At 45.9% G+C, this 1,004,105-nt stretch overlaps 2 protein-coding genes across 2 annotated transcripts; both read left to right on the top strand.

Annotated features, from left to right (window-relative positions):
• The first annotated feature begins 57,830 nt into the window (after positions 1-57,830).
• LOC146866855 (prostate stem cell antigen-like) lies at positions 57,831-163,123 on the top strand. The gene is made up of 3 exons (XM_085614588.1): positions 57,831-57,945; positions 85,157-85,273; positions 159,424-163,123. Exons 1-3 carry the CDS (start codon positions 57,894-57,896, stop codon positions 159,621-159,623), a joined length of 369 nt encoding a protein of 122 aa, XP_085470714.1. The 5' UTR covers positions 57,831-57,893; the 3' UTR covers positions 159,624-163,123.
• Positions 163,124-270,159: 107,036 nt separating this feature from the next.
• On the top strand, positions 270,160-924,415 carry BTBD16 (BTB domain containing 16). The gene is made up of 17 exons (XM_085614582.1): positions 270,160-270,278; positions 329,451-329,535; positions 344,801-344,960; positions 348,415-348,553; positions 381,568-381,641; positions 416,153-416,302; positions 536,666-536,794; positions 582,799-582,913; positions 607,691-607,760; positions 655,198-655,328; positions 716,938-717,057; positions 732,537-732,628; positions 747,152-747,234; positions 830,271-830,348; positions 832,278-832,376; positions 864,081-864,269; positions 924,347-924,415. The coding sequence occupies exons 1-17, from the start codon at positions 270,160-270,162 to the stop codon at positions 924,413-924,415; spliced, it is 1,902 nt and encodes a 633-aa protein (XP_085470708.1).
• The last annotated feature ends 79,690 nt before the right edge of the window (positions 924,416-1,004,105 follow it).

Below are 1,004,105 nucleotides of genomic sequence, written 5' to 3'. Positions count from 1 at the left end.
ACTAGATCAATGCGTACACAGGACCTAAAACTCCGCAATACTTTAATCATGTGCAGAGTGTCTCTGTTGCACACTTTTCATATCGTAACTGTGGCAAGCCTAACAAAATATATTTTCAATTTTTTGTATTTATATAAAAAGGACCTTAACCCCAGGCCTAAGAGCTTTACTTTACATGTCGCCACATGCAGGTTATATGAGCTTGCTGGACAATAACGGAAATTACAGCACAGTTACAGCGACACATACCTTTCAAGGGATCTTGTATTACAGCGATTATTTCATTTCTTTATTTTTGAACATTGAAAGTTCCATGAGGGTGAAATTGTGAGACCAGAATAGTCTTGATTTCTTTTCAGGGAATTCGGAGTAATGGTGCTATTCTAGGTGGGAAGGGTGTTCCAGAGGGAGGGAACAAAGTAGGAAAAGGTTTGTTTGCATCTTTTCACCTCTCAGACTTCTAGGATCAGTGGCTGGAGCTGAGGGTGGTATGGTGGGCGGAGCGAGCAAAGGAGAGATTTTCTAGAAGGTATTCAATTTTGGTGTGTCTATAGCCTTGTAGGTTCTGCATGAGGATTCGGATGTAGTCCGTGCTGGTGAAGTTTCTGGGACAGATCTCAGCTCGACCTTGTGATGTCTAGTTCTTTGGATTTGTTGGATCTGTAGTGAAAGATTCTTGAGTTACTTGGGGAGGTGGTGCTGTCCTTGCCTGTATGGATATCTTTGGTGGGAGTTGCTGGTTTGGGATGAGCAAGTAAGGGTCAAAGTGAGATCTCCTATAGAAAGGTCGTAAGAGAAAAATGTCACTTCTAGGATATAGGACTTGGTATAGAGCAGAAAGTTAGGAGTCTTATTTTGTGCTTTGATAGGTGAATCAGGCGCTTGCCCGTGATGTCTGCTGCAAAATGAAGGTGGATAATTTTACTGAGAAGGATGCTGATGCTGGTTTTAAGTGTTTTTGCCTATCCACAGGATAGCATTGGAGACATTTATGTTGATGAGGAGCTGAGTAAGACAGCAGAGGATGTTTTCAGTATCTGAAGTATGAGCACATTTTGCATTCTGGTTTATTCTGGTTATTACTGACCAGAGGATTTGTCTCCTCTTGGCAAGTATTATCACAAGGATTGATAGGAGGTGTACATGGATTATTTTTAAGGATTGGGATTTTGTTGGTGGAGGCGGCCTTGGATGTGTCTGGAGACGATGTAGAGGGACTTTTTGATATGTCCTGCCTTCAAGATCTTAAAGAGTTGAACACTGTTGTGAATATGTACAAGTTTATCTCGAAAGATGCATCATCATTTTGCTGTTTCCATAAAGTGTGATGTGAAGTTCACAAAAATGACTAGCTTGGACCCTTGGAGTTGTTCAAGTATAACTGATTTCTTAGTTGGCCTCTGTTGGGACAGAAAAGTACTCTGCATGGTGAGAGTTGTGTACCCCTGCCCGGAGTGCCTAGTTGTATTGTGGTCTTAATCCCTCATGCTGTTTTTTTGTCATAGGCGAACACGGATAATGCATGTGTGCAATGACATAGACCTGTCTCATGGATTGCGTTCTTGTTGGACCAGGATGGGAGCCCAAAGTGCTACCTTCATAGTGGTGGAAGGTTACCGCCTTCACCAGGAGTTAAACAGCGCAGGTGTGGTGGTTGCAGCATACTGTATAGTGATCACAAGTGAACAGGTTTTTTTTACCCTTTGTCAGTTGAGTGAGGCCTTCAGGCTCCCTCACCTTTTTTAAACATTTTATTTAAAGTACAGCTGCGGGCCTACATCAGGTTGATGTGGAAATGCGAGCAAGATAAAAACGTGCTTAGTGCATGTCTGCTCACAAGGAATACACTACACCTATGGTACAGTGCGCACATGGTAAATGTGTGTGTGCTGGCAGGGTGTGCTTTTAAAATAACAAACGGATGTAGTACAGAGAGACTGCAGTACTGAACAGTGTGCGCGGCTGAGTATGTGTGCTGCATATGGTAATGCTGGTGGTACCATAATACATGAGAACAGCAGTACTAGGCAGTGAGTGTGCTGTGAAGGTACCCCGAGTGCTCAAATCCCTGCGCTAGTACATTACATAGAGGACCTCAGGTTCCAGATTGAGAAGCCTAGGCCTGCCTGGTGAAAACACGAGGAGTAGAGGAATCCCCCCCCACACAGAATTGCGTATTGCTGCATTCCTGTAAGCTGCGTGGGTCAAGCACTGGATGAGGGGAGAGCCAGGGTCCCCCTGTGCATTTCAAAAGGCTCTTTCAGCGAAAGATTACAAGGAAAAGTGTCTGGACAGTCTCAGGAAAAGGTAGACGGGGCTGATAAGAGAAGGCTTACGATTAACCTTTGATGCACATATCACTGTGACTGACATACAGGTGTGAATTCTGGTCACTCCCATGAATCTTGTGGGTTAATCATCCCACTCAGAATTATGGAGCATGCGCTACTCACTCATGAGGGTATCCAAGTTCTAGGTACTTGCTGGGCTGAGTTGGAAAGCCAGGTCTTGAGTCCCTTTCTAAATTCTAGGAGATAGGATGATGTACGGCGGTGAAGGGGGAAGGTCGTTCCAGGACTTGGGAGCTAGGTAGGAGAAGGAGCTCTGGTGGATGCGAGGAGTGTGTGCAAGGGTAAGAGAGGCCGAGCCCGCAGCTGTCTGGAGGGTTGGTGGAAGTTCAGGCAGTGGTTGCTGTATGCTGGTCCTTGGTCGTGGAGGGCCTTCTAGGCATGTACCAGCATCTTGAAATTCCATCTTTTCTGGATTGGGAGCCAGCGGAGGTTCCTGAGGTGGTGGCGATGTGGGTCCATCTGGGGAGGTCGAGGATGAGTCTGGCAGCTGAGTTCTGAATCGTCTGGAGTCTCCTCAGGATATGGGTGGTGATTCCTGCATAGAGGGCATTGCCGTAATCCAGCCAACTGGTGAGCAGGGCTTGAGTGACGGTCTTTCTGGTGCTGACGGGGAGCCATCTGAAGATCATTCAGAACATGCGGAGGGTGTGGAAGCAGGCAGAGGAGACTGGGTTGATCTGACATTTCATGTTAAGTTTGCTGTGCTGTCCAGGTTCATCCCAAGGTTGCAGGCGTGGTCTGTCGGTTTGGGTGAGAGTTTTAGGGTCACCAGGTGTCGTTCCATGGGGAAATGTTGTTCCTAAAATCAGCACATCCATCTTGTCCCTGTCAAGCTTAATGCAGTTGGTCTTCATCCAGATGGTGACACTCGTCAGGCAGTTGTGGAAGTTGGTTCCTGTGGTAGAGGGTTCTTCTGAGAGCGAGAGGATGAGCTGGGTGTCATCTGCGTAGGATATGATATCGAGGCCATGAGTTCTGATGACGTGGGGCAAGAGGCTTCATGTATGTGTTAAAACAGGGTGGAACTGAGGGATTAACCTTGAGGTCTGCCGCAGATGGTGCTCTTGGGTTCCGAGGTAAAGGGTGGTAGTCAAATTCTCTGGGTACGTCCTATGAAGTAGGATGCGATCCTCTCAAGGGCGTCTCCCTGGATCCCGATGTGCTGGAGTCTCTTGATGAGTGTGTGTTGGGATACGATGTTGAACACTGCTGAGTGGTGGAGTAAGTTCAGGGCCACTCTTTCCCCTCAGTCAAGGAGGGTTCTGATGTCAACAGTGGCAGCGATCAGGGTGGTCTCGGTGCTGTGGTTGCAGCAGGATTGGGATGTGTCCAGCAGGTTGTTTCTCTCCAGGTATTCAGTGAGTTGGTGATTGATGGCCTTCTCGAGGACTTTTGGTGGGTAAGGGGAGCAGAGAGATGGGGTGGTAGTTCTTGAGTTTGCTACGATCAGTGGAAGGTTTCATGAGGAGGGGTCTGACCTTGCATGTTTCTATCCATCAGGGGAGGTGGCCGTGGTGATAGATGAATTAAGATTGGACGCGAGTTCGCCACTGATTTCCTTGTTCCTGAGGTTGAATAAGTGATGGGGGCAGGGGTCCATAGGTGCTCCAGAGTGGATGGCAGTCATGGTGGCTGGAGTGCTGTGAGTGGTGAGCTATCTCCCAGGTGGTGAGTGGGTGATTGTGGGTAGCGTCAGTCAGTGCGATAGGGTTGTAAAGGTCGGTGGGTTGGGGTTCCAAGTTACTGTAGATGGTGGATGTCTTGTTGTGGAAGTAGTCTGCCAGGGTGTTGCAGAGTTCCTGGGAAGGGGACATCGTGTTTTCGGTGGCTGATGGGCTTGAGCTCTAGGATGATGCTGAAGAGTGCCTTGCTGCGGCAGGAGCTTGCTACGCAGCAGTCCATGAGGTTGCCTCTTTTTGTTTCTTTTAGGCGTTAGTAGTAATTGTCGAGGGCTGATTGCAAGGTGGCTCAGTCAGTGGGGTCTCTGCTGGTGAGTCATCTTTCTAGCTGTATGCAGTGTTGTTTCATAGTCCTGAGTTCTGGTGTATACCAACTGGCTTGTTTGGTGAATCTGCTCATCTTGGCTGACTTGATGGAGGCGACTCATCAGCGCAGTTGGTGATTCAGGCGGGGAAAATCTGGATGGTCTGTTAAAGGTTGGTTGTGGGGTAGGGCTGTGTGGTGTTGAGGGCGTCTGTCCATTGCATCTCCATCACCTTGTTCCAGCTCCGGTATGAAGATCTGGGGGACCTGGTGGTGGTGCGTGGTGATCATGTGCCGGTGTAGTGGATGACAGCCTGGTCGGTCCAAGCGAATTTGGTGATATGACCGTACTTGACTCGGTCGCTGACCGTGAAGATCGGATCAAAAGTGTGTCCTACACTGTGTGTGGGGTCGGTGACCAGTTGGGTGAGGCCAATGTTGCTTTTGCTTTCCAGGAGGTTGGCGGAGTTTGCATCTTTGGAGTCATTGAGGTGGAAGTTGAAATCACCTAACCTGGAGTGCCAGCGCCTGCCTGCTCGCTAAGACCAGTGTGCCCTTGAGCGAGAGTAGAGCGCTGGAGAGAGCGAGGTCCAGAGGAGAGCCCTGGCAGGAAAACTTTCGGTGTGAGGTGTGATAAATCCAGTCTTGCACCTATCGGGCTGTAGCCCATGTGCCTGACTTCATTGATGACCTCGTATGTCAGGAGTGACTGCCATTCACTGAGTTAGAGGTGCGCAGAGGGGAGAAACCCACTTCGTATACTGATTGGGGCTTTGTCCATGTGCCAAACTAACTGGGAGACCTCGTATGTCAGGATGGGCTGCCACTGATTGCCTATGCATTGTGGTGGGAGAATTCCATCTGCGCACCGATTTGGTCATTGCCATGTGCCGAATTAAGTGGGCGTCCCCGTATGCCAGGAGGGGCTGCCATTGCGTGGATTTAAACCTGTAGTGGGAGGAACCTGTCCTTCACACCGATCGGCCGTTGCCTGTATGCTGAAGTGGGTTGGCGACCCAATGTTCCAGGAGGGGCTGCCGCAACTATCCACATGAGGCTATTGTGACCAAAATGTGAAGACCGGAGTGGCGACCCTGTATGCCTGGAGGCACCGCTGGAGACACTGAAGCCGCAAGGTCCCGGTCGTCACTCAGGAACAGAAAGCTGTTGTGATCAAGGTGGAACTGAACAGAATCTTGTGGATTGCCTCCACCGAACCCTATTGGAACAAGGAGACCAAACCACACCCTCCCCAAGGGAGAAAGGACTTGCAGCTGGAGCCAGAACACCATGCCCATCTGACCATCTAGCACCTGCCAGGTGTTGCCGCATGTGACTGCAGGCAGCCAAAGTCAGCTAATCCAGAATAGGACCACGCTAAACCGCTGCAGGGAACATTGCAGGTGGAGTGAGTAAGCCCCAAATTAGGCCTTTTGGCCCCAGGGGACATACCACCATAGTAGATGCTAAAACTCTAGACTATAAAAACTGAACTTACTTGTAGAGTCTGAGGGTAGAACTCTTGAGCACAGACTATCAGTTTACATTCCCTGAATGCAGCCATCAGTGACTGAGGAATAACAACAAACCCATGACACTGGAAGTGGAAGGGCAGGAAGTGACCTGACAAATACTGGAGCCCTGACCTATGTGTTGTTGCTTTTTGAATGTTGTTTACCTTTGCATGTGTAGAGTTAGAATAAAAATACTTCTTTTTATACAAAAACAAGTATTTGACTGGACATTGATTTATTGCCGTGCCGCTCTCATATTGAGTTAAGAGTCGCGTTCACAGAACGGTATCTGAGCTTCTTTGAGGGAGCCTTGACTGCTTGAGCTATGCTACCCAGCTGAGAGTCGGGTGCAAAAGGGGGCGTTTGACCCACTTGAGCAGAATCCATAGTAGGGTAGGCCCCGAGACATCACGGCTTAAAAGCCTCAACCACCTCAGTTGAGCCCAGTAACTCATATGTGCCCCTTTGGCTCCCGAAACGGGGATCTGACAGCCATGCCTCCACATCATTCATAAAGTACAGGTCAGTTGTTAAGGCTCTAGTTTTTAGATAATGGTATTTGTCCCTGTGATATTTGTGAGCAATAAGTGTTTCAGAGTGTTTGGTTAAGGCATTAAGCTTAAGGAATTTGATGAATATTTGAGAGTCCTACAGGATATATTTATTTTAGAGCAGTTGTTTCTAGAGCCAATAAACTTGATGTTTATAGATCAGACTCTAGGTTTAGAGTCGATGTGGTGGCCAACTTGTCACATTACTGTACATACTGTGACTGCTTTCAAAATGGCCACCGTTTTCAGGTCCTGTAAGACGCGAGCAGCCATGTTTTTCACTGTGATATATATTCGTACTGGTTATACCATGGCATGCTCCGCGCAATAACTATTTTCTCATCCGAAACAAAACCAATTGTCTAAAGGAAAAGCATGTTTTAGTTTCTGACTAAACGGAAGTGCAGATACAAAAGCCTAGTAAGGGCAATTCTGAAAAGTCTGTATTTTGGTGTAGTAGTTGGGATGCAGAGTAAAATCATGCCACGAAGAAGAAGGTGATGGGCAGATGTGCAACGACCATTGGACTAAAAAGGCATGAGCCTCCTATCTGCTGCCTTTGGTGGTGCAATCCTAGGAGTCCGCCTCAAAGTATTCCGCTGGCCTCCAGCGGACATTTACTGCTTAATGAGGCTGTTTGTTTTGTGCCCCTGCTCTCTCTGTCTAATCTTTCCGCTTATAAGGGAATAATAGCAACATGGCATCCTAGACTGTCCAGGGTTAGAGGCAGCAGGCATCAATCAGCTGTCATTACCACATACTGATACACAGCAAGGTGCACGGTGACACGTCAGCAACAGAATGAGAGACAGAGACAATGATAAGACACAAGGATTTGCTTTTCAAGAAAAAAGTATGAAGAGTTTGCATTAGTTTCCAATTGCATTTATATATAGAACAGCAAAACAAAGTCGGTGACACAAAGTTGTATATTAGTCATTGCAAATGGGCTGCTTTTCTAAAACAAACCTTATTTTCTCTAAGTAGTAATGGCAATCTGAGGGTGCTAATCTTCAACTTGCACTGTTTGTACAAATGAGAAAGGACAACTATTGCACTAGAGCGCACAGATTCCATAATATCTTGTCTAATGTGGCCATACCTTAGGAAGTGCCCTTCAGTATCCTGAGGTGTGTACCTATATGCCTTATCATATTGTACAACTTTGCTATGTGACTTTCAGTACACAGAGTATGCTAGTTTGATGATAATGGGCAACATCCACGGTTATATTTCCTCTGTGGTAAGATGGAGCCTAAAAAGTAACCTTTTAGCAGATACTTTACATTATCCCATCTCCCATATTAGCCTTGTCTACAATGGCACATCTTCCTATTGCTGACACTTTGTCATTTTCCCTAGGATCATTATTTGTTAGAGAACGGCGGTGAGGGATAGTAATGCAAGACTCATTAGCCAGGTCACTGGAGGAACCCTTATGTTAGTTCTATTTTTAGGTCTCACTTGTATGAGCGTATGTGCGCTCACTTGGGAGGGATATGGAGCTTGGAGCTGTGGCGGCTGGCAGATTTGAAAAGTGGCAGGCGCGAATTTAAGATCTGATTTGTAGCATGGAGGCTACCATAGCTAAAACTGAAAACAAGAAAAAAGTGTTAAATGTGCAAATAGAAAATGTGAAATCTGAAATAAATGCAGTGGTGGCTGGTGCCATTTGAAAGTGGTAATGTAAATTTTTTGTCGTACTGCACTGTGGCGAGCGAGCGTAGCGAGCACACAAGAACAACCTACAGGGGGTTCAGGGGGGTTCTCCTCCGGAGAAGATTTGGTAAAAAGAGTGAACAAATGGTGCATTTTCAAGCAAATTTGAGGAAGCAGGAAGGTTAATAAAGCAATACGATTGAATTATTTATCATTTAAGACGTAGAAAGAGGTTGAGCTAAAGAGACGGGGGAAGAACCAGAGATATCTTTATCGGTGGGGGGAGGGTGGGGAGTGGGCTCTTAGAAAATGGGAGGCCGGTGCCCAGGCGTAAAAAGCCTGTGTTTACTTCTTCCGTCTAAAGGAAAAGCTGAAAAATAAATGCAAAAGATATAAAAAATGTACAAAGCTGACGCTGAAACAAGGCCCTGTCATAAAAGGGCAATGGAGAGGCCTGCAGAAATCCACTGTGGCGGAAAGGCCGAGCTTGCTGGTTCCAATCCCCAGCACCACATTTCTGTTCTGCTGATGTCTTCGAGCCTTCGAGGTGCCAGCTAAGAGAGCAAGAATTTGTCAACCATTTTCAGGATGGTAAAGGGTCTGTGATGAGTTTGGGTTGGGGGAGACTAGGCCGTCAGTTGTTGTACCCAGGAAGAAATGGCATATGAGTTTGTAAACACCCAAAAACTTACATGTTTTTACATTTATTCACATGAAAATATTCCTGTCAGTCAATACATTTATGTGGATAAAACCAACTTTGGCAGCTCTAAGTAAGGCTATTTGTGATTTTCTGGCTTACAATCTCAAGCAACTCTGTGATTCAGGTCCGTCACTATGTGATACGAGCTTTAACATCAGCAGATAGTCCTGGGAATGGGATGCGAAATATATTTCTACATAAATGTGAAATACGCATCTCTGTAACATTCCTGCAGAACTAATACTGAACTCCATTGACAGGTACAGCTTAAAAGCTAAGCCCTTCATTTTGAGCTGAACTCTATGGGGTGCAATAATTGTCACTCACAATTAAAACTGACACCGAGGTGTTAGGTATTTACCATGAACAATTGTTATTGCCTCCCACAGTTGTTTTTTTAGAACAAACGTGCAGCTTTTAGTGCACTATTTACTGGCCATTTCCCCCTCTAATAAATATAATCAGATCTGAACTACCAGTATTTACTACAAAACTCATAATGACTGGCTTAATATCCCAACTTGAGCACGAAATCCTGAGAAAGGCGGCCATAAGTCACAGGCATGAAACCATCATGTCGCAGACACTACACGCTCAGCTGAGTCAAAGGAGCAATTGGAGGAGGGCAGGAGACAGACACTGCACGCGGAAGCAGGGCAGGAGGCTGCTGGCACGGTTTCTGGAGCAATAATTCTACTCATTTGCGTTTATTTGACCCCTACTAAGCAGTTTCCAAGCACTGTAAAAATTAATGGTATTAATAGAAAACGTACGATAACTCATGCCATCGACCTCAGAAGAATGAAAGGCTGACTGAGCCCACTGCGTTGAACCTGCAGGCGGTATACAGGTCTCGTAGCTGCGTGAACCCACAACGCTCATCGCCATGTCGGCATTGCTGAGGTAGACGCTATCCTGAGGGCTGCTGAGGTGGCTGCCACTGAGCAGGGGCTTTCCCTGGGGTGCGTGCACCCCCTAGGTCCAGCTCGCCGGCTCGCCCTGTTCCAGGCTGTGGTAGAGGACCAAAATAAAGAGCGGTGCAGAGTTCAGCTTTGGCGGCTGCTTTTGCTCGCCCCTGGCCGGGTGCTGCTGCGCAACCTGCTGCCTGGGCCTGTGCGGCAGCCTCAGAACAGACAGGATCTTCCGCAGCATCTCCTGCTTCTCGTGGCACTTCAGGCGCCTGTACACGAAGCCTCCAGCCTGGCCCTCCATGTTACTAGAGCCACTTCTGCTCACAACTGCCCCGAATGCAGCCCGGGCCCGAGAGGACAGCACCAAGGAGCAGGAATACCATACAGCCCCCACCAGCGAAGACCAGTGCTCACCATGCTCCCCAAGGAAATCACCCCATAGCACGGATGGTTAAGTAACACAGCATGGGTGCCTTTGGTGTGGAGTATTGGGGGTGGGGGTCAAAGCATAACGAAGTGCATCATGTATTCTTCACCCTTTCTTAAGTGTGCCGGGAGTACACTTGGTTTAAGCGTGCAGTCAGGTTCGGTCACATTTATTATGGAGAGTCTGGAGACGTTTTTCAAGATCATGTGCTGATTCCAGACTGCCAAATCAGAAGACTGGATGCGACTGGGGGCGGCTGACCCTTGTTTTACTCAGCTGTACCCTGGCATTTGGCAGGGCAATGGGCGACTGTGTCAAAAACACGTCACCGCCTGAGCAGGATGCTATGTTCAGACATGCTGCACTACACTAGGCATGTGCAGCATATCTCATGGTTTGTGAATGTGAGTCGGGAGCTGAAATGAAGAGCGCTGTTCTCTTACATGCTCAGTCCATCTTCTGGACTCCTGCTCTCGCCTGTGCTGTGCGTTGACATGCACACTTTCACCTGTGTGGAGCACAGGCCGGAAATGTAAACAGACGAATTGTGAAAGCTGTCAATTCATCTGCTTACATTCCTTTTTTGTTTTGATGCATAGTGGGAGACCGCTCCGGCGCCCCTATGGACCAGCCGCCACTTAAAAAATGGCAGATAATGGATACAAGCCTTTTTAATATCAAAATGCACATCATACCAGGGGCGGCTCCTCCATGTGGGAGCAGGAGCATAGCCTCACTGCTTTCTCGCATTGCTAGAAGCAGAAACATTAAATGGTATTATGAATACCATTTTATGTTTCTGCCTCTAGCACTGCGAGAAAGCAGAAGTGTTTGGTTGGGGTCGGGCGGGTGGGCGGTTCAGCTGCAGGGCAGGGGAGGAGTGGCTTGCCAACTGTTGTGGGCGCTGACTGTTTGGTCAGCCCCTGGGCTGACCAAACCAGTCATACGCATCTTTGTTTTCTCCATGTAGGCTGCATGCATAGACACCTGTGTTGTTGGTGTCCCAGCCAATCACAACGCTGCATCATACTGTCATTAATGCTACAACTACCGCTATTATGTCCAGGGCCTTGCAGATGTTGCAGTGCTTCATAGATGTTAGAATAATACAGACTACTTGTTAAAAAAAAAATAACTATAGCATTTCCTAAGAAACAGAACGAGTATTAAGTTATTTAAAAAAACTGATGATTTTAATGAAGGAGAACCGCACAGAGAACAGATCGTGGTCATGGCAAAAGACAGACATACATCATGCATACACTCGGTCACACGCATGCACACGTATATACATACAACTACACAAACAATCATGCACACACACAGACACACAGACGATCACAGTCATACTCGCACACAAAAGCTATTAAAATAATTTTACCTTCTGAATCCGAATACAACCTCGCCATGATTTCTTGCGCCAGGATTCTGACTGCCATGAATTGCACACCAGTTTAAAACAGCGGAAGCTGCTATGAATAACAGCTTTTGCTTGTCCTGGCCTGCAACACAAGCTAGCGCCCCATCAGATGCCAGGATAGGGCTGGAGGCAGATCCTTCTCCCCTAGCCTGGCATCTGATAGGGTATAGCGATGAAGAGTGACCAGCCCCAGTGAAGCCTCATCAGCAGACATGCTGCACTGCCCAAGTGCTTCATGTCTGCTATCGACTGTGAATGCGTGAGGCGGGCTGAAGAAGCCAACGCCTGAAATATGCACAGTTTAAAAGGGACTGTGGAGCCCCCTCTGTTGTTGGCATGATGCTGCACCTTAATTTGAAAACAGACACGCGTTGTCCTGTAAAAGTGCAACAGCATAACAGCAGGTAATTGGAGACGAGGCAGGCCTGGGACATTTGTTGGTGGTTCTCCACCCCTGCCCCCCCCCCCAGGCGAACCGGCACTGGCTTAGAGCCCCCCCATTGTTTACATTGGTTTTATTGTCACTCTTCTTTGCTGCCTCCTGGTTGACCAGCACATGCCAGCTTTACTTCCTTTTCCTACATGTGGTGCATGGATCAATGATGGATTTAGCTTGATTTGTGTCCTTTCGCTGTCCAACAACTGCTTGTGCTGTGATGCAGGTACTATTTTCTTTATTTGTTTTACTCCTAGCCCCCAACTCATATCCTTGTTGCTTCTTCCCCTCCCACGCCTGTGCTCCCATTGCACGTAATCAGCTATTGGCGGCCTTGCTCCTTACCCAGCGCAGCCCCCAATACCTTCTGTGCCATTTCCTTCACTTCTGTGGATTCCTACACTATACTGGCTGTGGTCAGCGACTTCTTCTGGTGAGCATTAGCTTCAGCATTGGTGATCCGCTCGTGTGTTGCTATTGCTGAATTGCCCAGAGCCTAACTTGTGCCCCGGACTCACCTCGCCAGCATGAGTCTCATAGTGAGAGCAGGTGGCATAGGTTGAGTCAGTGCACCACGGCTCACTCTATGACTCTCCGACAGGGGCGACTGGTGGAATGTGAAACTGGTGAGGCATATGCAGAAGGAATCAACATATGCGAGCGAGCGCGACGGCAATAAGGGCGGGGGGGTTCTCCCCCAGTGAAGATTTTTTTTTAAAAGTGGCATCTTTTTGGTGCGGTTTTCAGCATTATTTCTGTGATAAATTGGCTAAAAATTCAGTTCTTCTAGGCATTCATAAAAGAAAACTCATACATTATTTCAAAGAATTTCTGGGTTGCCAAGCAAGTCTGACTTCTGAAGAGGGCTAGGGTACTAAGCAGGACTGCTTTGGCTCTACCCTTTCCAAAAGAACACACTAGTTAGTGATGTGAACAAGTTCAATGGACAAACTTGGGGTCTAGGGAGAGTCCCTCTCCTGAGAAAGAAATGTAAAAAAAATTGGCAAACGGTGCATTTTAAAGCAAATGAATGTAGCGATAAAGCAAGGTTTATTAAGCAGTGGGAACATATAGTCTTGAAATATTAAACACATTAAAAACTGCCCCGTATCTTCTTGCATTAATTTGTTCAACAATTACTGTAATATGTAAATTGTTCTGCATGACAACTTTAGCCCTTCAAAATGTATGCTTGCCCAGTGTCTTGCACTACATGCATCATTAACTTTGGAAAACTATGCTCTAACCAGACTTCGGGAAGCACCCACAGATGCTAGCTGTAACCAGTCATATAGAAATATGTGCAGATAGGTCTTTAAGTGAGATTAAAAAAGTGGGTGCTCCCTATAAAGGAACATGCCAAATACATTTCTGTGATTCCCATGGTGTGCCATCAGACCGGTATTTTGGTTTCTCTCTGAGATGTAATTTTATCCAGATAAATGGCACAGCAACTGACATACGCCTTAAGCCTGTCAGTATGATTGGCTTTGTCCCTGGGTGTTAGCTGTTTAAGATAAATGAGTAACAACAATGATTTCTTATAAATAATTTACATTGAAAATGTTTAAATTCTGAAATAGTGAGTCTGTGAATTAAATAGCATTGAGGCCTGTGGAAAGAGTTTTGGCCTTCAATTAAGTGTGCTTTATGTTAGATGTGTATCTTCTTTTTCTCTCCGTATCTTGTCCATCTGCACATCTTCAACCCCCTCTCTTTCCTCTTCAGCATCCTCTTTTCACTCTTCCCCGAATGCCCTTCCTCACAGCTCTGTCACTTCACTGCCCCAACATGCACTGTACTCCCTCCAATTTAAGAACTTTAATTTCTCTTACTTTTGCCTTGCAAATATTTTGATATCCGTGTACCCCCTTCACACACATTTTCACTGCAAATGGAATACACAAATATGGTTCTGTGTGCTCTGCAGAGGCCAACCCACTAACAGGCACTTTGTTTGGCTTCAGCCTTAGCGCCTGAGCGCTCAATCAAAGCCCCTCATAAACACCTGGCACAGCTCAAGCCTCAAAGTATGCACAGAAAAAAATACAGATAAACAACATTATAAAATAGCTAACTCGTGGGGAATGCAAGATGTAATTTAAAAGCCTGCACGCACTTAGGTCACACTTTACCCTCTCTATAATTTCTATTGTCAATCTCTTTTCGGTTGCAAGTTACTTTCCACGCAGCTGTTACCGGAGCCATCATAAACCGCATGAGGGCTCTTTAAACCAGTGGCCTCTTCTCCAACAGTGTCTGCTCTGAATATTGCACACAATTAAGCCCAGCTGCATTACGGTTCAACAACTGTTTGTATTAAAAAATGTGCCATAATGCAATGAAATACAAAAATAAATCTAAACATGGGGAAGTAAACTCCCGCTGTATTATTATTTTCATTGTTGTTACGAAGTAGTGTTCATTAAGTTTTCGGGGCTGTGATGTCTGGAGAGAGGTGACTTGGCGGGTAAAGCGGTACAAAAGGGGGTGGCGATGGACGGAGCATCAGAACCAATCAAACACTCACCCCCAGTCAACAGATCTGGGTTTGATCCATCACCGTTCTTTAGCCCACTCTGCCACCCCAGTTCAGACATGGCCATATGCAAATCAGTCTGACCCTGTGCCTCATGGGAACAGTCCAGCCCGAACTGCCAAGTTTGGTTTTGCTTTGTTCGCCATAAGTTGGCAGGGTATGCTCAGACGTGAGTCCCTTGCTCACTTTGCCACTGGATTCAAGCAAGCCTGGCTGAAGACTGCTGAAATGCTAGAAACCGGTCCTAGGAAGCTTGTTTCCGGTCCAGGGAAGGCATGGCTTGGCAGTTCGGGCTGGACTGTTCCCATGAGGCACAGGGTCAGGCTGATTTGCATATGGCCATGTCTGAACTGGGGTGGCAGAGTGGGCTAAAGAACGGTGGTGGATTAAACCCAGATCAGTTGACTGGGGGTGAGTGCTTGCAATGTTCAACACTCCGTCCATCATTTCCTTTGGTTTTGCTTTGGCGGGTAAAAGCAGGCCTGTGCAGCCCCTGCAGCACTAAAACGCTACTCTCACCTCACAGACTGAAACCAAACATAATTTTCTGTGCTCTTTATGGCAGATTATGTAGTAAACAGAAAAACTCACTCCAGACGAAAGCGTCAGTATCTCCACACGCCCTTGCCCCGGACTTGGAGTTAAAATTGCACCAGGCACAGCAGCTCGTACTCCGTAAGTGCAGAGTGCAAACTAAACCCGTTTAGTATTTGAGAAATCTGTCAAGCACGTCTCTCTCTCCCTCAAACCTGTAGACTATGATAAAAATAGGCTTTTACTCAAGTCACTCGGCATCAGGCAGAGACTCTCCCAGAGTGGGGCATGAGCTGTCTCCTATATAGGGTGCCAGCATGCTATCGCGAGGGGCCAGCTGACACTGCACACTCTTCCATGGGAAGGAGCTGTGCCGTTAGTATGGTGCCAGCTTGCCACCTTGAGAGCCCAGCAGGCATCAGGCAGAGACTCTCCCAAGGTGGGGCATGAGCTGTCTCCTATATAGGGTGCCAGCATGCTATCGCGAGGGGCCAGCTGACACTGCACACTCTTCCATGGGAAGGAGCGGTGCCGTTAGCATGGTGCCAGCTTGCCACCTTGAGAGCCCAGCAGGCATCAGGCAGAGACTCTCCCAGGGTGGGGCATGAGCTGTCTCCTATATAGGGTGCCAGCATGCTATCGCGAGGGGCCAGCTGACACTGCACACTCTTCCATGGGAAGGAGCTGTGCCGTTAGTATGGTGCCAGCTTACCACCTTGAGAGCCCAGCAGGCATCAGGCAGAGTCTCCCAGAGGAAGGAGCTGTACCCTCTGTAGTGTGCAAGCATGCCACATACTTAATCGAAAGGGCATAGCTGGCATCGGACCAAGGGATTTTTAGGGACACAAGCTGTGGCCTCTGTGAGATTCAAGAATGTTTCCTCCAGCTGCCTAAGGGGTTCCGAGCTGACATCAGACGCAGACTCCCATGGGCCAGCTGCCCTGTCTCTGGCATCTTCTGAGTGCATTCAGCTGCCCCATCATAATGGTGGTCTATTAACCTATTGGCGCCTGCTACTGATCCGTGTGCTGACCCTCATGACCCCGGGTGCCTTCATCTGGACCTGCCCTCTGATTTATGATCAGATCACTTGACTGAGTAGAAGGAAGATGGGCGTAGGAGCTGAGATAGGCGGTCTAGTCTCTGCAGTCCAGCCCATTCCTAGCTCCACATGACGCATGCCTGCTTCTGCTCTGCTCCGCTCATCCCTCATGGTGCCAGTGGTGCCCTGTGCTCTGCGGGGTTCAGGGAGGGACACCGCTTATGTGCCCAGCCCTTTCTGAGCTCCTCATTCCCCAGTGCCTGCTTCTGCGCAGTGCACCGTATCCCACATGGTACCAGTATTACCACGTGCTGTGCGGTGCTCAGGGAGTGGCCCCGCCTCTTTGCCCAGCCTGTTCTGAGCTCCTCATGCCCCCATGCCTACCTCTGCTCTGTGCCCTGCATCCCTTGTGATGTCAGTGGTGCTTTGTGCTGTGAGGGGTTCAGGGAGTGACACCGCCTCTGTGCCCGGCCTAGCGCCACATGCCCCATGCCTGCCTCTGCACAGAGTCCCCACATGTCTCGTGGTACCAATGGTACCCTGTTTTGTGAGGGGGTCTGGGAGCTTTCCCGGCCAACCTTTACGTGTGGTGCCAGGGGCTGTGCACCACACTCACAGGGACCCCCCCCCCCCCCCGGAGTGCAAAGATTAAGAAACAAAAAAACAGAACGACCGACCAACGTCCAGCTCAACCAAAACACATGTATCGTTAACAGTCAACAAATTCCATAACCCCAACATTACCGCCCTCATCTGCCTCCCTTATTGCAATGATGTTATCCTCCCTTAATCTAGTTAGGGCTCTTCTCTCTTTGGCGGTAATGTTGTGGCTACCAGGGCGCGAATATTTTTGGGCTGTTTCCATCTTATGAAGATCTTTTGTGACCCTATCATAGAATATATCAATATTCCTGTGGTAGTTAGTATAAATTTAGACTTGGCCACTAGACCACTGTCAACTGTCGGGATTTGGTCGATACTCAATTCATTCAGAAGGGCAGGCATTTCAAGGGTACTATCCTCCTCTATACTTAACAACATTTGCACATTACGAATTTCCCCAATTGTTTGTAATGTGCCACATCCTGTCTTTTGACGCTCACAATCTATGTTCACATGTTGTGAGAAATAATCCCGTAATTTAAGCACTCTTACAAATTTGTACAGATCAATGTGCACATCAGCCAGGGGTATCTGGCTGGTATTCACACTCTTCCCTTGAGGGCAACGCACCTCACACAAACACAAACCAGGGTAAGGTTTACACCTCGAGTTTGTGCAAACATGCTCTACTTTACACACACTATCTATTGTGAAAGAAAAATTATATGGTCGTTAATTTAGGGAAAAAGCTATCTAACTATGCAATTGCATTTAATAGGTACAGAAGCTCGCTTTCCTAAATGTACATGATATGTTTCCTGACCAGCAAGGAGGGAATTGAATAGCACTTAGATGCATGCGTGCTTCATATAGCGCCCCAGCTCCAGTGCTTCATTGGAAAAACAATATGTCGCAGGGCCCTCTGCAGCTTGCACCATTCATGGAACCTGCCAGCGCTGCCAATGTTCAGTACTAACACAACTCATAAAGTCGCATTCCAGTTGCTGGCTCAGCAAAATGTCAAATGTGTGGTTATTTCGACAACTGTGTACTTCTTCATGACACACCATCAAAAGACGGAATTGTATGCAGCTTTGAAAAAATGTATTAACAAGCAGGAAGCATGACTTGGCTGCTTGTAAGTCTGAATTTTCTTGAGCACTTATTGAACAAAAAAGAAGAGAGGCATAAAGAGACTCCAGGGGGCGTGTATGTTTTTGTCTGAAAATATTGGCTTATGCTACGTTGGCAAATTAACGCACACCTCTTAGTGCACTACCATAATTTGGTTCATTAGAAGCCTATAACGTGCAAAGGTAAAAAGATAGGGAGCCAACAGCAAAAAAACGAAAGGAAATTGTGAGATATGATATAGTGATTCAGTACATATTATAATTATGGTCACAAAAACTCCTCCCAGAAAGAAAGAGCAGAGGCCACATCGGGGAAATTTGAAATTGTTTGGCGAATGCATTTCAGCCTAGTCCAGCCTTCATCAGTGCCATGATGTAACAGGAGGCTTTTTCACGCTGTGCATTTAAATGTATCTTGCCGCACTGCGATTGGTGCAAATTCCGCTACTCCCCTCTGATGCTGTGTTCACCTATCACAGTTCCCAAGTTGCTTTAAGGACTGCGGTTCCCAGGGTGCATCTGGCAGCTCCCAGGTAAGTGATGCGTGGAGTTATGCTTAGAATAGTCTAAGTATTTCACGGAAGGCAGGATATTGCTCACAACGATAGAAGTCCCCTGCTAATTAAAAGACAAGTTACCACCTCGGGTCCCCTTTGACCGCTTCAGCCCTCTTGTCCAGATTTCAAGTAGGCGGGGGCAATAATGCCGATGCATTTTGCCCTGACCGAGGTTGATACCCTCGCTGCACCGCTGCGTGTTCATCCGAACTTGAAGGCGTGCCTGGATCCTTCAATTATAATTATGGTATGCATAACCAAAGAGGGAGGCTCCTTTGAGCTGATTGTGTTAGGTGAACAGAACACCTGTCATTTAAGAGGGGAAGAGACGATCCAGTTTATGGTGCATTGTAAATATATGGATCCACATGCCACGTTTCTCTGAATTCCCATGCGGCAGGTAACAACAAACAGTATGGGCTTTGCATGTGACATTACCGCACCAGTGTGGTTCTCTGTGGACATACTTGTCAGATAAACCTGCTGGAATATGGCCCTGGAAATTAGGCAAGAATGTAGGAATAAAATTCTGTGGTAATTTCCCATTACGGGCGACAGTTCATATTACTGCAGAAAGTACTGCCTCACTGCTTTACTAGGAGCTCCTTTAAAACTGAACCCGTAATTCTTTCAAAAGACTATTTTTACGAGTGTTGCTTTAAAATAATTCACAATTGCCGAGAGACTTACGCCGTGCTAGATTTCTCACATTTGTACTAAATGCACACAGTCGTGGTTCGCAGTACTCGTGGGGGGGTCGCGCGGTGCCGAGGGAGAATAAAATGTAGAAAACTTACCTGACCGCCTCTGCTCCGTGTTGGCGCCTCTTCAAACAGGAACAGCAGCACTGGAGTGGCAACCCCTCAGCCAATACTGGCGCTGCTCCAGCAGTGCCAGGATTGGCTTAGCGCACGGTTACTCTTCACCCACCGCCTACCCATTAGGAGACCGAGGGGCTTCTAATGGGCATGCACAAGCCAGTGCAAACACAAGTGCCCATGACTGGGCACGGGAGAAACATTTGCTGTCCTTCCCCATTCATGCGCACTTGTGCTGCTGCCTGTCCCTGGCTGGTCTGACAATGCATGTCAGTCAACATGACGCCGGACCGCTCACCCTACCTTCAGACTCTGACATGATTGTCAGTTCTCCCTCGACGTCTCTGAACTTAAGTAAACTGAGTCAGTTTACTTAAGTTCAGAGATGCCGAGGGAGCTGCGGGCGGGCGGGGGGGGGGGGGGGGCAACGCCCCAATGGACGCACCGCGTCTGCTCTCCGAAGTTACAGGCTGGCAATCGCCGCGGTGCCATGCAGGCAGCTCCACTCAGTGGATCATTCTGACTATCAAGAGACCCAGGTAAGTCAGATATATTAATTTAATAATCTGCTGCTGACATTTAAAATATTTATTACGAGAATGAGGAGGGGGCTCTAGCATGGCATATCGCCATGCAAATGGGTACACTGAAGTTGTCTGTCTGTGCTGTAAATGCAGGGACATCTAAACTAGCAGTTTTGTTGATTTATTAGTGCAAAGGGTTTAATATACTTGCTTAACAGTGACAATACGAAGCATCAGGCTTCATTTTCCCAGCAATGTGAGACTTGTAAAGTCAGGTCAATAATGTTCCCACTGGAGGGGGGTCAGACTTTTGTCTACTGCCAGTTTTCACTCTCACCATTAAGTAGCGCAGAAGGTTAATATGCCTACTGCAAAGAAAGTCTACCAGCATATTACAGAACTGTATTGTATGTGGATAGCTCTGTGGGTTGCTGCTTTTGTCAGAGTTCCCTTTGTTACTTGTGGTTTAGCCACACCTGGAGATGAGGTTGGGGTGGAGGGTGCTCATTATTTAGAAATTAAATAATATCTTTAAGAGCACCTGCTGCAGAGTTCGACTTTCTTGTTGCTGAAATGTGTGATTTCTGATATTTATCTGTTTCCATGGACTTCATTGCATGATTTTGCTTGCAAGAAATTGTCAGTCTAAGTGTCACACATTTAGTTATTGAATGTCTCTCGTAAATCAACGAAATCTATGAAAATGTCACTCATAAGCAATCTGAAACATTAGCAGCTATGCTCAAATGGGTGTAATTTCTGATATTTATATGAGCCCCTCGTCTTCATTGCTTGATTTTGCTTGTGAAAAAGTGTCACTCATAGTCATTGAAATGTCACTCATAATTACACTGAAATTATGAAAATGTCAGACATAGCAATCTGAAACCTTGGGAGCTATGCACATTTATGGTTTACTGTCAGAGTTCTACAAAACGTGACTGTTTCAACTCCATGGAAATAGAACGTGGTTTCTGTCGCTAGCTTTAGACTTCTTCTTGCAGCAACAGCACCACCTACTGTTAGTCTTGCGATTATTATTTGTGGGATCTTTGCTTCCTTCACTTTGGATTGATAGTATGTGTCAACATGAAGAATATTGTGTCATACGTACCTCCACATTGACTCCTATTTACTTCAGTATTATTATTTTATTCCAGTTTTGCTATTTTAATTTTGCCATTTTTGCTCTCCTCTTATTCACAATAGTGGCTGCAATAATGTCAGAAATATCCTCATTTTTTGGTCTCTCCTGCTAACAGCACATGCGCCGTCACTGAAAGGGGTATTGTTTACTATAATGAGCTTGAAACTCACCCATTTCTATTGCTAAATCCCTCCTACCCTCACCACCAGTTGTCTTGTTGCCTCCCCCCCACCATAACAAAACAAGCATTGGCATAGCCAATAGGTCTCGCCTTTGGGACCTTATTACTGTTTAGTTATGCAACAGTTGCATAACTAAATACTTATAAGGTTCCAAAAGCGAGACCTATTGGCTATGCAAAGCGGCCGCACTGCCGCAAAAGTGAAAGTAATCGCGGTAAAGAGCGGCGCGCGCGCCCGCGCACATGCACTGTAGCTCTAGGCTGGCGTGGCAGCACTTTTTGGAGCCCTCTCAATAAGTCTCGATTGGCTATGCAAAGCGGCCGCACTGCCGCAAAAGTGAAAGTAATCGCGGTAAAGAGCGGCGCGCGCGCCCGCGCACATGCACTGTAGCTCTAGGCTGGCGTGGCAGCACTTTTTGGAGCCCTCTCAATAAGTCTCGCCAGACCAGCGCATGCGCTGGGTCAGGCGAGACCTAAAAAAGGACTGTGACGTGGCCAGTGCTGGCCACATCACAGCGATTTATCTCAGGTCTCAGCTCTAGAGACATGTTATATATAGTTTGTGGGCTTCAGCCGACCATAGGCTTCCCATTTACTGTCTCCATCATTGCTCTCCTATCCTTTCGCTTCGTTTGACCACTGCTTGCATGCGTCATACCTCTTCCTGTGTTTAGCCCTCCCCGAAAGCAGGGACCAATTACAACTATCCAGCCACAGCTCCCAGTAAAGTAACTGGTTTTGGAACTTTTTTAATTGATTTTTAGCACTTCACATGAGCACAAGCGCATGTTGCATCCCCTAACCCCCTCCCGCTTGTTCCAACCCGCTCCACAGCCGTAGATGTGTAGTTCTTTATTGACTCTGATAGAACAATTGCCATGTTTACTTGAGCTTTCTTGGATGCGCACCAGTGATTACCATCTTGTTGCTCGCCACCTGGTTTGCTTGCTACGCCACGTGGTCTAAATGGCCCTTGCGCATAATTTATCATGTATGTGGCGGAGGTAGGGATGCTCTAATGGAACGTGATGCATTATGAACCACTGTCATTTTATATTTGCCATTCCTCAATGCCCTCCTACTTCGCTTCTTGACATGCCTCCCCCCTCATCGCTGCTTGCCCTCTCCTTGTTCTTTACATATAAACTCTTTGCCACTCCTCATCAGGTCTGTCCCTCCTATTGTTCTATTGTATTGTCTTTATTGATTTGGCTAAAAACATTCCAGGATCACTTCAGCTGAATAGAAAACGCTGTTTTTTTCATTTCGTAATAACAGGATGGTACTTTGCCCGACACCCATAGAGACGTATAAACATATGTTAATAGAGCAGCATTGCTCACCTGAGATCTTCCAATGCCCGCATGAGCTCAGCCGTCTTCTGGTTTTTCGGCGCAATGGAACATGCTGCATTACGAACCACTGTCCATTTACATTAGGTTAATTTATTTTTCCACTTACCAATCAATTTGAAACGTACTTGTGTGTACCATTAAATATAATTGTCTGAAGTCGAATTTCTCCTCCTTTCTGTGTGTATTTCTGTTTTTAAGCAGACATTAGCGAGTCACTGAAATTTAGCATGTTTGGGTACAACAGACCCAATAAACCATTCTTCACTGCCCTTTTATCAGATGTGCGGGTTGAGCTCCTTGGAGGAAGATTCATGGGAAAATCCAAACTCTTCTTGGTGGGGGAAATACTGTATTTGGAGGTCTCCTGGTAAAGTTTTATGTTATATTGTAATTGCATTTATGTAATAGTAGCTACATTGAACATTTCACAGCAATTTACCCAATATATATTAAGTGAAAACTATAAATGTCAGTGTATGTTCCAGGCTGCAACATAACATGGCTAAAAGACATTGACAAAGCCAATAGGTCTCACATTGCTAAGACCGATTTGCTTTGCCAATGCTATTTTTAACATCCCGTTCATTACTTTGCCCCTTATCTTCCTCTAACCCCTTGTCAGTCATACTGAGCCCTGCCCGCCAGAATAAAGAAAGCACTAGCACGCGGCCAGTGCTGGCCACGTTATATTGCTTTTAATTCAAGCTTTACTTTTAGCCATGCTGCACAGCCACACTGTGGTACAACATGGCCAAAAGCTATTGGCAAGGCCTATAGCTCTCACAAAGGCAAAACCTATTGGCTTTACCGAAGCTTGTTTTCTGTATAGCGTTCCATGCTAATTAAATCCAATCTAGGCACTCTCAATTTTGTTGTCAGCTGTAGAAAGTGGGCCACGGAGGGATGAAATGATTTACACAAAAACAAATATTGTCACGTGGAAGCCGTGATTAGAACCCTACTTATTCCATATCCATTAAGGCAAGCCTCCACCTTATTGTACGATATAGGTGATTGGAGTCCAAAATCCATTACCGGCTGAGGCGGACTTCTCTTCTAACCCTTCTCTAGAAGGATTTAGTTTGCTTGATTTATAGCATCCTTTATTAAATGTGACAGTGGTACAATTTGAACGGATAAAATGCCTTTGTTGCTTGACGTTGTGGTTTAATAGCATGTATTGACATATACAAAAAAAAAACATGCCACAGCGGTACCTATCAGGACATTTCCAGTCCCAGGTGACAAACCACATGGAACCAAATGGAGGAAAAAGTAAAGAAATCAGGAATATACGAACAGAATAAATAAATTGACATATCTCCGGAGGATAGTTTACTGTAGTCTACGGTCATATGAAGGGAAGAATGAAGAGACAACAAGTAATTGAAAACATAACTAAATAAAGAAAGACGCACTCTTTCACCCCTCCGAGAAGCCTCTCCCGAACCTCTGCCAGGACCAAGCACTGCCTCAAACCCAAGGTCTTCTCAACAGATTGAAGCACCCCCAGTGTAGGAAGACCTGCAAAAGCTGAACTTCACTTCAGCTCTAAGAATTCATATACATAAAGTAAATGTAAGCTCTCCAAAAAAAGGTCCTGGCAGAATCAACCTGTGAATTGAAAATCCTCTTTCACTCATGAGCCACCCTCGGGCTAAAGAAAGTCCAGTAAAAGTGTAAACCCTCTTGCGTTCATGTCTTTCTTGACTTCAAGTAGGGACCTCTTCCTTGTCAGTGCAGTGGCATGCAAGTCCTGCAAAAATAGAAAATGCTTGTCCCCCTCCAGCTATTCACTTTCCTTTAGGACTGCCTCACACAAAATCCTATCTCTCCAATACACCACTACTAGCACAGTTCCTCATCTTAATCTCACATGTTCTTGATTTGAACGGAAAGTGGAATACCTTCCTCACCACTTCCCTAATCTCTGTAGATGACCGGTCCGACAAATCCAGATTCACCTCATCCATTTCTCTCAGGGTCTCTGCCACCATTTCAGTCAGGATTCCCGGCACCCTCCTCGCCATTCGGTCGTAGCCTGAGTACCCCTCCATTGTTGGCATTCTGCTGTTCATCTTCTTTAGTTTCTGTTTCAAAGACAGAAGGCTTCCAGCCAGGCCCTTCATTTTCCCCTCAATGCCTCTTGCTAGTACAAGTGTCTTGTACTAGCAAAAGTTTAAACTCTAGGGTCCTGTGTTTGACCCCTTGTTCACAGATACAAATGGTGCTCCGGCGGTGCAGGCTTTCACCCTTCCAAGGTCAGGGAAACTATACAGTCTGGTAACAATTAACATCAATTGACCATTGCATTGAACCATTGAACGTGGTTATGAGAAGTGTGTGTGTGTGTTACGTTTACGTTATCGCAAAAAAAGTCTCAGACGTGATGACCAGCTTTTTCCACGAGCAACTGCTATAAGAGGTTCTATATTGCTCTGCATAGGCTAAGCAAACAAATAAAAAGGCACCACCACAAGAACAGCAATGCTATAGAGGTGTCCAATCCACTGTGGTGAACCACAAATCCAGAACCCCATCAGAGAGCCACGCAACTCTGAACTGACTGCTGGCGGGAGGCACCACTGACCATGAGTACCCAGACCACCTGAGCAGCTGTGGGCTGCCTGCTGGCGGCAGGCATGTGGACCACCAAGCCGACTTTTGTCAGAAAACCACATTTCTTTTCAAAGTTTTGGCATTTTACTGGGACAAAGCCTATCTTTGCTACATTTTGTGCTTTCATCCTCCTTCCAGTTAGTGGTAGAAATAGGTGTGAAAGCAATAATGGATCCCGGAAAGCTATACATTTCTGAAAAGTAGACAAAATTCTGAATTCACCAAGGGGTCATTTGTGTAGATCCTTCAGGGTTTTTTGTATAGAAACTAACAGGTGAAAATGAGTTGAAAAAAACAGTCATTTGTGCCAACGTTTTCACCTGTAACTTCTTCTAAGTATGACAGATGTTTGAAAGCAATATACCGTTACATTCGCTGGGCCATTCTGGTTGTGGGGATATATAGGACTTCTAGGTTCACCAAGAACCCGAGGAACCCAGAGCCAATAACTGAGCAGCGGCTTGCAGTGGTTTTTCATTGTGTACCGGGTATATAGCAATTAATCTGGTAAAATATAAAGAGTGAAAAATAGGTATCAAAGACAACTAAGTATTCCCGAAATGGGAACAAAATATAGAGTTTCGAAACAGGAGCTATTTGTACATCTCTGAAATTGTGGTTACCCATATGTCTCCCGATAAAAATGGTACCTCACTTGTGTGGGTAGGCCTAGTGCCCGCGGCAGGAAACAGACCAAAACGCAATGTGGACACACCACATTTTTACAGTGAAAACTGACCCTTTTTTTGCAAAGTGCCAAGCTGTAGATTTCGAATCCTAGCTCTGCCGGCACCTAGAGAAACCTAGCAAACCTATACATTTTTGAAAACTAGACATCCAGGGGAATCCAGGAGGGGGTGACTTGTGTTGCTCTCACCAGGTTGTGTTACCCAGAATCTCCTGCAAACCTCAAACTTTGTAAAAAAACATATTTTCCTCATGTTTCTGTGATGGAAAGTTCCGGAATCTGCATGGATCCACAAATTCCACCCTCCCATTACCCAAAGTCTTCTAATAAAAATTGTACCTCACTCGCGTGGGTGGGCCAAGTACCCACGACAGGCAAGGGCCAAATACGTATTGAGGAGACATCCAAATTAACTATCACAAAACAACCTGGTTTTGCAAGGGGGGGGTCATCTGGGTTTTTGGCCCGGGCTCGGCGGCCATCTTGGGACACTACCAAACCCACACATTACTGAAAACTAGACACCCTGGGGAGTCCAGCGAGATATGGCTTGCATGGACCCCCCACCAACAATTTCCAACCCAGAATCTGCTGCAAACCTCAAATTTAGCTGAAAAAAATCAATTTTTTTCTCAAATTTCTGTGTGGGAAAGTTGTAGGATCACCGGGTTGACCCAAATTTCTTACCACCCAGGGTTCACCCAGGTCTCCCTAAAAAAATGGTACCTCACTTGTGTGGGTAGCCCAAGTACCCGCGATGGGCAAGGGCCCAAAACGTATTGGGGAGACATCCAAATTACCTATCACAAGATGGCCTGGTTTTGCAAGAGGGGTCACCTGGGTTTTTGGCCCCAGGCTCGGTGGCCTTATAGGAAAATCTACCAAACCTACACATATTTGAAAACTAGACACCTGGGGGATTCTATGGGGGTATGACTTGTGTGGACCCCCCAACGTTTTCCTACCAGAATCCCCTGCAAACCTCAAATTTAGCTGAAAAAATCACTTTTTTCTCCAATTTCTGTGTGGGAAAGATGTGGGATCACCGGGATGGCACAATTTCCTACCACCCAGTGTTCCCCCCAGGTTTCCCAATAAAAACGATACCTCACTCGTGTGTGGTGGCCCAAGTACCTGCAACAGTCAAGGGCCCAAAACGTATTGAGGAGTCATCCAAATTACCTAACACAAAACAACCTGGTTTTGCAAGAAGGGCCACCTGGGTTTTTGGCCCGGGCTCGGTGGCCATCTAGGGAAACCTACCAAACTCACACATTTTTTAAAACTAGACACCTGGGGGAGTCCAGAGGGTCAGGCTTGTGTGGACCCTCCAATGTTTTCGTACCCAGCATCCCCTGCAAACCCCAAATTTAGCTGAAACCCCTAATTCAAATTAGAAAAAAATCCTTGTTATCTAGTGGGCTTTCTGACCCCCGGGGGGGGGCAGATTGGGGGCTACTGCCCCCATCTGACCCCCAGAAAGACTGAATTTACCCAAATTAATATGGGGGGGGGGGCAAAGGCCCTTGCCCAAGCGGCCACTCTTCCCTCCCTGGTGCCTAGTGGGTGGATCCCTGCTTAGGGATCCTCCTCCTGGGGTGGTCCCCAAACAGCGATCCACTAGGGAGGGGTACCATTGGAAAAGGGAGATTCTCCCCTTTCCAACGATACCTCTCCTGACTTTTTACATGCTCAGGGGGCTGAGATAGCCACCTGAGCACGTAGAAAGCAAAACTGAAATTAGCCTCTTGGCTCATTTCAGTTTTGGTTTCACTGAAATGACATCAGCACAATGGACTCTGTTACATTCTGGTAACAGTCTTTTCCGGTTAGGTTGAAGTGTAACTGGCAAGGAGGCACAATAGCCTCATTGTAGCCAAACTATTTTTAAGGTAATTGATTCCTAGATTTGGACATCTGGTTTCTCTGGAGTTAGATCACAGTTTTTATTTCAAGAATTAGTTTATTGTATGTAGCCTTGAAGATTGGCCAGAGATGTCACTGTAGTTATAGACCTGCATCAGGCATTTGGGAGTAGATCAATGCAGCTTTGAAATTCAGGATGATCAAAGCATGCATTTCTACCCATTTAAAATGGCCTGACATTATTCCCCTTATTTTGATGAACCTTCAAAGCACTCCAAATGACAGGACATGACGCAAGAAGTGTTGAGGAGAGCCATGAGAATTTTGTCAGTGGCTGCAGCTGCGCTCGTGAATGGTTGATATAATTATTTACTCCAGCCAAGGATTGGCTGATGTAGTGCATTCAGTTTCTCATCATGTTGACTTGACAACCCCACCTTCAGCTGTCCCATGACCTTAGTCCAGGTGACTGGGTCCCATTGAAGAAACACGTCTTCAAATGTTTTAGCCGTATTGGAATGGGCCTTTCGAGGTCACCCTTGGACCAACATTGCTGTTAAATGTTGCAAGTTACCACATTTGATTAATGCCTCCCATCCCAAGAGAGTGAGATGAGCCGGTGAAGAAGTGGTGACAACAAAACTGATATGCAGAGTCAAACTCAAGTTCAGAACAGACGTTCAGAAGGAGGAGAAGACAGTACACATGAGTTTCAAAATCAAGTTGTGACAAGAGCACAATCTGTGGTGAATGAGCCAACAGTAATCTCAATCAAGCAGCTGAGAATGAGGGTGTGCATTGTGAGTTGGAAGAAAATGCAAGCATCTCTGATGGTAGAATGCAGAGGGAAGAGAAGTGGCCTAAAGTTGGTCAGAGACTAAGAACCTTTGTGTCAGAAAAAAGCATTCCAATAAAATCAGGAGAGAACTAGAGCCAACAGGACAGAGTGCTTGTGACCATGAACAACCAGAAGTCAAAACAACAAAGAGACAAAGAGGGCCAAACCGAAGGTATTCAGCTCCTGAGTGGACCTACTTCTTTAGAAGAGATCCGGATCTGAGGGATTGTGAAAATGAATTTCATCACCGTGTTTTTAAGAAGCCCCATGAGCTTTGTTACAACAGCTGAGAGATTGAACACTATTTTTGAAAATTAAACTCAAGTGACATACGTCCTGACGTTGAAAATTCATGTTTTGCACCGTAGGTATCTACTGATATTAGATGCCCATATTTATCCAATAGAAGAGTAGAATTTCCTTGTGGGCATCCAGTCGAAGAGAGCAAGTTCCTAAGCCTACAGTTACCTTGAACTGATTGATTTACAGTGGAACACACTGATTGTTTTGCTGATTTGCTCAGTAGATTAAATGAGTAGATTTGTTATTCTTCTTTTTAGAAAACCATGTTGTCAATCACATGGAAGGGTTGAGAAATTGTAGTAGTGTTGGCATTAGCCATAGTTGGAGAAATAATCTCCAGTTGAAAATGCTTCAACTTAAACTAGATTTAACCAGACCTATTTAGATGAGCAACGTAGATTGAATATGAAAATATTAGACTATTCTGAGGGGGATTGTACAGACAATGTTAATTTTAAGGTGTTAAATGAGTATTCAAAAGTCATGGGTGCCAGAGACTGTTATATTTGCATGTATCATCCTGTTTCAATAACAGCTAGTGTAACCGATCATCATTTGCTCATACTTACTCTCTTATCCGCAGCATAATCACAAATTTCTTTTATTGTCACAATCAACCTGAGAATAATGTTTCAAATGTTGATATGAATGTATTTGCCTATGTTTAAGACTGTAAATCCAAATGCAGAAGTCTGTAGAGAAAATGTACCATTATATAAGGTCTATATCACAAATTAATTCAACTTATCCCATTAGTTTAAGGCTTCATGTAAACTTAATAGGGATGGGGAAAACGTATAAAGGAACTGAACGCAAGAAGAATAAATACTGAAAAAGTGATAGAGAAAAGTGAAATAATTGTTTGGGAAAAGTACTAGGAAACAGGGAGTTGGGGAATACAGCCAAACGTTAGCCTGGATTTCCAAAAGAAGGGAAACGTATGTGTGGTAAGAGGGAAAGATCAGGTTTAAAGTCCAGAAATGGTGTGTTAGAGTGATTGTGAACAGGAGCTCAGAGCTATGGGCGATCAAATTCTGTCAGGGAAAGAACCTGGTATTAGAGGAATTGTGTGTGTGTGTGAAAAACACTTATTTTCAGCATTCGTAAAGCTGGCTAGATAGTTGTTTTTTAGCTTTAGTGTTTCCTAAAGTGTATCACTAAGATGACACAAATGATAAGTGTTAGAAACTGGGTTACTGGTTGAGGTGGGGTGGGGTGAAACCCTACTCAAGCAGCAGTCACAATCCTAGTCAGGGTGAAGACACAAGCAACTCCAAATTAACCTGTGCTCAGCCCTTTAGTACCTTGGCACAGAGCAGTCAGGCTTAACTTAGACGCAATGATGCAGAATCTCTGGAACCAGGTGGTGGGTGAATTAACACAAGTTGCTTCCTTTTGGGTGGTTGTGACCCCCTCAGTGTTGTTTGTTGGGGAACATCAAAAGGCCCAGAGGGCGTAAGATGGCTTATACATTTTTGCAGTTAAAATTGGTGATTGCCAGGCATAGGGTGGCTATCACTTGGATGGGCTAGCACACCCCGGAGATGGTCAACTGGCATACGGATGTGGAAGACTGGTTGCTAGCTGACGAACACCACATGAGGCTAAGCAGACACAATGACAAGGTGGGAGAGGATCTCCCTGATGGCGTACTTTGTGAGACAAGCTCTTGGATCCTGATAGTGACAGCTCCAATAGCTTTGCAGGCTCTACTCAGTCTGAGATGGTTGGACCGGCCCCATGAGGGAGGTGTGGGTGATACAGTGACAAGCAACTGTCTTGCACTTTTCTTGACCCGGATATTAAGTTTGACGTTGATATTATATATCGCTGCCTGTTCTAATTCAGAGGGCTGTCACATGCTCCACCCACTATGAGAACTGAGAAATAAAGTTATTTTTTTTAAACAATTCAAGGTAATGTGTAAAATATTTATGCCGCACTTCAAACAGTAATGAAGTGAAAACACAAAAAAAAACCCAAACCAATTTAGACAAAAAGAGTATACTGTAATAAATAAATGAAGATCAAAATGACAAAAATCCAATCGGTAGAACCAGAGAAAGGCAGGTTTAAATATTGAAGTTAAAATAGTGGCAAAGTCACAAGTTCAGGCCAACCTCGATGGAGTGCAGATTGGCACCAGGCACCCACTTGGGTCCGCTGAATACAGTACCTTTAAACTGGTAGCTAAGAGATGCGAAGTCCTGCGTTGAGAATGCATCGCGCAGCAGAGGCGATGCAAGGTTTGGATAAAAGATGCATTGCACAGTGGCGGTCTTGGGAGTTGGGCAGCGTGATGTCCTTGCATGGAGATTGCGTCATGGTGGTTCTGATGGGCCGCATTGAGCTGGGCAATGTCCTTGAGTGGAGATGTGTCACAGTGCAGAGGTTTTGATGGGCTGGATGAGCGATACGAAGTTCAAGCACTGTGGAAGTTCATGGAGCGGAGGCGATGCATTAGTTCTGAGGGCGATGCTGGTCCTGCTGAATCCACAGATGGGCTGGCAAAGCACCTTCAGGCCCCCTTCCAAGGGTTCAGGGCTAGGGTGGGACCACTTGGGAAGGCAGGACTCATAGATCGCAGAGTCCAGATGCTGGGTTCAAGGTTGTTGGAAGCCTGTTATATCCCTGAGGCTTCTGATCAGGAGGCCATCTGACTAGCCCTTGGTGTCCCTGTGGAGTCCTGGGTTTAGACATTCAGGTCCAATTCTCACCCAGACAAGAGGGCAGCATTTCAGCACAGCAGTCCTTCAGTATAGCAGTCCATCAGAGTGACAGTCCTTTCAGCATCACACAAGTCCGTCTCCCTGGCAGAGTCCACAGTTCTAGAAGTGTACTGAAGAGTTGGGTCTAAGGGTCCAATGTTTATACCTGGCGCCCCTTTTGAAATGGAGGAAGCTTCTAGAGGCTTCCAGCCTCCTGAGGTATCAGGCATCCCTTTCCTTCATGTCCTGGTCATAGCTTGTCTAGAGTCACAAATGACCCGCATCAAATCGTTTGTGAGTGCTCAGGCAAAGCCTTTGTGATGTGCAAGTGTGGTAGGTGGCAGCTTCTCCCCCTCGTTAACTCAGAGTTGCCAATCCTCCCAACACCTATCTTCTATTTGTCTCACTGTCAGGGAACAATACACAAAGACCACCTACCAGTTACACCTAGTCATGTGACCCAGGAACATGCTGCAGGCACCAAGGCCCATATTTATAAAACTTTATTTTGCATTTCCTAAATAGCAAATCCTAAGAAATCCCTATTTAGGAAATGCAAAATGGAATGTACTAAAATTGCAATTTCCTAACAGCGATTCCTACAGAGTCTCAATCGCTATTAAGAAATCGCTATTTAGGAAATGCTAAACTACTCATTCCGATGTGCCTAAGGCCCAAACGTACGAATGGTTTTGAATTTCCAAATTTGCCTCGCTATTTAGGAAATGCTAATCTTTACTTATTTATAGGCCTTAGGACCCCCCTGTATGTATTTTAAAAGTAAGTGGTGGTAGTATAAAGCGCTACAATGCCTTCAGGGCAATAGCGCTCTCAATATGGCACTGCTAAAACAGCATTTTGGGTGCTATTTATTGAATTTGCACATGGTTCCCATCGGTTTGGATTCGATGGTAATACAATTTCCTAAATGCCCATTTCACATTTAGCAAATGCAATGTTCATGCAATTCATTTGTGATTTCATATTTTGTGAATCACAAATTGCACTTTCTACTGAGTAGAAATTGCAATTTGCGACCGCATATATGCCTTTGTACATTAGGAAAGGCTATTTTGCATTTCCTAATGGCCAGAAATTGTGATTCAGTCCGTTAAGAAATGCAATTACCATTCGAACATATGGGCCCAAATGGCTAGGACAAGAAAATGCCAACTTGTTAAAAGTAGTATGAAAAAAGCAGCTGCGATGCACTCAAAGAATCTAGTTTAAACATGAATATGCAAAACTTTTCATATAAACCAACTTATAATAATGCTGTGTGCACCAGGTTAAGGGGCTCTGCAGGCCTCTGAATACTGAAAGTGAAAATAAATACCCAGATCAATATCTGGGGATGCCCAGTGCACTACGAGAATACACAATCCAGTGTGAATGACAACTTATGTGGATATACAGTTTTACTCCACTTGTAGAGAAAGCAATTAAACAATGGTCAATCCAACAAGAGTTCACTGAATCAAAAAGTCAAAAAGAGAGTCCAATCAATGTTTCTTGATGATCCCAAACGATTTTTCTTTATTACTGAAGAATATCGATGAGAGGAAATCAGCAACATATACAATTAGTAATTCAAACAACCGTCTTGGTTTCGGATTTCCCAATGCATTTCGGGCTGTGTAGAGAAAGCCCTTCGTCAGGGGAATCTGTAGGAAATGAACAATAATAGTCTATGTACACTCGAGATCATAGCATGGACATACTGACTCATAAGAGGACAAGGAAGAACTAGACAGAGTTCTCAATCTAGAGAAAACTAAACAGAGTTCTCAATCTTAATAAACGAGAAAGAAAAAATGAACCCATCCCCAAGTGCGGTGCTAGATAATGAAAGGACACACATAACGAAAGTACAAAACACCAGAGACCATAGTGCCAAAAAATAAGTGAAAAAACCAGTGTGATACCTTAAGCGGTTCAAGTACAAGTATCGAAGAAGCGATAACAATGCACCAACGTCTCACTTGCTCATCCTGCACGCATGCGTGAGCCATCGTCTGTTTCCTCAGCGTCCGTTACACGGGTAAGCGGCCAGCATGTATGCCACACTATTTTTGTAAACTAGACTCTGTTTCCTTGATTCATTGTTCACCCGTGTTATGTTTTCACAGAAGTCCTTTGACATCCTTTCCATTTCGGCTACGATGTCGTTGTGCATATTTTATCGTGGTAAGATTAGTTTCGATTGGTCACTCACTTTTCTCGAGTAATTCACCACCCGTGCGGTTCACCAATGTTATTGTTAATTTCCTCAGGGTACGCATCCCAGGAGACGTTGGTGCATTGTTATCGCTTCTTCGATACTTGTACTTGGACCGCTTAAGGTATCACACTGGTTTTTTCACTTATTTTTTGGCACTATGGTCTCTGGTGTTTTGTACTTTCGTTATGTGTGTCCTTTCATTATCTAGCACCGCACTTGGGGATGGGTTTATTTTTTCTTTCTCGTTTATTAAGATTGAGAACTCTGTTTAGTTTTCTCTAGATTGAGAACTCTGTCTAGTTCTTCCTTGTCCTCTTATGAGTCAGTATGTCCATGCTATGATCTCGAGTGTACATAGACTATTATTGTTCATTTCCTACAGATTCCCCTGACGAAGGGCTTTCTCTACACAGCACGAAATGCATTGGGAAATCCGAAACCAAGACGGTTGTTTGAATTACTAATTGTATATGTTGCTGATTTCCTCTCATCGATAGTCTTCAGTAATAAAGAAGAATCGTTTGGGATCATCAAGAAACATTGATTGGACTCTCTTTTTGACTTTTTGATTCAGTGAACTCATGTTGGATTGACCATTGTTTAATTGCTTTCTCTACAAGTGGAGTAAAACTGTATATCCACATAAGTTGTCATTCACACTGGATTGTGTATTCTCGTAGTGCACTGGCAATCCCCAGATATTGAGCTGGGTATTTATTTTCACTTGTTAAAAGTGGCATTTTTAGAATTGTGACTAAAAATCCAATTTAATACTATTAAAGAGGGCTTGTAATCACAGTTCCATAGACACCAAATTTGACAGGTCTACCTGCTCCCAAGTGGACGTTATCACTTATTAAATGTAACATGGTAATTCCAATGTTATCCTATGGGAGAGGTAGGCCTTGCAGTAGTCTGGGCCTACCCTAGGAGTAACATATATGTATCAAAAAGGAAGGTTGGGCCTGGGAAAAGGTTTCTTTTGCCAGGCTGAAATGGCAGCTTAAAACTGCACATACAGTCTGCAATGGTCGGTCTTAGATATGTTTAAAAGGCTACTTAAGTGGGTAACACAGCCAGGTGATGTAAAGTCCCTCAGGTTCGACTCCATCTTATGTAGGACCCAACTTCATCTTGACTAATAAAGATTGCCATCTTTCCACTCACAAATAATGGAAATCCCAATCTTTCCAGAATCATGCAGAGTCATTGGTCCTGTCTGCTATTAGACGCAGATGTTGCCTGACCTTATCTTTCTAAGAACTGTGAAAGCGTCAAGCAATTTGATTAATGACACAGATAAAAACATCAAAGCGACATTTTTCGGGTCAAATTACTGTTTTCCACCATGTTACGGTTAATTAAGAACACCTACAGATATATAACCAAAATAGTGTAGTCTGAATTGATGTCCTTTTACCTTGTATGTTCTTAAGCAAACATCTAGGATGCATACCTTGATGCACATATTCTATGTCAGACATTCTTAAACTTATGTCAGAAATTCCAATTTCTAATACGATTTAGTATATAAGGACGACCACTTCACCACTTGCCAGGAGAGGTCCTCCGTCTAGTTTATCGCCCGAGATTCTGCCAGAGAGTCTCACAAACCGCGGGCATAATTTGCAAATGCAACATCTCGCCTTAAGCTGATAAAGCTGAGTCCCAAAGAAAGACCGTCTGACTGCTACCGCAGCATGTGTTTGCCCTTTGCAGGAAACACTGTCTTCACGCTCTGCTGATAAAGACAGGCTTTGCTGTCAACAGGGTATGCAGTGTGTCCTTTCTCCCTAAGAAACTCTAGACTGCAACTTCCTCTGCCTTCCATGCTCTAGCACATAGAAGTCGACTTTAGGGTTTTAGGTTCTAGATGACATTTTAAATAACATTTTAACAGCGCTAGACATTTTCAGTTTATTCTCGCTATTCATAACATGGCTTCTTGCTGTTTTTGTAATATTCTGAGTAGTTGTTTTAGATGTACTGAAAACAGATTGTTCCTGTAGTAATACATGTTTTAACTCTAAAGTCTTCATTCTTCTTAGTATAGTGTGTGTGATCGGTGTATAACGAAATAAGGCTTGTTACTGTTTCCACTGTGCCCCTGCTCCTTTTATGGCCATGTTAGTAATCCAGAAGAGTATACAGTGGTAGATCTGCCGGCACATCATAAGGTTTACCAAGATTTGGAAATTCCTTTAACTTACCAAGAACACCAGAATAGGTTTGGTGGTCAGTTGCAACATACGCACAGAAATGTCCATTTGGGGCCTCTGAGTAATAATGGAGCTACATGGCCAGTTTTGGTTGGCTACACTCCCATTCCTTGCCCTGACAACCTAACACAAGCTGAGGTTGCAGGGGGTATTAAACTACATAGTTACCTAATACAGAAGACATGTAAAGTTTGTACAGCATACTCTGAGCTCCAGACCTGCTCTTGCAGCAGGACCTGGTGCTCCCGCACAAATACAAACTATTAGTCCACAGACTAACACTGGCATGGAAAAAGCTCCCGTAAAGAGTGATTGAATGGCTTTCTAGACTGCTCATAAAACCAATTATTTAGAAGCAGTGTATCCACACAGTACCCTCCCAGGATAAACATAGAGACTGTGTCTTCCTCTTGGGAAAGTGCCTTCCGTAGAGGAGTGTAACACCTGGGAAGCATCATTACATGCATTTGCACTAATATACATGGTTCGCCTTCATTGACCGTCCTCCCTGATGTACTCAGACAGATACAAAACAAGCACGGAGCTGCACAAGCTCTGGATTTAAGAATTACGTAAACGGGGAGCTTTTCTACAGTATCTTTTATCATCTTAAGCAATATCAAGGAACAGGCTTCAGTTCTGGCAGTACGTCAGAGACTGGAAGCAGTTCCAGTTCAAGACCTTGAATCGGAACTACCAAAAATAATTGCAGAAGTTTATAACTCTGTAGGTATAGATACCTTGGGTACTCAAGACATTAAGCCCCATTTAAAATCCCAAAATAATACTAAGGTTTCAGTTAAAAAGAAATCTGCAATGGAAGAGAAGGAGAAACAGAAAGATAAAAGACAGACTGGATCCCCAGCTTCTTTTGGTCAATATCAGTATTCTGATAGCCGCCCTTCTCATTCTTTTCAGGACATTGAAGGTAAAATAACAGAAAGGGGGAGTCGATCTGAGTACCAAAGAAAACAGGAGCATAATAGAGAATGTGAAGGAGGATGTAAGAAATAAGGGTAAAACAGGGAAAAAAAGGATTGGACTCTAAAACCCCAATAACAAAAATCAAAGTAGCAAGTCTTATGAGTCCTGCGACACAGGACTTGGGTGAGAGTGCTCCTAGACAGCACCGCAGAAGTCACAATTGTACATCAGACGCTTCAAATGTTTCTGGTTGCGAATCAAACTGATGACTTTAGACAGATTGAGACTCCAGATCAACATTTAAAATTTAAATCCTCCTGATAGGGTTTACAACTTGAACATACAAATTGAAGGGGACATACTATGTGTCAATAAAGCAGTCTTTTGGTCACAATTATCTGAAGACTATGACCTCATTTTAGTGGAAGAAGACTGGCCCCCACCGGGAGGACGTCAGAAGGATAGCCTTCTCTCCTATAGTACTTGAGCATGTCAGGGAAATATATGCCAGTGAATGGCCCGTGAGACAACATCAAGCCTTATATAAAAATCAATCAGGATGGGACAAACACACTAGAGTCCCAGCCACAAGCATAATATCCTTTGAAGCCAGAAGCAAAAAATAGGATTTAATGCAATATTAGGTCAGCTGCAGAATCAAGGCATCATAGCAACTTACCTCTCACCAATCAACATGCCCCTTTTCCTGTCTCCAAACCAGACAGTTCCTACAGAATAGTCTAGGGCTATAGAAATTAGAATTCACAAGTGAAAATATGCAGTACAAAACGTGCATAGCGCAGGTTTCTTTACCAAACAATTGTGAAAAAAATACAAAACGACAATGGATATTTCGCCTAAGAGTGAATATCTAACAGCTTTCAGTTTCGACGGAGTGTAGTTTCCATTCCGACACTTGCCCATATATGAATAGTCTTGGCTTATTTTCCGCAGGAATTATGGAGATCATATAACCCAATCCCGAGATGTCATAAATTTATGATATCTTCCTAACTGATGATGATTTAAATCTACACCGGAGTCGGGTAGACAGAGTAGTTACAAAATTAATTTAATAACAAATCGAGATTGCCTACCTGACGGTGACTTTTCTAGGATAGGAGTTATCCAATGAGGGCAAAGGTTTAGCTCCAGACTTCCTTCAGAAGTTTGGCTCCTTCCAACCTCCCAATACACTGAGAAAGTTGCAATCCCTGTTGGGGTTTCTTAACTTTGGGCGTACCTATTTGTCTCACTACGTGGAGAGAGTGAAGCCTCAGTTATCCCTGATTTCTCCCACGTTTTCAGCCAAATAGTGGTGGAACACGTACACTGATATCTTGCGTGCTCTACAGGCAGACATGCTTGAGAATAATTTTTTACAAACTAGGGACAACAAAACAAACCTAGTTATCCGAGTCATATCCAGGCACTATGATTACACCTATGTGACCTACAGTGAAGGACAGAATGTTCCTATTGCTTACACGTCACACTTGTATTCCCGGGAAGAAGCACGTTTTGCTTCCCTTGAAAAAATCCTGATGGCGATACAAATAGCTTTATTAAAGGAGAGCCCTTTGGCGCAGGGAAACCTATTATTATTTTTACCGTACCAGCTCTAGGGGCACCCACAAAGATAAGCATTCGTAATGTTCGTACCCTATACCCGAGATGGGTACAGTGGGCCTCTTCTTTAAGTGCAGTGGATATAAAGTTTCAGTTTAACCCCTCTCTTTGAGCAAAAGCTTTTCTCCAATATGAACAGATTGTTGTTCTGACTCTGGACACTTTACCCATTGAGCCTTACCAGAACATCTTCAATACAGATGACTCTGCCCAACCTGCGGTAGGAACAAAATATAAATACTCCACAGCCTGCGCAGAGGACAAGGTGTAATGAAAGATGGTGAATTCATACCGCAACACACCCACACTAAAATCTTAGGTGACAGTACTGCACAACATACAGAATTACAAGCCCTGCTACTTGCATTACAAAAGACTGACTCCAGTTCCCACACTTATTGTGTCCGACTCAGCCTTCTGTGTAAAAGGCTACAATGTCGATTTGTAGCATTGGAGAAAAAATTGATTCACAAGGAAGAGCTATAAAGAACAAACAGCTTTGGGGAAAGGTAGCTGTCTTATAAGATCAGCTTCCATTGGTCCATGTGAAGCACACTTTGCATCATCAGTGTAATGGCTTTCATGCTAAAGGGACCTGTGCAGTCAACTTAGTGGTGAAAGCTGAAATCAAGACTGTCCGAGTAGCAGTCCTACCCATATATGAAACAAAGATCGACACAGATATTTTAGCAGCCATAAGTGCAACCATGCAAGTTTGGAAACCTCCAGCATGTTTTCCTCCCAAATACTCCTGCACCCTTATTTCAGATAACATTCCTGTAGATAGAATACCAGGAGTCGAAGACAGAATAATACCTAATAATCTGTCCAGATTAGATTTAATAAAAGAATCCCATGAGGGGTTAGCATCTGCGCATGCAGGAATTAATACAACAGTAGCTATGCTACAGCAAAGCTACCTGTGGCCTAGTTTATATAAACAGACTAGGGACTATGTTAGACAGCGTGACATTTGTCAACAGATTAAACTTCCACTGGAAAAATACCTTTGCCAAATCCCCCCATGATCTCAAACATCCCCTTCCGGGTGATTTATTTGGACCACATTGGTCCCATCTATTCCACTAACCGATATAAATACATAGTGGTGACTACTGATTCAAGTTCTCAATTCGTATGGGTTTGGCCACAGAGATATGCAGGCGCTTCAGCAGTCGTAAGAGATCTGCAGTGTCTAGTGTCAATTATTGTATTCCAGAAAGGAGGGAGAGAGCCTATATCACCCTCTAGATCCTAGGCTACTCAAATGTGAACCAACAACATAAATATGGCTCTAGCTGGATAGATTCAACGAGTGTCTGTGGCGGCAGCTCAATCATTTCATTCAGAAAACGGTCCTGTGTTTGCCTCCAAGGCTTACAGGGATTCAATGTCTACTCTGGGAGTTTGTCTGCAATTCAGCAACCCGTTCAAAGTTGAATCAAACGGCGTTGTATAAAGGGCCAATGGCATGATTAAACAAGCTTGGACTGCTGTGGTGCCAAGTTCAGGTCTTCGTTGGTACCATAATCTGTATGGTGATCAGACAGCTTTAAATAACTTGCCTAGATAAATATTGGGATGATGCACTCCATATGAGGTCCTCTTCAGAGTTCCTATGTATGTGCCTGGCTTAGATAATAATTCTGGGAAGGTGGTGAGTGAATATAAATTTGACTTGTAGAAATGTTTAAATGTTTTACAGAGTATCCAAGAAGTCAAAGACAAGTTGTCTAACACAAACCACTCTGGTTTCGCTACCTGTGAAGAGAAGGTTATCACTGCTGATGAGGGGTGTGCTTCCAAGGTTGGGGACCTAGTTAGGGGGAAAATACACAACAAGCAAGCGTTTGACCCATCCCACAGACCACCAGTCACTGTTCTTTGGGTAAAAGGCACCAAAACGGTATTCTGCCTCCTTTGCCTGGCATAAGAGAAACCGACAGGTGTCTACCAATCACGTCAAAAAGCATTATGTGGTCAGTCCTCTTCAGCCAACCTCCGCAGACACCAAGAAGGATTCAGAGTAGTGTCTCCCAGCATTTCCCTACTCTGAATACCTAAGCCTGGGAACAAAGCACAAGTTCCCGGCTGGGGATAACTGAGCTTAACACTCTCCGCAGAACACTGAATGTAACACAGCAGATGCTGCCAATATGACAGTGGCTACTTTCCAACGCAATTCCTTGGTTTACTATGAAATTACACCTGACGTTATGTCATTGGAACTGGTGCTCTTTTGAGAGCCTCAGGAGACCATGATACTGAAAAGGAATCTGGATATTTCCAGTAGACTTTTCAATCCCTTCTACAGTAATTCACTGCAAGAGACGGATTCATGCTTGTCAGTGGATTTTCATGGACATGGAATACACGTATCCTGCTGAACAATGCTTCAGAGAGACTCTAGCACGCTACTTGGGACATGCTTGGCTATCTTAACTTGACAAGCACTGGATGCTCACAATTTGGAAAATGGATGCTGCACTAGTAAAGTCTGTGTCTGGTGCATGGTGCATAAGCTGTCCAACTGAAATCCTCTTAGATACACATCTGGAGCAGACCCCAATGACTTACCTCGATATTGTAGCAGTTATTAATTCTCTGCATGAGCACCAGAAAAAATGTCGAGGAATGCATCTGTCCATTCTACAGGATGCTACCTATGACAGAGCAATATAACTAGTGAAACATTTCGAAGCAGATCTGGATGAATGGGTTGATTCACTGTATGCCTTTGAGCCACCTGGAGAGTGCCCAAGACAAGCAATCAATTGTTCGTCCATCAAACACACAGAATGAGACTATGGGCATGCTCTGTATAGTTTTTGTAAAGTTCACATGTATGCTGCATATGCACCCGATGATGTCGACATGTCCTCTGATGATGAATGAACCCTACACATGAGTAGACCAACGAAAAACAATATGCATTCGTCATATATACCACAAAAGTCTGTATTTTTTATGACCCAAAGAAAACTTTTCTTTTTAATAAGACTCTTTACTAATTTTTTGTTTTTATTTTATATTGCATATTTTTAATCTGGCCTGCTTCATATCATCCCAGGTATGTTTAGTTGCGGAACATGCATCAAACCCTTTTGATAGATAAAAAAAAAATATAGATATATATATACTTATACTTTTACATATGAGCAATGGACCATGACACTTAGGCACGAAGCCATGATAATATCATTAGCCCCCTTTTATTTACACCTAGATTTATCAGTCCTACCAAAATTAAGTTTTTTGTCGGATTGGCATCCTTTCCTTTTCATTCTTTCTTTTTTTATTTTTACATGCCAACTCTTTGGCATGCACATCTATTTATAGAGCAAAAATCATTTATACTTTTTTTTGGAAGGTACTTCCAACATATTTCGGTAGTTTTTACTTGTTGCATTAGATCGAATTCATCAGAATTATAAACTCTTTTTCTTATACTTTTTATTATTATTGGCACTTTATCTTCAATACGATAGCACCTCGATACCATGTCTGTTATTTAGGCAAAATCAGGCATCTTTTTACATATGTATAATTTGTCATTTATTATGCTTTTTGATTCTGGGATATCTCAGTATTCTACTGGTCATTGGGTCATCTATTTTGGTTTTATCTGATCGATTTTATATCCCACTATCATAGATAGATTTCAATAGCAAAGTGATGAACAATTTATAACAAAAAAACTATGATGAAAAAAACGTGATCAAATGTAATTGTTTTTTTTGGTATTTGACCTGTATTTATTGATGTCTGTTCAAACATGCTCAATAGCTGTTATTATTTTGTCTATATCTATGCGGGGCAGGTCATGTGATGTGCCTACGTATTGCACTAGCACTTTAAAAAATGCACTGGAATTGGGCTCCGACATGTCATGTGAATAAGGCTCTGTGGAGCTGAAACGCGTCATGGCGACTAAAGGAGTGAAGTAAAATCACCTCAGCACTTACATTGATCCGTGTTCATTTGTTCGGTGTGGATTTTTGCCGAGAGTGGAGAAGAAAGTGATATATATATGTATATATATATACAAGCCAGGGATAACAAAGTCCCTATGGTCTGACTCCAGCCAGGTGCCGTCTCTGTGGTAACGGTGACGAAAACATAGTACACCTTATTACCGTCTGTAGAGACCTACTACAAGAACGCCGGACCCTTTTGAGACCGTCTTCTAATAAAAACCGGATAAGGCAAGCAGTGCTGGCATTCTTCTCCGGCGACGACATCCAACTGAGCTGCCAGATGGTAAAATTCCTTAAAGCTGTAGAAGCCCGCCTTAATAAAGTGAAAGAATGTCCAATAAGTCCAAATGGTCTGGCCGCAGAGTGGAATATAGCACCATAATCCTCAGCGAGAAGGCTCCCCCTCGCATAAGCGAAGAATTAGGAGGATAGTTGTGGCATCCACCTTAATCTTTGCACACTAGGAGGCCAAAAAGTAACCTGGCGGCAACAAGTGACTAGCTGGAAATCTGGTCCTCATCGAGTATCATCGTCATAAACTCTCAGTTTGAAGAGTCAATGGTATAGAGCCTAAAAACTAAGCTAGTATGGCTTAGATGTCCTTCTGAAACTCTCGCTCTTTGAGCAACCAACTCTGTGCATTGGTTAAGGGCATTTTTATGAGTCTGGTTGTCTTATTACGGTCTCTTTCTGTAGGGCATGTGTGATAATTTTCTGTTGGCTTGAAACGAAGTAAGCGGTAAAGTATGCGGTGGGTTATTTTTTGCTGCCCCTTTGCACCATGGGTTTTAATAACTAGCCGGATAGAATTGGAATGCAAGCTACCCCAATCTATGCAGGGGGCTAACCCCGCAAGGTTCTCACTGTCAGAAGAGAAATGAGTCAGCTTTTAGGTTGATTTTATGCTTTATTCATGTTTTATTGTTTTTACATTTTCTAACAGTGGTTTTTTTAATGGTCTATCATAATATTAACGCAATTTGTCAGGTTCTTTTTTGAGCACGAAACTGTGTATATTGATGATGGTTTGTAATGGTTTTAATTAACTGCACAATAAAGTGTTACCTTACCTATGGTCTGACTCCATCTTATGTAGGCCCCGAATCCATGTCAGGAGAAGTTCTGTGCCCAGATTATGGCCCGAGATTCAGCCAGAGATTATGTTACCTACTGCCAGCACATTTTGCAGATGCTTCATCTCACCCGAAGGCTGAAGCTGACAAAGCTGAGTCTCAAGGAAAGATTCACTGACTACTACCACAGAGTGTGTCTGCCCTTTGCGGGGAACACTGACTTTGTGCTGTCCTTGATAAAGACAGTCTTCGCAGTCATCAAGGTATGCAGTGTGTTCCTTCTCTGCCTTCAATGCTCTCTCTTTGAGCATAGAAGTAGATGTCAGTGTGTTAAGTTCTAGATGAATTTTTAAAACAATGCAAGAAATGTTAATTTTATTCTCGTTATTTATAATGTACATTCATGCTGTTTTTATAATATTCTGTGTAGCTGTTTTAGATGAACTGACAGATTGTTCATGTAGTAATAAATACTTTTTATCTCAAAAGTGTTCATTCTTCTTAATACAGTGTATGTGATATGGTGAATAACGAAATGAGGTTTGTTACTGTTTCCATGGTGCTCCTGTACCCTTTATAAGATTGTTAGTACCCAAAACTAATGCTTCTATGTCAATTACATATTGAATAGTGTTTTGCAGGGCTACAATAATCTGTCTTTCACATTCATCGCTGGTGCATTGTACCAAATTCACCTGTGTAACCTGTGGGTGGGAAAGCACATCTTGTAGAGTTTCGCCAAAGTCGTAACTAACGCAACACAGTGACGCAGGCCCACTAGTCGAATTCAATTTACATGCCCTGGGCACATGTGGTACCACTTTACTAGGACTTGCAGGTAAATGAAATGTGCTAATTGGGTGTAACCTAATTTTACCATTTTTAAAGGAGACAGCACAAGTACTTTAGAGTTAGTTAGCTGTGGTAACGTGTACCGAGTCCTATAGCCAGCAAAAACGAAATCAGCATAACAGAAGAGTTAAAGGCAAAACGTTAGGGGGGAAACACACCAAGGATGCCAGGTAGCTCCTGGAAAGGCGAAGTGTGGTGTTTCACAAATAGTAGGATATATAATTGGAGCTGTGATACCTTCTGTAGGTGTAGTGTTGAAAGATTTAAAGATCAGAAAGTTGTTTACTTTGGTAGATAGTTTGCCTACTAACACGGTTGGTGCTTCAACTGTAATTAATACAGAGCTAATGGCCATAAGAGCTATGGTATTGCACGATAGACTTGCTCTAGACATCTTATTAGCAAAAGAGGGAAGGTGGAGACTTTGGCATTCTTTGCGTTCAGCAATGTTGCATGTACATGCCTGGTACAAATGGATTAACACGTTCATAAGTAACATGAAAGATATCTCATGTGAGGTGAAGGACTTAAAGGAGACAGGCACCTGGGAAGCAAAAGGAAAAAAGATTTCTAAAGATTGGTCAGTGATATAGTGGGCTTTGCAAAGGACTACTAAAGACTACACTAATCCTATTGATCTTTGTAATATTTTAGGGTAAAAATGATACTGAAAAAGGGTGAGTCAAGCTGCAATGGAGAGAAGCAGTTTACAGCAAGAAAAGGAAAAAAGCGGAAACATGCAGAATATAAAATAGACTGCATTCCAGATAAAGTGTATTGTGAGTTTAAAGGGTTGGAGGAGTCCATACACAAGCTCAAAAACCGAGAACGTCTGGAATGGAAAGCTAAAATGTGTTTTTTAGTGCTCTTCTGAATCATCAGAGGGAGGAATTGGAAAAGTTTTTTTTCATGTATTAAAATGTTTGCATTAATATGACATTGCAGAATAAACTCGCTAATGCTATTTGTAGAAGAGAAAACAGGTTTAATTAACTTTAGATTGACTATAGTTAATTTAGCTCTGACTTTTAAGAAGATTAACGTTGGCTGCCATCTTGGCTTTGTAACATATATTTTATTTCGAGTCCTAATTAACAAACATGATGTTCTGTTTTCCTTCTTTCCCATGTGAAGAATGTTTTATTTTCTGTGTAATAATCATGGAATGTTTTTATGAATAGTGCATTCAAGAGACACCAGCAGGGTAGAGGCTGGCCCCTGTATCTCATCCTGTTACAGACAGTGTAAGTGTAACAAACGCTGAGAAGCCTGTATTGTGAGGGGTCCTAACAAGCTAACCAGCATATAAATATATCATCCATCTTAAAGCTGATTGGATTGTCTTATAAGACCTGCTTGTAGGTGTGCAAAATGTTTTAAGTTAGTGCAGAGCAGATTACAGTTAAAAAGTGACTCTGATGCACCATAGAGCAGAGTAGGAGATTTTAGAGTGCTCTTCCAGAGAGCGATGACTAACTTTCCTCTGTCTTTCACTTTTGAGGTGGTCCCATGTGGATGCGTCCTCTGAATTTAAGATTTCGATTCACTTAGAATTGCATTAATGGAAGCATGCACACTTTGATTAATTGATGCTAACCTTTTTTTGCTTTCTGTGAACCTTTAATATACCTTCATGGCTTGAAACTTCACATTCTCGGTCCTTCTTGTGGAGCCTAATGTGCTTCACATTTAATGAACTTATTTACTGGGTGACTAGGCTCAGTTGTGAAATTCAATCCATCCAATAGCACTTTATGGTCCCAGAATATGCACAAAGAAAAGTCACTAACAATCTCACTTACTTGCCTCGGCCCATGCGGCAGTGCGTGAAGTGGGTATTCTTTTATCCTCAGAGTTGGATTGGGAGGTGGGTAAGGTGATCCAGAATGAGGGAGCCAGGTGGATTTGGATAGAAGTCCTAGTTAATGGGGTAGCCCTAGCCCTCCTTAATTATTATGGACCAATTGGGGATGACTGTGCAACCCTGAAACAGGTGTATGATCTCCTGGCGAATGCACAAGTCTACAATTATGGGAGGAGATTTTAACTTAATACAAGATTTAGCCCTATAGGTTGTTAGGGAAAGTAATAATATCCACATTTGTAAAGCTCGAACAATCACCCGTAAGGGTCTCTAGGCGCTGGGGATCGTCGGGAAGATTAAGCAAGCTATTGCCCAGAGTCACATGGTGCTGGGCTAATCTGCCGCTGGTGCTGGGGATCGAACCGTGATCCCCAGATTCTGGAGTCAGTCGCCCTGGCCGTGACGCCACACCTCTTCCACACATTATGGATACCTCTAACAAGGGAAAAAAGCTATTTAAACCAAAAAGAGATAGACTTTTAAAAATGATAAAAGAGGATTTTGCCTTATTAGACCCATGGAGGGTAGATCATCCAGGTGCTACCGAGTTCACATGCTACTCAGTGAGATTTAAAACAGCATCTCGTTTAGACTTCTTTTTGATAAGTAACTCTTTCGCGACGGGGGAATCTTCGATTTTTTTTCTAATCCATTCTCAGATCACTCTCTAGTCTCCTTGACAATAAACTTGCCCGCTCCCAAGAGAAAAAATAGCAGGTGGCATTTTGATAAAACATTGCTATCGGATAAAAAATGGATCGACGAAACCCGTGATTTTATAATGTGGTTTTTTAAGGAAAATGTGAACATGGCACAAGGTTTTATGGTGTGGGAAGCCTTCAAGGGCCCTTTAGGGGACAGGTGGTGGCATATAGGGCCAATCTTTATAAATTAAGGAAACTTAACATTGCTGGATTCCAGAAGGCCGTGGAGCGGGCTAGGAAAGAACTCCCGGGTAGGCCAACTGAGGATCCGGACGTAGAGGCACTCCAGCAGTAATTATTAAGGGCAAAGGAGGAGCTGAAAAGTTTTTTTATACTCAAGGAAATTGTAGGAAGCAAAGCTTCTCAGCAAAAGGTGTACAAAGAGAGCCAGCACATCGGCAAATTCTTAGCCTGGTCCACAAAAACGCAACAGAGCAAGCAGTATATACCACAAATTAGAGATCCCAGTACTAGGTGCCTTGTGAATGATAAAGACGAAATTGCCAAAATCTTTGTGTCCCATTTTAGTAAGATATATGCGGAAGTCCAGATAGTAAACCCTCGAGCTCTTGCGGAATATTTTATGACACTCCAGTTACCTACGATCTGTGAGGAGGACTATATGCTCCAGAGTGAACCAATCACAATCGCAGAATTAAGGGAAATCATTTTAAAAAATGGCAAATGAAAAGTCAAGTGGCAACGATGGGATTCCTGTTGAAGTGTATAAATTGTTTTTAGACGAACTAGCCCCGTTCTTGTTATTACTATACAATCAAATTATGGCCGGACCGGCAGTCTCAGATAGATTTAAGGAGTCAGTTGTGATCTCAATTTTATAGAAGGATTAAGACCCCAAATACCCAAGTTCTTATCGGCCAATAAGTCTACTAAACGTAGACTACAAGCTCTTTATGAAAATCTGGGAAAATAAAATCACGGGCTGTGCGCAATATCTGGTAAACGCAGATGAAACAGGGTTTCTGCCTGGGAGATCCACGGCTGCAAATACTTTTTATCTGATCCAGGCCATTGACTACTTTTAGGCTAGAAAGGAGGAGGCGGCCATCTTAATGATGGACACGGAAAAGGCATTCGATCCGGTGGATTGGCAGGCCCTTTTTTTCTCTTGGGAGAGTTTGGCTTTCCACATCATCTGATCAAGATGCTAGAGAGAATTTATAGGCGAGCCACCGCAAAAATAAATATATGACTCAATATCTATAGGTTTTAACCTTCTTTCTTTTGTATATTTTGTGTATCACATTTATCATGTACAAATGGATTATGAAACTCGTTTTACTTATTGGCTATTTATAATATGAGATTGGAGAGTTTGCAAATGGGTCTGCTTTATGTAATGTGTTATGTTTTTTACGCTCAAATAAAATAAAATTAAAAAAACAATCTCACTTACTTGCTTTACCTCAGCACCATTCATGTCTATAAAATGTGTACATCCTTCCCTTCCTCTTCAACATTAACCAAAGCCCACAACTGGACCTATCTCAACTGGTAAAATTATGTATATAAAGCCCAAAATCATATTTAGGCTTGAAAACCCATCAGACACTAGCTCATGCTTAATTGGCAATGTCTCCAAGTTGTTCAACAATGAATGATATCATTCATTTCATTTGATAACTTTATTTCGGTCAGAAGACCATAAAAGCGTACAAACATACATCCTCAAATACATATACACAATAAAACAATAAATAACATTTCAAAGTTAAAAATCCTGTTTTTTTTTTTTTAAAAAGAGATTAAACTTAAAGTCATCAATATGAAAATAGTTAGGTTAAGAACGTTAGTCTCCTTCGCCACATGCTGTAGAGATAGCGGGATACAGCGAAAACAATTTTTGGGTCGGTGTCATAAACTAGAATCCTGTAGGCCTGCTTAAAATGTCGAAAACCCAGGTTCCTACAAATGGGGATCAGCCAACTTTTCCTGATTAAGTGATACGCGGGGCAAAATAGCAGAGCGTGTAAAACAGACTCAGATTTATGGTTACAAGCAGGACAGCTTTCCAAGTTTTGTGCCTGCCACTTAGAGGTAAAAGACCTAACCGGTAAGGTACCATACCTTAGCTGGATGTACAATTTGCGTGCAAGTGGGGGTTCTATGTGGTCCATGAATTCCTCGAGTTTGGAGGCTTGTTTAACCAGGAGGAATTCCAAGGTCAGCCTACCCGTAGTTGAAGAACTCTGGTGTGAAGAAGAGTTTTCCAAGGACACCAAAGAAAGAATTTCGTTCTTTGATATCGCAGGCCAACTTTCCTCCGGATTCGCCCACATTTCCAGAAGTCCTAATGAAGTACAAGCTTTATTAATATACAAAAGCCAGGGGATCTTTTTTGGTTTAAGTGCAGGCCAGATCTCAGCAAACTCTAATTTGAATGAGGTCAGTTCGGGCACAGACCAAAGCCTTTTCCAGTAGAGGATAGGTTTTGCACTGATGATCTCCTCTATGGGGACCAACCCAAGATCAAGCCTAAGAGGGATCAACGGTGTGCTGGAAGGAAGCCCCAAGAGAGATCTTAAAAAGGATTGCTCAGCCCTTGAAAGAGACACTGACTGCTTGTGTCCCCAAAGTTCGGCCCCGTATATTGCGGCCACTCTAGCCTGTCTACAATAAATTTCAAGGGCGGGAGAGACTGGCTTAAAACTCGATCTTTTAAAAACTTTATTCAAGCCCCCTGTCAGTTGAGCGAGCTTGAGTGTTGACTTAACAATCTGGGAGTTCCAAGAAAATTTCTCAGTTAAAGTCACACCCAAATATTCGAAGGTTTTAACTCTCTCGAGGGGAATACCAAATAAAACTGGGTTGGGACGCACCCGCACAGGGGGGTTAAAGATCATATATTTGGTTTTTTCCAAATTTATTTCGAGTCCTCTTAATTCACAGAATTTGGCGAAACCATTCAGCGTGTTTTGTATGCCCGTCGACGTTCTAGATAATAACAAAGTATCGTCCGCGAACATCAATGCGGGCACACGTCCTGAAGCTAGTCTGGGAGTGTCAGTATTTTTTTATAGAATTTAAATGGTCTGTGAGGCCATTGATATAAAGGCTGAACAGTGTGGGGGCCAGGACACACCCTTGGCGAACTCCTTTTGAAACAGGAAAGCGATCAGTGAGTTCACCATATTTACCACATCTTACTTGGGCATAATTATTGGCATGAAGCCTAACTAAGACAGCCAATAGGTAAGATGGAAGGCCCAGGTCTGCCAAGACTTGCCATAATTTGACACGAGGGACCAGATCAAAAGCAGCACGCAGGTCCACAAACACCAGGTAGAGGCTGCCACCCTCAACCAAGGCAGTTTTCCAGTACAGGACCTGCAGGCGAAAGATCTGGTCTAAGGTGGAAGTACCAGCCCTGAAGCCTCCCTGAAAGGTGGTCAGGATTTCATTCTCCTCAATCCAGCCAAGGACCCTGTCCAAAAGGACTCTCCCCATTAGTTTTTGTGAGGTGTCTATTAAACTAATAGGCCTATAGTTGGAGGGAGTCAATGGGCAACCCTTTTTAAAAACAGGTACAATTTCTGCCCCAAGCCAAGTATAGGGCACTTCACCCCCCTGTAGAATGCTATTAAATAAGACAACCAGGTAGGGTGCCCAGATCTTTGGTTGGAACTTAAATAGATCTCCGGGCAATTTGTCAAGACCTGGTGCTTTATTTGAGAGCATTTTCCCTATTGCAGATTCCACCTCGGCCAAAGTAAAAAATTCAATAGAGGCAAGATCCACTTGGACAAGAGAGAAATCAAAGGTATCTGCAGAAGTTCTATCAAGGTCATGTGTTCCATACAAGTCACAAAAGTGTTTTTCCCAAATTGAGGCAGCTATATTTGGGGCAGGTGCAGAAGAATACCCATTTACTCCAGTTGCAACAATGGACCAAAATGATTTAGTGTCCTTACAACAGAGCGCATGGCCCAACTGTTCCCACAGTACAACTTCCCCTGCTTTCTTTGCTTCAACAATAGCCTTTTTATATAAAGAACGATTAATTTTAATTGCTTCTCTATCTTTTGTTTTTATTACAAACAGCAGGTCCTTTTTAGCTAGGCAGCACGTTTTATTAAGCCATCTAGCCGTTTCAGTCCTAGGATATATGGCCCTTTTTGCTGGATACAGAATATCCCGTAATGCAATGACCAATTTCCCATGGATGTCGGTAGGGCTGACCAAGGGTCCGACGGCCCCCATCTTTTCAATAAATGGAATTATTATACCATACAGTTCCGCTAACTTACTGCTAGAGATTTGAAATACTGGCCACTTTACTCTTCTTCTACAGTTTCTAATTATTAGTGGTTCGGGTACAGGATTTTCAACCGGGGTCGAGTTTTTAAGCCCGAAGCTTCCTGGTTTAAGTGTCAGGACTAGAGCGTTGTGATCGCTGTCCAACCTCTCCATGACCATAAAATCATAGAGTCTATCCCAATACTTAGCTTCAATAAAGATATAATCAATTATTGAGGTGTAGCTAGCTTTGTTAAAGGTCTTTTTCCCAGGTCTATCTGGCATTACCCTACCATTACATGCTCGCAATGATGCAGCTAAAGAGAAAGACTGCATTTGCAAGACAAGGGGAGTCCATGCTTTTACCGGTGGAGTAAGTGGATCAGGGATATTCCATAATATATCCACATCATCGCGGTCTCCCATACTTGAGTCCAGTAAAGGCTCAAAATGGCAGTTGAAATCCCCGCCCAGAATTATCACAGTAGAGGAGTCAAGCGACTGCAGTAGGTTAGACAATACAGTAATGGCCTCTGATTCAAGGCCCCTCTTAGTCGGTCTTGAATATACATTTATCAGGGCAATATCCAGGCCTTTTTCCACTTCCAGGAGAACAAATTGTACATCCCGTGAGTGGATTGAAATAGCCTTTGCTTTTACACCCAGGTGGGAGCCAACCCATATGGACAACCCTCCCGAGGGCCTTCCCCTGCTACTCTTGCATGCCAAAATATCAAATATTGCAAAGCCCGGAGCCACAATCTTTTTAAGCAACCAGGTCTCTTGGAGCATGCAGATATCAAATGAGGTAATGAATGAGCTCCACTCCGGGTTAGAGGATTTATTTTTAAGGCCGGCCACATTCCATGAGATAATTTTAATACCACTAACATTAAGTGATTGGTTAGGGATTCGGTAGTCTGGTAAGCCAGCACAGCTACTCAGTTCGGGAGGACCAGCTACCACCTCTAGGTTGGGTACACAATTAAGGAGAGTGCATAAAGTAGAGGCGGGGGTAATTAAATCTGGGCTCAAAGTCCCCTTCATTGGACTTGGTCCTTTCATTAAGTTGGATGTATCATTATGAGGTAGCTCAAGAATCGCCGATGGGCCAGGCTGTATTTTGTCAGGGGGCAATAGGGGCTTTTGCCTCATCTGTCAGTCACAGCCATCAAGATTAGAGAGAGCCTGGTATCTATTTGAGACATCCAATGGTGTAAAAGGGACAAAATCTTCCAGCCTCCTACTACAGTTTCCATATTTCTGTGGGAGTACTGTATCCAGCCTTTGGAATTTATCAGCATTCGTTTGTTGAGAGTTAGTTTTGGGCATATTATGCTCATACGTACGGGATGCACGGAAGTTAGTCAAGGACAGGGGAAAAAGGGAAGCCCCAAAATGTCGGTCTCTACTCACGTGGGTTCTAGGGTAGAAAAAGGTTAGTTCCAGGGGAGTAATAGCAGTACCTGGGGTCTCCACAGGATAGTTAAGGATGTACCTTACTGCTATTGGATCCCTGAAGTTAACAACAACTAAGTCCCCATTGATATCCTTCTCTCTGCTACCCAGCCAATCAAGTCGGCGAACATGGAGTATTTCGCCATTGATGTAATGGGGAAGTGGGCGGTTTTGACTCAGCCAGTGAACGATCTTATTTTTAAGCTGAAAAAAACCCTCTCTCTTACCGTCTGGCAATCTAGGTACTCTTGCCAGCACTACCACATAGGGAACTGCTTCCGGAGGTAATTCAACCCGTGGTTCCCTACCGCTAGAACCCCTAGTAGTATTAGGGCTCTTACACTTATTGTTGTCTATGTTTTTTCCATCTTGTTTGTCCCCACTCCTCCGGGTTCCATTTGGAGCCAATCTTACAGGTCTTACAGGTCTAGGGGTTGGTATATCCAGATTTTTAGGGCCAGTGGTCATCTCTGTAATGGCAGCAGTCGTCTTACTCATTATGGCTGAGCCATCCTTGTCAACATAACAAGAAGGTTGTTGTGTTTTAGCAGGAGGACCGTCCATCAACACTTTATCTCTAATTTGGCCAAGTTTATTACTAACATCCAACTCCATATTCTCCAACCTTTCTTCAACCCTTTTTAGCCTCTCAATTATTGGTAGTATGAAAGACCTTATGAGATGTTCAATACTTTCCAGGGGATCAGTTAAATGAACTTTCTTAGGTGGGCTAGGATGGGGAATGCCAGCTTCCGGTGGATTTAATACAATATTAGAAACAGCCTTAGAAATTACCACTGGTGATTTATGTATAGAAGCATTTTGGTTAGTGGTCTTATTACTTTTCCCCGAAGCAGTGTGATTTATCCTAGGTCTGCGTACCTCTCCCCCCTTCTTTCTCCTTTTTTTAGGTGGTGGACCAGGAATCTTATGCAACGATAGGTTTCTAGCCCTTCTTTTGGAGATCTCTTTGTTTATCAATGGAGGAATTGGTATCACTTTTGGGTCAGGCAAGGAATCAAATGAGCTAGAGATTGTGATTGAGTGTATAGAGTCCAGCGAATTGGGTACAAAAGGTTCAGGGGATAGCTCGCGAAGAAGTGCAGGGACACCATCTAGGGAGATCAGTTCGTCACCAGAAGGATTTCCGGCTGGCAGGGTAGCTTGTTGTGACAAATCAATTGGTCGCCTATTTTTTAGGTACTCAATCGACTTGCGGCGCTCAACCCTGCGCTCCGCTAGTAAGTCCTCCCTTTCTCGATCCGTGCTAGACTTACTAAAATAATGGTCCAGAGTGCCCTTAGCCAAACCCCCAGTCTTCCCGGGAAATAAATGTTCTTGGCTCCCAGCCATAGTTTTAATAGTTCAGCGACCAGTCACCGCAGCAAACCCAGCTTCCAAGGGGGTCAGACGGCAAGAGGTCAGAAAATATGTCCTATCAGAATATGCCAAACACACAATCAGTCTAGATACATCTGTTATCTCCAGCAGAGTAAGTGGAACACAGACGGGAGCTGGGACACTTACAGTTCTGTAGCAGATGTCAGAGGGATTGCCCTGCCCGGCCTTGGTCGGTCCTTGACGGGCAAGGACGGGCCCGCCCTTGGCCCGGGCTTCGCCCGGGTGCCGCCCGCGCGCGTCCCGCGCTGCGTTGAGCCTGAGGATCTTTTGAATGTGCTGGGCGCGGGCTGATGTCGTCACAGCCAGGCGCCCAGCAACAAGGCTTCTGGGTATTGTAGTTCTTAGCCGTTTCCCTCACGGCGTTATCTGGGCTGTAACAGAGCTCGATTCTCCCCCACAGTAGCCGTTCCCCTCACGGCGGTAACAAGAGCAGAGTGGCAAGGTATCCGGTAAGGACCTTTTAAATGCGCGTCCCGCGCTGCGTTGAGCCTGAGGATCTTTTGAATGTGCTGGGCGCGGGCTGATGTCGTCACAGCCAGGCGCCCAGCAACAAGGCTTCTGGGTATTGTAGTTCTTAGCCGTTTCCCTCACGGCGTTATCTGGGCTGTAACAGAGCTCGATTCTCCCCCACAGTAGCCGTTCCCCTCACGGCGGTAACAAGAGCAGAGTGGCAAGGTATCCGGTAAGGACCTTTTAAATGCGCATCCCGCGCTGCGTTGAGCCTGAGGATCTTTTGAATGTGCTGGGCGCGGGCTGATGTCGTCACAGCCAGGCGCCCAGCAACAAGGCTTCTGGGTATTGTAGTTCTTAGCCGTTTCCCTCACGGCGTTATCTGGGCTGTAACAGAGCTCGATTCTCCCCCACAGTAGCCGTTCCCCTCACGGCGGTAACAAGAGCAGAGTGGCAAGGTATCCGGTAAGGACCTTTTAAATGCGCGTCCCGCGCTGCGTTGAGCCTGAGGATCTTTTGAAAGTGCTGGGCGCGGGCTGATGTCGTCACAGCCAGGCGCCCAGCAACAAGGCTTCTGGGTATTGTAGTTCTTAGCCGTTTCCCTCACGGCGTTATCTGGGCTGTAACAGAGCTCGATTCTCCCCCACAGTAGCCGTTCCCCTCACGGCGGTAACAAGAGCAGAGTGGCAAGGTATCCGGTAAGGACCTTTTAAACGCGCGTCAAACCACCTCAAAATACACAAATCAGAAACTTAAATATTCACATGCGGCAAATGGATTATGTGGCCTTAGCAACCAGGAAACATTTTATCTTGCTCGTAGGGCACGTTAACCATGTTTCTAAATAAAGCTTCCATATGATAAAATTATTTTTTTATATACACAGGTATCCACCAAAAGTCTACAACTTTTAAGGAAATCTGCACTGATGCTGCAGACTCCTCAGTACCTATTCTGTCTATTAGGGAAAATTGCACTGCTGCTGCCAATACTGTACCTGTTCTGTGTAGTAGGGAAACTTGCACTATTGCTGCCCATATTTTGTGTTTTAGCGACACAAGGAATTATTTTTGTGCTACACTAAAGCCAAAACAATTGGCATTGCCAATACTTGCATTATTCCAAAGGTCCCAGGTGCCTCGAAGCACTTATAAGCCATTCAGTTTGCAGCATAAACTATCCTAAGGAAACTTTGGAGCCCTGAGTGACGGCAAATCTTGCAACCTGTGATTTCGATTTAAATGTATTTTTTAGGTGCCATGGGACACAAAGGTAACAAATACAACTGGTGGTGTCATCTATAATAGGTAACGGTGAGAATGTGTGTATGTACGCATATATTTATATGTATTTACCAGCGGTGACTCCCATGCTATGGCGGAGGAGCGTTGCCCCCCCCACCCCCGCCAGTGGCAGCAGCTGCATAACTTGAAAAATCAAACGATAATAAACCATATTTATTATAGTTTTATTTTTCTCCTACTGTGGAGTCTTGAGGGCGGGGCAGGGGATGACAGGCACTAAGGGGGGAGTGTGGGAACTGTTACCAGTGCGCATGATGGTTTGGGCAGCTCTCTCAGGGCGGCCAAACTGTCATGCGCACTGAAGCTCTCTCCAACCTGAGCTGTATTGCCGGGTTGGAAAGAGCAGGCACGAGCTCCCACTGAGAGTGCAAATCCTTGGGGCTCAGGCCATTCCAGATGATGTTTTCTGCAGCATGAAAGCAGCGTCAGGATTGTCCGCAGTGCACTCTGGGAGACTGTGCATGCAGAAGAGAGGGGCGCAATGCAGGTAAAAGAATGTTGTTTATTTAATTTTTTTTGTTTTCTTTGAAGATATACACATGTAGTTTATAAAATAATGATTCTTTCCCTCTGCCAGTAATAAATGTGCAGCATATTACTTTACTTCTGGTATATATTTTTTAAAGATAACGACAACAAACAATGGTAAAGCCAATAGGTTGCCAAACTTTTGGCTTTGTTAATTAGATTTCTTTTGCCATGATTTTGTAAAACGTTATTGTGGCCGTGCGCTCAACGATGAAAAAATATGTATAAATAATAACTGACTAAATATATATTTTTTGTTGTTGTTAAAAAACATAAATTGCCATGGTAAGCCCCGGCACTTAAGGGAACTTATTTGTGTGGATGTGCTCGTGTGAAAAAACAGAATGCTGCCACTCACAGTGAAGTCAGCCATTGAAGTGAGCCACACACAAACACACATATATAATTTTACTGCACTCTAAAGGTCTTGGCCAACGCCAGACCAAAAAACTGCTTCTCTGCTCCTCCAATCGTGTTAATGCAACAAAGATTTGAATACAGCAGACACACCGATAATGGCCGCACCCCATGTGCTTCTACAAGATAACTTGAAAGCAGCCGACACTGAAGTAAGATGCAAGGATTTTGTGAATGTATTCTGCCCCAGCCCAATTAGCATTTCAGAGGCACTTAAGAGGGACTCTGCCAAATCCCCAACAGACATTCGGAGGTAGGCATTTCTTCAGGTTTGATATATAGGCAAGCGAATCAGCATAAAATTGCATATCCACTTGCACCATCTCTGCAGCTTTTAATATGGAAACGGGCAAACAGATCCTGCTCCAGACCATATCACAGAAAGATGTTTTTCACCAAGACAAAAAACATGAGTAAATGGATTATGAAAGCATGTGTAACATATGGGCAGCTTATAAACTAAAGTGGGTAGCCAATAGATTAAAAATACAGTGAGCATACTCTTTTTTTTATCATAGCAAACATATTTTGCACTATTGTTTTACGATTTATGTAATTCGGTCAAATGTGAAAGATGGAGAAAATGTATTATCTCCACTCTTTTATTTACAGCAACTCTTAGTGGAAGAATATCACGCAGTGGGTGCGAGGGTGAGGTTCACTGATTTCACTTTGGAAACACAGAGGTGAATTCTGTCGGTCAAAGAAATAAGTTGTGCCTCGCCTTGCAGGTGGACTCTCCGTGAGGAAGTAGTGTGCATATATGCCGACGTTTTATACGAGGAAAGTGGGAGATTAAAAAATATATATATATTTCTTTTGCCCATTGACTTCTATTGAAGCAGAGGTATTTTCAGGCGCGATAAAGCCAAAATAAAGCCATTTTTCACTTTACAAACCGGCAGAGTCTCACCTGAATCGGGTCTAATGGCATGTAGATGTCTGCTGGACTCACACATTGTTATTTTGTGCGATAGATATGTGTCGTATTCGCAGAACCCCGGATAATATAGCCAGGGCCATCCTGCCCCCTCCACCTGACCCCCAGGAGCTCACCGCCGTGCTTGGGCTGCAGCTTTTCTTTAAGTCCATAAGTAGCCTTCTGTCAGCCCACCCTCATCCCCTAAGACTAGGAATTAAGATACAGGGTAAGCTTTTGGGATGTAAACGGCGCGGGAAGCCTCAAACCCTGCGCAGAGTTCACCATGATTACAATCGGCTGCCTGCTCCTGTTCTGTGCACTGCTCGGAGGCCCAGGTGAGTCTGCCCTGCGTCGTCATAGGCCTTAGCGAGCCTGCGCTGCTCCCGGAAAGGCCACCTCAAGGCTACTTTTCTGGTCGGTCGGCGCTGCGTCATCGTAGGTGAATCTGTGCTGCTTCCTCGTTGTCTGAGCGTAGGCTGCGCTGCTTCCTCGTTGGCACTGGCGAGTCTCTTATAGTCACAGCTCACTCTGCAAAGTGCCCCGGTAGCTGTAGTTGAGTCTATACTGACGCTGCTACCAGGCAGTCACATGCGGTGCTTGAAGTAGAATCAAAGAGGCGCGCGCCAATACTTTCGGGTCCAGGTCGCGCTATATTAAAAAGAACAAAGCGGTACAAAAGGGGGTGGTGATGGACGGGTATGCTCAGACGTGAGTCCTGTGCTCTCCATGCCACTGGAATCAAGCTATCCTGGCTGAAGAGGGGTGAAACCCCTAAACCGGTCCTAGGATGCTTGGTTCCAGTCCAGGGAGGACCTGGCTTGGCAGTTCAGGCTGGACTGTTCCCTTGAGGCACAGAGTCAAGACTGATTTGCATATGGCTGGGTTCAAACTGGAATGGCATGGTGAGCAAAAAAACGATGGATTTAGGCCCAGATCTCTGTACTGGGGTGAATGTATGACATTGTTCTGCATTCTGTCCATCAATTGTTTTGTTTGCATATTAAAAAGAACAGTAACAGACTACAGGAGGTAGCCCATAAACCCCAAAGAGACCAGGGCAATAATCTGTATCAAACAACAATGTCTCAGGGGTATCGTTTCAGGGGGCAATTATACATATGTGTATTACGACAAACTTACTTAATAATTTAAAAAAAACAACAAATAAAAACTGCAAATGCGGGTATTGACTTGTAGATGTAGCCGAGCCAACAGATTTACAGGGAGAGCCGAGCCAAGGGTCTGGCTCGGATCTTAGAGTCCGTGCATAAGCCGAGCCCTGAAAATGTTGCTACGTAAATCACACAACAAACATCAAGTAAAATATGATACATTTGCTTCCAAATTCAAAAACGTGTATTTGTTCAACGTGTGAGGATTTGACAATATCAGTTACAGCTCTGCAATTAGAAGTACTTATTAGAAATATAGTGTACTAATGGTTTATGTTTAAAAACTAGGGGGTAGATTCACAAACATTTTGCGCTGGGTTAGCATCACAAAAGTGACGCTAACCAGCACAAAATGTATTTTTCCTAACTTACTTTCCAGTGCAAAACTTGTTTTGCGCTGGAAAGAACCCTAAAAGTAACGCAAAGCAACGCAAAGCACTGATTTACGTTACTTAGCTCCAAGGGGGAGTTACATGGGTGGAACATGGGCGTTCCAATGCAATCTTTTGACGCAAAAACCCATCTACAGACAATTGAAGACCAGATTTAGTGCCAAAAGTTAACGCCATTTGAAAGGAAATTTAAATGGAGAAATGTTTTTATTTCTCCTTTCTATTCCGACTTAGCATGCATGCTGCACTGTGCAGAACACAAACAAAGTACAAAAAGTTTTAAAGTGAGTCTATGTATAGTATTTTGCACTGGAAGGGCACCCTTCCTGTACAAAACCTATGGTAGACTCAGGCATGCACCCTAGCAATATGGCGCTAAGGTGTGTGTCTGGCGCAAGGCAGCTAAAATCTGAGCCATCGCTAGGGAGAGGGGAGGAGAGAGCCATATCTCTGTAGATATGACGCCCTCCTGCTCCCTCCCTGTCATGCAACGCAGCTCAGTGCAGCATTTTTGGCTGCTGTGTTCCGTGATTTCTAGAGAATCTGGGCCTAAGAGGCAAGACAATTATCATGTAAATCCTATTCATGGCCCAGATTATTGTAGAACAACATTATAGCCTGTTAAATCACACGCAATAGGTTTTTGTACAACTGGTATTCTGAACTCACATATTTGAAAGTGCATTCAAACGCAATAATGCAGAAAAAAAGTGTTTTGGTGAACTAAAATATTTTCCTAGAATCACACAATTTAAGTGGGAAAGTCTCAATTTATCCAGGTTTTCAAATTTGTACAAATAGATACCAATTTGTCTTTCCTTTTGTCAAGCCTTTATTTTTACCACTCTCTGTGCATTTTTATATAGCGTGAACTCAACACGAAGGCACCGAGGCACTTTTCAGGAGCACCAGTTAAATTACATAAGGTTGCATTCATTGTTATAGCCATGGTGAGATTAAGTGATTTGCCCAGATTCACATGATGTTGAGTTGCCGCAGAGACTCAAACCCAGGGGCATATTTACAAGGCCACTGTGCCACCGGAGCATCACTTTTTGCGACGCTCCGGTGGTGCTGTGTCCTGCTCCATATTTACAAGGCAGCGCTAAGCCCCTTTGTGTCGCTTAACACAGCCTTGTATATATTGTTCCCTTTGATGCCGTTTTCTGCGTTAAAGGGGCGTGCAATGAGTGTTGCTGTGGGCGTTACCAGCAACACTCATAGCTTTTTGACACAGCCCCAAATGTACAAGGGATTGTAAATCTGAGGCAGCACCAAAAACGTATGCCTCCCCAGGGAGGCGTAAAGGTGGCGCAAAGAGGAGAAATACTTTTATTTCTCCTTGTTTGTTGCTCTTTCTATGTGTGCTGCATTCTGCGGCACACAGAGAAGGAGCAAAACGCCATTAATGATTGTTTTTGTGCAGGAAGGAATCCCTTCCTACACAAAAAGAATCACCCCTACAATGTAGGCACCCTTGCACCATGGCGTAAGGGTGTCTGCGTTGGCGCATAGCAGCCCATTGTGCGCTAGCACATGGGAAAAGGGCAGAAATGCGCCATATCTTATAGATACGGTGCATTCCTGAACTTTTCTTTTGACGCAGGGCAGTCCAGAAAGATGACTTGCGGCACTTCCCTGAGCTAAAACCTCATAAATGAGGCTGCTATTGTCATACATGGCACCTATGTCCCTAACGCCACATAGAGGGTACAGGAAAGGAGGCAGGCAGAAGCCACAGGAAAGCTCAGCTCGTTATGGGCTCGAAATTCCAACAGGACATCGAACTGAGCCAAAGCCAGGCATCGGGCGCGAGCTTTCAGTGGCTCACTCACCTCTACTGACTAGAATCCCACCCTTGATAAATTAATAAAATGAATCCTCCTTGGTAGAAAGAACTGCTGAAATCAACGGTCAACAAGAGATTTATTTAACAGTTTTCACACCACCCGTGTATTTGGGTAAAACTAGTATTTTGAACACACATACTGCCTGGTACGTTAAAATATAATTTTAAATTACTGGGCTGACTAAGAATGAATGTATTTCACGGTAGATCGTTGGGTGCATGGGCAGTTAGAAACAGACCCCCATTGAATAATCCGTTATTTGCTTGCACAGTATAAAAAACAAGCATTTGCAATGAAATAGGTCTCGCATTTACGCGAGTTTAAGCTATTGGCATTATAAATGACAATGCCTTTTATTTATGTTTTAAAAACCAAAACATAAATAAAATGCATTGTCATTTACAATGTCAATAGCTCAAACTCGCCAAAATGCAAGACCTATTGCATTGCAAATGCTTATTGTAATTGTGTGAGCATGGTTGTGTAAAGCGGCGACAAGAACTGCATACCTTGATACTGGCTCATAAAGCACTCGTGCCACACAAATGGAATGGTAAGGTGCTGGGCAAATTGAAGTTGTTTTTGCAGTTGCAATGGGCTAAGCATGGTTTATGGGGCCTCATGATGTATTGGAATTATGTTCTAAAGCTTCCCTTACTAACCATGCGAAATACATGCTAAATGTGTGGTAAAGCAATAAAATGTCCAAGGTTGATTTATATTTTAACTACATTTGTCTTTTGTTAGGTTGGCACAGCACCCAGGATAATGTGCTGCATGGCTAAAAACTTATAAGATCCCAAAAGCGAGACCTATTGGCTATGCCAATGCTTGTTTGGGTTCTGTCCTGACACAGTTCTTGGCCTTGAGCCTATCACTGGTCCTTTCTCTGGCCCTGTTATTGGTTCTGTCTGAGATTCTGTCTTTTCTCGTGTCACCGGTGCTATGTTCCAGCCCTTGACAGAATCTAAGATTGCGCCTCGAGCCCTCGGCCAGTCCACGGTTCCCTCAATGGTAAGAGACGAAGGGTATAGAGGTAATGCAGAGACATGGTATGGCTGTGAGAAATTGTGAGGGGAGATACGGGTGAGGGAGGCAGGCATAAGCAGGATAGGGATGGAGGAGAGTAGGAAGGGTGGGTTGGGAGGAGGGATAGAGAGAACAGCACGATATGAACAGAAAAAGATGGAACGGGTAGAAGAGGAAGGAGCAATGGAGGAAAGAGGGAGAGATTGTTGCGCTAATAGAGAGAGTGGTTAGAGGAAGACATGGAAGGCAAGAAAGAGTTGATGGGTGGAAATGAAAAGGGTAATCTGGTGAAGAAATGAGGTAGAGTGTCGGTGTGACAGAGGGATGGAGAAGGGAGGAAGGTAAAGGGAGTGGAGAGAGTGATAGGATGACAGGGGCAGGGATAGGTATGCATGGATAGTGGAGCGGGTGAAGGAACGGGGTGGGGGTTTGCATAATCCATCGAAATAACAGAGATGGTTTAAGATAGGGACAGAGAGTGTAGGCTTCACAGTTCAGCAGATAGTGAAGGATGGGGTACAGGAACTTTCTGAAAGAGGGAGAGGAGAGTGTCAAAGTCGGAGAGGATGTGGTGTCTTGGGGGCGTGGCAGTGTTTGAGGTGCCATCAGTGTGAGGCGCCCTCAGTTGCAGAAGGTGAGGGGCCCCACATGTGTCAAAGGGCTCACCATAACTGTGCATGGGAGACCTTGGTCTGCGCGTGTGCGCTTGAAGAGTCTCCGCTTGCACGCAGCATCAGCCCCTGTGCTAGGACTCCAGATTTAGGCTAGCTCCCACAGAGAGGTGCCTCATATGGAGCCGAAGGGGTCTCAGTCCGCTGATGCTGATCATTGTAAGACTGTCTAAGAATCCGCTAGGTTCACTTAGCGTTATTTTACGGGCACTTTGTGAATGCGTGTGTATGTACGCACGCACAGGAGGCAGTGGCATATAGGGAAGGTTGATGGTTTATAGACCTGGGCACGGCGGATAAGCTGTTGCCCATCACAAGTAAAACAAGCCCAAGAGTGGTGTGTGCGTGCGCGCGCAGTCTGCTCTTTTTGGAAGCACATACTCGTGCTTGTGGCGCGCCCCTGCTCTCTCCCTCAAGGTGGATGCCGCCACAAGCATGAGTGTGTGCTTCCAAAAAGAGCAGAGCGACGGCTAAAGGTCCGCCTACACAGCGCATGCGCACTGCGTAGGCGAGACCTAAACATTCAAAGGTGGCTGCCTGCGGGTGCACTCACACTGGAAGTCACCTTCGACTGCTGTTGGCATATTTATTATTCTTTTCTGCTCCAACATTGTAGATGCATTGCTCTTAAATGCATCCAGCATTTTAGAACACTTAACAGTTATAAACTAGGTAATGGCTATTTAGCCGGCCACCGGGCAAAAAGTGCATTTTCTCTGCCATTTATCCAGCCGCTGGATATATGGAGACTATTTACTATTTGGCCAGCAACCTTGCAGATAACAGAGAAACTTCACTATTTTACCCAGATATTGGCTAAATAATAGGGATTATGTAGGTATTATGCCAGCAAACTGCACTTAGCAAGGAAACTTCATTATTTACCAAGCTGTTTCTAAAATCGCAGAGATTATGCACTTTGTGGGTAGCAACTGTGCAAATAGTAAACAAATGTTACTGTTACCCATCCTGTGGCTAAATAGCAGACCTGTACTGTTTGTCCAGCAGCTGTGAAATTGCTAAGAAACGTCACTATTAAGCTGACCACTGGCAAAAATAGCAGAATTTATGTAGTTTGGCCAGCAGCTGCAGCACTAGCAAAGAAACTTCACTTTCTTTCCAGTAGCAGTCGCTCTTTTCTATTTACATGGTGATTAGGCAAATAGCAGAGAAACTTCACTTTTACCCAGCTCCTGCCTAATTAGCTAACATTACGAATGATTAAGCTCGGGGCAGATTTCAAAAGGTACTTACCACACAGTAAAACTGCAAGGAGTTATCAAAGTTAGCACCCATCTCCTTAGCAAGTCCCATCTCCTTAGAAAGTTAGTGGTACAACTGGGTAAAATGCAATTTCTACCCGAACAGCACTGTTTACAGGTCCCAATAGCCTTTGGAGAGAATGTCTGAATGTTTGAAAGTTAATTTGCCAGGCAGGGTACAGAATGCCATTTAATTGTACAAAGTGCCAAGATACAGGGACTTGAAAGGGCCATTCTGGAGCTGTCACGTACCCCACAAATGCTCTGACTCCTTTAAGGATAGCTGAAGAGGTTGCAAATGATGATGATTATATACTTTGCAAGCCTAGGTCCAACTGTTGACTCTTCTATAGCTATATACTTGCTTTCAGCCGCAAAGTCATGTGAATGCACCAGGAATGTAGGATTACCGGCTCCATGTTATGAACATCTCTTTCTCTGCCCAAAGGTTTAAAGTAACAAACCTGTGCATTACGGAATTTGTAATTCTGGTCTAGTTGAATAAAACAAACTAAACTAAAACATCTGGAAACAATGATTTGTAAAAGCAAAGGCCAAAAACTAGAAACAATTGTATCCCAGTGACATGGTGCCATCTGATAACCCTAGCCATAAAGGAGCAGGGGTTAACCAAGAAACAGTTGCATACGGTCTCTTAAGCAAATTACCAACTCAGTATCATTGAGAGGTTGATTTCTGGCCTCAAGACAGAATGGAAAAAAACTATATATATTAAAATACCCAAAATGTATGTAGCTAGCCAAATGCAAGTCATAATGTTGCCAGATGCCTTTGTAGCAATGTTTAACAAGTAAATATGTTCTAAACTAAATGACTGCGGGTTGGTTATTACATGGTTATTCAAGCCTAATTCGAAAAAATGCCCCCAAGGAAACAAATGGAGCTGGCACTACTGGGTCCCCACCAACACCATGTCAGAAAAAAAGGCTAGGAGAAAGGCAAAAAGTTTAGGGATGACCCTGCAAAAAAGGCCAAGTCCATCACAACCCCCTTCCAGCCAAAACGCAGGGTAGACCAATGACTACCTTGATGGGCTTCCCTGCCTTGGGCGATAGAACACGGACGCTGTCCCGAAACTTGGAGGGACACCCTCCAGTTCTACGCCACTCTGAACCCACGTTGCTCCCTCAGTCAAAGCTGTCAGGACCAACTAGGCTACCCCACTGGTACTCCCTAGCTGTCCACGGCCAGGACCAGGCCCTAGGCCAACCAGAGGTCACTGGTCCTTGCCAATCCATAGAGTGGGGGGCAGTAACCCCTGGCACATAGTAACCATTCTCCACTCTTCCTCTCATTGGTGCAGTTCCAAACTGCCACTGATCCTCCAACCTAGGGTCTGCCCCATCAGGCTGACCAGAAGTCACGGGCGAAGCTCTCCTCCCCTACCTCTTCTTCTGGGGTTCCGCACCCTCCTCCTTGGAGAGGCACCCTCAGAACACAATTCTCCACCAGCTGAAACTTCCGAACAGGAGGCCAGCTCATTCCGGCCCTTGGAGACTCTTGTCTTCAGAAGAAAAAAGCACACAGCACAGTTCCTCTTCAAGCAGGGGACAAAGCACAGGGCACAGTCCTTTAGATCTCTCATCAGTAGAAACAGCAACTGCAGGTCAGCCCCCAGACACACAGCAATGGCAGCACTTTTCCTCAGTCTTCAGCTGTTCTCTTTGGCAGAGATTCCTCTTGATCACAAAGTTTCCAAGTCTCCCAACCTAGGGTCTAAACCCTCAGGTTGCACCAGGGTCAGATGCAAGGGCTCCCTCCCTCTGCACCCCCTTCCAGAGTTCTGCACACTCCCAACTGTAGTGGTACCCCTGGAAGCCAAAACCAGTCAGGACACTGGTTACAGATGTCCTTCCCTCCAGGTCAGGCAGATCCTGAACCTGGCCTCCCAACCTTGGGGCTAAAACCCGCTGCTGAGCAATTGCCTGGCACACCAGGACTTCTAGGGACTCACACAGTATTCCCCCGAGGGTAACACATGATTAATGTGTTGTGTGACAGTCTGCCTGGTGCAGATCGCCCGACCCCTGTCCATCTGACAGTGCGTGATGATCCCCCAGGACAGAAGTGGTGTCGCCATGGTCACTTCTAGGAGACTCAGCCCTTCTGGCTGGTCCCTGACCCACTGGCTCTCTCACTGGGGAACAAATCCCCCTCTCACCCCTCACTCTGGACTTCTGCACCCTCTCAACTGGAGCGGCACCGCCAGACACCAGACACGCTGGAGCTCTGCTTACAGACACTCCACATTCTCCTGACACTAGGAGATCCTCCTCAAATGGCCTACAAGTACAGCCTAGGCCCCCGACCTGGCGCTCCCTTAGGGAACCCTCCGGGCCCTGAGACTGGGTTTTGGGCACCTTGAGACACACAGTCCCACACTCACTCCTTCTCCACTAAGACCGACGTGAGCCCCTACACCCCTCCCACTACACTGGGACGAAGCTGGGCTACACTGAACCTCTTCCACCACACAGGACCGGAAGATACCCGAGCCACTACTTTTGGAATCACTCCCCAATGCCTCTTCAGACCCTCTAGCACACAGCCAGAGGTGTGCCTCCCATGCGAGCTCCCTGGGATCAGAGAACTTACACCCCAACAGGTGTTGGCGTAGCTCCGGAAAACAATTACTGAACACGTGCTCTCCGACAACCAGATTGAACAGCCCTTCAAAATCATTTGCCATGCTACCCATCACCCAACCTTCCAGTGCATCACAACACTCATCCACAAACTCCACTCAAGACTGGTGAGACAGTTTCTTACTGCCCCTGAATCTCAACATGTACCCCTCTAACTGGGAACTAGGTACTATACTCTGGAAACAGGGAATGGGACTTCCTGCACTGGACTCCATATTGCTGCCACCACTGGATCCCACCCTTACTGGTGAATCCAGACAACTAAAACTGCGCTCCGGTAATAACCTACTCTCCGGAGCTAGCTTTTTCACCTCCACACACAGCTGTGCTAACTCCACTTGGAGCCTTCCCAACGCCAGCTGATGCTCCCTTTCTTCCCTCTTATCCACCCTCTCCTTTGGGGACAGGGAAAGGGATGGGGCACTGCTCCCAGCACTGGACCCAGCAAGGGACTCCCTATCTATGGGATCCTCCCCACCTACTGGCTTCCCCGCCCTGTCATTTTCTCTCTTCTGCCACCAAAATAGAAGAGCAGAAAACACCATTTAAAAATGACACTCTTCAGGAGAAAAATAATCAGTAGAAATAATACCCTAACATTTGATTCTCTAAATGCAGAGTTTGTAGTGCAACCAGTTGTCACTGTGGTACTGCGCAAATGCAAGTCCTATCCTCACCGCTGACAACCAATGTTAGAAATGGGATTTCAGGTTGTCTAAGGCTTGCGCCAAAGCTAGGCAGAAACCACCACTCTAGTCAGGGCAAGGGAGTTACACGTTGAAGATAACCCCTGCTCACCCCGTTGGTAGCTTGGCACGAGCAGTCAGGCTTATCTTAGAGGCAATGTGTAAAGCGTTTGCGCAACACACTCACACAGCAGCAACACTACAAAGAAAACTCCACACAAGGTTGTATAAAAAATAGCCTTTACTTTTTTTTATATATATTTTTTATTTTATTGCAAGAAAAAAAAGTTCGCAAACATACACAGCCTTTCGCTTACAACCCAGGGGCCGGCGGCTCAATACAAAGAAATAAGGTACACAGCTTTAAGGCCAACAACCCCAGGGGGGCAGGCAGCGTCTCATATCCATTACTGACCACAAAGCACACCTAAATCCTATCTGTGCTGCACCAAATGCCAATAAAAATAAAAACAACACGTTGAACTGCAATCAGGAGCGATTCAGCGTTTGCTAAAGTTTGACGGGTATGTGAAAAGGATGTGACCCACTAGTATGATGTCCCGTTGTCTATCTATCTCCGGACCCTTCAGGTCTCTTGGCGTAACCAGCAGCATTTTCCACGGGGATAAACGTCACTCTAATCCCGCTGCGGGGAGGGCCCCGCCACCTGCTGACTACTAACTAGGCTCTGGGATGCTGGGGGTATTAAACAAGTTCCTCTGGGTCAGCAGTCGTTTCGTTTTCAGGCTCCGCAGTCTTATTTAGTCTATATGCCACGTATAGCCCCCAGAAGTTTTTGGGTCTGCAAAAAAAAAAAAATAGCCTTTGTATTATCATAAACCCATTAAAAACATAATCACACATTTACACTGTGCCAACTGGCACGGGCAATATTCACAGGGGATTTTATATACAAGACCAGGTCAATCGGGCCACGGTCAGAACCATCAGAACAGGTAAGTAAATATAAACCACAACTAGTAACTACTGGTACAATAATGAGCTAAGCATTGTCATATGGCATAAAATACATTAGGCCCAAACCTCACTAGCATAACACATTATGGCATAGGCCTCCCAAGCATAAATCGTGTTATGCAAGCACCTTAGGTATAAACATAATACGCAATATCACATTTGGTCTAAATCAGCAGTGCACCACAGTACACTACTACCAGGTGCATACATCATCCATCTGTCCCCAGGCCAATCTGGCCTTCCACTGCGTCTCAAATGCCCTTTGTCCAAATAGTCAGGACTGGGCTGCCAATGCAGCAAACTCCAAAGGGCGCAAAGCGCAGGGGGCAGGGCAGGAGTGTAACTCACCCCTCTCTTCTCAAACTAAATGCCCCCAAGGAAACAAATAGGGCTGGCACTACTGGGTCCACTCTGGGACTCTCTACAACAACTGTGCCCCAACGTTGCAGTTGCCCGCTACGGCGGCGCAACTGGAGAGCAAAAACTAAACAACGAGGCAGAGGCTCTTCTGGGCCCTCTGGACCACCACTGGGACCCTAACAACAATGTGCCCCACCTTGCAGCTGCCTGCAACGGTGGCACAGCAGCTGTGAAGCCAATGCTAGGCACCAACAGTGCCTTGGAAGCTCATGGCACTCCAATGCCACCGAAAAACAAACTCAGCCCTCACTCGGCACCCACCATGCCCAGCCACGACAAGGCTCGATTTCCGCCCCACTCACAGGGGCTCCTTTTGTTGTGCTCCGATGAGCATGCAGCTGTCCGCTAGCACGAGGCACCGCTGCGATCAGGCCGTAATATAGAGCACTTCGGCACAGGGACCTCAGCTGAGGTTCCCCAGAGCTTCCTTCTGCCTGCAGGGTAGGGACCGGCTTCTCCCTACGGAGCGAAGTCTCCGTCAGTGTCTCACCTCCCTAGAACCAATCCGGCCACACAAGGGGCTCCCCTCGTCACTATGGCGGCCCGTCCACAGACAGGCTTCCACTGCCTGACTTCAGACTTTACCTCGCCAGATTCCTGAGCTCCGTTCCAGCGGAGGTGGAGACCTCGTCTTTGGGGATTGGTTCAGGGGCTACAGAGTGCCCCTCCCTCACTGGCACTGGCAACGTCGGAGCCCTCTTCCTCGGGCTCGGGAACCATGCGGGGCTCTCTCCAGCCACACGGGAGCTCCGTCTCCAACCAGGCACAAGGATGCCTGACTTCCTGTTTTGGTGCTCCTCTCGGCGACTCGGGCCGCGGCGGTGATTTTCTTGTGGTGCAATGCGGGGTGGGCACCCGCTTTTTAATGAACTTCACAAGTGGGGTGGGCACCAGCTAAGCAGCATAAATGCGGGGTGCGCACCCGCTTGTAAACACAAAATGCTGGGTGGGCACCGGCTGCTCAGGGGAATCCCCACGTCGGGATTCCCTCTATAATCACTGCAGTAGCGGCTGCACGCCGCCAGCTCCTCACTCTCCTCTTGGGCAATTAGAATATAGCGCTCTCGAGGCGCTAAGCCCCTCCAAGTTCCTGGGGTAAGCTGGGCCAGGAATAAAAAGTCCTTGGGGCTGGGGACAGGCAGGCCAGCACGTAGGGACCCCCAAGAAGCTGCAGCTGGGTCCCACAGCGGTTCCTCCTGTTCAGTGTGTCCCCCCCAGCCCAAATAAGCACAAGCACATTTTTCATGGGGTCACAGCCCCTATCTTTATACCACTTTTCCCCTTTGTCTGCAAACACAGAGCTTGGGGAAACCAGTTCTAACTGGTTCTGGAGCACTCTGTTTACCAGGCTCCTCTTCCCTATTGTTAGGTGGGGGCTCGTCATCAGACACACCACAGGGGGGCGGAGCCAGCATTCACTAGGGCAGGCACCATCCTATTCAGGGAGCAGGTACTTCTCCTCCCGCCACTCCAAATGCAGATGTCCCATTCAGCCTAACGCTGACTCACCCCGCCCCTCCTGGAGCCACACACACCTCACCAGCCCCTGTCACTCAAAAGCCAGACATGCAATTCACATCAGGCAGGCAGACACATAGCACACAGAAATGCCAACTTCTAAAAGTGGCATTTCTAAAATAGTTATAATAAATCTGCGCACACCATTGCGTAGCATTTATTATCACTATTCCAAACTCGACCACGCTGCGGCTCTCATATCAGGGATTACCACTGAAACACTTATCAGGGAATCCCCAATGCATTCCTATGGGAGGGCAGCCCCACAGTAGTGAGAAGCCAAAATGGCTGTTTGTCACTACCAGGACATGTCACACACTTAAGGTACATGTCCTAACTTTTACCTACAATGCACCCTGCCCATAGGGCTAGCTAGGGCCTACCTTAGGGGTGACTGATATGCAGTAAAAGTGGGGTCACAGACATGACACACACTTTAGGTGCCACGTCACAGCGGCAGTGACACTGCGCGCACAGGCCCTGCAATGGCAGAAGCCTGAGACAGGTTTGAAAGGCTACTTTGGTAGGTGGTGCAATCAGCGCTGCAAGCCTACCAGTAGCATTTAATTTACCAGCCCTGGGTATATGAGATACCACTTAACAAGGGACTGACAGGTAGATTAAATAGGCCAAACAGGTGTAGACCAATCTTACTATGTTTATCACAGAGAGCACACACACTTTACACTGGACAGCAGTGCTAAAGTGCCCAGAGTCCTAAAACCACGAACATCATTTCAGAAAAAAGTCTAGGTAAAAGGCAAAAAGTTTAAGGCTGACCCTGCAAAAAGGGCCAAGTCCAACAATCAGCATTAGCGCTCCGTATAACTCTATCTTGTGTGGCAGCATACTACCTTTATGTACGGCCTGGTCAGCAGGTTCTCAGCCAACGATGTATATATTCTCTGCAATGCTTTCATTATCTTCAACTGTTTCGCAGCAGCTGGAGCTGCCCTTCGACTCCACATGCATTACACGTTGACAGGCTCATTATCAGCAGGAACAGGCAAATGCTCCCTTGTGTTATGCACATTCACCAGCCCACTCTGCATTTCTTAACAGGCAGCCAATGCAAAGCCTTGTGAGCAGCTATGGTTGAGGAATGCCTAGGTAGGCGGAGGAGTAATCTAGCTGCCACGTTTTGAACCACCTGCAGTCATTTCACCTGGGCTTCGGCTGCTCACAAGAACAGAACATTTACATAGTCGAGATGCCAGGTGATCATGGCATGGATCACTACTCTTTTTGCCTCCAAAGGCAGGAGGGGGAAGACATTTCGTAATGGTATGGAGTAGTGCAAAGCATTGGCCTACTATTGTCGAAATCTAAGCCTTCCTAGAGAGGGTATTGTCTAGTTTTATTCTCAATTTTTTTACCAATAGAGAAGTAGGTGGGGGGCGGGCAATGCAGAGGGCCAAAGATCTTCCCAACAGTTGGACAAATGTGACCCGAAAGAGATAATTTCAGTCTTCTCTGCATTACATTTCAGTTGGCTGCTCTCCATCCAATCAAAGATGGCACGCATGCAGTCCGAGAAAGGGGCTGCGATAGAGGCAGGCATTCTTTCGAAGGCAAAGGTCAGCTGTGTGTCATCGGCGTAAGAAATGATTTTACAGCCAAACGGCTTGACGACAGTGGCCAGGGGGGCCAGAAATCTTTTTTAAAGGGTAGGACTAAGACAAGAGCACTGCAGGACCCCTAGATTAACTGCCTTAACCTCTGAGGAAAAAGGAGCAAGCCAAACAGATTGGCCTGTGTTAGTCTAAACTGACTTGCACCATTCCCAAATAGAACCCTGCACACCCAAGATGGAAAGCCTGCACAGGAGGCTAGAATGTGGGACGGGATCAAAGGCAGAAGACAAGTCAAGAAGAATCAGGGCTGCATTTTTCCCTGAATCGAACGCACAATTTATATAGTCAGAGACTTCCAGCACTGCTGATTCTGTGCTATGATGGGGGCGAAAACCAGATTGGCTAGGGTGTAGCAGGTTCCCATCCTCAAGATATTCAGAAAGCTGGAGGTTGGCAAGCTTTCCAGCATTTTTATCAAGGCCAGCAACAAAGAGATGGACCTATAGTTGGAGAAAATCTAGGGTCAAATGCAGGCTTCTTAAGCAAAGGGACGACTTTGACAATCTTCCAAGCTTCAGGCACAACCCCGGAAGATAGAGAGAAATTGAAAACAGAGTTAATCACGGAGTTGATAATGTCCACAGCTTCTTCAAGCAATGTTGGAGGACACACATCTAAAGGAGACATCGACTTGCATTTTAAAATTACAACCCTACACTGTTCCAAGGATATAGGCCTCAACTGAGAGAACCTGTAATTAAGATGACCATTATGCTCGATAGGTGGGGAAAGAGCACCCACAACAGGCAGTAATTTCAGCATTTCCAGGATTTGTGTTTAAAAAAATGTCACCAGCCCATTGCAGAGTGCTTGAGAGGGCACAGTCGCTTGATGACAAGACTGCAGAGAAGTAAAAGGCTCCACAATCTGGAAAATAGAACGGTAGCCATGCTGAGTAGAGAAGATTTTCTCCGTAAAGAACTGGTACCAAGCCTGTTTAATAGAAACATGATATACTCTAAGTGCTACTTTGTATACAGCCATGCTATCAGAAGAGTAGTTTTCCACCCAAATGCGTTAGAGCTTTTTACAGCCTTCACGTTTCTCAGCCAAGTGTGAGGAAAGCCGTAATGCTGAGGATCTACCCTTGCCCTTCTTCCGCTCCTGTAAAGGGGCTAGCACATCCGCTGCCCCCAGAAACCATTTATTGATGGCCTCAACATTGAGATTAATATAATTGGTAAGATGGGGACATGTATTGGCAAGGAGATCTACCTATTCTAAAGGCCTCACCCTCTTCCATGCCCTACAAGAAGTGGGTTCAATAGCCTTTTCTGCTGTCTGAGGCCACTATAGGTCCACTCGAAAAAAATCAGATGATGATCAGACCACAAGGAGGGTTTTGGAGGACAAATAGATGGCAAGCAATTTGAGAAAAGCAGATCAATAGTATGACCTGCCAAAACGCATAGGTCCCAAAACCAACTGGGGCAAATTCAATGCATGCATACGTTTAGAGAATGAATAAGCTGACTGGGACAGAGGGTCACCAGCATGTAAATTAAAATCCCCTACTACAATAAAACTGGCCCATTTAAGGATTCATGAGCACTGCAGCATAAGTACAGGATTCCGAAAACATTTTCTAAAATCTAGTGCATATTCGTTTGACAGTAATTAGAACACATTAAGACTGTGGGCCTGATTACGATGACGGAAGGCCCGCCACCGACAGCCTGTCGGTGGCGGGCCCTTCGCCATCGAACTGCGTTTTTTCGCCCGCCAGATTACTATGGCAGGCGAAAGTGCGGCGGTCTGAAAGACTGACGGCCACGATTTCGACAGGCGGTCATTTTCCGACCGCCTGTTGGAGCAGCCGCCGCATTACACAGAATGGCGGCGGTGCCTGTCAGGCACTGCCGTCGGGATTATGATATCCCTTTTCCGCAGGTTGTTTCACAGCAGTCAACCTGCCACGAAACGGCAGGCGGAAACGGAATTGGGGGCCTGTAGCGGGCCCCCCTTAATCCATGGGCCTGGGTCTAGAGCACTGGGGGGCACCTATGGTGCTCCACTACATTTCCCTGCACCATGTGACAGGCACCGCATGTGCCTGCCATGTAGTGCAGAGAAATGTCAAAGGTGCATTTTTAGCAAAGCGGCGGGTGATCCAGCTAGCAGCAGCCGTCGTAATGTTAAATATAGCAAGTGTGACCGCCGTGGTGGCGGTCACATCGTAATTGCATATGTGGGACCGATGCCTTATAGGCGGGCGGTCCCCATACCCGGCACCATCGTAATCAGGCCGTATTTGTTTAATGTAATTTCTCTTCATTGTAAGACCAATGCATTCTGGATTTACAGTGAGTTCTAGGATGTTAACAGCTGCCGAAGGCCAAAGGCCATGGAACACACAGACAGAATTTTCTTTATAGACAACAACATTATTGTGTTATGAGAATTTTAGTTCTATTAACTACTACAACAATTTTAGCTTGGCAAATTTGGCTAAAAAGTATGGTCTAAATTGTTGCACTGCCCCTTTGCAGCCACAGGCAGCTCTTTTAGAGTAAATTCGTTTTTGCATTCTGGGTGTCGGCAGTTAAGCTTGGGTGTCTCCCCAGAGCCTTTGGTGTACCCCTGCTCCCTCACCAAGTAGAAGGTGCTTCACCCCATAGTGTCCTAATACGCATTTGTGTGTAATGTGCAGTTTAACATGACAGTGCGTAGGTGCACATCCAGGTGGTCTTAGCTTTGGATACCTTTCTGCGAACAGGGTACCTGCTCCGATCCTTTGCCATCTTGAAGCGGTAGGAAAGGAGGGAAAGCCCTGGTACAGATCCTGTACTTCCTGGTTCAGATCACATATGGCTGTTTCTTTCAATAAAAATAAAATTCTAACATCTGATGGCAGCCTGCCCTTTAAATCACTAGAACCAGGCAAAATACAGAGTAGCCCCTCAAGAACTGACCGTCTACATCTTGTAATGGAACTTCACGAAAGCATGGGATTTTCAAACTTTGTACAGAAATGAACACAGAGTGAGAAATATCAGTTTTTACAAATGGAACTTGAAAAAATAAACATAAACCTTGGTACAGTAGTTGCCACAGATGTTTGATACCGGGCTGGGTGCTGGCCCAGGTTGCAGAGCTGCTCTTGAGTCACTAGAATCATCACGTTTCCGAGGTCATATGGTGCCCTCATGTCTGGGCAGAAAAGAGTTTAATGCCCATGACAACAGCATGCACTTTGCAACCCAATCATAGAATGGAGCAAGAGTACAATTTCCAAATTGTAACAAGCCGCGCCCAGAGGCAGTTTCATGACAGCTAAAAAAAAAAACACCTCTTTTCTGGGCCCGGCTTACAATGCCTGTAACACAGAAAGATCAGTCGGACTAGCGCTGGCAGTGCGAGCAAAGCACCTCGATCAATGCAGAGGAGCTATAAAAATGCATAACAATTTTAGTGTGGCGATGAGGAGAGACACATTAAAATGCGTTAGACTAACCTGCGATGCGTGACACTTGGAAGGGCTGCCATATGCATGTGCCACTCCGTTTGTGGCCCAGATATTACCAGTTTCTCTGCATTCTGTTTGCTGCAGCTTGTCAGCTGCTGTGTTACCATATCTGAAAAACTAAGCAAGCACAATCCCCTTTTAAAAGAAAACCCAACCTAAAGCACAAGGCTTTCCACAGGAAGCCCAAATGAGTCCTGCCCTCAAAAATCATCACTGGATGATCATAAACATCAAACAACAATCCATTCTCAGGTATGAAGAAACACTTATGTAAACACACTATTCTTGCAAATCTAACTTTAAAGAGTCCTACGCAGACAATCCAATACTCCCAGTCTTCAGCACAATATATCAGTGTGCCATAACCTGAAACTCCCAAAGCAGAAGTTTCTACATTTAAGTTATTTTAATTTAATACCACCCTTAGCTTAATTATGCACTTATTCATGTACATACTGTTCTGCATGTCTATATGCACTTACTTTCAAATGCTTCACACACTTTCCTGCACGCCTACAACAAGATGGCCACGATGCTGCCATTGCTTAGAAGTGTCCCTGTTTAGTTCATGTCCGGCTAAATAATCACCTCCTTTACATTATTTACCTGGTCTCAAATCAAAGACACAGGGGCATATTATCAAGCACAGCGTTAACATTATTGCCGCTTTAGCGGCAGAAAACTGCCGCTAAAACGGCGATAATGGGCTTGATAATATGCCGCAGAGAATTCCCATAGAAGCCCATGTTGACACCAGAACATGGGCTTCTATTGGAATTCTCTGCGGCATATTATCAAGCCCATTATCGCCGCTTTAGCGGCAATTTTCTGCCGCTAAACCGGCGATAATTTTAACGCCTTTTCTTGATAGTCTCTTCTATTTAGCCTGCGCCCATATAAACAGTGAAGCTTCAGATTTCAGTTGGATGTCGGCTAAATAGATTTTGTACTATTTAACCTGCCACTGTGTAAATAGCAGAGATTATGTACTATTTAGCCGGCAGGCACATAAATAGCAACTTCCTATAAAATATGACACAGACTTTAACCGATGGCTGCCTGTTCATGGTTTGTGGTATACTTTAGCATTGGTTTACTAACTAATGCAAAAGAAAGCAAGCATTGACAAAAGGCAAGAGCTCGGAGGCTGGATTGTGAAGGTCAGGTTTATTCACGTTGCCAGATCTTGTCAATGTTTTGCTATCACTTTCATGACCTGAGGCGAGCAGTGTGAAATACTGCTTCTTTAAAAAGCGACAAATACTCCATTTCTCAATCCAGCCACCTCTTCCTTGATACAACTGGGGCAGCACACCATGCGTCACCAATCAAGCTACTAGTGTGTACAAGTCACCAACATGTAACATCCAAACTGTACATAAAAGTATTTTTAGATCTAGTTAAGTGGTGTGCATCACAAATTGGGACCCTCGTCAATGCTGTAAACTTAAATTGAGCATCAACTTAATTTATTTATTTATTTCAACACAACCATACAGGTGTGAATCTTAACAATTCACCAGTTGTTGTAAGATATAATTAAAACCCTGCAGGTAATCTATTGAAAGGTTTAGTTGTTCGCTTTAGCAGAGCAATTGTAAAATTCTGGAAAAAAACACAGCAGAATGTGATACGCTAGCTAACCACCCAGGTGACTTAGAACAGCTCGACTGCTACAGGCTAGGCAGGTGTGCACTGATCCCCCCTCAGGGGTGTAAGCGAGTCTAAACTGCTCCCTCTTCAGGTCAGGATGAATCTGCAGTGCCTGCTGCATTTTCTGGTCAGTAAGTTCCCTCCTCATATGTCCAGGTGATTTCTTGATCCTCCATTGTAGAATGAATGGAATCTGTCGGTGCCCTCTTAGACCCCTGTGCACTGCAGTGCTCCCTTCTCCAAGACCAATGTTGGGTGCAGCTGGAGAAGTTTAAAAAAGATGGGGCATAAATAACTGGCCTCTACTCTAGCGAGTAAAGGCGTCGAGCGGTTTATCACTATTTTCCTGGAAATGTGTTTTCAAAGCTGCAGATTTTAAAGGGAGTTTTGAATGGGCTACTCTGTTACCATCTGATGAGGACCAAGCTGATTTGCAAGTGGCTGGTTCTTGACTATAGTAGCACAGTGACAAAAAAATGGTGGGCTGGAATGCGTGTCAGAGAAAATGATCTGTGGCTGAGATAAAGTCAAGCATTCCATCCATCACCTTTATGTTTATGTGATTCCATAAATATTCTAGGCCTACCCTACTCCCACAGAAGGCTGGTGGAATGTTAGTGCCCCAGTAAACCTTTTGACATAAAATGAAGCCAAACGCTACAGGCCTCTGGGCTTCACATGCTATTCAAATAATCTAAGTAAGGAGTAAAGAAGAAAAGGTTGACATGTTACTTTGCAATATTTATCCCAGATAACCAATCAATTGGAGAAGAAATTACAATCAAAACGTGAAATTTTGCACATGCTAGTGAGCAGAGAAGTACAAAAGGCTAAAGCAATTGATCAAATTTACTAAAGGTAAGGCAAGGAATGAAATTTAATAATCACAATAACATTTTCACTAATGATTAGTGCCATTCCTTAAAACAAAAGTTGATTTCCGATCTCAAACTGCCGAAGTTTATTAGCATTTTCAATTGGAAAAAATCTCCCTAAAGATCTTATTTGTTTATCAAAAAGTAATAGAATCTAGATTTAGCATAGGGTTAACTAACACATGCCAATTAATACTAGATTAATAAGAATAGACAACTTAAGTTTAAAGCAAGATCAAGTTACATACCTTCGGTAACGCCTTATCTGGTAGAGACTATCTAGTTACAGATTCCTTACCTTAAAATTATCTCCAGGTGTCACACTGGATCTCTGATTCTTTTGTGAGCAATATACCTGTGCGCTGGTAGGTAGTGATGTTCGTCTCTGTGAGACGGCGGCGGTGTTCACGCCTGAAATGCCATGTGCTTTGCCTATATAGGCACCACCCCAGCACGCCGACATCCGATTCTTTTCTTGACTTTTCACGCCAGAAGTGTGGGGACACCAAGAACACTGACCACTGGTGTGTGAAGCTAGGGCCCTGAAGGAGGGACAACCCTGAATCTAAAAATTAATTTGCAGAGCGGGGAGGATGGCTGGGTTGGTGAGGAACCTGCAGCTAGACAGACTCTCTACCAGATAAGGCGTTACCAAAGGTAAGTAACTTGTTCCTCTGATAGAGACTTCTAGCCACAGATTCCTTACCCTAGAATAAGCAATACCCCCGGAGGTGGGTCTGCGAAACAAATTTTCACTAGGAATCCTGCAGGACCAAACGGCCAAAGTGCCCATCCTTAGGAACCTGATTGTAAAGACAGTTGTGCTTCATAAACATGTGCAGAGACGCTCTTGTTGCTGCCTGGTAGATGTCCTGGTTCGGATCTCTGTGCGCTCACACAGTGGTCGCAGCCTTGACTCTGGTGGAATGAGCTCGCAAGAATTGCTTCTTGGCCATTGTGTAACAGATTTTGATGCATAGCACGATCCATTGTGAGATATCCGTTTCTGCACAGCCTTCACTGTCTGGGCTTCGGCATACCCCATGAAGAGTTGATCGTCTGCCTGGAATTTATTTGTACAGTCAAGGTAGCACAACATGCTCTTTTTGGGTCCAGCCGGTGGAGTCACACTTTTTTAGCGGGATGAGGCAGAACGTCAAAGGTAGGCAGGGTGATAGACTGGCCTACATGGAATGGGGTCACCACCTTTGGTAAGAAGGATGCTCGAGTCCAAAGGACCAGCTTGCCTGGGTACAACGTAACATAAGGAGAGTGCGCCAATAGCACCGGTAACTCACTAACTTTCCTGGTAGATGTTATTGCCTCAAGAAAGGGTGTCTTGATGGTAAGTAGTCTGACTGGACAGTTATGGAATGGCTCGAAGGGAGTGGCCATCGGATAGGTAAGAACCAGGTTAAGGTCCCATTGAGGCATAATGAAGGGGATTGTAGGAAACATATGTTGAAGACCCTTCAGAAACCTATTTACAATAGGGGACAAGAAAAGTGACGGCTGAACTGGCAACCGCAGATATGCTGATATGACAGACAAATAACCCTTCAAAGTGCCCAATGCAAAGCCCTCCTGGGCCAAGACGAGAAGAAACAAGAAAACCTTTAATAGAGGAGCAGATAGGGGGTCAACCTGTTTTTCTGTACACCATGCCCTAAATTTGCCCCAACAGAAGGTGCATACTGTCTTGGTGGATGAACGCGTGGCTGTCAAAATGACATCACAGCCTTGGGCGAGGGTCAAAGGCTGTCAACTGTTGCCACTCAATCTCTATGCATGAAGGTGGAGCATGGACCAGTTCAGGTGTAAGACCCTCCGTTGCTGCTCAGACAGAAGATCCACCAGAAGGTACATCCTAATCGGAGGACCGATGGACATCCTTAACATCTCGGGACACCAAACTCTCTGGGGCAGATTTACAAGCCCCTTGTGCCACTTTTGCATAACTTTCAACATGAGAAAAGTGATGCAAAAGTGGCGCAAGGGGCTTGTAAATCTGCCCCTCGATGCCCAATCAGATGCCACAAGAAAGACTTGAGCCCGGTCATTCCTGATCTTTCTAGAGGCAGGAGTGGTATTGGCGGAAAGGCATATATGATACCTGAGCTCCACTCTAGATGAAAAGCATTTCTGAGAGAGAGAGATGCCTCGGAACCTTCAGCGCGCAAAACTGCTGACATTGTGCGTGCTCCATGGTGGTGAACAGTTCTAACCAAGGCTCTCCCCACTTGGAAGAGACCTTGGCCCACCTCCAGATGGAGACACCACTTGTGATCCGCTAGGCATCGGCGGCAGAGTTTGCCCACCCTGGCATTGAGAAAGCCCGCCATGTGTTGAACTACCAGGGCTATGCCCTGACGTTCCAGTCACGTCCAGAGATGCAGGGCCTCTTGACAGAGGGGCCACGACCCCAAGCCGCCCTTTGGCAGTATGCGTCCTGCAAGTCCAACGCTACCATCCAGCCTCCCGGGCCCAGACAGGACTGAGCAAGCATGAGCATTTTTAATTTCTCTTTCTTCAGGAAGAAATTGAGAGAGCCGAAGTCTAGGATAGGACAAAAGCCTCTGTCCTTTTTGGGCAGCAGAAAGTAGTGGGAAGCACAACCATATACTACCTCTGATGCCGGTACCCTCTCTAATGCTCCCTTCACCAGGAGAGCTGCCACTTCCTGACGAATAAGGATTTGTGAGCCTCTTCCATCCTGTCGCAAGTAGGTGGCATGGTTGAAGGGGAAGTCACAAAGTGAGTGAGTAGCCCATTTGGAAAATCTGTAGAACCCAGCAGTTGGATGTTATTGGCCTCCAGTGGTGCAGATGATAGTGTATCCTGCCTCTTCCCACTGGATTCCCATGATTGTCAGAAGGCAAACTAAAGGGGCTTGTAGGTTGTGGCTTGCGAGGTGGGTGGTCTGGGCAGACCTCTGGCTAACTGGCACACAGGGTCTGTGGGTACTGCATCCTCAGCCATGCAAGGGTTGGGAAGCCTGCTAGCCATGTTGACTGGGCAGGTAGAGATGCGGCTCGAAGCCCCTTCCGTGAAAGGCAGACTGGGGTTGGCGAGGGTCCATGGGTAGGCCCAAGGACCTGGCCGTAGCCCTGCTGTCCTAGCACTCCTGTGCCAAGTCCGCCTTTTGTTCAAAGAGATGGGAGCCAATGAAGAGCATGTCCATGAGCAAGGCCTGGACATCCCCCGAAAAGCCAGTGGTTCTTAACCAGGAGTGGTGCCGAAGTCCCACTGACAATGAAATCGCTCTCTCCAGAGAGTCAATTGTATCCAGCCCACATCGAATAGTGAACGTAGCTGCATCTCTCCTGTCAGCAATTACTTGTGAGAGTATGGCTCAGGCCTCCTCTGACACCATAGGAAGCACCTGCGCAACTGAGTCCCAGAATGTATGGGAGTATTGGCTCAAAAGGCACCCTCTTCCCAAAGGTATCCAGCCTCTTGGATTTCCTATCCTGTGGAGTGCTAGGGATTGTGCCAGGATTTACTCTGGAAGTGGAGGCTTGGATCACCAAGCTATCCGGGGTGGAGTGCTGGGTGAGGAAACTGGGGTTCCCTGTGGTGGTGCGATGATGGTGGGCAATTGTCCTATGCACAGGAGCCCCGGTGCAGGGCTTGGACCAGGCCCAAAGTAGGATATCTGTGAAGGTGTTGTTAAAAGGGAGAAGCAGTTCAGATTAGGTGACTCCCAGTTGAAGCAACTCAGTCAGGATGTTCCTTTTGACAGCCATGGAGGGCAGTTGAAGATCTCAGCTGCCCTCCTCACCACCACTGCAAATAAGACACCCTCCTCCATAGCCATGGTAGGGGGAGAGCCCAGACAGTCACTTGGTGAGATGTCGAGGCTGCTGGCATCTGCAAGATCCTCATACTAGGTGTCCTCAGTGTAATCTAATGGCTGTCATTCATAAGGGTCCAGAGAACTCTTCCATTCATCCCCAATTCTAGAGCCACAGGAGTAAGGCAATGGTTCCGATCTGGGGGATCTGCCCCGGTTGACGTCTGGTGATTCAGCACCGGCTCCATGTCAGTCAGGGAGCCAGGGGCATTGGATCGGGCATCGTGGAAAGTAAAGGTGGTATAACCGACGCCGCTCCAGACCTATCCGCAGATCCAAGGGTCCCAAATGCACCTAAGGGTGAACCCACAGGGGAAAGACCAGTAGGGGCCCCTCCTAATCCGTAGGGGCCCCTCCTAAGCCAGAGGGGCCCCTAGATGATCCAGTTGGGATGGGTCGCCCAAATATAAGGTGCATGTCGTCATAGAATTGACATAGTTGAGTATGGGTCACTCTGGCTCCCGGAAATTCTGAGAGGCGCGGAGATGGCACAGGCCCAGCCTCTACTGCTGAGCAAGGCCTAGAATTCTGATGCTCTCTCTTCTTGTCGGATGACTTCGACAAACGGGGAGAAGTCAAAGACCTCGTCAACTTCTTACTCTTATGGGACTTACCCGATTTCCCCGAAAATTTCGGCTGTGACGACGACCACCTGAAGTGGCTCAGCGACCTATCTTGGGACCTTTCTCTTGACTGAGATTGTTGCAGCGTCGCATGTTAAGCTTGAGGGACTGCTCCTTCAAGGCCTTGGGATGCATGGCGCTGCAACCTGCGCAGGTCGTCATGCCATGATTGCACTCCAGGCACCAGAGACATACCACATGTGGGTCTGTCACAACAATCTGCCAGTGAAAGCTGCCACATGGCTTGAAACTAGCTCTCCTAGTTGACATACCTGGCACACCAGGAGACAAGCTCACACAAATAAAGACTGGAGGTAGCTCTTCTCCGGATCTGCTTTGACTAGCGTGGAAATAAAAGAACTGACGTCAGTCCGATAGGTTGGTGCCTATAAAGGTCCCACACACTTCACTTCCGGCATGGATGACGCTGATGCCCTGTGGAGCAGAACGCCACCTACTGGCGCACAGGGGTACTGCTCACAAACAAATTCTGAATCCAGTCGGATGCCTTGGGATAATTCTAAGGTAAGGAATCTGGACTAGAAGTCTCTATCAGAATGTTTGTGTCACTAGTCTTCCGAAAAGGGGCATATACCTTCACCCCTTGAGAAAGCACTGTGCATGACTTAGCCGAATAGCTAGAGGGCCTGAGTATTATACAGAGTGGGAGGGAAAAAGAAGATTATAATTATTGCTTTGTATGTAACAATCCTATTTTCTAAGGACTTGTTTGACAATCAACGTTTTCAAAGTGATTTTTCCTCCTTATATTGATCAGTGTTTTTTTCTTTCCCTGTCATTTAGTTGTTAAAAAACACATCTTTGGGCATTTGCATTGCCCTGCGATTCGTGTTCGCTAACTCCGATACATAATTTGACTTTTTGATGTGAATTTTAGGAAGAACTTTATGTAAATCATATTGAAATATAAAGAATAACAAGCTGTAACATATCAGACTTTTCTACCCACCATAGCAACAATCCATCTACGTTTATTGGTGACTGATTCTAGAACAATTCTCTAGGGGAGATGCTACAAGTCCTTCTATCATTAATGCCCTGGTACCTGGGTATCCCTGTTGGGATGAAATCGAATGTAAACCTTTCTCCTATGGGCAAAATATTTCCCTTGCTGTAACTGGTGAAGATGGGACCAGAACACTGACAGACAAAGTTGAGTTTAATCCATGTGAGTCTACACTGCTCTCTTGTAGGCACACATGGATCTGTGCTGCTGCTTCGTACGCTCATGCAAGTATGGTTTGCTTCCTATTAAACTCCTGCAACTCGCCACTCCTCCTTCCTCAAGGGCTAGTGCCTACCCTGCTCCCTCATATGCACAAGAACAGCTGCCCTTCTGCCTCATAGACACAGCTGAGTCTGCCCTGCAGCCTTGTGCCCTAGATGGGTCTATATTGTTCCATTGTAGGACGACGTGAGCTTTTACTGCTATTTATGTATCAAAGCCAGTGTGTGATCCTCCTTTCTTTGTAGGCCAAAGGGGCAATGACCTGGGAACAGTCCAGTCTCCATGAATCCCAAGGGGCCTTCTTCTCAGGAAATTAAGGTCATTAGCGTGGCATAACGACTGCACTCCTAAGTATGAGATGTAAGCCTCAAGAACAACAAATATTTGTCTTTCAGAAGGGTGGGGTTTCACTTATTTCTAGAACAGTGTAGGAATACCCGCACCAGTGAAGATTAGTTAGCTTTTGTAAGGTCCTGACGAATTGCCATAGATCCTTAGGGACTGGGAGGGCATGAAACATGTTGACTAACTACTGACTAAAAAAACCATCAAGTGAGAATACGAGGAACATCATCCTCCTATATATTCCCCATTTTGTTTTTTATCTTCAACATAGACCCCGAGAACAAATAAACTCGAGCTAAGGGTTCTATAGTTAATTTTAATCTGCCCAACACCTCACCAATCTTCCTAGACAGACTTCAATGTCCACCACACATTTGAGGCACTTTATTTGCACACCAGCAACACTAAAGTCTACAATAAAATATCCATGGCAAAGAGCTCCCCAGAAGAGCCCGTTGGACGTTGTAGCGCCAGCCCAACGAGGACCACAGTCTGATGATGAAGCATGCCACCTTTCAGTGGGTGAGGACTTGCGCTCCATGTTACCAGTGACCTCCTGGGGTTTACATACCTAATTTAGTATCAAGGACCTTTTTTAGCAGAACGATATACCTTCTTAATATTGATATTACTTGGGAGAGTGTGTACTGGACCGGAATGTCTCTCATTCCTCTTCGTTTAAAAATAGTATTGTCTCCTCCAAGCACAAGCAAGTCTACCTGTTCTCTTGTAATCCATCCCAATGCGAATCTGTACTGCTCTCACAGGCCAGGTATGTCAACGCTGCATAACTCCCTACCATGGGCATAGGTGAGTCTGCGCTGACCCATTATTGGCCAGGTAAATCAAGGTGCGCCTTTGCTGGTCGTGATAGTCTTCTCATCTCTGGAACATAGCAGTGCCTAGTGATCATACCGAATCACTGAAAAGTGTCTGGAATTGTATCCTTTAATCCCCTAATGCATGTAGTGGTCGTGTGACCAGAAAAAAGTGCCAGTGTGTTGTGGTCCTTAACCCTGAAACATTGCTTTGCATGGAGGACCACAGAAATGTGGCTTTGCTTGGTGGTTCCCTCACCTAAGAAATGGGGGTTGTACCTGGTGATCTAGTCACCACTGAAGTGGGGCTGTGGGTGGTGGTTGTACTATGACAATAAGTGTACTTGCCTGTGCCACTTTGAAAATTCGCCTTTGATCCCCAACAGGAGAAGCTCTGCAGTGCTTCACCTGCGCTGGCTCCAATGATGAGGACTGTAACCGCCAGGGACCCCAGCAGTGCCCCAGCTACTCCGATGCCTGCGTCACCCTGCGCGGACAAGCCAGTGAGTACCTGAATGTCTAAACAATGGTTGGGCAACGTGCAATATTTGCGATATGGTAGTATTGTTTCTCTGTCAATGATTGAATAAATAGACATTTATAGTACTTGAGCACCAAGCGATCAGAAAGAATGGGCTTTGAGGGTTTATATCTGATGGCCTCATATCTTGCCTCAGTGTGGTTCCACAGTTAATGCTCTGCTTCCTTTTGGGTGAATTTGGGTTCGGATGCATTTGTGGGTTCGGTCGAGGGTTTGAAGGTGGTAGGGGTGTTGAAGGGAATGCAGTGCAGTAGCTGTTTGAGCCTTGGCCAATGGACCCCAGTGCTTCTATCCTCTTAGTAGCACACCTGCATTGCTCTTGCACATTTGAGGGAGGAGATCTGATTTTTGGACAGACCGCAGTAAATGACGATTGCAGTAGGTCACAGTGGCCTTCTGTAAGTGAAGAAATGTGTTCGGACGATTGGACAGCTGGCAGTGCACTTGTTGCTGAGACACAGTAGTTCATATGTGCTTTATTTGGGTTTTAGGAAGAGTCCGGTTATTAGCGCCTGTTATTGATTTTACTTGTTGATGATGCACCATGGATAGCTGAATGCCAGTAGTGTAGGTGTTTGTAAAGAAATAAGGGAACCTGTAAGTCAGAAGGGATCTAGGGTATGCATAGCATTATAAGGAACAACGGTTCCCTCAGGAAGGGTATATGAACACAATAGGGCACAGATCTACAATGAGCCCTGTGATGGTGCTCTCCAATGGAGATACAGTACATTTATTGAATATAAAACAATTGAAGAACACACACAAACAATTATATACAGAATTATGTGGGTCAAAGGTTGAAAGTAATTAGATTTCCAAACCTCAGGCATTAAAAGTACAAGGTGACTTAGTGAAGGAATACAAATATCAGACCGTCACAATTAAGCAAGCATCTTTTGCTCCATAAGAATTCAAGTAAGGCAGTTTGGAGTAAAGATGCAACTGTCGACGACATTTCAATCCCCACTAGAATGGGGGGATCATCATCAGGACATAAGATATAATGCCTGAGTGATAGCCTATACATAGGATGGGGGAGAAAAAAGAAAGGAGGAAAAGGCGGGAAGAAAGGGAGAAAGAAGCAGTTTATGAGTACTTCACAATGAGTACACATGGACAATAACCAATGTGTAGTGCTTGACTACCTATAATAGGGGTGAAGACACAAGGAGCTAAGTGCCACTACGTCGCGCCGGTTGGAAGACATGGCAGAGTTGGAAATTAAAATTGTAATTATAGTAGTGCCCATATGATGAACAGCGTTGTGACGTTGGCGGCTGAGGTTCGCGACATGCATGTAAGTGAAAGTGAAGCCAGCGGAACAACTGACCTGTGCGAAATTCATGGTCATGTGGGGGAGAGAGGGTTTGAAGTAGCAATTGCTACATTGGGCGGCTGCTGCAAGGTAAAGGACCGGAGAAATGGGGTGATTAATCGTTGCAAGCCAGTCTGGAAGGAAAAGGAAATTAAGTTGAACCCAGTGAGTCATGGGAAGACAATGTGGTGAGTCCGCCAGGTGACCGCAGTGTTCAACTTACTGTAGAGTAGTGATGAGTGGTGAGGATGGGTTCAATTCGCCCTGGTAGGTGTATCCTGAATAGGACCCCCGATCAGGATACAAACATAATGGGTCTATGGAAGAAATTAGGAGTAATCAGACAGGACTGCCGCATGAAGGTGTGGGGGCCGACAGCAAGGTTGAGGAGGTCAGCGAAGGGTCTTACAGTGAAAGCGCAATGGCGTGATGAAAGGACAATGGAGCAGTTAAGAGTTGGCGGTGAGGAAGAGGACAAAGTCCACCTTGGTGGTATTCTCCTGAATCAGAGCCCCGATCAGGGCTGTGAACGAAAAGCCTATAGGAGAGAATAAAATTAATCAAAATCAAGCGGGGGAGACAGGCCGACATTCCAGGTAAAGTGGTTAATGGTGGAGCTTACCATTAATGCGCGATGGCGTGAAGAAAATAGTTCCCGCATCCACCAGAGTCCGGTTAGACGCCAGACAAGGGAAGTCAATGTGTGTGTCACTGTGTTCGGTGTATGGAACAGTGAAGCAAGTTACCACTGCGCATGACCGGGTTGACCCGCGAAACACTGGGATGCATAAGTGGAAATTAATTGAAGAGTAAGGATGGGGGCCATGTTAAGGAGGTATCCGTCAGATTGAGATGGAACTGAAAGCGAACCAGTGTGGGTCGCGCATATGTGTATAAAAGTGAGGGGCTAAAATCATGAATGGCAGTTGCCAAGAGCTGAGAGATCGGGTGGATAGACAAATTGAGAGAATTGTGAGCAAAATGTGATTCACACAGAAGAAGTGACAAAGTACATAAGACAGTTGATGCAGCAATTAAGGTCACATAAGAAGGGCATATAAGTGGTCCCATAAGCAGGGCATATAAGAGGTCCCCATTATAAGTATAATGTTATTGGTAAACATAATAATTCTGGCCACGTAATGTAGGCCTAAGAGCAATGCCTGTTATACAGTGTGAATTAACATTTGTACAATTAAATAACGAGAGCGCGAAGGGAAAATATGAGTGTCAAGCATGTTTGTAAGATAATACATCAATAAGTAGAACAACCACCAAGAATTGCCAAGCTAGCAATGGAAACATCTGATACTAACACAATTGACAAGATACATTAGTAGCAGTAAGAATTTAAGCAAGAGGATATCAAAGGGCGTCATTGAAGCATTGGGATACTTAATGATTTAGATTAGAGTAGTCCAGTCCTCAGTTTTGTTGCGTCCAGTGTGCAAGCTATTGGTGCGTAAAATCCATTTCAGTTACTCCTTGTTTAGGATGGTGCTGAAGCCTGTGTTCCGTGATGGTGGTTTAATCATGCTGATGACTTGCCATTTTAGGTCATCCTCCGTGGGTTCATGGTCTGTGAAGTGGTCTTCTAGAGGAGCGTTTGGTGTTTTTCATCTGAGACGGCTTTGATGCTGGCAGATCCGGATTCTGATCTTTTGAGTTGTCTGGCCTATATAGATCAAGTTACAGGGACAGAGGATCGCTTATACAACATTGGCAGTGTTACAATTTGCAAAGTGGTTCAATGTTACTGCAATATTTCTGTAGGCAAACTCTTTGCTTTCGATGGTTAATTGACAGACACTGCAGCCCCCACATTTAAAATGACCCAGCACCGGCATAAGTCCCCACAAGTCTGTGAGAGTTTGAATCGATTTTTTTGGGGGGAGGGATGCTGTGACCAAATGATCTTTGATATTTTTATTCTTACGGAAGGCGAGCAATGGTTGCTCTAAAGCCAAATCACCTGCATCAAGATCAAAAGAAAGCCAAACAGAAGGAGCATGTCGTGACTCACTGAAGTTGGCTGGAGAATAAGAAGGTGAATCCGAGAGGGCGAAGACCAACATGTCTGCTTTGAAAGAGCAGGAGCTGATGGTTAATAGCTAATGTCATCATGCTGAGGATGTACGCATTACACGCACCTGTGAGCAGCCTCAGAGGTGCTGTCACACACTTTAAGGACTGATGTTTCAGGTGCAGCCCAAGAGCGAGAGACTGGGATGCTGTGGATGTGGCATGTATGATGACATTGTAGAATGAGTTGGGAGTTTGGGAAGATAAGATGTATCATAGGAACGCTTCTTTAACTAGTGTTTACCGGTTTTATATAGAACACAAAATATCCTACAAATGAGAGTAGACAGCGCTGACAACTTATTTATTATGTTTCATCCTACTAACCTTCTGAGCAAAGATCATCCACCAGACTACAAGTTTCAATCTCAAATGCAATATATGGTTCACATGTTACTCAAGTAAGAGAGGTGATGATGAACAACAAGAATCATTGTGCGTATCCTAGGTCAATTTCATCCAACATGGAGTTAGTCATCTCTCTATAGTCAAACAGATCTTCCTGCTAACCTCAGGCATATGAATAAGCCATTGGCAAGGAACAAACTGTTATCCAAATGTTGTCCCAGATGTTCAGATCCACTGTGAAAGCAACATGGCTTCACCTTCACCTTTGCCCTGCCACACCACTCACCGTAATGTCTACTGGGACCGTGAGTACTGTGGATGGTGTTACAAAAGGAAGAAGGTTGCGATTAGAGAAAAAGAGTGTAAGACACATTCTTCAATGGGCAGCGGGCCTGATCAATTAGCTTCAGGGAAAGGAATGCCCCGTTTGTTGCTTCCTCCATTACTGCTATAAGACGAACACATAGGACCTGATCCCTAACAGATATCAGTAAGCACAGAACAATAGCATACATTCACCAAAGTTCATAAAGTACCTTTCCATTTTCTCTGAAGGTCTTCACCTCTGTTGTTGTGGGACTCTCCTGTTTATAAAACAGCTAGTCCTATGGATTCCTGTTGACTGCACAGCAATCCTATAGTGTACGTATACCAAAGATTTCTGCTTGTTATTTGGGGAACCGTCTGAGAATAGGATTGTAGAATAGAATAATCCAAGTCGGATCAACAGCCTTGCACTCAAAAGAATGATCTGCAAACTCATAGTTACCTCCAGTGTGGTTGTACTGGGGAGAAAGAGTTAGAAGCTGTTTCACGTCAAGTGTCTATAGTTTTACGCAAGCGCTGCTGTATCAAAAGTTCTGCCATCATGTGGTGAACTGGAAAGTAAGCAGAAGCGTCCACAGGCTCTAATGGTATTTCTTACACTGACCTGCAGCAAGTAATGATGTAGAAGCTGCACAAATGTGGATTCCAAGCTTCTTGCAGCCTTTTCACAGGTTAGATTCTGGAAACTGGGTAAAGGGGAATGCACTGAGTCCAGTTTATACCGAATTGCACCCAAACATGGCTGCCAAGTCTTACGAGTGCTAGAACTTCCTGAACTATCTCGCAAAAGCTCTGGAAGAATCACAGATGAGAGTAAGAAGCCCAAGGATCTAGAATTGTTCTTGTGTGACATGGAGGGCCACATGCTAAATTCTTTAGGAGACAAGGCAGGCAACAGAATCAGTGTGGAATGATCCTAGGACTCAAACAGGTCAACGGTCTTCAGGGGAATCAAGGGTCAAACACATAATGAGACATCCCAAGCCCAAAGATACCCCCTCAGTGGTTCAGACTACTATAATGGGGGGTGTAAAGTGACTGAGCGAGCATAGATAGGACGACATGAGCCCAGCATATCATGGCAGCCATTCCCTTGCATGTCCTCACCACCATTCAATCAAAGGGCCAGCGATCAGCAGCCAACTGACCATTATACATCTTTTCGCTAAGTTAAATAGGATATTCCCTTTTTTCTGCCTAGTGTTAAAGCCAGTGCATAGCGTCTCAGCGAGAGGGTCACAATACTTCCCACTGCTTTTCTCAGGTCATCTATTATATTCCTTTAACAGTTTATTATAATATAGCTTCTCCAATAGGATATGACCAAGATCGCTCCCCTAAGGTGACATCTCAGCTGAGGTATATATTATTTAATATCAATGGGATAAGTATACCCTATGCGGTGTATTAAATTGTGTAAGACAAATTCTGACATTGCTACTTTATTAAAGACTATTATGTTGTCCTAGTCATCATCTGCTATTTGTGCACCAACATCTCTTTCCCACTTCGCCCAAAACTGCGGTAGAGTCAAAAAACAATAATTTAAGAGTGCTCTGTAGGCCAACACTGTACCCCAAATTAACATTTAGCCTCTCCAAATGTTAAAAACTTTCTTCATTATATAAATCTTCCATCATCCAACATCCACCTGTAGTCTTTCTTCACACTCACCTAACAGCTAATATTGTGAAATGGACAAGACCTCATATTTCAATGTTTGCCACAAATGAGACTTGTTTCACCATGCTCTTCACTAACCAGACCCAAACCAAGGACATCAGAGAGACCAAATGTGGCTCTGATGGGCCAGCCATCTGGGCAACATCCAGCCAACATCCATACTTTACAATCAAGGAGCTCGTGCAGCCACAGAGGCAAATGTTGTGAACTGAACCGCCAGGTAGTAACATCTGAAGCCAGGAAGGGCACGTTTTTCTTTGTCAAGTGGCATTTTAAGAGTGCTCAGCTTAATCCTGAGACTGCAGAGGCCCATAACAAACATGTTAATATATGTTCAAAGTCTTCGAAAATTTCTCCTGGCAGGAGTCACATCACCCTCTGAAAGATATAGTGACAGCTTGGTAGTTTAACCATCTGGTGCCACTCTTCAAATCAGTGACAGTGTGAGCCTCATCGAGAAAAGAGTCTAACATTGCATGCCCTCCGGGATCGACCTAGTGTTGAGAGTCATTTTGCGACAGCAGCAATGGGTGATATGAATTACTTAGTATTTCAGGGTTATAGGTTGCCATACCATTCTTAGTTCTGGCAACGAGTCCAAATTACAATGGACGAGTGCCCCTAAAGGAAACAACCCTTACATAGCCTAATTGTTCCAGACATCTGGTACTTCGACAATCTCACTGAGCAGTGGAACAATATTAGGCCCTGCTCTCTCAGAGTCCTTCAGGTATACAAGAGTGTCATCTGAGTACAATTGCACTGAGTAGGGCTGTGACAATGACCTTTTTTAAGATTACTTCAATTTTGTTAGGTGAGAAATAAATGTTATTTAATAGAACCATATGACGCATTTCGCAACCCATGGTCAAACAACCAGATTATATAAGCAATGTTGAATGGTGTTAGAAATGGGGTTTCCAGTTGGCAGAGGTATGCACCCTGCCCAAGTAGGGGCCCACATTCCAGTCAGAGTAAGAGTAGTACGCACTAACACTTTACCTGTGCTTACCCTCTGGTAGCTGGGCACAGAGCAGCCAGGGTCAACTAAAGACACAAAGTGTAAAGTATTTGTGCACACACACACACACACACACACACACAGTAACACAGTGAAAACACCACAAAAGTACTCCACACTTGTTTAGAAAAATAAGCAAAATGTATCTGAGTAAAACAAGACCACAAAGACATAAATACAAAGTACATAACTCAAGATATGAATTTTTAAATATTAAATCAAAAATGCAGTGCTTAGAAGTCTATAGCTCCCACTGGGGCTATAATGTCATGCTCAGTACCTTGGCGGCATCAAAAACCAAAGACGCAGCATTGGAAACCAAGGACACATCATTGGGACCAAAGACGTGGCGTCGCGCAGTGGAAGTGAAGCGCCGCGGTTGCAGGTGAGAAGTTGGTTCCTTAAGGCGGTGCAGAGTCGTTGAAACTTTGGGCGCTCTGGGACGATGCGTTGCACAAAGGAGGCGATGTGTTGGATGCGGGTGCAAGACCTTGGTTCCAAAAGGTAATGTGGCATCAAGGTGGCATTGATGTTCAGAGGGCGCTGCTGGAATTCCTCGTTGTCAGATTCGAACTGCGGGCCGAAGGTGCTGCGTCATTCAGGAATCACACAGGGGATGCATCGGAGTTGAAAAGTGCCCCACAGACTTTGGTGGCGTGGTGTGAAGATTCACGCTGCAGCAGTTCATCGGAGGTGCTGCGGCAAGGTCAGGGCTGCATTGAAGTCGCGTTGTGGAGTGGCACACCCGGCGAGCAGTGTCCATGGCTTTGGTGCAGGCAGCAGCGATTTCGCAGAAAGGCGCCAGTTCTGACAGACGCTCGGCATTGATCTTCTTAGTTTGCAGCACTAAATTCACCTCCAAGGGCCCAGGACTGGATTTGGTACCACCTGGCAAGTCAGGACTCACAGCAGAGGAGCCCAGGTGCTGGTTCCAAGAGGCAGGTGAAGTCTGTGATGTCCCTGATACTTCAGTAACAGGATGCAAGCTCAGTCAAGCCTTGGAGAACCTTTAAAAAGCAGGATGCAGAGAGTAAAGTCCAGTCCTATCACTCCCAGGCAAGAAGCAGCAGGGCAACACAGCAAAGCAAGCAGCAAAGTGGCAGTCCCTCCAGGCACCACAGCAGATCTTCTTCCTGACAGAATGTCCTCAGTCCAGAAGTGTTCTGAGTATATGTTGTCAGAGGTCAGTACTTTTACCCATTTCAGTCTTTGAAGTAGGAAGACTTCAAAGAAAGGTATTTGTAGTACACAAGACCCTGCCCTTCCTGTCCCTGGCTCCGAACACACTACAGGGTGGTATGCAGCTCTTTGTGTGGGAACAGGCACAGCTCTTTTCAGGTGCAAGTGTCAACTCCTCCCACCACTCTTGCTCAGGACGACCCATCAGCTTGGCGATGGGCAAGCAGGATATGTAGGGCACACCTCCGCTCCCATTGTGTGTGACTGTCTAGAACGAATTAAAAAAGCCCAGCTGTCACCCTGACCCAGACATGTATTCAAGGTACAGGCAGAGGAACAGAATGGTGAAAGTAAGAAAATGACAACTTTCTAAAAGTGGCATTTTCAGACCTGCAATTTAAAAACCAAGGTCCCGAAAAGATGTGTTTTTAAATTGTGAGTCCGGAGACACCAAACTCCAATTTTCTATCTGCTCCCAATTGGAAAATACACTTGTAAAGTGTTAGAAGGCAGCTATGGGAGAGATAGGCCTTGTTGTAGTGAAAATCTAATTTTGCAGTTTCTCACTACCAACACATGTAAAACTCAAGAGTACATGTCCTACCTTTTAAATACACTGCACCCTGACCATGGGGATATATAGGCCTACCTTAGGGATGCCTTATATATACTAAAAGGAAAGGTTGGGACATGGCAAGTAGGTGAACTTGCCAGGTCGACATGGCAGTTTAAAACTGCACACACAGGATCTGCAGTGGCAGGCCTGAGACAGGTTTGAAGGGCCACTAATGTGAGTAGCACAATCAGTGCTGCAGGCTCACTAGTAGCATTTTATTTACAGGCCCTCGGTACATGTAGTGCACTGCACTAAGGACATAGTAGTAAATGAAATAAGCCAATCATGGAGACCACTCAGCAGGCATGGCAAACATACCTGAGTTTCAAAAGGTAATGAAGCGCTACGATTAAGATTTTTAGCTGTATATTTTTGACAAAAACAGATGGTTATTGTGAGACCCATTTGGAAAATGGTTGTAAGCAAGGGGTCTTATGGTGCAAGAAACTGAATAATGACGGAAGTGCAGGTCTCTATGAAAGCAAACAAACCAACTACGGGGCAGGAATAAAACCTAATATTGTGAATACAGTGAAAGGCTCCGGCAGCTATAAGGGACTGGAAAGCTAAGCTCCCTTGCAAAGTAAAAGCAACTTGAGCGCAGGAATATGAAATTAGAAATGCAGGTCAGTTCTTGCACCTAGAAAATGGCTAGTGTAAGGTTAGTATAGTAACCTATCTGGAAAATACAGAAACACAGAATAAGGGACAAAATATTTAACATGTGAATATAAATACCATTCCAAGAGACTGAAGGAGCTGAATCAAGTGTTTTCTGCAATGCCACACTGGAAATCACACCAACTCAAATGCTAGATCCTAGAAAAAAACAGGGAGCACGTTAGACACGAAACAAACATACAAACACAGACGGCAACAGTTAGGAGAGTGGAATAACTACTTAGGGTGGACTAAGTGCTGCAGAAAAGATTTCACAAGAAACAAACATTGGCAAAGCCAATCAGTCTGGATTTTCACATAGCTACAGTACCTCAAGTAATTACTAGATATGCTTTTTGAGTTAAAAGCAACAGCCCAAAGTCTTTAACAAGGTTGCAGCCCTTCAAAACCTAACTCGAAGTCCCTCGAAAGTCAGAAGAAATTGCTTAACAAGTCTGTCACAAAGCTGCAATAGCTCAAGTGTTACTAAATGTCCCTCTCGTGTCAGATGCAACTTCTTCAAATGTCCTTCACAAAGTTGAAGGGGTGTGGCTTCAATATAAAAATGAACATATACAGTTTTGTTACTGTAATAAATTGTGCTTGCTTTCCGTAGCATGAGTATGCCGATGCCAGTATATGCTGATGAAGCAATATTGCAACTTTCAATGAATGTCTAAAACTTGTGAAGACAATCTAGTAAGGGATTAGCAGTTGCTGGTTAAGTCGCGTGCCTTCAAAAGTATTGTTCGGAACTGTTTCTTGGCACTATGTTTGTGTCCCAGTAAAATGCCCACTGCCTTTTTCTATGAGCTGTGGTAGGACACAGCAAAATGCAAACCAACAGATAAAGATATTTGGTGAAAGGGCCTTTTGTTCAGAGGTCCCTCTCAAGTCAGATGCAAAATCACTGAAATTCTTTCATGAACCAGCAGTTCCACAAGTCATTAACAGAGACCCCTCTCGGCTCTGAGGCAAACGCACTGGCATTCCTTCATGAACCTGCAGTTCCACAAGACAAGTCAATACTAGAGTTCCTTCTCAAGTCAGATGCAAATGCTTCAAGTGACCTTTGCCAAGCTGAGAGGTGTGGTTTTAACATATACATTTGCTTACACAATTTTCTTATTTAAATGATTTGTGCTTGTTAAATTAATTTGCCAGATCTAGTTCAGAATAATGAGTCAAAATTACGGATGTTAATAAACTTTTTTTTGTTTTTTTTTAATAGAAGTGTTGACACCCTACTATATGTAGGAACTAGCATTCACTGTTAAATACAAGTGCCTTTAAGTAACTAATTGTGGCTGTTTATGTTTATGGGTGTGTGAAAAAATGTTGTACTCAAGCATTTTAAAGTGAGTGCATTCAATGGTAGAGTGTGGGGAGTCGGCATTATCTGAGCAACAATAGAACAATTTAACAGATACAGATGGTTGACTAAAAGTTCTTATATATTTTTATAATTGTTTTGTAAATATCGGGCTGTTAGCTTGTACTGGAAGTCATTAATAAATGTAAAAACTTCAAACTCATTCTTGAGAAACTGGCTTTCAGGCCAATTCCTTATATTAAAGCATACTGCCTGTGGTGTCAATGTCAGTGGAGCAACACAATCGATAACGATACTTGATGAAAGGTTCTTGCATAATTTGCTCCTGCCTGGATCCTTAACCCGAGGTAGGTGGCGCGTAATATCGGCGGAGCCAACCGACGGGTAATGCCACACAAAGGAAAAAGTTATCCATGCCCTCAGGAGGTGCCAAAGTGGGATTTATTACATAAGGTTACGCGTTTCGCCAGACACAGCAGCATTACTAACTGGAGGTCTCTTTGAGTCAGATGCAAAAGCACTGAAATCCTATCATGACGCTTCAGATTCTCATGTCCCTATTAGAGGTCCCTTTCGAGTCCGATACAAAATCTTCAAAATTGTTTCACAGTCACAATACTCAAAGGGGGATATTCTCAAGAACGTGTGATAACCACTGCAAAATTAGCTTAACACAACTCTGCATATCGCAGTCTATCGTGGGAAAATAACACTGTGTCAACGTGGCATTCTCAAGCCGGCGGCACCATGCGATAGTCCCAAAATAACGCGTCAAATGACCGAGCTAAAATCAACGCGACTCTGCAAAAATGCGAAACACCAACGCGAAAAAAGTTGCAATGCCCCAAATCGCGATACAAAAATCAGCGACAACCAGTGACAGGCCTGCAATTCCCACGTGTCATGCGGGAAAATGCACTATAAAAGCAAAAAAATAAACACACCAAATCAAACTGCGTAGCACCATGGATGCACCCGGACCGAGTGCAGAGGACAACCCCAACCCCACAAGCCCCACGGAGGACCAGCCAGGAACCCCGTGTTCGGGGAATGGCAAGGAGAAGAGGAAGACGGGGTTCAGTCCGCAGGAAGACCGGATCATCATCACGGAGGTGAGAACACTACCAACAACTGTTCGTCCCCTCCACTGCGACATTGGCAACACAAACGGAAAAATGGCAGTCCATCATCACCAACGTGAATGCAGACGGAGTGTCGAGGAGGTTAATGGAGGTGGTCAAGAGGCGCTGACATGAAGTGCACAGCCAAACCAAGGAGAAACTTGCTGCCAACAGGAAGGCAGCAAAGGCGACTGGAGGTGGGAGTCCTGCGCCACAGGAGGAGCTGGATGAAATGGTGGCCACAGTCATCAGTGTGGAGACGGTGCAATGATTTGGGGGTCTGGACACAGCTCAATATGACCTGACCCAACAGCAACAGGGTGAGTAACGACCAGGGACTGGGGGGACGGAGGAAGATGGGCACAATGGCACACATGCACAATCATGTGCAGCACACTGCATACCCACAATGAGTGTGGACATGTCCCTGATACCCTTGGCACACTGCAGCATACATAGAAACACCAAGTAGTCCCCCATGCACAAATGGGCCCCCCTCCATATCACCAATGCCACAACCCACCCGTGCACATGTGCTAAATCCAGAAAAGCAGCAGCTCTGTGAGCCACACTGACAATGCAAGTGACACTGCATGACAGATAGGATGGCTGCAGTGACAATACATGATATGGTGCACGAGACGACATTGAGGTGGCTGAGTGTGGACCACATCCGTTAAGGAGCAGGTCACACTTTGACACATCCACGTGCACCTACAACCCATGATATCACAAACACATCTGCAGACAAACAATGCACAAGAGTACAAAATTTGTCCAAGAGCACAAATTACCCAAGTCGCAAACATCCCAGCACCCGAAAAGCACACAAGTCAAAGGCACACCGACTCAAAGGGATGAGGGGCCACCAAATCAGAGCTGCAGGGGCGACTCGCCAACAATGCAGCACACACACATAGCAATCACAATACATCAACATTGACGACAATGTGGTACAAAGTGCAACCCTTACACCACAGGACAGAGGACACAACTGGTGCCGTCATGCGTAGAAACTGGCAAATCACATCTGGCATTGCACGATACTGTGAGATGATAATGTACGAGTACAACCACACATCTGTTATGTACTCGTAATGTCCACTGTCTCCCATCAAATAGCCAGCTTCACCAAAACAGCCACAATGTACATTGTCATGCAGTCTGAATGTAAACATCTACAATACGTCAACATACATGGAACACACTGTTAACCTGCATCTCCCCGTTACATTGCAGAGGGACAATCAATACCTCCTGCAGAGCAGACCACACATCTCTACAGTGATGATGAAGAGGACACCCTGCACTTTTGCCCAGACACCCTCCAACGGCTCGTGGACAGCCTCTGCACCCCACACCCAGGAGCAGGGCAGCCCAGCTGCATGACGGTGACCCCACACCCTGAACAGACCACACAGCAGGAAGCACACACCACCACGGCTGGCTCACAGGGCCCCCACGACCAACACATGGAATTCCAATGCTGTGTGTTGGGGTGCCAGGAGAAGATGGCTTATCAGCTGCGGGTGGTTTTTGACCTCATGCCAGCCAAACTCGATGCCATACGTGGGTGTCTGAGTCCCATCAGGGACCACTTACAGTCCCTAATGGACATCCACTGTCCGCACCATGCTCAACAACAATCCTTGGCTGACCTCGCTGGGGCCGTTGCTTGGATACAAGAACTGTCTAGTCATACAGGCTCCAGCGATGACAGCACAGAGTTGGAACAGATGCGGAGGACAATGGAGACCATGGAGCCGATGCAGCCTGGAGGTATGGCTGCCAAGGCTGAACACCAGCGAGATGTAGCTGGGATCTTCCATGCCTTGCAGATCCTCATCTTGCCATTGCTGCCACTGAGCCTGTAACAGATGACTGCTGCAGGAACCTCGACACACATATCTCTGCCCCCTGACGTGTCATTGGCACACAGTGATGCAGCCCTATCACCTTCGCACCCTGATGTGTCAGTGGCCCACAGTGATGCAGCCATAACACCACCACACACACTTGACACACCAGACACAGAAGATGTTTCAGAGGAGTAAGATGTGTAGGGTAATGGCTGTGTGAGGAAGGAGGTAGTAGCATCCGTCCCTGTCACATGGACTGTCCCTGCCTGGTTCAGCCCTATGCATCATGCCCTGGAACACCACCTCCCACTGTCCCGCCGAAACACTCTGAGACATTCAACTGGACCCCGACATGGCCTGCCATATCTGCTCTGGTACCAATGACACAGCAATCCAGCTGCGGACTGAACACTTCCTCTTCAGATTAACTTTGCATTGCACCATGGACTCTGGTTGGCCCACCACTGGGCAACCATATAATGTGGGCTTGAACTGGCCATGTACTGCTCCAGCTCCGACACTCCCCAGAATGTGACTAAAACATTCCAAATCATACAGATGTGTCATGTCTATGTTCACTCACGTGAGAAAGTATGGAGGAATGTAGGGACATTGATTGCAAAAAAAAGGTACATATGGTAAATGTCATCAATGTGCACACATGGCCAATTAGATGACTGTGAAGGTGTGAACTAGCTGTGGCCTCATTGCACATGAACAACAATCTCGCAACCCCCCCAATGTAGCCACATGTCCATGTATTAATTAGGTCTGTGTGTGGAAATGTCAAAATCGATAGCACACCTGAAGTAGTGTCCCCCATTGCATGAGGCTACAGAACATCTATTCGCATGACCTACTCACACACATCAGTGTGGACACAGCCTGTTTTGATGGATCACATTGATCCACATGACAAGAAGTTGGACACCATACTCACATTGCTGAAGACACGGAAGAGCACAAGTCTACCAGCAACTATCCCAAACACAATGTCTGGCTCACAGAGGTGGAGCTGCCAATAGGGACTCACCACCAATGTGCATATGGCAGTCTGTCCCTCCCTGTGTACGGACAATGCTCATTGAGGCACACGATTTGTCATACTAATCAACACTCATCACAGTTGTACACTGGTGAAGTTGCGTAGACTTTATTAGCATATGCGTGTCAGTACAGGCAAGGAATGGGCCACAACATGCAGGCAAATGCATGAGACACTTACAGGCAGCATGAGAACGTGTCGAGGTGCAAGAAATGGGAAGTCAAAAATTAACACAAATAATTACGGATGGCAATGGTCTCAGCCCACCTTGCCTTGCTGGACGAGTCATTTGATGTTTGGTGTCTGCTCATTGCCACATGTCAGGGGACACGACTCACAACCCATGGGATCTGCATGGAGCTGTACCACCGGACTGCGCCAACTGTGTGCTCTGCTGACAGTGAGCAGGTGAAAGGGACCAACCAGGTCACATGTCGTGCTACATTGCCGTGTGTAGTCTCCCTCCAGCAGTATGTCAGATTTAGGAATTTGTCCAAACGATGCTGTGCAGCTCCACACATGGGTCTGCATCACCTTGCACAGGTAACATGTATAGGTGCACGCACATGCATTCTGTGTCCGGGCGAAGGCAGACATGTTCACTGTTGTTCTGGGATATGTGACCATTCCTCCACGATGCAACACAGTGTTGGGACCTGTGCTCTGGGTGTCAATCAGTTGTGGCTGCCGGAAGGTAGTTATTTGTCCATGAATGCGAGCGTAGCTTCATAGGCAATCAGTTCCAGTAGTACTTTGTTCTCGAGTTTAAGGAACAAGAGGGAGAGCCAAATCCATTAACTGGTCCGGACAGATGTGCTCCGTCCACGTAGTTTCACCAATCCGCAACACAGCCCAATAGGGGAGCACCTCGATGTGGTCACTTCACACGATGACTTGTGCAATCTCCCATCCACTACTGCCAGCACATACGCCACAGATGAAGGCATCTCATGCACGGGTATCCCGGTTGCACTCCTGTTCGTGGGCCAACAGGGGGCCCACACACAAGTTATAATCCAGTTCAACTACTGTTGTGTTGGATAGGCAGACATCCATGGGCCACTCAAATATGCATGATCGACAGTGGAACCAGAGCTGGATGCATGTGACGTATGCAAGCCGGAAACTCAGACGATAACTAATTCGCAAAACTGCCAATGGCAGAGATCCCAACAGATGCAGCATTCGTGCACGGTACAGTTCCACGTGATAGGGGTTGTGCATGTGCTCGGGATTGTCTGCGATTGTGTTTGTTGGTCTTGTGCCACCGGCACTCCTCACGCCGGCGGCAGTTCTGTGGACGATATGCCACTGCTCGGAGTAATGAGTCGGATGTGTGTTCAACGTTTGGACGTATGGGTTGTTTTTAGGTCTGGCCTACGCAGCTCGCATGTGCTGCATAGGAATAGACCTGTAGCAATCGCTTCTGTTTTTGGCTTGAAAACGTGCACGCGTTGCATTGCCTTCAATGGCAACGCGTGCACGTTTGGCTATTCCCTTGTGGGAGCAAGCTTGAGACCATATGTTTGTAATTAACTTGCAAACACATGGTGCCCATGGCTCTCTCCCGCAAGGGAAACGCTTTGTGTGCTCAAGGGAGGCGCCGGCCCCCTCCTCTCTGCCCTCCCCCTGTTGCCAGCGCGAGGCACGCGCACTCCGCCCCCTTCCTTACGCTGGTGCCTGTGACTATCACACAAGTGAGTGACCCCTTACCTGACCATCTCTGCTACTCGCCACACATCTCTAGTTTATCGGGTGGCCCTTTCTTCGCCTCCAGGTTGCTTCACGTCACACCAGTCCTCCTGTCTCTGCTCTTTGCAACGCTCGGACGTCAGCGCTCCGAGTCTCTTAGACACCGAGCTGCTGGTTTTCATAAACCACTGCCGTGCCGGCACATTATGGTCTGAATGGATACCCCCGCTACAGCCAGATGAAGCCGCCTACGTTTTATTGTAAAGTGCGTGTTTTGTTTGAGCCTGCAGCCGATTTCCTTGCGCAACATAAACTGACACGTCTCAGTTGATCGCAGTATAGTGGCTAAGCATCTGCATATTATCCCTCCATCCGGAATCGAGTATGAGAATTATTTTTGTCACTGCTCTCCTGTAAATGTAAGTTGTATTTTTTCTCACTTCATTTTTTTTTCTTCGTGTTGGACAAAATGTGTCAAAGCTCATAATTTCAATTCACAAAGTCTGAAATGCCGAATCTGCCATACATCATTTTTGGTGCAACCGGTACGAACTTTTGTCATAAGGAGAAACCTCCATTTCCATGTCTGTGGGTCTGTTTTGTTAATATCATTTACACTTACATATTCATTTGCACCGAATACATGGAGCGCGGACAGCCATCTGGACTCGTGAAAAATGAAAATGTGTCTGCCTTTTATAAATACTTTTCATAAACGCAACCATTGGTTTGGTGATAAGCAGCCAGCGCTTCTGGTTTTAGCTCACAGATAATGTGTTTTCTAAGCACATGCATGAAACAGCTGTTCTCATTAAACAGGAAGACAGTTGAGGTAGTCCATGAACTGTATCGGGGCCTTGCCGCACACCCCAAATCCAGCCTCTAAAACGTAGAAGAGGATACACCGATAAGAAATATGTCTATTTACACCCCACTGGCAACTGTGTGAAGGAAACGTGATGTAAGTTCAAATAAGATATTGCTGAAGCATTATCAGATGACCTTCTACTCCTTTATGATTCTAGATGACTCTAAAAGAGGAAGACATCTAGAATGTCATCAAAGATTTGCCAATGCTAAGCTTGGATGAGGTACAACGGAAATAACTTACATGCAGACATCACGAACGAAGGAACGAAGTTGGTGCAACATGATTCGACCTACCAGCAGAGAAATCACTAGGTCCGAATGGATTTCTACCAGAATTACTATTTTATGTGATGAACTCCTCCGATTAAAGTTTACTTAACAGATCATTTCAAACTAATAGGCTCCAATCCAGGCTACCACATATTAAAAAACATGTAGGCGAGTAGTTTGCATTGTTAACATGGACCACAGTAGGGACCCACCCAAAGGAAAGTGTAACAAAACCCAAACTAACCATACCCTAAAAATACTCCCTCCTCATCCCACCGAAAAGAGGTGGAATTTACAGCCTTTCTGAACTTTGCAACTCCTCTTCCCTGTTAGCCCATTACCATCAAGTTCCTATGGGTGATCTGATGTCCTCAGTGCTTGAAGACGATCATGCTTGCAGGTTCAATCAGAAAAGATCTATGGCTCTCCATCTCCAACTCCATCCCCGTTGCAGTGCGAGCAAAGAGTTTGGAAGGCCCTCAGCCATTACTTTGTATACTGGCTTCCATTTGGCCTCAAAATACAAGTGTGTTTGACCTGCCTATCTAAAATCCGTTCCCACACGCTGTTGTGTCTCCACTATTTCTATGTTTCAAGAGTAGCTAATATCTGAAAGATTTGAAATACAGGCTCTGGTGCCTATGCGTTTAGGGAAGGGTGTCTCAAAAGGCATCTTTTCTCTAATAGCTGCCTTCCGGAGGGTGAGTAGTCCAATGTCTGATTTGTGCATATTGTAAGCGCTCTTTTTCGCTGAGATGAAATTCAGCTTTGCATTTCTCAAAAGTAGCGCAGTACATATTAGATATCATTCTGCATTCCCCACTTCTCTAACGCTCAAATGACCGTCCCTCCAGAGAAGGGGTAAATTCCCCACTAATGTGGACGGGGGTATGTGGTGAAGGAAAGCGTTATGAGGCCACCGGTTTCCACAAATCTGTTTCAAATTTGTAAGATGGTATTAACTGGTGCACTTAGATAGGCATTGGGCGGCTTGCATTTCGTTTTGACCCATTTCAAGTCCTACAAGGGCCTGCATACTATTACACGGTATATGTGACCAATTCTTTTCAGGTTCTGCCTTGGACAGCTATTCTCAGTTGGGCTGCGGCATAATAATAGGATTATTAGGCAAATCAAGCCTGCCACTGTCTCTAGCCTGAATGAGAAGCTTCTAGGGGAGTCCTGGGTTTTTACCCCTCCACAAAAACCCAGGAGAGAAGTCCTTGGATACGTTTCAATCAGTTCTATATTCCCACAAACAGATATAAAAGTCTCCGAATGACTTTAATTTGATAGTGCTTGTCCTTCCTATCTAAGAAATCATCATCTTTGCTCAGGCTTCTAGGTCCTGTTTTAAGATCGCTATTAAAGACGGGTAGGTGGTTTCAAAGCTTTTTCAGTGATTGCGTAATTTTGGCCCTTAAGTATTTAATGTATTTCTGGGCCCATCGGAATGGAAGTGATTGTTTAATTGTTCAGCCTCATTTTCTGGAAGGGTTAAATTTAGAGCATCTGTTAATCTAGTAGCCTGGAACTCATTCAAAAGATTTAAGAAGATCAGTCACTGCAAGAAGGGATTAGCATGGGGATCCCAATGTAATAAGTGTGTCATCAGAGTAATTCTGTGTTCTAGAGAACCAAATGTAATGCCTGTTACAAATAAGGGGTCTTTAAAGAGGACAAACAGAAGAGGAGAGAGAAGGCACCCTTGTCTGGTCCTCCCTGCAGTTTGAATACATCAGGTTTGAGGCTGTTAAAGGTAAATCTCACTGTGGGGCTGGAATAGTTGGGAAAAATCACGATCAAGAAATGTGGGCCAAATTCCTTTTGTTTAAGAATTAGACATAGAAAATTCCATTCCACTGGGTCAAATGCGTTCTCCAAGTCAAGAGACACAAGGATCACAGATAAATCCTTAGAAAAAGCCTTTTCTATCAGTTGGATCAATGTCCTAAAATTATCATGTGTCTGTCATCCCTGCACGAAGCCGCTCTGATACGGGTGTATCAGAGGAGGCCAAACCTAAGTAAGGTGGAAAGTCAAGATTTTAGTGTATGAAGAAGTGCTATGGGACAGTAGGAGGCACAAAATCTATCATCGTTACTGAGTTTGGGACTAACCGTAAGAATGGTCTTGCTCACTGTAAGCGTTGTAGTCTCCCCTCTAGCACAATAATTGAAAAGGTCAACCGATTTTTGTGATAATTTTTGTGCAAACATTGTGTAAAACACAGCTGTAATTCCATCTGGGCTTGGAGCCTCATCACCCTTTAGGGGTGTATTAGCAGCTTCAACATTCTCAATCTTTATCGGTTGGTCCAAAATTTCCAGTTGGGCATGGTGGAGTTGTATACTTTTAGGTAGTCTTGCTGTACTGACTGAGAGCAGATTTCCCTACTACACAACTTGGAATAGAATTGCTTGAGTTAGAATTTCTTTTACATATTATTCCTTCTGTTTGCCCCTTAAAACTCTAGACAATTGCATCCCTACCTCATCTCCAGTGACTTATACTTTAAATGAAGCGGGACTAGTTCAGCTTTATTAGTGTAGTGGGTGCACAGCTGACCCGTAGCCACAATAAGTTCTGACTGAGTGAGGCAGGGCAAAGGATCCAGATCACGTACTTCCTCCTCCTGTTTAAGTATCTCTAGGCTGCAAATTCATAAGCGATGAGCCATGATGGCTATATACCTACCACAGACTACTCCTTTCAAAGTGTTCAATTTTCCCCCTATGGTACCTGCCCCACCTTCATTCAAGCAAAAGTAGTCTCATTTATCTGTTGAGTAATTTCCACCAGTGCAAATGAATCTTTCAGCAATGAGGGGTGAATCTGCCACCCCGTTCCCCCGCTCCTTGACATCAGAAGGCCAGTTCCAAAGTGACCACAGGGTGATTCGACACCAATAGGCACAAATGTCTGCAAGTCACACTCCAGCTACAAGGGCATACAAGAACAGTGCTAACCATAATGTTGTCTATGCTGGAGGGTGCGCAGTGAATGAGCGAGCAGTGCATGTATTCGGTTTCCATTTTATGAAGTTCATGCTACACTTCCCTCAGTCTTAGGTTAGAGTGCTTTTTTCAGTTTCTTTGAGAATGCCCCAGTGTGCCAATGCCTCTCTATCCCTTTCCAGGTCACAGACTTCAATAAAGTCTCCTGTAAGGACAAAGCTTTTCCTTGCCACCCCACCAGTACTTCTTAAAATTGTAATAGAAATGTGTACCGGTCTGTGTTCGCTGCGTAGACTGTAGCAAAGGTAATCTGGTGGCCATGCACAGTGCTCATGAAAATTAAGTAGCAACCATCCTTATCCGCTCTGATTTCTGAGACTCTCAGGGGAAACTTCTGTTTAAGAAAGATGGTCACTCTCCATTATTTGGTAGCGGCCATGGAGTGATATGTTCTGTGTCTCATCTGATCTGTCTTCAGTCACCTGCAGACACAGGACATCAAGCTAGCTGCTTTTGAGGCATTTCCATATTGCCCCTCTCTTAATTGGGCTATTTATGCCTTTGACATTCAAAGTAGGGACAGTAATAATTTTTGTGCTGCATGCTTCCTTCAATACTGCTTCTTTCCTCTTGCTTTCTGTGGGTGCGGAAATCTTCTGGGAACTCCTTAGTAACTCCTACCAAACCACATGTCCTGTTGTCATTCTCCTAGCATAGAGAACATATCCACTAAAAAAGCTTCCAAGTGGGAGTACTCAATGTCTTCTGCCAATCCTCGTATTCTCGGGTTTTCTCGGTGGGAATGCTCCTCAAGGACTTCTGTTTTGGTGAGCACATTCTGAAGTTACTGGTTCATGGCACCCCTTCTGAGGGAGTCATTTGCCAGTGTGTTTTCCAACAAGTCTATCTTGGAGTCCGCATCCAGCAGTCTCTGGTTCATCGAGTTAACAGCAGACCTAAGTTCTTGGATTTTGGTGCCAAGATCAGTCATTACTCAGCACGGTTCTTCTCTATGTTCTCCTTCAGTACTTCTCTGAGCACCTCCTTGAAAGTACAGAGTCTCTCCACAAAATCATGTTTTGTCAAAGACATTGCGGAAAATTGCATATCTGGGACCTACGCGACGATCTCATGTCTGACCGTTTCCATCAATTTCAGTTTCAGACAGTATCTGTTTATATCAGAATTATTTGAGAATATGTCCAAGGTGGTAGTTCCTCATATTACTGAGGCACTGAATGCGAGGCTTGAAGGAGGGATAATGTAAGAAGATTATAGAATGTTGTATATAAGTTTAATATACAAAAGAGCTAAACCTAGAAACACATCAGGGTTCTATAGTGAGATATAGTTGCTAAATGTAGAAAACTAAATATCTGTGTAGGTTCAAGCTAACAGTCTGTAAAAGGTGCTAGGAGAGCTCATAGATCCTGATCAACCAGGCTGTATACCAAACAGGGATACAAGAACAAATCTTAGAAGAATACATTCCTATCACTGGGATAGCAAAATGGGAAATGAAACCTATGAACACTGAAATACCGTTTCATTTGATTGAGTAGTCCTTCAAGTTTCCAGTGTTAGAAGAAATGAGAATAGTGTTGAGTTGGAGTGTTGGGTTGGAATACAATACTCTATTATTCACCATGGCCAGAGCTGGGCTAAAATGGGATGCTAAAGCATCTATTCAGTAACTTTTTTGCACTAGTGCGTCAACTGCTAGCGTGCTGGATATAATGTGATGCCTTGAATCAGGGTGAGATGGAGTTCAAACTTGAAAGATAAATCGCACGCCACACTTTTGCAATATATAACACAACCAGAAGACACTATTAGTTGATTACTAGAAGTTTTTGGATTACTTGACAAATTCCCAAATCAACTGGGAGAAATCAATATTATACCTAGCTGGGGAATTGCAACCTGCAGACTCTATGCATCACCTTACAAGTTCGAGACAGATTTTCAATATCTCAATGTAGGAAAGTGGGTTATTATGCAGTGAGGCTGGTTAGGCTTCACTATGTAATAATCTCACAATACCCTAAATATGTCGTTTGGATTCAGACTAACAAGTCTCTAGCTCAGTCCTGGTAGTGTGGCACAGAGCAGTCAGGCTTTACTAGAGGAACACGTGTTAAACATTTCAGAGTACTAACATGGACAATAAATAATTGACACGCCTAGAAAGAAATCTAACATCAATTTATAGAAATAAAGCAGATTTTAATGTAATTTTAGACAACAAAACAAAGGCAATTGTCTGATATGTGCATAACCAGGGTGATGGAAGCAGGGGTCAGATTCCTGTCTTTGTGACAGCAGCTGCAGGCTGTAAACCAGGGCACACAAAAGGCTGTGGCAACCAGGTGGGCAACCTCTAAGGTAGCCAACTGGGTGCATGCCACATCAAATCTAACATGGGAAGCATGTTGGGTTTCATGAGACAAGTTGTTTGATACTAAATGTGAGACTTTTCAGTGGGACCATAATGGTCTGGCACTCGGAATACCCAGGTGCTTGCCCATGTTATCCCATGGCTCCCTGAACACTTATAGTAGGCCTTAATGGAAAGAGGCTAATATGAGACATAAAATATTGCACTTATATGTCCACACTTTTACTATAATGCACCCTGTCTCCTGGACTCAGCAAGCCTATCTTAGGGGTGAATTTCATGTATTAAAATTAGTGCTCTGAACGTTCCACTCATGGTGAGGGCAAAGTCGAGTTTGAGCAGTCTGCACTGCTCCTGCAGTATGCAATGGCAGGCCTGCTGTCATCTCTTTATTTAGGTCACTCAAGGTGGCACAATCAGTGCTGCCGGCCCTGGTGATCCCTTTAACTCCCATGCCATGGGTACCACTCACTAGAGACTTATAAGGGGGTTAAAGTCCTTGCCAATTGTGGTTGCCAATTCACATGCATCATATTTCAAGGCGAGAGCACTGACAGTGCACTTTTAGAGTCAAAATCGTCAGCATTGGAGAGAAAAATGTGTGGGGTGACCACCCAAAAAGGGCACTTTCCTACACTAAGGCTGTTTATAAAGAGAGAGAAAAATATATGTTATCAAAGGAATTTTTAGTAATTGCTAAACTGTTTCAGAGGAAGAGCACTGGCAAACTCTTCCTTTGTCTCAGTTTGGCACTTACTCTTGTAAACAATTGCTGATGATGTGCACTATGTTTCCTGATTATTTCTGGCTTATGAGGAAGGACGGATTTCCTTATTTGGGCAGCCACATTTGCATTGGATTTCTGAACCCTGATAATGAAACCGTTTATGGACATGTACACTAAGGGGTTAATTATCATCTAAGCATAGTCCTGAAGATGGCCTCATTTTTTAAACTGGAGACCAAATTGTCAACGTGTTTTCAATACCTGCCACTTAAAAGTATGGAGTGCTTTCATCTACAGATTCCTTTCTCAGAGGATCAAAGGACTTTGATTGGGCAGGAGGGAAACAGCATACACCAGACTCGTGTTCATAGAACCTTGTCTTTATGAGGGTCATCGGAGTTTTGTGTGCTAGACAACGCAACCCCTTTGTCATCTATTGTTTTGGCATTTTCTTCTGGTCAATGTCATTTGTTGTTTTCTTGTCTTAATAAGTAAACCACTTTACTTTACATATATCCTCTGGATAATTTTTCCCTTAATCAATTGAGTTATTCTGTGATGATAGCAATGCAATGAATGAGTTACGATTGTTTAGATCTGACTTAAAGGATGATTATAGGTTGTTTCAATGAACCCCTTGTTAGCATTTTCTTGTTTCTGTATAATCAAAACCTAGCTCGCAATTGGGTATTGGGATGCCCTTTACTTCTTTTACTGGGGAGAGTGGAAATATTTAAAATAGGTCAATTCCTTTGCTTCTTATATGTGCTGCAAAATGTCCTCTTCTGGGTCCCTCCTATGAGGAATATTGTTGGTTGGGTGAGACCAGGGTTGAGCACTCAAAATATTACAAACGGATCTTCCTGGGGCAGGATGAAATATTGCTGACAATGTGGAGATAAAGTGAGTGTGGAGTGAGAAAATCTTTGCACATTACTTATTCTAGGGTTACTCGAATAGTCCCTTTCCTTCGTCTGAGGCAGTGTTGAAGGCACAGAAAAAAGCAATAAATGAGATTAGTTTGAAATGGATAATAACAAAAGAAAACCCATTATGGGTGGGCGTCAGAACGGTTAAGGTCGCAAGTTATCAAGTTTAGAAAAATGGGATCTTATTGGAATACGGAAGTTGGTTAGTACTTGAAAACCAAGTGCCATATCACCCTTCCCCAAGAAGTGTTAGGAATATGAAATGCCAAAAATGCATTTTTTTAAAACATCTCCAGTTGCATCACCCAGTAAGTAGCTATTTTGGGACCGGTGAGAGTATCTTGTACTATAAGTGATTTGAAAATCATTTCTTATCAAAGAAATTAAGTTAAAGGCAAGTGTATAGAGATATAAGACAGTTAGACCTGTCATCTTTTGGTGTGGTTCCCCTGACTTTTTGCCTTCTGACCTCCTGTTTTTGACTGTGTGCTGAACTTTGTTTGAGCTGGCTTTAGGAGTCTGTGCACTTTTTCACTGTTGACAAGTGTGGAAGTGCATGTGCTCTGTGTCTAAATGTAATGGCATTTCGTTTCTCCATGATTGGCATATTAGATATAGTTATAATCTCTAGTATAGTGCACTACATGTGCCCAGGGCCTGTAAATCAAATGCAACTAGTGGGCCTGCAGCACTGATTGTGCCACCCACATGAGTAGCACTTTAAACATGTATCTGCCACTGCAGAGCCTGGAAGTATAGTTTGAACCTGCCATTTCGACCTGATATGTTAACCTAGTTGTCAGGCCTTTTTATGACAAATAGGTCACCCCTAGAGCTGAGGTGTACCACTCACATTTTGATGGCCCATCACCAGGCTGATGGGTCTTCCTGAGCTAGAGTGAGAGGGAGGAGCTGACAATTGCACCTGAACAGGACTGTGCCTGACCCCACACAAAGGGTGGCATACCACCCTGTAGTGAGTCTTGAGCCAGGGCAGGGTCTTGTGCACTACAAGGACCTTTCTTTGAATACTTGCCTACTTTAAAGGCTAAAATGGATGTACACACTGGACCTCTGACACCATGAACACTTCTGGAACGGAGGACATTCTACCAGGAAAAAGAGCAGTTGTGCTGCCAGGAGGGACTGCCACTTTGCTGTTTGCTTTGCTGTGCTGGCCTTCTTCCTGCTGCTTCTTGGTTGTGAGTGAGAGGACTGGACTTGACTCTCTACCAGTGGCAGCTGGTATTTAACAGCAGTAGGGGGGCAGGTCGTGGGGGAGGGAATAAAAAAAATGAAAAAAGTACCTGTGTGCTGCCACATCTCGGTCCTCTTCTTTGCCCGCTTCCAGGACTCCAGGACAGGATGCAAGAAACACCTGGCTCCCAGGCTCCCCATATCCAATCACAATATTGTAATGCAACATTGTGATTGGTCTGAGTGCTATAGTTCAGCACTCTGCCAGGGTTTGGGAGCATGGCATGTTCTCCACTCAGGCTGCAATGCAGCCTGGGTGGAGAACATGCAAAGTGCGCATGACGGTTTGGCCAGCTCAAACCACTCCTTCCATGCCCTGCTTTGTGAGCAGAGCAGCCTGCCCCTACCCAGCTGGGCAACGACAGAAAAATAAAATGATAATAACAATGAGTTATTATCATTTTAGTTTTTCCTTTTTGATCTCTTCAGAGGGGCGATGCTTCTTCCCCTTAGCGGAGGAGCTGCTCCTGCTCTCTACGTCTTGCGATTCTAAAGTTTCTCGAAGGGCTTCTTCCTTGCCTCCTGTTTTCTGAAGCCTGAGGGATATCAAAGGCTTTACCTGCATCCTGCTACCATCACCTGGGCTCCTTTGCTGTGAGCCTTACTCTACCAAGTGGTGCCAAAACCAGTCCTGGGCCCTTGGAAGTGAGTGTTTGGTGCTGCAACCCAAGAAACCAATGCATCAAGGATCTAGCGCTGATCGGAACTGCGCATATCCCTATGATGGTGACGTATTGGCGCTGCCTGCACCAAAGCTACGGACACTGCGTGACGCGTCATCTATGATCTTCAATGCAGCGCCAACTTTCCCGATGCAGTGCCTCCGCATTGCCCTGTGCCGCATGCATCGCCTGCAGCCAGTAAAGCGACGATGACACCTCAGCCCTATGCGCATCAATTCTTGACATTGCCGCATCCACGACATTACACAGCTTCGGCAATGGCGCATTGCCTTCGACAGCGATGCATACCCTCCTTTGCAAAACGCATCATTTACGATCTTCGAAGCATCCACGACGTTGCACTGAATTTCGAAAACAATGCATCGCCTTCTACAGCAACACATCCCCTCCTTTGTTTCACGCATCGTCTGCCATATTCGACGCATCGAAGATACTGTCAGAGGGTCTACGTGACTCCTGAACCCAGTCCGCCCTCCATTGCGGTCGGACTGAACTTTTGGATTTGTCCTGGTCAAGTGTGACCTGTTGGAGCGAATGATTTCTAAGTATTGCATTTTTGGTTAAATCTTGAAAAATTCATATCTTGACTTGTGTATATTGGAATTTTATTGTTTTGGTCTTCTTTTACTCAGATAATCAGATTTGTGGTGTTTTCACTGAGTTACTGTCTATGTACTACACTTATCCTCACTAGGATTGTGATTCCTGCTAGGACAGGGTGCATACCTCTGCCAACCAGATACCCAATTTCTAACAAAGACCCTTCAAATAATGCCCCGCTTACACTCGAACAATTAAAGCTTAAAAGGTAAAAGAATGTGGGGAGTCTGAATAAAGAGGAATGGCAAAGGCACCATAATATATCCATGGAAGGCTTCGATGAAGTATAATCTTAGGCTTGTACCATTTAAAATTCTACACATTCTACACAGGGTTTATTTTTCTGGAACACAAATGAAATTGCTTGGATGCTCAGATTCAGAAATGTGCGGTGGGATGTGTGGGCAGGAGGGCAATTTCTATCACACCCTTTTTCTTTGCACCCCAGGATACAGGTTTTACTAAGAATAATTATAGGCATTGTACAAAAACAGTGGGTACCCCACAGCATTGATCGACTAAGCTGGCATTGCTTGTTATGTGAAGGGATCTGGATATTGCTAGACATTGCCCAGACATGGAGCAATCTGGCAATACCAAAGAACTATCAATAGTGAAGAAATGTACGTTGGTTTATGGAAACTAAGAAGGTAATATATCTTATATCAGAGCAGGTATGCCCGGATAGATCTGATAATTTATGGATGCGTAGAGACAGCATGCTAGATTATTGTGAATATTGAGATGTTTGGGAGACATCAGCGATGCAATATAAAATGTATGCGATCTTTCTATTTATTACAAACGAAGATATTGTTGTGTATGACTATTACTGTAGAACTATTCGATGACTGCGATAACCCTAGACTGGAAATTTTGTTTATGTATTCCAAAAATGAAAAAAAAGCAAAAAATATATATTTTTTTTTTAATGGGAAACATTACAGTTTTGGTGTTTGTGTAGGACTATAAAGAGTTGAAGTTCCTGAGTTGGGTTACATTTTTACATACACTGGATTCCAGGATTAGCAACTTTCCTTAGTCAGCAAATACTCTAATATGTTACATCTCAAGCACTTTTCCATTATTTTCTTTCATCCTTTGACTGCCTGGTTCCCAGGTCCCCAGTGGTAAGGTTCACATTTTTGGGGATACAGTAGGTCTTCACACCAAACATTTTCCCACATTTAGTGGATGGAAATAGTGAGTTTCTGCTTTCTGCATTACTATGCTTGCAAACTCTAAAACCCATAGCAACACCAACAAGCATTGGCATAGCCAATAGGTCTCGGCTTTGGGACCTTATCAGTGTTTAGCCATGCAACAGTTTATGTTGTTGCACGAAGGATATTGTGCTGCATAACTAAATACTTATAAGGTGAGACCTATTGGCTATGCCAATGCTTGTCGTTTCCCACTTTGACCACTGGGCACAACATACTGGGATCCTTCCTCCAAAAAGATAGCAATTCTCCTCTCTGACAATTGCCAAAAAGCATGAAATGTGTACATGAAAACTTCAAGAACGTGATTTCAAATTATAATTGCTAACTAGCTCGAGGCTTTTCGAATGGCTATGTCCGGCAGGCCCATTTGGCCGGTAGTACACGGAGCACATTAAACACTACAAATACCAGAATGCTTGGGGAAGGAAGACCAGGCCGAATAAAGGACAAGAAGCGATATGTTGGGGAGGGAGCAATCAGATTGTGCAAGACTTTGTAAAATCGCAGTTTGTGCAAAAAGCCTGTCTGAATATAGGGAAGAGGATGTGGTATAACGGCCAAAGCTGCCTACTTTGGAAATTGAGAATGAGGTTCGAGTCTCGGCGCCGGCTCAACATACTTTGATTCCGGGCAAGTCAATTAATCTCCCTGTGCCTACAAAAATGAATAAATGTCATGTGTAATGTAATTGTAGTCCGGTAAAGTGCTCCAAAGTCTTCGGGTTCTAGTAACTTTCAAACCCTAGAATTGCACGAGGCTGTGAGTGACACTAGTGTGTGCAAAGGAGGTCTTACTGTGTAGCGCCTAAACACTAAACAGAGCCGTCTTCTAAGAGCAGTCACAAGCTCCAGACAAATACAACTCTCACAACCCCACCCCCAATGATAATAAGGGGAGAAGAGCGGGTTTGGCCCTCTTAGAACCATCAGCATAAAGCTTTGCAATTGAGTTTTCTGCATTCCCGGTGTGAGCCGTTCTTTTTGCCACATTGTTTTGTTTATTTACTAACTTGCTGGAGAGTTTTGTCTCTTCTCCCGTCGTTGATTCCTGCGTCAAAGGTGGCGTCCAGCCCCCTGCAGCGTCTCTGTAATCGCACAGCCTTCGATTGTATTATCTGTGGTTGTCTGTTGTGAGCTTCGCCGTTAGACCTTTGAAAACAAACCTGCACGTCACACCTTTTAAACGCCCTAGCCTCTTGGTGTTGGGGTGAAATGTGTGCAAACATAGATCCGCCTGCTTTGACGTGGCCGGTCAGAAGCTCTTCCGGAGCTGGTGGAGAGCTCCCGCTTTTTGCAACAAACAGCAGTGAAAGTGTCACAGTACACAACCTGTAATTCTTCTCCAAGTGCATTTGTAATGGGCTAGCAAGGATCCTATTGATTGAAAGTGAAGACGTGCCACGGGATAAACGCAGATATATTTAAAAACAAGCATTGGCCGAGCGGCCGTGAAAGCGAAAGTAATAGCGATCGCGATCAAAGCGAAAGTGATCGCGATCGCTAGGACGGGACGTGCTGTGTGGCAAGAACGCGAGTGGTGCGCGCGCAGCAGTGATTGGCGGCTGCGCGCGTGCACGCTCGCATGCACTCAAGCTTTAGGCTACAGGCAGCACTTTAAAAATCCCAAATACAAAATGTCTCTCCGAGCCAGCGCAAGCGCTGGGGCTCAGCGAGACCTAAAAATTGACAATGTTTGACTTAAACAGTGCTATATTACAAGCTATCTGTTCTTGCAAACCAAACTTTAACATCATGTTACACCTACAACAAGAGGTACTATAATTCTTTTGGACATTTCCACACCTCGATAGTCTGTAGCTATATCTTGTCATAGTTCAGATTCTCCTCTGTCTTCTTACTCCACTTGAATGCTCGTATTATCATGGTCGTTGTTGTGTCTTTTTCTTTAAATACCGTACATCATTTTTCCAACAATTCTGAGCCCGTCAGTCTGTTCACTGTTTGACACAAAAATATTATGTTTCAAACGTCAGCGATACCAGTGCTGGGCTTTTTTTGTTTCTGACTTGTGTCTAATGATTTTTCCTCAAGCACCAAACTCAACTTTCTCTTTTGCTGATTGTTATTTTTTGGGCGGGCCTTAAGTTATGCAGCCTAGCAAAATATGTGTCGATATTTATAAATCAATTGTTACAGTTTTCAGCTATTACATCTTGATGTCCAAACCTGCACTCAAGCACAGTGGCGTTATTTAGTGAGTGACTTACAACTATGCAGTGTCAGCAGGATATCCGCATGCAGTGGGGCCAGTTCAGAAAGCCCTGCTTCCAAATCTAAAACAAAAAAATACTTCAGAATTTCTGAGACTTTTGAGACAACAGCTGTATTGAGGTATGGAATAGAAGCTCCGCACATTTTTTCAATTGGCTCCTGTTACTGTCTTTTCGAAATCGTTGCTTTTTATTCGTGAATAGGCTTAGTAGTCCCTCCTTGGTACCGGCTTCTCTGTATTTGTAACCTCCCATAAGGACTGGACCTTTTACTTGTGTTGTTACACGGTCTGCTTTATGTAGTCGGTGAGCACTATCTTCTTTAAGGATCTTCCCCTATTCCACCCACGATGTTGCAGCATGCCGCCCTCTAATATATTTTTATTTAGTATTGTATTTATTTAATTTGCAGCGCGGTCCGCTTTAAATATGGTGGCTTCGCTTATTTATTTAATTTACGGCACGGTCTGCATTCACTTTAGCGGCCGTGCTTATTTATTTATTTAATTTACAGTGCGGTCCGCTTTCACTTTAGCAGCTGCGCTTATTTATTAATTTAATTTACAGCGCTATCTGCTTTCACTTTAGCGGCCACACTACAGAACATTTCTTTATTTTTTCGTTTTGGGTGAAAGCACCCCAAACCGTGTTTTCACTTTAATGTTCATTAGACGCTGCTCACTGTAACCTACATACGGTGAGCAGTGTCTAAAGAAAGGGGCGTGGGCACCATTAGAGTGGTCTCGCATTTGGGAGAGTTTTAGCTATTGGCATTAGAAATGACAATGCCTTTTATAAGTGTGTTGCTTTTAAAAACACATAAATAAAAGGCATTGCCATTTACAATGCCAATAGCTTAAACGCCCTCAAATGCTAAACCTATTGCATTGAAAATGCTTGTTCTTTTTTTCCTTCCTGTGAAGGAAAAATTCACGTCCTTTAAAATATGCAGGTATAATTTTCACCCAATTTACACATTTCAGGCATTTTTAAGAATAGTTTTAGGTGTGTAACTTGTGTGGTAAATTCCACTGAAGTCTGAGAATACTCACAAAGTTACAACTTAAAGAAATTTGCAACATCTGCAGTATGTCCGATAGCTATACCTCTGCTCCTACCCCGGGAGCATCTTTGTTCTCAGTATAAGCCTAAATTTAAGACAGCATAAAATCCTCCACTGTCCGCAACTGCAAGACCAATGGAGGCTCTTCCCTTTTTTTCAAAAGCAACATGCCAGTGTTGCCTACCTCTGTTGAAGGGTATGGTATCCAAAGTGTGCCATCAAATATGGTGAGGGTAGGCACTGCCTCCTCTTAAAAACTATGAGGGAGATTGTAGGTGGTAGCTGAGGTTTGTAGTTCACAGGTACAGGTATTTTCTGTACTTCTGATTGGGAGTCTGGCCACTGGCTCTCACATGTAAAAGTTCAAGTCATTGCTTTTTCTCATGCATTTAGGAATGCTGCAAGTTTTTCACTCAGGGCCAAATTTACTGCTGGTGGCGCCCAGTACGACAATCATTTTTGCCCCACACCCCTTGACTGCCTTCTCAGATTCTCTCACTAAAACCGGGAAAAAGTGCCCCTCCTCTCTCCAATCAGAAATTATTGCTAAAAACAGTAGCCCACCTCGAGGTCAGCGCCCCCGCCACAGGTCAGCGCCTAGTACGGCTGCACCGGTCGCACTGCCCTAAAGCCAGCCCTGGGATCACTAGTGCGTGTACTTATCCCACACACTGACTTTTCTACAGCTTTTGACAAGGTCGCCACAGTGTGACATTATTTCCCCCGTTATTCCAGAACTCGTAACATTCCACCCAAGGCGCACAACGCCCATTGGGCGGAGAGGGATTTAACAAACCCCCGCCCCCTACATCAGCACACATTTTGCATTTCTCTGACGTCTCCTAAAATCGGGTTGTTATAGCACATCCAGCCTTCGTTGCCTCTCTGTTGCCTCTGCTGCCCCCGATTTTACTGCCTATTCGTGAAATCTGCATTAAAGAAAACACCAAAGCAAGGTGTTAGCTACCCCCATTTAACAGACCACAGACCTCCTAACTTTGAACCCCAATAATACCTAGTCCAGTCTAGCCCTTATGCTCATCTCATTAACCTGCATGATGCACTAAGCATCTACTGACATTCCCTTAAATTTATCACAAACAGAAGAAAATGCATGAAAGTATTTCATTGAAAGCACAGGGTTAAACCTAATAACTAAAAATGTACTACTCTAACCTTGGTTTCCGGTAGTACAGTGCAACTCACCATAAACTGGCACATGCATCAACAATGCCATTTGCGATTCCTTAATAGCGAAAAATAAGGATTCGCTAATAAGGAATAGCAAAAGGCTATGCATGTAGAAATCGCTTACAAAATAGCGATTTCTAAACATTCCTTAATTGCTACTCACAAATTGCGAGTCGCAATTAAGGAATACCTCCCCATTGATTCCTATGGGCCTAGAGGCCCAAAGGAATGAATGGGAGGACTTTCTCAATTTGCTAATCTCAATTAGAGAATCGCAAATTGCTCATGCTATTTCAAGGGTGCCAGGGCGTCAAAAAGACACCCTGTTGCACTCCTGCAATCTGCATATGAATACATCTTGCACACACACATGCCCCAAGGGCATGTGTGTGTGTAAAATGGAACTTTGAAAAATGCACTTTAGTGCATTTTTCAAAGTTTTTGCAAATTACCATGAAGTTAAACTTCATGGTAATTTGCTCCCTCTATTAGCGAAATCGCTAATTTTTAAACCTTTATGCATTGCATTTAAGGAATCTCAATTTGGGATTCCTTAAATGCAATAGCAATTTAAGGAATCGCAATTTAGAGATTCCTTAAATTGCGATTTTTGCATTTGGGATGATGCATCCCAAATGCAAAAATCCCAGTCGCAAAGGGGCAGATTCTGAGAATCTGCCCGTTTGCGACTGGCTTTTGCTTTGATGCATGTGGGCCAAAGTGTCTTAACACCTCGTTAGGGGTAGTAGGCGCATATAAATGCCATTACAACACATTTGTTACATTAAACTAATAAAAACAGTGTTAACGAAAGTTACTGTTGCAATGGCTACAGGGTACAATACGAGAAGAAAAAGTTTTAAAAGCTCTGAAAAACAGCTTAAAGTGTTTTTTTAAAAACATAGCTCTGTACAAATCATAACTTTTCCTAAATAATGCATGAAGTCATGGTTTTTGGTGTGAGTATTCAACTATAATGAGTTCGTTCAAGAGCACCTTAAGTGGTGTACAGCCGCCATATTGCACCACAGGGGAATAGGCATCAAAGTGTCCCATACTGCAAAGCTGCAAATATGGCCCTTTTGAGGAGTCCGCGGCCACCAAAAACGTTTACTTGCGGCACCAATAATCCTTACACCATGCATGTCTCCTAATGGAAACTTTAAATTAATTATAATAATAAGTAAAGTGAAGTAGTGCACAGTACGCAGATGTTCAGTCTCAAAATGAGTCCTTTGGTTAGAATGATTTTTCCTTAGCTTGTCCGATTGTACACTTATTAGGATAAATCTACATCTGTTTTGGCTCAGTTCCTATGTACAAGATAATTAACATGGTGGACCTCTTAACAGTTTATTTATGCAATGCCATATCATGTTTACTGAATAATAACTATACCTACAGAATGTGCTTTGGTAATAGCTTCATGGTGTGCTATGTTGTATTGTAGCATTTGCATACCACCTTACTACCCCTAATGATGCCTCAAAGTGCCTTCAGGGTGGTCGAGTAAGCATCTGCTCTGGTTTTTAGGCCTGGCTGGTAGAGTGTGTGTTTCTTATTGTGGTCTATGTTGGAAGTGTTTGTGGTTATGTGTCGGGTCCAGAGACTTGCTTCAAACGCGTTAGTAAATGTGTGGCTGTGCTTAACCACGGCGTGAAGCAGAGAGTTATGGAAAACAGAGCCACATGTGCTTACACTTACCTATCAAACTTACCATTACTAATTGTTGTTATGCTGACTTACGTGTGGGCTGTCCTTGTTGTGCTTGGTGAATAGGAGTAGGTTTGTAGCCTAGGCTAAGTTGGGGCATAATCCAACAAAAATCAACAGACCTCATTCTTACATTGTGTAGTCAAGAGTAGAGATGCTCTTACACAAGAAAATCAAGCGATCCCATTCATATATGGGCTTAGAGATCATGTGACCCAAGAAAATCAATAGACAATTTTCTTATATGAGCCTCAGTGGGAAACAGTGGAGTGGAGTTGAAGCAACCCTAAGAAGTCAGGTATCCGCTGGGTCCATTCAGGAGCAGAAGATTCTGCGTCTCAGGAAAATCAATAGACACCACTTTTACCTAGGGTATGAGGTCCATATAAAAGTCAAATGTGGAAATTGGTTGTCACCATTCGTACATGGGCCTCTCAGGCCCACTCACGGACAGAAGAGTCTACATCTCAGTCTTTTGGTGAGAACATCTTTGATAAATATACTAGTTTTGTTAAAGTCTCCAAAGACAAAAAATCAATTTTAAGACAAAAAGTCCCCTACATAGCTCTGAAGAGTGTGCTGCCCTGCCCTCGTTCTTTTACTTGTTATAGTCTCTGTGTTTGTTTGTTTTTCCCCCCAGTGACCCCAACAATCCAAGATCATTGATGCACCTCCATGTTGCATTGACCTAAACCCCAGAGTACTGATCTCAAGTCAAGAAAGCACTCTGTCTGGGCTTTGTGGTAGTGACAGTATGATTCCAACTCCCCATATTAAAGATTTAAGACGTTTCCTTTGACCATTTGTGGAAGACTATGTACACCGAATAGGAACTTTGACTCGGGGCTACAGTCTCCCCAATTACTGCCCTTCTGCAACACTGTGGACTGAGTATAGAACAAGAATCATTTTGGAATCCTCTCAAGTAGAAGAAATCTGTCTGTTGCTGAAGGGGGTTGTTGGGCTACATCGTGCATAGAAGAGCCTGCCCGGAGAGAGCTGAACAGCCTCACTGCACATTAGTCTCTGGAAGACGTCGTTGCAAAGTCTGTGCCATTGCAGGACGCAGCATCGCCAAGGTGGTGCACAGGGAAAACACATACATCTGTTTACATTACTCAGGGCCAAGGGGAAGAATTGTCATCAAAATCACTGTTTGATGACCCCCTTTTGTCCTTGAGTCTATTAGCACTACAGGGAAAACAGAGCCTGTCCCGAAGTGTCTTCTCGAGCTTTGATGACACCCTCGGTTCCCATATCCTGATCGTAAAAAATCTGAGTAGTAACTAAATGAGGCCACACTGAGTCCATGCATCTAAATCAGTTGCATGGTTTCAAAGATATATTGATTTCAGCTTCAAGCACTTGTCACCAGCACTTTTTTCACTGAGGACTGTGCACATCGGAGTCCATGCCCCCAGTACTGTTGGCATCCTCCACCGCAGAGATCATCCAGCTGCAAGATTGACTTCAAATACACAGGGCTGCAAATGAAGCACTTCCAGTTTAAAATCCACACTAATTCACTCATATTTTTGATAAGGTGGGGTGCAAAGGAGCCCAATGATTGCCTTCAGTGAAGACTTACTTGAGCATGCTATGCTAGTATGTGGATAGGCCTTGGCAACTTGTCTCCATCCATTTCCAAATCTTCCAGCAAATTAACAACTGCAGAGAATGATCTTTTGTCCAGGATGCCATGCCACGGGGGTGTCATGGTAAGATTTCCAGAACAGTTTTTCAAGTGTTAAGAAATGCACTCTGACCATGCCAAAGTTCAGTTTTCCAAAGTTCATATGTGGATGCAAAGCAATGACAATCATGCTAGAAAAACGAAAGTGAGGATGGTGATGCTCTGGCAGATCATGAGAATGCATTACATTTAAACATCTGAGATGGAAACAATACACCTGCAATATTACTGATTGGTTCTTGAAAAGACAAAGAAGTCAAACGGAATGATATAGGAACTCTTGAAGAATCCCCTTACTAAACCAAGCCAATGTGGAACTGAAACCCAACTGTGCCAGTTCAATACTGGACTGTTCATAGAGGCCCAAATGAGTTATCTTTAAATCAAAAGCACAAGGATGTCTTCTACATGAACCTTTACATATGTGAGGGACCTCCTACTTGAGTCTTCAAACACTGAATCGCCGCCTTCCACACCCCACTTGACATTTTTAAGTAACTTACTCAATACAACTTTGTTTGTTTGACATACACCATGGAGAAGTCCTGAATACTGTTGCATGTTCTGGTATGCCATACTAGTCTCTAGGCTTGTTATTGGTTAAAGTGCATATGCAAGAGCCATGAATTATGAAGAATTTCATTTTACAACATCATTACAGCATGATACGGGTTGAAATCAGTGTATAGGAAATGTTATATAAGCCAAAGGACTAAAAGTGTAGGAGTCACATGTCATCCATTCTGGTAGGCAGTACAGTTTAAGAGTGCTTGGTGTGGAGAAGCACAAACTCAGAGTCGAAAAAGAAACAGCTTAGTTGGGAGTTTTCTTTAATAATAAGAATCGGTTTCTAGCCAAAGTAACCGTTTTTGCAACATTAATCAATGTTCTAATAATGTCTACTTTGCATTGTGTATGCAGTTCTAGGATGAAAGTTAATAGTTCACTATTCTATATTAGGACATTAAGTTATAAATTGCAAGTACCAAAAAAGATGTCTCTTTTGAAAGCAGTAACCTGCTGATCTGTTTATATCATACGCACTCTGTAATCTACTTGGTACACGTTCTTTGCAGCAGGCATATTAACCCTCTTCACTAACTTCACCGAAGTCCAAACCTCAACTATACAAAATGCTCATCTCTCTCCAGGAAGATATTTAATCACACGAGTTATCTTGACATTTATGTGAGGCCTGGAAACGCTGCAGCAGGTGCTTCAAAAGCATAATAAACTTTCAAACACGGCGCCCCCAGGGAGCCAGAACCCGGTGCGGTGGCACCGGTCACACCGCCCTAAAGCAGGCCCTGATTGTTAGCATTCTAATCAAAATCTATTTACACTGACGTTTGCCAGTTATAGTGATCTGTAATACCATAGCTTTATCAAACTCACAGCACAAGCTCTTAAGGCACGATCTGTAGCTGATAGCCATGCCTGTGGTAATTAATGGGCATGGCTTTGTTGAATTCGACAATCCAGGTTTATGCTGTAACCATAAATTACAAGAACAGATGTCCTGGATTTTCAGCTTTCTGTACGTGATGACATTTGGCAATATTCAGTCAGCACTACCTTCTAAATACACCCTATCTGTTGCAGGCATGCCGCATGTCTCAGAGGTCATGCAGATTTTGACAGCGCATGAAAGCCTATGAATAGTCAAAGGAATGGTAGAAATTAACAGATAAGATATGGATAGGAGGAGAAAGGAAAAAGATATGGCATGACCAGATAAGGAGGTGAAAGATAGAAAAATGAGAATAATACAAAGAGAAGAGTTCAACACAGAATAAGTAAGAAAAAGATTTTCAGTACGAGTGGCCGCTACTGTGTATATTATAAGGGAGCCTGGTCTGTCCTTCTGAACTCCTGTATAGAAACCCACCTATGGCTCTCTCACTTTAGTGAGAGACGATTGGGAAGGACTCCCACACATAAAGGAGTGGATTATTTGCTAGGCCTTAGGAGAACAATTGCCAAATGTATACACTGCGCAATGGATCTACCTCAGGTGAGCAAGAATCTCATGATCAAGTGGTTTGACCACAAAGCAACCCTTACTGGCTAGCGGAGTGACCGGAAGACCTTATCCTTAAGCTGATTTGCACTTGCGTCTTGAAAGACAAGTGGTGCCTCCCGTCTTAAAGTTCAGTGATCTAAACTATTTACTTTACACTGGAACCACAATAGAGCCTCCCCGGGTCTACCAGCCATACCCCTGAACAAAGGTAGAAAACAGCTCTTTTGGTACATACAGACTAGAGTGAGGTGCTGCACATCCACTCATGAAGTTCTACAGGAACAGAAACAGATAGGTTACTAAGATGAAGGAATCCTGCCTATGACCTGCCCCCTGAATAAGACGAACTGTGCGGAAGAGTGTTGGCCACTTTGCCTGTGTTCTCTCACTCTTGGGTCGACATCAGGATGTGTACATGATTGATACTCCAGACTGCATTCTTCTAGGGAATAAGACATACATGATGTCCGACAAGGTCCAGGACCATGTACAAAATGACCTAGAAGGTGGACCTAAGCTTCATTAAATGCTTTTGTAGTTCATGTGACAGGCCAGTGGTGGTGTTGCCTATGCAAGGGCCGATGAGCCTGCGAATCTATCAGGGCCTCAAGTTACTTGGTTATCATACTGGAGTTCTTTAGTATTGGTAGCCAAAGGACACCAGTGGTAAATGACAGACCCCTGTTAAGATGTGGCCCACAAACCAGGAAGTGGCAAAGCACCCTACTTAAAAACCTCACAATAACTGTCACAATGGTTCATTGGGTTAATGCAGCTGCTTCATAAACATGTTTGTCATTGGACTGAATGCCAGTGTATCCTTCTGAGGCCAGTGATACAAGTATCACTAAATAAGGTAATAATTACATGGCTGATGATGGATATCATGTCATAAATAACCTATATATACAATTTTCCAGTTTTACACACATGATGAACCTTAGAAACAGTGAGATACAGTGATTCAACCAGAATGACAACTTTGTTCAGGTGGGGCACTCAGTGCTGGAAATTGGGTATATATAGAAGGAGTGTACAATTATCTGAAAACATAATCTTACTAGGGGGCATTGGGACATTTCAGTTACAAATACAAAATCTAGTCAACAAGTCAGGTCCTATACCAGACCCTACAACACAACCAAATAGAAATGAGGCTGAAGTCGGCCTCTTATTTGCCCTTTATCTTATTCACTGGTAGAAGTTAGCATTGTATTCGACCAGCATCTTATTTACGGGTAACCTTCAAATGCCGAGCCTTTAGGCCTAAAGATTCTTGGCTTGAAGACAGGACGATCTCATCTGGAAGCCTCCTTCTCAGCCACAGAGAAAAACACAAAACTGGAACGTGCAGTCTAAGGAAACCGCAGGAGGAACAAAAAAGTAAGTGGCAGAAAACACCTCCAGAAATTTGCCAACAGCAATAGCACAGGAATTTAAGAAGGGGAAACAGCAGGGAAAAATAGAGTCATGAACCAGAACAGAGTCCAGGAGCATTGCAACGCACAGCACTGTGATCACCACAGGCTTAAACAGTGAAATATGACCTGCAAATGAAACCAGGACCAAATGAAGTACTTCCTTCATGTTGATTAGGGAAGGTTTCATTACAGTCAATGGGTAGCAACCATGATAGATTGGGTTGATAACTAGTAAGTCCAGCCTCATCATGGCACCATCATTTTTGATTGCTGAATACTTCCTGGTGCCTAGCACACCATGCAGAGTCCCGAGGCACGCCACCATCCCGGAAGGATGCTGCTGATAGGTTTTCGTGCAAGCATGTCCAGCGGGCGTCCCCACTATTACCACAAGAAGGTAGGCTTCTCGTCAGCAGACGACTCCTATGGGAGAACCCACTAAATTTACAAGGATGAGGCCCACAGGCGCGTCCAACAGTATACACCCCTTCCTGGGGATCCAAAGTTATGAGGATGCAGTAGAAATAATCTTTGTACCAGCCGAGGTGCATGATCATAGGAAACTAATTCCCAAGATTGGTCGCTAATAGGGTATTTTTTCCAACATACCAAAAACTGCAGTTACCCATGACAAATGTGACAATCACAGATTTCAGAAACTCAGGAATCAGGAACCAAAACTGAAGGCGGTGGTGGTTTGAGACAGGAAAAAACAGGAATGCAGGGTTTAACTTAGGAGACATGTAACACAGGATGCACTCGTCAACCAGGAGGAAGCAGAATACGTACAGTAATAGGATTAACTTTTTTAACTATGAAAAAGGGACCCAGAAATGTGGAGCTTATTACAGATGTCTTCCATGAAGTGGTATAAAGCGAGAGGACCGCCAGACTTCATCTTCTACAGATAAATGCTTATCAGCCTGTTCATTCCTCCTCTCTTTGGCCGTTGTCAAATTAGCTTTCACCAGGTCTATTACTGATACCAAATGTTCCAGAAATTCAGAAGCTGTAGGTACCAAGGAATCAGAGGGAACCACCAAAGGGCTCATCCTAGGACTAGAAAAGAAGGTGGGTACCGCAGCAGTGCTGTGTGTGCTACTGTTGCAAAGCAAATTCTGCATCAGGTGACAAAAAGACCCAGTCACTATAGGTGGTATTGCAAAAGAAATGGTAAGTATTGTTCCAAGGTATAGTTGGTACGTTCAATGAGGCCTTTAGTCTGGGGATGGATCCCTGATGACAAAGCTCAGGAGATTCCAAGAGATGATCAAATAGTGTTCCAAAACTTAGAGATAAATTGTGGGCATCTATCGGAAACAATCTCAGATGGAAGACCATGCGGACGTAAGAGGTCTTCAATAAATCAACTACTTGTGCTGTAGGGAGTTCCATAAATGTGGAAAAGTGCACCATTTTAGAAAATGCATCTACTGTCACCATAGTAAATCCTTTTAGAGACAAGTCCACAAAAAAATCTGTTGAGATTGTTTGCCACAGTTCAGGGTCTACAAGTAGAGGATGAAGAAGGCTGTAGGTTTTCAAGTCAGGAGATTTAAATTGGGCACATGTGGTACAAGAAGACACATATTGTTCCACATGCCTCATTGCTGTGGGCCACCATAAGGACTGAAGATTTAAATCTAAAATATGCTACTTACCGCGATGGCCTGCACTCAAAGAACAATGGCAAAAATTCCAAACTGTCATTTGTAACACTGACACAGGAATGAATAAGGCTTTCTTAAAGTGATGTAATTCATTTTGCTTTAGGATTTTAACATTTCTTTGTAATCCTGTCAACACTTCTTGATCCAGAGAATGATAGGTTCATTAAACGTATTTCAAAAAAGAAGGTACCTGAAAATGGGAGGAATCTCTGAGACAGCGCATTTGCAAGGACATTCTAAGACCCAGGAATATGTGTGATCACAAAATCAAAATGAGAGAAAAAATACACTAAACGGGCATGTCGACTGTTCCAACATTGAAACTCTTGCAACACCTGAAGATTACTATGAGCTGTCCAGATCTCAAATGGATGACAAGAACCTTGAAGATGTCTCCCCTCTATACAAAACTCTTTCATTGCCAACAACTCGTCTCAATTACTGAATAACTTTGTTGGGAGGTTGACAAGTTTCCTTAATGATAAAAAAAAGGGATACTCCAATCCATCATCCTCTTGCTGTTGTAGTAGTCTGTCAGAGGCATCTGCGTCCACTATAAATTTCATCAAAGGATCTGGCTATCTAAGTATCTTGGCTGTAGTGAAGGCTTTTTTCAGGGCTTAAAAAGCTGCTTCTGCTTTAGGACCCCCCAAAAAGTCCAACATTTAAGGTTTCCTTCTTCCTTAATAGTTGAAAGATAATGCAGAAATAATCTGAAAAATTATGGATGGACTGCTTAAAAAAATTGGCCAACCCCAGAAAGCTTTAGGTTTATTTGACTGAAGAAGTAGATGGCCAAGCCAAAACAGCTTGCATCTTGCTAGGATCCATTGAGAGTTCTCTGGGAGATATTATAAACCCAAGATACTCTATACTTGTCTGCTCTAACACGCATTCTTCTGCTTTGCATTTCAAGGAATCATTCCTTAATCATTGAAGGACTTTGCCGGCATGTTGGTGATGCTCTTTCAGAGACCTGAAGAAATCAAAATTTCGTTCAGGTAGACTATTGCATTTAGGTTTGGGAGGTCAGAGAAGATATTTTCTACATAAAGCTGTACAATTAAAAAGCTGTAAAATTAAGGGAGCACTATGCAGGCCAAAGAGCATCATGTAATACTTAAAGTGTCCAAACTGAGTTTGGAAGACTGCTTTCCATATGTCTCCTGCTCGTATCCTGAACAAATGGTAGGCTCCCCTAAGACTGAGTTTCGAGTAGACCTGGGATCCATGTATTGACTCCAGGATATCATGAATTAATGGCAAGGTGTAACAGTCCTGTATCGTGATGTCTATAATTAAGACACTGACTCAACTGGCTTGATTTTTGAGGTACAAAGAAAAAGGAAGACTGCATGAAATGTCGATGGAACAATAAAGCAGCTCAAGATTTTTGTCAAGATAATGCTGCAGCACCTTCTTTTCTGAGAGTAAATTCATCCTACCATAAGGAACTTAAGATCCAGCCTCCATATTCATAGCACAGGCAGAACTTCGATGCTGAGGCAGCATCTTATTCTTGGATTTTTCAAACAAGTCACTGAAGTTATGGTATTGTTCAGGAACAAGCGACAGAATAGCTTTTGAAGTTTCTGGCATATCGGTAGTGACCAGCACTTCATGAACATTGGTTTGCTTGAAATGTAGGCAAGTTTGAACACAGAACTCATAGCTAAGGGACAAAACTCTAGTGGACCAATTAAAAAAAGGGTCGTGAATAACTAGCGATGGTACAAAGATCAAAGGGTGATTCAGTGATGAGATTAAATCAATGTCCACATTCTCATAATTAATATATAGTGGCAAAAAGGGGATCAACACACTGAGAAACTGGTTCTGATATTAATGGAGTACTGTCTACTGTCTCTGCGATATACACATGGATCAGAAGATTGTTCTTCAAGGCCCAACTCTTGCCCATAAACATGCCTGTTGCTCCAGAATCCAATGAGGCCAGGATTGATTCAAAGGATGAAGTAGTTCCAATGAAGATGGCAGCAAGAATAGATGGGCATTCAGAGCCTCACTTAAGGGTTCAGAAAACAAAATATGAGGAAGTGCTGCATTACCTAAACCTACTATCTTCTCAAAGAATTGTTTTTTTTTTAGTTTCCAAGGCCTTCGCTAGTCTAATGGGACACTGACAAAGCAAATTAAAATGTTATCTGCCATGTAGGCAGAACCCTTTCAATTTTCACCTTCATCTCTCCTCCACTGGCAAAAGCACTCTGGTAATTCCGATTTGCATAGGTTCTCAGATGAAGAACTAGAAACAGGATTCCCGATCCTACAAGGCACAGACACCTTTTGAGTTAAGATTGAGGGCTGCGACCGAAACCTTCTCCTTTCCTTCTCACTCAATTTTGGTTTGATGTACAAGACAGACTCAATTGCTTCACTTAAGGATGTGGGGCAGGGAACACGGATTAACTCATCCGTAATCTCTTCCTTGGATCCCCTATGGAACACAGTCAATAGGATTCACTCCTCCCTGGTTGTTTCTGCAGCCAAATGCTTAAAGCGTGTTACATAGACCAACACATCTTAGGGACCCTGTTGACTCTCACACAGGGCCTCTTTGCAGAACTCTCCAAATCCGGGAAAGGGCCAACAGAAAGGAACAAAAATCATTTAGACTAGAGTCAGCAGCCGTGAGATACGGTGTAGCCCAAGACAGAGTGGCACTGGATAGGCAACTGATAAGGTATCCTATTTTAATCCCCGTCCTGGGAGAATTGGGAAGGACGGAAAGCAAACTAGATCATTAAAGAGATCAAAAACTTCTAGAGTTGATTGAGGTCCCCATTAAAATGTTGAGCCCCATCAGGAACTGGCGGTATCACAGCGGGCACCCTGGCTGACAAGGCTTGATGCAAGATCACATTTTCATTACAAAGGGAATTCAATTCAGCAAATTGCTGTTGTATAGTATCCTGTATGGCCTGAGTTTAGATCCATTTCAGAAGGTAACATTGGCGTCACAATCTTTGCCAGGAGGAAAAAAAAAACAGTGGCAAAAAGCATCCTCTCCACTAAAACATGGGACCATTTTGCCACCCTCAAAATTCATATTCATCTTAGGAAATAGAGCACGCCTTTACAAAACGCTTAAGTATATAGTTCTAGCCGGTTATAATTTGTCACAACAGGTAGCACCGTATGGGCTGCCCCTCACTTAAATACATTCCTAAATTACGCCCAAATAAGTAGTCAAACTTGTGCTATAAAAAAATCACATTATCTCGCAAGTATTTATACTGCTTTTTAAACACACCACCTCCTTCAACAAGGTCCATGAGGATTTTATTTTTATTTCAGAAATCTTTATTGGAGGTTTTAGAGCAAAACAGGAAGATGGCAAAAGTGCATGGATTAGATATATTACAATCATTGTGGCAGTAAGTAGGTCATATAAAGTCACCCAGTTACAGTGTGAAATTACTGTCGACTGAGCACAAAAGCGTGGTGGGAAGAAAAGAAGAAAGAAAAGAGGTGGATAAGAGTAGGAGAGATAGTCATAGGAGGGGGGGGAAGGAGAGGCTATATACAGAGGAGGATCATGGTCCAGTGGATTGGGAGTGATGGTCTCAACAGGTCAAGAGAGTGTAGGCTGATGCAACAACTTTAGACAATCTATTAAGACAGTGTGTTAGGAACTGGTGGCATAAGGGTTGGAGAGGAGGGTATGTGTTGTAATGTTTTTAGGTTAGTATTTCAAGGAGGGTTGACTAGTTTTAGGTACTGGTCTAAATTATTCCACAAAGCCTTGTGAGCTGAAATCCAAGGGTATTGAGTAGAGAGGATATTATGTGCCCCCCTAATGCATCTCAATCAATCCTACCATGTATTGCTTAAGGCATTTCCCAGAGATTTCCATGAGGACAAAATGGTTTTATGGATTAGGGTGAACATAAGATCAGTTAGTCGAAGGTGGTCACTCTGTAGGCCAGCCATGAATTGGAGGTTAACGATGCCACAGACTGAAAAAGAAAAGTTCCTAGGAAAGTTGGTATGGAAGATATCATCAATGGTGTTGTGGATCTTGGTCCAGAAATTGTGTAGTAGAGGGCAGTCGTACAACGTGTGGCAAACATTTGCATTTTCGGAGTTACTGCTCCAGCAAGTGTCTTTATTAATGAGCCCTAGTAAGGTCAGGCGGTGTGGGGTCCAGAAAGTTCGGTGTAAAATGTGTAGTTTGGTCTGTGCAAGGTCTGGAGTTATCTTCTTCATAAATAGGCAGGTCCACAATTTTGGCAAGTCAATATCTGTCATTTTGGATAAACTACCTTGGGACCAATCATTACACCATCTCTTCTGGGCAGTACTACATAATGAGGTAGACTGCGGTCTTAGTTTGGCATACATCTTGTAGCCATATGTCTGTCTTTTTTTAGTGCTGATAGTATAGATGGTAGTGAGTCTTCTTTAAAAGGGAATGCTTTGTGTTTGGATATGGCTACTTTGAGTATGAGGAAATAGTAGACGTCAGTAGGATCAATATCATATTTATGTATAATATCTGAGAACGATAGAGGTTCTCGTCTTGAGCTGAGATCCCCTACACAAGAAATACCCTTCGATCTCCACAAACTTCCAATGTATATGTTAGTGTCATGTTTGATATTTTTATTAAAACACATAGAAGCTTGTGGAGAAAGTGAGATTCTCATGGTTGAGAGGCGTAGATTTGTATATAATAAGCCATTTCTAGTGTGTTTCAGAATCAAATTGATAAATATGCAATGGTCTTTGGAGATGGTGAGCAGAGAGATTAGGGGTAGATTGTCATTTAGGAGTGGTTCCAGAGAGAGCCAAGGGGGTACAAAATCAGGGTATTTATCTACCTATTTTGCACCTTGGGCTGTAATGAATGCTACTTGGTATTTTCTGAAGTCTGCAAGATTGGCCCTGCCTAGATGCTTGGGCAGACTGAGTTTTTATAAGGATATCCGAGGTTTTTTGGAGTTCCAGATGAATTTGTTAAAGCCGCGCCCCTTTCTTTAGACGCGGATCGCCTAAACAAAGGTACGCGGCTGCCATTAAAGTGAAAGTGTGGTATGGGGCACTTTTACAAGCATTTGCAATGCAAAAGGTCTCGCTTTTGCGAGAGTTTAAGCCATTGGAATTGTAAATGCCAATGCATTTATTCATCTGTTTTAAAAACCCAAACATAAATAAAAGGCATTGTCATTTACAATGTCAATAGCTCAAACTCTTGCAAATGCGAGACCTATTGCATTGCAAATGCTTGTTAGTTTTAGCAACCTGTATTGTATGCCATAAGACCCTGATATTATCGTTGGAGAGCCTGCCTTTAAGGAAGCCAGCTTGGTATGGTCCAATTAGAGCTGGGAGCATTGGCTTGAGACGTTTTGCTAGAATCTTGGCGTAGAGCTTGTAGTCTAGGTTAATGAGTGAAACTGGCCTATAGTTTTACATGTAGGTATGGTCTTTGCCATCCTTGAGTATTAGGGCAATGGTGGCTTCTGCTGTGGTACCTCCGATGTACCCGGTTTCTGCCTAGTGTTCAAAGAGATCTAGCAAGTGTATTTGTAGTTCACTACTGAATAGTTTATAGAATTGGGCTTTAAGGCCGTCTGGACCGGGGGCTTTGCCATCCTTTAGAGATTTGACAGCCGATTGAATTTCTGTTATTGTGATGGTCTGATTAAGCAGGGCTTGATGTTGGGGGTCTAATTTAGGTAACTTGAGTTTGTTGAGGTATGCTAAGCTATTAAAGGGGTTAACATCTGTATTCGCAACATGCAATGTTTTAACTTGGGGCACGCTGTGCCACTCACAAGCCAATGCATACCTACAGCATGTCGAATAAGTAGCCATCTTTTATCCCAAAAAGATGAATTTGGCTCACCAATTTTTATATAGGTCCTAACAAAGGAAGCATCCCTCTACACTACCTATATGTAAATTTTCTGAGAGGAGCAAAATTTGGCACAACAGGTGGCACCAAACCGGTTGGACCCTCAAATCAATATATACCTATGCAATTACATCCAAATAAGCGATTATAGTTCTCTTATAGGAAACTAACATTGGCTCACAAATATTTATGCTGTTTTTCAAACACACCACATCACCCTACAAGGTCCATGAAGATTTAGCCTGAGCCAAGCAACGTTTCAACCAATACATGGGACCACTGAGCCACCCAACAGCCAATGCATTCTTTGTGAGTTATAGATGAATAAGTGATCATCATTTCTCTCATGAAGATCAACTTGGTTCATCAATATTCATATTCTTCCTAATAAATGGAGCATCCCTCTACACAATGGTTATGTAAATTGTGTGAGCCAATCAAAATGTGTCACAATACGTGGCACCAAAAGAGTCGACCCCCCCCCAGCACCACAGTACATTCCTATGCAGTTACGTTAAAATAGGTGATCAAAGTTGTTTTTAACGGACAATCACATTGTCTCACAACCATTTATGTTGATTTTAAAACACAGTACACCCCTCTACAAATTCCATGAGTATTTGTCCTGAACCAAGCAACATTTCCACCAAACCACGAGCCCACTATATCACCCTCAATGCAATGGATTCCTATGGCATAATAGACGATTAATTAATCATAGTTTCTCTCTCTCTCTCGAAAATCAACTTGGCTCACAAATATATATATATATATATATATTACCTACTGGCGGTCGCCAGTAGGTAGTTATAGTTAGGACCCCTTTTCCATAGGAAAACCTCAACATTCTATTTTGAATAACTTTGGCGCCGGTCGATGAATCCTCGCGAATTTCTCAAAATAGGTGGGGCGCTACGCTCCGCTCCTACCCTGAAAGTCTCGGGGGGATCCGTCAAGCGGGGGCTGAGATAAAAGGGGGGTCCCAAAACGCGTTTTCCCCATGCATTTTTCCATAGGACCTTTAGAACGAGCTACAGCCCGAACGGCTGAACAGAATTACTCGAAATTTGGCAGAGAGGTAGTCCCTAGGTCAAGGAAGTGCCTTTTGTAGGTTTGGTGTAAATCTGTTCAGTAGATTCTGAGAAAATAGCCTTTAAATCAATATATATATCTGAGCCCGCTTACGGTACGCTTACCGTACGCTTACCGTAAGCGTACGGTGGCGTGCGCGAGCGCGATTCTGATTGGCTCTTAGATCTTAGTAAACATTCGAATCGGCCGAAACCAGGAAGCGGCGGCCGCCATTTTGTGTATTTCACTCAGAAAAAAAAGAGTGAAAACAAGAAAAGGGGGCAATGAGGAGAGTTACAGACCCCCTTACATTTGTGAGGGGGTCAAAGAAGGACTGTAAAGTACAAAGAAAACATTTATTGATTTTAAAAAAAATCACGGGGTACACGTACGGTAAGCTTACGGTAAGCGTACGGTAGAAAAAAAAAAAAAAAAAAAATGAAAATCAGATTTAAGTGTTTAGATATTAGGGGGCTCTAAAAAGAGCCGTTGTGTTTATGAAATGATTTTTTAGTGGTACCTACAAGTAAGTACCGATGCAGAGTCTAAGGTTCAAGAGGAAGACTCTGTTCCCTTCATCATTGAAGTGCACACCATCTCCTCTATAAATGTCTTGCATGTCATAACGCAAGTTGTTGTGGTAAATGGCACCCATACCATAGTCACGGAGGAAAGCAGAAACAGATTTGTTGACGTGCTTTCTTGCTTTGTCATCGCACCGCGTGCCCACCGTGCGTGCACGGCACTAACTGCGTAAAGTGGGCGCGCGGTGCGCGAAGCGCACCGCGTGCTCACTGTGCGCGCACGGTGCGCGAAGCGCACCGTGCTTGCACGGAACGAACTGCGTTAAGTGGGCGCGCACGCCACGAATGGCGTAAAGTAACTTAGCATTTAAAAAACCGTACAAATTCACTGAAAAAACCATAGGTTTCACACACGTTATAGTTAGGAATTAGCATTTAAAAAACCTTGCAAATTCACTGAAAAAACCATAGGTTTCACACATGTTATAGTTAGCGGAAATTTTACTGATAAAAAACCAATGAAATTCCCCCGTTATAGTTAGTGCAGACAACTATAACTCACGCGACCGCAATCTTCTGCTGATGACATATGTGTCTTTATGAAAAAAAAATATTTGTAATATATGTATAGCTAAAAATGTATGGAAGAAGACATGGGCAAATAAGTGTCTAAATACAGTATTAGCATCAGCAGAGGATTGCGGTCGCGTGAGTTATAGTTGCCTGCACTAACTATAACGGGGGAATTTCATTGGTTTTTTATCAGTAAAATTTCCGCTAACTATAACATGTGTGAAACCTATGGTTTTTTCAGTGAATTTGCAAGGTTTTTTAAATGCTAATTCCTAACTATAACGTGTGTGAAACCTATGGTTTTTTCAGTGAATATATATATATATATATATATATAAAGGGAGCATCCCTCTAGTCTATAAGCATGTAAATCGTGTGAGGGATCAAAATTTGTCACGATGGGTGGCACTAAATGGGTCGCCTTCACCTCAACGCATTCCTATGCAGTTACATCCGAATAAATAATCAATCAAATAGCTCACAAATATGTATGTCGTTTTAAAAACACACCACATCCCTCTACAAGGTACATGAGGACTTAGCCTAAGACAAACAACATTTCAACCAAAACCTGGTCCTCTGTGCCACTGGCTAGCCAATGCATTCGATGGAGTTACAGACAAATAACTAACCATCCTTTTTCTGACGATCAGTTTGGCTCATTAATTCTCATAATGATCCTAATAAAGGGAGCATCCCCCTACCCTATCTGTACGTAAATTGGGTGAGCCAATCAAAATTTGTCACAAGGTGTGGCACCAAATGGGTCGACCCCACACCTCAGTGCATTCTATGCAATTACGTCTGAATAATTAAACAAAGTTGTATTATAGGTAAATCAGATTGACTCACACATACATATGTTGCTTTTCAAACACACCACATCCCTCTGAAAGGTCCATCAGGATTTGGCCTGAGCCAAGCAATGTTTCCATCAAAATAGATGTTAACGGTGTCACCCACCTATCAATACAGAAAATCCCTGATATGTCAGTTCCCCGGAGCTCATGGAGTTTCCAATGGCATGTAACTTTTAGTATTTCTTAAGATGAATATAAATATGAATTTTTGAGAGTGGCAAAGGTGTCTCATGCTTTGGTGGAAAGGTTGCTTGGCTCAGACTAAATCCTAATAGAAGTAATAGTATTTTATATAAAATGTTGCCTAATAAGATGCCAACTTCCGCCTGCGAATAAAATGCTGGCCGAAGTCAATGTTAACTTCTACAGTGAATAAGATGCTGGACGAATAAGAGACTAACCTTAGCCTCATCAAATAGCAAAGTTTTTCGTGTTGCATCAATCATTGGCATTTATAAAGCACGCTACTCACCCGTAAGGGTCTCAAGGCGCTGGGGGGGAGGGGGTTATTGCTCGTACAGCCAGGTCTTGAGCTGCCTTCTGAAGGAGAGGTGGTCCTGTGTTAAGCGGAGATGGCTGGGGAGAGAGTTCCAGGTCTTCACTGCGAGGTGGGAAAAAGATTTGCCTCCAGCGGTGGCTTTGCGGATGGGGGGGACGGCTGCCGGGGCTTGTCCGGTCGATCGCAGGGTGCGGGTGGGTATGTAGAAGGAGACGCGGTGGTTGATGAGTTTGGGTCCTTGGTTGTGAAGGGCTTTGTGTGCGTGGGTGAGGAGTCTGAACGTGATCCTCTTACTGACTGGGAGCCAGTGAAGCTTTTCCAGGTGTCTGGAGATGTGGTGGTGGCTCGGGACGTCCAGGATGAGGCGTGCGGCGGCGTTCTGGATTCGTTGGAGTTTCTTCTGTTGTTTGACCGTGGTGCCGGCGTAGAGGGTGTTGCCGTAGTCCAGGCGGCTGGTGACGAGGGCGTGGGTGACGGTCTTCCTTGTGTCGGTGGGGATCCAGTGGAAGATCTTGCGGAGCATGCGAAGAGTGTTGAAGCATGCCGATGTGACTGCGTTGACTTGTCTGGTGAAGGACAGGGAGGAGTCCAGGATGAAGCCCAGGTTGCGGGCATGGTCGGTGGGTTGGGGAGTGCTGCCTAGGGCGGGGGGCCACCAGGAGTCGTCCCATGCGGTGGGAGTAGGGCCTAGGATGAGGACTTCCGTCTTGTCGGTGTTGAGTTTAAGCCGGCTGTCCGTCATCCAGTCCGCTACTTCCTTCATTCCTTCGTGTAGTCTGGTTCTAGCAGAGGAAGGGTCGTTGGTGAGGGAGAGCATGAGTTGAGTGTCGTCTGCGTAGGAGATGAGGTTGAGTCCGTGTTTGCGTGCGATGTTTGCCAGGGGCGTCATGTAGATGTTGAAGAGGGTAGGGCTGAGGGAGGATCCTTGTGGGACGCCGCAGATGACCTTGGTCGCTGTTGATCTGAAGGTGGGGAGGCGGACTCTCTGAGTTCTTCCGGCGAGGAACGAGATGATCCAGTCCAAGGCCTTGCCTCAGATGCCGGCGTTGTTGAGGCGCTATATCAGGGTGCGGTGGCATACCGTGTCGAAGGCTGCGTAGAGGTCAAGGAGTATGAGGGCCACGGTCTCTCCCTTGTCGGTCAGGTATCTGATGTCGTCCGTGGCTGCGATGAGGGCGGTCTCGGTGCTGTGGTTGGCCCTGAAACCGAACTGCGAGGGGTCGAGTGATTCGTTGGTTTCGAGGAAGGTAGTCAGTTGAGTGTTGACGGTTTTCTCAATGACCTTTGCTGGGAACGGGAGGAGAGAGATGGGTCGGAAGTTCTTGAGGTCTGTGGGGTCTGCTGTCGGCTTCTTGAGGAGGGCGTTGAGTTCGGCGTGTTTCCAGCTCTCGGGGAAGGTGGCGGTGGTGAAGGATGTGTTGATGACGTCTCGGAGATGGGGGGGCGATGATGTTGTCGGCTTTGTTGAAGATGTGGTGGGGGCATGTGTCGGCGGATGATCCTGAGTGGATGGAGTTCATCGTGCGGGTGGTTTCCTCGGTGGTGATCGGGTTCCAGGCGTGGATGGTGGTGCTGTGGGGGGTGGGTTCTGGTGGTGGGTTCGCGTTTGTTGTGGTGAAGCTGTTGTAGATGTCGGTGATTTTGTGGTGGAAGAAGGCTGCGAGGGAGTCGCAGAGGTTTTGTGAGGGGGTGATGGCGTTGTTTTCGGCGTTGGGGTTGGAGAGTTCTCTGACGATGCCGAAAAGTTCTTTGCTGTTGTGGGAGTTGTTGTCAAGTCTGTCTTTGAAGGAAGATTTTCTTGCGGCGCGGAGGAGTTGGTGGTGTTTCAGGGTGGCGTTTTTGAGGGCTGACATGTTCTTGTCGGTCTGGTCGAGGTGCCAGGTTTTCTCGAAGGTGCGGCATTGTTTTTTGGAGTCCTTGAGGGTGGAGTTAAACCAGGAGCTTCTTTTGTGGTTGGCTCCGTTCGCTCGGGTCTTCAGGGGAGCCAGGATGTTAGCGCAGCCGGAGATCCAGCTCGTGAGGTTGTTGGCTGCTTCGTTGGGGTCTGAGGTGCTGGTGGGCGGGTTCTGGGAGAGAGCTGATGTGAGTTGGTCGGCGGTGATTCGGTTCCATTGTCTTCGTATTTAGGATGTATATCGCGTCACTACCGCTGCCTGTGCAGTCCCCGTTTGGTTTGGAGCCTGCTTGCTTAATATGCCTGACTGACCCATAGCATTGGGCACCGTGTGTGAGGGCCAGAGGGGTGATCGGGTCACGTCGCTTCAGACTTGGCCCTGTGGCGCTGCAGATTTAGATTGAGAGAATACTGCTTATTAGTACAAACATTTTCCAGACAGCGTGCATTTGGGTAGTAGCATTTTTATAGGTCTCGCCTGGCGTGGGCTGCACACATGCGCAGTCTCGCTGGCGAGATTTAATGATTTGAGGTATTTTCTGTAAAGGGCATTAAGCCCCGCCCCTCTTTTCCATTGGCCGGCGTCACCGTTTATGCTAAACGGTGGCCAGCCATTGGAAAAGAGCTCCTTGTGATGTTTTTGTTCGGCTTTCTGAGCCGTCCCATTTGGACGGGCTTGTCTACCTGCCTTGCGTCGCAAAAGGTTTCTTATCTTTATGGGGCCAAACACGGCCCCATAAAGTTAAGAAATCTTTTAGCAGGCGAGGCCGTCCAAGTGGGACGGCAGAAAAAGAGAAAAGTATACGTCATGGCGAGCGCTACATTTAAGGAGAGGCGGCTTGTCCCGTTCTTAGCCCGTTAGCCGCATGCTGTTTGCTGCTGAGGAGTCAGGGGAAGGAAGGGTAGTTAAATGTGGAAACCACTGAAACTAAAGGGGTCACCAATAGACCTGTTTACGTTAAGAGAGTCTGCTGCTTCCTTCTTCGGCTTAAGATGCAAGGGGTACCGAAGGGGAAAGCCAGGAGCTGCAAGTCACGGGTAACATTTCGCCCCTGGCTATGGTTAATCGACCCTGTGTTGTGAACGTTCCTTTTAGACTCTCATTCTCGCACTGGGTCTCCGGGAAGCGAGTTATAGGTAGCGACGTGAGTGCCTTTGTGTTTGGGGCACACGTCAGTACCCTACTCTCCCGGGCAATGACTGACTCTCAGCTGCCGTCCTCACAGAGAAACCTCAATCCGAACTCTCCCTCATGCACTCTATTTATGAATTCCAAATATGGCGCTATTTCCGGCTAGTGGCGTCGCAGCGCTGCACAGTCCGAGTGCAACAAGCCACAGAGCCCGGTCTTCGGAAGGCGCGTACTGCGAACAGAACCTACCTCTGTAAAGAGCTGCCACGGTGAACGTCCCGTACCCTAAAGTTATGCTTACAGCTTTACAGACGCTGATAAATACTATAACGTACGCATGGGGTTTCATTCCAAGGAATTCTTAAAATGTAGCGATATGATTATTTATTTTTCATACACAATTTATTTATAAAGTTTGTAGAGAGAGTATCAGAGCACTTTACATCATAGGGTAGGTAGGACACAGTTGTAAGAATAGACACTCTTTCCTTATATAAACAGTGCTACCAACTAAAGATGACAGGGCGCTGCACTGTTCCTTTTTAAGGCGAAGCATTGGACACTTTTGTGTGTACTCTGTGTTGTGCTTAGTACAAAGAATCAATGAGCCAAGCGGGCTGCTGCTAAGTGCGCGGCAGGTTCTTCTCTAGAGCATTCTCTCCTAAACTTTTTTTCTGCTGGAAGACGCGCAGCCGCCACCATTTCCGCTTTATACGCAATCTACATGGAAAAGGGCACGCGCTTGTTACTCGCCGGTTGTATAACGCAGAAGTCCTGAGATTGGCGGAGAAGCGCCTGCGCGTTCAACAGAGCTCAATGAATAGTGCGCGCAGTGCAAACAAACCTTGTGTTTTATACATGGCTCTGGTGGCGCGCTGCGTTACAGCAGATAGCTTCTCCAGTAATGTGCCACATCACAGAGGAGAAGCAGTGCAAGACCATCACAGAGGAGAAGCAATGTAAGACTGAGCTAAAGCTTAGCTGTATTAGGAGTCCGTCATAACATACACTACGCTCTGAACGGAACTCGGCAGCCACACCACAGAACATGCAAGGCTTCTGCCGTATACTTTAAGACACACGTGTCACCAACAACCTGCACAGGTGCACAATACTACACAGAGAATACAGATGCACGTCACTCTAGGATAGTGAACATTTCTCTACAACCAGTGTGAGTGCATAGTGGTGCCAGTACACTATGCAGTCAGTGCAAGTGCTCAATGGTGTACAAGAGTGCAGAGAGTACAGGTGCTCAGCACAATAGGTCACATAGGTATACATACTTTTAAGGTACGTTTTGCTGCAGAGACAGCACAATGAGCTGCCTTAGTAGCCCCAGGACCGCCCCGCCAATCTGTTTTCTTGAAATTCTGAAGCAACATGCTGGATCCTAAACCCTGCATGATCCAGGTTTAAAGGCAAGCCAGGGTAAGGTAGTCAGTACTAAATTACAATTCCTGTCCACGCTGAGGTTGCCACGTACTTTAGCCAAGCCTTAAGCATCCCATTTCCAGGGATTCGTCTAGACGCTCGCGTGTCAGGAGAGAATGCAGAAAGGGTGCGAAGAGGAGTATGATAGTACCTACGACACACTGAAGGTCTCCGACGCTTTCACAGATCTATGGAAAAGGCTTCAATTTGGAAAATATAACATTGTGAATTAAACATTACAGACTAATAATTATTCACAACAAGCTCATTGTTATTCATTTATCTGGTACAGCTAACAAGAACTGACAAAGCAAATAGGTCTGGCTTGTTTTGCATATATGCATTTGTTGTGTGACAGGTCTAGATGCAATAACAGAAAACTCACAGAGGTACCCACCTACTGTTTAGGTGGCAGAATATGTAAAGCAAAGGATTTTAGTTTATTGTATTGCAACATTTGTATAGTTCTTACTTCTCTTATGTGGGCACTGATCGTATGCCTACATGAGCTCCATGCTACCCCACATAGGGTGGGTGGTTGAAAGGGTTCTGTTTGTCTTTTGATCCTGTTTGGGAAGTGTTTCCATATACTATTGGATGACCACAGATTGCATGTTTCAAGCCACTCCCTTAATTGCAGAGGCCAAGCCTCTTGGAAATGATTCATAGTTACTCTTTGGCCACGCCCCTTTCAAAGACCCTCCCACATTTTCCAGAGATCCTCCCACATTTTATATCCCAATTAAAGCATTGCTCAAAGGTGAATTTAGCTATTGGGGAGGGAACACATGCCAAATTGGTCTGTGGATAGTGCAGAGAGGGGAGACAATCTGTTTCCTTTCCAGGAAATCCATCTGGGCTGCTCTTGTATTGCAGAAGCTGCATAACATTCTTTGTAAGTGTGCTTGACCTGGATTCCTCTCATGGTCCCCCCCTCTCCTTTTACCACTTGGTCCCTCCAGCCCTCTGCTGTGCACTCTCCTACTACCTCTCCTGCTTCCTACCTGCTAGCTGGACACCAACAGTCTGCAATCCACAATATAGTACCGCTGTGCTCAGCCAAATACTATGTCATTTTGTTAACAATGACTAACATAGCTACATTTGGTTTGGTGTTTTTTATTGTTGTTTTGTTGGTTTGATTTCTAATACATGCATTTACTATTTTCTATAAATCTTTTTAGAGGGGGAATCATCAAATCCATTAATTATGTTGATATTGGTACTAATATCTGCTGTAAAAACTTGGATCAGTAAGCATAAGGGAAGAAAACGTTACTGTTTTTGATCACTTCCTCCTTTTCCGCGGTTTACAACACTGCTCTGTTTGCTTGTCTGTTTCGCCATTGGCACAGGGTGGACTAGCTGTTTATATAAGTGGTTTTTTCTCCATTCCACCTTAATCACTGAAAACTCAGGATAATTCCATAAACGCTCAGATAGTTTCACAATGGTACACAAAGGGAACTGAAATACATTTTTGGTGAGTTTTCTAAATGTTATTGAACTAATCAATAGGGAGGAGGAAGCAGCAGAGGTTAATTCAGCCTCCAAACAATAGTAGTTATCAATCAATAATTGATCACAATCTGCGGTGTTTGTGAGCACCGCTTAGTGTGGTTTGGTAAATAGCATCATCATTGGATCTGTCACTCCAGTGTCCCATTCTCTATGTGACTGTGTAACCTCCACCAGGAGGGAGACTGTATATCAACAGTGGTAAGTGAGTCAAAATTATCTCCTACCTTGTAGGTAAATCTTTATTTGGGGGGAAAAAAGAAAAGATAGAGATAAGTCAAAAACCAAGGCTGGTGCTGATCCACAACACCTGGTGATCGGGTCAACATGTTTCGACCTAGAACAGCCCTAATGGGTCTGTTGCTTTCGGCGCAGAAACGTTTCTGAACCCACATCGAACAGAACAGAGAAATCTTGACGATTGAACCACTTCACGGAGTTGAGACGAGCTACTAGTGGAGTCTCCTAACAGACCGGCAGTGTCCGGCTGCGCACCGTTATTCATCACTTCTTGAAACGACCGGGCAGTTCACACCGAGTTTGTTTATACAGACTTTTTGCAGGTTGGACCCTGACGAAAGGACTTCCTCTTCCCGAAATGCACCGGGCTCATATGAACAAGTGTTTATTTTGTGTTTATGTACTTAAACATGTACAGTCATTCCATTGAGATTGTAAACGTGTAAATATTCACATATATCTATTATAAAATTTACACAACACATTGTTGAATTATGATGTTTTATCATGAAATAATGATGGACATATAAATAAGAAGCATTGTCAAAATAATGGTTTAATGTGTTAAATGTTTTGAAAGTTTGTCTCTCATGAGACTTGGGTATTTGTACCTAGTGAACAGTGCACGACACTAACAGGTTGATCAACTTGTAACAGTCTTGGCTTACATCCAAGACACGTTTGTTTTGTTCTTTTATTGCATTTTACATTCACATCTACAGCGCTTTCCTGCCACTTGTACGGTCTCTGAGCGCTTTCAAAATCTAGCCGCCCATTTGCTTCAGGGGTACTCTTTGACAATGGTCTGTGGGCATTATATTTGTTGTGTTTCATATTTAAACAAGCATTGGCATAGCCAATAGGTCTCACCTTTGGGACCTTGTAAGTAAAAAACAAAAAACCGAAGTATATGACTTCACGTTTACATTTACTTTGTATTTAGGATGCAGTAAATGTAAACGTGAAGTCTTACACTTCAGTTATTTTTTTTTTTACTTACAAGCAGTGCTTTAAATGGGAAAAAATAAGTGCAGGTACTCATTAAAATGAGCTAGAGGTATAGTGAGGGGGCGGGGCTAGGGGTGGGGCTAAAACCAAGCCATGATGATACTCAACAACTTCTATATTAGTTGCAGCACAAACCAGAACACATGAGAAATGTGATTATATAAACAAAGCAGGTTAACTCATTACACAAAATGAAAGCGAAATGCAATAATATGTTAACATTTCCTTTTTTGCAATAGTTGCACCTTCTTAATGCCATACTGTTAATTGATGTTTGGCTCAATACTATATATTTTTGAGCACACGAGTAGGAAGAAACTGAAAATACCCCCACGTCGCACCAAAGCTCTTATGGCACCAAGCAAATGAAGCAACTCATCACGACCCTCCCCAGAAGATATCTCTTGTCTCTTCCATCGATCTATCCATTCATCCTTTCACCCTACCATTTACCTGCTGATGTCCACCATGTAACCTTTACATTCTATCGTCTATTCAGTCTTTCATCAATCATTCAGTTTTTCACCATTCCGTCTATCCAACGTTCATATCCAAACCTATCAATCCATCCATCCATCTCCAAACCTAACCATTCATCCTTTCGCTCATCCATCTCTTTATCCGCCCTTTCCCTCATCCATCAATTCTTTCGCTCATCCATCCATTAATCTTTTCACTCCTTTATTCCATCCACCCTTTCACTCAATCCCTCCTTTCACTCATCCATCATCCACCCTTTCATCCATCCATCCAATCTTTCACTTATCCACCCACCATCCGCCCTTTATCCAATCATCCACCTTCTTTCACCCGTGCAAGCTTTCAATCATCCATCCATCCATCCATGCTCACTCATCCATCCACTCACTCATCCACTCAACCAACCACCAACCCTCCCTTTTATGTTATTTATGAATCTTTGTCGCAGAGCAGACATGTACAAAGTGCCACACATTTTCTTTAAAATACCTCCTGAGAATGTCTTGATTCTCTCCCTTTCTTTCACTTTTTCGTACAAAAACAGGCACACACAAACTTAGTAGACACACAAAAGACTCAGGTAGATGAAAGCCATCTTTTCTCGTCACCTACCATGGCATTTTTAATTGCCACTAGGACTGGACTCGCCTTAGCCTGGTTGCCACTGCCAGGGGACTGCCACGATTCCTCTGCTTGCACGACCACACATGATAGCGAGAATGTGATTGACAGTACGGGGCCTGAAGGGGGCCTGCTTTGTCAAGCACAGCGCCTTGGCTTCCAGAGACACGTCCCGCTCCTGCTCACCAGCACAGCCAATGAGTCTACTTTTTCATGAGTACCGGTACTCTCCTCTGAAGTAGAGAAGTGCCTGTACTCCGAGGGAAACATCTAAGAAGTGCCGGTACTCAGTACCGGTGAGTACCGGCCCATTTAAAGCACTGCTTACAAGGTCCCAAAGGCGAGACCTATTGGCTATGCCAATGCTTGTTTATATCAGGTTACTAGTTAGCTAGCAGAGAGGTCAGAATCATATGACCGGGGGCCGGTCGGGGGTGAGCAAAGTTTGTGTTACTGTTTGGAATTCCCAGTGATTAAAGAGATTTTCCACTTCACGTTGTGAGTTCCAGGGTTTGTGTTCTGTACTAGAGAAGCGGGGACTAGTCACCATGGGTACCAGTCTGGATCCGGAAACTCTACCGGGTTGGCGTGATGAGGCCCGCGTTTGGCAATACAAAGCCGTGAACGGCTGCATGTGACTGCATGCGCACTGGCACTAGTGAAGGGGCCGCGGCTGGGCACGGGGACTCGTTGCGGTGCTCGGACTCGATTCCAGTGAATCTCGTTCCAGGGTGTGGTAGAAGCCTAAGGCCAGCTGTGGAATCACAGAAATATCAGTAATCATTTTCAACAATTACATTCGGAGTCGGAGGTGTCCAGACTTTTTTCATAGCTATTTTGCTGCTTCTAGAACCATCGGGCCGCCTGTTCCAGAGATTAGATCTATACTGCAGGATTGACAGCCTTTTGCCCTTAAACTCGCTTAAAACACACAACGCAGTTTGTGGTGCAGACAGTTTCCTTCTTTGGCTATCCCTTCATGAAGGCAGACCTCTAGAGGCATTATTCTTCGGGGGTCCTAATACATAACTAACTGGTCGATATAGCGTATTGCGTTGGTGCTAGTTTACAAGCGCCACTATCGCGTTTTCTGAATAAAGCAAAGGAGTTATGTATTTTTGCGTCTTGGCTGCAGAATGGGGTCAAGCCAGATTATAGCTAAAGCCCACCTCTTTGTTGAGTGCGATTAGCTGCCCAGATGAAGCCGCCAGATGGCAGACGGCAACTGAGCCGAGCTTCAAGAGGTGTCAAACCGGACACTGGATTTATGGAAGAAATGCCACCGAGGCACAATGGGGATTGCATCGACTCAAAGGAAAAACTACCAAATTAAAAGCCGGGGACTCTTAAATGCAAAAACAAGTTGGTAGGTGGAATGCTTGACTGAATCTCAGTCCGTGGCAATCGCTCTGCGCCACATCCTAATCCATCATATTCTGCCCACCATGCTCAGTTCAGACCCAGCCATATGCAAATCAGTCTTGACCCTGTTCCTCATGGGAACAGTCCAGCCCGAACTGACAAGCCAGATCCTCCCTGGGCCGGAACAAACGCAAACTAGGAGCAGTTTCGCCCAAGTTAGAGCTCTTCAGCCAGGTATAGCTTAGTTACAGTGGCACTGTGAGCTCGGAAACAGCAACTAGAGGTCTCCAGACCACAAATGCATGGTGGGTGTGCTTTGGGCCTAATGGGTAATGTAGTGATTTATTTAATAAAACATCAGGACTAAGGCAGGGATACATATTGGCCCCTCTTTTATGTAGCCTATTTATAAACAACGTCACTGCCCTTCTAGATAGATCCAGATCAGATTCCCCTAAACTGCTTGGTACTGAAATACCTATTTTACCATATGCAGATGATGGAGTTTTTTTATTCCCAACAGAAAAGTCTATACATGCTATACTAAATAAATTCTACAAATATTCCAGGAATAAAGATCTGTCCATTAACAATACTAAGATACTACTGATGAAAACTGAGCTAACTTTGAAAATATCATTTAAAATAAACAGTGAAATAATAATCCTAGGTATACGCTTTTACCTTAACTGGTGTACGCCTGTGGATAAGAAAAGAGTCAAATTTAAAGCATCCTGTAATGCGGTGCAAAGATTTGCTAATAGAGTAGGCACCCAACCAATAATCGCCATTTTAAAAGTTTTTAAGCGGAAAGCGGTGGCAGCAGCACTGCATGGAGCCGAGATTTGGAAATACTCCAAAACCAGGGTACTCCATGTAATAGAAAACTTCTTCTTATGCATTTTGTGAAAATTGGGTCCGGGTAGCCACTTACTCCGATGTATCTAGAGTTGGGCATGAAACCAATTCATGACTTAATTGCCCTATATCCAGTTTGTACAGAATTTAATTTATTAGGAACCATCTTGCCGAAATGTACTTGGTCCAAAGGGGTAAGGATATAACCGAATTGAGAGTCTATTATGGGCCCCGGAGTAAATGTAAACTGTGCCTCAGTGGGATGGTGAACCCTCCATGCGTCTACTAGTCCCATTGCATCTGTGAAGTGTGGGAGTATCATCTGCGAGTGAGCTATCTCCCTGGGTGGATAACGATCTAATCTTCCTGACATCACAGAATTAAGATCTCCCCCAATGATCAATTTTCCAATGGGAAACGCTAACATTACTTTCCCCAGGTCTCTAAACGCAGTCTCCTTTAGACCTGGAGGTGAATACATCGTTATTAGGGTTAGAACTTCTCCTTCCCAGGTCCCAGACACCGCTGGATAGCTCGTCAGGTGATCGGTGCATGTACGATCTATGGTCATGTGGAAAGACCGTTTCTTCACAATATCCACTCCCCACTATCCCATGGTAAACCCTGAGTGTACCACTAGCTGATAACCCCATCTAGCCAAGGCCTTGCACATATTTCCTATTAAGTGTGTTTCCTGGAGTAGTACCACCTCCGGGGCATGTAGTTTAAGAAATTGCAATATGATTACATTTTGAGTTTGTCGCGTACTCCATTTACTTTCCAGGACATGAGTCTGAATCCTTTCCCACCTGAGGTGCCCATAATTGTGTACACTACTCACCCCCAAATATAGTGCTGCAGCCCATTCCGCACTTCGCCTCTATCCAATCAAGGGGGATTGACTATGATCCATTGGTCCCTCAGATCCTAACCCCCCACCCATTGTCACTCTTATGTCTCTGCTCGTAATATGTGAATCTGTAACAAACTAACAATACAATATTAGCACAACCCCCGATACCCCCCTCCCTACTCCCCTGCACTCTGGGCATAGAACTTCATTTTGCTCTTTGTATCTAAAACAGATGGCCCAAGACAGAACTGGCTTCTTACTCTATTTAAGAACAATGGCATGAGACACTGTCCTGATGCTTTAGTGCTATGCTACACGACTGCCCATACTTGAATTGGTTCTGACATATGGTCCGCATGGTTTATGCTCGGGAAAAAGTCGTAACGTGCGTTTGTCTTTAGACACCGGATGCTAGTTTCTCCTAATTTTTATCACAATTTGTATCTATTATGCACCTTGCTAGAACTATATACTTTTACTTATTCATATTAATTATGTAATTGGTATACATTGTTATTGATTCTATTACGGCTAAAGCTGAAAACAATAAACATTGCACCAATGCTCTCCCTTTGTGAGCTTGCAGACTTTTGATCCCCTCTGCTAAGCCCTCCACTAGAAAATCTAGTGGAGGGCCCAGCACATGGGGTGAAGCCCACCCTGCGGCTGCTTTGTGACCGGCCACGTGCAGCTTTTCTGTCCACAGCAGAGTCACCTCGCGCCAAGTAGGATTTGCTCCATACCAGCAGTGTTTATTTAGAGCTATGTTCTGTTTTTTGTGTAGGGTCCTCTGCTCATCGTGGTCTAATTGAGTCTGAAGCCCTCCTCCACTGCAACTGATTTCGTTTTGTTGGCCTCCTAGACGCCATGTTGTTACTGTCAGGGGAGGGTCTTCCTCTTTCCAAACTCCTAAGGATTTCCTACTTTTCCTTATTACATGGCGCAACTTCTGTTCCATTTCCTTTACGGCTTCTGATGTAGTTGCATTCACGTGGTTGTGCAGAATGTTGTTGGATACTCCTGCTTTCCCAAGAGCCTTTCACCAAAGTATCTCGATGGCCATCTTATCATGCCACCTTGTCATCCTGTTTATTTCATTGATTCTCCCCATTTGTATGCAAAGTTGGGAAAGTGACTGGATATAAAAAAATCATGTGAAAATGTGCTCGGCCTTACAAAATCAATGATTTTCCCAGGATCACTATTTGAAAATAATGGGAGCCAGGGTTAAAACTCACCAGTTCAGCTGACAATCATGTTCCATATGTGCCAAGGCACTTGTCCTTTTGCTCGTTGCTTTGTTGTTGATTTTTCCAATTTCAAATCGCTGACCTACCAGAGCATAATATGCCAGTGCGAACACAAGGAGATGATGGATGGAGGCCTGAAACTTTCAGACACCCACCCCCACTCACAGATCTAGATTGAATCTATCATCGTTCTTTAGTTCACTTCAACACCCCAGTTCAGACCCAGCCATATGCAAATCAGTCTTGACCCTGTTCCAAGCGGGAACAGTCCAGCCTGAACTGCCAAGCTAGATCTTCCCTGGACTGAAAACAAGCATCCTGGGACCAGTTTCAGGGTAACACCCCTCATCAGCCAGGCTAGCGTGAATCCAGAGGCAAAGTGAGCATGGGACTCACATCTGTGCATACCCTGCCAAATTCGCACAAACAAAGCAAACACAAGAAGATGGACGGAGCACTGCATCTTTTGAGACATTCACCCCCAGTCCCAGATCTGGGTTGAATCCATCATCGTTCTTTAGCTCACTTTGCCACCCCACTTCAGACCCAGCCATATGCAAATCAGTCTTGACCCTGTTCCTCACGGGAACAGTCCAGCCCGAACTGCCACGCTAGATCCTCGCTGGACTGGAAACAACCATCCTGGGACCAGTTTCAGGGTAACACCCCTCATCACCCAGACTAGCTTGAATCTAGTGGCAAAGTGAGCAAGGGACCCACGTCTGTGCATACCCTTCTAACTTGAATTCATCTTTGTTTTTTAGCTCACTTTGCCACCCCAGTTCAGACCCAGCCATATGCAAATCATTCTTGACCCTGTTACTCATGGGAACAGTCCATCTCGAACTGCCAAGCCAGGACTTCCCTGGACATGAAACAAGCATCCTGGGACCGGTTTCAGGGGAACACCACTCATCAGTTAGGCTAGCTTGAATCCAATGGCGAGCAAGGGACCCACGTCTGGGCATACCCTGCCAACTTAGGGCTAACAAAGCAAACACAAGGAGATGATGGACGGAGCGCTGACAGAGTGGTAAAGTGAGCAAGGGACCCATGTCTAAGCATACTCTGCCAACTTAGGGCGAACACAGCAAACACAAGGAGATGATGGACAGAGCCTGTGCTTGACCAGAGGGTTTAGGGTCTCCATAATTGAGGTATAGTTTGAAGAAAGCTGCAAAACACATAATTAGAACGACAAGCCATGAGAATGCTTCACTTTTTGTATCTTATTTTACTGACAAACTACATGACAACGTATACTCGAATACTTATTGATGTTTTACAAAAATGTTCCAGTGCTCCCTGGTTGAGATGGTGCTTTATCTCATTGTATGGTTTCGGTAATCTTATTTCAAAGAATAAATATTTTATAATTAAAAACATGGGCTGTATCATGATGAATTGCGAAATAGTAATGAGAAATAACAGACTCATTCCGGTGACTATGTGCTGAGGTGAAACTAGGAGTTACAAACTCTATTGAGCATAAAATAGGTCACAATGGTGAGCTCTAGAGGTAAGACTATGTCCTACAACGGAACTTCTTATGTTTAATTTTTGTTACTTGTAAACATGAAGGATTCAGGTCATTTATCAGCACCCTGGTGGAAAAGTGGGAGATCCCTGCACTGTGTACCAACACTGGTCAAATAGGTAGGCTTAGCACATAGGTGGGAACTGAGATCACTTGGACAAATCCCAATGAATGAAGACCTGGGTTCCGTAGCAGCCATACAAATAGACTGCAACAGTTCTGAAATTTAAGAAAACTAACATTTAGAAAGTGACTTGAAGATTGCTGTGAATTTAAGCATTTATCTACCTCTATAAGCTCTGGAAAGTGGTCAGACAATTACATGTTTTATGATTTGTGGATCGGATGAGCAATTTAATTTCATGCAGTACTCTTTTTTTTAACTTATTTGCTGGATTTAACTGAAATAGTGTCCCTAAAATCAAAGCTTATTTGCTGACGGCGTGGCTTGCGCGCCGCTGCGAGATGGCGGTTCGCGCTTGAGCTCCGTAAAGAGCGAGGGCCGACGGAGACATTGCTGACGCTGAGGAATGCCCCGCTCAGCGCCGTAGATGGAATATTGCCTGGGAAACTGCCGTGTATGCTACGAGGGAGTTTTCTAGAGGTGGAGAGTGGCCAGAGTCCATTTATTGGCATTTTAAGGTGGCGCTTCATGTTTTCACGAGCGGCCGCCATTTTGTTTCTTCTGTGAGGGAGTTTTACTCTCGCTTCTACACGACGACGCTACTGGATTATCCTGTCAGGAATGGAGGCATACAGGAGCTGGTGACGTTTTTTTCACTTTTCTTGAGTTTATTTAGTTTTTTCCTGCCGCCTATTGCAGTGCTGCCCCTTGTGTGAACTTTTTGAGGTTTCTGCTACTATATTATTCGTCAGACGCACTGCCACTTCCTTATGTGAGGCTTCTTTGCTCTGGGCTTGATTTTGGTTATTTTCGTAGTCGGTGAGTGCCTACTTGCGCCTGCAGCACATGATATTTTTTGTGAGGTGGTTTTTTTTGACTGGGATCGCCTGCCATATTCTCTGTTCGGCGTTTTTTGATGCAAGTGCATTATTTCTTCCTGCCCATTTTTCATCTCGCACATTGAGTGTTTTACAGCCCCTGGCATTTCTTGCTCTCACTATATCTGAGGAGGTGTATTTTGTTCCTATTGAGGTGGTTTGCCCTATGGCTGAGAATATGGCCCCTTCACCGAATGCTAAAGACGTTAAGGACTCTAAAGCATCTCTTAAGAGGTCCAAACAGGTTTCCCCAACACCTGAGCCTGCTCCTAAAGACACTAATTCGACTCTTGAGTCCATCCTGACGCGCCTTAATGAGGTCTATGAAATTGCGCAGTCTACTAAGACTAATACAGATTTATTGCAGGTGGAGGTGTTAGCCATCAGGAATGATTTCAAGGCCCTTTCCCTTCGTGTTTCAGGTACAGAAGCACGGATTAGTGGCGCAGAGGATACCATGCAAAAGCACTCTAGATCTCTCACGCAGATAGAGCATTCCATGGCAGCATTGAGGAAAGACCTCACTGAACAAGAGGATCGTAATCGTAGATCCAATCTGCGAATTTTTGGTCTTCCAGAGGATGTTGAGAAAGAGGCATCTTCCATGATTGAGTTTCTTTATCAATGGATTCCATCTACACTACAAATTTCTTTCCATAAAGATTTTGAACTGGAACGGGCACACCGTGTCCCCTCCTTTCGCCCCAAGTCTGCTACGCAACCAAGAGCGATAATTTTTAAACCGTTGCGTCATCAACATACAGAGCAGATCTTGGCTCATATGCGGAAGGTTAGAGCTGTCTCTTGGAATGGCCATCGTATCTCAATTTCTCAGGACTTTGCCAGGGATAAGGAGGAAGGGCTTTCTTAATCTTCGGAAGCGTTTGTCTGAGATGAATATCCCCTTCTCCTTTGCTGGTCCCTCAAAATTCCGCATTACTTTCAAAGGTCGTGTCAGAATTTTCGACGAACCTGCGGATTTGGCCTCGTTTTTGGATAATCAAATGGAGTTGCAGATGGATCTCCAAACGGGGGCTTCACATGTTCCTGGTTCTTCTGGCACCTGATGCGGCTATACATAATCCATTGTTTTTTGTCTTTGTCAGATCTATTAGTCTAGCTGCTTTTAGATCTGCGCGGTGGTCTTTTTGTCCATTGGTTTTGACGTATTTCTGTCGTTTCTTGGTGCTCCCCTATTATCGTTATGGTGTTTTGGTCTTTAGTGTTGTTAGTTTTATTGTATAAACCTTTTAATTTTTTGTGGTAGCATCTCATGTTGGCTTGACTTCACTCCTGTTCGCGTGTCGTCCTGTTACTCCTTGCCTCCCCAGTTTGTCTCTCGACGTATTAGGTCATGGTCCTTTTCCTTTCCCGTTGTTTGTCTTCGGTATGTGCGTCGACTTTTGTGGTGAAATTTGGTTTATCTTATCCTTTTGTGGTCGGTCTTTTTGCTTCATGGTTGTTTTTTTGTTATTTCGTATTTTATGGAGTTGGTCATTGTCTTTTTCTTTGCTTTATCAACGTGTTGCTGTATGGTTTGTCTAGGTGTTTTAATCATATCTGTTTACTAGGTATTTATTTATGACTATATTTAGAGTTAATATGGGTCATTCATATAGTTGCTAGTTATACCTTCTTTATTGATTTTTTCATTGAGTGATTTGATTACATTGTGTTATTAATTGTCTTTTTCGAGTAGGTTAGTTTTTTATAGATGCTTTGTACTTGATAGATCTATGCCTCTCTTACCTACATGCCCACTTACTTAGGTAAGTATACTTATTTTGCCAGTTTGGGTGTATATGGCTTTATTTACTCATGGCCAGTTGTCTATAAGTTTGTATATAGATTTTACATATTTATATGTAGTATTAGATCTCTTATTTAGCTACCATAGGGATTCACTGACTGCTATATTGATAGGATGCTATATACCGTTTTTTATTATGTTTCACTTATTGTTCCATATTGTATCATATAGTATGCTTTAGATTGTATTTCTTCTTTTCTCTGCATTATGGTCCTTTTTCTCTTGATGGAGTCCGTTTTGGTCTGGTTCTACCTAATAGTAATGTTATCTTTTAGTTCACTTTCCATCAGCTCTTATTGCCTGAACGTGCTTTCTTTTTCTCTCTTTCCTGCTCTTACCGTTCTCTATGATTCATTTTAATTGTTATATATATATTAATTTGGTCAAACGTGTTGCCTTTATAGTCTCTCATTTCGCTTTATTTTCTAAAAAGTTATAATTAATTCCAGCTCTTAGTTTTTAGATAGTTTTTCTTTTAAAGTGTATAATCAGCTATGCACTGTTCTGGGGCTTTTTATGCTGTTGTTGTTATTTCTCCTGTTGGCCCCTCGCTCTTTTTCCCATGTCCCCCCTTGTATGAATTTGGTCTTTTTCAGACCTGCCGGATGGGCCCTTCTCTCTCTCTTTTTCTGTTTTCTTTTGCTTTCTTTTTCCTCTTCTTTCCTTTTTTCTTTTCGGATTTCCTCTTTGGTCTCACCCTGTTTTGTGTTGGATGTTGATGTCTGCTGGTTAGCTCTCCTGGTTGTTGCGCTCCATTTGTCACATATGGAATATCTTTTTTTCCTGATAATGGTTCTATGTCTGGACTAAATATACTTTCCCTTAATGTTAAAGGGTTAAATCATCCAGTCAAAAGGTCAAAGATTTTGGACTACTGTAAATCTCTTTCTTCGGATCTCGTCCTTTTTCAGGAGACAAAGCTCTCTGCCAAGGAGGCGTTGTTTCTGAAGAAAGAGTGGGTCTTTGATGTTGCTTGTTCGGATGCTTGTGGTAAAAGGAATGGGGTAATTACCTTAGTTTCTAAACACTCTGGGTTATCTATCATTTCCTCTGAACAGGATACAGAGGGTCGTTGGTTACTAGCTAAGGTGTCCAATGGTAATGCTGACCTATTTGTCATGAATATTTATGCCCCCAACAAGGATGACCCGTCCTTTTGGAATACGATCACCAAAAAGCTTGAGGATACCCCTCACTCTGGCAATCTTATTGTAGGTGGTGATTTTAACTTGCCAATGGACCTTATCTTGGATAGGAATTCTGCCTTTAACTTTCGTCCCCCTAAAGCTCACAAACAAATGACTAATATGTGCTCTCTTACCCATCTTCAGGATGTTTGGCGTCTTCATAATCCCACTGGTAGTGACTTTTCCTTTTTTTCTTCCCCTCATTCCTCCTTTTCACGCATTGATTATCTTTTGGTTCACTCTTCTCTGGTTCAATTTTCTTCCTCTCCGCTTATTCACCCTATTTTAGTTTCTGATCACGCCGCAGTGACATTTACTCTTACGTCCTTTGTCCCTAGGGCACGAGCTCGTTCGTGGAGACTCAACACAGAAATTTTACATGATGAGTCCTTGGTGCGAGAGTTTTCCAATGACATTGAGACTTTTTTTACTGAGAATGTTGGGTCAGTCAGTTCCCCTGTTGTTCTCTGGGACTCTTTTAAATGTACTTTCCGTGGTCAGGTCATTAAATGTATGTCAAGGAGAAACGCAGCCATTAAAAAGGAACTCACGGACTTAGCAGATGAGATCAAACGTCAGGAATCCCTTTTTCGACACTCTCAGGACAAGACCTGCCTCCAGTCTATTAAGAACTTAAAGTATTCATACAACACTATAGTCACTAAGAGAGCTCATATTGGCCTGCAGGCTCAGAAATCTAAGAGACTGCTGTTTAAAAATCGTGCGGGCAAGATTCTTGCAGCCACTTTAAAGTTCCAGGAATCTTCTTGTAATACTTTCCAAATTCCTTCTATTACTGACCAGTCTGGTATGAAAAAATTTCAAACTGCAGAAATCCTTGAGGTTTTCCGTGATTTTTATAATAATGTATATACCCCATCGGCTCAAGCTTCTTTTGAACAATGTCAGGAGTTCTTGAAGTCGGTTCCTTTGAAAGTCGTTTCGGAGGAAGATAATCAATCATTAAATTGCCCGATTACTTCTGATGAAATCATTTCCGCGATTAAAGCTACTCGGTCTGGTAAAGCTCCTGGTCCTGATGGTTATCCTATTGCGTTTTATAAAACCTTTATTCCCGTGCTTGTCCCGAAACTCCAATCCGTTTTTGATGCTTTTATTAAGGATGGTTCTGTGTCTGGTTCCGCGGCTGATGCTACTATTGTAGTTATCCCCAAAGAAGGGAAGGATCACGCAGATCCCAAAAATTTCCGTCCCATTTCCCTTCTTAACATGGAAGCCAAGATCTTTGCTAAAATTTTAGCTAAACGCTTAGAGTCCTTTATTCCTCAATTGGTTCATCCCTCCCAAACAGGTTTCGTAAAAGGGCGTCTTGCACGGGATAATATTCGTACTTTTTGTCATATTCTTGGTGCCGCTAAACGATCTAATCTTCCGGCGGCTGCCTTGGCCCTTGACGCTGAAAAGGCCTTTGATAAGGTATCTTGGCCTTTTTTAAGAGCTGTTCTATGTGCACATAATCTTGGTGATTCCTTTATTCGTATGGTTATGTCTCTTTATTCCCGACCTCGGGCTAATATACGGGTAAATGGTGCTACGTCTTCCTTTTTTAACCTTTGTCAGGGCACTAGACAAGGGTGTCCTTTGTCCCCTCTCTTATTTTTGTTGTCCATTGATCCTCTCCTTAGAATGATTGACTCGCATCCAGATATTAAGGGGTTCTCTTTTGGGTCTCATCAGATAAAAACAGCTGCATATGCAGATGATGTTCTCATTTTTTCTGATGATATTGAACTGGCCATCCCTGCTATTTCGGATACGATTGCTCTTTTTTCAAAAGTTTCAGGTTACACTCTGAACAAAGATAAGACAGAGATGTTTCCTTTAAATGCTTACTGCTTCTTCTCTCATATGGGTTCGGCTGGCTTTAAATGACAATCTAAACAGCTAAAATATCTGGGTATCTATTTTTGTTCCACCCTATATGCTACGGCTACTTATAATGAATCCCAAACTATTCTTAAGGTGAGACGTCTTTTAGAAAATTGGTCTCCGAAACATATTTCTTGGTGGGGCCGTATGCAGACTCTTAAAATGATGATTACTCCTATTATTAATTTTGTTTCCTCTATGCTTCCAGTAAGGCTTTCTGATTCCTTCTTTCATGAACTTGATTTGCTTACTTCTAAATTTTTATGGAATGATAGAAGGGCTAGGATTGCTTATAAATTTTTACGGAAATCTTATGATATGGGAGGCTGTAATTTTCCTGATTGGGGGAAGTATCAAACTGCTTTTCTGGCGTCCCAGGGTGCCCTTTGGTTTTCTTCTCCATCTATTCATGTTCCAGCATGGTTGACAATAGAACAGGAATTGGCCTCCCCACTTCCGACTCCATCTTTTTTAACTACAAACACCCTTTCTATTCCATTCTCTCGCTCTATTATTTTAGACACGATTGCTGCGGTTCGTAAGGTTGATAAGAGAGTAGCAATTCCATTACATAAAACTAGATGGTCGTCTATTTGGCGCAATTCTAAAATCAAAATTAATATTGACCCTGAGTTGATGTCATACTGGGCTGGGAAGGGTGTCTCACTTGTTAAACATCTCTATGATTCCAACAATGATCCTTCCCCTTTCTCATCCCTTGCTCAACAATTCTCTCTATCTAATTTGGATTTTTATACTTTTCTTAAGATTAAGGTTGCACTTGCTAAAGTCCACCTTCATCCTTCTTCCCCTATGATTACGCTTTTTCAGCTTTGGATCAGGACTGGTCATGTTGCGTCTCGGATTTACAAATTTTTATCGTCCTCTACACTCCCTTCCCAAACTGTCACACAGCAAAAATGGGTACATCATTTTGATCATAGTGTTACTGCTCATATCTCTTCTGATACCTGGCAAGATATTGGTAAATTTTCTCTTCGTAACAAAATTGCCCCCTCTCTAACACAGTCTAAATTTTTCTCTATTAATCTTCTTCACTGGACTCCCATTCGTCTATATTCACTTAATCTCAAAGAAGACAATTTGTGCTGGAGCTGTGGGCTTCTACCAGGCGATTTTCAACATATGTTCCTTGATTGTTCCCTTCTCCAACCCTTCTGGGATTTAGTTCACAAACACCTCATGCTCATCTTTAACATCAAATTCCATCTGTCTTTTCCATTAATTCTTTTGGGTCCGTTGGCGGCCCCAGTCCCTTTGCCCTTAGATCCCATGGAGTTACAGTTGTTGGACCTCTTATTAACTATTGCAGTCAAAGTAATTCTCATGGAGTGGAAATCTTTTTCGTCCGTCTCTTACCATACTTGGTGGGCTTGGGTTTCCTTTCTACGAAGTGCTCATATGTCAGTGGACCATGCTCATCTTTCTCCTTCTATTTCCTCTGGTGTTTGGAAAGCCTTAGACTCGTACATGGAGTTGGCCTCTGAAGGGTTGGTGGAGCAATATCCCTTTGATTTGTCTGGTTAGTGTTGTCTTGTGTGTTGGGTGATTCCTCTGGAAATCCTCTCCTCTTCCTTTTCTTCTCTCTGTCTCTCTTTTTCTTTCCTCCTCTCTTTCCTACTCTTTCCGTCTTTTCTTTTTTCCTTTCTTCTCTTTCCTCTTCTCCCTAATTTGCCATCTGTGGGTGATACTTTTGATATATATCTTTGCCAGATATCATTTTGGGTCTTCCCTTCTTAAGTAATTTATTTATCTGATGTCTGTAGATTAATGAATGACAATGATTTGTTCTCCTATTAATTAATTCTACATTAATGTATCTATTACCTTATTGTCCGATATCAATTGTATCACTTTGGCTTGTATCTTATGTTTCATATTTGCGCTTTTAAAATAATAAAATTCTTTTGAAATCAAAAAAAAGCTTATTTGCTGACAAACTTGCAGGGGCGGCTCCTCCACTAGGGCAGAGGAGCATTGCCCCACTGCTTTCTCGCAGTGCGAGAAGCAGAAACATAAAATGGTAATAACTACCATTTTATGTTTCTGCTTCTCACACTGCAAGAAAGCAGAAGGGTTTGGTTGCGGGCGGGCGGATGGACAGGGCTGCTCTGCGAGCAGGGCTGGGCAGGGGAGGAGTGGTGTGCCCACTCCTGAGTGTGCATGACTGGTTTGGTTGGCCCCAGAGGGCCGACCAAACTAGTCATGCACACTCTGCCCTTCTCCATGCACACTGCAATGCAGCCTACATGGAGTACATGACCGGGCCATTAGCCCCTGGCTGGGCGGAGTCCCGACCAACCACAACGCTTTGGGTTAGGGGTGGGACTGGGAGCCTGGCTGCCGGCTTCCTGTTCCTGCCGGAGGCAGGAGTGTAGGAGAGGAGTAGAGACGAAGTGGGACTCGGCCTGCGGGAAGGTGAGTTTAATTTAATTATTTATTATTAAATTAAAACCCACCCTCCAGCACGAACTCCTGCCCTCCCTACCCGCGAGTCATGTCGGCCGCGACTGAAACTAAGGAGAGTGGAGGATCAGTTTAGTAAATCAGAAACAAACAGGGAAGAAGGACTGTACATCCAAAAATGTTATATTACTTTCTGTGCACCAAATTTGGCTTTGAGCAGTCACATTTGGTCAGTGTATTTCTGTATGCTCTCCTGCAGTCTTTTCAGTATTCAGATAGCCTAATGTGTTTATACCTCAATTAACCAAGACTCTTAACAGCATCCATCCTATATACAAATATAGGCATTAGATATTTATCTCTCAAGAATTAGAAGTATACCAAAATTATTTTTGTTGAGGGCTGTGCTTGTGCAAACTTAGCATCGCAATAAAGGTCTATTTTGGGATGATGCTTTGTCTAGTTCAGGCTACAAAAGGGATTCAAAATGTGAGAACATAGGCCAAAGTTGGGAGATTTTTCAAAAGACAAAATGTTTCTGAAAGTCACTTTAATGAAAATTACAGACTTCACTGAACACAGACTGCCTTCTCATCCACATTTAGTACTTTTTCACTAGGTTATCTAAAAATGTTGGTGGAGTCAGAAAAGTTCTTCACAGTGGCAAAAACGAAACCTTTTTGAACACGTTGATGTCCAGCACACTGATCAAGCACCTTGGCTAATACAAAAATAGTTGTTGCATTGTTTGAAGTCCTTAAACCTAAACACAACATGGTGGGCACATTGGGCGCAGACCTAGTCTACTTGGTAGAGTCACACATCGTGCAATGTCAAATGTGACCAATCAGAAGGCCAAAATACCCGGGACAAATAAAAAAACCTGATGCGCTTCAGTAAGCAGCAAGATACTTTTAGGATCTTGTAAATGCCTTAGCTCTGCAAGAACCTAAAGAATTGTATACAATAATATTCTCGCTGACAACTCTTTTTCAGATGGTGTAATGAAGTCCTGCTCCTTCAAGTCATTCTGTGACCGGGCTGCAGAGGATGGCGCCAAGGTCCCTGGTGTCAGTGTCCATTGCTGCTTCTCCAACAACTGCAACGCCAAAAGCCTGAGTAGCAGCCAACGGATCAGTGCCTGCCTGGGCCTGCTCCTCGTCTCTGCGTTGCTACTGGTCCACCTGCTACTCTGAACTGAATATCTAAGGATAAAAAAATCACTAACCTTAATTAAACAGTATGGCTTCTTCCTTCCAGCTGTTCAGAAGCACCGGACAACTCCAGTCAAACCCATCAGTATAGACAGTATTCTAATTGCAAGGAATTTGGACACTTTCAATGCTGGCCTGCCAACTGATGCAATTCCAGGGGGAGGCTGCTCTCTTGAATAGTCACAACGTGAGACCTTTGTCAGCAGTCATCCCCCAAAGGCAATCAATAACTTCGCTGTATTTCAATTGGAGGGTATTCTATGTCCTGTATGTAACAATACCTTATGTTTGATCACAAAAATAATAATAATATGAAATAGTACATCAGCTTTTGAGATCAAAAAGCTCACTTCAGTAAATGTATAGGAAAGGTGGAAAATCTATGTAGTTTTCACTACATAGTCCTCTCAGTGGAGAGTTCATATCCTGACAAGTTTCTTAATGTTCACAACATGTAATTACCAATACTGCGCTCTTTAAATCTTGCTAACTGGCACATTTTAATGTTTTATACTTTGATCTGCTGATATCTGTGACAATGTATGAATGTATTTTTCAATTAGGTATGTCAAATGGTTAACCTATAATTTCACTTTTACTGCTAATATAGTGGAACACTTGTTGGAACCAGATTCGATGTAATACAAATGTATAATACAAGGACTGTACAATAGCAGCAAAATGTACCAACTGCATTGTGGAAATGTATTAAAGATGTAAGTGAATATGTAAAAACTTTGCACAGAACAGTTTGCTTTATTAATAATGATATGAAATATAATACCCATTTGTATGTAACTTTTTCTCAAGACAGGTTTTCTGGAGTAGGTAATGGAAGGGACCACTAGGCTCTCTTAGAGACAGAAAGCTCGGGGTCTCTAGCAATCATCCTTCAAGATACGTATTCTGCAACAGACGTGGTGACAAGTCTCTGGGTACAGAGGGAGAGGTCTCTAAATCCTCCTGGAGGGAGGTGTGTGGGGCGAGTCGAAGTACAGTGCAGCGTAGTTACCGCAATAAAGTGTAGAAGTCAAGCCATGGTGATGTTCACAACACTCATAATACAATCGCATGCGTCTTAGATACATTTTCAGTGCAAAGCATACCAGAATCAATGTAAAACACAATTCACCACTGTAGCAAAATAATGGTACAATGAACCGGGAATCTCTCCAGGAGATTGGTGATCTTGTGCTAATGGATAGCAGTTAAAGCAGAAGCTATGAATTATGCAGTAAGAACACAAACACCTCTGACCAAACACACTACATAATGAGTCAATGTTAGCGAAGCTTAAAAATGCACATAACCTACATAGTTCAGTACATTACTTGTAGTCTGAATACGCAATGTTCACACATATACACAATGGTTGCCGGTGCTAAAGAGATACTCTATCAATAATGGAGGATCACATTCTTCCAGCCTCAATAAGGGTTACTCTGTTTCAATATTAATTGCAAAGCTTCAACGCCCTTGAAGTTTAACATTTAGAGCAGTGATTCTAAAACTGTGGTCTGGGGAGTTAGTATCCTCCAATCAATTTGTGGGAGCGGTGCAAATACATCCAGCAGAATGCAGCATCGAAGATGAGCGGCCTAAATTGAATTTAGAAAAGCTCCAACCTCCCCATTAAAATTAAAATTCAGATTTAGTATATTTGTTTTATGAATTGATGTAAATTTGTTATCATTTATGTAGTTGTTTGATAAATGTTTGTTTTTGTATTTGGCAGTTCAAATCATCGAAAATACAAATGCCTGGGTCCCCACCTTCCAGTAATGACTCAGTGGGGGTCCTCGGAGTCCCCAGGTTCCAGCAATAGTGCTCACAAATCAGTTAGCACACTGGGTTCACAAGTGACAAGAAATGTCACTGGACTTTGCTAGCTTGCTAACCAACATGGTGCTGGGTAGCTGCACACAGCAGGTCAAGAAATAGTTGCAATTAAATGGATAAAAATAAGAAATGTTGGCAGAAAGGTCAGCAAGTGGGTAATATGCTGAACTATTGTCTCATTTGCTCTTATAGGGATCTATCGGTTGGGCCTCCCATCTCCATCTCTGGTGAAGGGTTTGAGGAGTTCAGACGATGTTCACAAACATCAGATGTTGGGGTTTATTCTTCAACTGCCCGTCTCTGTCTCGCAGCGAGGAATAAAATGGGCTGAAGCTCCCTCTGAGGCTATGCAGGATGCCTTAAGCAGGCTGTCTCCTTCCATGAAAGGTAAGGTCAGAGCTGCATCTCAGGATTAATACAAGAAGTGAAGAAGCAGTCCAGGGGATTCACACTCCAGAATGCACCTTCAGAACCATGGTCCACGCAGTTCTTAGTACAAAGGACATTCACTGAGCTGCAGCTCAGCTCCCTCTTATGCTACCTATGCTGGGCACTTCCTCCCTGCCAAAATGTATTCACTGCATACTTACAATTTCAACGGTCCAGCCAATCAAGCTGGGCTTGTCGTCTCCTCCTCAGAGCGAAGTCTGGGAAGGCTGCAGTGAGCCCAGTAGGGGGTTCGCTAGCAGCACTGCTGGAGTATTCCCTTCGGACGACTTTGACTTTTCACCGTTGGGAACTCATTGATGCAAGCAGCTTGCTATTGATTTCCACAAAGGTTAGCATTTATTTTTCTTTTAAATGGCGGGGAGTCCCACTTGCTTACCTTTTAATTGTTGCCCTTCTGTGAAACAGTTACGTTTCTTTGCATAAGGGAGACTTACAACACCGGCTGGTGTTTGGAGGTGGGCCTGACCCCAAAAAAGGAAACTGTGCTGTGCTTGCAAGGCCTGCCTCCACTATTGATGTTTAGTTTGTGGTTCTCCCATTCCCCTTTCTTATTTTTTATCCTAAACCACAGAACAAGTTTGTTCTGGGCACCTATGCAGTGAGGTTGGAGGAGCGCTAAGGAAGACCTACACTTACACCTTCAGAAATCCTAAAACCAAGGAGAAGAAGGAAGACCTGCACTTACACCTTCAGAAATCCTAAAACCAAGGAGAAGCAAGAAGAAGTGAGGTGTGTGATTTGCTTCCATGGGCAGACCTTATCTTCCACCCTGCAAATGCCACTGATACAACAAAGCAAATGTTCACAATCATTCATGGGTAAACTTAAAAACAGGGGTACCTCTTTCGGAATGACTACATATGGACGTTCAGTTCCCTTGGCCCCCCCCCCCGTCCCCAGCCTCCCGGTACTCCTTCCTTTCGTGTGCTGCTTAATGGTCTGACCTGGAGTCCCCCGGAGGAAGCCTGACCTGCGCCGTTTGTCTTTATGCCTCGCCTTTTGTTTTTCTTTTAGTTTTCTGTGTTTTTTGGATCTAAGTCTCCTGTGCCTCTAGAACTATCCGGACTCACTACGGGGCCGACCCCCGGGAACCGACTGCAGCTTTGATAAATGTATATTTCATTCTGTACTTAGCGGCCGGCCCTGGTGGTTGTAGGCCCGTGCTTGTAATCGAATTATTGTTCAATAAAGACTTTAAAAAAAAAAAAAAAAAACAGGGGTACCAGTAATGTTTGCGAACATCTTCACTACACTCACACCAAAGTTCACAGATATCTAAGAACATGTATACATTAGGTATATAAACATTAGATTTATTCAATATCAAAGCCACAATGGGTCTGTCCCACCTGCTCCTGGACTTAAATTTACACAGGGATCATCAGTGAGCAACACCTCTAGGATACTCCTGCACATGTAGTATCATTTTGCAGTGGTGGCTCCTCCGCTAAGGCGGAGGAGCGTCGCCTCACTACCATGAAGCAGGAAAAAAATGAAAAAATTAAAAGATAATAATGGAATGATATTATCATTTTATTCTGTCCTTCTGCCACGGCAGCTTTGCGTGAGGGGCAGGCGGGCTGCAGGGGAGGAGTGGTAGAACCCTCCTAAGTGCGCAATGACTGTTTGGTCGGCCCTCCCGGGCAGCCCGAAACAGTCATGGGCACTTTCCCTGTCCTCCATGCAGGCTGCATTACAGCCTGCGTGGAGAACATGCCCACCCCTCCAGTCCCTGGCTGAGTGCCTTGTCACAGCACTCAGACCAATCACAATGCTGCATTGAAGTGTTTCGATTGGTCAGGGGAGCCTGGGTGCTTACCAATCACAATGCTGCATTACAGCGTTGTGATTGGTCAGGGTAGCATTGCGGTGACGGAGTACAAGATGGAGGAGAGCAGGAGAGGAGACGCTGGACCCGGCGCAAGGTAAGTGTATCTTTTTTTTTTACATTGTGCCCCATGCCCCCTGCTACTCCCCGCCCGCCCGCCACCTGTGAGCTATGCCGACCGCCACAGTCATTTTGTGAATCTCCTGATCTGGATACCTGAATAATAGTTTAAGGCAGTAAATACTGTATCGAGAGAGCAAATCTGGGATGGAGACAGACACAGAGTGTCTTCATGTATCCTTCAAAACCCGGTAGGAGAGGGAGGACTTGGGGCTATATATGAACTATATTACCTGGACTCCCAGCTGCAATGGCTGGCCTGGTGGATCGAAGGATCCAGACTCGAAGAGCTGGGTTCACTGTGAGAGAGGCAATGGAAGGGTTCTTTGATTGTACTCTTGTTAGGATTTAAGATGTGGGGAATGAACATACTAAATTTCTTATGATTGTACACTGGTATTGGAAGAGAGTGGTATGTAAGACACCACAACGCCACCTATATGCACCTGCACTACTGCCAATCAGCATGCTTCCTGCAAGGGAAGGATATGTCATGGAAAAGAAGGGCACTCAAAATCAGGGCCCATATATTACACTTCTACTGCCCAGGACCAAGGAAAGAACCACCTCATTTAAACTTCGAGTGGTGAAACCAATACGTTTCACTGCAACCGATACCGTCCTATGTCAGTTCAAACACAAGGGTGACCCTGAGATGTAACCATGGGGCTCAGGGGCCCGGTGTATGACTATTCCATTTTGTGTGTCGCATATTGCGATTTGTTGCAACTCGCAAAACAGAATGTACTAATGTGTCTCTAATACATTTAGCAATTCCCAATGGGGTCAAAAATGAACTGCCTCATCAATATTCATGAGGCTAGTTGCAATTCAAGACCCTTCGGAATGGCCAGCACTCACAGGGATGGTGGCCTGCTGGGGTCAGCAAACCACCATGTCTGTGACTGCTTTTTAAATAAAGCAGTTTTTTATTTAAAGCAGACCTTTTTCCTTAAAGGAAAACGGGATGCATTTAAAAAAGAAAAATTAAATGTTTCATTTTCATTTTTTAAGAGTAAGCAGTGGTTCTATCACAATATATATCGGGGATAATGGATAAGGTACTTACCTTCGGTAACACCTTATCTGGTAGAGACAGGATCTAGCTGCAGATTTCTTATCTTAGAATCCTCCCCAGGCATCAGACTGGATCTGGACATTTTTTCAGCAGTACCTTTGAGCTTCTGTAGAGGGCGTCTTGCTGCTCTGTAGCGGTGTCATCTCCCGAATGTGACGTCAACCGAGTCCATTTAAGCCCTCTCCTATGCTCTGATGTCCATTTCTTTGTGACCATTTCCGCAGCGACAATGCAGAGTCACATAGAGAAACAGTCTCAGGAAACAGTGTGCCAAAAATGGAAAATTCTTGTATCAACAAGTACAGATAGCAAGAACCACAGTAGAATACAAATAGGGAATCTAGGAGAACACAGGGTCCCCAGTTCACAGAGTGGGGAGGATTGGTGGGTCAATAAGGAATCTGCAGCTAGATCCTGTCCCTACCAGATAAGGTGGTACCGAAGGTAAGTCACTTGTCCATCTAACACAGACATCTAGCCGCAGATTCCTTATCTTAGAATCAGATACCCAAGCAATACCATTCTTGGATGAGGCTATACGAACCAACCTCACCAAAGATCCCCAAATAGGAGAAGCTGGTCCAAAAGATAGAAGGGACTAGACTATCTGATAAATGATAGGTGAAGCAAGATGTGCACCAAAGGAATGATCTCCAAGAAGGACTATGTGTAAAGCCCGTAGGAAATAGAAAACAACAAGACCGTAAGCAACAGGGTAAAGAACCAGTAAAAGAGGCAAACCGAAAAAGGGATGCAATCTACGATTGGGGATGCAAAGAGCCCCAGGACAAAAGTCCTTAGAGTCCAGTCTCAAAATCAATGGAAGGAGCATATGCAGTGAGCTCAGCAGCAGCAAACACATACAATGAATAAAGGGCACCAATTGATCGTCAAGGAAACTATCCTAAGAAACAGATTTCAAAAAATGGACATCCAATCAAGAATGATGGAGAAAAGAGAAAGAGAGAACATTGAATACTGAAGAGCATCGTTAGAAAACAAGAACAGTAAAAAGAAACCGGTAGTATACTGAGAACACTGATGGATATATAAGGCATCCTCCATAATAATGTAACAAAGAGGTTAATTGAAGTGAAGGAAGGAAACAGACAAGTACAACCAAGAAGGTTGAACCAGGTCACCAAGAAGGCGTAGGTAAAATGCAGCGACTTACACTGTATAGGAGGCCAGACGACCATATGTGCAAACACACACATATATACCTAATGTAAAAGACAACAAGAGATAGGCATATACATCCAAATATAAATGTATATAAGTATAAATATGCGCATAATAAACATAGAAATTCCCGTAGACACAAACGTCATACAGGGTACAGCAAAAGTATATACACTCCTCCTAAGGTAACCCACGTCCTCAGCCAGTGAGTGGGAGGACGAGAAGTGGAGGAACGAGGAACACTCCAAGAACAGAGGTGACCTAGGAAGGACAGAGATGGAGACAGAAAGACAAAGCAGGGAACCTCAACACAATGCCGTATAAGAGTAGGAAGTGGGAGGCATTGCCTACTACAGGAAAAGAAGGGCAACCATCCAAAAACCAAAGGGGGGGGGAGAGAGGAGGAAGAGGTGGAGGAGGAGGAGGAGGAAACTAAGAGCAACAGATAACTGATTATGACAATCACACATAGTCCAACTTATGAAAGCAGGAAAACCAGGTAAGAAACCTGACCAACGCTTCATGGAACTTGCAGAAAGATAGGATCTGTCCCAAGCAAAAGTAATGAATTACCCCCACCAATGAAGGGGGTAATGGAACCTCTCCAATAGAAATGGGTACGTCACAAAGGCAGGAGTGGAGGAAGGAAGATACAGGAAAGAAAGGGAAACCCAGCCCCCTGTGAAAAAATGATACCAGACAAAGATCCAAACAATCAAGGGGACTGGTGTCCCAGGGGAAGAGAACTGAAAGAATAGCCAACACAACAACTACCCCACAGTGCGATGGCAGATATGTATAAAAAATCCACAGGAGGGAACAGCAGCAGCTGTACTACAAGCAGGCAGGTAGAATACCGAAAGGATACAAACACACATAAGAGCACAAGACTGTTAAAGATAAACAGCACCAGGAGCACAATAAGGTAGAAAAGGGCCTACACAAGAAAGCAGTGCCCAAGAGCAATTCGAAAAAATACGCCAAAAAGATGCCGATACCACAAGGGCATTAGGAGTAGAGTCGTAGAACCCGGGCCCAAACCATAAGAACACAATATGAGTAGGAAAAATCCATGTGTCCCACAGATTGAACAGAACAAAGGGAAGGTCCACATCGTAGAGGGTCGAAGAAAGGAATGAAAGTAAATCAGGCCAAGAGTGTGCTTACCTTCGATAGCTGTGCCGCCCATATGGAGGGGGCAGAGAAAAGATGAAGATGAAGTCTTTATAAGGGATACTAAGGGCATAGATAGTTCACAAAATGCCTCTAAAGAATACAAAATAAGGTCCTCAAAAATGGAGATCAAAGCTATGGTGCATCCGCACAACATAACAGGATACCTACCACAGAGTAAGAATTCAGGTAGTGAAAATCAATTGGCAAAAAGATGCCGCAAGAACAGACTCCCACGAGACCGCAAAGCAAGATATGTTCCAGATGGCTGGAAACGAAACCTGTCACGGACAGCATAAATGAGAAGAAAAGTACCTGCAGAAAGCAGGAACGCCACACCGGGTATAACCCTGGAAGGGAGCGAGTACTCCGCCCTATGAAGGTGGTTAAGAGTCAAAACAAAGGTGAACAACTGTCCTTGACAACCTTAGTACAGCAACCGAGTTAAGACTTTGAACCACCATGACTATCTCTGAACCGGCATATAGCCGAGTCTGCATGTGAACCAAAAAGGGAAGCGCCATCAAAAGGCAATTCATTTAAAGTAGTTTGCACAGCCTCTGAAAACCTGGAAGTATGCAACCATGCACGTAGACATAGAGCCATGGAAGAGCCCATAAGCTGACCTACAGAATTGGTGGTATCCATACGACAATATATGCTAAGAGTGGCAGCTTGTTGCCCAACTCCTACCAGGGGAACAAGAGCAGTATGGGCTTCCTCCAGAAGGGAGGACAAGAGACGGTCCACTGAGTCCCACAAGGCGTGGGAGAAGCAGGCAAGGACACAAGAACTGTTCATAGAGCGCAGGGCAGAGCCAGAAGAAGAGAAAATATACCTACCACAAGTGTAATATTTACTGGCCTCTGCTTTAGCCACCCAAAAATCAATATTTTTGGGAGCCTAATGCAGCCTGAACCACAAAACTCCTAGTAGAGAGATGTCTAAATAAACAGGAGGGATCCCCCAGGGCTATGCAATGCCTGTGGGAAAGAGTGCGATCCACAGGATGCCCTCTTTCAAGCTTAGCCCATGCACCCAGCAGGATGTCGAAAAGACAGTCACTATAAGGAAGTGCAGGCTCAAAGTCAGACTGGTCAGGATGTAGAATGTCAAATAAAGGGTCTATTGACAATTCCACAGAAGGAAGTTGAAAATCCGGTAGGGACGAAAATTGATTGAGCATGTCTGCCAGAGCGACACCCGCCTCTGTAGCCAAACCAGGAGGAGACAGGAGGCTGGAGAAGATTCTAAGACACTGGCGTCACCCCAGTCAAGTAACCAGATAGACTGAACAGGGGGTGCAACAATGTCCAAAATGGGAGGTGGGGACACCACACCGTCTGTAGTAATTCCACAACCATGGACTTCATGGCGCCTGAGGAGGACTCTAAGATAAGGAATCTGTGACTAGATGTCTTTATCAGATAATTTTGACCTGCAGTAATACTGCATCCATTAAATCGACCCACAAGTACAGTTTAAGTATACATTTAGTCCACCCATACTTACATTGAAGCTGAGTATAAGTGGAATTAAGAACAGTAATTATGTACTTACCTTACAATGTACTGATGGGCTGATGTAGTGTATTGTAATGTGATATATCACAAATTATACACGGACCTCCCACCAGGGGTTCTCCATGGCACTGGAGCCTTAAGATCCTAGTGGACTACTTGAGGTTTCCAGGGATAACAGTTTAGGAGGCACTCACCATGTTGACAAACCATTAGTCTGCTACCACTGTAATCTGCTTGGGTTTTATAAGCCAGAAAGGTACTAACACAAATCTAGAGGAAAAGCGTCCAAAAGGTGCCCGGCAAACAACATATTAAACAAATCATCTTAAGTAGCCACCTTCTTATTTATTTATTTATAAAGTTTTATATAGCGCGAACAAGATCCCAAAGGATATCAGAGCGCTTTACATTAGAACTAGAACTAGAAGGACAATAATGTAAAAACAACAACAGGTAGGGATAAAAACACGAATGATCATAAATTACACGAAAAATGCCACATGGAAGTTATATTAAACAATTGTACAGGGTAGCGAAGGAGGGACACAGTATGTCATAAAAAAAGTGTAGTAGTAAATGTTGGTACCATGGAAGTAGGAACAATGACATCAGGCCAGAGAGCCTAGCCCACTTACTGAAGGAATTTATTCATCAGGAATCTTTTGACTTCTGGTGGGAGAGAGTTCCAATTCTTTGTAGCAGCGCCAGAGAAGGCTCTGTGACAAGTTCTCTTTTTGTTAAGGATAAGTGGTTTCAAGAGGAAAGTAGTGGCACTTCTAGAGGCTCTTACACCACAGGATAGTTCAAGTTTTTGTGCCAGGTACCTGGGAGTATTGAAGTGGATGGCTTTGTGCGTCATAACGGCAATCTTTAACTGAATTCGTGCTTCGTAGGGGAGCCAATTTAGAGATTTTAGGACTGGCGATATGTGCTCATTGCGTTTGGTGCCTGTAACCAGTCTAGCAGCAGCATTCAGTGATGCCCTTAGTGGAGCCAGGGTGTATTTGGGAAGGCCACAGAGGGTAGCACTACCGTAATCTAGCCTCGGTAGGACAAGTGCTTGGACTACCTGCTTGAAATCCTTAAGTGGAAGGAAAGGTTTGATATTTCTGAGTGTCCTCATCAAGTGGTTTGCTCCTTTACATGTATTGCTGATATGATTTTTCATATTCAGGTGCTTGTCCATGGTGACTCCTAGAGATTTGGCTGAGTCTACGATGAGAGGAGTGCAGTTGAAAGCAGTGAGGTGGCTCAGCCAGAGGTCAAGATTGGGGATGTGGTTCTGAGGGGAGATGAGCAGGAATTCTGTTTTTGAGGTGTTGAGCAGGAGTTGGTTCTCAGTTAACCAGTTTTGAGTATACGTTAGGGTGTTGTTGAGTGAGATTCTGTTTTCTGGGGATGAGATTTTCAAATAGAGTTGCGTGTCGTCGGCATACATGTGGAAACAAATATCCATGGAGTTAAGTGAGTTAGCTAATGGTTCCAAGAAAAGGTTGAAGAGGATAGGAGATAAGGCAGATCCTTGGGGGACCCCCATGAGAACTGGAGAGGGCTGGGAGAGAGAGTGATTTGCCTTGACTCTTTGCGATCTGTGGTGGAGGAAGGACGAGAACCACTGTAGCACCTGATCACCAAAACCCATCCTGTTTTGCAGAATGGATAAGAGGTTGTCATGATTAACCGTGTCAAAAGCGGAGGAAAGGTCAAGGAGGATCAGGAGGCAGGTTTTGTTTTGATCGAGTATCTTTAAAATGTCATCCATAACATGAATGAGGGCCGATTCGGTGCTGTGCCCCATCCGAAAGCCGGATTGATGCCGGTCCAAGAGTTGGTAATTCTCAATGTGAGCACAGAGTTGGGATTGAACGCATTTTTCAAGGAGTTTCGCTAGGGTGGGGATGTTGGAGATAGGTCGGAAATTATTGAGATCAGTCCTGTCAGCGTTAGGTTTTTTAGTATAAGGGATACTTGAGCTGCTTTTAGGCAATCAGGGATTGTGCCTTGTGATAGAGACGCATTTACAATCCTTGTCCAGGTGGGGATGAGTGCATTCTTGATTTCCTTGAAAATGGCCGGGGGTAACGGGTCACTGAAGTGGTTGGAAGGGTTGATATTCAGGAGGATCTTTTTGATGTCTTGTTCACTAAGTGGGGTAAAGGTGTCTCAAGACGCGTTGTTCTTAGCGTTCAGGGGGGTAGAGTTGAGCTTTTCTAAGCGGTCAGGTGGTGAAGCTGCCCTGGAGGAGAGAAGTACAGCCTTCTTAGCAGCGAGGTCAGAGGATATGAGTTTTGATTTCTCAATGAAGAAAGCAGCAAGTTCGTCACAAGAGGGTAGGCTGCCTCCAGGTTCAGAGAGGTTTGGACCTACGATTGAATGCTGTTAGACCAATTTGAAAAGTTTCTTGGGACGGTTTTCCGCTTGATCCAATTGGTGTCTGAAGTAGTTAGACTTGGCGCTCCTGATTTGTTTGTAGTAGAGGCTCCTAACGTCTCTTAGGAGTTTAAGTTGGTCCGAGGAGGGATTTGATCTCCAGGAGCGTTCAACTGCCCTAAGGTTGCGACGTTCCGTGTTTAAGTTATCATTATACCAAGGTTTGGATATTTTTGTTGAAGCATTTTTATGTTTGATTGGAGCAATGTCATCCATGATGTTGGAGATGGTCGAATTGTAGGAGTCAGTGAGTAACTGCACCTCAGTCAGGTCCGCTTGGGAGGAGAGGGCAGATGTACAATGGGCGGCTAGCTCAACAGAGTTTATTAATCTGAGGTCCCTTTTCCATATCTTTGATTTCATTGGTTGAGCCTTCCTCAAAAGAACCTCCTTGTTGATATAAAAAAGGATGCAGTGGTGGTCTGACCAGTCACATGGGGTAATAGAATCCAGGGTGACGGTCTGCCCTTTCGAAATAATGAGGTCTAGAATTTCTCCTTTATTATGTGTTGGTTGGTCACAGTGCTGAGTCAGATCATGATCATTTAAAAAGGCTTTAAGGCTTGATACTGCAAGGTCTTTGGGGTTTGCCCAGTGAAGATTAAAGTCACCAAGGAAGATTTGGGACACAGCTGAGTCAACATTGCTAGAAATGATTTCAAATAATTGCTCAATGAAGGGGAGATTGTCTCCCGGGGGTGGTAGAAGGTGTGAAGTTTGCAGACCAGCAGGTTCTTACTTGAGATGCTGAGACAGAAATATTCACAAGAGGAGGGCGCAGAGGACTCAACAAGAGAAATCGAAAGTGTGTTTCTATGAATACAGGCTAAGCCCCCACCCTGTTTCCAAGCCCTGTCTAACCTAATTATATCATGAGTGGGAGGTACTAGGATGGCTTAAATAGGATGTCTTACCATTTACCCAGGCTTTAAAGTTCTCTTCACAATTCCATGACTCATGCCTTTGTGTTAGGATCACCATAAACTTTGACCAGTTTTGGACAGAAGTCCAACCAATTCACCTGGTCAGTGCATCTTCAATACATCTGCCTTTCATCCACATGGTAACTTCAGTTCTGATGAGAAATAAATGGGCACATGCATTGGTTCCTCTCTTTTCAAGACTAAGCTGACAACAGTCACATGCAAGCAGATGTGCCAAGGTCCTGCTGAATCAGAGTGGACATTTCTCATCCTGGTTGCTGGCACAGCCTGCCAGGCTCCTATGTATCCAGTCGATGTATGGGAGCCCTTAGATGTAGCCTGGGACTGGGCAACAGAGCAAAGAACTGTGAAGACCAATCCAGCTCCACCATGAGGATCAGCCAAACAACAGGGCATAAACTGAGGTGTGGAGCCCCACGACAGATCTCAATGGTGAAAATGGTCACGAAAGACTAGGATCAACCTGTGGCTTGCCAAACTCTTAAGAGACAGAAAGGGAGCGACCAGGATCTGTGACACATCCTGATCATAGCCCTGACTGGAGATAGCCATTGTCCCCGATGTACTCTTGTTAAGCCCTCAATTTCTTCTTATGCAAGTAAAGCATATCCTTAACTCAGTACCAGCACAGGGCCTGACAGGGTGGCTCTGAATGCTCCAAATCTAGAGGGAGGGCCAACCAATGCTTCTAAGGTGAAGGTGAAGGGTGAGGAGGGGGGCTATAGGGTGAGTTTTTTGTTGTTTATTTGTCAGGTTCATATACAACTCTTATTTATATGTTGTGCTTGGTTCATTTCGTTGCCATGCCTTTTTGGAATTGACATGCATCATCTATGCTCACTATACCCACCTATCGCTAGCTTTCCTAAACCAGAATTGACGTGGGGACTCTGTGCCTCTCACACACTTGTAAATCCAGATTTCCCATGACCATGTATTATTTTACAATTATGTAATGGAATGTCAACGGCCTAAATGTAGCAAGAGGAGTTTATCCTTAGATTCGCAAAACATCACTCTCCAACCATTTTGATGCCAAAAAATACCCACCTACTGGGCACCAGGTAGGCTCTTTTGTTGCCAGTTTTAGACATGACAGGGTTTATTACACAGGGCACACTAGAGACTCTAGATGGGTTACAATCCTTCTACATAGGAACTTTGCCCTTGTTGTGTCTAGTTCCAGCTCAGACCAGCTTGGGAGATATGTTATAATTGAAGGCTCCCTTGAAGGTCACCACTACAACTTATTGAGAATCTATATCCCACCACTGCTTGCCAAGTTGAGCCTCAAGGCGTCAAAAAGCTCATCCTTGGCCTGCCACCTGGGTCATAGTAATAGGAGAGGATTTTAATGACACAAAGGTGCTTACCTTGGACTCCATGGGCTCTAGCGGGATATGTCACAGGTGGAGGGTGGACTGGCGAACTGGGTAAATGGGCTAAGGCTTTGCAATGCCTGGCGTACATGGAATCCCTGAGGTCACAACTAGAAATATGTCAGCGGCTCACAAAACACAGTCTTGCATCAACCTTCTCTTGCTATCTGCAGCAAATATCCTTCAAATGACAGTGGTTCAAATATTAGCCTGTGGTATTTCCAACCACTCCCCAATTACGATTCGCTTTGGGTTCCTCTCTGATGTTTGTCGATCAGTATAGTGACTCAATGCCTGAAGCCTGGTAGATAAGCGAAGTGCAAGTTTCTTGAGCCAGGAAATGAAGACTTATCTACACTTGAACAGAACCAAGGCTTAGTTGAGGGGCAGAAAGCGCAAGACACAACAACAAATATGAGCGCTTGAGGATAATATTCACACCAGAGAGAGAAAATATCATGGACAACCCAGTAAATCTGTGCAGCAACATCTTGAGACTGACAGGGCATCTCTTTGCCATCTGTGTCTTGAGGAAGCGCACCAATGTTGGCTGGCTTCCACAAGACAAGTCTATTAATGGGGGATACGTCTGGCAAGCTGCTGTACTGACTGGTTACCAAGGAATTTACCTTCAGGCTGGTCCCCCGCTTCACTGATAGTGATGGGAGGCAAATGGCCACTTCCTCAGAAATTATGTCTGCCTTTGCGGAGTACTTTCCCAAGTTTTATACAGCACACGACCAGCCGGCCAAGGAACGCTCTTCCCCGTTCATTAAAGACCTCCCTCCTACAAAGCTAGCTAGGGAGGATCGGCTGGAGCTTGACCAGCCTTTCACACAGGCAGAGACAGAAAACACATGAAGGATGTTTCATTGAAGACTATTGAATGTTCCAATCAACTCTCCTGCCTCCTCTTCTAGTCATGTATTTGGAGGCAGTTAATTAGGTGATTTCCCCGCTGGGCTGTATATCTTGACTAATGTCGTTATTCACAAGCACAGGCACGTGCTGGACCACCGTTCCTTATATCAGAAGATATTTCTTAGAAATCTGAGATCAAGCAATTATGCTAAGGTCCTTGCAAATAACTTGCTCCAGGTCCTATCGCTTTTGGTTCACCTGGACAATTGAAATTGTATTCCTCATCGCAGCACGTGGCACTGCATAAGTGGAGTGCACACAGCCCTGTAACGGTTGCATCATCTGAAGGGCCCCAGTGCCCTCATGCTTATAGACTTTGAGTAGACATTTGATTACCTAGACAGGGGTTTCCTGGAGAAGGTGCTGTTGCAAATGGGCTTCTGGCCACAGTTTATCTTACGTCTGGGTTCTTAAACCGTATCCACAGGCCCTAGTTTGAGTGAATGGCACTCTCTCTTTCCCATTCCCGATCTTCAGTGGCACCAGACAGGGATGCCCATTGTCCCCACTCCGATTTGCTCTTGCAATGGAACTATTTACGGTGTGGACTAGATGTGATGCCCACTTGTGGAGGTTTGACTGGGGTGTTGGGATGAAGGACAGGCTTGCTCTATACACAGATGATGTACTTTTGTCCCTCTCTGGGCCATCTGTCACTGGACCTCGTCTATTTCAAATGCTGAATCTGTATGGAGAGGCCTCTGGTCTCCAAGTTACCTGATCCAAGACTCTCTTGCTCCCAAAGAAAGGAGATAGTGGGGACGTGAACTGGCAGCTACCCATGCCAATCTGCAGCTTAGCTTTCCAATACCTGGGTACTGAGAGGGCCTTGGAACCCAATATCACGTGAAGTCGCTACCTCAAGCCACTAATTCTTCAACTGAAGACCGATCTTATTTGATGGTCTAAGATCCCACTTAATGTCTTGAGTAGAGTGTCCGTCTTCAAAATTATGGTTTTACCTCGATTCTTGTATGTGTTTAAGAACTTCCCAGTCATGGTTAAGGGTACTGCTTGCCAGGGCCTGCTCCTTAATGTGAACCAATGGACCCCCTCATCCCCAGCACCTCTTCCCCAATAGCTTTTGGTAAGTGCATTCAGCAGACCTATGATGGCAGGATAGGTTAGTCAGATTTGAATCTTTACTATTGGGTTTCGCAGTTCCTGGAGCTAAGTGCCTAGCTGTGTGTATGGGGTGTGGCATGGGGTTCTACTTTCTGAGTAGAGGTGGTTCAGATAGAACAAGATATTATCTTGGGATGTTATATGGGTTCTCTGTCCCCCATGCCCTCCCTGAAACAACCAAGGCAGCATTGCTGGCTTGGAAAGGGGCCCTGGGATGGACCAGATGGAATAGAGGATGAGATTGAAAGCTCCCCTGTGGCAAGGTCGCTAGCTTGAACATTGTGCCCAACTCCAGGGATTTGCTAAATTGGACCTACTTGATACCTGAAAAATGGGTGGTGTCTGGCAGGGAGATCATATGAAGTCCTACCAGGACCTTCAAACTGAATTTGAGTTACATAGATCCCAGTTCTAAAGGTACTTGCAGTTGTGTCATGCCCTTGCAGAGCATGAAGACTCCCTCTCCGATCTCCCTGAATACAGCTCGTTGGAAGCAAAGATGGTTATGGGTTCCTTGGGGAAAAGGGCATATCCTAGTGGGAATAGATACCATGTTTGCTGAATGGCACATTGCAAAATACTGGAAATCTGCAACTCCCCAGCCACTTGTGGAATGGCGATCAGCCATGAATTGGTGCGCAAAACATGAGGATCCTATATATGTTGCACGATGTGCCTCCGAAAGCACCTTAAAATATGGGGGAAATTGTAGGATAATTTTGTACTGGTAAAATGAATGTATGTACCATGATGAAATGTTTACAATGCCATAGCACTGTAATGTTTAGCGAAAATTCAATAAAATTTATTTATAAAAAGAAAGGCACATGCAAGCACATATGATGCAAGCCATTCCAACTCGTCCCTCCCAACAGAGTATATTTCTATCTAGTCTTCAGGGATGTGAGCCAGAATGGGAAGGTTTGCCAGGGGTGAGGAATGCAGCTGCTAGAAAAGGGGATATTTTAGGACCTCAGCCCTGAAGCCCTCTACCACAAGCTCCATTTATCTCCTTTTCTTACTTATCTGTATGCAACTAATCCCTCTGGAATTCCCACTCTCCAAACTTGGCCTTCACTTACACGACCTCCGTCGGCGGATCTATATGATGAAACCTCTGGGAACATGATGGTGGGGGTTGTGACAGGACTGGAACAGGGCTGCTGTGTGGGGGACACACAGGCAACAGCGGCCAGGTCTGTGTGAGTATGGCTCCACCTCTCAACTCCAGTGCATGGCCTGGTACCTTAACAAGGCTTGAGTCCTGTTGATTACCGGTCCCTTAACTTGCTCTTCTGCTTCAGTGCCTCAACATTCATGGCAGTCACCGCAATCTGTTCAATTTCCTCTCAGACCCTTCTTGATTTGGATAGTATGCAGATCAAAAGGTTGCAGGACCTCTGCAACTAATGTGATGTTAGTGGATAACAAAAACAATAGCAGTTGGTATAGAGAGGGAGTGTGCTTTCCAGGGAGAATTACTATTTAACTCACCTTCACTTGATGATGTAGATTTCCTGAGGTAGTTGCCTTATTATAGTCTCTGGTGAGGAGAGTGTTTTAAGTTATGGTTTTTGTGGCTCCTTGGACTGGATATGGGCATTTTAGCAGTAGGGAAATATTCAAAAGGACCTTTATGCTTGTTCCCAGGAGGGTCCACGCAGGCCTGTATCAATGTTGTTCAGATCTTTTTCGAACTGTGATGGAGCACCAGCTTATATGACCAAGTCTACCAGTTGAGCTGTAGCTAAGTGTCAATGAATGAGTGCATCATTTGCAGATCAAAAATTCAACCAAGCAGGTTGAATGAGAGTTTCACCTTCATACCTCAGAGTAACTTCTGGAAACAGTTTCCCAGTTCTGTTCCCAGAATGCTCTCTGGGGGCCAGTGCCTGAATGCACATGACCATGTCTCAACTCCAAGGCTCTGCTTTGGGGAGAGTCCTTCTGTATTACACTCAGGGAGGTCCATCGAGATAAAGGAATTCGGGGGCATATTAACAAGGGCTTTGTCTCCGCTTTTTTGGCTTTAAAAGCCAAAGAAGCGGAGATAAAAATATCGCCCTATCAACAACAGGGTGCTAACATGCAAAATCGCATGTTAGCATCCTTTTTCACTATGCTTCCCTTTGCATCTCTAATGAGATGCAAAGTGGGCGTTCCAGAGCAAAATAATAGGAGAAATGTCGCTAAGCGACATTTCTCCTATTATCAAGCTTCACGCTAACCCTGTTAGAGACAAAAACCCTGTTAGAGACAAAAAAAGCAGCGCTAACCACGGTTAACGCTGCTTTTTTACGTCTGCTAATTTTCAGACTTAGCCATGTAATCTAATGGGAGGTGGATTACATGGCCAAGTCCACCATGGGCTATCAACAAGGATATCCCTATCCTTGTAGTTTTATCGCTGCATTACCAGCGATAACCTCCCAAAATGCCGCTATCGCTGGATTCTTTATCGCCTAGGCGGTTAGCGTTGTTAATAACGCGATAACCAGGCGATATTATCCAGCGATAGCGGGCGTTAAAAAAATTAACGCTAAGCGCCCTTAGCATTAATTTTCCCTGTTCCTTGTTAATATGCCCCTATGAGAGGAAACATAACTGGGGAATGGGCTGTCCTTATTTTCTGTTGGCAGGAACTATCTGTAATTTTATAAACACCATTAGTTGAAATAAAACAAGGATTGCAATCAACGAAGGGTAGCCCTAGTGACTGGTGCACACATAACAATTGCAGACTGTTGTTAGTATGCACACATTCAGATTTTCATGACAATTATTGAAAACGTAGGCATATATTGTTTAGGAACATTTCAAATCATAACAAAATAAACACAAGGGGGAAGGGCAAGCATGCCATGGACTTAATTTAGAGGCCAATGCCAGTAGGATCTTACCTTTCACATAACAGTAAAAACTCAGGTATCAGAAGTCGACTTAGTGAGTCCTTTCATGCAGAACTGAATAACCAAAGAGCAATTCTATAGAAATAATCAACAAGTATAAGAATCTATTCCAAGTCAAGAATAGTCACATGATCATTAGGTAACATATACAATATTTCCTTTTTTCTATTTTTTTTTAAATTAATTTTCAAGAAATCAGTTATCACAGTGAGTAAAACTTCATTTACATATCAAAAATGCAATTTTGGAGTATGGTATAGATGACAATTTACAGTTCATTATTTGACAGTGATCAAAAGATAAAAAATAAAAAAAAGCTTCCAAACTACACAGTATTTTCTAACCAGCTAGGGATGGGAGACCAGATTTTTAGCCCACATACTCATCTCCTTGGCCCCCGCATTTTATAGACAGAGGTTTCCATGTTGTATGGCACTAGCAGCCTGGATCTCCAATTAATGAATGTCGGAGCATCTGGACTGATCCACTGAGATGTTATGCATAGTCTGAAAACGGCCATAGCAATGAAAAGGAAGCTGACCACTCCCCTTCCACGAGGTTCTCCCCCCTCATCGCTTCCTACCCCCAAGATTATCAATTCAGGAGTAAAGATTATGGGGGTAGCAAGATTCAGATTCAGGAAGTAATTAACATTCTTCAAGAAAAATGCTAGCCCAGGGCAGGTTTAAAACATGTGTAGGGTGTCTGCTCCCAAAAGCCCACATGAACTTCCCAAGGAGCTAGCCCACTTAGAAGTCTGAGTGGGTGTAATATAGGTCAAAAGCAGACATAAAATGCTGCGTTTTCAGACTTCCAGATTGGCTACTTCCAGTGATGTCTCTATATTGATCCCTGTTTTACCTAGCCTCCTCTCCCAACTAACATTTTGAGATATTAAATCATCAGGGAACTCTGCCAGAAGTGCCTGGTAAATTATTCCAATCCGCGATTGTCTCAGCAGCAGTTCTATTAGATCAATAGAGACCAGGTTGCTGTTTGCCCCTTGCGAACCAGAGCCTAGAAAACTCTGGATCTGTAAAAACTTAAAGACCAAACTTCTCTTGTAAGAACTTAAATGAGCCTAATTGCCCTTCATGGCATACATCCCCTTAGACAGTGATTCCTGCATTACCCCAGCTAAATGTGATTCTATCCTGAAAAATAGTTGGTAGGAGACCACTTGCCGATAGAGGAGTATATGCATTAAGGTTGGATATCCTGAATCTTCATCGAATTTTCCTCCAAACTGAATAAGCCAATTGTATTATTTTGAATTTTGCCTTTTTGTAGTAGCTTGGTTCCAGAGTTTTAACTAGCCTTTGCCTAGCTTCGTCGCCTAGCAGCATTTCATATATGGTGGGGATAACAGCCTCTGACCCAGCCATTTTCCCGGTCACTAAAACTAATGCTGCAATAGTGCTGCACAATGATATAATAGAAAGTTTGGCATCCCCCAGCCCCCCTTGATCTGGGGAGAATCATCCACTTAATTGCCCTTCTAGGCCGCCAATAGCCCCATAGAAACCTAGAACAAGTCCGTTCGATTTTTGTGATATAGAATGATGGGAATGCCAGTGGGATTGTCCGAAAAAAATATAAGAATTTTGGGAAGATAGACATTTTAATAACATTGCAACGGCCATGTAGTGTCAGATGTAGAAGGTCTAGTCTCTCCAAAGATTTACTAACTGTGTGAATCACCGGTAAGATATTAAGTTCCGGGATACGTTCGACTGCTGCTGTTAATCTGACCCCCAAATAAATAGCCTCTGATACGATCGGAATGTCTGCCGGAGGGGACCTATCTGAGTGTAAACAATGGGTCTTATCCACGTTAAGTTTATAGCCGGATACTGCCCCATACTGTTTCGCAAGATCTTCCACCACTGGAAAAGCAAGCCTTAAATTACTTGTGAAAATCGCAATGTCATCGGCATTTAGCAATGATTTATAACTGATATTATTAACATTAACCGGCTCAATATTAGTTTCAGCTTCTAACTTATTTAAAAAGGGGTCAATATATAATGAGAATAGCAGTGGTGAGCAGGGACACCCCTGCCTTGTCCCTCTGGTAATGCTAAATGCTTTCGAAACTTGTCCTGATATACGAATTGCAGCTTCCGGTGTTACATAGAGTGCCTGAACTGCCTGGATAAATTCTTTGGCAAATCCCTTCCACTGCAGAACAGACCAAAGGAACCGCCAGGAGACCCTGTCAAACGCTTTCTCTGCGTCTAACAGGATCATCCCAAGCGGAGATCCAGTGGCCTGCGCCCAGTCAAAAAGGGCTATCGTTCCCTTGACATGGTCCGTCGTATCCCGGCCAGGAATAAATCTGTGTTGTCAGATAGATACCGAAGGGGTTACAACTGTACTCAGCCTAGAGGCAATTATTTTCGAGTAAATCTTACTATCCGCCGTGATGAGTATAATCGGCCTGTAAGATGCCGGGTTGAGTTCAGATTTGCCCTTTTTCTTGAACACTACAATAGTAGTCTTCTGCCATGATTCAGGGGTCTGACCCCGTTGAGCAAGTTGAAATAAATATATCAGAATAGGACTGCCGAAATGCCCTAAAAAACTCTAGGGGAATCCCATCTGGCCCAACTGCTTTACCCATGGCCAGGGACATTATTTCTTTCTCAAAATCCTCCCCCGTGATTGGGGCGTTGAGAACCTCATTTTGTTCAGGCGTAATTCTCATCGTATTTTGTTCATTTAAAGATTCCCTAATACCTTCCATAGAAGCTTCCGCATCTGCAGTATACAGCTGGTGATAAAAAGTTTGAAATACGCTTAAAATTCCAGACGGAATATCCTGTGTCTGGCCCGATGAATCTGAGATCCTACTTATTCCATTTGCGGCCGCCCTCTGACGGATGCGTTTAGCCAGTAGTTTCCCAGTGTTCTCCCCAAATTCATAAATGTCTGACCTGTGCTGTATATACCTAGCGGCGAGCTCTTCCGCTAAATATTGGTGTATTTTAGATTTAATAGCCGCAATGCGATGTTGACACTCATCTATATTTTGAGAAGCACTAATTCCCCTTATGAGTTCAATCTCAGCAAGACTTAGGTCGTCAATCCATCCCTTAATCTTTGCCTTAACCGTCTTTTGACGATACAGAGAAAAGCTGAGAGTCTCCCCCCGTAAAGCGGCTTTAAACACGTCCCACACTTTGACTTCTGGAGCAGTACCCTTATTGATATTAAAAAAATCTGTGCTCCATTTAGCCATGTGTTTACAATAAGCTTCATCTAATAAAAGTTTCCTGTCAAATGTCCATGTAGGTGGATTTCTAGGGATCCCATTTAATGATAGTTCCATTATTAACGGATTATGGTCAGAAATTATTCTTGGATATAGTTCTATACTGACATTTTCAACTATTTGATGTGACCCAAAAAAAGAATCCAGCCGAACCAGTTTATTATGTGGTGCGGAGAAAAAAGTGAAGCCCGGCTCACACGGCCTATGTCTGTGCCATAAGTCCACTAGTCCATGTTCCTGGACTAACCCCTGTAGTGCTTTAAAAGTCTTACTCTTTCTGCCTGAGTATAAAGTATTACCTGTGAGATTAAAGCTGCTCTCTAAGTGAATGTTAAAATCACCACAGAGGATCAGCAGAGATGGCCATGCAGCTAATTTGATACTGATGTGATTCAAAGCTTTAAGGTCATCTAGGTTTGAACCTTACAGGGAGCAAATTGTAAAATGGGCGCCATTAATATCTGCTTCCAGAATCACCCATCGCCCCAATTGATCCTCCTTCTTACGTTTACAAATAATGGCACCATGTTTTGCTAAAATTGCTACCCCGTGTGGTAGTGCCCTGACGTGTACAAGCCAATAGGTCAAGACCGGTATCTCTAAGCCAGTTACGATTACTCCAGGCTATATGAGTTTCCTGTACACATAAAACCTCTACCTGCAGGTGCCTGATCAATTTGGCAAATACATTCCTTTTTTTGCGATTGTTGAGTCCACAAATATGTATAGAACAAATACGTAATTTGTCCTTAACCATTATCCTTGTAAGGTGCCGATGCCTTCCCTAGACTAATAGCATAGTACACGGGTTTAAAGACGATGCGATTCAATATTTTCCGTATCAGCCTAATCGAATGAAGATGTACACACTGAATATACAAGTTAACCATCAATTGTGCAACCCACCACACCCCACCCCTTGCCCCTCCCCCGTGAATCCCCTCCCTCTGCCCCCAGTACTTCCCCCAACCCTCCCCAACCCCCCAACTCTCGAGGCATAGGAACCACCTGTCCCTGGTGATGTTGAACGGGTCTCCACCCCCTCCACAAAGCTAAACCTCCCGCCCTCCACATGACATAAAATCTATTCTGAAAAAAGAGCCACAGCAAACATATTGAATAAGCAAAAATCGAAGAGAAAAATGGGAAATCTATAAGAAGAAGAAAAAAAGGGAAGTTAAAGTCTCATAACCCATAGCTAATAATATCCAACTTATTTTCTCTTATCAGACAAAATATAAGACTTCTCCATTTCAGTTGCCCCTTGCAAACCTATAGTGAAGTTAAAAATTCCTTCGCTTGTATCTCCGATTGAAAAAAATGCATTCGCCCTTGAGAGATCACCTTCAATTTAGCAGGGTTTAATAAGAAGACCTGTGCTCCCTTTGCCTGAAGTTCTGGCATTAGTTGGCGCAGGAGCCATCTTTTTTCGACTGTTGCCTGACAGAAGTCAGGCCTCACGAAAAAAATCACAGCTCTTACCCATTCGTTTCTTATCTGGTCTAGTCAGATCGTAAATGGCTTCCCTGGCCAAAAAATTATTGCGGCAAATAAGAATAGCGCGTGGCCGACTATCATCCTGTCCTCCGGTCTTCTTGCGTGGATTAAAAGGAAATCGATGGCCCTCTGGAGCTGTATTTTCCAGTCGCAATGTTGGAGTTCTGGGAATGCCTCCTCGAAGAGTTCGATCACGAACTGTCGAACATCCTCGCCTTCTTTGCCCTCAGGGATGCCCAAAATGCGAAGATTTTTCTCCTCGGTCGATTGTCAATATCAGTCAGTTTCCATACTGTGTGGTCCTTCAGTGATTTAATGGACTTCTGCGCAGACAATTTGTCTTTTAGCTGAGAAATCCGGGTCTCAGCTTCCCCCATTCTCATCGCAAAGTCAGAGCATGACTTAGCTACCCTTCGGATCGAGTTCTGAAGTTTGCGATAAGCTCCTTGAGTCCGGGAGCTCTCTACTCTAGTTTCCTCCCGAAGGGCCATAATGGTTTGATATATTGTGGAAAGCGTAATTCCTTCCTGGTCTTTGTCGCTGCCACCAGCCGTGCCTGCTGATAGGATCTCTTCCGAAGTCTCCTTCCCCTCCAGATTGGGTGAGAAGGAGAAGTCCCATGTCATAGATCCCGCCGCACCCTTGGCCTGGTCGGAGAGAGTAACTTATTCTTGCAGCCTACATTCCGTGCCATGTTTCCGCATCGTTTTATCACTCTTCTCTTCCCAGTGTCGACTGCTACTGTCACTTCCATCTGCAGCCCAATCATTATCGGGATGTTTATCATCAGAGTAGGAGTAATCTGATAGTGAGTAGAATTTGTCTACGACTTCCTCCTCCTTAGAGGTTGATGGCTTCTCATCCCCATGTTTAGCGCCCCAGGCTGTATAAGGTAATTCCACTCCTACTCTTATCTGGCCTTCGCCAGAAAGGACTTCAGCTCCCCTAATGCACCCTTCTTTCTGTCGAGCCCCCATACTGTCCACAGCCACCGGAGGGACACCCGTAAGGGACAAGTCTGTTGGACTACCAGATTCTTCACTGCTGCCAGGGAGAACGACTGTCTCATCAGCAGGAGCCTCAGCAACGCATACCGATGACCCCTCATTCATTTCCTGATCGAGAGGCCCACTCTGCGGTGGCTCCGCACCTTGAGCAGCGGGATACTGCAGCACTGGGGCAGCCTTCGCTGACATGGATGATGAAGCATCAGTTTTACCATTTCGCTTTAGGCTGCCTGTCGGGCCCCGCGTTAGTCTCTTCTTCTCGGATTGTGCTTTAAACAGAGCGGGTACCGTCTGTTTCCCACAAGCTACACCGTTTCTCCTTTGTTGGTCTCTAGGCCCAGACGGCCCAGCCATCCCTGCAGAAGCAGAGCGTCGCAGCCTCTGATCGAGGTTTTCCCCATCCTGGTCCGAAGTGGGTTGCAGAGAGCTGCCAGTCCTTTCATATTTTTCGTGCCGGTCTTCGGTGGCATTTTTGGAGTGGGATACACGCAACGAGCAAGCGGGGAGGAAACACTGGAGGTTTTCCACGCCACCAAACTGCAAGGCAGCGGGACCCCCAAAAGCCAGGACCAGGAGGGCCAGATCATCCGGGGATAAACAAAGAAGTGAGTTCCTTTTTTTTATTTCAATGGTTCTCTACCATTACAAGCGCCCAAAGTCAGGGAGGGAGAGGTTTAGCGGGGGTTAGGTAGGAGCCAGCTAACTCAGCCACCGCAGCGGCCGCCATCTTGCCTGAAACCACATATACAATCTTTCCTTATTCTATTTTGTATTAATATTCTGTTAATTTCAAAGGGGCAACATGCTACCACAGTTATAGTGAAACATAACTTTATGTCAGAAAGCACAATGAACGATGTGAGCTATAATTTATACAAGTATATGAGCTAAGGAAGATACTGTGATGAAAAAGAATGGCACATAAAAGCCAGCAGTGAAATCACAACAAAAGATGGGGGATAAGAAGAACCTCCCAGTGCTTACTGATAGACAAGGTGGCTGTTGGATACCAATTTGTTTATAACAGGTTTAAACTGTATAATCAAATAGCTATGATAAGCCTCAGAAATATGCAACAAGCAATGCTACAGAACCAGCAGGAATACTTCATTCTAAAAAGTACTATAATGTAAGAGAAGAGATCAAAGAGTCTCTATCAAGTAAATGTAGACCATAAGGAACACCAGTGATATGAATGTTAAACCAAGAATACGTTACTCTGTCTTCTGTCCTGGCTACACTATTACCATGAGTCAGCTTTTGTGGCTTCAAGTGCCATGATACATATACTCTCTTGTCTTTGGACACGCAAAGTTCCTAATATCAATACATACTAGATTCTCTCCTTATGCAGCGTCATACTTCAACTAATACTTCTCACATGTAGGCTATTACTCATTGTATTTTCACATGATAAACCCTATTTTTTAATGTATTTTATTCAACTAAGGAGTCACTGCATTATCTCCTCTCAAACCGTATCACATCTCATGAACTTTGACAGGAGTGTTAGTTTTAAATCTTTCCTCTTTCTGTTCCTGGTTGAATTTACCTTACTAGCTTACGGTCTGTCAAGATGCTAATATGTTATGCCACGTGGTCCTCGGATGGAAAATGGATCTCCAAGGGCGTAGACTCAGTGGCATTCCAATATCATCTAGGTTGTGTCCTGTATGGTACCTTGTCTCCTCTACCGCTTAGGAGAGTGTTCCTTCCATCACAGCTTATTGGAGAGGGCCGCCAATGCAAGAGCGCGGTCAATTAGGATCCTATAAATCATTGCGTTCTCTCTGGAGTCTGTCTGGGGGAATGCTTGCTCACTTATCTCACACTCTGACATCATTTCTGTTACTTATAAAACGCACTCACCATTCCAGCCTATCCTTTTTCTCTTTTTTCCAAAAGAAGGAAGTGCCATACTTTGTTCTGTCGAAACTAACAAGACTTTTACCAACTGTGTTACATCAGCTACTAGTCCAACCTATCTAGGTGGAATAACTTTCTGTATGCCACTTCCTGTTTCTCACACTCACTTCCTGTTTCTCCCTACAAAAGTAAATAGAACCATCACTACCATACATCACAAACGATCCAGTAACTTTGTCGACAGGCGATTCGCTCATAGTTACTGATTTTTGTCCTCTATTTTTTCTTTAGAGAATTCTTCCTTGAATCTGGATTTCTTCATTCGCTCACAGAGGCCTGCTTCATTACGATCCAGCCCTCACATTTACCGGTCTGGCGTTTGAGTGTGCCAGATATCATAATAATTCTCTACTTGGAATATCCTGCCTGCCTGGAGCCTTTTTTGTCGTTTTCCTCCAAGCAGTGACTCTTCAAGGAGAGATCTGTTGCTTACACATGGTATTCCTAAGTGTTAAGCAACACAGTGGCCACTGGAAGGAGTAGCCCTTATTTTACGCAGCGCCAAGAAGAAGATATGATCATTGCATCCAGCTACTGACGTAACAAAACGTTTGATGTACAACTATGAGATCAAAATACATATTCTTGGAATGTTTGGTTTTCAGTCCTGAAGAAGCCCTAGCTCCCTAGGTACAAAACATGTTGGCTAATCAACTGTGATTTATCCAACTGTGACACAATTGTTGCTTGTTCGTATAACACTGAACAGTTGCTATTTAAGTGCAGACTAGGATTATGGATGTTTACTGATTCTATATTGTCTTTCAATTGTTGAATATGAGGGCTCACAAGAAACAAGCTCCGATTTAGGATTTGCACAGTAATTATGCTTCACATACTCTGATGAGTTAGAAAAGAGGACATTACTGCAACAGTTTCTTATATGTAACTTGTCATATATTTCAACTATGTTGAACTACAAGATAGCATGGTCTTCAGTGAAACATGTTTGCTCCAGCTTCTCTGCCAGTCAACTGAAACTGTGCAAATTAGGTTCATTCACTTCTGCCCTGTGCAGAAATATTATTCTTTAGCTGTGGTACTTCCTTTCCAGCTGCTTGGATGGAAAAAGCCAGAGACCCAGCTTTTGTGGCCATTTCCTTGTGCCTCACCTTACAACTGCTGCACAGATTCTACCTGATCCGAAATGCGTAGTAGTGGCCTCTGCCAAACTGTGATCTGCGTTTTCTCCTGCCATGTGAGATACAACTCAAGTAGGTTTCCCCCCATACCTGCTCCCCGTCCCTAGTAGCAAGTCTGAAGCTCCTAAACACCACTTAAAAACAGTCATTACTATCAGGGCGGCCTGTATGCCCCGTGGGGGGTGAGGACATTTGTCACTGGTGTCCTAGGGCTTGTCCTATTATGGCTCTGCTAACTGGGCCAAATACAACTCCCTCTCTTCAAGCAGGAATGAAAGAAGAAACTACAAAGGATATAGGGAAGCAAGAAGCCTGGCAATCAGTGAATGGAAAGAGACTAAAAGCTTGGGTATCCTTAATAGCCGTCTTATTGGAAAAATTCCCATCCAAAGGGAAGCAAGGGCACCAAATCCCCCACAGGAAGCATAATCAGGCGAACAGCCACCACCCGTGGTATTGTTTGGAGTTACACAAGCAAAAACGCCTAATATTGCTAGAAATTAGAATAGTGACAAACCAGGTAAAACAAGGAGTAATATCGGATAAAAGTAAGTTTAAAAAATTAAGAACTCAATATAAGAAAAGCTGCCACGAAGCAAAAATAAACCACTATGTACTCATTTGGAACAAACTTCTTTTAGCTAGTAAACAACTGAATGGGAGAATTCTGTCAGGTGATAAATGCCCTGACATATGAGAAAATCAGCCAAAAAAACGCAGGGATCAACGCAGACACTTGGGAGACCTATGTTCAAGCAATGTATAAAGAACCAGAGTTCAAATTAAAACCAGACAGTCAAGATACAATAACTGAAATGAGAAGGGCCCAGTTACCAGCAACATAGAGATCCTCAGGGGCTCAGGAAATAAACATCATGCACACTGAACACCATAGTAAAAACATCCTTGAGGTAACAGAAATAGACCAATTAACAAAAATCATAAAGAAATTAAAAACAGAAGGTGCAGCAAGCCCAAACGGTATACCAAGTGCTCTCTTCAAGGGAGAAGCTTCGTACTGGGCGCATTATTTCACACCTTTTTCCAATGACCTGTCTTTGACAAACAGAATCCTCGAATCATGGAAGGGCAGTATTTTTCCTCCTGTCTTTAAAGGTGGAAATCCGACACAGCTTAGCAACTACAGACTCATTGCATTAATGGACATTGAAGCTAAGTTATATGCTGCCTGTCTGCTACAACATCTTTAAAAATGGTCAGATGACAATAAACAAATCCCTCTGACCCAAACAGGGTTCAGGGTCAGTGTAGGCACATTAACAAATCTCACAGCACTAACGCTATTAACTGAAAATGCCAAATATATGAACAAGCGGCTGTTTGCTTGCTTTGTGGACCTCAAGTATGCCTTTGACCGTGTGCCCTGAAGACATCTATGGGAACAACTAGCCACTTGAGGCATCCCAAGCAACATACTGAATGGCATTAAAGAACTATACATAGGTACCTGCACTCAGGTAAAAATAGATGATAGCTGTGTAACAAAGAAAATTGACACCCACAAGGATTAAAGCAGGGGTGTGTGTTAGCCCCAAGTGTCTTTAATTAGTACTTATCCGATCTTGAAGAAGCACTCTGTAAAGTAAATAGCATCCACCAACGTTAGCCAAAGAGGAAATCAGGTGCCTTCAGTATGCTGATGATATAGTGCCACTAAGCCAAACTCCAATTGGGCCACAACCCGGCATAAGTGCATTAGCTAAGTACATGGACCGGCATGGGCTAGAATAAAATGTATTTAAAACAACGGTAGTACAGTTAGTGGATGCCAAATTCAAGAAACACGCGTAGTATCTGGACGGGAAAAAAGTTGAGGCAGTCGCCTCATATAAATATCTGGGATTTAAAATCGAAGAAAAACTGAGTTACAAGCAGCAGCTTTCAGCAATGAGGGCCAAAGCCCAAAATCTCATATATGGCTTCAAATTATTGAAAAAGAAATTAAGCTGTCCATCCTATAGCTACCTATTATCCGTCATGTCCTCACAGCTAATGCCTTCTGTGACCTACGGAACCGAAATGATGAGGGGTTGTGAAATTTCAAATTAAGAATAACATCCAAACAAAAGTTTATAAAAACGTCTTCCTCATTCAGCAATCAGCATCACCGGCTCAAGTCCGACTCGAGTTTGGTTTGTCCAAAAAAATATTCTGGAGCAAAGGTGCATTTATCAAACTATGTGGGAGGCTCAGAGCATCCGAAACCAATTATATCGAGAACCTGTGCTGGAAAGATATAGAAGCTAAAAGAGAGAATAAAACACAAGGTTCCTGGGCTGCTACCTAAGCCAGGTTATAGAGGATTTTTCCGCTCAAGATATTTTGAACTCCGGCATGAGGAAACTGGCTCTCAATAAAATGATTAACTTGACAATAAAACCCCTGTCTCACTCAACAGATGAGAACATCTTATTACAAAGACATCACGCTTGGACGGTGATCAAGTCATATGGTGCAAGGAAACCTCAGGACTATTTATCAGCTCACTTTCCAAATGTCTTAAAAAATCAATTCATGAAATTACACTTTGGTATGTGGGAAACAAAGGATCTCATCCCCTCCTAGAAAGATCAGCATCAAAATCAAGACTGCAGACTGTGCGATGACAAATATGAATATCTACTACATATTCCCTTGCTATATTCCATATAGGTACCCTATATAGGTGCAGGTAACATTGCAACCTTTCACCTATATTCTTCCCTACATTACATACATAACGGTTCTTAGGGACTGACCTTTTACCTAGATACGACACTGCATTCAGAACGTAGGTTTTTCCCTAGTTCAAATCTCATACATCATGCATGAGGTTTCTTGGAAGCACAGCAGGACTACCATCTCCTGTATAATATCTCTGTATAAAGTTCAGGCCCAACGTCATCCTTTAGGCCGACACAGTAACACAGCAAGTTAGGACCCCTGGGGAGACCTATGGGTATATATACATCATCAACAAAGAAGGGGGGGCCAAATGGGCTTTTGGAAAGGTCCAGCTAAGTATGCCCGAAGTATACGATATGAAAGTGACAAAGCTGTTCCTAAAGGGATGGGGAGAGGACGTACCATGTAAGGAGAGGTATATTATGGATATTGGAACCCTCACACAGCCATCAGGATATTGTGAATCACATACCCTTCAGGATGTAATGTAACATCATCGGGCTGCTCCTACGTCGAGTCGGCTGGTGCAATACCCGACGGGCTCTTGTTTAGAGAGCACTCTTGTGGAGATCTTTATATCCAAGATAGCCGATAGTTCAAGTGGAAGTGTGGGTCTCGTTGATAATGTAGATGAATATTAAAATAGGGGAGGAAGTACTATCTCAACAAATTTATTATGATGTCTCCTCACCTAATTAAAAATATGAGGTAAAGTGTTAGTAACTCAGGTCAATGTTCTGGGTTGTCTACACTGCCTCGTCGTGGTCAACATGTTTCTCGCTATAACTGAGGTGTGCTCAAGCGATTCGTCAGGACCTAAAAAAATTCTATCTACAAGTATATACAGAATGGGTTGTGTGATTAACAATAAGCATTCTCATATACAGCTGGTATTTTACCTGCGGCTCGGTCTACCTGTGTGGAGAAGGGGAGACCACAATCATTATAGAACGCTCAATGATAAACTTAGTTACTGTTAGAACCGGCGGTCTCTAGTTGGCAGAGGTATACACTTCTGACAAATAGGGACCAACCAACTCTAGTCAGGGCAAGGGGATTACACACTCAGATAACCCCTGCTACCCCCTTGGTAGCTTGGCAGAGCAGACAGGCTTATCTCAGAGGCAGTGTGTTAAGCATTTATGACCACATACAGTAAGAAAGTGAATACACTACAGATGGACACGACACAGAAGTTATTATAAAAATAGTATTTTTATATAAGGCTTAGCACAAGACCAAATAACGACAAAAATATACCACAGTCTTAATAAATACTCTTTGGAAGGAAAAATAATAGTTCAAGTAAGGTTTCTTCTTGGCAAATAGTTCTTTAGCAAAGTATTCTTCTGAGCACAGTTCTTTGGCAACAACGTACCCCCCACAGGAGTCACACGACGTCGAGTCTACAAGATTCCCAAGGTTCGGCGTCGACCGCGAGGAGCGCTACGTCGAGCCTGGAGTCGCAACAGACCCCACAAGTACAGTACCTTGAGAAACGAAGAAAAACGACGATCCACGGCGTCGAGATGTCGGCGTCGGGGTCGGCGTCGATCGTGCCTCGGAGTCGGGTCAATCCGCAGCGGCGTCGAGGGATGTCGGGCCGGAGCAGCGCTCACGGCGTCGAGAAGGGCGTCGAGTCGATGCGATCAGCAGCGGCGTCGGGACGGGGTCGCTTGGAGGTAGAGCCGATACTCACTCCTCACTGGCGTCGATACCGGCGTCGAGACGGGGTCACTTGGAGCCGGGGCCGATACCCACTGCTCACTGGCGTTGCTGCTGGCGTCGATTGCAGATTTTCCCTCGTGTACTGGAAACAACACTTCCCAGCAATTCAGCAAATGGTGAAGTCCTTTGGCCCTGTGACTTCAGCAGGAGACTGGCACTCTTCCAGCCCTTGGAGATTTCCTAGCAAGTGTTCAGAGAGTACACACCAAGTTCCTCTCTCCTTGTTCCTTGGCAAAAATAAAGAAGCAGCTTTCAGGTTCCTCCACAGCAAAACAGCACTCTGGCAGAAAGGGGAGGCAAGTCCTTAGATCAGCAGGCTTCTTGTCCTTGGTACAGGTTTCCTTGTCAGAAGTGATCTGAGTTCTTGGTTCAGGGGTCCTTCTCTTATACCCCTTTTTCCCTTTGTTCCCTTTGTCCAAGCAGGGCGATTCCCACCATCTCAGGTTTGTTGTGGGTGTTGCCAGGCAGAGGCACCTGGCCTATTCACTGAGCAGGGCAGAGTCCTCAGCCGCCCAGCAGGAGGCGGAGCCAGTATTGTCACTGGCAGGAGCAGGGCTATCAGTCGCCCAGCAGGAGGCGGAGCCTGTATTGTGTCAGGCAGGGCAGGCTACTCTTCCCTCACTCTATGTGTAAACGCCCCATTCACCCCACACTGACTCACTCAGACCTCTGGGGCCACCCAGCCCCTGACACACACACCAAACCAGCAGAGACCGGTAGATAGTTGGACAAGAAAATAGCCACTTTCTAAAAGTGCTATTTTCAAACATAGAATTTAAAAACCATCCATCCTAAAGGGTGTGTTATTAAATTCTGAGTTCAGGGATACTAAACTTGACTTGCTACCATGCTCCCTGAGTCAGATAGATTATAATGGAGTTAATAATCAGTCTGCCCAGTCTGGCCTATTGGAGGCAGGTAGCCCTTCAATAGTGAAAAACGAAAATGGCTGTGATTCACTATTAGGTCATGCCACACACATCAGGGCATGACCTACCTTTTACCAACAATGCACCCTGCCCTAGGGCCTACCATAGAGGTGTCCGAAATGTGGCAAAGTGAAGGTTTAGAGACTGGTAAGTAGGTTTCCTTACCAAGTCGACATGGCAGTCAGGGACTGCACGCAGGCGCTGCGGTGGCAGGCCTGAGTCACATTTTACACGCTGCTTCTGTGGGTGGCACAACCAGTGCTGCAAGCCCACCAGCAGCAGTTAACTTACACGCCCTTGGCACACTCAGTGCACTAGACTAGGGACTGAACAGTAAGTCAACCAAGCCAATCATGGTAACACCAATCAATGTAACAATTTAACATAGGGAGCACTTGCACTGTGGCACTGATCAGCAGTGGCACAGTGCCCAAAGCAATAATCCAGCAAAAACATCGTAAACAGAGGAGGCAAACAGAAAAAAATGGAGGAGAGACTCATGCCAATGATGCCAGGTCTAACACGTGTCCCCTCCAGCTGAAATGTGGGGAGAACTACCCTTCACCCAGGGAGTCCTCATCACTAAGGCGGAAAAATCTGGACAGACCATCAGCATTGGCGTGATCTGTACCAGGGCGGTGTTCCACCGTAAAGTCCATCCCCTGTAGGGAAATGGACCACCTCAACAGCTTTGGGTTCTCACCCCTCATCTGCATTAACCATCTGAGGGGCCTGTGGTCTGTCTGAACCCGGAAGTGAGTCCCAAACAGGTAGGGTCTTAGCTTCTTCAGCGCCCAGACCACAGCAAATGCCTCACGCTCTATCGCACTCCACCTTTGTTCCCTGGGAAGTAACCTCCGGCTGATGAAGGCTACAGGTAAGTCTCGGCCCTCCTCATTCATCTGTGCTAGAACAGCCCCCACACCATGCTCTGAAGCGTCCGTCTGGACAATGAATTCTTTTGAAAAGTCGGGTGCCTGGAGGACCGGTGCTGTACACATTGCAGTTTTCAGGGTGTCAAAGGCTTTCTGACAGGCGTCAGTCCAGATCACAAGTCTCGGCTGCTTCCGGGAAGTCAGCGAGGTCAAGGGGTGCACAATGTTGCCATACCCCTTGACGAACCTCCTGTAGTAACCCGTGAGACCCAAGAAGGCTCTCACCTGAGTCTGGGTTTTGGGCGGTTCCCAAGCCAGGATGGTATCTATCTTGGGTTGCAGGGGGGCCACCTTGCCGCTCCCTACTTGGTGCCCCAAGTACACCACTGAACCCTGCCCAATCTGGCACTTACTAGCCTTGATTGTGAGGCCTGCTCTGCGCAGGGCCAACAACACTTCCTGGAGGTGGCGCAAGTGTTCCTCCCAGCTGGCGCTGAACACTGCTATATCGTCCAGGTAGGCGGCGCTGAAATCTTCCAGCCCGGCCAATACCTGGTTAACCAACCTCTGGAATGTGGCAGGGGCATTCTTCATCCCAAAGGGCATCACACGGAACTGGTAGTGCCCATCTGGTGTGGAGAATGCAGACCTCTCTTTTGCCCCATCAGTCAAGGCGATCTGCCAGTACCCAGACGTTAGATCAAACGTACTAAGGTACCGGGCAGCCCCCAACCGATCGATGAGCTCATCAGCTCTGGGGATGGGGTGCGCGTCAGTCTTGGTGACCGAATTGAGTCCTCGGTAATCCACACAGAACCGAAGTTCTGGTGAAGCACCAGGCGCTGCAGCCTTTGGGACCAAGACCACTGGGCTGGCCCAAGGACTGCTAGAGGACTCAACCACCCCTAAGGCAAACATCTTGGAGACCTCCTCCTTGATGTATGCTCTGACCTTGTCAGTCACCCTGTAGGCCTTGTGCCTCACAGGAGTGCTGTCCCCAGTGTCCACATCATGGACACACCACTGAGTGACACCAGGGATCAAGGAGAACAGATCAGGGAATTGTACCAACAGATGGCGACAATCTTGCTGCTGCTCAGGGGTCAGTGTGTCAGAGAGGACAACACCATCCACTGACCCATCTTTTTCTTTTGCACACAGGAGGTCAGGAAGAGGCTCACTCTCCTCCTCCATCCCAGCATCTGTGGCAAGGAGCATGCCCACTTCGGACCTTTCTAAGTGGGGCTTTAACCGGTTGACATGCAGGACCCTTAAGGGGTTCCTGGGAGATTTCAAGTCCACCAAGTAGGTGACATCGCTCTTCTTCTCCACAACCTCAAATGGTCCAGTCCACCTGTCCTTGAGCGCACAAGGTTCCACAGGGGCCATGACCCAAACTTTCTGACCAGGTTGAAGCTCAACCAGAGTGGCATTCTGATCGTACCACCGCTTCATCTCTTCCTGGCTGGCCTCCAGATTTGCCTGAGCAAGATCTCTGAAGCGCCGAGTCTGGTTCCTAAAGGCCAGCATGTAACTATATACATCCTGGGGAGGTTTCCTGGGAGATTGCTCCCAGCCTTCTTTGACCAGACTCAAAGGTCCTCTTACCGGGTGACCATACAAAAGCTCAAAGGGGCTGAACCCTAGAGACTTCTGTGGCACCTCACGGTAAGCAAACAGCAGGCATGGCAAGAGGACGTCCCATTTACGCCTCATTGGTTCTTCAAGACCCATGATCATGCCTTTTAGGGTCCGGTTGAATCTCTCAACCAGCCCATTACCTTGAGGGTGGTAAGGAGTGGTAAACTTGTAGGTTACCCCACACTCCTTCCACAGAGACTTCATATAATTCGAAATGAAGTTGGTGCCTCGGTCTGACACCACCTCTCTGGGGAACCCCATGCGGGAGAAAACACCCATCAGTGCCCGTCCCACCACGGGGGCCGTCACTGTTCGGAGAGGGATGGCTTCCGGGTACCGGGTGGCATGGTCCACCAAGACCAGGATAAACCTGTTGCCCATGGCTGTCTTGGGGTCCAGTGGCCCCACAATGTCAATTCCCACTCGCTCAAAGGGGGTACTGACGACGGGAAAAGGTTGGAGGGGAGCCTTCTGCTTCCGCCCACTTTTCCCACTTGCCTGGCAAGTTTGACATGTCCTACAATGGATATCTAAATCCCTTCTCATCTGGGGCCAATAAAAATGGGTGACAAGCCTGTCATAGGTCTTGTCCTGCCCCAGATGTCCAGCTAACGGAACGTCATGAGCCAACCCCAGTAGGAAGGCTCTGAAGCGCTGGGGTACCACCAGCACACGGGCTGACCCAGGTTCAGCAGCCTTAGGCTCGCTATACAGGAGGTCGTTCTCCCAGTAGACCCAATGTGATCCTGACTGATCACCTGTCGTTTGGGCTGAGGCCTGCTGCCTCATACCCACAAGAGAAGGGCACACTTTCTGTTCAGCACAAAATTCCTCCCTGGAGGGACCACCATCCTGCTGCCAATGGGTCAGCTCGGGCAGGTCTCCCAGTTCGGCCACTTGTTCTCCTGTCGGTTCCAGGGCATCCCCCTCAGGGTCTGCTCCCTCCTGGACCGCGGGAACGATGGGGGACGGTTTCCCGCGCCCCCTGCCTCTTCTCTTCACGGTTGGGACCTGGGCCATACTTTCAGGCTCCGGGCCCCCATCAACACCCTTACTGACTGACATGGACCGGGTGGTCGCACACACCCACTCAGGCAGACCCAACATTTCCAGATGCGCTTTTCTCTCCACCTTAGCCCAAGGGGAGTCCTCCAAATCATTGCCCAAGAGACAATCAACAGGCATGGCGGGCCTCACAGCAACCTGAAGAGTACCTGAGACCCCCCCCCACTCAAAGGGAACTTGAGCTACCTCACACTGACTCTGTGAGTTGTCAGCAGCTACAACGGGGTAGAATGCATGAGGGACCACCTGCTCTCTGGACACCAAGTGACACTTGACAGCTGTCACACTCGCTCCGGTGTCTCTGAGAGCTTCCACCCTATGGCCATTAATGGTCACCCACTGCCTATATTTCTTAGTGTTACTAGGCAGAGGGGTTGGAGGGACCATTTCCACATCTCCTAATGAGACCAGGGACATTTCTGCGGGACCCCACCCACCGGGGGCACCCATCTCATCCCCTCCCAGGGCTACACTCGCTACCTGACGAGGGGGTGCACGCGGCGGTGCATTCGAATCCTTCATGGGACACTGGGGATCATAATAACGGTGTCCCACCTGCTTACAGGCATAGCAGGTCATGGGGCCCCTGTGAACAGGTTTACCTGTCGGGGCCTCTGGCTTCTTTACAGGGGGAGGCTGGGAACCCTTCCCTTGGTTCCCTTGGGGACTACTTTGGGGCCCTTTCTGAAACTCCCTCTGTTTACCCCTGTCCCCCCCACTCTTCTGCTGGGGACCCTGCCCACCCTTGGCTGAGTCTCCCACTGGACCCTTGTGGACCCTGGTACTGACCCAGCGGTCCGCCTCCTCAGCAAGTTTTCTAGGGTTAGATAGCTTGCTATCAACAAGGTGCTGGCGTAGCTCTGGAAAACAGTTATTAGACAAGTGCTCCCAAGCAAACAAATCATAAAGAGCATCATAACTATCAACCTTGCTACCCTTTATCCAACCATCCATGGTTCTGCAGAAAAAAGACACATATTCAACCCACGTAGTACCAGGCAACTTCTTACATTCTCTAAAGGTTTGTCTGTACTTTTCTGGAGTTAAGCCATATCTCAGCATTAAAGCATCTTTCATATGAGTATAAGACATCCTATCCTCAGCAGGAAGGCTCAACAAGGTATCTCTCCCCTCGTTTGTAAAGCGGCTCCACAACCCCGTTCCCCAATCCTTCTCAGGGACCCGGTGGGCCAACAATGCTAACTCATATGCTTTAAACCATTGGCTAATATCTTCATTCTTACTGTAATCCTTGATCACATCTTTAGGAAAATAAAACCTACTTTCTGCAGGCACAGATGGAGTGCTGCCACCAGAGGGATTCAACTCTAAACTCCTAGTTTTAAGCTCCATCTCCCTCACCATCTTCTCACGTTCAAACGCTAATTTCTCTCTCTCAAAATCTAATCTTTTGCTCTCCATTTCAGCTTCTCTCTTGCTTCTCGCATTCTCTAATTCCAACTGCCCTCCTAATTTGAGTTTTGCCATTTCCAACTTGTACCCCCTCTCCTTCTCCCTGTCTTCTAATTCTTCGGGGGAAAGGCTCCTAGAGGACGCACTACTGCCTGGAGATGACACTGGCCCACCGGTGGGCTCTTCCTCTTCCTCTTCTTCTTCCTCTTCCGGTACCACCACCGGATCAGAGGGATTTCTGGCCTCTAACCAGGCCTTCAGCGCTTTGAGGAAGCCCTCTTTCTTTGAGACACCTGTGGTAGGAACTTTAAACTGCTTGCAAAATCCTTTTAGATCTTTTAGCGTGTAGGAATCTATCTTCTCCTTATCAAATTCCCCCACAACATTCTCCACAGGTGTAGCAGCTCCGGCATTCTCCATGGTCAAAACTGGCAGTGTTTAAGAAAATAAGCTCCAGGAAAGCGGAGAACAAAAATAGGATATCCTACCAAACGGACTGTGGCTGCGTTATGGTCTGCTTTCACTATGTAGCGTACACTAATCACTGCACATGAGTCATAAATGCAAAGTTCAAATCCTCACCGCTGACCACCAATGTTAGAACCGGCGGTCTCTAGTTGGCAGAGGTATACACTTCTGACAAATAGGGACCAACCAACTCTAGTCAGGGCAAGGGGATTACACACTCAGATAACCCCTGCTACCCCCTTGGTAGCTTGGCAGAGCAGACAGGCTTATCTCAGAGGCAGTGTGTTAAGCATTTATGACCACATACAGTAAGAAAGTGAATACACTACAGATGGACACGACACAGAAGTTATTATAAAAATAGTATTTTTATATAAGGCTTAGCACAAGACCAAATAACGACAAAAATATACCACAGTCTTAATAAATACTCTTTGGAAGGAAAAATAATAGTTCAAGTAAGGTTTCTTCTTGGCAAATAGTTCTTTAGCAAAGTATTCTTCTGAGCACAGTTCTTTGGCAACAACGTACCCCCCACAGGAGTCACACGACGTCGAGTCTACAAGATTCCCAAGGTTCGGCGTCGACCGCGAGGAGCGCTACGTCGAGCCTGGAGTCGCAACAGACCCCACAAGTACAGTACCTTGAGAAACGAAGAAAAACGACGATCCACGGCGTCGAGATGTCGGCGTCGGGGTCGGCGTCGATCGTGCCTCGGAGTCGGGTCAATCCGCAGCGGCGTCGAGGGATGTCGGGCCGGAGCAGCGCTCACGGCGTCGAGAAGGGCGTCGAGTCGATGCGATCAGCAGCGGCGTCGGGACGGGGTCGCTTGGAGGTAGAGCCGATACTCACTCCTCACTGGCGTCGATACCGGCGTCGAGACGGGGTCACTTGGAGCCGGGGCCGATACCCACTGCTCACTGGCGTTGCTGCTGGCGTCGATTGCAGATTTTCCCTCGTGTACTGGAAACAACACTTCCCAGCAATTCAGCAAATGGTGAAGTCCTTTGGCCCTGTGACTTCAGCAGGAGACTGGCACTCTTCCAGCCCTTGGAGATTTCCTAGCAAGTGTTCAGAGAGTACACACCAAGTTCCTCTCTCCTTGTTCCTTGGCAAAAATAAAGAAGCAGCTTTCAGGTTCCTCCACAGCAAAACAGCACTCTGGCAGAAAGGGGAGGCAAGTCCTTAGATCAGCAGGCTTCTTGTCCTTGGTACAGGTTTCCTTGTCAGAAGTGATCTGAGTTCTTGGTTCAGGGGTCCTTCTCTTATACCCCTTTTTCCCTTTGTTCCCTTTGTCCAAGCAGGGCGATTCCCACCATCTCAGGTTTGTTGTGGGTGTTGCCAGGCAGAGGCACCTGGCCTATTCACTGAGCAGGGCAGAGTCCTCAGCCGCCCAGCAGGAGGCGGAGCCAGTATTGTCACTGGCAGGAGCAGGGCTATCAGTCGCCCAGCAGGAGGCGGAGCCTGTATTGTGTCAGGCAGGGCAGGCTACTCTTCCCTCACTCTATGTGTAAACGCCCCATTCACCCCACACTGACTCACTCAGACCTCTGGGGCCACCCAGCCCCTGACACACACACCAAACCAGCAGAGACCGGTAGATAGTTGGACAAGAAAATAGCCACTTTCTAAAAGTGCTATTTTCAAACATAGAATTTAAAAACCATCCATCCTAAAGGGTGTGTTATTAAATTCTGAGTTCAGGGATACTAAACTTGACTTGCTACCATGCTCCCTGAGTCAGATAGATTATAATGGAGTTAATAATCAGTCTGCCCAGTCTGGCCTATTGGAGGCAGGTAGCCCTTCAATAGTGAAAAACGAAAATGGCTGTGATTCACTATTAGGTCATGCCACACACATCAGGGCATGACCTACCTTTTACCAACAATGCACCCTGCCCTAGGGCCTACCATAGAGGTGTCCGAAATGTGGCAAAGTGAAGGTTTAGAGACTGGTAAGTAGGTTTCCTTACCAAGTCGACATGGCAGTCAGGGACTGCACGCAGGCGCTGCGGTGGCAGGCCTGAGTCACATTTTACACGCTGCTTCTGTGGGTGGCACAACCAGTGCTGCAAGCCCACCAGCAGCAGTTAACTTACACGCCCTTGGCACACTCAGTGCACTAGACTAGGGACTGAACAGTAAGTCAACCAAGCCAATCATGGTAACACCAATCAATGTAACAATTTAACATAGGGAGCACTTGCACTGTGGCACTGATCAGCAGTGGCACAGTGCCCAAAGCAATAATCCAGCAAAAACATCGTAAACAGAGGAGGCAAACAGAAAAAAATGGAGGAGAGACTCATGCCAATGATGCCAGGTCTAACAGTTACCATACATGGTGCGGATAGAACGTGCGTTGGGAGTGAAGGTGCACATACTGTGTAAGGGGAGGAAAAATAATTAAATAGACACACAAAAGCCACGTGAAGTGATCACTCCAAAGGTGTTTAAAACAGCAGTTAGTGGACTTACCCTATATACTCCATAGGATAAACCACTGCAGTCCCTGGTAGGCTACGCAAGGAGTTCCTTGCGTTCTGTAATGGTGTATGGAAGGAGTGCTTTGAAAAACATGTTAGATCACTAAATACAGTACTCCAGGGTCATTAACACCCCTTCTCTTATATTCACAACATTTGTTTATTGCAACTCTAGTGGGGGTCACTAATGGATGTGAGGAAAGTCAGAGAACACTCTGAAAGCATCTACTGTCTGTAGTGGTCGGTCGGTAAAAGAGACGTGTTCCTAAAAGTAAAAGTACAAGAAGCATGCGGAGCAAAAAGAACTCGTGTCTCCGCGTTTTGATTAACGTCTCGTTGTACTGTCCTGTGTGGATCTGTGTACTCCCGATTATCTAAGTGGAGTAAGGGCAATGACTATTAACCCTGGTGCGTGAGTGATTAATAAATATAGCCTTGATCCTGGACAGTGATGTCGGTATGTGGATCTAAACCCCTCCGAGTAGTGGAGCTAGCAATACTAGACACGTTATCGTTTAAAGCCATAGAGTCATACTTACTGACACGCCGAGTCCGTGTCGCCCGTCGACCTACCCCGCACTACCAGGACTGGGAGGTGGGGCTAAGCGGTCTCGCGTAGGTATAAGTAGGAATTCACGTCACCACTAGGCGGAAATTAATGCACTGTTGTTTGTTGATGTTGTGAACGACTAAGTAGCCGCCATGTTGGAGGAGGTGCGAGAAGCGGAGTAGTAGCGTTAAAACCATGTGCCGGATGCATCTGTGTTGTTAATACCATTTATAAATCGGTGTTGACAATGCTATTTCAAAATTGAATGCTGGTGTATTTTACCAATTGTGAGGAGAAAAAAAATATATTTTTTTACATATATAAAACAAAAGATATTAGGAGTAGGAGAGATAAATTCATATGGTTATGGTATATCCGCTGATGTTACCATATTTGCGTCTCGCCATATTGAAACATCCGTGACAGCCATGCGTAGTCAGCCATAGTGTTCAATATATTAAACTAATGGACCTCAATTTAGTCGGTTTCAGACCCTACAATATTTTGTGGTGACCTAAATATTAATAGGAGGTCTAGTCAGTGTGAGATGGCCTAGTGTATAAGGAAGATGTCAGACACGAGTGTGGTAACTAAGAAGCTTAGTGTGCACAATGTAGGACACGTCTTAAGGTGGTTTAAGGGAGGACCACGGAATGGCATCATTGAGTCCTGAGGTGTCTGTGCCACTTTTGTACACCCACCGTTGTTCTTTAATTAATAAAGCTTCTTTTGTTATATTCGGAAATGTTTCCAGAATTAGCCATCTAAAAGAATCGGGGGGGTGTCCTTTTTCTAGAAAATGCGCACACATTTTGGTGTTGATTCTTTTACAGCGAAAGTTACTGTGGTGTTCAATGATGTGCGTCTTGGCTGGGCGGGTTGTCATGCCTATGTACTGTAGTTTGCAAGGACATGTAATCATGTATACACAATTGGTCGTGTTGCAGTTGGTGTGGTGGCGTATTTCCCACTTGAGATTGTCATTGATTTCAACTGTCTTGTGTATGTCAGTAAGGTGGCACACAGAGCATGAACCACAGGGGTAGTGCCCGGTCACAGGGGGCAAGTCCCATAGTGATCTCTGTGTTGTCGGTCTCTGTGGGCGTGGACGGGTGTGGATCACAGAGTCCCTCAGGTTTCTTGTGCGTTTGAATGAGAACCTGGGTGTTTCTAGAGTCATAGAACCTGTATTCAGTATCTTCCAATGTTTTTTGATCACCTTGGTAATCTGATTAGATACCGGGGTGAACGAGGTAACACACGTGAGGTTCTCCGTGTGTGTTTTAGATTTTGGTTCCAGCAAGGCCTCTCTAGGATTATTACGAGCTCTTTTGTTGGCTTGGGCGATCTGTTTGGCTGGATATTCACATGCTTTTAGATTCCTTGCTAATTTTTCTGCTTCGGTCTTGTAATCAGTTAAGTTACTGCAATTGCGTCTTACCCTCAGGAATTGTCCCACGGGTAAGTTATCTCTCAGGCTCCGCGGGTGGTGGCTGGAATATAGTAACAGGCTGTTGCGATCAGTTGGTTTTTTATACAGTGTGGTTGAGAGTGTACCTCCATGAAGATTGATGTTCAGGTCTAGAAATGGGATGCTGTTTTCTGACACTGTATGTGTGAATTTGAGATGTGGATCCAAAGTATTGATCCAATTGCAGAACTCCAAGCATGCTGACATTTCTCCTTTCCATAGTATCAAGATGTCATCTATGAACCTCTTCCAGAGGTAAATGTCAGTGTTGAAGGGGTTCGCATGGTGAAAAATATGGCGAGTCTCAAAATCGGACATGTACAGACAGGCCAGACTGGGCGCAAATGTACTGCCCATACAAGTGCCCTGTGTCTGTTTGTAGACCTGACCTTTAAATTCCAAAAAAAATTCTGTCAGGGCTAAAGTTGCACAGTCCATAACGAAACTTATGGGAGTGTTGTGTTGCCATGGTTCAAGCTGGAGAATGTTTTCCACCACTTCGAGGGTGGCCCTCTGGGGTATGTTTGTATATAGGGCCTGCACATCTAGGCTCATCAACAATGTGATCTCATCTGTAGGGGGTAGATCAAGTAAGAGTCTTAGTAGATCTGAGGTATCTTGTATGTAGGATGTTGTCTTTTTCACAAGCGGTTGAAGAAAATAGTCGCAAAATTGTGACAAAGGTTCAAGCACAGAACCGATGCCTGATACAATAGGTCTTCCGGGTATAGGGAATGTCCCTTTGTGAATTTTCGGAAGGGTATAAAAGTAAGGAGTACGTGGGTTCTTTTTCACCAAAAAACTGGCTTCCTTTTTACTTATCCAGCCTTGACTCTCAGCCGAGAAGACTAAGGCTGTGATAGTGGTTAGGAGACGTGGTGTTGGGTCAGTAGGGATAGGGGTGTAATAAGCTCGGTCACTCAGTTGTCGCCTACATTCTAATTCATAGTCAACAGTATCCATTATTACTGTGGCTCCTCCTTTATCTGCTTGTTTTATAGTGATGGAAGCATCATTAGACAAGTTGGTGACTGTCTCGGTTTCAGCTTTGGACATGTTGTTGTAATGTCTGGGATTTGTCATGTTGGCTAGATCTTTTAGAACAGCCTGTTCAAAAGTAATGACTTCAGGCGGAATCATACTAGTGTTGGGGGTAAACGTGGATGCATTGTGCAATCCACTATCTGTCTGTTGAGGTGTCTCAGTGTTATTGAAGAAAGCTTTTAATCTGATTTTCCGAAAGAATTGTTGGATCTCGCATTGTTGTTTGAAGGGGTCAATTTTGGGTGTGGGTTCAAACCCTAAGCCCTTCTGTAAGACCCTCTGTTCCATTTCACTGAGGTTCCTCTGAGAAAGGTTGACTACTAAGTCTTCTTTTTGTTGATCGTGTGGCTCCGTGTTTCCATGGTTCTCGGAGTGTCTTCCCACTGGATCCTTGTTCCTTGTGGCTGATTGTTTTTTCTTCTTTGCCCGCGCGGGCAAAGAAGAAAAAACAATCAGCCACAAGGAACAAGGAACAAGGATCCAGTGGGAAGACACTCCGAGAACCATGGAAACACGGAGCCACACGATCAACAAAAAGAAGACTTAGTAGTCAACCTTTATCAGAGGAACCTCAGTGAAATGGAACAGAGGGTCTTACAGAAGGGCTCAGGGTTTGTACCCACACCCAAAATTGACCCCTTCAAACAACAATGCGAGATCCAACAATTCTTTCGGAAAATCAGATTAAAAGCTTTCTTCAATAACACTGAGACACCTCAACAGACAGATAGTGGATTGCACAATGCATCCACGTTTACCCCCAACACTAGTATGATTCCGCCTGAAGTCATTACTTTTGAACAGGCTGTTCTAAAAGATCTAGCCAACATGACAAATCCCAGACATTACAACAACATGTCCAAAGCTGAAACCGAGACAGTCACCAACTTGTCTAATGATGCTTCCATCACTATAAAACAAGCAGATAAAGGAGGAGCCACAGAAATAATGGATACTGTTGACTATGAATTAGAATGTAGGCGACAACTGAGTGACCGAGATTATTACACCCCTGTCCCTACTGACCCAACACCACGTCTCCTAACCACTATCACAGCCTTAGTCTTCTCGGCTGAGAGTCAAGGCTGAATAAGTAAAAAGGAAGCCAGTTTTTTGGTGAAAAAGAACCCACGTACTCCTTACTTTTATACCCTTCCGAAAATTCACAAAGGGACATTCCCTATACCCGGAAGACCTATTGTATCAGGCATCGGTTCAGTGCTTGAACCTTTGTCACAATTTTGCGACTATTTTCTTCAACCGCTTGTGAAAAAGACAACATCCTACATACAAGATACCTCAGATCTACTAAGACTCTTACTTGATCTACCCCCTACAGATGAGATCACATTGTTGATGAGCCTAGATGTGCAGGCCCTATATACAAACATACCCCAGAGGGCCACCCTCGAAGTGGTGGAAAACATTCTCCAGCTTGAACCATGGCAACACAACACTCCCATAAGTTTCGTTATGGACTGTGCAACTTTAGCCCTGACAGAAATGTTTTTTTAATTTAAAGGTCAGGTCTACAAACAGACACAGGGCACTTGTATGGGCAGTACATTTGCGCCCAGTCTGGCCTGTCTGTACATGTCCGATTTTGAGACTCGCCATATTTTTCACCATGCGAACCCCTTCAACACTGACATTTACCTCTGGAAGAGGTTCATAGATGACATCTTGATACTATGGAAAGGAGAAATGTCAGCATGCTTGGAGTTCTGCAATTGGATCAATACTTTGGATCCACATCTCAAATTCACACATACAGTGTCAGAAAACAGCATCCCATTTCTAGACCTGAACATCAATCTTCATGGAGGTACACTCTCAACCACACTGTATAAAAAAACAACTGATCGCAACAGCCTGTTACTATACTCCAGCCACTACCCGCGGAGCCTGAGAGATAACTTACCCGTGGGACAATTCCTGAGGGTAAGACGCAATTGCAGTAACTTAACTGATTACAAGACCGAAGCAGAAAAATTAGCAAGGAATCTAAAAGCACGTGAATATCCAGCCAAACAGATCGCCCAAGCCAACAAAAGAGCTCGTAATAATCCTAGAGAGGCCTTGCTGGAACCAAAATCTAAAACACACACGGAGAACCTCACGTGTGTTACCTCGTTCACCCCGGTATCTAATCAGATTACCAAGGTGATCAAAAAACATTGGAAGATACTGAATACAGGTTCTATGACTCTAGAAACACCCAGGTTCTCATTCAAACGCACAAGAAACCTGAGGGACTCTGTGATCCACACCCGTCCACGCCCACAGAGACCGACAACACAGAGATCACTATGGGACTTGCCCCCTGTGACCGGGCACTACCCCTGTGGTTCATGCTCTGTGTGCCACCTTACTGACATACACAAGACAGTTGAAATCAATGACAATCTCAAGTGGGAAATACGCCACCACACCAACTGCAACACAACCAATTGTGTATACATGATTACATGTCCTTGCAAACTACAGTACATAGGCATGACAACCCTCCCAGCCAAGACGCGCATCATTGAACACCGCAGTAACTTTCGCTGTAAAAGAATCAACACCAAAATGTGTGCGCATTTTCTAGAAAAAGGACACCCCCCCCCCCCCGATTCCTTTAGATGGCTAATTCTGGAAACATTTCCGAATATAACAAAAGAAGCTTTATTAATTAAAGAACAACGGTGGGTGTACAAAAGTGGCACAGACACCTCAGGACTCAATGATGCCATTCCATGGTCCTCCCTTAAACCACCTTAAGACGTGTCCTACATTGTGCACACTAAGCTTCTTAGTTACCACACTCGTGTCTGACATCTTCCTTATACACTAGGCCATCTCACACTGACTAGACCCCCTATTAATATTTAGGTCACCACAAAATATTGTAGGGTCTGAAACCGACTAAATTGAGGTCCATTAGTTTAATATATTGAACACTATGGCTGACTACGCATGGCTGTCACGGATGTTTCAATATGGCGAGCCGCAAATATGGTAACATCAGCGGATATACCATAACCATATGAATTTATCTCTGCTACTCCTAATATCTTTCGTTTTATATATGTAAAAAAATATATTTTTTTCCTCCTCACAATTGGTAAAATACACCAGCATTCAATTTTGAAATAGCATTGTCAACACCGATTTATAAATGGTATTAACAACACGGATGCATCCGGCACATGGTTTTAACGCTACTACTCCGCTTCTCGCACCTCCTCCAACATGGCGGCTACTTAGTCGTTCGCAACATCAACAAACAACAGTGCATTCATTTCCGCCTAGTGGTGACGTGAATTCCTACTTATACCTACGCGAGACCGCTTAGCCCCACCTCCCAGTCCTGGTAGTGCGGGGTAGGTTGACGGGCGACACGGACTCGGCGTGTCAGTAAGTATGACTCTATGGCTTTAAACGATAACGTGTCTAGTATTGCTAGCTCCACTACTCGGAGGGGTTTAGATCCACATACCGACATCACTGTCCAGGATCAAGGCTATATTTATTAATCACTCACGCACCAGGGTTAATAGTCATTGCCCTTACTCCACTTAGATAATCGGGAGTACACAGATCCACACAGGACAGTACAACGAGACGTTAATCAAAACGCGGAGACACGAGTTCTTTTTGCTCCGCATGCTTCTTGTACTTTTACTTTTAGGAACACGTCTCTTTTACCGACCGACCACTACAGACAGTAGGTGCTTTCAGAGTGTTCTCTGACTTTCCTCACATCCATTAGTGACCCCCACTAGAGTTGCAATAAACAAATGTTGTGAATATAAGAGAAGGGGTGTTAATGACCCTGGAGTACTGTATTTAGTGATCTAACATGTTTTTCAAAGCACTCCTTCCATACACCATTACAGAACGCAAGGAACTCCTTGCGTAGCCTACCAGGGACTGCAGTGGTTTATCCTATGGAGTATATAGGGTAAGTCCACTAACTGCTGTTTTAAACACCTTTGGAGTGATTACTTCACGTGGCTTTTGTGTGGCTTTTTAATTATTTTTCCTCCCCTTACACAGTATGTGCACCTTCACTCCCAACGCACGTTCTATCCGCACCATGTATGGTAACTAAGTTTGTCATTGAGCGTTCTATAATGATTGTGGTCTCCCCTTCTCCACACAGGTAGACCGAGCCGCAGGTAAAATACCAGCTGTATATGAGAATGCTTATTGTTAATCACACAACCCATTCTGTATATACTTGTAGATAGAATTTTTTTAGGTCCTGACGAATCGCTTGAGCACACCTCAGTTATAGCGAGAAACATGTTGACCACGACGAGGCAGTGTAGACAACCCAGAACATTGACCTGAGTTACTAACACTTTACCTCATATTTTTAATTAGGTGAGGAGACATCATAATAAATTTGTTGAGATAGTACTTCCTCCCCTATTTTAATATTCATCTACATTATCAACGAGCCCCACACTTCCACTTGAACTATCGGCTATCTTGGATATAAAGATCTCCACAAGAGTGCTCTCTAAACAAGAGCCCGTCGGGTATTGCACCAGCCCACTCGACGTAGGAGCAGCCCGATGATGTTACATTACATCCTGAAGGGTATGTGATTCACAATATCCTGATGGCTGTGTGAGGGTTCCAATATCCATAATATACCTCTCCTTACATGGTACGTCCTCTCCCCATCCCTTTAGGAACAGCTTTGTCACTTTCATATCATATATATACATCATGTCTTGCTTAGAAAGACCGAGGAGACCAAGACTTCCCGGCTGATACACTGACCAGAGACGCTGAGGTTCCTGGATGCAGACACTCCAGCTCACAGTGGTCTAAAATACCTTGCAGGGTATCCAACTCGAGACCAGGACGGGGTCCCAAATTCTCTCATTCTCAGGTAATGGGGTTGACTAGATCCTAGAGGGATTCTTGTCATAACACCTACACAGATGCTAGGTCAGGGGTCTCCAACCTTTCGTATAGTGAGAGCTACTTCTGAGCAGTGAAAATCGTCGTGAGCTACTGAAGGTTTGGCAACTCGCGCAATTTTTCGAGAGACCCTCCCACGCCCAGTTTTATTGACTTTAAGCCTAATTTCTTCCGAGCCCATGCTGTGATTTGAACAAAAGGGTCCACTCTCCTTCTTTTGAAGCTAAATACCATTTTCTTCAAATTTATTTTGAATGTGGCTGATGTGCAAGTCTATTACAGAGTATTTGCAAAGAAATGTTGTGTAAGATTACATGCAACATCAATAAAAATGTTTCTTTGAATAGATCGAAAAAGGACATCACATATTAGAAATGGGATGGTGGCACAGAGATTATTTGCAATAATGTTGGTGAGCTACTGCTGTGCTAAATATTGAAAACAATCATTACTATCCCTGAATATTAAACACATTTGTAATTTGGACGAGCATGCATATCCTGTCAATGACTTCTCCAAAGAGGGTAAGAAAGAGTTAAAACTGGATCAGAAATTCAAAGCTGCTCTGAAGAGTGAAATAATTTACATTCTTATTAGGAGTGCAGATGGGGAGAGTTTTCTTTATGTTGTGCCTTCGGTAAAGCAAACTGAAACTTGGCAACACCCTGCTTCTGCTGATGTACAACCCAGAGCTGGAAAGCGGGAAAAAAATACATTTTCGATTTTGCCTGTTAGTCGTCTTTTTGGATGTTTCCAAACTGTCAGGCAATGTTGCTAAATTAAAGGCATCCTTTGGGCCTCTTTCACTCAGCCGAAATGTTGTTAGCATAATATATGTAGCATTCATAGTTCGGGAGCAGATGGGACACGGTGGGCTCAGACTTGGCTATAAACAAGACCCAGTCCATCAAGCACCCGTGGCATACCAGCGGCTGCAGCAGGTTTACAGTACAGAAGGCTTCAACCAATTTTTAATAAAGCATGAAGCCTAACTTAATTATAGGTAATCCGAAGGTTGATGCCAGTACTTTTGGGTGTGTTTTGTAAAATTAAAATACCAGGTAGTCTGAGCCTGTGTCTCCTACAATGAGACCTAGAACCACAAATGAACTGTGTGGCCACATTCCCACTCAAATCAATGGTCAGCAGTGGTTCAGATGCACCCACGATCCTAAAATTGGTGAAGACAAGCGAGGGTATGTCACAGTAGTGTCCCATGTGCAAAAGGGTGAGGAACTGCTTAAAAGTAGCACTGTCAAGAAACGACGACCCAGGCACTATAAAGCAGTATATTGCTAGCGCAGCTAGCACCTCTTATGAACTTACGAAAAGGCCAATCGACATGGGCGGGGGGAGGGAAGAAATCCAAAGCATGCGAGTTATTTGTTGCCGGGAGCAATAGTACTATAACCAGTGGTAACATTGAACCGTAAATCTTTGAATACTCACTCCGTTTTAAATCTTAGCTACCACACCTTAACAGGGATAAAAAAAATCTTCTGCCATACAATGACCTTTCTTTTACTACAGAACACTCTAACTTTTTTCAGCACAAAGGTTGTTATGTAAAAATCAAATACAATTTTCCTTTGGTAAAAGCATATTTCTAGTTTAGTTAAGACACTGCAAGTTTGCATCCACTATTAAATTTCATTCCACGTCCTAATATCTGAAGGATTCACATTTCAAAAACGTTTTGAAGGTAACCAACTGTACATTCCACATAACATAAACCAGGAATAAAATCAACTCTCAATAATATTTAAATTAATACAGACCGTCTGGAGAACAGAGCATAAAGAGGTTTACTGGCCAGGCCAGTGCTTACCGATAGATCTGCTGCTCAAATATAATGAGCGTGGGTTTGTAGCAGTTCAATACTGCTTGCACCACCTGCATGCTAGCAGGCTTTCCAAGGACCTGCTGCTCCACTCCGGCCCACCTGCTGCTCTGCTCAGGCTCACCCGCTGCTTTGCTCCGGCACACGTCCTGCAGGATCACGAGCGCGGTGCCAGGCAGTGAAAGGCAGGTGGCGTGTAGGCTGAGTTCAGGAACAGCGTCATCATCTTTGGCCTGCCCCGCCCCAGCTAAGCTCAGTTAGGCCAATCTGAGCAGTTGGTTTGGTGAGGGCAGGCAACGGCTGTGAAAAAAGGCCTAATAATAATAAAGGACAATAATAGGCTACAAAATTTAGATGCATGGCGCGAGCTACTCATGGTGGTTACGCGAGCTACCGGTAGCTCGCGATCGACCGGTTGGAGACCCCTGTGCTAGGTACATTTAGGTACATCTAGTTAGGGAGGCATGATAGGAGTACGCACTTTTTATCATGTATTTTATGTACTTGTATATATTCATGATTACTGCAAAATAGTAGAGCTGTACCATCCCTTTACTTTCATAGTACTGCTAATCATATATCTCTGCTACTGTCTAATGGTTGTTACAGCTCATCTATTCTACACTAGAATAACAACTGTTCAATAAATTCTTATTGTCAAAATGCCCAGCATGTTTATTCTGTGTATCTCTGAGACTAACTAAGTGAGCACGAGTGACTGAGCAAAAGGTAGTATATTGTTTCCACGATTCTGAGGGATCAGGGTTGTCATGTTCTGAGGTTGCTGAAAACTGTTCTCTCCACGATAAGAGGAGATTCTAGTGGCACTGTGAACTAGCTGATACAGACAGGCTAACATATCTGGTGGGGGTGCACGGAACCAGTCTGCCACCAATCCCACAGTTTATGTTATCCAAACGCGCAGATCCTGTATAGCGTATATAGGAACTACACGACATGGCGCCGCCAACGTTGGTTGAGTACTTATTTAACAGTAGAATCTGAGTAGTTCAGCCGTGCTATTCTCAGAGACCCCTACTCACAAAACATCAGAGACGTCTGGAGTGGGTGGGCACAAACTCTGCCACAGCTGAGTAGGCGAAAAAATCCTATTTATTGGCTGTTGGTTAATCAAGCTTGAAGGAGACAGTGTTCCTAAAATTGTGCAAAAACACCTTATATTAGGTTCCTTGAAAAATACTTCTTCCTCTAAAAAATGACTGAAGGCGTGGAGAACGCAGGGGGAGTTGTGCATAATTTGCACCTCTCAGATGAAGAAGAAAATGCAGACGCAATACAAATTGCAGAAAAATTCAGAAATACAGTCAGCCTGAAAATGCTAGAGCATGGTTTAACACCTAGGGGTGGCATAGTAGCTTTTGTGATTGAGGCACACGAATCATACAGAACATAGGTACTTTATTCATGGGTTACATTCCCAGCAACAAATGCAAGAACAAAAACATTTCACTACTACACAGAAGGAGATGCACCAGTAGAATACTGTCAGTTTGAGGATATTGAAGTTCTGCTCACGTACCAGGAACATTTATACTGGTTTAAAGGCGCCCTACCCCATATAAGAAGAAGAGTATGACTCGGCCCGCTCAGAAGAGAGGGGGCAACATGGCCAATATTAGCGGCCTACACACCACATCCTGATATTGAAACAATGCCAGTAGGAGACTCACTCAAACACCACAAAGATGTGATAAAATTATACAGAAACATGACACAATTCGTCATGAGGAAACTTACAGTCCAACCAGCAATAGTTGCAACAAATGGAACTCATGTTCAGGGCACAGCAAATAAGATCACACAACAAACATTACATGCAGTCATGGGCAAAATGCCCACTAAACATGAACAAATGCCATTCTGGGTATCTCAAAAAATAACACAACTAGCGGCAGTATTCACGAATACTACCCCGTATGAAAAACATTGAATGCTAACAATCTACTTGCCCATGGGGATAACACCACAAGTAGAAGATTGTACCACTTGGGGTACAGTCTTTGCTGCCATTTGTACCAGAGCTCATGGTATTCCGTCATTAGCAGTGATACCAGATGTATTGAGACAAATACAAAACGAGTACGGATTGAGCCTGCTCTGAACTTAGGGATGAAGTTACTAGGTAACTATGCCCCGGTATCAGCCATAATATTAGTTAATATTAAGGGGGAAGCAGCATCAGTGGCTATCTGCCAACGCCTAAGGGAGTTCAGTCCTTTAGAACAGGAACACGAACTACCAAAAATAATTGAAACTGCATATGCAGAATTAGGCAGAGACAGTTTGGGTGGTAAAGCTTTAAAACCACAACTGATGAGCAGTGCTGAAAAAGACACTTCCAAGCAGACACCTGCTTCAACAAACAAAAAAAGTGGGACAATAAAAAACAACAAAACTTTAAAGAGAACAGATCTCAATCCAGAGGTAAATCTCCTCCACAGGAGCCCTCAGAGAAGAGGTATAATCTTAGGAATGTGGATAATATTAAGAAACCTGACAGGTATCAGGATACTGATACACGTTCCTCGTGTTGCTTTCAGGGTTCATCGAAAAACTCCAAGAGGGAAGGACGGTCAGGCAGACAAGAAGAGCGTACAAAGTCCAGAGACAAGCAGCACGCTCAAGATTACACTTCTAAAAAAGAAGAAAAACCAAAGCAAAAGCCACAGTGCAATAAGAAGAAGGTTGCAGGTCTAAAGATCAGACATGCACAGAATTCTGAGGACTCGACTACTGAACGGGGAATGGGCTCTGACGATGCTAGACAGTGCGGCAGAGGTAACAATAGCTCGCCAGAACCTGATGGAATTTCTGGTGATAGCAGACTTGAATGATTATATCACGGGAGAAACAACCAATACTAGGGTAAGTGTCCCACATAAAGTATATGAAATAACGCTCCAGATGAAGGGGGACAAATGTAGACCAGTGAGAGGTCTCTTTTGGTAGAACCTTACGTTTGGCTATGACATTTTGTTATCTGCACGAGATTGGCATAGATTACCCTAAAGGAGAAACTGTAATTCTACCGGCATTCTCAGATCATATTCCCAGGCTCTTGCAACACATATATGCGCAGGAGTGGGCGGGAGGCCAGGCTCCAGCATTATACAAAAACCATGTTGGATGGGATGAGAATTCAATCCACCACATAATTCCTTTAAAAAATACTCCAACTGCACAGAGGCAGTATCCAATAAAGCAAGAAGCTAAAAAACAGGTCAGGGAAATCTTAGATCAACTTGAATACCAAGGGGTGATCGAAAATTGCACCTCATCGATGAATAATCCTTTGTTTCCGGTAATGAAACCTGACAATTCATATTGGTTAGTCTTAGATTACAGACATTTAAACACTTGCACTAAGACATTTGCAGTCCAAAATGCATTAATAAATAACGTTGTGCGAAAAAAACATAAAGCGACACTTGATATCTCAAATGTTATTTGTCACTCCCCCAAGGTTGTAAGCACAGCCCCGGGTTGTTTTCGGCCAGAGTAACTGAGTTACTTCAAAAATTGGATGAAGAGGCATTGTCATATGTGGATGATATTTATCTGATGGAGGATGACACTTGAACAGGGTGAATACCATAATTTTGGGATTTGCATCCGAGGGCTACAAATTCAACTTTAAGAAATCAATAATTCCCCACCTCAGTGTACTGTTTTTCGGATATGAGCTTTCAAATGAAAGAAAAGCCTGGCAGCCATTTTCTTTGAAAAATGTGCGCTGCTTCAACCTCCAAAATCATTTTAAAATGTACAATCAATCCTGGGATTCCTAAATTTTGGTAGAACATACATTTTAGATTACGCAGAAAGAGTAAAACATTTCTACGATTTAATAAAACCTGATTTTTCAGTAAGACAATGCTTTGTTCCTTACAAGCTAACATGATAGCTTCCAAACACTTTCAGACAAGCGTAAATATACGCAACCTGGTGATCCGTATAATTGTGAGTCAATCTGGGTACACCTATGTGAAATATAATGAAGGTGAAACAGTACCAATTGCATACAAATCACATTTGTACACAAATGCTGAGATGCGCTTTGCATCTACAGAAAAGATCCTGACAGCAGTACAGACGGCTGTAGTGAGAAAAAGAGCATTGGCTCAGGGGATACGAATAATAGTATTGACTCCAGTTCCAGCCTTAGAGGCTGCAGAAAAAAAAGCTTTTCTTACACTAAAGCCTTACAGTCGAGATGGATACAATTGGCTAATTCTCTCCCTGCAAAAGATGTAGACTACAGGTACGACCCAAATTTAAAGACACAAGCATTTCTACAATACGAACAAGAATATCCTCTGCCAAATGAAATAATGCCTGTAGATCAGTATGAATATATATTTTACACTGACGGATCTGCTGAAACGGCCATAGAAAGTAAGCAACAATATAGTGCGGCATGCGCAACCGTTAAAGGTCGCATGCAGGATAAAAAGTTCCATCCAAGTTGCACGAAAACGCAATCTCTAGGAGACTGCACTGCACAGCTGGCAGAGTTAAAAGACTTGATACTGGCACTGGTAAATACGGATCGAGAATTCCCCACACTAATTGTGTGTGATTCCTTTTACTGTGTGCAGTCATAAATTGAATATATCTATAATCCACAATAAAAGTTGTCGACAGCACAATTCTTGTTTCAGAAAGAAGTCGATATGTTCTGTTGATATGATGTTTAGTCTTTTATTCACAAACAAGCAATTTTTTGCAACCGCCAACGCGTTTCATCCACAATCGGACTTCTTCAGGGCTCACAGTATAATTTTCATTCCTTTAGTAACCAAGTATCTATTTCCAAATATATTAGACCACTTTATTTAAAAGCGAGTTATCCAGACATAGTGCATCTATAATTTCCAGAAGATTAGTCGTGTGTCGTAAGTAGTCTGCACTCGTCTTTACGCGGTCATGGCGAATTTAATTTTGAAACCACATCAATCATCTCATCCAGAACAAAGAGACTTGTCATCAGTGAACATTACAGCAGTTCCTATACTGAATGGTATAGTTTGGGACAAGGTTGATTTCGATATATTTGGCCCGACAGAAATTTTAAAAATTCCTCATTTCTTTAAAATATTGTTGAGTGATATCATTACCTCAAGTACATTTTCCGATGATTGGGACTTTGAAACTGTAAATAACATGTTGTCCGATAAACATCTACTGCATTTTCTAATAGTGAAATATTGGAAAGCACATCAGATTTCGAAACAATGTATTGTTTTCAACATTATGGTCATCACTTTTTGTATAAATCTGCAAATCCTAGAAATGTGTTCACATGCCATCAATGGGAACATTGTCCAACTCTGCCGAAAGGCAGTTCAAAAGCATTTACACAAAAATGTCCATATTTTTCAGGGTTTAATATATCCGACCCAGCCTCATATTATTATAAGGTTGCACCAACATCAGCACAGAAAAATATGTTAACATACACCAAACAGATTTACTCTGCAACCTTTATTGCCCAGTTGTCTGAACAAGGTTACAACTTATGGAAAGACACCATAGACTTAAAATCAGTCTGGGGTACGAGAGAATGGCAGGGAACAGAAGCTTTGTTTAGAGCATGCCTTATCCCTCAACAGATCATGTTTTTGAACGAGACAGTGCAACAGACGTCTTGCTTTGGACAAGCCAAGAAGAAAGACTTGAACACACCTCGGCTGCCAACACCATCACTGACCAAGGGTAACGAAATATCACAAAAGAGGTTACATTAGATTAAATCATACAATACAATAGAGCAGGGTTGATTTGGCCCACAGACACCAATAGTTGTCAGGCAAGATTCATGGGTAAAACCGAAGGGTTCTCTAAATTGGTTCTGTAGCAAACTTGTCCTATCATCTGAGGGGTGCCCCAGCTGCAGTGATTACTCCAGCGTTCAGGCTAATTACAAATGGGAATTACTTGATGCTGAACAGTCAAGGCTGCTGCGGAATGCTCCCGGGCATTGCATATCTAGCAACTGTGAGCTCCAGGGTTACTTGTTGTATGCAAATATTGTTTCCACCGACACATACAGTCAGGGAGGCGCTGTTATGGCCTTCACTGAATGTTTCTTTAATACGGTTTGATACTCTAAGCAGAATGAAAACCATGCTTTTACAGAAGTCTGTGCCCTTAACCTCCACTCGAGAGACTTTTGATCTCCAAATCACAAGGTCCTCGGCAGAGATACAGGCGCATATCCATACAAACTTCCTTTTCCATTTCGTAGAAATGGTAAATCGTATCTGTAACATGTCTGATATGACAGGCATAGTCCACCTATTTAAGACCATAGGTTCTGGACTTCTTGGCACCTTTCAGACGGTACTTGTAGTTATACCAAACTTCATACACTCCGTATTCGGAAGCATATTTGGAGGACTTCCACTAATCCGGTTTCTAATAGCAGGTATCCTGATTATCTTCTATCTGCTACACAATGGTTGTCCCAGCGTAAATACTGTGACCGCATGATACAACATCTAGGCACGCCTCGCCTAAGAGAACTAAGTGCATGTTGGTTCTTGTCATTTCGACCAGTATGGATGGACTACATCTTACCTGTCTCCGATGCCTGTTTTGTGGAGAAGAATGTGTGTTAGATCTTTGTTTGACACTTCTATCATGTGCGCAACTGGACGTGAATGCTCTACTTGAGCCGATAACGGCCCATGTTCTGCAGTGTCCTCAGCGTATTCCAATGTTGATGGCGGCATTCCTTGAGCCACCGCAGGTAGTAACTGCATCTGTTGGCATGGACATCGGCTCCTCCACTGACGCCAAGGCTTTGGAGGGCGCACAGGCTGCCCCAGCACCGGCTGCGGACAGCGTGGAACATCATATGTGCTCAATTGACGTACTCTGCAGGGGGCTACAGGAGCGGTCTACTTTGGAAGCAAACAACAAAAATGTTGCGTCTATCAGCCAGGGCGCATAAACAATTGACTCATTTTGGCTCGTCGTGTGCTGGAAGAAATTCGCCCTTTTTAAACAAGCTCAAATTTGGAACTCAAAAACAAAATTGATATTCCTTTCATTTATTGGGCATACATGGCTTTCTGATGCTTATAGTAGTTCGGGCTATAACTACGGACACTTTTAGAGCTATAGCTTGCAAACATTTTCTTTTAACATTTTTAAGAGTTTTTTTAGAATTTGTTTTAGAAGTTTTAAATATTTTAGCAAAACAAATGTTTTATGAACTTTGAGCATACCTATATCTAGTTAGGCTAGTAGTATGTAATAAGTTACATATGTCGTCCAGTAGGAAGAGGAGTGGGTGTTATATTCCATATAGGTAGCCTATATAGGCGCAGGTAACATTGCAACCTTTCACCTATATTCTTCCCTACATTACATACATAACGGTTCTTAGGGACTGACCTTTTACCTAGATACGACAATGCATTCAGAACATGGGATTTTCCCTAGTTCAAATCTCAAACATTATGCATGAGGTTTCTTGAGAGAACAGCAGGACTACCATCTCCTGTATAATATCTCTGTATAAAGATCAGGCCCGACTTCATCTTTTAGGTCGACACAGTAACACAGCAAGGTAGGACCCCTGGTGAGACCTATGGGTATATATACATCATGTCTTGCTTAGAAAGACAGAGGAGACCGAGACTTCCCAGCTGACACACTGATGAGAGACGCTGAGGTTCCTGCATGCAGACATTCCAGCTCGCAGTGGTATAACATCCCTTGTGGGATGTCCAACTCAAAACCAGGACGGGGTGCCATTTTCTCTCATTCTCAGGGAATGGGGTTGACTAGATCCTAGAGGGATTCTTGGCATAACACCTACATAGATGCTAGGTATATTTAGGTACATCTAGTTAGGGAGGCATCATAGGAGTATGCACTTTTTATCATGTATTTTATGTACTTGTATATATTCATGATTACTGCAAAATGGTACAACTGTACCATCCCTTTACTTTCGTAGTATTGCTAATCATATATCTCTGCTACTGTCTAATGGTTGTTACAGCTCATCTATTCTACCCTTGAATAACAACTGTTCAATAAATTCTTATTGACAAAATGCCCAGTATGTTTATTCTGTGTATCTCTGAGACCAACTAAGTGAGCACGAGTGACTAAGTGAAAGGTAGTATATTGTTTCCACTATTCTCAGGGATCAGGGTTCTCATGTTCTGAGGTTGCCGAAAACTATTCTCTCCCCGATAAGAGGAGATTCTAGTGGCACTGTGAGCTAGCTGATACAGACAGGCTAACATATCGGGTGGGGGTGCATGGTACCAGTCTGCCACCAATCCCACAGTTTATGTTATTCAAACGCGCGATCCTGTATAGGGTATATAGGAACTACACGACACCCTATGCATGCCCATAGTTATTAAAAGAAAAAAAGATATTTCTGAAATAAATATTTATAAATATGAACATTCGAACATGCAGAGAAGCCGTAATCACCTGGCAAGGTGGGTCCTCATTCACCCTGGTTTGCAGGGGGGTAAAAAAATGAATGCGTATTTAAATGAATTGTGTCAAATTCAAAGAAAACAATTCAAAGACTCTTAAAATTATTGGAAATATTAAATTATTTTAACAATAGGGAGTAGAACATCGTCTAGCAATTTTTAATATATATCAAACCAGAAGTCTTATACATTGTTTTCATGATGAAGGTGGTTTTGAAGGTTGCAGCATTTTATGGACAATATGAATTGGACTTCAGTTTACAAAGCGTAGAATAAAGATCAATAGTTTTTAACCTTCTAATAACGTTTTTTTATTAGGACGCTCTAAGCATGTAAAATAAATTGTTTGTGTAATGGTTTTAAAAGACCGAACATTTGAATCAATAAACTAAACTAAAAAAGTAAAAAACTCCCTCCACAGTTGACTCTCAGACTAGTGGGGATGAGCAGTCACTGGCTTCACCAGGAGGTAGCATAGGGTTACTCAAGCTCAGAGGTTAATGATCAACCAACAGTCACAATAAAGTCAGTGTTCAGCTCATTGCTTATCTTGGCAACAAAGGACAAACTTTAATCATGCAGCTTTACTAAATACTAAATACTTTAATGAACATATGCCAGTCAGTGACTGGGCACTATCTCAAGTGAGCGCTACACTCAGTCTGTTCCCACTTTGTTCCCTCCCAAGCGATCTTCCCCAGTCCTGGGTTACCCCCATTTGTAAAGGGAATCAGGAGTCTGACCCTGATGCAGTTTTGGTTATCCACTGTCCAAAAATGTACTCTTTACCTCACCCCTTCTCGGGATAAGCAAGTTCTCACAAATTTATTTTGCTGCTGACACACCCGTTGTGGCTCACCTGCAAACTCTGAAGAGCCAAAGAAAACCGACAAGGCCTTGGCAGGAGTTAGTAGGAGGTAGGTGACGGTGCCTCTCCGCCGTAGGAGGTGCATCTCACAGGCACCAGGGTCCCTCCAAATCGCTCACCAGCAGTCTGTCTCGTCCTGGGAGCCCAACAGCCACGTGGGACACAATGGACCTCACTCTTTCCTGGACAGTCTCTCTTCCAGCAGGGCCAGGGAGGCTCCTTATCTCTCTTGGCAGGCAGGCATCTAAGAACTTCCTAGTAGGGACACTGCTCTTTCAGCAGGTAACCCAGACGTCAAGTGAAGTACCCTCATCTCTGGGATACTGACTGTCAGGCAGACCAGACACCAAACTAGTCGCACAGCAGTCCTGTGAGTAATCTGCGGAACACTCCTTTCTTTGGTCATATATAGGGTTTTCATTTTCTAGATTTTGTGAAGTCTGGTATTTCTTTTTTCCCATCATTTTCCAATGTTTTCAGCATTTGTAAAAATTCATGGCTATCAGCATAGACATTTGTTTTGCGGACATAAAAAAAAATGAACAGCATTTTTCAGGAACTTACATTGCTTTCTGCACATAATTGCATCACGTATACACAAACTCCATTCCCTCTTGCCCTGCCAACCCCCGATTGCCAAAGATTTTGCTATGAGTGGGTTTGCTTTACTCTTGGCTTATTCTTGAAATTTAGCAGTAAACCAAGAGTATTACAAGAGTAAACTCAGCTACTTTTTTGTGAATCAGGCCCAAATTGTATATAAGTTTGACATTCATTTAAATGTGGCTACACATCATGAGTGATGCAATTTGATATCATTTGTTTAGCAAATATTAGAAACCTATCTGCCTCTGAGTGCAGCTACCTACAGATTGCATTAGTTGCAGAGGAAGGAGGAATACCAGAGCATGAATGCGGCTCTGTGCTTGGGGCTAGTGGTGTAACTCCATGTTGGATGTGCCTGTCAGCTGTGTGTGGTGCTAAGGAGGGAGTGTAGCATGGAATGAGGTAGGATGGAGATTTGTGACTTATAGGGAGGGGGCACAGCGGTTTACAGGCCACCACAGATGAGATTCAATAAAAGATTTTAATTTCTGCATCAATAAAGAGAACCAATTTTGTCAACCTCAGAAGGTTGAAAAGCTGAATCTGCCATGCATAGAGTCAAAGCCTGTGTCTGCTGCTGTGCGTGTATTAGCCTCCTTACAGCCTGATTTAGAGGCAGGAGACGAGGCATCTCCGGGGGACCCCAATTTTCCAGGTGCAGCAACACAAGACCCAATTATATAGGCCGAAATATCCAGTTGATAATAATCACATGAAGATTTTGTTGCAAGAGCGGTTTGGCCTTTGGCCCCGGGCTCTCAACTGACACTCCTATGGCATGGGAGTAACATACAATGCTTCCACTTGCCAGCCTATCCTGCCACTGACACCTTCCCATCCCATCGTTCTGAACTGCTCATGCTCCCCACTTCTGTTTATCACCTGCTCAGAACAGGTGGTAAACAGGAGTGTTCATCTGCAGAGAATAGGGAATACCATATGGAATTTGAAAAGTCCGGTCTGCAAGGGTATTTCTCCATTCCATGGACATTAACTTGTAATTCCACAGTACTTGTGAGGTGTTACTGCACAGTACCAGTTTTGACAGCTGTGGAGTTTCCTATGAATCACAAAAGATATCCCTTGGTCTACATAAAAGGAAATATTGTTGAGACTAATGGCCAAGCCGCGTTGGAGAATACCTTTTAATGGACGATTTCCCTCACCCACGAAAGGTGGCATGTCTCATCATCAGAACGTCCTCACACCATTATACCTAATCACGGTGGGACTACAACCAGGGCCGGACTGGGAACCCACAGCAGCCCTGGTGATTTTGTCAGACCAGCCTTGTTTGTAAGTGTGAAGCACTGCTGCTTCTGTTACTGGAGGGTGATATTGCAGCACCATTGCCAAACCACCCTCACTCCACTGCAAAACCGGCTTCCACTCTTCCAGCCTCCTGGGGAAACACCCAATGCCCGCTATGGCCAGTCCGCCCCTAACTACAACCCCCTCTCTGAGAGGAAGGAGCTCATGGATGTTTTGTGGGAGGAATACAAAATACCTTTTAGATGACCTTAAGGGTAATGAGAGCAGCAGAGCAAAAACAAATGAAGTTGTGTGCAATAAGGCACCATCTGCAGGAGCCACCTGAGAAGCCTGGAGTTGCTTGCAGGGAGCACTGATGGGCATCACGAGAGAACTAGGAGGTTGCAAATCAATCCCCCTGCTGTTTCTGGGTATCTTCACTTGAGGTTGTAACGTTCCTCCCCGTTATCATCTTTTAAAATGAAAATATTTCTAAAACTCTATTTAGTAACATACTTTCTGCCTTGCTAATAAATTCATGCAGTACCCTTTATTTTTAGGTCTTGCCTGAGCCAGCGCGAATGTGCTGCTCTGCAAGGCTTTTAGTATGGGCTTCAAACTCAGAACACACGCTTGTGTGTTTGCTTTTTTTTCCATCACCCGCTATTGGCCTATGCATGCGTTTTTCTAAGAAAGACAGCACGCAATTGGCCAAAGGCGGGTGCATGTCCCGCCTTCTCTATCCCCTGTCCTAGGGAGTTCGGGAGCGAGCAGCAGCGCGGCCGGGTGCCATCTGTTTTTAATTAGCAGCAGCGGCGCGCAGTGTGCCAGATGGAGGGCAGGCTGCATTCCAGTCTCAGGTTACTTGTATTTTACACTCTCTGTTCCTAACTTTATCCTTTTCTCCTTCCTTCCGTGCCTCATCCCTCTATGTATTACATTCATTTTCAGCTGTTTTCTTTTGTCGTCATTAGACTATATCAAGGTTATGTTCAGTCTATTTCACAGCAGAGAAGGGTGCAATAAAAATAGAAAAAGTGACAATATGCTGCAGACGTACTGTTAGCCTGTTGCAGCAGAGAGACCATGGATTGTATGGGCATGGAGTCTGAGCTATGCCCCCTTCATGGAGATCTGGTGTGTGGCTGTCGGTAGTTGTGCGATATGCGAAGAAGTGTGGGGGCGATATTCAAGATTAAAGGTTGCTGTGTTAGTGCTCTGGGGTCGGTGTGGGTGGGGGGAGAGGGGGCGATGTCCATCCGCTTAGAGTCTGACAGTTTTTCTACTAATTAGGCTGGTGAGATAGCTGACGTATTCAAGCGCCAGGTGTACATCTCTACTCCTGGAGACACGCCTTTTCCATGCTTAAACACCCGCCCATCCATTTCTTCTCCACTGACACTTCCACCCAACCCCTTTACTCTCCTCTGACACTTCCACCATCACTTTTCTCTCTGATTATACTTCCACCCATCCCTTTAATCTCTGCTGACACTTCCACCCGTTCCCTTATTCTCTGATGACACTTCCACCCATTCTTTTGCTCGCTTTCATCCACCTTTTTCATTTCTGCTGACTTTTCTACCCACCCTTTTACTCCCTGCTGACAATTCCACCTCTCTTCTCTGCTGATAAGGTCATCCCTTTCTTCCCTCTTGACACTTACGTCAACTGCTTTCCTCTGTTTAAAACTTCATATATCCCTTTAGTCTCTGCTGACACTTTCACCCTTCCCTTTACTCTCTGCTGACACTTCACCTGTTTCTTTAATCTCTGCTGACACTTCACCTGTTTCTTGAATCTCTGTTGACACTTCCACCCATCCGCTTCCTCTTTGCTAATACTTCCACCTGCCTCTTTAACCTCTGCTGACCCTTCCACCTATATCCCTTTGCTCTTCGCTGGCACTTCTACTTATCCCTTTGCTCTCTGATGACACTTCCACCTGCCTCTTTAATTTCTGCTGATACTTCTACCCATCTCTCTAATCCTCGCTGACACTTCCACCCATCCCTTTCCTCTCTGCTGACACTACCACTTGCCTCTTTAATCTCTACAGATACTTCCATCCATCTTTTTGCTCTCTTTCATCCACCCTTTTCGATTCTACTGACATTTCTACCCACCCTTTTACTCCCGGCTGACAATTCCACCTCTCTTCTCTGCTGATAAGCAGCTCATCCCTTTCTTCATTCTTGACACTTACGTTAACTGCTTTCCTCTCTGTTTAAAACTTCATATATCCCTTTAGTCTCTGCTGACACTTTAAACCCTTACCTTTACTCTCTGCTGACACTTCACCTGTCTCTTTAATCTCTGCTGACACTTCACCTGCCTCTTTAATCTCTGCTGACACTTTCACCCTTCCCTTTACTCTCTGCTGACACTTCCGCCATCCCTTTTATCTGTGCTGACACTTTCAACCTTCCCTTTCCTCACTTCTGACACTTCCACCATCCTTTAATCTCTGCTGACACTTCCACACGTCCCCTTTCTCTCCGCTGACACTTCCACCCATCCCTTTAATCTCTGCTGACACTTCCACCTGCCTCTTTACTCTCTGCTAACACTTCCACCCATCCCTTTACTCTCTGGTGACACTTCCATTTCCTTTTGATTCTCCGCTGACACTTCCACACATCAATTTCCTCTTTGCTGACACTTCCACCTGCCTCTTTAATCTCTGTTGACACTTCGCCCGCCTCTTTAATCTCTGCTGACACTTTCACCCTTCCCTTTACTCTCTGCTGACACTTCCACCATCCCTTTAATCTCTGCTGACACTTTCACCCTTCCCTTTGCTCACTGCTGACACTTCCACCATCCCTTTAATCTCTGCTGACCCTTCCACCCATCCCTTTGCTCTCCGCTGACACTTCCACCTACATGTTTGCTCTCCGCTGACACTTCACCCATCATTTTCTCTCCGCTGACACTTCCACCCATCCCTTTGCTCTCTTCTGACACTTCACCTGTCTCTTATATCTCTGCTGACACTTCACCTGTCTCTTTAATCTCTGCTGACACTTCCACCCATCCATTTCCTCTTTGCTGACACTTCCACCTGCCTCTTTAATCTCTGCTGACCCTTCCGCCCATCCCTTTGATCTCTATCATCCACCCTTTTAATTTCTGCTGACATGTCTACCCACCATTTCACTCCCTGTTGGCAATTCCACCTCTCTTCTATGCTGATAAGCAGCTCATCCCTTTCCTCTCTCTTGACACTTACATCAACTGCTTTCCTCTCTGTTTAAAAATTTATATATCCCTTTAGTCTCTGCCGACACTTTCACTCTTCTTTTTACTCTCTGATGTTACTTCACCTGTCTCTTTAATTTCTGCTGACACTACACCTGTCTCTTTAATCTCTGTTGATACTTCCACCCATCCATTTCCTCTTTGCTGACACTTCCACCATCCGTTTACTCTCCGATGACACATCCACCCGTCCCTTTACTCTTCGCTGATACTTCCACTCGTCCCTTTAGTCTTTGCTAACACTTTCCTTTACTCTCTGCTGACACTTCCACCCATCCCTTTACTCTCCGCTGACACTTCCACTCGTCCCTTTAGTCTTTGCTGACACTTTCACCCTTCCCTTTACTCTCTGCTGACACTTCCACCCATCCCTTTACTCTCCGCAGACACTTCCACTCTTCCCTTTAGTCTTTGCTGATACTTCCACCCATCCCTTTACTCTCCGCTGACACTTCCACTCATCCCTTTACACTCCGCTGACACTTCCACCTGTCACTTTAATCTCTGCTGACACTTTTACCCTTCCCTTTACTCTCCTGTGGTAAATAAAATAAATATTACCGGACTGAATTTCATACGAAATCTTAAAATAAAGTAAAATAGCTCAAAATAACAAGAGGCAGAATCCGTGGTATAAGAGGTTTTCTAATGGGCTTTATTCCATTCAAAATGGCCGACTCGAGTCACGGCCTTCAGGTTCCGTCACCACGAGGGTTCAGGAAGTGAAGTACAATATTTTGTTGATAGACATACATTTTTATAATAAGTGCATTACAATGAAACGAATGTAGAAGGCGTAACATTTGATAAGAAAAATGACGTGACAGTGACATAATCGAAACTAGGCGTAATAAGGAATAAAAGAAACATAATTGGTTAGGATTATCAGACATAGGTGGATCTATAAGATAATACTTGGCATAGATGCGCGCGCGGCAGCATGACGTGTGATTGACGTGCAACTAGGGGGTGAAGGGGACTTGACATTTAGCTCTACATGTGGAGACGAGAAGTCTGGGGGGTCAAGTCAACCTAATCCCAAATCATATCTAACATCCTATGTTTAGAGAACTATGTTATCCACAAGGAAGGACTCTCGGACAGAATCTATTCTATACTGACTGTGTGCGTGTACAAGCGTCTAAGTGTCTATATGAGATGCGAGGGGCAGAAAACTTTCCATGGCAACAGGGCTATGAATCACTTGCAGGAGGACGGAAAGGCTGAGTCCTTTGCTTGTGAGCTAAAGGAAATGTTTACCTAAATCACTAGACAGGAATGCATCGGCTGGAGAGTAAAATAGATAATTCGAAGGTGAAATACAACTTCTTGGCAGACAGGCGAAAACTGGCCGAGGCAGGCACCGTTAGCTGCACAGGGAGTAGGACAAAGTTCATGGATACAGATGCGAGCTCAAGCTGAAGCTGTCAGAGACAGAGAGCAGGGAAAGGCTTTGAGGACAGAATCGGGCCTACTCGCCTGAACTGTAAAAATGGAGTAACTTAGCCATAAAAAGTCGGTGGCCTTTCATACTTAGGAATCGAATATCCAGCCCATAGATGGCGGATCTGACAGAGAACATGTTGACGGTAGACACACATATGTTTGCGTCTTAGAAACTGGAACTGGAGGGAACATACATGTACTTGTAACATGCATATAGAACCGTTGGGGTCCAAGATAGGGGACATAACTGATCAGGAAAATCCACATTTCCACATTCCCTCCTTGTCCCCTACTTGCCCTTCAAGAGATATCAATCTTCATTATTCCATCGATTTGCTCATGGAGCATCATTTCTTCTTCCTTCTTCTTCCGGCATTCTGAACCAAAACCTTGATGTGGAATACACGATGTGGCACACAGACCACAAATCGCTGGTCCACATTGCAGGCATAGACAACAACTGAAGAGCATAAGAAGGCCAATACCTAGGAAGGATAGAACTCTCCATCCCCAGGCTGATATCACATTCCAAAACCACCCGGACCACGTCCAAGTGCCTGGATCCTCGTGTATCTGGCTTACAATCTTATGAAGGCGTGTTATAGCTTTATATACAGATGGCGAATTTTCTGGTATGAATATGCAGCAGCTGGATCCGATGACCCTGCAAGCTCCGCCCCTATCGGCCAGGATGACGTCAAGGACAAGACGATTCTGGAGAACAACAATTCTCATCACTGATTGTTCCTCTGTCAGATTGCCTAGGGCGGCTATAGTCTCGTTTACTACAGCTTCAAGAGTCTTGGTGAGTCTGCGTATCAGCTTACTATTTGATATAGTACCTATATAGGGAAAGATACCTTTATTGAAATCTACATACTTGTCCCATGCCGTTTCAGTATAATCGACAACCGGGAGATCTCTACGCTCTCTTTTGTGTACTAAATGAACATTTCGATAATAATCAGGGGGAGCTAGGAAAACAGGTGGCAGAAGGAATGCTATGTAACAGGTACCATCCCAATCTAGAGGCAGACGCATATATGCCGTCTGACCACATATAAAGTAAGAATGGCGAGAAGCTCTAAATGAAGATTTACCTTGATCACTATATTCTACTGTAGTAACGCATTGGCTATGGCCCATATGTATGGAACCAACTTTTCTTACACATAATTCACCCTTTACTGGAAATACTGACATAGTGGGCAGAATTAGTTCAACTTCGGATTTGACATTCAAAATCATAAGATTAGGCGTAAAATTACCTAATTTATACACTTCATTTTCTAAATCAGTTCCTGTTCTACTGGGGTGACCCTCCTTATTAGGGTGACAGACTTTGAATAAAACTAGATTCAGATTTCCCCATATCCAATGTTGTTGATAAACTGCTGTGTCTGGGTCTATGGAATTTAATAAACTAAACCATGCTCCACAGGAGCCATTGTGTGTGAACGGATGTGGAAAGAAAGGCAGAACTCCTTTGGTATTCTGATAGGGAGGGAGTCGGCCACACACCCAACAATTGGTGGCATTACTAGTCTGATGGGAATGATGTAACATACTAATGAAGGTGTTATTACGCAGCGCAAGTCTATAGGACAACTCATGTGGGGGTAGGTCACTAAAAGAATGTTCATCAGTTATATTGAAAACACGTTTAGAAACAGGATAATACATATGCAACAATATACTTGCAATAACTATTAAAAAACTCAAGGAAAACAAAATTAATAAAGTCACAATACAGTGGTTACGCAGTAATTTACAATAAGCATGTCGTTTCATTATGATTCTGGACTCTACATGATTCAGACCTAAGGGGTACATGTCGGGACAGATTCAACCGCTTCACCTTGGAGAGGACTTAAACAATCAAATCGTCCGACAGTTTAGATCTGGACCTGAGTTTCTGTTTATAGAGTTCGGTGCTACTGGCCTCAGCCAAAGGTAGCTTTGAGTCTATGGGGGAAGACACACGGGGAATACTGTTTGTGTCAGGAGGAAGTCCATGAAATCTTTTGATATGACTGGAATGGACCCAGCCCTTCTTCCCTTCGATCTTCACAGCTGTTCTGGTCGTCAGCAGGACCTGCTTAGGCAACTTCCACCTAGGATCCAATTGGCTTTTCCTATCAAAATTCCGAACCAGGACAAAGTCCCCGGGGACCACGTCATGGGGTTTCACCTCAGTGTTGTCAGGAAAAGCTGCGATTACCTGTGAACGACAAGATTGTAGTGCAGACATCAAGGAAGCCAGGTAATCTGTCAGCATATTACAATCAACATCAGTTATTTTACGGGGTATAGGCGTCCCCCACATATTCGGTGGTCTACCAAAGATCACCTCATACGGGGATAGCCCTGTTCGAGAGTGTGCTACCATCCTCATGTAAAATAGCGCAACTGGTAAGGCTACTATCCAGTCCACACCTTTTTCCTGACATATTTTAGACAGTCTGATTTTTAAAAGTTGATTATGTCGTTCCACGAGACCTGCTGCCTCGGGGTGTCGGACACAGTGGAATTTCCACTGGTATCCCAACAAGAGTGAGACATGTTTCATTAATTCGGATGAGAAAGGCTGACCGTTATCTGAATATACAACACGTGGTAAACCGTACCGTGGGAAGAATTCCCGAACTAGCTGTTTGGCAGTAGTCGGGGCAGTGTAATCTGATACGGGATACGCCTCTGTCCAACGGGAGAGAGCGCAGACAACTACGAGAACATATTTGAATCCTCGACAACGTTCCATCTGAATATAATCCATCTGGAGGACTTCAAAAGGATGGTCAGGAGGCTGAAATCCACCCTGCTCTACGGGAACACTCTTTCCTGGATTAAACTGACAACATATCATACAGGTACGAACCTTTTGTTTAGCTGCTGCTCGTAAATGTTTGTTGAACCAAATGTGCTGAATACTGTCTAGCATAGCCTTCTCTCCTAAATGTGCTGGACTGTGAACTGTAGCTATAATGGCTTGAACCATGGAATCAGGGAGAAACCATACAGATTTCTCCTTCGTCATCCATCCTTGATCTGTCTGGATCCCTCCTAGCTCAGTCCACTTCTTTATTTCTTCTGCTGTGGCATGTGTCTGTATGTCAATTACATCAAGTGCGGGATCCTTGATTGTCATACACTGTGTTGGTGTCTGAACTATTGGCTTTGTCATGTCTAATGTGCGATTCTGAGCAGTCTGTTTAGCTGTTCTGTCAGCTAAATCATTGCCTTGAGAAATGGTATCAGTAACCTTCGTGTGTGCTTTACATTTCATAATCGATATGGCAGTGGGTAGATGTATTGCGTCTAACAAGGCATGAATGAGGGGTCCGTGCTGAATGTGGGCACCATGGGAAGTTAAATAACCTCTCTCTCGCCACAGCACGCCGAAGTCGTGTACAACTCCGAATGCATAACGTGAGTCAGTGTATACATTAACTTTCTTATTTGTGGCTTGAATACAGGCTTGCGTTAGAGCAATAAGTTCCGCTGCTTGGGCTGACAGAGTATCTATACAATGTGTCTCAATAACGTCAGTGTCTGTTGTGACTGCATACGCGGCCACTAAATCTCCTGTATTTGTTCTCATGCACGATCCGTCTACATACAACGTCAGGTCTGGATCTAACAATGGAACGTCTGTCAAGTCTTGTCTAGGTTTCGTCTTTATTTCAATGATTTCAACACAATCATGAGCTAGTGGGTCTGTTCCAATTACAGGTAATAGTGTAGCAGGATTCAATGTATTACACCGTCGGATCTCTATGTGTGGTTGAAACAATGTCAGTTCATAACCGGTAAGTTTTGCTATGGTCAAGTGTTGTGTTTGTGTTCGGTTCACAAGAACCTCTACTGCATGTGGTACTTGTACTGTCAATGGGTGTCCTAATACTATGGCATCGCTTTGTCTGATAGCTAAGGCTGTCGCTGCCACTGATTTCAGGCATGCAGGCAAAGCCTGAGCTACGGGATCTAATGTACTGGAAAAATAAGCACATGGCTTGCGTGATCCTGCTTGATCCTGAGTGAGTACTGACAAGGCAGTACCTTCGCGTTCTGTAACAAAGAGTGTAAAATGTTTGCTATAACATGGTGTTGCTAAAACAGGTGCTTGACATAAAGCTTCCTTTAGGCTTTCAAAAGCTTGTGTATGTTCCTGAGTCCAAGGGAGAACAATCGATGTGGCTGCCTCCTGTGTGGTTAACTGAATGAGTGGTTTTGCTAGAAATGCGTACTGAGGGATCCACTGCCTACAATATGAAGTGAGGCCTATGAAAGCCCGCACCTCCTTTTGTGACTTGGGTATTGACATGTTAGCAATTAACTGGATGCGATCTGGTGTAAGCTGCCTTCCCTCCTTGGACAGCGAGTGACCAAGATAAATAACTCGCTGAACACAGAATTGCAGCTTAGAAGGGGACACCTTGTGCCCCTTGTCGGCTAGGAAATGTAAAACTGTCAGAGAAGCTTTTTCACATTCTGGCTCGCTTCTCGCGGTGATCAGCAGATCATCGACATATTGAAGCAGTGCAGTATTGACTGGCATGTGGATACTGTCGAGTTCTCGTTTTAGTGCTTGACTGTAGATGCTGGGGCTTTCTGTGAATCCTTGGGGAGCGCGTGAGAATTTAAAGCTGCGCCCATTTAAACTGAATCCGAACAAGTATTGGCTTTCCGGATCTATTGGGACGCTGAAAAAGGCATTCTTGAGATCGATTACAGTAAAGAATGTTGCTTCGGAATCAATTGCTGTCAACAATGATGATATATCAGGGACCACAGGGAATTGTGGTACAATACACTTGTTTAGTTCACGCAAATCAATAACCAATCGGTATACTGGTGGAGCAGTAGGATCAGTTCGTTTAAGAATCGGAATTATCGGTGAATTACATATATTGGAGTCTGTTTCTACAACTACTCCCTGGGCAATTAGCTCATCAATGATTTTCAGCAAAGCCACTACAGCATCATGCGGTAACTTGTATTGTCGCATTCGGGGTAGTACCACTCCTGCTTTCAGTGTGACTCGATAGGGTGTAATGTTCATGCAGCCAACATCCGTAGGGCCTTGTGCCCATAGATGTACTGGTAAAGTCTGTAGTCGGGGATCCATGTCTCTAGACACATAGTGACCTTTAAAATCACGCAAAAACAACCTTACTCCTTCCGGAGAACAACATATTATGGCTCCTAGTGCTTTCAGAGTTTTAATTCCTAACAGATTTTCTGGGCATGATTTAGTGAGCAATAAATCTGTAGTTCGTGTCAAAGGTCCTATCGTAAGTGGTAGAGGCTGTGATACTTCATTAATAATAGGTTTTCCCGAAAAACCAAGGGAAACATTTTGAGAGCCTGAGAGGGGTGCCCCTGGAACTTCACTACGTTTTATGGTTGTTCGACTTGCCCCTGTATCGAGTAAGAATTTTCTATCTTGACCTAATAATTCACTATGTACATAAGGTCCTTCTTGATCTACAGGAATCTCGATAAGCGGTAAGTCAACTTCCCTCTCTAGGCTGTTTCATGCGTAACGCTGATACTCAGGGTATTCATACTGTGCGGTCTGATACATTTGTCGTGTTGTGGTTTGTGTGGCAGTAGCAGGCAACGGTGGTGCAGCTGGCACAAACTGTATGGGTTGCTGTGAGGCTGGCATGGACTGTTGCTGAACTGGCATGGACTGTCCATGCTGCATAGCTCCTTGTTCATTCTGATCTTGTCTAACTAATCGTGGTCTCTCTTTTGAAATACCTGTAGCTATATTACGTTTCAGGACTGGACAATCATGTACATAATGGCCTAGTTGTTTACAGTAATTGCAGGTTCCCTTTACAGGAACTGCAGAATCACCAGAATGTGTCACACCCTTTTTGTGACCATCTGCTGGTACTGTCTGAGAAACTAGCATTTTCATTTTTGTATCCTTCATGCGTCTATGCTCGTGTTCTTGTTCATCCCTAATTCTATTGTGATGATACTGTAACATTTGTAGCATTTGCGACGGAGTGTTACTTTGCCAGGTACTCTCGAATTTCAATATTCTATTCTTTACTGGAGGTAATGCATTTTCCACTAATTTTGTCACAAATAAATGTGGATATGAATCACTACTTGCTTTTATACCACTATTTATACCAAAACATTTTTCAAATCGGGCATAATAATCGCTTGTGTCTTCATCTTGCTTTTGTTTGCAGGCTGTGATTGCACCCCAATCTTCCTTTTTTGTAGTTAATAAACGTGGCAGTACCTGTACTAGTAAACCTGGTAACAGTTTAACTTTATCCCCGAGCCCTGAACCTGCAGTTCGGCCCCTTTCTTCCTCTGCTAATGCTGTCCAGTCTATCTTTTGGTCTCCCACTTCCCACTCTTTTTCTTTCAGTTTTTCATAAATGCCAGCAGGCAAAAGCACCTTTAATATCGTCATAATATCAGGAAAGGTGTACTCTCCCATCAGTAACATATCTTTAATTTCTCGGTGGAAACCCGCTGGGTCCTTGTCGTGACTAGGTACTACTTTTTTCATTTCTAATAATTCCATTTTTGATATGGGTGTGTAAACAAATACTCGGTGAAACTCATTGTCTTCGCCTTTTATTGGGTGCACTTCCCGTAAAGGATTTTGTCTATCCATATAGTACGGCGTTCTTTCTCTGTGGGGCAGCGAGAGAGAATCCGGACTTACAAAAAGGACATACTGTTTACGTGACACTAATATCTCTTTAATTAACTTGTTACTAGAACCTCTCCATCTGTTCGTGAGTAGTTCCGTTAATATATCAGGTAAAGGACCAGGGTCAGCATGTTGGCTCTTATATAATATAAGGAGTTGCTGAATCATATAGATTCCAGCTAAACGTTGTTCATCTGTACTGAGATTGAGAAACGTGTGTGCTACGGTCTCATCACCGTATTTTTCAGGACTAACGATCCAGTGAACAGCTGATCTGGCTAATTCTTGCTCATCCATGGAATCGAGGAGGTGGTAACCCCTTCGTTCTCGTAGTATATTATCTGCGGCTTGAAACAAATGTTCAGGAGATTTCAGTTTTATTACAGGCGTCGGATACGTTCTGCTATTATTTGGACATACAGAATGTATTGGATCAGGAAAACATCTAGCATTATCACAGGATCTTCCTCTGCCTACATAGGCTACGGTCTCTGACTGTCTTGCGGAATTCCCTGATTCGGACACTTCATCTTGCTCAAATTCGTCTGTTCCCAATCTCTCTTCATGAATACGTTCTATTTCTTTACGGATTTTTCGGCACATGGCTATTATACAATTTTGCTTATCGTGTCTCCCTTCTGATATATTCTGACTCCATCTTGTAAGAATAAGCATTGCATTCGGGTCTACCCCCGGACGATCTTGATTTCTGATCACACAGTTTATGAGGAAACGTAACAGTTCCCCCTGTATCTCTACTTTCTGGAATTCCATAGCTCTGTTAATACATCCTGGATCTCGTCCTGTTTGAACAAAATGATATATGTTATCTAGATGAGTAGTCATTCCTGGTAACCTTGCTAAATACTCTGCGGCTCGCCTGATACGTAATGATGCCAGGACCATTTCGTCCTCTTTACCAACCACCGGGTCATATCTACAATTTACAAGGAGTTCCTTAAGCGTACGTTCACTTACGAACTTAGGTGTACGTGAATGTGCTGACTCTTGAAAAACAAGTTTATTTATTCTAGGTGGTGTAAAAGTACTGCTAGCACCTCCCGTGGCCCCATCTGGGGCGTCGGGTGTGAATGGGTTCGTTGAACGTGACACAGCAACTATGGGTGTTGATACCCCTGTAGAGTCGACTGCGGAGACAGATGCGGAAACAGATGTGCTTGCCGAAGCTTGTGTCGGGACTTGCTGTTGCACGGGAACAGATACCTGATCCTGACGTTGAACCCCTCCGCCAGACGGTCTATGTGGTGTGGCGTTAGTATACTCGGGGGCTGCATCGTCTAGATATGAGGAAAGAAAAACATCTTCTGCGGTTCTGGGATGCCCTTTTGGATGTACCTTAATTGGAAATAATGGGGGTGGCAAGTCTTTTGGCATCTCTGGAGCAGCCTTAGGTAGTCCTTCGGCTAGAAGGGGATACATACCATTCATAAGAGCATTTCTTTGTCTATTTATTTGTTCTGATTTCACTCGGATACCTTCCTCAATTAATAGATTTTCTTGAACTTTATTTGAACTTTCTTTACTCCTCTCTTCTTGTCTACGTGCTTTTTCTGTTCGTCTATGAGATTCTTTACGCCATAACTCAACAGCGTCTTTCTGTGACTGTCTGACCTTTCTTTTCCATAACTCTTCCTCCACTTTCATGATGCACTCTGCATCCCAGGTTCCCGCTGCGGGCCACCTTTGACTTTCCGGTAATCCCTTGGTATAATCTACCCATAGATCAAGAAACAATATGGCATCTAAGCCATGCTTATGGTACATGAAATGTCCTGGAGTGTCTCTAGGAGGAATAGGAACTGCTTCTTCAAGCACCCCTTTTCTGGTAGTAATCTGTCTTAACTTCGAGAAGAGCGGCATATTGACAACTGACCTGATACTTACTCTTGAACTTACTTAATACGAGAAACACAATAATGAACAGTGAACAATGAACAGTCATTCATACCACAATATGCAAGACATTTTCTGAATACTTTAAACATTAAACATTAAACATTTTAACAATGATCGACAATGATGACAGTCTGCCTAACTAATCACCACGCTGAATTCTTGACAATAACTGAATACTTCGGAATACTTGATATACTGCTAAACAGTACATATACACTGCTAAACAGTGCAGACCGGATTTGTGTACCCAAATCCGTCTTGACCGGCACAACCTATGTGCACGTCAACACGCCTCCCCGGCGATGGTACTCACCGAGTAGCTCCTTGAAACGGAAGGCCTCAGAGAATGGACGGGACTTGATGACTGCGGACATCGGACCCTCTGCACATCGGGATTTCGGAAAACCTGGTGGGCCTCTGTATACCTCGGATCTTGCTCTCTCAGCTAGGCTCTGGTCGGGATACTTCGCACTTCTCACCGCCTCGTCTGGGTTGATCGCAGCCTCAGTCGCCCCCGCTTGACCGGAGGGAGCTTACAGGAAATCCTGCTGGTACGCGTTTATGGTCCGTCCAGCTGTGGCAGGAGACCGGGCCTGCAACGCACCGCCGGCGCGTGAGATGAGAAAGTGTCCCTATTCGGGCGCCATTATGTGGTAAATAAAATAAATATTACCGGACTGAATTTCATACGAAATCTTAAAATAAAGTAAAATAGCTCAAAATAACAAGAGGCAGAATCCGTGGTATAAGAGGTTTTCTAATGGGCTTTATTCCATTCAAAATGGCCGACTCGAGTCACGGCCTTCAGGTTCCGTCACCACGAGGGTTCAGGAAGTGAAGTACAATATTTTGTTGATAGACATACATTTTTATAATAAGTGCATTACAATGAAACGAATGTAGAAGGCGTAACATTTGATAAGAAAAATGACGTGACAGTGACATAATCGAAACTAGGCGTAATAAGGAATAAAAGAAACATAATTGGTTAGGATTATCAGACATAGGTGGATCTATAAGATAATACTTGGCATAGATGCGCGCGCGGCAGCATGACGTGTGATTGACGTGCAACTAGGGGGTGAAGGGGACTTGACATTTAGCTCTACATGTGGAGACGAGAAGTCTGGGGGGTCAAGTCAACCTAATCCCAAATCATATCTAACATCCTATGTTTAGAGAACTATGTTATCCACAAGGAAGGACTCTCGGACAGAATCTATTCTATACTGACTGTGTGCGTGTACAAGCGTCTAAGTGTCTATATGAGATGCGAGGGGCAGAAAACTTTCCATGGCAACAGGGCTATGAATCACTTGCAGGAGGACGGAAAGGCTGAGTCCTTTGCTTGTGAGCTAAAGGAAATGTTTACCTAAATCACTAGACAGGAATGCATCGGCTGGAGAGTAAAATAGATAATTCGAAGGTGAAATACAACTTCTTGGCAGACAGGCGAAAACTGGCCGAGGCAGGCACCGTTAGCTGCACAGGGAGTAGGACAAAGTTCATGGATACAGATGCGAGCTCAAGCTGAAGCTGTCAGAGACAGAGAGCAGGGAAAGGCTTTGAGGACAGAATCGGGCCTACTCGCCTGAACTGTAAAAATGGAGTAACTTAGCCATAAAAAGTCGGTGGCCTTTCATACTTAGGAATCGAATATCCAGCCCATAGATGGCGGATCTGACAGAGAACATGTTGACGGTAGACACACATATGTTTGCGTCTTAGAAACTGGAACTGGAGGGAACATACATGTACTTGTAACATGCATATAGAACCGTTGGGGTCCAAGATAGGGGACATAACTGATCAGGAAAATCCACATTTCCACACTCCGGAAGTGATATCCAGTAGATAAACTGAGGCCAGCAGGTTCGACGTATTTTATTATTTATTAATGATGTGATGTAAGGTGTATGCTCTTGCAGTCACCCCCATAAAGTCCTTCTCTTGTGCTGTAGGCCTTCCAAAGAGGGTGTTTTTCAACTATTATTCCAATTCTTAGGTCTCATGTTACCCTAAATCTCATGATTTTACTAAAAGTATATATATAATTGTTAGAACCGGCGGTCTCTAGTTGGCAGAGGTATACACTTCTGACAAATAGGGACCAACCAACTCTAGTCAGGGCAAGGGGATTACACACTCAGATAACCCCTGCTACCCCCTTGGTAGCTTGGCAGAGCAGACAGGCTTATCTCAGAGGCAGTGTGTTAAGCATTTATGACCACATACAGTAATAAAGTGAATACACTACAGATGGACACGACACAGAAGTTATTATAAAAATAGTATTTTTATATAAGGCTTAGCACAAGACCAAATAACGACAAAAATATACCACAGTCTTAATAAATACTCTTTGGAAGGAAAAATAATAGTTCAAGTAAGGTTTCTTCTTGGCAAATAGTTCTTTAGCAAAGTATTCTTCTGAGCACAGTTCTTTGGCAACAATGTAACCCCCACAGGAGTCACACGACGTCGAGTCTACAGGATTCCCAAGGTTCGGCGTCGACCGCGAGGAGCGCTACGTCGAGCCTGGAGTCGCAACAGACCCCACAAGTACAGTACCTTGAGAAACGAAGAAAACGATGATCCACGGCGTCGAGATGTCGGCGTCGAGGTCGGCGTCGATCGTGCCTCGGAGTCGGGTCAATCCGCAGCGGCGTCGAGGGATGTCGGGCCGGAGCAGCGCTCACGGCGTCGAGACGGGCGTCTAGTCGATGCGATCAGCAGCGGCGTCGGGACGGGGTCGCTTGGAGGCAGAGCCGGTACTCACTCCTCACTGGCGTCGATACCGGCGTCGAGACGGGGTCACTTGGAGCCGGGGCCGATACCCACTGCTCACTGGAGTTGCTGCTGGCGTCGATCGGGCCCGGCGGCGTCGAGACTGCAGATTTTCCCTTGTGTACTGGAAACAACACTTTCCAGCAATTCAGCAATTCAGTAGATGGTGAAGTCCTTTGGCCCTGTGACTTCAACAGGAGACTGGCACTCTTCCAGTCCTTGGAGATTTTCTAGCAAGTGTTCAGAGAGTACACACCAAGTTCCTCTCTCCTTGTTCCTTGGCAAAAATAAAGAAGCAGCTTTCAGGTTCCTCCACAGCAAAACAGCACTCTGGCAGAAAGGGGAGGCAAGTCCTTAGATCAGCAGGCTTCTTGTCCTTGGTACAGGTTTCCTTGTCAGAAGTGATCTGAGTTCTTGGTTCAGGGGTCCTTCTCTTATACCCCTTTTTCCCTTTGTTCCCTTTGTCCAAGCAGGGCGATTCCCACCATCTCAGGTTTGTTGTGGGTGTTGCCAGGCAGAGGCACCTGGCCTATTCACTGAGCAGGGCAGAGTCCTCAGCCGCCCAGCAGGAGGCGGAGCCAGTATTGTCACTGGCAGGAGCAGGGCTATCAGTCGCCCAGCAGGAGGCGGAGCCTGTATTGTGTCAGGCAGGGCAGGCTACTCTTCCCTCACTCTATGTGTAAACGCCCCATTCACCCCACACTGACTCACTCAGACCTCTGGGGCCACCCAGCCCCTGACACACACACCAAACCAGCAGAGACCGGTAGATAGTTGGACAAGAAGATAGCCACTTTCTAAAAGTGCTATTTTCAAACATAGAATTTAAAAACCATCCATCCTAAAGGGTGTGTTATTAAATTCTGAGTTCAGGGATACTAAACTCGACATGCTACCATGCTCCCTGAGTCAGATAGATTATAATGGAGTTAATAATCAGTCTGCCCAGTCTGGCCTATTGGAGGCAGGTAGCCCTTCAATAGTGAAAAACGAAAATGGCTGTAATTCACTATTAGGTCATGCCACACACATCAGGGCATGACCTACCTTTTACCAACAATGCACCCTGCCCTAGGGCCTACCATAGAGGTGTCTGAAATGTGGCAAAGTGAAGGTTTAGAGACTGGTAAGTGTGTTTCCTTACCAAGTCGACATGGCAGTCAGGGACTGCACGCAGGCGCTGCGGTGGCAGGCCTGAGTCACATTTTACACGCTGCTTCTGTGGGTGGCACAACCAGTGCTGCAAGCCCACCAGCAGCAGTTAACTTACACGCCCTTGGCACACTCAGTGCACTAGACTAGGGACTGAACAGTAAGTCAACCAAGCCAATCATGGTAACACCAATCAATGTAACAATTTAACATAGGGAGCACTTGCACTGTGGCACTGATCAGCAGTGGCACAGTGCCCAAAGCAATAATCCAGCAAAAACATCGTAAACAGAGGAGGCAAACAGAAAAAAATGGAGGAGAGACTCATGCCAATGATGCCAGGTCTAACACGTGTCCCCTCCAGCTGAAATGTGGGGAGAACTACCCTTCACCCAGGGAGTCCTCATCACTAAGGCGGAAAAATCTGGACAGACCATCAGCATTGGCGTGATCTGTACCAGGGCGGTGTTCCACCGTAAAGTCCATCCCCTGTAGGGAAATGGACCACCTCAACAGCTTTGGGTTCTCACCCCTCATCTGCATTAACCATCTGAGGGGCCTGTGGTCTGTCTGAACCCGGAAGTGAGTCCCAAACAGGTAGGGTCTTAGCTTCTTCAGCGCCCAGACCACAGCAAATGCCTCACGCTCTATCGCACTCCACCTTTGTTCCCTGGGAAGTAACCTCCGGCTGATGAAGGCTACAGGTAAGTCTCGGCCCTCCTCATTCATCTGTGCTGGAACAGCCCCCACACCATGCTCTGAAGCGTCCGTCTGGACAATGAATTCTTTTGAAAAGTCGGGTGCCTGGAGGACCGGTGCTGTACACATTGCAGTTTTCAGGGTGTCAAAGGCTTTCTGACAGGCGTCAGTCCAGATCACAAGTCTCGGCTGCTTCCGGGAAGTCAGCGAGGTCAAGGGGTGCACAATGTTGCCATACCCCTTGACGAACCTCCTGTAGTAACCCGTGAGACCCAAGAAGGCTCTCACCTGAGTCTGGGTTTTGGGCGGTTCCCAAGCCAGGATGGTATCTATCTTGGGTTGCAGGGGGGCCACCTTGCCGCTCCCTACTTGGTGCCCCAAGTACACCACTGAACCCTGCCCAATCTGGCACTTACTAGCCTTGATTGTGAGGCCTGCTCTGCGCAGGGCCAACAACACTTCCTGGAGGTGGCGCAAGTGTTCCTCCCAGCTGGCGCTGAACACTGCTATATCGTCCAGGTAGGCGGCGCTGAAATCTTCCAGCCCGGCCAATACCTGGTTAACCAACCTCTGGAATGTGGCAGGGGCATTCTTCATCCCAAAGGGCATCACACGGAACTGGTAGTGCCCATCTGGTGTGGAGAATGCAGACCTCTCTTTTGCCCCATCAGTCAAGGCGATCTGCCAGTACCCAGACGTTAGATCAAACGTACTAAGGTACCGGGCAGCCCCCAACCGATCGATGAGCTCATCAGCTCTGGGGATGGGGTGCGCGTCAGTCTTGGTGACCGAATTGAGTCCTCGGTAATCCACACAGAACCGAAGTTCTGGTGAAGCACCAGGCGCTGCAGCCTTTGGGACCAAGACCACTGGGCTGGCCCAAGGACTGCTAGAGGACTCAACCACCCCTAAGGCAAACATCTTGGAGACCTCCTCCTTGATGTATGCTCTGACCTTGTCAGTCACCCTGTAGGCCTTGTGCCTCACAGGAGTGCTGTCCCCAGTGTCCACATCATGGACACACCACTGAGTGACACCAGGGATCAAGGAGAACAGATCAGGGAATTGTACCAACAGATGGCGACAATCTTGCTGCTGCTCAGGGGTCAGTGTGTCAGAGAGGACAACACCATCCACTGACCCATCTTTTTCTTTTGCACACAGGAGGTCAGGAAGAGGCTCACTCTCCTCCTCCATCCCAGCATCTGTGGCAAGGAGCATGCCCACTTCGGACCTTTCTAAGTGGGGCTTTAACCGGTTGACATGCAGGACCCTTAAGGGGTTCCTGGGAGATTTCAAGTCCACCAAGTAGGTGACATCGCTCTTCTTCTCCACAACCTCAAACGGTCCAGTCCACCTGTCCTTGAGCGCACAAGGTTCCACAGGGGCCATGACCCAAACTTTCTGACCAGGTTGAAGCTCAACCAGAGTGGCATTCTGATCGTACCACCGCTTCATCTCTTCCTGGCTGGCCTCCAGATTTGCCTGAGCAAGATCTCTGAAGCGCCGAGTCTGGTTCCTAAAGGCCAGCATGTAACTATATACATCCTGGGGAGGTTTCCTGGGAGATTGCTCCCAGCCTTCTTTGACCAGACTCAAAGGTCCTCTTACCGGGTGACCATACAAAAGCTCAAAGGGGCTGAACCCTAGAGACTTCTGTGGCACCTCACGGTAAGCAAACAGCAGGCATGGCAAGAGGACGTCCCATTTACGCCTCATTGGTTCTTCAAGACCCATGATCATGCCTTTTAGGGTCCGGTTGAATCTCTCAACCAGCCCATTACCTTGAGGGTGGTAAGGAGTGGTAAACTTGTAGGTTACCCCACACTCCTTCCACAGAGACTTCATATAATTCGAAATGAAGTTGGTGCCTCGGTCTGACACCACCTCTCTGGGGAACCCCATGCGGGAGAAAACACCCATCAGTGCCCGTCCCACCACGGGGGCCGTCACTGTTCGGAGAGGGATGGCTTCCGGGTACCGGGTGGCATGGTCCACCAAGACCAGGATAAACCTGTTGCCCATGGCTGTCTTGGGGTCCAGTGGCCCCACAATGTCAATTCCCACTCGCTCAAAGGGGGTACTGACGACGGGAAAAGGTTGGAGGGGAGCCTTCTGCTTCCGCCCACTTTTCCCACTTGCCTGGCAAGTTTGACATGTCCTACAATGGATATCTGAATCCCTTCTCATCTGGGGCCAATAAAAATGGGTGACAAGCCTGTCATAGGTCTTGTCCTGCCCCAGATGTCCAGCTAACGGAACGTCATGAGCCAACCCCAGTAGGAAGGCTCTGAAGCGCTGGGGTACCACCAGCACACGGGCTGACCCAGGTTCAGCAGCCTTAGGCTCGCTATAAAGGAGGTCGTTCTCCCAGTAGACCCAATGTGATCCTGACTGATCACCTGTCGTTTGGGCTGAGGCCTGCTGCCTCATACCCACAAGAGAAGGGCACACTTTCTGCTCAGCACAAAATTCCTCCCTGGAGGGACCACCATCCTGCTGCCAATGGGTCAGCTCGGGCAGGTCTCCCAGTTCGGCCACTTGTTCTCCTGTCGGTTCCAGGGCATCCCCCTCAGGGTCTGCTCCCTCCTGGACCGCGGGAACGATGGGGGACGGTTTCCCGCGCCCCCTGCCTCTTCTCTTCACGGTTGGGACCTGGGCCATACTTTCAGGCTCCGGGCCCCCATCAACACCCTTACTGACTGACATGGACCGGGTGGTCGCACACACCCACTCAGGCAGACCCAACATTTCCAGATGCGCTTTTCTCTCCACCTTAGCCCAAGGGGAGTCCTCCAAATCATTGCCCAGGAGACAATCAACAGGCATGGCGGGCCTCACAGCAACCTGAAGAGTACCTGAGACCCCCCCCCACTCAAAAGGAACTTGAGCTACCTCACACTGACTCTGTGAGTTGTCGGCAGCTACAACGGGGTAGAATGCATGAGGGACCACCTGCTCTCTGGACACCAAGTGACACTTGACAGCTGTCACACTCGCTCCGGTGTCTCTGAGAGCTTCCACCCTATGGCCATTAATGGTCACCCACTGCCTATATTTCTTAGTGTTACTAGGCAGAGGGGTTGGAGGGACCATTTCCACGTCTCCTAAAGAGACCAGGGACATTTCTGCGGGACCCCACCCACCGGGGGCACCCATCTCATCCCCTCCCAGGGCTACACTCGCTACCTGACGAGGGGGTGCACGCGGCGGTGCATTCGAATCCTTCATGGGACACTGGGGATCATAATAACGGTGTCCCACCTGCTTACAGGCATAGCAGGTCATGGGGCCCCTGTGAACAGGTTTACCTGTCGGGGCCTCTGGCTTCTTTACAGGGGGAGGCTGGGAACCCTTCCCTTGGTTCCCTTGGGGACTTCTTTGGGGCCCTTTCTGAAACTCCCTCTGTTTACCCCTGTCCCCCCCACTCTTCTGCTGGGGACCCTGCCCACCCTTGGCTGAGTCTCCCACTGGACCCTTGTGGACCCTGGTACTGACCCAGCGGTCCGCCTCCTCAGCAAGTTTTCTAGGGTTAGATAGCTTGCTATCAACAAGGTGCTGGCGTAGCTCTGGAAAACAGTTATTAGACAAGTGCTCCCAAGCAAACAAATCATACAGAGCATCATAACTATCAACCTTGCTACCCTTTATCCAACCATCCATGGTTCTGCAGAAAAAAGACACATATTCAACCCACGTAGTACCAGGCAACTTCTTACATTCTCTAAAGGTTTGTCTGTACTTTTCTGGAGTTAAGCCATATCTCAGCATTAAAGCATCTTTCATATGAGTATAAGACATCCTATCCTCAGCAGGAAGGCTCAACAAGGTATCTCTCCCCTCGTTTGTAAAGCGGCTCCACAACCCCGTTCCCCAATCCTTCTCAGGGACCCGGTGGGCCAACAATGCTAACTCATATGCTTTAAACCATTGGCTAATATCTTCATTCTTACTGTAATCCTTGATCACATCTTTAGGAAAATAAAACCTACTTTCTGCAGGCACAGATGGAGTGCTGCCACCAGAGGGATTCAACTCTAAACTCTTAGTTTTAAGCTCCATCTCCCTCACCATCTTCTCACGTTCAAACGCTAATTTCTCTCTCTCAAAATCTAATCTTTTGCTCTCCATTTCAGCTTCTCTCTTGCTTCTTGCATTCTCTAATTCCAACTGCCCTCCTAATTTGAGTTTTGCCATTTCCAACTTGTACCCCCTCTCCTTCTCCCTGTCTTCTAATTCTTCGGGGGAAAGGCTCCTAGAGGACGCACTACTGCCTGGAGATGACACTGGCCCACCGGTGGGCTCTTCCTCTTCCTCTTCTTCTTCCTCTTCCGGTACCACCACCGGATCAGAGGGATTTCTGGCCTCTAACCAGGCCTTCAGCGCTTTGAGGAAGCCCTCTTTCTTTGAGACACCTGTGGTAGGAACTTTAAACTGCTTGCAAAATCCTTTTAGATCTTTTAGCGTGTAGGAATCTATCTTCTCCTTATCAAATTCCCCCACAACATTCTCCACAGGTGTAGCAGCTCCGGCATTCTCCATGGTCAAAACTGGCAGTGTTTAAGAAAATAAGCTCCAGGAAAGCGGAGAACAAAAATAGGATATCCTACCAAACGGACTGTGGCTGCGTTATGGTCTGCTTTCACTATGTAGCGTACACTAATCACTGCACATGAGTCATAAATGCAAAGTTCAAATCCTCACCGCTGACCACCAATGTTAGAACCGGCGGTCTCTAGTTGGCAGAGGTATACACTTCTGACAAATAGGGACCAACCAACTCTAGTCAGGGCAAGGGGATTACACACTCAGATAACCCCTGCTACCCCCTTGGTAGCTTGGCAGAGCAGACAGGCTTATCTCAGAGGCAGTGTGTTAAGCATTTATGACCACATACAGTAATAAAGTGAATACACTACAGATGGACACGACACAGAAGTTATTATAAAAATAGTATTTTTATATAAGGCTTAGCACAAGACCAAATAACGACAAAAATATACCACAGTCTTAATAAATACTCTTTGGAAGGAAAAATAATAGTTCAAGTAAGGTTTCTTCTTGGCAAATAGTTCTTTAGCAAAGTATTCTTCTGAGCACAGTTCTTTGGCAACAATGTAACCCCCACAGGAGTCACACGACGTCGAGTCTACAGGATTCCCAAGGTTCGGCGTCGACCGCGAGGAGCGCTACGTCGAGCCTGGAGTCGCAACAGACCCCACAAGTACAGTACCTTGAGAAACGAAGAAAACGATGATCCACGGCGTCGAGATGTCGGCGTCGAGGTCGGCGTCGATCGTGCCTCGGAGTCGGGTCAATCCGCAGCGGCGTCGAGGGATGTCGGGCCGGAGCAGCGCTCACGGCGTCGAGACGGGCGTCTAGTCGATGCGATCAGCAGCGGCGTCGGGACGGGGTCGCTTGGAGGCAGAGCCGGTACTCACTCCTCACTGGCGTCGATACCGGCGTCGAGACGGGGTCACTTGGAGCCGGGGCCGATACCCACTGCTCACTGGAGTTGCTGCTGGCGTCGATCGGGCCCGGCGGCGTCGAGACTGCAGATTTTCCCTTGTGTACTGGAAACAACACTTTCCAGCAATTCAGCAATTCAGTAGATGGTGAAGTCCTTTGGCCCTGTGACTTCAACAGGAGACTGGCACTCTTCCAGTCCTTGGAGATTTTCTAGCAAGTGTTCAGAGAGTACACACCAAGTTCCTCTCTCCTTGTTCCTTGGCAAAAATAAAGAAGCAGCTTTCAGGTTCCTCCACAGCAAAACAGCACTCTGGCAGAAAGGGGAGGCAAGTCCTTAGATCAGCAGGCTTCTTGTCCTTGGTACAGGTTTCCTTGTCAGAAGTGATCTGAGTTCTTGGTTCAGGGGTCCTTCTCTTATACCCCTTTTTCCCTTTGTTCCCTTTGTCCAAGCAGGGCGATTCCCACCATCTCAGGTTTGTTGTGGGTGTTGCCAGGCAGAGGCACCTGGCCTATTCACTGAGCAGGGCAGAGTCCTCAGCCGCCCAGCAGGAGGCGGAGCCAGTATTGTCACTGGCAGGAGCAGGGCTATCAGTCGCCCAGCAGGAGGCGGAGCCTGTATTGTGTCAGGCAGGGCAGGCTACTCTTCCCTCACTCTATGTGTAAACGCCCCATTCACCCCACACTGACTCACTCAGACCTCTGGGGCCACCCAGCCCCTGACACACACACCAAACCAGCAGAGACCGGTAGATAGTTGGACAAGAAGATAGCCACTTTCTAAAAGTGCTATTTTCAAACATAGAATTTAAAAACCATCCATCCTAAAGGGTGTGTTATTAAATTCTGAGTTCAGGGATACTAAACTCGACATGCTACCATGCTCCCTGAGTCAGATAGATTATAATGGAGTTAATAATCAGTCTGCCCAGTCTGGCCTATTGGAGGCAGGTAGCCCTTCAATAGTGAAAAACGAAAATGGCTGTAATTCACTATTAGGTCATGCCACACACATCAGGGCATGACCTACCTTTTACCAACAATGCACCCTGCCCTAGGGCCTACCATAGAGGTGTCTGAAATGTGGCAAAGTGAAGGTTTAGAGACTGGTAAGTGTGTTTCCTTACCAAGTCGACATGGCAGTCAGGGACTGCACGCAGGCGCTGCGGTGGCAGGCCTGAGTCACATTTTACACGCTGCTTCTGTGGGTGGCACAACCAGTGCTGCAAGCCCACCAGCAGCAGTTAACTTACACGCCCTTGGCACACTCAGTGCACTAGACTAGGGACTGAACAGTAAGTCAACCAAGCCAATCATGGTAACACCAATCAATGTAACAATTTAACATAGGGAGCACTTGCACTGTGGCACTGATCAGCAGTGGCACAGTGCCCAAAGCAATAATCCAGCAAAAACATCGTAAACAGAGGAGGCAAACAGAAAAAAATGGAGGAGAGACTCATGCCAATGATGCCAGGTCTAACAATAATAAACCTCCTTATAGGAGTTTTGAAGTAGATTTCTACATTCATGGGTCTCTTATTGTGTCCTTCACATTTTTTTCCCGGTCATCACAGCATACAGCATTGGGCAGTGGGTCAGCCCTCTTCAGCCATTGGCTAACTTCCCTGTGAGTGACTGTGTGCGGCCCTTTCGAGGGGCACACCCACACACAACATAGTCCTCCAAAGTTCCACAGACAATAGCCATGAGCACTTTTTGAGAGAGTTTTTTTCTTTTAGATAAAGTTTATGCAGCTTCTTCAACGATACCGTTTTGCAAAAACCATGGCAAAATAAAACAAGCTTTGACAAGCCAAAAGGCTGGCGGACAACCCCAGACCTATTACCAGTGCTTGTTTATTATGGCTTGAAAGGGCCCGGTCTGTGGTGTGTACAGTTCATGCAGTCCTGGTTCTATTTCTCTTCACATTCTGGGCCTCGGAGATCAGCATTTACAGCCCCCATCCTGCATATCTTAAAACAGATCTGGGAGAATGATATATCTGGTGTGCGCCACGAAGACAAGTCTGCTTTAATCCACACCTGTTTCTGATGCTCTCTTCTGATCCCTCTGATATGTGAAGGCGGTGGGAAGAGTTTGAGTAAAGTATCCGTGCACATCAGCGGAGAGCTGGGCTCGTGGAGCTGCAGAATTGTAAAATCCTCTTGAGTTCTCGGAATGGTAATCATATCCCCTGCAATTCATTATATGTAAAGTGGCCTCATGCATTTGCATTGTCAATATCATGAGCCCTGACCCACCCCATGCAAGTCGGTGCCTGAATCAGTGTTTCAGAAAAGTCATTTAATCGAAAAGCCTGAGGCAGAGGGTTGCACTTGTGCAGTGGGCATACATTTAAGGGCATGAACGGACCTGTGGGCACATGAAAGCAAGACTCTCCTCTGGACAGCAACTTAAACAAGCATTGTCATAGCCAATAGGTCGCGCCTTTGGGACCTTATAAGTATTTTAGTTATGCAGCACAATATCCTTGGTGCAACAACATCAACTGTTGCATGGCTAAACACTTATAAGGTCCCAAAGGTGAGACCTATTGGCTATGCCAATGCTTGTTCTAATGGGGATGGGGACAGTTGGTTGACTTGGCGGGATGAGGTGTCCTGCTGCAACCCGTAAAGCAGGGCTTTAAAAACATGCTCACACAGATCTACATTAGAGTTTGACAAATGCAGTACCCATCTTCTGATCGAAGTGGAACTTACATAGATGGGCCACTAAGCCTCCACCAGACTGCCCAAGATAAACAGATCTAATCGCACTAATAATTATCTTAACCACAATATACTGCCACCACTGCATGTTGACAGTAGTACACGTCATTACTGAGGACATGCTTGGTGCACCCTCTCCAGGTCACAGGACCTCTCATAGTCAGATATTGGCCTAAGACTCTGTGCACACGCTTACATTAGTGTGTCATAAGGGTCCCAAAAAAATCAGCTATCGATGCAGGTGGGCACTTGGTTTGGGGAACCATGCCCGTATATCATACAGGGGACAGTCCCATCCCAAACATCTCACATTTAGAGTGTTGGCTCTTTCTGCTTCCCCAATATTATACATGTATTTGACCAGCAATATATCATACAGAGCAACACCAGGAGTCCAAAGTGCTACATAACTAGCATTACAATAGAATGTTACATGTGTATGTATTTTGGGCGATGTCTAGATAGATGGATTGGAAGGATGGCCTCTGATTAAGTTAACGTCTTTGTTTCCATGAGATGTCTTGGCAGAATACCACACAACAAAGACAACAAATTGCTTTAACATACCATGTGTTGTGAACCACTACTTATCATTAAGGCCTAATGTCACATTCTTTCATCCACATAGATACATCCTAACATACAAGGGTAATATGCCAGTCTACTGGGAAAAGCAGGTACCTTTTACAGATGCTTGTGAGAAGCTCAAAACAGACATTACATGTTCACACAAGGAAGGGATTTTGTATGCATTAAATATTCACAGAGAGAATACAACACAAGTCAAAGTGACACACAATGCTGCATGCATGCCATATTAAGGTATAGAGGGTGTATTTGCCTGGTATGTGTGGTTGTGAGTTTCATGTTGACACCAAATTAAATAGTTTTATCCAACAACATTGGGTCTATGCCACTGAACATGAACTGCACCCACAGCATGAATCAAGTGCCATAAGCAATCAGAACAAGGCACCTGCGTGAAGAAGCCAAACTGCCTCTCATTTGTGGCACCTTCGGCCGGTAATGTCTCTCGTCAACAGCACTTTGCATGCTGACAAGTCTGAGTACATGATGACAATATAAAAGCGAACTATAAGTGCCTGAACGCATTGGGCTGTTTGACTAGAGGCTGGGGCAAGCTGGAAGTGCAGCACTGGACATGGGGGCCACATGGCAGCTACGAGGATGAGGTTGTCTGCCACACCACCATTTAAAAAATGTCACAGCCATGTTATTAAGACAAAAGCAAATCCTTCCTCTAAAAAAAAAAGAACGAAAAAATGCGCAAAGGCTGAATTTGCTGCAGAAATGGTTGTTGGTACAGGGGCAGGCCAGTGGCTGCAGAAGAGAAACAATCTCCATCCATAAGGTGGTAGGAAGCAGCAGTGCAACTGCAACACTATGAGGCCTTACCCTGCTTCTTCAGTCCAATGCCCAGAATTTTGTTAACATTCTGTTTATTAATTATCTCCACTTCCAAACAAGATATGTTGGCCCTGGGTCAACATCCTCCCCTCCCCCTTCCTGAGCGTTCGTACTTTCCAGTTGTCCCCCTTATAAGCCTAGAAAATAGGCCTTGGTTACTCTTTCACCTCCTCTTCACCACTCCCCACCACACGGTAGGTATTTGTGGGTCAGAGATTCTGGTCATCATCTCTGTCCATTCGGCCAAATGTTATGTTACTTTCTCATCTTGCTGTGCCATTTTAATGTGCTGTTCATCAGCTAGTGCCCAATCTTTTACATTGTATATCCACCTGCCAAGCTCTGGGGCAGGATGATCAGAGACGCGTGTGCATGTTTTTTATTTAAACTACAGGGCTGCAGCAGCAATAAAACATCGATCAACCGGTGGTGGTGGTGGTTGTTGTTATTGTAAAGTCTCGGCCGGTTTACTTTTACTGAACTAGCAGAGCATTATGAAGGCATTAGACTGTTCAGTGGAGACAGTTTTAAAAGTAAATAAAGCTGTAGTAAAACCACTCACCAGAGTCAGCTGAGGAAAGATGAAGAGAGCTGTTCCTCAGCATCAGCACCAGAGCTTTAAATGGGAAAAAATAATTGCAGGTACTCAATTCGTCAAAGTCCTGATTTTTGCCATTCACAGATAATAAAGCAGACGAGGGCGTAGTAGTAGGATGGTGTTTTGTCTGGAGCTTCCAGGTGGGACGCCCTGGGCAGCCTGGCATGGTGTCCCTCTGTTGTCTTTCAGTCCCACATGCTATGAACATCATGAGCTAAGAAGAGGTGCATTTGGCGGCCAGTATGGCTGGGAGGGAGGAGTTGCAGTAGTCCTGCACATTGTTAATGAGGAGGAATGTAAACTACTACAGTGAAATGTCCCTGAACTTCCCAGTGGAATTGTTTAAAACACTGTCCAAATGCCCGGAATTATTCACTGACTTAAAAGCCAGTTAGCCTCTAGAGACAACGACCTGAGCCTGCAAAGCCTCAGTTAGTTTGAATGATTTTGTAACACGTGAAAAAATAAAAATAACATTTTATAACTTTAGTAAGCTTAGAAATACATTTTCCAACTTTGTGGGGTGTTGGGAGAATTCATATTTTCACCCTTCTTTATTAAAAATGTAATGTAAGATTAAATAAAGAACTTGATGCTAAGTCTGTTTTGAAGTCCCTGCGTATTGAAAAATCAGGGGACAATACAGCCAGAAACTGATATTTGTCCAAGGTCAAATACGTAGTTAAACTAGAAAAAACAAGACTGCAAGGCTGTACTGCTTGCCCCAAGGATCCTAACTTTCCAAATAATGCACATTTTGTTGAACAGAGACTGGGCACTCTATCCCCATGGGGAATATATATTGTGTGTTGAATTACACTCCAGTATTTTAATCTCACAATTACAACCAGCTTTCAGTACTCCTAAAGTAAAAAACAAAAAAAAAGATAACTCAAGAGAACATGAATTTGCCAGATGAGACAACATATCCCCAGTATCTACAGCCTCCAACTTACCCACCAGACCACTGCTGGTGCGGGTTGGGTCGGATGGCACGGCTAACGATTTTTATTTTTTGCAGTTTTTTATACCACAAACTCGACCCGAAAGTATTGGAGCGCTTTACATGAACACCAGTTACATTACACAAGGACATATTCAATTTTGGTAGGCACAGGGAGATTCAGTGATTTGCCCAGAAGGATTATTCTTCCCATGGAAAAGACACTATGTTCACAGATATCCCCAGATGAATACTATACTGTTTATTACTAGCACATTAAGGTAAAGTGGTAAAAGTGGGATGAAATGTTCCATGACTAAAATGTATCCACTGGACCACATCAATTGATGGTGTCAGCCCACCATATTCTAGCAATGTGTTTTTTTTTATTACATTGGCAACCTAAACAGAGCCTGTTTATAGTACAGTTACAGGAGCCCCTGACACATTTTTTATGGGTAGTAGGGAAGGGTAGGAGTTCCTGGCGTAGAAGGGGATAACTGAGCAGCAATCAGGATAGACACATGCGTATTTCATGACTTAAGATAATATTTCATGGAGTTGGGGTTACTGGTTGAGTAAACATTTCCTTCCAAGGACAGCTATAACGAATAGTCAAGATTTGCTTTAGAAGTAGAGTGAAGAACTCAAATACAGTATGACAGAGAAATCACGTTGATAAGCTCAACTGCTGGTTAGAGCTCTATCTTCTAATAAATACTAGGGCCTCCTTTAAAGAACAACGCTGTGGTATGAAACCACAAATGGGCAGTTGCGTTTCTTAGTCCACACTTACCGACAAAAATAGTTTTCATGTCTTTCCATGCACTAAGTTTGTCGGACTCGGTACTCGCAGTGTCTGTACACACGAGAAGTGCCCAGCGAAGAGACAAAGGAAAGTCAGATGTGTATTGGTCCATTCAGTCACATTGATTTACTGCATTCTGGCCCTTGTGTTTTTTTTTTCCCCCGGTTTCCTTCTGTTTCCCCGGTTTCACTTGTTGCCTTTGGATTTTGTTTCTGTATTTTGTACTCCCCATTTGACATCTGCTGTGCCCTTTTGTACCCACTTTCCCCCTTTTTGCCTTCTGTGCCCCCTTTCCCCCGTATTGCCTTCTGTGTCCTCGCCCCGCTTTTCCCCGGTTTCCCTCTGTGCCACCTTTCCCGCCGCTGCGTCCAAGAGGCCCCGCCCCCGCTGTTCCCATTCGCCGCCCCACTCCCGCCTCCCAGCTGCTCCTCCCTCCCACAGCCCCTCATATGGAGGCCGCAGTGGCCGTGCAGCGGATGCGCGCAGTGGGCGTGCCGCTGGCGTGCCACAGGCAAGCCCGTCTGCGCCTGTCCGCGCCTGGACCGCGCCCAGCACCAGAACCCCTGAGATACGACACCGCCACCCTCAACGCACTCAACACCGGATGCCCACCCGCCTGCTACCGAGCCACCCCGAAACGAACCCACAGACCCTTCGCCTGCCAAACCTGCAAATTCACATGCCTCCGAACCTGCACCCCACCCACCGAACAAAGTAACAACATCAACAACAACAACCTCAAGTGCATCCTCCTCAACGCCCGCTCCGTTCACAAAAACGCCATAGAACTCTGGGACCTCCTCGATATTACAGCACCTGACGTCGCCTTCCTCACGGAAACCTGGATGAACCCCTCTTCGGCCCCCGACATCGCCATAGCCATCCCAGACGGCTACAAAATCACCCGGAAGGACCGCGTCAACCAAAACGGAGGAGGAATCGCCATCATCTACAGGAACACCATCAGCGTCACAACCAACGCCGAAGACACAATCTCCGCCGCCGAACACCTACACTTCCAGATCCACACCAACCCCAAGACCACACTCAGAGGGACCCTCATCTACAGACCCCCGGGCCCGCGCACACAATTCAGTGAAACCTTCGCCGACTTCATCAGCCCGCACGCCCTAGCATCACCCGAGTACATCCTCCTAGGGGACCTGAACTTCCACCTGGAGAACAACAACGACAGCAACACCACCACCCTGCTCGCCAACCTCGCCAACCTCGCCAACCTCGGACTCAAGCAACTGGTGAACACCCCCACCCACTATGCCGGCCACGCGCTCGACCCCATCTTCTCCGCAAGCAACCATGTCTCCTTCAGCCACACCACCGGACTACACTGGACAGACCACAGCTGCATCCACTTCACTTTCAAGAAGACTACATCCCACCACCACACGCAACAGATCCCCCGCAGATGCTGGAGCAAATATGTGCATCCAAAAAGGAAAAAGTTCCCCGCACATCCACAAGGGTGCCCGCAGTTTGGGCCACTCTGTTTTGCACCAGGTCCTGAAGAAAGCCCGCTTGACCCCTAGGGGCTGACGAGGGCTGAAACATGTCGACCTTTTTTGGACACAGTTTTTAACAAGTGCACTTGACCATAATAAGTCGAATACGTGCACAACTAGAATACTCTTTTTAAACTTATCCCGAATCCAGTACCAATAAAGAAATCTACTGGCTTTACGAGATTTTTAAACACCTTTTTTCTTTATCACAATCACTTCACTTTTTTGATTCACGATCACTACTGTGATTACCAGTGGTAAAAGCCTCCGGGTGGAGGAAGCATTGGATTAACCCAATGATTATGCGATCACGTTGAATACCACATCTAGCGGAGAATCAAGATATACCGCTAATCTCGATCCCTAACTAAACGTGAATGAGGGTTTCTTAAATAGTACCAACGTACTAACCATGCAATACCCTGGTTCTCCAGGACCAGTGATCCACTCTACAACTGATTTTTTGAGCTGGAGCAAAGTCACCACAGACCAGCTAACCACATCGCTGAGCCAGAACCCACCAGTCGACACCCCTGACACCAACAACGCAGCCCAGAACCTCGCACAATGGATCACCAACTGCGCCGACGACCTCGCTCCTCTCAAGAACCCCCAGGCAAGACCAGCAACAGGAAAACCACGTGGTTCACCGACGCCCTCAAAGCCTCAAAGAAATCCTGCCGAACCCTCGTAAAAACCTGGCGCTACGAACGGACAACAGAAAACATGACAGCCCTCAAGAACGCCACTCGCAATCACCACCAGCTGATCCGCACCACCAAAAGGACATCGTTCAAAGACCGGCTGGACAACAACACCCACAACAACAAGGAACTCTTCAACATCGTAAAAGAACTCTCCAACCCCAGGGCCAGCAACAACGACATTGCACCGTCGCAAGACCTCTGCAACTCCCTCGCCACGTTCTTCTACCGCAAGATCGCAGACATACAAGACAGCTTCAGCACCCAAACCCCGCCTCCAGCCACCGAACCAACAATCACACCCACCACCCTCAGCGCCTGGACCCGCGTCAGCACTGAAGACACCACCCACGTCATGAACACCATCCACTCCGGCTCTCCCTCTGACCCATGCCCTCACCACATCTTCAACAAAGCCGACGCCATCATCGCACCCCACCTCCGGAACATCATAAACAACTCCTTTGCGTCAGCCATCTTCCCAGAAAGCTGGAAGCACACAGAGATCAACGCCCTACTGAAGAAACCCACAGCCTACCCAAAAGACCTCAAGAACTTTCGCCCCATCTCTCTCCTTCCCTTCCCGGCTACAGTCATCGAGAAGACCATCAACAAACAACTGACTGCATTCCTCGAAGCAAACAACTCGCTCGACCCATCCCAGTCCGGATTCCGAGCCAACCATAGCACCGAACCCGCCCTCATTGCAGCCACCAACGACATCAGGACCCTGATGGACAACAGGGATACAACCGCTCTCATCCTCCTAGACCTCTCGGGCCGCCTTCGATACCATCTGCCACCACCCCCTAATAACATGCCTCCACAACACTAGGATCCATGGAAAAGCCCTGGACTGGATCCCCTCGTTCCTCTCCGACAGAACCCAGAGAGTCCGCCTCTCTCCCTTCCGCTCCACGGCCACCAAGATCATCTGCGGCGTACCCCAAGGCTCCTCGCTCAGCCCAACCCTCTTCAATATCTACATGAGCCCCCTCGCCGCTATCGCTCGCAATCACAACCTCAACATCATCTCCTACGCCGACAACACCCAGCTGATACTCTCCCTCACCAAAGACCCAGCCACCGCCAAAACCAACCTCCAGGAAGGAATGAAAGACGTCGCGGAATGGATGAAGCTCAGCCGTCTGAAACTCAACTCAGACAAGACGGAGGTCCTCATCCTCGGACAATCCCCATCCGCCTGGGACGACTCCTGGTGGCCCACGGCGCTGGGCACCGCACCGACACCCACGGACCACGCTCGCAACCTGGGATTCATCCTAGACACCTCCCTCACGATGACCAAACAAGTCAACGCCATCTCATCTTCATGCTTCAACACCCTGCGCATGCTCCGAAAGATCTTCCGGTGGATCCCCACCAAAACCAGAAAGACAGTCACCCAGGCCTTCGTCACCAGCCGACTGGACTACGGGAACGCCCTGTACGCAGGAACCACAGCCAAACTTCAGATACGACTTCAGCGCATACAGAACGCCTCCGCACAACTCATCCTCGACATCCCTCACCGCAGCCACATAACACCCCACCTGAGAAACCTGCACTGGCTTCCCGTCAGCAAGAGGATCACGTTCAGGCTCGTCACCCACGCACACAAAGCGCTCCACGACATGGGCCCCGAATACCTCAACAACCGCCTCTCATTCTACACTCACACCCGCCAGCTCCGCTCCGCCAACCTCGCCCTCGCCATCGTCCCACGGATCCGCAGAACCACAACCGGAGGAAGATCGTTCTCCTACCTGGCCGCCCAGACATGGAACTCCCTCCCCGCACACCTACGACTGACCCAGGATCATCTCACCTTCAGGAAGCACCTCAAGACCTGGCTATTCGAGCAGTAACAGCACCCCCCTCCCATCAGCGCCTTGAGACCCTCACGGGTGAGTAGCGCGCTCTATAACTGTATTGATTGATTGATTGATATTTGCAATATTAAAACGACATGTCCAGAGTCCAAACAAAATAAGCATTTGCAATGGCATCGGCCTCGCATTTGTGAAAGTTTGAGCTATTTTGGTTGTAAAGAATATTGTTTTTTACTTATGTTTATTGTTTGTAGTGGAGTGGATGTATGTTGTTTGTAGTGGAATAATGTGGTTTGAATTGGAATTGTTAGTTGTGGAATTGTGTGGGGTGGAATTGTGTGGTGTGTAGTGTATTTGTATTTTTTAATTATGTGGAATGGTGAATAGATAGGGGCAAGAGTTGTATAGGATAGACAGAAATTAAGATTGAGAGGGATGGGTAGTTTGTGTATGAAGTTGTGAATGAACTCTAGATAGAGTAGTGGAAGAGGTGTGTGAGAAAGAGAGAATGAAGGAGAGAGAAGAATTTAGATGCATAAAGAGGCTGCGCTTGTGTACGCAGAAGACACTGAAAGAAGAGGAGGAGAAGGTGTGTTTGCAGTTTGGATTTTTTAAAACGTTATAGCAAAGAAACTGTGTTGAAAGACCTGAAGTGAACCAATATGAGAAATGCTGGTTCAGTGCATGCATAATTATGTGGTATTAAGTGTAGTGGTTTTATATGTAGTGGTATTGTGTGTCATGTATTGAGTGGATTATGTGGTGTGGTGTTGAATTATGTGGCATGATGTGGAATTCTATGGTGTGAATTTTATGTATGTGGTGTATGGTGGAATTATATGTTGTAGAGTGGAATTTGTGCCGTGGAATTTGTGTTGTGTGGAACTGTGTGACATTGAATGAAATTATGTTCGGCGTAATTAGGTGGCACAGTGTGGAGTGTATTAGGTGGAGTGTTGCTATGTGGCATGGAGTAGATTTAAGTGGAGTGTAATTATGAGGTGTAGATAGTAATTAAGTTGTGTGGTATGGAATTGCATGGTATTGAATTGTGTGGTGTGACAATGTGTGGAATTCTGTGGAATTCTGTAGAGTGTAATTATGGGGCACGTGGCAGAGTTGAATTTTGTTGAGTGTAATTATGTGTTTTGGAGCTGAGTGGATATATGTGATGTGTAATTATGTGCCATGAAGTGTAATTATGTAGGTTGGAGTGTAATTATGTGTAGTGGAATTATCTGGAGTTGAATTGTACTAAGTGGAGTGTAATGGAATTATGTTACATGGAGTGGTGTTATGTGAAGTGGAATTATGTGGGCTAGAGCTGACTTGAAATTTTTTTAGTTGAATCTGACGGATTTTTTCATTATGTGGCATGTAGTGGAATGATGTGGAGTTAAATTGTGTGGTATAGTAATATGAGATGTTGAAATGTGTTGTGTATTGGAAATATGGGGTGTGCATTTGTGTGTTGTAGAATTGTGTGGCACTCAATGGTGTGGCATTGAGTTGAGTTATGTGGAGTTGATTGCTTGTTGTCTTCATAAGCCAGCTGTGTGTGGGGCGCAGTCTGTATCAGCTGGCTATAATGTCCAAGGATGTTTGTGGGCCTTAGATTGCTGTTGACTTAGAATGCGCAAGGACCAGAGTTACCAACTTTGGAACTGGGGAACCAGGTTTGAGTCTCAGCGTTAGCTCAACATCTTGTGAACAGGGCCGGACTGGCTGTAGCGAGCTCCGGGTGTTTCCCCTGTGGGCCGCCAGGGTGGGGCCGGTTTTGGGCCCCTGGGGGCCGTTTCTGTTACCGGGATTATCGTCCCCCTGTAACAAAATCGGCCAAAACCGGCACTCGCGATAACAGCTTGGCTGCCCCCCACCTCCAGGGGGTGCCAGCCAAGCAGTTTGCCAGGGTTCCCAGTCCAGCCCTGCCTGTGAACGTGGCCAGTGTGGGGTGGAGGTCCATGGCCCTAACAGTGTAGTACCCTCTTTGCCAGCTGTTTTCAAGCCACCAAGGCTAATCCTACATTGCATCACTGTGACCGATCAGTGGCCTTCCTTTTCGTCCCCCCTGCAACAAAGGATTCCCTCAGCAGAGAAATGCCTCATTAGCATAACTAAAGAATAAATAAAAATTAAGAGCTGATTTTTGCATGGCACCTACTGTGTACTGCCTCGCCTCTCTCCCAGTAAGCCTTATGTGTGCAAATGGCTGTCTCATAGTAATGCTGGTGATATGAATGAATTTGTATCGGAGACACATCGGCTCCTACTAGAGATGCAGATCACATTTCAGTGCGCTGGCGGTTGATGAAGTGAAGAGTAGATAACTAAAAAGGAGAGAGGAAGGAGGTAGGATGCAGAGAAATTGTGATGGAAAAAAGACTGTCTAGAATGAGAAGAGGAAAAAGGAATCAAGATGGAGACACGGGACAAGAAGGTGGAAGGGAAAGACAATGCATGGGGTAGATGATGTGAAAAAAGTAAAATGAGGTAGAAGTGAAAGAACAAAAGGTGGGAGCAGATGCAGTTAGAGGATGGAAAAAGGAAGGTGCGGGAAGGCGGCTGATGTCCGAGCAAGAGGAGAGGACGAAAAAGTGAAGAGGAAGATGGTAGGAGAGAAGGAGGTACATTGCGGTGGAAGAAGGACCAGGCAACGGGTTAGAGGGAATGAGTGAGAAAAAGAGAGGAAGGCGGTAGATGATGTCAGTAGTAGGCAGAAGAAAGAAAAAAAACGAAAAGTTGAAAGAGGGCAGATGAAACAGGTTGTGATGGAATCAGTAGGAGGCAGGGGAGGGTGCAGTGAATAGAGGATGAAGAGGGGTAGGACAAAGGAAAAAGGTTGATGGAAATAAACGAGAGGGGGGCTCTGACTGAGGGAGAAGTGCCTTATTGCTTTCCCCAGAGCCCAGCTTTGGCTCAATACTCGCTATGTTATTCAAGAGTATCGGTAAAATGTAAGCTCCTGCTGAGCCCTGAATGGAAAAGGCTTATCACTGCAGAGTTAGAATGTCAGAAGAAGGGGGTGCATGTCACTGAAGGAAGTGTTTGGACTGCAAGAGGGTGCCTTCCCCTATTATACATGAAAATGGCTGCACAAAGAATTCTGGAGACGGAGCGATCGTGACGAAGTGGCTGGGGTACTTAAATCATTATCATAGCAGCTGCTCGCACGAAAAAAATAGGTCTTGAACCACAACCAAAAATCTCAGGAGGAATCATCATAAAACATGCTGACAACACAAGAATGCGCCACTATAATGTGGAGTAATTGATCAAAAATGCTATTGCTAGGACCTAAGTCCAAAGCAGATTGCTGCTGCTCAAGCCATGTCATCCAGTTTTGTAGCAGAGAAAGTGCACAATGACCCCTTCTTCCTGACAAAACTCTGACTTAAACTTGAGTTGATCATCTGTTAAGCAACCACAAAAAACAAGAATGCAGGACTTAAACACATGGGGGCAGATTTACAAGCCCCTTGTGCCACTTTTGCGTCACTTTTAACATGGGAATGGTGACGCAAAAGTGGCGCAAGGGGCTTGATGAGCTGTTTCACAACATATTAACGGATGCGATCTTCCTTTAGTATTCACCGAGATGTTTACAAAGGGGCACCCCTCGCAAGTATTTCAGTTCAGCGCCCACGCAATCATTGAAACAGGAACAGTGGGCAAGCGATATTAAAATTAAGGACCAGATAGGAAAGTGAACTAATATTAAACAAAACGCACACAGATACTTTGCAGTCTTCGACAGTACTGCATAGCAGAGGACACTTGCCGCCTGATACTTTACAGCCTTGGACATTACGGTAGAGAGCACCCGCCGCCTGAATGAAGTGTACTCGTTCCCTGGGCAAATCTATTCACCCCTGTGAAGAAAGAAAAGTGGATGAGAACGACAGATACGATTTCCCCTAAGCACACTCTGAGTAAAAAGAGCGGCAGTGAGCAATTAAAGAAATATCAAACGGATGTAGTGGAGCAAAGGAACAGCTTACCATCACATTAACAAGCCAGGTACGAAGATTGCCGGCTAGCCAGAGATGCAGAAAGTTCTATCGAGCAGGAGACCTATGTATTTGTTCAGAGACTTCAGACACAAACTTCAAGAGACACCAACCAAAACAAGTGAGCGGCACTCAGTAGCAAGGGAAATGTTCGAAGATGGATGAGGGGTGGGAGATGAAAGGGTGGGGCAGGAAAGCAAGTTGAATTAACAGTGAACAGCGGGAGGGGAGGGGGGCGAATTGGGGACGGGAAAAGAACCAGCTGTCGACTGAACACATTCGGAAAGGCAATAAATTAGTTTGCCAGTCTGAAATAAAGAAATTAAAATGCACTGTAGTGGTTTGTGGAAGAAAGCGGCACAAATGTAGGCACGCGCTTAAAGTCAAAGCAGTGCCATTCACAAATAAATGCGCGAGGCCATGCCATGTGTTAAAGCACGGCGCTCACCTCTGTCACTCCTTATATTTCAATTGAAAGTGGGGTAGTAGAGAAAAAATAAAGGTGCACTACTATGCCACTCCTTAAATTTAAGTTGAAAGCGGCACCGTGCAGAAATGAAGAAAAGCGTGTGCCATGCTGTGTAATAAGCAGAAACGTTTTGTAGTCATGAAAAAAAAGAGCAGCTGCAACCCACCAAACTAGACAAGACCTAATAAGAAAAGAGTGCTCACGGAGCACCATAAATAACAGTAAAAGTAAGAACACATGTAGCAAGAGCAGTCCTCATGGGAGGATACAAAAGACCAAAAGGAGGGACTACCAACCCTAGTCACCATCAAAAGCCACCATTTACAAAGGACAGTAAGAGGAGCCAATTGAAAAGATGGGCGGGAAAATGGGCAGCGTGTGGTATCTGCTTCCTGCTTGCTGCTCAGCAAGTGAATGTGTGCAGAATGTTATTACGAATAATGATGTCATAGAGTGTTGGATGCGTGGGTGAGTGTCAGTTGAGTGTTGGGCTGAGCAGCAAGGAGGCTGCTCCTGTTGGGGTTCTTTACTTCCTTGGTTCTTACTTCTTTAGTTCATTACTTCGTTCCTTCTTGTACCTTGTCATCTCGCTTAATAAACTACTTGAAGATACCACTTGGATCGGACTATTCTTCCGTTACAACACTGGCGACGATCTGGAAAGAACTTACATGTGTTTCCTCAAGGACTACTGAATGTTGGAAAACGAAGCAACTCCAAGGTACCAACATCTTTTAACTACTTATGAACTGTAAGGCTTTCTGGCACCCTACAAACCCCAACAGTGACCTTCCATCGGTCGCCCACAACACTATACGTGCCAGTCCCTTCTGAATTCGTTGATGTCCATCTACCTTAAGTGGCTCTATAGAAAAGTCTTCACCTTTCTTCATTGCGATCATTTTGAGGACCTTTATGTACTTTTTTTGGAGCCAATAACTAAACTGACGGCTGCAGTGAAAGTGGAAAGTCACTGCCATCTAATACAAGTACTGCGACCCCACTTGGCACTGCGCGGAAGTGGACTACTCCTGAGACTGCCCAAATTGCGGTACTTGTTTGTCGTCCCTTTGATGCACCACTACATGAGGCGAACTCAGGTGAGACATTTTTACTTTGTCTACGCATCTGTTACTACTGCCTTGCTGCCTCTGGACATCGTCTAGACTTCGAATATCCAGTGCTTCAAACTCCCGCTACCCACTGCACCAGAGTTTAATCCGCCCTGCTCCGGTCTTCATGGTAAAGACCCCTACTTTGTGCATGCTGTAACCTGCCGCCTGTTTGCATAATCAAGAGCATCAGTAAGACTTTTTTGTTTAACAATTCTTCTGCTTTTTGCATTTATCGACCACTTTTCCTTCTTTGATTCAATATATTGGCGGTGAGTTATTTATTTACTTATTTAATTATATTTTCCGACTTTGTGTGTGGTGTGCCTCACTATCGCAGTTTAACTGCCTCTGCCACACTTTCAAATCGTCGCTCGAGCACACAAAAGTCCGCTCACGCTCTTACTGTCTGTCATGCCTGCCCCCTCGCGAATCCTGCCTTCGTGTCTCTATGACGATTCTCTTCACCGTCACTGCAGCTGCTCGGCAATCCTTGGAGCTTCCTTCTGCCGTGAGCCACCCTCCCTTACGTCATTTTGCGTGCCGCCATTTTGCGCTTCCACCGGAAATCTGCACTGATCCAACTCTGTCTCCGGTACTTCTCCCATCAACACGAATCTGCCAACCATGCCAACCACATTTTTAAAAAAGTTTTCCTGCGCCATTTCAATTATTCTTCAATCGATTGGTGACATAACATTTTTGTCTTCAAAGCACGAAGACTGTGAGTACAGTTTTTGCTGTTTTATTGACTACGTAACGGTGCCACCTAGCGGTCATCCAGCATGACTGCACTTCTATCATCCATCACCTCGCAAGGTACTGTTTCATTTCGCTTTAATTCGTCAGCTGCATTCTACCATGACTATGGTGACCACTTTATTTGTTTTATCTTTTTATTTTCTTGGAACCTTGCTTAAAGTTTAAAATGTATATCATTTCTCATATGAACCACTTTGCCAACTTGCACTTCCTTGTGTTCTCCCATTTTACGCTGATATTTATTTGTCACATATTGTTAGTGCTTATTTTACATTACGTTACAGTACTTTAGAGTGCCAGAATTTACATTGCTTAAAGCATCTGTTACAATAGCCCACTGGCTGTATATTTTACTTTACAGTGCTTCCTTCTCAACTTCTTTTAGGAGAATCTTCATTGTTCCTATTATAGTATTGTTGCAATGTTACTTGATTTAAAAATTCCATATGGAATTCCTTATTGAGATCTACGAGCGATTTTTGCTCCTATGTTACGTGACTTGTCAGGTCACCCACACTGTTATGTATTACGTACGTTACTTTTCCATGTTTCGTGACTTGTCAGGTCACCTATACTGTTATGCATTACAGTATGTTACTTTGCCATGTTTCGTGACTTGTCAGGTTACTTACACTGCTATCCATTATGTTACCTTACTTTACTTGTGACTTATCCTCCTGTCTGTGGATTCGTCACTCACAATGTTTCTTACATACATTAGAGGTTTACATTACTTTACGTTACATTACTTTACAGTGCCTTCCTTTAGGGCATATGTTATATATGTAATTGTGTTGTAATAGCATATGTTTCCATAATTATTGTATCTTATTTACATATTCCTGTTCATGGGATCTATGACAGTCTGTAATTTCATCTTACATGCTACCTGTACGTTGATTTTACCTTTTATTGCTGTCATGTATCACATTATTATTCTCATGTGTATTTTCTAAATCCAAATGAGTTTTCCTTACACATCTCTCTTACATTTTGAGAGTATTTTTCTTGTCTTTAATCTGCACTATCTGTTTTTCTATTGCTGTTTCTGCTTGCCATCTTCATACTGGTCTGGCCAACTGGTGTGTTTTGGTGGTGAATTGGAGCGTCAATTCACTTTTTTCTGTTTGTTACGTCATTATTGTTACGCTATTGTTGTCTTTCCTTACTTTGTTAGTATCTCTGTACTTTGTTAGTATCTCCTTATCTAGTTAGTATTTCCTGCTTTTCTTCTTCTTTGCCCATTGTACACATTTTTTTTTTTATTAAATCTGTGTTTTCTCTATTAAAGGGGGAAGATGGGCGTGGGTTACTATTTGTCAATGTATACATGGTCTTCATCTTCTTATATTTTCATTGCATGTCTACGTTATTACGGTATGTTCTTAGTTATATACCTTATGTTATTTTCATGCTGACTTCTTGTGTCTTTCTTAGTAGTGTTGTTATTATGCTAATTTCTTGCTTCTTCTTTTCTGTTGTTATTAAAGGGGGAAGAAGTGTGGTATCTGCTTCCAGCTTGCTGCTCAGCCAGTGGATGTGTGTAGAATAAGCCTGGGCAAAGCACTACGCTACGCTTGCGTAATTTGCAAAGTTTGCGCTACTTCGCACTACGCGAATTGCACGTAGCACAGTGCAAACACGCGTAGCGTAGTGCAGCGGTCATTTTTTGCTTGCTCGCGGTCCTCAAGTGCAAGTTGGCGACCACGAGCAAGCAAAATGACATCCCGGCGAGACTTTTTCCTCGTTCGCGATCAGCAACATCAAGTTGCCAATCGCGAGCGTAGAAAATAAACCTCCCGGCGAGATTCTCAACGCGGGGAGGTCAGGTTTCTCATTGCGAGTGGTCGCGTATGCTCGCGACTGCTGCGATGAGAAACTACCAGTCCGCGTTGAGAAAGCTGCCGCTCGAGAAAAAATCTACTCGAGCGGCAGAAAACTACAGCTCGCACTGTGCAAGATGGCGTTTTCAATGATTGCACAGTGCCGGATGCTTGTCCGCACTGTGCAATCATTGAAAACAGCATCTTGCACAGTGCGAACAGGGTACTACGCAGTTCGCGAAGTGCTACGCGTAGCTCGCGTAGTGCAAAGTGCACTTTGTGTAGCTTCGCGTAGCGCTACTTCGCGAACTACGCCCAGGGTTAGTGTAGAATGTTATTACGAATGATGATGTCATAGAGTGTTGGATGCGTGGGTAAGTGTCAGTTGAGTGTTGGGCTGAGCAGCAAGGCGGCTGCTCCTGTTGGGGTTCTCTACTTCCATGGGGCATATTATCAAGGACGGCGTTAAAATTATCGCCGGTTTAGCAGCAGAAAACTGCAGCTAAAGCAGCGATAATGGGCTTGATAATATGCCCTGGAGAATTCCCATAGAAGCCCATGTTGACATCAGAACATGGACTTCTATTGGAATTCTCCACGGCATATTATCAAGCCCATTATTGCCGCTTTAGCAGCAGTTTTCTGCCGCTAAACCGGCGATAATTTTTAACGCCGTCCTTGATAATATGCCCCTTGGTTCTTTACTTCCTTCGTTCTTACTTCTTTAGTTCCTTACTTCGTTCCTTCTTGTACCTTGTCATCTCGCTTAATAAACTACTTGAAGATACCACTTGGATCGGACTTCCGTTACAACACAGAGCTTAAAGTACATACCTGAATACAGCATGTCTCGAAGAGACAGAGCAAGCGTTGCCTAGGCGAGACCCAAAAAATGGTACTAAGACTCTCGGTCTCAGCTTTACACCACGTCCCTTTCTGTTATAAAGCAGCTCTGAGTATGTCATGCAAGAGACTTGCGAATTTTACAGTCATGCTACAAAGAAATGCCACATTTGTGCAATTAGAAGAGGTATGCATTTGCGAACCACAACTCACCAGAGTGCATCAGATTCATCCAAACGCTGCTCCAAGTTTCCTGTCTTGTGTATGACACAAAAGGCAAAAAGCGAGTTTACTTTTAATAGTTAAGGTACCAATCATGAGAAAAGTTTCGCCCTCCAAGGACGTTCTAGCAGCACAGTTTCAGTCTGTCCAAATTAAGCAGCGGACACTCGGAAATTGGTCTGTCTCACACTACAACGAGGCACCAGACGTGTCCAACCGTGCGTCTTTCACAACTATCTGACAGCGCAAATCCCACCCCTTGAAGGCTGCCTGTGTTCAGCGTGCGGGTGAATGCTGGCGGCAGAGACTAGAGCTTACACGTGGCGCACACGACTAGACGTTGACGAAACACTACCGTTTAGCCCGCCATCTTTTCTCAAAAGTCCCTACGTCACGGCCCGTCACAGAAGACCCGCACGCGTAAGGTCCTTGCTATTAGGTTTCCAAGGTGCCTGCAGAACGGAGGGCCTGCTTCTGCGAGCATCCCGGGCGAGATGCGAGAACCGAGACGTGGCTCGTTCCCAGAGCCGGACTCACTGATGTGGCAGAGTGTACATTGGGAAACGGTAGGGTGCCCCGGAAGAGAGTGGGAATGTATTAGGGTAGGGAAGTGTCGATAGGAGTAGCATTCAGGGAAAAAGGGCTCCTCAACCAAAAATACATATCTACGTTGTTGGAGATAGCTTGGTATATACTATAACCCCCTAGTGGCAAAACAGCAGAAGAAAGTGAGGACAAACTAACGAAAGTAGAAACCTTAAACGATAGGCAATGAGCGTGGGGGCGCACTGAGGGGCATATTATCAAGAAACGGCGTAAAAATTGCTAAAATGCTCTGGAGAATTCCCATAGAAGCCCATGTTCTGGTGTCAACATGGGCTTCTATTGGAATTCTCTGCGGCATATTATCAAGCCCATTATCGCCGCTTTAGTGGCAGTTTTCTGCCGCTAAAGCGGCGATAATTTTAACGCTGTGCTTGATAATATGCCCCTAAAATGGTTAAGGAGTCACAACGAGAGACTAATTAAGATGCGTCAGCAAGCTAGAATGACATACTGTAGGCCGGACGGAAATAGGATGAGGCTTTACTGTAAAACGTCAAGGGACACCTAACGGGGAGAAGTCATCCCTAAATGCCCATGGGAGAAGAGCGACGCTGTAAATAGGTCAGGTCCGCAAAAGAGAGTATGTATCTGAAAAAGCCCGGTTAGTGGTTGGAAGAACCCGGGTTCCCACAAGAAAAGTGAACCACGGTCCCACATTAGGGTGGCCAACTGGCATGGGCGCAAATTCAGGATGGTGAGTGTAAAAATTCAGGACAAGGGGTCAAAATTCAGGAAAACAATTCAGGACAGGATGTCAAAATTCAGGACAAAAATTCAGGGCAACAGGTATGCTTTGCAGACACATCAGTGGATGTCATGCAATAGTATATAAATAAATAGGCAAGGAACATAAGTACAAGTCACTTCTCCTGCCCTGTCACTTTCTCCTGCCCGGTCGCTTCTCCTACCCCGTCACCGCTCCTTCCCTGTCATTTCCCCTGCCCCGTCACTGCACCTGCCTGTTCACTGCTCCTACCCATTCACCGCTCCTGCACATGCCTAATCACTGCTCCTTCCCCATCACTTCTCCTGCCACGTCACCGCTCCTGCCCGTTTACTGCTCCTGCCCTTTCAGTATTCCTGCTCATGCTTGATCACCGCTCCTGCCTTGTCACTTCCCCTGCCCCCTCACTTCTACTGCCCCCTCACTTCTCCTACCCCGTCACTTCTCCTGCCCCGTCACTTCTCCTGCCCGTCACTTCTCCTTCCCCATTCACCACTCCTGTCCGTTCACCGCTCCTGTCTGTTCACCACTCCTGTCCGTTCACCGCTCCTGTCCATTCACCACTGTGGCCTGATCACTGCTCCTGCTCATGCCTAATCACTGCTTCTGCCCCGTCACCTCTCCTGCCCCATCACCACTCCTGCACGTCACTTCTCCTGCCCGTCACTTCTCATGCCCGGTCACCTCTCCTGCCCGGTTGCCTCTCCTTCCCTGTCACCTCTCCTTCCCTGTCACCTCTCCTGCCCTGTCCCCTCTCCTGCCCGTCACTTCACCTGCCAGTCACATCACCTGCCCATCACGTCACCTGCCCATCACTTCTCCTGCCCGTCACTTCTCCTGTCCGGTCACTTCTCCTGCCCGGTCACCTCTCCTCCCCCATCACCTCTCCATCCCTGTTGCCTCTCCTTTCCTGTCACTTCTCCTGCCCCGTCACTTATCCTGCCCCATCATTGCTCCTGTACCTTCACTTCTCCTGTCCTGTCACTTCTCCTGCCCCGTCACTTCTGCCCTGTTCACTGCTCCTGCCTCGTTCACTGCTCCTGCCCCGCTCACTGCTCCTGCCCCGTTCACTGCTTTTGTACGTTCACCGCTCCTGCCCGGTAACCGCTCCTGCTCATGCCTAATCACAGCTCCTGCCCTGTCACTTCTTCTGCCCCATTACCTCTCCTGCCCCGTCACCTCTCTTGCCCTGTCACTTCTCCTGCCCTGTCACTTCTCCTGCCCGTCACTTCTCCTGCCCGGTCACCACTCCTGCCTGTCACTTATCCTGCCCGGTCACCACTCCTGCCTGTCACTTCTCCTTTCCTGTTGCCTCTCCTGCCCTGTCACTGCTCCTGTCCCGTCACTGCTCCTTCCCCATCACTTTTCCTGCCTTGTCACTTTTCCTGCCCCGTCACCGCTCATGCCCGTTCACTGCTCCTGCCCGCTCACTGCTCCTGTCCAGTCAGCACTCCTGCTCATGCCCGATCACCGCTCCTGCCCCATCACTTCTCCTGTCCCATCCCTTCTCCTGCCCCGTTCACTGCTCCTATCCATTCACTGCTCCTGCCCGGTTACCGCTCCTGTTCATGCCTACTCACCGCTCCTTCCCCGTCACTTCTCCTGCCCCGTCGCCTCTCCTTTCCTGTCACCTCATGCCTGAGACACTGTTTGCGATTCCCAATGGGGTCGCAAATTGCATGCCTCATGCATATTAATGAGGCTGTCGCAATTTGCGACCCCATTGGGATTGGCTGGCACTCCCAGGGATGGTGGCCTGCTTGGGTCAACAGACCATCATGTCTGGGACTGCTTTTAAATAAAGCAGTCTTTAAAAAAAATGCAGCCCGTTTTCCTTACAGGAAAAATGGGATGCATTTAAAAAATGAAAATGTAACTTTTCAGTTTCAGTTTTTAAGGGCAGGCAGTGGTCCCCGGGACTTAAAAATATTTTTAGAGCCACTCACAAAGGGGAAGGGGTTACCTGGGGACTCCTTCCCGTTTGCAAGTGGTTTACCACCCTTCTGTGAAGGGTGGTAAACTGCGACTGTTTTGCGACCGCAATTGCAGTCGCAAAACAGTCATACATAGCTTCAGGAGTCGCTATTAGAAAGGGACGCCCTTGGAACGCCTCTTCCTAATAACGAGTTGCTAACCCTCATTTGCAAGTCGCCAATTGAGTTGGGACTCTCAAAATAGGATTACTACATGACCCACACGTTTTTTGCGGTCACAAACGGGTCTAAAACCCATTTGCGCCTGCAAAAAACGTTAGTACATCTGGTCCATAGTGCAGTAGTTCAGGCCAGTTCTAGAATTTTCGGGGCCCCGGGTGAAAGGGTAGGTGCGAGGCCCCTCTATTTACATAAGTGACACTTTCTGGGTTTGGGAAGCTTTTTTGAGAGACTCCTCCTGGGTGCAGCTCCTCCTCCTCAGCCACCTACAAGCACCTCTTTTACAGCCCATTTCGGGCTGACGGTGTGAGAATTGCTTGGGGGCTGAGAGTGGGGCGCTAAAGTGCTGACAATGGGCGTCCCGCAGTGTCTCTGAATGGGCAGTCCGAGAGGTACCCTCCTCCCCTAGGCCTTCCCACACAATCCCTTAGAGGGCCCCCTCCTCTGGGCCCAATTGTAAAGAGACACCTTTCTTTCAATTAGATCGGCAGGATAAATGAGGATTAGTGGGGTGTTGCCATTGTGCCGGACCCTATGCTGGAAGGCTGAGTTGGAGACACTGGGCAGCTGCCCACACTGCCCATGCTTAGCGCCGGCCCTGGCGGTAGTACTTGCAGTAAATGCAGCAACTGCACGGAGTTATTCACTAACACTACCCCGAGCATATACAGTTCTGTTGATTGGGCGGAACTTCCAAAACGTTAGCACACAGTCTGTGAGGCCACACTATTCAGGCCTAGGTCAGACGATAGGTGGATTATACAGGATTAACAACCGCTGTCCCACTCAACTCACGCAAGAGTTCTCTATTTCACCTGCCCAAGCACTGAGGGGCATATTTACAAGGGCTTTATCTCTGCTTTTATGGCTTAAAAAGCCAAAGAAGCGGAGATAAAACTATCGCCCTATTTACAAGAGGGTCCTAACATGCATAATCGCATGTTAGCACCCTTTTTCCCAACGACTCCCATTGCATCTCTAATGGGATGCAATGTGGGCGTCACTGGGCGTACCCCGGATGGACAACCTTGCAAATATCGCTGATGTTCACGTCGCGATATTTACAAGGCTGCCCCAGCATTTTAGCACACGTTAGTTTTAGGAGAAAACAGCTGTTTTCTCCAAAAACTAATGTCTGCTAAAATGCAGACTTACCTATCCCCAACATTGGGGTGGATTATGCTGATACGACCCTATGGGTCGTATCAGCAAGGTTATCGCCGTTTTGCAGGGAAAACCAGCGATGTTCCCTGCAAAAGGACGATAACCTCGCTATCTCTGGAATTTTATCGCCCTGGAGAAATGTGTTGTTAATAACGCTCTACCAGGGCGATAAATTCCAGAGATAGCTTGCGATAATAACATTATCGCTAAGCACGGCCAGCGATAATTATCACTGGCCGTTGATAATATGCCTCTTAGTGACTTCTGTAAATCCACAAGCACACTCGTTATCTAGGCAGGGAAGTGACACTCGAGGCTTCCTCTGATTAAGGACTTGTTTCAGATGGGCCAGGCCTAGTTTGTAAATAGGAATCCGATTAATCAGATATTTTTGCCAGGGAAGCATATACTCCTGCTACACACAAACAACAAACTAGCTTCACTTGGTAAGACAGTTCTTCTGTCCAACATAGTACATTTCTTTGGATAGACATAACAGCTGGCGTTTGTCTTATCATCATTGTACAGTGGCTTTTCTCCAAGTAACCACCTCGTCCCTGACTGAGGGTAAATGAGCAGCAAAATGACAACTGGGAACACCACCATGAGGCTCTCTAACCTGGAGCCTGACTCCGATTTCTTACCAACACCTCCACCGAAAGCTCCGCGATCGGTCACTCTCAATGCACGGTAAGTGATAGGACCAAACAGTAAAAGTAGATATCCATATCTTTTGGGGCAGTTCTACATTATTTGTAAAAACAAAACAAATGCCTTAACGCTGCAGTGCTCCCTCTATAGAGAACAACACCTCGTACTAGAATTCATCATTATGATGGCCAGAAGTTCTGATCTTATTTACTTTGTATATCAATTAATTTAGTGCTCTAGTTTTACATTTTTGAATTTCCTGAGTCTCAGAATTGATATATGAGTTTAAATTAGATAGTTGATTAGACTTTCCCAGTGCTGAAAAACTATTTGGACCTCATATTCATGACGGTGAAAACTAAAAGGCCTAACCAGTAGTGAATGTAAATACTGAAAAGGCAATGGAGGATTTCACCTTCAAAATGTAATTTTTCAGATTGAGTGTCAGTGTAGGTGTTAATGCAGCAGTAAGGAGGGAAGTGTCCCCTTATTTTATTGGGTTGTTTTATTCCCAGTGCAATCATAAGACACTGTAGTGTATAAATCCACGCTGTACACCGCAAGGTAAAACAGTTTAATGTCTAGAGATGCAGGTTCCGGCAAATACAGCCCTCTAAACCTTCTAGCTCCTCAGTTAACCACCTTTTGCCCCAACACTAGAATGCAGCCAGCTTCACTGGAGATTCTAGAATTGAATGGTAATGATGAATCCTTCAGTTAAGGCCACAACTCATCCCCTTTATTATAAAACAAATATTAACACTAAAGCAATGAAGAACAAAAACAGCAATAACACTTAAGATACATGTAATACATTTCCATGATATATAATGAGAACATTGTCTAGATACCTTCACAACATATAGTCCTTCAACCACTTTGGAAGTTTCTCGTGTCTTTTACCACCAATTGGTACATCTGTTGTATCTTCAGACTCCTCTACCACAGGATGCTTCACAACCTCAGCAAATCTCTTACCAGATTCAGACTTGGAACTTTCTGACACAACACTTGATTCAACAGCAATTCCCCAGGATTCCACAGCAGCATCAATGTCGCTGGTTCCTGGAACAGAACCACCAATTCTGAGGTAGCACACTCCGAAACAACATTTCTACCACCATCAATTACCTCTGCGCCACACTATCAAGGTTCCATTCAATCATCTACTAAACAACCAATACCATCATCTTGTGAAGCTGAATAAGTATCCCTCCACACTTCATTGTAACCCACTGCCACACATGTAAGGTTCCATGCTTTGCCATTTCTTAGACAAATCGCATTATGCAAAACTTCAACCACCTCTTCTGGTTCATAAAAGTGATTTTATGGTCACTCGAATTTTATCAAAATACATTCTGGAAGCTTAGATAAGAACAGCAAAACACACAAGATGATGGACGGAATGTTGCACATTGGCAAACATTCACCCCCAGTCACAGATCTGGGTTTAATCCATCGTTATTTTGCTCACCACGCCACCCCAGTTCAGACATGGCCCTATGCAAATCAGTCTTGACCCTGTGCCTTATGGGAACAGTCCAGCCCGAACTGCCAAGCCATGTCCTCCCTGGACCGGAATCAAGCATCCTAGGACCGGTTTCGGGGTTTCACCCCTCTTCAGCCAGAATAGCTTGACTCCAGTGGCGTAGTGAGCATGGGACCGACGTCTGGGCATACCCTTCCCACATAGGGTGAACAGCAAAACACACAAGATGATGGACGGAATGTTGCACTTTGGCAAACATTCACCCCCAGTCACAGATCTGGGTTTAATCCATCGTTATTTTGCTCACCATGCCACCCCAGTTCAGACATGCCATATGCAAATCCTAGGACCCCGAAACCGGTCCTAGGATGCTTGATTCCGGTCCATGGAAGATATGGCTTGGCAGTTCGGGCTGGACTGTTCCCATGAGGCACAGGGTCAAGACTGATTTGCATATGCCCATGTCTGAACTGGGGTGGCGTGGTGAGCAAAATAACGATGGATTAAACCCAGATCTGTGACTGGCGGTGAATGTTTTGCCAATGTGCAACATTCCGTCCATCATCTTGTGTGTTTTGCTGTTCGCCCTATGTGGGAAGGGTATGCCCAGACATGGGTTCCGTGCTCACTATGCCACTGGAGTCAAGCTTTCCTGGCTGAAGAGGGGTGAAACCCCAAAACCGGTCCTAGGATGCTTGATTCCGGTCCAGGAAAGACATGGCTTGGTAGTTCAGACTGGACTGTTCCCATGAGGCACAGGGTCAAGACTGATTTGCATATGGCCATGTCTGAACAGGAGTTGTGTGGTGAGCAAAATAACAATGGCTTAAACCCAGATCTGTGACTGGGGGTGAATGTTTTGCCAATGTGCAACATTCTGTCGATCATCTTGTGTGTTTTGCTGTTCGCCCTATGTGGGAAGGGTATGCCCAGAAGTGGGTCCCATGCTCACTACGCCACTGGAGTCAAGCTTTCCTGGCTGAAGAGGGGTGAAACCCCGAAACCGGTCCTAGGATGCTTAAATCCGGTCCAGGAAGACATGGCATGGCAGTTCGGGCTGGACTGTTCCCATGAGGCACAGGGTCAAGACTGATTTGCATATGGCCATGTCTGAACTGGGGTGGCGTGGTGAGCAAAATAACGATGGATTAAACCCAGATCTGTGACTGGGGGTGAATGTTTTGCCAATGTGCAACAATCCGTCCATCATCTTGTGTGTTTTGCTGTTCGCCCTATATGGGAAGGGTATGCCCAGAAGTGGGTCCCGTGCTCAGTATGCCACTGGAGTCAAGCTATCCTGGCTGAAGAGGGGTGAAACCCTGAAACCGGTCCTAGGATGCTTGATTCCGGTCCAGGGAAGACATGGCTTGGCAGTTCGGGATGGACTGTTCCCATGAGGCACAGTGTCAAGACTGATTTGCATATGGCCATGTCTGAACTGGGGTGGCGTGGTGAGCAAAATAACGATGGATTAAACCCAGATCTGTGACTGGGGGTGAATGTTTGCCAATGTGCAACATTCCGTCCATCATCTTGTGTGTTTTGCTGTTCGCCCTATGTGGGAAGGGTATGCTCAGAAGTGGGTCCCGTGCTCACTACACCACTGGAGTCAAGCTATCCTGGCTGAAGAGGGGTGAAACCCCGAAACCGGTCCTAGGATGCTTGATTCCGTTCCAGGGAAGACATGGCTTGGCAGTTCAGGCTGGACTGTTCCCATGAGGCACAGGGTCAAGACTGATTTGCATATGGCCATGTCTGAACTGGGGTGGCTTGGTGAGCAAAATAGCGATGGATTAAACCCAGATCTGTGACTGGGGGTGAATGTTTTGCCAATGTGCAACATTCCGTCCATCATCTTGTGTTTTGGTTAGATAAGAACTGCACACCATTATCAGTCACAATTGTTGCAGGAATACTTTATGATACAAAAAAAAACACAGAATCAGTGTGAGCTTTGTCTACCACTTCCTCAAAGAGGCCCCTTCAAAAGAAATCCATAGGAACAATAATATACTTCTGTGGAGTGCTCACAATCCCACAATGTCCACTGCAACACATTCTAATGATATTTAGGAACATAACCATTAGTCATAGACAGGCTCAATGTGCGGAGAGTCTTATCCATCCCACATGGCTTTCCACAAACAAATCAACACCAGGCCACCAAAATAACTTCTTGACCACTGACTTTGTTCTGATGAGTCCAAACTGGCCTTCATGATATAACTTCAAAACCATTTCTCGTAACCCACTATGGGAAATAACCCTGTTATCTTTCTAAATCATGCCATTCTCCAATGACAATTTTGATCTAACCTCCCATAAAGGTCTAACTGCTGTTCTTTCTTAGGCCATTTGGCACAGATGAGCATAGAGACGTTTTGCAACACAATATCCTTCCCATATTCCCTTTCCTACACTTCTTTCTTAGCAGCATTTGTTTCCGAATCATGCACCAAAGCGATCTGGCTGTCATTCCAATCATCATCCTCACATTCCTCCAATTGTGCAGGCATCTTAGATAAGAAGTCAGCAACAATATTTTCTTTCCAGGTACATAAATCTTTTTGTACACAAAGTCCTGCATTCTAATTGATAACCTGGCATTTCTTGCAGAAGCATCAACCGGTTCTTTAGTAATTAACAACTTAACAAGTGGCTTGCCCCATGCAAAGGCTCTAAAATGAACATGATCCAAAGCACAATCTAGGGCATCCTCCTCTATTATGGGGTACTTTTCCTCAATAGTAGACAGGGATCTGAATGCAAAGGCTATCACATTATTTCTTTCCTTTGTATCTGTGTGTCAACACTGCTCCCAATTTTCTATTACTCATGTCTGTGGTAATAATGTTGTCAGCAGTTGGGTCAAAGCTCTTCAAAGCAGCAGCATTACTTATTTCATGTTTGGACCTGTAAAAGTCCTTATCGCACTGCAGGGACCACTCAAATTTATTCTTATTTTTAAACAACTGTCTGATATACCTTTTATATGCAAAATATGGAACATACTTTGCAGTACTCGGCAAGTCCCAAAAATGGCCAAGCATCGTCCTTACAGCCAGGTGCTGAAGCATCTCTAATAGCACTTAGCAAGGATGGTTTCGGTTTAACATCACCTTCCTCAGTGAAATGTCCTAGGTATGTCACACTATTCTCAGCAAACTTGCACTTAGAGGATTAACAGTCAAGCCATACACTTCAAGAATTTTCAAGACTTTCTCCAATTTGACATCATACTTGTTCCTTCCTTCACCAAAAATCAGTATATCATCCTCAAAGAACACGATGCCATCGTCCTTGCCAAAGAACGTGAAAATCAGTCTCTGAAAGACAGCCGCTGCAGAAGCTAAGTCAAACTGCATGTGTTTGATTCGGAAACACCCATCTGGTGTACTAAATGTTGTGATTTTTCTACATTTAAGTACTAATGAGACCTGATGATAAGCGGGCGACAAATCTATGGTAGAAAGCATACTTTGCACCTTTCAAGCATGTTAACATCTCATATTGAAAAGGTTCTAAGACTAAGAAAGAGAGTATTGGGAGCCTTCTGGGTATTAAGAATAATACATTTGCGAGAATAAGGAGTGATAGGAATTTCAATAGGAAAGAGACTGTGTATTTAAATCATATGAGCATAAGAGCAAAAAAAAATTCTAGAGCAGAACAAAGGAACTAGCTCAATTTAAATAAAAAAATACATCACCCATGAGAGGAGCTATATATATATATATTTATATATTCACTGAAAAAACCATAGGTTTCAGGGGCGTTATAGTTAGCTGGACATTTCCCTCGTACAAAACCCTAGAAATTCCCCTGTTATAGTTAGTTCAGCTAACTATAACTCGTGCCCCCGCAATGCACTGCTGATGACGTCACATATTACATCACTCATGACATGGTCAGTGACTTCAATGATGACATCATCCAGTGAGTATGTGTTTCTGTACAGTTTTAATATGTTTAATATATATAGGGAAAGGTCTGTTGAAGAATGAGTGGGTGTACAAGTGTGTGAATGGATGATTTTCTAGGTGCGTAACTGACTCTATAAGTGAGTCATTAAATGTATCTTACTGCAGATTAGTGACTAAACTGTGTGAATGTCTGTATGTGTCTGTGTGTTGGTGTATAAGTGGCTGCATGGGTTTGTGAATAGCTATATGAGTGTCTACATGGGTTATTGATTGGTTGTCTGAGTATCTGTATGGGTGCCTGAGTGTTTGTGTGGGTAGGGTGTGTGTGACTCTATGCATAGATGTGTGAGTGTGTGATTCTATGGGTGCATGGTTTTAAGAGTGCATCTGTGATGAACTGTATGGTTGGGTGAGTGTATGTATGGGTGTGTTCGGGAAAGAATGTATATCTCAGTGGTACATGTGTGATTAACTACATATGTGAAAGGCAGAATATATGCGTGTAAGAGTATATAAGTGGGTATATGTGAGAGTGTGTGATTGTGAGAGTGGCTGTATGGATGAGTGTGTGCTTGTATCAATGATCGTATAAGAGCGTAAGAATGTGGTACTATTTTTATGAGTAAGTGAACTTGAGTGTATTTAACTGTATAGGTGAGTAAATTGGACTGTGTTTAATTACTTGCACGACTGACTAGGTGTGTCAGTACCTCAATGGATGATTGGCAGTCTGTGAGTGTCTATATAGGTGTATAAATGCATATGATAGTCTTGTACGGAGTGACTGTAAGTATGAGTGACTGTACAGGTGAGTGAATGGAGGTGTATGTAGACCTAAGAGTTAATGAGTGGGTATGTAGTTATTGGTATTGGAGTATCTATGGTTTTGAGAATGGACGTCTGAAATTTTGAGTTGGTGTATCAAAGGTTAAATTAGGGTGTGAGAAGATGCAGTAATTTATCACATGGATGATGTCATCAGTGATGTAATTTGAGATGCCATCAGTGATGTCATCAGTGATGTCACTGACCATTCATGAGTGATGTAATATGTGACGTCATCAGCAGTGCATTGCGGGGGCGCGAGTTATAGTTAGCTGAACTAACTATAATAGGGGAATTTCTAGGGTTTTGTACGAGGGAAATGTCCAGCTAACTATAACGCCCCTGAAACCTATGGTTTTTTCAGTGAATTTCTAAGGTTTTTTTAAATGCCAATTCCTAACTATAACGCCCCTGAAACCTTTGGTTTTTTCAGTGAATTTCAAAGGTTTTGTAAATGCTAATTCCTATCTATAACTTATCTCTATAGATATCCAATGATTTTCATTGGATTTCTATATTTTTCCAATTCAGTGTGTCAATTTCATTAATTATGTTTTTTTTAAAATACTTTTTTATTACCCTTTTTTTAACTTATTATTTCAATTAATTCTTTTAAAAATTAAAAAATATTATTTGAATTTAATGGGTTTGTAAAACATATTTTTTTATATTTTTCAAATTATTTTTTTAACTATATGTTCAAAACTTTATTTTCTATATTTTTTTCCATGTTTTTGGATCCGCGCACCCAACGCGAGAGGATCCGTGCACCAAACGCGATAGGATGCGCGCACCGTACGCGCATTTCGCAGTTTAAAAAATAAATAAAAAGGGGGCCCCAGGGGGTCCTTCTGGGACCCCCTAAGCACCTCTAGAGGGTCAGAGTATTTCCACTCTGCCCCCTTTATATGTTTTACCCACTTATTCCCCTTGCATCTTCAGCCTCGCTTCTACCGAGGCAGAAAATGGCCGCCAACAGTTCCTGGTTTCGAATGTAGAGAGACACTCGACAGCCAATTAGCATTCAGCGCGCGATCGTGAGGGTGCGCGCTCGGTTCGGGGAGGGTGCGCTTACGGTGCGGGTATGGTCCGCGGATCCTCCGCGGCCATAGATATCACTAACTTTTTTACCCTAATTTTCTCAGGAACTACTAAACAGATTCACACCATATATGCAAAAGGCACGAGTCCGAACTGAGGACTACCTCTTTGCCAAATTTGGTGTCATTCCGTTCAGCGGTTCGGTCTGTAGCTGCGACAACAGATCCTATGGGAAATTGCATGGGGAAAACACGTTTGGGGACCCCCCTTTTTTCTCGGCCCCCGCTTGATGGATCACCGCAAAACTTTCAGGGTAGGAGCGGAGCGGAGCTGGCCAAAAATGTTGAACATTTTGCGAGGATTCGTTAACCGGCGCCAACGTTATTCCAAACAGAATATATATATATATATATATATATATATATATATATATATATATACTGAAAAAACCATAGGTTTCGGGCACGTTATAGTTAGAAATTAGCATTTGAAAAACCTTAGAAATTCACTGAAAAAACCATAGATTTCAGGGACGTTATAGTTAGTTGGACATTTCACTCATTCAAAACCAGAGAAATGTTGCAGTTATAGTTAGTTCAGCTAACTATAACTCGCGCCCCCGCAATGCACTGCTGATATCGTCACATATTACATCATTCATGACATGGTCAGTGACATCACTGATGACATCTCAAATGACATCACTGATGACATCACTGATGACATCATCCAGTGACTGTGTGTTTCATTAAAGTTTAAATATGTATTATATATATGCCAAGGTGTATTGAAGAATGAGTGGATGTATAAGTGTCTGGATGGAGGATTTAGTAGGTGCGTGACTGACTGTTTAAGTGAGTGATTACATGTGTCTTACTGAATGCATGGGTCAGTGATTAAACTGTGTGAATGTCTGTATCAGTCTGTCTGTTGTATAAGCTGCTGCATGGGTTAGTCAGTAGCTTCATGAGTGTCTATATGGGTTATCGATTCGTTGCCTGAGTATTTGTATGGGTGCCTGAGTGTGTGTGTAGGTGGGTTGGAGGTGTGTGACTCTGCATAGATGTTTGAGTGGTTGTTTCACTGGGTGTATGGGTTCAAGAGTGCATGTGGAAACAGCTGTTTGGGTGGGTGAGTGTGTGTATGGGTGTGTTGGTGAGTGAATGGATGTATGTCAGTGGTACATGAACAAGTAACTACATATGTAAAAGGCAGTGTATGTAAGAGTTAGAGTATATAAATGACCATATGTGAGAGTCGGTGATTGTGAGAGTGGCTGTATGGATGAGTGTGTACTTGTATCAGTGACTGTATAAGAGAGTAAGTATGCGTTTGTTTCTGTTTTAATAAGTGATGTGGTGTGTGTATTATTGTGTAGGTCAGGAAATGGAAGTGTGATTGATTCTTTGCATGACTAACTAGGTGTGTGAGGAACTCTGGATGAGTGGTGGTATGTGAGTTCTGTATAGGTGTATGAGTGCATATGATAGTGTTGTATTGATGAGTGACTGCATGTATGAGTGATTGTATGGGTGAATGAGTGGATGTGTGTGTAGACCTATGAATCACTGAGTGCGTATGTAATAACTGGTATTGCTGTGTCGATGGTTTCGAACATGGTAGTCTGTATTTTACAGTGCGTGTATCAAAGGTTATATTAGAGTGTGAGGAGGTGCATCAGATTTTCAAGTGGATGATGTAATCAGTGATGTAATTTGAGAAGTCATCAGTGATGTCACTGACCATGTCATGAATTGCAGGGGTGCGAGTTATAGTTAGCTGAACTAACTATAATGGACGGAATTTCTCTGGTTTTGTACGAGTGAAATGTCCAACTAACTATAACGTCCCTGAAACCTATGGTTTTTTCAGTGAATTTCTAAGGTTATTTAAATGCTAATTTCTAACTATAACATTCCTTAAAACCTATGTTTTTTTCAGTGAATTTCAATGGTTTTTTAAATGCTAATTTCTAACTATAACGTCCCTGAAACCTATGGTATTTTCAGTGAATTTCAATGGTTTTTTAAATGCTAATTTCTAACTATAACACAGCAGTCACGTTTGCAGAGTGGTGGAGAAAGGTGAGCGTGGCCTTCCAACACCTTTTAGCAATCCCACTGTGTGGGATTTAGTGGAAGTAACAGGAGGGATAGTTAGCCCCCGACGTCAACCTTGCATGCCAACTACCTCTTTTATTACCTCCAGTAAGTCCCACACAGCAGCACTCTGCAAACACGCCCCGTGGCCCATTCTAAGTTGAGGGATTAAATCCCCTTGAATCCTGGCGGTCCCTGTAGGCCAACTAGCCCACCAGGTACCTCCAGTAAGCGCCACAGAGCTGCGTTGCAGAGAGGTAGTCTGAGACCACGCCCCTTTTTACACCTCTCTGCAACGCAGCTCTGTGGCGTTACTGGAGGTACCTGGTAGGCTAGATGGCCCCCAGGGACCTTCAGGATTGAAGGGGACTTAATCCCCCCATTTACAGTGTGCCAGGGGGCGCGTTTGCACACTTGCTATGTCAGGCCCCGCCCCCTCCCTGCACCACTGTGCAAACGCGCCCCCTGCCACGTTGTAAGGTGGGGGATTAAGTCCCCTTGAATCCTGAGGGTCCCTGGGGGCCAGCTAGCCCACCAAGTACCTCCAGGACTCCCTCCCTGCCATAGCAAACAGCAGTGTCCCGGGAGTGGGCACCTCAGGATACTGCAGTAGCCGGCCCTGGGCGGTGGCGGTCCCCAGGGCCATCGAGGGCTCCAGGAGGGGGTCACGTGCCCCCCTCCCTACCATTACAAAGCCCCGTGGAGGTGGTGGTCCCCGGGGCTCGGGGGTCCGTAAGGGACCCCCGCATTTACATATTTAGTGCCGCAGGGAGGTGGTTCCCCGGGGCATGTGGGGGGGCTTGAGCCCCACACACAGATTTAATTGAAAAAAGAGCCCCAGGGCAGCGTGGGGGGATTCGGACCCCCAACGCTTTTTTTTTCACAGCCCCGGGGAGGTGGCGGTCCCCGGGGCAGCATGGGGGGGATTGGGACCCCCCACCAGGACCGGACTGGCCGTAGCGGGCACCGGGCAATCCCCGGTGCGCCGCACAGGTGGGGACCGGTTTTGGACCCCTGCAGGCCGTTTTTGTTACAGGGCCGTTTTTGCAGCATAGCTGCAAAATCGGCCATGTAACAAAATCGGCCGAAAACCGTCCCTCACAAAGAGCTTGGCGGTACCCCCAAGCCCCGGGGGGCCGGCCGAGCACTTTGCCAGGGCTGGTTTTGGTTCCCAGTCCGGCCTGCCCCCCACGCATTTTTTTTCCACAGCCCTGGGGAGGTGGTGGTCCCCGGGGCTGCGGGTGCCCCGGTGGGCCCCCGCTAATAAATTGGCAGTGCCCCCGGGACCTGGCCCCCCCCAGGGGCTCTTTTTAAACCAAGTGCGGAAGCCCCCGCTTCGTTTTCTTTTTATAATTTCGGCGGGATTCGCGACCTCATCGCAATTTCAGCCGAAATTATAAAAAAATGCTTTTTTTGGCCCTGGGGGTCCTTGAGGGGCCCCCTGAGCAGGCCAAGGGTGTCAGGGTGTTTCTACCCTGCCTCCTTTTCTTGTGTTTTAATGTTTTTTCTACTGTTTTCTTGTGACTCAGCTCTACAGAGTCACAAGATGGCTGCCAACACTTCCTGGTTTGGAGTGTTGGCAGCCAATTAGAACGAAGCTTGTGGTCGGGAGGGTTCGCGAACACACCGCTGCCCCAGGTATCAAAACTTTTTCTTTCTTTCATTTCTCAGGAACTACTGAACGGATTTACACCATTTAACAAAAAGGGCTCTTTCTGAACCAAGGGCTACCTTTTTGCCAAAGCTTTGTCTAAAGTTTCCTATGGAAAATAACGGGGAAAATGCATTTTGGGACCCCCCTTTTTTCTCGGCCCCACTTGACGAATCACCCCGAAACTTTCAAGACAGGAGCTGACGGAAGCGGGTCAGTAGTTGTGAAAATTTCGCGGAGATTCGTCAACCGGCGCCAAAGTTATTGGGAAAACAAAAAAAGCTATTCCAATGGAAACTAGGTCCTAACTATAACTACCTACTGGCGACTGCCAGTAGGTAATATATATATATCTATATATCTATATATATATATATATATATATATATATAACCAAAAGTCGCCCAGCAGAATGAGGACGCGCTCCACTGTAAGATCAGCATCCACTGTATTTAATAACAAAACTGTCAATTTCACATCCCCTTTCACAGTCCTTGGCCTGACGCGTTTCGGAGTGCTTGGATCTCCTTCCTCAGAGGCCATCGTGAGTGAGTCGATGTTTCCAGCGCTATGTCCTCCCCTGCATGCTTCCGTGTTGAAGGTGGCCTCAGGTGTGCCTATTTTACATTCTTCCGCCGGGCATGCTGTAAGTGAGAATGAGAGCCAGTGAGTATGAGTATGTTTGTGTGTGAGTAACAGTGAGTGGTAGTGAGTATGAATGAGAATTATTAAGTGAGAAAATGTGAGTCAGAGTAAGTGAGGGGGAGACAGTAAATGTGACAGCGAGTGAGTATGAGTGAGGTAAATTTAGAAAAAAATCGGGTTACCTCATGGCAGGTATAACCCCCCACCAGCTGCCACTGTTCAGGCTTCTCTCCCCGGTATTAGTACCATCTGTTCGGCCAAACAGTGCGAGCAAGTGTTGTATAAGTGCAAGTTGTGATTATGCAAAATTCTTCAGACTGTTATATAAAAATTACAAGTAGAATCCGAAAGCACACGTTATTTAAGAGACCACATAATCGATGCCCGGAGGCAGCATGTGGGGCAGGCCCTGCACCCTTCAGAGGCCATGGTATACTTCAAGAGGTTACACAACGCGTGTAAACAGCTGCTCAAAACATCTGCCTGCACAGTGAAGCCTGCAAGTTCTATTTCGGAAGACACTCGACGCTGAATGTTGGTTTCAGGGCAAGGTCGCCAGGCAAACTCTGCTTATGTTTGCAAAAACTCAGTGAAATGTCTCCTTGGTTTTAGTACCATCTGCTGTTCGGCAAAACAGTGCGAGCAAGTGTTATATAAATGTAAATAGTGATTATGCCAAAAAAAAGGTCAGACTGTTATATAAAAATTACAATTGGAATCCGGAAAGCGCGCGTTTTAAGAGACCACAAAAACGATGCCCGAAGGCAGCACGTGGGCCAGGCCCTGTACCCATCAGAGGCCATGGTATGCTTCAAGAAGTTACACAACGCGTGTAAACAGCTGTTTGAGAACATCTACCTGCACAGTGAAGCCTGCATGTTCTATTTCGAAAAACATACGACGCTGGATGTTGGTTTCAGGGTAAGGTGGCCAGGCAAACTATGCCTATGCCTTCCAAACCTCAGTGAAACCAAGGGGCAAACAGTGCAACTGGGGTATGGAGGGATGACGATAACAAAGGTACTTTGAATAAAGATTTTTTTTTTTAATTATACAAATAGGCAAGAGTTTTCGGAACCAAAAGGAACCCTTTTCTCTGCAAAAAAAAACCCAGACGTTGTAATTGCAAAATCCTCAGTAAAGTAACATAAAACATCATCAAAGTCTGCCTGAGTTGCAGCATGGAGACAGCACGTGGCTGCTGATTGTCAGAAGCTTTGCTTTACCTGCCCCGTAGCACAAGGCCTTCTATTAAACACAAGCCTGTGCGTCGCGTCGCATGTGGCGGCCGCCCTCCTGTCGAACAGAGCCTTGCTTTCTTCAAGGGCGTGTTGCAATTTGTTTGCCACTCCACAGGTTGCTTAAACATCCCTGCCCTTCGGCAAGACTGGCACGGCTCCGACTAAAACATAAATATAGAATTTCCAGAGCTGGAAAATGTAGGGCGACTGACAAACATAAAGTGCAGCGTGACGTCAATAAAACGCTATTCTGTAGATTAGATTTGTAACTTGTACAATTTATCAAATTGTATATATTTTCTTAGTTGATTTTGAAAGGTGCTTTCGATAGCGCCAAACATGTCAACTTGCAGCCACTTCGAAGCACTTTACTGCACTTTAGCATGTTTTTATTTCAGACTAGTACAACGTTTCAGATCCATTTCAGAACACGGGTGAGGACTGAGCAGCATAGTCTATATTGAACAACAAGCATTGGCAAGGCCGATGGGTCTTGCAGATTCTCTTTGACAATTTTTTAATCCATTTTATACAGCAGCACGCCTGCTGCACAGCATGGCTGAAAGTGAAAGTAAAAAAAAGCACTGTCAGGCGGTCAACAATGGCCGCGTCATAGTGATTTTTTTTGTTTAAATCAAGCATGCTGCACAGCAGCCAAGCTTCTATCCAGATTCCAACATGGGTAAAAAACACATTGACTAAGGGAACGGATCTCGCTTAGGCAAGACCTATTGGCTTTGCTAATGCCTAGTTTAAAAAAAGCAATATGGCTGCGTCAAGGTGCTTTTCTGTATTTTTAGCCTTTATCTTTACAAACCTCAAACGGCAATATAAACAAAAAGCACTTTAAAATGTGTTTCAAGAGCTGCAACAATGATCCATGACTAATAAAGTACACACAGATAGAAAAGTCTTGTTACAAATGTATACATACAATTTTGTCTAACCAAAAGTTGCCCAGCAGAATGAGGACGCGCTCCACTGTAAGATCAGCATCCACTGTATTTAATAACAAAACTGTCAATTTCACATCCCCTTTCACAGTCCTTGGCCTGACGCGTTTCGGAGTGCTTGGATCTCCTTCCTCAGAGGCCATCGTGAGTGAGTCGATGTTTCCAGCGCTATGTCCTCCCCTGCATGCTTCCGTGTTGAAGGTGGCCTCAGGTGTGCCTATTTTACATTCTTCCGCCGGGCATGCTGGGAGTTGTAGTTTTATCACGCAACTTGAATCCCTCCAGTGGGTGTAAACGCTCACGATCATGTACAGGACATAATTTTTCGGCCCGCTATTGAGCCTGGATGAGACCTTGGCAGTTTTAATTCGTTGCTTACAGCGCCATAGGGTAAGGAGAGGTATTCTCCTCACATGGGCCCCTGTTGCAGTCTGGGGCGGCAGCGGACCTCCGCGGCCTGGAGCAGCCGCGTGAAATATAACCAAAAGTCGCCCAGCAGAATGAGGACGCGCTCCACTGTAAGATCAGCATCCACTGTATTTAATAACAAAACTGTCAATTTCACATCCCCTTTCACAGTCCTTGGCCTGACGCGTTTCGGAGTGCTTGGATCTCCTTCCTCAGAGGCCCTCGTGAGTGAGTCGATGTTTCCAGCGCTATGTCCTCCCCTGCATGCTTCCGTGTTGAAGGTGGCCTCAGGTGTGCCTATTTTACATTCTTCCGCCGGGCATGCTGGGAGTTGTAGTTTTATCGCGCAACTTGAATCCCTCCAGTGGGTGTAAACGCTCACGATCATGTACAGGACATAATTTTTCGGCCCGCTATTGAGCCTGGATGAGACCATGGCAGTTTTTAATTCGTTGCATACAGCGCCATAGGGTAAGGAGAGGTATTCTCCTCACATGGGCCCCTGTTGCAGTCTGGGGCGGCAGCGGACCTCCGCGGCCTGGAGCAGCCACGTGAAATATAACCAAAAGTCGCCCAGCAGAATGAGGACGCGCTCCACTGTAAGATCAACATCCACTGTATTTAATAACAAAACTGTCAATTTCACATCCCCTTTCACAGTCCTTGGCCTGACGCATTTTGGAATGCTTGGATCTCCTTCCTCGGAGGCCATCGTGAGTGAGTCGATGTTTCCAGCGCTATGTCCTCCCCTGCATGCTTCCGTGTTGAAGGTGGCCTCAGGTGTGCCTATTTTACATTCTTCCGCCGGGCATGCTGGGAGTTGTAGTTTTATCGCGCAACTTGAATCCCTCCAGTGGGTGTAAACGCTCACGATCATGTACGGGACATAATTTTTCGGCCCGCAAACGCGTCAGGCCAAGGACTGTGAAAGGGGATGTGAAATTGACAGTTTTGTTATTAAATACAGTGGATGCTGATCTTACAGTGGAGTGCGTCCTCATTCTGCTGGGCGACTTTTGGTTATATTTCACGCGCCTGCTCCAGGCCGCGGAGGTCCGCTGCCGCCCCAGACTGCAACAGGGGCCCATGTGAGGAGAATACCTCTCCTTACCCTATGGCGCTGTAAGCAACGAATTAAAAACTGCCAAGGTCTCATCCAGGCTCAATAGCGGGCCGAAAAATTATGTCCCGTACATGATCGTGAGCGTTTACACCCACTGGATGGATTCAAGTTGCGCGATAAAACTACAACTCCCAGCATGCCCGGCGGAAGAATGTAAAATAGGCACACCTGAGGCCACCTTCAACACGGAAGCATGCAGGGGAGGACATAGCGCTGGAAACATCGACTCACTCACGATGGCCTCTGAGGAGGAGATCCAAGCACTCCGAAACGCGTCAGGCCAAGGACTGTGAAAGGGGATGTGAAATTGACAGTTTTGTTATTAAATACAGTGGATGCAGATCTTACAGTGGAGCGCGTCCTCATTCTGCTGGGCGACTTTTGGTTATATTTCACGCGGCTGCTCCAGGCCGCGGAGGTCCGCTGCCGCCCCAGACTGCAACAGGGGCCCATGTGAGGAGAATACCTCTCCTTACCCTATGGCGCTGTAAGCAACAAATTAAAAACTGCCAAGGTCTCATCCAGGCTCAATAGCGGGCCGAAAAATTATGTCCCGTACATGATCGTGAGCGTTTACACCCACTGGAGGGATTCAAGTTGCGCGATAAAACTACAACTCCCAGCATGCCCGGCGTAAGAATGTAAAATAGGCACACCTGAGGCCACCTTCAACACGGAAGCATGCAGGGGAGGACATAGCGCTGGAAACATCGACTCACTCACGATGGCCTCTGAGGAAGGAGATCCAAGCACTCCGAAACGCGTCAGGCCAAGGACTGTAAAAGGGGATGTGAAATTGACAGTTTTGTTATTAAATACAGTGGATGCTGATCTTACAGTGGAGCGCGTCCTCATTCTGCTGGGCGACTTTTGGTTTTATATATATATATATATATATATATATATATATATATATATGTATTACCTACTGGCGGTCGTCAGTAGGTAGTTATAGTTAGGACCTATTTTCCATTTGAAATCCGCAACATTCTATTACCAATAATTTTGGCGCCGGTTGACGAATCTTCGTGAAATTTTCAACACTTTTGGCCAGTTCCGGTCCGCTCCTAACCTGAGAGTCTCGGGGTGATTCGTCCAGCGGGGGCCGAGAAAAAAGGGGGGTCCCAAAACGTGTTTTCCCCATGCAATTTTCCATAGGAACTTTTAGTCGCAGCTACAGCCCAAATTGCTGAACGGAATTACACCAAATTTGGCAGAAAGGTAGCCCTTGGTTCAGATTCGTGCCTTTTGGTTAAATGGTGTAAATCCGTTCAGTAGTTCCTGAGAAAATCAAAAGTAAAATCACATATATATCTGGGCGGTGCCTAACCACACATCTCATCGTGAGATCTGAATGGCTGTCAGCACTTCATCCAAGAAGTGTTGGCAGCCATCTTGGGACCAATATACATGATAGCACCTCATTAAAAAGCATTGCAGTTAATAGAAGGTTTTAAGACTTTAGTTACATTATAAATCATTTGTTGATGGTACTATACTCATTTTAGGAATTGTGGTGTGTTTTAAGGTGATTTTACAATGTGAAAAAGCCTTCTGCTGGGATATCATGAATCATGTTTGAGAGAAAACTATTTTCTCATGCTTTTCCCACAGAGGTTTGGAAGGTGATCTATAAGCTAAACTGAGAGCATATTTTCTGTAAATTCACATTATCTTTCTCAGTCATGTGAGAATGAAGTCTGACATTCTCAGTAAAACATGTACATCCAGCAAGGGCAGAGACTGTCAGTTGATTCCTTTGTGTTCTACTGCAGCTTCCCAGAGTTTTCTAAAGAACAACTAGAGCGCTAACAGTCCTAATTATGACAAACGTATTGCACACCTGAAGCCATCTTGATTGGAATAAAGTGGTAACTCTTAAAACATTTAATTTAAAAAGGAACAACATAAGGGGGTTCATTTTGCCATAGAAAGTATGATTAGTGCTGCAGAAAGAAATATTAGGGCACATTTTGAGTGACTTCTCAAATCCTCTTCTATTTAATAAAAAAATTCTGACATACAGACTGAAACATGCACTTTCAATACTAGCAGCAGACTTCCCTGGTGAGCAGTAGCTTTACTACCGTGATCTAATGAGCAACTAGAGTGCTAATTTCTGAATTTATGGCAAATGTGTGACACATCTGAATGCCTTCTTGATGGAATCAAAGTAAAAAACTGAAAGTATTTCCTACTGAGGAGACTGTAGTAAATGAGGAAATTAGGAAACTTTATAACAAATAAGTCTCCCAAGATGGCTGCCAGAGACAAAAGAGCCCAAATGTAGCACAAATATCACCCAGATGTAGCCCAAGTATAGCCCAATGACAGAATGTCCCAGAGTGTTCTAAAGAACAACTAGAGCGCTAACAGTCTTACTTATGACAAAAGTATGGCACACCTGAAGCCATCTTGATTGGAATAAAGTGGTAACACTTAAAAACATTTAATTTGCAAAGGAACGAAATGAGGGGGTTCATTTTGCCATAGAAATTATGATTAGTGCTGCAGAAAGAAATATTAGGGCACATTTTGAGTGACTTCTCAAATCCTCTTCTATTTCATTAACAAATTCTGACATGCAGACTGAAACATGCACTTTTAATGCCAGCAGCAGACTTCCGTGGTGAGCAGTAGCTTTACTACAGTGATCTAATGAGCAACTAGAGTGCCAACATTCAGAATTTATGGCAAATGTGTGACATATCTGAATACCTTCTTGAAGAAATCAAAGTAAAAAACTGAAAGCATTTCCTACTGAGGCGACTGCAGTAAATGAGGAAATTAGGAAACTTCATAACAAATAAATCTCCCAAGATGGCCACCAGAGACAAAAGAGCCCAAATGCAGCACAAATATCACCTAGATGTAGCCCACATGTAGCCCAGTGACAGAAGTGTGCAAAACACTTTTTATTTTTTGTGCATTTGCAGTTTTATATAGTGCAGACTTGTCAGGTATTGGAGTGCTTTACATGAGCATTGGTTACATCACACAAGAACAAATTCATTTTGGTTGTAGACATGGGGAGATTAAGTGATTTGACCAGAATCACAGAATGTCGAGCTGAAGCAGAAACTCCAACCTGGTTCCCCAGTTGCAAAGTCTGCAGCTCTGGAAGTAACACCACATCCTCTCCCCTAAGTGCAACATTTAATCAAGTTGTCAACTGGATAAAAAAACATAAAGATAACAAATAATTTAAAAGTGCTTTGTCTCTATTTGAAAACTCAGAAAATATGTCCTCATTTTAGTTTTTTAGAGCACTAACCATAATTTTGATGCAAATAAGACCCTCTCATATATGTAATTTCTAAAGGAAATGCTCTAGGTATTACAGTTTTGATTACATTTATTTATTTATTTTTGGCATTTATAGAGCGCAAACGAATACCCGTGGGCGTCTCGGCACTTGACTGGGCAGCTGACTCTCCCCAACATTGGAGAGACAGCCAGGTTTTCAGGCTCTTGCGAAACTGGAATAGTGATTTACTGGATCTAATTTGTTGTGGCAGTGTATTCCAGTTCTTGGGTGCTGCTACCGCAAAACGGCGATCACCCCAGGAAACTGTTTTAGAGCGTGGAACCACTAGTTGATTGAGGGTCGTGGATCTAAGTTGTCTAGTCGGTCTATAGAGTTTGAGCTGGTCCTTAAGATGACGTCAGGCGTTCCACACTTTTGTAATAAATATAGAATGTTAGCAATCTAGTTGTTCATTAGGATACTGTTGAGAGGCAGAGGCCAGGGGCACGGACTCTGAAAATTGAAGGCAGGTAGGAGGGTGCAGAGGCAACAATTTGACCACACTGGGCAGGCAGGAATGGCAGTGGCAGCACAACAGACTATGGAGGGCAGTGGAAAGGGGGGCAGGGGCAACACACCAACAATACAGGACTGGCAAGAGAGGCTGTGGCAATATAATAGACCATTGTGGGCAGAAGGAAGAGGCAGTGGTAGTACAACCATACATGCCAACAGACCTGATTCAGCCAGGAAACGTCCAATGTTTTTAAGCTCAAATGGGCTTTATTTGATCTGTCTCCTGTCTACAATCTCCTCTTTTTCAATGTAACTCAAAGAGGAAAATCAATACCCCAGTTTGTTTTCAAAATCTCCTTCTTACCAAGTTCAAAATGTTAGCAGGTATGGTACATTGGATCATGGAAGGCAGGAGGGAATTGGGGTAGGGACATGGACTCGGATAACAGAGGATAGGAGGGACATGGAGAGGTGCACAAAACTGAACCTACAGGGCAGGCATCAGGGTTTGCAGCAGCACAATACACCACACAGGGCATGCGGGACGGGAGTGCAGCACAACAATCCATGGAAAGCAATAGGGAGGGGACAGGACCATGCACATGGACAACAGAGAACAGAGGGGAAAGAGGTAATGGTAGCTAGCTGACCATAATGGACAGACAGGAGAGAAAGCTGCAGCATAACAGACCATAAAGGGCAGGAGGGATGGATCAGGGGCATTACAATGGAACAGACAAGCCAGGAGGGAGAGAATAGGGGTCTGCACATGGAAACAGAGGGCTGGGGGCAAGGGGACAGGGCAGGAACAGCAATATGACCATGGAGGTCAGGCTGGATGGGCACTAGAAGCAAGGCACACCATGGATAGCAACAGTGAGACTATGATGGCATGTTGCTGTGGGTGTTCCCACGCAACACCCATAGAACAAGACACATCTCCAGATTTATGAGAAATCGTAAATCTGGAGATGTGTGTAAATGCTGCGCCATCCTAGAGTTGGTGTAGCAAGGCGCAACGAGGAGAATTGTTTTCATTTCTCCTCATTTTTTCCTCTTTCAATGCATGCTGCATTCCACAGCATACATTGAAAGAGGAAAATGCCTTTACTGATTGTTTTTGTGCAGGAAGGTGTCCCTTCCTGCACAAAACAATCTCCACACAACACAGACATCCTTGCACCATGGTGCAAGGGTGCCTGTGTCACCACATGGCTGCAGTTTGTGCAGCAGTGCAGAGGGAAGCACTGAGTTGCAACATATTCATGTGCATATGTCACATCCCCGTGCTTTGGAAGTGCCACAGTGCAGTGCCACGCTGCAGTACTTCCTCATAAATCTTCACCTATAAATACCCCATACACTACTAATGCATTCTTTCAGTCAATCATGTTGTATACTTATATTCAACCAAAGTTTCACACATTACCTTGCAATTATCGTTCTTTCTTTAACCAGATAAGGTAGTTCTGATAAGAACTTTTTGTTTTCTTCTTTTTTCTTTTGTATTTTTTTTTTAAACAATTTTGTATTTCTTTGTTTTTTTCAAAAAATGAACAAAAATAAGAGCGAATAAAACCATTTGGAATTACTTGTCATTCCAAAACCAAAAAAATTATTGATGGTTGCGTTGCGCAGCACAAACTGCATCCACGACTGCTCACCGAAGCATATACGTTTCTTACACTTCATGCAGTGTTGCTCGAGAATGGCGAATTCTGGCCTAGTGTCCATTGCAGGTGTTCCTGAGGACGCTCCAGATGTACTTGCCACACCAGGTGAGGGGTTCAAAGCAGCTCGCCTCATTTCCTCCCGAGCAAGATTGAGAGGATGTGTGGTCCGGAGATGCTTGTACATAGATGCAGTGCCACAAGAGTATTTTTGCCTCAGTCACATATTTTGAACGTCACCTTTATCGCATTTACTTTCTTCTCTCCAGGTGGAATAGTGAAGAATTTCCACACGACAGATTCCGGCCTCTGTGGACGTGGTGCCTCCTGCAAGAATTCTTCTTCAGAAGATACTTCCTCCTGCTGCTGCTGCTGCTGTCCAGATGCCATTTTGTTTGATATTTTTTGAAAAACACAAAAAAACAAGCAAAAATGGTTCTTGTAGGAAAAGAGATGTCTCTCTAAAGATGCTCCAACAAGAATGATTAAAATTGGTGGGGTCCTTCAATAGTTACAGTGGGAAATGTTATGAACGAATGAAATCTTTTTTTTTTAGGTCACATGGGATCCACGCACTCTGCGCTCACAAAGCACGCACCGACTCGACTTTGCGAAAATATATTTAAAAATAATATAAGTTTATTATAAGTACAAATATATTATTTTTATGAATATCTTAGATAGTCTCTTGCCCTAATATGTATGTTAAACACACATACATGTCATTTTAGAACATAATGTTTTTTTGCGGGAGTAGCGCGCCCCAGCACGTATATGACGACACGCGGGACCCGCCACCGCGCAAGCGTCATGTACCGTAATGCGCATGTGTCGCGAATGCGCGGGAGGAGTCACGGACTGGTCGCATACCAATCGCACACATCACATAATATTAAATGTATATGATGTAACTGAAAAACATGCAGCCGTCGCACACCGTACGCGCATCCTTCACGACGTTTCTAAAATGGCGGCTAGAATCCACGCACCCACGTGATGTGTACGCTTTGGGTGCGCGACACCGAATTTTTTTTGTAAAAAAATTATTTTAAAAAGAAAATAATATAAATAGATTAAAATGAAATACACAACAATTCGGAGGTGTTGTGTATGGATTTAATAAGAGAGCATGACCCGCTCGCCGTGACACCAGAAAAGAATTTACCCTATTACAGTGGCAATGGTGAGAAAGGGATACGAGGAGGGGATACCTTTCTCCTCTCGACTTTTACGGACACATTGTACTATTGAAGACAGAATTTTACAAACTTTGCTTAAGGCTGTGCTCAAATAATTACGATCTGTCATGCCAGACTGTGGTGTAATTTTACTTGACTCTGTTCCAAGTAAATGAACTTTTATTGCACCAGTGCACTGCAAAGTAAAAAACTTTTACATCATACAACTACACAAGTGGAGACACAATTATGGTGTATTATAACCTATGTCGTAGTTGTTGCAAAAAGGATTTAACATCGGTGGTGCACTGTGGGATATGTATGCTGATACATCAGCAGACATTAATGATAATGGGGTAACCCAGTAACCCTCAGAACCTGGGTGTAAATGCAAAATAAAAAACAGTGGTTCTGTCGGGAGTCACAAAATCTTAGTTTCTGAATGTACTTAATACAAATTTTGTATTTTTGTATTTGTATTAAGTACATTCAGAAACTAAGATTTTGTGACTCCCGACAGAACCACTGTTTTTTGTTTTGAGACATCAGCAGAGTCATGTGATGGCATGCTTTTAAAGGGAGCACAGAGTCTTGTGATGACATACTGCCTCACCTGTGAGCAAGGCTCATTGGACCCAAAACATTAGGAGAATGAGAACAGGCTGCCGTCTGAAAATAAATGCAATGTTTTTCAGGAACTGGATTCTGTACTTTCTCTTCTGTGAATATATATATATATATATATATGCTGAGAGGGAACGTGAAGAAGTGATGGAAAAAATTAAGGAATTAAATGATATCTTTGGGAAACATGGAGAAAAAAGCAAAATAGAAAAATTTAAAACGGACCTAAAAACACGTTTAGAAAAATATGAGAAGCGCATCAAGGACAGAAAAGCCACAAAATTCACGCGGGACAGACTAGATTACGAGGCAGGAAGAATATATACCTTCGCCAAAAAATTTGACTCTGTCAGACGGAAGCAAATTCAAAGTGGGGCTGTAATACATCAAGATGCCACATGTAGTGAGCTGAGCTCCGATACAGACTCAGAACAGGAGCCGGAAGAGGAAAGAAGAAAGGGGCAAAGCGATGTTCGTCTGGCAGTTACAGATGAATTCCGTTTTTTACAAATGGAATTGCAAACGGACCATCGACCTTCGAGAGGCCGCGGAAGGGGAAGAGGTGTAGGAAGAGGAAACAGAGAAGGGGAGGAGAAGGATATAGGAGGAGCACCAGACTGGCAAGCAAAACGCTCAATGCGTTCGAATGTGAAAAAATCAATGAAGTAATGAAAAACAAGACCATTATAAATTTGAGTACCATCAATTTAACGGCAGAGGAGCAATCTGTTTTGGAATTGGGGTTATCATATTGTGATGATAATGAATTTAATTATCCCCATAGTAGATTGGACTTGTATCAATACGTACGAAAATTAAAACTTGCCAAACTGTTTGCCAATAAGCGACCTGGAGAAACCCCTACGAATCAGACACAAATTGCCCAAATTACAAATTCAAGTGGCTTAAATACCTCGGATGCAGCAACTCTTAGTGACTTAATGGAACTATATAGAGAGAATGATTGTTCTTCAACGGACTCATCGCAGACAGAAACTTTGAACAAAGGAGAAGCATTTGAATTATTGAGTAGTGATCACACACCATTTCGACCACGGTCCAAGTTTTTACCACAAACAGCACGAGATAACTTGGATATTTTCTCTGAGAATGTCACAAGGGATCTGAAATTACTGTATAATAAATTAGCAGAACAAAAAAAGAAAAGAGATCCTAAAAAGGAGATTATACAGAAAACGGTGGAGAAATTAATCAAAGATGATGGTGTGTTGGTGAAACCTTCGGATAAAGGAGGCAATATAGTATTATGGGGACGAGAATTGTATAAGAAAGAAGCCCTCACTCAATTAAATAATATTGAATGCTATAAAAGAATCGATATGCGAGAGTTCATACTGACTAAAGAAAAGTACCAGGCCAGATTAGAGGTCTGGAAAGAAGAGAATTTACTAAACTGGGATGAGTATAAATTTATAAAAAAAGATAATCCAATTCTCCCAGTTTTTTATATGCTTCCCAAAGTCCACAAGAATGCCGCTTCACCACCGGGAAGACCGATCATTTCTTCTTGTGGAAGTCTTTTTGAAAATACCTCAAAGTACATAGACTATTTTTTAAACCCTATAGTGAAGACTTTGACCTCCTATATCAAAGATTCTACTGATTTTTTGAAGTGTATTTTTGATATTAAATGGGATGAGAACAGCATGTTATTGTTAACACTTGATATTACTACTCTTTACACGAGCATACGGCATACTGATGGTTTAAAAGCAACGAAATTTTATCTAAATAGAAGATCTTTGAGGTTTTTTAAACAAAATGAAATGATTTTAGAAATGATGCAATGGTGTTTAACTAAGAACATGTTCTTATTTGGAGAAGAAATGTTCCAACAGGAACAGGGTACGGCGATGGGCACCTGCTTCGCCCCAAGCTATGCCAGTTTACATCTTGGCTGGTGGGAGGAGCAGGTGCTCAGAGGCCCATCCCTAGAACATTGGAATGCCAACATACTTTTGTGGGTACAATTTATCGATGATGTTTTCGTGCTGTGAGAGGGCACGGAAGCGTCAATTGAAATGTTTATAAATGAGATAAATTGTAACACACTAAACCTGAGATTCACCGGACAATATAGTAAATCCCACATAGACTTTTTAGATGTAAGAGTAAGAGCTGCTAAAGGAAAATTAGAAACTACTATCTTCAGAAAACCCACCTCAGGAAATACGATTTTACATGCTGGGAGCGCCCATCCTGCCCCTTTAATTAGAAGTATTCCTTTTGGTGAATTTTATAGAGCCAGGAGAACATGTAGCAGCCTAGAAGATTATCTAAAAGTTGAAGAGGAAATGAGCCAAAGATTCCTACAAAGAGGTTACCCACAGAATATAATAGAAGGGGCAGCCTCAAAAGCAAGAAAATTAGATAGGAAGAAAGTCCTGTTTGACCCTTCAAAATCAGAACAGAAGAAGAAGAAAAGGAGTTTTATACAAGGGCAAAGTGACTGTAGGTTTATTACCACATTCAATGAAAATCATAAAGAAGTCAGAATGATTTTAAATAAACATTGGCATCTAGTAAAAAATGATTCCATACTAGGTACAAAAGTGAAAAAACATCCAGAGATCAGTTTTCGTAAATCAAAATCATTGAAGGATCGTATTGTGAGCAGTGAATTTTTTGAAAGTAAAAAATTGGGACAATCCACTTGGTTGACACGTAAAATGGGTTTTAGGAAGTGTTTTAAATGTAAGGCGTGCCAGCACGGAGTGAATCGGACGCATTTTAAAACATCTTTTAATAAAACTATTAAAATTAGAGGCTTTTTAACGTGTAGGTCCAGTTTTGTGGTCTATGCCTTACAATGCCCCTGTCAAAAGATGTATATAGGGAGCACCACCTTACCAGTATTCCAGCGAGTCCTGCAACATAGAAGAGCGATTTTAAATAAAGATAGAACATATCCAATCGCTAGACATTTTGAAACATTCCATCAGAGTGATCCAACAGATCTACAATATAGTTGTATTGCAGAGATCCCAAAGAAAAAAAGAGGAGGGGATCGAGAAAAGGAACTCCGTAAACTAGAAACGTATTATATTTTGGAGTTTGATTGTAAAGAACCACAGGGCTTGAATGTGGATGAAGATCTACACACTTGTCTATATTGAGGAATGTTTTAGCTGCTAAAGAGAATGATAATAGTCACAGCAACTGAGAAGAATGAAAAAGAAAAAGATGCCGTGTATTCAATGAATTATTTGTTTTAAGAGGGAACTATGTAAAATTTTATTGGAGTTAGGTAGGAATTATGTATACACTTAAAACCTTTTAAAATATATTTTAGATGTTTGGTAGTTTGCACTGATTTACTTGAAGCATTAGCACTTTATCGATATGAAGAATAATTTGTTTGCATTTGAAGCACTAGCACTTTGCAAACAGATGGAATATAGGAAATTAGCACTTTATAAAGATCAAGTGAAAAAATGTTTATATATATGCACTGGCACTTTAATGAGATTGAGTGTAAAAGTTTACAAGATGGACAACAGTAAACAGAGGAGATATATATGCACTAGCACTTTATTGAGATCATGTGTAAATGTTTACATCTAAAAAAGTTAAAGTACCTTATAAATAAAACGGGATAATCAATAGCACCAGCTATTTATCTTGGGAAAGTTATAGTTAGATGGACATTGCACTCATACAAAACCCGTGAAAATCCCCCGTTATAGTTATGACATCTCAAACGACATCACTGATGACATCACTGGTGACATCATCCATGTGATAATTTGATGCATCTTCTTAAAACCTAATATAACTTTTGATACACCCACTCTATAGACTGACATTCTAAAAACCAGAGACACTCCAACACCAATAACTACATACCTGCTCACTGATTCTTAGGTTTTCACACACATTTACTCCCTCACCCGTAGAGTCACTCATACTTATGGTCACTCAGTACAGGACTATCATATGCACTCATACACCTATATAGAAACTCACACACCGCCACTCATCCATAGAGGTTCACACACCTAGTCAGTCATGCAGATAATTAATCACACTGCCATTTACTCACCTATACAGTTATGCAAACACCAGCTCACTTACTCATACAAATACTAGCACATTCTTACATTACAGAGTCAGTCACGCACCTACTAAATCATCCATTCAGACACTTATACACCCACTCATTCTTCAATACGCCTTTCCCTATATATATTAAACATATTTAAACTTTACAGAAACACACAGGCACTGGATGATGTCATCAGTGATGTCATCAGTGATGTCACTGACCATGTCATGAGTGATGTAATATGTGACGTCATCAGCAGTGCATTGTGGGGGCGCGAGTTATAGTTAGCTGAACTAACTTTAACGGGGGAATTTCACGGGTTTTGTACGAGTGCAAAGTCCAACTAACTATAACTTTCCCTAAAACCTATGTTTTTTTCAGTGAATTTCTAAGGTTTTTTAAATGCTAATTCCTAACTATAACGCCCCTGAAACCTATGTTTTTTTCAGTGAATATATATATATATATATGTATATATAAATATATTAATTTATATATATATATATATATATATATATATATATATATATATATATATATATAACCCCAGCACCGGCAACGACGACATCACTCCCTCTCAAGACCTCTGCGACTCTCTCGCCTCGTTCTTCCACCGCAAGATCGCCGACATCCACAACAGCTTCGGCGCACCATCCACGCACCCTACCATCGAACCAACGCCCCCCACCGCCACCCTCCACACCTGGACCACGGTGACCACCGAAGACACAGCCCGCACGATGAACACCATCCACTCCGGATCTCCAACCGACCCCTGCCCCCACCACGTCTTCAACAAGGCCGACTCCATCATCGCACCCCAACTGCGGGACATCATCAACATCTCCTTCAACACCGCCACCTTCCCGGAGAGCTGGAAGCACGCGAGCTCAGCGCCCTACTGAAGAAACCACCAGCGGACCCCACCGACCTCAAGAACTTTCGCCCCATCTCGCTCCTCCCTTTTCCTGCCAAAGTCATCGAGAAGACCGTCAACAGACAGCTTGCTGCCTTCCTCGAGACGAACGGATCCCTCGACCCCTCGCAGTCCGGTTTCCGAGCCAACCACAGCACCGAGACCGCCCTCATCGCAGCCACCGATGACATCAGAACCCTGCTCGACAACGGGGAAACAGCGGCCCTCATCCTCCTGGACCTCTCCGCAGCGTTCGACACTGTCTGCCACCGCACCCTAGTCCAACGCCTCAGCAACACAGGTGTCCAAGAGAAGGCACTGGAATGGATCATCTCGTTCCTCGCCGGAAGAACACAGAGAGTCCGCTTCCCCCCGTTTCGATCCGAGGCCACCGAAGTCATCTGCGGCGTACCGCAAGGATCATCACTCAGCCCCACCCTCTTCAACGTCTACATGAGACCCCTTGCAGCCATCGCACGCCAACACAACCTCAACATCATCTCCTACGCCGACGAAACCCAACTAATCCTCTCCCTCACCAGTGACCCCGCCACCGCCAGAACTAGCCTACACGAAGGGATGAAAGACGTCGCTGAGTGGATGAAGAACAGCCGCCTGAAACTGAACTCAGACAAGACGGAAGTCCTCATCCTGGGACCATCGCCCTCCGCCTGGGACAACTCCTGGTGACCCCCGGCCCTAGGCAGCGCACCCAAGCCAACAGACCACGCACGCAACCTGGGCTTCATCCTGGACTCCTCCCTCTGGATGACCAGACAAGTCAACGCCGTCTCCTCATCATGCTTCAACACCCTACGCACGCTCCGTAAGATCTTCCGATGGATCCCGACCGAAACCAGGAAGACGGTCACCCAGGCACTCGTCACAAGCCGACTGGACTACGGAAACACCCTCTACACCGGAACCACAGCCAAGCTACAGAAAAGACTCCAACGCATCCAGAACGCCTCCACCCGACTCATCCTGGACATCCCCCAAAGAAGCCACATCTCCGGACACCTGAGGGACCTGCACTGGCTCCCCGTCAGCAAGAGAATCACATTCAGACTCCTCACCCACGCACACAAGTCCCTCCACGACCTTGGCCCCAAGTACCTCAACGACCGCTTGACCTTCTACACGCCCACCCGCCAGCTACGTTCGACAAGCCTCGCCATCGCCGCCGTACCACGAATCCGAAGAGCCACCGCCGGAGGAAGATCCTTCTCCTACCTGGTGGCCAAGACATGGAACTCCCTCCCCACCCACCTCCGGCTGACCCAGGACCATCTCGCCTTCAGGAGACAACTCAAGACCTGGCTGTCAATAGCAGACCCCCCTTCCCCCAAGCGCCTTGAGACCCTCCGGGTGAGTAGTGCGCTATACAAATGCCATGATTGATTGATATATTTATATATTACCTACTGGCGGTCGCCAGTAGGTAGTTATAGTTAGGACCTATTTTTCATAGGAAATACGCAACATTCTATTCCCAATAAGTCTGGCGCCGGTTGATGAATCCACGCGAAATTTTCCAAACTTTTGGCTAGCTCCGCTCCGCTCCTACCCTGAAAGTTTTGTGGTGATTCATCAAGCGGGGGCTGAGACAAAAGGGGGGTCCCAAAACGCGTTTTCCCCATGCAATTTCCCATAGGATCTGTTGTCGCAGCTACAGCCCGAACCGCTGAACGGAATGATACCAAATTTGGCAAAGAGGTAGTCCTCAGTTCGGACTCGTGCCTTTTGCATATATGGTGTGAATCTGTTCAGTAGTTCCTGAGAAAATTAGAGTTAAAAGTACATAAATATCTATGGCCGCGGAGGAGCCGCGCACCCTACACGCACCGTAAGCGCACCCTCCCCGAACCGAGCGCGCACCCTCCCGATCGCATGCTGAATGCTAATTGGCTGTCCAGTGTCTCTCTACATTCGAAACCAGGAACTGTTGGCGGCCATTTTCTGTCTGTTTTACCAAAAGTACTCCCCACTGTCAACTCGCTACAGGGTTGTTGGATATATTTGAACAATCCTAGAGCTCTGGTAATGTGGAGGTCCCTATGTGAAGTCAATGGAGATCACCACTACTGAGTGGGGAAGGAGGCAGCTCCTTTTGTTTTATATTCCCTCACACACCCTAGTGGTGTCATGCTTCATCATTGGGACACCTCGACGCCTAAAAGTCGAGGTGGGCTAGACCATTTTTCAGGGAGCTCTTAGGAAGATGTTTTGGCAAGGGGGATAAAGATTAAAAGCCCAACAGCAGATCCCAGTTTCCCTTTTATTCTTGGACCTGCTGGGGGTAATAATAAAATACAAGTTAAGGGTCAATGAGGATATTATGGTCCTAAGACCCTATAGCCAACATGTTTCAGTCCTTATAAGCCCCATAAAGGGTGCTGGACTTTCTTCAGGGTGGGGAAGTGTGCCCCCTGGTATGGGTAGTGAAGAGAATTTCCCTATACTACTAGTTATAAGGGCAGCTAGCGCTCCATATTGATTACTGTAGACCAATTAGTCTCACATGTAACTCCATCCCGTTTTGGAAGGGGTATCAAGTCCAAGTGGAGAACCAGCTCTTATTGGGGTAGCCCTGTAGTCAGACAGCCATCAAGGGTCCTGCCCCTCGTCTCATCCTATTTGGGGGTGGTTCCACTGCTTGGGGCCATTTTCTGCCTCGGTAGAAGCGAGGCTGAAGAAGCAAGGGAAATAAGTGGGTAAAACATATAAAGGGGGCAGAGTGGAAATACTCTGCCCCTGTAGAGGTGCTTAGGCGGTCCCAGAAGGACCCCCTGGGGCCCCCTTAAAAAAAAAAGAAAACGGCAAAATGCGCGCACGGTGCGCGCATCCTATCACGTTGGGTGCACGGATTCTCACGCGTTGGGTGCGCAGATCCACGGCAATGTTTTTTGAAAAAAGACAAGAAATCATTGGTTGTATGACTACTTTCTACACTGAAAGGTAGGGTGTATATTTCTGTTTTTTAAAGGTATGATTCTTATTGGTTAACAAAAACAGATTGTAAGGAACATTATATATGATGAGCTCATATGTTGAAAAGTCAAGCACACTTCCAGTCTTGTTTAGTAACATTGTGTGCTGAACTTGTGACCTGTGAGCTCAGTGCAGTGTTCCATGAGCTGTTTCTATGGTAACAGGCAGAAGGCAGGTTAGTGGAAGGGTTGAAATGTATGTCAGTTGGAAAGGGTTGAAATGTTTAACCAATAGAAATGTGTGTTTGCTTTTGAGTTTATGTGTGAAGGATTGTGATTTGATGTTTACATGTATATGTGTGGAAAGTGAAAGGGAAACTTTTCCATTCTTTGTTTTTGCTGAGAGGTGCACAGTGCAGTGATTCTGTAAAAGAAAATATGGTGAGTGACTGATATACTTCTTAATCTACAAAATAACTTGAAAGATGAGTTATTTAATTGTGAGGGGATGTATGTAGACTATTTTGATTTTAATCAGACTAATGTATTTCTCCTGCTAAAGTGTAGGGAGTACTTTTTTTTCTCTACAATCTTATTGACAGTGTGTGTGCATGTAGAAACCATTTTGTGATAAGCATTTGTGTTTTTCATGTGTTTGCAGACAGATAACTGTGTTGTTTTTATATTTTGGTAGAATTAGAAACCAGTCATTGTTTATGAATTTGTGAAATGAGTTATGTTATGTTTCTATACTAAAATGTAGTACTACTTCTAGATGAATAAATGTGCTTTGGTATAGTGCAAGGGATAGTGTTGTTTGTCTAGAATCACACAGTGAGTCTGTGTGCATTTGGGAACCACTGTGAGAGAAGCATTTGGTAACATTGTGTATTTGCTGACAGATAACTGTTATAACTTGTCATGTTGTGAAGTTTTAGTAGCATTAGAAGACAGTTATGGCTTATGATTTGATTAAATAAATCAGGCCTTGACAGAAAAGTACAGTCCTGAAATATGTAGATTGTGTGCAGTTCCGTTACCAGTTGCACTGTAGTGAATGAGTTTTGGTAAACTCCTAGGGATAGTGGTGCTTGTCTAGAATCACAGTGTGAGTTAGTGTGTATTTGGGATCAGTGTGAGAGAAGCATTTGGTGACATCATGTATTTGCTGACAGATAACTTTTTAAAAACCTGTCATGTTGTGAAGTTTTAGTAGCATTAGAATCCAGTCTTTGCTTATGCGTTGACACTGATGTGCTGTACTTAAATATGTAGATTCTGTGCAGTACCATTAACTCTTCCAGACTAGTGAATGAGTTTTGGTAAACTCCTAGGATAGTGTTGCTTGTCTAAAATCACACTGTGAGTCTGTGTGCATTTGGGTCAGGATTGTGAGAGAAGCATATGGTAACATTGTGTATTTGCTGACAGATAACGGTTTTAAATCCGGTCATCTTGTCAAGTTTTAGTAGCATTAGAAGCCAGTCTTTGCTTATGCTTTGATTAAATTAGTGAGGCTTTGACACAAAAGTGCAGTCCTGAAATATGAAGATTGTGTGCAGTTCCCTTACCATTTCTACAGTAGTGAATGATTTTTGGTAAACTCCTAGGTATAGTGGTTGTTGTCTAGAATCACACTGTGAGTCTGTGTGCATTTGGGAACCACTGTGAGAGAAGCATTTGGTAACATCGTGTATTTGCTGACAGATAACTATTTTGAAACCTGTCATGTTGTCAAGTTTTAGTAGCATTAGAAGCTAGTCATTGCTTATGTGTTGATTAAATGAGTCAGGCATGGACACTAAAGTGCAGTCGTGAAATATGTAGATTGTGTGCAGTTCTCTTACCACTTCCTCTGTAGTGAATGAGTTTTGGTAAGCTGCTAGGGATAGTGTTGTTTGTCTAGAATCACACTGTGAGTCTGTGTGCATTTGGGAACGACTGTGAGAGAAGTATTTGGAAAATCTTGTATTTGCTGACAGATAACTGTTTTAAAACATGTCATGTTGTCAAGTTTTAGTAGCATTAGAATACAGTTATGGCTTATGCTTTCATTAAATGAGTCAGGCATTGACAGTAAATTGCAGTCGTGAAATATGTAGATTTTGTGCAGTACCATTAACTCTTCCAGACTAGTGAATGAGTTTTGGTAAACTCCTAGGATAGTGCTGCTTGTCTAAAATCACACTGTGAGTCTGTGTGTATTTGGGTAAAGATTGTGAGAGAAGCATTTGGTAACATCGTGTATTTGCTGACAGATAACTGTTTTAAAACCGGTCATTTTGTCAAGTTTTAGTAGCATTAGAAGCCAGTCTTTGCTTATGCTTTGATTAAATGAGTCAGGCTTTGACATAAAAGTGCAGTCCTGAAATATGAAGATTGTGTGCAGTTCCCTTACCACTTCCACAGTAGTGAATGATTTTTGGTAAACTCCTAGGTATAGTGGTTGTTGTCTAGAATCACACTGTGAGTCTGTGTGCATTTGGGAAGGACTGTGAGAGAAGCATTTGGTAACATCGTGTATTTTTTAGCAGACAACTCTTTTAAAACCTGTCACGTTGTCAAGTTTTAGTAACATTAGAAGTTAGTCTTTGCTTATGCATTGATAACATGAGTCAGAGTTTGACACTAAGGTGCAGTACCATGTACTATTCTGTTCACTGTGGCAGAACTGAAAATTTAAAAGTTTTATCTAAGCACTGTTCTAGAAGTAGTGTGATTATTTAGTCAGTTTCTAAGTACCAAATAGATTGCTTCAAATGTCTATGCAGTATGCATGTAGTGTTCTAACATACTATATACTTGTCTTTTACACCTTCAATTCCTTAGTCAGTATCCATACACTTCCAGGAAACACCCTGTCATTTCCTTTGCAGTCCTCTAGAGACCCATTCAACAGCATGTACTAATCCATTCACTGTGCCAAAACCCAAACACTTATAAATTCACAAAGACACTCTCTTTCCAGTACTCTAATGAGTCAGTCACTGCCTAAGTATTCATGCACTGAGCCAGTTCTTAGCACATGGACTTCTTCAAACCCCTATCCACTATGCATGCAGTCCTCTAACCACCCACACACTTGTCTTTCACACCTTCAATTCCCCAGTCAGTATCCATTCACTTCCAGCAAACACCCTGTCACTCCCGTTGTACTCCTCTAGTCACCCATTCAGCATCATGTACTAATCCATTCACTGCGCCAAAACCCAACCACTTATAAATTCACCCAGGCACACTCCTTGCAGTACTCTAATCATTCAGTCAGTACCCAAGTACTGATCCAGTGACCCAGGCCGTAGTATATGGACTGCTTCAAACCCCTATCCACTATGCATGCAGTCGTCTAACCACCTACACACTTGCCTTTCACACCTTCAATTCCCCAGTCAGTATCCATACACTTCCTGGAAACACCGTGTCACTCCCTTTGCAGTCCTCTAGTGACCCATTCAGCACTATGTACTAATCCATTCACTGTGCTAAAACCCAAACACTTATAAATTCACGAAGATACTATCTTTGCAGTACTCTAATCATTCACTCAGTGCCTAAGTATTCATGCACTGAGCCAGGCCTCAGCACATGAACTGCTTCAACCCCCTATGCACTATGCATGCAGTCTTCTAACCACCTAGACACTTGTCTTTCACACTTTCAATTTCCTAGTCAGTATCCATACAGTACAGCACTTGTCACTGCCTTTGCACTCCTCTAGTGACCCATTCAGTACCAATTACTAATCCATTCCCTGTGCGAAAAGCCTAGCACCTATAAATTCACCTAGGCACTCTCCTTGCTGTACTCTAATCATTCAGTCAGTACCCAAGTAGTCATGAAGTGAGCCAGGCCTTAGCACATGGACTGCTTTAAATGCCTATGCAGTATGGATGCAGTCGTCTAATCACCTACACAGTTGTGTTTCACACCTTCAATTCCCTAGTTAGTATTCATACTCTTCTAGCAAACACCCTGTCACTCACCCAGTGTGTCTCCTTATAGTACTGTAATCATTTAGTGAGTTAGCATGTAGAGTTTTAGTGAGGTAGGCTTTAGGGCATGAACTGCTTCAAAGTAGTATGCACTATGCATGTAGTGTTTTAACCATTGTCACACTTGTGGTTCAGGAACATAGTTTCTTAGTCAGTATTTATATAAAATGTGTTTGCACAGTAATGGAATAGTATAATTTTGAAAGTTATTAATATACATTTATTTGTGATTCTTTTTTACAGATACAGAATAGGAGGGTTTCTCATCTGTTTGCACTCTTCTCGTGCAAGATTGTTCGGATGAAGGGTCCTTAGGTGTTTCATCATACTTGCCGTGCCGCATGAGTATATTTTGTTAGGATCCCCTCGTAACAGAACTCTTTTGAAAATCTTGTGCATGATCAAGGTGGCATTGGTCTTTGTTTGCCCCTTGGGAAAAGTAAAAAATTTCCTCACCACTGAAGAAAAACGTTGTGGGCGTGGGGCCTTCTGCAAAAAAAATTCCTCAGATTCAGTAAATATTTTATAGCGGCAACATTTACAGTTTTTGTAAGTTAAACTTATACATTTTTTTTAGCTGTATGCATTTTATATATCTGTGATTTGTTTCTTGTGGTATTTTGTTGAGAATACCATGTTGTTTTTTTTTTAACAATCTTTCTGATTTTCCAGGTCTGTCGTCGACATCCATGGTGTCCACAGGAGTGTTCCGCCTTGTTGTTTTGTATTATTGTTGTTACATTTTGTTTATTAGTTTATCGTTCATATATATGTTAATAAAAAAATAAAGTTTGAAAATAGTTTATCGTTTACTTATTTATGATTATAAAAAATAAAGTTTGAAAAAAAATTAATAACGTTTTTGGTTGTTCTCTTAACTGCTGTGTGACTCTTTCTTGTTCTTATTACTGTTATTTGATGGAGTCCACCATGGTGTTAAATTTTGGGGCACTTATCGCTGGAATACTGGTGATATCTGCAGTTTGCACCAACTTCTGAATAGTGTGTTAGATTTATCTCAACTTTACTTCCGTTGCTGATAATGAAATGGAGACTAGCCGTTCTCATGCAAAAACACACGAGGTGCACCTTTCCAATTTATTCTAAATACTAAAATCCTGTATTGAATTGCACTGAGGTATTGGCTGCACTTACAGTGTACACACAAAATCTATTAAGAAATCTCATTGTATTTATATTGATTGGGAATAGTGCGTCAGGTGCTAGATCTTGACGAGATACACTGCTCAGTTCGTATATTGTTCTGCACACGAAAAAAATCACATCACAACTTTCACACCAATTGCAATGCGAAACAAATTCCGGCGATAAGACACGTTAGCACCAGGGATTTTACACCTGCTTTCTGCTGGTGTTAAGCAGGACAACTTTTGAGGTCATTTGAGATGTCATCAGTGATGTCATCAGTGATGTCACTGACCATGTCATGAGTGATGTAATATGTGACGTCATCAGCAGTGCATTGCGGGGGCGCGAGTTATAGTTAGCTGAACTAACTATAATAGGGGAATTTCTAGGGTTTTGTACGAGGGAAATGTCCAGCTGTCTCAATAGTGTCTCTATGAGTAACTACATATGTTTTAAACTAGTATATGTGACTATTGGTGTATATAAGTGAGTATATGTGAGAGTGAGAGATTGAAAGAGTTCCTGTATGAATAAGTATGTGTTTCTATAAGTGATTGTTTAAAAGACTAAGTATGTGTAAGTTTATGTGTAAGTTTCTGTAGAAGTAAGTGTGGTGGTGTGTGTATAACTGTATATGCAGGTAAACGGATGTTTGATTCTTTATTAGCATGAGTGACTATGTGTGTGAGTAACTTTATGGATGATTGGCGTTGTGTAACAGGATGTATAGGTGTATGCATACATATGATGAGTGAGTACATGTATGAGTGACTGTATAGGACTGTTGGTGAATGAGTGGATGTGGATGTGGATCTTACAATTACTGAGTAGGTTGTTGTAACTGGTATTGGTATGTCCATTGTTTTGAAAATTTTAATTTCTATTTTTGAATGTGTGTATCAAAGGTTATATTAGGGGGAGAGGAGGTCTGCCACTCTATCACAAGGATGATGTCATCAGTGATGTCATGAGTGATGTCACTGACCATGTCATGAGTGATGTAATATGTGACGTCATCAGCAGTGCATTGCGGGCGCGCGAGTTATAGTTAGCTGAACTAACTATAACGGGGGAATTTCTATGGTTTTGTACGAGTGAAAAGTCCAGCTAACTATAACGCCCCTGAAACCTATGGTTTTTTCAGTGAATTTCTAAGGTTTTTAAATGCTAATTCCTAGCTATAACGTGCCTGAAACCTATGGTTTTTTTAGTGAATTTCAAAGGTTTTTTAAATGCTAATTTCTAGCTATGCCTACAGAGATGGGACATGTGAAGAAAGAAGGAAACCCGCACAGAAAGAAAAAAAAGAAATGCAGAAAGAAGCAAGAGAAGTCCTCAAAGACGAAGAAAAGTGCAGGAAGAAGTATAACGTGCAGAAAGAACAAACAGAAGAGCAGAAACAAGCCTTGTTGCAAAATAATCCTGTACCCTCAACTTTTTCAGACGGATACCGGTGGTAACTGAGTCTGACTAACCAGTCCTAGAGCCAGTGCTATGTTAAAAGACACTCAGAATACAGTGAAAACACCTACATACACTAGGGCACACTATGCGTTGGGGTCCCCCTGTGATTAACATGACCTCCTCTGTAAGCACCTAGTATATAATAGGGCAGGGGATTAAAACTACCTCTTAAAACGCACCACAGGGCGTGTTTGAACACTTCACCTCATGCCCCGTCCCCTCCCTTCCCCACTGTGTAAACACGCCCTGTAGCCATTTTAAGTTGGGAGATTAAGTCCCCTTGAATCCTGAGGGTCCCTAGGGTCCAACTAGACCACTAGGTACCTCCAGTAAGCGCCACAGAGCTGTGTTGCAGAGAGGTGTAAAAAGTGGCACGGCCTGCACCACCTCTCTGCAACGCAGAGCAGTGGTGCTTACTGGAAGCACCTGGTGGGCTAGTTGGTCCCCAGGGTCCCTCAGGATTGAAAGGCAATTATTTCCCCAACTTAAAAATGCTCTACAGGGCGTGTTTGCACACGTCACCTCAGGCCCCGTCCCCTCCCTTCACCACTGTGTAAACGCGCCCTATGGCCGTTCTGAGATGAGAGATTAAGTCCCCTTGAATCCTAAGGGTCCCTAGGGTCAAACTAGCCCACTAGGTACCTCCAGTAAGTGCCACAGAGCTGCGTTGCATGGAGGTGTAAAAAGGGGCGTGGCCTCAGAACACGTGTCTGCAAGGCAGCTCCCTGGCGCATACTGGAGATACCTGTTGGGCTAGTTGGCCCTCAGGGACCCTCAGTATTGAAGGGGAATTAATTCCTCAACTTACAACTGGCCAGGGGGCGCGTTTGCAGAGTGCTGCAAGGAGGAGGCGTGGCCTCCGGCGCGATGCCAGTCTTTTATTTATTTATTTTTTTAGAAGGAGGGCTGTGTGGCCCCCTTTCTTTTTCTAATTTATTAGCCCTGGGGACCCCATCCCCCAGGGCCTGCACCCTAATTTTTTTTGTTGAAAAAAATTAATTTGGCCCTTCCAAGGCCTTAATCGGCCCCGGGGACCCAAACCCCCGGGTCATGGCCTATTTTTTTTTTTTTATTCTTTAGGAGGGGGGCTGTGTTGCCCCCCTCCTCAGGCCACTTATGGCCCCGGGGACCCCATCCACCGGGCCGGCCTTTGATTTTTATTATTTTAAAAAAATATATATTTATAGAAACACCTAGGACATGCTGGACAAACCGTATGTACCTATCACCATGACGATTTGCGTGATATTCATTAAAAGGCGACTATGCATACAATGAATCCACGTAGAATGTATTCACAGCGCTAGTGAAGCTCTGACATGTCTGACACCCTACCGTGCATTATCCCGGCGCCCCCGCTGGTGGGTACTCTCCAAGTAGACACCCTTGTCGTTTATTTATACAAACATGGGTAGCTATTGACGGGCACATTTAATACACATGCACACCAAACCATTCAAAGGGGATTCGACAAAAATTCAACCAAACTATGCAAGAAACCCCCTCACAGTTAATAAAACACACATCCACCGCCGGATGTGTAATACTTTTTATTTTACTCTCTGGAAAGGAGACAAACCTCACTTGAGAGTCACAGCGTGCTCCTGGCTGAGCCCAATGCTGTGTTACACCCACCAGTGCCCGCCGAGTGCCACACACCTCTGTGTTGTATTCCACCAGCTAGTGCGTATGCTATGACACTCTCTAGCCCATGTGCACTGTAACACCACCCCGTGAATATGTCATGCCACACTTGCCTTCGCACGGGTTATATTGCCCCATCTAACGTGCCTTCCTTGATGCCTATGTTAAAAGCACAGCGCTATGCCATACATATTTTAATCTGGGATCCATATCTTTGTCACAGTGCATATGCAATGTTACACTACCCAGCACATATTTTATATTACAACTTTAGAGACTACTTAGGTTACACAACACTGCCCTGTGCATATTACACTCCAAGGCGCATATCACATAGCAAGCGCTAGTGCCTGTGCTATCTCGCGCTCTCCAATGAATCTGTCATTGCGCACAATGTATTGCATATTATATTTCAAGGCCCGGTTCATCTTATATCACACTTTTTGGTGCATAGTTTATACCATATACTATATCTAGTTTCCATTTTCAATCGTGCTCTCAGGCCTATGTTCTATATAACACTGCGCCCAACTACCCTTTTCACGGGCATTACATTTTGCGATGGGGGGTGGAGGGTCAGGGGATGTTTCTGCCAAGTGAGCCCGGAGTCACAGTCCCAAACGTCCTCTTCTTCCTGAATAAAAGTGAGATTATGCTGCATACTTGTTCATATTTTAAGTAGTTCGCACAGACACACATTTTAAAAACAATAAAGTTCCTAATAGCCACCTTCTATGCCCCATCCACCTCCTCCCTATCCTCTGTTGTCTGAATCCATGGACTAGCCTCCTCCCTCCTGCCATGCATGGTCTGATGTGCTGCCACTGCCCTCCATATAGCATGATGTACCAGTCCACTCCTCCTGCCCTCCATTGCCCAATTCTATGGCCCATCATTGACCTCCTGCTTAGCCTCTGTGCTTAGCTTGCTGCCCCTATTCTCCTTCCCCCTGCCCTCCGATGTCTTTGTGCATGCCCCTGCTCCATCCTTTTTGACCACCATGTTCCATGGACCTGCCACTCCTATCTACTCTGAGTGTTCTGTTGAGCTGCCACTCCCCTCCCACCATCAACAAATGATTTATAATGTAACTAAAGTCTTAAAACCTTCTATTAACTGCAATGCTTTTTAATGAGGTGCTATCATGTATATTGGTCCCAAGATGGCTGCCAACACTTCTTGGATGAAGTACTGACAGCCAATCAGATCTCACGATGAGATGTGTCATTAGGCTCCGACCAGATATATATGTGATTTTACTTTTGGTTTTCTCAGGAACTACTGAACAGATTGATACCATATATGCAAAAGGCAAATCCCTGAGCTGAGGACTACCTCTCTGGTCTATTACATTGCCACAGCCTCTCTTGCAAGTCCTGTATTGTTGGTTTGTTGCCCCTGCCCCCCTTTCCACTGCCCTCCATAGTCTGTTGTGCTGCCACGGCCCTTCCTGCCTGCTCAGTGTGGTTAAATTGTTGCCTTTGCACCCTCCTACCTGCCTTCAATTTTCAGAGTCCGTGCCCCTGGCCTCTGCCTCTCAACAGTATCCTAATGAACAACTAGATTGCTAATATTCTATATTTATTACAAAAGTGTGGAACGCCTGACGTCATCTTGATGTAATCAAAACTGTAATACCTCGAGCATTTCCTTTAGAAATTACATAAATGAGAGGGTCTTATTGGCATCAAAATTATGGTTAGTGCTCTAAAAGACTAAAATAAGGACATATTTTCTGAGTTTTCAAATAGCGACAAAGCACTTTTAAATTATTTGTTATCTTTATGTTTTTTTATCCAGTTGACCACTTGATTAAATGTTGCACTTAGGGGAGAGGATGTGGTGTTACTTCCAGAACTGCAGAGTTTGCAACTGGGGAACCAGGTTGGAGTTTCTGCTTCAGCTCGACATTCTGTGATTCTGGTCAAATCACTTAGTCTCCCCATGTCTACAACCAAAATGAATTTGTTCTTGTGTGATGTAACCAATGCTCATGTAAAGCACTCCAATACCTGACAAGTCTGCACTATATAACGCTGCAAAAACACAAAATAATAAGTGTTGTGCACACTTCTGTCATTGGGCTATATTTGGGCTACATCTGGGTGATTTTGGGCTACATTTGGGCTCTTTTGTCTCCGGTGGCCATCTTGGGAGATTTATTTGTTATGAAGTTTCCTAATTTCCTCATGTACTGCAGTCTCCTCAGTAGGAAATGCTTTCAGTTTTTTACTTTGATTCCATCATGAAGGATTCAGATATGTCACACATTTGCCATAAATTCTGAATGTTAGCACTCTAGTTGCTCATTAGATCACTGTAGTAAAACTACTGTTCACCATGGAAGTCTGCTCCTGGTATTAAAAGTGCATGTTTCAGTCTGCATGTCAGAATTTTTTAATGAAATAGAAGAGGATTTGAGAAGTCACTCAAAATGTGCCCTAATTTTTCTTTCTGCAGCACTAATCATACTTTTTATGGAAAAATGAACCCCCTCATTTTGTTCCTTTTTTAAATTAAATGTTTTAAGAGTTACCACTTTAATCCAAGCAAGATGGCTTCAGGTGTGCCATACGTTTATCATAAGTAGGACTGTTAGCGCTCTAGTTGTTCTTTGGAACACTCTGGGAAGCTGCAGTAGAACACCAAGGAATCAACTGACAGTCTCTGCCCTTGTTGGATGTACATGTTTTACTGAGAATGTCAGACTTCATTCTCACATGACTGAGAAAGATAATGTGAATTTACAGAAAATAAGCTCTCAGTTTAGTTTATAGATCACCTTCCATACCTCTGTGGGAAAAGCATGAGAAAATATTTTTCTCTCAATCATGATATCCCAGCGGAAGGCTTTTTCACATGGTGAAATCACCTTAGAACATACCACAATTCCTAAAATGAGTATGGTACCATCAACAAATGATTTATAATGTAACTAAAGTCTTAAAACCTTCTATTAACTGCAATGCTTTTTAATGAGGTGCTATCATGTATATTGGTCCCAAGATGGCTGCCAACACTTCTTGGATGAAGTGCTGAGAGCCAATCAGATCTCAGGATGAGATGTGTGGTTAGGCTCCGCCCACATATATATATGATTTTACTTTTGATTTTCTCAGGAACTACTGAACAGATTGACACCAGACCTGCAAAAGGCACTTCCCTGACCTGAGGGCTACCTCTCTGCCAAATTTCAAGTAATTCTGTTCTGCCGTTCGGGCTGTACCTTCGACTAAAGGTCCTATGGAAAAATGCATGGGGAAAACGTGTTTTGGGACCCCCTTTTTTCTCAGCCCCCGCTTGACGAATCACCCCGAGACTTTCAGGGTAGGAGCGGAGCGGAGTGCCCCACCTATTTTGAAAATTTCGCGAGGATTCGTCGACCGGCGCCAAAGTTATTCCAAATAGAATGTTGCGGATTTCCTATGGAAACACGGTCCTAACTATAACTATCTACTGGCGACCGCCAGTAGATAATATATATATATATATATATATATATATATATATATATATATATATATATATATATATATATATAGCAGCAAATATACAACAAGAACTCAATCCAACACAGTGGATGTTTATACATTAAGACTTTAAATATTTTCAATTAGTCAAAAGATTTATTCACCACTCAATTGAAAGATAGAAGCAATTCCTCATTAGCAAGCAGGTCATTAAGTTGTAGGCATAATAAAAAAGAAACAGTAGAATACATTGCATAACATTAAAAACTGTAAGTTAATCTGTCCCTAGCATTAGTTTTCACCTGTCTTTTTGGAAAAGCTACAAAGGACTGCAGAATTAGTAGACATTCAACCAAGAGGTAGTCTAAGCCTTTAAGGAGTCTCTCCTTTTTGTCCCATTCCCCTTTCCCCCTCACTGGTACTGGAGATAGATTTATAAACTATCTGTCTTCTGTGGAATTAATCATCAGGTCTTGACACATAGTGAGTAACAATGCCACAAATACTGCACTTCTGCTTAAGTGCAGGACAATTCTGAAAGCCATTTGCTCTTTATGATCACATCAGTAGCATTTGCCCTTTTCCTTGCCCTTCAACGTCTTGTTAGATTGAGAAGAGTTATTTTGTCCATCAATGGTGCTAGCAATAGAAATTGTATTCACAGATTCACCTTGTCTCTCTCCACTCTTTAAATGCAACAGCACACCTTCCAGAAAACTCAGCCTTACAAAAAAGAATTGCTAACACCTCATCTAAGGCTGAATCACTATTTACCCACAACCGTTCCTGTATGGCAGGGTTACAAGCATGCAAGACCACCTGATCCCTAATTAGAGCATCGTGTAACATGCCAAACGTGCAATCAATGGCAATTTCTTTAAATCTGCTATATACTCAGCCACTGTTTCCCCCTTTTTTTGTGTACGTTTAAAGAACATAGAGGCATATCAGCAAGGCGAGGTGATAAAATTATCGCCGCTTTTGCGGCTGTTTTCGGCCGAAAAGCGGCGATAACTTTATCGCCTAATTAGCAAGCTCACGCTAACGCGTGAAAACTTGTGTTAGCGTAGGAATTCCTAACGCCCAGCTTTGCATCTCTAATGAGATGCAAAGTGGGCGTTCCTGACCTGACATGACAGGAGAAATGTCACTAAGCGACATTTCTCCTATCATCAAGCCCCACGCTATGAAGCATAGCGGCAAGAAAAGTAGCGATAACCCCTGTTATCGCTACTTTCCTTACGCCTGCTTCAGGACTGACTTAGCCATGATATCCTATGGAAGGTGGATATCATGGCTAAATTTGTGAGTCCCTATCATCAAGCTAACGCCACATTGCGTGAGATTATCGCTGGGTTTCCAGCGATAATCTCACGTTAGGCAGTTATCGTGAGGATTTTTATCGCTTTTGAGATAAGCGTTGCTGATAGCACGCTATCTCAGCGATAAAAATCCATGCTAGCCAGCGATAATTATCCTAGCGCTAAGTGCGCTTAGCGATAATTATCGCCGGTTGTTGCTGATATGCCCCTTATATCTTGCATTGCGAATACACACTTTAGGAGTGAAACAGGCATTAAGACCCAGAACTTCTGCATCAAACACATTCATGTCACCCACATCCGGAGCCTTAGGCATTTGATTGTACCCTTTTGACCCTTGAGAACACAATGAGTGCAGTAAAATCCTATTCCCCTGATCTGCCGATATCTTGCCAGCAGTGTTCACAGCAGTAATATAATATAAAAAATATGCTTTCTACTCCACCCATTTTAACAAAGGTTGTCCAGTGTCCACTCTTTGCCCAAAGGACTACTTCACTGTCCGCAATTCTCCATTCACCCTACACAGAATTGATAATGAAGGGTAGAGAGTTGCCAAGCAGCTCAGCAGAACATATTCAGAATATTTTCACCTATAATCCACTGTGACCCGCCAATATGAAATGAGTAAAACTTTAAAATGCCAATAGTTCCTGAACTTACTACTCATTTGCGACCGTTGAATCAGACAACAAATATGCCAACACTCTGATGAGCGCACCCCAATGAACAAAGAAACAGTGCTCAGATTCAGTCTACATTTTCATTGCAGAATGAACCAATAAATCTCCACTGCTCCGATGAATGCTACTCACAAACTGGACAACAGCAATGCAATCCGCGTCCAATATGGCACGCACGTAAGGTCATGTTGTGTCATCTTGTAGTGTACGTAAGCAGCTTTGTGAAGGGAGAGCTGACCGCACGGCTTCTCAGAAGAAGGGTCACAGAGAGAACATGCATCACCTGGCACCGTGTTAAGAAGTTTCAAAAGATGGGAAATGGAGCTGGAGTAGTCGCTGCATTGGTCCGAGCAACAGCAGTACCAACGTTTGAAGGCTCAGTTAGCTACACACACCATATGATCAACAATCCCTGCAGTAATAAGCAGGCACTTACCTCAAACGTAGCCAGCAGGTAATAAAGCAACTAGAACATTTCTCCTGCGAAAATAAATTCCACCATTCGACTGCAAAGTGAAGTAAAAGATTCACACATGGGATCGGGCTCCAGATAGCTCATCGGGAATTTGTAGTGTATAAATTCACGATGTACATGGCAATGTAAAGGGTTTTATTGTCTGGAGATGCAGGTTATAGCAGATACATCCCTCTGATACTTCTACCTCCTTAGCCAACTGCCTTCTGCCCCAACACTAGAACGCGGTCAACCTCACTGGAGATTCTAGAATAGAATGGTAATGACAAATCCTTAGCTACACACTCAACAGACACTACAATTTAAAAGCAATAAATGACTTTAAAAAAAAAAAAATTGCTCATCCTTATTGGGGAATAGTACTTGGGGCCATTGGAATTATCCATCGATAAGAGTACTAGAGTGAGTTAAACCTAGCTGGTATAGTGTAGTTAACAGCATGACAAATACTATAACATTTAGGACAGTGTTAGTGATGGCCAGCAGTGCTTTTGTGTGATTTTAAGCGTCCAGTTTTTGCAGTGCAAGATGAAGCTTGGGGGCCTGAAAGTAAACCAAAGACCTGCATTCATTTTCACATCCTGTCAATCTTTGAAGTCTGTTCTCTTGAAATATAGACCTGCAATTGCATTTGTGTAGTCTTTAGAGGGGGAGAGCTCCTGTGCAAATGCACGCTGCAGGAAAAGTTACTGTGTGCTGATTCAAGCTTTAATCATAGTGCAGTGATATGCAACTAGTCCATACTGTATGCTGATTCATTCCTAAATAATTGCCCAGAGGTCTTCAGAAATTGTGTAATACTGTGCCTGTACAAGGTTTACAGAGTCAAGAACTGTGAGAAATGTCTAAACTACTTTTAGTATTAGAGGACATTTGCATTGTAGCCCAACTGAAATAGTCAATAGAGCACCATATACCACATAACTCCATCAGTAGTTTCAACAATTTTTTATTGAAAATAGATCACATATCAGAACAATGGGTAAATGTGTATGGGTGCTGCAAATAATGAATAAGTGACAGTACAGTGCTCTACTGATAATCGTGCAATATTGTGAAGCGTGTGCAAAAGATATTTCAGTGGCCACTATGATTTTCAAATGACTAATAGGGCAGTAATTATTGTCTGTTCTACTAGAACCCCCTAATTCAGGATGACATGTTCATGCAGACAAAGACTGAATTATTCGTCGACATTTCAACGCCAGTATATGTAGTCACGGTGTCATCATCTAAACAACAACATTTAAGGAAGTAGCAACCCTCCAAAAACAAAATAAGGGATAATATGAGAATTTAAAACAGCCACAGTCCTTTTCAGGTGAAGTCACAAGCAAACCTCAAATTCGCCAGTGCTCAACCCTCAGGTAGCTTGGCACAGAGCAGTCAGGCTTAAATTAGAGGCAGTGTGGAAAATATTTATGCAGCACACAAACAGTAATAATGTAAAAACACAACACAAGAAAAGTCCCACACCAATTTAGAAAAATAGACTAAATTTTAATAAATAATTGTTGACTAAAACAACATTAATCCAATCAGTAAAACTGGAGATATGCAACTTTAAAGATTTGAGGGAAATTGGCGTCAAAGTGCTCAAAGTAACATCTGTGGATAACTAGTCGTGCTGAAGTAGGACAAAGTCACAAGTTCAGGCTGACTGCGATGGTGAGGAAGCCAGTTTCAGGGACCCAGTTAGGCTCGCTGAACAAGAGTACCTTGAATCTTGGTTGCGACGAGTTGCGAAGTTCCGCTGTGAGGATGTGTCTCACTGCTGAGGCGATGTGAAGTCTGAGTCGGAGATGCATTGCGCAGTCTCAGTTCTGAGGCGCTGGGAAGTTGTAATGCGAGGTCCTGTATCGTTGTCCAGGAGGTCTTCAACAATAGGGATTGAAATGCGAAGTCCTGCGTCGAGGATGCGTCGCACACCGGATGGTTTTGAAGGAGCTACAGGGTTTGAGATACAACATCCTTTGTCATGGTCTAGGCTGTTGTGGGCGAGAGGTTTGCAGTGCACGGGCCTGCGTTGGGGATGCAGAGCGCAGCAACGGCTCATATTAGACTGTGGGCTGCAAGGATGAGGCGCAGTCCACGCTTCTGAGCCGATGCTTCGAATCTGCTCGGGGTTGCTCTGCTCAGCAAAGGAGATGCGTCAGTTCTGCTTGGTCATCAGATGAGCAGGCAGAGCACCTTCAGGTCCGCTTCCAAGGGTCCGTGAGTGGAGTGGCACCGGTTGGCAGGGTAGGACTCACAGATGGAAAAGTCCAGGTGCTGGGTTCAAGGTTGTTAGAAGATTGTTATGTACCTGAGGCATCTGATTAGGAGGCCAGCCAACTAGCCTATGGAGTCACTCTGGGGTCCTGGGTTCAGAGTTGCAGGTCCAGTCCTTCTCACCCAGGAAAGAGGGCAGCTGGGCAGCCCAGCAGGCAGCAGTCATTCAGAGCAGCAGTCAAGTAAATTGTCAATCCTGCCACAGGTCCAGAAGTGTACTGAAGAATTGGTTTCTGAGGTCCAATATTTATACCTGTTGCCCACTTTGAAGTGGAAGAAGCTACAATAGACTAGTGTCACACCCCCTTGTGAGAGTGCTTAGGCAGGGCCTATGTGAAGTGCAATGGCGGTAGGTGACAGCCCCTCCCTCTCGTTAACTCTGTGTGGCCCACCTTGTCAACATCTAGTTTCCATTTGTCTCGCTGTATAGGAGCAAACAATGCACAAAGACCAACGCCAACTACACCTAGTCATGTGCCCCGCAATATAGGCAGTCGACACCAAATGGTTGGGACAAGAAAATGAGAAGAATAATCTTTCTAAAAATTGCCTTTTTTGGAATTGTGAATTAAAATCCAACTTTACCATTAAAGAGGGCATTTAATTACAGTTACCTGGCTACATGCTCCAAATTAGAAGGTACAGCTTATTAAATGTAATAAGGTAGCTCCAGTGTTATCCTATGTGAGAAGTAGGCCTTGCAGTAGTGAAAAATGAATTTAGGAGTTTTTCACAGTTAGGAAATGCAAAACATAAAAGTACATGTCCAACCTTTTTAATGCACTGCATCCTGACCTCTGGGCTGTGTAGTACCTACCCTAGGGGTTACTTATGTGTATTAAAAAGGAAGGTTTGGGCCTGCAAAATGTTTGCTTTGCCAGGTTGCAATGGCAGTTTAAAAACTGCACACATAGGCTGCAATTGCAGGCCTGAGATATGTTGAGTAGGGCCTTAAGTGGGCGGCACAAACAGTGCTGCAGGCCCACTAGTATCATTTAATATACAGGCCCGGGGTACATGTGGTACTACTCTACTAGGTACTCACAAGTAAATTAAATGTGGCAAATGGGTATAAGCCAACTCCGTGTGTCTACAAATTAGATCTTTTCAGATCCAGAGGGCAGAGAGGTCCTTTCACATTTGAAAGGGATTAGGGAGATATGTCCTCCCTAGAATAATGTGCGTCAAACTTATAAGTATCCCTCCTAATATATCGGGTGTGATCAATTCTAGATGGGGAAAGAGAGAAAACAAAAAAGGGGGGTGCATAAGGAATCAACCGTGGCTATTCAGTGCGGGCAAGGAAACAATTTTTTTCAATAACCCTCACACACTCTAGTAGTGTCATGCTTCGTCATCGGGTTCACCCTGACTCCTAAAGGTCAGGGTGGGCTCAACCATCTTCCAAGGAGCTCCTACGGAAAAAAGTGACCAGGGGGCCTAACTACAGATTAAAAATACCTCATCTTCTCCAAGGTATCCCTGTATAGTCGGTGAAGGTTAAAAATACAATTGTCCTATGGCCTTACATTATACCAACATGTGTCAGCCCTACTCAAAGGCCTAATCAAGTCCAGGGCTTCCATCAGGGTGATGTAATGATACCTCCCTGAATTGTGCTGTGGATAATATTATCCTGTATATAAACATAATATGCACACATATTACAATATTTCACACACTAAGGGTTTATTGCTGTATTATCTAAAGTCATGTGTTTTTTACCGAGCTTCTATAAAAAGCATCTCTAAAACCTATTTTCTGTTTTCACGGTAATGCCAGGAGTCGCGATGATGCTGATACCTGTGACGATTGCGATTGCATCGCGAAAACGCAAAGTAATAGCACAGCAACAGCAGGAATTTAATAGCCACCACGACATCCAAAAATGATATATATATAATTCATTCCAACCATCACACTAGATAAATCGCTATCTAGATAACTCTATAAAAACATTTATCAGTCTCTCAAAATCTCAATAACTGTGTATTAATAATTCACTGGGTTATTGGTGGGGGTACATAAGTCTCCAAGTGGGTCTGTGAGTGGTTATGTGAGTAGACACATGAGTCTTTGAGTGAGTGCAAGAGTATTTGGGTGGGTATGTGAGTGGGGGTATGAGTGTCCTAGTGGCTATGTAAATGGGTGTATAAGTGTCTGAGCAGGTATGTCAGTGAGTACATGAGTATGTAACTGGATCTATTCCAGAGTGCTTAAGTGTCTGAGTGGATCTTTGAGTGGGTGTATGAGTCTTTGATTAGGTCTGTCAGTGGGTGCATAAGTCTGTGAGTGGGTGTGTGAATGGGTGTGTGAGTGTTTAGCGGGGTCTTTGAGTGGCTGTAATAGTCTCTGAGTGTGTCTAACTGGGTGCATTAGCCTCTGAGTGAGTATTGAGTGGGTGCATCACTGTCTGAGTGGGTATACAAGTGAGTGCATGAGTCTGTATGGATATATACGCATGGGTGCTTGAGTCTCTTGAATGGGTAACCATGTGGTGCGGGAGCACACGTCCTGCGGCCTGGCGAGGGTCCGGGTGTCCGTGACGGGGTACATCGGGCCAAGGGGTGCTCCCCAGACCTGGCTGGGATCAGAAGCAGGGACCGGGCCAGGTGGGTGGGTGGCTGGCTAAGTCCTTTCCACTGCGTAGTAGGAGTTTGGACAAGTGGGCACATGAGTTTATGAGTGAGTCTTACTGGGTGTATAAGCCTTTGAGCCATAATAGCTTATTAAATTAACAAGTTGCTTCAGGATTGAGGGTTGAACCCAAATCCACCTTGCCCTCGAATCCCTTTGTACCTGGCGCACTTAACACCAAAGCTCCTTTGAAATAAGTACTGCCACCCCTCTAACTACAGCATTCGCCGAAGCGAAATATGCATGAGAGATAAAGCTTGGAATATTAAGCTTGGTTCCTGAGGATTTGAGATGCCTCTCCTGAAGTAGGATAACATTTGCGTTGCATACTCTTAGCTAGGCCAGTATAGATCTAAACTTGATCTTATTATTGATTTAGTTGGCCACCTTTTTAAGCTTAGTTACCACATTCCATTTTACTCTGTTATGTTTATTTTCTTTTTTGCTTCTTCCTTATATCTCTACCTGGCCGTAAACCTTGTAAGCTTACAGACAACATTTAACCCTGAAACAAAGCTATCCCAAAGTGATCAGTGGAATCCCAATTGCAAATTGCACATTTCTAATCAACATTTTGGAAAAACATTTCAATATGCTCTTTCTACCTTTTTAATGCTTTTTGCTTGAGTGCACCCCTTTGCCCCGACCTCTCCCCTGTGCATCCTCCCCCCCCCCCCCAGGCTCCTCCTGGCCTCGGGATCCCAACACTCCCTCTCCTAAAAAAGCCACCTATTGCGTGCCCCCTTCGCCTCCCCCCTCAGAAATGGGTGCTTTGGTGGAGCACCCAGGACTGCTTCTGCAGACAATAATGATGTCTGTCCAGGGGCTTCTAATATTGTGGCTTTCTGACTTCTACTTCTTGCCCTGTGGGAGATAACCATGCCTTGATCAAACAGTTACTTTGCACCCCAAGCTACCATATATCAGATAGCCTTAAAAATGTCCAATGCCTATATACTTATGTTCATATACGACATAATAGCAAGTTTTCAAACTAAGCATAAATATAACATTCACAAGAGATGCACCAAGGTTTTACAATCCATATTGCATTACTAATCTTCAGTTCTTAGGGTGATTAAGGCTTTCCAAAAAATTCCACAACAGATGGGACTGAGGAAAAAATGTGAAATCATCTACTATAAATAGCTTTACGTTTAGTCTGTTGAACCAGACCTGCCTGCACTCCAACTTTCTTGAATTACTCAATTGTGGACTTAAATTCCTTACGCCGGCAAGCAGTGGATAGAGACATATCAGCAAAAGATCCGAAATGAATGGTTATCTGTAGTTTGAAAGACTTTAGTCTGCAATGCTTTGGTGAATATTTTTTCTTTGATACGAAAGTGTCCAAAGTTCTCAAGCATTAATCTGGGAAACCTGGACTTGGAGGGCAGGTGGCCAGGAACTCTATGGGGACACATAATTGTAAAATGTTCAGGATTTACATATGTCTTGATTCAATACGCTATTAACTTGCCAATACCCTGATCCTTCTCCTGGCCTATGCCCACAAATTGCATGTTTGACCTGCTAGCTCTATCTTCTATTTCTTCAAGCTTGGCCTTTAAATTGTCATTCTCATCCTTGGATCATGTTGCCAGACTTCCAAATTGGTTGAAGTTGTCTTCAAGATCAGAAATCTTCTGTTTTGCTTTCTCTACACAGGCACTGCATTGGATCAGATTCTCATTTATAGTGCTGAGTTGCTCATTTGTTTCTGTATTAGCCTGGTTTGGGCAGCTCTCATGTCGCAAACTTCTGTTAAGACTTGCTGCAGTTGCAATGCTATCGACCACGAGGCAAGTGCTGGCGCGGAGACAGGTGCAGGAGCAACCGGTGTCAAATGTGATTCTTTCTATCCATCAAGTTGTGGAGGTGCTTGTGAGATCGATTTACCCGATTTTGCCGACCAATCAAAGATCTTCTGAAGATGGAGATTCTTGATGAGAAGATCGTTAATCTCTTGGGTATTGGGAGCCTGACTGGAAACTTCTTAAGAGTAATCTGCGCCCGTCGATGTCAATGCCTCATTGAGAGATGGTGTATCGAGAGCTAGGACATCGTTGGCCATGTTTGCTGGCAGTTTAATTAGATGTACAAGAGATGGCCTGGGAGAATGCAAAAGGTGCGCAAAGATTGGGTATAGTTCTTTGGAAAACAATGAGGATGATATTTGGCCGTGCGCTAGCCCTCGCTGAAGTGTCTGCTGCTGCACAGAGACTGCCGGGGTTGCAGCATTCAACGTCGACTCTTCTGATATATCCGGACCAACTGAGCCATATCCCGTGGCAAAATTTACACTCAGCAAATTGCTGTCCCCAGTTGTTTCAGACGATTGCAGCACTGGAGCCTGCAGAGTGGATAACTCTATTGCATTTGAGTTTACGTCAGTTACTAATGTCTGTGCATTATTGCTGAGCTGAATTAAGCCCCAGCTGGTTTTGCCTCGAAAACATACTTGTTGATTCTGGTTTCAAAATATTTTTGTCTGATCTTAGAATCGCAGGATGATGCTTTTGACCCTTATTAGATTTTGTGTGCAGTCGACTTAGGGTTGATGCCTCATGAAAGGAATAACACTTCACTGGGGCTGATCACCTGCTGTCACTGTTCAGTTACCCTTATGTTATCAATTACTCAGTTTGATTCTCATGCAGGGCACAACAATATGTACTAAACAGTGCGTGGGAGCACACAGGAAATCCTCAGATGTTGAAAGCGGCACCCACCACTAGAAGGCTGCTTCCACAGCCCCCAGGGAACCACTGCCCTAAGAAATGTTTAATACTCCTCTCAAAGGGGCTCTAGCTCCTGCTGGTTGTGCCGATTTTGCTAGTATAAAGTCCTATTTCAGCAATGCCAAATAGAAGTATTTTAGTATTATGCCGTTAGGAGAGGAAACAATAATTGATAGACACGTTTGAATGCTTAAAATTTTAAACCATATTCCACAATCTGCAACAATTATTATCTGGCACCAGCGTACTCTTGTTATTTGGTATGCAGAGCTCATACCTTTTGCCTCAGCTTCTCGTCTCTTCTCTCCATGCAGCTCACGGCTGGATGTCGCCTCACTGATGAAGAAAATTCGAAGGGGGCAGCTGTGAGAGATTGTTGCGTATTTTCTATCTCATTGTTGTAGTTGCTTGCCTCATGGTCATCGCTGCCACTATCATCGCAGGTGACACCAAATTAGCCAGCTGCTTCTCCCACTCAGGGCCGTGCTGTACGGCTCACGCTCGCACCGCTGGCCAAAATGCCATAATTCTAACACCCGGAAGCACTCAGCCGCCACCGAGCATAATGGGAGCTTCCGACTCTGGTGGCATCATAGTTGTGTTACTGTAAAGCTTGACATATTTAATTTGCATTTAAGTGCCTCGTATATGGTATAAGAAATGTACCGGGGCTGAAAGTTAAATACCACCTGTGCACTGCAGCGCCTAATGTGCCCTCCACAGAGTAGGCGGTGAAACATGACTTCTGGCCTACCATGTGTGGCCTGAATGCAGCAGCCTAAGATCCTGCTGTCAAACGTGTCAAAGTAATCATGTTTTGCGAGCGGGAAACCCTCCTTTTAAATATTAACTCACCACTAAGTCAGCCTTGTTGCCCACAAGCAGTGGCGGCCGCCACATACAAAAGGTAGTGAGGCGGGGGGGGCATGTGGGAGCACGGGTGGGAGAATTAAAAAAAGATAAAACTTACCGCTTCCATGTCCCAGTAGGCACTGGGGCTGCATCAGACTCCCTGTCCAATCCCCACACTTCAGAGCAGCGCAGGGATTGGCCTGAGCGGGCTGAAAAGACGCCCTGCTCAGGTCAGGGAGTCTGTGGGGTTTCTCCAGCCTGGCTGCTCAATGTAGCCGGGCTGGAGAAACCTAAGTGTGCATGTGTGTTTTGGTCCACCTGTAATGGCTGGCCAAACACATATGCGCACATAAAGAATGCACATAGCACTATTCCTACTACCCTCTCCCATGCCTCGGCCCCACCCTTCCCTGCAAATGCTGGCTGATCCAGCTGCTTAAAAAAATAAAACGATAATCAAATATCATTTTATTTTTTAGCTGCTGCTCTGCCTGTGGGGCAACGCTCCTCCACCATTGCAGAGGGTCCGAGCCGCCCCTTCTCATAAGGTAGGGCATCTGATGTTTAATAGAGGAACATGTGCAAAATTAAAATTGGCATGCTCCTCCAGTGACCAGCCTCCACAAGCTATTTTCACTGGCGAGGGTGTAGATAGATCCTAGAAAATGGCAAATGCAGATTATAAACTTTTTTACTTGATGGGAACTGGCTAAAATAGTCATTCAAAGACTATTTTTCATATTTATTAAAAACCCAATTCATTGGTGGAATCAGATTTGTAATAAATACTTAGGAAAAAAGTAACCTTTAGAAAGTTAACTTTTTCCCTGCAAGATGCCCCTGTAGGCTAAATTGTATTAGCTCTCCAGCAGCTGCCCAGCCACTGCTGGAACAGTGCCCTAGATATGGGGAGAGGTGTTTTTCTTCCCCTTGCAAGAAGGCCAACCATGTGGACCCAGGTACGTCATTAACTTGTAAAGGGGCCTTCCCTTTCACAAGATGATGTAAAGTGAGATGTAGATAATATTATCCTTACTCCTCCTAGACACGTTGGCACCAAACCCTGTGTAGGGAACGCAACCCCCGGAAACAGGTTTGAATGGACCACAAAAGAGGGGACTGCTAATTTTCCTGATCACACCTCACAGGGGTTACACAGGCACTGCACAATGGGAAAGGGGGTTTTCCAGCTTAGATTTTAAGAGCGAGGGGCATTGTGGGATTGTGTGCAGTAGGGCATACAGGAACTACAGAAAAAGTGGGTTGGGTTGCCCCTGGGAATGTGTACCCCATTGGTTAGGGAGGAGTCAGGAATCACCTCCATCCACTAGCTGGTGACAACCAAGGCACCATTCTTAGTACACTTTCTGGACCTCAGAAAGCACTGGACCTGCTGTCTGTGACTGAGAGGAGCTCTTAAAGACTGTCCTTGCTCAGTATTGTACCCATCACAAAGAAGAAGTCTCCAAGGGTTGGTGGCTGATCTCCTGTGTGGCTAGAAGGAAACAACAAGCTGCAAGAGGCATTTTTCCTGAAGTGACCAGTACAAACTGCACCTGGACTGGAGGTTGTGGTAGCCTCTGCTAGAGTGAGTCCGGACCCAAAGTCCATCCCCTGAGGTCCTGGGAGCTTTAGAAGTGACCCAGACAAGGTGCACCGGAAACCCTGAAAAGGTGGGGACTGGTGATTCAAATTTGCAAAATGCAACACTTTTTGTACTCCTTTCACAGACTTAGACTTCTGTTAACTTGTAACTGTTGAAACGTTCTCAGTACGTACTAAAAGACCTAAGTGTTGCCCAAGACGGAAACATAATTTGTTCCGAAAATGTATTTGTCCAGTTACCTCAAATCTTATAATACAGCTACATTTAGTGGGCAAAAAAGTGTATGCCTCTCAGATAAATTTAAAGTATGTACATCTAGAACGTATTGAGGAATGTTGTTCAGTAGGTGTTGAAGCCATACATGCATTGCATAGACTGAAGGGTATAATTATATGTCTATAGTATAAAAGTAGTCCTCCATTCATCACCTGTTCCGATCCTTAAAAGATTACTGACACCTCTAAGTTCCAGCTTTATGAAGATCTTTGCAGAATGTACTAGATCTAGCAAAACTGGACTCAAGGGATGGGGATTTGTGTGGTGATGGTGTTCAAATCTGTAATCTATGCAAGGAAAACATCCTCTTAAGCCTTTAGTACAAAAAAATATAGGTGCCCCTGCTGGAAATGTGGAATGTTGTTAAAACTGCAAGTAATATGCTCATCGAGATATTTTTTCAGACCTTTGTTGTCTTTCATCACCAAAGGTAAATCCGGCCATTGGATATTTTTACATCAGGTACAAGATCTTTGGCACAGTCATATTCACATTGTGATGATAGTTCATCCGTACTCCTTTCACAAATGACACCTTTAATCTCTGAGTAACCATTAGGCAAAACTATTTGATCAGGAATAGGGACTGTTGTTGTACAACAAACTATAGTTTGTATTGTGGATTTTGGAGTGACTGAAAAACAACGTAACCTATAGTGTTTGCTATAGGTCATCTGTAGGGTTATGTTGCCTCAAACAAGGAATATTCAGAAATATTCAAACGTTGGAGGCATCAATTTAATAGATTTGCAGTGACCCAAATCAGTTGCCATAATTAAGGACTGTATTTCAAAACATACCTGTCATGATGCTAAAGACCTTCTAGTTATCCCTTGGATTCTGTTTGAGACTTCTTGCATGTTGGAATATGATGATTCTTGGAAAAAACGCGATTGATAAAACAGCCAAATGCTCCAGAATCCAAAAAAGCTAACATTCTTAAGGGTTTTTTAGCAGAGGTAATATGCAGATTCATTCAGTAAATGAGCCTAGCATCCTGCAGACACTTGCAAGGTGATTTTTTTGACTTGGGTCACCATCTAAGGGAAAGTAAAGGCGTTTCCCTCCGTTAGTGGACAGCTTCAAACAAAATGGACAGATTTTCCCCAGTGTAGGGATACACATTTCTTCTTGCTCCTCTCTTTTTTCAGTTTGAATAGACTTCTTAATACTACTAATTTGCATTGGTTCTGCCTCAGAAGTTGAAGTCATTGAAGGAACTGGATTCAAATGTGTCAGAGAAGGAGGAAAGAGTCTCTTCTCTGACCTAGTTTGCCTTTCTTGATATATTTGGAGTTTCTTGTCCATAGATTGATGGTTGTTGTTGGACAGATAGCTACCATGGATAAGGTGTCCTTGGTTCATCTATTAATCCCTGATAAAAAGTAGTAGCTTCCGCCATCGTCCACTATGCCTCTGATTTAAGCTGGGAAATTAGCTCATGTATGCTCTGAGATATTTTGATCCATGCCTCAAACTCAACACTCCAATATGTGCCGAAAAAGTTGTTTCCTTTCCACCAAACAAGGCTTTAAAATGTGCTTTGAACATTACATAGTTCTGTGATCGGGCTGTGATTAAAAGCTAAAGGTGTGGTCCAAACTAGGTTGTTCTTTGAAAAATAGTATAAGATGAAAGCCGACTTTGCGAAATCACTTTGAAACTGTCAGATCATTGCAACAAACACAGAGAACTTTGAGCTATGAATTTGTGGTAACTATGTGACTCTCAATAACGTTTCTGGGAGACTTGTACAGGGCCAGCTGGCACACACACTGAGAAACATCTGTAGGTGGAATTACATTGCTTCTGGGTATTTGTGGATCAGTTGTGGATGATCCAGGCAGGGTCCCACCTCCTTCAGGGATTTGATTAAGAGGATCTAATAAATATGCCTGTTTAATACGTGCCCTCTTTAAATCATTCTGGATTTCAGCTATGGAATGGTGCATAACTTGTAGAGGTTTCTGATCTGCCAGCACCTCCCAATTTCTGGCTGAGTCGGCACTCCCAGCACCTGAGTTGTGATGCAGTTTGCTGTTGTGTGATTTTATGCTAAACAGGCAACCGAATGTAACCCCAGGGATTGGAGTAGAAAGTAGAGAACAAAACAAAAGGACATTGCCACCATTTGTTTCAGCTGCTTTTAAGTAGAATTATTATTCAACCCAGATCTGTGACTAGGGGTGAGCATCTGAAAGGTTTCAGTGCTCCATCCATCATCTCCTTGTGTTTGCTTTGTTCGCCCTAAGTCGTCAGGGTATGCCCAGACGTGGGTCCCTTGCTCGCTTTGCCACTGGATTCAAGCTAGCCTGACTGATGAGGGCTGTTAGCCCGCAACCAGTCCCAGGAGGCTTGTATTCGGTCCAGAAAAGACATGACTTGGCAGTTCGGTCTGCACTGTTCCCATTGGGTGCAGGGTCAAGACTGATTTGCAAATGGCTGGGTCCAAACTGGAATGGCATGGTGAACAAAAAAACGTTGGATTTAGGACCAGATCTCTGTACTGGGGTGAATGTATGACATTGTTCTGCATTCTGTCCATCAATTGTTCTTTCCCATTTGTCACCCTGAGTGGGACGGGTATGCCCAGACGTGGGTCCCGTGCTCTCCATTCCCTCTATCCTGGCTGACGAAGGCTGAAAGCCTGAAACTGGTCCTAGGATGCTTTTTTCCAGTCCAGGGAGGACCTGGCCTGGCAGTTCAGGCTGGACTGTTCCCATTGGGCGCAGGATCAAGTCTGATTGGCATTTGCCTGGGTCCAAACTGAAATGGCATGGTGAGCAAAAAACAATGGATTTAGGCCCAGATCTCTGTACTGGGGTGAATGTATGACATTGTTCTGCATTCTGTCCATCAATTGTTCTTTCTGCACAGGATAAAAGGAATAGCCAAACAGGAAATCCACCACAGATTCAATGGCCAAGACTGGAAAAATCTCAGGCAGAATAAACAAAAGAGGCAAACACCACACAATCTTCCACTGTGAGGGAAATGGTGAGAGGAAAACATACATGTTGGGAATGGTAAATGATATGCAACATTAACATCACTGGGAATGTGTCACAAAGCACAATGTTGCTAGGTGGTCTGTGAGTGTCACACCACTGCTCTAGAATGTGTGCTTCTCTGGTGCCCTGAACTCCCACCCACCACAACCAGAAGCCCTTTCGAAGCTTGGCACCCCAGTCGCCACTGACCAGTCCTTCTCATGTAGCATGTTCAGAGGAGGAAGCGACCCACTGCTGCACAAAACCTCCCCAAGGTGTAGAGCACAATTGAGTGTAGGGGCGCACTTCCAATGCAGTGCATGGACACCTCACCATCCATGGAGTGCAGTAGAGGCTGTCTTTAGGCACACTAAGATGCGTCTACATGAGCTAAAGAGAATATACTGCCTTAAGCTGATCTAAAATGTATCTCAATGTATATTATTTATCAAAACAAAACCTTTGACTGACAGCTAAAGCTGTCTCTAGCCTATATCAAAACCTCTTCCTTCAAACCATTCTCAGAAACCCCTCTTGTCACCTGTACTGCAACAAAGCCATGCAAAGGCAGGCGCATAGATGTAATGCTGACACCGCGTTTTGCCTCATAGTAGAACATGAGAAGCAACACGCTCATTTATTAATTCATACCTGCGTGTGCAGGAAAAATCATCTGACTTAAGATGTCAAAAGCTGTGCTTTTGGTGTCTAATAATGTCTTATAAAACATGTCACTATCTTTTTAAGTCGTACGTTATACTTTCCAGAGCAGATTAACGTAGCTTGTTTTTTACTTGATATTTACTGAAGTAAAAGTACATCACAAGAATGTCTGAAATGTCTCTATACATTCACTAGAGCAGCATGAATGATTCATTCTTACCCATATCATTCTGTCCCAATTCCTCTGTTGAAATTGGAACGTCTGGAGGGGGTGGGCTGGTTGTGTCATCTTGCTGTACAGAGATGAGGTCTTTGCTGTTTTAAAAAAATATATATAATGGAGGGGGCTGGATAAGCTAACAATTTTGTTACTGTTCTCCCACAACCTTCAAAGAATGAATTTGCAATTTTTAAGTCTGTTTCTCCTAGGGATGTGCTGAGAACTCCATACATAGCGCTAACAGGAGGTCTTACACCCGAGGAGGCAGCAGCAGCGCGGCTTCACAGTCATAAGGTAAGCTAGAAATACTTCACCCTCTATGACTGACTGTCTTCTATTTTTTGTAAAGAGCAATATCCTCAGAGAGCAGTAGTGACACTATTGAAGCAGGACTTGTAGCTGATACATATGTATGCATGGTGCAGGTGGGCTCTAATTGTGTTGGACGTTGACTAATTGCCCTCTAATAAAGCCTCAGATTCTGATTACAATACCCACACACAATCCACATAGAAAAATATAATACTTTGTGTAATCTGTGGAAGATGATTCTGCTCACATCACTGTTGCAAACTATGTTCTATATTACTAAACATAATCATAGGAATGTGCATCTTTTTGAGTGGCCCAAGCAATTCCTTGACAAGGCCTTCCCTTTGAGTTCAATTAGTGGGAGGCTGCTATTCAGACTCCCAGTGCATATGCTGTGGTCCCTAAACATGGTGAAAGACTGGCTACACCCAACTGAAAGAGTTACATTTTAACTAATGCTACAGTAATATGGTACCAGGAGTGCACCAGTGTCATCAAGTTAAATGCCACGCGGGGGCAGCAGTGTAAATCTGCACCATCCTCATAAGTGACTTCAAAAATAGGACTTCAGGCATTGCAGTGCAACTCTGAACTGTTGTGTGCAAAGCTGCAGCAGACAAATGCAAAGGAAAATTATTTTGATATTCACAAAAGCAACTTTGAACATTAGCTATTGTACCTGTATGTAGTGCTATGAATGTCTAGGTGCATAATGCATGAAAGGAGGACAGGTCTAATACATTGCACTACATAAGTGTTTGACGACGTTTACTATGGTAATGGTATTTTTTGTCAAAGCTCCATTCATTCACACACCATTGTAATATCCACTCTGGTAAATTCAGACCTAACCATAGTGGCCCAGAGAGTGTGCCATTTTGAAAGATCCTAAGCAGGGTGTTGTGCAATTAAGAGGCTACTTCAGAAAAGGGATGGTTGGATTGTGTACATTTTCTAGGGATTGGGTTAAGGTGTATCTCCAAATACTGGTTAGTGGCCAGTATAAGAAAACCTACCACCGGCAGCTGCTCGAAACACAATTGGATTTAGGGAAGGGCAGATATCCTCTTGTAATCAAGGACTGAAATGGTTCTCATGGGCTAGTCGAGCTAGACCCCTGTACCCCCAGGATGTAAAAGACAATAAAAGTGTTCCACTGCGAAAGGCTCAGCTAACCAGTTGGGAGTGAACTGAGCTGGACTTGGCTCAAGCCCTTGATGGAGTGAATGTTTGAATATGTTTTCCATTGCTATATGTGACATTGTTTTCTGGGAGTCTTGACTGGCAGTCAGAGACACTTAGGGGGTAACCAATAAAAAATATCCAACACCTTGAAAAACGTGACTCTTAGGCCCTCCTTGCAAGTTCCCCAATATCTCACCCCATGATTCTACCCATCAGTTGCCAGTATCCAGGGCATCCATACCTCTGAAGGATAAAGTTACCAGGCGTTACTAATAGGACTCTGATAGTCCTCTTGAAAATGAGGAACTAGCTCAGGAATAGGAATTTCCAGTTACAACTCCTAGTGATTCCTCATTTCCCCCGCTACTAGAGGCTCCACCCTCTTTCGGCAGATGGGTATCTGGATAAAACACCACAGATTCAGCGAGTTGCTGTGAATCTCATAATCCTAGTTCGACCAATAACTCCTGTTACCTGCCCAATGGGGATTAAAGAGGACCTTGTATTGAAGCACATATCCATTTTACTACTTGTGGAAGATAAGGACAAGGTGCTAAGTGTACCAGAGAAAGGTGTGATCTCTGTGGCAAGATTTCCTGATTCATCCCACACAGAGATTCTTAATGCAAAGAAAAAAACTTTGGCAAGACCTCGCAGAGAAGGTATCTGGCCTTGTAGATCCCGGTCTAGTTAAAGCATTCAGCCGTGTCTGAGCTCCAAAAAAAAAGATTATTTACTATGGACCCCGCAAGTAAGAATTGGCAACAAGTGATCCAAGCAAGGAGAGGACCTCAGCTGCCATGTTCATGAAGTGTGTTCTCCCCAGAGCTTTTGGTCTCACATCTCATGGCTGCAGCAGGATCCCAGAACCCGAATATGTGATTTTGTGAATACCCTCTCAATCCTTCCCTTTTCTATTGGCAGATTAGGGTCTCTGTAAAAAAAGCTAAATTAGAGGTAAAACCTATAACACCTGGCCGGTTTGAACTGCTAGGCTTGCACACCTTGGCTACATTGCAGGCAGTCTGTAAATGCACATCAGTCCAGGTCAACCACATCCATAAATATTATGAAGTTTCTCCTTTACTTAACAATATAAAAAGTGATACACCTGGTTCCTTCAATCTGATTTTCACCATTTGGTAGACATTTTTCTAATACATTTGTCACCATTTTTTTTTAAATTGGTTGGTTGATTGTGCTGCTTTATTTATTTATTATGTTTGTCTGCTTAAATACTTAAGAGGCACTTTTCTGGGAGAAATCCTGGAGCCCAATAATTAGGCGTGGTCAATTTTCATATTTTGTTTTACATTTTGTAGTTCAAATTAACAAGCCAGAAAAGGGATTCTTCTACTTTCTGCCACAGCTTGCTTTTGTGGTGGATCAGCACCTTTAAATGGCCTTTCTCCATTATGTGTCTGAGGAACTTACAAAATGTAGTGCAACTTCTTTGCGCATCCAAACAAAGGTATTATTCATCATTTGAGGGTCATCCTTATCGCTGTTCTGCCACAAAAAGGGAACATTTAAGAGAAGCGCGACATGCAATTGAAAGCATGCCTCATTATATTCACCTGAAGACTGGCTGAAGTGCACGGGGTTCATAATTTTATTATTTAGGAGCATGTCCCCAATACCTGTTTCACAGTGTTGCACCAGAATCTAGTGGAAACCAAACTGACTGACCATGGGGAGTGTGGAATTCAAGATGACACATGGGTCTGCCTCATGTTGTCTTGGGACTCAAACTATGATCAGTGGGACGGCTGTCAATATGGAAAGGAAGGTAGGAGCAAAAGTAACTAAAAACATTCTATAAAATGTCCCAAACGTCTGGGAAAGGAGAAACCAAAGTCTCTTCTAGGAAGCAGAGGAAGAGAGAGAGTCGGCAGAGGGAAAGAAACCATTGATCCCTTCAAAAAAGTGTTATGCTTAGCTGTCTGCAGCTAGAGTAAAATAGAAGAAATTCCTCCAGTTCCTATAAGTACCCAAGCTGTGGACAATCCATCGGCATTGCTGGTGTACATATTGGGTTGGAAGGTGATGCAGAGGAAGTTGGCAGAGGCTATACTAATTTCCGGAGTTTGGGCCTGGAAGTTGAATTAATGACCTGCCTGCACCATAACATGGTTTAATAGTGTCATTGGGTGTACATCAGTGAGTAAGTTCTGACCTGAGTCTCAGACAGACACAGGAGCCAATATGACCACTGTCATGTGCAAATTATGGTCTCCATAGTATATCATCCTTCATGAGCTCTACTGTGTGGTCAGTGCAGACAATGTGGTGAAGTACCATCCTATAGCTATGAGTACTTTGGAGTGGGCGGTCACTGGTCTTAAGAAAATAACTGTAAACCCAGCCATTCCTGTAGAATGACTATTGAATAACTGCCTGAAAGAACTGCATGGACAGATGTCAAAAGACTGATGCTTGTTGGACTGACTATGGTGGTGCTTGTGGTCAACAGAGCCCAAAAGACCCATTAGGGAAGTCATGGGGATAATGGCCCAAGAAATTCTCATCTTCAGGAAGGAGGTTGTCTCTGGGGAGGAATATTTGGACAATGAGGGGGAACGTAGGTCTGCCATGGAATTATAAGCTGCAGGAGGGCCGGCTCAGCCTGAGCTAGAGTGAGACATTCCCGCTGCTCCGTGCAGAGAAGGCCTTAAGAGGAAGGCTGGATAAACACAATTGGAGGGAAAAGCAGACTGTTAAAAGCATACTTGTAGTATGGTGTCCTTTACAGTGATCTAGAAGTCCCTTAGCATGGAGCTGCTAGGAAATGGTGTGCCCGTACTACAGTACTTTCTTTGTGTTCATTGTATCCCTTTGCCTGGACATTCTGGTGTGATCAAGACTTGCAACATGTTAGTGTGTTGTTTGTTGTTTGTTTTTACTGGAACAAAATGGATCCAGAATGAGGGTTCTGTTGCTTCTGCATGACCTGTTAGGCTAATGAGGAGGACAGTGCAAGAAGCTCAAGGTTGCACTGCAAGTGATAAGCACACAGTTAAAGAGGATGGGAGTTGATCGTGTGGTGCCGAAGACACTAAGCCATCTCTGGGAGCATTTTAATTCTGGTGCTTGTGCATCACAACACTGGATAGCCTGAGGAAGGTGACTGCATCATAGTAACTAGATTTTGCTGGTTACCTTTAGAAAAGTAAGGTTCTCCAAGAAGGTTGTTTCAGACGGGGGGGATAAACGTCATGTTGGGATACCTAAAACTTAATTAGTGCATGTTATTTATACATTGTTCACACCTGCTAACACCCAGACCAGTGGCTTAAGAGATTCAACAGGACCCTGAAAGGCCAGATTATGTGGTTGGATGCACCCTACAGGGTGAGGTGGCACATATTGTTACCATGCCTGCTGTTTTCCTACAGGGACATTAGGTAGAAAGTAGTGGGCTTCAGTCATTGTGAGCTTCTTTGTGGGCACCTTGTTGGAGGCCCCTTGAATCTTAAGATAGAAGTATGGGAGAAATATCTCAGGCAACACATACTAGCTATGGCTAAGACCTAAGGTGACGCATTTCCTGAAATAGGCCTACAACAATCTGGACGTGAGCCAATGGCTCATCATACCTGTGATATGAGCAGAATGTGACTGGTTAAATACCAGCCTAACTAGAAGGTGTGGAGCCTCAGGCATTCCAAGAAAAGTAGACTGGATATAGACTCTGGTTCAGATGATGAGTGAGATGACTTCACATTGTGGATCTTGCCACTCCAAGAAACCATCGCAGAGTGCTGCACCTCAGCTGTCTGAAACCCCCACTAAAACAATGTCAACAAGATCATGTTGATAGTGACTGATGGAGGAGAGGAAAAAGAAAATTAACCCTTTCCAGATGTCCTGTCATGCAACGGGCAAAACACCTCAGTGGGGGGGGGGGGGGGAGGGGGGTAGTCTTTTGTGTCAACCTAATAGAAGAGCAGCATCAATTTTGTCACCAGTTTCTGAGTCAGTTCTCAGGGACACCTGGGCTCACTAATGTATTTGTCCATGACAATGACACACATGGAAGCTTGCCTGTTGAATGAATCTACAGGGTGTCCTACAATTTGAGGGCCAGCTTTAAAGTGGAAGTCAATACAAGCAACTGATTCCTCTGGTGGTCCTTGGTCCAGAGTGGTGGATCTGGTACTTAAGGCCACCTTGCAGAGGAAGAAACCAGATCTGAGGTTTTGTATGAATTACAAGGGTTTACCCCTGTTAGCAAGATAGATACCCATGCCAGAACCAGAGTTTATGAATTTAGTTACAGGCTGGAGGCTGTGACCTGTGGTGACGCTTGTTAAGAGAAACCTTCAGCCTCCAGAGAAACCTCCAGCCTCTAGGCCCAAGAGTCCAGCTCGTCACACCTTAGGAGCCTCTCATGACCAGTTTCAGATGAAAGCCAATTTAGGGAAACACCACGAGCAAAGTTATATGTCTTACTTCTCCCTTTCTTCTTTCTTTGTTATTTTCTCTCCCTCACCCCTTTCTTCTATTTTTTTATTATTTTTGCATTTATTTTGATTCTTCTCCCCTTTTGCCCTACTTTCCTTGCCTACTTTCCCTTTCTCTCTCTTCTTATCTTTTTGGCTCTTTCTGTTCTTTCGTATTTTTCATTTGCTTCTCACAGTTTCCTCCTTTTCCTTCTATCCTTTCCCTCATTCCCTTGTCTCATTGTTCTCCTTTCCCTCACCCCTTTTTCTTCTTTTTCCTTTTTCGCTCTTCTTTTTTTCTCTATCACCTTTTTTGTTTTTTCCTTGCCTTCTGTCCTATGCCTTTTCTCCTACCCTTTTCACTCCTTTTCTTTTTTCCGTTGTCCTTTTGCTTCATTCCTTCTCCTTTTTAATTTTGTCCTTTCTTCCTTTACACTTTTTTTTCTTATTCTGACATTCTTCTCTATTTCACCACTCATTATTTATCTTTAATCCCTTCCTATTTTCCTTCTGTCTTTCCCCCTTTGCTTCTCCCCTGTCATTTCATCATTCTCATTCTTCCCTTTTTTTCTATTCTGTTTTTATTAACGAGAGTGTTTCGGTCACTACAGTACAAAGAAAGATTTGTACTACAGCACAGTTTCATGAACGAATTCAAATACATGTCATAGTAGTATGTACACAGTAGAGATGAGCCCAACAATAGTATTAGAGTCAAGGCGATAATGGTTCATCAAGGGGGGGGGGGAGAAGAGGGGGGTTCACAAATATTGCCACGATACACATTCCATTCATCCCATATCGCCATCCATTTTCGGGGGCAGCCGCGCGCAACATAAACAGTCTTTTCCCTGAGCATACTCCAATCAATGTCCGCCTTCCATGCTCCCAGTGTAGGTGCCACAGTCGCTCCCCATAGCCTGGCAATGTTTCTTTTGGCCACCATTTGGCCCAGAGTCGGCCAGAGTTTGCCCCTGCTGTTAAGGGCTGTGGGTTCCCACACATTCAGTAGGCACCGCTTGACTTCAGGCCGGATTGCCACACCCCACACTGTACTCATACACTCGTGCACCTCCCTCCAGTATTTCTGAATCAGTGCGCACTCCCATATAATATGCAGGAAGGAACCCTCAAGTCCACATTGTCTCCTACACAACCCTTCGTTAGCCCTGCCCATGTGTACCAGTCTGGGACCCGAGATATAGGCCCTGTGTAGGATTTTTAATTGGACCAGTCTCAGTTTAGATGAAATAGCAACTTCCCGGGGGGAAGACACCGCCTCCTGCCATTCTTCATCGTCTAATTCTTGCCCATCTCTTTCTTATCGGCCCCTCAATGAGACAAGGGGATCCGGTGTATTGTTTATGAGTTTCTTGTACGTGAGGGAGATGACCTTATCTGGGAGGTATCCGTCAAGCAGTACATCCTCGAGGGGGGAGGATTCCGGTGGGGATGTTCCTTCGGGGAGATTAGTTTGAAGAGTGTCGGACTTGCATATATCTGAAATATTCCACGTCGGCAAGTTTGTGCATTTGTTGGAGTGAGGCAAAGGAAACTACCCCATCTGGTCTTCCCTTTTTCTTCATTCTTCTGTTTTTCTCAATTCTTTATTCATTTAATTATTTTCTTGTTCTTCACTTCCTTCCTTGATAGCTTCCTTCCCTGTTCTTCTCTCTATCTCTTAATGTATTAATTAATGGCCATGAACATGTAGGTGGCTGCAGAAATATGTATATATCTATAATACTGCTGTGGTTCCTCATGCGTTGATGCTACCAACATTGGAGAAACCCATAGTCCTTTCTGACTCTGAAGCGAATATGCTGTGACCTCGGTCAGTGTTGTGCCCAAATCTTTATGACAACGCTACCCTTGCAATATAGATTATCAGACCTGAAGCAATATGATGAAGAAAACAGCAATGAAAAAATTGGAAGTATATGATGATGCAGATCTTTTTTTGGACCTCCAGGAGGCTTGTGACCTTGACACCTCCATAGATACTGGACTCAATTATCCATCTGACCCATCTACAGAGAAATCTGCCTCTTTCACTATTGTCATTAGAAATGCAGCAGAAGATCTTGACCTCCAGCTTGTCTCCTTGCAATTGAACACAAATGTATTGACTGAAGTGCAGCAGCCAGGGTGGACCACTTTAGAACCACTACTTCCAGGGTGCTGGCATCAGAGGTCAGGACTGGCTGCTATTCATGTTACCTTTTGGTGCAAAAGAAGATGAAGGACTTCATCCTATTCTGGACCTGGACTCTGAACCTCTTCCTTATGATGGGCAAGTGCAAGATGCTGTCTTTGGCCCAAGTACTGTCTGCCCTTGATCCAGCCGACTGGATGGTGGCATTGAATTTGCAAGGTGCGTATTGCTGTCCTTCAATCCCACAGATGCTACCTGTGGTTTCAGATAGGCCACATGCACTTTCAGTTATCTGTGCTCCTCTTTGGTCTCACAAATGCCCCTCCAATGTTCACAAAAGTGGTGGTGGCCGTTGCTGCCCATTTGAGGAGGTTGGGAATCTCAGTCTTCCCATACCTTGACAACTGGTTGTTGGAGGAGGGCTCACCTCAAACAGTTGTGAACCAACTCTAGAAGACGCAATCTGTTGACATCTCTGGAATTTGCCATCAATGTGCCGAAGTCACACCTGATTATTTCACAGAGGCCCCCTTTCATTGGAGCCATCCTGGACACAGGTTTGTTTCTTTCCTTCCCTCCACCTCAACACGTCCAGATAGTCGAACTATGATCATGATGTTTTAGTAATTGACCTAGATCTCGGTGAGAACAGCTCTGAGGCTTCATGGTCTTTTGGCCTCCTGCATCCTGCTGGTGGACCACACTATGTTGTACACGTGCTGTGCAGCGGGATCTGACCTCTCTGTGGGCTCAGCACAAAGGGACCTCTCAGATTCCATCCAGGTGTCGGAGGAAACTGCAAAAGATGTGCAGTGGTGGTTGCTGGACTGCAGTTGACCTGGTGGATGACTCCTCTCCCCGCCCCACCCAGTGCTAATGATTGTAACAAATGCATCATTGCTGAGTTGAGGAGGTCATCTGGGAGACAGCCTATTTTCCCCTCCTGAGGCGACAAGCCGGGAGGTCCCTCCTCGCTCTCTTGCCTCGTGTACTTTTAACTTTTATGCTTGTTTTGCCTATTTTGAACTTGTTTGTACTGCATTGCTGGACCTGCACTTGGTAGCTTTTGGGGCCTGGCGCTTGGTGTTTAAATCTCCCCCTGAGTTTGTAACTCGTGTGCCTTACCTCTTCGTCCAGTCGCTCTTGGGCAGCTCTCAGCTGAGTATTGACGCTGAGAGCTTGCTCCCGGAGAGGCGATTTTGGCTTTGGCGGCCATATTGGGGGGATTGTAGCAAGAGGACGCGCTCTAGTTTCTTATATAAGGGGTCCCTGACCCGGGGCTCGCGTTAGACAGCCTATTTTCCCCTCCTGAGGCGACAAGCCGGGAGGTCCCTCCTCGCTCTCTTGCCTGGTGTACTTTTAACTTTTATGCTCGTTTTGCCTATTTTGAACTTGTTTGTACTGCATTGCTGGACCTGCACTTGGTAGCTTTTGGGGCCTGGCGCTTGGTGTTTAAATCTCCCCCTGAGATTGTAACTCGTGTGCCTTACCTCTTCGTCCAGTCGCTCTTGGGCAGCTCTCAGCTGAGTATTGACGCTGAGAGCTTGTTCCCGGAGAGGCGATTCTGGCTATGGCGGCCATATTGGGGGGATTGTAGTGCGAGGACACGCTCTAGTTTCTTATATAAAGGGATGACGTCTCCTCCGCGCAGCGGACGCGCTTTGCGGACGGGCCGGACTCACGCCGGAGTCATGCCAGAGTCCTGCCCGTCTGCGCCCGTCAGCGCTAAGGAGGCGCAAGGTACCAGGGATGCTGCTCGGCTCATAGTCTCTCCTGTTTGCCCCCGCCTGTATTCCAGGAGTACCCTTAAATCCCTGAGACCCACCCAGCTAGATTGCCATCACACATTCTCGCCTGACCAACTGCGGCATAGTTTGACCTGTAATTGCCTGGAGGGGTCAACATCAGCTCTCCCGGGACCTGTCACCAATCTTCTATTGAATAAAAGGACTTGCGAGCCCCCACCCCCCTGGAAAGAACTAGGCTTCCTTATTAACACTCGCTCCCTGGTTAAAAATAACTTAGCGTTCAGGGACTTTGTGTCCCAAAGGAAACCCTCTTGGGTTTTCGTAACAGAAACGTGGGGCTCTGACTCATCAGGCCCTGACCTGCTCAATGCCCTCCCGGATGGCTATACTATGGTTAGACAGGACAGAGAGGGCCACAAAGGGGGCGGAATTGGCATTATACATAAGATCGCCTTTTCCTGCCGTATGGAGTCTCTTCCCTCTCCCAATAACTCCTTTCAGGCCATGTTTTTCTCCCTTAGCTCCTCCCCCTCAGAGAATATCTCCGGGGTTCTTGTCTACAGACCTCCAGGCCCCAGATCCTCGTTTGGCTCTGACCTTTTGGATGTCATAGAGCCCTTTTTAAACAGGCCCTTCCTCACTATCCTCGGGGATTTTAATTTCCATTTGGAAAGTAACAATTCCAGCGAGACGCTATCCCTTGTGGAGTCACTGGCCCCCTTCAACCTACTTCAAAAGGTCTCATCCCCCACTCACATTGCCGGTCACACGCTAGACGGAGTCTTCACGAATGATTCCAGGTTAGAGTTAGGGCCTCTTTTTCCCCTCTCCTGGTCTGATCACTTTGCGGTCTCCATGGAATTTACTCCCTGTGTCCTTTCAGTTTCGAGTGGAGTTACAGACTGCTGGGTCCAGAAGAGGAATCTCCGGGGCCTGACTGATCTATCTTTGAGCCCCTTTATCGCTAAATTCAAGCCCCCCTCCTCACAGGACATTGATCTTTTAGCACAGGAGCTTGCAAGTACCATCGCAAATGCAGTGGACACCCTGGCCCCTCTTAAATCGGTGTACAGTGCCAGGAAACGTCCCTCGGCACCCTGGTACTCTGACTCCCTGAGAATTCAGAGACAGGTATGTAGGAGGCAGGAAAGGCTTTGGAGAGCTCAGCCAGATGCTGAAGGCGGTCCAATCATAAAATCCTCCTTAAGAACTACAAAGCGGCGGTTCTAGCCGAAAAACAAACATACTTCTCCAACCTTACATCCTCCCTCACCTCCTCCGGTGATTTGTTTAAAATTGTGGAAACTTTATCCTCTATTCATCACCCTGATCCCATAGTCCCCTCGCAAGCTCTCTGTGATCAGATTTCTTCTTTTTTCCATACCAAAATATTAAATATCTATACATCTCTCCAAGTGGACAATCTTACTCACCCTCATTCTCCTGACCCTGTGAATATGATCCCCTCTAGTGAAACTCTTCCTAGCTTTCCTCTTCTTTCGGCCCCTGACCTTGAGAGACTGCTGGACTCCCTTAGATCAGGCTCTCCCCTTGATCCCTGTCCGCTTAAGATCTTAAAAAACTGCAGGGCTACCTTAATTCCCCCTATATTGATGGTTATGAACAGGGCTATTTCCAGTGGGACTTTCCCAGCCCCCTGGAAAACCGCTATTGTAAAGCCCCTCCTAAAAAAGGCCACCCTGGACCCTGGGACTCTAAAGAACTTTCGCCCTATCTCCCTCCTCCCTGCTCCCGCCAAGATGTTGGAGGCTCACCTGAATTTTCATCTCAGCTCCTTTCTTGATAAAACCGGCCTGCTTGATCCATCTCAGCATGGTTTCAGAAAGGAGCACAGCACTGAGTCAACCCTCACAGTAGTGGTCAATACCATCCGTGCTAAGGTCGATAGGGGTCAGACCACGCTTCTGATCCTGCTCGACCTTACAGCCGCATTTGACACCCTGTCTCCCACCATCTTGGCTTCCCGACTAGGTGAGATGGGGGTGGAGGGGTTGGCCCTTAGTCTCCTCACCTCCTTTCTCAATAATAGGGAGCAAAAGGTAAAGTTGGGTGACTTCCTCTCCACTGCCAAGCCATTGCACTGTGGAGTCCCCCAGGGCTCTTCTTTGAGCCCTACCCTTTTCAACGTTTACGTGGCCCCTCTTGCCAGGCTTGTTAGATCTTCTGGTTTGGAAGTTCTTTCCTATGCCGACGATACCCAAATTATGGTCTCCCTGTCACAATCAGTCGGGTCTACGGCCCTCAACTTTAGGAACTGCATGGGGGCCGTGGCAGGTTGGATGACGTCAAACTTTTTAAAGTTGAACGGGGAGAAGACGGAAATTCTTGTCTTTGGGGGAAACAATGAGGTCTGGTCATCCGACTGGTGGCCGTCAGCTCTGGGAGTCTGCCCACAACCTTCTTTTGTTGCCCGCAATTTGGGAGTCCTATTTGATACCTCTCTGGCCTTTGACAAGCAAGTGAACAGGACTGTTTCCACCTGCTGTGGGGTGCTGAGGGTGTTGAGAAAGCTCACTCATTATCTCTCCCCCGATGCTCGGAAACAAGTCTCGGTCGCCCTTTTATCCTCGCGCCTGGACTATTGTAATGCCCTCTATCTTGGGATGAGCAACAACCTGGTTCATCGGCTGCAAGTTGTTCAGAACGCGGCAGCAAGGTTTGTCGTCAACGGCCCAAGACGTTCCTCTGGGACCGCCATCAGGAAACAGCTACATTGGCTCCCTGTCCATGCCAGGATAAAATTTAAAACCCTGACTATCATATATCGGGCTCTTCATGACGGAGGGGCAGAGGGCATTAGGTCTCTGGTGTCGTACTACACCCCAGGTAGAGCCCTTCGTTCCTCCAACATGAAGTTGCTTACGGTCCCCCGTTTTGCCAAGGCAAGGTGGGGAGGCAGGGCCTTTTATGCCCTCGCCCCTAGACTCTGGAATGAGCTTCCCCCTGATCTAAGGAATCAGGATTCCTTTTTTCTGTTTCGCCGAGCTCTTAAAACCTTCCTTTTCTCTGAATCCTACCCTTAAAGCTCTTTTTTCTCTTCTAGTTTTGGCTGATTGTCTTTTCCATCTTTTGCGCCTTGACGCCTTCGGGCAAAGTTGCGCATTATAAATCCCTGTTCAATCAATCAATCAGGGGGCGATCAGGAGACTCTGGTCTCCGGCAGAAACCTGCCTCCACATCAATCTGTGCAGAACTGGACCATCTCCTTTGTATTAAGATTTAATGAGGATTGAGTAAGAAACAGCCTCCAGAAGGTCTACAGGCTCACTCCACCATAGCTAAGCTGCTACCACAAACACTGGCATGCTGAGTAGCTGTTTTTGACATCCACCCCGCTGAGACGTGGGCGTCTGTTCACATTTCCACAAAGTCCTGCTGCCTGGATAGCCAGGTCTAGCAGGAAGGGCATTTTGCCTGTTTAGTCATGCAGGATATCCTGGTCGGAGTCATTTCACAGCCGCACCACTCGGGTATGTACTTCTTTTTTATCTCTTCACAATGTGAGGAAACTGCTATTAGAAGTATCTATCAGAAGAACAAGTTACATACCTTCGGTATTGCTCTTTCTCTTTCTAACCGCAAATTCCTCACCAACTATCCTGCCTCCCCATTCTGTGGAATGGACTCCCTTCGTCCATATTAATAAGATTCCAACTCGAGATCTGCACACTGTCACAGTCTGATTATTGAATGCTCTGCAACCGACATGGGTATAAATCAGAAAATAACTGGCATTGACGAGCGGAGCTGGTGGTTATATTGTGACCCCAACATTGTTTCCAGGACGGACCCAACTCGGAGCCTCATGACGCCACCTACCTGCGTGTGAGGCGTATGGCTGAGAAAAGTCGGCAGAGCCGTTCTGAGGCTTGTGGGTACTCACAAGGTGAAGAACCTGCAGTTACATAGACTATTCAGCAGAAATAGCGCTATCTGTAAGTAATTTGTCCAACTGTGCTCAGAGTGACAAGGTGACCGCTCGAATAAGGTGATCAAAAAACTGCAAAATATCTAAGTCCAACGGTTGTGAGCTGAGTATTTTCAAGTGTATGGAGTGCAGGAGAGAAACTCTCCAATACTCCACTTCCAAACCAAGAATCATTAAGAAAGTCTTTTTGGTCTGAAATTGATGTTAAGGATGGTTTGACTCTCACTTAATTTACCAGGTCTTCATTAGCGCATGGAGGATCTACTAAGCTCAAAGGAACCAACACCCTTATGCATCAAGCCAAAATCCAGTCGGTAAAATACCGATTCCTTATTAGCTCCCGGTATTAAGTAAAAAATACCCAATCCCAATGCATCAACCCAAAAGCAGAAATCGGTATTTAAGGAATCCTTAAATAGCGATTCTTTAAATAGGGATTCCTTAAATACCGATTCCTTAAATAGCTCTTGCATTTAAGGAATCCCAAAGTGAGATTCCTTAAATGCAATGCATCAAAGTTAAAAAATTAGCGATTTCGCTAATAAGGGGAGCAAATTACCATGAAGATGAACTGCATGGTAATTTGCAAAAACTTTGAAAAATGCTCTTTTGTGCATTTTTCAAAGTGTCATGTTGCGCACACACATGCCCTTAGAGCATGTGTGTGTGCAACATATGTGCACATATCATTTTCAGGGGTGCAACAGGGTGTCCTTTTGACACCCTGGCACCCTTGAAAGTGCTCCAGCTATTAGCGATTCGGTAATACCGAATCGCTAATACAGAATGGCTTTACATTCATTCCTATGGGCCTCCAAGCCCATAGGAATGAATGGGTAGGTATTCCTTATTACCGATTCGGTATTACCGATTCGGTAATAAGGAATGTTAAGGAATCGCTATTTGAATAGCGATTCCTACATGCATAGCCTTTTGCTATTCCTTATTAGCGATTCCTTATTTTTCGCTAATAAGGAATCGCAAATGCTAATGTTGATGCATATGCCCCCAAGTCGCTTAAGTTCCGAGGATATGAATACAGAAACTGCTTATGAGCACACACTCCACAACACTAATAAAAGCCATATCTTCTCCCTTAGCAGTTTCTTGAAAGGGGCGAAAACTCACCGTCAGAATATGACAGAATCCATAAATGCGAAGAAGAGTGCGACGATAGGCTGTGGTAGGCTCCAACTTCTGTGCGCTGGCGGGGCAAATCCACGTTAATGAAAGGTGTCAGATTGGTGAAAACTCGGCCCAGAATTGAATGTGTTGGAATCCATCACATTAGGGAGTTCCATGACGGATTGCCTATCCTCAATTGGGCATAACAAAGTGGAACAGATCCAGGTGTCTGACTGCAGTCCCTGTAGCCTTGTGAAGGAAACTGACAATGTCATGCAAATAATAATCTTTAGAGTATAATAACACTGTGCTTGTCAAAAAAGACTACAAGGTTTTATGTTGCTTTCTCAACTTTTGATGTTTGGGAGGGGCACTTCAACATAGATCATTTGTAATTGTAACCAGATGCTGAAAGGGCCAAATGCAATTTTCAACGCTTTCAATATGGGTCGAGGTCGGTTGGGTTAGAAGTGTATTTCTCATAGATTCCAGGTCTATATTGTCAGTGGTTGACACAATTTAAGACTTCTGCCTTTTGGAAAGAATACTATTAGACGATTTGATTCCCAGTAGCCTCTCGTTGGCTTTCCTGGTAATTGTTAAATGAATTTTCCAAATGGCTTCTTTTCTCTGCCTGTTTCAGGTCCCCTTCGGATCGAGGCAGCGCATCATTCGCTGTCAGGTTGGCCTGACCAATCGCTGGCAGCTGCCATGCAACTTGGACTTTGACCTTCTGGGAACTGCGCAGGCGCGGAAGGCCATCAGAACCGGCATCAATGAAACACTGAAGCGGATTATGACAGGTGGGAAGGAATGTGGAAGGCAGCTTTGCCACAGTATGAAACCACGCAGATCAGTAGAATTAAAATAAATGACCATAACTTTTCATGCATGTGTCCTTCTTGCTATTGGGTTCTAGTGTCCACATAACCCACCTGCTGATCCATATTCTGTTTTATGTAGCCCTATGTATTCTGAGGGTACCATACTTCCTGTAGTTAACACAGAGGGAAAAACACGGTACTATGAGAAAAGGCAGTTTAGAGTGGGTGGTGGAAAGTCCAGTATAAGAATGAAAAAGCTGGGCGAGGAATAGAGACCAGATCATGGGAGTGAAAGGATAGGGGCATACCCTGTGTCGCTGTACTTGCGAGTCTCCGTAATAGATGGGTTTGTAATAGCTTTGAGAATATTAAGCACAAATTGTGGTAGCAGTGATTTGTCATGCAGTAATGCGATATTCTTATTGTCAATTTGTGCTGGATAGTTCTCACATCTGGACAGAGGTGGGTCTAATTTTATATTGTTTGCTTATTAAGTTTGTTGGCTCATAGATGGGTCTCTGTGTGACGGGCTTTGTTTGAGGCAGAATTGACAGAATTTGATATAGCTACATGTTCACGGTATAGCTGTCTTGTGGTGTCTGAGCGTCGGTGTCTACGCTGTATTTTGACCCAGGTATTGTAATATTTTTAGGGCTAGTTAGCCTATGACAGTGAATTGCAGTAGTCAAATACGAGGAGGATTGTGGTTTAGAACGCAGTTGTCAAGTGGGTTGAGGAAAGTGGGTGGAAGATGTTGTAATGGCGTTGTAAGGTACCAGACCATGACCCCATCAGCATCTCTACTATCGCATGGGAAATAGTGTTTACGTTGAGGACTCCCACTAACAGTCGGCTGATATGATGACTATGGTGGTGTATGAGAATAATATGGAGTTGTTGACGACTCACCTTGCATGTATGTATATTTGTTATGTTTGTATAGTGTGAACTTAACCAACAGGTAGCACAGCTCTGTACATTATCAAAGCCAAAGATACAGTCATTGAGTGATTTGAAAGGGAGCTGGGTTCTGGAAATGAAGGTAAAATTTTACTATGTTGTGTTGCATTATTCTTTAACCCCTTCGGTGCCACGCCCTTTCCCCCTCCTGTGCCGGGCGTTTCACACGCGGGTGGGGTTCATGACGAGATAGTCTCGTCATGGGCACAGCGCGACCGTGCTCCATGACAAGACTATCTCGTCATGGGCACAGAAGAGGTTAAAGAACTATGTCTTCAGCGCTTTCCTAAGTAGTCGCAGTGTGGAGGCAGTTCTTATGGATACAGGGACCGTCCCTTTTCCTGGGTGCACAAATAGAGATCTCCCCTGACCTTGTTTTTTGGTTTTGGTAATTCTTTGTCTTCAGTCTAATGGTGTCCTAGCTGTGAGCTGTGAGCTCTACGAACGCTCACCAGCGATGGCGCTGCCGGCTTTGTAGATGAGGATGCCGATGATTTTGGTGATACAGGCTGCCAAGGCGAAGCAGTGGAGTTCCATCAGTGGGAGGGGTGGGATATGTAGTAATATATTTTCAGGCCTATGAAGAGGCCTCCTACGGCTTGTAGGCTATCTTTATGAGGGGCATTTCTGAGTTTTGGGGCTGCGAAGCAATGTGGCTGCCATCCAGATGCAAGTGTAGGAGGGCTTGAAGTGTGGTTCTGAAGTCTCTGTAGGAATGTTTTGACTTTCTTCCAGAGAAAGTGCTGGTACCACGCGCTTTTCCATTTCCTAGCAACGTATTTCTTCTTGATGAAGTCAACTGGATGAAGAAGAATTCCAAGCTCTAATAAGATCCTGGGGTTCTGAGATAAAGGCATTTGAGACAAAGAATGTAAACAGAGCTTTAAAAGTCTGATAGGAATGTTTGGTTGATCTTGTGAGAAGGAGGTAACGTTCGACAAGACCGGATTGCACCTTGGTAGTTTTCCCTAAGATTTTGTTCCCTGAAGGCTTTGAGTGTGACAGAGTAGCCTGAGAAGGATGAGGGCTGCAATCCAGTTTGTATTTTGGATAAAGATTGTATCTAGAATGACTATAAAACTGTTTTTCATGATGTTGAAAGAACAAAAATAGGTTGGCGTTTATCCAGAAGATTTTAAGGAGTGCACTATACTAACAATCGAAAGTTGAGTGCAGTTCAGAATTATTGAGGAAAGAAAAACCAAAGGAGGATTGTAAATTACAGCCATTGCCAGTGCTTATTTTAGGGTGGCGGAAGAGTCCTGGCTGTTAACGTAGTGAGCAGTTTTGTGGGACAGCATTATCTAGTTTTAAGGTTTTACTTTACAGGACTCTTGTGTGGCTTTTGGATTTTTGCTGAAGGCAAAATCCCTACAATTATCTATAGTAATTGTAGCTGAAAATGCCCAGGTTGAATAAGTCATTCATGATGAAAAGTTGATTAAAGGAGTGGCATGCTTGTACTTTATTGGCTTTGGCACACATGGTCAAATAAGTATATTGTTTCTCTATAGCTCCTGTAGTGTCCCTGTTAATTCGTCTTTTATGTTTCACGTTTTATTTTGGTTTTGTTCCTCTTTTAGTTAAAATGCATTGAGTGTGTAGCAAGAACACCAGTGTTTAACTTTCTTCGTTGTTGCCTCCCTTCTTGGAGATTGTTTTAGGATTCTCCTCAGCCTCCCAAGGGATTTGATAAATCTAATTTCGAAGGCTTGAAAGAGGACCTCTGTGTAATGGCTCTAAGTTTGTGTAGTGTTGTATGATGTGTCCGTTGTTGGTGCTCGTGGCATTCATCTATTGTGTAGTATATGCACGGTTGCACATCTTCTTTTGGGTGCTTCAAAGCACTGACTGTTTAATTGACTGACTAGTCTACTTCTGGCAGGGATGGGGTGCGTTAAGGGCATGGTTGTGTAAGGTAGAAATGATCCTAATTGTTTACAGTCGCAGCCCATATTTAGTGTGAGGTTCATTAGTCCTCAAGTAGTTTGGTTTGACTTTCAGGGTTGAGTTTAGGGCACTCCACAGTACCGGGCCATGGAACCCAGGTATCTGCCTACATATTTCAGTTGCTAAAGGTTAATCGGTCGATTAAATATGCAGTCACCTAGTATAGAGGGAATCTGATTTCAGTTTCAGCTGGTATCGTGGGCCTACCTTGTTAATTAAGACTAGGATATTGCATGAGAACAGGTAAGGAAGATGTACAACCGGGTTGAGGCTTAGAAACTGGTGCAATAGAGTGGGAGGTTATAGGGAACTATCTGATAAACAGTGTAATAAATGCTCCCATGTGTACACTAAAGCCCTGAGCTGTTCATGGGAAGTTTAGGGCGGTGAGCGACTTAGGTTGATGATTCTCTATGCATGATGTGCCTCGTGATAGACCTGAGCAATCAGGATTGCTGTAGGTTAATCTTAGCGACACATACGCGTTATTAGTGCGCCCTAACAGATTGTGATTCCCATTTAGAAGACACCCGTGTTTCTCGAAGCGAGGATTCTAAATCTGATGGACTATCCCTGCCGCCAGCTGTGACACCGCTCAGCGCTAGTCATACCACCAGAGTGGATGACAAAGGCACCCGCCCAAGCCTATGCCTTTTCAAGAGGTAAGTCCTACTTTTCTATTTTTCAATCAAAGTTTGGTAATGATTTAAATATACTGGTTTTACTCTATCATTTAGACAGAAGCAGACCCATGGGAAAGTTCATAGAAGTTTAACACGTTTCATTAAAAAAATAGCCAGCCAGCATCAGACATAATCTTAGTGAGATTTGCCACGTCAGGGACTAGAGCTTTGTGCCTTGGTCAGTTGTGGCATGTAGTGCTAAATTGTTCACATTTCAGCGCTACATTTAATCTTTTTCTGAATACAAATGAATGGAGGAGAGAACATGTTTTGCAAATGAAACAACATATAGAAACTAATAAGCAGAAGCCTGGCTTTTCTTGGGGGAAGGCGATACATTAGCAAGAATAAAAAGGCTGACTTAATTGAATTTGTATGTATCTCTTCGTTGTGCCAACTTCGTAATCAACAGTTCAGCTAAATGTGCATTGTACAACACGGGATAGAACACGCATTGGCATAGGCAATAGGTCTTGCCTTTCGGACCTTGTAAGCGTTTAGCCATGCAACAGTTGATGTTGTTGCACAAAGGATATTGTGCTGGATAACTAAACACTTATAAGGTCCCAAAGGCAAGACCTATTGGCTATGCCAATGCTTTTTTCTCTTATGCAACTAACAACCATTGACAAAGCCAATAGCGCTGCCTTGTTGTAGCTAATCTTACTTGTATTATATATCTGGATGCAATAACAGAAGCAGAAAAATGCCAGGCATGCGGTACAATAAGTACAGATTTTTAGGGTAGGCGCTTTAAGCCACGCCCTTAACTGCATCAGCCATGCCCCTTTAAGAGACCCCCCTGATTTTTCATCCCACTTAAAGCCCTGGGTTCAACCTTTAGACAAGCTTACCAAATGCGTCACTTCCTGCATGGGGTGAGCAGACGACCGCAGCGTGTATCATTGGCCTTTCTATGTGCATCTTGGACGTTGGCTGCATGCTTGCTTCGATTTGAGAAAGAGGGTATTTGTCGTGATCTTGTTAGTAGCACGAGATATGAAGATGCCACTAACCTGGAGGACGGACCAGCGGGGACGATGACGGATGAGAAGTCCCCTTCCTCCCCTGGGCGCAATCTCCCATGGAGGACCTGAACACTCCTGTGTAAGGGAGCACCCCGGGGAAAGAGGGGAGTGGAGAAAACAAGAAAAGCTGCCGTTCCGACTATTTCCAGTTACCCTAGTCCTAGCTGAGGGTTCAGGAGCTCTTCAATATTCTCCCAGTGGGACAACTGTACAAACAAGAAAACAAAGGAGTTAGGACAAGGAATATAAGGGCAGCTATCACAGACCCCAACCCCAGAATGAACACCCACTCACTAGTAGGACAGCAGCAAGGGTCGGGCAGGATTGCAAGGAAACGCAGTCTCACCTGGCTTAGATGTGCGGGGGAACACAAGATCTTCTCCACAAGGCGTGGGGAATTACTAGGGCTATGAGAGGTCGTTACACCCTAGAAATGCAGGTAAGTAGGAGTTTCTGGCGTCAATCCTCATGCCCAGGGAAGGGGGAGCTAGCGACTAGGCAATCCAGGGGTACAGCAAACGCTGTTCAGTGTCACAGCGTGAGAAGGCCGTATGTTCCTCGAGCCTCACCGCTCCATTCACAGCGTTGGAGGCAGGTTGCCCGCTGCGTATCACGGCAGTCAGTACGCCATGCTGCGCTGTTCTTTTCACAGTGAGATTGGCACAGAATTTGGGGAAAGAAAACACGGAGAGGTTCCTGGAAGCGGAACGCCCACAGGAAGGCTGGAGGCGAAGGAGGACGCAAATCCGGCGTTTCTCTCCCTCGCAAGTCTCTCACATACAGGGCCTAAATACCTGATTCTCCCTCGATGTGGCGTAAGGATCCGGCTGGTGAGTTTCGGCGTCCTGCACAAGCGCAGGTCTGCGACGTCTTCTGTAGTAGGGTCCTGGCGCTGATTACTCTTTGCGGCTCTCGGGTCTCGGCAACTTGAAATTAGCACTCCGGCGGGGAATACCATCCGCCTTAAACCAGGAAACACTAATGCGGGCGAGATTGTCAAGCGCCGCCCCTTCCGGGAGGAGGCGCTTTGTAGGCAACAAAGGAAGGACAGCGGCCGGGTCTTCCTCCATTGCCCAAAGGAGTTATGGGGCTTGTAGTTCCCGCGGCGCCGATTTCCTCGGAACCAGGTAGACTGTTTATAACGGTGAGGCTTTCGGCAAGGGACTGTCCTTTGGAGTTGGGCGATCACGACAGAACCCCCTCTTGTGGACCGCCGTCTCGGTGGTCGTCCTGGTTTGCCCGGATGAGCTGCATGAAAGCGTTCCAACAGAACAGGGCAGTGGAGGTTCTGTACCGGTTCCCAGGACCTGTCCTCCACCCCGAACCCTTTCCAATCTACTGGGTATAGTACCCGTCCCCTCACCAGCCGGGAGTCCAGGAGTTCCTGTACCTCGTACTCTTCTTGACCGTCCATGTGTACAGGGAGGGGTCGGTCTGGCAGCCTCATGTTTGCGGGGCAAGGCTGAAGCAGGGAGACATGGAACACAGGGTGGATATGCCAAGAGTCGGGCAGGGATAGTTTCATGGCCACGGGATTTATTACTTTCTCGATGCTATAGGGGCCTACGTATCTCGGGTTTAGTTTATTTGCCCCTTTTAGATGAAGATTCTTGGTGGTGAGCCATACACTATCCCCCACCTTATATACTGGTTCTGTGGTCCTCCTCCTATCTGCAAACCGTTTCTGTGTCGTTTGTGCTGTGGTTAGGTGTATGCGTGCATCGTTCAGTATGGCTCAGAGATGAGCGTGATGTTCATGGATACTGGGAAGTTTGGAGTCTACAGGCCATTCAAAAGGAAGCATGTTCGGGTGATGGCCGTACAGGCAGAAAAAGGGGGAGCAGCTTAGTGTAGTGTGATCAGCGTTGTTGTAGGCGAATTCTGCCAACCAAATCAGGGCGTACCAGTCGGTGTTGTTTTGCAGGGTAAAACAACGCAAATACTGCTCCAGGGTTTGGTTCAGGCGTTCTGTTTTACCATCGGTCTGGGGATGGTAACTGGTTGAAAGTCTGGCATCCACAGCCATGGTCTTACATAAGGCTCTCCAGAACCGGGAGGTGAACTGAGTTCCCCTGTTGGTGATGATAACACTGGGCACTCCATGGGCTCGGACCACATGCTGAAGGAAAATGAGGGCCAGCTCGGATGAGGTGGGGAGTTTTTTCAGAGGGATAAAGTGTCCCATTTTTGTCAGGTGATCCACCACCACCAAGATGGTGGTATATCCTTCACAGGGGGGCATCTCGTACGATGAAATCCATCGAGATGGTGTGCCATGGTCGAGGAGGAAGGGGTAGTGGTTGCAGCAGCCCTACGGGCTTAGAATGTCTAGCCTTCCCCTGCGCACATACAGAGCAACTGTTTAGATATGCTTTAGTATCGTTTCGTAATGTGGGCCATCAAAAGGAACGCTCGAGGCATGATACGGTCTTGCTCACCCCCAGGTGTCCCCCTAATGCTGAGTCGTGAACCCATTTCAGAGCTTGTTGTTGGAGAGGGATGTTTGGGATGTATAACGCATGGCAGTGGTATAATAACCCCCCTGTTGTCGTTCGGTGTTCAGGGTTTTCTTGGACCCATGCCTGAAAAACCAGATCCTCTGAGGCCACCTTTATGTCTTCTAGGAAGTCTTGTGAAGAGACTAAGGCTAGGGAGGCGTTCCGAAATGCTGATTCAGGAAGGATCGAAGGCGGTTTTATGGCATCCTGTGATACGCTCCCCCCTGGTTCGTCTAGACTGGACAAGGCGTCGGCTTTTCCATTTTGCGTTCCTGGGCGGTACTTGATCACGAAATCGTAATCAGAAAAGAAGATTGTCCATCTTAACTGACGTGGTGTGAGGGCCTTGGCCGTTTTCAGAAATAACAGGTTTCGATGGTCCGTGTAGATCTCTATCGTGTGATGCGCTCCCAAGAGGTAGTGTCTCCATTCCTCACAAGCCCTTTTAATGGCCAACAGTTCTTTGTCGGTAATGGAGTAGTTGGCTTCACTAAGGGCGAGCTTCCGCGAGAAGAAGGCTACTGGGTGCACATGTCCTGTTTCCGGGTATCGTTGTGATAGTACACCACCAATGGAGTGCTGCGAGGCGTCTGTTTCAACGATGAAAGGGAGCTGGAGGTCAGGATGTCGCAGGACGGGAGCCTGTGTGAACCTTTGCTTTAGGAACTGGAAGGAGCACTCTGCTTCATCGCCCCAAAGGAAGGGTGTGTTGTTTCTCAGAGACTGGAAATGGGGTGAATGATCTTGGAGAAGTCCTTGATGAACCGCCTGTAGTAGTTTGCAAATCCCAAGAAGCTCTGTACTGATTTGACGTTATGAGGGGTTGTCCAGTGTGTTATCGCTTCCACCTTACTAGTGTCCATCTGGAACCCCTGTTCGTTTATTACATATCCCAAGAACGTGACTTACTGGACATGAAACAGGCATTTCTCCAGCTTGGCGTACAGGGAGTATTGCTGTAGCCGGTCCAATACTCCCTTCATATGGACCACGTGTTCCTGGGGGTCTGACGAGTAAATGAGGATGTCGTCAATATAGACTACACAGAATGTTTCTAGAAACCCCCGGAGTACCTCGTCCATAAAATTCTGAAAGGCCGCCGGGGCGTTACAGAGCCCGAAGGGCGTTACCAAATACTCGTAAAGTCCAAACTTCGTACGAAATGCCGTTTTCCACTCATCACCACTCCGAACACGTACCAAGTGATACGCCCCGCGTAAATCCAGCTTGGTAAAGTGACGAGCGCCCTTCAGTTGATCCAGTAACACCGGTATCAGTGGCAGTGGGTAGCGGTTTTTGATAGTGGCCCTGTTTATCGCCCTGTAGTCTATACAGGGACGCAATTCGTCGCAGTCTTTCGTGGGAATAAAAAAAAGAGGAGAGGAAGCTGGCGACGAGGAATGCCTGATGAATCCGGAAGCCAGGTTTTCCTTTAAGTAGGTTTTCAGATACCGTGTCTCTGGCTCGGTGTGAGCGTAGACCCTGCTGCAAGGGATGGCTGCCCCGGGAATCAACTCGATGCGGCAGTCATACACCCGATGCGGAGGGAGTCGAGTGGCCTTCTGCTTATCAAATACTTGTTGGTATTCTTGATAGACGTCCGGTAAGGTAGTAGAACAACAGTACCGATCTCCCTCCCGTCCTGTAGCCAGAAGTCCTGCCAGAGTATCGCCTGCCCCATCCGGCTGCATCTCGCGTCTTGTGCAGTGCTCTTTGCAGAATGCAGAGCTCAGTGACACCGTGCGGGCTGCCCATCGAATGACCGGATCATGCAGAGTGAGCCAGGGCATGCCGAGGATGAGGCGGAACTGTGGAGCATCGATGATGTCAAATTGGATGATCTCAAAATGGTCCTCCCCGTACTGCATCATGATGGGGATAGTGTGGTATCGCACTGGTCCCGAGGTGAGCGTGGTTCCATCTACAGCCCTCACGACTTCAGGGTTTTTCTTTCTCTCCCACTTCACCCCAATGTTTCTTGCATAGGCCTGGTCCATAAAGTTTCCGGTAGCTCCGGAATCGAGTAAGGCAGGTAATTCCAGGAGGTGTTCTGTTGAAAACCAAAGGGTAACCAACACATTCATATGAGCTACGGAAGATTGCATGGTGTTGGCTATGACTGAAGAGATCGTTTTCTGCCTATCACCCGAGACAGCGATCTCGTCCTGTCTCGGGCTCTTCAGTTTTCCGCCGACTCGGCTCGTGCTTCTGGCTGGAAGGTCACTGCTTGCATCCGTTGCGGGTTGGGTCGATCCAGGAGGTTAGTTCGCGCCTTACACTCGCGAATGAAGTGTCCACTCTTCCCGCAATATAGGCAGAGCTTCATCTTCCATCTCTTTTCTCTCTCCTCCGGCGTGAGAGGGCCTCGAATGCCTCCGATCTGCATCGGTTCTTGACTGTCTTTGGGTCTGGCGGTTTCCTCAGAGGCAGACTTCGCCCTAGGGTATAGAAGCCGGTTTTCCCCTCTGCTTCTGTCCCCCTTCCGTTCTTGGAGGAGGTGGTCCAGTTGGACCATAAGATCGATCAGTTCCTCGCAGGTTTGAGGGAGCTGCACCACTTGGGACAAGAAATCCTTTAACTCCCCCCTTAATCCTTGATAGAACAAGGTTGTTCTTTTCTCCTGAGGCCAGTCCGTTTCTACAATGAGACGGTTGAATGTAGTTATGTAAGTCAGGAGATCCTGTGAGCCTTGGCGGAGAGTGATGAGTTCCCTATCCAGCGTCATTATATGGGATTTCCTGTCGAATAACTTCCTCATTTCCAGGCAGAAAAACGGTGCAAAACAGGGTCGTTACGTTCCATCAGGGGAATGGTCCAACTGGCAGCGTTCCCGCCCATACACGACATCATAAATGCGTTTTTTGCCGTTTCATCTTGGAACACGGCGGGTTTGCACAGGAAGTGCAGCCGGCATTGATTTAGAAACGTTTCAAATTTCTTTGGGTCCCTGTAGAAGCGTTCGGGAGGCGCCAAAGGGATGCTAGTGTTTTGTATAATATGGACGGTGGGAGTAGTGTCCAGGGTATGTGTAGGAGCCGTGGTACCCGTAAAGAGCCCTGCCTCTTGGGTGCCGTCAGATGAGGGTAGAAAGCCAACCTGGGCTGGAGGGGGAAGAGTCCACTCCTTAATGTATGACCCCATACCCCTGCCCTCTGGTGTACCTTTTCGGGATAGACCAGCTACTTCTCTGCGCAGGGTACCCATCTCTTTTTTCAATTCCTGGTTTTCTACTCTAGAGGTGTGGACCTCCTGCTGAAGAGCAGCCATGCTTTCCAACAGGGAGGACAACACCGCGCCGGTGTCCATCGTCCAGGCTGGTTGACTATCGTGGGCTTGACAATCTGTCGTGATCTTGTTAGTAGCACGAGATTTGAAGATGCCACTAACCTGGAGGACGGACCAGCGGGGACGATGACGGATGAGAAGTCCCCTTCCTCCCCTGGGCGCAATCTCCCACAGAGGACCTGAACACTCCTGTGTAAGGGAGCACCCCGGGAAGAGAGGGGAGTGGAGAAAACAAGAATAGCTGCCGTTCCGACTATTTCCAGTCACCCTAGTCCTAGCTGAGGGTTCAGGAGCTCTTCAATATTCTCCCAGTGGGAAAACTGTACAAACGAGAAAACAAAGGAGTTAGGACAAGGAATATAAGGGCAGCTATCAAAGACCCCAACCCCAGAATGAACACCCACTCACTAGTAGGACAGCAGCAAGGGTCGGGCGGGATTGCAAGGAAACACAGTCTCACCTGGCTTAGATGTGCGGGGGAACACAAGATCTTCTCCACAAGGCGTGGGGAATTACTAGGGCTATGAGAGGTCGTTACACCCTACAAATGCAGGTAAGTAGGAGTTTCTGGCGTCAATCCTCATGCCCAGGGAAGGGGGAGCTAGCGACCAGGCAATCCAGGCGTACAGCAAACGCTGTTCATTGTCACAGCGTGAGAAGGCCGTATGTTCCTCGAGCCTCACCGCTCCATTCACAGCGTTGGAGGCCGGTTGCCCGCTGCGTATCACGGCAGTCAGTACGCCATGCTGCGCTGTTCTTTTCACAGCGAGATTGGCGCAGAATTTGGGGAAAGAAACCACGAAGAGGTCCCTGGAAGCGGAACGCCCACAGGAAGGCTGGAGGCGAAGGAGGACGCGAATCCGGCGTCTCTCTCCCTCGCAAGTCTCTCACATACAGGGGCCTAAATAACTGATTCTCCCTCGATGAGGCGTAAGGATCCGGCTGGTGAGTTTCGGCATCCTGCACAAGCGCAGGTCCACGACGTCTTCCGTAGTAGGGTCCTGGCGCTGATTACTCTTTGCGGATCTCGGGTCTCGGAAACTTGAAATTAGCACTCCGGCGGGGAATACCATCCGCCTTAAACCAGGAAACACTAATGCGGGCGAGATTGTCAAGCGCCGCCCCTTCCGGGAGGAGGCGCTTTGTAGGCAACAAAGGAAGGACAACGGCCGGGTCTTCCTCCGTTGCCCCAAGGAGTTATTGGGCTTGTAGTTCCCGCGACGCTGATTTCCTCGGAACCGGGTGGACTGTCCATAACGGTGAGGCTTTCGGCAAGGGACTGTCCTTTGGAGTTGGGCGATCACGACAGTATTGAGGCCTTCTTTAATCACACTCACTGAAGCGTCCCCGCTTTCAGCCCTAATAGGAAATGAGAGTCCAGCTTAAGATATTATATGATATTGGGGTTGGCTTTAAAGCCAAATAGGGTTGGTGGATCGCTGGAGGTTACGGACATTCAGGATGAACTACAAAATCGAGTGAAATCAGTAACTACAACTTTGCTGCTCCCCACACCCCCTTCCCCACCCGCTTGATCTTCCCTGTGTCTGTCACTGTTTCCCCCTCTCCTCTGGCTATCTTACTCCACGCCCCCTTCTCTCTTACTCTCACCTACTCTTTCTTTCTACACTCTCAGCTCTCTCGCTCCTCTCTCTATCCCTTCCCTACATGTCGATCTTCCACCGTTTCTCTGTTTCTTTCGCTCCCGCCCCTCTCCTCCTCTGTCTCTCTCCCTCTTCCTTCTTTCTGTCTTCCTCACTTGGTCTGCCTTCTTTTACTAGCTCCATCATTCCTCGACCTCTAGTCACGCCTACCCCCTTTCCCATCTTTCATCTTTCGCACCTCCATTCCATCTCCTCTCTACCATCTTCTTCTCTCTTGAAGGTTCTCTCACACCAGCGCGCGTGTGTCTGCAGATCAGAGGCGTAGCTAGAGCTTGTGGCGCCCGGGGCTATCCCTCAGATTGCCGCCCCTGGGGAGGGGAGGTTGCTGGGGAAAAAGGACGGCGAGCACTTGAAAGAGGTCAGAGAGACACATAGTATCGCCGCTAATAGTTACCTCGATCATGCAAGTTACATGCACATACATGACACGCTCCAAGGCTACACAGTTGAATACACAGACTGCATGATCTATCTGGGGACTCAGAAAAACCGCATGTGACATCCATCAGAGAGCTGCGTGAATAATTACCTGGTAATCCCCTCAGCACAATGCAAACATGCACATACATGTAATGTAATGTAATGTAAATAGTCATTTATTAAGCGCGAATTGTCACTCCGCAAGGAGCATCCTGGCGCTAAGGAATAGAGGATAGGGGAGGGTACAATGGGAATTCCGCCTGTGATCTGTTTAGATTAACGCAAAGCAGTAGACATCGGGGATTTTATATATCCATGTTTTCAGTGCCTTCCTAAAAAGGGATCCCGATTCCTGTAGTCTTAAGCTGATTGGACGAGCGTTCCAGGTTTTGGACCCCAGGACAGCAACAGTTTTACCTCCCTTTGTGGTTCGTCTAAAAGTAGGCGGTCTTAGGAGGTTGGCTGTGGATGACCTAAGGATCCTGGTGGTGGTATATGAGGAGAATCGTGCTGAGAGGTACTTGGGTCCTGCTTTACGCATGGCTCTATGAGTAATTAAAAGAATCTTAAAGAGGATTCTTTTATGGATTGGAAGCCAATGCAAAGTTTTAAGCGCCGCAGATGCAGATGCTCTGCGTGGAAGTCTCAGAACAAGGCGCACTGCAGCGTTTTGGACCATTTGTAGTCTTTTTATTGTGGTTTTATTTGTCCCTGCAAAGAGGCTATTGCAGTAATCTAAGCGCGAAAGGATTAGGGCCACTGCTACTGATTTCTTTGCTGGAAATGGGATCAAATCAAAACATTTCTTTAATGATCTTATTAGGCTAAAGCAGGTCCCTGCTGTGGCTAACACGTGAGGGAGAAAGGACAGCGCGGAATCGAACTGTACCCCTAGGTTTTTAGCTACTTTGACCATATCTGGAGGGGGGGTAGTTCCTTCTGGCCACCACCTATCCGGAAGGAAGGTAACATTTCTCCCAATAGGCAGAACATGACACTGTTCAGGGATCCATCATCTACAGCTGACATTAAATGACCATTCATCATGGTCACCCCATTAAAGCAGTGCACTTTGTGATCTGCATGGTACATGTTCTTTGCAGCAGGCACATTAACCCTCTGTGCTACCTTTCCAGGAGTCAACCCTTCCACTAGACAAAACTCCAATCTCTCTCTAGGAAGAACATTAATCACCGAAGTTATCATGACATTTTTATTGTTTCTGAAAATTGCTGGAGGCCAGGAAGGAGGCAGCAAGTTTTTTTAAAACCATAATATACTTGCAAACACTACGCACCCACCCAAAATAGGTACCCAGTGAGGTCACACCGTTCGCATCGCCCTAACCTGCTCAAGGTTCATGTGACCTCAGTGACAGAGTCACAGCGACTGGATAACTGTTGCTCAGGGTGTGCTGCTTCGTAGGCCTGCCCGCAAGACTGGAGATGAACTTCAGCATGGATTGTGGTGGGCAGGCCTTCAAGGTTAACCCACAATTGACACCACTAGGGTACACCTGCTTGTGCTAAGACATCAAGCCTTCTAAGGTCTAGTGGGGCCTTCTGAGGTCTAGCATGGGAATGTGCTCCCTCAGTAGAGTGGTCTGGTGGACTGGTCATAAAGGCTGAACCCGGTTCCCCAGTTCCAAATTCGACAGCTCTGGCCATAGTGCCACATCCTCTCCCCCACTGAACACCATACTTCCCCACTGAGGGAAACTCGCATTGCCTTCAGCTATAACCTAATTGTGCCCGCTATAAATACTTGGATGTGGCTCAATTCAAATTATGCACTTGATAAGAGTAATATGCTGCCTAAAATAAAAAGTAAAAGCAACCACTCATAGGGAATGCAAGATTGAGTAAAGCATATGAAATGTAAGCAGAAACAACATGGTTACCTTAACGATCTCTCACTATTCAGAAATCAGCGAGTGGTTTTACCTGAAAAGTTAAGGACATGACTAGAGGGCCCTGAAGGGAACCGTTTCAATGTCCATTGCTTATATCCTTACAAAACATAAGCAGTATGGTTTAAAAAGACCACATCCATAAACACAGAGCCATGGTACACATTTTGTTTTCCAATCCACCCATCAACCAGGTATTGCAGTACCTCCAGGAATGGTACACTTTGCCACCTGGGAACAACAATGCTGTTCAAAGAAAGACGAGAAAACAAAAGTAGCGCTTCACTGGCAAACTCTGTAAAGGGATGCTGATTTATTTGGATGTAAATGAAACCAATCTGGCCACTTTGCAACCACTCTGTCTTGCTTTATTTAGTTATGTATTTATTTTTCATATTTAAAACCTTCTATTTCTCTCCATCCCGCTGCTCTTTGGAATAGAAAAATGTGAGAAAAAGGGCTTTTCCCGCAAGAGTGTTTTTCTTTTTTGGATCCATTTTACAGGGAAGCAACTAAATGAAAGAAGGAAAGAGAGGTGAACCGTTTCTTCAAGTCACGGTTTTCAGTAAGTGAGGAGCAAGACAGAAAGAGAGGGAATAATAGGAAGAGAGGGGGGGACAGCTGACAGCACAAAAAAGAAGAGGACATTGCCCGAGTCCTATTCCTTCTCTGCCCGTCCCGAACGTCCACGAAAGCAAGCCGAGCCTTATCTGAATGCCTTTGTCCTCCCCCAAAATAGTGCCGCCTGGGGCGGACCGCCCCCACCGCCCCACCCTAGCTACGCCACTGCTGCAGACATTCATTTTACTGATTGACCTATGCGGCCGTTTCTGAGCTTTCCCGAGCTACAAGCCTGTACACCAGAAGAAATATTTCTAATTTCTGCGTGAAATACAAATATGTTGCATTCTATGTAAACAATTCCTTGTTTCTGTATTGTTACCAGAAACGTGCCTAAAACCTCGACGCTTCCTCCTGTCGTTGTTCAAGACTGTACATCCAGTTCACAAATAAGGAAAAAAAAACGTGTCGGATTAGAGGGGGCTAAATTTCCCTTTGTTTCTATGAGGACTTCTTCGTTCACTAAAACCATTTGTGAATCCTGCTGTTGCCCATTGGCGACCTAGATAAATAGTTTAAATGTAAGACTGCAAAGCCCCTACTTGGGTGCGTCTTTGGAGCAGACAGCAACATTGTACATCATGAAGGCATGTGGGAATATGAGGATACGGTATTAGGCGATGTTCTAAATATTCCTTCCACATACGCATACAACAAAGGGGTTCCCTGCTATGCTCTGAACACGGTCAGGGTACACAGTTACACACGCCGTCACAGTGGTTAGCTGTACACAGACATCCCCTCTCTTCACTAAACTGTGTGATCTTGAGCAGATATCGTCGCTCTCCTGGTTTCTTCACTTTCCCCCTATCTCCATGCCCAGAATCCTTATGAACAGGATGTGTGGTGGTGTTAACAGAATTTACGCAAGTCTTTTACGTTGAGAAGAAGTCCTATAGAAGCGGTGTCAGCTTCACAGCACTGTGACTACGACGCTACGCATGCTCTTAGAATCGAAAGACTGTCAAGGCGCTTATTGACAAAACCCTGCTAGCTGCTGACATGCCATTTCTCTATTTATATTTATTTATTTATTTATTTAATGCAATTTTATACAGCGCTGGCTTTACCCAAAGGTGTCAGAGCGCTTCACAATAGAACCAAGTATGTTACGTGAGGAAATTTACATACTTACACGTTACAGATACAAACGAGATAGATGAAAAAGTTAAATAAAACAATAGACCACGCCCCCAGCTGCCCCGTGCTACAAAACACATCTAAACGCTCGCTAACAAAGTACACTTTCAGGGGCAGATTTACAAGCCCCATGTGCCACTTTTGCATTACATTTCCCATGGAAAAAGTGACGCAAAAGTTGAGCAAGGGGCTTGTAAATCGGCCCCTCCAGATGTAGGCTGCCGACAAACTTTGATTCCTGTTCCCCAGCAGGCGTAAGCGCTTTCCTACTCATTCTTGCTTTCTTCTCCTCCTCCGACCAGCGCTTTGGGACAGCCAGTGATGTTTCGGAAAGCAGGACACGGTGTCACACGGCGAGGAACTCTTTAGTTCCCTCATCATTTCACGGTTCGCTCGGAGGGGGCAGCGGGGTTGGCCCCTCGCCTTCCCACCTCAGACGTTTAGTTTCAACTCACTGAACAGCTTGTAAAAAGCTTGGCGGGGAGCGGAAGAGTTGAGTTATTCCCAAGGAAGAGAAGAACGTTTTCGACGAGGTGCGCAGCCCGTCCCGCTAGTGGTGGGTGTGAAAGTGGGAAAGTGAAAGCATGCATAACGTGCTTCATGAACAAAACAAAACTAATGTACACAAACACACTGCCTCCTGTGACCGTTTGCAGCTGCGGAATAGAATTAAAAAAGTGCTTACCCACTAATTAGAACACAGTGTATACCGCCGCCAGTAAAACATCCAATCCCGGTGGGCGGGGCCAAAAGAGGACAGGGTGGCAACCAGGAATGTGTAAAATGCCTCCGGTGCAATCATTACACTATATTTAGCATAATCCGTGACGACAAATGACGCGCACAAGTGAAAATTGGGGGTGGAGCTGAGACACGACTTCTGGAACCGTATTGATTCCAAGAAGCCCTCGCATGGCGAGGGCAGCGCATGCGCGCTGCTAACACCAGGCGAGACCTAAAAATGGAACTGCATTTAAAATAGGTGTAAATGTGCAGTAATGCTAAAGCTTTAATGTGCGTTAAGAATGTATAAAACAAATTTGCATTTGTTAATGCAATCAGAAGAGTACATCTTGAGGGCGTCCCTCAAAACTGATAACAGTTCAATAGCAAACAGCCTGATCACATCAGCTTTAAATTCTTCATTGTTACATTTTGCATCATCACCCTCCACAGTATCAAGCAGGCAAGTACAAGCAATGCTTTTATTATTGCAACTACCATGGATGATGCACAATCTCAGTTTAACCAAACATAAAGGATTAATATGCTCAGAATCACTGTTATAACTTTTATAAAAATATTGATTGCCCTAACTTCCTAATATCCTGGTTATCCCAGACCAAATCCCACTCCGTTTAAGACTAAGCTACTCTGAATCTTGTGTAATTCTCGTCCACTACTCCTAAAATGGTCCATTTGCTCATGAATACTGAGGAAGATGTTGAGAAGATGAGTGCAGCATTCAGACTCTACTTTGACACCAACTCCTCATGCCCTTTGGCCACAAGGACATAGTCGAAGGCCATACTAATCTGTAGGAACATAATTCTCTGGGCACCCAGCTCATCAGTTATCATGCCTAAAGAAATGACAGTGGCATTGGCTGCATCTTCCCAGCATCTGAGCGTTGGGTCTTGTTTCTCTAGTGGCTTGCCCTACACCCCATAGTTAGGAAATAAAATGGAGAAGAATATGTTTGTTTCAGAAATCGTGTGTTGCCCCTGTCACTTTTGAAGCGGATAAATGTCAGTGTCAACTAGCAGGTGCAGGCTATGTACTCAGCATAACAGCCCCTTGCCCTGTCTTTGGGCAGCTAGAGAAAGGCTTTCTTGCCACAGATGAAATGTGCATTTTTTTTTCTTTAATGACTATTGTGAAACGACATGATGCTGAGGAAACAATGTTCAAAGGGAGTTGCTTTGTAATGTACAGTCTCTAAAATAGTGTCACACTCACTTTGGCCCCTAAAGATACTCAAAGTAGTGGTTTCTTTATGTTCACAAAACTGCCCCTTTTGAGAATTAGAAAGATAAGTGGCGTCATAAAAGTACTAATGGTGGGCTTGATATATTCTTCAAGCCCTTGCTAAAACTCTGGGGAGATGACGGCCCACTCCGGCAATCGGTGCCGATGATAGAACAGATCAAAGCAAGGTTTGTTTTTGCAGAGGGGCAGTCGAATCAAAATCACACTTCCCAAGACAATTGCGTGCAAGTGAGTGCAGATCCAGCATGAGGAAAGATGAATCTTTTGGTGATATTTCTCAAACAACTGTAAGTAGGAGTCGTTCGCATATACAGTGTGGCAGCTCCATTCAAGGAGAGGTGCAGTACAGTTCAACTTTCTGACATCTCCCAATTCCACAGTTATTGGATACTCCACCAGGGGACAGAGGGCAAGAGCAATAGTGAAGAGCGCAGGCCAGACTTACAGAGGGGTCTAGTGTCCAGGAGAATGTACTTCACCTTGGACAGATGTGGTAATGAAGAGGTTTTATTTGCATATCGCTGCGTGGCTATACAGAAGCAGACAGAGATGGTGGACCTGGAAGGTCCGACCCACTTTCAGGAGTCTAGGCAGCAGTAGGTGTAGCTCCAGCAGGCAGTCTTAGCCGGGTTGCTTGGAGCTGGTCTGGAGATTGGCACTGGTAGGTTTATGGGGACTTTCCCCTGTAACCCAGACACATCTTTTAGGGAGGATCCGGAAAAAAATTATCTGTACAACATGTATATCAGTCTCATTGGTTTGAGGCACAGCAACTTTCCTAGCCACTGCATCTGTGAGGGCATTTCCTGGAGACATTTCATCAAGAGGGTGCAGGTGTGCAGCTAGTTTTCGGGGTAATAGCAAAGCATTCAAAAGAGTCTGTACATACAAGCCGTTTTATATAGGGATACTCGCAGAAGTCAAGAAACCCCTCTGCATCCAGAGAAGCCCAAAGTCATGACTCCAAGTACATATTATGAATCTGAACACAGTTATAATCTTGTTCTCAGTCAGGACGCAGGCCTGAATTAGGGTGACAAGTTTGGCAACTTGGGCAGATTACACGTTAGGTAAGGGATGTCTTTTGAAAAGTTGACATACAGCATATCCTGCAACCATCTCACGTTTGTCATTTCTAAGGCATGAACCATTTACAAAATCCTAGTTGACAATTTGGTATGGGTGTATCACTAAGATCAATGTGTGGCTTTTTTACTTGCTCAATTACTAAAGACAGTCATGAGGCTCTATGTCCTCTCAGGTGAGCTTTAATGACCCCAGATTTAGGGTAGGGCAATGGCTTAAAGTGATATGAAGGCAGATGACAACAGAATTGTATATCAGGACAACCTGGCAATGGAAAGGTGCTGAATCTTGGTGGTGAAGAGAAGATCAATAGAGTCAGGTACACCCACATTCAGGATGGAAATCGATACACTTCTTTCTGATGTTTTAACAAAATTGGCAGCAGCGGCTACAGTTCAGAGGCATGAAGTAAAGTCTGCTGCTAACGGGTCTAAAGCGAAATAATAATCTGCTTTGGGCTTCTTTGATCCCCATAATCTTGCAGCAGTGCCCCAAGAGAAAATCCATCACAGTCACGACAAAGCACAGTAAACTGTTTTACATAGCCGGGGAGGCCAAGGACAGGTGCAGAGTCAAGACTTTGCTTTTTTGTACAAAGCATTTTGTTATCACTAGACCAATACAAAGGTTCAGGAGTGTTCTTTGTATCATAATTCTGTAGTAGCGTTGCCATTGTGGCATATCCATGGATTCATTATCTGCAGTACTCCATTTCCAAGAAAGTTCATAACTGGCGGACGGTCACTGGACGGGGCAATTTACAGATGGCTTCAATAAGTTCTGTCCATAAATTGTGTTTTCTCACAGAGATCTCAAGACAAGGATAACACACACAGGGAAAAGGCAAAATTGCAACTTATTGTTTAAAGCTTTATGCCCCGTTTTAGGTCTCGGCTAGCAAAGGCTGCGCTTGCGCAGTCTTGCTCGCGAGATTTAATGACTTGGAGAAGAGGGGCTTGAACCCTCCCCTCTTCTCTCCTCGTCTCCATTGGCTGGCCTCTTAAATGCTGGTCAGCCATTGGAGAAGAGGCTTGTCTCTCCAAACAAGCCCCGTTGTTTTGCGATTCGGGGGCGTGTTTTTTGTCGATTTTTCTTTGGGCGTGTTGTTCGAGAAAAACACGCCTCCGAATCCGAAAACGCCGCTGCCTTTCTCCGAGGCATTTCTGCTTTCACCTCGGAGAAAGGCAGTGGTGTGCTTGTTTTCTTCTGGGAGTAAGCCTCTCTGCATTCAGATGCTGCCTGTGTGCCTGTTTTCTGCCTCGCCGTGTGCTGGAATCCAGAGTTCGTCCCTCGGGGTCGCGTCCACATCCTTCCCCGTGCCTGAATGGGTGACGTAACCGGCGCTCATGTAAGGCGCTACTAATCTCCCCGTGCCGAGATGTGTAATGAAAAAACGGTGCTATGTGGCGCGCTCCAACACCTTCCGGTCGAGTTCACGCTATATCATTGCTTTGTCCGTCGGCTAGACTGCCGACTTTTGTGCTGGAGACCGGAGTTCGTCCCTCGGGGTAGCGTCCACATCCTTCCCCATGCCTGAATGTGTAACGTGACCGGCGCTCATGTAAAGCGCTACAAATCTCCCCGTGCCTTAATGTGTAAGGTAAATACGGTGCTATGTAAAGCGCTCCAATACCTTCCGGGCAAGTTCACGCTATATCATTACTTTGTCCGTCGGCTACACTGCCGACTTTTGTGCTGGAAGCTAGAGTTCGTCCCTCGGGGTCGCGTCCACATCCTTCCCCGTGCTTGAATGTGTAACGTAGCCGGCACTCATGCGGGGCGCTCCAAATCTCCCCGTGCCTGAATGTGTAATGTAAATACGGGGTTATGTAAAGCGCTCCAATAACTTCCGGGCGAGTTCGCGCCATATAAATATATAACTCTGCCAGCTGGTGCTTTCGTTCTACTGCTGCCTACATCGGGAGAATAAAGGGGGTTAAGAGTGCTGGTTAAGTGTTGTGTTGAGGGTCGCGTTCACATCCTTCCCCGAATGTGTAACGTAACCGGCACTCATGTAAGGCGCTCCAAATCTCCCCGTGCCTGAATGTGTAATGTAAATACGGGGCCATGTAAAGCGCTCCAATACCTTCCGGGCGAGTTCACGCTATATCATTACTTTGCCCGTCGGCTAGACTGCCGACTTTTGTGCTGGAAGCCAGAGTTCGTCCCTCGGGGTCGCGTCCACATCCTTCCCCGTGCTTGAATGTGTAACGTAGCCGGCACTCATGTGGGGCGCTCCAAATCTCCCCGTGCCTGAATGTGTAATGTAAATACGGGGTTATGTAAAGGGCTCCAATAACTTTCGGGCGAGTTCGCGCCATATAAATATATAACTCTGCCAGCTGGTGCTTTCGTTCTACTGCTGCCTACATCGGGAGAATAAAGGGGGTTAAGAGTGCTCGTTAAGTGTTGTGTTGAGGGTCGTTTCCACATCCTTCCCCGACAGTGTAACGTAACCGGCACTCATGTAAGGCGCTCCAAATCTCCCCGTGCCTGAATGTGTAATGTAAATACGGGGCCATGTAAAGCGCTCCAATACCTTCCGGGCGAGTTCACGCTATATCATTACTTTGTCCGTCGGCTAGACTGCCGACTTTTGTGCTGGAAGCCAGAGTTCGTCCCTCGGGGTCGCGTCCACATCCTTCCCCGTGCTTGAATGTGTAACGTAGCCGGCACTCATGCGGGGCGCTCCAAATCTCCCCGTGCCTGAATGTGTAATGTAAATACGGGGTTATGTAAAGCGCTCCAATAACTTCTGGGCGAGTTCGCACCATATAAATATATAACTCTGCCAGCTGGTGCTACATCGGGAGAATAAAGGGGGTTAAGAGTGCTGGTTAAGTGTTGTGTTGAAGATTTGTGGTGGGGGTTATGAGCAATGCCAATAGCTCTAACTTTAACAATGCCGAGACCATTGCATTGTAAATGCTTGTTAGCCAATGATGCCAGAAAGTAAACTGTATCAGCTTAGCAGTGATCTAGGGTAAGCCCCCCACCCCCCACTAAAGATCAAGTGTCCAATTCTTTCTTTAATAGTTAGGGACAGGATGATGAAAACTCCTTCACCAAGCAAGCTGAAATTGGCCAAATGAGAACGTGAAGAGGCACTGACTCTCTTTGTGGATTTGTGTGGAAAAGAAGGAATAACACCATAAAGCTTTGGGCATTTTAGCAGGGAAAAAAGAAAGGATGGTGGCGTGATTGGGGACTTCTGGGAAGTTAGGGATAGCCACATTATTAATGGTGTGCAAATCCTGCATGAATCTGTACACATTGGCCTTTCCCAGACTTCTTCTTAGGAGGCATGGGTGTATTACATCTGCTAGCCATGGGCACCAAAACCTCCTGTTTAGCCAAGTCTTCTGTGACTGGCCTAGTCCGTGTTTCTGCTTCAGGCTTTAGAGGATCCTATGGAATACGTTGCAGATACATTCTTGAGTAGATCTTTATCTTTCTGGGCCCTTGGAGGTAATATATCCTGCAATGTTCGACCCTGTGGACCATAACATGGAAGCCCCTGGGGAAGCAATTCAGGTAGTTCTTTAGATAGTTCAGAGATATCTGTAACAGGCTGACAATTTGTTCATATGCATTCTCTCTGTTGTGAGATACCTTGAGGTAGACTTCAACAGGTGTGCAAAACACAGTGCAGTTGAGTTTCTAGAGGATTTCCATATCCAGTAGATTTGCTGATGAAGTAGCACCTAGTAGGTAAGCATGCTCATCTGTGATGAGAACAAGGGTGATAGAAACTGGGTCAGAAATGTGTAGAACATGCTGGTCTAAAATACCAACTGCGTCTATAGTCCAGTCTGAGAGAGATAATGAAGGGAGTTTAGAGGTTCTCAAGGCAGAGCGGTTTGTGCTGGTATCACTAAGACAAGTGGTGGGTTTACCATTTATCATCAAATCAACATAGGGACCATTTTAGTGTACTGAAATCAAAGTATTCACGTCACAGTTGGCACCTCTCAGACTCTCTTAATATTCAAGATAAGGGTTCTGTGTGCCCTGGCTAAATTTGGGTGTTCTGGCAAGGCACATTTAAAGCAGCATTAGGACAATCCCGTTTCCAATGGTTCAACCGTCCGCAGGCAAACCATGACCCTCCTTTTTCCGAGGCTTCTCTTCTGCCTCTCCCATTTCCCCACTCCACGCTCCCTCCACCCCACTTCTGCCTTTTGTTCCCCCTCGTGGGGGCTCCTCTTCCTCTTTCTTTCACATTTTGATACATATTTTACATTTTCAAGGATGACAAATTAGATTCAACATTTCAACATTGTCTTTCTTTTGAGTTTGTGAGGCTACACAATTATTTACGACAATCATTGACTTAGCCAACTTTTTCGTTAGCCTTCTTAAATGAATAGTCACTGATTGATTTTACACATTCAGTTCTTCAGCAGAAAAGCAGCACCTACAGCTTCCTGAGCCATCTCCATCACAGAGGCAGTGCCCAAATTTATCTCAAACATATCCCTAAGTCTATCTAGATAACCAATCTATGATTCTCCTTTATTCTGCTTACAATTCGAAATTTTGGTCTAGTCTGTTTTTTCCAGTCAGTCATCAATTACTGCGTTCAACGACACATCTTTTGCTGTATTCATGGCCCTGTCATTCCTGTGGTATGCTGTCCCAGCTATCCTGACTTGTCATCTAACCGATCTCTTACTTCACTAAGAATCACCAAATCCAACTATTGACTAGCATCAGCCTAGGTCAGTGTATAGTCTTCAAATGCCTTGTAAATAAGGTCCCCTTTCACGCTATGCTTAGCATGAAAGCTGAGGGCAGTGGGTTTTGCTGTGGGCGTTCCACCGAAACACCCATTGATTCTGACGCTGCCCCCTGTTTACAAGGGAGGCGTAAATAGGAGGCAGCACTAAAATTAGGACCAGGGAAAACCTGATCTTACCCTGTCGCAACAAGGAGAAATGCTTAATTTCTCCTAATTTTTGCTGTTTTCGTGTGTGCTGCACAACACAGCATACATGAAAACAGCAAAAGGCCAATGATTGTTTATGTACAGGAAGGTCCCCCTTCCTGCACATAAACAATTATTTTTTTTAAATGCCGTTTTGCAACTTCTATGTGTGCTGCATTAAGCAGAACACATAGAAGTTACAAACGGCATTTAAAGATTGTTTATGTGCCGGAAGGGTGACCTTCCTGCTCATAAACAATCTTTCCATGCACGCAGACACCCTTGCACTATGGTGCAAGGGTGCCTGCATTGGTTCTAGGCTGCTAAGTGTAGCGCCAGCGCAGGGGAAAATGCAGGACTGCACCATATTCTTGTAAATATAGCGCAGCCCTGCATTTCTGAAGTGGAGGAGTGAGGTGTTAAGACAGGAAGGCTAACGCCTCACTCCGCCACTTCCCATGTAAATAATGTGCCCCGTAATTTCAAAGAAAAAAGTCTTGAAAAACGTTATTTCAGATGTCATGCCAAAACACAAATTTTTTGTCTGTTATTTAAACTGCAATTATAATTAAAATGAAGTTATGCCTACAGTTGAATTAGAAAAAACATTTTAATTAGTCTTGTTTCGTAAAAGAAAAACTGAAAGAAATGTGTCTAGATGTGTCATAAATGTGGAGTAGAATGCTGCTGCAGCATTCCTTAATACAGTGAGGTGACAGTTAATTCTTTGACCACGAACTGTCATCATAGCTCATGTCAACACAACAACCAATGAAGTAAACTATAGCCATAGAGGGGCTGTGGGTTAGCCCTTTTCTGCAATTGGCTTGTTTGGGTGAGCCCGCATCAGCCATTACATCAGACATTTGTCCATCTCATTTTCGATCAGTCTGTGACACCTAGTGGATGTTTTTAGGTCTTGAATAAGACTGCTTTAGTTGTTTGTTGGTGATCATTTTATGCAATATGTGCTTGGAGTCAGTGGATTTATTGTCTATCCCAGTTTTCTGCTCCTCGTTCGATTAGTTTCTTCCCTATTTATGTGTTTATCCCGCCCAATTTTGTCTCTCTATGTTTTGACTGGATGCGTTGTGTCCTTCCACTACTCCTAGCAGGGCCTTGTGGTTCTCTCTCTCTCTCTCTCCCACTGTTTTCCATCCACAGATTGCATACTATTGCAAAAATCTCCACCGGCTAGATTCATGAAAATCCTTAATGAAAAATTTACCTTGATTTAAATTTACTTTTTCCCTCACTTATTTATTTTGAATGCACTTCTGCTTCCCTTCTTCATGCCTCTTCTGTATATAAACTACTCTAAATCTCATGCCTGTCCATCTTTGTTTTTATTTTTTTCAAACTATGTCTATTAATTCTCACATAATCTGAATACCCAAACGACTGTTGCCTAAACTACCGCGCGGATAGCCGCTCATATTGTGCTTTGCTCTGTTGCTCTAATGTGTTTTAAATACCTGTAAAACTTACTTAAAAGCTTGATTGTATTTGCTTTTAACTCACGGCATTGCCTAAACTCATTCACTCGTCGTTTGATTTCCTGACACTCCCCTCCCCAGGCCCCCAGCCTATCGGCCGCAAGGAGGAGGAGTAAGAGGGCGGGGCTTAGCTACTTATGTTCACGGCAGCGCGGGAGCGGGGAATTGTTGCCTAAACTATCGCGCGGATAGCCGCTCATATTGCGCTATGCTCTGTTGCTCTAATGTGTTTTAAATACCTGTAAAACTTACTTAAAAGCTTGATTGTATTTGCTTTTAACTCACGGCATTGCCTAAACTCCTTCACACGTCGTTTGACTTCTTGACACTCCCCTCCCCAGGCCCCCAGCCTATCGGCCGCAAGGAGGAGGAGTAAGAAGGCGGGGCTTAGCTACTTATGTTCACGGCAGCGCGCGCCAAAGGCAAGCCCATCTGCTCCCGTCCGTGCCCAGCCGGGACCGTGGACCGAAAACCATGGACATATTATTACTTATTCCTCCAAAATGCTGCGCTCGCTAGCCACCCACAGCTCATCCCTCAACCTGTCCATTTATAAGCGTCTCAGGCAATACAGTATATACTCCGAACCTCATCTCCAAGACATTCCCCTTATCCCAGGCCCTCACCACCCTATTACCACTATTCCCAAAAACCCAACGCTGGCCGCTCTACGTATACTATACCTTAACACCCGCTCGCTGGTCAAACACCAACTGGATATCTTTTTGCTACTCCGTCTGGAGAAACCAGATATTCTTTTGATTACTGAGACCTGGCTCACCCAGGATTCCGCACCCGACATTTTAGCAGCACTCCCCTCGGAATACTATATATTAGCGGCAAACCGACCTCAGGGCAAAAACGGTGGTGGAGTCGCCGCCATTATCTACAAGGATTATGTTTTCAATGCTCTTACCCCTCTGGCCCTCCCTGAGGTGGAAAACTTAGTTATTAAATTAGACGCCGTGACCGGCTCCATCATCTTTGTGTTATTGTACCGACCCCCCCATGCCATGCCCACTTTTCCGTCTGCCCTTAGCGAACAAATGGCCAATTTGTTTACTAACTATGCCAGCATCTTGCTCATAGGCGACCTGAACTACTGGTTCAATGACGCCCGGGGCGGGCCACATGCTGCGGAACTCACGGAATCGCTCGCCAATCTGAATTTTACTCAGCACGTTTCCTCTCCTACCCATGCTAAAGGACACACTTTGGACCAAATCTGGTCTTCTAATCTTATCCTTTCGGAGCTTACTGTTACTCCCTGTATATGGTCTGACCATTACCTAATTAATTTCACAATCACCACCATCACTAAAAACAAGACTCCCTTAATAGGCGGAGGCATGTCTAGAAAATGGAGTTATGTTGATAAATCAGGCTTCACTAACTTCTTAGCAAGGTCTGTACCCCCCTTTAACTCAGACCTTAACTCCATGAACACCGTGATCTCAGATTGGCTATTAAAGGCCTGTGATGCTCATGCCCCTCTCATTAAATTCACACGGTCTCGCCATACTGACGCACATAAGTGGTTCTCCGCAGAGCTAAAAAAACAAAAACTTGAGCTACGGCAAAAAGAAAGAAAATGGAGACTAAATTATACCACGGAGGACAAATCTCTGTTCTCCCTAGCCCGAAATGATTATAAAAAGGCTATACGTGAAGCCAAAGCTGTATTTTTCTCTGCCAGAATACTCAATGCCCAAAACAAATCTAAAGACATTTTTAATATAATTAACGACCTCTGCAACACAGACAGAACTCACCTCAATCAGCCTCCTACTCAGGAGTTCTGTAACTCCCTAATTCCTATTTTTTGGACAAAATATCAAAGCTAGCATTCCCGCCATCTGCTGCACAGATAACACAGACTTTGTCACAACCAACTCCTTCATCCTAGATCATTTCCCTGCTTTATGTCCCCAAACCTTATCAGATCTGTTGGTTCGTGTCAAATCTGGTTCCCCCAATGACTGCTGCCCCCCGCATATCCTAAAAGAGGCCCTGCCTAACCTCCCCCACGGTGTTCTCCCCTTCCTAAATGAGTCTCTCCTCCAAGGCAAGATCCCCACGGCTTTTAAAAACGCGATCGTGGTCCCATTACTAAAAAAACCTGGGGCCGATCCTCTGAATCATTCAAACTATCGCCCCATTTCCTTGCTTCCTTTTCTTGCAAAGATTCTTGAGGCCCACGTCGCCAGGTCCCTCTCGAACTTCATCGAACAGTCTGACCATCTAGAACCCAATCAAACCGGATATCGCCCCGCACACTCTACTGAAACGGTCATCCTCGCCGTGTTAGACACCTTGCGAGCCAACGCTGACAAAGGAATCCATCAGGCACTTATTCTTCTGGATCTGTCGGCTGCGTTCGACACGGTGGACCATAACATCTTACTGTCCCGTGTCGAACAAGCAGGCATAAAAGGCCCGGCATATAACTGGATCCAATCATTTCTTGAAGACAGAACACAGGCCGTTCGTCTGGGCACTTTTACTGCCCCCAGGATTGTCACCTCCTGTGGGGTTCCCCAGGGCTCATCCCTCTACCCTCTCTTATTCAATCCTTATCTTAAACCCCTCATCAACTCCTTAAAATACAGGAAGGTTACGACCTTCAACTATGCCGATGATCTCCAACTTGTCTTTACACTGGATGGCTCAAACTCCGCTTCCGAATTCCAAGCTACCATGCTCCACATCCAGCGCTGGATGAATATCAACCACCTTAAACTCAACCCCGGCAAGACCGAACTAGTCCTACCGGGAAAAAGCGCAATCATGTGTGGGCCCCATTTTTGGCCATCCGATTTCGGACCACCCCCCATCCCCTCTCCCTCAGTAAAAAGCCTCAGGGTCACCCTAGATGCCGACCTCCCGCTTAGAGGACAGGTGGGGACTGTAGTCTCCTCATGCATCTTCCAACTGAGGAAAATTAGGAAAATTGCTCACTTACTCACCCCCCCGGCCCTCATCCAGGCAGTAATAGCCCTCGACGCTGTCTCGCCTTGATTTCTCCAACGCCATTTACCTCGGCCTGCCTATGTTTTTGCTCAGACTCCTTCAAATAGTGCAGAACCAGGCTGCTAGATTAATATTTCAGCAACCTAAATGGCATTCCGCCAGCCCCCTTTTGGCTAAACTACACTGGCTCCCAATTGCACAACGTGCAGCTTTTAAGACGGATGCTTAATCTTTAAGGCCCTGCCCTGTAGAAGCCCCAAATGTATCAGTGGCCTGATTGTGAAACATATCCCTCGTCGCAACCTACGGTCTAGCCACCTCCGGTTGCTTGCTACCCCTACCATCAAACTCAAACGCCAGGGGGGGCGCAGATTTTCATACCTGGCGCCTGGATTCTGGAACTCACTGCCCCTAGACATCAGAGCGCAGGAAAACTTAATGGGATTTAGAAAGGCCCTTAAAACATGGCTGTTTGCGCTCTCACTCGACTAGCTTACCCGCCGCGTCATTTTGCAACAATTAGCGCCATGAAACCTTCCGGTGACCGTGCACTTTATAAATTTCTATTAACATAACATAACTAATTCTGGGGTTCAAGGTAGCATGCTACTCACTGTAAAGCTGTTCAACACCTCGGCAAGCGTAGTCAGCAATAAATATATGCAGTTTCAATTAAATTAAAAGTAAACTGATGATCCATTTCTTTTCATCCTACTGAGGTGCCGATTCCGATCCGGGTCGGAAAGCACTCCGAACGAGCCAGATCCGGAATGTTTTCTGACGGAGCCGGAGGCCTGCAGTCTGACCGAGCGAGTACGATGCAGCGGTATGCTGCCGGACTCGGTTCGGTCGGACTCCCATGGGAGTCAATGGGAGCCGGTCGTACGACGCGTACATGGACTCCCATTGAATGAATGGGTACGTCGCGGACAAGTGCGCCCCCTACAGTGGGTTCGCATCGGTGCCATGCGCACCGTACATGCCTGTGTTGTGGAGACCCATGGGTCTCCCCCTGTGTCCGAGTCGTAGGGCTGCGGGTGTCAGGGGGTCCGACGCGGACCCCCAAAGGCAACCACCCGGACGTTTTGCGAGCCGAACACTCCGGCTCGCACAGGCTGTCCGACGCGTGCATCGTACTGGCTTGGTCGTAAATCGCATCCATTGCACGCCACGGTTAGCTTCCGACCGAGACGTACGGAGCGGTTTGGACCCGGAAACGACTCGGTCGGTGAATTTCACGTAGCTCGCATCGTATTTGCTCGCTCGTACAGCTGTACAAGTCGGCCGGAAAACACACGTACGACTCGTAGTTTTTCCGGCCAGATTGCATTCGGTGCACTTCCGACCCGGATCGGAATCGGCCCCTGAATGGAGAATTGCTATTTTGGAGAAAGTGCCACTTACAATCTACTCTAGAGACCAACACCCGTAGACCTTACCACAGACACACCCTATCATAATTCAGCTTGATTATCACTAGCAGTGATTATAGACCTCACTCCAGAACGGCCCATCACATCTGGGACATGCAAGCAAATACCAGACACAGTACTATTCGATATGCATATGCGCTGGTGTTCTTCATGGCTGAGCAGCGCGACCAGCTGTGCAACGGCAGCGGTGTCTGTCTTCCTCATCTTAGTCCTTACTGAATGAGAGGCCTCAATCTGCACATGCAGACGTAGTTTACCTATCAACATTAAACAAAACAGAAACTACAAATTTGGCCTCCGTCCCATTCCTGTCCGAAACCCTTAATGAGGCAGGAACTATAATCCACTTCCTGTTTCTGTTTTCTGCATAACAACAGGTTACCTATCACAAGCAGGTAAGATTTATGCATTCTTTTTTAATATCACTCTTACACCTCTCGGGTCAGTAATTGTAGGCTTGACTGTAGCGAGTGTTGTTAAACCACTTAAACACAGCATCAATGTATAGGCTTGCTTAGCAGGCTGGATAAGAGTGACCACACAGTCCATAAATAACCTACTTTAGTGGTCAGGGTATCAAGGAAGTACTAGCTAGCACTTACTTTATTAAAGGTGGTTATATTTCAGGGTCCCCTACAGACCCAGCACAAGCTGCTCTGGAGTCAGTCTTCACGAAGAAGGTCTGGCGAGGCTGCCGTGGGGTGCCATATTTGGTTGTTTGGCAACGCTGTAGAGCGGGAAGTGTTGCCAGCAACCAAGGGTTTCTGTATGAGAGAATAGAGCACTCCACATCTTTGCAGAAGAGACACCATAGTGAGATGGCAGAGGATATGTTTGGCATCTTAGCATGTTCCAGAGGGAAGAATCATGCTAGACACTATCAAGCAAATGATTGCATGAGCGGTTATGCTGCTTCCTTGCACATACCTACTCTTAATTTATATTATTTCAATCAACCATTGGAAGTTGCGTAAGTGCTTTTTTGAGTATGAGTTGTTAATTAGGAAGGGTGGCTTTGGTTTGGTAATACACCTTCAGTTATAATGCATAATGGTGGCCTCTGACCTTGCAATAAAATCTTGCTTTACATTATGCTTTCAGGAAAGTGCTAAAGACAAACTTTTCCCAGCTTTAGTGAAACATTATCTACTGCATAATTTTGCAGACTAGTTTCTGTCAATAGTGAAGGTGGACTCACTGACTGCAGGGCTTGTATTTCAGGAAGTTATTATCTCAGAAGAAGCCACCCCATCAGATGTGGCTGATAAAAATGTGGAAAAGCTGTAAAAAGAGTATTCACAGCTTCACATTTTTCAATCGCACAATATTGGACCTTCCAATATTGGCTGATCAGATGCAGCAGAGTGTGGGTTTTTCAGAGACATTATCAATGATGGAACACCAAGTAAGTTTCTTGTCTGACATTCTTTTTGATGTGCTGGGACCAGCAGCAGCCTTGGGGCGTGCGGGCATAGCTGCTAGGACACACCTATTGGTGAGGTCATAGAAGCTAGTTGTATTCCAAAAACCAGTTTTAATGCATTTCCCATTCTCTGGATAGAAACTGTTTGGGCATCACCTGGAAGAGATAGTGAAAGGTTCTGCTAAGGATTGAAAACTTATTTCTCCAGTCTGGTTGGCTCCTGTAGGAATAGGATTTGGATAGAAGAGAGCTATCTGACTTCAAGAGGGGGACAGCCCTTTTGAGGCAAGGTCCCAGCCGAGGGTGCTTGTGGTAGATAAGTCCCTGTTCCAGCCAGCGCCATCAACGAATGCTCTGCAGCCATCCAAGGAGTGACTGTCTGTGCAGCCAAGTGATGGATCAGGTGGAAAGCTATCTTATTTTTATTTTTTTTGACTATTGAACATTTTGGAAGAGTGGCTAGTAGAAGTAGTTCGGAAAAGGTTATTTAGTGGATTACAGCAGTCCTCCACAAGAATTTGTTTGCTGAGCCACATTACTTCTGCATCCAGTCTGTCGAAGACCACTTCTGGAGGGTGTTTAAAAAATCTGCTAACCAAAACAGCAGCCATCCCAGTACAAGTCTAAGATCTATCATTTTCCTGGTTCAGAAACTGTCAGGGATTTCCGGACAATGTTAGATCTGAAGGAAGTGAACAAATACATTCCCTATCAAAGATTATAAATGTTGACATTGCACACCATTTTACCAATTCTAAAAGGGTGAGACTTTCTAACATCAATTGACCTCAGAGATGTTCCAATTCACGAGAGTTCTCAGACATTTCTCAGGTATTGCATGCAAAATGAGAACTACCAGTTTCAATTCCTCCTTTATGATCTTGCTTCAGCCCCATGACTCTTCAAGAAATTTCTGGATTCAGCGGCGAGTAAAATACACTCTGAATGAATCTGAGTTTTCCCATATTTGCATGAAGGGTTAATTGTATCTTCTTTTTTAAAGTGTCCAGAAGAGTAACAGTCTCACAAGTTCAAAAGGATTTTGTTGAGAACATCTCTAGGAGGTATTGATGCCAGCGCACAAGTAAATGAAAATACAAAATCATCAGGGAGACCATTTGCCCAGATCCATAAGCTAGTTTGGGAAGCGTACCCTAGTTTTGGGTGCACTTTTATTCTTTGGTTCACCATCTTCTACATCATTCGCTGCTGGCATCTTCAGATTCACAATCCAATTTGATATGAATTTTAGAAGACTTACATTGATGATTTCATCCAGCGTCATTGGACAAGGGTTCTCTCTTCCTTCTTTCTAATCCCAGGGTAATTATGATAGATGCCAGAGCTATGGGATGGGGAGCAATATGCAAAGATTATGTAAGTCAGAGCAGATGTGATCCACAAGACCAATTGATTTAATCCTATTGATAGAAATTGAGACCATTCTAGTTGGTTCTCCTTCACCAAGGTACAGAGTTAAAAATCAGTTTTTATTTGGGCTGACACTCAGATTGTCAAAACATACCTGAATCATCAAAGAGGAACCAGTTTCTAATCTTTTGATGTCCTAATACACAAGATTTGTCTTTAGGGAAAAACCATCTTGAGCCTCGGTGCAGTATATCTTCCGGGAATGGAGAATGAGTGAGGAGACCAGCTGAGACATTTCTTCCCATCTTTGACCCCCCCTATCTCTCCATCCACCAGATGTAGGTCCCCTTGGTTGCAATTGTTTGCCACCAAGGAAATGCTTTTCTCCCACAATGTTGCAGTCTAATTTCAAATCCAGAAGCTTGGGCGGTGGATACATTGCAGTGGCCTAAGGGACTACCTTATGTGTTCTCACCAGTTTCCCTCATTATGAGAGTACTGTAAAAGTTTCAAGAGAGTAGGACTAAGTATAAGTGCTACTAGTGGTACCCTGCTGGCCCCAACGTTCTTGGTCCCCTCTCCCTCTTCATCAGATGGTCAGTCTGCATCGGACTTGGCCTATCAATCTGTCTCTCCTCAAACCTCCAGTCCTCCACTTATCAACATTGAGTTGTTTACACTTAGGTGTATAGAGCTTGAGAGGACGAAATTGTTCTGATGTAGAAACCTGGTTATATTGAGCAGTCCAGAATTTCGACCACTTTGAAGGTGTATGCTAGACACTGGAGATCTTTTTTGTTTAAGTCTCTTGACCTCAGTTCTTGTAATTCAGTGGTAAGTCTAAACTTTTTGCCAGATGGATTTTTTATTGGAACTGGCTGTATCTTTGTGCAGTCAGTGGGCTGCAGGAGTAAATTCTTGGATATCTTACTGGGTTGAATGTAAAGATATTTCTTCCTTAATACACCTGCCTTTCATTTCCCACTCTGTTTTTGAGATCTACCACTCTTTTTAGATCTCTGCAATTTCCTCCATTAGAACCTTTAGAGCATTCAGATTGGACCTTTTTGTCTTTCAAGGTGGTATTGCAAAGTGCTATTTGTTCAGGCAGAAGGATATGTGAACGAGACATATTACTTTGTGCGTGATCTTTTTTTCATTTTTTTCTTCATTTGTTTTTTTTTTACAGAAATGATCATATTGACACAGAGACACTCCATTTTATCCAAGGTATCTTCAACTTTCCACATCGCGAAGGATCCACTTCTTCCGGTGATTTCTTTCCTTGGGCCTCTTTTCCAGAAGTAGCCATCCCACACACTCTATATGGCAGAGAGATTTGTCAATTTACATGGAGAGGATGCCTCCTTTTATGAAAGTGGAGTTGTTTGTGACTTTTGGGTTAGTAGGACAGGATTTGTGTCCTTCTCCTTCAACTTTGCGCAGGTGGCTCAAACGAACTATTATTTTGGCGTATGTGAAGGAAGATATAAACCTTTGCAAGGATCTATGTAAGGAAGATCTACCAGGGGCTTGTCTACTTCCTGTGCACTGTTTAAAGGTGCTACTATGAGAGATATGTGGTAAGGTGCCACATTGGCTACCCCAGATATATTTAGGACTCTACCATCACCAGGTGGAGGGTGGGGTATTGGTATATTTTGGTGAACAGGTTCTTGATTCTGTATTACCTAACTTTAAAAATTTATCATTAAATCACTGGGTGTCACAACCTATAAAATCATATTTTTACGATGCTAGATACTACTTTGTTACGGTCTCATTAAGTAAGGATGCGCACAAGGAAGACTGACAAGGAGGTAATAACCCAGTTAGTTACCAGTAACCTTCATTACTCCGAGTTCAGGCCTTCGTCTTCCCAGTTCTAGATTGGCCTCCCAGGGTTTTGGAAGCAACCAGAAAATACTGGCTGTGTTTGTGTTTGCTTGATACTTGCGCGAAGCAGATCATAGTTTCTTCCTCAATGTAGATCTCAGACAGGATGGGAAAGGTCAGGAAGTCATGGGATGAGACGAGGAGGACCTGAACTAGTAGTAATGGAGATTATCGGTAAGTAATCGGGTTATTACTCTCTTTGCTTTTGTTCCTGCTACTGGTAAACGTGGCTTGTCAGTTGCCCTTTCACTGCCCCGTGACTTACCTCGAGACAATGTTTTTGCGCAGTCACTGTGCATTCCTTGTGTGCTTGAGGTGTTGTGATCTATGCTTTATTGAATGTACTGAAAGTAGGTGCGGGTCAATCTGCCTATCAACAATGAATTCAGAAGCAATCATAGAGCGTCTTATCGACATGACACCCACGTAAGCAAATTCTTACATACCGTAGATCCAGGCAGGCCTGATATATACAGTGTAATTTAATGCTTAAAGGAATAGTTGATTTGAATGCTTTGCATCTTTGTTTTTCCTGTCTTATCTGCAGTCTCTCTTTTAGCACTTGCAAAGTGTTTAATTTAATCTTAGAAATGCATTTATTGAAATATTAACAGTGGCTTCCAATGTATTGAGTTTATCTTTCTTGCCTGCATTATGCCTGTGCTTCATGGTAGAGCAGTGACATTGACCAGGGTCTAGCAATAGATTAGAGGGTAAGATTGGATCCAAAAATAGGCATCCTCCCCTAAAAAAAGGCGGCCCAAATTTGCAGTTTGTGACCTTTAGCAAACCATTACAATTGGTTGAATAGTACTAGCGGCTCTACATCTCCCTTTTTACATTCACCATCCTCTTCATTTTCCCTCCTCCCCATCTTCACCCGTCTTCCCTTTGTAACTCGTTTAATTTTCTCAGCTTTTTTCCCTGTTACCTCTCTAATCCTGTTCTCCCTCCCTATCCAGCCTTTCTTCCTCTTTTCATCTCATCTGTTCCTTTATTCCGTTTTAGCTAGTTTTCTTTTTTCACTTTTTCCTCCCCCTTCAGTTCTCCCAACTTCTTTTCCTCCCCAGATTTCCTTTTCCTTTCCTTTGCTTGTAGAGACACAAGAGGTGAGCAGACCACCCCTCCCCCCCTATAATACAGCTCATTGCATAGGTTTTAGCGCCGGAGCTAAGAGAATTTACATCTAGTTCCAGATTCACAAAAAGATGCTTGTCCCCAACTCAATAGCATTTCCCGGTGACAGCATTCCAAAAGCATTGTTGTCAGAACCACCTAAGCTTCGATCTTATGGGCAAATTGGAAACTGCGGAACCCAGAGACTTAGATTTAATTTTAGCCTTCTATATCACCAGATTGTGTAGTCTTGAGTGCATTCCTATGTGTTTTACTTGCCAGGGATAGTGGGATTTAGGAACAAGCTAAACACTCACAGTAAACATGCGGACCTAAATCTGGACTGCTACCTAACATCTAACATATATTACTTCAAGGGAAACAGCATCCAGTCTCTCAACCTACTCACTGAAATTGGGGACTGTGAGTCTAGACCTCCTTATGCTTTTGCCTTGTTATCTCCCATTATGTGAGGACTTTGTGAGAGGCCGTATAAATAAAATGAGTGGCAACGCCAATTACTCTGGCCAGCCCCCTGCATTATTTCACTAATAAGTAAATATATCCCAGTTTAATTTTTAAAGTGCGTATAATTAACAGGCAGTGAACCTCTAGTCCACCACTGTGCCAGACAGATTAAATCCATAACATTCTTTAAAGTGATGACACCCTCGCATTGAGTGACCCTTTCTCCTTTCCCTCTCTCTCTGTGGTCTCGCAGTGGACAGAAGGTGATAGCGCCCGAGGAAGCATTCGTTTATCACGCCCAGAAAGTGGAAGAAGGTTTGGAGCCAGGTTAGTCTGACCTTCTAAGGTACTGTTTGACAACATAAGTGCTAAATCACTTTAAAAGGGAAGACTGTGGTCATGATCGAGACGGGGAGAGGCGGCAGAGTCCAGCTCCGAACAAAGTGGCAGTACTTGGGGACATTCCAAGAAGTGTCAAATAGAGCATTTGGGTATTTTAAATATTTGTTTTGTCTGCTAGAGACATGCTCACGCGTGTGGTCCATGCCAGCGCATTTTTTCATTTATCTGATTTGGGCCCCCACATGTTTTATAGAAACTGAACACCTCTCCCATCACATAAACTGTTTAGGTGCAGGGAAGATGTTGCCATTTCGTTAAAAATGTAATTAAGTAACATGCAATGCATTCATGGGACGGGCAACAGGTAATTCAGAACAGTTTAATAGTACAAAAGACATTAAAGTCATATTTACTGTTTAATTTCGAAGTGAAGTTACAATTGTAGTACTTTGTGATTTCAGACGTCTGTGTTAGTAATGCAATAAAGTGACCTTTGAAAAGCGGTTGCTTGGTTTGACATGATTCGTGCTCAAGAATGTGTACTTTGTTCCATTGACAATTCGCCTGATTGCTTTGGCAGGAGGCATGGAACCAGTGGGATTTTATCTCTCTTGCCATGTTTGTATCTGGAAATTTCGGGGCCAGACTCACCGAAAACAGAGTGAATTATACGTATCTTGGATATGTTTTTGCCACTGATTTGCAGAATCCCAAAGCGTGGGCCTAGAAGATGTCCGTCCATTCGTGCTCTCCTACACTTAACCATGAAGGTTGTCTTCACTGTATACAATCTGCAGGAGTAAAAAGAACAACAAAGTGTTTCATCCCTACCCCATGTCCTGCCATTAGCAGCTCAGCAGCCTCCTGTTTGCTGCTGATTTCGACACCGTCTGCCACCGCACCCTGACAACCCGACTCCACCACGCTGGGATCCAAGGAAAGGCCCTGGAATGGCTCACCTCCATCCTCTCCGACAGAACTCAGAGAGTCCGTCTCCCGCCCTTCCGCGCAGCGCCCACCAAGATCATCTGCGGCGTACCCCAAGGATCCTCGCTCAGCCCTACCCTCTTCAATGTCTACATGAGCCCCCTCGCAGCCATCGCACGCAAACACAACTTCAACATCATCTCCTACGCCGACGACACCCAACTGATCCTCTCCCTCACCAACGACCCCGCCACCGCCAGAGCCAGCTTCCAGGAAGGAATGAAAGACGTCGCAGAATGGATGAAGCTCAGCCGTCTGAAGCTGAACTCATACAAGACGGAAGTCCTCATCCTCGGACCATCCCCCTCTGCCTGGGACGACTCCTGGTGGCCCCCTGCTCTAGGCACCGCCCCCAAGCCCACGCACCACGCACGCAACCTGGGGTTCATCCTTGACTCCTCCCTCACGATGACCAAGCAAGTCAACGCCGTTACATCTTCCTGCTTCAACACCCTCCGCATGCTCCGAAAGATCTTCCGATGGATCCCCACTGGAACCAGGAAGACGGTCACCCAAGCTCTCGTCACCAGCCGACTGGACTACGGGAACGTCCTCTACGCTGGGACCACCGCCAAACTACAGAAAAGACTCCAGCGCATACAGAACACATCTGCACGACTCATCCTGGACATTCCCCGACACAGCCACATCTCTGCACACCTGAGAGACCTGCACTGGCTCCCCATCAGCAAGAGGATCACCTTCAGACTCCTCACCCACGCACACAAGGCTCTCCACGACATGGGCCCGAATACCTCAAAACCCGCCTAACGTTCTACACACCTACCCGCCAGCTCTGCTCCGCCAGCCTCGCCCTCGCCCCACGGATTCGCAGAACCACCACCGGAGGAAGATCTTTCTCCTACCTGCCGGCCAAGACGTGGAACTCCCTCCCCACCCACCTTCGACTGACCCAGGACCATCTCTCCTTCAGGAGGCACCTCAAGACCTGGCTTTTCGAGCAGTAGCGGCACCCCCCCTCCCAGCGCCTTGAGACCCTCGCGGGTGAGTAGCGCGCTCTATAAATGTTCCTGATTGATTGATTGACTGATTTGGGTTTTTTGGGAGGGGGTGGGGGCAGAAGGTGAAAAGGGAGGGGCGAGGGTGAGGGTCCCTCAGATAATTCAAATACACACTGACGGAGTGCCGGGATGGGTGAAGCAAAATCAGAGACCCTGTTTAGACACTAGCCAGCCTAAGCAATCCTACAAATAGCGGCACTGCCCTCTACGGTATATAATAACTTGAGGGATTGTTTAGTAATGAAGTAGCGAGAAGCTCAAGCCTGTATTAGGCATGCAGGTGAGGGGACTGCTGCCATTAGCTTGGAAGACAAAAGATCCCCCCACCATCAAACTGCTGATGTCCCTGCTACCCGCAGTCTCTGTGGCATATCACCCCTCATCAGCCAGGATAGCTGGACTTCGGTAGCATGGTGAGCACGGGGTCCACGTCTGGACATACCTGTCCTGCTTATAGAAACAAATATAAGAAGAACAAATGATTGGCAAAATGCTGAACAATGTTAATAAACACTCCCCACCAGTACAGAGATCTGGGCCTAAATCCATAGTTTTTTTGCTCCCCACGCCATTCCAGTCCGGACACTGCCATTTGCAAATCAGTCTTGACCCTGCGCCCAATGGGAACAGTCCAGCCCGAACTGCCAGGCCAGGTCCTCACTGGACTGGAAACAAGCATCATAGGACCTGTTACAGGGTATCGCTCTAAATCAGCCAGGATAGCTTGACTCCGGTGGTATGGTGAGCAAAGGACCCACGTCTGGGCATACTCGTATCCCATTTAGGGAGACTAATGCAAAAAGAAGAAATGATGGACAGAATACTGAACAATGTCAAACAATCATCCCCAGTACAAAAAATCAGTGCTAAAATCCATCGTCCCTTTTAAGGAGATAAATACTAAAATCACAAATGATGGACGTAATATTGAACAATGGCAAGGCTTCCGTCCATCATCTTTTGGTGTTGCTTTAAACAGTACCCAACCCAGAACCTGAGCTGTTTTGTGAGTCATTTGTTCCATGTGCAAACATCAAGAAAACAAAAAAAACACCCTAGTTATCAGTGCCATTACTAATGTCTACAACCTTCAGTAGTGATCAACCGGATTACTGTCTGCCTCATCTGCTTTATAATTTCATGTGTTTCTGTAAACATTTCTGAGTTAGAGAAAAAATGGGGGATCCTCCATGTTTTTAATAATACTCCTCCTCCAAACTTTGAACAGTGTACTTCCTTCCTTTGACTAAAGTTCAAGTATTCAGGAATGTGTTGTTAAATATTATACAGTAATTGTAAAGCGAATTGTCACCAAATTGCTTCCTGGTATTGAAATCTGCAAAACGTTATGGACTGAACTGAGTAATTGATTTGATGGAATAACAGTTTTTAGCTGCTTTCTGAAGCTTGCCAAAGAAGATTGAGATAGCAGGGGGAGGAAGGAAGGATTCTTTGTTTCGTAGGACCTATAGATTGTATCCACATCCTTAAAGCGAAGTCCATATGAAACAAATTCGTTTTTTCTTCTGTCTTACTTCCATTGTAGTTCAAGTGTGGTGTTCTGAACTCTCTAGACTTCACCAACATGCTTTTTGCAACAACCAATGTAAAAGGTCCCCCATGAATCAGAACAAACAGAGATAAATATGTTCATCAAGAAACATGAACTTGTACCAAAACTAATTGATTAACTAGAGTAAGTTTGGAATTACCGAGGGTATCTATGTTTATTACAGACATGACTGAAGTTGTCACTGTTATCAGTCCAGATGTTGGTGTTTCAGACATTTCCTCACTACTTATTTTCAGAAACACTCCAAACAAATTTAATTTTAGAAAGGTCATAGTAAGCAAGGTTGAAAAATGTTTAGAAAAATCAATAACCTGAGCAGACCACTTTTTCGAAAGAAAGTGTGGATTCCAAGTTTCAGGCCTAGAGTTTGGCTTAATGACTTCACTTGATAGAAGTCTTCTGAGGAGATTTAGCCTTTGAGGCAGATGAAAAAGAATCGACCAGGACACTGTTAGGAAATACCTAGCTGTCATAGATAGATTTGTATTTGTATATTTTGTCAAAATTATAATCCTCAGAGTGATGTCATGGATATGATCCTAATGTTGATGCACTCGTCCATGTTCTACAGTGCAAGCTCTTTAAGCTGGTTCTTAAACTGTCAAGGTGGTGACTTTTATCCACTCCATGTTGACTATTCCTCACCATCCTCCTTCTACCTGGCCTCCAAACATTCCTTTGGACTGTGCCTCCACCAGTGGCTTCTTCCTCAGTGTCAGTCATCCTTGTCAGTATTTTTTAAGGTGCTTCGACGTCAACAGCTGTTCTTTGGCCACCAACAGCCTTGCCATCTGTTTCAATGTCGGCACAGATATCAATGGCATCTATGATTCTGGCTCCATTTTAGAGGCAGGTGGTTAGTTGTATTCAATCTCCCACAAGTCTACCTCAGGCTTCTATCCCCAGCTTTCATGTTCAAAAGGTTGATAGTGAAGAAGATTCACTCTGTTCCCATTCATACCCTTAAAATGTCCCTCTTTTTGGGTTCCGAAAACCTTACTGAATTCATTACTTCTAATAAGAATATTCCTAATTGCAACTCTAGAGACTCTTCAGAGTACTTAATGTCTTTTAGGTGGGTTTGGGCAAGGGGACTAAGGTTCAGAAATGAAGACTACCATTTTAACTGAAAAACTGCAGGCTGGTCCTGATTGCCTTTGAGTAAGATGAATCTGTCATGTCCATTTGGGGTAAAGCAGCTTCTGCGGAGGACGCCCACTGTGAGGTTGCCTGTCATCATCAACCAGCCCCAGACAATCCAACATGTTTGTCCACTCTTCTGTCTGTCAAGAGTACAGGGCGTCAATGGTGTATTTTTATTGGGCTTGACACTGGAACCTCTTCCTCCTCCCCATTTGACAGAAAATATCTGTGCATGAAATTGATTTAAATTAAATTGCTTTTTTCCTTTGGCAGCCTGGCTCTTCCCTCCTTTGATGTTAAGTGCCTGTTTGTGCATTATTTCCATGATATTTGGGAAACGGCAATATAGGTGGTTCCTTTTTGCCAGACCAAGTGAGGGTCACATTACTGAAGTGATTCACAGTTGTCTTGGAGCTATTAGACACGTTCTTAGCTTTGGTCCTGATGCCTTGGTTTCAGTGGTTAGGACTGTGACCTTTTGTAGGAATGTATGATGTTACATCGCCGTCTTCACACCACGATATGTTTACAACGCAGTCATACAACGCAAGTCATTACAACGACTTGCGCTGGATGGCGCTGGACTTAGGAATAGTATGATTTACTATTCCAACTCCAGCCTAGGTAACAGTAGGGAAGATGTTGGAATAGTAAATCATACTATTTCTTAGTCTAGAGCACCATCCAGCGCAAGTCATTGTAACGACTTACGTTGTAATGGCCACGTTGTAAAAGTATCGCGGTGTGAAGACCGCGATGTAACGATGTCTCCCCTTTTGTAGGCATGTGTAGTGGGAGCTCCTTCTGCCTTCACAGAGATGTTCATCAAAAATGTTCAATGCTGACTTTGATGCTTCCCACCTTTTTAGTGAGCAGGCTTCCCTAGACATTGATAACATTACCAAGAGATACACTAATACCTGATCTTGGGGTTTGAGATCTTCTTCAAGTGTGTCTCATAGGTGGTGTCCGAGGCTCAAGGCTTTACTGGGTTACAGCCTTTCATGCATCACAAATGCTCCTGCTCTGCTCATCATCTGTATTTACCTGTCTGTGATTTGCGATCTGGGAGCATGATACCTTTCAAGGGTATCCACACCAGATACATTTTACATCTATATTTTCTCTGCCTGTTCCTGTCAGGCAATTTTAAATGCCTTCTTATGGAAGGTAGGTGACTGAAGGAAAGGTAGTTCTATTTTTCACACTGCATTGGTGAGGTTTTAAGGCTGTGCAGATGATTTTGTCGCCACGTTTGTGGCCTGTTTGTCGAACAACTTAACCTTCTTGCCCATCTGGTAGTGCTGCACAGATCCTAGGGATAGGGGTGCTACTACTTCTCGTACATCAAAAAGGGAGCCCTTTACTTTCAGACTGGTCTCAAGTGGTTTCTGGCAGAAGCCTTGCCCTCAGTTTGCATAGTTGTGATCTGGCTGACACACATATTCTTGATTGTATTTAACAGTTCTCCCGGATAAGTAACAATGTTTGTGTTCTATTCTAAGCTTGAGTTGCGATTCCATCACTTGACGTACTATTGAGGCTTCATATTGTCTAAACGTTGTTGCTGGCTGATGAAAGCCCAGTTCAATAGCTTAAATTTCAATGGCATGCCGGTGGGGTACAATTGCTTCATTGGGTATAGTAGCATACACACTTTTTCTGCTTGATCATTGTGGATTTTTTTTGCTTTTTTCAGGACCTTATTTTTATTGGTATTTTTATACTGCCCAGTGACATTGTTATTCAGTGTCTCGCTGTGGCTGCTCTAGTTTTAGAATTGTTCTGTCAAAATTGGTTTGACCCAATTGGTCGTCTTAACGTTCTTTTAAGGCCATTGGTAGATAGCACATAAAGTGTATCAGTGGTGTAGGAGTTAAATTTCATTTGGTGGCTGAAGTATGTATTTACAATACCTAAATGTATGGCAAAATATATGACTTCCAGGAGCTGTGCTCTGGCTTGGCTGTGCTCTAAAATCACGACAGTGGCACATGGAAAGGAAAACTGCCTATGCTATCTAGGAAAAAGTATTTTTATTTCTAGTGTCACCCCTAAAAAGTGAATTGCAAGCCCACAGGGCTGGGTGCTTAGTATGTGAAAAGTGTTTGTGGGAGGGCAGGTCGGATATACAGATGCGGAGGCTTGATATACTGTCTAACAGCAGGTCTTTTATTTTCAAGTGATACAGTTTGGGGCTGTGGGGGAGTAGGTAATGGGTCTTCCTCCAAGTCAGAGTCCTCGGAATGGGATGATGGGGTTGTCGCCTCGGTGTCATCACGGGTTGGGCCGGTGGCCAGGGACTGGTGCTCGGCTTCATCCGTGGTGGTATCTTGAACTGGAGGCTCGTAAAAGAGGAAAAACAATGGTGGCCGTCAGTGAATTCTGTCCAGAGCTTGTACTTTTGTTACTACCGTCACCAACACCCGGTGCTCTTTAGGATCCTTTCACGGTGTACTCAAGGGGATTTGTGAAATGATAGGGAGACAACAAACATAAGGAAGGATTTAAGTGAAAGGGGGGGTCGAACGCAATGCAAAACAAACAAGATGTAGTGTTTTCAGTGGGTTTTCACGGTTTACTCGCGGATTTTCAGGGTTTACTTGCTTCTGTACCCCAGAATGAGACCACTCCCGCCCTCCCCTTTCCTTCACCCGATAGCCTCCCTCCTCCCACCACCCTCACCTAAACCTTCCCCGAGTTCTCCTGAACTAGCGTCACTCACCGGCCCCGCCGCTCCTCAGCCTCCTCCGGTGGACGCCACCACTCTTCAGACCAGTGGTCATCTGCTTCTTCTTCCTCGTCTTCTCTCCGCTCGCCATCTCCCTCGTCTTCTTTCCGGTCGCCGTCTTCACGTTCCCTTCTCTCCTGGTCGCCTCGCAATTCCGCATTCGACTCTTCACCCTGGGTTCCGCTTCCGCTGGACGACGACGACTCTTCCTGGGCGGTCCTCGCTTTCAAGGAGACCGCACTACAGCTTCCGGAGTCAACTCCTCCCTGCTGCTGTGAAAAGACATGAGAGGAGGGTGTGTCTTTTCCTCTGGCCGCGTTTTGTAGGCGTATGTCCCTGATATGTTCCTCCCTCGTCCTGAAGGATTCTGGTCTTGGTAGTCGACCCGTGTGGTTAGATGTTATCTCGGGGCCCAACCTCTCACAGTGTTACACTACATATTTGGAATAATATACCCTCAAATGTCTCATACGTATTTTCACTGTGTAGCTATATGCTACATTCTCCAGGAATAGGCTAAAACCTTAATTTTTAATGTTTTCATCTTTGGATAGGAAAGTACTACAAAATGAAATTAAACTTATATACCTCTCAGTTTCAAAATCTAGTTTAATGATACAATTTGATTTAGATAACTTTGGGGAAAGCGTAATATAAAAGTCTACTTTGTGCTACTTGATTCAAAGGAGACCTGTCACAACCTGTTCAATTTGTCACAACATTGCTTATGTAAAGATAGGTGAATCATTAGTTTTTATTAGGGTCATAGACATAGCCCTGCACATAGTAATTTCATTGCACTTGAAATCAGGTCATTAGATATAGCACTGCACGTAGCCATTACAATGCGCTTGAAATCAGGTCATTAAATATAGCGCTTCACATAGCCATTACAATGCACTTGAAATCAGGTCTTTAACTATAGCGCTTCACATAGCCATTACAATGCGCTTGAAATCAGGTCATTAAATATAGCGCTTCACATAGCCATTACAATGCGCTTGAAATCAGGTCATCAAATATAGCGCTTCACATAGCCATTACAATGCGCTTGAAATCAGGTCACTAAATATAGCACTTCAGTGGAGCCTCAAGCATAGTGCTGCATCTATCCAAGCCCTAGCGCTTCAGAGCTGGGAGTTCTTTGTTGCCTGAACTCTGACCTCACATCAGCTCCTTACTCGTGGTTAGTTGTGGCAGCCCTATCGGGTTAGTCCCAGAAGAGCTGAACATACGGTCCCTGAGCGCGGCTCCGCACAGTTCCCCCCAGCGCGTCTCAGCGCCAACTTGGTCTGGGGATCCCGGTGCGAAGGGTAGAGGGGACTCTCAGCAGACTTGACAACGGGCTTCCCCCGGGGGAGGGGCGAGCTTCGGGCCTCCCGCCCTCCTCCCCTGGGGGTTACCTTACTCTGTGGCTCAACGTTGGCCCTGGCGAGGGCTCTCCGGCCTCCCGGCGATCTCCAGGTCAAGGGCCTCCTCCTTCCGCGATACCATCGAGTTGGTGGGGGATCGGAGGCGCGCCCGCACCTGCCGTTGTCAGCGCGGCCAGCGGGGGCGCGGCCTCTACGGCTTCAGGAGTCGGCGGGGGTGGCGTCAGGCAGCCCGCCCCCATCACCTGATGCGGGAGGCTGGCTTCCAAGCCTAACGCGGTCTTCTACGAATTCCGGCGGCCCTCTCACAAGATGTGCTGCGTTACTGAGGCTGCGACGGCAGCGGCGGGGCCCCGGTCCTCTTCGCGGGCCCCAGTGACCATGAGGGTGACCTTTCCGGCCCCGGGCCGCAGCGGTGAGCTATTCTTTGGGGGCAGCCCCGGCGATGGTGATACAAATTAAGGGGTGGCCTGCAGTTCGGGGGTGGCGATGTGCTCGGCGCCTAGCGCCCCTTTTTCCCTCACAGCGACGCCCTGGCTCAGGGCACGCTGGTTGGAAGGCGGCAGGCCACACGCCAGTGGCGGAACAAGACAGGGGGAACCCAGGCACAGTCAGGAAAACGGTGGACAAGGTTGGAGATGGCCACTCTCTCCCTCAGTTCTCCTCCGGGGTCCTGTCTAGGCGGGAAGCACAACCAGTTAATGTGATCCCAGGTCAGAGGTTGAAGGCAAGGCTAGGTTACGAGGTAGAGGGTAGTGTCAACCAAGGGGGGGAAAAAGCAGGCCCTAAGAACAGTCAGTTTCCCCCCTGCTGCGCTCCCACCTCCCCTCTCAGGTGCCTTACTCCTGACTACCTCACTTCACACCTTCTACAAAATGGCAGACGCACCTCACCTCTATATATAGCCTGGGCCCTGACTGGCCAGAGTGGCCCAGAAGGTTCTGGAACCCCTCATGAGAGCCTATGGCCCAGGTTCTGAGGTGACAGTTTAGGCCACCATTTTGTGGAGGAGCTTTCTCCCTCCCTCCATTTTAGGGAAGCACCTTGCGCCACACCATCAAGTAGTGATAATGGGGCACCCAGAGCCTCTAAATCAACACCAAAAAAACTAGTGGACAGAAAAATTAGAGGGTAAAGGAAGAAAAAAAATAAGGAGGGAACAGCCAAAGGGCTGGCAGGTCTAACAGGTGGAATGACAAATTGCCCCCTACGCTTGGTCCTCTATTTCTCTGCGGATGACCGCAGCTTCCTGGCCTGAGAAAAGGAGAGGACGGGGCAGGGACCTCTGGACAAGAGACCCATGGAATTTTATGTGGAACCCCTGTACCATCTTCAGCACCCAGGCATCGGTTGTAAGAGCCTGCCAATTGTTTAGGAACTGTGCCAGCTGACCCCCTAAATGATAACATGAGACAATGAAAGAACTCATCGTGGAAGGTGGCGGCTCCTCCGCAGTGGGGGGCCCTTGCGCTGTCCACTGTGGCATGACTGTCCCCTGTTAGGGTAGAATCCTACAAAGCGTGAAGATTCCTGCCATTGCCCTCTTTGGGAAGGCTGGCCTCTGTCGCAGGCAGACTGAGAGGAACGGCCACCAAGCGCCCCCTACCACGGCCGGTTCAGGATAAAACACGCGTGTTAGAGATGCACTTCACGGTTGACTGGGCCTTTTCCAGGGAATTAAACATGGACACAAATTTGTTAAGCACCTTGACGAATGGATCGGCAAAGAGCCCACCTTGTGCCACCTGACCCGCTTCAGCAGTAGCTAACTCCCCTAACTTAGGGTTCAATTTAATGTGCAGAGACCTGCGCCTTTCAATAGAAATGGCGCAGTTGGCGTTACCAAGGAAGATAATCGTCCTTTGCACCCAACTAGACAAGACATCAGTGGAATCAAGGCCCCATACGCTTTAGCTTGTCACGACCGCCAAGAGCGGTGTTGGAAGGTGGACCCCGAGGAGTCGGTGAGACCACCAAGGGGGGCCCTCTCACTGCACGAAGTAGCCGAGCGCTGCCGAGAAGTCTCCTGAGAGATCCTTCTCCTATTACGTACTAGCACAGTAACACCACCACACCGGACTCAAGGAGGTTGTCTCAAGACAAGCAATTCTTTATCAGCAATAAAAAGGTTACGAGGTCAATATTTACACGAAGGGATCGAGGGATCCACCAAAAGTCTCAGTGTCTCTTTGGAAGGGTAGGGGTAGCGGGACAGTCTTTGGCAGGAGTGCGGTACGAGGGTACCCGGGGCCCAGTTCTTATCCTCAAGCTGGAGGACCTCCGGATCTCGGAGGGGTCGAGCCGCGACGGCGTCAGCAGGGCTCTGGCGTACATTTCGTGGAGAGCCGCGATTCAATCAGCAGGGCTCTCAAGATGGTTTCTGCTCAGCTCGAGCCGCGACGTCGTCAGCAGGGCTCCGAGGAAGGTTTCAGCGAGGTTGGGCCGCGACAGCGTCAGCAGGGCTCCGATGTTCCAGGTGGTTCAGAAAGGGTTCACAAGAGGGAGCCGCGACGCAGACAGCAGGGCTCGTGATGGTTCCGACAAGAGTTCTTCTCCGTAGGGTCAGCCGCGATTCAATCAGCAGGGCTCTCGACTCCGGGATACAACTGCCGAGCTGTGGTGGGGTCGCCCCAGATATAGGTCTGGAGCCCTTTGATGTCCGGACCTATGCGCCCGAGGGGGCGGAGTGGCCGGGTGGAGGTGGCCAGACGCCCAGCAGGAGAGGCGCCAGGCCCATGGGAGTTGCAGGGCGATCACACCTCGAGAGGGGAGGACAGTTGGGGGTCCCATCGATACTGTCCTCCGCCGGGGGCGATGAATGGTTCCTGCGGCACCCCCTGGCTAGTTCGTGGTGCCTCGATGTCGGAGCTTCGCTGGGGTCGAGGCCGGGTTGAGCGGAGTCGCGCCGGCTGGTGCACGGTGTGACGTGGATGCCAACAAGATGGCGGGGCCACGAGGAGTATGCGGCCACGTGCAGCCCCGGGTGAAGGGCCTTGGTGCAGTTCAGACGGGTGGCCCGGGACGGCCGGGGCGGGGAACGGGCACAATCCAGGGGGTTAAGGACCACGCCACGAGGCCGGGTCCAACAGGCGTCCCCCCCAGCCGAAGGCATGGAGAGTCACCCATCTCCTTGGGGATTCTCCTCGTCAAGGCGGAAGAAGCGGGACAGGCCGTCGGCGTTGGCGTGGTCATTGCCGGGCCGGTGTTCGACGTCAAAGTCCATCCCTTGTAGCGAGATGGACCATCGCAGCAGCTTGGGGTTCTCGCCCCGCATTCGCATTAACCATTGCAAGGGCCGGTGGTCGGTCTGGACCCGGAAGTGGGCGCCAAAGAGGTAGGGCCGGAGCTTCTTGAGGGCCCACACCACAGCGAAGGCCTCACGCTCAATAGTGCTCCAGCGTTGCTCTCGGGGCAGTAGTCGTCGGCTGATGAAGGCCACTGGTCGGTCGAGCCCCTTTTCGTCGGCTTGGGATAGGACGGCCCCGATCCCATACTCGGAGGCGTCCGTCTGTACCACGAACTCCTTCTGGTAGTCCGGGGCCTTCAGCACCGGAGCAGTACACATGGCTGTTTTTAGGGTGTCGAAGGCTGTTTGGCAGCGGGGTGTCCAGTGTACCTTCTTGGGCTGCTTTTTGGACGTTAACTCTGTGAGGGGGCCAACAATGCTCCCATAGTCCCGGATAAACCGCCGGTAGTATCCGGTGAGGCCCAGGAAGGCCCGGACAGCGGTCTGGGTAGTGGGGGGTTCCCAGGTCTGGATGGCATCTATCTTCGCTTGGAGGGGGGCCACCTGCCCGCTCCCCACTTGATGGCCCAGGTAGGTCACGGATCCGTGGCCGATTTGACATTTGCTGGCCTTGATTGTGAGCCCGGCCTGCTGGAGGGCGGCCAGGACGGCCTTCAGGTGAAGGAGGTGCTCGGCCCAGTGGTTGCTGTACACGGCAATGTCATCTAAGTAGGCCGCGCTGAAGGCCTCAAGCCCGGCCAAAACCTTGTTCACCAGTCTTTGGAAGGTGGCCGGGGCGTTCTTCATTCCGAAGGGCATCACCCGGAAGTGGTAATGCCCATCCGGAGTCGAAAAGGCAGATCTTTCTTGGGCGCCGGGGGTGAGCTGGATTTGCCAGTACCCGGCGGTGAGGTCCAGCGTACTCAAGTAGCGAGCGGCCCCTAGGCGGTCGATGAGTTCGTCGGCCCGGGGTATCGGGTGTGCGTCTGTCTTGGTTACTGCATTCAGGGCTCGGTAGTCCACGCAGAATCGCAACTCCGGGGGGTGACCGGGAGCTGCGGCCTTGGGCACCAGGACGACAGGGCTGGCCCACGGGCTGTCGGAAGGCTCGATGACCCCCAGGGCCAGCATCTTCGCTACTTCGGCCTGGATGCAGGCCCGCACTCGGTCAGGCACCCGGTAGGCTCTGTGTCGTATGGGGGGGCTCTCCCCGGTGTCGACGTCGTGGACGCACCAGTGAGTCACCCCCGGGGTGAGAGAGAAGAGGGCTGCGTAGTCCCGCAGTAGTTGCTGGCAGTCGTTGCGCTGTTCCGGGGTCAGGGACGAGGCGAGTTGGACCCCTTCGATCGATCCATCGTGAATGCCGGATTGCAAGAGGTCGGGCAAGGGCTCGGAGTCGTCCTCGCCCCCCTCGTCGGTCGCCAGCAGCAGGCTCAGTTCGGTCCGGGCGAAGTGGGGTTTTAGCCTGTTAGCATGTAGGACCCGGAGGGGGTTCCGGGGGGACTCTAGATCGACCAGGTAGGTGACGGGGCTTTTCTTCTCCACCACCTTGAAGGGCCCAGTCCACTTGTCCTGGAGGGCGCCGGGTTCGACCGGGGCCATGACCCATACTTTCTGACCTGGCTCGAATTCTACAGTAGAGGTGTTGCGATCGTACCACCGCTTCATGTCCTCCTGGCTGGCCTCGAGGTTGGCTTCGGCCATGGCTCGGAACTTGCGGGTCTGGTTTCGGAGGGTCAGGAGGTATCGGTAGACGTCAGGAGGGGCGCCTCGGGGCTTCATCTCCCAGCCCTCCTTGACCAGGCTGAGCGGTCCGCGGACCGGGTGTCCATACAATAGTTCAAACGGGCTGAACCCCAGGGACTTCTGCGGGACCTCCCGATAGGCAAACAGGAGGCAGGGCAGCAGGACATCCCATTTCCGCCTGAGGGGTTCTTCCAGGCCCTGGATCATCCCTTTTAATGTTCGGTTGAACCGCTCAACCAGTCCGTTCCCCTGAGGGTGATAGGGGGTCGTGAACTTGTATGTGACCCCGCACTGTTGCCACAGGGACCGCATGTACCTGGAGATAAAGTTCGTGCCGCGGTCGCTCACCACTTCGCTGGGGAATCCCACTCGGGAGAAGATCCCCATCAAGGCCCGGCCTACCACAGGGGCCGTTATAGTTCTTAGCGGGACCGCCTCCGGGTACCTGGTGGCGTGGTCCACGAGGACCAGGATGAAGCGGTGGCCCAGGGCGGTTTGGGGGTCCAGGGGTCCCACAATATCGATTCCGACCCGCTCGAACGGGGTGCTGACGGCGGGAAAGGGCTGGAGGGGGGCCTTGACCCGACCCCCCGTCTTTCCGCTGGCTTGGCAGGTCTGGCAGGACCGGCAGTGGTTGTCCACATCTCTCCGCATCCGGGGCCAGTAGAAGTGGGTCACCAGACGACTGTACGTTTTGTCTTGCCCCAAGTGTCCGGCGAGGGGCACGTCATGGGCCAGGTTGAGAAGGAACTCCCGGAAGCGGAGGGGGACCACCAACACGCGGCTGGCCCCGAGTTCTGCTACTTTCTGTTCACTGTACAACAGGCCCTCGGCCCAGTAGATCCAGTGGGTGCCGGTCTGGTCACCGTTGGCTTGCGCGGTCGCCTGTTGTCGGACCCCTTCGAGAGAGGGACAGGACTGTTGCTCTTGCTGGAACTGCTCTCGGGTGGGGCCCCCTTCGTGTTGCCATTGCGTCAGTTCTGGTAGGGCGCTCGGAGAAGCCATCTCTTCGGGGGAGGATTCGCTGGGCCCAGGGTCGGTGTCCGCCTCCTCCTCGCTGCTGGTGGGAGGGGGTGTGAGCCCATCGGGTTGGCCGGCCCCGGAGGTCGAGGATGAGCGGGGGGCCTGGGCGGTCATGGACCGGGTGATGGCGCAGGCCCAATCAGCCAGTCCCAACATTCGGAGGTGCTCTCGTCGTTCTACTTGAGCCCAGGGGGAACTTTCCAAGTCGTTCCCCAGGAGGCAGTCGACCGGGGCGTCGTCGCGCACCGTAACCTTCAGCAGGCCCGTCACCCCTCCCCACTCGAAGGGGACCAGGGCCATCTGGCATAGGCTTTCACTGTTGTCGGCCGTCCGTACGGGGCACAGCACATTCGGTAGAACCTGTTCAGGGGTCACCAGGTGGCAGCGGACAGCGGTGATACTGGCGCCTGTGTCGCGAAGGGCTTCGGCCCGTTGTCCGTTGACCGTGACCCGCTGCCGGTACTTCTGGGTGTTGGTTGGGATGGGGGTGCAGGGTACCATCTCTCGGCTACCCAGGCAGACCAGGGACATGGCTGCCGGCTCCCACTCAGTGTTCTCTCGGTCGAGGGCCTCCTCTTCCTCTTCCCCTCCCCCCAAGGCGGCGGCTGTCAGCTGCCGGGGCGGGGGCCCGCCGGCCCCGTTTCTTCGGTTCAGAGGGCAGGCCGGATCGCTGGCAAAGTGTCCGGTTTGTTGGCAGCCATAGCAGGTCACTGGTGGCCGGGGTCCGGGTCGGGCCGGGCCCACCCTTCGAGCTAGGCTCGGGGAGAGATGTGGCTGCGGTGGCCCTCGAGGGGGGCTCCTGGGGGCCCCGGCGGGAGGGTCTCGGTTCCTGTTCGGCCCTCCCCCCCCACCGCGCTGGCGTGGGGGTCCGTTGGGGTTCCTCTGGTACTCCCCCATTGAGCTCCGGGGGACCCGGGAGTTGACCCATCGATCGGCCTCGACGGCAAGTTTTCGCGGGTCGGTCATTTTGCTGTCGAGGAGGTGCTGTCTCAGTTCCACGAAGCAATTGTTGGAAAGATGTTCCCACACGATGAGGTCGACCAGCTGCCCGTAGGTGGTTACTTTGCTTCCTTTGATCCACCCTTCTAGGGCCCGACTGAAAAAGTCCACATATTCCACCCATGTGGTACCCGGGATTTTCTTGCAGTCTCTGAACCGCTGGCGGTACATTTCCGCTGTTAGCCCGTAGCGGGTGAGCAGGGCCTCCTTCATGTGATCGTAGGAGGTCATCACCTCCTCCGGTAGCTGGAGCAGCGTGTCCCGCCCTTCACTCAGGAATCGCCCCCACAGGCCTGCGCCCCAGTCTTTTCGGGGCACCCGATGGGAGGTCATGGCCACCTCGTAGGCCTTAAACCATTGTTGGATGTCGTCATTCTTGTAATACTCCTTGACGACCTCTTTCGGGATATGTACCTTGGCCTCGGGAGGCGGTAGAGTGTCTCTAGTACTGGGGGCGTCGGTCCCTCCGTTCTTGGCCTTGATCTCGAGCTCCTTGAGACTGCGCTCGTGCTCAAGAGTTAGTTTCTTTTCCTCCAACTCCCGGTGTCGTCTCTTCTCTTCTATCTCTTCTTGAAGGCGTAGCTGCTCGAGGGCCAGTTTCTTTTCTACCAGCTGGAGTTCGCCGTCCAGTCGCAGTCGGGCGAGCTCTAGCTCGTGGCTCCGGACCTTTTCCCGCTCTCGTATTTCTTCTTCGGAGAGGCCGGTTTCTAGGCTCTTTCTTCCTCCGGTTGCCGGAGTCAGTGCGGTTGCTGTGGTCTCCGTCAGGGGCAAGGGCCCTTCTTCCTGGGAGGGGCCTGCCCCGGCCTCCAACCATGCCCTCAGAGCTTTCTGCATCTCTTCTTTGGTACCTAGGCTGGTGGTTGCAATGCCTTTGTCTTTGCAGAACTGTTTTAATTCTTTGTGCGTATATTCTTCCAGCCGTTCGGGCTGGAACTCCATTGTCGCGTTGTTTTCCTGGCTGCTCATGATGCTATTCGTTTGGATGGGTAGCTAGTGGGTACTGGCTGGTACGTACTGCGTTCGGCTCGGATCCCGTTGCTGGCCACCAAAAGTTGGAAGGCGGACCCCGAGGAGTCGGTGAGACCACCAAGGGGGGCCCTCTCACTGCACGAAGTAGCCGAGCGCTGCCGAGAAGTCTCCTGAGAGATCCTTCTCCTATTACGTACTAGCACAGTAACACCACCACACCGGACTCAAGGAGGTTGTCTCAAGACAAGCAATTCTTTATCAGCAATAAAAAGGTTACGAGGTCAATATTTACACGAAGGGATCGAGGGATCCACCAAAAGTCTCAGTGTCTCTTTGGAAGGGTAGGGGTAGCGGGACAGTCTTTGGCAGGAGTGCGGTACGAGGGTACCCGGGGCCCAGTTCTTATCCTCAAGCTGGAGGACCTCCGGATCTCGGAGGGGTCGAGCCGCGACGGCGTCAGCAGGGCTCTGGCGTACAGTTCGTGGAGAGCCGCGATTCAATCAGCAGGGCTCTCAAGATGGTTTCTGCTCAGCTCGAGCCGCGACGTCGTCAGCAGGGCTCCGAGGAAGGTTTCAGCGAGGTTGGGCCGCGACAGCGTCAGCAGGGCTCCGATGTTCCAGGTGGTTCAGAAAGGGTTCACAAGAGGGAGCCGCGACGCAGTCAGCAGGGCTCGTGATGGTTCCGACAAGAGTTCTTCTCCGTAGGGTCAGCCGCGATTCAATCAGCAGGGCTCTCGACTCCGGGATACAACTGCCGAGCTGTGGTGGGGTCGCCCCAGATATAGGTCTGGAGCCCTTTGATGTCCGGACCTATGCGCCCGAGGGGGCGGAGTGGCCGGGTGGAGGTGGCCAGACGCCCAGCAGGAGAGGCGCCAGGCCCATGGGAGTTGCAGGGCGATCACACCTCGAGAGGGGAGGACAGTTGGGGGTCCCATCGATACTGTCCTCCGCCGGGGGCGATGAATGGTTCCTGCGGCACCCCCTGGCTAGTTCGTGGTGCCTCGATGTCGGAGCTTCGCTGGGGTCGAGGCCGGGTTGAGCGGGGTCGCGCCGGCTGGTGCACGGTGTGACGTGGATGCCAACAAGATGGCGGGGCCACGAGGAGTATGCGGCCACGTGCAGCCCCGGGTGAAGGGCCTTGGTGCAGTTCAGACGGGTGGCCCGGGACGGCCGGGGCGGGGAACGGGCACAATCCAGGGGGTTAAGGACCACGCCACGAGGCCGGGTCCAACAAGCGGTCAATTCCCTTCTTCGGGTCCTTGATGTACTTGGTTAGAAGGACACCATTTTGGTATCAATTTTGGACGTCACTGTAACTTTGCCCTCTAATGAGGATCGGGAGCATTCTGCCCTAAGCCGTGAACAGACTTCTTGGTCTAGAGGCTTACATAACCTGCTTGCCATGTACTTGTCCACCATCTCACCTGGGACCCACGCAGAGGAATGGGAGTGTAAGAGTTCCTCAGGCTCCAAAAGATCTGACTGCGTGGTCTAGGGGCACTCTCCCGCCGGGTGGAAATCAGAGGTTAAAGTAGGTGAAGGGCGCCAGGGTCGGTCATGGTCCGACTCACCGTTAGACCCTGCAGGGGAGTCATCAGAGGGATTAGGGAAAGCCATGAAGTATTGCGGAAGCGTTCCTATGGCCATGGAAGCGAAGCTGAGTCCCCGCACAAGAACCTGCAGAAAAACAGATCACAAACCAACTGGCATATGCGATTTAGAGAGATCAAAGAGAGAAAAGGGGAACACCGTCCCCGCACTTATCTTCATACGGCTGCAGCCGCGAAGAAAATTGAGGTTCGATGAGGGTCTACATCAGCTACAGAGGCTGGAGGCTCCTAATTCGATGGATTTGTTTTGTTTAGAACTTCATGGTTTCCCTAGCATCATGGGAAACTAAGTCCAATGTTATGTCGTTGGTTTAACATGACTGCTGTTAGATATAAAGAAGATAGAAATGCCTAATCCTCGCCTCCATGTCCTAACATAGAATTTTATTTCCTTAAGAAAAAAGTCCTAGGATACCTACAATATTAACTCTCCCTAAGATACATAAAAGTTTAGAGAAACCCCCAGGGATAATAATACTAGGGGTCTGTATTAGAACCACCCTGCAAGTACATCGATCTCTTCTTGAAACTATTTCATGCAAAATACGTAATATGTAAGAGACACCATGGAAGTCATCAAGATGATTGAAAATCAGCCATTTGATCCATCTAGCCACCTACTGGTCAACCTGGATGTAGCCTCTTTGTACACTAGTATTCCCCAGGAGCAAGCCGTGGACATGGTGTGAGAGGGCCTGAATAAGAGAGAGAGCCCCACTTGGTTCCCAACTGAGTTTATAGTAGAATTGCTAAGAATAGCGCTGACTAAAATTATTTTTGTGTTCCGTAATAAATACTACTTTCAAACCAAGTGAGTAGCCATGGGGGCTGGATTTGCACTGGATCTAGCCAACCTGTACGTGGACAAATATGGGGTTACACATATATACACTACTGAAAACCACTTTCTTGATAACATTACACTATGGAAGAGATATATCAATGATATACTAATGATAGTGACAGGTGAAGAACAGACACTTTTTCTTGTGGCTAAATGAAAGATCCAAGGATATCAAATTCACCATCACATAGAGTGGAGAGGAAATCCATTTTATGTCTCTCAGCATTAAAATAGAGGATACAAAACTTTACTGTATCCTATATAAGAAACCTTGTGAGTGCTATACACTGCTTAGCTACACAAGTCAACACCCAAGAAACCTGTGTGACAATCTTCCATACTGACAGTTCCTCAGAATTCATAGGAACTGCACCCTTAGGGTTGATTACTTCAGTGAGACTGGCCTACTGGCTTGAAAGATTGAAGGAATGAGGCTACCCTGATGGGCTTTTGAGGATTTCAATAATGCATTGAGGTTTTTTGTTGAAAACCTTTTGACTAATAAATCAATATATGCATTTTATAGAAAGGTTCTATACCAAAGGCAAGTATTCACTGTCCCCGTGGAGACCTCCGGGTTCCACAAGCTGCCTTGCGGCTGATAGAGGTGACAATCTTATCACTCATCTCTGAAGTAATAGGTAAGATTGGAAACTCACATGGACCTTTGGTCAATGCCATTCAGGTTTTAGAATCGGTTTCACTAATGACACACATTTTGTACTAAGGATACTATAGCCAGGACAAGTTTGTATTGTCCCTGTGGAAACCTTTTGAATCCACAAAGCTTCACCGCCTGCATATTACCCCATCCTGGTTGGGAGGTGAGACAAGTTCATGATTATTATTACTATAATTGCTTTAACCAATCTATGGGCCCGATTCACAGAACTAACTTAAGACAAAATCCTAAACTTACTACCATTTTGGTATTCATAAAAGGCACTTACTCATTTTGGTATTCACAGAAGGCACTTACTCATTTTGGTATTCACAGAAGGCACTTACTCATTTCGGTATTCACAGAAGTTAGGAGTCCTAACTTTAGGACTCCTAAATGCCTTCTGTGAATACCGAAAGTCTTAAAGTTAGGATTTTTCTCAGTTTAGGAGTAGTAAAGTTAGCACTCCTAACTTTACTACTCCTAAACTGAGAAAAATCCTAACTTTAAGACTTTCGGTATTCACAGAAGGCCTTTAGGAGTCCTAAAGTTAGGAGTCCTAACTTTACTACTCCTAAACTGAGAAAAATCCTAACTGTAAGACTTTCGGTATTCACAGAAGGCATTTAGGAGTCCTAAAGTTAGGACTCCTAACTTCTGTGAATACCGAAATGAGTAAGTGCCTTCTGTGAATACCAAAATGGTAGTAAGTTTAGGATTTTGTCTTAAATTAGTTCTGTGAATCGGGCCCTATGAATGGATTAACATTGACATGGGCATATATTTCCTTTTTTGGGGTATTTTCCTAAACTATCCAGCACATTGCTTGTGCTCCTAGATCCAGGATACATATGGGACCTTTTTCAAGTATTTCAGGTGAGTCCTGATTCAGTCATGCTACTAAACAAAGGATTTGCATGCAACAACACGCATGCTTCTACACTATACATCTCTTTTACTATACAGGCTGTACATGTTGTTAGTCCTGATGAAGACCCATTTAGATGTTTGTAAGAAACACGATAAGAAGGGTTAAAACGTCGATGATGTTTATACAGTGCCCCGCATTAGCTCTAAAACCCATCAGAAAAGCATCAAAAACTAATATAATTAGCCAACATGTATGGATTTATTGAAAACAGATGGGCACTATACTGATGTAATTGATTTATCAACAATACGCTGCGTCCGTTGTTTTGTCTAAGTCACCTGATCAACCTGCACGAGCGCTTCACCTTTGCCACTGTCTGAAGAAGCCTTTTTTGAACTTTTTTTCTGTAACCTCGATAAATGAATAAAATACATGAAGTTCCTAACCATGTGTGTTGGAATCATTTATTGATATGTTAACATGAAAAGAAAAAGTTAAAATTGTTGTAAGAAATTATCCTTTCCCAACAGAACCCATTGTCACTACATACTGTTACATGCCCAGGTTCTGTGGGACACAAGGTCACACCATTGTAATTAATAGTCTAGAGACACCAAAGGCAGGACTCCATACCAATATATGGCCCAACTGACCACTTTGGGCTGGACCCTGCCAGAACTCTGGGTGCACAGATACCTGGGTTCAACACCCAAGAAACCTGTGTGACAATCTTCCATACTGACAGTTCCTCAGAATTCATAGGAACTGCACCCTTAGGGTTGATTACTTCAGTGAGACTGGCCTACTGGCTTGAAAGATTGAAGGAATGAGGCTACCCTGATGGGCTTTTGAAAATAGCATGCAAAGAGCATTGTATTGCCCTTGTGACACCTTACTTAAGACACATGATAAATCAGACACTGCAGGGAATAGAGTAATTTGTGTTACCACATTATATACCCAAAGTAATGCTATCAAAACGATAATCAACAAATATTGGAACCTAGTTTCAGATGAATTAGACATGGAGGGTACACCATTGTATGCCTTCAAGAGAGGGAGCAACGTGAGGATCTTTGTTGTTAGTTCTCAACCCAGGACACCACAGGCTCCCGATCTGAGATTGCAATTCTACTTACCCCCATTGGTTGGTTACTCCAAGTGTGGAAGATGTAAGACCTGCGAATTACCAGCTGAAAGCAAGGAATTCAAATGCATGAATCACAACTAAACCCTGAAACATCATACCAACTGTAACAGCACAGATGTGGTATATGTGATCCAATATCCATGTGATAAGCTTTATGTAGCCAAGACACGCCAAAAAGCCAAGGCAAGAATTCTGCAACACTGTAGTAGGATATCTTGTGCAGGACAAGGAGTCCCATTGGTTGAGCACTTCAACACAGCTAAACACCAAGTAGAGAACCTGAGATGGTGGGTTCTAGAAACGATAATTCCCAACACGAGAGAAGGTGATTTGTCAACTAGTATCAATCTGAGAGAATGTAAATGGATGCTTATAATTGACACTGTCAATCAGGGATTGAATGAGTTTGAGGAAATTTCCAGGCAAGTGGCATTGTTGAGTAAGTGAATAATCTGTCACCTCCCCATCATGCTGTGATATGTTAGGATCTGCTTAGATCTCCTTTCTACTACTAATTGCCAGTATATCTGGTTTCATTCCCCTGCATTACAATACTTTGTAGTTGATACCTAACTGTATACGAATTTGGAAATGCTCCCAAGGGCCTTCGTTACCCTGCATAACATGATATGATCCATAGCCAGCATGTCAATACTATAATTGTATTTTAACTACATTATAGGCACTAACCTGTTGATAGTGTTGTACATCAATTGTTTAATAAGTGCTTTATATTGTATTAGAAATGCTGAGTATCGTATAAATCCTTTTGAATAGTGACCGACCATGTAATGCTAACGTGTATTAATTATCTTGGGAATACACTACATTGCAATTGGTGATAAGCATTACACTTGTTAATACAAGAAGACTCCATACACTCCTTGACCACAGAAGGGCTTTATAATATACAAAGGGATTTATTCCAAACTTCACCCTTTCTATAGTCCTTTCGATCAATTAAGTTGAAAGCGACACTTGAATAACTCATATGATACATTGCAATGACCATTACTTGTGGAATAATCTGTACCGGCTTCTATGCTCAAATGTATCATCAAAACACTGAGTGATGCCTGGGGAATGCACTGTACCTGCAACAATGCTCCTGGCACTTTAAATACCTAAAAGATACAATTTATCACCCAATCAAAGTCTGCGGGATATACTGTATACGTGATAATGCTACCGGCACCACCCAATAGATACAATTTATCATCTATGCACTGAGCGGTGTCTCAACCGCCACCAGCGGATCACCATCTTGGAGAGAGGCCCTTTGCACTGCCATGCGTACACTTACAAAGGAGATCTCATCCTGCATATCTAGCTAGACTCCTCTGCCGCGCTTCAGCATCTCTAAGTGCAGCGGGAGAGGTGGAGATGTATTTGCCTGTTTTCTGAAGCAATAGGTAAAACCTAGCAGCCAATATACTTGAGGATTTCAATAATGCATTGAGGTTTTTTGTTGAAAACCTTTTGACTAATAAATCAATATATGCATTTTATAGAAAGGTTCTATACCAAAGGCAAGTATTCACTGTCCCCGTGGAGACCTCCGGGTTCCACAAGCTGCCTTGCGGCTGATAGAGGTGACAATCTTATCACTCATCTCGGAAGTAATAGGTAAGATTGGAAACTCACATGGACCTTTGGTCAATGCCATTCAGGTTTTAGAATCGGTTTCACTAATGACACACATTTTGTACTAAGGATACTATAGCCAGGACAAGTTTGTATTGTCCCTGTGGAAACCTTTTGAATCCACAAAGCTTCACCGCCTGCATATGACCCCATCCTGGTTGGGAGGTGAGACAAGGCATGATTATTATTACTATAATTGCTTTAACCAATCTATGGGCCCGATTCACAGAACTAACTTAAGACAAAATCCTAAACTTACTACCATTTTGGTATTCATAGAAGGCACTTACTCATTTTGGTATTCACAGAAGGCACTTACTCATTTCGGTATTCACAGAAGTTAGGAGTCCTAACTTTAGGACTCCTAAATGCCTTCTGTGAATACCGAAAGTCTTAAAGTTAGGATTTTTCTCAGTTTAGGAGTAGTAAAGTTAGCACTCCTAACTTTACTACTCCTAAACTGAGAAAAATCCTAACTTTAAGACTTTCGGTATTCACAGAAGGCCTTTAGGAGTCCTAAAGTTAGGAGTCCTAACTTTACTACTCCTAAACTGAGAAAAATCCTAACTGTAAGACTTTCGGTATTCACAGAAGGCATTTAGGAGTCCTAAAGTTAGGACTCTTAACTTCTGTGAATACCGAAATGAGTAAGTGCCTTCTGTGAATACCAAAATGGTAGTAAGTTTAGGATTTTGTCTTAAGTTAGTTCTGTGAATCGGGCCCTATGAATGGATTAACATTGACATGGGCATATATTTCCTTTTTTGGGGTATTTTCCTAAACTATCCAGCACATTGCTTGTGCTCCTAGATCCAGGATACATATGGGACCTTTTTCAAGTATTTCAGGTGAGTCCTGATTCAGTCATGCTACTAAACAAAGGATTTGCATGCAACAACACACATGCTTCTACACTATACATCTCTTTTACTATACAGGCTGTACATGTTGTTAGTCCTGATGAAGACCCATTTAGATGTTTGTAAGAAACACGATAAGAAGGGTTGAAACGTCGATGATGTTTATACAGTGCCCCGCATTAGCTCTAAAACCCATCAGAAAAGCATCAAAAACTAATATAATTAGCCAACATGTATGGATTTATTGAAAACAGATGGGCACTATACTGATGTAATTGATTTATCAACAATACGCTGCGTCCGTTGTTTTGTCTAAGTCACCTGATCAACCTGCACGAGCGCTTCACCTTTGCCACTGTCTGAAGAAGCCTTTTTTGAACTTTTTTTCTGTAACCTCGATAAATGAATAAAATACATGAAGTTCCTAACCATGTGTGTTGGAATCATTTATTGATATGTTAACATGAAAAGAAAAAGTTAAAATTGTTGTAAGAAATTATCCTTTCCCAACAGAACCCATTGTCACTACATACTGTTACATGCCCAGGTTCTGTGGGACACAAGGTCACACCATTGTAATTAATAGTCTAGAGACACCAAAGGCAGGACTCCATACCAATATATGGCCCAACTGACCACTTTGGGCTGGACCCTGCCAGAACTCTGGGTGCACAGATACCTGGGTTCAACACCCAAGAAACCTGTGTGACAATCTTCCATACTGACAGTTCCTCAGAATTCATAGGAACTGCACCCTTAGGGTTGATTACTTCAGTGAGACTGGCCTACTGGCTTGAAAGATTGAAGGAATGAGGCTACCCTGATGGGCTTTTGAAAATAGCATGCAAAGAGCATTGTATTGCCCTTGTGACACCTTACTTAAGACACATGATAAATCAGACACTGCAGGGAATAGAGTAATTTGTGTTACCACATTATATACCCAAAGTAATGCTATCAAAACGATAATCAACAAATATTGGAACCTAGTTTCAGATGAATTAGACATGGAGGGTACACCATTGTATGCCTTCAAGAGAGGGAGCAACGTGAGGATCTTTGTTGTTAGTTCTCAACCCAGGACACCACAGGCTCCCGATCTGAGATTGCAATTCTACTTACCCCCATTGGTTGGTTACTCCAAGTGTGGAAGATGTAAGACCTGCGAATTACCAGCTGAAAGCAAGGAATTCAAATGCATGAATCACAACTAAACCCTGAAACATCATACCAACTGTAACAGCACAGATGTGGTATATGTGATCCAATATCCATGTGATAAGCTTTATGTAGCCAAGACACGCCAAAAAGCCAAGGCAAGAATTCTGCAACACTGTAGTAGGATATCTTGTGCAGGACAAGGAGTCCCATTGGTTGAGCACTTCAACACAGCTAAACACCAAGTAGAGAACCTGAGATGGTGGGTTCTAGAAACGATAATTCCCAACACGAGAGAAGGTGATTTGTCAACTAGTATCAATCTGAGAGAATGTAAATGGATGCTTATAATTGACACTGTCAATCAGGGATTGAATGAGTTTGAGGAAATTTCCAGGCAAGTGGCATTGTTGAGTAAGTGAATAATCTGTCACCTCCCCATCATGCTGTGATATGTTAGGATCTGCTTAGATCTCCTTTCTACTACTAATTGCCAGTATATCTGGTTTCATTCCCCTGCATTACAATACTTTGTAGTTGATACCTAACTGTATACGAATTTGGAAATGCTCCCAAGGGCCTTCGTTACCCTGCATAACATGATATGATCCATAGCCAGCATGTCAATACTATAATTGTATTTTAACTACATTATAGGCACTAACCTGTTGATAGTGTTGTACATCAATTGTTTAATAAGTGCTTTATATTGTATTAGAAATGCTGAGTATCGTATAAATCCTTTTGAATAGTGACCGACCATGTAATGCTAACGTGTATTAATTATCTTGGGAATACACTACATTGCAATTGGTGATAAGCATTACACTTGTTAATACAAGAAGACTCCATACACTCCTTGACCACAGAAGGGCTTTATAATATACAAAGGGATTTATTCCAAACTTCACCCTTTCTATAGTCCTTTCGATCAATTAAGTTGAAAGCGACACTTGAATAACTCATATGATACATTGCAATGACCATTACTTGTGGAATAATCTGTACCGGCTTCTATGCTCAAATGTATCATCAAAACACTGAGTGATGCCTGGGGAATGCACTGTACCTGCAACAATGCTCCTGGCACTTTAAATACCTAAAAGATACAATTTATCACCCAATCAAAGTCTGCGGGATATACTGTATACGTGATAATGCTACCGGCACCACCCAATAGATACAATTTATCATCTATGCACTGAGCGGTGTCTCAACCGCCACCAGCGGATCACCATCTTGGAGAGAGGCCCTTTGCACTGCCATGCGTACACTTACAAAGGAGACCTCATCCTGCATATCTAGCTAGACTCCTCTGCCGCGCTTCAGCATCTCTAAGTGCAGCGGGAGAGGTGGAGATGTATTTGCCTGTTTTCTGAAGCAATAGGTAAAACCTAGCAGCCAATATACTTGAGGATTTCAATAATGCATTGAGGTTTTTTGTTGAAAACCTTTTGACTAATAAATCAATATATGCATTTTATAGAAAGGTTCTATACCAAAGGCAAGTATTCACTGTCCCCGTGGAGACCTCCGGGTTCCACAAGCTGCCTTGCGGCTGATAGAGGTGACAATCTTATCACTCATCTCGGAAGTAATAGGTAAGATTGGAAACTCACATGGACCTTTGGTCAATGCCATTCAGGTTTTAGAATCGGTTTCACTAATGACACACATTTTGTACTAAGGATACTATAGCCAGGACAAGTTTGTATTGTCCCTGTGGAAACCTTTTGAATCCACAAAGCTTCACCGCCTGCATATGACCCCATCCTGGTTGAGAGGTGAGACAAGGCATGATTATTATTACTATAATTGCTTTAACCAATCTATGGGCCCGATTCACAGAACTAACTTAAGACAAAATCCTAAACTTACTACCATTTTGGTATTCATAGAAGGCACTTACTCATTTTGGTATTCACAGAAGGCACTTACTCATTTTGGTATTCACAGAAGGCACTTACTCATTTCGGTATTCACAGAAGTTAGGAGTCCTAACTTTGGGACTCCTAAATGCCTTCTGTGAATACCGAAAGTCTTAAAGTTAGGATTTTTCTCAGTTTAGGAGTAGTAAAGTTAGCACTCCTAACTTTACTACTCCTAAACTGAGAAAAATCCTAACTTTAAGACTTTCGGTATTCACAGAAGGCCTTTAGGAGTCCTAAAGTTAGGAGTCCTAACTTTACTACTCCTAAACTGAGAAAAATCCTAACTGTAAGACTTTCGGTATTCACAGAAGGCATTTAGGAGTCCTAAAGTTAGGACTCCTAACTTCTGTGAATACCGAAATGAGTAAGTGCCTTCTGTGAATACCAAAATGGTAGTAAGTTTAGGATTTTGTCTTAAGTTAGTTCTGTGAATCGGGCCCTATGAATGGATTAACATTGACATGGGCATATATTTCCTTTTTTGGGGTATTTTCCTAAACTATCCAGCACATTGCTTGTGCTCCTAGATCCAGGATACATATGGGACCTTTTTCAAGTATTTCAGGTGAGTCCTGATTCAGTCATGCTACTAAACAAAGGATTTGCATGCAACAACACACATGCTTCTACACTATACATCTCTTTTACTATACAGGCTGTACATGTTGTTAGTCCTGATGAAGACCCATTTAGATGTTTGTAAGAAACACGATAAGAAGGGTTGAAACGTCGATGATGTTTATACAGTGCCCCGCATTAGCTCTAAAACCCATCAGAAAAGCATCAAAAACTAATATAATTAGCCAACATGTATGGATTTATTGAAAACAGATGGGCACTATACTGATGTAATTGATTTATCAACAATACGCTGCGTCCGTTGTTTTGTCTAAGTCACCTGATCAACCTGCACGAGCGCTTCACCTTTGCCACTGTCTGAAGAAGCCTTTTTTGAACTTTTTTTCTGTAACCTCGATAAATGAATAAAATACATGAAGTTCCTAACCATGTGTGTTGGAATCATTTATTGATATGTTAACATGAAAAGAAAAAGTTAGAATTGTTGTAAGAAAATATCCTTTCCCAACAGAACCCATTGTCACTACATACTGTTACATTCCCAGGTTCTGTGGGACACAAGGTCACACCATTGTAATTAATAATCTAGAGACACCAAAGGCAGGACTCCATACCAATATATGGCCCAACTGACCACTTTGGGCTGGACCCTGCCAGAACTCTGGGTGCACAGATACCTGGGTTCTAGGATAATGTCCTGGGGGATGCAGGAGTAACCAAGAGGAACTTTCCCAGCACTTTAAGAAAAGTGTGTCATGTTTTCCACTTTCAGATGGTTGGTTCAGGGTGCTGAGGCTTGCCCAGAGAGGATACACCCAAAGAGGGCAAGAAAACCAGGTTTGTTCTGCTTGGAGCTTTTTACGGCACTGGAAACTGGTTCACTTAGACCTCATGGTAAAAGAATCCAGTCTTGCGAAGCCGTACCTGGGTACAGTGTACAGCCTTGCCTCGGTGGAGTTATTTTGAGAGTCAAATAAAATGACCAAGTCCAAGACTAAAACCTTGGACCAGGCAATAAATATATTCCAGTGGCAAATTGATTGAGGCAGCCAGAAATCCAGTGTTGTACCTCCCGTAGTTTGGCACCAGAAGAACAACTTCAACGAACATTTGGACTACGATAAAGAAGACAAAATTAGAAGGTAAAAACTTTGACTGGAATAGCCTGGTTGGTGTATCCAACTTTAGATTTGTCATGGTCTGTCTGAAATCACAACTAGGTCTTCATTAACCACAAACTAATATTTTCCCATTGCGCTTTAACTTTTCTAGCCCCTTTTAGTCTTAAAACTTTAAAAGAAATCTCTGGTTCTATTTATCACGTAATTGATTTGTATTGTTTTCTTGTATTTTTGCTTATTAAACCAATTTATAAACAAAGAAAAAAATTGAGAATTTTAGTATGTTGTTTTCTTGACTTCAAAATTGTTGGTACTCCTTAAACTTAACATACATTTCTGTGGGGAACAGTCTGCTGCTTGCGCCATAGTTTCTAGGATTCAGAAGAGGTTCACTGAGACTTGTGTAGCAATCCAACCAGGGTATGGTTATTATGTTTGTGAGCCCCCATTCCCAAATTAATAACCCACTTTCTGACACTAGTTTATTTGCGAGCTGAAGCATTGAAGACTCTAGACAATCTTATTTCAGCTTATGATGTGTCTCCCTTCTATTGAGTGGGAATGACAGAGTATCTCTGTTTTTGTAGTAGTTTTTCATTTCGTTGTCTTCGGGGAATTGGTGCTAAGCACACCTGGCACTTTTAGGAAGCAATTTGATTACTGCAGGCTGCAGTACAGTGTGGCTAAACTGCCTGATACTTGTAGATTTGAAGGCCGATCTAGTTACAGAAGGGCTAAGTTTGTCCTGTTATTTATGATTTGTCCCGCCCGCCTTCGGATTCTTTTTGTTAAGTTAACAGGAGAGATGACATGTCACCCTCACACGTAAGTTATTCCTGGCACTCCAGCTTTGTCGGACAGCTTCTCCCGATCAATTAATGACACACCTTACCAATCACATTCTACTGAGTCGTCCCACACCCACAACTTAACATCTGCTCTTCCCTAAAGTATTCCCTGCTGGATAGGTGAGTGGGTAGCTACATGACTGATTTTTTCGCTGGTTTTCTTGTGGCTAGGTAAGGGTAGAGGTTACTTCGGTTGTTCTTTAGTACCCTTTGGATCAGCTCCTTGGTGCTGACTCAATGCCGGGGGGGGGGGGGGGGAGTATGTTTTAATCGATTGCACTTTTTGGGTATCAAGATGTGGCCGCTCTTCCCTCAGTGCCTGGTTAAATTTTGCGATGTCCTCCACGTTGCCCTTAGTGTCACATTTGCTGAGTCACCTTTTCATCAGTCAAGGTTTGTATTTCATCTTACTGTATGAGCCTAAGGGAGGCCTGCTTTCCTCTCTTTTGGGTTGAGTTTGCAGTTTGAACAGTGCTGATTGGCATTATGACTGTCCTGTTTTACAGCTCTTTCTAACCTTGGGATTGGTTGGTGTACTGCTTCTCTGGTTTAAGCCTGGTTTCTTAGTTCAGTTATATTTGCATCCTTTCGTTTCTTCAGTGTGTTTGGTCTTAAGATCTGACGGGAAGGGGATGTACAGGGGAAATCTTCTGCCCCACCTTATTCGATGTTGCATCTGGCGTTGTTCACCTTAGCGATACTTTGATTAGCAGTGTTGTATATGTTAGTCCTTCTCAGGGTTTATTGACTTATCTATGGCCGTTATACTACTTCAATTTAAAAAGTGATCTGTATGATATGGTTTAATAGCATATGGAATAGAGTGGACACATTAGTTTCTTTTTGTTAAGTGTTTTGAAGAACCCGGTTGACTTGTTGGAGGGAGACAGGTTCTTTCACATCATTCATGTCCATCATTGCTTCCATCTTGGGCTTGCATGGATGATTGCCTTCATGAGTCCTTATGGCTCAGTTTGTTTTTACCAACTTTCTCCTCAGACACTTCTCCTGGGGTTTATTTTTTGGTATTGATTCATGAGGTGAGGAATCTGCAGGTAGAAGTATATCTATCAGAAAAATTCGTTATTTACCTTTTCTAACAATGTTTCTGATGGATACTCTTATCTGCTTGCAGATTCCTCATCAACCCACTTTTCTTCTTGTTTTCAGGTATATTGTATATATATTAAGTTTCAAGTTCGTATTTTTACCTGCATTTCTGTTTCATTCATAAATCTCGTCCTTGAATTTAAGGCCATGGACAAGGGCCGGAATTGCATCACATCCAGGAGGTACCGGTTGTGAGGAAATGCTATTTATTATATAGTGTGGTTGTGTGACCTTACCGTGAAATTAACTCACAAACCTGTATTGGATCCAGTTATGGCTCTTTTGGAAAACCTTACCTCAACCGTGGGAGGCTGCAGCTTCAAGCAGTCCGGATTTAACAAAGGGGCAAGTGCAAAGCATTTAGAATTACCAAAACAATTGAATTAGACAGAAACATGAAAATAAGGAAATCCGACACAAAATTATAAAAGGTCTTATTTTGTACGAATTTGTAGACATCAAAATAAATTAAATCCACTGGAATTTCCGGAGCTATAAATAACTGGGCAAACCATAAATCACTGCTTTCCATGCAAAATGCAGACAAGCATTGGCAACGACCACATTTAGTGGTTACTTTGAAAACGTTTTATAATGGTGTTCATGTATTCCCGCCTGCTATGGGCATCCAACTCTATCAGAAAGCAAATCACAAGAGCCCGTAAGGATTAGCAAGACAGTTAACTTGCTGTCAGAGCAGTCTCCAGTTCAGTTCCAGGCTCTATGATCAAACCGCCATGGACATCAATAGAGTGGTCCTGAGGCAAGGCATACAGGATGCTGATCGGGTTGACTAGGGTCTTCCAGGGGCCTTCCCACAGTCTACAAACACAGTGGGACAACTTTGGCCACAGAAGTCAATGTTCCTCGAAGCCCAGGGGAAGTCAAGTCAAAAACCATTTGCCACTTGGTCTACCGGCTTTCTGTCACAGCGAAACCAGTTGTTCCCTTTAACTGAGGCTAGTGTATGTCCTGGGCGACCAAACCTCACTTCAGTGACTCTCTTGGGTCCAGCAGACTCTGGTGCAACTTGTGAGTGTCAGGGCTTGTTTTCCCAAACTGCATTTCGGCGGTAAGCAGCGACTAAGTGTTTGTGGCTAGCAACATCCCAAGGCAGAGTCTTCAGCTTTTGTGGCCTTGGAGTTGTATCAGAAAGTCAGGCAATTGACTCTTGGATTCCACCTTTTTCTGTCTGCGGCTGGTGGGATGACTTTTCCACAAGCAGGGCACCACAAGTACAGTTCTGTCTTTCCTAGCCCAGGAGTACTGGGTGCATTCCAGTCTTTGGTGCACCTCTCTTTGCCAGGTCCAGGGAACAGCAGAGCGGTCCTTTTTGGTCTTCTCTCCAGTACAGATGTAATCTGTGGTCTGGGTCCCAGGGGAGCCATTTTTATGCCCATAGCTTGCTCTCAGGATGTGGTGGCTACTAGCCAATAGGCTTCCATGTCCCTTCCTGCCTGATGATGACTTCCTGCAATTTGGGGCATCTAATTATCTCAGAGCGCAGTATTCTGCCCACTCCCAAGATGACTGAATCATTCTCATGGTGTGTGGAGCTTGGTAGCACATCCTCTAGTTTTGGTACCTGAGGGCTGCATGCCCATGGGAAAACTGGATTGACTACTGTTTCCCCCTCTCTGTCACCGACACCAGCCTGTTTACCAGAGCAAAAGAGCAACCCTTCTTGTGTGTGTTCTCCATTTGCCCTTCAAAGGCAGCTACCCCTTTGAAGCTTAGCTTTTGGTCTCACACCCTGTTTGGCTTCCTGCCAGGGAGAGGTGACACCTCTTTCAGCAGCAGCTCTCTATTGTGCCCTTTCCTGGGATTCATTCACACCTCTCTTCAGTAGGGCAGAAAGCTGTCTTGTGGTCAGCATCTGTAAATGGTGACTCAAAAACTTGGGCAACAGAGTAGCAACCTTATAAAGTTGCCTTTTACTCAAACGTTACATTAAATTCAACTTCGGCATCAAATTGGATTTAATCTATCGATTCTTTTGATACCTTGAAGTACCAACTTTAGAGATCCCATTCAGATTTTAGTACAATGTGTAACCCTGTACTTGTCAATGAGGCTACTAGCCCTTCTACAGTAAAAACTACAATTTGGTGGTGTTACCCTTAGTACATACGAAATACTTGTCCTACTTCTTATTATACTGTACCCTACCTTAGGGCTCGACTGGTCTACCTTATGGGTGATACATACATTAAAAAGAAGTTCTGGACTTTAAAACTAGTTTAAATAGCAAAGTCAAATTAGTAGTTTAAAACTGCTCTACCAGTCTGTAGTGGCAGGATGGAGAGACATGTTTTACTTTGTCACACTCATGGTGGCACAATAAATGCTGCAGCCTAAGAGGTAGACTTTAATTTACAGGCTATCTGCACTCCTGATATCATACGCTAGGGACTTATAAGTAACTTAACTTATGCTAATTTTGGAATAAGGCAATTAAACATACACTTTTTAAGGGCTACATCCCTGACTTTGAGGTCTGATTAGCAGGACTCTGTGCACTCGCAAAGTTGAGAACTAGCAGCATCAGTCCAAAACGTAAGGGTGGGTCATGCAAAAAGAGGCATTTCCTTACACTGGCTGGATCATCTTTTTCAAATCCTGTATGGCCCCGAGGAGATACAAGAGGTAAGGACTCTGAAAGTGTATCCACCAGAAAATGGAATTACTGAAGGTAAGTATCTAATTAGCTTGGTTGTTTTGAGTGTCAACTATATGTGGTGGTATGGGTGCTTTACATACCTTTTGTAATCATAGACTACCCAAATGAAAACCACTGAAGTAAAAAGGTACGTTATAAGATAATTCTGATGATGGTGGGAGAACATCCGAACATGGAAATGCTGCAGATGAGGGCCAGTTTCCTCCCCTCTTCAGCATCCTGGGCTGGGAACACACATAGTTTAGTGTTGACCCCTCACTACTACAAGTCCAGTACTACTTCAGTCAAGCAGTTTTTTTCGTTTACCTCCATTGATTAAAGCTCCTCTCCCATGATTCTAGTACTAAGAGTGAGTCTCATGGAAGTCCTGCTATTCGATTAGACAGAGCACACATCCTGTCAATGCCACATACAACTGCTTTATAGTGTGTCAGCATTTAGTACATTTTGGGCCCTGTAAACAACTCTGCCAATACAGTTTGTAACCTCCATGTTGAATGATTTTGCCCACACAGGGTTTTCTTCATTTAATCCTTGCATGTTGATGAAGCTGGAAGAGCACATTGTGTACTTTCTATACAGCAAAATAATCATAATCAGATGCTGTATTGTACAGTAACAAAAATGTCATATGCTTCTAGATGTTGTACTGCAGTGTTTGGGCACCACGTGGGAGCTGCACCGACCTTACCTCATCAAATCAGGCACCCTCTCGCATCTCTTGAGACTGGCATTGGAGCAAAAAAAGCAGACGGAGGCAGTTTTGGATTTAACAGAGAAAAACGTCACAGGTGAGCTCTACTGATCTCAGAGGAAAGACCAACAACCATGCATATAACCCGTGATGTCTGCCAAATGTTTGGGGGTAGTGGAAGTCTTAAATGCACCTTGTTCCCTTTCTGATCTCAAAGACCTCATGGGAAGTAACACCACAGAAGTAAACAACACTACAAAATGTGTAAAATTAATAAAAGAACAAAGGTATTAAAATTTCTAAATGGCTTTTCTAGATTGGATCCTCATATTAACTAGGGTTGAAACATTTGCCATCAGCCGTTATAAACCCAGGGCACAGCTATTATAGTCCGGGTTGCTGCACTCCTGGCCCAAGACTTGTATGCTCGTATCAAATTGGTTTAAAAAGTTAAACCTAAAACACAATAAAATTACCACTCCAACTTATGAAAAGAGAGAACATTTTAATAAGCAAAATGACACCAAAACGACAATAAGAGGAGCTGACAATATGAATTTTAAAATATTTCTGTCTTCAAAAAGTTAATGAAAATAAGGCACCACATGTAAGTCAATAGTTGCGGTAGACCAGGACCAATGTGCAATTTCAGCACGCCTTTGATGGAGCCATGGTCGGATACCCCAAGTGGTATTAGTCCCGGTGAAAGTCTTGAAGTCAAAACGTAGAAACAGTTTCTAAGTCCGACTTCAGAAAGGGAGACCTTGTCAGTTTTTTTAACAAAATCATTGAAAGTTTATCTAAGTTCCTGCATGGGATGCTGCTGAGATGGTAGGCACTGCAATGAAACCGAAGGCTGGATACTTGAAGCAGGTTGGTACTGATGAAGCTTTTGAGATTCTTCTCTGAGAATGTTTGAACTAAGGTTATTGCATGTCTCTCTAACAGACCTATCAGGCAGGATTTGACCCTTGTGTGCCAAAAGAAGGGCATTAGCCCTTACCCTGAATGTCCAGTGAAGCTCTGAGGAGTCTTAACTGCCCATTCAGGTCGACCTGGCAATCAAACTCATCTCTTATGTAGCTCCAGGGAGGAATTTCACACCTTATTAAGGTCAAGCTTTAGGGCAGGGAAACGGTAGCTTTCTAAAAGTTATTTTTCCTAAATATTTATTGAAAATATAACTTCATCTTTAAATTGAGCTTCAAACACAGTTTGAACCTTATTTCAAAGTTATCATGGGATTTGGAATGAGGATGTAAATGGTATTCATGTTTGCTACCATGGAAGAGTGAAAGGTCAGGTTTACCAAGCAGTGTTGAACCTGTAACCGCAAAGTCAAATGCAGAAATCTGCAGTGCATGCACTAGCCACAGATTCACTAGACTGTCTTGCAGTTTTGTTTCTCTGCCATAACAATAGACCACAGGGCCCAGAATTCAAATGACATAGTGGGCCTGGGTGAGCTTCTCCCGCCAGATGCAGGATAACCTGGGTATAATAAAACCTTTTCTTTATAGTGATTTGCTATTATGGTTACATTTACAGATAAGCTAACGCTATCTACACTGTCAATCATCATGTGTCAAATATCTAGCCACTTGTATGTTTGTTTAATGTCTTTAGTGCATAGAAAGATGCATTGCTTTCTGCGGTTTTCATTGGCTTCATTAAGAACAATTGTAAGCCATCACAGAATTTGTGTATATCGATGTTGGTGCAGTGAGCTTTGTCAAATTGCCAGCAGTGGGAATCAGACCTAATCCCTGGTGCAGAAAGATGATAGGCTTTGCTTTAGAAAATGTGGCATGCTCTTATACTTAAAACATTGACACTGGAAGAATGTTCCGACTAGCCAAAGGGTCCATGTAGGTATTCAATTTTGCAGCTGGGTTGAAATGTCTTTATTGCCCGAGGGCTCTTCAGCGAGAAGGCTTCAGATGAACTTGTTGACTCATCAACTCATGAAAATGTAGAGTGGATATTTGTGTGAAGTACGAAGGTTTCATCTGCATCAGCCAGTAAATCAGATAGGGTTTTCCAGCTTATAGTTTTGTTCCTCAACCACGCCAAACTGTGTATTCACCTTTAATCGCTTTCCATTATGCTGAGCTGTGTCCAGCAATTAATGGAGGGTGGGGGTGCTTCATGCAGTCAGGGGCCTGTGTTTTGAGATTGCAATGTACTAGTAAACCATTTAAATATGAACAGTAAATCTCACAGTGGCACAATTTGCCAGACAACAGGAACCAAGCTGTAGCATTCCAGAGAAAACACTCTGGGCCTAATTTAGATGTTAGCGGAGAGAAATACTCCATCACAAACAAACCAGTTATATCCTATGGAGACTGCAAAGCGGCGGACGGGGTATCCTCAAGTTTGTGACGGAGTGTTCCATCTGCTGAGATCTAAATACGGCCCTCTATCACAGATATGGCATTGTGCAGCCTATGGGAGTGCTAGCACGGTAAGCTGGTTGCTGCTTCGCACTACAGGAACGTCATGCATATTCTGGTGAAATGTACAGCACAGCGGCCGCTTCAAAGCACTTTTTTTTCTCGTTAGCCAAGCTGCACAGCATGACTAAACATTTGGCAAAGCCAATAGGTCCCAAATGGAGAGACCAGTTGGCTTTGTCAATGCTTGTTGACCAAGGGATCATAAATGGGGATCAAGATGACATGTCAAACACTTCTCAGCCACCCTCGGCCCCTGGAAGATGGGCAGTGGTTCCCCCTGAAAATCCATCTGTGTCCATGCCTAATTTGGCCCCGCTTTTGGTCTCACTCTGGATCCATGCCTAATTTGGCCCTTCTTTTGTTCTCACTCTGGTATTGGCTTCTATTAACCGGTTTCATAAACCAGTGCAATCCATGTGGAAACTGTGCGATTCTATATTACAATGTTTTCTCCAAACCCTCAGATTTTCACTGTAGTTAAAGCCTATAACTACCATATCAGGTTACTGAATCGCATTCTTTCTCACACGACGTTTTTGCAATAAATGCATTTGTTTCATCCAGGTTCATTGTACTATTGCCATCCTATGGCTTTGTTCTATTGGTTCCATAGAGTCCACCTGTACGAGGACATTAGTGAAAATTCGAAAATGTGAACGCATTTCTTCTGTGGTGAGATGTCTCTACCGGCTGCCTGTCAAGCTAACCAATGCTATTTTGGCCATTACGTCTAGTGTATTTGGGCAATCAATTACTTCATCCCAATATTACTCGGAAACAGTCTTCTTTTTGTTCCGTCCAGTAAATATTCCCTCATATCTTCTTTCCAGACTTGTCAGAGGTTCTTTCAAAGATCAAATTGAATTTGCTTCGAACAAGCCACCTCTTAAAATTTAGTTTCAGGGAAAAAAAACTAATACTAGGGCTGTTCTATGTGACTTAGGGCCAGATGTATCCAAAACGTGGGCACAAATGACACAATGACTTTATACTACAGGTCTTTAATTTTTCCATAGATACTAATAGATTGCTTTGCAAAATGTCCAGTCGTAGGGGGTTGTTAAATAATCTGCCCAATAAATACTAATTAGGTAGGTCTCTGTGGTTGGCTACCAAATCAGGGGTAGTGGCTTGCAAGCAACAGCATAACACAGTGGTTCTTGACCTGTGGTCCAGGGACCCTGGTGGTCCGCAATGCCTACTCAGGGGGTCCGCGACTGCTTAGAGCATTAGAATTTTGAACAGATTAATCACATGCACATAAATAAAGAAGCAAAATTGAAAATGTTAAACCTTCCTGTGAATGTTTAGGAATTTGAAACTGGAGGCAAAAAATTAAGCTGATATCCTCAGATTGATTTATGGGAGCAGCACAAGTGCATCAAACCGAATCTAGTATGCTCGTTGAGTGGCCTCAATTGAATTTAGAAAGACTCCAATCTTCCCTTAAAATTGTAGATTTTTGTTATACTTGTTTGTGAATTATATAAAATATTTTATTATTTGTGTATTTGTTTGATGAGTGATTGTTTCTGGGGTTTGTTTTGTGTATTTTGTGGTTCAAATCATTGAAAATACTTAGGCTAGGGTCCCCTCTTTTCAGTAATGACTCTGTGGGGGTCCCCGGATTCCAGTAATGATTCAGTGGGGGTCCACGGGTTCAGGTAATGATTAAGTGGGGTCCAAAAAAGTCAAAAGTTTAGGAACCACTGGCAAAACACCATACATGTATTTGGAGTACCAAACGGATAACTTTGATTTTTTAAGCAGTTCAACTACCTTAAAGGGAGTGGTGCTGTTCTAAAAAGAAGGAAGCATTTACAAATGCCAATAGGTTTCGCATTTGCCAGATTTAGAGCTGTTGGTGTTGTAAATAGCATTGGCTTTTACCCATGTGTTTTGGCTTGGTGTGGACTGGATGCATGTGGTGTGGAGTGGAATTATATGGGTTGATTGGAATTGCTATGGCATTGTATGGAGTGAAATTGTGTGAAATGGAGTGGCTTTGTGTAGTGGAATCAGGTGGCATGGGGAATAGATGAGTGAGAGCTGCACAAAATAGATAGGAAGACAGATGGATAGGTAGTTTGTGCACAAAGTGCTGAATGAACTCCAGACAGAGGAGCAGAAAGAGTGTGTGAGAAAGAGAGAAAGAAGAGGAGAGCAAGCAGCAGACGCATAAAGAGGTAGGGCCTGTGTAAGCAGCAGACACCCCAAAAAGAGGAGGAGAACTTGGGATTGAGGGACAGAAAACTTGAAAAGGCATGGGAAAGAAACTGTGCTTGAAAACCTGGAGTCAACCACATGAAAGATGCGGGAAGAGTGTGAGAAAGCGAGAGAGAGGGGTGAGAGAGAGTACAAGAGATAGGGACTGGTTACTGTCCTTAAAGAAACCTTATTTACCTCAAAGTAAGGTTCAGAGAGGCAATGACCACCCACCAGTTAATGGCTGGGCACCTAGTATGGGCACTAGACCGTGAGAGGAATGTGAGCCGACAGAGAGAGCAAGTAAAGAGATGGGCTTTGCACATCTTCCAGTTTCCAAGTACAAGTGAGATTAGCTTTGAGCTGATGGGGAGGGGCACATGGGGGAGGAGTCAGAGGTGGACAAATACTCAGCATGAGAAGGTACAGGAAGGCAGCATGTATGAGCAGGTAGTATAGAGAGGAGGCAGGAAGTTGGAGGAAGGGATGAAAGGGGGCAGTGAGGTTGCAAATAGGGCCCAAACTCTTTAATAACACAAGAGCTTAACACTCACGATCTACATATACGTTGCACCACCAATGAGCAAGGTAGCTCTGTGTACAGAGCGCCTGCTGCTCACAGTGTGCCACAAATGAAAGAAATGTCCCAAGCATAACACTGAGTCACACCATAAATGGTGTAGAGATAAATATTAATTTGGGGGTTTGTGAGTTATAAGGTCTCATGGCATACACCACCACCACTGATTGAGATAGCTGACTGGTTGTGTGTTTGTCGCTATGCAAGGCCATAGCCACATGTAAAGAGGGCCCACAGTCTTTAAGAAGGCGTAATACCCACAATCTTAAAGGAAAGGTGTGCTTTAGAAAAAGATTAACATACATATACATTGCATGACCAGTGAGCGAGATAGCGCAGTGTGTAGAGCACCTGCTGCTGAGAGTGTGCCATGAATGAAAGAAATATCCCGAGCACAACACTGAAGAGCACCGTAAATGTTGTAAAATAATCAGTGTTAGAAATAGGATTTCTGGTTGGCTAAGGCTTGCGCCAAAGTCAGGCAGAAACCACCACTCTAGTCAGGGCAAGGAAGTTACACGCCAAAGATAACCCCTGCTCACCCCCTTGGTAGCTTGGCACGAGCAGTCAGGCTTATCTCTGAGGCAATGTGTAAAGCGTTTGCGTGCGCACCCAGCAACAACAAATGTTTAAAAATAGAGAGAGACCCCTTGTCAAATTCAAGGGAATAGGGTACTTATCCAAGTAACAACTAGCAGTCCCTTGAGCTTACATATATTAAAAACAATGTAACTTTGTGAAGATAATCACTATACTCAAAATTCAGTTAATCAACCATATACATTTATTTTATAAAAACATATTTTTGATCGCATTTAAAAACATTCCTGTATATTCATAGCTTTTCCAATATACATCCTAAATCTCATCACATACAGTATTTCATAACTGACCTATATATACAAAAAAGAAAAAAATTTTTTCAAACTAAATAGCACATTATTCTTACACATAACAAATGAATAAAAACTTATACACGCCCCTATTTCACACCCACATCACAGAGAGAATACAACATAAAAAAGACACTCTACTTTGTCATACGGTATACATCCAATTAAAGACAATTGGGAGGATTAAACACTTGTAAGATCTTGACCCATTTATCCTATCAAGTGGATATCCATTTCTTTGGATTGTATTTGTTCTATGCGTCGACGCGTTTCGATGGGCTTAATTTCTGCCACTATCTTTATCAAGACCAATACTTAGTGTTAATTTCTCTCATTCAGTGTTGGATTTATGTTCCACTCTGGAAAGGAAAAAAAAAAATTTTATTTTTTAATTAATAGGTTAAGATGGATTTTCCCTTTTATCTATTATGACAGAGTTATTGCTGGACTATGCTTAAGCCCTAATGTTGTTGTTATCGCATCATTGCCCCTGGAATTCCCCAAGTTGTGGACCATAGTCACTGCTACTTCTATTCCTTGCTTTCTTTTTTAACTTGTACTAATCTTTCCACTTCATTTTATGTTGATATTGTCTCTATTCATAGGTATTCTCACCTGAGTATATTGCTCCTAGTTTCTTTTTCGCACAACCTCTTGTAGATGGTTGGATGATGCTTCTCGTTTAACAGCAATAAAAAGTCCTCCTTCCTTTGGCTATATATAATCTGAAATGTATTTAAATTCCTTGTTATCGGTGCCCATTTTTTTCCCCTCACTTTGTTTAACTACCTCCCTCTGTATCTTTCCTCTCTGGTCGGTGTTAAATTTCCATTCTTACCGATAGATATGTTTAGAACTGCTCGTTTCGTTCCGGAAGCAGGCTACGATTCTACCTCTTGTTCGTATGGCCACGTTCTTATTGTCGATCTAAAATAGATATATGTTGCTTTAATATCTTTACTTTAATATACCTTATGAGCCCACTGATTACTTTCGAAGAAGAACTGTATCGTACCTTTTTCTTCCCTTTGTGATTTGGCCCGCATGTAATTAATTTTGACTTCGACTTGTAAATGGATATAATTGCGGCTATTACGAGGTCCGGAAATTACTGCAGCGTCCTCGCTATTTTACCCTTCCCTGTTAAAAAATAAACAAAGGGGAGTTTTTGTAATTAATATCGATGACCCGTATGGAGTGTGCCCCATTATTGAGTCTTTCAAAAAGCCCTCGTTTTGATTTCCTAATACAGCGAAAGATTGCATCGTTTCACTGTTTCTATGTCCCTCGTCATTCTCACCTTAGCAATGCCGTTCACTCACGTCCATGCGGGGGTCCTTCCTTGATGCGGTCTGTGATAGCCGCCATTGTTTTCAGGTGTTCTCTATTTATTTCGACAGAGTCCCTTTCTCATTGGTTCTTTTGGTCCTATGACTTGTATTGAGCCAATCACCATTCCTCATTCACGTAGTTTGTGGTAATTTATGTGTTAGCTCGCTACTCATACGCTTGTTCCCACCTGATGTTATTGAACCGTGGATCCCCATTTGTTGGTTTTAGAGTCCCCGCCTTCTACTCGTAATCCAGTGTCTTTGATTCTATTTTTTTATATTATTTCGAGGGTAGTTTCAAAAAAAAAAAAAAAAAAAAAAAAAAAAAAAAAAAAAAAAAACTTTATCAATTTCTAGGGTTTGTTCCGTTTCACACCACAAAGTGAGAAAAAAACCGCTATTATTAGTTTTATTCTCACCTACATTTTCCTAATTTTTTCCATTCTCGTTAATCATGCCATGCTTTTAATTTTTCTTTCCTTAATGACAATACGTGTCTCCTGCCCCTTCATAATTATGGACATGTTCTATAGATTATCCAAATTAATCTTTACACGGAAACTTTGTCATCTTCCAGGATATACCAACTATTTAAGCTCAGCGCCCATTGCCGAATTGTATTAATGACCCATTGTGTCCTACACTATATATTCTTCAGAGGAGAGGATCAGAACCATATTTCAAGTATTCCAAAAGGAATTTTTTATCTTGCGATGATACTCATCCAATCTTCCTTGGAATTAAGGCCTCTATCCACTGTGTTCAAATAGCACATGAACCATTGTTCACGTTGTTTTCGCCGGGTATTGGGGTCACCTCCTCTTCTGCTTACTTGTATTTTTTCTAAGATGAACCATTGGAAATCATTATAGTCATGTTTGTGTTTGCTATAATGATCTGTTAGAGGAGCCTTGTCTCTCATGTTTCTGATTGCAGACCTATGTTCACACAGGCGAGTGCGGAGCTCCCTGCCTGTCTCCCCTACATAGCCCAAACCGCACGGGCAGATGAGGAGATAAACAACATTTTTGCTACGGCAATTATTCAATGTTTTCGCCGATATGGTCTTTTGGTTATGTGTGATGCTTTTACCTTCTAAGCATTGTGCACAAGCCAAACAGGAGCCACATTTGTAGTTCCCTTTGGCTCTTTCACCTACCAGCGTAGTTTGATTTTCATAAGTCTGTTTGTAGGTCTTCACTAAAGAATTGCGAATCGTTTTGTTACGTCTAAAAGAGAAAAGAGGTCTTTCTAATTTCTGTTCTGATTCGTAGTTAAGAATTTTCCAATTTCTATTAACTATGTTTTTGATCTTGTTACTTAAGTTGGAAAATTGTGAAACAAATACAATTCTACCACTTGATATATCTTTCTTGTTTTTATTCTGGTTGGTCTCTAATAGACATTCTCGGTTGTAAAACCTTGCTCTTTTTAAGGAATGTTTTATTAGCTTTTTGGGATATCCTCTTGCTTTTAATTTGTTTGTTAGGATTTCCGCATGGCGATAGAAGTCATCCAAAGTAGTGCAATTTCGTCTCAGTCTCAAAAATTCCCCAAAGGGGATATTATCTTTTTGGGACCGGGGGTGGTTACTCTCATATTTTAATAAGGTATTTTTGTCTGTGGGCTTTGTAAAAAGTTCCATTTGTAATTTGTTTTCCACGTTCTTAATTTTGATGTCCAAAAAATCAACACACGAGTTGCTGTAATTTGCTGTAAATTTGAGATTTTGGTCACCCAAATTAATCCAGTCTATGAAGGAGTCTAACTCCTGGCTATTGCCATTCCATACAAAGATGATATCGTCGATGAAACGATACCATCCCTGTATGTTTTCAAAAAACGGAGCCATCTCATTAAAGATGTGTTTCTGTTCAAAATTGCTTACATAGAGGCATGCTAAGCTGGGAGCACAGGTAGCCCCCATGCTGGTCCCTTTTACCTGTATATATGCATCATTTTTGAATAAAAAAATATTATTTTTAAGAACCATTTCTATACAGGAAACTATAAAAGTTTTGTTTGCTCCTTCCAGATTTTCATTCTCAAGGATGTCTGCAACTACCCTGATGGTATCATTTTGAGGAATGTTTGTGTACAAAGCTTCGATATCAAGGGTGACCAAAAATTGGGTCACCCCGTCGAAGCTTTGTCCTTCAAAAATAGATATCGCATGAGCTGTATCTTTTATGTAAGACCTCTGTTTCTGTACTATCGGTTTGAGGAAATGGTCAACATATCTGCTTAGAGGTTCCAACAAAGAGCCTATACTGCTGACTATGGGACGCATGGGAGGGTTACTGATGTTTTTATGGATTTTCGGTAGACCATAAATGGCCGGTGTAATAGGATGCATATTTAACAGAAATTTGTACTCATTCTTGCAAATCCATCCCTCCTCTAGTCCCTGTTTGAGAATGGTAGCCACTTCCCTCTTCAGGTCTTCTATAGCACTGAGGTTGATGGGACAATAATGTTCCCTTACCTCTAGGAGATTCCTCATTCTTCTCTCATAGTCATTGGAATCGAAGATTACAACCCCCCCGCCTTTATCGGCGGGTTTGATGACTATCTCCTCACATTCTTGTAGTGATCTCAAAGCCTTTTTGTGTTCCAAGGATAAATTGTGATTATTGTGTTTGGGCATGGTATTGCTCATATTCTTAATCTCCATTTCTACTACCCTTTCAAAAATCTCCACATTTTTGTCTACTTGTCCCAAATTTGGAGTAAATGTCGATTTCGGTTTAAAACCAGAAACATTGTTTGGTTGTATATACTCCTTGTCTTCAAAAAACCTGTTTAATCTTATTTTCCTAAAGAACATTTTTAGGTCACTTTCCAGCTCGTATGCGTTATGAGGGGCTGTTGGTGCAAAACTAAATCCCTTTTTTAAAATATCTTCTTCATTTTTAGTTAAAATCTTGTTTGACAAATTAATAATGGGTAATTCCTCTATCTCCAATATTGTCTGTTCCTGGTTGTCAGATATTCCTGCCCTGGGTTTTGAGGTTGAGGGTTCCTCGGGGGTTCCTGCCGATTGTAATTCCTGTAACCCCTCTGTCCTCGATTTTGGCGCCTGCCTAAAAAAGGTTCCCTTTCAAACGCTGGTGTTGGTCTACTGTTTTGTTCCCCCTCTTGTTCTTCCTCACTGCTAGAACCTGAGGTCTCCGAAAAGGTGACCCGTTTACTGCCTCCTCTTGAGTATACAGGTCTAGTGTATTGGGGTTTTTCCCACCTTTGGTCTTGTCTATTTTTGTAATAATCCTTTCCCAAGTACGGATATACTACTTCTTCGTTATATCTTTCTATGTCCTTTCTTAATTTCTTCATTTTTTTATTCGTTAAGTAGTCTCGATAGCTCTGTGTTTCATTTTCTAATTCTTCTAATTTTTTCTTTGCTTCTTCTAATGCTGAACTTTGTTTTAATTGGATCTCCAAATCTTCAATTTGTTTCTTTTCTATTTCTATTAATTCTTGCGCTGTCTCAATAATGAGAATAAGCCAATCACGACTACAGCGATTGGCTATGTGTGTCCAAGTTTCTATGAATTTGGGGTTCTCTATAAAGAGTCCAGGCTCATTCCTTACTTGCAGACCTATAGGGATTACCCCAGCCTTCAAATATTCTATTAGAAATTCCGCGTGTAATTCTGTGCGGATCAATTTCTTTTTGGCATTCAGGATTTTTATCAATTGTTCGTGACTTGTATTTTTCAGGGCATTGTTATTGCCCGAGCGAGGGTTTAGGCTAATAAGCCTGTTAAATTGGTCCTCTGAAAATCCAAAAGTTTTTAGCTTATCCATACGGGATTTGATAGAAAGACTTGTCTGTGTCCTAAGATCACTTAGATTGATTCTCCACCCCTAGGAAACCTAGGTTCTCTCCAACCGACAGGTTGTACACAACAAATGTTTAAAAATAGAGAGAGACCCCTTGTCAAATTCAAGGGAATAGGGTACTTATCCAAGTAACAACTAGCAGTCCCTTGAGCTTACATATATTAAAAACAATGTAACTTTGTGAAGATAATCACTATACTCAAAATTCAGTTAATCAACCATATACATTTATTTTATAAAAACATCTTTTTGATCGCATTTAAAAACATTCCTGTATATTCATAGCTTTTCCAATATACATCCTAAATCTCATCACATACAGTATTTCATAACTGACCTATATATACAAAAAAGAAAAAAATTTTTTCAAACTAAATAGCACATTATTCTTACACATAACAAATGAATAAAAACTTATACACGCCCCTATTTCACACCCACATCACAGAGAGAATACAACATAAAAAAGACACTCTACTTTGTCATACGGTATACATCCAATTAAAGACAATTGGGAGGATTAAACACTTGTAAGATCTTGACCCATTTATCCTATCAAGTGGATATCCATTTCTTTGGATTGTATTTGTTCTATGCGTCGACGCGTTTCGATGGGCTTAATTTCTGCCATGCGGAAATCCTAACAAACAAATTAAAAGCAAGAGGATATCCCAAAAAGCTAATAAAACATTCCTTAAAAAGAGCAAGGTTTTACAACCGAGAATGTCTATTAGAGACCAACCAGAATAAAAACAAGAAAGATATATCAAGTGGTAGAATTGTATTTGTTTCACAATTTTCCAACTTAAGTAACAAGATCAAAAACATAGTTAATAGAAATTGGAAAATTCTTAACTACGAATCAGAACAGAAATTAGAAAGACCTCTTTTCTCTTTTAGACGTAACAAAACGATTCGCAATTCTTTAGTGAAGACCTACAAACAGACTTATGAAAATCAAACTACGCTGGTAGGTGAAAGAGCCAAAGGGAACTACAAATGTGGCTCCTGTTTGGCTTGTGCACAATGCTTAGAAGGTAAAAGCATCACACATAACCAAAAGACCATATCGGCGAAAACATTGAATAATTGCCGTAGCAAAAATGTTGTTTATCTCCTCATCTGCCCGTGCGGTTTGGGCTATGTAGGGGAGACAGGCAGGGAGCTCCGCACTCGCCTGTGTGAACATAGGTCTGCAATCAGAAACATGAGAGACAAGGCTCCTCTAACAGATCATTATAGCAAACACAAACATGACTATAATGATTTCCAATGGTTCATCTTAGAAAAAATACAAGTAAGCAGAAGAGGAGGTGACCCCAATACCCGGCGAAAACAACGTGAACAATGGTTCATGTGCTATTTGAACACAGTGGATAGAGGCCTTAATTCCAAGGAAGATTGGATGAGTATCATCGCAAGATAAAAAATTCCTTTTGGAATACTTGAAATATGGTTCTGATCCTCTCCTCTGAAGAATATATAGTGTAGGACACAATGGGTCATTAATACAATTCGGCAATGGGCGCTGAGCTTAAATAGTTGGTATATCCTGGAAGATGACAAAGTTTCCGTGTAAAGATTAATTTGGATAATCTATAGAACATGTCCATAATTATGAAGGGGCAGGAGACACGTATTGTCATTAAGGAAAGAAAAATTAAAAGCATGGCATGATTAACGAGAATGGAAAAAATTAGGAAAATGTAGGTGAGAATAAAACTAATAATAGCGGTTTTTTTCTCACTTTGTGGTGTGAAACGGAACAAACCCTAGAAATTGATAAAGTTTTTTTTTTTTTTTTTTTTTTTTTTTTTTTTTTTTTTTTTTTTTTTTTTTTTTTTTTTTTTTTTTTTTTTTTTTTTTTTTTTTTTTTGAAACTACCCTCGAAATAATATAAAAAAATAGAATCAAAGACACTGGATTACGAGTAGAAGGCGGGGACTCTAAAACCAACAAATGGGGATCCACGGTTCAATAACATCAGGTGGGAACAAGCGTATGAGTAGCGAGCTAACACATAAATTACCACAAACTACGTGAATGAGGAATGGTGATTGGCTCAATACAAGTCATAGGACCAAAAGAACCAATGAGAAAGGGACTCTGTCGAAATAAATAGAGAACACCTGAAAACAATGGCGGCTATCACAGACCGCATCAAGGAAGGACCCCCGCATGGACGTGAGTGAACGGCATTGCTAAGGTGAGAATGACGAGGGACATAGAAACAGTGAAACGATGCAATCTTTCGCTGTATTAGGAAATCAAAACGAGGGCTTTTTGAAAGACTCAATAATGGGGCACACTCCATACGGGTCATCGATATTAATTACAAAAACTCCCCTTTGTTTATTTTTTAACAGGGAAGGGTAAAATAGCGAGGACGCTGCAGTAATTTCCGGACCTCGTAATAGCCGCAATTATATCCATTTACAAGTCGAAGTCAAAATTAATTACATGCGGGCCAAATCACAAAGGGAAGAAAAAGGTACGATACAGTTCTTCTTCGAAAGTAATCAGTGGGCTCATAAGGTATATTAAAGTAAAGATATTAAAGCAACATATATCTATTTTAGATCGACAATAAGAACGTGGCCATACGAACAAGAGGTAGAATCGTAGCCTGCTTCCGGAACGAAACGAGCAGTTCTAAACATATCTATCGGTAAGAATGGAAATTTAACACCGACCAGAGAGGAAAGATACAGAGGGAGGTAGTTAAACAAAGTGAGGGGAAAAAAATGGGCACCGATAACAAGGAATTTAAATACATTTCAGATTATATATAGCCAAAGGAAGGAGGACTTTTTATTGCTGTTAAACGAGAAGCATCATCCAACCATCTACAAGAGGTTGTGCGAAAAAGAAACTAGGAGCAATATACTCAGGTGAGAATACCTATGAATAGAGACAATATCAACATAAAATGAAGTGGAAAGATTAGTACAAGTTAAAAAAGAAAGCAAGGAATAGAAGTAGCAGTGACTATGGTCCACAACTTGGGGAATTCCAGGGGCAATGATGCGATAACAACAACATTAGGGCTTAAGCATAGTCCAGCAATAACTCTGTCATAATAGATAAAAGGGAAAATCCATCTTAACCTATTAATTAAAAAATAAAATTTTTTTTTTTCCTTTCCAGAGTGGAACATAAATCCAACACTGAATGAGAGAAATTAACACTAAGTATTGGTCTTGATAAAGATAGTGGCAGAAATTAAGCCCATCGAAACGCGTCGACGCATAGAACAAATACAATCCAAAGAAATGGATATCCACTTGATAGGATAAATGGGTCAAGATCTTACAAGTGTTTAATCCTCCCAATTGTCTTTAATTGGATGTATACCGTATGACAAAGTAGAGTGTCTTTTTTATGTTGTATTCTCTCTGTGATGTGGGTGTGAAATAGGGGCGTGTATAAGTTTTTATTCATTTGTTATGTGTAAGAATAATGTGCTATTTAGTTTGAAAAAATTTTTTTCTTTTTTGTATATATAGGTCAGTTATGAAATACTGTATGTGATGAGATTTAGGATGTATATTGGAAAAGCTATGAATATACAGGAATGTTTTTAAATGCGATCAAAAATATGTTTTTATAAAATAAATGTATATGGTTGATTAACTGAATTTTGAGTATAGTGATTATCTTCACAAAGTTACATTGTTTTTAATATATGTAAGCTCAAGGGACTGCTAGTTGTCACCCAGCAACAACACCCAAGGCCCACCACAAAGGAAACTCCACACAAGGTATTATATAAAAATAGCCTTTGTATTACCAAAACACATTAGATAAAAACACACACTTTACAATGTGCCAACAGGCACGGGCAGAGTTTACAAGGGATTATATGTACAGGGGACAGGGCCACATGGACCACTGTCAGGAATTAGCACTTTTAGAAATAGCACGTTTTGTAGAAATAACACTTTGTAGGAATAATACTTTAGAACATAGCACATACAATCACTGTAGCACTAAATAGAAAATGTAGCACACAACCAGTAACCACTGGTAACAGGTAAGTCTCACCTACGCAACCCTAACCACTTTAGGGAAATATCGCGCAGGGAACCAGAACCTCACTAGCACCACCTGTACTAGGAGAAAACAACCACCTAAGTATCACAATACCTGTAGGGGTAAACGCACATTACACATGATGCATCGCAACACATTCAGAGGTGTAGGGAAGGAAAACACATGATGCATAAAATACATTCAGCGGTGTAAGGAAATAAAACACATGATGCATAAAATACATTCAGCGGTGTAAAACTAGGCACATGACGCATAAAAATACATTCAGAGGTGCAGGGCAGGAACAATAGCGCAAAAACTCACACAAGCCACCACCTGTGGCAGGCCCTAGGCCAACTGGCCTTGAAGGGGCTAGGACGCCCTGTGTCCCAATGTCAGGGGGGGGGCCTAAACGTGGCAGCTGCCCACTAAGTGCTGGGCAGCTGTGGGGACTGAGGCCTGGGCACCTCTGGGCCCTTAGAACAATTATGGCCTCCTGAGCCCCTCTAGGCTCTAAAACAAGAAATGCCCCCTGAGCCTCGCAGGCTCTAAACAAGAAATGCCCCCTGAGCCTCGCAGGCTCTAAACAAGAAATGCCCCCTGACTTCAGTGGAGCCTCGTGGGCTCAGAAAACAATAGGCCCCTGTGGAGCCTTCTAGGCTCTAGACAAGCAATCTGGGGGACGTTGGAGCCCTCTAGGCTCTTTAACCTCTCTGCCCCCTTCGTTGGAGTCCCTCTCAGGGACTCGAGACAAATACTCTGCCCCCGTAACGTTGGAGCCTCAACCGGCTCTGAAACAAGCAATGCGCCCCGTTGGAGCGGTCCGCTCTGGAGCGGGGCCGCTCTGCTTCCGCCTCTCCCCACCCGGACTCCCTTTAACTCTTACCGGCTGGGGGAGAGGTGGCGAAGGCAGGACTCCGGTCTGCGGGGCTTTCACTCTCTGCACTCGGGGAGGCGGGGTAGGCTCCCGTGCTCTCCCGTCTTCTCTTCTCGGTCCCGCGCGGACTCTCCTCTCGCGGGGCTTCCCTTTTTGGAAGTCCCGCCCACGGAGTCCCCACCTTCCGGGTCGCGCTAGGCAGCGGCCCGGGGGAATCCAATGCGCGGCTCGGGCTGCGGCGGTGATTTTAACTTCACAAGAGGGGTGGGCTCCCTCGCAATAAGCAATATACGGCGGGGTGGGCACCCGCCGTAGGGAAATAATTAAATAAGCGGGGTAGGCACCCGCAAGCGCACCACAATGCCGGGTGGGCACCGGCCTCCAGAATAAAGCGCTCCTAGTGCTACGGCCAAAGTGAAAGCGCTCTAGAAGCGCTGGGGGCACCAAATAAAGAGCTCCTAGCGCTAAGGGCAAATAAGAAGCGCTTCCAGGCGCTTTGGGGACACAAATAAAGCGCTCCCAGCGCTTTAGGATAAAAAGAACCACAAAGTCCAGCAAAGTTCTTCCCTGCATGCAGCAGGGCAGGGGTGGGGGGCAAGGCTGGACCCAGAGCCAGCTCACTGGGCCTCCAGGCAGGGAGGTAGTCCAAGTGGTGGTCCTCTGGTCCAGCAGCAGCAGCAGCAGCCCCCCTCAGGATCCTGGAAGAGAACAGCTTCTGTGGGGACACAGCCCCATTTTTATACAGTAAAACCCCTTTGTTCTTGGTTCAGGGTGAGGGGGAAAACCAGTCGCAGCTGGTTGGGGAGCACCCTTGATGTGCTCAGCCCCTCACTCTATTCACTGGCAGGGCTAGGGTCGTCAGTCACACCACAGGGGGCGGAGCCAGCATTGTGTGGGGAAAGTCCTGCCCTATTCAGGACCCAGGTGTACTCCTCCCACCCATCTAGCTGCTGATCTTCCTATTCACCACCGGGTGACTCCTCCTGACTCTGGGGAATCCCTAGCCCGTCACATGACCTCAACCAGCCAATCGCCAGACAAGGCACACATTTTACACTGCACACCGAAGTGCCCACTTCTAGAAGTGGCACTTCCATACTAGCTACACGCACGCCGCACACATCATCGCGCAGCATTCAACCACACGAGTCCGCACATACCAGACTCGACCATGCACACCCCATGCATCAGGAACTACTAGGGACACATACATTCCCCATGCATTCCTATGGGAGGGCAGGCCAATCTCACCACATGCACTCAGAGTGCGCACGCACTTTACCCTGGGACACAGGGAAAGTGCGCAGAAACCAAAAACCACTATCACCAAGTCACCAATAAAAGCAAAAAAGTTCAGGGGTGAACCTGCCAGAAGGGCCAAGTCCAACACATCCCCCTTCCAGCCAAAACGCAGGGCAGACCAATCACCACCGTGATGGACTTCCCTGCTTGGGGCGATAGAACACGGACTCGGGCCCGCAACTGCAGGGACACCCTCCGGTTCTACGCCACGGTGAACCCATGGAATTTTTTCTAAAACCACTGTCTGGACCAACTGGGCTACCCCACTGGTACTCCCAAGCTGTCCACGGCCAAGACCAGGCCCTAGGCCACCCAGGTGCCACCGGTCTTTGCCTAATCACAGAGTGGGGGGTAGTAACCCCTGGCACATAACGGCCATTCTCCACTCTTCCTGTCTGCAAGACAGGACTAGTCTGCCACTGGTTCTCCGGCCTAGGGTCTGCACCCTCAGGCGGACCAGGAGTCTCAGGGAAGGCTCTCCTCCCCCTACCTCTTCTTCTAGGGTTCCTCCTCCTCCGGCGAGGGGAACACCTAGAACGCCATTCCAACCCAGGGTTTAACCCCTCAGGTTGCACCGGGGTCAGAGGTGGGCTCTCCCACCCTCTGCACCCCCTTCCAGTGCCCTGCTCCCTACCAACTGGGGCGGTACCTCTGGAAGAAGAACTGGTCGGGACGCTGGTTACAGACGTCCCACCCTTCAGGTCAGGCTGACCCCGAACCTGGCCTTCCAACCTCCGGCCTAGAACCTTTGGTGGAATAATTGCCTGGCACTCCAGGACTCCTGGGGATTTACAATCCATCCCCCTGAGGCTCACAAACGACACAAATGTCGAGTGACTGTCTGTCTGGCGCTGATCTACCGTCCCCTGTCCACCTGACAGTGCGTGGAGATCCCCCAGAACAGAAGTGGTGTCACCATGGTCACTTCACGGGATCCTAGCCCAACTGGGAAGTCCCTGACCCACCGGCTCTTCCACTGGGGAACTCATCCCCCAATCACGCCTCACGCTGGACTCCTGTACCCTCCCTACCGGAGCGGTACTGCCAGACTCTAGAACCACAGGAGCCCTGTTTACAGGCGCTCCAGGTCCTCTACTCCCTAGGTGATCTTCCTCAAATGGACTAACAGGACAGCCTAGGTCCCCAACCTGGTGTTCCCTCAAGAAACCATCCCAGTCCTGAGGCAGGGTTTCGTGCGTCTGGGGACCCTCGGTCACCCTCTTACTCCCGCTCCACTGAGCCAGGCAGTAAGCCGCTACACCCTCCTCGCTATCCAGGGACCTAGCTGGGCTACACTGAGCCTCCTCCACCACGCTGGGCTGGAGGATCTCTGAACCACTACTGTTGGAATCACTCTCCCATTCCTCATCAGAACTTGGGACCCCTTCCCAACGGTCTGCTTTTCTTGCCAGAGTCCAAGGATCCAAGGCATCACATCCCAACAGGTGTTGGCGCAACCCGGGATAAAAACTACTGAGTAGCTGCTCTTTGATAACCAGAGCATACAGTCCGTCAAAATCCCGTTTCGTGTTTACCCTTAACCAATCATCCAGTGCATCCTCACATTCACCCACAAATGTGTCCCAAGTCTGGTGAGACAGCTTCCTACGGCCCCTGAATTTCAACCTATACTCCTCTTCTTGGGAAACAGGTACCAGACTGGGTGAACTGGGAATGGGACGTCCTGCACTGGACTCTATTTCGCTGCCACCACTGGACTCAACCCTCCCTGGGGAGCCCAGAAAATTAAAACTGCGCGCAGGGGATAGGCTACCCTCCAGAGCTACTTTGCCTTTGGTGGAGGCCCTCTCCGCCTCCTCTATCCTCTCCTGCGCCAAGACCCTCTCAGTCTCTAGCTGTTGCTTCTTGACCTCCAGCTGCGCCATAGCCTGAGCATGCTCTAACCTGAGCTTCTCTAACGCCAGCTAGTGCTCCCTTTCTTTCCTCCTATCTTCCCACTCCTCTGGGGACAGGGAAAGGGATGAGGCGCTGCCTCCTACACTGGACCCAGCAAGGGACGCCCTACCTATGGGGTCCTCACTCTCTACTGGCGTCCAGGTACTGTCACCTTCTTCCTCCTCTTCGGAATCTTCAGGGCTCCCGACAGACCCACCACCCTCCAGGTGTGAGGCCCAGGCCCTTTCTTCCTCACTGAGCTCAAAAACCCATTGACCCTCTGGCCCTAGGAACAGGTGGTCCCTAAGTTCGTACAGGGTTTCTGACTTTCTCACCCTAATACCTCTCTCTCTACAGGCCCTTTCCAACTCCTGCCTACTGTACCCAAACAGATCACAGGGCTCAAAATCAGGCTCCATTCTGGCAGACGTTCTAGAGAAAAGATCGCACAGGGAACCTAGGGGTCTGAGCTTAACAGGAGCACACAATTCACAAAAAGGGTTCAGCAAGCTCTCTCTCCCTGAGAACTCACACTCACTTGCCTAGTGCCGCACACCATTCATCCACACACAACCCTCCCCTCGGACTGGTAAGGCAGTTTCTACCACCCCTGATTCCTCAACCTGACCACAAGTGACACAGGTACCAACTCTGGGCGCAGGGCGGGGAACAAATGTACTGGACACTATTATGCTGCCACCACTGGATCCCACCCTCTGGTGAATCCAGAAAACACAATGCACTTAGGGGGATGATCTACCCTCCCGAGCTAGGGACACCTAACTCACAGTGCACAAGAAACACATTTCCAAAGAAATGACAAAAACAAACTTAGCACAATAATCCCTATACCATGTGACTATCTAAATGCAGAGTTTTGTGGTGCAGCCAGCTGCTACTGCGGTACAGCGCAAACGCAAGTCCAAATCCCACCGCTGATCACCAATGTTAGAAATGGGATTTCTGGTTGGCTAAGGCTTGCGCCAAAGTCAGGCAGAAACCACCACTCTAGTCAGGGCAAGGAAGTTACACGCCAAAGATAACCCCTGCTCACCCCCTTGGTAGCTTGGCACGAGCAGTCAGGCTTATCTCTGAGGCAATGTGTAAAGCGTTTGTGCGCGCACCCAGCAACAACACTCAAGGCCCACCACAAAGGAAACTCCACACAAGGTATTATATAAAAATAGCCTTTGTATTTCCAAAACACATTAGATAAAAACACACACTTTACAATGTGCCAACAGGCACGGGCAGAGTTTACAAGGGATTATATGTACAGGGGACAGGGCCACATGGACCACTGTCAGGAATTAGCACTTTTAGAAATAGCACGTTTTGTAGAAATAACACTTTGTAGGAATAATACTTTAGAACATAGCACATACAATCACTGTAGCACTAAATAGAAAATGTAGCACACAACCAGTAACCACTGGTAACAGGTAAGTCTCACCTACGCAACCCTAACCACTTTAGGAAAATATCGCGCAGGGAACCAGAACCTCACTAGCATCACCTGTACTAGGAGAAAACAACCACCTAAGTATCACAATACCTGTAGGGGTAAACGCACATTACACATGATGCATCGCAACACATTCAGAGGTGTAGGGAAGGAAAACACATGATGCATAAAATACATTCAGCGGTGTAAGGAAATAAAACACATGATGCATAAAATACATTCAGCGGTGTAAAACAAGGCACATGACGCATAAAAATACATTCAGAGGTGCAGGGCAGGAACAATAGCGCAAAAACTCACATAAGCCACCACCTGTGGCAGTCCCTAGGCCAACTGGCCTTGAAGGGGCTAGGACGCCCTGTGTCCCAATGTCAGGGGGGGGGGCCTAAACGTGGCAGCTGCCCACTAAGTGCTGGGCAGCTGTGGGGACTGAGGCCTGGGCATCTCTGGGCCCTTAGAACAATTATGGCCTCTTGAGCCCCTCTAGGCTCTAAAACAAGAAATGCCCCCTGAGCCTCGCAGGCTCTAAACAAGAAAGGCCCCCTGAGCCTCGCAGGCTCTAAACAAGAAATGCCCCCTGACTTCGGTGGAGCCTCGTGGGCTCAGAAAACAATAGGCCCCTGTGGAGCCTTCTAGGCTCTAGACAAGCAATCTGGGGGACGTTGGAGCCCTCTAGGCTCTTTAACCTCTCTGCCCCCTTCGTTGGAGTCCCTCTCAGGGACTCGAAACAAATACTCTGCCCCCGTAACGTTGGAGCCTCAACCGGCTCTGAAACAAGCAATGCGCCCCGTTGGAGCGGTCCGCTCTAGAGCGGGGCCGCTCTGCTTCCGCCTCTCCCCACCCGGACTCCCTTTAACTCTTACCGGCTGGGGCAGAGGTGGCGAAGGCAGGACTCCGGTCTGCGGGGCTTTCACTCTCTGCACTCGGGGAGGCGGGGTAGGCTCCTGTGCTCTCCCGTCTTCTCTTCTCGGTCCCGGCGTGGACTCTCCTCTCGCGGGGCTTCCCTTTTTGGAAGTCCCGCCCACGGAGTCCCCACCTTCCGGGTCGCGCTAGGCAGCGGCCCGGGGGAATCCAATGCGCGGCTCGGGCCGCGGCGGTGATTTTAACTTCACAAGAGGGGTGGGCTCCCTCGCAATAAGCAATATACGGCGGGGTGGGCACCCGCCGTAGGGAAATAATTAAATAAGCGGGGTAGGCACCCGCAAGCGCACCACAATGCCGGGTGGGCACCGGCCTCCAGAATAAAGGGCTCATAGCGCTACTGCCAAAGTGAAAGCGCTCTAGAAGCGCTGGGGGCACCAAATAAAGTGCTCCTAGCGCTAAGGGCAAATAAGAAGCGCTTCCAGGCGCTTTGGGGACACAAATAAAGCGCTCCCAGTGCTTTAGGATAAAAAGAACCACAAAGTCCAGCAAAGTTCTTCCCTGCATGCAGCAGGGCAGGGGTGGGGGGCAAGGCTGGACCCAGAGCCAGCTCACTGGGCCTCCAGGCAGGGAGGTAGTCCAAGTGGCGGTCCTCTGGTCCAGCAGCAGCAGCCCCCCTCAGGATCCTGGAAGAGAACAGCTTCTGTGGGGACACAGCCCCATTTTTATACAGTAAAACCCCTTTGTTCTTGGTTCAGGGTGAGGGGGAAAACCAGTCGCAGCTGGTTGGGGAGCACCCTTGATGTGCACAGCCCCTCACTCTATTCACTGGCAGGGCTAGGGTCGTCAGTCGCACCACAGGGGGCGGAGCCAGCATTGTGTGGGGAAAGTCCTGCCCTATTCAGGACCCAGGTGTACTCCTCCCACCCATCTAGCTGCTGATCTCCCTATTCACCACCGGGTGACTCCTCCTGACTCTGGGGAATCCCTAGCCCGTCACATGACCTCAACCAGCCAATCGCCAGACAAGGCACACATTTTACACTGCACACCGAAGCGCCCACTAATAGAAGTGGCACTTCCATACTAGCTACACGCACGCCGCACACATCATCGCGCAGCATTCAACCACACGAGTCCGCACATACCAGACTCGACCATGCACACCCCACGCATCAGGAACTACTAGGGACACATACATTCCCCATGCATTCCTATGGGAGGGCAGGCCAATCTCACCACATGCACTCAGAGTGCGCACGCACTTTACCCTGGGACACAGGGAAAGTGCGCAGAAACCAAAAACCACTATCACCAAGTCACCAATAAAAGCAAAAAAATTCAGGGGTGAACCTGCCAGAAGGGCCAAGTCCAACAATCAGTCATTCTAATATCCCTATCGTCTTGCTTAGAATTAAATGGTGGTAATAAATGGGGGAATCAAAATGGGTAGGATGCTCCACTTCCGTCATGTGTGCATCCCTCATCCCAAGAAACCACGCACAAAGACTTTGCTGAACCCTTCGTGTTCTTTGGAAGAAAGGACCTAGAGACCCCTCCAACACATGTCCTATCAAACACTTATTTTGAATCCAGTTCTGAGCAGATATTATCGGAGGAAAGCGCAAGACAAATTAAGGGGCATATTAGCAATGCTTTGCGATAACTATTGCAAAGCGCGCTTAGCGCTCATTTTTTGAACGCCGGCTATCGCAGGTTTTTATCACGGAGATACCACGTTAGTAGCAACGCGTATCTCCAAGGCGATAAAAATTCCTGCGATAGTGGGGAAATCGCCGTTTTGCAGGGAACATCGGTGGTTTTCCAGCGATGTTCTCTGCAAAACGGCGATAACCTTGCTGATACGACCCTGTGGTCGTATCGGCATAATCCACCCCCTATGTTAGGGATGGCTAAATCAGGATTTTAGCAGACGTTAGATTTTGGCGAAAACCGCCGTTTTCGCCAAAATCTAACGTCTGCTGAAATCCTGTGGGCTGCCTTGTAAATATCACCATGTGAACATCAGCGATATTTTACAAGGTAGTCCATTGGGGTACGCCCAGTGACGCCCACTTTGCATCTCATTAGTGATGCAAAGGGAGGCGTCGGGAAAAAGGGTGCTAACATGCGATTATGCATGTTAACACCATCTTGTAAATAGGGCAATAGTTTTATCTCCGCTTTTTTGGCTTTTTAAGCCAAAAAAGCAGAGATAAAGCCCTTGTTAATATGCCCAACCTTGTCCTGGTCAGGCAATGACAAGAAGCACATGGGGAATTTCCTCAAAATCATTCATAATTCTCCTACAAGCTATACCCATCCAACAAATTAAATCAGGAGGAAGATGTCATGCTTGAGTACTATACAACACACCCAAACCTCATGCCAGAGGAGAAAAACAATAGCACAGCTAGAATTAAAAATGCAAGAAATATAATGGCCACAGCTGTGGATGTGACCAGTATAGAAAAGAACTTGAAGTCTGGCAAAGGTCTACAAAATGCTAACAGGCAGACTGGAACCATCACCAATGAAATGAGTGATCGCAGCATAGACTCACATGAGAGTGAGAAAGTTTTCACTATGCTGCGTGTATTGTGCAGACCGCTATCTAGGCAGCAGTCGGTCACATTGGTGAGCACAGGAGGGATAGGACTAGAACTGGGAAGTCCAAGGAGCATCTGTAGAAGGAGTTAACGCCGCCTTAGCGGCACTTTTCCGACGGTTTTGCGGTGATTTTTACATCGCCATATATACAAGCTGTTGCTCATCTCTGTTAGCGGCAGTTTTTCAGTGAAAATGTCCGTAGAAAAGATCGCCACTTCTGTTAGCGATAATGATATGCAAGGGAGGCATTCCCGTGCAGAATCTGCCGCTAACCCCACTTTGCGATATGTTCAAGGGAATCCTTGAAGGCAGGAGGACCCAAAAACTGCCTCTATCTGCAGTTAGAGGGAGTTTTTTAAGACTAGAAAATAGCTGGTCCTAAAAATGGAGATAACACCTGGGCCTCATTTAAGCAGGTTTTGGTGCTGGACAGCGCTGCAAGCAATGCTGCTGCGCTGCCCTACGGCAAAACTACAGTGCAGGAATGTGCACCATCAATAAGACAGTGCGCATTCCTGGACCTTAGTCATGAAAAGTGTTGCAGCGCTGAGACAAGACAGCATTGCAACACTTTTCACTACGCCCTTCTTGCGACACCATGGACACGCTGTATTCACTGGACAGTGCCATATTACGCAAGTAATGACAGTTACGTCTAGAATCCTGACATATCTGTCTGCGCCAAAGTCATGCATTGCTGCAGTCGTGTCACAAACATGATGCAACTCTAGCAATGCATGGAGCCAGCCTATCCCTGTGGCACTGCGTCACCCTTACGCCTGCCATCAGGCAGGCGTATGGTACTGACATAGTGCCGTCCTACAATTTTTGCTGTGAAATCTGAGGGATTTCTCTGTGCCACTCCTATGAGGTCTTGTCACCTGGTAATGCACACCCTGCATACATCACACCTGATGCAGGTATGATGTGGCACAGGGCTTCACAAGGTCTCGCATATTCCTACATGCGTCACTTTGGAAATACAGCCAACGTGGTGCTAGTTTTGCCTGGTCCATTCTTGAGGGTGCCAGGGTGTTGGCGCAGTTGGAGATCCATCGGTGGCGGTTACGCGCTGCGGTGGTCAGTCGGAGTGTGACGTCAATGTCTCCTCCTGGATGGTCGGGTGGTCCTTTTGGGTGATTTAGTAGCCGTCAGTGATGGCGATGTCCAGTCCGGAGCAGAGGTTGGCCATGGCAGGCGATGTGGCGTCCAGGGTTGATGACGAGGAGGGTGCTGGCGTCGCAGCGGTGGAGTGTCCGAGAGGAAGGGTGCTTGGTGCTGAGCGCGTTCCAGGGGTGATGGCAATGCCTCTTCTTGGACGATCGGGGTGGTCCTTGAGGGTGATTTAGTAGCCGTCAGTGATGGCGGTGACGATGTCTGGTCCGGAGCAGAGGTTGGTCCTGGCAGGCGCTGTGGCGTCCAGGGTTGATGACGAGGAGGGTGCTGGCGTCGCAGTGGTGGAGTGTCCGAGAGGAAGGGTGCTTGGTGCTGAGCACGTTCTAGGGGCAGACGGACGCCGACGGGCTTGCCTATGGATTGCCTTTGGCACAAGAGATGTCCATTACAACGCAGGCATTACATGGTAATGCCTTTACAACGCATTTACAACAACGCAGGTGCCTTTACATCGCATTTCATTACAACGCATTGTGAGGTTAGTAATGTGATATTTTTAAGTTTCAGGGCGGGTATGGATTTTGGGTGTCGGAGATTAAATTTGGGGTGTATTATAGGGTCAAATTCGAAATTTGGGGTGTGTTTTGGGGCAATTATGAAAATTGGGGTGTGCATTCGGGTCAAATATGATTTTTAGGGTGTGTTCTGGGGGCTCAAAGATGAGTTTTTGGGTTCAGGGTTTGCTTTGGGGTGCAAGGGTTAGTTTTAGGGTTGCACTCACTGCAGTGGGAATAGTAATATTTACATCTCCGCTATCCAACACCTTTCCTACTGTTGCCATATGCCTGGTAGTAGTATGCATTGTAATGGAATGCAATGTAATGGTATGGGTTGTAACTTCATATATACCTTTGGCACACCAGTTATACGCCCGCTGTGCATGGCCGCACAACGGCCACCATTAAGAAGTGCTGTGGGGGGGACTGGACAGCTGGGATGTAGGAAACGCCGGAAAGGACACTGGTTGGTGCGTGGATGCGGGTGTGTGCATGTGAGCGGATGTTGTAAATATTTAAATGAGAGAAATCTTACCTTGAGTCCGGGTCCTGTGTCTTTGTTGCTCCTGCTCTCACGAGTCTGCTTCCAGGAATAGGAAGTAGGCAGCTAGGCTCTCTCCCCTAAGCCAATCACAACGCTGCAATGCGGCATTGGGATTGGTCATTGGTGCCGGGACAAGGTGTTCAGCCAGGGGCTGGAGGGGTGGGCATGTTCTTCATGCAGGCTGTAATGCAGCCTGCATTGCGAACAGGACAGTGCGCATCACTGCTCTGGACAGCCTGAGTGGGCCGACCAAACAGTCGTTGCGCACTTCAGTGGGCATGCCACTCCGCCCCTGCCCTGCTCTGTGAGTGGAGCAGCCCAATGCAAAAGAAACATAGCACGATTACATCAGTAAGTTATCATCATATGATGATATTTCCTCTTCTTGCACTGCTTGAAAGCAGTGGGGCGACACTCTTCCGCCGTAGCGGATGAGTCGCCACTGGGGGTGTGTCATCTACAGGTGCTAGGCCTGTGCGACTCGACCCCTGGGCTTCCTCCTTACCTGGACATTGACACTGTGGCGCAATCCGCTGCACTCTCTCCAAATCTATGAATCAGCCAGCAGGAGCCTTAGCCTGGTGGGATTTCACAAGCCTCGGTACAGCAGTCGGTGACAAGTCCACTGGTGAACCTCCTGATGCAGTTGATGCAGCAGGGTGCCCTTAGGCGTGAAGTTGCAGCTCTCCCTCCACACAAGTTCGGCGCAGCTCAGGGGCCTCATTCTCCACAGCTTCTGGCCAGCGCAACATCATCCGGCCTGTGATGCAGAGAGGCGCCGCCCACCGTTGGTAATCCACTCCGTGCACCCTGGTGTAGTGGTGGATCGTAATATGCGATGCAGACCTCCCTAAGTTGGTGCGCCTCTACCATTCACAGCTCCAAGGGGCTCAAGGCGGTCTTCTCACACAGGTCAGCAACGTGTCCCCATGCGACCTGCCAGACTTTACCACCAGGTACTGGCGATCGCCGCGCCTCAGTGTCAACCGCCACGGCTCATCGACTCCACAGCTCCTCGGCATCCCACTCCAGGCTCCAGATGCAGGTCCAGCGAGGCATACAGGCTCCAGACTCAGGTCCAGCGAGGCATCCAGGCTCCAGACGCAGGTACAGCGAGGCCTCCAGCTCTCATCCTGGTCCTCCTGGATGGTGGGTGGCTTGAGAGTGTTGTTGATTTGTGCTCCGCTTGGCCCTAGCTGCTCCAATCTGCATTTCATTGTTTTTTGTTGTTGCCTATTTTCTATTGGAGGTCGACTGAAAAAAACTCCTGTTGGGCTGACTAACGTGCGTTTTTTTGTCGCTAATGGGCCTTTCATTGGTTTTTGCCCGCTAACGCCGGAATTCCTATCGCCACCACGCAAATGTTAAAGACACACAATTGATGGACGTAATGCAGAACAAATCAAAACATTCACCCCCAGTCAAGAGATCTGGGTTAAATCCATCATTCTTTTGCTCACCATGCCACCCCAGTTTAGACCTGCCCATATGCAAATCAGTCTTGACCCTGTGCCTCATGGGAACAGTCCAGCCCGAACTGCCAAGCCAGGTCCTCCCTGGACCGGAAACAAGCATCCTAAGACCGGTTTAGGGGTTTCACCCCTCTTCAGCCAGGATAGCTTGATTCCAGAGGCACAGTGAGTCCCGGACCCGCGTCTGCGCATACCTGGCGCACTTAGGGCGAGAAAGCAAAAGACACACAATTGATGGACGTAATGCGGAAGAAATCAAAACATTCACCCCCAGTCAAGAGATCTGGGTTAAATCCATCATTCTTTTGCTCACCCTGCCACCCAGTTTAGACCTGGCCATATGCAAATCAGTCTTGACCCTGTGCCACGCAAATTAGCTGCAGTTTTCATCGCTGATCCCTGAAGCTATCGCCATGTAGCGACGTCTTGTACATACGTCACTAACAAGACGATAGTTTGCAGCGGTACACAGCGGTAAGAAAACTGCCGCTAACTAGCGTTAGCGGTAGTTATTGCCAGTCCTTGTACATATCCCCCCAAGTGTCTTAGCCTCCAGCTGCAGACCGTTTTTTTTGTGTGCCAAGACCAGAGACCAATGTTCAAAGGGTGAATTCCGAGCATGTAACTCATCCTGATTCCTTATTTCTTTCAAGCGGCATAGGTATCTTAACTGAATGGCAACTCCCCCAGACTCTTCCTTGTCATGCTCCTCTTCTCCCATCACTGGGGTTTGTATTAAATGCATCTGTCTTTAACTGGGCCTGGGTACTAGCTGCATATTGAGTGCATTCAGCCTCTAGAGCGCCACGTCTGGCAGGTTTTTGCACTAAACAACACTGTGAAATTAAAGACAACTCTGACAATGTTATGAGTCGGTTCTGGTAGATTACTCAGCATTATCTTGCCAAAAGTCGGATCACGCAGGCAGCATCTCTCTCAACATAGGGCTGGCTGTTCAGTTTCCTATTGGAAATAATTGAGCTTGCAATCTCTGAAAGACTTAAGGTAGAGACGACTCTTAAAAGTGTGAATGGAATTAAATTGTGTAGAGATGCTTTTCGCTGCAGGTGCACAGCACGGAGTCTCTCCTGTTATCAGTATTCTGCTGCAAACACTTGGGCGCCGATCACGATCCTGTAAAAACCGGGTACGAACCGTCGGACGGAGCATATTCTCCGTCCGACGCGTACCCGGTCGTCAAAATTTACAAACATGGAATTACGATTCGCACGGGAACACCATTTCCGTACGAATCGTAAAAAAACCCCGACCGAACAAAATAAACCTACAAATGCGATCCGGGAAAGCACCGACCTGACGTCGGGACGCTCGCAGCCTGCCATTCACGAACCAGGAATTACGATTCGCACCGACGTCATCCCGCACGGTGAATATTTTCCGGCTGCCAAAAACTGCCGGGAAATCAGGACGACGCGAACAAGGACTACCAGTACGCGACGGACAGACAGGACGACGCAAACAAGGAGGACCAGTACGCGACGGACAGACAGGACGACGCGAACAAGGAGTACCAGTACGCGACGGACAGACAGGACGACGCGAACAAGGAGGACCAGTACGCGACGGACAGACAGGACGACGCAAACAAGGAGGACCCGTACGCGACGGACAGACATGGACCCGAACCTACGTGTCATCCCGGCCCTCATAGCAGTCGACCTCCTCTACAGGTTCGGACGCAGACGCCGCAGAAGGTCAGAACAACTAAGGGAGGGGGGAAAGTGGTGTGGGGTGGGGTGGCAGGACCAGGGCAGGCCACAAACCCCCCACCAAAGTCACACAGCACACATGCCCTGGACATACCTGACTCCCATGCCCTGGTCACTACGAGGGGGTGGGGGCGTGTCCAGCTAAGCCAGCGACCGCCACAACGGAAGTCCGTCACGACGCGAACCGGCAACACAACCAGACAGGTACGTCCCGTACCCACGCCTGAAGAGCGTGGGTACGAGTCGTACCACGCCCACACCCACGTCACCCCAACAATGGCGGGATGGCTCGTACCCACGTGGCAAAGGCCTGGGTACGGGCCGCACAAGCATCACATAGCGTGGGGACGGATATGTACGGACCCTACCCCCACCCCGTATGCATGGAGCGTACCCCCACCCCAACAGTGTAAGTACGACCCGTACCCACACCCGCGTACGTATGGAGCGTACCCCCACCCCAACAGTGTAAGTACGACCCGTACCCCCACCCGCGTACGTATGGAGCGTACCCCCACCCCAACAGTGTAAGTACGACACGTACCCCCACCCGCGTACGTATGGAGCGTACCCCCACCCCAACAGTGTAAGTACGACCCGTACCCCCACCCGCGTACGTATGGAGCGTACCCCCACCCCAACAGTGTAAGTACAACACGTACCCCCACCCGCGTACGTATGGAGCGTACCCCCACCCCAACAGTGTAAGTAAGACACGTACCCCCACCCGCGTACGTATGGAGCGTACCCCCACCCCAACAGTGTAAGTACGACCCGTACCCCCACCCGCGTACGTATGGAGTGTACCCCCACCCCAACAGTGTAAGTACGACCCGTACCCACACCCGCGTACGTATGGAGCGTACCCCCACCCCAACAGTGTAAGTACGACCCGTACCCCCACCCGCGTACGTATGGAGCGTACCCCCACCCCAACAGTGTAAGTACGACCCGTACCCCCACCCGCGTACGTATGGAGCGTACCCCCACCCCAACAGTGTAAGTAAGACACGTACCCCCACCCGCGTACGTATGGAGCGTACCCCCACCCCAACAGTGTAAGTACGACCCGTACCCCCACCCGCGTACGTATGGAGTGTACCCCCACCCCAACAGTGTAAGTACGACCCGTACCCACACCCGCGTACGTATGGAGCGTACCCCCACCCCAACAGTGTAAGCATGACCCGTACCCCCACCCGCGTACGTATGGAGCGTACCCCCACCCCAACAGTGTAAGTACGACACGTACCCCCACCCACGTACGTATGGAGCGTACCCCCACCCCAACAGTGTAAGTACGACCCGTACCCCCACCCGCGTACGTATGGAGCGTACCCCCACCCCAACAGTGTAAGTACGACACGTACCCCCACCCGCATACGTATGGAGCGTACCCCCACCCCAACAGTGTAAGTAAGACACGTACCCTCACCTCGAATGCATGGAGCGTACCCCCACCCCAACAGTGTAAGTACGACCCGTACCCTCACCTCGAATGCATGGAGCGTACCCCCACCCCAACAGTGTAAGTACGACACGTACAGGGGTGGGGGTACGACTCGAACGTACTGGGGTGTACATAGACGGTGGTACGACACGTCCAGGGGTGGGGGTACGACTCGGACGTACAGGGGTGTACATACACGGGTGGGGGTGTACATACACGGGGGGTACGTCTCGGACGTACGGGGGCGGGGGGGAGTGTTGGGCACGTATGCGGGCACATGTCTCCATGGTTGCTATGGGAGTTCGGTGCGGACGGTGTTTTTTCCATACGGTTGTAACATCGGACGCACGGGATGGATCGTGATTCCTCGCTCGGACTTCACCTTTCACATTTGTACGGTACATCGTCCGAGGACGTGTCGGACACATTTTCCGACCCGAGGACGTGTGGGAAATCATTCCCGATGCGGTTCGTATGGACTTTTTACCATGCGAATCGTGATTGCCAGTTCGTACGGCACTTGTACGATTCGTACGGTAAAAAGACCGGATACGACTCGCACGGGGAATTTTTTTACCGGATCGTAATTGGCACCTTGGAAGGCATAACTGTATTACAGCTCTCCACACGTATGGGAGAGGTACCCTTCTAACAAGAGGAACAAGGCTAACATCCAAACAAACAGCAAAAGATCCCTCTTGTGATTCACATTATAATAATCCACATTTGTAAAGCGCGAACAATCACCCGTAAGGGTCTCTAGGCGCCATCGGGAAGATTAAGCAAGCTATTGCCTCGAGTCACATGGTGCTGGGCTAATCTGCCGCCGGCGCCGGGGATTGAACCGTGATTCCTAGATTCTGGAGTCAGTCTCCCTGGCCATGGCGCCACACATCTTCATCCTCTTACATTGGTATTATATCACATTTCAGATCGTTTTTTCAGGTGGCCCCACGGGGCAGATTTACAAGCCCCTTGCGACACATTTATGCCGCCGTTGCGTCACTTCTGTGGCGCAGCGGTGGCGTAAACCATGCGCCATGTTGCCCCTTATTTACAACGTGACACATCTAGGGAGATGCGTCACGTTGTAAAGCCCTGCGCCACATTAAACCTGCGTCAGGTTTAATGTATGCAGGGTGGGCGTTCCGTCGGAAGAAGCCTTGGAAAAGTGACGCAGTGAAATCTACAAGATTTCACTGAGTCACTTTTCCGACGCCACTGCGTCAAAACCCTGTGCCTGCTTGAAGCAGGGGAAAGGCGTGACGCGGCATGTTAGGTATGGGCAGCCCCTGAGCATTGCTGGAGTTGCGTCACCCTTGCGACACGACTCCAGCAATGCGCCGCCCTTACGCCATCAGATGCGTCACGCATCTGTTTATCCTTGCGCCATGATGCGCCGCACTGTAAATGCGGCGCACCTGTGGTGGCGCAAGGGTAAACTTGCGTGACGCATCTTACCTGGCGCATATGCTGATATGCAGGGATGCGCCAGTCCTCGTAAATCTGCCCCCACATTCATTAGCATTCACTCTACTATCTAAGCACTGAGCCCTGTTTAGTGTAAACATTTCTATTTTATTCCATATCATAAATCCTCAATACTATATTCAATATTATCTTCTAATAATGCAATGTTAAATAATTAACAGCAGTTAAATAAAAACATTATTCATGATTTGTGTAATAATACTTCACTATAATGTCTCACTAACGCAATGTTTTGTTGTTTAAAAAAACAGTTTCTGTTGATCTCAGCCATCTCAAGACTAAAAATACGCTAATATGCAGTAAAGAACACATTTCATCACAAATTATCACCATAAAATACTAAAAAACAGATAGCATTACAAGTTGTCGACGCGTAATTTCGGTGGTGTGTGGTTGGTTCACTCCACTTTCTCCAGGACAAAATATTATAAAACCAATAAAATAGTCTAGAAAGAACGAAAACCATTATCAGACATGCGAACATCAGGAACAGAATTACTTAAACAGGCTCAGTGCTTCTACCTCCTAATCCAACATGATTTCAATCGGTTCTCACATCACGGGGTTCCCTTTCTTTTACAGTCATTAATATCTGGTTATTTTTTCATATAATCATTTATCCAATCTAAGACCTGGGGTACTCAAATTATCCCTCCCAAGGTTCATTATTCTTAAGGCCCATTTATAGAACGACTATTATGGGTACTGAATATTCACAGTGCCAGTCCATCGTGCTCTATACTCTCTACGCTTTTATAATTCCTATTCTATGTATTTATTTAATATTAATTACTGTACCGTGGCGTGGGTTGAAATGGGCTTTTTCTTCGATGTAACATGTGGTTTAAATTCTCACCAATTATGTCTCTACACCAGAGGAATCCTATATTTATTGCAAAAAACTATATAACAGCACACTTTTATGATATCTTGACTACCTACTTTTATTTTTCTCACCGTCCATAGCAAATAGTATCCAACCGCTTCTCCTGGGCCATGATACTCTTGTAAGTAAGAAACGTCATAGTCTGTACATTACATTTCTTATAGCATTGTTGATGAATACTCTAGAGTGTCCACCAGCAAAACTGAAAGTATTTCAGAAGGTCCCAGCACCTACTTCATCACATCTGGCTTAGTGTTACCAGGAAGTGATCTTAAAATGAATGCTCTTAGCACTGTGGCTCACAAAGAAAACACATGATAAACTGTACAGAGGAACAGCTGGTCTATTCGGCTGCCTATCTTCCCTGGTTAAAGAGTAACCCTTGCGGTTGTGCCAACAGCACGCTGTATTTGTCTAGAAAATGTTCAGTTACTGCGCAAATGGGGAGAAGTATTGGTAAGGCGCTAGAAGAAAAGGCAACTGGTAAAACAAGCATTGGTATAGCAAATAGGTCTCGCCTTTGGGACCTTATAAGTGTTTAGCCATGCAACAGTTGCATAACTAAATACTCATAAGGTCCAAAAAGCGAGACCTATTGACTATGCCAAGCGGCCGTGGGGCCGCGAAAGTGAAAGTGATCGCGATCGCGATCACGGTCAAACATCAAAGCGGCCGTGCGGCCGCGAAAGTGAAAGTAAATCGCGGTAAGCGCGGCGCGCGCCCCCGCGCACATGCACTGTAGCTGTAGGCTGGCCTGGTAGCGCTTTTTGGAGCCCTCTCAATAAGTCTCGCCAGACCACCGGCGTAGCAAGGGGGGGGCGGTGGGGGCGGTCCGCCCCAGGCGGCACTATTTTCGGGGCGGCAGCTACACGGCACTGATGGCCCATGGCGGCGGCCCTTTATAATTTATTTGCGGACAGTGACACAGTGTTCCCAAATAAGTTATAAAGGCCGCCGTCATAGGCCATCAGTGCTGCGCTGCCGGCGGCCGCTACGTATGTGGGTCCCAGAGCCATCAATCTAGTAGAGCGCGAAAGCGCTACCAATGATGGCTCTGGGAATCATTTTTGGCCAGCCCCACCCCTGCGCTGAAAGCGTAGCAGTGACGTGCGCCACCGCGGCGCCACACGCTCTCGAGTCTGGAGAGTACAGGAAGATTTGCCACAGAGATACCTAAATAAAGTCATTAAAAGTGTGTTTTAAGCACATTGGAACCAGTGCGTTTTTTGTTCGTGCAGTGCAGAGCACCTGTCATTAGTCGTCGATGGGTGGTCACTGGTCTGTGGTGTATGATTATCGAGGCCGGCTTGATGATGTCAGGGATGTGACGGCGGCAGACTACGGGGCGTGTATTCAAGCGACGAGGCATGGTTGACACTGAGTGAGTTTGTTATTTACAATAAAATAAACGCTTTGTGGTGGTAATGAACATGTCCCAAATGACGTTCCGCTGGTTTGATCCGGCTTTATTGAAAAACATTTGCGTTTGTTGGTGTTGTGGGGGCCTTTGTTACACCAGTGGCTCGGCCAGATTTTAATAATGACTTACATTTTGCCTTTTCTCAATTTGCTTAATGGCAGGTATTGTCGTGAAATTGAAGCATGCCTCATTTATCAGGGTCTGCCCACAGAGAGGGCTTCAGAGCAGTGTCGGGGGATTGGGGAGGGGGATTATTGGGCGCTGTGTTTAGAAATAACTCATGGGTGTTAAAGCACCTGCTGCAGAGCTTCTTGTGTGTGTCTGAGAGTTCACAGGCAACAAACATGTAAAGATAATTCAGGTGGTTAATGTACCTGCTGTGGCAGGTTTGACTCATCATAAGGTAGCGCAGAGAGTTATTATGCCTGTTCAGAGGCGCAACTAGAGACAAATTTCGGGGGGGGCTGAGAAAAAATTTCGGGGGGGGGCTGAACTTTAAGCAATAGGCAGAGTGGAGCTGCAGGGGCTCTTAGAAGGGGTGAAACAACAGCGAGGCCTGAGGCCTCATTAACATGCAAATGGTCTTTTAAAGACCTGTGAAGTGCTCGGGTGCAGCTGCTTTTTTGCCCGGGAAGGTGTCTCATCCCGGGCTGCCACACACGACGGGGGGGGGGAGGGGGAGGGGGGGGGGGGTTTGAAGCCCTTTGAGTCCAATGGGTGTTGCGCGCCTGTGCCTGTTGCAAAGAACATGTAGCATACGGATCACAGAGCTTTGTTTCATGTAGATAGCTCAGTGGAACCGGATCCGAAATACCCAGCACCCTAGGGTTTGGGGACCCCGTGATGGTTGCAGGGCCCTTCCCTTTAGGTGTCTACCCCGTCCTTAGAAACGTGGGTTACTGTGTTGAGTCTGAGCCTGGAAACAATGTCGGGTCATGAGACACACCTGGGATGTGTTGATCTGATCTGGAGTCCATAACTGTTCCTAAAGTCCCAGGTAGCCAGGCGTCCTGCCTACTTGTAGAAGTGAGCTCCAGATAACTGTGTGCAGCCATGTGTGAGCCTATGCAGAAGGGTTGTGTCTGGAGGCCTCGTGTGGGACACTGTGTCTGTCTGCTGAGGAGCCCCCCACCACCCTCACCATCGTCCCTACCTGTAGATTCTCCCCTTCTAGAGGCGACCAGACAATCATATTTTCCCAACGTCTCCTTGTTTCGAGTCACCGCCTGTGTTTTTACTGCATTATTGGGTTTGCCTTTAATAAGAGCACATGGGTCATGGCTGGACCGGCGCTCTCCTTTCTGAGACCAGGGTGCGATGGCTTAGAAGAGCACTGCAGGCTACTTGTAGAGATTTTGATCTGAATTCACGAGAATATGGCCAGTTGTTTAATTGTCATGATGTGTTGATTTAGTGGTCACAATCTTCCATTTCTTCAAGTCAATTAAGAATCGGTGAGTGACATGGTGGATCAGTTATGGGTTGGATGGTTATGTAGATTCGAGGTGGAAACTAATGCGGAATATTTATATTTACTCAGGTGATAACGGTGGATATTTACATGCTCCGTTTTGGGACTATAACCGTCAGTGCAGGTGGGCAGTAGTCACTGGTTTAAATTTGTAGAGCATACATCAGTAATGGCGGGATGCACTCCAATATAGTATTCTAAATTCAGTTTTGTTTCTATTGCTGCGTGCAGCTTGGAGGGTGCCCTGCCCAAATGACACCCAGGTAAACATGAGCATATGAAATGGGGCTAGATTCCGCCCCAACCAAACGCACTGCGTGAAAGCGCCTTGTTATCGATCATATATAAAGTTAATCCAATCTTAATCATAAACTTTTCTCTCAGTGTTCTCAGTTTGTCCTCTATTTTCTCCAATTTTGTCCCCACACGGAATCCAATACGCCATTTTCCAAATTTCTTAATGTTTAAACTGTGCTCCTCCGGCCTCTTGTAAAAACATGAGCAGATGCGAGGTTCGTCAGACAGTGTTTATTCGATAAAAACCCAATGCATTTCGGGCAACGCAGTGCCCTTCGTCAGGGGTCACTATAAACAACGATAAAATGACCAGTTACTACTTACACTTATTGCCATCATACTTCAATTGTTCTCATGACTTAATATGCGATATCCCACCATAAACATTTGTTTTACACCCCTTTGGTTGCCACTAACTTCTCTAATACGTTAACCAAATGTTTTCCTTCTTTTTTTGGTGTTATATTCTTTTGAGAAACAGTGTTACAACGTACATTAATAAACAACTGTTTTTATATAAAATTTAAAGATCGGGTCAGCTTAGCTGAGTGCCAATACATTTGAAGTGCATCATGGGAGTTGCTGTATGTTTAACTTTTCACGCAATCTCAGTAACATCGCGATAACGGGAAATGTTGAATTGTGGGTATTTAAATGTGGGAGGAGTAACGAGGGACATAAAGACTTTTTTGGAATGGGGAAGAGGACCGGTGGTTGTATGGATTTGTGACAGGTATGAATAACAGCGAAACAGTTCACATTTGTTGAAATGAGTATACAAATTTGACGAGTTTAAATTGAGAACACAGGGAGACAGAGTACTTGTAAAAGTTGCAATTTGCAGATGAAAGAAGAAAAGAATGGAAGTCATAGTAGGCTCTATCTAACTGTTAGAATTTTGATGAACTGTTTAGTGATGAGGGTAATAGGGTGAAAAATTAACGGAATGCGTTTTTGAAAAAATAGGGGGAAAAAAGAAGGAAAACATTTGGTTAACGTATTAGAGAAGTTAGTGGCAACCAAAGGGGTGTAAAACAAATGTTTATGGTGGGATATCGCATATTAAGTCATGAGAACAATTGAAGTATGATGGCAATAAGTGTAAGTAGTAACTGGTCATTTTATCGTTGTTTATAGTGACCCCTGACGAAGGGCACTGCGTTGCCCGAAATGCATTGGGTTTTTATCGAATAAACACTGTCTGACGAACCTCGCATCTGCTCATGTTTTTACAAGAGGCCGGAGGAGCACAGTTTAAACATTAAGAAATTTGGAAAATGGCGTATTGGATTCCGTGTGGGGACAAAATTGGAGAAAATAGAGGACAAACTGAGAACACTGAGAGAAAAGTTTATGATTAAGATTGGATTAACTTTATATATGATCGCTAACAAGGCGCTTTCACGCAGTGCGTTTGGTTGGGGCGGAATCTAGCCCCATTTCATATGCTCAGTAGTCACTGGTTGTCATATTAGAGATGTGATAGACTTGTTGAAATCATATGGTGACCTTTCACATTCTCTGTACAGGAGAGACCTAGGACGTACCGCTTTTCTGGACTGTTATTTTATGGATTTTGGTCGGGACCCTATGGGAGTGGGATATTACACGTTGGATGACAGGGAGTGCTCTTCACTGCTGCGTAGTTTTAAGGTCACACTTCACAGGGTTTAAATGATGGGGCAATTTGACAAATATATTATCTTGCCCCACAAGTATGATGGACAATTCAACTGCGCAGTATGTCGTATGCTAACGTTATCTTTGTATGTATATTATTGGAAACATTACGTTTGCATAATGATGTGATGTGTTGGACTACTGTGGGATACTGAAGCAACATCTGAAACACGTCAATCAAACGGGTATTGTGAGAAAATGCGCATGGGTTTCCACTGACATGTCACAAATGGTATTGGAATATGTTAACAATACACCTATGTCACCAGAAAATGGGTGTGGGACTGATTTGGAATGACATGTAGCATTACAATTGGAATTGTTTTCTGTTTTTTAGCCCTGACAAAGTCGTAGGGTTACGCCCTTTGACGACCAAACACGTGTTGGCAAAGGCTTAAAAGAAGAGGCCAGTGGGCCGAAAACAATAAAACCACAGAAATAATACTGTTGTTGATTACATACTGTACTATCATTTAAATTATTTGCGTGTGCTTAAGGTTGTAAGATCATAGCTTTCTTGAGAGTACTCATGAAAACGTTCTAAAAGCACATTAAAATGCTGAGAAAATCCATCCTAACAGTACTTTGTGTACACGGTGGCATTATGCGGCCCTTGCAGGCCACTCATTTACAGCACACTGATCCCTCGAACTGGAACATGACCTGAACAGCTGGAAACACATGCCTCTCTTGCCTGAAATGACCTATGTGCCTGCATAAAGACAATGCTAGCACATATAGTCCTCTCAGTGGGGACTCCCTCTTCTTGCACCGAGTATGAATTTTAAGCTCCCATACCATAAATGGCATGGTATAGTAAAAAAGTGCTTTTGTAAAGAATTCCATATCCAAGAACAGGTTGTGAGCAGAAATGCTAATAAAACCCCTCAAGAGCAGTGGTATCATCCAAATGAGATTGCGCTTCTCAGTGGGTTGGGCGCTGGGTCGCCCTCCTCGAACATACCTAATGTCAAGACGACATCCCCACCCTTGTTGTGAGCATACAAACAGAGTACAAGCACACAGGCCAGACGCCCACGCCTCCCTCCTACAAAAAAGAATGTAGATCACCTAACACCCCTACAGGAGGGGAAGAAAACCAGAAAACATTCAGAGGTCACGATAACCCCATAACATGTACCCAGCGTACTTCTTCCCTGGCAGTGGTTGACTAGAAGCACTTCCAAATGAAAGCATACTGTTACCCCTCCTGGTCTGAGAAAAGCGAATAAGAACAGGGACATCATAAGGATTTTGGGGGCCTGGGGCCGAACGTATTTTGGAGCCCCTGTTCAGAACAGTTTTGAATTTATGACCCAATCTCAGCTATTTCATGCCCTCTTTGCACAGGCACACTTGTCAATATTCTAAAGCTCTTACATTGTATAGTGAGGTTAGTGTTGGGCACGCAGCACCTCCGCTCCGACCTTTGCTTTCACCTGCAGAGGAGCAGAGAGTGGCGTCGTAACTTAAACACTGCCAATTCGACCCCGCTGTTCGCCGTCCTTTTTCCCCAGCACCCCCCCTCCCCCCGCTACCTGCCATGGGCGGCAATCTGAGGGATAGCCCCGGGCGGCAGAAGCTCTAGCTACGCCACTGCGCCAGACCAACGCATGCGCTGGGTCAGGCGAGACCTAAATATATTTAAGATCACACGAATGGATGAATGAATCGATATTCATTCATTCAAGGCTGCACATGGATGAAATTATGTAAAAAGTAAAACAATGTATAATAAATCTTCTCTTCGGGCTGAGAAGGCACAGTACAGTCACTAAAAGAAAAGTTTCCCTTATCAGTGAACATTAGTGCTGTTCTGCAGGGTGCATGGGAGAAAGGTAGTCCCCTTCATTAATAATTAACTTGGACAACGAGGTGAATATTTATCCTGCTACACAGGTTGCACCATTCGCACAGTGTTTGGCAGTCTCATTAGTATTTAAAACCAATTCATTAATATTCACTGTTTTCTTCAAGGAGCGAAAAGGTACAGCGTGCCCCTTCATTAATGTTTCCAGATGGACTTCTGAAGGGTCATTTTAGAACACCAACACCCGCCTTAGTATTGGACTTTATTTACATGACTATATTAATAATGCTGGTCTTCAGACAGTTCTTGTGGAACAGAGGGTCCCACGTTAAGATTACAGCTGGCGCGATGCACATGAATGAATATTAATGCTGCTTTACAGGCTGCATAATCTCAGCTTCCACATTCCTGGGGCTGACTGGGGTAAACAGACGCTTCTCAGGCAGTCCCGGTCACCACCTCTGCTTCTTTTAATGGTGGAAGTATGTTTCATGGAAACAAGCCATACATGGGGAACATCAGTGGTGGCTCGGCGATGCAGCGAGTGCAAGGTAAATAGTTTTATTTATTTGATTACTTACCTTACTCCTGTCCGTTGTTTGTCGGAGTCCACTACCCCCCATCCTGCCTCTCCCCACCGCCACACAGCACTCCCTCGGTGAGCGGTCACTGGGGGAACTCAACCATCATCTGGTGAGATGCCAGCAGTACCGAGTGGTGAAAACCTGCTGTGATGTGGGCAACACTGAACAAAAGTCGCAGCTTCTGAAGTGTTGCAGCCGATCAATTACCTGAGCTGTGAGAAGGGCGAGGGGCGAAGGGCTGTGCTCCACACAATTCTATTACAGGACCGGAGGCTTAGGATTATGCTTTCTCTTTCTTTGACAATAAAAAATGTTAGACATTTACAAAAACTAAATTTCCCATGATGCCAGGGTGTATATCCACCAATCTCAGTCTCTTTGTCCCTATAACCAGGACCTTCTACGTAACAATAGCCTCTTTATTTGCTGCTCGCAGCCGAGTAAAGTGCTCCACACCTTTGTTTCCATAGTGCCTTATATGATGGTTTACAATTGGTAATGAACTTGTTTTGCTTGTCCGCTTGCATTACGAGTGTAATTTTGCATTTTCCTGTGTTTATTGCCAATTGACTTCACACAGATAGCAAGCCAACGCTGGCTGCGTTATACAGTCGCAAGTCAACGTCCGCTCCTGCCAGTCGCATGGTTTTAATGCCTGCATCTTCCCCCTGTGAGCGCATGGTCTGAAGTGCCTCAGTGGCACGAGCGCGCATTGCACCCTCGCCACGGAGCCTTCGCTCATCGGGCTCACAAGCGTAGCAAGTCCGTTTGTTTAGCCTGACGTGTGTACCTCTATTGGGCTGGTTTTGAGCTCCTTTTGGGCTATGCGACGTCGTTACACAATTTCCTCCGTGTTCCGTGTTCTTTTAACGCGGGACACCACACAGCTTAATAAATATCTCTGTGTGGTCCTACACCTGCAAGGGCTAGAAGAATTGGAGCTGGCCCAAGCCAAGTGCAGGCTATTTATATATTTTTTGGCTCTCCTGACCCCTTGTTTGGGCCGCAGATGCCTGCAGAAGGCAAAAAAGGCAGACATAAGTCAGCCTTCTCTGTCTAACTTACCGATTTCTGCCCCTTTCGATTTCAATCCTCAAGACATCGTCCATCCATGATCCTCCGACTGGGCTCCTGCCCCTGAGGTCGCAGAGTATTTGCATCAGAATTTGCGCAGAAGATTCGATAAAGAAGTTCGCAACAGACTGCAAGTGGAATGCCCCGTCCACATATTCCAGACACAGTAGCCAAAACTCTGGACATTTTTCCGAATATGTTAGCGTTAGCAAAAAGTTCACCAAGGCCCCTAAGAAGGGTATCGACCGCGCCTGGCGTGGCTGTCAAGACAAACTTCTAGATATAACTGGTCCTCTGGCAAAAATTCTGGAGATGGCTCCAAAACCAACCTCCACGAAGGAATGAAGGCCATCGGCGAATGGATGAAGAACAGCCGCCTGAAACTGAACTCGGACAAGATGGAGGTCCTTATCATCGGATCCACCCCCTCCGCCTGGGACGACTCATGGTGGCCCGGTGCGCTGGGAACTGCACCGACGCCCACAGACCACGCACGCAAACTGCGGGTCATCCTGGACTCATCGCTGTCTATGACCCAGCAAGTCAACGCCGTCTCCTCCTCCTGCTTCAACACACTCCGCATGCTCCGCAAGATCTACAGATGGATCCCCACTGGAACCAGAAGGACGGTCACCCAGGCCCTCGGCAGCAGCATGTTGGACTACGGCAACGCCCTCTACGCGGGAACCTCAGCCAAACTCCAAAAACGACTACAACGCATACAGAACGCCTCTGCACGCCTTATCCTCGACATCCCCCGCCACAGCCACATCACAGCCCACCTGAAAGACCTGCACTGGCTCCCCGTCAACAAGAGGATCACCTTCAAGCTCCTCACCCACGCTCACAAAGCACTCCAGAACGCCGGACCAGCGTACCTCAATGAACGACTCACCTTCTACATCCCGAACCGCCAGCTTTGCTCCGCTGACCTCGCCCTCGCCACCGTCCCCCGCATCCGACGAGCGACCAGATCATTCTCCCACCTCGCCGCCAAGACTTGGAACACCCTCTCCATCCGCCTACGACAGAACCAGTACCTGCTGACCTTCGGAAGACTTCTCAAGACCTGGCTGTTCGAGCAGTAGCACCCCCCCCCCCCCCCCCCAGTGCCTTGAGACCCTCACGGGTGAGTAGTGCGCTCTACAAATGGATTGATTGATTGATTGATTGATTGGCTAAAGAAACAGGTTCGCCTGAAGATCACGACATCCTTGCGGGCTGGACTCCGCGATATTTGTTTTCTGGGAAACACCAATTGCACCTTATCAGCTGAACGGCACAAATCCCTTCTCATGAGAATGAACTCTAACCTCACAGAGCTGGCCTCCGCTGAAGTGGGTCCCCTGGCTGAGGGCCTCCTCTTTGGGGACAGATTTGTCAAGGACGTATCCAAGTGCGTAGGCCCCTTTACATCCCTTGACAAAGCCCAAACCAACATCAAGAGAGTGTTTCAAGCTGGCCTTTTTGGCAGGGCCGGGCGAGGCATGGGCCGCTCGCCAGGCTGCCTTTACTACCAGGGCCCCCCTAGAGGCGGCTATGGTCGTGGCAGAAGAGACTGGCAGGATACTACCAGAGGTCGCACCTTCAACCCCACAAGGCAGATGTTTTCCCGCCGTCACTTCAGTTGAGACGGCCAAAGAGCAGGCTTCCACCCCAAATTACATCAGGTAAGATCTCTCGATACTTCTTCTATTCCTCTGGGGGGTTGTGTACGCCATTTTCTACACAAATGGATGACCATTATACAAGATGTGTGGGTTCTGCAAACCATTCAGTATCTCCACATAGACTTTTACCAGACTCTGTTCCAGGAGTTTCCTGCCAACCAGTTACATTTTTCCCCTACAAGATAGCGATTTTACAGCACCAGAAATAGGAGACCTGCTGCAGAAGAATGCAGTGGCTTTTTGCCACAACGGCCACAGGGACTTCTGCAGCAGCGTTTCCCTAGTACAGAAGAGAGGAGGTGGACACAGATTAGTCCTCAATCTGAAATAAATCAATCAGTTTGTCAACTACAGGCACTTCAAGATTTAAGGTATCCATCTGTTGGCGGATTTACTACAGGAAGAAGACTGGATGGTCTGTTCGGAATTCAAGGACGCATATTTAACCGTGCCAATTCTTTCCTCCGCACCAGCGTTTTCTACAATTCCGGTGGAAGGACAGATGGCTGGAATATTTGGTCCTTCCTTTCAGGCTTTCTTTGGTTCCCTGGTGCTTCACCAAGCTGATGAAACCAGTAGTGGCCCATCTCAGAGAGCAAGGTATACGGCTAATAATATATCTAGACAACATTCTCATTATGGCTACGTCGCTCTCCCTGGCATCTCTTCACTCACAGACAACACTCTCCCTGCTACAGGAGCTGGGGTTTGTCATCAACAATTCCAAGTCAGTCCTGTGTCCAACCCAATCAATAGAATTTCTGGGATTTGTAATGAACTCACAGATGACACAGTTACAACTCCCCAAATCATAGTTACGAAACTCGAAGAAGGAACTGAAAGTAGCCCTAACCAAACAAGTCATGTCTTTGCGAGTGATTGTTTGCCTGGTCGGTCTCTTGGCTTCCTCTATACAGGCCATCTACCCAGGTCCCCTCCATTATCAGGCCTTACAGTGTCTCAAAATACGCCCCATTCAGAAGGGTTTATCCTACTGGAAACAGGTTCCCCTGATAGAGGACATCAGGGAGGAGCTCCAGTGGTAGCTGGCCCACGTGGCTGCCTGGAACAGCAGGTTGATAATTTGGTTCTCTCACGGAGATTGTGATAGAGTCCAAAGCCAGCCGTTGTGGCTGGGGGCCTCGCAGTGGAGAAGTCTCCACAAGGGGCAGATGGTCTCTTCAGGAGTTGTCTCTTCACATCAACTGTCTGGAACTTTCAGCAGGATAATTTACGATTCGGACCCTCTCCCCAAGTCAGTATCTTGTTGCATCCTTCTATGGATGGACAATATATCGGCGGTGCGATACATCAACAAGCTGGGGGAGGGGGGGCATGAGGTCTCCAATGTTGGTGGAGATTGCCAGAGATTTCTGGAATTATTGCCTCTCTCATCAGATATCAGTGATAGCAGAGCACTTACCCAGTCAATCCAAAACAGTAGAGGACTGGAACTCCCTTCACTTGAAGGATTACAGCGATTGGCAACTTCACCCCTCTTTATTTCAGATGATTCACTCAATATGGGGTCCATTTGCGATGGACCTGTTCTCCTCCAACTCAATTGGTAACTAGAGATTTTCTTCAGCTGGATACCGGACCCTCTAGCGAAGGCCATGGATGCTTTCTCACAGGACTGGTCTAGGACCTTGATCTATGCGTTCCTTCCTTTTGTCCTTATCCCCAGGGTGGCAAACCAGATCTCCCACCAAAGGTCGGAGATCCTCTTGGTCACCCCCCTGTGGAACGCTCACCCTTGGTTCCCCATGCTGTTGGAGATGGCGTGCGACTGTCCTCTGCTTCTTTCGTGGTCCCTGATGATGCTCCAGGGCCCTCAGGGGGAGTTGCATCTACTAATAGTGTCAAGGCAGTTATCCCTGATGGCCTGGATGCTTTCAGGCAACAGTGGACATTGCCAGGAATTTTGGAAGCAGCTTCAGATTTTATCTAGCAGCCCTGGGCCCCTTCCACCAGAAAGCAGTACTCGTCAGCATGGCAAGGCTGGATGGGTTGGTGCATGGAAAAGCATGTGGATCCCGTGGAGGCAGAATTATCTCGGGTGATAAATGTTCTTTCTCACAAAGCTTCCCGTCTGTGAACAATTTTCGATCTGCCATCTCGGCGGGACATTACCAAGTGGATGGCAGACCGGTAGAGATGCATCCATTAAAATGCAAACTGCTACAAGGGATTCGGGTAGCGAGCTCCCCTAAGGCTAAGTATTATTTTGTATGGGATGTTTCTAAAGTCTTGAACCTGTTTGAAAAATGGCCAGAAAATTCACAGTTATGTAGAAAATAATTGTCGGCCAAATTGGCCAGGCTCCAATGCTTATCTGACAGGTAGGGTATTCTACCCGGAAGGGGTTTCTTTTACTATTTCTGTTGGAACTAAAACATTGTCACGTTCCATCGAATATAACGCTTTTCAGTCTAATGATAAACTGTGTGTAGTTAAATTTCTAAAGGCATATGATGAATCCACTCAACCGGTACGTCTGTAGTGTTGTACAAGAGTATTAATTGGGCTACAAAAGCCTTTTAAGCCTGTTATGTCTGCCACTGCTGCAAGATATCTGAGATCGGTCATGGCAGAGTCTGGTATTGACACACAAGTGTTTGGTGCTCATTCAGTGAGAGGCGCAATGGTGTCAAAATTGTATATGTTAGGTACAAATTTGCAAGATATAATGAAATCAGCTGATTGGTCTTCTGCTTCTACGTTTAAACTGTTTTATTATAAACCTTGGGATTCTATTTCATCTGAGAAAAGTTAAGCTAGCATAATCCGAAGCCTCCAGTCCTGTACTAGAATAAAAAGTTTGCTAGCATTTGCCCCAAGAATTTTCTATTCTATTAAGGACACAGAGGCGACGATTATCCTGCCCGCTATGTGATTATCATAACAGTTATGATTTATTACCTGCCCTTATGTATGGGTGTTTTCCACAGTTATTACTGATTGCCTTTCTGTTTCAGGTGCAGAACAAAAAGGGGAGTGATCCTTCCCCAAGTTACTGGTCTAAGTTGACACTTCGTGTCCTGGTTCACGGTTGAACGCTCGTTGAAGTCGGATAGGACCTCCTGCAGAGCTGTCGGCGTTGGACGGTTGCAGGTGTTAATGGCATTACTTGCTTTGAGGCAAAGAAAGAGGCTTTTGTTATGTGGAAGGTTCAGGTTATAGGGAAAGAGATACAGTGATTGGTGAATATACACCATGGCATAATGCAAAATATAGTTTTTTTTTACATATTGAACGTTTTTCATTGGCTGATGAAATTTTATCAATAAAGAAAGAGAAAGCATAATTCGAAGCCTCTATGTCCTTAATAAAATAGAAAATTCTTGGTGCAATTTTTTTATTTTGATTGGATTAAAAAAATCCAAATACAAGCGCCACTCCCCTCGGGGAGGGGGGAAGCCCAAAACAAGTATATGTTCTAACAAGAGAAGCCCAATACACACCTGACCATGAATATCACTATATATTTAGAAAATAATTTTAAAATACATATGTAACGCCCTTAGCAGAAGAACCTGCGGGTGGTTAGTTTTATTGAAAACAGGTGTAATTTTCGTTCTGACTTTTTATTGAAAACAGGTGTAATGCTCGCTGCGGCAGAATGAAACAAGCGGTGTTCAGGTATTAACAATGGACTTCAATTGGAGCACAACAACTAGTCTTTTCTGGCTTGGAAGGAGGTGGGAGGGATGAATGCAGAGCAGTTCAGATCAGAGTATAACAGCTGGTATTTTCTGGCTTGGGAGGAGGTGAGAAGAACAAAAGCTGCAATAAAATGCAAGCAGCTGAGGGCCTGAAGAAGAACACACATCCACAGTGTGACACCAGCAGGGAGGAAATAGAAAAAAAGTCCCCCTCCAAACAGAGAACAACCAAGGCGTAAACATACCGTACTTGGCCTATACTCTAGTGGTAGGAAATAAAGACAAAAGGAGGGACAAAGGGGCGGGACTGACCACTAGCAAGAAGCAGGGATTTTTAAAGGACAGAAAAACAAACAAATGAAAAGCAGAGGGGCGCCTTTAAGCCCACAAGAGAAGAATACTAAAGTGTACAAGAGGTCTCGAAGCTCGACCTGAAAAGAAAGAAATGTTCTCTTTGGTAACACTTCGTAAACTCGTTTTGTGAATTGAAAATGCTTATCCGACTCAAATGGGTCAAGTACATAGGAAAAAAGTCATTTTGTGGTTGCAAACTTTTATTTTACAAATTGTAGGGCTTCTGACTGCAAAATCCTTATTTACATCTGGCCCTTACTCTGTTGGTCAGTCACACTCTTTTTTTCTATATCTACAGCTACATTATGGCCTTTAGGTTAAACATTTGCACTCTTGAAAAATCTATTAAAACTAGGAGAGGGGGAGATAGGCCCAAGGGCAGTGAGATATGGACACGTGGGCAAGGAGTCAGAGGCACAGACGGAGATATGACATTGGGGCATGTAGACGTGAATTTGGGACACAGGGAGACATTAGCTCATGGGCAATGAGACACAGTCACTGGGACAGGGAGACACAAAGAACATCTATGTCACAGAAGACACAAAAAGGAACACTTCATCTAGGAGATGAGAACCTGGAAATAGGTAAGGCCTACACCCAGACAGGCACATATTCTGTTATTGACAGGCAAACTCTGGCAGAAGGTGACAGGAACGCTGCAATGGAGAGGCTGTATAAACAGATACAGGAGTGGGGAGACTTAGTAATGAGGAAGATATGGGGTATGGCCAAGATGGTGGCATGTACAGACGCTCATTGCTGAGCACTGTCCAAAAATCTTGTCTATATATTGCAAGTGCTACTTATGCGAGTCGCAAATACCTTATAATGCCTCCTGAGATTGTGCTGACCCCCACTGCTGGAGCTGATCTACAGTAATGGTTGCGGTGGAGGCCCGGCGCTGTGACGACCTGCGACCACGGACCTTGAGTGCGGGTGATCTGCCCAGACGCAGTTGAGAACGGAAGACGAGGGGAGGGGGGCCTGAAATGGAATCGCCGGAGAGAGCGAACGGCTGCGCTCTCGGAGATAAGCCTGCTGGAGGTGAGAATACATCGCACGCCTGATCCGGATGGAGACTGGGCCGCCAAGACCTGCAGCCGCTCTGGCCCGAGAGTTACAGTGTTAGCGCCTGGACAGGCGCCGCAGCTGTGCCTTCCCTCCCTTGCTGCCTGGGGGCCCCTCGGCTCCGTTTGAATGGGGAGTGCCGCTGATGCTGGATTCAGCCCCGTGAGTACTGGCCGTATGAACGCCTGACGAAGGATTGCCCACGGCATGGGGGCAAATGAGGCCTAGTACCTGCTATTATTACCACCTCTGCATCAGGCCAATGTGACCGTAAAACAGCGCCTATCTGCACGTGTGGGGCAACGTCCATTACCACATTGAAGGCCCCGCGACTCACCCTCTATCTCTAGGCTGTCTGTGCTGCAGGAACGCTCTACCGGCTCTGCCTGTGTGCTATTGAGGGATGCTGTTGAAAGACCTGGGCTGACGTCGCTCCCTCCTGTGCGTTCACCATTGTGAGGGCGCGGAGCGGCTGAGGGCTCTGCATTGAATTCAACGCACCTATACGATAGCAGAGCCTTCACACACCCCCACCCCCTCCTGGGTCTGTCTTGCACCGTGACCTCTCCTCACCGGACGTTCGAAAATTGATTTATTTCTGGTCTGTTGCCCACTGCCATCCTTCACACATGGACTTTGTGTATGCCTGTACGCAGATGGAGGCGAGATCCCCTTGTGGCTGCTGATTGCCTTATGGCACATTATCTGTTCTTCTCCTGAGCGCCTCATCTGTACAGGCATTGCATTTCCTTGCGCACTACACACTGAAGAGCAGTGGCGGTATTGCATAACTCTCAATGCTGCTAGAGCAGAATGTCGCTTGAACATTTATTGTGGTCCACCACATGAGTAGGTTTATAGTTTAGTTTCTTCACTAGTATGCCCCCGCATTATATTCTAGACCTACCTGAGCTATATCGCTACTGTAGTTCCTTGAGACTCTCCTGTGTGCTCCCAATCCTGGTGTATAGTTTCAACTCCCTCTATGTATGGGAATATCACACAGGCACACCTTAAAATCACGCTCCAACACTAACAGGCAAGATGGGAAAGCCCCGTTTAGACAAGGCACAATCCCAGCTGATTGATACAACTTCTGCTACTGGAGGGAGCAATGTCTCACAACACGCTGCCTTAAATCTGAAAGTTCCATCAGACCATTCACATCGGTTTGACGAACTGATGGCCGCGATATTAGACATTAAAACTATGCTGGGTCCACAAATCGACACAGAGTGTGCAGAAATGGGTTTCTTAAGAGAAGATAATAAAAAACGTAAAGTCGGAGTGGAGGAGTCAGAATCCGCACTAGCATCCTTACGCCCTACTGTGCCCACAGCTACAGACCAGATCAAATCTCTACAGCAAGAAGTGGAATACTTGACGAGCCGGGTGAAGGACCAGGAAGGTCGATCCTGCAGAAACAATTTCCGTATTGTGGGACTGCCTGAGCGGGTGGAGGGGCACAGTCATAGGAACCACATATTCTGGGTATGCTAGAGGCACCCTTACATGGGTGTCACCAGGAACACCTTCAAAAGTGTTACACACCCAGATTGATGCTCAAGGTTGTTACTTAGTTTTAGAGGGTCTTTTAGATTGTTCCCCATTGACATTAATCTCGCTGTATGCCCCAAACACAGGGCAAGCGCAGTTCCTACAGACACGTACACCATTCCTGTTTTCTGACCACACAGCACCAGCATTCAGGGGAGGAGATTACAATTGCACCTATGATCTTGACCGGGATCGCTTGCGCCCGCCGCTTCCGGGGGCGCAATCCATTCAGCTAACACGTCACATGAGAGACTGGGCAGACCATATGCAGTTGTGCGACTCATGGCACAGTCCACACCCTGAAACGCATATATATTTGCATTATTCCTCGCTACATGATCACCCCACCAGGATAGATGCAGTATATTGTTCTGTGGATGCCTTGACTAGGGTATTGCATACGGAATACCTGGCGTGCACAATCCTTGATCATAACCCACTACAGTTACACCTTTCGTGGGGCACCCTCAGGACTAGAATTACGACCTGGCGTCTCTCCATTCCAGCACGCAGGGACACGGCATTTCGCTCCTCTCTCTCACAAACGATCATTGCATATTTCCAGACCAACACAGGTACCGCCTCCAACAGAGGTGTAGAATGGGACGCATTTAAATCGGTCACTCGTGGACACGCCATAAAAACAACATATGGTTCCCGCATGGCACTTACGTCAGAGCTACAGAAACATGAGTCGGAAATTCAAAGGTGTGAACGCTTGGCACCCACAGATCCCCATGTTGTTTCTCGGCTAGCCGAGACATGTCTGGCATATAAGGCGACATTAGATATTCTCTGTGCGCTGGATTGCAAGCAATATCTAGCCCTTCAACACTCAGAAGGTGACAAAGCGGGCAAAATGCTGGCTCAGCTGTTGAAAACTGATACTGCACAACCACCCATTACGGAGATATGAATTGATAAATACACAGGAGGCGATTAATGATTTCTTTCATAAGTATTATACTTCTTTGTACAGCGCGCCTATTATTGATAATCTCCCCCATATTCACGGTTTCTGTCACAAGCCCAACTCCTGCAGGTCACACAACCCCAATATGACTTGCTTGAGGAACCCATCTCAGTGGACGAAATAGCTGACGCTATCAAACAGCTAGCAGCGGGAAAAACTCTGGGAACTGATGGCTGGTCCTCAGAATTCTACTCTACTTACTCAGAACAACTTGTACCATAGCTGTCCAATGTATACAACGAGGTATTGAGAGGGGAGAGTTTCCACCATCTTTGCATGAAGCACTATTAGTGGTGCTATCTAAACCAGGGAGGGATCCTCTCCAAATGGCATTGTATCGGCCTCTGCCATTATTAAACGCCGATTATAAAATTTTGGAGAAAATACTGGCCAACAGGCTAATAGAAGCAGCACCTCTTCTGATACATGAAGACCAAAATGGCTTCATTCCGGGGAGGAGTACTGGCCTGAATTTATGCTGGCTGTTTAAGTTACTAGACTGGGCTCGGTCAGAACCTGACACCCCCTGGTTAGCAGCCTTAGATATTGAAAAGGCATTTGAAACCTTGGGTTGGTAGTATTTGCTGGATGTGCTGGGAAAATTTGGCATTGGACCTAAATATTTATGATGGGTGCGCATATTATACACAAAACCACATACAAGAATATAGACAGGCCGCGTTATCTCTCCACAGTCGTAATAGAGCGGAGCACCAGGCAGGGCTGCCCCCTAGTACCCATTTTGTTCGCATTGGCCATGGAACCTTTGGCATGCAAACTACGCCAAAGGGTATTGGACTGAGACATACACGCAGACAGACAATGGCATATAGTCTCGTTGTAGGCCGATGATGCGCTAGTGTACCTGCGGGGTGAGATCACTATACTGAAAGAACTGATGGGACTATTAGATACCCATGCTCAGGCCTCGGGTCTTCGGGTTAACTGGTCTAAGTCTGTAATGTTCCGCATGAAATTGCTTTCACCAGATCAGAGACAGACTATGCCTCGTATTCCGTTGGAATGGGCATTTTATACATTCAAATATTTAGGTGTACAAATGTATCATTCCCGGTCAGATATTATTGATGGGAACCTGGGTAAAGCAGTGTCCAGAGCTCACACAGCCCTACCGCTCTGGCAGAGTCTTCCCTTGTCCCCTATGGGTAGGGTGGCCATTTCCAAAATGCTCTTACTTCCACGGCTTCTGTATTATTTTACCGCCCTCCCTCATAAACTACAGCAGAGTATATTTAAAGATCTGGAATGTTTACTTGTTTCTCTGATATGGGGGGGGGTTCAAGTTCCAGGATCCGTAAACTGTACCTACCACTCACGGACGGAGGTTTGGTGGCACCAAAGTATGAGCATTACTATGCTGCGGCACAGCTCCAGTGGCCAATGAGATGGCTAGCAGGTGCCAATATTGCTGAGATGTCTTCCTGGACGTTGCCATTAAGACAACCAGCCATAATGGTTATCGGGTTCCACAACTATGCTACAGAGGAAGCAGTGTAACTTGCTAATGTTGGCGGCTTGGGCAGCTGGTTAAGATATGTGTTACTTAAAGGCCAAACTGTACCATATGCACCCATGCTACCTTTGGAGATTCTTCCGGGGTCATTTACTTGTCACAGCCATCCGGGGCTAGAGTCCGGGGCTGCAGCAGGACTGGATACCTGGGGTGACTTATTTGTAGACTCACAATTGCAGAATCTCAAAGGGTTAATAGAAGACTAAGGGATACCACAGGGGACTTTCATTCTCCATGCATTATTAAAGCGGCAATTCCTCCAAACATGGGGGAACAACCATACAGAACCCGTCACGTTGCAGATACTGGAAACTTTACTTACACAAAAGGCAGACATGCAGTAGCAGCGATTTATAGCTCCCTTAAATCTGACTCTATTTCCTGTGGACAGAGACTTGAAGGCACATACTATGTGATTGGGGGCTCAGTGAGAGACTTTGCCCTTGGACAGCAAGACCTAGACACATACTTTAGGGGGAGAAAGGCACAAACAAGGACACTGTGACAAGCAGTCACGTAAGTGAACACCAGTGAACCCTAGGTGAACACCAGTTGCAGAAGTTAATGCAAGCATTCCTTTCATCACTTTGCTGTTTGTTTCACTATAAGTCCTAAGTGCGCCGGGTGTGCACAAATATGGGGATCACTGACAGAATATCGACGGAGAGAATATCGAGCTACAGGAATATTGAGTCTACAATATCGATGGACAGAATATCGACAGCCTATCTCTACAACGGTAGGTACAAAAATATCGCAACCAAAATATCGTTGTTTAAAATATTGTTGTTTAAAATATAGTTTTTTAAAAATGTCTTAAAAATAATATAAAAATCATTAAATAATATATATAATTAATAAAAACATAGTTAGAAATTTTTAAAAATGTTAAAAACGGATAAATGATAAATGTAATATAAAAAAAATGAAACATACATTTTTTTTATATATAACTTAATAATACTGATAAATAATTATTTTATTTAATTATAAAATGTTAAAAACATTGGAAAAGTTATAAATACATATATATATATATATATATATATATAAATATTAAAATAAAATATATATAATACATTAAAATATTGATTATATATTTTTTAACAAATATTTTATACTACATTAACTATAAAAGTAGGGAAATGTTGGATAGTGTAGGGGATAAAATTACTATTCCCACTACAGAAAATGCAACAGTAGGGAAAGTGTTGGTTAGTGGAGGGGAATAATTTACTATTCCCACTCCAGTGAGTGCAACAGTAGGGAAAGTGTTGGATAGCGGGTGGGTAAAAATTACTATTCCCATTCCAGTGAGTGCAACAGTCGGGAAAATGTTGAATGGCAGGTGGGTAAAAATTACTATTCCTACTCCAGCGAGTACAACAGTAGGGAAAGTGTTAAATAACGGGCGGGAATAATTTACTATTCCCACTCCACCAAGTGTAACAGTAGGGAAAGTGTTGAATAGCGGAGGGGAATAAATTACTATTCCCACTCCAGTGAGTGCAACAGTAGGGAAAGTGTTGGATAGCGGGTATGTAAAAATTACTATTCCCACTCCAGCGAGTGCAACAGTAGGGAAAGTGTTGGATAGCGGGTGGGTAAAAATCTCTATTCCTACTCCAGCGAGTGCAACAGTAGGGAAAGTGTTGGTTAGCGGGAACGAAAAAATACTATTCCCACTCCAGTGAGTGCAACAGTAGGGAAAGTGTTGTCTAGCCTGCGGGTAAAATTTACTATTCCCTCTCCAGCGAGTGCAACAGTAGGGAAAGTGTTGGATAGCGGCGGGGAATAATTTAGTATTTCCACTCCTGCAAAATAATTAACATTAATTAACAAATAATTAATTTTTCAAAAATAATTTACCTCCCACTATATTCCCCTATAAAGGTCATCACCAATATTGTAAAATATTACACAATTAACATAATTATTTAACAATTAATTAATTAACTAATAACAATTAACAAGCAAATTAAAAACAATCAAAAATTAATTAGTTTACACAATTACTTCTATAAAATAACTTTAAATAAATATTGTGTATAAAAAAATATTTAACATTTTCTTTAAATTAAATTACTTCCCACCCTACTCCCCTATCAACCCACAAAAAACTCTTTACAAAATTACACAATTAACATATTTACCAATTAATTAGTAATAATTAATATCCAATTAATAACTAATTAATAACATTTTTAACACAATCAACAATATAAAATATCAATTACATAAAAACGAATGAATAAAATTATTAATAAATAATTATAATTAAATTACCTCCCACCCTACTCCCCTATAAAACCACAACCCACTCCTCAAAAAATTACACAATTAACATATTTACACATTAATTATTAATAACCAATTAATAAATAACAAATTCATTAATACAATTAACAATATAAATTATTAAATACAAAAATATTAATTAAAGAAATTATTAATGAATTAATTTAAATTAATTTACTTCCCACTCTATTCCCCTATAAACCCACAAACCTGCTACGGAACTAAATTGCAATATTTATGTTTAAAAAAAAAAATTCTAAAAAATGATTATTAAATATATTAAAATAACATTATTTCCCACCCTATTCCCCTATAAACCCACAACCCGCTACAGAATTAAAATACGTAAAAATTAATTAACAAAAAATTAATTACTTGTAAAAAATTCAAACATACATTACAAAAATAAGCTATACTTTTAACACAAAATTTGATATTATTAACAACGATATTTTTACTAACGATATTACTAACATCGATATTAATTAAAACGATTTTTCTTACCTGCAAGTCAATATTCTCGTCGACGATATTCTTGATGGTCGATATTCTGTCATATCGATATTTAAACATCGATACAATAGTATATCGATATTTAGACATCGATATTATGTCTGGATACCCTAATATGGACCCAGGCTTTCTGTGCCACAGGACTTAAGCTGTACCTGAATGATAAGGCCTATATAGATCTAAACTATTCTGAGATTGTGTGTATTTCCATCTGGAAGTGACCTGGACTAACTATCTGGGCTGGACTATTCCTGGGAATCAGAACTGAGCCTTATTTTGCATATGGTTTTTCCCTGTCTATAGTGGCAGAGTAGGTGAAAAACAATGGACTAGAATATGCCCATTAACGATTAGCAGAGCTTAATTCAAGCAGTCTTTCCATCATGTTTTAAGGCACTTTACTGTGATAGTATGCCAGAATGTCATTTACACCTCTTCCAGCTGTCAGGTTTTTCTAGAACTTAAGGATCCTCTATACAACAGCAATCCCGAAAGAGTATAAGAAAAGTAATTTATCTACGGCACCCAGTTTCTCACAGGTCTCTCCGTACCTATAAAGATCTTAACTACAAGACATTCTGTGGACATTTATGTTTGCCGTGGCTTCACCCATTGGTTTTATGGTATGCCATATCCTCAATTCATTTTGTATGTAAAATGCCAGTCTGGACCGGGCTTCGTTCAAGTTCTCTTGCTCCACAGCCTCACCTCTGACCTTGGAGACGACATCATCCAGCTCACCCTGTACCTCCATCACCTGTGACTCCCCACTCTGAGCATCAACCCAATGGAGGATCCACTACCCCAGTATGGACAACTGCAAGTTCCCTTGCCAAGGCTCATCCCTATGCTGAGGTAGTCCCTGTCCTGAGATAATCAGTCTGAGTGTGTTCACTGCTGTAGCACCCTGCCTTGTTGCTGATCAATAAACCGACTCTGTAGATTCTGGGCATCACTCCTGTAGGAAAGTAGGATCTGCTTTCATGGTTACCTCCACTTTTTGCTGGTGTTCTACTGTTGTTCTGACTAGTCTGACTGGGGTCCTGCTAATCAGGACCCAGCCACTGTGCTTCCTCCATAAATTGGCTATGGTGAGCACCTTGGTGCATTCCTAATTGGCTGCTAGTGTAGCCTAGTAATTCCCTAATATTTGGTACTAAGTTACCTAAGGCCTAGGTACACCAGGGCCCCCTCATGGGCTGCAGCATATGTTATGCCACCCATAAGGGACCCTCCAAACTCTGACTACAGGCCTGCCATTGCAGCCCGTGTGAGTTGGTGCTTGCACCTCTCACGAAAGATATAATTTCCCTTATATCTTACATCACTGCACTTGAAGTCTAGGCACCTCTCTAGCAGGCCTTTCAGTCCCAAAGGCAGGGTGCTTGGTTCTGAGTGTGAGGGTGGCCCTGCATGAGCGAACCCCCCCCCTACAGTCCCTGGAGTCCATCCTCCAGACTTTGTAAGTAAATCAGCCTTTACGATATAGAGAGGCCATGCGTCACTGCGCAATGACCATCTCTAAACCGGATGGAACGAACCTGGGCATGTTTGGTATCAAACATGTTGGAATCATACCCCAACACTCTATCCAGTGAATCATACCTCAACACCATATCCTGTATTGCAGGTATGATTTCATCCACGGCAGGGCCCCTCCGGGGAGCCCTCCAACTCCCCGAACCGATCTTACTGAGCTTGACAGCAACCTAGGGCTGCTGCTGACCACAGACACGATTCTGCCCTCCTGCTGTTGGGCCAAGCCCAAGCAGGGAAAGGTGGTACAATAGTTTTTCTACCAGAAGGGAGGTGTAACCACCTCTCAGGCAGGATTTAGTGTATAATGCCAGGGTGGGGGTGCTTGCCAGCGCTACATAGTCTGCTGGAAGGCCCACTTGGTGCCCTCCTTGCATACTCCAGTTCAAACCATGCCAAGGAGCCATTGACTCCTGATCTGGCACGAAACTGGAAAAAGGACATGGTAGCATCCTCCCCACTGTCCAGCCCTTCCTCTGGGAAGGACCCCTGAATCCTCCCAACCCTTTCCTGAGGGTTCTTAAGTGCTTACCTGTGGGTGGGACCCTAGAGTCGTCGTTTATCACACATTCCTAATGTTCCTTTTTGTAAAAATTGCAATCCGGCCCATTGATTACACTTTATCTGGCCCCAGCTGAAGATACGGCTCAAGCCGGAGAGTACGGCCCTAGCCGGAGAGTACGGTCTGGGTGTGGAGAGTACTCTCCGAGTGCAGAGAGTACGGTCCGGAAATTCCGGCCTGAGTGCGGATGTAAAGTTAGGAGTCTTAAGTGCATTCTGTGAATACCAAAAATCGTAAGTGCCTTCTGTGAATACCAAAAGTAGTACGTTTAGGATTTTGGCTCAGATTAGTTCTGTGAATCGGCCCTGATATTTTTTCCTATTCGGGCCATCCGGGAAAGCCTAGTTGTCTTGAACAGGAAGCCAATTGAATGACCCCCAGGTTCTGGAGGAAAACACGCAATTTGATGGAGCCATTTTCTTTTTTGTTTTTCAGTTCACAAACCTCCATTTTGGGAACTTGTTATTCAAAAACAAAATACTTTGCTCAGGGGGTGAATTCCGCATAAGGCCTGCTAGGTAAAGCTTTAGCTGTGGTGGCTTCGCAGAAGGCACAGATGTCTCCACCTGTTTGGTCAGGCTTCTTAGTATGATGGGCGGTCTTATGGCATGGGAACTGATATCAATCTTCTGCTGACCCAGAAAGCCTCCTGCCATTCACTAAATAAGACCCATATTCGCTTATGTACAGTGCAACCTCTTGAACTTCCTGCTTCCCCTCTCTTACCGTTTTGGGTCCTACATCGATCACCGATTGGCCAAGCAGGATTCTGAGGATATCGTGCCAGCCATGGCTTCCTCCCTCAGATAGGAGAGTGAGCATGACTTCCACACTCCTTGTGCCTTAATCCTTGTTTTGAGCCCTATATGGAGAATGCCTGCTCAGGTAGTGGTGTAGAATACCCAGTAGACCTGTGATGTGGAACAGTTACCAAGTGGAGGAGACAGAGCAACACAACTTATTTTCTCCACAACATGATGTTTTTGGGGTAATACATGGTTGTCTAAATTTTCTGGGTCTGTAACCCTTTGCAACCGTGCTCCTAATGTCAACACTTACTATTAGAGACTAAAATGATGTGCCTTTAGTTAACTTCCTAGTAGGCATGCTCCTTAGTATCCTCACTGATGACTCCTTCAAAACGGTACGCAAATATGTCTCAGGATTTCTCTAGGAATACAAAAAAAACAAGGATAACGTTAGATAAACTTAGAATGAATAGACCCAAAACTCCTTGATTTTCAAAGACATATGTTAGCCTCCTTGGTTGCTCAGACCGCATGATGGCTCCCACAAAACACACTAAACTCTCCTGTCTGGCTAAAATTAGAATCTTAGGTAGCATACCACAACCCCTGTGCACCACCTTAACAACAAGCCATTTATCCAATTTCGAAGTAGATTACTCACAACACATAATCCCAGGCACAATGAAGACACTAAAGCAACTTGACAAAAAATACCCAGATGCCCTGTTCCAACCTAGCATATGTCTGGCATAGCAAAAACTAAAACAACACCATTTTCTGAGAGCTGTGGACCATAAAAGGCATCTCATTTGGGACCTAAGCTCAGAAAAAGATCCTATATCCTTCTTGACTTTGAGATCTAACTACAACCTACACAACATGGAATTCTAGAACTTCCTAAAACTGAAAAGTGTGCTTAGAAAACTTGGGCAAACCTCCCCAACCTGTTACATGAATTCAGGAATCTAAGTTACTCAGCACCTAGAATATATAACCCCATAGACCCACTGAAAACCTACCTCCCAAAATAAATAAAAAATAAATGGGGAACATAGACCACAACACCCAGCACACACTTATTCTCTGATGCGACCAGGCAAAAGATCCGGTTAACCCCATCTGTGGCCAAAAGTACCCCTGTACAGGCCCAATCATGCTCTCTGGTCTATCCAAAACGCATACTGGGTGCCAGATAAACTACACAAACTAGGACTGCTTCGCTCAAACTTGTATTTAATATGCAACGAAAGCCAGGTTGACATAGAACATAGGCTCCACAATGTAATACGTTAGGACCCTTTGGGACAAAATACAGAATCATGCACGTGAAATATTCAAGGCCACTTCACTGTGGACCTACCTACAATAGTCCTAGGAATCTTTGCCCACCCAAAGCCGCCAAACATACCGACACGTGACCTGATTGATTTGTTCGTAACACTATGAGTCAAAGTAATACTATCTGAATGGAAAATGATGACATAGACATCTTTTAAGAAGCTTGTGCCTGGCTTTGCTCCACCAGAAGTGCAGACATATTACTGTACTCCGAATCACATTATCTTCACAAATCAAGGAAACTCTGGGACAGCTTTGATATTTTTGAATAGATAAGCATGCCCCCTTAAGACCCTTGCACTTCTCCCTCCACAAACCCCACAAATAAATTACATAAAACATCCCTGTATCAATGCTCAACATCCCCAGACTATGATCTACTAGACGCAAAACCCCAGTCTCGCATGCCGACATGAGCATTCCTACTGATATGCCAAGATGTACTGATTCCACCTGATACTTAACAATACTATAATCTCACATACATTCGTCCTACCCCACTCCATGTCCTCATTTTTGTTGGCTAGTACAAGCAATCTTTGTAATGGAAATACCCTGGAAAACCACCTAGAGTCTAATTTACAAACTGATAATATGCTTCTTGATGTATGTTGTCAAGACATGCTTGCAACCATATACTTGGTTTATTGCTTTGTACTGCTCCTATAAAATGCAATAAAATCTTTTTGAAATGAGAAAAAACAAATTCTTATTGCTTTACAATGCAGTTTTGTACAGAAGATTCGGCCATGAGCCCACTGAAATGTACTGTATTTAATTAGTTACAGCAAGTTAATCCCCAGCAGACTACTGAACTGTGACAGAGATGGGTTTTGCCTAGACCCTAGAGTGGACCATCTTTTATTTGTATTCCTATTGCCAGGCATTGATGCGAATAAAATTCGGTGGTACAGGTCAGTGACAGTTGATTGAGTGTCATAGCTTACAGCTCTTTTTTACTTTCACTGCAGGTAGGAGAGGCTGCCTACTGGCACTTCTTTTGTCTAATTTGTTTTGACTGAGAAGCTTCGCTTCCCCCCAGATTCTGACATCTTTGTGGAGTTTGTTGTGGTACAAACAACAGTGTGGAGCACTCAATGTTGGGCTTACCCAAGTCTATGTGTAGCCCTAAGTAGGTGTTTTGCAATTTTTGTTTTGTCCAAATGTATCATTATAGTTTAACAGAAGAAAAGGATGGATGCACCACACACTCTATATGCCAATGAGTTTCTCAGAATTCATAAATATGTCAATTTAACCCTTAATTTTCAAACCTGTCCTCTAACAATGATTATCCCTACAGTAAGATGACCCCCTCATTAACACATCATGTGTGCACCTACACAAACCTCTGTTTAGCAATTCTTTTATCATCTATTCTTAGATGCCCTTGACTCCATGGCGTTAGTGAAGATGCCATTGTCTTCCACCTTGGGGACTATACATTTACCTCAATACTTCCAAGAAGAAACCTCACAAAAGAGCCACGTTGGCTTTCAAGAACCAGATGTTTGTCCTCCAAGTTACTGATAAGCTTCCCCATGGTGCACATGCCCTATAATTTCTGATAGCATTGAAGAAATGAGATAGGCAGTGACTCTTTCCTTTGAAAGGCTAAACCGTATGCTATTCACATCTCGAACAAAGTGTAAAATTGTCTTTTCTCAAGCCTAGGGCAGATGTTGTAAGGTGGAAAGGGAGCTGTGGATCTCTTTTAGATCACCAGCTTCATCCAAAAGATAAAACTCTTGGCCATCCCTACCAAACATGGAGCGTGACCCCAGCCATACAGCAGTTTCTTCAACAATTATTTGAGGTTCATAGGAACATTGTCCGTATTTTCACTGGAATACGCTATTCATAAAGAAGCTCATGGTGTATTTCTTTATTTTACATATGTGTATATCTCTTCTCAGTGTTTCCCATTTGCTATGTTCAATTTGTATTTTGAGTTGATTACACCACCTTCTTATGTGTGACCATTTCTTTACTGGAGTGGCATCCAATAACAAGATATAGCTTAGCTATCACTCCTTTTGTGCCAATTGCCTTACTCATTGTCTGTTCAAGAGTAATGTGTTTATTGTTTAACTTATTTCGTCCTCGTTAGTATGCAAGACTCACTAGATTTCCCTCTCTTTTATGATTGTTAGTGAGGGGATTTTGTAAAGGTATTCAGTTTGGGATTTTTTGCAGTAGGGATTTCTGGAATACAATCGTTCATAACATTCTTTTAAATGCTTCAGCTTTATCCTTATCCCCTTGGAATATTTTCCCAATGGGAGAATTGCTTTTTCTTATACACTCCCTCTCTCTTTTCCCTCTTGGTTGCCTCTGTAAGGTCAAGCGTTGTTTCTTTTCTACGATATGTGAGTGCATTTTAGGTGTAGGAGGGTCAACTTAGACTTGTTCTTGTATATGGTCATGAGTGGTCTCCTCAAGGCAGTCAGTTTCCTCATGTTAGTAATGGAAGGCCTTTCCCTATATTAGGTCTTGTTGTCTCATTCCAGTTTTACGATTTCTTGGGCCCTAAGCTTGCATATATGTCTGCCACTAGGGAGATACATTTGTTTGTTACAACTGCCTTTAAAGCTCCGTAAAATTCCTAAGGGAGTAATCTCGTGTTTTCGTTAAAGTTTAAGTAGTCCTCAGTTGTGGGACTATACCTGCCTGTATGATTAAGTCCCTAAGGATTGATGATGTAACCTCCACATGGGAGTCCATCTAGTTATTATATCTATATTAACCTCGAGTACGGATAGACTGAAGTTGGGTAAATGTCAGCTTTATCTATGGTGGGAATCAAAGAATTTCTTACAAGAATGATAACTCATTGAGAGAAGTTACAGTGGATATGGAAGAAATATGTGTAAATATCATTGCAGTGTAATTCTCTCCAACAATCTCATAACCCAAATTCCAGTACTGCTGATTTGACTTTTATAGAGAAGGTACTGGGCCCACAGCCCCTACTTTGTCTTTAACTAGTCTTCCCTTCCACAAGAACATAGTCTCCCATCAGGTACAAATCACCTCTCAACCTACCTGCAGGTCTTGACAGGAAGTATAGAATAAATGTTTCCTGTAAGTTTTTGGGGTGCATATTGTGTCTCTTTTGTTATAGGATGCTGTTCTAGTAGGATTCTTATTATCTAATATCTCCCCTCCTAACCTTTTATGTTTTCTGTGAAATTACATGGTGACCTCATTTTGTTTCTTTGTAGCACGTTCATGGTAATGTCTAGTGTGTGTGTTGTGTATTATTGGGTTTATCTGTGGTGCAGAAATACAAGACCTTTTTTTCCTGAGCAATGAATAAACATAAACCCTCTTCCCTCCCCAACAGACCATCTAACCAATACCTGCATTTAATCCCAACTGAATTGACCTATGTGTCATCTTTGAAGACTGGGATGGGTTTTTCCTGGCTGCACAATACTGGGTTGGTACCTGAGGGGAAGAACCCCCCCCCCCCCCCCCCCTGAGTCCAGCAGGACCCAGTTGGATCAACCATCATAGCAGTGCCAGTTAATGGGAGAGGCTAGAACACTGGCGTCCTCTACCCGATCAGCCTTTTGTGTCATTATCAGCAGTGAGTGCCCAGATATTACAATGTATGACAGAACACAACTCTTCATTCTTTCCTTGTCTTCAGTATAATCGTATCTCACTTTACTTTATTCATTGTTTCTCTCCAAGTTTCTGCTCTTTTCTGCCTCCTCATTGCTTCTGCGTTTGCCATCTTGGGCAGAGATAATCTTGAGATTGTATCGGCTGTGATAGAGTTCCTGGAGTTGTCTCCCTCAAGCGTATGATCTAGCCTTGACGTTTTTGTGGCATCCAACCTTTTTATCATGTGATGTATGATTCCAGCATAGTCAGAAACCAGACCAAAAGTATGCGTCCATCAGTACTGTATTCGCTCTTACCTTCTTTTCTGTTCTTGGCTTAAACAGCACTCTTTTTGCGCTGTAGTTTTGTGACAGGTCTTAAGATAAATTGCAAGAGGGGCTCTAGAATGAGAATTTTGGCTTTGATGGTGTTTGCACCTCCTCCTTTTGTCTTGCTTTCGCCTCTCAGATAATTTAGACTCATCCACACGGTAGCTCAAACCCACAGGGCGAAGCAGGAGACATAACACAATATAAAAAACAACACCTTAAGAAAAGGGTTGTATTTTACAAAATGCAAGGACCCTCGCTTTTAGAATAAGGCTTGGGGTTTTATTTTACACAATGCTCTCTAACAGAAAGGCTTTCCAAGATGCCAAATGCAGAACATTTTATAATATATATATAGAGATATATATATGTTTAAATGCAAGCAATAATAACACACTTGGTAAATGTAGCAGCTAAATGCATGACTAATACTATGAAGAAACAAGCAGCAAATAATATGTGATAACACTTAAGAAAATATAATATGCTGAACGTCCTGCAAGAGATCAGAAAGATATATATATACATCAAATGATTACTTTGGATGTGCACCTCAACTCACTCACACATCACAAAGAAAACACTTCAAATGATCAAAGCCCCTGGCCAAACATCACAATGGCAATAATCAAAGCTCAAGCACCTCAAATGACCACAGCCACTGGAACCACGCATCACAATGGCACTAGTCAAAACTCAATTCTTCACCTGGTGCAAACACTACATCTTAACTCACTCCTGACCGGTGGAATTGAACAGCCTGGGTTCAGAGCCTCAGCAACCAGTGTTCCACGCTCCAAAGTTGATGCGTCCGTCCCCGTTCGGATTCCAAACTCCTGGTTTCTAAGTCAACAACCCTCAGCTTTATAATCTCAAAACATACTAGAAGGTTCGAGAGAGACCTCCCCCGCGCCAGAGGAATCCTGCCACAACTGGCCAGCTTCCTAGCAAGCATTTCCATGGCAGGGAGGAGTTCCCACATTCCCTTCTTCAATCTTGCATGTTCCAGCCTTTATCTTGACGAAGCGCACAAAGCCTTTCAGAGTACATTAAAAATCTCTCACAAAAACAATCCTTGAACGTGAATAACCCAAACAACTTGCAAGCGCTGCTGTGCACTCAGATAAAGCTCAGGCAAGACAAAGTCAGAATTCAGGATGACATGAGGCCATGTCAAAGCCAATAGTAAGAACTTCATAATTCTTATCAGTGTACAACACAATGCACAATTGTGCACACCTGCTTATAGATTCACATACTTCATCTCTCAATGTCCTATAGCATCACATACTTTATCTCTCAATGTACAACACCGCACTTTGAGACCAAAAAGTACATTCCACACCTCTCTCTCCCTCTCACGCTTTCAAATGCACATCCCACACGTTCTGTTCTTGGCAAGGCTGTCCTACTCCATTACAGCTCCCACTCAAAGACTACAGGATCACAAGAACGAAACCTTTAATAGAAACAGGCATATGCAGGACATCGTACATTCAGTCTAGGATAAAATAACACACCAAAGTCAATTAAAATAATGGTAGTCAAAGGTCATCACAGGGTGTCAGACCACAAGAGTGCCTCTAGCACTACACCTTTTCATTGAAAAAATGAAATTCCACCAGTATATCTCTGGAGTAGTCATTTTATTTTGCCTTCTTTGGCTACACCCGATCTTTTTTATCTGGTTTGACTTCCAAGTGATCATCTTTTAGCATGTCTGAAAACAGACTCTGTCATGAAACTCATCCAGGCTCTTAACACGGATGTTCTTTTTCTAGGCCAGTTTTTAAGATCTTACAGCTTTTTAAGGTTTTAGTCCAACTGCTCCTTCATTTTCTTCACTCTGCTTTCGGCTTCACTTTTGAACATTCCAAGGATTTCTGTGCAACCCTCTACCTCTAGAATTCTTCAGCGAGCTGAACCTGCCTGCATGTGAAGATCGTCAATTTTAGAACTGAGTGATGCATTCAAAACTTGGTTATTTCTCTGCATCTCATTTTTTAGTTCATTTTTTACATCCCTTTGTAATCTCTGCCGGGAGCTTTTTAGATATGCTTTCATGACTGCTGTGGTGTTTTTCCACTCACTATGGGGTTCCGTGAGCACTGCTGTTGTGTCTGCCCTCAAAGACGTTTACTGTCTGTCTCAAGTATGGTAAAATGCCTTTTTAAGTGTGTCTTCTGGGAGGCATCCTATGTCCCCTCTGCCAGAATGCCCCTCTTGTGTTGAGCTTTGGGGCCAGATTCGTGCAGTGCTTATATTGGCCGTTCCCTATATTGCTTCCCACATTTGCGGTTGGTTAGAAATGCCTCTGCTTATTCTTCTTTGTAATTGTGTGCTCTTACTGGCTCTTATGTCATTTATTGTTCGATTCCAAGATCTTCCAAGCCTCCTCAAGGATAAAAATCTTCTCTTGCAGCGCCTGGGCGCAGGATTCTCATCCCTCCACATCTTCTCCTGTGCCTGCAAGGGACGTGTTCTGCATCAACGATATAGCTGCAACTCCCTGACTTCTGCTACCAGTCAGGTTCTAAACTGGTCTTTGGATGTAGCTATGCTCCTTCCTGGATCCAAGAGCTCCCCATTCACATGTTGGAGTCCACTGAAAGCTGTCTCTTTCTTTCCTTCGTGCCGCGAGAGCCATATGGTTGAGCATATGTTCTCCTTGACACTGCAGCCAGAGTCTGTGTTTTAGTTGGCCGGGGGCCCTCTTTTCCCCATTGTAGAGTGCCAAGTGTTGTTGCTAAGTAGTAGCATATCGCAGAGAGTCTGATTTTTGTTGCAGGGCTGATTCATTCAATGTTGACTTTTGGTGGGTAGGGAGCCAGCAGCGGGCTTTTCGGTTTACTCTGCCCCCAGTGCGGTGCAATTTTAAACTATAGAAACCTCGAAGTGGCTGACCACGCTGTGCCCCTGCATGTCCCTGTGCTGCTCATTCCTGTCCCTACTCCGGCTGCAGTAGCCGGATCACTGGTTCTGGTTTGAATCAACTATGAGTGGTATAGGTAAGGACTTTCTGCTCCACTCACTAGATCAAGCCTGTCCAAATTTCTAAGAAGCAGCATGTTGAGACTGGCTGCTGCCAAGGGCTTTGCCACTGCCTCACCTCAACAAAAAGAATGTACTGTGGTCAGCTTTGGAAAAGGATATCTGAAGCCAAAAAATAGTCCCTAATTGGCTGTAGAACGGTCTCAGAAAAAAGCACTTTTCTTTGTAGTATTGTAAGTATTGTGGGAGGTCAGCAATGGGATTTGGGTTACTGTTGAACTTTAGTGTAACTGAAGAAAAAGCATTGAACTTGATTGATTGTACCCACAATTTCAGGTGTTGCACCAGGTCTGTGTTGATTTTTGGTCTGATACCAACTTCCACTGAGAACGAATATGTTTTCCCTGGTTGGGCAAGCCAAGAGATGAGATTGGACCACGGGCAGAACGCTCTCATTGAGTCAGCTCCGCAACTGCAGGATCACGTATGAGGGCTTCCTGTTCCTATGAACCTGGAGATGGAGAAGGTAGAATGACTTGCATGCCCAGAAACCCTATTCATGCCCATCTGCATTGATTGCTGCCCTCAGACGTGTGCCTGCACAAGTATTTTTTCCCAAGACTGGAGTGTTTGGCCACTGTTAAGCCCAATGTGAAGATTCTCGCTGAGATCACTGTTTCTTACTACCCTCTCTGGTCCCCTCAATTCCCTCAAAAGATAGAGAGGATGTTTGTCCCCAGCATCCAGGACATGTGGATTTGTGCTCTTCTTGCTGCTGTGTGACTATAAGATTGTACACCCTTGCAAATCTCACTTTCTCCAGGGGCTCTTTTTTGCTATCCCCAAAAACTGTAAAGGCAGTTTCGTCGCACTGCATACCTTCCCCCTCCAGTGCTTCTGAACTGCAAAGTGCCCCAGATGTGCCTGAGACTTGCAGAAACATGTGTTCTCCTCCAGGAGATCTTCATTATAAGTCATAAGCACTGTACAGTCCAGCTCATGCACGGGTTCTGGGAACACTTTCTTTTGTAAAACATATATTAATTAAAAATATATTATTTTTTGTAAAAACATGTTTCCTTTTAGACAAATATGTTTTAGAACACCCTTTAAAAAACTATATCAGCAAATTTTCAAGCATTTACATTTTTAAAAGAAAGCTAACTATTTTTCAAAATGTACAGCAAGCCACTAAAATAAAATGTGGATCCTGAAAAACACTTTTACAAGCCTTTTTTTAAAAGAAGTGTGAGAAAAATGTGAACAATCTAGGACTAAAGGGTCAAGCCTGCAAAGCTCGGAAAAATAAAAGCAGTTGTGAGTACCCACCTGATTTTTCATTCAAAACCTGTCTCTGATTTTCATCAAACAGTCACCCTTCCAACCTTCTTTCAAAAACCTTCCACTCCAACTGAAAGGGATTTGCATATTTCATGAATTTAAAATCATTCTAATGTTCTATCTTGATAAAATTAAAGATATTAGGCAATTTAGGTGTTATTTATGATCTTATAGAAGCGCCGCAGTCCATCCAGTGTTACAGTGGCCAAGTCTCATTCTGCAATAGGTAGGACCGCTACCTTGTTTTTATTATGAACATTGCAGATATTTGTAAAGCGGCTACTTGGAGGTCTGTACATACTTTCATATGGCAAGCAAGCCAAGCTCTTTGAAAGTCTTCTTTACTTTTTGCAATTGATTGTGCTGGTTTTCCGTAGCTCTCGTTCTTTGAAAATAAGCTTTAACTAGGGCAGCACTCCGTTGTGCAGAAAGCTTACTCTCCCGAAGGCATTCTTCCATCACACAACAGAGGGTGCCCCGAGGCAGCAGTAATCTGATGTTAGCTGTTTAAGATGTATTTTTTTAGGGATTGTGCACTCATTTCTTAGCTAGGAGAGTGGGTAAAGTGTTATACAAACAGTAGAGTTAGAGGGCAAAGTGTGTTAGGCCCTTACCTGCAGAACTCTAGAGTGTGGATTGAGCCTGCCTGTCTACTAGGAGATTCTGAATTGATCCCTCCTCTCACACCTGGCCAGGCCCCTTCATGGTTTGTTGGGTGAACCCCACAATATTCACCTCTATTTTGTGAGCTGCAGTTTCCCTGTGCCCCAGATTGCAGTGAACCAAAGACCAGGAGGTGGTCAGGAAGCAGACTAGTGCTGTCTCTCTCCTGAAATTTAAAAAGCAATATTTTCCCTACCCGATATTACACCATTTTGAACTGTTTTTGCTTGTGGGTATTACAGTTTAAAAATTGAAGTTTTTAACCTGCCCATGATTGCATAATTTTTCACCTGTTTTGTTTAGAAACTTGTGGTTTATACTTGCCCATTACTGTTTCATTCAACCTGTTGAATTGGGGGATTTACAGTCCAAAATCTGCATTACCCGTGAGTACCTATTTTTCCCTCCTAATTTCTCCTGTGCTCTGTAATTAGACCTGTGTGTTAAGCAATCCACCCCCAGCTCCTATTTTGTGTTAGAAAGTGAATGAAACCAGATTATCCCCCCTCTTCCCCTTTAGCAACAGGGATATTCTACATCAGAGAGTGAACAGAGGGTGCTATGAGACAACAGTAATCTGCTGTTAGCTGTTTAAACTGTGTTTTTTAGGGATTGTGCACTCGTTGTTTGGCTAGGAGAGGGAGTAAAGTTTTATGCAAACAGTATTGTTAGAGGGCAAAAATTGTTAGGCCCTCACCTGCAGAACTCTAAAGAGTGAATTGAACCTGTCTGTCTCCTAGTAGATTCTGAATTGAGAAGCAGGTTCCAAATCCCTGGCCAGCAAACATTGCCTGGGGTCGCGGAGACCTTATAAAGGCTGCAATTAGATGCCACATGTGTGCATTGATTGGTGGTTGCATCTGGTGTTTATATTGGATTAGGGTCAGTGTTCTCATTGGTTGGGTATTTGAGGGTACTGATTGGTTCCTGGGTCAGTGATTCTATTGATATAGGGCTTTGGGTTAGTGATCTGATTGGTGGACAGGTTTAGGGTTTCAGATTGGTTTCTGGGGCTGGGGTTTCTATTGGACGTGGGACTTAGGGTTTCCTGTGCGATTGACTGCTGGGACTAGGGTGGGACTAGGGCTGAGATTGGTCTTTCTACTGGATATAGGGCTTAGGGTTGCCTGTGTGATTGCTTGGGACTAGGGTTGAGGGTTATTCTTTCTATTGGACGTAGGGTTTAGGGTTTTGTGCCTGATTGGGTGATTGGACTAGGGCTATGGTTGGTTGTACGGTCTTGGTCTAGGGTTTAGGGCTAGTGTTGTGATTGGTTGGGGTAAGAGCTAGGGTCCCCATTGGCTGTATGGGTCTCCTGATTACCTAGGCTATATAAGGCCAGGGCTTAAGATGTCTCAGCCTGGACGTCGAGGCTAAGGGTGGAGAGGACAAGAGCGAGTGCCTGTTTGAGCCTTTTTCAAGACTGGTCAGGGCTAGGGCCAGAAATGCTGCTCAATTTTATATACACCAGCACCCGCCCTACACCACCCACATCCACAACCAGAGTAACATTCTCACAGCACATGTACTCTACTCATTTATTACAAAGTAACCTTATACACAATTCTATGTCTCAGCAACCACTACAAAACCCCTCAAACCACACCTATACACCTTCTACCCCAGCTACCACACATGGGCACCATCACCTACAAACAGTACACAGCTCTATCCTATTCCACTAACCAATCCACTCATGACTAACACAACCCAATTCCACACCACACTGAACTATCGGCCAGATGTACGACCATTCACTTTTGTAAGTCGCAAAAGTGAATGTACAGCAGTGTCTCAGACACTGTTTGGGATCCCAATGGGGTCGCAAATTGCATTCCTCATTAATATTCATGAGGTAAGTGCAATTGAGGACCCCATTGGGAATGGCTAGCACTCCCAGGGATGGTGGCCTGCTGGGGTCAGCAGACCACCATGTCTGGGACTGCTTTTTAAATAAAACAGTTTTTTTAATGCAGCTCGTTTTCCTTAAAGGAAAACAGGATGCATTTAAAAAAAAGAAATTAAACTTTTCAGTTTCATTTTTTAAGGGCAGGCAGTGGTCCCTGGGGCCACTGCCTGCTCTTAAAAAATATTTTCCCTTTGCGAGTGGTTTACCACCTACTTGAAGTAGGTGGTAAACTGCGAGTGTTTTGCGCCCGCAAATGCGGTTGCAAAACAATAGTACATTGCATTGAGACTAGCTAGTAGGAAGGGATGCCCCTTCCTAATAGCGAGAGTCACAAACGCTATTTTGCGAGTCAGTGACTCGCAAAATAGTGTTTGTACATGCCAGGACCCTGTTTTGCAGTCGCAAACGGGCCGATTTCCCACTTGCGACCGCAAAAAACGGTTGTACATCTGGCCCAAAATCCCAACCAGACACACACTCACTGCTCTGATTATACCTAACAGCAGTGCTTAATTTGAGCTGATGCTTTCCGGTGCTCAGTACCAGGCACCTAACTGTTCTAAGTATTGTGTTCACAGTCTACCACATGGTGAGGCAGCTCATCTAATTTGGAGATGAGCAGAACAACGGTTGTTTAGGAATACAATATACATTAAAATAGTGCTCATACCAGCCTCCCCAGCCATTCCTTTAGCTTTGGGGACCTAGAATAATCTGAACTGTTGCATTTACATGCAAGAGAGATGGTTAGTAGTTGTTTTGGCAGTGATGACAAGGCAATGTGTGGTGCAAGCCTCATTGGCCTCCTGGTCAGAGCCCTGGCACCTTATATTTTACAAACTAAGCACTGCAGAACAGACCCCTTTTTTTCAGTAACAAACCTATACTCAGCCTTCCATCATTTCTTTCGACCACAATAAGACAACCACAGATCACTTACACTCCACTGCACCTCCCATATTACCTCTTGCAGCAAATAAGTGTAGGACAAACACTCACAACTCTACTTCATCCCCTCTTACACACCACATACACTCTACTCACAAACACAGCACCACCCCCTTTACCTCACAACTTTCACTCACAAACAATACTATACTAACAAGTTCTTTTTGTCCTGAGTGTATAGTTTTCTGCCACCGCTGACTCCTCTCTGTGGCCCCCTACGTCTATTTTGCCCTCTGCTTCCCGCCCACGCCGCTTCCGCCTCCCAGCTGTGCGGTCACGCAGCGGGCGCGCCAAAGGCAAGCCCGTTTGCGCCCGTCCGTACCTGGAGCGCGCCCAGCGCCAGACCCCCTGGCCCACGCGAGCGCCACAACACCCGACGCCAATAGGACGCCAACTCCCTCCACGCACTCAACGCCAGCCGAAACGCCACCTGCTTCCAGGCCCCCTGAAGCCACGGTGCCTTCACCTGCCGAAACTGCAACTACACCATCCAACGCACTCCAGCGCATCCTGCCCTTCCCAACAAAGCAGGCCACACCAGTCTCAAAAGCATACTACTCAACACCCACTCAGTCCACAAGCACGCCGTCAAACTCTGGGACCTTCTCGATTCTTCCTCCCCGGACGTCGCCTTCCTGACGTAGACCTGGATGAACACCTCCTCGGCGCCCGACATAGCCATAGCTATCCCGAACGACTACAAGATCACCTGCAGGGACCGAAACAACAACAAACCAGGAGGAGGAATCGCCATCGTCCACAAGAACACCATCAGAATTTCGACCAACACCGAAGACTCCCTCAGCATGGCCGAACACCTACACTTCCAGATCCACGCCGATCACAACACCACCCTCAGAGGAACCCTTGTCTACAGACCTGAACTTCCACCTCGAGAACGCCAACGACAGCTACTCCACAACCCTGATCGACAACTGCACCAACCTCGGACTCAAACAGCTCGTCACAACTCCCACCCATTCCGCCGGACACACGCTCGACCTCATCTTCTCCGCCAGCAAACACGTCACCTTCAGCCTTACCACCACTGGACCGACCACCACTGCATCCACTTTGCCTGCGAGAAACACGAAACGCACAACCAACCGCAACAAAACCCACACCGCAGCTGGAATCAAGTCACCGAAGACCAGCTCATCACCACCCTCGCCTGAGACCCTCCATCCGAGCCCATGGACACCAACGCAGCGGCCCACAACTTCAGAAAATGGATCGACAACTGCGCCAACACCCTCTTCCCATTCAGGAAACCCTCAAACAGGCGCACCGACACCAGAGCCATCTGGTTCAACGCCGACCTCCAGACTTCCAAGCAAACCTGCCGAAGACTCGTGAAGCAGTGGCACCAAGACCAGACACCAGACTACCACGCGGCCCTCAAGGACACCAGACGCAAGCACCACCAACTCATCCGATCCGCAAAAAGGACCTTCTTCAAGGAACGCATCTACAACAACGCACACAACAGCAAAGAGCTCTTCAGCATCGTGAAAGAGCTCGCCTCCCCCAACTCCAGCTCCACCGACATCCCGCCGTCGCAAGAACTCTGCAACTCCCTGGCCACCTTCTTCCACTGCAAGATCGCAGACATCCACGACAGCTTCAACACCCAGATACCGACGACAGTCGCCAACACCCCCGACTCAACGCCCTCCAAACACACCGACCTCCTGCTCTCCTGGAACAATGTCAACGACGAAGACATCATCAAAATCATGAACGCCATCCACTCCAGCTCACCCTCCGACCCCTGCCCCCACCACATCTTCAACAAAGCAAGCTCCATCATCGCACCCCAACTCCGAAAGATCATCTACAGATTCTTCAAAACCGCCACCTTCCCGGAGAGCTGGAAACACGCCAAAATCAACGCCCTACTCAAAAAGCCCAAAGCAGACCCTAAGGACCTCAAGAACTTTTGACCCATCTCCCTGCTCACGTTCCCGGCGAAAGTCATTGAGAAGACCACAAACCGACAACTTAACCACTTCCTGGAGGAAAACAACGTCCTGGACTCCTCCCAATCCATTTTCCACAGCAACCACAGTACCGAAACCGTCCTCATCGCCGCCACCGGAGACATCAGGACCCTGCTGGACAATGGCAAAACAGCGGCCCTCATCCTACTAGACCTCTCGCCGCCTTCGACACCGTCTGCCACCACACCTTGTGCACACACCTCCATGATGCAGGGATCCATGACAAAACCCTGAACTGGATGACCTCCTTCCTCACCGGCAGAACCCAGCGAGTCCGCCTCCCCCATTCATATCCGAAGCCACCATGATCACCTGCGGCGTACCCCAAGGATCATCCCTCAGCCTGACCCTCTTCAACATCTACATGGCACCGCTCGCTGACATCGTCCGAGCGCACCACCTCAACATCATCTCATACGCCGACGACACCCAGCTGATCCTCTCCCTCACCAAGGACCCAGCCACCGCCAAATCCAACCTTCATGAGGGAATGAAGGCCGTCGCAGAGTGGATGAAGACCAGCCGTCTGAAACTGAACTCTGACAAAATGGTGGTCCTCATCCTTGGCTCCTCCCCCTGTGCATGGAATGAATCCTGGTGGCCGACCAAGTTGGGAGCTGCCCCTACACCCACCAACCACGCACGCAACCTGGGGTTCATCCTGAACTCAACAGTCTCTATGACCCAGCACGTCAACGCTGTTTCCTCCTCCTGCTTCAACACCCTACGCATGCTCCGCAAGATCTACAGATGGATCCCCACCAAAACCAGAAGGACGGTCACCCAAGCCCTCGTCAGCAGCAGGCTGGTCTACGGCAACGCCCTCTACGCGGGAACCACGGTCAAACTCCAGAAACGAATCCAACGCATACAAAACGCCTCCGCACGCCTCATCCTCGGAATCCCCCACCACAGCTACATCACCGCCCATCTGAGAGACCTGCCGTGGCTCCTGATCAACAAGAGGATCACCTTCAAGCTCCTCACCCACGCGCACAAAGCTCTCCACAACGCCGGACCAGCCTACCTCAACGAACAACTCACCTTCTACACCCTGAACCGGCAGCTTCGCTCCGCTGACCTCGCCCTCACCACCGCCGAACGACCACCGGCGGCAGGTAATTTTCCCACCTAGCCGCCAAGACATGGAACACCATCCCCATCCACCTGCGACAGACCCAGGACCTGCTGACCTTCAGGAGACTCCTCAAGACCTGGCTGTTCGACCAGTAGCTGCGTCATCCCCCACCCCCTCTAGCGCCTTGAGACCCTCACGGGTGAGTAGCGCGCTCTGCAAATGACTGATTGATTGATTGATTGACAAAATAAATACATCAGCATCTCCTTTCACTACTCCTCAAAAACAAAACATATTGCTCACACCTGCACAACAAAATATCTCCAGCGCAACGCCTCATAATACCTACCATCACAAACTATAAACATACACCCACATTTCAAATTACACAAATGAACAAACTCCAATACCAAGCTTTCTCTCTTCCACCACACCCAACACATATACAGCATCATGCAACTTTATTTTAACCGCCTCTCATGCATTGGACAATTCAGAACCTTACCACATGACCCACATGCTGCACCACCACCCCTAACTCCTACACCTTCCACCCTAAACAGACGCAAACAAAATAAGCAACGTCCCACACCTCACAACTTCGCTTCTCCATGTCTACTGCACAACAAGTTTACAGTACAAAAACAACACAGCACACCAACTCACTCTCAAACACCGTCTCCACCGTCTCCACCACCTACACACGCCGACCCGTCAAAATGCCTTCATAGCCTGCTGGACGAAGAAAACGATACAGAAAAGCTACACGATTGCTATCCTCATATACCTAATACCAACACTAAGTATGCACCAGCTGCAAGCCCACAAAATGCTGCTCAATCCTCTACAAATAAAGTCACACTATCTCCTAAGCACATTCTCTAAACTGTCAACTAATAAATGCTCGATCACTCTCTAAAAACAAACATCACATCCAGGACCTTATCACTGATGCAAAACCAGACATACTATTCATAACTGAATCATGGTTGGGAGATGATATGGCTCCAGTCCTGCATGAAGCCGTTCCTCTAGGCTATCAAACGATCACACAAAATCTTATAGGCAAAAAAGGAGGTGGCCTAGCTGATGTGTTCAGACAAACATTATATATCACTAAAGTTGATGACATCACCATATAAAATTGTGAGGCCCTTTATACCACATGCAATACTACACCATCTTTCTCCTGTAACTTCCTGCTCCTTTACAGACCTCCACCTAGCAAGGCAACATTCCCAGACGCACTTCTAGACACAGTTTCAAACCTGATAACACTATGCTCCAACCTATGCATTCTGGGTGACCTCAACATTTGGTTTGACAGATCCAATATGTCCCATCCAAAAATAATCATCTCTGGCCTGAAGCACTGAACCTGCATCAGTGCGTCCACGGGCCCACACACGTCGCTGTACACATACTAGGGTGCGGATTCCGATCCGTTAAAAAAATTTACCGTCCGACTCGTATCCATATTTTTTACGTACGAATCGTACAAGTCCCGTACAAACGGCAAAGTACGATTCGTACCTGAAAAATACATACGAATGACCTTGGGAAAAGTCTACGAGACGTCCCCGGACAGTTTTACGTACGAGTCGTAAAACTGAAGTCCGAGCGCACAAGTCTGATCCGTACCGGCGTCCCGAATATACAAGCGTATGGAAAACGTCCCGCACGGAGCGAACTTTGCACGACCCCTACCCCGGGTACACTTGTGCCCGGGGTACGAGTCGTACGGCCCCCCCAGCCTCCCACCCCTCCCCCGTACGTCCGCACCGTACCCCCACCCCCTGTATGTACGCGCTGTACCCCCAGCCCCCCGTATGTACGCGCCGTACCCCCAGCCCCGTATGTACGTGCCGTACCCCCAGCCCCCCGTATGTACGCGCCGTACCTACGCGCTGGGGATACGGCGCGTACATACGGGGCTGGGGGTACGGCGCGTACATACGGGGGGCTGGGGGTACAGCACATACATACGGAGCTGGGGGTATGGCACGTACATATGGGGGGGCTGGGGGTACGGCGCGTACATAAGGGGGGCTGGGGGTATGGCGCGTACATACGGGGCTGGGGGTACGGCGCGTACATACGGGGCTGGGGGTACGGCGCGTACATATGGGGGGGCTGGGGGTACGGCACGTACATAAGGGGCTGGGGGTTCGGCGCGTACCGGGCCGCCTTTTCCTCGTGCATCACGGCGTACTTAGCTTTTCCGGCACTTTTTGGCTCCCGTAAAAATATAGCCGTGCGGAGGGCTGTGGGTACGAATCGTACTTGCTGGTCCGTAAAACGCTGCCTGACTCCGTGCGGACGTCGCGTACGCGCTGTCCAGGATCGGAATTGTATGTATTTTTTAGCCGTACGCTGTTTTTTACGATTCGTACGGAAATGGTATTTCTGTACGAATCGTACTTGCTGGTTTGTACGGTGGAATTCCCGGGTACGAGTCGTACGGAGAAAACGCTCCGTACGACCATTTGTACCCGGGTTTTACAGGATCGGAATCGGCACATAGGTGTCATTTTTACTAATACAAAGCTAGTTACCTTTAAAACGATTACTCCAGTCACATGGTCAGACCACCATTTGCTTGCCTTCCAACATAAAACAGCACTAAGCAACGCACCTAAAACCACTGTACGTTTATCCACCTATCGGCCATGGAACAAACTCAATTTGGAACACTTAGAAACACAACCAACATCCAGTAGCGATCTAGAAACAATACATCCTGTTCAAAAACTATATGAGTGGCTACAGGAAGATTTTGATATCCTGATACCTCTAAAAATCACACAACAGAACACTAGAAAACAAGCACCTTGGAGAAATACAGAGATAAAAGAGATAAAACAATAAATTAGAAAGCTGAAACGTGCCTAGCTCAAAACAAATGCCAACCAAGACAAACTTCACTTACAGAAAATGTGCAGGTTATACAAGTCAGCTATCAAAAACTGAAGAACAAACTAATATTCAGACAGAATTCAAAATGCTAAATGTGCAAATAAAGAATGCTATCAAATTCTCAATGAATTTCATAAACCAAAGTGCCTAGAAGCAGCTCATCCCGTTACTCAAGAGTTCACAGACAAACTGGCAGATCATTACACGGACAAAGCAGACACGTTGGACTCATATTTAAAACACAGACGAAGCATCAGCACTAACCCTTTTACAAAGCTACAATCCAAGACTACTCTAACCCAGCCTCTCAGTTCCTTCCAACACATTTCACACAACAAGTTTATGGGCCTGGTCAAAGCAATCAGGCCTGCTGGTAGCCCTCCTGATCCATGTCCTCCGCAAACCTTTAAGACAATTCTTCTAACGACCTCTGCTGCCACTCCAGTAAGGAGAATCATCCACAACTCCTTAACTACCGGAATATTTCCAGAAAAACTCAAAAAGACATACATATTCCCATTACTGAAGAAAACAAACTTGGACCTGCTGAACCCTGACAACTACAGACTGATTTCAAGTGGACCTTTCCTGGGCAAACTGATGAGAATGAGCGGCTTTCGGCCAGATGTCTCAGTTCATTGAAGAGAATGCCATGCTTTCAGACTTCCAAACAGGATTCCGTCCAGGAAGAGGCACAGAATCTGCCCTTCTTGCTATCTGGGATGACCTGAAGAACACAGTTGATTGCAACAGGGTTGCTGCGCTACTTCTCTTGGACCTCTAGGTTGCCTTTGACACAGTTGACCATGACACTCTGATACAAAGACTCTATGAAGCCGGCATAGAGGGGACTGCTCTAGACTGGATTACATCCTACCTTCGCAACCGAAATAATGTCATCCATACCCCTCCTTTCTCGTCCAAACCGTACTTCACAAAAGCAGGGGTCCCTCAAGGCTCTATTATCTCACCCATGCTTTTCAACATCTACATGAAGTCATTACCTGCACTGATCAATCAATTTCACCTCAAGGGCTATAACTATGCGGATGACAAACTGTGAAAAGTTACAAAAAATTAACGTATTTATTTATTAAGTGTTTTATAGAGTGCGAACGTGACCCGTTAGGGTATCAGAGCAAGATGTTTACAAAAGTTCAGGACAGACGAAATCATGTGAACATTTTGCTGTGATGAACAGGATATTGCAATGAGAGTAGATAGGCAACATGGTACAATTTAAAGGAGAAAAACAAAGGTTTGCGGGAACAGAGACAGATTGTACAGCACCAAACTGCTCCATAAAGTGACAGAGAAGTACAAAGGAAGCAAAAGGAAATAGCAACAACCATGATAAAAGACATTGCATAGGCTACATCAAGGAAGTCCAGATTGGCATACACTGGTAGAGGTCAAGAAGGGAGCATATTGCTAGATAGCTGAGCTGCATATGCGCTGAGAGTGTCAAGGAAGGAATTTGCCCATTAGGAAAGTCTTCGCTTCCTTTATGAATCTAGACAAGCAAGGTATTCTTCTGACGTTGGGTGGCAGCGAGTTCCAGATTCTGGGTGCGGCCCCAGAGAAAGCTCTGTTGTATATTTTCTTCTTCCGGAAGAGGGGAGGTTTCAGAACAAAAGCCCTGGCAGACCGGGAGTGCCTATTTCCTCTGGACCACGATTTTCTGGGCGAGATACACTGGAGAGTTAAAATGTAACGCTTTGTGTTTGACACAGGCCAATTTGAGCTGTATTCTGGCTTCGTACGGGAGCCTGTTCATCGCTTTTAGGTGCGGAGAGATGTGGTCGAATTTCTTTGAACCTGTTAGGAGTCTTGCGGCTGTGTTGAGACAAACTTTTAGGGGAGCCGTTGAGATCTTTGGTATTCCGGAGAGGGTAGAGTATCTGTACTCGATCCTAGAAATAACTAGTGCCATTTTAAGGTCCGATATATCTAGGAATGGTTTTCTCAGGTAGCTCAGGTGAAACCTTGCATTTTTGGCTAGTGTGTTGATGTGGGCTCTCATATTCAAGTTCTTGTCCAATGTGATTGTTATTGATTTGGCTGAGTCCAGTATGGTCGGGGTGCAGTTCAGCGCTGTGATTGAGTTAGTCCATTCCAGTACGTCAGTTGAACTTTTAGGGGGGGGGAAGGAGATTAGCAAGAATTCAGTTTTTTGCGCATTCAGCTGGAGCTGGTTACTAGCAAGCCATTGCACAGTTAGCTTTAGAGCCTTGTTCATTGTTTTGATCTCTTCTAGAGATTAGATTTTGATGTAGATCTGTGTGTCATTTGCATACATGTGGAAAGACATGATGGCCAGAATTTCAGCTAACGGTTCCAGATAGAGGTTAAAAAGCATAGGGGAGAGAGTTGAACATGTGGGGAACTCTGATCGTGAATCAAGAAGGAGTGGATAGCTTTCAATTAACTAAGAATCTTTGGAAGCGGTTAAGAAGGAAGGATTTAAACCATTCGAGGATGGTTCCCCCTAATCCCATCCCATTTTCAAGACGTTCTATTAACTTCTCATGGGTGACTATGTCGAATGCCGATGATGGGTCCAGAAGAATTAGGAGACACATTTTGTCCTGGTCTAGAAGGGCGTCATCTACTATGTGGAGCATAGTAGCTTCAGTGCTGAGATCTGGCCTGAAGCCCGATTGGCATAGGTCTAGCAGGTTGAATTTGGCGATGTGTTGGCTAAGTTGTTGTTCGACGCATTTCTCAAGAACTTTAGCTAGAAGTGGAATATTAGATATAGGTCTGAAATTGTCCGGTTCAGCGGGATTCAGAGTGGATTTTTTTCAGATGGGGATGACTTGCTCAGTTTTTAGAGAGTCAGGATTAGACCCTTGAGTCAGAGAAGCATTGATTATTGTGATCCAAATAGGTATGACAAATTGGTTGGTTGCGGACAAGCAGTTGGAAGGGAGCTGGTCATTGAAGTGGTTGTTCGGTTTAATGGATGCTAAGATTTTTGAGATGATATGGTCATCGTATAGGTCGAAGGTAGACCAGTGAGCTTGGTCTTTGGGTGCTGCCTTGCGGACGTAAGTGGAGACTTTGGTTAGTGTCGCCAGAGGAAGAGAATGGGTGCTACGCCCTTGACTTGTCTCAATGGGGATGCTTTCCTATTATGTACCCTATTGCTGTTTGCACGAAATGTTGTGTACATGAGTGTTACCTGCATATATTTGTTTGTTAACTCACAGTTGTTTTAATGTAAAGCGCTCTGATATCCGCAAGGATCTTGTTCGCGCTCTATAAAACTCTCAAAATAAATAAATAAATTAAATAGCAGCGGAATTCAGCTCATTTCCCAGGAAATTGATTTTGGTTGCAAAGAAGGAGGTGAACTCATCACAGTTTATTAGGGATTTAGTTACTTCTTGAGTGTTTTTTGCCAGTTTGTTCAATTGTTGTTTTACCATTTCAAAGAGCTTGCAAGGTCTATTCTCAGCGCTCTTCAGTTTCAGACTAAAGAATTCTTTTTTTGATTTGTGAATGCTCTTGTTGTACGCATTTCTGGTCTTTCTGAGAAGTTTAAGCTGGGGGGAGGAGGGGTGTTGTCTCTATTTCCTTTCTGTTAGCCGAAGAATTCTCCTTGTTTAGGGCCCCATTCAACCAGGGATTTTTGTCTTTTACCTGAATTTTGTTTAGGCGGAGCAAAAGAGTCAATTATATCTGACATTGTTGAGTTGTAGTGCTCTGTAAGATTGCAAACATTAGATAGCTTGGGGGGAGGGGGAGATCCTTCTCGCATCAAGCTGCCAGCTGCTCATGGTCTAGGTTTTTTGTGTCCCTGAGCCACATTTTCGGTTTCAATGATTGCACTGATCTTTCCTTATGGACACCCTGTATTAGGAAGGTAATAGAGTGGTGGTCTGACCAGTCGCAAGGAGCAATTGAGGTTAGCCTGACCGTTATTTCCTTCAAGATGATCCAGTCCAATGTGGAACTTTTCAAGTGAGTTGGTAGGGTGCAGGCTTGGAAGAGGGATTGGGCGGCTAAGAAGTCTTTGAGGATGTTGACCTAAATGTCATTGAGGTCGTTCCAGTGAAGATTGAAGTCACCAAGGAATTTATCATTGTAGTGGGTGGAGGCATTTGCTGTAATGATTTCCATGAGGTGATCGATGAGTGGGTCATTCTTACCCGGGGGGTGGTAGAAGGAGTGCAATATGAACAGCTGGTTAGAGTCATTGCTTATGGAGAGTGCGAGATATTCGCAAGAGTCAAGAAAGTCTGCATGGAGTTGGGTAACTGAGAGGTCAGAGTGGTGGATGCAAGCGATACCTCCCCCTTTTTTTGTCTTCGGTTAGGATTGCCGCGTCAATATCATGACTCAGTATGAGATCGGCAATGTCGGATACATGTTTCAATGGCGATCGGCAATGAGTAGGAGACTGGAGAGCGGTGAGACTGAGCTCCCCGGGGATGTGCTGAGAGTTGGGTTGGATAAGGGTATATACTTTAAGTTGTTGCTGTTTACCCTTCTGTTTCTGAGTGTGGACGTTCTACTTGTGTTGATTGAGACTGTACAAATTTTGTTATCGTCTTTCTTGTCAGGGGGCCTGGGAGTGGCCGGATTTGCTTCATAGGATAACAGAAGAGCTAAGTTGTCTGCGAGGGCGATAGTGTCTATTGGCCAGAGCCATCGGTTGAAAGAAGGGCTTAGTTAGGGGATTGAGTACAGTTTTTTGAGTGTGCTAGAAAAAGACTGTTTGTTGAGGTGAAGGATGCTCTTCAATTTGAGGATATCATTATGGATGCTCTGAGCTATACTGGCTGTTTAGAGGTTCAGAGCTCCCAGGTCCATTAGTGTAGACTGAACTAGAGGTGAAAGGACCCGTGGATCAGGGCTTGGTCTGCTAGTGGATTCGGAAATTCTGGCGGAGGAGTTTGAGTTCGATCTCCTAATGGCTGCATTTTTGTGAGGAGAGGAATGCGAAGGGCCTGTCTCACTCAGCCGGGTGGCTGAAGGGCCTGTAGGATGGGTAGGCGATGAGCTCTGGGGGAACTGTGTACTTGCTGTTATGTTTGAGGGATTGGGATGAAGGGCGGGTGATGGGGTATCAGGTGTAGCCTTATTAAGGGAATGGGGGGGTGAGGTGGTTGGTACTCTAATGCATTTAAGGGAGATGCTGCCTTGACTACCATCCTGTAGGGACATCATTTTGGGAAGATTAGAGCCATTCCATTCCCTGAGAGAGGCTGGTAAGCCGCTTATGGAGGTGGCTTCTGTTCTGTTAGTGGGAAGCGTGAGGTCTTTACCCCGCACCGCTGGCTTTGCACTGTAGTGTACATTGCACCGATGTGAGCTAGATTGAGGCAGAGGGCGCTGTGGTTGCATTGAAGGATTATGTTCTGCACCTGCTCTCTAAGGGTGGTGAAGTGGACATCGAATTTAATGAGATCCTTATTTGGTGCTTGGATCAGAACGGCGCGAGTTTTATAGATTGTAACGTTAAGGTCCACTCCTAGGTGTAGTAAAGGAGCGAGCAAAATTGTAGTGCCATACAGAATGCTCCTGGTATCAATAACGTATAGGAGGTTCGTTAAGGCTGCTAACACAGTGCTGTTCTCCTGGTGTAAAATATTAGGTAATTTACAATGGTGCCCTTTTATATGTTATAATATGGGTCGGAGATCAGGGTCTCAGAGTGTCTTCTCAGAAGATTAAACTTGAAGGTTTTTGAGGCGGTTGGGGGTATAAAATAGTGTAAGAGTTACAGCCTTCAGCTCTCAGGCAAGATCCTGCCATGTTGGTGAGAGAGAGGAGAAGGTGGGGGGGAGTTCACTAGACAGAGGAAAATTGCGTGAGAAAAAGCGAGTTAAGCACAAATAGGAATAGATATCCGCTTAAACCGTGACTTTCCTAGCAATCTGGTCAGGCTGCCCAATAGCAAAGATGAAGTGGTGTCAAACTAATCGGAGAGTAGAGACGCCAGGAGGCTATGAAACTGGTGTGTTCCCTAACCAGAGTTGTAGGAAGTATCGGAGATATCAGGTGAACCCAACAAGGTCCAAAGAAAATGCTACTGGGATCCGAAGAGAAGGGCCATAATCCCAGCTTCAAAACCCTCTTTTCTGTGCATGAGGATGTTTAAAGATGGCCGCTTCAATCATGTTGAGTACCCCCAATAATGGTGCTCACGTGGTCCTGCCTTTTTAAGGGGATAAGGCCACTATTCTGCTATGGTTATACATTGAGAACCATTATTTCCCATTTAATCCTTACCTTTGAGGCTCATGGGTCAGCCATGTTGTCATTATTCAAGTCTGAAAAGAGCACATTTATGTTGACATAAGTTCAGTTTTCTCTGATTGTTTTGCATTAAGTGTGTTAGAATTGCCAGAATCTTAGCCTCAAAGCCCTCTGTACTGTGAGTGAGAATGCTTAAAAATCGCCGCTTTGCTGTAAGGGGGGACCAGACCTTGAAGTTCTATGTTTGTTTCTAGGGACCGAAGGTAGCATAGGCCTCTTTCTCTTCTTATTACTGGCAGACCAAGAGGAAGGGCAAGGGGGGGGGGGGGGGGGGGGGGTTAATTCAAGGACTGCCATTTAAAAAAAGGGAAAAGCAATGAGAGATAAAGCGTGGGCCTCTTTCCCTGCCTACTGCTAGCAGTTAAGGTGGAAGGGCAAAGTGATCAGGTTCCTTCTGGGGAGGAAATTTTAAATAGGGGAAGAACAAGAGGAATAAAGGGCATCCTGGAAAGCTTCAAAAAGTGGTCAGGTCAGGAAAAACTGGCACTCGGGAGGCTGCGGGAGGCGCTCAGTCAGGCACGCGCGTCTCGCCAGCTCCTTCCATGATGATGGCCGGCAGAGGCAGATGCAGCAGGGCGGTCTCGCGGACCAATGCGTGCCAGGAAAGACCTGCACTCTGGAGGCTGCGGGAGGCGCTCAATCAAGCTTGCGCGCCTCACCTGCGGCAATGCAAGGGTGCAGAGGCAGAAGTCGATGCTGTAATGTCCGGCACGCGTGAGGCGTTCTAGCCTTCCGCGCTGCCGGGGCGGGCTAGCGCTGACGCGTGACGTCAGACGCTAGCGAGTATAAATAAATAGGCGTGGCCTCGGCGCGGCAGTCGGGAGCCGCGTGTTAACTGCAAAGTACCGGCTCCTGTGTTTATTTAGCGCTACTGTGCAAGCATGCAATCTATAGCGTTAGGAACGCTACACTGGCGACGAGGGGTGTACTGAGCCCTGCTTTGCTGCCTTTGTGCCCCACAGTGTGTACATCGGCCACCCATGTGTCCTGAGCCTGGGTTTGGAGTCTCTCCTCATGGTGACCCGGCTGTGCCTACTGTTAGGTCAGGTGGGGGACCCTGAAAGAGCCCTGAAGGCCCATCCTGCCATCTGTGGTGACTCTGTGAGAACCCTGGTGCCCCATCCTGCAGCCTGTGAGGGGTATGTCTCGCCTGGGTGGTAACACGCCTGCTGCCAAGAGGTGCCTGACGACGGCCGCACCCTCCGCCAGACCAGGCCCACACCCGGTGGGATCGCCTAAGCCCCTGAGCACCTGGAGAGTCCCGCGGATGACGTCTGGAGGTATGCGCGCCCGCATTGGTGTAGAAGCACGAGGGAAGTCCCCGCGCAACGCCCATAGGTGGTGCACACCTATCGGCTTCGACGAAGAGGAGAGGTTGCCGGCTTCCACCGCGTGCTGCGCACGTGCCAAGATGGCGTCGATTCCCGCCATTGAGCCGTTTGCCGTTGACGGTGCCCCGTCGTCCCTTGCCCCGCGCTGGAGGGATTGGACGGACCGCCTACAAATTTACTTCGAAGGGGCAGGCATCTCGAGGGAAAGGCGCAGAGCACTGCTGCTCCACCTCGGAGGCAAAGACATCCACCGCATCTACAAAACTCTCGTGGAAGCCACGCCGAAAACGTACCACACGCTGCTAAACGCGCTCAACGCCCATTTCGAGCCCATGGCGAAATGAGACTATGAAAGGTTCATTTTTCATCAAGCCAAACAGGAGGCGGACGAGTCTCTGGATGTGTTCCATCGCAGGCTGAAGAAGTTAGCCAGCACGTGTGGGTTCCGCGACGAGCAAGAGGAGATCCGAGGGCAGATCATACAGGGGTGTTACTCGTCCAAGCTCCGAGTCACGGTCCTCCAGGAAGAAGGAAAGCCCCACATGGAAGCAGCCCTACATCGTCCCGTGAAGACGGAGCAAGTGCAAGTGGCGGAAGCGGTGAACGTAGTGCGGCCCAAAGGGAGACTAGCCGGAGGGAAAAGGCAACCGGAGACGAAGAAGAAAGAATGTGGGTACTGTGGCGGCCAGCCCCACCGCATGCAAGATTGCCCAGCCAGAGGGAAAAAGTGCAGCGCCTGCGGGTGGATGAATCACTTTGCGGCGGTGTGCCGGTCCACCAGAGCCAAGAAGGAGGCGGCCCATGCGGTACAGGAAGAGGCAGACAGCGAAGACATGGACGATGACACCGAAGAGTACCCAGTCCATTATGTGATTGTGATCCACCAGCCGCAGAAGAAGAAGCGCAGACTTCCGAAATGTCGCATCTTAGTCCAACAACAAGAGGTAAAGGCGACAATTGACACCGGGGCATCCATTGAGTTGATGGCCGCCAATGTCTACCACCAACTGCGCACCAAGCCCCCGCTGCCAGAGGCGAAGATCCGGGTGTTCGCGTACGGCCAGAAGACACCCATTCCCCTCTTCGGGTGCTTCAAGACAGAGCTACAACATGGTGAGAGGAGCATCAGCACCACCGTCTATGTCACGGAAGAGGGCAGCGGGATGCTGCTGAGCGGGCAATCGGCCGAAGAGCTGAGACTGATCTCGTTTGCCATGGCAGTCCTAGAGGAAGAACTGGATACCATCATGGAAGAGTTCGGAGAAGTTTTCAAAGGCATCGGGTGCCTGAAGGGAAAGGAAGTATCCTTACACATCGACCCGTCGGTCCAACCAGTGGCGCTGAGGCACAGGCGAATCGCGTTCCACCTGAGGCAAAAGGTCGAGGAGGAGCTGGAGGCCCTGGAGAGACAAGGCATCATCGAAAAGGTCAGCGGGCCAACCCCGTGGGTATCCCCGATCGTCATCGCCAGGAAGCCGAAGCAGCCAGGACAAGTCCGCATCTGTGTGGACATGCGCCTCCCTAACGCCGCGGTCAAGAGGGAGCGACACCTGACGCCCACCATTGATGACATCCTGGGAGAGCTGAACGGGGCCAGGTGGTTTTCGAAGATGGACCTACGATCAGGCTATCACCATCTACCACGTCATCCGGACTCGAGGTACATTACCACGTTCTCCACACATGTGGGCCTCAGACGGTATCGGCGCCTCAACTTCGGCATCTCGAGTGCCGTCGAGGTATTCCAAAATACCATCAGAGAAGTCCTCAGTGGGCTCCCCGGCATGCTTAATGTGAGCGACGACCTGCTAATATATGCAACCATAGAGGAACACCACCAGCGGTTGAGAGGGGTCCTCAAAAGGATTCAGGAGTCAGGCCTGACCCTGCACCGGGAGAAGTGTCAGTTCCTGCAGAACAAGATCAGCTTCTTCGGACACACCTTCTCGGACCAAGGGGTGGCCCCAGACCCGGACAAGGTGAAGGATGTCCAAGACGCCCCGGCCTCGACGAGGAGGCCCGGAGTTTCCTGGGCATGGTCAACTTCTGCGGCCGCTTCATTCCGGATCTCTCCAACCTCACCAAACCCCTCAGGGAGCTGACCAAGTCGTCGACCACGTGGCAGTGGGGCCCGGAACAGGAGCAAGCGTTCCAAGCAACGAAGGCGGCCCTGTCTGCGGACACTACCCTCTCGTACTTCGACCCGGCGAAGCCCACCAACGTGGCGGTCGACGCAAGCCCTTTTGGTTTGGGAGCGGTATTGACCCAACTCCAGAACAACGAAGAGTGGGCCCCCATCGCCTACGCCAGCAGGTCCCTGACCGAGGCGGAGCAGCGTTACTCGCAAATCGAGCGAGAAGCCATCGCCATCCACTGGGCCTGCCGGCACTTTCATGTGTATGTGTACGGCCATCACTTCACGGTAACAACCGATCACAAGCCCCTCATACCTCTGTTTTCCAGGGTCAGCCTCGAAGCCGCCACCCCGGATTGAAAAGTGGATACTCCAACTACAAGGGTACGACTACCGGGTGGAGTACAAACCAGGGGCCACGAACCCGGCGGATTATCTGTCAAGGCACCCGCGGAAAGCCACAACGGAAGAGAAAGAAGAGGCAGAGGATACCGAGGAGTACGTCCGGTATGTGACAGAGCGGTCACGACCCCTCCCGATGAGCCTGGCCGCAATCATAGAAGCATCAAGAGGTGATGAATGCTTGAGAGCAGCGGCGGAGGCTGTCAGGTCGGGAGATTGGAGGACAATCCAAGAGTCGCTAAACAGGAGGACTCCCCAAGCCAAGCTGGCACTGGAATCCATCTTGAGGGTGAAAAGTGAACTGTCCGTTGACGCCCAAGGATGTCTTCTGCGGGGCCCGAGACTAGTCATGCCGGCCAGCCTCGCTCAACAGGCGGTAGACCTCGCCCACAGGGGGCATCAAGGAATGGTGAAAACGAAGGGCAGGCTCCGAGCCAAAGTATGGTTCCCAGGCATGGATGCGATGGTTGAGCAGGCGGTGAGAACCTGCACGTGGTGCCCAGCAGCAGGACAGCCGGAACGCCCTCACCCGGTGACGACCGAAGAGAATCCCCTGAGACCGTGGGAGTATGTGAGTGCCGATTTCGGACATCTCCCAGATGGACGGTACGCGTTAGTCATCATTGATGATTTCACCAAATACCCAGAGGTCGAAATCGTGGGGAGCCAGACAGCCACTGAAGTAATAGCGAAGTTTGAGAAAACCATCGCCACTCATGGCATATTCGGGGTGGTCAAGACCGACAATGGACCGCCTTTCCAGGGGCAGGAGTTTGCAGAATATCTCAAGAGCTGGGTGATCCATCACCGCAAAGTAACACCACGGTGGCCCCAAGCCAATGGAAAGGTGGAGAGGTTTATGAGGACACTCAACAAAACCATTCGCATAGCCATGGCTGACGGATCTCCACTGGAGCGGGCGATATACAGTTTCCTGAGGGAATACCGGATGACCCCCCATGTCACAACAGAGGCAGCGCCAGGAACAGCCACCATGGGAAGAGTCGTAAGTGACACGATCCCACACCACCCTACTTGGGTTCCGGCACAAGCTACAAAAGAAACGACTCTAGCCTTCGGATGCGCTCGAATGACTATGCCAGCCGACGAAGGGGAGCTAAGGAGTCCACGATACAATGGCAGGATCGAGTGTATGTGAAGGACCGCTACCCAGGCAGCAAGTTCAGACTTCCTTTCGAACCACAACCGTGGATCGTCACCCGCCGGACAGGCACAATGGTGACCGCTCAAAGAGGAGCTGAAACGGTCACCCGAGATGTGTCCTTCTTCAAAAAAGTCCACCCAGGAACACCTTCACGTCCCGGGGCCGAACCAGAGGGGCCCGACCCCGACCAGCTGAGCGGAGATCAGGAGGGGGAGGACGGTCCCAGCCACCCCTGGGGGTAACCTGCCCGGCTGCTCCCCGTCCCGGGAGGAGCCTAACACCCCAAGGCGCAGAACCCCGGAGGTGGCCCTAGCCAGAGGCGGCCAATCCCGCTACAGCCTACGGAAGAACCCGGCACCGTCGTCCCAGTTGGCGGACTATATGGTGTAACCTGTAAGGACTGGCAGACTGGTAACAGACTCATCGTTGTTTGTTGATTCTTGCATTTTGGTTTGATGTTTTATAAAGGTTGGAAGGAGTGTAATGTCCGGCATGCGCGAGGCGTTCTAGCCTTCCACGCTGCCGGGGCGCGTTAGACGCTAGCGAGTATAAATAAATAGGCGTGGCCTCGGCGCGGCAGTCGGGAGCCACGTGTTAACTGCAAAGTACCGGCTCCTGTGTTTATTTAGCGCTACTGCGCAAGCATGCAATCTATAGCGTTAGGAACGCTACAGATGCAGCACGGCGGGGCTTGCGGACCTCTGTGAGCCGAATCCTGAAGACGCAGGCAGGTGGGCTGCCTGACGCAAGAGGAACAGGCAGCGGTTACAGGTGAAGAAGCAGTCTTCCCCCTGGCTGGGTCTGGCAGGGATCGTGGCAGCAGGCGTGCAGCAGCCTCACACCAGAAGCACAGCCCGGCAATGGCTGTACCCCACCAGGATCGAGATCTGCCCCTTAGCAGATCTGCAGGTTGGGCGGCAACAGGCACTTACACGGTCCCAGTCATACATGCGGGTCCCGGTCATCCATGCATCACCGCAGCTAGGCGTCTACGCAGCACTGTCAGTCCAGCGCTAGAGCAGAAGATTCCTTTTGATGGGCGCTCCTATGGGATACACAAACTTCACCCCTTCCAGGTCGCACCAACAGCAGTGGAAGCAGAGGAGGCAATGCCCAACCAACCCGGGGGACAATGATCCAGCAGGTGAGTGGAGAAGAGAGTGAGCTCCAGTAGAGTAGAGGGTAGAAGGGATGAGATGTAGGATGGAGGATGGCGGATGGTCGGGTCAACACAGGCATAACTACCGATTTGGTAATCCCCAACCCGGGAGCTCCCTGGAAGAGCTCCTATTTGGTGGCAATCTTGCCTTATTTTTATTTATATTAACTTATTATTAATCACATAGGCAAAAGCTATTGCACACAATTCCACAACTAATAATTCCAAATCAATCCACATAATTCTACTACCAACAACATACATCCACTCCACTACAAATAACTAAACATAAATAGCAAACAAAATCATTCCCCACGCCCAAAACTCAAACTTTCACAAATGCGAGACCAATTGCATTGCAAATGCTTGTTTTATTCTTGATATGAAAAAAAAAATCTATCTCCTGCTCTGACACAGTGTCTCTCAGCCTGATGGCCAGGCACATGAACATGTGGAGCACATGGAGTTTCCACTTCAAAACATCCCTTATTAAGGTAAAAAGATGTTGTCGCAATCTGAAGTGACAGGAACTCCACGCAGTGTCTTCACAACCACAGGAGCTTCTGCCTTATGTTGTGTATTTAGCCAATTTCTTTGAAGTACACTTTTGTGACCACTAATCTTCTAGTAGTCTTTATTTAGACATGGTGCACAGACAGAATATCGAGTTTTTTATTTCGCTCTACCATTATATCAAGTTTTAAATATCGTAGGTCAAGAATATCGACATAAAAAATATCGTGGTACAGAATATCGACAGTAAGGTAAGAAATATTGTTTTATTTAATATCGAAGACAGTAATATCGTTTGCAAAAATATTGTTGTTAATAATATCGATGTTCATATTAGTGTTCTGTATTTTAATATGTGTGTTAAAAGTATGTGAGGTAATTTTGTTGGTATAAGTGTAGTTTATTTTTTTAATGTATGTTACATTTTTAGCAGTAAATATTTTTATGTAAAATATTTTTTGTGTAATTTAGTTCTGTAGCTGGTTGTGGGTGTATAGGGGAAGAGAGTGGGAAGTAATTTAATTATAATAAAGTAATTATTAATGTTTATTTATTAGTATTTATAATTAATGTATTATTAATTAATTATCAATTGGCCATTAATAAATATTAATTAATTAATAGACAATTATATACATTGTGTAATTTTGTTTTAGGAGCGGGTTGTGGGTTTATAGGGGAATAGGGTGGGAAGTAATTTAATAATAATTAAGGCTCCCTGTTTTCTGTTTTTACTGATTTTTACAGATAAATACAGACAGAAAACATTCATTTTCTTGTCTGTATTTATTTTTAAATGTGAATAAAAACGGAAATTGGGATGCTTTTTGAGTAATTCTAAATACTGTCTGCCAGGCCAAGAGATGTGTGGATTCATAGATAAGGGGGTTGAAAAAGAAAGGAATTTTAGTAAAGAAGTTTTAACAGCAGTAGATATGCACAAGGTTGATACTGAAATTTGCATATTTACATATAACTGCATTGATTTATCTTCTGCGGGAGTTCACAGCACTGAAACGTGGCAGATATTCAAGCACGAGTGCATATTTATCGGTTAAATAAATGTGGAAATATACTAATTTCAGCTTAATTTTCCATAAAACCAAAATAAATATGGATAAATACAGATAAAATTAGCAATAAATAAATAAGGATAAATACAGATGGAAATGGCAAAAAAAATAAATACCATAAAACCGGGAGCCCTAATAATAATGAAGTAATTATTAATGCTTATCTATTAGTATTTATAATTAATTTATTATTAACCAATTATTAATTGGGTATTAAATATTATTAATTAATTTATAGATAATTATATATATTGTTTAATTTTTTTAGGAGCAGGTTGTCGGTTTATAGAGAAATAGGGTGGGAAGTAATTTAATTATAATAAAGTAATTATTAATATTTATTTATTAGTATTGATAATTAATGTATAATTAATTATTAATTGGTTATTAATTTATATTAATTAAATATTAGATAGTTGTAATGATTTTGTTATTTTTATAGGAGCGTGTTGTGGGTTAATAGGGGAGTAGGATGGGAAGTAATTTAATTTTAATAAAGTAATTATTAATATTTATGTATTATTTAAAATTAATTTATTAACTAATTAAAAATGTGGTTAATAATTAGTATTAATTAATTTATTGATAATTATATTAATTGTGGTTTTTAAAAGTGGGTTGTAGGTTTATAGGGGAATAGGGTGGGAAGGAATTTATTTATAAAAAAATATTAATATTTATTAGTATTTATAAATAATTTATAAATAATTAATTATTAATTGGCTATTAATTTTTTATAAATATTTAGGGGCCGATTCCAATCCTGGAAAAAGGCTTTCTCCGTACGACTCGTACCCGGTAAACTTTCCGTACAACCTAGGAAGTACGATTCGTACAGAAAGCCTATTTCTGTACGTTTCTTACAAAAGACCGTACAGGTCAAAAAAAACAACGATTCTGATCCGGAACAGCTTGTACGAGACGTCTGGACGCATTCAAGCTGCGGTTTACGGCCCAGCAAGTACGATTCGTCCCTACGTCACTCCGTACGGCTCTTTTTTTACGGGAGCCAAACACAGCTGTAAAAGCAGAGTCCTACGTGAACCGCTACACAACGGAGCCCCGGTACGCGACGTACACGCCATGAACCCCATCGTACGTGTCATCCCGGTCCTCCTAGCCTACGACCTGGTGCACCGGACCCGACGCACACGCCGCAGAAGGTGAGAACAATACCCAGGGGCCAGGGGGGGTGAGGGGCAGGAAACATACCCCATACCCAAACCCAAATCTATAATATGGAGCCCATACATTACCACCAGGGTCTGATCACTGGGGGGGCGTGGCCAGCAACCCCTGCGTACCACAACAACGGAAGTGGACGTGTACGGTGCGTTGCACACGTACCCCTACGGCACAAGTAGAACAGTGATACGGACCGTACACACGCAATGAATGCGTGGGTACAGTGCGTTGCACACGTACTCCTACGGAACTAGTAGAACAGTGACACGGACCGTACACATGCATTGAATGCGTGGGTACGGTGCGTTGCACACGTACTCCTACGGCACCAGTAGAACAGTGATACGGACCGTACACACGCAATGAATGCGTGGGTACGGTGCGTTGCACACGTACTCCTACGGCACCAGTACATTTGGGATACGAGGCGTACACACGCCAGGAATGTGGGCTTACGGACTGGCCCTGCATGTTACCTTCATATTGGTGTGTGTGTAGGTCCAGGCCAGCAGTGTACTGCTCCAAGTGGGTGGGTGGGCGGGTGCAGAGAATTCCCAGCAGTGGCCAGCCATATGGGGGTGGCTGCAGATCAATACCAGCAGTGGCCTGCAATATGAGGGGTGTGTGCAGATGAATACCAGCAGTGTCCAGACATATGGGGGTGGGTGCACAGGACTCCCAGCAGTGGACAGTGACATTGGGGGTGGGTGCAGAGGACTCCCAGCAGTGTCCAGACATATGGGGGTGGGTGCACAGGACTCCCAGCAGTGGACAGAGACATGGGGGTGGGTGCACAGGACTCCCAGCAGTGTCCAGACATATGGGGGTGGGTGCACAGGACTCCCAGTAGTGGACAGAGATATGGGGGTGGGTGCAGAGGACTCCCAGCAGTGGCCTGCAATGTGAGGGGTGTGTGCAGATAAATACCAGTAGTGTCCAGACATATGGGGGTGGGTGCACAGGACTCCCAGCAGTGGACAGAGACATGGGGGTGGGTGCAGAGGACTCCCAGCAGGGGACAGAGACATGGGGGTGGGTGCACAGGACTCCCAGCAGTGGACAGATACATGGGGGTGGGTGCACAGGACTCCCAGCAGTGGACAGAGACATGGGGTGGGTGCAGAGGACTCCCAGCAGTGGACAGACATATGGGGGTGGGTGCACAGGACTCCCAGCAGTGGACAGAGATGTGGGGGGTGTACATCATTATCAGATGACCACACCTACATGGTGGTATGGACGCATCCCTAACTTTGGACTATGATGATAGTGCTATAACAACACATCACTGACAGCAGTGTCCCACTCCCAGGAGGATGGATGTATTTCACACACTGCATGACACACCACATGTGGGTGTGAGGACATATAACACATGCATACCCACCCATGGCGGATGCAGCACAATACACACCCTGATATCATGCCACAAGACTGTATAGTCATGTAACTGCCTACAAAACTAAGATAGCCAAAGGGAACACACACTGTCACGCACATCCCAGGACTGATGGGAATGTCCAGGTGCTGGCCCAGCCACCAAGATGTTGTCTCTCATGGAAGGAATAGGGTGGAATTCCCCTAGATACAATGCCCACAATTGTCAGTCAGGTGCCCAAATACCCTGCATAACAAGTACCATTTGTCGTGATTACACACATGCATAGTGCTGAAAATGGTGAAATTGTCCCTGAAGGCATTCCTACATACTCAAAACACAAGTACAGTGACTAGCAAGGATGGCACAGACGATTCAGCAGGAGACATCGGTGAGCAGGCATGGCCATTGTTGAAGGGATCCATCACCAACATAGGAAATGTTGATACAGGTCAGCACAACAATTGTGCAACTGTTTGCAGGGAAGATGTCCGGTGCCACAGAGGAAGGAACACTCCTTGGGACAATGTCTCAAAACAAAATGAACACACACTACCAATGATTCTTTTCAGAGACATTGTGATGGCACACAGATACCATGGTCCACCTCATGACCATCATACAAAAACATTTCTCAGAACCCTAACACATTACCAGAACACCAACTCCAGGAGCCTCAGCACCAACATCAAGTACCTGAAATGCAAAAGTGTTGAAAGTAAAACAAAAGGCTTTATTCAGCACCAAAAAAAAAACAACGAAAAATAGACTATGTACAGAGGCCAATGGCCAGTCGATATTTCAAGTCCAAGGGGGGACGTAGGGGACCGCGTCTACCTCTAGCTTGCCTGCACAAAGGAACCTCAAGGTTTGTCGACCGGGGGGGGGGGCATCATCTGTGGCAGTACCAGGCACCGCAGGGACAGGAGGGGGAAGGGTAGGTGTGGCGGGTGCAGGGGTGGACGTCTCCACCACAGGGGGTGGGGCAGCGCCAAAGGTGGAGGCGAGCATGGCACTGCACTCTGCTGCTAGGACGTCCAGCCTAACCCCTGCACCAGAGGATTCCCCAGGGTCAACGGAGGGTGTGGTGGGTGAGGGATGGGGTGCAGCGCTCTTGGGGGAGGGGGTCGACATGGTGGGGGACTCAACTCCCGTGCCCGGGGACTTCCTTGCCCGCTTGTGGGGTGGTCGCTCAGTGGGGGCGAGGTCCAGCTCACCCATAAAGATCTCCTTGGGTGAGCGTTTGGCAGGGGAGCCAAGGGGAGTGGTTTTGGAGGGACAGGGTTGTGAGGACTGCGGACTGCGACTGTGGCTGCGTGTATGTCGTCTGTCCCCAGACCCTGTGGGTATGCCTACATCCCCCTGAGTGTGCGTGCCAGGAGGTGTGCGCTTTGCCTTACTTGGGGGTGTGCTGGCTGTGTCTGGTGGGGTGTGTGCCCGTGACTGTCTGGGTGTGCGTTGGACAGGCATGGGAGAGGGAAGTCTGGATGGGTCTGGGGTGGGGGGACGGAGCGCTGCAGGAGAGTAACTGCTGCCATCAGGGAAGAGTCCATGGACCGCAGAATCCTGCGTTGGTCAGACATCGTTGCTGATATGCCCTCCATGAACGACACCCTCTGTGTGAGCAGTTTAGTGTGTCCATGGAGGACATTCAGCACCGATGCCTGCCCAACCTGCAACTGCCGCAGTATGTCCACATACTCTTCACTGAAGGCAGCAGGGGTGACAGGGGCAGGGGGTGCGGTGCCTGGTCCGAAGGAGACATGTTGGGCCTCTGCACGGACAGAAGGGACGGGAGCAACTGGGAGGGCGGAGATGGTAACGGAGGAGGCGTGGACAGATGTGGGGATGCTGCCAGGTGGTGTTGCAGCCTCCGCCTCCTCGAGGAGGTCATCGTCGGACCCGTCAGCGTCGTAGCTGGTATCGTGTCCAGACAGGTCCTCTGACTGACTCCCCTCGCCCTCCGTGCCACTGGCTCCTCCTGACTCTACACCACTGGTGGCACTGTTGCTGGGTCCCTCCTCCAGGTCTGTGCAGGTGTCTCCCTCTGTTGCGGATGATGATGCTGTGGGCAAGGAGAAGAAACAGAAATACATCAGTCACCTGTATACATCTGACACATGAGCACAAAAACAATTGGTCACAGTGCATATCAGGCAATGCATCATGAGTAACAGCTAGATTACTCCGCACATATGTAAGCCACTGTTAGAAATGAATGGTGTTGCAGAAAGTACATATACATGGGCCCACAGAGGTCTTGATGTCTTGAGACTTGTTAGTTTGTATCACCAACAACAAAGGAGTCTCACAAAATCAAGACCACTGTGGGAACATGTATATGGAGAATCTGCAATACCATTTAATTCTAACAGTGGCTTCTTTGCAAAGGTGCCAGCGTGTTCCATGAAAGTGGAAATGTCGTTTGGTGTGCACTTCCTTGGGAGACATCTTTTATGCAGGCACATCAGTGTTCTTAACACAAATCATCAAATTACCACATTTAAAACATGAAGAAATGTTGACAAGTGCTGTGAGTGCCAAGGTACAATTTTTTTAGAGTAACAACTTGAATTATGTCAGTTGTCACATGGCCATCCGTCACCTGATTACACAGTTGGCTACACATATGACCTACTGCCTGTCATCTGGAGTGGCACCAATGTCCACACCCAGGACAATGCATACGCTACTGGGCCAGCAATTGGGTTGTAAAAAAGCATAGCTGTACTGTGGAGACACCCTCATGGCAAGCCAGAATGTCCACACAGATGTCAGCACACAAAGTCCAAACTGCGTTGCATCTGAACTACACACAGGTGCCAAAAATGTATGAGCAGGAATCATGTTTTGAAAAAAATGACACAGGCTGCAAAGCACGAACATTAAGCACTGGCCAGCATCACAGGGGCACTGCACGGTGATTCTTTGTACAGCCAATTCTCACACACAGGTCAGACCTGGCAAGGAAAAATCAGGGTTGCCCATGTAGGCCTCTCCCGCACAACCACCCATACCTGAGTCAATGTGATTGATACAGATCAAGAAGTAACACCTCTTATTCAGGGTTACAAAAAATGTGCAGCAAAAATGGCTAGATTTACACAACATCACCTCCTGGGGCTGGCAACACATATCTGTGACAAACAACCATCAACAGATTGTTGTGAATAGCCATACAGGCACTGCCCAGTGTGAGTATGCACAAGCAAAATGGTGTATCCCTGTCCAGTGGACACATGTAGCACACATTTGAAAAATACAAACTAGGCCAGGGAACAATGCCACAGAGGCAGACCTATGCTGAACCCACAGAGAATGTGCACAGTGTTGGATGACACACATAATTAGGAGGCCAGGGTGTCTCAGGGGACTGTAGTGGGCACACTGCTCCGTGTTCCTGGAATGATCTGACTGTACCATGATCAACCGTCATGGCACTATGCATATCTCCCACTCATGCACATCATGTCTGAGGCCACAACATTGGTCATGCATGGTGCAAGGGTGTTCAGTTGAAACCTCACACTCCTATGTTGAGAATCATCATCAGTGCCAACAAATATGGACCCTCAACATAGTGAACAGGTCATGGCACAAGCAAGGTACCAACACAAGTCACAGACCACCCTCCCACATGATGCAGAAAGCAATGTGCACTTAGATTTACTGGAACCCTAGATAACCATGTGCAAATGTGATTACACACAGACCAGGGGACACATGTCAAGGAGGGGAAGGGATGAAAAAGAGCACTAGGTGACATTGGGGAACAGAAAATGCACTGCACATATAAACTCTGGGAGTGTATCCAGGCTACAGAGCACTTACAAAAGCTGGTGACACATAACACAACAAACAACCATGTACCTACCCCCTTGTTGCTGCAGTCTCTCCTGTAACTGCCTATCTAGGTCAGGGAAGACCACCGCCAGGACACGGGTCATGTGGGGGGTCAGGCATCGGCGGCCGCCGTGGGGGGAGGAGGGTCGATCCCCAGCTGGACCCGGGCGATCCGCCGGGTCCAGCACCGGATGTCCTGCCACCTTTTGCGGACCTGTGGTAGCCTCCCACTACGATCCCCCGCAGATCTCACGGCCCTGACGATGTCCCGCCAGATCTCACCCTTCTTGTAGGCAGTTACCTGTCAGGATGACAAAGTGACACAACATCAATACACCTGCTCCATGTCCCAGAGACACACATTTGGACATCTTTGAAATGTTGAACAGGGCATAGGATGCTGACAGGAATTGCATCATTCACAATAAGAAATTGGCCTGTGTGCAAGCCCCAATGCACTACATGGCATTGAAAGTCAACAGGTGGCATGAGGGATGTGACACACTCACTGATCATGGCACACACTGTGCAGCACATGCAACAGCAGGCTGATTGCCAGCACTTGTCAAGCAGTCCCATGTCCCACTCCACTGACGCAGACTAGACAGACACACCCAGGCACAGATCACTCGCCTGTCATTGACAACAGCGGATACAACCCTCACTCTGCACATGTGCCACTTGCCAGTGGGGGTAAATGTAAATGTAAATGTGTAAATGTGTATGTGCTTATATAGCGCCGAATCACCCCTGGGGGTATCTCCGCGGAGCCACATTCACAGGTGTCGTGCTAGCTCTGCAAGTCAGACACACAGCACGGCTTACTTGTCACATCAGATGGGTAGATCTGTTGCCTCCTCCATGCAGCTGTGGTGCAACACTTCACATAGACACTCACCCAAATGACAAGGAACATTCACACACTTCAATGTCCATGAGGTCGTAGACATAATTTGGACACTCTCACCACAGGTCCACTCAACTCATACACATCTGTGGGTACAGTCACCTGTCACACCGGGGGGACCACTGAATCACCTCAGGACAATAGGAAAAAAAGCCACCAAGGATTTGCCAGGCTGAATGTGTCATGCACTATGCAGTGAAAGTCACAGTAAGCACAATGCAAGTGAGGAGTGCACACAGGAACTACATCATGCTCTGCATGAGAGACATCAGCATGTGCCCCCCCCTGGGACCCACTCTAAATAACATTGCATGTCTGTCCCACCTGGACACAATATTGACAGTCACACAACAGGTGCATAGGTAAAGGTAGTGGAGTCAGCACTCACCTACTCCCCTGGTCTCCCATACAGCTTGGTGTACTGTTGGAGGAGGCAGGCCAGCAACGCCTCATTCTCCTCCAGGGTGAATGGCTGGGCCCTCTCCACAGTACGTCACATGGTCCAGAGGGAGCAGAGACAGCAGCAGTGTGGTCGACTGGAAAGTTGTGCAGGCAAGTGCCCTCTCATGGGTTCTGGCTGCCTTATATCTGTCTTGCTGAGGGGCATTCATTTAGAGGAGTACATAGTGATTGGTCAGACTCATTCGCATCATACGTTTACTCCAATCCCTTTAAACATACACAAATGACTTTAAACGTACACCAATGACACGCATTCACATCGTTCAAATTTTGAGCATCATGTCAAGTCAACAACCACTTTGCAACATTGTATTTTGTGGCCAACTGACTGTTCCAGGACACCTGATGGACACATTTCAACTGAAAACTCTGTATCCATGACAACCAGCATGCATTTAGGGCCTAATACTTGTCCCTTATGTGTCCCCTATGTAATTTTGAAATCCACACACAGGTACGGTGCGTTTCACATGTACCCCTACAGGCACCAGTTGTACAGTGTGTTTCACACGTACCCCTACGGCACAAGTACAATAGTGAAACGAAGCATACACACGTGATGATTGCGGGTGTACGGTGCGTTTCACACGTACCCCTACGGCACAAGTACAATAGTGAAACAAAGCATACACACGCGATGATTGCGGGTGTATGGTGCGTTTCACACGTATCCCTACGGCACAAGTACAATAGTGAAACGAAGTGTACACACGCCATGTTTGCGGGTGTACGGTGCGTTTCACACGTACCCCTACGGCACAAGTACAATAGTGAAACAAAGCGAACACACGCGATGATTGCGGGTGTATGGTGCATTTCACACGTACCCCTACGGCACAAGTACAATAGTGAAACGAAGCGTACACACGCTATGTTTGCGGGTGTGCGGTGCGTTTCACACGTACCCCTACGGCACAAGTACAATAGTGAAACGAAGCGTACACACGCGATGATTGCGGGAGTACGGTGCGTTTCACATGTACCCCTACGGCACAAGTACAATAGTGAAACGAAGCGTACACACGCGATGTTTGTGGGTGTACAGTACATTTCACACGTACCCCTACGGCACAAGTACGATAGTGAAACGAAGCGTACACACGCGATGTTTGCGGGTGTACGGTGCGTTTCACACGCTTACAATGGTAATACAGGCATACACATGCCAGGAATGGAGGGCTACGAGTCGCACAAGGATGTCCATCAAGTACTTGTCATTGCATACTTTCATGTGCAGGCCCTAGGTGTGTCAGCCAGTGATATTGCACAGGTCATCTCATCTAGTTGCACAATTGATGTGTGATGACCTGTGGACACATGTCATGTGTGATAGGGCACTATGTGGCACACATCACCTTGACACTTGCCACATGTGTGTCTGTAGTCCAACTGTGTCATGCACAGCAGCAGTGGGATGGCACAGTCGTCACCACCCGCACCTGTCTCCTGATGCCAGGGACAGAGACACTCTATCAACTGACATGTCACAATCAGCATGCCCCTATGTGACTATGTCAGGTGTGTGTCATGTGTTCCCATGAGCTTGCTGTTAGTGTTCCGTCAACTGCATCTGCTGTTGGTGCATCCAACATGGGTCTGTGTGGATATGGGCATGGCACACATCTACTCACACAATGCCACATGTGGATTCCCACGGCTGTAGGGTCTGTGTGCATCAGACATCATATTTTCCCAGCCATACATGTCTGCGTCGTCTCAATGGCTGTGTTTATTTGTTGTCACGTGTACCCCTTCATCGCAATGTGTTTCATTTGTACATTTGACATTCCATGTGACCTGTGCGTGTGCCTTGCAGTCAACTGTCTGGATGAGATGACATCCTTCTAATGCAGCTATGTGGATGTGTGTCACTCCGGTGATATCTCTGGATCTTCACTCAAACTTGACCCCAGCTCATTTCAGGGCATGTCATGTAGACTTCACAATCAACAGGTGTATCTGGCTTTTCGTAGGAGTGCCAGCAAGCTGGCATATGTGTCCTGGATGTATTGCACACACCAGACCCCATAGTTACCTGATGTTTAGTAGCAGTTTAGCATGTGCTATGTTCATTGACATTGATGTTGGTAGACTCTCAATCTTCATTATTCCTAACAATGTCTTGCAGGGCACCGCCTGTCCCAAGACCAATGCCAGACTTGGCTGCCATGAGGGAACATGCCTGTATCCGACGTTACAGATTCACTCAACAGTTGATTGAGACTTGACCGACAAGCTGGCACCACACCTCTAACCGCGACACAGGTATCCTACTGCTCTGACCCCCAAGATGAAGGTGATGGCAGCCCTATATTTTTTTGCCACAGGTACGTTTCAATTGACCATAGCTGATGTTGGTGGGATGTCACAGACAATGTTCAGCCGTGTCCTGCGTGATGTTTTGGCAGCCATGTTGGAGCACCTTGATGAATTCATCAAATTTCCAACTCCTGAGGAGTTGACAGATGTCAAGGGTGATTTCTATGCCCTGGGAGGGATGCCCCATGTCATTGGGTCCATTGATGGGACACATGTGGCTTTGGTACCACCACAGGCACAGGAGCAAGCCTATCGCAACCGTAAACATTACCACTCAATAAATGCCCTTGTGGTGTGTCTTGCTAACATGCTGATTTCCCATGTCTGTGCACGTTTTCCAGGATCAGCACACAATGCCTACATCATGAGGCGTAGCAGGGTGCCACAAATGATGCTGCGGCTGCACAACGAACAAGCATGTCTTGTTGGTGGGTATACTCTGTTGGTCCTGTGTGTGGCGGTATCTTTGGCTCTTACGGCATCTCCTGACCCACTTATTTACATGATGTTTCCATGTAGGGGACTCTGGATATCCCAACATGCCATGGCTAATGACACCTCTCCGCAACCCAAGAACAGCTGCAGATCACCGGTACAACAATGCACACGGGCAGACCAGGTGAGTGATTGAGAGGACGTTTGGCCTCCTGAAGAGCCGATTCCAGTGCCTTGACAAGACAGGCGGGTCCCTCCCATATGCACCGGAGAAGGTCTGCAAAATCTTCATTGTGTGCTGCATGCTGCACAACATGGCCATTGAGAAGGCAGTGCCACTCATCCTTGAACCTGATGAGCAGCAACATCCACCCGTGGAGGATCCAGGGCTTGGTCACGAGGCAAGTGATGAGGAGGAGGAGGATGATATCCGGAGTCAGCTCATACACAACTTCTTCTCATAATGGTGAGTCACTGGGTATGAGTGTGCAAGCTTGTAGCATTGAGTGGCATGTGTTGCAATGTGTGTGTCCAGCTGACTGAATGCAAAGTGACTTTGATGTGTGTACTGATGTCACTCGAGTGATGATATCATGCCACACAGTTTTGCGGAGAGACTTTCTTTGAAATTTGCATGTGTCCAACATTGTTCATGTTTCGTAACTGACCATGTGTGCCACAAGATTTGTTTTAGGTGACTTCTTGTGTGTTTGTCATTCCCAGGTTTTTGCGCCTGTTCATCTTTGTCCTCCTGCTATTCCTCATGAGGATTGCAACGTGTGCTGAATCAGCGTTCCATGCACGGACATGTGGAAATGTCAGTTTGGGTAAGGATTTCAGCAAGGCTTTTTGGTGGTGGTATGGGTTGGGAATGTGTGGGGACTGCTTCTGTGCATGTTGTGGTACCATGCATACATGTCTTCTCACCATGGAGCATATAACATGTAGCATCACTCCCATGACATGATAGTCACCCTTCTTGACAGTCATCTGTAGTGGAGTGTGGAGTCTGATGAAGGCATCAATGTGCGTAAACCTTGCCTCTGAAACATTGCGGATGCTACGGGTGGACATAGTGTGGGACATCACAACAATAGGCTCTATGGTGAATTGCAGCCTCTCCGTGTGCGGCAGGATGGGTTTGGCTCATCCCCTTAACTTGTGTGCCAGTTCATTGGGATTTACAACATCCGTGTTGTGAAGGGGGGGTCCAACGTATGTCCCACATGTTCTGTCAACTGACCTGTGAGTCTGTTCGTATGGATGCATTTCCCTTTGTGCGAGTTTGTGCAATAAAGGTGTTCAGCACAATCCAAAGTGCCTCATCTCTGTCACTGCAGATCTCTTGCCAGTTTGCATGCGTCATCTATGGCATAATTGTCAAAGATTGAGCATATGAGTGTATGTGTACTTCGGCAACATGCATGCAGTTCTTCATGGCTAATAATCTCTATTGTGCATGAAGTACTTGGCTGTGTATGTGTTTGTGCATGTTGCTCCCCACAACGGGACGTCAACGCCTGCTGACGGTGTGTCTCCTGTGCGCAGCTCCGCATTTTGTTGCCTGATCCTGTGGCCGTCATTTTTGTTGATTCTTCATACATTTTCTCGGAGTGACCCATGAGTAACCTGACACTCCTTCCTTTACATACACCTGTTGCACTGTGCCTTTCTGACCTCCTTGTCTTTATGTGCTACTTTTTGCCTAGTTTCTCACCCCTACCGCCCCACCGAGTGCTCTGATTCTGCAACCCACACGCCTCCAAAATGCTCCTCCCTTCCCCCTCCACCCATTCTAAATGCAGCCAGCAGCTTGTCTATGCCACTGTTGCGCCAACACCGTGCCAAAGGCAGGATCGTCTGCGCCTGCAACGTGCACAGTGCACGACCCTCTGGTCTTTGCATTACCCACGTCACACAACAGGGTCATGCTGCAGCCACCCTCCAAGCAATGTCCTCCAGACAATCAACCGCCTGCTATCAGGCAACCCCTAAGCGCACACACGACACCTTTGCATGCTGAGTGTGCAACTCCAACTGCCTACACAGCGCTGCCCCGCCTACCAGACCCTGTCAGAATAACCAGGTCATGTGCCTCCTACTCCACACCCGCTCCGTCCACAATCACGCCATTGGACTCTTTTACCTCCTCAACACAACAGCCCCACACATCACCTTCATGACTGTAACATGGACAAAAGCATCCTCAGCACACACCTTCTTCATTGCCATCTCAGACGGATACAAGATCACCCGCAGGGATGGCAACAACAATCCCAGCGGATGAATTGCAATTTATTCCCAAGTACACCATCAGAGTCACAAATCCGGTTTTGCTCCAACCCCCTGGCAACCCTCAGAGTAACACTCATCTACAGATCTCCAGGCCTACATCCACAATTCCGCAAAGCCATCAACAAGTACATCTGCACGCACGCCCTCACCTCCACAGGCTACATGTGGCTGGGGGCCAGTAACTTCTTGCTGTAGGAGAACCACACCACCATCCATCATTGGTCCATCAACATTTGCATCCACGTCTCCGACAAGCAACACACTGCACCACACCCTGCTACCGATCCCCCAAAGATGCTTGATGTAAGTCACCACAGACAAGCTGTGTGGGACACTCGAACCAACACCACCGCCACACCCTGCAACCTCACACACTGGATCAGCTACTGATCCAATAATCTTGCCACATTGACGGACTTTCCTGTGAAGCACAACAACGGTTAAGTCACCTGGGACAAGGCAGACCTACTGGACTCATACAGATCTAGCCGGACTCTTGTGCAAACCTTGCAACACAAAGAACCTTCATTTACCTTACAGCCCTGGAAAACGCCACACACAGCCATCACCATATCATCAGCAAGGACAAGTGGAGATCCTTCAGATAGGGCCGAGGCACCAAAACACACAACATCAAGGAGCTCATCAGCATTGTGAGTGAACTGACAGCAGATCTCCATCCAAAAGACACCCCACCCTTGCAAGGCAGATCACATCCCTTGCAACTTTCTACCACTGCAAGCTCATGGCCATACACAACAGCCTTGACACACATAGGCAGACAGCACTATTATCCGCGAGACAAACCCCCCTCAGGTTCTGGACTCCCGTCAGCAGCAAATACACCACCTGGCTCATGTGCACCATCCACTCTGGCTCTCCATCAGGCCCCTTCCCACACAACATCTCAACCACATCATTCCCTATCCTTGAAGCCCACGTCCAGCGCGTCCTGGTTGTCTCCTTTGAGTTTGCCACATTCCATGGGAGCTGGAGGCATGCAGAGACCCAGGCCCTTCTTCAACAACGGACGGCAGTACCGCAGGATCTCCTGGAACATCACCCTGCTTCCCTACCCGGCAAATGTCATCAGGAAGACACTCAACAAACAACTGACAAATTTCCTCCGTGCAAACCGCTCCAGGCAACCGGCACCAGAACATCTTTCACAGTAATCACACCACTGCAACCGTCATCATTGCCACCACCAACGACAACTTTGCCCTGCTCAACAATGGTGACCCCCCTTAACCTCTCAACGGCATTCTACACCATGTGCTACCACACTGTCAGCTCACACATCTCCAACACTGGTATCCAGAGGAGGGCCCAGGATTAAATCAACAAGTAGCTCACCAGCAAGGCCCCCAGGGAGTCGGCCTCCACCCTGCAGCATGTAGTACACTGGGCCATGTGGCCCATGCCCCAGGGCTAATCTCTCAGCGTGACGATCTTCAATGTCTCCATGACCCCCCTCTCCACCATCACATGCGCACACGACCTCATCATCATCTCGTATGCCATTGACTCCCAGCTGCTCCTCAACCTCACCAAAGACCCAGCCATTGCCAGATCCAACCTTCAAGAAGGCATGAGATCCATTGACGAATGGCTGAACATCAGCCACCTGAGGCTGGACTTGGACAGGACTGAGGTCATCATCTGAGGATTGTCCCCTTACAGCTGGGTCAACTCCTTGTATCCCACCGGCCTGGGCACGGCACCAGCACCCAGTGGCCATGCACGCAGGCTGGTGTTCATCATAGACTCATCGCTCACAATTACCATGCAACTCAACACCATCTGTACCTCATGCTGCAACACCCTCCGCATGCTGCAAATGATCCACAGATAGATCTACTCCAAGGCAAGACAGACCGCCCCCCAGATCCACAACACCAGCCGGGTCAACTACAGCACCACCCTCTACGGAGGAACAACAGCAAAACTGCAGGAGAAGTTGTCCACATCCAGGGTGCATCCGCACACCTCATCTTCAACATCCCCGCCCCAGCCACATCACTGTCCACCTGAGATAGCTACAATGGCTCACTGTCTGCTGCAGGATCACCTTCAGACTCCTCAACCACACTCAGGAGGCAGTCCACAACTCCAGACCCAAAACCGACCTTGGACGTCTGTCATCCAACACCCCGTTGGCCCAACTCCGTACAGTCCACCTTGCCCTGGCCACCATTCATCACATCCACAGAAAAACTGCATGCAGGAGATAGTTCTCCCACCTCGCCAAACAGACCTGGGACTCCCTCCCCGGGCACCTCAACATGACCCATGACCTCTACACCTTCATGATACTCTGCCAAATTGGTCTGTCTGAGCAGTATTGCAAGCCCCCCCTCAGCAGCTTGTGGCCATCACGGGTGAGTATTGGGCTCCATGTCTGTATTTGGTGATACATTGTGACCCATGCGTGTCCTCGACTGGACTCAGATCCAAGTGTATGGATGGCTGGAGTTAGTTCCACACTCAGGCATACTTTGACATAGCCCCACACGTATGTTGTGGACTCATGCTAAAGGACTGCAACATAAAATTACAATTATATATTTTTTTTATTATAGGTCTGGGGCGTGATTTGTGCACAGAAAAATGTGCAATACAGGGACCATAGAATCCAAAGTTCACAGGGGGAGATGGGATCCTTGGCATTTGAAGTCATCAGAGTCCAGGCCACAGTGTTTGGCATCATTGGTCAGACTGTGACCAGCAAGTCCATGTGGCAGATGATGTCAGTCAATGAGGTGATGCTGTCACACATGGAGGCCAGGTGCCACGCCAGGTGACCTGGGAGATGTGGATGGTCCGCTGCCTCTCACGGTCTTTTCCGTGGACGACCCACCTTCCTCCGGGGACCCTCAGATGCAGGCCTTGACGATGCTTGGGACCCTCCGTCGGACGAATCCTCCTCCTCCTCCCTCCCTGTGGCTGGTGGTGGTCTTCGCCTGGTGGCACAGGGAGGGTTGCCCATGTTGTCGGCGATTGGACGGAGTGAATGGCTTATGTCCCTTTGCACCGCCAGGAGCTCAACCAGTCTTGCCTCCATCCGTCCTTGGTGTTCTTGTTGACTGGCATGTTGCTCGGCCTGCTGGTTCTTCATCTCTGTGAGGGTCACCACTACCTGGCTGAACTTCCTGGTGTCACGCCGGTATGCGACCATGATGTTGTCTATGTGTGACATACCGGTCCCTTCAGCTGGCTGGTCAGGTTCTCGCCTCCGCCTGCCTCAACTCCCACCACCCCTGCACACACGAGCCTGGGCTGCCGTTGTGGGCACATCGGGTCTACGGGACCCCTGAGGGATGGCAGTGGCGGTGTTGTCTGCCTCCTCCTGGGTGCCCGGCGCACCTTGTCCCTCCTGGTCAGACTGGCTCAGTTGTTCACTGCGGGCAGGGCTCCTCTGTGTCTCCTGGGATGTGGCAGGAATGGGGGTGGTGTTTGGCACAGATGTTCCTGAACCAGGTGCTGCAGGGGCTTGGACACCAGAGGGTCCAGGTCGGTCGGGGTCATCCGCGGAGTGTTGAGAGGCGTCGCTGCCGGTGGGATCAGGTTCCTCCTGAGCCTGGGACTGTGATTCTTCACCCCCATTGTTGGGGGGAGATTCCTCACGTTGCCCTGTGTGTGAGAGACAGACAATGTTAATGCTGTTTCATGCAACATCCATGTTTCATACACATTCAAGTTGGCACTATTCCTCCAGGTAGTTGTATGTGCCTAGCATTCTCCTCAATGTTCACTTGTGGATGGGTATGTTGCGGGGGACAGATTGATATGTTCTCCTGAGTCTTTGACATGTAGATTTTTGGCTTGGATGCTTCTTCGGCTATGTATTGGTGTTGTTGTGTTACATGTCCATTGTGACAGTGGGTAAATCCATTGCCTGTCCTGGGGGTGTCTGCTTGTGTAAGGGGTGTGTGTGACAGGGCCTGCTGGTGGGTGTAGTGTGATTTGGCACTGGGGCTCCCAGGTGATGTAGCTGTCCCCCCATGGAGCATGCTGCCATGACAGTGAGTGTGAGTTCCTGTCCTAGATATCTGACCTTGTTGTCTTGGTGTTTGTGTTTGCACTGGTCACAGGAGGGCCTTGTGCTGCCTACACCCGGGCCAAGTGTCAGCTATCTTGTCAGTGCTTTCCCAATCCCTGTGCATTGCGCATGATGCATGGGTATGTACCTGGGCCATATGGGATGAGGGCAATTGTGTCTGATTTGGAGTTCAAAAATGCGTTTTGTGACACCCACCCTCCCAGCATACCGGACATCCATTCTTGGGTTGGTGCTTCGTGTAGCATGGGACATAGCATGGCCTTGCTTTCTCAATGGGGCATACACATGTTATTGGCATTAGCGTTGTTTTTGACTGTGGTTCTGGCCGGTGAGGGCTTGGTGGTAGATGTGTGCATTTTGTGTAGTTGGGGTGTGGATGCCATTACCCCCATGTTACGTAAGTTGTTTGTGTACTCACCAGGCTATTCAACCTATTGACGATCCTCTGCCACAGTCGTAATTTTTCGGCTATGCTGGTCTGTCTGACCAATGTTCCAAACAGCTGTGGCTCGACTCTGATGACTTCATTGACAAGGATGTCCAGCTCCTCCCTTGTGAACTTTGGATTCTTGTCTGTGGGCATGGTGTGGGGTGAGGGTGTGGATGGTTATGGGTGTGTGGGTCTGAATGTGAAGGTGTGGGCCGGAATGTGAAGAGGGGGTATGCGTGAAGGAGGTTGTGTGAAGGTGTATATGTTAAGGTGGATGGGTGCAGCTGTTGGTGTGTGCTCTCTAGCTGCAGTGAGTCTGTTGCAAAGGCTCATGGTTTGTGTGGGTGGGCCCTTTTTATTGGTCCATTTGTGGGTGGGTCTCAGTTTGAATTTTTGGTGGGTGTGTTATAAGGAGTGGTTGTGAGTTTGCCCCTCTGTTTGCCTGTTTGGATGTGGCCAGGTCAGTCATTTCCATGTTTTGTGCACTGTAGACGTGTTTTGTGGTGTTGTGCGAGTCGAATAGACCCGCCTTGTGCTGTTTTACATTGCCTATGTACGGTGCGTACATACGCGATGTTGTTGTGAGGTGCGTACATACGCGATGTTGGGGTACGCACCGTACATACGCGATGATGTTGTTGTGAGGTGCGTACATATGCGATGATGTTGTTGTGAGGTGCGTACATACGCGATGATGTGGTTGTAAGGTGTGTACATACGTGATGTTGTTGTGAGGTGCGTACATACGCGATGTTGTTGTGAGATGCGCACATATGCATGGGGGGGCCTGTACGACTCGCACCCCGGGAACTACTTTTCCCGGGATACGAGTCGTACAAAGTTTGCTTTGTAGCGGGTAAAGTCATTCCCCGTGTACGGGACGTTTTCCGCACGAATCCTAAATCGGAAAGCCGGTCCGGATCGTACTTGTACGGTTGCACTGTATTTTTTTGATTCGTAGGGAAAAGTGTCCGGGTTCGTCTCGTACAACTTTTCCCCATCGAATTTGTACGGATCGGGCCGATCCGTATGTATTTTTCCCATACGAACCGTACTTCACGGGTGGGACGGGACTTGTATGATTCGTACGGGAAAAATTACGGATTCGAGTCGTACGGGAAAAAAAAATACAGGGTCGGAATCGACCCCTTAATTGGTAAGTATGTAAATTGTAACGCTCTGCTATCCAACACTTTCCCTACTGTTGCACTCACTTGAGTGGGAATAGTAATTTGTACATCTCCGCTATCCAATACTTTCCCTGCTGTTGCACTCACTGGAGTGTGAATAGTTTTTCCCTGCTGTTGGACATTGGGGCTTGTCATCTACAACGGACGCCGCAACTTGGAGCCATAGCGCTGTTTGAACTCACCAGCTGCAGGGGAGAGCCTGCTACTAGAGATCCACGCATTCGGGACTGCGAGGACCAGGGAGCTGTGCGCGCTCCACACCGGCTGCACCTGGCCCTCTTCCCGACTCCTCCCCCGCAAAGTACTTAACCACTCGCGGCCCCCGCTTCGCGGGAGCCGCTCGAGGATCGTTTCCCTGCTGTTGGACATTGGGGCTTGTCATCTACAACGGACGCCGCAACTTGGAGCCATAGCGCTGTTTGAACTCACCAGCTGCAGGGGAGAGCCTGCTACTAGAGATCCACGCATTCGGGACTGCGAGGACCAGGGAGCTGTGCGCGCTCCACACCGGCTGCACCTGGCCCTCTTCCCGACTCCTCCCCCGCAAAGTACTTAACCACTCGCGGCCCCCGCTTCGCGGGTGCCACTCGAGGATCGTTTCCCTGCTGTTGGACATTGGGGCTTGTCATCTACAACGGACGCCGCAACTTGGAGCCATAGCGCTGTTTGAACTCACCAGCTGCAGGGGAGAGCCTGCTACTAGAGATCCACGCATTCGGGACTGCGAGGACCAGGGAGCTGTGCGCGCTCCACACCGGCTGCACCTGGCCCTCTTCCCGACTCCTCCCCTATCTCCGCCCCCCTCTTCTATAACATCGTAATACAGTCCTCGCGCGCTAGCGGGACGCGTGCGGGACGAGAGCCGGGGCGAAGACCGGGCAAAGAGCGGGCCCTCTGAGGCCCTCAGAGACACGAGGATACCGGACTGGGGTAACTCCCTATTCGCAACATCTACTAATCGTGAGTCTACAGCTTCACACTGTTAGTATTAATATGGCTGCTATTTTAGCTATTAACTCTCCTGCTAAACATGGCGTCACAACCAAAGGTACATTGGTAGACTATTTCAAAAAGATACCTACGGACAAGGAGATTACCCTCGCTGAACGAAGGGCTGAGCGACGCCGCTCCATAGAGTGCATGAAAAATAGGACATTAATGGACAGTACATCACCTCTGCCTTTGTCCTCTATTGTGCTAAGCCCTTCTACCCTGACGCAGGAGGCGCTAGCCATGGATAACGTCCCAGAGCTGTTAAGAACAATTGATCCCACACCCAGTAATTTTAACTCGTCACTAGTTTTAACTAATGTGTCTTCCCCCAATACTTCTATTATTTCTGGAAAGGAAATTGATATTGTTATTACTCCAATTGAACCGAGGGTTAAGACCACTATCAAAAAGCCAGGGAGGATACAGGTGTCCAAAGTTATAAGGCCCCCCCCGTCCAAGAGAAGAAAGAGGTTAGGCAACTTGCCAATTCGTAATATTAATCACACTGATTTTGGCAAGGGCCCTATACAAATTGAGAGCACTGTATCATTAACAAAGGCTCCATTATCACACTTAACTACATGTGACTTGGCTGCAACACCCTCCCCTTCCCTGGTTGTTCCTCCTCCTGACTTGTCTCGCTCTCCGTTGCTCCTCCCTGAACTATGCACAGTGACATCACACCTTGAGAGCATCGAGATGCTGATTAGATCGTTCACCCTACCTATCATAGAAAGATTAAAAAATATAGAGTCACGACTGGGGAATCTAGAATCTTTATTCACAAAACATCCAGGTACATCGAAAGATTCTACTCACTACCCGCCTCCCCCTACGGACTTAGATCCACCTCTCACGCACACTAGGATTAATGAGATAGGTAGCTCCAATTCTCAGCGCAGGGATAAGCCCACCCTTACCGCAATTAATCTAAGCCATGGCCAACACGTAGATGGTGAACTAAGGAAGGAATTAGTAATCCCTAACAGAGTAACATCCCCAAACGAGAAGGGGGAGAATCACCTCTCAGTTAGAGTAAGCGATTCACGTAGCCATCAAGTTAATTTGCCCCCCGAGGCGGTACCATATGTGGTGGTGTTAACAGAAGTTCCACCTCTGGATAAGGGCAGAAATGAGGGTTATTATAACCTAAAAAATAAAATCGTGTACTGGCTTAGGACAAATAGACCCCTTCCCCCTAACATCAATGGAGAGATACTGCATGTTCGGAGACTTCCTTGGTTGGGCCGTAGAATCAAAGATTTAGAAGGGGATGTAATCATTATTAACTTTAGAGACCCCAATGCAGTCAAATACATCTTAGACTACCCCTTGGGCTCCACACGGGGATTTATAAATCCCCGTGTATTATCATATTTTTACCCAAGATCAATAGTCTCTAATAATGTACATCCCAGGGCTCCAAGAAAAACAGTGGCCCCTCTTCATCCATTCGTAGCACCATCTGCTTCCCTTGTTCCACATTATAACACGCATGCACTTAGCCATGTGGCATATGAAAATGCAGCAGAATGGACTATGGTTCCATTTAGGAATCATAGAACGGGACCTCGGAGGGTGAACTACACGCTACCATTTACTCCCCTCGAAGTTGTCAATAGATTTGGCGCCTTATCAGGAGTTGATGACTGTGATTGACTCAGTATCTCTTCTGGTTATGGACATAGCACACAAGGGGACCAGGATGAGGGTACGGATTTGATTTTCAAACGGTCGACCTGCTCCCTACACCACTCTATTTCTGTCAGGCAATCTATGTCCTCACTGGCGGGTCGCTTAGGGCCCCTGGAACATGCTCTGGTGGCCATAGATGAAATAGCTACTGAATCTTACCGTTCCGCAAACATGGGGAACGGGGTGGAGGTGGGGGGTGGCAGCTTCCCACGAAAGCCCAAAGTTCTACAGGGGTCCTCACGCAACGTACAAAGCGCACGGGAGGTCTGTGCTCCCCTAAGGTTAGAAGAAATTACCCCGCATGAGGCTTCTATGCCTGTAACTAGAACTATGAGGGCTTTAGAGATTATGTCATGGAATGTGGCTGGGCTTCCCAACAAGTTAGGTAATACTGACTGGGAAACCTTTATTAAAGAACATGATATATGCATGTTCCAAGAGACGTGGTCTAGAGAAAACCTTAGCCACCCCGGTTTTGCTATTTTTGATATTCCAGCTAGATGGGGTGGGAAGGGACGCCCGTCTGGTGGCCTATCAATATGGATTGCTTCTCATTTAGGTTGCACCGCCGAGGTGGTAGAAACTAACTCTCTGGATATCCTATGTGTCGTCTTGCGTTGGCCCAATGGGGCGGGTCTGAGACTGGTAAATATATACTCTAGACCGGTTGGAGTTGCAGCCACCTCAAGGACACTGGGGGATCTAGGGCTTTTTCTTGACTCCCTCACTGGCACAGACATACTCTTGGTCGGAGGGGACTTCAATATTCAGTTTGAACCACTCCCGACGTATTTAGATGGGATCACCAGTGAGGAGGATGATCTCTGGGGAATCGAAAGAATTACAGGTCCGCCAGTCAGGGTAGCCTCACCTCTCTTATTGCAAGTTCTAACATTAACATTGGCAAACTCACTCAGAGCATGCAATGGTAGGTTCAAGGGGGATAACCCGCCCCAGCCAACTTTTAACAGACCAAGGCAGGAGTCGAGGATCGATTACATACTGATCAAACTCCAAGATTGGAAATTGGCATTAGACTTTAAAATTGCCCAAAGGGCTGATAGTGATCACAACCCTCTAATCCTTTCCCTAGCTGCGGATGGTCTCCTTAGGCCAGATTCTCGGGGATACGGTTTACCTGCCCTTAGCCTCACTCTGTCTAGCAACAGACGAAGACTAAGGTGGGATAGACTATTAGAGAAACCGAACCGTATAAGGGCTATATATGAGCAAGTGGCTGAAACTTTGGAAAGAATGGAGAGCCTTCTCCCTCAATTGCCCTCGTCGGATGGCTGTTCTTCCCTTGAGGATATCCATCAGGCTCTCTGTGTCAATCTAGCTGAGGTATTGAATCCTGTGGTCCGGGGCAGGAAACCGAGGACCGAAAGAGCCTCTTGGTTCAATGCCAGCTGCAGGGTAGCAAAGAAAGATCTCCTCCAAGCACTTAAAAATAAGGAAACATCCTTTGTGATCAGGGAAAAGAGGGTGGCCTATAAGTCCAGTCTGGAAGCCGCGAAAATAGACTGGGACTGGGAGAACTGGTCAGAAATAACATCTGCTCTCAAAGTTAGAGATTCCAAAAAATTCTGGCACATAGTCAGACATGGTTCTGCTGAGCCTGTAAAGGCAATAGAAGGTAATGTTACAGCTGAAGTCTGGGAAAAACACTTCTCGTCCCTCTATAGCAGTGTTGGGCTAGACCAAATGGGAACACCGCCTGAGAGCTTAGTGAACCCCATTGATAGTTGCACGGTGTTGGAAGACTTTAAGCTGGAGGAAGTGGAAAGGGCAATCACTTGCCTTTCTTTAGGAAAAGCGCCAGGTTTAGATAAGATTCCAGGCGACCTCCTAAGGCACGAAGTCAGAATTTGGGCACTGTACTTTCTGATACTGTTTAATGCAATTATTCATGGGATGGCACTTCCCCCAACTTGGCTGGGGGCGGAGATTGTGCCCATTTTTAAAAGGGGCTCACCTTTGCTCCCCGCCAATTATAGACCGATCAGTCTGATAGACGTTCCACAGAAACTCTTTGCGAGGCTTCTGTTGAATCGACTTTTGGACTGGATCGAGGAGAGGGATGTCCTGAGCCCTCTTCAGGCTGGGTTTCGCCAGAAGATCTCTACCGTGGACCAGGTCTTTAGGCTGTCCCTTATACATTGGAAAACAATACAGCTGGAGGGTGGCAGCCTCTATACTGTATTTGTTGATCTAAGGACTGCGTTCGACCTTGTTCCCCGTGGTAAGCTTTGGGAAGTCCTGGCGAAAGCTGGGATGCCAGCTGATATCCTGAACATGATCATCCGCCTCCATACAAACACTTATGCCCGTGTGAGGTGCGGTGCGCAGGGCGCACTCTCAAACAAGTTCCCGGTTGAGAGAGGGGTAAGACAGGGGTGCGTACTTGCACCGACCCTGTTCTGCCTCTTTGTTAACGGGGTCATTGACCACCTTAATGGGGTCCCCAATTCGGATGTCCCGAAGTTGGCGGGAAGGAGGGTCCCAGCAATTATGTTTGCTGACGATACCCTCCTTCTCTCCAAGTCACCTATGGGAATCCAGCGTATTCTGGATGGTTTTGGGGACTTCTGTAGAGAGCATGGATTGGAAATTAACACCACAAAGACCAAATTTATGGCCTTCAATCCGCCACCCAGGTTTCACCGTATTCCTCGCATTGGGGAAAATGTACTAGACCGAGTGAGCACGTTTGAATATCTTGGTGTCACACTCAATGAGGAATTGGGGTGGGGTCAACATCAGGAGAAAACAAGGCTGAAGCTGGCGCAACATATCGGAGGAATACTAGCATTGGTGGGGAAGAATAGGTCAACCCTTAAACCCATAGGCCCTCCTCTTCATATTTATAGAGTCCAAGCAAGAGGAGTAGTTACCTATGGGAGTGAACTATGGGGTCATAAAATCCTGGATAGTCTGACAAAGGAGGAGAATAGATTCCTTAGGTGTCTAGCAGCCCTTCCTCCGAGTACACCGCTAGTGCCCCTACGACTTGACTTAGGCATTAGACCATTGGAGGAAGAGTTGGCACTTCGTCCTGTAATCTACTGGCGCAGATTATGGACAGTGCCTGAATTGATTCACTATAGACAGGGTCTCCAGGAAGTTCTCAGCTTCCCAAACTCGGGGAATATTCCTTGGCTTAAATTCATAAGGAATAGTTTGATGAGCCTAGGATTAGATGCACTATGGAATGATCCTGGAAATGTGTGTCCCAAATTTTCTAAAAAGGCTCTAACCAAGGTGTATCATGATTCTAAGGCTCCTTTACTTCGACCCTCCAAATCTTTAGGGTCCCTAACAAACCAATTCCTTCTCATGAAGAGCACATACACTTTCGAATCGGCCTTGGATAATGTTTACCCCGTAATAATTAGGAAGCTCTACCTACAATGGAGGCACGGGTCTTTGCCAATCCGCGCTTTCACTAGCTCCTGGTCCCTGTCGACATCCAGTATTTGCCCGGCATGCAGAGCAAGTGAGGAGACTGAGCTGCATTTTATATTTTTTTGCACAGGCTATACTGAGCTCCGCAGAAAGTGGATCATTCCGATTTGTAGGAACATGGGCTTTGTAAGGTGTCACCAAGCCTTTAGAATTCTCAAGAGCGAAACGGCCGCACACATTGTCTTTGCAGTGGCAAAATTCTTGGGGGCTTTCTGGCACAAACGGAAAAAATACCTAAAAATGTCAACCTGATTTATGTATGTAATTAGTATGTATTGGCTGGCTGGATGCATTATTTTTAAAGATTTTATCCATTGTTGTCAATGTTTTATACTGTTTTTATGTGCTTTTATGGATTATTCCGAAATAAAGTTTTCTTGAACTTGAACTTGAATAGTAATTTGTACCCCTACGCTATCCAAAACTTTCCCTACTGTTGCACTCACTGGAGTGGGAATAGTAATTTTTACCCCTCCGCTATCCAACACTTTCCCTCCTGTTGCACTCACTGGAGTGTGAATAGTAATTTTTACCCCTTCGCTATTCAACACTTTCCTAACTGTTGAACTCACTGGAGTGGGAGTAGTAATGTTTACCCTTACGCTATCCAACACTTTCCCCACTGTTGCACTCTCTGGAGTGTGAATAGTAATTTTTACCCCTTCGCTATTCAACACTTTCCTAACTGTTGCACTCACTGGAGTGGGAATAGTAATGTTTACCCTTACGCTATCCAACACTTTCCCTACTGTTGCACTCTCTGGAGTCGGAATACTAATTTTATCCCCTCCGCTATCCAATATTTTCTCTACTGTTTTAGTTAATGTAGTGTAAAATGTATATTGAAAAGATTAAAAATATTGTAATAATTTAATTAGTTATATATTTATTTTAATTCTAATTTATATTGGTGTATGCGTATATATTTATAGTTTTTAATATGTTTTAAAACAATGTATACGTTATTAAAATAATTATGCAAAAATATTAAGTATATATATTATATTTTATAGATATATATGTTTAATTGATTTTTACATTATGGGGCCGATTCCGATCCTGTATTTTTTTTCCCCGCCCGACTCGTATCGTATCCGACCCGTGAAGTACGATTCGTACTGGAAAAATACAACTTTTCCCGATCGACCTGATCCTTACAAATCGGATCGGGAAAAGTTGTACCAGACGGACCCGGACACTTTTCCATACAAATTGTAAAAATGCAGTCCAACCGTACTAGTACGATCTGGACCGGCTTTCCGATTTACGATTTGTACGGAAAACGTCCCGTACACGGGGAATGCCATTACCCGCTACGAAGCGAACTTTGTACGACTCGTATCCCGGGAAAAGTTGTTCCTGGGGTGTGAGTCGTACAGGGGTATGAGTCGTACAGGCATGCACCCCCGTGCGTTGTGTATGTACAGTGCGTACCCCAACATCGCGTATGTACTGTGTGTACCCCCAACATCGCGTACCCCAACATCGCGTACACCAACATCGCGTACCCCAACATCGCACACCCCAACATCACGTATGTACGGTGCGTACATACGCGATGTTGGGGTATGCGATGTTGGGGTACGCGATGCTGGGGTACGCGATGTTGGGGTACACACAGTACATACACGATGTTGGGGTACGCACTGTACATACACAACGCACGGGGTGCATGCCTGTATGACTCGTACCTCTGGGGACTCTGCTTTTACAGCTGTTTTTGGCTCCCGTAAGAAAAGAGCCGTACGGAGTGCCGTAGGGACGAATCGTACTTGCTGGGCTGTAAACCGCTGCTTAAATACATACAGACGTCACGTGCAAGCTGTTCCGGATCAGAATCGTCTGTTTATTTTAGCTGTATGGTCTTTTGTATGATTTGTATGGAAAGAGGCTTTCTGTACGAATCGTACTTCCTAGGTTGTGAGAAAAGTTTACCGGTTACGAGTTGTATGGGAGAAACGCTCCATATAACGATTTGTACAGCCTTTTTCCAGGATTGGAATCGGCCCCTATATGTATTACTTATAATTTTATTTTTTTAAAATATTTTTAACTGTTTATTTTAGTTATATGTGTTATTTACTTTATTTCACATTATTTTTAATACATTAAAATAAATGATATTTTTAACAACTATATTTTTTTATCACTATTTTTGTACTTACCATTATGTAGATAGGACTTCGATATTCTGGACATCGATATTGTTGCGTCTATATTTCTGTAGGTCGATATTCTGACTCTCGATATTCTGTCAGTGATCCTTTAGACATCTATCATTCACTGCATGTATTTTGTTGCAACACAAAGGGGCCGATTTCGATCCGGGTCGGAAAGCACTCCGACCGAGCCGGATCCGGAGTGTTTTCCAACCGAGCGAGTACGATGCGGCCGTATGCTGTCGGACTCGGTTCGGTCGGACTCCCATAGAAGTCAATGGGTGCCATCCGCACCGTACATGTCTGTGTTGGGGAGACCCATGGGTCTCCCCCTGTGTCCGAGTCGTAGGGCTGCGGGTGACAGGGTGTCCGACGCGGACCCCCAAAGGCAACCACCCGGACGAATTGCAAGCCGGACACTCCGGCTCGCACAGGCTGTCCGACGCGTGCATCGTACTGGCTCGGTCATGAATCGCATCCATTGCATGCCACGGTTAGCTTCCGACCGAGACGTACGGAGCGGTTCGGACCCAGAAACGAGTCGGTCGGTGAATGTCATGTAGCTCGCATTGTACTTGCTCGCTCGTACAGCTGTACGAGTCGGGCGGAAAACACGCGTACGGCGCGTAGTTTTTCCGGCCGGATCGCGTTCGGTGCCCTTCCGACCCGGATCGGAATCAGGCCCCATAATTAGGAATTCAAGAATGGTCTTTTCGGAACCCCACATTGCATTAACTTCTGACTGTCATGCAACTATTCACTATACTATCAGAGCTTATTTGTGTCCATCCACAAGATTCTCAGTTTTGATCTTGGATAAAGGCTCTGATTCTAGCACTGGCATCCGTAAGAAGGGTCAGTGATATTTAGACTTTCACAATCACAAAGTTGGTTATTTTTTTCAATTACAACAGTGCAGTAATACACAGAAACCCTAGATTATTCCTCAAGATCTCTTCATGCCTTCATCTGAACATATTGCTCTGCATTCTTTCTTCTTGAATCCTATTTCTTCAGGAGCAAGATCCTCAAATTCTTTGAATATAATACACAGCCTGCCATTTTAAAGGTCTTTCAAAAGTAAAACAAAACATATTCACATATGGTTGTCCTTGCAGGTGCATGTGTGCAGACTCACATGGCCACCTTTATGGGGGTTTTGTAAAGCTTTATTGTAAAAACAACATTCAAAGATGTTCGCCCTTGCTTGTACCTGCATGTGCTCATATAAATGACCATATTTAAATAGTTTTATGATAAAGTTTGACAAAAAAAAGACATTATGTAAAGTTTGACAAAAAAAGACAATATCAAAGCAGACAAGCTTTGGCAGTATTGGAAGATCCACAGCCAAAACCCAAGTCTGTTGACTTTGCCAATACTTATTGTATAAGAAAGAACATTCCTCTTGATAGATGAAACTTGGAATTCCGATTTTGTTAAATGTAACCATTTTTATTCTATGTTATCATGGTTTGAACAACATGCCGATTATAAGTAGATTGTTGTGAAGCTTTTTGCTATTTTCAGTAATCTTTTCATGTTTTTTGTTTTTAACTTTGAGAATGTATTGTGTGAGTGCTAAAAAGTAGTTGAATAATGAGAACTGAAATCTAACTCTCCTATAACTGTATTATGAACATTATAACTGTGAAAAGCTGGTTCAAAGATTTACTTAAAATGGATGGTATAAAGGACTAGTTTGAAAAGTTAGTTCATAGACTTGATTTTCAGAACTGGCACAGAGATCCTGTTCTAATTTCTGCTCTATTTTTCTGGTCCTGAAAGATGGTTTTGAAAGCGGTTTTCGATAGCTGGCTCATACGCTTCTGCTTGGTCAGAGACAAGAATTAGAAATCTGATAGCCTGGTTGACTCAGATGGTTCTAGTTGCTTGGTACTGCTCCTAGATTCAGGGAGCAGGTTTGTAAAGACAGCTAAGATATTGTAGCTCGCTCAGAGAGTTGGTTTGTAAAGCTGGCTCACACAATGTCTTAGAGAAGTCGTACGGCAAGATTTCAAGTCTGACGCAAAATGCATGAATTTTCTCAACAGGAAGCACAAACAACATGTTGTATCCCTCTGCCTTCAAGCAAAGCCACTCAGAATCCAGCCTGAGAAAGATGGCAGGGGAGAAAGTGACCATCAGCCTGGATGTAAAGGATGAGCTAGTCACCAAAGTAGGTAATGTACAAATGTTAATACACTTTACCTTGGGTGTTCCACAACTACATTAAGCCTTTATAAGCAAAAAGAAGCCAGGGTATGTCATGAAGGTAAGGGTAGGGATTGAGTAGACATTCTTTGATTTAGAATGAGGGGCACATTATTTATTCAGCAGCAACATATAGAATTATAGATGGGTAACAGTGAATTGCGGGGATGTTTTTCACCTTGGGGTTCTGAGTGACATCAAGTAGACAACGGGAGGGAAGCTCAACCCCAAGGTGAAAAACATCCCCATAATTCACTTGTTATCATCTAGATTTGGCTATGTATGGCCCCCAAAATCATCTCCACTTGCTTTCAACTGCTATGCAGAGGATAAATGGGGGAGCCATACATAACATAGCCTCAGTTATGTATTTGTGTCTCAAAGGTCAAAAGAGGAAAACGTAGGGGTCAATTATGATGGCGGGCGGACTTTGTCCGCTTGCCATTGCCCTGGGAAATGGGACCGCCCGCTAAGGCTGCGGCGGTCCCGCATGGGCAATTAGGATGCGCCTGCCACACTGGCGGGCGCATCCCGCATTTTATGTATTGCTGCGGGCGGGGTTCTCAGCAACACCCGCCGCATTAAAAAAAAGGCAGGTGCGCATTTGCATGCATGTCGTCCATGCAAATGCTGGGGGGTACCATAGGTACCACCCGTGTGCCCCCCCAGCCCCCCAACATTCTGGGAGCCCACAACAGGCCCCCAACTATGGAAACCGCATGCCTTTACCGCCACGGAAAGGCTGCTTCCCGCTGCCATCCTAATATGGATGGCGGTGTCTAGCTGACACCGCCACCATATCAGGTACCTTTACCGCACGATCACCTGTGTGACCAGCGGAAAACCGGCGGATGGTCTTTCCGTCAGCCGGGGTCCCCCCTGCCATACTAATATGACGGGGGAAATGGCATGCGGGCGGGGGATAATGTCGGGCGGATCGCCACCGCCGTGCGGCCGGTGGCGATCCGCCCAACATTCTAATAGACCCCTTAGCTACCGTCATTGGCCAACCCCTCCCACCACCTTCCCTGCCTCCTTTCCCCTTTGCTTTCAGTCAAAGCAGCCAAGCAGGACTGCGCTGACAGGCTCTCTGGGAGGCCTGTCAGCCTGGCCTCGAAGGCCTTTATGATATCACAATAGTGGGTAACCAATTTGGTTATCAACTTTCTGATGTCATTGCAGTGGGTTATGAGATTCAGAAACTGAAATAAACTATAGAGGCTCTCCGTGAGAGCCATACATAACATGTATTGATTATAATGTCTGTGGATTTGCAATACACGCTCATCCCCTGTGGTACTAGTCCGGGCAAAATTAGGGCAAGTGTGGAGAAAACTATAAATTTCCTCCAACTGTGAATAGAAAGTGGTAGAATTAGAAAATTTAGGTAGGATATTCCTCTAGGGCAGGGGTACTCATAGTACGGCCCGCGGGCCGACAGCGGCCCGGCAAGCCTTTCTTGGCCACCCGCGGACCTTGCAGACATCGTACCGGTGTTTTTTATTTTTTTTAACAGTGTCAGCAAACACAGACTCTGCTCTGTGGGGGCCCGGGGATTCAAGCGATAGTCCGAGTGGAGCTGCTGGGGCGCTAAGAGGTGAAATACAACAAAGCCTCGGTATCATGCAAATGGTCTCTTAAAGACCTGTGAAGTACTCGGTGGGGCTGTGTGTGTGCCCTGGAAGGGAAGCTGCCTCAGCTGCCACACAAGCGAAGGGGAGGGGGGGGAGAGGTGACAAAGAATGACCAGAGAACAGCAGGGTGTGAGAGTCGGGTAAGGGGACAGAGGGTGACAGAGGGCAGTAGGGAGAAACAGAAACAGACAGAGACAGATAGAGATAGAGACTAACAGAGACAGGGACAGACATAGACAGATAGGCAGAGACAGGGACAGACAGATAGAGGTAGAGACAGACAGAGAGGCAAAGAGACAGACGGAGAGGGAGACGGAGAGGGAGGGCGACAGAGAGAGAGGGAGACGGAGGGAGAGAGGGAGACGGGGAGAAGGAGGGAGACGGGGAGAGGGAGGGAGACGGGGAGGGAGGGAGACGGAGAGGGAGGGAGACGGGGAGGGAGGGAGACAGGGAGAGCGAGGGAGACGGAGAGGGAGGGAGACTGAGAGGGAGGGAGACTGAGAGGGAGGGAGACAGGGAGAGGGAGGGAGACGGAGAGGGAGGGAGACGGAGAGGGAGGGAGAGAGGGGAAGAGGGAGGGAGAGGGAGGGAGACAGAGAGGGAGAGAGAGAGGGAGGGAGAGAGAGAGGGAGAGAGAGGGAGGGAGAGAGAGAGGGAGGGAGAGGGAGGGAGAGAGAGAGGGAGGGAGGGAGGGAGACAGAGGGGGGAGACAGAGTCGGGGGAGACAGAGAGGGGGAGACAGAGAGGGGGAGACAGAGAGGGGGGAGACAGAGAGGAGGGACACAGAGGGAGACGGAGAGGGAGGGAGAGAGAGAGGGGGAGAGACATGGAGGGAGGGAGACAGAGGGGGGAGACAGAGGGGGAGGGAGACAGAGGGGGAGGGATACAGATGGGGGAGGGAGACAGAGGGGGGAGACAGAGAGGGGGAGACAGAGGGAGACGGAGAGGGAGGGAGACGGAGAGGGAGGGAGAGAGACAGAGAGGGAGGGAGGGAGAGAGACAGAGAGGGAGGGAGAGAGACATAGAGAGGGAGGGAGAGAGACAGAGAGAGGGAGGGAGACGGAGGAGGGAGGGAGACAGAGGATGGAGGGGGAGGGAGGGAGACGGAGGACGGAGGGAGACGGAGGACGGAGGGAGACGGAGAGAGACGGAGAGGGAAGGAGAGGGAAGGAGAGGGAAGGAGAGGGAAGGAGAGGGAGAGAGGGAGGGAGAGGGAGAGGGAGAGAGGGGGAGGGAGACAGAGAGGGAGGGTGACAGAGAGAGAGGGAGACAGAGAGAGAGAGGGAGACAGATAGGGGGAGACAGAGAGGGGGAGATGGAGAGAGAAGGAGAGGGAGAGAGACGGATAGAAGGAGAGAGGGAGGGAGACGCACGAGGGAGGGAGATGGAGGAGGGAGGGAGATGGAGGAGGGAGGGAGACGGAGGGAGAGGGAGGGAGAGGGAGGGAGAGGGAGGGAGACGGAGGGAGAGGGAGGGAGAGGGAGGGAGACTGAGGAGGGAGGGAGACGGAGGAGGGAGGGAGGGAGATAGAGAGAGGGAGAGAGATATGTGTATGCCGGGTCCGGTGGCTCAGTGGATGAAGGCATCCGCTGCAGGGACCTGTGATCCACCTCATGGTCACAGTTTTTTTTGTTGCTCTAGCCCCGCCCCCTCCCCCAATGACCCCGCCCCCAAGGTGTGGCCCCCCGGCCACAAACCACACTGTAACTGTGGCCCCCAAGAGAAAGTTTGTGAGTACCCCTGCTCTATGGGATCCTGAATTGTCCTGCCCATGTGCAGGGTCATAGAGCACTTAAATAAATTAAATAGAACGTTTTTGGTAAAAAGCACAATTTAAAAATAAAACCATTTTGCAACCTGACTAATGCTGTTTGCAAAGTTTTATTTAGACCATGGAGATCTTTCACAAATCTTTTTGACAGGAAAAGCATGACAGTGTTGATAAAGATGCGGCAAAACTCTACACTGGAAAACTGACCCTGCGCCTTTAAGGAACAATAGTCTTGCAGTATTCTATTATCCTCTGCCGCTCGCTGTTAAATGAGCTATTTTGTCTGGCACCTGATGAAAGAATCCGAAAGCACCGAACTTTTTCTCACTTTGGATCTTTATAACCAGTCCAGAAAGCTTCACAGTGGAAGTTTTTTTCCTCATAGGAGTGTTTTGTGAGAAATGTCTTACATTGTTTTTAGTTTTTCACAAAATGCTATCAGTTTTTGTCAACACCCCTTCCTGTAGCTGAAAAAAAACTCATGACCTCTGGATCATCTGCCTACCTGAGGATCACTGTTATGTTATGTTATGTTATGTTAAAATAATTTCTATAGCGCTCTGTTACACAGAGGTGCCCTGGCGCTGTGCACTATCCACCTGAAATTAACCTGTAGTTATTGCTGAAAAAGGAGATTATATGAATAGCCAAGTTTTTAATTCTTTTCTAAAAGGGAGAAGCTCAGTGATGTTTCTAAGGTGGAAAGGCAAACTGTTCCATGCCTTTGCAGCACAATGTCAGAAACTCCTGCCTCCCCAATTAGCTTTGTTATGGCGGGGAAGGGTCACTAATTTGGCTTGTCCGAGCGTAGAACTCTTCTGGGAACATACCACTGAAGGGCATGTTTCAGAAAATCAGGACCGGCTCCACTGAGTGCCTTAAAGACTATACACAGTGCCTTAAACTGAATTCGTTGTTTGACAGGTAACCAATGGAGTGCCCTGAGACCCATCCTTACCGAAACAAATCTAGGTGTCCCTGTGATCAGCCTGGCTGCCGCATTCTGCACGATCTGGAGTCTGGCCAGATGTCTCTCTTGGATGTTAATATAGAGGCTATTGCAGTAGTCTAGTCGAGAGAGAATGAGTGCTGTGACTACTGTCTTCAGGCTGTCTTCTGGGAGGAGGAATTTGATTTTTCTAAGGGTTCTAAGAATGAAAAAGCAGGAGGAGACAACCCTGCTAATTTGGTCACCGAAGGAGAGCTTCAAATCAAGAATTACTCCCAGATTCTTAGCCCGAGCCACAGGTGCTGGGCGTGAGTCCATTGCTGTTGGCCACCAATCCGGTGTCCAGAGGTTAACGATGTTCCCAAAAACAATCACCTCTGCATTAAGCTTAAGGCAGTTAGATGCCATCCAGGCTGAAATCGCCTGCATACAGTTATGGCATCTGGATCCAGTCTCCGCCTCAGACCCCTTTTTGATAGACAACACGATTTGTGTGTAATCTGTATATGAAGTTAACTGGAATCCAAATGATCTAATCAGGACTGCCAGTGGTGCCACATACACATTAAACAATGTGGGGCTAAGCGAAGACCTCTGCGGGACACCACAAGGAAGAGAAAAAGTTCTGGATCTGTCTCTGCCAAGATCTACTGTCTGGGTTCTATTAGTCAAGAAAGACTTGAGAAGATCCCAAGCCTTGCCTTTAACCCCGGCCGCAAATAAGCGGTCCATCAAGACTGCATGATGGACCGTATCGAATGCGGTCGAAAGGTCCAATAAGATGAGTATGGCAGCACCTCCTTGGTCCAGGGTCTTTCTAATCTCCTCGGTAGATTTAATCAATGCCAGCTGAGTGCTATGTTCAGCCCGAAAGCCGAACTGTGTATTGTCAAGCAAAGAGTTGGTTCGGAGGAAAGAACTGAGTTGACCATTCATGGCCTTCTCGATCATTTTTCAGGAAAAGGGAGACGAAAAATAGGCCTATAGTTGCTAGGATCAAGTGGGTCTAGGGTGGACTTCTTTAGAAAGGGAAGAATGGAAGCTATTTTCCAAGAACTCGGAAAAAGGCCATTATAAAAAATGGACACAAATAGTGGCGTAAGAACTTCCACAATAGCTTCCGAAACCTGTTTCAGAATGAAAACTGGACAGGGGTCTAAAGGGGAACCTGATCGAATGTCAAGTAAAAGTTTAAAAACATCAGGTGAATCCAATGATGTAAAATGATCTAGTATTGGAGTGTGAATGTTGTAATCAGGAGGTCGTGTTAGAGCGGCCTCCATGGCATCTGTGGGCATAAGCGTAAAGGAGGAAAAGATGTTTTCTACCTTTTGTAAAAAGAAAGCAGCCAGAGTCTCACATAATTCTGGACTACTTTCAGTTTTGGGACTAGCGGGAGTAGTAAGTCTGGAAATTGTGTTGAACAGGACCTTAGATGAGGGTCCCGCCTTCCTAATTTGTTCTCTAAAATATATATTTTTCGTTTCAAAAAGCAATTTTTTATATTTGGAGAGAAATACTTTAAAGATCTTTGTCATGAATTTCATACCCTTTCCTCCACTTATGTTTCAACTTTTTGCACTCAAGTTTGTGTTTTTTTAGATTTTCAGAATACCAAGGGGCAGATGGCACTGCCCGTTTGAGAATGCATTGTTTGCCTGGCGCTAGTTTCCAACAAGCAAAATCTAACCATTCTGTGTAGGAGTTTGTATCCAACTCGACATTTGACAATGGAACAGGCCGTGAAGCTTTCAACAAATTTCCCAGTTCCAAACTATCCAGGCCCTAATGGTTGTGACCGCCTTAGTAGAAGATTTAAAAAGGTAACGATCGGCTTGTTTAAGATCAAAAAGAATTGCCGCATGATCAGTCCAAGTGAGTGGGACTGTTTTAGTATAGGCAAGGTTAGGATTGTTTGAGAAGATCCCATCCAAAATGTGTCCTGCAGAGTGAGTGGGATCTGTCACTAATTGCTTAAGATCCCCACCACTAAGTATTTACTGCAATTTAATATTGTCCGTGTCGGTAAGATCTTCAAGATGAAAGTTGAAATCTCCCATCACCATAAGACTTGTTACACAGCCCTTCCTCCAAGAGTGTACCAATGGAATCTAAACAAGCATTGGCATAGCCAATAGGTCTCGCCTTTGGGACCTTATAAGTGTTTAGCTATGCAACAGTTGCATAACTAAATACTTATAAGGTCCCAAAAGCGAGACCTATTGGCTATGCAAAGCGGCCGTGCGGCCGCGAAAGTGAAAGTGATCGCAATCGCAATCACGATCAAACATCAAAGCGGCCTTGTGGCCACGAAACCGAAAATAATCGCGGTAAAGCGCAGTGCGCGCGCCCGCGCACATGCACTGAAGCTCTAGGCTGGCCTGGTAGCACTTTTTGGAGCCCTCTCAATAAGTCTTGCCAGACCAGCGCATGCGCTGGGTCAGGCGAGACCTAAAAACCACCCTTAGAACCAGGGGGTCGATAGAGGAGAATAGCATTGAATGTGTCATGGTCTGATATTTGCATGTTGATGGACACTGCCTCACAAGCCAAATTGGGGGCCTTGACAAAGGAAGGCTTCAGGGATTCATGATATATGTCTTGAAGCGTGATAGCAATAGCAGACAATATCTAGTAAAACAGATATACAGAAAGAAGGGAGAGGCAATGCTATAATGACCAAAGCGTTAATCTCTTTCATTCATCACAGACGATGACAGAATAAATGATTTCTGTAGCCGGAAATGTTCTTAGTCCGGCTACAGAAATCATTTATTCTGTCATCGTCTGTGATGAATGAAAGAGATTAACTCTTTGGTCATTATAGCATTGCCTCTCCCTTCTTTCTGTATATCTGTTTTATATTTGAAACCAAATTGGTGGCTGGTTTCGGGAGGTGGGCATTTGTTGGACCACTACTGGTTGAAATAACTAATATGCATTAGATATTGTACAAGAACACAAGTAATTGGTGCAGCATCTTATACCCTGCCACTGATCTCACTGTGTATGTAGAATATCTAGGAAAACACTTTAGGAAAAGCAGAAAATCCTACTCCAGGACCGGTAGATAGATCATTGTTGGCGTCAGATGTCCATTTCATGAAGGCTCTGAAGTTCGTGGAGAAGGAGCCCCTTCTATCATTGCACCTCATGCTGTCTCAGAGGGGACGGACTAAGAAGAGACATGCACCTGAGAAAAGACACGTCCATAAAAAGAGAGGTTCTGTTAGTCATGTATGGCCATAGTGGCGAGATGCGTAGCATTGATATCAGTTATGCCACTGAGGCACCCCTCAGCATCCTATCGTTCCACAGTGAACTACCATATAGCGTCAAAGCAGGGCAAAGAGTTGAATAGAAGAACACTTCCTGAAGCTTTGGATTCATAATACACAGGCATATTTGCTGACTCGTGAAGCATCACCTTCAATATTTCTTTCGGCAACTCTTACCCAATAGATCCAAGATCTCCACATTTCTCTCATCTCCCTCCAGTCTCACTGCAGGTATCCATATAAATCTTCCTGGAAGAGCAAGGTCTCTTTGCTGCCATGAAAACAGTTAGTTCTTTTGTTGGCTAGGCAGTACAATAAGTGTATGTGTGTGACAGAAGAGGCACAGATACAAATACCATCAAATTCTCTCACAGGTCAAATGCAACTTAATTCAATTTCTATTACCCCTGTGGCAAAGGTCTCAACTGTACATGGCAGACATGATTAAATGTGTTGGTTTGTTTTCCCGGGTCAAATCCGGCCCAAGGAGTCTATTGTCCCAGGTCAAGTAAGCCCGAAGGAGTCTATTGTCTCAGGTCAACTAAGCAAAACCAAAGGGGATGATGGACGGAGTGTTGAACATTGCAAGCACTCACCCCCAGTCAACTGATCTGGGTTTAATCCATCATAATTCTTTAGCTCACTCCACCACCCCAGTTCAGACATGGCCATATGCAAATCAGTCTGACCCTGTGCCTCATGGGAACAGTCCAGTATGAACTGCCAAGCCATGTCTTCCCTGGACCTGAAACAAGCATCCTGGGACCAGTTTCTGGGTAATCAGCCGTCATCAGCCAGGCTAGCTTGAATCCAGTGGCAAAGTGAGCAAGGGACCCACGTCTGGGCATACCCTGCCAACTTAGGGCGAACGAAACAAAACCAAAGGGGATGATGAATGGAGTGTTGAACATTGCAAGCACTCATCCCCAGTCAACTGATCTGGGTTTAATCCATCATCATTCTTTAGCTCACTCCACCACCCCAGTTCAGACATGGCCATATGCAAATCAGTCTGACCCTGTGCCTCATGAGAACAGTCCAGCACGAACTGCCAAGCCATGTCTTCCCTGGACCGGAAACAAGCATCCTGGGACCAGTTTCTGGCTAATCAGCCTTCATCAGCCAGGCTAGCTTGAATCCAGTGGCAAAGTGAGCAAGGGACCCACGTCTGGGCATACCCTGCCAACTTAGGGCCAACAAAGCAAAACCAAAGGGGATGATGGACGGAGTGTAGAACATTGCAAGCACTCACCCCCAGTCAACTGATCTGGGGTTAATCCATCATCATTCTTAAGCTCACTCCACCACCCCAGTTCAGACATGGACATATGCAAATCAGTCTGACCCTGTGCCTCATGGGAACAGTCCAGCACGAACTGCTAAGCCATGTCTTCCCTGGACCGGAAACAAGCATACTGGGACCAGTTTCTGGCTAATCAGCCTTCATTAGCCAGGCTAGCTTGAATCCAGTGGCAAAGTGAGCAAGGGACCCACGTCTGGGCATACCCTGGCAATTTAGGGCGAACAAAGCAAAACCAAAGGGAATGATGGACGGAATGTTGAACATTGCAAGCACTCACCCCCAGTCAACTGATCTGGGTTTAATCCATCATCATTCTTTAGCTCACTCCACCACCCCAGTTCAGACATGGCCATATGCAAATCAGTCTGACCCTGTGCCTCATGGGAACAGTCCAGCACGAACTGCCAAGCCATGTCTTCCCTGGACCGGAAACAAGCATCCTGGGACCGGTTTCTGGCTAATCAGCCGTCATCAGCCAGGCTAGCTTGAATCCAGTGACAAAGTGTGCAAGGGACCCACGTCTGGGCATACCCTGCCAACTTAGGGCGACCAAAGCAAAACCAAAGGGGATGATGGACGGAGTGTTGAGCATTGCAAGAACTCACCCCCAGTCAACTGATTTGTGTTTAATCCATCATCATTCTTTAGCTCACTCCACCACCCCAGTTCAGACATGGCCATATGCAAATCAGTCTGACCCTGTGCCTCATGGGAACAGTCCAGCACGAACTGCCAAGCCATGTCTTCCCTGGACCGGAAACGAGCATCCTGGGACCGGTTTCTGCTTCATCAGCCTTCATCAGCCAGGCTAGCTTGAACCCAGTGGCAAAGTGAGCAAGGGACCCACGTCTAGGCATACCCTGCCAACTTAGGGCGAACAAAGCAAAACCAAAGGGGATGATGGACGGAGTGTAGAACATTGCAAGCACTCACCCCAAGTCAACTGATCTGGGGTTAATCTATAATTCTTTAGCTCACTCCACCACCCCAGTTCAGACATGGCGGTATACAAATCAGTCTGACCCTGTGCCTCATGGGAACAGTCCAGCACGAACTGCCAAGCCATGTCTTCCCTGGACCGTAAACAAGCATTTTGGGACCGGTTTCTGCTTCATCAGCCTTCATCAGCCAGGCTAGCTTGAACCCAGTGGCAAAGTGAGCAAGGGACCCACGTCTAGGCATACCCTGCCAACTTAGGGCGAACAAAGCAAAACCAAAGGGGATGATGGACGGAGTGTTGAACATTGCAAGCACTCACCCCCAGTCAACTGATCTGGGTTTAATCCATCATCATTCTTTGGCTCACTCCACCACCCCAGTTCAGACATGGCCATATGCAAATCAGTCTGACCCTGTGCCTCATGGGAACAGCCCAGCACGAACTGCCAAGCCATGTCTTCCCTGGACCGGAAACAAGCATCCTGGGACCGGTTTCTGGCTAATCAGCCGTCATCAGCCAGGTTAGCTTGAATCCAGTGGCAAAGTGAGCAAGGGTCAACTAAGCCCAAAGTTTACCCCCTGGTTATCAATGCAGCGTTAGTTGCCCAGTGGTGGTCTCTCACTCTCCTGACTGCAGCTCCTCCTCTGAGGGGGCCACAGCAGCACAAGATTAGATCTGTGTGGTGCTTCTGCCTAGCAACCTACATATTTGGTAGTGACGGCCTTCTGTTTAGTTTCAGGCATGAGTTTAGAATCAGCGGTTGCAGTCATCTTCAGGGTGAACGCGGTTTTCCACCTTAGATGAGTAACAGTTTCAGTCCCCCTTGTGTTGACAGTGGCTGCACCAGAACGTTCGAGCCTTCGGTAGACTTGCAGGCATTACAGTGGTACTTGCTCTATAACAGTCTTGGTGTGGCTCACACAAGAATCACACTTAGGGATTGTAGGGACCCCTACAAAGCTCAGTTTGTTCCTGGCTCTGGAATGGTTGGCTTTTTCTTGATGCTCTAAATGTCGGGAAAATGCTGGGCTTCCCCTCCTAAACAGTCTCTCCTCTAGCAGGGAGAATTACAACGCTTTCCTCTCTTAATAGGCATGCAGGCTTCTAGACACTTCAGGCAGACCCTCATCTACTCCGGCAGAAGCTAGAGACTTCAGGCAATGTCCTCTTACCGATAGGAAACTGGTTGTCCAGCACAAACCAGTCCTGGATGCACAGTAGATTCTCAAGTACTTTGGGTTCGAACAAATTAGGGTGGTTTGAATCCTACGTTTGCATATATTTTCCAGCCAAGGGATGTCTATCCATTGTCTAAGGCTTCAGAATTTGCTTGGGTCAGTTCTCTTCAAAATATCATTTTCAGGCTGCACATTGGCGCAGATTTTGTGGGAAGTGATGGCTATCACAGCAGGTAGCAATGGGGTTGGCTCCAAACAGAAGCATCCAAAACATGGGTATAATGAAGTGTGAGATCTCTGCACCAGGATGGCAACCAAATTCCTGAAGCAGTAATTGGGAACAGACAAAAGTACAGGCCCTGGGTATGAATATACTTATCTTGAACGACAGTGACTGCAGTCCTTCTCATCACCAGTCCAATCTACCAAATCCCAATGCTCCTGAAGAACTCAGCAGCTATTTGCTAACTATGCTCTCATGAAATTGCTAAAGAAAGCCCTTTGTCCATCCGTCCTAACTTTAAAGCCTGGGGCAACAGCCAGTATAGCGATAAAATCTGAGGAAGTTGTCCTCATCCAGCATACTGTGTTATGTTAAGCCAGAGGCATTGAACATGGATCCCACTGGAACTTCCACTAACACAACTCACAGAGTCCAACCACCACACATGTGATGCACACTCACTGTATATGCATGCCCTGGGCATCCACACAGGTTGTCATCGCAAGGTTCTGGCTTTCACATAACAAGAAAACGTTATATGAGTGGGCCAGTAAACTCATCTGTCCATCACACAGAGAAAAATGGTCTGGTTACACTCTTGATTCACCAAACAAGGTGTACTTGCTCCTCTGCTTTGTATGATAATTCCAGGGCTTGGACAGTAATCCAATGTCTACTATGTGGGCACTCGTGCACAACTCTATCACAGAAAGGGTTCTGGATATTGCAGTACCATTTACAGGCCTAGTCCTCTGTGTACATGCTACATTATTGTAATGCCAGGGTCACAATGTAAGTCTGTAAGCGAAGGCACTCGGGGAAGGCTTACACAACTGTTGACCATGCAGTGGGCATTTACTTCCCTAATGTTGGGGGCAGTGAAGGAGTCAAGAGGCTCAGAAATCAAATAGTTATGAAACAGAGACAGTACATGCTGTCCAGCCCAAAGATGTTCTTTATAGAAAAAGAGAAGTACTTTGATTGCACACCAAAACATAATACTACATGAAGTAAGGTCAATCAGGCACATGGTTCAAATACAGGTGCCACTGGGTTTTAATCACGCAAAATGACTAGGTGGGGTTATGGCACAGGTGTGAGTTTGCTATGGCATGTGCAAAATCAGTTCAATGGAGTTCCACTCCTAAAAAAATTCTTTCAGGGCCTCAATGCATAAAGAAGAAAAGTACCCATTTAGAAACAGGTAGGGGCACTGCTCATTTTTGTGTTTACCTGACATATCTGGCACTTGTGAATACTGAATCTCATACACTTAGAAGGGGTGAGAGGCAATATTTCCCTACTCCGACCTCCCCTATTAAATGACTATAACACACACGAAGGAGTGGGGAAATGAACTACAAAAGCAGCACGTGCTTAGTGAAAAAATACTGCCCTCACTCACGAAATTGTGACAAGCTTCATCATTGGGCTTGCTTCAATACACCCCTGCGCATATCAAGCCTGGGGTGGAGCAAAAGAGAGGAGAAATCAATACAAACATAAAAGTTGGGATCACCGAAGAAAAGTGCAGTGAAGGTTAAAACTAGCTTGAAAGTGTCCCCCCTCGAAACTTTATTCCTGGGCCCATCAGCTAGGTCTAAAAACATGAAGGATGGTGGTGATAGGAGAAGACAAAGGTTTCCTTCACCCCTCCTTACTGCCAAAGTGTCGACATGCTGCTGCTGTCTGATATGTGCACACAGTGTTGGGGCACACCGGCATTCACCAGGACCCTTCGGATCTCAAAGTGTGTTAACCTCTGAACCTGGATTAGATATGCTTGGAATGCGTTACTTCCAAGCAGAGGGCTCCCCTGTATAACACACACTCTGTAATCGAGTTTCATATACTACAACGCTAAAACTAGCAAGATGCTGAGAGTGACCCCCTGTAGTCGAACTTTCATCAAGGTGGGTGCACTTCATGGAAAGTATCCAGCTCTCACCGTGTTGGTAGCTAACTTTTATCTTCTCGTATCACCACCATTCCAATATCAATCTATGAAAATATGATAAGGTGTTGTGTGCATAGAACAAGGAAGAATATCATCACGTCTCACGGTTCTGGTATAAAACCAAGTAAAAAAGATTCATAAAGTGTCATGTACATAACCACAGGGAAAATCAACATAGCACAATCAAAAAACTTGCAATGGTCAACCAGACACCTAAAGATGCTAGAGATTGCAGATATTATTTTATAATCGCTAACATTAGTATCCTTTCAAAGTGGAAGTAAACGTTTTTTCCTAAAAGAACTGTAAAATTTACAAAACAACATTAAGTGCAAAGTAGATTGTACAGACAAATTATCACATGGACACGGGGCAAGAATCATTGGATGTCTGACAGTTTTAGGAAAAGCCACCACATAGTGTAAATTACTAAATCTCAACCTGGCTAACAAGACCCGCTGGTAGTTGTTACCAATCCATATGAGGTAAGGTTCAACGGTGGGTCTGCAATTCAAAAGGCTGTACACCAGTCTCTCTCATTATCCTAATGTCGTTTGAGTAATGCAGTAGAAACAGTAGAACCACCACACAAGCCCAGGTGGTCCCTTCTGCTTAAACAGTAAGGAGACCAGCCACCGTTGATAGTCATAGGTCCTCAGACAACAGTATCAGACTTTGGAAGAGTCGGCACAAACCACCTTTTTTCTGCTGGCGGGTTTCAATGTAATGGTCATTCTCTCAGGCTGTCAGGTTTGCTACATACAAAGCTTGATCTCCCTGCAGGGTCAGGCATTTCTTCCCCTCAGCAGGAGAGACAGGTTCTCAGGCAGATCAACAGCTTTTCCAGCATGATAGCATAAAGTTCAGATGATTCTGGTAGGCTAGTTGTCAACGATACTGGCCCTGGATATCAGTATTCATTACATACTCTGCTCAGCACTCCCTCCTTTGCCCAAGCAGAAACTGGAACCAGATCCAAGTATCATAGTGTGGTTCCCACGCTTACAGTGCTTTTCCAGGCAGGGGATGTTGATAACACTTTTGGGTTTTTGAAAATAGTTTGAAGCTGTTCCCTTTAACAAGTATCTTCTCCTTCTGCAGAGCAGACTCAATCATTGTTGAAGTTGATGATATTCACAGCACTGCTGTTTCCAACTGTAGCACCCGCCACATAGGCCCAATGAAATGTGAAGACTCTCCACCTTACTGTCATCAGCATTCAGTGGTAGCACTCTGGGAAGAGACAAAGGGGCAGGCCCTGCCTAAAAGATTCCCTCATCTCAACAAAAGGGAGCCCCCTTCTTACCTACCCAAACCCACCATCAGCCAAATGGCAGTGTTCCTGATGGGAGGATCATCAAGCCCTTGCTAACAAAGATCACCACTTCAGTTCTAAAGCAGCCCTGTCACCATCCTCTCTCTTCAATATCTGGGCCTACCTCATTCTACTGTACAATGTGATCAATACACTATCTCAATCTGGAAAGGCTGTAGCTCATCCTTCATCTTGTGCTATATTTTACAGAGGGCTTCTAAAATGAATAACACTGGTCTCTGCAACCCATACACTCACAATAACGATGGAGTCCTGTTACCATTCCCCATACATGCAGCTTTCACATGACACACACACTCAACACAGTCACAGGGATGTCAGCGCACAGCCTGGGCATTACATCCAAATGGAGCTTTACTTGAGTGTGGCCATATAGTATTATCACTCAGAAATACTGCTGCCACCACTTAATGTACATGTCTCAAGACATGGACTGTAGTCCCATGTTGACTAGAGAGTGGACCTCGTCCCCCTCCAGATATCTGAATCAGGACCAGGGTGTCCCGGTTAGTTACAAGGCCTATGCCTCAATGGGCATTCATGATTATTGTATGTGCTGTGCCAAAATGTCAGTATACCAGATAACCTACCACAGGTGTCACTCAGGGCAGTGTTGAACTTCTGTACTAACCTGCAGTGGATTTTCCCTTCCCAGCAGAAGATATTCTGGTTTTCAGCCAGGTTGTTAGTTTTTTAGCTGGCTCCTCAGATATTGCTACACATGGCTAGTGCAAAGGCTTACCCCTAGAAGGATGTATTGGTGTCTCTTGGCTGGCTTGAAACCAGAGGAACAACAATGGTATCAAAAATCTTCCTTTCTCTGGTAATCTCCTATTTCATGAGGAGGATGAAACTCCCCATATAAAGACTGAGATGGAGACACTGAAGGCGGTGGCTCTTGAAACGAAAATTAATATAACAAATTCTCTTATAAGTCCTTTGACAGGCCTTTCTATCTTCAGATGGTACAAATCCAGCAGAATCAACTACGAAACAGCCTTACCACCAAGAAAAGTTTGACAAAGGGTGAGGTGACCATTACATTTCAGCATCGACGGGAAAAATTCCAGAGACGTAGTGACTTGCAAAGCATCATGAATCAGCTGGCAAAAACAACAGCAGGCAGAGATATGGAATTGTGCAAAATGGCTACTAACTATGGTTCACATCTCCTCCAGAAATTCTTCAAAAATATACTTCTCATTCCATCTGGAAGAACTCCCTCAAAAATAAACAGCTTGGGCCTGATTCACAAATATAAACTTAGACCAAAAGTCCAGGTTTAGACCTGAAGTCTAAGTTTAGACCTAAAGTCTAACTTTACTACTAGTAAAGTTAGACCTTAGGTCTAAGTTTAGACCAAAAGTCTAAACTTAGACCAAATAGTTCTACCTTCACAATATTACTATGTGATTATATGATTATACTCCTAACTAACACAACCTTTACTATAGAGAGCATAGTGGGAGTATTCTCTGCCAGATCCGTTGGGATAGGCTACCCCCATACCTGAGTGTGATGTATCAGGAATCCGGCCAGTGTAGAACAGGCTATTGTCCTTTGTGCGATAGAGGTCAGACTCAGCATGACTGCATCTCAGCCACAGTGCGTCGCGTTCTAGGACAATCCCAGCAGAAATACTCCTCTGCCAAATGTAATGCAGAGGCTGTTTAAATAGTAAATACACTGTTCCAACTGCCTGTGTCTAAGATGCAGAGCCACATCGATGGTGTGTCTTGAGTCTTAGAGCTGTCTCAAACCGGACAACATAAATGCAAGGGCATTGCATCCTACTTTCCTAGCCTTGTCAATTTCTAAGTAGAATATTGAGTAATTGTAAATCATGTTAAAAGTCACCATTAAAAAACAATGTCCAGCTAAAACATGAACCTAAAATGGAGACTGTACATGGGGCCTGTTGTCCCACACAACTATTGTGGCCACGGTTCCAAAAGATCTTGTGCATGTGGAAGGTCAGGATATTTTGGAATGGTTTGTGAGCTTTGAGGTTGCTTGTAAACGTCGCGTATAAAGTGCAGGACTTAAATGAGGTGTTGCAAATTGCATGCACCATTTAATGGGGGCGCATGCAATTGGAAGGGACAGCCCTAACCGGGAGGATGCCTGTGGAAGACCAGATGGTCTAAGAGTGACTGAAGGAAGCTGTCATTAGGCGGTTTGGGCTGGAGTCAGGGTGGAGTGTTCTACTCCACTTAGGCAATACTTGTCTGATTTGACAGAGACAAATTCGACAAAACTTGCAGATCAGTGGTTGGCTAACAGGGTTAAAAAAAAGGCTGGAACAGCACGGTTCTACGCCTAAGAGGGCGAAGAAGTCTCCACAGACTGGTTCCAAACTGGAGGGTAGGGGCCAGGGTAATTCTCATTGGACTCAAGGCTGGCCCAGGAAATATAGTAGTGGTAATGGTGTGTCTGGTAAGGAGCATAATGAGAAGGGAAGGTAAGGAAGCCCTTCTAAATTCAAGGTGCCAACTTGTTTAAAGTGCCACAAGGTGGGACATTACAAGAGAGATTGTCAAAAGAAGGAGCTTGGCCCAGCGACACCTGTGGTAGCAAGCATGTTCACAGGGTGAAGATACCCAAGAGGGTCCGGTTGAGCTCAACCTAGTAGCTATGGACATTTGGGAGAGTGACCCAGATGCATTGAAGCACATCCATGCTGACACAATGGGATTTGCGCAGGAAGTTAGTATCAGTGGGAGGAAAGTGCCTTCCCTGAGGGATAGTGGCACCGTATACACTGTGGATAAAAGCCTGAGGAGATACTCCCAAGCACATCCTTCCAAACGCGATGAGATTTGTGCAGGAAGTTAGTATCAGTGGGAGGAAAATTACTTCCCTCAGGGATACTGGAGCCTTCCACACTATGTTTAAGAGGAAGTACCTTAGGCCTGAGGAGATACTCCCTGGAACCAAGGATACAGGTTTGGTAGCCAGTGGAGAGGGCATGGAGTATCCGCTTACCAGGGTTGAGATTGAGCTCAATCGCAAGGTGGTCATGATTGATGTCGGGGTAAAGAAAAAGCACGAAGCTGGATGTCTCTTGGGCAATGATTTGATTGCCTCTGGCTTGGTGTCAGAACCCTTTATAGCTTGCATAACGTGAGCTGTGTTGACTAGAACACAGGCTGCACGTCAGTCTCAGAGTGAGGCTGGGATCATCTCTGATTTGCAGAGAGTGGAACAAGGTTGTTTGCAAGAAAGGGCAGACTCCGGGAAGGAAGTGGCCGTGGAGGTCATCGCTTCTCCTCCAAAGGGAGAGGAGGATGAGGCTCCTGAAGCGGACTTTGCTGGAGTCTGCGTTGCTTCCAGAGCTGCAGGGGTTGTTAGCTACTGGAGGGCCTACATGGGAAGAATTCTGCAAGGCACAGGAGGAGTGCCCTACACTTATGGAACTTCAAAAGGAAGCCCAGGATCAGATCACCAAAGGAGTGGTCTGAAAATATTATGTTGGCTGGGAATATGGTCTACTATATAGTGAATCAGTACATCCTGAGCCAGATACTAGCTAGAGGCCAGTGGTTCCATTAGTGCACAGGAACTTCCTGTTATCGCTTGCCCATGAAGGGCCCTTAGCAGAACTCTTACGGATCAGAGAAACCCACCATAAGATAGACCCTCTGTTCTACTGGCCAGGGATGCACAGAGACAGATAGGTTCTACGGAGCCTGTTCAGCTTGCCAGATGAGTGCTTTCACCATAGAGAAGACAAAGGCACCGTTGACGCATCTACCAGTTATAGATGTTCTGTTTGTGTCGATAGGAATAGACATTGTTTGTCCATTTATCCCCCACCCCAACAGTCAGGCAAAAAGTACATCTTAGTTGTGGTGGATCACACCACCAGGTACCCTGAAGCTGTACCTCTAAGGAGCATGACTGGAAAGGAGGTAGCAAGAGCTCTCCAGAGGATTTTTCTAGGGTCGGAATTCCAAGGACGGTAATTTCTGACCAGGGTTCCAACTTCACATCTTCTTACATGAGAGATATGTGGGAGCAAGCTGGTGTGATATATCTCTTCTCCACAGCTTTCCATCCACAACAAATGGTTTGTTAAAGTGGTTTAACAAATCACCGAAGAGCATGATGGGAACTCTGCCAGAGAACCTCAGGAGAAAGTGGGATCTTCTCTTGCCAAATCTCTTGTTTGCCAGCGGGAGATTCGACAGAAGGGAGTAGGGTTTAGTCCCTTTGAGCTTCTCTATGGACACCTAATGCAGGATCCACTCTGCTTAGTAGGAGAAGGTAGGGAGGGAACTTCAGAGTCTCCACAGAAGGATTTGGTGGACTATGTGGTTGGTCTCAGGAAGTTGATGGCCCAATACATGAGTCAGCAAAGGAAAACCTTCGGGCTAGCCAAGGGCTGATGAAAGAATGGTACGACTGGGTATTAGCAAGGTCAGAAGGTGTTGGTGATGAAGCCTATTTGTCTCAGGGATTTGGAGAACAAATGGTGTGGGTAGCTCAGAAAGTGTCTGAGGTAAACTATGTGATGGGCAAAGGTGCCACAAGGAAACCAATAGGGTGTTTCATGTGAACAGACTGAAGTCTTACCACTGGAGAGACTACACAGTGAACATTATGACTATGACAGAGGAAGTTGAGTTAGTCAGTGAGCCTCTTCCTGACTTGCTGCATAGTGACATGAAGGATGGCACAGTGGAAGGGGTTCAGTTAGCTCCTGAGTTAACACCTGAGCAGCATAGTGAGTGTAGAGAGGTGTTTGGACACTTTGCCAACCTCTTCTCGCTGACTCCAGGTTTGGCACCTGTCTGTGTGCATGACATAGAAGTGAAGGGAAGAATGTACAAAATATCTGACAGGGTTTAGGGAGGCATTACGGTGGAATTGTCAAGATGTTGGACCTGGGAGTCAATGAGAGATCTCGTAGTCCTTGGTCTAGTCCTATAGTTTTAGTACCAAAGCAAGGATCTACTGACTGTAGTTCTATGTGGTCTACTGAGCTAATTCCCAGGATTGATGAGCTTGTGGATTTGTTAAGTGCTGCAAAGTGTTTGAGCACCTTGGATCTGACTAGTGGATATTGACAGATCACATTGGCACCAAATGCTAAGAAGACTGCATTTTCTAAGCAAGAGGGGCTATATCAGTTTCAGGTAATATCCTTTGGGTTGAACAATGTTCCTGCCACTTTTCAGCACCTGCTGAACCATTTTTCTTGCCGTTCTGAAAGAGTTCTGTGTGGCCTACTTTGATGATATTGCTGTGTTCAGCTATCATGGATGGACCACCTGAGGCACCTTGACAGGTGTTGGCATGAATACAGGAGGTAAAACTGACCATCAAAGCTATAATGTGTCAGGTAGGGCAGTCCTCTGTAGTCTACCTTGGGCATGAGGTGGGGAACGGGAAGATTTACCCTTGGATACCAAGATTCAGTCTGTGATGGAGTTGGAGGCACCAACTACCCAGAATGAAGTTAGGGTCTTTTGAGGATTCACCAGGTATTATAGAAATGTTGTGGCTAACTATGGAGGGACAGTATCCCCATTGACGGCTTTGACCTCCTGAAAGTAATATGGGCTTCAGAGCATCACAAGACCTTTGAGGAACTGAAGAAGGCACCATGCACTGCACTGGTGCTGAAAGCAACTTACTACAGTCAGTCTTTCATTTTACAGATGGGTGCTTCTGACAAAGACGTTGGAATGTTGTTAGCTCAACTGGATGAAAAAGGTGGGGCGCATCTGATAGCCTTTATTAGTAGGAGATTATTATCCAGAGAATAGAACTGCCCATATTTGTTTGCCACTACGTTTGTGGTGCATCAGATCAAAAGCCACTGCAATGATTGATGGCTATCAAGGAGAGAATCCCAAGTTATTGAGATGGTTGATTCCTTTGCAAGGGATAAACTTTGTAGTGGAGCACACAGCTGGATTGAGCCACGGGAATGCTGACGGACTTTCCCACCGGTGCTACCAACCTGACCATCGAACCTCTCCAGATTAGGCGTTGGCTCGGGGGGTTCTGATCTGGGGGTGGGGAGGTGTCATCTGTTGGGACAGAAAAGTCCTGTGCATGGTAAAGGTGTGTACCACTACCCTGAGTGCCTAAATGTACTGTTGTCTGGATCTCTAATGTTGAATTTTTTGTCCTAAGCGAACAAGCATCTTGCATGTGCGCCATGTCGTAGGCCTGTCTCACTGATTGCTTTCATGTTGGCCCCCAGAGGGATGGCCAAAGCGCTACCCTCATAGTGATGGAAGGCTACCACCTCCGCCAGGAGTTAAGCAGCACAAGCGTAGCGGTGGCAGCATACTGTGTAGTAACCCGTAGTAATGAACTGTACCTTTTTACCCTGTGTCACTGGAGTGAGGTCTACAGGATCGCTCACCATAAAAGTTCGACTGCTGTGTACTTAACTCACCCTTGGCCTACATCAGGTAGATGTAGAAAGTTGCACAGCACAGAAGTAATGACTCTGCGCTGGTTGTATGTGCACGTAGGAAGAGTACACTACAGGGATAGAGCAGTACTGTGCAACGCATGTGTGGTTAGTGCATGTATTGGGTGTATGTATGCCTGTGAGGAATACAATACATGAAAGATATATTGCGCGTTCTTTCCCTTGACACCCATTCCTTTGTTCATGAAAGATATAATGCTGTGCTGTGTGTTCGCAATGAGAGTATTTGCTGGGTGTATGTGTACTTGTGTGAAGTTCAATGCATGAAGGGTGAAGTGCTGTGAAGCATGCACATGGTGAGTATGTGTTGTCAGTGTGTGTGTTTGTAAATAGCACACCCTGGTTAAATATAGAAAAGCCTCAGAGTTGAACAGTGTGTAACGACTGAGTGTGTTTGCTGAAGGCATGTGTACATGTAATGGTACAATGCATGGAAGAACATTGCTGAACAGAAAGTGTGCTGTGAATGAATAATGAGTAAATGTGCATACAATGGTATAATGGATGGAAGCCCATGGATTCCCTTTTGGGAAGCCCAAGTCTGCCTGGTGAAGATATGAGTAGGAGATGAATTCCCCCAGACAGATTTATGTATTGCTGCATTCCTGTGAGCTGGGTGGGACACATATTGAAGAGAAAAGGAAGAGATCCCCTTTGCACTTCAAATGACTGATCTTTGATTCTTTGATAGATCACAAAGAAGGGGCCTGGTCACATCTCGGGAAGAGAGATGGGCTGATATGGGAATCATAAAGAGTAGGTCTGGGGTTAACCTTTTGATGCACTTATTACTCTGGTGACTCCCATGAGTGGAGTTGTGGGTCAATCAGCTTTGGAGTCTTGCCTGCTGTGGGAAACATCTTTCATGAGGAAAGAAGAAAGAGAGAAGTGTCACTTAAAAAGAAGTAGAACCCCATATAAAACTTCAGACTCAGACCCTAAATCACATTTGGTGTCTGGAAAAGACTATAAGAAGGGGAGGTTGAGTGCCCAAAAATCTGTCAAACAGCCAGACGGGCTGTGTCAGAAGGGGAAGATCTGCAAGTCTTCTGCCTGTGACCAGGACTGGGGGCGAAGGCCTGCTAGTCTCCCTGCTGGATGAGAGGACATCAACCAGGGAAATGTAAAACACCTTTCCTGGAGCCTGGAGCACCAGTGCCTGCCTTCTTTCCAAGACTAGTGTGCCCTTTGAGGAAGAGGAGAGTGTTGGAGGGAGTGAGTTCCAGTTGGGAGCCCTACTGTAAGGACTCTCTGTGCAAGGTGTGAGGATTTGACTGTGCACCGATTTAGCCATGGCTGTGTTTAGGACTGTTTTTGGTAAGCCCCACATGCCAAGACAGGGCCACTTTAGACTGAAGTGTTGCGTGTTCAGAGTGCAATTTCATGTAAATGCCTGCGCGGTGACCCTGTATGCCAGGAGGAGTTGCTGTGGTATGAGCTGTTGCACCTGAGAAATCAGCGATGCATCCAGAAAGAACTGCGGCAACCCAGTGTTCCAGAGGGCAGGGGGCTGCTGCGACCAAATCACAAAAGACTTTGGGCAGTTTCCCAACACTAGAGTGAAGCTGTAACCATTGGTGTAGCCGCACAAAGAGATCTGTTCTTTCTGACTGTCGAGGACCAGGAGGTCGCTGAGGAGGATGAAGGGCCCTCGCGGGATAGCAGTCGGGAACCGAATCATTGAATTCCCTCTGCTGGGGAGAACTTGGCTTACTACATCTGTGTGAAGCTGGAAGCTTCTCCGATCGCTAGGGAGAGTCAGCCATGCCACTCTATAGAGTGAGCCAGCACCCACCTGATGCTGCCACATGAAGCTCGAGCAACCCGACTTCTTCGAGTAGAATCTGATCTCATGAGTGCCCGTGCTCAGGGCACCCACTGTAACACTGAACACTTCTGTGCTGCAGGTATAGGTAGGACATGAACTTGGCCTGTGGGTCCCACTGGATTCGCTGCTGAAGGTGCTTCGGCACCATAAGACACTTTTTACTAAAATCCTGAGCAGTCAAAGGGTACATTTGCATATGGCCTAATAGTGTGCTTTCCCTGGATGTTGCCACCAGTGAATGGAAAATAACCATGAGCAAGTTGCACGAGGGAGGGTGGTACAGGTATTTGCTTGACAACTCTAGAGCCCCAACCTCAAGAGGGACTGTGTTGTTGCTTCTGAATATTGCATTTCTTTGCATGTGTAGATTTAGAAATAGAATACTACTTTTTCTTATAAAAACAAGTATTTGGCTGAACATTGAGTTATTGTTCGTGCTGTCTGCCCTTTGAGTAATAAATCATGTTCACTAACCCATATCTACATTCTCCCTGAGGGAACCTTGACTGCTTGACCACAGCTACCACTGAGAGGCAAGTGCAGAAGGGGTACCTACCCAGTTGAGCTGGATCCTTTGCACTTCAGGCCCCGGGACATCAGGAGTAAAAGGCCTCAATCACCATGGTTGGGGCCAGTAAACCCCTTTGTGCTCTATTGTCCTCTGAAAGGGGTTCTGACACAGGATTCTCTCTATTGTAAGAAGACGTGCTCTACAGTCTTACAGTATAGCAGCTACTGCCGGCTCTGCTGTTTTCGCTGTGGTAGTCAGTCAAGATGATTCCCTGATGTTCCAAACACCTTCACAAGCATACAACCTCCTGGCACAGGACTCCTCTTCGCCCTTCTTCTTGCAGTACTACATGGTGGTGGTGGTTTTGTCAGTGAGAAGCTGTACAGGTCTTGTTTGATGGATAATGGGAAGACCTTCAGTGCCAGGCAAATGGCCCACAATTCCAACAAATTGATATGGAGGCGGTGTTTGGCTGGAGTCCTCTGTTCTCCACCTCCCCCAGAAAACCACCACAGTCCAGCAATGACACGTCAGTCATCTGTCAGCTTGGGTTTGGCTGCTGCTATTCAGGTGGCTGTCAAGCTGTCAAGCAGCCACCATCTTGTGTTGTCTCTTTTAAAACCTGGATGACATCCGACAGGTTTCCTTGATGTTGGGGCAACTGAGACTTCAGATCCCACTGCAGAGTTGGCATATACCAAGTAGCTTAGTGAACAATCAGAATGCATTCAGCCAACATGTCAAGAAGTCTCAGAGCTCCCCTCACCGAGATTAAGGACTGATTCTGGAACATTGGAATCATTGTCCAAACGTTGTGGATTTGTTGTGACAGAGGAAAGGCCCTGAACTGCTCTGTGTCCAGAACAGCTCCTATGAAAGAAAGTCAGGTGTGACTTCAGATTGTTGATTGAGAACCCCAGTGATGTTGGGAGATTCGGTGTTGCCTGCAGGTTGTCTACGACTGACTGTGGTGAGCTTGCCTTCAGCCACTGACGTGGAGGTATGGGAAAACTGGTATTTCCATCGTCCAAAAATGGGTGGTGACCACTGGCAACACTTTCGTGAACATCCGAAGGGCAGAAAGGGAGCACTGCAAAATACTCTTGGATACCCTTGAACTGCAGGTAACGAGTGTGGACTACAGAACTGTCACTTAAAGGTATGCGTCCTGCAGGTCCAAAGCTACCATCCAGAGGCATTGATCCAGAGCACAAAGAACGTTGGCCAGTGTGAGCATTTTGAATTTGTCCTTCATTAGGAAGGCATTTAGAGGGCAAAGATCTAAAATAGTAGAAAGGGCTCAATCCTTCTTTGACACGAGGAATTAGCATGAGCAACAGTCCATCCATATTTCCAAGGCTGGCACCCTCTTGATGGCCTCTGGACATTAGGGACTGCAACTCTTGCAGTAAGATAGATGGTGCTCCTCTGAAAGCCGCTCTGATGTGGGAGGAAGTTGTGGTGGGTAGAAAAGACACAGAAGGGAAAGCCCCTCTGGACGATTGAAGGACCCATCTGTAGGATGTGATGGACTTCCACCCTGGGATGAAGTATCAGAGCTTGCCTACCACAGGGTGGTTGTGCACAGCCAAGTGCAAACTAAAGATGATGTCGCAGGGGAGGTGGCCTGAGAAGACAAGTTCCCCTGGTCACCTCAACATTACCTGCCTGATCCCTGTTCCAAGCCACAAAAGGGGTGAGATGACTGAAGTAGTGCTGGGGGAGCCAGACAACCTTGGAAGGACCAAAACTGATGAGGAAACTGTCTGGCATGAGTTGCGGTACAACTTTCATTGAAGTGCTCCAAGGCGGACTCAGCTTTTTTGCTTAAAAGGGGGGATCAATCAAAAGGCAGATCCATAAGGAATGTGTGGACATCTCCGGAAAAGCCTATGGATTACATTCACACAAGGCAACAGAGTACCACAGTAGGTCCTACTGCTTGCCCCATACTGTAGTATCCAGGCCAGTCCGAATAAAGTATTTGGTTGCATTCTTAAATGGTTTGAGCCACGGAGGTCCTCATCTTTTCTGGGACCTCTTGCAAAATCTTGCTGGCTATGTCCCAAGAGTGTGCATATAACGGCCTACTAGGTAAGTTGTGTTGATTGACCTCGAGGCAAGACTGGCAGAAAAAATCACATTTCCCAAACTCCTCATCCATGTCAGGGGGCGTTTGGTAAACATATTAGGATTCAGCTGTCTAGTAACTCAGGTGTAGAATATGGTGTGAAAAAAATAAAAAAGGGTCCCCAGGCACCGGTCTGTGGCGTCTGGCAACCTGCCTATTCACTGATGGACAAGAACAAGATTTAGACCAATATCAGTTAGGGCTTCATTGGATGGTAACCGCAAGGGCTCAGAGGAAGGTAGTTGTAGATCCAGGTACTCAGCAATGTGAACGACTACAGCAAAGGAAGCCTTCTGTTCTGTTGGGGGGACAAATGGGAAAATCATCTCTAAAATGGGAGGAAGTGTTATTGTGGGGGAAAAACGTTCCCATCATCACTATTGTCATCTCCGAGTTGCAGCAAACTCTGATCAGAATCTGTACCGAATAGATGGTGGAGCAGCTGAGCACAGCTATATAGTAGAGAGACGTTTTGTCTGAATCAGACTGCATGGGTAAGTGGCACGCTAGAGTGGTGTCTGGGCATGATAGAGAATGGCAGGATGGAGTTAAGTCCCACTTTGCCTTCTTGTGTTACCGGACTTACCAACTTACCTTCACCATGAAGTGGACCTGTCGTGCGATTGGCCTCGAGAGCAGGAATGGGCCCGTGCCCTCTACTGAAAGCAGAAGCAGGACATGCATGGTTTCTTTTAATGTGCAGTGGATTACAGCCTCATTTCATGGTCACGGATCACCTTGGGGTTAATGAGGACACTTTCTTCACATGTCTGGGAGTGATGCTCCGATTCCAAACAGATGTTTGCGCAATCACTGGTTGGTGTGTACCCTGTAGACGTAGGTGGGGACATCATTGCCTTTCACACTGGAATTCAGTTTTGAAAAATTTGTCAAACCGACGAAAAAGGTATTCTGGTGCTGGCTCATTTCAAGTATTTCGCCATAAGTCGTTAATCTGTTTCCATGCTGTACAGCCTTGTGTAGCATTGTTCCGGCACTAAGTTCACTCTATGATCACAAGGATTTCTTCTCAGACTGGAGTCTCATCTTTGATTGTTTGAGTTAGTTAGTGGAAGTGTGAAAAATATGCTTCTTCTTTGCGTATGTTTAGTACATTGTGAATTTGCAGTGGTTAGTATTATTTGGTAGTTTGGAGATTTACCAATTTGGGTACACACTATCTGGGAAAATAGGTATATGCATTATCCGGCTTGAAATATGGCTGAAATAATTGAAAACATGATGTTTTGCAATGGATCATCATTTTCCTAACCCAAGCAAACTGTGGCTATTGTATTTATATTTTCTAAATGTCCCTTTAGATAGGCACAATTTACTTTGTACTTGTAATCTTTCATTCCACACACAGTTGATGCTATTCAGTGCCCATGAGTTCAGTGAAGGTTTCTGTGAGGGAAAGCCAGGGGGTTGTACGACAGTACAACGCTGGCAAATGCATCGCATGCCTTTGCCTCGAGTTTATTAGCACGCATGTTTTACCTCGATTATTCATTTACATCGCATGCCAATACCACGCATTGTTTTTATATTTAAAAACAATGTATTTCTGGGGGGAGACCACCCCCCCCAACTTACCGTAAATGCGTGGTCTTGGTATGCGATGTAGATGTAGATGCAGAATCGCGATTAAAAAATGCGTGCTAAAAAATGCGAGGCAATGCATACGATGTATTTACCTCATTGTAAAGGCTGTTTCCCAGGCCAGGGTTACCAGTAGGTTTTCCTTTTATATCCATTGTTTTGTTTCTTGAACTGTATTGTGGTTTATTTCAAGTTAAATTTACAATATTACCAGCATACCTGTTTAGCAATTGTTAACTATGACAATTTTGATACAACTGTAGGTGATCATATTACCTAAGATTATAATTTAGACAGAGAGCTAAAATTTGTAATTGCCTGCAATTTAGACAAGAGTCTTTTTTAATAAGACCTATTTACGCTGTCATTTAAAATATTGCATTTCTGCAGACCGAAGGAGCACCTCTGCAGATCTTCATGCTTATGATTGCTACCTAGTTTTTTGCCATTCATGTGCTTTGATGCTAGAATTAATAGTAATCAGTTGTATTCAGTTGGCTTCATGGATGCGGACCAACAATACAACATCCAGGGGGGCTTGGCTAGGAGCCGCCGGCAGCAGCCGCACAGTAGAGGAGCTCCATGCTTGATAGCGCGATAGCCCGACATCCGCCCAGGTGGGAGAAATGCAGCAGAGACCACCTTACTCCCAAAGAACTATTGAGCCAGTCTGCGGCCTGTGGAGGCAGGATATGAACGCAGAAACCAAAGCCCAGCATGTGAGGCAAACAAAGCGAGAGGCCTAGAAGCAGTGACAGCCATGCTCCAACACCAGCCGGCTGCACCGGAAACATCAGACGGACAGTCACAGGGGCCCCCCCAGCGACGGTGAGGAGTTCCCCCCAGCAGAAGTATGCACAGTGGACGGGCGGATGGTGACCGCGGCACTTCTGAGGAGGCCGGGGAGCCCTAGAGTGGCAGAGATAGCTGTGCGTCAGTGCCAGCAGGCTGAATCGGACAGACAACTCCAGAGACTTCCCCAGTGACTACAAGAGGCTCCCCCCAGCAGAAATACATGAGACGGGCACGCGGCGCGTAGCCGCAGCACCTCTAGGGAACGGGGATGGAGAGGCCTAGAGGCACAGGCAACAAGAGACGCACAATAGCGGAAGCCCCCCCTGCAGGAGTCAATACAGCGGGAGGGCAGCTAGTAGCCGCGGCGCCTCGGGGGACACGCGATTGAGGGGCAGAGCTGAGGCAGTTGGAGACCCTGAAGTAGTGGGTGGCTGAGAGACGATGCAGCGGGACAAGGACATAATCAGCGTGGTGACGAAGGCCGCCAGCGCAGTATCAACCGCTGCAGGATGCTACCGACGTGATCACGAAGATCGAGGCCTGATATGACTGCAGGGCAGTAGAGAGACACAGGTATGGTGGAGAGCCCGATCTCAATGATCAAGTGAAGGTGTTCTACGTTAGTGAAAGTGTGTATTATTTTTAAATTAGATGTTGTGAAAAGCCGACTAGGAGGGTGCGACATACAGTTATTTTCTATGGTCCGGAGCAGAGACTGGGCACGGGTGCAGACGGTGGCTCCAGACCCCATGAGAAGTGAAGTGCCTGAATCGGACGGAGGGGAACGATCAAAAAGGCAATATGGGTTACTCTGACAGATAGGCAGCAGCCAGACTCAAAGGGATTGAGGCTGCGCAGGAGGCGCTCGACTCGACCCGGGGATTGGGAGATCAGACACTCTGCGTCAACTGAATAGGATTTGGAGAACTAACTGAAGAAAGTAAAAGGTGATTTGTCCATTGGAGAGTGGAGTAATCTGGGGGGCGATCGACGGACATGGCTCCGGACACACACTCAAACCGGGGGCCCTGGGTAGATCGTATACCAGTAGCTGTAGAAACGGCCCACCACATGAACAGACTAAACGCCTGGGCCAGACGGGGAAGGGCAGAAGACCCAGGATTGGATTTTGCAAGAATGTTGACAAAGGCCTGGAGCTGGGGATAAAGGCTTCGAGGGGGGACACTATTGAACAATTGAGGGAGTGTCCCTTGACTTATATTGGCTATAGCCAAAAAAGGAAATGGTGAAACCAAAGGCCCCATCGGTAATACAGACAAACAGAATGGATAAATACGCTGTCACAAAATCCCCTGCAGTTGATCCAGGAGCCCAGACAGAAGAAACAGGGTCGGCATAACCTTCACTGGCAGCCATTATGGCGACGATTGCAGAACTAAAGGGAACAGTTGAGCCCAAAATAGACACTGTCACTGTAGAAGTCAATCTCTTGAGGGCGGATATACGGAAAACATCTGAAAAAGTAACTAACACATAAGGTAACAAAACACAACTGCCGAACACTACACAGAATCTAGAGGAACAAATATAGCAACTCAAGCAACAACAAGAGTGTTAGCAGTAAAGCTCGAAGATCAAGAAGGGTGAGCACGCCAAAACAATATACGGGTGGTGGGCGTCCCAGAGGAGTTGGAGTGTCCCAGTGTGGATCTCTTCCAGGAAGATCTTATTCTAAACCACTTACGCCCTAAACGACTGTCAAACTTTTTCACCATCGAACGGGCACATAGAGCTCCTGTCCCAAACCGGAGCCAGGAGTCCCTCCACAAACAATTATCCCCAGGATCCTTAACTACAGAGACAGAGATACGATACTACAAGCAGCAAGAGTACATGGGGATCTCTCCTACGAAAAAAACAAAAATTCGCTTCATCCCCGATTTCACCCTTAAGGTTCAAAAAATTAGGAGAGAGCTGCAAACAAAGAAATCAAATATATGATGCTCTATCCGGCGTGGCTGCGAATAATGGCTGAAGGGAAATCCTGGCCCTTCTCCACTCCAGAGGTAGCCTGGGAGTGGTTAGAGGGATGGAGAGTGGTGAAGCAGAAGTCACCAAAAGTTAAAAATCAGCGAAGACCCCTGGGCTCGGGAGGGAGTGTCAGAGAAGAAAGAGCTGGAACAGAGGGGGATGCACGATGACATGAAGAACCGGACTTCACAAGCGCAGAGGTCTATTCCACTAAAGACCTGAGCTGCGGCCAGAGGTGGACCAGTAGGTCAAAATGGGAAGGATGCAATGTTGAGACTGGGCCCGATGGGCGACTCCAGCCTACCCTAGAGCGAAGCAGGTATACACGGGGCGACAGGCTCTCTGCAAGTTGGGGTGGTGGGTGGTTCTAGACGTGCCAAGCAGGAAATCAGGGTGGGGGTACATGTTCTAGGGACAGAAACCAGCCACGTTGGGTGGGATTATATTGTAGTTATTAGCTATAGGCTCAGACACTTCTGACGCAGACCTACGAGTGTACAAAATGACACAAATCGACAGGAAAGAAATCTCCCCCAAGCTAGAACACACAGCTATGAGTGGGCGAACTCATATGACAACAGACTATGCGAGTCAATAGATCCTAACCAACATAACACGAATACTAATACACAATGACGCTGAAAATCTTGACATGGAATGTCAATGGATTGGGTAGTAAGGCAAAATGCACGCTGGTATGTATTACAATATCTGCGTCGACACACTCCAGACGTAGTATTGCTCCAAGAGACCCATCTGAGAGGCAATTACTGCAAAGCCCTGGACCAGTATGGATACAAGCTCCAGGCGCATGCAGGGTATTCATCGGGATCTAGGGGAGCCGGGATTCTAATCAGGTCATCCGTCACATTTATAGTGAGTAGGTGCTGGTATGACAAGTTGGGAAGATAGGCATTGCTGACTAGCACATGGGTAGGTAAACCACTTAATTTCTGCTCAGTGTATATTCCTTCAAAACTACATAACAACACTCTCCCAGCATTCGGGAATGCCATACTTGAAATGCCCTTAGGCACATTCATTCTTGGGGGCGACATGAACGCAGTCATGGACCCGCAGTTGGATAGACTGACACGGGTCATGGGGACAACTGGTAAAGAACCACTGGAGGGCTTTATAGAAGCGATGGGTATGATAGATTTGTGGCGCGCCCACAACACAGTGAGCCGACAAAATATAGATACCTCTGCCTCACACAAAAGTAATTCCCAACTTGACTATATTTTTACATTTAGGATATGGGCGGGGCAATTTCAAGGGGCCATACACAAAGCACGAGGTATTTCGGATCACTCCCTAGTCAAATTGCAGCTACAGGGACCAGTAAAAAGTGTCATATTACCCCCGAGACTAGACCCATGGCACTTTAGGAATAAACAATTTGTGCAAAAAGTACAGGTTCACACTATACAATACTTCCAGAATAATGTGGGTTCAATGGAATCATTCTCCACTCTGTGGGAGACAATTAAAACTGTGATTAGAGGTTACACTCAGGCACAAATAGGCATGCATAAAAAAGAACAAGCCAGAGAGTTTAAAGAACTCGAAAAAGCAATAAGCCGATTGGAGAAAGAATCCTGGGAAAAAAGAGATGCAGACGAGCCTATGACGCAACAACTATGACTCAAGAGGCAGGAATTTACAGATCTGGGGCAACAAAAGGCGAGAACACAAGCACTAGCCATTCAGAGAAAACTATATGATATAGGAGACAAAGCCAACAAAATGATTGCATGGCTGGAGCGAAGAGACAGAGCTAGAGATTGGGTTCTGGAAATACATTCCCCAGGGTGGAAATTCTCCTGACAGGCATGGAAATAGCAAACCCATTTGCTCAATACGATGAAACACTCTATACCTCCTCCACGAAGCATTCTACATTGCACTGTGCTGAACAACTGCAAGAGATGAATCTCCTCACACTGTTGGCAGACGATAGACAGGCATTAGAGCAAGACTTCACAGTGGAAGAGATAGTGAGCGCTCTTACTGACCTACAATCAGGAAAAGCGCCCCCAATAGGCTACCAGTGGACCTGTACAAGAGCGTAGCAAGTAAAATTGCCCCCCATCTATTAAAGATGTATCAAGAATCTAGGGGAAAAGGAGAACTCCCCTTAGACCAGCGCACAGGCACGATAGTGGTGATCCCCAAAAAAGGTAAATAACTGGTTGAGTGTGGGTCATATAGGCCGATATCATTGTTGAACTCGGAGGAAAAAGTGCTGTCAAAGTCACTGGCAAACAGACTACGGACAGTGATCTCCACATTGGTCCAACAGGACCAATCGGGGTTCATGCCCCACAGGGACACAGAGGCTATATGGGGTGTTGGACTGGACAAGAGCAACACATACTGAAGGGGCGGTGCTTCTCTCCCTGGATGCGCAAATGGCATTTGACGGTATTGAATGGCAGTTCATGTTCGCAACTCTGTGTACATTGGGCTTTGGACCCAGCTTCTGCGCATGGGCAAAACTTCTGTATCAAGACCCGCAGGCTGGGGTGAGACTAAATGGAGAAGTATCCCCTCCTTCCCACTCAGAAAGGGCACGAGACAGGTTGCCTGTTCTCGTCGATGATCTTTGCCCTGGCACTAGAACCCCTGGCAGCCTGGGTCCGCAACAATCCAACAATATCGGGCGTGCAGGGAGTAGGCAACTGGGAGGACAGAATATCTCTGTATGCGGATGATATACTCCTATATCTGGTTAAGCCATACAGGTCAGTACACAGGGTACTCCATATTTTCCAACTATTCAGTAGTTACTCGGGGTACACAATAAACAGGGACAAGTCCCTTATCTTCCGCTTGGTGGGAGGTATCCCGCGTAGACCGACGGACATGACACCATTAGTAGTTAAAACCAAGTTCACATAACTAGGTATTCAGATATCCACGGGAGAGAAGGACTTTCTACCAGCCAATCTGTATCCCCAAATACAGCGACTAAAGAGTGACGTGGAACACTGGTAAAAACTACCAGTGTCCCTGATGGGCAGGACGGTGATCTTCAAAATGATTGTCGCTATCTAGGCTACTGTGCGTCCTACAAAACACCCCATACAAATACCTAAAACAGTGTTCCAGGGCATCGAAAGTGAACAACGAAACTCCGATGGGATGGAGGCAGCTCCAGAATAGCTCTGTGTAAACCCCAGCGGGGAGTATATGAAGGAGGGCTCGCAGTTCCAGACATTCAAAAATACTACTGGGCCTCAAAATTGACAGTAGGAAATGGCTGTTGCTCTGCATGACGGGCGAGCTAAAAGGGCCCTAATATACAAAAATTTGGCTTAGAGTAGCAGCAAAAGGAACATAGGCAGAAAGTGGGGGCGAGCTGACCACGAGACCTAATTAAATGGGAGGAAGATTTGCTCTGGGGCCAAGAAAGTAACATACAAAGCCAGAGGATGCCCGCGAAAATGGGACAAGATTTGGGGACAGTGGAAGGCATACAGGTGACACTGAGGGGGGGGGACGATAAGGAAAGTTTAGAGTGTGTGAGTAAACATCAAATCCCAACAGCCTTATGAACTCCGGACTATATGAGTGTGGAACCAACTTGTGAATTTAGAATTAATCGATGAAAATGTGTACTACTTTGTATCATGAGTGTGAAAAGATGTTCTGAGCAATTGTTAAATAAAAAGAATAGTTTAAAAAAACAACAATACAACATCCAGACTGCAGTATGTCGTCAAATTGGTAACCGTGACTGGAAACAAGATGTCCTGCTCACTTTTAGAGAATCATCAACCTTACTAATGCAGTAGAAACCAGTTCGTAGAGCAGTAGTACTGATAATAATGTTCACAAGCTTTGTTTATTAGACGTCACACACAAAATTCTTACCACTCCATCGTGGTCTGGGCTGAGCTCAAAGTGCAATGATTGGTAAATCATCGGTCTACCAAAGATGACGTCCAGCTCACTAAACCTGTTACTACTTTTAAGACAGATTTTGTACACTCACAGGAAAAGTGAGATGGGAGGAATCATGGCATAGCTGCCAACTGTCTGCCTCCCAGCAAGTTGGAGACTGTGCCAGGTAATTCACTATCCCGGGACAGTACCTGCATGCCCTGCGTTGGCGCATGGTCGGCGATTCACTTAGGTTTGCATGATCTGCTGATTGCTCACTTTTTTTAAACTTATTTTTATTGCAACACTGCACTGATATCGCATTACATGTTTACCATAAAGTTTACATGTATCATTCGTAGGTGACTTCTAAACGTGTCATATTGCAGCAGTCTACTTGGGTGCTCCACTCAATAGTTTCATTACTGGGTGCATAACAACTATTCGGTATTTAAAGCCTTTCCCACTCAGCAGAAATGTGTGCAGCAATACTTATTATAACTTATAGTAAGGAAATACATTTGTTTAAAAATAACAAAAAGAACCTTGGCGGCGATCAGTGGCAGATTGCTCACTTTAATACCTTAAAATAAAACGTGATATCTGTCCTGTGTGTATCCAAAACCTCTGGTGTAAGAGTATTTTTGGCAGGAATCCAGCAGATGGCACTCCTGTATTTGTTTTGAAATGTTATCAACATCTTGCTGTACTTTTCTTAATCCTGTTATCAACAGAGACATAAGTGAACCTTAAATTATGCTAATTATGTGGGTTAGGCGGAGTAGGATAATTGTTAGTTGTGCTGCAAAGTGTCCCTGGATTTTTGTTTTCAAATGTTGGTAACTATGTCATGGACGTCATTTAGGGGTCACTACTGCTACCCCTGGCTTGCCCTTGCGACCCCTGGCACTGCTCTTGCGACCGCTGGCCTCAGAGGAAGCTACGACAGCACATCAGATAGGGAAGAAAAACGTGGTTTGCACCTCTGTTTAGATTTAGTACCTGGTAATTGAAAAGACTGCTGCTAGTCGCCTGAAACAGCACAATGTTTCTGCTCAAGTCACATGGCGGTGTACACATTGTTTCTTTCCCCACAAAGGGGGCGGGAAAGCCTTCTGTGAAATGGATTTTATGTGAACAGATTGTCTTGTGCTCAAAGGTTTCTCTGGGAACTGTTCTGAGCCTGATGGACAAGAAAAAGGCAACAGAAACACCAGGTAGGGAAATACAATAAATAAACTTTTAAATTTTACCTGTATGTAAGTTTGGAGCTAAAGAAATAATAAGAAAGAAACCAGCAATTTTTGGCCCACCTAACTTGCAAAGCCATGCACACAGAAAGGGCATTGTTGCCATGTGTATTTACAAATCTGCTGCTGCTAGTTCATCACGAGGCGCAAATTCATTTTTTAAAATAAAATTGTAACAATCTAGGCAGACTCTCCCAGTGGGTGTGTGCTGTTGTCTTCTGGGAGTCATATAACCCAACTTAATTATGGAAGACTCATTTCTAAGGTGTCTTGGCGCTGTCTGAAAGGCAAGCAGGTGATGTTTAGAGGTTAAATAACCAGGGGGCATATGAACAAGGGCCGGCATATGTATCGCCGGCTATCTCTGGAATTTGTCGCCCGGTTAGCGTGTTATCAACAGCGCGCATCGCCAAGGCGATAAAAATTCCAGAGATAGTGTGGATATCGCCGTTTTCCAAGGTGGAAAACGGCGATATTATAGATGATAGGGTCTGTGGTCTTAGCCACAGAATCCACCCCCCATGTTAAGTATGCCTTAGTCAGGAATTTAACAGATGTTAAATTCCTGCGTTAAGGCATACTTAACGCGATTGAAATAATCGCTACCCTTCCTTGTTAATATCGCGAAGCTGCCTTCGCGATATTTTCCCTGGTTGGTTTCACAGCCACGCCTACTTTGCATCTCATTAGCGATGCAAAGTTAGGCGTGCTGGAAACAGGCACTAAGGGCCTCATGTAGGTAGCCAAATACCGGTCGGTAACGGCCGATTTTCGGTAAATATGCCGTTACCGACCGGTATTCAGACAAGTGAGATGTAGGAGTCCAAAAACCACTTTTCGGTAAATATGAGGCGGTAAATACCGATTCATAGTTACCGAATTCTAAAATACCGATTCATATTTACCGAATACATTATTAACGAATCAGTAAATATGAAGTGGTAAATATGAAGTGGTAAAAATTGAAAATGACATGTAGGAGCAGTCGGTAATTAAGAAATCCAGGAAAATCGGTAAATAAGAGTCGGTAATTAACACGGATGGAAAGCAGGTGGTAACCATCAACAATGCACATAAGCAATCCCAAAATGCAACAGCGTGGACAACATGGCCGCCATGTACGTCATTGCAAGGCGCCTACGTCTACAGGCAGCAGGACTGAGGGTGTGGCGACGGGAGGAACAAATCTACAGACAGCGCATCACACTATTCCAGCTGACTGATGCAGAGATACATGAGAGGTACAGGCTACACCCTGAAACCATCATGGACTTAATCAGGGACCTTCACCCACTCCTGGACCAGCCAATAAGAAGGGCGCACGCCATACCCCCACATGTGCAGGTGCTCTGCAGCCTACATCTGTTGGCATCCGGCAGTTATCAGGTGGTGATAGCTGAGGTGGGTGGGGTATCCCAGAGTTGCCTGTCACGTTTCTTCAGGAAGTTCCTGGATGCCATGATGCAGAGAATGCACCACTACATCAGCTTCCCAAACACACAGGCTGCACTGCAGAAAACAAAAACAGACTTTTATCACATGGCACAGTTCCCCCATGTCATCGGCTGTATTGATGGTACACACATCCCAATCTGTCCTCCAGCTGACACAGAGCACATCTACAGGAACAGGAAGTCCACCCACTCCATCAATGTGCAGGTGATCTGTGATGCAGGGAACATCATCACAGATATTGTTGCAAAGTTTCCTGGGAGCACCCACGACTCTTACATCTTCCAGAATAGTGGGATCTACACACGACTGAGAGCCGGAGAATTCGGAGAGGGATACCTGCTGGGTAAGTAACAGTGACGCCCCTTGAAACCTGCAAATCAGAGTGTATAGAGGCATGTAACTGATGGTTCCCTTTTACTCATCCAGGCGACAGTGCATATGCATGCCGTTCATTCATCCTCACTCCCTACCTACACCCAGCAACCCAGAGTGAGAGACGATACAACGTGGCCCACAAATCTACACGCAATGTGGTGGAGCGCACGTTTGGACTGCTGAAGAGCAGGTTCCGCTGCCTCCACAAGAGCGGAGGCGCACGCCAGTACAAACCCATCACCTGCTGCAAGATAATTGCCACTTGTGCAATGCTGCACAACCTTGCTACGAAAAAAGGTACAGATGTGGAACTAACATATTTTGAGGACAACGAGGATGAGTCAGGCCAGCCAGAGGGCAGCGCAGCTAGAGTGCCAACTGCAATCGATGGGAGAGAGAGACGGGCAGAGATCACATGCAACTATTTCTGAGTAAGTGAGGGGACACAGCGAGTCGTGAGAAGTCATGACGTAGTTTAATGTGGCACCACGCCATGAACACATGAACAGGCCAATCTGGCAATATGCCATCTATACAATGAGTATGTCCAGGGTTACGTCACCCAATGGCAAGTGGATAAGCAGGGCCACATCAATGTTTGCGCATACGCGCTGCAGTGGTGGATTGCACGGCCTGTGCATCCTCACTAGAGCCAACCCCAAGCCGCCTGCTGCTCCTGCGTGCTTCGGGGACGGGGGTGTGATGCTGCTGCTGGTGTCGATGCTCTCCGCAGCATCCCCTGCAGCAGTTGTCGACGCCTGACTTGTCAATAGCACCCCTAGTGCACTTGTCACCTGCACCATCCCCCGTGACAGGTCGCTGCAGCACTGTGTTAGGCCCTCCTGCATCGTCACAGAGCGCCGGCAAAGTAGGGAAGTCGCAGTTGCCAGACGGTTGAGTGCCCTGCTGGTAGTGTCCCTTCTCTGGCGTTCCCGGCGCCGTGCTTCGATGTCAGCATCTAATTTGCTGCACAACTGCTGGATTGACTGGGACATGTCCCGAATGCCCGCAGCCATGCCGCCAATGTTTGTGTCCATGTTGACTAAGCTTGTCCTCATCACCCGCATGTGCCTCTGGACTGACATTACTGCCTTTGATTGCAGGCGCTGTTGCTTCAACATTTGGCCCTCGAGCCCCAAGAAGACACCATGGCCGTCAGTGGGTGCTGGTGGACTCTGGACACGCGACCTGCGGCGCCCTCTTGCTCCCGTCTGTGCTGCCTGTGATGTTTGGGGCACAGTGGGATGGCTCCCTTCCTGGGGCCCGGTGCGGTCTTCTGGGCCCATGCTGTCGTCTGACGAGGTGTCTAAGGCTCGTAGCCTGGCTGCTGGACGCCTCCTCATTCTCACACCTGCAAGCGGAGATGTGGCCGGTGAATCGAACATGAGTGGCGATGGTGGCTCTGGTGGTGGTGATGCTGGCTCTCGGTGAGGTGATGCTGGCTCTGTGTGCGGCGAGGCTGGCTGCGTAGGTGGTGCGGCTGCAAGTGGGCCTGCTCCCTGGTCTGCACTCGTGCTGGCTAGAGGTGATTTTTGTGGCCGGTGTGCCGTCTCCCCTGCAGCATGCCCTGTACTGCATGATGTCACATCTGTGGACAGAAAAACAACATTGGCTCAGTGTCCCCGAAGGGCTGCATTGCAAGCGTCACAATAAATCATTTCACATTCCAATCTGTCCTCTGTCTCCTTGTGCCTCGAGTGCGTGACATGCCTTGTTGCCCTGTGACATTTACGTCATGGTTAGTGTTGCCCTGACTACATCTCCCGGAATGCATTGCCTGTCTGCACTGACACGTGTGGACTGCAGTGTGATTCTCGTGTCACAATGGGGGATGTGGGATAGGGGTAGGGGCGGCTACATTGCTGTGCTTTCGTCTTACCTTGGTGTGTTGCGGCTCTGGCAGAGCTGTCGGCGTCCCCAAGACCCACGACGCTCTCTTGCTCGAGTGTGGCCGCCACCAGCTCCTCCAGTTCGGTGAGGGCAGGTGCCCTGTTGGTTCCACCTCCGGTCTGGCTGGCCTCCTTCTGGATGTCGCCCATCTTCCTCTTGGTCACAATCCTCAGGTCATACCAGCGCTTTTTGAGGACCTCAATTTCCCTGTGGGTCACTCCCACAGCATTGACCTGCGCCTGGATGGCCAGCCATATGTTGCGCTTTTCGGCCTCAGGCACTTGCAGGGATTGCCTCCCAAACAGCTTCTGGTGCTGCTTCACCACCTCCTCCACCAGCACCTGGAGTTCCTTGGGGCTGAATTTGAGCTTCCTCCTCCTTTCCCCTCCGTCTTTCTGTGTGCTCTGGCTGGACATGCTGTTCGTTTCCCGCTCGCACATGCAACTGCTCCCTGCCTCTCCTCTGCACTCCGAGCCTCTCCAGGGTCGGCTAATTATGTACACCTGCCTGGGTGTGGCCACTTCGGCTAATTGTGTACACCTGCCTGGGTGTGGGCAGTTCCTGGTTGGGTGGGCTGTCGTTGCACAGGATTAGCTGTTTCGTCAAGTCATGTGATGTTATTTACCGAATCCGTACGTACCGATTCGGTATTTTCCGATTCGGTAGATACCACCTCGGTATTTTCCGATTCGGTAGATACCACCTCGGTATTTTCCGATTCGGTAATTATCACCTCGGTATTTACCGAATCGGTGAATTCCGATTCGTATTTACCGACTGTTACCGAATCGGTAACTGTTACCGAATTTTTACCTACATGTAACTTACCGATTCTAATTTACCGATTCGGTACGGCTCGGTATTTAAGAACCGGTAAAATTTATTTACCTACATGAGGCCCTAAGTCAGCAAAACACGCGATAGCGTGTCTTTGCTGATAAGGCGATAAAATTATCGCCGCTTTTCGGCCAAAAACGGCCACAAAAGCGGCGATAATTTTATAGCGCCGCCTTGTTAATATGCCCCCAGGTCTTTAACTCCTTCCTAAAAGATGTTAATGAAGTGATTGCTCTGAGAGGAGGAGGGAGGCTGTTCCAAAGTTTGATCGTGTTGAGGACTATACCTCTACCACCCCATTGCATCTTTGTAAATTTAGGGATAGCTAAGAGGTTGGCTTTAGCCGATCTGAGTTCTCTATTAGGCCTATATCTCTTAAAAGCTGAGCTAAGAAAGTCCGGCCCTGCATCATGTATTCCTTTGTGGGCCTTAAATTTTGCACGACTGCGCTTGGGAAGCCAGTGAAGCTTGCAGAGTCCCTGCGTGATGGAGTGGAATTTGGGAAGCTTAAGAATCAATCTTGCCGCGGCATTTTGGACTAACTGAAGTCGACACGTGTTTTTCTAGAATGGTTAGATGGAGACTATTACAGTAGTCCAACCTGGGAAGTACTAGAACAGTGATTAAAGTTTATCCGGGATAAATGGAATAATTTTCCTGATTATTTTTAGGATATAGTAAGCTGAGGACGTAATAGCTGATATTTACGCACTCATATTAAGGTTGTCATTAATAATGATTCCTAAATTCTTAGCTTTGGTGACGGGAAGAGGAGGCTGGGGAAAATGATCAGGCCACCAATTGGTGGACCAAGCTGGAGAAGGGTTTCTGAACACAATGATCTCGGTTTTACCTGAGTTAGGCTTCAGGAAGTGCCCACTCATCCAATCACTGACCGCTTTGATGCAATTTCGGCGTTTTAAGGGTGTGACGAACCATTATTGGCTGCCACAATTATCAACAGCATAAGATGTTACCTCCAAGTTGAAGCTTCTAATGAGAGGGGCCAATTTCGCTACATAAACATTAAAAAGAGTAGGGCTTAAAGAAGACCCCTGCGGGACTCCGCATGGCAGGGAAAAAGGTGAAGAGTTACATTTCCCTAACACTACTGTTTATGATCTGTCACTGAGAAAAGAGGAGAGTAAATGAAGCGCAACCCCCTTCACCCCTATTTCTTCTAGACAATCAGTAAGAGTGGTATGATAAACAGTATCGAAGGCAGCAGATAGGTCCAGTAAAATCATGACTGCTATCTACTGCCTTTCTCACTTCTTCCATTGCCTTGACCAGGGTGGTTTCTGTACTATGCCCTGGTCGAAAGTCGTACTGAGAGGTGTCTAAGAGCTGATTATCTAGAATATATTTAGATAGCTCAAAACTCAGAATCTTCTCATTATCTGCCTCTGTGCAGTTTAGTCATAGACAGGTACACAAGTGAGTTACTGATAACATGGAAGACTCTGTCTTCCAGCCTGCCTAGTGCCTTCTAAGTGTGGCCACAGATGCTGCTCAGTACGAAAATGACCACTGTCTCGGACTGGAACCCCGGTAAATATAAAAAGATGGATTCTTTAAGCAAATGGCTTTTTACAAAGGTCGCTAGTGCTTTAAATTGGAGAGTTGCACTGAAGAGGTGGATAGTGTTTTGAAGATGTGCTTTAAAGAGGACTGAGAGATGCTAAGAAGCTGTTTAAAAATGTTTCACACTCTGAGAGTCCAGTTGGATCCATAATATTTATTTTTAATACTATTCCTAATTAGAAGAGTCTGGGTGGTAACTCTTGGAGGGCTGAAAAGGAAGTGTTTCCAGTCTTTAAATACCAGCCTAGACAGAAAATAAATGATGGTGAACCAAGTGACCCACTGGTAAAGGTGGTGGAGAGGAAGGAAAAGCGAAGAGGAAGGAAGAAAAAATCTATTTGCAGGATTGTTAAGAAGTGTCAAAGGAGATTACCCTGTAGAGAACGTATTGATGCTATATTCAGTACAAAGGATACAACTCAACCCCCGCAAGTAGTTCATGAGTTCTTGGACCCCGAAAGTGGTTATGTTAATGTAACGACTGAGGGGTCTGTAGTGGTGTTAATGGTAGAACATGGGGCGTCCATCTCTTATATACCATCTTTATTGTATCCAATGGCTGCTCCTTTCTTAGGTACTGGTATAAAGAGAGGCCCTCCAGTGTCAGAAGGTTTAGACCCTTCATGGTGTAATGTTGATACGTATATGTTGGATTTTATCTCCTTGATTGATGCAGACTTAATTCTAAATAAGACTTTGTTGCTTAAATGTCTTTCAGAGATTGAGAACCTGAAGCTTATCCAAGGTAGCAATATTAATTTGGTTTCCCTTGTACCCTCTGAAGCCGGTTTTAAATCAAGGATACCCTTTTATTCTAAAATTATAGCAAATGTTATATTAACACTGTGTGAAGGCCTACAAAGTAGGAGCATTTATATTATTCCAATTTTAGAAGAGGAGGGATTATGTGTTGTGGGAAAAAGGCCTCAGCTGCTCTCATTTTCCCCTTTTAGTGGGGGGTCTATGATTGCTTTAAAGGGGATACAAATCTACGTACATAAACATGGCAGACTAGTGTTAATTAAAGAATCCACCGAGCTTCCCTCTCAGGGAATTTGTAAATATGAGACCCTTAAATGGAATTGATTACCTGGTGCATTATCCAATGTTTCCCAGAGTAGTCATTTGCAATGTCCCTCTTATTAGTGATGAGCTAAAAATGATATCCTGGCATGTGGCAAGAATAAAGAACAGCAGGGAGAAGATGTATTACTTGAGTTTTTTAGAGGCAGCTGTGGTTTGTCTCCAGGAAACTTGGTGTGCAGAGGAACTCGTTTGCGATGATTATCTCATTTCAGATTGTAAAGCAATACTCTCAAGGAGGGGACATGTGAAGGGTGTGGTGGCATGTCTGCTGTCCAGTAAGGGTCAATGGAGATAAGAAAGCTATAAAGATCTAAGTAATTTATTCTTGGCAGTAACTCTGTTTAATCCTGGTAGAAATCAGAGAAATCCTCATTAATGTTGATAAACCCTATATTCCCCCAGAGCGCACTTACGATATCCTCTTAAGTGAGGTTTTCAATTATATTTAAAAAGTGTCTGTTAACGAGTTTCCTCCTCATAGAATTTTGGTTGGTGATCAGAATTGCAAAATATCTAACTCTGCCTTAGATCAGCTATGGGAGATAGAAAAAGAGGAAGCTATGCGGGTACCACCAGCCCTCCTTTCCCCCCCTTCAGCATATAGACATAAAGCACCAGTGGGAGCATCTGTTTTGGATTATGTGGTGTTAGGATGTGCCTCCTTCGTTTTACTGGGTGAGTTAAAGGTTACCGATTCCTTTCTAAGTGACTATAATCTCCTAACTATCTCTGTAAATTTTAATACAACTCCCATTAGCTATTGGAGGTCTGATGGTCAGTCTGCCAGGTTTAACAGGAAAACAGAGAAGTCATTGGAATTATACGGCAATTGTAGGTCTCTGTCTGGTTGGATAGGAAAAGAAATAGAAAGCTTTAATATTTTTATGCAGCAGCTAGTTAAAGCAGTAAAACAAATGAACCCAGAGGACAGCTCAAAAGGGATCCCTCATACCCTTCTTTTGTTAAATTGTGAAATAAATGTTAGTGGGAAATATCTGGATTATGTCCCTGAAAGATATACTAGGGTCTTGTTACTAAAAAGGTGGAGGAGGGGGTTGAAGGCTCACCTAAGAAAAGAGGAGAAGGATAGGTTATGGATAAAACTTAGGGATACATTATTAAAAGGGCAGACAAGGATTTTTGTGGAGCTAGAGCTAGATCCTTCCCTGTTGCCATAGAAGAATTGAGATGGGTTAACTTAATTCACGGTCTCTACACGGCATATGAGGGTGCTGTAATGAAGTTTATAGTAAAGGAAGATATCTCTTTGTTAGGACCACCATCCGAAAAAGAGATAGAACTTGTAATTAGGGGAATGGCTATGTGCCCCGATGAAATTCCAATCACTGTTATAAAACAAATGGTTCCCTTTGGAGTAAAATCATCTACCTGGTTTTTAAATGCTGCTATGAAATAAAAAAAGCACCCCCTCTCTTGAAAGGGGAGTATCATAGTTCCACTTTTTAAGAAGGGAGACCGTAACCTACCAGAAAACTATTGTCAGATTGTCCTTCTTGACGTAGTGGGTAAAGTCTTTGCTAAATGCTTGCTGACCCAGATTAGTGAATGGGCGAATGAGCATAACATTATCCCTATGGAGCAAACTGTGTTCAGGGCTAAGCATGGAATGATTGATAATATGACCGTCCTTCAGGTTATAAATAAAAAATATGTTAAAGGTAGAGGGGGAATGGTATAAACAGCTTTTATAGAGTTCTCCACAGCATTTGATAAAGTAGATTGTTCTTTGCTGTGGAGTACATTTTCAAGTTTGGGTATGCAGCACCCTTTTAGTGTTGATTTTGTCCCCTTCATACTGATACATGGTGTAGAGTTTTATTGGGTGGAGATAGGGGTTTATCGCAATCTATCCCTACCCCAAATGGGTTAAAACAAGGGTATTCGCTTGCCCTCTTCTCTTCTCCCTATATATTTCATACCTCCCTGATCATTGGGCCAGAAGTGAAGGTATTGCCCCGATTGTTAAAGGAAAGCCTATTGTGTGCCAACTTAATGCAGATGATATAATAATTTTTGATCTTACCCCGATAGGTTAAGACAGCTGTCTGCAGGCACTGCAACAATTTGCTGCGGCTCACTATTGAAAGAATAATGTATCTAAAAGTAAAATTATGTGTGCATGGGAGGAAGCAGCCGCAATATGGACATTTTATATGGTCTCTGGGTGGTTACAAATGTGAAATTGTAAAATGGTATACTTTTCTGGGGAAGATAGTGTGTGGAAATCTAAGTGAAAAAGCCCACATACAAAATAATATGTCCCAAGCCATTTCCCAGGCTAATATAGGGCAACTGGGAGAAGGCATGTTGCACCACTATTGGAGGTTTATCATGGTAAGATTCCTGCATCCTTATTGTATGGCACAGAGTTGATTGTTGTTTTCTCGAAATGTTTTAAAAAAGAAATATAATGGAAGGTTAAGTTCTTAGAAGCTTTTCCCGTGGCTGCCTCAAGGCTAGAAATTTGACCGAGAAGTTCTTTTGGATAGGGTCTCGCAGAGGTAGTGCGATGGGCCGCAAGCCTAGCAAAGAGTGATTATGGCACGCCTAGGTTTTGGTTAAGAAAATAAATTTTATATGGCCCAAAAGAAAATTAATCAAACTACAGAAATGTTGTGACGGCGGTAGATTTGCTGCAACTAGACCCTTCTTTGATCTTTACTTTGATGCTGCAGCAATTAAAAGTCACTCTAAAACAAGCCACCTGGTCCCTGAGTTTCTCTTGGACAGGGAGGCCTGTAATCTAAAGAGGGGCCATGACTCGGCTATTGATTCCTGTTTGATAAATAAAACACAGCCTTATATTTTGTGGAATCTGCCTCATGGAGTGCAGTGTTTTTGGATACTTCTGAGGCAGGGCATGCTCCCTTTAAATCCCCTTTTGGCTAAATGGTATGGTTCATCAACAGTTTGTAATTTGTGTAAAAATGGTTTTCAAGATCTTAACCATGTTTTATTAATTTGCCCTGCTCTGTTATTATGTCGGCGGAATTGGCTGAGGCCAATATGTCTCCAGTTGTCTATTCTTTCTGCTTCAGCTGTACTACAGTCACTTTATGTACCTCCGAATTAAATATTTTGTAATAGAATTTGTAACTTTTTAAAGGGTTTTCTAAAGCTTTATTAAGGTGTATTCATTATTACGCCATAGAGGTTTAGAATGTTTTTTTAAAATGGTCATATTTTCCTCTTATGTATTAGCTATTTGTATTGTCTTATTGTTACTTTGATGTATACAAATTAACTTTTTTATATAACTCTTCATTTTTGCACTGAAGGCATGAAAGAAACTTTGGCAAATTGATAAATGAAAGCTTTTTAGAACCTATGATCGTTAGATCTTTGTATGGGGTGGTTTGTATCTACTATGTTCCTCTTAAGAGTTCCGTCACATAAATAAAATAAAACTTGAGTCCGGTGTTTTTGAAAGCTATAATACATTATGCCTCCCCTTCCTTTGTGACCTCCAACCTGTTATTTGCTTCTTTACAAGCTTGTCAAGGGTAGTTGAACATTCCTAGTACTATTATATTGGAGCTGTCCTACATTAACTGTATGTTAACCACCAAAGCTGTCTTTTGAACAAGAGCATGTGTGTTTCAGGTATATTTACAGTTCTTTCTGCTAAAACTAGTTTATTTTTCAAATTGCTGATATTTGGTTATCTTTCTCCAGTAACACTTTCCTTCTTCTTTTCCCTGGCTGAAGCTTTTTCGTTGGCATTGAGACACTTGTATTTCAATGATATTGAGGTGAACCAAGAGATTGTTGTAGGACTTCTGGCATCTGCTTCAGTGTTGCAGTTTCAGTCCCTATTTCAAAAGTAAGTAAAAGTAACCATATCTCTCCTCAGTTTCGTTCAGTGGGAAAGTGCCCTTTTTATATGGTCACCCCCCACTTTTTGCTCCAAATGCTGATGGTTATGACTCTGATAGTTCACTGGAGTCTGCTGCCCAGACCCCAGTGCCTGTGCTCTGTCCCAAAACTGTTATTTTTGACTTGGTAATCCCAAATTGGCAAAGACTTTGCTCCCTTATAAGTCCCGAGTATATAGTACCAGGGTTATCCAAGGCATAGGTGGTAAAGAGGTCCCCAGCGCTGCAGCACAGTTTTGTACCACCCTGAGTGACCCAAGTAAACTACTGACAGCAGGCCTGCCATTACAGACTGCAGGAGCAGTGCAAACTGCTCAAACTCGAATGTACCCTCACCATGTGTGGCACAATCAATACACTATTTTTAATAAATGTCAGGCACCCCCAAGGAAGGCCCCCTGACCCCAGGAGGCAGGCTGTAGTGTATTAAAGATGAGGACATATAGGTGTAAGCCTATATGTCCCTGTAGTGGCATTCCCTATTGGAAACTACTATAAGTGTTAGCAGTCCATAGGATAACATGGGCCGCCACCCGGGCATTCTCGAGGTTGGCAGCTCCATTATGGTACCGCCGAGTTATGTCATGTTTGGTATCAAACAACGTGTCTTCTCAGCCCCGACATGAATCTCGGATCGAGTGCTATATATTAAGCACCCAGATGGCTACCTTACAGCTTGCCCACCTGGTTGCCCTGGCTTCTCTGTGCTCTAGCTGACAAGCCTGCACTTTCCGCGTTTGCTGCCACCAAGACAGGATTCTGCCCTCTTTCCAGGCAGTGTGATCTCTCCCAGGAGTCAGGAAAGAAAGGCTTGGGTCACAGCTCCCACCTCCCAAGCAGGCAAGTGAAGTGGCACATCAAAATGGTAAGCCTCAAAAGCTGCACCGCCTCTGATATGCATCAGGGCTGACTCCCATTGGAGGCAACGGCCCTCCCCTGCCCTAGGCACATTTGCACCTAGACAGGTGGTAAATGAGTTAATCGAAGAGGAGTACACCCCCAGAAAGCTGGCCCCACCTCCGTGGTGAGCAGCCTGGTCTGTACACTAAAATTAGATTTCTGTCATCTCTTAAAGTGGCAGAATAGAGGGTTCTGGGTAGAAAGGTTACCCACACCCCTGGATGTACTCACCTCAAGGACGGATTACCTGCAATTATTAGCTGCCCATTGACTGCTAGCTCCCACACCCCTACCTCGCCTAAATCTAGAATTTAAGCGACCCCCCCCACACCAGAACCTCAGTTCTGAACAACCTGCATCAAAGAGGACAGAAGAAGAGACCCGCACCAGCAATAACCAGACTTGCCCAAAGCAAAAGAGGCATAACCTGCACCTGTTCAACACTCTTGGAATGGTCTTATCGAGACTTGTCCTAGGCTATCTCTTGGTACCCAAGACAAAGGGACTCCTGTGGAAGCCTGAAGCACCCTCAGACTTCCTTAGACTAATGGCCTTAGTCCCCTGCAAACGGCAGGTAAAACAACGCTACAGATACGAAGAATCACTGGCCAGCTGGACCTCCAAGGGATCGCCTAAATCCAGATTTTCTAGTGCATTTTGGGAACTGTAGTCCTGCCTCCCACCAAGTAAGTGCCAGCTACCGCGTTCCCCTGGACACTGCACGTCAAAGCTCCTTTTTGCTCTACTTACCTCTGCCAGGGCTTGTTGGCCACCAGTCCGGCAAACGACCCTTTTACTTGACGTTGCTTTAAGAGGGAACTCCATCCAACCTTCGACCAACATCAGCAGTCACTCAGTCGTTCTGCATCTTTTTCCCCCCACAGCACCGTTTCAATGGCAAAAGCAGCTCTTCCACGGCTCCTGTTCAGCACCAGGAGCAGCCAGGACATCTCTGCACCCGGGCTTCATGGCCTGGTAAAATTGAACTGACTGTCGTGGCTTGGTCCTAGGGCCCACATCACCTTCATCCTGCAAGCCTACCAAGCAGCTTGACCTGCAAGTGACCGATTGTTACTAGTGGTTTTTCCCATTGACCTCAATGTTACATTTTCACTGTATTATTTTGCATGATTTTCTATGGCTTCAAAATCTGTAACTCCGGTTATATGTATGCTATTCCGTTTGTTTTGGTATCTAAATTAAGATAAAAATACAGTCTATTTTTTGTAAATTAGTGTCAGATTTCTCTGGAGTCATATTAATTACTTATCGTTTATGTTGGTACTCTGAAATGCTTAACACATGTTCCTCTATTAAAGCCTGACTGCTCTTTGCCACACTACCAGGACTGACCTAAGGATTTATTAGTGTGACTCTAAGGACCAACTTTGGGGTATTGTGATAGTATTACATAGTAGGGTTGGGCGGAGCTCGCGGAGTTGCACTACGCGGAATTCCGCAGAGTTGCATAAAAACTCGGTGGAATTCCGTGGAGATCTGCTCTGCCCTAATTGGAACTCCCCGTACTTAAAATTGATGTATAGTGAGTGTTCAAAATAATAACTGCAGACTTAAGCATGTAACATGGACTGCTCTCCATTGCCGGGACTTTGTAAAGGTTCAAGAGCCCTCTGCTCCCTCTGCTCTCCTGTCAAGTACCACAGATTGCCACAATGTAATTAGCATCGTACAGAAAAACAAGCAAAGAATGAAAACAATTGTTTTTTCACACTTGATTCATGAAACACAACCTGCACATATTTCCGATGCAGCTCCTCATTGATTCAAAGCACTGTTGGAATAGCCTGCTTAACATAGCCTATGAAAACATTGCACTGTGGAGGACAATGTCTGAGCTCCCACAGGATCAACTAAAAAACAGAAAGAAACCGGTTTTGAGGCTCTGCCTCTTACACTGCTCTGCTATTACCCTTGGTTACAGGAAATAATGGGCAAAGTGGTTTGAGCCTCAGGCAGCCAGCTGCCACTGAGGCTTTTCAATGCTTAACCCCAGCAGGGTGAGACCTGACCTGGGAGCGCATTTCCTTTAAGTCGGCTGTGGTTCTGCTGCCTTTTCTTGGCACGCGCACAAGTGCTTTGCATGGTAGATTCTGGGCGTAGTGGGTATGCGTAAGCTTTCACTTCTTCCCCAGGTTGATCAGGCAGAAAGTTATTATATATTATAAAGGCTGGCTCACCACAGGTGCCCTCACCAGTTCTGATGTTGGCTCGGGGCAGCCTTAAAGGTGAAGCGTCTGATCCTCGAACTCCTCCAGCCATATACACCCTCATATGGCGAAATCTGCAGTGCCTTGCTCCCTTGTATCACTGGGTGCCTGTGACACCATGTGCTCAGGCTTCTAGGCCCTGGCCATCAGGGTGTCACTGCAGAGGGGCCTTTGCACTCAGCGCTTCTCAGTCCAAGGGCCAGGACGCCTTCCTGGCATTTCACGGTACATTTGCATGTGCGATGTGTGTGCTGCTGCATTCCCCACCTATCCTTAGGGTTTCATTCCCCTGCCTTCTGTCGACTCAGAAGCTTCTCATTTGTGACTCTCTCTGAGGAGCATGTGGGTGGACCAGCCAGCCAATCAGAAGTGACACTGTCAGTGAAGGGACTGTACCACCAGCAGAAGGGTGGTTCTATATTCTGAGTGATCTGAACCCTGCAGTACGTTCCCAAGGCAGAGAGTGACAGCGTCGTGGACAACCTCTCCTCAGCTGCAGCATAATTTTAGGCTGGCACCAGTAAACTCCACTACGCGGCTGCGAGAGGTGGAGTGTTTTGCCTAGCTCCAAGCAGAGAACGGAGTGACAAAACTTTGCAAGCTGCACCAGCGGAGAGGAGTTCACAGCCCACCCCAACAGGGGTGTAAAATAGGCCCCCGCAGCCCCCATGGTGCGGGGGTCCCATGAGCGGCAGGGGGGACCCTAAGCACAGTACTCAGGACTGATAGCTCCGGATTAAATCCAGAGAGGATGCCCCTCTATGTACCTTGTAGGGGGGCCCCCTTCAACTTTCGTTACTCCACTGCACCCCAATTACATAGTTAGGTCTATCCGCCACACCAGATAATACTCCACTCTCCTACATTGGTAGCCGCAGTGGGATCCTGAACCTGTGTTTCACAGAACTACTTGGTCATAAGTGGTTTTGCACAGAAATTCACTTAATTTTTTTAGCATCAAAAATAATTTTTTCAGATCTTGCTTGATATTTCTAATTGGATTGTTAAGTTCCTGTGTGGGTATGGTGGGCTATAGGGGCTGCAGAGCACTGCACATCCATGCCCAGCAGGTGACAGCAAGCTGCCTGGAATGGGCCTTCTGCAAGTTGTGTAAATCACTGGTGAACCCCGCCCTATGGCCCCTTTTAAAGGTGGCTGGCTGCAAATTACTTCCCGCCATCACAAATGGTGCAATGACATTCAGAGACAAAATGGCAGGCTATTGCTAGGGAGGGCACAGTCCACATGCTATCAAAGAATTGTTTACCTTCCTAATTGTACATCGCACACCCAAATTCGAAAATAGTTTTGCGTGTCCACACAGCACAGGATATTGAAGTTAAAGCTTTTAACTTACAGTCTTAAAGCTAAGCAGGCAAAGAAAATACGTTGAAAAACATAATCTGAGAAGAAATAAATAACCCCCAACATGCCTCGCCCTGGATGCACTGGATGCACAAGATATCTGTTCAAGTTGCCTCCCAGTGTACCTAGCCTCAAACTGCTGACTAAGCAAGCAAAACTAATATCGAGGGAACTGGATGCTTAAGCCTTGAAGAAATTGGTACATGGCAGCTGGGATTCAACACTGTATAACCCAGGGGTTCTGCCCACTTAACCTTTCATTGCTTCTTAGCACAGTCATGAAACAACAGCTGATGAGCATAAAGTTTGGAATACTTCCTCTGAGAACTTATTGGTACGGCCAGAGGAATCTTGATGACTCAGACAGACAGAGGAATCACTGATACATATTCTTTGTATCTGCGATAAGTTGCTCCCACTAAGAAAATTCTGGCTCCGACCAATATGGCGTACCTTAAATGTCAGGACTTGCTGAGCCACCCTGGAAGCTTGCCTGAGAAGCAACTTCTCGCAGCTAGCAGCCCTATTTCTGAAATTCATGAAAATTGTGCTAGTACCACCTGTATTTGCACTGGGCTCTGAATCCTTCATACGCTGCTAAAAATTAAAAGCCTTAGTACACCGTTCAGTATATGCGCCTCCAGAGCTGCTCGGCCCACAGGAGACCAGGAAACCTCATTTTCTTTCGTAGGTCCCCAAATCCAATAAGACAGCCAAAACATTGCATTCCTTAAATACGTAGTCGTGCAGTGGGTTTAGCCGTTGAACACACATTTGTGATCAAATTAGCACTTTGTGCCTTTGAAAGCACCTTAATTTAATGCACTTTAACTTGGTTCGGTACTGAAATGTAGATTGAGTGTAATGGGATCATCCCTTAAACACTTTCACTTGTCGTGGGCCCAGCCTTGGAATGCATACTTGTGATATAATTAGCACTTTCCTGCGTTTGAAAGCACCTTAATTTAATGCACTTTAACTTGGCTCTGCACCGAAATGTAGATTGGGGTAAAGGGAGCATTTTTTTAAGCAGTTGGAAAGTGTTCTCCCTCCTCCTCCTTTTTAGGTCTCGCGAGCCAAAGGCTCGAAGAGACATTTTATATCTGGGCTTTGAAAGTGCTGCCGTGGCCTAAAGCTACAGTGCATGTGCGCGGGCGCGCGCGCCGCGCTTACTTTCACTTTCGCGGCCGCTTTGATCGCGATCGCGATCACTTTCAATTTCGCGCAGACCCAGCCTCCTCTGCCGGCACACCCACAACTGGCAACATTACTAGCGCTTGTTTAGATTTACACATTGTACTGGATCATGATAGGGCAATATAACTACTGCATTAGAACCCGTTCCAGAGGCCAGCCAGCTCTGTACTCCGCGGATCGCCGGATTGAAGCACCCTGAAACTTGTGGGCCGCAGTAAGCTGCGGCCTCCATCTACATTTCTTTGTTTCTCTGACAACTTTATTTTTTTCATTGGGCCTTTAATTAACTTTCCCTGTCTGCACACACTTTCTGGCGTGTTGGCAACTGACTCCATATAACTAATGTTTCCGTACTTTAGCCAATGCATTTTTTTGCGGGAGCACTCCGTTCTACATTTCTTTGTTTCGCCAATACTTTTACTATTTATTTGAGACTTTAATTAACTTCTCTGCCTTCACACATTTCTTTGCGTCTTAGCATTAGACTCCATTTAACTAATCTATGCATACTTTGTCCTTGCATATGAAAAATCTTCTTGTGGAAGCACGCACGGCTACATTTGTTTGTTTATACGACACTTGTATTATTTCATGGGGCATTTATTTAACTTAACATGGCTGCACAAATTTGTTTGCGTACTTTTGCTCATTTTCGCTGTTTGACCAGCAATGTATTACATGTAAACTTGTTAATGACAGATAACAGGAGCATTATTTTCTGTCTACATGTACCCCCCACCCCACCTCCCCATGCGAGGCGCTTTCAATCAACAGCAAGCATAGCAGCTGTTTTCCATGTAGCGCAGCTTTTCACTCAGTGACAAGAGCGTTAAAAGGGCTGAACAGCCTTGTCTCTGCAGCTGATTTTGAAAGCGACAGCATGGTGTTAAACAAGCATTTGCAATGCAATAGGTCTCGCATTTATGCGAGTTTAAGTTATTGCCATGGTAAATGATTATCTTTTATTTATGTTTTATAAACCAAAACCAAAATAAAAGGCATAGCCATTTACAATAGCAATAGCTCAAACTCGCATAACTGCGACACCTATTGCATTGCAAATGCTTGCATTTTTTGCTCTCCAGCGTTGTGTTAGGAGTCCTCTGCCCACCGTCATAAGCAAACGCACAGGGGACCTAAACAAATGTTACTGCGTCTACCAGACACCTTGCTTAATGACACACTTGGCATATTCAAAATTATCGGCACCACCGCCCTTGAAGTGCACCATTACCATTCCCCATTTACTGTGTAACATTATTGATTGTGTCGTGCTTTTTGCTGATGCTGATTCACATACCTCATCAATTTCAAATGTTCACGGCTAATGTGCTGTAATTGACATGCCACGCTGCCCATCCTCCTCTCATTCCCTTTTCCTCTCCCTGCAGTTCATTATTTCAACCCATTGTATTGTCCCTGCTCCTCCATGACCCTGACTGCACCCGTCTCTGGCTGTCTGCCATTTAGGGAGTATACCTATATACCCATAGCAGGCTTTAGCAGCCCATCCCTCTTGTGTCTCAGCCCGGACAGGAGAAAAAAACCACAAACACACATGAACTGCTGTGCGCTCCATGATCAGTGTCTCAGGTCTTATCTCCGCCTCACCAGAGCATTTCACAGGTCTTTAAAAGTCTATTTACATCCCAATAGGAAATGGTTAGCAAGGCTTTGTAATACATTAGGTGAATACCTGCAGCACTGGTTCATGCTTGTGAGAAACCGAGGTGAGGTGGATTGAGGTGAAGAGTGCGTGGTGCCAAGGCTCTTGACGTAAGCATCTTCCTCCTGCACAGGCAGCCACTTTATGTTGTGCTTGTTGTACTTAGCTTTGTCACATCACCAGTGGCACGTTAAGTAACAGTAGATGTTGTAGCACCCAGGATAATGTGCTGCATGGCTAAACACTTTATAAGGTTCCAAAGGCGCGACCTATTGGCAATGCCAATGCTTGGTATCCCTTTGCGCACACACTTTCTCTTCTCGGCCCAGCCCCTCCTCCCTACACTCAATTGCTGCTAGTCACACGCCAACGCAAGTATAAACAGTCGGCTTCAACACATGCCCTCCAGCCCTTTTCGGCTGCTTCAAACACTGTTTTCTAAATCTTATCTTTCGCACCATCTGGCAGCGCCTTCTCGCATAAATCTATTCGCCCTTTACTTTCTTTTTACCTTCCCCCCCCCCCCCCCCGTGTTGGCCCTCCTTTCACATTTTCTACTGCTGATCTAAAGATCGTATAGCAATAAACAAACGCTGTAGCAGTTTTAAGCCGCTATCCCTCAATAAACACAAGCCCACACACTATTACTACCCACATTTAATCAGCTTCTTCACATTTCATTTTGCCCTTATTGATTAATTTCCACACTTACAAGCAATTGTACTCTAGTACGGCTTTATAAACTGTTTTATGAACTGTGCACAATACAAACCCGGAGCCGCATATTCAGCCCACACCTCCCCTCCCTTTCCAAAGGCCTCTACAATAGCAGTTTCACATGAATATGCTCAATAGGCATTTGCAATGCAATAGGTCTCGCATTTGCTGTACTTTGAGCTAATGGCATTGTAAATGACAATGCCTTTTATTTGTGTTTTTAAAAACCTGAAAGCAATGCGTAAACACATACTTTCCACTTAGTCATTGCTTACGAGAAGCAAAGCTGGCAGTAACTGCGGCTCTTTTACTGACAGCCTTGCTTCTCCTTAGCAAGGACAATAAGTACAAAATGCATGTTTACACGCCCCTTGAATGTTTTCAAAACACATAAATAAAAGGAATTGTCATTTACAATGCCAATAGCTCACACTCCTGCGAATGCGAGACCTATTGCATTGCAAATGCTTGTTTAAATTGTTGCCTTTTAACTGCTATTTTTGTGTATGCCCTATCAGCCCTTACTTGCAGCTAATGATTTTTCTTTCTCATTTTATTTGCCAGCTGTTAATTCTGTACTTTGCTTGCCAAGCATCTGGGAGCGAAATTGTAATGATTTTAATTAATCACACAGTAAAGATTTTGTCAGTGTAGACCCCAATTCCAATAGTACATTTAAAATGCTCAGGTGAGTTAGGAAATGGTTTAAAAGTTTTTTCAAAATTTTTACAAAAGGTCCCAACTGCCAACTAAAAGGTTAGGCTCAATGGAGGCTGGTCAGAATCTCAACCTGGCAGTTATCCAAGCCCTAAGGATCATGGATCTGAGGGTGTTGTGCAGATCAAGGGACATTGGCTATAAAGTGACAGCTAAAAAGGAGGAACTTGAGGAGCTCCTAAGAAAGAAAGGCTAGAGAAGGGGGGCATGCATCAGAAGAACCTGAAGAAGGGGAGGATTCTGCCCTAGCATAAATTGATCATAATGGGGAAGAAGATGAAGACCTCAACTCTCCACTCTTTCCCAAACCCCTTCACCAGTGCGAAGTGACAGGAGTCACTCACTCTTGTAGACCCCATCAATGGTAAGGTGGTAGGAACCCTTGAGGATGAGCTTGACCTACTCTTCCTGGAGGAGAAAAAGCTTAAACTTGAGGAGAGGAGACTAGCTCTTTTGGAAAGAAGGGTTAAGTTGGGCCTTAGGCCCAAATGTGGTGTCAGCAACAATAGTACCAGGGAGAAGGAGTAGTCCTTTAACCCTAAGAGCCTCAAAGGGATCATCCTTAAGTTTAGTGATGGTGATGACATTGACAGATGGTTTGCAGTCTTTGAGAGGGCCTGCAAAATGATGAGTATAGCACACAAGAACTGGGGCTTTCTACTTTGGGAGTTATTTTCAGTAAAGGTCAGAGACAGACTTCTGCATATGAAGAAGACCTTTATAGTAGGATTTTAACTCACTACTGAGGACTGTAGATTAACATTTGGGAAACACCCATCAAGGTCAAAACCAGACATGAGTGGACATTGTGAACTCTTCAGTCAAAAATGCAATGAGGTGGATGCTTATGATGGGCTATATAATTTAATTTTGAAGGAGCACATTTTAATTAATTGTACCACAGAAAAATTGCATTAGCATTTGGTGGATTCCAAGTTGTCTTCTTCCAGAGAGCTGGGGAAAATAGCGTACAATTGGGTTGAAACCAAAGTGTCCAAAAAGACCCATGTTGGGAGTGACCAGGAAAGGGGTGCCCAGGCTTCCCAGTAGAGAAGAAGGTGAGCAATAAAAAAGATAAAAAGGATTTCTTCAAAGGCCCCCAAATACTTCTCAGGAGGGTATGTCTCGAGAATTTACACAGTCCAAAGGCAAAGGGCTCCAAGGTAAGAACTGGGATCCAGCAAAAGCTTCTGGGTTTTGTCATTTCTGTCATCAGGCAGGTTATAATAAAGGAGATGCAGAATGCTCTAAAAAGTCCCACAGTGGTGGTCCACAATTCAAGGGATTGTCGATACATAGAGGCTACTTTAGTTTACCTGGGTGGGGTGGATATTTAATCCCCGGCTTTCTTACCTCCAAGCTTGTAGAAGTATACACAAAGGCCAAAGATCAATGGGACTGAGGTAGAGGCTCTGAGTAATACAGGTGCCAGCAGTGGTGGCTGGTGACATTTGAAAGTGGTGAGGCGTAAAACAATTGTTGTACTTCACTGCGGCGAGCGAGCCAGAACCACCTAAAGGGAGTTCTCCCCACGAGAACATTTTGAAGTTTACACATATCCACGTACAAGTATCAGTAGCCTCTGTAAGGAATCAAACTTCCCCTAGAAACATGCAAACTAAACACTGCCTGACTACAAGTTCGATACATTCTAATCTCTTACGAGGAACAGGCATGGCACATACAAATAACATTCCAGACACACATTTCGCATACATGGTATAGCAGACACATGCCAGGCTCACAACAGTGTCCCGTTTGCAGGCTCGATGCTTCTTGAGAGCCAGGGTGACCTTGGGAAGACATTCAACATAGTATCTCAAAACAGGGATGATGGGATTCATTCCCCAGACTGGCACATATTTTGCAAGGAACTATTTTTAATAAGGAAAACGTCCAATCGGAAACTGATAACGGGCCAGTTACGTACAGTTGAGATTCCCTTGCGTGGCGCCAGGGCGACGCATATGAATGGTAATCATGCCCCTTAGTGAATATGCCCTGAAATGGACACAAGTCCCATTGCTTCCAAGACCCAAACATCACCTGCCTCCCGAAAAGAAAGAACCGCATGCCAGCCAACATGCCCCTTGATTCCGGGCCTTTAGGGCAATGGTGGCTCTTTTAAGTTCAACATATTCACATCGGAAAAATAGGACTAAATACAATTTAGCAGAATTAAAAAGAAATGCAGTACAATCGAAATATTTTCAAATTAGTAGCGAAGCGGGAAGCTAGCCGTTCCCGCGTTTTGAATCGGGTTTTACAAGTTCAGAAATATTAATTTTCCGTTAGCTGAGTGACTGATAAGGATGCCATGCATTTTCCATGCTTAGTGCACGAAACAACAAAATATACGAACACGCCTTTGAGTCGTTTTGTCCTCTACTTATATTTTTCTGATGTGCAGTGATTTGGAACTTTAATATCATGCATTTTTGCAGATAAAGGGAGAATATAATTCCATTCGGAAATGCGCCCCCAACATACTAAAATAATTACTTCAAACTTCATTTGTAATTCAAAATTTAAACTCTGTATAATTGTAATAATTTCCAATAAAAACATATTTTAGATGATGCTGAATTTCACCCTGGTCCACACGCTCCATATGTTAAATGCTCGATGCGCGGCCAAATATTAGGTTGGGGGAAATATAGAAAACGTGGCTTTTTGATACAGTCATCTCAATAGCCATACTATTAGTCTCGCAGTAATCACGACCACCTCCGACTGGGCTCAGGTCGGACCGGTTTTAGTTTTCAAATTTAAAATCAAACTGCATTGTCTCACATGTATATAACATAATCCCAGCCAAGTACAAGTGTGAAAAATCGCCAGGAAAACATAAAAAAAACTCGAGTATCACGCATGGAATTGCTACCTTGGTGCTTAAATAACGGATGCAGTTGTTGTCCAACTTAGCAGGTGCACGTATTTATATTATCGGCCTCGGAAGGATGAAAGTCGGAGACTTCAATGAAGATCACGTACCATCCCATGGAGCTTTCTGATCATCAGTGAAAAGAGCCCATGGCATGTTCGGTCTCCTGCGTGCACCCATCCCACCCGCCCCTCAATTCACAAGGCTTCGTGGGCAACCACAGCACCCCCTCCCCCACAAACTCCTGTATGCGGTGTGAACCCGTGTCCGCCCGTCCCGCTCTTTCTGTCTGTGAAAGCCTCCTGGCAGACCACCCGGAGTCCACGTTCGCTACTGCTTGGGGTTGAGCACCACTGTGCAGTCGCAGCTCGCGGGGGGGGGGGTTCGCGCACGGGGGAATGAAATATATTTTTTTTAAACTTACCTCACAGCCGGTCCACGGGTCCACGCAGCCACGCCACCTCTCAGACCTCTGATCCCCTGGGCGCCTTCACTAACGGTACTGGAGGAGGGGCCTGCCAACCCCTCTAAGCCAATCCTGGCGCTGCCAGCAGCACCAGGATTGGCTGAGGGTACAGCTTACGCTGCGCCCGCCGCCTGCCCATTAGGAGACAGAGGGGCTCCTAATGGGCATGCGCAAGGCAGTAAAAACACAAGTACGCATGACTGGGCACGGAGTAAAAATTAATCTCCATGCCCACTCATGCGCACTTGTGCTGCCTTTCCCTGGCTTGTGACAATGCATGTCAGTCAACATGACGCCGGACCACCCACGGTCCGACGTCATGCTGACTGACATGCATTGTCAGTTAGTTCTCCCCACCCTCGGCGTCTCTGAACTTAAGTAAACTAAGTTCAGAGACACCGAGGGAGCTGCGGGCGTGGGTGGGGGGACTACGCCCCAACGCCCCAATGGACGATCCGCGCCTGGGTGCCAGTGTCACTATGGTTCCAGTGAGACTGCTTTCCCCAGACCAATTTAGTGTCACTATGGTGCCGGTGAGACTGCTTTCCCCAGACCAATTGTTGCCTGGTGTTAGTCACCAGGTTACCAGTGCCGACAAAGAAACTAAGCTCTATCCAATGACCTTTGTAAGCTTTGAATGGGAAGGGATTGCTGGCCGTACAAAGTCGGCTGTGTCCCCTACCATCTCAGAGTAGTGTCTGTTGGGAAATGATCTTGAGACCTTTGCATAGAGAGAGGTGGAGAGGAAGGCTCATGTAGAAATGCTGGGGCTCCCTGAGTGGGTGTAGGTTACTACCAGAGCAAAGGCAGCAGGTCAGGTAAGTCAGGGAAGCTTGGATCCTGAAATAATGGCATGAGCTCCCAAAGGTAAGAGAAAGGACAAGTAGTCTGCTAAGGCAGCTTCTAAGAGGTCATAGTACCAGGGGGAGAGTTCTCCCGGGGGAGATGCCCTGGTGCCTGAGGAGAGAAATGTAGCTGATGGAGTCTGGCTTGACCTGGCAAAAGTCTTTCGTGCAGGGTACTCTCCAGAGAGGACCTATGCCAAGTGAAAAAGCAGTGCCTTACTCTTGAAAGACTTAGGCAGAAAGCTGCAAGGCAAGAGGAGGGTGATGTCAATGAAACACACTGGGTCTACTGAGACAATGGCCTTCTGTACACCGAGGCCAGGGACCCCAAACCAGGGGCATCTAGGAGACTGGTGCGCCCCCAAATATACAGAGAGTTCATCCTTACCTTAGCCCATGACATACCCCTAGCTGGACAGCTCGGACAAACCAAAATTTAGGACAGGTTGGTTGCTCATTTATATTGGACCCTTATGTCTGAAAAAGTTAAAGTGTTTTGTTGCTCCTGTCGGACTTGGCAGAACAGGCACTCAACCAAAGGCTCCCTTAATTCTACTACCAGTGGTTGGGAATCCATTTGAGAGGGTTGGGATTAACATTGTTGGTCCCCTTGACCCTCGAGCTGCATCTGGGAGTAGAATTATTCATAGCGGTATTGGACCATGCCACTAGATACCCAAAGACAGTTCACCTCAGGACTGCAACTGCTCCTGCAATAAGAAAGACCCTTCTTAGCATCTTCAACGGGGTTGGGTGGAGTCTGCATACCTAAAAGCTATGTGGAATGCATGTGGTGTGAGCTACAAGTACACTACCCCCATCACCCCCAGACAAATGATTTAGTTAAAAGGTTCGACAAAACCATGAAAGGCATGATAATGGGCCCCCCTGAAAAACTCAGAAGGAGATAGGATGTCCTGTTACCTTGCCTACAGGGAGATGCCACAAGAGGAGGTTGGATTCAGCCCTTTGGAACTTTTGTTTGCCCATTCTGTGAGGGACTGACTGAGTTTTGTAAGAGAAGGCTGGAAAAGACCTCTCAAAGAACATAGCATGTTACAGTGCATGCTGTAACATTGCGTACTATTACAATGCGGTCATTACAACGACCACGTTGTTAGTGCGCAATACCTTTACATCGCAAGTCATTACAATGACTTGCTGTAGGGGGCGCGCCAGACTTAGGAATAATATTATTTACTATTCCTACTCCAGTTTGTGCAACAGCAGGGAAGGTGTTGGATTTTAAATCCAATACCTTTGCGCCCCCTACAGCAAGTCATTGTAATGACCTGCGATGTAAAGGTATTGCCTATTAACAATGCGGTCGTTGTAACGACCGTGTTGTAATAGCATTGCGTTGTTTTAACAGCGTTGTAAACGGTGTTTCCCCTCTCAAAGAGCCCAAGCAGGACATAGTGGATGATGTACGAGGCCCGCGTTCACGTATGGCAGAGGATATGAAAAGTGCAAACAGAAACCTAGAGACCAGTCTGGAGCTTATCAAGCACTGGTATGACCAGATGTCAATACTCATGTAGTATCAACCGGGTAAGCTGGCATGAGTGTTGGAGCATGTGCCTCGCAGGGCCCTCCAAGACAAGTGGATTGGGCCCTATGCAATCTTGTACAAGAAGGCGGATGTCATCTACTTGGCTGACTTAGGCACCCCAAGGTGTCCTTATAGAGTTTTCCATGTAAATCGCCTAAAACCCGACCAGGACAGAGTTGACATGGCCATGGTCATGGTCACTGGGGGAGGCCAGAAGGAGGAAATTGAACTCCTCCCTGACCTACTGTCAAACAACCCATAGGATGGGTCAGTTGAGGGTGTTGTTTTGTCTGGCCCCAGCAATCCAAGTACAGGCAAGTTCTAGGTCAGTTTGCTGAGCTATTTCCCTTGACCCCTGGTCGGACAACATGGTATACCCATGATGTAGACATTGATGACAGCCTCTCTGTCAAAAATAAGATTTACAGGTTCTCAGACTAAAGTAAGGCTTGCTTATGATTAAGGTCAGCACGGTGTTACAGCTTGGGGTTATTGAACTCTCTGACAGTCCCTGGGACTGCTCAGTGGTACTAGTCCCCAAGCCTCATTCCAAAGGTAGCAAACCTGAAATTCGGTTTTGTGTGTATAACAGGGGTTTAAATGCACTTGCCAAAACTGATGCTAACCCCATTTCAAGAGCAGATGCATTAATTGACATGCTGGGTGCAGCCAAGTTCTTGAGTACCTTTTACTTAACAGCAGGGTACTGGCAGATTGAACTCACGCAGAGAGCAAAGGAGAGGTGAGTATTTTCAACTCCAGAAGGCCACTAACAATTCAGAGTGATGCCTTTTGAATTAAAAAAGGCACCTGCCACCTTCCAGAGAGTGGTAAATCAATCAATCAATCAATCAGTACATTTGTAGAGCACACAACTCACCCGTGAGGGTCTCCAGGCGCTGGGGGGGTGCGGGGGTGCTGCTACTGCTCGAACAGCCAGGTCCTGAGGAGTCTCCTGAAGGCCAGCAGGTCCTGGGTCTGTCATAGGCAGATGGGGAGGGTGTTCCAGGTTTTTGTGGCGAGGTGGGAGAACAGTCTGCCGCCGGCGGTCGCTCGATGGATGCGGGGGACGGTGGCGAGGGCGAGGTCAGTGGAGCGAAGCTGGCGGTTCGGGGTGTAGAAGGTGAGTCGTGCGTTGAGGTACGCTGGTCCGGTGTTGTAGAGAGCTTTGTCAGCGTGGGTGAGGAGCTTGAAGGTGATCCTCTTGTTGATGGGGAGCCAGTGTAGGTCTTTCAGGTGGGCTGCCATGTGGCTGTGGGGGGGGATGTCGAGGATGAGGCGTGCAGAGGCGTTCTGTATGCGTTGTAGTAGTTTCTGGAGTTTGTCTGATGTTCCTGCGTAGAGAGCGTTTCCGTAGTCCAGTCTGCTGCTGCCGAGGGCCTGGGTGACTGTCCTTCTGGTACCGGTGTGGATCCATCTGTAGATCTTGCGGAGCATGCGGAGGGTGTTGAAGCAGGAGGAGGAGACAGCGTTCACTTGCTGGGTCATTGACAATGCGGAGACCAGGATGACTCCCAGGTTGCGTGCGTGGTTAGTGGGCGTCAGTGCAGCTCCCAGTGCAGCCGGCCACCATGAGTCATCTCAGGCGAAGGGGGTGGATCCAATGATGAGGACCTCAGTCTTGTCCGAGTTCAGTTGCGGCTGATCATCATCCATTCGGCGATGGTCTTCATTCCTTCGTGGAGGTTGGATTTGGCAGTGGTGGGGGCCTTGGTGAGGGAGAGGATCAGCTGGGTGTCGTTGGCGTATGAGACGATGTTGAGGTTGTGCGATCTGGCAATGTTGGCGAGAGGTGCCATGTAGATGTTGAAGAGTGTCGGGCTGAGGGATGATCCTTGGGGTACGCTGCAGATGATCTTGGTGTCTTTAGAGCGGAATGGGGGGAGGCGGACACTCTGGGTTCCGCTCGGTGAGGAAGGAGGTGGTCCAGTCCAATGCTTTGTCGCGGATCCCTGCGTTGTGGAGGCCTGTGCGGAGGGTGGGTAGGCCTTTGAGGCCTGGATGATTTTAGTGTATATCTAGATGATATAGCTGTCTTTAGTTCCACCCTGGGAGGATCACCCGAACCACCGCAAGGAAATTTTACAGTCCCTGTATCAGGCAGGCCTAACTATCAAGGACAGTAAGTGCCAGATAGGGCAGAGCTCTGTTGTAAACTTGGGTCTGCTTGTAGGTGGAGGTCAAGTTCAACCTCTTCAGCCCAAGATCCAGACTATTCTGGAGTGGGAGGCTCCTAAAACCTAGACCCAAGTCAGGGCCTTCCTTGGCCTAACTGGGTACTACACAAGGTTTGTGAAGGGGTATGGGACCATTGTGGCCCTACTCACTGAACTTAACTCCAAAAAGCAGCTTTAGAAGGTCATCTGGACCACAGGATGTCAAAAGGTTTTTGTCTATGTGCCCAGCACCTGTACTGAAGGCACCTGAATATGGAAAGAAGTTAATTGTCCAAACCTATGCTTCTGAACATGGCATTGGTGCAGTGTTGACACAAACAAATGATGAGGGTCTGGTTCAACCAGTAACCTATATCAGCAGGCGTCTCCTCCCTAGACAGCAGCGTTGGAGTGTCATTGAGAGGGAAGCCTTTGCTGTGGTTTGGTCCCTCAAGAAGCTGACACCCTACTTGTTTGAGACTCATATCCCTATAGGGTATGGTCCATACAGTGGAACACTGATCAGGGACTGACCATGCCAATGCAGATGGCCTTTCCAGGTTTTTCCAATCAGATGATGAGAATGACCAGGGGATAGGTTAGTTGCTCATCCCCTTTTGTCTGAGGGGAGACATGTAGGAAAGAGCCTTTTTGTATGATCACTCCCCCCCCCACCTTTTGCTCCAAATGCTGATGGTTATGACTCTTATAGTGCACTGGAATCTGCTGCTCAGACCCCAGTTCCTGTTCTCTTTTCTGAAGCTGTTATGTTAGGATTGGTATGTCAGACACCCCTAAGGAAGGCCTCCTGAGCCCAGGAGGTAAGATGCACTGTATTAAAGGTAATGACATATAAGTGCAAGCCTATATGTCCCTATAGTGGCGTTCCCCATTGCAAAATACTAGTGTTAGCGGTCCATAGGATAACATGGGCTCCACCCAGGCATTCTTGAGGTTGGCAGCTCCATTATGGTACCGCCTAGGGGCACAGCTGAGCCAGCCAAGATGGCGTACGTGTCTGCCTAGAGCTTCGTGAACAGGCCCGATAATCAGCGTTCATCTGGGCCGGCTGATCAACACAGAGAGACTGCGGACCTGCGAGGAGCTTGATAGTTTGAGCCCCTCCTTTGCTGAGGCCCAGCGGTCGAAGGCTACGCAGCTGGGAGGAATGCTGGTTTGGCCACTTTCGGCCGCTTCCAACATGGTGGCGCCAGGCCCCCGATAGACTACGCGGTGCAGAGGGCGGTGGAGCGCAGAATCTCAGCCTGCTGACCTTGGCCCCTCAGGTGGCGTACCTGAATCGGCAAGGGGACATTTTGTGATTCCCTTTCGGGCATCCTGGCCCAATTCACAGCGTTACCAAGGATATTAGGGTGGGATTACAGTTGTGTATTAGATCTCTCCCTGGACAGGTCCTACCCTCCCCTTCCTTGTTCCCCGCCCTATGCACAGACAGATTGCTTCCGTGCTTGGATAAACCATTGGTCGCTTGCGGATGTCTGGAGATCCCGGCACCCCATGACTAAACTATACTCATTTCACTCTATCCCGCACAGCCTCTATTTGCGCCTTGATTGCTTCTTATGCTCGCCTTCGATCGTTCCTCTGGTCCAACACCCAGACTACCTAGGTCAGGTCCTGTCTGACCACGACGCGCACCTCATAACCCTTAAGTGGCATCCCCTTCCACCCTCTGTCCCCACTTGGGGATTGCCGTGTGACTGTCTTGAGGATCAGGTTTTTCGCCATGAACAGGAAACCAGCATCCGTTGCTAGTTTTCTGAAAACTCCACCACGGTGTCCACTAGAATGCTGGAATGAGATGCTTTTAAGGTACTCACTAGGAGGTCATGCATCCAACAGATAGTGGGAGTCCGTAGAATGCTTAAAAAGGATCTACAAGTGGCATAGCACCATCCTGCTACCCTCAGTAAGGCAGTGGATGCCAACCCGAAGTCTACGGCCCAGCTGGCGGAGGCAAGGACCACTTACTCTGTGCTGTTAGCAGATCTTAGACGATAGAACTTCAAGACATACCCCGCCAGGGTGCATCGGGAGGGGGATAGGCATGGCTGATCTGACAGGATTCCAACATTCGCCCTCTCACTGAAGTGGTCACCCTCTCTGGTGTTATGGTCCATTCTCAAACTGCCATCATGCAGACCTTCTACAACTATTATCCTGAAGTGTACAAAGCTCCTTTGAACGATCCCCCTAAATCAATAGACCTCTTCCTCACGACCCTCACTCTTCCCCATATTCCTACTCATGGGAAGAACTCCCTTGATGGGGATATCACGTCTGCTGATGTAAAACAGGCGATCCTGGACACAATAAAACCCCAGGTCTGGATGGCCTGCCTCTAGAATATTACAGTACCTTTTACACTGTTCTGGCACCCCAGCTAGGGGACATGTACGAGGCATCATTGAGGGGAGGTGAGCTCCCTCATTCCCTTCGTAAATCTCTCTTGGTTGCAATCCTGAAGCCAGATAGGGACCCAACCCTGCTGGCTTCCTGTAGGCTGATTGTCCTCCTGGCAGCGGACTACAGGATCCTTGGTAAGATCTTAGTAGACCGCTATGCCCAAATCCTTCCTGCGCTCGTGCACCCAGACCAGAAAGGTTTTGTCCCTGGCAGGAGCACTTCCCCGGAACATTCGGTGTCTTTTTCACGTCCAGGGTGAGGGGCCTTTTTCCTAATGCTGCTTGTCTGGTCCTGGACAAGGTGTTTGACACCCTGTTCTGGCCCTATTTATTCACTGTGCATCTTCGCATGGGAGTGGAGCCCAAGCTCTTGGCCTACACAAAGTTATTATACTCGAATCCCACCTCTCAGGTTCATTTGGGCTGCTACATCTCGGCTCACTTCCCTGTGACCCGGGGCACGTGGCTTGGCTTGGCGATCAAGACCTTGACTGTGCGCATTTTGGGGGAGGGAAGGGATTGGGACATCACTTTGGTGGGCAAGGCCCACACTATGTCCCTGTAAGTAGATGACCTGCACTTCTATCTGCGGGACATCTCGGCCGACCTCGAGCCTCTCCGGGCTAATCTGTCGGACTTGTCCACCGCGGCTAGGCTGAGGGTTAATTGGGAAAAATCCTCTGTCTATCCTCTTAGCCCTGACTTCCCCCTGCGGAAGGTCCACAGTGTTGATTCCTGCCTCGTCTAGCATGCGCAGAAACCTCATTATCTGGGTGTCCGTCAGTATCATACCCCCGTACGTTCATTGGTTGGATTTTGGAGCACCCTTGCCCTGGCTCCCATAGGGAAAATTGCTCTTGCAAAGATGGTCCTACTGCCTCGCCTCCTTTATTACTTTACGAACCTTCCAGTCAACCCTCCCCGTTCCTTTTTCAAGGAACTGCATGCTCCACTTTGCTCCCTTATCTGGGGAAGTGATCATCGGCGAGTCGCGTTGGCTAAGTTGCAGTTGCCGGTGGACCGTGGAGGCTTGGGGCCTCCGTCATTTGAGGTATATTTCCAGTGGTTATAGCGCAGCGTCCCTACACATATTTTGGGCCTACCTAGCCTTGCAGCACTATTGAGGTGCCATCCATGCTACATTGAGCGAGGTTACAGAGCTTCCTGATATCTCTTCCTGGGAAGCCTTCCCGGTAGGTATTTTCCGACGCAGGAAACACCACAAAGTTCAGTTATGGTTTGCAGCTCTGGCCCTCCTCCTAGCCAAGCGAGGAATCACAATGCACTGGCGTACACCCGCGGGACCCCCTTTAGCAGCCTAGATAGTAGCAGTATTTAATTGGGGTGCTACAGAGAAGGATGCGCTCTGTAACAAGGAGGTGCGATGAGTGCGTCGATGCCCCATCTCCCCTGAAATGGCCATGTTGCTCCTGCTCTTTCGTTAAATAATTGACAATGACACTACATCCCCGCTGTTGCAAGGTTCACCTGGGGCACCTCACTGAGCGCCCTCTCTAGGGGCTGAGGTAGGCCTGCTCTCTCGAGGCTCCCTTCACTGCACACATGTATGTTAGACACCAGTAACCCCTTGCGGTGCCACTATGCGCTCTCCTTCTCTTAGGCCTGTAGCCTCAGCTAGAAGGGGGATGAGAGCACACTGCTCCACCTCCCAGCACAGTTCAGCCCTTAGCATTATGCTAAATGTAGTTCACTTTAAATGCTTACTAGAATATTTGCTGAAGTGTTTCATCAAAGGTGGTGCAGGTTAGTGCTGTGAATCTCTAGACACTTGTTTCTTGATATTATCCTTTATCAGTAGAGATAAAAAACAAAATTCATCTGGCGTTGCTGAGAAAGCTGCCACAATCCTTTCAGGTCTCAGTATCTCTTACAGGCACACAGGTGCATCTCCAAAAGCTCATCAGCTCAATGGCTCAAGGGAGCGTTTTCTAACAGAAGGGGGATGGGAGCACACTGCTTCACCTCCCAGCACAGTTCACCCCTACGCATTATGGTAAATGCAGTTCTCCTTAAATGCTTACTTGAATTTACTGAAGTGTTTCACCAAAGTTGGTGCAGGTTAATGCGGTGAATCTCAAGGCACTTGTGTCTCTGGACATTATCCTTTATCAGTAGAGATAAAAAATTAAATTCATCTGAGGTTGCTGTGAAAGCTCCCACAACTCTATCAGTCTCAGTACCTTTCACTGGCGCACCGGTGCACATCCAAAAGCTTGTCAGCTCAATGACTCAAGGGAGCCTTTTCAAACAGTAGGGGGATGTGAGCACACTGTTTCACCTCCCAGCACAGTTCACCCCTTAGCATTATGGTAAATCCAGTTAACTTTAAATGCTTGCTGAAGTGTATCACCAAAGTTGGTGCAGGTTAGTGCTGTGAATCTCCAGACACACGTGTTTCTGAATATTATCCTTCATCAGTACAGATAAAAAATGAAATTAATCTGGGCTTGCTGAGAAAGCTGCCACAATCCTTTCAGGTCTAAGTACCTCTCACTGGCACACAGGTGCATCTCCAAAAGCTCGACAGCTCAATGGCTCAAGAGAGCTTATTCACACAGAAGGGGGATGGGAGCACACTGGTTCACCTCCCAGCACAGTTCATCCCTTAGCATTAAGGTAAATACAGTTCACTTTAAATGCTTACTTGAATTATTGCTGAAGCGTTTCACCAATGTTGGTGCAGGTTAGTTCTGTGACTCTCTAGACACATGTGTTTCTGGATATTATCCTTCATCAGTAGAGATAAAAAATGAAGGTGTGCTCCCTTCCACCTTCTGTAGCCCCAGCTTCTCAGATAGCATCACACACCCAACCTCCCCCTGCCCCCCTCGTCACTCACCTCAGTTTTGTACCCCAAGTTAGCAGCTGGTTATCCCCCATCTTTCTTTTCTTGGGTACACACACAGGAGGACACACTTTCCCGGGGAGAGACCTCCTTTCCCAAGGCGCTTCATTGACATCCTACGGAACCTGTTTTGTGACTATTGCATGTAATGCTGCCTCAGTACCATTATTGTACTCTTTATATTTTGCCTGACTTATGTATGATAAACATAAGTAATGCTTTTCGAATATTGAAAACCCAATAAAATGGTTTAACAAAAAATGAAAATGCAACCACCTAAATATGTCATGTTAGGTATCAAACAACGTGCCTTCTTACCCCTTACATGAATCTCTTTTCGAGGGCGATGTGGCATGGTGACTACCTTAGAGGTTGCCCACCTGGTTGTCCCAGCTTCTCTGTGCTCTGGCTGGCCAGCCCAAGCTTCCCACATCTGCTACCACCAACACAGTATTCTGACCTCCTTCCAGGCAGTGTGATCACTCACAGGAGTCAGGAACTAAAGGCTTTCGCTGGAAGGAGGTCTCACCTCCCCCCACCAAGCAGGCTAGTGAATTTGCACCCAGACAGGTGGGAAATTAGTTAGTCAAGGTGGTGTCTACCCCCAGGATGCTAGCCATACTTCCAAGTTGAGCAGCCTGGTCTGTACTCTAAAATTAGATACAACCTTTAAAAGTGGCAGAATAAGGTATTCTTGGTAGAAAAGGTGACCCACACCCCAGATCTGGTCACCTCAAGAGTGGATTAGCTGCAGTGATTAGCTGCCATTGGCTACTAGCCCCCTCAACCCTAACTCCCCTAAATCTAGGATTTAAGAGACCCTCAGACACCAGATCCTTAGTACTGAACAGCCTGCATCAAAGAGGACAGAAGAAGGGACACACACCAGCGACACCAAGACTTGCCTAAAATAAAAGAGGGATACGCTGCACCTGTGGCAACATTCTTGGAACTGCCTCATCAATATAATTATTGGTCCCCCCAGAAAGAGGGACCCCTGTGGAAGCCTGAACAACCCTCAAGCTACCCTGGACTAGTGGTACTAGTAACCTAAAAACTGCAGGTAAAATGGCCCTCCAAATCCGAAGAATCACTGGCCATCAGGCCCTCTGAGGAATAATCCAAATCCAGATGGTTTAGTGCATCATGGGAATTATAGTCTAGCCTTCCGCGAAGTTAAAGGCAGCTATCGCGTTCCCCTGGACCACTGGACATCGAAGTAACTTTATGCTCTGCTTACCGCTGCCCCGGCTTGTTGGTTGCCGGTTCTGCAACTGACCCCTTTACTCGATGCTGCATTAAGAGAGAACTCCATCCAACCTTCACCGATGTCAGCAACCACTCTGTCTTTCTGCATCTTTTTCCCCATCACTACCGTTTCAGTAGTTAAATCATCTCTCCTGCTTCCTCCGTCCAGCATCAGGGACAGCCATGATAAATCTGCACCCAGGCTTCACGGGCCAGGTAAAACAGCAGCGGCTGCCACCGGACGGGGGTGCTGGGGTGGGGTGGGGAGAAGAGGAATTAAAATGAAAAAGAACCTCTGACACCTGGCCGCCGCCTCTCCTCCGTCCTCCGTCCCAGTTTCCTTCATATTCCTGTTCCGGCCGGCAGCAGGAAGTACCCAGGCAGACAGGCTCCCCTGAGCTCCCCTGAGCCAATCACAATGCTGCAATGCAGCTTTGTGATTGGTCTGAGCGCTATGTATTGGAGTTCAGACTACAACAGGCAGCCTGTGCACATTCCTGACCAGGCTGTGTAATGCAGCCTGGTAGGAAGGTGCAAAGTGCGTCTGAACTGTTTGGTCAGCCCAAGAGTAGTTTGCATCACCTTTACCCTGCAAGGATGCCACACAACTAGACCTGCAAGTGACCGATTGTCACTGGCGGTTTCTCCCATTGAACTCAATGTTAAATTTTCACTGTATTATTTTGCACTGATTTTTTATTGCTTTGAAAATGTATAACTCCAGTTGTATGTACGCTAATCCGTTTGTTTTGGTGTCTTTCCAACGTATTCCATGTTGGTTGAAAGAAATACTACTTTGTTGCCACATAGGGTAACAACCTGATCATGTGCATCAATTTGCATGCCCACTGCTTCCCTTTTTCACACACAAACAGGATTTAGGAGTTATTGAGTGTTTGGCCAATGCGAGACAACCACCAAAAATAGGCAGCTGTCGTGTTCACCACATTTAGAGTATATAGCCATGTATACCTTCCAAATAGGGTTAACAGGGTAATACCCTGTTTTCTGTAGATGCCCGCATCCTCAAAACTCTAAATAACCCCCTCAGTCTCTGGGTCTTGGTGGGCTCTTTTAGCTCTATCTGGCTGTGGTTCTTAATGTGTAGGCTCCAATGATCCTGCTTTTGTTCTGATCCTCACTTTATCTCCCAGCTTCCTATGCTCCTTTGGCTAGTATTTCTGTTTGTCCCTAACCTATGATGCTCTCCTCACTTGTGCTGCTCTCTTCTTAGTGCGTTTTTTTCTCTACTCGGTGTGATGCTCTCTCGTGTGCCTGAATTGCTTCTGCTTCTTATTTGATCCTTCCATATGCAAATCCATATCATCTGCTTGACCTGTAATCCTATCCCTTCTCTGAGCTTTTCCCTACCTTTCCCACCTCGCTATGGTTTCTCTACTAGCTATGAGGTGATCTCTTCATTCTGTGCTGCATGTCTCTTCCCCAGCCTTTGGTGGATATTCCAACACTGCTGTCATTATTTGAATTTCAGATGTGTTATCACGATGAAGAATTGTGTATCATCAGCAAACGTTGGCAAGTTCTACTATGCTGGCCATAAGGTGAGCTCCAAATTTAGCTGAAAGAGCAACTGTTCTGTACCTGTGCTTTGTGTACGTATCAAAACACAACATCCTCCAGAAAAAAATACACATCAGGTTGATGATAATTTTGGAATCACTTCCCCCCAGAACGTCGCATAAAGCAACACTTTTATAGATTATTTAATTTAAGATTTCTTTTTGCTCAATAATCAATTCCAACAAGCATTTGCAATGAATAGGTCTCGCCTTTGGGACCTTATATGTATTTAGCAATGCAGCATATTAGCCTGGGTGCTGGAACATTTACTATTCTTTAATATAGAGGGAAAGTAAGCATGAAAGTGCGTGACGCCTGGTATGGGAACATATGGAGAGAAATAAGCTCTGTGAATGTGTGTAAGTGAAAACTGAGAGAATGGAGAGAAGAAAAGAAGGAAGGAGAAAGAAGGGTGCACGTTTGTGTGTGAGTGAGAAAGTGTGTGACAGAGAGAAAGCAATTACGAAAGAGAAATAGAGAGTGTGAGAGTGTGTGTGACAGAGAGAGAACGCAATAGCGAAAGAGAAATAGAGATAGTTAGTGTGTGTGTGTGTTTGTGGAGAGAGAGAGAGAAGGGGGTAGAGGCTATGTAACACACAGGAAGGGACAGACAAGATCCGAAGTCGGACAGCTACGACGGCTCTTCCTTGGCTCCGCCCACCCAAGGAGAGGTAACCCCTCGGCACGGACAGACAGCTGCTGCAGTCATGATCCCACTGCAGTCCTGCAATGAACAGTCTGGTTTGTCTCTTTGCCAACTACAAGCACTGATGGCCTCCGATGTAATACACACATGACCCCAGCATCACGACAATGTTTGTGCATTTTATTTCACCCATCTAAGATGGTAAAAAAATGTATGTGAAAGCAGATTATCAAGCAGGCCAGTAGCAAGCAACGAAAGAGTAAGTGTGTCTGAAAGCAAAGAATGTGGGCGGGGGGGTGAAATAGCTGCCAATGAGCAGCGACGGACAAAAACAGGCAGATGACTGGCATAATTTTATGTACACCAAAAAACGCCGAGTGCACGGGAAAAGATGACGGTAAGCAACAGATGAGCTGAGGTGGGACAGCAATATGGAGTACAAAGAGGAAGTAACTTATACTGAAGGGCAAAGACAATACAAGCTATGTTAACGCAGGTTTTTAAAAGCGATCCTTTGGAAACAAAACATCAAAACAAAAATTAAACGGTGAGATCGGCAATTGTCCAAACACTCCGCTCTGACTTGTGTTGCCTCGCTGAGCTGCTAAGGCACCGTCCACTTTAAGGCACAGTCCGCTTTCACTTTCGTCCTTCACGAAAGCTTTCTTGTCTTTATGGGGCCATGTGTTTGAAACACATGGCCCCATAAAGATAAGAAAGCTTTTACCACAAACGTAAACCAAGCAAGCCAGTCCAACTGGGACGGCTCTAAAAGAGAAAACTGCACGTCACAATGGCTGGCCACCGTTTAGCATAAACGGTGACGCCAGCCAATGGAAAAGAGGGGCGGGCTTAAACCCCGGTAGTGAAATCTACCCTAACTCATTAAATCTCGCCAGCGAGACTGCGCATGTCTGCACAGCCTACGCCAGGCGAGACCTAAAAAAGGAAACCAGTTCAGGAGATCTTAGACTGAGAAGAGTTTGCCTGTTTCATTTTCTTTAGTGGACAAAAGTCCCTGAGCCTGTAGTGCTATGTTTCTTCTTTTAAAAAAAAAATATATTTATTAGTTTTTTTTTTGTGAACAACAGTTACAATTGGTCCATCAGGACAACAAAACACAGCAGTGTATAGCATGAGCAGTACATTGTGTATGAAAACACGGAAACAATTGCAAATGAAACAGCAATGTACATGTAAACTCGGCTAATGAGTCAGTAGAAATGTCATGAGGGTACTGCCGCACGTGCTGTGTTACTTCATTAGGGGAATTTAATTAATATCCATAAACATTGAGTATCGCCACTTGAGGATCAGGTGAAACTCCACCCATAGAGGAGAACCTGCAAACACATCAAAGAAAAAGTAAAGTATCTGCGAATTGTGGCCTGGGGTCACTCTAGGGGCTGATTCGGCTCTAGCAAACAGCTATGATTGATGCCGATAGCCTCCACTGAGCATCTGTTCAGCACGCACCACTTCTCATTAACTCTGACCCTGTGTAGCTGGCCGTGGTGAGCAACAGGCTGGGGGCAGCCTCTGTCATTAAACAGTAACAGAATTATCACCACCAATACATTAGCACCTCCAATACCACTTCTGCCACCAGTACCACTACCACCAATACTATCTTCAGTTCCAGTACCAGCACATCCACCAATACCACTTACACCTATAAAATACCAATAACACCACCAGTACCACCAGCATCAAACTTACACCAGTACTACCACCACTACATAACATGTACAAAGCCAGTTGCTCTGGATTTACTATGCAATCACGTGGAAACATAATTTTTGTTTGCATGCATTGTTATGTTAAAATCACACCTGTTGGCTCTGCCAATGCCTGCTTTAAACAACAACCAAAATGAAAAAGAATGTCAAGCCCATACCTGGATTAATATATTTTTTAAATGATATATTTTTTTTTGTTTGTTTTTTTTGTTTTTATTAGAAACCGTTATTACACGATAAAATACAGACAAGGGCCTACAACCACCAAGGCCGACCGCTATAGAGCCCGAGGGCCCGCAATGTGACGCCACACATTCAAATGAATCAGAGGCAAAGCTCCCGGCAGTTCGGAAGCCCATATAACAGGCCGTGGCCATAGGCCAGGAGCAATCGGAAAAAACAGTTTCATTTTCTATTAAATACAAAACACACTCAAGGCAATGGGAGTCCGCAATAGCAGCGTGCTCTTCCCAGGACGGGGAACAACATACAGTGTCCAAAGCAGTTCTTGTCTGGAAGCGGTAGTAGGGGGCAACGGGAAGACAAAACATGGAACACACCTCACACAATCCCGCAGAATGTGTGGCTAGGGGGACAAAGCAATATCGACCTCTAATGGCAGAGGTGGGGTGCAGATACGTCCACGATATAAATTCCATGGACCCCATACCTTAGTCCATTTCCCTGGCTTGCCTCTCGCCACATACACCGTCTTTTCCCTAAACATACACCAGTCCATATTCTCCTTCCATACCTCGATAGTGGGCGGCCTCGGGGAGCCCCATAGCTGTGCAATGTTACGCTTAGCCACCATGTACCCCAGAGTCACCCACTGCGTCTGTGCCGCATTATAATCATTCGGTTCCCAGACATTCAACAAACACCTCCTAGCCTCTGGCAACAGAGCGACGTGCGTAACCTCCTCCATTACGGTGTGGATACCATTCCAGAATCGCACAACCTCCGAACACTCCCATAAGATATGAAGAAAGGTACTCGGCAGGCCACATCCACGCTTACACAGTCCATCCATCCAGTAACCCATACGCAGCAAACCGGGCCCCGTGACATACACTCTATGAAGGATCTTCAGCTGTACGAATCGTAAGCGGGCCAGGATCGCCACCTCTTTCGGGGAGGCCACCGCCGATACCCAGTCCTCATCGTCCAGTTCCAAGCCATCGCCCGTCCATGCCTCCCTCAGACGGAGCAGCAAGTCCGCGCGATCATTAATGAGTTTCTTATAAATCAGAGAAATAGTGCTGTCGGGCACGTAGCCATCCAACACTCTATCCTCCAGTGGGGAATACTCGGGGATAGCAGCAACGTCCGGAAAAACCGAACACAGCGCATGGTAGACTTGCGCATACCGGAAGTACTCTCTATCGTTTAATTTATATTCAGTTTTAAGCATTTCAAACGTTTTGAAAGACCCCTTCGCCCAAAGATCACCCACCTTACATATACCAATCATATCCCATTTCTCAAAGCCTTTCGATCTCCACAAACAACCCAGCCACCCGGAGGCATACAACAGCGTCGCCCGAGTCAAGCGATCCCTCCACCCCATTGCAGCATTCGCCGCGTGCCCCACACGTACCGCAACCTGCGTGGGTCCTGTCAACCGCGTGTCCGGGGTCACCGAGTACAGCGCCCTATTATAATCCCCACCCGGGAGCAGAAATTTATCCATCTCGAAGGCCGGATTCAAGGCAGGACCGTATATCCCGTGGTTCACCGCCGCCAACTGAGACGCCCAATAGTATCGTTTAATATCGGGGAGGGCGACCCCCCCATCGTACCAAGGCAGCGTCAACTTGGCGAGAGCAATCCTCGGCCGCCCGTCCCAAAACAGTTGGCGCTGAAGACCCTCCACCTCCCGGAAATAACGGGCCGGCACGAGATCTAGAGTATTTTGCAAAGCATACAAGAAGCGAGGTAGCGACATCATTTTAAACAATGCCGCCCGTCCGAGCGGCGAGAGCGGAAGTCGTCGCCACCTCGCGACGTCGGCCTTTAATCGCTGGAGGGGAGGGAGAAGGTTTCGCTCATAGCGGACCGCGGGATCCAGAGAGATAAAGATTCCCAAATATTTGAGCCCCAGTGTAGCAATCTGGATGGGGCAATCCCGTGGCAGGGGGGGGGCCTTGCCCGAGAGGACGTAAACACAGGACTTGGCCCAGTTGATGACCAGGCCAGAGTTGCGACCAAAGGAATTCAGTACGTCCACCAATACAATTAGCGACTGTCGGGGAGAGGTGAGATACAGAAGGATGTCATCCGCGTAAAGGGAGACACGGTCTTCAAACTCCGGCGTCCATCTAACGGCTCCCAACGCAACCAGGCGGCGAGAGGCTCCAAAGAAAGTGCAAAGAGAAGGGGTGACAACGGACATCCCTGCCGCGTACCTCTCCCCAGTGCGAAGGGAGCCGACACCCTACCATTCACCACCACCTGAGCCAGTGGGTCAGCATATAGTAATTTTACCCAACCAATAAACTCAGGGCCGAACCCAAATTTCGCCAACACGGCCCAAATATACGGCCACTCCAAGGTGTCAAACGCCATAGTAGCATCTAAAGATGCCAAGATGGCCGGCTCACGTATAAACTCCGCTCTAGCAAGCGCGCCGTGCCCCCGCCTCAAATTCAGAGCGGTATTCCGATGGGGTATGAAACCGGACTGATCCTGATGAATCAAGTCGCCCACGACCCGAACCAGTCGATTAGCCAGTACCTTAGCCAGAATTTTGGGTTCTGCGTTCAACAGCGAAATGGGCCTATAGGAGGCGCAGCGATCTCGCGGCTTCCCCTCTTTGTGTATCACAACTATGTTGGCGAGGCGTTGGTCAGGGGGGAGGAAGCCCGCCGCACGTGCCACGAAAAACATGTCCCGAAGATACGGTGCTATCGTATCGGGACGCAACTTATATAGTTCGATGGGAAGACCATTAGGACCCACAGCCTTACCCGATGCGATCAAGCGAATGGCCAGGGCGATCTCATCTGACGACAACTTCGCCTCCATCAACACTGCATCAGCCTCCGATAGGGTTGGCAATGCAATGTCTCTAAGCAACAGATGAGAGTCCTCCTCCGAACGCACAGAAACCGGAGAGTATACCCCGCGGAAATAATCCGCGAAGCAGTCAACGATCTCCACCGGGTCAGTCACACGCACTCCATCCATTCTCTCCACAACGGGCACCACCCTGCTCGCTCTCTCCTTCTTATCCAACCAAGCAATCAACTTTCCGGCCTTATCCCCCACATCATACAGTCGTCCTTGCTGCTCTCTACTCATCCCTTTAGCGGCTTCCGTGACTAGCGCTCTATAATCTGATTGTTTGAGGCTGAAAACGTGCAATTTCTCATCAGTAACTCCCCGCTCCAAGTCCTCCTCCATTTCAGCTATTTCAGTTTCCAGGCAAACCACCTCTGCTCTCTCGCACCTCTTAGCATGGGAGATAAGGGACAAGGCCTGCCCCCTGATCACCACTTTATAAGCCTCCCATAGGGAGACGGCCGACGACACCGACCCCACATTATCATTGAAGTAGTGATCAATGGACTTGACCAGTTCCGCGCGGATCTTAGGGTTACGTATATACCAGGGGCTAATGGGTGCCACTCTCCCCTCTGCCCCAGGGACAACCTTCAATTGCAACCATATAGGGGAATGGTTAGAAATACCTCGGGCCAAATGACGCACCTCCCCAATCATACCAGCTTGGATCGCCGGCATAAGCATGTAATCAAGTCTCGAGAGACTCCCGTGGGCCCCCGAGTGAAAGGTATATTGCGCCTGTCCCGGGTGCATCAATCTCCAGCAATCTACAAGTCCCAAAGTGTCCAAAAAGCCACCCAACCAGGCCTGAGCCCTAGGGAGATCCCTGGGGGGGTGACGGTCCTCCAACCCGGAGACAACAGCGTTAAAGTCACCCCCCAACACCAGAACCCCCCCAGGGAGTCCCAGGACCAAACGCCCCAAATCAGCAAATGTAGCCGTCTGTAACCCCGGAGGCACATACACAGCAACGAGTGAAACAGTCCTACCCTCCCATCTCCCCACCAGTGCCACATAGCGCCCCCTATCATCGTGGAGCACCTCGTCCACCTCCAAGGGGAGAGAGGCCCTAACCAAAATGCCCACTCCCCTAGAGCCAGAAGTGAAACCAGAGTGAGCTGCAAGGCGATAGCCCCTCCTATTTAGGGCATGGAAGGAGTTCCCAATCAAATGTGTCTCCTGCAGGAAAACAATGTCGGGCGAGATCCGTTTCAAAAACTGCAACACCACCCCGCGCTTGATCCTGTCCCCCAGTCCATTCACATTCCACGAAAGGATTCTCAATCCCCTACCCCCCATCCCACTCCCATGCATGATACCCACATCCCGGAAAGCACAAACCGGATAAGTCAGCAGAGAACTTCACATTGCCTTGCGAAACAAACAAACAATCCCCAACAACCCCCCTCCCCCACAATCCCCAAACCACAACTCCCCCCTCCCTGCACCCCTGCATGAGCCCAAACAGCCGCCCCAACTCGCAGTGTGCCTGTCGCCCTAACATATACCACAAAAAGAACCCCAGAAGGAGGAAAGGGCCCCAATAAGCTCCCCACAACCCCCGGGCATTTGGAGGGCATATTGTGCCAAACTAGGGTCCAGTTGAGCCAAGGTACAAAACGTCACCAGTCCAGTCCATCACCAGGAACCAAGTTATAGTCCTGCTCCACCAAATCCCGTCCGCTCTCCATCGTCCGACTGTCTCGATCTTGTCCCCGAGGCAGGGCATCCAACCAGTCTCCAACCGCCTCCGGCCGGTCGAAAAAGTGTGAGTGACCCCGGAACTCAACCCGCAGCCTAGCCGGGAATAACATCGCATCTTTCAGCTCCATGTCCCTCAAGCGCCGTTTGACGCCCAGAAATCCCAGCCGTTGTTTTTGGACCGCTTGCGTGAAGTCCGGGTAAAAGCTGACATTAGAGTTCTCAAACTTCAGCGGCCCGGCCACCCTCGACGCCTGAAGGATAGCATCCCTATCCCGAAAGTTAAAGAGCCGGGCGATTATAGGCCGCGGGGGAGCACCCACTTTGGGCGCACCACACGGAATCCTGTGGGCCCGCTCCACCGCAAAGAACTTGCTCAGTCCCTTGGGCGCGAGACGATTGGTCACCAGGTCCTCCACAAAAAGATCCGCAGCAGATTCCTCTGATCTTTTCGGCACTCCAATGATACGAACGTTGTTCCGTCTAGCCCTGCTCTCGGAGTCCTCAAGTCGCCGGTCCGTCAGGTCACTGGCTAGCCGCAACCTACGGACCTCCGTCTGCAGGGCGGCCACGTCCACAGTTAAGCTCGACGCCGCTTGACTCAAGGAGTCGACCCGCTCGTTAGTCTTGGACAGGTCTGCCCTGACCAAATTCACATCGATCAGGACCGCATCCAATTTATGAGCCAGGGTATCAAACTGCTGACCCACAGCGGTCTTCATCTCCTCAATGGCGCCCATGACGTCCAGCAAAGTCAATTCTGACGATGGGTCTGAGACCTCTTTAGACCTCTCAGGCGATTTATGCGAGCCACTAGGTGATCCCTTTGCCTGCGCATATCGATCCATATTATTGACCTGGGTATAGGCACCCCTCCGGGTTGACTTGGGTTTCGACTTGTCTCCGTCTAGTCTCACCGCCATCGTCCGGAGGCCACCTAGGTTGGCACCCGCCCACACCAGGAAAAAGGGAACCAGGTGGCTAATTCAATTAAACACAGCCGTCGCCGACAGTAAGCCCCTGTAGAGTCCGAGAGCCAGGCCAGACACTCCGCCGTCCGCACCCCTCTGAAACACCAAAGTCTCTCAGCCGATATCAGAAAACAAGCTTGAAAAAGAAAGTGAAAGTGCGGGATCCGTGACAGGTCAAGCCCATCCAGCCGCTGTTGTTCACTTCGTACCCGGGCACTTCACCAGCTCGAGATCGGGACCAAGGCAAGAGCAGGCCGCAAACTTCGGAGTGCAACCATTCCGGCTCCCGGCGTCCGATCTGAATTTGGAAAACGGGTGGCACCTCAGCGCAAGTTCATCTGCAAAAGCCCGTCAAATAAACCAGGATTAAGTCAGGATAGACGTGGGAGGTTGCGGAGGCCCTCGAGAGCCGTAAGCCTACGCGGCCATCTTGGTTGCGCGCTAGGCTCCTCCCTCTCTTAAATGATATTTTTAATTCTGTGTTTTTGAGGAGGAGAAACGGCAGAAAAATCGAATAGACAGGTACAATCTTTAGTAAAGCATATTTCCAATAGCGTCTCCTTTGTACTGTGAGCTCTGCACCCTCAAACACCTTAAGGCTCTACAAGAGGGAGACTAAATCCCTTTTTAAGTCTCGCCCAGGCATTGCTTGCGCTGTCTCTTCGAGACATGCTGTATTCGGCTATGGACTTGAAGCTCCCCACACTGTTCGCCCATATTTTGACTTGGCTCCTGTTGCTGTCCTTTGAAAACTGTAGCTTTTCATTGGTCAATAAACTTAGCAGTCCCTCCTTAGTACTGCCTTGTCTAATCTTGTAACCTCCCATGAGGACACCCCCTGTTAAATGTGTTGTTACTCAGTAGGCTTTAATTACAGCCGCCAAGCACTTAAATAGGTTTTTCCTGCATGCGACACAAGCAGGACACGCTCTCCCTCAACACTTTAAAAAAAAGATTTATCCAGCGTTATATGCTGGCCAAACGCGGCCGCATGCCTTCCGTTTTTTTCTGTTTATATATATATTTATTTTTAATGCCTTTCTTTTTTCCTGTTTATATATTTATCTATTTTCAATGGCTGCACCCGCGTGTCAGCTTTAAACACCTTAAGCTAAAGCGTGGGTGCAGCGATTGCTTTAAAAGTAAACACATTTTTAAAAAGCACACTTTTGTTTCTATTTGTTTACTTGTGAAGTAATCGCGGCACCCGCGCTTTAGCTTAAGATGTTCAAAGCTAAAGTGTGTGTGCCGCCATTGTAACAAAAGTAAATAAATAGAGCAAAAGCACTTGGCTGCATTTTTCTCTATTTGTTTACTTTTGTAGCAATGGGCATCCACGCTTTAGCTTTCAACATCTTACGCTAAAGTGTGGATGCCGCAATCCCTATAAAGTAAAGAAATAGAAAAAAGCTTTTGTTCTATTTCTTTACTTTAAAGCAATCATGGCACCCGCACTTTAGCTTAGGATGTTGAAAGCTAATGCGTAGGTGCCGCAATTGCTTTAAAAGTAAAGAAATAGACAAAAAGTTATTTCTATTTCTTTACTTCTAAAGCGGTCACGGCGATTTAGCTTTCAATATCCCAAGCTGAAGTGCGGGTGCTTAAGGTCTCGCATTTGCAAGAGTTTGAACTATTGGCATTATAAATTACAATGCCTTTTACTTATGTGTTTACAAAACCTGCAAGCGGTGTTTACGCACAGCTTGCAGGTTTTGTAAACACATAAATAAAAGGCATTATCATTTACAATGGCAATAGCTCAAACTCTCGCAAATGAGAGACCTATTGCATTGCAAATGCTTGTCAATAAAAGCTGTTCTCTGGGATAAAAAAACACATAATCACCCTTGCTCGTCTTTGCCCGATGGCCGAGATATGACATGGATGAGTGAGGAGCCCTTTTGATTCTTCATCTTCAGAACTTGTACAGATTTTGAAGTAGTGTACTTCAAATGAGGTAAGTTTTCCTACTCCCGGTGCCTTTTTTGAACAGATAAAGTCTTTCCAGTAGGCCATTGCTGCTATTGTCAGTAAGAAATCTGACCCCTTTGGTGCACCCTCTGGTGATGGTACTATCCTATAGCCCTTGTCTGCACTTCCAGGCCTGGTATCCTTACCAGTGCCTTCATCCTTCCAGCCTTCCAGGCTCCTTTTACAAATAGTGCTATCTTTGGCACCTTCCTTTGCACCATTAGAATCCTTTTCTATATTACTTAAGAAGTCAAAAATGCTGGATTTGGGTTTGGTGCCATTGATGCCAGTCTGGCAAATCCAATAAATGACTTGATTCTTAAAACCGCCCAAAAAATCATAAGAAGAGGAAATGTTTTCATTTCACGACGTTATGGGACCTGGATCCTTTGCTAAGTTCTCAACATGTTTTTGCTTCTGACATGGATTCCCTAGAATTTTCATTGGCAAATTCTTTGAGAGTTGAGGATGATGACACTGGGAGGCGCATATTTGCATGACAGGGAGGCAGATAATTTGTTACCAACTGAACACTTGGAGAATGGGCTCTTGCAGGAACTCCAGTATGTGAGGATGCGTGATGCTTCACTTGAACAGTATTTTCTTTATTGGATGATCCACTATCAGCAGAGTATACCTGTTGGAAAGTGGGTTATTGGTAGGGGCAAATGTAGGTCTGCCACTGGCAATAAGGCCACTAACACATGATAGGACTCAGCATAGGCCTTAGAAAATTATTCCTATGCTCAACCCTTGGTAACGTGGCTGTGAGCAGACAGGCTTAACTTCAAAGACAGGTATGTAAAGCACTTAAAAACACCATTTCAGTAAATAATTAAGACACAACACATAATTAAATCCAACACCAATTTATGAAAGTAGGAAATATTTTTATCTTTAAAATGACACCAAAACGACAAATATCCAATGTAGGGAACTGGAGATAAGAATTTTCAAAGATTCAATCAAATATAGCACTTAGATGTTTATAGCACCATATTGTGATACCTGCTCGCGATAGACCGGGGCAGTCAAAGTTTCAGGCCGATAGCGATGGAGCCCTGGGCGGCTACAGCTTGCGGCAAGTCCCGGTCTCAGTTTCTACCTTCACACTTAGAAACTTTTCTGGAGCTTTTCTCCTCGAGGCCCCTCGAGGCTCTCAGCCAGTCCGGATTCGGTGAGGGTTTGCCGGATTGACTTGTGACAAGGTCCTGGTCAACTTCCCTGGAGCGGACTTAGAAAATGTCTCAAGATCGCTTCAGCGGTACAACCCAGGAATCCAGGCCGGCACGCAATGGAAGGCAGACGGCTTGGCTCTCGCGGTTGCTCCCGGTCACCTTTTCTACGAGCGGACTTAGAAACTTTTCTGGAGCTTTTTCTCGCGGGGTCTCTCGATGCTCCTCATGTAGCCGGATTCGGTGAGGGTTCGCCGGCTTCAGTTTTCTTCTAGTCCCGGTCAAACTTTGGAAGTTGGACCCATAGATCTTTTAGCGGGACGAACCTGGTTGGCTTGGCCGGCTCGTGGTCAAAGGCAGGCAGCCTGACTGGCCAGGTTGAGTCGGCCCCTTTATGGAACTTTTCTTCAAAGTTGCTCCAAAGTTCTCCAAACTTCTTGAACTTCTTCCTGAAGTTCCTCAAGGGGTTCCAAAGTGTCTCAAACTCACTCCAAGGGTCTGCAAGCTCCAAGATGGTCCTTGAAAGTTGAGGATTTCAGTTCACACAATCCACTGGTACAAAACCCTTACAAATGCACTGATGGTTCTCCAAGGTGTAGATTTAGTTAGTGATGTTCCAAATGAGCTCTTTTAACCTGTAGCTTTCAGGGAGTCCACTCTTTAGCTCTTTTTCAGATGGTGCAGTCTTCAGAGGTCAGCAAAACTTCTCAACAGAGCACTTCTTGCTTCAGTAAGTTTCAAGAAGAAGATCTGGAGGGCTCTGCCCCTCTCAGATACCTATTCCAAGTTCTCTGGGTCGGGCAGGAGGTCACTTCTCACCAATGGGAGCAGGGTAGCTCCTCAAAGATATGACCACATCCTGTAGAGTGAGGCATTATTTTGTCCCAGAGTGCATCAGATCTTCCAAATCCATAAAGTCTGATTTTCCAGCAAGGAGGAAAGAGCTGGCTAAACACACCCCTAGGATTGCTAATTTACTTAGGCTCTTCCCCCTGCATCTGCTCATACCTTCTTTAATCCTACCATCTGCCTAAGGTGGGAAGTTCAGAGTTGTAACTGACACTGTTCTTTACTCTCCTCTTTGAAGAACATAGTTTACGACTCCTCACCCTGGCCCGGCATTCCTATGGAACAGCACACTGCCCTGCCAGCAGAGCTGGTTGACCCCAGGGGCTCTTTTCACCTCTTCAAGGCAGCCTGGCTAATCCACTTAACTCTGACCAATCAGGGCAGACCACTGGAAGGCTGAATTTGGACTTACAAACAAGAAAGTCTATTTATTAATCCCATTCTGAGGAGTCTTTGAATGGCATTTCTATCCCTCTCCCATCAAGAGATATTAGTCAATAACTTCCTACCATGTTAACCTATGTAACGGGGGATTTGCAATGGGAAAAATGACTTGGGCCTTTTTTCCAGCACCAGGACTTACAAAAACATATATTATAAGTACTTGTCTTATATCTACAGGAACCCCACCCCATGTGTCACTAGGGGAAACTTTAGGGTTTCTGAATTGGTAGAAATATTGCAGATCCTCTCTCTACAGTGCTCTTAGCATCAAAGTCGAATTTGAGCAGCACTTTACCACAATGTGGGGAGTGAAATGGGAAATTTCACTTTACCCAGGCATATAAAAACTCATTTTATAAGGGTGTACCCTATAAATACCTGACCCCCCACCCCTGGGATACCTAGGGAAGACCCTGTGGGTCCCTAATATGCAATAACATTGTAGGTTATCCATTTGTAAGTGCCCCAAACACCAAAGTCGAGTTTGGGCACAATTTATTTTTTAAAAGCAGTCCTGGCACCCAGGGCTGCTTTTAAACTGACCTCAGGCTTCAGCAGTGCACACATGCAAGTGCAAAAAGAACTGCTGGCCTCTAAACTGCCATGACCTTGGGTACTAGGGACTTCTAGGTAGTTTCAATCCCCTTGCCCTATTAAATACCAGGGGCTTATAATGTAGGTCATGCCAATCACAGGGCTACCCCACCATGCCATTGTGTACCCTAGTTTATGTAGGTGTTTTAACTGTATTCTAATGTGTCTCTTTCAGCCTAGCACTGGCCCTGGGCTTGGTTAGGCAGAGCCCAGGATCAATCAGAGGCAGTTACCACCAGTATCAGTCAGCAAAAAGTTGGGGGGTGCCCAGGGCACAGGATGACTTTGCAACAATACCTCATATGGAAGCACAATCCCCAAGTCTGGAGGAGTTTAGAAATTGCCCCTACGCACATCTCAAGGTAGATACATCCTCAGTTGATAGATTCTTATAGCCAGATATCAGTAGTCAGACCCATTTATGCTTTTTTATTGAGTAACTCCTTAATGCAGTTTGCTGTTTGGTGAAACCTTAATGTGGAGGGTAGACAGGCTGTTAGAAAGGTAAAGCAAGCTCTGCAATTCTGAAGTCTAACATATTTTGTGTATTTGTGCCTGATTATGGATCCAAGATGTCTTAAAATCAGCCTCCCCCATAATTGTATTAGTATTTTGCCAAAAACACTGAAAAGTTGTTTTAGTGGCAAAAATTGAAACTACAAATGGGATGGCTGCAACTATTAACCTCTTGAGTGCCCATGACGAGATGGTCTCGTCATGGGCCGCGGTTGCGCTGTGCCCATGACGAGACTATCTCGTCATGAGCCCCGCCCGCTAATGAAACGCCCGACACAGGGCGTGGAAAGGGCGGGGCACTCAAGGGGTTAAGTAGCCTGTTCCCCTGCCAACCGTTGTTGATGTCAGACAGATCAGATAATGGTGAACTCTGATTCAAAACTGCCACCCCTAATGTGACTGAAAACATCCTTTTCTAACTAATACTTGTAACTGCAGATCCCTTATCTTTAGAATATCCCCCAGGCACCAGACTAGATATATAGGTTTTCACGGCGATACAACTGCGCCCCTCTAGGTGATGCTCCACATGGGTCTTGTTCCAACCTTGAAGTGACAGAATAGTTCTGTATATAAGTGTCAACACGCGGGCAGAGGTCAGTTCCTATTTGTTCCTGTGTCATCTAACGTGGATCCAGAGCTCTGCTACTTTTTTGTTGGTTTGACAAGTTTTTCAAACTGAATTCCAGTGTGCAAGGGAACAATGTCACCACCAAAGACCACAGTGTTCACACCATGCTGTGACCATCCTAAGCAAATATCAGTAATGGACCCTCACAAGCTGTGCCTCTGGTGTTTAGGATCGAAGCACGGCTCCAAGTCATGTGAAGAATGTGCCCTAATGCACCCGAAGGCCATCCAGGTCCATGAAGGGAAGCTGTACTTCACAGAACATAGAAAGAAGCTGAAGCAGGTCCTGCTCCCAATCTAAGTCCAGGGTGTTGACCAATTCTTACTCTCGAGAATGATACCATGGCAGATCCTCTTTGCAGTCAAGGTCATCCTGTAAGTCGAGGTCCAAATCAAAGCAAGAACACAAGAAGGCGGAGCATGACTACATCTCATCCCAACACTCTCATCTGAAGAGAAGTTGTGGCTGTGCCATTGTGCAACTCATTCTCGCGTCTGGATTCCCAGTAAGGAGCCGATCCCACAGTTGATCCTTATGTGCCCTTAGCTCCCCAGGCCATCAGCAATGCCGTAGCAGATGGAGGCCTTCTGGTAGGTCGTGCTGCAAGTACTTGCCACTCTTCTAGCTCCCTTTGGCATGCCTTTGGGCCCCATGGAGAGGTATTCTATGGTTTCCTGTCAGCGAATAAGTTCTTGGCACCATGTGAGGCACTGGAACCCACCTCGGCTCCCACGCATGCTTCTGTGCTCACTTCTTCTATGCTGTCTCCAAGGTTTGTGCCGGTCCCTTTCTCATTGAAGGCAGGCCTGACATTGCTGGTGCTGGAAGTGAACCCTTTGCTGACCCCAAGCAAAATCTAACTCGACCCCACCAAAGTCACACTTGGTCTCCACTCCAGCAAACGTGGTTCTCATAATATCTGATTCAGACAAAACCCTCCGCCTAACATGGAGCTGTTCTCCATCAGCACTGAGTTCCAATTCTAACCAGCACTTTCTGCCACTTGGAGATGACATTGGAGATGATGGTGATAATTTACCTCCACATTATTACCACAGTTTGTATAGGGATTTAGTAGAGACCAGTGGGCTTGATAGGTCCCCAGACAGAGTTGATCTCCCCCTTAGACCGCCACCCATAAAGAGTGCTCCATTCACTGTAGTCATCAGATGTGCTGCTAAGGTCCTGGATCTAAACCCCCTCTTTTGAGGTTAAAACAAATGTGCTTACTGAAGTTCTTCAACCTAGGCCTACTTCTTCTGAGACCTTACCGCTGTTCAATGAAGCCCTGTCTGGCACTGTTAAGGGCACTTATGGGAACTAAACCTAGTTCTTGCTCACCAGTGAACAGGCAGGTAGTTAGAGTCCTAGACCATCCATCACATGGCAACCCTGATTTTCTTACTCAGTGTTAGACCTGTCAGCCTTAGGGTGGTCTTCCCTTAAACCTTTTGCCTCCAGCCTCCATTTATTTCTGATCTAATTTTTGCTTGCCTTTGGACTTCCCCACACCTTACCACTGCTAACGAGTGCTAAAGTGCATGTGTTCGCTCACTTCCTAAAATATGGTGTCATTGGCTTATCCCCAATTGAAATATTTAATTTACATGTAAGTCCCTAGTAAAGTGGTACTATATGTGCCCAGGGCCTGTAATTAAATGCTTCTAGTGGGCCTACACACTGATTCTGGCCCCCCTCAAGTAGCTCTTTAAACATGTCTCAGGCCTACCATTGCAGCCTGTGTATGCAGTTTTAATCTTCCATTTGGACCTGGCAAAGTAAACCTTTTGCCAGCCCCAAACCTTCCTTTTTAATACATATATGTCACCCCTAGGGTAGGCCTTGTAGCCTAGAGGGCAGAGTGCAGTGTGTTTAAGAAGTAGAACATGTCATTTTAAGTTTTACCTGTCCCGGTGGTAAAAAACTCTTACATTAGTTTTTCACTACTGCAAGGTCTACCTCTCCAATAGTTACCTTATTACATTTAATAATCTGTAATTTCCAAATGGAAGCAGGTAATCAGTTCATGCTTGGTGTTTTGGGAATTTCAATAAAAAATACTAATTTATGGTGAAGTCAAACTTTAAATTACAATTTTGAAAATGCCAGTTTTAGAAAGTTTTGGTTTTTTTCTAAAGTACTGTGGTCCTTCCTAGTGTGCACTTTGGACCCAAACCTTCCTTAGGTTTATACTTATAGAAAGTTGCAATTTTCCTGCTTTAGCCCTTTATTGCGTGTAGCCTGTACTTCGGTCACATGACTAGATGTAGCTGACATTTGAGCTTTTTGTACGCCTCCTCAACAGTCACACACAGTAGGGAGTTTAGGTGGGCCTGGATGGGCCATCACTGGCAGGATGGGAGGGAAAAGCTGGTTACAGTCCCACTTACACTTGAAGAGGCTGTGTCCTGCCCACACACAAAAGACTGCATACCCCCTGTAATTAGTATGGAGCCAGGATAAGGAATGCAGAAGGCTTAGGGACTTCAAAGGGAAACCTCTAGAAACTTCTCCCCACTTCAAAGGCAAAACTGAGAATACATACTGGACCTCAGACACCAGCTCCTCAGTACCCTTCTGGAACTGTGGATACTCTGCCAGGAAGAAGGATTGCTGAACTTCTGAAGGACTACCACTCTGCTGGACTGCCATTCTGCTGGACTGCTGCCCTGCTGGACTGCTGCCTTGCAGTGATGACCTGCTGCCCTCTTGCCTGTTGAGAAGGACTGGACCTGCATTGCTTGAACCCAGAGCGACTCCAAGGGCTAGTTGGCTGGCCTCCTAACTTGAGCCTCGAGGACAGAATGCTCCAACAACTTTGCTTCTGCACCTGGACTCAGCCATCTGTGAGTCTACCCTGCCAAGTGGTGCCACTCCAGTCCTGGACCCTTGGAAGAGGGCATTAGGTGCTCTGCCAGCCTCTGTGGATCCAGCGGAACTGACGCATCTCCTTTGCTGCACGGCGAAACCCGAGTAGAAGCAATGCATCACTGCTGCTGTGTTGTATTGGAATCACAGTCTGTCACCACATCAGAACTGCAGCCTCGATGACGGACACCGCATGGCAGCCCCGCAGCTCCCCGGAACTGATGAATCACCCTGACTACGCAATGCATCCTTGACTCCGGACTTTGCATTGCAAGCCATCATCGACAGGATCTTCGACTGTGCACAGCAGGGCCTCACACCGCAGCCACGCCGCATCTTGGAACCGACGCATTGCTTCGGCTGAGCAATGCAACTCCGCCGCAGATCCTCGCAAACCAGGAATTAAGTTACTTTGTTCAGTGGGCCTATATGGGTCCCTGTAGTCGGCCCATGCTCCATAGCAGTTGGCCTAGCTTATGACTTTGTCCTAGCGAGACCAGATATCCACCGTTGGCGTTTACGCCTTTTGGCACAATTTTTACCAAAATCTTTCAAATGTAATATCTTCAGTTCTATTTTATTGAATGTTTGTCATTTTGGTCTTGTTTCGTTTATTAAACATTACTCTATTTTCCTAACTCTATTGTGGGCTCATTTTGTGGTGTGTTTCCACTGTGTTACTGTTTGAAGTGTTGCACAAATACTTTACACATTGCCTCTGCGTTAAACCTGACTGCTCTGTGCCAGTCTAACCAAGGGTTGAGCACAGGTTAATTTAGGTTTTACTCATGACTTCACTCTGAGAAGAATGGTGGTTGCTGCTTGAGAATGGCTTCAGACCCCTTCAACTAGTAACTCAATTTCTTACACTCAGCAGCCTACTTCTGAAAGTTTAGATAAACAAGCTTCCAACCAGCAAGTTCAATACTAATTTGTTTCCTACAAAATCGCTCCACACAGTCGAAAAGGATTGAGACATTTGAGAAATATTTGTCCTAGTCAACCACCCTAGCCTTAAAGTTGGCCAGGGCCAGTTGCCTACTGGGCTATTGTAAGAACGAACTCTGGGACATTTGTCAGCAATATCTTACCAGCATCTAAATTTGTGTGATTTGTTCTGGTCTGGACACTAACGATCGCTTGGGGCGAGCAGTTGGCACTACTTTGGTGCGCCATTACCATGCATGTATGAGATACACAGGTTTCTCTGGAGATGTACAGGAATACCTCATGGTCATGCATTTTTATGCATTCCGCCCTGGAGCGCTTTAAGGAAAGCTGTGCCACTACTTGCTCTTGGGGCCTTCCATCCTGCAAAACATTTCTCCCATCAGTTCCTGTCCTTTCAAGGCTACTCCAGAGGTTTGTCAAAAAGACAACTCAATGCCACATCACTCCTGCTGCAGACACCGCAGCCCTTTAGTGAGGGAAACAGCCTCGAACAACGCTGTGCCTTAACAGTGCAGTTCGAACCACAAATGCGTCTTTACAACGCATTCCTTTGCCACAGATGTTGTTACAACGACTTGCCTTAAGGAAAGCGTTGTTGGAGTGATGTTGGAATTTAAGTTCAATGCTTTCCCCACTGTTGCACAGACTAGAGTTGGATTAGTAAATTATGCTATTCCAACTCCAGCGCTCTCCTTAATGCAAATCAATGTAACAACTTGCTTGATAACGGAATGCATTGTAAGAAGGCATTCCTTGTTCGGACCGCATTATTGTGGGAGGCATGATTAATGCCTGCGTGGTTACAACATACAACCCTTTCGTTACCAGGCATGGGGTTTCGGATAACAACATGCATATGACAGGGGCACTGACTTTCTCAGTGCCAGTCCCCTGCTGTATCAACCTCCAAGCCTCTTTAGTTTGCCCTCAGAAGCGCATAACCCCCCTGTGACAGTTAGGATCCGATTTTTTTTCTTCCAGGGTGGCATCCCATCACATCTGACAGATGGGTCCTTCAGGATATCAATTTGGGAAAAAGGGGGTGGTGATGGACAGAGCTTCTGAATGATGCAGAATACTCTTACCAAGTCAAGAGATCATGGTTTTAATCCATCACCGTTTTTTAGCTCACTGCACCATCCCAGCTCAGAACCTGGCTACATGCAAATTAGTCTGTACCTGTCCCAGTGCATGATGGGAACAGGGCAAACCAAACTACCAAGCCAATTCTTATACTGGGAAGGAAACAAGCTTCCGGGGACCGGTTTCTGGCATCACAGCCTTCGTCGGCCCGGCTTGCCTGAATCCTGATGGTGCAATGAGCAAGGGACTCACGTCTGAGCATACCCTCCCACACTGAGTGTGGATAAAATCGATTTGGGAAAAAGGGGGTGGTGATGGACAGAGCTTCTGAATGATGCAGAATACTCTTACCAAGTCAAGAGATCATGGTTTTAATCCATCACCGTTTTTTAGCTCACTGCACTATCCCAGCTCAGAACCTGGCTACATGCAAATTAGTCTGTACCTGTCCCAGTGCATGATGGGAACAGGGCAAACCAAACTACCAAGCCAATTCTTATACTGGGAAGGAAACAAGCTTCCGGGGACCGGTTTCTGGCATCACAGCCTTCGTCAGCCCGGCTTGCCTGAATCCTGATGGTGCAATGAGCAAGGGACTCACGTCTGAGCATACCCTCCCACACTGAGTGTGGATAAAATCGATTTGGGAAAAAGGGGGTGGTGATGGACAGAGCTTCTGAATGATGCAGAATACTCTTACCAAGTCAAGAGATCATGGTTTTAATCCATCACCGTTTTTTAGCTCACTGCACCATCCCAGCTCAGAACCTGGCTACATGCAAATTAGTCTGTACCTGTCCCAGTGCATGATGGGAACAGGGCAAACCAAACTACCAAGCCAATTCTTATACTTCAGGATATCAGACAGGGCTTTGCCTTTATATTTTTTATGACCAATCCACAGCTTTTACACACATCACGCCAGCTCTCAGAAGAGCACCTGTCCATCTTACTGCAAGAGGTGCAAGCTCTACTGTCCAGAAGGGCCATCAAGAGGGTGCCGGGCTTGGAAATAGGGATGGGTTGTTACTCCTGCTATTTCCTCATGCTGTCACCAAGAGGACTTGGTCCTAATTTAGATCGCCGCCCTCTGAATGCCTTTCCTAAGGAAGAGCAAATTCAAAATTGTCACTCTGGCCCAAGTGCTGTCTGACCTGGGTTCGGGCACCTGGATGTTAACCCTGGAACTGCATGATGCATACTTTTACATGTCTGCTGTCTCACAAAGGTAACCTGCTTTTCAAGGTTGGCCATGAGCATTTTTAGTGTTCCGTGTTACCCTTCAGCCGTAATGCCGTCCCTTTGGTGTCTACGAATGTGATTGTGGTGGTCGCTGCTAATCCTAGGAGGTTAGGGATACCAATTTTCCCCTACCTCAATGACTGGCTGTTGAAGTCGGGCTCACAGCAGTTAGTCGTAGACCACCTCCAGACAACTAAAAACCTTCTGACATTCGTTGGGATTCTCGATCAATGAGCCACAGGTGACTCCTTCTCGGAGGCTTCCTTCCAAAGAAGCTGTTCTGAACAGGGTACAGTTAATGGCCTTTTTGCTGTTGCATCAAGTCCAGGACATTTGGGCTATACTCCGGATGTTTTGCCTCAGTCTTGGCTCTCAGTGGGAGCATGCATCCTTTTTTTCCACTTTGCCAGGTGCCATATGTGGGCTCTGCAGTGGGATCTAAAGTCTGTGGTCACAGCACCCATGGAACATGGCGAATATCTTCCAGGTTAGACTACACAAGATCTGTAGTGGTGGCTGCTCGAACACAACCTGACCAGCGGCAGACCCCTTTCGCTTCCCCACTCATAGCTGATGGTGGAGAGGGTTGTGTCACTGATGAGTTGAGGAGGCCATCTGGGGGGATATAGAGATCAGAGGGCTCTGGTCATGGACGGAAACCTGGCTTTCATAAATCTTTTGGATCTATGGGCCATCCGTCCAGGGTTGAAGGCCTTCCTGCGTCTATCATGTGAAGTCTGGTGCAGACAACACCATCACCATTTGGGACTGCACCTAGCAAGGTGAAATGGGGTTCTGGGACCTGTGCCAACAGGTGCTGTGCCTCTGGAGTTGGCTGAAGTGTCAGGGCACCTTCTGAACTACTTGCCAGAAATGTTAAGCGCCAGAACAGACAGACTCTGCCGGTGGCACGAGGCGGAACACGAATAGTGGTTGTTTCATGAGGAGGAACATGGCTTCTTCTGACAGAGGGAGTAACACTGGCTGAATCTTTTCGCCACAGTCTGGAATGCCCAGTGTCAAAACTTCTGGGTGTTGAAGTCCCCAAGAACACTCTCTTTAAGAGAAACATTTAGGCTAGAGTGGAGCAAGCATAGGACTCCTGTACGCTTTTCCACCTCTAGCTCTCTTGCTCAAAGTTCTGAAGACTATCAGCAACAACCACGTCCAAGTCAACCTACTGGCTGTGGTTTAGGCCAGGTGAGTGTAGTACCCAGAACTTCTGGACATGAGCATAATCGATGTCAATTCATCAAAATTCCACGAGTAGCAGAAGTGACATCAATTGCTTTTTGGACCCCCCAGTGATGTCACAGGAAGTAACATCACAAGAACTTTGGCCTTGTGCGTCACAGAAGTGATGCATCTAAGCTCGGATTGGACAAACGGCAGAGTGTGCACTGCTGCGCGAAAGAAGCAAAGGAGGAGGCGACATCCGCGTCTCGCACGTGAAGAAGGGAGGAGTGAGGATGCAACTATGGACCGTGAGCTGCCATGGGGTGTCAGGTAGGGAAACTCGGAGCAGAATTCATGGTCCGAGGGGGATCCTGGGGTAAATCTTGAGGTGCGAGGCCTCGTAAAGCTCATAATGCCTCTGTCCAGAGCTGCTTAGAGCGAGGAGGGGGGCTTGTGAGCAGATTGCAGCGAGTTGAGCAGCTCAAGGTAGCCAGGGAGCCCAAAGCCAGAGACAGGTGGGATTACGGCAAGAGGAGCACTGAGGTGGGCACCGTTAATTGGGCATTGACTTGGGTGCATACCAGGATGTTGAGGTGGCCAACTTAGTTGCTGGTGCGGCTTGTGCCAAGGGGGTTCATTTATCTTGGACCCACTCCTGCTTGTCTCCCGCTTGTCCTGTTGACCACTACTTTTCATTACTCACCTATCTGCCCTGCATAGACTCGATAAATTGCATAGAATGCCAATCCACCCTGTATAAATTGGCAAAAGTGTTCTCCTAGTAGAGACTTGGAACAATTGATGCCTGGGGATAATCCCCGAAAAGCCCAGGAGGGACTTAGGAAGCTGAAGGCAGGGAGTGTGCAGAGTGCCTCATCGACGCCCTTGCACACAAACATTACTATGTTTATGCTACAGTGGCAGTAGTGAGTCTATTTGCAATTGTTAACTTGCACCTGTTCATTGGGCAGCAAAAGTCTTTGTGGCTTTCTGGTGGAGGTCCGTAGAGCTGTGAGAGCGGTGAGAAGCAGTACATGGCTGGACCTAGGAGCCTGAGGAGCGGTCGGTCCCTTAAGTGTACAAGCAACTGCAAGTGACTCAAAGAGCTGTAATCTTTTGGGTGGTAATCCACTTGAATCATGTGAGGTGCGGCGGTACCGCAGAGCTAGTCTGGTGTGCTCATGCACGGGGGGAGATATCGGTGGACCGCTGAATCAAAACCCTCTGTACTCACCATGTACAACTCGAGATAAGGAGCTGACTTGATTGTTGTGTGTGAAGGGAGTAAAAGAGTGTAGGCAACGTAAGGATGGTTGGTGTCTGTATTGGCAGCGGTACAATTCCACCCCTGCCACAACTCCTGTGAGGATGGCATCTGATGACAGCCTGAAGTCTGTGACTCGTTAGTACTCAACTTTCAACAACTGCGCGGTGCAAGAATTGCAGGAGTTACATCTAGTGATATTTACAAATAGAGATTGGATTCTTGAATATATGAAAATCCTTATAGATTCCTAACCAAGCCTTAGTTGGGCTGAATTAACTGTAGGGCATTGCGATATTGGAGATTTGGTAATTGAATTAGTGTGAACTAGTGCATACCTGTGAATTTGTTTAAATTATAACTAATAAGACTAAGTAGATAAGAATAAAAGCTTGGTCACAGATGCCTGTCTTTGGAAGACCTGAGTCTTTCATGGATGACATAGACAAAGTATCAACATCTCAGTGCTCACTACTGGCTTCGTTCTAGGTTAATGAAGAAAAGAGATATGGTTAATAAGCCCTGCCCTATGAAAATGACAAAGTCGATGAGAGAATATATAACAACCATTATGAAAACCGTTGATGTTTTTTAATAAAAAGGTCTCTCCTGGGGTCCAAATTAAAGCAATAACCCAGGATCCAATTATATTGGAGAGAAGGAATATAGCGGACAAGGATGTCCTAGACTTCAGGTAAGACTATGCAATAGCCTATACCAGTGGTTCAGAAACTGTTGTTTCAGGTACCCTTGGTGGTCCGCAAAGACTGATCAGGGAATCCGTGACTGCCTAGAAAATAAATAATATTAATTAGGTGTATATAAATAAAGAAGTAAAATGTAGAATTGAAAATGTTACTAATTTCTGTCAATATTTGATGTTGGAGGCTAAAACTTCAGTTATTATCCTCAGATTGATTAATGGGAGCAGTGCAAGTGCAACAAACAGAATGTAGTATATATGATGTGTGGCCCCAAATGAATTTAGAAAAGCTCAAACCTTCCATTTAAAATTAAATTAATGTTTTTATCTTTGTAAATTAAATTAAATATTTCATCATTTATATATGTGTTTGATGGATGCTTGTTTTTGTATTTTCTATGATTCAAATCATTATAAATGCTTAGATATGGGTCCCTGGCTTCCAGTAATTACTCTTTGGGGGTCCCCGGATCCAATAATGATTAAGTGGGGGGCTACAGATGGTAAAATGTTAAGAACAACTGTCCTAGATGATGATTAATAGAGAAGAGCTGGTAAAGAAAAACTAGAAATTAATTGTTTGGAGTCTTGCTTGGAATACCCGTCTCTGAGCCTAAAAAATAAATCCTTCACAGCTGAAGAGAACGCCATGGTTAAAGTGAGTACAGTGCCTCAGGGAATGACCTTTAAAACCCAAATGCAGTCAGAGGTGAAGTACAGGTAGACAGTGCTATGAATAGCTTATCTGTCTCCAATTATAGGCGTTTCACCTGTTTATTCGTCCAAGAGAAGTGAGAGCAGGGATTACCTTTTCTACGAGATCCAATAGCCCCGAAAAAGCAGTCCCACAATTTATCTTGGAAGATGTGGGGTAAAATGGTATTAGTAGTGCAATGAAACACCTGGAACTTTAAAAAGTGCCAATGATAGCGAATACAATGCTGTGAGTAATAAATTCATACTTGCTAGCACTGTGAAAATGGGGACATAAATGATCAATATGAAATACCATTGTGTTCTATGCTCTCAGAAAATATCCAACATTGGGTGAGATCTTCTAGTCCTATGAGGAATAAGGACAATAATTTTGCTTTGAGTAAAACAATGCAGATATTCAAGGTAAACAAAGATTTTCCCTTCCTTTTTTGATTAACTTATCCTTTGCACAAGAGGAGGGTGAGAATTTTGGGTTAGCTACTGAAATAGGACAAGTCCCAAATTTAGACATATCTGAAGAAGGTACTTCTTTATTGCATGTAAATCAACCGTGGGTGTGTGTGCAAAGTTCTGACAAACTCAAAATAGTTACTCAATCATACTCAATGAATAAAATATTGGAATCTATACTCCATCTGTTGACTAAACTGTGCTAGGCCTGTTGGCATGCATTTTGTTCCATGAAAACACAAATCACCTTTGTTGGCAAGAATTTCGATATTGTTTGCTCCCTCTCTGAAAAACCCAAGGTGTAAAATAATTAAATTGTAATCATTCTTGCTAGAATCTTTTGGGAAGGTCTAAGAGGCTTACTTGGCTGTCGCGATCTAGTAATAAAAAACATTGAAAATACATAAAATGTATATAGTATACACTTTGAAAATAAAAAGAGGCAAAGAAAATAAATTAGATCAGAAAAATGTTGTCACTCAGACTGCAATAGAGCCAATACAATGGAGTCAATGGCTGAAGCACTCCACTTTCACACATGGTAACAGTCAGCATTGGGCAAGGAGTGAGACACTTAAGACACAGACTCTGTTGTCTTATGGGTGACAACATTTGTCTAATCACGTGCACATTAACCTGAAAATAAGTGTGCTTCAGTGCCAAAACTGTTGGGTCAGTCCTTCAGTTTCCTATTTTTTCTTCTCATTTTTTTTATTTTCATTGTTGTTAGAGAATACAACAGCCCACCAGACAAAGCTAAATGGCTGAATGCTTGCTACTAATTTCATCTGCAGAGCGCCACAACTCGCAAAGCCACAGCCTCTAGACCAGACCGTCTTCATAGAATTATATTGTACACAGTTTCGCTGTTCTACCTTTTCAAGGTGGGAAACAGCCTTTACCACGAAGCATTTTCTACGCATTACGTTTGCAACGATACACTTACCTCGTAAATGTCTTCACAACGCGTAATGCTTCAACGACCATCTTCACCACGCAAGCAACGTCATCACGGAACAACGTCATCCTAATCCGAAAAAAAGAATCAGTCCGTTTTCAGTGTCGGCGGAGACCTGCGGAAAAAGGGAAAAAAAGAAGAAAGGGGGCTTGGGGGGGGGGTCTCCCCCCCCCCAAAAAAGAAAAAGCGGAGTAAAGGTAAAATCGAGGTAACGGCAAAGCGTGGAAAACACATTCCGTTGTAACGCATGCGTGGTAAAGGCATGCGTTGCAACGGAATGCGTAGTAACGACATATATTCTTTCAAGGTGGCCCGTTAATTATGTGCGGTTTGAACGGTGTTCGTGGTTCCCGGTTGGCAGGGAAGGAGGTGTGTTACAAGCATTGCATGCTCCGGGCTTGGTCACAATGGGTGATCTTTTTCAAGATGGGGTGGCCAGCAGTCGCGAAGCTGTTTTGGGGGGAACTCAGTCACCGTCACTTCTCACTTGTTTCCAGTACCATAGTGTTATGTTATGTTATGTTAATAGACACTTATAAAGCGCACGGTCACCGGAAGGTTTCATGGTGCTAATTGTTGCAAAGTGACGCGGCGGGAAAGCTAGTCAAGTGAGAGCGCAAACAACCATGTTTTAAGGGCCTTTCTAAATCCCTTTAAGTTTTCCTGCGCTCTGATGTCTAGGGGTAGAGAGTTCCAGAATCCAGGCGCTAGGTACGAAAACCTGCGCTCCCCCTGGCGTTTGAGTTTGATGGTAGGGGTAGCAAGCAACCGGAGGTGGCTAGACCGTAGTTTGCGACGAGGGATATGTTTCACGATCAGGTCACTAATAAATTTGGGGCTTCTACAGTGCAGGGCCTTGAAGATTAAGCATCCGGTCTTAAAAGCTGCACGTTGTGCAATTGGGAGCCAGTGAAGTTCAGCCAAAAGGGGTCTGGCGGAATGCCATTTAGGTTGCTGAAATATTAATTTAGCAGCCTGGTTCTGCACTATTTGAAGGCGTCTGAGCAAGGACATAGGCAGGCCGAGGTAAATGGCGTTAGAGAAGTCAAGGCGAGACAGTACGAGGGCTATTACTGCCTGGATGAGGGCCGGGGGGGTGAGTAAGTGAGCAATTTTCCTACTTTTCCTCAGTTGGAAGATGCATGAAGAGACTACAGTCCCCACCTGTCCTCTAAGCGAGAGGTCGGCATCTAGGGTGACTCCGAGGCTTTTTACTGAGGGAGAGGGGATGGGGGGTGGTCCGAAATCGGATGGCCAAAAATGGGGCCCCCACATGATTGCGCTTTTTCCCGGTAGGACTAGTTCAGTCTTGCCGGGGTTGAGTTTAAGGTGGTTGATATTCATCCAGCGCTGGATGTGGAGCATGGTAGCTTGGAATTCAGAAGCGGAGTTTGAGCCATCCAGTGTAAAGACAAGTTGGAGATCATCGGCATAGTTGAAGGTCGTAACCTTCCTGTGTTTTAAGGAGTCGATGAGGGGTTTAAGATAAAGATTGAATAAGAGAGGGGAGAGGAATGAGCCCTGGGGAACCCCACAGGTGGTGACAATCCTGGGGGCAGTAAAAGTGGCCAGACGAACGGCATGTGTTCTGTCTTCAAGAAATGATTGGATCCAGTTAAATGCCGGGCCTTGTATGCCTGCTTGTTCGACACGGGACAGTAAGATGTTATGGTCTACCGTGTCGAACGCAGCCGACAGATCCAGAAGAATAAGTGCCTGATGGATGCCTCTGTCAGCGTTGGCTCGCAAGGTGTCTAACACGGCGAGGATGACCGTTTCAGTAGAGTGTGCGGGGCGAAACCCGGCTTGATTGGGTTCTAGATGGTCAGACTGTTCGATAAAATTCGAGAGGGACCTGGTGACGTGGGCCTCAAGAATCTTTGCAAGAAAAGGAAGCAAGGAAATGGGGCGATAGTTGGAATGATTCAGAGGATCGGCCCCAGGTTTTTTTAGTAATGGGACCCCGATCGCGTTTTTAAAAGCCGTGGGGATCTTGCCTTGGAGGAGAGACTCATTTAGGAAGGGAAGCACACCGTGGGGGAGGTTAGACAGGGCCTCTTTTAGAATATACGGGGGGCAGCAGTCATTGGGGGAACCAGATTTGACACGAACCAACAGATCTGATAAGGTTTGGGGACATAAAGCAGGGAAATGATCCAGGACGAAGGAGTTGGTTGTGACAGAGTCAGTGTTATCTGTGCAGCAGATGGCGGGAATGCTAGTTTTGATAGTAGATATTTTGTCCAAAAAATAGGAATTGAGGGAGTTACAGAACTCCTGAGAAGGAGGCTGATTGAGGTGAGTTCTGTCTGTGTTGCAGAGGTCGTTAATTATATTAAAAATTTCTTTAGATTTGTTTTGTGCATTGAGTATTCTGGCAGAGAAAAATGCAGCTTTGGCTTCACGTATAGCCTTTTTATAATTATTTCAGGCTAGGGAGAACAGAGATTTGTCCTCCGTGGTGTAATTTAGTCTCCATTTTCTTTCTTTTTGCCGTAGCTCGAGTTTTTGTGTTTTTTAGCTCTGCGGAGAACCACTTATGTGCGTCAGTATGGCGAGACCGTGTGAATTTAATGAGAGGGGCATGAGCATCACAGGCCTCTAATAGCCAATCTGAGATCGCGGTGTTCATGGAGTTAAGGTCTGAGTTAAAGGGGGGTATGGACCGTGTTAAGAAGTTAGTGAAGCCTGATTTATCAACAGAACTCCATTTTCTAGACATGCCTCCGCCTATTAAGGGAGTCTTGTTTTTAGTGATGGCGGTGATTGTGAAATTAATTAGGTAATGGTCAGACCATATACAGGGTGAAACATTAAGCTCCGAAAGGTTACGATTAGAAGACCAAATTTGGTCCAAAGTGTGTCCTTTAGCATGGGTAGGAGAGTAAACGTGTTGAGAAAAATTCAGATTGGCGAGGGATTCCGTGAGTTCCGCAGCATGTGACCCGCCCCGGGCGTCATTGAACCAGTAGTTCAGGTCGCCTATGAGTAAGATGCTGGCATAGTTAGTAAACAAGTTGGCCATTTGTTCGCTAAGGGCAGACGGAAAAGTGGGCATGGCATGGGGGGGTCGGTACAATAATACAAAGATGATGGAGCCGGTCACGGCGTCTAATTTAATAACTAAGTTTTCCACCTCAGGGAGGGCCAGAGGGGTAAGAGCATTGAAAACATAATCTTTGTGGATAATGGCGGCGACTCCACCACCGTTTTTGCCCTGAGGTCGGTTTGCCGCTAATATATAGTATTCCGAGGGGAGTGCTGCTAAAATGTCGGGTGCGGAATCCTGGGTGAGCCAGGTCTCAGTAATCAAAAGAATATCTGGTTTCTCCAGACTGAGTAGCAAAAAGATATCCAGTTGGTGTTTGACCAACAAGCGGGTGTTAAGATATAGAATACGTAGAGCGGCCAGCGTTGGGTTTTTGGGAATAGTGGTAATAGGGTGGTGTGGGCCTGGGATAAGGGAAATGTCTTGGAGATGAGGTTCGGAGTATATAATGTATTGCCTGAGACGCTTAGAAATGGACAGGTTGAGGGGTGAGCTGTGGGTGGCTAGCGAACGCAGCATTTTGGAGGAATAAGTAATAATATGTCCATGGTTTTCGGTCCCCGGTCCCGACTGGGCACGGACGGGCGCAGACGGGCTTGCCTTTGGCGCGCCTTCGGCGTGCCACCGGCGCGCCCGCTGCGCTCCCGCGCTGCTGTGAACATAAGTAGCTAAGCCCCGCCCTCTTACTCCTCCTCCTTGCGGCCGATAGGCTGGGGGCCTGGGGAGGGGAGTGTCAGGAAATCAACGACGAGTGAAAGAGTTTTAGGCTAAGCCGTGAGTTAAAAGCAAATACAATCAAGCTTTTAAGTAAGTTTTACAGGTTTTAAAAACACATTAGAGCAACAGAGCATAGCGCAATATGAGCGGCAATCCGTGCGGTAGTGTAGGCAGAAATTCCCCGCTCCCGCGCTGCCAAGAACATAAGTAGCTAAGCCCCGCCCTCTTACTCCTCCTCCTTGCGGCCGATAGGCTGGGGGCCTGGGGAGGGGAGTGTCAGGAAATCAACGACGAGTGAAAGAGTTTTAGGCTAAGCCATGAGTTAAAAGCAAATACAATCAAGCTTTTAAGTAAGTTTTACAGGTTTTAAAAACACATTAAAGCAACAGAGCATAGCGCAATATGAGCGGCAATCCACGCGGTAGTGTAGGCAGCAATTTCCCGCTCCCGCGCTGCCAAGAACATAAGTAGCTAAGCCCCGCCCTCTTACTCTTCCTCCTTGCGGCCGATAGGCTGGGGGCCTGGGGGGGGAGTGTCAGGAAATCAACGACGAGTGAAAGAGTTTTAGGCTAAGCCATGAGTTAAAAGCAAATACAATCAAGCTTTTAAGTAAGTTTTACAGGTTTTAAAAACACATTAAAGCAACAGAGCATAGCGCAATATGAGCGGCAATCCGCGCGGTAGTGTAGGCAACAATTCCCCGCTCCCGCGCTGCCAAGAACATAAGTAGGTAAGCCCCGCCCTCTTACTCCTCCTCCTTGCGGCCGATAGGCTGGGGGCCTGGGGAGGGGAGTGTCAGGAAATCAACGACGAGTGAAAGAGTTTTAGGCTAAGCCGTGAGTTAAAAACAAATACAATCAAGCTTTTAAGTAAGTTTTACAGGTTTTAAAAACACATTAGAGCAACAGAGCATAGCGCAATATGAGCGGCAATCCGCGCGGTAGTGTAGGCAACAATTCCCCGCTCCTGCGCTGCCAAGAATAGAGTCTGCCATGCAAAAAGATATATATCGGGAGAGGATTTACCGGAGCCCCCAGAAATGCTAGCTCTCTCCTCCCTTATACAATCTGCTACCCCTGTGAAATTGGTGTCTAAAATCTACACTTTCATTGAAGAGGCCAGCTCTGACTAAGGCACGACTTGAATGGCATACGGATATCTGAAGGAATATTAATGAAAACTGCTGCCAATACTGTTGAGCTATGACCAAGGGGATTTCTCTAAATGGCAGGCACCGCCTTGTGCGCTTCAAATATGTTAATCAAGTATTTTATTCTTCGGAGAGACTGTATAGATATGGGTTGCGGACTCAACAGAGTGTCAGCATTGTCATGCACAGGATGCTGACTTTATACCCACAGCGTGGTACTGCCCAGCTGTCCTGACTTCTTGGGGAAAGGTATTCCATGAACTAGGGACCATTAATGGTTTCTCCGTTGAACCTGACCCTTTGCTTGCTTTATTGAGATTTGATAAAGTTGTAAATAAGGATGTAAGGAAACTGGTGGCCATAGGGCTACTCCTCGCTAAACGCCGTGTGGTGATGTGCTGGGCACAAGGGCCTGTCCCAACTCTGCAGGATTGGCATACAGATATGGTATACTCCAATACTCAAGCCGATGTGTACGGTGATTTGTTACCGCCGCAGTCTCATCCAAAGAACTTTTGGGGTCTGTATCAAGTGTACCTAGTGAACAAGGAGAAGGGTGAAACAATAGGGTTAGCTAACAGCCCCTTTGAATCTGTCTTGGTTGAGTTCTTTACTGATCCTAATCAAGAGGACAGCCGATGACATAAGAAAGCATACATAAGTGGTGACAGCCCGGTTCTTCTTTTTGATATATGTAGCCATTGTATACTCTGCCTTTTAATGTGAGACCTATTGGGACATTTGTGATTACAGTTCCATTTCTTGTCACTCTATTAAGATGTACTATTCACATTGTTCTGATGTAACCAGCCTTATAATAATAATGCTTGTAACATTTAACTCAATAAATAAATAATACTACAAAATAAAAATAAAACATTGCAAGATGTTCAACTGCTGCTATTTTAATTTTATTTGTTATTGCAATCATATGCCGGTCATGTTTAGGCAGCGCCATGTTGTCTTTTTCTACTTTTATTATTTTAATTTATCTTGCATATGTTGTTGCGTTTGTGTGTGAGTTGATTGTGGTTGTGTAAGTGGATGAATGCAAGAATGAATCATTGGTTGGGTGAATAAATAAATGAGTGCTAAGATGAGTGTCAAAGTGCAAGTATGATGTCTCATTGAATGTCTAAACCCATCATTGAAAGTGGAGGCACTTTCATCGAAAAGCCAGGCCTGTTGGCATTGCCAGTGCTTGTTTGCATTATGCGCTGTTCCAAAGAATTGTCACGTGGAGGTGATGATGTCCACATTGCTGAACATATTCCTAGTGTAGACCTTTACTGGGAAGTGTTCTTTTGGAATCTGCTTGAAGATTTGAATTCTTCTCAACGTATGTTACCAAATAGAAGTAGCCTATTGTTAGTCACAGTCAGTTGGCTATTGCACCACTAAAAAAAATCAGTGCAGTTATGTTTTTTCGGTAAGAGCACAAGGAGTTGATACCCTGGCCATATGGAATTTTGTCTCTTCAGCAATGTTTTTTTTCTCAATAGCTTTTGGTTAAAGCACTTTTGTGACGTGAGTTATATATATCAGTCTGTTTTCTCCACACTGGCTTTAAACAGGCCCTCAAAACTGTTTTTATGCTGAGATTTGTTTATTGGGACTAACAGGGCCAGTAGTGTTCAGTGTCATTTTCACTGTCATCTCTCTCAGCGGACTGACTTAAAAATTCTTGCGGATAATTTACAAATGCCCTTGCCCCTCAGCGAAGGGCAATACGCCTAATAGGACACATTTTCAACAAGCATTGGAATTGCCAATAGGTGTGTCTTTAAAGCAGTGTTTTATGGTAATGTGAACATTACAAGCAGATAGCAGGGGAATGGATATGTATGTGTGTAGAAGAAAAGAACTGTAGAATAAGATTGGTGTAGACTAAAAGCTCCAATGACAATTGCACAGTCAAGCCAAACTTAAAAATCCATGCAGGCTAATGACTGCCAACCACCCATCTGTACTGTGGACAGTGAAAACACCAAAAATGGTCTAGTAATCTTAAGACACATTAATAGCATTACAATCTCATTTGTGCCCCTTGGAAGTGCTCAGGCAGCTGGACAAAAGAAACAAAATGATCACAGCTGTGGAGGGCAAGCACTTTTTTGTCAAAGGACAGAACTTCTGCCCAATCATGTTCTCCTGGCTCTCAACATGTGGGCGGAGCCAAAGCTCCTCTGTGGGTAATTCTCACATAATTGTCTGGTGAAAGCTATCTGTCAAGCCAGACCATGAAAAAGAAGGTTTGGTCACGAAGCAAGAGCCTGCTGCGATTCCAGCCAGTCAGTTTTGATGACACCTTTTTCTCCTGATCCAAAAACTCTTAGATTTGGAGTCTCTTAGGGCTCAACCCTGAGCCTTACGTTGTTTAATGGATATATGTATATATGTAGCAGTACTAGTGGAGTCGTCCGGATACAGGTTGTGTCCTATGCTGATGACACACAAATTGTCCTCACTTGGGATAGGTATACTCCCGATGTTGAGGATCGATTTATGAACTGTCTTTCCTAAAAATTAAAACCTTCTTAGTTGAAGAGAACACCATGGTTAATGTGAGTAATGCGCCTCATGGAATGACCTTAAAAACCCAAATGCAATCAGGGGTGAAGTACAGGTTCATAGTTCCAAGAATAGGTTTCAATGAATTATGCAGAGCAATCTCCAAGGTAACACCAGTAAGACCAACGCATTAGTCTTAGGCTCTCCTCTTCCTATTTGGGGTGGCAATTTCTGGCCCAGTTCTCTTCTCTCTTCTCCCACCCTGTCACAGTGGACCACAACTTGGGAATACAATTTGATAATTAACTTTCCTTCAGTTTCCAGGTGGACAGTGTGATGGGAGTTTGCTTCTGTCTCTTGAGATCCCTGAAAAAAATCTTATTTCTGCTTCCGGCACATTACCAGAAAATGGTCATTCACTTGGTAATAACTTCGAGGCTGGATTATGCTAATGCACTGCACTGGAGCCTCCCAGTGTACCAACTCAAGAGACTACAGCTGGTGCAGAATGCTGCAGCCTGGCTTCTTTTAAATCTATGGAAATACGATCATATGCAAGTACATCTCAGTGATTTACATTGGCTGCCGATCCATCAAAGGGTCCATTTCAAAGGGCTGGTGATGGATCATAGAGGTTTTTACAAGGCCTGTCCCTTTTATTTGGCCAACAGACTCATCCACTACCTCCCTACAAGAGCGTTGTGCTCTTCACATGTCCTGCTGGCTGCTATTCCCAAAAGTAAGAGGGAGAAATGGGGTGGCTCATCTTTCTCTGCCCCTGCTGCTTCTTATTAGAATGCTCTCCTCATCATCTACAGGCCACCAAAGACAAGAGCTCCTTCAAACTGTGCTTAATAACCTGGCTGTTCAGCCAAGCCTTCTAACTCCCTCCACTTCTGACCAATGGGTATTGGACACTAGCGCAGGGACATTCCCATGAGTAGTCGTGCACGCTATAAAAAACAAACATGTAAATGATTCCTGGCACATACTGACATATTTTGAACTGTGCATGGATTAGTGACCTCCACCATTGGCAAGGGCAAACCCCCCTTTTCCCATGGAGGAGCAGTAGGGGCACGTATGTCCACCTTTATGTTGGCCTACATTATTTTACCTGTCCCTAATATTAAAATAACCATTACTTTGTACTCTTTTAATTTTTTTGACTTCTTCCACACTAGGTTTGACTCTTAACTTTAAAATAATGCAAACCTTTTTCTTAATTTTAATTTAATGGCAATATATCTCATCAATACTATCAATAACTCAAACCATACAGTCAATTAAATATGTTTAATGCTAGTGCTGCCCCCGTATCCCTACTATTTCATTGTTGTATTTTAAAATAAACATAATTAAACAAATATGTTATGTTATTTTAACACTAACTTGTAATTATTATTAAATCTGTTCCTTTCTAATAATTACTTTATTAATGACTGTATCCCTAACACAAAGTTCAACAAAAGTAAATTATTTTTAAATTAATTGCTAATAGCCCTAGTACTAAATTAAATGTAACAGTTGTTTCCTTGATGCCTTGGCTGAAGTTAAAGATATAACTTAGTGAATGCAGACACAGTAAAAGGCATTGTCCAGGTGTTTATAGGGAAGTAGGTGTCAGCCAATGTAGAGGGAACAAAGTAAAGGCACGGTGAGGTACAAAGGAAATACAGGAAGAAAATATTTGCAGTGCTGAAAGTGTTCCAAACACAGAGAAATCCCTCTTTTGATCTTTATCAGAGCACCACCAAGCCTAGCTGTTTCATGCACAGTTCCTTCCCACTGGGCCTGCCTCTTAAATCCATGACCCCCGGTAAGATTGTCTATGATTACTGATTTAGGTGATCTGAGTCTGCCCATCTCAGGCCAGCCACAAGAATAGCCCAGAAAGGAGAAAGGATCAAGAGTAGTTCTATACACACACTGACGTTATGAGAAGTAAAGCTACAAAAGGCAAAAAGCCTTGGCACGAACCATTACTCGTGGTTATGACCCACTCTATGAATGCATGTGGTATTTGTATAGTGAGAACCTAGAGTGTCAAAGGCACACATACAGTTAATGAGTAACTGGAAGCTTTAGAGCAGAAGTAGACTGGTATGGCTTTGTGCTGTACAGTTCTTTAAAAACTTGTGTCTACAGCTTTTTCCTAAATATGAGCAGGTTTTGGGTGGTCCTGCTGATAGCGGGGTGTTGTGAGGGGAAGCTGTGAACTTTCTTTGCTGAACTTCTCTAGTCCTAAGCTCTAGTTCTAAGCTTTTTCCTCTCTGGAATTGGGCCTGACGCTGAGCAGGTGTAGAGTATAGCCTTTCCTAGGGTGAAAAGGAAGAACTATTCGAAGAGCCAGGTATTCAGCTATTTGCTGAACTCAAGAATTGAGGAGGAGACTTTGATGTGTGGCAGCAGTTAGGCCCAGGCTATGGGAGAGATGTAGGAGAAGGCCTGATGTGGTTATGTGGGAATTTGGAAGAGCAGAGGTACCTGGATGATTTGTGAAGGATGCTGCTATGGAATTAGACTGAACCCATTGTTGTGTAGTGTTTGAAGGTGTGTGTATGAAATCTGAACGGAGCCCTTTTGTTTATTGGGAGCCAGTGGAGGGGGGTGGGGGGAGAGGAGAGGAGCAGGGAGAGGGCGAGAGAGAGAGAGAGAGAGAGAGAGAGACTCTCTAGCGTGAGTCTTGCTACCAATATTTGAATGTTTGCAGTCGTCTGGTGAGTTTGTTACTGAACCTGGCATAGAGAGTGTTTACAAGGTCAAATTTGATTCTGAGAAGGGCATGTAGGACTGTTTTGCAGGAGCTGGTTGGTAGCCATTTGAAGATTTTACTCAGCATTTTCAGGGTAAGGAAGGATGAGGCTGTAATGACATTGATTTGGATGGTCATGTCAAGTTTGAGGTCTATTTGATATTTTCTGTATTTGTAAATCACCCTGTTGCCCCAAAGGGCATCCTGGTGCTGTTGATATTGAGTGCCTCTGATGTGCAGAGTGAGCTGCATTAAAAGAGAGTTTGACTAATAATCTTGCTGGAAAATAAGCCAGGTCTTGAGTTGATTTCAGAATCTGGAATCATTCCCTCCCGTCCTTAGGGAGAGGGGGAGTTGGTTCAATTCCTTGCAGGATAGAATGGAAAATGACCTACCACCTGTATCTCAGTACCTCCAGTAAAAGGGCATTAGAGGAGCTGGCTGCTGGACACCCCGGGATTTCGCTGGGTGCAGGTCGAAGTTGGGACAGGCCAGTAGGGCTGGGGCCAAAGCAGTTGTCATCATCTTCTTCCTTTTTCAGTATGGCTTTTCGGTCTTTCTTCTTTCTACTTCTTCAGTCTGAGGAGGTAAATTTCAGGGTCTCGCCTAAATACTACATTTAAGGATGTTACAGGGGTGTGCAGGTTGGGACCAATAGGTCGCTTCCTGGGGATGAGTACACCCCCTATTATGCCACTCTCCAGATGGGGGTTGGCTGGGTCCCCTCATCTTCAAGATGGAGGGGACTGAGATATGTGCTTCACCTCGCCTCCCCCACCTGATGTGTGGGGTTGGCAAAGGTGGGCACACCTATCTCCCTAACTTGGTTTTCCTGCCAATTCTCCTGCCTAAAGAGGGGGTCAGAACCGGTGGAAGTCAGTTGCTGGGGGCAGCAAAAGGCACGGTCAGTTAATAAAGGTGGCATGCCGTAAAAGCTTCCCCTTCGTGGACCCAGCCTATCCTAGGGGAGGAGGCATGACACCTTTTCCTAGGATGGGCTTTGTTTCTGGACCAAGAGAGAGGAGGCCCTCTAACCAGGGGGCCAGAAACCTGTCTGGTGGTGGCAAATGGCAGGTAGCCATTGAGGAGCCACACCAGGGCTGGTCTTTTTCAGGGGCATCTCTAATATGCCCTCTGAGTGCATCCTACATTAAATCCCACACTGGCATCAGTGTGGGTTTAACGTGCTGAGACGTTTGCTACCAAACTTCCCAGGTTTCAGTAAAGCTCATTATGGAGCTGTGCAGTTCGTAATGACCAACTCCCAGAACATATACTCCTTATGGGTTTCCTGCACTTACAATGTCTAAGAATGGACATAGACACTGCAGGAGTACAGTGCTCATGCAGTTGTACTCTCACCTGTGGTCTAGTGCACCCTGCTAGAGGGGCGACTTACCTAGGCCATAGGCAGTGGGTTGCAGGCATGGCACACAGGGATGTGTGCCATGTTGACTCTTCAATTTAATTTTCTCTGCACCAAAACACACAACCTGCAAATTCAGTGTGTGGGTGTTAAGGTGCAGGGTCTCTAAGGGTGGCACAATAGGTGCAGTAGCCCTTAGAGGCCATCCCTAGTCACAGTGCCCTTGGTACGCATTGGCAAGGGCAGTCCCAGGTCTGTGTTCCACTAAAAAGTCCATTCCCTGTAGGGAGATGGACCACCTCAAGAATTTGGGATTTTCCCATTTCATTTGCATTAGCCATCTGAGAGGTCTGTGGTCAGTTTGGGTTAGTAAGTGAGTCCTAAATGGGTAGGGTCTCTAAATGGCCCGTATCTTGGGTTGCAAGGGATGTACTTGGCCTCCACCCACCCCTGCCCTATCTGACATTTGGATGCCTTGATAGTCAGGCCTGCAGTTTGCAGAGCCTGTAAAACCTTCGCCAGGTGGATCAGGTGATCCTGCCACAAGGAGCTAAAGACAGCAATATCATCAAGATATGCTGGACTAAAGTTCTCCAACCCTTCAAGGACTTGGTTCACCAACCATTGGAAGGTGGCAGGTGCATTCTTTTGACCAAAGGGCATAACAGTAAACTGATAATGCCCATCAGGTGTGGAGAATGCTGTTTTTTCTTTGGCTCCTGGGGCCATGCAAATCTGCCAGTACCCTGCAGTCAAGTCAAAGGTGCTGAGAAATCTGACTGCCCCTAGTTTATCTAGCAATTAATCAGCTCTGGGTATGGGGTGAACATCTGTCTTAGTGACAGCATTGAGTTCCCTCTAGTCCACACAGAACCCCATCTCTCTTTTTCCACCCTGGGGATGAGGTTTGGGGACTAAGACCACTGGTCTGGCCCAGGGACTTTCAGAGGGTTCAGTTTTCCCTAACTCCAGCATCTTGCTGACCTTAGGTTTGATCCTTCCCTTTACTTGGTCAGACTGTCAATAGATTTTGGTTTTGACAGACAAGATGTCTCCACTGTCCACATCATGATTACACCAGTGGGTCTGACCAGGGGTTAGGGTAGAGAGCTGAGCATACTGTTGCAGGACATGCCTGCAGTCAGCCTGCTGTTGGGCAGTGACGGTTTCTGAATAGATAACTCCATCCACTGACCCATCTTGGGGGCTGTAGGAAAGGAGGTCATGGAGAGGTTCACTCTCTTTCTCATGATCCTCATCAGTGACCAACAAAATGGACACAAAGTTTCAGGCGGTTCACATAGATCACCCTCTTGGGTGCCTGCTAGTGCCCAGGTCTCCCAAGTAGGTGACCTCATATTTTCTCTCTAGAATAGGGTAAGGGCCCCTCCATTTGTCCTGGAGGGCCCTTGATGCAACAGGCTCCAAAACCCTCAATTGTTGCCCTGGTTGGAACTCCACACGTGCAGCTCCTTGGTCGTACCACAGCCTCTGGAGCTGTTGGCTGGTCTCTAGATTTTTCAATGCCTTTTCCATCTACTCCTTGTGCTAAGGCCTAGCACATAGTCCACAACATCTTGTTTAGGTTCATGGAGAGGTCTCTCCCAACCTTCTTTTACAAATTCAAGTGGTCCCCTCACAGGATGGCCAAACAGAAGTTCAAAGGGGGAAAACCCTACTCCTTTCTGAGGCACCGCCCTGTAAGCGAAGAGCAGGCATGGCAAGAGGACATCTCATCTCCTTTTGAGTTTTTCGGGGAGCCCCATGATCATGCCTTTCAATGTCTTGTTGAATCTCTCAACAAGTCCATTGGTTTGTGGATGGTAAGGGGTAGTGAATTTGTAGTTCACTCCAAACTCATCGCAAATATGCTTCAGGTATGCAGATTTGAAGTTGGTACCTTGGCTACTACAGGAGCTGTAGTAATCCTAAGGGGAATTGCTTCAGGAAACCTAGTACCATGATCTACTACTACCAGTATGAATGTGTTTTCTGAGGCTGTGGGTGCTTCCAGTGGGCCCACTATGTCCACACCAACCCTTTCCAAGGGAACCCCAACCCCTGGTAGTGGAATTAAGGGGGCCTTTGGGTGTCCACCTGTTTTGCCACTAGCTTGACAGGCTTTTCTTACAAACGCAGCAATAGAAAACGCACAAGCATTATTGTCTAAATTGGAAAAGGAAAACGCAACTTTAAAAAAAAACACAGAAGATGCCAAAAGAATAAAACTCCAAAAAGACATAACCAACTTTGCTGAAACTAGAGTTTACCCCTATTTGGAGAAAGAATTCTACAAACAACCCCAAAACACCGTAGCACTGAGAACATACGGAGGGAGGAGTAAGAGACGTTTCCTCACATTCTCCGACGGTACATCATCCTCCGGAACATCGAGTGAAAGTGAGGGGTCGTCGACACCCAGAAATAACCAACAAAGACCATTTTACCAGCCTGCTCCTTTTTTAGACAGAGGAAGCAATCGACCACGAGGCAGGTCACGAGCCAACAGATGGTTCAACCCCCACCCAAATCAATACCAGGGGGAGATCACCACCCGGAGGAACGTATATCGGTGGTAACGAGAGAGCAAGACTGTATCTATAATTTATCGGATTACGTCTTAAACACGGATGAAATTCAAGTATTACAAAAGGGTCTATCATTCATTCCCACAGTGAAACCAGACATCATCCAAACTAAGATGGAAATAATCCAACTGTTCCGCAAAATGAGGTTAAAAATCTTTTTTTTACGAAAACGAATCAACGGCATCCCGAAATTTTTCAGGCTTGAAAAATCCCTCCACTTTCTTCCCAAGTACCAACAACATGCCTATAGAACTCATAACCTTTGAAAAAAATGTACTACGAGATCTGAACAATCTTGAGAAAAAGAAAACTTTCACTAAATGGAACCTCACAAAAGATGAGAATAAGGCATTGGAACAACTAAAAGCAAACACAAACCTTATCATAAAGCCGGCGGATAAAGGGGGTGGAATTGTCATCTGGCCCAGAGAAAAATACGAGCTAGAAGTAGAGCGCCAATTAGCCGATCCCAGATACTATCGGAAGACACAGGAAGATTGGAACAGAAAAATCACGGACAAACTTACTCCAATCATACACATTGGTGAGGAAGAAGGATGGCTATCCAAAAAAGAAGCAGAATTTCTAATAAACAAGAACCCCCGGACACCTTTAATGTATGTTCTCCCCAAGGTGCATAAAGATTCGAATAATCCACCAGGCCGCCCTATTATTTCGGGAGTTAACTCTATTCTAGAAAGACCGGCAAAATACGTGGACACCTTTTTAAAACCTTTAGTCTGCAGTATTCCTAGCTACATTAAAGATACTACGCAAGCCATCAATTTTTTGGAGGATTCCCCGTTTGAAGAGGAAAAAGAACTGTTGGTTACCCTTGATATTGTGAGTTTATACTCCAACATCCCCCAAGAAGCTGGTCTGGAAGCCATGCAAATATTCTTGGACAAACGTAGCAGGCCACACAATGTACCCACCATCTATTTAATACAACTAGCGGAAATATGCCTGAAGCACAATTTTTTCACCTTTAATGATATTCAATTTCTCCAGATCATGGGCACCGCGATGGGTTGTCCATTCGCCCCAGAGATGGCCATAATGTTTATGGCCCTCTATGAAGAGAAATGGATTTTCAACAATAACCCATACGACGGCCACATCAAAATATGGCGTCGTTACATCGATGATGTGTTTTTACTGTGGAGAGGCAATATACAACAACTTGAGAATTTCGTGACTTGGCTGAATGATAGAAATCCAAACATTCAATTCACCGTCAGTCACAGCAACGTGGAAATGAATTTCTTAGACCTCCTCATTAAACACGAAGAGGGACACATCTACACAACACCGTACACAAAAACCACTGATAGAAACACCTTTCTGCATTTCTCCAGCTTTCATCAAAGAAATTTAAGAGAGAACCTACCCTTTAGCCAGTTCTTAAGGATCAGGCGAAATTGCACCAAAAGAGAAGACTACTTCAAGAATGCAACAACATTACTAGAGAAACTGGTGGAGAGAAATTACCCAAAACAACTACTGAAAAGAGCGCTGAAGCGAGCATGGTACACGCCACGAGATGCATTGCTCACCACCAAGAAAGAGGAAAAAACCACACCACTTGTATGTGTCACCACCTTCTCAGGTCAGACCACAGAGATGCAAAAAATTATCAGGAAAAACTGGCACACAATAAGCAGTATACCATCTTTCACACAGATTCCAATATTTGCCCTGAAGAAAAATATGAGCATCAGAGAGAAGTTGGTACGAGCAAATACGACCATAAGGCAACCACAAATCAATCTACGGTCCATGCTATCACTTCCGCCCATAAAAGGACACAAAAAATGCGGCAACTGCACCTCATGCGACAGCACCATAGAAGGAACTAGATTCACGTATGGAGAAAAATACATCAAACATGAAGACTTCACAAACTGTAATACCCACAACGTGGTATACTGTATCACCTGTCCATGCCCATTGGCTTACATTGGGAAAACCACACAACCAATCAAAAATCGCATTTCCCAACATCGATCCAGGATAAAGTGTAAAGTATTGACCGCCCCCATGGTCAATCACTGCATTGAAAAAAACCATAGCCCAAAAGACCTAAAATGGACAGTCCTCCGCCACATACGAGGGACCAACATTGATGCAATCCTATCCAAAAGTGAAGCAAAAACGATTATGTTTCTGGGAACCATTGCTAACGGAATGAATGAAATGACAGAATTAACGCACATCACCTAGAAGGATAATACCATAAGCTTCCTCTCAGAGAAGCGGAGTTGGAGGTCCACCTCAGACACCCCGTACCTTCCCCGAACAAAAAGAATAAAAAGACGATAGTGACAACCTTTTTTAATGAAAACTTCAAAGATAAATCAAGAAGTGTACAGAACGGCGAAAATGCGAACCAAAAACTAAATAAATGGATATTAACAAACAACAAACAAGACACCCTGCGCAGGGCGCCCTTGGAACAGCCACAAAGAAGAGTCAATTTCATAAGCAAACTCGAAGGTCCACAGCAGAACATCTCTACTGCATGGCAAACAACTTTATTGAGAAACCAAGCAACTGGTGGGTAGCAAAGAAGCCACTTTAATGTACACCACATTAGACAGCAAGGAACATCGAAACCAATCCCACACCAGTAGAACCCCTACACAGGACACCGTGACAAAAACGATAGCGAGGATAATTCGCATTTGTCAATAAAATACACGAAGAAAAAAGCAGCCGTACAACCAGGAACAAAGCGTTGCCATAACAACGCAACGCGAACGCGGTGACGTCATGGCAACCATAAACGCTTCCTATCAACACCAACTTCCGAGAAAGGAAGCGCTCGAACAACGAAGGACAGAGACGAAGAGTACAGAGGAGAAGAAACAACCCTGACGGACACAGAACCAAACCGGTATGAACGATACTTGCAACAATTTAACTCGGGGTCTCCTAAATAACTTGCACGGATGCATGGAATATCACGTGTGCTCAATAGTCCCGCGAAGCACCAAACTAGGTCACTTTGAAACTAAACACGGTAGCTCAGCTCAACACGGTCTCTCGTTTCAAACAAAGTCCCGTTGAATCACCGAATGCATGCCGATCACAACTGGACAGAAAAACTCGCCGCATACATTGCCACAACAAAGGGCAACGGGCCCGTCTTGTAAATGCCGCATTAGAGCACCAACTGGTGTCCACAGACCCACGCATGAGACATCACAAACGGGGTATTTAGCCACTAAAATCAGTCTGCATATAAACGCTTAACTCAGTTTTTTCAAATCATTTTTTATCCAATAGATCCATAAAGAAGCCAGTAAATATTTAAAAGACCTACACAGCACAACTCGAAAAGGAAAGGGAAGGTACGTGAAGCCACACTTAAAGGAAAATGCAAAGTTATAATTTCATTAAACATGGAATATATAGCGTCAGAAAGCTGACAGTGACATAGAAATATTTCCCTTGTACTTCACAGGTAAAAGATAGCGCAAGCAACTCTTATCTGACAGCACGTAAGTTCCATTTTTAAACTAGCCTTTTAATAAAACAATTAAGTGAATGCTCAGAAAATTAACAGAGTACACTTAAAAGCCACTTAATATCACATTCATTTATGACAAAAAATATATCATTGATTTTTTCAGAAAAAGATGTCCCATGGAATAATAACCAAGCCCTGATGAAGACCTTAGAAAGGCAATAAAAAGGTCCATAGCAGGAAAGGTCGAAACGCGTCGGCTAACAGAATATGAGAATATATTGGGGATAAAACCACACAATAACGCCCCGTGAAGAGCCAAACCTAAATATCTAGTCAACGCTCTCTAGCATCAATTTGGGAAAATATATTTTTCTCTAATTACATTCTAGGACCAAACAAATCATACAACGTGGAGGCAATAATGACTTTATATGCCACTCTATCTAACAAAGAGGATATCTGAGTACTGTTTTGATTTATGTATCAATTTTTCACATTTATGTATGTCGTTATAATGTTTTGTTGGAAAAATGAAAATTATTTCATTGTCACACTGAGAAATTTATATTTGTGATATATATGTGTTTTGTTGTCACATTGTATTGTTGAAAAAGTGAATATTTGGAGATTTATGATCGTCACATTGAGAAAGTGTTCACCAAGTTAACTAAATATATGAAATTATATTCAACTCGCAGTCAATAAATAGATCTGCTGAGATCAAAGTGATACTGTGATCCATGGTGTCAGAGGTATTTGCTGCTATAAAAGTATTACCCAGATTCCGGCCTCTGAAAACCTCATTGAATCCCCCCTCTTATTATATACTTACTAGCTTGACAGGTGACACAGGAGCTGACAAACTCCTTCACTTTCTGGCACATCTGAGGCCAGTAGAAAAGGCTAACAAGTCTTTCCCAAGTCTTGGTCTAGCCCAAGTGCCCAGCTAGGGTGTAAGAACTCCCTATACAGTTGAGGCACTACCACCCTCCTAGTGGCACCAGTGTTGTTTCAGGCCAGCAACCCCCGTCCATTCTCATGTCACCATAGCCATGGCATGGTTAGTAGTGACACTGTCAGCATTGGTAACTGGATAGGTTTTTCCAGTCAGGTAATGCTCTGGGGAGACCATTGTATCTCTCACCATAGTGACATTGGCACCTGTACCCGTCAGGGCTTCTATCCTGGTCCATTTCACTAAGGGATATTGTAAGTGCTTTTTTAGATTAGGGTAGGCAGACAGCCAAAGTGGCTAACCCTCCCTCCCCTACAGGGACTAGAACAGCCTTAGTGTGAACCCTGATTTGCTCTGGCACACTGTTGATCCCATCTGGAGATTTGCCAAACCAGTACTAACTGAAGGGGCACTAGGGACATTCTTTTTGTGACAGCCAGCATATCCAGTAGGGTGTCCAACCTTCTTACAGTCACGACACCAGGCCTTTAAGGGATCATTGTTTTCCCCTTATATCCACCAGTGGACTAAGTAGACTCGTGGGACCCACACTCCTGAACAGGTTTCTGGGGGCCTTTAGAAGACTCTTGGTTTTATCTTTGGGGGGATCACCCCCATTTCCCTGGAGAGGTTTTGTAACCCCTTTCTTTTGGTCACCCCCAGTGGAATCTTTGGTCACCCTTGTCTTGACCCAGTGGTCTGCCTTCTTTCTCAGTTCTTGGGGAGAAATTGGACTTAGGTCTACCAGATACAGATGCAACATTTCGTTTGCCCGATGGGAACCAGTGGTTGACTTGAAAAACTTTAGTCAGCATTTGTAACGATTCAACCTCATTGTTGCCCGATTAACCGACATGAGAAGTTCGATTTGGAAGTCATTCATGGGCACACTCAAATCTATATTGTCTCTGCGGATGGGAATCCAAGTTGACTTTTCTGTAGATTTAACTGTTGTTTGGTGTAATTTTCTTTTTTTTGTGCTTTCAGATATTTTTGTCAAATTCTCAGTTGCCTCAGCTCAAACCACCAGAACTTTCCTCCTGGGGACCGCTGAGATAGTGAACATAGTAAAAGGATGGGGACTAAGAGTATGCGAAGCTACGAAGTTGCCAGAATCGCAACTTTGCTGTATCTTTTAAACTTAGCGAGCTTCAAAATTGTAAAGGTCACACATATTTTAGAAATAAATGGAAAGGGGCAGCAAGAAACATTAGTCCTTACTCAGTGGATAGACTGCCGCCACTTGGCAGCCATCCCCACACACTACTTTCAGCTCCGTCTCATCTACTTCAAACTCCAGAGCCCACAATCATATCTCATATCCATAGGGCTTCTTTACACTCCACTTAACCTCCAGCTTTTACCTGCCCTCCCATTTGCACCATCTCTGGCAGTCCTCAATCCTGCCCCAGAGACCTAGAAATCCAAGTGAATGAAAGAAATGCATTTGGTGAGGAAATTATTTGTTTTAGCTTAGCTGGAAAGTGGGTATTTATTTTGCTAACCTTTTGCTGACTAAGGGCCTTTTTATGAGTTTGGCGGTGCAGTAGTGGGACCGCGTTGCTCCCGCACGCCAAACCTGTGTGCGCACAGGTTGCGACAGTGGCGGGTGATTTATCATGTAGTTTTCACCCATCAGTAGGAACTGCACGTTTTGGGGCAACATAAACGTAGGATGGTGCCAGACTGATTCCATGCACCTTCACAGCATATGCTGTCCCTTGGAACAGCTAGCTCGTTGTGCAATTATCCCCCCAAAACTAGACAGGGGCGAACAGTTCTGGTTATCACTGAACATGACAATCCGTTCCCTCAGGAACCATGGTGAGACTTCCAACTTTTCGGTCAGTCGCTCGTGCTCTCTTTCGCTCCGTGAAATGTACAAAGAACACAAAGAGGGGCGTGTTCAATATTTATTGAACCATACTGATTTTTGCATAGAATATATGGGCTGCAATGATTAATAGACAGAAGCAGACAGCAGTTATACTGAATGTCAGAACAGTAAACAAAATGAATAGCTTGACCATTTCGTTGACACAACTTATATATGCATACATATACAATAGTACAACTATATGGCGCACCACTACAATACAAAACCCTAAACTGCATTTCTAGGGTGCAGATTATGTTTTGCCAAGAAGCCCTCTCCTGGATGATCTAACCCCATCACCTGATGGGTAAGAGTGTAAGACCCCATATTGGTCACAAACTGCTAGGTGAAAGCTTTGGCATGCAGGGACCCCTCAAAATAAGTAGACGTGTCTCCTCTAATTAAGGTAAGTAACAAAAGGTTACATAAAGAAAATGGTATCCTTGCCTCGGGCTGAGATTGTGATCGGTCCGATATTGTTTGTATTTCACAGAGAGCTGCGTTGCCACATGGACGTAATAATAAACACATTTGTGTTATGCACGTGAGGGCCATGTCCCTAATGTCAAGGCAGTGTGATAGTGTGCTCACAAAGTGTTTCCAAGAAAGTAGTTCAAGCGTCATAAATACAAATGTGTGAAAAAGGTTGATGTGGCAAAGAGAAGGCAACCTTAGGAAAGGACCATGTGCATGTAGAAATTGCACTAATTCCTACGGGGCCTAACTCGGGCACATGACAGGTTCTTTGGTGGTCCCATGGCAGTGCCTATAAAAAAAGGCACTGCAATGAGAATGATAAAGCAAGTTCCTGCAGTGCATGGACAGTCAAGTCAAGTCCATGCCCTTCAGAAACTGGAGGTGCATGCAGACGTAGGCACACCATTTGCTCCCTTACATGCATCCCATCGTGTAGAGGCAACTTACAGGGCCCCCTTTGTTTCCTCTCCGCCACAGTTTTCATGGCAGAGAGGAAACTTTTAATATTCTTGGCAGGGTCACAGTGGCCTCCCCAAGCTTATTGTGGCCTCAAGACTGCACCAACACTGCCAGGGATCGCGGATCCCTGGCAGCAGCAGCGGGCCCATGGTGGGCGGACCACCCTACTTTTTATAGGGTGTCGGACCACCGGTTCAGAGGTAGCCACACCGCCACTGTGAATTTGGCTATTCATCGGGCCACCAAACTCAAACTAAAGCCCTTATTGTTTTTGTGGACATTACCCTGTGTTTTTCTTGTGGTAAATAATTTCTTGTCTGTTTTTCAGTTCAGGCAGGATGCATTGGTAAACATCTGTGAGCAATGGCTGGAACTGAACCTCGTCCCTAATCTTGGATCTCAGATCTACCTACGACAGTTGCCACAAGAGGTCTTGCAGAAGACACTAAAATCTCCAAGGTCATATGCTCTATCCCTTTACTTCTCTATACAGGACACTGCATTACTCAAGCTATTATCCATTGTGCAGTATGTGTGTTGTGAAAGATTCTTCTGGCTCCATTCTTTCACATGCCCTTGCCATAGCAGCACATTACCTGGGTTTCATTACTTTGCTTACCTTATGAATGTCTTACTCAAAATGCATTAATTGAGTTGATAAGTACATAGTAGAGAATTATTTGAGCTCCATTTTCTTCATTTTCCCGGTACATGGCAGTACATTTTCCATACTGGGAAGTTTATAGCTATTCCAAAACTAGTATATCTCCAGCTGCACGCTGGACCATGGAACACGCTTTTTAAAAGAGAAATCTCTTTCTCTTTACTTTTTTTTATTTTAGAAATCATATCTATAAACACTTACAATTAATATGACAAAATAACATATTTTTAAAAAAATTATTAGGATAAAAAATACTAGGAGTAACCCTCAGAAATGATTGAAGACATTGAGAGCCTCACTGGTTATGTGCTTGCTTTACTTTCTGCCACCCAGTGCTTTATCCACAAGACACACATTGCTAAGGGTCTCTGCATGGATAATTTCACTAACAATGCATAGATGCTAAGGACCTGAGAATAATTCATAGACAGCAGCTGGTTCTGACGTGGTGTTGCAACCTCTGGGAAATGTTAGTACTCTCCACGTCGAAGGCATTATCATACCTTGTCTGAGACCAAAATATGTCACCCTAGACCAAGATCTGGAGGGTGGTCTCATTCCAGAAGCATAAGCCACTCAGGCCTCGGAACTCGTAAAGATCTGGCAAGGTGATATCACAGTACAAGTTAAATAGGATTTATCTGCTAAACACAGTAGTTGTCTACATTGCAGAAATATAGTCCGTAAGCTAAGTAACTTAAACAGCCTTATATTTCATGCACAACCATAATGTCAATGCTAGTCGATTCTAGAAGCTAAACTCTTTATCCATTATTTTAAGTACTTTAATGTCGGATTAAAAACGTATAATGTGACTGTTCTGGCCAATGGAAACTCACAGCAGAACATAATTGCAGCTCAGCAATTTATAACCTCAAACCTACCTGATAATGTAGATAGCTCCCTTTCCCACATCGAAAGGCAAAATGGGGATGCAATTAACATCCAGAACATCAAGAACACTGCCCCTTGAAAACTGGTATATTTGGAAAATGTGAGGCAAACAACTGTACTCTCTGTGGCAGAGATACATCTTCCAACAAATGCAGATAATATCGGGGACCTTATGTTCTCTGTGAACCACAAAGACAGACTGGGGAAAACGAGGAACAAAAACAAACTATAGTACAACCAATTGTTTCCTATCTCCAATCAAAGATCAGCTTCGCAAGAGCCCTTTAATAATCGGGAGATCCAGAGAGAAGGGTCCTTGATTGAATCTAATGATCACATGGATTCAACTGCACTGGGTCAAACTAAGGAACATGACAAAACGTCACAGGGAAAACCATCACAGGAAAAACCATTACAGGGAAAAAATATCACAAGAAATCATAACTCAGGAAGCTGCCAATTCTTCAAGTATACAGCTACCCATTAATTCCGTATTACCAGTGAAAGCATCTCAAATCGATTTTAATTCTACGTTCAACAGCAAAGACGCAACAGAAAGGGCAAGTAGTAATACATCAGACATCTTCGATATACATGCCCTTATATACCCTACAAGTTCGAAGTGTACCTAAATAGCCCAATGCAGCGAGGAAACTAAAACCAGGGTTGGGGCTAATCATTGTGGATTACTTTAATGAAGCCACTTGAGAAAAACTTAGACAAAGACCAGATCAACAATCCCCCCCTGGTGGGAAGAAGCGCTGGGAGCCCCTCTGGAGATCGCAATAAAATTGGGCTTCCAGCTGGTCCAATTGCGCATTTTGCATCGATCGTATTATTCCCAAACCACACTTCACGCTATAGGTAGAACTCCAACAGTGACCTGCCTGCGGGGCTGTGGGGAGGAGGGAACTTTCATGCATATTATTTGGACCTGCCCTCGAATAAGGCCCTACTGGTCCACCATTAGAGAAATGATGCACTCAACTACAGGATACCAAATGCCGGACACAATCAAATGTTGTATACTAAATGTTTGGGGCGACACACCACCTCCTCAACATAGTCAAATATGGCTTTCCATCGGCCTGAGCGTGGCGAAGAGGAACATTGCTCAGAAGTGGGGGGCGTCGAACCTACCACAGTCACAGGGTTGGCGCAATGACATGGATTGATGCATGCTCACTGAAAAACAATATACTAGAGCAGGGGTTGTCACAAGAAATGGGACAGGGTATGGTCTGCCTGGAGAGGGGGTAGGAGTGATCGAGGTGAGGATACTTCAGGAGATGACTGACATGAAAACCTGGGGGGAGTGGTATTGACAATTACTCTTTCCTGCTGACACTCTACCTGCCACATGCTTTGGAACTAATTTATATTTATATTATTGTGATAATTGCCTTTTGAGACATAACGTTGTTTTCTTTGTTTGTATTTGTTTTCTTTTCCTAAAACTGAATAAAAATCCACCCCTGAGAACACTACTAAGAAGCTGCTATTGGCACCGAAGTACAAAACAATAGGGTCTTGCGATATTCTTAATCATTGTAATCTGGATAAGCTTCTAAAGAGTATAAAGTCACCTGATCACTTAAGTTCACCGGAAATTATTTCAATAGAGTTATCACCCCAGGGCAACCAGCAATCCGAACTGAGTCTGATTACGTGGTTCTCAAGCAAAGTAACGGATCTGGTGTTCTCTGAAAATGGTACCTTTAAAGAATGGGGGATAAAAGTTTCAAGATACCACTCTGATTCTTATACGCGTATCGTAACGCAGAAGGCCAGCAGGCTGTGCAGGACACCTCACATAGGAAGACGCAAGTTAATTCGACTCATTCAATCCTCTGTAATCTAATCGGAAGAACCATAACCGCAGCAAAAAATACAACAAAGGACATAAATGTAGATATGTTTAGGTCTCAAAAATACCATCACAGACAGATGATTGGAGCTGGCTCCCAGGGGCCTTGATCAACAGGGAACGCTATTGAATGAATCCCGACGTTTCGAACCCTGCTACCTTACCTAAATAAAAAATGTGACCTTGGAATATTGAAGGCATACCGAGCAAAATAAATGATCCGAAAGTTAGGGATTATCTGGAAACACATTGAATGCTACAAGAAAAATGGGTTCAAGCCTACACCCCATTATTTGGATTTATGAATTTATGAAGCCCGCCTATACATCGAAGGAAATGGTTTGCCCTAGGGCCGGTTTAGCAATGTATAGAAGTACTGACTTAAATATCACTTGCTTGCATATAAAATCTGAAGAACCATATCTCCCCGCTGCTAATATAGTACTGGAGGGGAACCAGCGTACCGTCTCTCTGATAATCATCAACACCTATACACCCGACGCAGTTGCCTTTGTCAGCTCTTTTATAATCGACTTAAAACAGACATACAGCGAGTCCCATATCACGTTGCCAGGGGTCTTTAATATGAATCGGTTTAGTAATCCATTTATCGACAAAAGGCTGATAAGGATCTACCATGGAATATACCCCTAAAAGGAATTCCTGTCTCAAAACTATCCGAAGCTCGGTTTAGAATAGTTACTGGAAGAACAATGGAGGATAAACCGCCGGCTTGGACAGACATTTCAGCCAGTTAGTCAGCCTTTCTCTTCGGAGTTCCATCAGGTGATTTGAGATAATCCCTCGTCCCGAAAGGGACTATTATCCACTGCTGATTGAACTATCTCTTGCAACACCTCTATTGTTGGCGTCAAACTGCTTACTAGCCCTCGTCCAAAGTGAGAACTACAAGAGGTTAAATTGGAACCATCATTCAATTTAAGGGATTGTAAAGCAATGTAGGATTCAGATAACATATTAGATAACAGATGGTGTAAATCCTCTGTATGGCTCGGCATAGTTTGCAAAAGAGCTTATGTCTGAATTTGCAAAGAATAAATCTAATAAGAACTGGAGGTTTGGTGCAAAGGGCCCTCAAAAACCTTGGCAAACAACCAAGGCATTGTGCTTAAGGAAAAGCAATGTTAATCGGACATTGAGGAGGCTTTGGAAAAACCCGCTGAATGAACAACTTGCCCACACCCTAAGATCTGCTACAAGGAAATATAAAAACAAGATCTTTGGCTCACAAAGAAGCGGTACGAAGGTCTGTTTTGGACAAACCTCCTTCATGGAAACAAAGCCTAAAACTCCAATAAATTTTGGAAAACGGTAAAGCAGATCTAAAGAGGGCCACTAGTAGCTAATAACACAAATATTGCTGAATCGACATGGGTTGAATACTTACATTTATCAGGATAACAGGGTTGTGATAGAGGGCCCGGGTCCTCTGAAAACCTCTAATTCCACATCATCCATGTCTACCCCGATTGATTACAGTTTTTCAGGGGAGCTGAATAAACTGTCCGAAATTATTATTAGCAAAGTAACCAAGCCTTTGTCTTATCATCCTTGGCAAATCAGTGATATGATTTTGCAAAGTCGCAATGACGGCGCACCCGTCTTAAATGGATTGCTGCAAGTATTGTTCCAAGTTAGCATAGACATTTGGTCCACAAAACTGGCCTTGTTGTATAATTAGGCCCTCAGGAATGATGCAATTCCAGATTCTCAACAAGGTGCAGTTGTGCACCCCACCTATAAAGAACGCGATAAATCCTCTCCAGCCAAATACCGGTTAATTACTATTTTAAATAATGACACCAAAATGTTTGCATTGCTCCTGTCGAAAGATGTGGACGAATGGGCTAAAAGCAGAAGAACGTTGCCCTTAAACCAAACAGGTTTTAATAAAAGTACTGGAACTACTACCCAACCTATTAGTACTGCCATTAATCATTGATAATTACATGGCGTCTAATTCCTCCTGATTTGCCTGCTTTGTAGATTTTAAATCTGCACTGACAGAGTTCCTAGGAACATACTATGAGATAAACTGAACTCTTGGAGTATTCCTGCAACCTTGTACAAAGCGATCCAACTTACACCACAAAACCTGGATCCGAGAGAAGAAGATCGGCAATGGCCAGAGGATTTTGTGCCGTATTCCAACTTCCATGAGGTGGAAGCAGGTGTGTGTGCTCCCGCCACTACTGTTCAATTTATTCATCCCTGACATTTCTAATTGGCTGGAGCTTGTAAACTCACACCCCTCCAAGTTGGGTGGAAATCCGCTTTCCAACATGATGTACACGAACATTGTGGTTCTCATCAGTGAGACACAAGTTTTTCTGTAGTGGTTGATTGACAAATTGTGATTATTCACTACCAAACAAAATGGATGTAAATACCAGTAAAACAGAAACATTGGTAATCAGCAAAAAAATCAAGAAGCAGGTTCCTTATTTTTAAACAGCACGCATATTGAAAGGACCAGGGAATACAAATATTTGGGATTTATCATCGACGCTTAAGGATCATTTCATGTGCCTAAGCAGTACATCCAAGCGAAGGCCAAAGAGTTATTATCAGGTTTTTCAGGCTTTATAAAACTCTGAAGTTCTCACTATTAGATCCAATGGTGAAAGTAGTTAAGGCAAAGCTTCTACCAACAATCAACCATGGAAATGAAGCTCTGCGCGGAAGAGATGCTCCCTTTTTAGGTCGAGCCTAGCGGCTGCACGCATGCGCTGATTGCTCTTCGAGACTGCTGTAATAGAGTATGGGAGAGAAGCCTCGCCCACTCTTCTCCCATATTTTTCATTGGCTTGTGTCATTGTCTTTTGTAAATGCTGCCTTTGGATTTGTTAATAGGTTTGTTAGTCCCTCCTTAGTACGGCCTTACCTTCATTTGTACCCTCCCATGGCGACTGGCCCTTTTACTTCAGTTGTTACACGGGACCTGTTATTTAGTCTGTAAACACTATTTACTTTATTGAGTTTCTCTTACTGCAGGCCCGACATGGGTTGCTGCAGCTGAAACCACTTGTGTTTTTTTAAGCAGCACGGTCGCCCTGTAACACGGGCGCCTGCTTTCAATCTCTACTCACAACAGTGTATCCGGACCCCGAAATGGCTCCTAATGCCTTCTCAACTACATATGTTGACGTGTCCGGCATTAGCCGAAAGGAAAAAATTCCTTTTATTATTTAGCCCTCACACAAATAATAAAAGGAATTTTTTCCTTTCAGCTATTGCGGTACATACCACCATAAGGAGTTGAGAAGGCTTTAGGAGCCATTTCGGGGTCCGGATACACTGTTGTGAGTAGACTTTAACCCAGGAGGAGGTATCCTCACCCTTACCTCTCTTACTTCATGTTGTGGATAGTGGGGGGCTCTCCACTGCCACTTGTTGGTTACTGCATGCTTTCAATCACTTTAACCCGGCATTATCTCGTGTTTGTTTCAACTCCCTCACCCTCTCCCCCAAGTAAAATGGATTTAGATATGATTAGCGAATTAAGTCATGTGAATTCCAGGTAGCACATAATCGTGTGCTATTGGGCTGAAGCTGACAACAGCACTTCTGTGTTACATGTCATCTGTACTAAAACCACCTGACGGGTTGTTTTCAAAAGCCTGTTTTATTAACAACACCACCAATACCACCACCAATATCACAAGCACCAATACCACCACCATCAATACCACCACCACCATTAATACCACCACCTCCACCACCAATACCACCAACACCACCACCACCAATACCACCACCACCGCCAATACCACCACCAATACCATCACCACCACCAATACCATCACCATCAACACCACCAATACCACCACCAATACCACTACCACCACCACCAATACTATAATCAACAACCAAAATCAATACCACCACATCCACCACCACCACCAATACCACCACCAATACCACCACTACCAATACTACCACCAATACCACCACCACCAATACCACCACCACCAATACCACCAATATCACCAACACCAATACCACCACCAGTACCACCACCACCACCAATAACACCAACAACACCAATACCACCACCACCAATACCACTACCACCACCACCACCAATACCACCACCAACACCAATACCACCACCAATACCACCACCAACACCACCAATACCACTACCGCCACCACCAGTACCGCCACCATCAATACCACAGCCAATAGCAATACCACCACCACCAATACCACCAGTGCCACCATCAACACCACCAATACCACCACCACCAATACCACCACCACCACCAATATTACCACCAGTAACTCCAGCAATACCACCACCAATACCACCACCAATAAAAACATCACCACCAATACCACGCCCAACACCACCACCAATACCACCACCAATACCACCACCACCAATACCATCACCACCAATAGCACGACCACCAATACCATGGCCAATAGCAATACCACCACCACCAATACCACCAGTACCACCACCACCACCAACACCACCAATACCACTGCCAATACCACCACCACCACCAATATTACCACCACCAACACCACCACCAATACCACCACCATCAATTCTACGACCACCACCAATAAAACCACCACCACCAATAAAATACCACCACCACCAATACTACGGGCAATAGCAATACCATCACCACCAATACCACCACCACCAATACCACAAGTACCACCATCAACACCACCAATACCACCGCCAGTACCTCCACCACCAATATTACCACCACCAATAACACCACCACCAATGCCACTACCAATACCACCACCATTGCCACCACCACTAATACCACCACCAATTCCACTACCACCACCAATACCACCACCACCAATACCACCACCGCTACCACCACCAATACCATCATCACCAATACCACCACCAATACCACCACCAACAACACCACCAATACCACCACCAATACCACCACCACCACAACCACCACCAATACTACCACCACCAATACCACCAACACCATCAATACCACCATAAGCACCAGTACCACCACCAATACCACCACCACCAATCCATTACCACTGCCAATACCACCACCAATACCACCAGTACCACCACCACTAATACCACCACCACCAATACCATGACCAATACCACCACTAGTACCACCATCACCACTACCACCACCACCAATACCACCATCACCAATAACACAGCCAATACCACCACCAATACCACCACCACCAATACCACCACCACCAATACAAACATCACCAATACCACCACCAATACCACCTCCACCAATACCACCGCCACCAACAATACCACCACCAATTCCACCACCACCACCACCAATACCACCACCACCAATACCAATACCACCACCACCAATACCACCACCAATATCACCACCACCAATACCACCACCACCACCAATACCACCACCACTACCACCACCAATACCACCACCAATACCATCACCACCAATACCACCACCAACAACAATACTAATACCACCAGTACCACCACCTCTAATACTACCACTAATACCACCATCACCACCACCAATACCATGACCAATACCACCACTAGTACCACCATCACCACTACCACCACCACCAATACCACCATCACCAATAACACAGCCAATACCACCACCAATACCACCACCACCAATACCACCACCACCAATACAAACATCACCAATACCACCACCAATACCACCTCCACCAATACCACCGCCACCAACAATACCACCACCAATTCCACCACCACCACCACCAATACCACCACCACCAATACCAATACCACCACCACCAATACCACCACCAATATCACCACCACCAATACCACCACCACCACCAATACCACCACCACTACCACCACCAATACCACCACCAATACCACCACCAACAACAATACTAATACCACCAGTACCACCACCTCTAATACTACCACTAATACCACCATCACCACCACCAATACCACCACCAATACCATCACCACCACCAATATCGCCACCACCACTACCACCTCCAATACGACCACCACCAATACCATCACTAATACCACCAATATCACCACCACCAATACCACCACCATCAACAATACTACCAGCACCACCAACACCAATACCAATACCACCACCACCACCAGTACCACCAACACAACTAATACCACCACCACCAATACCAATACCACCATCAATACCAATACCACCACCACTAGTACCAATACCACCGCCAATTCCACCACCACCACCAATACCACCACCACCAATACCACCCCCAATACCACCACCACCACCTCCAGTACCACCAATACCAGTACCACCACCACCAATACCGCCACTACCAGTACCAGCACCATCAATTCCAATACCACCACCACCAATACTGCTGCCACCAATACCATCACCACCACCACGAACAATACCCCCATGCCACCACCAACAATACCACCACCAATACTAGCAATACTACCACCACCACCAATACCACCATCATCAATACCACCAATACCTCCACCACCACCAATACCACCACCTTAGCGCCTCTCGCTTACTAGTAATAGCAGGGGCACTGTACGAGGCTGGAGCTACAGCCGACACCATCCCCCCCTCCCTACATGCCTGCCATAAAGCACAGCCCACCCTGCACCAGGAGGTGAAGCCAGGGCCCTACTACAGCTGGAGTGTTTTTTTTATTAGGCCAAAGATAGCAATGACATTACTCAATGCCACACTGCACACTCAAATCACGGAGAGGGCAGAAAAATAGCCTCCCCCCTCCCTTCCTGTGTGCCGCCACAGTGTAATCCCAGAGTGAAAGGTGTTGGAGGGCTTTGTTAGTGTTTATAGCTCGGATGATATGTAACTCACATTTCACACTTTGTGTCTGTGTAATTTACAACACTTACACATCTTCTTCCCTGCACTATTTATCATTACTTTGAAGACGTTGCAGGCCGGTCTCTTCCTCTGATATTTACAATCGAACAAGCGGTCGAGAAGGCACTTTATTGCAATGCAATAGGTCTTTCATTTGTGAGAGTTTAAGCTATCAGTATCGTAAATGACAGTGCCTTTTATTTATGTTTTAAAACCCAAAACTTAAGTAAAAGTTATGTTATGTTAGTAAAACTTATAAAGCGCACGGTTACCCAAAAGGTGTCTTGGCGCTTGCTACAGTCCTCTACAGACCTATTGCATTGCAAATGCTTGTTAGATTAGATAGTAACAAAGACTTATAAATTGCTGTTTCGTCTGCCAAGGCCAGCTTCCTCACGCAAGTTAGATTTTGATGTACTTAAGTTATTGCAAGGCCTTTCCTACTTTTTTGCCGTATGCATAAATCTACAATTTCGACTCATTAAACTCATTGCTGTGGCACAACTGATACAGAGCCATCCTAGCCCTCCTTCCTGCTCATCTATGCTTGGAAAGAGCTTTGACAAATCTGGGAGCGCGGGACCTCTGGAACGCTCGAGTCACCTCACAAGTTCTTAAGAAACACATCAACAGGAACATGAGAATACTGTCACGCTCGCAGGACTAAATAATATTAACTAAACGGCCTCACACGAGGATGGTGGTAAATAATTACATAGCTCTGCGATTTCAGCAGTAGTTTTCGTCAGGATATCGCAGCCACAAAAATTCATGGAGCACCTATTAGGTTATTTACCGATTTCCACCCAATCTGCAAGAAGGTCAAAGGAAAGGGAAAACGTTATGCAATTTATACAAAAAGCAGAAATTTCACTGGTCTATCAAACTGGTATCTGTCCAGGCCTCTTGAGAAATTAATGGAAACTTCTACGACGTCTGTTCAATCAATCAAGGGTGCATTTGAAGCAGTCGTTATACATTCATTAAAGCCCAATGATCCCATTTTAAATACACCTGTGGTGAAACATCTGATGCAGGAAGAAAAGAAACGAATGGTATAAACAATGGGGCTCATTTATGAGCCCCTGCGTCACTTTTGCGCCACCGGTGCGTCACTTTTTTGTGATGCACCAGTGGCGTAAAACATGCGCCATGATGCACCATATTTACAAAGTGACGGATCTACCTAGATGCGTCACTTTGTAAACCCCTGCGCTACATTATACCTGCGTCAGGTATAATGTATGCAGGGTGGGCGTTCCCACGTAAGTAAGCATCGTAGAAGTGACGCAGTAAAATCTACGAGATTTCACTGCGCCACTTCTAGGGTGCAAATGCGTCAATATCTTACGCCTGCCTCACAGCAGGCGTAAGACTGATGCAGGCCCTTTCACATGGGGCTTGCCTCATGTGAAAGGGCACATTGCTGGAGTTGCGTCACTTTTGTGACACACTCCAGCAATGCGTCACTTTTGCGCCTACAGATACGTCAGAAATACTGACGTATCTGTGACTCCTTGCGACATGATGCGTCATACTGTAAATATGACGCATCATTGGAGTCGCAGGGAGGGCGCAGTGAAAAGTGACGCATCACTGTTTTCACGCAGTGATGCGTCACTTTTCATAAATGAGGCCCAATGTGTATAGAATATTGTCAGGATATTGTATGGGAAGATATTTGTGGTACTACCCTAGTTTTTGAGAACCATTGAGGATACATGTTTTTATTGTTTTGATTCATTCAAGTATGCACCGTAAAATAGGCAACGTTTTAAGTAACTACGTATAAATAAAAGATTGATTGATCTGCTTATGTCGTCAGGTTCAGTCCCTGCAGGCGTTTCACCCATATATATACCAAATAAGTTCACTGATGACATGAACAGGGGTGCTACCAAGTTAAACATTTAACCACCTGTGCTCTGCATTTGGACTCAAAATAAGCAATGAGGGAGGATTTAATTGAATAGGAGCGAAAGCTTAGTCGTGGTCTTGCTTGGAAAATTTGATGTGCTTGTTATATTTAGGGAACAAACAGATTAGCAAGACTCATTGAGTTTTATACTTGTATTTTAAAGCATACAATTTAATAGAATGCATATATACTGATTTAAAACATACATTTGACAGACTCTACACTCCTTGACCGTGAACAGAAGGCACACATGTGGCACAAACATTTACATTTTAAAAATGAAAGGAGCTAAGTAAATATTAATACAAATATAAGCATAAAAAGGGTAAAAAGAAATTCGACCCAAAACAACGTAGTAGCTCCTTCCAAGTCTATAGTGTGAACGCTTGAGCTAACACACATGTAGATCTAGAGTCTGAGGGCCCTTGAGATGAAGGGCATCATGCTGTCCAAAAAGTATTTCTGAGATGTTCTTACTTGTGACTGAACTAATTGCCCTCCTGCTTAAATTAGTCTGAGTATTGCGTTCAAACCAGAGGATTTTTCTCAGGTGTTCAGCAGGACGGGAGTTCAGGATCCTAGGGATAAGGAGGGAACTAAGGTGAGAAAATACTAATCAAAACTTATCGCCAGGGGAACCCTTGGGTGGGACTTCGGGGAGGCACAGCGCTGCAGTCGAAAGAGGAAATTAGGTTTAGAACCGGCACCTAACGTATAGGACACTTCTATTTGTAAGAAATGCTCATGTCACTCTTACTTACAGGAATCATGAAATAATTCAGAGTAAATACTGAAAAGGGAAATAGGACATGATTGGCCCTATTGTGAAAAAGGCTTTCTTTGGCTATATATGGGTTGCTGAAAACCGAAGAGCATGTGGATCGGTTTACCTTGCATTGCTCCCTGTTTAGGCAGGGCTGGAGACTTCCTGGGAGGTTTTGCTCTTTCTTGAGACCTTTATGTCAAGGGCCAGATATAGAATCCAATCTATGGTCAAGGTAACTGTGGTTGGCTAAGACTTCGGGTAGACTGCCGAGTCTTTGAGTGGCGCGTATCTCATGAGCGGGTACAGGAGACTGCTTAAGTCCCATGTGTGGAGACAGACTAGAGTGCAAGTGCTGGGGCTGGCATCAGCCTCTGAAGTGAGATACTTGATACAAATGTCCCCAGACATCATATCTTTGCGCCCAACGATGTGGTTTGTACGGGGATGTGTCATGTCATGATGGGAGATGTAGTCTCTTTGGTAGACCGGATCGTAGGGGCAACTTTTATGTGTGTGTCACATGCTGCCAGGTATGCAGCTTTTAAATCAGCCCTGTGTGCCAAGATCAGCATGCCCTGTCCAGCTACTGCAAGGCACTATCTTGTCCTAAAATGATTGTGTGAGAGGCTTCCTGACATAGGCAGTATACAAAGAACTGTTTCTGATAGTTGCATACAACCGCAGATCCCTCACCTTTTAGAATGTTGCCAGGTGCCAGACTGGACATGGAAGCTTTCATTTCAGGGTTCTCACGCCCTGCTAGGTGTTGCTATGCAGCTCTGCATTGACTTTTTTCTGCCCAGAAAATGATCAGGGGGTCACATTTAAGCGCCACCCCTGCACCCTTAAGCGCCTCCCCTGCACCCGATGTCAGTTCCTTTCTTTCCGCTCCTTTAAAAGCAGATCCGGAGCTCTCCTCCTTGTTTTCGTTAGATTGACAAACCTTTCTCCAGAAACTTGTAATCCATTGAAAAAGGGAACAATCACCCCACTTAAAATTACAGGGTCAAGCCATGCAACGACTGTTGGAAACAGATGTTGGAAACAGCCCCCTACAAGGTGTGCCTTTGGTGTTTGGGCTTGTGGCACAACTCCAAGTTGTACGAATAATGCACCCTCATGAATCCAAATGAGATCGAGCAGTGTAAAGCTAAGCTGTATGTAGACAAGCATTGGAAAACTCCACGCAAGCCCCATTCCCCGGTCGAAGTTGAAGGTGCTGACTTGTTCCTGCTCTCTAGGTTGTTTCCATGACAGGACTTCTCTGCGGTCTGTAAAGAAATGCCTCTTTTTGAATGTTCACCCCAAGATTTTTGGACTGATGCTGTTGTTTTGTTTACTCTGAGAGTGTACTGCGGCGTGCTAACCAGACCTCAGTGCCAGTGTTCTAACCCTATACCAAAGTTATGCTAAATTGGATACACCCAATTGCCAAGTGCTGACTTATTTATAAGTCCCTAGTATATGGTACCCCACATACCCAGGGCATGTAAGGCAGAGTATTCACCCAGGGCAGCAGCACTGTTTGTTCCACCCTGCATGTGACATAGACAAAATGGACTGCAGATTGAAAAGGCAGTGTTTTACACTTCTAGTTTGACTTTGCTATTAGACCTAATGGCAATGCCACCACTTCCCTTATGGATATAAGTAAGTCTCCCCAAAGGAAAGCCTATGGAGCCGTATGGCAGGGAGCTACATAATATAAGTAGGACTTATGATCTTCAATATTTCTTAGCAGCAACATTTACAAATTTTCATTTTGCTGTGAAAAAATTAGTAGCCCCAGTGGTTGACACAGGGTTACTAGGTGGCATCCCAGCCTGGCTAACCTCTGAATGGGGCTACCTAACAAGGTCAAGTAAGGTATCAAAACAATTGTGGCATTAAATCCAACCTGGTGTCCAAGCCAGATTTAAAGTCACTATTAAAGTTAGCAACTTTTAGAAAGTTGCCACTCTGCACTCTAGCTAATCCAGTGGCCTCACAAAGGCCTTGACACAAAGGTAGATTTCTGACCACCTGGGGGGATGTGTGAATGACTCCCAAGCTCTGTAACAAAGGCACTTGCCAGAGAGCGAGGTGAGACCTCCTCTCCCGGGATGGTCATTCAGAGTGTTAGCCTAAAAGGCGAGCTTTAAAGGGGAAGCCGCCTTTGAAGGGTCAACTGCGACAACACCCCTGAACAGGATGCCTTTTCTTCCTGTAGACAATTAGGAGAGAGAGCCAGGAAGGGAAAACCTGTCCCCAAACCGGCTTTCCCTTGGGTGTGTAGCCCACTGGTAGCCACACCTCTGGGGTGGGCTACCATGCTCCTGACAACCAAGGAACAGTCATGCCATTTTGAAAGGGGCAAGAAGGGGGCTCTCTGGGATAGCTAGATGCCACACATCACAGAAAACTCCTCACTAGGTAGGAGAGAGCCCAGGAGCCCATTGGCTAGTGACTGCGTGGGCCCCTTTGGTCTCTTTCCTGGGATAAATATGGCACCCCTGCACCTTGCCCTTCAGTTCACACTGGAAATTAACAGAGGACAGAAGAAGGACTGTCCTGCTGCCCTTGACCTGCACAAAGAAAGACTGCACCATCGAGAGGACTGCACCTGCTGCACTTTTGGGCTAGTGAGATTGGGACTGTGCCTGCAGCTGCTGACACAGGGAAATTTTGATATTCCAACTTCACCCATAGCAGTAAGTCCAAGGATCAGTCAGCTGATCCCCTGGACCCAGCGTCAGGGACACAAGAGCTGAAGGAGCCCAAACTTGTTTTCCTGGCAACCTAGTTTAGTCAAATCAGAATTGTTTTAATATAGCAACACTTATTTTTGTCTGGGCCTCCCACGAATTAGAATCTCATATCCGGATACCAAGAAAATCAGTCCCTAATTCTAACAAGGGAGACACTCTGTAGCGATATACTCCCTCAAAATCTCTTCACGTGGGTTAAAGATCATGCACTTGGTCTTGACTGTGTACAACTCAAGACCACACTGGTCACAAAAGAGGGAACATCGCTACCAAAAAGCTGACAACCCCCTGCCAGTCTTTTACTGCAGAAGGGTGTCATCAGCAAACAACATAGCAGAGACCTTAGTTCCAGCTAATATAGGAGAATCATTTTGGCAATCAAGAAAAAAATCCACACAACTATTAATAAATAATAAAAACAAGGCGTGGGCAAGGACACATCCAGGGCTAACCCCTCTTTCTACAGGAATATGCCTAGTCAGTTCCCCTTTATGGCCCCATCTAACCTGGGCATAGTTGCCCTCATGCAATCTAATTAGGATGTCTAAATTTTCAGGGGTCATCCCCTGCTCCCGCAATATGCCCCGCAATTTCTCTCTCAGGACCAAGTCAAGGTGTAATGAAGATCCACAAAGACAACAAGCAAGTTGCTGCCGCTGATGTCCCCTGTCTTCCACTTGGTGATCAAGAATCTAAAGGTTTGGTCGACAGTGCCCACATTTTCTTGGAAACCAGCATGGAAATGAGGTACTACTTTGCTGTTAGCTAAACACCTGCAAGGGCATTTGTCCTGCAATGAAGCTTTTTAATTGCCTGAGCGGTAAAGGAGAGTTAGTATCAATCAAACAATTACATTTACAGTGTAGCCCATTTGGCAACACATTAAGGACCAGGTATCAGTAAATAAGGTTAGGTAGGTTTTATTACAAATTAAGGGCCAAACTGATGTATTTAAATCTCAAAAACATATTGTAAAGGTACAAAATCACCACGGGTATGCTAAACCGTCAAATGAAATTAAGTCTTTGTAGCATAAAGCACACAAGAAATTCAGTTGCGGCAATACAGAAGATAGAACTAAGATTTGATTGAACCCTTTTTAACATTTATGTCAGTGCTTTGGCCCCAGTTATAGACGTCTTCGGTTTTGGCCTCACGTCATATGCGGATGATACACAAATTGTGGTATTTCTGAAACCAGATAGAGAGGCTGGTACGGAAGGACGCTTTCGGGAGTGCATGTTAGCAGTGGGCAGTTGGATGGCTAGGAATTGCCTCATGTTGAATTCGGACAAAACGGAGGTGATATTGTTTGGTAATAGCACGAATTTTTGGACTCCCTCCTGGTGGCCCGACTCAATGGGCACTCTCCCAGTCCCAACCAGAAAGGTAAAAAATCTGGGCATAATACTTGATGACAGACTTACTTTAGAGCCTCAAGTGAATGCGGTAATATCCAAAACTATGTATATCATCAAAATGTTGAGGAAAGTGCTGCCCTCGCTGCCCAGGGAAAGCAGACAAACGGTGGTCAGAGCTCTTGTGATGGCCAGACTGGACTATTGCAATTGACTTTACCTCAATGCACAACAAAGATTGCTAAATAAATTGCAGATATTGCAGAATGCGGCAGTTAGACTGCTCACAGGCTCCTCAAGATTTTCCTCAGTCTCTAATGAGAGGAAAGTTTTACATTGGCTTTCAGTCAAAAGCCGAGTACGCTTCAAGGCTCTTTGTCTAGCATTCAAGGCTTTACATGGCATGGGCCCAGATTTTCTAAAGCTTAGACTACGATGGTATGTCCCAGAAAGATCCCTGCAGTCTAAAGAAGCCAAGCTGGCTCGGGTGCCACATATAAAAAAAGCCCGATGGGGGCAAAAGTTTTATTTACGGTGCAGCAAAAGCATGGAACGAGTTGCCTTTCTATCTCAGGACCATGATGGATCGTTTGTCATTTCATAAAGAACTAAAGACCTGGCTCTTCTCCCAAGAGTAAGCGCCCTTTCCACTCTTCAGCGGCCCAGTAGTCTCAGAGGAATTAGTTAGCGCCAGGACACCTCCGGGTATTTGTCGCGCTCAACAAATGTCATTAACATAACATAACATGATCGGTATACAGTTTTCAATCTTCTGTCTATGCATGAATAAATCTGCAGTCGCCTAAACCAGTCCTAAACTAAAGTTGGGAAAACTGAGGAAAGCTAGGTAAATCAGGGATAGCAGAAAGATGTCCGCATAATGGAGACTTCAGTAGAAGTTCTCCAAATCTAGGCAATGCATAGCATAAAGCCACACAAAGAGAATACAAGCAGAGGTCTGCATCCCCTCAAAGTCCAAGAAAACATGCCTAAAGACAAACGGTGTGAACACCAATTAAACCCACAGAACATTCAAGAATTCTACCTCATCGATTCCAGTTGTTTTCCACCTTCCCGCAGTAGTAATTGGCAACTTCACTCGATTTTTCCATCCTGCGGTTTGAACATCAGATGACCTTGGATGTCTCCCTGCTCGTGATCCGACATGAATAGGAAGGAGTCTTCTCTTAGTTTTTAAGCGCCTCTCATTCTTGCCAAAAGTTCTCCTCCCGGACCTCACTATCTGTAATACACAATATACCTTTAACTGACTATGGCATCATGTAAAAACGCCTGCAAAAAAAGAACATTGCAGCGCAAGCAAAACTTTCACGTTGAAGGTTAAACATAAGAGACCTACTGGCACATGCATCAACAATGCCATTTGCGATTCCTTATTAACGAAAAATAAGGATTCGCTAACAAGGAATAGCAAAAGGCTATGCATGTAGAAAACGCTTAAAAAATAGCGATTTCTAAACATTCCTTAATTGCGACTAGCAAATTGCGAGTCGCAATTAAGGAATACCTCTCCATTCATTCCTATGGGCCTAGAGGCCCATAGGAATGAATGGGAAGACATTCTCAATTTGCGATTCTCAATTAGAGAATAGCTAATTGAGAATGCAATTTCAAGGGTGCCAGGGTGTCAAAAGGACACCCTATTGCACCCCTGAAATCTGCATATGAGTACATCTTGCACACACACATGCCCCAAGGGCATGTGTGTGTGTAAAATGGAACTTTGAAAAATGCACTTTAGTGCATTTTTCATAGTTTTTGCAAATTACCATGAAGTTCAACTTCATGGTAATTTGCTCCCCCTATTAGCGAAATCGCTATTTTTTTTACTTTAATGCATTGCATTTAAGGAATCTCAATTTGCGATTCCTTAAATGCAATGGCAATTTAAGTAATCGCAATTTAGAGATTACTTAAATAGCGATTTTTGCATTTGGGATGATGCATCCCAAATGCAAAAATACCAGTCGCAAAGGGGCAGATTCTGTGAATCTGCCCGTTTGCGACTGGTTTTTGCTGTGATGCATGTGGGCCCTAATGCTTAAGTCCTTTGTTTAAGCTAACTTAGTAATACAGCCAGTGTACACTTAAAATACATGATTATAGATGCACCTATGATTATAGAATAAATGCAAAACATTAATAAATGAATACATAAGAATTATATTTTAGTAAAAGCAGTATAACTAGAAATGCTTAAGTGTAAATGTGAATGAGAATTACAATTTGTAACGTTATAATATATGAATGCCTACTTTCTACAGTGACTACACACCAGCAGTATGTTTGGTGCTTCACTTTACATCAATAGGATTAAGCCACACAGGAAATATAATGTGATAATGCATGTAAGTATCGTTCTTCCGTAACATATCGGGGTGGAGTAAATTGTGCTTTTCCACACCCATTAAGATTATGGAGGATTTGTCGTCTGCAGAAGATATTTTGAACTGAAAATATAAAGCTAATGGGGCGATAGGTCTGTGGTAGATTCCTGGGTCCTTGTTTTATATATAGGCACAATCTCTGCACCTTTCCAAGCTTGAGGTATAGGAGCACTTGCTTGAATGGTGCTCGAGCTTGTATTGATATAGGGAACCCAAACACCCAGAGTCGATCGAAAGAGGTCCACTGGGAATTTATCTAAGCTGGCAACCTTCCCCTTTTTTGTGCGGCCACAGCCCTCTCAGTATCAATTAGAGAAAAATGAAAAGATGGTCCAGGAGGGCAGTTGCTCCACTCTGCCAGAACACTAGTGGTAGTGGCTAAAACAATGCTTGTTCCAAATTCAAGTGGGCACTATTTCCATACAGGGATTTAAAATGATTCTCCCACACTACACTCCGGATTTCTGGGTGCACTGCTACATGTGTCGAGCCATGTTTGACAGTGTGTCATGTTCTAACTTCTAACACTGCGCTGGTGACGCAGAGACGCCGTGAGACTTGTCTTACTGATGTGCCCACTTTCTGAACTGCAGATTTGATAACCGCCGCGGTTGCCGCAGCCGCTAAAGCCACCAAGGCACCATGCAGGGGGCCCTAGCTCCTGCCTGCCGGTGCCTGTCTCCCGGTGCTGGTGCCGGAGCAGCGGGGGATTGTGGCCCCACAGCTCTGCAGCTCCACAGTTTGCCGCCACTAGGCCAGCACTAGGAGGTGTTTTGGCCTTTGTTTGCTGTGGCTCTGGTGTGTCTTCCAATTGCCACAGAAGATCTTTCCCTGTTCTGCTGTTCTGCTGATGCGACCGGTACCAGCGGTCTTGACAAAATCTCAACACCCCAACACCTCAACATCACGTAACATTCAGAGGAGAGGTGAAGAGAGGAGGTGAAGAAAAAGGAGGAGAACATCTTTCTTCAGTGAAGAAGAATATATATGAATATTTATTCAGTATTGTTTTTTTGGGGGTGAAGAAACAGCGTTTAGTGCTCTGTTCTGAGGTACAGCTGGTGGAGTGTGGAAGTGGCCCAGCTGGGCCTGTGGTGCAGCTTGCTTTCTACTGCGTGCTCCCCTACCCTGAGTTTGCACTATCAGAGAGTGTTATTACTTACCTACCAACCTAATTGCCGTCCTACCCCTGCCTTCACAAGCTCCTACAAGCCTCCTACAAGTGGCTAGTGCGACAAGTATGACTTGAGGGGATATTGACCCTAGCCCCACGGGCCATCTACCGGGCACACCCCCAGGGGTAAGGGTGTGGCAGTCTGGAGGATTAGAGGCGCTCTGTTGGGTTTAAGCACTGCTGTACAAATGTTTTGGCCTCCCTCAACCAGCATTCGTCCATCTGTCCATCCAGAGAGACACCTAGCTGCGCGATCGTGCCCCCTCCATAGCCGCGCTCCTTTAGTAGGTGAGGCAGCGCATCAAAGGTTACCCAGCATCCCCAGTCCAGATTCTTGGAAATGGTTAGACGGAAGCAGCCATCACATAAAAAGGCTCTGGCAAGCGAATTATGGGATGACTGGTCATCAAAAGTTTTAGCCTCCAACCAGGTCACTTCCACCGGCCACAGACTAGTATCTTTGGTTGACTGGTGAAAGAGTTCTGCCCAGTCTTTATCTCCGGCGAATCATTCTACAATGAACTCAAACACTTAAGTCAAGCAAAGAATCTGCTTGCGCAGGGCTCCTCACCATGCACAGAACACAATTATGTCCCGGTTTAAGACTGTGTGATTCAATTATTGATTTGAGAACAGATTCCTGTTTCCAGTTTATTCCCACCTTATTTAACGCAGAGGATTCTTTGACAGGAGGACACAAGCAATTCCAAGAAGCACTGCCTACTGCTAGTCCCAGTTCCACTCTTACAACACGTAACCTCTCAGTCACCATAAGTGTAATCCCAAGCTCAGATATGATACTGATGATTGTCCAAGTTTATCGGTCCTTGGAGTGGTCCCTGGGACTGACAAGCCCGATGCTCTGCTACCCCAATCAAGTGAATCTCCGCCAAACCAAAAGACCATTTGTTCACTAGCCAGAAGGGAGAGCTTCACCGACTAGGAATTGGGAATCCTGACTGGCTGTTTTCTCTCTAACATTGAGGCACAAATAGTTGAATTACTGGGGCAAACCGCATTAGTGACACGGACATCAGCGGAAAAATCAGCTGAACCAGCTTTGATACCGCAGGCCACTTTCCCAAGTGATGGTAGCAATAAGAGCCATACAGGACACTATAGACAGGTCTCTACTCTGGCAGTCAAGGGGGGAGGATATGGCCTAACGGCTGGGGCGGTCGACCGTCCTCAGAGCTGGGGAACCGGGTTCGAGTCTCAGCAAGGATGCCCCACATCCTGTGATTCAGGGCAGATCACTTAATCTCCCCATGACTAACAAAAATGAATGCGACCGTCTGTAACGCAACAAGTGATCATGTAAAGCGCTCTTATACCTGATACCTTCGGATCAAGTTTGCGCTAAAATTGAGTTACAATTAGATCCTATCCAATCTCTGGCTACTCACCTTGTAGAAATAGGTTCCAAGCTTAATCTCCTGGAAATAGAGTAAAATCCCGCGTGAAGGATGCACCCTGTCCATGCTCCCCACTCTTTAACAAGCTGAATTCTTTATCAGCAATATTTGGGAATTTGGTTGGCTCAATTAAGGCCTCTACAACTAATAAGGCACCCGTGGCTAAATTATTACATGCTATCATGGTGGAGGATGTCTATCAAATGAACCATGGCACAACTGAACTGGCCAGTCCCCTGGCAGTCTCCTAGAAATCATCTGTCGCCCAGGATCAGTAACCTGCTCTTCTTCCATCAGGCAAATGGATCATCAAGGGGCGCCTTTGATCAGGACCACTTCAGTGTCTGATGTGGCATATTCTGCGAGAGGGACACAAGCGATACCAGAATCCAAAATTCCACCTGAGCCACTTTCATCTTTCTGCCTGACAATAAGGGCAAAATAAAGGCTGAAAAACAGACAGAAAAGCAGTGTCTGCTTAATAGAACCTCCTCATCTCGCAAATCATCTAGAACTAATGAAGTACAAGACCCGACTAATTCTGAAAATTTCTTCCCAGTCTTTACCCCTCAGATACAGACTGTACCTCAACCTCTGCTCCTCATCCACACGTCCATCGTATTCGCCCTGGCCGTACTTGCACCATCTAAATTATAACAGATAAAACACCTCGGGGGGGCTCAGGGATTGTTGGTCATCCGGTGCAAAAGATAACTCGAGACACTGAAACACAGGTGTCGGAAAGTGGGTTATCAGTAGCGGTAAATATGCATCTACCACTGACAATAAGACCACTAACATAATATAGGGATCAGAATAGGTCTCAGAAATTATTCCCATGCTCAACCCTTGGTAGCTTGACTGCAGGCAGGCTTAACTTCAAAGAGAGGTATGTAAAGCATTTAAAAACACAAATTCAGTAAAAAATTAGGACACAACACATAATAAAAATCCAAAAATTTGTGGAAATATTTCCACTAATTTATAATAATAGGAAATATTGTATCTTTATAATGACACCATAACAAAAAGAATCCAATGTAGGGAACCGGAGATATGATTTTTAAAAAAGATTTAGCACTATATAGCACATAGAAACTTATAGCGCCTATTGGGACATCTGGTTGCGCTAAGCCGGGACAAATTCAAAGTTTCAGGTCGACTGCGATGGATCCCTGTTCGGCTACCCCTCGCAGTAGGTTTCGGTCAAAGTTTTTCCTTCTGACTTAGAAACGTTTCTAAAGCTTTTCTTCTAAGGGTCCCTCAAAGCTTTCAGCCAGTCCAGATTCGGTGAGGGTTCGCCGGCTTGCCTTTCGACGACCTCCTAGTCAAACTTGTGGAAGTCCGACATCTGAAGCTTTCCAGAGGGATGAACCAGAGATCCAGGCCGGCTTGCGGTTTAAGGTGGGTGGCTTGACTCTCACGGTTGGTCCCAGTCACCTCCTCTACATTCGTACTTAGAGAATTTTATGGAGCTTTTTCTCGCGGGGTACATCGATGTTGTTAACCAAGCCAGATCGGTGATGGTTCGCCGGCTTGAGTTTCGACAAGCTACTGGTCAAACTCTGGAAGTCGGACCTCCGGAGCTTTTCAGCAGGACGAACCTGGCCGGCTGGCTGGCTCATAGTTGAGGGTCACATGCTTGCCTGGCCAGGTCAAGTCGGTCCCCTTTTGGAGCTTTTTTCCAAAGTTGCTTCAAATGTTTTCAAACTTCTGGAACTTTTGCCTGAAGTTCCTTTGATGGGCCCAAAGTGTCCAAAACTTGCTCCAAGGGTCTGGAAGCTCCAAGATGGTCCTTGAAAACTTGGGACTTCAATTCTCACAATCCACGTGGACAAAACCCTTAAAGATCCACTGGTAGTACTCCAGGCTGGGGATTCCCTGGTGGTGATGGTTTAGGTGAGCTCTGTTAACCTGTAGCTTGCAGGGAGTTCACGCTTTAGTCCTTTTGAAGCAAGTTTGATCTACAAGGCTGTAGTTCCATAAAGTGCAGCAGGCACAGTCAGTCAGACTGCAGGGCCTGGTTGGTGCAAATCAAACTTTCAGCATGGACCCTTCTTCTTCCTTTAGTTTCAAGCAGCAGATCTGAGAGGCACTGCCCCTACCAGATACTTATTCAGTGTTCTCTGGGGTCTCACAGGAGGGCACTCCTGTCCAATGAGGTGCAGGACGACACCCCAGAGCATGACAGTTTCCTTCAAAGTGTGACACAATGGTCTCCCAGAAAGCACTATTTCTCCAAAATTCAATATGGCTGAAGACCCAGCAGACAGACAAGATCTGTCTAAACCAACCTCCAGGATGGCTAATCTCCATATTCTCCTTCCCCACTGACCTCGATGCATTCCTTTCTTAAGCCTGCCATCTGGTTGGGTTAAAAGAGTAGGGGTGTAAATGAAACTGGTTTCTCCTGCCTGTCTCCTCCTTCTGTTGAAAATGATTGTTTACGACCCCTCCCCCTGGCTCTGGCATTCCTATGGAGCAGAAACCTCTCCTACCAGAATGGCTCTTTAACCCCTGGGGCTACTTATCACCTCATCAAGCAGCCTGGCTAATCCACCTAACTTTGACCAATCAGGACAGATCACTGGAAGGCTGAATTTTGGCTTGCAGACAAGAAAGTCTTATAACTTCTTGTCTGTACATTTTAGGATAAATTAAACAAAAGTATATGGTTGGATTTATCAATACCATTCTGAATTATATTTTTCGGATTCTCCTGGCGGGAATTATTGAAGAATACCTTCTTGCCATGTTAACCTATGTGGCTGGGGATTTGCAATTGGGAAAATGACTTTGGCAATGTTTCCAACATCAGGGCTTATAAAACATCTTTTATAGGGACCCTGCCTATATCTACAGGACCCCACACCCCAGGGATACCTAGGGGAGACTTTAGGGATTCTGAATATGTAAAAATATTGCAGATCCTCACTCCACAGTGCTCCTAGCACAAAAGTCGATTTTGGGAAGCACTTCACTACAATGTGGGGAGTGAAATGTGCAATTTCACTAAACCCAAGGCATATAAAATGTATTTTATAAGGGTCCTCCTTATAAATACCTAACCCCACCACTGGGACACCTAGGGGAGACCGTGGGGGTACCTAATATGCCAATACATTGTAGGTAATTAATTTTTAAGTGCCCCAAACACCAAAGTCGAGTTTGGGCAGAACTTTCATTTTAAAAGCAGTCGTGAAACACAAGGCTGCTTTTAAACTGAGCTCAGGCCTCAGCAGTGCACACATGCAAGTGCAGAAAGGGCTGCTGGTCTCTAAACCGCCAAGCCCTGTTATATGCAAGGGACTTAAAGGTAGTTTTGATCCCCCTGCCCTATTATGTACAAGGGCTTATAGTGGAGGTCATGCCAATCAGAGGGGTACCCTAACCTACAGCATATCCTAGTGTATGTTGGTGTTTTCTGAGTGTCTTTGAATCATGGCACTGGCCCTGGGCCTGGTTAGGCAGAGTCCTGTGACAGTCAGAGTCCGTTACCACCAGTACCTGTCAGCAAAAAAATGGGGGGTGCCCAGGGCACAAGGATGACTTTGCACCATAGTCCTCCCCCCCCCCCAAATGAAAGGTGATGAGTTACTCATCATCTAAGTGGAATAACCTGGAAAGTCCATCAGCAATTGCATGGACAATGTCAGGTCTCTGTTCCACTGTAAAGTCCATTCCCTGCAGGGAAATGGACCACCTTAACAGCTTGGGATTCTCCCCTCTCATCTACATGAGCCATCTGAGAGGCCTGGGGTCAGTTTGAACACAAATATGAGTCCCAAACAAATATGGTCTAAACCTTTTCAGGGATCAAACCACAGCAAAAGCCTCTCTCTATGGCACACCACATCTGCTCTCTGGGAAGAAGTTGCTTGCTAACAAGGCAACTGGCTGATCAAGGTCCTCTTCATTTAACTGTGACAGTACTGCCCCAATCCCTTCCTCTGAAGCATCTGTCTGAACCACAAATTCTTTTGTGTGTTCAGGGGCCAGCAGCACTGGTGCTGAACACATAGCAGCTTTCAGAGTGTCAAAAGCCTTCTGACACTCTAGGGTCCAATCCACCTTTTTGGGCCTCTTCTTAGAAGTTATTTCTGTTAGGGGCCCCCTCAATAGTCCCATAGTTTTAAACAAACCTCCTATAGTACCCAGTGAGTCCATGGAATGCCCTGACCTGAGTCTGGGTGAGTGGAGCTGTCCAATCCAAAATAGTTTGAATCTTGGCATGGAGAGGCTATACATGGCCTCCACGTACCAGGTGGTCCAGGTACACCACAGAAGTTTGCCCTATTTTGCACGTACTTGCCTTAATAATCAGGCCTGCCTGCTGCATGGCCTGAAGCACTTCCCTCAGGTGGCTTAAGTGATCCACCCAGATAGAACAGTATACAGCTATATCATCCAGATAGGCTGCACTGAACTGCTCTAACCCAGACAAGACCCTGTTCACCAACCTTTGGAAGGTGGCAGGTGCATTCTTTAAGCCAAAGGGCATTACCTTGAACTGATAATGTCCTTCTGGAGTGTAAAATGCTGACCTCTTCTTTCCTCCATCTATTAGGGCAATCTGCCAGTAGCATGAAGTCAAATCAAAAATATTTTGGTATTTGGCAGCCTCTAACCTGTCAATGACCTCATCAGCTCTAGGTATAGGGTTAGCATCAGTCTTTGTGATGGCATTAAGTCCTCTGTAGCCCACACAGAACGTTAATGCTTTTGCCCCCCCCAACCCCTGGGGATTAGATTTGGGCACCAGCACCTCTGGACTGGCCCATGGCCTTTCAGACGGTTCAGTTACCCTCAACTCCAGTGTTTTAGCTACCTCAGCCTTAATGCTGGCTCTGACATGGTCAGACAACCTGTTCAGTTTGTTTTTGACAGGTAGGCTGTCACCAGTGTCAATGCGGTGCACACACCACTCTGTAATGCCTGGGGTCAAAGAAAACAGGCCAGCAAACTGCTCCAGCACCTGCTTGCAGTCTCTATGCTGATGGTCTCTCAATTTGGGAGAGAGTGCCACTCCCTCCACTGACCCATCTTGCACATGATTGGAGAGGAGGTCAGGTACTGGTTCCGTTTCCTCCTCCACTCCCTCATCAGTAACCAGTAACAGGTTTATATCTGCCCTGTCATGGTGGGGTTTCAATCTGTTTACATGGGGGAACCTGGGGATGCCAAGGTCCACCAGATAGCTAACCTCATCCTTCTTTTCTAAGATTGGAAAGGGCCCACTCCATTTGTCATGAAAGGCCCTCACAGACACAGGCTCCAACACCCACACCAACTGTCCTGGAGTACACTCAGGCATAGTAGCCTTCTGATCATACCAGTGCTTCATGAGCTCCTGGCTAGCCTCCAGTTTTCTGCCTGCCTTATACATGTACTCTGCCATTCTTGATCTCAGGCCTAGCACATAATCAAGCACATTGTCCTTTGCTTCTTTGATAGGCTTCTCTAAAGACTCTATCAGCAGGTACAATGGCTCCCTTCCAGGGTGTCCAAACAACAACTCAAAGCGACTGAAACCAACACCTTTCTGTGGAACTTCCCTGTAGGCAAACAGTAGGCACAGGAGGAGAACATCTCATCTCCTCCTGAGTTTCTCAGACAACCCATTGATCATGAACTTCAGGGTCTTGTTAAATCTCTCCACAAGAACATTTGTGTGTGAGAGGCAGTGGTATTAGGGGAGACTTGATTTTGCCCCCTGCCGTGCCACTGGCCTGACTTGTTACACGGGAGCTCCAAAACATCTTTACCTTTTCAGACATGCGGGCCAGTAGAAATGGTTTACCAACCAGTTCCATGTCTGTCCCAAATGTCCTGCCAAGGGGCTATGCTGACCCAAGGTCAGGATGAACTCTCTGTACTTCTGGGGCACCACCAACCTCCTAGTGAACCATCCTAATGGTTCAGTTCCACCACGTTGTTAACGCTTGTAAACTGAAAAGCAGGTATAATAGAAATCATTATATCAAACCTTAACGCCATATTTGTCCAGGTAAAACCGTATGTGAAGGAAATCGTCTAAACTGAGAAACAAGTATAATAAAAATCGTTATATCCAACCTTAACGCCATATTTGTCAAGGTAGAACCATATGTGAAGGAAAGGTGTAACTCAACAACACCCACAGTGGGGTCACCATCTTGGAGAAACCAAGCATATCTCTACAGAATTTCTCTTGTGGTATTCCTCAAATGGCAATATGATGAAAATCCATCTCTCATTATATAGCACGAGAAAATTGGAGTCATTGTTTCTTTGTATATGGAATACATTCTCATATGGCCTTTCAATTGTGTATATGGGCAGTCACTCAACAAAAAAATTACAATTTCATTGTAACAATAAGATGTGTCCTACAATTGTGTACGTGACGGCCATGTAATGACACCTGATCACGATGCAAGTGTGATCATTACATTTAGGTCTGGTCCTTATGCAATCCAATCGATGTAATTCCTACCCAGTGAATTCAGGCCAAATTGGCTGTCATACGGCCGTTGCCAGTCATATATCCCAGCAGCCATTGGGATTAATAAGAGAAGGTTATTTTTCAACACCAATTTCTGAACATGTCAACAAAATAGGTTAATGTTTGTCTTTGTACAGATAAGTAAATTGTGTGTATCTTATAAGTGAACATGATGTAGTAAGATGTATCAGTGATATATGCTGTGACCAAACATAATGAAGGAGAATGTGTCCATGACAAATGAAAAACTGCCTATCAGAAGCTGGTACATTCAAATTTCATTACACCTCATTCAGTCTCTGTATCCAATTACTGTTCCCAGAGCAGATCATTAAAACGGGTCACATGGAATTCTTTTAACAAAGCAGACAATTAAAACAGATCATATTTCCACAGTTATAGAAAATAATGAAAGTCATTGTTGGTATTTAAACTAGGGGTGGGCGGAATTTGCGGAATTAACCTTCGCAAATTATCGCGAGAATGTTTAAAATTATCGCAAACAAGCAGAAATATCGCGAAGATGCGGAAGTTTTTTTCCGGCATGTTCGCGAGATTTTCTGCATGGTTGCGGGTCGCCAACTTACCCATGTTGTTGCTTGCGGGCGCGGCCATCTTGTTTTGAGTTGTTCTCGCGGTGCATGATCGCGAGAAGAAAGACGTGATCGCGCGACGCATGACGTCACTGCGGGCGCGAACTGTCGCGAGACAGCGCAAATGGCTAAAAACAATACAACATCTCATGGAGAACGCGACCGGATCAAGAAAACTTGTCGGCGAACGCAGGGATTCAGGTAAGGCGATCGCGCGCGCGCGAGAATGTATTATTTTACAGCGCGAGCAAGAAACAAATTATCGCCAAGCTGCGGAAACCGGAATTTTTGACATTTTCGCGCTCTCCGCGGAACGCAAAAATGTCAAATTATCGCAATTTCCGCGAACGGAACGAAATTTTTGCCCAGGCCTAATTTAAACCCAGGGACAGGGTTCTTAAGTGACATATCCATTTGGTGTCGACCTTTATCAAAATCTGCTCCTTGTTTCCTCCCCTTTTATTGTTGGTATTTTGTTCGATTGCATGGAACCAAATTTGTGTGTTAGTCGGGTGATCTTGATGTATGTTTGTTGCCATCAGTTACCTCTCATCCCGATGTTTGATCACCCTAACATGCCCTGAATGCATGTATTCAGGTGTTGTATACTACTTCCCAAATGCACATCCAATAATGTAAATCGTGAATGTGGTATTGCAGTTTAAAACAAGCTCACTGTGTATTTCACCTGTGTGTTTTAACTGAATTTAATGGTTTTGTTCCATCCTAAATGACAAACAGAACATCCGCTACATGTACAGAAACTATTTGATTTCTTTGGCATCCAAGTCCTCAAGCCGCTTTTGGCTTCATTGTCCTTCACATAACTAGGGGATTGCGTTTTTTTCAGAGTGGTGCCCCTACGGTAAACCACTCTGGCTTTTTGTGGTATGATGTGCTCAGGTAACATGTTGGAATCTAAGATGTGCCAATTCGTACATAGGATATCAAAGATGTGATTACTATACATGTTGTACTGCGTAATAAAAGTAGTCTCCCTATTCCTCACAGATTTCTTTCCTTTGTGTGCCCCATTGACAGCAAGTGTTAGTCTTCTGTCCAATTTCATTGTTTTTGCTTAAGCTTTGTTAAAGCAGTGATCGTCATTGCCCGTTCCTTAAAATCATGTTTGATGTCTGAATATGTAAAAATATTGCAGATCCTCACTCCACAGTGCTCCTAGCACAAAAGTCGATTTTGGGAAGCACTTCACTACGATGTGGGGAGTGAAATGTGCAATTTCACTAAACCCAAGGCATATAAAAGGTATTTTATAAGGGTCCTCCTTATAAATACCTAACCCCACCACTGGGACACCTAGGGGAGACCGTGGGGGTACCTAATATGCCAAAACATTGTAGGTAATTAATTTTTAGGTGCCCTAAACACCAAAGTCGAGATTGGGCAGAATTTTCTTTTTAAAAGCAGTCGTGAAACACAAGGCTGCTTTTAAACTGAGCTCAGGCCTCAGCAGTGCACACGTGCAAGTGCAGAAAGGGCTGCTGGTCTCTAAACCGCCAAGCCCTGTTATATGCAAGGGACTTAAAGGTAGTTTTGATCCCCCTGCCCTATTGTGTACAAGGGCTTATAGTGGAGGTCATGCCAATCAGAGGGGTACCCTAACCTACAGCGTACCCTAGTGTATGTTGGTGTTTTCTGAGTGTCTTTGAAGTATGGCACTGGCCATGGGCCTGGTTAGGCAGAGTCCTGTGACAGTCAGAGTCCGTTACCATCAGTACCTGTCAGCAAAAAAATGGGGTGTGCCCAGGGCACAAGGATGACTTTGCACCATAGCCCTCCCCCCCCCAAATGAAAGGTGATGGGTTACTGTCAGGATCCCTAATGTGAGTCCCAAAGCAAAGCGCAAGGAACTTAGTTCAATGGGCGTTTCGTTTTCGAATGGGCTTCAATGGTCGAGTTTGTGGCATGCCCGCAATTCCAAGATGGCCGCTCAGGCGCTGGGGTCTGCGGTCTAGTTGTTTACAAATCCAGAGAGACGATGTGACGCGCGCACGCCTGAAGTAATGCGCACTTCACCAAGACATTTCCTCAGAGAAGACGTGTTCGAGTGTGTTCCCAGTTCTGAAGTGAATTTTTGAGTAAGAAGCTTTCCAGAGTAACGCTTGAGAGTAGTTCCGAGTCAAGAAAACGATACTTACCGAAGAGGTCAGAAAAGCCGCTAGAGTCCGTAGTGGGCTATTTACCGGGAGTCGAGTACGGAGTCACCTCGTCTCTACAGGGAAAAAACGAGTGAAGACTTCAGCCGCACCTGAAAAGAATACCGAAGAAAGCTAAGTGAATTACTGATAGATTATTTGTTCACATTAAAATGTAAGCAGTGTTTGGTGACGCAATAAGTATAACACTTACCAAGGTCAGCAGAGATCAGCATACAGAGTCCTGTAACAGAAAATGAAGAACATTATAGGATTTACTGAGAAACGGTTCCTAAGGAAAAATTAATAGACAATACCAACAGTTAACTAGGAAAGTAAGGAGAAAGACTTACCAGAGTTATAGCAGCTCCGCAGTAACCTAAGGAGAGGAAGCAAACAGGAAAGGTTAAAGCACCAAGGGCTTAATTTAGAAGACGACAGTTTTTAGAATAGCAAGAGGCAAGAAAAGAAAGAAGAGAAATCACGAGAAGAAAGAGAAGGCCACACACAGAAACATTAATGGTAGGTTTAAAAGAGAAAGAGTTAGAAGATGTTTAAAAACAAAGAATAAATAGGTATAATAAAAAGATATATGTTTTACAGATAATTAGTGACATCAATAACAAGAAAGAAGAAAAGGCAGAGTTGAACAGGAAGAGAGGCACAGAGTTCAGGATTCTGGGTAGGTAGAAAAATCATAAGAGAAGAGAAGAAAAGAGACAGAACAGAGTAGAGAAGGAATAATAATTTGTTGTGTGCTTAGTTACCCTTAGGAGTCTTCAGAAGGCAGAGTGATAGCTGAAGAAGAATTCCAGATAGGAAAACCAGAAGGTCCAGAACCAGTCTCTTCTGTCGTTTATTATTTCATTCAATTTCCCCCTTCCCCCTTGCTGATCAGTTAGAGCCAAAGACATTTCTTGGGGCTGAGTGATTAGTAGTGGGAGTCGGGAAGCTAGCGACTTCTGTTCCTGTGCAAGACAACGGTAACCAGCGAGAAGCTGAAGGTGAGCTCTGACAGAGTGAAGTGCCCACGTATTAATCTTGCACCTGAACAGAAAAGAAATGGTTGAGGGAATAAATTTACAGACCTTAGGGTCAGTCCTAGAGGCGATACAAAAGGAATTGGTAGGAGTTAAGGAAGAGAATCAAAGTCTAAGGCAGGAGGTCATGAATTCTAGGAAAGAGACGGCAGAATTAGCACAGAGGATAAGACAACCGTATTCAACTGGAAGGGAGGGTCCCACCACATCAATGGGAGACGCAAATAAGCTAACAACACAAGTAATCCATTCCTTATCGCCAGTGATACCGTTGGTAGCGCCAGAGAGATTTAGTGGGGACCCACAAAAGGCGCAGGTGTTTATTACACAATATTCACTTCATTTCTTGTGTCGCCCTTCTATCTTTCCTGATGCGCAGTCTAAGGTAGCCTTCATTTTGTCATATTTAAGTGGAGATGCAGCGGCATGGTCGATGCCGATAGTCTCACGAGATGATCCATTATTGCAGAATTTTGATGAGTTCAAGAAAGAATTTCTGAGAATCTTTGACCGAAGATGGATCTCTCAAGCAGTAGATAACGAACTCTTGGAATTGGCTTATCTAGCTCAATTCAACAATCTTGTAATGGAGACTGATTGGCCAGAGAACAAGAGGACAGCAATATTTTATCGAGGCCTGCGAGATGAACTAAAAGATGGTTTGGCTCGAATACCGAATCGTCCAACTGAAATTTCCGCCCTGATAGACCTAGTGCTAGAATTGGATTTCCGGCAGGGAGAGCGAAGGGGAGAGAGAAGACGAGAGTACAGAAGTACGGTTCCGCGATTCGACCGAGCTAAGGCTGAAACAGGAAGGAGTACAGAAGGAACCACAGGATCTGAACCTATGCAAATAGGAACGATTCGGGGACCGCTCACAAAGGAGGAGAAGGAAAAAAGACGAGCCAACAACTTATGTATGTATTGTGGATCTAATGGACATTTTGTGCGAAATTGTCCAAGAAAGCCAAAGGGTCCATTTAAGCCGAAGGAAAACTCGCAGCACCACCTGTAGAAGGAGTTGTGCAGGTGGATGCGAATCAGAAATCAACTCCTCAGGAACATCGGCTGGCGAATACATTACAGTCGACTTCGCCCCATTTGATTTTATCTTTGACAATCCGATTTCGTGAAAAAATAATGAAAGGAGTGACTGTGATGGTGGACTCAGGAGCCACAGGTAATTTCTGCGATCTGAAATTCGCGGCTAAGATTGGGCTGCAAGCAATTGCCAAGGCTAGAAGTGAACCAGTTCGAGCAATCGATGGTACCAATCTATCCTCAGGGCCAATCACGAGTCACACAGAGTTAGTAAAGCTGATTCGAGAAGATGCAATAGAACAAAGAGAATGCCGGTGCTGCACTAGACTTTGAAAAAAGTTTTGACAAATGAACCGATTAAATCAAATCCATTTTGACCATTTATTGGTTGATTTTAATCAAAGGTATTTTTATGCAATTTTTCTTATTATTTTGCACGGTAATATTTAGAATAATACAACCATATCTACAAAAATAGGAACAAACATTAAGAAGCATTTCAAATATTTACATAACATTACATAGACACATACAAATCACCACACAGCTAGCGTACCTCAGACATTCAGACAATAGACAACATTCAATTAACAATTTATAATTATATGTACAAAAAACCATAAGTGAAAAACATTTGCACTATTTCAAAAGCATCTATTTTTTAGATTTGTTTGGCAGTTATTTGACTGAAGGCGAAGACAGGTCAAAGTAGGTCAACGCGTTTCGAATCCCTTCACCGGGGATTCTCATCAGGACCAAAGCCATCTAGACTTTGAAATGACGCAAACAACGCTCTAATTGGATTGTAGGAGAACGTCCAATACAAGGATTGGCAGGTGTATGTGTTGTCCTATTTAAACGTCTGTGGCCACTTGTTTTATCTTGGGCAGAGCAGAAACGCTCAAGTCAGGAGTTTGCAAGTCAAAATAATTCACCAGCCGAAATCTGATCAATCTCGTAAGTTGAGCGCCCTTGGAGCCGACGTAAACCGTGCACCATAACGTTGTTTGCGTCATTTCAAAGTCTAGATAGCTTTGGTCCTGATGAGAATCCCCGGTGAAGGGATTCGAAACGCGTTGACCTACTTTGACCTGTCTTCGCCTTCAGTCAAATAACTGCCAAACAAATCTAAAAAATAGATGCTTTTGAAATAGTGCAAATGTTTTTCACTTATGGTTTTTTGTACATATAATTATAAATTGTTAATTGAATGTTGTCTATTGTCTGAATGTCTGAGGTACGCTAGCTGTGTGGTGATTTGTATGTGTCTATGTAATGTTATGTAAATATTTGAAATGCTTCTTAATGTTTGTTCCTATTTTTGTAGATATGGTTGTATTATTCTAAATATTACCGTGCAAAATAATAAGAAAAATTGCATAAAAATACCTTTGATTAAAATCAACCAATAAATGGTCAAAATGGATTTGATTTAATCGGTTCATTTGTCAAAACTTTTTTCAAAGTCTAGTGCAGCACCGACATTCTCTTTGTTCTATTGTATTATTTTGACCTGGCCCTGCTGCCTACGAGTCAAAACCCAAGCTTGTCTTGCGATTCGAGAAGATGGGCATAGAGAAGCTATACACTTTAATTTAATTGATGCCCCCCAATTTCAACTCATATTGGGACTTCCTTGGCTCACAGAGCACAATCCTTCAATCAATTGGAACAACAGAACAATTGAAATGAACTCAGCATATTGTAGAGAGAACTGTTTTGGGGCTTACGAGGCAATGAGTAAACAGAACCCGGCTCACGCCTTATGTTCAGCTGGAGTCTCCGTGTGCGTAATAAATACGCAAACAATTCCACAAGAATATCGAGATTTTGAGGACGTTTTCAACGAACAGGAAGCTGAGCAACTGCCACCTCATCGAGTTTATGACTGCAAAATAGACTTGGAGCCAGGGGCGAATTTGCCTTGCAGTCGAGTGTACGCCTTGTCGGAACAAGAGAATCATCACCTGAGGGAGTATATTGACAAGTACCTGGCCAATGGATTTATACGTCCTTCCCAATCGCCAGTGTCCTCGCCACTATTTTTTGTGCCTAAAAAGGAGCAGGGCAAGTTGAGAACGTGCATTGATTATAGAGCCATAAATCGAATAACAAAGAAGAACAGGTATCCTCTTCCCCTTATCTCCGTCTTGTTGGACCAGATCAAAGGAGCACAGATGTTCACGAAGTTGGATTTAAGGGGAGCTTATCACCTTATTCGAGTGAGAGAGGGAGACGAGTGGAAGACGGCCTTCAGGACACGCTTGGGCCTATTTGAATACCAGGTGATGCCCTATGGGTTGTGTAATGCGCCTGCAGCGTTTCAACACTTCATAAATGATGTGCTCAGTGAATTCATTGATCAATGTGCAATTGTGTATATTGATGATATACTAATCTACTCAAAGGATACGCAGGAGCATCAAACACAGGTTCGAGGAGTTTTACAAAAACTGCGAGAGAACAAACTATTTGTCAAGTTGGAGAAATGTGCTTTTGGAGTTTCACAGGTAGAGTTCTTGGGCTTTGTAATCTCGCCAGCAGGAATTCATATGGACAAACGGAAGATTCAAGCCGTACAAGAATGGAAGTCACCCACTTGTGTGAAAGAAGTCCAAGCGTTTATTGGGTTCGCAAATTTCTATCGGAGATTTATTGGAGAATTTTCCCGACGAATACTACCCTTGACACGACTACTGAAGAAAGGGACACGATTCGAATGGTCGGAGGAAGCAGAGCAAGCCTTTAAAGATTTGAAGATAGAGTTCACCACTGCGCCTATCCTCCTTCATGCCGATCCGATGGAGCCCTTTTATGTCGAGACAGATTCCTCGGACCTTGCGATTGGTGGAGTTCTTTTTCAAAGAAATAAGGTAACGGGCCAGTTACACCCGGTGGCTTATCGATCCAGGAAATTGACACCAGCGGAAATCAATTATACGATTACGGAAAAAGAGTTGGTGGCAATAAAAGACGCCTTCAAGGAGTGGAGACATTATCTAATGGGGGCCCACCACGTGGTAAAAGTCTACGCGGACCATCGAAAACTTAAAATTCCTGAAGTCAGCCAGAACCTTGACACCTCGCCAACTCCGTTGGTCACTGCACTTTGCCGATTACGATTTCGTGATAACTTATCGGCCGGGTGCACAGAATGGAAAGGCGGATGCTTTGTCTAGGTTGGGAATCGGGGAAAAAAGAAGTCCACTAAGCGCTCAAGTGATCATACCGGATACCAAGATTATAGGCGCCACAGATATATTGAACTTTAAGGAAAAAGTAATCCAAGCTCTAACCCCAGAAGAAATGCAGAAATGGGCGCAACTAGAACCTGGAAGAGAAATTCGTGATGAATTACCATTTAAAGAAGGTGCATTGTATCTGCCGACTACAGCATTGCAGAAGCAAGCCTTGCAGGAATGCCATGATCACCTGTTGGCTGGCCACAAGGGAGAGTTCAAGACAGCAGATCTAATTAAAAGAAAATATTGGTGGCCACAGATGAGTAAAGACATAGAACAATATGTAAAGACTTGTGAGATATGCGCTCAGGGAAAATCAGAACGGCACGCTCCTCAAGGGCTGTTGCAACCCCTGCCCATTCCTCCTCATCCTTGGCATACAATCACCCTATTTTATTTTATTTATTTCTGGTATTTGTAGAGCGCAGCATTCATCCCAAGGGATATCAAGGCGCTAAAAAAAGAAAAGGCTGCTGAGGTTTATGCGGGAGGGGTTAGTATTTGGGAAAGAGGTGTGTTTTGAGTTTTTTTCGGAATGAAAGAAGGTTTACGGTATGTCTCAGGTCAATCGGTAGTTCATTCCATCGTTTGGCCGCCAGGTGGGAGAAGGCCCGTCCTCCTGTCCTTGTTCTATAGATGCGCTTAGGTTTTGCTAGGGCTGAGTTAATGGATCGCAAGTTCCTGTTTGGAGTATAAAATTCAATTTTCCCTTGCAAGATTGTAGGGCCTGTTTTGTGGAGGGCTTTGTGCGCATGACAAAGTAGTTTGAATGTGGCACGCTGGCGCATCGGAAGCCAATGGAGTTATTTTAGGCATGCTGATGCCGAGTCACGTTTGCCTTTGTTGCATACCAGTTTAGCAGCCTGGTTTTGCAGAACCTGTAGGCGGGAGAATAGCTGCTCTTTCATTCCTTCGAATAGAGCATTGCCATAGTCCAGGCGGCTGACTAGGAGGGCCTGGGTAATCGTACGACGACAGTCGAGTGGGATCCAGGTGAAAATCTTAGCGAGGAGTTTCAGGATTGCAAATCCCTTACCCCACAGTGTGCGCACATGATCTTTCATAGATAGTGCGTCATCCATCATAATGCCTAGATTTCTGGCGTATTGTTTCGGGGTCGGGGCTGTTCCCAGTGACGGTGGCCACCATGAATCGTTCCACGATAGTTTGGCTCCTCCGAACAGCAGGATCTCAGATTTTCCGGCATTGAGCTTGAGGCAGTGGTTGCGCATCCAATCTGCCATTTCGGAGAGGCAACTGTGGAGTTTATTTTTGGTTGTTTCTGATCCTTCCGATCTTTCATCCATGGTCACCATCAGCTGCGTATCGTCGGCATATGAGCAGATGCCGATGCCCCACTTTCTTCCGATGTCGGCCAGAGATGATACGTAGGCATTAAAGAGAGTGGGGCTTAGGGAGGCCCCCTGTGGGACTCCACAGCCAATGGGACGGGGTTCTGAATGGAATTGGCCCATGTGCACTGCTTGGGTGCGGTTGCTCAGGAAGGATTCAATCCATTGCAACGCAGTGTCTTGTATTCCTTTGCTCCGAAGAATGTTCAGTAGGCATTTGTGCGACACCGTGTCGAACGCTGCCGACAGGTCTAGCAGTATCAGAGCCACCGAGCCCCCTTGGTCGGTGATGCATCTGACACTGTCCGACACTGTCAGCAGCGTGGCCTCGGTGCTGTTGTTGGATCTGAATCCGGTTTGGGTGGGGTCCAAGAGCGAGTTGTCCTCCAGATATTTGGATAACTGTGAGTTAACCATTTTTTCCAATGCTTTGGAGAGGTAGGGGAGTTGTGAAATAGGCCTATAGTTCTCAGGGTTGAGAATATCGGAACCAGCTTTCTTCAAAAGGGGGGTTACAGATGCGTGCTTCCAGCAGTCTGGAAAGGACGCGGAGGCGAGGGACTGATTGAATAATTTGGTGATGAGTGGGCATAGAGTCGGTGCAATTTCAGAGAATACAAAGTGCGGGCAGGGATCTGCGGGAGAGCCAGATTTTATTGCTCTAAGGACTGTTAACACTTCTTCTTCAGAGAGTGGTTGGAAGTTGGATAGACGAGGGGAGTTGCCCAAGTCTAGGCGATCGTTGTCATAGTCGGATGCAGACGGGCATACGTCATCACAAGGGGGGACGGGATGGGAAGGGGTGAAGGTTGAATAAATTTTATTAATTTTATCGGAGAAGAAGGTGCTAATCCGTTCGCATGCTTCTGTGGAAGGGGTGAGAGTTTGCGAGGTGCAGGATGGGTTGCTGAGCTCTTTCACGATTTTAAATAACTCTTTTGCAGAGTTATGGTTTTCGTTGATTCGTTGCACAAAAAATGCAACCCTAGACTTAATTACAGACTTACCATCCTGTCAAGGGACAAATACAATACTAGTAATAGTAGATGATTACACGAAAATGACACACTTCTTGGCCTTAATGGGAATCCCTACAGCAAAACAGTTAGCAAGGCACTTTAGTACCCAGATTGTCAGATTACATGGAATACCCAAGATCGTAATATCAAACCGGGCACGGGGAACCCAATTTGTTTCGCATTTCTGGAAGGCTTTTATGAAAGGGTTAGGAGTAGAAACTCGTTTTTCCACCAGTTTCCATCCGGAGACGGATGGACAAACGGAAAGGGTGAACCAGGAATTGGAGCAATATTTACGGTTGTTCTTGTTGAAACAGGAGGGAGAATGGCCGGACTACTTGTGGACAGCAGAATTCGCTCATAATAACGCGAAGAATGTGTCCACTGGATATTCCCCGTTCTACTTAAACTATGGTAGACATCCAAATTCAGCAGTACAAGATGTAGAGCTCACAGTCCCAGCAGTCAAGGATATGGTAGCTCATTTAAATTCAGTACATGAAAAAGCATCAAAGAATCTAGTACAGGCTAAGGAAAAGTATTAGAAGTACGCAGATAAGAAAAGAAAGAAACCTCCTCCACTAGGAATAGGAGATAAAGTCTGGTTGAATACAAAAAATTTAAGGCTAAAAGGGAACCGAAAATTTCAGCCACGATTTATCGGCCCTTACCCAATTGCAGAGCAGATCGGTCCAGTGACCTATAAATTGACTTTACCCTCCCAATTCAAAATTCACCCAGTGTTTCATGTTTCCCTTTTGAAGAAGGCAGTTCCTAATTTGAGAAAAGAATCGATTCCAAACCCAATTCAGCTAGATACAGGAGTGGAGTTTGAGGTGAAAGAAATTCTGGACTCAAAATTAGTCAGAGGTAAACTGTATTATTTGGTAGATTGGAAAGGCTACGGTCCTGAGGAGCGGTCTTGGGAATTAGATTCAGATGTTCATGCTCCTAGGCTAATAAAACTTTTTTATCAGCGCAATCCAACCAAGCCCAGAGTGGAAGGACTACCCTTGGTGGGGGGTACTGTCAGGATCCCTAATGTGAGTCCCAAAGCGAAGCGCAAGGAACTTAGTTCAATAGGTGTTTCGTTTTCGAATGGGCTTCAATGGTCGAGTTTGTGGCATGCCCGCAATTCCAAGATGGCCGCTCAGGTGCTGGGGTCTGTGGTCTAGTTGTTTACAAATCCAGAGAGACGATGTGACGCGCGCACGCCTGAAGTAATGCGCACTTCACCAAGACATTTCCTCAGAGAAGACGTGTTCGAGTGTGTTCCCAGTTCTGAAGGGAATTTTTGAGTAAGAAGCTTTCCAGAGTAACGCTTGAGAGTAGTTCCGAGTCAAGAAAACAATACATACCGAAGAGGTCAGAAAAGCCGCTAGAGTCCGTAGTGGGCTATTTACCTGGAGTCGAGTACGGAGTCACCTCGTCTCTACAGGGAAAAAACGAGTGAAGACTTCAGCCGCACCTGAAAAGAAAACCGAAGAAAGCTAAGTGAATTACTGATAGATTATTCGTTCACATTAAAATGTAAGCAGTGTTTGGTGACGCAATAAGTATAACACTTACCAAGGTCAGCAGAGATCAGCATACAGAGTCCTGTAACAGAAAATGAAGAACATTATAGGATTTACTGAGAAACGGTTCCTAAGGAAAAATTAATAGACAATACCAACAGTTAACTAGGAAAGTAAGGAGAAAGACTTACCAGAGTCATAGCAGCTCCGCAGTAACCTAAGGAGAGGAAGCAAACAGGAAAGGTTAAAGCACCAAGGGCTTAATTTAGAAGACGACAGTTTTTAGAATAGCAAGAGGCAAGAAAAGAAAGAAGAGAAATCACGAGAAGAAAGAGAAGGCCACACACAGAAACATTAATGGTAGGTTTAAAAGAGAAAGAGTTAGAAGATGTTTAAAAACAAAGAATAAATAGGTATAATAAAAAGATACATGTTTTACAGCTAATTAGTGACATCAATAACAAGAAAGAAGAAAAGGCAGAGTTGAACAGGAAGAGAGGCACAGAGTTCAGGATTCTGGGTAGGTAGAAAAATCATAAGAGAAGAGAAGAAAAGAGACAGAACAGAGTAGAGAAGGAATAATAATTTGTTGTGTGCTTAGTTACCCTTAGGAGTCTTCAGAAGGCAGAGTGATAGCTGAAGAAGAATTCCAGATAGGAAAACCAGAAGGTCCAGAACCAGTCTCTTCTGTCGTTTATTATTTTATCCAATTTCCCCCTTCCCCCTTGCTGATCAGTTAGAGCCAAAGACATTTCTTGGGGCTGAGTGATTAGTAGTGGGAGTCGGGAAGCTAGCGACTTCTGTTCCTGTGCAAGACAACGGTAACCAGCGAGAAGCTGAAGGTGAGCTCTGACAGTTACTCATCATCTAAGTGGAATAACCTGGAAAGTCCATCAGCAATTGCATGGACAATGTCAGGTCTCTGTTCCACTGTAAAGTCCATTCCCTGCAGGGAAATGGACCACCTTAACAGCTTGGGATTCTCCCCTCTCATCTACATGAGCCATCTGAAAGGCCTGGGGTCAGTTTGAACACAAATATGAGTCCCGAACAAATATGGTCTCAACCTTTTCAGGGATCAAACCACAGCAAAAGCCTCTCTCTATGGCACTTCACATCTGCTCTCTAGGAAGAAGTTGCTTGCTAACAAGGCAACTGGCTGATGAAGGCCCTCTTCATTTAACTGTGACAGTACTACCCCAATCCCTTCCTCTGAAGCATCTGTCTGAACCACAACTTCTTTTGTGTGTTCAGGGGCCAGCAGCACTGGTGCTGAACACATAGCAGCTTTCAGAGTGTCAAAAGCCTTCTGACACTCTAGGGTCCAATCCACCTTTTTGGGCCTCCTCTTAGAAGTTATTTCTGTTAGGGGCCCCCACAATAGTCCCATAGTTTTAAACAAACCTCCTATAGTACCCAGTGAGTCCATGGAATGCCCTGACCTGAGTCTGGGTGAGTGGAGCTGTCCAATCCAAAATAGTTTGAATCTTGCCATGGAGAGGCTATACATGGCCTCCACGTACCAGGTGGTCCAGGTACACCACAGAAGTTTGCCCTATTTGACCCTTACTTGCCTTAATAATCAGGCCTGCCTGCTGCATAGCCTGAAGCACTTCCCTCAGGTAGCTTAAGTGATCCACCCAGATAGAACAGTATACAGCTATATCATCCAGATAGGCTGCACTGAACTGCTCTAACCCAGACAAGACCCTGTTCACCAACCTTTGGAAGGTGGCAGGTGCATTCTTTAAGCCAAAGGGCATTACCTTGAACTGATAATGTCCCTCTGGTGTGTAAAATGCTGACCTCTTCTTTCCTCCATCTTTTAGGGCAATCTGCCAGTAGCATGAAGTCAAATCAAATGTACTTTGGTATTTGGCAGCCTCTAACCTGTCAATGACCTCATCAGCTCTAGGTATAGGGTTAGCATCAGTCTTTGTGATGGCATTAAGTCCTCTGTAGCCCACACAGAACGTTAATGCTTTTGCCCCCTCTCCCAACCCCTGGGGATTAGATTTGGTCACCAGCACCTCTGGACTGGCCCATGGCCTTTCAGACGGTTCAGTTACCCTCAACTCCAGTGTTTTAGCTACCTCAGCCTTAATGCTGGCTCTGACATGGTCAGACAACCTGTTCAGTTTGTTTTTGACAGGTAGGCTGTCACCAGTGTCAATGCGGTGCACACACCACTCTGTAATGCCTGGGGTCAAAGAAAACAGGCCAGCAAACTGCTCCAGCACCTGCTTGCAGTCTCTATGCTGATGGTCTCTCAATTTGGGAGAGAGTGCCACTCCCTCCACTGACCCTTCTTGCACATGATTGGAGAGGAGGTGAGGTACTGGTTCAGTTTCCTCCTCCACTCCCTCATCAGTAACCAGTAACATGTTTATATCTGCCCTGTCATGGTGGGGTTTCAATCTGTTTACATGGGGGAACCTGGGGATGCCAAGGTCCACCAGATAGCTAACCTCATCCTTCTTTTCTAAGATTGGATAGGGCCCACTCCATTTGTCATGAAAGGCCCTCGCAGACACAGGCTCCAACACCCACACCAACTGTCCTGGAGTACACTCAGGCTTAGTAGCCTTCTGATCATACCAGTGCTTCATGAGCTCCTGGCTAGCCTCCAGTTTTCTGCCTGCCTTATACATGTACTCTGCCATTCTTGATCTGAGGCCTAGCACATAATCAAGCACATTGTCCTTTGCTTCTTTGATAGGCTTCTCTAAAGACTCTATCAGCAGGCACAATGGCTCCCTTCCAGGGTGTCCAAACAACAACTCAAAGCGACTGAAACCAACACCTTTCTGTGGAACTTCCCTGTAGGCAAACAGTAGGCACAGGAGGAGAACATCTCATCTCCTCCTGAGTTTCTCAGACAACACATTGATCATGAACTTCAGGGTCTAGTTAAATCTCTCCACAAGAACATTTGTGTGTGAGTGGCAGTGGTATTAGGGGAGACTTGATTTTGCCCCCTGCCGTGCCACTGGCCTGACTTGTTACACGGGAGCTCCAAAACATCTTTACCTTTTCAGACATGTGGGGCCAGTAGAAATGGTTTACCAACCGGTTCCATGTCTGTCCCAAATGTCCTGCCAAGGGTCTATGCTGACCCAAGGTAAGGATGAACTCTCTGTACTTCTGGGGCACCACCAACTTCCTAGTGAACCATCCTAATGGTTCAGTTCCACCACGTTGATAACGCTTGTAAATTGAAAAGCAGGTATAATAGGAATCATTATATCCAACCTTAACGCCATATTTGTCCAGGTAAAACCGTATGTGAAGGAAATCGTCTAAACTGAGAAACAAGTATAATAAAAATCGTTATATCCAACCTTAACGCCATATTTGTCCAGGTAGAACCATATGTGAAGGAAAGGTGTAACTCAACAACACCCACAGTGGGGTCACCATCTTGGAGAAACCAAGCATATCTCTACAGAATTTCTCTTGTGGTATTCCTCAAATGGCAATATGAAGAAAAACCATCTCTCATTATATAGCACGAGAAAATTGGAGTCATTGTTTCTTTGTATATGGAATACATTCTCATATGGCCTTTCAATTGTGTATATGGGTAGTCACTCAACAAAAAAATTACAATTTCATTGTAACAATAAGATGTGTCCTACAATTGTGTACGTGACGGCCATGTAATGACACCTGATCACGATGCAAGTGTGATCATTACATTTAGGTCTGGTCCTTATGCAATCCAATCGATGTAATTCCTACCCAGTGAATTCAGGCCAAACTGGCTGTCGTACGGCCGTTGCCAGTCATATATCCCAGCAGCCATTGGGATTAATAAGAGAAGGTTATTTTTCAACACCAATTTCTGAACATGTCAACAAAATAGGTTAATGTTTGTCTTTGTACATATAAGTAAATTGTGTGTATCTTATAAGTGAACATGATGTAGTAAGATGTATCAGTGATATATGCTGTGACCAAACATAATGAAGGAGAATGTGTCCCTGACAAATGAAAAACTGCGTATCAGAAGCTGGTACATTCAAATTTCATGACACCTCATTCAGTTTCTGTATCCAATTACTGTTCCCAGAGCAGATAATTAAAACGCGTCACATGGAATTCTTTTAACAAAGCAGACAATTAGAACAGATCATATTTCCGCAGTTATAGAAAATAATGAAAGTCATTGTTGGTATTTAAACCCAGGGACAGGGTTATTAAGTGACATATCCATTTGGTGTCGACCTTTATCAAAATCTGCTCCTTGTTTCCTCCCCTTTTATTGTTGGTATTTTGTTCGATTGCATGGAACCAAATTTGTGTGTTAGTCGGGTGATCTTGATGTATGTTTGTTGCCATCAGTTACCTCTCGTCCCGATGTTTGATCACCCTAACATGCCCTGAATGCATGTATTCAGGTGTTGTATACTACTTCCCAAATGCACATCCAATAATGTAAATCGTGAATGTGGTATTGCAGTTTAAAACAAGCTCACTGTGTATTTCACCTGTGTGTTTTAACTGAATTTAATGGTTTTGTTCCATCCTAAATGACAAACAGAACATTCGCTACATGTACAGAAACTATTTGATTTCTTTGGCATCCAAGTCCTCAAGCCGCTTTTGGCTTCATTGTCCTTCACATAACTAGGGGATTGCGTTTTTTTCAGAGTGGTGCCCCTACGGTATACCACTCTGGCTTTTTGTGGTATGATGTGCTCAGGTAACATGTTGGAATCTAAGATGTGCCAATTCGTACATAGGATATCAAAGATGTGATTACTATACATGTTGTACTGCGTAATAAAAGTAGTCTCCCTATTCCTCACAGATTTCTTTCCTTTGTGTGCCCCATTGACAGCAAGTGTTAGTCTTCTGTCCAATTTCATTGTTTTTGCTTAAGCTTTGTTAAAGCAGTGATCGTCATTGCCTGTTCCTTAAAATCATGTTTGATGTCCTGTAATCTCTTATGAAACTCCTGATCGTGGCTGCAATTTTGTTGGGCTCTGACCATTTTTTTATATGGTATGGCATTTATGGTTTATTTAGGGTGAGCATTAGTAGCATGAAGCACACCATTGCAGGCAGTTTGCTTTTAAAACATATCACTGTGAATGGCTCATTCGTGCACATATAATCTTAGGTCCAGGAAATCCATCTCATGACTATGATGTTTTAAGATCACTTTGACATTGTACCTGTTGTTGTTCAGGTAGATGTGATATGCTGTTAGGTTCTCAACAGACCCATTCCAAATCATCAAGATGTCATCAATGTATCGTCCATAAGAATTATGTTATTTATCCAGTTACATGAGCCAGGGCCCCAGGCATGCTCCACTTCAAACAAACCCATAAACAGATTTGCATATGATGGAGCAAACCTGGACTCCATGACAGTTCCCTGTTTTTGGAGGCACCACTCCCCATCATGGAGGAAAACATTCTTGGTCAATATGATTTCTACCATTTCCAGTAGCATAAGAGTGTGTTTTAAATGACTTGTGTTTCGTTTGTAAAGATACAACTTTAATGCTTCTAAACCACAATCAGTTCTTATACATGTGTATAGACATTAAAAGTCCATTGTCATGAACAGAGGCTCCTCGCTGTCCCATTGAAAGTCTTCTAGTTTGCAGAGTACATCATTGTGATCTCTTAAGTAGGATGAGAAGTTCTTTACATATGATTTCAAGAACCCATCCATAGATCCGGCTAAGTGCTTTGTCAGGTATCCATTACCGGAAATGATGGGCCTTCCCGGTGGAAACTGTGTTGTTTTGTGGATTTTTGGCAAAACATAAATTCATAGGTTTCTTGGATGACTGACTTGGAGATATTTATAGTCCAGGTCCGTTCAAAGACATGTGTCATGCCAGTCCCTAAGTTGTGCATTAATATGCTACTCCATATCTGGCACAGGATACTTTTAGCTTCTCATAGCAAGTCTGATCACATAACTGACTCTTGATATCATTCAAATAGTCTTCAGAACTGTATTCCCCCCTTGTCTGCCTCTCACATTACAATTTTTTTATCAGTTCTAAGATTGCACAATGTATCTTTAGCTTTTTTTATGATTATGATGGCGCCTGCATTTTCGCCTATGCCTGTGAGAATCATTCAATTTGTACAATTCAGAAGTCACTTTATGATAGAACTTATCTATTACGTATCTTGTGCACTTGGGGCGTATACTTGAAAGAGGTCTGGAGTTATTCACCCAGATACTTCGTCTGCTCAGAGCATGCAACATGTCCCAGTAAAATACCAATTTGAAAACAAGTGGCAGCTAGCGCACAAATGCAGACACCTGCACATTAATTTCCAAAAACGTATTATGGGTAGTAACTCCATCGCCCTTACGCCTAGAATTACCAGTGCCCTTAGTATTGATAATTGTGGGTAGAGGAAATAATTACTGAGATATTTTCCGGCCCATTTGTAATGAGCCCCCTAATCTCTTCTAGCTAATATCTCTTTACCGTCATCCTTATTCACTAAGATAAAGTATATGTGTAGCAATGGGAGAAAGCCCTGTGGTGGCACAATGCCAAGTGCTGACATGTTGCCCAGTATAGGGAAAATCCATAGCATTTCATGTCAGTCTGATACTGATGCTAGACAAAGTCATGAAAATTTCCCTAATATGTCTAGGCATTGCTGTAGACATTGTGGAAAGGAGAATGAAGCACAACAAATCTATTTATTTTGTCTCTCATTTTGATGACACTACATATTATAGTGCCTTTCATTCACATTCCTTCCGGTAAGAAGTGTGGGCAAGGAGGAGGAGTTGTGTGAAGAGGTGTAAGAGAAAACCTGGCTACCTTGATGGAGGTATAAGCGGCTTATGCTCATGACTGGAACTCTGCAGGATGGTGAAACCTTATATTCTACTCTAAACCCAAGTTTTCCCTAATAAAGTAGATGTTGTGAGAAGAAAATGAATCAGACAGGCATTTCTAAATTTGGGAAAATATTTCTTTATATAAATAGTGTTCCGCTATCCTGCTCACAGGCAAAGAAATGCTGTTTATGAATTTAATGAAATTCCTGTGAACGGAAAATTGTAAGTATCTTTTCCTTACAGACGTAATTCCTTGATGAGCCCCTTCTATAGTATTACATTACCAATGCTGCTTTTCCTTATTTAACACACTTATTATATTTATTTAGTGTTTTATGGAGCATGAACGTGACCCGTTTGGTCATCAGAGCGCTTTATAGGGATACCACGTTGTAAACAAGTATGAAATAGTCCCAAATAAAGAAACATAAGTAAGGGCAGAAGGAAGTAAAACATTTGGGGAATAACAGGGTGTATGCAATTCAAAATAGAAAAAAGGCAGCCGGGTTATAGAGAACTGCACTACCTAGGCTAGTCACGTGAAATGTAGATATTGCCCACCTCAATTGGTCAGCTGCCACTTGACCACACATAGAAACTTGCAAACAGGTGAAGATGAGAGGCAATATTAGCATGAAAAATGATCTAAAGTATACAGGTAGATAAACAAAAAGTTGTTGATTGCAGTCTTTGTTTCTTTATTTCAAATGTGCTCAATTCACATCAGTATAAACAGCCAACGCGTTTCGCCCAAAACATGGGCTTTTTCAGGGCTGTAATAGCATAGAATATATAGGTATTTTAGACATCCATATTGCAAAAACGATAATATTTACAGTGTGGTTGGAGAGAAAACGGTGAGTAAGAAAGCAAAAAAGAACAGAAATGAAAAAAAAGAGGGTTTGAGAATTTGGAAAAACATGGTGCAAGAAGAGAAGGATCTCGGAGGAAAACCTACTTTAGTAAATACGTGGTGGAAAGAGACCGCGGATGGAAGTAAGGGTGAGGGAGGGAGGAGGAAATGGGAAAGTATCCAAGCCATTAGATGAAGGGTAAAGCCCTATGTTAAAACAAACAACACCCAAGTGCTAGTGAAACAATATGTGAGGAGTTCCCAGGTGTGCCAGCTTACCGATAAAGAGTACTATGTACGTCGTGCCAAGGTAAAAGGCATCGGTGGTGCATCCAGTGTAGGGCGAAAGGTAGTGAAGAGGCCTACTGTTGGAGAAAAGAGGACGTAAGTGGAGATTATGGTTGCCACTAATATGCCAGTGGTAAGCCACAAGTAAGAAATATGGGGAAAACATACCTCAGCCTCAAGGGACCGCCTGTATGCCTTAAGTTGGAAGATCCCAGGATGTAGCATGTAGAACACGGCCAATGTGTTTTCAATTCAGAACGATAAACTGCAAGAAAAATTAAGAGACAAGGTCAGCTGGGGCAGGATGGGCGAGCCTCATGAAAGAAGTAAGAATAATAGAAACGCTCCTATTAACATTAGCATAGCCAGAGGTTTTGAGTTTGTGCTAAGTGTCAAAAGGTATGAGGCGTCAAGGGGTAAAAGAGACCATTAATTAATTGAAAGCTAATACCAGACAGAGTTGCAGCCATGCTTGCAACGTTGAGTCCGCGGATGTCCTAATGGTCTAAAGCAACTTAGAAAGAGAGGCAGATCATGTTGGGTCCTACCATTGACCGAACTAATATTCGAAGTCTATATGAGTACACAATTTTACTGCGTTACTACTGAGAGGCCCCCTGATAAACGGGCAAGTACCCGTGTCCTTAAGGTGAAGGCAATATTTATTGTGGTGATTACGCGCAATAAGTAAGGGAACATGCGGCTAGCAACCGTGTTAAAGAACAGGTTGATGCCAAAATTGGTTAAAGGGCGCGAAAACCAAAGAGTATGTGGCAAGTAATATCTGCTCTTTCTGTTGTGAAAGAGAGCTCCCGATCTGCCCAAAAACGTACTTGTATATTTGCGCAGTGTGGCGTGGGAATTCCGTGTCCGGCTGGCGACCAAGTCTCTACGTGAAAGTCAATGGACTGGATCCTTCCCGTGGGCTTCCGCCATATAGCGTGTTGGGTAGTTCCTACTTACGGTTGTTGGAAGACTGGACCGTTAACCAACCTAGCTGGCAATGAAAGATGGTGGTTTCCGGTTTAGGAGTCCGTTCCTTGCAATTCAGGGTGGATGTTAATTATGTGCCCAAGTATAGCAGGAGCTTTATAAGAGTGTATATTCAGACTATCTGTAGGAAGCTGGCGATAACAGGTCTAGTGTGGGGATTAAAAGTTATGGTGAAAAGAGTAAAAACAATTTTTTTATTTAATTATTTTGAAAGGTGTATTCCGAGAATCGAACTCTCTACCATCGAATTTAGAAAGTGACGCTCTGCCAACTGTGCTAAGCAGGCTGCACACACAAGGCAACTCATCAGTCTTTAGCGAGACTCAGCTAAACTGGATGGAAATAAAATAAAGCTAGAGAGACTTCAAGTATGTGTGACATGAAGTCGTTCGTAAAAAGTGATTTTGAGGATGTGAAGTCAGGAGGAGTGTCGACCAGGACCGTAAGACTATATTAATCCCAAAGGAAGCCATAGGAGAGACAAGTATGAAAGGGAGTGACAGAGTGCTTAAAAAATGATAGTACCTGAGGGAGAAGGAAAAAGTCACAGTGCCTTAGGTGTGTGACCTCATCCATAAAGCAAGATTTGATTTAAGTACATAGACCAATCATATTTCGTAAATGCAGATCTGTCAAAAAAATGGGTCAAAAAAACGGTGTGTGGCAGAGACATCAGTAGTCAACTCCAAGTAAAAGGCATGTGATGTCATAGTGGTACAGACATGGTAAAGGTTGAAAGGTACACAGACGAATCTAACATATTAACAAACATGATTAGTACAAGAACTTTGAGATGCGGACAGTAGGGTTACAGCGTCACGTACCCAGAGGTTCTGTAGTACGAATACTTGATACAGTGGCCATTGACTCAGCTGGCAGTATAATTGCCGTGCCACCTAACACAAAAAATGGAACGAACATAATCAAAAAACAACATCATTTGGTTTAAACTACGATACTATTTGTTTATGTCGGCATTTAGACTTGGCTGGCAATAAAGTTACAGTGCCACCAAAAAACAGAATTTAGAAAGCAAATTCAATTGCTTTGTTGGACGGGTGATATATGAGAGTGCCGCAATGTGTGGAACAGCAAGGGAGATGTAGACGTGTTCAGGAAGCATTTATGTAGAAGTGCCAGACTATAAGACGTAGTGCAAATTCAGTATTGGACTATGTGTTGGTGGATAGTCCTAGCGCATGTAAAAGAACCCAGTCAAAGAAAGGGGGACTTATAAAGTAGCAGACTGATCTCAGATAGTGGAGATCATTGAAGGAAATAATGCATTTCCTTGTCAGTGTTGGGACCCAGTGTGGAGGAGGGTAGAGAACAGATCCATCTTGCTTCTAGCAGTCTAAGTGCAAGTTCTCTATCACCACCTCTTTTGTTATTTGGGGCAACATCTATGCCATGGAAGCGGAACTTGGTTCTGTCTACTCCACTCTTGCACTCGTGAGAAACTAGTGCATATGCTGTGTTTCCTTTTAGTGCTGCCCTGTGATGTTCTTGAATGCGTGTTTTGAGATGCCTTGTGGTGCTGCCCACATAGATCTTGTTGCATCCACAAATAAGTACGTAGATCACAAAGCTAGTAAGGCAGTTGATAAACTGTCATATTTTGTGCTGTGTACTTGTGTTGTAACTGAAGGTTGTAGTTATATTGCAGCCTAAGTTGCAGATGCTGCAGGCCCCACAGGTGTAAAATCCCAAGGGGTTGTCAAGCCAACTTCGTTGCTGTTGTGCCTGGCAAAGGGTGTAGCTTGGACACAAGGTGTCCCTGATTGTTCTACTTTGCCTCAAAGTCATAGAGGGTCTCTGCGAAATGATGTTGTTAATACCTGGTGCCCCCTTAAGCAATGTCCAGTGTTTGCCAAGTATTTTAAAGACCTCTGATTGAGTGCAGAATGAGTTGTGATAAATGAGAGTCTTTGATTGCCCTTGTCAATGTCCTTGGTCTTGCTCACTAGTGTGTCCTTTCTCTTTATGGTCCTGGCTCTATTCTCAGCCACTTTGAGTACTCGTTGTTCGTAGCCCCTTCTTTCCAGTCTATCTGTGGCTAACTTAGATTGTGTGTTAAAGTTGCCCCTCCCTCCCTCACCCTCACTTCCATCCGCGCTCTCTTTCCACCACGTATTTACTAAAGTAGGTTTTCCTTTGAGATCCTTCTCTTCTTGGACCTTGTTTTTCCAAATTCTCAAACCCTCTCTTTTTTCCATTCCTGTTCATTTTTGCTTTCTTACTCACTGTTTTCTCTCCAACCACACTGTAAATATTATCGTTTTTGGAATATGGATGTCTAAAATACCTATATATTGAATGCTACTACAGCCCTGAAGAAGCCCATGTTTGGGAGAAAGGCCTGGACTTCCATTTTTAGGTCTGAGGCATCAAGGAAAGGTTTTAGTTTCCTCAGGTGTCTCAGGTGAAACCTGGCAGTGCTAGCCATCGAGTTGATGTTGTCTTGCATATTCAGGTTGCTGTCTAGGATTATTCCGAGAGATTTGGCAGATTCTACTATGGTCGGCGTGTAGTTTAGTGCTGTAATCGACTTGGTCCATTCCTGGATGTCGGTGTTACTTTTAGGGGGGGGGAGATTAGAAGGAACTCAGTTTTTTGTGCATTTAGTTTGAGCTGGTTGCAGTTGAGCCATTTAACAGCCAGCGTTAGGGCCTCACTCAAAGAGTAGATCTCCTCTAGAGATGAGATTTTGATGTAGATCGTAGATGTCAGGCTGGCAGTAGCCGTATACTCTAGAAAGCTACTAACCTGCTGATCGACCGGCAGGAACGATGACGTGCAGGAATTCTCTCTTTCCCACAAGAGCAACCCCACGCTGGTGAACCCAAACAAACACCAGTGCGTGGTAGAGGCACACAGGGGGAAAAAGAGAGGATCAACAAAGGAGGGATGGGGGTCAGCGTGGTTCTTCTGTCAGCGAGCGGGTGGATCTGATGGAGTTACTTTCTAGCAGGCTGCAGTAAGGAGGAGACAAACAAATCATGTGTTTAGGGAAGAAAGTGCCACCTACCCACTACCTCCTTTCTCCCTCTAGAGGACTACTACTCACCTAAGGAGTACAGAAACCTAGAACCCCCAGTCATGGAGACCGTTAGCTTCACGGCCAATGAAATCGTGGATAGGGCGTTGTCTCTTGGTGCAAGTCCTTTCTGGGTCCTTGCGAGTATGGTAGTTATCCTCACTACCGTGTTACCGCAGGCGGTAACCAACAGTGCCTATCTGTGCACTAAAAGTCCTCTCTGAAAGCAAAGGTCGGGTGCGAGCTGCGGAGCGTCAACGCTTCCTCGCGTTGGCTGCGCAGTACGCTGAATGTTGGGGAAACGCGGCCGAGGCACACGGAACACTCGCGTTCCTCGGGCGAGTCTTTTCGGAACAAATGCAGTTACACCACTGCCTTGGTAATTGTCTTCAAACGGAGTGCTCCCGCTCCTCCCACGGCGTCCCACCTAATTACCTGACCTTGGCGCCGCGGACAGGAATTGGAACCGGAGAGTTCACAGGGGCAGCGTGACAACGGGCATCGGCATCGGGTTCGCGGTGATGGAAAGTAGGCGAGCGCTAGTCCTACAGCGGGGATTACCATCCGCTAAGCGCTGTCTTCAGGGAACTCCAACGGATTGTCAAGCACCGTTCCTTCAGAGGGGGAGGGTCTTATAGCGGCGATCATGTGATCGACACCGCTTCCTGTGCTCTGGAATTCGGCGTCCCAATGTCTTCTGGGAACTGTAGTTCGACTTTGGATGCCGCTTCTTTTCCTTGCAGCAAGGTAATAGCTGGTGGCGCCGGTCTTCCTTCCGGCTGTCAGGTGTCTCGCGAGGATCATGACAGAACCCCCTCTCGAGGACCGCCATCTCGGCGGCTGCCCTGGTTTACCAGGATATCTGGCGTGGAATTGTTGTAGCAGTTTTGGGCAGTGAAGGTTAGTTGCTGGTTCCCAAGTCCGTTCTTCCGCCCCAAACCCTTTCCACTCTACTAGGTACTGTACTCTTCCCCTTACCTGACGGGAGTCTAATAAAGCATGGACTTCATATTCATCTTGACCCTCCACCTCCACAGGGAGGGGAGTCAGGGGTAGCCTCATGCTGGCAGGGCATGGTCGGAGAAGGGAGACATGGAAAACAGGATGTATTTTCCAGGAGGAGGGTAGGCATAGCCTCACTGCAACAGGATTCAGGATGTGTTCTATTCTGTAAGGCCCTACATACTTGGGAGCTAGTTTACCCACCCCTTTGAGATGTAGATTCTTGGTGGACAACCACACCTTGTCTCCCACCTGATACTCAGGTTCTGGTGCTCTCTTTCGATCAGCGTACAGTTTTTGTGTTTTTTGCGCTGTCTCTAAATGGAGCCTGGTTTCTTTGAGAATGGTTCGAAGGTGAGTATGGTGTTCTTGAATTGTGGGGTGTTTGGTGACCACAGGCCACTCGAACGGAAGAATGTTAGGGTGGAAACCATAAAGACAAAAGAAAGGGGAACACCCTAGTGTGGCGTGTTCGGCGTTATTGTATGCGAACTCCGCTAACCATATTAAAGGGTACCACTCTATGGTGTTTTGAAGGGTAAAACAACGCAGGTACTGTTCTAGTGTCTGGTTCAGGCGTTCTGTTTTACCATCCGTCTGAGGATGATAACTCGTGGATAGACGGGCATCAATATTCATCGATTCACACAATTTTCTCCAAAAGCGTGAGGTGAATTGGGATCCTCTGTCTGTTATAAGTACCCTCGGTAGTCCGTGTGCTCTCACCATGTGTTGCAGGAATACCAGAGCCAGTTCGCCCACTGTGGGAAGTCGTTTGAGAGGGACGAAGTGACCCATCTTTGTTAGGTGATCAATTATCACTAGCACGGTGGTATATCCTTCACAGGGCGGCATCTCAACTACGAAATCCATCGATACCGTGTGCCATGGGGCTGGTGGGATAGGGATGGGACACAACAGCCCCACTGGTTTTGAATGGCTGGTTTTGCTCTGTGCACAGACGGCACAGTTCTTCAGATATTCTTTAGCATCCGTCCGTAAGGTGGGCCACCAAAAGGACCTTTCTAGTCCTGCTATGGTTTTGTTTACCCCCAAATGGCCTCCCAGTGCGGAATCATGAATCCAGGTGATCGCTTGTTGTTGTGCCTGCTGGGGTAGAAACAGGGCATTGTTCTGGAACAGGAAATCCCCTTTTTTGTTTCTGTGGGCTGGGTCTGTTTGTATCCAGGCGTGTATGTTGAAGTCGGATAAGGACGCTTTCACAGCCTCAAGGTATTCGTCTGAAGAGGTGAGGGCAAGTAACTGGTGAGCAAAGGCCTTGTCGGGCAGGATAGACGGTGGCTCAGGGGGTATGCTCATCTCGGGGTGTGTGGGTTCTTCCATACGGGATAAGGCATCGGCCTTGCCGTTCTGGGGTCCAGGTCTGTATTTGATAAGGAAGTCATAATCGGAGAAGAACAGGGACCAGGGTAACTGGCGCGGGGTGAGGGCTCTGGCCGATTTCAGGAACAAAAGGTTTCTGTGGTCGGTGTACATCTCAACAGTATGACTTGCCCCTAGAAGATAGTGCCTCCACTCTTCACAAGCCCGTTTGATGGCCAGCAGCTCCTTATCCGTGATGGAGTAGTTCACCTCACTCGGGGATAGTTTCTTGGAATAATACGCCACCGGATGGAGTTGCCCCGTTTGTTGGTGTCGTTGGGACAACACTCCGCCTATGGCGTATTGAGACGCATCCGTCTCCACCACGAACGGCAGGTGAGAATTCGGGTGTAGTAGAATAGGAGCGGTTGTGAATCTTCTTTTTAACTCCTGAAAGGACTGTTCCGCCTCTTGGTCCCAGACAAAAGGGGTATTTTTTCGCAGTAAACGAGAGATGGGGTGTATCACCTTAGAGAAGTCTTTTATGAACCGCCGATAGTAATTGGCGAACCCCAGAAACCGTTGTACCGCCTTAACGTGACTTGGGGCTTTCCAAGAAGTGATTGCGTCCACTTTGGCGGTATCCATTTGAAAGCCTTGTGAATTGATGATGTACCCCAGGAAGGCCACTTCTGTTACATGAAATAAGCATTTTTCCAGCTTTGCGTATAAAGAATGGCGTTGAAGGCGGTTCAAAACTTCTTGCACATGGGTGATGTGTTCTTGCAAGGTGGACGAATAGATGAGTATATCATCTATGTAGACTATGCAGCAACCCTCCAGCAGGCCTCTGAGGACTTCATCCATAAAGAACTGGAATGCTGCTGGGGCATTGCATAGACCAAAGGGCATGACTTGATACTCGTAAAGACCAAACTTGGTTCGGAACGCAGTTTTGCATTCATCCCCAGATTTTACACGAACCAAATGGTATGCACCCCGAAGATCTAGTTTGGTGTATATTTGGGCCCCCTTGAGCTGGTCCAGCAGCACGGGAATCAACGGGAGAGGATATCGGTTCTTGATGGTTATCTTGTTGATGGCGCGATAATCGATGCAGGCTCTTAACTCATCGCAGTCTTTTTTAGAAATAAAAAAGAGGGGAGAAGAGGCGGGCGATGAGGAATGGCGGATGAATCCTGATTCCAGATTCTCCTCCAGGTATTTCTTGAGGTAGCTGGTCTCCGGTTCGGTGAGTGCATACACTCGGCTGCAGGGGATGTCCGCTCCAGGGTGGAGATCGATCCGGCAATCGAATGATCGGTGGGGAGGTAATTGGGTCGCTGTTTGTTTATCGAACACTGGTTGGTATTTCATATACACGTTGGGTAATGAAACAGCACAGCAATATTCAGGTTCTTCCCGGCCTTCAGCGAGGAAACTTGCTTGTGTTCTGGAACCGTTGTCCTGCAAGGATTGCCTGGTACAGTGCTTTTTGCAATGATCAGAGGTCAGGGATACCGTGCGTTCTGCCCATCGGACTACTGGGTCATGCAGCGTCAGCCACGGCATGCCTAAGATCAAGCGGAATTGAGGCGCGTCTATTAGGTCAAACCGCAGAACTTCATAGTGGTCTTCCCCTACCCTCATTTTCAGGGGTATGGTGTGATGTCTGACAGGTCCGGATGTTAAGGTCTTCCCATCTACGGCTTTCACTATTTCGGGTATCGCCTTCCTTTCATATGGCACCCCAAACCGTCGAGCGTATTGTAGATCCATGAAATTTCCGTTTGCGCCTGAATCCAACAAGGCCGCCACGTCTAGAGGGAGTTTCTCGGTAATCCATACGGTAACGCACACATTGATGTGGGCTACGGCGGGTTGCATGGTGTTGGCTAGTGCTAGGGGGATCCGTGATAAACCTGTACCCATGGCAGTGATCCCTTCCTGTCGTGGGCTTTCTAGTTTTCCGACTCCTGTGAAAAAGAAGCGGCTGGTACTTGTGTGGAGCTGGGTCGTTCGGGGGCCTTGGCTCTCGTGCGACATTCCCTGATGAAATGCCCACTTTTCCCACAGTAAAGACAAAGCTTCTGCTGCCTTCTTTTTTCCCGTTCTTCAGGGGTAAGAGGACCTCGCATTCCTCCAATCTGCATGGGTTCGCTGGTATCTGTGGTTTTCGGACGTTCCTCGGGGAGTGATCGAATCCTAGGAAGCGGGAAGCGAGTCTCACCTCGAGCCTTATCTGTCTTCCGCTCTTGCAAGCGATTTTCCAACTGTACTGTGAGATCAATCAGCTCCTCACAAGTAGGAGGCAGCTGAACCACTTGAGATAATACGTCTTTTAGCTCACCTCGAAGACCTTGGTAGAATAGGGTGGAACGTTTCTCGGTAGGCCAATCGGTTTCCACCACCAGTCTATTAAATGTGGTGATATACGATAGCAAATCCTGTGAGCCTTGTCTGAGGGTAAGCAATTCACGATCCAATGATAGCATGTGAGATTTACGATCGAATAGCCTTCTCATTTCTGTACAAAAGTCTTGGAAATTGTGCAGCACCGGGTCGTTTCTTTCCATTAACGGAATGGTCCAGCTAGCCGCGTTGCCCCCCATGTACGACATCATGAAGGAGGTCTTTGCGGTATGTTCCTGGAAGATCGTCGGTTTACAGAGGAAATGTAACCTGCATTGGTTAAGAAAAGTTTCAAATTTCTTGGGGTCCCCGAAGAACCTTTCGGGGGGGGGCTAATGGTATCCCATGAGTCTGGATGACATGCACTGTAGGGGCAGAATCCTGAGAAGCTTGTGACGTGCCAGGAGGGGTAAAGAACCCTGTACCAGAGGCACCACCCCCCAGTTCCGGGGTTGTGCGTGTCGCAGGAGGGGGAAGGGTCCAATCTTTTATGTACGTGCTCTTACCAGGGCCTTGTCTAGTAATGCCTGCAACCTCCCTGCGCAAGGTACACATTTCTTTTTTCATTTCTTGGTTCTCTAACCGGGAAGCGTGTACTTCCTGTTGTAAAGCCGTAATGCTCTCCAACAGGGAGGACAACACGACATTGGAGTCCATCGTTCAGGCCGAGAAGTATACGTGGGCTTGACAATCTGTCAGGCTGGCAGTAGCTGTATACTCTAGAAAGCTACTAACCTGCTGATCGACCGGCAGGAACGATGACGCGCAGGAATTCTCTCTTTCCCACAAGAGCAACCCCACGCTGGTGAACCCAAACAAACACGAGTGCGTGGTAGAGGCACACAGGGGGAAAAAGAGAGGATCAACAAAGGAGGGATGGGGGTCAGCGTGGTTCTTCTGTCAGCGAGCGGGTGGATCTGATGGAGTTACTTTCTAGCAGGCTGCAGTAAGGAGGAGACAAACAAATCATGTGTTTAGGGAAGAAAGTGCCACCTACCCACTACCTCCTTTCTCCCTCTAGAGGATTACTACTCACCTAAGGAGTACAGAAATCTAGAACCCCCAGTCATGGAGACCGTTAGCTTCACGGCCAATGAAATCGTGGATAGGGCGTTGTCTCTTGGTGCAAGTCCTTTCTGGGTCCTTGCGAGTATGGTAGTTATCCTCACTACCGTGTTACCGCAGGCGGTAACCAACAGTGCCTATCTGTGCACTAAAAGTCCTCTCTGAAAGCAAAGGTCGGGTGCGAGCTGCGGAGCGTCAACGCTTCCTCGCGTTGGCTGCGCAGTACGCTGAATGTTGGGGAAACGCGGCCGAGGCACACGGAACACTCGCGTTCCTCGGGCGAGTCTTTTCGGAACAAATGCAGTTACACCACTGCCTTGGTAATTGTCTTCAAACGGAGTGCTCCCGCTCCTCCCACGGCATCCCACCTAATTACCTGACCTTGGCGCCGCGGACAGGAATTGGAACCGGAGAGTTCACAGGGGCGGCATGACAACGGGCATCGGCATCGGGTTCGCGGTGATGGAAAGTAGGCGAGCGCTAGTCCTCCAGCGGGATTACCATCCGCTAAGCGCTGTCTTCAGGGAACTCCAACGGATTGTCAAGCACCGTTCCTTCAGAGGGGGAGGGTCTTATAGCGGCGATCATGTGATCGACACCGCTTCCTGTGCTCTGGAGTTCGGCGTCCCAATGTCTTCTGGGAACTGTAGTTCGACTTTGGATGCCGCTTCTTTTCCTTGCAGCAAGGTAATAGCTGGGGGCGCCGGTCTTCCTTCCGGCTGTCAGGTGTCTCGCGAGGATCATGACAGTAGATCTGGGTATCATCGGCACATATGTGGAAGGAGGTGTTGGTGGTATGTAGTAATTCAGCTAACGGTTCAAGGTAGAGCTTTAAGAGGGTTGGGGAAAGAGTTGATCCTTGGGGGACGGAGCAGACAGATTACTGTTGACTAAGAATCTCTGGTAGCGGTTTACTGTTGACTAAGAATCTCTGGTAGCGGTTTCGGAGGAAGGATCTAAACCATTTGAGAACAGTTCCCCTTACTCCCACCCTGATTTCGAGGCGTTCAAGTAGTTTCTCGTAGTTGACTGTGTCGAATGCCAAGGATAAATCCAATAGAATTAGGAGACATGTTTTGCCTTGGTCAAGGTTTTGAAGAGCATCATCCACAATATGGAGAATAGTAGTTTCCATGCTGTGCCCAGGCCTGAACCCAGATTGGAATTCGTCTAGCAGATTGTTGTTGGTGATATGTTGGCTCAGTTGAAGTTGCACACATTTCTCCAGAGCTTTCGCTAGAAGTGGGATATTGGATATTGGTCTAAAATTGTCTGGAGTAGCAGGATTCAAGGTGGGTTTTTTTAAGATAGGGACGACTTGACCGGCTTTTAGAGAGTCAGGTATGGACCCTTGTAGTAGGGAAGCTTTGATTATTGTAGTCTAAATGGGAATGATAACTTGAGAGGTCGCGGCCATGCAGCTGGAGGGGAGTGGGTCATTAAAGTGGTTATTCGGATTTAAGGAGGATAGAATTTTTGAGATGCAATGGTCGTCATATAACTTGAAGTTGGACCAGTGCGCTTGGTTCTTGGGTGTTGTCTGGGGGGGGAAGAAAGGAGAGATGGGACCCGGCAGGAGGAGGTTGGATGTTGGTGGTGGAATTACGTTTGTTTCCTAGGGAGGTAATTTTGGCTGTAAAGAAGGAGAACTCCTCACAGGTTAGTAGGGATTTTGAGGTTTCTTTGGAAGTTTTACCCAGTTTGTTAGATTGTTGTTTGACCATTTCAAAGAGCTTACGAGGTCTGTTCTTAGCATTTTCCAGTTCCGATCTAAAGAACTCTTTTTTAGATTTGAGGAAGTTCCTGTTGTAAGCATTTCTGGTCTGTCGTAGACATTTTAGTTGGGAGGCTGAGGGGTGCTGTCTTCAGGTTCTTTCTGTTAGCCGGAGGGTTCTCCTTTCATTGTTGAGGGATCCTTTGAACCAGGGATATTTGTCTTTGACTCAGGATCTTTTTAGCTTTAGCGGGGCACGATCACCAATTATCTCAGAAAAAGTTGAGTTGTAGTGTTCTGCAAGGTCGTTGACCTTTAAGAGATTTGGGGGTTGGGGAGGTCATTCTCGCTATGTGCAGCCAGCTTCTCAAGATCTGACTCTTTATGTCCCTGGGCCAGAGTTTCGGTTTTACAGGTTGCGCTGGCCTTGTTTTGTGGGTGCCAGGCAATAGGAAGGTTATAGCATGGTGGTCAGACCAGTCGCATGGATCTATTGAGTTAAGCCTGACCGCTGTTGCCTTAGCAATGATCCAATCCGGCGTGGCGCCTTTCGTGTGAGTTGGTAATGTGCAGGCTTGAGTAAGTGATTGGTCAGCAAGGAAGTCTTTGAGGGCGTTACCCTGAGGGTCATTGAGGTCATTCCAGTGCAGATTAAAGTCTCCGAGGAAAATGTCATTGGAGTGGGGGTAAACCTTAGCTATAATGATTTCCATGAGGTGGTCGATGAAGGTGTCATTCTTGCCTGAGGAGTGGTAGAAGATGTGCAGTTTGCACAACTGAGTAGCGTCGTTACATATGGAGAGTGCGAGATATCCGCAGGAGTCGGTGGGGTCAGCATGAAGTTAAGTGACGAGGAGGTCTGAGCTGTAAATGCAAGCAATGCCTCCCCCTTTTCTATTTGCCTGTCAAGCCTTACGATGCTATAATTTTAAGGGACCAATAAATCAAGGTAAGGTGATGATGATTCATTGAGCTGTGATTCGGTACGGATTGCTATGTCAAATTTTTGGCTCAGGAAGAGAGAGAGTGGCGATGTCAGAGGCATGCTTTGCTGCTGATTGGCAGTTAATTAGGAGGCCGGAGAGAGGAGGGTCAGTGCATGTCTTGTGAGTTAGGGAGGATAAGGGTACTTGCACTAAGTTATTGCTGTTTACTCCTCTGCTGCAGAAAGTTGATGTTCTATTAGAATTGATTGCAACCATGTGAATTAAGTATTCATCTTTCTTGTCTGGAGGACTGGGGGCTTCAGGAGAGGACTTATAGGATAAGAGGAGGGCTTGAACTTCGTCCTCCGAGAGGTAGTTGGGATGCTTGCGAGGGTGAACATGTCTAAAGGCTTGCGGCAAGGGTTGAAGGAAGGGCTTGGTGAGTGGGGAAACAACTGAGTTCTGGGAGAGCTTGATATTCGAGATAGATTGTTCCATGTGGTTAAGGATGTTTTTCAGTTCAAGAACAGAGTTATGGATGCTCTGAGCTATGTTGGCTGCTCTGAGGTTCAGAGTTTCAAGGTCCATAAGTGAAGGTTGAACTTGCGGCAAGGCAACCAGTGGGTCAGGACTTGTTCTGCTGGCATGGTTGGGTAGCCTGGTAGTGGAGCTTGACCACCCTGCATCTAGGTTTCTGACAGGAGGGGTGTGCGAAGGGCTAGGCGTGCTCAGCAGGGTGGTCACAGGGCTATTGGGGCGGGTGCCCGCTGCGCTGTGAGTCACTAGTGTGTTAGTCACTATGAGTGATGGAGAGGAGCGAGGATTGGAAGAGGGCGGCAGGGGCGTTGTCTTATTGTGAGATGATGGAGGTTAGGGGAGTGGAGGGAGGTTCACTAATAAATACAGGGGAGATATAGGGGAGACACATGTATTGTAGTGCATTGGCCCTCTGTTCTTTAATATGCCTGGGGCCTTAATCATCATTAAATTATTTGTCCTGCAGTTCAGTATCTGTTCCTTCACATGCCTCATATCTTAGACTCTTTTCTGATTCCAGATGCCCAGTATATGGCAATGGGTTGATCATTTCTGTTTTTCCCTTGCAGATTATACACTTTTAATGAATATCGCCTCTTCAGGACAGTACTCTACTGGCTCTTTTTGCAGCAGAACCCCAAAATCCAGATGCTTCCAGCGCACAACACCATCTTAAGCTACTTCAACAGGTAGGAGTGCCTTTCATCTCACCGGACTACAGTTAGGATGATGCTTGAATAATCACAAGTCAGGAGAGGGCAGAAGGATATGGATAGGCTTGAAGAATATAAGAGGGATGCTACTGTTGCCTGAGTGGATATTCTTAGGTATCATGGGCTTGGTAGCAAGTCAGTAGTGTTGGGTGATTGTACAAATGCATAGTCCATAGCATTTGGGATTGGTATCCAATCAAGAATCCTTTACTTGGCTTTAGTGGTAGGTGGACGTATTTATTTGGTTTGAATTCCAGCTGAATTAATTCAGTGTCCGAGGAACAACCAGACTCAGTGATTTGGAGGGGTGTAGTTCTAGATTAACCATATGATGCTCTTGGTTCAGTGTATTATGTTAGCCATTAAAACTGTTTCAGGATCATATGTCTTCCAAAATATGCTTGGTACCTCTAATTTTTTGTACATACCCAAACTGCATTCTTTGTCAGAACTACACGTGAGTGGATACTGAACTTTGAGTGTCATTAATTACTCTGTGTTACTCTCTGTCAAACTGTAGCTGAGTTCCAAACACTCATCACCTCCTAAAGTAAACCTGTTGGTCATCGTACAGTAACAAGGCTACCGTACTCGTCATCGCTCCTGGAGAACAGGCCTCAATTGTCTTGATTGAAATACCCAGTACAAATGTGAGGGCTAAACAGTTGCTGGTGCCTCTCATCTGGAGGGTAATGCCCCCTTTGAAGAGGTGGGTCTAGAGAGTGGACTTTACACAAGAACGTCTTGCAGGACTGAACAAGCAAAATTACCCTTCTTGTGATTCAGTACAGTTGTGCTTGGACAAAGTATAAACAGATGCCCAGCTGCCAGCCTGATAAAAGTGCAGAACAGGAACATCCAGAGGTAGAGCAGTATTCATGGTTTTCACCCTGGTGAAATGAGTCCAAAGACCTCCAGGAGGATACACCTTGGCAAAGGGTTAACACAGTTTGATGCAAAGGACAATCTACTGAGGCAAGGTTGTTTCTGGACCACCTTTACTTTCCTTCACACCAGTGAATCCAGCATATAGCTTGTCATCCACACAGTACTCAGTCCTGTCGACCTGTCTCCACTTTAGATGGATGTGACAGAGAAACGAACAAACTAAGCTCGATGAACTGCCTGAAGTGGAAAGATGACACCACTTCGGGGAAGAAGAATGCGCAGGTCTTAAGCACCACTTTGTCAGGAAGAAAGGTAGTTTACAAAGGATGAAATTATATGAACTACAGCTCGCTGAGGAGATGTGTAGAAATGATGGCAATGAGAAACACATTCTTCAGATTCTAGTTTCAAGAATCTCAGAGTACAACTGTGAAGAGGTTCAAATGGAGCACTCATCAAGATTGTTAAAACCAAATTGAGGTCTCACTGTAGCATAATGAATGGAGCAGGAAGAAACACATGTAAAAACCTTTAAGAAAACACATCACAATGGGTGGTTTTAATAACATATGCTTACCAGACAAACAAGGGGAGGCTGCAAGGGCCACTAAGTAACTCTTAACAGTGCCCAAAGTGAACCCTTGCTGGCCCAACGATCGCACGAGCAAAAGTATATCAAGCAGAGCTTCCTTTATATGATCAGGGACTATCCCAACATGAATATTTCTGGAAGGGAGCCATTGACCAGTTAGCAGATGTCCTTGTGAGAACTGACCTTCACACCAGAGCAATTCCTGTTGGAAGTATTCGAGACCAAAAATACATTTTGCAACTGATTTCTGGCCTTACTACTTGCTAAAGGAGCAATAACAATAGTATGGAAGTCGCCAGCCCTCCTCCCCCACCTCACCAAGTAGCACAGCATGGTACAAACATGGGCAGCAAGCAAAAGTGCAGCACTACATGGGGAAGAAAAAGAGGCCTATGGAAGCACCTAATAGCAACAGTGTCGTTTGAGGCAGTGTCCGGGTGATGGAAGACAGATTACACACTGACCTAATCACAAAAACCCTCAGCCTTCACTTAAATTGGACACCCGCATACATACACGTCTTAAATGAGCCATTACTATGAAATGAGAGATCACAAATACTACATAAATAGCTGCCAATGCAGAAAGGGTAGATTCATACTAAAGAAATAAACGTATTCCACAACCTCCTCTGTTGTTTTAGTGTGAACTTTAATTTGGACACCAGAGTACATGCATGGAAGTCCTCTGCGATGGTTGCCTCTGCAGTGCTTGCCTTCTACTCAAGTACCTGTATATTATGTTTGGTAAATTATGGTTATATTTCATAATAATGGCCCCTGTGAATTCCAAAGATAAAACAATCAAAGTAGGTTTACAAAAACGTATTAGGAAGTCTAGCCTGTAGAGGGTCAATCAGTATCTCTTTGTATCAGGCAACAAACTTGGACCAGCAGCATGAATACATTGATCCTGTGGAAGGGAATGCACAGCCAAAATAGCATGAACCACCTCAATCTTCATGTGTGAAAATAAAATGTCTCCTCTGAAGGTCTTACTGCTGTGACAGCAGGTCATCCAAAAGAGGAAGCCAAAGTAGAAGGAAAATACTGAGGGTTATCAGTTCAGAGTACCAAATCATACTGCTCCTATCTGAGACCATACAAATCAGTTATGTTTGGTCCTCCCTGAATTTCATTAGGGCACGTGGGGTCATCCACAGAGGCAGGAATGTGCACATGAGTCCAGAGTCCCACCAAAGATTTAACACATCTCGTAGAGACCCTTGAGGAGGAAAATCCGGGGCACAAAAGACTAAACAGTAAGTATCTTCAGAGTTAGTGAATGGGTCTACTGAGGTTACCCCACTGGGCAAAGATACCTTGTGTCACCTCTGGGTGCAGATGCTACTCTGCAAGATGACACTTTCTGAGTTTATCTGCCTTGATGTTACGGAATCTTGGTCATTATGTTGAGCCCACAGGAACCGCAAAGGCCAATGGGAATGAGGCACTAGCAGGATGCATAATCGCAATAACGCAAGCAGCCAAGAACCATCAAGGCCAAACAGAGGCTCTCCCCCGAAACTTCAGGATCATTGCCCAGTAAAGCAAATCCTCCAACCCGAGGGTGGACAACAATGACACCATTGTCTGTAAGTGGTGAGCCTTCTTCTCTAGTCAGTCGTGGTACAGGAATAGGTGTATCCCTGACCTGCAACGATCTGCCACAACCACCAATATGACATTTGCAAAGACCTGTGGGGGTACATGTAAGTGCAAAGGGCATTCAATTTACAAGTGGTGTGACAACAAAACAAAGGTGGGGAACTTCCTGTAGCACTGCAGGTACATGACATTTATCATCCTGTGGTTCTAGGGACACCATCCAGTCCTTGAGATCCAAGGCCTGCAGAACCTGAGCCAGTGTCATGATTTTTAACTTCCCCTTCTTGAGGAAGGAGTTCAAGCATCCGAGGTCTAGAATCTAATTTAGTCCTCCATCCTTCGCGAGAACCTGAAAGCATCAGGAGTAATTCCCCATTTCTTTCTCCACTTCCAGTCGCAGCTCAATTGCCCCTTTGGTGAGCAATTTCATCATTTCTAGTGACAGATTTATGGAATTATTCGCTGACATCTGAAAGTTAACTAGGGAGATGTGGGTATGTGCGTGCAGAAAAAGACGGGCATAACCAATATGCATAATTAGAATGCCACGCAGTATTGGATGCTGCTACCTACTGGTGTCAACATGTGATTGAAGAGTAAATTAAAGAGGTTTGGCACCAGTTTCCTAGACTGAACTTTGGTGTCTCATGTAGCTCATCCAGCAAAAACGTAAAGTCACTCACCAAGCGACACCAACACTCTTTGCACACTGCCAGCCATTCCTGACTCTCACTGCATGCACAGTCCAGCAGTTAGGAATTTAGTGATTCTGCACTAGTCTAACGCTAAGAGATAAATGTGGGCCACATATCCTGACACATCTGCCCATCATGTACCATCACGCAAAGATGTTGCACATTTGCTTTGGCAGAGTTGGCGACGCTTTGCATGCCATTTCCCAGGAGGGGGTGGCGATGGAGTTGTGGATGCCATTTCCTAGGAGAGGGTGGGGATGTGTGTGTTTGTGTTACTATAGGGACTTGGGTGTGCTAAAACACTCACACTGTGGGGACTTGATTGCACTGTCGGGACCTGAACCCAGGTCCCCATAAGGCAGTATCTTCTAAATTATATAAAATGACTTCAGGAACATCTGTGTCAATTTTTACAAAAAAAATGTAATTGCCTTGTGGGGACCTGTGTTTCATCAAGTGTTTATATTTTGCTCAGCTATGTTCCTGTAGACAGGAGGTGGTACTGCAGTCTTAAATACTGAATTTAAACGCACATTGCTCATCAGAAGCACATGCTAGCAGCAGGAAGGATACATATTCAAAAGGGAAAGCTGCATAATCCAATATTTACCTAAATATTTTCATGCAAATTGACCTTTTCTCCATATATTAAAGTAAAACTTTATTTACATGATGTTAGTGAATTTCGAATTTTGTATCGGAAAATTGTTAGTGGTTTTATAAACATTACTAAAAGCAATTTGGCTCAGTTTCGAATCCCAAAATACTTCCCTATTGCTGTTTGGTCCCATATGCAATTAAAGAAAGGTGGTGCACTGCACTGCGATACAATATACACTGATCTGGTTGTTTTTTCTTGCTAATAAACATACAGCAAATGCACTCTTACATCCAAAATAGATGCAAGGATTAATTTTGGGCTGAGGAAATCGTGCAAATTGCAACAGAACATAAATAGCAGTGTGAGCTGCCACTGTGTGTGTGTGTTAGTGTGTCATTGTGTCAGTCACAGCCTAAGAGATAAACTTTGTTCTGTCCGGAAAAGAGATAGGAGTGGACCTATGGTCTGATCCTAATAATTCTTTTGAAGGGAAAGAGGACTTGTAATTAGTTTCTGGAACTCATTCGTAACATTGAAAATTAAATCTTTTTAACTTTATTTCGTTGTGCAGTATTTGTTGTTGCCATACTGAGACAGCCAAAGTCACTAAAGCTAGTTCTGCTGCTGTTTTCTGTACAGCTACCTTAGCCAGGTACTATTGCAACTAGCTCATTCTTGGGCGATAAGCTTCTGAAATTGTTGTTGCTTCTTTTTTGTGCAAAAATCTACTTATAAGTACTAATTGTATAAAAGGTTTTGTAGTAGTCCTTGCACTAGATGGTCATCATGGTAAAACACAAAGCCAATGACAAATAAACCGACTTGGGGAAAGCAAAAAAACAACCAAGACATTCACCAGAGAATTGTACCCTAGACGAAATAAATGTACTGATAGAAGAGGTTGAAGGTATTTTAGCTACCAGGGCTAAGGGAAAGAAATTGGGGAAGGACAGAAAGGGCGACATCAAATAATTTTTCAAAAAGCCAAGGAGCGCTGATGCACTTATCCATACCAACACGGATATACACACCAACACACTACCACCTCCTGTTCCTGGCCACCAAAGTCCTATAACAATACAGCCACCAGACTCCACTACTGCAGTACCTATAATAGCTATTGAATATTACAATCAGGTTGATGCACTAAGGGCCATTGAAGAACTCATCCACAGCTGGTGGAACAGATAGCCACGTATGTCCTAGCCTCAAAGAAATTTCTTCTCCTAGGCGACTTTAATTTCCACGGGGAGGACCTCACTAACCCCGAAGTAATGAAGCTATTAACGGACTTAGAGACACTAGGACTATCCCAAAGAATCAGAGGTCCTATACATATAGCTGGCCACTCACTCAATTTATTATTCTCCAATATTGAACGGTTGGTAAGACACCACTACCCCTTACTTGGACCGACCATTATCTAATCCCTTTTGATGTTCAGTACCCTCATCCCTTGTCAAATACAAGGAATAGTAGATTGCCATGCGATACCTATAGACCATGGCATAAACTCACTCTTGAAGCTTTCCGGCAAGCTTTTCACCTGAGCCTGCCACAACTTAATCCAGAGGTTTCAGAGCTATTGGAGTCATTTAACTCTGCTTAACTGTAGCATTGGATGTAACCGTCCCTCATAGAAACTACTGTTCCACTTATCACCGACCTTTGGCCCCCTGGTTCTCGCCAGAGTTAAAAATAGAAAAATCAAAGTGCAAGAATCTAGAGAGGCTCTGGCACAGAAGCAAAGAAACTCAAGATAAGGATCAGTATAAACAAGCTCTCTCCTGCTACCACCATAACATCAAATCTGCTAGGCGTAGTTTTATTATCAATCAAATCGACCGGACAGGCAACTCCTCCAAAGCTCTTTTTAATATAGTCCATGATTTTATTACTCCTCAGGCATGCACTCAGTCCCTTTCCGAATCCCAGATCTTTTGCGATTCGCCTGCCAATATCTTCCATTATAAAATCTTCCACATTTATACAAAATGTCATATTGCATCCCATCAAGACTCAGGGCTAATCAGTCAAAGGCTACATCTCATACTTTATATAGTTTTGAGCCTTACACTATGGAAGAAATCCACAGTTCGTTGGTGTCAGCGAAGTCTGGCTCTCCCTTGGACATCTTTCCACCCAAGTTAATGTCCTTGTTGGCACTGTCTGTGCCCTAGTGATCTTAGAAATTTTCAATTGCTCAATCAAAACAGGTACTATCCCGCCAGAGTGGAAGGCGTCATGCGTAAGTCCCATTTTAAAGAAACCTACGCTGGACCAAAAATATCTGAGTAACTATCGCCATATATCCTTGTTACCTCTTCTGGGCAAACAGCTTGAAGGTCTGATTAATAAACAATTAAGTTCCTATCTCGAACTTAATCATATCCTTGATCCCTCCCAATTCGGATTCCACCCAGGCCTTAGCACAGAGACTGCGCTCTTGGCAGTGACCGACTCTGCACCTGGGAGTGGATGCAGGAAACCCAGTGATATTTGTATTGTTAGACCTTTCCTCAGCCTTTGATACTATTTCCCACATGAGGTTGATGGAAAGGCTACAAGAATAGGTATTCAGGGCCTGGCACTTAAATGGCTCTACCATTTTCTGACAGACAGACATCAAACTGTTATCCTGGGCCCTTACTCTTCACGCAAGATAAACTTTTAACAAGGGTGTTCCGCAGGGCTCATATCTGAGCCCTACCTTATTTAATGTCTACATGGCTCCCTTGGCTGAGATTGCAGAGCTCTTTGGCTTTGATATAATCTCATACGCAGATGACACCCTGCTGATGTTTACACCGGGCCATGACCTGATGGCGGAAAAAGAGCGTTTCTCCTCAGGCATGTTAGCTATCTCAGACTGAATGAATGAGAACTATCTCCAGTTAAATGCAGATAAGACTGAGATTATGCTGTTTGCTAAATCCTCTTCTATCTGGACTGATGACTGGTGGCCTCATCAACTGGGTGCCACTCCCGTGCCCAAACAAGCAGTAAAGAATATGGGGATAAAATTTGACCAAGCCTTAACAATGAGAGAGCACATTTTGGCCACCACTGTCACATGTTACTACAACCTACGCAAATTGCGCCAAAATTTCCCCTACCTTCCTATTTCTGCCCGTAGAACTCTGGTTCATGCCACAGTAAATAAGCAGACTAGACTATGGCAATGCCCTTGTGGCAGATGTTAGTAAAAGCCGTCCAAAATACGGCAGCCAGGCTTGTCCTTAACTGCCCTTCTTGCACTTCTTCGGCGCCTCTGTTGAAAGAACTACACTGGCTGCCAGTGAAGAAACGCTCTTATTTTAAAGTCTGCTGTTTTAAAAGGCAAAGGTCCGCTTCATCTGCGGAAAAGAATGAAAGCGTATGCTCCCTGCCGTCTAAGATCTTGCTCTAAAGCCCTGTTGTGGGCCCCCCGCATTCGTCTTCCACATAGCGGTGGAAAGGCATTTTCCTATCTTGCCCCTGTGTTCTGGAACACTCTTCCTCTTCACGTTCGTTCCTGTCCAAATTACTGTAAATTCAGGAACAACTCAAAGCCTACTTATTTTAATTACCCTCAGGTGTTTTGTGCGCAATATCAAGTCAAGTTAAAATAACATAACATCCAGACGTTAGCATTCTACTAGTGTGTCTACAGCAGTTAGGAACTCTTCAAACCCACAGTTAATCTCACAAAAAGAGAGATAATCAGTCTAAGAGATAGTATTGGAAGGCTGTTTATGGCCCTTATTGATAAAATGTATAACTTGTTGGTCTTGGTTGCGAATCTTAATTGTAATCAAACAAAGATAATAATTTTGGAAGTATTCCAGCAGATGGCCACAAACCATCTTTAACAATTATGGCACACAATAGAAATATGGCTGGGGTGTCTCGTCCGCCCTTCCAACACCCGGGATGCAACCCTAATCCACTTCAGGATCTGATTGGAGGCCTACAGAATCACATAGTGGCAAAAGAATATCTGGTCATCAAAACATGATTAAGGCTACCCCAGTATCAAATTCCAAAGGTCATATAGCAAGGCCCCTAGGAGTTACCAATAAGCAAGATGATATATTCATGATTAATGTTCCAAAACTCTCATTAGGCAGTAGGGAAATGCAGGACTCATTAACCAACAAAGTCGTCTACTTGCTCAGAAAGGTTGGGGGCAACAGATAAATCATTAGAGAGGACATATTAAATGTCATTAGGTTTAGTCACGCGCACCCAATATTTGATTACATTGGACTGAGGCTAGTAAATCATAAGTTTCTCGAAGACCTGATAGCCTTAGAGCATAGATTCAGGCCTCCCATAGGATCACAGATAAGGCTTAAGGTAAATGCCCCATGTCCATTAACAACTCCAAATAAGGCCTGCACTTCAAACCCATTAATCTGTCAACAAACCGTCAACCTTTCAGCTGCCCACTCAGACAATCGGGCCGCTGTTCTATCTCACCCATGATCCGCACTGGTTGCTCCATCACGTTGAACACATTATGCTCATGCGCAGCCCCCATTCAAATTACCACCATGCACGGGCTCCCGACACTGTCAATTGATTCCAGGAGACGGACTGGTGCAGACCTTCGTACAGTGAACTATCACAGATCGCCACCTCCTCACCGTATAAGTATTTTCAATATGTGAATCGATTTTTACCAATGGCAATTATTCTAGATACTTCCTTGACCACCAGTCGTCTTGTGATTTCATCCCGAAGCGTAGTACCTCCTCACGGCAGCGCCAGCTTGCAACTACTCTCACTCACCCCTACTGTCTCCACTTATCATCTCATCCGGGATTGATGCTAGACATTTTTAAGTCTCAGGCATAATTCAAGTCCTGATGATGATCGCCATATTACTAAATGGGATCATAACGTCGTTGACATACAGTACCATGACTATTGCAAATTTCATTGTTTTACAAGTTCAATAGCATAGGTACTAAAACAATTGTGGTAGAATCTGCATAACATTGTTACAAATCACTCTAACATGTCTGAGGGGTAAAGTACCTTCCTTGTGTTGTTTTTTGTCTTATGTTTTCCACTTTTAATACGTTTTTCTGCTATGTGATCGAATAAACTTATTCCAAAACTCTTGTGACATAGAACTTATTTAATTTCTATGCTCACTTGTTTGTGAAAATCCAGGGACACCTGTTCCTCGAAAAACAGTAATATCTTTACATCATGCTCTCTGGACTGTACCACTGTCGACGCATTTGGAACCCTTTGTTATTTGGGGGTTCTCCTCAGAACTCAGAAAAAGTGGCTACTCTTCGATCAAGCTCTGGACCTGAATCTTGGACCTCAAAATCTTCTTAGTGTGTATACATCGCAGACCTTTTTACCGACAGAAAGGTTTTCCATGAAAACATGTTTTTATTGTGTTTTTAATGTATTTATGCAGAAGGAATCTCAGATGATATATTATTGCTGCATTCCACCTTTCTGTCACACTCGTGTCATAAGGCATTTCTCTAGTCTGTGTGAAGTGCTGCAATGGGCAAAAAAAACACACAGTGAAAATGGTACCCATGTGGGTTCTCACTACTTTTTGTGTTAATGAGCTCTTCTTCGGCAAATCATTAGTTCTGATGTGGAGCAGAAGTGATTCACGACACCCAGTATAACAAAGCGCAATACTCAAGATAAAAAGGCCTGCGATATATACATACTAAGAAGATTTTTGTTAATCCACTTCTGGTACAAGCCCATCAGGCATGAACTGTGTTTATGTTACAATTGGTTTTGCTCTTAGTCGGTAGATCAATCCATAACCAGGATACAAATTCTCTTACATGTTTACACATAGGTGAAATAGGAATGTGTTGTATTTTTATCATATGTGGATTTTTTTGTGAAACGTAATGTGGGTTTCTAGTTTTGATGAAAGATTTCATAGATTGTTTTCACATTTATGTTGGTCAATTGTGTAGGATTTTGATATACATATATGATGTGTGAAGGTTTTTTTAATATAATAGAAATTAAATGGTGGCACGTTGATTGATTTGCACGCTCACGAAATTCAATGTTGTTGTATGTGTAAAAGGACTGTCAGCACTGGCAATTGTTCGTTTGGTGTATATTGTTGTGTGGCCTAGCCTTGCCCACGTATATTGGCACAACTCCTGCTTTTTTTACTCCACTTTCTAAAAGTGGCATTATCAGATTTGTGACTTAAAATCCGACTTTGCCTTTAAAGAGGATTTTAAATTACAATTCTTTTGAGTCCAAACATGACATTTCTACCTGTTCTGAAACAAAATATGTCACTTATTAAATATAATAAGGTAACTCCGTATTATCCTATGGGAAAGGTAGGCATCACAGTAGTGAAACATGAATTAGCAGATTTTTCCACTAAAAGGAAATATAAAACTTAGATGTACATGTCCAACTCTTTAAGTACACTGCACCCTGCCCTGTGGGCTCATTAGGGTTCACCTTAAAAGTGACTTATATATATTAAAAAGGAAGGTTTAGGCCTGCCAAACGGTTTATTTTGTCAGGTCGAATTGATAGCTTAAAAACTGCACACAAGCTGCAATGGCAGGCCTGCGGTATGTTTTAAAGGCCTACAGAATAAGTGCTGCAGTCCCACTAGTAGCATTAACAGGCCCAGGGTATATATTGTACCATTTTACTAGGGACTTATAAGTACATTTAATTTTTTTTAAGGAGTGAGGACTTGCACTTTAGCATGGGTTTGTAGTGGTGAAGATCAAGAGACCTAAGTCCAACAAAAAACACAGGCTCTGAGTAGGTAAAGAGTTTCTTGAAAGACCACGCTAAGAGCTGTCGGGTCTAACAACTAGCAACTACCCTATCATTAGAGAATGCCCCTAATTCATTTGACGATAACCTCAAGCTAAATTTAGCATATAACGTGTGGAATGTGTGTGTCTGGAACGACTAGAGTCAGATATGGATGCATTCAATGTGGTAAATTAATGTATTGTCTGTTACAGAAGAGTTGGTGCATAGAAACCCCTCAGCTGCTTGGCTACAAGGTTTGTTCAGTATCAGCAATGAAAAAGCGTATACCTTCAGGATGGTTGGCTATTGATATCTCTGCTAAACTAACTTTCAGATTAAGAAGTGTAAGTAGTGCTAGCACTTTCACACAGGCATTGCAGTTTTATTCAGAAAGAAAGGTATTGACATTTCTCTTTATACTTCTAATTGTCTACCCACGATCTGCACAAAACAGCAGTCTATTACTCGCTTTATTGAGGTGTTACAGGATCAAAAAACAACACCCAAAGCATTTTTTTTGCTGATCGGAGATTGTCATTAAAATTTGCATATGGGTTCTTTGGAGAACCATTATTTGGAGCTTCAAGATAGCTTCCTGGGAATACCAGATCGGTGCCTATCCTTAAACAGGAAATAAGATATGTTCATGCCGTGGGCCTTCGTGCCCTGAATGGCGTCTGACTGTCTGATGATCATTATATATACTTCCAGTAACAGGAAGGTGATCTTAAAATCAACTTTTATATCTGTTCAGGTATTCCAGACCATCAAAATGTTCGAAATAAAATGAAGATTGGAAAGTCACCACCGTCCTCAGTTGCTTTCAATAAGTAGTCCAGGCCCTAAGACGGCCAAATGTCAAGAGCTAGGTGCGTGCAGAGGATATGTACACCTGGACAAACTTAAATGAGACTATAATACTAATAAAAATTGAACACAGAAACTTGAAACAACTGCAGACTGAAAAGAAAGCACCTCGTTCACACAGTGTACAAAATGAGTAGGGTCATAGCCGGGTGCCGTTTTTTATGTTCCTTTGGCGACTGTTCATTACCATACATTATGACCGTGTGACTGTGGAGATTGATGACGCAGCCGATACTGGTTTCTTGATAGATCTTTGACATTGGACTGAACTATCTATATTCAATTCATAATTATTATTATGATACATTAATATTGTACACTATTAAGCCCTGATGAAGTTCTAAACTTTGTTGGAACGAAACGCGTTGGCTGCATCTTGTTATATATTTTGACCTAAAAAGAAATAATAAACACGTGGTGTTTGATTATACAAATTGGACTCTTTATTGCACTTGTGCCGGTGCACCTCTCCATTTGCTATCATCCTATAATAATAATAATAATGATAATGACTAAGAAGGGCTGCAGTTCAGATCTCAGGCCCTACAGAATTATAATGTAAGTTGCTTTTGATGCAAAGTTTTATGCCACTGAGTTGCTACAGGTTTCAGGAGTTGGCTAATGAACGTCAGTTATTACCCTGGTTTCATACTTGCTTCTACGGAGAAGGGGGGATTATTGATAATATAATGCCTGTGTCAATGCTGATTGAAAGTATTATTAGTCCTAGCAGCCCTCCACGATATGCCTGTTTTGTAGACTTTCAAAATGTATTTCAGGTCATAAACAGAAATCTACTATGGAGTAAGCTACATCTAGGGAAGAACAGTTGTATATCGTAAAACATCTATATCAATAGAGGCTGGAAGCAGGAGTGAATGTTGGCTTTTCATTTTGTATGTAGCATACATGGGGATTTATCTTATGCATGTAAGTAAGATCGTGCCCACCAAGGTTAGGGGGGCCATGCAGTGCCAGTTCCCTAGTATACAGACAACAGTCTTGCTAGACCAGACAGGTGTTGGTCTGCAGCGTTTTCTTGGCATTCTGGAGACCTACTGTGAAAATATTTTTTTGCCACTGAGTCTTTCAAAAAAAGATGTAATATTCAGCAAAACAGTTAAAGCCAGCAACTGGTTATTTAAGGGAGAGTCCATTCTAAGAGTCACATCATATAATTATGGAGGTGTTTTCTTTAATTTGAGGGTTGGACCTCAATATCATCTAACCAACACAAACGCTGAAAGCGATTCCTCTTTTTTTTGCAATATTTCGTTTGGCTTCTGATCGCACTGGCTCCTCCCTAGAACCTGTTTTTGAATCAATTTACACCAATTTTTCAACAGCTATTAGTTACGTTAATGCGACATTCCTGGGCAAGATATCTCCTTTGTTAGATTCAATCAAGTGTTTATTCAGTCTGCCTTTTTCAGCATCTCCGTTTCAGGTAAGGTTAAAGTCTGGCTTGCATAAGCAGCAATGTATAGGAAAAGCTGCACAAATTAGGTGCTTGCATATGAATACAATTGTTAGCCCTGGAACTCTCAAAGCCATTAAATTAAATATCTATAGAGAGAAGTGCAATGGTTGGTCCCCTGTTTTGAATACGACACTGCAGGATCTTGGAATGAAGCAACAATGGAATATCTGGCTATCCATCAGTCTCCTGCAAAGAGATCTGAAAAAAGGGGTGAGCTACAAGTCCTATGAGTCTGACCGCAGTGCCTTTAGTAGTAAAACGTGTTCAGCCTAGCGTCGGTCTCTTATTCTGACCCACATATGCAAATCTTATTCGCATAGTTATAAATAAGACTCTTTAAATGTATTTTTTGTGGATTAGGTTTGGGCTGTTCCGGTCCAGTGTGATGCTGGGCAGAGGTGAAAAATAAGAAACACTTTGATAACTGTATTCTGTCCATGTCTGGATGTTAGTCCAGCCCTGATTGCATAAAAGGGGATAGATACTGTTTAACACCATAATTTGTAGATTTGACGTTGAACCGGTTATGATGTAGTTGAAAATATTTTAAGTGTTACGATGAACAGCTAGCTTCTGTCAGGCTTTCCTAAATTTATGAAACTTACTTGCCCGAATTAAATAATTAAATGTATGATGGCTAAAGAGTCAAACAACATTAGTGCCAAGCCCCAGGATGAAATAATCGCCCAAGCACCCGCTTGCTTGATGTTTTTTACGGTGTTTGGTGCTTGAGGCTAAACTCTGCCACGCCATTTTATTCAGGGCTAATAGTGCTCAATGGGAAGGTTTCCTGGACATGCATACACCAACAAAGCGGATTAAAAGATTGAGGTTGTATGAATTTAAATAGAGCGCACGTAAGTAGCTTAGGCTCAAACTGCCAAGGTACAAAACAGTCGTAAGAACACTAATCTACCACTCAGTGCGGTCCGCTATCCACTCACCAGTAGTTAGGGAAACCGACCGGATACATGTCTCGGGCAAGAGCAGATCCTCCAATCCTGGTTTATACTTTAAGGGACGCTACTTTGTAGTTTTGCAAAGGTAGTGAGAATGTGAAGAAAGCAGCGGGATGTATGAGCCACATTTGCCCGATGTGGCGGAACCTGAGAGCGCCACACCACGTTGTATTGCATCTTCAGGACTTTGAAATTCCATCTGTCTACAAAGACAAGAGCAGGGGCTTACAGACCGCACCATTACTACTAACATGTTCTTATTACTCACATGAGACCGTGTAGGAGCATATTACTCAAAGCTCCTGGCAACATGTCAGTGATTCACCCTCAGTCCGTAAGAATCAACAGGCGTCTACCTTATACACCAACATACTAAGTCCTTTTTTGGGGCCATCTTGAATTTAATTCACCCACATGCAGAAAAATGAGGTCCTCGTTGGTGCCTTTACTTCAGAAAAACATATCCTTTTTATACACCAGTAGAGCATACTCTTAGACTAGCTCCTGCTACTGATGTCCCTAAGTTCAGAAGCAGCGCCACATACACTAAGCAATGCTTTCCCTCAGGGATATGTGTTCTGGACTGTTATTGTCATATGACAAATGTAAAACTGCTTAATGGTGACTTGCAGCGCTGTTCAAAAATCTCAAATCTGCACAAGCGCATTAAAGAGTTGAAAATTGGCTTTGACGGAGATACCACTGCTGCAAAGGACAGTATAAGAAAACAGCATATTGAATGTGAAAATTAGTATATGTGAAAATGGTGTGCAGTGTAAGACCAGATTTTTCCAAAGCTTATTACTCACAGTACCATATAAATTGAGTAGAATGTGAATACGAGAAGAGTTTCAAACTTCTAAAGTAGTTTCAAAAACGTAGAGGGTAGATAGACCTAGTGGTATTTTTCTGCTGTCATTTTCTTTGTCTCTATGAGAACTTATATCTTACTGTGCTTTCCCTTATCATTTACCCCCTTCCTTGTTTGCCTTTAGTTTGCCTAAGAACAGTGCTTTCCTGGAAACACAAGTTGGACAGAGGTACATGCCTGTGTTTCAATCCTTACGCCTTCATGGAATCACACAGAGTAAGTTTGTTCGGTCATTGTGCCTTTGAACTCTGTGTGCTGTTTCTGTTAGTAATGTACCACTTTATATGGAGACTTCTTGCTTTGAGAGGTTTGGCAGACTATTCTAGAATCCAGTGGCGGCTGGTGACATTTGAAGGTGGTAAGGCGTAAAATGTGCGGTGGAGCGAATCGCAGTGCACAAACGTATCGATCTAGCCCGAACGACCTAAAGAGTCTTGGGAGTTCCCCCTTCGAGAAAATTTGTAGAAAATAGTGGGCAAATGGTGCATTTTCAAGCAAATTTGAGAAAGCAATGTAATGTATAAATCCTGCCAGTTCCACCAGTACTAGACACATTGTCAATTTGTTTTATCACCACACAAAGGTTGAGATGATGTGCATGTCTCATCCATGTGCTAACCACACCTCACCCCATCCGCTTTTTCCCAACTGCTGCTTATTCAAATCTATACATCTTATGTACTGCGGTATTGTACTGTTGTTCTTCACAGTTAGTTGTTTATTCACATCCAACTGCAAATGTATATACTCCTAAATGTCCTAGAGTTACACTGATGCCAAACCACAAATGTCTAAGCTCTCACTTGCTTTACTAATGTATTTAATATAGCATTTATCTTGCAACATGCAGATGTTGTTCAACTTCTCATTCTATGACACTTATTGTGAAAAACTCTTCCATCTTCATGTCTAGCAGCACTATAGTATAACTTTAAAATAAAAAATAAAATAAAAAACAAATCCTCTGTAAATGGGCCCTGATGTACCAGTACATAAGAAATAAATCGCAATCGAATGTTGATGGGTTTTTAGATTGCGGGGAGCTGAGGTTTGATGAGGAATGACATAGTCACTCTGCCTTACCATAGCATGATTGGATGTCTATACACAAGCTGTTTTAGAAATTGCAAGTGCAGTTGGTAATCTTTAGTACTATAGCAGACAAATGGGTTCTCATTGCAAGTCTTATGTTCTGTCTTCTGGTAAACACAGTCCATACACACAGAGGTGGGAAGGTATGAGCTTGCAGTACTGCATAACAGTCCTGTTGCCCAAGCGGGGTCTGAAATGGGAAGAAGGGCTTGGGGGCTGAGTGACAACATTTGCATGAGAGCGATTAAGTCCCCCTTTCTGTGATCATCCAAAAATGTAGCCACAAAGCAAGAATGCACACTACAATACTGAAATGCTTGTAAATGCTGCGCAGCAGCGCTTGTATTGCTGAGGGAAAGATAATTTCTTTAGCACTCGAGATGGCAAGGCCTAGCATCAGAAACATTTACGAATGTCTGCAACTCTGCGCTAGTCTGCGTTTCCGCTATATAAACATTAACACTCTTGGAAGTGCAGAGTCACTTGGCACTTCAAAGACTGTTAATGTTTATATAGCGGAAACGTGACCCGAACCGAACATATTAAGAGCTGCAGCAGCTGGCTGCTTTACATCCTGGCGTGTGGATTTCACAAAGTCCATGATCAAACATCGAAGTACAAAAATACTTTTTAATCACTTCATAAAATTAAAATCTTAATCTCAGTGCCCAACGGCCGGATCACAGGATGTTGAGCCAATTACGCCGGTAGGGCCTGATACTTGTTGCAGTTAGCGCTCTAGCGTTAGACGCTAGAGCGCAAGGGGATACTACGCAATGCGTACGCCACGAACGTGGCGTACGCCGATGTATAAAAATAAAGGGGCACGGCCTGAGAGGCAGTCCGCGCTGAGACCGAGACCAAGAGTGTGGCGTCCGTCATTTGCGGCTGCGAGCGTGCGCAGCGAGAGCCCGCAAGATCGCTAGCAGCGCCACAACACTGGCGACGAGTGGGATACTCAACCCCGTGTGCCTCAGCTGTGACCCGTGCCCCGCGGCAGTCCCGCGCGCGCGCACGTGGGTCCGACGGCCCGACTTGGAACTGCTCCTCTCATCGACAGTGAAGCTGAGCCCCACGTGTTTTGTCCGACCACCGGTGAGTGCACGTGTGCACCAAATCACGACGCTTTGGCCGGATGAACATTCCCGCCTCCTGCATGGGTGATTTCTGACTGGCAGCCGTGCCCTGGCTGGGCCCTGAAGCTCTCTAGCATTCCCGGGTGTGGGGATCCTTTGACTCTGCGGCCTACTCCTGTGGTGTCTACTCCTGCTGTGTTGTGTCCCAGGGAGCCATGGGTGATGATGAGCGCCCCGCTCAAGCGGTGCCACTGCACCCTGCGTCTGGCGTCCTGCCGCCCTTCAGCGAGACTGCTGACCCTGCCACTGCCGCCCCACGCTGGCAAACGTGGATTGGCCGGCTCAATAATTATTTCGCTGGCACCAGAGAGACCGACGGAGCCGTGAAGAGGTCCCTACTGCTCCACTATGCAGGGGAGGAGGTGTATCTCCTATTCAAGCATCTTCCTAACACCGGGAACGCGGACGACTATGATGCGGCCGTGACGGCCCTCAATGCACATTTCGACCCCCAGTTGAACCCGGATTTTGAACACTTCAAGCTACGCCAAGCAAGGCAAAGAGAAGGGGAGTCAGTGGATGCATTCCATGCTCGACTGAGGGTGTTGGCGGACACGCACCTCGTCGGTGATAGAGCCAAGGAGGAGATCAGAGCACAGATAATCTGCGGCATACGAAGCAAAAAGCTACGAACACTCATCCTTCGCCAACCAAACATCTCGATGGCGGACATCCTGGTGCTGGCACGGTCCCATGATCTGTCCGACGCCTGCGCGGAGGAGATGGAGATGGCGCTCACACGAGGGGCCGGGTCAGGAGTGACAGTCAAAACGGAGCGGGCCGACGCGGTACAGACACGTGAAGCGCCCCGCCGACCCGCGGCCAAGAAGCCTGCGGCCTTGTGTGGATATTGCGGGTATGACGAGCACCCGGGCAGGACGTGTCCCGCAAAAGGAAAAGCGTGTGACAACTGCGGTGTGATGAACCATTTTGCGTCTGTTTGCCGCAAACGATCCACGCAGCGAGACTGAAGGGGAAAGAGGCCAGCGAAGAACATGGTGAGACAGCTGTCCCAGCTATCGTTGTCTTCCCACACCAACTCAGGCCGCAAGCAAGCACAGGCCCTGCGGGAGGAGGTATCGGAGTCCGATGATGACGAGGGGGAAACATACCTGGTTTCATTCACTAGAGCCCTCAAGAGCTCGAGAAGCCCACAGCCGAGGTGCGACGTCCTAGTCGCCGGATCCCGAATAAACGCCGTGATCGACACGGGGGCGTCAGTCACCGTGATGGGGGTGCAACAGTACAATCGCCTCCGACCCAAGCCCGAGCTCCGACGGTCGAAAGCCCAGATTTATGCCTACGGAAGTGACACACCACTGCCCCTGGCAGGAAAGATGACGGTGCCTGTGAGGTCGGATGACGCAGAGATAACGATTGACATACATGTGATCAATCAGGAGGCAGATACCCTCCTAAGTGGGCATGCAGCCGAAGACCTAGGGCTGATAGCATTCCTCCGGAAGGTACAAGAATCCCAAACGACCACCCTGCTGGACCAGCATCCGGAGCTGTTCACTGGCCTGGGGAACATCCGACGACCGCCGGTCAAGCTCCACATTGACCGCTCAGTCACACCCACAGCGTTAAAGCATAGGAGGATTCCCTTCCACCTACGCCCATTAGTAGAGGAGGAGCTGAGGAAACTGGAGGAGCAAGGCGTCATCGAGACAGTAACAGGACCCACCCCATGGGTATCACCCATGGTGATAGCAGAGAAGCCCCGCCAACCAGGCAAGATTCGGGTGTGCATCGATATGAGGCTGCCCAACAAGGCCATCAAAAGGGAGAGACACATCACGCCCACGATGGATGACATAATCGCGGACCTCAACGGAGCCCGGTGGTTCTCCAAACTGGACCTTAATGCGGGGTACCACCAACTAACGTTGGCCGAAGAGAGCAGGTACATAACTACCTTCAGCACACACCTGGGGCTGTGAAGGTACCGACGCCTTAACTTTGGCATCTCCTCGGCAGCCGAAATATTTCAGAACACTATCAGAGACATTTTGCAAGGGCTACCGGGAGTACTGAATGTCAGTGATGACATACTGATACATGCCACAACGGTGGATGAGCACTACCGGCGGGTCCGGTCTACACTAACGAGGCTGAGGGAGTTTGGGGTCACGTTACACAAAGAAAAGTGCCAGTTCTTTCAGCAAAGGATCGAGTTCTTCGGGTACACGTTTACCAACCATGGCATTCAAGTGGACCCGAGGAAATCCCAGGCTATCAAAAATGCCCCAGCACCGACTTCCGCGTCCGAAGTCCGCAGTTTTCTCGGGATGGCCACGTACTGTGGGCGGTTCATCCCAAATTTGGCTACCACGGCTGAACCTCTCAGACGCCTCACAAAGACGGACACCCTGTGGCACTGGGGGCAGGAGGAAGAGGAAGCATTCCACGCCATCAAGACCACACTTCTGGATCAAGCTACTCTGGTCTATTTCGATCCGACCAGGAAGACTGAACTGCTCGTCGACGCCAGTCCAGTGGGGCTGGGCGCAGTTCTCACACAAGAGCAGGAACCGGGGAGATGGGCCACCCTGGCCTACGCCAGCAAGGCACTTACCGCAACTGAGCAGAGATACTCTCAGATTGAGCGTGAAGCACTAGCCATCCGATGGTGCTGCCGGCACTTCCACCTGTACGTCTGCGGGCACCCTTTCACAGTAGTAACGGACCACCAACCATTGGTGCCCCTGTTCAAGGGGACAGCGCCCCACCCCCCTCCGAGGATCGAAAGGTGGGCCATCGGGCTACAACAATACCAGATGGATGTGACATATCGGCCAGGTGCGAAAAACCCGGCGGACTTTCTGTCAAGACACCCGGAAGGTGATGAGACGTCCCCGGTCGGGAAGGAAGAAAAAGATGAAACCGAAGCACACATCGACCTTCTGGCCGCGTTGACCTGCCCTCGAGTACTAACAATCCGGGAGATCCTACAAGCCGGGGAGCACGACGCCGTGATGGCAAGGACACGAGGAGCTCTTCAGAAAGGGTCATGGGCTGATTTCCTACACACCGCCAACTCGTGGGCAGACGAGGAGAAGAAGGATTTGCAGCAGATCTGGCGAGTGCGGAATGAACTAAGTGTGACCCGCGATGGCGTCATCCTGCGGGGGTCCAAGATCGTCATGCCGGCCGCACTGCGCCATCAAGCCACGCTCATTGCTCACAACGGCCATCAAGGGACGGAGAAGATGAAGGCCCGAATGAGGGCGAAGATATGGTTCCCGGGGCTGGACAGCATGGTGGAAGATGTGGTAAGGAGCTGCTCCGCGTGCCAGGTGACGAGTGGCCCGGAGCCTCCGGCCCCCATCGTGACAGAAGAACCGGGAAGGCACCCATGGGACAAAATCAGTATAGATTTTGGAAGCCTCCCAAACGGAAAAGTGTCGCTGGTGGTCATCGACAGCTTCTCGAAATATCCCGTGGTGGAAGTTCTACCATCCACAGCATTCATGTTTGTGGGACCAGCGCTGGAAAAGATATTCACCATGTTTGGACGTCCCTCGGAGCTGAAAAGCGACAACGGACCACCCTTCCACGGTCACGAATTCAGGGAGTTTCTCCAGCACCAGGGGATAAAACACCGGCGAATCACCCCTCAGTGGCCACAGGCCAACGGAGAGGTAGAACGTTTCATGAGGACCCTGAATAAAGTGATTCGGATAGCCGGCGTGGAACATCTAGACCCCGAAAGGGAGATTCAGCGATTCCTGGGGGAGTACCGGAGCACGCCCCACTGCTCCACCAAGCAGGCCCCGTGGTCTCTCATGCTCAAAGGCACACACCGCGATGGGCTACCTACAGCCCCTGGGTGGATGCCCCCACCGTTCGAAGCGGAGCAAGCCCTTCAACGACGGGCACACCGAAACCGGCAGGTGAGCCGGGCCAGAGGCAGTCGAGACCGCGACCTCAGGCCAGGGGACAGCGTCCTCGTGAAGGATCGAAGGCCGGGAGGAAAATTCAAACCCCGATCTGAACCAGGTAGTTGGACAGTGGCACAGAGGCGGGGTACCATGATCACAGCTGAAAGAGGGGTGGAGTCGACCACCAGGAACATCTCGTGGTTCAAACGCATTCCGGAGGCCACTGAGCGCGACCCGGGAGGGCTGAACGGTGGGGAGGAAGAGATCTCAACCCCAGAGCTGGAACCTGGGCTGACGCCCAGCGGAGCCGGCATCGCCCCAGAGCAGAGCCATCCTGCCCCGGCGGGAGGTGAAGCACCGAACAGCCACCCAACCAGCTCCGGCACTCGTGCCACCGCAAGGTATGGTCTGAGAGAGAACCCCCCGCCAAGCAGCCGCCTTAAAGACTTTGCCTGCCAGGCAAGTGAGTGACTGTTATGGACTTCCGTTTATTTTGTAATCCAAGTTGGGGAGGGATGTTGCAGTTAGCGCTCTAGCGTTAGACGCTAGAGCGCAAGGGGATACTACGCAATGCGTACGCCACGAACGTGGCGTACGCCGATGTATAAAAATAAAGGGGCGCGGCCTGAGAGGCAGTCCGCGCTGAGACCGAGACCAAGAGTGTGGCATCCGTCATTTGCGGCTGCGAGCGTGCCCAGCGAGAGCCCGCAAGATCGCTAGCAGCGCCACAATACTAACTCAAACCTGGCTGGTTTCTTTCAGGTGAACCAGGTTGTTCGAGTCTCAGGATTGCCGCATTGATGGCTCAACATTTTATCGTGCAATGTATTCTGCAGCAGGGTTCATGGCCCATGAACTCTGCTGCACGATAAAATGTGAGTTGAGCCATCGGATCATGGGATCAATCATGGCCGTAATGCTGGCCAGAGCAAGCACAGCGGAGCTGCCGACTTTGGAGGGGGTGTTGTGTGTGTGACGTGTGCACTGTAGTAATGGCGGCGTTAGGTGCAGAGCAGACCTGATGACTTTGGAAGCACCAAAGTCAGCAGCTCTGCTCTTGCCATGATATACACACTAGCATCGTTTTCAGAGGGTGCAGGGCGTGTTCCACATCCGAGTCAGATCAGCGCGTGAGATTGGACCCCCGTGGCCCTGAGCCGGGCCCTCAGGGTTATTTATGATCATATTAAACAAGTCCCATTATTACAAGTTACACACGCTGCTATCAGCGCCTCCGCCCCGGGTGTATCACAAAGAGAAACGCATGCACGTGTGGCCCTCTGCACCCGAACCCGAATGCTGCTGAACCTGGCAGCTTCTGCGCTCCAGCAAGGCTAACGTGCACACCCCTAAGACAGTGATGGGTACTTCTATTCAGCCAAATCCATAGAGGTCCTCGTGGATCACAGATCATGTAATTTTATGCAGTCTAAGGGCCAGGATTTTTGTTACGAGTTTGCCCTCATTGTTAATTACAGTGATTGACTGGTATTAGGTGCTGAGTTCTGGGCTTTTAATTGGTTTAATGGGTTGAAGTAGAACAGCTATTATTGCCCCTCTCAGATCATAAGACAACTGGCAGTGTGCAGAAGTGTCATTGAACAGAGCAGTTAGGCTTGGTGCCAGTAAGGAAGCATATTTTTAAAGAACTCAACTGGTAAGCCATTGGTGCTCTGGGTCTTGGTGCCATGGTTGTGCTGGCCTCTTGAATTTCTGAGATCGGGAGGTCAACCTCCGCACTGTCCACCCTGATCATCTTCCATATCGGAAGGTCCCTGATGATGGGATTATGGCCTCTTCTCGAAAATGTTGTCTATATTTGTACAGCTCTATATAGTAAGGGGCAAATGTCTCTGCTATTTCAAGGGGTTTAGTGTGTAACTTGTCTTCTGAATCCCGAACAGCTGAAACAAACATTAAACCACAATCCCTATCTGTCAGCCAGTACGATAGTTTCCCTGCCTTGTCTGCTTGCTCATAGAGCCTACTCTGGGAGTACATCCTTCCTGCCCATGCCGTGTCAAGGTGTTTTTGCTTTAGTGCCAGTCTGGCCTGATGGAGTAGATGCTCTAGATCTGGAGTCAGTGGGGCCGACTCCCTCCTCTCTAGGTGCTGAATATGCCACACTAGGTCTACTATATCCTTCCTCCTTCTTGCCTCTTTCCTCCGATGTTGTCCATGGCTTGGCCCTGGGTTACTGCCTTTAAAGCTTCCCAGAGAAGACAGGATGTATGTTTAGCTGGAAATATTTGATGATCCTTTCCTGCAGATATTCTGCAGTGTCATCCTCCAGCAACCAATAGGCATTTAATCACCAAATCCCTGGTCTCCCTTGGCGTGTCTGTTGTATGTTTATTTGTACGGGAAAGTGGTCTAAAAGGGCCCGGGAAAGAATGGACGCTGCCGTCACTGCTTAGCACTCAACCGCCCAGGATAAGTAAGTAGTCAGTACTGTTATGTGTGTTATGTACTGTGTAGTAATACGTAAATTGTCTAGTGGTCATGTGGTGGATACGCCAAGTATCAATCAATCCCATTGTGGATACCTACTGCGCGAACTGAGGTGTCCAAAAGGACGAAGTCAACCCACTGGTGTCGTGACAACGCTCCGCTACTTCATTAAAGTCTCTGCCTATTGTAGTCATTCGACGTTTAGTTTCGGTCAACAGTTGAGTCAGGATAGACTGTGTGGCTTTAAGCAAAGAAGAGGGGGAATAGACACTCACAATAGAGCATGGATTGCCTGCCAGTTGTCCAGCAACTGTAACCTATCACCTCTGGTCATCCGTGAAGAACTGCTGCACAGATAGAGCAAATATCCTGCACAGCAGTATTCCATACCTCTTGATCCCCTAGTGAATCCTAAGTGGTATATCCGGGTGTACCCGTATCTACCCAGGTACCAACAGCAAGTTTCCAACAAATGGGTCTCCTGCCAGAAGAGAACATCTGGGGTGTAGTGCCTTGCATATAACATAAGCGCCCCATGTTTGATTGTATTATTTAGACCATTCGCATTCCAAGACATTATGCAAAATACCCCCCAAGTGCATCCCTGAAATGTATCTATCTCGGGCTTGGTACATTTGGTGGCCTCTCATATCTGATGTCAGATGAACAAAAACCAAAAACTAAAACCAACCAAACTACAACAAATCATAACCTGACCTTCCCAATGCATCCCCGCCATATACTTCAACCCATAAAGCATCCTTCGCCCCTTTATACTCAAAAGGTTCTTCTGAATAAAGAAAAAAATAGAAAACAGTTAATTCCAAGGAGACAGAGTGGATAGTTCACCCAGTTAGGCTGCACCACAATATCTCTGATGACCCTAACAAATTTATAGGCACTTTAGAATCTAAATCTAAAATACGCTCAGTGTGTGGCAGTAAAAGTGGAGCAGGATCCCGCCATGGCCAGCGCCTGTGCAGTCCAGGATCCTGCCCCTGGAGAAGAGGCAAGCATAACCCATGCATAATTCACATTGAATTGTCCTCATTGCCACCATCAGATTTGAATCATATTTTTCCATCTAAGCCAGAGTTTTCAGGTTTCTTCTCCTCCTCTCCGGACCCCAGCAGAGGTCCAGGTCATGGACTTTTGCTCCTTCCATATGATGCTAACCTGTCCTCCTAAACTTCCTTGGGTGTGATCGATGTAGTGTGTGTCGACGCTGCCTTCGGGTCTGACATGGGCTGCCACGCTCAGGTCACTGTGACAGTCAACCCAGATATCTCCACCCGCTCCTCTACCCACGTTCAAGCCTGTTCCGTTGATTCAAAGAAATGAGCCTTGTTGTTAAACCGCACCTTTAAATGAGCAGGGAATAGCAGCACATATCGTAGGCCCATAGTTATCAATTTCACTTTCAGCTGCTCAAAGGATCTTCTTTGCCGCTGTTCCAGATGTGTATAGTCAGGGAAAATTAGGGTATTTATAGATTCACGTCTAAGCTCTCCCTTCAACGTATCTGTGCGCAGCACCGTGTCGCAGTTAAGAAAGTGGGTGATTATCATATACAGTTATGCCCCGGGGGCTGCAATGGGCCCAGTGCCCTGTTCCTTCTCAATGAGAAAGCACATAGAGGCCTGTGTGTCCGGGAGATGTTGCCTTAGCCACTGCTCCAATAACTGTGCTGTGTCAACCCCCTCCAACCCTTCTGGGAAACCCATGATCCTCAACATATTGCGACAGGACCTCCCTTCTGCATCCTCCACATGGTCACACAGTTCTGAATTGGTCTTTCTTTATGCAGGTTGGTTCTCATGGCTTTGATTTCATCCTCTAGAATAGAGATGCATCCTTCTGCCTTGGTAACTCGTTCGACCACTTGACCGAGGTCCTGTTTTAGTAAAGTCATGTCACAACCCACTGAGCCAATCTGCGACTCCAAGGCTTGTCTGGAGTCTGCTATCGCTTTCAGGATGATGTCAATTGAGTTTCTTGCACCTTGTTCCTCAGCAGCTGCACGACAACTCTCCATTGCCTCCGGTGCTAAGTCGACCTCACTAGTCTCCTGTGGTAGCACGCTGGTAAATTTGTCTAGGTTAGCCTGTCTGAATGGGGCCATAGTCTTGTCCTTCATTGCCAGGCGTGGGACAGCGATTTGGCTCCCTCCCCACAGTTAATGTGCTCCTCAGGAGTAGGGGGAGGGGAGAGAGAAGGACCCCTCGGGATTACAGGCCGATAGCCGGTACTTGCAGCCCACACCCCACTCCCCGCGATCCAGCCTCCCCCCACTGGCTTCAGGCGAGGGCCACAGACAATGTGAAGAATCCCAAGGCTGCTGCACTTTGCTCAGCCGCACTATGATCCTGTGGACTTAGTTTTTTGGGACCCTCCAGGTTACCGTTCAGTCCCAATATCTCTCAGACCCTCTAGCCAAATCCCTGTCCTAGGCCTGATCATTGTAATCATCCTAGTTGGTGAGGAGGGGGGAGGGAAAAGGGCCTCCCCAAGCATCGCAAGCGACGGGGTCTGACAGCCCCGAGATCGGGCAGCATGCACAGCTCCAACCAGTTCCTCTCCAGGACCTATCACATTCTGTGTACGAGAGAAGGCAGTGGGTATTGTTATTGTTTGTGGGACCGTGGGGAATGGCCACATAGTGTGTAGCTCTCGGGTCAGCATGGCCAGAGGCCTCCTAGTGCTGGATCTAGGCTCCACTGAGCATGAAGTAGAAAGGCCAAGCACATGGGGAATGTCATGCACTGCTCCTTAGTCATTCCTCCTACCACCCCGCCATCAGGCTCCAGGCAACCGGCCAACCCATGAATACACCCCGGCCGATGTTTCAAGTGCTTGACAATCTGATCCTCTGTCGAGAGGCTTTGGGAAACAATCTCTCTGTCCTCTGGGCTGCTGTCCTTTCCTCTATTGCAAGGCACCAGACAGTTCCAATCCAAGCATGCTATCCTAAACCCTCCGTCAGCCTGAGCTTGGCTCCCAGGGCGATCGTAGGGTCAAGCACGATGTGGATGTGTTCATGCCCACCCAGGGCTTTAAGTGGGCCGGGTCTCACCGGTGCTGAGCACCGGCAGTTTTTTAAGGGAGGCCTCGAAACGGGTCTCTATCGGGCTCTGTTTTGAGCCCTGGCGCAGGTGGTCCGTTTTATTCCAGTCTTCAGTGTCAGCAGGCACATCAATGTGCGCATGCTTACACTGCTCACTTCTCACTAGTGGAGAAGTTATGGCATTACGTCATGCCAGGTGAGTGTTGTAGGGGAAGGAAAATCCTTTAAGGAGAGTAATTTTCTCTCTGAATCTCCCTTCTCTTTTTTAAACTCAGGAGCAGCAACATTGTTGTGGTGTCACCAGGGCTTTAAGTGGAAGCTTTTTCAATATTATATACAAGCCATAGTTGCTGTTTATTTATCTTATGCAACTAGCAACCATTGACAAAGCCAATAGTCCTTACTTGTTATAGTTATGATGTTACTTGTTGTATCATATATCTGGATGCAATTACAAAAACAGCAAAATACAAGTCGGGCGGTACACTATGCTGAGCACAGATTTTTAGCTTAGGAGTTTTTAAGCCACGCCCTTAATTAATTTTTTTCATCCCACTTAAAGCCCTGTGCCTACTATCATTTTGACGGAAAAACAGGTGTTGGTCCAGAGCTCAAAAAATGAGCATCTGCCATCTTGTGGGCTCTGGCCACGCCCCTTGTCAGGGACATTTGACAAAATATGCGAAAAAGGCATTTCCTTGTGGGTTAGTGATACATGATCGCTCATCAAAGGGTGCATGCTGTCAACCGTTATGCATAAAACTGGAAGGGAGAGTGTTTGATAGCTGAGGAAGCCATTGGATTGCTGGCTACACATGAGATAACTGCTGGTTGTGTATTGTTGAGTGACATTTTTCTTCCTCTCTCCTGGGGTGATGTTTAAGGTTAACCAAATCTTCAGTTGAGTTTGGATTTTTTTTATATCTGTTTGGAAATGAAAGCAGAAATAAACTGTGTTATGGAACAAAAACTCAAAGTTTGCCTTCACCAAACAAATCCATGAAAAAATCAATTCCAGTACACCCCTACAGTTCTACCTGTCTACTTCAGTCCACACTGCAGCACACAGGCAGCAACCATCCATGTGATGCCCTTCTGATTGCAGACAATGATGGCCTCTGCATTCTTCTCCTGCTTGACATCTATATTCTTTACCACTGCTGACTACTGAACCCAGCTTAACACTCTCGCACGAAGAAAGACTTTCAAAGCATTGTCCTCAAATCGTTCAAATCATACACTAGAACAATGCCCATCTGGTTGAGATAAACTCTGCCCAGGACAATCCCTACCACATGTGTCACATCGAAGGCGCCGTAGTCTCACCAGCAACCTGAAGCTTAAACTTAGACCCACTGGAAATCCCACTGGCCAATATGGAGGAGTCCGGATACACTAGTATCGGGACAATACCCTGCTATACCAGAGTGTCACCTATGCTTGCCTCGCAGGTAAGCCAGGTTATGGAAGGTCCATCTCAGATTAAACCATGCCAAGATGAGTCTGTTCTCATAGTTAAAAGCAGCAATCAAAAGCATGTCCAGAAATCTCTAAAGATGATGAAACTGGATGATGTTGTACTGCAGCTCATTTTCAGCACCAAGTTATTGGGTTTTCTTATCAACACCCACCTCTGCTTCAAAACTCACATTTTCCAAAAGCAAGATCGTTTGGCTTATACTCCTCCTGCTGAGCAGGGTGAGGCCATTCCTCTAAGAAAATGAATTCAGAGAACTCATCCAGTGTCTGTGTAACCTTTAAAAAAGCAAATTCTTTTCATCTACATCCCAGAAAATTATGACTCTCAACCATCAAAAGATCATTCTACAGCCTATGATAGACCTGTGGTGGACCTTGTCAAAAGGGTCTGGTATTTCCACTGGTTAGTGGCAGAGGACGAGTTAACAATTAACATGACTACCACTGGCACCATCTGCCAACCCATATCCTCTTGAAGACCTTGTGCATCACCTACAAGGAAATAAGTACAGCACACCATCATATCTGACATCCAATCAGTACCTTCAAAACCTCACCAGCGCCTTCAGACCCTCACGGATGAGTAGCCACGCTTTACAAACCCTAATTGATTGAAGTTCCTCATATCTGTTCCGTTTACTAAAGAAAAGTAGCAGCAGCATCATACTAGATACCTGAAAGTAAATGAAGGAGAACTCAAGACACCAGGATTTTGTTTTGCTCTGAGGATGGGAGCTGCCGTCTGAATTACAATCCACCAAGCATTTTCGTGCCTTGTCTTCAGAAAATAGGCTATGAAAATCTCATTTTGTAACATCTTGGTTTTTAGACTAAAAGAGTGACCTCATGAACCCATCACCCCGTCCTCTCATCCAGATCAAACCTGTCTCCTTACTGCTTATCAAAGATCACCTACAAACCAGCCTCCACTACCAATCCATCATGTTCATCTGCCCTTAACCCGTCACCTTTATTTCTTTTCTACTTCTCCTTATTCCTTCTCCCCTCTTTCATGACCACTGCTGCCCAACCTCCTTTCAGATATAACCCTCTACCACTGCTGAACGCACCATTGCTTTGCAGCCAGACTTGCATTCTATAATTCCACATGCATACATAGATAGTAATCTATTAAAAGAACATCATGTTCACATAATAAAGATCCAATGCTTAAGAAGAATTAATTACTTGTAAGACTATTTATACAAGCCATGCATCTCCTTCAGATTGGTTGCCTCTCGGTCAATTTTTCTGGAGCTGCTTGTCGTCACCACCAGAGGTTAAATTGCATTATTTTTTAATTCATTGCTAAAGACCTCATACAATCAGCTTCTCTGGGGTTAGGGGAATATTGCTCACGAATTCATAAAAAATTCCAGTACTAGGGAATAAAAACACTATATTCCTCATGAATGCTTCCTAGTTGTTTTGCAATTTTAGTCCAAAAAAAAAATCTTATGTGAACTATCTTTTATATCTATGCTGGAAATCTTCACTTAAAGTTAAGTAATGATTTCATTCGGATCCTGCACAGAAGCGTGCGTGTATAAGGAAAGGCACCATGGATTCATGGTAGAATGTGGAGCTTGATTTATTCTTGTCCGTGAACTATTGGCTTTCTTGTCTCCTGCAGGTCAGCATCTGGAAGAGTTAAGCCAGATTAATGTGCTGCCACAGGCATGGCTAGTACGAGTGCTGTCTAATCATCATCATGCGGTGAGTACTGTCTCTAGTTTCAAGCTGGGTAAGGAGTCTTTGTTACACTTTGAACACTGTGTCTGGATTTGGTACGACTCGCCATTCCTCACACACTGCAAGATTTGTCTCTGACTTTGTGTTGGATCACAATGTTGTCCTGTGTGCATTTGGGAGGATAGGTGGAGTCTCAATCATCATGCAACCATGATATGAAATCTGGAGGTCCTCAGAGCCTCAGGGGTCGGATTTCTAACCTTATGATGTAAAGACTTCGTTTTGTTTTTTTAAAACGTTATTTCTATTTTTTGTAACAACCAGACAGCATATCATGTCTTGACAATCACTGGTGATATACATAGTTCACGAGTGCAAACAGTATAGCCTCTCCTGTAGCATAGCAACAGTCAGGGTAGGTTCAGACAGCACAAGTTTCAACACATAGTAAGACATCATAAAAGTCCCATTAAAGGCACAATAACCTCCATAGATTCTAACCCATGTGGCCCAGCAGTCGACCTCCACGCTGCTACCATCACCACGCGAAGGTGCAATCAGAGGCTAGCTCTGTGTCAAAGGGCAGCGCCACACACCTCGCCATTCACCAAATCGTGCACCCTGAGGGCATTCGACCATCAGCACAGCACCTATTTGCTACCCCACCTTCTTCCACAACAGTAGCTTCCTCATCTCTAGATCATACAAGAAACGCTTGAAAAGGTCCCCAAATATCCTTCAGGCGACTGGCATAAGGTCATGATAAGCATCCGATTAAGTATTGCAATATGTGATATCAGTATCCCAGTCCTGTAATGTTGGCAGAGGACCCTTCTTCTAGCACAGTGCTATCTTGCATCATGCCAGCAGCAATCCCAAAGCCACAAGGCACCTACAGGTCTTCAGGACATCACTATCATAACCCAGCAGTGCAAAGAGGGGGTAATATGTTCACCCATGAGCTCCCGCAGCACCCCTATAACTGCAAGCCAAATGCGCTGCACAACATGGCAGAAACAAGCCACATGAATAAGTCCAGTACAATCCTTGCAACAGCGTGGACAGCAAGAACTGTCACGCAGGCCATAGCGATGCAGCCGAGCCAGTATGTAGTACACTCAAACAAGATACTTGCAATGGATCAGCAGATGCTGGCTGTTCAGAGAGACGGTCTGGACTATAGAACAGAAATAAGTCCACAAGTTGTAAGTCTTCCAGCCAGTCCTATCTAGCCCTGATGGCACTAGGCCATCGGGACACCTGCAACCATGCATACAGCTTGGCGATCGTGCACTGCAGTGCCATATCCTGCAGCACGTAAGTCAAGGTGGGCAACTCCAGGGGTTCCGCTGAGGACACTCCCAGTAATTCCCGCATCGTGTGACATGCCCGATAGTTGTGAAACTGCATGAGAACTATAGGCTGTGCACTCAACTGGTCCCAACTACAAAGTGTTCCTGCCACACAAAAAATCACTGATAGGTCGCAATTCGAGCCCACGCAGTGCGCCCACTGCAGCTCTCTTCTGTCCTAGAGGAAACCACATACACCACTCCGGTGGTATCTGTGGGGAATAAAGCAGGGGCCCAGCCCTCAAACCTGCTAGTTTTTTGCGCACTTGTTGAGTAGTGCCTATGAAGTCCACCATATGTCAAGATAGTGACCTGTGAAATAAGGTCTTAGGCAGAGATAGTGAAAGAGCAACATGATGTTCCAGCCAGAGGTGAGGGAGATCCTCTGGTCTTTGCAGCCAATAATGAGCGAACATGCCTCTAGGTCTGGGGCATTCAAACCACTAGTGGCATAGGGGAGAGAAAGCGTGTCCCAGCGAACCCCGGCTGCTTTCCAGCCTAGGCCAGATGCACATTCAGGGCATGCAAGTTTCAAAGGACCGCACTAGGCAAAAGAATGGGAATATTGGCGAATAGAAACAAAAATTGAGGAAGCATCCCCATCTTTATGATGGTGATACAGCCACAGAGGGAAAGGGGTAAATGGATCCAACATTCAACTGCCTCCATTAGGCGATGCACCGCTTTTCCATAGTTATCCAACATCAATAACTCTGGGTCAGTATGGATCTGAATGCCCTGATAGCTCACCAAGTCTGTTGTCCACTGTAGCGGATAGTCAATCTGTACTTGCATCATGGCCTCGGTAATAGGGAAGACAAGAGATTTATCCCAATTAATTAGCAACCCAGAATGGCCGCCAAAGAAGACGACCTCCCTAAGTACCGGAGAGAGGTTATTTTCCAGATTCCAAACATGCAAAAGCGTATTGTCTGCATAAGCCAACACAATAAGATTGTAGCATGAGAAGTGTTTTCTTGGTGGGTGTGAAATGTGCGCAGAGCACAAGCCAAAGGCTCCGCTATGAGCACGTACGACAGCAGACACAAGGGACATCCCTGCTGCGTACCCTTCGTACTAGTTATAGGTTTCGATACTATCCCATTGGCATGGATTTGCGCAGTCGGTACAGTGGATAGCACCTGGGCCAGTTGCCAAAAAACATCACCCACCCCTACACGGCGCAGCACGGAGAACATAAACCCCCACTCAACCGAGTCAAATGCTTTTTCAGCATCTAGAAAAACAGCGGCAACGCGCACGTCCGGGTCAATGCAAGAGATCACACTGAAGAGGGTCCTAAGATTGTATATAAGTGACTGACCTGGTATAAAGCAAGCTTGCTTTGGGACGATAATACCTGGGAGCAGAGGCACCAAGAGGTTCGCAAGGATTTATGCAAAGATTTTTGTGTCACTGTTTAATAATGACAATGATCGATAAGACGATCAACAATCAACCATTTTGCCCGGCTCTAGTAAGGCGACCAACAATGCCTCACATCGTAGGGCGCATGCGCCCGCCCTTTACCATTTCCTCGAAGAGGGTGACCAAGTGCAGGGCGGGTTTGTCCTGATAGGCCTTATAAAAGGCCACTGTTAGTCCGTCTGTCCCCGGCTCCTTCCCGCTCAGCATCTCCTTCAGCGCCGCCGCAAACTCCAAGGTGCAAAGCTGTGCCATGAGACATTCTCTATGCGCCCTTGTCAGCCATTTCATTGTGATGTGGGCCAGATAGTCCACAGTGGGCAATCCCCGAGGTATAGAGATCAGTATAGTAATGGTGGAACCGGTCTGCTACCTGATCTGCCACATGAAGGGACACTCCCTGTTCATCATTAATAGTCAACACTGCACTATCTTCATGGCGAGGTCGAAAAAGGGATACCAGCTTCACACTGGGCCTCTCTCCCTTGACGTATATTTTCACCATTGCATATTTTCCCAGGTGCGTTACCTCTCTCTGAGCTACATTGTTATATTCATTCATTCGGGACCTGATATCTGCCACCAAACTCCACTCTGCACTCTCTCTATAGGACCGCTCAAAATCCACCTGTTCCACTTCTAGCTGCTCCATACGGCTCAAAATCGAGCGGAGCACCCCAGCATGTTTGGAGATGGTGAACCCCTGAATATAGGCCTTGAAGGCCTCCCAAATAGTTGCAAACTTTTCAACAGACCCTACATTGACACAAAAGTATTTGTCAATCGCTTGCACAAGTACCTAGTGAAACACAGCATCCACCAAAGAATATTGAGGAAACTGCCAGGCAAAAGCAGGGGGTCGCAAACTGTCCAGCTCAAGGACCGCTAGCACCGGGAAATGGTCGGAATATGTTTGCGGTTGGTGCTCACAGTGTGGGACCCTAGGCAACAGGCTCCGAGACAGAAGCCAATAGTCAATGCACATGTGGATGTCATGTACTGCGAAATAATGAGTACACCCCCTGTCATTGGGAGACCTGTGGCAACCAGACATCCAGCATTCCACAGTGATCAGCCATATCATTGATAGTGTGAGCTGCATCCGAGAACTGCTGAGGCGGGCCCTGCGAACAATCCATGTCAGGGCACAAGACACAAATAAAAGCACCGCCCCATATCTGGAGCAGGTCGCCACATTGAGCAAGTCGGGCGAGCAAAGCATAGTAAAACTGCGGGTCATCATAGTTGGGGCCATACACCTGTATCAATAATGTAACAAATTGGTGTTAGTAACAACACACCACCACAAAGCAGCCTCCTGGGTCCACACAAACGTCCTAAACCTTGACACCCGAGTTACGTCTGACCCAAATCAACTTGCCATGAGCATTTGCAGTGAAGCCCGCCACATAGCAAGCGCTCTTAATGTGCCCAATGTGTGAGCAGCCCACTTCCCGTGACCAGGTATTTTTACAGTAAGATGGCAACATCAATGCTATGTCTCTGTAAGTACATTACCACTTTGCGAACTTCATTCAAACCCCCAACGTTCAATGTGAGAAAATTCAACAATGGGTGCCTGATGTTAGCATCTTCATCCACAGCACTGTTAGCTATAGCCACACTGTGCAAACTTTAGACACCAAGCAAACTGTGAAACACACAGTGCAATCAGCACTCACGAGTACAAAATTAATGGTTGTGTGTAACTCAATCCACCCCCACCTACCCTGTGCTCCCAAAGATCCGCACAGCTATGTACTATCCATCCCAGACCCATCCTGTACCCAAAGAACAAAACCTCAAGGCAAACAATGTGGTGCACACGGGGACAGATGGTGCCCTGCTTACAACCCTGCTACACGAAGTCGCAGGGGGCCACGTCACAGATACAGTGCGTGCCAGATCTACGGTAATCAAACTCAATTACGCAGCATCACCGCTCATCCACCGGCACAAGACGCTCCAAGTATTCAATACTGACATCATAACAATAGAAAGAAAGGACTCACAGCCGACCCTCCGAAAGAACTACTGCGTAAAATACAGGAAAATGCAAAGTTCATTGCCCTCATGACGGCCTACCTGTAAGATCCGGGAACGACATTCAGCAGTCTTGCGATGATTGGGCGGGGTCTGACCCCAAGCACCGGACGAAGTGCAAGGGGAAGAAGGGCACATTCTGCCACAAACATTTCCCAAGATGTCTCTCACTCCATTAGATCAATAAGCAGTTGTTCCACATATTCTCCATGTTCCCTATATTTGTGGATTCTGCAAGTCCTACAACATAGAGATTATCTCTACAGGAGTGGGCTTTCAAGTCTTTAGCCTTGACCTTGAGGGAGGAGAGTGCCTTCTCAAGTTGCTTCTGTGTCACTGAGGTAGTAACCTCAGATACAAACAGCTTTACCATGTCCAGACACCCTAGGTGTTTATCAAGGTGCTCCGTTATCCTGTCTATCCGACAAGTGAGAGCAGTTGATCTTGGTAAGAGTAAACTGTATGGTGGTCATGATCTGGCATAGTTCACCACCCTTCTCTGGCCCTGGAGCCTCTAGACCAACCTCAGGCGCCGCTTTGCCCTCCTTGGGAGGCCGTGTGGGTCTTCAACAGATCAAATTGCTGTTTGGGCTCTGTTTTGTCCTTTTTGGCCAGTTGCTCCCAGGCTGCAGCAGAAGATCGGGGTAGTGAGGGAGTCACAGCACAAATTCGAGCATAGAAGTTGCATTCAGGGCCATAGAGCTCCTTGTGTTGTGAACCAGGCACCAGAAAATGCAGGCACAGGGCACAGGATCTACCTGCTAGCGGCAGAGAGAGGGACCCAGCAGGACCATTCTAGCTCCAGTACCATCGCTATTAGCACCAGCAGTGTCCTCAGTGGCATAGACAAAATATAGGGCCCCACACTACTCCAGAGTCAAAAGGCAGAGCCCAAGGGGTTCCGGCGACAGCAGGGGGCAGGGGCCAGCAACAGTAATGTATGGTACCCACCGCAAGTGACAGCCCACATCACCCACTACTCGCCTCTGAAATGGGTGCGATACTTTGGGTTGGAAAGGGCCTTCCCCTGGATAAGCACTCATGGTGGGGCGCAGTGAGGCCTAGAGTAGAGGCCCTAGGTAGGGTGGCCAGATGTCTGCATTTAACAGGTTTGGCCTGCTATTTGAGATCCATTGCAGCACAGCCCACACAAAAGCACTGCAAGAAACCCACTGTCCCTCACTTTTAACACTTTCAAAGGACAAGCAACACTCTTTCAGCCTCTGAAGACACGTGAAACAGATGCTTGTCAGTGGCTAGAAAGGAGGGGCTGCAGCACAGGAGGGGTCATGCACAAAGCAGCTTAAGAAGCACCATCAACTATTGGGATGCCAACAACCTTGAATGAGTCAATGAAACCCATACTCAGGACCTGGCCTGTTAATATTCCTTTGATGTCTATTTCTTTCATGAAGGCTGTTTCAAGGTGCTGTCACATTGTCAAATAAGTGGACAAGGCACAGGGAGCGTTTTATGATCCCAGGCTCAAACCGTTGCTTAAATTAGTAGGAAAAGGCTGCAGCGCTTTGTTGCTTGGTGCAAAGGCTATACACAGGGCCACTGGAATTATGTGCAGGGGAGGCCTAAATTATGCGGCAGGTTTGACTAAATTATACAGCAAGAAAAAGCTAATTGCTTGGCGTAATGTGGCACATTTGGTGTTAGGATTATATACTTCATTATTTTCTCATTTGTACACTTGTAAACATTGTATTGGCATAGACCGCTATTCATTAGTACCACTATATAGTAGAGTTTCCAAGTAGGGAAAAGTGGTCGTATAAATTCCCTAATTGCCCATGTGATGGAAAAACTCCACAGACTACTTTTACTGTTCTGTAATTTCTATACTGAGATCAAGAAAAAACATGTAAAACCATTATTCCTGACTAATAGAATCCATCAGTACAAATATGCTTTTTTCCACCTATGTAAACTTGAAAATGTAAAAAAGGTGTATTCTGTAATTTTTTTTATACAAAGTGCAATTAAGATTAGAAAAGATCTGTCTTATCTAGATGCCTTATTATATGAAGATTTTAATGACTGAATTCAATGACATTTTAAAATATGTATACTATGTATTCTTCTGCTTACGTGGAATTTTAAGAATGTGATTTTTTATCTGATTAAGAGAAAGACAGGAATTATTGATATTTTTAACATTGTAAAGCGTTGGAATTTTATTTTATTCTTATTTTTAATTGATTAGTGTATCTGTCGAATGCTTTTATGGATGTAAAATTACTCAGAATAAAGCTGACTTGACTTGACTAGTACCAGTTTAACACCTAAATATAGCACTAAGCAACAGAAAAGTGACCAGTCAGCCTTTGAAAAGGGCCTTTCACTGCACTGCAACACGTGCCACTTCATTTTTAGTAACTTTTGAATTGTTTGAGCTAGAAACAAGTGTTTTTGTTCAAATCTGCAGATTATGCATCAGATGATGGATTATGTGGCAATTGCAGCAAATCCATAATTATGCTAAAAACACAGTGGCCGCACAATCACATAATTCCAGTGGCCCTAGCTATAATTAGGTGAATATACCATGTAACTGGGCACTTCTCCTCTCAAGGAAATATTCCGTTTATTTTGTTATCATACGCTTACTAGAGTGTTTACATGGAATCAAAATAGTCCCAGTCTTGCCAGAAAAGGGACTCAAGGACTACATTCAGCAAATGTACTGTCCAAGGGCACACAATTTTCGCCAAATGGGAGGCCGGTATTTAAAAAATGTGTCTCCTTGTTCCACGTTTCCAACTAGTCCACAATTGGGGTGTCAGTGATTCCTATGACTAGGCCAAGGGGCTACCTTTCACAGCGAGATGTCATTCTAGTAATAGTGTTTCTTTCCATCCTATTTAGGTAAAATGGTAAAGCTGAGATTAGATGTCAAATATCCTAGTTCCATGGCTAAAACGTACCCACGGGACAAGGTCCTGTGGCAGTAGGTACTTACTGGACAGAATGCATGGGAGATACTAATATTTACCACTGGTGTTTCAAAGATCATTCCATTTGCATACCAGAGTGAATTTTCTAAATGTATCGCTCAAACGTTACAATAGCAAACAGTTAAGAATTACTCTAGGAGTTGGTAATGGGATTAAAAGTAAAATATGCATGAATAGTATTTACAACCGATAAGCTCAATCTCCTGCTCAAGTATTTTAAGACTGTCCGTGTCTGAGGCAGGTATTTAAGATGAAGTTCCAAAAATCTTCTATGTGACTCGAAGTTTTTCTGGTCCTCAAGAAACGTCTGATGTCCCTACCTACACAATGTGTCTTTGCATGTGCAATATGTCTTCAAAGGAACAAAGAGTCCTCTGAAATGATAATGGAATATTGGCCACCATACTAAGGACTCGTTATGCTAGACTGTGGTTGAGAGGTCAGGTCCCGGGGACGGGGGGCCCCCTCTCCTGGGCGTCACAGTGATGAGTCATATCTGCGTGACCCAGGATTGGGGACTATCCTCCCCTGGGCCTTTCAGCACTGGATCCTGGATGCTAGTCCCCGGGCAGTTGGGCCTCCTCCAATGAGTTTTGTAGTACTAGATCATAGCATTGAGGCCCAGGGTATGAGACCATCCTTTCCTGGACCTTTCAGTTCTAGATCATGGCTGGGGACACAAGGTTGTGGGCCCATATCCCCTGAGCCCCACAGCACTAGGCCATAGATGTGAGGCCTAGGGAAAAGCACTTACCCCCTCCCCTGGTCTTTGCAGCTCAAGATCATGGTGGGCAGGTCCAGGGGATGGAAACCCCATCAACGGGTCTTGTATCAACAAACCATTGCTGTGAGACCCAGGAAAGAGGGCTTCCTTAACCTGGTTGCGAGGCCAGGGTAGTACGGGGCCAAATCCTAGGCCTTAAAGTCATGGTCCATTGCTGCGATGCCCATGGGAGTTCAGCTCCTTCACCTACACCTGGCACCATACCCAATGCACCCAAATCATGACTGTATTTTACTGTGCAGGCAGTGGACGAGAGTGAGGGGAAACCTTTCCTTTGCACCAGAGTCCATGGCACCATTGCTATGCTACTTGTCTCTCTTTCATGGGGTTCATAGCCATGTTTCTGCACTGTGAAGCTGAGCAACAACTCTCCCCTGGGCCTCACAGCCATATTAATGGATGCTCAGGTAAGGAGGTGCCTGCCCATGAGCTTTGCAGCACTGGACTATGGCTCTGAGAGCATTTTGTGGGGTGGCTATCTCATGGGTGTACCTATCAATAATGCAGCACATGCAGAGGCAAGAGGGCTTATGGACCCAGTTCACCCAAATTATGGCTGTGTTTTACTGAAATTCACACAATGGATCCCCTTAGTTTGGCACATCCGTGTGTGTGGAAGCTTTTCACCGGGAGTATAGGATACACTCTCCCTGGGTAAATACGCTAAACATGGATATCCTCTATCCCTATGTGTCTCCGAGTTGAGCAGTTATATCAGGAATGCTTATTTGGTTGTAATACCCTCATCCACTCTTTCATGGGGTTCATAGCCATGTTTCTGCACTGTGAAGCTGAGCAACAACTCTCCCCTGGGCCTCACAGCCATATTAATGGATGCTCAGGTAAGGAGGTGCCTGCCCATGAGCTTTGCAGCACTGGACTATGGCTCTGAGAGCATTTTGTGGGGTGGCTATCTCATGGGTGTACCTATCAATAGTGCAGCACATGCAGAGGCACGAGGGTTTATGGACCCAGTTCACCCAAATTATGGCTGTGTTTTACTGAAATTCACACAATGGATCCCCTTAGTTTGGCACATCCGTGTGTGTGGAAGCTTTTCACCGGGAGTATAGGATACACTCTCCCTGGGTAAATACGCTAAACATGGATATCCTCTATCCCTATGTGTCTCCGAGTTGAGCAGTTATATCAGGAATGCTTATTTGGTTGTAATACCCTCATCCACTCTTAGTGGCATGCGTCCTCATCGGGTCTCATGCTGGTCCCTAGAAAACAGGATGGGCTTGACCATAATTCAGGTAGCACTTAAGGATATTACCTGCTGGGGGTCTATTTATATAAAAATACCTTAGGAACACCCAGTATCCCTTTATTATTAGTGTTCTAGGTATGGTTAAAAATTATTATTATTAGGGTGCTTTAGGGTACATAATCCTCCCTTTCCCTACTCTCTTTTTGTCAACATGGTTTAGCCCTACTTTAAGCAGTCTCTTAGGATGCTGAGCTTTTGGCAGGACAGGTCTTACCTGGTATAAGGTTAGTTATAAGTCACCAGATGTCCTCTTCATGTAAGTGAGGCGTATTATTAGTGGACATACACAGCAACACACAAACACACATGCAGGCCTACTTGCCGTAGCGTAGGATGCACGTATTAGCGCCTAGAGAGATAAACATAGGTTATCTTCCAATCTATTATGCTCTTATCTCATCCTTTCATTAGGAGCATTGTTTGTTCAGACAAATACACTTGCATGCAGAGGAATGCATGTAACAAACCCTATATGCTGGGTAGCCACATGTATCCTTATGACAAACAACACATAGGTATCAGTGATACAATGCACAAGAAACGCAAGTGGATTATGGTTGGGAGAGACCCTTTACAAGGGAAAGTATCATGCATTTGTTTTGACAGACTTCATTTGTGATACACTGCACATTAATCATTGCTGAAATACTATTACATAGTGTAATTGTATGGCAAGGTGCACTCTAAAATGTTAATGATGCTGCTCCAGAGAAATGCGCAGGAGGCATGCCCCTGTATTCACACTCTGTTGGGGTATAACAGTAAGGAGCGGGAGTAAAGGCTGTGAGCTTACAGGCCCTGAACAATTCTGAAGATAAGCCAAAGTAAATTATTCTACTCACTGTGTCAAAGGTATCATTCCGGTAATTCATCTACTGTTTTACCCAGTTGCAATCGTGGCCACACATTCCTTAAAGCATGTGAAGGGTTTTTAAAGGGGCGTCTTGCCTGTTTCTCAGAGTTCCGCGAGGGGCGTTGTGACGTCATGATGTGACGTTCATGCGTTGGGGTATTCTTGGGAGTTGTAGTATCTCCCCAGCGCAATTTACAGATAAACTGAAGAAAATTATCTCCTGACATTATCCTTCATTCTGGTGTAGGTACACCTACTGAATCAATCAAAGGTTCAAGTTCAACAGGCTTGCATATATTTTTATAAAGATACTTCTTGCAAGGTAATGGCTATATTTGACAAAGATCAGAACCCTTATGTCCATAATAATCACAGGCTTACAGGACATACATGATGGCAATCTCAGCAGTCTCATATATGGTTTATTATTCTTATTATTAATGCTCATAGGAACATTAGAGTAATTTCCCACATTTGTATTTATGCGGGAGGGAGTTATAGGCCTAGTGACAAGGTGCATAGGTTAATCGTGGGGTTACAGGACTTCAGTGATGGCGATCTTGGCCACGATGTCTGTGTTTTATTTTTTATTATTGCCTATGGAAACGTTCAAGATCTTTCCCGCAATTTTGTTTTTGTTTCGAGGGAAATATAGGCTTAGTGTTAAGGTGCAGGGGGTGACACTTAAATGTTGTGTATATTGGTGTCATCAGATTCATATCAATCCTCAAAGACCTCTGGTTCCTGCAATGATGAATTTTTACTATTTAGGTTACAGGGAGTTCAATTGGGTCCAAAGAATGTAATAGTTCACTCCGTTAATATATGTCTTCAGTGGGGGGCGCTAGAGAGTTCACGGCAAGATGGCCGCACATTAGTGCAGCTCTGCCGGCCAGTACCGCAATCCGTCACCTATCCGGGCCACCATCAGCCATCCAGGACTCTGAGTGAGCCACGAGCAGCCCACTATCACATTCCTGCTACTGGAAACCACACGGTGCCACAAGACGCCAAGCTATTGCCATTTTCAGATGAGCGGGGAGCAGAGCAGAACATGAAGCTTCTGCCCCTTTAAGATGGCTGCGCCCAGGGGCAGAGCATAGGCGGCCCAGACTGTGAAGAACCGAGCTGGTTTCCAGTGAGAGTGCCCTGGATACGGCCCCAATCAACTGGTGTGGACCCCTGTGGACTAAAGGTGAGCCCATTCCCCAGGGCCCAGCGGGAGGCGGTCTCATGCCTGCATTGAATGTGGGGCCATGCTGAGGCCTGGCAGGGCAGAATTTTATCAAGTGTTTTCAGAGCTGTTAACACCCCATTTTGTGGAAATGTTTCAAGAGACATATAAGAGTCAATTGCTTCCTCCCACCCTGCGGGAAGCGATGTTAATCACGCTGCTGAAACCCAGCAAGGCGCCCAAGAGTGTAGATTCGCACACTGTCCACTATCGCTCATCAATACGGACATTAAAATATTGATCAAAATACTCACAGCCCGGTTACAATCGTTATTGCTGTCCCTGGTACTACTGGATCAGGCGGGGTTCGTTCCCTCTAGATCGACCGCACACAATCTTCGTACATTATTTGCAGTCCTGCACCAACTAAATCCATCATTAGCAGCTGCAGCAGTATTCCTCGACGCCGTGAATGCTTTTGATTCTATACAATGGCTGTATATGTTCACTGTGCTATCCTGGATGGACATGCCGCCAGCCTTCCAACAGTGGATCCGGATATTATACGCGTATCCTGTAGCCCGCGTCCGAGTGAATTGAATAATGTCCAACTCAATACATATTTCTCGAGGGATGAGGCAGGTATGTCCGCTTTCCCCAAATTTATTTGCCCTGGTGCTGGAACCCCTTGCTTGTATCATCAGACAAAAACATTCATCTGCAGTCCTTTGCTGTCACCAGTGCCCCTTGGCCATTACACGGTATGCAGATGATATGGTGGTATATGTGCGTGAACCGGGAGAGAAACTTGAGCCGATGATGCGGGAATAAATTAAGTTCGAATGGTACTCAGGCCTAAGTATCAACTAGTCCAAGTCGGTCGTCTTTCCACTGACCCCAGTCACAGTACCTCACGCGCCACTAGAGTGGTGCAGGGAATCTTTGAAATACCTGGGAATATGGATACACTGTGACCCCGAGACTGTTATTCGCCAAAACTATGGTGTTGCTATCTCGCGTCTGCAAGATCAGGTGGCTTGCTGGATCCGACTCCCCTTGTCACTGGCAGATAGATTAGCCATTAGGAAGAGGGTTGTGTTGCCTAGGTTTTTGTACCTCTTCATAAGAATTCCAATCCCACTGACACAGGCCTTTTTGAAGTCGCTGCAATCATGCATGACGACACTGGCATGGGCGAGTAAACAGCCGAGGGTCAGCTGGTAGACTCTCACACAACCCTACTCTCAAGGACGATTCGATGCTCCAGACATTCATCTATATCATGTATGTGCACAAGCCCATTTTGCTCACTACTGGTATCACCCACAACGCTACTTGCCACACACTGCTCTGAAACACGACGCAGCCTATCCACTCCCCTCAACGCTATCCTACCGAATGTACACACAACAAACACGCTCAAATCTGCTAGCCTGATAGATAGCATGACCAGAGCTTGGCACCTATATGAGCATTCATGCACCCTCTCACTCGCTCAGACTACCTCTGACACTCACTCATACAGTTACTCACACACCCTCTTATTCCCCAAACAACCACTAACATGCACTCACTCACCCATACAGTCACTGATACACCCATTCACTCACCCACATTGCTACTCATACACCCACTCGCTCACCCATATATCCACTCACACCATGGCGAGGAGGAGTAGGGCAACCCGGAGATGCCACGATAAAGGTAAGTGTGTTTTATTTACCTTAATTTAAATAATATTTATTGAGGGGGGGTGGAGGTGGGAGGGTCCGGGGCTGAACTCTTCGCCGCTACGGAGTCGAAGTTTTGCATGAACTCTGTGTTCGCCGCAGAACGTGGAGTATGCAAAAATCCACAAGCTCCTCCAGCGGAGTGGAGTTCCTGCCCAGGGTTATTTGTAACTGTCGGTACTTAAGCGGAAACTGATGCCTGAAAAGGGGAAAAAATAAAGTACGTTTACCTTTTCATTATATACTATCAGATCACATAGTTTACATATATAACTACCAACATAAGCAGTTGTGGAATTATATTATAGCTAAAATGATCCTCTGCAATAGCAGCCCTGACCTCTGCAATAGTTGGGCTGACTCATGTTTAAAGGACTATTTGTTTGGATGGATGACTGGGTTGTGTCAGTACTTGGCTACATATCTAAGTTAGTGTAGGAGTCCACCTGTAGCAGTGCCATCAGATACTTAAGTAAGTGTGCCAGTCTTTTTTAGTATGTCTATGGCTCTCTAAATGTGTATGTAAGTGGCTGAATGAATACCTCAGTGCCTACGTTGGTGAATCAAGGGGTATGTATGTGTTTCTGCCTGTAATACTGCTGGTTACATAACTAGTTGCTGAGTATGTGCGTGAAGGTATAGGTTCCTCTGTCGCTGTCTTACTGGGTGGGAGAGAGGTTCTAGGCTTTTGAAAACATGTATGTCAGTGGCATCATGGATTGTATACTCTATGTAGTACTTGGCATAGCGGTCTGCAAGTTCACGAATAACTTATAGAAAGTCAAAATAAATCTCATATTTTAAGCATAAAGCACCGTGCTTTATGGAATACCTACTGCCTAGCTCAGAGGGGAGTTATGTATACTAAAACATGGCTTTAAGACTTCATGTAGGGCCTCTACATGCCAAGTTGAGCTGACAGTGAGAGTGCACAGAAAGGCTCTGCACTAGTAGGCCTGACCCATTTTTAAAGGACTATTTGCCTCAGTGGATGACTAGGTTGTGTCAGTACTTGGCTACATATCTGAGTGAGTGTCATGTCCACCTGTAGCAGTGACATAGGATGTTTAAGTGTGATGGTATATGACTGTCTGTTTTATTAAGTCTATGGCCCTGTAAATGTGTATGTAAGTGCCTAAACAAATTAATTGTTGCCTGTGTTAGGGAATAGAGGGGTATGTAAGTGTGTATGTAACTGCTTTTGATACTGCTGCATATACAAGTAGTTTATGAGCATGTGAGTGAGTGTATAAATCCCTCTGTTGCTGTCTGACTGGGTGAGTGAGAGTCTCTATACTTTTGTGAACATATATGTCAGTTGCATTATTGGTGGTATACTCTATGTAGTACTTGTAATAGGGGCCTGCAAGTGCTTTAGTAAGTTATTGAAACTCAAAAGGATATCCCTCATTTTTAAGCACAAAGCACCATGCTTTATGGCATACCTACAGCTTATCCCAGAGATGAGTTATGTATACTAAAACATGGGTTTAAGACTTGATGAAGGGCTTTTATGTGCCAAGTCGAGCTGGCAGTTAGAGTGCACAGACAGTCTCGTCCCTAGTAGACCTTACCTATGAATAAAGGACTATTTGTCTGAATGGATGATTAGGTTGTGTAACTACTTGGCTACATATCCAAGTGGGTGTAGGAGTCCACCTGTAGCAGTGTTATGAGATGTTAAATTAAGTGTGCCAGTATATGAATGTCTTCTTTAGTAAGTCTATGGCTCTCTAAATGTGTATGTAAGTGCCTGAAGGAATACCTCAGTGCCTGTCTTGGTGAATAGAAGGATATGTACGTGTGTCTGCAACTGCCTTTGATACTGAATGTGTATGTGCCTCTGGCTGTTTCTGACTGGGTGCGTGAGTAGCTCTATGTTTATCTTAATGGGTAAGTGAGTTGAAGCATGAGTTGGATACTGCATGTATACCTGGACATATATGTCTATAATTAAACATATGACTAGTAAACATAAAACTACATGCACGTAGAAACCACTCTGTCCTGCAGCCTACCTACAGCCTACCATAGGAATCAGTTATATGTAAATACTGCTGCATACATAAGTTCTGTATAGGTATGTCACCGAATATCTACATACCTCTGACTCTTTCTTACAGACTAGATGAGTAATAAATAATTATGTCCTGCGTATGTGCAAAACTTGTACTATATGTGTAACACTGCATATTTAACTATGCCTTGAAGTCTGTTACTTAAAAGAGCATATCTTACCATCTAAGCACATACACACCTGCCCTATAACTTACCAACACTCATCCTAAAAGGTATCTGATACCCAAGCGCAAAGTTTCACATGTTCATGTGTTATGAACTGCTCCAGTGCATGCTTTTCCCTTTCAATTCTGTGGCTTGTAGTGCTCTTTTAAAATGGAATAAATAAACACTACAAGTTCCAGAGTTCAAAGGATCTTTTTGAGCAACGTATTATGTATGGACCTCTAAAACATTGCATACCTTGTACTACATTGTTAAGTATAAGTTTAAATCTTAGCAAGCAGTATTTTATACCAACTAGAGCATGTAGTAAAACAACACGTACAATATACAGTTCCAGGGCAACACATTGTTAAGCTACTTGTCACATAGCTAGTCTGCACCTCAGACAAACAGTCATATAATCACATACCTGGAAATAGACTTACTCACCCATTAATACAAATATCAAAACACTAAAACAACCACTCATAGATCGTCTCATAAAGTTACATTTCTTTTCCATATATCATACTGACTTTTATCAACCTCACATACACATAAACCTTTTTCAATCAAATTGTTTTTTTCAATCTTAAATATTATTCGCATACCTGAAATTTTATTTTGTTGGTCAAATTGTTTTTTTTGCTCTTTTTAGATATGCTCTCAAAAACTGTTAACACAAAGCATAAGAATGGCACTGCACTCTCATACAAAGCAACCATTAATGGCAACCTTTTTAACTTTGCACTCTCTGATACTGCGGAAGGCAGCAAATAAAAACATGCCTTTCATAATTTACTTTTTGTAACTCCACTTCTGAATGGTTAGTATGTGTCAACCCTTTCAAGTACTTTTATGTTAAAGCCAAATATGGAAGGGTATTTGTGCTTGTTTGCAAAAACATATTTAGCTTGGTAGTTTTATGACTTTAAAACGATGCTGCACTTTATAAGAGAGCCTTCAGTCAGAAATAAACCCATGTTCTTCAAAAATGAATCCACACACTTCTAATTTCCAAAACAACAGGCAACACTCTCTTTAAGAGCCTTCCCCCAAAACACTCTCTTAGCAGACCCATTAGAACCAGTAGGTGTCAAGTTTGCAGCATATTCTAGAATGACTATACTAGTTACAAAATGAGCTGCCGTGGTTTAATGTACAGAATTAAAAGCATATCCAAGTCTGCATTACATGTTTGATTTTTACAGGGACAATCCCAGATCTAGTTACTTATCCTTTCAAGACACTATCTAATTGTATTCACATGCATAGTCACAGCATTGTGAGATGTCAGGCCACATAAACCCGCTTCTTAAATGCAGTCTGCCACGTCATCCTCTCCGTGAGCCATACCAATACCAGGAACCCTATCGAAAGGAAAAGTAAAGGGTTCAGACTTTGAGGCTGGCACCAACAAGAAAACTAAAAGAGGGATTTTTCTTTAGGCATGGAGGCGGTGTCGCAGCAAGGAAGGTCCAATTGGAGGGAGATCCACAGGACAAAAAGGAAGCTAGAGGATTGGAAAGAGAGTTGAACAGGATGGAAGAATGAACAGGACGCGGAGAGAGTGGACCAGGAATCATGAGAGAAGACTCCAGCGTGGATGCGGTGGAGCCAGGAAGGAGACTGGCAGAGCAGAATATGGCAGGAGGACAATGTCCTCAAGGGGAAGATCCAGGACGGAAAGTCAGCAACCAAGACGCCCCAGAGCTTGAGGAAGAGGAGGAGAATCCCAAGACCTTCTGCAAGGACTAGTGGTTTGCCCAGGAAGACGCTAGAGAGCTGCCGCAACTCAAGAGAGTTGCGGCATAGCGTGTGTGTCTAGGGGGCACCAAAGTTCAGGGATTGTTTTATGGGTAGAGGGTGGAGGATTGCACGAGGATTGAGGGGGGGTCATGATTTTCTTTTCACATGTGTTATCGTCTTCGCCTCTTAAAGAAGTTGACAGTTGTGTGTTAACGATAAGGCGAGTGGACCCCACGAGATGAGTCCCAGTTATAAGGCCTGGAGTGTTCACCCAGTCCTAGAGTACGAGTACCTGTAGAAAGATCGGGACTGTTGACATATTACCCCAGAAAACGGTCCAACTAAGACAATCCCACTGATCATAATTTGAGAAGTGTATTTTTGGGAGGAGGCGGAGAGGTTATCCATCCTTCCTCCTATTTTCTATTTTTCTTACACATCACTTTTTCCATCTTGTGCACAATTGGGTGTTGTGACAGGTCACCATTATTCCTACCCTAAATATATATACTTACTGCTATTTCCTTTCTCTGAAATTCTGGGTCCCTCCCCTCACACTGAAGACCTGTGACAGAGAAAGACAAGATAGTTAACTCCAACCATCCCATGGGGAAGAAAGATCCTCATCATTTGTTTTCCATATATCAACATTGAAATAAAAGACTTAATTACTAAGCAAACCCAGCCTTCTCATCTATTTATCCGCCCTAGCCTCTTACAAGTGGTATCAGAAATGGGATCAGGAAGTATGGAGGCTATAGTCAATAGGATGGCAGAAAGCCACGAGAAATTGGAATGAGTTATGGAACAATTCCTCACCTCTGTAGCATAGGATAGGGAGTCCATATATAAAGCCCTGAACAACGCAGTTAACAACCCATAAGACAACCCTCGGTAGATTGGCAGACACTTTGGGCCAACAAAGAGGACATACAGCCTTACCCTCTGTTGTCCTTCGAAAATATGTCAGTGGAGAGGACCCTGACTTCTTCTTGAATAACTTTTAGAGGATGGCACAGGCCGCTGCCTGGCCTGCCAATAGATGGGGCCAATATCAGGGCCTCTTGTTGACAGGAGATCTCCAGACCGCCTACGAGGCAGCAAACCCACAAGGTTTGCCGACATTAAGAGAAACATCTTTGAAAGATTGCGAGTGGATGACGAAACCTATCGGATGAGGTTATGTCATATTAATAAAGGTCCCCAGGAAACCCCTGGTGCTCTATACTTCTCTGTTTAAGACATGACAGACCAATGGTTAAAACCTCATACTGCAACCAAAGAAGAATTACTCGAGAAAATGTATCTTGAGCAGTACCTCACCTCCCTTCATCCCCTGGTACAGAAGTGGGTTTGGCAAAACACGCAATTAACACTGTTAAGGGCTGTGGAAATCGCAAGTGCGTTCAGTCAAGCACAGGATTTACAAAAATGAAGAGAAGAAACGAACTGTAGGCATCTGCCCCCTGTACCAACCAGACACCCCCACCCTCTACCACCGAAGAAACCAGAAACTGTGACCCTGCTTCGATAATCAGACCTGCCCCTCCAGGTCCTCAATGTTTCCAGTGTGGGTACAGTCATATCTCCAGGTTCTGTCCCCAAAAAGAAGAGCTAATGGAGAGCGGGTTGGTCCCTTCGTTCTATTGCACTCCGCCTGGGGCCGAACCACTTTACCACTGTAACCTGTCTGAAAATGAAGTACCTGTCACCGCCTTGGTGGACACAGGATGTTTACAAAGAGTGATGCAACCATATGTACTTCCAGACAGAATATCAGAAACCGATGGGACCGTTAATATACAGTGTGTTCACCCGGGCAGCAAGAGGTATCCTTTAGGGGAAGTATGAATCCAAAACCAGGACCACCCAGTAGTACCCCTGAAAGTGTGACTTATTTGAGAGGCCTGGCATATTGCGTTCAATCAAGAAGACCCTGACAAAGTAGGTCCCCAGTTTTTCATACACAATGGGATGTTATATAGGAAGGGAGGTAACAAGGAACCTCAGCAATTGCTAATAGCCACCCCTTTTCAGGAAAAAGTTCTAATCCTCGCTCATAGCCATCTCTTAGGGGGACCCTGCAGTACGGAAAAGACAGAAAGAGCCATATTGGACACATTTTATTGGCCTGGTATTTACCAGCAAGTAAAGAAATATTGCAGGGAATGTACAATTTGCCAAACAATTAGTAGGTACAAACGTAGTAAGGTCCCACTTATGCTTTTGCCTGTAGAAGAGGAACCATTTACCCGGGTAGGGATGGACATTCTAGGTGCCCTGTTACCCTAAAAAAGTACTTGTAGGTACATTCCTGTACTTGTAGATTATGCCACTCGCTTCCCTAATGTTATTGCATTATGCCACCGCAACACCATGAATGTAGCCAAGGTTATGATCAATGTGTTTGCAAGGGTAGGGTTGCCAAAGGAGATCCTAACAGAACAAGGGACACTGTTTGTCTCCAAACTCATGCGACAGATAGGCCACATGTTGGGGATAAAACAAATATGCACAGTGGCCTATCACCCTCAGCCAGACGGCCTTGTCAAGCGATATAACTCTACGCTGAAAAGCACCCTAAAAAGCTATTGGATCTCATGACAAGACTGTGGAAAGACATGTTACCTTTGGCCTTATTTTCCATATGGAGCAAAATACAGAAGAGCAAGGGGTATTCCCCTTACGAGCTTCTGTATGGTCAACAACCCCGTTCATTTTTGAACATGGAGAAGGATGGGTGGGAAATTAGGGAGATTGGACTGAACCCCTACCTGAGCACGTAGCCAGTTTAAAAACACATTTGAGGCAGGTTAGAAGTATTTTTAAAACAAACCTGGAACAAGCCCAACTATTGCAAAAAGGTCAATATGACAAAAAAACAAAGGAAGGTTCCTTCAATGTAGGAGATAATGTGTTATTAATGATGGCTTCTTCAGATCACAAGATGTTTGGACAACGGCAAGGGCCTTATAAGGTGATTGAGAAAGTAACCCCTGCTACATATTGCATAGAGGTGGACTCCAGTCCGAAGACCTCTCAGATATACCACATTAACCTCCTAAAAAAATAGTTGGGTCCGATACCAGTTTTAACAGAAGTAATCCCTGAAGAGAGTCCTCTTTCTTTGAAGAGTAAACTTCCAGACCTTCCCACTCCTTTATGGCAAGAGCTGATACAACGTCTACACTCCCATCCTGGGGTGTTTTCCCCTCTACCTGTTAGATCTACTCCAGGCAAGCACTCCATAAAGACATTACTGGGGGCTAATATGAGGTGAAGACCCTACTGTGTACCTGAAGCCCGAAGACCTACTATAAAAAATGAAGTGAAGCAAATGCTGCAAATAGCCATCAGAAAGCAAATGGAATCCCCTGATCATATTGGTGCCTAAACCGGATGGTCCTGTCTGGTTTTACATCGATTTTTAGAGAGGTGAATAAGATCTCCCAATTTGATACCTACCCACTACCCCGAGTAGATTTGATGGTAGAGAGACATGGGGATGCACTGTACATTAGCACCCTAGACCTTTGGAAAGGGTATTGGGAGGTGCCTCTCAGGAAACAAGATAGAGAGAAAACAGCCAGGGGGCTTGTATCATTTCAAGGTCCTGACTTTTAGACTTCACAGCGCTCCACCCACATTTCAGCGCCTAATCAATACAATCCTCCAGCCCCATATCCGATACTCCGCTACCTATATTGACAATATTGACATTTATAGTAATACATAGAGTCAGCATCTGGATCCCTTACGGGCTGTTATATACGCCCTAGACTCCAGCAGGTGGAAGATCAACCCTAAGAAGAGTCTGTTGCCTGCCAAGAAAGTGAAGTATCTGGGATATTTCCTGCGAGGGAAACATATCAAACCTCAAGTTGAGAAGGTTTCAATCATTTCCAAGATGCCAGTGCCTAGCACCAAGTGAGAATTGTGAGCTTTTCTAGGTCTGTTAGGCTATTACAGGTGTTTCATACCCTGTTTCTCACAGATATCTTCCCCTTTAACAGATCTGCTACAGAAATCATCTAAGACTGAAATAGAGTTAAAACATCCTTCTTCCGAAGTGCTAAAAGCCTTCAGTACCCTAAAGCAGACCCTTCTGTCTGAACCAGAATTGATAAGTCCTGACTATACAAAACCATTTATAGTTCAAACTGACGCATCAGATGTGGGTCTGGGGGCGGTTTTGTCCCAACTGGACGAAAAGGGCCAAGAACGCCCCATTACTTACATCAGTCAGAAGCTGTTCTCTAGGGAAAGGAACTACATTGTGATAGAAAAAGAGGTGTTAGCCATCAGCACCTTACGCTACTGCCTGAAGTGCCATGAGTTTATCCTGTTCACTGACCACGCCCCAATGGAATAGATGGCATGCAATAAAGACAATAACAAACGCATCCTCCAGTGGTTCCTGCTTTACAACTGTTCCGCTTCCACACCCTCCATCGAAAAGGGACCCAGCAAATACTGATTATTTGTCCAGACATCCCCCTTTGTGACAAGAGAGTAAGGGAAGAGGGATGTTAGATGTCAGGCCAGTTAAACTCCTATATTACCTGCAGTCTGCCATTCAGTTCTCTCCATGAATCATAGCAATACCAGGATCCCTATCAAAAGGAGAAGGAAAGGGTTAATACTTTAGGGCCGGCACCAACAAGAACACTAAAGGAGGGATATTTCTTTAAGCAGGGAGGCGGAGTCACAGCACCAAAGGTCTAATCGGAGGGGGGGGGGGGGGGAGATCCACAGAACAAAAAGGAGGCTACAAGACCAGAAAAAGAGTAGAACAGGACGAAAGAAAGAACAGGAGGCGGAGAGAGTGGACCAGGACTCATAAGAGAAGACTCCAGTAGGGACACAGCGGGGCAAGGAAGGAGACCGGCAGAGCAGAATATAGCAGAAGGACGCTGTCCTCATGGAGAAGATCCAGGACGGAAAGTCGGCGACAAAGACGCCCCAGAGCACAAGGAGGAGGTGAAGAATCCTGAGACCGGATTCGAGGACTGATGGTCTGCCCCGGAGGATACTGGAGAATCGCCGCAACTCAGGAGGATTGCGGGATTGCAGGTGAGTTCCGGAGGCACCAGAGTTCAGGGATTGCTTTACTGGTAGAGGGTGGAGGGAGGCTTGGGGATTGAGGGAGGTCATGGCATTCTTGTCACGTTTTATTGTCTTCAGCACTACCACTCCCTGTAGCTACCGGGTGTGTTTTAACGATACCGAAAGTGAATCCCACAAGATCAGTCCCAGGTATAAGGCCTGGCGTGTTCTCCCAGTCCTAGAGTATGAATACCTGTGGTAGAGCTGGTCTATTGATATATTACCCCAGAAAACAGGCCAACTAAGACTGTCCCACTGACCATAATTTTATAAGTCTATTCTTTGGAGGAGGTGAAGAGGATATCCGTTCTTCCTCCTTATTATCATTTCATTTTCTTGCATATCCCTTTTTCCATGTTATGCACAATTAGGTTTGGTGACAGGCCGTCAATATTCTTACCCTAAATGTATATACTTACCGCTATATCTTTTCTCTGAGATTCCGGGTCCCTTTTCTGACCCAGAGGACCCGCAACAGAGAAAAATAAGATCATTAATTCCAACCAGCCCATGGAGAAGAATTTTATCCTCATCATTTGTTTTCTATATATCAAAATTGAGATAAAATACATCATTGCTAAGCAAACCCAGCCTCTTTGTCTGTACATTTGCCCTTGCCTCTTACAAGCATCTTATCAAATAGTTTTTTTAAAAATAAAACCAGGGTGGGAGCTTCGATCTTCGCCTAAACTGGTTTTGCTACATAAAATGGAGGGGGTGGGGGCAAATATTTATAAGCGCCATCTGATGTTATTGGGTTTAACACTTGCCAAACGTGACATAGCACGGTACTGGAAGGCAGAGGCCCCGCCCTCGGTATCAGCACGGAAAAATGGCCTTGATTTTAATATGAGTCTGGAGGCTCCTATTTTTAAAACCCGGGGGGGTCCGACAAAGCATTTTAAGATCTGGAAGAGATGGGCAGACTATAGAGGCCTCTACATTGAGGCTGTCTCTATGGGCGATGCGGCTATTTTGGGTTAATTAGGTGGGGTAGTGTTGTAGGGATCGAAGGGTTTAAGTGGGATTAGTCAGTGATGCAGTGAGTGGGTACTTGTTGCTTAGTATATGGTGCATAGACAGTGCATTGGGGAGTTTTGTTTATCTCTTTATTGCTTTTTGCAAAATATGTATATTAAATGTAAAAAAGATTTATTTTTTGTATTATAAAAGGTGGCAGTTAGACTCTGGGGTACAGAGCTCTGCATTATTTCCATAATTTGACGCAATAAAAATTGTTTTAAAAAAAAACAGGAGCACACCTCCATTTTAACTGCCTTTCATTTTCCAAACTGTCTCACTCAGCTCCAACCTTCTCTTGTCTGGTACTGCTGCTTCACTTCAAAATGGTTAGATTATGGACTATGGGCCACAGATATGTGTTTTGGGCTAGAGAGTCTGCTAGAAAGATTGTCATTGACAGGGGCTTAGGTTTGGCTAATGTGGATATTACTTGGATTGGCCAGAGAGGATTGAAGTGGCATCAATTGCTGCCCTTGGTTGAAAGCATAGTGGATTGCCAACCCCAAGACCTCATGATTGTGCACTGTGGTGGCAATTACCTAGGCACACTGACTGGGGTAGGACTGAAAATCCTAATGAAGGATACATTTGCACAGTTAATGACACTTTTCCCTCACATGGCCTTAGTGTACGCCAAACAAATGCCAAAGGCAGAAATGGAAATGGTCAAATCAGTTCTGTCCACATATTGACAAAGCCTGGAAACATGTTAATAAAACAGTTTTTGCATTCCTCTGAGACCATAACATGGGCTCTGTCTACAACATCAACTTGCGTTTTGACATGTATGGAATTTATAGAAGTGATGGAGTTCACTTCACAGACGAAGGCAGCGGTGTTTCTCAGCAACTTAAAATTCTGCATCCTGTCTTATGTGTATCTGTCATATATACACAATCAACACACAGGCTCTTCTCAGAGCCACCCTATTTCCCAAAATGTTGCCCATTTTCTTTATAAATATATTTTTCAATTCTTTTTTTCAAAATTTGTGAATACATTGCAAATGCGCAAAACAAAAGCAGACAAGCAACAGACACCAGCACATTCAAAATTCATATCTATATAAGTGATTCTGTGCACCACACTGGGTACATCAGTATCTAACTTACTCTATGAGTGCATGTATGAGTACGAGTGTGTCTGTGAGTGTGTCTATGAGTGTTTGAGTGGGTCTGTTAGTGGGTGCATAAGTGTCTCAGTGGGTCTCAGAGAGTCTGTGAGTATCTAAGTCTGTGAATGGGTGCATGAGTGAGTGAGTCTGTGAGTGGGTGTATGAGTGAATTAATCTGTGAGTGGGTGCATGGGTGTCTACGTGGGTCTTAAAGTGGGTGCATGAGTCTCTGAGTGGGTCTGTGAGTGGGTGCACAAGGCTGAGTGGGTCTGTGAGTGAATGTGTCAGTGTCTAAATGGGTGCATGAGTCTGTGAGTGGGAACATGAGTGTCTGACTGGGTGCATCAGTGTCCAAATGGGTCTATGAATGAGTGAATGAGTGTCTGAGATGATCTCTGAGTGGATGTATGAGTCTAAGTGTGTAAGTAAGTGCATGAGTGTCTGTATGAATCTGTGAGTGGGTATGTGATTTTCTGATTTGGTCTGTGAGTGGGTGCATGAGTCTCTGAGTTCACAAAATCAATCACATTTGTACGCTATTACACACCATTGAAGTCAATGGGGAAAAAGACAAAAATGCATGTAAAATTGTACAGTTGACTTTCAAGTTCAGCTCTTGGATTTCGATAGTTAGCACGACCAAGGCCAGTGTTCCAACAGCAGATTCTCTGGAGCATCCCCGATTTGACTAGGAGCAGGGTGCTAAGGTTGTTGGTAGTTGGTGCTATGGGAGAGGGGGCCACTTGAAAACATACTGCACAAGGAGACCTACAGGGAAGTCTGAAGGGGCCCACTCAAGGGAGCAGGTCGCAAGAACCTCAGGACCATGGGAGCACAGCTGGTTTGTCCTTACCGGGCCGGTCAGGCCGGGTGAAGAGTAGATAGGTAAGCCGAGCAGCGTGCATCACGATGTCCTCGTAGTAAGGAACAGGCAACTTGGAGAGGCAATTTCAGGACAGCTCGGCCACTCAACAGCATGGTCTCGGGTCTAGACGTCCCTAAGTGGGGGGCTTGCTTCCTTGTCAGTTTGAGTCTGGAGAGGACTCTTCATCTCGGTGCAGGTTGCAGGAGGTCCGATACCCCGGGTATTGGTGCGGCACGGCTCAGGTTGGTCCTGGTGTCCCCAAACTCTGGAGCTGGTGTGCCCCTTTTGGTCTGGGTGCTGCATCGGAGTCACCAGGAAGCAGCAAATCTGTAAAGCGGAGTCTGCAGTTTGGTGCCTGCTGGTGCAGGGGAGCAGAGCCTCTACTCCAAGGAAGGTTCTCTGGCAATTTGGTGAAGGCTAGAGGGGATCCGGATTTCTTGGAGTCCTCACAGTTACAGAACAAGACAGCACAACCACGATTATCGAGTCTTTGAGGCAGCAGGCAGGGTTTGGCGCCAATTTCTCTGCAGCAGGGCTTCAGGTTTTGGGCAGCAGCTCTTTTTCCATTTCTTCGTCTTGTCTGTCGAATCTAAGTTTCTATGTCCAGGAATGCCACATAAATACTACATTTAGGGGTGTTAAAGGGGAGACAAGTAGTAGCCAATGGGCTACCTACCATTAGGGTGTCTACATTCTCTAAGTGACCACTTCCTTTGGAAAATGGCATTTCCCTAGTCCTGATAGGTTGTTTTTGCACAATCTCAAGATGGTGGATTTTCAAAAGAGGGGTCCAGATCACCAGCCACACCTTAGGGGTAGTGCTGGCTGAATGTGGGCCCACCTCCTCATCTAACTAATTTTCCCACTTTTCCTCCACCCTGAAGTGGAGGAGGAAAGTTGGGTTGTCATCCTCTACTATCTGGAGATACCAGGGTCATGGACATCTTAAGGGTTTTGGGGGCCCTGTGCCAAAGGTATTCTGGGGCCCTGGGCCAGGGCCCACTTTGCCCATGCCTTAAAACGTCTATGGCCTGGGTTGCATTTCAAAGGCAGCTTTGCCTCTGAAGCTTCCCCCCTCGAAGGCCATCCTGTCCTGGGGGAGGTGGGAAGCACCTCCTCCCAGAGCAGACTTTGTTCCTGGACTCTGCGTCCGTTGGCCCTCACCCCATGAGGTCAGAAACATGTCTGGTGGTGGCAGGCTGGCTTAAGCTGACAGAGACCACACCAGCACTTGTTAGGTTTTCAGGGGACCATCTAAAGGGTCTACTATGTGCAGTTATTAATACATCTAGCACTGGCATCAGTGAGAATTGTGTAAGACGAGATGTTTGGTACCAAATATCTCAGGGTACAGTGAAGTCATCATGGAGCTAGAAAACTCGTAATAACAAGTATCTAGTCCATGTAATCTAATGGCTTCCCTGTGCACTTACAAAATCTAAGAATGGCTCAGATATTGCAGGGTCATATCTGCTCATGTAGCTGTGTCCACAAACAGGATATAGTGCACTCTGTCCTAGGGCTGTAAGACCTGCAGTAGGGGTAACTTACCTATACCACATGCAGTGTATGAGGGCATGGCACACAAGGCTGTGCGCCATGTCTACTCTTCGGTTTGCTCTGCACCAAGACACCCAGCCTGCAGTGGCAGTTTGCATGATCTTGGTGAGTGGTCTCTTGAGTGGCACAATTAGTGTTGCAGGCCTAGTGGACCCTCTTCAGTACCCATGCCCTCGGTGGCTGAAGTTGTGCCAATCATGGTACAGTTTTGGGAAAGAGATCTCCCACTGGGAACCTGGGGCCAGATATACGACTCATCCAATTTGCGAGTCGCAATGTGTGTTGTTTTGCGACTCGCAAATTGGAATTTACAACAGTGTCTCAGACACTGTTTGCGATTCCTAAAGGGGTCGCAAATTGCCTGCCTCATTAATATTCATGAGGCAGGTGCAATTTGCGACCCCATTGGGAATGGCTAGCACTGCCAGAGATGGTGGCCTCCTGGGGTCAGCAGACCACCATGACTGTGAATGCTTTTTAAGTAAAGCAGTTTTTTTTTTAAAATACAGCCCGTTTTTCTTAATGGAAAATGGGATGCATTTATAAAAGAAAAATGAAACGTTACTGTTTCATTTTTTAAGAGTAAGCTTTGGTCCGGGAGACCACCGCCAGCTCTTGAAAAATATTTTCAATGCCAGTCACAAAGGTGAATGTAGTTGCCAGTGGCTTACCACCCATTTGAAATGGGTGGTACACTACAAGTGTTCTGCAGCTGCAATCGCGGCTGCAAAACAATTTTACATTGAAATGCGAGTCGCTATTAGTAAGGGACGCCCTTGGTACGCCCCTTCCTAATAGCAAGTCGCAAACCCTCAGTAATAGGTTACGGGCTCTCAAAATTGGGTTTGTAAATAGGTCAGACCTATTTTGTGGTCGCAAACAGGTCTTGCCCGTTTGCGAATGCACAAAATGGTTGTACATCTGGCCCTAGGTTAGCAGAGACCCAGTGAGTGCACTTCACAGTTCAGAATCACATCAGGCATCAAACAAAATGTTGGGGCTAACCGTGTCAAAAGAGACACTTTCCTACACACCTTTATTCGCAATGTTGTCGTGAGGTTACATGGGGCGACTGTACTGAGCGTCACGGTGAATTTGTGAATATCGCGCATGGTGCACAAAAATGTTCTTCTACGTTTTCTGCTTATGCTATATTCCAGAAACACTTCTATATCCCACCCATGCAGGTAGGGTACATCAAAATGGAATTCCTTTAATTTCTCACAAACTACTGAACAGATTTACACCAAATAACAAAAAGCTTAACATGAGAACTAAAAGAAACCTTTCTGACAAATTTAACTAAGTTCCTACCAGCGGTTTGGACTGCAGGCGTGTCTAAAGACTCTATAGAAATTCACATGTGAAATGCACTTTTTTTACCCCCCTTTTTTCTCGGCCCCTGAATTGGCCAGAAACTTTCCATACACAACTGGAATCACCGGCGCATTTTTGGGGGGGAAATTTTGTGAAGATTCATCTAACGTTGCTAAAGATATTGGCAAGTCCTATTAAAACATGGTCCTAACTATAACTACCTACTGGCGATATATATACAGACCCACTCTGAGACTAACTCTCCCACTCACAGATGCACTGAAGACACTCATGAACCCCCTCACAGACCCACTCAGATACTACTGCACCCACTGACAATGACTCAGAGACTCATACACCCATTCACACACTCCGTCAGTCACTCACACACACTCTTGTAAACAAAGTCAAACTCTCACATGAGCTCTGTCATATCCCCTGACAGAGCTTCTGAGACAGTTATGCACCCACTGACAGACTCACTCAAACTCTCATACACACACTCACATACTCAGAGCCTCATACATGTTTTTACAGAGTTATTTAGATAGTGATTTATTTACTATGATGGTCAGAATCAATTATATAGTTATGAATTTTACATGTCCTGCTGGCTATTGAATATCTGCTTTTGTTCTGCGATTTGCAACATATTCACAAATATCGCAAGGTTGTGGCAAATTTAAAAAAAACTTTAAAAAAAAGATATTTATATAGAAAATGAACAGCATTTTGGGCAATAGGGTGGCTCTGAGAAGAGCCTTTGTGTTCATTGTGTGTATATGACAGCTACACATGCAGATCGGATGCAGAGTTTCAGGCTGCTGAGAAACACCCTGTTGCCTTCGTCTGTGAAGTGAACTGCATCACTTCTATAGATTCCATGCATGTCAAAACTCAGGTTGTTGTTGTTGATAGAGCTCATGTTATGGTCTCTAAGGAATGCAGAAACAGTTCTATTTACATGTTTCTTGGCTTTGTCAATTTGCGGACAGAATTGATTTGACAACTTCCATTTCTGCCCGTTGGCATATGTTGGTGTACACTAAGACAGTGTGAAGGAAAAGTGTAATTAATTACAAAGGTATCCTTCAGTCGGATTTCCAGTCCTACCCCGGTCAGGGTGCATAGGTTATTGCCACCACAGTGCACATTCATGACGTCCAGGGGCTGGGAATCCACAATGCTTTTAACCAATGTCAGCAATTGATGGCACTTCAACCCTCTCTGGCCAATCCAAGTAATGTCCACATTAGCCAAACAAATGTCCCTGTCAATACCAGTTTTCTAGCAAACTCTCTAGCCCAAAACGCATAGCTTTGTCCCACAATCCACACTCTAACCATTTAAAAGTGAAGGTGCACTAGTAGACAGGCGAAGGCTGGAGCTGAATAAGACAGTTTGGAAAATGAAAGACAGTTAAAATGGAGGCCTCTTCCTGGTTTAAAAAAACATATTTGATTGGACGCTGTGACTATGCAGGTAAAAAAAAAATAGGTAGTGTCTTGAACGGAAAAGTGACTACATCTGTGGTTGGCTCTGGTAAAAATATGTAAAATTTGAATACAGATTTGGATATACTTTTTATTCTGTACAGTAAACCACACCTGCTGCAAGATGACTTTGTAGCTAGTATGGCCCTTCTAGAATGTGGTGCAAATGTGTGACCTACTGGTTGTAGTGGGTTGCCATGAAAACTGTGCTAAGAGAGTATTGGGGGAAGGGCGTTGAAGAGAGAGTTGTCTGCCTTTAGAAATTAGAGGTGGTAAGACTTATTGTTGTATAAAATGGGTTTGGTCCCTTAGTGAGGGTTTGATAATAATGTTTACTGTAGTTTTAAAGTCATAAAACTAGCAAGCTAAATATGTTTTTGAGCAACCAGTTTTTTTCACGAATTTGTGGCAACGATCATGAATTAGTCGGGAATATGCACAAATCCCCTACCACATTGGGCTTTTTTTTTTTTTTTACCCCTGTCTCCTTCCCTACCTCCGCTTCTCCCCGTCATTACTGCTACCACCCAGGTACCCTCTGTCTGCTTTCACCTCACCATTGGGCTTTTTATAAATGTGCAAGAAAGGGTTAACACATACTAACCATTCAGAAGGGGAGTTACAAATGTAAATTATGGAAGGCATTTTTTTTTCGCTGCCTTCCGCAGTATCAGAAACTGGAAAGTTGAAAAGTCTGCCATTAATGGTTACTTTGTATGAGAGTGTGCCATTCTTATGCTTAGTTTTAACATTTCCTGTGAGTATTGAATCTATCAAATAAGAGCAAAACAAACTATTTTACCAGCAGACTCAATTTTCAGATATGTGAAGTACATTGTATTTTGAGAAAAAAAATCATTAGAAAGGTATGTGTATGTGAGGTTGATAAAAGTAAGTATGAAATATGTTGAAACTTTATCAGATGATGTATAAGTGTTTCTGTGAGTGCTTTTATATATTTATCAATAGGTGAGTAAGACACTTTCTAAGTATGTAACAATTAGTGTGAGTTGCAGAGTAGCTCAGTGAAAAGCTAGTTTACAATGTGTTGCCCACAAATGGAATATTACACGTGCTGTTTTATTGCATGCTGTAATTGTTAGAAACAAACAGGCTGCTGAGAGTCAAATGCATACTTACTAATAAATATGAAGATCTGCAAAGTTGTACATATCTTTACATGATGTGCTGTGCTAAAAAAAATAATTCTTGCACCTCTGGGACTTGTAGTTATATTTATTAAATTTTAAAAGAGGACTGCAAGTCTCAAAATTGAGAAAAAGAAACATGCACTGTAGTTGTATATAACGTGTGAACCTGTGAAACGTGTCAGCTATGTATTATTTACTCTTAAGGGTAGGTATTGGTAAATTATATAACAGGTTTGCATGTACTTACATGGTAACACGTGCCCTTTATACTAATACTGAGTTACATGTGTAGTATAAGAGTGCTAGGCATTGTTAAAAATGTGGCGTTTAAACATGGGTCAGACCTACTAGTGCAGACTGTATCTGTGCATTCTTACTGCCATGTTTACTTGGCTTGTAAAAGCTGTTTGTCAAGTGTTTACTCTGTGTTTAAGTACACATAATTCACCTGTCAGATACACTGTAGGTATGTCATAAAATATGGTGCTGTGTGCTTAAAAGATTGAGACATGTCTTTTTGAGTTTTGGAAACTTACTATTGCATTTGCAGACCCCTATGCCAAGCACTACATAGAGTATACCACCCATAATGCAATTGGCATATATCTTTGCATAGAGCCTCTTTCTCTTCCCAGTCACAGAGCACCAGAGTGACCTACATTTACTCACATACTCAGAAACGTCTTGTGTATGCACCAATATCAAAGGCAGTTGCATAGACACTTACATGCCCCTCTATTCCCTAACACAGGCACTAAGAATTTTGTTAGGCCACTTACATACACATTTAGAAAGCTATTGAGGTACTAAAACAGACAATCACATACTGGTACATTTACTTAAATATCTCATGACACTGCTATGGTTGGACCTTTAAACATGAGTCAGGCCTAGTAGGTCAGCCCCTGTCTGTGTATTCTCACTGCCAGATTCACTTAGCATGTAAAAGCTGTTTGGCATGTCTTAGATCAATGTTTCAGTAAACAAAAGTCTCCTCTAACATATGCTGTAAGTATGCCATAAAGGACGCTGCTTTGTGCTTAAAAGATTGAGAGGTGTCCTTTTGAGTTTTAGGAAGGTACTCATGCACTTGCAAGCCTCTTTTACAAGCAGTACATAGAGGATGCCATCTATAATATACATGTTTCCAAATCATACAGCCTCTCTTTCACCCAATCACAGGGTGACAGAGGGACTTATACATTCACTCACATACTCAGAAACTGCTTGTGTATGCACCAGTGTCAAAGGCAGTTGCAGACATGCCTACATATCCCTCTATTCCCCAGGATGCACACTGAGGTATTTGTTCTGCCATTTACATACACATTTAGAGAGCCACTGAGGTACTAAAACAGTAATATACTAGCAGAAAAAAGCACTTTGACGCCTCGTCATGGGTAGTAAGCGCTATACAAATGCAATTACAATACAAAACAATACAATACATTTAATTAAACATCTCAAGGCAGATGTCCTTTTGAGTTTTAGTAAGTTACTTATGCACTTGCAGAGCCCTATGCCAAGCTCTACATAGAGTATAACACACATAATGCAACTGACACACATGTTTCCAAAGCATAGAGTCTCTTTCTCACCCACTCACAGAGCGACAAAGGGACTTATACATTCACTCGTATACTCAAAAACTGCATATGTATGAACCAGTATTAAAGGCAGTTGCGCAGACACCTAGATACCCCTCCATTCTCTAACACAGGCACTGAGGTATTCATCTGGTCACTTACATTCACATTTAGAGAGCCATTGAGGCACTAAGACAGACAGTCACATACCGGCACATTTAGTTAAACATCTCATGGCACAGCTACCGCTGGAATCGTACAATCACTCAGATATGTGAGCAAGTAGTGACACAAGCTCATTATCCATCGAGACAAATAGTCCTTTAAATATAGGTCAGGCATACTAGTGCAGAGACTGTCTGTGCACTCTCACTGGCAGTTTCCCTTAGCATGTAAAAGCCATTTGGCAAGGCGTATATCCATGGTTTTATACACATAAGTCTCCTCTGAGATATGCTGTAGGTATGCCCTAAAGCATGAAGCTTTGTGCTTAAAAGATTGAGAGATGTCCTTTTGAGTTTCAGCAAGTTACTTATGAACTTGCAGACCCCTATGCAAAGTTCTACATAGAGTATAACACACATAAGGCAACTCACATACATGTTTCCAAAGCATAGAGCCTCTTTCTCACTCACTCACACAGCGACAAAGGGACTTATACATTTACTCATATACTCAGAAACCGCATATGTATGCATCAGTATTAAAGGCAGTTGCACAGACACCTGCATACCCCTCTATTCTCTAACACAAGCACTGAGGTATTCGTCTGGTCACTTACATTTGCATTTTAAGAGTCATTGAGGTACTAAAACAGACAGTCACATACCAGCACATTTACTTAAACATCTCATGGCACTGCTATAGGTTGACTGCAACACTTACTGAGATATGTAGGAAAGTAGTGACACAACCTCTTCATCCATCCAGACAAATAGTCGTTTAAATATGGGTCAGGCCTACTAGTGCAGAGACTGTCTGTGCACTCTCACTGGCAGTTTCCCTTAGCACTTGGCAAGTCTTATATCCACGGTTTAGTACACATAACTCACCTCTGAGATACATTGTGGGTATTCTATAAAGCAGGCGGTTTGTGCTTAACAGATTGAGAGATGTCTTTTTGACTTTTAGTAAGTTACTTATGCAGTTGCTGACCTCTATGCAAGCACTACATAGTATTGACCACCCATAATGCAACTGACGTACATGTTTCAAAGCACAGTGTCTCTCTCTTTCCCAGTCACAGAGCGACAAAGGGTTGCATTCACTCACACTCAGAAACTGCTTATGTATGCACCAGTATCAAAGGCAGTTGCAGGGAAACCCACATACCCTCTTTGCTCTAACACTAATAATAATAATAATAATAATACTTTATTGCTTAGTTAAAATAACCTTTGCAATCCACTTCATTATACAATAACATAAGCCCAGATAGATTGGCAACGTTTTTTGTGTAAAAAAAAAAAAAATGATTTAATTAATTACTTTAAGAGGTTGCGATATTACCATAAGACTGTACTGATTCTTAAAATGACATTCTGTGCAATCAATAAAGTGCATTAAGTGACTAAAAGTGCAGCCTTTCAGGTTCGGAGTCCATTCTCCTTTCGCTCTTGCTAAAACATTTTCAAAATTCTATAAAAAAAATTTTTGCAAAGTTTTGGTGTGGGGTGCTTTCAAGTTCATTTAACCTCGCCCCTCAAGAACAGCCACCCAGCTAAGTCCATGATGATGATTTCAATTTTTTGACCCTTTCGTTATTCTTTTGTCGGCCTGCTCCATGAACCTGACTAAGGCGTAATTTAGCTCCGGGTTATGTGAGTTGAAACTTGCTAAAACTGCGGCTCTGCAGGATCTGATTTCCATTTTGTTCCAAATTTTCCTTAGGAGGGACCTTCTGTCCTGCATCAGGCATGTGCATAAACAGAGAATATGGATTATATCTTCTCTGTGTTTCCCACAAAGGCGGCATAACTGCTGTGTTTGATCTCTTTTCCACTTCGGCAGATGACAAAGCAGGTTGAGTACTCCCAGTCTTAGTTTTAAGAAACGAAGTTTAGTATGTGCCGAGAATGGTAAAGTTAGGTACCCCTGAGAAGACAATTTGGAGTACGTGTTGAGGGTTAGCCATCCATGTGACCTTTTTGCGAGGCATGATTTGTCCTCTACTACAGAAAGTTTTTTCATGCTTATTTTTGCCAATCTTTTGAATTCGCCTTGGCTGATTTGCAAATCCCATGCTTCTGTTAGGTTCAAAGTTGCCAGGCCTTTGGCCCAGTATGCATGCCCCGACTGCCATTGGTTTGTATATATATTGGACCAAAGATATTGTGCCAGACTCCCGGCTTTTGATGACCTTAGTTTATGGCAGTTTATTAAAAAACTCATTAGTCTCGCCAGAGTTTGATTGCTGATGCCAAATTCTAGCCTGATCTGTGCTGATGAGGTGTTTTTTGGAAGCTTAAACACTGTTCTAACATTTTTTGCAATAATTGTGTTCAAGTTGCCACTGTCCCGCCCCTTTAAAACCTCGCTTCCATATGATAGGGTGGGGATGACTTTTGCCTGAGCTGTCTGTAAAATTGGGGTGAATGTTGGTCCAAACAATTTCTTAAAGATGGAGCTGAGAGCAAAAGAAAGTGCTACTCCCTTTTTTTTCTGCTCTTCTAGCTGAGTTTTGTAGCCACCGTTGTTGTTAAAAAATACACCTAAAAAATGCACTGAGGTATTTGTGAGGTCACTTACATACACATTTAGAGAAACACATAGTTACTAAAACAGACAGTCATATACCAACACAGTTACTTAAACATGTCATGGCACTGCTAGAGGTGGGCTCCTACACTCACATATGTAGGCAAGTGCTGACAGAACCTAGTCACCCTTCCAGACAAGTAGTCCTTTAAACATGGATAGACACTCACAAACTGAGAAATGGATATGATAGTATACACAGTGACAGATAAATGCATACAGTGTCACATAGAAAGACATAGAGACATAAACATGACAATTATTAGAGTAATGTTGCCTATATTATAGTATGAGAGCTATTTACGTTGGTAGTTAACTGCTTGAAATATTTAATGTGATTGTACATAATAAAAAGGTAAATGTACTTATTTTTTTCCTTTTCAGATATCAATTCCTGGTTAACTACAGACAGTTACAATGCCATCAAAAGGTGATTGAAGAAAGAAACAGAGGGCAAGGATACTATTTAGTCACAACTGATAAACAAAAGCCAATAAATTAGGAAAAAAGTGGTGTAAAAGAAAAGAGCTGCTAGTAAGAGGGCAAAGACATTTCTTAAAATAGTTTGTGGACACTTGGAAAATCAGTGAAATCAAGTAAATAAAAAACAATGTTTGAGATCAACTCAGAAAGAGAAAAAGTCAATATTAGCCAAAGTAAATAAATGTACAAAAAAGCACAGAGTTTAAGCAGAAGGCAAAAGCAGTTGAAGGAAGTTAGAGTTAGAATGTTCTTCAGTAGAGTAATTCAGAATCTAATAACAAACATTAAGATGTATAAAAGTATAAAAGGAGAGAAGCAGTCAGACAAACGGAACGCTTTGAGGTGTAGTCGATAAGGCCTTTTCTCTCAAAAGGAAGCTATTCATTTTCATTCTAAGTAGAATGAAGACAATGGATGAAATCGTGTTGTGTACGAGGGGAAAAAGCCAAAAGAAAATACTTGTGAATAGAATTAGCTTTGGCAAAGTTTTCAACGGTGAATGGATACATACTTCTAGTACTGAGCCTTTCTTTAATGAAGAAAGCTACTATCAAGAGAACACATTAGTGTATGAAGTTGACCTATCTGGAGGATGTTATGAGATGAAAGATGATTCTCCTATTCCAAAAGAGGTGATGATACCTAGAAACGTAGAGGAAGTCATAGCTGAAGAGGTACAGGGAAGGCGTACACAGGCCTCTGTCTATAAATGGAACTGTAGCAGTGTTTGTAGTGTTCAGCAGAAATCAATTGTTATACAGATAGCTTTTTTTATGTCAGTTTCTCTGCAAAAGTCTGAAACAGAAAATTGGGATTTTGCAAAGATTAGATCCATGCAAAGGAAGGAAGTATACTAATTTATAGGGAAATTTACTAGCATGTCCATGGAAGAAAGTATGCAGAAGCACCTTTCATCTCTTTAGAATGTTAGCTATTCACCACTCTGAAATGCGAAAAATAGTTAGGAGGCTTTACTATGTTAAAACTCCTGCCCTATGCGTAGGAGAAATTAATAGAGCTATTTTGCATGGTACAGTAGCAGAGTTACAGAACGTTTGTGATGATGTGCAGTTTTGTTTCTTTGGTCTTGAAGAGGAGTGTAGGGAAATGAAGACTTGGTATCTATAGGTGTAGCAGACAAGGAAACCGATAACTTTCAAGAAGAGATTAGAAGTTTAACATAGTGTGTTCAGAGAAACCGGACTGTGTTTGTATATGTTGTTGACGCACTCAATACAAAACTCAAACTTATGGTATTGTGTCTTCGAAAACTGAAGAAGACAACAGAGATAAGTGATGAGAATTTGCAGCTTATTTATTTGTAGAGGAACGCTTTGATTGTTCCACACAACAAGTTATATGTAAATACTGTTATATTAAGTTGGGGGACAATGAAATGCCAGCTACAGCAGCCCACAACAAGTTAGAATTAGCTCTAATTCCTCAAGATCTACAAGATTTAAAAGTTTAAGAATCAATTCTAATACAGTGCATACATCCATTCCAAGCTTTAGTTCGTATGGAGCCAAAGACAGGGAATTTACCTCCAACAGAGTTACACAAAGGTCTTAAAGACAGAGTTGTGTACTTGCCATTAGATTTTCAAGCAGAATATTGAAATCTGTAGGGGTTCAGAGAGATTTTTATGAAGCACTCAATATTCTAGTCAATACTGTCCCTACCAAAAGTAAAAATTAAATATGGAAGGAGTTATTGATTTTAGTAAAAATATCTGGTACAAAATATTATTTAACATAAAAATGTAGATATTCTTCAAGATATAACACATATGAAGGGTGACACATTGCCATCAAGAGGTCAGATTGAAAAGGTGGATCAATCCCAATCAGAAAATATTTATGAACACTATGGTATCCACCCTCTACATTCTAAAAAGGTTATTGGTGATGCTATTAATTTTTTTCAAATGAAAGAAGCAAGAGGAACTCCTTTGAGTGTGTGGTAGAAAAGTTTAGAAGCTCTTGTTTTCCGCATCTCTTTTCCACAGGAGTGGGTGCTAGGTATGATGACACTCCTGTGTAGATACCAGCAGCTGAATACAGATCAACTAGACCATACTGGGAGTATCCTTGATTTCACCATTGTACTCCCTATATATTTGATCTACTATTTCAAAGTGACTGGTGAGGACTATCTTGTAGTAAACCACATTCTCAAGACAGGAGTGAATCTGAAAAATATCACTGCACGTAAATTTGTTGACAAAGTTGAAGGAAATGATGAAAACCTGGAATGCACCTGCCAACGTGGCACCAATGAATATTGGTATCGTCGTCATGGTTAGCTGAAATGCATGTTGAGAAACCTAGGAGCACCTAGTTGGTTTCTAACTCTCAGTTGTGCTGAGTATGCATTAGATGACCTGCTTCAATTCTTGCAGGATGCAAACTCAAGCATAAAAGACATCAATCTAAAGACACCAAGAGAACTTTGCTCGCTGTACCCTGCAAATGTTTGCAGATAATTTAACCACAGGTTTCAAGTGATGATGGCTTTCATCTGCAACAAAACAAATCCTCCTCTTGGACAAGTAACTGATTTCTTTTACTCAAAGATTATCAAGCTAGAGGTGCTCCACATAGTCATATGCTGTTATGGGTAAAAGATGCCCCGAAATTTGAGTCTGTCTTGTCTTTTTTTCAACAGTATGTGACATGCGCCATCCCAAAAAACAGTTCTGAGAAGAGCTTGAGACAACAAGTTCTACAGTTTCAAACTCATAGATGTAGGAAGTACGGTCATCAAGAATACAGATGCAAAGAAACATTTTCCACAAGATGTTGTTTTAGATTCCCACAACCTATCATCTCAGAAAAAGAGTCAACATGACCTCAGACACGGAAGTCACCAAAATATACATACAACATGAGAAGAACAGAAGCTTCCAATGACTACAATTCTGTGATTCTGAAGCTGTGGAATGCAAATATGGATCTACAATTTGTTGCAGACAACTCCATCGCTGTTGCTTGCTACGTGCTTTCATATATAAAAAAATCAGAAAAGACAGAGATGAAAGAGATGTGGGAGGGGATTGCTGCAGAAGAGTCTTACCAAGAAATTGTACAGTTTCAGTTTGAAAATGCTTCTCACAGAGAAGTAGGATCCTATGAATTCCCTGACAGGTTGAGCTCGGCTAGTTTGTTCTCCAAGTCAAGAGGAATTGTGTAGGTAAGCCTAAGCCTTGCAAGCAGTCGAAATAGAGCATTACAGCCGTTCCCAGTAATAAAGTACCTTTCAGAATTTGATCCCAAAAATAGAGACATTCTGAAAATGAAAATGCTGTATACATACTACCCAAGAATAAGTCCTTTTCTTCACAACATGAATCTCTATGAAGTATTTCAGTACTATATACATTGAATTGAATTTATCATTTATAAAGCACTGATTTCACTCCCAATGGAGCATCTTGGTGCTAGGCAGAATAGAGCAGTCAGAGGATGTACTAGTGAGTGAAAAAAGAGTTTGGGACTCTGAGTCAGTAAGGTGGCCTTCTAGGATTCATCAAATTAGAGAGTGACTGATTGGGTCAGAAGCTGTGAAAAGCCATCTCTTCAGATGTATCCGGAAAAGGGGTTCTGAGACAATATGTCTTAACTCCATGGGGAGCTGGTTCCAGGCCTTCTGCCCTAAAAACTGAAAAGATCTGCCTCCTTTAGTCTTAGGCCTGAAATTAGGAGGTTTAAGGAGATTTGCCGCTGAAGATGTCAGAAACTGAGATGCCGTGTAATAGGTGAATCTAACTGTAAGATACCTAGGACCCACTGCTCTGTAGGCTCTAATAGTAAGCAAGATGATTTTAAAAAGGACTCTCTTGTGAATTGGCAGCCAATGGAGGGCTTTTAAGGCTGCTGAGGCAGATAAACGACGTGATTGTTTTAGTACTAACCTAGAGGCTACATGTTGGACTACTTGCAGTTTATGAAGGGTTTGTTTAGAGGTCCCCACATATAGACTATTGCAATAGTCTAATGTGGATGTAATCAATGTGACTGCCCTTGTTTTTCTAGCTGAAAGAGAAAGGTAGTAAAAAGAAATTCGTAATTTAATTTCATTTAAACACATTCCTGCCATTGCCATCGCTTGAGGGTGGAATGATAAAGATGAGTCAAATTTCACATATGGAGATAATCTAACTGAAAACACAGAAGAAGTACTTGGATGTGACGGTTGTTTGGTGAGACACAACAAAGGGAATCTAATTAACCACCAAAAGCTTAGTTGCCAAACCCCAGAGAGTATTTCTACTTGGCACTTATGCAATTGTTCAAGCCATAGTGTGCTGATTCAGACTTACATGGACAGTATGACTGTTAGGAAGACTTTTTTCAATGCTGTGAAAGACAGCATTGAGTATTTAGACTTTCCAACCTACTTGCAAATGTTGAAAGATGAGCTTGAACAGGAAGAAACCATCACTGCTGTGAGTTCACAAAGCAGCCAAAGTTCTGCAGCAGCGAGTCAAGAGCCTCTCGGAGAACCAATTGTTCAAAATTAAGCAGCTATAGCTATGAATGAGGTGGAGACTGCAATGCAGCAAGCAAGAGAGGAAACTGGATTTCAAACATTTAGTGAACAATGAAAAAAAGAAATTTACAACGAAGTTAAAGATCAAATTGAGCATGAACTTCTCCACTTAAGGAAACAGTGTGATTGTTCTTCGTACACACTAATATTGCTATATATCAGTGGCCAAGCTGACACTGAAAAAGCTTCCTAATTTAGGTTACCTTTAGGTGAAGCTTGCCATGAGGTATCAAGAGTATTGAAGAAACTGAAACTTTTAATCATTGATGAGGTCAGCATGGTATTCAACTTAATGCTTGCTATCATACTACGATGTGCTCTTAGAAGGAAAGCATTTGGTGCCCTACTGCAACTTAACCCCACAAATTGACAACCTGTTTTCAAAACACTTGTGCATAATGAAACAGGAAATTCTATGGGAGTATCGGCAATGTGAATATTTGTTTAAACTTTGAATACAAGGAACTAGTGAAAAAAATGCATCAGGCATCTGATGTGGATTTTGCAATATACTGAAGGACATTAGAATTAGAGTTCTGACAAAAGAGGGAAACGTGCATTGGAAACTCGCCTTATGAAGAAACTATTTCTATCTAATATTACAGCAGTTGAACTAATGTACAATTTCATTGAAAAACAAAAGTCTATAGTTTGTTTAATACCAACACATCAAGAGTTCTCCAAATTTAATGAACAATTACTACAACTGGAGAAAGAAGATCTTTTGGAAATTACAGGTATTGATAAAATGGAACATCAGGTAGGCACAGTACTACTCCCAGATAAAGTACAAACAAAATTGGATGCTTTGGAGAAGTCTGTATCCAAAACTGCAGGATACGCAGGAGGCAAAAACTGTTGAGTAATTTTGCGCCATAATTAAAATTTTGAGGAAGGGTTAGTAAATGGTGCAATGGGTACAGTAATTGAGTTCATTAATTTGCCAAATAGAGATGAGGTTAAATATTTGGCCATAAAATTTGATTAGATTGATGGTGTGAAGCAGATTGGCTCATGTGTTGTACGTTTTTTGCTAGTGAAAGAGTTGTATGTGCTGCGCCAACAGTTTCCACTCTCTCTAGTGTATGCTGTAACTGTCCATAAATCACAAAGTTTAAGTGTAGATGCTGCTTTTGTTTATATTGGAAGTACTGTATTTAAATAAAGGATGTCATATGTACCATTGTAGCAAATTAGAACATTGTCCAGTTTGTTTATGGATTGATTTTTATGATAAGAAAGTTAGTTTCGAAGAATGCTGTGTAATAGAGTGCAATCGGTTAAGAAGTGCATACGCTCCTCATTTAGGCTAATATCCTGTTTATTTTAAATGGATAATCTCTCCAAAGCGGAAGATTACAAAAGAGTGTACAGATGCTAAAGAAAAGAAAGGACACAAGGACAATGTAGAAGCTGTTAAGAAGAGAAAACTGGAAAATGATGGAGATATTGTAGGTTACCAGTTGGAAAACTCTTCAGGTGTGAACTGCTGTGCAAATGTTTTTCTTCATGTACCACATCTATTAATTCAAATTCAACAAAAAACTGATAAAAGATCATGTTCAACACTAGATCACTTGCTCCAATGTTTACTGACTGACAGAACTGTGATACATTCCACTTAGGTATTCAAGATGTTTTACATATTCGCACTGGATCAGCAATGTTTACTCTCAACAATCAACAAGACGTACAAGAATTTATTATGTTTATGTTTGGGGTTTTAGAAGAAGAAGATGTAAATATTGTTGATTTATTCAGACAGAGCTACACATGGAACGATGACTGTGAAGATTGTGATTATTCATCTATCACCCAAATAAATTCTGAGCGTTTTCCCTATTTAGAATTACCCAAGGTTCCAAAACTGTGCCTTTTAACACATTTTTTAAGAAACCTAACCAAAATATCACCTGCCCAAACAGTAGATCAGATATTATGTCTTTGTTAATCCTAACAAGAACTGGAAAATACCTTATAGTAATGCAACAAAGATGCAGATCAGATGGCTCCAAATTGGAAACTCAAATTACAAACTTCAAAGCTGGAAAAATATCAAGTTTGGGAAGAATTTTTACCACTTCAGCTATCATCTTTCACGAAGGAATTAATACAACCACTGGACACTACACTGTCTATTTAAAGAGTGAAACTGGATGGACGGAATTTAATAACATCAACGTAAAATTCAAATCAAAACTTCCTTTTCAAACTTTTCTTCAACAGAAGGTCTAAGGAATTCTGGCAATAAAAGCTATACGTGTTACTTGTACGTGGTTCATCAGTCATATTATTCGGCCTATTGGGGGTAATGTCTTTAAGAACTTCTTCAAAATTCAGCAGTCCTTTTATCTTCCACAGATAAGTTAATACCACATCTAAATACTACACTGTCTAATTACAATTTGAAACTGAATGGACAAAATACAATAACAGCAGCCTTAAGTTGAAAGCAAAAACTGCCTTTGTAACTAAAAAATTACCCCATTTGTTTCATCAACCAAACTTCTAAGTAGTATTTGTACAAAAGAACTGCTGTATGGGATCTTGTTTAATGGATTATCAGCATTTTAAACATCATTAGGCCTACTAGGGGTGATTTTTTCAAAAGGATCTTTGAAGATTGGTTTATATTTATTTGTAATATAGTGCCAGATATAATAATTTAATAAATATTTTCAACATAGGTTTGTTTACATGACTGTAGTAACTCCAGAAAAAAAAATGGAATAATGAATTGTAGTGAATGCAATGCATAGTGCCACACATTTATAATGATCTACTGTGCAGCCTTGGGGTTTTTTTTCGCAATCCATTGAGTGTTGTTCCCCACTGTTCAAGGATGATACTTCATACAGACCACCGTTTATGGTGAAGAAGTATGTAAGCTAAGGAAAGTAAAAAAAGGGAAAATGATATTTTTACTACATTGTAATACTGTGTTGCAATGTGTATTGTTAGGATTCTGTAATTTTGAAGGTTAAATACTAACATATCTTTATGTTCTTTTTCAAAAGCGGCTGCAGTTGAATGTCGTTAGATGTCTCAAAATACTTTTTCTACCACAAACATGTTGCTTAGAGATATCCATGGAGAGTGCTTGTAAACATAAAATGCTCTTGCAATGGATTCCCATTAGTTTCTGTTGCCTATTGTGTTAAAAAAAACTTTCAGTGAGAGCAGATTTACAGTCAGTCACACAATAACTCACTCAATCATTCAGATACTTATTCATGCAGCCACCCACTTAACCATATAGCCTCTCACACAAGTAGTCACTCAGTTATACAGCCACTCACATACTCAAGTGTTTTACTCATAGAGTAGATCAAACACTCACTCGTTGATTGAGATAGCCACTGACACACCCATTCCCTCACACACCCTCTCAGTCACTGATACTGCCCCTCATACACCCACTCACTCACAGACAGTCAGTCTCCCACCCACTCACTCACCCATACAGCCACTGACACACACACACACACACACACTCACTCACCAATCCAGTCAGTCGCACAGCCACCTATTGACCAATGAAACCACTCACATATCCACTCATACAGACACTAACTCACCCATATAACCACTCACACTAGCACTCACTAACCAATGCAGCCACTCACACAGGTACTCAGTCACATATTATGTCACTCACCCATACAGCCACTAACACACTCCCTTCCTCACCCATAAGCCACTCATGCAACCATTCCATCACCCATACAACCACTTACTCTCCCATATGGCCACTCACATACCTACTCTCTTGCTTGTAGAGCTACTCACACACCTACACGCACACCCATACAGCCACTCACACACCCTCACATACCCATACAACCACTTATGCACTCTCTCTCACCCATACAGTCACTGATACCCCCACTCACCCACACAGTTACTCACACAGCCACTCACTCATCTGTACAATTACTCAGACACCCACTCATTCACCCATACAGTCACTAACCCACATTCTCATTCACCCATACACCACTGATACACTCATTCACTCACCCATACAGCCACTGACACATCCACTCCCTCACCCATACATCCACTCGCACAGTCATTCTGTCACCCATACAACCACCCACACAACTAATCACTCTCCTTTATGGCCACTTACACACTGTAGGAGACTAGAACTGATGTACAAGTGAGGAGGCTTGGTTTGTTTCGCAATGGTGTTTTAATTTTTAGTCAATTGTTCATGAAAACATATACAGAAGATGGTCTGGAATCTTCTGGGAATGATAAAGGGATGTTCATTTTTCTTCCTTGTTGTCTTCTAGGGCTTCGGAAATGGAGGGACCCGGATAATCTCGGACAAGAGGAAGAAAGGTAGTGGTAAGTATTTATTCAGTGGATTACCAATTACTTTCCTGTCACCATTCACCTCGGGTGCCCAACTTACAAAAAAAACCAAGAGTGCACAGATGTAGCCAAGAGGAAAAAGGAAAAAAAGAGCTTTTACGAAAAGACCTCTCTTTAAGGATTACTTTTGCCCCCTTTTTAAACTTTCTTTATAGAGACTCTGTCTCTCACAGAGTATTGGTGATCATGGATCTCAAGGCTCTTTGTAACGCTTTTGGCCGGTAGAAACAAATAAGACTAAGGTTCTGTTTTGTTTTACCTCTGTCCCAATGCCTTCTGGGAGATGTAGTAAATGGGCATTTTGCAATTTCTTATGTCTATTAAAATTAGTGTCACTGTTTTTACTTTCTAAAACCAAACCTTGAGTGCAATCGGTCCCTCCCACTTTCTCCTCCCTCCTCCCACTTGGTGAAATCCCCAGTGCTGTGGCTCCTGGGTACTCACGCCACGCTGCAACTCTTCTGAGTTATGGCAGCTACACAGCATCCTCCAGGTCGGTCCACCACTCCTCTGTCCACACTTTGTCCTATTCGCTTCTCGGGGTGAGTCCCTCATGGTTCTGCTGCCTGACATATTCTCTGCTCACCTCATGTGTGGTTGGTGTCTTCCATGGATGCACGGCGTCTTTTGGAGTGTCCTTTCTCTCTCCGATTCTGGCGATTTGCTTCCAGATGACGTTCTGCCAGTCAGATCTGCCTTCCACTATCCGCTCTTCCCTTTCATTCTACCAGCTGGCACAGGATTGGTCTTCCTCCTTCTTAATCCTGCCTTCCTGTTTAAAGTGACAGCTGCCTTTGACCATCTGAGATACAGCAGGGTGGGTTGTTTTAACCATTCTTTTCTTTCCTTTCCAGGTCTCCAGACGTCGAGAGAGCCGACTCGAAGGATGATGCAGCAATGTTCTGGTAAGGGAGGGTCTAATGGGCTAACCCTCTCACACACAGACCCACTCACTCAAACACCTACTCACACACCCTCTCACATAGCCACTCATGCACCCACTCTTTCACCCATACAGCCGCTGACACACCCAGTCACTCACCTGCAGTTACTCACACAGACACTCACTCCCCTTTACACTTACTTACATATCCTCTCATTTACCCATACAGTCACTAACACACACACTCAGTCACCCATACATCATTGATGCATTCACCAACTCATCCATACAGCCACTGACACAACCATTCACTCACCCATACACCCACTCACACAACCACTCACTTATACAGCCACTCACTTACTAATTCACTCACCCATACTGCTACCCACACAGGCACTAACACATCTATACAGCCACTCCCACAACCACTCACTCTCTCATACTGCCACTCACAGCCACTCACTCACCCATGCAACCACTCACACTAGCACTCACTCATACAGCCACTCACACAAACACTCACTCTACCATATGGCCACTAACACACCCATTCACTCAAACAGCCAATCACATAGGCACTAACTCACTCATACAGCCACTCATATTCACTCATACAAGCAATCACACACTCACTCATACAGCCACTCACCTACACAGTTACTTACACACCCTCTTACTTACCCATGCAACCACTAATACACACATTCACTCACCCATACAGTCACTGATACACCTACTCACTCACCCACACAGCTACTCACACACCCTCTCGTGCAACCACTCCCTCACCCATATATCCACTCACACAGCCATTCTGTCACCAATACAGCTACTTACACTACCACTCATTCACCCATAAAACCACATGCACAGGTACTCACCTATAGAGCCACTCATACAACCATTCACTTACCCATACAGCAACTCACACAACCACTCACTCTTCCATACAGCTGCTCACATACTCACTATCCCATGCAGCCACTCACACAGGCACTAAGTCACCCATACAAACATTCATGCACCCGCTTACTCGCTCATACTACCTCTCAAACTCACTCATACAGCCACACACGTACCACTCACTCAGCTATACAGTGAATCACACACCCTCTTACTACCCCAAACAACCACTAACATGCACTCACTCACACATACAGTCACTGATACACCATTCACTCACCCATACCACTACTCATACACCCACTCGCTCACCTATATATCCACTCACACAGCCACTCACTCACCCATACAACCACTCACACAGGTACTCACTCACCTATAGAGATATCACACAACCATTTACTCACCCGTAAAGCCACTCATACAACTACTCACTCTCATACTGCTGCTCACACACTCACTCACCCATACTGCCACTCAAACAACCATTCACTCACCCATATGGCCACTGATACAACCACTCACTCACCCATACAGCCACTCATGCAACCACTTACTCACCCATATATCCACACACACAGCCACTTACTTACCCATACAATCACTCACAGGCACTCACTCACCTATAGAGCTCCTCACACAACCATTCACTCACCCTTACAGTTACTCATACAACCACTGACTCTCCCATATAGCTGCTCACATACTCACTCACCCATACAACCACTCACTCTTCCATACAGCCACTCACACATCCACTCACTCAACCGTACAGCCATTCACACAGGTACTCTCTCACCCATACTGCCACTCACACAACCATGCACTCACCCACACAGCCACTCTCAGAACCACTGACCCTCCCATACAGCCACTCACTGAACCAAACAGCCACTCACATAGACACTACGTCACCCATATAGCCACTCATTCACCCTCTCACTCACTCATACAGTTACTCACACACCCTCTGACTCGCCCATACAGCACACTTTATCTTTTTTTAACCATATACGGCGGTTTTGACAAAAATATTTTTTTCTTCTTTTTTGTGGAACTGTTTTTTATTTTTATTTTTATTTTCTAAAATGTTGTCTTTTTTTTATCAAACAAAACGGCAAAGACGGCGGAAAAAAATTGGAACCGGAAATACAAGAACAAGCAGCCACGGAAGAGATAACACATGAGCTCAAACTCAAGAGGGAAGAGTACAAGTTACTGGCTACTGATATGGCCAAAATGTTAGGCAGGGAAGAGGAGGGCAGGATATACGACTTGGGCGATAAGGCCGGGAAGCTCCTAGCATGGCTGGACAAGAAGGAATTGGCTAGTCGATTAGTGCCAGAACTCACGGATGCTAGTGGCGAGAAAATAACAGATCCACAGGCGATCACAAACGAGTTTGCCGAGCATTACTGGCAGGTACACCGGGCGAGTTCCTCCTTGTCTGAGGAAGACTCACAAGCAATGCTTTCAGACATCCGACTCCCAACCCTGTTCCCAGAGGAAAAGCAGTCCCTAGATAGCGCCTTTACTAATAAAGAGATCGCGCAGGCAATCAGAAATCTCCAACCTGGGAAGGCGCCGATTGAATTGTACAAGCTCAAACCGGACACCATAGCGCAGCATATGCGGGAGATGTTTAAAGAAAGCAGGAAGGTGAGTCTGCTTACCCGGGACCAAAGGGTAGCAACTCTAGTTACAATATGCAAAGACAGCAAACCCAGAGATAGGTGTTCATCCTACAGACCCATTTCTCTACTGAATGCAGAGCCCAAGATCCTGGCCAGACTATTGGCAAGCCGCTTGACCCAGGTTATTAGTAAGCTGGTACACCCTGACCAATCAGGCTTTATGCCCAACCGGAACACCGCATTGAACCTGAAGAGATTGCATGGGTTGTTGGGGAGACTCGGGACGATCCTTGAGGATACAGTGGTGGTCTCGTTGGACGCCACCATGGCGTTCAACACAATCGAGTGCTCATACCTGTTCGCAGTCCTGGCAAAGATGCGTTTTGGTCCCGGGTTCATAGGTTGGGTGCGGCTATTATACGCTGAACCCTTGGCGCAAATAGTGGTCAACAATCAGAAATCTGAGGTGTTTGCACTGAGTCGCGGCACATGTCAGGGGTGTCCCTTGTCACCGCTGCAGTTTGCTCTTTCCCTCGAGCCCCTGGCGGCGTGGATCCTCAGAGACCCGTTAATCCGGGGTCTCAAGTAGTCTGAGACCTGGGAGTATCGCATCTCCCTCTATGCGGATGATATCCTATTGTATTTGGCTTCCCCCAGGTCGTCGCTCAATGCAGTCCTCGATATATTTGCCATCTTTGGGAGATACTCTGGCAATACAATAAACTGAGCCAAGACCTTGATGTACGTCTTCAGTGGTAATCCTCCGCGCCTGCCTAAAAATTGTCCAATTCAGATTGCTGAAGGGGGCTTCCAGTACTTGGGAATCTTCATTTCGGCGGACCCCAAGACTCAATATGACCGAAACCTGCCCCCCCCCCCCCCACTTCGGAGACTGAAACGAGACATCGCAACATTGGAGGGCGCTTCCCCTCTCCCTGCTGGGCAGCGCAGCACTCTTCAAAATGATGTCGTTGCCGCGCTTCCTTTATGCCTTGCAGAATTACCCAGACCTGATCCCAATGAGCTATTTTAAGGAAGTAGAGGGTCTTCAGAGGGAACTCCTATGGGATGGTAGACCTCGAATAGCTTTGCAGAAGCTAGCTCTCGGCTGGTATGATGGGGGGATCGGTCTTCCAGATATAAGGAAAAACTACTGGGCTGCTCTCCTGGCCGCAATCAACCACTGCACATATCGATGCTGGGAGGACCCGGGGTATAGAATGGACAAATGGATGCCTCCTGGGGGTAACTACAACAGGGCCCTTTACTCTATAACACGCTCGTTCCTATTAACAGGGCCAACCAAACGCTCAGGGCAAGTCTGGCGGGCAGTGAATCGAAGCCTGGGATGGGAACAGAAGCTCACACTCGCCACTCCCTTGTGTGACGCTGAACAACTAGGCACCCTGGGGACTTCGAAGGGCTTCGACAAATGGGATTTGATCGGGATCTCAAAGATAGGAGACCTATGGAAGGTGGGGTGGTGTCATTTGCCTCCATGAAGAACAAGTACGAACTAGCAGATACGGAGTATTTCTGTTAATTGCAGGTACGAAATGCCCTGCTTGCGCAGTGACCCAAGGGTGCCTCTCCCCCAGAGTCCTCGCCACTGGAAGACAGGCTGCTAGATGGCTATATACCTACAAAAGCGATCTCCCTAACATTTAAGAAATTAATTAACAATATGCCCGCTCCCCTCATACTGATGAGGGAACGGTGGGTGAGGGATGGACTAGAGCTGGACGACGAAGAATGGCAGAAAGCGATCTCCTCCCCACAAGAGGTTGCGATTTCCTCTAGGCTGCGTCTGGTACAGCTAAAGATTCTCCTTGGAGTGTTTGTGTCTGGGTCTCGGCTTGCACCATGGGAAGGGTAAATGATGGGAGGTGCAGGAGGCAGTGTGGGCAGGAGGGCACATTCATGCACATCTTTTGGGAATGTGGGTGCATCCAGAGTTACTGGCAGGGAATTCATGAGTGCATGAAAGAGGTTCTTGGGGTAAGCCTTCGACCTGAAGCCAAGCGTTGTCCTTTAAATGTGTGGGAACCCACGGATTTAAATAGCAAGGACAAAACATGGGTCACATTGGGCCTGACGCTAGCTAAGAGGAATATAGCGCAGTTTTGGCGGGTGGGGTGCCGCCTCAACTCACTAAATGGAGGGCAGACATGGACTGGTGCATGTTTAGGTAGGGGTGACATTTGTGCTCCACCTGTGATCCCCTCCCTAGAGGACACTGTAACGCCTTGAGTCCTGAATCAGTTGTCACCACCTGTGTGATTCAATGTTCTGACGTAATTATACTGTAAATGTGCTTTATTCCTCCTATTTGTATGCATGGTATCGATTCTCTTTATTTAATAAAAAGAGTTTAAAAAAAAGAAATACACAAACAGTGCAAAAACTGGGATAAATTATAAAAAAATATTAACAAGTATGTTGCCTTGCTGCTTCTAGGATGAATTTGACAAACTTCTCACCAGCTGTAAGCGTAGTGTTGCAGTCTAGGCAATATGTGCCGACACGCCTTAATTCTGGTGCAATTTGTGGATGACTCCTCTCCACTTCAGAAGGCACTCTCTCCCCAGGAACAGATGGTGCAGCCGTGAATGTAGATAGTCTCTCTCCATCGCTCTCCTTCTGTCCCCTCTTCAAGCTATCACTATGGTAGGTCTTCAAGTGGTACAACATTGTACCATATGAACATTTCTTACTTGTTCCTCTTGAGAGGGTCTTCTTGCACAAACTGCATTTGACAAACTTGGCTACAGTCTTGGATTCTCGAGAGGGGATCGTAAAAAAATCCCGAACAATACTTTGCTTAATGGGTGCAGGTACCTCATCACCAGAGTCTTGCTAGTGTTCCTCTTGCTCCTGCTCCTCTGTCTGCCATGGCACCTCCTGCTGGTCACTGCCTCCTGTTACCATTTTAGATAATATAATATGACACAAAAAAGCCCTAACCTGAGTTCTGTACTAGAAGCACAAGTCAGCTCCAAAGAATGATCCAAAAATGAATAGAATTTTTAAGAAGAGAGAAATGAGTGAGAACTTTCTTTGAAGATTAAAGGAAACTATCTTTTCCAATCAGATCTCTTTATTACATAGTCACATGATCTTCGCGAATACTGACGTCATTGCGACTACTGGCAGCGTCGTGAAGAAGGGAAATACAAATAAAAAGGGCTTTACATTAAAAATGATTACATACTCGGTATTCACAAAGGGCATTTACTACTCGTAATATCCCTTTGTAAATACCAAAAGTCAAACTTTGCGACTTTCAAAATTCATAAAGAGCATTTACGAGTAGTAAATGCCCTTTGTGGATAGCGAAAGTCATAAAGTTAGACTTTCGTCTCACTTCACCTTTATGAATCAGGCCCTATATTATTAAACAGCTAATGTCAAACATTAATTACAATATGTGTATATATGTGTTTTACACTTTTTGAAAAACACACTGTTTTCGTAACTTCTCCGCAAAACCTGAACATATTTATTGCAATAATTTGTCACGATTAAAAAACTAAAGTTATTAGCCCAATGAAACAAATGACAAGGAGTGACACTGAGAAAATACATAAATGGTGGTCCATTATGCAGGTGTAGTGTATAATATGCAGTACACATTTGCACAATGACAAAATAGTAATTAATTTGCCAATACAGAGAAACACAGATGAGTATACATTTTCCAGGAAACTCTGGACTCGTCTTAAAAAATGCGATTGCATTAAGATCTTGATGTTCATTTTAGAAAAATTAAACCTCGACGGGAAACATTTACACATATAAACTTAGCACGGGCCCCAAGTAAAGCTCCACTTGAGAACAATTTAAATAAATCTATCTTCTTAGGCTAGGTTGGGCAAATAGAACCACATATAGCACCACTCACACACTCACTTGTACACCCATAAACTTACTAACATACCCTCCCAAAGATCCAAAGAAGCACTTGCACTGCCACCCACAGACACACACAGGCTCTGACACAACCAGTGACAAACCCACAGAGGCATTTATAAAGTCACTCACAGACCACCTCATGCAGTTACTGACACATTCACACTACCACTCAGAGACCTACACACACAATCATACACTGCTAACAGACCCACACAGGTGCTTACACATTACAGGTTACAGTTATTAAAGCATTTTTAGAAACAACTTAGAAATTCACAGAAAAAAACAAAAGTTACAGGGATATTATAGTTAGGAAATAGAATATAAAAAAACCTTAGAAATTCACAGAAAAAAACAAAGGTTACAGGGACGCTAGCCATAGTTAGGAGATAACATTTAAAAAACCTTAGTAATTCACTTAAAAAACAGAAGTTACAGGGGCATTATAGTTAGGCTCACATTTCACTCGTACACAACCAGAGAAATTCAGAAGTTATAGTTACCTGAGCTGAAAATAACTTACGCCCCTGCAGTACACTGCTTATGCCCTCACATATTACATCACTGATGACATGGTCAGTGACATCACTGATGATATCACTGATGACATCTCAAAAGACATCACAGATGACATCTGTCCCAGACCAATCATATCCTCAGGATCAAACCGATGAGCAAAGGGGTCCACCTCTCGACAGCCCCACGTCTGGTTTAAGAAATACGCAGATGTTAGGATGGTCAAGCGGGGGAAGGGAAGGATGGGGACAGCGGGGAGAGAGACCTGTGAATGTAAAAGAGGAGATAGTAATACTGTTCCTGAATAGTAAGGCAACTATCATAACTCCTTCCAGCAGTATATATATACACCCACCGCTGTAACTACCTGTAAAGAAAGAAAAGTGCACTCTCGCGAACAGGGGAGGTGAGCAGGTGATCTCAGCTCTTTACACTGCATACTGTAAAAACAAAACAAAAGACCACATAAAGACTTTGATTTAGAGCTAATCTAAATACACCTGTATGTAAGAGATGTAGCTATCTCTGATCCACTACACCTATCCTCTGTATCAGTGAAAGATGTCTGATGATGTCTATCGGTTGACCACCTACTGTTGACCACCCCTGTCGTAAGGAAAACACAGCGTTGCCAGATATAAATGAAGAATGATGTAGAATTGCTCATGTCATCAATACATAAGCAATAAAGTTTTTTGCCAATATTGAAATGTTAAGGGTATTACCCTTACTCTGTGAACCGATATGAGTATTCAAAGGAAACAAATTAATGTGGCTTAATCTGTTTGTCTAATATGAAATAACTTGATACCCCTATGAACGATAAGGAAATGAACTTTAGAGAGTTAATGTCACTCTCCGTTTGCAAATAATAACCAAGTTAATGGCAGCCAGAATAACCCCCCTGCATGAGTCACTGCACCAGACTCGCCAACATGGAAGTTTCAGAGATTGCCCCATAAAGAAAATAGACATCCTTTTTAGAAAAGGTACAGGCCAGTGATAACAACCTGCCATTTCCCTCGCAAGAGCCCCTCGAGCCAAAGGGACTCAACAACGTAGGGAAAATACACCCACAATAAATAATTGCTCAGAATAGCCACAATAGCTCGTAGTGATCGTTCCACGAGCTACGTATGCATCACAAGGAAAGTGGTTCCAAAGGCACCCTTACCCGACCAGGACATGGGTGAAGCCGCAGAGAAACACAGTCCTAGACTGTCGGGAAACCTCCAGAATAATCGACAGCTTCTCCTGCCAGATCTCCTCTATTTCCAGATTTGCAGGACGTCGCGTGTGACGGTGCATCTGACATTAGACACTCTCCCCTAATGGGATATGCAGTTCAGCAATGGCCGGCTCCGGCTCCCTCACACGGAGCCTGTCAGTGGACACCACGGGTGATTCCTGACATCACTGATTATATAATCCACAGAACCACTCACACCCCTATACAACCTCTCATAAACCCAGTCCCACACAACCACTCACAAACCACTCCACTTTCTTCCAGTATCAGGTTCTTTTGGATTAGCGGAGGATCTGCCTGAAGAAATCTGCCTACAAGCTGAGAGAAGCTCGGAGTGTGCCTCGCTCTGGAGGACGAGAGACTGTTCAGGAAAGCGAGGCACACCATGTTTTCTGTATTAGGAGCACCCAGAGGAATTTGCTGAATTTAAGAGAGCAATCCAGAAGTGACCCGTGCTGAGGGCATTGGGGGTTCACTTGGTCTCTGTGCAGCTTAGGTGAAACTGCACTAAAGATTGTACTAGAAGCATGCCATCATAAAACAACACAACAGCTTGCAGAGGACCGAACTGGCTGGGGATCCATCACACTCTCTGAGACTGAGAACCTAAAACCATCTTAAATACTTTGAATTGAGTTGCCCTAATAGATTCAAGAGAACCTTGTGGAGAATGCACCTGAGCCTAATCCCTACCTGCTCCCGAGTATACAGGACAGTAATAGAGAGAGGGAAGATGGTTACAGAGAAAAGAAGGGGGTGTGAGTGCCTCTTTATTAATGCAACTTACTACAACCCAGTATACTAAATTGATTGAATTGTGCTGTATTTAGCTCCAACTTCTGGTATTCGTCATCGCCCCTCGAGGGTGACACTATGCTCATTAGGTGTCCCACCTCTTGGAACTAGCAGTTCTGTAAAAGATTACAATAGGGTGGGAAGAAGGGGCTGGAGAAGGGTTCTGCAGGGAAGAAGATCTGCAAAACAAGGACAGATAGTTACTCACTGTTTAACCTAAACACTTCCTATTTCTACTAATCGCGTCTATCTCCTTTCCTACCTGTAGGGATCAAACAATCTTGCTCCATCTCTCCTTTGCACCAGGGAAGGGAGGGATGATCGACTGCAGAAGATCTAGGATTTCTAGTTTGCCTAGGGTCTTTTCAGTACAGAGAACATAAATTCAGAGTGAACATTCAAGGATGTTCTCCTATTTAACATGCAATCGAACATTTACTCTCATTAATAATGGACTTGACACATCAACATGATAGCATACCCTTTGTTAGTATTTGACCATCGATCTAACTCTTATTTCTTAATGTCCAAAAGCCAAGAAATCCTTAGAGAGTTTTTTTGTTAGATCAGTCTCGAGATTACTTGGGGGCCGATTCCGATAGCCGGTCGGACAGCTGTCCGTAGCCGTACCGTGCGACCAGCACGTACCCGGAGCCGGTCCGTCCTGTAGACTAAGTACGATGCGCATAACTGCCAAAAACACGACAGACGTGTAGGCTCTCCGTCCGAGCCGTAACTCCAAATGCTGAACCGAGTCGCCCGGAAGCAGTAACCATAGCAGTTACCGGCATGACAAGTTCGATGCGTACTTCCTACGCGCCGGACGGGTCACCACGTACGGGACGTCACAGCATCCGGAAAACAAGCATATCAGCTACGTTTCGCGCCACAAATCAATACACGGCTACGAGACGGACCAGCTTGCAGCGGGTACGAGACGGAGCAACAAGCAGCGTGTACGACACGAACACATCATGAATCCCATCGCGCAGGTCATGCCAGTACTCTACATCTATGACTGGCTCAGGAACCGACACCGATGGCGCAGGCGGTAAGTCAGACACCTACCACATAAACAAATGACACGTACCCGCACAATGGCAAACACACACAGGGGATCCACATCCTGGCCACTAACAACAGCCCACCATAGGGGTTGCATGGCCAGCACGACTAATACCCCCACCCATAGGGGACCTGTTGCCCATCACTACTGCCACCCCCACCCATAGGGCTTATGTTGCCCATCACTACTGCCACCCCCAGCCATAGGGCTTATGTTGCCCATCACCACTGCCACCCACACCCATAGGGGACCTGTTGCCCATCACTACTGCCACCCCCAGCCATAGGGCTCATGTTGCCCATCACCCCTGCCACCCCCACTCACAGGGGACCTGTTGCCCATCACCCCTGCCACCTCCACCCATAGGGCTTATGTTGCCCATCACCCCTGCCACCCCCACCCATAGGGCTTATGTTGCCCATCACTACTGCCACCCCCACCCATAGGGACTATGTTGCCAATCACTACTGTCACCCCCACCCATAGGGGACCAGTTGCCCATCACTACTGCCACCCCACCCATAGGGCTTATGTTGCCCATCACTACTGCCACCCCCAGCTATTGGGCTTATGTTGCCCAGCACTACTGCCACCCCCAGCCATAGGGCTTATGTTGCCCAGCACTACTGCCACCCCCAGCAATAGAGCTCATGTTGCCCAGCACTACTGCCACCCCCACTCACAGTGGACCTGTTGCCCATCACCCCTGCCACTCCCACCCATAGGGCCTATGTTGCCCATCACCCCTGCCACCCCCACTCACAGGGGACCTGTTGCCCATCAATACTGCCACCCCCACTCATAGGACAATGTTGCTCATCACTACTGCCACCCCCACCCATAGGGGACCAGTTGCCCATCACTACTGCCACCCCCACACATAGGAGACCTGTTGCCCATCACCCCTGCCACCCCCAGCCATAGGGGACCTGTTGCCCATCACCCCTGCCACCCCCACCCATAGGATGGGTGATGTGCAACACATCCAGCACACTCCAACATCAGGTATGTTCGCAAAATACATCCCCCCTCACATCATGTCAACAGTGTGTAGTCTGTGACAAATGCCCACAACAGAGATTATGGCAACGAACATACAATGTAAGTAACAGCACATGTGTGACCAACACATGAGTGTGACATACACAAGGCAAGCATCACCATAGCACTGTGGCAATGTAAAAAGAACACCCCCTCACTGTGTAGAACAGAAGTTAAGTGTGGGCTTCCAAAATGCAGCAGATGTTGAGCATTGTGGTGATGGGGACTAAACCCCCCCTCATCACAGTGACCAAGAGGTAAGTGTCATCATGGTCAAAGCTGCAAATAACAAACAGCATGTATGATCCCTGCTCCCAACACATTAAACACTTCTGGGGCAAACTAGTGGTTGTGTCCCATACACACAGAGATGTGGTGAGGCTAACAGTGCTGTGAAAACATAACACACTCCCGGCCATGTGCAGACAAACAACACACATGGGGGCTGACAATGCATACAGTGTACAATGAGACAAGAGCAGAAGTGACCATCAACAAGCATGCACACATCTCGAAAATAGACACACCAATCAAAAAAACATGTGTAGACTGTAAGTGTCAGCTCACAAACTTACATTCCATGCCCGCAATGGCACCTAACAACCAGGATGAATGTGCACAAGGATGTCATATGACTCACAGGGACAGCAGGCAAAATCACAGAAACAGCATACAGACAAAGGCCCACAACAGCAATACCAATGCACTGGTGCAGATGCACAAACACAAACAGGCAAACTCACACTGCACATCTGACACAGCATGTGTGTGTGTGTGTGTGTGTCACAGTATCCACAGGCAACTACACAACACATGAGGGGGGCAGAACCACAGTGACACAGATGTGGAAACAGTGCCATACAAAAGTAAACCATCATTGGGACACCCTCAGTGGGCAATCAGGCATTGGGAGATGAGCGGGAGCACAACAGACACATGTGACACAAGCTGGAATGAACACCAACTAACACAGCAAGAGACTGACACACAACAGCACTACCCCCAGGGACCAGACATTGGGGTGACACACGCATGCATGACACCTCCACTGTGATGACAAAGGCAGATGTCGTACAAACTGGGAAACCCAGACCTGTGTCCTGTTCCACAAACGTACATCACACAGACACAAACACAAATCACTCAGCATGGCCCCTCATCCATGGACAAATGGGAGCTAGGGGACCATCCATGCAAACATTCACATCAGTCCACCCTCAACACAACACACCCTGAACTGCAACAATGTGTATCTGTGAAGCCCACATGGACAGGTGACATTGCACATGCACCCATGACAAACACAGGAATGTTGGGAGGAACTAAGGTGCACAGACACATCACACAAGGACAGTTCACAACCCTGGGGAATGACAGACATACTGCACAGTATGCGGTACACGGCTATGACCTCAAAGCTCACGTAACCTCCAGAATCCCTGCCACAGTCCCAGGACAATGCAGAAGCCAAGGAGACCCACAAGGCACACATGCTGACACCTGCCAGCATCGCAGCCATGAACCCGACAAGTGGGAGCAGTCACACACACATACAAATGTCTCAATCACTGAAAACTACCACCTAGGGACAACTACATGATTTAGCAAATAAACAGGTGCCTTGAGGAACCCTGAATGTGTCCCATCTGTGTCTGACAACATCATCACCACTCAGAACTGACAAATTCCAATGATGTTACACCAATTAACAGTAGTATGTCATGCACCCACACATCTGGTAGCCCATTGGAAAAGTAGTGGGATGAACCCAGTACCACTCAGCAAGCATCAACAACAGGAACCGGAACACTGTCTGTGTATGAACAGGGATGTGAACACACACACATGCCCATCCAACACACACCATGGGCCCAGGCCATGTCACTGGACAACACACTTACTTGAGGGGACCCAACTCCTGTGGAAGCCCAGCTGTGCCAAACATATTCACCGCAAGTCACACTCATGTCTGCAGAACACTTGGTCAGTCAGCCATCAGTTACCACACAATGAAGGCTCTGGTCACAACAGCCTGGGTACGTGAGTCTCCCCTATGTCATCTGCACATTCCCAAAACATATGTCTAGCAAGTAGCACAGAGGACCCAGTTGCTCCTATTACAATGATGCCCACACATGTAGGTCCAGTGTTGATGAGCACAAAGTATGTGAAAGTGACAAATTGGACAATGGGAAGCACATCGTATGTGCATGGGTGCAAGCCAGAGATGTGACCATGCAATTGAAATGCTCACAGAGAGATGTACACAAATAGTTGATCCTGACACACCCAGGTAGCTGCAAAGGATGACATGGATACCCACCATAATAGGGTACATATGTCATGGACCAGAGGGAGTACCTCACAGCAACACATCAGTAGTCAACATTGTAAACAAAGCATCACAGGTGCAAGGGCATGTTAAACATCATCAACATAATGCACAGCTAAATCAAGTTCACAGGGAGAAAGAAAAAAGCTTTATTCAGCATTTTAAATGTTAAAACGTCTGTGCAAACAAAAGGCCAATGGCAAGTCCATGTCCAAATGCCAAGGAGTGAATTAGAGTGACAACTGTCACACCTTGCTTGCCTGCACTGCTAAGGACCGGGGTCATCCCCTCGGAGGGGCATACATGGGGGCAGGCCAGGCACCGCAGGGACAGGATCAGAGCGCAGCAGAAGGAGGCAGTGAAGAGGTGGGGGATGCAGGCGAGACACTTGCAAGTGCAGTGGAGCTGACTGAAGTGGTGGGTGCTGTCACCACTGTGGGGCACAAGTCAGATGGGGTGGGTGCCGGCACAACTCCAGTGAGCAGGTCAGATGGAGTGGATTGGCTCACCACTGCAGTGCCCAAGTCAGACGGGGTGGTCGTGGACTCCAAAGCAGTGCCTACATCCATGGGAGCGGAATGGGGGACAGGTGAGGTCGGCAGGGCGGGGGGGGGACATGGTCCCCACATCAGTGGCACTAACTGTCTGACCAGGTGTGGAGGAGCAAGTGCTAGGGGGGATGGCCTTAGCATTTTGGGGATGGTGTATCTGTGGGTGGGGGAACCCGGGGCAGGGAGTGGCCGGGGAACCTCTGGAGTGGTGGCCTGGGGGATGGAAGACGGAGACTTTGCCTTGGAGCTGTGTGGTGGCGGGGGGTCTTGCTCTTCTGGCGCCGGGGGGACTTGCGGGTGGGGTCTCTGTCTGACTGCGCCTGGGGGAGGGTATCCGGGTGTGAGGGGCACTCCCCTTGTAATCCGGATCTGCAGGGTCGGTGGGGAAGAGGCCAAGTTCACAGAGGAAGAGCTTCTGGGGGATGGGGTTGCAGGTGAGGCAAGGGAAGGGGGTTGGGAGGGAGAGGTCTCGGAGGACTGCGGAGTGGTTGTGGATGACTGTGTGTGTGTCTGCAAACCAGCCCCTGTGAGTGTGGAATCAGTCCCCTGCGCTTGCTTGTGTGCACGTCTAGACCTTGGTTTGGGGGTTTCTGTGCTTGGGACAGGTAGGGTGCTAGGAATTGTGGGTGATGCAGGGGTAGGAGGGGTGCGGGACTGTTGGAGGAGGGACACTGCAGCCGTCAGAAAGGAGGACACAGACTGATTGGTCCTCTGTAGGGCAGACATGCCCGAGGAAATGCCCTCCATTAATGACACCAGTTGTGTCAACAGACCCGTGTGTGCATGGAGGACCTCCAGAATCAACGTCTGCCCTACATGGATCTGCCGAAGTAAGTCCACAGACTCCTCACTCAGGGCAGCAGGGGACACAGGGCTAGGGGGTGCGCTGCCTGGCACAAAGGAGACATGCTCACGAATACGGGAGCCCACAGGGACCTTTGGGATGGGAGCCGATGGGAGGGGGGTGGTGGTGGTGGTGGCGGTGGCGGGGACAGCCTCACTAGCTGAGGGTTTGGTGGCTGCTGACACCCGCCTCCACAAGGGAGTCATCCTCAGAGCTGCTGTGGCCCTCAGCTGGGGGTGATGGTGCTGACGACTCCTCTGTGTGCCTCCACTCGCCCTCTGTGCCACTGGGTCCACCCGACTCCTCTCCTTCTGTCCCTGTAAGGCTCTGTGGCCCCTCCTGGTCCGTGGAGCTGTCCCCTCCTGTGGCCGTGGATGTATCTGGATAGTAATAGGAAGTAAGAGAACAACATCAGTCACCTGCACCGACTGCACACACCACAGTGAGTACATCACATCACAGGGCAAGCCCTGGCATCATCAGCTGAACACAGCTCAAAGTGCCAACACTGTTTAGGATAAGACAATTGTCATTTGCAACATCAACCATGGCACACATATCCCTCCTTGACTTTTACACATATGTCCGTTGCATGTTGATTGCTAATGTACCAACATGCACCACCCACACATTAGTTGTAAATGCAAGTGAACATGTAGGAGTATGTCACTATACACACAGCACATCTCTTGCTACTGACTCAGTACAGGTGTCCGGATGAAGGGATGGGCAGAGACTCATTTCACATGCTTGGGATGCATGCCAGCAACACACACTATGATGTACTCATGTCCTGTTGGGCAATGCCACAATGGGGTGCATGGTGCACACTTGAACACAATGCAGGATCACTCCTCATAGCAAGTTAAATGCCATGGCACTGGAATGCCCTGAAAGTCAGTCAACGCTGTCTCCTGTCACAGGGGCAGGGCATCCAGACAACAACAATATGCACTGACTCACAATCCTATCTCAGGGATAAAGCAAACTCTGCAGATGACCGACGCACTTGCCCAGCCCATGCAAACAACATATCCAGAAGACCCCACATCATGCAAATCATACATATGAGTCTCTGCAAACACAAATCCCTGTACATTAACTCATCACAGTCTGCCATGCATGTAACCCAGCTGCATGAAGGACACAGTTGCATACACCATTGTGCGCTGTCAGATGATCACACACCTATATGTCACACAGGTCTTGTCTCTCACAGTCACATCGCAGATGTCATGCTAACCCTCTGAATCATGGACACCCCAGTTGTACGTAACAACAAGCCACACCCTAATGACACAGAGGCAGACACCTGAGGGCACATGTCACTAAGCACAACCTGCAATTTCATATACATGAGTGGGATTACAGAGTGTTTCTAAATGCCCTTGAAGAGGCATGACTGCCCAGGTCTACGTGAAACAGTGTTTGGCCCTGGACAGTAGTCAGGTGGCTAAGCAAGTATAACATACTTGATATACATACTCCTGAGTCCCAAAAACTGGAGTCCCCTGCTGCATGGGTTTGTTTGGAATACTCCAGCCACATGTTGCGAGTCAGACCAGCTATTGGTACACATCTCAAGGGCACACACAGATCACATGTCAGATCTCAGGCATTGTGTAAACAATTGACGCACCCATGAAACACACAACAGAGTCACGGGAACAGATGCTGACCGGTAGCTGAAGTATAGCTGACTGCAGGGACACAGTGCCCTAGTGACACAAACTACAGACTGGAGGGGCCACACCTGTGGAACAGATGAGGAGGGTGCATCAGACAATTGAGGGACCCGAGTATTGGACTACAAGACCTACGTAATGTGGAAGTGTGACCAGGCCAAAAGACTGCTATTAGCATGTCAGACATAGTACACAGATCAGGCATGGACTTACCCCCTTCCTGCTGCTGTCTGGCCTTCAGCTGCCTATCCAGGTCCGGGAAGACCACCGCCAGGATACCGAGCATGTGGGGAGTCAGGGTCCGGTGTCCGCCCCTCCTGCGTGGAGGTGACAGCTTCAGCTGGACTCTAGCTATCCTCCGGGTCCAGCCCCGTAGGTCCTGCCACCTCTTCTGGCAGTTGCGGATCCGGCGCTTGTAGACCCCCACAGAACGAACAGCCCGGGCGATGGTCAGCCAGATCTCCTGCTTCTGGTGGGCACCAACCTGTGAGGATGACAAAGTGAAAAGTACATTAACACACATGCCCCAGATTTGTGTAGCACACATTTGGATATACATGTCATCATCACAAAGGGAAATGAATTACACAGGTAGTGCAACCATGGGGAATGAAAAATCACCTGCATGTCTGACATGTTAACAATGCCTGGATAGTTTAAGCTTGCAATAATGCACTTTAGCAGCAGGAAAACTATTCATTACATGTACCTACACCCTTTGAGGGATGAAAGTAGTCAGTGAGAATGCTTGCCACTGGTGTACACACTGCTAGTACTGCTAGTCAGACAACATGCATAATTAGGAAGGCAGTGGACTGCACACTCACCTGCTTCCCTGGTTTCCCATAGAGCTTGCTGTACTCTGGAAGGAGCACGTCCAGCAGGGCCTGGTCCTCCTCCTCAGTGAAGGCTGGGGCCCTCTACAGAGTACGTGCCATAGCAGGAGCCAGCGGATGCAGGGCCAGCAGCAGTGGTAGCAGGGATGTGGTCCAGTAGCATGTAGTGCAGGCAAGTGAGCTCCCTGGGGGCCAGCCAGCCTTATATCTGTGCTGCAGAGGCAGAATCTGTGCCATGTGTCCCAAGTGATAGGTCCAACACGGTTGCATTCTATGAATCTGGCCAATCCATTTAAAAGTACGACTTGTACACGCCTTCCCCATCGTTTAAATCTTAACCTTCATGGAACACTTGAAATTGCAACATTGTTGTAGGCATCCAACTGAATTTCCAGTGCACAACTCGTACACGTTTTGAATCTGCATCCGTCTCCATGACAGTCCGGAGCCAATGGGTGCGCCCGGCTCGTTCAACTGACTGTACTACGCGTATTTTGAATATACACACACACCCGTCTCCATACGAATCAATGGCCAAGGCGTACACCTGTCTCGGACCAAGCCTGCCCAATGCGTATGCATGATAGTCACCCACGTCGGACCTCATTGCATTCAATGACAAAGCGTACGGACGGCTCGGACATGACCCGTGCAATGCGTACGCATTGTCAACAGCGTCGGACCTCATTGCATTCAATGGCAAAGCGTACGCACGGCTCGGACATGACCCATGCAATGCGTACGCATTGTCACCCGCGTCGGACCACATTGCATTCAATGACAAAGCGTACGCACGGCTCGAACATGACCCATGCAATGTGTACGCATTGTCACCCGCGTCGGACCTCATTGCATTCAATGACAAAGCGTACGCACGGTTCGGACATGACTCGCGCAATGCGTACGCATTGTCACCCGCGTCAGCCCTCATTAGTGTGACTATTATGCGGATCCAACACACATATACTGGCCAGGGACACCTGTGCACACCGACCACACTACAGCATTGGCCACACAGTGTCCCATTGCATGTAATGTTGCATTCCCTGGGTGTTGGGGGGCCACATCTGTTTTTTGGCAGGCACTTTGTGCAGCCACCCCCAGGCTGTGCACGTGTACATGGGGGCAGAATCCTCTGTGTGTTGTGCACATTACCACTGTGATGTGCAATTGGACAGTAATGGGCATGAGTCACGGACACAGTGTCAGGTTGGATATGTTTAGGACAGGTCACATACACCCTGAGTCCTGGGGGTGATGGCATGTACGTCACAGTGATACCTGTAGCCACAATACTGATGTGCACCCGCAGTCTGTGTGCATGTTGTGTCTCAGATGTGTCTGATCAAATGTTCCCAATGGGTGACAGTCTCCACATCCATGTGGTATATGCTTCAACCTTGATGGGGTGTGTGTCTAAGAGACGTACATGTAGGGCCGGCAGGAACAACAGTGGCCACTACCTGTGGGACTTACGCTTGCCTTGTGGTGTGTATGTACAGGGAGAATGGGTTTCTGCATGGCAAAGATCTGTGATGCCTGGGAGACATGAGGCATCAATTGTCACTGTGGTGTGTGTCTGGAAGGTTGCAGCAGCACATAGGTTGGGTGACACAGCCAGGTGATTGGCCATTGCACTACATGGGACTCATGTGGACATGTGGAATTGAGGTGTGAGGTGGTGGTCTTGTGGGTGACATACGTGTCCATGACCAACAGCACACAACTCAGTACATTGTGTAATGTCATGAACTAGCATGTGATATTGATCGTGGTCATGGCCACATGGGTGGATGAACTGACAATCTTCCTTTGTGCATCTCTGTACTGCAGGGCACCAGCTGTCCATCGGCCGTTCCCAGACCTTGCAACCATGCAGGAACGCGACTGCATCAGACGGTACCGCTTCACCAGGCCACTGATTGCGGAGTTGGCGGAGCAGTTGGCGGACATATCCCACAGCACTGACCCCAGAGGTGAAGGTGATGGCAGCCCTGCACTTCTTTGCTACTGGTACCTTCCAGTACACTGTGGCTACTGCTGGTGGGATGTCGCAAACGATGTTTAGTCGGGTGCTACGCGATGTCTTGGAGGGGATGTTGCAATTCCTCGACCTGTATATCAAGTTCCCAAGCCCAGCTGAACTTCCTGAAATAAAGTGTGCCTTTTATACACTGGGGAGGATGCCGAACGTCATCGGATATATTGATGGGACACATGTTGTCCTGATACCACCACAGGCCCATGAGCAGGCATACCGCAACAGGAAGCACTACCATTCGATCAATGCTCTGGTGGTCTGTCTTGCTGACATGTCAATCACACATGTGTGTGCACGGTTCCCTGGTTCTGCGCACGATGCCTACATTATGTCGCATTGCAACGCTGATGTCACAGATGTCAGCTCAGCATGCCTGGCTTGTCGGTGTGTACTGACTGTTACTCATTGTGTGTGTTTGTCAATGTTGTATTCCGCACTCTTACAAAACTCAGCTACTTGTTCATTTTTGTGTGTGTAGGTGACTCCGGATACCCCAACATGCCGTGGTTGCTGACACCCCTCAGGAACCCTGTGACACCAGCCGAGCTGTGCTACAATGAGGCACATGGTCGGAGTAGGAGGGTGATAGAGCGGACATTTGGCCTCCTGAAAAGCCGCTTTCGCTGCCTGGACAAGACCGGAGGGGCCCTCCCATATGAACCTGCAAAGCTGTGCAAAATAATCCTGGTCTGCTGCATGCTACACAACATGGCGGTGCGGAATGAGGTGCCTCTCATCCAGGATGACGATGACGATGACCAACGTCCGGCACCTGTGGAGGATCCCGGCCTGGGCCAAGATGCCAGTGATGATGAAGATGATGGTGACGTTCGCTCACAGCTCATCAACAACTTCTTCACCTGAATGTGAGTTTCCATGGTTGTTATGTGAATGTATGGAGGTAGCCTGGAATGTGTTGTGCCAGCTCTGTTGCTGTCTGAGTGTGTCTGTGCGCCACTTGACTGGATGCGTGCTGCGATGTGTCCATTCAGGTGGTGTGTACTCCACTATAGGGTAGCACTGCTGACTAGTGTTTGTGTAGGTGTCTTGCAACATGTTTTGTGCATGTGAATTGCATTTCACTCCTGTTCTTCTGTGCTTTTGACTGTATTTTGTCTGTCCTTCCCAGGGTACTTTGTCTGTTGTGTGGTCAACACTGACCCCCAACACCCAGAAGCCAACACCAGTGTGGAAGTTGACAATTCCCATCAACTGATGTACCACACATCCCTGGACTTCCATTCTCTGACACTTTGAGAGCGTGTGTCCACTGTTACGTAGTATTACCGTGCAACTGGTGTGGAATAAATGTGTTGCTGATGTGTAATGAACCTGTGATATGCTTTGTTTTGTGCGTTGTCTGTCTTCCCACATCTGAGTGACATCTGCTTACCTCACCTGTGGACTTGTTACCACTGACTGGGGTTGGTGTTGTGTCTGTGCATGCCAATGTGTTTCAGGTCAACATCATTGTGTGTGATGAGTAACATGGCCATGGTGAATATGTTTTGTGTTGCCATAGTGGTGTATATCTCCCTCACATGTGTCACATCCCCATGACTCACCTTACGTTGGTCACATTGTTGCAGTATTTGGCATGCACTGTGTTGTGTAGCAGATCGACATCTCCCTGAACATGACAAGTTGGAATCACAACAGAGGCAAGTATGGTGTACTGATGAGTTTATTTACAAACATGTGTGAGGGAAGTGCACAGGATGGTGGGTGCTGTACAGTGGTTTGGGAATCCAAAGTTCACATTGGAGTTGGAAGTGCTGGTAGATGTAATGTCCAGAGTAAAGTCCACAGTCATCTGATACATTGGCCCAACATGAACCCTCCATGTCATGTGGGCGACTTGTGTGCGATTGGACAAGGTGAACGTTTTGCGCACAAAGAACATTGTCCAGAACAGGTTTAGAGGCCCTGGGGGATGTGCTGGGACATCTGCCTCTCACATGTCCTTCTTCGGACGACCCCTCTTCTTCCGGGGGGGGGGGAGAGATCCTCATGTGCAGGCCTCTGCGGTGCAGGGGACTCTCCGCCAGAGTCCTCCTCCCTCCCTGTGGCGATGGCAGATGGTGTTGCCACAGATGTTGTGGGCACACAGGGGTGTGTGGACAGGTTGGTGTTGATCTGGCGGAGGCATTGTAGTATGTCACGATGCACCGCAGTGATGTCATCCCACTTGGCCTCCATGCGGGCATGGTTGGCGACCTGCTCATGTTGCATGTCCTTGAGGATCCACACTACCAGGCCAAATCCTCCGGTGCTATCCTGGTACGCATCTAAGATGCGTGCCAGGTGGGGGTCATCATGCAGTCCAGACTCCTCTGCAAGGCGCGCCCTGTGCCCCCCACCCCTCCCAGCACCCCTCTCCACATGGGCAGGACCACCTTGGGTGGTGTTGCTGGTGGTGTTTGCTGTAGCTTCCGGGGGGTACTGTGTCCCTGTGCTGTGGGTGTTGATTGGCCTTGGTTTGTCCGTGTTGGCGGGGGTGCCCTGTCGGTGTCCAGATGCTGGAGGCATGGGTACAGGGGGGGCAGATGTTGATGCTGCTGGTGCTGCATGATGGCTCACACCGGAGGGGCCAGGTTGGTTGTCGTCATCCAAAGAGGACAGTCAGAGAGTCAGACCAGAGAGCTCAGTGTCCACCAGAGTCTGGGACTGGGTATCCTCATCATTTGGTGCTGGGTGCCCAGCACCACCTGTGTTTGGAAGAGACACACAATGTGATTTATGTTTCTACATGCATCGTTGGTTCACAAACATGACATTTTCTACTTTTCAAACAGATGCCTGCCTGTACACTGCTTTTTCCAAGCTTGTCACGGACAGATTTTGATATTGTTGTTGGCCACCACACAACAGAGCCCAGTGTCAGACATCTTGTCAGTCCCTACCCACTCCCTGTGAGGCAAGAATGGTTCAGTTTGATCTTGCTGGGCCATGTGGGTGGGTGTAGGTTGTCTGTGACTGCGAGTCCCATCATACTCTTGGCTACACCCCCCTTCCAGGCATGCCCATACTTCCTCCCTCTTGACTCTGCTTCCCTGTGAGGGGGTGTGACAGCAATGGCAAGATGGCTGACTGTGAAGTCCTGATGTGTGTTGTTGGCCATTTGCCAGCATGGCCTTGTGCTCCCCACATCAGAGCCCAGTGTCAGACATCTTGTCAGTCCCTACCCACTCCCTTTGAGGCAAGTATGGTTCAGCTTGATCTTGCTGGGCCATGTGGGTGGGTGTAGGTTGTCTGTGACTGCGAGTCCAATCAGACTCTTGGCTACACCCTCCTTCCCAGAATGCCCATACTTCCTCCCTCTTGACTCTGCTTCCCTGTGAGGGGGTGTGACAGCAATGGCAAGATGGCTGACTGTGACATCCTGGTGTTTGTTTGGCTACAAGTCCAAAGTGAGCCCCTGTGCTTCACACAGCAGCACCCAGTACGGGGTATAATTTGCTGATATTTCAATGAGGTGTGTGTCAATGCATTGTACCCGGTGAGTTGTGTGGAGTTTTTGTTGAAGGGGGGGGGTCTCCCCATGCTGATTAGTATGGTCAGGGCTGTCAGTCCTCCTTCCCATCATGAAACGTGCTTCCATTGTAGGGCGTGCAAGTTGTCTTTCAGGATGTTAGTCAGTGGTGTCCTGCTTCTGATTTGCACACAAGCCCTAGCAGGGCCTTGTGCTCCCCACAGCAGGAGCCAGTGTCAGCCATCTTGTCAGTCATTTTCTACTCCCTGTGGTGTGGGTATGGTTCTGAGAGGTCTTGATGGGCCAATCAGGAGGGGGAGCATTAGCTGTGACTACAGGCCCCATCATGCTTTTGGCTACACTCACTTCACCTGCATCCCCACTATTCCTTCCTGACAGTCTGCTGCACTGTGAGGTGGTGTGTTTGTGGTGTCAAACTGTCTGGCAGGGTCTATTTGGCTTAGTGCCACTGGCTTGCTCTATTTGTTTGTAGGTTGGTGCATGTCATGACACAGTTCCCAGTCACTATGAGATGGCAGGTATTGTGTTTGTCTGACTGGAGGACACATCTTGGGCTGATTATCTTTTGGTTAGTGTAGCTTTGCTTGCGGTGCATGGTTTCACTGTCCCCTTGCCACACAATCTTGGGTATGTTGTTTGTGTACCCACCAGGCTCTGGGATGTCTGTTAGGCCATGGACGCTCTCTGGTGGTAGGATGTCCCGCACCTTCTCCTCCCAGGTCCTGAAGTAGACTGGTTTGGCAGGAGGGCCACCGCCGGTGCACTGACTCAGGGCGTGATCTTTTTCGATTAGTTTCTTGACCCTCCTGCGCACGTCATACCACCTGTTCTGGATACCGTCCTTTGTGCGCCTTGCTGGTGCTTGGGCGTTCACCTTGTCCACAATCCTCACCCACATCTTGGTTTTCAGTGAGATGGGGGTCCTTTGGACCAATGTACCAAACAAATGTATCTCTACTCTGATGATCTCGTCTACCAGCACTTCTAACTCACTCTCTGTGAACTTTGGATTCTTCTTTGGAGGCATGGTGATGGGTGGTGGTGGTGAGGGATGTGAGTGTGAGGGTGCAAGTGATGGTGGGTTGGTGTTGGTTTTGCAGGGTGTATGTGTGTGTGCTTTTGTATGAGGTGCTGATGGTGTGTGAGTTGTGTGATGGGTGAGTTGTGAGTGTGTCTGTGGTTGCTGTGTACTGGTGTTTGCTGCTGGCTGTGTCTCCTGTCTGCAAGGGATGATGGTAGTGATTGTAGTCCTTTATATAGTTGGAGTGGTGGGTGGGTCTTTGTTCAACAAAAGGAAGGAGAGTGAAAGGTGGGCTATTTTTAACGAGGTCCTACACATAGGCCCTAAGTAACTGTGTCAACGAGAGATGTGTAGTTCCTGCAGGACTACACATCTCTCGTTGACACAGGGTGGGTCTTTGTCCCATGTTTTGTTTGGTATTTATTGGCATTGTCATTGCTAGTTTGGTCCTTTTTTTGTCTTTTTTCCTTTGTGTTTTGTAGGCATGAAGGAGACGTTCATGTGACAGAAACGGATGCTGCTGTTGTCTCGTGCTGGCTTCTCCGCCTCGTTCACGCTGCCTATCTTCTGTGTTTGGTACTCGTCGTTCGCGGCGGTCTCTATTGCTTGTGTGCCGGGTTGTCTGTGCGTGTCGGTCGTGCGGCTTGTTCTCCGTGCGAATCAGTCTGGTTTTACACGCATTGCATCGTACTGCGCAAATCGTACATCGCGGGTACGGGTCGGTCGGGTTCATTCCGGGTTCGTGTCGGTCGGTGATATTCGCGTCGGTTTTCTGGCCGGATCACTATTTTCCCTACGGCTCGTTCGTACGGCTTGTATTCCGTACGTGTCTGTTGTAATTCACACGCGTTGCATCGTACTGCACATGTCGTACGGCGCTGGTCCGTGTTGGTCGGTGTTCGGTCCGGGTCCGTGTCGGTCGGTTCATTTTGCGGCCGGAATCGGAATCGGCCCCTTGGTAGTTAAAGATCGATTTTTTGTGTTAACTACACAAAAGCCATCCTTTTAACCTGATATCAGTTATAGTCCGTACTATGCTAAAGACAGCTCTTAAATGGAAGAAATCCTATTTCATTAATTTAGACATGCTTTCTCTAGTCTAATATAATGCCGTATCTAACTTTGGTAGGACAAACAAATGCACAACTTGCAAAGGGTTACTCGTCCAACAGCTGAGTCAGCCATTTCTGGTTCCTATAGGAAAGGGAAACAAACCATCGACTGTATGCCAATCGCAAGCCATAGGTCTGGTCATTGCCCAAACCTGCTTTTATGTTGAGAGCATGCTTCAAACCACAATAAAATGATAGGACTCATATATACAGACATCCTATGTGGAATAGGACAGATACACAAAGATATAAAACCATAAATTCTGGAGGGCTTTCCACCTCTGTGTAAAATATTGTGTATTTTGATCATTCAGTGTGCAATACAGTGCAAAATAAAACATGAAGTGAAGTCGTGAAGCTAAACATGTGACAATTTGTTACCTTTTTGTGGAACTCTCTACTGTGACAGGAAATTGGGGGGATATGTCCCTGCAGTCACACACTGTGAAATGTAGATGTCAGTATTTGTTGCAAATGGGTATGCAAAGAGAAAATATAAACATCTAAGTTGCACCTACTTTTGAGTTGGTTCTCACATTGAGCGTTCTATCAACAATTGGTTACTCACATCATCAAGGGTGCTATGTTGTTTGTAGACACCTCTATTAACCCCTGTGATTCCTTCCTGGCTGCTCGCTCATCGGAGTGGGAAGCCCTGTCTTTTATCGAAGCATATCGGTGTAAGTGGCCTCAATCCGCTTCATGCCGGACCACCATGTGACTCGTGTGCTGTCAGCACGCTGGGTCGTGTGTGTGAGGCGGAATGTTGGGAAATGTAGTTCCCCAACACACCATACACAGCTGCAATGTGGAACCTCAAAGATACTCTTCCTTCCCAGCAGTCTCATTTGGAAGGCGGAGTGAACCATGCTGCCCGCTACTATTGTGTGGCGCTGCGGCCAGGGCGACTGACGCTGGAATCTGGGGTTTACGGTTTAATCACCGGCAGCAGGTCAGCCCAGCACCATGTGACTCTGGGCAATAGCTTGCCTAATCTTCCCGACGGCCCCCAGCGCCGGGAAACCTTCGGGTAGCTGTTCGCGCTTTACAAATACTTGATTTACATTGTGTGTAGGTTGCTGTTCGGAGAACAAAAGTTGTTTTGTTATAGAAGGACATTTCTAATAAAAAGGGTCATGCTACTAACTAAAGGACTTATTATATAGTTCCATGAAGACTGAGAATAGCAATTTATTTTGTTTGCTTTCTATATAAAAAACGATTTTGATCACTGGCAGCAGGTCAGCCCAGCACCATGTGACTCTGGGCAATAGCTTGCTTAATGTTCCCGACGGCCCCCAGCGCTGGGATGCCTTCGGGTAGCTGTTCGTGCTTTACAAATACTTGATTTACATTATGTGTAGGTTGCTGTTCGGAGAACAAAAGTTGTTTTGTTATAGAAGGATATTTCTAATAAAAAGGGTCATGTTACTAACCAAAGAGCTTATTATATAGTTCCATGAAGACTGGGAATAGCAATTTATTTTGTTTGCTTTCTATATAAAAACCTATTTTTGTTAGCTTTTATTATTTTTCAGTTTTATGTATGGACTAACACCAGTGGGGGGTGGTCTTGCATTTTTGTTTTATCCTGCTGATGATGTAATGTCATTGATGTGGACAAGAGAAAAGGAGAGAAGGAAAATACATATCTTCAAATTATTTCATTGTGCACTATTAAGTGGATTCTATGGAATCTCATCATTGAGGGCGCCCTAACATGTCTGCAGTTTACAGACCCCCTTCTTTGTTCGTGCTCTAGTCGTGTTTTGTTCATTATGATACTTGACATTGCTTTCTCAATAATTTTTCTTTTCAGTTCATTGTTACTGTGAGTTTTTTTCAAAGTAATTGGCCGTCATCCAGGTAGTGATTCGCTGACACTGGATGTTGCTCCGATGTTTAAAAATCCTTGTCATTATTTTCCTAGCTGTCATCCCTATATACTTTCATTTACAAGGACATTCAATCAAATAAACCACATTACAGGAGTTACAGTTCGTTTCCAGGGTGTTCCCAAGCCCAGGTCTATTTCCTTGCAGCGTGTGTAGTAAAAGGGTATACTGAGCATTACCCCCAGGGATAATGTCCTGTGATGCCTGGAAGGTCCCATAACGTTCTTTGGTCATTCTCAAGTTTGGGCTTTGGTCTCGTATGAACTTACTAGTCTCTCACTCTCGTTTTTCTCTGAAAGGAGAATAAAGGTTTATCAGAGCTCAGATCCTTACTACTTAGAATGAACCAGTGTTCATAACTCTCCTCAGTGCATTAGATGCAGTACTGTAGGTGCTCACACAAATCATCTGGCTTTTCTTTTCTCTTGCTTTATCTTCAAGGTCCCATCTCTATTGTAACTCCTGGCTCTTTTGTTTGATTTATCAATCAAGTGTTTTGGTTATTGTTTTTCAACTAATTTACTTGTCAATTTTTCTGCCTCAGTTTTATAGTCCAGTATATCCGAACAGTTTCACCTAATGTGGAGGAATTGTACAACTGGCAGGTTCTCTCTTAGGGCCTCATGTAGGTAGCCAAATACCGGTCGGTAACGGCCGATTTTCGGTAAATATGCCGTTACCGACCGGTATTCAGACAAGTGAGATGTAGGAGTCCAAAAACGACTTTTCGGTAAATATGAGGCGGTAAATACCGAATCATATTTACCGAATTCTAAAATACCGAATCAGATTTACCGAATACATACTTAACGAATCGGTAAATATGAAGTGGTAAATATGAAGTGGTAAAAATCAAAATGACATGTAGGAGCACTCGGTAATTAAGAAATCCAAGAAAATCGGTAAATAAGAGTCGGTAATTAACACGGATTGAAAGCAGGTGGTAACCAGCAACAGTGCACATAAGCAATCCCAAAATGCAACAGCGTGGACAACATGGCCGCTATGTATGTCATTGCAAGGCGCCTACGTCTACAGGCAGCAGGACTGAGGGTTTGGCGACGGGAGGAACGCATCTACAGACAGCGCATCACACTATTCCAGCTGACTGATGCAGAGATACATGAGAGGTACAGGCTACACCCCGAAACCATCATGGACTTAATCAGGGACCCTCACCCACTCCTGGACCAGCCAATAAGAAGGGCGCACGCCATACCCCCACATGTGCAGGTGCTCTGCAGCCTACATCTGCTGGCATCCGGCAGTTATCAGGTGGTGATAGCTGCGGTGGGTGGTGTATCCCAGAGTTGCCTGTCACGTTTCTTCAGGAAGTTCCTGGATGCCATGATGCAGAGAATGCACCACTACATCAGCTTCCCCAACACACAGGCTGCACTGCAGAAAACAAAAACAGACTTTTATCACATGGCACAGTTCCCCCATGTCATCGGCTGTATTGATGGTACACACATCCCAATCTGTCCACCAGCTGACACAGAGCACATCCACAGGAACAGGAAGTCCACCCACTCCATCAATGTGCATACCGATTTGAATGATTTTGTTAAGGGTCCTGTGGGTGGCAGAACCAAAAGGTGGGCGTATGCTATTTACAACGAAGTCTGGAAGTTGTCGCAGATTGAGGCGGCTTCCAGATTGAGAGCTATTGATCAAGCAAACATGGAGAAGGTTTTAGCCGTTATAGATAATAGCATTAGCACTCTCTCTACTAGGATTTATACATTAGACAATATTGTTTCTTCGGTTGTTGATATTGTGCATGATGATATGTCTGTGTTATATCATGGTCAAAACCAGTTGCGTTCTGTTATGCAGTTTGCATGGACGTTGCAGACGTTAAAGGCAGGGAGGGTCCCTTGGGACTATCTGACCACTACATCGTTATTCCTTCCCTAAAACCTTACTGACAAGCAGCGATTTATGTCCATGAAGGATGCTACATATTCATTGTTACAGATTGAAAAGTTAGAACCGTTGCCTTTCTCTGTAGCGGAGATCAATTCAGCTACGTGGTTAGTACACGGATTGATAACTCTCCCTTTCGCGCTTTTTAAGTTTACGTCTTGTATGAAACATTATGCTTTGGGTAGGTATGAACCGCTGGGCACCGCTTTCATGCATGAGGTTTGGTCCCTCCCCTTTACGTATAGATGTACCAGGGACGGAACTGAGGTTTATTTGAAAGGCGAGGAATGTACCACTACACCAGACCATTCCTTGGTATGTAGGCACATTCAATTACACGGCGCATGCAATGTACAAGCCCCGAATTTGGCGTGCGTCCTACGAGGTATCCCAGTGCCTGTGATTACACCTTCTTTCACGCTGCTTGCAAACGGTAGTTATTTAATTTTGAATAATGAAGCTTGCTGCGGGATGTTAGTGGGAATCCCGTACATAGTAACTGTCTCGCAGAAAGTTGTCTGCTGCAATAATGTTCTTTTTCCACCCCCGCATGGGCGGCTGGATGTTTCCATCTGGCCTTCAATTCCAACCTTGAAAGCAGAGTTCAACAAGTTGAGCAGAATAAGAGCGCTATTGTCCCAAAAAGAGGTGCCTTTGACTTCCTCTCGTGAAACATTTGTCCTTCACGTTGCTAATACGCGCACTGAGGTACAGGCGCTTCTGAATACTGACCTCCCCCTGCATTTCGGCTCTTTGATCCAAACTATTTTCAATGCCTCGTCCACGACCGGCCTGGCTCATTTTTTTATACTTGTGGGCTCGGGTCTCGTGACCTCTTTCCAAACTATTTTTGGTGTGATTCCGGCATTTTTTCATTCACTTTTCTCGAGCATCTTTGGAGGTGTCCCGCTGCTTCTGGCGCTAGTGGCAGGTGTGCTGCTTTTCCTTTTTATACTCCGGAATGGCTGCTCCTTCTGTGCCACACGAGCACCTGTCCCGTCTGCATCTTCTTCGTGATAGGATGCTTGACTTTTATGGTACTTTGCCATTGGCGACTTTGAGCCTGGCTTATGGATTATCCTTCAGGTATTCCTACTTCACCTGCGTACAACCTGTATTTCACTGCCTGGATTGTCCCTTTGAATGGCCTCTGGATTTGTGCTTGACCAACATGGTGTTTCCGGTGCCGGATTTCGATCGACTGATGAGGCCCTTAGTGTCTCACGAGTTGGCCTGTTCTGGTGTCCGGATTATGGCCTGTGGTGCGGCGCATGGTATCCTGGGTAATTGGGACATCTCTGCGGCCGCCTACGACTTCTTGGCTATGAGCTATTTGGAGGAACATTCCGGGTGCCCTCTGATTGTGCTAGAGGCTCCGATGGTTGGAGAACACGTATGTTCCTTTTCTTTACTTAATTGGATGGCTGAGACTTTCAGTGGCCCTGCAAACGATTTTTTGTTGGAAGCAGTGGCCACATATGCTGCCTATACATTCATGGATTAACTGGACTGTCGTCCATTGCGCCTGTGCTACTGGACAGCACCCTGGCGCAACATTTATTTCTTTTATTTCTCTTTTTTCTCTTCCTGATGGTCGTTTTGAGTTTTTTTATCTACTTGCATTTTTTTTTAGAATTCTATGCTGCTATTTTTTGTAGTTTCGGACTTTGGCGCAGCATTGGTTACGCCTTGTTCTGCTCTGACGAAACTGAACTCTGCGTTCTCTCTTTTCTTGCCTATTAAATAGTGCTTCGATCAAGGGGGCGTGTAGTGAGTTCTCCCTGAATACGTACATACATTGTTAACTTCGCATAACCACGTTAAATGTTAGACAGCCATCTTTTTGTCTTTGCACACGACACTGCGTTTACATGTTATTTCTTAAATAAACTGCTGACTCGAGACTTGCTTCACACGAGAGCAATCTGTTGTTACCATCCCAAGCTCTGCGCAGCGACCTTGGTCTGTACATGGTGTGACAAACAGTCTGGAATATTACACAATGCATGTTTTCCACTCTAGGTTGATCGACCCACTATTTAGCCATGACACACGCGCAGCTGCAAATACCTGAAAGTTGGTGCTTTTAATATCACAGACATCATGTTTATTATTCAGACCGAAGACGAGCCTTCCTGCGAGAAGACTCCTGATGCTCCTGTGATGTGATTTCACTAAGCTGATCTTTGAGGTATGGGGTCCCCTATTCAAGCCTAAGAGACCTTCTATTAGCATAATAATAATATTAGCTTCTTAGTAAAGGGAAGGTGGTAGTATCCTCGGTATTTTCCGATTCGGTAAATACCACCTCGGTATTTACCGATTCGGTAACTACCACCTCGGTATTTACCGATTCGGTAAATACCACCTCGGTATTTACCGAATCGGTAAATACCACCTCGGTATTTACCGATTCGGTGAATTCCGATTCGTGATTACCGAATGTTACCGAATCGGTAACTGTTACCGAATTTTTACCTACATATAACTTTCCGATTCTAATTTACCGATTCGGTACGGCTCGGTATTTAAGAAACGGTAAAATTTATTTACCTACATGAGGCCCTTAGAGAGCATGGTCGTACACTATTAAAGTGGAGTAGGCTGTTTTTGTAAGTGGGTTTATTATACATGGTGGTCGTCAGGATTGTTGGGTTATTGTTGCAAGGAGAGTGTACCAAGCACAGTCTGTAACCCCACCTTCTGGGTCTGAGTATTGCAGGGTTGTAGGATGCCTTTAGTATGATTGATTAAGCTAGGGAGCCCATGTCCTACTAGTCCCGTTTGCAGTAAAGAGATTTCCTCTCATGGTTAGACATTTTTTCCTTCTTCTTGATGACTCTTCGTAAAATGTTCATAGCTCAAAGTTGTTTGTTTGCTATTAATAGCTGTTTGTAAAATTGCTTTTAGCTAGTGATTGACTTAGGCAATCATATTGAATAGTTGCTCAAAGTATCTTATAATGTTACTTGTGTTATTCCTCATAGTTAATGGTTGATGGATTAACACATTTATACAAAACCATGTGGGAATACTTGGTACATTGATTCTGACCTACTGAGCATACACCATGGGAGCAGCATTCTATCTTTTAGTATTGCCTCAATTTTATAGTCAGGGCCACAAGAATTATGTGATTCTGCAGTACCGGCTTTTTTCACATAATTTAGAATTTGCCACATAATCCATTATCTGCTGCATTGTCTGCGGATTTTGAACAAAAAGTGTTTCTAGCTCAAATTCATAATAAGTTACTAATAAAAGCGTGGCGGTGTGTTTGGGTACAGTGCAAGGCCCTTCGCAAAGGTTAACTGTTCATCTTTCAGTTGTTTATTTCGGTGTTTGGTTGTTATACTTCTACTATTGAGGTGGAAGCTTTGTCCAGACAGTAGTACCATGTGCAAAAATTACAAAATAATGAAGTAATACTATCACAAAGTGTGCCACATTATGCTGCATAATGTTCCTTTTCTTGGCTTATAAATTAGTCCACTCTACAGCATAATTTGGTGTCCCGCTGCGGCATAATTCCAGTGGCTCTGCTTATAGGTAAACAGCTGCTTGAGTTAACCCAGCGCATCCCGGGGCTTCCATCAGAAGGGCTCCACAAACTCAATACCTAAACTCGTTTATGTATATGCCCGTTCCTGAGGGATCTTGATTTCTGGGCTGATGCAGGGGCGACGAAGGTGGGGGACCTCTTTAGAGAATCAGAGTTTCTTCCCTTTGAGGAGTTCCGAGCGGAATTTGATATGTAAAAAGGGCATTTTCTGCTACACAAGGCACTCACAATGGCCTTTTAAAAACACTGGGGTACTGGCTCCTACAAGCCTCATACACCAAAGTGTTTCCAATATGTAGTGCAATCAACTGCACCGACCAGACAGTTTCATGCCTGTACAGAGCAATGCGAGAAGACCTCCAACAGCCATTAGACCAAATATTATCACGGTTGGAAGAGAATCTAGGAACCCCTATTGCTTCTAAGGATTGGGACAATATACTGGAGAGGATGCCCAACGTCTCCAGGAATTATCACTTTTAATTAATCAATTATTATGTCCTTCATAGGTCGTACCTCACCCAGAGCAAATAGGTAGATATTTCCATCTGGCAGACACAGCCTCAGTGGGGGTGCGTCCATTAGGGCGCTGGGGCGTTGACCCACAAGCCGCGCCTGCAGCTCCCTCGGCGGCTCTGTCTGAACTGACAATGCATGTCAGTCAGCATGACGCCAGACTTCCCACCCCCTTCATAGTCTGAAGGGGGTGGGGAGTCCGGCGGCATGCTGACTGACATGCATTGTCAGACCAGGGGGTGGCAAGGAGCGCACAGCAGGCAGCGCAAGTGCGCATGTTGGGTTTAGGTCGGAGAATTTTTCCGACCAGCCCAGTCATGCGCACTAGTGTTTTCTCTGGCTGGAGGCTGCGCATTAGGAGAGCGAGGGTTGATCAACGCCACATCCCTCGGTCTCCTAATGGGCGGTATCCCTGCTAAGCCAATCCTGGCACTGCTGGAGCAGCGTCAGTATTGGCTGAGAGGGGTAGCCAGTGACGCGGCTGTTCCTGTTTACAAGTTGAAGAACGCCAATGCTGGACCCCGGCCCAGGAGCAGAGGCAGCGCGGGCCCGGTCAGGTAAGCTTTTATTTTATTTTTAAACTCCCCCAGCCCCCACCCCCGCGCGACATGCCCCCGCGAGTACGACTGTGTTTAATATTCTTTCGTTTTTGCACTGTGTTTTGTGTGATGAATCCTAATGGGAACCTCCTTAGGCTATGCGCTACATTGTAGATATTCTAAAGAAATCCATTCGAAAAATAGCACACAAAAAATCGTTCTGAATCCGGCAAATTAGAAAATAAAGTACAATTGGTTTTTGTTATCTATAATTTCTTGCTTATGGTTGCGATCAAAATTATGTTTTCTCCTTTGTTTTAGATGGTCATGTGGATCATTGCCTCCGAAAAATAGTGCGTTAGACGTGCCATTCACTTTCCAGTTTGCATGCTGTTCGGGCGTAATTCGCATTTTCAGCGCCCTTCTACAATATGTCCTCTTTCCTCCGTGTTATTTCAGTTTCTTTTTATTTTGCCGTTTGTCTTGAAGGCTGTTGTTCTCCTGTGCTGGTGCATTGTTGTCAGTCCCTTTTGGAACTTGCAGTGTATAGTAAACAGCAGCTCTTTGTATTGATTCATGGAGGCTTCTGCAGCTAGTCACTAGATGTATTACAAGGCTCTGTGCGGAAAGCATGAGCGCAGCGCATGTAAAAAGCTGTAATGACAGATCTGACCCTTTACTGAAACAAAGAATGCATTTTAAAAAGGGACCCTTGTGATTTATGATGGTAACCAGTTGTATTTCACCTGTTTTGTTTATGTTGGCCAGACAAAAGGTAAAATATTAATACTTTACACCTACGTATTTATTTATGGAACTGGAATTCTTCCATTTTATTTTTTGACAAGGACTTGCAAATAGCTCATGCAACCAGTTAGTGCTGTCGACTGTCAGTCTCATGTTGAGTCCTTAAGATCTACACTGTATGTTGATAGATAATTCACACCTGCCAATTATTAATCTTGTAAGAACGTACTACATTTTGTAAATTAGGTCACGCTGAAGTGAGAAGAAAAGAGCATGTTTCAGTTCTTTGATGTGCATCACGCTTGAGCAATTCAGGCTTTCTGCAGTGTAATTTTATGTATTCGATCTATTCTTACAAGACAGTATGCGTGGCTATGTATTCTGAATAGGACTTCAGAGTGTGCACACCACACATTACGTTTTATTTGAACTGAATCCCTGTTCTTCAGTTGATGGTCATATTTCATATTTCCACGACTTGTTACACTTTAGGGCAGAGTATTTGTGGTTACAGAGAGCAGTGCTTGGGCTGTGATTCATCTGCACAAACTTTCTCCTCCGTGCTTCATATACAGTAAAGCTGCTCTGTTTCAAAAGCACAGATTATGAGCTATTCTGTGATAACATTGCTTGATTGACAACATTCTGTGCTGGAGGAACACCATTTCCTACAAATGTGTCCTCTTTTCTTTGTCCTAAGTATAATTGTATTGTATGCGGCACCGGGCTTTAACACTTGAATAAATACAACTATTGATCTGCTTGCTGGGATTAGAAATTGCTTTCTGTGCGTGTCCGGATATTTTAGGGGTGTGGGCGACAGTTTCTCGTCTGATTAAACATTGAAACAAACTCAACGGTTTCCCATTCCGTTTATTGTTCCCCTGCCAGTAAATGCCCGATTAGTAGATGTGATTGTAAGAATCACTGTGAATCTTCACATTCTCTTTATTAGAAACAGCCGAAAGGCGTTTAAGGTAACGTTTCAAAGCTCACATGAATCGGAGCTTCAAGGGGTCCTCCTTAACTAATTTAAAGTGTCAAGGCTACAAAGCAAATTCTAAATAACAGTAGCGCCCACCAAAAGTGTGCTATTGTACTGAAGACATTTCTCAGCAGAAAATCATACCTCTTGCTAAAACTGTTTTCTCAAATTGCATGCTTCAAATGAGTTCAGTGGTGTTCATAAAACGTAATGAGTTAACGTTTCTAGGGGCTCAACCAACATTGCATTAACTGAAATACTCTGACAGCTGTCCCCCCTCTTTTCTTCCTCAATAAATTTCCTCTTTCTGTCTAGCTCCTCCTCACTTACTGAAAACCGTGAGTTTGAAACAGTTGGTTCTCACACTCTCTTTCCTCCTTTCGTTTATTTGTTCACCAGTGAAATGTATCCAAAAAAGACAAACACTTTTGCTGACATTTTTCTATTTCTAAGTGTAGCCTCGAGAATAAATGGTTCAAAATATATATTTTTTAAAGCAAGCCAGAGTAGTCATAAAGTGGCCAGATTGATTTTATTAAATCACATCCAAAAGAAAAAGGCACTTATTGATTTCTGAATAGTGAGTGTAAAAGTGTTCAGTTAACCATGTTGTTTCTGCTTATATTTCACATGCTTTACTTAATGTTGTATTGCTATGAGTGTTTGCTTTTTCCAGGATGTTGCTACTTTTTTTTTAGACAGTATATTGCTCTTGTCTAGTGTATAATTTGAATTGAGTTGCAGTGTGCAGTCAAGTGTATCAGTGTGTTCAAAAGTTAATATGGACAAATGAAAACATCAGCATATGCTAAGATTGTCCTCTATAGCTCATAAAAATTGTCAATTTCTTATGATAAATAATTCAATCGTATTGCTTTATTAACCTTCCTGCTTCCTCAAATTTGCATGATGATGCACCATTTATCCACTCTTTTTTCAAACTTTTCTCGGTGGGAGAACCCCCACAAACCCCCGTAGGTTGTTCGGGCTCGGTCGCTCACCGCAGTACAGTACGGCAATAATTTTACGCCTCACCATTTTTAAATTTCACCAGCCACCACTGCACAACCTGTCCTAGATGTGGGGAGAGGGGAGCTCACATTATACATAAATATGTTCTGCTCATGCCCCTCATTATGCACCTTTTAGGAGGTCATAACAATGATTGGGGCAGTCGTTGAGAGGGAAATTCCTTAATCCGCAGACCACTGCCTCTTTGGATGGTTTCCCCAAACATCCAAGACAAAAGTCACAAACAACTTTCAAGACTTGGCATTTATCCTGGCTAGACGTGCGATCATGAGAAATTGGAAGTCACCAAGAGGCCCCCCAATACTTACCTGGAGGAAGGAGCAGGGGAAGTGGGCGGCTTGTGAAGGGAGATTGCTCCTGAGGGAAGCCAGGCGCAGAATAGGAAAAATAGACACAGCCCGAGTGTGGAAAGCTATGGAGGATAGTTTTACCACCCCAGAGCCCGACACCCCACCTCTGTGGCTTCTCCTGTGGGATCGCCAAGCTTAACTCCATACTGAAAGCATAACCTACCCTCCTACCATATTGGACACCCTATGACACCTGTGAAATATTAACATCTGAGATTAGCAATGTTCACCCACTGCCCCGTCCTGTGCTTTAGTGCACTTACCTAATGTGGTGTTTTCTCTCAACTGTGTAGCAATGTATTAACTCTTGAGGGGGGAGGGATTATTTACTGTACCTTGTGTCTGGATGTTTCAATCCATTCATCTATATCCATCAGCATAATTCTATGATGCACATGAATAATGCAGTGAATATGTTGATTGTTTACGAAAATAACTAATAAAATCTGTTTTAAAAAATATATATATATTCTCTTTTCTCATGGGGCTAGTTTCCTTTCCCTTCTAGTTGTTTCTTCTGGCAGTTAATTAACAGTTTTTCAGTTTTCCTTTGCTATTTTGCTTGAAACGTCGCTGCTGCACAGTACAAGAGGCAGATATGGGAAAAGTGACTTCTTTTGTCTTTTGTTTCAGCTCCAGAATGGCGGGGACATGCCGTTGCAGACAGATTTCATCACGCACGCAGTGAGGTTTGGTCTAATCATTGATCAGGTATGTACTAAACAAAGTGAGATAACGCAATCAAGTTCTACAGTCTTGCTTGTTCCTAGTACTGATGTATTAGAAACAGTGTAGTAGTGTTTCCTAAAAAGTGCACACTGCACCAGTGATAAAACACCTGGGTCGTCAGTTGCAGCCTTGTAGTGTCAAATACATGGGCACATCCTTTCCTACTTGGTACAGCTGCGTGTGAATAGAACACATTACTGTTGTTTGCCTCCTTGTTATCTCCCAGTACGATAGTTTTTGACTTTGGCTGGCTCACCCCAGAGCCCGCACGTTTAGATTTTTCAGCCTTGGTAGGTTACTACACCGAGCCACATGTCAGTAGACTTTGTGTGTTTGCCAATGACTCGACTAGAGTCCAACATCTGGAACCTTGGAAGTGCCCAGAAGCAAGAAAAATGTATGTGTCTTACTTCCCTTTCCTAATGATGAACCATGAGGTCACAGTCTGTCCATTCCGCGCTGTGTGACACATCCGTCACTTGGTGAAGTGTTAGGGGATAATTGGACGAATTGTCAGGTGGGGGGATGCCTTGTGCACAGTACACTGGCAACACCCCAGGTTTTTGGAAGGTGGAGTATATACTCAGAATGGGTGAGAAAATATTAAGGGAGCGATTTCCCTCCATTCCATTAGCTATTATTATTGCAGAAGATTTAGTGGCACTTTGGCCCAGGGTTTTTTGGGACCCACTGCATCCAACAAGGCCCTGAATGTGAGTTGAATGGTACTGGCTGAACAGTAAATTGGCATGCAGTTTACAGTGACCCTATGGTTAGTTCATGCCAATACTGTCAAATTAGGAGTTAAAGCCTATGGGATGAAAATGACCACGTGGGACTGATTTTCCGTTTGTAAAACCACACAGAATTCCCAGTTCACCTGCTCTGAGTAGGTGGGTAGGGGGATTAGAAGAGGGAAGGGGAAGGTCATTTCTAGCAAGAAAAACAAAACAGGAAATGAGACTTGCCTGCTGCTGCTGTCAAAGCCAATACTGATTTCTCCAGTCAGTATTACCATCTCATAATTGGGACTGTTTCTCCCACACCTGAAATAAATCTACCAACTCCGAATCAGGCAGAGCAAATTCCTTATGATAATTAAGCCTGGGCGAAGCACTACGCTACGCTCGCGTAGTTTGCGAAGTTCGCGCTACTTCGCACTACGCGAACTGCACGTAGCACAGTGCGAACACGCGTAGCGTAGTGTTGCGTAGTGCTGCGGTCATTTTTTGCTTGCTCGCGGTCCTCAACGTCAAGTTGGCGACCGCGAGCACGCAAAATGACATCCCGGCGAGACTTTTTCCTTGTTCGCGATCAGCAACATCAAGTTGGCGATCGCGAACAAGGAAAATAAACCTCCCGGCGAGATTCCCAACGCGAGGAGGTCAGGTTTCTCATTGCGAGGGGTCGCGTATGCTCGCGACCGCTCGCGATGAGAAACTACCAGTTTGCACTGTGCAAGATGCCATTTTCAATGATTGCACAGTGCCGGTTGCTTGTCCGCACTGTGCAATCATTGAAAACAACATCTTGCACAGTGCGAACATGTTACTACGCAGTTCGCGAAGTGCTACGCGTAGCTCGCGTAGTGCGAACTTCACTTTGCGTAGCTTCGCGAAGTGCTACTTCGCGAACTACGCCCATCCCTATGATAATTTCGCCCCGCCTGACTAGCCACGGCCATGTTCCCTGCATGCATTGCGACCTACGCCACCTCTACTATATCATTCTTACCTTGAGCTACACCAGGGGAAAGAAAGAAGCTCAGCTTCATTAGTTATGCACTAAATTAGGAATATTCGCTGTATTTTAGAAATATTCTTCTTCTTTTGACAACTTTTCATGCTGTGTTGTATTCTATGTTTGGGGCCTCCCCTGTCGCTGCTGCGCCTCCTTCACTGATGCTCCCAGGACCGACAGTATTTTGGAGAAATTGTTTCCCGATATGGATTCTACTTTCAGCTGAAAGCTGTCCAACACGAAGCCTCGATCTACAGCTTTTATATGCAGGTGAGACTTTCAACTGTTGTGTACAATTTTAAAACTCAGCGCCAGGCCCACAACTCCCACGGTGACGTTTTAAGCACTGGAGCGAGCACTTCCCAATTGCGCTTTTACATGTAGCCAGTGATTAATTCGTAGGAAAATAAGTGCCGAGACCCAAGGTTTCTCTTAGGAGCCCCCACCAATGCTGCTAAATATTAGGACTGCCTCTTTTGATTCCACATTGTGCCTCTTTCTCCTACTACCCTACTCTTCCTGTCTCTATAGCGCATTCTGGCAGGTTCTTTTTCATCCCTACTGTCTACTTTTGTCACTACTTTCCAATCTTTCCTTCGGCCTTCTTTCTCCCTTTTCCCTTTCTTTCTCTTGCTCTGAGTCAAATTCTGTTGATGACAAAGAAGTGCCAGGCCCCAAAAACGAGTTCCAGTGCCTCTGCCAACACCAGCACAAATTGTGAACAGCATGAATCACTTATTAAATTGAACTTTTCCATAGAAGAAAGACATGCCACATTCAACTAGCATTGGCAAAGCCCGTAGGTCGGCCTTGGCACAGGTTGTTTCCAGTGCAATGATTGGCATTTTTTATAATTTTTTTTTTTTGCAGTCATAAAGAACAAAAATAAAATTGCCGCCTCCTGTACTATGTTGTCGCATGCCTGCATTCAGGGCGTAGTTTGTAAAATAATAAGTACCCAAAGATTTCTCAGAATACTGCCGTTGGCATGTCCAAATGTCAGGGTTGCTGAATACCTACCAAGGCTGTTTAGTCTTGATTCTGCCTCGTACCTTTTTCCTCGACCATTATGCACTCCTGGCCCCTTTATCTCACACTCTGTCTTACCGTCTTTACCGTCTTTCTCCATTTGTCATTGTTTTTCTGTTTTTTTCTTACTCCTTCTTTCAACTTTTTTGTGTTTTTCTCTCACTTGATGAGGATCCAAGTCTTAGCAGGAAAAATAAGTTCAGATCCCCACAAATGAGTGCAGTGGAATACACCTGCAATCACCCGCTTGGCTGCCAGCATTAAAACTAAATAAAAAACGGACACACTGTGCTCATAACTCTCCGAAATGGGGTGTGGCCCAGAGTTTTACATCTAATACTTCATTGTGGTTTGTAAGCGTAACCCAAAACAGCAGTGTTAAACTTGGCGTTTACATTCACATAGATTTGTAAACCATAAAAGTTTATTTGCAGATTAACAAAGTTACAAACTCAAGTCATTCAAATTAGTTTTAAATCAGTGTCACATGGCCCGTGGGGACATTGTCGTCTTCCCTATGTTAGCATGAGCACGCTGCAGGCTGTCCGCTGTTTTGCGCACTTTACTGCACAAGCTTATTTTTCAAAAGTCTCTTTTGTAACTTTGACACAAGAACCTACAGTTGTTTTTCACGCTTTGACGGTTCCAGGGATTTAGTCTGAACATTGTGCGCAAGGTCAAACAACAATGCCCCTTGTTATTCTGTTCTTTTCTGGCCCTAGCCCCTAGACAAAACATACAGATGCAGCTGGTGTTTGGGAATACGTAATTTGGTTTTATTGGAATACACAGATAGGTGATGAACACTTGGAGAGGAACCTTTCCAGGGAGAAGAGCATTACAGCGCCTATGATGTAGATCTACCATCTATAGACTAAGGTACGGGGTCTGCAGCTAATGCCCAGAGATCTTCTAATAAATAATCACCTTGCTTCTTTGCAGGGGAGGGAGATTAGGCTACTCTGTTGTATATAATGACAGCCCCTTTTATGATTTATGAACTACTTGCTATGCTGACCGTATGTGTTATGCTTTTTTCTTCTTATCGTGGCACATATACTGCATACTAGAGCACGTTAGTTAAAATAATAGTTTAAACTTGTTTGTGTCTCTGTCACAATTTATTGTGGGCGAGTACAAGAGTGCGAGCTAAAGGGTGTGTCTTGCAACCGCGATTCCTGAGAGAGTCAGGAGTCTTGTGTTCTGGGGTGTCTAATCACTTGTTCCTCGGTGAGTGAGTAGGAGGGCAAGTAATGCACTGTAGCTAGTCGGTCCTGGGCTCATGGGTGCTTAGGTGGTGGGGTAACTCAGTCCCTACCTACTAAGGTCCCATAATCCTATGCATAGTTCTGTTTTTGTGCAGAATCCCTGTAACATGGCGCTGCCAACGTTTGGTCTGGTACTTATTAACGAGACCCCTGAGTAGTGCTTGTGCTCGTGTACGATGCTCTTTCACCGGTTCCCGGGGACGCCCGTGGTGGTAGGGCTTAGCCTCCTGCATTTATAGGGTACACATGTTTCTGTAGGTTTTTTGAGCTTGAATTCTAAAAGGTTTTATAGACCCGTATTGCGCTACCATTTTGTTTGACACTTCCATAATATATATGGCACAACCGATTGCGATTCCGGAACATAGCCGGGCAGTGCTTACACAACATTTGACACTGCATGAGGTCACCGATGTGGGGGCTAACATTATCACGGTGATCCAGACGGATCCAGCATACCGCTTCGAGGTGTTTTGTCCCCCAGACAGCTGCAATCTGACAGTCTGCATCAAAATGCAGAGGTCAGACCGATGGCCTGGATGTCAGTGGGACCGTCACCAGTGGCCTGTCGGCGGAGGTCTCACTGACATCCAAATGAGGCCCTAAGTATAACTTACACAATTGTTTCATAAAGAAATACCAAGGTATATTATATGAATAAAAATGTATTCTTTTTTTTTTTTTTACATTTTCAGAGATTGATTCAGTGGATTCCCAAAAACACACACCAATTGTTAACCTTTTGAAAGTAGGCAATATTGTAAGTTAAAATATAAGAATATGTGGCTTATAAAAAAAACAATAATGGTAATATTTCCTCAACAGTGACAATTTCAAAGTAAAAAAAATACAAATTACAGTATAGTGTTACCTCAGGGAAGATGCCGGACAACGCCTGGAGGTCAGATTTACTATTCTATCTCCGCCAAGTGTTACCTCAGGGAATGTGCTGACCAGTGGATGGGGGCTAGATTTACTATTCTAACTCCACCAAGTGTTACCTCAGGGAAGGCACTGGACAGTGACAAGGGTGCATATTAAAGGCTTTTTCTTTAGAACATAAAAGCAAACAACAAACATTTAAAAGAGAAGAAAGTTTCTACAAACCAAAACGGGCCCTAAAATAAACAATTTAAAAGTTCAAAGTAAACACATACATTTCAGAAATGCATAAAAAGCTAAATATAATTTTTAATTTGTTTTCTAACCTTAGATGCACTACAAAGAGACAAAGACCACAGCAGACTTCTACAATCCAAGAATGCCATCTAAACAATCCTGATGACAAAAACACAAAGAACAAATCAAACAGACACATTTTTTGACATAAAATATAAATGTACAATAATAACCACATCCTTTTTTGAGAACAGGAACCTAAAATAGATATAATTTCCTCAGTTTCAACAGTGCAAATTAACTATTTTTTCTTAACAGATTCCATCAGTTAACCACAGTTTTTTTATTTCCCAGCAGGGCCAATCCTGAAGAACAAATAATACTCAGCATTATAACATCATTCTCATATAAGATCATTTCAAAATGAAAAACACAAGACAAGCCAGTTACATTACATCAGAATGTGGTAATACAATGATAAAATATGGTAGCTATTTGTATTGTTAGGGGAGATTAAAAAGAGATTAACTGAGCCCTGAAGTCATTGGAGCTGTTTTGAATATTTTTCATCCGATTGCAAAGGCAGAACAGTTACTCTTGGTGACACATTGGAAAGAACCACAGAGCATAACCACTGGACCTCTGCAATTGAGATTGTAGTCAGGGAAAGTATTCAACAAATAATGACAATTGTGGCCACCTCCAATGAACCATGTGGCTCTGTCTTAAGGGAGGTAGCCCAGAATAACCTCCTGCAAAATTTAAGAAGAATGGTTCAATGACAAAAACAGGTAAGTATTCCCCATAGAGTATCTCCTCAGACCTACTCAGACATTAACATCCCCCTTGAACTTACTGTTCCTTTTACTAATGAACCTTTTCTACTCTATGATAATAAGAACCCTCTAAAACTAATACTTTTCTTTAGTACAGTATATAACACAGAAACACGGAAGAATAGTAAAATTTGCATGATGGATGGAACTTCGAAATTAACTCCCCAGCCATTGATCTAAATTTATACTATTCATGCAAACATTAATAACACTACCAACCCATTAGTTTACAGCTTACGTCCTGGCAAACAATCCTCAATTTACACTGAATTTGTATCAGTTGTAAAATCTAAAATAGTAAATAAAAGCCCTAGACAAATAATAGTTGACTTTGATTGAAAATGATTAATACAATTACTGAAATGTATCCAAACACTCAAATTCAAGCATGGCTTTTTTCACTTTTCCCTGGCATATTGGCGAAAAATAAAATAAAAATCCTTAGCTGAGGATTATATGTTAAATAGTAAACTGCAATATGAACTGAAAACAAACTAACTGCATTGTGTTTTGTGCCTCCTGAATGCGTGGATTACTTCTACACTTCAAATATACGATCAGAATATTTTACACATAACAAGGAAAAATTGGCCCCACATCTAAATTACTTTGAATATACATGGATTGGCAATCTAAGCAGGGTGGATCACAGAAGGAATTTCTGTTGAATGGTGGAAATGTTACTCAACCTGCTTGAAGGGCGGTGCAAAAAGAAATAATGCCATAGAGGTATGGCATACTTCTTTCAACAACTCATTTGGCAAAAGTCACCCCAAACCTTTTCATTTCATAGAAATAAAATATATATATTTCCAGTAAATAAGAATGATGCAGTCATTGCTAGGTAGTGTGATCCCTCGGATATTTGGAAAAAGTAAAGAAATGTCAGATTGTTTTTTCTTGAAAATCATACATTTCCATTGACGAGAGCTTCAGCCTACCTTGAAAATATTGCATACATATAGTCAATACCTTCAAAAATTACTCTCCTGTTGTGACTTTACAAGCTAATTTAATTGGCTTTTCTTTTTTTTTTTAAGTTTTCACTTCCAATCTCTAGTTGTCTTCTTTCTTTAACTCTTGCTGATATTTTAAGAACCCTCTCACCAAGAGTCTCAAGTAATCCAACAATCCAGAAAGTTGCCTCATCCATAAAAAAAAAATCAATCAGTTTTTCACGTTGCATTCCTGGACGATCCAGAATTATCACAATGCAAAAGCCAGGTTACATGAAACCATAATTGTTTTAAAAAAATAAACAAAAAATAAACAAATTCAATCCCCAAACAAATTGAATAGAAAAACTGAAAAGCAATTCAAAGGTCCAGGTTTATTCTTCAAGAGTGTTGCCTTCTTTTTCCAAATTTGAACAATGTCAAAACACAATACAAAAATAATAAAAATGTTGCTTTTATTCCAATAGGTTTTTTAAAAGTTTTTGTAATTGATCTCTTTTTTTAAAACTTATGTTAAAAAAAACAAATTACTGTCCCAGCGTGCCCATATGAAAACAACCTTGGGACCTTCTTCCACCACAAGATCAGGATGTTCCATGACAACTTCGACAACCAGGAACTTCCCACTGGGCCAGAAACCTTTTCAACCGATGCCTCCGACAGACCCTGCTCAGTGGGACACCACTCAACACGGATGACACCCTAAAGACCATGAAAAGCATCCACCAGACCCCTGCCTGCACCGCATCTTCCACAGAGCCGCTCCAGCCATCGCACCCGAGCTACTCCGAACCATCATCTGCTCTCTCGAGACCGCCTCCTTCCCTGATGACTGGAAACATGCCGAAATCAACCCACACCTGAAGAAACCATCCGCTGACCCAAAAGGTCTTAAGAACTTCAGACCCATCTACCTGCACCTCTTTACAGCCAAAGTCATCGAAAAAGCCATCAACAACCAACTGGCCAACTTCATCAAAACAAACGACACCCTGACCATCTCCCAATCCGGTTTCCGAAGCAATTACAGCACCAAAACTGCCCTGCTTGCTGCCACAGACAACATCCGCTCCCTCTTTGACCAGGGAGCACAGACCCAACATTGTCTTCTATGCCGACGACACACAGCTGATCCTCTCCCTCACCAACATACCCAACATCACCAGGCACAACTTCCAAGAAGATGGGATGAAAGCAGTCGCCACCTGGATGAAGAACAGCTGCCTTAAGCTCAACTCAGACAAGACAGATGTCCTCATACTGGGATCCACCCCCTCCACAAAGATTGATACCTGGTGGCCCTCGGAACTAGGAACTTCCCCCACACCGACAGACCACGCATGAAACCTCGACATCATACTAGATCCATCGCTCACTATGGACTACCAGATTAACTCAGTATCCCCGGCGTGTTTCAGTACCCTCCGCCTGCTGCCAAAGACCCTCAGATGGATCCCCACTGAATACAGAAAGACTGTTACTCACATGCTCATCAGCAGGCGAGTCGAATACAACAATGCACTCTACGCCAGTGTTACCCAGAAAAACCTCTGCTAGCTCCAGAATGTCCAGAACGCCGCAGCCAGACTGGTCTTCAACCTCCCCCGGCACAGCCACATTACTCAACCATCTGCAAACTCCACTGGCTCCCGGCAGACAGAAGAATAACCATCAAACTCCTAACCCACGCTTACAAGGCCCTCCACAACACCAGACCAGCATACCTGAAAAGCCGCTTCTCCTTCCAAGCAACCAAAAGACACCTCTGCTTCGCTCAACTCGCCCTGTCCACCGTTCCACAAGTGCAGAACCAGAGGAAAGTACTTCTCCTTCCTCGCTGCCAAGACCTGGAACATCCTACCCCTCCACCTCAGACTATTTCCCATGCTGCCCCAGTTCAGGAAGGACCTCAAGACCTGGCTCTTTGAATGACCCCATCACTTATACAAATCTGCTCCCCACCTCCTGCCCAGTACCTTGAGACCCTCACGGGTGAGTAGTTGCGCTTTACCAACCCTTGATTGATGATTGATTGAACCTGTATGGTGATGTAATACTGAATAAAGCACTAAGTACAAACTATACATTGACTGCAATTCACTTGATTGATACCTAAAGCCTGACATGCAAAGTGCACACTCACTATTTAGAAAGAAGAGTCTTTACCCAAAAATGCTGACTTCTCTCAACTTTTGTGAGCTGTCCTTCATTAACAATGTTTTATTCCAAATCATGATGCTATTTTCACTCCTTCCACCATACAATTTTACTCATAAGTGTTCCCAAACATTGGCATGCATGCTATAGATATTGTAAATGGTCTTAAGCTTCTTTCTAACTGGTCCCAGCTGTGCTAGTCGCAAGACTATGAGAAGCTGGCCAACAGGACTGTGGTGAAATCCAGATTATTCTGGGCAGGACAATGTCTATGAAGTATCAGATCCTGGCAGCCACGTGGAATCTGAACTAGGCTTTCAGAGGCACCAACATATTTGGAAATGTCCCTCTAGCCATCCAGTAAATTCTATTGCATAGAGAAAAAAATGACACATGATAATTGGAATGGCAGATGTTCCTTTTGCCCTTGTTTACACGAGCTGTCGTTTGGTGTTAGGTTTCCACACCGCCTGTTCACAATACATACATTTTTTTAGCCTTGCGTGGAAGCGTGTTGGTGCTGTTCTTGCCCAGTTATGAACCCTCCCCTTGCATAAGTTAACAGGGGGTTGGCGATATGCCTAGCAAATCGATTTTGTGGTGTGCTTACGTCAACTTTATTACACAATAAACCCTTTGTGTGAGGAAGTTGATTGACGCTATGTTGCAGTGCTTAGCATCACGTGAGCACCAGAGGAAAAGAATAGATAATTCGGGCCTTGTTTGGCAAGGTGAAGTGTGATTCTAAACCAGATCTACAATTTACACAGTCCACAACCTCAATTCTACATGTATTGAGGGTGCAACCTTGCTCCAGGTCACCAGAGCACCTGTGTCAAGCCCAGACGTTCCCATGGTTAGCACCTTTAAAATATGCACTTTCACCTGGTACTAAGGGCCTTATTACGAGTTTAGCGGAGCTGAACCCGTGGTGGCGATCCAACCACCACCACACTGTGGACCCACCCACAGTACTATGACAGGGACGGTCGGACCGTCCAGGACCACTCCAGGATCTTGCTGCAGTCGCGCAGTGGTTAGAGGCAAAAATATACGGGTGGTGCCACAGCGGCACCGCCGAGCATATTTCGAGTAGCCTCTCCACCGTTCTTTTCATGGCAGTTAGCCTGCCATGAAAAAGGTGGAGGAGAGGCAACAAAAAGGGCCCTGCCACTTCTGGGCCTGGGGATGCATGTGGGGTGAGGGCACATGTAGTGCCCTCCTGGATTTGCACCCCCAGTTCCTGCACGGTGTGGCATGTTGCCACACCGTGGAGGAAGGTGCAGTTGGTGCTCTGAAAATGGCAGTCTGCATGTTAGGCTCTTCTATGAGCCTAACAGACTGCCGCTGTCAGATCGCCACACGGCTGCCTGCCAGACCAGGATTAAAGTCCTAATCTGGTGTTGTCTGCAGCCCCACGGCTTTGGCGGACCTACAAAGGTGCGGCACTTTGCACCTTTGCTGTAGGACCACCTAAAGCATAATAACTTCCTTATTAGTTGAATGTGTTTATTTAAAATAAAATTAAGTGGCAATAGTTGTACGCTAGGGGTGGGCTGGTATTGTATCACAGCCATATGTGTGTTTCAGGAGTGGCCCGTGGCCTATTTTCACCCTATTTAACACCTTAAGCCTGTTCTTTTGGAAACAGGGCCCCTGGCATAGGGTTTTCTTGGTTTACTTCTTGTTGCCAGGGGCATACCTTCAAGGCCTGTAGGGGTTGAACAGCTCCCCAGTCATATTTCTGAGTAAGGTTATTGTCCTGTTAGGTAGAGGTAGGTCAGTCACTAAAAGCATGAGCTTTGTCTTGCTCCCCTTGGAACCTCAAGCTTAAAACAAGCTGAGCTTTCAAGGACGCCATGTGACCTACTAGGTACAGTTGCCAACCATACAAGTGGGGGCACCATGTTTGATTCCCATTTGACTCAGCATCCTTTAAATTCTGGTAAATCTCCTGTTCCTGCTATGAAGCTTCTTTTGTACTTAGGCAAGCTTTGTGCTTTGTGAAACTGCCAAAAATAAAATGCTCTTATCTCATGCGCCAGGAATCAAACACAAACATTTGTTCCCAGAAAGAGATACCCATCTAATGGTTGAATTCCACAGTGTAAAACTGGAAAATCTAGGATCAGCCCTGACATTCCTGCTTGACCAAATCGTGTGGCAGTAAGCAAATACTTAATTTCACCTAGCCACTTGTTTTGTTCATTATCATCTACAAGAGCACCTTCAAATATGTGAGATCATGATTAGAGCTGTACAAAACCCTCATGTGTTTGATTTAATAGCTTATGATGCTGCTCCTTGTATGATACGAATCTAGGCGGCATAAAGGGTGCACATGACAACTGACTTTGCATTGTCACCGAGGCAGGGGCAGGAATATTTCACAGTCAATGTTTAAAAACTCCTCATCTATTTAATGAATGCTTCTCAATGGAGTGATATCATCTGATGTTACTACGGTGAAATGCTTCTGCCGGTTAAAGAAATTCACTTTTTATGGTCTGGCATCGTTGGTAGCCAATTTGCTTGCGTAAAAGATATGTGCTTGCTCAAATAAATTAGCACTATCAGGTTACAAAGATACTACGTTAGTGCCCTTCCATTTTTGGTGCTTTGAAGCAGTTTTAAAATCTTCTTAGAGTTTCTCCTTGCTTAAATGGGTGTAATTTCTGATATTTATATGTTTCCCTCATCTTCATTAGTTGATTTTGCTTGCAAGAAAGTGTCACTCATAGTCGTTGAATATCACTCATAATTGCACTGAAATTATGAAAATGTCACACATAAGCAATCTGAAACCTTGGCAGCTATGTACCAGAGTATTAATACACTTCCCCACCCATCCCACTCTTAAAACTTTATTTAGATATTTTTTAAATATTTTAAAGTATTAAATAAGTTTGACTTTCTACGGCAAAATCTTAAAGTTTAGGATTAGCACAGTGCCATCCATGCCGAGCTGTAAAATGGCAAAAGACTTTATTCCTTTCTAGCTCGGTGTGGATGACAATGGCTAATACTATGCTCAAAAACTGTGCTAGAAAAAGAGATATTTAAGGTAAGCTGATTCAGATTGTCGCTTGTGTTGTAGGGTGCTAAACACAGGAGCTGCTCCCCACCTAAACGTGGGAACTACCCAGAGTTCTCTGCTTCTGTTTTGCATAATTTATGCAGCACTCTAACCCTGAAGGGGTATTGTTTTGACTTACACTGTGCGCTCCCTTGTGTCTGGACAAAGCTAAACCGCTCTGAAGAGCGAAAATGATAGTGGAACAAGTCCCAGAGGTTGCTTTTATTAATTCCAGGTTGGTTTGGATGGTATTTTACCAATTCAAAGCTGTAATACTGTGCCTGGAGTGGTAAAAGACTTTGTCATTTTACAGCTCGGCATGGACAGCACTGTGCTAATCCAATGCTTAAAGACTTTGCTGTAGAAATGGCAAAATACTTTGTCCCTTTTTCGCTTGGCGTGGAAGACACTGTGCTAATACTATGCTCAAAAACTGTGCTAGAAAAACAGATATTTAAGGTAAGCAGATTCAGAGTGTCGCTTGTGTTGTAGGGTTCTCTATACAGAAACTGCCCTTCACCTAAACTTGGGAACTACCCAGAGATCTCTGCTTCTTTTTTGCTTAATTTATATGGTACTCTAACCCTGAAAGGGTATTGTTTTGACTTATACTGGGTGTGCTCCTTTGTGTGTGCACAAAGCTAAACCTCTCTGAAGACTTATAATGATAACAAAACATGCGTCAGGGGTTGCTTTTATTTATTCCAAATTGGTTTGGATGCTATTTTACCAATCCAGAGCTGTAATACTGTGCCTGGAGTGGTCAAAGGCTTTTGTCATTTTAAAGCTTAGCGTAGATGGCACTGTGCTAATCTTATGTTTAAAGTCTTTGCTGTCGAAATGGGAAAAGACTATGGGGCACATGCATCAAGGTAGGGTTTTGCGATTCCTTAATTGCGATAACTAATGAATCGCAACTATGGAATCGCAAAAGCCTATGCATGTAGGAATTGCTAAAAAAATAACGATTGCTAAAAATTCCTTAATTGTGACTCGCAATTAAGGAATGGCTTCCCATTCATTCCTATGGGCCAAAAGGCCCATAGGAATGAATGGGATTTTTGGCCCATAGGAATGAATGGGAATTGCATGCACAATTTGCGAGTACCCAATAGGTACTCGCAAATTGCACATGCAATTTCAAGGGTGCAAGGGTACCAAAAGGACACCCTGTTGCACCCCTGAAATATGCTTGTGTGCAGATGTTGCGCACACACGTCCCAAGGGCATGTGTGTGTGTAACATGGAACTTTGAAACATGCACTTTAGTGCATTTTTCAAAGTTTTTGCAAATTACCATCAAGTTCACATTGATGGTAATTTGTGAGCCCTAATAGCGAAATCACTATTTGTGATTGCACCATGCATGCTATTTTAGCGATTACTTAAATTGCGAATTTTGCATTTGGAATGATGCATCCCAAATGCAAAAATACTGGTTGCAAAGGGGCAGCAGTCCATGCCATACAGGTACTGCCTTTGGTGTTCCTATTGCGGTGCATATTTCATAGGCACCGTCCTGGGAACGCCAAAGAACCTCCCACCAGACCAGTAGGGAACTCCTGATCTGGTGGGTAGTTCCTACACAGGTTTGGGGGTGGAGGAGTTTGCGCCAAATTCATAATAAGGCCCAAATGCACAGTAAAAGAAATGCATAGTAAAGACTGTGTGGTAATGGCATTTTATAGTAAAGACTGCGTGGTAAAGGATGTTTCCCCATAAAAACAAATAACATATATATTTTTTTAAGCAAGCACTTACAGGGCCCCCTGGTACCTCACGCCATGTGGATGCACCGTATGGACTGCAGCAGTCCATGCCGTGCAGGTACTACCTTTGACGTTCCAATTACGGTGCCGAGGCACCACCCTGGGAACGCCAAAGAACCGCCTACCAGACCAGGAGGGAACTCCTGATCTGGTGGGCGGTTCCTACATGGGTTTGGTGCTGAAGGTACGGGGCGGTCCCGCTCCCACACCGCCAAACTCATAATAATGCCCATATGCATAGTAAAAGAAATGCATAGTAAAGACTATGTGGTAATGGCATTTCATATTAAAGACTGCATAGTAAAGGAGGTTCCCCATAAAAACACATCATATATATATATATTTTTGAACAAGCACTTAACACAGATCACCAAGATTCAGCTGTGGCCCCTAGAGTATTTACAGTGGGAAGCGTGTTAAGTTTCTGCTATGCCGTAATTTGCTCAGTATAATGAGGAGCGTTGAAAGGGCATCTCAATCCAACTAATTTAGAAGTGCACAATTAAATTGTTTCTATTACAGCAAAAAAGTAACTCCATAAGGTTCCCATGAAGAGAACTAATTAGGATCAAACATTTTATGATAACTCAGTTTTGGCTGTCTTCCCAGCAACCAAACAATAGAGACTCTTCTGCATGACATTCAATGGATATCTTGTAGTGGAATGAAACAATGCTGTCAGCCCGTTCCTTCTCACAGGTGTGAAGTTCATTATTTGGCTCCCCAAGGAATATACAGATAAACATTCAAACAGAAACCAAAAACAATATGATACATTTTATTTAACATGGACTGATGCATCTTGGCTTCTGAATCAAGAGAAAGGAAAAAATACAAGGTGGATAAAAGAAAAGACAATGTAACGTGAGGCATTTTATATTGGTCAATTTTAACATGAAAATCACAATCAGTATAAGTGGGTGGGATGCAGAATAATGTAAATGGTTGTGCAAAGCGTTTAATAATGAAAAAGCACCATCAATCCCTGCCTCTGATGACTCAGAGTAATCAAACATTACATTCAGAAATCCCTTTGTGGCTGTATTTCAGATACCAGTTGTTGACTCTTGCTGCTTACGTTTAGATTCTGCCAAATCCCTTAACTCACCGTAAATATGACTCTGCAACCCCTCAAGCTCCACCTCTGTTCACTTTCTTTTTCTCCCATTTCATTTTGTACTCAGGTCTCCTCCCTTACATTCTGATCCACTCTTGGAAGTCCTCATTGAAAGAAATAAGCATATCACAATTATTGCAATGATTAGAATGGGGGGTCAACATGGTTTCTAATAGCCCATTGCTAATACTACTAAGCAATCTACCAACTGCAGAAAATACTTTCCCTATTGCTTTACATTCACCTGTCTCTTCCAACTCCTTCAGATTATTAGAAACAGCTGGGATATTATCAATAACATTGGTAATCTCACTATTCTTGTTAGGCACATAAGTACAGTACTGCTGGACGTGTAACATGCAACATACTCCGCCCTCTTTTGCGCGTTAAGTAAAGCAAGCCTGTTGTGTAAATATATTGGCCTAATTGCCACAGGTTCTGTACTTACACCAGTAAGCGCCCCTGCAGTATTGGTGACAGGACAATCCACCAATGTAGACAGCTTTAAGGCAACTTAAGACCACTCCTACAGAAGGAATCCCAGTGCCAAATATGTCCTCAACTACTTGTGAAGCAATACGTTTGTTTCTTCCATGAAGCACTACTTCCTTATCATCTATTTTATCTACATGTTACACCTTAGGAAACACTATAGCAAGGTAACAGCTACCTATTCAATTTGCAGAAAGCTGAAAATAAGCATTCTCCCCTCACACATAATAAACTCCTGAAATCACAGGATGCTTTTCGGAAAATATCGGAGCCCCTAAAACTTCAAATCTTTGTACACGTTCGCTCCAACCCACTATCTGAAAATTTCTGACCTTTTTGTTACTTCTCATAAAACTGAGCTTTCCTTCCTGTTGCCAACAAATTTAACTTTGGATGTATTCCAGTAGCTTTCAACCTTTCTTCTTCCTTTTCCCAATCTCTCTTGTTTTCTCTTCTTGCTTTTAACTCAACCCCTTTTCTTCTGACTTCCAATTCTTCTATTAACTCCTTTTGAGATCTAGTCAACTTACACGTTATTCTTTCCTTAAGCAGGGAACATTGGCTTCCATGAGAGACTTACAATAGGTATTTACATGGTCTATATATGTATCGTTATAATGTAAACTCAAGATCTTATACATAGACACCTCATCAAAGAGTAGATCAAAATTAGAAAAATAATCAAAGTTCAGTTAAGAAGACTGAGGGTCTTATTAAGAGTTTGGTGGCCTGACCACCTGCACACCACTGCTGCGGTCGCCAGGAGACCACAGCACCAGTGGTCTACAGACCACCGTATTGCGAGTTTACCGTGGTGACCACGGGGTGGCTGCAGAGAGTTTGCAGCGGTGGTGATTATTTTTCCACATGTATCGATGGGTTCACTGACACAACATCGATGTAAAAAATATCAATGTTAAAAATATCGAATAAAACTATAGACAACAAAAATGTCGACTCCTGTACTTAAACCGGTAAGTAGAAGAATATAAACTAAAAAATATCGATGTAAAAAAAAATGATTTTTAAAATATCTACTTTTATATAAATATAAATAAAACATATTAAATATTAAATATAATTAAAAAAATAATAATAATATACATTTAAATAAAAGGTAACAAATAAAAGTAATAAAGAAAGATAAACACACAAACATAATAATGTATACATACATATTTACTTTAAATCAATTAATAAACTATTATTTTTAATTTATGTTAAAAAATTTAAATATTATAATGAATAAAAATATATTTTTATGATTTAAAATATTTTAAAAAACAAAAATCTATAATAAATGAAAACATTAAACTATTAAAAAATATTTAAACTTAAATTTCAAAATAAAATCAATGCAACAGTAGGGAAAATGTTGGATAGCAAAGGGGTCAAAATAACTATTACCACTCCAGTGAGTGCAACAGTAGGGTACGTTTTGGATAGCGGAGGAATTAAATATACCATTCCAACTCCAGTGAGTTCAACAGTAGGGAAAGTGTTGGATAGCAGAGGGGTAAACATTACCATTCCCACTCCAGTGAGAGCAACAGCAGTGAAAGTGTTACATAGCGGAGGGGCAAAAATTACAATTCCCACTCCAAAGAGTGCAACAGTAAGGAAAGTGTTGGGTAGCGGAGGGGTAAAATTTACTATTCCCACTCCACTGAGGGCAACAGTAGGATAAGTGCTGGATTCCGGAGGGGTAAAATGTACTATTCACACTCCAGTGAGTGCAACAGTAGGGAAAGTGTTGGATAGCGGAGCGGTAACAATTACTATTCCAACTCCAAAAAGTGCAACAGTAGGGAAAGTGTTGGGTAGCGGAGGGGTAAAAATTACTATTCCCACTCCACTGAGTGCAACAGTAGGATAAGTGCTTAGATAGCGGATGGGTAATATTTCTATTCACACTCCAGTGAGTGCAACAGTAGGGAAAGTGTTGGATAGCGGAGCGGTAAATATTACTATTCCAACTCCAGTGAGTGGAACAGTAAGATAAGTGCTGGATAGCGGCAGGATAATAGTTACTATTAAAAAATATTTAAACTTAAATTTCAAAATAAAATCAATGCAACAGTAGGGAAAATGTTGGATAGCAAAGGGGTAAAAATAACTATTACCACTCCAGTGAGTGCAACAGTAGGGAAAGTTTTTGATAGCAGAGGGGTAAAAATTACTATTCCCACTATGGTGAGAGCAACAGTAGTGAAAGTGTTACCTAGCGGAGGGGCAAAAATTACTATTCCCACTCCAAAGAGTGCAACAGTAAGGCAAGTGGTGGATAGCGGAGGGGTAAAAATTACTATTCCCACTCCAAAGAGAGCAACAGTGGGGAAAGTGTTGGGTAGCGGAGGGGTAAAAATTACTATTCCCACTCCACTGAGTGCAACAGTAGGATAAGTGCTGGATAGCGTAGGGGTAAAATTTACTATTCACACTCCAGTGAGTGCAACAGTAGGGAAAGTGTTCGATAGCGAAGCAGTAAAAATTACTATTCCAACTCCAGTGAGTGCAACAGTAGGGAAAGTGTTGGATAGCGGAGGGATAACATTTACTATTCCCACTATAAAGTCCACCATAATAATCTGTAAATGCTGTCGCTATGTCTCTGGATTGTGCCTGAGGTGTCTGGATTCCTGCAATCAATCGGTCCTCCATTTCTCGGTGAGCTAACCAATAAAGAATTTTGCCTGTCTTATTCCCCATGTCATACAGGCGGTGTTTGGAAGAAACACGTTAGTGCCTGGCCCTCTCTAGTAATTTCTCCTTTAGGGCCTGACACACAGCTTCTAAGTGTTCAAGGGTCTGGTCAAGTTATTAATTCTAGTGCTGAGAGTTTGGCCCTCAAGCCATGGATTTTCCTGTTTTCCTCCCTACGTTAGCCAAACTAATTTTCCCACGAATGGTCGCCTTCAGTGCCTCCCACAATATAACTGCCAAAGGGGTAGAAGCTGTGTTACAAGCTAAGTAAGCTTCAATGTCGATGCAGATCTGGTCTGAAAAATGACTGCCTAAAAATCTGTAGGGTTTTAATTGCCATTGCTAAACTTACTGCATGAGAAGCTCCCTCAACCCTTGCCCTCTATTTAGAAGTGGTCTGATAGACATTTGGGAAGGCTGTCTGAGTGTTGCATTACTGTCAGGTCAGCAGTTTTGACAAAGAAGTCCATGAGTGTGTTCCATGGGTACCTGAGTAAAAGGTGTATGCCCTGGTATCTGGGTGGTGCATTCTCCATACATCTGATACTCCCAGTTTAGAAGCTCATACTGCTAAGCAAGTTTTCCGACCCCTATGACCCAGTGACCATACATTCAGTTCCAGGTTCATTATGGAATTAAAATCCCCACCAATGAGTAGTTTACTCATACGGAGTGTGAGATCAAGTTGGAAAGGGATGTTAGAGTATCATCCCCCATTCCAGTGGCACGTAGGCACTCACATAGGACCAGGGGGCTCCCTCCAGCAAACCGGAAATACCTACATATCTACCCAGTGAGTCAGTGTGGACTCCTGTGACCATGTAGGGAAAGGTTCTATGGCTCAGAATCGCAACTCCTCTGGATCCTGTATATCCTGCATGATACACACTGGTATATTCATATCTGCCCATAAACCAGCATCTAGTACACTGGCGTAACGAAACTAGAGGGGGCCTCCCTGCAATGCAGGAGGAGGGGCCCCCTCCTGGCTTGAACAGGAGCTCTGCAGCCAAAGTGCTGTCCTGAGGCGGCCCCTTGGAGCTTGGGGGCCTCACTGCACTGCGGGGGCTGCGGGGGCCTGTGTTACGCCCCTGATCTAGTACCCAGCAATTGGGTTTCCTGCAGTAATATAAGCTGAGGACGTTGGTCCTGATTTAGATCCTGGCGGCACTCTCATCGTCCCTCGTTGCAAATACTCAGTTGAGCTGATGGATTCACACCCGCCATACTTATATGTGGACTGTCTGAACTGCAGTCCGCATCAACAGACTACTTTCTGTCACGTAAGCAGCACACCTTCATCAAAGCGGCGGTCTCCTCTGCTAGTTAACAGTACTCTGTTGTCGTGAGGCCGGCTGGTTTACGCCGAGCCGATTTAGATTTCACTGTTGTGCTGGTGTTTGTACTAGCAGTGGATTCCTGACAGAGTGAGTACCTGGTGGAGTAGAGACTGGTAAGTAATACTCATTATTGTGTCACTACACAAATATGTTGTGTTTGCTTCAAAAATAAATAAAGGTAATGTGTTATACCCCTTTTTTTACATATAGCATAGTACACAAACAACATACACACACTATTGAATATACATCCACAGGCACCACAAGCACAACACTCACAACCACCACAACAAACACATTTGTTTTTAAGTGTCAATTCAGGGGTGTTCATTTTACCTTGATAAGTTGTAAAATGAACACTAATGCATTCCACATACAAATTTATTTTTGCATGTAAGAGCAATTTAAATATACACAAAGCCAAGTCTATAGTAAGACAAGTGAAAAAGAACGTTACCTTAGATCCCAGCAACAAGGGAGTTGATTGGCGTCGTAGTTATGCAGTAGTGGCAAAGGATGGACCTCTATCGTCCATTGTCCCGCCAACATCTAAATAGAGTGGGCAGTTCGCCATGTAGGCAGACGGCGAAACCGTCGGAAAATTGACGGCAGGACCAGATCTGCCAAGATCTAAATCAGGCACATAGTCATTTAAGGTATTGCAGTTTCCCCTCTCTTCACCTTATCATTCAAACCAATTGCCATTCCAAGATATTACCTTAAAATCAGTTACTGCCATACATGGGATGGTGTATGTTCCCAAGGTGAATGAGTCAGTCAGGAAGAACTGCTCAGGTACTGTCCATATATGAACTGCAACATAAACACCACCCTCAACAACCCCCCCCATCATATACTTCCCAACATGAAGCATCAGTCACTCCTCAACTTATACTGTGTGACCTCCATCTGGTCCTGGGCTTGGCTGAAGGCTGCCTACCATAAGTGTAATTAATTATGCAATACCAGCTATTGAGAGTTGACTTTTGTGGGTCTCCTGTGTTCATGCTCTCAGAGTATGATAGATCCCTTCTCTTCTCATTCAGTTAACCATCCCCACCCTGACCGACCCACCTTGTCACCACTGGAGCCTAAGGAAGTGTGTTCAGCACCTCATTCTACCTTTCGTCTTCTCAATCCCCACTATCACCGCCTTTTACTTTGCATCAGGAGTGGAGTTGCGTTCCCCCCTTATTTGTGGAGCATGTGTCCTTTTCACCTTGTTGAGTCTTCCCAAGTAATCTCTGAACATCGACCCGCTCCTCCACCAATTCCCAGGAACTCTCCGGGATTCAAAGAAAAGGGCCTTCCCTTGGTACACAACCCTCAGTTTTGCCAGGTAGAGTAGCATGTAGGGTAGGTCCATAGCTCTTAACTTTTGTTTCACTTCCTGAAAAGACCTATGCTGCTGTGGCACCTTAGTGATGTAATCAGGGAAGTTTAGTATCCTAGAGGAGTTACAGAGAACCTTTCCCTGCAATCTTGCTTCCCTTATGATAGTGTCTCTACCCTCATAGTTAAAAACTTTCACAATCATTGGGCAACGCTCTGGGTGGGGCTAAGGGGTAGGGCTCTATGAGAGTGTTCCAAGGTAAAACAGGGGGAGAGGTCATGGGAAGAGACCCATGACTTAAACCAGTCAAGCAAAAATGTCGCTGGGTGAGGGCCTTCATGACCCTCTAGTAGTCCCACTAACCTGAGGTTGTTCCAGCAGGACCTGGTGTCAATGCCCTCCATTCGCCTGTCCAGCTAGAACGTTAGTTGTTTGAGAGTCTGGCAATCCGTGGTAAGCTTTTGGAGCTGGTCCTCTGCTGATGTGATACGCTCTTATGCCTCCTTGGTGCGATCCGATATATTGCACAAGTCCTGGCACAACGACACCTCCACAGCCACACCACCAAATTCATCTTCCAATTCTGTCCGGGTGGCCTGTATGGCCTGTAGCAGCACTCCAGATGAGACCGAGTCTTTGGGCGACTCTGTCTCCTCCCAGTTCTTGCTTGTTGCTCCAGAGGGCCTGGCGTACTTGTCGATCTTAACCTGCTGGATAGACTCGGGGGGAGCCCTGCCCTTGGCCAACGCTCCTGGGCAGATCGCGCTCTGCTTAGCAGGTGCTGTTGCTGCTCAGCACAATTGTCAAGACCAAGCAAATGGGGCTTGGGCTCGTTTCTTCAGCAGGCGTTGAGGGGCCACAATAGGGGTGGGGGGGGGGTCAGACTGAAGAATCAGTGGAGCGGGAGTTGGTCCCACCGCTCTCTCCAGTCATTGATGTCTGCTGATTTAACCAGCCTCTCTTGGAAAGGCAAGCTAGGAGAGGCTCGCTGCCCCCCTCTATCCTGAGGTTGCCAGTTAGAGCATGGGGTCCGCACTCGAGGTCCTCAGTGTGAATAGTGGGGAACATCCCGCACAGCAAATTGGCTGTCCTGTTTTACTGGCTGCTCTGCTCTGTATTCGGTGGCACCTCAGTCCAGCGCAGCTAATAGACCCTCAGCGTGCCTGCACTGCCTATTGGACCTCATCACCCTCAAGAGTTGCTTAGAGGTGAACCCTCCCTTTCCGATCGCCACTATTGAGGCTTCCCGGACGATTGTCATCTGCGACCCGCACCCTCCAGCACATCTCTGCTGGCCGAGCAAGGCTGTCCACCTGTCGCGTCGTCTGTTTGTGGGGGCTGCCTCCTCATTCCAAGGTGCAAGGGCTGCACCGGAGGTTGCTCTGGTGTCACCAAGACCGTTGCATATCTGAAAGAAGCCTGGTGTGCAGGATTGAGTAAAAGCCAGCTGCAGCCGCTCTAGGTTGTGGCCGCCATCTTGCCAGTGGCACCCATAAGTCCATCTTAAACATGTTTAAGGTACAAGGACAAATTTGGAAGAGAAATCTTACATTCTACGGCTTCAGCAAAAACCTGTCAGTGTAAAATAGGCATAAAAAATCTCAAAACGGGAAATTCTGTGCATGAATTTTTGCATTTTATGCCTCATTTCGCTGAGGTGCGAGATACAAAATTTAATGTGTGTTACGTCAATACACTTTTTACACATGCTACATAGTCCTTCCTGCATTGAAGTGCATGCACGCAATAGAAGTCAGAATAATACGCCAAACAGCTTTTTGTACGTTAGAAAATCAAACAGAAAAATATTGGCTGGCATCATCATGGCTATTATTTACGAGGAACAGGTGGCATTGGGTAGTGTCTATGCCCCCCCGCCATTGTCCTGGCCCTTGGTTGAATGCCTTATGACCCTGTGGGCAGACATACCAGATGGGTTGGCAATTATAGGGGGAGATTGGAATGATGTGATGGCTATTACTAGGGACAGTTGGACACAGGGAGGCCAGCCCATGATTCGTCAGACCACCAAATTATACTCCCTGCTATCAGGATTGGGTTGGATGGATTCCTGACGTAGGCTACATAGGGAGGACCAGGGCTACACATATCTTTCAGCCGTGCACAGATCATTTTCCAGATTTGTCTATATATTCGTGCCACTAGGTGCAGCTGGAAGGATGAGGGATGCAGAGATTCTCACGAGGGGACTGTCTGATCATTCTCTAGTTGCGCTCACGATGCAACTGGGCCCTGCGAAGCCACCCTTTCGATGGCGTCTCTCCCCCTGGAATCTGCAAGATGAGAAATATAGATAACATATAGGGCAGGCAATCGACCAGTATCTGGAGCTTTTTTTTTTTTTTTTTTGAACCATTAAAGTGTACACTGCTATTCAGCCAACAACCCGGAGGCAGGCAGCTTGTGTTTGCAGCACCACGCCGCTAGCTCGGATCAAAGTCATACACTTGAGCAAAGTTCCAACAGCATCGTTATCTTGGTTTTCCACGTTTTACTATATTAAAATATGAACTGTACAAACTACAACAGCGGCTGCAATCTAGAAATGGAGGAGAGCAATCTAGCACCTGAACAAAGTTTCTTGTAGTGAACACCCAGCGACCATGCGGTTATACTCATGCGTCGGTACGAGAGTCCCCGCACACACGGCTCCACTTCGCAGCTACACGTCAGCCCTGCCACAGTGCCACGCATCTAGCAGTCACTCTCAGTCACCGTCAGCCACCTCAGACGCTGCCAACCAGTCCACCAGCGGCTGCCAAATGTCCGCGGGCCTCGAGCGCAGCGGCATCTGATCCCAGTAGGCGGTCAATTGCTCCTTGCAGTAAATTGCTGACCCCACCCATCCCGAAACCCTCGGCGGAGCCTTTTTCTTCCAGTGTAATGCTATTTGGCGCTTAGCAAGCAAGAGGAGAAGGGCCACTAACCTGCGCGACGCACTAGGCACGTTCATCACAAAGCCCAGGAGGGCCACGAGAGGGTCCTGTACAATAGTTAGTCCCACCATCCTCCCTATGGTGGCGAAGACTGCCTCCCAAAAGCCATATATCGGACCACACACCCAAACTAGGTGATAGAATGTAGCCTCTCTTTCGCCACATCTCCAACAATTCGCATCCACCTGTAATCCCATTTTAAAGAGTTGCATGGGTGTACGATATGTCCTGTGAAGGAAATTAAAGTGGATAAGTCTCAATCTATAATTAGGAGACAAGTTTTCAAGTTGGGTGCAGCAAAACTCCCACTGTTTCTCTGTGATTTGAATGCCTGCCTCCCTCTCCCACAGGGACCGCGAGTCCGCATGGGTAATAGGCGTTGTGTTTTGCGTAGCCCTATATATACGCGTTATCAGCTTGCGCGAGGAACTATTCGAGAGTATGTCTTCTAGCGCTGCCACCGCAGGTGGGGCCTTCGGGAACATAGGATACCTGTGCTTGCACGCCGCCCTCAGCTGGTAATATAGTAGAAGTTCTGAAGCCGTCGGTTCTGATGCTACGACCATGTCCTGCATGGTGAGAAACATGTCGTCTGGGTATAGGTCACCCGCTAGTTTCAGGCCACAGCTTCTAGCCCGTTGCACCACCGCCGCATCAGTCAGCGGTCCCTGCAGTGGGTTGCCCTCCAATGGCATACTCGGGGCATATAGGTCAGTCACGCCCGCGCGCTTCGCAATGTTCGACCAGGCCCAGCGCACCATCTCCACTGTATTAATGTCTTCCTGGGACCTCCTATATCGCTGGTATACCGCCGTCCTGAGGGGGCAAGGCGCCGCCACGTCCGTCTCTATAGCTACGAGGGGTTGGTAGGGGATCGAATGATGCCAGAAATGTAAGTATTGGGCTTGAGCACTGTAAGCATACAGCTCAATGTCTGGGGCTGCCAGGCCCCCTTGACGGAAGGGGAGGGTAAGGAGGTTCCATGCCACTCTGGGCTGCCTGCCCGCCCAAACCAGCTCTATCATGGCAGAGCGCAGCCGGCTGAAGAACGCCTTTGTCAATGGTAGGGGGATGTTAACAAACAGATAGAGGAACTTGGGCACCACAACCATTTTGATTATAGCTATGCGGCCCGTCAATGATAAAGGCAGCGTTTTCCACCTCTTCACTTTACTTTCGAACCATTCCATAGCCACACCAAAATTTGCCAGCCACAGTTCATGAATAGTGCGGCTTATGTTTATTCCTAAATACTTGACCTCGTCTGTGACCCAATCTAATGGGAATTCAGTGTGGCATGCGGTTGTGCCATCCGTCAGCGGCAGCATTACCGATTTAGACCAGTTTATGTCTATGCCAGTGAGGCCGCTATAGCGCACCATTTCTCGCATAAGCGGGTCGAAATTTTCCGATGGGTTGATCATGTATATGGTGATGTCATCGGCGTACATGGAAATGAGCAGCCCGTGCGACGTGAACCCAACGCCACACTGAGCATGGTGCTGTCTCATGCGGGCTGCTAGTGGTTCCGTCGCAATAGCAAATAACAACGGTGACAGGGGGCACCCCTGTCTTGTCCCTCTGGTTATGGGGATTGGATCTGACGTGTGTCCATTTACCCGCACCCGGGCCGTCGGACCGTTGTAAAGTATGCCAATGCTCCTGGCAAACAGCGGGCTGAACCCCATGCGGGTGAAAAGCGTAAGCAGGAATTTCCACTCCAGTGAGTCGAATGCCTTGGTCGCATCCAACAGTGCAGCCGTAGCCTGCACCTTGGGGTCTAAGTAGTGGAGGATCCCAAACAGCACTCGCAAGTTATGTGAAGTGGATCTCCCCATCACGAATCCCGACTGGTCAGAGAGCGCTATCTGCGGCATAATGTATTTTAAACGGTCTGCAAGCAACTTGGCATATATTTTGGCGTCGAGGTTTATTAATGAAAGTGGGCGATAGGATTCGGAGTGAGCAGGGTCCTTCCCTGGTTTGAGCAGTGCAATTATCATTGCTTCCCGCATCGATGGAGGGAGGACACCCGTCTCAATGGCCTCCTCGTACACCCTGTGGAGAACGGGAACCAGGATATCCGTGTATTCTTTATAGAAGGCCGCCGTCAATCCGTCAGGGCCCGGTGCTTTGCTAAGGGGCATACTCGCTATCACAGCCCGTATGTCATCTTTCGTGAATGGTAAGTCCATGTACTGTCGGGCTCTATCATTAAACCATGCTAGAGCTATGGTGTCCAGGTATTCATTTAGCACCTGGTCTTCCGGTGTCACTCTAGTGGTGTATAGGTCTCGATAGTAGTCGGTCATGGTTTGAAGTATGGCTTGCGGCTCCCTGGCCACCCCACCCTCTTTATTTCTAAGTTCCAGAATGTAATCCGACCTTCTGGGCGCCCTCAGCATGGCTGCCAACGATGCGACCGGCACGGTCCCCCTCCCCGTAACGTCTGGCCTGACTGTCTTTAGACAGATATGCCACTTCTCTGTCCGCCTCCTCTTGATATTTAGTTAGTGTTGCCCTAAATTCTGCTCGTAGGCTGTCCTTCGGCGCATCCAACAATGCCGACTCGAGGTCAGCAAGCTCAGTTTCTAGTTTGCGTAGTGTGTCCCGTATGGACCGCAGAACTCCTGTTTTCAGCGACATGCAGTGGCCCCTAGTCACCGCCTTACAAGCCTCCCAAAGTGTGCCCGGCGAGTCCACCGTACCCTCATTAAATTAAAAAAATTCCTCTAACTTCTCGCGCAGTGTCTGCTGAAAGACTTGGTCGCGAAGCGCCCTGGAGGGGAATCTCCAACTAAACGGTTGAATGTAGTGTGCCGGAGTGGACAGTGTCAGGCACACCGGGGCGTGATCAGACAATGACCTCGGCAGATGCTCCACCCCTAGTACCATAGTGTGTAGGTCCCGTGAGAGCAACCAGTAGTCTAACCTAGACCACGCTGCTCTGTGAACTGTGATGCAGGTGCCAACGCGAGCCTCGGGGTGTAGTCTCCTCCAGGAGTCCACCAAGTCTGCGTCTCGTATAATGTCGCCCAACGCCTCCGATGCCCTAGGGTGGTGCGTTCTGGCCGCGCCCTGCCTATCCATAGCATTTGAAAGTACAACATTGTAGTCTCCCCCCCACATAATTGCAGCCGGGCCGCACGCCTGCACCCTATGCCATAGATCGCAGTAGAAGCCCGGGCTATCATCATTCGGGCCATAGACATTCACCACCACCATTCTCATACCACACAGCGTGCCCACCAACATGAGGTATCGACCTCCAGGATCCTTGATTACTTCATGTGTCGTCCATTGCAGACCCTTTCTGATCAGTACCGCCACCCCTCTGGAGTAGGTTGAGTAAGCAGAATGCGCTATCTCACCCCACCTGCCATGACGGAGCATTTGTACAGCTTTATCGGTCAAATGTGTTTCCTGCAGGAGGCAGATGTCTATGTCTTTTCTGAGCAAGTATGCCTGCACCAGCCTGGCTTTACGCCTGTCATTCATACCACGCACATTCCAGGTGAGACATTTAATTTGCTTCACGGCGGCAGTAGTAGCGGTATCCCTTGTTCTGTCAGCACGCCAGCAGTTTTCCACACATCTCGCCCCCAACCACTCATACAACGCGCTTCATGTCGTGTTAGCCCAGCGTGTTCCTGTGCTGATAAAGCGCCGTGACAATGTGCGCAATGCCCTAGTCGACTGGGTATGGTATAGCGCACAGAATGCGCTTCCACGCAGTGACTCACTCCATCCAACTTCTCGACTACAGCCAAACAGTCAACAACAAAACCCCCCAAACACAAGGTGTAAGCCCCTCCCGCTCCAACCCCCCAATCAGGTTGTGCATTCACCCCCCAGGTCACCCCCCCACCTCAACGCCTTCAACTGCACACAAGAACGGTATCCAGTGATTGGGAATCATCCCTTGGGGAACGCAGGTCAGCCACCATACAACCCCGTACTCGTGACAGGGTGATCGAGCGCCGGCCCAGCATGTCAGCTCAAGGACCACCCGCCCCCCAGCCCCCGCACATTTCAGCGACCCCTCATTCGGATTCAGTTATCTACCAATGTTACCAGCAGGCCGTCTACCCTGACCCAGCATAGGCAGAAAACCAACGCGCAATGATAAGCCCTTAACTCCCGCAGTCACTCAACGTCGCTCAGTCTGTTCCTCTGGTCCGGACCCTCTGTATGCGGTTTGGACTTTTGATCTTTGGCCAGTTGCCTAGCATACTGCAGGGCTGCCTTTGCATCCAGGAAAAAGGTTGGTTTCCCTGGGCCCTGCACTCTCAGCTTCGCGGGGTAGATGAGGGAGTATTTTGTGCCTGTTTGTTGAAAGACTTTTTTTGCTGGCATGAATTCTCTACGTGCGGCCTGGACCTGCACGGTGAAGTCCGGGTATATGGCGATGTGGTTGCCTTTGTACTGTACGTCTTGCATTTCTCTCGCCATGCGCAGGATCGTGTCACGGTCTCTGTAATTTAATATCCGCGCAATAATGGGCCGTGGCAGTGCCCCCGGCCTAGGCCTCAGCCCCAATGTCCTATGCGCCCTTTCAACAATGAACATCTGTGACAGCCCCGCACCAAAAAGATCTTTCAGCATCTGCTCAACGTAGTGCGCCATGTTCGTGATGTCTGTGGATTCGGCCACACCCGTTACGCGAACGTTGTTGCGCCTCGAGCGAGCTTCTAAGTCCTCATTTTTTTGCTGAATCAGCGCCAGAACCTTGTCCATGCCACGCATTCATTTATCTAGGTCCGTGTGGCTTTCCTCGATGTCAGACACTCGCGATTCCAACGCCTCTACTCTGCCCTCCTGCTTATCCATCCGAGCCGTAATGTTATCCATGCGTGCCCCCAATGCATCCATTTTAGTGTCTATGCCCTGCAGGCTCACCTTCAGTTCCTGGAACATCGATTTGATGTCCGTATCACGGGAGCCGCCCTGTTCCGCCACCGCCGCATCCGCGTCTCGATGTTCCTGCTCCGTCTGCTTTTGCCTGGTTTTGTCAAAGGTGAGCCTCGGCTGCCTCGTGTCCGGCTTGCCCATCGCCGCTACCCAGCACAGTCGCCAGCCGAGGCCGGCAGAAACCCAATGTCAATTTGGTACGGCAGGCCTCACCCAACGGGTGCCCAACGCAAGTATCCGCAGATGCGCTGCAAGCCAGCGGCTCCAGGATGCACCACGGCCAAGCAGTGCGGCAACAGGCGATCTACGCCGGGACCAGGCAGAGGCAGCGTGACTCTTTGGGGCAGCAGCACCCCCTCTAACTCTCCTTGCAGAGCTGGCCAGCTCCCCAGCGCCTCCACGACGGCACCTCCGGTCAAGGATCTATAGGTAAGGCAAGATCCTCAGGCGGACCCCACGTCCCACAAGGGACACGAGCTCGGACACGGGGCGCCCCAGCCACAGCAATCCGCCGCCCCGCTGTTCACCGCCCGATGCTGTCCCCTGTGGGGCCCGCCGGCGCGGCCAGGAGCCCAATGGCGCCTCTGACCAATACGGCAGCCCTCCTCCTTTGCGGCCAGGCACGTACCGACCAGCGCCGATCTGAAGGGCCCACGTGCACCGCTCGGGGATGAGGCCGTAGGCGCTTCGGGGGGCCCGGGAGACCCGCCCTCGGGCGCACCACCACAGCAAGTGTAAGCGCTGCACTCACCGGCCACCAGTATCCGCAACAGCTCCGGCCTCAGGAACGCGCCGAGACCTCCAGGCCCCCCGTCTCCACCAAGCCAGCAGGCGCCAGCAGCGCCAGATCCTCAACCAGCGCTCCCAGGTACCGCCCGATTGAGGGGAAGCCAGAGATCCAGGCGCTTCAAATGGGCAAGGCGAGGCAGCAGTCCGGCTCACAACAGCACAGCACTCCTCCGGGCTCAGTTCTACGCAAGTCCCCGGCCCTCACGGGCGCACCAGGCCGCCCCGTCGCAGTCCGCCCACCGGCTCTTTTTTCTCAGCGGCACCAGCTAAAGCTCCAGGAGCGTCGTCGGGCAGCCCCCAGGCAACGAACACTGTGCGGGGAGGTCGAGTGGACCGAGTCCAGCACCCGGTATGCAGATTATTGACGGATTGATGTGCTCGATCAGCGGAGCTGCGGTTTCAGGCAGCCATTCCGCTTCGCAGCCAAGCCACGCCCCCAGTATCTGGAGCTTAATGTAGGGTCGGTGGCTGCGGCTGAACCCCTATGGGAGGCTATGAAATCGACCATACGGGGCATAGATATATCGTATTGCTCCACGGCACTTCGAGCTCGGAAGGAGTCGCTGCTGAGGTCAGAGGCCCATATCATGGAACTTGAGCGGGACAGTAGGGAGGAAGGAGGTGGTCTGGCGCGCCGTCAGTTGCTGATGACGAGACAGATGCATGCTGATTTGTTGATGGACTAGGCCCGATTGCCATGGTTGGCGTCCGTAGTAGGATTTATCAGTGGGGGGATAAGTCTAGCAAGTTACTCCACCGTCTATGCCAGGGGGCCTTGTGCCCCCTGGTTCTTGAAGGTATATCAGGACCTGATGGTAAGGTCCTCGGGGATCCCTCTTCAATTGCTGAGAGCTTCGCACATTATTTCGCGTAACTATACGCCCAGAATGAATACATACGAGAAGATATGGTACACCGATTCATAGGGGACCTCCCACCCCAGACTCTCTCTGATGTTGCTCGGGCTGAACTAGACCTTCCGCTTATGGAAGAGGAGCTGTGTGTGGCTCTAGGAGACTTAAATTCCGGGAAAGCCCCAGGCCCTAATGGGTACCCATGCTAGTTTTTTAAGTGATATTCCGCGAAATTGGGACCCAATCTCCTTAGGGTGGTGGATGAGGAGCGGGAACGCGGATGCCTCCCACAGGACTGGTGGCATACCGAGGTGGTCGTGTTTAATAAACCAGGCTGATCCCCGGACCAACACGCTTCAAAACGCCCTATCTCCTTATTGAATATAGAGGCTAAATTCTTGGCTAAGGCTTTGGCCATCCGCCTCCAATCCCATATTTCTTCCCTGATCCATCCAGACCAGGCAGGTTTCATGCCTCAGAGAGCGACGCAACACAATATTCGTCGAGCGCATGTTGCCGTCACCACTATTCGGGGTTTGGAAGAGCCGGCTGCACTCCTATTGGCAGATATGAATAGGGCATTTGATTCCCTTAGCTGGATGTATTTATTTGCCCTGAGAGATTGCCGAAATATCGGACCACGCTTCTTCTCCTATCTAAGATTATTATATACGGACCTCATGGCCTTGGTCCGGATCGCGGGGTCTACTTCTTTCACCTTCTCTATTAGACGGGGTACCCGGCAGGGTTGCCCATTGTCGCTATTTCTGTTTGCCTTGGCGATGGAGCCCTTGGCGGCATGGGTGCGGATAGATGCGCAGGTTTTGAATGGGCCCAGGGGCTCTCGGACCGCATCGCATTATATGCCGATGAAGTCCTCTTCTTATTTACAGATATTAACAGGACAGGGCTAAGGCTGGTTCGTATAATGCACATCTTTGGGGAAATGTCGGGTTTGTTGATGAATTCCTGTAAATCCACTTTGTGGATACTGGGGAAACAAAAGGAACTGGGCACCTGGGCCTTAGCGGTACAGGTTACTACAGTGGGACTAAAATACCTGGGAGTCTTCCTGTCTGACTCAGCAAGTGTGTCCTGGGATCGTAACTTAGTGCCAGTATGGGCGCGAGTATGCGAGGAGCCGATGGCCTGGTCTCATATGCACCTTTCCATTCCGGGTTGGTCGGCCATCTTCAAGAAGGTATTGTTACCGCGGCTGCTCTATCAATTGCAAAATCATCCCTACCCCGTCCCCCCATCGTGGTTTCGCCAGGTCAATTCGGCCCTGGGTCAGTCTCTGTGAGCAGGAAGGGCACCCAGAGTAGCGTTGCGGACTTGCTTCCAGTCAACATACTATGGAGGGTTGGCCACCTCGGATGTCCAATCGTATTACATGGCCTCGCACTTATTGATCTTGAATGACTATGGTATGGGGATAGGAGGGATCCGGCATATGCGGTGGAAAGACGATGCATGGGGACTGCCACTGTACATACTATTCTTTATTCTGCCTCTCTGCGTAATGCGCTGCCGTCGGCCACAAGGGTGGTCTTCCAGGTGTGGAAGCAGGTTCTGCGGAAGATGGGGTGTTGGGGCAGACTGATGAAAGGGACTCCACTATAGTCAAAGGGGAGATTGCCACAATTAGCGGTACTAGCGTACTTCCGGGGCTGGGATAATATAGGGATTTTCACCGTAGGAGATGTGATGCGGGGCACAGTTCTGAAGTCTTTTCAAGATCTCCAACAGGAGTACCAGATGCCAAGGATCCAATTTTATAATATATCTTCAATTCAGGCATGCCATACTCCCTAGTGTTGCGGGCCTGGAGTCCCTCCTCGGATTTAGCCCTATTGAAGCTAAACTGTTCATGTGAGACCCGCAGACCACAAAATCTCCAAAATCTATCAGTCTCTCGTAACGAATTGCCCCACTACACTGGATAAACGTAGGACGGCGTGGGAGGGATACCTCGGCCCAATAGATGGAGACGATTGGAATGAGGTGTTGGCATCCCCTCGGCAGGCTGCGATTGCAATGCGGCTCCGGCTAGTTCAATTTAATTACCTACACCGGGTGTATTATACTAGGGTCAGGATGTAGAGGGCTGGCCTTGTGGCATCTCCAACGTGTTTACGATGCGGTCAGGAGGAGGGCACTTTATTACACACTGTATGGCAGTGCACAGCGCTCGCAAAGTTCTGGCGGGGCCTGTCTTGCGGAGGTGTTGGGGTGGGAGCTCCCCTTCTCGCCTATATTAGTGCTTCTGCATATCATGGAGGGGGTTGGAGGAAATATAAGCACTATCTACTGCTATTGGGATTTATACTATCCAAACGAGATGTTGCACCAAAGTGGAAGTGGGTGGTGGGAGTGGAAGTGGTGCTTGAGATGCAGTGTAATGGGGGGGTGCTATATTGGTTACGTTTGATTGTCTTCTTTTTCTTTTTAGGGGGAAAAATATATATTTTAAATGTCAATGCCAAGCTTTTGTACTTTAAACTGTAGCAGACAGCTTCTGGGTTGCAGAGCTCTGCACTGTATTTGACACTTGACGCGATAAAATATGTCTATTAAAAAATATATATATATATATAGACTGACAAAAACAGCCTCAACATTTGCTAAAAAAATATTGCTCCATTGGGAGTGGATTGGAATTTCAGGTTTTGTGGTAATTACCACATCCCCAACCCCCACAATTCTCTCCAGGTAAATTTCGGTAGGCGGTGAAACCTGCTGAGTTTTACTGAGGAAAAATTGCCGGTAAAAATCAGTACATTTGGATTTTTTGTGCAGAAAGAACCAACATCCACATTATGTCCCATTTTAAAGGGCCTGTAGTAGGCGTTAATTATTGCCCCTTTTAAATTCCGATCTCTGTGTTATGGGATTTTAAAAGGTGCGAAAATGATCGCATCATCGACCTGGTCACTCCTAATGATGACCTAAGTACATTTAAAAAGAACTCCTAACAGTATGGCTGGTGGACAGCTGTGCTGTCAAGCCAGACATAAAAATGGCAGTCACAAGGCCTGTTTTTTTTTTTTTTTTTTTTTTTTTTTAAATTAAAGCATTGCTCTGTATAGAAATTATCGAGGGATGAAAAAGGGCACCTGTTACATTGATTGCGTACACGTCAGTGACTGCTACAGTATACGTCTAATATGTGTAGCCGTCTTCATATGTATTACCCTAAGAAAATGACCATGTTTTGGTCATTGTATGATTGCACTTTTGTGGGCTCACGCACATATTTTGTTTCTAGAGAGTAAAGCCAAGCAACCCAGCTCTGTCTTTTCACACTTCTGAGCGAAGTTCCTTCAGCTTGCGACAAGACCGAGAAGTCGAATACAAAATCACCACGCAGTCCGTGATAGAGGGCAAGTGGAAGGAGTTCAGCCTGGGACCACTAACTCAAAAGTTCGGGATGACGAACAGGAACCACAAAAGCAAGGTAATAACATTGTCCCTTTTCAGTTTCGTTAGGGAGTGTTGTTTGAGGGTTGGGCCAAGAATGTATTACTATTACATAAAAATGTATAGATAGGCTTCAGGCAGATTTTTCATTTGTTTCATTATAGGGAATTCCCTTCAGACTGCTACTCATTGCAGGGTAATAATGATCAAATATAGGTAATGGTTTTCAGGCCTTTCACAATTACTTTTTACTCAACACGGAAAGATAATGCAGTCTAGGCCACATCAGCAAGGTCAGATCAGATGTAGACTTACCTGGCATTCAACTGTTTGAAATTGCAGCACAGCTAATGTCCACAGCCATCTGGGGGGGGGGGTGGGGGGGGGAGTAGAGAGGGATACAGAGGAGTTGAGACAGATGTACTAACATTAGATTTGCAAACAGTGGGTGCAAATTGTGCACCAAGGTTTTGTGTATTCAATAAGATTATACTAACCAATCTATGTACTTTTAGGTCGGTTTACAAAATCACCATTCGGAGTCGGTTGTAATCCAACGTACCTCAGGAGTATTCGTTTGGTACTTTGATTGGATGCCATCACAGGGTTGGTGGCTTGCTCAGGTCAGCAGAGCATCACATTTGTGATCACATTTAAATAAAGTAAACATTTTTTTTTAAATGCAGACCAGTTTCCTTGCAGAAAACAGGCCTGTGTTTAAAGAAAAACATTTAAATGTTTTCGGAGAGTTTGCTGTTTCCCCATGATCCACTGCCTACTCCCTATCTCAAGTCCCCATCAAACTTTTTTTTAACATTCACAAGGGAATGGGTCCCTTTGGGACTCCTGCCCCTTTGGAAAAGCTTTGCCACCTCCTTTTAGGAGTTGGTAACTTTTCAGTAGCTTGCAACCAATGCAGTTGGAAAGTACAGATAGACTGCATTGTAAATGTAGAGTGACCCTAAACATGTCCCTTCTAAATTGCAGTCCATTATGCATTTATAAACCCATTTTTCGATTCGGAAACCATTTGCTGAAGCGCAAAATGGGTTTAGTGCATAGTAAGATGGAATTTAGCGGTTGCAAACCATGTGATTTAGTGAACAGCAATGTTTGCAACTGCTACTTGGTTTAGTACATCTTGCCCCAAGTTCTGTTATTTGGAACCATGGATCCAATAAAAAGGTAATAAGTGTTACATTTCTTTTCTATATTTCATGTTTTCATTTTTGGTTTTAAATAAACCAATCCAACTATCCAAAATTACAGTATTGTGTATAAAGCTGAAAAAACAATGTATTATATGGTGATCAGGCGGATAGAGCACTCCTGTCCGAAGATGAGGAGAAATGTATTCTTTGATGAGAATGTGACATGGATCTTCACGATGTAAAGATTTCCCTCTCCCTTGAACGAGAATGGCAAGCTTTTTTCTTTTTTCCTCGCCAGTTCTTCTGAGGAATGATTTCTTCCTTGGTACTTCATTGTCATGTCTTCACTGTGAAGAAGTTAATGTAAAGAAAAATGGGCCCCCTGCTACTAATCGAGAGTTCCTCTAGGCAGGGATATACTACACAGCGTAAATTCAATATAAATATTACAGTGATTCATAACAGTTTCAATGTAAGGACAGACATGGACAAAATTATATATATTGAAAAGTACAAAATGTATTGATAATAATGTATTCAGTATCATATCATTAAAATTGGAACAAACCACACACACGGATAAGCATTTTTGTGCTCCACCAAGCATGCCTCTGTAAACTATTTAGAGCAGATAAAACAAGCATGACTGATTGACACTTATGTCTCTGTCAAGAAAAAGGAATACAAACTGTTCCATGTCTCCTACTCTCAGTCACGCCCTAGTGATGTTGATGCATATTTGATTTCAAATGAGCTGCTTACCTGGAGTTATGCTATTGCTACATAAGGTCATGGTGGCAAATCCTTCTCTTTTCATAACAGGTTCACTGATAGAATATCGATGCAAAAATATCCCCATACACAAATATCGATGCAAAAATATCAACATCCTATATTTAAAATTGTAAGTACAAAAATATCGAAACAAAAATATTGATGTAAAAAATTTAAATGTACAAAATATAAATTTTTTTATTTAAATAAAAATTTATGTTAAATATATCAAATAATAAAATTAACTTAATATACATTTTTTTTTAACACACTTTATTGGTGACCACTGTATGCCACGTACTTCCAAAATATAAGCATTCAAATACAGTCTTTTGTTTTTCTCCCACCATATACATCCCCATGCATTTGTACATAGCAAGCTGGTTTCTCACATCTTGCGTTAGAGGGGAGTCTTACAAAGGGCATTTATAGTCTCTTCTCTTTTCCTAACCACTAATGTACAGGCAGTGTCGCATCCATTATTCAAAATAGTGCATTTTTTAAGTTCAACTAATGACAATAGAAAAAAAAAAAACTATTCCCCCTCCCGCTCTCCTATCCCACCCTAACCCTCTCCTGGTCAGTCGAACTGCCACTGTGACAATGATAGCAGGGAGTCACTATATGAGCGTCTTCTCAAGGGTACCGTGTACAGGGCAGAATCACAGCATCTCTGTTCCATGGACCGTACAGGCACGGATGGACTCACACTCTTCGCTTTACCATGACGTGGTATCTTGTGTGGGGGCCATGTCCAGTGTTTCCAGCGCAATTAGGGTGGCCTCCCAGTCTAGGGAGATGCGTTGCTTCCTCAGGCCTCTCTCCTCCTCCCTCCGGAGAGCAGCCCCCTCCGCCCTTCCCCATTGGAGCACGTCAGCCTGCCACACCGTGACCGCCGGGCATCTGGGGGACTTCCACCTCATAGTAATCACCCTAATTGCTAAGATGAGGGCAAGATCCACAAACCTTAGCCGCACCTTCTGCACTTTGGAGCACCTGCGAAGGCCCACCAGGCAAGTCAGGGCGTCGTCTGGGACCGGTAGTTGTGTCACTGTAGCTAGGGAGTGTCGCACCCCCTCCCAATAGCCCTGCAGTCGAGGACAGGACCATAGCATGTGGATGAAGCCCGCCTCATCTCCTCTACATCTGGGGCAGTTATGCGGGGAGTTCAGGAACATACGTTGTATTCGCTTCGGCGTAAGGTACGATCTATGCAACACCATCGCCTGTATGAATTTAAGCCGTGAATTACGCAACACTTTTTTGGGATGCTCCAGAATACATTGCCATGCGTGGTCTGTAATCTCCACCCCGGAGTCCGTCGCCCATTGCTCCCTAAGGGAGGTAAGAGCGATTGCTGCATGTGCCCGTACTCCAGTGTATAACCAATGCACTAGATGTCCCCCAGGTCCCATGTAGTATAAGAGGTGTACTAGGGTGTGCTGTGGGGGTTCAGTCCTCTGTGGGGCCCAAGTGGCTCTAATGTAGTGCGTGATAGTGGCATGTAGTAGATAGAGGCGTGGCGGCGCCCCAGTGGCCTGCAAGAAGGAATCATGGTCCATCAGTGTGCCATCCCCAAAAAAGGCTCCCACCTCTTCTATCCCGCTGTCCGTCCAAGCCTGGATTCTAGTCCGTGTGAGTCTCCCTTGTGGTGTGGGCACGCCTAATAAAGGTATATTCCCAGCATATGGGGTTGCCACAGATGTATAAGCCAAGGCCTTCTTCCAACATAGCAGGGCAATCCGCAGTAGGGGGGGCAATCGGGAGGAATACGGGCCCTCAGCAATAACAGGGTGTGTAGTTCCCCTCTATCCAGCCTCTGCGGTGTGACCCCAATCTCGCCTAAGTTCCTCCCCGCGGTCCAATATGACAGCCACTGGAGTTGGCTAGCGTAGTAGTAACCTCGGAAGTCGGGGACCCCCAGGCCGCCACTCTGCGTCCCCAGCTGAAGCTTCCGGAGACTTATCCGTCTCCGCCCAGCGACCCAAATAAGGATTGTCAACATTCTGTCCAGCGTATTAAAAATGGATTGTGGGAGAACCACCAGCAAATTCACAAAATAGTATAGCAGACGAGGCAGTATCACCATCTTAGTGATGGTAACCCGCCCCATTACTGAGAGGGGCAAAGAAGACCAGTAGCCCACACTGGCCCGGAGCCCCGTTATTACCCGTTGGATATTGCCTTCTATCTGGTCCTCCTGCGTTCTATAAACATGAATACCGACGTATTTAAAGGTAGTGGGAGCCACCGAAAAGGAGTAAGTGCCGAATTGTAAATGAGTAATGTGTGCTGTTTCTTGGAAAAAGTAACTGGTCGATTTGTCTGGCTTTATGGCCAGACCCGATAGACGTTCAAAAATAGCAAATATATCCGGGAGGGGGGACGCATCAGCCGTGAGGTCTCGCAAGTATAAAAGCATGTCGTCTGCATAGATAGATAGTAAATGGTACACACCATCGATGCAGATACCAAGCTGGGCCGCCGATCTTCGAAGAGCCAGGGCCAGCGGTTCTAATGCCAGCACAAACAACAAGGGGGACAAAGGGCATCCCTGTCTTGTGCCACGATGGATACTATATGCATCAGAGATATAGCAGCCCGTGCGGGCCCTGGCCGTCGGGGACGTGTACAATAAGCGGACCCATTTTAAATGTGTCCGGAAACCCAAAGCGTTGCAACGTCGCAAACATGAAATCCAATGATAGGGAATAAAATGCCTGCCTAAGGTCCAGTGCAATACATCCGGCGTGGCAGTGGGCCTTTGGGGTAGCCGCCATTACTGCGTGCAACTGTCTAGTGTTAAGTGAAGTGCTGCGGTTTGGAATAAACCACACTGATCGCTGTGGATAAGTGCGGGGAGGTGCAGTTGTATATGGTTGGCGAGGGCCTTACTCAGTATTTTGTATTCAGTGGCTAACATAGAGAGGGGTCTATAATTTGACATGTCCAAACCGTCCCGTCCCGGCTTGGGTATAGACATGACCAGCGCCTGCATCGTAGAATCCCGGAACCATGTTTCCATGAAGTCCGCCGCCCTACTCCCCTCACAGCGTTCCGGCAGGCCTATAACGCGGATGTTGTTGCGTCGGTTTCTGCCCTCCGCATCCTCCACTCGGTCCATGAGCGAGGTGACCTTCTGCTGGAGCTGCTGCAGGGAGGAGGAGTGGTCCGCCACCGTAGGGACGAGGTCCGCAAGGGATTGGCCGTGGTCTTTAACTGTATCAGCCAGTTTGGCATGGTCCGCCTTCAGTAATGTCAGTCCTGTAGTCAGCGTACCCATTTGCAGCTCCATTGCGGCCCTTGAGTCCCGTATCTCCTGCAGGATGAGGTCCAGTTTATCTGGCATGCCCTCCGTGTGGTCAGTCAGGGTTGTCCCCTGCGAGGGGGTCCGCTAGCCTGGTCCGGCATTATGGAGGGGGGGTCGGTACTCTGTTGTCCCTCCACTGCCTTAGTCCGGTTCCTCCCCATTGCCCAACGTCACCACCTGGCCTCCCGGCAGGGCGTCCCCGCAGTTGGTCCTATAGGGGTTACAATCCCGCTCCTAGGATTAGTTATGCACGACTATACACTTCAAGTATGCACCAGTGGGGGGGGCAGTCCTGCCTCTAGAGTGTTCAGGGTCCCAGACAGGCAGCGGGGCGCAGCGCCAGCAGATATCAACTCCCTCAGCAGAGTAATAAAGCACAGTGGCTCCTAGGGCCAACCGAATGACCATCCACTCACCCCTCCCTCCTCACAGGTCTCCCCACGTCAAACTTGTGTCTCCAACAGTGGTCTCCAGTCGGGTCTCCGGGGCTTAAAGAGTGTCCCTCAATCCACTGCACCACGTGAGAGGGGCCTCCGGTGGTTATGGTCTCGGAGAGGGGGAATGAGGGGGAGCCGAGCAGCCAGCCCCCAAGTCGCAGACGGGGCTCAGGCAACTCCCGCAGCGCTAGTCAGCTAGGCAGCCTTGTCCTTCGCGCTTCACCCTCCACCACCAGCCCGACTCTGCTACCGGGGCCAATGGCAGGAAAAGTCTCAAATCGCCCCAGTCGTGGCTCCGGCAGGCTCCGCACACTCAGACCTGGGGGGAGTCACACATATAGAGGAGCAGGGCTGAGCGGCCTTCCAGCCCACCGCGTCCGACCCCAGCGCGCTCCTCAGTACCTTGCCTCCTCTCCTGCTCCACCCCCCGTCCGCTCACCAGCAGATCGTTTCTCCTCCGTGGAGTCCGCCGTCGCCCGGCAGATCACCCGGGTCCTCGGCAGCCACTCCGTGCCTCACAGAGGGGGTGCGCGCTCGGAGCAGGGATCCAGGAAGAGGAGCCGCCGCTCCTCGGGTTATAGCGAGGTCCGGTCCACTAGCCCCACCTGCCGGCGCACTCCGCAATCCAGCTCCCTCCGTCGTCACAGGACAGGTAGGCCCAAGGTCGCACCAGCCACTCGGTCACTCCCCAGCAGCCTACGAGCCTCCAACACCACCACTGGGGGCTGAGGGCATCCACACCAGCAAGCCCCCATCAAATGTAGCCGTGAAAACGGCGTATAAATGCAAATTACCCCCTTTGAGGGTCCGGAGCTCTACTGAGCCACGACCACCATCTCCGGCGGCTAGCCACGCCCACCTTGATTTGATATACATTTTAACAAATATAATAAAATTTATGTAATTTAATAAATATTAAAACATTCGCATATAAATGTAATATATATATAAATATATGTATGTATTTCCTTTAAAACAATTATTAAACTATTCATTTAAATTTATTTTATAATTTTATAAATATATACAAATTTAGTAATAAATATATATAAATTTACATACACTTATAACATAAAATCTAATAAAAAACATTATATTATAAATCAAAACATTAAAATATGTAATAGTCTTTAAAATTACATTTTGCACTCCATTGAGTGCAACAGTAGGGAAAGTGTTGGATAGCGGAGGGGTCAAAATTACTTTTCCCACTCAGGAGAGTGCAACATTAGGGAAAGTGTTAGATAGTGGAGGGGTAAAAATTACTATTCCCACTCCAGTGGGTGCAACAGTAGGGAACGTGTTGGATAGCGGAGGGGTAAAACTTACTATTCCCACTCCAGTGAGTGCAACAGTAGGGAAAGTTTTGGATAGCGGAGGGGTAAAACTTAATATTCCCACTCCAATGAGTGCAACAGTTGTGAAAAGTTTGGTTAGGGGAGGGGTAAAAATTACTATTCCCACTCCAGTGAGTGCAACAGTAGGGAAAGTGTTGGATAGTGAAGGGGCAAAACTCAATATTCCCACTCCAGTGGGTGCAACAGTAGGGAAAGTGTTGGATAGCAGATAGGTAAAAATTACTATTCCCACTCCAGTGGGTGCAACAGTAGGGAAAGTGTTGGATAGCGGATGGGTAAAAATTACTATTCCCACTCCAGTGGGTGCAACAGTAGGGAAAGTGTTGTATAGCGGAGTTGTAAAATTTTCTATTCCCACTCCAATGAGTGCAACAGTAGGGAAAGTGTTGGACAGCGGACGGGTAAAAATTACTATTCCCACTCCAGTTTGTGCAACACTAGGGAAAGTGATGGAAAGCGGAGGGGTAAAAATTAATATTTCCACTGGAGTCATGTAAAAATTAAAAACAAACAAATTAACAACAACAACACAAAAGATTTCAAAAACAAAAAAATAAAGCCAACATAAAAGCTTTAAATATTACAAAAGATTGAAACTGATTAGAAAGCTAAAAGATCTAGAAAGATTATTTAAAAAAATTCAAAAATAATTTAAAAACAAAAAACAATTTTTTAATAGAAAATGTTTATAAGCAAAAACATTAATTATTACATTAATGTAATATTTTTTATTTCCCACCCTATATCATCACGCAATTCACCACCCACATTTTTTTTAAATATACCTCCATAATTAACATAATTAATTAGCAATTAAACAAATATTATTCATTTAAAAAAATGTGAAACAAATAACAATTAATTTACTCCCCAAACGTTACCCCTATAAAACCAAAAACACACACAAAATAACAATAAACAGTTACCATAAATATTTATCAATTGATAAATTAATATTAACAATCAACTAATTATTTATTAATTAAACATAAATTACTTTCCACCCTCTCCTCCAATAAACACCACATCCCATACCTAAAACCATTACACAATTTCCATAACTAATTTTACATTAATACATTAATATAATTTAACAACTTATTAATTAACTTAAAAGAATTTGCTTCCCACCCTTTACCACTATAAACTCCACAACTGACATCAAAATTTAAATAAACAATTGCCATATTTTAATTTTAGTTAATTAATTAGCATTAATTAACTAATCATAATTTAATTATAAATAAATTACTTCCCACCCTATGGCTGACTGCCATGAAAAGGCTGGTGGTAGGGAAACTCAGAATATGCTGGCTGTGCTGCAGCTCTTTAAACCCACCCTCTCAGCCCACCACAGGGGCACCTCTGACGCCAGTTCGATGGCTCAAAGCCTCCCAGGTGTCCCTGAAGATTTCCGACCCGTCCTTCCCAGGCTATACACGATGGCCAAGTACATAATTCGTTGTGGCTTGGACACCACCTATTCCATTAGGCCGTCATTGGTCACCAGTTTCGCCATTCACCACCTTGCTTGGCTGCGGTCCACTGGTTTTTCAGGTGATGTCCAGTCATCCCTCATGGATATGCCATTCGGCAGAATTTGCCTGTTTTGGGACAAGGCAGGCTCTGCTCTTGAGCAATTTAAGGAGAGCAGGGCCATGGCTGTCTCCCTGAGCTTATCTGCTCCACCTTGCCATCTGTATCAGCCCTACCACTCAGGGCCTCGGCAGTCTCCCTAAGCTTATATGCCTCACCTTGCAATCTGCATCAACCCTACTGCTCCTTTCGTGGCTTTGGCAGAGGTACCCCATACTGCCAGCCAATCCAACCTCCACAAACTGCCTAGAGGTTTCGTGGTCGAAGCCTTGGTGTCCACTGCCCCCACGGTCAAGGTCAAAAGGCCCCCCAGTCCACTAATCCCCCTGCGGCCCCACCTGCCAACCCCCTTTAGCTTGCCATTAGTGAGCACAACCACCTGGTGGGAGGCATGATCTGATGATTATTGCCTGGTTGACAGGCCATAACATCAGAGAGGTGGATCCTGCAAATTGTTCAGCGGGAATATGCTCTACTTTTCATTCTTTAGCCGCCACAACTTCTGCCCACCCACCAGAGACTAATGGAGGACTTTCTCTCCCTTTTGTGGTAGGAAGTGCAAACCATTTTGGCCAAATGGGCTATTGAGAGGATGCCCACGCTAGAAGTAGGATGTGGTTGTGATTTCCGCTACTTTCTGTTGCTCAAGAAAGACTGTATTCGTACTTTTTCAGACTTGCACCCTCTCAATCCCTTCCTCCAGAAGGAGAAATAAAAAATGCTTACATTGGCCAGATTTTGTCTGCCCTCAACCCTGGAGACTGGATGGTGGTGTTGGACCTCCAGAACGTCTATTTCCATACACCCCTCCTGCAGGCCCATTGGCTCTACCTTTAATTTGTAATGGGACAAGAGCATTTTCAGTTTGTTGTGCTCCCCTTGGGTATCACCAAGTGATAGTGGTGCTGGCAGTAAACCTTTGGACGTCAGGTGTGCCAGCGTAAAACTACCTCGACAACTGGCTGATGAACGCGATCATCCCACGCAATTGTCATCCTCCTCCAGACTATAGCGAACCTCCTGTCATCTTTTGGGACTATCAATTTGCCAAAGTCACAACTGATTCCTTCTTAGGTGCTCCCTTTCTTCAGAATCCTTCTTGGCATGGTTCAGTTTGGTGCCTTTTCCCCAGTCAAGAGTGACCAGGACATTCAGGCTATGATCGCGATTTTTCAGCCTCTGTCCTGGATTTCAGTGAGGTCGACTCTGAGGCGACTGGGACTAATGGTCACCTGCAACCTGCTGGTTGAGCACTCCAGGTGGCATATGCAGGCTTTGCTGTGGGATCTGAAGTCTCGGGGGGCAAACATCAAGAGGACTTCTCTGAACACATTCAAATTTCGAAGGAGATTGCAAAAGATCTGCAAGTCTCACATCCAGCCGTTCTCAGGGGGGATGTTAATGAAAATCTCTTCTCTCCATATGGAAAAGAAATTTCACTTGATGACCTTACAGATACGTCTTTCAAAGTGGTTGCTCCAGCAATACCCGATTGGGCTTATTAGGGAAAACATGTGTGCAATCACATGTCAAACCCTCTCTTTGAATTAGGATTCTGTTCCCTGAATGCTAGATTTCAGACAGGCCAACAGGCTGAACCTGCATCTGCAGCTCTGAATATGAAGAGCATAATCAACTATTCTCTCTTACATTTTTCACACTTTTCTTTAGGCGAAGACTTCCAGATTATCCCCAGGTCCGAGAGTGATCATAACTCGCAAAACATCACCTTATCATTGAATTATTACTATAAGCCAAAGGATAAACACTTTCTTAAATCACATATATCGGAAAGTAATAAAGCGGGACACTAATTTTAACTTAAAAATCCCAAGAATTAATGATGTCATCATTGACTTTTGACAGTATGGAAATCAATACATCTTTCGAGTGGCGAAATGACGGAGAACTACTCCTGAATTTAGTCTTTATTTATCTTCTAACTCATATTCTACATCTCAGCCATCCTAGAACATTCAACATAAAATCTTAATTGGAGAGAAAAGGGCACATTGGAGACTCAAAGCCCTCTTCATAAAACCCACTTCTCCTGATCCGTACCAACTGATCGAGGGAGAAAAAAGACGTCATAAAATGAAACTTAAGGAAAAAAAGAATACACGTGAAGAAACAGCTTGAGCTCAACTATACATAGCAGCTAGCTCAAAGGATACAAAAGAGTTCTTTAAGCTAGTTGGGTGGGGCAATGGATCACACACTACTGCAAAATATTTGTATGTCCCTTTTGAAAAGTGGCAATCATATTTACGATCTTTATGCAGATAGTACAGGCATCATCACCACCACTGTAATTTACGATATGGAGATCTGAAAGAAACAATTTAGCACAATGATTAAAAACGCCAAATCTTCAAGAGTGGCTGGGCCTAACAGGATACCAATTAACATTTTAAAACTAGAACCAGATTTGTGGAGTCAACTATTCCTTGACCTATTATCAAGGATCATACAGTCAGGCCATATTGCTACTCTTGAAAAGGTTCCGTTATCTATCCACTCCATAAAAAAGGTGCTATTGATGAACTAAAAAAACTATCGACTTATTGCCCTTTTAGATACCAAAGGGCAGCTCTTTGGAACATTTTTCTTAAGTAGGATCTTTGATTGAGTCATTAATTCAGACTTATTACATTACAATCAAACTGGTTTTTGGCCAGGCTGTTCTATATTGGACAATATTGTAGCATTGAAGCTGCTAGTAAATGCAACTCTAAGCAAACATCTTCCACTTTCTGTTTGTTACATTTATTATTCATCAGTGTTCGACGTTGTTAATCGCAGCAAACCTTAGGAGAAGTTAAAGTGGGGAATTCATTCTTCACTATTACATTTCTTGATGTACTTACATGGCAAAACCTGGCTTCAAATAAAATTAACTGAGAGCACCCTTTCTCCAATGACAAAGACTTTCTGTGCACTCAAAGCAAGCCTGCATTTTACCGCCTTTCCTTTTTCCTTTACACCTATAAGATCTGTCAGCAATTCTTGACAATCCAGAGACAACCCTGTCTAAGCTTGGCTAGAAGTCAGTCTCATACCTAGCATATGCGGGCAACATAGTCATTTTTTATGTCTCTCCTAGCGACGCAGCGCATGCGCTGCACGCCTTGGCGAGAACTATTGTTGTCGACTTTGTTGCCGAAGGGGGACAGGACATGTGCACACGTACAGAGGACAAGAGTTATGCACGCGTACGGCAGCATCAGCACAACTCAAAGGACAGGAGATGTGCATGCGTACGGTTCGCGGTGTTATCACACCTCCTGCTCGCACGTGTCCGGCGTCGTTAGCACTACTCGGAGGACAGGAGATGTGCACGCGTACGGATCACAGCGTGATCACACCTCCTGCTCGCTCGCTCCCTCCCCGCTGGCTCCCTGCCTCTATGGCCCATTCTGCTTTAACTCGGAGGACAGGAGATCTTCAGAGGCAAGAGAAAGAGGCGAAGGTGAGGCGGGGTGCTGCTGGCGAAGCGCGGAGAATACCTCACACTGGCGCAGTAGGGTGGAGCAATGGATCACACACTACTGCAAAATATTTGTATGTCCCTTTTGAAAAGTGGCAATCATATTTACGATCTTTATGCAGATAGTACAGGCATCATCACCACCACTGTAATTTACGATATGGAGATCTGAAAGAAACAATTTAGCACAATGATTAAAAACGCCAAATCTTCAAGAGTGGCTGGGCCTAACAGGATACCAATTAACATTTTAAAACTAGAACCAGATTTGTGGAGTCAACTATTCCTTGACCTATTATCAAGGATCATACAGTCAGGCCATATTGCTACTCTTGAAAAGGTTCCGTTATCTATCCACTCCATAAAAAAGGTGCTATTGATGAACTAAAAAAACTATCGACTTATTGCCCTTTTAGATACCAAAGGGCAGCTCTTTGGAACATTTTTCTTAAGTAGGATCTTTGATTGAGTCATTAATTCAGACTTATTACCTTACAATCAAACTGGTTTTTGGCCAGGCTGTTCTATATTGGACAATATTGTAGCATTGAAGCTGCTAGTAAATGCAACTCTAAGCAAACATCTTCCACTTTCTGTTTGTTACATTTATTATTCATCAGTGTTCGACGTTGTTAATCGCAGCAAACCTTAGGAGAAGTTAAAGTGGGGAATTCATTCTTCACTATTACATTTCTTGATGTACTTACATGGCAAAACCTGGCTTCAAATAAAATTAACTGAGAGCACCCTTTCTCCAATGACAAAGACTTTCTGTGCACTCAAAGCAAGCCTGCATTTTACCGCCTTTCCTGTTTCCTTTAAACCTATAAGATCTGTCAGCAATTCTTGACAATCCAGAGACAACCCTGTCTAAGCTTGGCTAGAAGTCAGTCTCATACCTAGCATATGCGGGCAACATAGTCATTTTTTATGTCTCTCCTAGCGACGCAGCGCATGCGCTGCTCGCCTTGGCGAGAACTATTGTTGTCGACTTTGTTGCCGAAGGGGGACAGGACATGTGCACACGTACAGAAGACAAGAGTTATGCACGCGTACGGCAGCATCAGCACAACTCAAAGGACAGGAGATGTGCATGCGTACGGTTCGAGGTGTTATCACACCTCCTGCTCACACGTGTCCGGCGTCGTTAGCACTACTCGGAGGACAGGAGATGTGCACGCGTACGGATCACAGCGTGATCACACCTCCTGCTCCCTCGCTCCCTCCCCGCTGGCTCCCTGCCTCTATGGCCCGTTCTGCTTTAACTCGGAGGACAGGAGATCTCCAGAGGCAAGAGAAAGAGGCGAAGGTGAGGCGGGGTGCTGCTGGCGAAGCGCGGAGAATACCTCACACTGGCGCAGTAGAAAAGCAATCCAAACAGGGGCTCCGGGCTCCATTTTCAGCAGGCCGCTCGCCTGGGCATCACCGGCGGCAGGAAGACGCGGCGGAGCCCGGTGCAGCCAGCATTCCTCCGGGAGGACGAGAGCATCGCCGGCAGCGAGGGATGACAAGGCGAGGAGGAGGAGACAGGGAGCCTCAGCTAAGATGGCTGACTGCGAGCAGCGCTCCCCTCCGTGCTGAGGCAGATTAGTCAAGGCGCAGGCATCATCATCCAGCCGAGCATTGTTAATCCTCCATCTTCATGTGCAGTCGCAGTCACTCCCTTCCTGTCCCCTCGCACGCAGCAGCCAGCACCAAAAATCGGAATCCCAGCCCCGGGCAAAGCGTGAGCACAGGGACCTCCTCCTCCTCCTCGGAGGCTTTTAATGATGCTGGCAGAGAGGTGACCAGCGATCCCAGCTTCACTCGACTCACCCAGTGTGCACAATTAATCTCTGTCACGCGGCACTGATGGGTGTTTAATTTAATGACGCCTGCCCCTCACACCCCAGACATGCCTGTACCTGGCTGTCTCTCTCTACCACGAACGTGCGCGCGCGCAAAAACACACACCCTTAGATATCATGCCAGGACGCAATAGCCTCTGTCCACTTTTTCTTTAAAAACTAGATAGGTAACAGGTTATAGTTACAGCGCTACGGAGGCTTTGGCCAACTTAGAATCTGAATAAATTCCTACGTTCTTGCAATCAGAGATACAATTCCCTATTGTCTTTTTTTTCCTTTGTGTCTTTGAGCAGATTGCCAAACCCTTACACGATGGTTAAATGCTCTATCCTTAGAGCTATTTAGGTAGGGCTAAACATGGGCACAGAATCTGGCAAGCATGAAGCGCAATGTGGGCTGGGCGTTTCAGAAGAATCGTGTAGGTTTGTTTACACACCTTTTCATGAAACCTTCACCGTGTATGTCTTCATTGTCTTCTTGCTCTCTTTCCTCTAAAGACTTTCCCTTCAGGGATTGTCCGGCCTTCTTTGCCCTGTTTGCAGGTTTGTTCTTGGGTATAAAAAAAGCAGCGCCTCTGCCCTTTTCCCTTCCATGGTACCCCATCCTGTTGTCCAGACAGCAGCTATAGGAAAGCATACTGGTTGACCTTGGTAGGGCTCAGTGGGAAGGCCGCGTAGACGGTTGACGTCGGAGATGCCCAGCTGTGGGTCTGATGGGCAAACTCCGCCTCTGAAGACCCCTTCCAGTCCTCCCATTCATTTTTTATATTTATAGCCGCTCAGCAATGCTCATATCCTATGTGAAAAATTAAGCAAACAAAAACAAGGCTGTTCCCATGGTGAACTGAGTCTGCGTTCGCCCAAAGCGTCCCACGGTCGACACACGTTTGTAGGCTGGTGCCGTGAGACTGCAGTGACCTCGAGTGCCCCGTGTGCTTCCGGTGACCCCTGTCCCCTCGTCGTGCCGTGCGGTAGGGTGTGCTCAACTTGGCCCCCCTGGCCCTCGTGTGCTCATTGCAGGATGTTCAGTGTGCCCGCCTACACGTGCACTGTGCCAGGGATGTAACAAAGCCTCTTTAAAAAGGTGGAGTTTTTGCAATGCTTATAAAGAAATTTGAATCTTTCCCTCCTTCTTTCCTATTGTAAATTATTCTTACCTTCTGCCTTGCTCCTACGTCCTTCTTTGTACCCTTTCATTTAATTTGCTCGTTCAACTAACTTTTCATTGTTTCTTTGAACTCACTGCCTGTCTAGTTTCTCGGTACTCACGTTCCTCTTTCCAGGAGTCCATTCCCCCATCCTCATGTCAAGGGTGTGCATAAATTTAGATATATTTACATATTTGTTTGTTGTAGAAAAAGGGTAATGGTGGGGATTTAACCCTGCTTTGTTCATCAGCCAAATGGGTCAGATTTGTTGAACGAAAATCTTCTACTTGGGACATCAAATATATGTATTGGGGTACTGGGTGCTTAGTATTTCAAGCAAGAATCCATCTGTCCTGCTCTTTTCTTGAGACCACGAATGAACTGGGATGATAAATTTGTCTAATTTGGGCCTATTCCTGCTGATAAGGAAGACACTTGCTCAGAAATTATGCACACAGTAAGATAGACTTTAGTTACAGCAAACTATGCTGCTGTATGAAGAAGCAGTTAACGTAGTAAAGAACCTTCATCACCAGCAGGATGCCAGGAGTCGTTTGCATTTGCTGTTCACAATAGGAATGACGTTTATTTTACATTGCAGGGCCATGTTATGGGATTTTGTGTATATTTGAAAGTCAGCACAAGGACCTTGGAGCATTTGCAATGCAATAGGTCTCGCATTTGCGAGACATTTTTTGGCATTGTAAATGACAATGCCTTTTATGTATGTGTTTTGAAAAACCTGCAAGCGGTGCATAGTCATTGCTTGCTAGAAGCAGCCTGGCAGTAACTACACCTCTTTTGCTGCCAGCCTTGCTTCTCGTAAGCAATGGCTATAAGTACAAAGTGTGTGTTTACGCACCGCTTGCAGGTTTTCAAAACACATAAATAAAATGCATTGCCATTTACAATGCCAATAGCTCAAACTGGCAAATGCGAGACCTATTGCATTGCAAATGCTTGTTCATTATCTCCTTTTGGGTTGCAATCTCAACTGCAACAACTTCAATAATATAACAGAGTCAAAGACCCGAAAATGAACGCCTTAGATCTTTCGTTTCTCTCTTTTCCCATCCATGAAGCAGGTGTTCTTGTAAATTTGGTTGTGATTGTTCCTCAGCCAAAGAGAACTCCATTAAAACGCTGAAATTTTAGGAACAACATCAAGATCGAAGTTTATTAAAGGAACCTATAAAGGTTGAAAAATGAATTATGGAGAATCAATTGGTATCGTTTGCAGATCTGACAAACTTCCCCCTCCCCCATTGAAACGCAAATAATTAATAAAGATCAATCTGTGGTATGATGGTAAACTAAAAGATCTCCTGCTCTTACAAACATATATAAACATGCAGCAAATGTCCTCGACTCTTATTGTAATTCGAAGCAGAATTATCTAAATTCATATCTTGTGCCTTCATGCAAAAGGAAGAACCTAAGATTGTCTTTACTTTCTATTCCAAATTTCCAGTTCGAGGATGCTTGGAACTTACAGTGCTCATTGTCAAATAGCTGTAAACGGTGTGGATATAAGGACAATTTGATTGAGCATGTTATCTGTTTATGGCCATCCCTCTTAAATCTGAGAAGGAATTATTTAAAAGAGGCGTTTGTTAAATCCAATATCAGAACTTTTTGTACAGGCCACTATGTATTGTTTTTCAACAAATAATTATGGATTGATTGGCAAATTGATTAAGGTTTTAGACCTCACCCATTGCTGGCATCAAAATCTTGAATTTGCCTGATTTCTTTTAATCTTAGAAGACACTGTCCATGTTTGTATCGATTTTTTGTGTTAAAAATGTGGCTGTTTGTGATTTTTGCTGTAAGAAACATTTTTTTTATGCAATAAATTATTTTAATTAAAAAATCTGCACTAGTGGTTACTGAACCGCGATTGGGTCAGCGGTGGATCCCTCTCCCTTCCTTCTATAGAGCCGACAGTGGTGACCGCTTCTGGGTTGGGGTGGCCATCTGGGAGAGGTGAATTCGGGTGGAGTCCCTGGTCCATATCATCATTCTGGAACTGAGGGCCATCCGCTTGGCGTTGGAAGCCTTCCTTCCATTGTTCAAGGGGAGACTGGTTCCGTTGCTGGCGAAAAACACCACTGTCATGTGGTATTGCAATAAGCAGGACGGCGTGGGGTCATGGGCCCTGTGTCAGGAGGTTATGCACCTCTGGAAATGGCTAGACCGCCAAGGAATTTTACTGGTAGTGAACCACCTGGCAGGATCATGGAATACCAGGGCTGACGGGTCAGTATTTGGCTCCTAGGGATCACAATTGGCACGTCGCACCCATAGAGGACGCAAGGTTTCTTCTGAAAATTGTGAGAACCTTGGTTCAAGCTCTTCAGTTCCACCGAGAATGCGCAAAGTCAGCAATTCTGCCCGCTGTCATTTCCAATGTAAAAACAACAGTTGATGGACAGAATGCAGAACAATGTCATACATTCACCCCAGTACGTACAGAGATCTGGGCCTAAATCCATCGTTTTTTTGCTCACCATGGCCTTCCAGTTTGAACCCAGCCATATGCAAATCAGTCTTGACCTTGTGCCTCATGGGAACAGTCCAGCCTGAACTGCCAAGCCAGGTCCTCCCTGGACTGGAAACAAGCATCCTAGGACCGGTTTTGGGGTTCCACCCCTCTTCAGCCAGGATAGCTTGATTCATGTGGCATGGAGAGCACGGGACCAACAATTGTGTGTCTTTTACTGTCCTTTCCAAGGCGTCTCTCACTTGGGGACACATTTCGCCTCAAATGGAACTCTAGACTCCTGTATGCCTTTCTGCCAACACCACTCCTTCCCCGAGTTCGCAACAAGAGCAAGAAGAACTGGCCCCAAATTGTCCCAGTGGCTTCGGATTGGGCATGGAGGGTAAGGTATCTTGAACTCCTAGGTTTGAGCATCTGTCCTCTGATCAGGGTGCCCCTCTGGGAGGATCTTCTGTCGCAGCAGTAGGGCAGGGTTCTCCAACCAGGCCTTGACAACCTCCACCTTTATGCTTGAATATTGATTGGTGACAGCTGAGCACTTACAACCTTCCTTAGGAGGTGGTTGATGTTATCTTAGCTGCCAGGCATTCTTTGACAAACATTACAAGCCTGCCGTTGGAAAACAACTGTGGCTTGGTAAGTTTCTCAGCAGGTAGACCCCCTGTAGGCAAAGTTATCTGACTTTTTGTTATTTGTTTTGTCCCTAACCCTGCATGGCTTTGCTCTGGGCACAGTTAAAGGGTACATTTCAGAATTTTTGCGTTTGCTGGATCAGCCCTCATTGTTAAAGTTTCCAGTTGTTATGCGCTTTTTGAAAGGTTTACAATATTTGTTTCCTCCTTCTCCCTTTGTCATGCCACAGTAGGACCTTAACTGGTCCTTATGTTTCTAATGGAACTTCCTTCGAGCAGCTTGCCAGCTACTTCTTACGGATTCTCACCTTCAAGACAGTGCTCTTCATCGCCATAACGTCCGCCCGGAGTGAGAGTAACCTTCAGGCTCTCTGTGTCGATCTACTTTACACCACCTTCTTCCCAAACAATATGGTTTTGTGTACTTAACTAAAGTTCTAACACCTTTCCAGGACAATCAGAACATCACCTTCCCGGTGTTCTGTGTTCTGCCTCACCGCTCTAAAGGATGGAAAGGCTCATTCACTTAGACGCCAAGATAGTGCTCAGCTTTTACATAGATCATACCAAAGAACACACAGTGGATGATCAGCTCTTTGTGGGGTTCTTTGGTGGGGAAAAAAGGCAAGGAGGTCGGAAGACAACCATCTCTCACTGGAACGTGCTCTGCATTAAATCTGCTATGCATTGGCTAAAAGGTAGACTCCAGAAGACCTCCGTGGTCATTCTAGTTGGGCCAAAGCTGCTATCACTGCGTTGGCACACGCAGTCCCTGTCCTGGACATTAGCCAGGCTGCTATGGTTGCGTCTCTCCATACCTTTACGAAGCATTACTGTCTGCATAGTTATGTTCCCCAATGAGCGGCATTTTGCCTGCTTTGTCCTGCAGGACTTTCTGGTGTGAGTCCATTCACAGACCCGCCTCTAAATAGGTACTTCTTAAGTATCTATTCTATAAGTGGAAATCTGCAGCTAGAAGTCTGTATCAGAAGAACAGGTTACTTACCTTTGGTAATGCCCTTTCTGTCAGAGATTCTGAGGTCCATTAGGATGGCGGGCGGAAAAGCACCCCGACCGCCGTGGAGGCGGAAAACAACCGCCCGCCGGCACCGCGGGCAAACCGGCGGCCAAATTAGGATCAACCGCCCAAAAAAACCGACCTCGGTGGAATGGGGCCAAAAACAAACGCCCGTTGCGGGCGGAGATGGCCAAAATCCGTCCGCGGTGGTCGGAATCGCGGCAGAAAAACACCAACCCGCCGCAAGTATAGCGGAGACACCGCACCTGAAATTAGGATATCCCCGATGGTCTGCGGTACGTACCGCCGCCTCCGGCCGCGGTCGCCCAATGGGATGAATGGGAGAGCCAGCAGAGAGCTGAAGCACAGCCACCGCGGCGGACGAACCGTAACAAATATGGAGGTCGAAGCCAAAACCCCACAAGAAGGCCAAAAAGTGCACACAGAAAACTAGCCATGCCCCCCAAATACACAAAACACACCCCAATGACACAACCACATGGCAAAACGAAAAATACTAATGCCAGGACAACACACCTGTCAGCAACACCCCAATTGGACACACCCACATAGCTGAGTATAAAACCAGCCCCTTCCCTGGCCACAATCCCTTGCAAAACTCCAGGAGAGAAGGGACACATACCACAGCTGACAGAAGAGGCAAAGGACACAACATCACTAGCCACACTACACGCAGCACCACCAACACCTCCACACCAGCACAACTAACCCCCCTGCACAACACACACCATACACAGCACAACCACCACTCACACTCCTGCACCCACAATCACTTTGCACACCACACACCATGGCCACACAGAAAATGCCCAGCTTTTTGGTAGCCTGGTCCAACAGACACCATTAGCTACAAGGACACAAATGTGGGCTAGGATAGTCCAAAGGGTCAATGCAGTAGGGACCACCCCAAGATCAACAAGCATTGGGATAGCCAATAGGTCTCGCTTTTGGGACCTTATAAGTGTTTAGCTATGCAACGGTTGATGTTGTTGCACCAAGGATATTGTGCTGCATAACTAAATACTTATAATGTCCCAAAAGCGAGACCTATTGGCTGTGCCAGGGGCCCACCACTCCCGCCCCTCTCGGGTCTATTTATATTCCATGGGAAACCCGCAGACGCTAAAAAGAGGCAGAAAAGTGTAATATTCCAAGGGCTGGAGAGTTCGGGTCGCACAGGGGATGCACTTGAGTTTTACTGTATGACGCACACTGCGAGCAGAATCTCCTCTGAGCCCTTGGTGGGACCTGGTGCTCATCAAAGAGGCCAGGCTGGAAGCAGCAGGAAAGTCCACCAAAGCAGTGCACGCCCCTCAGGCCTAGGTTAGTCTGTTAGCGTGAATGTTGGCGCTATGAAGGCAATGTAGTAAGATATCATTTTGTATCAGACTACCGAGGGGACGCCTGACGTCACAGAGACTGGGATGTCACAGAGTTTTGGGGGCCCTTCTTGAAACCTATAATAGCTACAAGTAGTTTGTGCTCTTTGGTACTAGGCACAACGCCCCGCACAGACATCGCAGAGTAGAGTTGATATTTACAAAAGAACAGCATGTGCTTGTCACACCCCAGTGCACCTGATTAAACAGACACGAAGTGTGTGACCGGTTTATATAGAATAGGCTCCCGCCCCCTTGCCACTCCCTCCCTCGCCCTCTGAATGCCAGGCTCTTGTTCGAGCTTGCTGCAGGTACAGTGTGAGCCGGCGATGAACTCTCGCCTCTGCAGCGTGTTTGTGCTCTCTGTTCACCGGCCGTCGCTGCCTGTCAGAAGTCAGCAGGGCAATATAAACACTGAGGCTGTAAGCTGCTGAAAGAGGGAAATCAAAATACACATCGGGGCTCCTGCTCTCCGACGCCATTGTTGTCCTGACATCACAGTTTTACGTATTACTAAGTACAAGTCCCTCTGGACTTATGCATTGGACAGACTGACCGTTAAATATTGCAACAGAGGATTGTATCACATAACTCTCACTCTCTGGTGTTGTTGCCGTTGCAAACTAATGGTATGTACGTCATTCCAACTAAATCAAGCTCCTAAAAGCGAGTCAGCAAATATCACCAAAAATCTGTGGGAAAATATGTTTTAATCTGGAAGAAAAAACGTTAAATGTGCAAAGATTTAAAGCAAATGCTTTACAGTTCACTTCACATTGTTGTACAGCACAAAAGACAAGCACGCGCGCCTTGCAGAAGAGGAAGAATCACGAGAGGGGAGAGCCGAAACAAGCCCGGGAGTTGGAAATAATTTTAAAAAAACACGCGAGTAGTGCGCGCGAAAGTGGCGGCCACGAGACGCGCTCTGTAGTAGGGGAGGGGCGAGCAAGACAGAGAGGCCGAGCCAGGCCCGCGTGCGGGGGGTTGAGGAGCATGCTGTAAGGCAGCTTAATGAGCCATGAAAGAAAGTCAGATGGCGGCTGCGCGCCTGCACGCGCTCGTGAATGCAAGCGTTCGGCCAGCGCTGGTAGCACTTTGAAAAGCCCTAACTAAATGTCTCACAGGGCAGAGCATGCGCTGGCTCAGCGAGACCTAAAAAACACAGTTCTGCTTTAGGTTTCATCAAAACTCATGTGAAATATCCACATATCTTAAGCATCTCTCCCATTAATCCGTAATTTGGCCAAATCTCATGAGAGTTGCAAGAACTGATGTGAATTCTATAAATAGCTGCAAATAAATTAAAAAGTGAATTTCTTGAAAGTATGAACCACTTCCCCATTCTTTCAATATTTCCAGGCTTGATGACGTTTTACTATAGTTCATCTCTTCACTTTCTCTAAGCTTAATAGCAGAAAACGCATTAATTTCTATGTGTAATTTCTAGTTAACGTGTGACATGACGGGATATTTTTGCTGATATGCATTATGTTTACCCAGATAATCTGAAGGTAAAGGGTGAGATAATATGCTCCTTTGGCAGCTGTTCGCAGCCAGGGTACAAATGATTCAAGTGACAAAAAATGTCCTTTAGAGAAGGGTGCTCTGAACGCGGGGTACGCGTTGTAGCCTCAGACTACAGTCCACCAACCGCCAACATCCCCCCAGGAAACAGTTCACACATGAGCGCTGGTGGCACTGCTGAGTTTGTAGCATTGACCTTTTGGACCGGACGCATTCCATTCATCAAATCTTGCAGGAAATAGGAAACTGACTGCCATGAGAAAATTATCAGTGGTTGTTGGAATTATAATTTCTCTGCACTATTTTCCTATTACGTAAACAGTTTTTTGTCGTCAGAGTTATTTAAATTTGGCCGCAATTAGACATGCTGGTGGTAGTCTGTTTTGCTATATAAGATATTATTTATTGACACATGATATGTTGCAGTGTGTGGCTGCATTAACACCAAGCAACGCGTGATTTATTTGTGAAAGACTAAAATAACGCAAACAGCTGTCACTGCTACTAAATCAAACAGCGCCACCTCGAATCTGTTTACATGACATCGCAAGTTCAAATTGTTTAAATGACGTTACCAGTTCAAATACAGCAAACAAAACAAAAAATGTCATTAAATAACCTCAATGCCTCAAGCGCGCGCGCCTCGGGCGGCAGCAGGGGGAGGGGAGAGAGAGGAGGGGGCCTGCATGATTCACTTGCGGGAGCGAGCAGCTGGTGCCGCGATAATTGATAACATACTGCGCCAGCCGCTCGCTCCCGCAAGTGAATCTCCAGACGTGCACGCGTTGCCATTGAAGGCAATAGAACGCGTGCACGTTTTTGGCTGAAAAGCCGAAGCCATTCCAAAAGGTCTTTTTGCCTATGCAGCGCATGCGCGCTGCGTAGGAGAGAACTAAAAAAGGAGATCATGAAGCAGTGGCATGATCTGAAGAGGGTGGTCAAGGAAAGGAGGAGCAAGAACCGTGAACTGGCTCAGAGGACTGGTGGTGGCCCTCCCATGCCACAAAAACCATTCACACCATGGGAGGAGAAGGTGCTTGCCATACTGCATCCAGAGAGTCTCACAGGAGTAGCCAGGGGAGTGGAGGCTGGTAAGTACAAACAAATGACTACCGCCACTCTATGTACTGTCTTGCACAACTACAAAGCTACACCACCTAGGACACATACCATCCATCTGCACCACACACTCACAAAAACATGGTTCACAGATCTAACATTCATCCACTCCCATACACCCCAAACGTAGCTACCAACATTACCATGGGGGCATGTGTACAGCCAGACAGCACTATAACTCCCACCAGGCCCCCTGGCACACAGCATCAGCCAGATGGATCCCTCCCCCCACCCTACCCAGAAGCATGTGTCAGCCATTGCACAACCCACATCAAACTTACAGGTAGGTAGCCATCTTCACAATGAGGCTGTTTGTGGGGGGAGGCCTCCACCACTACTCCCACCATGGCCCCTGTCCCACACCTGAGCAGGATGGAGCCCTCCCCCACCCAGGAGCAGTTGGAAGCCATTGCAGTACACCAAACAAACTTACAGGTAAGTAGCCAGTACATGCACCCACCCATTTTTCAAAAATTAAATGGTGCCATATGACAACACCAGCCCTCTCATTGCACAAAGAGGCATACCTACCCCATTGCCAAGCACAGTGTGCACACATGTAAGCTAAGGAAACTGTCACAGCCACCAAAGTGTGACACACCAATGCACGACTAGAAGAAAGTCAGGGAACAATCATGCACAGCACCTAGTTACATGTGCATCGCCATGGGGCAAGTGCAACAAGGACCAATCGAAAAATAAGAAAGCATGTGTGGTGGTACAAATCAAGATATGCACATGACAGGACAAAGGGATGCAGGAGATGACAAGGGCCAGTCCATGGCCAGATGTGACGTCTGCTAGGTCAGACAAATAAACAATGAGTTCTCAATTAAACACATGTTGTGCCAGGCCCTAGATGGCAACAAGTCCCTGTAAACCTCAATTGTGCACGGGTCGCATGGTATGCCTTGACGCTTCACACCATGGACAAGTAATTCCTGTACCACTGCATCATGTCAGGAAGCACAGTACTGCACATAGTCAACAATGTGATGAAATGTCAATTGTGCAATGTACAAAAAGTGAATGACACACAGCTAACACAAAGCTTGCCGGGTGCACTGCAATGACCATTTCACATCTGACCCACAGGTGACCAAGAACTCACTGCAGAGGACAACACCAGCAACCTGCAGAGCCAGTCTCCACCCCCGGTACAAGACTCTCGGATGTTGACTCCCAGCATTCCATGGATGATGAGCTCGAGGCCGGCCCATTTGGTGTGCCAGGGAGCAACAGGTCCCAGGACCCCATCGTCCCCCCCACCACATCTGCGCCAACAACAACTCCACAGCAGACCCCTGCTGTCACGGCCTTGTGGCCACTGCCACCGCCACCACCACCACCAGTGCTGCCTGCAACACCCTCCCTGTCCCAGAGGATGAACAGCACACACCACCAATGGAGGAGGGCAGGGAGAGGATGCGGGTGCCCACAGTGGTGAGGCAACAGGTCCGTGGCTGCAGGGCAGGTGGGAGGGGCAGGGTCACCCAGGGACACCAGGAGGCTGGGGCCCACTCCCTGGAACACATCACCAGAGTCCTGGGTGCATATGAACAGGCCCAGGGACGAATGGGCCGGTCGGACGAACTGTTGCGCGAGCTCATCCTGCTGATGAGGTCCATCGACACCCGCATGGGACAAATCGTGGACCTCTTGGGCCAGCAAGTGGCGGTACTGAGGGACAGGCATGCGCCACACACAGCACCTACACCTCCCTCTGGTGGGCCGCACAATGACAGTTCACCATCCTCCCCTGTGCCCACAGAGAGGGGTGAGTCCTCAGACCCCACTGGCCCTGCAGCAGGGTCCCCCCTGCCAAACGACAAAGTTGCCGTCCTAAGTAGACCCTGGGAGTATCTGGAGGCCAAGCACCTGCCAGACACCAGTCACGGAGCCAGCCATGATGGCAACCCTCTCCACCACTGCATTGACTTTTTCGACTGTCCTTCCCCACACTGCCTTGTGAATGGCATCTGTCTGTTGGACTGGGTCACCCCAGCAATGTGGTGACTACTTGACTATCTCATCTACCACAACTGTCAACTCACTGCTCCACCCCACCCCCCAATGGAAATGTACACCCCCGCATCTCACCATTGTAAATAAAATTATCCTCACACATGTTGGCGTGTCCGCTCCGTCTTTATTGCAGGATGTACAGTCTTCAACATGATCACAATGTACCAGGAGCATGGGCTGTATGTAGGCAAGGATAAGTCGAAGGCACCTAGGGAAACACAACAGAACAACTGTCACTGGTCTGGGTGTGGCATCACAGACATCACTCAACCCCTACTATCAGGATAACCCAACATGCACATGTCACAATGGCCAAAAAGTGTCAACATACACGCCCTGTTGATGTCCCCAAATGAAATGTCCCAGAAACATTTCCAACCACCAATGAGTCTACAACTGGCTAATGCTACAATTCTCACATGCCTCTTCCCGACAACAGCAATATCAACAGACAATGGGTATGTTGCACATTGACACCCACCGGCAAGTGAAGTTGCGGGTGATGAGCTGTTCACTCAGGTCAACACCTTCCTCCTCTCCACTGTCCTCATCACTGGACACGGCTTGGTTTGCAGTCTGGGGCCTTGGGTCCTCACCATCATCCAGGAGCAGGGGAAATCTCCTTGCGAATGGCTAGGTTATGGAGCATGCAGCATGCCACAACAATCTGACACACCTTCCCGGGTGAGTATGCCAGTGCACCTCCGGTCTTGTCCTGGCAGCGGAAACGTGACTTGAGCAGACCAAAAGTACGCTCCACCACACGACGTGTCCTCCCATGGGCCTCATTGTAGCGGACTTCAGCCGGGAACCTGGGATTCCGCAGTGGGCTCAGCAACCAGGGATGGTTGGGATATGCAGAGTCACCTAGGTATGACAAACACAAATAGACATTGCAACGTCGCTGAGGCTCAGGGCAGCAGGTCACACACACAGCACGCCACACGACTAGGCATACTCACCTACAATCCATGCACGCTCGGGAAGAAGATTAGCCATCAGCTGGGGCACTATGCTGTTCCGCAGGATGTAGGAGTCATGGGCCGAGTCTTGAAATTTGGCACACACCTGCGAGATGGTCATATCTGCCAGGCACACCAACTGCACATTGATGGAGTGGTAATGCTTGCGATTGCGGTATATGTGCTCACTTGCCTGGGGTGGCACAAGACCAACATGGGTGCAATCAATGGCCCCAACAACATTGGGGATGTGTCCAAGGGGATAGAAGTCTCCCTTCGCAGCTGGCAATTCAGCACCCCTGGAGAAATGGATGTATCTGTCCTTGTATAGCATCATGGCAGACAGTACATCACGCAGCACCATGCTGAACATCGGTTGTGACATCCCACCAGCACTGGCCACAGTCTCCTGGAACGATCTAGTGGCAAAAAAATGCAGGGCTGCCATCACCTTATAAGTAGGGGTGAAAGCTGTTGGATATGCCGTACGGGGCTGCAGGTGGGGCTCCAACAGATCACAAAGGGTTTTCAGGGTGGCTCTGTCCAGGCGGCATTGCCGTATAATCGCAACATCCTCCATGTCCTACAGCACCGTCAAGAGACGAGTCAAATTTGGCCTCCTATTTGAGATGATAGTGGACACATGTCAATGCAATACTTAATGAGATGTGCACAGCATATCACGTTCTGGATGACACAACCACAACAATGACTGACATCTATAGTGACTAACAGACCAGCTTACATGGAGTGACACCTTCAGCTACACAAAGCGCACACCTGTCAACTTACACAAGACAAGTGCCTCAAACACCACCTTGGTCAATGTGAATGCACATAGGGATATGGCCACAGTTCACATGGGCACGCCTGGGAGTATAGCATCCAGCATATGTGTAACTAATCAAAACCACTGTCTCATACCTAGCTGCTGTACCTGTCACGCCTTAATGCATCATTACAACCTGGCACACATCCACCACACAATGACCACAGTCGGTGCTGGAATGATGAATGTGTTCATGAGCAGACATGAGAGGCAATGCTAAATAGATCATCATTCATTGAGATGAGCATCGCTGTTATTGTGACTGGACTTCAACACATTGACATGTGTACATATTGTACAGTCCAGAACAACACTGTCCTGCCTACACCAACATCAAATCCATAAGTGACATGTGAGTGGGTACAGGCAAATCAATGTTACGCACACACAAACATGGCATGTGTAGCCATCAGTGGAGTAAATGGAACATTGGCATTGTGTGCACAATGATGTGCCATTGAACATGTTGGCACTGTGCACTGTTGATGTTTGACAGATGGCCATCGCCATTGTATGGCACCCAAATCGCGGTAGCTACCGCCTGGCCCCGGCGGTGTGTCACCAGCACCCCCATTCACACAAGTGCGGTAGTGATAGGCATGAAGACATGGGGAAATGGCGGTTGGCATGCTCCGCCGCCTGAGTGGCGGAGCCTCGTTTCAATGTATGGAACCCAGATCACGGTAAATACCGCCTGGCCCCGGCGGTGTGTCACCAGCACCCCCATTCACACAAGTGCAGTAGTGATAGGCATGGAGACATGAGGAAATGGCGGTTGGCATGGTCCGCCACTGAAATCGTGGTAGCGCACCCCAGGCCCCTGCGTTGTGTCATCGCCATGGAGCATACCCATACAGCCAATGGGAGCCATGCGGTGGTATGATGCAATTTTGAAGATCGTGGTAGGCGTGCTCCGCCACCGCGGAGGCGGCCATTGGATGCATTTGAAAGATGCACCATCGCGGTAGCGCATCCCGGGCCCCTGCATTGTGTCACCGCCATGGAGCATGCCAATACAGCCAATGGGAGCCATGATTGCGGTGGCATGATGCAAATTTGAAGATCGCGGTAGGCGTGCTCCGCCACCGCGGAGGCCGTCATTGGATGCATTTGAAAGAGGCAGACGTGGACCACTAATTGCTGCAGCTTTGCACCTTTGAAACAACGCCAGGGGGCTATATATGTGTGGGAGTGAGCCTCACATTTCCACTGCTCCCAGAGCCTGCTGCCAGCGACCCCTCACCTGCTGCTGCCTCCAGGGACTGCTGCCTGAGACCCCTCACCTGCTGCTGCCTCCAGGGACTGCTGCCTGAGAACCCTCACCTGCTGTTACCTCCAGGGACAGCTGCCTGAGAACCCTCACCACCCAATTCTGCCGCTATTGTCTCTCGTCCACAGTGATGGCAAGGACAGAGAAGATCCGTGCCAGTCCCTTCACGAGCGAGGAGCTAGAGGTCCTGGTGAACGAGGTGCTCACACAGTACCCAAGGTTATATGGTGCCCCAAATGTAGTGGTAAGTCTTCCAACAGTGGTGGGCTAGGGCAGGGGGGCCACACATGTAGCTGGACTGATGCAGTTGGTGCCTGGGAGTGTGGGGTAGTGTCATGCACTGCCTAACATGCTGTCTCCAGTGGGAGGGTGTGTGTACCCAATGCCACAGCTTTCCCTCCCTGCACATGTATGTATGAGTGACCTGTGTTGTGTTGTCAGCCCTACAGTGACACTGAAGGTTATTCATGCTGTAGTCAGACAGTGATTGCTTGGCTGGATGGCTGTGTGTGCCCCTGTAGTCCTTCTCATTGTGAGCCCAGCTGGCCTGCACAGTCCCTGCCTACAAAGATAAGGACACCTCACTCAATGTACAGAGCATAATATCAGTCTTTTCACATTGCACTCCAGCTATGGGCCATCTCAGCACTGTATTTTGCACACAACTGCCCTTGCAAATGGCATTTTGTATTTGTGTCATCATGTCCCTCAATGTGACCACCATGACACATTCAACTATTCACAGGACAGGGACATTGCTGGCTGCGCAGTCTTGGACACAGTGAGTCCACCCCCAAACACAGGTTGACATGTAATATATGTGCTGCTCAAGTTAAAAATGGACTGGAGTGTGGGCAGGCTACATGGGTGTTTCAGTTCTGGCATCCGGCATGTGCGTGAGATGTGCAGGGACTGTGTTCCCCCTCACACCTGCATGCTTTAACATCAGTTTTTCCCATGCAGGTGTCCCATGTGAGCTGTACTATAGTCTCTGATTGCCGATTTCGTTAGATATGTGAGGATTTTGTATCTTGCTGCTATACTGATAGATGTTGGTGCATGGCACTGTGTCACTGATCATTTCCCACTCTTGTCTCCCATGCCTGCAGCTCAAGGTACACCAGCGCAAGGCCGTGCGGAGGGCCATTGCAGCAAAGGTGCGAGCCCTGGGGGTCTCAAACCGACGGCGCACCCACTGCCACAAGAGATGGGACGACATCAGCTGGCTGGCAAAGAATGTGGCGGAGATGACCTTGGGGCTGCTTCCTCACACTGGGCGTCTGGCACGGTGCAGTATGACACCACTAATGCGGCGCATCTTGGCGGTGACACAGCCTGAGCTGGATGCACGTTTGAAGGAGCATCAGCAGCAAGCCAGGGGTGAGCATTTGGGGAGTCTGAATTTGGCTGGAAGTGGCTGCATGTGTACAGAGCCTGCGCCAGCGCTGTTCTCTGTGATGTTCGTAGTGTGATGCTGTGGCATGTAAATGGCTGCTGGCCTGGGTGCCTGTGGCATGCATTTGATCTACCTGTACTTACAAAGTTGATTTGGATGCTGTGCATTCACATTACATTCTGAGTTGTGCTCTTCAGGTTTTTTCTGCATTGGGGTTGTCTTGGGAATCCCACGGGAGGGAACGGCAGTGTGGCCAATCTGAATGTGCGTACATCAATGCGTCCATTGCATGCACCCATCTTGGGGAGGCCTACACATCTTACACCAATGTGCAGCATTATATTGTCCCCAACGTACAACATGGTGGGTGGTATGGGCTAATGTCCATTGTGGAATGTCATGTTGTAGTCTGGGTCTGTGTTGTCCCCGCCTGTTCCATCCAGTTCTGCCATTGGCAACAAATAGTGTGCCCCCATCATGTCCCTGGGTGTGCTCAGAACTAGTTGTATGTCTGTTTGAACAGAGCCACAAGCAGGGTCTTGTGCTGTGTGGTCATCACATGGCTCACTCATGCCTGAGTATCCTGTTTCCACGCACTGTTTGAGTCTATGTAGTGAGTTTGCACGATGTGATTGCACAGGGTGGTGTGCAACATGTAGATTTGGTCAACTTTTGTCATGCATTGCTTGCATATGTTTGTTCTGTTGCTGCCACTGACCTGACCCTACATCTCTCTCTCCCATGCAGCAATACCTGTGATTACGGAGGGACAGGAGACGGACACCAGTGGGGGTGAGACTAGCACCACAGCTGCCCAGGAGCCCAGTGACACAGATGTCACCAGCGCCTCAGAGGGGGACAGGAGTCTGCTGGAGGAGTCCCAGCCTGAGACGCAAAGCACCACATCATCCGATGCCAGCGGGGATGCATCCATGTTGGAGGGCACAGGGAACGGGGACTCTGCATCGACTTCCACCACATAGCGGCCATTGCCCACCCTCCCAACCACTTCCTTTGGTGCTGCCCGTGTCCGCCTCAGTAAGAGGGGAAGAGTGTCCTTCACCCATGGCACCGCTGCCCCTGCCCCTGTCCCCCCTGCTGCCATCAGTGCTGAGTCTGTGGACCTTTTGCGCCAGCTGTGTGTAGGCCAGACAGCTCTCCTCAATGCCTTCGTTGACCACTACAAGAAATTGGCCCAGGTGGTTGCTTTCATGGAGGGCATACATTCCGATGTGGGTGGGCTGCACCGGACAGTCCAGGCTTTGTCATCAACAGTGACATCTGCCCTGCAACAGGCACATACTCACAGTCCAGCTCCGGTCCCTTTGTCCACCCCCCTGGCAGTGGCCACGCCTGACGATAGTGACCATGGTCCACATACATCGTAGTCACGATACAACACACGGAGCACACAGCAGCAGCAACCCAAGCGGTCCCGGGCACAGACACCATCCCCACAGAAGACCAAAGGCACACCAGAGCACAGGGAGAAAAGCCCGTCAGGCGACACCAGTGGACAAATAGCAAAGCAGCAGACCTCAGGCACACATGCCTCAGTGGCATCCCCATCCAAGGACTCTCCTGCCCCTAAAGCATCGTGCAAAGATAATCGTACAGTGTCTGTGCCCACCAAGGAGGTGGTGCATGCCAAGGGTACACCTAGAAAGGGCTCTAAGGCAGTATCACCAACCACCTCGACTCCCATTCCAAGCCCAGTGAAGCAGGGGCCGGAGGGCACTGTAGGGGTAACACCTTGTAAACAAGGGAAGGGAGGGCAGAGGCGAAGCAAGGCAAAGCGTTCCGCTGGGTCCAGCACATTACCAGTGTGGTTGCCAGGCCCCTGCACCTGCTGCAGCAGTGGTGGTGAGTGTGCCTGTTGTGCCCACACCACATCCCATTGATCCAAAGTCAGGCAAGCCATTTAGGATCCCCAAGAAGTGGAAGGGCACCCCTCCACAATCTCCCAGCCACCCCGTGACTCCCGTCTGCATGACTCCACCTCCACATGCCACTACACCACCTCGTCCAAGCAGCCTTCCGGCTTGCCAAGACACTGATAACTCTACCTCAGCTGTTCCGCTCTCTCCCCCGTCAAGTGCCCCGACAGTCCCAGAGACACAGCCAGCTCCCAGTCCGCCTGACAGCCAAGTCTGAGTTTTAATCACAATCACACACGTGTGTCTCACACAGGTGGGCCTGTACTGCACATTGTTGCCCCCTGACTGTGTTGCTGACCATGGAAAGGTACAGTCACACACATTCCCTGTGCAGCTTTTCATGGACTCAGTCTGCACTTTGTCCTGGCCACTGGCCTTGTCGTTCACTGCTGGGTGACCCCTGCCTGTGCAGCTTCTCATGGACTCAGTCAGCACCCTGGACTGGCCACTGGCCCTGTTGCTCTTTGCTGTTTTGGACCCTTCACTGTGCAGCTTCTCATGGACTCAGTCTGCACTTTGTCCTGGCCACTGGCCTTGTCGTTCACTGCTGTGTGCCCCCTGCCTGTGCAGCTGCTCATGGACTCAGTCTGAACTTTGTCCTGGCCACTGGCCTTGTCGTTCCCTGCTGTGTGCCCCTTGCCTGTGCAGCTTCTCATAGACTCAGTCTGCACTTTGTCCTGGCGACTGGCCTTCTCGTTCACTGCTGTGTGCCCCCTGCCTGTGCAGCTTCTCATGGACTCAGTCAGTACCCTGGACTGGCCACTGGCCCTGTTGCTCTTTGCTGTGTTGGACCCTTCCCTGTGCAGCTTCTCATGGACTCAGTCTGCACTTTGTCCTGGCCACTGGCCTTGTCGTTCACTGCTGTGTGCCCCCTGCCTGTGCAGCTTCTCATGGACTCAGTCTGCACTTTGTCCTGGCCACTGGCCTTGTCGTTCACTGCTGTGTGCCCCCTGCCTGTGCAGCTTCTCATGGACTCAGTCTGCACTTTGTCCTGGCCACTGGCCTTGTTGTTCACTGCTGTGTGCCCCCTGCCTGTGCAGCTTCTCATGGACTCAGTCAGCACCCTGGACTGGCCACTGGCCCTGTTGCTCTTTGCTGTGTTGGACCCTTCCCTGTGCAGCTTCTCATGGACTCAGTCTGCACTTTGTCCTGGCCACTGGCCTTGTCGTTCACTGCTGTGTGCCCCCTGCCTGTGCAGCTTCTCATGGACTCAGTCTGCACTTTGTCCTGGCCACTGGCCTTGTCGTTCACTGCTGTGTGCCCCCTGCCTGTGCAGCTTCTCATGGACTCAGTCGGGACTTTTTCCTGGCCACTGGCCTTGTCGTTCACTGCTGTGTGCCACCTGCCTGTGCAGCTTCTCATGGACTCAGTCAGCACCTTGGACTGGCCACTGGCCTTGTGGTTTGCCCCCTGCCTGTGCAGCTTCTCATGGACTCAGTCTGCACTTTGTCCTGGCCACTGGCCTTTTCGTTCACTGCTGTGTGCCCCTTGCCTGTGCAGCTTCTCATGGACTCAGTCTGCACTTTGTCCTGGCCACTGGCCTTCTCGTTCACTGCTGTGTGCCCCCTGCCTGTGCAGCTTCTCATGGACATGCTCTGCATCTTGTGCCTTGCTGTTCCCTTCTCATGGTACCTATCTGTGCAATATGAGAATAAAGACAGTTTATCCTGTTGTCTATTTTGTCAGTGTCCTTACTGAATAAAGTTATTTTGCTGTGTGTAAATGGTTTACTGTGCCACATGGTCTATGTGGCACTTCAACATGGTCTATGTTTGGGCTCACTTACTCTCTTTTTTTCAGGGCTGACAGGGTCTTCATTTCTTCTTGACCCAGATACTTGTGGTGGCAATGGTGTAAATGTCTAATGGTTAGCAGTAGTCATTTACTTGATTAGTTCATGTTGGCTCTATTGTACACATGTCAGGGGGGGGGCACTGCCAGCACAGAGTGGGTTTCTGCACACAGTATTGCAGGCAGGCTGTCCAGGGTCATCATGTATGTGTGTTCTTCCTTTATGTGTGCCCAGTGGTGTATGTGTGTGGTCATCTTGTCATGGCCAGTCATCCTAGTCCCATGGCTTACTTTCCATTTGTGCTCTTGGATAGCCAGGTAGTGTGCAGTGTGAAGGGGGTGAGTTTGTGGGGAGTGTTGATGTGTACATGCCTCTGCAATGTCAACTACACACATGTGTCACCCAGGAGTTGTGTGCCTGTTGTTTTGATTGTTCATCCCTGTGGATGTAGTTGTATGCCCATGTGTGAGTTGTGTGTTGTGCAGTGTGCTGGTGTGTCCTTGCAGTTCTGTCTGACTCCTACTTGTTGTTTTTGTCACTTGTGTGTATGCAGAGAGTGTTACTGGCAAGTCAGTGTTGTGTTTTGTTGCACATCCATGTGTCTGGTGGCTGTTTTGTGGGGACTATGCAGACCTGCTGCTCCACACTGCCATTGTGGTTGTGTTTTCTCATGCCTTGCTGTCACATGGGGCCTTCTTGCCTCCAGAGTGGCATGTTGTGTGTGTTGTCATGCCATCCCCTATCTGTGCTTCAGCTGCCTACCCATTGTGGGTCTGCACTCCCTCTCTTTGTGTATGGTACACTCCTACAATGTCCCCTACTGACATGCAGTACACTTCACTTTGGTGTGAGCTGTCCCCTTGGTTTGTATGTGTGTGTGCCTTCCCATGACTTCATTTGTGCCACTGTGCTTTGTGGTGCAGTTCTTTGTCCAGGGTCAATGTGTCACTGAGGGCATTTCCCCAATGGGTAATGTGTGATGTTCTGGTACTGTTTGTCAGTCATGGTTGCTCCTATGCAGTTCAACTGTGTGTGCTGCCCAGTCCTGTGGTCAAGTTGTTTCCACCTTTGTGTCCCAGACTTGTGCATCTATTGGGCGTTGTGTTGTATGATTGTGTGTTGTTTGTGTTTTAGCTTCACTTCCTGGGTGTGCTGTTGTCTTTGTGCTGTGGTGTGTGGTGTTGTGTGGGTTGCTGTTCTGTCACTGATGTCTGTGTGTGTCTGGTATGTTTGGTGTGCACACACCGCTTGTTGTGCATGCAGTGCTGTGTGTGTATGTTGCCTTGTGATTGCCTGGTGTGCATCCCCTGATGTTGTGCTGTGTTTGCTATGTGATTGTTCTGCCTGTGCATCTGTTGTTTGTTTGCTGTAGCTGTGTTGTTCTGTGATGGTGCACTTCTTGTGTGTGTTGTGGTATTTTGTCTGTGCATTGTTCCTGGGTGATAGGGTTCTGCACTCCTGTTGTGTCTGTGCTCCCATTGCCTTTCCCCAGTTTAGCTGCACAGGGCATTCTGTTGTTGTTGTCTCTGTGTGTGTTTCTGTTGGGCTATGTGTTTGTCTGTTGTATTTGTTTCCACATTTGTGGTGGCATCCCTGTGTGTGTGTGTGTGTGTGTGTGATGTCTGTGGCTGAGCCCATGGTGTGTGGTTGTTTGTGTGTGTATTGTCTGTCAAGTATTGCCAGCCTTCAGTGTGTTTTGCACTGGTGTTGTGTGCTGCTGGTGTGAGGGGGGTATGTGTGTAGATTCTTACTGGTGTTTGTCAGTTCTGAGGTGTGTGGATGGACCCTGTGTTTAGTGCTGCTGGCGTGCTCCTGTGGGGTAGTTGTATGTATGTGTGACTGTGCAGGCTGTGTGTCCATTTAGATGTTGATTCCTTGTATGTGTTCATTTGTTGCTTGTCCTCATTGATATTTCCCTGAGTGTGGTGTTGTGTGTGTTTCCCTGGCCCTGTGCTACTGTGCTGAGTGTTGTGTGTTCCTGTGCAACCACTCCCGCAGTGTGTGTCTCCATGATTGTTTGTTGTGTGGTGCAGGGTGTGTATTGCCCTGGCTTGTTGTTGTGCATGGGGTGCACAGGAGGGGCACATGGCATGTGCCTCCATGGGGTGTGCTAGTGTGTGGTGGGTGTGAGTGTGTCCCTGTGGTCTTGTGCCCTGCCCATGCCTGGCACTGGCCATGCCTTCTGGATTGTGCGCATGTATTTGCTTGTGTTCGCCGTTGCGTTGATGTGACCGGAACATTGCTGCATGGTGGCGGTAGCTGTGTGTCCAGGATGCAGCGGGGTGACTTTGTGGCAGGTGAGTGATGTATGGATGCCTTGTGGATGTGTCCCTGTCCCCCCTAGAGTGTCTGATTTGGATTTGGACCCGGTGTCAGGCCGTGTGTTGTTGTTGCGTACCTGCGGCGGCATCCGCGGCGGTCCATGAGTTCCTGGTGATGTAGCAGGTACAGCACCAGAAAGACGTGTAGAGCTGGGTCCATGGCGGCCGTGACCGGGACTCTGGTTTCGCGCTCCGCTGTCGAGCTTCCACCGTCTCTATTTGGGCGGTGTCTCCACTGCGGTGCATCTGCTTGCTTGAGTCATCCTAATTTGTGGAGCGGGGCGGATGTCATTCTGCACGGCGGTGAGTCTCCATCAGCTCCCACCGCCACGGTGGTGGGCGCACTTTGGGCGGTCGGGAATGGGCCTATGTTTGTCCATACTAATTTGGCGGACGTGATGTCCGCTGCTGGCGGGCGAAAAAAGGCATTTTTCCACACCGCCAGTGCTGCGGTGGTCCCACCGCCCTACACCCTAATGGACCCCTCTGTCTTGCTGCAGATTCCTCACCAACCCTCCCCATTCTGTAATTGGTCCCAATCTCTTAATAGGATCCAAAGACTAGTAATCTGCACACTGGTCACCCCAATTTGCTTGGATCTCTGTGTCTGGGGGCACAGACAATCTTGAAAGCAACAGACACACGCAGGAGTGGCACCTATATAGGCCCCATACATGAATGAATGAAAGTTTTAAAAAGCGCATGAATGCCAAGGCTCTTAGTGATAGAGCTGCCTTTAAGATTGTACAGAGAGAGGCCACAGGCTTAAAACTTGGATACAATTAGCCATGTTTTTAAAGATTTTCTGAATGTCTGTCCGTTGGTTTGGGTCCTCAGTGTAAGAGGTAAGGTGTTTCACAGCCTACAGGCTGGATGGAAGAAGCCTCTACCACCCCATTTTACAGTCTTTGCCCTAGGGATGTCCAACTGACAAGCAGTAGATGATCTAAGGTTACGTCGTCGGACGTACCATCTGATGAATATGTTAAAATGAACAGGTCGGGCATTGTAGAGGGCCTTATGAACAATGCACAAGGACTTGGATTGAGCCCTCATCTGGACAGGCAGCCAAAGCAAATCTCAAATATTATGTGACACCGGACTGAATTTGGGGATTATGAGCAGTAAACGTGCTGCTGCATTTTGGAGTGACTTTTTTGCTCCCAGGTAGAGAGCGTTACAGTATAGTACCAAAGCTACGATCACTGCTTTCTGTAGATCCATCGGGATAATAGGAAAGACCTTTTCAAGAATCTTCAAAGTGTAGAAGCAGGAAGATGTAATGAGATTAACCTGGTCAGCTAAAGATAACTGATCATCTAAAATGACTCACAGGCTTTTTTACTTTCCTTACTAGGGATGGGCATGGTCCAGCGACATCTGACCACCAAGAACAGTCTCAGAATGAGGTGTTTCTACCGAATAGTAGCACCTCATTTTTTTTTGGTATTTTATTTTAAACAGTTTTCCTGCATTCATCTAATGATGTGGACTATACAGTTATTGAATTTCTTCGCCATGCTTGGATGATAGTGACACAATTATTTGTGTATTATCCGCGCAACAGATAGCGGTAAATCTTTGTGAGCGGATGAGTTTGGCCACTGGGGTAACATAAACTTTGAACAGGGTAGGAAATAACGAAGATCCCTGGGGCACCCCACATGGCAGAGCACAGGACTGGGATTTATGTCCCCCCAACATTACAGTTTGCTCTCTTTTTGATAGGAATGATCTAATAATATTCGATGCCCTACCTGTGATCACCATTTCGGATAATCACGGAATGAGTACTTGATGGTTTGCCATATCAAACGTGGCTGAGAGGTCTAGCAAAATGAGTACTGCCGTCCCTCCCCCGTCTACCTGGATACGGATCTCCTCAGTGGCTGAGATTAAGGATGACTCTGTGCAGAGTCGAGGCTGAAAGCCATGTTGTGATGAGTCCAATTTTTCATTTGACTCTAAGAAGTGTACCCGGTCTTCATTTAAGGCTTTTTCTAGGACTTTGGATGGAAACGGAAGACGAGACTGGCTGATAATGTTTAACCTCCAAAGGGTCTTGTGAAGGTTTTTTCAGGATAGGACATAATAGTGAATTTTTCCAGTTACTTGAGAAAGACTGTGAGTCAAGAATATTATTTAAAAGGGGTGCAAGATGGCATGCAATAATATTAGGGACCATGTGAAGTACCAACGCCAGACAGGGGTCCAATGGGGATCCGGATTTGGTTGATAGTGGAAGCCTCTCCACTCTTTCAGGTGTCAACTGATTGAACTTTTCTAGGAAAACCTGTGTAATTTCGGTATTATGATCCAGGCAAGCCTGCTCATCTGGATCATATCCATTTTGGTGACTTGAGAACTCTTTGTGCATGATTTTTACTTTATTATAGAAGAAATCTGCCACTTTATTGCAGAAATCTTGCTCCGGGGTGAACTGTTTGCTTTCATCAAAGTTTGATAGTGTGGTGACTATTTTAAAAAGCTCTCTAGCTGAATTTTTCACTGATCAGATGCTCTTGGTAAAGACATTTGATTTTGCTAAAACATTTGCCTCTTTATATTCTTCGATAATTCTTTTATAAGTATTTTTTTCCTCTAAGGAATAGTCTTTCCTCCATCTTCTTTCCAGAGCCCTACACTAATTCTTAAGTTCCTTCAGCTCAGCCTTGTACCACGGAGCTGATGGTTGGTTTCTACGACTTTGAATGTGTTTCACTTGGGCGAGCTTGGTGACCGCAGAGTCAATCCAACCTGCAACATTGAAGGCTGCTGAATCAGTGTCCATGTCTCGACATGGAGTGTAGGAGTGTTAAGCCATATCTCAGTCAAAAGTATTTATCTTTTGCCAAGGGCGTGTTATGACCGTATTCTCCATATTAGATGCTTTAGGGGGGTCTCTCCTGGGATATTTAATTCATTTCCAGAGCAGAACGTGGCAAGTTTCAGAGCCACACTGCATCAACTACAGGCGTGCAGGGGTACTGCTGAAAAGCTTCCGGATTTAGTTTAATGCCTTGGGAATATTCAAAAGGTTAGGAGGACTCTGCGGATAGCTAGAGTCTCTGCCAGAAAGAGGGTACTTGGAACAAACACACTGCTTTCGCTCAAGGAAGCTGGATAATGTTGACTCAAAAATTGGTTAAAAAAATCTTAGGATAATAACTTTGCCTATAGCCAAGAAAAACACGGATAATAGGCACCGACATGATGGAAAGGCAATCATATACAGTTATGTACTGAATCAAATATCGCCGCAAAGGCTAAAAAGTAAAACTGTTTTTATATTTTCTACCCGCATTCTATACCTTGAATGCTGCATTTTGTAGATTACTGAAACATGAACGGTTGATCATATTGGTATTGCATGCATTTGTATTGTATGCATTTGCCTTCATTTATATGACTTCTGCACTCTGTTATAAGGGTGAAACAATTAGAATAAGGAGTAGAACAAATGGGTTTCTGACAATGGCAGATTACAAACTAGGGATGGTGAGTGCCCTTGAATAGTTCTTTGCTATTAAGAATGAAGCAAAGGAAAAATACATCTGACTGGTATTCAACACAATTAGATTGCTTTCTCACTGTATATCATGTAGGTATATCAGAATACGTAATTCCTCTATAAATATGGTGTAGCCTTCTTATGTGTTTCTGTATTGTGGCATTTATCTAGAGCTTAATACCCCTGAAGATGCTGTGAAGTGATCTGGCTTGCATGGCAATAGCTTGGTGGACCTAGCTTGACCTATATTGGAAGTGTTGGATGAGGTTGCGTTTGGTTCAAAGACATGTTTCAAACATGTTGCATTTAATGTCCTTGCACATAAGCTTGAGGTGTTGTGGAGAGTATAATTGAGGCAGCTTCTCATACCAAGCATTTTTCGTGGGGTCAGTATACTAAGGTTGAGACTCTCATAGAGAGCATAACTTATGGTTAGACAGAGTCCTCCAGGGAGTTAGTTATATGGAGTACATTCAGAAAGGACCGCCACTGGAGGAACTTTTGAACAGCAAGGGAGTGTTAAGAGCAGGATCCAGCCAGAAGCATCAGAAGCCCAATACCTGGAGACACTGTTAATCAACCAGGGATTGTAAGATCGCAGTAGTTACGTCTAGGACTGGTGTACATCCTGGGCTCTGTTTATACAAAAACTCCGGTCTTGGGTTCCTTGGTGGCTTGTTTCTAAAATCTAAGGGGCAGATTTATGAGCCCCTTGCGCCACTTTTGCGTCACTTTTAACATGGGAAAAGTGACGCAAAAGTGGCGCAAGGGGCTCATAAATCTGCCCCTAAATGTTTAACTGGGATCTCTAGGTCTTGGTCTTACATCCTTGATGGCAGGATATGTTGCTGCATTCTGCTGACCCTTGCTGTGGCAGACACTCCACTTGTATTAAGTTTTATATCAGCATATTAAGTTGCTTTTTAAAACTTTATTTATTATTCTTTTCTATAGTAATGATACATCATCATATTAAGGTTGATGGCCTTGTTGAGCCCTGCCATCTAGGGCTATATGGTGTATTAACTTTATGTTGAATGCCTAAGAGACGTTCTCTCTGCTGTTTCGTGCTGCGCATGGGATCTAGCTATAGAGATGTTCTTCCTACTGGATGTAGAGTAGTCCTGTGGGGAGAAGAGGAGTTAAGCCATATAGGCACCTACAAAGCTCTAACCTAAACAGAGGGACAGCTGACTGCATTACACCAGAAGGGTGTGGGCAAGGTATTCAGAAAAGGTTCAGTAATCCAGATGGCAGCATGCTTAGGGCAAGGATACTGCAATATGAATGTGTTTGTGCCAAATGGGCAAGTTCACAGTTGGAGTAACAATCAATGTTGGTAACATGAGCAGGAGCCATGAAGCTTAATGAAGGTTTGGGTAGGGTCTACTTCTGTATATTTACAGCTCATAAGACTAAAGTATTGGTTTAGCTGACGACGAAGGCAGACCATCTTCAGCTTTAGCTGACGATGAAGGCGGAGCAGCTGACGACGCACAACGTGCAACAGAGCAGCGAGCTGCGAGCCGCAAGCACAGCAGGGAAAGATCGGGGGGAGAGGCGCTAGAACAAGACCGAATTTGGTTTACGGTCCACTCTGTTCCACGTCTGCTCCACGTCCCACTCGGCACCCTGCACTCCGCATTTAAAACATTACGGCCGCCGCACAGGAGGAGACTGGGCCGAGGCGGAGACCGTCAGTCCCACCCCTAGACAGCAGGGGTGCAATAGCTGGTTAGCTCGGCAGCCGCAGGTCAGCCCCAGGCTGTTTGGCCGCCTTTGGACACCCGAGGATTCGAGGGACTCGAGGTGAAGTAGCAGCAGAAGCGGGTAAGAGCAAGCAAGAGAGTGGACTTTGCAAGTAAGAAAGCGCGGCCGCCATTAGCGGCAGCCGCTGAGTGCGTGCCCGGTGAGTCTGCGGAAGTGGCCCAACTAGGTTGGGCGTGGCTTGCGGCTCTCTAGTGTGCCCTGCTCTCGGTTCTCCTGCTCCCTGGCTCCCTCTGTTCTTCTGTCTCCATCTCCCTGGTCCCTCTTTTGCCCAGCCTACTGCCTGCTTGCCCGCCAGTCTTTTGCCCAGCATACTGCCTGCTTGCCCACCAGTCATTTTCCTTCTGCTCCCGTGTTCTTTAGTGCCTTGCTAAAATGTACTGTTCCTTAACATCAATGCCTAATCTCTCCACTGTCAGTAGACTTCATCACCCGCAGTCAATCTTGAGCTGCATAGGGAGACCTTGGACTCCGGACTGGGAGTAGATACTTCACAGGCTTTAAGGCCATCTGAGGATAATCCACTGAACAAGAGACGCTCCAGCCATGAGTAAAGTATAGGGAGTTGCCTCAGCCCCACCCCTAGCTCAGGAGCTCAGGAGCCAATAGCCCTTCACTCAGCAAAATGGGCCCAAAAAGAAAGGGCCGATTGCATACGACCCCTGAGGAAATTGTCAGTAGTCATTCCTCCATCAAAAGGATTACAAGGTGCAAATCACTAACAGAAAGCTTAAACGAAATGATGCCTCAAGACGCCGAACAAAGGGGGTCGATCAGATACTTTTTCAAGAAAAACGGCACCCCCAGTATTGACAAGGGCACTATCAAGGGCTGGCAAGTGCACGTAGCCCAGGACAAACCATCCCATAGCTACAACCCGCGTATCACCCACGAGAGCAGTCCGACAAAGTTGAATGGACATCCCCAGGAGCATACCTTCACACTCAAGGGTGGTTCACCCCACTGCGCAGAGCCCAGCAATGAGCGGGAAACGGCTGACTCAACCTGCGGGCAACTGGCTTCAGTGCAGACCAGTGGATCACCTACTGAACAAACCCCTTTTCTACCCATAGACATAGACATGGTGCACGACTCCACAATCTGCAAGAACCATGAAACAGCTCTGTTCAAAGACGATCATGTGGCAGTGACAATGGTGCAAATCCATCAGTCTAAAGACCACGGTCTAGAGCTCCAGAATGTGGAGAGCACTGAGCCCCTACCAACACCTATGAGCTCACGGTCGTACTCAGCTGATTTGTGCCTAGAATCCCCAGTGGCAGGGGAGCTCACAGCTTCGTTCCTCCAAAATCTAGGCCAAAAGATCGAAAGAACTTTAGAATTAACCCCAAACCTGCTGGGGCTATTAGCGCCTCCATGGGTCTCCAACACAAAAGCACACCACTACACCCTCAAAGATAGAAAACACCCAGAACTGCAGAAATTAACCACGACTGAGTTTAACAGCGCTACCAACGGAGCCCTGCTGTGGCAGTCATCTAAGATGGAAATCCAATTGGATCTCCTGCAATCGATAGCAGGCCGTCTAGTCAACATAAGCTCCAGGGTGGAAGAACTAGAAAATAGAATCGCCCAGTACCTGGCCTCCAATCTGGGGGAATGTTCCTGCTCCTGCTCAATCCTTATGGAAAAATGGGCGTCTCTTCCCGAGGTCTTAGCGGGTATAGTAGAGATAGCCAAAGGAAGAAGGGAGTTGCCGGCTTTGAGCAACACGGACAATAGGGCGACGACTAACACCAATCTCCAGGTGGCGAGACAGACAGAAGTAGCCCTAAGCAGCCCGGAGACAACGGTCGGATCGGGCCAAAAAGTGGCACACAGGTTCGAGAATCCCACCTACAGATCCAACATCGTCCAGGGGACACAAAGCCCCAATAGTGGGGGAAGCAGAGGTAGCAACGTCCTGGCAACAAACTCGCAAGAACATCCTTCCAGCAAAACGGACATTCACAAACCTACTTTATCAAGTAGATCAAAAAAGAAGCTGAAGAAACAACTGAAAAAAGCTAAGAAAGAGACAATCACAGCTAGGGAAGACTGACTGCCAACCTCCACAAGGGGACGCCAAAACTAGTCAGCTCTATCCAATCTTCATTGCCAAAAATTGGGGCAAGAATGACTCTTCCATCGCCCCGCCTCCTGTAGACCAGCAAACGCAGCCAATTTTATCGAAGAACCCCAACGAGAAGCGCCAAAAGCCACTTGCAAGTTTAGGACGGCCCATAGGCAGCGAATCAATAGCGGGAACAAGTCCTGCACCCGCTGAAATAATCTCCAATTTTTTTTTTATACAAAATAATGGGGTAACCCTGTGTCCCTCAGAACCTGGGTATATGTATTATACGGATACAATGGTTCTGTCGGGGAATTACAATTGCTTTGGGATGTTCACAATATAAATGCATTACATGTAACATGTATCCATGATTTAGGATACATGTTAGAAATAATCTCCAAGCCAGCTATGGACACAACAACGTCGCAGCCAGATGGTTTAAAATCACCCCAGCAATGCCTCGAGCACGGGTCCGGCACCAGGAGCAAGCAAGACCGGAGTAAGACGCCCCAAGAAGGATACGCCATAAGCAAACAAGGAAGCACAAGCCCTAGACCAAGTTTGGCAGAGCTCGCCCTAGAAAGGGGAAAAGCGACCCAAACCCCGGGCACACCAACAAGCGTCCATGAGGTAGTACTCACCCCGAGATTCCACATCACGGGACAGCACGACATTCTCAACTAGAGCAACATTCTTCGCCTTTTTAAACACCTTGCCACCCTAGACCAGATACAAACTGGGGATCGAGAATGGGTGAGATTTCTGAGCATTAAGGGGGACACACATGGCGACTCAACAGTGGTGGGCCTGAAGCGAAAAGAAATACAACAAGCTGTCCTGAATAATTCCACACAACTCGCCGAGTGGGGCTTCGACATTCAGACTCTGTCACACCCAAAATACCCACACGTCTTAGCACTAGAAAATGGGGGCAAGGGCCCTTGGTCGGTATTGCATGGGACAAACAGCTCAGATTCCCCTGGCAGAAGTTGGACGAGAGTCAAGGACCCCATGGGCATCAGGATTTCATGCAGAAACAACCATCGGGTCATCTGCGCAACCCCACTCGTACCGGTCCAAATCGAAATTCCAAGAAGGTGGCAGCAGCAGCCCTAGCAGTGGGGACACCAGGCCCGGCAGGGGAAAGGCCAGGGGAGGAACACCTTCTAAGCAGCAATTAACCATAATCTCATGGAACATTGCAGGGTTCAGTAAAATCGGTGAAAATGAAAACTTGAAGCAGTTCCTGGAACTTGGAGACATACTCTGCTTCCAAGAGACTTGGGCTCTATCAAGCAATCCACTGGCAGGGTACCACAAACATTATGTTCCAGCAACAAAAAGGAATCCCTTCGGCCGGCCGTCTGGCGGTCTATCAGTTTTTATAAAACATGCAAGCTCCATAGCAGCAACAGACATCAATCTGAACTCATCCGGGTTGCAAGGTCTACAGATCGGAGGCCTGAATCTCAATTTACATCCAATGCGCCTCTTGTTAATAAATTGCTACATTAACCCGGCACAGACCACCAAGAAAGAACAGATGGGGGCATTGTCATGGAAATTAGATGATCTTTTAAATAAATATAAATCGCACCAGGTTATCCTAGTCGGGGACTTCAACTTGAAGCATCTTGATAAAGCCGAATCCCCCACTCAGGGACTGGGCCGGGCAGCTCCCCTTCATGACCTCCTCAACAATCACAAGCGGACCACAACCCACGTATTGAAAGAAGCACGCTCGATTTCCTGGCATCCTCAACCTACCGTCCGGGACATCTCAAGAATCGACTAAATTATGGTCAGTGAAGCAATGGCGGCCAGCATGGAAGACTTCGTAGTTAAAGATAGGACGGAAAACGATCACAGGCCACTAAGAGCGGTGTTCCAGCTGGAAGTACAGTCAGCTACCATTCTCCAAGTCATCAGAGAGTCAAGATTGGACGAAAAACATTGTGTCCTGAGGAGTATCAAATGGTCAAACAAGATAGACAAGAAGCTTCAAATCTGGTTGGATCAGAAACAGGAAGGGAGCCTATCAACGCTGCTCTAACTCATAAAAGACTGGGAGAACACTGTAGAGGACCAACAAGCGAGGATGGGTTACCCCCAGTTACAACACCCCAGGTCCAAAGGGCAACTAAATGTTGGAAGCAACAGCCTATTAAAGACATACGCAAAAGCAAATGGCTCCTGCGCAAGGCCCTCGCAACAAAGAAAAGAGGGGGCAGTCAAATGGAAGGCCCTCCAGTCTCATCACTGAGGGCAGCCCTAAGGAAGGAACTGTGGGAACACAAAAAAAACCCACACAGAGAGGGAATGGCTCAAAGTATTTTCTCTGCTCAAGCAGAAGAACCCATCAAGACTTTAGAGAGATATAAATCAGCTGAGCAGCAGAGGAGTCTTAAGAGAAAACGGAGTAGCAGAGCAAGGCTGGCTGATCCACGTGAAGCAATTATATTCAATCGACCCTGTAAACAAAGGCAGCTCAGAAGAGACCAGCCGTGGGGCGGGACAACTTCAGCAATTAAGTACAAAGCCAGAAGAAACGACTCGAAGCCCTGGCAACTCTACCATGGGTGAGAGGGCCAAGGCCGAGGTGTGCTGCATACCGCCAGTCCAGTTAAACCCTCAAATGATCATCAAGACCCTTAAAAACATGAAGAACGATCGGGCCCCCGGGCCCAATGGGATACCTGCACCGGTCCTTAAAAATGCCCTAGACTTCTGGGCAACAATTCTAACTCCCCTTTACAACTACACCTTTTCAACAGCTAAAACCCCAGATTCCTGGAGGGGCTCCATACTGGTCCATATTTATAAGAAAGGGGATCGTCTAAAGCCATCAAATTACAGGCTCATTGCCCTGCTTGATCTCGAAGCCAAGGCCTACGCCAGGCTCCTACTGAAGGATCTGGAGACCTAGGCTGCAGAAAAAAGCTTCATCCCCTTCTATCAGACCGGCTTTAGGTCACAGTCATCGACCATGGACAATGTACTGGCGCTAGCGCACCTATCAGCTCAGGTAGCAAAGTAGAAAAACCCACCACTCTTCTGCTGCTTCATCGATTATAGCACAGCCTTCGATAAAGTAGTCCGCAGAAGACTATGGTGGAAACTAGAAAACTGGGGCATTCCACCAAACCTCCTGAAGACAATAAGATCGCTATACGAGGACACTTGGGTGCGGGTTAAAACAAGCGCCTGCACAGTGTCACCCAAAATAACAATGAATAATGGGCTGAAAGAAGGATGCGTGCAGGCCCCCATCCTATTTAACTTGTACACTGCGGTTTTGGGGGACGCCCTGAAAGGAGCCAGTCTAGTAGCACCAAGACTAGGAAGCGTGAGGCTGCCGGTGTTACAATACGCCGATGACACAGCTATAATGGACCACACGAAGGTGGACCTACAAAGAGCACTAAACGCACTGAACCGCTTCAACAACGAGAACAACCAGACAGTTAACCAGGGGAAGACCAAGGTGGTCATGTTTGGGAGCTACAGACTGAAAAAGAAAGCACAGTGGCTAATGGGAAACCTGCAAATTAACACAGTGGCCTTGTATAACTATCTAGGGGTTTGGCTCACGGAACGGGCCAAGGCGAACGTTCACCTGAAACAGCAGTCCTCCAAGGCCAAAAAGGTCATACACCTACTAAAGCAACTTAACCAACACCTGTTAAGCCCATCTGCCGGTCCAATATTAACAGTCTCAAAAGGGAAATTGCTCCCAGCTATTAGTTATGGCCACTTGGCCTTTCCCGGGTCACAGGATACCCTCCTCAACTCAGCCCAAGCCAAAGGACATAAATCAGTGCTCCACATTCCGAGGTCAGCGAGAAAATCGAGGAGCTAGGCTAGGAGCTAGGCTTGGCGAGGCCAGATCTGACATGCCAGGGGGAAATCATTAAGCTCTATCTAAGGATTCTAAGGGCTCCAGCCGATTCTCTAAAACATCATTTGAGATTTATTTTCGAGGGGCCATGCTCGGCCTGGCACACCAGCCTTAGCAAAGCGATCAATATACTGAAGATTGAAGTAGAGAGTATACTGTTGCTGGAAATTCCACTGAATGCCTGGAAAAAGCCATAAACAGACAAGTGCGCAAAATATCTTTTGATCTTGATCTCAAATCTCTCTGCTCAAGCTTCCACTTAGACCCGCTGAACGATTCCTACATGGTAGGTAAAGCACAACCCTACCTAAGCTCTCACAAGGCAAGCCCGAAACAAAATCCTTTTCATGAGACTAAGCACACTAGGAATTGCTGATTTTAACCCTGTATGGTCCCGCAGGGGGGAAATCACAAATTGTAGACTGTGCTCATACACAAGGGAATCTTGGCTGCACCTCTTTTGCTGCTGCCCTAATCTCAACAACGAATGCCGCCGACTCCTGCGCCTGATTTGTATTACCCATGGAATAAAGTCCTGCACTGAAGCGTCAGCCTTGTGCTTTTCTACAACAACCACGATGACCCTAGCAAGACTGAGGAAATTCACGTATCAGATCAGGATTGCCCTGAAGGCTGCCAATGAACACAATCGAACCTCGGCGACGAGAACTGCAAAACCAGCGGAAGAAAGCAGTCGGGCCCTGAACAAGCACTGAGGCTCTTGCACCCCCTCACCCGCCCCAGCAAGACTGCGCTATCACATGGACTCTAATCGAAGTGCCAAGGTGAACTGTTTGTAAATTCTTTAAGCAGACTATTTTTATTGAACATTGGGGGCTTCACAAACTTGCGCAATCCATGTGCCGGCTGTATGAGTGGGCGCCGGGGGGTGGCACTTTTACCAAATACAAACTGAAGTTTTCACTATTTTTACTCTTTTATCTCTGTACATTTTGTTAGTTTTTACTATAATGATTTTAATTAATTGTACAGTTAATAAAATTCACTTGCCCATTCACTAGCTCATAAGTGAGGTGAGAAGTGTAAGAGCAATCTAAGTTAGTGACTAGTGCTGAAACTAAATTTTTCTTCTGGGGTGTGAGGGGCGCTCCTTATAGTCACACTTTTGTCAAAGTACAGCGCCTGCATCTTTACCTGTTCGACTGCCCGCACCCTGTATGGCCAACTCAGACCAATTCAAAAAGGAAAAAGTCCAAAATACTGGTCTGTATGATTTCCGTGCATTCCTTTCTTAAAAACTATTAAAAAAAGATGGATGTACACGGCGATAAAGGCCAGTTACACGTATAGGGGCTACGCAAAAATAAGGTCCTGTAGAAAGCCTACCAACCCACACAGACTGTTCTAATGCTTGAAACATGTTGACCTCAGATGTTTAGGGTCACTACTCCCCTATGAAATTGCACTTTTTTTAAGCCTGCCAATGGACCAATCATTAAAAAAGTAGTAGGATCCGGCAAGCAACTTCAAATTCTTCTCACAATCCCTAAATCCACATAGCCAAAGAACTCCACTTACAAACGTTTTGAGCCGGTTCCCCCCACACTAGGTGAGCGAAACAAGGGTCCGATGATGAAGCAAGCCATAGATGGTACCTGCGGGTGAGGGCCTATAAAATATTTCCCACAAGGGCACAGCTATTTTCACCGATTTACCTGGAAGAACAATTCTACACCCAAGTGAGATAGTGGCAACGCAACATTCTGTCTTGTGGATAGTAATAGGATCCAACAAAATAAGGTAACTCTCCTCAAGTATTGTTGTATATGAAAAGGGAACCTTACACATACTTCTCACTCCTCCTAATTGTTGTCCTCACTTATAGGTTAAACATAAATAATTCCTTATTTCACATTTGTCAGAACCTCGTTCAAGGGCTGCGGGGCAAGCAGCCGTGGGGACTGCAGCCTTTTACTGCTGACTTCCTGGGGCCCATCCTATTATAGATCCTGAAGAACTAGGCCAAGTACCCCATCAGCACTTGAGTGTCAGTAATAGCATGGATCGAGCAGTCCAAGGCTTCTCAGAGCGGAGGTGGATACAGGGGTGTGAACAGAGGTTCACAACTCAAAATACGCGCAGCAAAAGCAATAAATCATTGTATAGTTGACAGGGTTCTGTCTCATAACGCTTGGTAACTGTGACTCCTTTCCTACCTTGATGTGGCTCCTGTTTCCCTTCCTATCCTCCTTTCCCGTTAGTGTTTTTATGTTTAGTGTTTTTTTCATAAGACGGTTTGATCATATATACAGACTGATGTAATATGGCAGAGTGAAGCCATAAGAGCCGTACATTTGAATTTGAAATATGATTATATAGTTGAGTTCTATTGCAACACAACAAGACTAAACAGTGTTGTTGATGGGAGGAGGCCCTGTGATTGCTGGGGTGTGCCACCTGTTGTTACCTGTTACACCTACTGATACTGAAGAAACCATGTCACTGAACTGCTGATTTGTAAGTTGGTTCTTGAATACTTATCTACTGGCGCTGTTGGATAATTTGTATGATGGACTACTGTCTCTGGTTGTGCTTTATGTATAAAACTTCAATAAACAGATCAAACAAAAAAATGGAGAAAAAAAGCCATAAATCGTTGTCCAATCAAATACTTGTCTTTATGAAAAAAATAAGTATTTTATTTTACAGCTACAATCACAAAGCGAAATTCGCAAAAAACTACCACAGTCCCCTGAGTTCAGGGTTCTGGTTTTTCTTAGGCGGTTCCCTGAGTCTCACTCTCTCCTCGCTCTAGTGATAGCGATTAGTCCCCATTCATGATAGGTGACATTCAGGTGAAGCCCCACTAGTAGTTTGAGTCTCGGGAGTTCCACTACAACTCTGTACTAAAGTCAAAAGTGTTTCAACACCACAGCGCTATCTGGCAGGTAAGTTCCCCGAGCCGACTAGCCTGAAATCAGCCTTACCAACACCTGCATGATCTGAGCGACCGGACTCCATTAATGCACCCCCGCATTAAGCGCTGAAGCTGCAACTACTATCTCCGGTAAGCTCTCGGCACCTGGCCCTGGTGGGTTGCACTCGGCGGTCCTCAAGTTCCTCACACAGTCTTTCTGTAGTGAGTGAGGGTGAGGAAGTTGTGTGAAGGTCCTTCTTGCTAGGTCCCTGTGAACCTTGGCAAGTCCTTGAAGTTTATGTTGGGGATCGGATTCCATTTTAAGTGCCCACTCCTCTACCCTCTATTCCTCCAGAAAGGAGGAGCTCAAAGCGGATTGCCCCACAACACAGGTCATGGGAGTGATTAGGCGCTCACACCTGGATGTCAGCCACAGTGATATGCATATCAAAAGGTTGGCTCAGGGATTAAGCCCTACTCTTTATAATTCGCTTTTACACCCCATCTCCTTATTGAGACGTGTCCAGGCCCCTTCTTTATGACCTCACTCTGAATCAAATAGCAATCTTTGAAATGTACTTTTTCAGGCTGGCTCCCCCTCTCTCCAGTATGTTCCACTCAGCCTACAGGGATGTTGCAATACTAAAATCTGTCCTGGGATGGCATGTATTGTACTACTCACAGGCACATGCATATAACATAAACACACTGCACAGATCTACATTCTCCATGTACTGTACCACACATGCACTCAGCACATACATATTTTATGCACACACTGCACAGTACTGCATTATCCCTATATTGTACCACTCACAGGCACACATACACCCAGCAATTGTACACAACATACACACACTGCACAGATCTACATTCTTCATGTATTGTACCATTCACAGGCACACATACACCCAGCAGATGCATATAGCATGCACACACTGCACAGTACTGCATTATCCCTACATTGTAGCACTCACAGGCACACATACACCCAGAAAATGTACACCACATACATGCACTGCGCAGCACAACACCCTTCATGTACTGTACCACTCACAGACACACATACCCCAGCACATGTACATTAAACATATGTTACGCAGCACTACACACCAAACCAATGTAGGCTGATGGTGAGTTTAGCACACAGCAGCAGAACTTTAAATGTCCCAGGGACCACTGAGTCCGACACGGTAGCTTGGCGTGAGGCAGGTAGGCACGCCCGAGGCTATGTTTGAAGTAGTTGTGCAGCACACTCCCACTCTGACACAGTAAAGCACATGCAATAAGGAGACACCACTCTAATTTCATCTACAAAAACAAGTATCTTTACCTACTTCTTGTTAGGGTAGGTAACGTAGGATTCTCCCAGTATGCAGGGTAAATGGTTGGTAACCTCAGGTCAATACAAATAACATTTCTTAGGCAAATATTCAATACCTGCAATATTTCTTAGGCTGAGTTATGATATAGGCAACAACTCTCATGTGGTTATTCAGTGCAGGCAACATTTCCACTGCAGAGGTACAATATAGGCAACATCTACCTTGTAGAGATTTGGTACACTTTCAGGGAGGACAGAACAGGGGACAATTCTCAGGCAGATATGCAATCAATAGGGGCAACCCGTCTCCCGCAGACATCTGTTCAATATAGGTACCATGCCCCATGCACCTATGCACTACAGGAAATCAGGCTCACTTAGGTAGGTAACCAGATAACAAGGCCCCGTCACGTATAAGAGTCGGGTAGCAGTTCTATTGCTGATACACATTCATGACAGGTAACAATGCCCGGGCAGAGATTCAGTGTAGGCAGTATTCCTTAGGCAGGGACAGTCCCCAGACAGCTGCAACGCATGCCTGAGTCTTTTACCAGGTGTTTCAGGCCCCCGGAGCCCCTGGGGCTGCCCCTGTTGCTCACTCGACGGGGCCTCGGCGGGGGCGTCGGCCTCAGTTCCCTTCAACTCACCGCTCTGTCCTGGGGGAGAATGCGGGCCTCGCAGCAGCACCGGCCTTGGCAGGTGCAGGCCGCCTCCTCCCCGGTCAGCCCGCTACTTCCTGCACTAGGGGCTTGTACTGGGGGAGGCGGACTCTCGCCCAGCTCTCACCGCTTCTCAGGTCCCGGTCGGGGTCTGTCAGGGCTCCCGCTCTCCAAGGCGCTTCACTCTCTCCGAGGCCTGGGCAGGCTACGAGCTTCCTGCTCGACTCGGGGCCCAGGAACCAATCGGAGCGTGGCTTCCTGGGGGCGCGGCTGATGACGCGGCTGGCGCCCCGGTTGCCTGGAAATGCTCCCCTTCGTGCGCTTAGCTCAGTGTGGCCCTGACAGTAACCGCGGCGGCTCTCCCTTCGCTCCAGGTGCCGCGGCGGTGATCTTGGCCACAGCGTCTTCTTCCTGTGCGGCGCCTGGGCTGCGACGGTGACTTTTGCCACAATGTCTCCCTCCTGCCCGGCACCTGGGCTGCGGCAGTGATCTTGGCCACAGCGTTTGCATTTGAGATGAGTCTCGGGTCACAGCGGTGCTTCACTCCTGCCACAGCGCCTCAAAGCACCATCAGGACCTGGACACTCAGCAACGTGCTAACACAGCGCTTATCATTACTTGTAGGGGTGAGGCTAACCAACGCTACACTGGCACAGCGCTTGGGGGGGCAATGGCGAGCCCTGGTAGTACGGTGCTTTACAGTACCTCAAGGGGCGGGGCCCAGCAGCAGCACAGCGTTTCCCAGTCTCAGCGCTGGTAGTGAATGGCAGGGATTAGTTGTAGGTGAAGAGAGTATGATGGTCCTGGGCAGGCACACTGGAGCTGGTGCCCCTGGTTCCCCTCACACAGGGCAAGGTCAGCTGGCAGGCAGGGCAACTCATCTGACTTGGGGCAGCAGGTCCTAGGATCAGTCAGGCTCAGTAGTGTAGCAATCACCCTAGCGCAGCAGCCTTTACTCCAGCGGAGGGTCCCCAGGTCCAGTGGTGTAACTAACTTGTCAGGTTTTCCTCCTTTACTTTTATACCCCTAGGTCAGGTGACCTTACCAAAAAGGCCGCAAGTTCTGGCCCAACCTGGGGGGTTGGAAGGTTCTAGAAGGCTCTGGGGACTCTGTGGTGTCTGTCTATGGTGACAAGAGGAGGGACGGTCAAGGTTACAGTATCATTAAGTCCCAGCCTTATCCCAACTACTAGTGCGCAGATAGGGCAGTGGCCACACCGCAGTAGCAGGGGCCTGTGGCATCCATGTTGTTAGGAGAGAGCACCTGCACCTCAGCACTGTTCAGCAGCAGTAAGGCACCCAGAGTCCTATGTCCAACAAAAATGGCAGTTAGTAACAAGGTAAAAAGGGAAAAAAATGGAGGGGAAGACCACCCTAGGGGCGACAGGTCTAACAAGGGAGCCTGTAGGAATCACTTCAGTGACACGGGTAAAAAGCACTCCTACTGGTCACTGCACGGTATATTGACACTGCTGCGCTCCTGCTGTAGCCTTTCACCACCATGAGAGTAGTGCTTTGCGTTCCCCTCCCAGTCCAACAAGACCACAATCCATGAGACAGGCCTCTGGCATGGCGCACAATCATGATCCACGTTTACCTATGACAACTGAAATCAGGATTAGGGATCCAGTCATCAGTACAGGTGGGGCATTCTGGGCAGGGGTGCACGTCCATTACCATATAATAAAATCTTTTTAATAATTATTTTTAAAGAATAATAAACTGTAATCATTTTCTCTATAGTTTCCCATAGTGAGGTCTCTGCCTCGGTGGTGGTGATCTCCCTCTACATGTGCAAAGTTACTATTAGTCTAGAGACTGCCTCTATTCATCATGGTCCAACCCCTGGTCTCTTAGCCCTAGATAATCTGGCCCTACTGAAACTAGTCGACCCTAAGGAACCCGAGGGGCGTTGCTAGCAATTAGAGATTGCCATGCCCGTGACGCTTGGTATTCTTACGCCTCCGATGGTGGGGGCCGAACTATGCCCAGTCGCCTGCTTACCCACACCTCCTATGTGCGCTGAGAGCTCGTTTGCCAATATGGAGCCTAAACTTCCGATCCTCTTCTTGCCCAACCTGGAACTGACTTGTCACAACGCTTTCCGAATCAGATATCCCCGAAACTTATCTAAAAATGTGGCCAAAAACTTCAAACATAGACTACTTAAATCACATCCGGAAACCCTCTTCTCAGACCCCTACTTCTCGATCAGAAAGGGTGCTACCATAATTGACTTCATCTTCTACACTAAACGTCATGCTCAATGGCAGAAGGCCATTCACTCTCTGCTCAAGATCTCCACTTCCCTGAAAACGCCACATGGTCTTAGATTGATAGTGGGTGCCGCCCTCCGCGGGTTTCAGAGCTGAAGCCACCATCTCCATCTACAAAAATTGAACTATTCTTATACAAGCCCCCGACCGCAATCTAATGTTATTTGACACATTTTTCCCCACCATCTTGAATACAGTGGCTAGCCCACAGCGGAAGGGCAGGACCCCCAGTGGTCCCCCAGCACTCGCAGACTCTATCCCCTACCTCGACACCACCACCCGCTGATCCCACATCTGCATCGATGAACACCCCTCTTCCTACCTAACTCCTAATAACAACTCCCTCGCAATGCCCGCATTGAACGAGCTGCGCCAGTACAGTCATCTCGCGAACCCTCCCTCTCCCCCCCCTATGGTTAGCTAGCCCTAACCCCCACTAGCCCCATTGTGTACAACACCACCCTGATTCTCCCCAAGTCCCCTTCCTCCAACCTAACTCACACTCCCATTAGGCTCCCACCGGCCTCCATCCATCATTCCCCTCCTCCCCTATCCTACCCATCCTCCAGAGCTTGCAGCGCCACTGCCCAGAATCCCTCTCCTTTGGGCACATTCAGTCACCTACCTCCCTACCTTCCCCAAACCTCACTAGCTCCTCCCCTTCCATACCCTTTCCGAGCGTGCAGCTTCACTGCCCATAATCTTTTCCCGTTGGGCTCATCCAGTTGCCTACCGCCCTTCTTTCCCCTGACCTCACTAGCTCCTCCCCTAGCTTTTCCATTCCGAGCGGGCAGCTCCATTGTCCAGAATCTCTTCCCGCTGGACACATGCAGTCTCCACCCGCCCTACTTTCCTCTGACTTCACTAGCTCCCTCCCGCTCCAGGATCTCAGGGACCGTGCCTCCCAATCCCATCTACACACCTCACTGGAAGGCCGCCTGAGAGAGATAGCACTCTGCCTACAACAACTTAAGACAGAGGTCTGCAGTCTACTACATGTCACTAGGCCTTGTCTACAAACTCCAGTCCAAGCTCCACCACCACAAACAATCACCATCTCCGCTAGCTCCCTGATCGCCGGCTTTCCGGGCTCCCTCCCCCCTTGACGCACGGAGGTCACCGTCTCATGTCTCCCACATACCTCATAGGTGGGCCTCCGCTCCGCTCCCTAATGACCCTGCTCGCCCCTCCAGATGCAGAGCCTCCCTGTCTGATACAGATATTCATTCTCTCCTACATTCTGATGTTCCACTTCACCCACCCTCCATAGCAAACTTGCAACAAATTGAATCCATCCCCATGGATCCCTTCAGGGAACCTAGGCCTAACACCAGAACCTTAAATGAGAACAACCTCACGCGAGTCACCACCACGCTACCTGCTCCAACAGACGCCGTCATTAGTCTCAAATGCGTGCTCCTGAATTGTAGATCGGCAGCTAAACACGCTGCGGACATTGCCGACCTCACCCTGGCACAGGATCTTGACCTTGTAATGCTGATGGAAACCTTGCTTAATGACTCACCTACCCCCTTCCTGGACCTCTTAATACCTCCCAACTATGATATCATTGGGTTGGACAGATCCTTAGGGCAAGGTGGAGGCATTGCATGTTTACACCTGAGCAACCTTACAGTGAAGGTACTACAGACTGACCTTCTGCCGTCCTGTGAATACCTCTGCATTGAAGTGACTGGGGGCAACAATCACTCCTGCAAACTGCACACGTTTTACCACCCCCCTCATGACAACCTTCCCTTCACAGAACAGATCATGGACATTATTTCAGCCAATGTAGATTTCCACGGCTCCCAAATCTTCCTGGGAGATTTCAACCTCCATTGAAATGATGTAAACTATGTGGTGGTCAATAGCCTAAAATCCTTCCTTCTTGACCTCAACCTAATCCAAATCTGTGACAGCCCCACTCATATCAAAGGAGCTACCTTAGATCTCGTCATTGGTAAGCCCAACTCCATCCTCCTGGATTCTATCCTCCCGTGTGATTGGATAGATCACTATTGCATCACCTTCTGTATCCTGGATTTGGTAAGAACAAATAAACCCAGCCCAAGAACCCAAAACAGTTGAAAAGATGCCTACAGAACATCAACCTACATGATCTGACTGCTCTCTGTGATAACATCCTGCCCCCACCACCGAACATATCGGATGTCCACGACCTTACAGCCCATTATAATCATGCAATGCTGTATGTAGTAGACCCGGTCGCTCCACTACAGGTCAAAAGAATCTCCTCTAAACTCTCCAAACCATGGTTTACCGATAGTCTTAATTCAGAAAGAAGAAACCTAAGACTTGCTGAAAGGCTGTGGGTGTCCAATACATCCCTTGAGCATCTCTACCACCTAAGATCCCTGAGAAGCACCTATAATAAACGCATCAGATGCTCGAAGGACACCTTTTTCAGAACTCAGACCAAGCAAAAATCAGTCCAAAAAAACTGTTCAAACTCATCAAGTCCCAAGCCAATAGTCATCCGAACTCTGCATCACTGGGTCAAGGGATATTGCCCAACTGCAAAGAATTCGCAAATTACTTCACAGATAAGACCAGTAAGATTGAAACTGAATTACGATCGGCCTGTAACCACCTGTCGATCAGTCCACTAACCGCCCTGTGCCCACCTGGGAGGGGTTTCATGGTCCCGGCGCAACCGCACCTTCCCAAAAACAATGCCTCCTGGAGTCTCTTCCAAACCGTGGATGAATGCGCTATACGCAAAACGCTGTCGACTCTGAAGCCTTCCAACCACTACAATGACCCGTTGCCATCAAACCTTTTCCCAGAAGTTAGATCCTCCCTACTAACATTGTGGACTACAATAGTCAGTGCATCACTGCGGCAAGGGGCTATTCCAGACTGCCTAAAAAGGGGTCAAGTCACTCCGATTTTAAAGAAACCTACTGCGGATCCCTCGGACCTTCATAACTTCCGCCCAATCTCCAACATCCCCACCTTAGCAAAACTCCTGGAGAAATGTGTGCTTGCCCAACTCTGCAACCATATCGACCATTTCCAACTCCTGGACCAATGCCAATCTGGTTTCTGCTCAGGCCATAGCACAGAGTCGGCCCTAACGCACATTGTCGATGACGCATTAAGATTTCTGGACCACAGTGAGTCGTGCCTACTGATCCTTCTTGAACATTCGTCAGCATTTGACACTGTCAAACATGATACTCTAATTGACCTTCTGGAACACAGGATGGGGTTGTCTGGGCCTGTGCTTAATTGGTTCTCTTCATTCCTCCTGAATAGATCCCAATGCTTCAAGATGAACCAATCCCTGTCCCATCCTGCACCGATTTAGCTGGGGGTTCCCCAAGGTTCAGCACTCTCTCCCACGCTCTTTAGCTTGTTCATGGAGCCTCTAACAGAAATGTTGAAATCATCCAGCATTCACTATCACATGTATGTGGACGATACTCAATTATACCTGAAGATCGCCTCCCCTGAGGACATTCAGTCCCTCAACTCAGTCCTTCTGGAAACACAAAGCTGGCTGACACGTAACCACCTGAAACTAAATGCTCTAAAAACAGAATTCCTCCTTATCTCACCCTATAAGCAATCACCGGTCATTGAACAATGGTTGAATCAGCTTACGGCTCTTAACTGCAGACCTCACCTCGTGGACTCGGCATCCTCACTTGGTATCATACTAGACAAGAGTCTGAACATGCAAAAACACATCAGTTCCATCACCAAAGGAGCGAACTTCCAACTCAGCATCCTTAGGAATCTCAAACCCTATCTCCCTGCTCATGATCTAAAGGTTGCAGTGCAAGCATTGGTGATCGCAAAGCTGGACTATGGCAGTGCTACGCTGTGTGGCCTGCCCAGAGTGAAAACCGCTCACCTTAGTGTGACCTTCAATGCTGCGGCCAGGCTCGTAACTGGCACAAACAAATTCAACCACATCTCTCCGGACCTGCTAGTTCTGAAATGGCTCCCTTATGAAGCTCGAATAAAGCTGAAAATTGTATGCATGACACACAAAGCCATCCACCTCAAGACCCCGATGTACCTCGCTCAGAAACTGGAACTCTCATATGGTTCAAGAGCCTCCAGAAGTGCCAGCACCCTCTTACTCAAGCCACAAAAATTCAAGAAAAAAAAGACCTATAATCGAACATTTTCAGGTATGGCGCCACGGATCTGGAACTCTCTTCCCCCTAAAGTCAGGGTGATTCCTTCGACTGTCCTCTTCAAATCAGAAGTTAAAGAGGTCTTGATGAAGAAATATCTGCCTCAGTCTGCCTTCCCCACTTGACTCCCGGGCCATTCGACGCTGTTCTGTGTCCTAGATGCTAGGCTCTTGAGAATGTTGTACATTCTAAGTCTATGTACTTTTCGATATGTTGATTATTTGTGTTTGCATGTACTCGTCCTACTGCACAATCTGTAAACCGCTCTGATACCCTCGGTGGTCATGTTCGCGCTATATAATATGTTCTAAATAAATACACACTTGAATCCTGTAGTAGGAGTATCTACCCTCACGTTTGAGGGGGTGGAGGCATGTAACCCTACACTTTGGTGTAAATCTACACTTGGAAATGGTGACTACCAAAAATTGTAGAGTTCAACCAAGGTGTAGTAGTAAAAATACATATGAATAACTAGTTATACATGTGTATTTTAGCCTTTGTGACTAGGCCCATAAAATCTTCCACAACAGTACAAAGGTATTTTGAAGGTAGCTAAAAACCCGTCCTCCAGAACTTCTTACACTTTCAAATGGAAGAAGTTTTGCATCTGGTACATCCAAAAGAACATCGGCTCAACCAGATGCCAGGAAGTAGTGGTACTCCTGCATCTCCTATATGTGGCGAAAGCTGGGCTGTATTACCCTTCTATAAAGATAAACATTACAGCCATTACCTCTTACAGAACAAATCTTTTGCAAACCTCTTTTTAAGATCCCTGTTATAAGAGACTTTTAAAAGAAATTAGGCCCAGGAAGACAGTCTCCCACACCATGAACTTAATATGGTACTGTCAAAATGACTTGCCCTTAACAATGTACGTCCAGACGACCTAATTGTTTTCCTAGATTCCTGTGCATGCATGACGGTAGCTTGTGCAGACCCTATGTGCTTCTGCGTGAATGCGACACTGACCAATGCTAGTCTGTTTTTGCCAAAAAATACCTGTCTTATGTTAACATTCGTAGATTGGGGATCCATATAAGCAAATCTACTTAGTAAACTTGGGCAGATTTGCCAATTTGTCCAGCATACAAATATGTTTGTAGTTCATTATACAAATATATGAATATTTCCTCATTAAAATTACCCTATGTCCAAACAAAAAGTTTTGTTTGTTTAAATGTTGGCTATTCGTATTATGACTCGTCTTATTTACAAAAAAGGTATGAAGGAAAAATAGATTTATATTTACTGTTGTAAAAAATGGGGAAAGGCGTGGCGTGCCTTCTAGGTAAGGAAGGCAAAAAGCGAGCTACAGTTGCCTTTTTATAAGTTAAGACACCATGCCTTCACTTCTTTTCTTTTGAATGCTAGAAATAGAATTAAGGTAATATAGCACTAAATAATGGTGTATAGTAGGTAGAAGTGATGCAGATTAATTTGCGAATACTCATCTGATATTAGGGGAATCATTTAGTAGTGGGACAAGTATCAAGAACGTGGCAGGGATACAATTCAGTATAGAGTGAGTGCCCTTCTTCAACTTCTACATAATTTAAACCTGTTGCAGTGTTATCATAAGCATACCAGAGGTAGTGCCCCGTCTGTAGAAAGTTGTTTATGAAAATTGTTTTACAACAAAACATCTATAATACGCACATTCTAGTATCTGCAAAGTCATTTTGACTAACATGCCTATGAACCTTCTATTTCAGATCTTGAAGGTGTGTTTACCGAACCATCCCATTTATGTGACCTTTGCACTGTTATTTCCACCATCCTAAAGGAGATTTGTAAGCATGTCACTGGCTCCAGAGTGCCTGGCGGAGGTACATAGAAACCTGTCTTGAGATGTTTAGCCTGTGTGCTACTCAACAGCCTAGTTTATAAAATAGTTCAACTACAATAAATCTTTCCTCATTCTACTAAGTCTCTGCATGCAGTGTTGTGGTAACTTCCACATTGTAAGTTCAACAACAAAAGAAGAAGGCTTGACTACCTTTTTCCTCTCTTCTGATGTGTGTGATGGACAGACAAACAGACAAACTCAATTGTGGACAAATTCAAACAGATTAACTAGTTATCTTCATAAATCATGTATACTGCTTATCTAGCTGTTAAGTATTAGTTAGATGATTTATATTCATTTTTTTGTACTATGTTTCTACAATCAATGTTTCTCGTTTGCTTACCAACTCGAAATAGGAATTAAATTAATCAATAATAACAGATCGGTGACAAGTGTAAAATAAAATATTGCAACGTGATAGTATAATAAGAAAAAATATTGCAATATTAAATATCTAAAATAAAACTCCTTATCTCTAAGTGCTCCGAGTCTGATGTGCTTTGTGCTAGTATTTTCCCTTTACAGTATTCCCGCTTCTGAGAGTATATTTATTGTATGGGTCGTAGGGTAGATGACCACTTTAAAAGTGGGCATTCTTTAATTCACCACCTTCTCACTTTATTAGGTTATAATACTTTTTGTCACTTTCGATAGATTGTTCTACATATTGGTTTAGATAGTATGCTTTTCAATATTTCGTATTTGGATAATTTGTGACATATGGTAGAAATAAGATAATCCCAGTCACTCGGGCTGCCATGTTTGATACTTTATCAAACGGTTTCTCCTCAGAATCCAGACTCAAGGCAAGCTTCAGCTGGCAATTAAAATTCCACTGAATGTTGTTACTCATTCACTTCAGCCTTTTAAGGGCGATCTCATGCTCTTTAAACAATAACTTTATTTGATGTGTGTCCAACATATGGTGTGCAGCACTTGCGAAAGCAAAACCACATCCTGCGTTTGAGAAGAACTGCGACCTGTGTGCAGTATAGTCCACGTGCTCCAAGAACTGAATGAATTCTACGTCACTGCTTAGAGCCTTGAAGAACCAGCGAGCCCTGTCACACCACCCAAGCATGTTAGAGCACATCTCCCTTCGAACACCCCTAGGTGGGCTGTGCTCCTTGTTTGAATTGGAGGTACGCCTTGGAGCTGAACAACACCTCAACAATATCAAGCTTGCAGTGGCGTTACAAAACTTTAGCCCCTCCCCCTGCAAAGTACCTGGAGGGGGCCCCCCACCTACGCTCTGAACCCAGTCAGGAGCTCCCAGGTCCCCACCCATGCACAGTGCTAGAGGCCTCTGCACCCCCCCCCCCAAAAAACACCTGCCTTCACTGCCAATGACAGTACTACCACATATACCAGCCATCACACTCCTACAAGTGTGACAGTTCAGACTATTCCAGGCCTGCATAGCCATAAGAATGGATTGGGTGGCAGAAATGAGTGACGTTTAATGTATATTGAATAATAAACAACTGATGTTGCGCTCATCTCTAAAATAGACAAACATCACCACCAGACTGTCATTAACACCGTTGTTGACAATTAAGTGCCGGTGCTGAACACCGGAAATCACCAGCTCTAATTAAGCACTGGTGAAATAGTGCATTTTCCATCTAATTTTACACTTACATTTGCTAAAAAGCCACAAGCTCTGAAAGGACTCTCATAAAATACTCAGTACTTTCATAGTAACGTTTGAGGAAGGCCCATCGTGTGATGAAGGGCTTTATCATGTGTTCTACGAGTTCAACTAAAGATTAAACTCACGCGCATTGTATATGAAAAATAACCAAAATTGTGAAAAAATACTCAACAATTAAATTGAGCAAAATCAGATAACACAGTTTAAGGAAATTCTTGGCACCATAGGCTCATTGTTTATACCTTAAGCACCATCTATTTTTGTCTGTCATTCTGTTCCTTTGGACTTTGTGAATTACAAACACAATCTGTCCCCCACCATGCAGTCCTCGAAATGTAAAATCTGATTTTCACCCCCATTTCCTCAGCCCATTACCATCCCACTGACACTAAATGCTGTGTCCAGAGCAAAGATACATGTGCAAGCATCTGCACTTCACAAGTTTATAAGACTACAGCAACCTTGTTTGCTCTAACATATGCTATACCAGAGGCAGTACCCCAATATACTTTTTTATGCTTGCTTAATGGTGCTAACATAGAACCTTATGGCATTTCTGGTGCGACTGAGCCTGGATTACAGGCACCCTGATGTGATGTGAATTGAAGGGGAACAAGTGATAGTAACCATGTGTGTGTTAATATCATCTCACAATCACTCATATTCACATTTCGGACACAAGGAGACAAGGTGATTTGCCTAGAATTGTCTTATGATTTGCTGAAGCGCTAAAATTGGGATTACAACCCCTCTGTCCAAGTTTCAAGAATTTAACCTCTGGACCACATCTCCGCCTTATATGTAAAGTACTGAGACCGGCCGGTCCATGTGTGTGTGCAACATTGCTATCACATTGCATGTGCAAAATAATTGCAATTTGAAAGCGGTACACAGATGTCCAAAGTGGATTTCATGCTGTATATTTCCAGTGGCCTTCTGAACTATATTACTGCACATTTAAAGTGTAATTTCCATTAATAAATAATTTGTATTTCATTAATATTTATTTTATTTTGTCAATATCTTTAGAATATTTAAATGCTAGTGCTGTGATAGTTACATGTCTCTCTGAGTCTGTGTGATAAACCAGATAAAGCTGTTCAGTGACCCTTATTCTTTGCCACTTTAACCAGGTTTTCTAAGTTCCCCCCACCGCTTTTGGATTGCCTGTCCTCTTACACAGAGATCGGTAAAGAAGTGCCAAACTGCAATTTAAATGTATTAGACAAACATAATCATATTATGAGTGACCGACTGGAGTCCGGATTTATCCCTCGATCCCTCTCTTAGGCTCAGTTGTTTGGTGGTGGGCCTACTTGCTGAGGCCATATTGTTGATGAGCTTTGTTTGGTCCATTTACTGCATATGGGTATTTCGATTTGTGACGTGTTTATTTTGCTGTAGTTGGATATCATCCATTATTTGACTTTCAGATATTGTCCGATTGAGTATGAGTCAAAGTTAGATTAGTTTTCATACGTATTATTTATTATCTGCTTAACAGTAACACTTAAAATGAAAGGAGCAGATTGGGTGCAATATATAGCTAAGATACATGTTAAAGAAGGGGTAAAGATGTTTGGTAAATTAGTTGTGAATTAATGGAGCTGACATGAAGGGAGCAGTGAGAAGATGATCTATCTAAGAAAAGATTAAATCTGCTTCAGTTATGCACTCTGATGTTGTCAGTCTCTGTAGATGCTTGGTATGGTGAACAGTATCAAAGGCAAGGGGCAGTTCAAGTAATAGCTGTGGTGGTACTCTAGTTTTAATCCACTGTTTTAAATTCATTCCGTGTGGAAATCACTGCTCCTTCTGTACCTCAGCCATACTAGAATTTGTTTTGGAACAGTGAAAACAGGTTATTTTCTTGGAATGTAGTTATATGTTTTGAGGCAGATCTTCAGATCGTTCTATATTTTTGACTATAGACAGTCTGTTATTAACCAGTGGTTAGAGGTATCTCTTGAAAAAAATGTTTGGTTTAGGGAGGGTTTTATGTAAGGCAATTAGATTTACTTTGGTAAAATACCTATATTCAATTCGTTTTTGTCTGGTCTGACTGCTTTGGCTGCAGAGCTATTCATTGACATTTGCCTGCAGGCTATTCGTCTGGCACACAGGCATTTGCAGCATTGATGAAGGATTGATGAAGCCTTTTCATGGGGTTAAAGGTGAGTGACTGTAGATATTTTTCTGTTTTGGTATGTGGTAAACTATATTAAGCTTCTTAGTTTGTGGTTCAGCAGGAGGAAGGGATGTGAGAAGAGTGAAATTGTTGGATGAGACTTAATGCAGCAAGGGACAGTGGTGACAAGAATTTCAGCTGTACTGCCAAGAAATCCAGATGTTCTCAGGTACTACAACTTCAGCAATTATGGCTGGTGGACCTTTCCCCCTGAAATTGTCTAGAAAAGCTGTTGTTTGAGACCTTGAGGCCTCTCCTTAGGTCTGAAGGCCCCTCGATAGCTCTCTCTCTATTCAAATCTTCTGCTCCATGATAAGGGCTTGTGGCCACTCCCAGCCTTGCAGGCTGTAGGCAAGCTCTCTAGGACATAGGACAGGTCTCCTTTGAGCAAAGCAGCCACCATGCCATAAGGAATGTTAACTTTACTGGCCCCAGTTAGCTTTTGCTGCTACCAACTCATCATTCTTGTGAAGAAAAGAAAAAAAACATCTAAGCTACTCAGCATTTATTGGGAGAAGAGTGGCTATTCCTGCATGTGTGCACTGTGTAGAGATGGACAATGATTGGAAATAAGGTCAATGAGTATACATTAAGACATAAACATGAACTTGTTTAGTATACACAAACCAGCATGTTCATAGGAATCAAATAAACATATATGTAGTGAAAAGACTGTCAGATACGCCATGTAAATTTAGTAAAAACATAATATTGCCTGTTGGACTAAGAATGTTCCCTGCAGGATGTGCAGTCATGTTGCCATGTTCTGAGTGCTTGTCTGTGACTTACTTATATCCCAGTTTTTGGTGTTTGGCTCCCGGCTCACACTGATATAATATGTGCAGAGGTCTATCCCTGCCCTTGACACTAAAGTCCTGCAACTCTCCTGTGACCTGGAGGGGTGCACCAATTATCTATCATTTTGCTGCCAGTGGACTACTGCCTCTGTCAGGGGTTTAGCATGTGCAGCGGTGGTGGCAGCATACCGTGTTTTGTGAATCCTCAGTCATGATCAGACCTTCTATCTGTGTAGCCGGCCCCACTTGTGTAGAATTCTGCATCAATGTGTGACCTAGATACTAGTACTAACATCCACGTGGATTGTGTGTGTTTTTGACTTGTGTAGTACATGCAGTATGTGCATGAGTGAGCAAGACAAAGGAGGCTGCAGGTCCCATTTTGGAAGCCCCTAGCCTGCTCCGGTGCACAAGATGTCGATGAGATTGTTTTCATGGAGAGTGTGAGAGTATTGCTGTCATTCCTGAAAATAGAGCGAGGCGACAAGGCTACCATAAAATTTACTTAAGCAGCTCCTGCTGAGTGGAGCTGCTGATTAATTTTCCTGTGGTACTGTCATTTGGTAGGTGTTTGGGGTGGGACTGTCATCTTTGTTGTTCAGGGCGAAAGAGATCTTTTAGGTAAAGCTAGCCTTTTGTCTTTATCCTAATCACTGTTCAGTATGGCTGGTGGAAAGCCAGTTGCAGAAACTTCACGCCTTTTTGGGCCTCTGTTGTGAGTACTCCAGATTGGAGACTACCCAGCTGTGAAGAGCATCACTCTATAAAAATACCCTGTCTGGAGAAAAGCCTAGAGAGGACACTTGACAGAAGAACCACCGCAAACCTGTTTTGAGATTGCAAACTGAGAATCCACATTTCTTATCTGCTTTGACTGCATACAAATGGGAAATACTTACATCTTTGTTTCTCCAGTTCCAAGTCCTTTCACCAAGGAAGGGAGTATTCTGCAGCATACTTTGAGGACTGCTGTACAACAACTGGAACTGGGGTGTGTTCCCAAAGAAGAGGGTACATCAACTGGAGTGTTCACTTGCTGAAAAAGCAATACCCCTGACCTAAAGCACCTGGAAGCCAGTCTGCCTGCTGTGAGAGTGAAAGAACCTATCAAGCCGAAGGAGGTGTCACTGTGCAGGTAGTACCAGAAACTGTCAGACTCTAGTGTGGAGGGTCTACCAGGAGAAAGAAGACTGCAGAAAGCGATCTATGAGTCCGAAAAGAGTCAGTCTCTCCAGATTTGCATTTCCAAGAGGGATTCATGGGCAGGCAGCCAAACTTGCAATAGAAACAATCACAGCTGACTGTGCTGCTTAAATCAAGAGCTGTCGCACTGGGTGAGTGTAAAAGACACACAATTGATGGACGGAATGCAGAACAAATCAAAACATTCATCCCCAGTCAAGAGATCTGGGTTAAATCCATCATTCTTTTGCTCACCATGCCACCCCAGTTTAGACCTGGCTTTATGCCAATCAGTCTTGACTCTGTGCCTCATGGGAACAGTCCAGTCCGAACTGCCAAGCCAGGTCCTCCCTGGACCGGAAACAAGCAGTCTAGGACCGGTTTCGGCGTTTCACCCCTCTTCAGCCAGGATAGCTTGATTCCAGTGGCACAGTGAGCCCAGGACTCATGTCTGAGCATACCTGGCGCACTTAGGGCGAGAAAGCAAAATACACACAATTGATGGACCGAATGCAGAACAAATCAAAACATTCACCCCCAGTCAAGAGATCTGGGTTAAATCCATCAATCTTTTGCTAACCATGCCACCCCAGTTTAGACCTGGCTATATGCAAATCGGTCTTGACCCTGTGCCTCATGGGAGCAGTCCAGCCCGAACTGACAAGCCAGGTCCTCCCTGGACCGGAAACAAGCATCCTAGGACCGGTTTCGGGGTTTCACCCCTCTTCAGCCAGGATAGCTTGATTCCAGTGGCACAGTGAGCCCAGGACTCACGTCTGAGCATACCAGGCGCACTTAGGGCGAGAAAGCAAAAGACACACAATTGATGGACGGAATGGAGAACAAATCAAAACATTCACCCCCAGTCAAGAAATCTGGGTTAAATGCATCATTCATTTGCTCACCATGCCATCCCAGTTTAGACCTGGCTATATTGAAATCGGTCTTGACCCTGTGCCTCATGGGAACAGTCCAGCCCGAACTGCCAAGCCAGGTCCTCCCTGGACCGGAAACAAGCATTCTAGGACCGGTTTCGGGGTTTCACCCCACTTCAGCCAGGATAGCTTGATTCCAGTGGCACAGTGAGTCCAGGACTCACGTCTGAGAATACCTGGCGCACTTAGGGCGAGAAAGCAAAAGACACACAATTGATGGACGGAATGCAGAACAAATCAAAACATTCACCCCCAGTCAAGAGATCTGGGTTAAATCCATCATTCTTTTGCTCACCATGCCACCCCAGTTTAGACCTGGCTATATGCAAATCAGCCTTGACCCTGTGCCTCATGGGAACAGTCCAGCCCGAACTGCCAAGCCAGGTCCTCCCTGGACCGGAAACAAGCATCCTAGGACCGGTTTCGGGGTTTCACCCCTCTTCAGCCAGGATAGCTCGATTCCAGTGGCACAGTGAGCCCAGGACTCACGTCTGAGCATACCTGGCGCACTTAAACACATGGTAAGTGTAGACACGAAATCAAGAGCTGTTCCTGTGGCTTATTTTGCCACAGAAGCCAAAAACTATGTCCATGGTGAACGCTACCGTAGTAACCAAGACTTGTGCACATGACGGTTACCACTGCATTTACAAAGTGCATCCTGTGGCTGCTAGTGTACTGTGGTGACACCCATGTAAGTGGTGGTCCATCTGCTGTCCACTGACCCAGAGGCAGGTGTGATGCCTGCCATGAGCCCACACTGACTTCCATTACCCGCATTTACCAAAGGACTTACGACTGCCTCATCCTGCTGCGGCCTACCAGGACCGAGGGCCACTCCTGCAATCATGCCTTCTCATCCTAGAAGCGTGGGAGATCGGAGACACCTGATTCTGAAACGCATAGAGACCTGGTTGTGGTGAATCTGTATCTAGGAGACTGTATTGAACTGAGCACAGCGATTATTGAACAGGGGACCGGCACCTGAACCTTGATTACTTTCTCACAAAGCTAACCTAATGGGGACCTGCCTAGACTCACAAGAGGAGGGACTCATGTGAAAGAGAGAAGAGGAAGACAGTATCCCAAGGTGCAGAAGCCTAAGTGGCATTGCATATTATTGTACTTGCGGCACTATACCGTTTTAAGAGCATCTATTAAAGTATGTTTCTTATCCAAATAAAGCACTGGGTTGGACAAACAGGTATTGCTGTGCTGGGTGATCTGAGTTCTGAGTTTCCATACCCCTACATTACCTCGCTGAGAAGTGTGTGAATGCTCTAAAGTGCTACCACTAAAAGTCAACACTGAAGGGTTTGTATGCCCAGTTTGTGAAGCCAAAGTATGGCAAACTCTTGGCAATCCGAGGTAAACTTCCCCTGCCCCCATGGCTGAGGCCCAGTAGCTCCTGCGAGCTCCATGCCCCCTGAACTGGATCTGACACATGTCCTCAGAATGGATATGTATTCAGAGTGACCAACTACACACTGTGTGCCACCTAAGCACCTAAGTCTATATAGTCAGTGTCATTCACTTAATACTAAGTTTTCAATTTGATTCATGGGCACCATGGCTTCAGGTAGGAATGGTGCAAGAGACACTAAAAGCATTGAAGGAAAATTATGAAAACAAAAAGTTTTTTAAATAAATCTAATACTGTTTTAAAAACCACTTCATAACTTTGGGATCATCATCAGTACTCCACAACATAGGAAATAACTCTTTGTGTTATTCTTGAAGCGTTAATGTACTTAGGGTAATGAAAAGTGAATGATGTGAGCTTTTAAGCACCTTATTGAATGTGTGTTTGTACTTCTGATATGTATTTTTTAGGTCTGGCTATCACCATACCTTATGTGATCAGCAGAAAAAAGCTTTAAGAAACACAACAGTCAGAGACTTTGGCTTCCCCTACATGTTTATCTTGATTACAGCATTTGATTGGGCAGAACTTGTGTGCTGCTGCCGATAAAGAGTGCAGTGCTTGTTGCACTTCTATTGACTCCTGAGTGTTCCCTCACTTAACAGGGCTATCCAATTAAAACTCAATAATACGGCAATGTGCAAGAAGTCCCCTCCACAATGATGTGATAGTATTGGCTAAGAATATTGCTCTGTGAGCAAGTATCAATATAACTGGTAGAAGTATTGAATAGAGCTTCCCAACAATGGATTTTCTACCATCCAAAATGGTTGCTATGTCCAGTGTGATACAGCGGCATCTGAGCCTGTTTGCCTTTTCTTCCCCATTTGCAATAGTAGTTGTTTTGCCTGACCTTGCTTGCATTCCAGAAGTGCTACTCACTGCAGCCTTAACCTGTGGTTCTGTGTGCCTATGTTAAAGGCTCACTGCTCAATGCCACAACTAACCAGGGTTGAGCTAAGGTTTTACAAATGAGCCTGGCTGGACACAGGACGGGTTTGTGAGATTATTGCACAGTGAGGTGGCACAACTACACCATATAATAAACCACATTTCTTCACACGGAGGTCAAGCAATTTGCTATGGTCTTGCAAGACAAACTTCAGCCATGAGTTGAGAAATCTAAACTCTTCCAATTATATCAAGTAGGCCTTTTGAAAGCTTGTAAACACTAGGTAACATCATACGGACAGAGCGGAACCACAGTTATTGTCCTGTGTGCGTCTGATCGATCGGGAGTGGGGTGATCTCGAAACTGATTTTAGTGCTCACCTCGGGACCTGCCTCAACTATAGCATTCTAAAGGAAAATTTCAGTGACAAATGTGTAGACCCCATTTGGACTTACAAGAGTGACACAAAGGGAAGTATTAACCTTTAAGGTTTTGCAAAATCACGCATAGTCAGTCAACTTTTTTTATCTGAAAACCAGCTTTAAAAGCAGAATTCATATAAATACACAATAAAACACAACGACACAACATCATATAAAAATTCTTAAAAGAAAAAAGGGCAAAAACCATATTCCTGGATGTCATAATTCTATTTACTGCCTCCCCATAGGGTACATGTTAAAAATGGGTCATTTCCATCCCTTTAAAATCCCTTAAGCCACAAGATGATTTAATACTGGAGTTACACAAATGAAGAATAAAATCTCCAGCCCAAATAATTAACACTTCCTTTTTGTGCCTACCTTGTAGGTCTACAATTCCATATTCTAGATCATCAATAACTTTACTGAATTGACATCAAAAACATTACAATAAAAATTATTCAAAATTATATCAAATGAATCAGGCAGCACTAGTAATAACATTTGGTAAAACCAGGTAGAACTAATTTCCTTAGCCCTAAGTTTGGTCAGCTTAACTGAGATAAAAAAAATAGCCAATCACGCTTTTGGTCTACCTGAACGAGGGGGAGTGGCTAGATGATTTATACAACAAAAAGCATTTAAGTCAAGCTCATCAAGAGACCAGGTTTCCTGGACACAAATTATATCATACCCACTTGTAAATGACAACCAATCTGAGTTAGATGGCTTTGCATGAATTCCAGCAAAGTTCCATGACAGAAACTTGATGCCAATGCTCTGTATAGGGTTGATGACATGAGGTCCAGATGAACTGTTTATTCATGAACAAAAATGAAAATCTCCCCACTATGATGTTCTTGGGTACACACATTTTCCTATTGCTTGAGTGCATCCAGGGAGGATAGGGCCTAAAAACTGTCCCTAATGGCAACATAGAAGAGTGTCTTGGTGATGGATGTTGATATAGCACCTGATACAGGGGGACTTTCAGATGCTGGTGCTGGAGCAGGGTTTTCTGTTTAAACCAGAACATCAGCTTATATTTCTATATGTCATAATTAAAATTACTAAAGAATAATTACTAGATATTAATTTTGTTAAGTGTTTTGACTAATCAACATTACTAATGAAAGAATTACACGTGGGAAGGCAATTGCATGGCTTAAATTAATGCGTGAACTAAGTTGGTGAGCAGATTGATTAAATATGTGTGGCTAAAGTGCTATTTGTTATGTGTTTGCGCTTTGAATTAATATGCTTTAATGCTTCTTTATGTCGCAGATGGCTAGATAATTACATACACATAAGGGTATTAGTGGGATTTAACACTGTATAATTATTACGATGTAGTAACGTTGTTTTGTGTTTCTTTTAATTAAGATTGTCCATTTTGGCCTATTGAAAGATGGCCGACATTTACAGCCTGCATTTGAGTTGATGAAATACGAAGAGAGGCCTCGCTGAATATGGTTGAAAACCTGACCTCAGCCTCTGTCTGTGTTAAAAGTTTCCGTGAGGACAGCAGCTCTGCTCTGGGCTCATCGCCAGCTATCCTTGGAAGAGAACAGTTGCCACAATGAACATTTTGATAAACTTGCAGTGGCTTCACTATAATTCCGGAGAAGAGCATCCATGAATGTTGCAGATTTAGTTTGTGCTTCCTTCTTCCGTGTTTTTATTTTTGTGATATTCGAGAGCGGAGGTTTTTTCTAAATGTTGCGAGCCAACATCCTTTCCTGCTCGCTCTGCTCAACGGATGTTTAGAGCTTGTTTGTAACTTTTAATGTGTAAGTTTTAGTATAAATATTGTTAGACTAGAGAGGGTCTAAGGCCACTTCTTCCCGAACTTATGCTCGAGAGGATCGATGCTGATCGAGAGGACGGCGACTCGGGAGACTCTTTGAGAGACCTGTCCTGACTTTTAGCTAGAATAGGGAACTATGAGAATAATGATTTTGTTATTAGACGATTTTCATTTGAACTAATTTAGATAAAGTACTTTCTTGTTTGAATTACAGTGTCGGGTGGTTATTTCTTTGTCATTTATTGAGATCTCAAATGTGTTCTTTATTGTTTAAATCATGACTCGAGACAAATCAATTAGGTTGCATTGACCTCAGTTTAGATGCAGATTGATTCAGGAGTTCTCTCGTATATTCAGTGTGGATAGAGTAATAGAATGAATGTTGGAGTGATGGGCCCTAGTGTATGGTGAGTGTATGCGCGTATGACTGTGGAATTACTCTGTCCATGGAAGTAGGGAGAATTTATATGCTCTGATCTGCAGCAGTTTCCTGGTAGCAGTATGATGGTTTTGATTATTGTCTTGATCTGATAGATTGCTTGTACATAGGCTTTTGGATTTATTGGTTTATTGATTGATATTGATACATGTACTAACACTAAATGTTGAAGTCGTCGTATTGAGTTATATGTAGTGTGTGCGGCTTCTGGAAGTAGGGAGCTGGTGACAGTTCCGTAGTAAGGCAGAGGGAAGTGTGTGCTGCTCTCGGGAAAGACGGGATTGTTGGCCCTGTACGTATGCAGGGAAAAGCGTGTGACAATTGAAGTTGCGCGTCGCATTGTCTGGGTTCGGAATCAGTGACATCGCCGTGTGTTACTACTAGAGATATATTCTTTTGTATAAAAGGAGTGTGCATGGTAGCAAAGGTTATCTGTGAAACTCTGGTCATAAGTCCCAGGGATCCATAAGGTTTGCCGTTAAAGCTTACTGCTGGAGAAGTAATAGGTATTCTCTGAGCTTGTTTGAAGGACTGGGCAGAGGTAAGCGCTGCTTGGTTAACGTGTGTTATAATTCTGTAGCAGGACAGACTGTTCGCTGTTCTCGGGAAAGGCAGGATTTTGTGTATATGTGCTACATTTCCTGGTGTGAAAGTGCGTGAATGTATGAGCATTTAGTTGATTGTGAGACTCCTTGGAGCATTCTGAGAGGAAACAGTTAATGGATGCATGTTAGAAGGGCAGAGTAGAGGAATGTGCTACTGTGTCAACGAAAGTAATAATTCCGTGGTAGAGCAGAGGTAGGTACTGTTCTGGAGAAAAGCGGGATTCATGTGAGAAAGGTCTTTACTATTCTGTGGTTAGCGGAGCAGACAATGGAAATGTTTAAATAGATTTTGTAGAAACTGAAACAGAGTCTACTAAGAAGGCTTTGTAAAGGAGGGGTAGACGAGTGACAAGAGACAAGAGTAGAAGCGACTGCAGCGACTACTGACGTCAGAAAGACCGCGCTGTGATTGAACAGTGGGTTAGAACGGTGCTCGCGCTGTGATTGGTGCGTTGGTGTGAGCCGCGCAGGGATTGGAAGGAGTACAGGGTGACGTAGACGCTCCAGGATTGGTGCGTTAGTGTGAGTCGCGCTGTTATTGGACAAAAGATCGTACAGTTGCGGAAAGGACTAGAGGGTTGTGGTAAACGCAAAAATGTATTACCAAACGGAGGAAAAGAAGAAGAAATCCTTGTTCGGTAAAATTAAAAAGTGGTTCGACAAGGATAAGGACATAATAACTAGAGAAGGTGAATTACTACCTCCGACAAGGACTCCTGCATCCTTCATGGTTGCGAAATATGGGTATCATACCTGTATCTGGTTAGACAATTTGGCTAAGTACACTGAAGAAGATGGTGTTCTAGCGTTCCCGGAACATGGTTCATTTAATCTGGCTGTGTTGAGAAATTTAAGGGAAAAGATGATGTGTCTAGAGCCTAGACCAAGGCCGACACAGTTCGAGGCATTGGTAGGATGGGAAGATGAGGTGCATGAGCGAGAAAAACAGAGGAGTGGAGGTAATTATAGGTACATTTTTGGGAGGAAATATGATCGTGAAACTCATCATGATCGAATGAGGAGATGGCGAGATGCTAGTATGTCAGAGGGATTGTATCCTATGAGAACTGTTGAAGAGACGGAAGGGAGGAAAGGTGCGGAAAAGGTACCTGATGCAGAATTGAGAAGGTATGGGGCTAATGACTATGAGGATGAAGTCTTGGATGACATGCTCTATAAGAGACCACCTCCATATAGACCAGAACCAGAAGAGAGAACACCAGTTGCTACTCCCATAAGAGATACTTTGCGAATCGTTAAAACAGAAATTGCGACACCAGATCTGAAAAGTGGTAGCTCTTTCACGGAAAGGGAGAGAGAGAGAGAGCGAGAGAGAGAGAATGCAATCGGGGACGAGAAAACAAGAGAATTAGCAAGAACCACATCAGAATTGACTGAGAAAATTTGAGAATTGACAAAGAATCTAGAAGCAGTTACAGTTCCTGTAACTATAGGTCCGGTTATGCCTATTTTTGATAAGCAAAGAATGGGTGAAAGTGGTTTGACGGTTCCCTATGTAGGAAATGGTTTGATGGGTTCTTCGGGAGAGTCAGGAATAAGGACGGAAGAGAATCATTTGAGACAGCTGAGACATGACACATGTAGTGTAGGGTCAAATGCACAGCCTAATTCAGGATTGAATACTGGTTGTTTAGGAGGATCAATTTTGGAACCACAGAGGATGGCAGAACAAGTGGGTACAGTGAAAAAGTCTACAGAAATAACGGCTGAGGATTTGAATGATTGGTTGAAAGTTCTCCAAAAGAAGGATAAAGATTCTCAGGCAATTGATGTAGCCAGGTTGCGCATAGAACTGGAGGAACTTATTGCAGGAACAATTCCTACAGAAATGTTGAAAAATCATCATGATGGAGAGTTGTTATTCATGTGCAAGAGTATCACCTGGAGGGCTAAGAGTACACATGATAGGTTAAAGGGTATAGCGAGTGAAATGGGAGTTGACATGGATAAGGTGAAAGCTTTGCAGAAGCCTTATCGAGTGGATTTTTCTGATAAAGACATTGAGAATCTAAATGGTGTTGGCAGAACAGGGCAGATTAAGGAAATGATTTCCTTATTGCGAAAATGGGGTGATGTGGAAAAGTGGAATGATAGGTGGTATAAGAAAAGGGAAGATTCAGTGAACAGGACTTACTCAGCATTTCCCATGAGAGAAAAGGAAAAAACAGTGGATGCTTATCCTATGAGAGAGATTCCTGGAGGACGATATGTACATGTCCCATGGACTAGACAGGATATTTTGTCATTTACGAATGATTTCCCTCGACTGAGAGAAAAGCCTGTTGAGTGGTATAGGCAGGTAGACAGGTTTGTGAAATTGTCAAAAGTGCTGTGGATTGACCTGAATAGTCTGTTTGATATAATTGTTCCAGCAGACTTGTGGGCAGAGTGAAAATAGTTGTAGATTGGCCTGCTAAAGAATACCCAAGAGATCAGAGAACAGGAGCTCCAGACCCGGAGGTTATGAAGAAGTACGAGCAGGTTATTGTGTTCCTGAAAAATAAGGTACCCCCTAAGGAGACAGATTGGGTTCAAATAGATCGAACACATCAGGAAGCAAAAGAATCAGTTCATGCTTTCTATGAAAGGTTGATCCTGGCTTTTAAACAGTTCAGTGGAGATGAACACCTGGGTGATAAGGATTTGAGTCATTTCGTATACAGATTTGTATATGGTCTGAGACCTGAAATCAGTGAAATGATTCGTGAGCACACAGTTGATTGGCAGAGTAAGAAGATTGATGAGATCTTGAGACATGCGAAGTACTTCAGTGATGAAATTGAGGCAAAGCAAAGAAAGCTGAACGAGAAAGCAATGTGGGCACAGGTGAAAGTTGCAGAAAGACAAGAAGCACAGCTAGTCGAACAAGCAAATAATCCAGTAAATAGGCCTAGATATGGTACAGGAAAAGGAAAGGGGAATTTAGAAGAGGACAAAAAGAAGTTCCCATGTCACAACTGCGGACAATTGGGGCATTGGAGATCCGAGTGTACAAATTCACCATTAGTGAGTAATGAGAATAAATCTTTAAATCAGCAGGTGCAGAACGACGGGTGTAATCATCAGCAGCAACAGCAGAAGGTTGTCAAGCAGCAGAATCAAGAGCCAAAACCGCCTTTGCCGCAGAATAGAGGGTCCCAGAAATATAACCAGGACTCAGGATTCTACAATGATGAGCAGGTAAACAAACCGAGGCGTACTAACCCAGTACAGCAATACTGGTTAACCCCTTCTGTGCCCATGACGAGCTGGACTCGTCATGGGCCGCGGTTGCGCTGTGCCCATGACGAGTCCAGCTCGTCATGAACCCCGCCCGCTAATGCAACGGCCGGCACAGGGCGGGGAAAGGGCGTGGCACACAAGGGGTTAAAGAATGAATGTTGGAGTGATGGGCCCTAGTGTATGGTGAGTGTATGCGCGTATGACTGTGGAATTACTCTGTCCATGGAAGTAGGGAGAATTTATATGCTCTGATCTGCAGCAGTTTCCTGGTAGCAGAGGATGGGAATGAATGAGGGGAGTGAGTCTGAAGGGGACTACTGATGGTGCCGAAGAGAGGAGGAAGAGTGCATACTTGGAGCAACTCTAGAAATAGACCAGGCAGGACCATTTGTAAATGGGAAAATAAATGGGGAAAGTGTTACTTTTTTAGTAGACACAGGAGCGACGAGATCAACTGTCAGGTCAGCAGATAATAGAAATCTTCCTCTCTCGGACGAAGCAATCCAAGTGGTTGGTGTGGCTAATACACAGATTAAGACTCGTCTTACTGAACCAGTAAGAGTAAGAATAGGGAAATTTTCAGATATGCACAGATTTGTGGTCTGTGACACTAGTCCAGTGAACTTGTTAGGTAGGGACTTATTGTGTAAAATGAATTGCACAATTTTCTGTACTCCGGATGGAATAGCCTTCGAGACACCGGATGAGGACGTTTTGTACAGGATGACTCTAGATAATAGAGAAAGTGAGATTGTTGGAACATATGCTGTGTTTAATCCAGATGATTTGTCTCAAGAGTTGAGAAACACAGTAAAAGCAGCAGTTTGGGATTTTACTGGAGAAGATGTGGGATTGATGAATAATGTAGATCCAGTAAAGATTACAGTGAAAGAGGGAATCACTTATCCGAATATCCCACAGTATAGATTGACACCAGAGATAATTGAAGGAATAACACCTATAATTGACAAGATGATACAGCAGGGTGTTTTGAGAGAGTTACTGAGTAGCCCATGTAATTCACCGATAATGGGGTTAAAGAAACCTAATGGGAAGTTCAGGATTGTGCAAGATTTGAGAAAAGTTAACAAAATTGTGGTATCCTGTTGTCCCATTGTGCCAAATCCATCAGTGATTTTGTATCAGATTCCTCATGATGCTGAATGGTACACAGTAATTGATTTGTGCCATGCTTTCTTTTCAATTCCATTGCATCATGACAGCCAGCCGATTTTTGCATTTCGGTTTGGACAGCGTATTTTGACATGGTGCCGTATCCCACAGGGGTATACAGAGAGTCCTTCGATATTCAATCAGTTGCTGAAAAAGTCTTTGGAGAGTCTGATAATGCCTGAAAGTTCAGTACTAGTACAGTATATTGATGACCTACTTGTGGCATCAAAGACATGTGAAGCTTGTGAAGTAGATACCATAGCTTTACTGAATCATCTGGCAGATGGGGGGTTAAAGGTATCTCCAGCCAAATTGCAATTTTGCAAGAAAGAAGTACATTATCTTGGACACTGTCAAGAATTCCTGTCATACGAGGGGAGGAAAACGGTAACCAGCGAAAACGGACTACATCTCCCAGGATGCTTAGCGGTTGAGAGGTTATGTAAACAGGAGAGCTGTTACATAACTCAAGGGAAACACGCCCTTATGTAAACAGGAGAGCTGTTACATAACTCAAGGGAAACACGCCCTTATGTAAACAGGAGAGCTGTTACATAACTCAAGGGAAACACGCCCTTATGTAAACAGGAGAGCTGTTACATAACCCAAGGGAAACACGCCCTTATGTAAACAGGAGAGCTGTTACATAACTCAAGGGAAACACGCCCTTATGTAAACAGGAGAGCTGTTACATAACTCAAGGAAAACACGCCCTATAAAGGGAGGAACCGGGAGGTACAAGGCTGTCGGATATTGTGTTTACACCGACGTACCTGCTTCGTGAAGAGCAGTGTTCCGGAGTGGTGCTCCAGTAAGGCAAGAACGGAGGTAGGTCGAGTCGTTACTCCCTGGGCCGTGTCTTGCCCCATCGTCACCTGTGAAGGACCCGGAAGCTCTACCGGTCAACCATTGAGCTTCGCTTTTTGACTCGGCTGAGTCCAAGCGCAGTGGCGCTTTTGCTGGTTGGAGTCGTAACTCCCAGCCCGTCCAGAGACACAGGGACTGCCAGCTGTAACGCACACCAGGAGGTGTTTGCCGCGTTACAGACTCGGAAGTCCACAGGATCGATCGAGCGGCTGCTCTCGGTTCAGTCTTCTTGCTTGTGATTGGGGTATCGGTGACGCATCACCAGGAGGTGACTCCGCGTCCCGGTGCAGTCTGAGGAAGAGGTTGAGCGGCTGCTCCCTTCAGGTAGAGACCCCGGCTGGGTGTTTCCCTGACTCCTCGATTCTCCCCAACACTCTTCGTGCCCCTCACAGCCTACCGATTGGCATTGTCGGCCATTTCATTTCTGCCCTCTGTTGGCATACGCCGGGATCGGCGTATATGCAGAGGACGGTTAGGACCATCCGTGCTGTGGGCTGGTAACGTACTTAGCCTGGAGGATTCCAGTGACTATAACTTTTGTTTGTTCTTTGTATTTTATTTGCCTTCATTAAAAGAACTAACCCTTCACAAGTGGTTGCGTCCTCATTGTCGTGTCTGTTAAACGATCCTGAGACGTTCAGGGCGTTACAGACACAATATTGAAAAAGGTCTGAGAAAAGTGACAAATGACAGGATCAAAATTATCAGAGGAATGAGAGCTCCAATGACCCAGAGAGAAGTGAGAATGTTTCTGGGAATGGTAGGTTATTGTCGTCAGTGGATAAGTAATTTTTCCCTGATAGCAAAGCCATTGATTAAATTGACCAAAAGTGAGGTAAAAGACCCATTGGAACTGAATGCAGAACAAATGGCAGCATTTGAGGAATTGAAGAGTAGATTGTGTGAAGCTCCTGCTCTGGGAATGCCAGACTATGAGAAAGAGTTTGAACTGTACTGTAGTGAGAGAAATGGATGTGCACTTTCAGTGTTAATTCAGAAACATGGACGTCTGAGAAGGCCAATTGCGTACTTCTCATCGACACTTCACCCAGTAGCTGTGGGTTTGCCAGGTTGCCTGAAAGCAGTAGCTGCTACATGCAGAAGCTTGGAACAGAGTGAGGTTATAAAAATGGGATATCCTGTAAGGGTATTCGTACCTCATGATGTGGCAATTGTTTTGACAAGAAGCAGGACTCAATATATGTCACATAGTCGGCTGACTAAATATGAGAAAATCATTCTGGGAGTATCAAATGTGACTCTTGAGAGATGTGTGAATGTGAATCCAGCGACACTGTTGCCAGATGCTGAAAATGTGAGTGTGAGAGATGATGTTGATCATGATTGTTTGGATGTGCTTGATTACTGCACAAAACTGAGACCAGACATAAGAGATCTGCCACTGCCTGAGAGTGATCATGTCCTGTTTGTGGATGGATCATGTTTGAGAACAGAGGAAGGTGTGCTGAGTGCAGCATATGCGGTGTGTAAAGTCTCAGAAGTTATGGAAGCTTCATCTTTGAAAGGAGTTAAATCTGCTCAAGTGGCTGAATTGATAGCATTGACAAAAGCTTGCAAGATTGGGAAAAATATGAGAGTGACTATGATAACTGATAGTCAATATGGATTTGGAGTTGTTCACGACTTTGGCCAGCTTTGGCTACAGAGAGGTTTCCTGACCTCGAGTGGAACTCCTATAAAGAATGCTGAAGTGATTGGGAAGTTGCTTGAGGCGATACAGCTGCCTAAAGAACTAGCAGTTGTAAAATGTGCTGCTCATGGACAGGTAGATAATTTTGTTACTCTTGGTAATAGGTTCGCAAATGACATAGCACAGTATTGTGCAAAGAACAATCATTCGATTAACAAGGGAAGAGAAAAGGAAATGTCTTTTTGTTCTGTGATGTTTACTAATGTCCTGGAAACGTGGGATGAGGTGAAACAGTTGCAGGATGAAGCAGGAGATGAGGAAATGAGAGATTGGATCAAAGCAGGTTGTGCACCAAGAGAGAAAGATCATGTTTGGATCTATAGAGATGGAAGACCAGTCTAGCCAAATTCCATGTTGTCAACAATGGCAAGAATGTATCATGGCCAGGGACACTTGGGGAGGGATGCAATGATTAGGTCCTTCAAACAAACCTGGTACAATGCAAAGTTTAGGCTGATTGCAGAGAGCATCTGTCAAAGATGTTTGATTTGTCAGCAATTCAATACTGGAAAGAAAACAGTGGTGAGCCTAGGAACAATAGGCAGAGAAGGAGGTCCTTTTACCAGAATGCAAATAGATTTCATTGAAATGCCCCAAGTCAATAGATTGAGGTATGTTCTAGTGGTAGTCTGTTTGTTCTCAAGGTGGGTGGAAGCATATCCGACTAGGAGAAATGATGGAATAACAGTGGCCAAGTTGCTGTTAAGAGAGTTGATTCCTAGGTACGGGTTCCCAGTGACAATTGAGTCAGACAGAGGGGGACACTTCTACAATGAGCTCATGGGTTTAATTTGTGAAGCATTGAGCATACAGCAGAAGCTACATTGTGCATACAGACCAGAGGCTTCTGGTGTTGTTGAACAGATGAATGGCACAATAAAAAACAGAATTGGCAAGATGTGCTTAGCCACTGGAATGAAATGGCCTGATGTCTTGCCTCTAGTGCTAATGACTATTAGATCTACTCCAGATAGAACTACAGGGTTGAGTCCACATGAAATATTGGTGGGACATGCTATGAGACATGCATTTGTGCCTGTCAACAAGCTGATAACTATAACTGATGACATGATTTTGGATTACTGTAAAGGCCTGGCTGACGCAGTTCATTCTGTGTTTCACCAGGTTGGAGAAGACGCCACCACACTTGAAAAGAAGCAAGCCCATGATCTGAGTCCAGGGGACTGGGTGAGGATAAAAGTGCACAGAAGAAGAAATTGCTTAGTACCAAGGTGGGGAAGGCCAAGACAAGTCATTCTGACTACAACGACTGCTGTGAAGTGTGCTGGAGGGAAAAACTGGGTTCATGCAAGTCATACTCTGAGAGTTCCGAATCCAAAGGATGGGACTGGAAAAGAGTACTTTGAAGAGTCAGATTCCAGTGATGATGCAGACACTGAAACAGTGAGAAGAAAAAAGAATCCTGAAAGGGGGGAAGGAGAAAGAGAGTCAGGTGATTCTTTTTTCTTACCAAGAGAGGTTTCGAGAGAAACATTGGGAACCTCGGAAGAGAGTTCGGATTCTGGAAAGGTGCCTGAAGTTTCAACGAGCAGTGAAAGAGAAAAAGAGAAAGAAAAAAGAGAAAAGAGTAATTCTGCAGAAACTACACCTGAGTCGGATGAAGAGATTGAGGATCCACCTGAGATTACTCCTGAGGAAGTAGGGTCAGAAGGAGATAGAGAGGGACAGATTGCGGAAGACCCCCGAGGAGGTGTAGGGAACATTCCTGATAAGCTAGGTGAAGGGACAAGTAGACAGCAAGGAGATTGCGTGTCGGAGACTCGAGGAGGGACAGTAGTAGGGAAATCTCAATCGGTGGAGAAGAAGACTGTGGAAAAAGAGAAAGTCGTTGATGAACAAGAGGCAAATGAGACAGAATCTGATGAGAGTGAGAACGAGAAACCAGAGGGTCGAGTTCTGAGAAAGAGAACTTGGATTGGAGAAAGAAATAATAGAGAAGTGAGACAGAAAAGGAGTGTAAAGGGAGATCTTTGGCCTAACAAGATAAAGAGGCTGAGGTATCGACTGACACGAGCGAATTCATCGAAAGCTGAACAGGTGAATGAGGTGTCGAGTCAGAATCAAGCACAAGAGGAAGAACAAAAGAAATTAAAGGAACCAGAGGAGATCAAGAGAATCAGAAAGCCCAACCAGAAGTATAGGTCACCGGAATGGACGTATATGGCACTGTCTGAAGAAGAAGAGGCAGAAAGTCAAGGAAATCCAGAGGGGACCTTACGGGAAGTGGTTGAGGAGGAGAAAACTGTTGGAGTCCTGAAAGTTATCTTGACTGACATTGGAGAAGAGTCAGATGCTCAGGATATTGAAGATCTGATACAATTTGATGTTGCTGAAGAAGAAGTGAAAAGTGATGAAAATCCAAATTGAGTGAACTGAAGGAGTCACTTGGGGAAGAGTGGAAAAGAAGAAATCTAAAAATTAACGGATTGAAATAATCTAGTGTTCTAGAGATTCAGTAGTGGAGTAGTGGAGGCTAAGTCAAAAGACACAGCCAAAGTAGTAAAATGGCTAACACAGAGAATAATCAAAGTAAATGTGCCTTTCTGAAAAGATGGTGTAGAATGTGCTGCTGCTGTACAGGATTATTAATGCTACTATGGAGTGTACTTGCCTTATTAGTTACTTTTAGAGTTACAATAGACACTTTTGGAATACATACTGAGAATATGACTAACATAGAGAAGAGTTCACAGAAAGTAGTGCCAACTAGAATTAGTAACATATACATACATAAGGATAGGTCAATTAATGATTTTTCTAGCAATGTTTTTTCAAAGTTGTTGTACGAATACGTAAAGACAATGGAAGTAAGGGATTGCTACGTCTGTATGCAATTGCCTGCCTCCGTTTCAGAGGGAGTGACTTATCATCATCTTCCAGCTACGTATGGAATTTCATGTAGTGTGTTGAGTAGTATTTTTTATCTGTTAGGGAAAATAGATTATGAGATGTCTAATAAGGATAACATTTTTGGACAATTGCCTATGAATAAAAAACTGAATCCTGCTAAAGAAGCTAACATTTTTGGTGAGATTTTTATTGAAACAGAAGAATTAACATTAGATTATATTTTTAGATACAATTTAACTTGTAGTTTGAAAGAGGAAGAAAAAGCTTTCCTAGACATGGTAGAGAAAAGGAGAGTGAGCATGCATGAAAAGGCAGGAGGATATAAAATGAGTGAGACAGTGTGGGACATTGAGATGGGAAAAGAATTGAAGAATGGGGCCAGTCCAACTTTGGCTTTAGATGCACCACAGAAGGGTAAACTATGCATTACCAGAAGGAAATCTCAATATGATTATCATTTTGTTGGGACTAGTGAGTGTCATGATACATATTTTATTGCAACAGGATGGGGATTCAAGGGAGGAGAGGATCCAGTTTTCCCGGGGGTGTACTATATTTGTGGGAATAGGGCTTATTACAGGTTGCCTGACCATTGGTATGGCACATGTTATGTTGGCCTGGTCTTTCCAAAGATTTTCCATATGGATAGGATAGAAGATGCAAAACAAATTAATCTACTAACACGCTTTAAGAGAGAAACTTGGTCAGAAATTGTAGGAGATATTTTTGGAGCTTTGATTCCAGCAGTGGGAATGACATTAAATGCATATGGAATTTGGAAGCTGTCAACAGTGGTGGATCGCTTATCGATAAGCACGGCTGGAGGGTTTCTGTTAGTTAACACGGAGATGGTTGCCTTACGCGCCATGTCTATGCAAAATCGACTTGCCCTTGATATTCTATTGGCCAAAGAGGGTGGAGTCTGTGGAATGCTGAAAGTTCAACATTGTTGCACTTACATTCCTGATGAAAGCAGAGATCTAAAGGTCTATATCAAAAATATTACTGATTTGCATGAAGAATTAGGACCACTGGAAGCTGAAAGTATCTGGACTAAAATGGCAAAGAAGATGATTGCTGTTAAGAATTTTATTGCTAAGATAGGTAGTACCATTTTTGGTAGAATATTATTTCCATTGACATGTGTGGTAGTTGCTTTATTGATTCTTAGATTAGGGTGTTTATGTTGTAGATATAGGAGGAGTAAAAAGAAAATAATAAAAGAAAACGTTGAAAAGAGACAAAAGAGGTCAAAGAGAGACCCACAAGAAATTGAATTAGAAGAATTTAGAGAGAGCATGTATTTAGAGACGAAAAGAGATGATGAAAGAGAAACTGGTGTATAATGTAACACAAAAAGACATTTGAATTTCTCCTAAGAAATGGGAACTACATTTTTTTTTTTTTTTGGGTTGGATTTTTGTGGTGATAATATATCACCAAAGGGGGGATTGCTGGAGCAGGGTTTTCTGTTTAAACCCGAACATCAGCTTATATTTCTATATGTCATAATTAAAATTACTAAAGAATAATTACTAGATGTTAATTTTGTTAAGTGTTTTGACTAATCAACATTACTAATGAAAGAATTACACGTGGGAAGGCAATTGCATGGCTTAAATTAATGCGTGAACTAAGTTGGTGAGCAGATTAATTAAATATGTGTGGCTAAAGTGCTATTTGTTATGTGTTTGCGCTTTGAATTAATAGGCTTTAATGCTTCTTTATGTCGCAGATGGCTAGATAATTACATACACATAAGGGTATTAGTGGGATTTAACACTGTATAATTATTACGATGTAGTAACGTTGTTTTGTGTTTCTTTTAATTAAGATTGTCCATTTTGGCCTATTGAAAGATGGCCGACATTTACAGCCTGCATTTGAGTAGATGAAATATGAAGAGAGGCCTCGCTGAATATGGTTGAAAACCTGACCTCGGCCTCTGTCTGTGTTAAAAGTTTCCGTGAGGACAGCAGCTCTGCTCTGGGCTCATCGCCAGCTATCCTTGGAAGAGAACAGTTGCCACAATGAACATTTTGATAAACTTGCAGTGGCTTCACTATAATTCCGGAGAAGAGCATCCATGAATGTTGCAGATTTAGTTTGTGCTTCCTTCTTCCGTGTTTTTATTTTTGTGATATTCGAGAGCGGAGGTTTTTTCTAAATGTTGCGAGCCAACATCCTTTCCTGCTCGCTCTGCTCAACGGATGTTTAGAGCTTGTTTGTAACTTTTAATGTGTAAGTTTTAGTATAAATATTGTTAGACTAGAGAGGGTCTAAGGCCACTTCTTCCCGAACTTATGCTCGAGAGGATCGATGCTGATCGAGGGGACGGCGACTCGGGAGACACTTTGAGAGACCTGTCCTGACTTTTAGCTAGAATAGGTAACTATGAGAATAATGATTTTGTTATTAGATGATTTTCATTTGAACTAATTTAGATAAAGTACTTTCTTGTTTGAATTACAGTGTCGGGTGGTTATTTCTTTGTCATTTATTGAGATCTCAAATGTGTTCTTTATTGTTTAAATCATGACTCGAGACAAATCAATTAGGTTGCATTGACCTCAGTTTAGATGCAGATTGATTCAGGAGTTCTCTCGTATATTCAGTGTGGATAGAGTAATAGAATGAATGTTGGAGTGATGGGCCCTAGTGTATGGTGAGTGTATGCGCGTATGACTGTGGAATTACTCTGTCCATGGAAGTAGGGAGAATTTATATGCTCTGATCTGCAGCACTGGCATAGTTAGCCTATAGAAATAGCCTAGGGGCAAAGCTTTCATTGTATTCCAGACATAATGGTGCCGATTCTGATCCTGTAAAACCCGGGTACGAACCGTCGGACGGAGCGTTTTCTCTGTCCGACTCGTACCCGGGAAAAACACCTTACAAACCCGCAAGTACGATTCATACAGAAACACCATTTCCGTAAGAATCGTAAAAAATACCGACCGGCTAAAATATACCCACAATTCCGATCCGGGACACCGCGTACGCGACATTCGCACGGAGTCAGGCAGCGTTTTACGGACCAGCAAGTACGATTCGTACCCACAGCACTTCGCACGGCAATATTTTTACGGGACCCAAAAAGTGCCGGAAAAGCTAAGTACGCCACAATGCATGGCGAAAAGGGGGCCCGGTACGTACCGTACCCCCATCCCTACATGTCCGCACCGTACCCCCAGCCCCCCCCTTGTCCGCGCCGTACCCCAGCACCCCCCCATGTCCGCGCCGTACCCACAGCCCCCCATGTCTGCGCCATACCCCAGCACCCCCCCATGTCTGTGCTGTACCCACAGCCCCCCCATGTACGCACCGTACCCCCACCCCCGTAGGTACGGAGTGTACCCCCACCCCCGTAGGTACGGAGCGTACCCCCACCCCTGTAGGTATGGAGCGTACCCACACCCCCGTAGGTACGGAGCGTACCGCCACACCCGTAGGTACGGAGCGTACCCCCACCCCCGTAGGTACGGAGCGTACCCACACCCCCGTAGGTATGAAGTGTACCCACACCCCTGTAGGTACGGAGCGTACCCACACCCCCGTAGGTACGGAGCATACCCCCACCCCCGTAGGTACGGAGCGTACCCACACCCCCGTAGGTACGGAGCGTACCCCCACCCCCGTAGGTACGGAGCGTACCCCCACGCTCCATACCTACGGGGTGGGGGTATGCTCCATGCCTACGGGGGTGTGGGTATGCTCCATACCTACGGGGGTGGGGTGGGGGTACGGTGCGTACATGGGGGGGCTGGGGGTATGGCGCGTACTTGGGCTGGGGGTACGGTGCGTACTTGGGGGGGGTGCGCTGAGGGGGTGTTCAGCGCGTATGCCATGGGAGTTCGCTCCGTACGGTGTTTTTTCCATACGGTTGTGCATTCGGACGGACGGGACGGATCGTACTTGCGCGCTCTGACTTCAGTTTACCGATTCGTACGTAAAACTGTCCGGGGACGTGTTGGACACTTTTTCCGACCCGAGGACGTGTTGGGGAATTTTCCCAATGCTATTCGTATGGATTTTTTAACATTCGAATCGTACTTGCCAGTTTGTACGGGACTTGTACGATTCGTATGTAAAAAAATCCGGATACGATTCGTACGGGGAATATTTTTCACGGAGCGGAATCGGCACCAATGTGTCCAATATAGGCACTGTAGAGGAGATCTAACAACATGTGGGTTTTTGAAATCAATGATCACACAGTCCCTTGAAGATTCCTTTTTATGAATGCCTAGGAAAGGAGAGAGGACTTCCTTTAACAGGTTATGGAACCAACCCGATTTTGATTTAAACCAATGAACTGTCTTTTTCTTTAGAGTTGAATGGTCTTCCCTCCAAGATTATGATAGAACTCGGAAATGATTGTATACGCTGTACGCTCTGGGGGGTTGAGCATATACAGTACTGGACCTACTGGTATAACTTACATTTTGGTCTAAAGCAGAGCTAGCTTCAGTTACTATAGCAGCATTGTTCCGTTGGTTTACAATTATAGAGCTAATCCCCACAGATCATGCTGTGGGACCATTGGCACAATTGGCAGGGGCTGGCTGGATATGAGTACTTAAGTACCCACATATTGTGGGGGGTGAGCAGTCAAAATATCAAAAATAAAATATCTACCTACACTAATATCGAGTTTTAAATATTGAAGGGACAGAATATCGATGTCAATAATATCTATGGACAGAATATCGACCCTAAGGTAAGTATTTTTATATCAATGTTAGTAATATCGAAGTTAGTAATATCGATATCAAATATATCGATGTTACTAATATTGATGTTACTAATATCGATATTTATATTATTGTTATGTAATTTATTATGTATTTAATATGCATGTGTTATATGTTTTTTGTTAAGTGTTCTACTGGTTTTAAAATATATGTATACCATTTTTATATGTTAAGTCAATTTTGTGTTTTAGTACTGTAGTGGGTTGTGGATTTATAGGGGAATAGTGTGGGAAGTAATTTAATTATATGAAATTAATTATACATTTTTAGGAATTATAAATTCATTTTAATTAATTTTTCCGTTTAAGTTCTGTAGCGGGTTGTGGGTTTATAGGGGAATAGGGTGGGAAGTAATTTAATTGTAATTAATTAATAATTTATTTTCATTTATTGGTATTGATAATTATATTATTGTAAATTAAGTATTAATTGGTAATGAATTTTTATTAATTGGTAATTAGTTTTTCTTAATTGATTAATTGATAATTATGTTAAGTGTATTATTTTATTATTGGAGTGTGTCGTGCGTTTATAGGGGAATAGTGTTGGAAGTAATTGAAATCTAATTAAGTAATTATTAAATTTGTTGTTGGGTGTTGATAATTAATTAATTGGGCATTAATTATTAATTGGTAAATATTTTAAATTATAATATTTTGTTTATGAAAAATAATTTATTGTTGATTAATCATTAATTGTGAAATAAATATGATTAAATATTATGGTGCCGATCCGGATCCTGGAAAAATTTCCCCCGTCCGAATTGAATCTGCACTTTTTTCCGTCCGAATCGTACAAGTAGCGTACAAACTGCCAAGTACGATTCGCATGGGAAAAACTTCATACGAATCACATCGGGAAAATTTCCCCACACGTCCTCGGGTCGGAAATTGTGTCCGACACATCCCCGGACGATTTACCGTACGATTCGGAAAAATGAAGTCCGACCGTGCAAGTACGATCACTCCCCTCCTTTCGATTTCACAACTGTATGGAAATAACACCGTACGGAACGAACTCCCATTACAAGCATGGAGACACATGCCCGCACACGCGCCGAACACCCCACCACAGATCCCACATGTACGCGCAAAACGCCCCCCGGCCGCGGATGCACGCGCCGAACCCCCAACAGTGTATGCATGGAGCGTACCCCCACCCATGTATGCATGGAGCGTACCAACTCCCCACCCGTGTATGTACGGACCGTACCCCCACCCCACCAGTGTATGTACGGACCATACCCCCACCCGTGTATGGACGGACCGTACCCCCACCCGTGTATGCATGCAGCGTACCAACTCCCCGACCGTGTATGTACGGACCATACCCCCACCCCACCAGTGTATGTACGGACCGTACCCCACCCGTGTATGGACGGACCGTACCCCCACCCGTGTATGCATGCAGCATACCAAGTCCCCACCCGTGTATGTACGGACCGTACCCCCACCCCACCAGTGTATGTACGGACCGTACCCCCACCCGTGTATGGACAGACCGTACCCCCACCCGTGTATGCATGCAGCGTACCAACTCCCCACCGTGTATGTACGGACCATACCCCCACCCCACCAGTGTATGTACGGACCGTACCCCCACCCCACCAGTGTATCTATGGACTGTACCCCCACCCGTGTATGTACGGACCGTACCCCCACCCCACCCGTGTATGTACAGACCGTACCCCCACCCGTGCATGCATGCAGCGTACCAACTCCCCACCCGTGTATGTACGGACCGTAGCCCTACCCCACCAGTGTATGTACGGGCCGTACCCCCACCCCACCAGTGTATGTACGGACCGTACCCCCACCCGTGTATGTACGGACCGTACCCCCACCCCACCCGTGTATGTCCTGACCGTACCCCCACCTGTGTATGCATGCAGCGTACCAACTCCCCACCCGTGTATGTACGGACCGTACCCCCACCCCACCAGTGTATGTACGGACCATACCCCCACCCCACCAGTGTATGTACGGACCGTACTCCCACCCGTGTATGCATGGAGCGTACCAACTCCCCACCCGTGTATGTACGGACCCTACACCCAGCCCCCCCTGTATGTACGGTGCGAAACACCACCACCGATGGACGGTGCGGACCAACACCCTGCCCGTGTTCATACGCACCCTACCCCAGGCCCACACACCAGCACCCTCACCCAACATCGGGCATGTACGAGTCGTACTAAGCCATAGCAAAGGACAGCACTGTACAACAACATGGCCCATGTACGCACCGTATAGATGCTAAAAACACTCCTACTGAACCAGGACAAACCAAAAAAACACAAGGAGAGTCAATCCGAGGCACACAACACCACAAAACATATCCAACAAGGCCAAATACATCCTATACACTGACCTGCAACTGACAAACAGATAAACAGAGGCCCAAACCACTACCACTCCTTATAAGACACCCACCCAAAGTTCAAACACAGCCACACCCACAAATGGACCAATAAAAAGGCCCAACACACACAAACCATGATCCTTTGCAACAGATCCACTGCTGCCAGACCCCAGAGACAACGCACTGCACCATACTTCAACCATCAATACACCTTACACTTGCACTCCTTCACACAACCACCATCACAAACACACCCTCATCACATTCACACACACACACCTGCACACCCACAACCATCCACACCCACACCCACACCCATCCACACCCCCACCCCCACAACCATCCACACCCACACCCCACACCATGCCCACCAACAAGAATCCAAAGTTCACAAAGGACGAGCTGGAGTCCCTTGTCGACGAAATCATCAGAGTCGAGCCACAGCTCTTTGGAACATTGGTCAGACGGACCAGCATATCAGAAAAAACTGCCATGTGGGAGAGGATAGTCAATTCCGTGAATGCTGTTGGGGCCACCAGAAGGACCAGGCATGAGTGCCAAGCCAGGTGGTACGATCTGCGGAGGACGGTCCGCCGCAAAATGACGGACGAGCACAACCAGGCCAACATCACTGGAGGAGGTCCGGCCCGCAGACCGGTACACTACCATCCCTGGGAGGAGAAGGTGATGGCCACGGTGCCGCCGTTGGTAGTAGACGGACTAGGAGGAGTCCGAGAGCCTGGTGAGTACACAAACAACTCACCTCACATGGGGGGAACGCCATATACAACCCAAATACCAACCATGCACGCAACCCCCCCAAAACCAGCACCGGACACAACCACACTCCAAAAACACACACATGCCACTAGCGCCTCCATGCCCCATGCCCCAAGCAAGGCCATGCCAAGTCACAGGCCACACAAAACACCAACACAAGACAGGATGTCCCTGATGCCGGGAGGGTGGGCCTCAAAACTAACATAGAGCAACTCTGAAGCACACAACAATGCCCTCAGCCCATATGGCTTAGGGCACAGCCATACCAACAGTGTGTCCCCACACAGTACTGTTTTGCCTGCTAATGGTGGCCGCGTTGCAGGACGACATGGGTATGAAGGCACAATTTGCACATAACAGCAGCCAATGAAGACGCAGCACACTGAAAGAGTGTCAGCACACACCGCCACAGCAGCAGCGCAGACTCAGACACTCCGCCCAATGGGTGCCGGCAGAGAAGAAACAAACCCACATGAACAAGCCAATGGCCTTTGCAAGACCTGCAAACTGTGTGTGCCCAGGAAGCTGGGCTGAGGTGACAGAGGGTGACACACAGAGGGAGGGAGAGGGGCAGAGAGAGGGACAGAGACAGAGGTGGACACAGGGAGACAGACAGAGGGAGGGAGGAGGCTGACAGAGGGAGGGAGAAGGGGAGCCAGAGAGAGACGGACAGAGGGAGGAGGCTGACAGAGGGAGGGAGAAAGGGAGACGGACAGAGGGAGGAGGCTGATAGAGGGAGGGAGAAAGGGAGATAGAGGGAGACGGACAGAGGGAGGAGGCTGACAGAGGGAGGGAGAAAGGGAGACAGAGGGAGACGGACAGTGGGAGGAGGCTGACAGAGGGAGGGAGAAAGGGAGACAGAGGGAGACCAAATCACCCTTGGGTGGTGTGGCCATGTCCGCTCGTCAGCAGGTGGACTGTGTGCATGTAGACGAGGTTTGGCAGTGCCTTAACCCCCCCTTCAACCTTTGATAAACACTAGGCCATGTGTCAATCTGTGCACGAGTACATCCGTGCTGCAGGCACAAACAGAACCTTACACCCAGTATACCTACCCACTGTGTTCGTCAGAACCATGTCACAAATTGTTAAGTTGCATTCTCAAATAGCATGGAATAAACACCATTTGGCCACGTACAGTGCAACACATAAGGCGGCTCTGCATGGCTTGCTACGCCCGCTCACTACACTGCTACACTGCTGACTGCGTACACAAAATATGCATCAACTAAGATTGTGTCACACATAGGTAAAGTGTCGAAAGCTGTGGCCAAGGGAGATACCCGTGCACAAGTGCACTGTGTGAGGAATGCTAGCCAAAGCCAACCACCCAGAGGAACTGTGCCAAATCAAAAAAGAATGAAACATGGATGTTGCATGTAACACAATTAACACTGTCTCTCTCACACACAGGTCAACGTCATCGATCTCCCTCCAACACTGGGGGGGAAGACTCACAGGACCAGGCTCTGCGTGAAGAGGACACCACCGGCAGCGACGACTCTCACCACTCCGTGGTTACCCAGACCAACCTGGCCCCTCTGGTGTCCAACCACCTGAAGCACCTGCGTCAGGTACAACTGTGCCAACCACCACCCCCATTCCTGCCACATCCCAGGAGACACCCAGGAGCCCTGCCCGCACACAACAACACAGCCAGTCTGTCCAGGAGGGACAAGGTTCTCCGGGCACCCAGGAGGAGGAAGGCGACACCGCAAATGCCATCCCTCAGGGGTCCCGGAGACCCGATGTGCCCACAGCGGCAGGCCAGGCGCAGGTGGGCAGGTGTCAAGAATTCCTGTCCTGCGAGGGGAGGAAAACGGTAACCAGCGAAAACGGACTACATCTCCCAGGATGCTTAGCGGTTGAGAGGTTATGTAAACAGGAGAACTGTTACATAACTCAAGGAAAACACGCCCTTATGTAAACAGGAGAGCTGTTACATAACTCAAGGCAAACACGCCCTTATGTAAACAGGAGAGCTGTTACATAACTCAAGGAAAACACGCCCTATAAAGGGAGGAACCGGGAGGTACAACGCTGTCGGATATTGTGTTTACACCGACGTACCTGCTTAGTGAAGAGCAGTGTTCCGGAGTTGTGCTCCAGTAAGGCAAGAACGGAGGTAGGTCGAGTCGTTACTCCCTGGGCCGTGTCTTGCCCCATCGTCACCTGTGAAGGACCCGGAAGCTCTACCGGATAACCATTGAGCTTCGCTTTATGACTCGGCTGAGTCAAAGCGCAGTGGCGCTTTTGCTGGTTGGAGTCGTAACTCCCAGCCCGACCAGAGATACAGGGACTGCCAGCTGTAACGCACACCAGGAGGTGTTTGCCGCGTTACCGACTCAGAAGTCCACAGGATCGATCGAGCGGCTGCTCTCGGTTCAGTCTTCTTTGCTTGTGATTGGGGTATCGGTGACGCATCACCAGGAGGTGACTCCGCGTCCCGGTGCAGTCTGAGGAAGAGGTTGAGCGGCTGCTCCCTTCAGGTAGAGACCCCGGCTGGGTGTTTCCCTGACTCCTCGATTCTCCCCAACACTCTTCGTGCCCCTCACAGCCTACCGATTGGCACTGTCGGCCATTTCCTTTCTGCCCTCTGTTGGCATACGCCGGGATCGGCGTATATGCAGAGGACGGTTAGGACCATCCGTGCTGTGGGCTGGTAACGTACTTAGCCTGGAGGATTCCAGTGACTATAACCTTTGTTTATTCCTTGTATTGTTTTTGCCTTCATTAAAATAACTAAACCTTCACAAGTGGTTGCGTTCTCATTATCGTGTCTGTTAAACGATCCTGAGACGTTCAGGGCGTTACAAAATATCCGACCTTAATAACACTAACTGTCTTCCGGTCGATAACAGACATGGCAACACTTGATGATGTGCTGGCTGCTTTAGCGACCGTGCAAATTGAATTGGCTGCCTCCAGGCAAGAAACAGCCGATGTAAAAGCCAGACTGGATGCTATCCAATTGGACCCGCTCACGCCCAGTACCTCCCTCACGAACCAGACCCCTGCGGTAGTAGTGGAAATGCCGGTAGCCGTCCCCTTGGCAACACCAGAGAGGTACAGTGGGGATCCTAACACAGTGCAGGTATTCCTCACACAAGTGGCGCTACATTTATCGTGCAAACCAAGGGCGTTCCCCACGAGTCAGGCTCGTGTGGCTTTCCTTATATCCTATTTGGCTGGAAACGCGGCACAATGGGCCGTACCTCTGGTGAGCAGGGACGACCCCATCTTATGTGATTGGGGTGCTTTTCGCGAGGAATTCCTGAAAGTCTTCGACAGAAGGGCTGACTCGTACACGGCGGACCGTGAAATGCTTGAGTTGAGACAGGGATCCAACGACCTGGTGCAGTATCTCAACGCGTTCCGAAGGCTGGTTGCGGAAACCAAGTGGCCTGTTGCTAAACAGACGGCGCTCTTCCATCACGGGCTGTGCGATGAGCTCAAGGACGCCGTGGCTCATATTGACCCACAACCCAAGACATGTGAGGGCCTTATCAACCTGGTATTACGGCTGGAACATAGGCTAAGTGAAAGAAAGGGGGATCATGGGAGAAAAGGAAACTCCCTTCCATCCTATGTGACAGTGGGAAGTCCTGAAACTTCCACCGCATCCAAGGGAGAACCCATGGACATCGGCGCAATACGAGCGAGCCTCACAGCCACGGAGAAAGAGTCACGCCGTAAACAAGGATTGTGCCTATATTGTGGCAAAAAAGGCCACTACGTACGTGAATGCCCTGCCAAACCGAAGACGTCACGTTATCGGGCCAACCGGTCGGTAACAGCCGTGGTGGACGTACCGGCGGAAAACTAGAGGACTCCCAGACCAAAGAAGGGGCATCTCGGAGTCACTCATCCATCCCTTCACTTTCCAACTCGGTCACTAAGGGACAACGACACCTGTTTCTCACGGTGCACGTGGGAGTGCATGACCAGTGGATACCCGTTGTGGCCATGGTGGATTCAGGGGCCACTGGCATGTTTATGGACCACAACGAGGCATGCAGGCTAGGGCTAGTGCTTCTTCCCAAAGCTGTACCCGAAGACGTCTATGCTGTAGACGGAAGGCGATTGGTGACGGGGCCCATCGGGCAGCACACGGGGGTCCTTCCGATGAGATGTGGGAGGAACCATTTGGAACAAATCGATTTTAACATCATCCGAGCGCCCCAATATGGCGTCATATTGGGATTGCCGTGGCTACAGAAACACAACCCCTCTGTGGATTGGCCAACACATCGCATTGAACTGACGTCACCGTATTGCATCCTGCATTGTGGAATAAGAACGGAATCCCTTGACGCAGATGAGAGCGGGAGTCAGACGGTGGCCACAGCGGCAGAAAAAGATGTGGCTCTCCCCCAGGCTTATCACAGTTTTGAGGATGTATTTGATGAGGTGAAGGCGGAAGTGCTACCACCACATAGACAGTTTGACTGCCAGATCGACCTGGTGCCAGGGGCCAGCGTTCCCAGCGGCAGGCTGTATGCCCTGACGGAGCCTGAAAACGTGCATCTCCGGGGGTACCTGGATAAACTCCTCAAGCTAGGATTCATCCGCCCGTCCAAGTCTCCGGCCGCCTCGCCACTCTTCTTCATCCCGAAGGCTAATGGGGAGCTGAGAGCCTGTGTGGACTTTAGGGCATTGAATGCGATAACCGTAAAGAATCGGTACCCCTTGCCTCTCATCAGTGTACTTCTGGAACAGGTCAAGAAAGCTCGTATCTACACCAAGTTGGATTTGAAAGGGGCATACCATCTGGTGCGCATGAGGGACGGAGACGAGTGGAAGACCGCCTTTAAGACCAGGTTCGGCCTTTTTGAGTACCTCGTCATGCCGTTCGGTCTGTGCAACGCCCCGGCAGCCTTTCAGTACTTTTTGAATGAGGTATTCAGAGAGGAGTTGGATATCTACGTGGTCGTATATATCGACGACATCCTCATCTATTCGTCCAGTGTGGAGGAGCACGTACACCACGTCAAAGCTGTGCTCCAAAAGCTGAGGGAAAACATGCTGTTTTGTAAACTCAGCAAGTGTGACTTCCACGTCACATCCGTGGAATTCTTCGGAGTGATGCTGAGTCCAGAGGGACAGGAGATGGCAGAACGAAAGATCAAGGCGGTGAAAGAATGGCCGGTGCCCCAAAGCGTGAAGGACGTCCAAAGTTTCATTGGCTTCGCCAACTTTTACAGGCGGTTTATAGATGGACTTTCAGGATTGGTGGCCCCAATCACACAGCTACTGAGGAAGTCCAAGGAGTTTGTGTGGTCCCCTGAAGCGAACAAAGCCTTTGAGGCCCTGAAAAGCGCCTTTGGTAAGGCGCCGGTGTTGGCTCACCCCGATCTGGATCTCCCCTACGTGGTGGAAGCGGACGCATCGGATGTGGCGCTGGGGGCTATCTTGTCCCAACGCAACCACGACACAGGGGTGCTTCATCCCGTTGCGTACATGTCCCGCAAACTCAACGACGCCGAACGCAACTACCATATTGCGGAGAAGGAGCTTCTCGCAATCAAGGACGCCTTCACCGAATGGAGGCATTGGTTGATGGGGGCAAGACATGTGGTATCGGTGTACACGGACCATCGGAACCTACAGTTCATGACGGCCACAAGACACCTTTCTCCCAGACAGCTGCGGTGGATGATCTTCTTTGCGGGGTTCAACTTCCGCATCACATATCGGCCGGGGACGGAAAACCGGAAGGCGGACGCCCTGTCCCGTCAATCTGCAGTTAAGGAACCATTGCCTGCGACCGAGCATTCCATCATTTCCCCGAGTATGGTATTGGGGGTTATCCAACCGGATACTTTCCTGAGGGGAATAAAGAGAGGGATCAGGTCATTCGCATGGCGGAGGTGGCTCCTCAGTCACAGAGAATGGCAGCTGAAGGACGGGATACCCCTGAAGGGCAGGTGCCTATTGATACCCACGCCTAGGCTAAGGAAACAAGCATTCATCTGGTGCCATGACTCTCCATGCGCAGGTCATTTGGGCTTTGAAAAAACGGTGGCTAGCATGGGACGGCATTTCTGGTGGCCAACCATGAGAGTGGATGTCAGGAGGTGGGGACAGGAGTGTCCTACGTGTGCTACCATGAAGGCCGACCATGGCCGAACCCAAGGGCTCTTACATCCACTTCCGACCCTGGATAGACCATGGGATAGCATATCACTGGACTTCGTGGTGGGCCTACCGGTAGACCAGGGGATGACGGCAATACTGGTGGTGGTGGATTACTTGACGAAAATGGGGCACTTCATCCCCTGCAAGAGAGTCCCTACGGCCGGGGAATTGGCGTCACTACTCCTAAAGAATGTGGTACGACTGCATGGATTACCTGGGGTGATCGTGTCGGACCGGGGGTCGCAGTTTACTGCGCAATTCTGGAAGACTTGGTGCACTGCGCTGCATGTTAAGACCGCCCTGTCCACCAGCTACCACCCTCAAACGGACGGCCAAACCGAGCGCCTGAACCAAACGCTCAAACAGTATCTGCGATGTTTTGTGGACCAGGGCAGGGAAGAATGGGTCGACTTGCTATGGGTTGCAGAGATAGCCTATAACAACGCCACTCACAGCTCCACACAGTCATCTCCGTTCTATAGTAACTATGGCCAACATCCCAGGTTCTTGCCATTTCTACATCCGTTCAGAGAGGACAGGATTCCCGCCACAGCGGACAGGGTGGCACACATAAAAGACACGTTGATGCGCTCAAGGGCTGTCCTAATAGAGGCCAAGAGAAGATACAAGGCTGCGGCAGACAGGAAGAGAGTACCTGTGGATGGGAGACACACCAGAAGTCAGCCAAAAGAAGCACATCCGCATGCATGTGCATGTACTCGACACGTATTAGGTTGTCAACATGCGAGGTGACAATGATGACTCTGGAAAAACATTCTTCTATTGCACCATCACTCGAGTGACACATCCAAACACACCTCAGACTCACTTGGAAGACATGTAGATGGACACACACATTGCAACACATGCCACACACAGCCCAATGCGTGCACACTCAGACACTGGAACTCACCACTAAGCAAAGAAGTCGCGTATGAGCCGACTCCACATGTCCTCTACCGCCTCCTCCTCCTCCACATCACTTGCCTCGTGCCCAAGCCCTTCATCCTCCACGGGTGGATGGTCCTGCTCATCTGGATCCAGGATGAGTGGAACAGCTTTCTCCACTGCCATGTTGTGCAGCATGCAGCACACGAGGAATATCTTGCAGACCTTCACCGGTGCATATGGGAGTGCGCCACCGGTCTTGTGGAGGCAACGGAATCGGCTCTTCAGGAGGCCAACGTCCTCTCTATCACTCGCCTGGTCCGCCCATGGGCGTTGTTGTAGCGGTGATCGGCAGCCGTGCTGGGGTTGCGGAGAGGCGTGATCAGCCATGGCATGTTGGGATAGCCAGCGTCCCCTACATGGAAACATCATGGACAAGAGTGGGTCAGGAGGAGCAGTAAGACAGGAAGATGATGTTAAATACAGGACTGCCAGAGTATAACCTCCAACAATACATGCTCGTTCGTTGCGCAGCTGCAGCATCATTTCAGGCACCCTGCTACGCCTCATGATGTACGCATCGTGTGCTGATCCTGGAAAACAAGCACAGACATGTGAAATCACCATGTTGGCAAGACACACCGCAAGGGCATTAATGGAGTGGTAATGCTTGCGGTTACGGAAGGCTACCTCCTGTGCCTGTGGTGGTACCAAAGCCACATGTGTTCCATCTATGGACCCAATGACATGGGGCATCCCTCCCAGGGCATAGAACTCACGCTTGACAGCTGTCAACTGCTCAGGAGTTGGGAATTTAATGAACTCATCAAGGTGCTCCAACATGGCCTCTAAAAAATCATGCAGAACACGGCCGAACATGGTTTGGGACATCCCACCGACATGGGCAATGGTATGTTGAAAGGTACCCGTGGCCAAGAAATGTAGGGCTGCCATCACCTTCATCTTGGGTGTCAGTGCACCAGGATACCTGTGTAGCGGTTGGAGGTGTGCTGCCAGCCGTGTCGTCAAGTCCTCAATCAAACGTTGGGGGAAGCGGTAGCGGCGTATACAGTCATTTTCCCGCATGTCAGCCAAGTCCGGAATTGGTCGAAGGAGAGGCGGAGCCCTGCAGTGAATTAGAAGGGACAACGAAGAGTGAGTACAGTACACCACCAATGTCAATGTACAGAGCACATGCTCAACAGGCAATACACATATGCTACATACAGAGTCAGGTCTGTGCAATATGCCCTGGACACGTATGCCAGGCATGTGACACTCCTACCAAGAGCCAGCTACAAACGTTGATTCTCAACCTCATTATGCCATACCATGAAACTAGCTGTGGGCCAGTGTAAGTGAGCAGGCAGACGCATTACAGGAGTTACAGACATCCAAATATGTGCAGAAGAAGGATGTTTATTGTACAGACAGGTTGCGGAACACTAGAGGCACAGGTCACATGTCATAGAAAAAGGACAGACCACACACCTTGCCATGAAGGATTACATGTCAAGACTGATCACACATACATTGAGAGTATGCAGATATGTCCTTGTTTTGAAACTCCGTGTCGATGCATACATACACACCTTACGTCGGATTACACATGTGTGCTGGTGTGCGTAACAGTGTGCCATGCCCATCTACACACAGACACATGTTGGTTGCAGCAACAGCAGATGCATTTGACCAAACACCTACAGCAAACCTATGGGAACACATGACACACACATGACATAGCTACAGCGTGCAACGTGGGCATTCACTTGTCAGGGGTAACATTCCGTGTACCTGGCATCAGGGGACATTTGCGGGTCTCGGTGACTGTGCCATGCCAGTGACGCATGGCCCACCAAGTCAGTACTACATGCACACATGTCAAAGGAGTGAAGGGGATGTGTGGCACATAGGGCACCATCACACGTGACGTGTACACAGCCCATTATACTGTAATTAGCTTCACACCTCAGGAGTATGGTGCCACATCACAGCCTGACCCACCTGTGCCCGACACACGTAGTACTGCACAGACGATGCCTTGATGTCCAGCCTTGGCCATGTATGACAGCTCAATTCATTCCTGTGTGCCGCCTGTCACCACTGTCAGGTGTGAATCCCACCGTACATACGCTCCAAGGGCGTGTGCGGGGTCCCTATCACTATGGGGGTGCTCGCTTACGTGTACGCCTTAGTAGTCCGGACCGTACACACGCGTGTGTACGGTCCCTATCACTATGGTGGTGCTGGCGTATGCGTACGCCATAGTGATAGGGACCGTACACGCGTGTGTACGGTCCGGACCACTAAGGCGTACACGTACGCGAGCACCCCCATAGTGATAGGGACCGTACACACGCGTGTACGGTCCGTATCACTATGGCGTACACATACGCGAGCCCCCCCATAGTGATAGGGACTGTACACACGCGTGTGTACGGTCCAGACCACTAAGGCGTACACGTACGCGAGCACCCCCATAGTGATAGGGACCGTACACACGCGTGTGTACGGTCCGTATCACTATGGCGTACACGTACCCGAGCACCCCCATAGTGATAGGGACCGTACACACGCGTGTGTACGGTCCGGACCACTAAGGCGTACACGTACGCGAGCACCCCCATAGTGATAGGGACCGTACACACGCGTGTATGGTCTGGACCACTAAGGCGTACACGTACGCGAGCACCACCATAGTGATAGGGACCGTACACACACGTGTACGGTCCGTATCACTATGGCGTACACGTACGCGAGCACCCCCATAGTGATAGGGACCGTACACACGCGTGTGTACGGTCCGTATCACTATGGCGTACACGTACGCGAGCACCCCCATAGTGATAGGGACCGTACACACGCGTGTGTACGGTCCGTATCACTATGGCGTACACGTACGCGAGCACCCCCATAGTGATAGGGACCGTACACACGCGTGTACGGTCCGTATCACTATGGGGGTGCTCGCGTACGTGTACGCCATAGTAGTCCGGACCGTACACATGCGTGTACGGTCCCTATCACTATGGCGTACGCATACGCGAGCCCCCCCATAGTGATAGGGACTGTACACACGCGTGTGTACGGTCCGGACCACTAAGGCGTACACGAGCACCCCCATAGTGATAGGGACCGTACACACGCGTGTGTACGGTCCGTATCACTATGGCGTACACGTACCCGAGCACCCCCATAGTGATAGGGACCGTACACACGCGTGTGTACGGTCCGGACCACTAAGGCGTACACGTACGCGAGCACCCCCATAGTGATAGGGACCGTACACACGCGTGTATGGTCTGGACCACTTAGGCGTACACGTTCGCGAGCACCCCCATAGTGATAGGGACCGTAAACACGCGTGTACGGTCCGGACCACGAAGGCGTACACGTACGCGAGCACCACCATAGTGATAGGGACCGTACACACACGTGTACGGTCCGTATCACTATGGCGTACACGTACGCGAGCACCCCCATAGTGATAGGGACCGTACACACGCGTGTGTACGGTCCGTATCACTATGGCGTACACGTACGCGAGCACCCCCATAGTGATAGGGACCGTACACACGCGTGTACGGTCCGTATCACTATGGGGGTGCTCGCGTACGTGTACGCCATAGTAGTCCGGACCGTACACATGCGTGTACGGTCCCTATCACTATGGCGTACGCATACGCAAGCACCACCATAGTGATAGGGACCGTACACACGCGTGTACGGTCCGTTGCAATGCATTTGGTGTGCCCTAGGGCTGTGGGACGCAACGTACCTGTGTTGTGACATAGGATTGCCATAGGGGACACATGAGGGACAAGTATAAGGGCCTAAATGCATGCTGGTTGTCATGGAGACCGAGTTTCAGGTTTGAATTTTGCATCATGTGGCCAGCAGAAGTCGGTTGGAGACAATTAACTTTGTTGCAAAGTGGTTGTTGACATTACATTATGCTCAATTTTAAAACCATGCATAGCCTGTCACTGGGGTAGTTTTAAATTGATTGGAGGACACGTAGGATTCAAATGTGACTGAGCCAATCACTCTGTACTCCTGTAAATGAAACAGGCCAGCAAGGAAGATATAAGGCAGCCAGGTCCCTTGAGAGAGCACTTGCCTGCACATCCCTTCATTCTACAACACTGCTGCTGCTTGTCATTCCTCTGGCACCATGTCCAGGTCTGTGGAGAGGGCCCAGCCATTCACCATGGAGGAGAATATGGCGTTGGTGGATGTGATCCTCCCACAGTACACCATGCTGTATGGTCGACCAGGGGAGCAGGTGAGTGCAGACCCCACTAGCTTAAACTGTGCCCCTTATTTTTACTGTGACTTCTGGCATTGTGTCCAGGTGTGACAGACATGCAGGGTTCTTCATAGTGGTTCCCAGGCGCGGGGAAGGGCTCATGTCTCCCATGCAGAGCATGCTGTAGTTCCTGTGTGCACAACGCACTAGCATGGTGCTTACTGTGACGATCACTGCATGGTGCATGCTGCTTTCGGACTGCCTAATCCTCCTGGAAATGTTGTTCCTACAGTCCTGATGTGAGTCTGTGCTCCCCCCAGGGTGACAGGTGCCAGGACCCACAGATGTGTGTCTGTTCAGTGTACCTGTGGTGAGAGTGTCCAAATGATGTGGTCGTCCCCTGGACATTGGTGTGTGTGTGTGAGTCCCCTGTCATGTGATTGTGTGCATATGTGGAGTGTTGCACCCCAGCTGCATGTGGGATGGATACACCCTGCCCATCTGATGTGAGCAGGGAGCTGTGCTGGATGTCTGCCGTGCTGAGACAGCCCCACATCTGTGACACCCCCAGTCTAGTGGCACATGTGCAGAGTGAGGTTTGTAGCGGCAGTTGCCAATGCCAGGTGATTGTTCAGTGCCTGTGTGTGTTTGTGTACTCTGCTGAGGTGGCGTAAGTGGGCTGGGGCATGTGACTGCTTAGGGGTACTGTTCAGATTCCTGTTGCAGCTTGGGATGCACAGTGTGAGCCTGCATCATTGATTGTGTTGCACCCCTCATGCCACCTGTGTACTTTCAATGGCACCTACTGCATTTGCCCATTCCCAGGAGGATGATGTCACTATGACAAAGGTGCAATGAGTTGGCTGCATACTATGGCCAGTTCAAACATGCATGATTTGTAATATGTGTGTCTCTGTATCATTGATGAGGTGGATTGATGTATTGTCACTTTTGCATCCCCACAGGTAGGCATCTGTGCCAAGGGGGAGATCTGGAAGCAAGCCGTCAGTGCCGTGAGGAGGACGGATGGACGGAAGCGGCGCCTAGCCCAGGTGAGGAAACGCCGGCAGGACATCCGGTGCTGGACGCGGAGGATCGCATGGGTCCTGCTGGGGGACTCACCTGTGAGCCACAAAAACCGTGGGCGCCGCCGTCTGACCCACATCCATAAGCGTGTGCTGTCGGTGGTCTTCCCTGACTTGGATAGGCGCCTAGCGGAGAAGCAGCGGCAGGAAGGGGGTAGGTACATGTGTGTTTGTTGTGTGTGACCAGCTTTTGGAAGTGCGCAGTTGCATGGATACACTGCCAGGGTTTAAATGTGCAGTGCATATCCTGTTCCCCAAAGTAAAGCGGTGCTGTTCTTCCTCCCTTCCCCTCCTTGCCATGTGTTCCCTGGTCTGTGTGTAGTCACTCTTGCACAAGGTCATCTAGGCTGGCAGTAACTCCAAGTGCCCAATGCTTGCAGCATCATGTGTGGGGGTGGTGTGTAACAGGTTTTTGCACGTTGCCTGTGCCCTGGCCAGTTCAGTCATTGTGGGGTCCATGTTAGTTGGCACTGATGCGGAGTCCTGACATGGGAGTATGTATTTCATGTGTACTGCCTTACTTCCTGCATGTCGAATGTTGTGCCCTCTGACATGATGTGCTTGAGTATGAGATGTGCATAGTGCAGGGATGGTGGCTTGTGTTCCAGTCATATCCATCCAGGGCTATGGAGTAGTGTGGCCACTACAGTCCCCTGGGGCACCTTTTCCTAGGTATCATGTGTGTCATCAGACAATGTGGACATTCTCTGTGTCTTCGGCATAGTTTGGGCCCTGTGGCATAGTACCATGGCCTCATTTGTATTCACGTATACTGTGCTACATGTGTCCACTGTACAGGGTGACCTAAATTAGCTGGTGCAGACTCACAGGGGCCAGTGCCTGTGTGTCTTGGTACAACTATCTGATGATGGTTGTTTGTCAGTGATATGTGTGGACAGGCGCACCAGGGGTAGTTTGTGTGCGATCAGGATTAATTGCAGGCCATGTGTTTTCATCCCAGACTAAGAGGTGTAAGTACTTCCTCTGTCTCAATCACATTGTCTCAGGTAGGGGGGGGTTGGTGCGGGCAAGGCCTACATGTCCAAACCTGAAGTCTCCTTGCTCGGTCTGGCCAGTGTGTGATGTTTGTGTGGCCAAACACTCAAGGTGCAGTGCCCCAGTCATGTTGGCCATGGTTTTCAGTATTACCTTTGCAGCATGTCCCAAGAGTTGCTAGACATGGTTCCTGCTCATCCCTTTCTTGGCTACGCTGTGTGTCGCTGATGCTGTGCTAGATTGTCCCCAGAGCCTGGCTCCTCTGTACAATTTGATATCAAGTTATTTGCTATTGTGTCATGCTCTCCATATTTTAACAGTGGCATGGTGGGTCAACAAACTGTGTGTTGCAGGGACTACATATGTACCTTGTATTGTAGATGTTACTCTTGTAGCTTTTCAGGCTATGCACTGTGACCTATGTAGAGTTGACTCATGTGACATATGTATACAGGTGTCTGATTTCTCCTGTCTCTTCACCTTGCCCACAGCATCGTCGGGGGACTACGAGGGAGACACTGGCACGGACCGTGAGGAGGGAGCGAGCACCAGTGCCAGCAGTGCAGAGTTGTCTGGCACATCGAGTGGCACAGAGGCCGACGGGAGTGCAGCAAAGGACCTGTCCAGTCAAACCACCACCGACTATGACGCAGACGGGTCCGAGGCTGAGCACTCTGAGGGGGCGGAGGCTGCTCCCACAGCTGACACCAGCACTCCATCGCTACCCGCCACCTCCATTCCGCTCACCAGCCTCCCACTTGCTCGTGTCCCTTCCCGCCGTGCTAGGTCACCACGTGTCTCCTTCTTGCCAGGCACCGCACCCCCTGCCCCTGTCTCCACTGCTGCCACCAATGCCGAGTCTGTGGACATCCTGCGGCAGTTGCAGGTTGGTCAGACTGCGATGCTTAATGTCCTCCATGGCCACAGCCAAGTGCTCAACCAGATGGAGGCATACATGGAGGGCATTTCAGCTGCGAAGTCTGACCAACGCAACTTGCTGAGGTCCATAGACTCGACACTGACTGCAGCATTGGGTCTCCTGCAGCGCTACGTCCCCCCCTACCCCTGCAGCATCCACACTTCCCACTCCCATGCCTGTCCACAGCACACCCAGACGTAGCCATGCACGCACACCACCAGACACAGGCACCACACCACCAGGGAAGGCAAAGCGCACACCTCCTGGCACGCACACACAGGGTGAAGTAGGCACACCCACTGGGTCGGGGGGGGAAACGGAAGACACGCAGCCAGAGTGGGAGTCCACATTCCTCACGACCACCACCCTCCAAATCCACTCCCCTCAGCTCTCCTGGCCAGGATTCCACCAAAGACTCCTTCATGGCCGCTCTGTCCCTGAGCCCCACAGTGACACCACCCCGCAAGCGGTCAAAGGAGTCCCCGGTCAGGGTGGTTGAGTCCCCCCCCCTGTCCACACCCTCCCCGGGTAGCGCTGCGACCCATCCCTGCGACCCCCCCCCTCCTTGGGGCCTGTGGTTCCTTCGGATGCAGGGGAGACGTTGGGCGACCTGGCAGTAGTGTGCAGCGCCGTGCTCCAATCCACCTTTGGCGCTGCCCCACCCCCTGTGTTGGAGTCGTCCGTCCCTGCACCCACAACACCTACCCTTGCCCCTCCTGTCCCTGCGGTGCCTGGTCCTTCCCCCCCACATGATGCCCCCCCCCCCTGTGGATGACAAGGTAGTCTGAACTGTGCAGGCAAGCTAGGGGACACGCATCCCAATGTGTCCCCCACCTGGATTGGAACTATGGACTGCCCTATGGTCCTTGTGCATTTTGAACTCTTCGTACAATTCATTTTACAACATTGCTGAATAAAGCTATTTTATTTTCCTTTGCACACTACTGCTTTTCTGGCATTGCTGTTGGTGGTGCTGCTCCATGATTTGGGGTGGCGATAATGTGTTAGGTGTCTGGGATATGTTGTAGTGTGCTGTTCGTGGGGTGGACCCTGTTATCTGTGTGCCATCACACGGTATTTGCTATCAAACTTTGCTCATGTTAGCTGTTACTGCATGGTGACATTGTCTCAAGGTGTGTACCTTCCTCTGTGGACCCTGACATCTTCCCTGCAGGGTGTTGTGCAGACATTTGTGCAGTGCTGTGTCTACATTTGCTGGGTGTGTGACGGACCCCTTCTACTTTGGCCATGCATGCTGGCCAAGGTCTCCACCTGCATCATTTGTGTCATCCTTGGGGGTCATAGTACTTGTGAGTGGAGTATATTGACAGGACTTCATGTGTACATGTTCCCTTTTCCGCACTATGCATATGTGTACTCCCAGCCTCGCACACATGTGTTTCGTGTTCTGCTGGGTCTTTGAGCACCTGACTGACAATTGTGGGCATTGTATCTGTGTGTACTCAACCCCTTTCTTTCCATGGGCACAGCTGGGGGGACTCTGCACCCACCCCTCCTATCTCTGGGCACTGCTGGGAGGACTCTGCACACACCCCTCCTGTGTCTGGGCACTGCTGGGAGGACTCTGCACACACCCCTCCTGTGTCTGGGCACTGCTGGGAGGACTCTGCACACACCCCTCCTATGTCTGGGCACTGCTGGGAGGACTCTGCACCCACCCCTCCTGTGTCTGGGCACTGCTGGGAGGACTCTGCACACACCCCTTCTATGTCTGGGCACTGCTGGGAGGACTCTGCACACACCCCTCCTATGTCTGGGCACTGCTGGGAGGACTCTGCACCCACCCCTCCTGTGTCTGGGCACTGCTGGGAGGACTCTGCACACACCCCTCCTATGTCTGGGCACTGCTGGGAGGACTCTGCACACACCCCTCCTGTGTCTGGGCACTGCTGGGAGTGATAGGCACCCACCCCTCCTATGTCTGGCCACTGCTGGGGGGACTCTGCACCCACCCCTCCTATCTCTGGGCACTGCTGGGTGACTCTGCACACACCCCTCCTATGTCTGGGCACTGCTGGGAGGACTCTGCACACACCCCTCCTGTGCCTGGGCACTGCTGGGAGTGATAGGCACCCACCCCTCCTATGTCTGGGCACTGCTGGGGGGACTCTGCACCCACCCCTCCTATCTCTGGGCACTGCTGGGAGGACTCTGCACACACCCCTCCTATGTCTGGGCACTGCTGGGAGGACTCTGCACCCACCCCTCCTGTGTCTGGGCACTGCTGGGAGGACTCTGCACACACCCCTCCTGTGTCTGGGCACTGCTGGGAGGACTCTGCACACACCCCTTCTATGTCTGGGCACTGCTGGGAGTACTCTGCACCCACCCCTCCTGTGTCTGGGCACTGCTGGGAGGACTCTGCACACACCCCTCCTGTGTCTGGGCACTGCTGGAAGTGATAGGCACCCACCCCTCCTATGTCTGGGCACTGCTGGGGGGACTCTGCACCCACCCCTCCTATCTCTGGGCACTGCTGGGAGGACTCTGCACACACCCCTCCTATGTCTGGGCACTGCTGGGAGGACTCTGCACCCACCCCTCATGTGTCTGGGCACTGCTGGGAGGACTCTGCACACACCCCTCCTGTGTCTGGGCACTGCTGGGAGGACTCTGTACACATCCCTCCTATGTCTGGGTACTGCTGGGAGGACTCTGCACCCACCCATCCTGTGTCTGGGCACTGCTGGGAGGACTCTGCACACACCCCTCCTGTGACTGGGCACTGCTGGAAGTGATAGGCACCCACCCCTCCTATGTCTGGGCACTGCTGGGGGGACTCTGCACCAACCCCTCCTATCTCTGGGCACTACTGGGAGGACTCTGCACACACCCCTCCTATGTCTGGGCACTGCTGGGAGGACTCTGCACCCACCCCTCCTGTGTCTGGGCACTGCTGGGAGGACTCTGCACACACCCCTCCTGTGTATGGGCACTGCTGGGAGGACTCTGCACACACCCTTCCTATGTCTGGGCACTGCTGGGAGGACTCTGCACCCACCCCTCCTGTGTCTGGGCACTGCTGGGAGGACTCTGCACACACCCCTCCTGTGTCTGGACACTGCTGGGAGTGATAGGCACCCACCCCTCCTATGTCTGGGCACTGCTGGGGGGACTCTGCACCCACCCCTCCTATCTCTGGGCACTGCTGAGAGGACTCTGCACACACCCCTCCTATGTCTGGGCACTGCTGGGAGGACTCTGCACCCACCCCTCCTGTGTCTGGGCACTGCTGGGAGGACTCTGCACACACCCCTCCTGTGTCTGGACACTGCTGGGAGGACTCTGCACACACCCCTCCTGTGTCTGGGCACTGCTGGGAGTGATAGGCACCCACCCCTCCTATGTCTGGGCACTGCTGGGGGGACTCTGCACCCACCCATCCTATCTCTGGGCACTGCTGGGAGGACTCTGCACACACCCCTCCTATGTCTGGGCACTGCTGGGAGGACTCTGCACCCACCCCTCCTCTGTCTGGGCACTGCTGGGAAGACTCTGCACACACCCCTCCTCTGTCTGGGCACTGCTGGGAGGACTCTGCACACACCCCTTCTATGTCTGGGCACTGCTGGGAGGACTCTGCACCCACCCCTCCTGTGTCTGGGCACTGCTGGGAGGACTCTGCACACACCCCTCCTATGTCTGGGCACTGCTGGGAGTGATAGGCACCCACCCCTCCTATGTCTGGGCACTGCTGGGTGGACTCTGCACCCACCCCTCCTGTCTCTGGGCACTGCTGGGAGGACTCTGCACACACCCCTCCTATGTCTGGGCACTGCTGGGAGGACTCTGCACCCACCCCTCCTGTGTCTGGGCACTGCTGGGAGGACTCTGCACACACACCTCCTGTGTCTGGGCACTGCTGGGAGTGATGGGCACACACCCCTCCTAAGTCTGGCCATGTACGGTCGGGACATACACGGGGGTGGGTACGCTCCATTCATACACGGGTGTGGGTACGGTCCGTACATACACTGGTGGGGTGGGGGTACGGTCCGTACATACACGGGTGTGGAGTAGGTACGCTGCATGCATACATGGGTGGGGGTACGGTCCGTACATACACTGGTGGGGTGGGGGTACGCTCCATTCATACACGGGTGTGGGTACGCTCCGTACATACACTGGTGGGGTGGGGGTATGCTCCATTCATACACGGGTGTGGGTACGCTCCGTACATACACTGGTGGGGTGGGGGTACTGTCCGTACATACACTGGTGGGGTGGGGGTACGCTCCATTCATACACGGGTGGGGGTACGGTCCGTACATACACTGGTGGAGTGGGGGTACGGTCCGTACATACACGGGTGGGGAGTTGGTACGCTGCATGCATACACGGGTGGGGGTACGGTCCGTACATACACTGGTGGGGTGGGGGTACGGTCCGTACATACACGGGTGGGGAGTTGGTACGCTGCATGCATACACGGGTGGGGGTACGGTCCGTACATACACTGGTGGGGTGGGGGTACGGTCCGTACATACACTGGTGGGGTGGGGGTATGCTCCATTCATACACGGGTGGGGGTACGCTCTGTACATTCCCGTACCCACGGTTTGCAGGCCTGGGTACGTACCGTCCCCAGGCCTTAAGAGCGTGGGTATGGGCCGTACCACACCCACCACTACGTCACCCCGACAATGGCGGTACGGCCCGTACCCACGTTCGAATGGCCTGGGTACGGGCCGTACCAGCATTGTTGGGGTGATGTGGGGGTAAGCGTGGTACGACCCGTACCCACGCTCTTAAGGCCTGGGGACGGTACGTACCGGTATTGTTGTGTTGCCGGTTCGCGTCAACATCCACTTCCGTTGTGGCGGACGCTTGCGTCGCTGAACACGCCCCCACCCCCTCGAGGTGACCAGGTCCTGCAGGTCAGGTATGTCCAGGGCATGTGTGATTTGTGACTTGTGTGGGGGTTATGTGTCCTGCCCCTGCCCCCCCTTTGCCCCTGGGTGTTATTCTGACCTTCTGCGGCGTCTGCATCGGTGCCTGTAGAGCAGGTGGACTGCTATGAGGGCTGGGATGACACGTAGGTTCGGGTCCATGGCTGTCCGTCGCGTACAGGTGCTCCTTGTGCGCGTCGTCCTGATTTCCCGGCAGTTTTTGGCAGCCGGAAAATATAATCCGTGCGGGGTGACGTCGGTGTGGATCGTACTTCCTGGTTCGTGAACCGCAGCCTGCATGCGTCCCGACGTCACGTCGGAGCATTCCCGGATCACATTCGTATGTATATTTTCGTCGGTCGATGTTTTTTACGAACCGTACGGAAATGGTGTTTCCGTGGGAATCGTACTTCCATGTTTGTAATGTTTATTTCCCGGGCACGAGTCGGACGGAGAAAACGCTCCGACCGACGGTTCGTACCCGGTTTCTCCAGGATCCGAATCGGACCCTATGTATTGATATTTCTAATTAATATAATAATAAGTAATCATTAATTGGTAATTAATGTTTAATCATTATTATTTTGGGGTATAAAAAATATTTAATATTTTAATATTTTTTAATTGGTAATTAATGTTTCATAATTATTATTTTGTGGTATAATTTATTTTTAATTGTTAAATATTTTTTAATTGGTAATTACTTTTTAATAATTCATATGTTTTTGGTTATGAAAAATATGTTGTTTGATATTTATTATTTGTTAATTAATAATTATTTATTGGTATTTATTATTAATTTATTGTTAATTAATTATTAATTGGTAATTATGTTTGTAATAATTATTTATTGGTATTTGTAAATAATTTTGAGTTATTTAATAATTAAATCACTAATTGTTTTAAATAATTATTTTATTTATAAGTATGTTATTTTTAACTTTTACGCTATCCAACACTTTCCCTACTGTTGCACTCTCTGGAGTTGGAATAGTAATTTTTATCCCTACGGTATCCAACACTTTCCGTACTGTTGCACTCTCTGGAGTTCGAATAGTAATTTTGACCCTTACGCTATCCAACACTTTCCCTACTGTTGCACTCTGTGGAGTTGGAATAGTAATTTTTACCCGTACACTATCCAACACTTTCCCTACTGTTGCACTCTCTGGAGTGGGAATAGTAATTTTTATCCCTACGCTATCCAACACTTTCCCTACTGTTGCACTCTCTGGAGTTGGAATAGTAATTTTTACCCCTACGCTATCCAACACATTCCCTACTGTTGCACTCTCTGGAGTGGGAATGGTAATTTCTTTCCCTACGCTATCCAACACTTTCTCTACAGTTGCACTCTCTGGAGTTGGAATAGTAATTTTTACCCCTACGCTATCCAACACTTTCCCTACTGTTGCACTCTTTGGAGTTGGAATAGTAATTTTGGCCCTTACGCTATCCAACACTTTCCCTACTGTTGCACTCTCTGGAGTTGGAATAGTAATATTTACCCCTACGCTATCCAACACTTTCCCTACTGTTGCACTCTCTGGAATGGAAATAGTAATTTTTACCCCTTCGCTATCCAACACTTTCCCTACTGTTGCACTCTCTGAAGTTGGAATAGTAATTTTTACCCCTACGCTATCCAACACTTTCCCTACTGTTGCACTCTCTGGAGTTGGAATAGTAATTTTTACCCCTACGCTATCCAACACTTTCCCTACTGTTGCACTCTCTGGAGTTGGAATAGTAATTTTTACTCCTACACTATCCAACACATTCCCTAATGTTGCAGTCTCTGGAGTGGGAATAGTAATTTTTACCCCTACGCTATCCAACACTTTCTCTACTGTTGCACTCTCTGGAGTTGGAATAGTAATTTTTACCCTAACGCTATCCAACACTTTCCCTATTGTTGCACTGTCTGGAGTGGGAATTGTAATTTTTACCCCTACGCTATCCAACACTTTCCCTACTGTTGCACTCTCTGGAGTTGGAATAGTAATTTTTAGCCCTACGCTATCCAACACTTTCCCTACTGTTGCACTCTCTGGAGTTGGAATAGTAATTTTTACCCCTACGCTATCCAACACTTTCCCTACTGTTGCACTCTCTGGAGTTGGAATAGTAATTTTTACTCCTACACTATCCAACACATTCCCTAATGTTGCAGTCTCTGGAGTGGGAATAGTAATTTTTACCCCTACGCTATCCAACACTTTCTCTACTGTTGCACTCTCTGGAGTTGGAATAGTAATTTTTACCCTAACGCTATCCAACACTTTCCCTATTGTTGCACTGTCTGGAGTGGGAATTGTAATTTTTACCCCTACGCTATCCAACACTTTCCCTACTGTTGCACTCTCTGGAGTTGGAATAGTAATTTTTAGCCCTACGCTATCCAACATTTTCCTTACTGTTGTTTTTTTTGGAGCTGGAGTAGTAGTTTTATTGTCTGTGCTATTTAATATTTTTTGTATTATTTTAGCTAATGTAATATATAAATAATTTTAACAATATTCAAATAAATGTAATTTTTTTAATGTGTTATATATAATTATTTAATTTTTATTCATGTTATTGTTTTATGTGTATGATGTATTTGTAATTTATTTTTAATAATTTAGAAGTTATTAAAACAATTATTAAAACTGATTATTCTGGTGCCGATTCCAATCCGTCAAAAAATGTTACCGTCCGACTCGTATCCGTCTTTTTTTACGTACGAATCATACAAGTACCGTACAAACTGCGAAGTACGATTCTTATTTGTGAAAAAACCATACGAATTGCGTCGGGAAAATGGTCCGAGAGGGAGCCGTAAAATTTTACGTCCGATTAGCGTCGGGAAAAGTGTCCGATAGAGAGCCGGACATTTTTACGTGCAAATCGTAAAACAGAAGTCCGAGCGCGCTAGTACGATCCGTACCGCCCGTCCAAATACACAACCGCATGTAAAAGGCCCCGTACGGAGCGAACGCTGTAGCCTACATGTACACGGGTAACTTGTGCCCGAATACGAGTCGTACAGCCCCCCTCACCCAGCACATGTCAGCACCGTACCCCCGCACGTCAGCACCGTACCCCCCTCCGCACCGTACCCCAACACTGTGGCCCAGCCCGCACCAGTACGCGCCGCACCCCAACACCTTAGCACAGCCCCGCACCTGTACGCGCCGCACCCTAACACCTTAGCACAGCCCCGCACCTGTACGCGCCGCACCCCAATACTGTAGCACAGCCCCGCACCTGTACGCACCGCACCCCAACACCGTATCACAGCCTGCACCTGTACGCACCGCATCCCAACACCCTAGCACAGCCCGCACCTGTACGCGCCGCACCCCAACACCGTAGCACAGCCCCGCACCTGTACGCACCGTACCCCAACACCGTAGCACTGCCCGCACCTGTACGCGCCGCACCCCAACACCGTAGCACAGCCCCGCACCTGTACACGCCGCACCCCAACACCGTAGCACAGCCTGCACCTGTAGGCACCACACCCCAACACCCTAGCACAGCCCGCACCTGTATGCGCCGCACCCCAACACCGTAGCACAGCCACGCACCTGTACGCACCGTACCCCAACACCCTAGCACAGCCCGCACCTGTACGCACCGTACCCCAACACCGTAGCACAGCCCGCACCTGTACGCACCATAACCCAACACCGTAGCACAGCCTGCACCTGTACGTACCGCATCCCAACACCCTAGCACAGCCCGCACCTGTACACACCGCACCCCAACACCATAGCACAGCCCCGCATCTGTACACACCGTACCCCAACACCCTAGCACAGCCCGCACCTGTACGCACCGTACCCCAACACCGTAGCACAGCCCGCACCTGTACACGCCGCACCCCAACACCGTACCCCAGCACCCTCACCCAGCATCGCGTATGTACTGACCGTACCTACGCGAAAAAGACTTGTCCAGAACCAGGACACAGTAAAACAGCACAAGGAGGGTCAATTCGACTCGCACAACACCACAAAACACGTCAACATGACAAAATACATCTCTATGACTGACCTGCCACATCCAAACTGCCAAACAGAGGACCAAATCACAACCACCTCTTATAACACACCCACAACAAATTCAAACACAGCCACACCCAAAAATTGGACCAATAAAAAGGGCCCACACACACAACCCATGAGCCATTGCAACAGACACACTGCTCACAGACACCACAGACAAACAACTGCACCTTACTCGCACCTTACTCACACCTAAACTACACCTTCAGTTACACACCTTCACACAACCTCCTTCACAAACACCCCCTCTTCACCTTCACACACACACCCTCACATTCACACCCACACACCCACAACCATCCACACCCACACCCCACACCATGCCCACTGACAAGAATCCAAAGTTCACTACGGCGGAGCTGGAGCTCCTTGTCAACGAAGTCATCAGAGTCGAGCCACAGCTGTTTGGAACATTGGTCAGACAGACCAGCATAGCCCAAAGAACCAGCCTGTGGCAGAGGATCGTCGATAAGGTGAATGCTGTTGCACCCATCCGAAGGACCAGGCATGAATGCCAAGCCAGGTGGTACGATCTGCGCAGGGCAGTCAAGAGGAAGATGAATGAGGAATACGCCCAGAGTAACATCACTGGAGGTGGGCTGCCCCACAGACCCGTACATTACCATCCCTGGGAGGAGAAGGTGATGGCCACGTTTCCGCCGGTGGGAGTACACGGAGTCGAAGGAGTCGCAGAGCCTGGTGAGTACACAAACAACTCACGTAACATGGGGGGAATGGCATCCACACCCCAACTACAACAAATGCACGCACCTACCCCCAAGCCCTCACCGCACACAACCACACCCTAAAAACCACGCTCATGCCACTAACGTCTCCATGCCCCATTCACAAATAAAGGCAATGCCATGTCCCAGGCCACACCAACCACAAACCCAAGACTGGATGTCCGGGATGCTGGGAGGGTGGGGCTCACACAACACATTGTGCAACTCAGAACCAGACACCAATGCCCACAGCTCATATGGCCTAGGTACATACCCATGCACCATGCCCAATGCACAGGGACTGGCAAAGTAATGACAAGGTAGCTGACACTTGGCCCTGCTGTAGGCAGCACAATGCCCTCCTGTGACCACTGTACACTCAAAAACAACTCCACTAGCTCACATTCCCAGCACAGGAACTCACACACACTGTCATGCCAGCATGCACCATGAGGGGACAGACACATCACCTGGGAGACCCAATGACAAATCACACTACACACAACAACAGGCCTGGTCACACACTCCCCCTCACACAAGCACACACCCCCGGGGCAGGCAACGGATTTACCCACACTCACAATTGGCATGTGACACAACAAGACCAATCCATAGCCAAATAAGCATCCCAGCAAAAAAACTACTGGCAAACACTCAGGAGCACATACCAATCTGTCCCCCGCAACATACCCATCCCCAGGTGGACATTGAGAGGAATGCTAGGCACATCCAACCACCTGGAGGAACTGTGACTACTTGAATATGTATGAAACATGGATGTGGCATGAAACAGCATTAACATTGTCTCTCTCTCACACACAGGGCAACGTCATCGACCTCCCCCCAACAAAGGGGGGGAACAATCACAGTCCCAGGCTCAGCGTGAAGATGACCCCACCGGCAGCGACGACTCTCACCACTCCGTGGATGACCCCGACCAACCTGGCCCCTCTGGTGCATCAGGTACATCTGTGCCAACCACCACCCCCATTCCTGCCACATCCCAGGAGACACCCAGGAGCCCTGCTCGCACCGAACACAGCCAGTCTGACCAGGAGGGACAAGGTTCTCTGGGCACCCAGGAGGAGGCAGACGACCACGCTAATGCCATCCCTCAGGGGTCCCGTAGACCTGATGTGCCCACAACGGCAGGCCCGGCTCGTGTGGGCAGGGGTGGTGGGAGTGGAGGCAGGCGGAGGCGAGAACCTGACCAGCCAGCTGAGGGAACCGGTATAGCACACATTCTCCACATCCTGGACACATACCGGCGTGACACCAGGGGCATCAGCCAGGTAGTGGCGACCCTCAACGAGATTAAGAACCTGCAGGCCGAGCAACATGCCAGTCAACAACAACACCAAGGACGGATGGAGGCAAGACTGGCTGAGCTCCTGGCGGTGCAAACGGACATGAGCCGTTCACTCCGTCGGATTGCGGACAACATGGGCAACCCTCCCTGTGACACCAGGCGAAGACCAGCACCAGCCACAGGGAGGGAGGAGGAGGAGGAGGATTCCTCCGATGGAGCATCACAGACCTCGTCAAGGCCTGCATCTGAGGGTCCCCGGAGGAAGGTGGGTCGTCCACGGAAAAGACCGTGAGAGTCAGCGGACCATCCACATCTCCCAGGTCACCTGGCCTGGCACCTGGCCCTCTGGCGCAACAGCACCACCTCACCCAATGACATTCTCTGCCACATGGACTTGCTGGTCACAGTCTGACCAATGATGACCAACACTGTGGTCTGGACTCTGATCACTCCAACTGACAAGGATGCCATCTCCCCCTGTGAACTTTGGATTCTATGCACCCGGTAGAGCACCTTACTTCATCCACCAAAAGACTTACCCCACCAAAAATAAATACTTAAGTTTGTCATGAGATGTTGCTGTCATTTGGCATTATTCACCAACATATGTGTGTGTAAATGTCAAACTATGCCTGAGTGTTGAACTAACTCCACACATCCATACCCTGGGAACGGAGTCTGGTACAGGACACACATAGGTTACAATGTATCATTCAATGCAGACATGGAGCACAATACTCACCTGTGATGGCCTCAAGCTGCTGAGGGGGTGCTAGGGAAACTGTGAGGACTCACCTATTTGGAAGAGTAACATTAGGGCGTAGAGGTCATGCCTCATTTGGAGGTTCCCGGGTAGGGAGTCCCAGGTATGTGTACCCAGGTGGGAGAACTATGTCCTGCATGCAGGAGTACGGTGGATCAGAAGAATGGTGGCCAGGTCAAGGTTGGATGCACGGAGATGGCACTATGGGGTCTCGGATGACAGTGGTACAAGGTTGGTTTTGGGTCAGGGTTGTGGCCTGCCTCCTGAGTGTGGGTGAGGAGTCTGAAGGTCATCCTGCAGCACACAGTGATCCATTGCAGCTATCTCTGCTGGACGGTGATGTGGCTGGGGCGCGGGATGTTGACGCTGAGGTATGCAGATGCAGCCTGGATGTGGACAAGTGTCCCTGGATTTTGGATGTGGCTGCTCCGTAGAGGGCATGGCAGTATTTGACACGGATGTTGTCGTGGACCTGGGGGATGGTCTGTCTTACCTTGGAGTGGATCTATCTGGGGATCATGTGCATAATGCTGAGGGTATTGCAGTGTGAGGTACAGATGCTGGTGATTACCATGGCAAATTAGAGCAAGCAATCCATGATGCACAACATCTTGTGTGCGTGGACACTGGGTGCCTGTGCGGGGCCTCTGTGGGTGGGACACAAGCAATTGAGCCAGCTGTAAGGGGACAATCCTCAGATGTTGACCTCAGTCCTGTACAAGTCCAGCCTCAGGTGGCTGCTGTTCTGCCATTCATCTATGGATCCCATGCAATCTTGAATATTGGAACTGGCAATGTCTGCGTCCTTGGTGAGGGTGAGGAGCGCCTGGCTGTCAATGGCATACGAGTTGATGATGAGGGCGTGTGCGCATGTGATGGTGGATAGGGGGGTCCTGGACACATTGTAGATTGACACGCTGAAAGATGATACATGTGCCATGTGCCTCACGACGAAAGCATACTACATGCAGAGGCCTTGAGTCCCACTCCCATGGCCTTGCAGGGGTACAGATCTGGTGGGGAGTAGGAGGGACATGACCTGGTGGGTGTGACAGGTCCTGGAAGGCGTGGCAGCGCTGTGTAGGCAGTCGGAGTTGCACACACATCATGCAAAGTTGTTGTGTGTGCGCTCAGTGCATGCCTGAGAGCAGACGGGAGATGTGTGGATGGACCTTACTTGGAGGGTGGCTGCAACATCACACTGTAGTGTGATGTGGGTCATGCAAGGACATGAGGGTCGTGCAATGTGCACGTTGCATGTGCAGACCGTCCAGCCTTTGGTACCGCGTGGCCGCAACTGTGGCACAGACAAGCCGAAGACAGACAAATTAATGTGTTGAGGGAGGAAGGGAGGAGCACCTTTGATGTGTGTGTGTTGCCAAATCTGGAAACTACGTGTGCCCTTGCTGCAGTGGCTGCAACAGCAGGCGGCATGTCCTGGGAATTATGCCACAATATCCACACAAAGACTAGGATGTCAGAAAGGACTACTGCAACAGGTGTATGTCAAGGAAGGAGTAACCGGTTTGCAATGGCACACCCAGAGATAAAGGATGCACAATCACCAAAGATGACTGACACCGGATCATGAAACTGAAGGCCGAGCTGCGCACAGGAAACACACCCCAGAAGGTGTTGACAGCCCGTGGGGGGGACTAACATGCCAAAACACATACACAGCCATGGACATCATGCACAAAGAGAATCAAATACATGAAGAACAGCATGCAGGTTGCTAATCTACACATAGACTCATATGCACAATCCTTGACAACCATGCCAGAGATGCCGCATGCACAGTGGCAAGAGACCTGCATTGACAAAGATGAGGCACCTTGGAGGCTGAGGAACACCTTTATTACTCAGGCTCACACCTATGCAAAAGCATCAACATTAACAGACTCACAGGTCTATTGGATTAACATGTGGGACCTACACCGGACACCCCCTTTGCACCACAGATGCTGAAAACCCATTGTACTGGCACACAAGTGAAGGGGTTGAGCCGAACAGCCCCTGCTGCACACGGAGAGGCTGCAATTCCCCATTGAGCATCATATGGGGATGTCCCGCAATATGCCCACCCGTAGCCTCCCGTATGTATCAGAGGGAAGTTGTACACACATTGATGCCTTCATCACAAACCACAATCCCATAACAGATGACTGTCACGAAGTGTGACTATCAATTCATGTGATTCATGCCACATATCATGTGCCCCATGGTGAGTCGACATGTATGCACAGTAACATAACCTGCACAGGAGCAGTGCCCACACATTACAAACAACTACCACACCCAAAAAGCCTTGCTGCAATCCTTACCCAAAGGAGAATTTTCACCATGTCCGTGCATGTAACGCTGATTCAGCACACGTTGCATTACTCATGAGGAATAGCAGGAGCACAACGATGCCACGAGCAGACAGCATGCGCAAATACCTGGGGATGAGAGACACACAAGAAGTCAGGAAAAACATAGTCATCCGCATGCATGGTCATGTACTCTACATGAATAAGGTTGACACCATGCCAGTTGTCAATTGAGTGTGTCAGCTAAAATGTGTGGAATGACATCAGCACTCGAGTGACACATCAGCACACACCTCAAAGTCACTTAGCATACAGTCAGCTGGACACACACATTGCAACACATGCCACACAAGGCTCAAAGCGTGCTCACTCAGACCCAGAGACTCACCATTATGAGAAGAAGTTGCATATGAGCTGACTCCGGATGTCCTCCTCCTCCTCCTCCTCCTCCTCCTCACTTGCCTCATGACCAAGGACGTCATCCTCCATGGGTGGATGTTCCTGCTCATCGGGATCCAGGATGAGTGGCACAGCTTTCTCCACTGCCATGTTGTGCAGCATACAGCACACGAGGAAGATTTTGCAGACCTTCACCGGTGCATATGGGAGGGACCTGCCGGTCTTGTGGAGGCACCGGAATCGGCTCTTCAGGAGGCCAAACGTCCTCTCAATCACTCGCCTGGTCTGCCCATGGGCGTTGTTGAAACGGTGATCTGCAGCTGTTCTCGGGTTGCGGAGAGGCGTCACCAGCCATGGCATGTTGGGATAGCCGGAGTCCCCTACATGGAAACATCATGTAAAGAAGTGGATCAGGAGATGCCGTCACATACTAAGATAACGCTGAATACTGGACAAACAGAGTCTACTCACCAACAAGACATGCTCGTTCGTTGTGCAGCTGCAGCATCATTTCTGGCACCCTGCTACGCCTCATGATGTAGGCATCGTGTGCTGACCCTGGAAAACGTGCACAGACATGGGAAATCACCATGTTAGCAAGACACACCACAAGGGCATTAATGGAGTGGTAGTGTTTATGGTTACGGAAGGCTACCTCCTGTGCCTGTGGTGGTACCAAAGCCACATGTGTCCCATCTATGGACCCAATTACATGGGGCATCCCTCCCAGGGCATAGAACTCAACCTTGATACCTGTCAACGGTTCACGAGTTGGAAAATGGATGAATTCATCCAGGTGCTCCAACATGGCTTCCAAAACATCATGCAGGACACGGCTGAACATGGTCTGAGACATGCCACCCACATAAGCAATGGTCAATTGAAACATACCGGTGGCAAAGAAATGTAGGGCTGCCATCACCTTCATCTTGGGGGTCAGCGCAGTCGGATAACTGTGTTGCGGTTGGAGGTGTGGTGCCAGCCTGTTTGTCAGGTCCACAATTAAATGTTGGGGGAATCGGTAGCGGCGTATGCAGTCACGTTCCCTCATGGCAGCCAAGTCTGGCATTGGTCGGGGGAGAGGCGGTGCCCTGCAGAAAATAGTAAGGAATAACGAAGATTGAGTACATTACTACACCAATGTCAATGAATTGAGCACATGTTCAACAGCTAATACACATATGCCACATACAGAGTCTGGTCTGTGCAATACATCCTGCACAAGTATGCCAGCCAGGTGCTACTCCTACCAAGAGCCAGCTACAAACATGGATTGTCAAGGTCTACATGACATGCCATGAAAGTAGCTATGGACCAGTGTGAGTGAACAGCCAGACACATTACAGGAGTGACATACATCCACATATGTGCATTTGAAGGATGTCATCTCATACAGACAGCTGCCGGCAAGCTAGACGCACAGGTCACATGTAATGGAAAAAGGACAGACCACACACCTTGCCATGAAGGGGTACATGTCAAATATGATCACACAGACATTGAGACTACGCAGATATGTCCTAAGCTCGCAAGTCCCTGTTAGATGCATACAGACACACGTCACGTGTTAATCCACATGTGTCCTGGTGTGCGTAATAGTGTGACATGGGCATCTACACACAGACACATGTTGGATGCAGCTACAGCAGATGCCGTTGACGGAACACCAACAGCAAGATCATGGGAACACATGACACACACATGACATAGTCACATCGTGGCACGCTGGTAGTGAGATGTCAGATGTCATCATCCGTATACCTGGCATCAGGGGACATTTGCGGGTGTTGGGGACTGTGCCATCCAAGTGATGCAGTGCTTGACAAGTTTGAAATACATGCACACATGTAAAAGGTGTGAAGGGGAAGTGCGCCACATGATGCCCCATCACACACGACATGTGTACACAGGTCATCACACAACTATTGGGTTAAAACATGAGGAGACATGTGCCAGCTCACTGCCTGACACACCTAGGCCCTACACATGATGCACTGCACTGACAATGACTTGATGTCCATCCTTGTGCGAGTCATACACCTCCATTCCTTTCCTGTGTGCCTCCTATCACCAGTTTAATCTGTGAAACGCACCGTACACACGCTCAGAGGGCGTGCGTACGGTCGTATCACAATATGGGGTTTGGGTAGGAGTACGCGTGTGTGCAAGGACCGTACACACGTACGTGTACACACTGGTCCTATCCCCATGGTAGTGTTGGCGTAGGCGTACGCCATAGAGATACGGCTCGTACCCGCGTATGTATGGTCCGTAGCACTATGGCGTACGCCTACAGCAACACTACCCTAGTGCTACGGGCCTTACCCGCATGTGTAGGGCCCGTAGCACTATGGTAGTGTTGCCGTAGGCGTACGCCACAGAGATACGGGCCGTACCCACGTATGTACGGCCCGTAGCACTATTGCGTACGCCTACGGCAACACTACCCTAGTGCTACGGGCCGTACCCGCGTGTGTAGGGCCCATAGCACATGGGTAGTGTTGCCGTAGGCGTACGCCATAGAGATACGGGCCGTACCCGCGTATGTACGGCCTGTAGCACTATGGCGTACGCCTACGCCAACACTACCATAGTGCTACGGGCCCTACACACACGGGTACGGCCCATAGCACTAGGGTAGTGTTGCCGTAGGCATACGCCATAGAGATACGGCTCGTACCCGCGTATGTACGGCCCATAGCACTATGGTGTACGCCTACGGCAACACTACCCTAGTGCTACGGGCCGTACCCGCGTGTGTAGGGCCCGTAGCACTATGGTAGTGTTGCCGTAGGCGTACGCCACAGAGATAAGGGCCGTACATACGCGGGTACGAGCCCTATCTCTATGGCGTACGCCTACGGCAACACTACCGAAGTGATACGGGCCCTACAGACGCGGGTACGGACCGTATCACTGGAGTAGTGGTGCCCTAGGGGTACGTGTGGAACGCACCGTACCTGTGTGTGGATAGTGAAATTACATAGGGGACACATGAGGGACAAGTATAAGGGCCTAAATGCATGCTGGTTGTCATGGAGACCGAGTTTCCAGTTCAAATTTTTGCATCAGGTGGCCAGCAAAAGTCGGTTGGAGACAATATACTATGTTGCAAAGTGGTTGTTGACTTGACATCATGCTCACATTTTGAACCATGCAAAGGCCCTCACTGGGGTAGGTTTAAAGGGATTGGAGGAAACGTAGGATGCAAATGAGATTGACCAATCACTCTGTACTCCTGTAAATGAAACAGCCCAGCAAGGGAGATATATGGCAGCCAGGACCCACGAGAGAGCACTTGCCCGCACAACCTTTCATTCCACACCACTGCTGCTGCTAGTGATTCCTCTGGCACCATGTCCAGGTCTGTGGAGAGGGCCCAGCCATTCTCCCAAGAGGAGAATGAGGCGTTGCTGGACGTCATCCTCCCACAGTACCCCTGCCTATATGGGAGACCAGGGGAGCAGGTGAGTGCTGACTCCACTAGCTGTGACTGTGCCCCTTTTTTGTGTCTGTCACTTCTTGCATCGTGTCCAGGTGTGACAAACATGCAATGTTGTTCATGGTGGGTCCCAGGGGGAGGAATGCCTTATGTCTCCCATGCAGAGCCTGATGTGGTTCATATCTGCTCTCCTCACTTGCATTGTGCTTACTGTGACAATCACTGCATGGTGCATGCCACATTCAGCCTGGCTAATCCCCTTGGGAATGTTGTTTCCATAGTCCTGATGTGATTCTGTGGTCCCCCCAGTGTGAAGGTGACTGTACCCACAGATGTGTGTGAGTTGAGTGTACCTGTGGTGATAGTGTCCAAATGATGTGTACGGCCCCTGGACATTGGTGTGTGTGTGTGTAAGTTCCCTGTCATGTGGGTGAGTGTCTATGTGGAGTGTTGCACCCCAGCTGCATGGAGGATGCATATGCCCTACCCATCTGATGTGAGCAGGGAGCCGTGCTGTGTGTCTGACGTGCTGAGCTAGGCCCACACCTGTGACTCCCCCCAGTCAAGTGGCACATGTGCAGAGTGATGTTTGTACCCGCAGTTGCCAATGGCAGGTGATTGTCCTGTGCCTGTGTGTGTCTGTGTACTCCGCTGAGGTTGCGTCAGTGGCCTGGGGCATGTGACTGCTTTGAGGTGCTGCCCATTCTCCTGGTGTTGCTTGTGATGCACAGTGTGAGCCATGATCATTGATTCTCTCGCACCCCTCATGCCACCTGTGTACTTTAAATGCCACGTAGTGCATTTGGCCTTCCCCAGAGGATAATGTCCCTATGACAAAGGTGCAATGAGTTTGCTGCATACTGTGCCCTGTTCAAACAAGCCCAATTGTTCTAATGTGTGTCTCAGTGACATGGAGCAAGTGTATTGATGTTATCTCACTTTGTCATCCTCACAGGTAGCCACCTATGCCAAGGGGGAGATTTGGAAGCGGGCCGTCAGGGCCGTGAGCTCGGTGGAGGGTCGCAGTCGGCACCTGGCCCAGGTGAGGAAACGCTGGCAGGATATCCAGTGCTGGACCAGGAGGATCGCCCGGGTCCTTCTGGGGGACTCACCAGAGGGCAAGAACCGCAGGCGCCGGCGCCTGACCCACCAAATGAAGTGTGTCCTGGCGGTGGTCTTCCCTGACATGGATAGGCGGTTACAGGAGAAGCAGCAGCAGGAAGGGGGTAGGTACATGTGTGTTTGTTGTGTGTCACCAGCTTTTGGAAGTGCTCAGTCGCCTGGATACACTGCCAGGGTTTATATGTGCAGTGCATATCCTTTTCCCCAAATTCAACCGGTCCTGTTCTTCCTCCCTTCCCCTCCTTGACATGTGTTCCCTGGTCTGTGTGTAGTCACTCTTGCACAAGGTAATCTAGGCTGGCAGTTAATCCAAGTGCCCAATGCTTGCAGCATCATGTGTGGGGGTGGTCTGTGACATGTGTTGGGACCTTGCCTGTGCCCTGTCCAGTTCATTCATTTGGGGGTCCATGATTGTTGGCACTGATGCAGAGTCTCAACATAGGAGTGTGAGGCTTAAAATGAACTGCCTTGTAGCATGCATGACCGATGTTGTGGCCTCAGACATGATGTGCATGAGGGGGAGATATGCATAGTGCGGGGACGGTTGCTCCTGTTGCAGTGAGATCTATCCAGGACCATGGAGCAGTGTGGCCACTACAGTCCCCTGAGACACCTTTTCCTAGGAATCATGTGTGTCATCCAACACTGTGGACATTCTCAGTGTCTTCAGCATAGGTTGGCCTCTGTGGCATTGTACCCTGGCCTCATTTGTATTTACGTAAAGTGTGCTACATGTGTCCACTGTACAGGGTGACCCAATGTGGCTTGTGCATCCTCACACTGGCCAGTGCCTGTGTGTCTGTGTACAACTATCTGATGATGGTTGTTTGTCAATAATATGTGTGGTCAGCCCCACGAGGGGTAGTTAGAGTGCAATTAGGCTTTAATGGAGCCCATTAATGTGATCCCTGATTAAGAGGTGTAAGTCCTTCCTCTGTCTCAATCACATTGTCTCAGGTAGGGGGGGGGGGGGTTTGTGCGGGCAAGGCCTACATGTCCAAAGCATATGTCTCCTTGCCAGGTCTGGCCTGTGTGTGATGATAATCGGAACAGACACTCAACAAGTATTGACCCAGTCATGTTGTGCAGGGTTTAATGTTTGTGCTTTGCAGCATGTGTCAAAAGTTAAAAGACATGGTTCCTGCTCATCCATTTTTGCCAACGGTGTGTGGTCCAGATGCTGTGCTCGACTGTCCACAGACACTAGCTTCTCTGTATAATTCGATATCAAGTTCTTTGCTGTTGTGTCATGCTCTCCATTGTTTCAAAGTGGCATGGTGGCTCAACCAACTGTGTAGTGCATGGCCTACATATGTGCGTAGTATTGTAGATGTTACTCATGATGCTTTTCATTCTATGCACTGTGACCTATGTAGTTTGGACTCATGTGTCATATGTATACAGGTGTCTGATTATTTCCTGTCTCTTCACCTTGCCCACAGCATCGTTGGGGGACACTGAGGGAGACAACGGCACGGACGTGGAGGAGGGATCCAGCACCGGTGCCACCAGTGCTGGGGAGTCTGGCGCAGCAAGTGGCACGGAGGGCGAGGGGAGTCAGGCGGAGGACCTGTCCAGTCCCAACACCGACTATGACGCTGACGGGTCCGAGGCTGAGCTCCCAGAGGGGGCGGAGGCTGTTCCCACAGCTGAAAGCAGCAGTACATCTCTCGCCGCCCCCTCCATTCCCATCACCGCCCTCCCACTTGCTCGGGTCCCTTCTGTCTGTGCTAGGCGACCACATGTCTCCTTCGTGCCAGGCACCGCACCCCCTGCCCCTGTCTCCCCTGCTGCCATCAATGCCGAGTCTGTGGACATCCTGCAGCAGTTGCAGGTTGGTCAGACATCGCTGCTTAATGTCCTCCATGGCCACACCAGACTGCTGACACAGATGGTGTCGTACATGGAGGGCATGTCATCAGCGATGTCTGACCAACGGATGTTGCTGAGGTCCATGGACTCGTCACTGACGGCAGCAGTGGGTCTCCTGCAGCGCTCCGTCCCCCCCTACCCCTGCCCCATCCACACTCCCACTCCCATGCCTGTCCCAAGCACACCCAGACATCCCCATGCACGCACCCCACCAGACACAGGCAGCACACCAACAGGGAAGGCCAAGCGCACTCCTCCAGTCACGCACACACAGGGGGAAGTAGGCACACCCACTGGGTCGGGGGGCAAACGGCAGCCACGCAGCCACAGTGGGAGTCCGCAGTCCTCACGACCCACTTCCTCCAAAACCACTCCCCTTGGCTCCCCTGCCCAACAGTCGGACAAAGAGTCCTTCATGGCCAGTCTGTCCCTCAGCCCCAGTGTGACACCACCCCCCAAGCGGTCGAGTAAGTCCCCAGGCAGGGGAGTTGAGTCCCCCCCCTGTCCACACCCTCCCCCAGTAGCGCTGCAACCCATCCCTCCGACCCCACCCCTCCTTGGGGCCTGTGGTTCCTTCGGGTGCAGGGGAGACGCTAGCAGACCGTGTGCAGCGCCATCCTAACCACCACCTTTGGCGCTGCCCCACCCCCTGTGGCGGAGTCGTTCGTCCCTGCACCCACAACACGTACCCTTGCCCCTCCTGTCCCTGCGGTGCCTGGTCCTTCCCCCCCACATGATGCCCCCCCCCCCCCTGTGGATGGAAAGGAACTGTGAACTGTGCAGGCAAGCTAGGGGAGACGCGTCCCAATGAGTCCCCCCCCCCCCCCCCCCCCCGGAATTCGCATATGGACTGGCCTATGGGCCTTGTATATAGTGTACATTTCAAATCCAATTCTTTTTTTATGCTGAATAAAGCATTTTGTTTTTCATTTGCACACAAATGCTTTTCTGGTATTGCTGTTGGTGCTGCTGCTCCCTGAGTTGGGGTGGTGATAATGTGTTAGGTGTCTGGGAAATGTTGTAGTGTGCTGCTCATGGGGAGGACCCTGGTATCTGCGTGCCATCACAAGGTCTCAGCAAATAATCTTTGGTCATGTAAGCTCTTACTGTATGGTGACATTGTCCCAAGGAGTGTTCCTTCCTCTGTGGCACCTGACTTCTTCCCTGCAGGGTGTTTCCCAATTGTTGTGCTGACCTGTGTCTACATTTCCTTGCTGTGTGAGGGATCCCTTCAACTTTGCCCATGCCTGCTCAGCAATGTCTCCGCCTGCATCGTCTGTGCCATCCTTGGTAGTCACTGTACTTGTGTATGGAGTATGTTGCCATGGCTTCATGTGGACATGGTCCCTTTTCCGCACTATGCATGTGTGTACTCCCAGCCTAGCACACATGTGTTACTTGTTCTGCATGGTATTTGGGCACCTGACTGACAATTGTGGGCATTGTGTCTGTGGGTACTCCACCCTTTTCCTTCCATGGGAGGCAACAACTTGTTGGCTGCCCCAGCACCTGTACATTCCTATCATTCCTGGAATGTGGGTGACAGTGTGTGTTCCCTTATGCTCTCTTAGTTTAGTGGGGTTTAACATGAGGATACAGTCTTGTTGCATGATCTCAGTGTGTGTATTGTGCTGCCACCGCCAGGGGTGGGTATGCATGTGTAGTTTGTCATCACACCCACATGTGGTGTGTCATGCAGTGGGGGAAGGACATCCATCCTCATGGGAGTGGGACACTGCTGTCAGTGATGTGTTGTCATGGCACTCTCAACATTGTCGCACATTGTGGATGCCTTCATGCACCCATGGAGTTTTGCTCATGGGAGGATGATGTACACACCCCTATGTCTCTGTCCACTGCTGGGAGGCCTCTGCACCCACCCCTCATATGTCTGGCCACTGCTGGGAGTGATAGGCACCCACCCCTCATATGTCTGGGCACTGCTGGGAGTGATAGGCACCCACCCCTCATAAGTCTGGGCACTGCTGGGAGTCCTCTGCACCCACCCCTCAGATGTCTGACCACTGCTGGGAGTGATAGGCACCCACCCCTCATATGTCTGGGCACTGCTGGGAGTCCTCTGCACCCACCCCTCAGATGTCTGGCCACTGTTGGGAGTGATAGGCACCCACCCCTCATATGTCTGGGCACTGCTGGGAGTGAAAGGCACCCACCCCTCATATGTCTGGGCACTGCTGGGAGTGATAGGCACCCACCCCTCATATGTCTGGGCACTGCTGGGAGTGATAGGCACCCACCCCTCATATGTCTGGGCACTGCTGGGAGTCCTCTGCACCCACCCCTCATATGTCTGGCCACTGCTGGGAGTCCTCTGCACCCACCCCTCATATGTCTGGGCACTGCTGGGAGTGATAGGCACCCACCCCTCATATGTCTGGGCACTGCTGGGAGTGATAGGCACCCACCCCTCATATGTCTGGGCACTGCTGGGAGTCCTCTGCACCCACCCCTCATATGTCTGGGCACTGCTGGGAGTGATAGGCACCCACCCCTCATATGTCTGGGCACTGCTGGGAGTGATAGGCACCCACCCCTCATATGTCTGGGCACTGCTGAGAGTCCTCTGCACCCACCCCTCATATGTCAGGGCACTGCTGGGAGTCCTCTGCACCCACCCCTCAGATGTCTGGGCACTGCTGGGAGTCCTCTGCACCCACCCCTCATATGTCTGGGCACTGCTGGGAGTGATAGGCACCCACCCCTCATATGTCTGGGCACTGCTGGGAGTCCTCTGCACCCACCCCTCATATATCTGGGCACTGCTGGGAGTGATAGGCACCCACCCCTCATATGTCTGGGCACTGCTGGGAGTGATAGGCACCCACCCCTCATATGTCTGGGCACTGCTGGGAGTGATAGGCACCCACCCCTCATATGTCTGGCCACTGGTGGGAGTCCTCTGCACCCACCCCTCATATGTCTGGGCACTGCTGGGAGTGATAGGCACCCACCCCGCATATGTCTGGGCACTGCTGGGAGTCCTCTGCACCCACCCCTCATATGTCTGGGCACTGCTGGGAGTGATAGGCACCCACCCCTCACATGTCTGGGCACTGCTGGGAGTGATAGGCACCCACCCCTCATATGTCTGGCCACTGCTGGGAGTCCTCTGCACCCACCCCTCATATGTCTGGGCACTGCTGGGAGTGATAGGCACCCACCCCTCATATGTCTGGGCACTACTGGGAGTCCTCTGCACCCACCCCTCATATGTCTGGGCACTGCTGGGAGTGATAGGCACCCACCCCTCATATGTCTGGCCACTGCTGGGAGTGATAGGCACCCACCCCTATGTCTCTGTCCACTGATGTGGATCGTAGCACGACAAACACGCTCTGAAGGCCTGGGTACGGGCCGTACCCCCAATGTTGGGGTGCCGTAGGGGTACGGCCCGTACCCAGTCCTTCAGAGCGTGGGTACGGATCGCACGACGCGTACCCCTACATCACCACAAGAATGGTGGTACGGCCCGTACCCAGGCCTTCAGAACGTGGGTACGGGCCGTACCCCCAATGTTGGGGTGCCGTAGGGGTATGGCCCGTACCCAGGCCTTCAGAGCGTGGGTACGGGCCGCACCACGCGTACCCCTACGTCACCCCAAGAATGGTGGTACGGCCCGTACCCAGGCCTTCAGAACGTGGGTACGGGCCGTACCACCATTCTTGGGGTGACGTAGGGGTGCGCGTGGTGCGACCCCTACCAACGCTCTTCAGGCCTGGGTACGGGCCGTACCCCTACGGCACCCCAACATTGGGGGTACGGCCCGTACCCAGGCCTGAAGAGTGGGTACGGGCCGTACCACCAATGTTGGGGTGCCGTAGGGGTACGGCCCGTACCCAGGCCTGAAGAGCGTGGGTACGGGTCGCACCACGCGTACCCCTACGTCACCCCAAGAATGTTGGTACGGCCCGTACCCAGGCCTTCAGAATGTGGGTACGGGCCGTACCACCATAGTTGGGGTGACGTAGGGGTAGGCGTGGTACGACCCGTACCCACGCTCTTAAGGCGTGGGTACGGTGCGTACCACAATTGTTGTGGTGACGGGACGCGTCCACGTCCACTTCCGTTGTGGCGGGACGCAGGCCTTGTTGGTCCCCCCCCCCTGAAGTGACCAGACCCTGGAGGTACGGTATGTACAGGGTATGTATACATTTTGCCTTGGGTGGGGGTTATGTTTCCTGCCCCTGCCCCCCACCTTTGCCCCTGGGTGTTGTTCTGACCTTCTGCGGTGTCTGCGGCGGTTTCTGTGCACCAGGTCGTAGGCTATGAGGGCCGGGATGACACATAGGATGGGGTCCATGGCCGTCCGCCGCGTACAGGTGCTCCTTCCTCGCGTCCTCCTCAATACCCCGCCAGTTTTTGGCTGCCGTAAAATATTATCTGTGCGAAGAGACGTAGGCACGAATTGTACTTGCTGGTTTGTAAAACGCTGCCTGACTCCGTCCGGACGTCACGTACGTGGTGTCCCGGATTGGAATTGTGGGTATATTTTAGCCGGTTGGTGTTTTTTACGATTCGTACGGAAATGGTATTTCTGTACGAATCGTACTTGCGGGTTTGTAAGGTGGTTTTCCCGGGTACGAGTAGGACGGAGAATACGCTCCGTACGACGGTTCGTACCTGGGTTTTACAGGATCGGAATCGGCCCCATAACGTACATTTTGTTTTAGAATTATTGGAAAATGTTAACAATTATAAGTAATAAATGTAATGTAAAAATAAATTAAACATACATATATAAAAATGTGATATATATATATATTTACTTAACAATTAATGAATAATTATTTTAATACATTATAAAATGTTAGAAATATATTAAAAATTATAAATACATTACCTACTGGCGGTCGCCAGTAGGTAGTTATAGTTAGGACCATGTTTCCATAGGAAATCCACAACATTCTATTTTGAATAACTTTGGCGCCGGTTGACGAATCCTCGCAAATATTTCAAAATAGGTGGGGGGCTACGCTCCGCTCCTACCCTGAAAGTCTCGGGGGGATTCGTCAAGCGGGGGCTGAGATAAAAGGGGGGTCCCAAAACGCGTTTTTCCCATGCATTTTTCCATAGGACCTTTAGACACAGCTACAGCCCGAACGGCTGAACAGAATTACTTGAAATTTGGCAGAGAGGTAGTCCTCAGGTCAAGGAAGTGCCTTTTGTAGGTTTGGTGTAAATCTGTTCAGTAGATTCTGAGAAAATAGCCTTTAAATCAATATATATATCTGAGCCAGCTTACGGTGCGCTTACGGTGCGCTTACCGTACGCGTACGGTGGCGTGCGCGAGCGCGATTCTGATTGGCCCTTAGATCTTAGTAAACATTCGAATCGGTCGAAACCAGGAAGCGGCGGCCGCCATTTTCTCTCTCGCACTCTGACAGGGGGTTTGATCAACCCAGGGGAATAATTTACTATTCCCACTTCAATGAGTGCAACAGTAGTGAAAGTGTTGGATAGCGAAAGGGAAAAATTAGTTTTCCCACTCCAGCAAGTGCAACAGTAGGGAAAGTGTTGGATAGCAGAGGCATAAAAATTACAATTAACACTCCAGGGAGTGCAACAGTAGGGAAATGTTTTTTTCAGTGAATTTGCAAGGTTTTTTAAATGCTAATTCCTAACTATAACGTGTGTGAAACCTATGGTTTTTTCAGTGAATTTGTACGTTTTTTTAAATGCTAAGTTACTTTACGCCATTCGTGGCGTGCGCGCCCACTTAACGCAGTTCGTTCCGTGCGCGCGCGGTGCGCTTCGCGCACCGTGCGCGCACAGTGAGCACGCGGTGCGCTTCGCGCACCGTTCGCCCACTTTACGCAGTTAGTGCCGTGCACGCTGGGTGGGCACGCGGTGCGCTATGCGCACCGCATGCCCACGTTACGCTGGATGGGCCATGTACGCACGGTGCGCTTCGCGCACCGTGCGCGCATGGAGGACATATTATGCGCTTCGTTGTGAAAGGTATTGTTTGATTACTTGTTGTGCTATTGAAATGAATAATATGCCATGCACAAATGGTGCCATGCGGGCACCATTTGCACACGGGGTGTGGAGAATATGAATATTATTATTTTTTTTTTTTTGTTTTTACCGTACGCGTACGGTAAGCGTAATCGGCGATTTTTCTAAAAAAAATAAAATTGCATTTTTACCCTTGGGGGTTCTTTAAGGACACCTCCATCAAGACTAGGTGGTTGGGAGCAGTCTAAACAGCCCTTTTATATGTTTTTTGACTTTGTTTTTCTTCCACCCCCTCAGAGTGCGAGATAGAAAATGGCGGCCGCCGCTTCCTGGTTTCGACCGATTCGAATGTTTACTAAGATCTAACAGCCAATCAGAATCGCGCTCGCGCACGTCACCGTACGCGTACGGTAAGCGCACCGTAAGCGCACCGTAAGCTGGCTCAGATATATATATTGATTTAAAGGCTATTTTCTCAGAATCTACTGAACAGATTTACACCAAACCTACAAAAGGCACTTCCTTGACCTGTAGACTACCTCTCTGCCAAATTTCAAGGAACTCTGTTCAGCCGTTCGGGCTGTAGCTGTGCCTAAAGGTCCTATGGAAAAATGCATGGGAAAAACGCGTTTTGGGACCCCCCCTTTTATCTCAGCCCCCGCTTGACGAATCCCCCCGAGACTTTCAGGGTAGGAGCGGAGCGTAGCGCCCCATTAGTTTTGAAAATTTCGCGAGGATTCGTTGACCGGCGCCAAAGTTATTCAAAATAGAATGTTGCGGTTTTCCTATGGAAACAGGGTCCTAACTATAACTACCTACTGGCGACCGCCAGTAGGTAATATACATTCAGTACGCGTAAACACCCGCAACCTCCAAGCAGCAAAGAAGGAGAGACGGACCACTCGAGTCTTCAGGCAAGATGTTTATTCGACCATATCTTCACAGCAAATAACGCGTTTCGGGCTCGAAAGCCCTTGTTCACATATATATATATTATAGATTAAATTATTAAAATCTTTATTACTTTTTAAAACTACATTTTACACTACATTAAGTGCAACAGTAGGGAAAGTGTTGGATAGGGGAGGTGAATAAATTACTATTCCCACTCCAGCGAGTGCAACAGTAGGGAAAGTGTTGGATAGCGGAGAGGAATCATTAACTATTCCCACTCCAGCGAGTGCAAACGTAGGGAAAGTGTTGGATAGCGTAGGGGTAAAAGTTACTATTCCCACTCCAGCGAGTGCAACAGTAGGGAAAGTGTTGGATAGCGGAGGGGAATAATTTACTGTTCCTACTCCAGCAAGTGCAACAGTAGGGAAAGTGTTGGATAGCGTAGGGGAGAAAATTACTATTCCCACTCCAAGGAGTGCAACAGTAGGGAAAGTGTTGGATAGCGGAGGGGTAAAAATGACTATTCCCACTCCAGCGAGTGCAACAGTAGGGAACGTGGTGCATAGAGGAAGGGAATAATTTACTATTTCCACTCCAATTAATGCAACTGAAGGGAAAGTGTTGGATAGCGCAGGGGAATAATTTACTATTCCCACTTCAACGAGTGCAACAGTAGGGAAAGTGTTGGATAGCGAAGACATAAAAATTACTATTCCCACTCCAGTGAGTGCAACGGTAGGGACAGTTTTGGATAGCGTAGGGGTAAAAATTACTATTCTCACTCCACGGAGTACAACAGTAGGGAAAGTGTTGGCTAGCATAGGGGAATAATTTACTATTCCCACTCCAATAAGTGCAACAGTAGGGAAAGTGTTGGATAGCGTAGGGGAGAAAATTACTATTCCCACTCCAAGGAGTGCAACAGTAGGGAAAGTGTTGGATAGCGGAGGGGTAAAAATGACTATTCCCACTCCAGCGAGTGCAACAGTAGGGAACGTGGTGGATAGAGAAGGGGAATAATTTACTATTTCCACTCCAATTAATGCAACTGAAGGGAAAGTGTTGGATAGCGCAGGGGAATAATTTACTATTCCCACTTCAATGAGTGCAACAGTAGGGAAAGTGTTGGATAGCGAAAGGGAAAAATTAGTTTTCCCACTCCAGCAAGTGCAACAGTAGGGAATGTGTTGGATAGCAGAGGCATAAAAATTACAATTAACACTCCAGGGAGTGCAACAGTAGGGAAAGTGTTGGATAGCGGAGGGGTAACAAATTACTATTCCCAACCCAGCGAGTGCAACAGTAGGGAAATGTTGGATACCCGAGGGGAATAATTTACTATTCCCACTCCAATGAATGCAACCGTAGGGAATGTGTGGGATAGCAGAGGGGAATAATTTACTATTCCCACTCCAATGAGTGCAACAGTAGGGAAAGTGTTGGATAGCGAAGGGGGAAAAATTACTGTTCCCACTCCAGCAAGTGCAACAGTAGGGACAGTGTTGAATAGCAGAGGCAGAAAAATTACTATTCCCACTTCAGGGAGTGCAACAGTAGGAAAAGTGTTGGATAGCAAAGAGGTAAAAATTACTATTCCCACTCCAGCAATTACAACAGTATTGGATAGCGGAGGGAAATATTTTACTATTCCCACTCCAGCAAGTGAAAGTGTTGGATAGCGCAGTGGAATAATTTACTATTCCCACTCCAGCAAGTGCAACAGTAGGGAAGGTGTTGGATAGTGGAGGGATACAAATTATTATTCCCACTCCAGCGAGTGCACGAGTAGAGAAAGTGTTGGATAGCAAAGGGGAATAAATACTGTTCACACTCCACTGAGTGCAACAGTAGGGAAAGTGTTGGATAGCGGAGTGGAGAAAACCAAAGATTACAGCTATTGAACTTAAATCCCCAAACAAAACTTTAAAAAAACAATTACCAAAAATATTTATCTATTAATAAATGAATATTAATGATCACCTAATGATTCATTTATTTAAACTAAATTGCTTTCCGCACTCTACCCCAATAAACACCAAAACACACACCTAAAAATATTTATACAAGTTCCATAATTAATTTTACATTAATAAATATCAATTATCAACAAATACCCCATCTTCAAGTGGAGAGGGTTGCAGCTGCCCCGCATTCACTGCCACGTTTTCTCACACAGGCCCCTTCGTGTAGATGTTGCATTCTTGTCTCAAGAATGCGCTCCTTGATATGTACGATGGCACACAGCTCTATTCCCCCCGGTTGCGGGTCTAGTGGTGCCAATGGTTTATGCCCAGTTCGGACAGGGATACTCTTGACTCTCTTTACAAGCTACATATACAGACTATGGGGGATCTCTTTCGGGGTGGGCTGGTGTGCACATGGGAGGAGGTGGTGGGCACTACTGACGAACACTCGGCACTGACTAAATTTCATTTTTTTAGAACTCGTTATGCCTTGCAGGCGGTCCTGGGTGAGGAGCTTCAGGAACCCTTAGACATTCCTCCTTTGACTCTACTTTTATGTGCCCAGAGCCCATGCAAATTGATCTCCAAATTGTACACCTCAGCTCTCGCCACGAAGGCTCGTCTGGCATGGCAATCTGAAATCGACACCCCCATCACGGACGATGTCTGGCTCTACTGTTGCACTGTAACTCGACAGATTTCTATAAACGGCCGGCACCGGCTTGCCCATTTTATGTTCCTGAATAGAGTATACCATTCCCCCTTGCGCCTGTTCCGGTTTGGATTACGGGATAGTGACGACTGTGAGCGCTGTGGTGCCCCCCAAGCAGGTTTTTTCCATTTGGCTTGGCTCTGCCTCCCAGTAGCACAATATTGGGCTACGATCTTTCATAAACTTAGCGACATAGTAGGATCTGCTTTGTCCCTGGATCCATTGATGTCTCTGTTAGGATATACCAAACCTCTTAAGAAGGCTATGCGTAAACTGGTTGCCTTTGGCCTCCTCTTGGCTAAGTGTAGACTGGCGATGAGATGGATGAGAGGACTATTGCCCACCCTGGCGGAATGGGAGCGGGATATATTATATTGTCATACTCAATCAGAGGTTTACAATGAGATGAGGTCTCCGAGTCACCGCCCGAAGAGTTTCTGGGGTCTATTTGCTCAATACTGTGCACTTCAAATGTCTAACCCTGACGCTTCTGATGATTAATTAATGTTAGGGGTTGTTTTCAGTCCATGCATGCAATGTTGTGATATTGCTGTAGACCCTGATCTCCCCTTAGGCTGTTGACTTACTGTAAAGGTTCTATGCAGTAGACAGGCGCCCTGCAAAACACTTTGTGAAATATTGCCGTCTCACTCCCTGAGTCGCTTCCTCCCTTGAGAGGCTTCTCCTCGCCTGCCCTTTCATTGCCCCCCCAATGCCCTCTGTATCAGTATTCTTTATTTGATCCAATGATTGTGATACTGGTGATTTGCATTTGCTTTCTGTTGTTTTATTGTGTTGTCCATTCTTTTACGATTTGTGTTGATTTTTGTTTTTATCTCTTTGTTATGTATTTGAAAACTCAATAAAAGAAATATTTAAAAAAAACAATTATCAACAAATCATTAATTAATGTTAAAAAAATCTTCTCAACATTTACAACAATAAACTCCGTAACTCACACATCATTCCACAATTAGCATATTTCATATTTCATTAATTAATTAGCATTAATTCACAAATAATTAATTAATTAAAAATAATTTACCTCCCACCATATTCCCCTACAAATGACATCACCAATGTTGTAAAACAGGACACAATTAACATTATTAACAATTAGTTAAGTAATTGATAACAATGAATAATCAAAATAAAAACAATTAATAATAAATAAATTCACACAATTAACACTATAAAATAACATTAAATAAATATTATATTAAAATTATTTAAAAATGTATTACAATTAAATTACTTCCCACCCTACTCCCCTATCAACTCACAACCCACTCCTTAAAAATGACACAATTAACATCATTACCAATTAATTTATAATAATTAACAAATAATTACCAAATAATTAATAATTAATTACCACAATTACCAATATAAAATAATAAATACATAAATATGAATTAATAAAAAATATACATTACTTAATTATAATTAAATTACTTCCCACCCTACTCACTTATCAACCCACAACCCGCTCCTAAAGCAATTACACAATTAACATAATTTCCAATTAATTAATAAGAATTAACAACCAATTAACAAATAATTATTAATTAATTACCACAATTACCAATATTAAATATTAAATACATAAATATGAATTAATAAAAAATATACATTACTTAATTATAATGAAATTACTTCCCACCCTATTCCCCTAAAAACCCACAACCCGCTAAGGAACTAAAACGCAAAATTTTATTAAAATGAAATTAATAACTTCGAAAAATTAATAATTCATTTATTATAATTAAATTGCTTCCCACCCTATTCCCCTATAAACCCACAACCCGCTACAGAACTAATACGCAAAATTTACTTAAAATAAAATTAATAACATCTAAAAATGTAACACATATATTTAAAAAGAAAAGCAATACTTAGACAAAAAAATAGAACACATACATTTAAAATATATACTAAAATACATAACACTAACTAAAAAACGATATTTTTAACAACTATATTTTTGCAAACAATATTAATGACTTTGATGTTTTTTAAAAAGATATGAATGACTTCGATATTGTTAAAAACTATATTACTTACCTTAGACTCGATATTATTTACCACGATAGTCTGACAGTCGATATTTTTTAATCCCGATATTTTTCACTCGATATTAGTGCAAGTCGACAATAAAAACTCGATAGTCTGACTGTTTACCGGACAAAATGCAGTCTGAGGTCTAAATTCCCTAGGCTAGCCCGAGTTCAGGTTACCACTAAAGCAATGTGTTAAATGTCAAGAAGACAGCTACAGAAACAGCCCTAAACATCTTAGCATAAAATCGGGAATCTGATCAATACCTCTTTATGTGTGTTTTTTTAGTCTACTCTGCTGCATTCGATATGATACACTTTACAATACCCTGGCTAAAGCTCTCTGAATTGGGAAATGCTTACTCCCTACTAAAGCTATCCAAATGCTACACTGAAAAACATGGGTTATTGTCAAGGTCGCCGATGATTACAGTCATTAAGAGGATCCCAACTGTTGTGTTCTCACCCTCATTGGTAGGGGGTGGGGGCCTGCAGTGCCTGCATGCACCTGTCTGAGGCCTAGCGCGCGCGCCACGCAATAATCACACACCCACACCGGTACTGCCGTTGGGCGCGAACTGCCGATCTGTTCGTCCGCCCCTTTATTATATATTGACGCGCTCACGTCCGCCGACGTGAGCGCAACTTGCGTGTTGCCCCCTCGCGCTCAAGCCTCCTGTAACATCCCTCTCCAACTTAGTCCTTGACGGCAGTTCAGCTTCTAATTCGCGTCGTCACTTACTTGGCACGCAAAGTCTCTCAACCGGCTGCTGGGCCTGGGGTTCTCTCTCAGCTCATACCTTGAGGCCCCCCGAGGGGCCGGGGCTTGGGTTGCTGGTGCAGCCTCTTGTCCTGGTTCGCCGCCTGGGTTCTCGGTGTTGTCCAGATCAGTCCCTCGGCTGCTCCGTGGGACGGAGCTGGGTACACTCGCTGGGAGGGCCCCGGAGTCATGGTCTTCGTCGACTCCCGTAGCCTCCCGGTCGTCAGCGGGCCTCCTCACCACCTTGAACCATGATATGTTCCGGGTGACCAGATCTCTTCCCCTGCGCGCCGTCAGCATGGTCCTGTGCCGGTCGACTACTCTCCAGTAGCCTCTTTCATACCGTGTCTTGAACTTTCCTCCGGGCCGTCGCTCTCTTAGAACCACTGTATCTCCCACGTAGATCTCTCGAGGCACGGCTCTTCGCGCTTTGCTGACTCTGTCATTGCATACTTGGCGCCTCCGGAACGCACTCTCCTCACTGAATGGCGGTGCTGTCCAGCCTGGGGCGATTGGTAGTCCATCCCTGCGAGTTCCATTGAACATTAGGGCCCAGGGCGCCTGGCGGGTGGAACAATGGGGAGTGCTGCGGTATTCCCCCAAGAATCGCTGCAGTTCTTGGTCCGGGTCTACTTGTTCGGACACGGCAATGCGCAGTATTTTGTTGATGGTGCGCATGAGCCGCTCTACCTCCCCATTGGCCTGGGGCCACTGCGGAGTGATGCACCGATGGCGGATGCCATGTGATTTTAAGAGCTCTTCAAACTCATGTCCTTGAAATGGGGGCCCATTGTCACTCCGCAGCTCCTCGGGGCATCCGAACATCCCAAACACCTTTTCCAGGACTGGTCCCACTTGCACGAAGGCGGTGGACGGCAACGCCTCCGCTATCGGGTACTTCGAGTAGCTGTCGATGATTACCAACGTGACTCGCCCGTCGGACAGGCTCCCAAAGTCCACACTGATTTTCTCCCACGGGCTTCGTCCATGCTCTTCGGTTATGATGGGAGCCGGTGGTTGGGCTCCGCTGGTTAACTGGCAAGACTGGCAGCTGCGAACGGTGTTGTCTACATACTCGTCCATGCTCGGGAACCAGACTTTCTCTCTCATCCGGGCCTTCATTCTCTCCGTCCCCTGGTGTCCTTTGTGTGCTAACTGCGTAGCTCTTGTCCTGAGGGCAGCTGGGACGACAATTCTGGAGCGTCTTAGGATGAGTCCCCCTCTGGTTACGCTCAGCTCGTGGCACACTCTCCACATGTGTTGGAGGTCGTCTCTGTTCTCATTGAACCATGAATTTGCTGTCTGTAGGAAGCGCTGCCATGAGCCTTCGAGGATGGTGCTTTTGACTTTGACCATTACTGGGTCTTGGTCGGCCGCCTCTTGAAACGCCTCTAGGGTTAAGGCATGGGGACACGTCAGCGCAGCCACCAAGTCTAGGTGACTTTCCGCCTCTTCTTCACTGTCCATTGGCGTGGGCTTGCTACAGTTGTCTGGGTGTCGGGACAGGAAGTCCGCTGGGTTCTTCGCACCTGGCCGATATACTACGCTTAGGTGATATTGTTGAAGGCCAATGGCCCATCGCTCTCTCCGTGGGTGCGGGTGCGGCGCTGTCCCTCGGAATAATGGTACCAGCGGCTGATGGTCTGTCACCACTGTGAACGGGTGTCCGCATACGTACAAATGGAAATTACGGTAGCTCCATCGGATCGCCAGAGCTTCACGCTCAATTTATCATTTCTCTGTGTCCGTGAGGGCCTTGCTAGCATACGCTAGAGCTGCCCACTGACCCGGTTCTTGCTCTTGCGTCAGGACCGCCTCTAGCCCCACAGGACTCGCATCCACCAGGATTTCGGTCTTTTTGCTCGGGTCAAAGTAGACCAGTGTGGTTTGGTCCAGTAGTGCCCTCTTGATCGCCTCAAACACTGTCTCTTCGGTGTTTGTCCACTGCCACATTACGTCTGTCTTGGTGAGGTG

The sequence above is a fragment of the Triturus cristatus genome, chromosome 1_2 (genome assembly GCF_964204655.1).
Source record: "Triturus cristatus chromosome 1_2, aTriCri1.1, whole genome shotgun sequence".
In the NCBI taxonomy this organism is placed as follows: Eukaryota; Metazoa; Chordata; class Amphibia; order Caudata; family Salamandridae; genus Triturus; species Triturus cristatus.
The sequence above is the reverse complement of the archived record's forward strand: the minus strand, read 5'-3'. Positions and strand labels throughout refer to the sequence as shown.

Coding starts and splice junctions, on each gene's coding strand:
- BTBD16 (XM_085614582.1), top strand. CDS start 270,160: ATGAGCAGCAAAATGACAACTGGGAACACCACCATGAGGCTCTCTAAC. Junction 344,961..348,414: donor ACTGAAGCGGATTATGACAG/GTGGGAAGGAAT, acceptor ATTCCCATTTAG/AAGACACCCGTGTTTCTCGA. Junction 864,270..924,346: donor ACAGGAACCACAAAAGCAAG/GTAATAACATTG, acceptor CTTCTATTTCAG/ATCTTGAAGGTGTGTTTACC.
- LOC146866855 (XM_085614588.1), top strand. CDS start 57,894: ATGATTACAATCGGCTGCCTGCTCCTGTTCTGTGCACTGCTCGGAGGC. Junction 57,946..85,156: donor TGCACTGCTCGGAGGCCCAG/GTGAGTCTGCCC, acceptor GATCCCCAACAG/GAGAAGCTCTGCAGTGCTTC. Junction 85,274..159,423: donor CACCCTGCGCGGACAAGCCA/GTGAGTACCTGA, acceptor ACTCTTTTTCAG/ATGGTGTAATGAAGTCCTGC.